This window comes from Phoxinus phoxinus (assembly GCF_949152265.1).
Source record: "Phoxinus phoxinus genome assembly, chromosome: 5".
NCBI lineage: Eukaryota > Metazoa > Chordata > Actinopteri > Cypriniformes > Leuciscidae > Phoxinus > Phoxinus phoxinus.
In genome coordinates, this window is record NC_136880.1 from 38,184,195 (window position 1) to 39,318,281 (window position 1,134,087).

Below are 1,134,087 nucleotides of genomic sequence, written 5' to 3' on the forward strand. Positions count from 1 at the left end.
ACATTCATTTTGTCTCTCAATAAATTATTCTAACTTATTGACCCTGATTGTTATTTTTTAAAGGGCAGTCTGACATCTATCTATCTATCTATCTATCTATCTATCTATCTATCTATCTATCTATCTATCTATCTATCTATCTATCTATCTATCTATCTATTCTAGCTAATCTATCCATCTAATATTTCTAATCTATCTATCTATCAAGGGTAGTTGAGCTTAATTTTATTCAGTAAATTGTCCTTATGGTCCATACAGGTTCACAGGGTGGGTTGGTTTACAGTGCACAGACAAAGGCATGGCTGTTGATTGGTTGCCAGTCGGTCCATTCACATGTAAATCAGACCTCATAAATGTCCCTCTTCAATCGCCCACTTTACACAGTATATGTAGTGCTTGTTAGCGCAGACTTTTGTCTCGAATTGAACCCGCCGACCATCTGCCCCCCATTCAGGCGTCCTCTCTCAGCGGTCTCAACTGCAGCAACATGGCCCCTGCGTCCCGCAGCAACAGCCACGAGGAGGACTATTACGGGATAAAAGACAGAAAGGTACGCAACACCACGTCTTTTTAATAGCACAAGGAAAAGTTTATCGACGGTTTCCCGCAACTTAACCGCATTTATCTCCCCCCCTTCAGACGAGGAAACCGCTGGTGGAGAAAAAGAGACGCGCCCGAATAAATGAAAGTTTACAGGAGCTGAGGCTACTGCTAGCCGACCCGGATGTAAGTTCATTTATCACTTCTTAAAGCATCTGTATCCATCGCCAACATACAGTGCAAAGAGAGTCTTACTAACATCGCACTTTGCGTCATTTTTTTTAGGCGCAGGTGAAAATGGAGAATGCCGAGGTGTTGGAAATGACCGTGAAGCGCGTGGAAAGTATTCTACAAAACAAAGCGACGGGTAAGAGCTGTTTCAAGATCAAGTTTCACACAGGCCGCATTTAAAATGTATGTAGCCTATTTGGGTGGTGACGTCATGCCGCTTTTCTCCTCCGCAGAGGCTGACAGCGTGAACCGCGAAGCTAACGAGCGATTCGCCGCGGGCTACATCCAGTGCATGCATGAGGTGCACACCTTCGTGTCCAGCTGCCCGGGCATCGACGCGAACATAGCCGCGGACCTGCTGAACCACCTCCTGGAGTGCATGCCTCTGAACGACGAGGATCGCTTTCAGGACATCCTGTCAGATCTCATGACGGACTCTAGCAACGGAGACAGGAGCACCTCCTCTGCCTTGTCCCCGGCCCCTTCAACCACCTCCTCCAGCAGCAGCGATGACCTTTGCTCTGACCTGGATGACACGGACACGGAGCAAAGCCGCATCTCGGTGGATGCGAGGGATCAAGCGCCAAGCATGTACCTCTCCAAGTCCATCTGGAGACCCTGGTAGACAGATGCGCACCCCTGTCGATTCATGAACATTTGAGTGTATTTTTTTTAGTTTAGAGCTATTAAAACCTGCAGTAGTCCAGGATTGAGCACCTTTGTTGATAGACAGTTCTACAGTTGGAATAGGGCAGCTGCAACGTTGCTTTTTTTGTCATTTGTCATCGACCAGTGGATACCCCTCAGAAAGCTCTTCTTGGTGCAACAGTGTGCATTTCAATCCAGTTTCACACAGTTAGTTAGTATTTTTATTTAATTGTTTTCTTTTGTATAAGCTAAGTTAAAACAACACTGTAAGGATAAATAATATTTAGGGAGTGTCTTCCCATCTCTAATTATTGTACACTCTTAAAATTAAAGGGTATTTATTGGCATTAATGGTTCCATGAAGAACCGTAATCATCCATGAAATCTTTCAATTGCACAAGTTTCTTTATAGTTTTTTTTTTTTTTTTGATTATTACTAAAAAGTGGTTCTTTTCAGAACTGTTCACTGAATTGTTCTAAATGTGGAACCCAAAGTTCTTCTATGACATCACTGTGAAAACTCTCTTATGGAACCTTTATTTTTAAGAGTGTGGGGTAGGATGTAAATATTTCAATGTCGTGGCTGTAGATATAGATCTCTGACATTTAAACGTAGCCTATGTAATCTTTGTGATAAAGGAATTTAAAATAAATAAAAGTCAGATGTAATGACATTTAATGTGTTTTATATGTGATTGTGACTTCACCCCTCATTAAAATATCATTTTGATTTTCTTACTGTAAAAAGTGTCATGTTATTTCTTTAAATATGCGTACCAGTAACGCGAAAGGCTTTGCAGATGTTATAGAGTCTTTAGGCAGCTGCAGTTGCTTTGATGAAATGATCAGAGTATGTAGCTAATTTTACCACACCCTCACTACATGTCTGAAAGTGTGAATGTCCGCTTTGGGTGTTTTGATCCTTCAGACGTGTAAAACTTAACACCTCATCATTGCCGACTATAGCGCAGTAGGCTTATTGCGGTCAGGAAAAAAAAGACTAAAGGCCTTAATGCTATGAGTCGTGCTGCTGATCATGTCTACTGTAGACTAGCCGAGGTCAAGTTTGTCATCAAAAATAAGTAAAGCAAAAATAGCATTTGGCTGGAAACTTTAGTTGCCCAGGGACAGCAATAAAACCATCGTGTCTAGCTACTCGATCGGTCGCCAACCCAGGTTTCCCGTAACTTTCACTCATGCTACGGATTTTTATTTCGTTCCTGATTACGGGAGATATATACTATATTATTATTAAAAAGCATGGAATCTTCTAGAGTTGAGAACAGAATTTTTTTTTAATTCATTGGCCATGATTTAAGATGTTTTCTATGACTTTTCCATGGCGTGGAGCGGAGGCCTCGAACTTCTCTGAAGTCGAAAATATGAGGCTAGGCTAACTTACTAGTTATAAACGTTGCTGTTTTTTCCCAAAACGGTTCAGTAATGCCAGGTTAGCCTACTTATCTATATTTAGGCGCGCACTCTGAAAACCAAAAGCTACTTGCAAAAGTTAGTCAGTGTTATAGAAGTTCGCGAAGTCGCTTCATCTTAGGTTAGCGATACTCTCGCGGTTTATCAGACGTCGACAAAACAGACGTTGCACTTTTAGAATTAGGCATTATTACGCTATAAATCACACATACCACAAAACCACTTTGTGTTTATCTATAATGTGTAGAGATTAGCTAACTGTAGGCTATGCTAGGGCTGCGAGAGAAACAGTTGCGGCTGTAAAACTGACAGAATAAGTAGACGCTGCTAAAATCACTGAATAATGACTGATTAAAAAATAGCCTAATAGACTGAGTGGTGCAAATGAATGGCCTATAGTTCCGTCTTAGTTTATATAAACCATATTGTTTTCCACAACCAAGATTAAAGCACGTTTGATGTAAATACGTATTAACTCTTTTAAATCCACATATGAAGGTTCGCACTTCGCAGACTGTTGACAGGTTGTATCACCACTGCTTTCATCGGACCAGGGCCGGATTTTCGGCGTCTGAAGGTTGTTGTCCTGGTAGGAGGCCTGCAAGAGCCATTCACACCTTGTCCTCAAATTGGCGCAGGTGTGAACTAGAGGAACTAGCGCGCCTTTCATGTGCGGTGGCAGAAATCCCTGTCTGGGCGCACAGTGAGGAGAGTCTGGTCACATGAAGGGAAGCTGTGGGTCGGATGTGCGCTGTATAATCATAAAAACTGTTGTAACGGTCGTCAGACTTTGAACATATGGCGTAGAATTGGCCCCTCTGTACCAACGGCCCGTTTGCGCAGGACTGGGCTGTACACTGAAAAGCAAACTGGTCTTATTATCAGCTCAATAACATACAGGAAATAAGCATTTTATTCACAAAAGTAGGCTATGGCATATTTAAAAGCGACACGTTACATCCTCCCAAGACCCTCCAAAACAGAAAACTTTTTATTTTATTTAGTAGCCTATTTCTTTATTTTATTCTTAATTTCTCTATATGCTTAGAGTAGCCTATAATAAACAAATGGGGAAAAAAGCATTTTAAAAAAGTAAACTTTTTTTTTTTCCATATGTGAAAAAAAGTTGTTACCAATATTTTGATTTAGAAAACACATAATATTTTCCTGGGATGTTGATTTATAAAAAAAAAAAAAAAAAAAAAGTAAATTACAAAATAATTACAAAATAAGATCATATTTCTATTAGAGAGCTACATTTAACCACTAAATTAATGTCAGCCATTTTAAAGACCAAGGAGTAGTTGTCATGATAAAAGCTCCAAATATTTGGTATCTCTGAAAAGCCCTGTGACATGTAGTGTCAGAGAAATTCACAAAAATATAATTTCCACTACAGTGGACAAATGTCTTTTCCTGGGTCCCAGGATGATATAAGTAAAATATATTTGAGGAATGAAAAAAATCTGACCATTCATTTAATTCCACGCAAGACTTCGACTTTTTATGTGGACTATATATATATATATATATATTTTAAAGCTACATGCTCCGGGATAATGCATTTGAATGAAATAAAATTAAATAAAGTATATTGAACATTTATTTTTTTAAACATTTTAATAGACATTTTAGTGCTTATCTAAATGATTCACCAAAAAGTGGTACCACTAAATTAGCCTGTATTCATACACTGTATTTTAAATCTTGATAACCTTGAACATAAAGACACAGCCAAGAGTAATTTCTTTCTAAAAAATAGACTTTATTCCAAATCATTAAACAACAAATAAGGCAGCATAAAGGAATACCACAAGTTGGAAAGTGACAGAATGCAAGGACATATATTTACAACGTGGGCTAGTTTCCTCAATACTAAAAGCTTAATGCAAAGTTGACCTCCACATGGACTTTTGAATCTGATATTTAAACCCCATTCAGCCCATATGTTGTTTTTGAGCTGTAGTAATTGGGGATTTATGGTAATTGTGGTTGTACCGGAGGATTAGGTGGGGACAGTCAGAAAGATCAGGGTTAGACCTCAGTCTCAGTAGATTCAACCTATGCTTGAGCTTATAAAAGAGGAGACATTTAACACTGAGGTTCTATATAGCAACAGAACATCAGACAGGCAAGCAGTCTGAAAAAAACAATAGCACCTAAACTCTTTAGCCCGAAATACTTCTCAGATACATTCACTTAATGCTACTAATGCGATGCACTTGAGCTCTTAATACATTCACTATCTGATCAAATAAGCTGCAAGTGCTGAAGATATTGTGGTTTGTGCCAAATATGTGGAGCACCTTTCAACTGCCCTTGTTTAATAAAAAAAACATTTCAGCTCATAAACTACAAGTCCTCCGTGTAGAATTGTGAATTTGAAAGGATATCAGAAATCTATCCCACAACACAACTATCAAACACCAGAAGAACTGTGTCACGTGCTTATACGTCTATTCAGAAGAAAATAAAACAAAATATTTTCCTTTTTTAGAAAAAGCGAGTTGTAAAGAAGAAAATAAGTTAGTTTGTATATTTACAGGGAAAAACTGTCAGGGAAATATTATTCCTCAGTAACGGTCACTGAACAGCACAGAGTCTGGCTTTAAAGACAGTTTAGACTGTCTGGAAATAATCGGTTTACTTTGAAATGCTCTCGCATTCAATCATTCACTCACTCACTCACTCACTCACTCACTCACTCACTCACTCACTCACTCACTCACTCACTCACTCACTCACTCACTCACTCACTCACTCACTCACTCACTCACTCACTCGTGTATTTACACATCTGTACACACTCACACAAACTTGCAACCAGAACGAGTCTTCTGGAAGGTCTATGGCTGCGGCAGAAGCGTTATCTCGATGCTAAAATGTCCGCATTATCCGATCAGACGAGGTCTGTATTCTTACAGGTGTAAAAAGAGGTTTGGTTTAGGTGACAGGATCCGGACAGCCATGTGCTTCTGAATGTGCCGGGTCTTCACTGCTATTGGCCAGAGGCGCCGTGACATCGCTGGTTTCTGATTCCCCCATGTGCAGATCTGGGGGATCCTCCTCTGTCAGGGTTTCACTGACCTCTTCACAGCTGACACACGCCTGCAAATAAACACTTTTATTAGTCTACAAGGAGTTTGCAACCCATTTTACTTCCTTAATGTGATGTAGTCTCTATTCTAGATTTAAAAAATGTAGTGCTTGATTTTATCCACCTGGAATTAACTAGTGAAATGTGGTAAAAGTTATTATTTTTTGATGAAAGTAATGCCTTATACTTTGCGTGTATGGTATTGCGTACTTAATTGTTGCTGATTACGTATAATAGTACGCTTCAGTTAAAAACTTTGGGGTCAATAAGAATACTTTTATTCATCAAAAGTGATACTAAAGCTATTTATGTTACAAAAGATGTCTGTTTCAAAGAATCCTTAAAATGTGTTTCCACAAAAAAAATTAAGCAGCACAACAGTTTTCAACATTGATAATAAAAAATAAATGTTTCTTGAGCAGCAAATCAGCATATAAGAGAGGGATCATGTGACACTGAAGACAGAAAATTCAGCTGTCATCACAGGAATAAATAACATTTTAAAATGTGTTAAAATAAAAACTCTATCTATTCTACTATTTTACTGTATTGCTATATTTTTGATCAAATAAATGCAGCCTTGCTGACTTTCACATTTTTACTTTTGAATGGTAGTGAATATACTCCATGCATCAAAATAAGGACACAATTCATGCATTAAAAACTGACATCAGTACATATTAGATCAAACATGAATGTATGCAGACCTTGACGTCGATGGCTTTGGGCAGTCCGGCTCTTCTCATCCAGGGATGCACTTCCGCCAGCTCTCTCTTCTGCTCTTCTGTAAAGCGCGGCTGACATTTCTGCATCTGGCGCAGCTTCTCCCTGTCCTCTCTCAGAACCTTCTGGATGTCACTGCAAAAGGGAACAATTTGTTTGTGATTTAATGCCATGCCAGCTTCCACAGTTATTTTCATGGCAAAAATACAATACAAGATTAAAAACCTATCCACCTTTTTCCTAACGAGCCGACTGTGTTTTACATTATGGAAGGCACTTCCGATTTGGGGAAGTTCCACTCAAAAAGACTGAACAAATCATTTCCAATCATAAAAAAGCAGCTTTCAAACATTGTTTTGTTTTTTGTTATAAGTCAGAAATGACAAGGAGGCAGCTTCTCGCAATGCAAAGTCAATGGAGACGGTGGGATTGTTTTCCCCCCGGTGGGCGTGGTTTTCAGATTATGACGCGTGTCCCTCTGTCTCTATTCACTGAAAAGATATTTCAAACTTCTTTTTTACCTCTAAGCGAAGAATGAAAAAGAACATTTAAATACCAAGAGCTCTGTGAGTATATGCCTTAAAGGTCTAAAGATAAAGGGAAGGAAGCCAGAGTGGGGAGAGGTTACTGGTAAGCGGGCATAACTGGTAGTGGTGTTTGTGTGGTGTGTGTGTGTGTGTGTGTGTGTGTCTATTTCTCCCTTTTCCACCCACTCACCGAGATGGTAACTGGTATGACATCATAACATCTTCGTCTGCGTTAGCCATGAGCAGCCACGGTGGGTTCTGCAGTACATACTTCAGTTTCTCGTTCCCATCCAGCGCCACAGAGCGCAAAACAGAGCCTTGCCCCTTGGCCTTATGGGATTTCTGGGAGGAATCCACGCTGCCGAAGTAGTTACTGCTGTTGTTGCTTCCTGAGAACGAAAAAAACAGCAGAAAGTGGTGGTGAGGGATGCAAACCTTTTGATAAGCACTATTTTATAAGCACTATTTTAATGGAAAGTCTGTATTTGTAGAAACCAAACATAATACAAAATAATTTAGAGGAATGAGAAACCTTTTTGGTACATTTTGATTATCGTCGGCTTACGATAATAAGATTTTTCCTTTTTTAGGGTTCCTTTCACGTTCTTGTTTATAATGATGTCAAAAAAACATGTAACTTCGAATTATTTTAATCAAATTTGTGGGTCGGTAAGAGTTTTAATGTTTTTTTTTAAAAAGAAGTCTCTTATACGAAACTTGAAAAATAATCTTTCCGACCCCAAACTTTTGAACGGTAGTGAATACCAATGTTTAATGTTTTAAGAAGTGTGTTCAATAGCATATTAGTTTTTGCTGAAGCATCAAAAATCATTACATTTCTCTGATATGGCATAGTGACAAACCTGCACTGCAATCTGCACACTACAAAGGACACTTCAGATCAGCAATTAACAGGACACAAGTGTCATATCAGATCTACCACCATAAACTCCCATTCTCACCAGTTCTACTGGCAGACCCGCCACTGGCAGACGTTCCACAGCCGTTGGATCCAGAGCGCATGGAGCCGGAGGTGGCAGAGCTGGTGCCGGAGCGCGAGTCCTCTGGGAAAATGTCCAGCATGTCACTAGATGATGAGAACTCATCGCTATGTTGACCGTCAACAGGTGACCCTTCATCCTTGAAAAACAACAAAAACAGATTATAACATTAACATTAAATTTTACAGATTTATACACAGCTTTATGTAAAGCTAAATTCATTAAATGCACATGTACACACTATAACAACTCTTCACTATTCACAGATTCAGAACTATAACGGCGTAGTTTAATTGCCAAGTTCTATCCCCTGTATACCAGTTGTATACAGAAATGATATACTTGAGGATCGCTGTTAAATGTCCAAGAATGACCTCTGGGCTCAATGTGAAGAAAACAAACTTGTATTGTTGCAGCATTACAGGAATGTGGAGTTAGTGTATTTTAACGTATTATTAAATAATTAATGAAATAATTACTTATTTATTTATTTTTTAATAAAGAAGGACTTGGGTGGGACATCATATACTGTTGGGAAATCCTAAATAGATAGCTAATGTGAAGAATAAAAACTTTTAAGCTACATGGTTTAGTGCAGTACGGAAAGTGGAGTGGATGGCATAACATTTTTAAATTAATAAATTAATTAATTTATACATTTACAATTTTTTTAATACTGTTATTAATTTTGCAATAATAATCATGCTACAATTTTGCAAAGCTTAATTTTGGACCGTCTTTCTTAAAAAGATTTGTAAACACTGCCACCTGTTGGTCAATCAAAGTTTTGCATTTGACATTTTTTGGGGGATTTTTTGTGTGTGTGTGTGTTGTTTGGATGAAAGACACAATGAAAGAATGAGAAGTGAGAATAATCTTTTTTTTTTTTTAAAAGAGCAGCATAGTATTATCATGTAATCATGTACAAAAATGCACTGTAATATGATGGTAGAAAGAAAGAAAAAGAGTCCCAACCTGTTGCACATCCTTGTCAGTTTTGGTTAGCCCGGTTGCGCTCCCTGTTTTCTCCACACTACTGCTGCAGTTCCCCTGCAGTACAACAGATGGCGTCATGCTCTCCTGCCTCTCAGCACAGCGTTGGGTCTCCTCTAACTGCAGCAGGTTGAGCTGTAAAGGCGAGCTGCAGCGCGACTGGAACAAAGGCGGTGATGGCGGGCCACTTCCTCCTACAGACTGTGGTGTGGGGCTTCGCAACAGCTCCTCCCTCAGCTCAGGCTTTGGGGGTTCCTTGGGGCTAGCGAACTGGAATGGCTGCGGCTGAAATGATGCCTGTGAGGTAAAGGGGTTCTGGGAGGTGAACTGGGTCTGTATGGTAAAGTTCGACTGCGGAGGGAATGGTGCCTGTGTGGTGAAACTAGGCTGAGGTTGAAAGGAAGGCTGCGCAGGGAAACTTCCCTCTTTGGGGTAGAATGGCTGCTGTGGAGGGCTGCCCATCTGTGGAAACATGTAATTGGGCAGTACAAGCGCCACCATGGGCGTGACCAGGGGAGCGGAGAACGGCGTCTGGATGGGCTGCATCGGGATGCGTGGATCCTGGCTGCACTGACTCTCCCTGAAGCCTGGCATCTGAGCCTCCACCCTGGGCTGCATGCCGCCGGCTCCCGGGTACATCTGCAGTGGGTACGCGGGCATCACAGCGGGATAGGCGATGGGGAAGGTGGATTGGGATGTGTCCGAGGGAGACCAGGAGGTCTGGTTGAGGCCCTGTAACTGAGGTCTGGGTGTCGGCCCACGGCCTGAAGGAGTGCTGTCGGAGGACTCATTAGGCTTGATCCGCTTGGACTTGGTCTTCTTGTTGCGACCCCGGCGGGTTCCGGTGGTCTCCGGTGCACCACGACCACCGTGCTTACATGAGCGAGCAGCAGGAACAGCTGGAGAGAAAGATGAGAGGCTGTTATTGACTTAAAATACATTTTGACTTAATTTTTTTGCTTGACAGTCAAGTTAATAAAAGTAGCTATGTAAAAAGTGTAGTAAGGAAGTACTACACGTAGTAAGGAACAAAACTCTAGATATAAATTAATGATTATTAAAGGGTTAGTTCACCCAAAAATGAAAATAATGTCATTAATGACTCACCCTCATGTCGTTCTAAGCCCGTAAGACCTCCGTTCATCTTCGGAACACAGTTTAAGTTATTTTAGATTTAGTCCGAGAGCTTTCTGCCCGTCCATTGAAACTGTATATACAGTATACTGTCCATGTCCATAAAGGTAATATAAACATCATCAAAGTAGTCCATGTGACATCAGTGGGTTAGTTAGAAGTTTTTGAAGCATCGAAAATACTTTTTGGTCCAAAAATAACACAAAATAAGACTTTATTCAGCATTGTATTCTCTCCCGGGTCTGTTGTCAATCTGCGTTCAGGACTCCGCAGTGACGCTGCTGACGTAAGACGCTGATGACGTGTTATCTGGTGCGCCCGAGCTTCGTTTACAGTCTGAGGGAGACGCACGCTATATTCAAGCTATTCTACATTGTTTGCGTGGATATCATTTTTTTAATGGTGCGTAAATGTGCATGTCGCGGATGAGACACTTTTACAGCGTGCGTTTCCCTCAGTCTATAAACGAAGCTCGGGCGCACCAGATAACACGTCATCAGCGTCTTACGCCATCAGCGTAACTGTGAAGGATTGACAACAGACCCGGGAGAGAATACAATGCTGAATAAAGTCTTATTTTGTGTTATTTTTGGACCAAAAAGTATTTTCGATGCTTCAAAAACTTCTAACTAACCCACTGATGTCACATGGACTACTTTGATGATGTTTTTATTACCTTTATGGACATGGACAGTATACTGTATATACAGTTTCAATGGACGGGCAGAAAGCTCTCGGACTAAATCTAAAATATCTTAAACTGTGTTCCGAAGATGAACGGAGGTCTTATGGGCTTAGAACGACATGAGGGTGAGTCATTAATGACATTATTTTCATTTTTGGGTGAACTAACCCTTTAATATTATGGTATTAAATGAAAAAACTGTTTCAGGTTTGCTGTGCTTGTTTGTAGGCCTGCACAATTTTGGTACAATGTAGTGATTATAACTAAATCAATATAACCATAAAATAATAATGTACTTAATATACCAATAGCAGTAAATTATACAAAATTACATGCAACTAATCAAACCCTAATCGTAACCGTAACCCTATATTAAGAACATGTTGTTTATATTATAACTACTTAAGTTTATTAAGTACTTAATTAAATGCAAAATGACACTGTAAAGTGAGCAGGAGACCTTAAAAAAAGTCTAACCATAATAATTAATACTTTATTTATTAATTATTATTACTAAATAAATATATTAAACAAAATAGGAAATATTACAATTGTAATATTTCACTATAAAATAAAAAATTAAAGAATTAAAGAAAAAGTATTGAAAAAAAAATGTATATAACAAAAATTATTTACAGTACAACTGTAAAATTACAATATTGATATTCATAGCAGTCTTAATTTCTTCATTTTGAAATGTTAAACCAACAAGCATTTATTTTGATGGAAAAACACAGTGCTGTGCTTCACTCTGAAACACACAGAGCATATTATTTAATTAAATCACAGTCTTTCCGATTTTATAATCAATAAATTAGGTTTTATTTTGATTTATCGTGCAGCCCTACACAATTCTCTATTCTGATGTTATACACTATTTTAATACAGTAAATGGAAAATGTCTGTGAATACAAGAACCTTCCACCTCGGGTTTAGACTTAAATCCTGCCTTACCCTCAGATGTAACTTGTCCTTTCTGTCTCTCCAGATAGAGGGAGCAGTCGGCTTTAAAAGCGTGCACACCTCGCAGCTCTCTGAAGCGGCTGAGGAACGTCTGCTCTTCCTTCTGGGTGTGTGCCGCCAGAACCTGCTTGGTCAGGCCCAGTTTCTTGTAAGCCTCTCGCTCTGGATTATGGGGCGAGAGTGCGGCCGGAGGGACAGCGAGACCCTGACCTTCAGTGCCTTCAGCGCTGGGGACGTCTTCAATGATCTCTACAAAGAAGAAGAAAAAAAAACATTTAACTCGACAATGAGTGCAGTGTTCTCTTACAGGTGACACGACCAGGACTTGTTTATGAGCTGCCTCAAAGATTTCTCAAGTGCAACTCATGCATGATGGGATGGGAACATGGGGAAAATGCAAGTAGGATGCTCCAATTTGTGGAGTCCTGCATGGCTGATTTGCACCTTTATTTTACTCATCAATTCAATCAAAAGTCTTTCCAATAAATTTTTTTGTCCCCATGGTAAGATTTTACTAACTTTGCAAGTGAAGTTTGGAAGAGAATTCTTGCTTTGTAGAGATGTGTCTTGTTGAGGATACGACTAAAACAAAAAAGGTGTTTTACCAAGGAACAGAGAAAACACATACAGCTCTATTACAGATAACCGTATCCAAAATCTAGTGAGCTGCATAGGTAACATATAGGCAATTTCTTACAGCAAACATCAAGGCAGCTCACTAGGTTTTGGAATAGAAACATTATTTATAAGAATAGACAGACAGACAAGACAGACAGACAGACAGACAGACAAGACAGACAGACAGTGACCGACAGACAGACAGACAGACAGAGACCGACAGACAGACAGACAGACAGACAGAGACCGACAGACAGACAGGGCAGACAGACAGACAGACAGGAATAAATCAATTTACCTTTCTTGTCTCCCACGTGTACAATTGTGCTGCTGTAGCTGCACTGGCTGGTAATGGACACAACACTTTCAGGTTTACTGGGCAGCGGGAGTGGGGTCAGAGATGGAGTCACTACACCAGAGCCTGGAGGCTTCTTAGATGCATCTAATGACGAAAGGCCTGGTTGGTTCTTTAGATGGCCTGTCGCTGATTACAGAGAAAATGCAGAATAAACAGAAGGTTAGTGGTCACTCAAGTTCAACAACCCTCACACAGAACTGTTGTATATACAGGATTAAAACCAAAGATGGCCTGATAATGCATTTTATATCGGTGAAACTCGAAAAATTAGAATATCGTGCATAAGTTCATTTATTTCAGTAATTCATCTTAAAAGGTGAAACTAATATATTATATAGACTCATTACATGCATAGTGAGATATTTCAAGCCTTTATTTGTTATCATTTTGATGATTATGGCTTAGAGCTTATGAAAACCCCAAATTCAAAATTAGAACATTGTGAAAAGGTTTTCACTAGGTTATCTCACTATGCATGTAATGAGTCTATATATTAGGGGTGTCACGATTCTCCAAATCCTCGATTCGATTAAATTTTCGATTCTAAGGTCACAGTTCGATTCGATTCTCGGTATTTACTTTTTTTTTTTTTTTTAAGCACAGGTTGCTATGCCATTTTTAGACCAGACTTTTATGCATAATATCTGACATTCCACACTACATTGTCAAATATAAAAAATTTATTAAGAACATAATGTAACTAACTTATATCTTCAGTCAATTGGAAACTTAAGCAAAATAACCTGCGATCTAATTTCTCTTTTGTAACTGCAGTCTTCTTCACAGAAGATGACCTTCAAGTTCACAACAAAACAAACAAACTGTTTAACAGATAAATCTATGCGTCGCGCAGAGCCACGTCTTTAAAATTTAAAATAAATGTAATATAAAACTATTTGTCTCAAATCGTCGTTATGTGGCGCTTCTCATCCGGTGTGTGCGATACCTCGAGTTGTCAAAGACGCGGCGCTTCTCGTCCGGTGTGTGCGATACCTCGAGTTGTCATAGACGCAGCGCTTCTCGTCCGGTTTGCGGCCCCCAGAGGTTGACTCGCAACTTTTCAACAGGCGTGTTTTTTTCCGCTTGACAAGCCGACCGAACGTGACATGGGGGCGTGGCAGCATGGACGATTCCATTTTTGAATTCGATGTTCGAGATTGTGACTTAATTTCGATCGATTTCGATTTTAAATCGAAATCGTGACACCCTTACTATATATAATATATTAGTTTCACCTTTTAAGTTGAATTACTGAAATAAATGCACTTTTGCACGAGTTTCACCTGTATTCGTTTTATATTCGTTATTCTTGTAAACGTGTTTTTAAGCATTTGGTTTTGCGTGAACTTTCCAAAATTGCAAATTCTGCTGATTTAAATATGTCACCAGAGTAATGTTAAAATTGTCTGATACATTTAAAATGCCATTGTTTTCCAGAAAAATTGTGCTTATGAATTAATAACTGTCATGGCATAACATAGCAGTATTAAATTCAGACATTATTGCAAAATTAAAAAGCAAATAGATTTTTTAAGGACAATCTCCAAATAAAGAATAAATAAAATACAATTAATTTATATTTAAAAATGTAATTGACTTTTAAAAAAATTAATTATTGGGTTAATTCTTTCTTTAACGTAAAAAATAAAAACTTTTTTAAAAAATGTACGTTATTGTTAAAAATAATCTCTAGAGACAATATTTGTTTATTTTACTTTGGGAACCTGCTCAGTTTAAAAAACAAAAATCACTATCGTCTTCTTCGTGCAAACGGGACCTTTCCATTACCTTCAGACACTTGCACGGAGCTCTCGACTCCTCTCTGCTTGTCCTCGTCTGAGTTTGAGGATGTTGTGTTTGAGGAGGATTGGCACTTTCTCTTCACGGTTATAGGCACGTTACAGCTCTCCAAATATCTGAAGACATAATCGATGGAAACAAGGTTTACAAATTAATGAATGTAAAATAAAACCATGTCTGATCTGCTCTGTTTTGTCTTTATAACACTGTTTTGTATCATTAAGTCCCTAAAATAATGTTTATTGTGGTTTACGTGTACAACACAATCCTATTAATTTTGCTCTAATGTCTTCGAAACCCCTCATTGAAAATAAAGGTCTTCGATTACCCTAAAGGAGGCAGGATGGACAAATGAAAATCTCAGGTGTAATTTGTAATAAATATTTGACTTCAACCTTTATGAGGGAATTGTTTTAACTATATAAAACGCAACATAGCCAATGCATTAAAACAGAGCATGACGTGATTTTGTGTTACTTTCCATAATTTTTAGGCTATTATGCTGATGTGAAAAAGTGCGAATGAGATTCCAAATCCTGCAAAACATAATGTTCTCTGCCATCTCATGAAAACAAGTTCTCATTATCCGTGCTCATACGCTCTTTGCACCACAGGATCAGTACATCGATTGAATTTGTCGAGGCCATGGCCCATCAGTTCTCACAGTGCCGTGACTTTACGCCTTCGTACCTGATTACGCTGTCCAGGCAACTAATCTGCTGATAGGAGTAGACGGTCTGGTCTTTGAAGGCCAGCTGCTCTTGCACAGTGGCAGGCTGCTCCTCAGGAGACTCTTTCCCGGTGGCGAGACACGCTGAGTCTTTGGGTCGAACCACTGGACTTTTCTGTTGAACCTCTGCAGGAAATAATGTAGGGTTTTCAGAAAGGGTTCCACAATTAGTCTAATTAAAATCAGAATTGCTTTATGGCCTAGTGTGATTAACGAATCAGAATACATTTATATTATATTTATATTATAACCAATCTCTTATGCTCACCAAGGCTGCATTTATTTGATCAAAATACAGTTAAAAAATAATATTATTGTGAAATATAATTACAATTTAAAATAACTTTTTTCTATTTGAATATATTTTAAAATGTAATTTATTCCTGTTATTGCAAAGCTGAATTTTCAGCATCATTACTCCAGTCTTCAGTGTCACATGATCCTTCAGAAATCACTCTTTAAAACAGTTGTGCTGCTTAATATTTTTGTGGACACGTGATACAAGTCTTTTCAAGATTCTTTAATTAATAGAAAAGTTCAAAAGAACAGAATTTAAATAAAATAAAAATGCATGCTTGCTGAATAAAAGAATTAATAATAATTTGTTTAAAAATATATCTTACAGACCTCTGAATTTTGAATGGTACAGTATTTTAAACAATATAAGTAAATAATATATAAAATAAACACAAATATATTACATTACATTACATTATATCATATCGTATTCAAGTTAAAATCATTAACATGCTGCATATGACAACAGATGTTGGATGTTTTTCACTCACTGAATATTTGATTCTTTTAGAGGAAAAAGTGTGAAGGATTTTAACATACACGACGCTGTTTCAATGTAATCTGATGCATTTTTGTTCCACAATTCAAATCATAATTGCAATACTTGTTGATATAATCTCACTATAATTCTTTGATACCATATCATGGAAACCATAGTCTTCAGACACATTTCTGTTGCACGCAAAGTCTGTTACACAGACTTTGATGACAGACGTGGGTGCACAGATGGTGGGGGATATTGGTACATACTTGTAGGGCTCTTCTTCAACTGCTGCTCTTGGTTTTTCTGCATGTGAACTCCTTTGCAGATCTCCTGAAAGCTCCTCTGAGAAAGCACATGCATACAAACATAAATCAATATACCAGAGCCCCTTTTGGTTCTCATTGCATGAAAAAAATAAAAGCTATGGCTAATACCATCAGGTGACCGTGAAGCATTTGACTTCAATGGCTCCCATTTTTGGGAACCACTTATCTGGAATTCATCATGTGACTCACCGGTTTGGCTCTCTTGCCATCCTCTTCCTCTTGCCGCTGACGTGTTCCGTTACCGTTACTGTCACTAGACGACGCCACACTCATCAGGTGATCGTTACTGCCCAGACTCCCAAAGCCACTAGAGCCGTTGTTGTGAACCGGCTACAACACACACAAAAAAAACAGATTTAACCGGTGACTTTCATTTCTCTCATTCTAAAGGCTGGAATACACAACATGAGGAGATTTTAAAACACTAGGCATCATAAACTTGTCGACTTTGTAGATAGTTTCAAAGAAAAACTGGGCATCATACACTAAACGACTGAGGATCTATAAGACTTAAGTCATTCCGAACACAACAAACTCACACAGAAACATGCATATCTTATAAAACTCTTTGTTTCCGAGTCTGTTAAACTGTCTATTCCACTGCTTTTTTATGTGGAAGAATGTCAAAACCCTCTTATTTCAACTGAATCCTTTAATCTGCCTCTTTCAACTATGAATGGGTTTCCGCACCTGCACCAGGAGTCGGTGAATTTGCTCAGTGATTTCCTGGATGTCTGAGTCTATGTATTTGCCCTCAGCTGTGGTCGGAGCTGCAAACACATCTTCATTCACTGGACCCCTGGTAGTATGGAAGAAAATCATAGTTACACTACTGTTCAAAAGCTTGGGGTCGGTAAGATTTTTTTATGTTTTTGAAAAAAAGTCTCTAATGCTCACCAAGGCTGCATTTATTTGATCAAAAATATAGTAAAAACTGTAATTAACTGTTTTCTATTTGAATATATTTTACATTATAATTTATTCCTGAGATGTTAAAGCTGAATTTTCAGCATCATTAGTGTCACATGATCCTTTAGAAATCATTCTAATATGCAGATTTGCTGCTCAAGAAACATTTCTTATTATCAATGTTAAAAACAGTTGTGCTGCTTACATTTTTTTCATCATACTTTGATAAATATAAAAAAGAAAAGCATTTATTTGAAACTGAAATCCTTTGTAACATTATAAATGTCTTTACTGTTACTTTTAATCAATTTTATGCATCCTTGCTGGATTAAAGTATTAATTTATTTCCCCCAAAAAATCTAACAAACCACACTTTTGAACAGTAGTATATATCTTCTATTACAACTGGATTTGCACATTTTCTGAGGAAAGTGATACAATATTATGTTACCTTGAATTTCAGCATTATATATTTTTTAAACAAATATTAACCTTATCTTGGTACACATTGCCCTATTCACCCTGTGCACTCACATGCGAACTTTGTGTCTGCCGATGATGAAGGACATTTTGCGGCTCCAGGGATTGACAAAGCTAGACCAGCTGGTGTCTATGGTGATGTACTCTCCATTACGAGCACAGAAGCGGATCGCGTGATCAAACGGCTGGCCAGCATACTGCAAGACTGATGAGACAAAAAAAGAAGATTTTATTCGCAAATAAGATATTTAAAGGTACAAATACACGATGTAACTTTTTTATTCAAAATCTATATAATGAGCAAGCGTTTGCTTTATCCTGAATCACTACTGAACACCAATAATAAGTGTTTATATTCTAACTATTTTAGACTGGGTGGGACGAAAAACACTGTGGAGTAGCCCAGTACCTGCATGACTCGTCATATACATAAACAGAGAGAAGTAGCTACAACGTTCTCCCAAAAGACGCATGCAGTTTTGTTTATTAACCGCAAGAGTGCTAAAAGTTACATAGTGTACCTTTAAAACCCACTTAAACAAATGGATCTGCCCCAATATGTTCCAACAAATTGGATTAAGATGTGATAGGAGAAAGTACCTTCCAATAAACATATTATCACTTTAAATGAACTAAATGGGGCCATTTTGGTGGTTTCATGACTTTAAAAGCTGTCTCTGCCTTTTCTTATTGTAAAATATCACGTTTTGGAGTCAAAAACAGCAGCCAAAAATAGCACTCACTCTTCCTATGGATGCCGAGCATGGCTGGTCGATCACTGGGATGCAGGTGCAGAAGGACCGGTGTGCCAATCAAATCCTGTGGAAGATATCCTAGTAATGGAACAGCCCTACAGGAAAAAAACATCACATCAATTCTGATTAGTTTGCACAACAACAGATCTTTTGCCTTTAATAATCATGATTATGAGAAATGGAAAAAAGCAGGTGTGCAGGTACAGCTGTTGCATGAAACATCCCGTGCTTAAAATTTCCAGCTAATCTTCATCTAGTTCGTCAACAGTGAAGCATTAACACCCGTACCTCTCATCCACATCCTGAAACACACAGCTGGGTGTGTGTGTTGTGGTGAAGATTCGTTTGTCAGTGGGGATCCTAGGAGCTGAGGATTGAACAAAGTTGTTGACAGTTTTTTACATGAAAAAGTAAATTTTCATATATACACGTGCTGAGGAAGCTACTTTAAAATGTTGACTTGCCAATTTAAAAGCTAATCAGAATTTGAAGTAGTTAAACTATGGTCAACCTTTTTGGAAAGCAGTTAAATATACAACAAGTTAACAAAACATAGCTGTCTACACTGAATCTATTGTTGTATATATTTGATTATACACTACCATTTAAAACTTTGGGGTCAGTAATATTTTTCTTGTTTTGTTTTTGAAAGAAATTAATTATTTTATTCAACAAGAATGCAAATGTTCAAAAGTGGCAATAAAGTTATTTAGAATGTTACAAAAGATTTCCATTTAAAATAAATGCTGTTTTTTTTAAACTTTCTATTTATCAAAGAATCCTGAAAAATATGAATCATGGTTTCCACAAAAACATATTAAGCAGCACAACTGTTTTTCAACATTGATCATAATAATTATCATTTACAGAAATAAATGAAATAAATGCTGAAAATTCAGCTTTGCCATCACAGGAATAAATTGCATTTTAAAATAACAGATGTTTTAAACTGATATAATATTTCACAGTTTTACTGTCTTGACTGTATTTTTGTTCAAATAAACACAGCCTTGGTGAGCATAAAAACCTCTTTCAAAAACATCAAAAAATATTACTGTCCTTAAACTTTTGAATGATAGAAACTTTAATTTGAATTTATGTGAGAGAATCTAACAAAACAATTACAATGAATACAACTTTTATTTAAGAAAAAAATACACACCTTTATTTAAATATCTGAATTTAAAACATATTTGTTTGGAACCATTCAATATGCACTTCTTGAAACATTACAACACAAATAATCAGTAAATAATCACTAAATGAATAAATTTGTATTCATAACCATTGTTCAAATGAATCAATTTTATAAAATTATTGTTAGATTGTAAGCCTGCACGTGTAGTATAATATGATATTAATAAAAATGCACGACTACTAGCAGAAAGTGTAAAAGAACTGACCTTCGTAGCCGGAGTGCACTCTCTCGGCCAGCAGGAGGCAGCAGAACTGATCATCAGAGTGCTCTGTATCCTGAACCTTCATCAGATAAGGAGTCATTCTGAAGGGATAGTACTGAAGATCTCCTTCACATTCTTTACCACCACTGGAGAAGAGAACAAGAGAGTTACACACACATTCAACAAAAACCTGCTAATAAACATTGGATTAGTCAAAAACTATTTCTTTCCTTATCCATTCCTAATTTTTTTTTTTTTTTTTACTTTTTGTAAAGCAACTTAGCCTGGGAAAACCCTGACGAACTTCCGGCAAATTGAGATTTGCTCTGCAAGTCAGTCTGACCAAGAGCCCATTCAAGCCCATTTCCAATTTTTCCAAATCGAGGCACCAATCACAAACGTTGAGGCGGGCTTTACACAATGACGATCGCTCTGATTGGTTTTACCCAGAGGTATTTGAGCGACGTCTGTTGGTGACGCCCCTTTGGAAATGGGCTGTGAATGAACCTTCCCCAGACCCAGTCTCAGTTACAACTGAGAAGGGTCTGGTGTCAACCAGGCTAAAAGCAACTAATTTGTAGGCACATTTTATGTCTATGAAAATATAAAAGACTTTTAAGGGTGTGTTCACACTTGTAGTACGGTTCTCTTGGTTCTTTCAGACTTAGCATTCACACACACTGTCATTTTTAACACTGAACCTAAAGATGCAAAACAAAAATCGTCTATATTTTGTGACAGAGATAGCTGCAAGGGTATAAATTGTGTTTCCAACGCCTGTACTGAACTGTAATAGGCAATGTAACTCATGACATCCTTTTTAGGGTCGTTTTTGGTTAATTTAGATGTCCATGGTCAAAGCGGACCCATCTCTCATCATTAGTAACTAACTGCACTATGTTTGCTTAAGAGTTGTGTTTACTGAATGCATGTTTTCCATGATAATGTCAAACGCATTAGTAATCAAATCTTCCTATTTACAGGGACAAATTTCACCAGAATTAATAATTAATAAGAAACATCTATGAATTAAATCATGCCGAGCAGATGGTGTACAGGATGCAGTCAGAATAAAATGACTTCTAACCCTCCAACACACACACACACAGACTCACCTAATACGACAGAAGAAGGATTTCTCCTGCATGCAGTCTGCCGGTGACGACTCTTTAAGGAGGGGAAAACAAGAATGAGATGAGTTCAGGTTTAATTCAACAGCGTGTTGCCTTTCAGAGGTGACCAGATTAAGGTTATACCGGTTGTCGCATAATGGATTAAAGAACAACAAAGAAGCCTCATTAATTAACGCTGGTTTTGTTAATGAATAAGAAACAGAATGTCTTTTAAATCGTTTCAGCCTGTTTTGCCTATTGCTAATTTAATTTGAATGTTTATTCTGAGTATTTCCTTGGCACATCAGAGGACTGTACTGTATTTGCAGTGTGAAAATGGGACAGATCAAAGGGATAGTTTAAAAATGAAAATTCTGTCATCATTTACTCTTATGTTACATCCAAACCTGAATGAGATTCTTTCTTCTGTTGAACACAAAAGAAGATATCTTGTACAATGTTGGTAATCAGATGGTAGCCATTGACCATAGTATTTTTCCCTACAATGGAAGTCAATGGCTGCCTTCAACTAAATATCTTCTTTTGTGTTCAATGGAAGAAAGAAACTCATACATGTTTGGAACAACATTAGGGTGAGTTAATGATGACAGAATTTTCATATTTGTGTGAAATATCCCTTTAAGGCCTTCGGTGTGGACCAAGTTCAGATCGATCGTTTGGTGTGACTGTGTTTTTTAAGGTGCTTAACTTATCTGTAGATATTGCTACTGATCGTGTGCATTAGTGTCATACCTGCGCCAGTGCACATGCTCCAGGACGGCAGTCTGTACGGTGTGGTGAAGCTATAAAACACGCTAACGTCCTGCGGTGTAATAAACTCCACAAACTTAGCGTTCTTGAACACATCCCGTTTGCAGTTCAAGATGGAGGCGGCCTGGTCTGAAATGTAGACGATCTTCCCGGTGATGAGGGACACTGCCACTGCAAAGATATCCTGCGCAACAAAGATTCCATGATACTTTTTTAAATTTTACTAAAGAGAACAAATGACATTTCCAATCATGCCAAGTCTTTCTGAAAAATAACTCAATATAATATCATAACTGATCACAGCAAGTTAACTGGAACACAATAAATAAATTAATGGACCTAAATAATAAAAAATAATAATGAATAAAATGGAAAAAAAATAAAAAATAAAATAAAATGGATAAATACATCCACGCACAAAAAAAACAACGTACTGTGTTTTTGAGGGTGTATTCAGAGGTGATGCTGTCTATCTCCTCTATGGTATATGATGAGACGTCAAGCCCTGACGGCTGACTGTCATTAATCATAAGCAGCTGATAATATTCTTCATTTGCTGAAATAGAAATGCAGAAGAAAAAACCCAAGATAAATCCATTGTGCAAATCCAATTCACGTGTCTGGTGTAATGTAGTACATTAAGTATGTGATATACGCCTAATAGTAAATAAAAACACTGCAGTGCATGCCAATTTGACTCAAACAATTACTGGGCAGACACATTATTAAATGTATCAGCATATTAATCACATGACGTGGTTCATCCAGTAGTTCTACCCGATTTGCTGAAATACTGTTTGCACTTGCACTGCTTCAGTTGCAATGCATTTGTTTGGTCGTAAAGTTGTTGTTTTATGTGCCTGGCTACATTTTCATTGTAGTCAAGCGAAATAAAACTCCAGAAAGAAGGACTATGTATGTCCCTGTGGCCAGGCAAGTGCTTCTGCATTATGGGTGACTTGTGTAAGGATAATTTAAAGGCATTGCTCACCCTCCACCTGTCTGACGCAGCGCAGGGCATATTTCAGAGTGTTGAGCGTTGTCGACTTGCTGCCCTTGTTCCGCTTCTCTTGCGGCAAATGAAGCTTCAGCTCCTTCAAAGTTTTGATCAACTCTTTCTGCGTCTTCGCTTTAGCAGACTCTTCGCTGCTGCAGGTGCCCAAAACACACACACGCACAAACATGTCAGCAATAAAATACATTTTAAAAAGCATTGAAATTCAAATGCTTACAAAAAATTATTAATAAAGTACATAACTCCTCATTCAACCAATCCACTGTCTACACATGATTCTGCTCTACTGTTAAATACAACTGGGATTGATCATATGCAATGTACAGTATACATCAAGTTTAAATAAAAATGTGTATGTTTTTTGTAAACATATTGAAAATAAATAAATACATATTTAAAGTAAATATAAAAGTGTTATGTGAAAATTATAGCAAAAATAAATAAATATATATATATATATATATATATATATATATATATATATATATATATATAATAAATAGATAAAGTCATATTTTCAACATAAAATAAATTTAAATAAAATAAATGTATATATCTAAGAAATAAACATTGAATAATTTTTTTTAATATAAAAATTTTTAATATATTTTTAGAAAAAAACTAAATAATCAGATCTACTGCAGTTACTGGTAGAAGGGCAGTCTGGTGTGTTCGTGTCTAACCTGCAGCCGCTGGTAGACGGGTTGTCTTGCTCTGAGCTGGCACTCAGAAGGCTGAAGGCGTTTGAGCTGCTGGGTGGTGAGGGACTGTGAGAGTTTGAGCTGTAAAAAGAGTGTACACACAAGAAGCCATCATAAAACAAGTCATAAATTACAGACAAACACTTTATGACTAGTAATAAGGCAGATGTTACTTTAACAGGCATGTCTACCTTTGATTGCTTTATCTATTGTGATAAAGTGAGGTATAAAGTGAATCACGCGTCCCTCAAACCAATGAGGAATCGCATTGCAACAAACACGGCATTATTGAGAAATGATTAATTCAGAATATCAGCTGAAGCAAGTCAGAACCAGCTGTTGCAAGAGAATAAAGTGACAAGAAAAATCATGCAGTAGCTTCAGGTCAAATCCTCATTCACACACACAACATTTTCAATCCCTTTGAACAATTGAACAAGAAATGGGTGCTCCTCTTCCACATGGAGGTCACTTGGACGTAGCCTTCCATCAATCTTCATCTGTCTTCTCTTTGCCTCAAAAACTCTATGCCTTGTGCCATTCCCAACCATGCACCATTAGCGTGGCTAAGAACGGCTTGTACTGCAGGCTTCTAGTAACTGAGACAGACTTAGATGGATTAAACCGCTCAACTTAGCGCACTGATACTATTGCAAGTCCATAGTCCAGTTGCATAAATACACCAGGAGTAATTACAAATAGCCCACTAAGTAGCTTAGAATAGAAACGGGCTTCACATGTTGCAGCTATTAGTTGTAGGTGAGCTAATTATATAAAGCACATCTGTGTTAATCTAGCAGGGCAATGTGTTTCGATGCTATTGATACAGTCAGTAATTTCAAGAGACTAATGAGATTGGAGAATTTGGAAGATTATTTATACAACTTCACATGCAGGGAAGTTTCTTCCTTTACAAGAAATAGATTAAAAATAAATAAATCATACTCTAATGTCTCCAATAAAACCCATTTAAATGGGGCACAATTGGGGATTCAAGTCTTTACCCTGAGGAGATAATCTTGTGTAAAATTAGCCAAATGGTTAAACCCAAAGTCTTTGAAATTATGATAGTTTTGGAAAAAGAAGCCTATAGATAATTCATTCCTTAAATATGAATTTTTTCAATATCCAGTTGCCAGTTAGACTGTTGTGCTTTCCGTTCCATTATAGGCATTGTACCATGAAAACCATCCATCTCATAAAATCTGTGCAGAAAATGTGAAGAAAGTCTGTGGATCCGGTCTGGGCCAGGCAACTGAAGAATTCAAATACATACAGAACAAAGAATTCATCTCTTTAGTGAATTCTTGATTATCCAGTGACCTTACGAATACCCCAGAAATAGAAGGTGAGAACTGAGGCTATAAATGACGTCATAGTTCCTTAGACACGCAAGGACGCACCGACGGGGATGAATGGTTATTCAAATGTTATGGTTTACTGTCTATTGCCAAACCAAAACAATTCCAGATAGCTTTAATCTTTAAACAAATCACACAAGTGTCTGCATGCAAACTCTTGGCATAGAGCTTCCACATGACTACGCCAGTTACAAACAAATTGTCTCCATGGTATTTAGAAATTGTGCAATCCAAATGACAAATGCAGAAAAGTTAGTTTATGCGTTCATGACCTCAAGGCTAGATTATTGTAATGCTCTACTGGGTGGTTGCCCTGCATGCTTAATAAACAAACTCCAGCTGGTCTAAAATGCAGTTTTTGAGTTCTTACTAGAACCAGGAAGTATGACCATATTAGCCCCGTTCTGTCAACACTGCATTGGCTGCCTATTAAACATTGCATAAATTTTAAAATCGTGCTAATTACTTACAAAGCACTAAATGGTTTAGCTCCCCAGTACTTGAGCGAGCTCTTAATGCACTATAGTCCTTCACGTCTATTGCGATTTCAGAATTCTGGCCAATTGATAATACCTAGAATATCAAAATCAACTGCAGGCGGTAGATCCTTTTCCTATTTAGCACCAAAACTCTGGAACAGTCTTCCTAGCCTTGTTCAGGAAGCAGACACACTGCATCAGTTTAAATCTAGACTAAAAACTCATCTCCTTAACCTGGCATACACATTATCACATTTCTATAATTCTCATCCGTTAAAGGACTGTTAGGCTGCATAAAATAGATCAACCAGAACCAGGAACACTTTCCATAACACCCGATGTACTGGTTACATCGTAAGAGGAATGGCATCTAGGCTAATATTAGTCTCTCGGTTTATCCCGAGGTTACCGTAGTCAGCCGTATCCGGTCCGTATCCAGATTAGATGGTGCACCTGCACCTAGACACGACCACAACGAAGCCCTGAATGTCAGCAGAGACCGTGTCTACTAGACAACGACAGCCATCGGAATAGATCCTCAGCAAAGTCCACGAGAACCAGACAGGTCCTTTGCACAGACCTATGACCAGCTTCGTCTCCATACTGGCGTGACGAATCCAATCTTCAAGAAAAAGGAATTGGATGAAATATTGAATGCTACAATCCACAATCTGAATTCTGGCTTTTTGTGATGAAGCCTGAATCACAATCACACCGTGTTCCTTCGTTGGCCAGAGGAGAACTGGCTCCCCCACTGATCCGGGTTTCTCCCAAGGTTTTTTTCTCCATTCTGTCACCTGATAGAGTTTGGGTTTCTTGCCACTGGCATCTCTGGCTTGCTTAGTTGGGGACACTTAATATTCAACAATATTATTGATTTGACTACACTGACACTATTGAATGAAAACTGAATTGAGGCTGAGGTGGATGATCACATCACTGTTTTCTGTAGAACTGCTTGAATTGATGATCTTTACAACAGAACTGAATAAACACAGAACCGACTTCAGCTGAACAGTGACACTATTTTCTTTTAGAGCTACTGTACAGCCGAAATTAACTGTTTGCATCAATTAATCATTTTCCTATTATCCCTGTAGAGCTGCTTTGAAAAAAACTGTTGTATATTGTATAAAGTGCTACATAAATAAAGGTGACTTGACTTGAAAATTTAGCTTTGCCATTACCGGAATAAATTATTTTAAAATATATGAAAATTTAAAAGTTATTTTATAGTTTAATTGTTATAATATTTCACCATATTGCTATTTCTACTCTATTTTTATCAAATAAATGCAGCATTGGTGAGTATAAGAGAATTTGTTCAAAAACATTTAACTGACCCCAACCTTTTGAAATATAGTGTATACAGATCCAGAACAATCAGCTCTAGGACATTTAGTGTCACAAAATATCACCCATAAAAATACAGTGGCCCCAAAAATAATTTGTACACTTAAGTGCTCGATTATAAATGCATCAGATTACTAAATCAGGTAGCACAAGCACACTTTTCTTTTTTCTTTTTTAACCAAAATAGATACCTATAAATACCAATAGATATACTGTGCAAAATAAAGTAAAAAAGTATTGGGCCACTTTGTCAAAAGTTTTGTCAAAGCTGTCCAAACGGGTCCAAATATTTTCTGGGATCATTGCATGTCACAGACCAAACAGAATATAACTAAATTACCTTTTGTTACTCTCCGATGACTCTATTAGTGCCGAGTCCTTGCTTCGGCAATTGGAACTCCCAGAAGACTCATTGCCACGGGACTCATTTCCATGGGAATCATTACCGTGGGACTCATTACCATGAGACTCTGTTCCACTCCCACTGGACCCGCTACTCTTCATATCCACATCCTCATGGAGGGAATGTTTCATCTTCCGGTTGTTATGGGGTGAAGCGGGAGGGTCTTGGCTACTGTCACTTCCTTCGGATGCCAGGCCAAGTTCGGCCCCCTCCGCGAAACTGCCCATGCGATGCAACGTTGCCATAGAACTGCAGCTGGCTGCCTCGTTCTGCCCCTCCAGGGAGGAGAACAGGTACGGTTTGGAATCTGAGTCCTCAGACATTGGACTGGGTTTGAAGAATTGAAGAGAGGCGCAAGCAGATTACCCCATCGTCATGGTGAGGCGTTCAGAGGGAATTCAGACGTGCACGGTTTGCTATGGGAATAAAAAACAGACAGAACATGGGTCATTAAAATGAAATGCAATTTTAATCTAAAAACATCAGGAAATCTTGTCCATAAACAACGGTCAAACTAGACTTTGAGAGCGTTACATTTTTACGGAAATTGCAACGATCGCAAAATGACGTCACACTCGATGGTGTCTTTTTTAAAAACATAACTCAACATATAAAAGAAATCTACTCCACTTTACGGCAATGCTGCAATTAAAGTTTGCGTTCTTTCACGTAATATGAATTCGCAAGTCTGAGTACACAAACCTGAACTTTGGAATGCAGAGAAATAGATGTCAATGGAACGAAAAGTGTAGAGTGACCAACCCTTTAGACAAAGGTAGAGGATGATGCACTTAAGCACGTCAAAAGAAACCAGGGCAAGACGGGACAGAGATAATCTGCATGCCATCTCTGTACAGGAGATACAATCATGTCTTTAGTTACACAATCTTCTCCTATAACAGCAAAAGTTGAAAGTCAAATTCATGACTGTTCATCACAAAGCCAGATGGAGCATCAAAGTAAAGCATTAAAAACACTGTCTGATCAAGTACTGAGGTAAAATCCACAGGCAGTTCGGCCTCTGTCTGGACCAAAAGAGCCTAAACTTAGAGTTCAAAGGTGGGCGATCCTGGTGTCCCCTCGTGTCCTTTAAACAGATGTGGCATTTTGGCTTGTAAACACAGCCTCCTTCAAAGGATTAATCCCAGCATGTGCACATTAAAGGTGTTAGACAGCAGTCTGGACCAACAACAGGCCTTGCCTGGTTTTTAATTTTATCCCTTCATGTTGCCATGAAAATGGCAGGGAAAAAAAAAACTCTTATCCCTTTGCTCTAAAGAAATAAATAGTTGTCTGAACACAGTAAACTGAGCCAAGACTGAGCCAAGTTTCCTGGTCGGGACCTGAGATGGACCATATTAAGGAAAGACACCTTCAAGACTTTTTTACTCAAGAGCTAAACATACACCTGTAAGATTGCCAGAGAGTAGAGTACGTTAGTGTGATACCAAGTGTGTGTACCTGTGTGACCAAGACCTGAATAGATTTACCATGCATGACAGATATATTGTTTCAGGTAGACCTATTACATACATTGTAACATATATATACACAGTACTAGACCTGTGTAAACTTGAAAGGAAATTACCAAATACAAATTACATCATACATGCACTAAAAATGACTTTGGGGCCAGTTGATTATCCTCATTGAAATTATTAAATAATTATGTGACAATGCATATGTTTAAATAATAATAAAGTGAATTGCACTTTAAAAATGCACTCTAAAATCAGATTAAATTAGCCACTTATATAACAAATAATTTTGCAATCAATTTTGCAATATTTATAATCTACATTAATATTCCATGTTGCATGGTTGCTGGCCAATCTCTGCCACTTAATCATTACATGTTTGGCACATTTTTTTTTTTGTCATTGTCACATGTAAATAAAGCAGTCCTACCCATATCAAAGTTACAGCAAAATATAGAATATATATATTCACAAAATACTAACAAAATACCTGCCCTACTGGTATATGTCAATGACTTTTTGATGCATATCTTGGTGCCCCACCCAAATCACACCTGTTATTAGCACATATGATCTTATGTCTGGCTGAGTGCCTACTGTAACCTAGTAACCCACAGGGCGATGACACAACAGTGCTAACCTTTGGATTTTCTGTTGCATAGTATTAGTGACACACTGGCCAAAATTAAGTAAACATTAACAGAATGATTTAATATGCCATATATTTGACGCAAGCCATTCAAGCTTGTGTAAACCTCAGCACGTGGAAACCTGGCTTTCAGCCTTTTAGTATGAATCTTTTAGCTATAACCTTTTAACCTGGAGAAAATGACAGAGCCAGTTCTCTACATCTTTCTTAAAGTCAGAGAAAATCAGGTGCTCTAGACATGACATTCAGATGACACATTATTAGCCATTAACGTGGATTTTATTCAAACCCTAGGGGCATCTTCTTTTTGCCATCTTCCTAGTTGCCTGGGGGCCATAAAGCAGAACACTGCATTTTAATATAATTACAGCTGACACACTTATATTGATATCTCTTTCTAATACAGGTGCCCATGGGAAAAGCACATTGGCTAACACATGGGATCAGATCTACAGTCTAAAAATATGATTACCAAAAATAAAGTGTTAATAATAAGAAAAAAACAAAAACTGTTTGCAATGTCAATTAGGCTACTACCCTATACCCTAAAACTTGGTGTAATTATCTAAATTCAGCCGTTGTTTCTACAACACATGAAAGACATACAAAAGTAAAACAAGTAGTCATCAATTTACTTAGGTAATTTAGGATGATAAAAATCAAAATCATTCATTGCACAGTATATCTGGTCTTCAGTCTATTTCGTTGCATTATAAAAGACTTTGACATCTAAGCATACATTTGAGTGTAATATTTCACTCAACACCAAAAAACAATAATCTACTATAATGTTAATCAAGTAAGGATCAGACAAACAAAGCCTAATGACATACAACATGAACAACCCCAACCAACCACCTTGCAGACAGTTTTATAACTCAGTATCAAGTTAGAGACACTTATGTAATTGAATGTGTAGCAATGGCACGTGTTCTACTACTTGTTTTAATACAAGGACTTACATAAGTTTACAGACAGCACAGCTCTGAAAGGAAATAGTTAATATTCCTTGGATGCTTACATTTTAACACAATTTTACACAATTAGCACAAATTAAAGTATAGGTGGTGACACATATGCATATTTTATGGTGCAAATATTTCTTAGACAAAATAAAACCTATCGATTCATTTCAAAACCCTCTGACAAACTTCAGTACTTGCATTTGGCATCAAAACCAAATTTATATAACGTAATGATGATGATGATGATTTTTCATCAAATATACCAGGAGGTCAAAACAATTCAACACACAATTAGTCTTTAGGCTATTTCATAAACTTAAATAAGTGATTTATTAGCCAATGTTCTGGCTCAAGTCTTGATAGTAGGAGATTGAGTTTAACAGTCCTGAAAAGATTAGACACAGACATTGATGCCTGTGTTCCATGATGTCACGATGTCAATCCTCTGTCACCAGGTCACGGCTTAGTGCACTATATTCAGGAGTAGCGTGTGTGTGTGGCGGGAAAACTGTTGTTAGGCTGTACTACACAATCTGTTGACACACATTTGTGCTTTTGGAGGGATAAAACTCAAATATTCCAATTTTGGAACGGTACAGATTCATAAACTTAAAGTGTTGCAAAGCAATACCACAATATACATCCTAGTTTTGTATACTTTTAGTTTGAGTATCAGTAGATCTCACATTTTTCTAAAACAGGTTGAAGAGTGAAAAGAAAACTGAACTGGTCTGATCAGGCTAGTAGAAATCTTTAGCATTGAGCCCTGATATTGTTTGGGGACACTTATTTTATTAACTACATGATTGCAACCTATTTCAGTCAGTAAATACTTTGTTTATAAATGTTGCTCTAAAGATGTGGCTAGCAGAAAGCAAGCACATTTGTCATTAAAACTACCTACGCGCATGGCTGAATAACTTTCAACAAGCCATTCGCTGTAATGTGACTCACCAAAATTGATGTAATGATGTAGCTGCTTGAGAGTCGCCTGCACTTACATAATACTTCAGTCTTTCTGGTAGTCATATTCCAAAGTGCCCTTGTAACAGCTGTTTGGTAATAATGCTGGGAGCTAGCTAACCAAATCTTCCCAAGAAGACACGTGTGATTGTGGTTACACAAGGGCAGTTGAGACCTCCAGATTAGATTGTGTAAGTGCTCATCATCGTCCTGCTAAACCTAAATTCAGCATGTTTTATTTACTCTATGCATTATCGCAATGCATGGCCGAGAATTTGGGACTTTTTGAGCTCTCTGAAACAACTTTAGAAATGTGTTTCAGACAGGTGAGCAAACGAATAATAACTTGTTTAATAAGAGTTTCTTGTGGCTTCTGGTGATCTCCAAACCAAGAAAGACAAAGCGTTTATCCTGGTATTTTACTAATGAAACAAGAATATCCAGCTGTAACTGGTTTCAGCCAACACAAGATGACCTTATATCTTTCCCACTCTCTCCGCCTAGGAAAAAAAGCACTATCAATCAATTCCTTATCTGCACTCATGCTTGTCTATCTACTGTAGGTGTATGGATAGCCAACAGAGAAGGTGAGAGCAGCAGGACCAGGGCAGTAGCTGGAAAACCCTTCCAGGGAAATCGAAGCATATATTTGCAGTGGTTTCACAAGGTGTGTGTGGGTCAGACTCATTTCTGGAAGGGGAGGCTTATCTCAAGTTATACACTAATAAAATCTAATGAGATTGCAGTGTATGAGATCCATGTCTATATATAAGATTCTGTTTGCATTGGTCAATTATGTAATGCAGTAAAACCAAGTTTGCAAGCCAAACACTTATAATAGTTGAAAGTTTGCCACAAATGAAACAGCACTCGCTTTGACTGCCATTATATTCTTCACATTCCTCAAATACTTACAGAAAACACTTTTTTTCACAATTACTATTGTGCAAATAACCTTATTGTGCCATCAATAGGCCTAATTTTGCAACATCGTGCAGCAGCAATGATGTTTTGGCTTTTTTTTTTTGGCTTCAAATGCCAATGTTAAAATGTATAAGCCATTGTTATTTTATTCCGTGATCAAAACTGTCCAATAACAGTTGAGAGATTAAATAGACTTTATGTCAAACATCACCTGTTCAGAAAACAGGAAAACAGGTCTTATTACATCTACTTGTTGGAGAAAGCAGTATAAACTAATAACGATATATGGACTTTTAAGGTAATCAGCTTACTTAGTTTTAATAAACGCATGTTTAATGTGAAGAAGAAAATTAAAAAAACACTTTTAGATATCAATCTGGATATCTGATGGACATCGGTTATGCTCATCTTTAGTAGCTCCTTTGAAGGCATCTTAAGTAAAACAACTCTATATTTAATGAAACAAAAGACCTGAACCGGAAACGATGCAACCTGTTTTACAGAATACGGAAGTTTGTTGTGCAAAACCCCCATTAGTTAGTGGTCTTCTTGTTATCTTAATATGTCTTTGGTCTTCCCTCATTAGGCAAATCTCGCTCCATGTAGAATAAAATTACTTTTATTATAGGCTACCAATATGACGCCATTCTGCATATTATGTGAATAGGCCTATATAATTTTAAACTAGGCTACTATACATTTCTTTAAAGGTAAAATTATGTAATGCAGAACAAATACTTTTAAAGTCTTCAAACTCAAAACTGGCAATAAAACTGTAGTTTAAAACAATCACATCCTCTGCGTAATATAATTCCATGCCTGTTCTGTTTCTCATCTAATTTCCATCGAACCAGTCCACAAAATAAAGCTGCAACTTGGAAAGATGGCTTTGGCTTGATGGACTGTTCATGTGGCCCTGAGCCAGGAATAGTCTCTAAATACATAAAAATGCACCCGAGGACACTCTTCGTGCGTCATCATTTCCTACCCTCCTACTGCCTACTCTACCCCAGCCAATCCCATCCCAACTGCTTACGCTTTCAGCCTATCCTGTTGAGCAACTCCTGCACTCTAAAAAATGCTGGGTTGTTTCAACCCAATTTTGGGTCAAATATGGACAAACCCAAACATTGGGTTAAAAATGTAATTTAAAAATTTAACCCAACGGCTGGGTTTGTCCATATTTGACCCAAAATTGGGTTGAAACAACCCAGCATTTTTTAAATAGTGTGATATCAGGCATCACCAAAAACTGCTCGCCCACACTTTCTCTTTTATAGCCCGAGTGAGAAGTTCAACAGCGATCCGTGTGGCCCTGCAACGTATTTAAAACAGCTTTATTTGAAGAAAGAGGATTTTTCCACTCAGACAGATCACCCAAAGCACATCCTTTATTTCATTTATTAAAGAATCCAGGAGAAGATGATGGTCAGTCCCTGATTACATCAGTGCTGCATGTGCAACCATTATTCCAGCATCACTAAAATTAGATCTAACAAATACATGTCTCTAGGTTCTCATTTGGATCAAGCTCTGCAACATTCACCCTTGGCGAAGAAAATATATTAAATACGAGACAAAAAAAAGCAAGAAAATTGGCATTCTACATCCTGATTCCAAACAATGCAGCATCTGGCATCAAGCATCAAGGGATGCAGATATTATAAAAATGCCCAGATTTTCTATAAAGCTGCTTTGAAACAAAAATGTGCTATAGGTTAGTAGTTTATGCTATGAAATTAACTGTTTGCCGCATCACAATGCACATGCAGAGTTTATGTGCTCATTACATTAGAGGCAGATTAAGGTATTTGGAGCATCTCTTGTAGGAGTAGGTCAGTCTTAATAGCCTGCAAACACCCCACTGACTCCCTCTGCGTATGAGTTCAAGCTCAACTACTCAGCATACACTGTGACATAAGTCGACAACTGCCATCTTCAGGCTATATATAGTCCTTTATAATCAATTTAAAGTCAAAGCTGCAATCATTTACTCATCCTCATGTTTTTCCAAACTAGTCACCATTCACTTTCATTGTATGGCAAAAAGATTCAAATTAAAGTGAATGGTGGTGACTGAGACTGAGACTAAACTAGAACTTATGCAATAAGTGCCTCATTGTCATAAGTCCGATGTGTGCATCAGTGGCATGTGTTACAGCAAGGCATTATCTAACATACGTGACTCTACCCGTGGCAATTATATATACAGCCTGCAATGACATAATGTTCACATCCAGACCAGACACACACAACATACGAAAGGTTGAAATTCATTCATTTTGGGAGGGAAATGTGTGGCAGGCTATTTTAGCAATTATTCCTGTATTATTAGTGTATATTTTTGATACGAGTACTTCTCTTTTTTTAATTACTAGTAAGAAATCTATGGGACTTTTTTTTCTTCTTTTTTTACTTTTAACTATTCATTGGCAATGGTATTTATTCACAAACTATTACTTATTTCTCCTTAAATAACTATTCATTAGGAAATATCAAATATGTCTTAGTTACTAGAATAAGTACTAGCATATATTGTAGTTATACTATAACAAACTGAATAGACGCTTAATCTTATAATGTATTGAATGTTATATCTATTCCAGTTGTTTATAGGATGATTTTTTTAAGTGACTACTAAAGAAGTCAGTATTAGAAGATTGAATAATGAATAGCTGCAAGTTATTATTTAATATAGGATTTATAACACACACACAACAATTACTAGTAACAATAGATACTAGTGAGATAAGGAATAAATGAAAAATGGCTTGCCATGACAAACGAGGCTAGTAGGCTGTTTCATAACCTAAGAGAGTTCACTTTTTAGCTAAATATTTTTCAGTTTCATAGTCTCAGTAACTAGGGTGCATTTAAAAAAAAGTTATATAGCATTTCCTCGTTAAGGTAAAAAAGGAGGACAAAACTGTAGTGATTTAAAAGGCTCTGGAGCACTGACCGAAGATGACCTAATCACTGACACAGTTATGCAACGGGTAGGCTACGTTTAATAGATAACATACATATTTGACATATATATGACTGAACCGATGTATATCACATGTTACAGCGTATGTGTACGAACACCACTTTGTGTTTACGACATAAACTTGTTTAAGAGAATTGGTCACATTGCAGTCAATGGAAATTGTTATACAACTGCTCAGCCAAGTCTTCTATCTAAACAACATGAATGTATCTTACCTGAAAACTTAAACAGTGTTTTTTTCGTACAGGTTGGATGTCTCAAAGCAGGTCTCCGTCCTGTCCGGCTTAATAAAATATTTTCTTGAAATTCCAGTCAAGCCTCAGCTCAGTTTGACACACTTCACCGCGGACTGCTCTCTAGTCTCTCACACACCGCTGCCCTGCATCTCTCGTCTCGAGCTCGCAGCATGACCTGCATTCAAACTCCTCCCACCGTGCACTCCTATTGGCCAAACGCCGTGTATTTGCATGCGGGAAATGCGGAAATGCCAGAAACACGCTGTGATTGGCTCAGAGGGCCGCCCATCTTTTTACATAAGTAAGTCATACGCCTCACGTGGACAACCATGACCACTGACGACGTGCGTTGCGTATCATATGGACAGATCAGTAGTAAGAGAGAAAGCTAGTGAATGAGACACGGAAGAGAGAAAAGCCTGTGGTTGGTCCTGGAAAGCTGAGTACGCCGAACGTTATACAAACGGTTATACAAGTGTGTGTACAGTCAATGTGGTATCTGCGAAACACGGCATGTGATCCTGTTATTATAGCATGGACGGACGTGCGTGGATGCTTCACATTCATCCAGTAGGTTTTATAGGTTGGCTATATCAAGGGACTGTTTTCTTGCAGTGAAGTTCATCTATGTACATACACATACACACATATCATATATAACCCTGCACTCTGGTTTATTTCAATCACTTTTGCCATGTCATAACACACAGGCTACATAACATCTCAAACAGATGCTATTGCATAACATCTCAAGTAGGCTATTCATTTTTTGCCCTTAGTAGTCAAACTGCATAGGCTATGTTGTATTGTTATATTGGCTATGTTTGAGCTGCAATGATGATATTTTACTGTCACATTGAGCACCCTTTGCAACAAATCCTTTGCCAGGAAGGCCTTTTATTTGGACCATGATAAGGCTATGTGTTTTAAAGCTCTCTGGATATGTGAGTTTATTAGAGCCCACCATAATAAACCAGTACGAGTATCAAAAAACACTCCCTTTCTCTGGCTGAACCCTCTCCATCCCCATCTGTTAGAAGAGGAGTCATCTTGCCTTTTGCCAATAATTATTTTTCTCTTCCTGCATACATTTCTTTTTACTTCAATGCAATGTTTATGGTCTGACCTGAAACAGCTATTTATGTGATGGGTGAACACGTTTTACCCATCACATAAATTGTGTTTCTGAGCACTAATGCAGTTTCTGAGCACTAATGTACTCTGAAAGAACAAAGGCCATTGCATTTGATCCAGATAGCAGATATAGAATATTGTGTACTCCAATGAAATTAAAATATGAAATTAAAACATTGAAAAATTAAATGTTATTCTCGGTGATGGAAATGGCCAAGATTCACCGGGGGACCCTATTGAGGACATATTTTATATTTTTAACCCAGAGATTCAGAAAATCCCACTATATATCAAATTTGCATAGCGTTGGGAGGCCATTACATGGATAAAAGATGTAAATCCTCTACATTTTGAACTGAAACTAACCCTCCCCAAATTCCAGCCCAGGTTATAACCGAGGTCTGATAGTGAGTATACAAATGAATAGCATGACAGATCAAACGGGAAGTCCTCATTCGTTGGCTGAATTAGGATACAAACCAAAATGCACTCTAAACGTTTAACAGGGACATGATGTGGGTGTAATGTTTACAGTCCTGGCGGAAGCACTTTATAACTGAAAAAGACATGAGTCAGTGAATAGAGTGGACCATCTTTAATAGTTCCACTTTTATCAGATACTCGTCAGATTAAAGCTGTTTGAGTGTGTTTGTCATTGGTCCTTTCTGGGTTTTGTGAAATGGTCTGAAAGTGACGCACATAAAAGACAACTGAGGGCCAAAACAATCCTATAACAAGACTCTTAAGTGACGCATTATTTGAGTGGTGTTCAGCAAAAAGTGCACCTATTGTTTTATTATGGGGGGGACCACTTGTTTTTTTGGGGGGTTTTGTTTTGCAATGAATGACATTTATGGACAATGAAATGTCATATTTCTGCATGTAAAATCTAAGAGACCAACTTTTCATTGAAATCAAAGGTAGAATGTATCCTTCATTGAGTAGACGATCACATAATGACTTGACTTCCTTGGTGTGGGAAAAAATCCATCCAAGATGGTGGATGCAGCAAAAATATGAATTATTATTCAAATTCATTCAATGTTTAAAAGCATAAAATAGGTTGATTGCATTAAAAATGAACCATAATAAAAATACTTGCAAAATGTGCAAGTATTTTTCATGCTTATTACAATAATACATTATTAGCTAAATCATTTAAAACAAAACTATTGATTTTCTGAGTTCCGGATGTAAAATACAATGTGACTTCTTTAATGTGTCTGTGAGCCATTTGGTTTTACTAGTAAAATGTAGTTAGATGTGAATTATTCGGCTTGATGCCCTACCTGTATTGGTAATGTCATCGTTTGACTTATTTGATCAAAACTGCCATAGTGAGTTCCATTCTCATGACATAAACTCTGTAACATGATCTCGAATTCATGTCTCTAAATCTCATAAAATAACACAATAAAAATGCTGAAACATTTTACTCAGATATATAGTTTTTAAGATCAGAAATCAGGTAAAATGAGGCATGCTTTTTTGGTTTTTCTTTTCTTTTATCTGTTGTATAAGTAATTGTGAATTGTATTTAAACTGACTGTGCTATGTCATGTACTACAGAGTTTCCCATGTCTTTGACCCTAAATGAAGAAGCTATGATTTCCTAAAGGTTCCAAACGGGATCCAGAAGGGTTTTTTGGCTGCGATGCCATGGAAGAACCAACAGTGAACAGAAAGAACAAGTTTTTTCTTAGTGCAAAGAACACTTTGTATAATCTAAAGAACACTTTTCCACTATAAAGAACCTTTTGTGCAGTGAAAGGTTCCATTGATGTTAAACGTTCTTCATGGAACCAGATGCCAATCAATAACTTTTATTTTTAAGAGCATATTTAAAAGTACACATTATAGGATTCAGTTTCATTGGGGGAAATGAAATCGCATCTCAGATTAATACTTAATTTATGTTCCCGAATTGTAAAAAAAAAAAAATCTATTAAACTTGTTTGATATAGCATATTCAGCATTTTTGCATGAAATTTCAGCATCACATAACGTAGCCAGTCAGGGGAGGAGTACCAAATGATTGATAAGCTGCCTTTGTTTGGTGTATGTTTGTGTGTGAAGCAGACTTTCATTTTCCTTAAGAGATTTATGGCGTGTTCCTGATTTTGTATTTAAATTCATTTTTAATGTGTGCTTTATTATACAGTATAATGTTAATTCTTGAGGTTATGTTTGTTTGGGTTTAACTCTGAAATGTGATTTATCACTATATATCTCAGTGTTATTACTATTTGATTGTTAAACTGTTTATTGTTGAATTCATTGGATTTATATGATTTGTAATTCACTGTTTGAATTTCCGTGGTGTTAAATGTATTTAAAATCTGTTTGTTCTTTATTGCCTTTTGTTTATAGACATCATACAACTCTGTCTGATGTTGCTATTTACAAATAAAAGACTATGGATTTAGATCCACTGTGTTTTAATGGACACACCTGATAGCACTTTCCTAAACCAAATCACTTCTAAACTTTACAAGCACATTTTGAACTCCCCGCTGTAAGCTCATATTCCCTGGATTTTCCATTACATCTGTCTGGAATAGGGAAAGGGGAGTTGTCTTTTGGATCATGTCCTAAGCGTTTAGCATTACATCACCAAACATATATATAACCCAGCAGCAGACATGACCGGGACGGAAAAGGGTCTGGCCTGGTGCCTGGTGAAATCGTGCTGTCCTCCTCCCTCACACTTCCTGGAGTGGCCACCCCTCCCCTCTCTTTTCCTCTTATACAATATGTCAGAGGATCAGAATATGACATAACATCTTTAATCAGTGATTGTAAAAACAATTATATTATATTTTTACATTAAGCCATTTACAATGGTAGAGTAACACAATTCTTTATTGAAATTTTAAATAAATAAATAAAATGTAAACCATGAAGTCATTAGGAGCTCCAAGATTCAAATGATTCTATTCAGCGTTTTCAGGGGTTTAGCTTAACAATATGTCAAAGGATCAGATGAGACATCATTCCCCTTCAGACATAGAAAACTGATTCCATTGACAAAAGTGTTAATGCAGGACAACAGGCAGATGCCTACCTCTCTCCATGACGTAAATCCTTATGCGTGGGTTTGTTTATCGTGGAGGTTTGTGGAGTGCTTCGGGAAGAGGACATGTAAAAACCAACACACAACAACGTTCTTGCGTTCTTATTGTCATGACAACTAGATCTTTAAGTAGGCTAGCTTACGATGTTGCCAGCTTGTTTTGAGTGCATGCTCTTGGAAAAAGTGCTTCTATATGGAACCCTAAGGTTCTTGACTCAATTAAAAAGTAAAGACAAAATATGTCTTAAATGATTGCATACCACATTTATGTTTAACAGGTTATTTTGATTTTTATAGTGATACAGTATGTTTAAGAGCTGTTTAATTCATAACATTCATAAAAATGAATGAATCCATAAAATGATCCCATGATGGGAAAACCCATAAAAGTCATGAAGCGTCTGACAGAACCCTTTAATTCTCTACACAGCACCTTTTCTTCTAAAAGTGTATGAACAGGTGTTGTTGTGCTGTGCTTTCATTTATTTCCTTTATTTGGATATAATTTTTCACACTCAAGTGTCTGTGGTGCAGCATGTTGCATTACAAAATTTTCTTGCAATCATTTATTGTAAGTGGTGGTAGAGGAATTATTTTATAATGGGAAAAAAAAGATGCTCTGACCTCAGAGAAGCATCACTTATGTTGTGTTGAATTATTGCAGAATGTGTTCTGCGGATGTTGCTTAGGAACCGGGAGTCAGTGAATGGAGTCCTGCGGATGGGTGATCAGGAGGACGGCATGAAAATGAAAACCTTTCAATAAACGTATTTCTATAGAAAACCTTGAATAGAATATATTTGCTTTAGACTGCTGGAAACTTTTGCAATCTAGAAATCTCTGTGGTTATTGTTGCCAACAAAAACAATTTCTATAAATTCATGCAACCTATAAGACAATGCTTATATTATGCATTTCAATTGACATGTATCAAAAAGATATTGAAATTCAAATATCACCCACAATATTTAGCTCACAAAGTAATAAACAGATAAAGAAATGAGAGAGAAATTTCAAGCTGTGCAGTCTGTGCTAAAGAAAAACAAAAGAATCACTATCCATCTTCTGACTTTTATTAAGTTAATAGAAATTCTTAAATGGGGAATATATATAAAAAGAGATGTAAAATGTGCTTAGATGTTAGATTTGGGAAACATTTGCTGTATTTGTAAGTCTGCAACATTGTCAGAAATTTCATAAAAAACAGGTGGGGGGTGTATTTGCTCTTGAAATTGATTTTGAGAGGTATTTTTTTACTTTAATGAGGACATTTACCACAGAAAGATACAGCATGTTGTACATTTATGTTAAATACTTTATGTTAAATACTGAAATACAGCATTTTACCAGTGTAAACAATTACGGCTTTTAGCTAAATTAAATCAAGTACTAGCTTAATTAAATAATGCACTAGATTTTTTTATAACAAAATAAATTGTGCTAAAATATGGTTTTAGCATATAGTAGAATATAACGGCCTGGTTATAGACATGGCTTAGATTGAGACAGCATTATACTTATGCCAGTTCAATTAGAACATTTTAGTAGCTTTTTAAAACATATCGTAAATTTTATATAATTTTAAATAAAGCCATCTCTATAGGCCTGGAATAAAATATGCAAAATGTCATGTATTCGGAAACCCTTGTTATAAGCGACACTAGTGCCCATTAAGTGAACTGCAGCCAGCAAAGTATTGCTCGTGCTCGCACTGGCAAACAAGAAACTGAACGTGATTCAATGTCCCGATTACTCACGGCGAAGTTCGAATGCGTCCTTTGCTTAGAGTTAGAAGTAAAAAAAAGTTGAAAATACCGTTTTATAAATAGGCCTACCTTTATAATTTAACGCAGCAATTAAGAAAGCATCGACGATGGATATCCATATGCACGAGCTCTGCAATTCACCAGCATCATGTTGACGGACGAGGTAATAAAATTACATGTTTTGATAGTTTGATTCTAAAGTATATTTGAGGATATAGACTATACTGGTGCCCAATCCTGTTCCTGGAGATCAACCTACCTTTAAGCTGTATCCCAATTCAGGGGCTGCATCCTTTTCATCCTGACTGTTGGAGCTGAATTTTGCAGGAAGGTAGATTAGGAACAGGATTACACTTACATTGGGTTAATATCGATCTTGCTAATTTTGAATTCAATCCCTTTTATTTGTATGATATATTGACATTAGAGTACATAATGGCTCTTTTCTGTATTATCCTGAAAATTGTATAAGCATTCATTTCATGTGTCATCTAAAGGCTCGTGGGAGCGCGCGTAAACGTCACGTCCTTTTGATTTTCCCGGCAAAAAACGTAATCACAATTAGATCTTCTGTTGAAAACAACAGGTTTGTCTCTGTTGAGCTGTGCTGGACGTCTCCAATCATTTTGTCTGGTTAAACCCATCCTTGCAAGCTCATGTTCATATAGCCTATACCTCCTTTTCCCAGTGAAATATATCAAAATCCAGTCAGTCCCCATCCTACATTTTTTTCTTTTTCATTATTCTGTCAAACTCGGATGTACATCGCAATATGAAGGGGAAGATCTGACACTACTTCCGTTTCATAGCAACTTTAAAACTCATAGATTCTGAACCAATCTGAGTGTAAAAATATTCACTGTCCAGAACAAATGCAGTTATTTCCTGTAATGAATGATGTCATAATAATGCATGCATGGACCTGAGCTGATGCAAAAAGGAGAGTTCCCCTTCTAAAAAGTCATTAGTCTAAACACAGAGAGGTGTTTCTGCTTCCCAAACATAATGAACCGGCGGAAATGCATCACAATTCACCCACTTAAAAATGCTCTTCTCACCTCCCCTGCACACAGACACACACGATCATCACGCGCCACCACACTCCTACTAACACACACCCACGGATCTGGCATCCTTCATTTGCCCACTGCATCATTACACGTGTTGTAGTTTTCAGTTTCATGTAGGCTATTACTTGTTAAAAGTTTTTAAATGTTGAGGCTTGCATGTTTATTCAATTTTCTTTAGCATTTAATATGTAGGCCTAAAAATTACATTAAAATGTAAAAAATAATGCCCAATTTTGCCTTAATGACAGCAAGCTCGTATTGACGCCATAACCTTTATTTGTTTAACATTTTTGCAAATCCTAAAACTTTATTTGCAGGTATAATTGAATGAAAAAATCCCAATGTGGCCTGAAAGTCAAGGAAACTTGTTCAAACAAATAAAGTAAGTAAAGCATCAATCAGATGTCACTATTGTAGAATTGAATCTACTGCGCTATCATGGAGGAGGTGGGAGCTTCAAAATCCCACATTTGTGAAAACGCTTGGAAAGCACACATGCATGGTGTGACTTGACGCAGATGGTGGGCAGGTTTTTTTTCTCTTTCTCCTCAGAATGCCGTATTATGTGCGTCACAGACATACATTTTTGCTTAGGCCCACAGCTGATATGTTTTAAAATTGCATGGAATAGCTTTCAGATTATACACACGACAAACTATTACAAACATGCAATGATTGTATTTACTGAGTAGTACAACACCCTAAAGCTATTAGGGTGACACAAGGTATTATTGTTGATTATTGTTGATCACAGTGTCTGTGCACTATTACGATATTGTGACTGTGATCATTGACAATTCTTGCTGTTTTGTTTTCTACATAATATGTTGTGCATATGATCCCTTATTAGTGCTCACTTTTAGTTGGCCATTCGGGTAAGAACCTGAACCTTTTTGTTTTGTTTTTTTGTTTACTTGAAGGGGATAAACAGGGCCATGCTGAACCCTTGGTGGTATGAGACTAGCATAAGAACAAAAAGCCACAAAAGTCTGTTTTATAATGCCTTATGATGCACACACTTTTACAATTTATCTTTTTCATATTGTATGCAATGTCTTTGTTTTTCCTAAGTGTTTATCTTTGTGTGTGCAAGTTTGTTGGTCTGTGCTGCTCGCTGGTAGGCTAATGACACACGTGAACAAAAAATACTCACTGTTTTTTTAATTAATACATTTTATTTCCATTGAGTTCTTTCATAACAAGTTCTATACTAGGCTATAATGTAACCGTGCAGAGCGTGAATACGGGCGTGATTTGTTCAAAATCTGTGTGATAGCGCCCTCTGCTGACTGATATAAGGATTGTCCCTAAAACGACAACTAAACTAAAAGAAAACATAATTAAATGACTAAATTCACAGTTTACACCATTTCAATTTGCTATAACGACCGACTGCGTGTACTTTATCCCTCTTACTGCACAGCTACGATGAAAACAATCAACCGGACGCTGGAAAAAATCCGCAGTTCACGCTACTTCCGATGCTTGCTGACCATCAGAATCAGTAGGCTACTACGTATTTCAAAAAGCTCAAAGTAATCATATAAATTGTACGATTAAATAGTAAAATAGTTGTTTTAGAAAAAGATAAATACACCTACTGTTCATTTAATATGAAGTGACGTTTTTCTAACAAACCTTGCTGCTTAATGTAGGCCTATTGATAACCCAAAATGGCACAGTAGCCTACGTTTACAGTGTGTAAATTATAAAATGAATGGCATAACTAGTCATTAGCATATAATAAATTATTGCAATTGTATTTGACAAATTCATTCAAAATAATAATAAAAACTACTTATGTGCAGGTGTCATTATTTGCGCTGTTTTTCCCCAGTGTTTCTCGCTTTGTGATCAACCGTATTGTGATAGCATCACCAAACCCAATTTCGTTGAATTTCTCGTTGATCTGAAAGGAAAAAATAAATGACTTTAATGGAATTACAAAACCCTTTTTGACAAATATATTGTTATATTTCATCATGTGATTTTGATATGTATTGATGACATTAAAACATTTGGCTTGGAAGCATTTCAGAGCACACAGAAGAAATCACTTTTACCTTAGCTAACATGTTCGATTTTATTCCAGGGTCATTGAGGTCATGTTGTCCATCAGGATTCAATTTCATTCGCAACACCACCCTTTTGCCTTGACCTAAGGACACAGGTACAAACAAACATGCATACGAACATCAAAGAAAACGAAATATGTTTAAATCTAATTTTACCATTACATTTGCTAAAATGCAGAGATATACTCACTTTGGCTACAGAAAAATGAAAATGTCAGTGCACAACTCTTCTTGAGAAGTTTCCAGGAATCCGTGTCTATTGCGAGACAGTTCTGAGTCAGGGTATTTTCACTTTCCGTAATGTTTTGTGGGTCAGAATCAGAATTCAGGTTATACCCCCCTATCCATGCTTTACTATGAAAAAAAGGAGGAAGAAGAGAAGCCATTTTGTGTAGATCCTCCTCATTGTACACAAAAAGCAGATCTGTGTTTTTCAGTCTGCAGTGGCTCTGAGCTTCTGTCCAAGTCATTAGATTAGATACATAATAGAACTGCCTAGGAAGAAGAGAGTAACCCCCAAACAGACCTGTAAGAGAGAATATGCATCAAAACAGACTAAACTAATTTAAAACACTTTAAATCCATTGCACAGAATCAGCGACATCTCTATGGTTCACTTATAAAATTGCAATAACAAAAGATTTGTTACCTGAGAGAAAAAATAGCAGTGCAGTTATCAGATTCATGTCTGCTGTGTGTCAAAGCTCACGTCGTCTTATGTTTGGAGTAGATGGCATCTGAACCAAGCATGTGTGATGATTATATCTATGTTGGAGCGATTGGTTGACACATGTCAGCATCATGTCGTTTTGAATAGGACACAGTGTCCTTCACAGGCATCTTGCAAACAAAAATACCCTATTTGTTTCTTCCATCCCCATTGTGCAATTGGGACTACTGACATATGTTCAGAGGTAGCCAATATTTTGTCTATATTTAGACTAATATAATTTTATGAATATGACAGAAATGCTATGCACTTATATGTGGATGAATCAAGTTATTCAATGTTTCTATAGTTTAAAGCAAAAGGTAAATCAGATCTTTTAGACTCTATAATGAGTCAAATATTAATTGTAACTGTTGATATCAAAATCCAACAAAAACATCGACAATTTCTACTGAGTTACATTTATTTCAAGTCACTTTGTTATATGGCGGTCAATAAAATAAGAATGTGTATGTAATATATGATAGAAAAACCAGACATCACAGCAATGTCAGTTTAAAACATTTATTCATAGCAAAGAATAAAGATACAGTAAGACAAATTATTAGGACAAATATATAAACTGTAAAATATATGATCAGGAGCCTATTAGAGATTTACATGTATTGGTAAACATATAAAAAAAAAATATGGATCTACATTTTACCATGTATTGATACAGAGTCTCAAGATTAAATGATTTGGTGTTAAAGAAAAAAGTTGATAGACGCGATCTCAATCTACGTTTTGATCATCGTTCTGAAGCTAGAATAGCCTACATAAAGCTAGAATAAATTCATGATAATTCATGATAATTTAATATAATTATCATGAATCTGTACAATACTCTGAGATGAGCAGGCATGCAAATATTTTTTCTTTTTAAATTCTCCATATATTGTGATTCAGTTTTGTCCTGTGCTTTCATTGAAAAGTGATACACTATGTGGCATTAAGAAAATGCAAATATGGCATTTGTTTGATAGCTGACCAATTCTTGTTTGCATCTTTCTCTGAATTTCACTGAATGGACTATCTATCTATCTATCTATCTATCTATCTATCTATCTATCTATCTATCTATCTATCTATCTATCTATCTATCTATCTATCTATCTATCTATCTATCTATCTATCTATCTATCTATCTATCTATCTATCTATCTATCTAGTTGTATAAGAGCAACTTCTATAAGTTTGCTGTTAGGTTATTTTACATCTCAATTTGTGTATATACACGCATTACTATTAACTCTTTCACTGCCATTGATGCAAATTTCCGGCTTTCCGTGTTATCACTGTTATATGGTAGGGGGCGCTATTACGCATCTTCTGAATGAGTAGAGAATCTCCAGATCAAAGGACATGTGAAGAAGCAAAAACAAGCGATATCATATGCATATGTAAAATAACGTGATCATCAACATTAAACAGCATATAAATCAAAACTGCCTAATGTTGCCGGAAATGTCAACCCAGGACGAGCTATAGGACTGTGAAGCTTTGGGGGTGTTGATAGACGAGATCTACTCCATCTACGCTTTGAACATCGTTCTGAATCCGATCAAGACGTAGTTTTGACAAAAAATTCAATTTCTTAGCTTTTTGCTCAAAATGTAGCTTTTTTATTAAACTTACCCACATTCAAGTGTTGATAGAAAAGGAATACATGAAGCTAGAATAAAACGTGCTCTGTTCTCTCTTTCGATATATTGCGTATTCTGTATAGCCGGTAGCTGGAAACTTTTTTCAAAAACGCTGCCGGGGAAAGAGTTAAAGTAGCATTGCATCAAAAGAACCATGGCGTGTTTCCACAAGATTCATACCAAACTGTTGATACTCTTGTATGACCTGGAACAGGAACCACACAAGGGGAGCTGTGTGTTTGTTGTCTGTCTGAGCTCAAGACTTATCCAGTTGAATTTAAATCTCTTGATTGCTAATTTAATATATTCTACAAGAAGATTTCTGTGTGAGCTCAGTGACTACAGGGAGTGGCAGGATCCTGAGGTGGTTTTGAATAGGTCACAAAGTCCTTCACAGATGTTCTGTAAACAAAACAATAGTAGCATGCTTTTTTACAAGTCAAACATGGGAACACACACACACACACACACACACACACACACACACACACACACACACACACACACACACACACACACACACACACACACACACACACACACACACACACACACACACACACACACACACACACACACTTTACATAATAGGTAGTAAATAGATTAGTGCTCATTTCAGTTTTCTTTCCCTCCTTTTCTCCAGTTTAATTTGCTGTCACTTTCCAACCCCATGCTTTTCACTGATCTGGAAGACACTGAATTTGAACACATTTCTCAACACACCAATACATCAGGTGTTAAAGCCCTAGCCAAACACTCGTTTAGCTGGTAAAGGGTTGGGAATTGGGAATCAGTTCTTGTTAAGAACCATTTCATGTTTTAACTGAATTATGTTCATAACCTGAACAACCTAAAGCCCTCATAAAATGGGCCTAGTGACACCCTTGATATAAACACAAATTTTTATGTTAATCGATTTGACAGCACTAGTTATAAGATAAAGCATTTGTGATATTATGACCTGTATGGTAACAGCAAATTCGACTGATGAACTGACCAGGTTGCCAACTGTTTCAGGATTGGTTAAATAATCTTTCACAAGAAATTCAATAATGAGCAGTTAAAAAGACACTGATCACAGCTGTATTGAGCCCATTTCTAAGAATCAGTTCTTGACATGCCGACACAGTCACCAGATCCTGAACTCTGGGATGGTTGTCCTGCTGCCCTGTTTCTAAAGAAGAGGCTCCATTTATCAGACCATCCCCAAGAGTCCCGGAACAGACCAATCCTTAAGTACCATGCAGCTAAAATAAACTTGTTTATTAAAATAAAAATAAAATAAAAATGTTTGTTTTCCTCAGAGTTGTGGATTGACTCTACATGCTTTTCATTCCTAATGGGTGAATAATTCTGTCTAGTATATTTTATAACATTTATTTTTGTTCCAGAATACTTATAAAGAGTAATTTCCATGAAAGGGTAATACAAAAAAAAAAAGACAAACAGCTTTGCATAATGGCTAGCCTAATGTCAACATTACAACAGGCTGAATTCATAGACTTCAAATTTCCAACATTTAGTTTTACAATGCAAATTTTCTATCTCTTTGCATATGCAAAAAACAAATAGTATATTTAAGTTATTGTATTCAATTACTTCTCATTTAAAAAGGCAGTGCATTTCTAAATTTTTAATTGTACATAAGCATCATCTGAAAATAATATGTACAGAATATTTCCTGCCATATTTCCCTCAAATTTATTATAAGAATGATATCATCATATCAATCAATCATTTAATTTAATTTTACTCACTCATATGGAATATGTTTGGCACCACTGAGACTGCATTAAATGGGTTTAAGTCTTACCCATCAGACCATAGGCAGTTTGTTGCCATGGGTGGACACAAGTCTAAAATTGGCTCAGTCAAATTCGGTGTTCTCCAGGGATAGACTAAATCCATTACTTAGTTTTTAACATATATATTTTTTCCTCTTGGCCAGCTCCTTAGATCTCTTGGACTTAAGTACAACATGACACCCAGATTTACATTGACTCAAAACCGTGTGATCATGTTTTTTTTAACTGGCTGAAAAAAGGTACAAAAGCGGTCACTGATGCGGTACCCTTTCAAATCATTAAAAATGTACACAAATGACATACATTTACATTTTTCGGATTCTTTACTAACGAATTACTGGGTTGAATTAGGTGCGTTACAAAAAAAAAGTGCTTCAGTGTGAAATGTGTTGTTTTTTGACACAAGCTTAGGAGTCAAACATAACATTAATAGTATTAAATTTTCATTTTAAAGAGGTACACTGAAGGTATACATTGAGGTACATTTAGCCTTTTATTTGAAATTGCTCTTCGCCTTCCCCTTTTCTCCAGCTTATTTTGCTGTCACTTTCCAGCCTCATGCTCTTTAGCTTTTCACTCATCTGGAAGACCAGCAAGAAAGAGTTAAATCGAACTTAAAATTATGCCATACCTTTCTATGCTATTTCATATTTAACTCTAAACAACAACAACAACAACAATGAAGGTTGGATGTAATGTAACCTATTGTAACAAATTCTTGTTTCTGAACACCGTTTTTCGCTTAATTTACCTTACCCTGGTGCGCGTGAGCGGAAAAACCACCCTTGCAACTTTGGGCCGGCGGGCGCTCCCTCACGCTGTTTGAACCGAATGAGGAAGACGTTTTAAAGAATGTCCCGTCTGTCGTTGATCTACTAGCCTCTGGTATCTGAGAGTCACCAACGAGTTTTTACGACAGTGTTGTCAAATATCTATAACGAAGCTGTAGGTGGAGCTCTATAGAGAAACCTGTGAGCAAAAAGCGAGAATACAGCGAAGAAACTGGGATAGAAACTATAGCTCCGCTTTAAAGTCATCCTCAACATTGAATATGTTTAAGTTGTTTGTAAAATCTGTTTCAAGAGTGATTTGCAATCCTCTTGTTTTAATAATTTGATTCTGTTAACTCACCTCCATGGCAGATAAAAGGATGCTGTAGATCACAGCTGTATTGAGTCCATATCCCAGAATCAGTTCTTGACATGCCGACACACCAGATCCTGAACTCTGGGATGGTTGACCTTCTGCCCAGTTTCTAAAGATGGGGCTCCACTTGTCAGACCATCCCCAGGAATCCTGGAACAGACCAAACCAGACCCACGATCCTGATGGAATAATACTCTTTATCTTATTCTGTTCCTCAGAGTTGTGGATAGTGGTCAGATCTGTGTGATGCTGTCTGCAATATCTCTGAGCATCTGTCCAGTTCTTAAAAGTCTGTACCCTGATGTATTCACTTTCTATTGAAGAATGGACAAGAAGAATCATCTTCAACCCAAAATAAATGGCATATTTACACAGTTAAAAACTCACCACTGTAGCAAAAAAACTGTAAACGTGATGAGCATGGATAACTATACCAAACGCCAAATGCAAAATAACCGCATTCGTTCTGACTGATTGGTTCTCCTTTGTTCCAGGCACTAAACTGTGTGAGTGTGTTTTCTCCATTAGACCAAACCCAGCATTTCTGTGTCCCTCTCTTCAGTCCAATCCACACTGACCCACTGTATCCAGCATCCACTATATTCACCAGCCTGTTCACATCACCCATGGTGTCTACAGTAGCCAGGTCAGTGTACTTCTCTCTGCAGTAACTCTGAGCCTCTGGCCACGACATTCTCACATTTATATAGTTGTACTGACGAGAAAGAGCAGAACTGCTCCAGAAGAGCCCTGTTAAAATCAACATGTTAAAACATCTACACATCATCATAAATACAGATTACAGATGATCACACCAACCTGACAGCAGCAGCAGCACAAACAGACTCCTGTCCATGACTGAACACACAGATCCTCTCTGCTGTTTATGTCTGTTCCAGGAAAATAAGAGGAACTGAAAGACGATTAAACAAATCATTGATAAGGGTGGTGGTGAATGCATACAGAACACTGTACATGTGTACACATGCTTTGAGAGGCAGATTACAAGTTTTCTTAATTAAACACAGACAGTGTGGGCTTTGCAAGCGTGGAGCTGGTAACTGGAAGGTTGCTGCCTTTATCTCCATAGACTGCAAGCCTAAAAAGAAGCACACTTAAGCATACTTTAAACTTTATTAGCACATAAAGCCAAGTATCTCATTTTGTAAAGCGATTTTGGCCATGATTTGGCCGTCAAATACAATTTTACTAATGATGAAATTCTGGCAGTGTCAGAAGATTTGACTCACAGTCCTGCAGTGTTGACTTCTTCCACGACAACTGTCAAATTGTCTTAGTTTTTCATGACAAGCCATGACCAAAATGTATTAGAGATTTCTTTTTAGCCACCAGTCAATCCCGCATGTAATGCTGCTTACAGTCACCGAACGTGTCATTGATTGATGATGTACATCTCTGGACGAGTCAGTGTGCACCCGGCTTAACACAACTAATGCTCTTGAAATTACCGTTGTTTGGCAAATAAATAAATGAGAGACATATGCATTACCAACATTTTATCATGTAAGCTTTATGGTACACCTCAAACAAGGGAATTCATATAAAAAATAGTGTTAATATTAATTAGCGAGTCAGCGAATGGCTTGGGTATGTAGAGCATTTGCAGTTTATATGGACTGCACACACCTGGTATATATACACACAGGCAAACAAGAGTCTAACATGGAACAGTTGTGGGTAGTTAGTTACTATGGTGACAAACAAGGGTAACTAACAAAAAAAACCCCCAAAAAAACGTAAGACAAGAGTATCAAAATAAGAGTCGTTGAACACAAAACATAGAGGAAATCATGACAGTGACACTGAAGACTAATGGGAAATCGAGGCTTTTGAGGCTTTCATCAAATTGTTCTGAAAAATGGTGAATTACTCTAAGTTTTTAACACAATGCGTATTAGCGACATCTGGTGGTCAGACTTGTTTTCTCCATCATATCTAACAAATCACCGCAGAGCAGAAAAACCATGTGATCAAACAAAGCTTCGGAAGTCTGTGGCTGTGTCCCAACTCGCATACTATCCGTCCTAAATAATATTTGAAAGTAGAATTAGTACGTCCCAAATCATAGTACCGGTATGTTGAAATTAGTGTTCCAAAGATACCCGGATGGTCTACTATTTCCGGTCAGAACCCGAAGTGCAGACCGATGCGCCCTTAACGTTGGACGAGGATTCGGTAAGAACTACAAACACGAGTGAAAAGTGTTACAAAAACTACAGACATGCGGACACGCAAGTCCAGCGGTTCTGTAGAGAGGTTTAAATAAAGGGGTTTGAGTGATTAATTTTCAGTATCTAACCTGACAAAAATGTATTTATTCAGTGTTGTCTACATTATATTGCATCTGCAGCAGCATTGTGAACTTTTGTAAAGACACATTTAGCCATTAATAAATAAAACCTATAATAAACAATTATTACAACTATTATTTAATTTCTATTAATAGAGTTGTTGACAAAGAACAACATTCAGACAAATAATGTCATAATCAATTTCAATGAAAAGTGTAAAATATACAATATGGCCATTCATGTTAACAAACTTGTGGACTGAATCAGGGAGACATGTTCAGTGCTTGAGAGCAACATGATGCTTTAAAATGGCTAATTACTCTGCGTTTCTCAAACCGGTGTAATTTGTGGTCATCTGGTGGTGAAAGGATGAATAACACCTAACCAGAGTGCTTCTGGTACAATCTAACCCAGTATACTTGTACATCCGATTTCAAAAACTTAGAATTAAAATGACTTAAAATATATTATAGATGGGCTAAAAATAACAATAATAGTATGAAAGGCAAAAGCAGCAACAACAAAACACAGTGTAGGCTATGTGCATATTAAAGTCACTTTCACAATTATATCAAATGCAAGACATGAACACGAGAATGCATTTTTATCTACTACTTATTATGTATCATTTATGTTATCGTTATCTAAGAATGCAGAGACAAAGATAGAGAGATTTCCATGCAAGAGTTCCAATGTTAATAAAATTAAAATAATAATAAAATAATAATAGTCGAAGTCCATATCTTTAGTTTTACAAAGTAAATTTTATTTTAAACACATATAGCATATCTTTATCTACTTTATGTATCGTTCATGTTATTTCAGAATGCAGAGAGAGAGAGAGAGAGAGAGAGAGAGAGAGAAATGTCACTGAATTAAAAATAGCTGAATTTCTTATCTTTAGTTTTACAAAGTGAATTTTATTTTCAACGCATATAGCATATTAAATTGACTTAAATCTATCATCAATTTCAAAATAAAAGCACACAAAAAAAATAAATGCAAATTTGGAAACATCTAGGCATCACCCGAAAATGGAAATAATATGCTCAGGTGGATTTCTGCCAATCAAACTTCCTTCAGATTCATTACTAAAGATATCATCATACTTACACCCCTTATTTCTGCTTAATATCTATAAACAAATCTGTATACTTTTAATGACAATTTTACAAAAAAGATCACCTTTCAAAACAAGTAAATTGTATATATATTATATAATATGACACTTCATGGTGTTTAAAAAATATATAATTTTACTAAATTACTTTACAATTCCTTTAATCAATCTACTTTTACTAAAAATAAAACGCCTTTATATTCTTCAAGTCTGTTTTGAATTTTGATACAAAGATGTAAATAACAGATTACTCCTCATTACATTTATTATTGGAACTCGCTGTACGGTCGATCTCCTGATGAAACACCTCTTCACCTTCACCTTTTCTCCAGCTTATTTTGCTGACACTCTCCAGCCCCATGATCTTCAGCTTTTCACTGATCTGAGAAGACCAAAAAAAAAAAAAAAAAAGAAAGTAAAATGAGAGTTGCTTGCCTGCTCAAAACTCACAAGCACAATGCTATATGATGTTCTGGGCGTCTGTCATGGTGCTGTTATGCATTCAAAATTTGACACTGAAACTGAACAACATTTTTAAGGCAGATACAAACCTCATTCAGAATGGCAGTCTGTAGTGAAGGATCATTCAATGTGCATTCTCCATTACAGGACAATTTCAGTCTGACAATCTGCTTTTTAATTAACGTGTCATCTAGAAAAATTAAGAGTTTATCATCATCAACACAGAAGATACATCACTACCGGTAAATGAAAATATATGACTGTTGTTTGTAATGTCTGTTTCAAGAATTATCTATAAATTTCTTGTTTGAATCATTTGATTCTGTTAACATGGAAAAACTCACCATGATAGCAGATAAAAGGACGCTGTAGATCACAGCTGTATTGAGTCCATTTCCCAGAATTGTTTCTTGACATGCCGACACAGTCACCAGATCCTGAACTCTGGGATGGTTGTCCTGCTGCCCAGTTTCTAAAGAAGAGGCTCCATTTATCAGACCATTCCCAAGAGTCCTGGAACAGACCAAACCAGACCCACGATCCTGATGGAATAATACTCTTTATCATATTCTGTTCCTCAGAGTTGTGGATAGTGGTCAGATCTGTGTGATACTGTCTGCAGTGGCTCTGAGCATCTGTCCAAGTCATAAAAGTCGGTACCCTGATGTATCCACTTTCTATTGAAGAATGGACAAGAAGAATCATCTTCAGCCCAAGATAAATGGCATATTTACACAGTTAACAACTCAAAACTCACCACTGTAGCAAACAAAGTGTAATTTTTCTGAGCATGGATAACTATTCCAAACTCCAAATGCAAAATAACCGCATTCGTTCTGACTGATTGGATGTCCTTCTTTCCAGGCACTAAACTGTGTGAGTGTGTTTTCTCCATTAGACCAAACCCAGCGTTTCTGTGTCCCTCTCTTCAGTCCAATCCACACTGACCCACTGTATCCAGCATCCACTATATTCACCAGCCTGTTCACATCACCCATGGTGTCTACAGTAGCCAGGTCAGTGTACTTCTCTCTGCAGTAACTCTGAGCCTCTGGCCACGACATTCTCACATTTATATAGTTGTACTGACGAGAAAGAGCAGAACTGCTCCAGAAGAGCCCTGTTAAAATCAACATGTTAAAACATCTACACATCATCATAAATACAGATTACAGATGATCACACCAACCTGACAGCAGCAGCAGCACAAACAGACTCCTGTCCATGACTGAACACACAGATCCTCTCTGCTGTTTATGTCTGTTCCAGGAAAATAAGAGGAACTGAAAGAGGATTAAACAAATCATTGATAAGGGTGGTGGTGAATGCATACAGAACACTGTACATGTGTACACATGCTTTGAGAGGCAGATTACAAGTTTTCTTAATTAAACACAGACAGTGTGGGCTTTGCAAGCTTCGAGCTGGTAACTGCCTTTATCTCCATAGACTGCAAGCCTAAAAAGAAGCACACTTAAGCATACTTTTAAACTTTATTAGCACATAAAGCCAAGTATCTCATTTTGTAAAGCGATTTTGGCCATGATTTGGCCGTCAAATACAATTTTACTTCTGATGAAATTCTGGCAGTGTCAGAAGATTTGACTCACAGTCCTGCAGTGTTGACTTCTTCCACGACAACTGTCAAATTGTGACAAGCCATGACCAAAATGTATTAGAGATTTCTTTTTAGCCACCAGTCAATCCCGCATGTAATGCTGCTTACAGTCACGGAACGTGTCATTGATTGATGATGTAAATCTCTGGACGAGTCAGTGTGCACCCGGCTTAAGGCGAGACACGGCAGGCAAAAACATCGTTTTTTTTCACTGGTCAATTTTGAGATTTTAGGCTATTTGTCTTCAATAACATGTCTTCTTTCAGACTTGTGGTGAAAAAAAGTCCAAAATACACATTTAGGTCTTTATTTCACTACACTTTGTCTATTTGCGTCTATAGAGAGCCTAAGTCCCGCCCCTCCGCTTCCGGCTCATGGGACCTTATTTCGGAAAAAATATGTATGGAAGTCAATGGCGAGAGATAACTTATCTTTTTATTCCGTCTGAACTGTCCCCTGAACTACACATATGATGTTTGTCAATTTAAAAGGTAAATATGAAAGTCAAGAAAGTCGCAGTTTGTCATAAAACAGAAGAGTAACGTTTAGTTGTATGTGAAAATCGCTCGATGAACTACATCTCTCGTCTCGCACTATGTAGCCTACGTCACAAGATCCGTTGCTCGTATGTGTGTATTCTGGCTCAAAACACGAGTCAGGCATGACGGCGTAACGTTAGGATTATAATGTAAGACTATAGAAAAAATGACAGACGTTAGCTTCAGTAAAGTTAGCTTCATTCATTGAGAGAAAAGGTATGACGTCGCATGTGCGCCTTCTGGGTTTGTAGTCTTTGTAATTACGTATTTTCACAGTCTTATACCTCAACAGTTTTACATCAAACTGCGACTTTCTTGACTTTAAAATGTATCTTTTAAATTGACAAACATCATATGTGTAATTCAGGGCACAATTCAAACGAGATCAAAATATTTGTTGTCTCTCGCCATTGACTACCATACAATATTTTTCCGAAATAAGGTCCCATGGTGGTCGACCGGAAGGGGAGGGACTTAGGCTCTCTATAGGGATGTTCGCCGTGACGTCACGACGCGCTCTGGTTGGCAGAAGAAAAGTAATGGCCGCTTAAAGCGCAGCGCAAACACAGAAGAAAATGGTTGTATCGTGCTTTGTGATCGGCTGTGTTAACAGGTTCGATAAGAGTAATAACCCCAAGAGCTTCTATCGTGTACCTAAACAGCCTGAATCAAGAAAGAAAGCTTTGAATTTCTGCAATTAGGCGTCTATACCCAGCGGAAAACAATGGGAGCCAGCGGACCACGATCGCGTCTGCTACCTACATTTTGCGTTAAAAATTAAAACTAATTTTGTAAATAAATGTTACTAGTAGGTTCTATCGCATTGATGGGTTAATTGATGAATGAATAACTGTACAAAATACCGCGGAAGACGTGTCAAAGTGTTTGTTTACATAACTTTTTGTGCATGCTGTGACTGAGCAATGGAAGTATAATAACACTGACATACCCTTATAAATTAATGGCAAATTATTGTATTTTCATTCATACATTTTACGTATATGTTAACCAATGTTATATATCAGAGGTAAGATAATTTTGAATATAGCCCATGGATAAATTACACCTGTATTTTTACTCTAGTTGTAACATATTTACCAGTTATCCTTAGTTACAACAAGTAATATTCGTAATTATTACTTAATTTATAGGCATCTAAAGATTTGTACGCCTTCATCGACTCTCTGGTAAACATAGATGGCGTGTCGATGAGATACAGCTAGATGTCGCCGAATGTCAAATCTGGCCATGTGTCCGGGCTTTTGCTCCAATTCTCACTCAGGTGATATTGATCAGGCAGAGAACATGAACCCTGGTTATATAAAAGCTTAACCTTATATCTCTTTTTTGGTTCTTCGGACAAATAATTAGCATATGCTGACAAAACACAGGTAGACTGCTGCGTGTCTGCGACATGTTTTGGTTCTTTCTGCCAACCAGTTCGCGACCACGCCCATATCGTGACGTCACATTTGACTCCGGCGAACATCCCTATAGATTTCTCCGAAATTCAACAAAAGTTGGCGTTCTAAATCAACGCGCTGCTCCGCGATCTCTGTGTTCTTCCTTTAATCACGCACAAGTTTTGATGTGATTTAGGTGGTTTGTATTGTTGTTGCTAATTATTTGATAAGATATTGTGTCAGTAAATAGTTGTTTCTACTAAAAAAGTATGATTTTTTACATTACAAATCTTTAAATGCCTTTTTCTCAAAATGTTTTTTTTGTCATCCTCCAGTAGAAACATCTCAGCCTATGTAGCACCTATGTACACCAAATTTTCCAGTTATACACTTAGCAGTATTCTGAAGATATGTTCAGAGGGATTTGTTAATAAATCATTCCTGGCCTGATTTATGGGACATTTTAATCCCAAAAATATGGTGAAAATCGATTTTTTAAGGCTATGGACAGTATATTTTGATTTCCTAGGTAATGAAAGCATATATCCTGAAATCCCTCTGAACATCTTTTTTCATCTTGTGTGTAAACAAAATGAAAAAAGAATTTTGCACCTGGCTTTATCATATGTTCTGATCTATCTACCGAAAATATATGCAAAAGTGTGCATATTTAATGAGATAATACCTAATTTGCATAATTAAACATACAAATTTCAAAAACTTGTAATACATTTTTTTATGAACTTGTGTAAGTAATCAACTGAGGAAGTGTCATGGTGATATCTATTATTTTTAAATTGTACCCTATTCACCTGTGTCTCGCCTTAACACAACTAATGCTCTTGAAATTACCGTTGTTTGGCAAATAAATAAATGAGAGACATATGTATTACCAACATTTTATCATGTAAGCTTTATGGTACACCTCAAACAAGGGAATTTATATTAAAAACAGTGTTAATATTAATTAGCGAGTCAGCGAATGGCTTGGGTATGTAGAGCATTTGCAGTTTATATGGACTGCACACACCTGGTATATATACACACAGGCAAACAAGAGTCTAACATGGAGCAGGTGTGGGTAGTTAGTTACTATGGTGACAAACAAGGGTAACTAAAAAAAAAAAAAAAAAAAAAAACAGCAAGACAATAGAGTAACAAAATAAGAGTCCTTGAACACAACATAGAGGAAATCATGACAGTGACACTGAAGACTAATGGAAAACCGAGGCTTTTAAGGCCACATTTACACATAGCCGGGTATTTAGAGAAACGAATATTTCTCCCCCTCCGTTTTCAATAATAACATCGTGCACACAACCCGCATAAATACGCCGTCGAGCGCCATCATAACTATGCCAAACCTATGGACGGCAGTGTAGGGAGAAGGATAAAGCCATGCAAGCCAATCAGAATCCTCAGAATCGACAAGAGAGAACCTAAAACCCCGTTTCTCCCAGTTGACACGACAACATATAACCGGCGTTTTCAGAAATCTCCACTTTGGCCGGAGTTTTTAGAAATGATCGTTTTCTGGGATAAAAACGGCGTTTTCGTGTAAATGACAGGCCAAAACGCAGAGAAATATCTGCGTTTTCCCATCGTGTAAACGGGGCCTAAGGCTTTCATCAAATTGTGCCGAAAAATGGTGAATTACTCTAAGTTTTTAACACAATGCGTATTAGCGACATCTGGTGGTCAGACTTGTTTTCTCCATCATATCTAACAAATCACCGCAGAGCAGAAAAACCATGTGATCAAACAAAGCTTTGGAAGTCTGTGGCTGTGTCCCAACTCGCATACTATCCGTCCTAAATAGTATCTGAAAGTAGAATTAGTACGTCCCAAATCATAGTACCGGTATGTTGAAATTAGTGTTCCAAAGATACCCGGATGGTCTACTATTTCCGGTCAGAACCCGAAGTGCAGACCGATGCGCATTCTAACGTTGGACGAGGATTCGGTAAGAACTACAAACACGAGTGAAAAGTGTTACAAAAACTACAGACATGGAGGACACGCAAGTCCAGCGGTTCTGTAGAGAGGTTTAGATAAAGGGGTTTGAGTGATTAATTTTCAGTATCTAACCTGACGAAAATTTATTTATTCAGTGTTGTCTACATTATATTGCATCTGCAGCAGCATTGTGAACTTTTGTAAAGACACGTTTAGCCATTAATAAATAAAACCTATAATACACAATTATTACAACTATTAGTTTATTAGTATTAATAGAGTTGTTGACAAAGAACAACATTCAGACAAATAATGTCATAATCAATTTCAATGAAAAGTGTAAAATATACAATATTATACAATATGGCCATTCATGTTAACAAACTTGTGGACTGAATCAGGGAGACATGTTTAGTGCTTGAGAGCAACATGATGCTTTAAAATGGCTAATTACTCTGCGTTTCTCAAACCGGTGTAATTTGTGGTCATCTGGTGGTGAAAGGATGAATAACACCTAACCAGAGTGCTTATGGTACAATCTAACCCATACCTGTACATCCGATTTCAAAAACTTAGAATTAAAATGACTTAAAATATATTATAGATGGGCTAAAAATAACAATAATAGTATGAAAGGCAAAAGCAGCAACAACAAAACACAGTGTAGGCTATGTGCATATTAAAGTCACTTTCACAATTATATAAAATGCAAGACATGACCATGATAATACATTTTTATCTAGGCTACTTATTATGTATCATTTATGTTATAGTTATCTAAGAATGCAGAGACAAAGAGAGAGAGATTTCCATGCAAGGGTTCCAATGATAATAAAATTAAAATAATAATAGTGGAAGTCCATATCTTTAGTTTTACAAAGTACATTTTATTTTAAACACATATAGCATATCTTTATCTACTTTATGTATCGTTCATGTTATTTCAGAATGCAGAGGCAGAGAGAGAGAGAGAGAGATTCAGATTTCACTGAATTAAAAATAGCTGAATTTCTTATCTTTAGTTTTACAAAGTGAATTTTATTTTCAACACATATAGCATATTACATTTACTTAAATCTATCAGCAATTTCAAAATAAAAGCACCCAAAAAAATGAATGCAAATTTGGAAACATCTAGGCATCACCCGTAAATGGAAATAATATGCTCAGGTGGATTTCTGCCAATCAAACTTCCTTCAGATTCATTACTAAAGATATCATCATACTTACACCCCTTATTTCTGCTTAATATCTATAAACAAATCTGTATACTTTAAATTACATTTTTACAAAAAAGATCATCTTTCAAAACTATAATAAATTGTATATATATTATATAATATGACACTTCATGGTGTTTAAAAAATATATAATTTTACTAAATTACTTTACAATTCCTTTAATCAATCTACTTTTACTAAAAATAAAATGCCTTTATATTCTTCAAGTCTGTTTTGAATTTTGATACAAAGATATAAATAACAGATTACTCCTCATTACATTTATTATTGGAACTCGCTGTACGGTCGATCTCCTGATGAAACACCTCTTCACCTTCACCTTTTCTCCAGCTTATTTTGCTGACACTCTCCAGCCCCATGATCTTCAGCTTTTCACTGATCTGAGAAGACCAAAAAAAAAAAACTAAAAAGTAAAATGAGAGTTGCTTGCCTGCTCAAAACTCACAAGCACAATGCTATTGGATGCTCTGGGCGTCTGTCATGGTGCTGTTATGCATTCAAAATTTGACACTGAAACTGAACACAATTTTTAAGGCAGATACAAACCTCATTCAGAATGGCAGTCTGTAGTGAAGGATCATTCAATGTGCATTCTCCATTACAGGACAATTTCAGTCTGACGATCTGCTTTTTAATTGTGTCATCTAGAAAAATTAAGAGTTTATCATCATCAACACAGAAGATACATCAATAAATGAAAAGATATGACAGTTGTTTGTAATGTCTGTTTCAAGAATTATCTATAAATCTCTTGTTTGAATAATTTGATTCTGTTAACATGGCAAAACTCACCATGATAGCAGATAAAAGGACGCTGTAGATCGCAGCTTTCATGAGCCCATTTCCCAGAATTGGTTCTTGACATGCCGACACAGTCACCAGATCCTGAACTCTGGGATGGTTGTCCTGCTGCCCAGTTTCTAAAGAAGAGGCTCCATTTATCAGACCATTCCCAGGAATCCTGGAACAGACCAATCCAGACCCACGATCCTGATGGAATAATACTCTCCATCATATTCTGTTCCTCAGAGTTGTGGATAGTGGTCAGATCTGTGTGATGCTGTCTGCAGTGGCTCTGAGCATCTGTCCAAGTCATTAAAGTTGGTACCTTGATGTATCCACTTTCTATTGAAGAATGGACAAGAAGAATCATCCTCAACCCAAGATAAATGGCATATTTACACAGTTAACAACTCAAAACTCACCACTGTAGCAAACAAAGTGTAATTTTTCTGAGCATGGATAACTATTCCAAACTCCAGATGCAAAACAACCGCATTCGTTCTGACTGATTGGATGTCCTTCTTTCCAGGCACTAAACTGTGTGAGTGTGTTTTCTCCATTAGACCAAAGCCAGCGTTTCTGTGTCCCTCTCTTCAGTCCAATCCACACTGACCCACAGTATCCAGCATCCACTATATTCACCAGCCTGTTCACATCACCCATGGTGTCTACAGTAGCCAGGTCAGTGTACTTCTCTCTGCAGTAACTCTGAGCCTCTGGCCACGACATTCTCACATTTATATAGTTGTACTGACGAGAAAGAGCAGAACTGCTCCAGAAGAGCCCTGTTAAAATCAACATGTTAAAACATCTACACATCATCATAAATACAGATCACAGATGATCACACCAACCTGACAGCAGCAGCAGCAGCACAAACAGACTCCTGTCCATGACTGAACACACAGATCCTCTCTGCTGTTTATGTCTGTTCCAGGAAAATAAAATGAACTGAAAGATGATTAAACAAATCATTGATAAGGGTGGTGGTGAATGCATACAGAACACTGTACATGTACTGTACACATGCTTTGAGAGGCAGATTACACGTTTTCTTAATTAAACACAGACAGTGTGGGCTTTGCAAGCGTGGAGCTGGTAACTGGAAGGTTGCTGCCTTTATCTCCATAGACTGCAAGCCTAAAAAGAAGCACACTTAAGCCTCCTTTTAAAGTTTATTAGCACATAAAGCCAAGTATCTCATTTTGTAATGCTGGGTACACACTGTACGATTTTGGCCGTCTAAGACAAATTTTGCTAATCCTAAAAGATTCCTCAGAACCTAGGCCAAAATCTGAAGTCTTTGATCGTTAGTTTGACATGTTCACCGACAGCCGAATAATGATCGTTGCGATCAAATTTTACTTCTGACGAAATTCTGGCAGTGTCAGAAGATTTGACTCACAGTCCTGCAGTGACTTCTTCCGCGACGACGTCTAATTTTAACGGCGCACGCCAGGAGCGGTTCACAGCCGAGGAGACCGACTTTCTCGTCAGGGCCGTAAAACACAGAGAAGTGACATTGGGGATGATGGGAGAAACCCACCCACATTAGCTTCGGTTAAACAGGCGTATAATTTGGGTAAATGTGATTATTATTTTTAGATTATTATTTTTTTTAATCTAGATAGATTTTTTTCACATCTTCACGGACACAACAATGATTTCCCTCGTGTGTTAATATTTTTCCTTGTAATAATGTATGATTTGCAAAAATGAAAACTGCTGCGTCTGTTTATATAATCAAAGTGTATGCATTAACAGCTACATTATGGCCAAGCACGCGCCCTTAAAATACCATATGACCAACGCGCCACAGTATTTAGACTGGGTTTTTCGTGGTCAGTGGCGCAATTGCTTTCTAAAACTGGAAAATAGCACCAGGGAACTTTTGCGCTGGATCACGCCTCCTCTTTTCGCCGAACCGCCCCCGCGAGCGCAAGTTCATTCCTAATTTACCGATGTGCGTCTGTGGAGGGGAAAGTGCGCTGTGCGCGGGTGCAAAATAGGAATGATACATGCATCGGTGTTCAAAGTCAATTGCGCTGGGTGCAAGATAGGGCCCATAGTCTTTTACAGTTAAAATTACGACCATTTTTTACAGAGCGTTTTTTTTTTTTTAAATCGTTGGTATAGGCTACTTGTAATGGTGATTTCACAAAAATATTGAATGATATTATCAAATTCTTTTGCTTTTAAAACTAGAGCATTAATGAATAAAACCTGTAATACACAATTATTACAACTTTAATTATTACTATTAATAGAGTTGTTGACAAAGAACAACATTCAGAAGAATAATGTCATAATGAATTTTAATGTATAGTGTAAAATATACAATATTATACAATATGGCCATTCATGTTTACAAACTTGTGGACTGAATCAGGTGTGTTCTGATTAGGGAGACACAAAATGTTCAGTGATTGGGAGCAACATGATGCTTTAAAATGGTTCATTTCTCTGCGCTTCTCAAACCGGTGTAATTTGTCGTCATCTGGTGGTGAAAGGATGATAACCAGAGTGCTGTTGGTAATGTTTTTTTTTTTTTACAGTCTATAGTGGTGGAAAGAGTACTGAAAAAACATACTCAAGTAAAAGTATCATTACATTCCAAAAAATGTAGTGTGAGTAGAGTAAAAAAGTACTTGTCCAAAAAAACTACTTGAGTAAGAGTAAAATAGCTTATTTAAAAGTACTCATGAGTAGTGAGTAGTGAGCTGTGGATTCTACCCCCTTATAATAAACACTGTGCACTACAATTAATAAAGTAAAAAAACATACATACTGTAATACACATTATCTTTTGTTCTTTGTCAGAAAGATTGAAGAATATATATCATTCATATTTTTAAAATGCATCAAAACAATACAGCCATCACCATTTAAATCATATTGTTTGAAAAAACAACAACATTTAAAATGAGGCGCAAGGCCACTGAGCCTGAGCATGCTATTGTTGCATATAAAATATCAATGTTCATAACTGTGCAAAGAATTCAAAAAACCTTTAGAAACGCACACGATAGTTCAGCATCACACACCATGAGATGAGTTAAATAGAGAGATTAAAAAATAACCAATTTCTCTCCAAAACGGTACCAGTTTTTGTGTTCTGATAAAGAAATGAGAATCAGTAATACTATCAGTTTACCTCACCTAATGCACTGAAAAAGGCGACGTAAGATAGTGAGCTGACACTAATTACACTGTAATTCCATGCCATTAAATATGTTATAATTTAAACGTAAATGCACATTGTTCTAGAAAGGTGGCATCATCCCATACATTTTACACAGCTACATTTACTCAAATTGTAATGCTGATAATATAATTTGTAAGGTAAATTGTGCATTAAATAGGGAAGTATATCCGGGGAAACTTTTACAAAAGAAGTTCACCTTGAGAAGTTCGCGTTCACCTTGAGAACTTCATCTTTGTTTCCAAACGCAATGACTTCAGTTTTGTTTTTGTTTAACTGAAGAAAGTTTTGGCACATCCAACTGTTTACTTCATCAATGCATTGGAACAGGGAGTCAATGGGGCTGTAATCGTTAGGTGATAGGGCTAAGTAGATCTGTGTGTCGTCTGCATAGCTGTGGTAAGCAATTTGGTTCTTTCTCATTATTTGGCTCATTGGAAGCATGTACAGGTTGAATAGGAGTGGCGCAAGAATTGAGCCTTGGGGAACTCCGCATGTCATGGATGTCCACTCAGACTTATGGTCTCCTATACTCACATAATAACCTCTCGCTTCTAAGTATGACCTGAACCATTTTAGGACTATCCCAGAAAGCCCCACCCAGTTCTCCAGCCTGTCAAGAAGTATGTTGTGATCAACAGTGTCAAATGCAGCACTGAGGTCGAGTAGTACCAGCACTGATAATTTGCCTGTATCAGTATTCAAGCGAATATCGTTAATTATCTTTATGAGCGCTGTCTCTGTGCTGTGATGCAACCATCAGTTTGGAAATTGTCAAAGTATCCGTTTGAGCTTAAGAATTTGTTCAGCTGATTGAAAACAACTTTTTTAATGATCTTGCCAATGAAAGGAAGATTTGAGATCGGTCTATAATTGCTTAATATAGTCTTATCAAGATTACTCTTTTTTTAGGAGGGGTTTGACAACTGCAGTTTTCAGGGAGTTTGGAAAACTTCCAGAGAGAAGTGAGGCATTTACCACTTCTAGGAGATCTGCTTCTAAGCTGTTTAACACACTTTTGAAGAAAGATGTGGGAAGAGCGTCAAGGGCGCAGGTTGATGTTTTAAGGTGCTGTACGGTTTCTTCCAAAATTTTGCCATCAATTTCTTTGAAATCAGACATAGTAACTACTTTCTCAGGTTGTGGTCTGATCTGTCTGACCCCAGTGCAACTCAAGGATGTGCTGATCACCTTTCTGATATTATTGATTTTCTCAGAGAAGAAAGAAGCGAACTCACTGCACTTGCTGTCTGAGAGCATTTCACTGGGAATCTGGCTCGGGGGGTTTGTTAGTCTCTCAACAGTAGCAAAAAGAGTGCGTGTGTTTAAGTTGCTGTTTATAATATTTGAGAAGAAAGTCTGTCTAGCTTTGCCTAGTTCCATATTGAAAGCATGGATGGTGTCTTTGTACAACAAATGTACAAAGTTGTTTTGTTGTTTTGTAAAACAACAAATGTTTTTGCGCAAGTGCACTTGCTAAATGAAGGCGGATTGTATGAAATGAATCAATCAAAAAACTTTGTTTATTAACAAGCTGTAGTCACGCACTGACAGAAATGCAGTTCAAGTTAACGCCATGGTTCATAAGGTGGACTGATACTGAATCTGATCCTCCAACTTTAGTACAGAAGGTGTACTTTATCGGACTTAATGCTTCCACGTCCCCATGATTGCTTGTGAGCTTCTCCGCCTGTCTATACGGTAATTTCTCGACTGTGCGACAGTGGTTATGACGCAATCATTAGCCTATTTTTACAAAAACTGCTTCTACGGGGCCATAACGTAAGATACAAGGTAATGGAGCCTTTTATGCATTGTCGTGTTTCTTTAGAAATAAACAATGGACAAATGGAGTCTTTAAACGCCTCAGATGTAAAGTTATTCGCTGTCAAAGTGACGCCAAAATGAATGGTGATGGCTTGATAGCCAATGGCGGCCCCCGGGGAAGCTTCGGTTTCTGGCGGATGGATTACCCCCTTGCATGTAACGACCGCAAACATAAGGAAAATAGACCGATACATCACTTAAAATGTAGGCTACTCAAGTAAAAGTAAAATTACACAAATTTTAAACTACTCAAAATAGTACAATTTCTGAAAAAAAACTACTTAATTACAGTAATGTGAGTATTTGTAATTCGTAACTTCACACCACTGTACCTAACCTAGTATACCTGGGTACATCCGATTTAAAAAACGTAAAAAATAAAACATTAAGATGGCTGAGAATATATTATAGATGGGGTAAGAATAATAATTGTATAAACAACAAAAACAGCAACAACAAAAAACATGAAACAGTGTATGTGCATATTAAAGTTAATTTTATTTATATAGCACATTTTTACACAACAGCCACTGGCTGGCCAACGTGCTTTACAGAACAGCAGAAATTAAAACAAAATAATACCTACATAACAACACAACACAAATGAGAGCAACGTTAAAACAGGAATAGCAAAACAGTGTCAGACTCAAATATAAAATAGTAAAACAGAAGTGGCAAAGCAGTATCAGACTATAAAATGAAAAGAACCAGGAGTGGCAAAGCAGTCTGATACTCGATGGAAAATAGTAAAACCAACCAACCTTAAATATAGGCCATGGAAAACAAGTGCGTTTTTAGAAGTGACTTAAAAGTCATCACGGAAGGGGCTATCATCATTTCTAACAGCAAATTGATCCACAACCGAGGCCCAACTACAGAAAAAGCTTGATCCCCTCTGCGTTTGAGTCTGAATAACAGGTTTTTGTCACTTGATCTCAGACTTCTCGAAGGAGTATATGGTTGCAGCAGTTCAGATAGCTGGGGGCTTATGCAGAGATTTATGAACAAATAAGAGGATTTTAAAATCAATTCTGAAGTCAATGTAGGGACCTCAGAATAGGGGTGATATGGGCACTTTTACGGCTATTAAAAAGAAATCTCGCAGCATTTTGCACTAATTGAAAACGTACAATTTGAGACTTTGAAATCCCGCAGTAAAGTGAGTTGCGGTAGTCTAAACGTGATGTGATAAATGCATGAACAGCCATTTCTAGACTTTTATGATTAAGAAAAGGTTTGACTTTAGACAGCAGATGAAGTTGATAAAAGCTAGAGCCAATGAAATTTATAGATGAAAAATACAGATGAAATTTGTTTGTCAAAGTTTAAAGACTCATCTAGTGAAACACCCAGGTCCCGTACACGACACGTGACGATCTAAAAGCAGATAGTCTGCCTAGATCGAAGGAGGCAGCCTGAGATTTTACAGTGGGCCCGCAAATAAATTTTTTTGGGCCAGCAAAGATTTAACTTCCTCTAGGCAATTATATCAAATGCAAGACATGAACATGCGAATAAATCTTTATCTAGGCTATTATGTATCATTAATGTTATTATTATTATTTCAGAATGCAGAGAGAGAGAGAGAGAGAGAGACACAGAGAGAGAGAGAGAGAGATTTCCAATTAAAGGAATACTTCACCTTTGGAAAGATGAATGTGTATTTAAAATGGGTCATTTATTTAGTAGAAATGTGAAATTATTTTTGAATTTGGAGACTTCTAGACTGAGAAAAGCCAGAAAATGTATTTTTGGCTCATATGGATGAAAGACAACAACTCCCAGAATGCACTTGCTTCGCTGCCCTTCGAGGCCACTCCCAAGCCACGCCTACCGGTAAGAGCGCAGTTAAACAACTAGGCGAGGCTACTAGTTGACTCAAAGGTGATGATACACAGGGCAACTTTTTGAGCAATGTTGCTGGGCAATCTTGCCGAGCGATTGTTGCTTGGGCACTTTCCCATTGAAAATGGGCAATACATTTTGATCTGGATAATTTAGATCGGTCGTGGGCCCTGTGTCTCATCTGGTTGCCCGTTGACGGCATGCAACATTGCCCAGCAACATTGCTCAAAAAGATGCCCTGTGTATCATCACCTTTAAAAGACGCCGTTTTATCGTGATTCTCCGTGACAAGTCTGCCCAGGATTGTCCGGAATTGGCCCAAAATATCTGGGATTTGGCTTTTGCATTCTACAGTCGCCATACATTATGTTTACTGTGGCGAGCAGGCTGAGGCTGAGGCTGAGGGCCGCGGGAGAACGGCGCGAGGCCGGTGGCGTGATTAATGATGAGCGACACCTGTGAGACGCACTGGTCTCGTATCTCTCAGGGAGGAGCGGGAATTTTCTTAGGAATGGTAAAACGCAGATCAACCGATCACGTGTTTAGCGTTCATGTAAACACTACATTCAGATTCATCAATCGGAATGCATTGCGTTAGATTGAAACAAAAGGTGTGCATGTAAACAATGAATGGCAACTGTAGAAAGCAAAAGCCGAATTCCAGAAATTTTGGACGATCTCGACGGCCGGACATGTCCGGGAAAAAGCATGTATGGTAACCCCTACTACTCAGCTTTCTCCACAGAGCAAGAGCCTGTTTTCTAAAAAATATTCTAATCTTTAGTTTTACAAAGTGAATTTGATTTTAAACACATAGCATATTAAAGTTACTTAAATGTGTCACCAATTTCAAAAGAAAATCTCAAAAATTTATATAATTTAAAATTTGAAAACATAGGCATCACCCGAAAATGGAAATAATATGCTTGATTTCTTGAGGATTGATTTCTGCCAATCAAATTTCCTTCTGATTCATTACGAGAAAGAAATCATCATACTTTCAGTCTTTATTTCTACATATAGTCTAGAAACAAGAAACTAGAGACTTTAGAAGCTAGTAAATGGTATATTTTACATACAATGACACTTAGCCTATACTAGTATAATACACTATAATATAGATAATTCTACTACAACTACTTCACAATTCCTTAAAACAATCTAGTTTGACTAAAAATAAAACCCCTTTATATTCTGTTTTGAATTTTGATACAAAGAGGTAAATAACAGATTACTTTTTATTACATTTATTGGAACTCGCTGTACGAGTGATCTTCCGATGAAACACCTCTTCACCTTTACCTTTTCTCCAGTTTATTTTGCTGTCGCTTTCCAACCCCAAGCTCTTCAGCTTTTCACTGATCTGGAAGACCAGCAAAATAATAATAAAAAAAAGTCCAAACCTAATAACAGCAACAATGTGATATGAGAATTGCTTGCCTGCTCAAAACTCACAAGCACAATGATATTGGATTTTGTGGGAGGATGATAGGCTACTGTTATGCATCCAAAATTTGACACTGAAACTGAACACAGTTTTTAAGGCAGATACAAACCTCATTCAGAATGGCAGTCTGTAGTGAAGGATCATTCAATGTGCATTCTCCATTACAGGAAAATTTCAGTCTGACGATCTGCTTTTTAATTAACGTGTCATCTAGAGAAATTAAGAGTTTGTCTTTATCAACACAGAAGATATTTCAATTGGGATGTCACGATTCACTCCGAGCCGGTTGAGAATTGATATTGTTTAACAAATTGCGATACACATTTTAATCAGCAGGGGCGTTTACTATACTGTGACCTCGCTTTACAGGCACGCTAGCAGCAAGCAAGTTGTAGCTAACTTTACAGATGGTGCGTTCACACTGGTTTTCAGTTCATTCCAATGTTTGTGAGCTCAACTTCCTTGAATTAATTGAAAAAGCTCGTTCTGCGCCGCGCCAGTGTGCACGCTCCGTCAAACAGTAGCAAAAATGGCAAGCGAGTAGATGTTGACACTGAATTATTCAAATCGGAAGTGTGGCGGCATTTTGACTTTTGACGTTTGACTAATAATCACCACAGCGAGAAGCTCCTCCAGTCACCATCATCTGCATGTAAATAGATAATAATAGGCCAAACCACACTAACCAGCGGATTTACAGCCCCACTCGCAGCGATGAGTGCGAGAGCCACGGAGATCACAAGGTGCATCTGTGTTTTCATGGCAAAAAATGAGGGTGTTTGTTTTCTACCGTAATAAATGCATTCCAGACTCTGCCTCAAGAGAAAGACCAGCACGAGGAAGTATGCCACAGACTGAATGAGAATGCTGTGCATATGCGTAACCAGGTGTTGTATTTATTTACTATCTCTTTCTCTAAACGTGTACATGGATTTTTGTTTTCAAATAATTTGATTAATATGGCATATTTTTCTAAATGTGTTCTGTTTTTTTTAAACTCTTGCAAGTGTAATGATACCAATTATAAGAAATAATATTAAAATCTTGCCTTTATAACAATGTGAAACCCTGTCACTGTTGTACTTAAATGTGCTGAAACTAGAAAACAGCATTGGAAGATCTCCCTGGAGGGTCTTTTTAGGGATTTGTTTGAAAATGTCAATTTAGGGTTATTATTTGCCAAATTGGTAAATATGCCAAATTTTTCAATTAATTCAATTTTACAAAGAAATGTGCAGCATTTTGTCTGAGAAATAAAAGGACTCTTTTTCAATTAGTCTTAAATCACATTTTGTAAAAAAAAAAAAAAAAAATCGTAAAACCAGTATCGTGAATCGTATCGTATCGCATTGTGAGTTGAGTGAATCATTACATCCCTATATATCAATAGTTATTTTTAATTTTATTTCAAGAATGATCTATAAATCTATTGTTTGAATCATTTGATTCTGTTAACTGTGGAAACTCACCTCCATGGCAGATAAAAGGATGCTTTAGATCACAGCTGTATTGAGCCCATTTCCCAGAATCAGTTGTTGACATGCCGATACAGTCACCAGATCCTGAACTCTGGGATGGTTGACCTGCTGCCCAGTATCTAAAACTGAGATTCCACCGCTCAGACCATTCCCAAGAGTCCAGGAACAGACCAATCCAGAGCGATGATTCATTATTACTGATCAGATTCTGCTGCTCTGCGCTGCTGATACTCGCCAAGTCAGTGTGGTGTTGTCTGCAGTAACTCTGAGCATCTCTCCATGTCATAGCAGTCTCGGTGATGATAAAACCAGTGCTGTCTGTTCAGAAACACCAGATAAAGACCAGCCCTTAGTCTAGGATCAGCTAAAGTGTGAGGAAAAAATGAGCCAGATTTGAAGACTCACCATTGAAACACACAACTGGGAGAACGGTGCTGCAGCTCTCACCGTACCAGCTTCCATTAAAACTCCTCACACACTCCCCATCACCATTTGGTTCTCCTTGATTCCAGTTACTGTACTGGGGCAGTGAGCCCATAGACCAGACCCAGCGATACTCTGTTCCATTGTGGAGACCTATCCATACTGAACCACGGTATCCAGCATCCACTGTATTTACCAGCAAACTCACGTCACTCATGGTGTCAGCAGTGGCCAGATCAGTGAATCTCGCTCTGCAGTAACTCTGAGCATCTTGCCATGTCTTGCTTTCATTTATAAACTGGTACTGGTACTGGTACTGGTACTTGGGCCCTTTAGGAGGGAAATGACAGGATTGTAAAGATACTAGATACTTGAAGATAATCATGATTAAAAAGCAACATTTTTGTAATAGTCTGACTTTTACTAGTCTAATAAAAAAAGATGGCCTAAAAGTGTTTTTGGAACTGATTTTGGAGACATATTGATCCAAACCGACTGACATTCAAGTTATTATTTTTTATCCAACCTGATCTCAGGTTGGATGTATTATTAGAATTAAAACTAAGCATGAAGATCCAACCCTAAACACACCCGTCACTGAGGAGTAGCAGATAGAGTATGAAAGCGTACGAATGAGATTGTGCGAATTCATACAAATTAGACATCAAATCGTCAAAACTTAAATTGCCATGAGATTGTGTTACTTTTATCAATACAAGGAATCAATACATTCCCTGAGGAATGCAACCGTGATCTAACACAAAACTTTACTGTTTGAGCTACACTAACGCTGTATAAACACTTGGAATAAAATGTTGGGCAGTTAATAGCCTACTTATTGGATTTTTAATTTTGAAAGTAGCCTATGTGGGAATATGACAAAAATGTTACAATGCATTCTTAATGGATTCAAATAGCTTTTTTGTATGTTCATGTAGTTACTTAGATTTCCAATGGGAAACAGACAATAGGAATAAAGTTAGTTTACATTATTGTGCTGAAGTTATGAAATATTTTTGTAAGCCAGCCCAGAAGTTAGCATCGGTTCACTCGACAAAAAATCCAATTTGATCTTTTTGGATAATTTGGAAAAAAAGGTCTGTGACTAACAGAAGCTTATGGTTCTTACACACTTGTTAATCATGATAATTTTCACAAATGAACACAACTTTTGAATTTTTTAGCAAATACAACCTACAGACATCAAAAGCTAAATGTAGACTATAAACTAACTACTCCACGGTCTCATCACTTTAACATCACCATCACTAAGCCTCCGACAACTCTTTCAGTCTTTGTTTAAAGACATTTTCCATGAAAGTTTGACTTGCAAATTAAAGAACACAGACGCAGCCGGATCATTTCCATTATGATCAACACTATCTATCAGTTAGCGTCTGGTTTTAGGGTACGTTTACACGGCAACGATATGCTTAAAACTGAAAAGTTTTTCCTTTGAGTTTTCCACGTACAGGCGACACCATTGTCAAAACGATCCTCATTCACACGAGTCCGTGAAAACGACTAAATTGCTGTATTCTGCTGCCAGGCCATTAGATGATGATGAAACACTATATTGAACACGTAAAACGCTGTTCGTTTTTGTTGTTTACATGGAGACCGTTTTTAAAAACGTGCACTTTGAAACACATTGTCAAAAGTTTGCGTGTTCAGGCACCCAAAACACTGTTGTTGTGTAAATGAACGCCAAAACGCACAATTTTTTTTTGCTTTTTTGGGTGGTAAATATTGGCTCAAACACCAGTAAATTGACAAGCGCAACCCAGCATTCATCGTTTAATCATTTAAATAGGCTACTCTCCTCCCATAAATTTGGCATCTGAAAGGGAAACTCCTACAAATGCATATGCAATAAGGTCAGACACAAAAATAACCCTGTCCACGACTTTTCAGCGCTTTTTCAGCGCAGCGAGTCTTTAGTAAATCCTGACAGCAGTCTTTTAATGCCAAAAGTGGGAGCACAGAGGTTTTCGGGGACATTAAACATCATCAGCCAAACAGTAAAAAACTTCTACTGACTTCACGGCCTCATTGTGCTTATAATCGCACTCTTGCAAACTATTATAACTCGAACTTTCAGGGAAAATGTTTTTAAACGAAGACTGAAAGAGTTCTCGGAAGCAGTGATGGTGAAGTTGAAGTCATGCGACCGTGGTGTAGGTAATTTATAACCTACGATTAGCTTTTGACTTCTGCTGATTGTATTTACGCTTCAAAATTCATAAAAGTTGTGTTCATTTGTGAAGATTATCAAAATGTATCTTCAATCTTTTCGTATTATAATGATACGAATTCATAAGAAATTTTGGAAAATATCTACATTTTCTCATGAAATTGGGTTGTTTGGGAAAAGTCACAGCTTCCTTGCACACTTTCTGTATAGGTTAGCCTATAATGTATTCACAATTTGAAATTTTGTGCTGTTTTGAGTGTCAGGTTTTTAGATTTTTATTAATTTTTTTATATTGTTGTACTTGTACACACTCACTGTTAAATACAGTAATGCACAATACTTATACAGAATATGAAATGATAGTAATTTTGTCTAACATGATCTAATTTATGCTCACATCCATGGCAGATAAAAGGACGCTTTAGATCACAGCTTTCATGAGCCCATTTCCCAGAATTGGTTCTTGACATGCCGACACAGTCACCAGATCCTGAACTCTGGGATGGTTGTCCTGCTGCCCAGTATCTAAAGAAGCGGCTCCATTTATCAGACCATTCCCAAGAGTCCCGGAACAGACCAATCCACATGTAATATCCAGATAAAAGAATCTTAGTTAACTGTTTATTTTCCTCAGAGTTGTGGATGGTGGGCAGATCTGTGTAATACTGTCTGCAGTAGCTCTGAGCATCACTCCAATTTTTTACGTTATTTACCAAGATGTATCCATTATTTTCTATTGAGAGATGAAAAAATGAAATAATTTCATAGCTCTTCTTTTCCAGTTAAACTGCACCATTTTTTTTAAAAGAAAGGGGAACTCACCCTTGTAGCATGTAAAATATCGACCATAGCTACATCTATCATCATACCAGAACCCGGACTTAGAAGATACACAATCTGCATTATAATTTGGTTCTTCTGAAGCCCAGTTAAAGTACGGAGCTGATGTGTTTTCTCCATTAGACCAAGCCCAGCGTTTCTGTGTCCCTCTCTTCAGTCCAATCCACACTGACCCACTGTATCCAGCATCCACTATATTCACCAGCCTGTTCACATCATCCATGGTGTCTACAGTAGCCAGGTCAGTGTACTTCTCTCTGCAGTAACTCTGAGCCTCTGGCCACGACATTCTCACATTTATATAGTTGTACTGACGAGAAAGAGCAGAACTGCTCCAGAAGAGCCCTGTTAAAATCAACATGTTAAAACATCTACACATCATCATAAATACAGATCACAGATGATCACACCAACCTGACAGCAGCAGCAGCACAAACAGACTCCTGTCCATGACTGAACACACAGATCCTCTCTGCTGGATTCAGATAAGAGATGATCAAACATTAATCAATTTCTGTCAGTTCTGTAAGGAGTGAATACAAACAGTACATTGCAAATGCATCATGACTTCACATACTTCATGTCAAGAAATGCACTCCAAATATGTTTAATTAAACATCAGAACTTACCAAAACCTTTTTTCTTTTGACAATTTCTGCATTTAATTTTTTTTTACTTTTAATTATTGTACCAATTACATTAAGTTTTTAAAAGGTACTATTTTAACAATCTGCATAGTATAAAACTGCATACAGTTTTAAAAAGACAGTGTTGAGTGTAACCTTTGATGGAACTGGTACTTTCTCAGTCTAGTAAGATATAAATCTGCTGGAACATACAGGATTAAAGGAAGATACTTTTATCCAAAGTGACTTACAGTACACTTTACATTTGATCAGTTCATGCATTCTCTGGGAATCGACCCATGTTGTTAGTGCTGTTCCCTGCTCCAGTTTGAAATTGGAGGTAATACACCCTTATAGAGGATGTTCTGTTAAGCCATTTTATTGTGAGGCATTTGAGAGAGCACACATAATATATCCATCTCATCCATACTTCACTCTTGAAAAGGCATTGTCTTTAAAGTAACACTAGGTTACTTTTCTTTTTTTTGCTCTCGGGGTCCCCCTAGAGTTGGGAAACAGTGTTGTCCTCTACTACTGTCGTAAACTCTGTCATACATGCACGTGCATTTGTTGACAACCATGATAGCCCTGAACACTGTAGGAGGAGTTCACATGCAGGTGTTCTGCTTGCGTCGCGTGTGAAATGTCTTCATCCAGGTACAGTGGCATATATTTCAGCATGTCATGATATGAATATAATTTCATGGGTTTTATTTTTTTTCAAACGACAAATGATCGCGATGCTCACGTTTACAAGCCAGCGTCATTATAGTAGCCTAGTCTATTGGTTACCGTTTTACTGAATCTATATGATACTTCAATGCAATGTTTGAGTGGTAGATATAATAACCATATATCGTCAATATTATAATATCAAGCTACCATAGATGAATCTGCAAATTTTACAAATCGATTTGCATTATAGCTTGTTTATTTGTTTACAAATAAACAAATATCACAGACATGTTAGGTATCCTAAAATATTATTTTGTACATCTTATATATTTACTTGCAAGAATGTAGCCCCTATCAAACTTGTACACGCCGTTTAGACATAGGCTTTCATTTGATATTTGAAAGTCCGCATCGGCATAGGGTTGCCACCTTTGATTTGTGAAAGATTATTATTATTTTTTGGGGTCTGAGTTGTAGGTTGTAAATAGTATTTTCTTTGACACTGGTGGCTCATCCGACTTTGTTGTGTTATCCTCATAGACAGTGGTTATCCTCCTCGTCCGTCTCTCTCCCCATTTCACACAATAGATGTAAATAGACAGTTTTAAAAAGCTAGCTAGCAACTAAACTCACACTGTATCATCTTGGATGTGTGTTGATGCACGCGCGCGCGACCGACCGACCGACAGCACAGGCAGTTGCTAGGCGATAAGTTGAGCTTCCAATCAAATAAAAGTAAACGCCTGGCATTGGCCAATCCACTGTTTTACCCGTTTTTACCATGTTTTTTACCCGTTTACGGACACAGGATTGGATGTACTGTACACAACTATGAAGAAAACACAGTAACAGTAGACGGAAACGGTTTAATTTGAAACCAGGAAATTCTACTTTAGAAGTACATTTTCACAAAAAAACGGGACAATTCGTGTCCCGGAAAAGAATATGAATTTTCTGGGACTGTCGCTCAAAAAAGAGAATAATCCCTGGAAAACCGGGGCGGGTGGCATCGGGCACTCCTCCTCCGTCCTCCTCCTCCTTCAGCTCACGCCAGCGAGGAAACGCTGGCCCAATGTTGATCCTCGTTCTGCCTTTAATGCGATCACTTTCTCGTTTCCTCTTTTTGCTTTCCTCCGACAAAACCTTTGCTTTCTTGCTTTTCTGTCTGCTTCGGCCATGACTATAACATTTGGCAAACAAACGCTAGTTTGGCTCGCACGTCCGATTTTAAGGAAGTGGGGGTGGTGGTGGAAGTGACGTATATGCCGTAAAGCAGTCGAATTTTGTAGTTCTCTTTGTTCGCCGGTTACTACCCGAAACCCGAAGTTTAAAAGTACGATTAAAAACAATACAGACCCCGTCAGGCTATGGCAGACGTGTCATTCAACCTATTGTAAGTCGATGTACCATCACAAGAGACTTGGAAATATATTATTAAGGTTGAAAAGTAACCTAGTGTTGCTTTAAGGGTTAAAGCTAAATCAATAATGTTATGAATGTTCTTTTGTGTTTATCACGATGTATTTGAAGTTGTTAGATGTGCATACAGATAGGACTATCAAGCACATTTTACTTGTTGATTTGCATTGTAATTTGGGTATTTACAGTTAAGAATCTTTTAATAATGGTTTAATTTCAAATTTGTGTAAACATTTGCATAGTAAAAGGAATGTCAGCTGTTGTTGTATACAATAATATTGTAATGTTGTCTATGCTATATTCTATGCTATCTATATATTTGAGAATGATGTATAAGAAGAGGTTTATGCTCATCTGAGTGTCTGGTAAGATAATGTATATTTTCTACTGTTGTTTTTTGCAGTTTTGCACCGCTTCCATTTAATGCACTTGAAGTCAGCTCTGTCTTGGGTACTTTTTGGAGGAGTGTTAAAGGATTAGTTCACTTTCACACATTTTTTTTGCTGATCATTTACTCACCCCGATGTCATCCAAGATATCCATGTCTTTCTTTCTTCAGTCGAAAAGAAATTAAGGTTTTTGAGGAAAATATTCCAGGATTTTTCTACACAGAATGGACTTCAATTGCAACCAAATATTCCAATGTTCAAAGAAGGTTCAAATGCGAAACGATCGGCTGTGTTTTAAAAAACAAACAAATTTTTTTTTTTTAACCATAAATGCCCGTCGTGTTGCACCACAGATGCACCTTACATCGTTACGCGTCACGTCATCTAAGTTACAGTATTTGTCTCTTTACACCGGTTCAAAAAGGTAGGGAAGGGCGAAAAATTCATAGAATTTTCTCCTCCAACTTCAAAATCGTCCGACATCTTTGTTTTAATTTATTAATATTATAATTTTTTTCGTGACCTTTCCAATCTTTCAGAGATGGTCCAAGATGGGCATTTGTGATTAAAAAGTATATATATATGTAGCAAATTAGCTCTATGAAATATTAATAATCAATAATAACTTGTTATAATTGATTATAAATATTTGGATCAGTTAATATAATTAACTTAATATAGTAAAGTTAATATTACAATCAACCCACCTGTTCGCCCTGTGAACACTCAGTGTTAATTGTTTATTAATTCTAAGAAATATTAATTTCCATGGAAGGGAAATGTCTTTCTTACTGTACAGTACTACTAAGAGCCTGTAGTCAAAATCTAAATTGTAAAGTAAACCTTGTTGCAAGCAGAGAATCAGAACCTAACGTGTATTGTGCACAAGTTTTATTAACTAAATCACAAACATAACTAATCTAAACACACACACACACACACACACACACACACACACACACACACACACACACACACACACACACACACACACACACACACACACACACACAGGAAAAAGATTGAGTGACAGAATGGAACCGGAAGCAGGAAATAGAACTATGGGAAAGATCCATTAATGGATCTATGAAAAGAACCATCAGCATACAATTTTCAGAGCACCTCATTAAATTGATACTTGCATGGGTTGTGCAGTGGATACAATTCTTGAAGTTGTTGAAAATTGAAGTTGTTGATGGTTCCGAGAGTGTCAAACATGGAAGTTGTAATAGTTTTCTTCTCCGTTGGAGGAAGAAGATATGATAAACTTGTCCGGTTAGTTCGACTCTGTTCTGGTTGAAAGATCTCTCTCTCCATGAGCACATGGCTGAGCACATGCAGATGTGTGGCCTGTGGCCTCGCCATGGGCCGGAGAGGCCATGCTGGCATCCAAGGAGTGAGGAAGTCGGAAGAGTAGATGGCTGCCCATTCAGTAAAGGAAAAGTTGCAGTTTTCCTCTGAGTTGGATGGAAGAAAATACAGTCTGACTCTGTTGGGAGAGTGAAGGCCTACCGGTGGGGGGTCCCCACAGACATTAACCTGAAGAAGCAGCACTAGAGTCCGGAAACATGAGAGCAAAGGTGGGAGTTGCGATGGACTTCTTCTGCATTGAAATGAAGACGTTGTGCCAAACTCCTGAGATTGTCCTGGATTCTGTTGTGGTTGAGAGAGTCCTCTCTCTTTTGAATGAGCACATGGCTGGTCGTGAGTCAAGGCCTGCTGTGGCCAGCAGGACAGCGCGGCACCCTAAACGTGTCGAAAAGGCCAAGAGAGAGGGACGGGCTAGTGTGAATGCCATTTAAAGTCTGAGAAAGGTCCAAGCCCTAAGGGTTGACTCAACCAATAAGAAAGTGGGATTTCTAAACAGGAGGTTCCTCGTTGGTACGATTTATGACCTTTTGTTTTAAGGGTGGTCAGACATGGGCCTTGCTGTTTGTGTCCATTCATACTATAATAGTTATAGATATAACTCACACGGCATTCTATGAGAAGGTGATGTACACTAAAGTGTGAGTAATTACATGAGGATTAATTAGATTGGAGGTACAATACAGGTCTGGTTACACTTAACCTTGGTTCTATCATAAAATACATAGTATCAAAGACAATAGTATCAAAAGACACTACACAAGACAGTAAATCATTCATACAGTAGGTTGGGGTGCAGGTTCCTTTACAGATCAGTTCGTCCAGAAATTAATGCAGCAAAAGTCTGTTATGGCCTCTCTGTCTTCCAGTGACCACATTCTTTAACAGCAATAAAACCAACCTATCTGATCGTAGTCATGGTAACCAAGACCTTCTTGTCCTAGTTGGAGGATGGGACCACAGATCCAAGTATGAGTTTTAAATATTCTTTGTTAACCATAACAAATAATTGTGTCTGATTGGTCTCAGTCGTTACATATATCCATCCATTTTCTTCCGCTTATCCGAGGCCGGGTCGCGGGGGCAGCAGTCTAAGCAGAGATGCCCAGACTTCCCTCTCCCTAGACACTTCCTCCAGCTCTTCCGGGGGGACACCGAGGCGTTCCCAGGCCAGCCGGGAGACATTGTCCTTCCAGCGTGTCCTAGGTCTTCCCCGGGGTCTCCTCCCGGTGAGACGCGCCCGGAACACCTTCCCGGGAAGGCGTCCAGGAGGCATGCGGAACAGATGCCCGAACCACCTCAGCTGACCCCTCTCGATGTGGAGGAGCAGCGGATCTACTCTGAGCTCCTCCCGAGTGGCCGAGCTCCTCACCCTATCTCTAAGGGATCGCCCAGCCACTCTGCGGAGAAAGCTCATTTCGGCCGCCTGTATCCGGGATCTTGTTCTTTCGGTCATGACCCAAAGCTCATGACCATAGGTGAGAGTAGGAACGTAGATTGACCGGTAAATCGAGAGCTTCGCCTTGCGACTCAGCTCTTTCTTCACAACGACAGACAGCTACATCGACCGCATTACTGCAGCAGCTGCACCGATCCGTCTGTCAATCTCCCGCTCCATCCTTCCCTCACTCGTGAACAAGACCCCAAGATACTTAAACTCCTCCACTTGAGGCAGGAACTCTCCACCAACCTGAAGTGGACAGACCACCCTTTTCCGACTGAGGACCATGGCCTCGGATTTGGAGGTGCTGATTCTCATCCCAGCCGCTTCACACTCGGCTGCAAACCGTCCCAGTGCATGCTGAAGGTCCTGGTTTGAAGGGGCCAGCACGACAACATCATCTGCAAAGAGCAGAGACGAAATCATGTGGTCCCCAAACCCGACACCCTCCGGCCCCTGGCTGCGCCTAGAAATTCTGTCCATTAAAATTATGAACAGAACCGGCGACAAAGGGCAGCCCTGCCGGAGTCCAACATGCACCGGGAACAAGTTTGACTTACTGCCGGCAATGCGAACCAATGCGAACCCATACTCCCGGAGCACCCTCCACAGGACACCACGAGGGACACAGTCGAATGCCTTCTCCAAATCCACAAAGCACATGTGGATTGGTTGGGCAAACTCCCATGAACCCTCCAGCACCCTGTAGAGGGTATAGAGCTGGTCCAGTGTTCCACGACCAGGACAAAAACCGCACTGTTCCTCCTGAATCCGAGGTTTTACTATCGGCCGTACTCTCCTCTTAGGCATAGACTTTCCCGGGGAGGCTGAGAAGTGTGATCCCCCTGTAGTTGGAACACACCCTCCGGTCCCCCTTCTTAAAAAGAGGGACCAGCACCCCGGTCTGCCATCCCAGAGGTACTGTGCCCGACCGCCACGCGATGCTGCAGAGACGTGTCAGCCAAGACAGCCCTGCAACATCCAGAGACTTGAGGTACTCAGGGCGGATCTCCGCCACCTCCGGTGCCTTGCCACCGAGGAGTTTCTTGACTACCTCGGTGACTTCAGCTTGGGTGATGGACGAATCCGCCTCTGGGCCCTCAGCCTCTGCTTCCTCAATAGAAGACGTGACGGCGGGATTGAGGAGATCCTCGAAGTATTCCTTCCACCGTCCGACGACATCCGCAGTTGAGGTCAACAGCCGCCCACCTCCACTTTAAACAGCGTTGGCAGGGCACTGCTTCTCTCTCCTGAGGCGCCGGACAGTTTGCCAGAATCTCTTCGAGGCCAGCCGGTAGTCCTTCTCCATGGCCTCACCGAACTCCTCCCAGGCCAGAGTTTTTGCCTCCATAACCAAACGGGCTGCACTCCGCTTGGCATGCCGGTACCTGCCAGCTGCCTCAGGAGTCCCACAAGCCAACCAGGCCCGATAGGACTCCTTCAGCTTGACGGCATCCCTTACTACCGGTGTCCACCACCGGGTTCGGAGATTGCCGGCTCGACAGGCACCGGAGACCTTACGGCCACAGCTCCGAGAGGCTGCTTCGACAATGGAGGTGGAGAACATGGTCCACTCGGACTCAATATCTCCAGCCTCCCTCGGGATCCGGTCGAAGTTCTGCCGGAGGTGGGAGTTGAAGATCTCTCTGACAGGAGACTCGGCCAAACGTTCCCAGCAGACCCTTACAGTACGCTTGGGTCTGCCGAGTCTGTCCAGCTTCCTCCCCTGCCATCGGATCCAACTCACCACCAGGTGGTGATCAGTTGACAGCTCCGCCCCTCTCTTCACCCGAGTGTCCAAGACATACGGCCGGAGGTCAGATGAAACGACCACAAAATCGATCATCGACCTAAGGCCTAGGGTGTCCTGGTGCCACGTGCACTGATGGACACCCGTATGCTTAAACATGGTGTTCGTTATGGACAAACTGTAACTGGCACAGAAGTCCAATAACTGAACACCGCTCGGGTTCAGATCAGGGGGGCCGTTCCTCCCAATCACGCCCCTCCAGGTCTCACTGTCGCTGCCCACGTGGGCGTTGAAGTCCCCCAGTAGAACGACAGAGTCCCCAGTCGGAGCACTTTCCAGCACCCCTCCTAGAGACCCCAAGAAGGCCGGGTACTCTACACTGCCGTTTGGCCCGTAGGCACACACGACAGTGAGATACCTATCCCCGACCCGTAGGCGCAGGGATACGACCCTCTCGTTCACCGGGGTAAACTCCAACACATGGTGGCTGAGCTGGGGGGCTATGAGCAAACCCACACCAGCCCGCCGCCTCTCACCATGGGCAACTCCAGAGTGGTGAAGAGTCCATCCTCTCTCAAGGAGGGTGGTTCCAGAGCCCAAGCTGTGCGTAGAGGTGATCCCGACTATCTCTAGTCGGAACCTCTCAACCTCACGCACAATCTCCGGGTCCTTCCCCACCAGCGAGGTGACGTTCCACGTCCCCAGAGCTAGTTTCTGTGTCCAGGGATTGGGTTGTCGAGATCCCCGCCTTCGACTGCCACCCGATCCACTAAGCACTGTCCCCTTATGGTCCCTCCTGCAGGTGGTGAGCCCACGGGAAGGCGGCCCCACGTCGCTCCTTCGGGCTGAGCCCGGCCGGACCCCGTGGGGAGAGGCCCGGCCACCAGGCGCTCGCATACGAGCCCCAACCCTGGGCCTGGCTCCAGGGTAGGGCCCAGGCTGTGCCATGCCGGGCGACGTCACGGTTCTTGTTTCGTTGTCCATCATAAGGGTTTTTGAACCGCTCTTTGTCTGACCCGTCGCCTAGGACCTGTTTGCCTTGGGAGACCCTACCAGGGGCATATAGCCCCGGCCAACATAGCTCCTAGGGTCATTCGGGTACTCAAACCCCTCCACCACGTTAAGGTGGCAGTTCAAGGAGGGGGAATATATATATATATATATATATATATATATATATATATTTTTTTTTTTTTTTAATGACCGATCGTTTCGCTAGATAAGACCCTTATTTCTCGACTGGGATCGTCTAGAGACTTTGAAGCTGTATTGAGACAGACATTTGATCCTTCTTTGAACATTGGAATATTTGGTTGCAATTGAAGTCCATTCTGTGTAGAAAAATCCTGGAATGTTTTCCTCAAAAACCTTAATGTTTTTTCGACTGAAAAAAGAAAGACATGGATATCTTGGATGACATAGGGGTGAGTAAACTATCAGCAAATTCTTTCTTGAAAGTGAACTAATCCTTTAAGCTTGCTGCAGACATGCTCTAGTTTTTGAGCTACAGGAGTTGCTGTACTTTAATATTGTTGTTTCTTATGACAATTTGCTATTTGATAAAGTGCACATATGCCTGAGATATAAATAAGTCACAGATTACTAAATATTAACTAAAATAAAAGTAATTTCCAGAGTCTGACCCACCTGAACGCACCAAATTACACTATTTATATTTAAACTTCAGAATAAGCATCAGAATGAGATTAGGAGGTTTAGTCTGCACTATAATATGGCTTTTGGCCTCATGTAGGTCTAACACAAAAAATATATGCACATTTTTGTTATGTCAAGATGCTTGTAATTTACATATTCAAATAGATAATTTTCATCGAAGATGTGTCAGCACGTAGCATCTTATCGATGGACAAAACATTCCATAATGCACTAAAAGTATTCCACATGTGCAAAAAAACATAATATTGATGATATCTTGACACTGCGGTTTAACACAAAATTCTAACATAGACTATATAAATGGTGCTTTTTTTATATAAGTTATGCTATTAAATTATTAATATTTAAATTGTGAATCAGGGAAGAATAATAAGTGTTGCAACACATAATTTCAAATGTATGTTACAAAGTGAAAACATTAATATTTTAGACCTTGGGCATGAATGTAGATATAAAATATTGGATGACGTGTAATTTTCTTCTATTAAATTCAGATAAAACGGAGGTATTACTGATTGGTCCAAAAAACTGCCCACAAAACCTCTTACAATACAACCTTAATCTAGATGGACGTCCTGTTACTTTATCCTCTACAGTAAAAGACCTGGGTGTTATACTAGACCGCAACTTGTCTTTTGAAAATCATATTTCAAATGTCACAAGAACAGCCTTTTTCCACCTTAGAAACATTGCTAAGCTACGTAATATGCTATCAGTTTCTGATGCAGAAAAGTTAGTTCATGCATTCATGACCTCGAGACTAGATTACTGTAATGCTCTATTAGCTGGTTGTCCTGCATCCTCCGTAAACAAGCTACAGTTAGTCCAAAATGCAGCCGCTAGAGTTCTTACTAGATCAAGAAAATATGATCATATAACACCAATTTTATCATCTCTACACTGGTTACCTATTAAGTTCCGTATCAATTACAAAGTATTGTTACTGACCTATAAAGCCCTAAATGGTTTAGCTCCTGTGTATTTAAGAGATCTTCTATCGCCATATAATCCATCGCGCTCTTTAAGATCGCTAAATTCGAGGCTTCTGGTCGTACCTAGGATATCTAAGTCCACTAAAGGAGGGAGGGCGTTTTCACATCTAGCTCCTAAACTCTGGAATAGCCTTCCTGATATTGTCCGAGGTTCAGACTCGCTCTCCCAGTATAAAACTAGATTAAAGACGCATCTCTTTAGCCAAGCATTCACATGATGCATCTCATACCTTTTATACTACAGTTAAATCAGATCAAAAGCATTCATATTATGAACAGCAGCTACGCTAATTATTTCCCATCTGCCTTTTTTGTTGTTATCTCGGGACGCCTGTCCCGAGATAACTCAAATAGAGTTTGTCAGCTCCAGTTAGTATCCAGCCTCTCATGGAGACTTCAGATGCCCCAACGCCTGTGATGAGACGACTCGACGCCTGTGAAGAGACGACCCAACGCCGGCGATATGTTATGCCCTAAATTTCATGATTAACTAACTGTATTTTTGTATGTATATTTTTGAAATGCATTTTCTGTAAAGCTGCTTTGAAACAATGTGTATTGTGAAAAGCGCTATACAAATAAACTTGAATTGAATTGAATTGAATGTACACTGGAAATCAAATTAAATCAAAATAATTTTTGAGCTATTTTTCATCACCAACACATTCTCACCAAACCCCATATATATATATTTTCATAATTCCAACAATTTTTTACAACATTACCATGCTCGTAAATTACAGACAAACATAAAATTTAATTTCTTAACATTTTTTTTTTTTTTGTAAATCCTTTATATTACACAGAGACGTATGTAAAACTGCTAAAGTCAACCCAGGAGGGTCATAGATATACAAACGTACAAGTTGTTGTCACTGCACTGGTTATTTCAGGTTAACCCTGCCCATGAATATAAAGTAAAAGAAAACAAACTGTCTCTGGTTGCTTTACATGTTTGTCTCAGTTTTTTTCCAGAACAGAAAACGCTGGAATGTGGACCAGACCTTTAGCTTTTTATGCTAACAAACCCCCAGCCTCAAAAGGGACGATTTTAACATGCTTTGATATGTTTGGGTATTTTGAGCTAAAACTTTACACTCGTCTAGGACATCAGAGACTTGTTTTATATATTGTAAAAAGGGGCATTATATCACCCATTTAAAGAATGTTGGTAAACAGACAGTTGATGGCACCCATTAACTTCCATAATAGGAAAAAAAATACATCAACTTTTTAATTACCAACATTCTTTAAAATATCTTCTTTTGTGTTCAGCAGAAGAAAGAAATTCATACAGGTGAACAACATGATGGTGAGTAAATGATGAAAAATCATTATTTACATTGTTGATTAGAGGAGACCAATAAGTGTTGCAACACAGTTCATTTAAAATGTAACATAAAACGAACATTTTAAATCTTGGGCATGAATGTACTCTGGAAATCAAATTTACTCTACATCACCAACCCCCTTTTCCTATTTAATTTAAAACATTTAAATTCACAATGGTAAACATAAAAGACAACAGCAATTTGGAAACACATGAACACAAAACATACAATCTATTAAGTTTATAGAGTTTAGCCTACGTTTGGCAATTGTATAGGCGGTAAACTGTAAAAATTGTTGATTTAAATTTGTGTTTATTTGTAAAAGTTTGTCAACTTGAAATGTGAAGTTGTATTATGTGACAACTTGGATATTTATCTGAGGTTAACGCCGGGAAAGTGAAATGTTCAATTTCCATAGCTAACTCCAACAATGTTTTTTTCTTTTTTTCTACAGTATTAAGCATGATCGTAAATTATGGTCAAGCGTAAAATTTAAATTTCTTACCAATTTTTGTTGTTGTTGTTGTAAATCCTTTATATTTTTACACAGAGACGTACATAAAACTGCTTAAGTCACATCTGGAGGGTGGTAGATGTAAGTGTGATGTCGCAGCACTGGTTATTTCGGGTAAACCCTGCCCATAAATGTCAATGCTTTACATGTTTGTCTCAGTTCTTGTCCAGAACAGAGTAAGCTGCAATGTGGACCAGACTATTTAGTCAAAACAACCCCCCTGCTCTTTGCATATTTGTTTATTAGATGTTTTGGTAAATACAGCACAAAAAATACAGGGGTTCCCTTTCGTTGTCACTTCGAGTTACGTCGAATGACGACGAATGGGGTTCGCTTAGAAGCCTATCCTCTTCGAATATCAATAAAACGAGCCAATGGCAAGCAAATGCCATGGGTCTGCTGAATTTGCATAGCGTAACTCCGCCCCACAGTGTGGGTATATAAGGAAGTGAGCCGGCAACATGCAGATATGTTTTCGCTTTCGGAGCCAAGTTTATCCTTCACTCCACAAGCCATCCTGAGTATCATCTCTTTATTCCTCTTCGAGACGAGCTTCCCTCCAGGTGTTGGTGTGACAGCGAGTTCCAGCGAGTGCACATTCCCTGCGATCTGAGCAGTGATCTGCCAGTGTGTGTGTGTTCTCTCCCTGGTCGCTTCAGCATCTGCGGGGATCTTCCTTCTCTCTAAAAGAGCAAAGCGCGTGGCACGTCTTTCGCCCGTGCCCTTCTGGTTGTGGTCACTGGCTGTCTGATTTAGATGGGCACAATCGCTGTTTTGCGTGTTTGGGCTTAGAGCACGCTAAAGCAGCGCTTGTGGATGACTCATGTTTTCATTGCGGAAACATGACCATCGCGACACTACGGTCGAGACTCAGTGATCTCGAAAGAGTGAGAGTCCCCTCATCCACACCCCGATCTACCAGCTCTAGTGCAAATAGAGCTGGTACTTCGGCTGGTGGCCAGGGTGACCTGAGGGTGACGGTGTGGCAACAACAACCGACGATTCGTCCTCGGGCCACATCCCCCTCTCAAGTGCCGCAACCCGCGAGCCGACCAGATGATGCGCTCGATCAGTCCCGGCCAACGGTCGGTGGCGGACCGGGCGCGCCGTCTGGCGCTCCTAATGACGATGCTATGTCGATCACAGCATCACAAGGTGGGCAGGAGTCCTCGGGAGATGAGGGGTCGGCTGTGCTGCCGCCTTCGGGCGCGTCAGCATTGCCCGATCCTGATCCCGAGCTGACGGCCATGCTTTCCCGGGCAGCCGCGAGCATCGGGCTAGAGTGCAATCCACCACCCTGCCCCGAGCGCTCGCGTCTGGACGATTGGTTTTTGGGGGCGGCCGCCGATTCACGTCGGCGTCCGACTCCAATGCCTTTCTTCCCGGATGTGCATGAGGAGGTCTCGAGGTCCTGGAAGGCACCCTTGTCTTCCCGTGATCGCTCGGCGACCTCCTCCGCCTTTCCTCCTCTCGATCAGGCGGCTGTTTACGGGTACACTGGGGTACCTATGGTTGAACGTTCTGTTGCGATGCAACTGTGTCCTCAGAGCGCTTCTTCCCGTGGTGATCCTAAGCACCCCTCCAAAGCCTGTAGGTTTTCGTCGACCCTGGTGGCGAAGACCGATAGAGCTGCGGGGCAGGCAGCCGCCTCACTGCATGCCATGGCCACTCTGCAGGTCTACCAGGCCCAGATGCTCAGGGACATGCACGAGGGGAGGACTGACCCAGGGCTCTTCAATGAGCTGCGTGCCGCCACTGACCTCGCTCTCCGGGCGACGAAAGTGACCGCACGCTCCCTGGGCCAGGTGATGTCCACTAGTGTGGTCCAGGAGAGACACCTCTGGCTCAACCTGGCCGATATGAGGGACGCTGAGCGGACTCGTCTGCTCGACGCCCCCATATCCCAGGCTGGCCTCTTCGGCGGAGCGGTTGAAGATTTTGCCCAACAGTTTTCAACCGCCCAGAAGCAGACTGAGGCTATCAAACACATTCTGCCCCGACGGCCCGCTGCTGCCTCCACCCAGCCGTCGGTTCAGACGCCTCAGCCTGCTCGCCGCCGAGGGCGCCCTCCCGCGGCTCCCGCCCCTCCCGCACGGCCCCAGCAGCAGCCTTCACCCAGGCCGCGTCGTGGAGGACGCCGCAGGCAGGCGCCACAGCCCTCTCCAGCCCCGCGCCCCGCTAAACGCCAGGCCAAGCGGCGCTCCTGAGACGGGCTGCTCAGAGATGGCAATCAGTTTTTCACAGGAGATGGTAGCAGGACCACTCCTTCCCCCGGTGGAGGGCCGGGGGAGAATCTTTTGTTCTCCACTCCCCGCTGCTCACCCACGGGTGGGCAGCACCCTAATGTGGTTAAAGAAAGAACTGATATCCCCATCTCTGAGCCCCCAGAAGGGAATGACAGTGCGCGCTGCCCACGGGCCCCGCCGCTCTCATCCCCTTCTGTCGCCAGACCCCTGCCAGAGCACGCCCCCGTGGAACGCTGGTCCTTCCCTGGCCTCCTCTGGCAGGACGCGGCTAATGACCGTGCCCCCACACCGGGCCGCTATGCCACCCACGTCCGGGCCGGTCATTCCGCTTCGCTGCACCCCCGCGGGGACGTCTGTCGTCCGCATGACCCCGCTGGCACAGTCCTTGGGAGCCTGGTTAGAGCTTCCCAACCTGTCCCGCTGGCTCGCGCGGACCATCAGGCTCGGCTATGCGATTCAGTTCGCGCGGTCTCCTCCCCGCTTCAGGGGAGTCCGCTTCACTATGGTCGGTGGCAATGCCCCTGTCATGAGAGCGGAGGTCGCCACCCTGCTGGCGAGGGGTGCGATCGAGACTGTCCCTCCAGCCGCAATGAGGTCCGGCTTCTACAGCCCCTACTTCATTGTCCCCAAGAAAACCGGTGGGTTACGACCAATCCTGGATCTGCGCGTCTTGAACCGTTCCCTTCACAGGCTTCCGTTCAAGATGCTCACGGCCAAGCGCATTTTCGAATGTGTGCAGCCACAGGATTGGTTTGCAGCGATCGACCTGAAGGACGCCTACTTTCATGTCTCCATTCTTCCTCGACACAGACCGTTTCTACGGTTTGCTTTCGAGGGGCAGGCATACCAGTACGCGGTCCTCCCATTCGGGCTGGCCCTGTCTCCTCGCGTCTTCACGAAGGTCGTCGAGGCAGCCCTTGTGCCGCTACGGCAACACGGGGTTCGCATCCTGAATCATCTCGACGACTGGCTAATCCTAGCTCACTCTCGGGACCAGGTTTGCGAACACAGGGACCTAGTGCTCCGGCACCTAGCCCGTCTGGGCCTTCGGGTCAACTGGGAGAAGAGCAAACTTTGCCCCGTGCAGAGGATCTCTTTTCTCGGTATGGAAATCGACTCGGTCGCCATGTGCGCGCAGCTTACGAGCGAGCGCGCGCAGTCACTGCTGACTTGCCTGAGACAAATCCAGAGCAAGAGGGCGGTTCCACTGAAACTTTTTCAGAGGCTCCTGGGGCATATGGCATCTGCAGCCGCGGTAACGCCGCTCGGATTGCTTCATATGAGACCGCTTCAGCACTGGCTTCACGATCGAGTCCCGAGGTGGGCATGGCACCAGGGCAAGCTCCGAGTACCAGTTACTCCGACCTGCCGTCAGACCTTCTCCCCGTGGACGAACCTCAGCTTTCTACGGGCCGGAGTGCCCTTAGAACGAGTTTCCAGGCATGTTGTTGTGTCAACGGATGCCTCCTCCACGGGCTGGGGTGCCATGTGCAATGGACATGCTGCCGCGGGCTCCTGGACAGGACCCCACCGCCTATGGCATGTCAATTGCCTCGAGTTGCTGGCAGTACGTCTCGCTCTGCACCGCTTCCGGGCACTGCTCAAGAACCAGCACGTACTAGTCCGATCAGACAATACCGCGACAGTAGCGTACATCAACCGACAAGGTGGTCTACGCTCCCGCCGTATGTCGCAACTCGCCCGCCACCTCCTCTTATGGAGTCAGAAGCATCTGAGGTCGCTTCGAGCCATTTATATTCCGGGAGACCTGAACTGTGCAGCCGACGAGCTCTCACGGCTTCAGCCTCTTCCTGGAGAATGGAGACTCCATCCCCAGGCGGTCCAGCTGATTTGGGATCAGTTCGGGGACGCACAGGTAGACCTGTTTGCCTCCCACGACTCGTCCCACTGCGCCCAGTTTTACTCCCTGACCGAGGGCACGCTCGGCACGGACGCTCTGGCGCACAGCTGGCCCCGGGGCCTCCGCAAGTATGCGTTTCCCCCAGTGAGCCTTCTTGCACAGACCTGTGCAAGATCAGGGAGGACGAGGAGCAGGTCATATTGGTTGCGCCGCACTGGCCCACCCGAACCTGGTTCTCCGAACTTGTACTCCTCGCGACAGCACCTCCCTGGCCAATTCCTCTGAGGAAGGACCTCCTTTCTCAGGGACGGGGCACCCTTTGGCACCCTCGTCCCGATCTCTGGAACCTCCACGTGTGGCTCCTGGACGGGACGAGGCAGGTTTGAGTACCCTACCACCAGCGGTGGTGGCTACCATCACTTCCGCTAGAGCGTCGTCCACTAGACATGCCTACGCGTTGAAGTGGAACCTCTTCGTCTCTTGGTGCTCTTCTCACTCAGAAGACCCCAGATCATGCCCGATCAGTGTCGTGCTTTCCTTCCTGCAGGATGGGTTGGAGCGAAGGCTGTCTCCCTCCACCCTGAAAGTATATGTTGCCGCTATCGCCGCACATCACGACGCAGTTGATGGTAAGTCCGTGGGAAAGCATGACCTGGTCATCAGGTTCCTGAGAGGAGCGAGGAGACTACAGCCTCCTCGCCCTCCTCTCGTTCCCTCTTGGGACCTCTCAGTGGTACTAACTGCCCTGCAGAGTGCTCCCTTTGAGCCCCTGCAATCAGTGGAGCTTAAGTTCCTGTCAATTAAGACAGCGCTCCTGGTTGCTCTGGCCTCCATCAAGAGGGTAGGGGACCTGCACGCATTTTCTGTAGACGAAGCGTGCCTGGAATTCGGGCCGGCCTTTTCTCACGTGATCCTGAGACCCCGGCCTGGATATGTGCCCAAGGTTCCCACCACTCCCTTCCGGGACCAGGTGGTGAACCTGCAAGCGCTGCCCCTGGAGGAGGCAGACCCAGCCTTGGCATTGCTCTGTCCAGTACGCGCCCTCCGTGCTTACGTAGACAGAACGCAATGTTTCAGGACCTCAGACCAGCTCTTTGTCTGTTATGGTGGGAAGCTGAAGGGAAGGGCTCTCTCCAAGCAAAGGTTGTCTCACTGGATAGTGGACGCCATTGCTTTGGCTTACCAGCAGCAAGGTCGACCGTGCCCCCTTGGTGTGACGGCCCACTCCACCCGGAGTGTGGCCTCCTCTTGGGCTCTAGCGCATGGCGCCTCGCTAACAGACATCTGCAGAGCTGCAGGCTGGGCGACACCCAACACATTTGCCAGATTCTACAATCTCCGAGTGGAGCCAGTGTCCTCCCGAGTACTCGCTTCAACCAGCCGGTGCTAGGACCCGCTCAGGTGTCTTCGCTTGCTCGCCATTCCACTCCACGGACTGGATACGTGCGATATTCTCCTCAGGTGAGCCTGATAAGCCCTGAGTTCCTCCAGCGCTGTTGACGTCAACGCCAGAGTTATGCCTCCGGCAGCTTTCGCGTTGGCTAGGTGCCACCATGTGCATGGTTCCCCCGCTGGGCGACCCCCACGTGTGTATTTCCACTGTAAGCCTCCTTCGAGCATGTGTCTTTCCCTTGGCAAGCCAGTCTGCCACCCCTGGGGTTGAAATACTCCCCAGTGACACCCCAGTGTTCTCCGTATGCTCCCCCCTCCGGGTCATATGTGTTTTCTTAAGTCCCCCCCCTTCGGGCGGGCACTGATTGCATATTTCCACTGTGATATGCTTCCCAGTGTACCTTGGTATTCCTGTGTTAAGTAGGAGTCCTTCGTCCGTGCTAGTCTCACGACAGGGAGCTTAGACTTACGCAGGGCACTGGAAGACAGCCGAGGTGGCGTGATTGGACTGGGAACCCCATTCGTCGTCATTCGACGTAACTCGAAGTGACAACGAAAGGGAACGTCTCGGTTACGGATGTAACCCTCGTTCCCTGAGTAGGGAACGGAGACGTTACGTCTTCCTGCCACTTCCGCTGTACCGCTGGAACAGCCTGAGTTCAGCTTGGCTCCTTCAGCGAAGAAACATATCTGCATGTTGCCGGCTTACTTCCTTATATACCCACACTGTGGGGCGGAGTTACGCTATGCAAATTCAGCAGACCCATGGCATTTGCTTGCCATTGGCTCGTTTTATTGATATTCGAAGAGGATAGGCTTCTAAGCGAACCCCATTCGTCGTCATTCGACGTAACGTCTCCGTTCCCTACTCAGGGAACGAGGGTTACATCCGTAACCGAGACGTTTTCCTGGCTCAAAACAAGGCGGAGGTGGTAAAACCGCGATCATATTTACTGATTGTATCGTATTGTTTAAAAATAAATCCTGTCCATCCTGAGATATAGAGAGTCAGCTCCAGTTTGAATCAAGCCAATTATGAAGATTTCAGATGCCCAACACATGAAGAGACGGCGCCAATACTTCAGATGACGCAAACTCTGAATCAACATGTACCAATGCTACATTTTTCTAAATGTCACAATTATTTATTAACAAACAAGTATTCATTACTTCAATGAGCTTATTGTTTCTGCATTAAATTATTACATTGTTTAAATTAATAACTTTTTCGCTAACTGTGATTTTGTATATGTACATTTCTGAAATACAGGTACATGACTTAGACAGTTATCTCTGATAACAGAACACTCTAAATTGTAATATGGACTCATGCATTTTCTGTAAAGCTGCTTTGAAATGATGTGTACTGTGAAAAGCGCAATATAAATAAATCTGAATTGAATTTATGTTGCATTCCCACTTTTTCCCTACACTAGTATTAAATGCTTTTACTCATACTGTATGCAGTAAATGCTGGATAAATAATTATTTGAGGACATTTTAGCATACTGCAGCATAAGGATACATAAATAAATCTGATGTCAAGCAAAGCATGATTTCCATATTCAAATAGCTAATTTCAATTGAAGATCTTCTTGCACATTCTATCACATTACTACACAGTCGCTGGTCACTTGTTTTGTGTTAACTGTGTCAAAGGCAGCAGACAGATCCAGCAGGATGAGAACTGAGGACTTGGAAGCTGCTCTTGCCAGTCTCAGAGCTTCAATTACTGAGAGCAGAGCAGTCTCAGTTGAGTGTCCGCTTTTGAAGCCAGACTGATTGTTGTCCAAGAGGTTATTCTGCGTAAGAAAGGAGGAGATCTGGTTGAAAAAAAACTTGTTCAAGTGTTTTTGCGACAAATGGAAGAAGGGATACCGCCGGTCTGGATTTAGAGTGGGTTTCTTAAGCAGTGGGGTTACCCGAGCCTGCTTGAATGCTGTGGGAAATGTACCAGTGTGAAGAGAGGTGTTTATGATGTGTGTGAGTGCGGGTATAACCGAGGAAGAAATAGCTTGAAGTAGGTTAGTGAGATTAGGATCAAGCGAACAGGTATAAGCCGATTGGAAAGGAGGAGTTTTGAGACTTCTGTCTCTGAAAGCAAGGAGGAGGGTAAAATGTGTGTGTCAGTTTGTGGATTGGTAAATTGTCCGCTGATGGTGGTTGTTTTATTTATGAAGAATGTGGCAAAATCGTCAGCTGTTTGGGTTGATGGAGGAGGAGGGTTAAGAAGAGAGGAGAAGGTTTTGAAAAGCATGCAAGAGTCAGAAGAATTGTTAATTTTGTTGTGATAGTAAGTCATTTTAGCAGTAGATATATTAGCAGAGAAGGAAGAGAGGAGGGATTGATAAAGACCAAGACCACGATGGATTTGCGTCATCGTGAGGAAGTTATCATGAGGATTGTAATGTTTAAAGCAGATGTCTTAAAAAATGTCAGTAGACCGGGAAGATTTTAAACGAGCCGTTCATTCATAAATACGCAAGATCGCTGTGAAAATACAGACCCGAAGGCAAAAGACAACGAGCGCAGCGCTGAAAAGGGGCAGGGCTACATAAGGTCTATATATATATATATATATATAAAAATCATCACGCTTTTAGTAAAAAAACAAAAAAAACAATAACAGATTCTTACATTTCTTCTTAGGGACAAGCAGCCATAGCCTGGCTCCGCCCTCCTACCTACTTCCGCTCAATTTTCATTTTCCTTCAGTACTACGTCTGGGATTGTGGTGTATTCTTGGGTTTTCTCCAGTCAATTTTTTACCGGTCCAATCAGCGAATAGAGGGAGTGTCTGAGAATGATGACTTTGAGGTTGTGCTTTAGTTTGAGTCGTCATAAGTCACGACCAAACGTTAGCGATTGGTTATGGCAGATCCAGAGTGGCTCTGGGCAGATCCAATAGTTTTAAACTTCAACAGTGTACCCGCCTTCAAGGAAGTTAACGCTTGTCAAAGAGTGGCCAGACTCTCTGTACAAATGAAATGTACGAGAGTCTGACCAGGCTAAAGCAGTCATGGATCAACCACGGAATCTGTTTATCTGGGATATTCCTTTTGCGTGCAATGATGATTTGAGATACAAACAAACAAAGAGATAACTATTGTTCTCTTAACCACTAAAACAATATTATATATTTTGTTGATTTGTGTACTTATTACCCCAAATGTTTCCAACAATGTTTAAATCCATAGAAATCAGCTACTTCAACCAGTGTAACAGCCCGTTATTGCGTCACCTATCAATGACACCATATCCACCTAACTCTTGATTTCCGTTTTACTTTCGTAGTAAACCATGGAAACACCAAAGACACTTTAATATATTATGCAGTTTATTAGGGGGGTTTATTACTCTTCTGCTCCCCTTCTCCCAATCCCCTTTCCATATTAAACTTGAACATTTAATAAGAGTTCCCCAACACCAAATAATTACAATACAACGTCCCAGCTAACACAGTACGTTGTGACATCAGTTAGTCGTCATTTGGTCAGCATGACATTACTTTATGACAACGTTGTGAGGACGTCGTGGTAAAGTTCCATTTTTTATAATCTTGCCTAACGTTCCAGAAACGTCGTGGGCACGTCCTCAAAAGACGTCGCTAGTTTATCCCATGCAGAACGTTGTAGATACGTGGTCCACTGATCCCCAGATAACTTTCCAGAAAATTGCATTACAAGTATTATCCTAGTGGTGCCATTTGGATATTATATGGGACATAATGACATTTACTTAATTCATCAAAGATTTTATTAAGTTACCAGTGGACCACGTCTCTATAACGTTCTCCTCGGGATAGACGGGATAGAAATTTTGAGGACGTGCCCACAACGTTTCTGGAACGTTATATATATATATATATTCAAATATATTATATGTATTTTTTAATTATTATTAAGCGTATTAGTAAAAACAACAATATAAAAGTGACACTTCACGTGGAGTGGCGGCATTTTGCACATATGAGCGGGTCGAGCTTCAAAATGAGTTTTAAATTCATGAGATTTTTATTAATGTAGCCTAATGTGTTAATTCTAGATGTTTATTTATGTGTTAACGTTAACATTAACACATCCTTATCTGCCACACATCAACATTTAGATTTTTTTTGCCTAATGTTTGGGTGAGCTCCTTTAAATGACTATATTACATTTATCATAATTTTAAGTAAAGTGTACTGTTTTTTTTATTTCATATTCTAATGGTGCGTTCACACCGGACGTGAATAGCGCGTCAGGCGCGAGTGATTTCAATGTTAAGTCAATGCAAAGACGCGTTACACGCGTAAAAAAATTCTGTGCATTCACGCGTTTGACGCGAATTCGGGTCTGCCGCCCGAGTTGAAAAATCTGAACTTCTGCGTCAATTCGCGCCGCGTTAACCAATTGGAGCCTGTTTGCTACTGTCACGTGGTGAAGTGACGTGATAAACGGGGGAAGGCCCAATGTCGTTTTAAATGTTTGGCCTCAATAACTTATGTTTGGCCTCAATAAATGATTTTGTAATGACTAAATGCCCGCGTGAAAGAAGGAATGACATACTACATTCAGATGTTAACTATGAATGTGAATTGTGAATTTAAACATTAAGGCTGTTCCAGGCGGGTTACATGAGCGCCGAGTGCCCGGTAAGCGCCTGGATCTCACAACTCCGAAACGTCAGATCAGATTTTTGAAATAGGCGCTCTCTTTATAAACAAGCCACAGATTTGAGCTTTAAGCAACTACATTCTCGACTGAACAACTCTTAAAATAGTATTTTTAAATATGCACTACATAAAATAATTAGCGCGTAACGCGCTAGACGTTCAATTCGCGCCCATTCGCGCGAACTTGACGCTCGAATGAGGCGTATTCGCGTCTACCGCGCCGCACTCTACGCCTCATTCTCGCCGCAGGAATTTTTTACACGTGTAACGCGTCTTTGCATTGATTTAACATTAAAATCACTCGCGCCTGACGCGCTATTCGCGTCCCGTGTGAACGCACCATTACAGGTATCATATGAAAATGAGAATAATATGCACAATATGATTCCAGTTTAATTTATTATGTCAATGATATCATTATATTTTACATATGGAATAAGGTCATACACATCCAGTATATTTTGATAGACATATTTACATATAGTCTATCCTCACAAAATTATATATTCCCATAATTCCTCTCTGCATATACCCTAGAACATTTTAAAACCCAAATAATGTTTACTTTACTAAAAATAATTACATTTAAAAACTAAAGAGTTAAGTGTGGTGATTTAATAAAGAAATTAAAGGAAATACATTCAATTAACTTAAAGGGAAAGTCTAAAGAACGCAATATATATATTATATATATATATATATTACTGTACATGTGTATACAGTAATATACTATATATATACTATAGTACTTATATAGTACATGTACTATATATATATGTCTCGATTAATTAATTTAGTAAATATTGTATTCTACTACTACTATTTTTCAGTTCGTTAAAACAATATATTAACATTTTACTTCTGTAAAAAAAAAGAAAAAGTTTACATATGTACACTAATGATTACTGCTATTACACGCATTATTATAATTCACCACACGGTTGATCTCCTGATGAAACACTTCTTCACCTTCCCCTTTCCTCCAGCTTATTTTGCTGTCACTCTCCAGCCCCGTGATCTTCAGCTTTTCACTGATCTGAGAAGACCAGCAAGAAAGAATCAAATAAAACATGAAAAATCATGTCACACTTATAGTCTTAATATAATATTGCCCTTAATAACAACAAAAACCGCTATACAAATTATGACAAAGAGTGGTGCTGTTTGGGAATAAGATTGCATTTTAATATGTTTATCCTTCTGTCGATTCACTCAGAACATACTTGGAAAATTGTGTTGTTGCATCAGAATATGACCATGAAAGGCAGATACAAACCTCATTCAGAATGGCAGTCTGTAGTGAAGGATCATTCAATGTGCATTCTCCATTACAGGACAATTTCAGTCTGACAATCTGCTTCCTCTTTACCTCTGAAGAAATACAGATTTAAAGTCTTTTAACAAATAAAAGATACAACAGTAAATGCAAAAGAGTGATCTACAAATCTCTTGTTTGATTCATGTGATTTTGTTAACTGGGGAAACTCACCATCATAGCAGATAAAAGGACGCTGTAGATCACAGCTTTCATGAGCCCATTTCCCAGAATTGGTTCTTGACATGCCGACACAGTCACCAGATCCTGAACTCTTGGATGGTTGTCCTGCTGCCCAGTATCTAAAGAAGCGGCTCCATTTATCAGACCATTCCCAAGAGTCCCGGAACAGACCAAACCAAAAGAAGGTATTAGATAAAAGAATCTTAGTTATCTGGTTATTTTCCTCAGAGTTGTGGATGGTGGGCAGATCTGTGTAATACTGTCTGCAGTAGCTCTGAGCATCTGTCCAGTTCTTAGCAGTTTTTACCATGATGTATGAAGCATTTTCTATTAAGAGATGCAAAAGAAAAGTCAGGTCGTAGCTCTTCTTTCCTAGCTAAACTGCTCAATAATAACTTTAAAAGAACGGGGAACTCACCATAGCACACAAAATATCGGAGAAGCCAACATCTCTCATCACTCCAGAACCTGTTATAATAAATTACACAATCTGCATCCTTATTTGGCTGTCCTGAAGCCCAGTTAATGTACAGAGAAGATTTGTTTTCTCCATTAGACCAAGCCCAGCGTTTCTGTGTCCCTCTCTTCAGTCCAATCCACACTGACCCACTGTATCCAGCATCCACTATATTCACCAGGCTATTCACATCACCCATGGTGTCTACAGTAGCCAGGTCAGTGTACTTCTCTCTGCAGTAACTCTGAGCCTCTGGCCACGACATTGTCACATTTATATAGTTGTACTGACGAGAAAGAGCAGAACTGCTCCAGAAGAGCCCTGTTAAAATCAACATGTTAAAACATCTACACATCATCATAAATACAGATTACAGATGATCACACCAACCTGACAGCAGCAGCAGCACAAACAGACTCCTGTCCATGACTGAACACACAGATCCTCTCTGCTGTATATCACCAATGTGTGCTGCTGTATTTTAAGAAGAGATGATCAAATACATCATCCATTTTTTGTTTCACAGAGTGTGTTGAATGACATTAAAGATTACAATCACACTGAGAAACGCCAGTAACGCCAAGTTCATGGGTTTTATTCCCAGGGAATGCATGAAATGAACTTCCACCGGCCGGATCAGGTCTGCACAACAGCTTGCAATAGAGTGCTACAGTAATGATTTTTTGGCCCTGGTTCCCTCGACAAAAACCCAATGGGATATTTCTGTATGCTTAATTATTGCAAAAAAGAAGCTTACATGACTTACATGCTTTGTCTATCAAGATCATTTTCACAAATGAACACAACTTTTATGAATTTTGAGGTCTAGAAATAAAAATATAACATAAGGCTATAAACAAACTCAGTCTCTTATAATCGCTTACGCTCACTTAAACGTCTTGTCACCAAACGTCACCAAGCTTTCGACAACTCTTTCAGTCCGTATTAAAAAAAAAAAGTGTGTGTTTTTAGATCTGTCATTTAAGATCCATTAACATGAACACAAATCAAATTGGCTAGACGTGAAATTTTTATTTCTTACCTCAAAATTGTTGTCCTTATATTTTTACACGGATACTTACAATTGCTATGTTCACCTGAGGAATATTGTGGACATGTAAAAGAGTGATTTCACCCCTGTCTGTGTTTCTTATTGGTTAAACTGGTGATGTTATAAATCACCTGGATATTTAAATTTTACATAAACACGCCCCTAAATGGCCAAAGTGGGCAGTTATTGGCCAGAACAGAACAAGCTGCAGTATGGACTATAGATATTTAGCTGTTTAGTCTAACAAATCCCTTTCACCTAACATATTTGTTTATTACATGTTTTGGCAAAAAATACTTCTATTAACATTTAAACTTCAGAATGAGAATCAGAATGAGATGAGGAGGTTTAGTCTGCATCATAACATGTTGTAATCTCTGAAATCAAAAGTCTAAAATATCTAATATGCAGATTTTTTCTGAAGACAAGGCATGAGCAGTTTTGAGATTCAAATAGCTAATTTTCATTGAAGACATTTTTGCATGTCGCTGTTCAGAACATCTTGTCGTAATCGGCTGATCTTGAAGATATTTTTGTTTACTCAACCCGATCTCCATGGCACTGCATATGATTTCATGCCTTTATTTGGCATGCTCTAAAAGTAATCTTCTAATAAAATGGTATTGGTCGGTTGATTCGGTTTTAACCAAGTACAGATTGATGATTCTTAAGCCAAAACCTATCCCTAAACCTAACCATAACTGTATTTGAAGTTATTTTAAACATCCAAAGCTCAACCACAGAAGATACAGCAGTATTTAAAGGTGGTAATTTTGAAACGCTTGCATTTTGAAAATGCTTTGCTGTACTGTGTGTAAACAGCAACACCAATGATTAGCTCTATCATGGTGTAGTAGAAACAATAACCTGAAGCTTAAAGGGATTGGTTCGCCCAAAAATTCACTGTTAATTTACTCACCCTTAGGATATCCAAGATGTACTTGTCCTTTTTTTCTTCAGTAGAACAGTCTGTGCAAAAAACTGAATATTATTTACAACGTTATTACCTGTAATCCACAGCCGCTGCTCCACGCGGTCAAAAATTACCACATTGGAAATGAATGGGAGATGTATTTTATCTAATCCACCAGTAAGCTGGTGTGTGGTGGGCGTTCTGGCGCAATATGGCTGCCGTCGCATCATCCAAGTGGATGCTGCACATTGGTGGTGGTTGAGGAGATTCCCCCCTTCTATGTAAAGCACTTTGAGTGTCCAGAAAAGCACTATATAAATGTAATGAATTATTATTATTATTAATGAAAACCTTTGGTACTGAGGCCAAACCAGATCTTACTGAAAGCTAATTTTTTTGAGATACCAAGCACAAATTTGGCAACAAACTTGATTTTCTTGCAGTTTTAGAGTAAAACGTGTTTTTGAAAACATATTTAATATACAAATTGAAAATCCGGTGATTTCTGACCAATACGTGAAGAGCACCAGAGGGTTAAGAAATACACATTTTCTCTATTACACATGGGCCACAATTATTGGTACCCCTAAAATTCTTAGGCGTACAATATCTCTGAAGTACTGTATACTCCCCTTCATATTTAAAATGTTTAGCATACCAGAGTGACTATGACCATGAAATGATCCAGCCATGACTTCCTGTATAAATATATAAAGATTAACACAATATAAATAGTTAACACAAAGGCTGAATTCCCTTAAAAATAAGAGCTACTGTATATCACCACAAGTTGTTTGGAAGGGTTTCAAGAAAAGCCTCTGCTCTCATCCAAAAAACAAACTCCAGCATGTTCAGTTGTCAGACACTACTGGAACTTCAAACGGGACTGGGTTCTATGGCCAGAAAAAAAAAGAATACATTTTTTTTTTGGCAACAAACCGACAAGGTTTGGTGCAAACAGGGATAAAAAGTACCCCGTGTACAATTAAATATATTTGCTGGATCTTTAATGTTGTGGACCTATTTTTCTGCAGGAGGTCCTGGACATCTTGTTCAGATACATGGCATCATGGATTCTATTAAATACCAACAGATAGAAAAGCAAAACCTGACCGCTTCTGATAGAAATTCTGGGTTGTTTTTGAATCTTCCATCAGGACAATGATCCAAACCACTCCAGTCCCTTGACCTGAATCCTATAGAAAAGGGTGCCAATAATTCTGACCAGGACTGGATAAGAACAGTAGTTTTGCATGGATGAATGAACCATTCTTCATCACATGCACACTCATACTACTCTCACTAATTCTAAAATTTCTACTAATACCTACAAAACTTTCTACTAATTTCTATTCTAAAATATACAGGAAACCAAACCCCTTGAAAATATGTGTAATTACATATTCTTAAGTATAGCTAAAAATCAACCACCACCCCACATATTGATGAATCTCTTGTTCTCAATCTTAACTGCTCATGTTGTAAACATCATGTCTTGATAGTGTGTCAGTTTGTCTCCTGATCTCCACGTCTAGAGACATCTAGGTTCACCAAAATCACACCAACTGCTAATGTAAATAAACTCCAATGTTGCCAGATCTCACTAGAACAACAAGCAAAAGTGACTGAAAAATCGAGTCTCTTTCTGTGTTTCAGGGGAAAAAAGAAAAACAGACCTTACTAAAGGAATAAACTGTAACACTGATAGAAAACAATTACTTGTGGAAATTAAATTTCCCCCATTTAAAACATTTTAATGTATTAATGTTAAATAATATTGAAATACATTAAACATTATGAAAACAACTCTATAAACTGTGTGTGTGTGTGTGTGGCCTCTACACTGTCCTATTTTGTGCAATATTTATGGGTCCAGTAGAAGTTACAACCATCACCTTCTGACCAGACATGCTTTTTCTAGTCTTTTAAGCATGTAAATAGTTTTATGGCTGTTATATAAAATGAAACAAGAGAACCTGCTGATTCAGATGCTCCTCTGTCATTGCAAATCAAAGACATGATATTTTTATTTCTTACCTCAATACAACTGCTCACTCCTTACAGCTTCCACTGTCACCTGAGGAAGATGGTAGACACATAAAAGAGTGATTTATTTTTATAAAAGATAAAACTGATGATGTTATAAATCACCCCATATGTCAATTTCACATAAATACGCCCTTAAACAGCATAAGTGGGTGGCTGGTTATTGGCTAGAATAAAATAAGCTTCAATGTGGACCAGATCTTTTTCCATAGTCTTACAACTCCCACTTAACTCGCATATTTGTTTATTAGATGCTATAGTAAATGTTAATGTTAGTACTACATAAAAGTGTAGTACTTTCTGCACCATTTAACACATTTTACTACATTTGAATCCACATCATTTCATACCTTTTCCACCATACCAAACAGGTGGTCAGTCTGCAGACTCTACACCATACAATGTTTACTTAAAGAACATTGTAATGCTTTTGCCAGCAAGCAGGTCTAACACAACGTCATGTGCTGATTTTTATAAAGACATTATAATATAATTTTTCTTGACGATCTTTCAGCCCATTGTCACTGTTCAAAACATTTTCTGTCAAAAAGCTCATCAAGATATTTTGACACAGTAATCTATGAAAATTATCATGATTACAAGAAAATTAAAGTACAGTTTTACTGTAGCAAAGGTCCAATTAATCATAAATTATACAGTCTCAGTGGCCATTATGGCTTGTTTGGCTATGATAAATGAAGCAATGTGTAAAGTATGCATCAATAGTACTTTGTAAAAGAAATAACCAAAAAACGTGAAAATGTGCTGTCATGGCCATTTCTAATGGGTGAATATCTACTTTATTTTCAGTTTTTTATCATTGGTTTGCAATACACAAAGAGAGTCATTTCTATGAAAGATTAACTTTTTTTTTTAGCTTAATACCTACTCTACATGTACTGTAAATAGAAAAGGGCTACTCATGCTAATTAATTCATAGATGACAAACTGACAAATTGTAATTTTAATATTCAAAGAGCTCATTTTCATTGAAGACATTTTTGCATGCTGTCACAAGTCAGAACATCTTGTCCTAAACATCTTAAAGATATTTTGACAGTGAATCAAAAGAGACCATTCATAAAGGTCTTTATTCTAAAGGAAAATCTGCTTACTGTTTAAAAATATGTCAAATAATCTTCAGTACAGTTAAAATTGATTTAATGCTTAATTCATGCTAGTCAATTACTGGCCACTTAATTTGTAATCCCTTTTCTTTGTAAAACATTTAGAATTACCATTGTGTATGAAACGTGCAATATAAATAAACTTGCCTTCATCTAGGCTTTCTTAAATCCTTCACCAAATCCACACAAACTACTAACATTAACCTATTTGTTGCCAGATCTTGCTAGTAAAATGAACAAACTTGTTTAACAAAATAACTGACTTGTATTGGTGTTTTGATACTTTGAGGAGCTCGTGTGACGTAATTATTAGCTGAAGATTCATAAAACTGTAAGGACGACCCATTTGCCCAATGATGGAATCCAAATGTTCACTATGTGCAGGTCTTAATTTGCTCATTTAGTTTCAGTTTGATTCTAGCTCTGTGCTTAATTAAAAAAAGAAAGAAAAGAAAAACAGAAAACGTTCCATCTGAAATGGCTGAAAAAAGAAATCCCAGCATCTTTCCCTACACTGTAGTATTAAATGCTTTTACTATTGCAGGATAAATAATTATTTGAGGACATTTGTGCATACTGCTGTCACGGGTATGGTGCGGGTGAAGACAGGCAGAGGCACAAAGTTCCAATTCAAGCATTTACTACAACAAACTCACACAAAACTGGTAGAGGCTGACGGGTAACACTCTCAACACACAGTAACATATACAAGGACCGACAAGGACAGACTGAACAGAAGCAAACTAAATACAGATACAAACGAACACTAACAAGAGATAATGAGGATGATGAACAGGTGGATGATAGAGGGAGTGAGTTCAGGTGTGGAGACACAAGGGATTCTGGGAAGTGTAGTGCAGACTAAGACAGACAGGTGCAGACGAAGACTGTGACAACTGCAATATAAGGATTGTGGGCCCTATTTTAGCGATCTGAAACGTAAGTATCAAACGCGAAACGCAAGTAACTTTGTGGGCGGATCCCGGGCGCTGTTGCTATTATACCGGCAGGATAAATGACTCTTGCGCCCGACGCAAATCTAAAATGGGTTGTTCTGAAGTAGCTTCATTAATCATAGGTGTGGTTTGGGTGTAACGTGAAATAAACCAATCAGAATGTCCTCTCACATTCCCTTTAAGAGCAGGCGCGCTTGTTCCATGGCGGATTGCTATTATAACGGTGGTTCACATGCCTATTTTTTTCACATCTTCACAGACACAACAATGATTTCCCTCGTGTGTTAATATTTTTCCTTGTAATAATGTATGATTTGCAAAAATGAAAACTGCTGCGTCTGTTTAGATTAGAGAATCAAAGTGCATGCGCGTTGCGTTGTTCACACGCTACATAATGGCCAAGCATGCGCCCTTGAAATAGCATATGACTAACGCGCAACGCGCCACTGTCTTTAGGCTGGGTTTTTCCTGGTCAGTGACGGAATTGTTCTCTAAAACGGCAAAATAGCACCAGGTAACTTTTGCGCCGGAACACGCCTCCTCTTTTCGCTGAACCGCCCCCGCGAGCGCAAGTTCATTCCCTAATTTACCAACATGCGTCTGTGGAGGGAAAAATCCGCTGTGCGCGGTTGAAAAATAGGAATGATACATGCGTCGGTGTACAAAGTCAATTGCGCTGGGTGCAAGATAGGGCCCTAAATCACATTTATTTATTTAAGGACAGTGCACATTAATCCACATTTCTTATGTTACACTTGCCATTTCAAACCCTTAAACCAGTGGAAAGATCTCTGTCCCAATTTCAGTTTGTAAAATTAGTCACGCGGCTCTCTAAAAATTGACATCACAACGATATTACCATGAATATTTTGCTGGTTCTCGGTGCGCCGTCCCAGTACCATTCTTTCCGGAAGTGCATGAGGAGCTCACTAGGATGTGGACGGCACCGTATAGTGCCAGAAGCTGTCCTAGTGGCTCCTCCCTCCTTACCACCCTCGACGGCGGAGCGCTAAGGGGATATCCCGCCGGTGGAGCGTGCCATTACGATGCAGCTGTGTCCGCTTCCTCTTGGCGGGGTAATCCACGCCTCCCGTCCAAGGCCTGTAAGTTTTCGTCCGGTCTCTCGGCGAAGGCTTACAGAGCCTGTGGACAGGCTGCTTCTGCCCTCCATGCCATGGCGCTCTTGTAGGTCCACCAGGCCCAGGCACTCATGGACATGCACGAGGATGGTTCTTGGACCTGCGTGTCCTGAACCGGTCCCTTTACAGGCTGCCGTTCAAGATGCTTACGCAGAAACGCATTTTCAAATGCATCCGTCCCCAAAATTGGTTTCCAGCGATCGACCTGAAGGACGCGTACTTTCATGTCTCGATTCTCCCCCGACACAGACTTGTTTCTTCGCTTTGCGTTCGAGGGGCGGGCATATCAGTACAAAGTCTTACGCTTCGGGCTGGCCCTGTCGCCCCGTGTCTTCACGAAAGTCGCAGAGGTGGCCATTGCTCCCATGTGGGAGCGTGGTGTTCGCATTCTCAACTTCCTCGACGACTGGCTTATCCTGGCCCTGTCGAGAGAGCAGTTGTGCGAACACAGGGACATGGTGCTCAGTCACCTCTTCGGGTCAACTGGGAAAAGAGCAAACTCACCCCCGGGCAGAGCATCTCTTTTCTCGGTATGGAGCTGGACTCGATCAACATGACACCACGCCTCACCGAGGCCCGCGTCCAGTCAGTGTTGAACTGCGTGAGCACGCTCAGACGCAGAACAGCGGCACCACTGAAACTTTTTCAGAGGCTCCTGGGGCATATGGCATCTGCACTGGCATCTGCACAGCCGCTCGGACCCGCACTGTCGCCAAACTCTCAGCTTGTGGTCGGACCCTTCGTTCCTGCAGGCAGGTGTCCCCCTAGAACAAGTGTCCAGGCACTCTGTGGTCTCCACGGATGCCTCTGCCACCGGCTGGGGGGCCACCTACAACGGGCATGCAGCTTCAGGTCTGTGGACGGGGCCTCAACTGCATTGGCACATCAACTGCCTCGAGTTAGCAGTACATCTTGCACTGGGCCGCTTCAAAATGCCGCTACTAGGCAAGCATGTACTGGTCCGTTCAGACAGCACTGCGACCGTTACGTACATCAACCATCATGCTGGTTTACGCTCCCGCTGCATGTCACAACTCACCCGCCATCTCCTCCTCTGGAGTCAGAAGCATCTGAGGTCGCTTTGTGCCGTTTATATTCCGGGCCTGCTCAACCGGAGAATGGCGACTCACTCCCCAGGTGGTCCAGCTGATTTTCAGGCGTTTCGGGACCACACAGGTAGATCTGTTTGCCACCCCGGACACGTCTCACTGCCAGTTGTTGTTTTCCCTGACCGAGGGGACCCTCGGCACAGATGCTCTGGCACACAGCTGGCCCCGGGGCCTACGCAAGTATGCGTTTCCCCCAGTGAGCCCTCTTGCACAGACCTTGGACCTGGTGCTCCTCGCGACAGCCCCTCCCTGGCCCATTCCTCTGAGAGAGGACCTGCTCTCTCAGAGACGGGGCACCCTATGGCACCCGCGTCCAGACCTCTGGAAACTCCATGTCTGGTCCCTGGACGGGACGCGGAGGTTCTTGGTGACCTACCCCAAGCAGTAGTTGACACCATCACTTCCACTAGAGCCCCCTCTACGAGGCGCCTCTATGCGTTGATGTGGAACCTGTTCGTTGAATGGTGTTCTGCTCACGAAGAGAACCCTCGATCTTGCTCGATCAGAGCCATGCTTTCCTTCCTGCAAGATGGGTTGGAGCGAAGGCTGTCTCACTCCACCCTTAAAGTGTATGTTGCCGCCATTGCCGCACATCACGATGCAGTTGAAGTCGCTGGGAAAGCACGACCTGATCGTCAGGTTTCTGAGGGGAGTGAGGAGACTAAATCTTCCTCGCCCCTTCTCTATACCCTCTTGGGATTTGTCTCTGGTCCGGCACTTCAGAGACCACCCTTTGAGCCTTTGCAGTCAGCGGAGTTAAAAATTCTGTCCTGTAAAACAGTACTCCTGGTTTTATTGGCCTCCATCAAGAGGGTAGGGGACCTGCATGCATTTTCGGTTGACGAATCGTGCCTAGAATTCGGCCCGGCTAACTCTCACATGATCCTGAGACCCCGGCCCGGATACGTGCCCAAGGGTCCCACCACTCCCTTCAGGGACCAGGGACCTGCGGTGAGCCCGTGTCTTTCCCTTGGCCGCTCTGCCGTCACTGTCCGGTGTAGCCTCCCCCTTCTCAGGCTGAAGCCACCCCAGTGACATTCCATATGTTGTCCTGCCCCTAACCGGCCAGTCCATATGTGTAGTCTCCACGTTACCTCCCTTCGCGGGCAGGATGTGGCTTCCGCAGCATCCCTCTCCCCCGAGAGGCATGCTTTCCCAGTGTTATCAAAGAGTTCCTCCGTGTGGGTTATAACGGAACAGCAGTTGAACTCCCTCTACGCAGATGTTCCGCCCCAGCCAGTTGGGGGTCTGAGAGTCTTGCGTAGAGCGTTGGATGTGGCAGCAACCGTGGCGTTTTCCATGGGATCCCAATTACGTCGTCACGTTGGCATTATACCCACGCTGCGGGGCAGGACGCATGACGCGATTCACGCACGCCAACATTAATTGGCTCGTTCTGTAGACACTCAAAGATGATAGGGCTTCCTGAAGTGATCCCGATTATGTTGTCACGTCGACGTTACGTCTCCCGTTCCCTCCTTCAAAGAACGAGGGTTACATTAGTATTCGTTTCCCCCCTCTTTCCTCATGTGTCATTATTGTCAGCATTATTAGTCACAAACCCACAATCGCATGCTTACTTCTGTTAAATCATTACTCTAAATTCTTGTGACGCTTTTTTGATTAAAACATTCTTTTCGAACAATAATTACATTTAATTTTCATAAAATAGTTTTCTGTGCTCAGTTTTAGCTTCTTTATTTGAGCTTTACAGTAGTAAACAGTTACAGTAAGTATGCTGCTGAAAATAATTCAGTACCCATCCAAGTACCGACCAGGCTCAACCCTGCTTAACCTCAGTGTGTAACCAGACTTGGGCTACAGTGATATGGCTGTGTTAATGCTTACTGATAATTCCCTTTGGAGTGACTTTGTTCTTTGTTACTTTAACGCTCAAACTGCAACACTAGACACTAATGGATTGTAGGTCCAGTGGCACCGCAAACCTGCTCAATCACTTCCATCTCAGATAGGGGTGATTATTAATTATCATGGCTGTCTGATTGGAAGAGATTTTGAAGGGGAAGGGAGAGCTTCACTCTGACGAGGCGAGTGAAGATTATCTATACTACGGAGAGTATAAAGGTTCGCTGTTTGTTTAAAACAGCGAAAGTGAAACGTGCTCTGTGGGGGCCCCACTGGGCAATACTGGTGTAAGACACCACCCCAGCAGAGGACGTCCCTGGATTGTAGGTCCAGTGGCACCGCAAACCTGCTCAATCACTTCCATCTCATATAGGGTTTTAATTATTCTTATTTATTTTGATTATTTTAATTTCTTCTATGTAAAGCACTTTGAATTACCACTGTTTAGCTTTGGATTTACTAAATGAGCACTGTGCCACTGTTCGTCCGACTTTTTGCACTGTATTTTATTTTCTAAGCTGTTTTAATTATTCTTATTTATTTTATTATTTATGTAATAATTTCTTCTATGTAAAGCACTTTGAATTACCACTGTGTATGAAATGTGCTATATAAATAAACTTGCCTTGCCTTGCCTTGCTTAATGATAATAAAAAAAGCATAATAGGCACAATCCTCTTTGAATTGAGCAATACTGTACATTGTCATAACTACTTGCTTCTTTTTCTTCCCACAGTATTCAGTGACATACTCCAACCATCTGCAATAACTGTCCAGAGCAAATAGACTGATGATTTGGAATGGCTTAAAGATAAATCAGATGTTGTAGTTCATACAATTTTAAAAACAAATCAGTTCACATTTACCCTTCCTACAAGGAGAGAGTAGTTTTCAATACTGGAAACTACGCTCTAACATTGAAAAACATACAGGAGACAGACAGTGGACTCTACAGTGTAAGAGCCAGTGGAGAATCAGATATTGATATTGGTCGTTCTGTTTTCACATTTAGAATTCAGAACCTTACAATCTACTCAACAATCACAATAAAGTATAATCAGTGGGACTTCAACTCATAGTTGAATACGATGTTGTAGTGTTCAGATTAGCACATTCTGAATCATCAATAATTGACCCTTCTCTAAGCCCCACCCTCCCTAGTTACTGTTGCTACGCCTGGCAAGGTTTCGTGCCTGGCACGTCTATTACAGTATGTACTGCACCGGTGTCAGACATTCCCATGGAGATAGTCATTTTTGGCTAACAAGTGAAATATCTGAGAGCTTATCCATAAATCTTGTGGAATAACACTAACACCGGGAGAGCCGCGATCGGATTGGGGTAAAGTTACTCAGGGGTAGGCCGTCAATTAACAATTGGCCTTTGGCAGGTTTCGGCGTGACTTAGCAAAGGGTCAATTTAAAGTCAGTGCTATAGACCTTATGCGCCAGAGAAACGAGGGCGGCGCCATCTTTAGAATATTGTCTTTGAACTTCCGTTTTGCGGTCGCTCTGTATTCTTATATGGCATTGCTGTCCAGGAGTAACTAGCTTTTGAAGTGGATTTACTTAATGTAAAGTTAACGAAAGTTATCATGAGGATTGTAATGTTTAAAGCAGATGTCTTAACAAATGTCAGTAGACCGGGAAGATTTTAAAACGAGCCGTTCATTCATAAATACGCAAGATCGCTATGAAAATACAGACCGGAAGTCAAAAGACAACGAGTGCAGCGCTGAAAAGGGGCAGGGCTACATAAGGTCTATATAAAAAAAATGTCCTCATGCTTTTTGTAAAAAAACTAAAAAACAATAACAGATTCTTACACTTCTTACAATTTCTTCTTAGGGACAAGCATGGATCAACCACGGAATCTCTTTCTATAGAGATTAGGGATATTCCTTTTGCGTGCAATGATGATTTGAGATACAGACAAACAAAGAGATAACTGTATTGTTCTCTTAACCACTAAGACAATATTATATATTTTGTTGATTTGTGTACTTATTACCCCCAAATGTTTCCAACAATGTTTAAATCCATAGAAATCAGCTATTTCAACCAGTGTAACAGCCTGTTATTGCGTCACCCATCAATGACATCATATCCACCTTACTCTTGATTTCCGGTTTACTTTCCATACTAGTATACCGGTTTACTAGTAAACCATGGAAACACCAAAGACACTTTAATATATTATGCAGTTTATTAGGGGGGTTTATTACTCTTCTGCTCCCCTTCTCCCAGTTCCCTTCCCATATTAAACTTGAACATTTAATAAGAGTTCCCCAACGCCAAATAATTACAATACAACGTTGACATTAAGACATCCTTATCTGCCACACATCAACATTTAGATTTTTGCCCAACATTTAATGTTTGGGTGAGCTCCTTTAAATTACTATATTGAATTTATCATAATTTTAAGTAAAGCGTAATGTTTTTTTAATTTCATATTCTTACAGGTATCATATGAAAATGAGAAAAATATGCACAATATGATTCCAGTTTTATTTATTATTTTACATAATGAAATAATGTCATACACGTACAGTATATTTTGATAGTCATATTTACATATAGACTATGCTCACAAAATTATATATTCCCATAATTCCTCTCTGCATATACCCTAGAACTGTATATGCATATTGCATTCCTACAAGACGTTTCCTTTACAGTAAGTTAATTGGATTGAATAAAGTTAGTCTCGATTAATTCATGTAGTAAATATTGTATTCTAAGACTATATTTTTCAGTTCGTCAAAACAACATTTTACTTCCGATTTTTAAAAAAGAAATCTGTGTTTAAGTTTACTTTAAAAAGTACACTAATGATTACTGCTATTACACGCATTATTATAATTCACCACACGGTTGATCTCCTGATGAAACACATCTTCACCTTCCCCTTTCCTCCAGCTTATTTTGCTGTCACTGTCCAGCCCCGTGATCTTCAGCTTTTCACTGATCTGAGAAGACCAGCAAGAAAGAATCAAATAAAACATGAAAAATCATGTCACACTTATAGGCTTAATATAACCTATTGCCCGTAATAACAACAAAAACAGATAAAAATGATGACAATAAGTGGTGCTGTTTGGGAATATGTTAATATATTTTAATATGTTCATCCTTCTGTCGATTCACTCAGAACATACTTGGAAAATTGTGTTGTTGCACCAGAATATGACCATGAAAGGCAGATACAAACCTCATTCAGAATGGCAGTCTGTAGTGAAGGATCATTCAATGTGCATTCTCCATTACAGGACAATTTCAGTCTGACAATCTGCTTCCTCTTTTCCTCTAAAGAAATACAGATTTAAAGTCCTTTAACAAACATAAAAGATACAACAGTAAATGCAAACATCTCAAAGATGTAATGTCTGTTTCAAGAGTGATCTACAAATCTCTTGTTTGATTCATGTGATTTTGTTAACTGGGGAAACTCACCTCCATAGCAGATAAAAGGACGCTGTAGATCACAGCTTTCATGAGCCCATTTCCCAGAATTGGTTCTTGACATGCCGACACAGTCACCAGATCCTGAACTCAGGGATGGTTGTCCTGCTGCCCAGTATCTAAAGAAGCGGCTCCATTTATCAGACCATTCCCAAGAGTCCCGGAACAGACCAAACCAAAAGTAGGTATTAGATAAAAGAATCTTAGTTATCTGGTTATTTTCCTCAGAGTTGTGGATGGTGGGCAGATCTGTGTAATACTGTCTGCAGTAGCTCTGAGCATCTGTCCAGTTCTTAGCAGTTTTTACCATGATGTATGAAGCATTTTCTATTAAGAGATGCAAAAGAAAAATCAGTTCGTAGCTCTTCTTATAAATAATATAAGATTATATTATATAAGATTATTATCTTCTTATAATAATAATCATCTTAAAAAAAACATTTAAAAGAACGGGAAACTCACCATAGCACACAAAATATCCGCTATAGCTACATCCCACATCACCCCAGAACCCATTACGATAAATTACACAATCTGCATCCTCATTTGGCTGTCCTGAAGCCCAGTTAATGTACGGAGAAGATTTGTTTTCTCCATTAGACCAAGCCCAGCGTTTCTGTGTCCCTCTCTTCAGTCCAATCCACACTGACCCACTGTATCCAGCATCCACTATATTCACCAGCCTGTTTACATCATCCATGGTGTCTACAGTAGCCAGGTCAGTGTACTTCTCTCTGCAGTAACTCTGAGCCTCTGGCCATGACATTCTCACATTTATATAGTTGTACTGACGAGAAAGAGCAGAACTGCTCCAGAAGAGCCCTGTTAAAATCAACATGTTAAAACATCTACACATCATCATAAATACAGATTACAGATGATCACACCAACCTGACAGCAGCAGCAGCACAAACAGACTCCTGTCCATGACTGAACACACAGATCCTCTCTGCTGTATATCACCAATGTGTGCTGCTGTATTTTAAGAAGAGATTATCAAATACATCATCCATTTTTTGATTCACACAGAGTGTGTTGAATGACATTAAAGATTACAATCACACTGAGAAACGCCAGTTACACCAAGTTCATGGGTTTTATTCCCAGGGAATGCATGAAATGAACAATTCTTCCACCGGCCGGAACAGGTCTGCACAATAGCTTGCAATAGAGTGCTACAGTAATGATGTATTTTTTGGCCACCCTTGTTCCCTCGACAAAAACCCATGAAGATTAAAAAAAAATAGGCATAAATCTAGCTTAGGCCTACACGTTTACCCAAATTATTATACGCCTGTTTAACCAAAGCTAATTTGGGTGGTTTCTCCCATCCTTATACAATGTCACTTCTCTGTGTTTTATGGCCCTTACGAGAACGTCGGTTTCCTCGGCTGTGAATCGCTACTGGCGTGCACCTGGCAAATCCGCCATTATTATAGCAGTCTGCCATGGAACAAGCACGCCTGCTCTTAAAGGGAATGTGAGAGGACGCTCTGATTGGTTTATTTCACGTTACGCCCAAACCACACCTATGATTAATGAAGCTACTTCAGACCAACCCATTTTAGATTTGCGTCGGCCGCAAGAGTCATTTATCCCGCCGGTATAATAGCAACAGCGCCCGGAATCCGCCCACAAAGTTACTTGCATTTTGCGTTTGATACTTGCGTTTCAGATCGCTAAAATAGGGCCCTTCAATTTAAAATGCTAAATGTGAAAATGGCAAAGATATTTCTTTAATTCACAATAAAATTGGATAGATGACATGACCCAGAGATCTGATCACCATCGATGAGTCAGAAGAAACAGAAGCAAATGAGACCGTTTAAATCCATGTAAAAACTGTGGCACTTCTCCAAGAAACTTGAAACAACTTACCTCCCTTCTCGTTTCCTCATGATATATTTCGGTTCTGAATGCATTCAGTAGTCAACATTTAAAGTGGATCAAAACCTTTCATCAAAGTTATACATGAATTTTGAACAATACCCGTTCCTGTCTTAGGACAACTTTGATTAACTTTTTTGATCCACTTCAAATGTTGACTACTGTATTTGAAACCCTTGTGTTGATGTTATCACATTAAATGAGAACATGCTGATTCAGATGTTTTTAGATCTGTTATTTAAGATCCATTAACGTGACGTGAGCACAAATTAAATTGGCTAGACGTGAAATTTTGTTTTCTTACCTCAAAATGGTTGTCCTTATATTTTTACACGGAGACTTACAACTGCTTCTTTCACCTGAGGAATATTGTGGACATGTAAAAGAGTGATTTCACCCCTGTCTGTGTTTTTTTTATTGGTTAAACTGGTGATGTTATAAATCACCTGAATATTTAAATTTTACATAAACACGCCCCTAAATGGCCAAAGTGGGCAGTTATTGGCCAGAACAGAACAAGCTGCAGTATGGACTATAGATATTTAGCTGTTTAGTCTAACAAATCCCTTTCACCTCACATATTTGTTTATGACATGTTTTGGCAAAAAATACTTCTATTAACATTTAAACTTCAGAATGAGAATCAGAATGAGATGAGGAGGTTTAGTCTGCATCATAACATGTTGTAATCTCTGAAATCAAAAGTAAAATATCTATGCAGATTTTTTCTGAAGACAAGTCATGAGCAGTTTTGAGATTCAAATAGCTAATTTTCATTGAAGACATTTTTGCATGTCGCTGTTCAGAACATCTTGTCGTAATCGGCTGATCTTGAAGATATTTTTGTTTACTCAACCCGATCTCCATGGCACTGCATATGATTTCATGCCTTTATTTGGCATGCTCTAAAAGTAATATTTTATGTGCATCTGGTATGTAAAATAATAGCTTTCATTGATTGTGTAGGCAAAGTATTCTAAAATGTATTGGATTTGGTCTTTTAGATGTTTTAAATGTAAACTCAGTTATGTTAAAGGAACACTAAAGATGATTTTTTACTTTAAAATAATGTTTCCAAAATCGTTTCAGCGGTTCATCAAGTCGTAACAGTATTAAAGGCACTTCTGCCTTCACTTTGCGGTTCTATATCTGCTATAACCACACATTGTAAGTTTGCCAGATCGGGTCACGTTTCTGTAGTTTCGAATAAACATAAGAACACGTCTCAGGTTACGGATGTAACCCTGGTTTCCTGAGAGGGAACGAGACGCTGCGTCGAGACGCGGTGGGAACGCCTTGCGTGATTGCGTCGTGAAGCACGTGTATAATCAGTCCAATGAAAAAAGAGAGACGTCATAGGCGGGTGACGTCATCAACCAGGAAGCTATAAAGCACCCTTGCGATCATACAATATTAGCTTTGAAAAAGCCTGAAGCAAGTCGATCACAGGCATGCTTGGAGTATGGCAAGGCGACGCAGCGTCTCGTTCCCTCTCAGGGAACCAGGGTTACATACGTAACCTGAGACGTTTCCTGAGAGGTTCCCCAGCCTGTGGGTGGCTGGTTATTGGACAGAACCAAATAAGCTGTAATGTGGACCAGATCTTTTATCCCACTCACCTCGCATATTTGTTTATTAGATGCTTCAGTAAATATGTTAATGCTTTCAAGTAACAATAAAAGTGTAGTACTCTCTGCACCATTTAACACATTTTACTACATTTGAATCTACATCATTTCATAGCTTTTCAAACAGGTGGTCAGTCTGCAGACTCTGCACCACACAATGTTTACTTAAAGAACATTGTAGCAAATGCTTTTGCCTGCAAGCAGGTCTAACACAACATCATGTGCTAATTTGTGTGACAAGAAATGACTATAAGACTTTAATATATTTTTTCTTGATGATCTTTCAGCCCATTGTCGCTGTTCAAAACATTTTGTGTCAAAAAGCTCATCAAGATATTTTGACATCTGTGGTAATTATCATGATTATATGAAGTACAACTTTTAAGTAAAGTACAGTTTTACTGTAGCAAAGGTCCAAACAATCATAAATTATACAGTCTCAGTGGCCATTATGACTTGTTTGGCTATGGTATGAAATAAGCAATGTGCAAATTATGCTTGTAAAAGAAATAACCAAAAAACGAGAAAATGTGCTGTCATGGGTGTTATTTCTAATGGGTGAATATTTTCTGTATTTTATCATTGGTTCGGAATACACAAAGATAGTCATTTCCATGAAAGAGTAACTTATTTTCAAGCTGTAGCATAATACCTAGTTTACATGTACTGTAAATAGAAAAGGGCTACTCATGCTAATGAATTCATAGATGACAAACTGATGACAAGGCGTTAGTAATTTGAATATTCAAAGAGCTCATTTTCATTTGAAGACATTTTTGCATGTTGTCACAAGTCAGAACATCTTGTCCTAAACATCTTAAAGATATTTTGACAGTGAATCAAAAGAGACCATTCTAAAAATGTATTTATTCTAAATGAAACTCTGCTTAGTGCTTAAAAATCTGTCAAATAATCTTCAGTACAGCTAAAATTAATTTCATGCTTCACACTAGTCAATTACTGGCCTCATTTCCTCCCATTTATACTCTGACATATTTCTTGTTCATCTAACGTGTAAAAGTTTTACGTGAATCTTTTAGGCTGCGGATTGGAGGGTCAGTCCTTTTCCTGGACGATTTTTGGTAAAAAATCGGATCTATTAGAGACATCCAATAGATTATTTAGGCGCATAGAAAACAAAATACAATCAACATCTTAAAGTAAAACAAGCAGATGTTTTGGCAGATTAGAAGGTTGTATGGGAACAAGTGTATGCGAGACATAGATTAGCTAATAAAACATCACAATTTCCCTAGAGAGGGACTTTAAAATTTTTTTTTATTTCTTATGCATGTGCTGTGATTATTTTATGATTATTTTAATTATTTTTCTTTGTAAAGCACTTTGATTTACCATTGTGTATGAAATGTGCAATATGAATAAACTTGCCTTCATCTATACTTCCTTAAATGACAAGTCAAGTAGATACTAGAAAAGGCGGTATGTTCACACCTATGTTCCTTTTTAGCAAGAAATGATATCTCCGAGGATTTTCAGTCCGGATTTAGACCGTACCATAGTACTGACACAGCTCTCATTAGAGTCACAAATTATTTGCTCTTATCATCCGATCGTGGTTGTATCTCTCTATTAGTGTTACTGGATCTTAGTACCATTGACCACAACATCCTTTTAAATAGACTCGAACATTATGTTGGCATAGTGGAATTGCACTAGCATGGTTTAAATCATACTTATCTGACCGTTATCAGTTTGTAGCAGTAAATGAAGAGATGTCTTATCGATCAAAAGTTCAGTATAGTGTACCACAAGGCTCAGTACTAGGACCCTTGCTGTTCACTCTGTACATGCTACCCTTAGGAGATATCATTAGGACGCATGGCATTATTTTTCACTGTTATGCTGATGATACTCAGCTCGATATTTCTTCACACCCTGAAGAAACTTACCAATTCACAAAATTAACGGAATGCATAGCTGATATAAAAAACCGGATGAATTCTGAAAAAACAGAGATTCTAATTATTGGACAAAAAACTTTGTCACATAATAACCTAGAATACTGTCTAACACTTGATGGCTGCTCTGTCAAGTCTTCGTCGTCGGTTAGGAACTTGGGTGTGCTCTTTGATACCAATCTTTCTTTTGAAAGTCACGTGTCTAGTATCTGTAAAACCACATTTTTTAATACTAAAAATATATCTAAATTACATCATATGCTCTCAATAAAAAATGCAGAACAATTAGTTAATGCGTTCATGACATCAAGGCTAGATTATTGTAATGCTATTATGGGTGGTTGCCCTGCACGCTTAATAAACAAACTACAGCTGGTCCAAAACGCAGCAGCTCGAGTTCTTACCAGAACTAGGAAGTATGACCATATCAGCCCAGTTCTGTCGACTATGCATTGGCTCCTTATTAAATATCGTATAAATTTTTAAATATTGCTGATTACTTACAAAGCGCTAAATGGTTTAGCTCCCCAGTACTTGAGCGAGCTCTTAACGCATTATAGTCCTTCACGTCTATTGCGATCTCAAAATTCCAGCCAGTTGATAATACTGTACCTAGAATATCAAAATCAACTGCTGGCGGTAGATCCTTTTCCTATTTAGCACCAAAACTTTGGAACAATCTTCCTAACATTGTCCAGAAAGTTTACACTCTGTCAGTTCAACTCTAGACTAAAAACACATCTCTTTGGCCTAGCATACACATAACACATCATAGACTTCTATAACTAAATTTTAGGCTGCATAGTTTAGATCAGCCGGAACCGTGAACACTTCCAATAAATCCTGATGTACTTTGTACATCATAAGAAGGATGGCGTCTATTAGTATTAGTATTACTATTAGTACTATAATATTAGTCTCTCTGTTTATCCCGAGGTTCACCGCAGTCCGCCGGATCCAGGCCGTATCCGGATCTGATGAAGGACCTGCGCCTGGACACGACAACAAGGCAGTCCTGAAGTGTCTCTCCCCCTGTGAAGGCCTCTTTCCCTTACCTTTACCTCTGTACAGATAAAACGTTGTCGGGATAATTCCGGTTCATACATTTTTCAAAGGCCTGTACCTTGGAACTTATTTCATGGTTTGCATTCTCGAGACACCAGGGACTGTTTTGTGCAAATGAGCGGCCGGATCGCATTAAGGGTTGTCTGTTAGAACGGTGTCGTGTTAGCGGCCCCTGAGTTAATAACTAATGATCGTTGTGACCGAAGTGAATCAATCCAATCTAACTTTAGTTGGACAATAACTTTAATCTAGAGCTGCTGTAAAGCCAAAACAATCGCTGTTACTTTAATTTCCTATTATCACTGTAAAGCTGCTGTGATACAATCTATTTTGTTAAAAGCGCTATATAAATGAAGGTGACTTGACTTGAATCCTTAACCAAATCCACACAAACTACTAACATTAATCTATTTGTTGCCAGATCTTGCTAGTAAAGTGAACAAACTTGTTTAACAAAATAATTGACTTGTCTTTGTGTTTTGATACTTTGAGGAGCTTGTGTGACGTAATTATTAGCTGTGTGAAGATTCATAAAACTCATTTGCCCAATGATGGAATCCAAAGGCATGAGCGAAGGTTCGCTATGTGCAGGTATTTTACTTGGGCTTCTGTAAAGTTCACTTAATTTTTTCATTTAGTTTCACAAGCTGTGTGCATAGAAATCTCAATGTGAACAGCTCTTAATGTCAGGCAAGTACAGATTACCCCATGGGTGCTTCTCAATATCCCTCCTCGTCTCCTCGCTCCTGCGTCCTCCATCCTATGACCCGGAAACCGATCGAGGAGTGAGGAGGCTTCCAGAGGAGCTATGAGCGAGGATACACAGGTGTATCCTATGCGGAAGTGTTTTATTGACTAATAGTGACGCATGTGTAAATTCTCCTGCCCCTTCACATCGTCACAATAATTGTATAGTTATATAATTTTATTGCAGTTTATATAAACCACACATGTAACATATTTCAACAGGGTATCTTGCTTTATTATTATTTATTATGATCTTCTTAAATAACCAAACTTCAACAACATAAGGGCAGATCTTTTGAGTGCTGCTGATGACGCTGTAAAGTGACGCTCGAGTGATCAAGTATTCCAATGTATAAAAAAGCTTTCATTCGATTCATCCGTCCTCATTTTCTTGCAGCCTTCCCCCACGTCCTCCAGGGGGTGGAGCTGAGACGCGAGGAAAGGAAGCGAGGAAAGGAAACGAGGATGCACAAATAAGAATTGAGAAGCACCCTATATCTTTTAATCAATGTCCTTCCTCTTTTGATTTTAAATGGGCCAAAATAATCAATGCCTACATTTGTGAATAGGGGTTCATCTGGCAAAAGTCTGTCACGGGAAAGGTCAGCCATGAATTTATTTGCTTGTAGTGCCGTTTGTGCTTTTGGAATCCAGTATTTTTCTCGTAATTTTGACAACATGTGATTACGGCCACTATGACCTACATCTACATGAATTGATCTTAAGATCAGATGTGAAACATGATGGTCCTTTGCTAAAATAGCAGGATGCTTGGACTCCTCAGGCATAGATGATCTGCTTAGTCTGCCACCTACTCTTAGGATTTTGTCTTGCAAAACTGGTGACAACCTGTAGAGAGCGCTACTGCGTTTTACCTTGCTGAAGGGCTTTGATTTTCTCTGGAAACATGACTGTTTGGCTGTAATGAATGATTTCTTTCTCAGTTTTTTCAATGTCATTTACAGTCAATGTAACCCCTGACAGTGAAGATTCGATGTTTTCCATTTCTTTTTCAAGTTCAGAATTCACTGCTAGATTATTCCTTAGACTGTGCCACAGCTCATTTCATTTTTCCATCAGTGCCTTCAGAGTGCTTTTGAATTTGAGAAACTATGCAATGGCTCTTTTCAAATGGTACCAATATGAGTAGTGTGAAAAGAACTGAGAAGTATAGTCAGAATTATCTGCACAGACTGCATTGACGCAGACTTCCTGAACTTCCAGATCATTGACAGATATCTTAAGACTGTGACTTAGCATTTTTGGCCACTCTGATTCTGGCTTTGTCAGAAAGGATGGACCTGTGACCGATGAATTTGCTTTAAGTAAAGCATCTACAGTAAGTCCTCTTGAGGCCATATGTCGGCTGAGTTAGAAGAATTCACATACCTCCATTGCGACACCTTTGAGAGCTCTCTGATTGCAGTTACCCTGTTGTCCACAAATGTACGGAGCCGTGTGCTTTCATTGTTGAGATATTTCAGGACTGAAGTGCTATCTGTCGAAAATACAGATTCCTGAAGAATCACGTCCAATTCAGATTTCAGCATATTGTCCATTCTCGCAGCCATTATAGCTGCAGTGAGCTCAACTTCGCTGCCCTACGAGGCCACTCCCAAGCCACGCCTACCGCTTACAGAGGGCAGTATCGGAAGAAATTATACAACTAGGCTACTAGTTGACTCAAAACTGAAAAGATGCCATATGGGCATGTTGAAAACATGTGGAACTAGCTCCTACTACTGGCTGTAGTCTCTAGCCTCTGGCCAAAAAAGCCTCAGATGACGCTCTAAGGGCCGGGATCAGCGGGTGAAGGTCTCTGCGCGTTACCGTCTTCCCTTTTACGCAACACAACAAAATTAAATGGAACACATTTTCTCATATGTATTTTCTTGTTAATTCATCTGACTCCATAAATGAAAAGGTTTTAAAGATATCGGAGTACCATTAAATGTGAGTGAATGTTTGACTATTCTTTTTAACTCTAATGAAAATAATGTCAAAATCAGTTAGAATAATCAAATGTAACAATTTATTACGTCAGGTAAATGTATCATGCCAATTAGATAATCAATTCAAAGATAATCGATACAAAACATCAAATGCTCTGGAATAAAGAGAAGAGATGCAAACCCAACATTAGGAAATACATGATGCTGAGAGTCCCGGCGGGCGGCTCTCAACATTCACGGGCTGATCTGAGATACAGAAGCCTGAATCCCCTGCTGCATTTCATTATATAGACAGAATCTCTTTCAAATTGTTAACAATGGAAATTTGCATTCAGAGGTTACACCTTTTGGGGGTAGGAGACCGTTTGTGTAGAGATCATCTTCCTTCGTGTGCCAGTTATCTCTAAACTCTTAAAAACCTTATTACCTTTTGTTTTACTTATTTGGAAATGAGACATTTGTACCAGTCACCCTGAGACATTTTAAATGATACTAAATATGAATAATACTTGTTGATAATCATTCACATTAAACTATATATATATTCTTGGGTGAATTTCAGGTGATAGAGAGAGGGTGAGGGATGAGGGTATAACCGTCTTGTATTTTTAATGCAAAACAAAGTTATACAACGCAGTAATGGGGGATTCAGTTTGCCAAATAGTTGTTCAAGAAGGAAAGATGCTCCCCAAATGAATAAACACTATATTAATTTCTTATATTCCCATTCAATAATTATCAACACCCAAAAAGTAAAATACAAGAAAAAGAAAAGAAACTACAATAAACAAAACAATGTAACGGATAGGTGCTTTACAGAAATTGGTCATTAGGTTGCACAATTCAGTAAAGTGAAAATTGGTGTGTGTAAGTCTTATCTGATGGTAGTTCCTCAAACAATGTCCAAAGTTGAAATAGTCCATTAGCAGATTAATAATCCAACCATTTGAGATGAATTCACTCCAAACGATAACCGTTCTCATGCATCAGACTCTTCCAAATCAGGAACAGTCAGAAGTAAGCCAAAAGTCCCAAGCTTACATCCCTCTGGGCTTTAAATCCATATTTAGTTTGTAACATGCAGTGTTAAAGTCATCGATAAAGAGTCCTTTTTATGTTGAGCTTGAAATGGAACATTTCCCAACCAGGACAAAGCACAAATGCAGGTAGGCCATGCTTTCTACTGCTGCTGCTCTGCTAACTTCCTCTACCACCCCACCTTTACTTAAGGAGCACATTTAGGCACCATAGCACCCCTAGCGGTGTGGAAGAAAGACTGCAGATAAAAGACTTCATAACAGGCTTGTCTGATACAAGGGAATGAAATGTAAATTAGGATGACTCAGAGGTGCAACTTTCGTCCACACGAGGGGGAGTTCAAATGTTAATTTGCAGCAAGGTCCTTTGTCCACTCGAGGAGTGATCGTTCCTCAAAGTTTTTCCAGTCTTACATTCCCTCCTTGATCCCGTGCGTCAAATTTGGATGAACACTTACGGAACAATTTTCACGGTAAGACGTTTGTTGTAATCCTTGAGATGTAACTCAAAAATTGTCTTTGCAATGTTAGCATCTGTAGAAGCTCAAGGGGCTGTGTTCACCTGCAGAACACCTGGTCTCACCAGGTGTATGTAGCCTGAGTTCAGCAGGTGGATGAATGCGTTCAGGTTTTCTTCTTGTGATCCTGTGATGTAAGCAAAGTTCATAGAGTCAATCGGGACCTTTGTGACTTGTTCAGTTGACGTGTCATTCCTTCATGGAGAAACTTCTGCTTCTCTGGCACCTTCCCCATGATGATAATCTGACCCTTCTTGACCAATCCTGTCACCTTCAGTGGTGCGGTTGTCTGGGCAGACCTCAGTGGATAAAGGGGTTCTCTTGTTCCTGAGTCTCTCAGGTTATGTTCTAACAATTTCGCTGTCGCTAAATGACGATTTTTGCGTCATCTGAGTTTTTTTTCTAGACACACAATACATAAGTCTCTCATCTCAGGGGGACATGAGGGAAGGAAGCACGGTCATTCAAAAACACTATCGGGTTTCTACTGATACAAAGCTTAATGCTAATCGGTGAAGTATCCCTTTAACATTCTTCTGTTGCGGAATGTTTTCTCCTTTACCTGGAATATCTTTTTGGGAGGGATGATGGGGATGAGGGAGATCCACAAAATTATTCTTATTCAATCCGCTTATTTCCAGTTGGTTGAAAACATGTGTACTAACAGACCTTTCCTGTCCCATAGTACGCAGCAGGATGTTTGTTTTCCTGCCAGTTAGTTTTAATTCCTTCATTAGCTGTTCTGTGCAGAATGTCGCAGAACTTCCCGGGTCCAAGAAGGCGTAAGTCGAAACTCCTGATTGCTTTTTTTGGACTTAACTCTAACTGGTACTATGACTAAAGAGCACACCAAATGACCAACACCCTTTCAGCCACAAGTTTGGCTGGTTACGGTACATGACTCGGTGACAGTTGAGGAGCTGTCTCCATCTTGAGATTCTGGAAGCACTGGCTTCTTTTCTGGGAGATGAAGGACGGTTGGATGCTTTAATGAGCATTTTTGACAAGTACGTTTTTGCACACAACCTTTACTCGTGTGACCTGGTAATAAGCAACCATAGTACAAGCCCTTAGATTTCAGAAAGTCAAGTTTTTCTTTGTGTGGCTTATGCTTCAGAATGCTGAAACCGTCCAATCCATGGTCTTTATTACAGCATAAGCAGAGGGTTACATGGCTTGCTGGCTTTGTTCTTTGATTTCTGGAACAGGTGTTACACTTGTTCCAAATGTGGCTCTTACATCTTGGATGTATCATTTGATCGCGGATGTATTAAGCCTCGTACGAAGAACGGACCCCAGGTCTGCTCTCATAAGGGTTTACTTAGTTTGTCACACATGGCTTCTCCATTTTGGCCTAGTTTTTGTTAAATAAATAATGACACTGTGGAATATGTCATGTGTTGTTATTTATCTAATTTTAAGACCTGCCAAGGACCAGATGATATTTGCTTATGTCCCGATACATAAAACCTTAGAATTCAGTAGGGTGTCCTTTCTTTTTTACATGAATGCAGATAAACATCAGAAGAATAATTTCACAATTGTTTCCAATAAATATATTATACTGTAAGCTAATACATGAAGCTTCGAAGCCTTTACGAATCTTTTGTTCCGAATCAATGGTTCAGAGCATGTATCAAACTGCCAGAGTCACGTGATTTCAGTAAACGAGGCTTCATTACGTCATAACTGTTTCTAAACACTAAAAATTTCAATAGTTCACCACTGGGAGCGATGATCTCTGTCAACCCATGAATCATGAGCAGTCACTGAGAACCAGTGAACAAGTGTCTGTGGGTTTTACCTGATCTCTGATCAGTTTTATACATTTGTAGACATTTTAATTAGACATTAGTATAAAATGAGTAATGGTAGTTAGAGTCTTATTGGCCTGTTTAGCAGAGCCATTCATTGAACAAACAAAACAAACCCTGACAATTGATGAAATAGCATCTATACACTTGATAATCTTATAAGATGATTAGATCATTCCAATTGAAATATTTTACTATCAATACATTTTTTTGCAATAGATTTGTAAAAATGTGTTTTTGTGCATGTTTGGCCCGGGGTTTTGTTGTATTTACACTGTTCTGACCTCTAGGGGTCACCATGGAGACGAGTGTCGGATTGTTTCGAAGCCTCGACACAATTCGCTCCGTGCACAAAATGGCGACCGTTGACGTTCGAACCCTGAGTGTGCGGTACAGTACTTCCGGTGATCTGAGCAAGAGATAACAGCGACCGAGTTCCATTACTAGAGAGATAATTTTTCACAATGAGTGTTTTTAAGATTCAAGAGAGGCGACTTGCCTTTCGGAGGGTGACAGCCTCAGCACTTCATTGTTGTGTGCCGTTATAGCCTATGTACCGTTTCGTCACATTACAACAACAAAGTAAGCTTTCATGCATTCCCTGTTGACACTGCGGTATGGGTGGATGCAGAAGATCCAGGGGGGATGACTTCAACCCGACCAAATTTTTAAATGCATATCATTTTCTGTGTATTTCACCTGTGAGTTTCTATGCTTTCTATTACTGCATTTATTTTGTGCAAATGAGATGAGTAAAGAGCATCTGTTTCATAAATCATTATCTGTCTGGTGTTTTTAAGCAGCGCATACAGTATTTTACTACGTGTAAAATATACACAAACTTATAGTACATTTTTGTGGTAACGTTACCTAGAGTTAAAAATGTAAATGTAAAATATGTGATGATAATATTGATCGAGTAAGTGAAAATATATACGCAGAATTGAGAAAATAGTATTTATGGAGATAAATTGTAGCCTATCACAGGGCAAACGTGTGAATGTTCACGGGGTATTTTATTTAACAACTCTAATCGTAGTTGTAACTATATTTACAGCTGGCATAATTGTCATTGCGTATGCACCGGGCATAATACGAAACTGGAAGTGTCTAACCGCACACTCGCTGTTCAGAAATCCAAAATGGCGGCCACGTGCAACTAGTCCATACCATAGACAGTATATAAACTGGACACAGCGACCCCATAGGTTTCAACGGAGAGAAATGAAGTCAATTAGAAGCACTCACTTCCTGATCGCAAGGCGAACTGCGCAGGCTCAAACTGAGCTTGACGACGTAGATGTGACGTGAGCAACCTGTAGGTCTTCTAGTAGCTGTGCCGAGAAAAATCTGAATCATTCCCTTACGAATCTCGCAGAGACGGAGAGCGTGGGTATTAGCTGTACATGAGCTAGCAACGGGAGCAACTTTATCACTCTCTATGGGCTTCTCCCTTGACTTTATGCCTCCACGTCCTCCCGATTGCTTGCGAGCTTCTCTGCCTGTCCATACGGTAATTTTTCGACTTGTGCGACAGAGTCGTTAGCCTATTTTTACAAAAACTGCTTCTACGGGGCCATAACGTAAGATACAAGGTAATGGAGCCTTTTATACATTTTCGTGTTTCTTTAGAAATAAACAATGGACAAACGGTGTCTTTAAACGCCTCAGATGTAAAGTTATTCGCTGTCAAAGTGACGCCAAAATGAATGGGAGTCAATGGAATGCTAACAGCAGGTGGGGGTCCGCTAGCCAATGGCGGCGCCCAGGTCGGCTTCAATGTCTTTCGGAACACTGCCCCCCTGGTCCATACGGCACATTTGCATCAATTGTTTCAGTGTTTCACGAAGCCTCGATCTGCCCACCCCTATGTAAGACCATTGTAATGATATCCACTGAAGGCGAGCTTGTTGAGAACCCAAGTGCAGTTTATTTACAAAATCGTGATCAAACAGAGGTTACACTAAACAATATTTGACAAGGACACATGGCAAACATGAGGGCTTAAATACACAAGGACTAATGACAAGACACCTGTGAACAATGACAAAATGAATCAATGACAACATGACAACACAGAACACATGGCAGGATCACATGACTAGAACAGGGGATCACATGACAGACATGAAACAAGAGCATAAAACAAAACCAAAACACCACAAGATGTTACAACCATATAGTATAATATGTTTTTTTAAATAATGAATATATTACTACAACTACTATCCTATTCCAAGATCATCTAAACAATATAATTCAGAGTTTTTCTTAATATTCTTTGAATCTGTTTTAAAGTTTACTTTAAAGAAGCACATTGATGATTACGGTCTATTGCATTTATTATTTGAATTGGCCGTACGGTTGATCTCCTGATGAAACACCTCTTCACCTTCCCCTTTTATCCAGCTTATTTTGCTGTCACTGTCCAGCCCCATGATCTTCAGCTTTTCACTGATCTGGAAGACCAGCAAAAAAAGAAAACATCAACAGCAGCAACAACATTGATGCTATGAAAGATGGTTGGTTGGCTGTAATGTATTCTTAAAACGTTTCACTCAGTAAATAGAAATTGTGTTGTCGAACCATATGACCATGAAAATGAACACCATGTTTAGGCCAGATACAAACCTGATTCAGAATGGCAGTCTGTAGTGAAGGATCATTCAATGTGCATTTTCCGTTACAGGACAATTTCAGTCTGATGATCTGCTTTTTAATTAACATTTCATCTAGAGAAATACAGCGTTGAAGTCATCCTCAACATAGAACATACATCAATAAATGAAAACTTGTTTGAATCATTTGATTCTGTTTACATGGAAAAACTCACCTCCATGGCAGATAAAAGGATGCTTTAGATCACAGCTGTATTGAGCCCATTTCCCAGAATTGGTTGTTGAGATGCTGACACAGTCACCAGATCCTGAAGTCTGGGATGGTTGACCTTCTGCCCAGTTTCTGAAACCGCTCCTTCAGATTCCACCGCTCAGACCATTCCCAAGAGTCCAGGAACAGACCAATCCAGAGCGATGATTCATTATTACTGATCAGATTCTGCTGCTCTGCGCTGCTGATACTCGCCAAGTCAGTGTGGTGTTGTCTGCAGTAACTCTGAGCATCTCTCCATGTCATAGCAGTCTCGGTGATGATAAAACCAGTGCTGTCTGTTCAGAAACACCAGATAAAGACCAGCCCTTAGTCTAGGATCAGCTAACGTGTGGGGAAAAGTGAGCCAGATTTGAAGACTCACCATTGAAACACACAACTGGGAGAACGGTGCTGCAGCTCTCACCGTACCAGCTTCCATTAAAACTCCTCACACACCCCCCATCACCATTTGGTTCTCCTGGATTCCAGTTACTGTACTGGGGCAGTGAGCCCATAGACCAGACCCAGCGATACTCTGTTCCATTGTGGAGACCTATCCATACTGAACCACGGTATCCAGCATCCACTGTATTTACCAGCAAACTCACGTCACTCATGGTGTCAGCAGTGGCCAGATCAGTGAATCTCGCTCTGCAGTAACTCTGGGCATCTTGCCATGTCTTGCTATCATTCACATAGTGGAAAGAGCGGGAAGGAGACTTGGGCCCTTTAGCAAATGGAAATGAGGAACATGACTAAAAATCAGGGTAAAAAAACATTAAATCTTCCTAAGAAAAAAGCATGCTGAATTGCATTGCTGAATTGAATGAATCACATAGAAAATCGCATTAAGGGTGTAATTCATAGGCTGCATTTCAACCAGTGAATTTTACCTGCTGAAAAATAAAACGATTGAATATTGTCGAACAGAATTATTGAAGAAGCATATAATTAAATATTTCATAAATAAAATATGTGGCTGTTAGGGCTGGTGCAATTTTATGTCTGTATGTTTATTTTTCCTCTATCTTGTTTGCTTTTACTTTCACTTTCTTAGCCCTGCGCCATTGGTTCTACTCCATCAATTATTGTTGGATGCGACGACATAACCACTTCTTTCCCAATCGGTGGTAATTTGACTACTGGTAGCCTTTGACTAAGTATAGTGTGGGTAAAACCCTCATATTGTATTTTCACATATGTCCTGTGTTACCTAACCAATTCCACATATACATGTATACGACGGGGAGGGAAGGTAAGAATATCACGTGATATACATTGTGCATCCCGCAGTCAGAAATGGTATGTATTATAAGAGGTGCGCATCACTCGTGGTATTTTTGTTTTTAATTTAGTGAGTGTAGTTCATATTAGGGTATCTTTGGATACTGAAGATTTTTTTTATTTTTTTTCTCTTTTCTTTGATTGAAGCCCATGCTGCTTCTTTCCCCCGTCTGGGGTTTCTTTATTCTTGGTTGGAAATAATTACTGTGAGTTGGTGTAGTTTTCCTCCACTGCAATAATTTTGTATTAATATTGAAAAAAAAAAAAAAAAAAACGTATTTGCCTTTAGCACTTAGTTTCAGTTGCTAACTTTGACGTCACACTGAAGTCAGACCCGACAGTAAAAAAAATGTTTTATACACCTTTATAATAATCAGGGGACGTAAGAGTGGTAAATGAATCAAAAAATTCAGTGAATATACTAACACATACTATTATTTCTGATGCAGAGATTCAAGTTATTCGACTGAATAAAACAATAAAACCATAAAAGAATAAAAGAATATGACACAGAAATGCAATAAACCATTTTCAAAAAAAAAAAAAAATGCATTATAGCTGTACTCTCACTGTATGCTGTATGATGCATAAGTGAGCGAGTTTGCATCCACAATCTTATACAATTATAATCAATAACCCAAGGTCATGAAAAATCTGTAAATATTATTTTTGGGGGTTAAAGGTCATGGACTGTTTAAAAGGACCTATTATGCCACTTTTTAAAGTCTTTTTTTTTTTTTTTTTTTTTTTGAGGTCTACTTGAATAGGTTTTCAGTGTGAAGTGTTCATTCCTGGAAGAAAAATCAAAAGGTGTTTCAGGGAGTGCAGAAACAGTTCTTACTGATTTTTCACGCTCAAACAGCAACATTTAATTTAAGCAAAATCTTATAGATTTTTGCCCATTACCCAAACTGTACTGCATGGAAATAACTTTACCTGAAAAATGCATGAAAATACAGTTTCTTGTATTGTCAGTTTTTGATAGTAATGTTATGCATAGAAACACATTTAAGGAATGCACAATGCTTCAAATGACAGAACAGACACAACAATCATTCTGTCTAACGTGATCTGATTTGTCAAAAAGAAAAGAAAAGATAAACTCACCTCCATAGCAGATAAAAGGACGCTGTAGATCACAGCTGTATTGAGCCCATTTTCCAGAATTGGTTCTTGACATGCCGACACAGTCACCAGATCCTGAACTCTGGGATGGTTGACCTTCTGCCCAGTTTCTAAAGAAGAGGCTCCATTTATCAGACCATTCCCAATAGTCCTGGAACAGACCAATCCAGACCCATGCATTAAATGAAACAGCACTCTTTATCTGGTTTAGTTCCTCAGAGTTGTGGATGGCAGGCAGATCTGAGTACATCTGTCTGCAGTAGCTCTGAGCATCTGACCATTTCTTATTAATCTTAACCCAAACGTATCCAGTGCTTTCTATCAGGAAAAGCAAAATAAGAATAAGGTCACAACTCTTCTCAGCTAAACTGAATATTATTTTGTTAAGTTACAAACTCACTGTATACACTTATAACTCACCATTGTAGCACATAAAGTGAATCCCAGTTGAGCACGAGAAACTGATCCAAACTCCATAAGCTAAATAGCCACATTCATTTTGATTTTTTGGTTCTCCAGCACTCCACACACTGTACTGTGCGAGTGTGTTTTCTCCTGTAGACCAAGCCCAGCGTTTCTGTGTCCCTCTCTTCAGTCCAATCCACACTGACCCACTGTATCCAGCATCCACTATATTCACCAGCCTATTCACATCATCCATGGTGTCTACAGTAGCCAGGTCAGTGTACTTCTCTCTGCAGTAACTCTGAGCCTCTGGCCACGACATTCTCACATTTATATAGTTGTACTGACGAGAAACACCAGAAGTAGTCCTCAAGAGCCCTGCAAAAGTGATTTTTTTTATACAGATTGCACATTCACTTGTCCTTGTAAAACATCTTACAAATATAACACCAACCTGACAGCAGGAGCAGCAAAAGCAGACTCTCGTCCATGACTGCTCACACAGATCCTGTTGTTTATCACCAACGTGTGCTGATGTATTCTAATAAGAGATTTTCAAACACATTTTCTGTCACAGTAAATGTCTAAAAAAAATTCAGTGTGACTTACTTTGTCAATAAATGGACCCCACATTAAACATTACATCGCATCAAGAAAGCACAGAATCAGCTACAGAAAACTCTACAGCCCTCATTCACAGAATCCTACACATTTCCTAGTCTCAGCATCAGACAGCATGACACACTCACTTTATTGATGTTTTTTGTGATGACAAGAAAAGCAATTTTCATATTCAAATACTGTAGCTAATTTTCATTGAAGATGTGTCCACATTGCAACACATTCGTTGTCAAAACTTCATTTACCAAAGTGAACAAAACAAAAACAAAAGTAAACAATACATCAAAATGCACTATTCAAAAAAAAAAAAACTCCTTAAATTGTAAAACAAAATCTTCAGAACAGAAACCTAAAACACACTCCCCTTATACATTTCCATCATATATCAACTGTGTGTCCATTTCTGAGTCCTTTGAGCCGCTATACATTAAACTCTCTCCCTTCCTTCAAATCCACACCAACTACTAACATTAACCCCGTTGCCAGATCTCACCAGAAAAATAAGCAAGCTTAATAAAACAAGCACAAAATAAGCAACTTGTCTTGGTGTTTTGTTTTTATTTTCACCTCTTTTTGGAGCGTGACAACTGTGATCAATAGATACTCAACAAGGTTTTAAACTTTTTTAAAATAATTAATAAATAGCCATGTCTGAGTTAAGCCATGGAATAGTCTGGTGGGTAGAAGCTCTAGCTTTTATTTTTCCTATAGTATACAAGATTTCTAAACTAAATGCTTTTAAAACTGCAAGTAAACAATTAAATATATATAAAAATAAAAAATAAACTCAAGGGAAATGGCACCTGAACGCACCAAATTACAGTTTTATAAAAACTAATGAAATTATATTTACTCCTATTAAAACATCATAAGATGAGGTGGTTCCGTCTGCACCATAACGCGTTATATTCTCTGAAAGCAAAAGTCTAAAATGTTTACTTGTTTGTATTGAATTAAATGTTTTTGCCCACAAGCAGGTCAAACACATTAAAATTATATGCTGGTTTTTGTGATGACAAGTAGGCTACTTTCCATATTCAAATATCTAATTTTCAATGAAAAACATTTTGGATGTTGTCATGATCATGTTCTCTTTTGTTGAGTTTCTGTTGGTTACGGTATGTGCCTGATTTCCCAGTATGCTACTCATTAATTGGTTTTAAAATAAAATAAAAAGCCTGCGTTTCATTCTTTTCCTTGTTCCTGTTTCTATCGTCTATGTTCATTTTGTGTGTGTGTGTGATTATTCCCCTAAGATCTCCTGTATTCTTTTTGGATTTATTAAAAGGACTATTTAGTTGGAATCATTTTTGTTGTGCGCTTCACTTCAGCCACAGCGATGTGACACATGTATTATGTCTTTACGATACTTTGACATCAAAATTAATCAAAACATGTAGCCTAGGTGAGGTAAAAATGGAAATAAATCACTTGGTATCAAAGTGTGGAGACAAAGTTAAAATGTGCAGATGATTATTAAACTCATAAAGAAGCCTCGCCCGCTTTGATTGAATCACAACTCTATCATCTTGTTTGGCTTAGCATCATGCACTCTAATGTTGCATTCCCATTTTTTCCAAAATGTTGGAAAATTTAATCCCAGTATCTTTCCCTATACACTGTAGTATTAAATGATTTTACTCATAGCCTACTGTGTGCAGAAGTAAATGAAGGATAAATAATTATTTGAGGACATTTTAGCATACTGCAGCATAAGGATTAACTTACATTTTAATGTGATGCCAAGCAAAGCGTGATTTTCATATTCAAATAGCTCATTTCAATTGAAGATCTTCTTGCATGTTCTATCACATTACTACACAGTCGCTGGCAACTTGTTTTGTGTACTTCATTTTTTTGTAGCCATAAGAGTTCTACTGCTATTCTCATATTACATACTGTACTGTCTATTGTAAGACATCATCTTGAAGACATACAGTATTTACTTTACAAATCCTACATTACTATATTTGCTTGCCTTCAAAAAGGCAAGAAACTGGAACTGAGGTCATGTTGACATTGTTGCGTAAAACTAATATAATGCAGTATATTGATGGTTGAAAACATAAAATAAATACATTTTAGTAACATTGCCAAAAAAAAAAATCAAATACGTCCATAGAAAAAAAATCTGTTTTTCTTTAGACAAAAGTAGATTAAAACAGTGGCCAGTGAGTTCATTTATGTGAATTGGGGTATATAAATAATGCATTAAATTCAATTCCTAGCAAATTATCAGAATAATTAAAATTGGGTGTAAATAGGAGTGAAGAGGTTAGTTTGTGTCATGTAAACATCTTACTGTAATTAAGTCCTACTCTGATTATGGGTCATCAAAGCTGCTAGAACCAGCTCAGCACCAGGCCCGAGTGGAGTGCCATACGTCATCTATAAGAGGTGCCCCAGACTCTTGAAGAGGTTATGGAAACTAATCAAGGTCATCTGGAGGAGGGGGAAGGTGGCGCAGCAGTGGCGACATGCAGAGGGCGTCTGGATCCCGAAGGAGGAGAGCTCAAGCACCATCGAGCAGTTCAGAGTCATCTCGCTCCTCAGTGTTGAGGGGAAAATTTTCTTTAGTATTCTTGCCCGACGCCTGACGGAGTTCCTTCTGAGGAACACGTACATCGACACCTCTGTGCAGAAGGGCGGAGTCCCAAAGATGCCAGGATGCGTAGAGCATACAGGAGTTGTCACCCAGCTGTTACGTGAGGCACGTGAAGGCAAAGGGGATCTGGCAGTCCTCTGGCTCGATCTCGCCAATGCCTACGGGTCAATCCCACATAGGCTGGTAGAAACCTCACTTGACCGACATTACGTTCCAGACAAGATCAAGAACCTCATACTGGATTATTACAATTCCTTCAGTTTGAGAGTCACCTCTGGAGCGGAAACATCTGCATTTCATCGGCTTGAGAAGGGCATTATCACTGGATGCACTATTTCCGTGATATTGTTTGCTTTGGCGATAAATATGCTGGTTAAGTCAGCAGAGGTGGAGTGTAGAGGCCCACTCACCAAGTCAGGTATACATCAGCCCCCCATCAGAGCATTTATGGATGATTTGACGGTGACAACAACATCGGTTCCGGGGTGCAGATGGATCCTCCAAGGGCTCGAGCATCTCATCAACTGGGCCCGGATGGAATTTAAGCCAGCCAAGTCCAGGTCCCTGGTGGTGAAGAAAGGGAAAGTTACAGACCAGTTCCGCTTCTCACTAGGAAACATCCAGATACCATCTGTCGGAGAAAAGCCAGTCAAGAGTCTGGGCAAGATCTACGACTGCACTGAAGGACACTGCATCACTCCAGACAACCACCAATCAGTTGGGAATGGTCTGCCAGGTAAATTTAAAGCCTGGATCTACCAGCACGTGATCCTGCCCCGACTGCTCTGGCCACTGCTGGTCTATGACGTGCCAATAACCACCGTCGAATGCTTCGAGAGGAAAGTCAGCTGTTCCTTGCGGAAGTGGTTAGGCCTACCACGAAGCCTCAGTGATATCGCCTTGTACGGGAGGAAGAACATGCTAAAACTGCCCTTCAGTAGTCTAAAGGAAGAGTTTATGGTAACTCGATCAAGAGAGGTGCTACTGTACAGAGACTCCAGTGACAGCAAGGTCTCTTTGGCAGGCATAGAGGTCAGAACCGGCAGGAAGTGGAAGGCTCAAGAGGCAGTAGACCAGGCTGAGTCACGGCTGCGACACAGTGAGCTGGTAGGGGCAGTGGCATCTGGACGGGCAGGACTCGGGAGCAATCCAAGACCTCGGTTTAACAAGGCCCAGGGAAAGGAAAGGCGATAGCTGATCCAAGATGAGGTCCGAGCTGGGGTGGAAGAAGCCCGCTGCAGTAGGACAGTAGGGATGCGGCAGCAGGGGGCATGGACCCGATGGGAGCAGGTGGTAGACCGGAAGATATCGTGGACAGAATTGTGGAAGTCTGAGCCACACCGGATCAAATTCCTGGTTCAATCTGTCTATGATGTCCTCTCCAGTCCATCCAATCTCTTCCGCTGGTGCCTGGCAGACACACCACTGTGCCCACTCTGCCAGAGAGGAGGATCATTGGAGAACATCTTGAGCTGCTGCCCAAAAGCACTGGGAGATGGGCGCTACCGTTGGCGCCACGACCAAGTACTGAGGGTCATTGCAGAGGTCATCAGTACTGGGATCGCCTGCAGTAGACACCAGCAACCAGCAAGACAGAACATCGCCTTTGTTAAAGCCGGGGAGAAGCCACTTCAGCGCCTGAAGCAATCAGGGGGGCTGCTCGCAACAGCAAAGGACTGGCAGCTGAAGGTCGACCTAGAGAGACAGCTCAAATTCCCAGGAAACATCGCAGTGACCACGCTCAGGCCGGACATTGTCCTGGTGTCAGAAACAACAAGGCAAGTGGTCCTGCTGGAGTTGACTGTTCCCTGGGAAGACCGGATGGAGGAGGCATTTGAGAGGAAGAAGGCCAAGTACGAGGAGCTGGCAGGCGAATGCCGAAGCAGGGGGTGGAGGACCCGATGCAATCCCATCGAGGTCGGGTGCAGAGGATTCGTCGGCCAGTCACTCATCAGGGCCCTCAAGATGCTTGAGGTGAAGGGACTGCACATCTGGAAAGCCGATAAGAACATCACGGATGCCGCCGAAAAGGCGTCAAGATGGCTGTGCATCAAGCGGGGCGATCCGTGGATCATACAAGCTACTCAGACACAAGCCAGGGTCTGATCAACCCTGGCTGGGTCGCCTGGGCGAGGGTGTATGATGTTGTGAGACCCGAAACACCCAATGAACCCAGGATACATCACTGATGATGTGTCTGAGTTGCACCAGAGGTGTATTTCAAGAACTGGGAAATAATAATCACAATATTAGTGCATGTAAACTTAGTCTCTGGTTCACATTATTAATTAATTTAAGTTAGGCTATTCAAATCATTCTACTATATGTGTTTCAGACAAATATGAACAGAAATATCTTGCGTACTGAATGATTCCTCATTGCTGTTTGCACATTTTTGCTTCTTTACACTTTCTAAGACCATCGTTTACCAAAGCCAATACATAGTAAAAAACTGTCTCAAGTTGTGTTCATGACAAACATAAACTTTTCTTCTAATTCTCTCACACATCAAATAAGCAGACCATTGACATACTTTACTTTCGGTCCAGTGAAACGTTATTCTTCCTGAAAAGAGAAAAAACTTAGCTGTTGTGGGTATTTTAAGTCTTTATACTGCTGATGGTTGAACAGATACAAGGATGTGAAAATACTGTAAAAAAGAAAAGAAAATGTTCCATCTGAAATGGCTTTCCCTACACTGTAGTATTAAATGCTTTTACTCATAGCCTACTGTATGCAGTAGTAAATGAAGGATAAATAATTATTTGAGGACATTTTAGCATACTGCAGCATAAGGATTAACTTACATTTTAATGTGATGCCAAGTAAAGCGTGATTTTCATATTCAAATAGCTCATTTCAATTGAAGATCGTCTTGCACGTTCTATCACATTACTACACAGTCGCTGGCTACTTGTTTTGTGTACTTCATTTTTTGTAGCCGTAAGAGTTCTACTGCTATTCTCATATTACATACTGTACTGTCTATTGTAAGACTTCATGTTGACATTGTTGCGTAACACTAATATAATGCAGTATATTGATGGTTAAAAACATCAAATAAGGACATTTTAGGAACATCGCCAAAAAAAAAAAAAATCAAATACGCCCATAGAAAAAAATCTGTTTTCCCCCTCTTTCCTCATGTGTCACTTCTCACAAACTCACATGCTTACTTCTGTAAAATCATTACTCTAAATGCTTGTGACGCTTTTTTTAAACAACACTTGATTCAAACATTCTTTTTAAACAACAATTACAACAGATGATGTTATGGAAACATTTCTAAGAAGTGTGAATGACCATGAAAAAACTGTGACATATGACATCAAATATAACAATAGCTTGGGGACTTTTTAGAGCTGTGTAAACTATCAACCACAGCTTGTTTTTTCCAATACAACTTCACAAGTTGTCACCCACAAGGAAGAACTAGAACTCGACACAAAGTTAAATAAATAAATCTAAACCCAATAAAGGACAAAACTATGCTTTTGTTTATCTGGGAAGCAGAGTTTTTATTTTTGTTATTTTTTATGGATCTTCCTCAAGGTTTACAAGTGTCTTTGTTACCAGCTAATATTCATCTTAAAGGGATAGATCATCCAAAAAAAAAAAAAAGCCAATTTTGCATTGTTTACAAACCCTCAAGTTGTCCCAAACCTGTGAGTTTCTTTCTTTTGTTGAACACAAAATATATTATGAAGAATATAGGTAAAAGTAGGAAAAATAAATAAATATATGTACTGTAAGTCAATTGCTGTCAGCCGTCTGGTTACCAATATTCTTCATAATATCTTATTTTGTGTTTCAATTCATACAGGTTTGAAACAACTTGAGGGTGAGTCAAACATTTTTGGGTGAACTGTCTCTTTAAACTTGCTTCTGTTGTTTAAATGGTTTCTAGCTGGTTCAGACAGATCCAGAATAGAATATTTATCTGTCATTGTAAATGAAGTACAGTCCTTGTCAAGTGCCAAAACATCTAAAAATACAATAGTACTATACATATTAATACTAAAAACACATAGGAGACACACCCATGCATCCACATTTGAAAATTGCACATAGTCTCCTCTGGCTATCTGATCTATCCGCTGGACTACCACCATATGGGAGGATGATATAGACCTTGTACACCATATTTTTCAAGCTGGTGTTAACTTGAACCAGCAGACCTGCTAAAAATATATATCTGTATTTACCGGTACTGCAAATTCTGTTTAAAGGTCACGTGTTTAAAAGATTTCAGTAGTAAACTTAACTTCCTGTATAGGCTACACTTCCCCTTCTGAGTCGATGGCAGTGTGAGCATTAGACCTGGATTTATTAAAATGACATTAACACATCTCCTCGTAATCTTCGTTGTGACTTTTATCAATCCTCTGATTTTCAACACAGGTACCAAGACCCTTTATACTATTCAAAGTACATTTTTACTTATTAATATTTAATGATATAACTATATTTAAGGTTAAGGCAATATTTAGATTTTTTTAATAATTCAGAAACATTGATGTCTTTTACTGATGAACAAACTATTTTGATTTCTAGTATTGGGTCCTGAAAATACATATGAAACCAAGAAGATTTGATGTACCATGTTTTCATGCCTTTTTATTACCACTAAAACAACTGCCTAAAAATTACTTCATGTTTACTCATCATTAAGTTGCATCACAATATAATCATAAAATCAGTTACGCAAAAGTGTACATACAGTAATTTGTGAATCCTGTAACATTTACCCTTTTGCTTTGCTTATTATTGTTATGCTCTCTGTAATTGGCTGGATTTCATTTTCATAAAATAGTTTTCTGTGCTCAGTTTTAGCTTCTTTATTTGAGCTTTACATTAGTAAGCAGTTACAGTAAGTATGCTGCTGAAAATAATTCAGTACCCATCCAGGTAGCGACCAGGCTCAACCCTTAACCTCAGTTACACACCAGACTTGGGCTACACCCATACGGAAATGTAATATGACATATATGTCCCTATATCATCGCTAGTGACGCTGTCATATATGCTAAATATAAAACAATATATTGCTATCACATATATACATATCTCTACATATATGTATAGGTATAGGTTTTTAACATATATAAATTTGCCATATTAAATGAGTATATTGACAAATATTAATATGATGTATATGATTATTATTTATATAATACTGTATGTTTTGACCATATATGTCACCGATATGTTTAATTTATATATGCAAAACTATTTACTGTTTAACTATTTATTTCAAGTCTACAGATCAAGTCTACTTATCCACATTTCATTTAAATTTTCTATCTCATTATCCACATTTAATTTCAATTTCGATCTCATTTTCGAATCTTTTATAAATAAAATGTATTTATTATTATTTTACCTCTTCTTGACCAGCTCATAAAAACAAAACAAATACTACACAAATTCTATTTGAAAACTGATAATTATATATGTGACATATAAAAAAACACTATTATACATACATAAAATATATGGGCTGGTTTTATATGTCAATTGTTCCATTTTCTAATAGGTTTTATATATGGGCATATATTTGGGCATATAAATGTATATTTCATATGTGTACATTTCCGTATGGGCAGGGTGATATGGCTGTGGCAATGCTTCCTGATAACTCCCTTTGGAGTGACTTTGTGCTTTGTTTTAACGCTCAAACTGCAACACTACACACTAATTATAATAAAAAAAAAAAAACGTTTTGTCAGACAAAATAACATTGTCATAACTACTTGCTTTTTTTCTCCCCACAGTATCCAGTGACATAATCCAACCAATAACTGTCCAGAGAGGACAATCTGTTCAGCTGTCTGTACAAAAACAACCAAAGACCGCATTTGATGATTTGGAATGGCTTAAAGATAAATCCGATGTTGTAGTCTCATACAATGTTAAAAACAAATCAGAACATATTTACCCTTCCTACAAGGAGAGAGTGGTTTTCAATACTGGAAACTACTCTCTAACATTGAAAAACATACAGGAGACAGACAGTGGACTCTACAGTGCAAGAGCCATTGGAGAATCAGATTTTGATATTGGTCTATACAATGTAACGGTTGGTAAGTCATTTGGGAGTTCTGTTTTCACATTTAGAATTCAGAACCTTACAATCTACTCAACAATCACAATACAGTATGATCAGTGGCACTTCAACTCATAGTTGAATACGATTTTGTAGTGTTTAGAGCACATTCTGAACAATTTTTTTCATCATGCTTTTTGTAAAAAACAATAACAGATTCTTACATTTCTTACAATTTCTTCTCAGGAGCAAGCAGTCATGGATCAACCACGGAATCTGTTTCTCTTATTTGGATATTCCTTTTTCTTTTGGGTGCAATGATGATTTGAGATACAGACAAACAAAGAGATAACTGAAAACAATATTATGTATTTTGTTGATTTGTGTACTTACAAATGTTTCCAACAATGTTTAAATCCATTGCTATTTCAACCATAGACAGTATTTAATTTCAACCAGTGTAACAGCCCACGCCACCTATCAATCAATGACATCATATCCACCTTACTCTCGATTTCCGTTTTACTTAGTAAACCATGGAAACACCAAAGACACTTTAATATATTATGCAGTTTATTAGACAGATGAGCAACAGTTTGGATAATTTCACGACAGAAAACTAATCATTGTTATATAGCTCATTGTCTTTGTTTGAATCTCTTGTTTAATTGATTTACCGCGAGTAACATGTATCATGTCTTAAGGAGACGACACACACACACTAAATAATTGTAGTTTTTCAATAAATTATTCTTCTGTGTCATATACTGGGTTGTTTGGAATTAATCGATACGATGAAAGTGGCTAACATTTGTTAATACAGCATTTTGTTCACCTATATTTTTTTATGAATTGCGTACCATTCAGCAACAAAAAGAATCTAGCTTTTATATGATATTCTAATATCGATCTAGCTTACTGCAATGTGCAATTAGTGTCTCATTTCAATTAACTCAAATGTATTTTAGTATGATTGTTTTGACCAAGTAAAACAGCGCTGTGTACCCTACAATTTTATGACAGATAAAGGGACCTTTCAGAACTTGCGGCTCTTTTATTAAATAAATAATGTGAATTTAAGTTATTAAACATAACTGTAACAAAGTTCAAGTTCAGGGAAGAAGGAGGTGAATGTTAAATGTAATAATTAGCACAACTTTTATCATAAAATATGCATAAACAACACAATGAAAGGAGCGGCGGCAGCCAACTGTGAAGCAAACAGCAAGGAGAAAAGTCCCAGGCTCTCGCCCGCACTGCTTTAGACTTGGCCAAAAAACATCTAAAAAAGCCTGACCAGTTCTTGAAAAGCATTGTTTGGACGGATGAAACTAAGATCAACCTGTACCAAACTGACGGGAAGAAAAAAGTATGGAGAAGGCTTGGAACAGCTCATGATCCAAAGCATACTACGTCATCTGTAAAACATGGTGGAGGCAGTGTGATGGCATGGGTATGCTTCCAGTGGCACTGGATCACTGGTGTTTATTGATGATGTGACAGAACACAGAAGCAGCCGGATGGATTCTGAAGTGTATTGGAATATACTGTCTGCCCAGATTAAGCCGAATGCAGCAAAGTTGATTGGACGGCGCTTCACGGTACAGATGGACAATGATCCAAAACACACTGCAAAAGCAACCCAAGAGTTTTTTAAGGAAAAGAAGTGGAATATTCTGCAATGGCCGAGTCAATCACCTGATCTCAACCAGATCGAGCATGCATTTCACTTGATGAAGGCAAAACTAAAGGCAGAAAGACCCACGTACAAACAACTTTTTCTTCACAAAAAAGAGAACATACTTTTAGGGCGTAGTATAAGTAGGCGAATTGGGATGCTGCCTTAGCCTTTATTATATGATATCTATGGAGTAGACTGATGTGGGGTAACTGTTTGCATAAAAAAACTGTTGATAAATACAGATTTGAAATAATAAATATCAAAAATGCATAACTACTGTACAACTTGTCTCTTAACGAGAAAAAACAAAGGGAAACGACAACATAACATGTTGTGATAACCGCTGATATGTGCACCTATCTACAGTCAAACTCAAATAGCATATCTTAAGCTTATAGAATAATGAACCTAAGGGACTGCACAATCAACAGAAACACAAAACCATAAATAACACATGTAAAGAAACATAAGTTCATAAACAGTTTGTAAAGACTTCGGCAGTGATGAGGTCATCTTAGCACCCGTCATCACAGGCCTAATGTTCTGCTTCATCTCTAAAGTACGCAAACACTGCACTTTTGTTTCTAAAAAAAAAGAAACAATATATAAATTAAGCATGTTTCCTAAATCTCTGCAAACCTATATGTTTGTGCTTTTGTACAGTAAAAAAAAAAAAAAAAAAAAAACATTCACATACAGCACCTTTAAATCCACTCAGGCAGATCAAAAGGAGGAAGTGAGCTAGAGAATGTCCAAATAAGGAGAAGCTCAGATCACAAGACTAGTTTCTGCCTTGTGGGCGAACAACACCCACCAGTGAGCCTAAAAAAAGACCCATATTAAAGAAATCAACAAGTATAAATACAGAAAATATAGCGAGGCAAAAGAAAAATTCCGCATCTGTGCACTGACCATTTCTTAAAATAAAATCACATGATCTATCGCAGGAGTTTTTAAGCAGCGCTCTCTACACCAACATCTGTCCTCTCTGAAAGAGGAAGGATACGTGGGCTTCAGATTCAGCTTCAGTTATCTGCTCTCTCTCTCTCTCTCTCTCTCTCTCTCTCTCTCTCTCTCTCTCTCTCTCTCTCTCTCTCTCTCTCTCTCTCTCTCTCTCTCTCTCTCTCTCTCTCTCTCTCTCTCTCTCTCTCTCTCACACTCTCACTAAACAGGCCACGATGTAAGGCAGAGTTGAAGATAAAAGAACACTTACTGGCACTGCAGAAAAAAACAACCCAGACTCTTTTAAGTATGGTTTATGAGACAATTTTTTAATGTACTGAGAAATCATGAGCTTTGCAAATGTATTTTCTGTACGAAGTGAAACTCCTTAAATGGCGACCTATGTATATCCCACATTTGTGATGCATGTGAAAAAGACATGAGACATTAAGGTTAAATGAGCTGATCTAATGTACTAAAAATATGGCCTCCTTGGAGAAAAATGTGTACTTCCCGCCCGGTTGACTTAATTGTGATAATCATACATGGTTTGTTTTGTCAGTTGTTTGGACTTGTTTATAAGTTTGACTTTAATGTTCTTAAAATGTCCAAGCAATTGGAATGAAATTTACAGAGTGTGGTAAGATTTAACATTTGACTTCTGAAAATAATCTGATAGGTTGACAAGTGCAGCCTATCTGGTCTGCACTCACACACTGCGAAGGGCTAGTGGTTTATATAAAAAAGGAGGTTAGTAACCATACAGCAGGAAGATCTTCCTCTGTTGATCTCTTAAAGGGGCTTGTGGCATGCTAGCACCACTCAGTTTTGCAGGTGCAAGGACAGGCTATAAGACAGTGGCGAAGAGCAGAACAACGGACATACAGTATAGGCTACATCATCACATTTAGTTTTTGCAATATGCTGTAATAAGCATTTTTGGCTAGACTACTTGAATAAGCTTTCAGACAATACGATAAACTTCTTCTTGACAAGTAGGTGATATATCACCCCAGCTGGATCGACCCCATCTGTCTGTTGCAATGGAATTTATTCACCTTCTAACGCTCTTCATGACAATTCTGATATCCAGCACAGGTATGAAAAGCTGCTCACATGATTAATGGTTAATTATTATATTGTTATAGGCTATGCAATATATTACAGTATTCGTATTTTAAGGGACGTAACGGGCTAGATGCATGTTGTTTGTATACAACATTCAAACATTCAAACTATTCCAGAAATTCTCTTAAACTGATTTAGAGATTGCATGACATCCATTGCAAAAGGAGTAGGTCATTCATATTTGCATATAGGCCTATTTGTATTATAAATGATTAATACAATCTAGAGCCAGCCGTAACATAAATGATTGTGCGCTTACTCACAATCTTATGAATGATGACAAACAAAAGTTGGTTTATTAACAAGAAAATAGTGAAAACCATAAAAATGGAAACAAATTCTGGAGTGGAGTCTGGCTTCAGACCACGACTCTTCAAAGGACACTGTCCCGTTGAAAAAGAGCGGTTCGAATGTGGAATCAGCAGTCGATAAAGATGCACATTCTGGTGAACACATGCGACCGTCAACTAGGCCACGCTCTTTGAAGAGTTACATGTAGCCTTTCTGCTATTTCCATTTCAAAGCAGGACAAGCTGCAAAGAAGTGCTCAACCTCATGGCAGTAAAAACATTCACGGCTTTACATGTTGTCACTATCTCAGTTATCGGTAACGCTTTACAATACGGGTGCACTAATATGCATTAATTCATGCTTAACTAATGCACAGATAATCATGTGTTAATGTATGACTCACGAAGAACTAAACCATTAATTAATGATTACTGCATCAGCAACTAATAAAGATTCTATATGGTTAATAGATTAAGTAATATATGAATTATTATTAATTAAATGGGTCATAATGTATTAATTTCTTAATTGTTGGAAAGGCGGGGCTTAGTGCACCTGTCAATCATCGCCCGGACCGCGCAGAATGAAGCGAGAGACACTTGCACGGGACCGGGAAAAATAACCCTTATCTGTGTGCTATAGTGTGCGTCTATTACTGATTAATCACACATATACCTCACACAGACCACAATAAACCCCTTTGATTGCCTCAAACTGTCCTGATCCATTCCTGTGTTCTGATCGACACACCAAGAGGAAGGCTAGATACATTAGAACCACCTCAGAACGCAATCCTAGTTTAACTATTCAACAAAGTTGGTCCTTCGAGCCGGATATCGGCCATTGCTCTTGGATAAAGTGGATCTATCAGCTCTAATATGCAACCAGAAGGGGTAAATGCAGATGGTGGCAGACCGCAACGCCATGTTCGCACTCCTGCCTATCTCGAGGATTACGATCTCACCGCTGCACAACGTAGACCGATTAGACAGCCAATGATGCCTTATGCTGCAGAAGAGTCACGGGGAGATCATCCATTAGATGCTGCCAGTATTTCTCCCTCCCCCTCTGACAGAGCCTCCAGTCCTGTGAGTCAGTATTCCTGGAACGTGGTGGACGAGTGGTCGCCGGCTGCTCATAACAGAGAGCATCCCTGTGAAAGACATCAGGTGAGAGCTCCCATGCCCTTTAATCAACCTCAGTTTTCACCATATTATCGGCCTTGGGAAGAAACTGAGGTTCAATTATCTCCACAAACTGTCTGTAACACAGCAAGCAGGCCTTCGCAACACCAGTTGTGCTCTGAGTCTCTTTCAACACCACTTCCCCACTCATCTACCAACCGGCAGTCAATGCGGTTGGCCAGCACAGTTGCTGCACCAGTGAACTCATATTCGTCTGCCCTTAGAGGGGAAACCAGCTCATTTCCGACCCCGAAGCAGACCGTGGACTATAGAGATTGTTCTGTTCTGTCTAACCGCTCAGAGAGGAATGCTGAGGAGCCATTAAGGGAACATGTGATGGTAGATTTCCTGGGTAAGATGCTTAGTGAGCTTCAAGTAATGAGAGATCATATGCAAACTGGATTGTCTGCCAGACAAGAAGTCACACAGTCAGTTAAGCCCCCTAATTATTGTGGCGTCCCTCCTGCCAGCTATCCAGATGAATCTGTCCCACCGACTTCTCGCAGATTACCTCCGCCACTCAATGAGTACAGTACCTACACCCAGGATCCAAGTTTGTATCCAGAGCAGAGGTTTGAGCCTGTTAGGGCTGCCTACATGCCTCAACCTTATGAAAGCTATAAGCAAAGGAGACCTAGGTGTCTGACATCTGTGCCCAGAGCTCCCTCCTTGCATCCAGAGGAGAGAGAAAAGACCTACCGTGGGCCTACACCGACCATCCCAAACTTCATCACAGCAGATCCTAGTGAGTTCACCAGACTAAAGCTTGCTCTGGAGAACCTTTTACCTCATGATGCGACTGAGCTCTTCCGCTATCAGATATTGATGGATCATTTGAGATTGGATGAAGCCCGCCTGGTAGCTGACTCCTATCTTAACTCACCATTCCCGTATACTGATACCATGGCAGCTCTGACTGAGAGGTTCGGACAACCTTACAAGTTAGCCCTCAGAAGGATAGCTAAAGTGATGGACGCTCCTGATATACGACGAGGTGATACAGCAGCCTTTGACAAGTTCGCCTTGCAAATCAGATCCCTTGTCGGTATGCTGGAGACTTTGGGCCATGAAGGTCAGGCGGAATTGAGGTGTGGGTCGCATGTGGAGAGGCTGCTAAGCAAACTACCTCCTGAAATGAGGTCGGAGTTCAGAAGGCATATGTTTCGTCGTCCTGGTGCAGTGTATAACCTCCTAGACTTCTCTGAATGGTTACAGTATGAAGCGTGGTGTCAGAGCAGTGAGAGTCAAACTTCAGATCGCCAGCGGAGAGTAGAGCAGAAGACGGATCGGGGAAGAGCCACACACCCTGCCGGACGTTCAGTTACTGTACTTCATGGATCGGACGAGAGCCCTGTCAAATTACCTATCGGACCAGCTCCGATTCCAATAGCAAGTTCAGGGATGACTAAAGCACAGCCCAAAGCTTTCTGTCCGTATTGTGACAAAAATGACCATTACCTCAGTCAGTGTGATACCTTCAAATCCTTCAACAAACAACAGATCACGGATTGGATCCAGACAAATCACCGTTGTTGGCGCTGTGGGCGTGCACACCCAGCGGCTAAGTGTACCCTCAAAAAGCCATGCAGTATCTGTAAAGGCAGACACCTGCAAATCCTGCATGAAGTCAACTCCAAACCAGTGACTGAAGGGTCTTGTCTGGTTAATTCAGCGACTGAAACCCTGTATCTGGATAAACCTACAGGATGTAGGAAAGTTCTCCTTAAAGTTGTTAGAGTCCTGCTGCGTCACAACGACAAAACCCTGGATACTTATGCCGTTCTGGATGATGGTTCGGAGAGGACGATTCTTCTATCCCCTGCAGCCACGAAACTCGGAATCCACGGTCCCATGGAGAGCTTAGCCCTGCGTACTATCCGCCAGGATGTTCAAACTGTCAATGGTGCCGTGGTCTCCTTCAAGATTTCTCCAGTAACTCAGCCACAGAAAATATTTCGAATCTCAGCTGCCTTCACTGCTGAGTGCCTTGGTTTAGCGGACCATTCTTACCCTCTGAGTGTCCTTGAGAAGTATCAGCACCTGAAGAACCTTCCACTGCAGTCTTTCGATGGAGTACGCCCACTATTACTGATTGGAGCTGATAATACGCACCTCATTACTCCCATATCACCTGTTCGTCTGGGCCCCTCTGGAGGACCTGCAGCTGTTCAGACAAGGCTTGGATGGACCTTGCAGGGACCGGCAAGATTCGTAAAGGATCAGCTGTCACCACAACAGTGCTTCTTCTTATCCCTCACCCCTGCTGAACTAGAGCTGAAGAAGGATGTTGAAAGGCTGTGGCAGATTGATGTCTTACCTTACCGCTGTGAGAAGCAGGCCACCCGGTCCAAAGAGGACCAAGAGGCTATCAGTCTCTTGGAGACTAAGACGACTCGGGTTGAAGTTAACGGTATCCTCCGCTATGCAACGCCTCTATTGCGCAGGAAGGATTTCCCCTTCTTCTGTGCCCCTAAAGAAGCAGTGATGCCTAGTCTCAGAGGTATGGAGCGTCGCCTTGTTCGGTCACCAGAGAAGGCGGAGGTGTATAAGTCTGAGATAAAGAAGCTGGAGTTGACTGGGGCTGCCATCAAACTGGAGAATGAGGGAGAGGAAGGCACGGGAGAGAAGTGGTATATCCCACACCATATGGTCTCTCACAATGGTAAGAACCGCCTAGTGTTTAACTGTTCTTTCGAGTACGAGGGGATGAACCTAAATAACTCCTTACTACCGGGTCCAGTCTTGAGCCCATCTCTTCTGGGTGTTCTCCTGCGGTTCAGGGAGCATAGTGTGGCCATAAGTGGGGATATACGCGGGATGTTTCATCAGGTCCTGCTACTGCCTGAGGACAGACCACTCCTACGTTTTTTATGGCGTGACCTACGTCGGGATGACCCTCCAGATACTTATGAGTGGCAAGTACTTCCTTTTGGGACTACGTGCAGCCCATGCTGTGCATCCTTCGCTCTTCAGCGACACGTGGCGCTGCACAGTACGCCTGACGAGGATGTAAGATTCTCGGTAGACAGATGCTTTTATGTGGACAATTGTCTACAAAGTTTGAGTTCTGTTCAAGAAGCACGACTGTTAGTGGATAAGTTACGTGCCCTCTTATCCTCTGGTGGTTTCGACATCCGGCAGTGGGCCAGTAATGCAGCGGAAGTTGTCAGTCACCTACCTCCCGAAGCCAGGTCCCCTAAGCTGGAGTTGTGGCTTTCTCAAGACAAAGCCGACCCACGAGAGTCAACCTTGGGCCTGAGCTGGCACTGTGAGCTGGACCATCTTGGGTTCAAACACCGACCTGTCACATACAATGCTTTGACAATGCGGAGCATCTATCGGGTGCTGGCGAGTCAGTACGACCCCCTTGGCGTCATCCTTCCCTATACTACCAGAGCCAAGGTGATCGTGCAGCAGCTTTGGCTAAACCACAGGGACTGGGATGATCCACAACTCCCAGGTGAGCTCAGGCAAGCATGGACAGACTGGGAAGAGGAGCTTAAATTCCTATCGCAGGTGACAGTCCCTAGGTGCTATAACCCCTCCTATATGGATCAATCAGATGTACGCCGGGAGATTCACGTTTTCAGTGATGCCTCTGAGAAGGCATATGGGGCTGTTGCTTATCTGCGTTCGGAAGGTCGCCAGGGCGAACTCCACCTTGCCTTTCTTCTAGCCCGGTCTAAAGTGGCCCCACGAAAGCGTCAGTCAATACCGAGGCTCGAGCTCTGCGGCGCCTTGGTAGGTGCACAGTTGGCGAAGTTGCTCACAACTGAGATCACTCTGAAGTTGGACAAGGTCACCTATTGGACTGACTCTACTATTGTCCTCCACTGGCTCCTTTCTGAGTCCTGTCGGTACAAAGTCTTCGTGGGCACCCGGGTGGCGGAGATTCAGGAGTTGACCGACCGGACGGAATGGCGACACATAAACTCAGAAGGAAACCCTGCTGATGACCTGACTCGGGGCAAGAGACTGCAAGACTTTATCGGCCCCAACAGATGGCTTCAAGGTCCGAAGTTCCTACTGCAACCTCCGGAGGAGTGGCCCTCTCACCCCACCTCACACTTTCCGAACTCTGAAGAAGCAGCTGAACTTAAAGGAGGAATCTTCTGTGGAATCACTAACACTGTGCCGTTAACTTTAAATGAAAGGAAATACAACCACTGGAAAGATTTGGTGGACACAGTTGCACAGGAGCTGCATGGGGCGGCTGCTCAGGATAAATCTCCTCCAGCAAGTACCTACAGAGAGGCAGAGACTGTTGCCCTGAGAAAGATACAGCTAGATAGTTTCCCTGAGGATTTTCAGCTGCTAAAATCCAATAAGCCAGTTCGCTCCAACAGTCGGTTACTATGTCTCTCTCCGGAATTTGACTCCGAAAACCAACTCATCAGAGTCGGAGGACGACTGAGGAGAGTGGAAGCCCTTGACCCAGCTACCGTGCACCCTATCGTACTCGACTCTCATCATCCTAACACTCAGCTACTGATTAAGGACTATGACACTCGACTCCACCACCCCGGACCTGAGCGGGTGTTTGCTGAGCTCCGCAGGAGAGTGTGGATTCTGAGAGGCAGGGAGGCAATTAGGAAGCATCAAAGGGCATGTCACGACTGTTGTAAGTGGAGATCAAAGCCAGCAACACAGCAGATGGCTGATCTACCTCCTCCAAGGCTCAGATTGTTTAAGCCGGCATTTTACTCAGCAGGAATGGACTGTTTTGGGCCATGCGTGGTGAAATTGGGACGCAGGGTAGAAAAGAGGTGGGGCCTCCTATTCAAGTGTCTCACAACCCGTGCTGTGCATATAGAAGTGCTTGCCTCAATGAACAGTGATGCCTTCCTAATGGCACTGAGAAGGTTCATTGGTCGACGTGGTCAACCTGCGGAACTGTACTCCGACCAGGGCACCAACTTCCGAGGTGGAGAGACAGAACTCCGGGAATCTTTCAGCCAACTCAGTCCAGACCTACAACAGCTGCTGGCCAAACAAAGGATCAGTTTCCACTTCAATCCTCCGGCCTCTCCACACTTTGGAGGTGTATGGGAGAGGGAGATCCGGTCTGTAAAGGCTGCCCTTCGGGCAACCCTAGGTTCAGAAACGGTGTCCGAAGAAGTGCTTCAGACAGTTTTGATTGAGATCGAAGCCATCCTAAATTCTAAGCCTTTGGGATATGTTTCGTCAGATCTGGCTGATCTGGACGCAGTTACTCCAAATTGCCTACTGATGGGGCGGCCAGATGGTTCCTTACCCCAGGTGGTGTATGCGGAGTCTGAACTTCTCACAAAGCGGAGATGGAGGCACTCCCAGGTATTAGCTGACAGATTCTGGTCTGCATTTATAAGACACTATCTACCGGCAATGCAGACGAGAGGAAAGTGGCAAAGACCATCACCTAACATTGAGCCTGGCACTGTAGCCATGTTAGTTGACCCCCAGCTACCTCGGTCCCTATGGCAAATTGGAAGAATTCTGAAAGTCTTTCCAGGACCCGATGGCCGTGTCAGAACAGTGGAGATACAGATAAAAGACAGAACCTATACTCGGCCTATAGCTCGTCTGATAGTGCTTCCCGAAATCCCTGAAGAGGATGAGCATCCGGACAGCGAAGACAACCAGCAGAAAACCTGAATTAATTTCCAACGGAGCAAATTTCCAAATAAATTTGGGGGCGGCAATGTTGGAAAGGCGGGGCTTAGTGCACCTGTCAATCATCGCCCGGACCGCGCAGAATGAAGCGAGAGACACTTGCACGGGACCGGGAAAAATAACCCTTATCTGTGTGCTATAGTGTGCGTCTATTACTGATTAATCACACATATACCTCACACAGACCACAATAAACCCCTTTGATTGCCTCAAACTGTCCTGATCCATTCCTGTGTTCTGATCGACACACCAAGAGGAAGGCTAGATACATTAGAACCACCTCAGAACGCAATCCTAGTTTAACTATTCAACATTAATAACATATTTTATTACAGTGTAAATTAATGCGTTAATTACCACAATTGGTCAAATCAATGTACTTCAACTTCCAGTTGTCTGCTTTAATTAATCATTAATTAATGATTTGCAAATGTATCATTATGTTACGACTTTACTTGTTGAGGCACATGACTATGAACTAACTGTTAAGTAATATGCCATGTATAGGTTTTGACAGTTGGACATGCAGTGAATATAATGTCAGAGAATGTGTTTATGAGTAAGTCGGGCTGCACACAGATATCAGCACACCAGAATCTGAACTCCTGACCGCTGTCTACACTGTGTTTAAACTTGACGAGACCAGCTGCCTACACTGGACATGACAGACCCTTGCAAGTCTATTTGTCCTTCGTAACAGAACTAGCGCAAGAGCTCGGAGTACGTCAGAAATAGAGTGGCATCGGTTTACTGTCGGGGTTTTGTCATGTAGCGTCGCGTTGCATCCAGTGTAGTATCACTGACTATAATGGACGTTCTATTGTCTTTGTCCAGTAGACACAGTGTTATGAAATAGCAAAGCTCTGCCGCATGTTCTCCGTGTTCCACGACCTCAAGCTTAAGCTGACATAGGCCCTATACTCCTGTGCATGAACAACAAGGTACTGGATACAGCAGTTCATCGGACTCAGTGAAATCTTGGTTGTAGATGGTTGGAAATTGAAATCCATGGCTTAGTGTGGATGTCAAAACCAAAACTACATATTACTTAACAGTTAGTTAGGTAATAGTCATGTGCAAGTCAAGTCATAACATAATTATACAAATCATTAGCTAATGAATAATTAAAGCAGACAATTCGAAGTTGAGGTACATTGCTTATCCCATTGTGGTATTTAACGCATTAATTTACACTATTAGTTAATCAAATATGTTATTAAGGAATTAATACATTATGACACATTTAATTAATAACAATTCATATATTACTTAATCTATTAATCATTTAGAACCTTTATTTGTTACCGATGCAGTAATCATTAATTAATGGTTTAATTCTTCATGAGTCATACATGCTGATGATCATCTGTGCATTAGTTAAGCATGAATTAATGCATATTAGTGCACCCGTATTGTAAAGTGTTACCCAGTTATCTTTATTCTCAACATCTTTAGAATTCCGTGTACGAACAGAAGAATTTTCTGTTCGTCTGTTCATTCAGACGAACGATGGAAAACTTTAAGGATCTCTACCAAGCAGTTAATGTGAATGTGGAAAAAGTAAAAAAAAAATTAAATGTTCTTTATACTAAGAAAAAAATATGGTTTAAGAACTGTTCACTGAAAGGATCTTTGGGGAACCAAACGTTATTATATGAACCTTTATAAATAAAAAAAAAGAAGAAAAAAAAAAAAGAAGGAAAGTTGAGCCAACTCCATATTGAAACTATGATAACAGCTCCGCCTAGTGGAAATATTATGCACAATAAATACATAATAGACTATTTGGGTGTTTGTAAATAGCGATGACATGTTTTGTGGGTGGAGCCTATAGTGGCAGAAAATGACAGTTCTGAAGTAGTGGTCTATGGAAGCCATGGAATAAAAGAGTGAATTTTATCTCACATATCTGCAAAAAAGAAAAAAAAAGAAAAAAGTATACCTCGTTCATTTTATTAAGTACACTTTGTGTAGTACATTTTAAGTATACTTTAGTATACTAATATATAGTATACTTATAAGTGTACTTACTATTTCAGTAGTACTGTACTACTGTAACAGTAGTCAACTTTTAGTACACAACTAGTTTCGATCGAAGTTTGTTGTTTGTAACTTACAAGTGAACGTATAGGTATGCTGATAGTTTAGAGTTCTTAAATACTTGTAGCACATTATTTAGTTTATGAAAGTACACTTTTAAGTATAATCTCAGTGCAAGTATACTTTATACTTATAGGCCTGGTTTGACAGACAGGGTTTAGATTAAGCCCAGGATGATGCCTTAGGACATCTACTTTCATTAGGACATCTAAGCTTTTGCCAGAGAAAAAAACATCAATGGCATTGACGTATTATAAGATACTTTACTGTATTTCTGCCCCCACAATGTGAACTGTGACGTCTGCTCCCAAATGGTCTAAATAAATACATCAAAAGGTTAAAAGCGGTTGTATTGTTAAAAGCTAAAATTTAAACCAAGGCATGACATATTTTTCAAAAATAACTTCTCTTCTTGTTTCTCTCCTCAGCATCCATAAACCATGTGTTTGTACAGACGGGGGACTCTGTTAAGCTGGACATAAACAATACAACACTGCCAGACTTTAAAAGATTTGTCTGGACAAATGATAAATCAAACAATGTAGTCAGATTTTCAAGTCAATCTAGAGAATTACATCCTCACAGTTTATATAAGGACAGAGTGGATTTCAACACTGAAACCTTCTCTCTATCACTGAAGAACATGCAGAAGGCCGACAGTGGACTCTACACAGCAAAAACAGTAGGAGAAAAAGAGACAATTGTCACTGAACACAATGTATCAGTAATAGGTGATTGTTGGACAATTTTTTCAGATCAGAATTTGAAAATATAAAATGTATTTTTATTTATTTATCTCAAGTAAATCTGCAGTGGCAAAGATTATTAGTATTATATGGAAATGGAAGCAAATATTTTTTTTTACATTAACTAAAATAAGACTAACTTGCAAAGAAATTGTGATGAAGTGAGCTGACTTCTGCTCGTCACACCAGAACAACCACATCTAAAGAATAAGTGATATTTAAAAAGTCTACTCAACATCAAGGGAGCAGAAAAGCACCAGAATACTTGTCTTTTTTGCATTGCATAGCTACAACATGCTCTTTGAAAAGTCATTATCTTCATGCTAATTTTTTGTAAATATGTTTCAGATTCAGTGGATTCTCCTGTCCTGAACTGGAACGCCACCATGATCAGTGTTAACTCCTGTATTGTGAATGTCTCGTGTAGTGGTTATGTCCTTACACTCAGCACCAGCTACCAGCGCAACAACTGCAGTCAAGTGCAAGTGACATCTTCTGAAATGCTGACTCTAACCCTGCACTGTATAGAGAACATAGTTGTTTGTAACTATAGCAACCCAGTCAGCTGGAAGAATGACACCATAGAGATGAACCAACTCTGTACACCTCATGAGCTCACCTCAAGTAAATAACTTACATCATCTATAATTATTTTCTTTAAAGGGTAACTAAACCCCTAGTCAGAGCCTGACTCCACCCACTGGCAATATTTGAAAAATGCTGGAAAAGTGGACAGAGCCCAGTGGAGGGGGGGCGTGCACCTGAGACACGTCTCTCTGTAGGCAAGGGCGGGGTTAGCTGGTACAATCTTACATCACAGGGCCCCACAACATCCAATACATACAGGGTTGGTCTGGGAACGCCCCGTCACGTGATGTGAATTTAGCCCGTGGGGGAAAACATTGCCTTGGCGCTAATTAAAATACACGGGACAATCATGCCGAAGAGTTGCTGTGTCGTTTTCTGTACCGCCAATAAACAAACAAATTATGAATTTAAGTTCTACATCCTCCCTAATAAACACACAGAACCGGAAAGGGGGCCAATCGCTACTTAATGACGCGAGCCGTGAACCTATGGAGTAGTTCGAGGACTACACTCAATACAGACTGCAGTCTGTGAGTTAGAGATAACTGTCAACACAGTCCCTCGGCAACTTCGTACTACTGATCACCGTTTTACAAAAGAATTAATAGTTTGGAGTGAAGCATACGTACCAGTGAAAAGGTTTTATGGAGTTATAGTATGCAACATATACGAAAGTTGATTGAGTTATAGGCTAATGTAACCGCTACAGCTACCGGTACATGTCATACCTGGAGATTCAACCAGATAACAAAATATGTCTGGAAACGACACCTCCGGCCATTTGGTTGGGTCTTTGACTCAGTTTTTAATTAAATAAGGGCAATCATAACCTATTGCAGATAATTTTGCAATGTACCGTTGCCGGTCGGCAGGCGTCAATGACTCGCAATACGAGATTTTTGTCATTCAAATACACTCGATATTCGCTGTGTCCCCCCTCCTCCGACTCCACCCCCCCCCCCCGCCGACTCCACCCTCGCCACGCCAGACCACGCCTCCAACTATGACTAGATGCCGACTGTATGTATAGGAGAATTCAACTGCAGTAGCCACCATTCAACCTGAAGAGGGCAGCACTCAGACGTTTTTACACCACATATTGTAGAAATAAAACACTTTATACCCAAATGTCAAAAAAATTACTTGAATCAATGAACAGCATTAAGAGAGCCCCATGCAGTACAGATCATTAACTAAAAAAAGTTGTTTTAGGGGTTAGTTACCCTTTAAAATGTATTCTCAATACTAAAAAGTATCTTTAATTCAATAAGTACGAGTGTTCTGATGGCTGTAATGTGATGTCTTGCATTTCAGCAGAGAATCCCAAAGAAAGCAACAGTTCTTTTCCTCTCCATTGGCTCTTGGTCATCGCTGCTGTTCCACTGTTGGTTTTAGCAGCAGTTTCTGTAATGTGCTGCTCTTACAAGAAGCATAAAAAAGGTTTTTGTACTTAATTCAATAAAAATGACTGTATCCTTGATATATTCTAGGTACTCAAGTCGCTAGCTAAAGAAAAAGCAAAGAACACACACAAATAGTCACACTTACACTTTCTGTGATGACAATAATGGTCAGTTGATTCTTTAAAATAATACTCTAAATCTCTTATAGTGGCCCAAAAAGAGAATGATCAAACAATCTATGCACAGGTTCAGGTAAGCTTCACATTATCTTTTGTGCAGTCATCTTAGTCAATAAATGCTCATAATTCAAGAATGATGTAATGAATCCTAATCCATGATTCTCTAGAACGTCAATGTATGCTGTAGAATTACATCAAACCTCTTCAGTGTCCTCATACTAATAGCCATATTGCAAATGTTAATGTGTGTGTACAGAAGGATTTGTGACTGTTTGATTGGATTGTTCCGCAGCCAAAGATTAAAGAGCAAAGACTCCTGGAGATGTTGGAGAAATCAGCGAATCCTCAAACTGTGTATGGGTTTACAGGAGAACACAACCAGACTCACAATATGCCTAGTCCTGAGGTAAAAAAGAGAAGAAGACATTTACATTTCTTCATTGTGCATACATTTTCATAAGCCTTGCAAAGACAGACAGACAGATAATGTATCAGAAGTCAATTTATGTACTCAATTTGTACTTACTGTATTTATATTCACAGATACCGGCACAGTTGCAAACAGAAAATCACCCCAGCACCAACTACAGTACAATAGGACAACACCAAAAAACATCATTTCCTACTGAAACAGACCATACAGTTTATTCAATAGTGTGTAAATCCTCAAAAGGGAGACAACTTGGTCATTCATAACTGATGCGTAAAAATGTGGCTGCAAACATTCAGTGTTCATCAATAGAAATCTTAAAATAATATATTGCAACACATTTTAAACATGCCATGCGCAAGCATGAAGAAGTAAGTCAATAGTATGAGTGATAATTGTATTTTTGTATTGCCTGACCGTCATTAAAGTGTTTGTTTCATTAACTGTGTTCTGACTTATTTTTGCAATGACACAGCTCATAATATTAATTGGATGTATCATGTCTCTCTCTTGAGAAACATTTCTTTGTATATTAAAGGAGTGTTCCATGGGTTAAATGTGATTTTGGCTCTATTAACAGTATTTTGACTCATTTGCAAAGAAGAAGATTTTCAGTCATATTTTTCACAAAACAGACAAAAGCAAAAGAGAGAATTGTACTTTTGTACACAATTTATGTACAGTAAAGTATAATTACAATTGATATGAATGTCCAATAACAAAATATAAATTTGTTATTGTACAAATAAAACACAATAACAAATTACTCCACAGAGCCTTATGTTAAATGTTGGTTAACTAGATTCCAGAGGTCTTTGTGTGCCCAGCTCAGAGCTGGGGTGTTGCCCTTGCAGATCGAGGTGGGGCGCTACAAGGGTGTCCCAGAAGAGGACAGATTATGTGTTTTGTGTGATTTAATGGTTGTTGAGGATGAATGGCATTTTTTGTTTTTTTGCCCGTTATATCATGATTTAAGAACGGGTATGTTTGAGAGAATTCAATATAAAAAGCCTGATTTGTTTTGGATGACGGATGGGGATATGTTGAACTGGCTTTTTGAAAATGAAATCTATAGTCTGGCTAGATATGTGGAAAAAGCGTGGAAACTTAGGCAAAGACATTTATACCCTGACCTAAATTGACGTTGTCTTGTCTTGTTTTGTTTGTTTATATTGTGAAAATGATGGTAATGTATTGTGTATGATGTTCATCTTTCTATGTTCTTTGTTTCATGGTCATCTTTGTGTATTATTTTTGTTGTATGTCATTAGTGTCTTTTAAGCCTATTAGGGCTGGGCATGTAAGTGCAAGACACTTTAATAAAAAATAAATAAAAATAAAAATGTACATTGTTATTGTGGAAACAAAGCATTATATTTTTGTTAATGATATTATAAACACATTAAGCTTTAGTTTTTTTATATATTAGAGTCTGGGTTGTGAGTCACTGGGACTCTTAAAGTTGAAAACGACGGTCAGGTGACATATACTGTATATCATTAATTCAATATGACAAAATGGCTGTAATTGGCTAATGGAGACGTTACAGTAGGCCATCTTTAAATAAATTAAAGACTATATGGCCCTGTTTCCATCTGGTTAAGATGCCTTTTTTGGTGGTTTTATTACAAGTGGTCAGCGCTAAATGCAGGTGGAAACTGGGCAAAACTATTTTTTTTCCCAAGGAACTGAGATCAGCTGCTTTGAAGCATCAGCTACAGTCTGATTTGGTTTAGCATTTTGGAAAGAAAAAGGCCAATAGAAAAGTAAAAATAGTTCTGAGAAAAGATCTAGCATAATTTGTTTGCAGATGCCACAGGATGTGGTGCAGATTGTAACCTGCTATAGAAGGTCTTTAAAGTGTGTGTAAAAAAACAATTAAGAACCTCCTGAGCACACACACACACACACACACACACACACACACACACACACACACACACACACACACACACACACACACACACACACACACACACACACACACACACACACACACACACACACACACACACGGGTCCAGCATATATTAATGAGATGGAGATATGATTGTTAAATGAGAAGTCAAAATGTGCTTACACTGTTTAAAACAGGACTTCGGAGGAACTTTCCATTTCCGTTATAGAGTCTCAGCTGCAGACATTTTCAGTTCTGTTTTTAATCTTTTCATTTTGTGAAGATGGCAGTACATCACCTACTCGTGTTTCTTCTTTTTCTTCTGACCTTCAAAACAGGTAAAAGCACATGTTTATTATGGTGATTGGTTATTAATGGTTGTGACTGCACATGGCATGGCTCAGATACTGTCATTGCACATTTTATATATTTTTTTATACAATTATAAATGTTTTACTTATTTAGCGAAAATCTCAGTTTTTGATTATTCATTTGTAAAAAATATTCTGAAAGAAATTTGTTTTTAAGTTAAAAAAAGTGTGTCAAATCTTAATTTTTTCCTCTCTTTTTTGCCATGCTTGGAAAATACAGATAAACTCCACCATCTAGCAATAAGTGAATTTTAGAACGATTGTGCCAGTGTTAAAGACTTTTGCTGTACTGAGAGGAGTCACTAAACTTTTTAAATGTGACAGAATCATTCCTTTTTATTTTAAGCAATGCATTGTTTGTAATTATTTTAATTATAGGTGTAACGATAAGTAATTATAGGTGTAAAGAGTGTTGTGTAAGTGTGTGATGGTTAGTCACAAAATGTTTGGCAGTTCTGATTATGAAATTCAACAATAATGTAATATCATATCAAAGCATGGATGTATACTGAGACATGCATCTCAGTGTATCCTGCAAATGGGGGAATTTCTTCTATTTAAAAGCATTTTCCTCATATTAGTGAAAACACAACACTTCTTTTTACTCAGTAAGAAGTTGTGAATTTAACTGTTCTACTATGTTATTGTGATGTCCAATAAACTGACATCCGTAGGCGGTCAGCTCTACCAAACCAACTACGTCACTATGAGAGCCAAAGGAATTATACAGATACATTGGTACACAGGCATGAAACAATGGGCTCTTTAGATTGCTTAAACCAAAACATGGGGAAATCATAGACACAGGGTACATGTTTTATGCCTAAACTTTCCTCACTATTGTTTATTTAAGTAATCAGCAACACATATTTCCAAATATGTGCATTATAGCTGTATTGCATTTTTATTATGCTATTCTCTCTTGAAGAAAAGTTTTATTAAATGTCAAACATATTTATTTGATCATGCCCATTTCAGGAAAAATGTACAATGGGACTTTCACCAGCCGCACTCAGAAACAATACTGTATTTTTCTCTCTCCTCAGGGTTCAGTGCTGAGATCTCTGTGTTTGTGAAGACGGGAGATTCTGTTCAACTGGATATACAGACACAGGAACTACCAGAGTTTGACGATTTATTCTGGAGAAATGATAAATCAGAGAATATAGTGAAATATACAAATGCATCTAAAACAGTAAAAATTCACCCTTCCTACAAGGACAGAGTGGATTTCAATAATAAAAGCTTCTCTCTCACACTGAAGAACATGCAGAAGACCGACAGTGGACTCTATACAGCAACAGCAAGTGGAGATTCAGAGAACAATATTGTTACATACAGAGTATCTGTTATAGGTGAGTGTAATTTTTCTTGTCGTGTTCAGATCATTTAAGACTCATTGATGTATTTTATTTTGTGCAATGTCATACAGCACAGATATAAGTAGTGAAATGTTTATGTTTAAAATAAAAGATAAAGTGAAATAGGGGGGAGACCGAGGATGAAAGGAACACCTTTTGTTTGAGAACTCAGTGGTTGTTTGTGATATATCGCTCAAAATGTGATCCATGGTAGCCATATTTGTCTGCTACAAATACAACTCACATGGACATGCATAACACAATCACAGATTATGTGAGTTAATGTCAAACACAACGAGTTACATTGTTACAACCTAGGGTGAGTAGTAACACTAGCTGGGGAAAGATGTAACAAGGAGATGTAATTTGCTGAAATAAGATCCACACCATCTAAATTTATGCAAGAATGTGATTGAAGAACAAACAGAGGTGGGTAGAGTATCCAAAAACTGTACTCAAGTAAAAGTACAAGTACTTCTAGAAATATTTACTCAAAGTAAAAATAAAAGTAACAATCTTAATAGTTACTTGAGTAAGAGTAAAAAAGTATCCAATGAGAAAACTACTCAAGTAGTTAGTTACTAGTTACTTCGGATCATAGGCCGATATATATGATATATATATAAAACATGATATGATTTAGATATTTTTTATTTAAATGACTATTATTATCATAATTAGTATCCAATGAGAAAAGTATCCAATGAGAAAACTACTCAAGTAGCTATAGTTAGTTACTTCGGATCATAGGCCTATATATGATATATATATATATATATAAAACATGATATTATTTAGATATTTTTTATTTAAATGACTATTATTATCATAATTAGATAGGCTATCTTTGCCACAAAAACAGAAGAGACAAGCATTATTTCTGCCATCTGTAGCCCGAAAATCATTGCCTGTCCTTTGGTTTGTATAATAGTAACTTATACAACTACAGTTGGATTATTAGACAATGTCGAAATATAGTGAATCTGCGGAGTTTTGCATTTAAAGGCATGTAAAGGGAAACATTGACACAGAGAAGAAAGAGTTCAAACTCTTCACATGTGCTCGCGCTGACCGCTACTGAACATCTGAACACAAACGACGATCAAACGCACATCGACGGATCTTCTTCTGTCTGTTCTCCAAAATGTAGCTAATCAAATGTATATTTCGGCATGCATGTTTAAACTGGTCAACAGTGTCTAAGGCAGGCAAAGGCATTCGTTTTCAAGTTGAGTTCGCACGCCACTGCGCAATACACACACATTACCGCGGGATGGCGGGTGTTCATTTCATATTATGTGGACAATGGTAGCTTATTTATTGTATAAAGTAATGTATAGGCCTATGTCCAAAAAAACGGGTAATGTCATACTTTGAAGTAGTGCTATCATATTGTAATAATCTGTTTGGTTGTAAAATGTATTACCTGAATGAAATTAAATCGAATATCGTCCTGTGGAACGATATTCGTTCCACAGGATATATCGTCCTCAGCATACGAAGATAATAGAGATCTTCATCGCTGGCAAAAATTATGCATTTGCAGATTTGCTTTCACTTGACTGTACTGTAGGTCCACAGCCACTTCATCCAGCTTTCTTAATGTTCTTAAATCTTCCTGTGACGTCTCTGAGTCGAGTGTGAATTGAAAGCGCTTCAGACGATTCAGTGCGTGCAGGAAACTGAACAGATCATACAAACTGATTCGCGAACCGATTTAGACAGATCTGCCCACTTGTTTGATGAAGTCTTTGAACAGAATCGACTCAAAAGAGTGATTCATTTGTGAATTGAGCATCGCTCATGCCCAGAAAAAAAGATACAGCGCGCTTGGAATAAACTACGCATTTAACAACACTTACTGCATTAAAATAAAGTAACGAGAGGAACGTCGCTCAACGTAACGAAGTAAAAGTACCGTTTTTTTATTAGAAATGTACTCGAGTAAAAGTAAAAAGTACCCACATTTAAATCTACTCTTAAAAGTACAATTTTCCCCAAAAAATACTCAAGTAAATGTAACGAAGTAAATGTACTTCGTTACTACCCACCTCTGAGAACAAATAATAGTCAGTTTTGAATAAAGTGAACAATTTAAAGTAACAAAAAACAACACAATTTAGAACTAAAGCAATTTCCGTGTGTGTTTGTGTAAGTGTACTGTATTCCTGTAACATAACAGTTCAGTAGCTATGTTGCCATCCACCTATTTTGTGTGAACTTTGGGATATCACACCGAGATGCACATCAATTCATATGAAAAATCATATGTGTTCAATTGAGGTGGATAATGTGTTTATCCGATGGATAAGACATGCGCATAAGCTATGATGTAAACATATTTACCACATAAATTGAACTGATACAACTATTCCCACCCCCTAACAGCAATACAGTAACTTGCTGTTTTAGCATGTGGGTTTGAAGTTAGCATGAATGCAAAGCACCAAATTAAACTAGAGAAATAGCTACTTTAGATTATGCAGGTGTAACCTGTCCTACTCGGCCGACTCAGAGCCGGATTCGAACCGGGGTCTCCGGCGTGTCCCACGCCACAGGTGCACAAACACGGATGCTAAAGGCCGCAGCCTCTAACGTCAGTAGCTAACACACCTCTTGAGGCCAGGGGAGTGAGGTTTACACACACAGTTCTCACTGGCCTACATCCGTTACACAAGTCAAATAACTATCTACAATACAATGACTGCTAGGCAAAGAATAATCTTGATTAAAAAAAGAAGAAGTACGTTCCTTCCTGAAAATCAGTTTTCTTGGTCATAAAATGTACAATGTTGCTCACAGAAAGATGCCAGTTCTCATCACAACAGATGTTACTGTAAAACACTCCCCGTTCTTCCCCTTAATGCCATTTTATTAATCATTTCTCTGCAACTCCATGAACTGTATGAACATGAACAGTTTCAGTCATGCACAGTCTGTAAACAGCTATTTTTGACAGCTTAAAACAGTGTAAGGACATATGAAATTGTTAAAAAATAAATGTGTGTTTCAGACGCTGTGGATTCTCCTGTTCTGTCTGTAAACTCAAACTGGTCCAGCAGTGACTCCTGTACTGTGAACTTCACATGCAGAGCTCATGACCTCATGATAAACTCCAGCTATCAGAACAACAGATGCTCTCCAGAGGAAGTGACATCACATGAGAACTACACTCTAATCCTGCACTGCAATGAGGAATACATCATCTGTAACCATAGCAATCCAGTTAGCAGCAAAAAACAGAGAATAAACATTACACAGCTCTGTGTCATTAATAAAGGTATCTTGTCGCACACACACACACACACACACACACACACACACACACACACACACACACACACACACACACACACACACACACACACACACACACACACACACACACACACACACACACAGACTTTTAGTTTTGGTTTACTAAATCTAGTCTAAGGCCGTGTGTCCACCAAAGCGTTTTTTCACGCGGCTGGCTTTATTTTTCAATTGTTTTCAATGGGAACGGCGTGTTTTTATTGAAAACAATTGAAAAAACACGGCAGCCGAGTTAAAAAACGCTATGGTGGACACACGGCCTAACTGCTGAATTAATTGACCTCAGAATACCTGAATTATTAACTGTAGTTCTCAATGCTATGTCTCATTTTCAGAGTACAACAAAGGTGACGATGAGCCTAAGCCACTTCTCCTGTTTTGGCCTTATATTTTGGTGGCAGTGTGTCTTTTTTTGGCAATTGCACTATTTCTAGCATTTCTCTACAGCAAGCGTAAAAAAGGTATGTTGCTTCGTACATATTTTCTATATGAAAAACACGTCATTACACGCAATGAAGTGTGTATCAAATGTAAGCCAAAACTGTGTATCATATGCACGTAAAAACTTATTTTCGCGTATAAATTGCACAATAAAACACTGTGTGCTAAAGAGACGCATTTACGTGAGAACCTCACACTTTTAATACTTATTTTCTCTACTGAATATTTTTAGATCCTATATTCACCTAAACACGATGCAACCTTTTCAGGTTTAAATGTCACAGTGTTTTGCACATACCAGTTGAGAACAGAAATTTATTTGTGCTTGTGCCAAAAAAGTTTAAGCAAAAGAGCATCAAAAGAGTAGCATAAGATCAAATATGATGCAAAGGATTACTAAAAACGAATGTAATAAATATATTATAACTGAAATGGCTTACACTACACCTGATACATGATACTGATATAAACTTTTTCTATATAGTCAGATACAGAAGGACAGTGGACTACAACACAATACTACAGGGAATCCGTTTAGAGCAGTTTAGAATTCACAGCCAATATAAAAATCTCTTTTGTGCTTACAAAAATCAAGTGTAGCGTCAGTTCTGGCAGGTCACGTTAGTAAAGCTCGCATCCGCTGACTCTCAGCTGATCCACGTCTACCTAAAGGAATACGACGCCTATCACTGTATACACATATAAGCTTTACTACAGTATTATCAGCAGCTATCTCGTCTCTCAGGAGCGAACTACCCTCCTCCATCCCCAGCTCCTCTTCTCGTCAGTCAGGATGTGGCATTCTGATTCCCCTTGAATCCGACTAAAATTCACTATTTATGATGTACATTCAAATTAATTAATGATATCTGTATGCTAAATGTCATTCGTATATGACGATAGTGGTCCTGACAGAACTGCACGCTAAATTTAAATTAGCTAAAAAACAACATTTAGCTTTTTTTAATAAATTAATGTTCTTTTTTATTTGATATGTGTCTTTGTTGAAATACTGTATTACTGAACAGTCTAAACCTCTAGGTGCTCAAGAAGATGGTAGTAGAGTCCATGCTCAAGTTGAGGTAAGATTCAAATTACTATTCTTTTATTCATGTTGGAAATATCTTGGGAGGATATATCATATCATATGCATCCCTTTCTGCAATGTTTACTTATTCTTTTGTCTTGAGGTTTTGCTTCCATACACATAAATAAGTGATTCTCAACCTTATCAGAACATAATGCTGTATATCCTTACTTTTTTTGATAGAACATTATAAATCATTTTTTTCGTTTAAATATTTCAGGCTCAAGAAATGCAGAAAAACAACAGTGACGGTCATACAAATGATATTCCAGAACAGCAGGTGAGAATAATATAAAAAGTTGGCTAAGATTTTGAAAAAGGCTTTTATGAAATGCTTGTTCTATAAACTGTAGGTTAGTGAATGTTCTATTAAATTGTCTTTATTTAGTTTAGTAATTGTTCAGCTAAACAGGATTATTCAGAGGACATTTAACAAAAATGTATTTAATAAGGTTCAAGACCAGACACAAGAGCAAGCGGGAGATAATCGACTCATCACAATCTACTGCACAGTAGGACAACACCAAAAACCTGCAGTCCCCGTCGAAACAGACCATACAATTTATTAAACGGTGTGCAAACAACCATAACCAAACTCCATTTGGAACCACCAAACACTATGCTCATTATGCATACAATGAAACTGTGGCTGTTTGTCTCATGGGGAAGTTTCACACAGGCTGATATTAAAATGGCACCCTATCTTATCATGTCTGCCATGTCATTATATAGAAAAAAATAATGAGAACAGTATGCATTTAGTAAGAACTGTTATAATAAGATAATAATAATAACTGTTCATACATGCAGTATGAACAGAACTAGCATTTGTTTAGTATTGGTTTCAACATCCAGATCCAAACTGTCTTTATTCTATTCTGAATTTGATTTTGTACACATAACTTCCAAAAACATTCCCGCAGTGAATATTAACTGAGGTAAACCTTGTGACAACTAACCCCGGTTTGCCCCACATGAAAATCAGTAGAATAAAACTGAAGATGGATATAATATTGACCTCATCACCTTCCATATTATATTTAACAAGTATGCATTTCAATTTATAAAGCCAGACAAGTTAATGCATACAAATGCAAATCCATCTGGGTCAGTGTGGATGGTTAGCGATCCAATAGCAATGTACAGAATTTTAGTTGGATGTGGTAGATATGTGAACTCCAATTCAACATTTGATTCGATAATTCACGTCACAGGACAGATAACCGTTTAAAATGAAAACGAAAAAAGTAATTGCATCTTAAAACTAATGCTTATCATTTTTTTCTATAATATGTGTGTAGCCTTCTAACCTTTTAAAATGTGCATTTGTGTGAACAGTTGTTTTAACTCTAATGTGAAATATTTTGTAGAACTGAAACTATAATTAACACTTTAATAAATAAATCATGTAATATTTTTTTGTTTGAAAGGAATGCAGAAATACTGCTCAGAACAAACTGTCAATGATGTATTAAAACAGTATGCCTATACCCTGAGTTTCACGGGTTGCTTTATATGCCTCAAATTTACAAAGGGAAAGGGAATGAGATTTGCTGGCTTTGTGTCTGATGCATGACCTGCAGAGGTTTCCACAGTCTGTGAATTCATCGCAGATGAACGCTTTTCAAAACACGGCATTATTTGTTTAACTCAGAGATGTCCAATCCTGCTCCTGCAAAGCCACTGTCCTACAGAGTTTAGCTCCAACCCCAATTAAACACACCTGAACCAGATAATCGAGGTCTTACTAGGCATACTAGAAACTTCCAAGTAAGTGTGTTGAGGCAGGCAGGAGCTAAACTCTGCAGGACAGTGGCCCTCCAGGACTGAGTTTTAACTATTCAAGCCATGTGAATTCACTGTACCATTTTGGGTAAAAGCAACGATTCTTTACGGCAAACTCAGTGTAAGGAAATGTGGTCATCACTGGTTGTGAAGGCGGTTCATGAAGTGCAGACAAGTCAATGGGCATTGTGACGATCTGTGTCACCGCTACACTCCTGTGATGAAATAGGCCTATCCGTGTCTGTGTCCTGAGGAGCCTCAGGTGCCGCTTCACTCGCTGTCGCCTCGTAGTAAGCTAAAGCAGACTCCGATGTAGATGAGACATTTTCTCCTTCACGCTCATCTTTCCGGGCTTTTTTGAAAAAGCGTAATATTGTACTTTGCGCACTTGCCATTGTCACCGGATATTAATGAACTCTCACGCGAAGATGACAGCGTTACGCACAACACATGAGGTAACTTTTTACTCATACAATTTTAGAGCATACAACTAATGATGAAGAATAAGAAAATCAGTACAAACACAACCCCTCCACTTAGGCTACACCAAAGTCCCGTTCAAGTCCAAAATCACAAGTATTTTTAATGCATTTTGACTGATAACCACAGATGGCGACATAGTATATTATTTCTGCCATAGGTAGGTTATGTGGAGATATTGTTGCCTGCTCTCAACATATGACTCTCAACTACGTGTGTGTAGCTATATGAACCGAGATGTTGGAGGTGAAATATGGCCTGTGAGTGTTTCCATCAGAAGGAGATAATGAGATAATGTGTGAGGTGTGTGAACTCTAATGGCGCTTTTCCACTACACAGCTCGCCTCGTCTCGCCTCGACTCGCCTTTGTTTGGTTTTCCACTGTGTAAAAGTTGTACCGGTACCTGCTTCCAGGTACTTTTTTTCGTATCACCTTCAGCGAGGTTCTAAGCGAGCTGAGGCGATACTAAAACGTGACGTGAAACACAGCAGACTGCTGATTGGTCAGCGAGAATCGTCACTATTCACTGCGTCATCATTGCACGCGCCAGACGGAGTATCCTGAATAACCCCGGCATTTTTAAATAGTTTGGCCAGAGATTGCGTGATATACCCATTACTAATATTATGTAAAACAGCATACACTTGATTTCTTCCATTGTCCTGTGTGTGTGGGTAGCGGGTGTGTGTCGCGTCGCTATGACGACCAGGCACTATTGTGGAGGTACAGTCTGCAATGGAAAACGGAGCGAAAAGCGAGCCGAGACGAGGCGAGTCGAGTCGAGCTGGTACTGGTAATGGAAAAGCGCCATAAGTGAAAGGTTTTTGACACTCTGATTGGTGCATTTTCTTTACATCATTAGGCTATATAGGCTAATGTAGTTTTTCCTCCACAAGTTACGGATATATTATTGCTCAACCCATTCAATATAATAACACAATAAATAAATAAGTACAGACAGACAGACAGAACTATAGACAGATATCAGTTAACCTGGCGAGCGTGCAATTGTGGTGCCGTGAGCAGGCTACTTTACGTTTGACGAAGTTTGTGTGTAGATATTTACATCTTTTCTATTGTATTTGTGCAGTTTTTTTTTCTTTGTTGTTGCCATTTTTCTTTTCTTTGTTACCTTTGTTACTGTTTCTTTGGGACTGTTTAACCTCTCGAGCACTGTAAATAAACAGCACTTTACACCTAACATCACTGCGAGTATTGCCATAGCCTACTTCTTTTTTTTTTGCGAACCCAGTTTCGCCGGGACAGCGGGGTTTTTCTCACACAGAACTAGACAGACAGACGGACGGATGGAGATAATTGCGGACAATTGCGACCGGTGGGATTAAATGGGTTAATTCAATATGAAAAAAATGTCTGTAGTTGGCCACCAGGTGGAGACATTACAGTATCCTTAAATATTGTATTATATTGTATATTGTATAAATTGTAATTAATTGTATTATATATATTGTAATAAAATATTGTATAGGCTATATGGACCTGTTTTCACCTGGTATTATGAAAACAGTTGTTTGGCGATGTTTGGCGATTCAGACAAGTGTTCAGCGCTAAATACTGGTGGAAATAGGATCAAAAACTAAATTTGGAAAATTAACTGAGATCAGCAACCTCGAAGCATCAGCTATAGAATGAAAATGAAGTCACATGCAGTTGATGTCTTTATGTCACTGAGATAACAGAATATCACAACAAGTGGCATTTATTTAAAACACACACACACACACACATACACACACTTTGTGACTGTGAAACGTTAGTAGGAAGTTAGGGCAACTGACTCACCCTAAACCACCAAAATAACTGACTGAAGTCACAGCTCAAAAAAGAGGCCCAGCAAATAGAAGTTAGTTCTGAGAAAGTTTGTGCATCATTTATTTGCATATGATGCTTGGTTTGGCATTTTATTTTGTAAGGTTTAAGTGTACAAATCTGTATGACCATTACAAATCATGCGTGTTGTTTCCAGTGTGTTACTTTCTGTTTTTGATGTAATAAGGTTCTTTCATTTTCAGCCAACTAGGCAGAATGTTTTATTTTTCGCCTGTTGTAACTTCTGTTTCTATATACATCTTGATGCCAGTGTCAGAACGTGCTGCTAAATGTGTAAAATGTATCAGAAAGTGTATTTTGCTGAATTCATTAGTGGTTTATTTACAATGATTTAACTTTCACTAAAAAAATAACAAATAATTAAATGGCCACGATGAGAAGGATCTGAAAGATTACGTGTATTTTCAGTTAACTTTAGTCCATTTACATTGTTACTGTGCCTCAACATGCAATCAACTGAAGCAGTGAATGTAATGGTGTGAACCAAATGGCCCATACAGACGTATGGCCTAGAAACTGCAAAAAATAAGCAATACAAAGCTCAAATAATAAAAGTAACATCAACAATCAAATGCTAATTTAAAAAATATATGTCTTACTGTAAGTCGTAGCTCTGAGCTTCCCTAAGATCAAGAGGCAGAGAACTCCAAAGGACAGGAGCATATGAAGAAAAGTGGTTTCAGAACATGTCCTTGTTTGATGTCAAAAATTGTCTAGCAAATGCATCAACATTATCTAAACAAGAGGCATAACCCCATTATTTAACTTATCTAAACACAATATTTGACTTACAGCAAAAAACTTTAGACACATGCTGTTAAGTTAAATTTGAGAAGAAAAAAAAAGTTAATGGTTAAAAAGTATAGATTCATCATTGTTAAATAAAGAGATTTGAGATCAAAATGAGTGCAGCCTATTGGTTGTGAACACATAGTGCAACCTAGGAGAAACAAGGAAGCTGATTGGCCATTGAAACTACACGCCACACATAACCAGGTGTGTGTGATTACCAGCAAGCTGAGAGATCTTTGTGAGCAGTGGATGTGCTTCTCCTACCATAGAATAAGTTGGTGGTTTTGGTGGTTATAAAACCAAAGGAGAAAGATTGTTAATCAGCATTGTGACGATTGAGTTTGGAGTAAACCACATGCTGAGGATGTTCAAAGACTGCTGGGAACTTTGTCCTTTGTAGTGACTCATATATTATTATGTTTTCTGTATAGGTTATTAAGCTAACCATCTGAAATAATCATTGAAAACAAGTACAAGAAGATCGAAGTCATTGCTGAAAGATTTTCAATAAATTGCTTCGATGATGAAGAATTAGGTGCTTTGAGTTATTCCATGCACACTCAAAAGTTAATTGAAGCCTTTTTCAAGTTTGGGCAGACATTGAGGCAAAGAAACCCTGATAACTTGACAATTGCTTTCTTTAAAACTTCTCAATAAAACATTCAATCCTTCTGCAACTAAAATCAATCTGAATTGATAAATGACTTTCTGACAGCAGCAAAGATTTTGCATTTTTTCTGTTGCTAATGCGACAAGAGTCATATAATAAACATCTTGCATCCAGGTTCAAAGTGAATATAGTTTTAAAAATTAAAAACACAAACTGAAAAAAATAGTCAATAAAACTGCAGTAAAGAGTCACTTTTGATAAATAAAGCAGATGTTTAATAATAAATCTTGATCAAGATTGTTTTGAAAGTGTATGGTAACTTTTAATAGAACATTATCAATAACGTTTTTCATTAAAAAAAATTCAGGCTCAAGAAATGCAGAAGAACAACAGTGATGGTCATACATATGATATTCCAGATCAAATCTACTGCACAGTAGGACAACACCAAAAACCTGCAGCCCCCGTCGAAACAGGCCATACAATTTATTCAACGGTGTACAAACAACCAACCAGGGAACCAACCAAGGAACCACCCACCATTTCATCTGAAGACGCATAACATGAAACTGTGTTTGTCACATAGGGAAGTTTCACAAGGGCTGGTCTATAAATGACATCCTAATCTTATCTCTCTATGGTAGAAAAGATAAAAACAGTATGCTAGTAGGCTGAAATTTAGCCAAGGCTTTTTGTCCAATTAAAACGTGTTTTCTCTTGCATTGATTTGTAGTATTGGTTTCAAACACAAAGACCAGGGTTGCATTTCTCAAAAGCATCGACTATTTGATCATACTTCATGAGGGTTAATGCCCTCCGAGTTGTCCATTGTCAGGTTTTAATGGAAGACGGCGAGGTGTGAACCGGCCGACGCGCAGCGGAGTGGTCAGTGCTGGAAACAGGGCCAAAACAAACAAAATTTAGCAAATTAACTGAAAATATATATATATATATATATATATATATATATATATATATATATATATATATATATATATATATATATATATAATTAAAGCTGCAAGCAGCGATTGCGGGCCCAAGCCGGTGGCACCGCCACCCTGGTGCCTTTAGTTGCACTAAAGGCACCGGGTGGCGGTGCTACCGGCTTGGGCCCTCCATCGCTGCTTGCAGCTTTAATTATATATATATATATATATATATATATATATATATATATATATATATATATATATATATATATATATATATATATGCTTGGAAACATCACAGTGGAGCGGTGCTTACTGTGAACGGTACGAACTGTACAACTGACTATTTAAACAGAGCAGTGTAATTTTTTTATGTTAGGTTGACTATTTTATTATTACATTTTATTAAGGCTATAATGAACATGCTGCGATGTCAAGATTGGAATGCTGTGTGTGTGTGTGTGTGTGTGTGTGTGTGTGTGTGTGTGTGTGTGTGTGTGTGTGTGTGTGTGTGTGTGTGTGTGTGTGTGTGTGTGTGTGTGTGTGGCTCGATCGAATGGAGACATAAAAACATACTCCGTCATTTTGTTCACACAGGACATCATTCAAAGTGTTTCTCTATATTTGTGTACACTCGCAATAAAGCACAACATTGTGCTTTTGTTAAACTATAAACTCTTGTCAAACTGTAACCTACAACTGTCACCCAACCAAAATATCACACACACACACACACACACACACACACACACACACACACACACACACACACACACACACACACACACACACACACACACACACACACACACACACACACACACACACACACACACACACACACACACACACACACACACACACACACAGAATGGCAGAGAGACAGAGAGAGACACAATCCACATTCAAACCACAATATCTGACTTTCTGTTGGTCGGAGCTAATGACTGTAAATTAGAAAGTTGTTCGGCTTGATAAGATCAATATACACGCTGAGTTTTGTAACTGTAGGTAAAACTATAACTAAGTTATAACACACTTTATGCATCCTTTTTTAATCATAAATTTGTTTCCTCGCCACGGCCAAACCGTTCGAGATATCAAAAATCCCCTGGCAATTTATCATCTTCCATGTCTTGACTTCATGCTGACCGAGTTTCGTGGTCATCGGATGAATTCTCTAGGAGAAGTGTTTCAAATGCGAGAGCAAGCGTTCTCCAATCAACCCGTAATAGCCGACTTCCTGTTGGGCTGGCGTAAAACTTGACCCAGGGAAAGTTGTTCGGCCCGATTAAATCTATAAGTGTACCGAGTTTCATATTAATTCATGCAAGCGTGTTTGATATACGGACAAGTGTTCGAATCCCATTCCAGGGGGCGCTGTCGAGCCCCCCTGCCACGCCCGGGTACCAGCTTCAGCCTGGCCCTGATGGCCGCGGGTTCTGACCTGTGTGCAAAATTTCAAGAGTTTTCGAGCACGTTAAGGCCCTCAAAAGTGCCAGAGATTTTGCACACAGCAGAGAAAGGGTTAAACTAAACTAGCCCCCCTCCTCACACACACACACACACACACACAGAGGGGCAGAGGGAAAATGCTCCAAACAGTACACATTCAAACCAAAATATCTGACTTCCTGTTGGTCGGAGCTAATGACTGTAAATTAGAAAGTTGTCCGGATCGAAGAGAAGAATATACGTACCGAGTTTGGTTACTGTAGGTAAAACTAATACCCCATTTTTGACTAAAGGTGGCGCTACTGAGCCCCTTACCACGCCCGTTTCTGAAACTTCGCACATGTCTATTACACAATAAATGTCAAATGCATGTTGAGTTTCATGCAATTTGAAGCATGTTAAGAGCCTCAAATGCATCCAAAAAGAATATAAAAGTTTAAAGCGTTGCCATGGCGACAGTATTAAAGATATCAATAATCCTTTCACAGGTCTACATCTGTCGTGTGTTTACATTATACAGATGAAGTTTGAAGCAAATCGGGTAAAAATAAGAGGGTGATTTCAAAGCATTTTGAAAGTGACACACTTCCTGCTGCCAGTTGGTGGCGCTATAACTTTGACTCACAATAGTCACATCCATGTGATCGGCCTCTTACAGCGAACACACTGCTGAAGTTTCATCAAGATCAGTTAATGTATGAGGATGTTATAACACACTTCCTGTTTCCAATATTCGCCATAAATTCGTTTCCTCGCCACGGCCAAACCGTTCGAGATATCAAAAATCCCCTCGCAACTTTTCATCCTCAATGTCTTGACTTCATGCACACCGAGTTTCGTGGCGATTGGTTGAATCGTCTAGGAGGAGTATTTTAAATTCCATTGCATGTGTTTTTTAAACTACGCCAAATAGCCGACTTCCTGTTGGGCTGGGGTAAAAAGTCAGAGCATGAAGGATATATGAACCGATGAGATCTATAAGTGTACCGAGTTTCATATTATTTCATGCAAGCGTGTTTGATTTATGGACCAAGTTTTCGGACCCCGTTACAGGGGGCGCTGTCGAGCCCCCCTGCCACGCCCGGGTACCAGCTTCAGTCCGGCTCTAATGGCCGCGGGTTCTGACCAGTGTGCAAAGTTTCAAGAGTTTTTGAGCACGTTAAGGCCCCCAAAAGCTGCAAAAACCTTGAAAAAAAAATTATTATAAAGAAGAAGAAGAAGAAGAAGAAGAAATATAGCTGCAAGCAGCGATTACGGGCCCAAGCCGGTGGCACCGCCACCCCGGTGCCTTTAGTTGCACTAAAGGCACCGAGGTGGCGGTGCCACCGGCTTGGGCCCTCCATCGCTGCTTGCAGCTATATTTATATATATATATATATATATATATATATATATATATATATATATATATATATATATATAAAAACCGCCACCCCGGTGCCTTTAGGGTTCCTGTGCACGACGGGCAATAACGTAACTCCGCTTTGACTGTCGAGAAGAAGTCTGCTTTAGAGCTTGCATCAGTGTGGGTTCTGCAAAAGTGCGCATCGAGGGCACATATCAACCACAAAGTATGCGTGAGCACCCTTCTGAAACCTAAAATGAAAAATAAGACACCCTACAGTCTCATGGACTTAACGGCCACATGAAATCAGCAGCCATTGTAAGTACACAACACCGAAAATTCCTATGAAGTGTGGTATATATATTCATTGAAATTACTGTACTTTAAAACACTTGTTTAAAAGAAAAAACACATGTATACATAGTATAAAACACTAGATGGCACAATATACCTAGTTTTAATAGTCTTTCTGCCCCCCTCCCCACACACACAGAGACAGGGGGGGCTGTCTGTGTGTGTGCCCTCCCTCCCCTCCCCACACAGACACACACAGGGGGGCTGTCTATGTGTGTGTGTGTGCCCTCCCTCCCCTCCCCACACAGACACACACACACACACACACACACACACACACACACACACACACACACACACACACACACACACACACACACACAGAATGGCTGGGGGAACTCTGTCAGAGAGAGGCAGAGAGAGACAAAACCACATTCAAACCAAAATATCTGACTTCCTGTTGGTCGGAGCTAATGACTGTAAATCAGAAAGTTGTCCGGCTCGATGTGCACAATATACATACCAAGTTTTGTGACTGTAGGTAAAACTAACCCCCCCACTTTTGTCAAAAGTAACACTTCCTGCTGCCAGTTGGTGGCGCTATAACTTTGACTCACATTAGTTACATCCATGTGATCGCTCTCTTACAACAAACACGCTACTGAAGTTTCATCAAGATCAATTCATGTATGAAGACGTTATAACACATCGTGTTTCTCTTTTCTCGCCATAATTTCGTTTCCTCACCACGGCCAAACTGTTCGAGATATCAAAAATCCGTCAGCAATTTAGTATCCTCAATGTCTTGACGTCATGCTGACCGAGTTTGGTTGCGATTGGATGAATTTTCTAGAAAGAGTGTTTCAAATTCCAGGGGCATGCGTTTTCATACCACCCACAATAGCCGACTTCCTGTTGGGCTGGCGTAAAACTTAGAGCACGAAAGTTGTTCGGCCCGATGAGATCTAAATGTGTACCGAGTTTCATATTATTACATGCAAGCGTGTTTGATATATACGGACAAGTGTTTGAATCCCATTCCAGGGGGCGCTGTCGAGCCCCCCTGCCACGCCCGGGTACCAGCTTCAGCCGCGGGTTCTGACCTGTGTGCAAAATTTCAAGAGTTTTCGAGCACGTTAAGGGCCCCAAAAGTTAGGGATGCATCGATCCGATATTCAGTATCGGTATCGGCTCCGATATTGCCATTTTTGCCAGATCGGGTATCGGTCAGACGAGGCCGATCCAAATCCGATATTGTGCGTATACTATTCTGTGCTATTGTTAAGCCCCACAAAAGGCACAAAAACATTATAAAGCACCATAAAGTTGTCGTGCACTATATTATAAGTGTTCGGAAGCCATTATATAGTATAATGTGAGATAGAAATTAATATTTAAGTCATTAAATTCAAGATCACGTTCACTTTTCCCTCCGCTGCGGCTGTCAGTCATTCTCCATTCAGCATCAAGCAGTGCGTCACGTTCGGTTACGAGTCAACACGATGAAAAACTCTCTCCAAGATGATTCAAAGTTACTATAATTATACTTGATCTGTAGATAAAGGGCTATGGTTTTGCATTAAACAACTTTATCTTGCTGGACTTTATTGCTGTACCTTAATCATGTTAACGTTACTTTCTACCGGGTGTCTCTCACAACACTGGAGAGCATTATAATTGTTCTTCACGCGCAGAGTAACTGACATTTAAAACTGTTTAAAGAAAATGCTCTGTTTAAAGAAACGATTGCATAGATGGATAGATACTGTATAATACACTACGCATCAATATGCCTTTCCTTTGTGATTTGAACTTTTCAATGCGGAATCGACGCGCTGCGCGCTGTGACTCGTGTTGCTTCATGCGCATCATTCTGCGCTCGCGATGCGCATAAGCGCTGTGTGCCGCACTGTACTGGAGCCTTTCATATCATAATACAGCGACGCAATGAACGATTATTTCTAGTTCTGTCCTATCTATCATATGTTGCTGCCTCATTAAACCGCTGTGCTATAAATTTAAAACATGTCTCAATTTTATAGTAGGCCTAGGCTATATATAAAATAATTAATCTTTTTGATTTTTGTTATCTTGTTTTTCATGAATGTATTTTACAACAATACAAAGAGCAATGTGTAACGTTTTACCAAATTTAGTGTTACACTTATTGTCTCATATTTGTTCCCCACTAAATGTTTTTTTCATGTTCAGATTTAATACAATTATTGTGCACTTGTGATTTTTTTTTTGGCTAAATTTTACTGCTGAATTATCCACTAATCTAGTTTATAATAGCATTTTTGTCACAGATTATGATCATATTTTTTTTTATTTGTTGTTTTTCTTTATAATGAAGTTGTCTGTATTAAGTAGATTGTGTTTAACACAAAATAGTGACTATCAGTTCAACACACAGAGTTATAGAAATTCTACTTGATTAAAAATAAAAAACTGTGCTGGTATCGGATTGGTATCGGTATCGGTCGATACTCAGAATGTTTGGTATCGGATCGGATCGATTCTGAAAAAATGGTATCGTTGCATCCCTAAAGTGCCCGAGATTTTGCACACAGCAGAGACAGGGTTAAACTAAACTAGCCCCCCTCCTCACACACACACACATACACAGATCCCCCCCCCCTCCCCTCCCCACCCCACACAGACAGACACACACACACAGAATGCCAGAGAGACAGAGAGAGACACAATTCACATTGAAACCACAATATCTGACTTTCTGTTGGTCGGAGCTAATGACTGTAAATTAGAAAGTTGTTTGGCTTGATAAGATCAATACACACGCTGAGTTTTGTAACTGTAGGTAAAACTATAACTAAGTTATAACACACTTTATGCATCCTTTTTTAATCATAAATTCGTTTCCTCGCCACGGCCAAACCGTTCGAGATATCAAAAATCCGTCCGCAATTTAGCATCCTCCATGTCTTGACTTCATGCACACCGAGTTTCGTGGTCATCGGATGAATTCTCTGGGAGAAGTGTTTCAAATGCCAGAACATGCGTTTCCATACAGCCCATAATAGCCGACTTCCTGTTGGACTGGCGTAAAACTTAGAGCACGAAAGTTGTTCGGCCCGATGAGATCTATATGTGTACCGAGTTTCATATTATTACATGCAAGCGTGTTTGAGATATGGACATGTTTTTGAATCCCATTCCAGGGGGCGCTGCCGAGCCCCCCTGCCACGCCCGGGTCCCAGCTTCAGCGCGGCTCTAATGGCCGCGGGTTCTGACATTTGTGCAAAGTTTCAAGAGTTTTTGAGCACGATAAGGCCCCCAAAAGTGCCCAAAAGGTAGTAAAATAATAATAATAATAAAGAAGAAGAAGAAGAAGAAGAAGAATAATAAATAATAATCCTAAGAAAAACAATAGGGCCTTCGCCTTTTCAAGGCTTGGGCCCTAATAACAAAAAACCCTTAGAAGAACAATAGGGCTCTGCGCCCTTTCAGGGCTTGGGCCCTAATGAAGCATCAGCTAAAGAATGAAAACAATGTAATCTAAAAATACATAAACAATGGATCTGACCAAATGTAAAAACAATGTATGTGAACACACGAGATGGTCTACGCTTGATACATGTGACATCAGCCTTACTTAAAGTAACTTTTAAGTCACACTTGATGTCACTGCATTAGATCTTTTTTTTCTTCTTTTTTTTTAATACAAGGGACCGGTTTTTAAAAGAAAGATGGAACTAACACACTTTAAGCAAAACGTTTTACACATTTTTTTTTCCAATATTTATAAAATTGATACACAACATTCCTATAGCTCAGACATACTCTACATGCAGGTCATGGGTTTGATTGGAAAGCATAATCTTATAAAATGCACAGTATTTCAATACAATTTAAGTAATTTCGGATAAAAGCTTCTGCCAAATACATAAATGTAAATGTTCAAAATACAAGATAACATGTTTTGCCACTTTGTTGTGGTTATGAAACGTATAGTGGGAAGTGAGGGCAACTGACTTCCACCCTCTAAAAACCACCAAATGACCTGACTGAACACCGTACAAAAAGGCCCAGAATTAAAGTTAGTTCTGAGGAAAGATCTAGCATCATTTGCTTGCATACAGTATGCTGCTTTGTTTGACATTTTGTTATTTTGTGTGGCTTAAGTGTGTGAATCTTTGCAATATGACCATGACATGTCACATGTGTTTTTTCCCAGTGTTACTTTCTGTTTTTGTTCAAATCTAAATAAGGTTGCTGATATCCTTTATACATTCTGATCAAATGTTGTTTCATTAGTGTAATTGACTATAGTGCACTCACACACACTGCTGAGTAGGAAGTGTTTTTGCTGAAGCTTCAGCTGACTGAGCACCGGAAAGTTTGCTTCTTTTTTTAATGCTCATGTTTCCTGCAATGTTGTTCTTTCGTGTTGCACATCTCACTATTTCCAGCCTGCTGTAACTTCTGCTTCTACACTATGCATCTTGATGCAAGTAGCAGGATGTGCTGCTAAACGTGTACAAATGTATCAGAAAGTGTATTTGGCTGAATTCATAAGTGGTTTATTGCAACGCTGTTGCCATGAGAAAGGAAGGAAGTGGTGTAACTTGTTATATGTACGTTTTTTTTTTGTTAAAAACTATTAAAAACCCTTTGAACAACACACACAAAAACTTTGTGTTTTCATGTTTTATGTTCTTTCCATTGACTTGTTTTTTATTCTGTAGTCTACAAACTCTATATTCTATCCCCTAACCCTACTCAAAACCGAAACCTTCTGCATATTTACATTTTCAAAACCACAATTTAGTATTACTTATAAGCAGTTTTCAGGTACCAATGTTCTCCTAATGGTGCATCGCTAGGTTTTCTGGGCCCCTGTAGAACTCGGCCACATGGCCTGCACACAGTACCCTTTCCTCCACCTTAGCAGTTGGCACCACGCCTGACTAAGGCGGAAGAGGAACTCGCTTTCGTTCTACACTTCATCTTTCCGCTTTCACACATAGGAAGCCACGGCAGTCTTTTTGAGTTTCATTTGATCTTTATAGGTTGTGACAATGGCAGTAAATCACCTGCTTGTATCATTTCTTTTTCTTCTGACCTTCAAAACAGGTAAAAAAAAAACTAAAAATACATGTTTGTTATATAACTGTTGATTGATAATGATTATTGTGACAGTGATGTTTCACCGGGCAAGGCTCAGATCACCATATTTATTAGCATATCCTCTATAGTCTACCTCTTTATATATTTTTTTATAATTATAAATTTTACACTTATTTTGTTTATTCTGTGTTTTTTATTATTCATTTGTAAAAAAAAAAAAAAAAAAATATTCTGAAAGAAACTTACCACACTTTAGTTATTATTTTAGACCTCTATTACAAGCAGAATAATTGTGTCTTTTTTAAATCATAAATCATAGGCATGAAGAGTGTTGTGTAAGGGAGAGATTGTTAGTCACTAAATGTTTTGCAGTTCTGATCAGTGAGGTTTACACGCACAGCTTACTAGCTTGCCTCCATTTCACAAAGAGAGTGGGAACCTGAAAAAAAGCTCATAGCTTCCTTGGGTTAGGGGTCGGGGTAGACATTCATAAAGTTGATAAAGTGCTTGGAAAATGAGTTCTGACCTTTTAAAAAATGTTACTTAATGTGTTATAACAGACCACTGAAGTGGGGAACATAGGACCCTGGTAACTTAAAGTAGGACCCTTTTCATGTGTTGGTTATGTGCCATTTAGTAAATCTGGGGAACATATGACCCTGGTAAATATGCTCCCTTAGAAAGTACCCGGATTTATATACCTCTAGTCTAAAAGATTATAAAGGTGTGTATATGAGTTATAACTCTTGGATGCATTGACTGCCTGCATGTGTAGGCTACATGTACACATCTAATGGAGTATATTTTGAAAGGCTATAGGCTACGTTTACACGTGGCCGGTTATTTTCATAAACGGACATTTCACCCTCTCTGTTTTCAGAAAAGTGTTGGTTTACACGAACCCGTGTTTTTCCAAAATCTCCACTCTGGCCGGAGTTTTTAGAAAGCATCGTTTTCAGAGGAGAATTCTCCGTTTGCGTGTAAACGAGGGGCACAACCGAAGGGAAATGTCTCCGTTTTTCAAAATAACCATGTATGTGTAAACGGGGCCATAGATGCGTCTCATTCAGCTACCCAGCTCTCTAGGTCGTGAATCAGTATATCGTGTACACAAATTCAGGCACTGCTGAGGACCCTCACAAAATACAGACACTGATGACTATTTTTGGTGACATGACAACATCCTCGTTGTACACTCTCTTCTGGTATTTATGCACAACAGCAGTGCAAATATTATTCTGACATTATTTGCTTATGTTATTGAAAAGTACATTTTGTGTATCACAAATTGTGGCTGTATTAATCGCACCACGCTAATCCCAACAAACACTTATTTATGAATCCACAAAGGAACATACAGGAGATCATAGGAGCAAACAACACAACCACATAAAACAAAGACGTTACCACTACCAGGCAACGACCTGAGGAAACTAAGGGCTTAAAGGAGAACTCCGGTCAATTTTAACATTGAGCTAATTTTTTTGTAAATTTGGAGTGCTGTCAATACAGAGAACAACGACATAAATCGGTGTTGCCTACACTGTGTTATCCTCTTTTTAAAATTTGCACCCTGTTGACTTCAATGGGGCAAGTTTTAAACCTGCTTTTACATCCTGTTTTCGGTTGAAGTCCAAAGTAGTCGATAGTCGAGTTCACGCGCGTGATCATAGGCATAGACATGTATAAAGGCTAGATGGCTTACCGGCGCTGAGAGCCAATGGGACCCGACGACGTCACATGGCGGCCATCTTAAGACAGGACCGCTCATCCAGTTATAACATTAAAGTCTATTGTGCATGTAGTGCTGAAATAACTATATTTTGCTCAATTTTCAACCGATTTTCAAACGGCTTGGTGTGTCATAAACGTCAGGGATGCCATGAAACACACAGCTACGCTGCAATATTAAGCGTTTCTCAAAACGTGAAGCTACAATTTAAACATCGGCATCAGCACAAATCATAGCCACGTTAATAAGGTTTGTAATAAACCAAACCGTTTGTAATAAACCAAACCGTTTGTAAATCCGTCAAGAATTCAGCAAGTTACGAGCATTTGTCACTCACCTTCCGTCCACAGCAGCAGGGAGCAGCAGCGCAGTCTCCTGACCTAAGATGGCCGCCAAAGTGACGACACAGCTGACTCCGCCTTGAGCCATCTAGCCTTTATACATGTCTATGATCATAGGTAACTAAACCAATGCGCGTGAACTCGACAATCGACTACTTTGGACTTCGACCGAAAACAGGATGTAAATACAGGTATGTGCGCTGGCTGAAATAACATAATTTTTATTCTTATCTTTCACATCTACTGCAGTCAGATTCACCGTGTTCACTCTGAAGGAATTTAGCTAACATGGCTGGGCACTTGTATGACACATCAAGGATGTTAAGAGGCTAAAAGCAGGTTTAAAACTTGCCCCATTGAAGTCAACAGGGTGCAAATTTTAAAAAGAGGATAACACAGGTTAGGCAACACCGATTTTTGTCGTTGTTCTCTGTATTGACAGCACTCCAAATTTACAAAAAAATGAGCTCAATGTTAAAATTGACCGGAGTTCTCTTTTAAATACAGAGGGATACATAATGATTGACAGGTGACCATATAATCAGTAATCAAGGGAACGATTAGGGACTAATCAGAACTAAACTGAACCAAAAGACACGAACACATGGAAACAAAAAGGCAACTAAACTAAACATAGTCCTGACAATAACAAATAAACACTTTATTATATATCCCTGCAACATTTAATACATAAAATAATTATAAATGTTAGCTAGATTATATTCTGTACCATAGTGATTTATGTTTATGCTGAAACATAACTAACATCTTTCGTCAGAAAGTCCGAAAGAAGTCACTCTCTGGGTTCGGGCTGAACTCCTCCCCCTCCCCCCGGACAGCACGCCAAATACTCATTAAACTTTACCCCCTCTAATTGTTTGTAAGTGTGAATGAACTCGTGAAAGGAGGGATCCTTTGCATCCTACCCTACCCCAGAATTCATTGCGCGCCGGATGACAGGATTTTTTGAGAGGATTACACTTGTGTTTCAACTTACTTGAATAATCGAATGTATCAATGTAAAAATAATGTTGACTATCTATTATGTACATAAATGGACCAAGGTGAACATATTTCGACAGGTTTTGAACCACATTTTGTTTTAGACAGTTGAATATAATTTAAATATAACTTCAATTAAAGTCCAATACAAATGTTACTGCCGCTCATTAACAGCTGTCACAGTTCCTATAGGCAACAAGAATAGTCCTCTAGGTTACACAGTCCCATTAACAATGCTATATCTGACCTTCACTGCCTTCGAATGTGTAGCCTTTGAGGTGTTTTAAAGGATGCAGCCTCTGAATTGGGTGAGCACTGATACTTCCTGGTTTTCATTGAGACAGTCCTTAAAATGGCAGACTTCCTGAGCAGTGCCCTGACTACTGAACTATGGGGAGCTGATTGAGCTCCCCGCACTGCCTTCAACTGTGCACATAAAAAAAAGTATACTTTGGGTTAAGCAACTTGTTAGCATCTCTTCTTAGCATTCCTCTGCCAAAGCACACCCTCGATACTTAACCACAATAGTAACCCCCCAAAACACCAACATAACAGAAACATTCAAATACCAGCATAATCAAATTAAATACTAACAGGACTGACTGTTTTATCATCTTGCTAAAAACAAATGCAATATACCTCTTTATTTAAACATTTACTCTCCCTATCCAGATGTGCAAACCATGATAGAAAGTGGAAATCATGTTCCCAGTTTCTTAATGCTACTGTTACATAGATACTCATCTAGGGTTGGGAGCAAGTAATAAAATAAAGAAAGTAACAAACAAAAATAAAATAACCATGGAGAGAAAAAGGATGATCCAAGCGTCTGCTCAAGAATCAAAACACAATTCCAACACAAGTAACTTTTAATTTTTCATATACAATAGTGTCCAAAACTGATGTCCGCCGGAGAGGGATATTTGTTTTTAAAATGACCCTACAAGTTCGATTATACCATCAAAATGAGGAAAAATATATTTTTATATTTTTAAAATATGAGTGCAGAATAAAACACTAAACTTAGTTAAGGTATTTATCTGCAGCTACAGGTTTTATTGTACTATGCAAATAAATGCACAGAAAAACAAAAAGCTCACAGGAAAACGCATGCATTGACTTCAGCATACTACGTTATTAATATTTTGTTGGTCTTCTCTTGTTTTTACGTGTTCATTTCAATTTCATTTGTTCATTTAATTTCTTTATATGGGCAAAAATTATTTTGCACAATTTGTTATGTTTCATTGCGTTGATATCACAAATAAAACAATTGACTCCATGCAAAAGTATGAATGCTTACGAAATCTTTAACAAATGTTAAATAATTTTTTTTAAAATAAGATTTCCATTTTCCTAGGCTGGACATCACTTTTGGCCACCACTGTATACTAATTACGGTCACAAGAGTAAGTAAGAAGAATAATAGGGATGGCCACAACAAACAAAACTTAACTAACCCAGAAGTCCTTTAAATTACCTAATAAAAGAAACCAAGGAAAATAAGGGCTGTCCTCCCGCTCTCCCATGTCTACTCATAACAAACAGGAAAAACTACAAACAAAATATTCCCAAACAAAAACACTGAACAAAAAGAGCTACTTCGAATATAAATGAAATATCGGAGGAAACCAATAAAGCACACAGGTTTGGTTGACTTTCTGTCAAGAAACATTTCATCACATTATCTTGAGACACTTACCTACTCCAAAGACAACACAAATATTCAATCAACAAATGATTCTAGAAGGCAGGAGAATGAACCCATCCTGGTAAAAGGAGTCTCTCTCCAACTCCACAGATCCAATGCTGCTTATATATCTGCTCCTCCCCTTCACCATCCAGTCAACTCAGGCACAAGCTTTGATAACAATCTGAGTTCCTGCATTAAAGTGGAAAAGAGAGAGAACCTGCCGAAAACAAACCAAAGACACCAAAATAGCACAATATATAAAAATATAATCAAGCACAATACACATGATATAATAAACCAACATGTGTCTTGGACATACCACTACTTTAACACAAATAAAATAATTTATGTCGTTTCAACTCGAATGGATTAAATAAATTGAATGAACAATTAATTTGTTTGATTAATTAAAGTAAATTGAACAAATTTATTTTTGAGTGCACTTTCTAATCAAGATATTTCAAAATTAAAACATTTTAAAGTCTAAAAAAGTTTAAAGCCAAAGAGTAACAGTTTCAGGTCAGTTGAGCATTATGCAATCATGTGTGAATGAGAAATCTGTTACAATGCTGTTAAAACAAAATTATTTGTTTAAATAAAGTGAAAAGCATAAAAAATAACGTTTTGAGTGTTGCAATATGCATATATTTAATTTTCATAATTATGTCACCTTCTCCCTATTTTTAATTATTTTGGTAGCAGTGACAAATAGTTCCAGATATGTACATTATACCTGTGTTACATTTTTTATATGATATTCTCTATTTTAAAAGAAAAAGTTTTGAAAGCATTTTTAAATGTAAAACATTTGATTTATTTGAGCATGCTCATTTCAGAAAAATGTGTACAATGGGTCTAGTGAATTCACCGGCTGTACTCAGAAACTCTCTCTCCTCAGGGTTCAGTGAGATCCCTGTGTTTGTGAAGACGGGAGATCCTGTTCAACTGGATATACAGACACAGAAACTACCACAGTTTGATTTTTTATCCTGGACAAATGATACATCTGGGATTATTGGTAGATATATGAGTGAATCTAAAACAGTAAGAATTCCCCCTTCCTACACGGACAGAGTGGATTTCAATAATAAAAGCTTCTCTCTCACACTGAAGAACATGCAGAAGACAGACACTGGACTCTACACAGCAAAGACAAGTGGAGATGTAGAAACAATTATTGTAACATACAGAGTATCGGTTATAGGTGAGTGTGATTTTGCTTGGCGTTTTCAGATCATAAGACTCATTTATGTTCAACCTTTTATTCTTTGGACTGTTGTACAATACAAATTAAATGTAAACATGAAATATTAAATATAAAAATATGTTTTTATTCATCACTTATCTGCCAACGTTTCAGTCAGTACATTCTGTAAACAGCTATTGGAATTTGACAGCTTACAATAGAGTGATGTTGGATATATGTAAAATAAATGTGTGTTTCAGACGCTGTGGATTCTCCTGTTCTGACTGTAAACACACACTGGTCCAGCAGTGACTCCTGTACTGTAAACTTCACATGCAGAGCTCATGACCTCACGATAAACTCTAGCTATCCGAACAACAGTTGCTCTCCACAGGAAGTGACATCACAAATCAACACTCTCATCCTGCACTGCAGTGAGGAATCCATCATCTGTAACCATAGCAACCCAGTTAGCTGGAAAATAGACAGAATAAACATTACACAGCTCTGTGTCAAAGGTATCCAGTCACACACACACACACACACACACACACACACACACACACACACACACACACACACACACACACACACACACACACACACACACACACACACACACACACACACACACACACACACACACACACTTAGTAATCTCATTGTGGTTTACTAAAGCAATCTAACTGCTTAACTGACAACTACATTTCTTAATGTTTCTCTTTTTCCAGGGAATGACAAGACTAAGTCAGCTCTCCAGTCTGGGCAATCTATTTTGGTGGCAGTGGCGGCAGTGGTGGCAGTGTGTCTTTTGGCTTTTGCAGTCTACTGGAAGTGTATAAAAGGTATGCCCATGTTGCCTCAGATATTTTCTAAGGGAAACTGATATCTGTTCATCAATTTGATCAAGTACTTTTGTACTAAAATAAGTCATTGAAAATTTTCAATTTTAATAATGCAGAATGCTTGTTTTATCCTACCTTAAATTCAATAGAGACTCTCATCACACTCTCATAATTTAGGCTAAATATAATAAGTTAGTGACCAACTGTTCATCTTACAGTTTTTTACGATCGCTATGACAGTTTTTTCAATACATTTAACAATTTTCCTAAACTCTTAACGCACCAACACACCTAAAACACACAATTGGCAAAACGGTTAATTTCATGCTCAAAATCACACATTGTAAACTAAACTCCAAACTAATTTTCAAAATACAATAATACACTAACACAATATGTCTAACAAAACACAACAAACATGTTTCAAAATTAAATAATTATTCAAAACACTAACTCATGTTCTCTTCCAACAGAAACATTTAGTCAAACATAACACAATGACAAAAAAAACAGTAACATCAGCTGAAATTACAGAAACTGCATTATTTTATGTGTCACGTCTGCCATTATACAATAGACAGTATATTGTATTGAATATACATTTTTCGGTAACACTTTACAATAAGGGTGCACTAATAAGCATTACTTCATGCTTAACTAATGCACAGATAATACTGAATTAATGTATTACTGATGATTATCTAAGCTATTCATTAATGAATAGTCTGTCTGGTTAATATATTAGTTCATATATGAATTGTTATTAATTAAATATGTAATTGTGGATTAATTCCATAATACCTTATTTTATTAATTAATAGTGTTAATTAATTTGTTAATTACCACAATGAGCCAAAGCCTTATATTTCAACTTCCAGATAATACAGGTAAACTAATATGCATTAATACATTATTAGTTACAGCATTAGTAGTGTGTCAATTACTACTATGTTTTTGGAAACCAGTGTTTAATAAACAGCTTTTATAAACTCTAGTGATGGTCATTAATGATTAATTAATCATTAGCTAACAATCATTATGTTGTGACTTTACTTGTTGAGGCACATCATTATTAACTCATTATCTAGTAATTGTAGTAATTGACACTCTACTAATGCTGTAATTAATAATGTATTAATGCATATTAGGCTCATTGTGGTAATTAACAAATTAATGAACACTATTAGTTAATAAAAGAAGTGATTATGGAATTAATCCACAATTACATATTTAATTAATAACAATTCATATATGAACTAATATATTAACCAGACCGACTCTTCATTAGTTGCTAATGAGGCAATCATTAATGAATAGCTTAGATAATCATTAGTAATACATTAATTCAGTATTATCTGTGCATTAGTTAAGCTTGAATTATTGCTTATTAGTACCCTTATTGTAAAGTGTTACCCATTTTTCTCTACATTTTTGTTTTGTTGGGTTTAGTAAATGCATGCATTTCTTTTCTTTTGCTGCAGAAATTCAATACAAAAAATGAATGATCATCTCAGAGTAGCTTTATGTACAGTTTATGAAAAAAAAAAAAAAGACAGAGACAGAGACCTCTCCATTGTCCTTGCCCCACTCCTCTCCCTTGTTCTGGTACTCGTCTTCCTCTCCCTCGTGCAGGCATTTTTCTTTCTTTCTTTCTTTCTTTCTTTCTTTCTTTCTTTCTTTCTTTCTTTCTTTCTTTCTTTCTTTCTTTCTTTCTTTCTTTCTTTCTTTCTTTCTTTCTTTCTTTCTTTCTTTCTTTCTTTCTTTCTTTCTTTGAGTTGCTATATTGTTCCTTTTCTACACAAGATCAGCCCAAAGAGTCCTCTTTTATAACATATGGTCATGCGATTGAAAGAAACTCAACACCTAAGTGTGCTTCCTAGATGGGAATCAGCTGTGATTTATATATTTGCAAAACTTCAATAAGCTGCATGTTTCTCAGTAGCAATGGAATAAAATACAGGGAATATATTTGTGTTTCAACTCACAATATGAACAGCTGTTCACTTTGACTTTAGCCTATAAGTTATGTTTAGAACATGATGTGTTAAAGAACTTTAACACATCATGTGTGTAAAAGAAGTTCAAGCATTTTAAATTTGTGTTAACTGTATGCATTTTGTGTCAAAGCAACAAGAAATGTGTTAATTGTATAGACAAATACGGATGTTGTGCTAACCGTATTAAGAGTTTAGGAAACTTGTTAAATGTATTGAAAAAACTGTCATAGCGATTGTAAAAAACTGTAAACTATTCTGTTTTTTCCCCAGTTAAATTTTTCATTTTTATACCACATTCACCTCAAGACAATGCAACCTTTTCAGGTTTAAACGTGACAGTGTTTTGCACATACTAGGATGAAGACAGAAATTGACTTATTCTTTGCTGGTGCCAAAAAAGAAGGAAAGGAAAATTGAATTGAATTGAATGCATTTGTTGTCATTGCACTGCTGTACAACAAAATTGTTAAGTGCAACTCCTTGTGGTAAAATGATCACACAAGCCAAATACAAAACACTAAGTAAGGGTACACACAACATACAACTCAACATAGCGGTAATAGAAAATTTGCATATTCCACAATCCCAGGTGTATAAACAGTCAATGTATTGCACAATCCCATAAGCAATATATATTGCACAGTCCGGATACTTAGTTAATTGATGAGTTTAATACTTGTACGGCACTTGAATAAAAACTGTTCGTAGGTCTATAGAGGTGCGGGTCCAAATGGACCTGTAGCGTCTCCCAGAAGGCAACAGTGTGAACAGACTGTTTCCTGGGTGAGGACAGTCCTGGATTATGCGTGCTGCACGACACAGACATCTGACTCTATAGTCAGTGAGGGAAACTGTGTCCTTATAATGATCTGTGCCGACTTCCTGACTCTCTCCAGAGCCTTTTTATCAGCCATAGTGCAGCTCTTAAACCACACCAGGATGTTGTAGGTGATGATGCTCTCCACAGAACACTTGTAAAAAGACAGCAACAGCTCCTTCGACAGATGGACTCTCCTCAGTGTCCTCAAAAAGTATAGTCGCCACTGTGCTTTTTTCACAAGGGTATTGATATTAACAGACCATGTGAGGTCCAGTGAGATGTTTGTTCTTAGTAATTTAAAATCATGGACCCTCTCCACAATGTATTCTTTGATGTAAAGAGGGGCATGTTCCTCCCTCTTTCCTCCTAAAATCTATCACCATCTCCTTTGTTTTTGAGGAGTTGAGTGCCAAATTGTTGTCAGAGCACCAGGCAGTGAGTTTTTGGACTTCATCTCTGTATGCAGACTCGTCGTTATGATATATCAATCTAACTACAGTAGTGTCGTCAGCAAACTTAATGATAATGCTGCTATCATAGATTGGTGTAGTCATGGGTGTATAGGGTGTAGGTGTATAGCAGAGGACTCAGTACACAGCCCTGGGGGATCCCAGTGCTGAGGGCCAGGACTGAGGAGTGATGGCCTGACTGACTGTGGACGGTCTGTTAAAAAGTCCTTAATCCATCTGCAAGTGTGGTGGCTGACACCCAGACTGTGGAGTTTGGACACCATTCTGCTGGGAATGATAGTATTGAATGCCGAGCTAACATCCAGAAATAGCATTCCCACATATGAGCCAGGTTTTTCCAGAAGTGTTAACACGGTGTGGAGAGCTGTGCTGATGGCATCTCCAGTTGACCTATTAGCTCTATATGTGAACTGGTGCAAAACAACTAATTCAAGAATATTCATAATATTTAGCAAATGGTTTACCCGACACCTGTTGTTTACACTGTGTTCTCGGTGTAAACAACCTTTTCTGTAAAAACAAAACAAAAACAAAAAACTTTTCTATCCAGTCAGATGCAGGTCCAAAAGTTAGAAGACACACTGATTAGAGCAATTTGAGAAATGAATACATTCCCTTTAATTTTGATAATGATATATTATTGTACATTCTAAACCTCATAGGTGCCCAAGAGGCTAGTACAGTCTATGCTCAAGTTGAGGTAAGATTCACATTACTATTCATCATTTTGCTCGCAGACTTTATGGATATGTTGTTATGCTGTTATTTTTATTCATGTTATGTTTTCTATTCATATAATCAACATGAATAATTGGTTTCATATTTCCTTGTTATATTTGATGTCAAAATTGTCTAGCAAACATATTAATATGCAGTATATCATTTAAACAAGAGGCATAACCACATTATTTAACCCATTAACCCATTATTTACCTAAAGGCAATGTTTGACTTTGCATATAAGTGTTTAGACACATTTCGATAATAAATAAGAACTATTATTGCTGCTTACTTTATAATTAAACCTTCTCAAGAAAACATTGATATGCCCAAATCCTGAATTAATCCTTCTGCAACTAAAATCAATAATCTGAATTGATTACAATTTTACTTTTTTTTTAGCACCAGCAAAGATTTGTTTCTCTTGCTAATAGAACAAGAGTAATATAATATAATACATGTCATGCATACAGGTTCACAGTGAAATAGATCAAACTTTTCGATTGCTAAAAAGGTGTGTTCTATATAGTATGAATGGGTGTAGTATAAATGTAATCCAGATGTACATCCGCCATGTTGTCATTATCATGTTACATAACAGTGTCAGTTGCGTCGCCTCACTGCCATTCACATATCCTCTCCTGTGGCCTCATGGGATAGTAAAGTCAACATTGTATGCGCACTTCAGAATCTGGCCGGAAGTATTAAAGGTATAGCGGAGGATCTTTCCTAATTTTAGAAAAGACCCGCCCTCTCCAATTTTTTTAAAAATGCACATGCGCAACACTTATTATACTGATCGATTGAGTGACCGAGGACTCAAGACATGATATGCAATGGAGAAGTAGCTTGTTGCATTTGTGTAATAAATACTATGGTGAACACATTGTAATTATTGAAAATGAACACACAAGGTTTTAGAATATTTCAGCGTGATACCATTTAGTCATAAGGCTACTTTAGACAAATTGAGATGTTTACCGTGTCTATGCGGTGCATGACTTGTGCCAGGGCTAGCATCGCTAACCATAGCTTACATTAACTTTGACTAGCAGTGATTTTAAATGGATTTCTCCAAATAGCATGACAAACTTTACCTGTCTAGTAGAATCTTCGTGACTGTGGCATCAGTGGGAAGCCCAACCTGTGCTTTTAGCGCACGCCAGTGTGTGAAATATTCACCCAAAATCACTCTGGTCTTGTTTCTATATTCTGCGGCCTTTCTCTTCTTATCATACACTTCGTATACATTTTATTCGACCCTCAGACATTTTCAAAGGAATGGCTGAAACCGTAATTCATCACACATAATACACCTGAAAGTGCGCATGCGCAGAAAGCGAAAACTACATAGGGACCAGCACGTACGACGGCCTTACGTAAACATATCACCAGAATGATTGACACTTAGGTGGACCAATAGTATAGGCTACCCACCCGGAAAAAAAAAATCCTCCGCTATTCCTTTAAGTCATCATACTTTTTGTCTACTCACTCTTTTATGAGTTCGGACATACTACTCCTGTCACATACTGTTTTTCGCCTATATTGAGAAGAATGACCATACGCTTCTCTTGTCCTGCCTCCTTGTTTCCTTTTGCCACGTCCACTCGTTTAGTCCTCTTCTGAATTCAGAACAGCATACTACACTTATTGCTGCCATAGAAAAATATGGTAAGAATAGTAAGAGTAGCTAGTATACAGTTCCGAAATCAGAATTTGTCTAGTCCTCGATTGACTAATTGTGCTCACCTGTTCCTCGTGTGCTTTTCACCCTATATATTGTCATTCATTTCCTCACATGTCCTCTGGATTGTTTTGTGCCTGTTTGTGCTGTGCTTTCCCCTTATTTAGTCCTTGCTATGTGTGTCTCCATGTTGTTTCAGCTACCTGCCTTATTCAGTGGAGCCCAACCAGAGACTTGCTTCTCAGCTGGTGTTGCTCTCTTTTCAAGCTGCCTATCACAGCGTGGCAAGCCTAGCCAGTGTTCATGTCCTCCATATACATGTACTATTAGTTTTTGATACAACATTATAAAAGTTTTTGTTTGAACATTTCAGACTCTAGAAATGCAGAAGAACAACAGTGATGGTCATACGTATGATGTTCCAGAACGGGTGAGAATAATCTAAAAAATTAACCGGCTAAAATTATGAAAAATGCTTATATTTAAATGCTTGTTTTGTAGGTTAGTGAATGTTTGATTAAAACGTCTTTCTTAATTTTAGTAATTGTTCAGCTATTGCATGATTATTCAGGGGAATAATTCATTTTAATTCGAATTATTTGTTTTGAAAATACCTATTTTTATATGTAATTCATAAGGTTCAAGATCAGACACAGGAGCAAACTGGAGATAATCGACCCAACACAACCTACTGCACAGTAGGACAACACCAAAAACCTGCAGTCCCCGTCGAAACAGACCATACAATTTATTCAACGGTGTGCAAACAACCAACCAAGAAACCACCCACCATTTCATCTGATGATAAATAACAAAACTGTTTGTCGCATGGGGAAGTTTCACAAGGGCTGATCTATAAATGGCATCCTTCTCTTACTAACTCTGTCATATCGGCATATGGTAGAAATAATAAGAACAGTAGCCTATTCTATTCTGAATTAGATTCAGAATAATACAAAATCAGTAGTATAAAACTGCAGATGGATAAAATATTGGCCTCACTTCTCATGTTATATTCAATAATTATATATTTAAATTTGAACGGGTATAAAGCCAGACAAGTTAAAGCAGTACTGCAAATCCAATATTACTTAGCTAGCAAAATCACAAGTTTTCCTAGTGCATTTTGACAGATAACCACTAGATGGAGACATCGTATTCCTGGAGCTGCACAGTTTAGCTTCAACATTAATTAAATACACCTGATCCAGTTAATCAAGTCCTTCAGGCTTATTTGAAAGTTAAAGCAGGGTTGGTAGCCTACTAAACATTGTTTGACTGTGGCCTGACCACCCCTTTTAAACTTTATATATTATTTAAATTAGACGTTTTTTGATTCTTGAATTTGATTTAGTCTTTGTTAACTTCTCAAATCCTATCTCTCAACATGGATATGTTAAGAAAAAATTCAAAAAACAACAACAATCTGATCTGGATCTTTTCTATGATTAGAATGAATGAACTGCTCTGAACAAACTTTTTTAATCAAATTAAACTGAATCTGTCCGAGCATTCTCGAGTCAACAGCACACAGACTTGAACCATTTCCTATTCGTAATGAGCCATTGGACAAATCCCATACTCTTTTAGGTACTTATTTTGAGTACATTCTATAGGCCTAGTAGGTAAGTGAAGAGGTGTAAAGTCCAGGGGTCAGAGAGTAAAAGTCCTGCCATATGTTTATTCCACACATGAACTCTGAGAAACTGTGCTAATTAGCAAATCCAAGTGATTGGAACAAAATACTGAGGAGGACTTTTACTTTCTGACTTTACACCTCTGTATAAATGTGTGTTGTGTGAATATAATCTGGATGTTCTACATTCGTCACACGCGTCAGTTGCTTTGCTTCAATAGATATATGTGGTTTCAGTCACAGCCAACAAACGAGTGTTTGTTATAGCCTCTGTTTATAATAGCCTGCCCTGGTAGTGAAGCGAAAGTATGGTTAATCAATCACTTTAAAAGCCAGCAGCCATATCACCCTGTAGCCTAAGACTGGTTGCCCACTGAAGCTAAGCAGGGCTGAGGCTGGTCAGTTCCTGGATGAGAGACTCCTGAGAAAACTAGGTTGCTGCTGGAAGAGGTGTTAGTGAGGCCAGCAGGGGGCGCTCACCCTGTGGTCTGTGTGGGACCTAACGCCCCAGTGTAGTGATCGGGACACTATACTGACAAAGAGCACCGTCCTTCGGATGAGACGTAAAACCGAGGTCGTGACTCTCTGTGGTCATTAAAAATCCCTTGGCACTTCTCGTAAAGAGTAGGGGTGTAACCCCTGTGTCCTGGCCACATTCCCTCCAATGGCCCTTGCCAATCATTGCCTCCTAATAATCCCCATCCACTGAATTGGCTCACTCTCTCCTCTCTCCACCAATAGCTGGTGTGTGGTGAGCGCACTGGCGCCGTTGTACTGTGGCTGCCGTCGTATCATCCGAGTGGATGCTGCACTCTGGTGGTGGTTGAGGAGAGACCCTGACATCATTGTAAAGGGTGTACAGTAGTAGGCTACATATGAAAGCGCTATATAAATGCTTCATTCTATTCTATTCTTTAATAGTCGAATAGAAGTTTAACGATGGTTAGTTTTAATAAATGGACTTGTATTATGAAATGTTAAAATTTTATTTATTCGCAAAATTTTTAATGAAGAGACGCATTTACATACGGCTTTATTTGAATGTTTTGAAGAAGGGCTATAGTAATAGAGCACCTCTGGTTCCTGAAGTATTTTCTGCTCTCATTATTCCCATATGGATTTTTTTTTTTTTTTACAAAGTCTTTGTTAAAAGAGTTACCAGCTATGAGGTGAATAACAACATTATAGGATACAAACTTTTATTTGAAGCAAAAAAACAAAAGTATTTGAAAATCTGACAATTTTGTCAGATTTTCCAAACGTTTTTCTTCACAAATTCCGCCGTTAAATATGTCAAGACACATTAAGACACCTTTATTTATACAAGTTCTTTTTACAATACAGATTGTTTTAAAGGAGCTTTACAGTGATAACAGGGAAATAATGCTACAGAGTACGGCTGTTGCACTGCTACGCTGGAATCTCAGGGACCATTTGATGTAATTGTATGTGATGATAATGGAAAGCTGTATCGTTTTTAACTGGTTATTCGAAACAAAGTGTTTGTGTTCGCGTAAAGAAGTTGCAGCCCCTGGCCCAGCCTGTGGGAGATTGTTAGTATAGTCTACTGTTTATTTGAAAAATAAACGCTGACTTTGGAGAGAACGGTTTATCTATTTTTATATAACAAAGTCATCACAGCTATACTGTATCTTCCCTCAACCAGCAACCTGCTGCCACTTGTGTTTCTGTGTCAATGTGTATAATATTAACTATTTTTAACACAATTTCTGTATTATAGTAAACAACTTGTAGGGGAGACCGGGGACAGTTGCAACAAGGGATGGTTGCAACATGTCATTTTTCTCCAATCAGAAAGAAGCTAGAGTGATGACACTCACACTGCACATGCTCAGTTGGATGCCCCTCCCTTGCAGAGAAACATCAAGGAGATTCCTGGGCTGCTCCAGGATTTATTAAAAAAAAACTGTTTTTTAGGTATGAAAGTATTTATTTTCTTGAGCTTTGTTTTTGTTAAAATGCTGTAATTGTTTTTTGTGATTCAGTTCAAACTTATATGGTTTAAATGAGTGATATGTTAAGCTAATATGGTTAACATGTTTCAATGCCACCTTGTTTAGCTAGCACATGAGGTTTTATCATGGCTGACAGGTAAGGGGACAGTTGCAACAACTGTTGCAACTGTCCCCGTACAATGCATAAATATAAAAACAGACCACATAGCAGTATTTTTAACATTTGAAAAGTTCTTTCATAATTTGTACAACTGTGACTCTGACTGAATCCAGAGTATTATATTATTGTTGATATTACAGTTTTGACAGTTGTTAAAATGAGAGTTATTGCTGTAAAGTTATCGTTAAAGTAGATGCAAGATGCAGTTATATTGTTGACATTACATTGTTAACCTTTGTTTTGCTAAAATGAAAAATGATAATAAAAAATATAGTTTAAAAAAAATGTTTTACATGACAAAAGGCTAAATAAAAGTGAATTGCCTCACAAATCGTTCCATTCTTCTTATTTTACTAAAAGCCTACTGTATTTGATATCAATTTGAATATTTTACATCTGCACATAAGGCCTATTCATCTAGTAAAATCTATAATTGTCATTAATCAAAGCTGATGAATAAATATTTGATAATAATCATTTAGCTAAAACTGACATATATTCCTATTTGTAACATGTTGCAACCATCCCCAAACAGTGTTGCAATTGTCCCCGGGCACGGGGTCAGTTGCAACATCTGACTCCTTACATTCAAATGCAAATTGTGAAAAATGTAGATTCTGGAACAATCTTTAAATGGTTTAGACTATTAACAGACAGATGTAAGTTTATTGTATAAAAAATTGGTTTGTCTAATCCAAACCGTCTCCGAGTAACAGAGCCAAATGCAAAAAGTGTTGCAACTGTCCCCGGTCTCCCCTACACTATATTTATTAATAGGATTTGAACAATTTTAAGATCTGTCCAGGGACAACGGATTAAAAATAGCCTTTTGGCTAATTTTGGTGCATTTCAAGCAATGCTAATTAATGTACACTGTCCCTTTCAAATAAAGAAATAAATATACATTAATAAAATAAAAATGTGTGTCGCTTATAGCCCATTTTAAAACCAGTGTTAAAGTGCTTTGCAGAGAACATACAGTATGTGTCCTACACACATTAGCATATAGTACATGCTTGAAACAAGGCAAGTGAATACAAATAAAGTCTAACCAATCTGATATATAATTTAAGGCTTAAAGCCCTAGAATACATTCTAAAATGTAATTTCTTTAAACTAATGTGTAGGTATTAAAATATATTTTTTATATAATTGTTGAAATAATGTAATTTCTGTTATACTGTGAATGTAAAATGTATAGAAATTTGCAACAATATTTGAGTAAAACATTATTTTAATTTATTTCCAATGTGTGTGTATGCATATTATTGTTGTTTGTTTTATGAACCTTAGCACTTTGGTCAACTATACTGTTTGTAAATGTGATCTTGAAATAAATTCAACTTGAAACTTGTCTTTATTAATAAAAATGTTCAATTAATTCAATATCTTCTCAGAATCATTTGAAAAGTTTTTTTATTTTTATTATTGAAAATAGCAACACTGTAAGCTACATTTCAAAAGAACTTCGTGGAAAAGTATTTTTTGTGGAACCAATCGTGAGTCAGAGGGATTTTTTTACCAAAGTCAGGAAGTTGGGTTTACCCTTCTGTAAACAGCCATTGCTAAAAATAGCATTATGCATATTGGCAGTATAAGGTACAAACAATATAGGGTTCACATTGTAAATAATTGTCACGTAATGATGAGGTGTGGATCTAAACGCACACTGTTTGTAGATTTATTCGAGAAAACAAACACAAAAGAAACCAAAATCAGAACACAGTCCAAAGAATAATCCACAACATAAAGACAAAATCCAACTGAGCACCAACTTGACAGTCTAAATTAAGTTAAAGCAAGAAACAACCAAGAACAAGAAAAAACAAAATGCTACATACATAAAGGTATAAATGAGGGGCTAAAAAAAGAATTGTGATAGAAATGGTTAACTAAAGGGAACTAACAAAGTGAAACTGGAAAGCAGGAAGACCAAGGAAAACTAAGAGTCTAAGATCAAACAAAAGCAAAGACAGGTTTGACATGATATTTATAGCTATAAAATTCAGTTGCTCATAAAAGTAATGTGAATAAACATCCAAGCTTCTCACTTTTATATAGCAGTTTTTATATCGGCATATTCAGTGCCATGTTATAACTTTGTGTAAAGTTGTGTAGGCTACATATTCTGTGTATTTATGGCCCTTTAAGGGAAAGTTCACCCAAAAATGAAAATAAGCCCATGATTTACTCACCTCAAGTCATCCTAGGTGTATATGACATTCTTCTTTCAGACTAATACAATCAGAGTTATATTAAAAACGGGCTCTTCCAAGCTTGATAATGGCAGTGAATGGCCATTTCTGTTTTGAATTCCATAAAAGTGCATCTATCCATCATAAAAGTACATCTATCCATCATAAAAGTGCATCTATCCATCATAAAAGTGCTCCACACGACTCCGGGGAAAATATTCACATTTAAAACTTTATAAAGTAAAATAACTATCCGACCAAACAAACATATACGACTTAATTATGCGACGTACTGCTATTTACGCTACGCGATGACGCACTACACTACTTCCGATGTCACAAGTTGCGCAAGTTGAGCTTTAGGCGTATGGAGACTGCGTATGGCTGTTTGGTCGGAAGCTAGAATTTTACTTTGTAATGTGTTAAACATTTCTGTAACACTTTACTTGAAGGGGTGTGCATAAGACTGACATGACACCTTCATAATCATGACATGACACATGTCATGAATATAAAGGAGGTTTTATGCATGTTCATGACAACTGTCATTAAGTGTCATTCGCTCAATTATGGCATTTTTAATGCAAATATGACATTGTTGGAGATATCTTTGTTATGACAACTTGACATAAACCAATACATCATAACCTGTCGGTGTCTTTGTCATGTGCACTTGACATTACCAAGACAACATAAATTGTTATAAACATGACATAGCAGATTAATTATCAAACTTAAGAAACCACTTAGCTTTATGGGTTAACATTACATTAAACTGTCAGGTGGTTGGTTTTGACATTGGCTGTCATGAGGCCATCATAACTGTGTCATGCATATTTTTGTTGACCTCAACTACAGTGATACACATTTAATTTGTCATTAAAATGTTATAATGGCCTCATGACAGCCAATGTCAAAACCAACCACCTACTTTTGAGCACTTTTTTTCACATTCACTGCCAATATAAAGCTTGGAAGTGCCAGGAAATTTTTGATATAACTTGAATGTCATATAGGCTGACTTGAGGGTGAGTAAATCATGGGCTAATTTAAATTTTTGGGTGAACCATCCCTTTGTGGTGACCCACAAGTAAGACTGGAAGAGACATTCACCAGGGACTGTACCTTTAAGGGAGAGGTTTTCATGATACGAGTTCCAGGTTAAGGTTGTGTAGCTGTTTTGATCTCTCTCGCTGCAGTGTGATTTATTATTGAAGTGGAGAGTAAAGTTGACTCGACGCATCTCCGTCTCTTGTCTCCTCACTTATTGCACTCCACACCTTTGACCAAATGTGCACACAGGATGTGTGTAGGTGTAAAGAAGTGAGACGTGGGGGGACAGTGAAGTGGAACACTGAAGAAAGACCCTTGGTGAATGTAAAAGAAAGAAGTCAGATCAAACCATACAACCCTTTGATCAAATTACACTTACAGGCTTTAGGAAAAGCTATAAACCCTGTGGAAGGAAAACAATGTTCATTTATATAAAACATTAGCAATAGTTTTGTGTTGTTTGACTTTGCTGTGTGGTTCTGGGCCATCTTTGACTTTTTGACTCTTTAGGAGTGAATTTCTTCTCACATGAACTCAAAGGACGCAAGATGTTTTCTTTATAGCTATAAAATCATATTTGCAGTTTGTTATAGTCCCCTTACGTTCATGATTTGAACGAGCACAGATCCGCGCAGAAGCGGAAATGACGCAGAGTTTCTTCCTATCTGTGGTCCTGAGGCTGAAGTCACATTGTCACACTTCCTCCATCGACAGACCCGCGCAGAAACGGGCATTTTTGTTTGCTACGATGGCTTTTAGGCTGCTCCTGTTAACTTCTCTTCTTACTTACAACACAGGTACAAAATCCAATCTTTTTACTATGATACCTTTGACTGAGTGAAAGTATGTTTTAAGGTCCCTCCTGAAATTAACTTTTAATGTTTAGTTTAGTTTAGTTTAGTTGGCAGTCTTCTTTGACATATTAAGTGAGTTTTATGTGAGCTTCACTTAAAAAAGGTTTCACTAAAATGTTGCCAGGATTTTACAAGATTTAACTGATTTGTTATACAGCAAAAAAATCAGAGTTCAGAAATAAGGGTGATTTAAGGTTAAATAACTATGTCACATATATTGGGATTCTTGGTGGTATACCTCTTGTACATATAATTTGATCATCATTATTAATTATGGTGGTAAGTGTGACTGTTGGTTCGGAATTTGGATTAGACTTTTTGGTTTTGAACTTGGTCTTCAACTCTTTCTTACAGAGAAAGATTATTATTTTCCTACGTATGCTACAAAGCAAACAGTTACTAAACTTTCTCCTTTAATCAACGTCTTATTTTCTCTCTCCTCAGGGTTCAGTGCTGAGATCTCTGTGTTTGTGAAGACGGGAGATTCTGTTCAACTGGACACAGAACAGACACAGCAACTACCAGAGTTTGATGATTTATTCTGGAGAAATGATACATCTGATATTATTGTTAAATATATAAGTGGATCTAAAAAACGAATCCTTGACCCTTCTTACAAGGACAGAGTGGATTTCAATGATAAAAGCTTCTCTCTCACACTGAAGAACATGCAGAAGACAGACACTGGGCTCTATACAGCAACAGCAACTGTAGATTTACACACAATTACTGTTACATACAGATTATCTGTTATAGGTGAGTGTGATATGTAGCCTACGGTTTAATCTATGATGTAACTACATATAGATTCAAATAATGTTAATTATATTCAGTTTGTTTTCTTTAGAAAACAATATAAGTTATGCAGAGCACTAAACATGCTAACAAGTTTTTGTTTTTTGTTATTACATACTTTGTGTAATATCTTTTTTTTCATGGAACTTCAAAACCTGCAAGTATTTTAGTATGTTGACAAAATTATTTATGTTCTTTTCAAGATGTGTGTGTATTTATGTTCTTTTCAAGATGTTCTTTTCGTGTGTGCGTGCGTGCGTGTGTGTGTGTGTGTGTGTGTGTGTGTGTGTGTGTGTGTGTGTGTGTGTGTGTGTGTGTGCGTGTGTGTGTGTGTGTGTTTTAGATGAAGTGGAAGCTCCAGTCCTGACTGTAAACTCAAACTGGTCCAGCCCTGACCCCTGTAGCTTTACATGTAAAGGAAGTAACTTTACAATCAGCTCCATCTATAATAGCAGCTGTTCTCCAGAAGAAGAGACATCATCAGAAAACTACACTTTAAAACTGAACTGCAGTGATGGCCACATCATGTGTAACCATAGCAACCCAGTGAGCTGGAAGACTGTCATAAAGAAGGTTAATGAACTCTGCACTATTAATAAAGGTAGGCCTATATACTGTATCCATACACTCACATATGAAGAAAGAGAATATGAAAGAGATAATGTAACTAAACACTGGTCTGAAATGCCTGTTTGTTTAAAATTCGGTCTGGGAAAACTGATTATTTTTGTCATATCATTCATGTAGAAACAAGACAAGCTGTAAACCAATCACCGTATACCTCATGGTTTATCCCCCTCATCTGCATATTGACAACGGTTTTGTTGGCATCAGTGATCGGCTCTTGTCTCTACAAGAGAAAAAAAGGTACAAAGCATCTAATCTTACATTCATTTTATAGACACATTTATATGACTTGATTTGTTGTTTATTTCGGACCCAAGAGTAGTTTTGACAGTCTTTGGAACTGATATAACTTCACTTACTATTCCTCACAGAGCAGTTCAGGTTTCAAAATATATTTACAAAAAAAAACAGACAAAACAAAAAAAAAGCATTTATTTTCAAGTAGCATGGAGACCATTTGAAGATTTAACCATTGACTAAATGTGTGTCAAATTAAATGTTTGGCTGAATAAAAATATGAAACTGACCACTACAGCTTACTTAACCTACAGTGTAAAGTTGAAACTAAACTTGTTGTTCTAAACTTCAGAGTGGCATCATTTTTTAATAAAGCTACTAATTTTGGGAAATCTTTAGCCTTTGAAACACAGTAAGATTAATAATGTATCATACACAACCAGTTATATAAAAATTATATAACAATTATTGTTATAGCATTTTTATTCATACATGGATGTTTTATTAAAGTTCTAAATGCCAGAATTAAAATGCTAGAAGGATGTTTCTTAAAAGTTCTTTAATAATTAAGATTTTCAATAAACATCCTAAACCGATTGTATTTTGAACAGTGATGAGATTTACGATGTTTTCAGATCATTACTCCCCTGACCAGCAGAATGAACTTACAGTCTATGAAAAAGTTGATGTAAGTTTTATTTATATCCTTCATTAACCACTGATGAGAAATGTTTTTTATTTATTTTTGAAACAAGTTTTGCATCGCTGACTGTTGATTGAATTTTGTCTGAATATTAAGAAAATTAAGCCACCACAAAGTCCAGTGGAGACATTGGAGAAATCAACGAATCCCTGCACTCTGTATGATACTGTAAGAGAACATGGACCTCCTGATGTTACGATGGAAACCAACCAGATCTCACCCAGTCAAGACTCTGCGAACCAGGTGAAGATTAAACTCTCACTCTAATTACAAAACAACAACAATTGGGTTAAAGGCATGTCCAGGCACTTGAGAACCTGTAGATGTTTAAATGTGTTGGGAAAAAAAAATTAATGAACGCAAATTATGTTTATTTCAGAGTGCAACACTAACAGAGAACAGCACGCCAAATGTACCAGCCACTATTTACTGTACTATTCAGAAACAACCAAAATCTGACACTGAAACCATTTATGCTGTGGTCAATAAACAGCCAGCCGAGGATAAATCTGTACATCCAAAACCAGAATAAAATATAATAAAGGTGAACTTTTAATGAAGCTGAACCCTTACAGGGATTCAAATAACAGTGTAAATAAGTAGCAAGTACAGTTTGAAATTATTCATGGTGAATATGTAAATTAATGTAAACTATTCTTTTTTTATTTTTTTTTAATAAAAGTACATTCATTTGTTGCACAGACAGGAATGCAAAGTCTCACATATTTTCTGTTAGAGATTCCTACCGCCTTTGCTATCAACACCTGAAAACCACTTCCTGGAATGTGTGTTAGTCTATAACCGTAAGTCCTGTATTGCTTTAACTTTTTTCCCACGCTTAATGTGTTTAATTGGCCAAATATATGGGTTAATAGCTACAGTGGTATGCATAAGTTTAGACACCCATGCTAAAGTTGCCTAAAAAGAGGAATAAAAAATCATCTTTTGGAAATTTATCTTAATGCCTTAATTTAAAAAATGAGGAAAACTCCAACCTTTAAGGACATCAATTTTCTTTGTGAATGAATAATGTATCGTAAAAAAATAAATGTTCTTCCTTAAAATACAGGGTGCATAAGTTTGGACACCCCTATGTTAAATTCCCATAGAGTCAGGCAGATTTTTATTTTTAAAGGCCAGTTACTTCATGGATCCAGGATACTATGCATCCTGATAAAGTTCCCTTGGCCTTTGGAATTAAAATAGCCCCACATCATCACATAACCTTCACCACACCTAGAGATTGGCATGGTTTTATTTCAGTTAGCCTAACAGCTGGTTTGATTTGCATTGAGAGATGATCTTATGGAAAGTACTCCATGCCAATCTCCAGGTATGGTGAAGGGTGTGTGATGATGTGCGGCTATTTTAATTCCAAAGGCCAAGGGAACTTTATCAGGATGCAGAGTATCCTGGATCCATGAAATAACTGGCCTTTAAAAATAAAAATCTGCCTGCCTCTATGGGAATTTAACATAGGGGTGTCCAAACTTATGCACCCTGTATTTTAAGGAAGAACATTTATTTTTTTACGATACATTATTCATTCACAAAGAAAATTGGTGTCCTTAAAGGTTGGAGTTTTCCTCATTTTTTAAATTAAGGCATTAAGATAAATTTCCAAAAGATGATTTTTTTATTCCTCTTTTTAGGCAACTTTAACATGGGTGTCTAAACTTATGCATACCACTGTATTTCCATCTCATGGAAACCATTTGCAGATTTAACCACTGAATAATTAAAAAAATATTATTTTCTGACATAATCTTGGGTGATATATTTTGAGCCCAGTTTGACCAGGGTCCTTGCACAGATCCTGAATCCATTGCAGGAAAGTAGTGTTACATTAAAGAGGGTCTTTCGGACACTCAATGTCTTTTCCCTACTTATTTACACACTTATTGTAAACTTTAAAATCAATATCACACAAGCTTTATTACAAATACAAGGGCCGCACAATGTTGTTTACAATATTTTGAGACAGACTCTAGCATGTCACCACAGGAATTGCCACTTCCTTGATAAGCTTAACACTTCTGCTTTGAAATCTTGTGACTGATCGCTAGACTCCATGACTATAAGTGCATTTACTTTCATTTTTCTCAGTCTTGCCACAGATGCTGATCACTGTAAGGTTCAAAGTAACACTGAATATCCCTTTAGAAAGTTCCAGATTGAAATAAGAGACATTTTCATTAGTTTTAGTTGTACAAGAGATATACAATAGCTGGTAGGAGTTTAAAAAGTGTTTTAGAGCCAGAAGTTCATACAGTTTATGTTCCATGCTTGTACACTGAAGTTTGTAACACTGAAACATTTTGAAAATGTTGCTCAACATCATAGTGGCCCCGCAGAATGAGCAAACAGTCCATGCAGAAGTTAGGGTGTGAGTTTCTGTTACGGTCATGTTTAGTTTCATTCTCTTGTTAAGTTTCTGGTCATGGTTTTCTTCGTCACTGTTGTCATCATTACCGTAAACTCGAGATGACAACATGTGATGTTCTTTTCTGAGCTGCTGAGTGGACACTGGTTCCCTGATTCATGAATTATCATATTTAAGCCCTCGGTTTTTCTCAGTTCATGTTTCTCTTGTTAATGTCAATGTTAAGTTGTGTAGTTTAGAAAAGAGTCCAAGGCACTTCTTCTGGTTATGACGTTTGTAATGCAAATATTGCATTGTTTGAGATGCCTTTGTTATGACATCTTGACATAAACCAATACATCATAACCTGTCAGAAATCTTGTCTTTGTCATGACAACTTGACATCACAGACAACATAAATTGTCATAAATATGTCATAAACATGACACAGCGGATTAATTATTAAGAAACCACTTAGCTTTGGTTTAACATTACATTAAACTGTCAGGTGGATGGTTTTGACAGTGGCTGTCATGAGGCCATCATAACTGTGTCATGAATATTGTTTTGACCTCAACTACAGTGGTACCAATTTAATTTGTCATTAAAATGTTATAATCTCCTCATGACAGCCAATGTCAAAACCAACCACCTGACAGTTTAATGTAATATTAACCCATAAAGCTAGTGGTTTCTTAAGTTTGATAATTAATCTGCTATGTTATATTTATGACATATTTATGACAGGTTGTGTTGTCTTAGTAATGTCAAGTTGTCATAACAAAGACACTGGCAGGTTATGATGTATTGGTTTATGTCAAGTTGTCATAACAAAGATATCTCAAACAAAATCATATTTGCATTAAAAAATGTCATAATTGAGCGAATGACACTGTCATAAACATGCATAAAACCTGCTTCATATTCATGACATGTGTCGTGTCATGATTATGAAGGTGTCATGTCAGTCTTATGCACACCCCTTCAAGTAAAGTGTTACCCTCTTTTCTGAAGTGCAGCATGTTTTGTATCTCTAGGTCTACAGAAAGTACAGTTTTTTGTAAAACCCTGGAGTATCTCTGTTAGTGTCTGTATACAGTATGAGCACTGACCACTCATTTCAGCCTAACCACTTTGACATGTTAATTGCATTGTGTCCCAATGGAGAACATCAAGCCACAGAAGTCACTGGAGATGTTGGAGAAATCAGAGTATCCGCACGCAGTGTATGATATAGCAGGAGATTCTGGACAACCTGATGTTACCGTGGAAACCAAACACACCTCTCCCAATCCTGACTCTGTGAATCAGGGGAATTAAACAATTACTGTACTCTCACTGAATTGCATTTCATGTAAAATTTTGATTAACTTTGTTTAAATGTCTTCATTTTTAATAAAGATTAAGAAAAGCTTAACTGAACAACTTTAGTTGAATATGATACATTAATGATATCCAACCCAAATGCACCAGCCACTATCTACTGTGCCACCAGCCACTATCTACTGTGCCATTCAGAAGTAACCAAAACTTCCCAAATCTGAAACTGAAACCATATGCTGTGGTCAGTAAACCGCCAGCCGACTATGAATCTGTACATCCAAAAACAGAATAAAATATAATAATATTGACCTTTCAATAAAGCTGAACTACTACAGTGATTCGAAGTGATAGGCTACAGTCATGTGTTCAGGATGTCGTTGTAAATAAGCAGTATATATGTGAAATGTTTTAGCTAATTTATGGTGTGTTTGAAATATTTGAATGTGTAAGGTGTCTTTTTTAAATAAATAAAAGCAGTGGTCATTTTTTTTTTTTTTTATGTAAAATTTCAGAACTGCTGTATTTGTGACTCAGATTGGAAAATCTCACATGGTTTCTGTAGATTTCTGTTAGAGATTTATCTCTGCTTTGCAGGCAACACTCGACAAAACCACTTCCTGGAAATACTAAATCATTTTGAAGGGGGCTTTCACTTGCTCATCTGCTAACCATCCCCGTTTAGTATATTGAACATAATTTTAAGGAGAATTTAAACAAAAATGTGTTGTACAGAGCTGCTTTGCAATTAAGGAAGTATAATTTATATAAAAAATATAAGTAATAAACTAATAAAATAAATGTATCTTTGTTCTGTTTCTTTATGTAGTTACTTAAATCAAGCTTGTGTTTAACTTTTCTTGCAGCTTTTACCGGAAAATACATACTTTTTCCTTTTTTTTTTACATTTGTGCAGCTATAGCTGCAACTTAGCATTATTTTATGCCCTAGGTAAGAGTATATTACAATAAATCGTAGGAATTGAGGAAATTCCACTGGAGTTCTGTACACACATTGTTTGTATACACATTGTTTTGTGCTCTTTTGATAAATATTTATTTTCTATTGCACAAAAGTAAACCTCATGCATTATTCGCACATATTTAGAGTGCTGACTTTTACACTCTTCTCAGCCCGCTCACATGTGTTATGGGGGAGATGAGGAGGTTTCAGGTTTTAAGATGAATAGATGTTAGAGCCTATATGATTCACACATGTGTGAATAACAAGTGTGAACTAAGTGAATTTAAATAAACACTTTGAGACCAGGAAAACACACACACACATCTAAAAAATTACTAATGTTAATTGATTTTGATCTTATATTTATTAGTAAATATTGGGATTAAAATGAACTAAGATTAACAATGCTTTAGAAGTAGGCCTATTGTTCATATTTCATGTTACTAGTTATATGTTAACAAATTAAACCTCATTGTAAAATGGTAGGCTACCATGTCTTTTCTGTATTAGCTGTACATTTAAAAATATATATTCTACATGGTAACATTTTGTGCTTAATGTTTTGAAGAAACAGTATTTTCATCCATTTTCAATGTGTGTGCATGCTTTTTTTCATGAATTCAAAAGTTCTGGGTTACATGTGGGTTTCCTCTGCTGTGTTTAATAAAAGCGTTCAGTTCAATTAATTGTCAGTGGTTGTTCTGTTAATAAAGCGCATGACGAAGAAAGAAATCCAATAATACACAGCAGAACAAACAGGAGATCAGATCACAACCGTGTAAATAAAAAACAACACGGAACAATGAACAGACAGAACCCAGGGACTAAACACACAGGGAGAGATTATTAACAGAACAGGGGTTAACAACCGAGGACGCAGAACACATGCAAACGAGTAGGCCTACAGGAAATACTGTGAAAACGAAACCAAAACAGAACACACAAGTTACATTAATATCTTCTCAGATTAATTTGGAATGTGGACTTTTTTTCTTTTTCTGTTGTTGAAAAATCGTGACTTAAGGGATTTTTTCAAGTCAGGAAGTCGGGTTTACCCTTCTGTACGCAGCCATGTTTTAGATAGAGGCTAGGCTAGAGCAATCTAAATTAAAAATAGCATTCAACTGTATTGAATACAGGATGTGCCTGGCATTTTAGAACAGCTGATGGAGACCTCTTTATCAATCACCAGACCAAGGGATGAACGACGACATAAACACTATAAAGTTCACATTTAAAATAATGATAGATCTGTTATTTATATACTGATTGAGGACAGTGTTTTATACGGTGGCCGAGAGAGCTCAACACACTGCAACTGAAGAAAACACATGCAAATAGAAAAAAACACATGCAAATAAAAAACACACACACATGCAAATAGAAAAAAAACACATGCAAATAAAAAACACACACATGCAAATAGAAAAAAACACATGCAAATAGAAAAAAACACATGGAAATTAAGAAAACATCTTCATCACAACACACGTGTGCTCCAAATACTCACAACACTCACAACACAACCAAATACAGAATAGCGCTGCAAAAGTTCACAACACAACCAAATACAGAAACGCGCTGCAAATAACACAGACCATACCGGACATGTTTCCAGGGGAACCAAAAAAGTGACGAACCCGGCTGGGACGTGCTGTGTTATTTCCATAGACAGTATAGGGTTATTTCCAGGCAGCGCGTTTCTGTATTTGGTTGTGTTGTGAGTATTTGGAGCACACATGTGTTGTGAAACTAATGAAGATGTTTTCTTAATTTGCGGGTGTTTTTTTCTATTTGCATGTGTGGTTTTTTTTATTTGCATGTGTTTTTTTTATTTATTTGCATGTGTGTTTTTTCTAGTTGCATGTGTTTTTTTCTATTTGCATGTGTGTGTTTTTTTATTTGCATGTGTTTTTTTTTTTTATTTGCATGTGTGTTTTTTCTAGTTGCATGTGTTTTCTTCAGTTGCAGCGCGTTGAGCTCTCTCGGCCACTGTAGTTTTAAAGTAGAAAAGGTAAAGTTTAAAAATGCAAGTGTAAAAAAAACATAAGAGAGACAAAGAACAATTCTGATATTGAAAAGTTGATTTGTACATTTAATTTACAAGAGAGTAATTTACACACCATTGGGTAAGTGTTTATCTGTCTTCAAAATGGCGGTTTCTTGTTTTTTTTTCTTTTAAAGGGGGTTATTATAGTAGGCTAGTGTAAAAAAAAATCTGTTGTTCTTTTTTTATTATTCTTAACATTTGTATTCTGGTATTTATTTGTAGTTTGGCAAGTTAGTCTAATTAATTTAACAATGTACTGATTCCTGGGAAACCATTAATAAGAATTGTTTAATTTATTATTTTAGTACAAGTATTGTGTAATTGGTATAGGAAAAAAAGAAAAATACCAGTCAAATTCACCATTCAACTGCCGGGAATCGAGGTTTAATTTTTTTTTTTTTTAAATTAACCCCTAGGGTTAAGAAAAGGGTTACACTATATATATATATATATATATATATATATATATATATATATATATATATATATATATACACAGTACACATTTTAGGACATACTCAAATGTTACTAAAAAATTAAATAAATAAGCAGTACAAATCTAAAGTTCAGAAAAAAATATTGTTGAGTCTTGAAAAGTCCATGTATGTTTTGATATTGTAAACGTGCTGAACATGAACACCTTGAAACCATCTAATCATGTAAAATCATTAACTGCATTCAAATGAATGCTGATGAAAAAGAAAAATGAAAGCATATCTCTTCTTGGTGTCACTAGGGTCCCATTCTGAGCAGCTGCCTCTTGAGATCATTATTAGAAAGTCAACAACGTTTTAGACATGATCACAATTAGATCCCTATTAGACAGAACAAACATAGGCCAGAAATATAAAAGAAATACTGGCAACATGGAGCAAAACTCACAGCAAAAACATTTCAACTTATAGCACACTGCACTCATATTTTCAAAGCTGTTCATATACAAATCACATTTAGCTACTTTTTTATTTATTTAAACAATGTAATAATTTATTGTGAAATTGATTTCTTTAAATTTGCTATTGGTATGTGTTAATCTAACGTAAAATACTGTATTGATTTTATACGGGACGCATCATTTTAGGCCACCTGTGAATACGGGACGATCCTGTATTTTACGGGATGGGTGGCAACCCTGATAAAAATATCAAGCATTACGTTATTCTTCTGACATCTGAAATATGCATAGATATATACACTAGTTGTCGCCTTGGGGCATTTCATTTGAACGAATGCGTCAATAGAGCCGCCATCATGGAACAGGGGAGCCCCTGCTCTTTAATGCATCAGCGTCAATGTAGGCAAAGGTCTAACGGAAATAAAATCACCATAAATCGTCATGAATGCGATTTTCTAGTTTTTTTGGTTTGTTCCAACAGTCAGACATGTATTTATTTATCATTGAGTCCAGAGAAAAAAGAAAAAAAAACGTCCTAGTTTAGATTTTGTTCGTGTGAACATCCATACCCAGCACAAAAGTCCGGCATCATCCATGAATTCGAAGTACAGGCGGAGATAGCAGCGTTACCTAGCTACTTCCTATGACAAGACCCCTGTTCCAAGATGGCGGTGGTTTTGACGCATGCTTAGAACCCCAAGGCAACATCTAGTGTATATGTAGTAGTGAGGTTAAAAAGATAAATATGATTTATGCAATACAAAACAATATTGTATGTGAGTTTATTGTTGTTCTGTGGGTTAACTGAAAAAATGAGGTGTAATTCAAGAAATGTCCATTAGGGGGAAACCAAAGGCTGCAGGTAGTAGCTGGCACAAACTGTTGTGCGTCACAGCAAATACAGCTTGACGCAGAGACAACATCGAGTCCGTGTCTTCTGATTTATTCATATATATTTTCCCCCTTTTTCAGAGGTGCAACATTTTGGAGGCCCCGCTGGGATGGATGGTCCCTGGTCCTGCCGATCGATGTAGTGCCAGATGACAACATTCCACCTTGCAACCACAACCATCACGATAGAAGGTCGGCGGTGTGCAGTATAGTCTCACGATCGGACGTGCAGAAGTACGAGTAATCTGAGGTTCCTTACCCTAACCAGGAGAAGCTGCAAGTTCTTCCTGTCCAAGTAGACATTCTGCTTTACACAGACACTGACCATTTATTCACAACCAACATGGACACGCTAGAGGACTTGAAACTTGAAGTAGTTGGGACACTTTATACACTGAGTAGTGACCAGTTGATTGCAGTGTGTAGCTTTCTACATATAGTTGGTACTGAACATGAGAATGTTTTAGGGAAAAGTCGTTCATCTCTAATTGCACACATTGTGAAGTATATAGAAAGAGAGGAGGTAGAGGAACTGGAGGACCAAGGTATGTCTCTCCTCCTTAACCTGAAAGACAAAATTGTTGAAATTCGACTACCACTTCAGCCTGCAGTTCAGAATTCTGTAGAGCCACAACAAGTAGCTCAGGTGTCAGAACAGGAAATGCTGCGAAAACAGATTGAAGCACTGCAGTTAGCTTTACAAGTATCACTACAGCAAACACAAAGTGAAACAAAACATGAAGTAAAGACAGTGAGCCAAACAAACCAGAACAGTAATCCTCTAAGAGATCTCACCCAACCATTTGTGTGGCAAAGAGAGTTTAAAATAGCTGGCCAAATTGGAGAACCAGGACAAAAAGATAAACTTAGTTTCTCTAGCCTGGCTCATCAGATTGAAAATGGAATAAAGAAAAACGTCCCTGAACACGAAATAGTCCATGCAGTCATCAAAGCAATCGCGCCTGGCATGCAACTACGCAGTTACTTAGAGGGCAAAGGCAATTTAACGTTACCTACCTTGAGAAGAATCCTTCGCTCACACTACCAGGAGAAGGGCGCGACCGAACTGTACAAACAACTCATGTCAGAGGCCCAAGACAGCAAAGAAACCCTTCAGAACTTTCTCATTCGTGCATTAGATCTGAGGCAGAAAATTCTTTTTGCATCACAGGAAGCTGAGTCTAGCCTCAAATACGACCCTATTCTGGTGCAAAATATGTTTCTCCACACAGTACTTACCGGTTTGCAAAACGATTACATCAGGGGTGACCTCAAGCCATACCTGCAACAAACAGACGTGAGTGATGAATTGTTGTTAGAGAAATTGAATATCGCATGCATGACCGAGGCAGAAAGACAAAGTAAAAAGAAAAATGCTGTTCAACATCGGCCGATGGTGCACTCCGTTGAATACACTGATGTTCCAGCACCTGCAGAGAAGAAAGGGAAAATGTTACCTCAGGAAAATCAGAGTAAACACAGTCCTGACTTGCTAAATGAACTCAGAGAAATCAAATCAGACATGGCGCTATTAAAGAACCTCAGTGCTGAAGTGTCACAAATCAGAGAGTCGATTCAACTGCCTCAAGCCAGTGCAGCACAGAATTTGTCTTCACCTGGTTTACAAGACGACATACCAGCTAATCAGTTTAAGTATTCATCTCCTGCGTATTGGCCGAAATACAGCCCAGAACAGAGAGGAAGGACCACTCAATTTCAACAAGGATTTGCTCCTCAACGTCATTTCATGCAGCCAAGGGGTCATCCTAGGAGATGTTTAAACTGCCAACAGAGTGAAATCGATACTTATTGTACTCACTGTTACAGATGTGGAAGCAGTGAGCATTTCCTGGCAGGCTGCAGAGCAAGAACAACAAACTTACCCAGAGATGATCGTTTAAACGAGGGAGGGTCACTTCCATGGGACAGGAGGTGACCTGCCAGGTGTTTAAGTCCCACCAACAGTGCTCGTGTTGTGGCGTGAAGGGGGATTCCCATACATTAAGACTGTGTACATTATGCCATAAGTCCCTTTACTGCTCTAAGTTATGTCAGGTTAATCACTGGAGTGAACACAAGAAAGACTGTAAACGAAATGAACCCAAAGGTATGCAAGAATTAAGGGTGAAAACGAAAACGAATTCAAACAAAACATTGAGTGTGGCCACTTTAGTGGGAAAACAGTGTCTCATTGACTGTTATATCCATGGAGTAAAAACAACAGCATTGTGGGACACAGGTTCTTAAGTTTGTATCATTGATGAGTGGTGGAAAAGTAAGGTATTACCTGATGTGAAGCTAAGGCTTGTCTCCGAGATAATTGATGCATTTGACACACTTCAGATAGTTGCGGCCAATGGACAAGGTATCCCTTATGTTGGATGGATAGAAGTCACATTTCGGTTGCCAGGAGAAAACAGTGATAGCAGAGATTCCATCATTCCCATTTTAGTAACAAAGGGAAAACACCTCTCCCATCCTATTATTGGTTACAACGCTATTGAGCTCATAGTGACTAACCACTCAGGGGAAAGCACAGATCCAATATGTGGAGAACAGTTAAAGAGAATAGTGAAGATGACATTCCCGAGATTAGAGACAAACCACATTAAAGCTTTTATAGAACTTGTAAGGACAGAAAAGTCACATGAATATGTGGTGAGGACTCCAAGAGAAAAGGTGTTAATTCCCAAGCGTACCTCTCTGCAGGTTGAGTGCCGAATAAAGATGAGCCCACTAAAGGAGGACATCACTTTGATGTTTGAACCCGATGTTGATCCAAAATGGGCAGAAGGGCTTGAGTTCCAGGAGACACTTGTGCAAGTAAAGGGGGGTGCCCCACCATACATCGTGCTTGACACTCGGAACCCAACGGATCATGACATTGTCCTGTGTAGTAAAACAGTCATTGGAACAGCACATGGGGTACAAGCTGTTTATCCGCCCAAGTCATTCGACCAGGCAAGCCAGTCCATATGTACATCAGTGACTTCCATCCAAACAAGCAACGTTGAGTCTACCAGTGATGTTTGGGACCCCCCGGTGGATTTGAGTCATCTGAATCAGACTGAAAAAAGAATAGCACACAAAATGTTACGAGAGGAATGTCTGTCATTCTCCAAATCAGATGATGACATTGGGTGCATAGAAAATTTAACACTGAAAATATCTCTACAAGACACGATTCCTGTTGCACGATCGTACATCTCTGTGCCGAAGCCACTGTATAGGGAAGTAAAAGATTACCTTCATGACCTGATTGCTCAGGGCTGGATATCAAAGTCAACATCATCTTATGCATCACCTGTAGTCTGTGTTAGGAAAAGGGATGGAAGCCTACGCCTTTGTGTGGATTACAGGGAGCTGAATAAGAAGACCCATCCTGATCGTCAGCCAATTCCCAGAGTACAAGATATCCTCGACAACCTGGGTGGGAATTCGTGGTTTTCACTATTAGATCAGGGCAAAGCATATCATCAAGGGTTTATGGAAAAGGAAAGTAGACCTCTGACCGCATTCATAACTCCATGGGGGTTATATGAGTGGATACGAATTCCCTTTGGTTTGATGAATGCTCCAGCTGCCTTTCAAAGATGTATGGAGGAATGCTTGGAGAGTTTGAGAGACCGGATATGCGTGCCGTATCTTGATGACATACTAGTCTATAGCAAGTCCTTTGAAGACCATGTCCACCATGTGCGGGAGGTATTGCAGCAGCTTAGACGATATGGAATAAAACTGAAACCAAGTAAATGTGGAATGTTCAAAAAAGAAATTCGCTATCTCGGAAGGATGGTTTCTGCTGAAGGTAGCAAAGTGGACCCAGCTGATACGGAGGCTGTGCAAGTTTGGAAGGAAAAGAGGCCAAGCACCGTCGGACAGCTGCGAACTGTGATGGGGCTCTTAGGCTACTACCGACAATATATTAAGGATTTCTCAAAGATTGCTGGACCACTATATGACTTACTCAAGGGCTCCCCAAGAGAGGAAAAGATGTGCCAAAAATCAAGACAAAACAGACTGAAAAATAGAGGAGTGCCTTCTAACCAACCAATAGTTTGGAAAGCTGAGCACCAAGAGATTTTGGAGATATTGATCAACCATCTGGTCGAACCACCTATTCTCGGCTTCCCAGATTTTACGTTGCCCTTTATTCTTCATACGGATGCCTCAAACCAAGGTCTGGGGGCAGTATTATACCAAAAGCAGGATGGCAAGCTCCGTGTAATAGCATATGGCTCTCGGACACTCACGACTGCCGAACGAAACTACCATCTCCATTCGGGTAAATTAGAGTTTCTCGCCCTCAAGTGGTCAGTGACTGAGAAATTCAGAGACTACTTATACTACGCTCCGACATTCACAGTCTTCAGCGATAATAATCCCCTCACGTATGTATTATCTAGCGCAAAGCTGAATGCAAGTGGTTGTAGGTGGGTAGCTGAGCTAGCTGACTTCCATTTTTCAATCAAATATCGCCCTGGTCGAGAGAATGCAGATGCTGACAGCTTATCAAGACTGCCTCTCGACATCGAAGAGATGATGGAACAATATACAGAGGAATTGTCATCAGACTGTATTGCAGCGACTGCTCAAGCAGTGGAAGTACAGGAAGATTCTTCATGGGTAGTATCTGATCCTCCATGTCCAGCAGAGCGGGGTGTCAATAGTCCTATTCCTGAGAATGAGATACAACAGGCCCAACGAGAGGATCTGCACATTGGACCTGTAATCAAATGTAAACTGACCAGTGTGAGGCCTCGTGGCCACCAAATTAAGTCTCTTACTGCTAAGAGTAGATGTCTTCTTCGGGAGTGGGAGAAGCTCCATGTAGATGAAGATGGAATCCTGAAGCGGAAAACATCTACACGGAACCAATTGGTTCTACCTGAAAGATACAAGACAGTAGTAATGAAAGAATTGCACAATGAGATGGGCCACCAAGGCATCGACCGCACAACATCCCTAATCAGAGACCGTTTCTTTTGGCCTCATATGCAGCAAGAAATCGAACATTATGTTGCAAAAAGCTGTCCTTGCTTAAAGCAAAAGAAGCCTTGTAAAGAAACAAGGGCCCCTCTCACCAATATCGTCACAACGCAGCCCTTTGAACTTGTATCGGTAGACTTCCTGCATTTGGATAAATGTAAGGGGGGATATGAATATATATTAGTGGTAGTCGACCACTTTACACGGTTTGCGCAGGCATACCCTACAACGTCAAAGTCTGCTAAAACGGTAGCTGATCGCCTGTTTAATGACTATGCCCTGCGATTTGGATTTCCAAAACGAATACACCACGACCAAGGTGGTGAATTTGAAAATCAGCTTTTAGCCCAACTGACAAAGAATTGCGGTGTCCTCAGTTCCAGAACGACGCCATACCACCCGCAAGGGAATGGCCAGACAGAGCGATTTAACAGGACCTTACTTCAAATGCTCAAAACACTGACAGACAAGCAGAAGACGAACTGGAAGGAATCCCTGAATAAACTGATCTTTGCATACAATAGTACTAAATGTGAGGTCACAGGGTTTTCACCTTTCTATCTTCTTTATGGACGACATCCCAGACTGCCAATCGACCTCCTGTTTGGTTTGGAAGAAAGCACTGGTACGGTAAGCCACCAGGAATACATGAAGAGATGGAAAGACCAAATGCGGGAAGCATATGAAATATCAAGGGGCAATATGGAAAAGGCAGGAGGACGGAGTAAGAAGTATTACGATAAGAAACTGAGGAGCACAACTTTGTATCCAGGTGACCGCATACTTGTTAGGAACCTGACACCAAGAGGAGGTACGGGTAAGTTGCGTAATCATTGGGAAGAGACCATCCACACTGTTGTAAGGCAAGTCAAGGAAAATCTCCCAATTTATGAAGTCAAGCCTGAGCTGGGGAAGGGGAGGTCTAGAATCTTACACCGTAACCTCTTGCTTTCATGTGATCACTTGCCGATGGAAGGACAATCCAACAAAGATGTTGACCTAGAGAAAAGATTGACAAAGGACCACAAAAAGAGGAGTGACATTGTTGAAACGGATAGAGATGAAGAGGATGAGGATGAATGTTGTCTTTATTACTCACCAAATCAACACTATGGTGGAGAAGGGTGCAACAAAGATGCTGATGAGTTAGAAAGGGGGGTGAGCGGACTGGCCGAGCAGATCGAGAATATCGCCGAAATCGGAAATCGAGTGGACACTGCTGGGCTATCAGAAAACGGATGCGAGGAAGACTGTGATGAGGAACTGATTCAAGCTGAGGATTCCTTTGTAACTGGACAAGAAGGAGAGGAACATGTCAAGAACACACAATCACCTGAGCAATGCAATGATTCGACAACAGTTGAGAGACATTCTAGACCTCAGAGAGAAAGACGAGCCCCTCGACTGTTCACTTATGATCACCTTGGTACTCCCAATTGCCATAATACAAGTTGTAGTCGTGAAGTTCAGCAGTATCAGAATGTGCCTTACCTTGGACACCAAACATTTCCATTATGGCCAAGCCCAGGGCCATTTTATAATCCTTACCCATACCTTGCATATGGATATCAGGGATAGACTGTTGCTTAATACAGGCAAAGAAGTAGTAAAAGCAGCATAGTTCACAGAAAACAAAGTCTAACAAGATTGTCATTACTAAAAGCCCAAGTTAACTGCAAAATGTTGGGACAACATCTAATTGTGAGGGGGAATGTGTAGTAGTGAGGTTAAAAAGATAAATATGATTTATGCAATACAAAACAATATTGTATGTGAGTTTATTGTTGTTCTGTGGGTTAACTGAAAAAATGAGGTGTAATTCAAGAAATGTCCATTAGGGGGAAACCAAAGGCTGCAGGTAGTAGCTGGCACAAACTGTTGTGCGTCACAGCAAATACAGCTTGACGCAGAGACAACATCGAGTCCGTGTCTTCTGATTTATTCATATATATTTTCCCCCTTTTTCAGAGGTGCAACATATATATCTATGTGAAATATGAAGGATTTTTTACAACTCATTTAGTCAAACTGATAGATAAGATTTATTTGTAGTGCAACCTTATAATTTAAAATGATTTGTTTCAGTCTTTTTGAGTGGAACTTCCCCAAACCGGAAGTGCCTCCCCATAATCTAAAGCACAGTAGGCTTAGGGAAAAGGTAGACAAGTTGAAGTTGAAGACGCCGGCCTAATGCTACAACATAAACTAACCCCTAACCGTACTCCACATCCTAAAGACCTTTCGGCACACAGTGCTCTGATCTTCAGAAAACAACAGCTCAACTGCTCTCGGATCGCTTTCATGTACTTCTTTGACGTCCACAAATTCCTTATTAAAAAAATAGACACAAAAAACTTTAATATTAAACATAATACAGTCACAGATAATTTTTTCCTGATATACTAAATTAGATCAATTAACCTCAAAACTGTTTCAACAGATGATGTTGAGATGAGTTTGTGCCATCTATAGTCAAGAGAAAAAATGTGGGTGTGGGGGACATTTTACCCTTAAAAATTTATTTATTCATATTATTTGGTGCATAACATTCTGTTTAATTAACATGTTGTCAAAGGACCCATTGAAGAACCAAGTAAACAATTACCAGTATAAGGATACTGTTCAGATGTGCTCACCACATGCTATGCTTCACCTGCGGTCATACTGTGTATTCAGCATTTTTTTCATGACATTCCTTAGTTTGGTTTAGTCTTGATTAATTTCATCTTACAATAAGATCTGATTCTTTTAAACTCTGTCACTCTAAATAAGATAAAAATATAATCAACTATGTGATTGTTTAACACTTTTAACATGATTTTAGGAGACATTTTTTTGCCATAATCTCTAAATATCGATAAACTCTATATCATCATCATCAAGGTCCTCAAGGTCAACGTCATTGTTGTCTTCTGTCTCAATTTTATCTATTGTGAATAGTCTTGTGAGAGAGTCTCTGCAGAAGGTGACCTTCACTTTCTCATCGCAGGCTGAAGATGATCTGGATGTGCGCCCATCCGTCGTTTTACTGCACTTCAGCCTTCAAAGAGATTGAACAACAGTCATTAAACCACAATTAATGGTGCAATTCTTTAATAAATGGATAAATAAGATTATAGGACAAACCCTGTGATGATAATCCTGCAATTTGAATCCATCTGAGAGCTCTGGAGGATTCTCACAACATCTTCCAACAACAAGCCACCACTTTCAATGCAGTCATATCTGAAACAACAACACATTTCAATAGAAATATTTAAGGGATTAATGAATAAGGAATTTTAAGTCTAAATAACAAAAAACTGCATTCAAGGACAAACTGAAACTTCTTTTAAACATCCTCTTACCTGATCTCCTGAAGACTGGGACAGACTCCGGCTAAGAACAGAATCCTCCCAACCCAGTTCTCCGTTAGACTGCTGATCTTGAGTCCGACTCTCCGCAGGCCAGAAACTGAGAGCAAGCTGGACATCAAATCACCCACAAGCTCTTCGTGCTCTGAACAGCTGGATTATGAGCAAAATAATCAGAAATGTTAAGTTCACTGTTGGAAAATACAGTATATATATATGGAGCATATTTGCTATGACCTATTAATTTTCACGTTTATAATGAAATAGCAGAATCCTTACCTGTCTTCTAAACATTTAAGTTGCTCAAGGATTTCAAAGAGTTCCTGTCCATCGAGTTTAGGAATCTCTGAACATGGAAATGTGAATGAAATGAATGATGGGGATATTTCAATCATGCTATCACGGTCCAACCGAATGTCAACTGTGCAGCTAGAAAAGAGACGACCATGTAAGTTACAAGTGCATATTTTTATGCACATATATGAATCTGTGTTCATATATTTCTTTACAGTCTGGATACTTGAGATGGACTTACGTAGAGTCTGTGATGTTTTTTGTGATGATGAAAGAGGAACACACATTTTGCATACTGTATCTCTTATCATTCTCCACCTGCAAACTGACAGGCGAGAAAAAAAAAACAGCGCTATATTTGAAAAATATTTATTTTAATGTTCCATAATATCTGATCCACCTGCTTTAAGTTAATCTTTCATTATAAGACAATAAAACAACAACATAATAAAATTGCATGAGAATAATAATAAATAAATCGACCAATAGCAAACCACAACCATCCAATCAATTCCCCATGGACAAAATCAAGTCCCGCCCAACATTTTTTCTTATTCCAGAACCCATTTCACACAGTCACAACGGAGAAGAAAAGTCTATCATAACTTCATAACTTTTAATTTTATTTTATGTGGAACAAATATCTAACAGAATATTTCGTTTTCCTTCTTTCTAGCAGAAGTATTGGCAGATCATCATACCAGACGTCATGAAGGCTGGGACATATGTGACACAGGGAGAGGATCTTTGGTGCCCAGTTCTCAGTCAGGCTGTCCGTCGTCAACTGCACCTTTTTCAGACCAGACACCGAGTGCAGAGACAACAGCAGAGCGTCCACACTCTCGTCAAATGCAGGACTTCTGTTGTTGCATGGAAAGTGATTCATATTTAGTTCAAGAGAATCTATTATTCTGTATCTCTAGTGTGTAATGCCGCTGTTTCGGTATGAAAAAGATCTGCAAAGTTACAGTCAGTCCAAAGAGAGTTATTCTCTAAATCAGTGCGCACTGTTTCTGAACTCCATTGTAGTCTTGAATTTACTTCCGGAAACTGACAATATCACTCATTTAAATAATTTCCAATCAAGGCATAATATGCAAAAAACGGGTTAGTTAGTTAGTGGTGTGTTGAAACTCGTGGTTATGGTAAGGGACGGGACATTTCCAAAACACACACTGGAAGCGGTTGACCAATCATAACACACTGGTCCAGCCAACCAATCAGAGCACATTGTGCTTTTCGGAAGGAGGGGCTTCATAGAGACAGGAATTAAACCGAGCGTTCCTGACAGACTGGGAAGAGAGGTGCTGCAATAAGGTTCTGTTTCATAGTGAGCAATTTTATTTTTTACCTTACAGAGAGCCCGTTGCATCGGTTATATGCTCGTATGAAGGTTTTCCAGTCACTGCCAGTTTCTCCTGAGGTTTCAGACAGGGTGAGCTCTATCCGTGACAGCAGTGACTGTGTGCTGGGACTGGAGTCATTGCGCTTTACAATCAAGCTAAAAGGGAAATAGAAATAATAAATGAATAAATAAATACATAAAACAGTAAAGTTAGCCTTAACACATATCACACCTCTTTTTTTATCAAATTTGGTGACAGAACAACTGTTTGTGGCTGTTTCAAAACAACACACTGAGTCAGATGCACACATACTGTACAGTATATCACCATGATGTGTATTAAAACATTTATTTGGAAGAACTTTTGTTTTGTTTGCTCTTCTAAGAACACCGTATGTCTAACATCTTATCAAATTTATGTTTGTTTAAGATTTATGTGAATCCACTTGTTTTAAAATGGTTGAGATATTGGATTTAGTAGACAGTTTAATCCAAAAGTAACTTACATTGCATTCAAGGTATACATTCTATCAATACATGCATTCCCTGGGTATCGAACCCATGACCATGACGTTGCTAGCACTATGATCTACTGGTTGAGCTACAGGAGTGCATAAAACAAGGCTTTCATTTTTTAGTTGCTCTAAATACAGTATCACCATAAAATAAACAGTAATTAAATATTACTCAAAAAAGACCTTCCAAGTATAGTCATATCAAACCAAAACAAACCAATGAACACTGATCAACTAGCTCTCATGGATATCCATAATTTTGGTTTGTGGTCTATAGTATGTTTAAGTAATAAAGTGCTCTCTACCTGCATTTTCCAGACAAAGTTTTCCACATCCTGATATCTGAGCAAAGGATACGCTCCACATTGTCCAGCTGATCAGAATCGCTTCAGGTAAAAGACAGCCTGTGTTAGCTTTCTTTGCAGATTGAACTTATTACAGTCTGATGTTTTGAGCAGAAGTAGTGATTGTATCGCTATTATATATACAATATTTTCTCACTTGATTTCATGGCTGCAGTCACTGAGAGGCGAGGAGGACATGCTGTCTTCATCACTGTCACCTGACATCTGTCTCGCAGACTGGCACCTATGAATATTTTCACTGTTAGATAGATGAATACTTTCCTCAAATACAACTGTGCAGAATAATCCCAAAATATATTGCACATCCTCAACACAAATAATTCAAAAAGTCAAACTGAAATCCAAACCTGACACTTTTTAATTAAATTCAGATTGATTAGATCAAGACTTGTGCTATACATTATATGTCATTGAATATCTCGTTTCACTCTGAAAAGCTGTACATCAGATTACAGAAGTATAATGATTTCCAATAAGACTCTTGGATAAAAAACGTCATCCCACCAAGAGTCATTCGATCTGTCTGAATCACTGTCCTCATCACTCTCATTCATCCTGTGGACACTGAAAAACAACCACAGAATTGAACAATATTTAATAAAAGCAGAGTGATATCTCAAACAGAAAGAAAACAGGATCAGTGACCAGCTGTCAAATTCATGTTTTGTTTACATGTTATTAATCTAACTCTTATCTAACAGATCTATAGTGGAAATGGCTAGAAATTTCATGAAACCTTGATTCATATATTCTCATCATAATCAAATGTTTATAAATTACAGACCCGTTAAGCATGTTTGTTAATGTAGAAAGCCAATCATAGAAAGTTATTATACTGTTGCAGTGTATTGTGCATTATTATTTTGAACTAAAACTAAAAAAAAAGTACGCTATTTGAAATAAAGCTGAAACAAGACATTAGATGAATTAGATTATTGAAACTTAAAAAAATGTTGCCTTAAATAAATAACTTGTTTAAATTAAATTAAGTTCAAGTATTAAAATAAATTCATGCTAAATATATATATAATGATAAAAATAATAAAAGCACAAAACAAAATTTCTAAAAATTAAACTAAAAATGAAAACTGAAAAATAAAGACAACAGCTAATTAAAAAAAAATATATAAATGCTATTATAGTATATAAAATGTTACTACAATAACACTGGTATTGTGTTTTGCACTAATAATGTTATTGCTTTATAGCGTCACTAGAGGGCGCTGGGTGACGAGTAATAGGATGGAGTGCAGTATGTTACTGTGAGTTAGTCTTTCATTTTTCAATCTCTCTCTATTTTCATAGTTAAGTAACTATGTGCTCTTTAACAAAGCATTAGTTGGTGGCACATGTCTTCATGGATGCTTGTTGTTTATAATACAGGAATCACAGTCACTAATGCCTCACCTGGAGAATTCATTCCTGTAGTCCTTCTTGAAGTCCGCTTTACTTGTCTCAGGCCGCTTGGCTGCCAAAAAACTGAGCCAAAACGTAGATTATTAAAGCAATTACATTATTATTAGTAAGTAAATGAGCTTTTCTCATCATGAAATGCAGTGTTCAACATGCATATGTCACCATCACTAAGTAACTGCAAGCAACCATCAGTGTGTACTCGTATCAAAAGAAGTGAACTGAATTCTCACGCTAATTCACTCAGACTGGGGTTCATCTGAATGAGATCCAGGACTCTGGACGCTCCATCCACAGTCATGAATCTGAAGTAAAGATCGACCTTCTTCAGACCAGAGGCCGAGTGCAGGGCAGAGAGTAGATCACACACACTCTCGTCATACTCTGAAGAACTGTTAAAAACACAGAAATACAGATTTTGAATCATTGTGAACTAAAACACTACTTATTTACATTTATATTAATTCATTTAGCAGACGCTTTTATCCAAAGCGACTTACAAATGAGAACAATATAAGCAGTTAAACTAACAGTAGGACAACAAAATGCAAGTGCTATGAACCTTCTCAGTTTAATCTAACGCAGAACACGTAAAGGTTTTTATTTATTTTTTATAAATAGAATAGAAGAGAAAGTGTAAGTGATACTGGATCAAGTGCTGCCGAAAAAGATGCGTCTTCAGCCGTTTCTTGAAAATGGCCATGGACTCAGCAGCTCTGGTTGAGTTAGGCAGATCGTCCCACCAGCAGGGAACAGTCATGATAAAGGTCAGAGAAAGAGATTTTGTGCCTCTTTGACATGGCACCACAAGACGATGTTCGCTTGCAGAGCGCAAGTTTCTGGATGGCACATAAGTCTGAAGTAATGAGTTTAGGTAAAAGGGAGCGGAGCCAGTGGTTGTTCTGTAGGCAAACCAACGTCAGTGACTTGAATTTAATGCAAGCTGCAACTGGCAACCAGTGCAATTTAGTGAGGCGAGGAGTGACGTGTGCTCTCTTCGGCTGGTTAAAGACCACTCTAGCTGCAGCATTCTGGATTAGTTGCAGAGGTTTGACCGAGCAAGCTGGAAGACCAGCCAGGAGAGCATTATAATAGTCCAGTCTGGATAGAACAAGCGCTTGGACAAGGAGTTGTGTAGCATGCTCTGATAGGAAGGGCCTGATCCTCCTAATGTTGTACAAGGCAAATCTGCAGGACCGGGCAGTTCTAGCAATGTGGTCCGTGAAGTTCAATTGATCATCAATTACAACTCCAAGGTTCCTGGCTGACCTTGATGGAGTTATGGATGATGAGCCTAGAATCAGCTCATTCTCAGTCATTCTCCCTATTTCACACATACAAACTCTCTCACTCTCTCTGGGGTTGAAATAGTTACCACTCAGTCAAGTCTTTCAGCTGGTTGTAGGCCTGAAAGAACCTCCTCCAGTCAGCATTTGCATTCTTCGAGTCATCCGTCACTGCGATGGTGATGCAGGGAACCACTTTGTGCTCTGGAGGTTTAAAGAGGTCGATACCACAACAGTCATCTTCATCTATATAATTCAGATGGTTACAGCCGACTGAGAGCCTGCAAAACAACAGAGGACAAACCAAAGCACAAAAATGTATTTAAGCAATTATATTCTCTCAGAATATCCAGACCTGTTGGAAAGTTGGTGATATTTGTATTAAATGTTTCAGAATACCAGATGATCACAACATTATAAAGCAATTCTAGAGAGCACTGCAAGAAGCTCGGGGAAAATATAGATAACTGCTAAATGTATATTATAAATCCAAGCTAATGTTAGAAAGTATAGCTGGGGTTAAAGTTTAAAACAGATGTGTTACCTCACTCCATCTTCTCTCATCACACCCAGACTCTCCACATCACCAACAAGAGACATACTGGTCTTCAATCTGCCAAACGAGAATTTATTGTGTTTAGATGTAAGTGTAGAGAGAAGACACAACCATTTCCTTATGTATTGTGTAAGTAGCATGGTACCAGATGATAACACCATGATACTTTGATATATGCCACAGTATTTAATGTCTACACAATGTTTTTCACACCATGGCACTTCTTTGTACGTTTTCAAGTGGAAAAAACACAACAGGTTATTCTTACTGCAAGTGAAGTAAGCTGGAACAAGACAGGAAGAGTTTGAACAGACCAGCCGCCCAGCTCTCAATCAGGTTGTTTAGCCAAACTTTAACCTCCTTCAGACCAGGAACCGAGTGAAGAAACAGGAGCAGAGAATCTGTATACTCATCCAACTCTGGGCATCTTAAAAAAGAAGAAGATGTATTAGCTTGTTGAATTTATTGGGTGAATTTCCGCCAATGAATACATCAAGACAACTATAGATGTCTTGTTCAGAAAGTTGTGAATGACCAAATTGAATGAACAAATTAAAATGGACAAAATATAGAAAATATTTTAAGATGGTAGTTGAGAGAACCTAAAAATCAGAATGCATCATGTGGCGTTACATTTTTAAGTTCCCAACAATTCTTTTTTTTACAAACTCACTGTTCTGTCAATTGAATGACATTGTAAAGCCTTTTGAAAAAAACTCCCCAAATGACACTAGACCCTTCAAGAGGAGGGAAACTGAGCGTGAGCTTCACCAGTGCCGGTTTGTCCAGACAATGTGAATGTGCCGGCTCTCCACTGCTACCATATCTGGAAAGAAACATTAATTTTCATACAGTAAATGTGCACGCAGTAGGACTTAAAATGGTTATGAGCTTTGCCCTAAATTTAAAAGAAACTTCATAAAATTATTAAAGTGTGAAAGTTAAAAGAATGCAGGATATTTCATGCTTGAATTCTTACGCAGTATCATGAGCCCATCTGTCCATCGCAAGAGTCAATGATGGATTTTTCCATTCACTGTCATGCATCTTGTACCTAAAAAATATTTTACTAACAGTTATTTAGCACAACCATAGGCTTGATGGACCAAGCAAAATGAAAAGAAAGGATGACTTACCGTTCAAATGGCTTTCTAAAAACCGAAAATGTCGAACAGACCCTTTCGTCATCACTAATCATGAGGTTGCTCACATAAAACCTAAAAGATCATACATGTGATCGAAATATAAATCAGCTGTACATTTATTGAGAGATTACATCTTAAATATGTAAACATTATTTGCTCCTACTTTATGTGAGAAATCTTAGGATTGACTTGAAGGTAGCACAGAATTCTGGAGGTCCAAATATCTGTCAGGTACTCTGCACGCAAGTCCAGCTCAGTTAAACCAGGAACACAACTTATGAAAGACAGCAGCGCATCCACATTCACACCAAACTCGATGTTTTTCCTTGGAACAAACACACAAATACCAATGTTATGCATGTAAAAACACAAAAAAGATGGGTGTATTAAAGTAAAATGAGAATACCTACAGCCCTGAGAAGCATCTGAGGTTATGGGATGACTTGAGGAATTCAGTCATGGGTATTGCAGAGAAAGGACAGAGCGCGAAGGATATTTTTGAAAACCCCTGATAATAACAAAGATCAAGCTTTTCTGAGATTTCACCCTGATGCCCTTCTGAATGCCCAACAGTATACCTGAAAATAAATTGAAATATATTCAATTATTCATAATTTGTTGCTATTAAAAATATCAAGTCACATAATGTTATATTCTTATCTGAATAAATGTAAGATATTTTAACCGAGAATGATGTTGGTTGGAAAATGTATATGAATTTAATTACCAGACAGAATTATTTTTGCTTGCCATGGTGAACTCTGAGCAAAGACTCGCATGTATGGTTTCTGCTTGACTGGCAATGCATACGCTGTGAAAATCAAATGAAATGGGAATAAATCTACAAAATACCAGGTTTCAAATGTAAAAAGATTGCATGTCTGCTTGTTCCTTGGGCAGCTGACACATCTCTACACTTCATCTTAAAACTTTTAAAGCATTCTTCTACTCTTTTATAATTATTATAATCACATCACATTAATTGAGAGGCAAGATGTAATATTTGTACTGTAAAAATGGGCCATTTTCTGCAAAAAGCTGAAAATGTTATGTACATATCTCTATATTTATGTACATTATGGAAATGTATGCAAATGTATGCATATGTTCCCTATATTTATGCAAAAATTTCCCTATAATTACGTACATTTAAACCAGAAACCTTGACGTTCATGTCCATGATATTTGACATCTACCTGTTTGTTACCATGTTCATCATTATGTTTGGTTTACCTGAACTTTCTACCCATCATCTCTTGTTTAAGGAAGTCCATGGTCAAATTGACATTTGTGTCGCTGATGCTCTTCAACACCAGTCGAATGTTACCCACTGATTTTTGCCCACTGAGCGTTTTCAGGATCGTCTGCACACTTTCATCTGATAGGGCTCCATCCTCCATGCTGCAATGCATTTATAACAATGCTTTACAAAATGTTCATTTTAATTATGATGTAGCATAAAAATGAAGTAAGGTTGTCTGTATTGCTTTCTTTCCTATCATTTAAAATTGCAAAACATGGATTTGTGGTGGATGCATAAATATAAAGTATTGCCTAAACAGGAGCATCAGAAGTATCTTTCACAACATTGCAGAAGAGAATGAGAATGTACAGATTTCTGAACATGTATGTGGATAGATGGATATATTAGTTAATCAGATCATGGTGAAATCATGTTGATGACTTTGTAAAATGGTGTGGTGATGCTTGTCTGCAGCTGAATGTATCTACGACCAAAGACTATTGATTTCAGAAGCTCATTCTTCCCAGTATACGTTCATTAAGGGTGAGAAGGTGGAGTGTGTGGAAAGTTATAAATATGTAGGGACTATTATTGACAATAAACTGCGTTTTCATGTGAATACGAAAAATAAGTCTGTCAGTTTTATTCAACATGTGTTTAATCATGCTCCTAGGTAGTGACTTTTTTTTTTTTTTTTTGCACTCAAAGTTCTCTATTCTGCTCTCGCTATAGACTACCAAAGATGAACAAATATTAATTTGTCCCTTGTGGAATCAGATTGTTAAATACTCTGAATGGTAAATATTTGTATTTTAAATGTATATGTAGCCCACTGTTGTGTTCTTATTTCTTTAGTTTTATATTGTGGTGTGTATTTTATGTAAATGGCTACTACACTGCATACAAATTGCCCGCAATGGATCTTAATAAAGTTGAACTTGAACTGGCGTGTTAGTGAATAGTGACATGATAAGGAGAAAAGATCATCACAGGATCAATAACATCCCGCCGGACAGCCTGAATCCATTTCCGTCGAACTTCACCATCAACAGGGAAGGAATGAATTGACAGATATAGCTGCTTTTGGGAATAACAAGAACAACCCGGTACGCTACAACTCTTGCTCGTTGCTTGCGCCATTTGTTTACCTGTTGCCATGACCGGTAAGGAAGAAGATTACCACGACGATTGCGTATTTCCGGTCACAGATACGGAAGTTGTGTGAAAGATCTATAGTCCAATAAACCAATCAGAGCTGAGTGATAGGTTTACAGTTAATGTCAAGTTTAGGCTTACGGTAGGGTATGGGCTTCTAGACCATTCTTATTCATCTATCATTTCCCTTTAATTTTAGAGATATGTTAAGAATAGGGTTAGGTTTAGGGTTTGGACAGGAATGTTGTTCCTGGAACAACAAAGGATGTTGATCCAGGAGCATGTCTTACTTGGCAAAATAACGGCAACCGTTATTAACCGACCATAACCTGCAGGTCACTGCGACTAGTGAGACATATTTTGTTGATACTGGAACAAGATTCATGTCCAAAATTTTTTTAACTAACCCTATCCCCTACCCATAACTTATTCCTAAAATTATAGGGGAATTATAGCTGAATTACACTGATGTAGAAGCACCTAACCCTGGTTGTAAGCCTAACTTGACATAAATTGTAAATGTGATTGGATGATTGGAATGTTGTTCCAGGATGAAAAAAGATGTTGATCCAGGAACATGTTGTACTTGGTGAAATCACGTTCACCACAGCTATATGTATAATAGTCGCATGTATAAAAAGAGTAGCACATACTTCAAATAGTCCACGTCCTTTCTCCTCCCCAGGGCTGATGTCAGGAGGTTAACATCGGTGTCAGATAAGGAATCAAAATCCAGCCTTCAAAAACAAAAACCAGAAACCTATAATTATTTATGACATAAACCAAACCCTTCATATAATAATAACTATAATACATTGTATACATCATTAAGGTATTTAGATCGTAATAACATTTTTGGACACTACTGTGACGGTATTCTTTGGAAACCATGGAATACAAATACTTTTTTCAAGAGGATATAATTTAAGAACATAAATTACCATAAAGATGTACACTTGCAGAGTGCAGGGTGAAGCATCTTTAGATCTTTTGCATTGCACTTGACATTCATACTGACAATGCGGAGAGAATACTTGAGGCAGTACATCACAACCTGACAGTCGATCCCCTTCAAAGACCAGTGTATGGCAATACCTAAGCGTTCCCACATCTTCATGACGTTCTTCAGTATGTCCCTATCATGAAGCTCATACAAGCAATGAAGAATGAAATCACTCATGAACCATATGTCAAAGGAGTTGACACACTTCTCTATAACTCTGCAGATCCATTTCTCCAACTGGGAGCGAATAACGGTAGATGTTGACCGTGAACTCCCCCCCAGGATTAAACGGCTAACTTTCTTGTTTGAGAGACCAAAAAGGAACCGGATTACAGGGAAGAGATGCTCATTGTGCCTCCCATTGCCTGCTGATTCCAATAGCTCCTTGATTTTTATTTTCGCATCCGCCTCGTCTGTTAACACGTAGAACAGAGCGGTGAAGAACTCCTGAAAGCTGAGATGCATGAAACCAAACATCTCCTTCAGATTAGTTCTCTCTTGCTGGCGGAATGTGCATAGGAAGGGAATGTTTGGTAATTCAGAGATTGCTTTTGGAAGATCGTTTCTGGAAAACAGGACTTGGCGTTTTGGCAGTCCACTCACGGCTAGCTGACCCAGGTTCTTGAGGAGGTCGAGGTCTTCATGCTGACTCAAACTACTGTGATGCTTCAAGAGAGTGAACACAAAATCAACAAATATGGACGTGGTGGTCGTCAACTCGCTAGTTACAACACCATCTTTTCCTTTTCTTTTGAAAATTGTGCAGACAATCCAGCAGATGACCGGGATGAAGCAAGCGGTGTAGAGCATCTCTTGTCTCTTCACCTGCTCATGCACTTGACTTGAAAACTCTTCGTCCTCAAAGAACCTTTGGAAGTATTCACTCACTCCTTTCTCCGAAAATCCCATGATCTCCATGAAGCATTGAGGCATTTTCAGAATGTTCTCCAGTTTGTCGACAGCGTTCGATCTGGTAGTAACCAGCAGGAAGGACTCTCTCATCATACGTCCTTTCAGAAGAGAGCAAACAATGGCCAATGGGTGGGATTTGATGCCTGGTTTTGGTGGCAATGGCTCTTTGGATGCTAAAAGCATGAGTTCATCAAAACCATCAATGATGAACAAGATCCTCTGTGGTATGTCTTTTAAGATCTGAGCAATCTCATTAGGAGTTAAACTGCAGTTAAGGAGATCCAACAAGCTCCTCTCTTCTGAGAGACCGCTGAGCTCTTTGCATCTTAGATGAAACACTACATCGAAGAGTCTGGCGTAGAGCTCTCCAGAGGCCCAGTCCAGAACGATCTTTTGCGCAGTGATTGATTTCCCACTTCCAGAATCACCTTGGAGAATCACAGCTCTTGGAGTCACTTTTTTGGGACCATTCTCTGGACCGAAGAGCTTATCAAGGCTGATGTTTTGGTTTCTCTGGTTACTTTCTCTTGTGTTGAAGAATCGTTCCCCTCTAGAGCGCATCTCATTCTCTCGCTCTTTCTTTTCTCTGTGTTTCTGAACTATCAGCGGCTCAATGTAGCGGTCATTAAGCAGCACCTGTTCCCCGGCACGGGAAGTGTATTCTGTAATGTAGGCATATTCGGACAGTAGGGACTCTTTGTATTCTGTGATCAATGAGCTTGTATCTACAAAAAAAAGATGGTTTATTTTAGATATCAGATTTTGCTGATCAAATATATAATCATAACTAATTGTACAAGAACTGATAATTCTCACTATATGGTAAAGATATTGGGTATTTTACCTACTTAAAGAAGTAGTTCACCCAACAATTTAAATTCTCTAATTATTAATCATACTCATTATTTTTCCAAACCTGTATGATTTTCTTCTGTGAAACAAAAAAATAAGATATGTTCTGCAGACAAAGAAAGTCATACAGATTTGGAATGGCATGAAGGTAAGTAAATTATGACAGATTTAAACATTTTAACTGTTTATAAGGTCTTACATATGTAAACATGGTAAAAAATGGCAATATACATAATTTTACCCAGTATTGTATATTACCTGTGATTTCAGCTGCAGGTCCTACAGCAGGAATAATAAATCTTAGATCATTACAAATATTACAAAAAGTATATTATTTAATTATTTGGACATCTCTGTGCATTTGTATAGTAGTTATTGACAAAATATATGTTCAGCTGTGGCATTTCCACCAACAGAGAAGCACTTCCACTTACCGGTACCTGGAAAGTAATTAGAAATATTAATATTTCCTTTGACTGTTGAGTTTAATATGACAGGTGCTAAAACATTGCTTCCATTTTGGGCAGATATGTTGATTTTAGAGACTCCGTGAGGCTCCACAGTTTCCCCTTTGTCTTCTGATAGAAAGGAAAGTCACATACTTAATTATATTTTTTAACCATAGTGTACATGCAAATATTAATAAAGGGCAAATAATATGAAGGGTCTATAACAGAAAAAATATGATTATATAGGCTAACTTTATTTAAATCAGCCCTGATCTGACTGGTGTGTTTCATGGGGCTGTACATTACCATATTTAGACATGTCCATCTGCTGTTTTGAGCACTCCTCTAATCTGAAATGACTAGCTCAACCTGAGAAAAAAAAGGCAAATATGATGTAGGGATGAAGTCTGGTTAATTGCGACACTTTTTGCCACTGAGATGACTGGAAAAAAACTGTCCCATTTAACCTGAATTCATCCTAAAAAGTGACAATTATGAGGAAATAATTATTATATGTTTTGTGTTTCCATGTAATTACAGTAGCTTAGAAATTGCAATGATTTATCTCCAAATGAGTTTACTAATATTTAGTGTGTCAGACACCAATCACAATCATTTATTCATTACTTCACGTTACCTCCTTCCTAAATGTATTTGTAAAACCATGCTAACCTGACAGTAGCAGTATTATAAACAATGCCTGAAAGAGTCTGAAAGCTTCTTACAGTATGTTAAAAAATGTATTAGGATGTTACATTATTGTTTACATTTGAACAACTAACGTTGCCCATGGTTAAATTAAGGACTAGGCGGCTACATCTTTTGTGACAACAAGAACGGTTTGGAGTAGCCTATATATTAAAGAGGACATGTGTTCTTAATAGTATGTTGTTGAGTCATATTTCTGACAACAACAAGCATTTCATAAATTGAAGAAGAGAAACAAAAGGCTACATTACCTAATAATAAGAGTTTGGGATTCATGTAGCGCCCTCTGCCGGTGTCCTGACATTTCATCCTACCCGTCAGATGCTCTTTTACTGTCTATGGTCAATGTCCTAACAGTGTTTACTGCGCATGCGCACACCAGTATTGCGTCATTTTCGTCACGCTGAACCATCATTTTTTAATACTTGCGTGAGGACTGCATAAAGTAGCCTAGGCTACACTGCGTAGTGCGTAGTCATCCCTTTGCTTTCATAGACACTCAATTCGCAACTTTAAAGTTTAGTTTCGCTTTTTATATGTTGTGCAAATGTATAGCCTAATATTAGGTTAAATGTTGTTTTAAATAACTGATTTATGATCTCAAGGCTATCACTTTAAACTGACAAAGAAATCTAATTAAGTCATTACATTTATAGCGCTTTTTACCATACAGATTGTTTCAAAGCAGCTTTACAGTGATAACAGAACAATAAGGCAACAAAGTGTCTTTATCCAGCTCAACCCAGATAGCAATGAGTCGGCGGACCACCGGCGGTGCTCCGGAGGCAGTAGAAGCGTCAGAATGGCGTAATCGCAAACACGTTTGCGGGCGCACCGCTGGCGGCAGCCGCTTTTTAAAAGCGGCAGCCGCCTTCCTACCGCCTTCGTTCCGCGGCCGGCCCGCAGGCCAACCGCCGTTCCGCCACCGTTATACCGAAGGCGGCCCTTCCGCGGCCCGTCGGAGGCAAGCGCTGTTTGAGCGATCTGCCGCCGCTTATTGAATATATATTTTTTATATTTATAGCATGCAGTTTTAACAAGGATAATGATTGATCAAACCAGACAAATTTACATTTGACGTTTTATTTCCACATTTCAAAGTACAGTAACTGTCATTGAAACAAAATTTGTAAGATCACTTAAATATAAATAATAAAATTATATATATATATATATAGACACGATAAAAAACATGCAGGTTTCCAAATAAATGTTGGTAAAAAAAAAACAGCCTTGCCAGTAAATTATAGCACTTGCAATAATTGTTAATAATGTAAAGAGGTCAGCTCTAAGATGAAAAGAATTACAGTAAACATTATAACAAGTAATGAGGATATTTGGTACCAAAGAAAGTGCAGGATAGCAAATAAATCAAGATATAACATCACATTTTCAAGCCATTTCTAACAATAGGATAAGTGGTAGCCTAATAATTTAGAGTAAAGCTCTGGACTAGAATATACCATTATAATGGCATTGCTGACCTGGGGCACAAGATTTACACTGTGCTGCAATAAGATCTGTCTCTAGTATCTGTGATAAACAAAACTTGACGTGTATATATACATGTATAAAATGTATATATAAAAATACTAAGGTAAAAACAGTAGTAGAAAAGACCATTATAACTACAATGCTGACCTGAGGCACAAGCATTTGCAAGCTATATTTAACAATAGAATAGTTAAGCACGGTAACAAATGAAATAAGCAGCAAATAGTATTTAAAGTAATTGAGATCCTTGGTAATGCAGGGTCAGGGGGAGAATAAAAAAAATAAAAAAATAAAGTTAGTTCCACAGTGAACAGTGTGGATTGGGTGAGTAGTCTGGCGCTTCTTGATGTTACTGACTGCAGGACAACGAAAGAGTTACAGTTGTCAGTGATGCTGGGGTGTCAGTAGTCAGCCTAGGTTTAAGGGGTTGGCTGTGGGTCCCTCTCAGCTGTGCGGCGCCTTTTTCCGCCTTCACGGTCAGATGCTCCTTTCAGGTAACGCGTAACATTAACCTGGACCGCCTCATCAGTGGCATCCTGGGTTGCCGGGTTCTTCCGGATGGCCCCTGTAGAAAATACAGATGTGTCATGCCATTCAAATGGAATAAGGCCATACACATCTACTTAAATATAAAAAAAAAATATTCAACTTACTTTGAACAATGGTCTTCAGGAACAGGTCTCTAAAACATGCTTTATCCCCTACACCAGTCCAGGTTGTATTAATGGAAAGCGGATTAGAGAATATACTCTGAAGCATTCGCCACACTGTTGTCTTTAGGTCCCTCCCACATTAGATAGCCAAAAACCGAAGCTGAAAATCCAAAAAAGTGTTACAAATTACATTTTTCTGAAGCTTCTCATAATTAAATATAAAATGTGACAGGCTGTGGATTCAGACTGTAGAATATGCAGGGTACAATCTTAATTTGACTTTTTAGATTACCCTACGGCGTTATAAACGAAAGCAGCACACTTACAAATCGTTCCTGGAGCTCTTTATCCTGCCTCAAACTATCGTCAAGCAACGCCAAATTTTCCTGGGTGTCTAGGGGGAGTAACAGATCCCCTGGCAGAGATAACTCTCCAACAGACACATTGGCACTGAAATGTTGCAGCATAGTGTCCATTTTGTGGTCCATGTGGCACAACATCGCCAAACTCTCCAAGACGTCGCAGCATTAGGGTCTGATCTGCACCTACAGGGGTTCCCGGAATAATAGAATAAAATAGTTAGTCCTGGTCCCTCAACTACTAAACTATGACATTACTATCTAGGTCTACTACATGTACAGGTGGCCCCAGTGGGAATTAAACCAACAACTACAGGTGTTGTTTGCAAGTTGTACCTGATTGCCCAGTGCGAGCAAACGTCTTCAACATTGTCCCAACTTGCTTCACCTGCTCTTGAAGTGAGCCACTGTCATCCGAAGCTACAAATTTAAAGGCATATGATAGTTTTGAACCTACATCACACACAAAAAAGTAAAATTTAAGAAGAGTGGATGTTCTCACCTACTCGTGCATTGCTTTCCCTTAGAGCTTGGTTCTCCTCCCTCAGGGCTCGGTTTTCAGTCCGGAGTCTCTGGAAATCTACATAAAAAAATAAAAGGCACTATTTTCAATACTGTTAAAACACTGGCCATTAAGACATAGGCCTAGAATATACCTTCATAGCTGAAAACTTCATGGTGAACACAAGATGCCAGGGGAGTCCAAGGACCAATAACGGAGTGATTACTTTCCCCTATTGATAATCATTGACGTAAAAATATGTTCGAAGTTATTGCATACATTTAATGAATTGGACTTAAATGTAACACTTAGTTTAGCGCAAAATCCTTCTCCTTTTGGCCCAGCAACTAGACATTGTGACTAACGAAGCATTTACCTTTAAAGCCAAAACGATTGTCCAACAGTAGGTCTCATGGGTGAAGATAACCAGTTATGCTCTGGTCAAGGTATCTGCAAGAAAATGTGAACAAAGCCGCATTGTTAACGTTAGGAATATACAGTAGCTATGCTGTGGGAGACAAAACTGATCAGCCAAACGTGGAACAGTGAAATTGTTAAAAAATAAAATGTATTCATTGAGTGTACGTTAGTGATTAAAGTGAAAACAGAATTGTCCTCAAACATAAAAAGTACAGAATTAGAAATCACAATAGCCTTAAATCCAGTACAGTAACACACAGCACAACACTTGCTAGCCACTGTAGCTACACGGTGAACTGAACTAGCCGCATATTTGTTCGGACAAAAAAATAAATTAAAAACACCTATATACATCATTCTGTTTTGTTAGAAAACACCAGAAGTTAAACTTAGTCTTTCTATATGTAAAATAGTAAAATTTCTACGTGTACTAGGCTAGCAACATTGCTTAACCTCAACAAAAGTTAAAAAACAGCATGTGCTAGCTAACACTTGCTAGCACCTCTAGCTAACGTTACTGGACTAGCAGCATTGTTCAGGCAAACAAAATAATTTAAATTACCTATACATCGTTATTTTTTATAAGAAAACACCAAAAGTTAAACTTAGATGCAACTTTAAAGCTTTGGCCACCTAACGTTACTGTAGCTAGTTATATTTCTACATGTAACGTTACTAGCAACATTGCGTAAACAAGGCTGAACAAAGATGACGTTACAGATTTTAAATATATAAACTAAAAACAATGTAAACATGCTATTGCGTTACACAAAAAGAAAACATGTACTTACTTAAACGATGGTAGTCGATGACTTTGCTAGTTAGCAAACTGCAGGCTGTAACGTAGTAAATACTGACAGTAACTCGCGATTGAGCGGCGACCTTCTTCTTCTTCTTCTTCTTCTTCTTCTTCTTCTTCTTCTTCTTCTTCTTTCCAATTTTACGGCGGTTGGCATCCAGCTTTTTGGTGCGAGCGGCGACCTGCTGCGAATGTGCTCGGGAGGGGCTAGCCTCAGTGGCTCCAGTGCGTCATCGACAGTAGGGGCGGGGCGGGGCCAGGAGCTATTTCACAAAACTATCAGCGCAGCTCTGAAGCCAGAGGAGAATTTAGAGTTTTTCCTTCCTTCAGGTCAAAACAGGGTTTTGATATTACCATGGTTGCACTTGCAAATGAATACAAATATATCAAGTAGGCCATACCTTTGGCCATGTTGCAGATGTATTTCACTGTTCACTGATTAGTCAGGCATTGGTAAAAAGTCTAACTTCATCAATTTATTCTGCTAAATTGTTCATACCATGAATGAAATATCTATTTTAAACCTAATCAGAATCAGAAAGTTATTTATTGCAAGTAAGTAAGTAACTTAAGTTTTACAAAATGAATTATTTTTGGTTTATTGGTGCATGTCTCAATTGTGCATAAATCAAAGAAATGTAAACAATTTTCACCTAAGAGCATAAAATAATTTGATATATTTTACATATAATCACTTCAGAGTTTCAACGTCATTTAAATGTAATTTCCTAAACCTTACCTTATGGAATCAAGAGTCAGGATTTAAACCCTAATGGCTTTGGAGCAAAAAAAAAAAAAAGCTATAATTTAGGCTATTATGATTTTATAATCGCTTCAAATGTGAAAAGTAGTTAAAATGCTGTCAGTTCCACTAACTCCCAACATGCGTTTGCAACATGGCTGGTCGATTTGAGAGTAGAAATCTGTATTTCAAAGCGGCTTGCCGCCAGCTGGCCGCGGTCCATTAGACGGAGGCAACCGCCAGAGAAAATGAAGCAGTCGGCCCGCCGGCTATTCGGCGGCGGCATCTCGCATAAAATGGGAGTGACGTATTCGGCGGCAAACGTTGTATCCCCGCCAGCGAGACGCACCTATAGCCGACAGCTTAGGGCCGGCGGCAAAAAGAAGCCGTGTGGATATTTTTTGCTATCTGGGAAGTAGCCTAAGTTCGGTGATCCAATATTCCGTTGTAAAAATCATTAGTTAATTTAGTTAATTTTATCAACTCTTGAGAAAACAGATAGGCCTATCATCGTCCAGCTCTGTTCAGTTATCATACAATGGTGTCAGATTGTTGAATGAATATTAGGCTACGTGTAGAAAATAAAATGTAGGCTAGAACATTTTCTAAACGTAATAAAATTAGGCTTCGTCTTGTTTGTATATTTGTTTAATATGTCACAGGAAATGCTGTGTGATTCGGTGGTCTTACTTTTTTTAATTATTATTAGTCAAGTCAAGAATATGATAAACGGCATATTTACCTGGCGCTTGTAGCCTACATCGCTGTGTATCCTGCGAGCTTGAGCAGATAGTGATGCCTGAGAGGAAAATACTTTCACTTTTAATTTGACAATGAGACCACCCTTAAGTGCGCAACAATGTTTTGAACACTGCAGTGGCGTAACGAGTCAACACCGGGCCCTTAAGCAGGATTATCAAGGCGGGCCCCCCTACTACAACACGTGATGACGCTACACGCACAAAAAAAAAAAAAAAAACTGGTGACGGCGCACCATAACACTTTGTTACTGTTACTGTCACTGCTATATAGGCTACACATAGGCCTAAGTCCAAATACATAAAAAATATGCTCACTTACATTATAGCTGCATTTTCCGGGCTTTCCTCTGTGCGAAGCTGTCTATCATATAAAGATCCAGATATCGCGCACGGGCATTCTCAATTGACAGTATGGCAAGTCCAGAGAGACGACTCTGTCCCATTGAGCTCCTGAGATAGCTTTTTATCAGTTTCAGTTTAGAAAAAGAACGCTCTGCAGAGGCCACTGTCACTGGGATGGTCAGAAAAATCATGAAAGCAGTGCAAACCTCCCCGAAACTCGCAGTGATGCAGCTGTTCTCGACGATCAACATCTTTGTCAGTTGTTGCACTGTTTTCATTTGTGAAATACTGTCTTTCAAGCATGAACGGAATGATAACAATTGCATTGGGAAATCAGTAGTAATGTTATCTCTGTAAATCTCCACCAGCCTGTTTGCGCTTTTGAGATCCACTTTTGTGTTTAAAATTTGACGACTCCATATCTGTCTCAAGTTCACCGGTTTTTACTGTTTTGCACGCAATGCGCATGTTCACCCGGGTAGGCTATTCCCCAGTCCCAATTCGAAACAAATTACACCAAATTCATCATTGTTCGTTTCAAACATTTTATTTAATGATCAGTCACATATGTTGTTGTCATTATTTATTCAAATCAATAAGCAAAAAATTAAAATGCGATCAGACTATAAGTAGTAAAATGCGATAGGGGGACCCGCCTGGGCCTGTCAATCAATATCGTCCAGTCACGCGGGCGGGCCCCTGATTGGTCCGGGCCCGTAAGCAACCGCTTACCCTGCTTACCGATAGTTACGACCCTGGAACAGTGTCTGAATCACTTTGAAACCTTCCTGTTCACTCAACTCTTTCTTAAAAGAATGCATTTTTTTTTTTTTTTTTTTTTTGCTGTAGTGTGGCAATTAATGTTAATAATTAACCATTAATGGCAAAATTAATGTTTGAAAATACAGTACAAACTAATATTACCTACTGACACACTACAGCAAAAGATATAAATTACTGACTTACTGTGAAAATACTGTGCCCAAGACTTTTGTGTGTGTGTGTGTGAAAAAAAACGTTTTTTTTTTTTAATAAGCTATTTTTTTATTAATAATCTTTTTTTTCTCAGAAATGTCACTTTGGTTTTCAGTGCATTGCATAGGTTGTAATTTTTACATTAAAGGTGCTGATATAATTTATCTTAGTTTCATTTTTTAAACGTTTTAACAGAGGTTTGTAGACTTTTTTTTATTATATCCACTGTAGTGGAATGCTACTTTAATTAATGTAAATATTTGACATGACAGTATTGCTTTAGTCTCTGACGGCGTTGACTCACATTGTTAAAAAATGTGTGTACCTCTGAGTCTGAACATGCTGAACAGATCAATCCAAAATACATATTTTTTCCCACATGTGTAGCTTGTTTTGTCTCACTATGTCCCTAAAATTGGTGAAAAGTTATACAAGACAAAGGGAAAAAAAATATTTTAATATGCTTTCTTTATTCACTATTTCTTTTATCACAAAGAAAGTCTCTGAAATGCAGACTATAGAGTGTGTTTGGTATAGAAACTGTACACAAAAGCAAGGCACTATACTGTACATTTAAATTAATATCTTTTCTTTCTCACGTCCATTACTCCATGCTGTCCGAATACAAACAAACATGACGTCCCTCACACCTCAGGAAGAAGAGACCATCACCACCACAAGCAACAGCCATTCACACGAGAAGAACACACAAAATACAGACGCGGCATGTAAACTCCTCTTCAATCAAAAAGAAATATCCTAAGACATATGACAACATTAAGAGCGATCACACAGGATTTTCTTTGTTTGCTACAAAGTTTATACAATTTCCAATTTTTCAGCAGATTTATCAAACGTACATGTAACAACAAAAACACATTGCAGATCAGACCGGATGGGAAGGTGAGCGAAGTATTTGATTCCATGTACTTCAAGAGATAAACATACTCACAGACTCACATGAACGAGGTGAGGACACACACGTACACACACATCACTTTCACAGACTTAATAAATACATCAAAAGAGGACGCCACAGCAGGTGCATCTGTAGATCCTAAAGTGACCTTTGACCTGACCGTTTACCATGAACAAACACCTCCATTAACCGAGAGAGGTGACCGCAGAACCAGTGGTCATGGTGGAAATGGACAGGGATAATTCTGTCACCGTGAGGATTTTCGTCAGGCTTTTAAAAGAGTCCTTTGGCTTTTTTGAGGTTCACTTGCTTCCATCCAGGCAGAAGGTCAAACTCTTCTCTCTTCATGTCTAACACACTCTGAGAACACAGACAATATTACAATGAGGGAAGCGAGAGAAACAAACTGGCATAGAAATAGAAATACACTTACCATTCAAAATTTTGGGGATGGTAAGATTTTTTAAATGTTTTTTATTTATTTATTTTGGCTGCATTTATATAAGACACCCAGCAGACTATTACAGAAAGTGTAAAAAAGTTTACGTTTACCGTAAAGCTAACGTATTGAACTAAATATTTATATTTTATACATACAATATATATATTGTGCTGCTTAATATATTTGTGGAAATCATGATTCATTTTTGATTAAGGATTCTTTGATGAATAAAATGTTTAAAAGAACAACATCTATTTGAAATAGAAATCTTCTGTAACATCATAAAAGTCTTTGCTGTCATTTTTGAGCAATTTAATGTGTCCTTACTAAATAAAAGTATTAATTTATAAAAAAATAATAAATAAAAAAAATCTTACTGACTCCAGTATTTTGAATGGTATTGTAAATGTGCACAAAGAATCTTAAATTTGCAGGGAAAGCAGGAGAAAGGGGTTACAGTAGCACCGTGTCCTAACTAGGCACATGGAAATGGAAAATATTTGACATTCATTTACAGATAAATAGACTTTAGACTTTGTGGGACTTTAGACCAATAAAAATTCCGTGGGTGGGGAAGGGCTAATCTTCTTGCATCTTGTGCAGAAATGTAGATTAAAAATGATATTATCTCTAAGAATACTTTCTCTTATCATAGCACAATGTGCAGAGACAACTTTAAGCAAGCCAATTATGGACTGAGCAACATACTCAACCAATGGTGTGAGTCAGGGGCGGGGCCACTGGTTTGCAGACCAATGGCAGACTTCACATGCAAATTAACTGATCATCTACATGAAAACAGTGTGGACAAAATGTAGTCCTATTAAAACACAAATTTGATCGAAGTTGATGGTTTTATGTGCAACTAATAATAGCCTATTTAATAAAAATATAATAACTGCTGCATTGGTCCAAAGGTCTAGCTAAAACCTCACTGAAAAGGAATAACTTCTGTTTGCTTTATCATAGCAAATTGCTATCTATGCGAAACACACGTGGAAAGGATGATTTATTGCTTTTTTTTATCATGTCACACCTAGTTAGGACACTGTGCTTTCAGAAAAACATTCCCAGAAATGTGTCAACTATTGCTGGAAAAAACAAAGCTTGTGAGGAAACATGTTTACATTGTGTTTGTGTGCATGCATGTGTGCTTGTGTGATTTAATGTGGGTGTCAAATAGCTCTCCTGGATTTAGCTGTAACAAGAAGAGGTTTTCAAAGTGAGTTAGACGAAGCATAAAAGTGAGGCTGTCAGGAAATGCTACGTGAGTTAGCATAGAAACAATTGATCCCTGTGACATCGGTCAATTTCAGAGATACTTACCTATTCGGAATTCCCTACTTCCCCGCCTAAAACGGCAAAACATTCCATTCTTAGTATCTAGTCATGTCATAATTTAAGCAAGCCAATCATAGGCTGAGCAACCTACTCAACCAACTGTATTTACCAATAGAATTTAAAGGATAAACAGAACTGAAAAATCAATGTATCTATTGAACAATGTATCTATTAAAAACTGGCTTATACAGAATCAATCTTGTGAGCATATATTATTTTAGGGTTTACATAATTGGTCATTTGTCATCCCCCCCACCCCCATATTGAATTACTGTGATTTCAATTCTGGATTGTTTTTTGTTACTTTATTACGGTGATTGAAATTTTTGATTATTTGTTGGTTACATTTAATTTCTGCAATAAAAGCCTAACCAGGGACAAGTGTTGCAAAAAACATACAGTCCAAACACACACACACACACACACACACACGCACGCAAAAGTCTTGGGCACATTACTATTTTCACAGTAAGTCAGTAATTCATATCTTTTGCTGTAGTGTGTCAGTAGGTAATATTAGTTTGTATTTTCAAACATTCATTTTGCCATCAATTGTTAATTATTACCATTAATTGCCACACTACAGCAAACATATATAAATAACTGGCTTAACATCATTACTTTAAGGCGAAAATAGTAGCATGCCTAAGACTTTTGCACAGTACTGTATATATTTCTATATCTCTCTCTATAGAGCATCTGGTGCTCAACGCTGCAGAGATGTTATTCTGTATTGACATATAAACAATAAAAAAAAATGTTTATGAAACGATCAATATATATATATGAAAAGATTACTCTGGAACATAAATGTTTTTGTAATGGCTGTGCAGGCAACCTCTCTCACATATGTGTACGGCCTTACCTCAAAGTCCTCATCGGTCAGATACATCTCGAGCCTCAGAGGGTCGGCGCCGTGGGGAAGGGGACGGGTTAGCAGCGTTTCTAGAGGATAAGTGCTCTGACAGAGTCGAGCCAAAACATCCTCCACTAAAATTATCTGGTTACACACCTCTGCCTCCTGCACACACACACACAATATATATATATATATATATATATATATATATATAAATATAAATGTGATTATTGTCAAACAATTTCAGAATTTTTATATGAAAACAAAGGCTTTGTTCCAAACTCTTTAAAACAATCATGTCCTTCAACTCTTCCAGCCATTATCAATGAACTCATCACTATCTGCAACATGTCTTTAGTCAAACTAAAGGCACGCAGCTTCTTAAGCACAGTATAAAGCAGTGGTTCTCAACCAGAAAGCCAGGGTCCACTAGGGGGCCAAAATATGACTTAAAATGGTTTAAAATAAGACTAAACAAGCATTAAATAATCCAAACAACTTCAAATCAAGATATTTCTTATTTTAATTTAATTTTTAACTTATTTTAATTTTTATTTCTGCATTTGTGGGGAAGCTAATCAGTGAACTTTACTGTAAAACCAGCAGCTGTGGTTGCATGAACTTTACCATAAAAAAACATGGTAGTAACATATTAAGTTTTAAAGATTCAAATACATTTACAGTAAAAAAAAAAAATGATTTCATTAACAGAAAATATGTTAAAATATATAAAATAGATTACCTTAATAATATACTGACAAGCACCTTAAAAACACATGTTGTAAAGAGAAAGCCATATGATGAATCAAATTTCATAACACGTGGCTTTTACACAAGCTGAGCTAAATACTAATATACAGTATAGAGGGTGCACACAGTGTCATGTACAAATTAACATAATACATCACCATGGTAACACACAAGATGAAATTGATGCAATAAACAAATTTTTTTTTTAAAGCTACACTGTAATTTTTAAGTTGATTCTTAGCAAAAAACAATTTGATCTTTCAAAATTATATGTGCTCATTAATGTAGAATTACTTCTACCAACTAATCAAGTATCCTCGTAAGCTTAGAATCTGCCATTTATAATACATACGGGTGCTGCAACTATATTCATTTGGTAGTCATACACAATTTCACCGCTAGATGGGAGTAATTCCTACACAGTGTAGCTTTAAAGAAGTAACTCATTACTTTTATAAGCAACTTTCCCCAACACTGTCTATAAAGCTTTAAACTGTCTAGAAAGCTTACCATGGTTTGGAAGACCTAAAGAAATATAGAGACACAACACACATTGAGTGTCTCACCCTCTCTGTGATTTCAGCAATATCCTCCCTGTGCTCCCAGCTGGGGAACATGTTTGTGAAGGTCAGAGGCTCCAGTCCAGCATGGATCAGGTACGACTTCGGAGGCTTCTTCTCGTTCTTCTCTGCTAGACAATAAGAGGCATCAGATATCTGTGTACATAGCATAAATGGAACAGAAACTGCATCTGAAGCAGCATATACATCATTACAAGGTGCTGGTTCAGATGCACGCAAATGTGTCTAATAAGGCTGTCAATCACCTCTGCAGTACTGCAACACTGTTTCCATAGCACATTTCCTGTCCGAGTCCCAGCGGATGCGGGCAGAGCCAGTACTCTCTGCATCCTGAGGCCACCAGCCCTGCCACAGGTAGACTTCATGATAGTTATCCACTAGGAATAGCGCTAGAAACAGACAGAGAGAGAAAAACACATGCATCATTATGTATGACTCATTGTTTCCTGTCTGAGATAAAATAGTTCAAGTGCATCATATCTTTTGTTTACCTGGTTGTGGGGCAGAGTACAGATCCTCTTGTAGGAACGGCAGGGAACAAACCAGGTCTGCAGCTCTGGATGGGTTGAAAAACTCCTGCGCCACAAACTCACCCGAAGAACTACCGAGCTGGAACAGACGCGGCGTGAAGTTAAACTTGCCAGGGTCTACACAAAGAGAGAAAGATCAAGATAAAAACACAGAAAAAGTGGGGCTTTTTTTAAGCAGAGAAAAAAGGTCTTTCTGGTAAAATCTCTTGTTTGAGTGATACTGATACAGAAAAAAATTAAGCTTTGTAAATCGTAATTATGAGATTAAAAATGTGCAATTATGAGATGAAATTTTTTTGGGTCAATTTCGACATGTCATAATTGTGACTTTACATCTGATAATTATGACTTATTAGGCAATAATTATGATTTATGAAAGCATTTTTCCTCTTATGCGGTGGAAATGCGCTTCCATATGAACATGTTATGCTGGAGATGGATTATTTTTGGCGTGGTTTTGGAGCGAGGGAAATATAAACTCATAACAAACTTGCAAAATCACGCAACTCTCCTCCCCTCTCTCCACCGGTGTGTGTGTTACCTTGCAGCATGCAGTCGTAGGCCTTACGGTCCTTCCTGCCCAATGCTTCCCAGAATTCCACTGGCTCGGCACCTTCCTCACATTCATGAATGGTGACATTACAGCTGCTGTGAAGTCCAGCCTCCAGCGGTCGTCTTGGTAACACAAATATGAGTCAGATTTCAATCATAAAAACTTTCTGAAATGCCAAATATGACATCAAGAAGACATTATATCAGTGGTTACTAGATTTAATATGCACCACTGTTCAAAAGTTAGGGGTCAGAAGATATTTTAATAGTTTGAGTCTCTTATGCTCACAGAGGCTGCATTTATTTGATCAAAAATAAAGTAAAATACTAATATTGTGAAATATTAGTACACATTGAAATAACTATTTTCTATTTGAAAACATTTTAAAATGAAATGTATTTTGTGATGACAAAGCTGAATTTTCAACATCATCACTCTAGTCACATGATCCATCAGAAATCATTATAATTTGCTGCTCAAGAAACATTTCTTATTATTATCATTGTTAAACACAGTTGCGCTGCTTAATATTTTTGTGGAAATCGTGATGCATTCTTTCCCAGGATTCTTTGGTGAATAGATAGTCCAAAATAACAGCATTTATTTGAAATCTAAACATTTTGTAAAATCATAAATGTCTATATACTGTGACTTTTGAACAATTGAATGCATCCTTGTCCATGTGTTGTGTATATCTAATGATTTTGTGTGTGAAAGACTTACTGTTCTTTGATCTTGTCTGCGGCGGTTCGAGCTACATGCCGTGTGTGTGTTTGTGTTTTGCAGCCATGCCACAGGTAAATGAAGGCTTTGTTGATGTTCAGAAGGACCAATGAGGTGCGAGATCGCAAACTGCTGCAGTGACACGCCACTTCCAACAGGTGTCCCTCAACGGGTACCTCACCACGCGCACAGTACAGGCGCCAATCATCTGAAACAAGGTCAAACAGTCAAATATTAATATGCTGGTGTTCTGCTTGCACCGTATACCATGTTTAATAATAATAGTACTTGAAACGGTTTGCACGGATACAGATTTCTATATTGTTCTCACATGAGCTCATAACTAGCATGCAAGCAAGGGAATTTATGGAACAAATATGGCTGTGTAATGTGTAAAAACGTGTCATTTGTAAAAACATGAACAGTTTAAATAAATGAGGAATCAAAAAAGAGATAATAATTGCTTTTTTGTCGCACATGACATGGGGAAACGGAAGGTCAAGTCAAGTGCACTGCATTGTGGGATACTGTGTGCTTCACTATGTACTGTAGTTATATTTGCACATAGTCGTATACGTTTCACATTTTGGAAAATCCATGTATACACTAAATGCACAGACTATGAAGAGTATGCATAATAATGTATAGTACTTCTACAAAAGTATTAGGCAGTCTGCCAATCCGAAAATACCCTAAAACTCTTACTCTGAATGTTCTCCTCTTCTTCTTCTCTCTTCCCAGAATGCACGGTCATTCCCCCGTTGAAACACTGCAGGAAACAGGGCGGCTCCTTCCCCTGCTGGACCTGCATCTGAATATGAGTCACAGCAGCAGTGAGCGAGAGAAAGAGTGGAGCAGAAAGCAGTCAACAGCGTTTAATCCAGCATCTCGTCCTACCTGTGCTCCTCTCTCTTCGTCCAGTTCAACAGTCATGAGTGCAGATGTTCCTTTCTCACTGACCGTGGAGTTTCTGCCCTGCCAGAAGAAATAACAGCACTTCTCCCTGCCGGGACCTGCACTGCGCACCTGATCCGGCTTCTGCCTGCTGCCCACTGCACACGGACACACACACACACATTTTTATACCAGTACATGAGTTTAAAGGAGATCCATACTATACTTCTAATTAACTTTTTTTTTCATTCTAAAAGTAAAAATGGTGGTCAAATATTTTTTATTTGACACACTGTATATGATTATTATTATATAAGATATCAGATTATCTTTTATTATGCTGTTGTGCACCATTTTAAATTTAAATTAAATTTTTACCATTAAAAAACATTTTTAATTTTTAATTTTAATTTTAATTAAATTTTTTGTGATTAATTTTTTATTCCGATTTAAAATATACACATCAATATTTTATATACAGGTATACAGCATGGCCAAAAAAGTCGCTGTTTGTATTTAAATGCTTAGGGAAATACTTACTGTATGAGTGTATGATTAGATCATTATTGCAGTGATTATGTTCCTAGCATGTTAAATGTTTGGCAGCAGTTCTTCTAACCCTAATTGATGGATCGTGTAGCTTTTAATTTCTTAAACAACCATGTAGGAAATATTCCAATATTCCAGGATGTCAATGTCAAGATTCATCAGAGTTAAAATTGTGAAAGAATGGTTGGGAGGAGGATGAAAAATCATTTTCACACATGAATCGGCACCTCTGAGTCCAGACCTTAAACTCATTGAAAGTCTTTGGGATGTGCTGGAGGAGACTTTACACAGAGCTGGACTCTTGCATTGACAATACAAGCAAATTGATGGACCTCTTGATGGAAATAAATGTTGTGATGCAAAGTCTGTAAAGTCTACTCCAGCACATTTAGAAAATGAAAAGCTACACACTCCATCAATTAGGGTTAGAAGAACTGTTGCCAAACGTATAACATGCTAGAAACATAATAATCACTGCAAAAATGATCCAATAACAGACCCTTAAGCATTTGCCTATTTAAATTTGGGCAGGGCAGTGTATGTATATATACACATATTTATATATAAAGGAATGAGATTATGTAAAAGCTTAAACAAAAAGCTTATATTATGGAAAAAAGGTTTTCCAAAATTAAATGTTACACTTTCACCGCAGTTCTCCGGGATTCCAATAAAACAATCAATCAACCAACAAACTTTCTATTCCAATAAGCAAAAGAGCTATATTTTACTGCACAATGTACATTGACAAACACCTACAGCCTTTGAATAAATGCAAGAAGAGACACAAATCACAGCTCATTTGTCCCGGTGCAGTTACTGACCTGCAGCGCTCACCATGTACTTCCATTTCACCACATACGCGTCTCCCTCGTGAAACTGGCCTATGCTCTGCTTGGGCAGTCGGCTGTAGTCGAACTCCAGGATGTGCCAGACGTCAACGGCAACCGTGCTGATCTCCAGGGACCGCAGACAGTCGTCCGAGCCGCTCTCCACTGGACCGTGTCCACGACCCACGTCCTGGCCGTCCAGAATGGTGCTGATGGGCGACTGGAGGACCGGCAGCATCAGAGAGGCGCTGTACGCCTGGCATTCAGAACGAGAATCTGTGACCGGAGACTCCTGAGATGGGCAACAAGAGGGATTGAAAGAAGAGAAAGAGAAGAGCAAAAACAAAAAGAAAAGGTTGTGTTCAGATTAAGGAACAGTTGGGAATCACTATTTAATTCACTATAAGACTAAATTCTTATTATTTCATTACATTCCTCATAATTCCCATCACTATAATGAATGTCAAAGGATTTTTGCCTTTCTGTCCAGCACATTTTTTTGTGTGTGGAAAAAAACGATACTAGCACACAGCCACCCACCTTCTGTTGGAATGGGTGTTCGATAACATTTTTAGGTGAGAGTCTAGAAACATCTCTCCAGTCCAGGAACTTCTCTTTAAAAAGACTTGTTTCATTATGTTCAGTCAGTCTGCCAAATATGGCCCAGTCTGGGCGACCTTGACCTTTCCTTAAAAAAACAACAACACATATTTACACTGACTATAAAGTTCCACAAACACAAATTGTAAGATGAATTTAAGCGGATAATTAAAGTTAATTACTTTAAATGCGTGTAGTGTACCCACCTTGGTATGAGTGTGTTGTGTCCTCCAGGGTCCAGAGGGTTGATGTCACAGTTGGTATAATCGAAGGTCCCGTTCCAAAGGTGCTTGGCCAGCTGAAACGCCACCTTCCTCTGTGCCAGTGTGACCTCTTTACCATGCCATACGTACACTTCACTGCCGAAATCAAACACTATCACCTAACGAGAAAAAGAGAGCCAAGAAAAACAAATATAGATGACATATACTATATACTATTCACATTTATTTTGATGAAAAATCGGTTGCCCTGAATGGGGAAAAGTCTAATTATTAAATATAACAAAACATGCAAAATAGAAAAGAATGTGCTAAATGTTTAATTCATCCATTTATATAAAATAAATCATAATGATAAACATAGTTGCCACAAAATTCAAATAATGTTAATCTATTTCATATTTAACCACAATGTCAATGCAGACATAAAATAATACACAGTACAAAGATGTTAATACAAAATAGCCAAAATGTGTAAGATGCGAGTAAAAAACAAAACTTTTTTTTAAGTCAGTGGAAATGCATACATATATTCAGATAAATAGATGGTTCTTCAAAATAAGGATAAAGCTTTATTATTATTAAATAAAATAAGAGATAAAAAACTGAGATAATGTAACTTCTGAGAACCGCGGATATGTAAAATGGGTCCATTACATAAAATAAATATTGGTAAATATAAAGTTACCACAAAATGCAAAGAAAATTAATCTATTTATGCAAAAATAAAACAATGTATGAAGATGTTTAAACAATATTTTTTTAAAAACACAACATATTGTTTTCTGACCTCTTTAGATCCCAATAGTGTGCTACGAGGCACTTTCCCCCAGGAATCATCATCAGGAAGCAGTTTATCATCCACTAGACGGAAGATACAGTTTGTCTCCACAATGGCACTCTCAAACATCTCATCCTCGTCTGGAGACCCGGCCGCTGTGATCATTGCACACATAGATGGAAAAATACTATTTAATATAATATTAAGATAATGGCACATAAATTGTATCTTTTTTTGATTTCAGGGTATGTACATTGGTAGCTGGCTGTTCCTCCCAGGATCTTCCAGAACTCTGCAGCTGCGGGGCTTTGTGATTTCACTCCTTCTTCAATCGTCTCCACCAGTTCTGCTCGACAACCAAGGTCGTGGTTTAGCTGGATGAAAGTGGCCAGTTCTGATGCCTAGATGTCAAGCGGTACAACACAACAGTAATGTAGATCATATGAAGAATAACATGAGTAAGATGTCAGAATGTCAGTAGGGTTGTACCTTGGCTCTTTCAATGACATTTGCAAACTCTCCAATCCAAACGAAACAATGTTCAGGCGTAACCAGTAGAAAACAGTCACCGCTGTTCAGAGAGGACACTCTAGGCTCCACTAGTCTGGTCTGGACATGTCGTCGACCTGGGGAACATGCATTCACGTACAGTTTAACTCACACAAACAATCAAAAACTCATAATACTGCAGTAATACATTACTATTTATATCATATTCCATGCCTCTTATTGGTGTTTTGCAGCATTGTAATCCAGAGTAATGCTATTTAAGTCATTTGCTAAAAGTGAAAGGCTTTCCAAAGCCAATCAGAACATATTTGATGTTTGGACCAATAGGAATTTGCTGTGGGCGGGGCTATGCAGCTTATTCCATGCATCACTTGGGGTGTTTCTCAAACGGAAAGCTGCATCCTACTGAGCCTGTGTCCTTCCCAGTTCATAGTTCAGTCCTTCTGAGGCTTGTAGGCTAGTGTCCTCCTCAGCATTAAACGCTAGAATGAGACGGTCTAGTAAGTGTGCATGGCTACGTCACATTATGTTCCTGCCCCCACGGTCACGGCACGAAAATACTATTACAACTTTATTTTGGAAAAATACTTTATATTACAAATCGTTATATTAACTGACTTTGTATTAATGCAAAGTGAATGACAGCTGTCTGCGGTCTCCCAGTGGTTTACATTATTGTCAGTTTAGAGTATTTACAGCAATTTTACAGCAAAACAAAAGATAACATCTATGCTTTTATGTCCGAAAACAGTATTTTTGTCTTACATTTCATAATAAAATCAAGCTCAGTAACAACTCGTTTTCCATTAATCGTTAATTGGAATGTGTGCAAAGGATTGTGGGTGATTTAAGGCTGCAAACAATACATCCGATGCATCCTTTAAAACAGGCCGAGAAACCAAGGCTGCCTTCCAGGATCCTTCAAATTGAGTTGGCCTTCAGCTGCGTGGCATAGCCGAGAGATGCAGCCTTCTGTTTGAGAAATACCCTTGGTATATCCATTCCATGCATCACATCGTGCTTGGGTAGACACAGTGTTAGGCTACTACAGACTGACCTTTGACCTGCATGAGCATGAGTTTTTTGTAGGGAGCTGCGCTGTTATTGGTCATCTGCTCTGAGATGCTGACACTACGCAGACTCACACTGCTGTAGCTTTCTTTACTGGCCAGACCAGCCAGGGCTGTGTCTGACAAACTGGAGCTCTTGCTCACTGGAAAACACACATAAAAACCATATTACAACAGATAAAAAAAGAATATATACGTTTTATTAATCTTCTTATATTAAATTCACCATGAAATCAAAACTGATTACAAATTTTATTATTTCATTTATTAATATCATTTTTTATTTATTCATATGCTCTCATAATTGATTCTCATAATCATTATTATTTATTCAAAAGTAAAAGATTACAGGAAATTGCTAATGAATAAAAGTGTTTTCTATCAAATGTTGGATTTCCTATATCTTGAAAATCTCAGAAGGATGAACAAATACTTTTTTTGGTCATCACACTAAAATAACATTTGAAGTGCTGGAAAAATGGTTCATTGGCAAATTAGGTAAGTGTGATAACTGCGTTAAAATGTAAATACAACATTAAAACGTCAATTATTGATGTTTTTGTGTCGATGTACAGCGAATGCAGAATGACAGCTAATAGTTCACTGGAAATGCCCAAGCTGGCTTATCGAAAACCAGGAAGTAACGGTGCATATGGTAACAACACTGAACTGAGGCATCCAGTACCCGTCGACTCACTTTTCTCCTGTTTAATTCTCTTGCTCTCCAGCTGCCCAACATTCAGTCTCTGCTCTGTGTACTCCTGACGGATGTCGTCTCTTGCAGCGAGAATCTTTAAGGGGTTCCTGGATGCCTGGACGTTACGAGAGGGACGAACAGCCCGCTTGTGCTGCACCATCGCCGATGTCAACCTGGAAGTCAGACAGCCAAGTCTTTCAAATGTCAAAACATTTCTGTGCCTACAAGTGTCTTTAAAAAAGCTTAATGCAAAAGAAAAGATGCAATATTCTTTGTAAAAAACATAAATAAAAATAGATATAAAGTAAATAAATAAATATAAAATATAAAAAATTAATTCTATTGTATACAATATTTTTTCAATATAAAAATAAATGTACATGTGTGTATGTATAGCCTATTAAAGAAGCACAAAAATTACATTGGAGCTTGTTTTCCAAAGATGGCATCAAAGTCGTCCTCCAGATGCATTCTGCTACTCATGCTGCGGGGAATATCTGTCATGTGGCGGTAAAATTTTGAAAAGACCTCATCATCCAATCGCATCACTTCCTTCACTGCCTTTTCTGTTACCGTCAGTGTCGTCTCCTGCAAACCTGATACTGAGGAGAAGGAAGGAAGGTAGAAAATGAGAGAGAGAGCGCAATGGCTTCAATAAAAGGTACATTATTAGGACACATGATGGCAATTGAAATAATATGTCATGAAGCTTTTTTTTTTAAAGACACCAAATGATTCTATAATCATGTCTACTCTGACCTCTGTAATGGACTTATAACATCCTCCTGCAAAAAGGACAAGACAATGAGCTGATCTTGCATCAATCAACTTACCTTTACTGTTCAAACGCCCCAGAAACGTCTCCAGCTTTTCCAACTTCTTATCAGACTCCATTTCTGCTCTGGCCTCAATTTCTGCAGCACATCAGGTTTTTTGTCCCAGTTATTATGGCACAACAACATTTCCAAACTTGTAGCGAGTGTTTGTCTAATTTACCTTCCTGTGGTTTAGAGATAGCCGACACACTGCTCTTCAGTTTAGCAGAGACTGGAGACAGAATAGGGCTGATCACTGCAGAGGAAGCGGCCAGACCTGACACACACACACACACACACACACACACACACACACACACACACACACACACACACACACACACACACACACACACACACACACACACGTAATCAGGCATTTAATAACAACATTTTTATAATACATTTTCTGAAACATGTGTTTATATTTTACACATCTGTTTAGTTTCAATTTAGTTTAATTTTAAACATTCCATATCTGTAAGCATGCATGTACAGTTTTAATATAAATTATTCAACCCCCATTGCAAAATGTACAGACTTTCAGCTGTTTGCAATGAACAAATCAAACAAAAGTAATTGAAATAGCTCAACACACCAAAATATACCCACTGAAATTATTTCCAATTCGCCAAAAGCAGCATTATGGGACCAAATATTTTGTATAATGTCTATGATGGCTAGGGTGTCTTCTCACTTAATAAAGTAAACTTATATTTTTTAATCAATGTGGTTTTAAAACATTTAAAATGTTGTAATACTTTTCAATGTTTTTCAGTAATTCATTATTTGATTATTAAATGTAGTTTTAGGAAAATGTATGAAAACGTATTAGATTAATTTTGTATTTTTAGCATTTAATAATATTTGTAGCATTTAATAATAAAACAATATAGTATTTAATATCCGATATATGCGTTTGCACATTCTAACCTTTTTTCACCATCCTGGCAGCAACTGTGTACTGGGTCGAGTCATTGGCCACGCCCTTCCCTGTGCTCTGCCACGCCTCCTCTCGGGTCGAGATCATCTGTTTCCTCTCTTCAATAGACATCTTCCCCTCCCCCTCTTCAAGTTTCTGATTAGATAAGACAAAACAGATATGATGGCTATAGATCATCTTGATAAATTCACAGCAAGGAAAGATCAACGACTTGGACATACAGGACAGACCACATAAAGATAAATCACACGAGCATTCACCAGCAATTCATCAGAAAACTATTCAAAGCACTTACAAAATGTTTGAATAGGACTATTCTACTATTAGAAACTATTCTACTATTCTATTATTATTCTATACTATGCTGCCAACACTCATTTAATGAATGCATTTGCCCTGAGAATATGTACAGAGCTGCAGAGCAGAGTTTTAATTTCTACTTTCTACATCATTCACAGTGAATTAAAGGATAAATTATGCAAACTAATAATAAGAGTCCTTCATAAACTAAATAAAACCAGCCAATTTTTACCGCTGATGTATTAAAGCAGAGACATGTTTTAAGTATTTTTTGTGACTTTGTTGTCATTCATTCAGTCAGGAATGAAGTCCGGAAGGAAATAAGTCAGGAAGGAAGTAAGTCAGGAAGTAAGTAAGTATGTAAGTAAGGAAGGAAGGTAGAAAGGAAGAAAGTAAGTAAGTAAGGAAGGAAGGAAGTGAGGAAGGAAGGAAGGAAGGAAGGAAGGAATAAAGGAAGGAAGTGAGGAAGGAAGGAAGGAAGGAAGGAAGTGAGGAAGGAAGGAAGCAAGGAATAAAGGAATAAAGGAAGGAAGGATGGAAGGAAGGAGGAAGGAAGGAAGGAAGCAAGGAATAAAGGAAGGAAGGAAGGAAGGAAGGAATGGAAGAAAGGAATAAAGGAAGGAAGTGAGGAAGGAAGGAAGCAAGGAATAAAGGAAGGAAGGAAGGAAGGAATGGAAGAAAGGAATAAAGGAAGGAAGTGAGGAAGGAAGGAAGCAAGGAATAAAGGAAGGAAGGAAGGATGGAAGGAATGGAAGAAAGGAATAAAGGAAGGAAGTGAGGAAGGAAGGAAGCAAGGAATAAAGGAAGGAAGTGAGGAAGGAAGGAAGCAAGGAATAAAGGAAGGAAGGAAGGAAGGATGGATGAAAGGAATGGAAGGAAGGAATAAATGAAGGAAGTGAGGAAGGAAGGAAGCAAGGAATAAAGGAAGGAAGGAAGGATGGAAGGAATGGAAGGAAGGAATAAAGGAAGGAAGTGAGAAAGGAAGGAAGCAAGGAATGAAGGAAGGAAGGAAGGATGGAAGGAATGGAAGGAAGCAAGCAATTAAGGAAGGGAGGAAGGAGGGAAGGAATAAAGGAAGGAAGTGAGGAAGGAAGGAATCAAGGAATAAAGGAAGGAAGTGAGGAAGGAAGGAAGGAAAGAAGAAAGTGAGGAAGGAAGGAATCAAGGAATAAAGGAAGGAAGGAAGGAAGTGAGGAAGGAAGGAAAGAAGCAAGAAATAAAGGAAGGAAGGAAGGAAGGAAGGAAGGATGGAAAGAATGGAAGGAAGGAAGGAAGGAAGGAAAAAATGGAGAGTTAAAATTTCAGACCTTTTGTAAAGTTATGTTAGAAATGAAATGGTTCCAAAATGCACAAGCTCTCTCTTACCTGGCCTTGATGTTCTACATATTGGCATTTTGGGGAAGATGGGAGAGGAGGAGGAGAGTAGGTGGAGGAAAAGACAGGCTCCTACAGACAGTGGAGAAGGACGAAACAAGAAGTGGATAGAAAACAAAAGTGGATGAAAGAGCAAGAGACAATGATTACAGGGTGTTGATAGTGAATAGAAAACAACTCAGATATGGCAGAGAATGAATGAGGAGGAAAAAGCCAAAGGAAAAGATGCAACACCTCTAAGTGTGGACCAGTGGTTCTCAACTGGTTTAGCATCAGGACACAGATTTTGCCATCGACATCGAGTGGCAGCTAACATTGTACAATAATACGTTTTGTTACTTTCTCAGAAATAAAGGGACAAAAGCTGTCACTGGGGAAGTTTCCTTTCAAAAGGCACTAGTATGTACCATTTAAAGGAAAAGTCACTATGAAATAAAAATAAACTTTTTTTATGGAACAATGCAGTATTTATCATGAATGATTTATTCATGTGCATATTTTTATTTAGATTCATGTGGCCTCATGATCTTTAATCAAAATAATTTATTGACATCTCTTCTCTTCTCTAAAGGCGTGTTTACTGGCCCGAGGGCGGGACAACCTGTCACTCTCATGAGATCAACCAATAGCAAACTGCAATGATCCAACCACCCAATCAATTCCCCATTAACAAAATCAAGTTCCGCCCTACATTTTTCGTTTAAGAAGCTGTGTCCTTGGATATACGTCACAATATGGAAGAAAAGTACATTGAAAGTAAGTATTGTTGTTGTTGTTTTTCTCTCTTGTTTCTTTTCTCTAGTTTTAGGCCTAATTACATCTGGCAAAGGGACAACCAATGAAAACTAGCCTCCGGGCTAATTTGGGTACATTTCAATTCATGAATGTTGATTAATGTACACTACAAGATGTTTACTTTTTGGGTGACAACCCAGTGACTACTTTTGTACCTTTTTTACTGAGAGTGTACAAAAGTAAACAAAAATTGAAAACTGAAATCTAACAAGATTAATATGAACCACATAGGGTCAAAAATACACACAATAATTAACATGATAACATACACAGACCATTTTAGTTTCTATATATCAGTGGCGGGCCGTGCATTTCACAACTAGGCCTTCAGTGATGTCCACCCTGAATTAATAACTTTTAATAGTGTAGCAGCGCACGCACATGAAATTCCTGTTTTTATTTTGCACCGGCAGTTATAGGGTTAATGCGGTGAGTTCGCGAAAGGCCGGGTAGAGAGAAACGAGCAATTGAGTTCGGCTTTTGTGTACAGTGGTTCTTGCGTTCCGATTATAAATTCAGAAACGGATCCTCATCCCTGTCTTATCCTTCAATGGCTATAGTATTAATAAGTAAAAATAAGTTGTTTCGATCATAAATTTACAAGAAAAATTAGGAAGAAAATCATATTCAGCACAGACAAAAACAGGGGCAAAAAATGCATTATAGCCTACTCTCCAAAACTGATTTTTTTACACAAAATCCATCCTAATTTATTTCCTCAAAAAGACTTGAATTACTTGGTTGTACAGGTTGTCTGTGTTTTTCAGTCCCAGCAACTTTTTCTATCGCCATCGAGGTTAATGTGCTGAAAGTCCAGCTGTCCCGTCGTATTTCTGTCATAAGTTTTATTTCGCTTTAGTGCTGAGAGTGTCTGCTCGACAGAAGCAGTAACGTTAAACAGGGAAAACACCGCAAAACATGACGATGTGTAACGTTACAGCCGTCACAAGCTCTCACACAGATTTTTGAACGATATCATTGAGATCAGCGGGACTTTTGCCTTCAAAATCAGTCCTGGCATAACTTTACATTGCAGTCAGTTCTGTTTTTACCCGGACAGATCGATAGAGATCCGTGACTCTGCGTAAGCAGAATAAGGGATTTTTTTCCGGTAGGTTTGAACCTGCTGGTGATCGAGGAAGGAAAAAAACATTAATTTGTGGGTTGAAAAACTATTAAATCTACAGGTATTTTAGTTTACACAGTTCGCTACAGATGCGGTTAGCTAGCTCTGACTACCAGTAATAATAGTACACGCTCTGACCATCCAATCAAAGGGCGTGAAAATGCTTACGTTATTGAATGCCTTCTAGATGGCCACGGTGCAATCAACTCGACATCTGATTGGCTGATTAAATCTGACCGATTATCTGATTGGTTAAAGCAACAGTTTCATTGCCATTCATTTAAGCTACAGGCGCCCGCACTATCGATTCTGAAGGCCTCGAGGCAGATATATTTGACCCTGGCAACACATGATGACTGAAATATGATTGGATAAAAGCACTAAAATAAATATACACTACTGGAAGCAGCGCAACCAAGAGAAAAGCTATGAAATTATGAGAACGGACTATTGGGAATAATTTAATACTCATTCATAAAAAAATATATTAAAGTGCAAGTTAGTGATTCTCATAGTGTTTAGGCCAGCAGAGAAGGCCTTGCTGGCCCTGACGGCCCACCACTGCTATATATAATAAAGATTTAATGTTCTTGGTCACTACTAGTCCATCTAGAACAGCAAGGCGTTTCATCCTAAAAACATTTTGATTTGATTTGGACACATCAAGACAAACAAGAGAAGGAAAATGTCTACAATGGCAGTATAATGAAGAGTCGTTTATAAGTGAAATTATTACATCATGTTCCTAACATTTCAACACCAGTAACATTTTAGAGAGAAGCAAATATACATTTATTAAAGCCACCAGAAAACAAACTAAATGGTAACACTTTACAATAAGGTCTCATTAGTTAATGCATTAGATACAGTAACATGAACTAGCAATAAGCAATCATATATATATATTTTTTTTAAACAATATTTATTTATCTTTGTTAATGCTAATACAAATACAATAGTTAATTGTTCATGTTAACCAATCATTAACAGATGCAACTGCACTAATACAAAAGGTATTACTAAATATTAAAAATTGAACAAAGATTAATAAATGCAGTAGTTATTGTTTGCTGTTAGTTCATGTTAACTAATGGAGTACACTCATGTGAACAAATTAGACGTTATTGTAAGTGTTACCAACTGAAAGGGCAAAATAAGATTAATTGGTTAATACTTTATAATAAGGTTCATTTATTAAACATTAGGTAATGTATTAACTAACATGAACTAACAATGAGCAACACTTTTTTTACAGTATTTATTCATCTTTGTTAATGTTAGTTAATATAAATAAAACTGTTCATCGTTTGTTCATGTTAGTTCACAGTGCATTAACTCATGTTAACAAGATTTTAATAAAGTATTAGTAAATGTTTAAATTAACATTAACAAAGATTAATAAATGCTTTATAAGTGCAGTTCATTATTAGTTAATGTTAACTAATGTAGTTAACTAATGTTAACTAATGAACCTTATTGTAAAGTGTTACCGATTAATTTAGAAGATAAAGCAAGCAGCGTGTCAGTGCTTAAGAAACAGCCAATCAAATTGTAGTTTGCACTAGCAGGTCAGCCAATCATCTTGCAGCTAAAGCCAAAATGATAGCCGTTGATGCTGGTGCTTACCCAGAGCTGCTCAGATGATGTGAATTCACTGATAACAGTCTTGTCCTAAACACACAGGAGATGCATTTGTGTGTGTGAGGGACAAAAAGCTAAGACTAGAAAAAAGCTGTTTGGTGTGATAGACTTGGCCTTTATCTTTGGATAAACTAAAAACGGGTTTACTTTAACCTTTGCACTTGGTGAATTGAGAGTATCACAATAACTCAGGAACGCATAAGTTACTTTATAAAACTCAGTGAACACCACGCTGTGAAATCAGACTGAGCAGTCAATTCACAGCTTTGCATACAGTAAATCAATGTGTTACTATTCACAAATTAGAATAACACATCTGATCCACAGTTTGGATTAGGAATAGTTCACCAAAAATGAAAATTACCATAATTACTCTCAGTCATCTTTCTTTTGTTCTGTGGAATACAAAGGGTGAATTTTTAAAGCCATTTTGTTAAAAAAGCATCATGAAAGTATTCCATGTCCATACGGCACAATTAGAGGTGTTGCATTAGGTCAATGACATTAAAGGGTTAGTTCACCCAAAAATGAAAATAATGTCATTAATGACTCACCCTCATGTCGTTCTAAGCCCGTAAGACCTCCGTTCATCTTCGGAACACAGTTTAAGTTATTTTAGATTTAGTCCGAGAGCTTTCTGTCCCTCCATTGAAAATGTATGTACGGTATACTGTCCATGTGCAGAAAGGTAATAAAAACATCATCACAGTAGTCCATGTGACATCAGTGGGTTAGTTAGAAGTTTTTGAAGCATCGAAAATACTTTTTGGTCCAAAAATAACACAAAATAAGACTTTATTCAGCATTGTATTTTCTCCCGGGTCTGTTGTGAATCTGCGTTCAGGACTCCGCAGTGACGCTGCTGACGTAAGACGCTGATGACGTGTTATCTGGTGCGCCCGAGCTTCGTTTACAGTCTGAGGGAGACGCACGCTATATTCAAGCTATTCTACATTGTTTGCGTGGATATCATTTTTTTAATGGTGCGTAAATGTGCATGTCGCGGATGAGACACTTTTACAGCGTGCGTTTCCCTCAGTCTATAAATGAAGCTCGGGCGCACCAGATAACACGTCATCAGCGTCTTACGCCATCAGCGTAACTGTGAAGGATTGACAACAGACCCGGGAGAGAATACAATGCTGAATAAAGTCTTACTTTGTGTTATTTTTGGACCAAAAAGTATTTTCGATGCTTCAAAAACTTCTAACTAACCCACTGATGTCACATGGACTACTGTGATGATGTTTTTATTACCTTTCTGGACATGGACAGTATACCGTATATACATTTTCAATGGAGGGACAGAAAGCTCTCGGACTAAATCTAAAATATCTTAAACTGTGTTCCGAAGATGAACGGAGGTCTTACGGGCTTAGAACGACATGAGGGTGAGTCATTAATGACATTATTTTCATTTTTGGGTGAACTAACCCTTTAAATGTCCTTTAAAAGAGTTGAATGAATCCTTTCTGACACTTTTAAGGTGACTTTTAGGTGACAGATTGATAGCACCAGTCCTAGTTCAATGTCATTTGACATTGTACAAGTGTCAATGTACAAGTATTTGAGTACTAGTACTTCACTACTATACTTAAAATGTCTATGTAGGGTGTTTTGAATATACTTTAAACAGTGTACAAACCATGTGCAAATTCATCAATCAACATAATAGCAGAGTATTTTCTCCTTAAAACTGCAGTGTACCAGAGACGTGGTTCGAAACCGCCCATCACAAACAAGTAACCAAACTCATCAACGTGCTTTTCCACAGTGAGCACAAGAACACATTTAAGAAGGTACAGGAAAAACCGGGTTCATATCCTAATATAGCGGGTGTATAAGATATTACGATGTTATGACGAATTACAGTATATGCCTTTCTCCACTGACTTTCTATGATGTTCAAAGTGTTTCTATAAGGATGCTGATTTTTTAGAAGGCATCTTTCTGTTTGTCATGGCTTGTTTAACTTTAGCAACACATTATTAGCTGTTTGATAATGTAGTCAGGCCAAAGGCTAATCATATCATTTACCGTTATGTGTCCGACACTGTAGAGAGCGATACATAAAACGCATTACCATTCTGATCATACATCCACTTGTAGACGAGCCTGTATAATTCACAGTCAGTTTCTGGTTCAAACATATATGGCTAATTTAAACTAATATTTCCACTTGCCAGTGTGTAGCGTTTAATACAGTTGACTGAGTGGATCAGGTAGTCCAAACTGGTGTGACTGAGTGGAGGTGGGGACTTATTTGCATATTCATGGATCCATATCAAATGAAACAAGGGTGTAGAGTTACATTCAAGCTAATGAAATTATTTTCACAGGGAAAAAAAACATTTAAATAGGTCATTTTGATTATCAAAGAGGAATTTTAAGGGATCAAATGATTGACTGCATGGGCAGTATTATTTTGGACAATCTGTATCTTACAGATTTGTAAAGATGTAATACCTGTACATTTAAAGGGGGGTACATTTAAAATTGTACATTTACAATTTCATGTAGACTAGACAGTTTAATGTACATCATACATCATGAGGACTTACATCTTTCCTCAATGATTTAAACATTAAAATAGTATATTTCTTCATCCTAATGTGATTAACAAGCAAATCAATCATGCTCACGTAAGTTAACATTTCCTTTCATTTAAACAGACAAAGGAATCTATTATAGTGTAAATCATGATAAGATAGAATTTAGTTCACAAAAAAACTGTCATAATTGTCAATGAGTGAATAAATAGTGATTTGACAGGTTTCTTTACAAAGCAAAGCCAGTTCTTTACTAAAAAAAAAACCTGTGATGAGTTTCCATGTTTGATTTTGATAGGCAGCATATTCTTACCTTTTTCTTAAAGCCTTGCTCCTCCACTATTTCACTGCTCTTCTCGCTTACAGACACCACTTCCTGTATAGCTTCCTGTTTCTTGTTGATCCTGTTTTTCCAATCATCCTCTCCACTCTTCTTCAACATGGCTAACCTGAGAAAGAAAAAAGTGTCAAACGCTTCACTCCATCTTGAACAATGTGGAGGCGAAAATCATCATGCAGATCTACAGCATAAAATGCAAGAAATGACAATTGGAAAAGAAATTAAAGGGATGTTGGTAGTTAAAACTCATTCAGAAATCACACCAAATACTACAGCATACAACATCCTTCACAATTCAGCTTTCTCACACTACTTTGTCATGGTTCGTTCTCTCTCTCTCTGGCTATACTCATTTCATCCTGCCCTGTGGGAAAGCTGGAGTACTAAAATAGGGCTGTCCGCATTATCAGCGCTCGCGGAGAGCAGAGATGACCCAATTTCATTTATAAGACAAGACAGAAGGAGAACAGCTCCAGTCACCCTGAAACATCTCCAGCCATGTGCCACTGTTTCTTACACCGCAATATGCCATGATGCTTTTAACATGCTATTATTATGCTACCTTTCATAAACTAATCCTGACACATACAAATCTTGCTTTCTAGCATAAAAAAAAAATATATACACACACAAACAGTAAGATTATAATTTTTTCGATAAAAATTTATACTTTCCATTCGACAAGGAGACATTCAATTTGACAGTAAATACACTTATAACAGTACAAAAGATTTCTATTTAAAATAATTCCTTTCTATTCATTAAAGAATCGTGAAAAAAGCATCACGGTTTACACCAAAATATGAGACAGCACAACTGTTCAGCTCAATATTGATAATAATAAGATTTTTTTCTTATTAAAATTCAGGTTTCTGAAGAATCATGTGACACTAAAGTCTGGAGTGATGATGGTGAAAATTCTGATTTGTCATCACACAAATAAATTATATTTTAAAATATATTAAAATAGATAAGTTATTTTAAATTGTAAAAAAAATATTTATAATACATGCAGCCTTTGTGAGCATAAAAGAAAAAAATCTTACTGACCCAAACAGTAATAATGAAAGTTATTGTACTTATGGCCAGTAATAAGTTTGGTAGGGTAAATAAAAAGCTGTACCACAGGCTATTGTCGAGATCTGGACGGTAATTTTAAAGTTGATATGTTTACCAAATTAAAAATCAATTTCTTTATGGGAACTGACTTTTTTTGCTAATCTACCGTATTTTGTGTGAATTACTATGAATAGGATTATCTGTATGCCAGACATCAGAGTTGCCAAGTCCGCGGTGTTCCCAACGAATTGGTCTACTTTTACACTGTTGCCCGGGGTTGTTTTTATTCGTCCGTGGGTTGAAGTGACCCCCCTGGAACGCCGGGTTTTGAATAGCACTTGGGCTGGTTTTGTTTCACAAACTTGGCAACCCTGCCAGACATCCCACCTCTCCCGGAATGTGCAGGAGTCTCCCGCATATTGATAGCGGCTCCCTGACGGCCGCAAATTATATACAATATCCCAGAAATTAAGAGAGAAATAAAGCCTGTTTCCACCTGGTATTAAGATGCATGATGCATTTTCGGTGAACCAATCACAAGTGTATCTAATAGTATACTTTTTATATTATGGTGGTGGTGGTGGGGATTGTGTCATCTCCCAGGAATGAGTTTATGCAGGGTGGGATGTCTTATATGCTCACAGCTGATGTACAAGTGAACTAGCCAACAGACCTCTCTTTGATGGACATAGATGTCATGGCCTCTGGATCTTCGTGGATCTCTGGCTGCTGGTCTTTGGAGACGATGGGTGCAGATGGGCCGTATTTTCCCAGGACCTCTTCTTGGGGTTTTGTTTGAGGTGGTATGAAGCACTGGGGTTTTGGCTGGGTTTGAGGAGGTATCTTGGGTTGAGAGGGGATGTAGGCATGTGACTGAGGAGGAAGGAAGGATTGTGGTTTCGGCTGTGTCTGTGGTGGTACTCTGGGTTGTGTCTGCTGTTGGGTTTCAGAGAACACCTGAGTTTGCCATGGAGGAGTGTGAGAGTCAACGTGGGAGTGAGGTTGAAAGTCAGAAACGAGGTGTGTTTGTAGTTTGGCCTGTGTCTGTGGCGGTGTCAGCGGGCTGTAGGGTTGTATTTGGGGTCGGGTGAGTGTCGGTGTGTAGACTTGAGGGTGCTGCACTGGTTTTGGTTGAGTTTGCGGAGGAGTGTACGACTGGGTTTGCTGGAGGTACGTGAGCGAGTGTGAGGTGTGTGATGAAATTCTGGAGGAGACCGCAGCTGTGCTCACCGCCCTCACGGGAACGCTGGGATCAGGGACATCTGGAGAAACACATTGAGTCTAGCATGAGAGCAAATACATATACAAAGAGCCTTAAAGGGTAAATATCACAAAACATGTCAAAAACATGTCTATTTCTCCCAAAAGGAAAAAAGAAACATACATTTTGCATAAAGAATGGACAAAGGTCATTTTAGGAATATTGTGACAATTAAGCACACCCTAAATCGCCATAAATGTAATGCAAAAAATAACTTTAATTTAAAATTGTAATGTATTTATACATCATTGCAGTATTTGTTGTACTACCTTTAAAAGTGATAATTGCATAATATTTACACTATGCTGATTGTTCTGCTAATTTATTTGAATAAAAAAAACACTGTACTTCCATATTTTGTGCTTTAATACAGTCAAAGACTTGTAGACTTGATCATCTAATGAGAATCATGATTTAAATAAGATAATTCTGATAATGGGAATTTTAAAAAGAAAAAATAAGAAAAAAATATGGTGATTCATAATATTGACCCTGTAACTAGAGGCATTATATCAGTGTGAATTAATACTGTTATTATCAAAACATAATAACAGCCGATCAAGAACTTTGGACTTCAATATTATGTACTTTAAAAAAAAACTTGTAAAAAAAGAGAATCTAATGAAAATTATTACGAGAATAACATGAATTAGAATTTTATTTTTTATATATATATATATATATAAATAAATAATGGCGAGGGAGGTGAAATTATGAACTGAACATGACACACTTCTCAGGATTCATGATATTGACCCTATAACCAGAAGCATTATATCAGTATAATATACATTTATAACACCCAATCAAGCAGCCAACACTATTAGACCATTCAAATATTTATATCCATCCAGTTAAGAATACACAAATATGTGCCTAGCCATAGCTATTCAACCCACCAGATACAGGAAAAATAAACTTCATACATAAAACCGGCTTACACACTCTCTCATGTTTATCATAGGGCTCACTCAATACCTGACACACATGAACAGACAGCAGTCTAAAGCACCACTGCCACACACACACACACACACAAAACATGTTAAAAACATCCTTTATCCTGTGAAAGCCACTGTCGCATTCTGCTGGCTGTCCTTTAACATGTGGCAGACGTGAACCTGATAACCTCCTGTGTTTTTCCTGTGGGGTGACAACATGTCTGTATCAGTGTGTGCATGTGCGCTGGGCACACTTCCATCCGCCTTACCGCTCCAGTCTTTCATTCATCTCCCTCTTTACTACAAAATCCACACATACACGCCTCTTGCTTCCAGACGAATGGATAGTAACAGCTTTGGCAGGGAACGCAAACAAAAGCCACGGAGGGGAGCATCACTCCACTTTGCCTTCTGCCCGATTCATTTCGGCATCATTACTTTTGCACGGCTCAGACAAAGAGAGCCGCACGCTTGATGTATGATAAATTATGCTAATCACATTCGACTCGAGCAGCATGTTGGCTGGGAACCCGGTTAACCCAATCAGAGACCAGCTGCATCTTGCAGACGTGCATCATGCATGTGTGCATGTGTGTGATTGCATGTAAAGAAACAATAGACACATCTGAGAGGTTTACACCCCTTTTAAAATACTTTTTGATCTATCTAACCTTACCTGAGATGACAGCTCTGGAGCCGCTTCCTCTTGCCGTCTGATGATCGTCTGGTGAAAGGTAGCCTCCCTGCGAGACGGGTGTGCTTTCTTTTTCCCTCTCTCGCGAGCCGCTTAGCTCTGCATCTCCCCTGCTGTGAGGGGGTGTGTGTCTGGGAGCATGTGTGTGTGGAGGGGAAGTCGCACTGGGGAGCTCTGTCTCTCTCTCCTCTCTCCCTAAGTACCCAAGTCTTCCCCTCCGCCCACTTTCATCCTGCCTCTGGCCATTGGCTGAAATCAGCGCGGCCCCACCCTTGCTGTATCCTGATTGGCTGGGCTGCACTGCGGGGGGCGGAGACTGAACATCAGGTGTGGGATTTTCCCCACTCTCTGTAAGACTGAAGTATCGAACTCCTCTCTCATAGGGCGGCAGCTGAGTCTGATTGGGCGAGGCCTGAGTGGAGGGCGGAGCTGCAGACATCCCCATGCGAACATCTGCGGTCATTGATGGGGAAGCGCTTGTCACCATGGCAACAGAGGCCTGGGCGGTGACCGCAGTAACAGAGCGGACCAGTGATGCAGAGAGAGGCTCCAACTTCACGCTTCCATTTTGCAGCTGGAGAGAAAGAAAGAATAGTTGTATTTTCAGATGTTTTTTTTAGATGGCGTTTACATTCACAGACCCCAGAGAGGTCAGAGGTCATATGCAGGACACACAGGCAGCTTGCAGAGATTGGATGTGCTTTGCATACCAAACAACCTAATCAGTTAACTTCTCAGACATGCAACAAACCAGAATTTTTGTTTACGTCACCATCATCATCATCATTATCAAGGTCTAGGTGTTTAAAACACAATTTTGATTTCACTTTCTTGACAAAAAACTGTCCAAGCACAGATTTGCTTATTTAAAGGAATAGTTCACCCCAAAAAATCTTCAATAAAAGCACCATAAAAGTTGCCTGTGTCTTGTCCATTGTGAAAAATTAAATGCACTCTAGCATACTTCTAAAAAGAGTACTTATTATGGAAATTATATGCTTTAAAAGAATATACTTAAGTGTGAACTAAATGTAACATTTCCGGGCACTTAACTGCATGTTATTTGCAATTAAAGAAAATGTATCATAGTTAAATTTGATACTAAACTCAATTAGTTGAACTTAAGAATGCTTTTTTGACCCACCTACATCTTTATGTATAATTTCATGTACATATGCTATTTTGTCATTTCTATTTATAACTTGTACATCATGTAATTATGCAATATTTGTACACATTTGTAATGATAGTTGCAATTTAGTACATTTAAGTACTACTGTAACATAAACACATTACAGTTAAAATTATAAATAAGTTCTTAACATGTGCTTTAGTATGTTAGTCAACACATCAAAATGTCTATTTCTTTAATGCATGACAAAAGATTACTAAAACATAATGATTAAAAAAAATGTACTTTAAAATATTTTATAACATTATTATAAAGTGTACTTATGGGTGTTAAGAAACAGTCATGAAAGTGAACTGTCATTAAGTACACTTAAGTGGCCTCTTATTTCATTAATATTATCTTGAAGTAGAGTTTTAAAAAATAAAAGTACACATTAAATAGAATTAAGTGCCGTGGATTATCCCAATTATACCATAATCACTGGCCAGCATTGACAACTTAAGGCTCTTATTGATGTTTGCGGTGCAATATTTGACTGGAAGGATAAAAATTATGGTTATTTTTGTCAGTTACGGCTCGCTAGATCTAGCATTCTGTGCCGTTTATATCAGACACTGAGATAGTGCGTAAGATTACATTTATTTGAATGAAATATAGCATTTATTTGAATTAATTATTGAGAAGGGAGAGCGAGAGATGCGTGTGTGAATTACCTGCATCTGTGCAGCGTCTTTCTCTATTAACAACGAAGCTATTAGTTTAATTACTTCAAAACCAGCGATGCTACCCCCTTCTTTCTGAGACACAGAATGTAGCGATTCCTTAGCGAAGATATTATAATAATTAAAAATCGTGGGGCAGCGTTGATAAGTTACTGTGCTCCTAAATGTTTCTGTGTATGCGCAGACTAATCTGTGTGCAAAAAAATACAGGTTTATAATAACATGAGGTTGAGTAAAAGACAGAATGTAGTGAAATGCAGTTACTAGATTAGGAAATGAAACCGGTCAAAATCAAAGCAGGTATAATGCAACTCAGCAGTAGCAAATATCCAGTTGGAAAATGCAATGTTGTCGGGGCCTCAGCAATTAACCAATCAGCAGCTGCTACCAAGGCAAAGCTCTCACTGCTCAGCCAATCAAAAGTCTCAGTCCAGCGTCTCTTACTTGCTCGCTCTGAGGGGGACCAACAGAATCATTAGTCACAGCGCGTTGATCTGTGAGACTGGACGGGTCTACGTCTTTTGTAAATTCCTGTGAATGGCACAATGTCTCTTCACTTTCAAGAGAGTATTGACTGAAGTCAATTACAACGCTAAATGATTCAGAATGAAAGAGAAATTGAATGTTTTTCTTTTAAAAATATTTTTAATCATCTCTAACGCCACCAAACTGAAATAATTTCCAAATATATGCAAACACACAAAGACAATAAAATAAATAATGGCCTTATAACAAAAATAACTGACTAATAATAATGCATAACCTCTGTAAACTTGGTGCAACTAGCATAGACATTTTAGACTTCGCCTTTAAAGTACTCAAAGCAAAAATATCAATTTACTTAAGTGGTTGGTTTCCACAAAAAAGAGGTAAAAAGGAGACCTCACCTGATCAACCTCGCCCTGGGTAATAGGCTGTGTCTGAAAGCGGGCATTGGCCCTACGCTGGCGTGTGTCCGAGCGGGGTCCGTTTGCTGATTGGCCAGAGGGTTGCGACAAGCGATTGAACAATGCCATCTTCTCAGCCAGGCTTAGTGCTGATAGGTCCGGTTCATTAGGCCCCAAGCCCTCTTCTCCCGCAACCGCCTCCTTTGAAACATCATCTTTCTCCTGCTCGTGGTGGGCCGATCCATGTGCTGACGATGCCTGCAAACTGGGAGGAGAATTACAGGTTGTTATGCGATAATAAAACACTGCACACAGAGACCAGTCTGGCTGCTAACAAAATTGCACACAAAACGATTCATAAACAATTATAGTAACTATCACAGTGAGTATCACAGTAACTATCCTAGTTTGTGCATTTGTTTATTAGTAGTTATTATCATAGGTATTTAAAAAATATATATTATTTAGTAAAGTGTAAAGTATATAAATATAAAGAGTATTATATCTATAATAATATTTAATTTATCTTTTAAGCAAAAACTTGACTTAGTCTTGTCAGTATAATAGAATTTAGATCAAAGCCAACGGACCAACAACAAAAGATTCATCAAAGAACGATTAATGGGATCTGTATAATTGTAACTGTACAGACTGTGACAAGAACTTAGTAAACATGTACTTAGTAAACATGTCAAAATAATGTTGTAAGTTTCACCTTATTAAACACACAAACAGAGTTGGTGTTGTGTTCTTGTACTTCATTTGAGTGAAACTTTATTTTTTGATTTGTTTGTCCTTTGTTCTAGTTTAAGGTAATTTCCTCCTCTGTCACTTTCATAAATATCTTCTTGACAGATGGGTGACACCTCTGACATTTGGGTGTGCATGAAGAATGCAGAATGTGTTTTGCTGCTAACCATGTGACTATTTACAGCTAATCTGGGTGACCACGCGCTGATGTAGACACCCAAAACATCTGCACATGCTCACACACATTAATATACTCTTACTTTTTCATAGACACAGGCACATGCTCACATTATTAAATTGAGGAACTGCATAACCCCATAATTGCATGCCAGCCATTCTGTTTTCACACTCCCAACAACAATTTACAACAGCGCGTGAACGTAAAATCCACCAGCAGATGGCGCACTGTCACATAAACATTCCCACAGACACATTTTTGAGAATGAATTAAATAATCCAAACATCAGAATGAATGAACCATTTAATTAGACTCTTTCTTTCAAATATTAATTAGCTATTAATATGCAATCATGCTGTCAAAAAACACATGTCTGTAAAAAGCCCAAGTTGAGCAATGAACAAACTAGGAAACAGCATGTAGCTCAAGACAACAATTCCTAAATGATCACGTATACACAGACAAGTATACAAAATAAAATAAAGCATTCAAATGATACCTGAAGCTAGTCATGGAAGTGCTGACTACGGCAGGACTGGGGATTCTGGGAGCAGTGGTTTGAACAGTGATGACTTGGGAAGGGGGAGCAGGGGAACTTTAGAGGAGGACAAAACAAAAGGAATGAAGTGAACAAGAATTATTGCAAAAGAAGGGGTGATGAAGTGGTCAGTGATGATGGGTATATATTTTAATGGAACAGTTTACCCACAATGAAAAACAATGTTGTTGTATGCTGTATTTTGTCGTCTCGCAAAAACAAAACATTTACCGTAGTAACCACAAGCTCCAAAAATGAAAAAAAGTACCTAGTCGTTAAGTACTTTTTTTATGAGTTAGACATTATTTGTTGATATAACTTGCTTCTTCAAAATTATCTTTGAGTTCCACAGAAAAAACAACAGCATTCTTGTTTATGCAGCCTGAATCTTAATCGCACAGTATTCGTTCGATGGCCAGAGGAGAACCGGCTTGGTTTCTGCCAAGGAAGTTGACTTGACTTGACTTCAAATAGCAGATCAAATTGAATGATATGAAAACCAGATCCTTTACATCACAAAAAGTAGGAAATGACTTACGTAGCAGCAATGACAACTTCCTCTGACGTGACGGGCTGTGTCCGTGAACGATCCTGCACTCGTCTGAGTCTCCGCTCAACCGCAGCATTGCGTGACCGAGGTTTGGGTACACCTCCATCTGTAGTCCTCTCCAGCTCCTGCCAGAGGAGAACAGACGGACCAGGAAAGGTCACAAAGAAAAACATTTTATGGCTATACATACAAAGGTAATATTAACTGCATTAACTAACTAAATATCTATACAAATATATTCAATATTGTTTTTGTAGCCGGTAGTTTCATGTGACATTTCATATTCAACAAGTTGTGTGTGCTACAGAGAGCTGATACCCTGAAAAGAGACCTCTTGGCTGCCACGCTCATTTTAGCTCGTTCATCCATTTTTTCCTCATCCACTACACAAAAGAGAGGGTTAAGTTACTCAATATTAATTGCTTTTATAGAAATGGTGTAAAATCATAACTTTGGCCAAATCACAGCTGCTTGATATTAGGTACAACAGTTTGTTTGATATTGCTTAAATTTTGACTCACATTCTCCATGTTGATGCTCTGGACTAAGATGGGACCTGAAGTTAGAAGTACAAACAGAACAAAAATAACTGACCCTGATGATGTAATATGATGACTAAAGAAAAGAAAAAATAACAACATACTATAGCCAGAACAAATACACATTACAGATACTGACAAAACCTTTCAATAAAAGCTTTCATAAATTCTGATAAGTAACATTTTTTAAAATACTGTGAAAGACTTGAGAATAACACAGGAACAATTTACCACAACTAATAATAAATGGGTGGTTTCAGTGCAACAGATTACTTCCTGTTTCACTGTACCTATCAGACTCCAGCCTTTCGGCTGATGTAATTGGCTGGGTCCTAAACCTCTCAGATGACTTCCTGTCATCACCAGGGGAAATATAACGTCTGGGGCGACGTGCTCCTCTCTCCCGGTCACTGCTGACAACTGGATCAGTCTCCATGGGAACCTGGTCAACTTTAGACTCCCTTTAGACAGGAAAGATTGTCTTAATAAAAGATAACTTTTAGAATTAGTTAGGTACAGAGACTCTAAAGCAAAATTAGCAGGATAAACACCCCAAGAAATTTTTGTGTGCATACAAGAAAATTGTCATGCACACACAAAAGTCTCAAGGCACTTTATGGGCTCCATAACAAAGTTAGTTGAGAGTCACAAATCAAAAACCCTAATCCAAATCCCCCATATTTCAGACTACTTAAACTAAGCAATACATCAAGTCAAATCAACAAATCACACAATCAATTTTATTTAGTAATGATAATCATGCATTTGATGAAGACAGAACCAAATTTATGTGCACAAGATCAAGGCAAGGTTAAGATCCAACAGTTTGTAACGCTACACAATCTCATCCTGCTGCCAATATAGTTAGATGAGATGCCAAAATAGATTTTATTTTAGATTAGATTAGGTGATTTCAAATGCAAAGTCATTAGTTGAAGCCAACATTCCTCCATTCAGACTTAGTTGATTGGATGTGTGGTAAAGTTTCATCAATTACAAATTAAACTTCTGAATGAACAGCAGCATACGGTAGAGGCATTGCATTAAGAAAGCAGAACTTTACATCCAAAAGAAAGGGTTATTACTTGAAGGTTAGTGGGTTTAATCATCATCTTTGACAAAATCTTGACTTAGCATGCTGACAGGCCAGTCCACGTACAGCTCAGGTCTGTGTCCAGAAGCATTCTCCAGGTAGGAATGTCTCAGCTTCGCCACAGAAACTCTTGTGTCCAAGGTGCCCATTTCACCATTTGCCACAGCAGCCGGCTCCTTAGTATGAAGCCCCGGACCCATCACTATGGTAGACTCTCGACTGGAAGCACGCTCAAGACTTCTCAATGCAGCAGACCGCTGAGTTACTCCAATATCTGACATGGAGCGGATTCGTGCCTTTGGCCTGAGGTCACATGCATCCTGACTCATGCGATGTTGAGCTTGTGGGAGGGAGGAACCTTTCTGCAAGTACCCTCCAACTTCTCCCACCTTATTGTGTGGAAAATGCTGTTCATTGGTTAGCTGTACCTGTGTGGGAGTGGTGTCCATACCTTCAGATAGTTGTGGGTTATACCTCTGTTTTGCTTTCTCACGTGCTTCAAACTGATCATCTGGTTGGCCCATTCGATGCACTCCTTGCGCTTCCCATTCATCCAACTGGCCAATTGTACGTACCCTACGTCCATCCCAATCATCTTCAGATTGGCTTATCCTTCTTCGTCTGACTTGCCCTTCCTCGTTCTCTGACAGATTTATCCGTTGTCTTCTACCATGTCCTTCTACCACTTCTTTTTGCAGGAACCTTTGGCCCTCTTGCGCCTCTAACTCCCGACTGATTCTATTCTCACCCTGTACCAGTGGTTTAACAGACTGATCAGCTTGGCCTTTTCTTTGATCAACTTCCCATTCTCTTTCTTTGAATTTGTCAACCTTCCTGACACCTCCTTGCTCCATCCCCTCTAACTGGTTAATGCTCAAATTACCTTGACCCACCTCCTTTTCAATACTACTCCTTTGCTTGTTTTCTTCTCTTTGACCAATCTTCCTTACACTACGTCCCACATCTTCACCTGTCCAACTGTTTTTTGCACCATTATCTGCCTCCCTTTCCTCGGATTGTCTGTTCCTTCGGTCAACAAGCCCTTCTCTGTCTTTTACTAGACCAATTTCACCTGTTATTGTGCCCTCTTCCATCTGAGCCATTCCTCTTCCATCAGGCCCTTCCCTTCCTTCCAACTGTTGCAACTTTCTTCCACCTCTGCCCTCTGTCTCCTCTGACTGGCTAATCCTTCTGATTCTTTGACTTTCCAAAACTTCATCAGTTTGTCCACGCATGGGATCATCCACACTTTTTTGTCTGCGGCGGATCTCTGAGGGTAGCACAGCCTTTCTGCTCCTAAGTAAGCCCTCTGAAGGTGGACGCACCCTGGATGCTGATCGACCCTCTCTGTGAACAGGCTGAATATGATCAGCACTGGGACGCCATCTTGTCTCTTCACCCTCTTTTTCAGTAGATGTCGAACCAGGTGAGGCCAAGCATCCTTTGTGATCCAGCATCTCAGGCATGCCAAGTGGTGGTCCAGGCACAGGGTGAGCTACATGAACATTTGAAGGTGGGGATAGATGGCTAGATGCATGGGAAGGACCAGAGTGGACAATTTGTCCATAGGCTGGAGGTAATGCCTGGACTGTACCATACTGCAAAGGTTGGCTGTGACCATAAGGCCTATGTGACGGACATAAATGCGAGGTGTGTTCATATTCATGTAGAGGTTTCTGAGTAGTTGCATGTGCTTGAGCTGGTTGGCGAGAGTCCCGAGCTAAAGGCACTGGTTGAAGGATAGCACGATACTTTTGTACAGGTGGTGGGGCATCTCTGCGACCAGGTAATGACTGCTGGAGGTCTTTGTATGCTGGGCGTGGTTGTTGTGTCATTTGTGTCGGTTGTTGAGCATCTTGACTATCTCGCCTTGGTAGGGATTGCCTAATTTTCCCGAATCCAGGCTGATGACCCATGGTGCTAGGGTGTGCACCAGGAATCTGTTCATAGTTTGAGGGCTCTGCACTTTGGGCACGCTGATGAATTCCCATTTCACTTGAAGGTATGTTTTGACAGGCAGGTGAATCCATACTGTGATTGCGCTGGAATCGTGGCCGCTCTGCACTATGTGCCCTTTGTTGACGGGCCTCTGCTAGCTGACTCGGTTGTTGGATTGGGGGTTCAGTGCTCCGTGTTCGCGGCTGGTTAGCAGATTGAGGTCGTGGAGCCAAATATTGAGGGGCAACTGTTGGATGACGTCTGACAGAGGATGCATCTGGCCCTGAATCAGAAACCCTTCCTGAGATATCCTCCCTTGTCTGTCTCTCTCTTACTCGTATTCTTCATGAAGGGAGGAAAGAGAGGAATTAACATTCAACCAATTCAAAGTATGACCTACTATCATTTTGAGTAGGGATGCACAATATTTTGTCGATATGACAATATTTTTCAACTCATTTTGGCAGACAGCTGATGCCGATATTTTTTCCTTTTGTTTGGAAACAACACAAAGTCTTTCCTGTGCACTTTCCTTAGAACTAAAACATTATTAAAGTTCCTTTTATAATGAGAAAACATTGAAAGCTTTGACAATAAAAAAAATAATTAACTGCTGTTTTTAGATGCAGTTGTAACCTTAAAATTTTATTTGTGGATTTAACATTTGTAGATGGTCTACAGCAAAAGCAAAAAAATATTTTAGGCCCCGTTTACACCTGGTATTAAGATGTGTTTGGGTTGATCGCATCACAGGTGGACGACGCTAAATACAGGTTTAAATGGGGTGTACAATGTTTTGAGCTTGTCCACTTTCAACCACTTCCATAGGTAGTCGAAAATGCATTTTACCGGATTGCTTTCCTAGTGTAAACGCTCATGTGGAATTTCAACTTTTGTTTCGACAAAGTTTGGTTTGAAGACGAAAAACGTACCAAGCTCAATGTTCTCTCACCATTCCTGATTTCTAACACACACTGAGCAGGGCAGAAATCAAAGCTGCTGCTTTCCGTACTGTATGTTTTTCCGTAGTGTCCGGGCGCGTTCATATGTAAATTACGCACGCTTATTTTGTCCATTAGATCGAAAGATCTAAAAAAAACAACATACATTTACCTGCCATAACCCTTCACTCAAAGAAATCAGGACAGAAGTTGTTGACAGTGGACAAAAGAGACAAATTGGAACACCAGGTGTAAATGGGTATGCGTCTACCTCGTCCACTTGTGATCCGATCGACCAAAATGCATTTTAATACCAGGTGTAAACAGGGCCATAGAACTTCTTGGATTCAAGTTAAAGAATAGAAAAGAATTATAGATTATTTAATTAAACTGTATATTATACAATTATTTAATTTACAAGTGTCATGTTTGTGATTTTTATTCATCATGTAAATAAAATATAGCTTCTGACCTTTAAATCAAAATAGATTTTTGATTTTATGACAGCAACTGCTGCTTTATTTATTCAGAAACACAAGTATCTTAATGTTATTTATCTATTTTACTTTTAATTTTATTAGTCTAACAAGTAGGCCTACAGCACCTTCTAAATAAATACAACTCCTCACCGGGCAGACATTAGGGCTCGGGGAAGGTTGCTGCACATGCTAATGACTGTATTGCACACCATTCTGTACTTGCATTCTCAAATTCAGTGTGGCAATCCAAAACATTGAATCTAATCACCATTCAGGCAAAAGTTTTCTTAAAAAATGACCACAGACCAGATGTGACCATATTGCTAGCACATGTGAGCTACAGCAGATGCATAATCAACATATCTTATTATCGGCAAGGCATATCGGCATCATTTTAAATCAGGCTGATGTTTACATTTTAAGCCTTTATTTGCCGATAATATCGTGGATCCCTAATTTTGAGAGAAAGTGTCATCAAAATCAAGGAATCGAGTGTCATCAAAACAAACTTAAAATAGCTTCTGCAGCTAGCTTTTTCATGAAATCAATGTTAACCACACAGGGAACAAAAAAAACAAACAAAAAACAAGCCAACATAATTTAAAATCCAGTATGTATTACCCTTTTGATAGACTAATATGAAATCATTAACAAACTATCATGTCCTGGTATATTTAGTAACCATTTATTGATAACCTCTCAACCAGCAGTGACTCACTGACACACAAATAAGCTTCACCTGATATACTGTAATTTTATGACAAGGACAAACTGAAAAGGACTGAAGCCAAAGTTCATTGTTAGGAGCTGGTCATATTTTGGAGAGGAACAAAGGTCAGTGGTAAAAAAAAATGCAGTGGATGCAGGGGGATTAAAAAGGGAACGGTTTGCCATCATCTATGGTGACTGTAGATGAAAGGGTCAAGGGGATGAAAACAAAGGAGTGCGAATGTATACTTGTGCGCATGGACTTTGTAGGATAAGGACAATTGTTGGAAAATGGAGTTAGCGGGTCAACTGAGGGAATTTAAAGGGTTACACTCCCACTCTGATACCTGGATGGCCAGTTGATTTGGGAGTATGTTTCACTGTCCATGTCTCTCCTGAGGGAACGCTCACTCTGAGAAAGAGCTGCCGAGCTAAAGAACACAGAGGCCCAGATCCCAGTTATCACAGTAACAACACCATGACATTTCCCACTATAACGAAACACACTCATGACTACACCAATCCTAAATGAGATTCTAGAAGGGGACTATTGTAATGTCACATATAAAACATCTACAGTATGTCCACGATCCCTGGTTGTATAGTTATCTTGCCTGACTTTAGTTTTAAGATTCTTCAATTAGTCTCTGACATTTTTACTGCCTTAGGGGCCTTCATTTAAGTATGATGATCTCATCAGTCTGGACATCTTTCTCCTCAAGGGTTGTTTAGAGTTTCAGAGTTATGTAACACTCGATTAAAACGCATGTACCCGTACTTGGATATAAAAGATAGTTTATCTCTTTATAAATTATTGTAGGGAGGGTCTCCTATGGAAACAATCACTAATAACTCATGAAATAATGAGGGTTACACTAGGTGACTTGTATTTTCAGGTTTACTGACAACAGGTTGTTGTCTTTTTGTTGTCTTTTCTCCTCTGATGCTAAGATGTCTGAAATCAACCAATTACTGTCATACTAAGTAATGTGCATTTCTTGTCCATGACTATGGAGAGACTAAGCATTGAAACTAGGTGAAACAATGCAGTATCTTTGCTTCAGAGTGAAATTCTGGCAGATGTCCAGTGAACGGTTCTACATACAGGTATTTCACCCCAGCTCTCTGTCATGACTGCGAGCCTGACCAAACATAAAAGCTGGTCCATTCAGCATTTTTACAAGGAGAATGTAAGAGCTTTAGCATTATCTGAGTGTGGCAAAAAACCCAAAGCATTAGTCCTTGTCGAAGTCCACCAGTTAATCGGTGTATAGATAGATGATGGCAATTGTTAACCCTTTTGCATTTACTTGCTTTATACAGTAGGATGATTTCTAAAAATTAAGCAAGCTGAGATCTCAAATCTCTTGTTTTATGCAGCTTTTCTTTATATAATATGTTGTAAATCCGTCTTTGTAAATATGCAGTCCATTAATTTATCCATAATTCATGTACCCATTATTTAACACATTTGTATTCTAATAAAACCTCATTCCAAACTAGTCAAAATCTTATTTTATGGGACTTAAAGACCCCATCTTAAAAATCAAATTGGCAGTTTTGTGCCAACTTCTTGTTTCAATAAGAGGTATGCCAACACAGGAAGATAATACCACATCAATCAAAATCAGGGTCCTCAAACACTTTCTAAGATCCAGAACTCTGCAAACATACTTACCCCTGTCTGTTGAGGATATTTTGAGCTTGTTGCTCAATGAACAGGTCTCCAGGAGAGATGCCATATCGTGCTGTGGGCAACGAAGCTCTGCGTGCTGTTCTAGGAGAACTTGCCACAGTGACAACAGCAACACCCTTTGTTGGTTGGGCAGCTGTTGTTTCCATGGGAACCGGAGCTTCCTGTGGCCGTGGTTTCGGACTTCGATCAGGTGCTCGTCTATAATTTTCCAAGTTCATTGCCCTCTCTCTCTCTCGCTCGGCATCAAAGCCTGACGGAGGGGCAGGATCGGGGGCGGGGTCAGAAGGCATGAAGACCCGCCCTATCCCTGAACTGCTGTATTTAGACCTGCTGCTGCTTCGATCCCGCCCCTTCTCCTGCTCTTGCAATGCCCCGCCCCCAGTTCTGCTTTCGCCACGTCCCCTGTCAGGAGGAGCCCCTCTGTCCGACAAGTCAGATTCTCTCCGTGCTCGTGTGTAGCGTGGCGTGTAATCCAGATCCACCTCCTGGTCGAGGAGGATTCCGTAACGTTCTGATAATTGTCGTCGGCGTTCAGCTTTGTAGCGTGCAATCCGCTCCGCTTTAGAGCTGAGGCTGGCTGCGTCAGACCCTGCTGGGGTAAGGCCTATCGGGTCAGGATTGGCAGACAACTGTGGATCTGGACGTGTCCGACCTCTGAATTGCCGCTCTGGAGCTTCCATCTCATCACGACTGTAGCGCCGCACTGTAGAGAGGCAAACAGAGAGTGAGAGGACATCAACATTCATTATATTCACAGCACACAATTCATTTTATTAAAAATAAATGTATTCTGAAGAATGTATGATCAATGCCAGGGCATTGATATAGTATTCTGATTGTTTTTTTAGTGTGTTGTTGTGTGGTATCTAGGTTGTAATGGGTGATTGCTTACTGGTCAAAAATTATATGATACTGTGGTCACTAGATATGACCTGGGCTTTTTGTTCAATGCATTTTTTCAGCTGTTAATTTGTCCACCAGGTTTCAGGTTGCTAATAAAAGTTATAGCACACCTCTTCTTCTATGTACCAAAGTTTAAAGGGGTTTGTCAAAATATCAGAACACATAGCAATAGTAATAGTGTCTCTTGCCATAGTTGTCCACTGTAAATCGTCTGCTTACAGAAATAAATAAATTGTGGTGTCTTACCCACAATGCCTGGATCACTGGGATCTGAAGCACGTGTGTAGCGTGGTGTGTCCTCCTCCAGTAGCCGATTAGTCACTAGGCCGGCTGTGTGTTGCATGCTTGTATTAAGAGCAGATGGAACATCAGATTCAATCCCCTCCAACCTTCTTGCTATCCTCTCTTTCCTGCATGATTTATGTAGTGGTCGGGTTAACACAACATTCTGGAAAACCGAGAGGCTAAGACTGACAGTGCTTTCCATAAAGTAATGATGCAACTTAAGATAAGTTACTTAACAATTTTGTAATGGTATCATTCCTTAAAACAGACTATATGAGTTTTCAAAAGCATTCAGTCATTGTACATTTATGCATTTGGCAGATGCTTTTATGCAAAGCAACTTACATTGGATTCAAGGTATACATTTGATCAGTTCATGCATTCAATGGGAATTGAACCCATGACCTTTGCATTGCTAACACCATTCTCAACTGTTTGAGCTATAGATATACCATTTTAATTTGAACATGCATAGAAAACTTTTGGGAGACCAAATGTACCTGTTCATTTCTGGATGACTTCTGATCGTGGTTTCAAATTGCTTCCTAAGCTCTGAAACTAAAAAGGATTCAACTTTAAGAACTTCACTATTCGCTATTTCCATCCTTTACCTTATCTTAGTATTTCTCACCTTTGGGCAGCGCAGCAAGAATGTTTGCATCAATATCTGTAGTACTCCTAACCAGTGATGTCCTGTCATCCACACCAAAGCTGTAAGGCAAAATCAGAGTGCATAATTCAAAACAATCCTATTGCAATCAATATTGCTTTAGTAAATGTCACGTTCGTGTCATATACTGTAGATACAGATACAGTAGATTTGATGCGTTTAATTACATTTTTGATCTTTGTCACTTTGTTTTTAAAGGGGACTTGACCTACAGTGTTACCGCAACCCTAAAATCCAACTGGTTGATAGGCAAAAAAAAAGCGGATTTGAAACTTAGTGTCTACATAAATTCTACATAGGCAGGTCATGAGCATGTGGCCAAATCTACCAATGTGTTCCCGTGTGACATTTTAAGCTGAATTAGCATAGAGGATCTTGAACGTTTGCTTGAATCTGACCACAGGAATAGATTAGCTGCTGAGGTATTTATACATCTAGAGTTCCCCTTCACCATGGTACCAGTCCCTCCATCCCAAACAGAACACTCCAATTACTCCTGTTTACAGCACACCATTCGCTATGCACAACAATCTCATAAGCAGGACCGCAGAACACCAATTAGAGCTTGAACAGGTTTAGATTGCATTTGTGGAAACTTTTCAGACACACCCGATATGGAAACTATACATGAATAAATAACAGACTCGGCATTGAATTATTGAAAAATAATGCACAAAAATGTGTAATGGACCCTTGATGTGCATTACATTTTCAATAACTTTATAGTAAACAGGCCAGGTACATGTTTCTACTTAAACCATAGTATATACTTCCCCACACCACTAAGTATCTTGCTTAGAAACAACCTGTAGTTAACTAGTTTAAAAGTGATGTAAAAAGAATGTGGTGAAATGATATGCTACTGTAATGTGGTTAAGAAAACTGAAACTTCTTCACTCCTGTTCAATTATAGGAAATTAAATCAAGTCCCTTGTAACATACCAACCAATCAGAATCAAGCATTGTGACAGTGCTTAGTTTCATTTTAAATTTAAATGAACAAAATTCTTATATATTACCGATAGTATAAATAAACATACAAAAATCTGGCTCGATTTCTGGCTTCTGATTTCTGTTAAATATTATTTAAATGTGGGTAAGTTTCTTATTGAAACCATTATGTTCCTTTACATTTCATGTATTTCTGATGATAATAATTAGATAATAATACAGGACTATATTTTCCATTTTCATACCATGAAATTGGCCACTCTCATTCTATGCAACACAATAACTAAGATGTATGGCAGAACATACACTACGATCCTTGACAATGACATCCATATACAAGCTTCATTTAGACATTCTGAGTTGTGACTACAATGCATGTTCTATATTGTGTTTTCGTGAGAACTCCTTTAGAACTGATGTTTTGATTAATTCTGGACACATTAAAGGCATGTAAAAAGCATAGTCTTCTCTTTTAACAGCTTAACTAATGGAAACAACAAAAGATAACATGCACATACACCCACACACACACATTCTGGGTCTGTGATGATAACAGCAGACTATGCCTCTTCTTCTCCTATAGGCAAAAGTCTTATTTATTGAAGAATCAATAAAGGCTATTGTGCAGTATTGTGACCAATCGCAATGTGTGACCACAGTAACCAAAACATCGACCCTTTCCATTGACCTCAAGATATTTAACAACACACAATCGGTGTCCGGAGGTCCAGAGTGTAACAGCTTCATTTCAAACAATCACTTTTATAACAGAAGTATAGATATGCCGCTCAGAAACAGCAGCAGCAAAGATTTGATTTATTTGAACTCCAGAATAAAGATGTAAGAATGGGATATGTATATAGTTTAACAGCAGCACAAGAAATCCTGCAGCACTCTATACTGTAGCTCTGCTCCAAACCCCAGTTAGTTCCTATATCTGGCATTAGCACATGTTGCTAAGCTAATGAAGAGATGAGGTCTATTCTAAGCACAAAAACACATAGCACACACAAATACAGGGTGAAGCAGTCCATTTTATTTAGATTTATTAGATCAGTTTTTAGTAATGCAACGTTTATTAAAGGTTTCTAAAGAGAAATGTTTAAGTGTATTTTGACTTATAAGTACACACATGTACTTTTGCTTATACTTTGACTTGGTCCATTTTCATTTATGAATTTAGTAGGTTTGTCCACCATCTTAGGTTTAAGTTGTTGCAGTGCATGCTGGGATTGCCTTATAAACGCTGTGTAGGCAGGCAGCTCACTGGTTTGAGCTACTGTAAGGAGACACATTGGGCAGAAAATCTCTAATCTCTCTTATCAACCCATTAAGAGTAAAGTATTAAAGAACATAAAAGGATTAATTCAGGATTTAATTCAGCTACACACTTATGGGAACAGTTTAAAACTAAGATAAATGGTCTTTATAAAGGCAAGATTCATGTATTCTAACCTTATTGCTCTTTTCTTTAGTAGTGCCGGGCTGTAGAGCTTAGCAGAAGCTTCACTGACAAAGCCTGCAAAAAGAAACAAGACAATCTCTTAAAAGCATGTTTAGAAATATATCAAGTCAAGTCACCTTTATTTATATAGCGCTTTATACAATACAGATTGTTTCAAAGCAGCTTTACAGTGATATGTAAACAATGATTACAATATATAGGCTATGTCTGAGATTCTGGAAGTGTTAGCTGACTTTTACAAGACAATTCACAACATATATCCAAGAAACAACTCATATTATACTGACGTAAATAAAATTAAACGTGTGCACACACAAACTAAATTTACCAGCTGAACTTGAATAGTTTTGTGTACTTGTATGCACTTTAATGTGGCTTACAGTGAAGTTAAGCAACTCAAGTTTTCATTAGAATCGGGAAAGACACAAATTTATCTTGGACAGAAATTTGAATGGCATATTTATCCTAAATATCTCCACCTTCTGCCAACAACCACACCAATTTTAATAACATTCCATCGTAACTTCATGTTTTGGCCGTTTAAAGGGATACTGTAGTTCACCCAAAAATGTACCCTCAAGTTGTTCCAAACCTGCATGAGTTTCTTTCTTCTGTTGAACACAAAACTATATACATATTAAAGAATGTTGGTAATCAACCAGTTGACAGTAGCCATTGACTTCCATAGTGTGGAAAAAAATACCATCAACTGTCAGGTTACCAACATTCTTCAAAATATCTTCTGTGTTCAACAGAAGAAAAAACTCATACAGGTTTGGAACAACATGAGTAAATGATGACATTTTTCATTTAAGGGTGAACTATCCCTTTAAACCCATCGTAATTATTTTTTTTACCCCGCTGTACAGTCAACAGCTTGAGTTACTGTGTTTAACATTCTCCAGTGTCGACTGATAAATTTACCCCCTCCAAATGGAGCACCTGGGCTGGGGAGGGAGGGTTCGCTCCAAGTACAAGCTGAGAAGAACAAAGTAAAACGTGGGTGTGAAGACATCCTAATTAGCTTAAATGAAGTCTAGTGGACGAGTTTCCGTCCCAGGGTTGCCAGAGAATCACTTCAGGATGCTGACAGCCACAAATTAGCCAAGTGCGCTGAGAAGAACAAGACATTGTCTAAAAATACTAGATGGGGAGAGATCACGGTAAAAAAAATAGGCCCTGCTCAAAGGTTCACCCTCCTTCTTAAAACGCATGTAGTTCACAGCACAGAAAGACGGACGTCTTAGTAAACCACTGTTACACAAGGTTTGTGTGAAGCATTTTATGATCTAATGTGTGGACAGCACAACGGTAATTATCACGTCCTGCCATTAGCACATTTTAACAGTGTTGACACACAGTCTGGGGTCATTTTCTTCATGATCAACACATTACGCTCAGGTTTATAGAGTGTGACAGCTGCCGGCACTACAGAGATGCGACTCTGAATCTTTGGCAGCTGAAACACACAGATTTGTCTTAACAAAACATCCTAGACAGACTAAGACATGCAGGCTATTAACTGCTCCATTTCAACGAGACCTGATTTAAGTTTAGTGGATGACTGACAGGTTTTTTCCAATGGTGAGCTGACGAGCACGGTGTCAATAGTTTGTATGCTCAACAAAGCTGAATTTATTTGATAAAAAATACAGTAAAATAGATAAAAAACAATAATATTGTTATTTAGAATAACCTTCCTATTACAATATATTTTTAAATAATCTATTTTAAAGTAATTTATTTGCCATTATAGCCATTACTCCAGTCTTCAGTGTCACTTGATCCTTCAGAAATCATTCTAATATGCTGATTTGTTGCTCAAGAAACATTTCTTACTATTATTGTCAGTGTTGAAAACAGTTGAGCTGCCTAATATTTTTGTGGAAACTGTATAACATTTTGCAGGATTCAGTGATGAATAGAAAATTAAAAATAACAGCATTTATTTTATATAGAAATGATTAACGCAACATTGGTTAATTAATATAGTTAAATTTTACACAACATTTGAAATTCACTGAGAAAAAAAAAGGAAATGTTTGCTTATAGTTAAACGCCATGCCAGCTACCCCGGCTATATACATGGTGAGAAATAGAATAAAATAAGTTTTTACATTTAATCTTAGATAAAAGTTCTACAACTAGATCTGCTAAATAGAAAATATAGAAACTGTGCTCACAGAAGACTTCTTTTTATCACCTGAGGCCAATAACCTCAAAAAGGCCAAGAATTGTCTGAATAAATCAGCCTAGCGAATATACATCAGTCTATCCAGAATCATTTTTTTTTTAGAGGTTGGTTGTTTTACCTGCACATGGATAAAATTATATATAACGTCATAAGTGAGATTGTCAATGATCTTTTTCCCTTTGATGAGCAAGTATTAAAAAGACAAACTCTATCAATTGCACAGACGTGTTTAATATTGATTTTAAATAATGGTCGATGTCAATACTGTTCTCTGGAGAGCAGATTGACTAATGGCCATTACAATATTTATTATACAAAATAATGATGGCAAATTACAAGTATACTGTAGTAAGTTAGTGTTGCTGAATTTAATTGAATACTTATTTTACACAACATGTACTCAATTTCCACAAAAAAGGCATACTTTCCATTTGAAAATCTCCATTGACAGGGCTATCTGTATTTGTACACTGACTCCAGGCAGAATGACCACTTTGATTCATTTGGCAACAGTCATCAGCTGATGCAGACTATCTCCAAATGGTCAGTTCACAGCAACCTTTAGCACAACACAAGTATTCAGACTTCATCTGATCAATTAATCAATCTTCATGCTCAACAGAAAAAGAGTAAAGTGTAAAGTCTGTTTTGTACAACTATTAAAATGAATTATGTTTTCCAGAATCACACAATGCCAAATTAATTAAAACAAACCCATCCATTCTTACATCAGACAACTGTGCAATCCTTTCTGTAACAGTAACTATTCAATCATTGACCCGGTAACGGTTTTCACTCAAATCCCTATAAATCAGCCTCACTGCTTGGTAACAGTAACCGGGCACAGACAGTTCCACACTTACCTTGACTACACTGTGTGACATGGTTGAGATAGTTCGTAATCCACTGGTTTTGAAACATGTTGGAATGAAAGGGAAAGAAGAATAACAGAGGAAAGAGAGGAAAAGGACAGACAGACCTAATCACAGGCTCAGACAGACGAAGAAAGAGCAAGAGAGAGAGAGGGACCGCCACGGATGGACTCAACGTGATGGAAATGCACACAGGCAAAACTGCAGGACGAGAGAGAGAGAGAGAGAGAGAGAGAGAGAGAGAGAGAGAGAGAGAGAGAGAGAGGGGGGGGGGGGGGGGGGGTGATAGGCAGCTCACAGGCAGTAATCTGATTACAGGCAGAAATTAGCCTGGATGATAAAAGTGGATTGTGGGAGCACGGTAGATTCCTGGACTTATGACATGATCGCTGCTACATTTACACACACTCACACATGCGTCAGCAATCCAGGAGTCACAAATACTCGGTGATGCAAAGACGAAAGTCTTTAATTAGTCTGACCTGTTTTTAACATCTTTTAGTCAGAATAACATGGCAAATGAATGCGCAGCTTTATTAAAATCAAGCTGTATTATTAAGAAAAAACTATATTCTTATAATGCACACACTAAAGACGGCTAAACAAGAGAAAAGCTATCTTCCATGTAAGCTTTTATGCTATTTCCTGCGACAGGACATTTTGGATAATCTAGATTTTACTTCTGTAGTCAATTTTTTTTTCCTTAAAACTCATCTTTGATCACCAAAATGACATACTAAAAAAAAAAATCCTGTGAAAAATTATTCATGCCTTAAAATTGCTTGAATGTTACTCATACCCTTGCTTCATTTAGTATACGCGGCTCTATGAAAATGCAAATTAGCCCCGCCTCCACTCACTCAGAATACCTGATCCACTCGGTCAACTTTACTGTATGACACATAACGGTAATTAATATGATTGATTAGCCTTTGGCTTTACTACCAAACAGTGTGTTGCTAACGTTACAAACCATGTTCCCGTTTGCCATCTCAGAGTCAGACAGCTGCCTTCTAAAAATCAGCATCCTTAGAAACACTTTGAACAACGTCAAAGGCATATAGTTCACATCATAATATACATTATATAATTCACCCGCTATATTGCTAAACGTACCTGATTTTTCATATCAACAGAAAAATATACCGTGAATGAATTTGCACGTTTTGTCTAGGCCCACACAGGTATATGCCAACAACACAACCTAATAAAACACTACAACTGTGGTGTGAAAGTATCATAAGTTGTCATAGTGTGCACTAGAGGGAGCACCAAGAGCCAAAGGTCCTGTGAGGTTTACTAAACCAGTGTTTCTCAACTCCAGTCCTGGGGATCCTTGTACCTACCAGAATGTTTTATATTTCTCACTAATCACTAAAACATTCTGACCAGTGGGTCCCGACTGGATTTGAAAAACACTGCAGTAAACAACGTGTAAAACTCAGTCATGGCATGAGAAGGGGCAGAAGAACGGTTATGTTTATAACTAGCTGCCTGAAACACAGCTGCTTTTACTGGCACATTTAAAAGTATTTATATTGTACGCCACAGACATTACAATGGACATTATATGTAAAACAAGACAGCACACAATGTGTATTAATGCTTATTTAGAGTGATTTCATTCATGAGATGCATGGTAATCATGCAATTCAGAATGCTATCCGATTACACTACAAACAGGTACAACTTAATACAACAAAATAAAAAAAATATGGGTTTTTCATGATTAACCCAAGTATAAAGATGTATAATAAAATGTTTAGCTCTAAAATATCATAACCATAGTAATAGCTGTAAAAAACAAAAATTGACTGCTGCATTTTGAAGAAAACCCAGTCCATACTAACCAGAGCGTCATAATACTGGCACATGCACATGCAAACATGTCCATCTCTTGTCATCTTACTGGACTACTCAAGCACTGCTGCCCTTAATAAGGCAATGTGTGATGTGATTGGCTGAGAGACCTCAAGGAGGTGTGGCTAACTTATGTTTATCCGGCTCTGCTGTGCATGTGCTCTTCACCACACTCATCTATCATATTCCTTTCACTCCTGGAAGTCATACCTCTACTTTTCCTTCTCCCCTGGCCAATTCTAGGATACAAATAAACAAAACTGTACAATAAACACAATGTATACAAGATTTTTCTGTAGTTGTTATGATCAAGAAGTTGATGTTAAGAAGGAGATATCTAATTTACCTACACTGACTGCAGAATTAGAGAGTACATTTGAGACCTAAAAACTCAAACACAAATAACTAGACGCGATGCTTTCAGTGAGCCAAGGAGTTATGACTGAGTCTATTCTGGTCATTTAGAGGTTAGTAGCTGGTTACGCAGGACTATGAGTGTGGGTTGTGTAATAGGTCAATAATAACACAGTATATCTGGACAAAACGTTTAATGTGAGATGATGAAACAGTAAAAGTAATATTATAATGTAATATGCATATCTGATATTAGTATAATAGTAGGATAAAAGTCTCATTCCTTTTCTGCATAGATAACCAGATTTTTAACAATAATGCACAAGTCAGTCACCATACACTCTCAATCAAACTAGTAATGTGTTTCACTACCATTCAAAAGTATGGGGTCAGTGTATTTTTAGAAATAAATACTTTTATTCAGCAAGGGTGCATTAAATCAATCAAAAGCAACAGTAAAGAGATGTATAATGCTACCAAAGATTTATATATTTCAAATAAATGCTGTTATTTTGTTTCTATTCAAAGAATCCAAAAAAATAATAATAAAAAAATACAAGTTTCCATATAAATATTATGCAGCACAACTGTTTTCAATATTGATCATAAGAAATGTGTCCTGAGCAGCAAATCAGCATATTAGATGATTTCTGAAGGATCATGTGACTGAAGACTGGAGTAATGATGCTGAAATTCAGCGTTGCATCACAGAAATTGCATTTAAAATATATTACATTAAACAGTGATTTTGAACTGTAATATTTCACACCATTACTGCTTTTCTGTATTTCAATCACCGACTCAAGAGATTCAATATCAAACAATAATTATAACAACAGATTCATATTGAACTGCATTTTAGACATTATTGTGTTATTTACAATACATCTGATTTTCATGAAATACTTTGCTGAATGTATATTGGTGAAATTTTGGGGGAAAAATTAAAGACTGAACTGTGAGTGTTGGATGCTGTTGTAGTCTAAGGCATCGAAATAAAAGCAGGATTCAAAACTGAGACTGATTTCACATATTCATCACTAAAGGAATTGCTAGTACCATTGCCAAGCAATAATCGTATTGGTTTACATGAGACAAAGTTGAACGATGGGCCACATCAAAGCATTGTGGGAAGAACAGACATCACACAAAAACAACAAAGTTCAGTCTAAACGCTCTGACCTAAGCTAGAGATTACTAAACGCTCCATGCTCAAACATAGATGCCCACTGCTGTTATTCACTTGACATGTATTGACATGAGCCCTTGTAATCGCTGTAAAGCTGTGTGCTGTGCAGGTATGCAATAGAAACAAGTACACATCAAGTATACAGACACCTGCAGGGTGTGACTACACGTGTCTAATATTATCATAAAGCAATAGAAAAAGTATCCCTGTATGGGAATATGGGAGACATCAGTAGAAACGGTCAAATCACTTCTGGAATCTTATAAAAACTCCCTTTCATACATTCAACCTGCAGTCCCAGCTCAGCTCGGAGGAGGAGTTCGGTCAGACTACATTCTGTAGTCGTTCTGGTCTCCATCTTCTGCCTTTATTAGGACACGGAGAGCTTACTGGCAGGAGGAGGTTTGTTTAAATTACTGCTGAACTACAGACTGCACTGAGAACAACCATTCACATACTTTACAGACAGGAGTCAGGTGTGGATCTCCAACTGCCTCAGACACTAGAGGCTGGATTTCCAGACAAAGATGAAGCTCTGGATTGAAAGTGATTTTCTATTGAGGTCCTGAGCCTGGACCATCTAAATATGTCTCATTGTTCTGTCCCGTATCTAAACATCTATCCTCAAAAGGACTGGGTTTCTCATCCTCCTTGAACAGTCGTTGCACAGTTTTTGTAATAGAATACTCACAGTATGTATTTTGTATTCAGAATATATATATGCACAGAATATCTGGAGGACCTACAATGCCAAAATGTGATATATAGAACCAGCGAACAATGCATGATGCAATACTGTATCCCACAATGCAACGTGCTTTCAGTGTTGCAAATAAATCAGCTGAAATACATCAAATAAATAATAAAACAAATAAATCTTGACTGATTTGGTGGAGTGCCAAAAGACCTTTTAACACAAAACTAGAAAGAAAAGGAAAATAATCATGTTTCAAAGCATATGCCACTTGCTGAATACAATAACTGTAAAGTAAAAAAAAAAATGTTTTATTATAATTAATTAAAAAGTCTTGTCTCAAAATATTATAACTGAATTATTCACTGAATTAATCATACAATATGTTAACTGTTGTATAGTGTAATTGATACTTATATATATATATATATATATAAAATATATATTCAAAATCTCAATTCAAATGATTTCAAATTATTAATTCAAATGAATTAAAATTCAAAATATTTAAAAGATTATAAATGGACACCATTAACTAAATCATAGGTAGGGTAGGTAATGATTTTCATTTGTTAAACTGGTTGAAACTCTCTTCACATCCTGATAGCAAGCAATAATTAAAGTGGTCTATTAAAACATGTACATATCTTCTGTGGAAGACTCTGGACCAAAAAAATCTTCGTCCAATCATTGCATTTTTTCGAATGCAACGATAGGATGACCTCCGTGCACCTGCTCACGCAGACATCACACGTCATCAGTGCGTTTCATGAGGTTATGCAGAGTTATAGACAGGCGTCAGTCACCGAGGACCGTAAACAAACAGCAACCGCATTTTACAGCTCCTGCTGAACCAAAACAACGAGCCTATGCTGTTCACGCCATGTTGTAACTGTAATTACGAGATGGCAACCCGTGATGTTCTCATCCTCAGACTCAGATTTATGCGTTTCTATGTCAACTCCGAAATGAATCTGCAGCAGGAAAGAGCTCTGTAAGTTGTGCTTTGAGACATGAGGTAATATAACTGTCTCTTATCTCGTGAGCTTTGCAGACTCTGCCCTGGCTGTACACGTTCATGTGTTTTGGAGGAGGTGTGGCTTTGTAGACTATCTGAAGGGAGGGTGGGATCTAATCCTTTCAAAGCTATAGCTTTCTATTGCTAGCCTCTCTGAAATTGCCTACCCTACCTTTAATCATACAATATATTAAATGTAGCAAAGGGTAAGAAAAACTCTTATTAAAAAGATTATAAGTGGATGCCATTCACTGAAGTAATCATACAATACATTAAATAGTAGGGCTGCGCAATATATCGAATTTATCGAAATATCGCAAATGTATATATCGCAATATCCATATCGCAACAGCTTGCAATAAATGGGGCCATGAACAAAATACTTTTTTTTTTTTGCTTTAATAAGTATCAGGATATATTTAATTCATACAGTGAAAACTAAGCAATGTTTTATTTTTATATTTTATGATTCAGTATCTTTTATTAAATAAACCTAATGTAGGATAACCTGAAACCCTGTGGTTTACACTGATGTTAAAATAACACTTCTTATGCGACAGTAAAACACTGATGTTCACTTTCAGAAGTTATAAGGATGTTTTCTTGTCATAAAAAGAATGTGAAACACATGTAGGATATATCATTTTAAATATATTTTAAAGATAATTTAAGTTTATTTTACACACTTTAAGCATTATCGTATCGCATATCGAATATCGCATTATTTAAGGAGTTATCGCATATCGCATTTTTCTTCAATATCGCACAGCCCTATTAAATAGTATAGTTTTTTTTAAATCAGATATAAATCTAAAAATTAAATAAAAGCCAAATAGTCTTATTTAAAAGATTACAAATGGACACCATTCACTGAATTAATAATATAATATATTAAGTGTAAGAAATAAAATAATTTGAACATAAAAAAGGCTAAATACAAAGGAGTCTTATTTAAAAGATTATAATGGGATGCCATTCACTGAATTAATTATACAATATTAACTGTAAAAGAGTAAAACAAAAATAAGTCTCTGAATTAAAAATGCAAATAGTCATATTTCAAAGATTAAAATATTACATGTATAAATGCATGTATAACTTTGAAGGGAAAACTATAGCAGTATACTGTGTAGTATGTAGTATGCAGTACACTAGTTTTCCATTTCAAACACAGCACACATCATTCTCTCTGAGGTTTACAAATGTCGAGGACTCACATTCTCTGCTCTTATAAGGTTGTGAAGAGTCTGAATCAGTCTCAGGCCTCATCACCCCATGAAATTTATTCAAGAGTTGTTCTTGGCTCAGTTTTGGGAAATAACTGATCTAGCATCAACAGCCGCTCTAAACAGGAAGTAACGATAAAGATCTACACAAGGAATTAATTCTAAACATTAGATCATTTGCGCCGTTACTCAAAGCCTATGCTCCTTCATTCCTCTTCTGCATAACAAACTCCTCCATTCTTCAATCACTCTTGTAATCCAAAAACAACTACAGACAAGAACTCATAAACATTCAAAGCATTGTCTAACGAATAGCAGGAAAGTGCCATCTGACGTCTGTAATGATCAATGGAGTCAATCCGAACCGAAAGGGCAGGATTTGGCTGGTTAGCATGGCCAGTTTTCCCCTGCTGGCAGATGCCATAACTACACCATCTTTCTCCATTGACTGCCATTCAAAAGTGAGAGTTTAATTTTGACATTTACTGCCAGGATATTATTATCCTACTGCCCTATAACATCTCTAACCTCATCCGCCATACTCAAACAAATTCAACTTCTATTTGGAGAGATGTCAGATGTTTCGGAAAGATGTTTCTCAACCCGTAGCAGGGAAAGAGCCACAGCTGAACCTCAAAGGACAAATACAGACTGCGGTGAGCTGCACACAATACCAGTGGGAGTGGGAGATTTATGGATGAATTCTATTCAGACTCTGTAGCAGTTAAATCAAATGGTGACACATTGCAGAGCTAATGTGATAAGGAAGGAACATGAGCGCACACACACACACACACACACACACGCAAAGCATGCGGCTTTGCAAACCAAAACAAATAGTTACAGAGTGCAGAACAGAATTTAAAATAAAATCTTTATGACCATATAACAGGAATTAAGATTTTTTTTGTCACAACTTTTGCACACTATCACTATAGAACATTATTGTTAAAGTTGTCATGAAACTGAAGTTGCGATAGTCTTTTCTTTCCTATTGGGATGTACATACTATTGAAGCAGCTTCTTAAACGAGTAAAATTGTAGGACGGGACTTGATTTTGTCCATAGGGAATTGATTGGACAGTTGTGGTTTCCTATTGGTCGATCTTATGTGAGTGGCAGGTTGTCTCGCCCTCACGAGTTGTTGCTGCAAGAGGGAGGGGATGATATTTTGGTAAAAGATTACTATGGCATGAATTTAAAATACGGTAATGATGTGCATGGATAAATCATATAACACTGCAGTATTCCATAAAAAAATTTGATTTGTCATTTTTGATTTCATGGTTATACAGTCTGGTCTGGTTAAAGTCTTGTTCATTCTCCAGCATTAGTTTTGCATGCATCAGAAGGACAGCAATCACTGTACTAAAGAAAACACCTTAAATGAACAGCAAATCTTTTCTGAAGTGGAATAAAAGTAATATCTGCAAAAAATATCCAGCCTTAAAGGTTTTACATTTCACTTCTAATTGAGCATTATCTTGACATATAAAATCCAGAAAAGCCACACAACATTTATGGCACCAGATCTTCATCCGCAGATCTTCATAAACTATGTGGATTGATAGATAAAAATAGTCGCAATGCATATGACAAAACCTGATGACAAGAACATGCTTAAGTATATTCTGTAGTAATATATATATATATATATATATATATATATATATATATATATATATATATATATATATATATATATATATATATATATATATATATGTATATATATATATATATATATATATATATATATATATATATATATATATATATAAATAAAATATAACAATTCTATACACATTCTATATACATGGTTCAAAAGTTTGAGGTCAGTATGATTTTTTTTAAAGAAATGAATACTTGTATTCAGAAAGGTGGAAATAAAGACTTTTACAGTGTTACAAGAAATATAAAGGTCACCGGCCACAAGCTATTTTCAATGTCAATAATAATAAGAAATGTTTCTTGAGCAGCAAATAAGCATATTAGAATGATTCAGTTGAAAATTCAGCTTTAACATGACAGAAAAGTCTTTTTTAATTGTAATAATATTGCACAATATTACTGTTTTTACTATGTTTTTGCTTAAATAAATGCAGCCTTGAGCATAAGAGACTTTCAAAAACATTTTTAAAAAATCTAACCAACCCCAAACTATATTAAAAAGTATTGTGCAACCCTATAATTAAATAATGAATTAATCTAGCAATGAAATATATATTATCCTAAACATCATCTATCATCCATCCTCAATTTATTTATTTTTTATCTCTGCTTTAAAAAAATATAGATAGACAATAACAACAACTCTGAGACAAAGTACAAAGAAAAAGAAAACAGAGGGGTTAAGGTTGACACTAAGTGTTGATATCTGACTGTTTGTTTTGACAGAAAGGGCAGGTGCAACTAATTCAACAGCTGCAATACCACAGTCTGGCTCCAGGCCTCATAGACATACACACGCACACACACAACCACACACACGCACACACACAACCACACACACACACACAAACACACGCACACGCACACACGGTGCCATGTACATGAACTGCTTAGTTCCCTTTCCAGCCTCATAACCACAGTGACTGTGCAGACCACCAATTGCATACAATTACCCAACTGCTACACATTTATGCCCGGTACACATTGTATGATCATTTTCTGACAGGGTCACTTCAGAGCTCAACTAGTTTGCTAGTTTCCCAGAATTACAAACCATATTCAGAAACGCCTTGACCAAGACCACATAATGTCTCTCCTTGACAAAGCACAAGCAGAACAAATTTGTGCAAATCATTTGTAAAACCGCTCTTACATAAATTGTTGTGACAGTTTTGCAGTTGTTTTGGACAAAAGCACCTGCTAAATGAATAAACGCACATAAGATTGTTTTTACGAGCAATTTACACAGAAATCTGCTCATGTTTCATAAATGAAGCCCAGTGATCCTAATGTTACCAAATAAACTCCCACACCTGTGCATTAACTGTAACAATAATCTCCAAAAGTTAGATCCATAAAAATGACTTCTCTCTCTTCACTCTAAGTTGAATAATTCATGAGTAACCTTTGGACAAATCATTTATATGGTTAATGCATTGGCATTACACCAAGTATTTTGAGAACTGGATACATTTGCTTGAGTATAAAATAAATGTTATATTACAGAAAATCTATATTTTTACCATGCAGAACTCATTTGAAATGCCAAAACATGGGACAAAAATATGCACATTTTGATAGATTAAGGGACTAAGACATTTGACCCCACTCTCCCCATTTCTTAGCTCCAAGTAATGTTTTACTATATCAGTTTAAAAATTTACACAGATTTCCCCCTCCTCTTAAAGCTGCAGCAAGCAATTTTTGAGAAACACTGTTGATATTTTAAATCAATCCAAGCAAACACACCCCCAATATAATGCTTTGCGAAATATAAAGTGAAGATGACAAATGAATTAAAAGGAAGAACAAAAAATTAACATCTAGTACACAAGAGTATAAGCAATTGTTGGTTGTTAGTCGCTAGCAGCTCCAGACAAACAATGGCACTCGAAACTGTCCTGTTACTATGCTAACATTACTACAACAACAGCATATCTTGGTTCTGTGAAACAGCAAAACCAATGTTACTCGCATATGGAGCAGAAAAAACGAAACCTCTGCATCTGTTTTCAGGCCTTCACGCTTCGGTGTCTCCAGCACTGGAAAGCTTTTTCGCAGGTCTGAAAGCGCTTTCCGGATCATCACATTTCCAGTGATATTCCTCTGAGCTTTTCTCTTTTGTAATGTCACTCAGCCATCTCTCTTTCTATAGTCTTTCTTTAAATCTCCCTCTTGCTCACTCTCTCCCTCCTGCCATATCATGAGTGGACACGCCCCCTACTGCTGATTGGCTACAAGTGTCTTGTTCTCAGAAATCTCTTACTGCACGTTTAATATAGGAAGCAAGATACAAGTTTGAATGCTAATATAACAAAGATTTATAGATGGAACAATCCCTTAAATGCTAAAAACATTTAAAATACATTAAGGCTTAAAAGTTTGGGTATTTTTTTTAAAATACTTTTATTTAGTAATGAGGCATTAAATGGATCAAAAGTCAAGTCACCTTCATTTATATAGCGCTTTTTACAATACAGATTTTTTTTAAAGCAGCTTAACAGTGATAATAGGAAATTATTGCAACAAAATTTGTTTTGGCTGTAGCTCTAGAAGAAAGTCACTGTCCAGCTTAAGTAGGTTTTTGATTGATTAATTTACAGTACATAATAAAAATCAGTAGTTATTAACTTAGGGCGCTTACACGACACCGTCGTGTTTTCAACTGAAAACAGAAAATGTTTAATGCGTTCTGGCTGTTCATTTACACGATAACAGCGTTTTTGTGGCCTGAGAATGCAAACTTTGAAGTAGTGTTCAAAGTGCACGTTTTTGAAAACGGGTTTTGAAATCGATACCATTATCATCTCTGTGTAAACTTCAAAAACGTGAATCTGTGATGCACATGCGTATTCCATGTTTAGTTTATAGGCACAGTTACAGTACAGTCAAGATATTTAGAATGTGCAAATTATTATATTTTTTTTTTTCAAATACATGCTGTTCTTTTGAGCTTTCTGTTCATCAATGAAACCTGAAATATCTGTATCAGGGTTTTCACAGATTTAATAAAGCAGCACAACTGTTTTAAACATTGATAGAAGAAATGTTTGAGCACTAAATCGGCATATTAGAATGATTTCTGAAGGATCATGTGACACAGAAGACTGGAGTAATGATGCTGAAAATTCAGCTCCATCAGAGGAATAAATTACATTTATAATATTTTTTAAAAAGAAAACGGTTACTACTGTTTTTACTGCATTTTTATCAAATAAATTCAGCCTTGGTGAAAATAAAAAAAAAACTTACCTAATCCAACATTTTTTTTTGACATTTGATTAAACCACATTGCCCAACACTGTATGGCTATAGACCTGAGCATGATCTTTTTCTTAAGGTAGGAGGTCATCTTCAGGGCAGGGTACAGTTTCAGTCACTGAGGTCATGGAGTTCTAGCCGGTCTCATATAATAAGGTCTGCTGGATCAATCTTTATTCTTCTCAGGCAGTAGCATGTGATATGAATCACAGATCATGATGCATGTATCTGAGCCCAAAATAATGCAGAACCTTCAGTCCAAATAATCTGAGAAAGAGGGAATCTATGCAGTGCACTTTATATAACTCCAAATTCACATACAAGCAGAAATAAACAGTACTTAACGCCTGACCTCAAGGACAACATAATGAAAATACTTTTAAAAAGCAAGTGCTTGTTAGTGAACAGGTGATTTTCTTGATGCGGTTGCACGCTCCTGCAGACATCGCAAACATAAACACACATGGGATGCCAGGCTAAGACATACCGGCATATGTTGGCACAGTCCTCAGACACACTCCGGTTACAACCCTGCAGTTAACAGCTGATTCTAGATGAGCTTCAGACGACTTGAGGGCACAGCGAGTCCTAACCTTCACGTTTATGAGCAAAACAACAGTGCAAAGATCTCAATGTATCAGGTCAAGAAAATATCTATTCAACGTCCCAACCCTTCAGTTTTACAAATGAACATCAATGCAAATTGAAAATCAAATAACAAACCTGACTACAATTGTTCTGAAGGAAATGTTCTTAAGAAAATCTGAATGTTTCCGGTCCATTTAAAACTTGCTGCCACAATTCTCAAGTGATCTTGGTGGTTGCTAGGGTGTTCTAGGTGGTTGCCAAGACATTACTAGGTGGTTACTTAGTAAAAAGCCACCCCAGAATCTCTAGTTCCTAGATATAGATCGGCTCTCTCTAAAACCTGAACAAACAGGAAAAATGTCATGTTCTGAGAGAAATTCCACAAATATAACCAAGCAAAGTTAACCAAGTGTGTTTTATGGCTTATAAGTGAAACAAACAAAAATAAAAACAGAAATAATAAAACTAAATTAAATACACAAATAAGTAAACGGACGAACGGACAGACAAGATGGAACATGGAGGAAAGGACGAACATTTTTTAATTCATTATTTCAACTGCTCCATCAAATATTTTCTTTATTCCACTAACTACCAAAGCACACGCTCAGGATTGTGGGATATCATAGACAACAAGGCTTAAATCAATTCTGCCTTCCAAAGCCAACCAGATGAAGGCACATCTTACTAGACAAGATTCAGGTGTGCATAGATGCATCTCTATCTCTGTATACTCTGGTTTTACACATAGCCAATAGAAGTTTCTGCATGCTTTAGTAAGAATCCCAATTCCACTGTCACCAGTTCCAAAGCAAGGTCAGAACACACTTGTTCTTACAACAAACACCAAATCAGAACGTTACTTTGCAAAGAAACTATGCAGCACCATCAGCAGCAGAACATTCAACAGTTTTAGAAGATTCTGTCAAAATATACCTTGAGCTGTAACTGACGGACGCAGACGAGAATCACTGACACATGCTTCCCAACCTGTCCATTGTCCAGCAGGGAGCGGATCAGAGTGGGTTGGAGGAGTCACAGGGGGATTACGCTATCATGAGGCTTAATAAAGCCGGCTCAGCCTGAGGGCTTACGGCTGCCGCCACACAGAGACAGACGGAGAAACAAAAAGGAGGAAGATGGAAATGGTACTTACTTGTTTCTGCCTGGAAAAGCTTCCCAAGTTCATTTGCAGAGTCCAAACGCAACTATGGCAAATGCAACAGTCCCTAAAGAGTGATTTGTATAAAGTGACCGTCAGTTTGTGAATGATGAGAGGTGAAGAGATAGCAGACGCCCATCATACTCCACCCTAAAAACGAAGGGATGCTGATCCATGTGAATGAAGGATGTAAAAGAATAACGGTGTTGACGATAGACAGGAAGAAGGGAAAAGGGGGAGGGAAGGGGGGGAAGGATATTTGGAAGGGGGGAAAGAAAAGGAAAAAATAGGATACGGCAGCCAATTAAAGAAAACAAAAAAGAACACAGGTAAAGAAATTAGAAAATTTGCGTCCTAATCCAAAGAATATTCCAAAGAATCATTGTGGAGAAGTGGTCACTGAAAATCCGCAGGTGGCAATTCTCTGAATATCCTGTTCAGTTAACAACTCCAGAGTGACAGTCTATTGAGAGTCATGCTAGTGCACATGCTCACACACTCGATCAGAGGTAACCTCAACCAGTGGACTCCATGTATGGCCTGAGAACTGAGTCCTACAGGGGAATCTGCCATAAATAGACTGTGGGGGTTGAGAGACCCAGGGATTGAATCAGCTGTTAGATCAACAACCTCACCAGACTACCAGAGATAGACACACACATGGATCAGACGGAACGCGTAAGAGAGGGGATGGATGAACTGAAATATCAATACTTCCGATATGATCACATAAAATATTGATCATTTGAACATCAAAGTGTTTTGTTAAACTATATTCAATTATTTAGCAATAAAATCAATGTGCATCATCAGTTGCAAGGAGCTAACAACAGTGAGTGTAGAATTGATCAAAATGGAATTGTGCAAGATTTGTTGCAAGTGTATTATGATAAAAAGTGGTTAAAATTAAAAAAATATTTAATACATTTTACAAAATTAAAATCAAGGTGCATCATGTTTCAAAGAGCAAATAGTGTAGCATTTATTAAAACAGAATTGTGAATTTTTTTTAGATCATTTCAATTAAAGTGGTTAATGAATTCAGCATTAAAATCAATGTGCATCAAAAGTTGCAAAGAGCAAACTGTGGTATTTATTAAAATGGAATTGTGCAAGATTTGTTGTAAGGTTATTTCAAAGAAAAATGGTAAAAAACTAGCTATAATAAAATTGATTATAGATAATGAATTATTTTGCATTGAAATTAGTGTGCGGCTTAAATTTCAAGTGTACATTTATTAAAATGCAATTGTGCAATATTTCTTGCAAGTTTATTTCAATATTTTTTGAGAAATTATACATATGTATGCTAATTAGCAATTTAGAAATTATGCATTATGTATTTTGTCATATGTATTATGACAAAAATAATGGGTTTCAATTATAATGTTTATAAAAACCTTTTTTTATCATCAGAAAAATAAAAATAAAACCTGAATAACTATATTGCATCAAATGGAAAAAAGTGGACAAGGGACCCTAGCTGTATTCACCCAGTTATATTAATGTTGTGTCTTTGGCCTTGAGTGTGGCAGTGAATGCTGACTCATTGCCAGAGCAGATCAGGCTGCAGGGCACAGAGCCCCGCTGGGTGATCTGAACCTCAGCTCTGAACAACTTTTATGACCAATGTGGATTTCTGACCGGCACATGGTCACTTTCATACACACTCGACCTGTTCAAGCTCATGACAAACTTACGAAACACCCTTGAATGTTTTCTCACCAAAAACGGCAATGGACGGCATCTGTTTGAGAACTTTATCATTGCACAACTTTATCCAAATTAAGACTCATGCTACGGTGAACTTTCTTTCCAGGGAACTCATAATTATAAACTCAGAGGTATGTCTATCCCAAAAGAAAACACCGGCATCCTTTTACTTTATAACCTAGACACACCTTATTCTGACATATGGGTGAATTTCACAAAACCTGTCATTTTTTGAGACCAATGATGATTTAAATAAAAGTATTATAGCATTTTAAAGAGTAAAGAAAATAATTACTGAGAATATAATTGTACAAAATAGCATATTGATTTTCTGCAGAAATGTATGTTTTATTCAAATTCACCCATTCAGGAAAACATTCGACCACTTAAAAAGTTGCATGGCAACAGATAGATGGGGTACAAGTGACTATATCTAGAAAGTCCTATGAAAAAAAAAAAGAAAGCCCCTTCCAAACACAATGTACACTAAGGAAGAGAGTCATCTGCTGGACAAATTATGCTATGACAATAATTAAATGCAATGATAATTACTTTCCTAATTCATTGAGGTGAAGACTTTAAAGGTAAAAAATTAAAGAAATAGAAATACTGTTTCTTTGTTTGAATTGTGCAATCAGTTGTGCAATGTTAATTTCCTCATTAAATAACCCTATTTTTCTAGTTATGGATTAAAATAATCACATGACAAATACACTTCTAGGCATTCGTATGCAAGCGCCAAATTTTGATTTGCAACCCAAAATCGGTGTCTTTGGTGATTGGCAGTGAAGCTGCTCCTTGTGTTTAAAACAGTAATGCACCAAACTGTAGCACCCAGGGCTGTGTTTCACAAAAGCATTGTAAGCCTAACGTAGAACCATTGCCATCAACGATATCTATGATCAACTTAGCTCGCAATGCTTTTGAGCAATGCAGCCCAGTACCAAGAGCACCAGGGTCGCGGAGTGTGAACTGAGGACACTTGTCAATGGCCGGCTTCAAATCACAGGGTCAAGGTGTTATTTTTCATGAGCTTTATCCATGTCCACACATGCAGCATGGGACCAGGCAGAGGAAAGCTGATTACTGCCTCTATGGACTTCAATGCTAATGTAAACACACTAGAGACAGACCACATACTGCACTCATTCAAGCGGTTTAACTTCAGCTGCTGGAACAGAAAGCACCCAAATGCATGTGCAGTATTAAGTTGTATTTGTTCGGCCTGGTCATGTGCACCCAAACACACATACACACACATACTGTACTCTATGTCCACAAGCAATATGGCTGTTTTTCTAATGCGCTTATAAGATTAAAAAATAAAGCATTTATAAGCAGGAGTATAAGGACGTTTTTGTTTGAATTTAAACAACAGCACATAGGCTACTTAAATATCATTAGTGTAAATATATAACCTTAATGAACTTTATACAAGCAAATAAAGATTTATGTACTATAGTAGCCTACAAATGTTTTTTGTTCCAACGGTCCAAATGCATCATCAAAGCATAAACATTTCTAAAATATTTTTTGAAATTTTAATTTCAACACCTTTGTCTATTATTAAATTGAGATGGCCAATGTGAAATCATGAAAAGTCATATCAGCATCAGTAATTTCCTCGTCTGAAGTGCTGAAAGTCATCTCTGGCTGGCTGGAAGTTATCATTTGCAAGTCCAGAAACTGTCAATGCTACTTTTTGACAACACAGTCACCATCATACACTCACAAAGCCTAGAGAAGTCCACAAACTAATTCAAAAATGAAAAAAAAAATATCAACAATAATATCAACACTATAAATCATATGTCTTGGAGTTTATATCTCACATAAAGAGAATAGGATACGCTACCGTGCCTAACTTTTTTTTTTTTTTTTTACGTTTTTTAAACAATAATAAACACCTCATAAATATTACATAAACTTTCAATTTACACTCAAGTACCAAATAAAAGCGATATTTTTATTCTTACCTTTAAAATTCTTACCTCTACTTTACACTTTATCGCGTGTTTTTGGGGATTCTTTTTTTCCGTTTGTTTCATTCACACCGTCTGAACGAACGTACTTCAGTCCCGCGGGATCTTAGCGTTTGGAGGCATAAATGCCGATAAACACGAGCTCGAGATTTCCTGTGAAATCAACCAATGACAGAACAACATCATTGCAATTGGTAGAAGCCGGGGGCTAGTTGTCACACGGGGAAAGTATAGCCAGCAAAGGACCAATTGCGTCTTTTTCAAAGGTAGGCTACCAAATCAGAATGTCATTTTAACATTAAATTGTGATATGTTGTAGGATATATGATTTTATTGGCTAAATTATTGGCTGTATTTTATAAATTGCAGGTTCTGTTTGCCAAATGAATGGTTTGGCAGGCTAGCCTATTTTTGTTACCTTTTCCATTTTTGTTGTTTTGGGTTTTATAATTTGTAGGCTACTGTTTAAATTAGCCTGGAAATCGAATAAATAGTCTAATATACATTTAAATACAGATATAGCCTACTATGGGATGTCATCATAATCAGCGCCATAAACCAACCGTGAGAAATATTCAGTGATGTAAAACGTGTAATAGCCTAACTTTTCTCTCTCTCTTTTTTCTTTTTCTTTTTTTTTTTAGAAAACTTTTGTTTCTTCGTTCATTCATGCAAATGAATGCATTACTTTCTCTAAAAGGTCCTAATGACCATTGCCATTATCATGGTATTTAAATAGGCCTACCAGTCAAATTGTGTCTAAATTATGTGTAAACTGACTTGACATAATGGCTAAGTATTTTTATTAATATAATCACAATACAGTATATTTAGTGACAGGGAGAGTCAAGAGTTTGCGTGTGTCTGTGTATTGTATCTGTTGGTGATTTTAGCACTTTTCTCTAGCCAGACTCCCACATTGAGCTGCCAGTTGGACCCAAATGTTGGCAAAATGTATTATCAATGGATCACAACGTTGGCTCAACATTTCATGAATGTATCGGGCCAGTAGAGCACTTTACGAATGAAACAAAATCCTCTCAGCTTGCACAGTCTAGACTTGGAGGATGTCCATCTAATTTTTTTTCCTCTTTTCAGTTCACATGGACAAAAACACATTAATAGGCTATATTTATTGCACTTTTTAAATCATTCACATACTTTAACCTCAAACTTTTAATAATCTTCTACACTGTATTGCTGACTTCTATTTGTGAAGAACTATTATATTCCCATTGCTTAAAAAAATTCTATAAAACAATAAAGCCATTAGTTTTTTTCTTTTTTTAAATGTTTCTCACTCAACACTTATTGGTCAGTTACTTTTCTAAGGGTTTTTAAACATCAGTACACCATTCCTCTTTTCAAAATGTGCACATTAAAGGGTAGAGAAGAAAAAAACATATTCAGTATATTTTTTTAATGTAAAATGTCATATTTAAATAAGATTTCAACCCATGAAATTATCCCAAATAACAAACAGAAATGTGGTATACTTAAGAATAGCATTATTAGAAATTAAATTACATTATTTAAAACAGTTATAAATTCAAATTGAATACATGCTTTTGGCCTGGTTCAACATATGCAAATTATGAACTTCAAAATATGAACTTTAATAAAGAGGGTTAACTCCAAACATAGTTATGCAGATCATATTCAGATATATAATCACAGCAATTAAATTGTAGAAAATGTTTATTAAATTGGATTTTTTTTTTTTATCCTTATGTCACATATTTACATTTCAAATGCCTAAAACATTTACAAACATGGAACCAAACAATTATGTATGCAAACCATGATATCCAGAAATGTCCAATGATTTAAAAAAATGTAACCCATGACACTCTTGGCATGAAAATGCAACAGCTTGTGTTTTCAAAACAGACAGTGTTATCATTACGACTCCCGTTACAATTAAAAAATAAAAACAGTACGATTCAGTGGCTTTTTCACATTGAACTCACTCTGAATGCTACAATGGCAAAAATGCTACATAGTTCATGGAAACAGTTTGAAATCATATAACAGTTATGGCCTTTTTCAGTGAAGTAGGGAACAGATCCTGTCAGTGTGCTACACATCTTACTTTCAATCCAAACGTTAGCTTATCGTACTTGCAAAGAAAGAAAGAAATATTTGGCTGTGATCTAAAGACTGTTTACTTATTGATTAATTTATCATTTCTATATAGAAAAACGTTGGTGCGAGCTCATGATGATAACAGTACATGATTCTGAATGGAAGACGTACAAATGCTCAAATAAAATAAGGCCACATTTAGCTTTGAACGGAATCAAGATCAAACAAAGTCACTTTTAATGTTGCAATTTCCTCGCTGTATGCACTTTGCTGTAACAAGTTTCTAGGCAGCTGTGAATGGATGCACTAAATTTATTGATGTTTATATAAACTGAATGAACATTACAACTATACAAAGCGTCAAATATCAGCCGTGGGCCTTTTTCACTTTACTGCAGCCTTTACTACAAACTCAAAAAGCAAAATCCTGTAATTCATGTCCAATGTTCACAACAGCCCCTAAAATTCAAGAAGCCAAAATGGGACATGCTGCAGGTCTCATTCTCTCTCTTAAATTTGCCCATCGATTTGTTTCTTTTCTTTAAGCACTAGAAAATTATATAATTTTCTTATCATTCTATACAGCAACATAATACTGCCAACTTGATCCAAGAGCGAAGAAATTAATTATTATGGTTAAATACAAAATATCTTTTAAAATATTTAAAATATACTTTTATTTTATACATTATGCAGACTGGTTAACAATTTCAATGATAACAAAAATAAGTATTCAGTGAAATGCATTTTTTTTTTAAATCACATGGATGGCACTATGACAGGGAAAAGCAAGCGAATACACACACACATGCACGCTCGCACACTCTTTCACACAACTTTAAACGCTTTTCTGTGAGTGACATTTGGATAGATGACACTTTAACACAAGTACATCCCGCTTCCCAGATTTTCTACAGCCAATGAGCTTTTGTGTTGGACAATATTGCTCAAGCTTTCATGCATTATGATGTCAGAAAGTATCACATCTCTCCATTCCATAGCATATTGTATCTTAGAAGTTTCATTTTTCCTATATTGTTCCATACATATCACACATTACCATAGAGTATCTTTCACCTAAACTAATCCAAATCATTACATATCTATAGAGCTGTCCTCTACTTTGCAACCATCTACGTTTAACAATTAAAATTATCTGTACACATTTAGCTTGTTCATCGAAACACTCGTGAGCATTTATTGCTTCCCGAAGTTACCTGGGGGTTTAGGGCATAGACACGCCACATTACAGTTGCTAACGTGTCTTTGTGTTTGCTTTTTGACCCTGTTTTTTAAAGTCTACATCGCCTGAAAATAGTTCCCTAATTTAAAGTCGCACCTGCGTGAAACCTGGGTCACACAACATCATTCAAGGTATTTGATATATCAGACAAACATTCAAAACATGATGCACATTTCGACACTTGAGATATCAAACATTTTGGTGGTGTTTCAAAGTAACTCCTTAGGCTTATCGTTACTGGTGTGTGTTTCAAAAAGGCCACTCGATAGCTAAAAATTCTCTTTGAATCCAATCACGATAAAAATATGTTAACAAGGTGCTTTTAAAGTTGATACATCAAATACTGAAACGCTCATCCAACCCAGGTCTCTGTTTGACCTGCAATACATTACTGGTTTTAATTGTTACTGTACAAAGCTCTCCACACTCAGGGACATACGTTACAGTGTGCTGAAAAGTTCTGGTAATAGGGCACTATGGGTTCGAACCAAGAGCGATACGGTTTCTTTGATCGATTCGTCGGAAAATGAAAACAGTTCAGAGCCATTGAGCGTCTTCTACCACCTTGTGTGGAACTCCTGATTTGGAGCAGAACAGCTCAGGTGACACATAAACATGAACAATAAAAAAAATGAATGAAAAAATAGAACAGTCCTCGTAAAACTGCCATACTGGTTTTGGTAAAGTAAAAAACAAAACAATTTATACCAAAATTTAAAAAGCGTTTACAAAACATTCATGTCTGCTCAAACAGAACCACATTGGACAGAGGGGTGACCACACCCCTTGAAAGCACTCCACAAACAGACCACGTGTTCCAACAAACAACAAGAGAGGTCCAGGATGTCAACAGAGGAAAGGCTGGCGGGACGAAGACTCACTGGGGAGGATGGGAAGAGGCTGCCCCCCGTGGACTGGTTTCATGATGGACTGATGAATTTGTGAGGTTTTAAATGGGACGAGGAACATCATGCACGGTGCTGCTTGAACATGGGAAGAGTTATTAAACCGTGTTCCAACCAGATGGGATGTAATAAACAAGAAATAAAAAGATTCATCTTTCATCCGAAAACAAAAAATAAATGCCAGAAGAAAAAACTTTTTGCATAAAGAAAATGAAGCCTATTTTTTCAGGACCATTAGATATTGTATATATATATATGTAACCCGCGTAGGCCAGTGAGAGCTGTGCGTGTAAACCTCACTCCCCTGGCCTCAAGAGGCGCCTGCGGCCTATAGCGTCATTGCCTTTAGCGTCACCGCCTCCCACACCGGAGACCCCGGTTCGAATCCCGCTCAGAGTAGGACCGGTTACATTTGGTGCCGTGATCCTGATGGAAGTGAAGTTTAGGGGGGTGAGTGTAACGGGCCAATAAGATCTGTGTATCTTATCTGTGTAAACATCACTCCCCTGGCCTCAAGAGGCATTGCTAGGCGTCTGACGCTAGTGGCTGCGCACCCGCTTCCCACGTCGGAGACCCCAATTCAAATCCCGGGTGGAGGGGGTCAAGTAGGACCGGATACATATATATATTTAGGGTTAGTTACTTGTAATTATGCATAATTAACTGTTATTACTATAGTACGTACATGTAGTAACATGTAAAGATGTCATCTTAAATTAAAGTGTTACCAAAAAATACAATTACATTGTAAACGCACCTGGTTAGGACATGATATTATGATATGGCTTGCTTATAGTCAGGAATTATAGCAGCGCGGTTTAGCAAGAGTTTTGGGATACACACATATGCTAGCTTGGGATGATACCAGTGAGAGTTGGGGGATGTTGTTAACTTAATAAATAAAGAGTGGTTAAGGTGTAAAAGACAATGAAAATCAATTGTGGTCATAGTAATTAAGAAGTGTGGCAGAAGACCTTGAATACAGAGACAAGAAGTTGTTAATACTGGTGGGATGATTTAGTAAGTGTGATGAAGACTTAAACACATAGCTATTACAAGTTATTAGCAAACATTGGTGCGCAGCGATAACACTGTCTAAACGATGAAGAAATGAATGAGATGTACACAAGGTTAGTGTAGTAAAGGTTAGTGTGAAGACTGAGTCTTTGAAAAAAACATTGATGGAGCAGGCTAAGATGTGAGGAAGATGAAGTTGTGAAGATGGTAGGTTGTTTGCAAGCCAAGGGGTATAAGAGATTGTAGCTGGTTTTAAAAGTCACTGATTGTTCTGTAATTTTTGAACAGTCAATACTTTCTTCGTTACAAAAGACGGTGACTCTTCTTTTTTGTGTGTGTTTTTGGTCACAAAACAACATTTTCATTGTTGCTGAGTAACACACCAGACAATGTCCAATAAACCAATCTTTTAAAGAAATTGCAGGGAAATAAGAATGATGAGGATGGTGAAAATGGGCCACGATGAGAACCGTAACATATGAAAGGGGTGGGGCATAGTTGGGAACCTCCTTCTGGCAGTGGAACAGCAACACTTAGAAAGCCAGCAAAGCTGGAACTGAGTGGGCGTGGAGTGGAGTTGATACACAATGCTCTTGTCGGAGTAGAAGGCCATTTCAGATGTCTCAGTGTGGTGAGGTGTTTACATGTGTTCTGAATGCATGTGAGTGTCTGTATACATGACGATGACTTTGAGTGTTTATGCGTCAGTTTGTGTGTGCTGTGCATGTATTAGAGAGAGACACAACGCTCAGTGTCTAATGGGGTGTGTGTGTGTGTGTGTGTGTGTGTGTGTGTGTGTGTGTGTGTGTGTGTGTGTGTGTGTGTGTGTGTGTGTGTGTGTGTGTGTGTGTGTGTGTGTGTGTGTGTGTGTGTGTGTCAGGCAATGTCTGAGTATGTTTCAATAGCATATGAGGATGAAGGCATTTAGCAGACAGCCAGGTCACAGTGCTGGAGGCTGGCCCTTAGTTGGATGACCTCTGACCTCTAGGCTACGACCTCTCCACCTGGCTGGGCTCCTGTGACTCTGAAAATGCCAACAGAGCAGAAATACATAATGTAAATATCTGAAAGTGTGCAAATAGCATTACTGTGTGCATGTACTTGATGTAAATAAGTGGAAAATGTGTTCAATTAAGTTTTAAGATTCAATTCACTGCACATTTGTCTTTGTGAAAAATAATAATAATTATCACTGATTGATGGCTGGTAGCCTTAAATTCTGAGTCAAGTTTGGTAGGCAACTGAACTTTAGGAGGAGGCCTCCCTCTAGTGGCCATTCAGCATAATCAACCAGGACTTGTAAAAGTCCTAAAAGAGATGATTTTATAAAAAATAAAAAAAAACATTTAGGTCAGCAAACCCTCATAATTGTACTTTCTCAACCATTTTTTTGAATTATATTAGTCTTAGTCGATATTCTTAGTAATATTAGTCAATCGTAGCATAAATTGCATATTAAAAAGTACATTTCATTTTGAAGGTCAAGTGAAGGACAACACTTGAAACTGTCACCATCAAATTCTACTATCAAATGTTATCCACAGTCTGGTAAACACAAATGCTGCTGTAAAAGTTTCTCACCTTTTAGGGTTGCCTGATCGTCTCTTGTTTCTCTAGGTTCACTGGTGACTGCAGGGAGAGTGCTGCCTTCTTTATCCACTAATTGTGTGATGTTTGAAGAATCCTGTGGGCCAGGAAGGGGGCATCCTTCTTCCCTTCCACAGTCTCCCCACCTTCCCACCCCCTGCAGTCCATCCCAAGAGTCTGAGCTACGGAGGCTTAGGCGTCTCATTCGTGAGACAGTGTCCACCTCTCTCATGCGGGCAAGTCTCTCCTCTGAGCCATGCCCGGGCGGGGCTATAAAAAGAGCCTCTATTCTTTGGGAAAGTCCACGGCTCAGTCTATCTACACTTGAAACCTGACCTTCATCTGGACCTTGACTCCGGCCCTCATCAATGCCTTCGCCAGCAGCAACTTGTGTATGCTCTACTTTATCAGCACTAGAGGCAAGACTGCTATGATCATCACCGAGACCCTGTTCATGCTTAAGCGTTTTTTCTTTCATGTCCGAATCTGCCTCTTTGTCGTCAGTGTCTTGGGGATTTTTATCTAACTCCCAGTCTGAATCATCTGTGCCTTGCCCATCAATCCCACACCCACGCCAACCCCCCAGACCTAGTTTTTCACCACCTCCTTCCTGTCTGTCATTGTCTAAACCCCACCCCTCCTCACCAACACCCCATCTTTCAGCATCAAGAGACCGTCTCTCTCTGGACCAGAATCCACCTTGGCCCAAACTTTCTCCTTCCCACCCAGCTCTCTCCCAATCTAACCCTAGTGATAATCTACGATTAGTGTAAGGTATCACAGAAAGGGGAAGGTGATCTGGTGGAAATTCAGGACGTAGCTCTGAATCCAAACCTGAATGAGTCCACATTGCAGCCTTATTTGGCCTCAGGATCACATTTGCTTCTATCTTTGCCTCTGAGGCAGTATCACTCTTTTGCTCTGTTCCTTCAGTTACAGAGTCGTTCAGCTCGCATTGCTCTTGCTCTGTTTCTGTCTTTTCTCTAGAACTGTCCTCTTCTGTCACTTTTTCTGTCACTTCAGGTTGTTGGCTTGTCTCTGTTTGCTCTTTTTTGGTCTCTTTTATTTCTATATGTTTCTGCACAGTATTGGTAGGATCATCTTTTATTTCAGTGGCTAAAATGTTGTTTGCTTCATTCTCAACTGACTCACTGCCAGGAATGTCTTTATCACCTTTAACCTTGTTTGACTCATCAAGGTCTACTGCTGAACCCTCTCCTGTAATCAGAGTAGCAATATGCTTTTCAGCTAATGAAAGCTGCATCTGCCAGTCAGCAGGAACCTCAGGGTTAGCCTCTAAACCTGCTTTGTCACCAACCGGCTTTCCGGTTGCAAGGCTACAGAGCACACCCCTGTTATTAAGGAACCTGTTAGTGTGGCTTGTTACCCTCCTAAAGCCTGAGCTTCTTTCCTCCCTGAATAATGAGATTGGCTCCTGTCTCACTTCTAATGCTGAAGAACAACATGGCTGCTCAGAATCTATGGGAGGCCTACTAGGTATGGGCACATGCTGTGGGGTTTCGATACTCATGGCACTACCTGGTTTGGATTTGACAGAAGCTCGGCTAACGGCCCCAGATTCTCTGGCCATTTGGAGAGTTTGACAGATGTGCTCGTAGTCTGGGGGGCTGGTTAGAGTGGAGGCATCTTGCATGGGCTGTCTGTCAGCCCATGGGACCTCGGCTGCCATGGAGGAGGTGGAGGATGTTTGTGCAGTCAAATCGTCATCTCTTTGGGTCTCTTTGGGGGCTGGGATTTCCAGCTTCACTGATCTGCAGGCTTTGCGTTGGGTTATCTGGGACATGACTGTTTTGTAATCTCTGAAACCTGGTTCTGGTGGCGGAGGAGCAGGACAAATCTCCTCTCTTAGCTGTTTGCTGAAGCTTACACTCTTCCCAGTTGATGGTCGGGAAAAGGCACTTTTCACCTCCCGGTATTCTGGGTCACTTCCGGGCACCAAGCTTGGCCGAAGAGTGGTTGCAGGAATTCCAATCGGATCTGAAGATAGCCTTGATTTGATGCGGTCAGGGATTTGCATGGAGGAACGGTTAGGAAGGTTATTGCTGGCAGTGCTGAGCTCCAGGATATCTTTATAAGCCTCATTAAGATCCTCAATGCACTGGTCTACACTGGGGCGTTTACTTGCTTGGTCTTGGGCCTCTTTAGTGATGGTTTCAAGCTCCTCAATGGCATCCCATGGTCGCCGGCACACTGGCTTCAGCAGGAACTGGCCAAATGCCTCTGGGTTTGGACCTGAGGCTGCCCTTGCCTCTTCAGTCAGATCTGATGGTGGGGATTGAGCAGGAGGCTGTGTTGGTGGGGGGGGTGGAGGTTGAGATGGAGGTTGGGTTGGAGGTGGGGGTGGAGGGTGTGGCGGGGGATGTAATGGAGGTCTGTGAGAACCTGTGCTCTTGGTGAAGGTACCAGTCCGTGAAAAAGCACTGTTGCTAGATGGTTTTAGGCTTTTCTGGCCCTTCATGGGATACCCGTAAGGGGTGCTGGGGTCAGGACCTCCTGAGGTCGGTGGAGCTGCTGGAGTCGGTGGAACAGATGGCACTGATTGAACTGATGGAGCCGGCAAAGCCCCAAGAGCCCCTGGGGCAGCCACTGGGGCCACTGATGTAGTTTCAGCAGTAGCTGTTACCTCTGGGGCAGCAGGAGCATCTTGTGCTTCTGTATTTGCGGGACCTGGATTTGCATTGCTCTTTGTAGGCTCAGGGCTTGTTTGGGTCTCCTGGTCACGGTACTGGTCCCCTGGCCAAGCCCCAGAATATCTTCGAAGCTCATCATGTGGATTTGGCTTAATGATCCTAGAGCGTGAGTTCCTTCTGCGATGAGCTCTCCTTGTGGCTATGCTACTGGACCCACTGCCAAGTGTGAGTGCTTGTAGTTCCAAGTCAGTGGAGGTGGTGGATGTGCTTTTGAGGCTTTGGTTTGGCAGGGAGCAGAGGGTGTTGCTGTTTTCGCTGGAGGAGCTTGGTGGAGGAGGAGGAGGGATTGGAGGAGAGTCTGGTTCTTTCTCTTCGTTGTTGTTCTGATCTCGAGATTTTGCACTGGACTGTGAAAGGGGCACAGACACAAGACAGAAGATAGTCTCACTGAGTTTCTTTTTCACACTCTTTTTTTCAGGTTCCTGGACTGGTTCCATCTTTACTGTTGACACACTTTCTGAGGAACCTTTATCCATGGATTTGTCAGCTTTACCAGACTTGTCAGTATTTTTCTCAGCTTTTGTCTGGTCTGTACTACTATCTCCTTTTGCCTGCTTGTCAGCCTTCATCAGCTTGTCAGTGAATTTCTCAGGTTTACACTGTTTTTCTAATATTTTATCTGCTTTAAGTTGTTTTTCTAAAATTCTATCGATCTTCAAGTGCTTCTCTATGAGTCTTTCAGCTTTACTTTGCTTGTCTGAAATTCTATCTGCTTTAATGGGCTTTTCAGGGATTTTCTCTGCCTTGACTTCAGGCTTAATTTGTTTGTCTGTATATCTGTCGGCCTTGACTTGATCTGGGGTCCTGTCTACCTGTATCTGGTCAGTTAATCTTTCCACCTTTATTTGTTTGTCTGTAAACCTGTCTGGCTTTACTTGATCTGTAGGCTTGTCCAATTTGATTAGGTCTATAACTCGATCTGGTTTTACTTGCTCTGTTACTTTGACTTGATCTGTTCTTGTCTGTTCAGCACCTCTCTCCACTTTGACCGGCTCTGTAACTCTCTCAACCTTGACTTGGTCAATGACTCTGTCAGCTCTAATCTGCTGGTCTATACTTCTGTCTGTTTTAATGATTGGTTGCAGGGGTCTGGGCTGAAACGCTATGGGGTACTTGGCACAGCTCTGGTCAGATGCTACAGTTTCACTGCCCTTGTTCATCCCCTTGTGCCAGCGGTTAGTATTCTCCTGTTCAGTGAGAGCCGGTTTGTTAGTGTCCATGCTAAGACTCGGTCCCTGTGAAGGGAGAAAGGCACTATCATGTGTGGATTGTCCTAAAGTTGCAGCGCAGGGAAGCTCTTTGTTGACGTGTCGGATCTTGTCCGCGTCTGTGAGCGAGTTTCCACAGGGCCCCCCTGAGACATGCCTGATGCGCGGGTCATCAAATGGGACATACTGCACGAGTCCTGGGCGGCTAGGTATGACAGGCCCTGGATGCACAGGCCTTCTTGGAACTACTGCCATGCTCCTGTCTTCACGCCGTTCTGACCACGACAATCCTGAAGTCCTGGAAAACCACTGCCCCATCTCTGCACTCACAGGCTCGCGTTTCCATCGGACAAGAGCAGAATCTGCTCTGTAGTTCTGTCCACTCCTGGGTGGCAGGAATCTCCTGTAGGAGGGGGGTGGGATGTAACCAGGTGGCTCCATGCCAGTCAGTTCATGGTAAAACAGATCTGCCCTATATGCTTCTGGTCTTAAGAGCTCAGCACTTTGGGAGTAACAAATGGACCGGTCTCGTAGCAGTTCTGAGCTCTGAGAGTAACAAAGAGATCGGTCCCTTAACAGGTCAGCACTATGCGAGTGGCTGAAAAAACGATCACGCAGTAGTTCCGCACTCTGAGAATGACTGACAAATCTGTCTCTTAGTGGTTCAGCACTTTGAGAGTGGCTGACCAAGCGGTCTCGAATTGGCTCTGCACTCTGTGAAAAGCAAATGGACCGATCTCTTAGAGGCTCTGCACTCTGAGAATAACAACCAGACCGGTCTCTGAATGGTTCTAAACTCTGAGAGAAGCACACTGAGCGGTCTCTGGATTTGGACACAGGTTCGGAGGACAACGTTTCCCAGCTCCCCCTGCTTTGCTGGTGAGTCTCATAAGACGGGGGCTTGACGGGGCGGCTGAACCGTGGCTTTGGTACAACTGCAGAAGGAGCATGACTTTGTGTCTGACCACTCCACCTCTCCCCTGCTTGCCATTCACTGTGGTATCGACCATATGGAGCGGAGCTGTTGCTTCTTTGTGTAGGGGGCTGATTTGCAGCACCAGTTTGAGGCAGATCTCCATAATGAGGATCCTCGGGGGAAAGGACTCGAGGGAGAGACTGGGACTTAGCTCGCACTGTGGCGGACACACTACCATCTGCTGGTCGCAGGCGGTGTTGCTGCTCCTGAGACCAATGTTCAGCCTCCCCATCTGACAGCTGCCGGCCCAAGCCCACTGCAGGGCGCCACTCCTCTGTGCCCAGGCTCTGGCATTTTCTCTCTGCAGTGACACGTAAAGTCTCTGGGCCTGAGTCTATTGGTTCCCGTATCCATGGGCCTTCCTCCCAGCGTGCCAGTGGTCTCTCAGCTCTTAACTCCTCAACAGCTAGCACTGGACCTCGCCATAATCCTCCAGACACTCTGAGCTCCCTGGGATCAGCATAGTCCAATAGAGCACTGAAATCCTGTCCCCTTCTTCTCCAGAATGAAATATCTCGCTCATCTGCATGTTCAGAGTACGTCAGGCTAGGAGCATCATAAAACCTAGCAACAGAGACAAAAACAGTTCATTAAATTTTCTAAAACTTTGACAATAGATTCAAAAACTTTGCAATTAATTACTTTTGTTACAACAGCTACTTTTTAAAAATTAAAAATGCGATTCTAGCAATCAGAAATTGTAGATTAAGGAGGCAAACAGATTAAGGAGGCAGAACTGAACAAAAATTATATAGTATAGTCAACGAAACCAGTATGGCTGTAACCCCATGGGTTAATTTATTTTAGATATGTCATAGTTGACAATGGGCTTAGAACAGGCAAAATAGAGAGTAGAACATAGTAGATATTTTTATATTTTCAATAACAGCCAATAAAAAAATTATCTGAAATCTGCCAGCAATTAATGCTGATTAACAACATTGACAGAGAGAAACTTGTATATGCGTTATCATTTTATGTAGACATAATACAAGCAATCAGTCATTAAAGAAAATCAATATGTAATAAAATATTATATAGCCTAGTATATATTTATATAATTTTTTATAGTGTATAGTTTCTGCATAAAAAAATTGCAGTATGGCTGTCAACAACATTGAAAGCATGCTAGTAACACTGTCAAAATAATAACAGACATAAAATATGTTTGAAAAGTTATTCTGTACTGTGATATGCTATATTCCAGCTAAAACAATTTTAGGCTTAAACTATGTTGCCAATTCTACCCAAAAATAAACAGTGTGTGACCACAATCTTGACTATACATGAATGAATGACTTTTATGAGTAGATTCTTGTAATGAATCTCAAAAACAGACTCACAAACTCCAGCATTGTTGGTTTGACAAATCCTTACTCTAACAAATCTTGCACTGAATCCACCAGTCTGGTTACTGAATTACTGAGCTTCAAGTCATCAAAACGATAATTCACGTACACATCTAAATTCACCAAGAACTTGGGACAGATCAATTATACACAGGTAAAACTGAAAAAAAAAAATAATAATCCAATGTAAGTATATTGTTATGTAGCGAAAGCTAATTTTCAACTCTCTAAAATTACAAAAATGTAAAAAAAAAAAAAAAAAAAAAAAGACAAAAAGAATCAAGAGAAACCCTAAACCTAAACAAGACTACTGAATTAACCAAGACTTGTACCTCTCTTAAAAATGTTAAAGCTTGTAGCCGGTTTCAAATAATCAGGTAGCAAGTTCCAAATGTTGCCCAGTAGAAGCTGCTCTGGTGGATCTGCTGCACCACTGCAGTTTTGCAGAATACTTACGTAGAGGAAGGCCATTTAATCATTTGAACACAATCTTGTCATAGTGAAAATGAACAAAGCATAACATTATATTTACTTAAGAAATGACAGTGATGATACATTGTTGGCTTCCTATTGAAAAATGTTCAAGGCCCGGTTTTAAAGACATTCGTTTAGTTATAGACTGGTTAGTCTGAGACCAAATGGTCATATGATATACAGTGAGAATATTACTGAATTTTAAAACAACAATCAATCAATAATAAAATGTTAAGCAATTTATTATCATCTTAAAACTAATAAGATTGGCCTTGATAATTTTACATCTTTTAAAAAAAAATCTCAAATCATTCCTAAATATTTCTTCTCTAAAATTTGTTCAATAACCTCACCGTTAATTCTATTCTAGTTTTCCCATTGAAAAACAAAGATTTTCTTTTTCTTTTAGTAGTAGTATTTATTTAAGGTCAAGCAAGAAGCATCAAGCCAAGCTGACACTTTTTTTTTTATTTTTTTTTTATTTCAACATCAACAATTTTACCAAATCCATTTGAAGGCATATTTCTGGAAGTTATTAATAATATTATTAATAAAGGCTGAAAAGAATAGGACCCAAGATGGTTCCCTGGGGGATTCCTACAATTTGATGGGGTCTTATTATTAATCACATTTCTCATTTTTTTTTTAAATGCATTTTACAGTGATGTTATGAAATGGTTTGTGAGACTTAAAGCAGTATAGTTATTGACTAGTTGACTTATTCATTTAACAATTACATGTCTAGATTAATCTACACATTCACACAGACCTTTTGTAATAAATCGCAAGGCATTTAAATAATAATAATAATAAAAAAAATTACACTCAATATGTTCTAGATATGCACAAGTCGATTGGCCATCAAGTAGAAACCGTCCGTTTTTTGCTCAACAGGCGTTTTTTAAAACTGTATAGCAATCATATCCAAACATGTAATATGTATGGAAATATTATGAAGGCTGAAAACAGGAAGTTAATACAAGCTAGAGATGGGACTCATGGAATGGATGTAAAGAGGTGAGGTGATATAGCAAAATTTCACAAAGCTAAAGTCAGACTATTCAGTTTTTGCTTTAAATCTTTAAATCTTAAATCTAATTAAAATTACAAAAACAACTGCTCATTCTACATGTGTGTAAAGTCTTTGTTGGGATCGTGATTAAAATATAGCAGTTGCCTCTAATTTCAAACGGCTACAGATTTTTTTAAGGCCTGTTTTTTTGTTTGTTTGGTCTGTAATAAGGCAAATAAACAACAAATAAATTTGCTTAAAGAAAAAAATCAGAATCAGCCCATTTGCTTATAAAATAAATCGGAATCGGCCATGAAAATTCATGAATCCATCCCTAATATTTTCCACTTAAAAAATCTATCAGTCAATCACATTTAGTGGTAAACATAGGCAAAAACCTAACCAGAAATTATGTCATTTAAAAATTAGTATGTAATTTAGTCTGTTTAGCATAATGACAAATAAAACACTTTTGTTGACGAAAAAGGTTTGTGTTTTGCATAACACAGGTGTCATTCACTGTCACTTTACACACACACACAATGCACCTCTGGGCAAGCTATAGATGTGATTACATTCACATGGCCGATTCCTTTCAGATTACATTAATGTTGCCTGTCTGGATTTTTGTGATAAATCACAGTGGAATGGATTAGCCAACAACATGAAATATGGATAAAATCTAATTGAATTTTTTTTTTCTATTAGGATAGTCTTCAACAGCAGCACACACATGGCATGACATCCACCAATACTTCGGTGGTCTCAAAACATATTTGGGCACATGTCAGTTGTTAATGAGATGAACTACCCCTATGTGAACTTGATGGGAACTGACTGAACATCAACTATACATCACCACAAGATGCTAAATTCTTGGCTCTGAAAAGAGAAGTTACAGGAGTTCTGAGAAAAGCTTTTGTTTTGCAAATACCACTTGACTTTATATTTTCTTTAATGCAATGGCGTTCATACATTTTTAATTGTGACCAAAGAGCCCAGATACTGCGCCCAGCCACTGTTTATGTTACAAAAGAATATTTGGGACATAAACATGGATGGAACATTGCATACAAAATACTGATACCCCGAAATAAATCTGCTAATAACATGCAATATTTCAAACAGCATACAAGGAATGTTAAATGCTTTAATGTGTCACCTACAGGTTATTGCCTCCACTTTTGCTGGTGTTCAGATCGGTGTTCACTTGATCAATCACATTTTTAAATAGCTATACTTACACATTTATATTTAATAGTTGTCGAGCATTTGTTCGAGTAGATATATGTGCTTCAAGCGTGTTTTGATATGCGTGTTTACCTGCTATTGCAGTTGTCGATGTTAATAAAGAACTTCTTCATTACTGGCAAACTTTTTTTCAGGTTTTTTATCAGGATTTGCATTTTCAAATGTCAACTTAATTCAGCACTCTTTTTGGTCTCACAGTTTTGACATATTACTGTCTGTTTACTGAGAAAGAAAACGCTCCAATATATAGCTCTCTTAAAGTTGTTAAAGCTTGCAGCAGGCTTCAAAAAATCAGGCAGCAAGTTCCAAAATTGTGCACCTTTCACAGAGAAGAAAGTTTAAGCAAAGGACATTTCGCATCGCAAGGTAGGAAGGCATCAAAGTATGTTTCATTTTAGTGACCGTTAAGCTGAAAAAGAAAGATAGGCTACCTGAAAGTCGCGGTTGGTGGTCAGTTTGTGCGTAAATGTACGTTTTTGACCAACGTTTTCCATTTATTGAAGTAATTCTAGCAAAAAAAATTAACATGCGACATGATTGCTCCGCATCTCTCGTGTAGACAAGTCAACCAGATGATAGATATCTGGATAATCAATCAATCAATCAATCAAATTTTATTTTTATAGCGCCTTACAACAGCCAAAAGGTGCACAAGGTGCTTTCCAGTAAAAGCATCGGTTACACTTTACAATAAGGTTCATTAATTAACATTAGTTAACTACATTAGTTAACATTAACAAATAATGAACTGCACTTATACAGCATTTATTCATCTTTGTTAATGTTAATTTCAACATTTACTAATACTTTATTAAAATCTTGTTAACATGAGTTAATGCACTGTGAACTAACATGAACTAACAATGAACAGATTTATTCATATTAACTAACATTAACAAAGATTAATAAATACTGTAACAAATGTATTGCTCATTGTTAGTTCATGTTAGTTAATACATTAACTAATGTTTAATAAATGAACCTTATTATAAAGTGTTACCAAAGCATCAATAGACAACAGAAAAAGGGGGGGGGGGGGGAACACAAATATCAGCCAGAGTTGGAGGTTACGTGTTAAAAAGCTTGTCTGAACAGATGAGTTTTCAACTGCGATTTAAAAGACGGATAAGATACTTCAGGTAAACGTTAAATGTTCTGTGTGAAAAGCTTGCGACTCAGTCTTATTTAAAGGTTACAGTAATTCCACATCATCGATTATTTTCAGTTTTTGTAAATAACCTTAACGTTTCCATTGGACCATGTGATTTAAAAATGGCGCCACCGGAAATGCTTCGGGACCAGGACCAGACATGCGCAGTAGCATTCCAACGCGTTTGTTATTGTTTACGTCCTTGAAATTGTCTATTACGTATTCAGTCTATAGGCGCGTAGTGTTTCTTTACAAAGTGACGTCGCCAGCTACTGGCCTGGCATGAATATTACAGCGTTTTAATCGTTTTCACAGATCCGTGTGAACTGGGATCATTTTTACTTTGTTGAAACGTGAAAAATGGAAAGGAAAAACTTTACCGTTTTTAGTACATCGTTGTCGTGTAAACGTACCATCAATGTAAAGAGCCATTCACACCAAGAATTATAATTATAACAATAATTTCAACATCAGCTGAATTTTTTTATTTTTTTTAAGTGATTCCAATGATGTCTGTGACATTTTCGTTATTGTTATGTAGGACTTCCCTGTTCTCAAAGAATTCAAACGATTATTAAAAGGTTATGGTTTTGGGCGAAATCGCCAAATATTTGAAACATCTAGTTTCTCAACATGACACTTTAAAGTGGACCCTTATGACAGTGCACACTTACCCGCTGTCTGTAGCTAGAGAGTCCCCCAAAGGTTGCAGATCACCAAGGAAAGCAACAGGAACCTCCAATCTCCGTTGAATCCTCTCATGGCCCTCATTGATGTTGTTGTTGTTCTCTGGATAAGCCTTCACCGGTGCCGGTCTGTACACCACCGTACCCGCTTCCGCTCCCCCCTCTGTCGTCCCAAATCCATTCAGTGTTCCACCACCTCCAGGAGGCCGGTTCTCTACGTTGTCACGGCGACATTCGTTGTTTCGATTGTCATAAGGCGCAGAGGAAGAGGAGGAGGCAGGGCCGCTCCTGGGCAGTTTGTATCCATGAGAGATCAGCAGGTCCTCCACACTGTACATGATGTGCGTGTGTGTGTGTGTATGAACAGAGCTGGAAAGGGAGCCCAAAGGTGTGTGTAAGTGTGTGTGTGTGTGTGTGTGGCCTATGGGCAGTGCTGGTGCAGCAGGCGGGGACACAGCTGCTCAGCAGAGGCCATCACTGGAGAATAAGAGAGACAGAGAGAGATAGAGAGAGAACATTACACTCTAAAACAATAACCATCTGCTCTGCAGAGACCTTCCCATCTTCTCGGTTGAGCACATGAAACTTTAAAGCTACATACAGTATTTATTCTCATGATCTGATGCGGCCACACCCTGTCAGGTTATTATATGACCATTGCACAAAATGCTCAAGAGGTGCAGCGATGCTCTGCTCCCATCATACTGACATAATCTACGGCTGCATGGCTGATATTTTTCAACATGATACTCAACGTATCAGAGGAACCAGAACTTTGGTCATAGAGTCATTGTTGCCAAGCAGATTTCAAATGTTTAATGCAAGAAATAAAATACAGTAACGACCCGGTTCAAAATGACCAAGGTGTGTTTTTCACTCTGTTTCTGTGAACAAACGGAAGAATATATTTAATCATTTGTATTTACTGTATACACTTTTATAAGAATACATATTCATAAATAGCAATGTTTACAGTACTTATATATATTTAATAAAGCATTTTTAAAATGGAAAAAATGGCATCAGTGTCTTTGCAATGCATTTACAAAAAACAAATTTTTACATTTTAAACATGGTTTATTAAAAATATATGTAAGTACTGTAAACATTGCTATTTATGACTATGTATTCTTATAAAACAAATTCGTTTTGAATCAATCAATAATTGAAACAGACAGTTAAAACAGATTCACAAAAATTAATCTATCTAACTCTAATGCCATTTTTGCTACTGATGCTTAAAGGTATGATTCACCCTAAAATTAAAATTCCGTCATTAATTACTCATGTCGTTCCAAACCTTTAAGTAAGACTTTCGATGTCTTCTGAACAAATGAAAATATTTTTAGTGAAATCTGAGAGCTTTATTCCTCCATTGACAGCCTATGCAACTACCAGAAAGGTAGTAAAGACATCATAAAAGTAATCCATGTGACTCCAGTGGTTTAACCTTTACGTAATTTTATGAAGTGACGTACTTTTATGAAGTGACGCGTGCTTTGTTTCTGAAAAAAAATAATAATAATTTACCACTTTATTTACAAAAATATGTTGTGTTGGAGATACGCGTGTTGGAGATTCATATTTTGTGCAAATAAAGCACTCATGTTGCTTCATAAAATGAAGGTTAAGCCACTGGAGTCACAATTACTTTGATGTCTTTACCTTTCTGAGTTGCATAGGCCGTCAATGGAGGGACAGAAAGCTTTCAGATTTCATTAAAAAGATCTTCATTTGTCTTCCGAAGATAAACAAAGGTCTTATTACAGGTTTGGAACAACATGAGGTTGAGTAATTAATGACATAATTTTCATTTTTGGGTGAACTATCCCTTTAAACTGAGCATTTCTGCACCACAAATGCAACTGCAACAATAATGTTTTCAAAAAGGTATCCTGAAACAAATAATGTGGTGTGGAACTTGTTTTTATTATGTATACCAAAACCAAGAGCATGCATTTAAAAATAATAATACTAATAATGTCATTTTGATTTCATGTTGACTTTTAACTACTGTAGGAGCAACAGTTCTGTCCTAAGAAAAAACATAAGTGCCTAAGTTGCAATGGATAATGTTGATCTACTATTACTAACCTGCATATTTAATAGACAGTAAAAATGACAGATCGCACACACAAGAGACTTACCTACTCACAAATCAGCAAATGCTGATTGCTAAATTTATATCTGAATAGTTGTTCAATAAATAATCATATGAAAACACTCTATCTGCATAGTTGAGAGAGCAACACTGTGTGTTTCCATGGTGATTTTTAAATGACTGAACCACACCTCGGTGCTGAATGTATCCTAGCAGTAACCTTTGGTCCCCACAGTGACCTTAACTTGACCTTGAACTATGCTTAGAGAAAAATAGAGACAATGACCTTGACTCATGCTTGTAGGAGCTCTCTCTCTGTGTGTGTGTGTGTGTGTGTGTGTGTGTGTGTGTGTGTGTGTGTGTGTGTGTGTGTGTGTGTGTGTGTGTGTGTGTGTGTGTGTGTGTGTGTGTGTGTGTGTGTGTGTGTGTGTGTGTGTGTGTGTGTGTGTGTGTGTGTGTGCGCGCGTGCCGAAACACTATCTTGTTTTCTTGAGTAACGCTCACACCGATTTGATGAGTGGCATTCGATCAGGTTGAATTCACAGTGAGCCATGCAATACTGCCAGCTACGCTTGAGGCTTTGGCTAGATCCTTCTCTAACTAGGCAGGAGCCTGCTTACCGTCTCTGCACTTTTTTTTTTTTTCCCCGTTGTCAACACACACACACAAACCTGACCTCTGGATGACCTCTGTGGAAAATATGTGCATGCGTTCTGCACTTACAGTGTATTAGATGAATGATATAACCAGCAACCTGTGTATACTTTATCCTGTCTAATGATACTAAACTGCATGCAATGCATAAAACACACACACTTTCTTTCACTTTGTTTCTGTTGGTCGTCTGAAAACCTCGTTGTGGGCAGGTTATCACATTGCAGAATCATTAAAACCACTGATGCTTTAATAACCGATGTAAATTAGTCAAATATGGGGTTGAAATTAGAGTGAGGTTGATAGTGCATTTCCCCTGCCAGCTGGAACTGTGATTGGTGTGGTATGGGAGTGACATCATCACTGTGAGCAGCCAATCACGTTCCACTGAGTCTGAATCAGCTGTAACCTACAGCAATTCTGAGTAAAAATAAATAAAGAGTGAAAAACTAAACAATGCTGTTTGATACACAGCTCTTGCTCTTATGCTGCCCGTGACACAGTTAAAGTAGCCACCTCCCTCCAGTACTGCATTCTGAACAATACGAATACAAATGAAGGGACCATCGCAGCGTGATCGTATCACACCACAAAGTAGCGCTCCCTATTCAGTCGTAAGGATCAGGGAAGAGAGACGGCAATAGTCAAAGTGTGATTTGACCATGACAGCTGCTGTCAATGATAGCACATCGGTGTTGCTGGGTAGAAAAAGGGGTGTTGCTGCCTCATGTTGATTGAATATGAGAGTGTCACAGCATCACCACTGGAATGGAGGTTCATAATTACAACCATTGACTGTATCCCAGAGGGGGACTTCACAAAACACTGATCTGACATCATTTATCTAATCTCGTCATTTTCAACTCTTCTGTCCTACCAACATATCAATTTGCACACTATAACAGGTATCATGTATGTGCTTTATGCAAAAAATATATTTTTTGTCTTATAATTGATCCTTTATTTAACATTGATCATTGATAAACTTTGAAAGTTGAAAGATAATATGAGAAAAAAATCACTACAATTGTTTTTTAATGATTTCATGTTTTTTTTTCTGCAGGTCTGCATTACATAATAAATGCTAAAGATGGGCTATATTTTACATGCCTATCATCATGACAACAGCCGCTTAGACATGTGTAAGATAACAAACACTTCATAACTTCATAAACACACACACCTACAGCAAAGACAAATCACAATGAAATGTTTTTATATCTCAAGTGTTTCTCTTTGTCAGCAATCAGATGGGGAGCAAAATTAAGGAAGTCACTCAGACAGACAGTTCACGTCAAAAAATTAAAATCATGTCACAATTTATTCATCCTTATGCTGTGTCTATCCTGTATGACTTTCTTGCTTACATTAAACGCAAAGGGAGAAGTTGGACGGAATGACAATCTCAGAATTCACTTTCATTATATGGCAAAACGATGCAATGAAAGTGAACGGTGACTGAGGCTGTCTTGCTCCACGGACGGAAGAAAGAAAATCATCAAAAATTGAAAGCGAGTAAATGATGACAGAATATTCAAAATAGGATTTGATGAAAAAGATGCATGTAATCTCACATGTGCTTTCTCAACAGTCTTACAAACTGTGCTCAGATTCAGATGTGAACTCGTCAAATTTTCCAAGACCAAATTATTTGAACCATGTCATATACTTTAATTTCGAGTTCTATACTCTTATACCCAACAATGCTCTCATTTATATTTCAGCCAACTACTTTCAAAAAAAAAAAATGGACTTTTTAATGAAACAAACAACTTGTCCCCTCACCGCATGCTGTGACAATTCTTCCAACATCATATCACCTCCACTTCTATTTCTGCTCACTTCTACTATAGCGTTCATTAATTAAGAAGTCCAGCGGGTCTATTTAGAGCTCGAGCACTTCACCATGGACAACAAGCCTAATATGTTTACCTTTATCTCAGTGAAAGGATTACATAAACACCTGGACATGTGAAGATATCAAAGCTGTAAATGAGCAACGTCTAAGCAACACAATCTCCCTGTGGACACACGCACTCACACACACACGCATTGGTCGAATGCACTGTCTCTAAGGAGCAGGCCCCGCTCGATGCTCTAGTGTCGGGCACACAGGTAGCTTCCGTCAGCACATGAGCAGGTGATAAAATCACCCCTCCATCACTTTTTACAGAATACACTTTTTAATAGGGGGCGGACAGAGATTGAGTTATTAACTTAAGTGTGCCGTAATTAATTAAGAACTTAGCACAGAGAGACAGAGGGGGAGAGGTGGGGTAGAATGGGCAAAGCAGAGCAACACCCAAACGCACCAGCCATTCCCTACCCTATGAGAGAGGATGTTAATATTAGAGCAAGAAGCCCAACTCAAATGCAATTTCCACCTCTCACTTATTTCATTTCGCTGAACATCTCCACTGCGCCACAAACACACGCAGCTCCTGATGAGCATCAACGCGGCGCACAAGCGCGTAATATGACCTACAGCATCAGCACCAACAGCATCAGCAGCGCAAACGTGCTATGCTGGCAAAGCCATACTGCAGTGTGTGCCACGGTATACATCAAACAGGCCGCTCAAGAATGCTTTTAAAAGTCAAAACGCCCCGAAAAAAAAACCGCACGCGTACGTAGCGCAGCGCAGCGCCGCAGGTATACAGAAAACACATTGCACAGACTGAGTGGGGAAAATACGCTGTCATAATCCCATTTCAAATTTTACATATCCTCCCATATCAACATAAACACATAAATGGCCTAGACTCGCACCGGTAAACGCAAACGCAAGGTGTTGGGTGCGTTTTCGCCTCTCCGCACCATTTGCAGATGCGTCTTTTGCTTGAGTGTGTGTTTATATTTTGCATTAGGTGAAAATACACAGGCACGCGCGCGCTCGCGTTATACTGCTCCTTAATGGGAAAAAATACATGCATGCACGCGCCGGCTGCAGATGTATGTATTCGGTCGGTAAAAGGCGCGACGTGCTCGGATGTCATTTCAAATGTATATGTCTTACCTGGTGCTCGTTTGCGCGGCCGTCGCAGTTCGCCTGCGCCCAGCGTCAGAGGCTGCAGGACGCTTCAGCTGAGCATGTCTATATCAGCGGGCTCTCCTCCTCTCTACGCGGAAGGAGGAAAAAAACGGCGTTGGCGACAATGGTTTCTCCCGAAGTGTGCGCGAAGTTTATTTTCCTTCCTTCGCCCTTGTTGACGTCAGACGTGCGTGAAATTGCTGCTTGATTTGACATTTAGTGGAGCTCGGTGCGCCAGCACTAATGCGGAGCCTTCCATGCTGGTGGCGAGTGTGTTCTGATGTGAGCAGGGTTCAGTTCATGCTAGGTGTGCACACACTCTCAGAAAAAAAAGGTTCCAGCTTTTAAGGAGAGCCTTTAAGTTCCACTAAGAACTTTTTATCCTCTAGCTCGTTGGGAAAACATCTAAACCCAATATGAGGATTTGAAAAGCGTGTAATATTACATCAGGAACTTAGTTTATCTTCAAAGAACACACAGCCAAATATGGTTCTTAATAAAAAATATATAAAAAAAACATGTTTACTGAAAATAAGGAACAAGAACAAAAAAAAACTTGAGTTAGAAAACCAATGAAAAAGAAACAATGCATCAAATGCATTTAATGTAATGTAATGTACCTGTAATGTAACATCAAGAACTTTTAGCCTATAAAACTATGGAGTGAAAAAAATAGAGTAAAAGATATAGTTGAGAACAGAGATATTTTTATACAAATATTTAATATTTCATTATATTTGTATTTTATATTTATATAAACAAAATAATTTTGTCCTACACAAGAGTGAAACATTTATATTGATAAGAAAATAATGTGTGTGTGGCCTGGAAAACCCTACATTATAGGGACAAAATGTCAATTTTTTTGGTCCCCATGAGGAAAACAGCTTATAAATCATTCTAAGTGATGTTTTTTAACAATGTAAAAATGCAGAAAGTTTTCTTTTATGAGTATTTTTAGGGGTAGGGTTAGTGTAGGGAGATAGAATACAGTTTATACAATATAAAAATGATTACATCTAGAAAGTCTGTAAAGATATACAAACAAGTTTCTCGTGTGTGTGTGTGTGTGTGTGTGTGTGTGTGTGTGTGTGTGTGTGTGTGTGTGTGTGTGTTTGTGCAAATGAAGAACCTCTGTGTAATACACTCAGGATCTGAAGAAGCTGTAATGCATTGTCAAGAACTTTAATTAGCTCCAAAGAAGTAAATGGTCAAACTGAAGACAGGAAAGATTTCTTTATTTACATTTATCCGCTTTTACATTTATTCATTTGGCAGATGCTCGAAAACAACTTAAAGTGCATTCAAGAAAGACAAAATTGTGCATTAGGTCTAAATGACCCTCTTTGCATGCATGTAAAGGACTTGCTATCAGAAAGCAGATGAGATTATATAATATTCCACATGGACGGACAGAGAAAAAGGTCCAAAGTTCTGTGCTTTTTGAAACTGTCCATCTGAGCTTCGTCTCTCTCGTGCATTTTACACCGTGCACATTCTCTCAGGGACCAGCCCACTCTCACAAACACACACACATACACACACCTCATCACCATGGAACACTGACCCAGAATTCCCGGTGCTCTTGATCAGATCAACACGGTGTGAGCGCGATCCACAATGACACGCCGTAGAGATGCTAGAGGTGAAGGGAGAGAGAGAGAGAGAGAGAGAGAGAGAGAGAGAGAGAGAGAGAGAGAGAGAGAGAGAGAGAGAGAGAGAGAGAGAGAGAGAGAGAGAGAGAGAGAGAGCCTGGATGTTGTTCATGCAAACCTCCCAGCATGCCCTATATGAGAGGTGGTGTCATGAAAACAGCAAGAATTGCAAATCAACTTAATCAAATATTGTGCATACTGAAAGTGTACTTAAAAAAGTTAAACAATCATTTAGGTTGCACTTTATTATACAGTACATGGACTAACAGTGTACTTATAAGAAAGTAGGCTACTGGGCAATATAAGGTATAACTACATGGGTTAAGGGCAAGGTTCAGGGTTATTACCCAGTTATTATAATAAGTGCATCGTATGTACATGGGGAACAGGACAGTAAAATAAATTGCTACCATAATTTGTATTATGCAATTAATTTTTTAAACATTACTGTATAGTTTGCACAAACAATAGGCCTAAATAGACCACAAGAGTGTGTTGCACGAGGCCTCTGTAGGGTTTCTGAGAGGCTCATGTATGAAAAACTATGTCAGTATTATAATGAAGAGGAAAGGCAAGGAGGGGCGTATTAGACAGAAAAGAAAGAGAGCAAGGGGAATGTAATGGAAAAATAAAACACTCTCTGTTGTATCTTGTTTAAATGATCTGTGCTGGTTTTGGAAGTAAATCTGCCATGTAAACATGTTACAATGATACATGCATTCTTACTGAGAGCTGAAAGCACAATTAAATCACCCAAACTGTTTCATAAACGAGCATGCAAGGGTCAAGGATTGCGTATAACTTTGTAAACGATGGGCGTTTGGGTTCTGCTGAGCTTTCTACGGAGTGCTGCGGGCGCAGATTCTGTGTGGGCCTGGTTATAAGCCTTTCAAAGACAACCCTACTGAGCTTTGGGGCTTTATACAGATCTGTAGGTCTGTTACTATGTAGAATAGTGAAATGATGAATCTGTGCACTCAGCCTCACTGGAATCACTGCCCTCTAGTGGCACTTCCAGGCCCTGCAAGGCAACTAAACTGCAGAGCTGGTCATATACACACACGTGCTCGTGGAGACTTCGTTCAATAACCTTGCATCTTAAAGGAACCGTGCAAACTTCTATTTTTAAACGATCAATGCGATATAAATACAGGGAAAGTAAACGGATACGGCGAAACGCTGAGAAAATCAGGAAAACACAAAGGGAGATGGCAGAGGACGAAAGAGTCAGAAGGTCAGAGAACAGTCAATACCTTAACATTTACCCATAATCCCACTGGGTTGTGAAGCGGACACATTGGTGCATGTGAAGTAGCTACCCGTGATTCCCACACAGGAAGTGATGGTGAATAGCTATATAAATTCAATTATCCAGAATTAGAACTGAACAGTTTGATTATTATTGTTTAATCACTTTTACAATACTGAAACATGCAGAGATCTATCTCATTAGCTCAACAGTTTATAGCCTATAATAGTATCAGTATAAGTGAGTTTAGGGTGGGACAATCAGCAATTCTGTCTCGCAATTCCGTTTGGTGCCACTAGTGGAGCCAAAGTTACACACTTCACCTTAGTCTTTAAAAAAAGAAACAAAACTGTACACAATCATGTCCAGAATCACCAGACATTAGGTTGAATATAGTTTTATTATGCCGTATAGTAAAGCTTAAAAACATACATTTAAAAAAAACAGCAGCAGAAGCAAGAGGAGAAAACCTGCATGAGAGCAGTGTCTGTGCTTATCGTATGTGCTAAAGACATTCAAGTGAGCTACACATCACATACAGGAAAGCACACACTAGAACACCTCGGGGGAAAACAGTTTCTCTCAGTGACTTAAAGGGACAGTTCACCCTTTTCTGTCATCATTGATTCACCCTCAAGATGTTCCAAACCTGTTTGAGTTTCTTTCTTCTGCAGAACACAAAAGAAGATATTTTGAAGAACATGGAGTTGCTGGACCCCATTGACTTCCATGGTATGAAAGTCAATGGCTACCGTCAACTGTCTGATAACTGACATTCTTCGGAAATATCTTCTTTTGGGTGAATACTCTTTAATATTCATGATCTCAATGTTTCGAACTCAAATTTAAAGGTGCACTCAGTAATTTTCCCTCACTTAAAAAATCTAAACTGTAAAACAATGATCACAGCTGAATGCTACTCACTTTATCTCTGTTTTGAGATACGTTTGAGGTCAGTAAGATTTTTTTTAAATAAATTATTATACTTCTATTCATCAATGACACATTAATTGACCAAAAAATACAGTAAAGACTTTTACATTGTTACAAAAAAAATCAATTTCAAATAAATGCTTTACTTTTGAACTTTCTATTCATCAAAAAATTTATCACGATTTACACAAAAATATTAAGCAGCACAACTGTTTTCAACATTGATAATAATCAGAAATGTTTCTTGAGCAGCAAATCAGCATATTAAAATGATTTCTGAAGGATCATGTGACACTGAAGACTCGAGTAATGATGCTGAAAATTCAGCTTTGAATCACAGGAATAAATTACATCTTAAAATATATCCAAATAGAAAACAGCTATTTTAAACTGTTTCACAACATTACTGTTTTTACTGTATTTTTGACCAAATAAATGGTGAGCAAAAGATACTTTTTTTTCACAAACATGAAAAAATCCCCAAGCGTTTGAACAGTAGTGTGCACATTCAGAATCATTTAGTCATAGATGACGAAAAACTTTTCTACACTGCATTAAGAACTGAGAACTTCTGTATCTACATGAGTTGCAACGACAACAGAACAATGACAAAAATATTACTGAGTCAACCTTCAATTCATTCAAATACTTCTGAACATTTTACCTTCTGAATGGAGTATATTCAAATGGAAGTCTTTATAATGAGGCATTGAAAGCTTTCATTAATAATACAGTATGTCACATAAAGGTCCAGCCTGACTGTTCTATGTCAACATACAGTACGCCACACACACATTACGCTACATAAACACACATCAGTGCATTGCTCATGACAGTGCGCTCTACATCACATGCCAATTTGGGGGGTCAGCATAATTAGTGTCTGTGTATGTAAATAGAACATGAAACATGGTTTCTTCAACATTATGATGATTAATATTAAAGTCGGGTTGGGGATAAGTTCCAAACCCGAAGCACGATTGTCCCAGAGGAAACTAAGAGAACTAGAAATGCTTAATCATAGTGTCTAAATGAAAACATGTCATCGTTTTTATGAATCAAATCACTTTTGTGTTAAACTCTTTTTGGTATTAAAGAGACCATCAGGAAAAGATATGAACAGCAGCCTGTGACGTAAAACTCTTATATTTTAAAACCTATTTCTTGTTAAAGCGTTTAAAAATGGCCAATACAACTATTAAGATAAAAGTTTCTGTGAATGTAAAAAAAAAAAAAACTGTTTATTTGCAGATGTTTCTGTTTCTGTTTCATTATATTATTATAATTATTTCTATTCTATTCCTTAAGGATAACAGTAAGAGGTACTCTTTTTTTTCTTTTCTTTGTTATGTACATTTTGATTGTACTGATTTGTTGTATACTCGTAAAAATAAAGGTTCTTTATTTGCATCGATGGTTTCACTAAGAACCTTTAACATCCATGGAACCTTTTCAATAGCACAAAAGGTTCTTCATACTGGAAAAAGGTTCTTTAGATTACAAAATGTTCTTCACGCTAAGAAAAAAAATGGTTCTTTTAATAAGTGTTCACTAAAAGGTAGTGATCATTTGACTTAACTTAAGAAAAGTTTTGTTTTTTTTTCAATTACGCATTACGTTTATTTAACAGGTTTCCTTATTTATGTCAACTGATCACTTTTTGGGTAACCAAAAATGGTTCTTCTATGGCATCTCTGCAAAGAAAAGAAAATACTTTTGGAACCTTTATTTTTAAAGGGATAGTTCATTCTAAAATGAAAATCAAGTCATGATTTACTCACCCTGGTGTTGTTCTAATGCTGCATGCCCTTCACAATTTTATGGACCACAAAAGGAGAAAAAAAAAAAAAAAAGTCCTGATCGTGTTTGTACATATAATTGTAATTAATAGCAACAAGCTTTAAAAAAAAAAAAAAAGAAAGACTCAAAAGTATCACAGAATGATCCCATGCGATATGGATGAACACGAAGGACATTTTTGTGGTCCATAAAAGAAAGATACATACAGCATTGGAACATCCAGGGTGTGTAAAATATGACTTAATTTTTATTTTAGGGTGGATTAACTAATATGCATATGGAAAAATAGTCAAATACTCAAATAGCTTAACTTTTGACTAACTTAACCAGCAATACTTCCTTGGTCAACCAGCTTCACCAAAAAGACCACCTATAAACCAGCATGAGAAGCCATTTGAACCAGCCGATTGAAGACGTCCCTTGTTGCATTTTATCTAATATAGTTAATATGTTAAAATGGCCTGTTGATGTGTGAAATATTCACTAACTAATTTCTTCCATTTAATGCCCACTTTAAAAATTCTTCCTTTCTCTCACTCATCTCAACTGCTGCAGTAACTGAGCAAAGAGTTATTTGTTGCTATGGACACGTTTGAATAAAATAAATAACAAATAAAAAAGAACAACGGTGCATTTGTATTCAGTCACATTTGCTGGCAACAGCTGATCAATCACAGGATGATGCGAATTTCTACATCGGTTTAATTAGGATGTTGAAATGATGCAGTGGCCTAACAGCATCCAATATCTCCATCGAATCTATTAATCGTCTAGATCCACTCGCATGACGACATGGGTAAAAACCGAATGGCTAAACTCTGGTTGGCAGTCATGAGAGTGTGCTAAATTTACCACCGGCTGAATCTTAAAAAAGCTAACGCTAAACTCTGCTGTGATGTTGCAAATTGGAATGCAGACTATTGTCTCCATAGTAACATGTTCACTTCTTTTTCAGGTGCATGTGAATCTAACCAACGTGACTGTAAACAACTTGCACAGACTTGCTCTAAATGATGGTTTTAAAAATAGTAGCGTTTCGTACCTCAGAACCGCACTGCCTGAACATTTATGAAAGAAAAGCAGTGGAAATGTTTAAGACTCTTAAATGATTGATACTAATACAAATCAGACATGTTAGCCCGGTTCCAAAACCTAGTGAGTTGCCTACCAAGACATCAATAAGGATGCCTTGTTTTGGCCACATTTTATGACAACACTGCATGCTTCAGTTAGGATGCTAGCTGCATATGCAGACAGAAGACAGCGAGGCAGCTCACTAGAGTTGGAAACAGAGCTGCGGTGTGAATTCAAAGGCAGTGTTGTCGTAAAACATCAGAAGGTAAGATTAAATCTGACTGAAAACACAGCAAGGAGATGCTAGGATTTCCCCCTTGGGGAAAGTATTCTATGCTAGGCATTAGCGACTATACATTTCAAAATCTAACTCGAAGTAGAAGGCTTGGATCGCCGAACAATCCAGTCTAAAGTTAAATTTACACAAACTGTGGACTTCTTCGAACATTTTTCGTACCTTTCGCATTCTTGCATCCTTTTAAGCCTCAGACTCTGATTGGTCAGTGGCGACACTGCCGTTCTGCTCCCCTACAACGGATTGGTCCTGGGTGTGTGTAACTCCGCCAACAGTAAATGTTGGCCTGTCTCCCTCCCTGATAGATTCTGAATCCGTGGACTTCCCCGTCGGCTCAGTCACATTAGGATCCTCCCATTTCTCTTCGTCAAGCCGACTGGAGATCGACCAATAGAGATGAGCATCCAAACGGGCGGCCACCAATGCCAGCTCTCTCGCCGAACAGGAGGGCGTGTCCACCTTTGAAAGATAATAAATACGAACAACTTTAGTAAAGCCGTGTTCACACTGTACGATTTTGGACAAATTTTGTGAATCCTAAAAGATTTATCGGATCCTAGGCCAAAATCTGAAGTCTTTGATCGTTAGTTTAACATGTCCGCCGACAGCCGATCAAATTTGACCTCTGACGAAATTCTGGCAGTGTCAGACGATTTGAGGCACAGTCCTGTAGTGTGGCTTCGTCTACGACAACAGTCAAATCAAAAACCAATAGGAGCGCAGAACCAGATGACGCTATTAGTGAGACAACAACAAACCACCACTTGCTCCACACACACACAGCGTCTTTGTTTTTTTCCAGTTTTCTTTTCAAGAGAAGCCAAGATCAAAAGTAATGCAAGAGATTGTTTATGTTTGATAGCCAATATGTCTACTATCCCGCATGTAAATGCAGCTCACATCACTGAACGTGTCACGGATTGATAATGTGAATCTCTGGACGAGTCTTCTTGCACACGTCTGTTTTTAACATGTCTTGACTGATGTACAGTCTGACACTAATGACAACTGAGATCCTGCAGTGTGACACGGCTTACAGCGAGGATCATGTTTGTACAGTCTGACAAGCAACAATCATAAAGGACTATTATAAATCGTACAGTGTCCACCCGGCTTTAGTATACTTAATACTAGAGGTACAAGGTCATTTATCAAGATCCTCATCCTGTGAACGAGGATGAGCTAAACCAGAAAAGTCCTGCTAAATGTGAGTGCATCTTCTCTGTTTGCTTACATTTTACAAGTATTTTGTATTTTACACAAACACATTTTATTCCACATAAATGATCTAAATATAAAAATGAATTAAATATGAACTAAATATCTAAAAATATTCCAAAATATAAATATCAACTAATTATCACAATATTATTATTATATATTTTTTTATTTAAACTTTTTGTAGCATTTATTACAAAAGTGCTGTTTGGCTGAAGGATAGATAATAAGAAAGTGATTGTGTAAGTAGTTTGATTTTACATTCGCGACTCATCCAGAACTACAGCAACACCTAAAGCAATTTTCAATCAGAATTTTTTTTAGAAATCTCTGATTCTGCTCTATAATAAAGTGCAGGTCAGCCTTGCACATGAAAGATGATTATTATAGAGCCTATAGAGGGTTTTCACTACACATCATCAATCCGGAAGTCGGACATTTTGGAGGCACTGAACGTAAACAATGCCACTGAACTGAACGGACTTGCAAATTTGGCTGATTATCGCTGCTGAAAAATGGTTGAGTTTTGGTCTGTACGTTACTAATCTGTCGCACCGGGAAAAAACATCTCGAGTTCTTTAGATGGTCAAAAGTTAAAAGATAAGAGTGCAAAAAACTGATGAAAGAAGGCATTTGTGGTTGAGAGAGGTACAGCATCAGCCACATGTGTAAATAGCGTTGACTATGGCTAAAATGTTGACGTAGTTAACTATGGCTACATTCACAGTCAGTCCAAATCCGATTATCTTTGAATCCGATTGGAATCCGATCTAAAATGTCCACACTGTGTATCGTAACTGTTCAGATCCGATTTGTGTGTCCATGCAGCTCTTTGGCAATATGGCAATGACTTTGCGTTGATGGAGGGGTTTGCATTTGCAATAGAGATGTTGTCTTATTTAAATTTTACAACATAGAAATGTGTAGCCGCCGCGCTGGACTAACATTACTGCGTCTTGAGCCTGCGGCAGAACTGTAGGAGGCTGGTATGTACAGCTTTTTTTCCGCGCTCTTGTCTGTGTCGGTTTCAAAAATAATAATTTTCTGCTCGTCCGGCACTTTGCAACAACACAGCCTTGTTTCGGCAGCGACTTTCAGCATGTTCCCTATAACAACGTCTGACGTTTACATTTTACGTGGCGTGAGTCACATACCACGCGAAATCTGATCAGAGCGTTCAGACTGAAGCTGATGTCCTGATATGTGATTTGAATAGGATTTCAAACCACATGGATGTATTTTGAAACGGATTTCATGTGATTTTTTGGACTGACAATCTGAACGTAGCCTATGTCGGGATAAGAAATAGAAGGAAGAATTGCAGTAAGGGCTAGAGAAGCTAACGTTAGCTCGTTCGGATCTTTACCACATATTAACTTTAGTTTGTCAATATTTCGCACTCTTTCCAGCTTACTAAGTCCTTCTCTATATGATTTTGCAGCTTCCATGTGTTTTTCCTGTGGTTTATTAGTGTAACAATGTGTTCAGTCGTACATAAACAGTGCAATCCATGCTGTTGTTTACATCCGAGTGCCTCCATAATGGCCGCGCATCCGGGTTACCGCCCACAACGTGACGTCGGTGAAAACCCTCTATAGACATAACATTCAGTTGGAAACTTTGTAAGGGACTTAGGTAAAAACTGTGAGAGATTATGCAAAATGAGACCTACATATGGTTATTGTCTTTTTATGAATAAATTAATGCAAATTAAATATTGATTTGAGTTAGTCTAAGAATGTAGCAAATCACTGCAAAAAAACTTCTTGAGGAGAAAGAGAACAAAGTTTTTCTCCTCAAGATTTGCTTGTATAGAGCTGTCACTGTAACACTTATAAGAATAACAGCTCATTATGCCTCACTGACCAGCTTCAACGCCGTCCTTCCATATTCACAGAGTGACCAAAGAACTGCCGCTATTTCAAATCTTTGGAGTGACTCCCAGTCCCATCAGTGCAGAATTGTGACAAACATTGATCTAGACTAGAGTGAAGTAAAAGTCGCATGCCATGAATTCTGATATTACTGTTCGGACTGAGGTCGCATTGCAAAACATCCTGTATCTAATTTAGGACAGTCAGAATTGCAAAGATCAGATTCCATGTGGTTTGTGCTGTTCACAATGTTATGGAAAAAAAGCAGATCTGAGTAGCATGAGAAAAGAAAAAAAATCCGGTTTGGGCCAATTTTGCCTGCAGTCTGTACGTAGAGACTCTGAACTAAAGAACCTTTTTCCACTATAAAGACCCTTTTGTGTATCAAAAAGTTTCCATGGATGGTAAAGGTTCTACGTGGAACCATAGATGCCAATAATGAAGCTTTATTTTTAAAAAGAGTAAAATTCACGAGTTCACACTCACAAATAAGTCAGATAGAATAAATAGTATGCGTATTTGGCGTGCTGTCCGAGGAGAGGGCTCCGGGCTCGGTATTCGGCCCGAACCCAGAGTACTCCCCCCGTATTGCTGGTTTAGGAAGTAACCAGGCGAGTGTGAGGAGACGGGGTGGTGGAGGGATGCTGAAAAACTGTCGAGGAACGTTGGTGAGTCAAATGAGTATGTATATAGGTCTCCACTCATGCTGATTGGATAGAAATGTTGATTACTGATTGTTGACAGCTGGTTGGAATGATGCGATAATTGAATCAATTATTTGAACGTGCTCCTCCCGAACTTTGTTTATAAAACATCATTTCACGAGTTCACACTCACAAATAAGTCAGATAGAATAAATAGTATGCGTATTTGGCGTGCTGTCCGAGGAGAGGGCTCCGGGCTCGGTATTCGGCCCGAACCCAGAGTACTCCCCCAAAAGCTGCAAAAATAAATGCAGGACAGCCGCCATGATGTTGATGACCCCCCAAAAACTTGCAGGGTGCAGCTTGAGGTATCGGAAATGGGAAGGGGTAAGTCGCTGGAAGCCTCCTTGTGACATCGGATGGGAGTTGATTGTCATGACGTCAGATGGGTGGGCCTCTGAGGTGGTAGACTGGGGATGGTGATATGTGGTGTACTTTTTAAATATCCAAACAATTTGGACATGGAACTGAGCTCCTGCGGGGGCGGAGTAGATGACACTGCTGCGGCAGTGGGCAAGTTTGGACGGAGTAACGGAGCTCCTGCGGGAGCGGCGTAGATGACACTGCTGCGGCAGTGGACCAAAACTTGCTTTCAATTTGCTTGAAATATCCAAACAATTTGGACAAAGAACTGAGCTCCTGCGGGAGCGGAGTAGATGACACTGCTGCGGCAGTGGGCACGTTTGGACGGAGTAACGGAGCTCCTGCGGGAGCGGAGTAGATGACACTGCTGCGGCAGTGGACCAAACTTGCTTTCAATTGCTTTTAAATATCCAAACAATTTGGACATAGAACTGAGCTCCTGCGGGAGCGGAGTAGATGACACTGCTGCGGCAGTGGACCAAACTTGCTTTCAATTTGCTTTTAAATATCCAAACAATTTGGACATAGAACTGAGCTCCTGCGGGAGCGGAGTAGATGACACTGCTGCGGCAGTGGGCAAGTTTGGACGGAGTAACGGAGCTCCTGCGGGAGCGGCGTAGATGACACTGCTGCGGCAGTGGACCAAACTTGCTTTCAATTTGCTTTTAAATATCCAAACAATTTGGACATAGAACTGAGCTCCTGCGGGAGCGGAGTAGATGACACTGCTGCGGCAGTGGGCAAGTTTGGACGGAGTAACGGAGCTCCTGCGGGAGCGGCGTAGATGACACTGCTGCGGCAGTGGACCAAACTTGCTTTCAATTTGCTTTTAAGTATCCAAACAATTTGGACATAGAACTGAGCTCCTGCGGGAGCGGAGTAGATGATACTGCTGCGGCAGTGGGCAAGTTTGGACGGAGTAACGGAGCTCCTGCGGGAGCGGAGTAGATGACACTGCTGCGGCAGTGGACCAAACTTGCTTTCAATTTGCTTTTAAATATCCAAACAATTTGGACATGGAACTGAGCTCCTGCGGGAGCGGAGTAGATGACACTGCTGCGGCAGTGGATGAGTTTGAACGGAGTAACGTAGCTCCTGCGGGAGCGGAGGAGATGACACTGCTGCGGCAGTGGAAGAGTTTGAACGGAGTAACGCAGCTCCTGCGGGAGCGTAGTAAATGACACTGCTGCGGCAGTGGATGAGTTTGAACGGAGTAACGCAGCTCCTGCGGGAGCGGAGTAAATGACACTGCTGCGGCAGTGGATGAGTTTGGAGAGAGAAAACGGAGCTCCTGCGGGAGCGTAGTAAATGACACTGCTGCGGCAATGGATGAGTTTGGACAGAGAAAACGGAGCTCCTGCGGGAGCATAGTAAATGACACTGCTGCGGCAGTGGATGAGTTTGGACAGAGAAAACGGAGCTCCTGCGGGAGCGTAGTAAATGACACTGCTGCGGCAGTGGATGAGTTTGGCCGGAGTAACGTAGCTCCTGCGGGAGCGGAGTAAATGGCACTGCTGCGGCAGTGGATGAGTTTGGACGGAGTAATGGAGCTCCTGAGGGAGCGTAGTAGATGACGCTGCTGCGGAAGTGGAAACAAGTTTGGACGGAGTGGCGAAACCTCTGCGGGAGTGGAGTAGAGTAGCTGTAGTAGAAGAACTTGGTTGACTTGCTCCTAACTGACTGGAGAGCCAGTTGCGTCGAGAGAGGTATCTTGTTAGAGGGAGAGGTGGTGCTGCTGTGGTGTTGATGATGATAACTTGCTTTCGAACTGTGATCTGAAAGGTGGGTGGGACGGAGATCTGAGCTCCGGCTGGAACAGAAAGTGTTGCTATGGCAGAGAAGCGAGGTAGAATGGGGAGCGAGGCTCCTGCGGGATTGATGGTCTGTAGGGTTGGGTGGGAGGGGAGTTGGCAAAGTAGTTAACTGATGAGGGTTTGTTGGGCTTCTTTGATATGGAAGCAGTTTGAGTGGATGTAATTCTTGAAGGCTTCCGATGACCAGCGGCCAAGAGATTGGATCTGCTGCTGGGAGAGGCCTTTTTTGAGCAGCTGTGGTTGCTGCGCCTATGCGGAATGAATGGCTGGAAAAGTGTTCTGCTGGGATGCCTGAAAGGAGCAAAACCGATTTGAGGTGTTTTTGGAACCAGAACCGTGTGACGGGGCGGTTGGAGTCGTCTGCGAAAAGTGGGTCGGAAGGGGATTTAGTCCGTGAATTCTGAAAAGTAAATAGGCTGAGAGAGTTTGGTATGGTTGGATTGGTGATAGAAAATATATATGAAATGGCCTTTCCTGATTTGATCTGTTTACTTTCTTGATGAAGTAGGAGATGGTTTCGTTGTCTAGCACTGATAGATCTGTGGTTGTGGGGTGGATTTTTTAGGTTAAAGCTGGAAGTGATGGTGAGTTCTGAGCATCTTAGGAACCGAAGAAGCCAATATGAACATTGCGTCCAGTGTGCGGGCATTATTGGTGGAGTGGTTACCTCTGCGGAGGGTGGAGATGGAATTAAGGGAGGCGTCAAGAAGTGGTTTCAATGGGTGGTTTATGGGAATATCAACTCTGAATAGTGAGGTACTGGAGTTGGGAATGGGTCCGCATCTGGTGCCAGTGGCCTGAATGTCTGTGAGGATCTGGGCTCTGATGTTACTGGCAACGGGAGGCGGTTCCATAGCTGTAGCGTTCGGTGGGATGGGCATCGGCGTTGCGGAAAATAGTGTGAAAGGAGGATGATTTTGGGAAAAATAGGAGGAAAAAACCCCCCCGGGGCCGAGGCCGTTTGTGGAGGCAACCTCACGCTTAGGTCGGCCCCTGGAGCTTGGAGGAACAGAAAAAGTGGGAAAGGAAGGGAGCTGGGTAGGCAGAAAGTGAGTCTGGGCCTGCTCCTCTAGCTGAGGCAGCCTCGCGCTAGAGTCTGGAGGTGGAGCTGGCCACGGACAGGGGAAGGGGTTGGAAAAGTGACAGGAAAATAATATGGTAGCTGGGCCTGCGCCATTGGTGGAGGCATACTCACGCTAACGGGGGCCTGTTCGTTTAGAAATGGTATTGGGACGTGAGGCGTGGTGCTGGCGAAAGCTGCGGTCTGTAGCTCAGCGGAGCGGAAAGATGCTGGGGCCTGCCGGCAGTGGCGGAAACTGGGGCGCGGCTTGGGCTAGCTGAAGGCCTGCTGTGGCCTGACGCTTGGGAAACTGGGCCCTGCGAAAAAAGGAAGTTGGAGTTTCCTGGGAACGTGAGTTCGAGGGCTCTGTAATTACTCGCCTTTGCGGATTTGCAGGTGGAGTGGATTTGGAGACGGAAAAGCTGACTGGAGAGAAACGTACAGGTTGTATAGTTGTGGTTTATTCATTCTCCTGGAAAAAATTAAACGTCGGCGCTGATTAGCGCTTGTCTCAACCCCAAAACTGTCAATTTTTTTTTTTTTTTTTTTTTTTTTTTTTTTTTTCAATCGCAGGAATGGTGGGTTGTGCTGAAGTGTTGGAGGATGCTGGAGATGGTGGTGGCAACCTTGATGGTGGGGGTGAGGGCAAGCCACGGCGCCTCGGGGTACGGGAAGCGGCTCGGCTAGGCCTGCGGCCTCGTGACTTTGCTGGTGGTTCGGTTGTGCTGTCCTGTTGAGCATGGGAGCTCGTTGCGGCGTTGGGAAGCTGCAATGGATCCTGGGCAACAAGGGAGTCATCAACGGACGGGGGGGATTTGCGCCATGAATGAACTTATGGAAAAAATTGGAAACCACTAAAGTAGCCTTTGATGGACCCTGCTTGGAGGCCCTTACCGCTGTTGATATGGGAGGTGAATGAGGTGACTGAAAGGAGAGAAATATCGGGGAACTGCAAGTTATATGCAAAGTGGGATCCTTTGAAACATCTTCATGCAGTCAGGATTGGATGGTTCTGGGGGAAAAACTGCTTGGAGGATGGTGTCGAGCGATGCGTCGAGTGGTGGTTTTAACGAGTGAGTCACGGGGATATGAATTCTGAATAGTAAGGTACTGGAAGAGGAGACATCACTGCTCTACTGCACAGTGGAGACAATTTTCCAGAGAACGGAGCTGAGGTGACATTACTGTGGCTTTGGAGAACTTACAAAGAAACTTAACTCCGACGGAGCGGGCATGTAATACTGCTGTGCAGTGAAGGCAAGTTTAGACAGAAACTGAGCTCCTGCGGGAGCCGACGGTCACGTCACTGCTGCGGCAGTGGAGAGCATTAGCTAGAGAAACTAAGCTCCTGCGGGAGCCGACGGTCACGTCACTGCTGCGGCAGTGGAGAGCATTAGCTAGAGAAACTAAGCTCCTGCAGGAGTGAGAGTGGACATCACTGCTGTGGCGGTGAAGGCAAGGTTAGCCAGAGAAACTTGACTCTTGTGGGAGCAGAATGGACTGCTGATGGTGAAGAAGGTTAACCAGAAGAATGCCAGAGATGGAGCTCCTGTAGCAGCGGAGGAGATGACACTGCTGTGGCAGTGTGAGAGGGATCCTGCGGGAACGGTTGATATTGGGCGATTGAAATCCGAAGCTCAGAGGAAACCTTGCGGTTTAACTGGTGAAAAGAGTTTCATGCAAGCTGTTGAGGAGAATGTGACCGGAATGAGCTGTATTTCGCGTCTGTTTGGTGTCATTTATATGTTCTCAGTAAACATGCGATGATTGAGCTCAGCATACGTCTTCATGTGGTCCTTTCTGGAAGGGTCGAAAGAAAGAACTAGAGTGGGTTACACCTGTGTATATTCACCACTGACGTATCAATTTGATACTGGATAATAATAATAATAATAATACATTTATTTATAACGCACTTTTCATTCCAAAGAATCTCAAAAGTGCTACACAGTAAAACGACAGTAACTAAAACGAATAAAACAATTAGCACATAAAGCCTTTCTGAATAAAAGAAAAGCTTTTAAGGATGATCATCCAACAGCAAAATACAGTCTGATTTATATGATCGTTTGTTCCTTTATCTGTTGCTGGTTCATTTAATTGGTGACGTTCAAAAGAGATTCGCTTATGCCTGCTGCGGCGGCTTAAAGCTGGAGGAAAGTCCCGCTCCTTCGCATGAAGAGGGCGGTATTACCCGAGACGCGAGCGTGGTGCTCGGCGGCCTTTATTGTCCATTTCTCGATACAGGAATCATTGAAAGGTCCAGTTTGAAAATTGCGCAGAAGGAAGATCCCGGATGTTTTCGCCCGTGGTGGTGACGATCCGTTTGTTTGGCCTGACGCCCGCGAGATAACGCCGGAGGATTCTGGCTAAGATTCCTGAAGGGCGAAAGATTCTTCATCGGATGGGAGAGCTCGTTTCGGACAACTTTAGGCTATATGGGACGCGGCCAAAATGCTGAAAAACTGTCGAGGAACGTTGGTGAGTCAAATGAGTATGTATATAGGTCTCCACTCATGCTGATTGGATAGAAATGTTGATTACTGATTGTTGACAGCTGGTTGGAATGATGCGATAATTGAATCAATTATTTGAACGTGCTCCTCCCGAACTTTGTTTATAAAACATCATTAAAATACAAATTTTGACCACAGAACTGCAATTAATCAAACATACCTCAAACGTGTGGTGAAAGGCCCCATAATCCACGTCGAAGAATCCCTCGGCTAGCGTCATCATGGGACTAAACCTGTGACCCCATAAGAGCTCTTCAGCCAAGTAGGAGCTCCGTGCCTGACAGGTCATACCTGTAGATCAGAATATATCCATCGATTACTAAACACAAGTCAATACGACTCATTTTACATGATATCTTTAGTGTGTATGCACCTGTAGCTTCCACCATCCCCTCCAAGATGACAACAACCTCAAAGTCCTCTTTCTCCAGCTGAGCATGAGACATGTCCCAGAAAGGAGAGCGAACATCGATCTCGTGAGAGATCACCAGTGGAGACACCAGGAAGAGACGATCGTCTCCCGTCTCGAAACCCACACTGATATCCGTCTGATCCAGTGGAATGAACTCACCTAAAAAGAAAGAGAACTGGTTAAAAAAAAAAGATTTGTACAATATGACCACCAGGTGGCGCCACTTCATCACTAAATAAGTCTATGTGAGGGCGCAGATGAGGGAATGCTGTCTTACCCTCTTGTGTCTGTTTGGATTTGATAAGTTTGGCTCTCATGTTAGCGCCCACAATGTGGGAGGATCTCAAGTCCCCGACGCGGAACATCAAACAGAGCTTGTCATCCCGCAGTGAGATGACAGCATTACGAGAGAACACCAATGTCTCGGCACGCTTATTCGGCTGGGAGATCTTCACAAACATACAACCAACCTAGTGAGAGAACGAGAAAAAGGAAGAAAACCATGTGTTTTTTTACATTTTAGAAAATGTAAGCGGTGCTCAGTGTTATTCTCAGAGTCATTTATATACTATTACCATGGTCAGTCTGAATACTCTACTCTAATTGGCTGGAAGGTGTGCAATAAGGCGTGCGTTCTATATTAACACATTATGGGTGCATCTCATTCTCAATCAGCTCCCTGGGTTGTGAATTAGTATATCGTGCATGTCCTGTTCACGTATTCGTACAGGGACAGGGCAACGGCTCACTAAACATTGGGACACTGATGACATTATTTCCGGCGACATGACAACGTCCTCAGTGTGCAACATCACTACTGGTATGAACAACAGCAGAGATGACATTATGTTTTAATGTTATTTAAAGTACATTATGATACATACTTTGCTTGTTACATACACGTGCACATTATTTTCAGCGGTAAATAAATTATAAACGTTAGTTAGATTATGTTCATTACCTGTCTAGTGATGTATGTTTAAATAACGGTTTGTATTTTAAAAAAGCATCTATTGCGTGTTATTATGTGTAGTGAGTTGATTTAAGTTTCGCGCTAAAGAACTTCCATTTAGGGAACATAGTGAGCATCGATGCTCCCTGATTTTCATGGTGCATTGTGGGACTTTTTAGTGGACGTTTCAGTGCACCGGAAGGACCTTGCGATTGAGAGATCCCTTAAGATGGCCGATTCCCTGATCAGTGTCCTGACTACTGAATAGGGAGCTGATTGAGACGCACACCGTGTCACTCACACACAGAGATCGAAGAACTTGCTGCTGCACACATGAAAACAGGAGCACAAAAACTTGTCAACACTGCCCCACTACTTTTATTAATAAATGAACTTTACTACTGAATTGCTACATTATATTATTCAGCAAGGAGTAACACTGCTGTTTTTGAAGTAGTTAAACTCACAGCTTCAGTGCTAATAGAGAGACACTGCACAGACGCAGGGAATTCACACATGCATCTCTCTCTCTCTCAATAATGTTATACTTCAATAATGTAACCTTGCTGCACTACTGTGTCTGATTTAAAGCAGACAGAATGAATGATCATTTGAATGCTTCCAGTCAAATTTAGCACAGCAAAAGACCATGCATAAGTTTAATGTACAGCTAGCCGTGGATTATCCCTTACTATATGAATAGTATTTATTTATATCTAAATTGAGCTTTAATTTTTATATTTTCATTTTAGCTTAAGTTTTAGTGATTTTTTAAATGTGCTTTTGACATTTTTATTAGTTTTTTGCTTCAGAATCAACTTAATTTATTTCAGTTAGCTGCCAAGGCAAAGTTTTTAATTTTCATTTAAGTTGTTTTTTTAGTTTTAAGATTTTAATCTAATATTTACATTTTAATTAAACAATTTTTAAATCATTTTAGTTTTAGTCTGTTCAAAAGAACCCAGTCACAAAGCTAAGATTAACATGTTTTTTGAACAATATAATGTTATATAATGTGTATATATAACTAACTATATGTTCATATTGTTCATTATGCAAAAAAATCATGCAGCTAAGATGTTGTGGGTGGTTATTAGGGTAAATTAAAATTTATGCTAGATAGTTTCCTAATGGACGAAGTCAAAAGTTACTAAATCTATGGGATTTTTTTTTTTTTTTTTTTTTTTTTTTGCCATTTTATCATGTGGTAAGTAAAAACCTGTTCACTTAGAAAAAACAGCACAACAAACCACACAATTTGAGGTATCATTCATATCTGTAGCACTATAAAGGAGGGGGATGAATTATATGCTTAACACTTAGGGTTTGGGCTTTTTTCAAATCTCTAACCCCAACTATGAGCAATGGCTGTAGCAATGCTTGTCACCGCAAAATACCCCACTAATTAAAAAGAAAGAGAAACATGAGAAGAAAGGTTTAATCTGAGTTCAGGAATGCAGATACTAGACGACGTGGCATTTAGAGGGAGTACGTTGTGTTTAAGTGTGTGTGTGTGTGTGTGTGTGTGTGTGTGTGTGTGTGTGTGTGTGTGTGTGTGTGTGTGTGTGTGTGTGTGTGTGTGTGTGTGTGTGTGTGTGTGTGTGTGTGTGTGTGTGTGTGTGTGTGTGTGTGTGTGTGTGTGTGGGTGTGTGTGTGTGTGCGTGCGTGTGTGTGCGTGAATGCGTGTGTGTGCGCGCGCATGCATGTGCGTGTGTGTGTGTGCGCGAGAAACACAGCCCCCGGGGGCAACATTTAAACCAGGACATTAGAGATATAAATGAACTCATCACAACCGCAAAAAACACATGAAATTAGGCCAGAAAAGAGATTGAGAAGGGAGTTGAAATTGGCAAAAGAGAAAGAATTAGAAAAGGAGAAGAGACATACACAGAAACAGAGGGAAAACACACATCTGTCGTCCAAAACGCATGACTCATTTGCTCTTGGTTATGGATGATATAACTCAGTAGAGCACAGATCAACAAACGAAAGCCATGTGCGCTGAAAAAAACACTCCTTTCCCAGACCACATCAACCATGGGAATCATGTTGCACTTTCTCTTCAAAAAGAGTCAAAATAGGAGTCCTCTGGAGGGTATATTTAGCATATGTTTGTTTTTAATGTTCGATTAAACCATCAAAATATGAGGGAAATATTTTATATTTTAAATATGAGGGAAGAACAAAAAACTAATCTCTCTGGCTATATACCCGATTAATAGAATCAGCATTACAATTTGTATAAAAATTGACAAAATATTGTTTTGTGTTCTTACCATGAATGCATTGACCATAGATCCCAGGATGGCCTGTAGCAGGAGTAACATGGTGCCCACTGGACACTGGTCCGTGATGACACGGTATCCGTAGCCAATGGTCGTCTCCGTTTCAATGGAGAAAAGGAACGCAGAGATGAATCCATTAACATTATTGACACATGGAGTCCATGCATCATCCTCCAAATGATCCAGATCGCCCCTGCCATGAGAGAGAGGAAGGGAGAGCGAGTGAAGGAGATGTTTTGTTTATGAAAATGTGTCCTTGGCTTTTTTTAAATCACACAGTCTCTTTTAGTAAATTGGCTCTTGCATCTTACAGCACAAGGAGAAGCGCTTGTTCTCAAGTGTCCACCCACACACATTACTTGTGTTCATATCTAGTGTGGATGAACGTGACAGTGCGTGGACAACACACATGCACAGGATCTGGGAGTATCTTCAGTACATTGAATGTTTATATACAAACACCTGATTGAGAAGCATTTGTCAGGGAAGAATTCATTTATTTTTGCCGATATCAAAAAACGATATTAATTTTTATATATTGGTTGCTACCTTACATCATTATTTTTAAATTATTTATACACTATTAAAGTATTTTTAAAGTATATTTTGAATTAGCTTTTTATTAAATTGTTTGGGTTTCATTTCAATTTTTGAGTTACTCATTTTATTATGTGGTTTTGTTATTATTTTCTAAATGTAATTTTATTTCAGCTTTTTTTTTTGTTCAATTATTGAAAATGGTTTTATTTTTAGTTAACGGTAACAACGCTGACCTGATATGATGCCCAGTATAATAAATAATGCTTCTTATAATTTGACATGCTTCAAAACCTTATAATGTACACGTTATATATATTATAATGTACACAAGTTGATTATATATATATTTTTAAAAACACTAATATTGCCCAATACTAATTGTTCAATATTAGTAATTAAGGATAGTATGATCTCAGTATAATATCAGTCTTTAAATGCAAGATATTTAACGTGTATCTAAAGTATACTTAGATATACTTGCAATAGTTCCACTTTAGCACAATCAAATATATATATATATAAAGATAAATAAGTATATCTTTAGTTAAACCTCAGCTCTACTTCTGGATAACTAAAGTGGATTAAGTACAAAATGAGGTGTTCCAATTCAGCATACTTTAAGTATATAAATTTAGTATACAATAAGTACAATTGCATGGTATTTAGAGTAAGTACATAAATATGTAAAATAATTTTCGGTATATTTTTTTTTCACTAGGGTAGAGATGTGTTTTTTAAAAGTTGAACTTTTAACTTGAGCGCCGTGTTTTTAGAATGCCGTGTCATTTGTGAGATGCTGCAAAAGACGGTTAAAGACGTCCGTCTAGCACATGTTTACATTGAAAAACAATGGAAAACAAGCGCAGTGGAATGGAAAAAGTCGTTCTGCGTGAACGGCCCCTTAGGATTTAAAAGTTGAAAAGGTATAAACATATGTGTTTGTGTGTGTTATTCATACCTGCAGTATGCAATGAGGTACCATATTGCTCCAAAGAAGAGCCAGGTCACTGCATACGCCATGACGAAGACAAAAAGAGAGCAGCGCCAGTTCAGGTCCACCAGGGTGGTGAAGATATCCGTCAGGTAACGGTACGTCTCGCGCATGTTACCGTGCTGCACATTACAACGGCCGTTCTTCTCCACATAGCGCTGCCTCTTACGCTTGTTGCGCGCTGGAGAGAGCCAAATTAGAGCAAGTGACAGTGAGGAAAAAAGGACACAAAAAAGTAGGCAAACATCAAACTCTGTCACTGAGCAGCTTACCGCAATCCATTTTTAAAAATATATCCAATGTATAATTGAGTGAGACATCCAAAAAGGAAAAATTTAAACGAACAAGTGGAAGAACACTGGCATGCTGTTCCTGTAGAGGCGTTAGAGTAGCTCTGTCTGTTTCATCATGCATGTATGGAGAACAAAATCGTTGACAACCACCAACAGCACTCCTACAGCATCTAGTGATTGAGTCTTACCCCAGCCAAACTTGCTCCACTCTTGCCCCGACCCCTGAACCTTCTTCTGCGGCTGATTGGCCTGCGCCTCCCTGGCAGCCATCTTGGCCTGGAAGGTCATTTTGTTATTGGATGATGGCTGTGTGGGAGGGGCCGTCTCCGTGGTTACCACATTTCCCAGCTCCTCAGATGCGGTCTGTACATCAGTGGGCGGAGCATCCTTTGGGGCCTCCTCCACAGGCTCCTCCCCTTTCTCTGGAACTGGGAGGGACAGGGATTCGGGGCACGAGGAGAAGGCGGTGTTGTCTAGTGCCATTATGTGTGTGTGTGTGTGTGTGTGTGTGTATGTGTGTGTGTGGTAACAATGTTCCTCAGTTCCTTATAATCAGTTGAAGAGTTTCATTTGTGCCTTTGTCTTATTTCTGCAAAAAAAAGACAAAGGACAGACACCGATCAAACCAAAATAGACTTAATAAAAAAAATTACCAATGGGCTCTGAACGTTTTATAATATTCTCTCAAGACATTCTCTATATTTCAAAGTAATTTGCTCCCACCAAGAGAATAACAGCTTTATTTTACTGCTGATCATTGCTTAACGTTCATTTGAACCTAGCCTTTCATTCACTTCCCCCATTATGCATTAAGCATCCAATTAACTAACTGAAATGAACTTAAGTAGATTACATTGATGACTTTGTGCAATTCAACCTTTTAAAAAACATTTTCCACATCAAACATGATGCCGTTTTAATACACAGTCAAACATCTGATCTGTTATCAAAAGGGCTCTACCAAAACACACAACCCCCAGAAGCAGACTTAAATATGAGTCTAACTTGACTTAAATTAACCTCCAAATTCAACAGCTATAAAACAGCTAAACAATTTTTTACAAGCTAGTGATCATAAAGGAAGCAAGAAGATTTAGGCTAGCTTCGTGTTGCATTTAATCCACAATAAAATATAAGCTCTAAATTGCCCACACAAATACAAATCCACCCAGAAACGGGCGACTGTCCATGCAATTCGAAACATACATTGCATTGTCACCAACTGTCTCTATGATCTACTTAGGCTCACGATGCTTATAAGAAACGCAGCCGAATACAAATAATGGACTGTTTGAGGTTCAAAACCAGTTAAGATCTATGCCAAAGATGCTGTTGATTACCACAGGCAACAATTTGATTTGTTTCATTATGTTTACAGTAATGCATTTACAGTGTGATTCTATGGGGCAAGATAGTCGATAAATTTGCGATCTATAAAGCTGTCTAAATTGTCCTTTTAGCAGTGGGATTACTAATCGATGCGGATTCTGGTATGTGGTAAACAGTCCACTTCTAGTATTTTTGTGAGTATATAATGAAGAATTCACTGCCTTGAAATGGTCAAGACGGGAGAAAGGGAGATGTTAGACAATGCTAGTAAGTGATTTTATCATACTAATCTTGTTAACATTTTGAATAAATTCAAAACTGTGCATTTTAACATTTTTCCTGATGCACTGTCCCATAGATTTCCATTATACATGCATTACCTTAAACAAAGATTTTTGCTTTTGTCTTTGTGGTCGCTATCAAAGCATTAGTAACTCTGTTTTAGAGCACTCTTAACAGTCTCAACCTATGTCTGCTTGTCCCATGGTAGATGGGGCGAGTGTTCAGGAAACCTGTTTGAAAACAGTTATTATTTTTTGCAAAGCTACTGGTTTAGAAATCACACAATCAGCCTTAACTTATAGAGTGCTACAAATAGGAAGTTAGCATCACCCTGGTTCACTTCTAAAAACCAAATAGGATTTTTCCATTTGCGTTTGGATTATAGCAGAAGATTCTTAAAAATGTTGTTCATCTTCAAATGTTTTGTTCATTTGAAAGTCTCTTCACATACTGATAGCAATAACTAATTTAAGGGTAATCTAAATGTATATATATCGTCTGTTGAAGGAGTAGGAACGTAAAATGTCCGTCCAATCATTGAGTTCGGTCCGAAAGCCGTGTCCTACCTTTACTGTCCTACAATGTCCTACCTTTCTGTCAACATATGTATTCTATATCTCCATGCACCTGCTCACACAGACATCACACGTCATCATCGTGTTTCATGCTCTGCAGAGTTAGACAGACGTCAGTCACCGAGCAGCGCAACAGAAACAGCAGCACCTTTAACAGTTCCTCCTGAACCAAAGCAACAAGCTTATGCTGCGTTCACGCCATAAATACTGTCATTTGGAAGAGATGGAAACCAGTGACGTTATACTCTGAGCGGTTCGTGACTCGAATTTATGTTTCAATGGAAACACTATCAACGGCGAAATGAATCTGCAGGTCAGAGCTCTTTAAGTTGTTAATATTCATTATTATTGTAATGTAATGTGCTTTGAGACATAGCGGTGTCTCTCGTGACACTTTTGTTTGCTCTCTGCTGTATGCGTTCATGTGTTTTGAAAGGAGGGCGGGATCTTTCAAGCTAGCTCGCTATTGCTAGCCTTTCCGAAAAATACCCGACCCTACCTAGTTGCTTCCAACAACTCTTTCTGTCATTCATAAAATAAAATAAAAAGAATAGTTAGAATAGTTTTCAAGTGCATGAATAAACACAACAAAGCTGTAAAAGTGGACTAGTGAGTAGATGAGTTCACCAGTTCGGTGTGATGACATATCCCTGACAGCATAGACCCATTACTGATGTATTTTATATCATGGAATAAAACGTAAACGCATATTAAGCTTGTGTTAATCTTATTTCAGGCATTTAACCAACAACCCATTCAAAAACATACTAAGTTCAGGACAATGGAACCAGAAGTGCTAAAATGCTAACTTGTTTCCGTGTTTCGGCCTAAAAAAAATACGTCATCCGTGCAGCAATCTATTTATGAGTGACGTGACCTGCACTGAAAACCACCTTTTTGCTTTCATTGCACATGTATCCAACATCCTGCACTATCGATTCATCTACAATGGCATATTTCACTGCTGCATCATCTCCACGGTAGCGGTAACATCTGTCTGACTGAGTCTGATCCAGTTTGCTGTGTTTACACCGGGTGTTAGGGTGCGAAGTCCAGCGAGGCGCTATATTTAGCTCTGATAGTCTGGCAGTAGTAATCACGCCTACTCGAGGATGGATCATGATCTGCCTTTTTGGTCTGGGCCACATTTAGACTCATGAATCTTTCACAGATTGATAGATCTGCGGAGATGTGCTCATGTGCTCAAAACACAAAACTCTAGTAATGTTACAGAGACGGATTATTGTCAAAAGAGACTGGATATCTTAGACTGCCATGTTTCAGGATTTGCAGGGCTCAGCTAGGGCACACACACACAAACACACACACACACACACACAAACACACACACACACACACACACACACACACACACACACACACACACACACACACACACACACAAAGAAATCAATAATACTTGAATTAGTCTGAATGGAGCAGGTAGCACAGATGACAAATGACCATCATTGGAAACTGGCTGTGTGTTTGTGTGTGTGTTTGTGTGTGTGTGTGTGTGTGTGTGTGTGTGTGTGTGTGTGTGTGTGTGTGTGTGTGTGTGTGTGTGTGTGTGTGTGTGTGTGTGTGTGTGTGTGTGTGTGTGTGTGTGTGTGTGTGTGTGTGTGTGCACAACAGTAAAATAGTAACTTATTGTCAGATATATACCTTGCTAGGCCTATATAATAGTGTATAATTAAACAAAAAATGTGTTAGTAAAATGGTATATCTGTGTATTTGTGTTTGTCTCTGTTTTTCTGTCTGTTTGTGTGGGTGGTTTATTCACAGTCCTGATGGAAAGTGGGATGGTCATGTTTTCTAATTTTGGTCTTTTGGGAGAAAAGTGTGTCTGATGTGACACAAAGCTGCAATTACACACACATACACACACACACACACACACACACACACACACACACACACACACACACACACACACACACACACAACCAGTGGCCTATGTTTGTCTGGGAGACCTCAGGCTCACTAGCCTGCTGTTTATATGACTATTACAGCATCATTGGAATATAAATCAGTGCAAACACACAAAGCTTTTCGAAACTGAATTTTAAAGACCCCCCCAGACAATGCTATGTGCATAACTAATAAGTCCGACTATATATTAATTATATATATAATTATTATATATATTTTAAATATTGTAGATCACTATTGTTACCCTTTTTTTTAGTACAAATGTGATATTATTACACGTTTTTTTATTGTGAGTCATTTTAAATCCCATGCTCTTAATTTAGCACGTTTAGCATGTCCTTATATAAATAATTTTTTATAAAAACAACAATTCCATTGATGCATTTATAACATTTCAATTCCTTTCAAACTCATTACTTAATACATGTTTTCTTTTTGTGTGTTTTTTGTTGTTTTTCTTGTTGCGTACATTTAATTGTTCGCTTCCAGTCAATACTTACAAGCAAAGAAGCAATCATGCAGTCACGTAAACGAAAAATAACCATATAACGCACGCATGCACATTTACTGGCGTTGAACTAGTAGCGTGTCTGGATCAACAAACGAACATTAACCAGCATACGTAGTAGTAGCCTACCGTCCAACTAACCCTACCTGCCGCTGAGGCTTTCTCCAGAACATTAACTTCCGCGTTTTAAATACTTGAGGTCTGGGTTTGTTAGTCCTGGTGTGTGATGCTGGGCTCCTCGATCAGACTCATACCGGCGATGGTGATGACGATGTTGGTGATGTTGTTCAACAGCGGGTGGGCACAGAGACGCAGCATCACTCGAGCATCATTTCACCTCCAGGAAACAAAAGAGAGCCAGCCAATCCACACAGAGCAAGAAGGAACTTGTGAAATATTAATCGAAACGCAATCTCGTGCTGCAGATGATGGCAATGAATCCTCTTTCCACTGCGGAGAGTCTTCTGATTAAAATGGAGGCCATCTGACTGTCAGGACGGATGAGAGATTGGAGAGCGAAGCGGCGTCGGAGTGATTCACCGGCTCTGCGCAGCGCAGGTGTTTGTGTGTGTGTGTGTGAGAGAGAGAGAGAGAGAGAGAGAGAGAGAGAGAGAGAGAGAGAGAGGCAGAGAGCGTGGAGAAATGGGCAATTAGAGGTGGGATGGAGAAGGGGGGAGGTGGTGGAGATGAGGTCAGCCTCACAAAAATATCTCTCTCAGAAATTATAAAACACATGAGCCACTATAATGATTTATTAGGCTACTTTAAATATACACAATATGCCATACATTTGATAGGCCTATATTTTTTAATATTTTTTATTTTAATTAATTAATTATTAACCGTTTAATTTATTAGCCTACAGATATAGGCTATATATATTTTAGACTATATGATCGAATTATATATTACAATATACTATATTAGGCTATAACACAATATAATTAATATAATATAATAAATTATAATATAATTGCCTATTATACAATATAATGTCATGAGGAAAACTAGATATAAGATACTAGATAAGAGAAAAATTTAACCCACCTTATTAAGTAATTTGATAATGTATTTATCATTTTAGTTGTTGAATATTAAATAACAGGGCTTGTTATATAAAACTATATATATATAGGCTTTTATATGCTATTTGTATAAATATCTCACACACACACACACACACACACACACACACACACACACACACACACACACACACACTTAAATGAAATATATATCCTGCCCTCTGCTGGCAGGATGCATAATTTTTTCTGAAAACACAACTGTCAAAACATTTTTAAAAAGGCAATAAAATAATATATAATATACAATTTGAGAGTTGGCTATGTAGTTTATATATCATGATAGTGTACTGAAGTAAACTGATGTGTATCTTCACATTCAAACATGTATACTAATAAGGAAAGTCACAGATAAATGACAAAAACATGGTAATTCCATATAACTTTTTTGCAAGTGAACTTACATCATCATATAATGGTATATGCCCCGATGTTTAAGAAGCAATGATGCTTCATCACTGCAGTTTCTACTACAAGAGCTTAGAAAAATACAACTCTGTCACCTGTGCCAGACTCTCATACGCTGTCATTAGTTGGAACACATCTTTTAATGTAAATGTGTTTAAGCTATCTCTGTTTTAATGATACCCATATATAACAGGAGAATTTAAAATGAGTGTACATCTGTGAGCCTGGAAAGGTCAGAGGAGAATGTCTCCTCTGTGCATCTTGCTGTTTCCAGACAGTGCTGAATGTACAAGTGAAAATACCTCTTTTGTATCTCGCTGTTGGGAGTCTTGTTCAGTAACTCTTCGTCAGTTGACGTTTGGATTTGGATTTTATTAGAGTTTCTACATACAACATGTGTGCTGAAGACAAAAGCATGCACAAGAAAAAAACTCAAATTAACTTGCAGTGCTGTAAGCATACATTTAAATAAATTTTCCAATATAAGGAAGTAATTAGTTATAACTAGAACTGTGTTATAAAAATGATCATCCCACATATACCACTGACTGAAGACAGCAGGCTTGCGTTAAACAGATACCAAAAACATGAGAAACTATAGCTCACTGCCGGGACAAGAACAATGACTTATACTAATCTAGGCAGAATGGCAAGAAAAAGAAACAGATGCTCCTGCAAAAGCAATGTGCCGAAACCACATTTACTCAAACCATTAGTTGGACTGGTATGGTTTGCACAGCAAAAATTAAGTAGGCCTACTATAGGCAATTTAAAACAGATTGTTTACTGGCAGTAAAAAAAGTTGTTCTGGTATATATCAGGGAATGGAAATCTGCTGCATATTTTGCAGTATATACTTATACCTATATTAACATTATGTGATGTAAACCAGTACACAGAATGCTACACTAAATGTTTTAATTGTTACACAATCTCCTGACTAATTCAGTGAATTGCATTAAATATGTATATTTAGCTTTCTTTTTTTTCTTTAGATATATTCATTTTGTGTTAATATGTCAAAATTGTCCAGGTTGATCAAACAAAGATTCAAGAAACATTACAAAAACAGATATATAATTACTGGTTCCTCATTCTGCAAATGACCGCATACATGGAAGTATACAGTAGGCTACAGTAATTACAGTACATACTACACTGCATTCAGTACAAATCAGTACTACATGCATTCAGAAAAACTGCATACTGTGCACAAGCTTTTGGCTTGCTTAGTTGGGGGACATTAAATTTAACATTTAATTCAATATTCAACAATAATATTGATCTGCCTGCATTGACACCATTATGAGAACTGAACTGAGCTGGACGATCACAGCACGGTTTTCTCTAGAGCGGCTGTATATATAAATGAACTAATTAATAACTTTTTTACAACAAAATGAAACATCACTGAACTTACTTAAGCTGGACTGTGACGCTATTTTCTTCTGGAAACAAACTTTGTTGCATTATTTTCCCGTTTATCCTTACCCCGTTTTTTCTTATTATCTCTGTAAAGCTGCTTTGAAACAATCTGTATTGTAAAAAGCGCTATGTAAATAAATGTGACTTGACAGCATACATACCGCATGCTACAAAAATATTAGTATGCTTTAATAATGTTAGTATGACATTCTGCACATGCCATCAGAGGGTTTTAAATCAGTCAATATTTTAGGCTTCACTTACTTTTCTTTGAATGTAACCGTACTCGCAGCCACTCCAAGTGGGATTCGAACCAACGTCACCGAGGAGCTCTTTAGCTGGCCTTCGTTACACTCCCCACCCTAAACCTCACTTAAATCCGGGTCACGGCACCAGTTTGACTGGCCCTACCCACACAAACCTCCGTCATCACCAGCATGCGAAGCAGGCGTGCTAACAAGCTTGAGGCCAGGGGAGTGAGGTTTACTTGCACAGCTCTTTACTAGCTGGCCTCCGTTACATGAGCACAGTATTATCTGATTTGCAAAGTGATGTGTTTTTTGTGTTTGGAGTGTTTGAGTACTTGAGTTTCTAATTGGTAGTTTTGAAACACCTCGATTAAATGAGTTGTGTGTTCCTTTTTCGGGAAGAGGATCATTTACGTTGATTGAGTTTTGCCCTGGTTTGATTAAGCCCTATTGCTCAAAGCTAATGAGTTGCTTTTATGTTCTGTGCTGTTTGGCCATCTGGATGCGTCTGAGATGAAGCAGTCACTGACTGAGCTGGAAACAGACATCTCTAACAGTCCTATATTTCTATACAGTTTTGTTCTGCAATATGCAAAGAATGTTTTTGTGTTAAATTACCCCTCTGGTTTCCTGAGGTCTTCTTCAAGCATTGATGACAATAGACTGGAGGGACAGTTTAACTGACACTGACCTGGAAGAGATCCTCAGACAATGAAAACACTATTCTGTCCATAAATACACAATATCTTGAAATTTTTCACAAACTTCAAATGTTTTTGAAAAATGTGTTTTAAGCATGTTTTGTCTTGTTCTTTATATTTCCATGTATCACTCTAAAAAATGCTGGGTTGTTTTAACCCAATTTTGGGTCAAATATGGACAAACCCAAACATTGGATTAAAAATGCATTATAAAAATTTAACCCAACGGCTGGGTTTGTCCATATTTGACCCAAAATTGGGTTAAAACAACCCAGCATTTTTTAGAGTGTATTGTGTTTGTCTTGATGTATACCTAAAAATATATTCTCCTAAAAAATGTACAGATATAAAAATAGTTCAAGCGGACAATAGTGTGCATCTGAATTTTACTATTTAAAGACTTTTTTCAGATTAAATACAAGTTAACTGCATGAATAACATCTGTCAAAACATTTGTTTTTACAAACTGCATAACATTATTTTCTATGATAATCTATGGCATGCTGAACTTGGAACAATGCAGCTAGAATGCTTTTGGTCTCATTTTAATGATGCATTGCATTGTTAACATGCTCTGATCTCTTTGTAAATATATAAATTGCATTTATGGCAGGTGCTGGATATTGGCGACAGGCTTACCATTCCAAACAGGGACACAGAGGAGGAGGAGAAGACCTCGGGGATCTGGTGGAAGCAGCTGGTGCCGGAGCAACGGCAGGACCAGTCTCCAGGACATGAGCATTTTGGGCCGAATAACACTTTATTTAAAGCCTTTATATATAATGCCTTATAAAAGTATTTAATGCATTAATTAATATTTGTAATGCACCTGATAATGCATTGTATGATCTCATTAATAATTGTAACCACAGTTATACTACATTATTATACTTATGAAATATGTATAGGGCTATGAACAGATGGGATTCTGAATAAGTGTTTGGACATAAATTGCTCAGTCTCAGTCTGATATAAAAGGATTTCCAGCAAAGAATAATCATAGGCAATTGGTTATTATGCACTATGCATTTGAAAATGCATTTGCTGTCTTGGAAACGTCCCTCTTGAAGGCCTACCATTAAAGTTGAACTACATTTGTTCATGGGTGTAGCTTGACAACTGAGACCGAGCCAGTCGCTTTTGTCAGTCACCATTTTAATCACATTTGAGCTTTTCTATACCTATATTCACACTCCATGTAACTCAAAAAATAATGAAATGATTTAGCCAAACTAGTCTGTTTTGCCACACTAAACGTTGAAAATGCACTATAAACACTGTATTTTAAAATAGACTTTCATTAATCAAATAAATGAGTGAAGAATTACTCACCTTTAACTTTAAAGTAGATATGTTACATCACAATGACAACAGGGCAGAAAGATAATGTTGCAGAGTAAAAATTATCTTTACAAAAAAGATTGCATACAATTGTATCTATGCAATCTTTTTTTGTAATGATAATTTTTACTTATTAAAAATTATTATATGAACATGTTGGTCATGGCTGGTTTTACAGTGTTTGGGGGACTTTTCAGCTTTAACTAGTTAAACCAGCTGAAAAGTCCCCAAAACACTGTAAAACCAGCCAGAGCATCAACTAGGACCAACAAGTACCACCAGCCTAGCATACAATCCTGGCTCAAACATCCTGGGCATTATTTCATATAGTAGGTTACTACCATCGATCTAGCCGTTTATGAGGTACATGTGCTAAAACACTTACACAAGAAGCCAGCTGTATTTTATGCCATCATACCTATAAATAAATATCATGTAATGGAATTGGCTTGGCACTTTATCTTCAGATAGTTTCATTTGTAATCTACTCCATTGGACTGTACTTTCACATCTCTGCCGCCGGTTGCCTTATTGATTTGCTGTGGAGTAATACGCCTCTGTAATGCTCCGTCACTAAATCATAGAGGAATATATGAGACTGTGTCTCGGGCATTAACAGTTACGACCACTTGAAGAGACGCTCTCGACACGGATGATTGATTTATATCTAGCGGTCTATCATTGTCATAAACCGTGGTGCTCCTCAACCATCACAAATATCACATTAAAAATGACTTAAGCGTCATCAAATGCTCTCCGTGGGATTGCAAATAATGCAATGAGCCTGTAAATTGCTCTCTGACTTTAATTATTGTTAATGATATAATATGCCACTTGCATATTGAATATTGTGCATTAAATATTGAATTCTCCCTACTAAAAAGAAGTTTTTATGCTCAAGCCTGCATTTATTTGATCAAAAATACAGTAATATTATTTCAATTTAAAATAACAGTTTTTGATTTGAATATATTTTTAGATATTGTGATTCAAAGCTGAATTTTCAGTCTCTGCTCAAGAAACATTTCGTATCAGTGTTGAAAACAGTTGTGCTGCTTAATATTTTTGTAGAAACTGTGATACTGAAACAAATCCCAGCGTTCATCACAATACTCTCTTTGATGAATAGAACAATCAAAAGAACAGCATTTATTTAAAATGGAAATAAAGTTATAAATGTCTTTACTGTCACTTTTGATTCTAAGGCAGCCTTGCTGGGGAAAAAAATATATACATTTCTTGATATAATTATAGTGCTTGAAATTCATAGTGGTTTGCCTTAGCAAACACTTCTAAGATTGTAGCCTAGTATGGAGCCATTCTGAATAATCCCTTAACCAAAATCATACTTTCTTTCCAGCAGAGGCTTAGTGTTTTACTCCGCTAAACCGCACTGCTGACCCCAGCCTCCCGCTGGCATGTGGGACTTCCTCACTCAGTATGTTCGGCAGCTAGCCAAAGATCCTCTGACACTGGTGCGCTCACATATGCAGGCACAAGCTATCTCTGTGTTCCCTGAGAGAATCCCTATCAAGCACAGAGAGACACTCTGTATGTCTTAATGGAGGACAAATCTGTTAGCGCACGGCCAGCATGTGTGTGTGTGTGGGCTCTTCACTGCTGTCACCCAAGAAATGAAATGAATGGAGATACTTTTAGACAGGCATGCCTATAGCTGAAAAAGCTTAAGCTGGCGGGTTGTCCTTCTAGTCTGGTCATAGCTGGTTTAACAAGCTGGTTCTGGAGGGGGTTTGCCACTTCTTTGGTCTTAAGGCCTTTTTATGCTTCTGCGTCGAATCGACGGCGTACCCCCGCAGACCCTTCTGCGTCGACGCGAACCCCTCTCCGCCCCCTCCGCCGTAGCTCGACGTGCACCTCCAAAAAATTGTAACTACGCGTCGAGGCGACGCAGACAATAGGGCTGTGATTCCGCCCCCCTAGCGTTCTCGCGGTGAAATGCACCGCGATGCAACACAACCCGACGCAGAACCATAAAACGGCCACGACGCCGTAGGAGTCTTGGCCAGGCTGGGAGACCAGCTAGCATCTTTTAGGCTGGTTTTAGCTGTTTTGTGTGTGTGTGTGTTTTCAACAGGGCACTGAGCTGACAGACTCTGTTTTGTTCTACCTCTATAAGCAGCTTAAAGTTTTTGTTTGCCATGTGATTTATTGATTATAGAAGTGCATTTGGCTGAATGGTATTAAGAGGATGAAGCCATTTCAAGCGCAAAAGAGATATTTTTGTTGTTGTTAGATTACAGTAACTTACAGTAAAATATCCCTCACTACCACCGTGCATCTTGCCAATGGACTACAGTTGAAAATTAGCCTGCTGGCTAACACTGGCACATTTACAGAAATGTGGATTAATGTGCACTGTCCTTAAATAAATAAATGAAATGAAAAATTCCAACGTTTGGTAAGATTTTTTAAATGTTTTTGAAAGAAGTATTATATGCTCACCAAGATTTATTTGATAAAGAAAAATAAAACAAGAAAAACTGGAAAATTGATAAATATTTTACTATTTACTATTTATATTTGTGTATGTATATATATATATATAAGTATAATATGATAAATATAAGTTTCAAAAGAACAGCATTTATTTTAAATATAAATATTTTGTAACATTATAAATGTCTGTACAGTAAATTGTACTGTACATTTCTCAATTTAATGCATCCTTGCTAAATATACAATATAGAAAAAAATGAGCTTCAGCATTTGAATTACTTCAAATAAATAGATGTCACTCCACTCCAAACCTATATGACCTTCTTTTTCCTGTGGAAGACAGTGTGTCCAGTGTGCACAGGTGACCCTGTTGAGCTCCAAAAATGACAGAAAAGCACCATCAAAGTAGTTAATGTGACTCATACTTTGTGGGTATTTTTTAATTCATATGATAGCTTTATGTGAGGCCACATGCATTGTGTACACAGGAAACAATGTTAGATGTGGCACAACACGTATGAACTACCCTTGTGAAGTGTTCTTAATTGTAAGTATATATAGGCTATATATATTCCCTTTTTTTCTTCTTTTTTTTTACTCTGCTCAGATAATTTCATATTAATTAATTAAAAGGCCACTTTAATGTACAAGAGTTGTTTTTATGACTGTTTCTCAACACACTTAGGTGCACTTAAAAAGTGCACTTTGTAATAATGTGAAATTAAAACTTTTACTATACAGTATTTTTAATCATTGTGATTTAATACTCTATTGTCATACTTTTAAGACGACTTGTTTTTGTGTTATAACATTTTAAAACACATGTAAAGGACTTGATTATAATTGTATGTGTGTTTCTTATCCGATATTACATTTAGAGAAAATATGTACTAAATTGTAACTTCACTGCAGAAATATATTTAAAACTGAAACAACAAACATATATTTAAATATCACAAACACAAAAAAACTGTATTAATATTTTACCTTAAAGGGCACCTATTATGACATTTAAAATGTTCCTAATGTTGTTGTGGGAGTCCCCAACAACAGTTTTACATGCATGCAATGACAAAAAACACTTTTGTTTTCGTATAATATGCATTTATTTTTACCTGATTTGCTCACCGACTCCCAAATGAATCGTTCAACGACTCGTTTTTCAAACCCCTCCTTTGCGCGACGCTAATCTGCGTTGATTGGTCAGATGACCCAGCAGTGTTTACAGAGATAATACTTATTTTTAACACGGAGTGCAATGATGCTTTTATCAATTAAATTTTATTATAATAATGATTATAGTCCACTGCTTTATAGTTTGTAGTAAAAAACGAAAAATAAGATAAAGAATTTAATGTTATGTTAGCGAGCATAGCCCAGAGTTCATATTGTAAAAGCACAATCAGTCTTTGTTTGCATTAGCCCGATGCATAAACATAACGTTTTTACAAAAAAAAAAAAAAATGCAGTTACGTTACTACGAGGTATTACTCTATTCTTTAGACAACTCCGAAAACAACGACAAACACTTCACATATCTCAATACAATTGTCATTGAAGACCTAGAAGCTAAACGGTGCTTACACAACAAACAAAATAATTATTAAGCATGCTACATAAAACATAAAAGCAAAAATTATTAATAACACTTTTACAGGTTGTGATGCGGAGAAGGAAGCTGATGCAAACACTTGGAACTGAACCTTCCTTCAATATCAGCCAGCTCGCGAATCCAAGTTTGATTGCATTTAAAAAGCAATCGTCTTCAAAATGACGCGAGCAAAGCACAAGGCTCGGGCTATACTTCTGTGGTATAGTGAATTGTAGCCACTTAGTCTTCAAATGCTCCTCCTTGGGCAGATGAAAAAAGTTTGCTTTTGAGAACTTCAGAACACAGCGTCTCGTCGCCATGATGTTTCCCTGCTGGCCTTGGAGAGCAATAAGTGGGCGTATCGTATTCAAATAACTTGACAAGTTGACGTCATCTAGTCAGAGAAAAAGCTTCGGTCTTCTAACGATTCATAAAAATGACTCAGAGTCGACTCTTACTTTTGAAAGACAATAACTTTATATACGGTGCACTTTCATATTTCAAACTTTGCAGGATATTTTTGTTCACTTAGATCTATGTTACACACTACATGAAAGGTACATTTCAAAATTCCATAATAGGTGCCCTTTAAAAGATTTTCAGTAGACTTTAACCATATTTTAAAAAAACTATATTTATGAAATTACATATAATGATAGCCTACTTAAGTGGGTAAAAAAAAAAAAAAAATTACATCCCATATATTTTAACTATATATTTTTAGCGTAACTGCAATTACGTTTCTGCAAACATTACATCCAGTTCACTATTAAGCATATTCTTTTATATTTTTCCGTAATAAATAGTACTCCGTTTAAACACTACTTTTTTTTCAAGGGTAGCCTTTTAAAATAAAGACCTATATGTACATAGGTCTGCATATGTGATAATTGTTTAATGATTTGTTGTCTAAATGAAAGAGGGTTATTTCCACTGTGGCATCTTCATGAAAGTCATGCTGTTAGCTAGTGTACAAATACACAAAGAGATGCTTAAGAATTTCAAAATAAGGGTCTGACTGCTTCTGTGTCCTAGCAATAAACAAAGGAACAAACACAATCTATCACTCCAAAATTCCTGCAAGCACCAGAGTATTACAGCTCTAGTGCAGAAGAACAACTGCAAATTGGTACCTATTTATTTCATACAAAAAAAAAAAATGTTTTCAGATATTTTTGAAGATTGAAATGCTGTTCACAATGAAGGTCAGGAGTTCCACCGCCATAGAACAGTGAGTGGGAATGTGTTATTGAGTGACTGTACATGATGAATGCATTCAATGTTTAAGGTGCAATACACTTTCAGTGCTTTTAGTCACATTTTGCACATTCTCTCTGGTCTTTAGTGTGTTTTCTACTGCACTATAAATACAAACTGATCTCCATAACGATTGGTAAACTCTCTGCATGCATGTGAAACAACCTGAAGAATGTAAAAGTGAGAGGTCTTATGTCGACATGCTCACACTTCTGATAACAATTACGATTCAGTTTGTTTGGTTACCCATATTCTTCAAAATATCTTCCTTTGTGTTAAACAGAAGAAATGAATACAGGTTTGAAACAACTTGAGGGTGACAGAATTTTCAGTTTAGGGTGAACTGTCCCTTTAAGTGATTATTCTCCATAACAGATCTCCTTTTTATTCTTACAGTGTTTCAGGCATGTAAAGTCCTTCTGGTTGCTCTATAAACTGTATCAGCGCTGAACCCCTCATCTCTGTATGTTCATTGTGTAGCCTGTGAGTGTTCAGGTTGTCTGAACAAGCCTCGAGCACTGTGTTTCCAGGCAAACCTTGAATGCCAGTCGGGAGGGTTGCCATGGCAACAGAGTCGGGGCAACTGCACTTTGGAATGCCAGCTGTGCCTAATGTCTTATATGTGTAACCAATGCCATATTCCGCTGAGCAATGAAATCTAACCCGGACATGTCCACTTTCCCTGACGGCAAAGATATTAATTAGCTTGCAGACTTTGCTTGGAAAAAAAATAACCTATAATCTTAAAATGTCTCTCCCAGAAAACTGCAGATCTGTGGATCACACTGTACTCAGATTATGCCTAGACACCAAAGTCTGTGATGAAAGTCACCTTTCTAATTAAATTCATCTATTTTTTATAAAGTGAAACCCCTGAGAACAGTTCTGCAAAAAATGTTTGGACTATAAATATTGACTACATTTGCTTGCTGTAGTAAATAAAACAAAGATTACTGGAGTACATTTTACAAGTTCCAGTAAATCCTACAAATTTTTTTTTCTCAGTGTAGTGTAAACTACACTTTTTCTTTTGCTTGTTAAATAAAAGACAGCTTCAAGGGTGTCATTATTGAGAATAGAAATGTTTTGTGTATTGTGAATCGGAAATATCAAAGTTTCCCCTAAACTTTATTGTTTGTTCCTTCCATACCCCCAGAATGTAAATGAGGGGCCGTTTGCACTTACACAACACTGTTTTCAACTAAAAACTGAAAACCTTTTATACGTTTTGGCCATTAATTAACATGACAACTGTGTTTTGGGGGACCTGAAAACGGAAAGTTTTGAAAACGGGATTCAAAGTGCAAGTTGTTAAAACCAAAAACGTGAATTCGTGAAAACGGTGACGTCATGCGCGTGCGCATTTTGTGTTTAGTCTATAGGCAAATATTGTTTCTTTACAAACCATTTCTTTCCATCACCAGCTACTGGCCAGGTTAGGTTTAATGCAGTGTTTTACGGTAATAATACAGCGGTTTTAGTCATTTTCGCAGATCTGTGTAAACCGGGATCATTTTGAAAACGTCAGTACACGAAAGAAAAACGTTTCCGTTTTTAGCATATTGTTGTCGTGACGTGTACCCTAAAAGCGTAACAATTTGGGGGCTCGTCCGGGATCTGCACAGACAACTAAGAGAAAGTTAAGAAAACAAACAAGCATATATCAAATAAAATACATCACACAACGTAACAGTAGTTAAGAGTAAACAGGCAAATATTCTAATAAAGATCTTTATTCAGTTTTAAATAGGCCAACAAATCGTAAAAATACATAAAGGTCAATAAAATGACAAATCAGCTCCTCGTGCGCATCTCAGCCTCTTGGGATACGGTTGTAAATTGTCCTCAAAACAATATTGAAAAAACGGATGACTTGCAGGTGTGAAAAAACACTTTGTTGTTGGTAGGATTTTCCTTTTTCCAGATTGGTTGATCCTGAGAGTCAGTCGGTATGAGCTCAAATTTAACTCTGTGAGATGGACGCCAGCACTCACCAGCCTCCAGGCAGCGTTAAGGAAAGTTTCAATCTCCATATCACAACACAGGACGTGGTGTTGTTTCACAGAGCAATAATGCAAAAAAAAAAAAAGGTACAAAAAAAATCATCCGCTAGACCAAAAGTCACCCTACATCCCCAATAAAACCACGCCAAAAAAACGGATTAAATAAGATTCACTTAAGAGGACAACACCGGAATATCAGCATTGATTAAAAGACATTTAAAACGCAGCTCAACAGAAAAGACAACATCGACTTGCGTTTCTACCCGAATACATTGATTTCTGATAAGCTTCTATATCTTGGAATGAAGAAATACATAATTGCAATAATTTAAAGTGACACCATAAGTTAAATAATGTGTGGAGTTTAAACACATTGTAGATTTTAGGCCATCATTTCTTTTGCAATGTTTTGATTTTTTACATTGCAAAACAGTTTTAATATGCATCATCCTTTAATTTTGCTTAGGGCTTTTCAATGTAATTTCTACTCAAATGGACGGGGAATAAAAACAGAAGCTCAAACCTTGACCCCAAGCATTTTATTGCTCGGATGTGCTTGAAGGCCCGAAAAAGCAAGCGTGGGTGATCGAAGTGATCAGCTCTAAGAAATTCAAAACAACTGTGACGTAATAAGCATTATTCAGCACAAAGCCTCATTCAAATAATCACTCACTCAAACCTTAATTCAGTCAGCACTTCTTTTTCTTTCCTTTTTTCAAGAAACTTTCACAGAGCTGTCTGAAAGCGCAAAGCAAATAAATAATAAAAGAGTAGCTTGGAGAAAAGCCTGAAGGCCAGCACAATTATGACACGGAGGAAAAACAACATAATGCTTATTTAAAAAAGAAAAAAGAAAAATCGAATTTTAGTCGAAGACTTTAGTTAAACAAAAATGGCCATCTGAGTGAGTGTAAATGCAGAGCGCATGCCTTGACGCTTCAACTTTTGGGCTGATGCTGATGAAGACGAGGATGAAGGTGGGAATGGGAATGTCGTCATGATTCCTCGTTTCCTGAGTCGTCCTCGTCATAGCAACAGTCCTCGTCATCGTCATCCTCGTCCTCCAAGTCCTCGTCATCATAGTAATCATCGTATAACAGGTCGGAGCCCTCGTCCAGCGCGGGCGCGCGCGTGCGCACACAGTATTCTGCCAGGGTGGTGGGAACTTTCACTCCGTCCCGTTCTGCCTCGGCTTTAGTGGCCAGAACTTGTTTTCTGTAACAAACACAAACACCTCATAAATGGATCCGAAGAAATATCCGGCTTCACATTTGTGCTTTTAAACCTTCAGGCTAGACTTCAATTGTGGGCACATTTACCATAAACATGTATCCATTCGTTTTTACATTGGATGTTATGTACAGACATTGCTTTGCAAATGATCAAAATGTTCCTTTTAGCTTCATTTTTATACAGATTAAATATTAACCACGTAGCTTCTCTTTCCATTACGTTCAGAGTCAGACACACTCGTCTTAGGCAGTGGGACATGTTGACATTTTATGTCATTTAAGCTCTCCATTTGAGTTGTTGCCCTGAGGTTTTAAGAAGCCAAGACAGAGAAATAAACAACTTATGTCCTGAAGGATGAAATCTGATGCAAGTCAAATGTTCCAACTCAGATGGCTGAAAACATGAATTGGAACATGCAATAGAGAGATTGCCAAGAGGAGATCATGTTTCAGTGACTTATTCAACCACAGGAGGGCACCGCTCATCCAGAAAATAAATCAAAATCTGTTTAGAAGGGTTTTCCATTAGCTAAAGTGTTGTTTATCATCATATCTTATGACAGAGCCATTCAAATGTAACAAGCATTAAACAAATAAACATTAAACACAGCTGATCTCTTAAAGGGACCATATTCTCTATTGTTTGTACAATCATGTGTTACCTAATGATTTCTGCATATTCACGGTCTTTTCCTTTACTGTCTCTCCATTTGCGGTACATGACAGAGGCGTCCACGTTGGCCGGAGAAAACGTGTTGGGCTCGTTCAGTAGAGAGATGACACTCAACAGGATAGTTCTGAAACACACACACACACACACTCAATGTTATAATGTCATTAACCTTTAAGCTCATCTGTCCAAGAGCTTCTTTGTGCTGCACTCTCCTAAAGATGTGAAGAGATTTTACCCAAGAGGATCAGTCTTTATGCATTGCTTACAGCGACTCCGGTAATCTCACATTTGCAATATGGACACAGAGAAACTTCAGTTTTTAAGTTGGTAATGAAACACCAGTATTCACTGGGAAAGTAAATTATTTTGAAGTACTGTTTGCATTATCACTCTTATAGCCATTCATTGTCAACTGAGCAAAGTTTTTTAAAGTTAGCAATTAGATGCAGGCCAAAATAATTATTCAACGATTTAGATTGTAAAAAGAATTATAATAGCATTAATAATTATAACAACAATAAATATTATTATTATGGTTATTAAGTAAGGGTTAATGCCCGACGAGGTGTCCATTGTCAGGTATTAATGGACGACGGCGAGGCGATGTAGGACACCTCCTTTACTAGGTGTCCTACATCACTTAATGGACACCCTGCAGCCAATCAGAATCAAGTATTCACCCAGACCATGGTATAAATAATAATAATTCATACTATCATGTGGTGTACTTAATATGTCAAAAATAAATAAAATAAGTGTAGTTCTACACATTAGTTATATGTAGGACTGGGCAATACAAACATTTATATCTTGATATTATTTTCCCAAATTTTGACGACATTCAATACTTTACATAGTGATATTAAACATTTTCTAAACATTGATTAAATAGAATAAGTGGCTGGAGTATTACCGTAGTTAAAGACTTCAAGATTCAATGCATAGATCTATTCTGACATACAATATCAGACTTTTTTTTTTTTAAATATGTTTTATACTCAAACAAAATAAGTCAGTAAAAACAACAAGCTACATCTGAGCGGGAGAACAATGGTTTTGACAATGTAAACTATGCAGCATTCAGTGCGGGGTCAAAATATGCCCGTCTCTCTGTGTACAGTGACAGGTGTTCTACAACAACACAAATGATTAACATGAGCTTCCAGGAACACACTCGCTTTTCCACTGAAGCACAAAGCCCAGTGAAACAAGACACCAGACTCGGGGGAGGAAACGCACAAATACACAGATCTCCACTGAGATGCTTTCCTTAAGGCAAGCAACATGAAACTCATGTACACAAAACAAGCCTGGCCACTCTTCCAATAATTCTGTTAGTTGGGAAAACACATGATCACTCTCTGAGACAGCTACTGCTGAGGATCTAGCCTGTAGATCCCTGTAGGGAAATTAATTTGCACAGCACAAAACATTTCTTTGTGGAAAAAGGCCAAAAATAAGCTGCAAAGTGGACAAGAGTTTATGGCAATAATCAAACAGGTGTGGCTGTGAGAGATTACTCCATACCTGACATTCTGTGTGGGGTTCCACCTCTCCGAGGGAAGCTCTCCGCTCTGTGGATCATCTACTGGAGGATGCAGAATGGAGATACACACGTCCCCGTTCTGTGAAAGCACATGCAGAGATTCAAATCAATCACACAATCATAATGCTTTCACGAAGCAAAACCCCTCGCCTCCACACCACTGCTGTTTCTGTGAGTACTCGGAGTCACAGCGAGGCGTGTGAAAGGGAGATAAGGAGAAAAAGCCAGTCAAAACTGAAGGACGATCTCTGCAGAACTCTGAAAAGCCTTGTGCATGCACTGCATGTATATCCAGCACAAGGAGAAATATACTGGTGCAAGGGGTAGGCGGTATGACCACCATCTTAAAGCAGTCATTTTATATCACTCACAGTAATGCTATAGTTATACTTCCAGTAAATTCCACCAAAACATTTTTATATAAGTAGATTACCATATTAATGCATTTTTAAATAATCATCCAACAATCCAGCCAAATAAAATAAAAATCACATTATTGTCATTATTGTTCTCCAGCTGTTATATTGACCTCTTTGCGCGGTTGAAAAACACTGTTTAATTGATATTATGTATGAGGAATATACATTTTATTATTTTAAATCAAAGATACATCTGGCTCAAAAAACAGCTGCTCCACATTATGCAACACTTTAGTTTAAAACAAATTAAAAACAGTAATGCATTCTCTGTATTAATTAAAACACTAAAACTACTAAAAAATAATTTGTTAACTAAAATAAAGCTGAAATAAAATTAGATTAAAATCATGGTTTTAGTTAGTTACTTGGGTATTTTTTGTTTGTTTTTGTAAGTTTTAGTTAAAAATACTCCAACTAAAACTGAAAAAAAAATGTTTTACCTTTAACTGCTTCACCGCAGTCATTTTTGTTGTGTGTTTGTTTTGTTATTTAGAGAAAAGCACGTAGCACATATTAACAAATTCATCTAAATGTTGCTCTCAGCAGCGTGTATGCGTCGGGGATGTTCACTGCAAAGGCATTTCTAACTACTTTTTAGTTCAACGCAAAGAACAAAAGAACTTCGCCATGAGTATAGGGGCCTTGAATCACATTCAGTCTCTTGAATGCGAGAATGAGCAGTAAGTTGTTAGCAGCAGTTCAAATAATGGCCACCGGTGTCGCTAATAACAAGTTTCTGAATTCTACATAAAGCCCCATTTAAATACATTGTAAAATATACACACAGCAGTTGAATTCAATATTATTGTGGCAAGTTGTGTTACATTGCCTGGCAATATTAAACAACATACAGTTACAGCACATTTACAACAGAACACATGCTGGCAGTGCATACAAATATAATAATGCCCATTTTAATCAACAAAGCTGCCTACACTTCACTACAAGTGCTTGTCACAATATATATATATGATATAATGTCTCCAGCACACCACACACACTTTTGAGAGGAGGGCCAACTGTAACATCTTTTACATTTTCGCACAAACTACAAATCTACCAGGTATATATTTGGGTATGTATGAGAAACATGTACCAAATATAACAGCATTCATTAAAATATGATGCAAAATTGACGCAGAAGGGTAAGGAACTATTGACAGATCTGTGAAGTGGTTTTTGCTATTTTTATGCTTATTTCCAACCTACACAACATGACTTCATGTTTTCCAGGTCATAAACAGGTCTGAACTGCAGCTCAGTGAACCACACCTGTTGTTGGTGCCTTCTGATGAGAGTTACAGCTCTTCCTCATGTTTAATATGTCAAATAATCTGCTTACCTTATTTCCCCATTTAACACATTGCAGCCATTTATATTCAATTGTATCAAGAGTTCAAATAATGTGTTACTTATCATATCTGTTCCTAACTGTTCACTGGCAATAGCCAAGATACAAAGGTTCATGTTTGCCTGGTGCATTAATCCAGGGCTTAACTGAAGGAAATGAGGAAGCACAACGGACAAGCTACGTGCCACAGTACACAGAGTCAGGTCTGAAACAATCCTCTTACCTCATAGATGTTGGGGTGCCACATCTTGGTGAGGAATCTGAACGTGGGTGGGGAGTAGGGGTAATCGATCGGGAACTTAATGCGAGCCTGCAAAACAAGACAAAGGCGGAAAGACATCAGTAAAACAGCTTGTAAACAATATCCCATGTGGCATTTCATTTACCTCAGGCAAGCCATTCAGTGTCCACAGCTTGTTAGTCAACTAGAGAAATGAACTCTTTCGCTAAATATATGCACTATATTTTTAAACCTGTTTGTGATGTCTTGATTATTTAACGTTTGTTTAAAATATGTCATGAAAATGACAGCCAGTGTGTAAATGATTATATTTAAACATCGAAATTGGAGTAAAAACAATTAAATTCAAAAGTTAATGTAAAACCTGCCTTATGTGCAGTTTACATTTGCATACAATTTGTTATTTAAGTGTTGATGATTATATTTAAAAATAAATAGAAACTGAATTTAGGCTAATAGTTTGAGCTCTGTTGTTAACCTTTAATATTATAGGCTAGTAGGCCTAATGTGCAAAGTAAGGGCTCCCTATATAGTTTAAAGCATTAGCACTTTAGCACTGAATAAATTTAAAGACAGAGACACAAGTTTCATATTTGTCTGCAACAGATGCGTCACACAAGAGATGTGAAAAATGCGAGCTGCTTTCCAAACGCAATTTATTCAGAGACAAGCAGCCATGCATGACCACACAAACTTTGAGACCCCAAACATGACTATCCCCTTGTGAGGGACCCTCTTCCTAAAATATGAATCAGCAGCTATGCATACATAATTGTAAACAAAAAAGTTGATCAAATGTAAAAAATGCAAGTTTCTATTAAGTTGCTTTCAACCTCTCATTATTGTAATGTTTTATCTGAAGGAATGAAAGGATGAAAATCTGAAGGAAAAAAAACTATACGACAATTCACCATGACGTCACAACAGTAATAGACGTTCTTCAGGGTGTTCCTATGGCAAAGCTAGTAAATAGCTTGGAAGGGAGACCCACCATCGGCAGTAAAAAAAAAAGAAAAGAAAAAAAAAGTAGCCTAATTAAATAGAATGCGTTTATCATCATAATAACAACTGTATTTAATGATACAAGTAAAAAATATAATAAATAGCGAGAGCGTGTGAAAAGTGACGATTGCGTGAGTCTCACGGCCAATGCGTGAGAGTTGGCAGCCCTCTTTTTCAGGCAGTGACTGGCAATGAGTCTGATCTTCAAAAGAGGCAAGTTTACTAATAGTAGTCTCGAATTTCCCCGGCTGAAGATAAATGCTCTGCTATGATTTTGTAGATGGACCGTTTTGAGAATACACGAAGCAGAGTTGAAGGGCAAGCAGGGTTGGCAGCAGAAAGGTAAACGTTGGATGAATCATATAATTGAGGGGATCATTAAGATTTCCTACTTTTAGCGACACGACGTCCACTCGCTATAACCTCCTCCCCCACAGGGAATCGATAAAACCCTACGCCTTTTGCTGTATATCAGTCAGCGCAACCCCAAACACAACACGTTTTCATCATCGTTTCAACTTTGATCAACAACGTTTTTAACTATGTAACTGTTCCAGTATCCGGCTGGATCTCTTCAGTTAGTCAGTAGAAGCCGCTCGCGTTCTGCCACCCGGAAGTAACTTGGTGCCTATTGTTAACAAACCCGTATAGCTGTTAACATAATAAAATTACTGATTAATCTCATGATTTCTGACCTATCTTTAGAAAGCCGAGTGAAACAATGTTAGGCTACATATTATTATGTATATACTAGGGATGTCAACGATTAATCGACGATCGATTAATTGTCGATAATACATTTAATCGATACAACTTCTCGATCATCGATTATGCAGGTTCATGCGCGTTCGTGCTGCTCAACCGCGAAACAAAGCGAGCGCGTTTTGTTTGGGACCTTTTTTTGGGAGGACTTTCATATTACATAACATTATAAAGAGAACAATATTGTAATAAAACATTGTGCATTATTTGAGTTTAGTTGCCGTGTCGCGTTGCTCCAGGAAGAGCGCGTCCACAACATGAATGAATGGCACGTAACTTAGTTCAAGTTCACTTGTGCATTCGCGTCATTTTGTGCAGAAATAATTTGTAATATTATGTTTATTTTGAATATATCTGATTAATCTAATATAGGATGCGTTTCTTTGAGTTAAATAACGCGCTAGCAAACTAAGTGCTCCAGTTTAACGGTAGCCTATTCATTCAGCGCGCTGATAACGCTAATAACGATGAATAATTTGGGACGGACATATTACATAACATGAGAACACTATTGTACTAAATCGTTGTGAATGCATTGGGTTTAGTTGCCGTCTTCAGTGCGTTGTTCCAGGGAGAGCACGTCCAGTCACACATTCTGCACGCATCGGTGGCGGCGTTGGTGACACGTTGTATTAGTAGTAGTCGTTATATTTGATTATTAAATAATGAATTGAATTAAATGATCAATCACATCGAAACATTTTACAATCCTACTAGCCCTTTATTTAGATTAAAAACCATTCTCATTCATCGTTTTGAGCAGGATTTGCAGACCCTGTCGTGCTGTTGGACATGCACTGCAGCAGACGCATATTGCAGCATTAAGGCTAACGATTAATCGATTAATTGATCGTTAATTTAAACGATGATCGATCATGGGAATTTGTGAAAATTGACATCCCTAGTATATACTACTTTTCTCCAACCTTTTCAACAGAACCCTTAGCACTCCCTTGCAGACCCATTTACCGACTGCAACATGTACTGGAAAACAGCTTTCACAACAACCGAACTCTGACATTAAATGGACTTGGGTCCCCACCAAAAGCTGTAAAGTGAAAGCTTCTAACCACTGTAGTACCCTCAGCTATATTTAGACCTATCACAGTTACCATTTTAAAAACCATTCTGCAGATTTCCCCCACTGTGTTGCAGCCAGTGTTGCAGCCAAACACTAAGTTCAAAACGATCAACAACATCACAGTGCCGTCAGCTGGTACAGAGAGATTTCTTATACAGCAGCTTTGGAGGATTCGGTCTCAGGGTGAGCCCGGGACAGCTGCTCTTAATAGGATTGGAGATGCATCACATTGCAGGAGAACAGTGCAGATGGACAGGAGGGAAAATCTGAGAGAAAACACACAAATGGACAGAGAGCTGGATAACCAGGAAGTGGGGCAAATCATTTTTTGGCACGAAAACAACTAGGTTAAACATCCGTTACGCAAGAGATATGCCCTCTATCTCAATTCAATATACAGACCTAATTATTTTCAAGTCTCGTGGCAAAACTTCCCTTGAAACATTTTAGGCTGATTACTACTGGAAGTGGACATGCTGAGATTTGTATTCAACTATATTATATTAAAGGAAGTTAGGAACAGTTCAATCAGGATATGGTCATTTACCCAAATCGAAGTAATTCCAAACTTTCTTCCATTGAACACAAAAGGAGAAGTCTAAACCTGAATATTCACTATGTTATACTCATACAATAAAAAGCAAATGTCCCAGATGGTGTTGAGCCCCACAAACAGACAATAACACCATAAAAAACATTGTTTTTAGATCTATATGGCTTTAAAGTCACAGAAGCCAGGTGATACATTTTGTTCAATTCCTCACACATTATTCACTATAATTGCTTGTCTCCACCATAGCACTTAAATTACATTTGCAGCTTTTATTAAAAAAGCGGTAGCCTAAGTGAAGACACGTCAAGTTTGACACAAATTATGCCAAATGGCATTATTATATGCATAAACGAGAAAGAGGGACAGATTTACAGTGAAAAACTACTTCAATTTCATTCCATTCCTCTCACAAAGCCACTATGTTGTTGTTGTTGTTTTTTTTAAATACAGCACATACGCTAAAGATAAAAGATTTGGGGTTGGTAAGATTTTTTATGTTTTTGAAAGAAGTCTCTTTGCTCAACAGGGCTGCATTTATTTGATCAAAAATAAAGTAAAAACAGTAATATTGTGAAATAGTAAAAAAAATTAAGGTTTTCTATTTGAATATATTTTAAAATGTAATTTATTCCTGTGATGCACAGCTGAATTTTAAGCATCATTACTCCAGGCTTCAGTGTGGCATGATCCTTAAGAAAGCATTCTAATTTCTTATTATTACCAATGTTAAAAACAGTTGTGATGCTTAATATTTTAGTGGAAACGGATTTATTTCAGGATTGTTTGATGAGCAGGAAGTTCAAAAATGTATTTTAAATAGAAATCTTTTGTAATAATTAATGTCTTATCTGTAACTTTAGATCAAACTGATGCATCACAAAAGTCTTTGTCTAAGTCATATGGATGACTTCTATGTTGCTTTTTGGTAGTTCAACAGCATTCATCAGTACTTCCCCTTTTGCCTTCCAAAGAAAAACATCAGCTGTACTGATTGTAACAACATGATGGTGAATAAATGACATAATATTTGTTTCTGGGTGCACTGACCTTTCAAAGAAAGCATGTAATGTAACTATTCCAGACAAGTTAGGCACAACTGGTTTCAGGATCTTGGCTGACTGCGAGATCTTGACAATGTGCCAGCATAATACTCAAGAGAGCTTTAACATTGTTGACAAACGGTGCAAAATTTCCCATTTCAAACAAAGAGAAGCAAGTCTCTGTCATGCAAAGACACCGTGATTTATCCGCAAGCAGGGAGCAGTTACTGGTTTGAGTACCATGCCTTCGGGCATTGCCAGACTCGAGAGTTTAGTTTTCAACACAAGCTCATATCCTGACACACCAGTGAACAGTGACGCTGCCAAACCCACTGTATGTGTGTGTGAGTGAGTGCTTTCGCTGTAAACAAAGACACGAAAAGTCATTGACCTACTTCAAATCGAACACAACAGTCCAGGCCCTTCCTTTACAATCCAGAGAGGAACTAACATGAAGCTGAATAATTCAATAAAGCTTCTGACATTATTAAGGTCATTAATTATAAACCATTCAGACTGGTGTGAATGAACAGGTTTATCTGCTCTGGTGGAATGAGGTGGGACATAATGATCATTTGCTGTCATTACTCTATTTTTATAGTTATCATAATAAGAATAACTTGTGGTGCCACAAAGAACAAAACAAAATACAGGTCAAACGTGATGTCAACTAAACTAAACAAGTGCCCTACTAAGTGTTTGGAAGGGCATGAATATGACATTTTTTAAGTTTAATAATCAGTTTTGATAGACGCTTGCATTCAGCAGAATTGGAAATTATCAAAAACACTTTGTCATAAATTATTTTAATAATAGCAGGTAAATAAATAATTTGAATCAGTAATGAGCTTACAGCAAACTTAAAAGTATATTAATATAAGAATGATAAAGAACATTTAATTGTAATATTAATAATATTGTTTGTTCAAAGTCATGTAAATCATCTCACCCTCCATCTATCAGAATGACAATGAGTCAATGAGGAACAAAGAAACCAAACAAATGAGCCCTATTATCCTGAACAAAGACCCCAGAATCTCATCAAACCGACATCTGATGGAAATCACAAGACATGAGATCATAACCAGGATATAAATCAATCAAAAACCTCAATTATTTCTTAATATGCCTAAAGAAAACAGACACGGGGACACATAAAGAGATGCAGTTATCCAGAGCTGGTTCCAGATCTAAATATAGACCATAGCCATCTGTTCCTAAAAATAACGCTTATTTACCCCCTAAAACCCAACGTCAGCCCTTACCTTGAAATAGCCCCCTTCATAGTGAGTGTTTGGGGGTCCGAAAATCGCCACTTCCCAGTTGTAGAGATCCGCTTCATCCACTAAAGTGATCTTGAACCCCTCCACTGGTTCCTCCTGTAGAGACTTCATCTCCAGCATTAAAGCTTTCTGTGAGCTGGCGACCTGAGCACTGCTCTGACGGGCCATTTCTGCTTTATTTCTACACAACTGGAAGCAAAAAGGGCGAAAAGTTGACAAGATGTGATGAGGCGATGAAAGCTGCTTTTCTTTCTTTGTCTGGAGTTGCTAGCTTAGCGAGGAAATGACAATGTCCTCAAAAAAGAGAGTATTTTCGATCAAATAAAATGTGTTGTAAGCTATAAAGCATTATAAGTGTGTTTTTTCGTCGTCCATGAAAGTAAAAAAGGTTGTTTGGTTGTTTATATGCGGAGTTTTGTCTGTCCAAAAATAACAAATCGCGCTCCGGGTTTGTTGTGGGTTTTTTTCGTAGCTGAAGGCTAGCTGTGAAAATCCACTTCGACTCAACACTAATCTTCTCTAGTGGGAGGTTTTCGTTCAATGTAAGTAAATGCAAATGTCTGAGTGTACAAAAAGAAAGTCTGCGCTTGAATTCTGTCGCAAGCTGGTCCGTCGAGAAGCAAAAATCGCCGTGAACTAGTAAATGTGTAGGAGAGTGGCGAGTTATGAGTCGATGTCCTGGATGCGTCTTTCCTCAATTCCAATGGGGTCGCGGTGCATTGTGGGTGCTGTAGTTCTGTCGGCTCACATTACACTGTCAACAGACCTACATTCACAGACAGCATTCCAGTTATTTGACTAATACTAACTCTAATAATTGGATAATACATAATTAGCTAACGATTTAATTGCTTATGTGTTATTTATTTTACTGTAGGGGGAGTCACACTTTAGTCTGGGCTACAAAGGCTTCTTTATCCTTCTGTTTTTGCCCAGCTAAATGTAGGCTATTGAATAAGTACACAACGTGCTCAAATAAACCAAACAAATAGTCCTCCATATCATCCATTTATCCTAAACAAAGGCACGCAAATCTTGTCAAATCAACATCTGATATCAAAACAGTGCTTGACATGATTTAATCAGCCATTAAATCAATAATTGATCTGAATTATATCAACATATTAGAAATCTGATGCTGTGTTAGCAGCTCTCTAATTATACTGTAGATACATATAAAAAAGAGGTGTAACTTACGTTTACATTATATTTTAAATCTGTAGGCCAATGTGTCTTTGTGTACAAAATCTCTCTGTTTAAATGCACGTGAGTACAAAATTATGGATAAAATATTCAATAGTCAAAACATCCTAAACCTAAAGAATAAGTGTGACCACTAACAGGATTTCTTTAATAATTTAGAGACAAAATTAAAGAAATTGATTGGATAAAATAAAAAGTCTCATTCTTTTTTAAAATCTTTTATCAGTTTTTGTTTTTTAAAGAAAATATATTTATTGTAGGATACTTATAGGCTATGGAGCCAGATAGCCTAACAAATAATACATATACAAAACAAAATTCATAAATGCACAGCACAATTCACATCGTCCAAAATCCATTTATGAATTTTCCATGAATTTTGTTTTGTATAGGCCTATCGCCTATGTATTATTTTTTAGGCTGATCTGGCTCCATACTCATACTGTTATTTTGGCATCAGTGAACAGTGAATGTTCAGGAATATATAATCCAGTTTACAGACTGTCTCTCTTCTTCTGATTATATCTACTGTCTGTTTATTATTAATCTCTTTAATGTGATCAATCAATAAGTTAAATGATTGGTTTTGTTCAGAGGTAAGGCTAAAGGATAAAGGTCACCCAAGATCAGCTATGATGTCCATGCAGGCATGGTACAGTTCATTTATGACAATTAGGGAAATAACAACAGTGATCTATATCCAGTGATGTCTGAATCTCGTCTGAAGTTCATAAGTCATTACAATCATGTTTCTCTTCGTGTGGGAGACCCTGAAGCAACCTTCTCTCTGACGACTCTCCTGATATGCTGTCGGTTATCTGATACAAACACAGGACACCATGGCATCAGGAACTTACTGGATGTTTGCAAAGGACCATCTGTTAGTCCCTGACATTCATGTTTACAGTTACGCTTTGACATTTAGGAATTTTATAGTTATGTAGGCCAACAGATGCTTACTCATATGGCAAAAAAGCATAAAAAAGGCATATAAAAAATTACCAAAAATATATTGTTATATTAACATAAATATATTTTCGAAACATTCTATTTACCTATATTTACTCATATATTTCGATATATATTTGGCCAGTTGTATTTTAAAATATCGAAATGACAATTTAAATATGAGATTACAATCGCCAGTAGTTAGCAGCAAGTCACTGTGTTTAATGAATAATCATTGAATCATTCAACCGATTCATTTGAACAGCTGATTCACCAATGCTCAAATACGAAGCAAAAAAAGGTCAGAATCCGAAATTTCCCTCTATATCCTCAAATAGTCCATTATTTGAGGGGACAGCTATTTGTAGTGGAGTTTGAAATCATAGTGGACATTATCGAGTGCACTCATTCAATCCATAGACCGTAAAAATAGATTCAATCCCACTTTCACCACAAAGATGTATACACTCAACGGCTGTCTGAATTCACTCCTTTTCATTCACTCCTTCACGTGAACTGTATTAGTGGAGTAACATAAGTAATAGTGATTGAGGGTTTAGGAGGCTATTTCGAATTCAGCCAAGGTCTTTATGAATGGGTCATTGAATCGTTGACTCACTCGATTCATTCAAAAACGTGAATTCATTCAGTAACGAAACACCACTGTGTTGCTCCGAGACTCTTCTGGTGTGGCTTTGTTCTGATTTATTTTTTAACTCGAGAAATAACAAATATTTGCCTGGTTTCATAGAAAAGGCTTGAGAAGTCCCAGACTAAAATGCATGTTTGAGCTGTCTTAACTGAAAGCAACTTGATATTGCATTTTTTTGTATTAATTTCCCTTATTTAAATCTCTCACATGGAGCATACATTTTTACACTAACCAGAAGAGACAATGTGTCAGGTGAGGTTCAGGGAAACGATTTAAGGATGCAGAGAAAATAAATGGCTTTTATTAGTAAAACAAAAACAAAAAAAAACACTTCCCCGTAAGGGCAAAACAGCCGGGCAAAACAGGCCTTACAGGATAGCATCCACAACGAACTGACACAAGACAGAGAACAAAGGGAGAAGAAGGAAATCAGGATGGTAATAAGGCAGAGCAGGTTAGGCAAATAAACCAATAATCATGTAGAGGGTGGGGCCAAAAGATGACAGAAGAGCACATACCGGACAAACACCCTCCTCTGCTACATGGACAAACAGAAAACAATCATATAGAAGTGCATGAAACATGTCAGGAACCCCACACCGAAACTGAACCTAGACCGAAGTTTCAGGATCTACACCATGCCCCAAACACTGAAAACAGACGTAAGAGTGCACGGCCCAGAGAACAACCCCAAAACTGTGCACGTTCACACAAGGACAAGACAAACGAATGTTATAGGATGCTGTCACCCAAACTAAAAATAAAACCAATCAAGATGACAGGACCCTGACACAATGTTACTTTTCTTTTACTTGATGCGGCAGTGTTTTACTCAAGGGCACAACAATGCTGATAGAATAATGTCAAGGACTCTGCGGGTTCTGGACCTCAACCAACAACAACTTTTGTGGCAATTGTTAGTTCAAAGCCACTACCACTAGACCACTCATTACAGAAATGCATATTTGTCACATTTATTAGCCGACATTAACATTTGCAGCTGATGAAGTACCTTGGAATTAAAAAGAGTCTTGTGTATATGTATTGACCTATAAAATTCAATGCAAAATTCAAAATTCAATGCAACATCAGATGTGATTGAAATGTATATATATATAATTCACATCTGATGTTGCATTGCATTTTAGGTCCTATTAAACTTTAAGTATACTTTTAGACAGGAATTATTTAATCCCACGTTTATAAAGATGTGTTGTGGTTAAATCTAAAAAAAAATTGTGCTTGAGAAACAAACAGTTCTAACAAATAAAAATTAGGGAACTTTCTGTAAGTGAGTAAAGCCACTGTGATTCTATATCTGGTCATGAAGTTATGTTTGATGCAGTACTAGATTAAGAGAGTAATGTGAGATAAGAAAGGCCTATAACATAGGTCCACCTTGACTTTTTTTTCCAACTTAAATTACTTAATGACTTAAAAAATTAGGCTAGTTTAATCGTGTAGCCTATAACATAAAAAAGTAGAAAATTGCTTAACTGAGTTCGATGAGTTAAAGCAATGTAAAAACATATTTTGTCATAACTTATTGATCATATAATTTTTACATTGTGAATGATCACAATGGGAGATTACTCCGGAAATAAAGGCTCATCCACTTCCAAACATTGTCCATGGGCATTGAAAGAGCCCAAAATCGAATACAAATTTTGAATAAACAAGTTTATTTGTGATTAAAAGATCAAATTTATATTAATAGTATTATTGGGCAATATTATGTTGTTTTTTTTGGTTTTGTTTTTACCAGTAAAGTAAATGTTTTTAAAATATATTTAACATCCATGCATAATTAATTGTATTCTTTATATTTAGAATTATTCGGAGTTTAATTATTCTCATAATTGTAATATTCTTAACGGGTTTGTCTGGGAAGTACTCTAAACTGTATTTTACATAGTAAACTTTTCCGGTTAAAGGGCTTTTATTGTGAAATGCGGCATATCCGGCGCTGCCTTCGTTTTTTTGCTCGACAGATGACAACACCAGTGTTGGTGCTAATGCCGGGCTGATTCCTGCCATAATCAGCAAGATGTTTGTCATCCTACTGCCTATTTCCAATCAATACGGATCAAACTGTTAGCGTTTACTGTATCTGTAGGTAGCCAAAGCCCATTTTGTATTACAATACCTTTTTGGTAAGTGATGTCTTTGATTTATTTGGCCAGAAATCCAGCTAGTGCTAACTGCCTAGATATCAATTATTGGCTGGATTATTTTTCAAAAGTGGATTATTTATGGTCATATCAAGAGTAAAGTAATGCACTTTTCTAAATTAGATACACGTGGTGTGCAGTTTGAAAAATGCATTGTGCAACGGGTAGCCTATCCATCCACCTTTTTGTGTATTGTGCAAATGGTGTGTTGTGTATATCTAGTATTTTATCATATTTTATATTTATTGTATTTTATATTGTATCATACAGTGCTGCTAATGCAATACAATTTCAATCTATCTATCTAATTATATTTTAATACTATTTATTTTATTTTAATGTACATCATTTTCACTTGTATATAGTGGTCACTAGTCAATTTGTTTTGTGCGTACCATTTTCATTTAATGTCTTTTTCGTTACAAATTATATTTTAATATTATTTATATTATATTAATATTACCGGTAAGTGGAAAGTCAAAGAAATACACACATTTCACAATTTGTTAGTAGTTGGTATATTATAAACTTGTTAAATATATATTACACACACACACACACACACCACACACACACACACAAGACTTTAGTTATTTGACTTAGCTGTCAGTATGCTTTCACATGAAAATCACTTTCCCCTTTTTTAATATTCATTCAGCCGCTGCACACATAGATTGTGTTTCTGAATTAAGTGAGCTCTGATCTGTGATTTAGTTTTGTGATAATAAGGGCTCTCCGTCTCCTGACATCAGCCTTGCTGTAGTGATGAACCCGAATACAGCTTTAATTTCGGTGCCGCATTAAAATGTCTCTAAAGGTTAATCACACAATGACCAAATCTACATTTCTCTTTAATCCAAATGTCAACTCTCCTTAACATTAAATGACATTCTCACTTGGCTGTAATTCTTTGTTGGCATTGGCTTATATGAATGATATTTTGAAATATGATAATTAAACCGTGCAATCTTTCACAGGTCTCTAATTTGAGCAGAAGAAAATGAACGGGTTATCCATCAGCGAGTTGTGCGGACTCTTCTGTTGTCCGCCCTGTCCGAGCCGGATTGCAGCGAAGCTGGCCTTCCTGCCCCCGGAACCCACATACACTCTTGTACCAGACCTGGAGTCCACCTCACCTGTGACCTCTAACCTCGGAGCCTCAGGTTTGCGCTCTCGCGTGGGCGGAGGTGCCGGAGGAGCAGGAGGAGGAGGAGGAGCAGTAGCAGGAGCAGTAGCAGCAGGAGGAGGTTCTGGTGACCGGAGTGGTGAAGGCCGATGGAAGCTGCACCTCTCTGAGCGAGCAGAGTTCCAGTATTCCCAGAGGGAGCTAGACGGAACCGAGGTCTTCCTTACACACTCCAGCCGTGGCAACAGAGTGGGATGTATGTACATCCGTTGTGCCCCATCCGCAAGGTGAGGAAGGAGCAGCTTCAAGTCGCCATGAAACAGAGGTCACAATTGCGACGTATATCTGAGTGAAAGTGCTTGATTTTATCCATGCAGAACTTGATTGGATGTGTGTGGTTTGCTATTGCTGTGATCTCATGTGAGTGACAGGTTGTCCCGCCCTCGTGCCAGTAAACGTGTCAGAAAAGAGAAGTTATATCACTGCAAGAGGGAGGGGAAGTTATTTTGATTAAAGATTATGAGGACACATACATTCGAAGAAAAAAAATTAATAATAATGTGCACCGATAAATAATTTATCATCAATCATTAAATGCAGCAATATTCTATTTGGGGAAAAAAATAGAATTTTCAATTTGATTTCATGGTGACTTTAAAAAAAAAAAGAATATAGAAAGCATTCTTTAGTTGCTGTCTTGGTAGTCCTCTTGTATATCCAGGCTGTTGGAACAAAAACTGGTTCTATGCATCGGTTGTTGAGTGTATTAAGTTAATACATTTTGAAACCTTAAACCTTACGAGGTCAAAACGAGGTCATTAAAACAATGAAACGCGCACGGGCGAATTATAATACAGCTCTGGAAAACATTAATAGACCACTGCAAAATTAGTAGTTTCTCTGGATTTACTATTTATGTACAGTATATGTGTTTGAGTAAAATTAATTTTTGTTTTATTATATAAACTAAAGTCAACATTTATTTCAAATATTGTCTTTTAGAGCATTTATTTGCAGACAATTACAATTGGTCGGAAAATGCCATGTTTTCAGACCTCGAGTGATGCAAATAAAACACGTTTATATACATTTTTAAACCACATGGTGGTAATTTTTTAGCTTAGGAAGTCTTCAGAAATCAATATTTGGTGGAATAACCCTGATTTCCTAATCACTGCAGCTTTCATGTGTCTTTGGCATGTTCTCTACCAGTCTTTCACATTGCTGTTGGGTGACTTTATGCCACTGCTGGCGCAAAAATTCAAGGCGCTTGGCTTTATTTGATGGCTTGTCAATCTTCTTGGTCACATTCCAGAGTTTTTCAGTGGTTCAGGGCTGGAGAAGATAGGGCTGGCCATGATGACAGGGATCTGGTGGTCCTCCATCCACTGCTTGATTGGCCTGGCTGTGTGGCATGGAGCATTGTCCTATGGGAAAAAAACAATTGTTTGAGTTGTGAACAGAGCAGAAGGAAGCACGTTTTCTTACAGGATAATCACGGCAATCCCTCTGTTTTGTGCACTATAGGTACACTGTGCTCTTTTCTCATGGTAACGCGGTGGATCTCGGTCAGATGAGCAGCTTCTACATCGGTCTGGGCACTCGTATAAACTGCAACATCTTCTCTTATGACTACTCCGGTTATGGCGTCAGCACGGGGAAACCCTCTGAGAAGAATCTGTATGCAGACATAGACGCTGCGTGGCATGCTTTGCGCTCAAGGTATGTCAGAATCCTGAGACTAGAAAGCATGCTACTGTACTGGTACAATATGGAAATTCAGATCTGTTTTAATTGCATTTTGTATTTATATCATTTGTGAAATCTCTTCCGTGCTGTCTCAGGTATGGCATCAGCCCTGAGAACATAATCCTTTACGGGCAGAGCATTGGCACCGTGCCCACCGTGGACCTGGCGTCCCGTTATGAGTGTGCTGCCGTGGTCCTTCACTCACCCCTCACCTCAGGGATGAGGGTGGCCTTCCCTGACACCAAGAAGACGTACTGCTTTGACGCCTTCCCAAAGTCAGTGAACTCTGAAAACCTTTTTCTAATGTGCTTAACTCTGTCGTTCACAACTGGGTCCTAACTGTGCTTTTTTACGTTTAAGTTTCATTAGTGTGTACATGGCCATAGCCAGCTATGAGGCCATCGAGGTCCGGACCTTGGTACATAAAAATACGTTTTTGACTCCAAAAACAAAATCAAGACTTTGAAAAAGCACATAATAGGTCCCCTTTAAAGCAATATGCCCTCAAGGTTATGCATTCATACGGAACTTAATTGACCGTTCGCAAAACCCCGCCCTCGAACGGTTCTCGTCCAATCCTAGCTCAGCAACTGTAACTAGGAGAAGGACCTCCGTCAAACATTCCGATTTCAGCAAGATAGTGAAACGATGCGCCTATGGCAGTGAGGTCTGCACGAGCTTAAAACTTGCTGTATTTTATGATTGCTTTCAACTGTTATTAAAAAATAGGCTACATGTACAAACACCGTTTCACTACTGCACTGCGGCCCCCTCATCAGTCAGCAAACAAGAGAAAAAAAAAAAGAGAAAAATCTCGGACTTACTAATTACGAAACTTTGATGTGGTTGAACAGGTACACAGTCACAAATTCCTCTGGAACTCAAACATTAAACTTCAAAACAAAGTTTGCGCAGTTGCACAACTATTTACACAAATATATCCTTCTCAGTAGGCTACGAGTTATGGATGAAGAGAACCGCATCAAGAGTTGATGGTTTCAGCGCGTCCTCTGATTGCAGTGTTGTGACTGAAGCGCGCACGGGAGCACATGCGCTAAACAGTTTTGTAAAATGATATATGATCAAATAAAAATGATTGATATATAATTTTACAAAACTGTTTTGTGCATGTGCTCCCGTGCGCTATTCTGTCTATACTTTCTGTCGACTCGTGCCCTGGAGGATATGTCTTCTGCATTACTCCAAAACCACTCACTTAATGTATGGATCTCAACCCAGCCATGCTATGGTTCTCAATTGTTTGACGGGCGTAGTAACAATAACTAAGGGGGCGTGGCTTTTGCGAACGGTCAATCGATGTGCTGGTGTGATGCATTGATGTTATATGTGTGATTTATATCATTTATTTCTTCAAAAAGAAGTCTTCAAACATGTCATAGTGCAGTAATATCATATACTAGCTTTTTTATACTGGTCTGATAAATAACATTTTATAACCTCTTTACTAACAAAAGGGATAGTTTAACCAAAGACGATGGTTCTGTCATAATTTATTCACACACATTTTGTACTTCTTTTGCGCTCTATACCTTCTATACTTCCGACTTCTATTCCGAGGATTATGCCTGAAAAGGTTTTGTAATTTTTATCATATGTTAATTTAAAAAAAATTGTATAATGACTTGCTGTTTTGGTTTGTCTAGTTTTTATTGTATTTATATGATATTCGTATTTGTGTAGTTAAATTTTTGCCATGAAAATAGCTTCGAATGCTGACATGGCATTAAATAAAATAATCTGAATCTATTCTGAGGAATACATTACCGTTCAGAAGTTTGGGGTCAGTAAGACTTTTAGAAATTAATACTTTTATTCTGAAAGGAATACATTGATCAAAAGTGACAGTAAAGACATTTATAATGTTACAATAGATTTCTGTTTCAAATAAATCGTTTTTTTGAGCATTCTATTCATGAATGAATCCTGAAAAAAAAAAAAAAAAAACGTTTCCACAAAAATATGAAGCAGCTTAACTGTTTGATAATAATGAGAAATGTTTCTTGAGCATCAAATCAGCATATTAAAATGATTTCTGAAGAGATGTGTGACTGGAGTAATTATGCTGAAAATTCAGCTTTGCCGTGACATGAATAAATTATATTTAAATATATTTTAAAATACAAAACATTTATTTTAAATTGTAATTATATTTAGCTGTATTTGATTAAATGAATGCAGCCACACAAAAAAAAATATAAACTTACAGACCCCAAACTTTTTAACTGTAGAGTACAAAAGAGCAAGTTCTGAGACATCTGGTCTGTTCCTAACACAAAACTGTCATATGGTTTCAGAATATACATAACTTTTATAGTTATTGTGTCCTTGAAGGATGAAAGCACCAATCCTTTTAAAGTATAATTGCATAGCAAAAAAGACCAGTATGTTCTTCCAAATGTCCTTTTAAGTTCCACAGAAAATATAATTTTCATTACGGAGAGTACATGGTGGCAGAATTTAGGTGGACGGTTCTTTTAATGGCTCTTTGTTGTGTCTGATTCTGCTCTCTCAGCATTGAGAAGGTGTCTAAAATCACATCTCCAGTGCTGATCATCCATGGGACGGAGGATGAAGTGATTGATTTCTCTCATGGTCTGGCCCTGTTTGAGCGCTGCCCGAAGGCCGTGGAGCCGCTGTGGGTGGAAGGAGCCGGTCACAACGACATCGAGCTCTACAGCCAGTACCTGGAACGCCTGCGCCGGTTCATCAGCCAGGAAGTGGCTGCGCAGTAAACGCACCCTGATCCGAAGACATGAAGATCTTTCAGGCCTGGACACTTAATTGTGCTTGCATCCATAAATAGTCGACATGTATGGAAAGCAAACAAACCGAATTCAGTTCTGGAGGGTTTGTTTCTCTATAAACTGTGGGCTCTTTCGTTCTATCAGCCTGGAGCTGAGTTTTCTACTGAGAAGACATCTCGACTTCACACTGAAAAGATCAGAATGTGTGAGCGTCAGTCTCAGGAAGGACCTCGGGACATCTGAGGCACTCGCTCACAGTTGATTTGGATTTTTTTTTTTGATGATATGTCATTTGAACAGAGCTCTTATCTTGTGGGTGTTTATGTACTTTCCCTTTTGTTAGGTTTCGTGGGTAAGCAGATGACCAGTCTGTTTTAAAATACAGCATTACCACCTTTTCAGACAAGAACTCTCTGCTGGACAGATTCTGTGTGTGTGTGTGTGTGTGTGTGTGTGTGTGTTTGTGTGTACTTGTACAACTATCTTTGTGAGGACTGGTTTGAGATTTAGACCATCAGAGTGAGGACAAAGAGAGTGAAGTGAGAACATTTGGTCCGGTCCTCACGTTCTGAGACTCCTTTAAAGGCCTGTTTTAGGGTCCAGACTTTGTTTTAGGGATAAGGTTATTATTCGGTTAAGGGTTCAGTTTAGGCTGTTGTGATGGGTAGGGTAAGGAGCTAGAGAGTGCATTGTGTCAGTGAATGTCCTCACAAAGATAGATGTACAAGAATATGTGTGCATGTTCTCAACCTTTTTAAGACTATCTGCTGTCTTTGTGTGTGTGTGTGTGTGAATGTGTTTTTATACCTGGCCGGGCCGTTTATACCTGGTATTAAGATTAATATTGGTCGATCGGATCACAAGTGGATGACGTTAAATACAGGTGTAAACGGCGTCTAAAATGTTTTTAGCTTATCCATTTTTGACCACTTCCGGATGTATGACGTTTGACCGGATTCCTTTTAGTGTAGTGTGATCGAATGCATTCGGACAGCCACAAAAGAGCGCCTCCTCTCAGCTTACTAACTTGATGCGTCAGTTTTGGTTGAAGACGAAAAACGTACCAAGCTCAATGTTCTCTCACCATTCCGGATTTCTAACAAACACTCACAGCGTGATTTTGTGGCTAAAAAAGCGTACATTTACCCTCCCATAGACCCTCCCCTCGAAGAAATCAGGACAGAAGTGGTTGGAAGTGGACAAAAGATACGGTTTAAAACACCAGGTGTAAACACAGGAATGTATCGTCCAAAATCTTTTTAATACCAGGTGTAAACAGGGTGAACTCATCTTCATTAGGCATCTGGAGATACACTACCAGTCAAAAGTTTGGACACACTGAGTTTGTTTCTCATGATTTTAAAAACCTTTTGATCTAAAGGCTCCAGCATACATGTGGACTCCTTTAATACTGTTTACAACCCGTCCCAGGATGCTCCTCGTGAAGATGGTTAATGAATGTCCAGAGTCCAACGCTGGAATCTAGACAAAGAAGCATAGACCATAGTTTTGATGACTTTACTATTATTCTAAAATGCTAAATATTCATGATAAAAATAAGTGGATCTGTCCAGTCCTTTAACTAGTAGTGTAGGTCTCTACAGGTTTTAATTTGTTTCTTTTGACATCTCATCGTCCACTTGCTTCCCTATCATTATAAAAAGGAGTACCAACACTGTTTTTAAGGAACTGCTTCTATCAGAAAAAAAGTAAAGTGATCGTGCGAGGAAGATTGAAACTCTTTCCCGCTCCAAATGGTATGATTTTGTGATGCACCGCGATGTATTGAATCACGGCATAGCTATCACCGTAAAGCAGTTGGCTTTTCCAGCCCCAAAAATAGGGACTGAATTTGTAAATATTTCAGTTTGTGATCCTTTTTCCCCACTTTTGTCCCCACACACTGAATTGTGGCAGGTCATTAGATGTAATGAGCACCTGAGAAAGACAGGAAGCCTCACTCTATCCGGTTATCCTCGCGTGGATTTCTCCTCTTAGCTTGTGCACGTTGATGTAATGGTGCATAAATGAACTCTGACTTTAACGCGCGAGTCAACCCCAGTCTGATGTGTGATTGACAGTTTTCTGAGCCGTTTCAGAATGGGGTCGTGACCTCCATCCACCGCTGACCTCTTGTCTATGTTTGTCTGCGAGAGGAAGAACTGTGACAGGTTTTTTAATATTACCGCATGCTAGGTCATTGAATCACGTTTTTTGCTATTTCTTATCGCATAATGGTTTGTATATTGAGCTATTTAAGCGTTTACTTCTCGTAAAACAGCCTCGCTGTTATAGACATGCTCTTATGTGTTCAGTGGATATTTAACATGAACTTCCAGATCTATTTTTATAAGGTTGATATGTCTTTGCTATAATATAAACAAACCTTTCACTGTTTAAGAGCCGTTTTTAAAGGGATAGGTGTGTCTTTTTAGCCTGGACATGTAGTTTTTTCACTTAAAGGGATAGTTCACTCAAAAATGAAAGTCTGTATGACATAATTTTTTCTGTGTACCAAGAAAGGATCATTTTTGATTATAAGAAGCTCCATACAATGAAGCATATAGTGACCAAGGGCTGTCAAGCTCAGAAAAGATGATGAATTAGTGAATAAATATTTAAAGGGATAGCCAGCAAAAATTAAAGTTGTGTCATTTACTCATCCTCTTTTCGTTCCAAACCTGTACTTCTTTCTTCTGCAGAACACAAAAGAAGATATTTTAAAATGTTGGTAACCATTCAGTTTTGGTTCCCATTAGCATCTATTTCTTGTCTAAACAATGGAAATCAATGGAAAAAGAAACCTGTTTGGTTGATTTTGAACATTATTCAAAATATCTTCTTTTACGTTTCACAGAAGAAAGTAAGTCTTAGGTTTGGAATGACATGAGGGTGAGTAAATAATGACACAATTTTCATGTTTAAGTGGACTATCCATTAAAAAAATGGTGTTTGTTCAGCTTGTATGTGTATAATACCTTAATAGTGTTTTTTTTTTTTGTCCTTAGGGTCTTGAAAGAATCTGGTTGCTATGATAAAAAAACACACACAAAAAAACAGCTCAGAAATTCTTCAACGTTAGAAGTTGGACGTGTTTTGAACACTATGAGGGAGAGTAAATTATGAGTTTTCATTTTTTTTTGAGTGAACTATTCCTTTAAAGGGGCATTGCGTGCTCTTTAACATCTTGTTTGCTATGCATCACCTAAGGGCAGTGCTTGTTTTTTAACCTGATGTCTGCATCTCATATTTGTCACCAAGATGCTGCCAGTAAAACAGAAAATCTGATTTATATTGGTCTTAAAAACCACAGACTGCAGCTTGTTGACATCTGTCATAATGAGCATAGCAAACTTTGTGTTAAAGCAGGTGGTGTGCCGCTTTCAGTATGCATGTAATAGATAAGATATAAATCGAAATGAAAATGGACTAATTTGTGTGCAAATTTCAGTGTATATTATGACTTTCCGAGATTAAATAGTCCACATTAGCTTAATATATGAAAAGAGTGGTAGGATGTTTTTTTAGAGCTCTAAGGAAAAAGGGTTAGTATTCACATCTCTGAACAACCGAGCAATAACGTCGAACCTTTGACTGTGAGAGCCGGACAGAGTCGATGTACTCGTCCAGACCCACACCAAACTCCACATAATGATCATTTGAAGTGACGCAGCACAACCTTATCTGATAACTCTAAAATACTGTATGCCGACTTACAATTTTGTAAGCTAATTTGCTGTATTTCTAGTTCCGCTGAGTCCCATATCTTTATCGAGATCTGCAAGAAAATTACTGTATATTTCCAGGTACACGTCTGTATAATGAGGTTATGGTATGTCCCCCTATGATGTAAGATGCATTGTGTGTGTTGGGTAATGTTTTCTTTAACTTTTTTTTTTTAGCTGGAAGATGTGATGTACTGTGGTTGAGTAATAAAGGAAAGCTGTAAAGTTATTGGTATTTTTACATTTATTTTCATAGGTTGTTATATGAGTGGTTGAATGATATGAGGGCTCTTCTTTTTTGGGTAAACTACTGTACTGAACTACTTTAAAAAACACAATACATATTGTATCGGCACCCAAGATGGTATCAAATCGAATCGGGAGACCGGAGTATCGCTAACATGCGTAGCCATAATTTTCAGTAGCATGACAGTCAGTTGGTTTAAAAGTACTATAGCATTTCCAGTAACTTGACAACTATTTCCAATTTAGTATCACTGAGATATACTGTTATAGCTTTTACTAATTTTTTGAATCTGTTTTTTATTTTTTACATTTTAATTGGAAAGGTTTAGTAATTTAGTTGTTTTTGTCATTTCATTTTGTTTATTTTTTTATTTATGTCTAGTTTTTATTCTTTTTGTTCTGAAAGGATCAGACAGCGGCAAAACACACGTAGCCAATCAGCAGTAAGGGGTGTATACACACATTAGGGGGGAGGTGCCTGTTTTGCATAGCGTGTTTGTGAATTTGGGGGCGGAGTTATCGAGAGAGGGCTTTGATCCTTTTTGCTAGGGGTGTGTGTTTGTTTTGGTGATTTTAAATATCAACTGTTTCTCAGAAATCGCTTACTCCACCTTCAATGTTTTTGTGCCAAGTAAAGTGACTGCCCATTTTTTTTATATATGATATCATCAGCATAAGGTTCTCGACTTTGCTAGCATGTAAGTATAGGCTAACTCACGATTGTAGCCTGTAGACAAACTACAGTTTTAAAGTTACTCATCCAGACACACTGATGTTAGGCTAATATGTGAGTGCATTGACAGACAGGTCAATCGAACATATGCAAAAGTCATCAGAAGCAAAACAAGTGATTTGCACTAAGCTAGTAGCTTGTTAATGATTGCTTGTTCCTTGTTCTCAGAATAAGATCCCCACATTCCCCAGTGCAAAGACTGTAGGAATCAACATCAGTAGCGTTTGAGTTTCAGCAGTCAGCCACGTCAGAATCTGCGTCACTGCTGACGTCCACCGCTAGATGGCAGAGTCCCTCTGTCTTGTCTTCAAACCTTCAAACACGATGCACCGCTTTGCTGTCAGTCACTACCCACTTCTCAACAATCACATCCCACATTCAATAAACCTGTTTGTGATTTTCAGGTCCATCTCCACGGATACGGTAATATGTGAGTCTATTTTTACATGCTCCGTAGGAATATCGATTACAAAGTTTTGAAGCTGTTAAAAAGTAATTAGCCAACTTACGTTAAATGACTTCCTTCAAATAAAAGCAGCTTAAAGCTCTATATAGGCTACTATTTTTCTGTTAAAATACTCCTATCTCCTACCGCAGCTTGATAGGCTATTCACAGTCAACGGCAAGTAGATTTTTCGCAAAAAAGTGTGAAACGTGTTTTTTTGATTTATTAAATCAATGATTTGTTTGTGTAGCCCACAAACTCTTATTCAACTCTTAAAGGGATAGTTCACCCTAAAAGAAAAAAATCTCATCATTTACTCACCCTCAAGTTGTTCCAAACCTGTAGCCTATATGAGTTTCTGTCTTCTGAACACAAAATAAGATATTTTGAAGAATATCGGTAACTAAACAGTTGATGGACCCCATTAATTTAACTTATCCGGAAGCCTAAATAGCGTTTTATAAGTTTATATTTAAATCTAGTTCCTACCTACATTATTTTTCTCTACATTGGCTCACTGGGTAGCTACTCAAACCTGCAATATGCCCTTTAAACAGAAGTCAATAGGGCCCATCAACGGTTAAGTCAAGTCACCTTTATATAGCCTAGTGCTTTTTACAATACAGATTACCGGTTACCGATATTCTTCAAAATATGTTCTTTTGTGTTCAGCAGAAGACAGAAATTCATACAGATTTAGAACAACTTGGGGGTGAGTGTGATGAATTTTCATCTATGTGTGAACTATCTCTTTAAATCTTCATTTGAGTCTATAGGTTATTGTCAGACTGCAGGTAAATGTGGCCCAAATCATTTTTTTTTTTTTTTTTTTTAGATCTGATTTTGTCATGACAGTGTGAACCGCACAAACAACATGGATTCTGATCCTTTCAATTCCGATTTGGGCCACTTCCATATGCGGTCCTAAATCCCGATACAGGTTTTCAGATGAGTCAGACCTCAGTCTGGACAACAGTCAAATCAGAATTCATGTGACTTTTATGTCACTCTAGATCAACATTCGTCACAATTTTGCACTCATGGGAGTCGCTCGTTAGAACAGTGACAAATACACAAGCAAAACGTGGGCTCGTATCATAAGTGTTAAAAAATGTGCATCCTCGTCTTTGTTATTTTTATATTTCCTTCGCATAAATTTGACGGCTTCTTCAGCAGATTACACTGTAAATAAACGTGTAATCGCTTACTTTATTGTTCTCTATATTTACTTCCATATATATATTATAAGTTGCTGGCTTTAATTTAGTACAATCAACTTTGATGTTTAAGTAATTTCAACTGAAATGACATTAAACTGACAAAAAAAAAGTTGAATCTTGTATAACATAAAAAAAGTTGAAAATTGCTTAACTTATTTTGGTGAGTTAAAGATTGTCATAACTTATTGATCCAATAATTTTTTTTTTTTTTTTTTTAACAGTGAATCAGATATTGGCCACACGTACAGCAACAAAGTGAATAGCTATAAAAAAAAAATGGGATCTGAGCAATAATGGGAATTAAGCACTAAGGCTGGCAGTGTGAACGTAAGCCTATATGCACAAATTAGATTTAAAAAGCTGTGGACAGACTTTTCATTTTCAGCTGAACTGTTTTATTGACATTCAATTGCTACAATGTGTTAGTCTGGCCTGCTGGCTTTTTGTGGTGGTTTACCACATTTTGAAAGTTTTTTTTTTTTTCTGCACATAGGCTTTCCATTTTGCAAGGGCTGTGCTGAAAACACTTTCTGGAGTGATTTGCTACTGACCTGTGTCCAATTTGTAGATGTCAGAATCGGATACTTTTTCACCCGTTTCATATCAAAGCAGCATCTGTTCCAATGCTTGCCTAAAAATATCACCCGTAATGGTTTCCTGATGCTCATCTCCTCAGCAACAGAAGCAAGGCTGATGAAAACCTGCCTGACAGGAATATCACTAAAAAGCGTTGCCCTCTCTCTTTTTCTCTCTTTGATCGCAAGTTTCTTTGAAGGTTATCAGGGAAACTGGGCTTGTTTTCAGTCCCGGAAAAAATATTTGCACTGCATGCTTGCAAAAGGGCTTGTTTTTCTACAAAACTTTTGCTATTATTTATTTAAGGAGTACAAGCACTACCGAGTACTAGTGCTAATTTGCTAATTTGTCTGATTTAAGCATTGCTATTTGATGTGAACAACCCTTGAGAAATGCATGCATGTGCTTTTGATCCTGTGCTTCAGCATGTTTGTAGTCTTTTGAGTGTGCTTTAAACTTTAATGAGTCACATAACAGAATCGGAAGCAGATATCCCACACAACACGGGGAATCAGCCGAGAATCCATCTGGAAAATCTGTTCTGCGTGTGTGACGGAGGGAGACGAAGCACTGCCGTCTACGCCGCTGAGTCACCTAAAGTGTTGAAGTGACACACGCATACTTTATCTATGTCTTTACTTGCAAAATACATTTTTAGATTCCCAGGATTATTTATGCATGCACTTCTTGCACATTTTGTGAACTATTATGCTTTTTAACAAACACTTTCCTTAACTGCAGGTTCAACCATGAATACATAAAGAATTGCAATGAAAGGAAATCAACAACAAATTAAGGTACACAACATTTTTTGTTTTACTATTTATATTTAAAAATGTGTCTGCCTTACAAAACAAATTCTTATTTGCAGTCATTTTATTATATCTCTAGTTGCCATTTTGTTTTGATATGAAATATATTAACAGTGTAATACATTGGACACACTACCGTTCTATTCTACATACTATGACAGTAAATACTTTTATAATGTTACAAAAGTTTCTATTTCAAATAAATGCTGTTCTTTTGAACTTTCTATTCATTAAGGAATCCTGCAAATAAAATGATATTTTCCACAAATTAAGTTTTCAACACTGATACTAAGAAATGTTTCTTCAGCATCAGCATATTAGAATGATTTCTGAATGATCATTAAATATATGAAATATTTAATATAATAAATTATGTGTAAATATATATATATATATATACAGTTTATACATGCAAATATTTCATAAATATATACATGCATGTGTATTTATATATTCAAAAGTATTATACACAGTACACACACATATAATATGTACACAATATTTTATTTTAGATGCGATTAATCGATGCTCAGCTCACCCCCCCCCCCCCCCCCCAAGATTACTGTTTTTACAGTATTTTTGATTAAATAAATGCAGCCTTGTGAATATAAGAGACTTCTTTCAAAACATTAAAAAGTATCCGGTCCCTAACTTTTCAACAGTAATGTACATTTGATATTTATTCCAATTAGAAACAACATGTTTGCAACATTAACAATCTTTCTCGAACAAGTTGGACTCCAGGTTAAATGACACATTCACAGGTAAACGGGTCATTGGTGAGGTCAGTGTGATGATGACCTGTATCTGACATGAGATCACAATGTTCTTCATTAAATAGTTCCGTCTGTTGATGTCTATTGTTGCTTCGGCAGGTGTGGCATCCAAAAACCAAACACAGATGGTCCAATTATATGAGAAGAGGCTTTGTTGTCCATGCTGTGGTGAGGATTTTTGCTTTAAATAAACAGTAATTGAATCGTATTTTTTTGAATACATTCTGGATAGTGCATACAATCACATATGACAATTCACAGACAATAATGTGTTTTTATTCCTTAATTACAACGATTCGGCTATGTCTATTTGACGAGTACAATTACTGTAAACATTCAGATCTGGGTTTGGATCCAGAGAGGGCAGTTGTCGTGTACAGGGATGAAACAGCTTCACAAACAGTCTTTTCAACCACACAGTGTCATTATTTCTGTATTACAATAATTTAAGCAGTTTAAATCTCAGATATATAGGTGAAACTTGAAAATGTTTAATATACCGGTAGTGCAAAAGTCATTTATTTCAGTAATTCAACTTAAAAGGAGAAACTATTATATTATAGACTCATTACATGCAAAGTGAGATATTTAAAACCTTTATTTGTTATAATTTTGATGATTATGGTTTACAGCTTATGAAAACCCCAAATTCAAAATTAGAATATTGTGAAAAGGTTTGCATAAGCTGTAAGCCATTATCATCAAAATGATAACAAATAAAGGCTTGAAATATCTCACTATGCATGTAATGAGTCTATATGATATATAAGTTTATCCTTTTAAGTTGAATTACTGAGATAAATTAACTTTTGCACGATATTCGAATTTTTCGAGTTTCACCTGCAAACACTGATTGCGATCTAGTAAATCAGCTTTAGAATAACGTGACTCTTCAAATAAAGATTGTATCAACTACATCTTTACACCAGTAGGTGGCGACAAGTGACTGTCAAAAAATGCATTTGTCATTGAATCATTTATTCAAGAGATTCGTTCAAAAACGCTGATTCATTAGCAAGTGAAGCTTTTGAGTGATTGAGGCATTGAATCATTCATTCAAACGGATTAATTAATACAAGTGAATTAAATTTTACTAAACGCTTTATCAGGAACTTTAGAAATTACTTGTTGTTTTGCTGTTTTTTCAGAATCGCCATTCTCTCTCTCTCTGTGTGTGTGTGTGTGTGTGTTTATGTGCTAATAATTTCAACCTCTTATGTGTAATATGCGTACTTATTTTGTACAACTTACAGTGAAGAACCAGATCAGTTTAGTTTAAATGTCCCCATGGTTAGGGTTTGGGCTTCGTCCTTAAAAATGTGTTATTTGCACCTTAGGTTCAGCATGGTAGAAAGAGGGACTTTGGCAAGGAATCTACTTTTTGTTGGTGCTCAATACGTTTCTTAACTTTTTGTATTTGTGTGATTTTTTGAGGGAGGTTTATAAAGTTCTTTATGTACAGGTTCTTCAGATCCCTAAGATTCTTAGAGAAAGGGCAATTTTTCATCCATCCTTTATTAAGACTGTAATTATAGCTTTATTTAATAGCAAGAGGGAGCTGCCCTCCAGTAGCTATAAACAACCGTATTGCTCTGATGTTGCTCTTTCACATCTGACATAATGGAGATCAAGTATCGGCTTTATCTCAGATGTTTCTCCTGATGCTATTGACCACATGGAATTACTGTAAAAAAAATTTTTCTCAAAGTTGTAAATAACGCAGATTATTGGACCACATTTCACAAGAAACACTATTTCAGTTTTTTCACTTTCAAATTACATGTAGCCTATAGGCTATTTTAACTCTGGTAATTTCCGTGTAATGAAATGATCAATTTCTGAGTGAAAACTGTTTTAAACTGTCACCTATCCTTTGGTTTTGGAAGAATATAATTGGAATTTTTTCCACTTCAAATTGTGACCTCCACTGCTCAATATTGAATATGGTTGAGAGACATTGTTGAGCTCTTTGCTGAATCTCTGAGGACGTGTGAGACTAACAGGGTATTTTTCTCAAGGGACAAATTGAGAAGCATGGTCATCATTTTCTCCTCTTTTAATCTAGAAGAAACAATTGAGATGTTAATTAGATCTAATTATCCGATGGTGTATACGTTGCCTATAACAGGTTATGTGTGTGTCTCTCTGTGTGTGTGTGTGCGCGCGCGCGTGTGTGTGTGTGTGTGTGTGAGGGAAAGAGAGAGAGAGATCCATCCCCCTCTCGGATGGTTAGGTCCCTCATTCTGAAGCCCGCGGATGATGCTCGTGTTTACGCAGCGCTCGGCGTCTGACCGGTGGATGTAAATATCAGTTTATACGTCGCACAGACTGATTCATGAACATCGCCAAATGAACCGCTGGAGAGACGTTCCGTTCCAGACTGCAGGAGGATGTATGGCGTTATTAACCATCACCTAAACCAATTCCTCCTCAGACATTGATATCTTCATATGCACGTGAATCTTCTGCTTTTGAAAGGCTTTCAGCGGGCGGGCACACACTGCGCCGCGCGTCTTAACGCAGGGCTGCTCTTTTGGACCCGTGCCACGGTTGTCTGTCTCCGTCCGTTCACCCAACCACACCTACCCGTTATATCCTCACCGAATTGCAGCAGCAGCGTCCCCACACAGGATCCCGACTGATCCCGTCGCGAAAGGGACATTGTGTCTGAGAGAGCGGGTGGAAGACCGCGGATCCACTGCGCTATAAACGCCTGGTGCGCACCGGACCCGCTCAGAGACGCCCGTGTTTTACCGATATGTCAGCCCGGTGCGCGTGATCGCTTTGGAGGAGAGGCAGGTGAAATTACCAGCTTTGTCCCGCATCCTGCGCCAAGAAGAAACGCATCACCTTGAGGATTTAAACACACCGACATCCAACTTATCAGGTGAGCCGGCCAGTCACTGTGGCATAGATTTAACGCAGAGTCAGAAATTAACTTTTTTTATTTAGAAAATGAACAGCAGCGGCATTTTGTCAGGGTTTTAATTGCTGATCGAATCTTTTCCCAACAAACACTTCGCTTCACAGTGTCTGATGAGGCACTAACTAAACCCATAACCATTGGCCTAAAATATTTGGAATTATGAAAAATACATAAACAGAGGGCGGATTACATTTTTCTTGCCCCCAGACTGTAAATATATGGAGCTTTATTATGTCACTTTATCGGCCATTTCTTGCCCCGAGCTCTTGGTAATTTCTGACAATGATGCACATTAGATCTTAGGTTCATCAAGCCAATATATCCACCCTAGTCAAAAAACCCTGGAGGAATATTTATGAAATAGCATTAACATTTGGAACCAAACTTAATGTAATTCATAAGAATCCTAAATGGATAAACTGTCATTTTTTCATTGTGAATTTTTTTTTTTTTTTTTTTTGATTAAAAATGTCTGTTTGTGTTGTACTGGAATAATGTGATGCTACTGGGCAGGAATTCACATGGCAGCAAAGAGTTTGTGGAACATTTTCCTTACATTCTTTTTGATGAAGGGCATTTGTTCTATTGGTGATTGTACTTTTGGGAATTGTGTGTTCTGAAAGATCACAATAAGTCCTTAAAGGTTTAGATCACCCCAAAACAATACAATGATTATTAATTACTCACCCTCATGTCGTTCCAAAGCCATACGAGTTTCGTTCATATTCGGAAAACAAATGAAGAGCTTTCTGTCCTTCCATTGACGGCCTACGCAACTACCACTTTCAAGCTCCAGAAAGACAATATTATGAGGTCCCCCACCCCCCCCCCCCCCCCCCACACACACACACAATTTACCATTTTCTTTACAAAATATTGATCTCCAATGCACGTTCATGAGAGCACCAGGACTTGTGTGTTGACGCGAGAGCAGACGGTGTTAAGTTAATGCGAGTTGGAGATAAAAAATTTGTAAATAAACTTGAAAGTGGTAGTTGCGTAGCAGTCAATAGAGGGACAGAAAGCTCTCAGATTTCATAAAAAATTCGTAATGTTCCGAAGATGAACGAGTCTTACAGGTTTGAAACGACATGAGGGTGAGTAATTAATGACAGATATTTCATTTTTGGGTGAACTATAACCTTTAAGATGGTTAATATTTACATAATATGTACAAGTCATAAATCATGGAGTAATATATATTTATATATAACTTTCTATTTGAATATTGCAGGATACTGTAGGATTCCTAGGATTTTTTGATTGATTCTTATTATTGATTGTGAAATCTTTGTATGTCTTACTCAAATAATGTTTTGCTGCTGGATATTTAAAGAAAATCATCTTAGATTCTATTGGTGGTCTGAAAGATCCAGTTTTTTGTTTGGGTGATGTTTAATTTTCATTCCAATAATTTTTGGAATAATGATGGAACTGTTCACATTCCTTTAGGGATTTTAACCAGGTGTATCTGGTTGATAGGGCTCTTTTTCTTGTTGGATTTCAGTAGCCTGTCTCATAGTTCATGCATGCAAGATCCATATCTTGCAAAAGTGTTTAGTTTGTAATTCGCTCACGTGCGGGGTGAGTGATCTGATGCGGTGTGGTTTCACTGGTTCATCGTTCTATTGTTGTGAATGCATGCACACTCCAGGCCCGCTGATGCTTCATAATTCTGCGGCTCTTGCTGGTAATAAACAAACCTCTCCAGTGCTTATGTAAAGCACGTTTCGCATGTCAACGGAGTTTCTGAAGACAAAGCTTTCATATATTGGCTTGGAGGATAGGGGATCATTTCACCATGTGCTTTGGGATATACATGCATGAATGAAATGCTATCGCCACCTGAATTCAGCCTTTGTCCTTTACGTTCTATATGTGATGATTGTCTGGGTTTGTTGCTCTAGTAGGTTTGCATTATTTATAAGCTTAGTTAAGAGGAATTGGTTCCTTTGTTTCCAAGGAAAACCAACCATTTATAACTGCATGGGAGCAACCTTTAAAAAAGCTATTGTGGAGCATGATACAGTGAATTACATGGTTTACATGCAACCATAGGACTACCTTCACCGAAGAAGCTTTCAGAATGTTTACTTTTAATAGATTTTTTTAACGATTTCAAATGGTGTCAAGTTTATTGCAGTGTGTTTTATGGAGCTAACAATAACTGTCAATTCGTGAACATTATAGTTTGCATAAGACATCTTGAACTAATAATAGACAATACTGTATGGCTTTTATTCATCTAGGTTAATGTTCATTTCTACATTTAATTTGCACTTATTACAATTGAATAACATTTCAAGTTGTATAAAGGAACATTTTAGTCACTGTATTTTGAATGAATAATAGTTTATTTATAAATTAGCATTAATGTAAAAGGGCTGTAAAAATGTATGTATTGTTGGTCCATAACACATAATCGATTAATTATGATTTATTGTAATGTTTCAGTTGTGTGCCAACTATGCAGACAAGGGTTCAGAATACATATTGACATTATTCGGGATAGATAGATAGATAGATAGATAGATAGATAGATAGATAGATAGATAGATAGATAGATATTAGATAGATAGATAGATATTAGATAGATAGATAGATGAAGTATGATAGATAGATAGATAGATAGATAGATAGATAGATAGATAGATAGATGAAGTATGATAGATAGATAGATAGATAGATAGATAGATAGATACTTAGATAGATACTTAGATAGATACTTAGATAGATACTTAGATAGATTGACAGACAGATAGATTGACATATAGACTGATTGATAGATTGAGAGACGGACAAATAGAGAGACAGATGAATGGACGGATGGATAGATAGATGTGTGAGACAGTATCTTCTTGAGAAAAACAGAAATGTCCTACATCAAGGTGTTGTAAAATCAAGCTGGCCTTTAACTGCCTGTTGTTTTTCTTTTTGCTGACGTGTTTCTTTGCCCTTTTAGGCACTGCATGATTTATTTATATTATTTATTTATTTTCGCCCATAGGGTCCATGACTTTGAAAAATAAATCATATGTAAGGACAGTCTAGAGACTTCCAGGGGAGAACAGAATATTTAGATAGCCGATAACAATCACAGATAACGGTGGAAACGTACACTAGCTGCATGACATGAGCTAAACTGTTTGACTGTGTTTGACTCGGTGCACAGTAAATAACATCTAGATTTGTACTTTTTTTTTTTTTGCTTGCCTGTGCAAAACTCTCCATCACGATGCTAGAGTGATCTGGGTGGTTGCCAAGGTGTTGCTATGCAGTTACTAAGGTGTTCAGAGTAGTTATCATGTTGCTTAATATGGTTGCTAGGTGACCAATTCAAAAGAGCCTCTATCGTTCACCAAGCGAAAATCATAAATCATAACATAAGAAAAGTAATAGCACACCTCTTCTCAATAAGCAAAATGATTGGAGATATAATTTATGTCAAGATGCACAAAAGACTCAGGGTTAGATTAAATCCCTAACCCAAAGTATGAACAGTACCAATACTAGAGAGAATAAGTTGGATCTGTATTTTGTAACCACACTGAAAAATAATTGTTTCAGGATTTACTTTGAAACAATTTTCACTCAGAGATTGCTATTAAATTTCAGAAATAATTTCAAAGAAACCGCAAGTAACACATTGAATTAAACATTGCATTTGAAGTAGAAAGATTGAAATAGTATTTTCTTGCAAAACATACTCTTTATCAAGTTCATTTGCACAGTGCATTTTGTTACGTTTTGGTTGCCTGCAGATTGTGAGATGCTTTGTTAGAGTGATTGTTATTCACAAAACTGGAAACGGTAATAAGACTTTAACACAACTGCTTCCCTTTCCAAGATCAGCTGGCCGCAGTCTGTAGCAGACAGACTGAAGAGTGTGTGTGTGTGTGTGCAAAAGAAAGACCTAAAGATACATGGATTGAGCTGGAATTGCTAGTAAGGATTGATAGTGAATTTGTATGAGGAATTTGTGTGTATTTGTTGGGCATAAAGGGAGAGTAAACAGAGCAGGTCTGGATGTGTTGTGTATGAGAGGGTAAGACACACACACACACACACACACACACACACACAGAAGTGAGACAGGGCTTGACTCTCTCCGACTGACTAGCCGTGAATAGCCCCCCTGTTATCTCTGCAGCACACAGACAGCAGCGCAGCAGGCAGGCCAGGCAGGTGCTGCACAAAAATAGCAGGTGTCTGTTCGGGGTTCATACACACAGTCCTCCTTCCCATCTCCCCCGGGGGCCGAGCAGCACCCTTCACTGGGCCCTCCTCCTTCACACGCGCCGCAAGCTCCAGTGGCCAAGGGTGACGTCTCGCTGTTGTCCGCAACTTGTTGCGTGTGACGACCGGCCTTGTCCTTTTTCGTGGTCTGCCGACCGAAGGATTGCTCTCATAAGGGAGGATTTAAAGCTCAAGGTGTTATTTGGATGTGTGTGCATCTGTGTTTGTGTGTGTTACTCAGTCCGGAGGATGTTTTTTTTTTTTTTTTTTCCCTTTCATCGCTTAGGAGAGTTAGTTGAGTTCTCAGTTACGTGCCGTTTAAAGTCTGCATGAAACGGAAGTTGCGATAGTCTTTTCTTCTCTATTGTGACGTATATCCGAGAGAAACGGCTTCTAGAACAAGAACAAATGTAGGGCGGGACTTGGTTTTGTGCACAGGGAATTGATAGGATGGTTGTGGTTTTCTATTGGTCGATCTCATGTGAGTGACAGGTTGCCCCGCCCTCGCGCTAGTAAACATGTCATCAGAGAAGAGATGTCGCTGCAAGAGGGAGGCGAAGTTATTTTTATTGAAGATTACGAGGGCACGTGAATAAAAAAAAAAAAATGCAATATTCCATACAAATGAGAAATTGTCCATTTTGATTTCATGGTGACTTTAAGTATCAAGCAACTGCCAATAAAAATAGACACAAATGAGACGACTGAAATTTTGGGATAATATAGATAATTTAGTTTGAGAAGAATTTGATGAGAAATTTGATATTTAATTGTTTAAAGGATCTCTTTTAAAAGTTTACACCTAGTCTAATTGGGAAAAAAACTTGCATGTGGCAACTTTTCTGCAAAATGACACTAAAAAAAGTAACGTATTGAATTAAACATTGCATTTTTAAGTAGCAAGAACTGAAATAGCATTTTTTTTTGTTAAAAAGTTCTCCAGCAATCTTTGTTTTATTCACAAATTTGAAAAATAATTTTTTACAGTGTAAAAAACAGTGTAGTTTCAATCTACAAAAAAAGTTTTTGAGGTCATAACATAGTATTGTGCAAGGAACCGTGCAAAAATAAGTCTATATATTTTTGATAATCTGCCTGTAATGATAATAGAAGTTGGTTGTGTTTTACTGCCACTAGGGTTTATTTCAGCTGGAAAATGCAGTGAATTGTATGTATAGGTACATTTTTGGAGTTTGGCAGAAATGTTTAAATACGTTTCATCTCAATGCTTTCCGAGAGAAGCAAATGAGATATTAAAGACATGTCATTCATACTGAAAACTTCAGTATTGTAGTGTGAAGTCTTCATTTGCTGTCTAGGAGTAGTTATGATATTAAAGACATGTTTTTTGTTCTTATTGCAATTCATAGCTTTCTTCCTCTGAACACTTGAGTATTTTTAAGTTGAAATAAAGTAAAGCTGTTTTCTGGTCTATTGCTAGTTATATTTTAGAGGCTTTTGCCTTCAAATCCAATATGTTCCAGCTATCATGTCAGAGGCCAAGAATGGATTGAGATTAAATCATTAAGTATTGACAGACTAGAGTCACAGGGAGAGATACAGAATTATGGGAGTACATCAAACACATTTCGAGAAAACTCATTTGACAGTTTATTGATCCTGAAAGGCTTCATTGTTCTCACTATTTCCTTGAGATACCGCAATTGGTTAACTGCAAGACAGTGATATTTTCCCTGGCAAGGCAAGTAAAACGTCCCTTGTGCTCACAGCTTTGTATTCTTGTTCAAAATTCACAGTACATGTACGGTACGCTTGTGTCCAGTGGACTGCATCACATCCAATTGATGTTCTTAAAACAGTATCCTACTCGCCAGTGCAGTTGAGAGGGCTTCAATTATCTCTACGTGCCGTTTGAAAGTTCACATGGGTCACCTTGAGTCATCTGCGGCGTTAACAGTGAGCTGAATGTGAGCTAACAAGCTCCACAGACACGGATCATTCAAGCCAGTCACGGAGTAAAACCATAACATCATATCATATCGTAATATAACCGAGTGCACAAGAATCCACAGAAAGACAGAACTGGCAGAACTGGCTGTTAGCAGGTTTTGTTAGCAGGTTTTCTTGCTGGTACAAGATGAATCATTAGCTGGTCTAAATTGGTTGAGGTAGTTGATCTTCTGGGCTGTCTTTGCTGCTCATTGCAAAAAAAAAAAAAAAAAAAAAAAAAAAAAAAAAAATATATATATATATATATTAGGGCTGTAACGATTAATCGCGATTAATCGAAATCCAAAATAAAAGTTTGCGTTTACATAATATGTGTGTGTACTGTGTATAATTCTTTTGTATATATAAATACACACACATGCATTTATATATTTGAGAAATATTTGCATTTATATACTGCATATATATTTTTATATGATTTATATTATATATAAATAGAACTATTTTATATATAAATAAGTTAAAATAACACATTTTTATTAAATATATACATGCATGTGTGTGTATCTATATATACAAAATAATTATACACAACACACACACATATATTATGTAAACACAAACTTTTATTTTGGATTTCGATTAATCGCGATTAATCGTTACAGCCCTAAATATATATATATATATATATATATATATATATATATATATATATATATGAAGACTTCAGTTGCAAAAGCCTCTAAGTGCCATCTGAAATGTTCTTCTAAAATGAGCATTTATATTAAGCTTGTATATTTAAGTAATTTCAATTTAATGACAATTAATAGGTAATTTTCATTGCCATTAAAGTGAAATAACTGAACATAAACATACAAGCTTGATAAAAATTATCATTCTAGAAGAAAATTTCAGATGCCACTTAGAGGCTTTTATCATTTTTATAATTTTTTTATCACAAAAAAAATATATTTTACAAAAGTCAGTGGGTTATAGCGGACAACAGCTTCTTTTGTGCTCAGTGGAAGTAAGAAAGTTTTGGGGTGAACTATCCAGCAAAATGTTTTACACACACTGTGACTAAATAATATGTTGGCTCCACAAAACAAATAATGCAACAGTTTGAATACATTTTTTGAGTTATGATGTTATGACTATGACAAATGATTTTTTAAAATTAAAACAACAATTTATATTCAGTTAGAGAAACTTAATAAATCTGTAACATAAACACAATTTTTTTAAGTTGATTACTCAAAAAAAAATTAAGTTGCTCCAAAGTTGTAGCTCTGGAACCAATAAATCTTTTCTATTTCAGTTCAAATCCACAGCTATCGTAGAACATGCTAAATGAAACTTATTTAGCATGTATATTTAATGAACAAGATGCTGTTGTCACTGGCATTGGCGCAGTCATTGCTTATAATGAGTCAATGTACTGTTTACCGTCATGTCATCTTCAAAGCATGCTGGGAACTAGAAATCCACTACCCAATTTCCAAAGTTTACAAGACAATTTCAAAACTCTGGGTAAGTAAGACGTTTTTGAAAGAAGTCCCTTACCAAGGCTTCATTTATTTGATAAAAAATCCTGTAAATTGGTAATATTGTGAAATGTTATTACAATTTAAAAACTATTTAAATATATATTTCTAAATGAAATGTATTCCTATGAATATTTTTTTTTAAAAACAAAACAAAGCTTACTAACCCCAAACTTTTGAACATTAGTGTATATGAAGACTTCAGATGCAAACGCCTTTTGAGTGCCATCTGAAATTTTCTTCTAAAATTTGCATTTTTATCAAGCTCGTAAATTTAAGTTCAGTAATTTCACTTGAATGACAATTAATAGGTCATTTTCATTGCCATTAAAGTGAAATAGCTGAACATAAACATACAAGCTTGATAAAAAATATCATTCTAGAAGAAAATTTCAGATGCCACTTCACTTCTTCATATTTTAAAGTGTTTTTCTTACTTTTTATCTTACATTAAGCATCTTACAATATTATATGAGGTTTATGCATAAAACAAAAAAACGATTTAATAATCGTAAAAGAAAAAACATGATCTGAAAACGCATCTTAGTAAGTCTTGAATTAAATTCATTTATTTTCTGCTAGATGTGTGGGTTATATGACAGGCTATTAACACGGTGAGATGAGAGGAAGCTCTTGAAACATATCAGGTTCTGAGCGCTGTGTATTCCCCAAAGCTCCAGCACATAAAAGAGCGCACACAGGCCTGTGAAATCAAATAGACACAACCGGTCATAAGGGGCTCATTTAAAAGCAGTTAGCCACCAATTAGCTCTTAAATTTCATCAGCAGTTAAACACACAATGTTCCAGAATTAGCCTCCCAAAACTCTCGCAAACTCTTTATTTGTGCTCCAGAAAACTTGCATTGAAGTGTCACCCTGTAGGTCTATGTTTTTAATAATGTATTTTCAAAACCCACAATAATCTACATTTAGCACATATTAGCATTATGCACTTTCATTTCAGAACATTGTGTTTTGACCAGTGAGGGTTTTTGCAGCGCTCTCACAATGTTTTGTGGTGAACAAGGAGACCGTAACAGCCTGTGTAACTCTCACCTCCCTCTTATTGGAATATAAATTCATGCCGTGCGGCTGGCTGGCGTTGGGCAAACAAATAAAATGCTGTTAAAAGTAACCGAGTGCTAGCACTGATGCGAAACGAAATATTACTCCCTCGCCTTGACTTCCCAGGGTGGCTCTATTGTCATCGGCGTGCACAAAACCACAGGTTTCAAATTGTTTCTTTGCTGTTTATATTTGACTGTTGTGTGCATGTTCAAAAGCTGCGCATTGCATTTTTGAATTGATTTCACTGCTAAAAAGAGAAATGGAATAATTTGATATTCTATATTATGCAGTACATATTGAAGTTTGCATTTATGTGTTTTATTGAAATACTTTGCAGGGAGGTTTTTTAGGGTGATGCTAAGTGGGATGTGCAAAAACAAGGCATCCCAAAGGAAAATGTTAGTTCTCAGAGGTTGCTTATATTCTTTAAATTTATAATAATACAATAAATAAATAAATAAATAAATATTTTATTTTTCTGCTTCTAAGGAATTTAGGAATTTTAGATAAAATTTGAGATTATTGCAGTGCATTGGGTAAAGTTACTTTTAAAAGTACTCCCTAAAAAGTAACTAATTGTGTTACTAAGTAAAACATTTTTTGGAAATCAATAAACTACATTACTTTTGGGTACTTTTCCCCCACCTGGGCTGGGCTTGCTTGTTTGTTTTTAATTACAAAAAACTAAAAGTTGTATTTTTAGCAAATGTAAAATCTCTTTCACACTCTGGGCGCTATCATACATCAGGCGCAATGCAGCGCCAGGCGCGACGCAAGTGTTTTCTGCTAGTTTCAGCCCGACGCAGTTATCATTTTCACACACTGCGCCACGTTGTTTAAATAGTAAATGCATTTGCGCCCATTTTTGCGGCCATGGGCTGCTGGTCTGAAAACGAGGTGTGTTCAGGCGTATTGTTTAAAAATGAAAGGATTACAATGTAAAAGTGGATGATCTGCTCGCGCGCTTTAACCTCGAGCACAAGCAGATCCGTTGCCTCTCAAGTGTTCAGTCTTTCCGCTGGCAAATTCCGCCATGTAAATAGCGAATCCGCCATGGCAACAATGGCTTACAATGGCTTACAATGGCCATGAATGCAATGGCTTTTAAAGGGAATAGGAGATGAGACTCTTATTGGTTTTCTTAACACACCCATTACTCATTTAGAGAATAGGGACAACCCTTTTAGACCATGCGCCGGGCGCGCCGACCATTTTTCCCGGCGTTAAACTAGCAAAAGTGGATTCGGACACGTCCTAAGTGCTCTTGCGCCGTGTGCTTTAGACCATGCGCTTAGATCCTTAAAATAGGGCCCTATTAGTAAAATGATTCAAACTCAGGCTGAAGGAAATGCAAATTCACGGCTTTACAGTAGAGGGTGCAGCTCGAACATTGCAAAGACATTGGTTAATAAAGTGACATTAAATCAAATATATTTGTATTATTTAACATATTTAATTATTCCAGGGTTGCGTAATATTCTAAGTTTGCATTTCATTGTTTTTATTCATTTTGAAAAATACTGAATCTGTACTTGTGCAAGTGAGGTGAGTAAATGCCTGCTCAGATTTAGTCTAGATCTACAATAACCATGTTTACTCAGCGCAGATTCCTCTCAACACAGGGAGTGAAGAGGTGTCAGTCAATAAATATGAATACAAAGTAACTTGCATTACTTGAAAAAGCAATGCGTTACTTTATTTGTTACTTTAAAAAAGTAATCTGATTACGTAACTCGTGTTGCTTGTTATGAGTTACCCCAACACTGCGTACATATATACAGTACATCCATTTCTATTATCATTTTTAATAACAAATAAATAAGGCAGTCAATAATATTTTAATGTTCTATTTCTGTGGAATTATTTATAAGACAAAGTTGACAGTCTCGGGAGGGAGTGTCTGTTTATCAAAGGCAATGTTTGTGACATTGTCGAGCTCTTTTTTGAAACTCTACCGGAGACATGTGAGATTAATCGATTCTTTTTCTCGGTTGCTGGAGACTATTTTGTTCTCCGTTTAACCTTTTCTAATGGGGCATCAGAATCATCACAATTTAAATGTAAGATTGGGACAGTGTTTGAGGATAATATGCAAAGTTGATGTTCAGTATCACGAGTTTCTCTGTCAAATAATGTACCGTTCTTGTCATAAACATTTGCGTTGTTTTCCCTGCAGTCGCTCTTGATGTGTTAATGCACGCTGAGAATAGCTACATCACCCAGTTATGACATGGGCATGCCGAATGCTGGATGCCCCACCAGGCTATTGTACGGCTCTTGGAAAAACGGTTAATGCCCCTTTGAAAAGCGCCTGCAATGTGGCAGTATCTGCGAAGAAAGTAGATCACACAAGCTCGGCTGGAGAGGGGCATCAATCCCCTGACCTGCTCCCCGAGACACCAGACATACAGGCGGTGGGGGGTTATTCTTCAGAGCGCACATGGCAGAGCAAAAGAAAGAGCCAAAAACTAACTCGGGTCGCTTTGATTCCAGTGTCAGTTCTGAAGCCATAACTTGATTAATGAGACTCGGTTGAATGGGCCTTTGAAAAGAAATGTCTTGAAATTCATCTTTTAGTTGTCAGATGTCACAGGAGTGTTTAGCTTCGTGACCCCCCCCCCCCCCCCCCCCCCCCCCCCAATGGGGAAGAAGAAAGTGAGAGGAGTTAAAACTTTAAGAAGTGTGTGATGTTGTTTAAGTGGCGAGGAACATCTCCGAGGAACAGTGCACAACGTGATTTTTGGAGAAGATTGCGATCAATTTCTAGCTTTCTCTCACACACAGTCTTTTTGTTCTCCTTTGTTATTCATTTTTGTGGGGCATTTAGCGTTGCTTTGTTCTTTTCATTTCTCCCTGTGGTGCATGATTGGAAATTTGTCAGGAGCAGTCAACTCTGCAAATAGACTGCTTGCAATTCATTTTCATTTTAAATGGCAAAATCAACACTGTAGGACAAAGCAGAATCATCCATATCATCCCATCTCTTGTAGACATAAGGCACCAGAGCGTATCCATAAACTGTCATTTGATATTTTAAAGGGGTCACATGGTACATTTTAATATTTTTATTTACCCTAAGGTCAACTTATAAGGTTAGTAAAGTTAGTTAAATGGCATTCATTATTAATATATATTAAAGCATTAGAGACTACTTTCAAAAACATTTACAAACCCCAAACCTTTTAACGATACCGTTCAAAAAAGTTTGGGGTTTGTAAATGTTTTTGAAAGTAGTCTCTTATGCTCACCAAGACTGCATTTATTTGATCAAAAATTCTGTAAAAACACTAATATTGTGAACTATTAATTCAGTTTAAAATAGCTATTTTGTATTTTAATATTTGTTAAAATTCCTGTGATGGTAAAGTTGAATTTTCTGCATCATTACTCGAGTCTTCAGTGTCACATGATCATCCAGAAATCATTCTAATATGCTGATTTGCGGCTCAATAATCATTTCTTATTATTATCAATGTTGAAAACAGCTGTGCTGCTTAATATTTGAGTTGAAACTCTGATACATATTTTTCTAAATTCTTTAAATAAGAGTTCAAAAGAAAAGCATTTATTTGAAATAGAAGTCATTAGTCACTTTTGATCAAATGAATGTGTCCTTGATGAATAAAAGTATTTCTTAAAAATAAATTCTAACCCCAATTTATATAAATATATATAATTCTAAAAAAAAATTATGAACATTTAATGAACATTTTCCAACCTCTCTCTGACCCTTAAAATGAAATGTTCTGTTGTTTTGATGCTATATGATTCACTTTGCTGGTTTGCTCTGAGATATAATACCCTGACAGTGATGAATATGAAGTCCCTCTACATCACATTTCAAAATTAAAATTGGTTGCGTATGGCGTTTCATGTTCATGTTTTATGTGTGAATAAATGTCTAAATTCAAGCTGTTCATCATATAAAGCGATCGTGTCTCTTCAGAAAATTTGGGCTAAACCGCTCGTTTCCTATATGGATTAGTTTTACGATCTCTTTATGAACTTTTTGAAGCGTCAAAGTGGTACTTGCGTATATGGAGGAACAGAGAGCTCTCAGATTTCATCAAAAAAGATCTTTATTTGTGTTCTGAAGATGGGTTTGGAACGACATGAGCAAGGGCGACTAACTAATGACAGATTTTTCATTTTTGTGTGAACTATCCCTTTAAATTCAGCAGAGCAGATGATATAAGTTGAAGCACTGCCATGTACTGTGTAAGATTTTCTTTTCTATTAATTTTTAAGCAAGGTCAGCATAACGGTGTCCATATTCATTTGAAATTCACAGAGGAGGTAGACTTAACCTTGGAATTGTTAGATGGTTTTGCAGGAATCTAACACATCTCAAAGGAGTCTTTAGTGATTATTAAACTTCCATCTAATTGAAAGAGATATGCCAGTGAAAGACTCCATACAGACCCATTCCTTTAATTTGAGTCAAATTCATTAAAAGAAAAGCCATTTGTATGATTGAATCAGGCTTTTTGTACAGCCTGCCTCCGTTTGCTACCCGCCGCCTTTTCAGCTTGAAAAAGCAGCCCGTCTTACACATCACTTGCTGTGTGGCATCTTGGACCACATTACATGGTAATTATGCTGCATTCGATAATTTATCAATGCATATTTTTTATACAAATCACTTTCATCATCCAGCTGCATTTTCAGCATGTAAAAGTTTACTGAATTGAATACTAATTGAATACTTAGTCTTAGTATATTTAATAGTGGTTTTGTTTTTGAGGTCTACTAGAATAGGTTTTCAAGCTTGATTAAAAAAACAACAACATTATTTTTCACATATTTTGCTGGATCTGTCGCCCCAGTCTGTCAGTAACGCTCAGTTTAGTTCCTGTCTCTATGAAGCCCCTCCTTACAAAAAGCGCAATGTGCTCTGATTGGTCGGCTGGACCAGTGTGTTGTGATTGGTCAACCGCTTGAGTGCGTTTGGGAAATATCCCGCCCCTTACCATAACCATGAGTTTCAACCAAGCGGCAACCTCCCCGTCTCTCTCTTGAAACCAACACGGAAGTGAATTAAACGGCAATTCATCGACTGGCCGCTTGAGGCTGGCTGCAGAAGGGAGTCAAATCTGCATCTCCCGCATGTTAAAATGCCCAACTTTACAGCAGAACAAAACATGTTTACAGCCTGGTTCTCTCCGTGGCTTTGGTCTATAAAGCTAACTTTGCCCTTCATAACAACTGTGAGGGGGGTGCATTTTTTTTATAACTCACCCGTTTAGTTGATTAATATTTAAAGTTCTGCAAAATTAAGGGTGTGTCCACTTTTGAGTGACAGGTGGATTCCCGCTGATGTAAATGCTAGCCGGTTAGCAGTCACTTCACTTCAGCAAATTCCAGCCGCTGATCTTGCCATCTCTGCCGTGTTTGTGCTTTTATTCGGGGTTATTTCATATAATTTAATACACCCATTACCTCGCCCACGCCTTTAGATTCCGCCGTTTTTCGTCGAGTATCGTTCGAGAGAACAGCCAGCGCTGTATTCCAGTCGTTCTCCTCTGTGAACATGCACTGATGGATGTGATGTCTGACAATTTCGTTGCTTTTTGGAGTTTTCAGATTTAAAAACGTCTATAGATATAAAGGCTACACTCGTTCTGCGGTGCCGTTGCTCTGGAACAGATTTATAACATGCTTATGTACAGTCAGATGAAATCCTGCAGGTGTCTGTGTTTCTCCGTCCATGCAATAAATGCACATCCTTGAATGAGCGCGTATTTCTAGCGCATTTGCTTGAACTTCACAGGTAATATATCTATGTTTTGACCCATTTGAGAATTGAGATGCGGCCAAAATCAGAATTTAAAATGGACTGAATAATAAAGCTCTCTACGAACTTGACGAGCGATGCCGCGCTGACGGACCATAGACTGTAATAAAGAGTGACTGACATGTATGCACATAATCACGGTCACACACACTCTCAGAGTAGCCTAATATTGTAAAGTTAATTACTGCATAATACATTTTCAACTAGCAAAATAACTTAGCTGCACAGAATCGCGATACACAGTCTCACTTGTAGCTATGTCTTTTAACTATTACAATATTTCGAAGGGCAAAAACAGGACCTTTTAATTGCCATTCATATTTTAATCATCAACTGTCAGTGTCACTTTAGCGCGAGCCGCTGTGCAGTCGCAGACTTGGTACTGTGAGTAGCATATAGCATTAGCTCCCAAGCCTGCTAACTCCATAACGTCGCGCTAGGTGGGCGTGGTTTCAGATAGCCAGGCTCCTCAGCTCCGCCTCTTTGCCCATATTCTGTTATCCGGGAGTGACGAGCGGTGACGCGAGGCCAAGATGGCGACGGCCGGCTCCGCCCACTTTAGGCTTCAAAAATGCTCTTCAGAAACCTACGGGTGACGTCACGGACACTACGTCCATATTTTTTTACAGTCTATGGTTTCAACACACTAATGCATCTCAAACTGGTCTCGCCCCTTTATTTTGCATATGCCTTGGGTGGGAATTATTTAAATGAGCAATATTGTGACGCAGCCTGTTCTCACGTACATGCGTCTCTATAGCACGCAGTGTGTTTATCATGCAATTTATACGCGGAAATGAGTTTTTACGTGCATACATACGCACCCCACACCACTTCTAAACCTACCCTAACCAATCCTATGCACGTAAAAACTAATTTTTGCATATAAATTACACAATATACACACTGCGTGCTATAGAGACGCATTTAGTGTGATCGGGTTGTGTGACGTGTTCGTTCCCGGAAGAAAACCCCTACACAGTTCAACGCTGTAACGCTGTTAATCTGAATGTACAAAGCAAACTGTTTGCTGAAAATATCCTCAACTTAACAACAACACTGAAATAGGAGTACACAGTGTATCTGTCAATCAATTGCGCGTGAAAGTTGCATTCATTACTATGTTTGTATATATGCATATGTGCACCCCCCTCCCCCCCACAACTAAAGTCTGTTGTGTAAATCGCACAGCAACTACCTAGCAACACCCCGGCATCATGTTCAGAGCTTTTAGTGCTTTTGCATATAAACAAGCTCCACTCACACTCTCTTCAGAAAATATAATATTCTCATAAGCAACCTCCACCCAATCTGTCATTTGATTGACCGGTAATGTGTTTGGTATGGGCTCATTAATCATTTCATCCGTCTGATGTGTTTTAGGGTGCAGGTGGAGACCATTTAATCAAGTCTGTCTCTCTTTCTCTGTATTTTTGAACCTCTCTAGCACGGCTCTAATGCTAGTGCTGCTGCATTGATTCAACCTACGGTCTGGTTACCAATTCATTTTGCCGATGGCAAGTCTCCTGGGGTTTGAGACCGCATCTACTCTGGTCAGCAGTCTCGGTCCCTGCGGTCTATGCTAATGTCTGCCCATTGAAGACGGGGTCCTAGGAGAATTGCATAAGCTGACATCTGGACATTAACCTCTGATTTGAATTTCCTCCTGTCTTTTTGACGACTGATGAGGTGTTTGCTGTGTCTCCTTACATCACTTCATTCTTTATGTTGTGAATCAGTATAATGTGAACACACATTTGGACACTAGCAAGGGGCCTTGATTCATTAAACACTGGTGTACTGATAACACAGTTACAAGTTTTTGTAACATAAATTATTTTGTGCATCATATAGCTTCATTGTAGCTGTTAAAAATATTAACTTTAATATAAGTTTTTATGTTAATGGCAAGAATATCACAATAATACACAATGTGAAATTCTGTAAAATAAATTGAATTAATTGTTGCTATAGTCTGTTAACATTGGCTCAATGAGAAATAATATGTCAGACTAATTGAAAAATTGAGATGTGATCAGTCACTAGAAAATTTTGACTTGGGGATGTAATTGTTTTTTACAGTGTGTATATATATATATATATATATATACATAGTTAAAAATTATTATTAGGACTATATTCGCTGACTGGAAATATTGTTCTTGGATTTTTTAAATTTTTTTTGTAAATGTAAATTTTTATGTTCAACACTTTTTTAGGTGTTTTAAGAACGTATAAAACAGATTATTAATTTTTTTTTTATATATAAAATGCCTTTCCCATTTGTTAGGCCAACTAAAATATATTTACAAAATCTGTTCAAAACAATTATAATCAACAATGAAATGGGATTTAAAATTGTTTAAATATGTTTTTATTACATCATATGTTTTTTTAAGGAGAAATTGTTATTGAAAAGAATAGTATTTTTTTTTTTTTATAAATGTAAAACTCCTAAAAGACAAACAAAAAACATGACGTAGGCTATATAAAATGCTTTTCCCATCTTTTGTTGATTTCACAAAAATATAAAAAAATACATTTCTTTGTGAGAAAACAACAATTATAATCAACAATTAAATGCGAAAAGCTTTTTAAATAAGTTATATATTTTTTTAAATAGGGTTTTTATTACATTTTTATTTTTTGGTTGTTTGTTTTAGGCACATTGTGTGTATTGTTAGTGAGTATTTTAGTACACTAGAAGGATGTTGACATGGGACAGTCCTAAAAATGTCTCCCTGGGCTGTGTATTTAGGATTGAAACACACCTCTTGTTTAAAACACTCAAAGGTCCACAGCTCATGCATAGGCACATTAGCAGGAAACGGTAAGGAGTCTCAGTGTGTGTGTGTGTGTGTGCCAGCGAGCGGGAGCTTAACCTCAGCCTCTATCTTCCAGCCCTTTGCAAACACCAGCAGTGGTGCGCTTGTTGATAACACTGCCATTTTCAGCACTGCTGACCTCACAAAGTTTCCTTGGCCCAGACATCATTCTCTCTCTCTCTCTCTCTTTCTTTCTTTCCTTCTTTTTAACCTTTAAACGGATGCTGAGGCTGCTGCTGTTGATCTGTGCTGTAAATGGAGCGTTTCACACGCCACTGTTTGTGGGGAAATGACAAATGCGTCCTCCGATCTCACCTCCAGAATTCAGTCTATAAATGCATTCCAGAAGATCATCGATCATTTTTACTTGTTATGAGTTAGAACAAAACATGCAAGCATTATTGCCTGTTTAATGTGTTTTATTACTCAATTTGGCTGTAAGCTTGCTGTTAAAAATGAGGGGCTTTGTGAGTTTTGAGGCTGTTATTGTTGTTGTTGTTAATGCACCATTGTGATTTTTCCTGCAGAATGTTCTTCACATTATGAATTATTCTTTTTTGTTTACACTGTGACTGGGTAGTAAATTTATTAAAACCAGTCACTTTTTTTTACTAAATTGCAGGAAAATATGATTATGAACTTTTATAACTTTCTAATGTCAGCAATGTGATATTTACAAAAATAAATGTCAATCAATTACATAATTTTTTTTTAAGTTAAGAAATTCAGTTTAAATAAATTTATTTTGTACTTGTACATTTTAATTGCTCTTAACTTGAAATATTTGAGTAAGCTAATTCATACATTTAACTTAACATTATCATGTATTCTCAACTTAAATGTTTTTAGTAGTGGAAACGGCTAGCATTAACTAGGTAATTTCGTAAATGTTCTGACCGCATAGCATAGAAATTGAATGATTACAGCAATATAGAACATTTAAATATATTTAACGTATAAGTTGACATGTTGCAAAGGAGTGTCACGGCAAAGCATGCTGGGAAATAGAAATCCCATCTTAGTTTCAGTTAAATTTAAGTTTGTCTAAATGTATAAAACTATGTAAAAATTCCTATTAGTTAAAATGTGTCAGTCAAACGAAAAAGAAAGTGCTAACTACTTTTTGATTAAACTAATTTGTTTAATTTAAGTTTACCCTACTCAAACCAATTAGTTATTTTGATCATTAGGGTTTACCGTGTCATGTGTTTACATATATTGAATGCTTACTATAAAATAACAAGGAAAATGGTGTTTACCATGTCCTGAGCCCTTTAAAGTCCAGCTCAAAGTCAAGTGTTCGGGGAAACTTTCAGGTGGTGTAGGAGAAATGTCAAGAGCGTGGATCTACTACAGATTGTTCCCATCATCTGTAATGCTGTCGGCTCCCGCTCTTCTTAAACAGGATATGATGGATTTGTTTACAGTGGTGTCTCGCTGTGATAAGACTGCAGTCAGTCTCTGTTATCCTGGCATTCACTCTCCATGTGTCGATGATGATCTCAGCTCTTTCTAGCTTTCCTTCATCCTCGGATCCTTTGAATGGCACTCTGTCTGTGGTTTATGTCTCTAGAAGCAATCAGAGAAGTTAATTTGCTTTTTTTTGTTTTCTTGGCAAATGTTTAGGCTGTTTGTTTGTTTTTCCAAAAGAAAGATTGAATGTTTATCTATCTATCAGATTAAAGCTCATTACACCCCTGACAGACAGAGCGGGGAATGTTTTTCATGAAACAGACTCCTTTAAGACCTTTTCACTCTTCTTAAATATAGACATGCTTATCTGACTATCTTAACCAAGTCTAGCTGAATGCAGCCTTTATGCAAGATTAATGGATGAAGTTTATTGATCTCAAAAGGGAAATTAATAAACATTCTAAGCACACTGATTTCTGCAGAGAGAGTCTGGAATATATAAAAACACTACCATTCAAAGGGTATCTTGCACCCCTATCTTGCACCCAGCGCAATTGACTTTGAACACCGACGCATGTATCATTCATATTTTGCACCCGCGCACAGCGGACTTTTCCCTCCACAGACGCACGTCAGTAAATTAGGGAATGAACTTGCGCTCGCGGGGGCGGTTCGGCGCAAAGAGGAGGCGTGATCCAGCGCAAATACTCCCTGGTGCTATTTTCCAGTTTTAGAAAGCAATTGCGCCACTGACCAGGAAAAAAACAGTCTAAAGACAGTGGCGCGTTGCGCGTTAGTGATATGGTATTTTAAAGGCGCGTGCTTGACCATAATGTAGCGTGTTAACGCGCATCCACTTTGATTCTCTAATATAAACAGACGCAGCAGTTTTCATTTTTGCAAATCATACATTATTGCAAGGAAAAATATTAACACACGAGGGAAATCATTGTTGTGTCCGTAAAGATGTGGAAAAGATCTATCTAGATTTAAAAAAAAAAAAATCTAGATTAGGCTTCACATTTACCCAAATTATACGCCTGTTTAACCGAAGCTAATGTGTGTGTGTTTCTCCATCATCCTCATACAATGTCACTTCTCTGTGTTTTACGGTCCTGACGAGAACGTCGGTCTCCTCGGCTGTGAACCGCTCCTGGCGTGCGCCAGGCAAACCCGCCGTTATAATAGCAATCCGCCATGGAACAAGCGCGTCTGCTCTTAAAGGGAATGTGAGAGGACGCTCTGATTGGTTTATTTCACGTTACGCCCAAACCACACCTATGAATAATGAAGCTACTTCAGACCAACCCCTTTTAGATTTGCGTCGGGCGCAAGAGTCGTTTATCCCGCCGGGAAAATAGCAACAGCGCCGGGATCCACCCACAGAGTTACTTGCGCTTTGCGCTTTGACACTTGCGTTTCAGATCGTTAAAATAGGGCCCAAAGTCTCTTATGGTCACTTATTAGATAAAAAAATAAATAAAGCAAAAACGGAAATATTGTGAAATTATTATAGTTTAAAATAGTTTTTGAATGTTATTTCTTCCTTTGATGCAAAGCTGAATTTTTAGTATCAATCAATGTTGCAAACAGCCGGGCTGCTCAATATTATTGTGAAAACCATGTTTTTTTTTAGGGATTTTGATGAATTGACACTGTATGCAGTGCACTCAAATTCACGTCATTTCTTATTTACAATTTGATCCACGCATGCATTGCCAAACCGACTGCATTAGCACGGTAAAGTCAGCTTTAGTTTTGTGAATTGGTTGTGTACTCAGAATCATCTGCCAAAGTTGTCACAAAAAATGCATTTGTGTGCACAATTGAGGCACTTTGACCTAAAATATTTACTTTAATATTTAATAATTTCAAAACAACACATTCACATGTCGGTTAATGGTCATGTGACATGCAGGTAAAAAAATAAATATATATATATATATATATTTTATTTTTTTTCACCGCTAGCCTAGCTTAGCACAAAGACTGGAGGTAAATGGCTCCAGCTAGCATACTGCTCCCAATAAGTGACCAAATAACGCCAACATTTGTTGACTATACAAATCACAACATGTAAATAGGAAAATGTACCCTTTTCATCACGCGCGGAGATGAAAAGGGTATGTATGGACTTATCTAACTCCGGGGGATACGGTGAATAAGCTAAAGTCCCCAAAAGTCGGCGTGTTCCTTTAAATAGAACCTTTCTGGCACAAAGAGTTCTTTAAAACCGTCGAGAACCCTACGGTTCTATATAGAAACCTATTGAACCTTTTTTTCTAATATGTGATAAATGAGTAAGGTCAAAAGTAATCTAATACAAATCAAAAAGTAATCCAAATTCAATACCTAAAATGTGTAATCTGTTACGTTACTAATACATTTTTCGTCATGTAGCCTAATCTGTAATGGGTAACGGACTACAATTTGTATGTAATCTGCCCAGCACGGTTTGTATGTTTGTATATATGGGTAGGTAGATATTGGTGTGGATTAAAGGATAGAATAGATGTTGGATTATAAAGGGATGGACAGACAGATTGATGAATGAATGGATGAAGCTCATTCCGTCAGCGTGGTGAACACACAGGTGCCAGTAGAAACAGCGTGTGTCTGGTCGGGGCTGGAGGGAGGTGTTTGCTAAATGCAGTTCACCATCTGCTTCCTCCTTACTCTCCTGGCAAACTGCTGCGGCTGTGTGAAACTTCAGAATATCAAAAGCATTTAGCACCTTATACGTCCTGCTTCCTTTCCGTGTTTACGGCGTGAAATAGTTATTGTAAATGCGTTATTGTGCGCAGCCAATATTTACGAAGTGTTGCAAAGTCACTTCCACCTACCATTGTCATAATTAAAGCGCTTTTCCCGCACACTCCGAAAGAGCTTTTGGCACGGCCGTTGTAAAAATCAATGGCACTTGTTATAGGCTAGAACAATTTTTTCTCGCATTAAAAGAGGAGGCCTAATATGAACATCAGCCGATAAGCCATAAATGACAGAGGGGACGTGAATTTCGTCCCTCGCATGTTTTAAAGACCTCCTGTGGGGACTAGTCACCTTCACAGTGGAACACACTGGCTAAATTTAGCCTCATTAAACGGGATTAAACACACAGAAATGTCATCGTCTGAGGAGTGTTTTGTCCATAATGCTTTTGAGCATCACCAGAGGACGCTGCGCACAGAGGTGGAAACTGTGTTGCACAATTATATGGATCTCAGCAGATAGTTCTTCTTTCATTATCGTCCCTTCTGCAACATGGGTGTTTCATCATTCCTTTTTTGCTTTGATTACATTTTTCTGTGTGTGAGGGATTACGGACGGATTAAGTTTAGCACTTCAAATGGTGCCGTGCGGCTCGGAAAGCATATGTGCGATGCTGCGGAGAAGAAGAGAAACCTGGCAAGGTGTCAGACTGTAAATGCCAGCTTGTTCATAATATCTGTTTGGGGGAAGGCTGGTTTAGTTGAAGCATGCACAGACAGCTTCTCTTTCATGATTTTTTGTCACATTCATAAACGAGCTAGTATCCCAGGCCTCTGTGTTCATTAAAAAGCTGTCTCATTTAGGCCTGTGAAGGCTTTCATTCATCCCGGCTGTCGTAGAAATGTCAAATCTTGTCATCGTCTCCATCGCACAACTCATGCAGTTACTGTAAAAGTGACTTATCATGGAAAAACTGCATTTTCCTTTCTTCCTTTGAAATAAAAAAGTGTGTAGACATACTTTCAGAACTCAAAGTTCCCAGATCTGAAATGTTTTGAAACTTTGTTGCATATCGTTCAAAATGACATAATTAATAATCAAAGTGACATAATTAACATGACAATGACAGCTCACATTTACATATTAACACATTAATGTTCCACAACTTGGCCCATCCTGATGAACGAAACATTAAATTAAATTAAATTAAATTAAATTAAATTAAATTAAATTAAATTAAATTAAATAAAAATGTTCCTTCTATTATTTATTTTACTCAATTTTATTATTATTTTTCTTTGTCTTTGTTATTGAACCAGTTTAATCTAGACTTTAATAATATTAATTTCCTTTTTTTTATTATATACATAATTACATATATATATACATATTTAAAAAGTTGGTGACAGTACTTTATTATATATATATTTTTTTTATAAATTAAATAATTTTATTCAGCAAGCATTCATCATCAAACGTGATAGTAAAGACTTTTAAATTGTTGTAAAATATTTATATTTCAAATAAATGCTGTTCTTTTGAACTTTCTCCTGAAAAAACGATTTCCACAAAAATAGCACAACTGTTTTTAACACTGATATTAATAAGAAATGTTTCTCGAGCAGCAAATCAGCATATTAGGATGATTTCTGAAGGATCATGTGACACTGAAGACTGGAGTAAAAAGGACTTCTTTCAGAAATATTAAAAATGGTACCAGGCATTCTATATAGTGTGTAATTATCCAGAATTATAATATTTGATCTATAAAATATATATCATTTCTTTATTTAATCTTTCCCTCAATTAAGTGGACCGACTATTAAACCAAATTAACCAGTTCATTACAAAAGAAACAACTCAAATTCAACTCCCTGAACTCAACAGCTTATTGGAAGGCAATATTTTCAGTGAATATTAATGTAAATTGTGGTGTGTTCCTCACACAAAGCTAAATGACTTCAGCAGACGTGGAATATAGTGCACGAGTCAATTGAACTGTTTTTTATTGTGCTTTTCTTGACGAGTCACTAGGGATGATATTAATGAAAAAGAGCCGTTTTTGTGAAGTTCTCCTTTTTTGTTCCACAGAAAAATGAACAGGTAACATGAGGGTGATTCAAAAATCTTAAATTCCCCTTTTAATGTTTTTCAGGTTGAAAAATAACTAAAGGTGGTTGATACAAACATGTGTAGTGGACAGTGAAGGAATATAAAACACCACAGAACGTATATTATGGCTCCTTTAAATGAAATTGCAAATATGCAAAAGCATCTTCTAAGTTAATTCCTCCTAGGCCTGAAATAGTGTTAAGGAAGTCCATGTTCTTCATTTCCACTGGCAAAAACACACACAGCAGCACTGCATCCATTAACCAGAGCTGCTGCTTAATGGATGTTGGATGTTTTCAAGTTGTAGAGCTGGAAAACAAGTTCAGGTTATGACTCTCCAGTGGGACCGTGGCAGGCAGGAGAGAGTCATTATCAGGCGGTGAGTGAAATACTGTTATATTCTCTCACACCGACTTTGAATGAGTCTCACTGTGAAGTTCAGCTGAGCGCCTCGCTTCATTTCAGACCCTTACTGCGGGACATTTGCGACTGGGCTATAGCGGCGCCCGGAGACTGCGAGATGGAAATGGGTCTGCGGATGTCGGAGTGGTTGTGACAGTGAAAAGGAGCAGTTTAGCGGTTAGCTGATAGGCTCCGGAGAGGACCGGTCCCTGAGCCATAAGGAAAGTGGCAGAGCATGGAGCGGTTGCCTGGAGACAGGACGAGGAGAGAGCAGTTTTACGGCGGTGTGTGCGGGTCCGCAGGCGCTTTGAGCTCGGATCAGCTGCTGATGTTGTGCTCCTCCGAGGAATTTTAGGTTATGAAGGTGTGAGACAAAGATGCAAGCACAAGGGACGCTGTGCTTTGTGGGTAAAATGTCACTATAGGCACCTTTCTGCAGGGTTTGACTCCCAGCCCATCAAGGTGTTGAATTGAGTCTGACAGGTCAGTTCAAGGAGAGTAATATATTAGTACATTTCAATAAAATGATGCTGACCTTCATTTCTGTGTAACTGCTGGTGTTATCAAGGGTGGGCTGGAAACAGACACCATTTACAGAAAGAAGACACGTTTTTGGTTTTGCTTATACCTTGTATTAATATGAACAGAAATGTGTGTTTTGGGGGCGCTATCATACACTCGGCGCAATGCAGCGCCAGGCCCGACGCAAGTGTTCTTTGCTAGTTTCAGCCCGACACAGTTATTATTTTCATGTCCTGCGCCACGTTGTATAAATAGCAAATGCATTAGCCCCCATTTGTGCGCCCATGGGCTGCTGGTCTGGAAACGGGGTGTGTTCAGGCGCATTGTTGGCGCGTTGCTATTTTGAGGCAACTGACATAGACTGCACCATTGACCAACTGAAACTTGGTCTAAAGTCAATGGCGCAATATTTTTTTGTAATTTAAGGGCTCATTAGTAATAAGAGGCTATAGGCGGGTCCACAACGCGCGTACACTGCTTATTACACGCATAGGGACGCGCAGCAGCACACAATCTAGCCAAATTTAAAAAATAAAAGGATTACAATGTAAAAGATTAATATTGTGTACATACAGATATGATGGAATCCGGCTTGTCCCGTAGATGGTCTCCTTGCACGTTTTAACCTCGCGCACGAGCATATCCGTTTGCACTTTGGAGGAGTGTTCAGTCTTTCCGTTTGCAAATTCCACCATGTGAATAGCAAATCCGCCATGGCGGGAGCGAAACTGGGTTTTAAAGGGAATGGGAGATGAGACTCATATTGGTTTATTTCACGTTACGCCCAAAACATACCCATTACTCATTAAAGGATAATTCCGGTATTTAACACCTTGAGTCTATATTGTAGTTTGTTTTGGATGAACAAGAGTGGTGGACAACATTTTTTTGACAATGGTTCCTCTCTCGAGTTTTTGACTATAAAAGAATTGGCCATGGACCCATTTAACATTGGAGTCAATGGGCATGTCCGAAAATGTCATTAAAACAACCTTTAACATTAGTTTTCAAAACTGTGCAACTCACCGAGTGATTAGTGATGTTAGTTGATGTTCCAGAAACAAAAAGTGTTGCGAAATACAGTTTCTGTCGTGTTTTATTCGTCATTTTGTAAAATCCCATTGAATTCTGTTGAAGGACTGAGTGCTCGTTAATATAAATGCGCTACCGGAAACGGAAAGGGGGCTGTTTACATTTGGTCGATGTAGTCTTTTTGCTCGCTTCCGTTTCTCATAAGGCTAGCAAGCAGAGCAACTGTGCTCCGGGAGAGTAAGCCAAATAAACAATATTTTTTTTAGGAACTTTACCGCAGTTGTTGACCACACAAATTCTAACCATATTGAAAGACGTGACCACTGCAGTGCAATATGAAGTTGAACTCGACTGTGACCGTCAGTGTCCCGCGAGACATAAACATCGGTTATCGCCATCAAGTGGTCGGGAGTGTGCTAACGCTTCAGATTCAAATATTGAGCGGAAGTTACACGGTTGTGAAGTGTCTGAAAAAATAGTTCCACTATAGCAAAATAAATGGATTGGAATCATATATTGCGTTGATATATTGTTTATAATCATCAACGAACACCACTAACCACTCGGTGAGTTTAACAGTTTTGTAAACGAACATCATTGGCTGTTTTAATGACATTTTCGGACATGCCCATTGACTCCAATGTTAAATGGGTCCATGGCCAATTCTATTATAGTCAAAAACTCGAGAGAGGAACCATTGTCAAAAAAATGTTGTCCACCACTCTTGTTCATCCAAAACAAACTACAATATAGACTCAAGGTGTTAAATACCGGAATTATCCTTTAAGAGAAGAGGGATAACCCTTTTAGACCATGCGCCGGGCGCGCCGATCATTTTTCCCGTCGTTTAACGAGCAAAAGTGGATTCGGACACGTCCTAAGTGCTCTTGCGCCTTGCGCTTTAGACCATGCGCTTAGATCCTTAAAATAGGGCCGTTTGTGTGACTGCAATTTAGTGCCACATTCAAATATATGAATAATATTTAGATCTAAATATTAAGGAATATTTAGAGAATAAAGTCATAATGTTTGAAGAATAATCTCATAATAGGCCTTTTATGAGAATAAAGGCATAACATACAGGATTAATGTAGTAATGTTTGTTAAATTATGTTAATGATGTCATAGCATGATTCCCTGATATGATTGTAAAGCGCTTTGGGTGTGCAGTAGTACTATGAAAGCGCTATATAAATGCCTTCGTTCGTTCATTCGTTCGTTCGTTCATTCATTCATTCATTCATTCATTCATTCATTCATTCATTCATTCATTCATTCATTCATTCATTCATTCATTCATTCATTCATTCATTCATTCATTCATTCATTCATTAATCACCATACTAAGGAAAGTAACATCAAAGTTATGAGGTGGATCAGACAAAACATTAAAACATAATTATTATAATTTTTTTGCCATGCTATAACTTTATTCTCAAAATTGATGTGTGGTTGCTTAAGAAAATACTACTAGTAAACATACTTATTTGATTGTCGTTGTTCATTTTATAGCTTATGATACATGCTAAAATGTGTAGCTAAAAGACATACACTGCCGTACAAAAGTTTGGGGTCAGTAATAAATGAATACTTTTAGAGTGTGTTCACACTTGGCATGTTTGGTTCATGCTCTGTTAGTGTGGTTCATTTGAATAAGTGTGAACGCTGCCATCCGATCCCTGGTGTGCACCAAACAAGCGGACCGAGACCCAGACGAACTCTGGTGCGGTTCCAATGAAATATGAACACAACACGGACCAAAGACATGTAAACGAACCTAAAACGGGACATGATGTCACAAGATGTGACCCTAAAAAGGACAGAATTCTCAAGCATGCCTGTTTTTTCTCGTCATAGTTGCGATGTTGCCCATCACAGTTCGGTACAGGCATCAGAACTGAGTCTCCTCGCAGCAGATCTTCATTTGTGTGTGTGATCATCATATGTAGGCCACGCATATACAGCGAGTGTGTTTGTCCCAGCACACAGCATTGTTTTGGATGTTCGCGAAATATAGGAGCAACCAATCAGGTTGTGAACATATCCCTGCTTTTAGGTGCGGTGTTAAAATGCCAATGTGAACACTAAGCGAATCAGGACTAAATGTTTTTTTGTTTTTTTCCCGGACCAATTGAACTTAGTGAACCGGACTACAAGTGTGAACACACCCTTATTCAGCTGCCGAAAAGTGACAGTAAAGACATTTATTATAATGTTACAAAATATTTGAATTTCAAATAAATGCTGTTCTTTTGAACTTTTTTTTTTTTTTTTTTTTTTAGAATTATGAAATGTACTACATGATAAGAATTTTATCATGGTCTGCACAGAAATATTAAGTAGCACAAATGTTTTCAACATTGATAATAATAATAAGAAATGTTTCTTGAGCAGCAAATCAGAATTAAATTTCAGCTTTGCCATTACAGGAAAAGATTACATTATTATTATTGATATTTTCAAATAGAAAACAAGAAGTTCACAAAATTAGAGTTTTTTTCTGATTGATTAATTTGATTAAGTTAAGTTTACAAAAGTTAATACAGCACTTCTGCTTCTCCACACAGAACTGTAAAACTGCCAACTCACTTTGAAACTCTTCTAGTCAGATAAACAGAGACACGAATGCTAGTTTGTGAGCGATTAGTATTTTAGAGCACCATGTTGATTCGCAGCCATCCGGAACGCCTGACAGCTGAGAGCTCGCTGGTTAATTAAGTGATTTAAAACTGCAAGATGCCAATCAGTGAGTCAGACGTAACGATTCATTCGTCAGAGGGAGCATCAGCTGGAGATATTCTCAGGCTTTGAGTCGTACGCGTGCGGTTTCAAAGCATGGAGAGCTTTTGCCTGGGGATATGTTTAGGAGCCCTGACTCATCTTCTACATCTACTATTACATTTACAGTACTGTGTTTTCTGTCGTCCCTAATGCTCTCCGTTACAGAGAACTTTCAAATACTTGCATAAAGTCCATAAAGAAATGAAAATATGGTCATCATCCTCATGTTGTTCCAGACCCGTTTGCATTTCTTTCTGACAGTTTTGGTTCTCAGTCACTGATTTTAGTTGTTTGTATATATGTCTCTCGACAGTTTTCGGCAGCAGCGTTTCTACTAATAGCGTAACTGTAAGTTGATCTGCTTCAAGAACAGCGCCGTTATTACACGTAATAGTCTTAGTCTTTCAATTTTTAAATCACGTCTTAAAACAATTTTTTTAGATTAGCCTATCCTGATTGATTTTAGTTATGTTATTGGGTGATTGATTTTTTGTATTGTGTTGTTGTTTTTTCCTTGTTGTTGTTTAATTATGTATTTTATTATTGTAAGGTTTCTTGGAAAGGCGCCCACAAATAAAATGAATTATTATTATTACCTCGCCATTGAGAAATGTCATGTTGTTTTTAAGTTGTGAAACTATTTTACTGATAAAATCATCAGAGCAGTGACATTAAAGTGTAGTGAAAATGAGCAGTGAAAATAGTGACATTTCCTATTGAAACAGGAAGTCTAGGTGGGATATTTGAAGGGGCTTGTCGTTCCTTTTTTTAAATAATCATTTGTAGTAAGAAAGTAGATTTTGTCCAATATTCAGAAGTTCATTTTTCATGTTGACTTTAAATGCGTAAATGTTATTTTAGCTAGCGGTGACCTTGTAGCTAATAGACATGGCATTTAGATTTAATAAAGTTTTTAAAGCGCAAATTTCTTCTTTTTTTTAAAATCTGGTTTGCTACATGTGTCATGAACAATCATTAAGTAATGTGAAGACTGTAATATCTATTCTTGTATATTTTGCTGTATTTTGACAGCTGTTGGGATGTTCTCACCTGTCAGATCTGCTCTCTCCAAGGTGGGCCGCTTCTCACTCTCACACAGAATTATCCTGAGAACGGTGCGCTTGATTATAGGTTCCATAGCTTGCGTTAATACTCATGCATCTCTCGCTCTCAAATCTGTTCTGCCTGTCTCTTTCTCGCCGCTCTCCCGCTGTGATTGTGTATTCATAAGCACAGCTCTCCGTTCATTCGTAATAACACGCTGATCCAAACAGATCAGGGAAAAACGGGCAGAGTGCAAGGAAAACAGCTGTTATGTTACTTACACTCAAAATCCTTATGTCAACAAACAAACAAAGCGTATATTCAAAGATTTAAACCTAGCAATGCGTCAATTGGAAACAGGTTGATGAGAGATTGTGAACAGAGGTTTTATTTACTGTATATAAGATTTTTCAGTTTTAAAGGGGTTCTTTTGTTTAAAGTCGGCATGGAACTGAAGGTGCGATCTTTTCTTCCTTATTGTGACGTATATCCGAGTGAAAGCTTCTTGAACATGAAAAAATGTAGGGCGGGACTTGATTTTTTTCCATCGGAAATTGATTGGATGGTTGTGGTTTGCTATTGGTTAATCTTATGTGAGTGACAGGTTGCCCCGCCCTCGCGCCAGTAAACACGTCATCAGAGAAGAGATGTCGCCGCAAGAGGGAGAAGCTATTTTGATTGAAGATTACGAGGGCACGTGAATTTAAAAAAAATTATGCAATATTCCATAAAAAAATAAGAATTGTCCATTTTTTATTTGAATGGAGATGAACGAAGGTGGGTGAGTAATTAATGACAGAATTTTCATTTTTGGACTGATTTTCAAGCCTTGTCTGTGAAACTGTCCAATGAAGTCTGCCAAGGATACCTTTAAATGGATAACATTTGACAAATGGTTATGTTACAGCTCAGAGTTATTATTTTGACAATAAATATGCAAATTGAGTAATTAAGAGCGCAAATGTTATGTTAATAAAAAGTTAAGCGCTCTGATTGGCGCTTCGGAGGCCCTGGGGGGTCCCGCCATCATTATATCAGAAACATTTCGGTGCCACACACACACACACACACACACACACACACACACACACACACACACACACACACACACACACACACACACACACACACACACACACAGCTGGACTGAAACTGAAGGTGCAGGCAGAAACCTGAAGCTGTGGGCTAAATTTATTAAAAACAACATGTGTGATGTATAATTTGCACCTTCAATGTGAAGTGTGTAATTTCTGAACCATTAGTGGCACCAAATTGAATTGCAAAGCTAGATTTTTACAGCTGAAAAAGACAGCCCGAGTGCTTGCCTGTGTAATTCTCACCGCCACAGTCAAGGCTTGACGTTAACACCCGTTGAATTTCATATACACTGTAAAAAGTGTTCAGTTCATTTACTTAACAATTCCACATTACTTAATTTTTTCGATTAAGCATGAAGTTTATTTACTTAATAATTTGAAGGCAATGGGTTTCCTCATTTTTTTTAAAAGTAAAGTCAACTGATCACTTTTTACAGTGTAATATATACATTTTTCAATTGTAGTATAAAAAAACATCTGAAATATTAAACAGCAATGAAGTGTTGTCAAAAATATAGATTTTTCGATACATATCTGAAACACTTCTACACTCTTCTACAAAAAATGCTGGGTTGTTTTAACCCAAGTTTGGGTCAAACATGGACAAACCCAAACGATGGATTAAAAATGCAATTTAAAAATTTAACCCAACGGCTGGGTTTGTCCATATTTGACCCAAACATGGGTTAAAACAACCCAGCATTTTTTAGAGAGTAATATTAATTTCCGCCGAATAGATACACAATACCAGCTGAGCTTTCTCTCGTCTCTCTGACAGCGAGTGACACAACAAACCCCGCCTCCCTTCACTCACTCATTTCATTTGCTCCGGATGAACATTGTGGCTGTTACAGGGCTTGAGTTTCAATGTGGGATTGTGCATATTGCGCACAATTCGCACATAAAGTACTAAATTGCCGGTAACACTTTATATTAACTGCACTCTATTTATCATTAGTTAAGCATTAGTAAACAGTTAATTTATCATTTATAAAGCATTAATATACATTAATAAGCAGTTTATAAATACAGCTACAAATGCTTTATTCTTACATATCTATAATGCGTTTAATAATTGTATTTTCATACTTTATTAATGATCAATTTATCATTTCTAAATTGAGTATAGCATTATTTACAAACCAGTTATTTAGGAGTTGTCAGTGGTTCATAAGATCACTTAGAAAGTGTAAGCAAATGATTAATAAACTATTTAAATGTACATTCATACATCTTATTATTCAGACATATAGTAATAGTTACTTAGTGTTTTAGTAAATGCTTTATTAACATGTAGTTCTACCGTAATTCAGGGTTAATTCAGGTAGTTATAAAGCATTTAGTATTTACATTTGCATTTGTTTCTTTTTTCAGTTTAGAAGACAAATGAGCCTTTAAATCGCCTTTGTAAATGCTTTACAAGGCATAAATAGTTACAAAAAGAGTTAACTGACCACTACTAAATGCTTTATAACTACCTGAATTTACTACATTTACTTACAATTTCTAAGTGATCTTATGCATCACTGACAACTCCTAAGTGATTGGTTTGTAAATAATGCTATACTTAATATAGAAATTATAAATTGATCATTAATAATGTATGACAATACAATTATTAAACGCATTATAGCTTATAAATCAAGAATAAAGTATTTATAGCTGTATTTATAAACTGCTTGTTAATGTCTATTAATGCTTTATAAATGATGAATGAACTGTTTACTAATGCTTAATTAATGATTAATAGCGTGCAGTTATTATAAAGTGTTACCTATTTGGGGTAAATAATATTTTAAGTTTTGTCTAATTCTAATAAGACAAATCATCTATTGGTAAAAATCTAATGATATGTTGTTTGTATTGTATTCTTGCAATAAAATAAGGTGATCAGACTACACACACACACACACACACACACACACACAGAGAGTATCCCCTTTAAATCACGAAAGATGCGTTGAATATTATCACATGTTTTTGTTTTGTTTCACAATACTCAATCAATGCTTGTAAACTGAGGCTGTTGTCTAAGTATATGTGCTGAATTTAGAATTTTACATAAATAAATCACAACAATCCCGTGCTATGGCCACAGCCATTGATACAGGCTGCAGTTTTTTTACGCTCCTATTTGAAGCTTCCGCTTTTCGAACGTGGAAGTGTGATAAAGGCCTATAAACCTTATTTCAATGGCATCCCTGTAAAAAGCTGTATTAAGCTCCGAGATAACTTTTTTACTACTGAAAAAAATACACATTAAATAACATGTCTAACATTGAAGAGATGCATGTCTATCCATCACAGCCTCGCTTTCATTCTCATTAAAACTCAAAGATGGCGCTGCTGTGATCGAGGTCTGTGTCTCCTCCAGAAGGTTCATGATTTAAGGGTTTTTGACCGCACCACCTCACAGTTGTTTATGCCTTTTGATAAGCCAGCCGTCAAATAGCTTGCTAGTTATTTTGCACATTAAATAAGAGTAGAATCATTTGTCCTATTTTGACATAAAATGACATCACCTTTAATTAACATAAGAGATGACATCATTTCAGAGTTCGGCTGCCGCTGTTAAATTGTGTTAAATTTAGTGTGAGATTTTAAAAAAAAAATTAGATTGCAACTTCCTGATCCATAATTCGTTTAACACCTTCATTTAGTTTTAAGTTTGCAAGTTTGAGTATCAGGATGATGTTCCTCTTATTATCACTGCGATTCGTTGGGAAGTGTGTGTCACATCTGTCAGAATGTCTCACCTTTTGAATCAAACTTGATATCTTGAAACTTCCTTTTGCTTAATTAGTCTGCCAGCACCTTTCTTTCTGCTTTTCTCTCCTCCATCTCTCTGGCTTTCTCGCTCTTGTTCTACAGTGTGTATGAGTATTTGTCTCATTGGTCTTTCCGCAGAGCTCATTTCATCGCTCAATATTGTGTTTTGATGGAATATCACAGTGTTGTTGTCTCTGTGACACACCGGTGGGATATTGCAAGGCCTTTACAATCCTGCGGAAATGTATTTTTCTCACTTTGAAATGGCATTATTGTGACATTGTCATCCTGATCTTACGGCACACTGTCATTTTTTTTCTGATGGCTGATTCTGATGATTTGCTGTCAACAGTGAAAGACAAAGTGCAATTGTGTCTTATATTTTGATGGGGACTGTGTAGGGAACAGGACAAACTGACATAATAGAACATTATGTCAGGGAAGGTCTCGGACTCAGATCGTCTGATGGATATCGCGTGCTGTAATTACAAAAGCATTTTTAAAATAACATGTTCAGGCATAATAGGGTCCGAAAACAACATTGTATGGCGAGAACAACATTGAGATATAATTGAATATAGATATAAGTGATATGGAACTGTAATGCGGTCAAAACATGCCTGGAACTACTTTAGCCGTGCGTTTTGCTGAAAATAATTGCACACCTTAGAACATTCATCAACTAATCCGATTCAAGCATTCCGTGGTATAAATGACGACAATTTACTCTCACTGTTTATTAAGCATATTTCTGTGTACTTGTTAGTGTGTTATGAGTGCTTTAAAGTCGACATGAAACCAAAATTGACCCTATTTACTTTGTTAGCGCATATTACTAGTCTTGTGGTGAATAATTAATCCGTGCATCATCAAAATCTGAAAAGTTACTTCCGGTCTGGAATGGCGTTCCTTTTCTGATGACGTCGGTTTGACGGCTTGGGGCTCCCCTCAAGCCGTTACTCTGCTATGAGCGAGAGATAGAGAGGAGGAGCGCTAAAGTAAAACCCTGCCCTCTGTTCAATATTCCCTTTCACTTGGAAATACGTCACAACACTGGAGAAAAGTCGTTTGCAACTTCCGGTTCACGCGGACTTTAACACATTTGCAGTTGTTATGGTGTTATGTTTGGCTTCTAGGGTGTTGCTATGTGGTTAGGTGTTTTTTAGCTTAAGGTTGTCTGAGTGGTCTTTAGGATGGTGTTCTTATGCTGCTGTTTGAGTGTTTTAGTGTTTTGGGTTCTGAGAGTTTTTATCACTTTTCTAGATGGGTGCTAGGGTATTCTATATTGTTGCTATGGCGTTGCTAGGGTGTTTTGATTTTTTTTTGGCATGTTGCTTTGGCGTTATAGGATGTTCTGAGTGTTTTTTTAGCATAGGCTATTGCTATGCATTTGCTAATGTTGTCTACATGTTTTTTAGCATGTTTCAAAGTGGTTTTTAGTGTGTTCTGAGTGCTTTTACCACTTTTCTAGGTGGGTTCTAGGGTGTTGCTCTGCAGTTTCGAAAGTGTTTTAAGTGTATTTAGAATGTCACTATATGGTTGCTGAGGTTGTCTTAGTGTTTTTTTAGAATGTTGTTATCCAGTAGTTTGAGTGATTTAGCATGTTGCTAGGGTGTTCTTGCTGGTTGCCAGGGTGTTGCGACAAGGTGTTCTGAGGTTTTTGCACATTGTTACAAAGATGCATGTATAGGCTGAGTTTTTTGTTGCTGCGAGTTGCTGCTGCCAGGTGAAAATAATATGTTATTTTATCACTCAGGAAAAATATTGTGCATCTCTCCTCCAGATGTTTTTTTTTTTTTTTTTTTGACAGCACCACATCAAAGTTGTTTATGCTTTTTGGAAAATCATCCTTCAAAATATCTTACGAAATATTGCACATTAATTAAGTGTAGAAGCATTTTTCAAAATAACTTCTTTTGTGACTCACGGAAGAAAGAAACTTTGATGTAAACAATGACAGAATTCACTATCTCTTTAAGTGCAATTGACACAAAGTCACTTTACTTGCCGGTCAGATAGGCTGCATCTAAAATCGCATACTTATAATATAAGTATAAGTTTAAGTACATACCCCTATAATATAGTAGGTGAAGATTCTGAAGTGTGCATAATGATGGACACTATTATCCCATGAGGCCATGGTAGAGGATTTGTGAATAGCAGTGAAGCAAAGTAACTGACTCTGGTAGGTCACATGATAATGACAACATGGGCGATGTAGTGCATCCAGATTACATTCTATATAGGACATACTTTTTGAGCTGTCGTGAAGTAATTACTTATACAAAATAAGTACCTACTCAAGAGAGTATGCGATTTCGGACGCAGCCAAGTCTCTTCGTGTCTAAGTGGGCGGTTCTTGGCCAGAATAAGCAGCAATGTAGACCAGACTGATATGTCAGATTGAGCTATGATGGCATTCTTGTAGACATTCTGAGATGGTTTTATTTGGAGTGTACCATAGAGATAAAGAAGGTGAGAGGATGAGAAAATACAATGAAATAATCTAAGAAAGCTACAGATACTGAGCATTCCTCCCCCCGATAGCGATCCCATTGCATCAGCCATAAAAGAGCATCCAGACCCGTTAAACCCAGCTGCACACTCGCCATACCAAGCAGTTCTCTCCTATGAAACTGCCCTGGGAAAGAGAGAGAGCTCGGGAGAGGTGAAGGGGTGGGCTTGCGCAGCCATGTCGAGCTGTTCGCCGGCCCCTTTAATTACACAGAGGGAGAAAGAGAGCAGAAAATCACCTGATCGCCCTGCCGTCTGCCAGCCAATCTAATGGAGATGTACCCTGCTCATTAGCATATAAATTGGCCGGAAAATTGAAAAGTGCATTACGACATTTAGCTCCCACCCCAATAAAAAAAAATCCAGTATTGCCTTAAGTCTCTTTATACGGAGAAATGGGCAGAAAGACAAGCTCTTAAGGAAAGAGCATGTTATCCAATAAGGCTGTCTATGTGATAAAATAAAGAAAGGATGTGATTCATTCATCAGCTAGTAATGCTGTGTGTGTGTGGGTATATTCTGAATGGCACATTACCATACTACTCATACTATTTTAGCAGCATATTTATTCTAGATGCAATAGTTTTGCATACCTGGATGACCTATTTCAATTGTCAAAATGTGCAGTAAACAAGTGGATTATACAGCCTGGAATACTGTAGGCCTATCCCACAAAGCAATGCGCTTAACTGGATTTGAAGTGTTAACTACTTTTCCAAGAGATCTAACTGCGAATTATCTGTTCTGGGCCATATCTAGAAACCAGAATATCATAAGAGACCTGGGGACTTTTGACTCGGGACAGACAGGAACCATCTAGCAACCACATGGCAACACTGTAAAAACACTCTGGCATAATGAAGGGAAAGTTTGCACGGACAAACACTAATTTAAAAAAAAAAAAATATTATTTATTTATTTGCTTGGTGTCAGGATTATGTTCATTTTGGTTTTGCATTTTATATTTCTGTTTCTGTTCAGTTTAGCTCCCTGATGTTAGTTTCCATAGTTTCTAATTAGTTACACCTGTGTCTCGTTCAGTTGCCTGTGTTTTCTCTTGTATATATATATACTATAGCATTGTGTTTCTAGCTGTCTTGGTTGGTTCTTGTCTTTGTTTTGTGTGTGGATAATGCATGATTACTCTTGTGATTCTCCGATGTTCTCCTACATTTTTAGCTTGATATTAAAAGTCGAGGTGTGACAGTTAGTTAGATATTTTGTTAATTTTTTCTTTTATTTTTTTCATTTTTTTTTTATTTAATTCATAATTTTATTTTCCTATTTGATTATTATTTTATTTATTTATTCTTTCATTAAACATGCTACATAATATTTACTTCTAAGGTGATAGTGGACAACATTCACTGCAAATTGAACATTCAATATTATGTAATGTAGCACACTGCCATCTGAAACGTTTATTGTTGCACATTACATAGGCCTACTTTTTAACTTTTTTATATTAAGATGATAGATAGATAGATAGATAGATAGATAGATAGATAGATAGATAGACAGACAGACAGACAGACAGACAGACAGACAGACAGATAGATGGATGGATGGATGGATGGATGGATGGATGGATGGATGGATGGATGGATGGATGGATGGATGGATGGATGGATAGAGAACTATGGGTGGATGGATAGACAAATGGATAGATAGATAGACAGATGGAATGACAGTTACATGGATGGATAGATAGACGGCACAGTATGCAGTGTGCTAGTATTAGAAGTGTATCTGATGTCTTGGAGTCACTTTATCTAAGCCCCATGTGTTCAGACAAACTAACAGAAACACTATTACGGCAGCTCAGAGCTCGGACAGCATTCTGGGTTTGTGTTTGCCACAAATCAATAAGAAGAATTAGGAATATGATGAATGGGCCCACTGCCCACAACACAAAGTCAAGGAGCCAGATAGCGTATGTGTGTGAGTGTGTTCTCTGTGTGTGTGTATTTGATCGAGATGAAGGTGACCTAGTTTATTGCTCAGCTTTAGTCCCTCTTGTTCTATTCAATGGGTTTAACTTCTCATCTGAATATATATGGAGAGAGAGCTAGATTGAGCGAGTGAATATTTATGTTGGTGTGTGTTTGTGATGATAGTTTGCAGGTGAGAGAGAGGGCAGACTGGGAGAGCACCGTTAGCAATAAGAAGTGTGTGTGTGTGTGTGTGTGCAGCGGCGCTGGCGTTCTTGAGGTGTCCTTAGCTGTCGCAGTCGTAAGGCATGACTGTGGAATACTGATTTCCAGTACCTTCCCTTTCTCTATCCCTCTCTTCCTCTCTCTCTCTCTCTCTCTTTCTGCCACTCATCTGTCTGATTGCATCGCAGCTGGAGTGTGTGCTGTCCACCCTCTTTAATACAGCTGTGATCCAGGTGAATAGAGATGCATTCAGACTGACTGTTGCTTTTGAAATGTTACTCTTCTTTGAGTTCTTTGAGCTTACAGGACGTAACAAGTCCTGTCTTTGAGATGCACATCTCCACAAGCATTTCCCAGTGAAATCTCAATTTGTGTAATAAATGTAAATTATGTACTTTGGAGCAGGTAGCATGTAGTATGGCAGTATAGGGACATGTGTTCTTGTAGTGCAAAGTATTGTATGTTAAATATTAGAAGTATTATAAGAGGCATACTTCGAATACCAACTGACAATAGTACACTATTCAGGCAGTGTACTTTAAAGCTACTTTCCATTCAAATTCATGGATATAAAGTATGCAAGATGATTCAGCTGAACTATCTATCCTAAATTGTTATTATATTAATATTATTATTATATATGCATGGATATATAGTATGCAAATTCTGATTCAGCTGAACTTTCGATCCTACATTATTGTATATTATTATATGCATAGATATATAGTATGCAAATTCTGAATCAGATGAACTTTAGAACTGATTCAGATGAGATGATCTCAAGTAATACACACACACACACACACACACACACATGCAAGATTCAGTATCTGTTCTGTTGTTGTTTAAGCCAATCAAGAGCCAACAGACACACAAAAAAGCTATATATTTTAAAATTAAATATCCATGCGCATTGCCTCATTCATGAATAATTTGTGATGTCGAAACATATTTATCAATCATAAAAGCCCAAAATAATCGGTTGTGTGTTTTAAATGTGTTCTTTCCTCTGAGTAAGACATTTAATTTACGAGCCAATTAATACACCGCTCACCTCGCTTCCTTTTTGCTTTTATAAGTGTGACGGTGTGTTCGCATCTGTCTCTGTAGATAAATAGAGCGCTGAACCCAATAGTTTAATTTCAGAGACTGAATTTCAGATGATTTCCCTAATCACCAGAACCGAAGAGCACTATAGACACCACTGCTTCTGCCTAACAGCTTTTATTGTTACTAAAGACAGGCCTTATATTTTATTACGCCTGTCGTACAGCACAATATTGCCCATGATTCCCTGTAGGAGAGAGTTAATCCACTAACTGCTCACTCACTGTGTCTGGAAACGGAAACAGAAGTCACTGCAGGGAACAATGAAGCGGTACACACACTCACACACACACACGCAAACAAACAACCGCGGTTCTTAACTAGGCAGTTAATCTGACGAGACTGTCAGAATGACACATGCAGAGAGAAAGGAGAGAAATGTCTTTGTTAAGAGGCAGAAAAACACATCTATCCTGAGCAGTCTGCTTGAAGAGTGTGTGTGTTTCGAGAATGCCTGTTGCACGGCTAATCGGTTCACAATTTGTCTCACTTTGCGTTTGTAATGCATTGCCCTGAAAAGTGTAAATTCTGTAATAAAATCGTTGTTCTCTTTGATTCAACATTACAACATTGATTCAACCAATGGTGTGAGATTAGGGCGGGGCTATCTGTTTGTTGGCCAATGGCAGACAGGAAGAGTATGAAACTTCAATCACATTTTAAACTCTATTTGAACAATTCCAGAAGAAACAAAGGATATGGAGGCGAGGAACATTATAAAAGGGATAGATAGAGGTTCTCTGCAGAATTCCTCTATAGTTACAGATTTGGGGCCAGATTTATTAACAGCTTGTGCCAGTGCAAACCCTCTTTTGGCTTTAAAAGACTACTATCAGGATTTACTAAAGACACACAGTGAACATTGAGCCCTGAAAAGCCGTGGACTGGGTTATTTTTGTGGCTGACCTTATTGCATATGCATTTGTCAGAGTTTCCCTTTCAGACGCAACTTTTATGGGAGGAGAATATTTAAATGAATCATGCAAGGTGATTTACTAAGGTTTGCGCTCATCAATTTACTGGTGTTTGTGCCATTATTGACTGCCCAATAAAAGCATGGTTTAGATGCTAGTTTGTGCTGCTCTTGGTAGATTGTGTTGGTCATTATGGAAATGATCTGGTTGCGTCTGTGTTCTTTAATTTGAGCGTCGTCAGTAGATCAAGCACAGAACATTTCACTCCTCTTTTTTGGAATTGCGCTCTCACGTTTATTTGCCCTGTTTAGTAAATCTGGCCCTTAATGTGTTGCTTTGATGTTACTATGGGTGTTCTTGTTGGTTGCTAGGTGGTCACTTATTAGCCCAAGCAGATTGTATACCTTTATATCAAAAATACATTTAAATACATTATAAGTAGGCTACATTTAATAATACATGCACGTGTTATATTTGATACAATTTTTTTCCATACTTTTTTTTTTTTTGTTAGGTCTGACTTCAAAATGTCATGTGGTGTAACTCCCTACATAACCTCAAATTATTTCTGCTTTCTCTTTCTTGGGAAACAAGATTAAGATACACTATGTTAAATGGTATTACTTTTTACTTGATTGTTTCTGTGTAACACAGTATTTATATATAACAGAGTATTCTTGTAAATAACAGTATTTTCGAGATCATAAACATTGCTTAATCTACATTTTACCTTCGTTTTAAACAATTTTACTTTTCTAGTCATTGACACTCTTATATTCCCTTGACTCTTATAGGACAGCCAAGTATATTGGGACATGACCCAGGTCTTAGAAAACACAAAAAAGGCATATGCTCTTAATTTGGATATATTGTTGTATACTAATAATAAAACAATAAGCATGGTGAATCAATTCATTGGTCCAAAATGTGTTATAATTTTAGTGCATGTCTTTTCATTTGTTTCCGCTCACTGATTGGAGCATATGAGGGAGCTCAGCCAATCAGGTGCTTGCTCATTTAACTAATACAAATCAGTTTCACTGTACACTGTGGCAAATGAGAAACCCCAGCATCAGTGATCGATTTCACGCATACGTGTTTGATCGTCTGATAAGCAAATGATCATTAAGCATCTCCGTGTAACATAATTAAATCTCAGCTGGTTCAGCGCAGCCTTCCATGTAGCGGTTAGCCTGGATATCTATCTCGCTTAAGTACGGTTTGCTGTAATTGCTTTATAACAGACGCAATATGAAGTGCGTGGTAACATGGTTCATTAATGACTTGGTTAAGAGTGTTTTTAAATGGTTATCCCCAGTCGACGTTTATGATATGATCTGATTTGACTTCCCTTGCGGTTGCCGTGGGGGTCTCGTCGTAAGATAATGAGTTGACGGTTGCCATGGTTTCGGCAGGCATCAGGGATCGTCAAGGATTGCTTGGCCTCAGGAGTGGAGCAGGAAGAAACCATCAACGTCTCAGCGGCCTTCAAATGTAATTATGTAGAAGTGTAATTATTTTGTTGCAAGGAGGGGAAGAGAAAAAACAAGTGATTGTTTATAAATGTGTCTAGTTGAGGAGAAAGGAAATACCAAGTGTGGAAGGAGAACAGAAACTGTTATTGATGGGGTTGATTATGTCTGTGTGTTGATTGAACTTGAACCAAATCTGAATTAAATTGTCACTTGTTGTCACTACAGATATATATATATATTCATAACTATTCTCCTGCCTATTTTTTTTATATAAAAACTAGTGCTGACAAATCGATTAATCTAATTACGTGTGTGTGTGTGTGTGTGTGTGTGTGTGTGTGTGTGTGTGTGTGTGTGTGTGTGTGTGTGTGTGTGCGCGTGCGTGTGCGTGTGTGTGCGCGTGCGTGTGTGTGTGAGAGGCAAGGGAGGTAGTGCCTCCTCAAAAAATTGGACGAGAAAATAATCCACATTACAAAAATCAAGCAAAAAAGCAAAACAGTTTTTGTGTCTGTTCCTTTAAATACAAATGAGCTGCTGCTCCCAGCACAGGGGGCGGAGCTACAACAGCTTGTGTGCTTTTACGTCACACAGACATGCACTGAAAATTTCAAACACTTTTAGCCTTTTATGTTCAAACCGGAGTCAGACAATGATGGAGAGACTCAAGAAGTGACAACATCCAGACAACATTTCTGAATGCTTAGTTGCTTATGTGTAGTTATCTATTAGTCATTGATTAGCATATTCTGTCTTGATAATCCATAAATCGTGTTCAGGGTTTATGTAAATTTTAGGGTTGGTGATGTCACTAACACGGGAGGAATGTCATGCAGTCCCTACCAGACGTTTGTTGTTGTCCTTAAAAAGCAACTTCTTTAAAATAAAATATCTCCCTTCGCTTTGAACTTTGAGCGTTGTAACTTTGCAGATGTTGTTTGTTCAAACAGCAACATTACACACTAACTAAAGTTAGAAAAGTGAAATCATATTCAACCACCCCTTTAAGCGCGTGCTGGGTTTAGTGGGGGTAATTGAGAATGAATAGGGAAAAGTAACGGGAGAGGAGGCAATGCCTCCTTCGCGTTATGATTGGATATGATTGGTAATGATTGGATATGATTAGTTCGTGTGATAAATCCCGCCTCTTGGGTTTGTGCATGTTTCCTGAATTGGTCTGAATGAACAACATAATAAACAACGTGAAATGGTTGGTGAAGTTAAAGGTACATCTTCGTGTTTTTGTCCAGTATAACTGATGATCTAAAAATCAGTAATCAATCAGAAATTAGCATCAGCTCACTAATAAATTGTTTAAATTGTCATTGCCTTCAGTTATTATTTTGGAACAGATGTAAAATGCTTTAAAAAAAACTACATTTACTATATTTGTACTATATCTATCTATCTATCTATCTATCTATCTATCTATCTATCTATCTATCTATCTATCTATCTATCTATCTATCTATCTATCTATCTATCTATCTATCTATCTATCTATCTATCTATATATATATTAATGAACATAGCTACTGTACTTGATATTTATCCAAATGAATCAATATTGAATCAAGATCAGAATCGAATCACATGCCGCTTATGAATTGATGTGTTAATAACTCAATAAAAACAGTAGGGTGCCATTTATTGTATCATATAAACTAAGGCTGTAAATGATCGTGATTAATCAAATCCAAAATAAAAGTTTGTGTTTATATAATATACGTGTGTGTATTGTATATAATTATTTTGTATATATAAATACACACACATGCATGTATATATTTAAGAAAAATGTGTTATTTATATATAAATTTGTTATATTTATATATAATATTAATCATATAAAAATATATATGTAGTATATAAATGCAAATATTTCTCAAATATGTACATGCATGTGTCTGTATTTATATATACAAAATAATTATCGTATATTATGTAAACACAAACTTTTATTTTGGATTCGATTAATCGTGATTAATCGTTTGCAGCCCTAATATAAACATTGTAACATGTTGTCACTAAACGTAATGAAATTCTAAAGTTACCAAATGTTTTTACTAACTGCCATAATTCTATGTAAATAAAGCTAAACTCAAAAGTTGGCAGCCCAGTATTAATTTATTAATATATATTAAAGTATTCATATATATATGTAAAGAGATTTTGTTTTAGTCCTCCAAAAAAACAACAAAAAAAACTCAGATATCACAGGTTTTCAAAACATTGGCAACCTTCAATCGCACAGTAAAGCTGTCCTTCGCGCCATTACCTTCTCAGCCCATAGGCTGGCATATCCGAACACATATATGTGTCAAACAGAAGTCAAATATTTGATCACACATATGCTCTCAGTGGGTGAGAATGAGACTGGCGGCGAATAATTTCTCTCTTTCTCCAGCCCTGTTGAACATCGCTTACTGTTTCCACGGCAACAGAAGCGGAGGGGAAAAATCAGTAGGGAGAGCAGGGTAGTCATGTTGAAAATGTTCTCTTTTTTTTATCTTATTATCTGTTGGAGTGCAAAAGAGGAAAAGGACTCTGATACCTGCTTTAGATTTACAAAATATCCGTTTTATAACACTAATAAACTCAAATCCCTCAGTAAGGGTTAGAGATCTGGGGCTGGATTTACGAAACATGACATTCTTAAGAATAACATTTTTCTTAACTGCTTTTTTTTTCTTATTTTCGAAATTAAAGGATTAAAGAATTAAAGGATTAAGAAATTTAAAGAATTAAAATTGATAATTTACTCACCCCCATGTCATCCAGGATATTCATGTCTTTCTTTCTTCAGTCAAAAAGAAATTAAGGTTTTTGAGGAAAACATTCCAGGATTTTTCTCCATATAGTGGACTTCAACGGGGACCAATGTGTTGAAGGTCCAGATTGCAGTTTTAATGCAGCTTTAAAGGCTCCACACGATCCCAGCCGAGGAAGAAGGGTTGTATCTAGCGAAACGATCGCACTAGCTCTGCGATGTCCACGACTTCACGTAATACGCAATCACGTTGGAAAGGTCACGCGTGACGTAGGAGGAAGTACTGACCCAGTGTTTACAAAGCGAACGTGCAAAGACTAATTCCAACGCCCTTTACAAAAAAGAGGTAAATCAACGATGTCGTACAATTTTGAAGATGGAGACGTCATGCGTGAGCTTTCCAACGTGATTACGTAATGCGTGAAGTCGTGGACGAGCATTTGTTGTTAAAAAGTACTGTTTATTTCTTTTATAAAATGACTGATGGTTTGGCTAGATACGACTCTTATTCCTCGGCTGGGATCGTGTCGAGCCTTTGAAGCTGCACTGAAACCGCAATCTGGACCTTCAGTCCGTTGGTTCCCATTGAAGTCCACTATATGGAGAAAAATCCTGGAATGTTTTCCTCAAAAACCTTAATTTCTTTTAGACTGAAGAAAGAAAGACATGAACATCGGGGTGAGTAAATTATCAGGAAATTTTAATTCTGGAGTGAACTAATCCTTTAAGATAAAAGATAAGAATATGTAGTATTCCCAAATTTTTTCTTAAGATTGTTCTTAAAGCAACATTACAGAAGTATTCATATTCCTGACAAGAATGTTCTTAAAAATCATCGTAAATAAGGATAACCTCCAACTTGTCTTAAATCACCAAATGTAAGATGTTTAATGAATGTATTGGGTTGTTTCAAATATTAAGCATTCCTATAAACTATAGCTAGCTAAATATAATATTACTACTAAGCTATCATATGTGGACAATACTCTGATGTGACGCCGATAGATCACTAGCTAGAACTAACTGTGTCTCGAGTCTCAAGAGAAGCCAGGTTTTAGCGATTATATTAAGCGACGGGGTGAATGTATGTGATGTATATTACGTTGTCTTTCTCCACTTATGTTCTAAGTTGTTCAAAGCGTTTGGAAAGTGATTTTTTTTAGAAGGCAGGTGTCTGACTCTGAGATGGCGAACGGGAAGATGGTTTGTGTAACACATTATCAGCTGTTTGAAACCTTTGTGTCTGACATTGTATAGAGCGCTACATAAATTGCATTACCATTCTGATACATCGACTTGTAGACGAACCTGTGTAATTCACTCTTCCACTTCTTCTGAATCCGTTTTTGGTTCAAACACACATGGCTGAATTAAACCAGTAGTTACTCTTGCGATTCTGCAGCGTTTACTACAGTAAAGTTGACCGAGTGGATCAGGTATTCTGAGCTGGTGTGAGTGAGTGGAGGCGGGGACTAATTAGCATATTCATTGATGCACATATACTAAATGAAGCAAGGGTGTAGAGTTAGACTATTTTAAGGCGAGAATAATTTTTTTCACTGGAAATAAACTTTAAATAGGCCTATGTAATTTGGGTGATCAAAGATGAGTTTTAAGGGATAAAAAGATTGACTGCAGGGGGACTTTAAGAAGATTTCCGTGAATCCAGCCCCAGGACGTAATATCTCACTTAGGGCAGTTATTTGCATATATGTTGGTTGAGAGTGTCTTGCGAATGCAGCAAAAGAGAGAAGAGATCCGCATGCGAGCCAAATTAAAAGCTGTTGATAGACTTAAGCAATTAAGCAGGACATTAATTGCCTGCAAGCGGTCGATGACATTGAGCTATCCTTTCATACGACTCTCGCATCTGACAGGGATGGAGAAGCATATAACCTCTTTTTCATTTTTCCCATTGTTTTGTGTCCAAATGTAATTTCATCACCGGCTGCCACCCGTTCTCCATCATGAAGTGCGAAATTTGCAAGTGCCGCCCGTCGCAGTGTCAGAACACATTTCAGGGGTTTCAGTTGGATGTTTTAGCAGCGAGATCACTTGAACCTGCCCACTCACCGTACGATTGGACCAATCTGTTGCCAGCTCACAGGCTCAACAACATGCGGACGGCCTTCAAACTGTGGCAGGGCATCTGCGAAACAATGACTCGATAATAGGTTCCACTTCTGCTGGGAAATGGGTTTGACTGCATCCCAGCATGCAAACGTACAGGTGTGTGTGTGCATGTGTGTTGGACTGTGTTATTGTTAAGCCATGTGTCAGGATTGGTAAAAGTGTGAGTCAGAATAAATGTTCTTGTGTGATATGCTTGACAAAATGCTATTCTTTTGAACTTTCTAGTCATCAAAGAATCGTTTCCACAAAAATATGAAGCAGCACAACTGTTTTTCTACATTGATAATAATAAGAAATGCTTCTTCAGCAGCAAATCAGCATATTAGAGTGATTTCTGAAGGATCATGTGACACTGAAGACTGGAGTAATGATGCTGAAAATTCAGTTTTGCCATCACAGGAATAAATTACATTATAAAATATATTACAATAGAAAACAGTTTGGTAACACTTTAGATTAGGGTCCAATTATCTCTAGTTGCTTATAATCATGCATATTACTATGATTATTTATGAGCACTTATAAAGCACATATTAATGCCTTATTCTGCTTGACCACATTCCAAAAAGTCATAGTTAATAGTTAGTTAATAGTCAGGATTGGACCTTAAAGGGATAGTTCACCCAAAAATTAAAATTCTGTCATCATTTACTCACCCTCAAGTTGTTTCAAACCTGTATGAGTTTCTTTCTTCTGTTAACACAAAATAAGATATTTAGAAGAATCTTGGTGACCAGACAGTTGATGGACCCCATTGACTTCCATAGTATCTTTTTTTCCTACTATGGAAGTCAATGGGGTCCCTCAACTGTCTGGTCACTAACATTCTTCTAAATATCTTATTTTGTGTAAAGTGTATCCCTTTAATCTAAAGTGTGACTAACAGTTTTTTAATAATGTTTCACAATATTACAGTTTCTATTGAATTTTTGATCATAATAAATGCAGCCTTGGTGAGCATAAGAGATTCTTTCAAAAACATTAGAAAATCTTACCTACCCCAAACTAACAGTAATGTATATATATTGAGTGATAGACAGAAAAGGATATGAACAGATGTGTTCCTTATTTCACCAAAAAAAATAAAAATTCTGTTATAGCTTCGTCACCTGTATAATTAGTAATGATCATAAAAGTTACCTATAAGACTTGTGCACTATGTTCCAAGTTTTTGTGTGAGAAGGAATTGACAGATTTTGTTATTCGCTAAAATTATCATCTTTTCTGCCATAGCTCTTTAATATATTTTCAGTCAATTCCTCTCACAAAGCTGTTGTATGGCTTCAGAAGACACAAAGAATCATGTGGACTCCTTTTATAGTCCATTTATCATTGTTGGATCTCAAAAATTGAAAAATTGAGACTTTATCCCCTTGTAAAAGACCTCAAATGTGTCTATTCTATAGTTCTACACAAAATCTCAACAGTATGTCAAACTGTGCTCCGGTGTTGAGGTACGTCTGAGATCAAATGTCAGAGATCTCAAACATTTCTCATATAAAACTAAATGAGCTGATCTATGAAATCCACATTTGATGAATTGGTCTATAACAGTTGTCTCATTTGTTTCAAAAGTTCTGTAGGAAACTATACAAACTGTAGGAAAAAAACATCAGAGAAAAAGTTGATACTTAACTAAAATAACTATAACTGAGGAAAGAGTGTTTGACATGGTCAGAATAACAGTCCAACTGTTAGCAGAAAAGTGTGTGCCTCCGACACTGCGGCAATCTCTCTCTCTTTCTGTCTGTCTCTCTCTCTCTCACACACACACACACACACACGCACACACAGACATCTCATCTTATAGCTGCCCTCCGGCAAACTACACCAGGAACAGAATCCTCCAGCTCTGCTGTTCCTCTCTTCCTCGGCTGGTTTTGCACATTCATGCTTTCAGCTTTGTCTGCATTCATTTCTGTCTGTCAGTGTTGTGTTTTACTCTCGGATAAGCTGTAGAAACTATTTAGTATGTTGTCCTGTGATTCTCTAGTTTTGCTTGAGGAAATCAGATTGCAGGTTGTATTTGATGTCAATTTGCAGTCCTTGCACATCTACATAATATTAAAAAGGTTAGTGGCTTTTGCTCGAGACATTTTTATCGTGTTTGTGCTCGAGACACATGGTAGGATTGGTAGGATTGTTTTTTTTATGTCTAAGTCTCACCAAGGCTGCATTTGTTTGATAAAAAATACAGTACAAACAGGGAAATATTATAATAATTTAAAAAAAAAGTTTTCTATTTGAATATATTGTGAAATGTAATTTATTCCAGTGATAAAAGCTGAATTTTCAGCATCATTACTCCAGTCTTCAGAGTCACATAATCATTATAATATGATGATTTCAAGACACATTTGTTATTATCAATGTTGAAAACCGTTGTGCTGGTTAGTTATACTAGCTAACATTACCGTACAATATTTATTCACAATGACAGTGTGAATAAATATTGTATGGTAATGTTAGTCAGTTGTGTGTTAAATGTTTTAGTATCGTTGCTGAATGAACCGCAGGTTCAACCCAACTCGATTGAAAGAAGCACCGAACACAGAGGAGGAGTGAATAACACAGGAGCTTCCACGTATTGATCACTCGAGATGAACGCCGATAGACATTCGGAAAGAAACAAAGAAGCTGTTGAGTTTGTTCACAATGAACCAGTGAAGCAAGTGTCAGGATGTGTGAACTGCGTGATGTAAACACTGTATACGAGGATCCTGTGGACTCGACTAACAAGATACAGTAACGATTATCAGAAAACACTTACCACATTCATTTCAAACGTTTCTTTCTTTTCTGGTTAGCGAGAATTACAGAAAATCAGGGTTGTTTTTTTGTTCGTTTTTGTGCTGGATTTTGAATTAATTGAATTGAATACTTTTTTCCCCTCAGCTTATTAGCTTATTATTTAACTACAATGTAAAACAAATGTTATCACAACCTTTTTCTTTTTTCAAATCAACTTAGATAATTAATGTGGTTCAGATAACGACATTTTGAGTTTCTATTGATTAAACCAATCTCCATTATATTAACAAATTTTTAATTTCAGTGAACTCAATTTAAGACAACTAGGTAACTTACTTTTTTAAGTTAAACCAACAGTATTTTTTTACAGTGTAAATTTGGTTTTAGATTTATGCTTAAATTTGTTTTTGTTTTTAAATACCTAATTCCACATAAATTCTGTTTTAAACTTTCGGCAGTTGGTGTGCATTGTTTTATTCAGTCCATTTTCTCTGTTTGCAAGGTACCAGACTACAATGAGCCTCATTCATTACACATTAGCAGAACAAATTGTGTAAATCATTGATTTAGCATGGTTTGTGAATGATTGACACAGAACTAATTTTGTTTGTTATAAATGAGACCCGATGAGCTTTTCTGAAGTGGTCGCCATTGCTGGAATTCACTAAATAGATATTTAGTATTTAATTAAGATATTATTTTTAGAAGCAAAACACTGCAACAAAAAAAATCATATTCGTATCCTAATGAGTATGTTTGTCTTATTTTCCAGTTAAAATATCTAAAAATGAATCATCAAATTTACATGCATAAGATATTGTTTTCAGAGAATTTATATTTATATGACTGTATTTTGCCTTAAGTATAAACAAGTGAAAATATTAGACGAAATGCACTTACGTTTAGGAAACAGTCTATGGAAACAAGCCTTAATGACTTAGGCTATGCAGTGTTGCAGAGTAAATGTTTCTGGAAAACAAGTACAAAACTCATTAGTACTTTCTCCAGTGAAGTATCCATTAACATGACTCATATTTATTCTTAGACTTGATGTCAGATTTACCCGTATTGGCTGTTAAGGAAGCGATTTCTTTTTACTTTATTGCTGCAACCTCGTCCAGACAAGCTTCCCGCGCGGCGGGCGTTTCGGGGAAGCTCAGGCTAATGGTTGCAGGGACACTGACACAGCTGTTGATTTTGTCATCGTTGTTTCGGTGTGATTTGGTGAAGTGCCCTGCCTGTGTATATTGTGCTGAGCTGCACTAACAGTCCTTGCAGTTTTGAGCCGAGAGGATTACAACAAACACTGCGGTCTTCCTGTGCCATGATCGTAAATCAACAGGCATTAGACCACAGTAGACAGATGTGTGTGTGTGTGTGTGTGTGTGAGAGAGAGAGAGAGAGAGAGAGAGAGAGAGAGAGAGAGAGAGAGAGAGAGAGAGAGAGAGAGAGAGAGAGAGAGAGAGCCAGTCTGCAGCATTTAGCCGCTCTCTTTCTTTCTCTTCCTCTGCTTATTGCATTAAAGCAGTGACACACGGTCAACTAACGGTCCCTGCTTTCCTTGGGACCTGAGGGGGACGGTTCAGTGCGACACAAGCCTCTGCATTTATCACATTTAGGTGTCTGAGTGGAAAACTAAGTTTAAAGTTTGTTTGAGGTTATGGGAAATGCTCTCCTCATAGCAAGAATTATTAACTTTTTAGAAACTAGTATTTTACACAGAAATCAAACTTAGGGAGAAATGCAAATTATTGTGCCAAAGGGAGAAATAATTTTTTTTAACTGTCAGCCAAAAACTGAAATAATTATTAAATGTGTGTACTTTCTATACAAGTAGTAGCACCAAACTTTACATTTCCTGAAGAAATGTAACCTTGGCTTGTCTGTTCCTATGAAGTTTGGCATGGTTTCTAGCAATGTGTTGTTTTTTATTTTTATATAAAAAAATTTTTTTCAATTTATAGTTTTGACTGTGAAACACTGCCCACAATACACCTCTTGATGGAAATAACATCACAACATTTATTTCCATCAAGAGGTGCATCAAGTTTTAGTCAAGATCTTGTTTTGTCAATGCAAGAGTCCAGCACTGTGTAAAGTCTCCTCCAGCACATCCCAAAGACTTTCAACGAACTCCACTGTTCTCCACTGGAGCTGCTCCTGTCAGTTTTGTGTTCTACTCGCGACTCAAATGAAGATTTTTAATGAACCCTCTTGTTGGGCTAGGGAGACTTTTTTCATATGACTTTTCAGTCTTATGGACGTCGCCATCTTTGATGGTTACTGGTAAGAGAGGGCTTGACTCCTGTTGCATACAGATTTCGAGACGCTACTGTACGTTTCTGTGTGAACGGGGCATTTCGAAACTCACATCTGTAAGTAAATAATAATAATAATAATTCATTACATTTATATAGCGCTTTTCTCGGCACTCAAAATGCTTTACATAGAAGGGGGAATCTCCTTAACCACCACCAGTGCGGTTGTCAATCCAAAAAACTGACAGTATGAATTATTGTTCATACAATATTATTCATACAACCTTATTGTTGTCTTGAATATTTAGTTTTAATTTAGCTTTTAACTTATTGCAATTTTGATAAATCGTTAAATTTTTATTTCTAGTTTCAATAGTTATTGTTTTCTGGAATATTTAGTTTTTACATTTTTGCATATTTAATAATAAAACAATTTTTTTTAGTATTAGTTTAGTTATAGGTGTCCAGAATATTTAGTTTTTTACTTTTTGCATACATTTTTTGTATGCATAATTATTTTTATTTTTTTTGCATACATTTTTTCCCCAGTTTAGTTGTATTTTTCTGGTATATTTAGTTTTTATTTTAGTTTCGGTGTTCTAAAGGAAAACTTTTAGCATTTTTTTATTATTATTCTAAATGACATAGGCCTACCTACGCGGATGTTCCCAAAGGGATCTTTCAGTCAGATTTAGTTGATTCATTTTGTCAGTAAATGATGAGAAAAAGTCTTCTTTATGGCTAATTAATTTATGAATCAAATTCAGAAGGGACTTTTTTTCATTTTCATTTGCATTCTCAGTCATTTGCTGTCTTGTTAGAAATAAGTAATTACCATTAATTAGATTTCCATTCACATGTTTTTATGCAAATGTTGAGATAAAGCATAAGAAGTGCTGGATGGAAGCAACACATTTCACTTGCTTAATGTATGAGAGACAGCAAACACCACTTATGAAACAGGTTTGGACAAATTGCTTAACCTGCCCCAAACTCAAAGACACACGAGCCACTCAAACTCTCAGTGTTTGTATATGGTTTACCTATAGTCGCCTCTACACATTGGAGTTGGACGATTCTGGATTTTTCTGGAATTCTGAAAAAAAAAAAAAAAAAAAAAAAATATTTTTTAATTGGGATCATGATTCTCCCACAATTCTGAATACACAACTAAACTAAATAACAATAATTTACTAGAGGTTCTTTAAAAATGTTAATTGCTTCAGTTTATTTAAAAAAAATGTTTTAAATATGTTTGAATGAATGATTCAATTAGAGATGCACCGATTGATCGACTGGTGAACGGAATTGGCCGATTTTCACGTGATCGGCCGATTTTATGCCGGTCAAATGCACTCTGACGCCGCATGATTAACATAGCCCAACATCAGCAACACGTGCACACGGAACGCACATGTAGGAAACACGTGAATTACGTCCGTTTCACACTGCAAACGTGAGCGGCGTGTATTTTTTTCGGCGTGCATGTTATCAATTAGTGCATTCACACCGTGAGCAGGAGCAACGCGTGAGCGTCAAGCAGGAGCGCCGCGTGAGCAGCAGTGAAGCACGGTTTCGGCGCCAAGTCTTTATTTGCTGTGCAGCGCACATCGCACGATCAATTAAAGTGAAAGCACACTTTTGATGGACAAAATAAATATGATTTCACACAAAAAGTGCCCAAAATGCACAGAATTTGCATGTCTAGTGTGTTTTAACAAGAACTGGAGTAGGTCAGAAAAGAAAATGAAGACTCAAAAATATTTATAGAAAATGTACCCATTTAAACTTGTTTTTATTATTCAGTTTGGGTAAAAGTATATGGTGTTTTATAAAATATATAGAAAATAAATAGTGTGTGTGCTGTAAAGTGGTTAGAACAAATGAAATCGGAATCGGCTAAAATCGGCATCGGGAGGTCAAACTCAATGAGAAATCGGAATCGGCCTAGAAAATTGTAATCGGTGCATCTCTGGATTCAATGACTAGGCTACTGTAGCTCATAAAGACTTCACTTGTTTCATTACTGCATGAATCGATTTTTTTAACGAATCTCTTGAAGGAATGATTTAATGACAAATAAAAATAATAATTCACAAACACTGTCACTTGTCGCCACCTACTGGTGTAACGATGTAATTAATGCAGATTTTAGGTGATTTACTCTATTATGATCACTAGATTCACTACCGTAGACATCAGTGTTTATATCCGAACTATAAACTTTTGTGATAATATGAACTATTGTAACAGAAATAATGACACTTTGTGGTTGAAAAAACTGTTTGTGAAGCTGTTTCATATCTGTCCATGACAACTGCTCTTTCTGGATCAGAAACCAGATTTGAATGTTTGCAGTACTTGTCAAAAGTTTTATAGACATATTGCCGAATCGCTTTAATTTAGGAATACGATTGCTTGGGTGTTTGAATCGAGATCGCAAACTTTTAACGGTTAATCGTGCAGCTCTACTACACATTAAATCGGAATAGGAGAAAGTATTTTAATATTGAATAAAAAAAATAGAAATGCAAAACTTTGAGGTTTTATGCTAATAGAAATGTTAAAAAACTTTAGGAAAGTGTTGGTAAGTGGATTTTTAATTAGGTGAGTTTACAGAGAGTGCCTGAGAAACGCATTAGCATGTGATAGATCACAGTTTAGTCTTCCATTCTTGGACAGCTTGTGAGTTGAGTTGTGCTCCCAGTGTAATGTTTATTAAAGGATATGTATTTGAAGTCTCTCCCACCGTCTACAGCAGAGAACATGCGATGAGACTCGTCTGCGACTCCGTCCCGCTCTTCCGCTCGCACTCAGCTTGCGCTCTGGTAATTAGCCTCCCCTCATTAATTATTAAACGAAGTCACAGATCTGAACCCGTCTCATTATTTAAACATCACACTTACGACGACATTTTCTGATGACACATAAATAGGGAATGGGAAAAAAAATCAACAGGGAGCTTTTAAAATAGGGACTGACAGCTTGTACAGCGTGTGTGTGTGTGTGTGTGTGTGTGTGTGTGTGTGTGTGTGTGTGTGTATTGTCACACTAACAGATCTGAAGACTGCAGTGCACATGAAGTCTGTATATGCAAGTTCAAATGAAAATCGTTAAGCTTGTTCTCCATGGTGATGCCGCATTCATGCCAAAGATAGATTGCCTTTCATCAACATGTCTATATGTGATCTTGACTGATCACGTTTTTTTTATTTATTATATATCGTACTCATTTGAGTTTTATGTGCGTGCGCATATTTACAGCTTGCTCCAGATTCTAAGCTGTCATAAATGCAAATGTTGCTGCACTAATGCAGAGTCTTGGCTTTAGTATCAGACTCTGGCTCTAGTATGAAAAAATAACCAGTGCATCCAGTGCAGCAAAACTTTAGGGTTGTTCATAATACATTGTTTTCATACTATGGTTGTTAGTTTAGTTTTTTTTTGTTTAAAGTGCCCCTATTATGCTATGGATGTCTAATAAGATTCATTCAAGGTCAAAAACTTAATTTTCATATAATATACATTGCACACATCACCTAATTTCTCACAGTCTGAAACGTTTCGTTCGAAGATTCAGGCTACGTTTACACGTGGCCGGTTATTTTCATAAACGGACATTTCACCCTCTGTTAGCCAATCAGAATCCCGAAAATATAGGTCGCACTTTTGTGACGCAGTGCAAGTTCTGTCGCATACTGTGACGTCGAAAACTAAAACTCTGTTTTTCTCAGTTTACATGCAAACGTGCAAACGGAGTTGTCCAAAATCTCCACTCTGGCCGGAGTTTTTAGAAAGAATCGTTTTCAGAGGAGAATTCTCCGTTTGCGTGTAAACGAGGGGCACAACCGAAGGGAAATGTCTCCGTTTTTCAAAATAACCATGTACGTGTAAACGTGGCCTCAGTCTCTCTAAACCCCTCCTTTCCATGGGCCTGCTCTGCTCTGATTGGTCAGATTGTCGTCTGTTGTGATTGGTCGATTGCATACAGTGAGGGTTGGAAACTAAACACCTATTGCATTATCTGCATTACTCCTCATCAGAACTTGACACACAGTGATACAAACCATGGCGAAGTTTTTTCTGTATCAATTCCAGCGTGAGTCCTCGTCCTGTTGAAGTGCAGCAGTGGATTTGCAGTGCTATAAACAGTGTCTTTACGACATGTCGACAACATGAACTAAACTCTTCCAGTCTCAGCTACAACTACAGTGTTTGAGGCCGGGTCAAAGTAGACGTCATTCGCGGTCAGCCAATGAAGACCATAGGCTGGCTTTATGCAAATCTGTTACATTAATTATGCATGTAACATGACTGGAATTGTTGGCGACTCTTTTCAGCCGTTCAGAATCGATTCTTACTGTTTTGCTTTTAGATTAAAAAAAATAATAATCATCATACAGTAAATGACATGCTCGGACATTCCCAAAGGGAGTTTTAGTCAGATTTAGTTTATATGGAAAAGATGAAAAAACATTGTCTTCTTTAGGGCTAATTGGTTTATGCAATTAATTAATTTAGATGGAACTTTAAAAAAAAAAAAACAACAACAACATTTGTAATCTTTTAGAAACAAGTAATTGTTAACCAGGTTTACATTCATATATGTATGCTTGCTGTAGTATGACCTCTTACCTTACATATTTATTATTTTTAGAATCTTAAATAGCTTTATTGCACAAAAACAAGGATTTTTTAAATCGGTAAAAGCAGATTAGAAGCGTTATGCCCATTTAAATCTTTTATTTTATTTTTTTTATCCAGATTTTTTTTAGATTGGTATTTTTGTGTGTATTCCATGCATTCAGAAAATGTGTGTACAGTAATCTAGTAGTAAGCTATTGCGAGCATAACTATCCTTTTTCTCTTTCTTTCTCTCCCTTTCTTCATTCCAGTCCTGCTTTTTAGATTCACTTTCATACGCTAAAGAAGTAAAATAATGAGAGAGCAGCAAAGATACGCAGAAGGATTGAATCTCTTGTCGTTGAAGAGAAATAAAGCTGAGCATGTCTTTGATTGAAGGCTTGTCAAAATGAGCTGTTTCCGTCTGTATTGATTGGCTAATTTTTATTTGAAGGGATTAGAGGTCTAGACAAAAATTGCTTTCTGATTGCTTTATCCATTGTGATCGCCTTTGGCTGAATGAAGTTGCTTTATGGTGCCCACTCCCTGGCAGGCCTCCTTTTCAACATTTGTGTTGTGAGTGATAGCAGATCCTGGTTGCCATAACGCCCAAAAGACAGCTGTATATTTTTAAAGCTACTCCACTTCTGCAATAAAACAAATCTCACAGAAATGCATAAACGTACACACACCTGCATTCTGTCTGGCTCATCCATCCTGCTCTTCAAAATTTTAAAGGGGTCATATATATTTTAATGTTCTTTGAGGTTCAATTAATGCTTTTAAAAAGTTATACTATACTATAATGTAATAATTATTATTGTACTATAGTTTTATATACTAAAATGCTAAGGTTTTTGGCCCAAAAAATACAAACATATGTGGAATACCGTCATTTGCAGGCAAAGCATTATGAAATCGTATGCGATGCTGCTCCTGTCAGACCCAATACAGTCACTGCTTCATCTTTCAACACGTTTCTTTGTGATCTCTCCATTACACTGTGCCTCGCTGACAAAACAAATGCTCCGAACAGACATAATCCTTTAAAACTAAACCATCCACTTGTTCCTGCCCACTGTAAAAAAAAAAAGTTGATTTAACTTAAAAAAGCAAGTTACCTTGTTGCCTTAACATTTTGAGTTCGTTGTAATTAAAAATGAGTTAATACAATGAAGAAGAATGGTTTAATAAACAGAAACTCAAAATAGTATTTTATCTTCACCACATTAGTTATCAAAGTTGATTTGACAAAAGATAAAAAGTTGTGATAACAAATCATGAAAATATTTTTTTACAGTGTGGTGTCCTGTGAAGTCTACATAAATGAGCGAAAGAGCTTAAAGGGATAGTTCGGCCAAAAATGATATTAAAGTTATGGGGTCCACCTCCTTCAAGTCCCAAAAATGTGCGTGCATCCTTCACAAAAGTAATCCATCCGGCTCCAGGGGGATAAACGAAGGCCTTCTGAGGGTAATCCGTGCGGTTTTGTCGTAAAAATATACATATTTAAAACTTTATAAATGAAAATAACTGGCTTCCGGCAACGGTCGACGCGCGTTCACGGAAGATGGTTGCCGGCGTAGGACGTAGCGTAGGAAGCGTCGTGAAGTTTTATGTATGAAAAGTTTTATGTATGTTTTTAATATATATATATATATACATGAGACTGGAACAGTATCTTATTTTTAACATAATGAATTACTGAGATTGTCAGAGATAAATCTGTTTTGAAGTTTTCATCGATCTAGACAGCTGTATTTATGCTCTTAAATAGCTAATATGACGTTAGCCATTTTGTTGCGATGTTCAGTATTAATAAACATTAGTTAGCAACAGCGGCTAACAGTGGCAGCTTCTGTCCCGAGGGCCTTCTGCCACCCACTATAAAACATCCCTCTCATAAAACAGCCCCATAAACGGGTTTATTATCCTCGTCTCCACAGCAGAGCACATTACTGCACACACACTGCGAGCAGCTCCTCCAGCTGTAGCGGGAAATTGAAGTTTTTTAACCCAGTGTAACCCTGTTTCCTGCAGTCGTAATGGTTTGGTTTCTTGATGGGGCGGGTGTGGAGAGTTCTTTGATTTTTTGCACAAACACTTTCTAAAATGTTATCTGCTCTTCATTTCCTTCTTCCATATCGGTGCGTAAACTGTCACTGTCGTTGATGGAAAAATTATGCATTCCCTTGCTAAAATCACAGTGCCACCGCAATATCACCAGTGTAAGTTTAGTATTATATCATATCTTTTATTTTTATATATTGTATTTAGGGATGCATAACAATTAATCGCAATTAATCGTTTGCAGAATAAAAGTTTTTGTTTACATCATATATGTGTGTGTACTGTGTATAATAATTATGTATATATAAATATACAAACATGCATGTATAATTTTCAGAAAGAAATCTATTTATATATTAAGTATTTATAATTATATAGGCTATAATATAAATTATATTTAAATATAAAAATGTAGATAAACATGTAAATATTTTTTAAATGTATACATGCATGTGTGTGTATTTATAAATACATAAATACATTTATAAATACATAATTATTTTACACAGTACACACACATATATGATGTAAACAAAAACTTTTATTCTGCAAACGATTAATTGCGATTAATCATTATGCATCCCTAATTGTATTCATTTTTTATTTAGGTTTCAGTCATTTTGTAATGTGCTTTTGTCTTTTTAGTTTAAGTAATTTTAGTACTTAGTTTTTTACTTAGTTTAAATTACTTAGTAAGTAATTTTTTCATCAAATATTTATATTTTATTTCAGCTTTATTTAAATTAACAAAGAAAATGTATAGAACATTTTTTATAGTTTTAATTTTAATTATCGATAACAACGCTTATATGGCTTTTAGATATGTTCCATAGTATTACATTATTGCTATATATTAATCTGGTATAAAGAGACTAATATATATACAGTGTACTCTGGTGTACTTTAGAGAATACCACAGTAAATATAATGTATCTATGTCCAAAAAACATAGTTGTAATAGTAGTCATATTGTATTTTCCTCACAAAAATATACCATAATAACTACAGTTTTCTAACAATATACTATAGATACTATTAGATCCTATTTTCATTTATGATACAAACTGTAAAAACAATGGTGTTTTGATGGAAGCTACTGTACTATGGTTTTATTTAAGTCGTACTATTGCATTTCCTGAGCCATGTCGTATTATCCGGATAAGGTTGCATAATTGTTAAGCAGTGTTTTGTTTTCCTGAAATATGAGACAATGAACATGAAGTGCTCGTTGTTTGTGCAATGCTGTGGAACACTGAGATTGATCAGACTTAAAATACAGCGCTTTTTCTTTCGATTTACATAAGATACAGTGACAAGAATGTTAGATCAATGTAAGCGGTTAGGTGTCACCTAAATCTGTAGCACTGATACCCTGTGTCTCTTGCTCTCTTGTTCGTCAGCATGTGCCCTTGTGCCCTCAGAAACCAGCTGACTCTATCAAAATGTCCATGATTCATTTCCTTACTGTCTGTCCCACAAGACCTTGTGCCGAATGGGCTATAAACTCACGTTGCAGTGACATGCAGTGTTCAGATGGTGCTTCATTTAACAGCGCTGCTCTTGTATTTATAAAAACACAGGTCAAGCTTGATGTTAGCGTACTGGATGACATCCCATCTCAGAGAGGACTCGGAAAACCCATTAAAATGATGTTCCAACTCTGTCTCTCTCTCAGGAAATTGCTAAATCCTTACAAGTGTCTTTAAAGCTGCTACAAACTTGTATTTCCTGGCCCAATCCCTGCCTCTTTCATTCTTTATTCCATTAGTTATATTGTGAATCTTAGTATGATGGGTGGGAGTGCAGTGATTTAGTCTAGATCAAAGGCTGAACGCCGCAGGGATTAAAGCCTTGTGGGGGGTTTTAGGCTAAACGTGGTCTGCTATGAATCGCCTTTGACTAGCACTTATGCTAAAGCTAACCTTCACAGATTTGTCAATACACACTCTAATGAGAATGTTCCATCAGTGTGTTTTAGTTAGCCATGTAAAGAGAGTGTCTGGGGTCTAATTAGAACGCAGTCTGAGGATGAAGAATCTAGGCTTTCAAATGAATTCGTATCTGAGTACATACTAGGATATGTAAATGCCTACTATTGAACTTTTTGTTCATTTTCACAGTAAAAACTGCCACCTTCTCATCCTAATTCTTTACCCATTCATCCATCCATCGTTCTGTCTGTTGTTCTTATCTATATATCCATCCATCCATACATACATCCGTCCATTCATCCATCCATCGTTCTTATCTATCTATCCTATCCATCGATCCATCCATCATACATCTGTCGTTCTTATCTATCCATCCATCCGTCCGTCCATCCATCCATCCATCCATCCATCCATCCATCCATCCATCCATCCATCCATCCATTCATCCATCCATCCATCCATCGTACTTATCTACTGTATCTATCCATCCACCCATCCACCCATCCATCCATCCATCCATCCATTGTTCTGTCTATCTGTCTGTTGTTCATATCTATCTATCTATCTATCTATCTATCTATCTATCTATCTATCTATCTATCTATCTATCTATCTATCTATCTATCTATCTATCTATCTATCTATCTATCTATCTATCTATCTATCTATCTATCTATGTCGTTCTTATCCATCCATCCACCCATCCGTCTGTCTGTTGTTTCTATCTATCTATCTATCTATCTATCTATCTATCTATCTATCTATCTATCTATCTATCTATCTATCTATCTATCTATCTATCTATCTATCTATCTATCTATCTATCTATCTATCTATCTATCATCTATCCATCTGTCATTCTTATCCATTCATCCATCCATCCATCCATCCATCCATCCATCCATCCATCCATCCATCCATCTGTCGTTCTTATCCATCCATCCACCCATCCGTCTGTCTGTTGTTTCTATCTATCTATCTATGTAATTCTATCTATCTATCTATCTATCTATCTATCTATCTATCTATCTATCTATCTATCTATCTATCTATCTATCTATCTATCTATCTATCTATCTATCTATCTATCTATCTATCTATCTATCTATCTATCTATCTATCTATCTATCTATCTATCTATCTATCTATCTATCTATCGTGCCAAAACTGTGTGCCCCAATGCAGCTGGTCTGTGCATTTGCCAGTCATGATTAATCTCTATAATGGGTTTATCAGGAAGTTTGCTGTAGTCGCTATGCTGTGAACATTCTCTGGTTTATTGTGTTCTTCTCACATATGCACCACATAAAATGACAGGGTAGTTATTACACTGTGCTTTGAGAGTCCAATATTGCATAAAGTATATTAAAGAAGCTTACATAAGACACTGTGATTTAGACGACAAGCTGTGCTGTATGACTTCATATATCATATCTGTGCCACATTAAAGCCCATATATAGACTCTAGCTTGTCCTCTTGAATGCAGAGGAGCATGCATTATATAAATTTAGACAATGACTGAGTTATGAATCATAACAGATGTGAGAAAGTAGCTGTCTGCTGGGATCTTTTTTAACACAAATTAGAAAATGTTTAGTGTGTGAATGACCGAAAAATAGGTGAAAATAGACGCTAGAGAGAGAGAGAGAGTGTGTGTGTGTGTGTGTGTGTGTGTGTGTGTGTGTACAGCTTTACAGGGTTTTAATGGATTCCTACAGATGCTAAAGGTGTAACGCTGTGTTGTTGTATACGTTTGGAGTATGCTGATGAGGAAAACAGTATTTGCATGTGTGTACGTGAGCGAGAGACGGCATGTTTGGCAGGAAAACTGATGAGTTTGCTTTTGCCTTTTTCCCTTCATTTGACAAGGTGTCTCATTAGTGTCTTTCTATATGAAAACCAGAGCAATGATGTACAAACATGCACACTTTTACTTTACTTAAAGCTACTAAGGTGGTACCGCATATACTAATACGAACTTTGATATAAACTAATTGTTATGTTGCTTAATGATTATCATGTTTTTTATATGACAAAAATTAACTGATACATGTGGTATTGATACAAGATTTTTACATTCACTAAAGAGCATGTGAGTGGCTTTTGCAAATGCAAAACTCACTGACAAGATGCTAATTTGTTGTCGGTGGTTGCCAGGGAGTTGCTATGCGGTTGCTAAGTGGCTAAACTACACATCAAAGTTTAATGTTTAAGGTGAGGGGTTTGTTCACATCACTAACCCTAAGTATTGCAATAGTAATAGCCCTTGTTTCAGAAAGCACCACTATAAAACTTGGTCATTTTTATGTGAAGTGTTCTCTGCAAATATATAGCGATTCCTCATGTACACTCCACTCTCTTCCCCTTCTCTATCCACCCATCCATCCATCCATCCATCCACCCATCTGTGTTTATGGATGTATTATTCTGTATGACTCACCGTATTTGACTGTAATTTGAGTGAGTCCCGTTGGACTGTGGCTGGAGGTGACGGACCTGCGTTAGAGAGAATTCTAATGTGCTCATCACAATCAGCACATCATATACACGGTTTGAAATTCTGAACACTGATGATTCCTATTGGAAAATATATTACTGAATAAATCTGCTTCTAAACACACATAATGGATCCGTAGACACATTTGGAGGGTTATTCCACCTAAAATGTGTAAATGAGATTTAAATGCTTCTGTGGAAAGGACGATTTTCAGCTAAATTTTTGTCTGAATATTCTTCAAAAGTGTGTGTGTGTGTGTGTTTCAAGGATAAAAGAAAGTCATAGATTTAAAATGTCATGAGGGTGAATAAATGATGACACAGTTGTAGTTTTTGCCTTGGGTCCTATTTGTGGAAGTGAAATGAGTGTTTTAATATCTAGGTATTGTTTGAGTTATCTGACCGTTTTGATTATTGACACTTTCACCAGTGGTTTCCAGTGTTTGCAGCTTTAACTTTGTTTATGTGCGAGTCCCTCTGTCACTGTTCTTTATTGATAGAGATTTAAAATGGATACAGAGTTAAAGGTAGGCTAGCAATAGCAAGATTGCTTTTGAAACATAAGATCCCACACTCCCTTCAGAGCGTCTCAATACACACCTAGCAGGGAGCAAACAAAAGCGTAACGAGGGATGGCGTTAAACTACCTCATGTCTCAAAGCACATTACATTACAATAATAATGAACGTTAACAACTTAAAGAGCTCTGACCTGTATCACCTGACTGCTGCAGATTCATTTCGGCATTGATAGTGTTGCATTGAAACACATAAATTTGAGTCACGAACCGCTCCGAGTATGACGTCACTGGTTTCCATCTCTTCCAAATTAAATGGCGTGAACACAGCATAAGCTTGTTGCTTTGGTTCAGGAGGAACTGTTAAAGGTGCTGCTGTTTCTGTTGCGCTGCTCGGTGACTGACGTCTGTCTAACTCTGCAGAGCATGAAACACGCTGATGACGTGTGATGTCTGTGTGAGCAGGTGCACGGAGGTATGGAAATACATATGTTGACAGACAGGTAGGAGGCAGGACATCGTACCATTGCATTCGGACCGAATTCAATGATTGGACGAACATTTTATGGTCCTTCACCTTCCATAGACGAGATGTATACATATAAATACATTTAGAGCACTTATAGGCTATGTTCAGACTGTCAATCCAAATCCGATTATTTGTGTATCCAATTGAAATCTGATCTAAAATGTCCACACCGTGTATCGCAACTGTTGTTGTGGTTTTCCAGACATGTAATTTGAATAGGATTTCAAATCACATATGAATGTAGCTCGAAACAGATAAAAAAAATATATATATGCATTTCATGTGACTTCTGGACGTTCACACCAGTTCAATGTGATCGGATTTTAATCAGATATGCACAAAAATTGTATTTGGACTGACAGTCTGAACGTATAGTGATTGCTATCAGGATGATAAGAAAATTTTTCTGGAACAAATCGCCTTCCATGCCTTTAACCTCTGGAATGTGGAAAACATATAGGCCTATCAATATTCAATAGGATTTGTAAATGTATGTAAGAAACATACACTCCCGATTAGAAGTTTGTGGTTGTTAAGATTTTTTTTATATATATTTGAAATCTTATGCTCAACAAGGCTGCATTTATTTGATGAAAAATACAGTAAAACAGTAATATTTTTTTATATTATTAAAAAGTAATTTATATTTCTGTGATGCAAAGCTGAATTTTCAGCATCATTTCTCCAGTCTTCAGTGTCACATGATCCTTCAGAAATCACTCTAATGCTGATTTGCGACTCAAGAAACATCTTATTATCGATGTTAAAAACATTTGTGCTGCTTAATATTTCATAGAGGGGCCTCAAGATTTCTGATTCTCCATTGGGCAGAACATATATAACCCTCCTTTCAGCGATGAAATCTATCTTATATGATTCCTGTGTAACTGCCTCATTAGAGAGAATATAATGGGAACCGGGCAAAGCAGCAGCATTGTGTGGTACAGTATGTATTCTTGCCATTTTCCTCCTAATCTGTGATATCTCGCTAGGTTATCTCACTCCATTTATTATTCCTTCATTAAAATAACAACCATAGTATTAAACTTCACCAGACCATGTAAAGAGGTCACCGGCGGAGAGGATGAAGCTCGCGGAGAGATAGCACAGACCCTGCTGAGATATGACATCCTGTGTGTATTTATGGAGGCCCGAAAGCAAGCCTCAAGGGGCACGATAGGAAAATATCGAGGTCTCCTGGTTTGTGTTTGAATGCCACCCGACACTCTGCGGATTGTTTGCGGACAGCAGGGCGTCTGTGTGCCAGTCGCCGTGGTTTGTTTTATTTGTCTGACAAATGTTGAGGTTCGACTTTTTGACCTGCGAAGACGTGTTTTGGAAGACTTCAGACTTTTTCCGCAAACGACTAAGAAGGAGGTCATTGTAATTATCAGAAGGGCATTGATAAAAGAATCAATTATATTTTCAGGTGTTTATTTGGTTTTAGCTTAGGCCTGAGATAAAGTGTTCCAATACATCAGATTAATCTGGTGATCTTGAGTGTGTACGCTAATGGCGCTGAACTGTTTGGACAGCCCGGTCACAGCAATGCTTATCTATGCACCCCCTAAAATGTCTCTATGGATGTTATCATGTGCATAGGACACAAAATAATAGTAGTATGGTGAGATAATTTTATGGCTCTGTTCCAAACAAGCTGCTACACCGTCTACATGGGCTGCTGTCTTCTAAGGCAGCATCCTAACTGAAAAAGGACCTAAAAATTTGTAACACTCTACACTACTTGACGAGAGCCAAGGGAACAGTAGCCTGGTCCTACCAGACTCTCCTACATTTCATTTGTACAGAGAGTCTGGCCTCTCTCCATTGACAAGCGTTAACTTCCTTGAAGCGGGTACTCTGTTGAAGTTTAAAACTATTGGATCTGCCCAGAGCCACTCTGGATCAGCCATAACCAATCGCTAACGTTTGGTCGTGAGTCTCTTGACGTAACTAGCGCACGACCTCAACGTCATCGTTCTCAGCCACTCCCTCTGTTCGCTGATTGGACCGGTAAAAAATTGATCGGAGGAAACCCAAGAATATACCGCAAGCCCAGACGTAGTACTGAAGGAAAATTAAAATTGAGCGGAAGTACGTAGGAGGGCGGAGCCAAGCTAGCTTCATACCACAGTCATGATAAAAACATTAATGTATTCACTCATCCATAAACATTATTAGATCCATCGGCTTGACGACAAGTCCATAATTCCACAAGAAATTTTGCTTCATCAACCGTCGCCTTTGTTATTGTGAGAGGTTAGCGATCCCTAGCGGCGAAAAAACTTACATAATGTATCTTTAATTAAATGCACGAATAGTGAAAAATTTATACGTTTTAAACAATATTACAGTTAAGTAAATGGCAAAGCAACTTAGTTTGCTCACAAACACAGTAAAAATTATAATGTGAAATATTATTACAATTTAAAATAACTGTTTTGTATTTGAATATATAATAAAATGTAATTTACTCTTGTGATTCAAAGCTGAATTTTCAGCATCATTACAGAGTCACGTGATCCTTCAGAGATATTTCTAATATACTGATCTAGTGCTCAAGACACATTTCTTATCAATGTTGAAAACAGTTGTGCTGCTTAATCATTTTTTGGAAACCTTGATAAAAAAAAAATATTCAGGATTCTTTGATGAATAGAAAGAAAATAAAACAGCAACTATTTAAAATAGAAATCTTTTGTAAATGTATTTCCTGACACTTTTGATTGATTAGAAGCACCCTTAAAGCAGTCCTATTATGCCCTTTTACAAAGTCTTGATTTTGTTTTCAGGGAGTACTAGAATATGCTTTCATGCTTGATTGTTCAAAAAACACATAATTTTTCACATATTTTACATTATTACAGAACCTCTCACCAGAGTCTGGCTCGTTCAGTTCCTGTTTCGATGAAGCCCCTCCTTCTGAAATACGAAATGTGCTGTGATTGGTTAGCTGGCCCAGTGTGTTGTGATTGGCACTGCTTAGCGTACGGGAAATGCCCCGCCATTTCATAACCGCAAGTTTCATTTGCTCAGGTGTACCAAAAATTAAGGATGGCGTCTATTTCAAACCAATTCAAGTCTGATTCAGACTTAAAGCTACACTGTGTGATTTTTACCCCCATCTAGCGGTGAAAAGGTATATGACCATCCAGTGAATATTAGTTTCTGTTCCTCTCAATTCCGATTTCGTTTTAACTCCTACGGTGGCCAATGTAGTCCAAGATTAACATGGCTTCCAGTTCGAGCTCGTTCATGAGTATTCCTTCAAGTGATGAGGTTACTTTAGAAAACTATTATAATTTGCAGTAATTTAATTTGTCAGTTAACATATAGGTTATGACATCTATGTAAAATGAATAATAGTTTTATGTTTTCGTTATTTTTTTACCATTTCATTGCTAACATCAGCTATCAGGTTCCCAGACGAATGCAAGATAATCTTAGTAAAGTAACTTTTATCAGTGCTATCGTTATTCTGTATATTGTACGACATCACTAGCGTAAGGCAACGTTTACATTATAGGCTATATCATTTTCTCCGTGAGCAGAGATCAGCTGATGTGACGGAGGTGCGAGAGGGAGAGGAAATAATAAAAACAGGGCCGGTGCCAGTGAATTGCGGAGACGCGAAAGGCAAAGCTTAAATTAACGGGTATGTCCCTCTTTGGCTAATGTACTTTCAAGATGGAGGGGCAACATGGCGACCGACATTCGAACCCCTCACCCGTGTGTATTTTCAATGGCATATTATACACTCACGAGAATACTTTATTACTGGAACGAAGTAAATATACATTAATGAGCACATATATTTTTGAAAAAACTAAGTGTTTTTAGCTAAGAATAAACTAAAAAAGTTACACAGTGTAGCTTTAAGAATGTTAACAAACTGATTTCGTGCACAGACTTTGCAAGCACAGATTTCACAGGGCGTTTCAGAGTGGTATGGATTTTCTTTGAGTAATTTCTACTCAATCATGATACTTGTCGGAAAACTCACAAATAGTCTTCGATCACAAAACCCTGGTTCATTTTCCTGAGGGCCGGTGAACCGCCTTTAAAAAGCGAGAGCTTACAAACGCTACAGTAAACACTATATTAACACTGATGTTGGCTAGCAGGAGAGCGTATAGCAACAACATAAAACTTATAATTGGAACTGTTAATGGAAAACGCAACAACAAATAAGACATACAACAACAGATTGTCCCGACAAAGTAGGAACTGCTCCATTTCAGGAGAAGCTTTCGTGCGTAGCCTGGATTGTTCTCTCTTGGGTTCTGAAAGCTGTTAAAATGTGCAGCACACAGATAAATGTTATAATGGTTATAATGTTGAGGAGAAATGTTTCAAATAAGTTTTAACCACTCTAAATTCGTCATCCTTAGGAAAAGTTTTGGAAACAGGGTTTCTCTTTGACATAGCGACAACACTGTTCTCTTGACTGTCTTCTCACTGTCTTCTCGACACTGCAAGATCAGGGAAAAAACGCGTTGTAGTCCAAACGGGCCGTTCATTGTAGTTCTTGAAAAGTGGATTCTGTTAAATAAAATATCTCCCTTTGGAGTTGGCTTTGATCTTTGAAACCTTGCAGAACTTTTTATGCTCAAACAGCAACATTACACACTAGCTAAAGTTGAAAAAGTAAAAAAAACAAAAACATAATAGGACCCCTTTAATAAAAAATATTACAAAAAAAACTCTTACTGACCCCAAACTTTATATATAGGAAAACTTTAGCACTTTGGGTTAGAAGTTTCTCAGCACAGTGGACACTATTGGCCTCAATGACATTCCAGTCATTGTTTTCTGTAAATGTTGCGCACGTCATTTGCTTTGGACGGGCATCTGTGAGGGATTTCCAACCACTGTGTATTTGACCGCTGTTTAAAGCATTTCATTTTAATGGCTGTTAGCGCGGTCAGCCTGCCAACAAAGACTTGGACCGTCCCTGTGTTATTCAGGCCTTGTTACTGAGTGTGTGAGAGAGGAAGGAAGCGAGAGAGTTTGTGAGGTGTGTGTGTGTGTGTGTGTTCCATTAATAAGGAACAATTGAGGTGGTATCACTGCTTATTAGGTTTAATTTAAAGCTATCACAAAACCTAATGTGTCTGTGGCTCTGTCACGACCTCCTTAAACTAAATTACAGACGCATTCTGTACTAGAGACGTGCTCTCTGCTGCAAGACCCGATGGGAGGATACCTATCCTGACCTCTGACCTTTCCTTCGGGCATAGGGGTTCAGTCTGGAGTGGGACGGGGGAATGAAGGAGATTAGTGAGAGATGGAGGGAGAGAGAGAGAGAGCTGTTTTGAAGGCTCGAGACAATGAATGGTTTCTTTGGGAGATATAGTGAAGCATTTAAGAGCTCTGTGTGCCACCAGTCCCTTTGTCCTTTTAGTGCCCCTTATAAACCGCTTGTAAACACACACACACAATTTTGTTAAATACGATTTTGTTTTTCAACTTAAAGGGGTCATAACATAAAAAAAACTGATTTTACTGGCTCCTTTGAAGTGAAACAGTTTGATGTAGACTATACCATTCAAACGTCTGAGGTCAGGATTTTCTTTTAATGAAAAGTATAGTTTTATTTGGTTAGGATGCATTAAATTGATCAAAAGTAACAGAGAAGACATTTATGTTATAAAAGATTTGAACTTCAAATAAATGCTGTTCTTTTGAACTTCTATTCATCAAAGAGTCCTGAAAAAAAAATTCTCAGTTTATGAAGCAGCACAACTGTTCTCAACATTGATAATAATAAGAAATGTTTCTTGAGCAGCAAATCTGCATATTAAAATTATTTCTGAAGGATCATGTGACACTGAAGACTGGAGTAATGATGCTGAAAAATTCAGCGTTGCATCACAGGAATACATTACGTTATAAATATATTAAAATATAAATCAGTTATTTTAAATTGTAATACATTTTAATTATGTATTACAAATTAAGCTTCACTATAGAAATCTTCATTGATATAACTGCATTTTGTTTTGTGATCACAACATAATGTAGCCTTTCCAAAATATTCATATTTAAGGGGTTCAGTCTAGTAGTTTTGCAAACTGAAAGTTGCATCGTTTCTCATTTCATATGCAAAGAGTTTAGCCAATTAAATCAGAAGTCATTTAGAGGGTATAATTACCCCCCCCCCCCCTGTCAGGGTTTGAAACACGGAGAGAGATGACGTAAGTTGTAAACACACTTTTATTGAACAATGCAGTTGCGGACACACAGTGGAATGGTAAGTGAGACAGTCTATGGCAAATATGGAGAGTCTTAGCTGAATGGTTGATTCCGTGATGTGTATTCAGGTGTGGATCCAGGAGAGGGAGTTGAAGAGAAGGAGCCTTGATGACTGGACTGAGACGAGACGATGGGATCCGAGGAGGAATGCAGGTAAGCTCGGGTAAGTAGCGGGTTAGCATAGGAGAGTGTTCACGGTGGGTCTGTGGTCAAGTAATGACGAGATCAGACAACGGAGGTGAGGTGAAAGCTGGGTTATAAAGGGAACTGGTGATGAGTCACAGGTGATGGGAATCAGTAATCAGGGGACTGTGAACGGGTGATTGAAGGAGTGGGAGGAGTCAGTGATGATCTGGGAGGTAATGGAGAGTGATGTGAAGGTGGAATCCTGACAGTACCCCCCCCTCCCGAAGCGGCTCTTGACGCCTGTGAAGGATGCTGTCGGCGGCGAGGTCTACCCCGACCTCTGGGTGCTGGTCGATTGGGATGTTCCTCGTGAAACTGGGAAAGGAGAGTGGGATCCATTACGTCGTCGCGCAGCACCCAAGAACGTTCCTCCGGCCCGTAATCCTCCCAGTCAATGAGGTACTCGAGACGGGGACCTCGCCGCCTGGAGTCCAAGATGGAACGGATCCTATAGATGGGCTCATCCTCCACAGGCACCGGAGGAGGAGGAGGTACGTCAATGGCAGGTGTATCTGAAGGAAGAGGAAGGACAGGGTCAACGTAGGGTTTTAACAATGACACATGGAAGGATGGTGAGATGCGATACTGCCTTGGGAGTGTAAGTCTGTAGGTGACCTCGTTCAACTGCCTCTCGATGGGGAAAGGTCCAATGAATCGAGGACTCAGCTTACGACATGGCAACTTGAGACGAATGTCCCTGGTGGACAACCACACCTTCTGCCCAGGCTGATAAGAGGGAGTTGGTAGTCTTCGACGATCAGCCTGGGTCTTGTGTCTCCTTATTGCCTGTTGGAGATGAACGTGAGCTGAGTCCCATACCCCCTCGCTCTGCTGGAACCAGAAGTCGACAGCTGGAACCTCAGATACCTCCCCAGACCAGGGGAACAGAGGAGGTTGGTAACCGAGAATGCATTGGAAGGGAGTAAGACCAGTGGTGCTTTGTCGGAGAGAGTTTTGAGCATACTCAGCCCAGGGAAGGTAACGGTTCCAGCTGTCCTGGTACTGGTGGCAGTAGGTCCTTAGGAAGCGACCGATTTCCTGGATCTTGCGCTCAGTCTGGCCATTGGTCTGAGGATGGTATCCGGAAGAGAGACTGACAGTGACCCCGAGGAGCTGAAAGAAGGCACGCCAAACTCTGGAGATGAATTGGGGACCTCTGTCAGAGACGATGTCCTCCGGGATTCCGAAGTTACGAAAGACTCCCTGGAAGAGGGCTTCGGCGGTATCCAGAGCAGTCGGCAGTCCTGGTAGAGGGATTAATTTACAGCCCTTAGAGAAACGATCAACGACTACAAGTACCGTGGTGAAACCATCAGATGGAGGAAGGTCGGTCATGAAGTCGATACCGATATGGGACCAAGGACGCTGAGGAATCGGAAGGGGCACCAATTTACCCTCTGGCAGTCTCCTCGGGGTGTTGACAATGGCGCAGACTGAACAACCCTTGACGAACCTTGTTACATCCTCGGAGATGGTTGGCCACCAGTACCGTTGACTGAGAAGCGAGAGGGTACGCTTGCTACCCGGATGTCCAGAGCCCGGTACGGAGTGAGCTGAGTCCAGAAGAGGAGTTCTTAGATGTTCCGGTACAAAGGTACTCCCTTCTGGACCTCCCGGCGGAGCAGGATGGAGACGGTTTTCTTGGTGGATCTGATTGTCAATGTCCCACACAATCGGACTGAGAAATAAGGCTGGAGGGAGGATAGGCACAGGTTCACTATCTTCGTGAGGGATTTGATGAATTCTGGAAAGAGCATCAGCTCTACAATTCTTGCTGCCTGGACGATATGACACCTTGAAGTCGAATCGAGTGAAGAAGAGGGCCCAACGGGCTTGTCTCGGATTTAGTCTACGAGCTTCTCGTAGATACTCCAGGTTTCGATGATCCGTGATGACCTCAAACGGATGGTTAGCTCCCTCCAGCCAGTGTCTCCATTCCTCCAGGGCTAACTTAATAGCCAGTAGCTCACGATTCCCGATATCGTAGTTTAACTCCGCCGGGGCAAGCTTTTTGGAGAAGAAGGCACATGGATGAAGTACGGAGAGATCCCCCTGCCGCTGAGACAAAACGGCCCCCACTCCTGAGGATGAAGCATCGACTTCCACGATGAATGGTAGATCAGGATTAGGGTGAGTGAGTATTGGAGCAGAAGAGAAGGCTTCCTTGAGCGACTGAAAGGCCTGTAGAGCCGCAGGTGATAAGGACAGAGACTTGGGCCGACCCTTCAGAGCAGTGGTAAGTGGAGAGCTGAGTTGACTGTAATCTTGAATGAAACGTCGATAGAAGTTGGCAAATCCTAGGAAGCGCTGGAGTTCCTTTACAGTAGATGGTAAGGGCCAGTTTAGAATGGTCTCCACCTTCCTCTGGTCCATCTGGATTCCATCTTGGCTGATGATATAACCGAGGAATTGAACAGTAGTGATGTTAAACTCGCACTTCTCCAGTTTGAGGAAAAGCTGATGCTCGCGTAGTTTCTGGAGCACTTGAACGACATGATGATGATGTTCAGCCTGGGAAGATGAGTATATAAGTATATCGTCGATGTAGACGATCACGAAGCGATTGAGGAAGGGGCGAAGAATCTCATTCATATACCCCTGGAATACTGCTGGAGCATTTGACAGTCCGAAGGGCATCACCTGATATTCATAGTGACCGGAGGGAGTCACGAAGGCGGTCTTCCATTCATCTCCGTGGCGGATACGGATGAGGTTATAGGCGCTTCGAAGGTCTAACTTGGAGAAGATTTGGGCGCCTCGGAGCTGTTCCAGAGCAGCCGGGACCAGAGGAAGAGGATACCGAAACTTCACTGTCTGAGAGTTAAGCTGACGGTAATCGATGCACGGCCGTAAGCCTCCGTCCTTCTTGGCCACGAAGAAGAAGCTCGAAGCGGCAGGGGAGATAGATGGTCGGATGAACTCTTGCTGTAATGCCTCTTCTACGTACTCCTCCATGGCCTTCTGTTCCGGGATGGACAAAGGATAGATACGGCCCTTAGGTAGAGTTGGATCGGGTAGCAAGTCGATTGCGCAGTCCCATGGTCGATGTGGTGGTAATTTGGTGGCCAGCGCCTTACTAAATACGTCCTGGAACGCCCGGTACTCCACTGGAATTTCATACTGACGTTGAGTCTCAGGGCTCTCCACAGAAGTGGAATGCAGTGACACTTCGGAGACATCAGACGAGGATGGAGGGATAATATCCGAAGAAACTTCTGAGGAAGGACTCTCTATTTCAGCGGATGACGGAGAAGGGGTAACCTTGGTGATAGTGACTAGACAGGAAGAATGACAGTCCGAACCCCATTGGAGGATTTCACCGGTCTTCCAGTGGAGATGGGGTTGATGTTGTATTAACCACGGGCGTCCCAGGATGATTTCGGCTGTAGACTCCTCCAGCACCATAAAAGAGATCTCCTCAGTGTGTAAGCATCCAATCTGTAGAGTTAACATGGGAGAACTGTAACGGATTCGACCCCTTCCTAGCGGTTTACCTTGGATGGTATGAATAGCGAGATCGTACTCAAGTCGTTTCTTGTTCAGATTCATCTTCTGGAGACATTGGGAGGAGATGAAGTTTCCCGCGGAACCGGAGTCAATGAGGGCTTGTACGGGGAAACAGAATTTAGGGGTTATTAGATGGACTTGAGTTTTGATAAGATGTTCAACGCTAGGAGGATGGTAGATTGAGCTTACCGCAAGGCGCGGAGGTCGAATGGGGCAGCTGTTGAGTAGATGTTTGTCAGAAGCACAATATAGACAGAGATGGGCTTGCATTCTTCGTTGTCGTTCAGAACGGGTTAGTCGAGAAGAACCAATTTCCATAGGAATAGGTGCTGGAGGAGTAAGATGAGCAGGTTGGGACGCCGGGGGCGGAGGAAGTGCAGTGGGTATATTGACGTCACAAGCAGTTAGTAGTTGAGAGACTCTGATAGTTTTCTGAATAAGCGCTTCTATGCCCATGACGTCATCGTAAACCACTACCAGCTGACGGATCTTCGGAGTTAATCCTTGACGATATGCAGTAATTAAAGCGGGTTCGTTCCATCCACTAGCAGCAGCGAGGGTTCTGAATCGAAGGGAATATTCAGTCACCGAAGAACGGCCTTGTTTTAGATGGAACAGCTGATCGTGGATAGAGAGGGAAGCCACGGACTGTCCAAACACATCCCTAAAGTGTTGAATAAAATCCTTGCATACACGAATGGTCGGAGAATTGGAATTCCAAAGAGATTGAGCCCACTGGAGGGCGGAACCGGTGAGTAACGAGATGATGAAAGCCACGCGGGCGGCGTCATTATGGAATTGTTGTTCATTCATAGTGAAATATAAAGATACCTGGAGGAGGAACCCACTGCAATCCTCCGCCTCGCCGGAGTAAGGCGCTGGTTTGGCCATGGGACTGGAAGAGGCAGTGAACGAAGCAGCGGGTGAATGCGGAAGTGGATCCGGGGATGGACTGGTTGAAGCAGACGCTGATGCGGTGGGCACTGGGTGAGGAACAGCGTCTCGTGTATCCGATTGCATGTTGTAGGTCTGATCTTCTGTCAGGGTTTGAAACACGGAGAGAGATGACGTAAGTTGTAAACACACTTTTATTGAACAATGCAGTTGCGGACACACAGTGGAATGGTAAGTGAGACAGTCTATGGCAAATATGGAGAGTCTTAGCTGAATGGTTGATTCCGTGATGTGTATTCAGGTGTGGATCCAGGAGAGGGAGTTGAAGAGAAGGAGCCTTGATGACTGGACTGAGACGAGACGATGGGATCCGAGGAGGAATGCAGGTAAGCTCGGGTAAGTAGCGGGTTAGCATAGGAGAGTGTTCACGGTGGGTCTGTGGTCAAGTAATGACGAGATCAGACAACGGAGGTGAGGTGAAAGCTGGGTTATAAAGGGAACTGGTGATGAGTCACAGGTGATGGGAATCAGTAATCAGGGGACTGTGAACGGGTGATTGAAGGAGTGGGAGGAGTCAGTGATGATCTGGGAGGTAATGGAGAGTGATGTGAAGGTGGAATCCTGACACCCCCCTTTTTATTTTTATTTTTATTTTTATTTTTTACCAAAAACATTTTAGCAGTTGCCTGTTCAAAGCATGACACCACAATGCAAGTGTGCTGTGGGTGGTTTTCACTTAGAAAAGTAATAGCGCACATTTCTTCAACAAGCTGCACGGTTTGAGATATCATTCATGAGGTATCATTCAGTTACACACTGAAGTTTAATAACCATAGGGTTGGTGATTTGTTCACATCTCTAACCTCAAGTTCGTGCTGCAGTAATTGTGAAGTTTGTCTTTGCAGCGCCACTGTACATAAAACCGTGTAGGATGTGGTCTCTAAAGTTATGTGTTTGACAATGTTCTTTGTTTTATGTGTGCAGTGGATAAACATTGTGTCTGTGTGCATGTGCGCCCTGTGCTGATGGACTAATGGAGTTACTCATTCTCTCTCTAATGACATTGAGATTCATTATGAATTTAAACCCTCAAAAGGCTGCTATTCATTTGGAAACTTTTCACCAAAGGCATCTAAAGTTCTTTCCGATAGTTTCTCATCTCTTTCATTACCGTCATCCTGAGAGATGTCTTAATTACAGTATTCATTGTTTCATCTGATTTAAGTGGTAATACATGTATTGTTGAACAGGCCTGTTGAAATTAGAAGAAGGGATAATTGCGAGAGGTCTCAAACAAATCCTCACCGTCGCTGTCGTGAAAATTCAGATCAGATTTTTTGGCTTTAATGATACAAACACGAAACAAAAGCATGCACATCACTGGCGGATTGCTCAAAGTGGGTAAAAATTACTTAAAACAGAAAAAAATATGTGAAGTCGGCACACCACGGCTCCAAAAATATAGAAATTTGACTAAATTGCCTTAAAATATAGATTCTGTCAATACATTTCGGTTACACTTTATTTAAGGTGTCATTATTACAGTGTAATTATACAAGTACTGAGTAATAATAATGAACTACATGTACTAACTATAGGGTTAGGGTTAGGGTAAGGATTTGGTTGAGGTTTAGTTGCATTTAATTATGCTTAATTTACTGTTTAACAAACTTTTAGTTTGTAATTTACTGTTTGTAATTTTATTTCTATTTTTAAGACTTGGCTTGTTTACAGTAAATTAGGCATAACAATTTAATTGTACAGTAAACTGGCGCATGCATAATAAACTGTTATTACTATGGAAAAGTACATGTAACATATGTAACAAGGACACTGTAAAATAATGTGTTACCTAAATTTCTATATTTTTGGTGCCAAATTTCTATATTTTTGGTGCCAAATTTCTATATTTTTGGTGCCAAATTTCTATATTTTTGGTGCCAAATTTCTATATTTTTGGTGCCAAATTTCTATATTTTTGGTGCCGTGGTGTGCCGACATTATAAATATTTTTTTAGGTATTAATGATGAAATTATGTCTTTCAGACTTTTAATAGTATGTCCATGGACTGCCTGAGTAATATATTTATACAATTATTTCTCAAAACTTCAAACTCTTTTTTTCTTTTGGATGGCTTTTTTTTGTACGTTGTTGAAAGTAATATTTTTAATAATTAAGTAAATACTTTTATTTAGCGAGGATGCATTTAACTGGTGAAAAGTGACAGTAAAGACATTTATGTTGTTACAAACGATTTCTATTTCAAATATATACTGTTCTTTTAAACTTTCCATTCATCAAAGATTCACAAATGTCGCAAAAATACTAAGCAGCACAAAGCACACTGAAGACTGGAGTAATGATGCTGAAAATTCAGCTTTGTGTCACAGGAATACATTTTTTTTAAAGATATTAATATAGAAAACACTGAATATTTCACAGTATTACTTTTTTTGCTGTATTTTAGGGTTACCGTAAAAGGGTAAGACACATTTTCCACTGATTTCTTCAACATTCCCTCTTGATTTTAAAACAGCATCTTTCTTCCCTAAATTATTCTTATGCATTCATATACTTTAAACACTCTCTTCTGTCTAAGCATCCCGCTCCTACACGTCATGTACAAATAAAAGAAACTTTATGATGAAAGTCCAAAGTCCGGTTCTGTGTGACTGTTCAGATTATGTGATGTATGTTGCTTGACCATGGTTCCCTCTGTTGCATGTGTGTTTGTGTCAGTAATATACTGCAGTGGGGAGGGTTGACACGCGCTCATAAATTATCCAATTACCGCAACCATGCTGTGAAATAAAGAAAGGGACAGATGAAAAAGGAGTGTGGAAAAGAAAAGAGCAGATGGTGGCATCGTTCTGGAAGCCACTGGCCACTCCTTCCTCCACAGACTCAACGAAAAAGGTGCTGAAGATGAATTGCGGTGTGTGTCTTTGAGCGAGTGTGTGTGTGTGGTCTCGGGACGGTACGGTAATTGAGGGTTGTCCGTGAAAGAGAAGCCCTCAAGACTCTCATCTGGTTTCTGTCCGAAGGAAGAACTGATTGTCGGAGATGAAAGCTTTTGTTAAACAGTTTTATGCCCCACTTACGCTCGCTCGTAGACAGACGGTTTCCTAACACCCGATAAAATCGTGCAAGTCTGTTTTGCTTTACAGACAGGTATTGTGGTTTTTCTGTTCCTCATGAAGTGCCCAAATAAATGTCAAATAATAAAGGGCTTCTGCTTTGCCTCACACTCATTTGGAGTCATCTGTGCATTTAGTTTCATTTCAGAATATGATGCTTTGAAGTTATTAAGGGCACAAAGCATGACTAACACTCAGGATGTTTGATACTCCTTTATATCATTAATAATTTGTACCTGTATCTTTTTAGAGACTCTTTGTTTGTTATATTATTTGCTCCAAAATCTGATGTGCTGCCTATACCTTTTGGGTATCATACGAATCCGATTCTGTTTATCGATTCCGATTCTTATTGATTCCTAATTTTAATAAGGTAAAAAAAAACGTAGATATCATTCACATTTATTCTAAGTCTTATTGCTAAATATTTAATTGTAGCTGAATACTGTGATCAAAAATCAACAGGCTAAAGAACACTTACACAAGGAACTTTTGCCTATATGGTTTAAAAATACCATCAATTTCAATCATAAATAAAGACAAACTCTAGCCTGGGTTTCCCCATACTGCCTTTGCGCTGCGCGATTTTATTCACGCTGAAAGGCAGTCTGGATATCATGGACCAGATTTTCGCCTCATCTAGGGAACCAATCACAGAACGGGGAGGGAGCAGCAAGACGATGACGACATCTATGCGACACAACTAAGCAGTTTGTTTATATCCATATATACCTTGGACCCTCATGTTTATCTTGCACAAACGGCAATAGTCGCTGAACGTCATTGTTTACACAAAAATATCTTACCCATCGTCTTCTTCCTTGTCTAATTTCTGTCGCTCTACATACGTCATCTGGTATAATGGAAACGATTGTCTATGAGCTACGTACAGGTGCATTTGATAGACATTCTTAGCACCCAATAAACGGCGCCGGGCATTCGTAAACCACGCCTCAAATACGAGAAAATGCACATGTGGTTACCAGACCCAAGTCTCAACGAGAATTGGGTCTGGCGTTAGCCAGGCTAGACAAACTCAGTAATTAAAAAAGAACAAATAAACAAATTAGCAATCGCACAAATAAATACAACTGAACAAAGATATACAATTGAAATAAACAATTGATTTTCAGGTATTCAGGTACAGAAACTGTAATCAAAAGTAAAATAACACTGCACTTTATAAATAAATAAAATATACATTACAAAAATAGTTACAAAAGATATGCAGTTAAGAACAACGAGTGAATTTTCTTTTTGTCTTTTTTCATTTGATTAACGTTAATTACACAGATGGGATGCTGGAATATTACGCTGCTGTCACTTTAAGAGCCGCATGTATCAAATATACTGTTATGAGTTTTCTTTGTCAACTGTTTCTGTTCTCTTAAGACATAACCAGTTGTGTTTACGGGGATATTTTGACATATTTGTGTTCATTTATCCGTTCAAGTGCAAAAAGGCACAGAAGAGAACTCAATTCAGTATCGCACACTATTCGATGTTACATGTGACACTATTTTGTGTGCGCACGTTTTTCCAGAAAACAGGACGCGAGTCTTCTTGTGCTTGAATGATTAAGGATAAGATAAGAGGGATCAAATTTTTTATTTTATAACAAGTATCCGATTCCTGAATTGTATTTTCGATTCCCAACCCTACTACCCAGGCTAGTTTTTAGGCATCATGGGTCTGTGTCTGACATGAAGGTTGTTTCGAACAGTTAGCATGTATAGTTTTGTTCAATACTGAAACTATTGATAGATATTTCCATTCCATTTCCATTGCATTCCGACTGCATGCAATATTTGCGTGTGATATTACTGTTATTATTGTGCTTATTAGAGCATTAACCCCTTAGCAAACATCAGACTATATTGGAATCTGTGATTGCTAATCAAGTCTCTCGTACTTTCACTATTTGTGTAACTCTTAACAGAGTTGCTGTCCATAAATAGCGTTTCAAATCAGTCATTTAAGAGGTTTTATGTCTGTTAGGGTGCTGCATTAGAAGGGTGCTGCCTATGTAGATCATAGCAACTCACTATAGCATTGTGGTTATTTTCACCGTTTCTATAACTTAACCATTTATTTTCCCCTGCCTTCACAGCTCTGGTGTGTCGCTGCCATGGCGACCCTGACCCCCTGCTTCTTACGGATTTTTGCTGTCCTCCAATTGGCTGGCTGCTCGTTTCCAGAGGAACCTGGCCCTTTAATCTCCGCCCCTGCTGAGGGTAAGCACACGCCCCCTCCCCAATTACACTGTACCAGTTTAAGCAATATCAGCAGGTTCGTTTTCAGTTGGACATACACCGTACGACACATTTATGTTCTTTCATGCATGCTCATTTAGAGCATAACAGCACAATCAGCATTTAGCTCATAAATTAGCTTTGAGACTTTGCCTTCCCCCAAAAAAATGCACATCAGTTGAAATTCAAATGACTGTGCCAGGTTTCATGATTATGAACATCATAAGAACAGTTTTCTGTGCCACATTATATACTTCATTACTTCATTACTACATTATATAAGTCCAGTGCCAGTGGTCCATATGATACATTCATAATGTGAACGATTTTTTTTTTTTCAGTGAAGCCTAATATATGATATCAATGCTATTATTATGATACAGTAAATACCATAATTTATTTGTTTATTTTTGAGTTTTTAGTCTTAGTATAAAAGTATATATAAAAGTATATACTTCTATAAAAGCTAAATAATAATGACTGTAGGAGTTACCAACTTGGCCACTAACTAAACCTGACTAAGGACTTAATTAATCCTCCCTGTGAGGGGAGTCTTAAAGGGTTCACTTTAAAAAGAAGAAGAAGAAAAATCTGTACTTACTCTGTAATTACTCACCCTCATGTCTTTCCAAACCTGTACGATTTTCATTCATCTTCGGAACACAAATTAAGATGTTTTCGATAAAATCTGAGAGCTTTCTGTTCCTCCATTGACAGCTACGCAGCTACCACTTTGACGCTTCAAAAAGTTCATAAAGAGATCGTAAAATTAATCCATATGAATTGAGCGGTTTAGTCCAAATTTTCTGAAGAGACACGATCACTTTATATGATGATCAGATTTAATTTAGGCTTTTATTCACATGTGAACAATCATCAACTCGCGTTATGGTAAACAGAAGCTGAAGCATGTTCGCTTGACGTGCGAGAACCAATGAGGTTCATTCTCCTGTTACGCATCACGTTTGAGCTTCAGCAGGAACCAATGAGGTTCATTCTCGTGTTACGCATCACGTTTGAGCTTCAGCAGGAACCAATGAGGTTCATTCTCGTGTTACGCATCACGTTTGAGCTTCAGCAAGAACCAATGAGGTTCATTCTCGTGTTACGCATCACGTTTGAGCTTCTGCAGGAACCAATGAGGTTCATTCTCGTGTTACGCATCACGTTTGAGCTTCAGCAAGAACCAATGAGGTTCATTCTCGTGTTACGCATCACGTTTGAGCTTCAGCAAGAACCAATGAGGTTCATTCTCGTGTTACGCATCACGTTTGAGCTTCTGCAGGAACCAATGAGGTTCATTCTCGTGTTACGCATCACGTTTGAGCTTCAGCAAGAACCAATGAGGTTCATTCTCGTGTTACGCATCACGTTTGAGCTTCAGCAAGAACCAATGAGGTTCATTCTCGTGTTACGCATCACGTTTGAGCTTCTGCAGGAACCAATGAGGTTCATTCTCGTGTTACGCATCACGTTTGAGCTTCAGCAAGAACCAATGAGGTTCATTCTCGTGTTACGCATCACGTTTGAGCTTCAGCAGGAACCAATGAGGTTCATTCTCGTGTTACGCATCACGTTTGAGCTTCAGCAAGAACCAATGAGGTTCATTCTCGTGTTACGCATCACGTTTGAGCTTCAGCAAGAACCAATGAGGTTCATTCTCGTGTTACGCATCACGTTTGAGCTTCAGCAAGAACCAATGAGGTTCATTCTCGTGTTACGCATCACGTTTGAGCTTCAGCAGGAACCAATGAGGTTCATTCTCGTGTTACGCATCACGTTTGAGCTTCAGCAGGAACCAATGAGGTTCATTCTCGTGTTACGCAACACGTTTGAGCTTCAGCAGGAACCAATGAGGTTCATTCTCGTGTTACGCATCACGTTTGAGCTTCAGCAAGAACCAATGAGGTTCATTCTCGTGTTACGCATCACGTTTGAGCTTCAGCAGGAACCAATGAGGTTCATTCTCGTGTTACGCATCACGTTTGAGCTTCAGCAAGAACCAATGAGGTTCATTCTCGTGTTACGCATCACGTTTGAGCTTCAGCAGGAACCAATGAGGTTCATTCTCGTGTTACGCATCACGTTTGAGCTTCAGCAAGAACCAATGAGGTTCATTCTCGTGTTACGCAACACGTTTGAGCTTCAGCAGGAACCAATGAGGTTCATTCTCGTGTTACGCATCACGTTTGAGCTTCAGCAAGAACCAATGAGGTTCATTCTCGTGTTACGCATCACGTTTGAGCTTCAGCAGGAACCAATGAGGTTCATTCTCGTGTTACGCATCACGTTTGAGCTTCAGCAAGAACCAATGAGGTTCATTCTCGTGTTACGCAACACGTTTGAGCTTCAGCAGGAACCAATGAGGTTCATTCTCGTGTTACGCATCACGTTTGAGCTTCAGCAAGAACCAATGAGGTTCATTCTCGTGTTACGCAACACGTTTGAGCTTCAGCAGGAACCAATGAGGTTCATTCTCGTGTTACGCAACACGTTTGAGCTTCAGCAGGAACCAATGAGGTTCATTCTCGTGTTACGCATCACGTTTGAGCTTCAGCAAGAACCAATGAGGTTCATTCTCGTGTTACGCATCACGTTTGAGCTTCAGCAGGAACCAATGAGGTTCATTCTCGTGTTACGCATCACGTTTGAGCTTCAGCAGGAACCAATGAGGTTCATTCTCGTGTTACGCAACACGTTTGAGCTTCAGCAGGAACCAATGAGGTTCATTCTCGTGTTACGCATCACGTTTGAGCTTCAGCAAGAACCAATGAGGTTCATTCTCGTGTTACGCATCACGTTTGAGCTTCAGCAGGAACCAATGAGGTTCATTCTCGTGGTACGCATCACGTTTGAGCTTCAGCAGGAACCAATGAGGTTCATTCTCGTGTTACGCAACACGTTTGAGCTTCAGCAGGAACCAATGAGGTTCATTCTCGTGTTACGCATCACGTTTGATCTTCAGCAGGAACCAATGAGGTTCATTCTCGTGTTACGCATCACGTTTGAGCTTCTGTTTATGTTCGCTTTTCAATGTTTATATGTGAATAAAAGACTAAATTCAATCTGTTCATCATATAAAGCGATCGAAATAACTTCATTTGTGTTTTGAAAATGAATGAAACTCGTACGGCTTTGGATGGGCATCAGGGTGAGTAAATGATAACATTTTGGGTGAACTCACCTTTTTTAAAACTACTCTACATACTAGTTTTAAATGCATAAACTGGTATTTTACAGAAGTTATGTGGGCATGAAATATACATATACAAAGTTGGCCTGTATCTGTAACGTGTTGAAGACAGGAGGCGAAGCAGAGGATCTATACGCAGGGTATTTTAATGAAGTCACACATAAAACAGGGAACAAAGGAACAAAACCAGACCGATAAGAGACAACCATTACATGTACAACAACTGACAAGGTAACAAGTGAAACACAAGGGCTATAAATACACAGGCAAACAAGACTAACAAGATAACAAGGGGGCGTGGCTAATCAGAAACACCTGGAAACAATGATCAGACAATTAACAAAACACATGTCAAACGAGGAATCACATGACAGACAACAACAAGGAACAACCCGCACCGTGACAGTATCATTAAATAATAATCATCAAGATTTTGATGTTTGGCTAAGAGACCATGTGGGTTGCATGAGATGCTCCTCAACAGGTTGCAGCATAAGAAAAAAGTACCTTTAGAAACTGTTAACTTAAAGTTAATCCCTATACATTATCGTATAATTCACACTCCACCCTTAAATGTGGTAAAATCACAGTTTTCTTGTGGCTATGTTAAAGCTTTTACACTGCACGCTGCACTGTTGTGAAGCCATTTCCAGACTGTTCTTTTAAATGTACATATGTTTGACATGTGATGTGTACATGTCGCACTGTTTATAAATAGTTTAGCACGTTAGTGTTCATGGATGGATGAAATACACCATGTGGCTGCAATCTTTTTAAAAGCCTTTTAACATCATGGTGCTGGAATAACGAGACTGTGGATGTGTGCTCGAGGATACGAGGGGTTGTGTTCCCTATAGATCCCACAAACCAGAATCGGTGATATTGATGAACAAGCCACTCGTGCATCTCTAATGAATCAGTAGAGACCAGGGGTTAAAGGTCATCCAGCACAATGTGTATATGTGGGTCAAGTTTTGTCCCCACAAGGATAGTTAAACCTGATTTCACCTATGTTGGAGGGTCCTGCCAATGTTTGCTCTCTGCAAGAACAACGGCTTTGAAAACATACAAAATAATGTCTTAATGAGAAAGTAGAAAAAGCAGAATGGTTTATGTGAGGAGTAGATTTAGAGGTAAAGAACAGAAAATATCATTAGCTCAGAAGTCAGTGAAGATAGAAAAACAAACGTGTGTGTCTGTTTGTGTGTTTGTGTGTGTGTGAATCAAAGTGAAAGTGACCTTTTTAAGGGTTTTCCACATTTAATTGCACTTTCCAAAGCACAAAAACATTTAAACCCTTGTGAAATGTGCCCAAACAACTAAAGGCAAAACAAGCCAGCGACGACAACAGTATCTCTTTCTCTCCTTATTACAGTGAAATTAATTACTAGCAGAAACTGTACAGAATATTATTAGCATTCAGTAAATATGTGGGTGTCCTCAGGCTTCTCTGCCCTCAGACACAGAACGCAGATCCGTCTCTCTGCGGTTGGAGGACACGTTCCTGTTTGTTGGGGGGGTTTTTTTTCAGTGGTAATCTGTTTTCTAATTGTGTTTAACCTCTTTCCACAGCATTTGGAAAGCAATTTTCCTTATCTGAAATGTGTGAACGCACTCTGAACTGCTAGCGACTCTTTTCAACAGCGTTTTATGCAGGAGCCTTTTGGGGGACACAATATGAAACTTATCAGCTTTGCTCATGAATATTAATTATGCGACGGGACATTGGCCCAGGAGTCCTAACTGATTGTCTGGGCAGGTTGCATTAGCCATGGCAGGATTAGCGCTTGCTGTGTGTGCATCAGTGTTATTTCATTGTAATTTATGTCATATTTTAGCATATATTCATATTAGCTTTTATTTTTATATTTTATATTTTCAGTTTTCATTTTAATTTAGTTTAAGGTTTAGTAATTTTATGTGTTTTTGTCATTTTTATTAGTATTTAAAAAATGTATTTCCATTTAACTTTAATTTATTTGTATTTCAGTTTTAGGGTACGGCAACGATGTACTAAAAACGGAAACGTTTTTTCTTTGCATTTTTCTCGTACAGACGACAAAGTTGTCAAAAGGATCCCCGTCCACACGGATCCGTGAAAAGTTAAAAACGCTGCATTATGCTGCCAGGCCAGTAGTTGGCGAGAAACTGCGTGTCTATAGTCTGAACATGTAATGCGTATGCGCGTGACGTCACTGTTTTCACAAATTCACATTCTTGTTGAGACGATAACGGTATCTGTTTTTTTTTTTTACTTTCGCTTTGAAACACGTTTTCAAGAGTTTGCGTTTTAAGGCACGCTGGCCAAAACGCATAAAAGTTTTCCGTTTTAAGTTGAAAATGGTGTTGTGTAAAAATTTTTTTACTTTTAGTAATTTTTGTACTACATTTTTGCTGTTCTAATTTTTGTAAAAATAGTTTTCGTGCTATACAAGTTGACAGAGCTCATGTGAATTTTTTCATGGATATCCTGGTTATGGGGGGTGTCCAGTTCTAAAATCATAAAAAAGTTTATATATGTAATATATACATAACATATGACATTGAACAAATTGTTCTTTACGTATAGTCATTTTTTTTTTTTTTTTACAATGAATCTGTTCAGAAACTATAGTCTAAATAATTAATTCATGAACTGATTCAGTCTAAGTGTGTTAACAATTCACTGTAATGGATTATCAGTTAGCAATGATGTGTATTCCTTTTTCTCATAAAAAGCTATCACATAACAATGGATCTTATGAAGACTTGGCACACAAGTTGTATATGATGCTTTTATGGAGATTCCTTATTTGTTGTAATTGGTTATAGTCAGAGCGACCAGTATATTATGAAAGAAAGAGAGGTTTGGAATGACATGATGGCGAGTAAATAATGACACAACTGTTATTTTTGGGTGAACTTTCCCTTTAGGACGACTTGTTGTTGGACTCTGACACAATGATGTATGCATTTGTCCTTTATTCCTGTCTCCGAGGTCTTCTATCTCTAACTCTTCTGGGATCGTGATGGACGCATTCCTGCCTGTGGTTTAGTGTCTGTTTCATCCATCTATACTTCATATTTTGGCTCTTTTGTTTGGAAGCCCCTAATGTCTCTCTTTTCCATCTCAACTAGTCATTTTTTTCCCCACGTTTTGACATCCCTGTTACCCCCTTCTGAATTCTCTCTGTTTCTTTATCTGTAAAGTGGTGAGGCGATATCCAGTGTTTGTGGGCCGAGCGCATCGCTCTTACACCCGCCAGGAGCCGCTGTACATTCAGACCGTCCTGAAAGTCAATCGTACACTCTACATCGGAGCCAGGTAAAGTCCACAGGCATTCACAATGACTCAACATACACATTTTAAATGTTATAATTTTATAATAATTTTGCATATTGCACATACTGTACTAAGGAACAAATGTTAAATCGATTCATTCATGCACTCATTCAAGATTCGTTCACTCTAACATCACCGTATTTGGTTTTACTTTATAGATTAAAATGACACGAATATAATATCCTCTCTTTTATTAAAAGCTTTCTGTTTCACTAAAGCGTCTCGGTACCTAATTGGTCTTAATCGGAAGTGACAAGTTACACAATGAGAAAATGTCATTACCGTTTTCAAGCTCTGCCATGAACACCCATGTCCTAATAGCTCAACACAATGCGCCAATATAGCAGCATGTTCTTGACACACTGTCAAAGTACGCATGTGGAAATCTGTGTCCAGTTCGACTGGTGTTACACTCAGTTACATCTTTGAAATCCGTCACATGGAATCCGCCTTCAAAGCCCGAGCTGGGAGGATTTCGACTCTCAAGGGAGTTAGCATGTGGTCCTGGTTAGGCAGTGGTTGAAAGTTAAACCTCTGTTCGCTGACCTTTAACCAGCAGCTTGAACGCCTGCTCTCTATCTCTGAAGCTAGAGAACAAATATAGTCTATCTTGAGTTTCTGAGCTCTTAGAAACTCTTTTACACATTCGGAAAAGGTGGAAACTCTGATAAACCAGTTACTTTCACCACAGAACTCTGAGGCTGACATCTCTAGAGCTGAAAACTCATATTTAAACTTTCGCATAGACAGGTTGATGGATTTGTTTTATCAAAACCCTTTAGTGCTTCAGTGTATTAGGTTTTTCGTCTCGGTTAGTCACATGATTTAGGCTGCAATTTGATTTGCATTTGCATACTTCTAATATGTGTACTTCACTGGCAGTGGGAAAATATTCTTGAGTATGTAGTAAGACAGCAAATCAGAATAGGTTATTGCTTCAGAAGTTATTGCTTACATGACAGTGTTATTTTAGTATTATTTATACTTAGCATTTATTCATATTTCAAAATATTAGCTTATATTTTTACATTTGTTTATTTTTTATTTTAAATTTATATATATATTTCTGTTTAGCCTTAATTTATATTTATTTCAGTTTTAGTAATTATAGTACTTAAAAAAATGTCCACAACATTTTTTCGTCCAATATTATTTCGATATTTTTTAATTTCAACTTTATTATCGGAAACAGTTTTAGTTTTGTCGCTTTATTCACTATGTGTTAAAATGTTAAGATATTAAGGGTTGTTTTAAGATATGTCTTCAGTTAAGTAATTTTTTTCCCCTCTTTTTAAACATTAACCTCATTCTTTTTTGTTAAATTGCTGAAAACAATAATTTAATGAGCAGGGTGTATTTAATAAGAAGATATATTCACTGAAAACAACTGTCATTTTTACACCAATTTGCTTCTAATGTATACATTTTTAGTAATAAATCATTGCTGTCGGGGGGGAAACTTGTATCTCCAAAAACATACTTTTCAGGAAATGGAAAAGAAAGTTTTGGCTATGACTCGACAGCAAATGCTAGTCTAAGACACTCTTCTCCACTCCTCCAATACATAAAATATTAGCCTTTATATATATAGTGTTTGTTGAGTAAAGAAAATGCTGTACTTATTCAAATAATCAGTTTTACCTTCGCATTGCAAACAAGCAGAGACGATCCACTGCATAAATGATAGAGGCGGGACAGAGTTATATGAGGTTTGACTGACAGTTTGAGGATCCAGGGGAGTTGCGAGGTTTAGTCACATGCTTTTCATTGGTTAAATAGTTGTAAAACCCGCAGGCAGAAGTAAAAGGTGAACATTAGAATGATGACGTCACTTTGTAGGCCAACCGGCCGTTAGCATCACGCTTGTTCCCTCGACAAAATCCTAATAGAGTGGGCTAATATTGATGTATTTTATGTCGTAGAATAAAACGTGAAAGTGTCTTGAGCTTGTGTTCACTTCACCACACAACTTATTTCAGCCATTTAACCAAAACCCCATTCAAAAAACCCATTGACTTCGGGACGATGGAACCGGAAGTGCTAAAATGCTAACTCGTTTCTGCGTTTTGGCCTACAGTGATTTCATACCTGCACCACTCTATAATAATGATGTATGGGGAAAAATACGGGAAAAAATGGAGATACAAACTTTCCCCCCAGCAGCGACAAAATTTATTTTTGTGTGTAGTCCAATGCATACTCTATAGTTTGAAAAGTGTGTGAATTGGGATACAGTATTTGTGTTAAATTAAGTTCCATTTCCATTTTCGTTGTTATTGATGGTCCGTGTGTGTTGTGTGTGTGCAGAGATGACCTTTATCGAGTGGAACTGGACCATGTATCTGGAGATGAAATGTTCTACAGCAAGGTGAGCCCCTGTGCTGCTCTCTGTCTCTTACACACACATAATTGCATGTTTGAACACTTCGCTTACCCTCCCATGGATGTGGGTGATGATTTTATTCCTTTGTCATTTTGCAGAAAAGGACGTGGGAATCCAATAAGAATGACATCCGCATCTGTAGAATGAAGGGCAAACATGAGGTGAGCGTTCAGTGCCAAATAACACAAACGTTTTTTTTTTCGCGTTTCGAGGCCTTTTGAGCACTATGGTGGAGAAATTCATTCAAAGCATTTTGAGTGATTTACTTGCCAAGAGCTCGACGTTTTAAACCTGTGGCAGAGTTGGATAAAGTCTCATATGAATACATTTTCCCAGAGAGTAAATGTTATAAAATAGGGATTTGGTTTATATTTGCAGTCTCACAAGAGAACGTCACTTGAGCCTCTCTGCGGATGGTTTTAACCTTATTACGGAGGATTACTAACAGCGGATGTTATTGAGGGATGTAGATTTTCCAATTAATTGCTTGTTTTTAATTTCTACTGTAATTATTAGATTAACGTTACTGTCAATTTAGCTGTCAGTTACCTTTTACTGTATGACTCTTGCTGTGTTATCACATATGCTATCTTTCTTGTGTTAATGTGTCTCTTATGTTGTTGTTACATATTAATTTCATGCGTAAACAGCAAATTCATGCAGCATACTTTTTTTTTTTTTTTACATTTACATGCATTTATTCAAAGCAACTTACAATAGAGGGACATTTGTCAAAGAGCTAACATAGTATATAGCCAGGACAGGTTTATTTGGAAATATTTACACATGCTTCTTCTGCTCATCCTTCAATCAAAGAAATAATATCCAAAAATAACTCATGAATATACCTGAAAAACAGGTTTTTGGGCAAAACAGTTTCTCTAAACAGTTGCTCTACTTGAGTCCACATTAATTTAGCACTGCATGTGGTAATACTGTATATCAATATGAAATGTAAATTATGCGTTTTAATTCTCTTCAAGGCAAACACGCAACTACTCGGAGTTAATGAGGCTCATTGTAGAGTGCACTGGATTCATGCGTTTTATTTTCCTGCTGCAATTACCATAGTGATACAGTTGACGGAAAGCTGGGGGTAAATGTAATTTTATTGAAAGGCAATATTCATGTAGTTTTGAGTGTATCACACACTGGCGTCTCCATTGGAAACAGTTTTGTCTTTTATTCAGCACATTTGGACCTGACAGCTCCTGCAGCAGCTCACTTAAGAAGCTCAATAATGAGCGATCGACGTGCTGGTTTGGTAAAAACAGGTGTTACTATCATTAAACAAAGAATGACAGAAGTTAAGATGATTTTAAAAAACTGATTTGCCACGTTATTAGGAAACATGGCCTTTGTCGCAAAGGATCTGCTAAGGGATGGATCGTGATACAACACTCTTAAAAATAATGGTTCTTTAATGGCATATGGTGAAGAATCTTTAACATCCCCTTTTCATAGGTTGGAATAAAATGGTTCTTTTAAAGGGGTCATCAGATGCCCATTTTCCACAAGTTGGTATGATTCTTTAGGGTCTTCACCTCCTCAAAAACAGCTCTGTTCACAGCGATGCATGTCTCTTTAAATGATAATGAGCAACTGCTCACCCCACCGCTCTCTTCCGTGGGGGGTGTCGGCACAAGACACGTAAAGTACTGTATATAGTGCAGTATACAAATGGCTGGGGGGCGGAAATATGCTAATACGGGACCGTCCGTCAGTGGTCATGGGCGGAGCATCAGCAATATGAGTGAATGGATTTTTTTCATTATATGGTGGTTGTGTCCACACACTGCAAAGACACATTTATATGCAAACACCATATAAAAGTGAATTTTGCATCCAATGACCCCTTTTTTCCAACTTTTCACTTAAAAGTTCTGAGGGGAACCCAAAATAGTTCTGTTATGGCATCACTGCAAAATCAACCCCGTTTGGAACCTTCATTTTCAAGACGAACAACCAACTAGTTGATATAGGGCTGCATAATAAAAAAATTATAATAATTAAAAAAAAAACGAAATCAGTATTATAATGTCCATTTGGAAATGCAACATGTGCCAACCATCTTTCCTTACTTGTTATGATGAGAAATGCTTAAAAACTGACTGTTGTCAACAAATAAGAAGGTTTAGGGGATTTCTGCATTTTTTCCACAAAAATAAAAGCTTGGTGGTTTGAAAATAAAGAAATCAAGACAAATCAAGATAATATAAACATTATATTATTTTTCTTAAATGCTTGATTTTTTTTATTTTACAGTGAATTATTACAATAGTAATATTTCTTATTTTGTTTAATATTTGTAATTAGAAATAATATGTTAGTCATATTTTTATAGTCATTGATTTTTATCAGAAAAATCGCAATTCGAAATTGTGCAACCCTAAGTCGATTAGTGATATACTAAAAGGCAACCACTGCTATATAGCCACATAAATTCAGACATCTTTGGATTTTGCATTCATTCCTTTTTTTAACGTCCTGCCTTGAGTGTTGCATTTTTTAAGGAAACCCCAAAATAAAAATGGTCATTTTCTCACCCTCAAATTAGTCTAATCCTGTATGAGATTCTTTGTTCGAGTTGAACACAAAATATATTTTGAAGAATATGGGTAATTAAACAGTTGTTGGTCCCCATTAACTTGAATGATAAAAGAATGGGGAAGCCAGTGGGAACCAGAAACTGTTTGATTACCAACATTCTTCAAAATCATGTTCAAAACAGAATAAAGAAACTCAGTATTTTTGGGTGAACTATCCCTTTAAGACAACATGAAATGAAAAATACTTCAGCTTTTGAGTCGCACCTCGAGAACCCTGTGTTCTGCAACCTAATTAGTTGATTTTGAAAATATGTAGGTTTTCTTCCCCAAATCCCTTGATCTCTCCTGCCCAAATAGTTCTGCTCAACTCTTGGTTTATTATTCTCTTTAACTTGAGGAGATTGTGAAGGTCTGTTTTCCGAGCCGAGTTCAGTTCTCATGTCCCAGACGCGATTGTGTCTTTCTTTGATGTTTTCGTGATAAACCTGTTCTTATTCTTCAGCTTCAGAGGATAATTACCTTCTGCCTTCTGCCCACCTTCATAATGTAGGAGTCCTGCTTTCCCGCTCTTTCGCAAACCAGGGCGTCGTAGTAGATGTGTATGACTGCAGGGGAGAGAACTTCAAGGGACTGAGTGTCAAACCTGGACAAGGATTATTGTTTGGCAAGAGGGAGCTTACAAATTAGACCTGTCTGCCACCCACCCACATGTTCGCAGAAATCTGAGACATCAAACACGCACCTGCGAATCTCTGCCTCCGGCACTTTCTGCAACAGGGTCTCGTTCTCTCTCCGTCTTGCTGTTTCTTGCTTGCCCTTTCCGTGTAGTTTTTGTTCGTGATCACTAATTACCTCATGCACTATAAACTGTTTTTTCACAGCATTCGTCTCTAATTGTACGAGATTGACAGAATATTAGCGCAGACGGACAGAAAAGAAGCAAAAAAGGCCAGAAACACTTCAGTTTGAGAAACACGTCCAATTACCCCGTCCTTCTGTCAGATATCTGACCGCACACCTCCACACACCACTGATATCAGACAACTGATCCAGGAACCAGTTTTTTGCATTTCATATGCTCTAGAATAAGATTAGATGGACTTTAGAAAGTGCTGTCAGATTAAATGTGTTTGATCTGATCTAGCATGTGTTCCTTCAGTAATTGTGGCCTTGTTGCTTGATTTAAGCTGACATGATTTGATAATGAGGGAGGAAATTCAATATTCTCTGGTGGAGAACAGTGACTGGATCTAAAACCCTCATAACTCGATCGATGTTAGTTATCGAAACCACACATAAAAAACCCCGCAACACACAGTAGACACTAGTTTTTCGCATCGCAGAGCTGCTCTCCCGCACTGTACGACTTGACAGACAACTAGATGTCGGGCCCTATCATGCAAGTGTTTTTTGCTAGCTTCAGCCTGACGCAGTTATCATTTTCACGTCCTGCGCCACGTTGTTTAAATAGCAAATGCATTTGTGGCCATTTGTGTGCTGGTCTGAAAACAAGGTGCGTTCAGGCGCGTTGCTATTTTGAGGCAACTGACATAGACTGTGCCATTGACCAACTGAAACCTGGTCTAAAGTCAATGGTGCAATATTCTTTTGGTTATTTAAAAAGCACGTTAGTAATGCCTATACGGGTCCACAACACGTACACTTTGTCCCTTAGATGGTTTGCTCGCGCACTTTAACCTCGCGCACGAGCAGATCCATTTCCTCGTTAGGGAAGCGTTCAGTTTTTCCGCTTGCAAGTTCTGCCATTTAAATAGCTATCCGCCATGGTGCGAGCGCAACTGACTAAACACACCCATTACTCATTAAGAGAATAGGGACAATCCTTTTAGACCATGAGCAGTGTGCAACGACCATTTTCCCTGCGTTAAACTAGCAAAACTGGATTCGGACACGGCCAAAGTGCGCTTGTGCCGTGCGCTTTAGACCATGCGCTTAGATCCTTAAAATAGGGCCCGTCCGGTCCGGTTCCATTCACACAGCGTGTATTTTCAGAGAATGTGGTTGTGAGTCCTGAAAATTTATGAGTTCGTAACACAAAAAAAAGTTTGGTTATAGAATGCGGTTGTCACTCCAGTACATAAACAAACTGTGTGTGAATGTAACCGTATTAAGGACTCAAATACAGGACTGACAACCGTATTCTGCTGCTGTGTGAACGTGGCCAAAGTGACCAGTTCAAATTCAATCAAAACAGTTTCAACGTAGTGTTGACAGTGGTACATTAAACCACAATAACATCTTCAGAGGTAGATAAATTGATCATTCATAATTCATATGAAGGGTCTTCAGATGCAGGAGTTGAATAATTGCATTTGGCGGTCTCTCGACCGGCTTTGATTGGCTTTTATGAAGCACAAGATAAACAGATTTCTACAGCAACAGCATCGTGACTACAACCAGATCAAATCTGTCTCCTGTGACACTGTGTGTGTGTGTGTGTGTGTGTGTGTGTGTGTGTGTGTGTGTGTGTGTGTGTGTGTGTGTGTGTGTGTGTGTGTGTGTGTGTGTGTGTGTGTGTGTGTGTGTGTGTGTGTGTGTGTGTGTGTGTGTGTGTGTGTGTGTGTGTGTACATAATAGACACACACTGGGTCTCGAGTGTCTCGACGAGTTACAATTGTCGTTTTTACTCGCTTAAAGGGCACTGCAGGAAGAGAACTGTATTTGTATGGTCGGTCTGAATGAAAATGAGCAACGGGATTCCATCATGAAGGATCCACTGAATATCTTTTTGTTCAGTCCTGGAGAAAATTTTATTGCTCCGATATTGCTATTTTACAGCTCAAGGCACTTCATGGGTTTCATTGAATTTTGTCACAGATGTTTTGCCTAAAATGTCTTCGGAGTAATAAAGTTGACACAAATGAGAAATTGCAGGGAGCTATAAAGCTAAGTATGTGAACCCTTTGGATTTTTGCATGCAGTGAAATTCTATCTAATTTTCAGCTTAAAATATAGTCGCAACAATCTAAATACACTGTGAATAAACATTCACAATTGCTATTTTAAAAATTGCACAGTTCATGTTTAATATGATGTAATTTGTGATTTCTCTCTTGCGTATATTTTAGAGAGACTGTGTCCTTATGTTATCTGTCTATACCTTAAAGGGGCAGTAAGCGATTTCTGAGAACGCAGTTGAAAGCAGACCGAGCAGCGCAACACACTTGTGGCCAATCAGCAGTAGGGGGCGTGTCCACTCATGATAGGGCAGGGGAGAGAGTGAGCAAGAGGGAGATTTGAAAAAAGACTGTAGGAAGAGAGATGGCTGAGAGACATTAAAAAAGAGAAAAGCTCAGAGGAATATCACTAGAAAAAGAAGGGTTATGATCAGCTGGAGAGACCGAAGCGTGAAGGCCTGAAAATGACGCAGAGGTTACGTTGTTTCTGCTCCATACGTGAGTAACATTGGTTTTGCTGTTTCACAGAACCAAGATATGCTGTTGTTGTAATGCTAGCTAACAGGACAGTTATGAGTGCCATTGTTTGTCTGCTGGCGACTAACAACCTTCCTTGTCGTTCATTTGTCATCTTTGCTTTATTTTTGTGAAGCATTATTTTTCTTCGCTTTAGCTATGATAAAGAGACATCCACTCTTGCATTTGGGAGCGGTGTGTTTGTTCATTTCAAATATTAACAGTGTTTCTCAAATGGGGACTCGCAAAAAGTTTCACAAGGGATCTGCTGGGGATTTGTGAATCGTTAGTTAATGAAAAGCTAATAATGAGTGAAATCAAATGAAACATAAAAATAAACGAACGGGGCAGCACAGTTAATCAAAAAAAAAACTGAAACCCGATGTATCTTATCAAATAGTGATTATCAAATCAAAAGCTGTGATTTATAAATATTTGTTTTGGAACTTGTAGTGTTGGTTCTTGTAAAGAGTGAAACCAAGTGTGAAACCCTTAAAAGTAACTTTTCTCATTTGCAGTAGAGTCTTTGTTATTTTTGTCTGAGTGTCTCTGTAGCGATATGAGACATTTTTATATGAAATATAATATATATCGCAATTGAAATGCATAAATAATCACAATATAGTTGTTGCCAAGTTCTGCAGACCTGTATATAAATAATTAAAAAAATAAAGCACTTGCTAAAAAAAGAGATGTTATCTGTTTTCTTGCATGTCGTTTGACAATTAACTGATACCAGAGAGCTGTGAATGTGTCATTGAATAATTGAAATATTAACTAACTTAACAGAGCCTCTGCTTTTAAACAACAACAACAATAACAAATGTTTTATTTTAGCTTTATACTCTCTTTTGCGTCAACATTTGAATAAGGGTAAGTTTCATAAAAAAGCCCCATTTTGAACAAAAAGCTGAGAAAATATAATATTTTTCAATTCATAGATAAGCAATGCTTTTATCGCTTGTTTCTGCTGATTTTTTCCTGTGCTTGGATCCGAAGATTCTGTACTCTTTCAGAAGAAGTGTAATAGCGCTGCCTACATCTCCGAGGTTCGGCTGACAGAACAGTCTGCATCGGAACCTCTGCCTTACTGAGTGATTTTGGTGCAGAAAGAAGCGAAAAAGCAATTTGAGTGGGAGGAACGGGAGCGAACGGAGACATGCAGAGAGAGAACAAGGAGTGGTGGAGAGTGAGGACGGTGAGAAGAAAGACAGGAGGGTAAGGGAGGAGAAGACAGACTTTGATCAGAGTAGAAAGGAGTGGAGTCTGCTGGGGTGCGAGAACGTATACTGCCATGTCGCATGCTCTAATCTGAAGAATAAATCTTGACACTTTCTTGATGGTGTTTCACAGAGACCTGAAGCAAATGTGCTCTTCCCCAGAGCGAAACCTGCTTTTTACACTTCTGACGGGCGTACGGATCGACCCGCTCGCAATCCTGCATCTCTGATGAATTCAATTTTACAGTTTATGAAGCGGAACGTAAGATCTCCCCAGCCCTGCAGGGAGTTTACAGCGCACTGACACAGCTGGGCCGTTTTGCTCACGTTCAGCTGTGTGTTTATGGTGTGCCACTGAGTTCTGACAGGGATAGATGGTGCTAAAGACATTTATTAAGTTTCTTAATTTGATCTAGTTTTCATCAATGTTCTCAGCATCTAAAGCAGAGTTCCTTTCCTGCTGATGTAACCAAGGCCTTGTGGGCAGGGAAATATAATATTAATCAACTATATGTTTATTTTGTAAATGTGAGGGCCTGTTTCATGGGTGGTTGCTTGGGGTGATGGCCCAAGATGGTGAACGACGTGATTTCACCAAGTGCCTTCATCTATGTTCTTGGATCAACATCTTTTTTTTAAATCCTGGAACAACATTGCAATCAACCAATCAGATTTGAGTGACAAGTTTACAGTTTATGTCAAGTTTAGGCTTACAATCAGGGTTAGGTGCTTCTACATAATTTCCCTCTGATTTTAGGGATAACTTGTGGGTAGGGTTAGGTTTAGGGGTAGGGATAGGGTTAGGACAACGTTTTGGACAGGATCAAGAAAATAAAGTCTTACTTGGGAAAATCACGGTATAACCGTATGTGGCTTAAGTCAAGATTTTTTCCTGTTTTATCACTCACAAGATACATTTTTTTCTTTTTTTTGTGTGAAAATGTCGAAAAAATTGTCCTGGAAAAGTTACAGACATAAGTATGATCCCTAAAGTGAAGTATGAGTAATAGTTACTTACGTCTTAGACTACAGGAGTTTTTAAATCTTAACCGATTGTGAAATCTGGTTGCATCACGCACATTTATTCTTTCAAATCTCAAACCTGCACACACTACAAGATTTGAAAATCGTGGCGGCATCACACATTACAATATCTTCTTAAGATTATCATGCCAGATAAGCACCTGACGTGATCTCACGTGGAAGTGGATGTAAACAAAATGGATACTGTGTCGCAGCAACTTGCTGAAGACATTAAATGACGAGACATTATAAAGGCAGCCGCGGTGTTGCCGCATTTCGACCAGCTGTTCCTCCATCTCTGTTGTCCACTGGACCCATAGAGGTGCTCGATGTTTGATACAAGCCTTGTAGACTTGTCTCGCATTGGCTATTGTGGAAGTACTGCCATAATCATAGTCATCCTAAATTAAAATCCTCAATATCAAACATGTGTCTGATGTAAATGCCTCACATTACCAGATAATCTTAGCGGAACATTGGAACCGACCGATGCCCTGGACACGATTTTTATCTCCAAATACTGGGATGGGTAAACCGGGCATAAATCGGACCCTTAGGGTGAAGAGAAGCTAGATTTTCTTCTAATTGGTGGGTAATTGTGGGCAAATTGTTGCCTAATTTTGCCACTGTTATTTGCATTGTATCCTGATGATCACTAAGAAAAACACAGAGGGAAAAAACTGGCATTGTTGATGCGGGAATGTTGGCACCTCAATACCTCAATCTTTCACAGCATCCAGGTGGAAATACTCACGGTAATAAGAGGTGAAAGGTTGCGTCATTTTATATGCTTACACACACACTTCAGCTTATCAAAAATGAAAAGATCCCTGTCTGTTCTTCTATTCAAACACATCATGCACACACATGCTGTAAGTTGATCTATCAATAGGGAGTGTGTGTTTAACGCTGTGAGCAGCTTGAATGCATTTGTAACGACACTTAGATCTACATCTCTTGTGCAAACACACACACACAGTGAACGGTGGACTTGCATCTGTAACAACACATAGAACCTTGGCAGTCCTGCTAATCACCTCAAAGAGCCTGACCTCAGTGTCGCCCCCCTCTGATTTCAGCTCCACCAGGGGGCCCAGCCAAACTCAATGGGCAGAGTGGTGAATGGGCCCTATGGTGGAGCTGCGTGTTGGGGCCCACATGCAGAGGTTTCAGCAAAATACACAAAACCACTTCAAAACGTTCCATTGATGTCCGTCAGGGTACAAAGACATTCCTGATTCATGAGTGTTCGCAGCTGGTTATCCAGTAGGACTGCTTTTATAGCTGGACTCACGTCATGATGCATTCAAGTCCAGCTACTTCCTGTTTCTGTGCTACACAAAGACGTGCAGCACCATTGTGCCTATTTAGTCCAAATACAATGTAAAAACCAGCAGAAAAATGTATGTGATATAGGGTTTTCAACCAGGGGTCCGGAGCGGTACTGCAGGGGGTCCTTCAATTAATGTTTGATCATAAATAATTTTTTGTTAAAGAAATAAAACGGTTAAAAACATCACAAAAGTCAAATTTAAATATAAGCAACTTGAAAAGAAAACAAGAGCACAGTTGATACTGTAATAATATAATATTATTGGCGAAACAGATTTGCGCTCCGGATAACGTGAAATGTTCCTATTTACAGCGTGTTTTTGTAGCGGTGAGAAATGTAGCCAATCACAGACACGTTTGTTGATCTCTTGAACGCGATGGCCAATCAGAGGTGTTTTGTTAGAATCCACTCGCTGGAGTTTTTGTTCAAGTGCTGAGTGAGTTCTGCTCGCTCTCGCGAAACCTCACATTAAAGGTGCAGTGTGTGATTTTTAGTGTTGAGGTTTGCGAATTACTTATGGACTATCCCTCCCTTTTCAAACTCGAAGTAGATGCTACGGTGGCCGACTTAACAGCACATTTCCCCCCACATAGCAAACCCACAACACAGCGAGGGAGAAGATTAGTGAAAGTTTAGCTGGCTAATATGAGCTGTTATGCTGTAGGCTAACGTTAGTGTTTTACGGTCAATAGTACTGATCAGCTGATTGTCTCACGAACGTAACCAGCACATTTATCCCCACATAGCAAAGCCATAACACAGCAAGGGAGAAGAACTAAGTTCTTGAAACAATATAACTACATATTTTACACCACTGACAAGGGAAAAGTCACTTCTCACGGTGTCTATGGCTAGCTTCTAGGTAATGCTAACATTATGAAACAACAGTTTTCATTTGCATTGTTAAAGTTGGAATACCTTACCTATCCAGCAGAAAAAAAGGCAACTTCGGCGTTGCTTTGAAAGCCTTTTTCCCTCATGAAACCCTTCCATCGGTGCAAAGCCACACCGATGTTGACCCGTGATTTTTGCCTTCATTTCTCCCTTATTTTTCTATACAATATCTGTGGTCATTAATTTTCGCGGAATTCTGCGGCGTCTTTTTCTACTGCTTCTCATTCAAGTTAGTGACGAAACACGCTCTGTAGCGCTGTTTGTTCGCTGTCGGCTACGGTAGAAACATGACGTCACAATATGTTGATCTTCATAGAAGGGGGTGTCCGCGCTTATGTAGATATAAATGACTCATTCTAAGGTAATAAAAACATAACGGTTCATTCAGTAAGGTCTTTATACACCACTGAAAACATAGTTATGGATCTTATATTGCATTTCTGTCAATAGATCCTCAGAAATAATACACATTGCACCTTTAACAAAGAAATGATGCAAGTAAAATATTCATTATGCAGTGTGTGTACTTTATTGATTTTATTGGAATGTTGTGAGATCGCGCACTGTGACATCATTTTAGTGATTGTAAAGTGAGGCTATATAGATAATAATCTAATAAATAAAAGTAGCCTATTGTTTTTCAAGCTGCTAAGAGGACTAACCCATGCTGCAAAGTCTCGGAGTGACATCTTCACATAAATGCAGGATTCACTCTCGAAAGTGCAATTGACATAGTGATAGCCTATAGCAAGGGACAAAAGTATGGCATGTCAAAATAGAAACGTGCAATGTAAATGCAGACTAGATTACTAGAAAAAATATTTGTATAATTTATATTTGTTTAATTCCATTCCAATTATTTGTGAAAGTAATGACTTGTAAATAATCTTAAATGTCTCACTCCATTGCTATTCTTGTTACGGTGGAGCCGTTGCTAACACATTACATCTGCACTTTAACCCACACTCGTTTCCTTATTGATTTGTTTCTTAATTGTCCATCTGACAGTAAAATTAAAATGTTAATTTTTAATAAACTTGTAAACTTTAGTTGTCTGATTAATAATATAAAAATGTATGACTGCAAATCCATTAAAATAATTTACAACAGCAAACAACTAATGAATTGGGAATTTTTATCGTAACGTGTTATTTATTATGATACATAAATCTTATTTGTAACAATGGAAGTATTAGACAGAGTGATGCATGTGCAACAACAACAATGTAGGCTACATAGTTCTGATCTATTGTCTTAACATTATATAACTTATTTTTTATCATAATATGGTCAGTTTCTATTAATATCGAAGGCTATAATCTATGCTTAATATGTCACTCTGTTTGACACATTTTGTATCGGGGGTCCCTGCTTCATGGGGTCCTTGCCCTGAAACACTGAAAAACGTTGAACTGTTGTGGTGATGCCCGCTGTGTGGGCTCTGTGACGGAGCTGCAAGCTGGGACCTTCTTATCTAGTGTCTGTCTTCAAAAACAAACAGCTCTCAAAATAATGATGTCTGGGGGAAAATGACTTGTGAAGCTGTGTAAATATTTACAGCCTTATTCTTTTGTCCATCTCACCCTACCCTTTCATGTCTGACCCATTGCGCGCGCACACACACACACACACACACACACACACACACACACACACACACACACACACACGCTATGCTTTTGTTTCTCTCCCTCCTTCACTCTAATTTTAATTAGTATTCAGATGACTTTGTTAAATGACATGAAAGTCAAATGCTGCCAAGTCATTGTTATTCAAAGAAGATAAACCCGGCAAAACAAATACACCGAGTTTGAAATCATTTCCGCTGTTCCACACAATAATTAATAGGAATAGTCATTTTATTGTGTTTATGCATATTGAGATAACATAATTGTACAAACAATCGCTCTCTCTTTCTTTCAGTTTTAATCCTAAAGCTTTTTGTTTATTTCCAGAGCTTTGACGCCTACTGTATTAGTAATATTAATAAAAGGACAACAGGGCAAATAAAAAAATACAAGTAATGTTAATAACTATAAAATATTTATAAAGATACATATATTTGAATATAATATAATAATTATATTTTATGTATTAAAATGAAAATCTATTAAAATATTTTGTTTATTTATTTTATTGTGTTGTATTTTATATTATTTTACCTTCATTTATTACATGGAACATCAGACATGTAATCATAATTCCACAAATCACATGTTATTCCTATAAAGTACATAGGAAAATATAGTGAAAATACAATATTATAAAAATATGGCACTCATTCACTACCATGCCAAAATATTGTATTGTATTGTGTTATATTGTAAACAACATAAGCAATCAACAAATTTGACAACTAGAATAAATATTCTAAAAAAGTGTTGTTGATAAGGGAAGAAAGAGGTGGGAACCGGCGAATGTTAAACATAACTTATGCACAACTTATTATTGCACATACATAACATTTTAATAATAAACATAAACAACAAAATGAAAGTAAAGCGGAGCCCCTCACGGAGACTGCCGCATAAACTAAAATAAAGCACCAATGTAAAGTCCCACGCCTGGTCCTCTCTTGTCTTGCACTGTCACCTTTTCTCCTTCCAGAGCTCCTCCGTGGGACTCGGGGCCGGTGTGATGCTCATTAACACTCGCGCTCCGTATATATAATATATAATAGTATAAACAAGAGTAAATTGTTCTTTTTCTCTCTGTTTACCTCAGGAGGAGTGTCGTAATTATATTAAGGTGCTGTTGAGCCATGATGGAGGGCTGTTCGTGTGCGGGACGAATGCTTTCAACCCGCTGTGTGCCAATTACACGGTGAGTGTTCCTCAATGCCAGCAGACTTCACTGTCTCCCCTGTGTTTACCCTCAGCAAACATGTAGAGCGTGTAAAGAGTAATATTACACAAACATCACAAGATTCAGTTCTGTTCATAGCTTGTATGTATGTATATTTATGTATGTATGTACAATGTGAGATTTCATCTGTAAGCATGAAATATATATATATATATTTAAGTACACTGATAAAAGATACAATAAGGTATTCTGAAAAAAGATATAACCAATTTTCAGAAATTGCTTGTACATTTTACTATTAATGACAATGAAATAGCAAGTTACATATAGCCTAAACATGAAACCTTTTTTTTGAGCATATATAGTGTAAACACTGTATATAGAACCAGTTATTTTTTAAGTACTAAAAGAATAATATTTGTTAATGGAATCTTTGATAAATCAGTACCATTATTTCTTGTTATTCTCGTTGCTAGTCAACTTCGTAGCAACTAGTGCAAGACTCTACAAGTTAATTGACATATTCTGCATTGTTTGCAACATGTCACTCACCTACTTAAAGGAATAGTTTACTTTAAAACGAAAAATGAACTATTCCTTTAACAATATTTTCTCTCAGTCCAGTCATTAAAAAAATGCTTTGTGAATCAGTTCCACTGAATCATTAAAAAGAATCAGTTCATTAGAACCCATGGATTAACACTAATGAAAGAGGATCAACATTAATGGAAGTGCGATTGACTTAATTATTAAAACTCAATAAAAGGATGCACAAAATGACAGCGAAGAGTTCAGAGGAAATTATGTTCATTTTAAGCATTGAATCGAAAGTGTGAGTGGTTTTGTGGCTGAATCTGTCAGGAACATGTCACCCCCCCAAAAAATGTAAAAAAAAAATAAGAAAATGTATTTTGCATTAAGAAACTGAAGCATTAATGACCAAATAATTTATTTTCTTTAGAGAGATAATGACTTTGGTTTACTTTTGGTAACATTAATGTTATTCAATATTGTTAATGTTAATAAACCCCAGCTAACATTGAACTTTTTGATCTATTGAATTTGTTATGAGGTGGAAGGATGAACCCAATCGCAGACAGTATGAACTCACACAACGTTTAATATAACAGACAAACAGGGGAAAACAAAAACCCACGAGGGGGTAAAACGAGGGCAAGACTGACAAGGGATGACTATACTTGATACACACTAGACAAACTTGACAATTAACTAACAACAGGATCAGGATAAGGCACTTACTACACAAGACTCTCACAAGGTATTCACAGGTAAGTAGACACATGAAAGAATCACAATGAACCGACAAAGGAAAGCAAACACATGGGGATTAAATAAGGAACACTAATGACGAAGACAGGTGAAACTGACTAGACAATAATCACAAGACGAGGATAACAAGGGGGCGGGGTTACTTAACGAGACAACACAAGCACATGACCCAAACAATTGGCCATGCGCTTGTACACAAAACATGATTCTGTCATGATCCTGCCTTACAACCAGGGAAACTCAAGGACACCAAGGCAGAATCATGACAGAATTGTTCATTGTTAGTTAATATTTTATGGAGCTAATATTCTGACAAAATGATTTGAATTTGAATTGTGTAAATCTGAATTATTTGCAAGTGTAATCTAACAAAATTGAATTTTAGGTGGTAGTTTAAATAGTTCTGAATTTGAATTTTTTTAAACGAATATTGAACATTTGAAATTTAACAAATTGAAATGTTTTTATGGCTGAATTTTATAGACATGTATTTTCAAACAGTAATATTCAGTTTAAAAAAATTCAGATTCAAGTTTTCAAGATGAAGAAATTCAGAACTTCAAATTCAGTTTTCTAAAATTCAATGTCAAAAATTCAAGTTCAAAAATTCAGATCTGACAGAAAGTAGGTCACAGGTCATCCACAGGGAAGAGTAGATGATCTCAGAAAAGTCGAACAGAGCATTTTGGCCAATTGGGGACTGCGGAAGTTTTCCAGCGCGAACGTGGTGGTGGTTCAAGAGGTTGCCACTCTCTGACTCTTGTCATGAATCGCCCGGAGGTCTATTACATGTACGACGCAGTCTAGACCGGACGCGAACGGTGCGACGCGACCCGTGAAATCCCCAACAGCACACGGATTCCCCATCCTATTTCTGAGCTAGTCCCAGCTCTTTGCAACAGTCGCTTCAAGCTGTGTTGCGTCGCGCCGCTCGCGTCCTGTCTGTGTAACTGAGGTCTAGTAGACAAGGTGGCGTTCTAATCAATTTAACACAAAATGTAGGCTACTTTAAAACAAACACCAGAGACCGCTTAGACAATGTCCCACGTGCTGAGAACGCTAACCTAACATATAAACACAAAATCATTCATGTTTAAGAATCACTTACCTCCGGGCGATTCATGAGTGGACATTCTAAAACGCTTACGTGAAAAACGCTTAACGTGGCTTACTGTACGAAGACAGTGATATTTAAGGACCAAACTCAGTACAAATCATATTAATAAACCATACTTTGTATAAAAAATCAGATGAGCCCAGAATACCTACGCAACGCGTTTAATTGTGCGTTAAGCATTTCCTTACCATAGAAAACCGTTATAAGAAAACGCTTAACGTGGCTTACTGTACAAAGACAGTGATATAAGGACCGTACACACAGTGGTGTAGTCTACGTGATACGCAGGTATACGCCGTATACCCACTAGGAAATGCCAAGTATTTCCGTATACCCACTAAAAAAAGCGTGAAGATACGTAACAACTTCGTTTTGACAGAACTTTCTCACTTTCATTCATAAATTCACCGCGTCTGTGTTTGCAATGGACACAGATCAAATCGCGTGAATATTAAAAACTTAAAGAGACTGCAGTTGTTCAACGCGTCTCTGGGAATGAGCGCTCAATGTGTGCTCTACTACACACACACACTGAAGCAAGCGCGTGCTTGTGTCAGCGCTTCACTGTATGAGGACATGTAGGCTACACATGACACATGAACATCACAGAGCTGCTATGAGAGTCACTTCATGATAATTTCACCATTTAATTTGATAAAAGGTCGTCACAGTATACTCACTACACAAAACTAGACTACACCACTGCGTACACATATTAATAAACCATACTATGTATAAAAAATCAGATGAGCCCAGAATATGAACGCAACGCGTTAAGCATTTCCTTACCATAGAAAACGGATAAGAAAACGCTTAACGTGGCTTACTGTACAAAGACAAGGACCAAACTCAGTAGCCTACGCATCATAATAATAAACCAGATGAACCCAGAATATGAACGCAATGCGTTTAATTACGCGTTAAGCAAATTCCTTAATAGAAAACCGATATGAAAACGCTTAACGTGGCTTACTGTACGAAGACAGTGATATTAAAGGACCAAACTCAGTACAAATCATATTAATAAACCACTTTGTATAAAAAATCAGATGAGCCCAGAATATGAACGCAACGCGTTTAATTAAGCATGTTCTAATCATAGAAAACCGTTATAAGAAAACGCTTAACGTGGCTTAATAAACCTTAAATGGTCCTTAATAAACCATAGGCCTACTATGTATAAAAAAATCAGGTTTAAGGTTTATTAAGCCACGTTAAGTGTTTTCTTATAACGGTTTTCTATGATAAGAACATGCTTAACGCGTAATTAAACGCATTGCGTTCATATTCTGGGCTCATCTGATTTTTTATACATTGTTATTATTATGATGCGTAGGCTACTGAGTTTGGTCCTTGTCTTTGTACAGTAAGCCACGTTAAGCGTTTTCTTATCGGTTTTCTATGGTAAGGAAATGCTTAACGCGTTGCGTTCATATTCTGGGCTCATCTGATTTTTTATACATAGTATGGTTTATTAATATGATGTGTACGGTCCTTATATCACTGTCTTTGTACAGTAAGCCACGTTAAGCGTTTTCTTATAACGGTTTTCTATGGTAAGGAAATGCTTAGCGCACAATTAAACGCGTTGCGTAGGTATTCTGGGCTCATCTGATTTTTTATACAAAGTATGGTTTATTAATATGATTTGTACTGAGTTTAGTCCTTTAATATCACTGTCTTCGTACAGTAAGCCACGTTAAGCGTTTTTCACGTAAGTGTTTTAGAATGTCCCTCAGAGAGTGGCAACTGGCCAAAATGCTCTGTTCGACTTTTCTGAGATCATCTACTCTTCCCTGTGGATGACCTGTGACCTACTTTCTGTCAGATCTGAATTTTTGAACTTGAATTTTTGACATTGAATTTTAGAAAACTGAATTTGAAGTTCTGAATTTCTTCATCTTGAAAACTTGAATCTGAATTTTTTTAAACTGAATATTACTGTTTGAAAATACATGTCTATAAAATTCAGCCATAAAAACATTTCAATTTGTTAAATTTCAAATGTTCAATATTCGTTTAAAAAAATTCTAATTCAGAACTATTTAAACTACCACCTAAAATTCAATTTTGTTAGATTACACTTGCAAATAATTCAGATTTACACAATTCAAATTCAAATCATTTTGTCAGAATATTAGCTCCATAATATTTTAACCAACGTTAACTAATAGGACCTTATTGTAAAGTGTTACCAAATATTCAGTCCACATATTCAGGCCACATCTCACATTTTATAGTTAAACCTTAAAAGTCTTTGTTTTTACAGTATATTTCGAAATGAAAGCCATACTGATTTATTGTTAAAATATGAAATTGAGAAAAACCCTTCTGGAGACAGGTTTTCTGGGTTTGTTTTAGTTGTGAGATAAATGGACACACACTACAGTTGCGTTTGAAGGGTCCATCTCTCTCACACATGCACACACTCACTCACACTCTCTACTGTTGCTGGAAGCGTGTTGAAATGATAGCAGCACTTGTGAATGTGTTTGGAGATATGTGTGGTTTATAACAGCTATCATCCTCTCAGAGAGTGTCATATCCCGTCCTCACAAAGAGTGTGTGTGTGTGTGTGTGTTTGTTCAGAGAGACACTCTGGAATTGGTCGGCGAGCCCATCAGCGGAATGGCCCGATGTCCGTATGATCCCAAACACGCTAATGTGGCTCTGTTTGCAGGTACCAGCACACATCTCTGGCCATGTAACGACTCTAACCTCTAACCTCACATTATTCACAAAATGCACTGATTTTTTTTATCACCCTTTAATCTGTGATAATAAGAGCCGTACACCCAGTAGATACACAACATAATAATATTTAATATCGCCTCATTTATAGCTGTTTTAATTTGCCTCCATAAATGTGTTTAACCACCTTTTCCAAACATCGTTATGCTCAAGGACTTTTCGAACGCTTTGCCGCATATATCATCATGGCACAATGTCGATGCTCACTTCTGGTTATTGACCACTGACCTTTACCCTTTGCCCCCAGAGGGCAGCTTGTTCACAGGGACAGTTACTGACTTCCTGGCCATCGATGCTGTCATTTACCGCAGTCTTGGAGAGAGTCCGGCCCTGCGCACGATCAAACATGACTCCAAATGGTTCAGAGGTAAGGTTTCATATATATATATAGTTGCAGATCTAGGCAGGTTGAGCTGGAGGGTTTCAGAGAAACTAGCTTACAGCAAACAATGAACCAGACTATTTAAATGAAAGGAATCTCATTGGCTGCAGGATCAGCAGCGGCCAATCAGCTCGTACCATGTGATAGTGATGTGATTGCTCAGTATCAGCTTGCGCCCCTCTAGAGTTTTATGACTGATATACTCAGTTTTTTTTTTTAAATACAGAAATTATGTTTTATCATGCTTAAATGCACTAACAATCAGGGCTTTTTCAGTGGTTTTATCTGTCACAATAAACACTCCCTTTCAAAAGTTTTGGGGTCAGTAATATTTTTTTTTAAAGCAATTAATACTTTTTATTCAACCAGAACTCTCTGATCAAAAGTGACAGTAAGGATGTATAATGTTTTAAAGAAAGAAAAAATCTATATAAAATAAATGCTAAAATTTCGATTAATCAAAGAGCCTTGAAAAACTGTTTTCATCATTCATAATTATAAGAAGAAGAAATGTTTCTTACATATTAGAATGATTTCCAAAAGATCATTAAAACATTACATCAAACATTAAAAATGTACTTCAAATGATCTTTTCTCAGCAAATATTGATATATGCAATTAATTGTAATTGTATTTTTTATATATATATATTTTTTTTTAATAAAACTTTCTAAAATAATTCAAATAATTTGAGTAGAACCGGTAATATAAATATTTTATTGGACGTCTAAATTGTCCCTTTGAAGTGAACTTTTTAAGTTTGCATGGACTTACTGTACAGTTCCCGTTGGTTGAGTTATGAAAGCTCAGCTCCGTGCAGTGTTTTGTGAATGTGCAATACTTTATATTTTCAAAATCACTGTTTGACTATTTTAAAGAAACCCTGTATGCTGTTTCATGTCTACTAACTAGACACGATTCGTTTTAACATTGTGATATATGGATATTAAATATGGCCTTTCAATAGAAAAACTGACAGATAATCAACAAAGAAATAAGCTAAATAACTTTTTATTACAAAACCAGACACCTGTTATGCATTATAAAAGGAGCATTGGCATCTAGATGACTAGTTGACCATCTTGACCCATTCTTAGTTATATCCTGTCCCACATGTAACTTCACATGAATAAAGAGGGGAAATAACTGGGTTGACTTGTTTAGTTGGTCATGAAAGTGTTAACATTATATTAAAACATTGTTTTAGTGATACAGCAAGTCAAACAGTGTTTCTGTGCTAATGCTCACATAAACTGTCAAGAGAGCAGAAGCTGCACTTAACCTGGATTATTCCTTTGAAGTTGCTTCAGGAATTGTTGAATAAAAAGGATTGCGTCTTTGTCGCTCTGCAATCTACCTGTCGGTTTGAAGTGGGGTTTTGTTTTGTGGGTTTTAAAATAGTTTCTGGAAGCAGTTTGCAACACTGAATTTTGAGTGTGATTTCACACCAGGCACACCGAGAGTGCTAACAAAACCAAATGGGAAATTTTTTTGTGTCATTTTTTTTTTTTTTTACCTGACTTGTTTTTCACAAATATGCGAGACCTTGTAACCACCGGAAACTGCGCGGTGCTTTCCGAGCCTCGTTCAGGCGAGAATAGGTGGATGTGTGTATAATTTAGAGCTCTCTGTTTGAACTTTGAATGCTGGAGAGCTATGAGATGAATATATCTATAAAAGAATCATTCAGGGAGTGAGACCGACATAAAGACCCGCGTCTGCTTTATAAAACGCATTCTGCTCAAGGAGAGAGAGAGGAGAGGCCAAGACCTCCGAATGTCCTCTCTTCACTCTCTTTGCTTTATTTAAGAGGACATGCATGTTTTATGAGGACTATCTCTGCCTCATTCACTTGTGTTTGTGCCGTTCTCTCGCTGTATATCTCTTTCTCTCCCTGCCTCCCTCTGGGACTGTGCATATGTTGTTTGTTCAGATTAAATGTCTTTATAATGACTGATGAGTGTTTACTTATTCGAGCTTCAATTTCTCCATAGGACACCCTAAGACTGTTAAATGAAAGCCTGCGTTTGTGTGTGTCTTGCAGAGCCTTATTTTGTGAGTGCCGTGGAATGGGGACCTCATATCTACTTCTTCTTCAGGGAGATGGCCATGGAGTTCAACTACCTGGAGAAGGTGAGACAGAAATATACACGTGGACATTTACACGTCGTTCAAAAGTTTGGGGTCGTGATTTTTTTTTTTTATGAATTTGAAAGAAGTTAGCTTACTTTGATCAAAAAATACAGTAAAAAAAAAACGGTAATATTGTGAAATATTATTACAATTTCAAATAACTGTTTCTGAATACATATTAAATTGTACTTTATACCTGAATTTCCAGCATCATTACTCCAGTCTTCAGTGTCACATGATCCTTCAGAAATCATTATAATATGCTGATTTGCTGCTCAAGAAAAATGTCTTATTATTATTATTAATGTTGAAAGCTGTTGTGCTGCTTACTTTTTAAACCATGATTTTTTCAGGATTCTTTGATTAATAGAAAGTTCAAAAGAACAGCATTTATTTTAAATAGAAATATTTCGTAACAATGTAAATAGGGTTGTCAAATGACCCGATACTACCGCTACCAGTCGGTACTTTATTTTATTTTAGTTTTATTTAACCTTTATTTAACCAGGTTAGTCTCATTGAGATATAGAATCTCTTTTTCAAGAGAGACCTTGCCAAGATAGCAGAAAAAATTAGATCACACAATCACAATACAAACTCAAAAAAGGCAAAGACAACTCAAGTGCATTTGAATTAAATAAAAGTGCCATTAATTAAAACATTTGCACATGTGGATGGACTCATGTTCTATAGATTTAACATAACGTTTAAAATCATTCAAGGAAATTAGACACTGTAGTTTAAGTGTTTTCTGTAGGTCATTCCAAGTTGAAGGTGCAAAAAACATGAAACCCATGAAAGCATACCGAAAACTAAAACGGTAGTGTGTGTGTACAGTACCGGTAGTACAGAGTATTGGGCATATTCAGTGCCTGCTGATAGATCCTGCTTTTAAACACCCTCGTTCGTGACCGTCAAAGGTTTCTATTTACAGTGTGTTTTTACAAGCGTTGATCACTGTAGGAAAATCATGGCCTATCAGAGGTGCAAGTCAGTAAGTTAGTCAGAATCCGCATAACACCCCTGAAAACACACTAGGTTTTGTTTGGTTCAATGCGAATCCTTTCATTATAACCAACAAAGTGTAAACACGATGAGATTCATTGTACAATTAAGACAGGTTTTCGTTATTAGAACTGGAGTTTTGGCGAGAGTGTAAAATTCAGTGAGCTTACACTTTCCAATAAGGTCCTATTAGTTAAGGTTAGTTAATGCCTTTACTACTATTAACTAATAAATGAACAAACAATTATCTACAATCTTTGTTAATGTTAGCAAATAAAAATACAACTATTATTAATTATTAGTTAGTTCATGTTAGTTCAGGTTCATTGAATAATATTACCAGATACAAATTAATTTGAAATTAACATTAACTAAGATTAATAAATAATAAAAAGTATTTTTCATTGTTAGTTCATGTTAAATAAAGGCGTTAACAAATAGGGCCTTGTTGTAAAATGTTAGGCCCCCCCAAAAATAAAAATCCCCTCCATCCCCAGTTCACCTTTACCATTTATTGAAACTAAGCTGATTAATTATTCATAATGCATAAGTAATCAAGGTTGTAAGGTCATAACATGCAAATTAACATATAACTGCCCATGAAAAGCCAATGCAGTATTCAGGAACTTGATAGTGCCCCGCCCCACTCAGAGCTCAGCCAATCATAACCTAGGTCATTTACATATATTAAAGGTACAGTGTAGTAAAGGCCCAGTTGCAAAGTGTCAGAGAGAGCTTGGAAAATGATGGAGTAAAAACTGATCTGTTTTATTTTTGAATGTGTTTGTGTGTGCGTTAGGTGATGGTGTCTCGCGTGGCACGTGTGTGTAAAGGTGATTTGGGCGGCTCTCAGCGTGTGTTAGAGCGCCAGTGGACGTCGTTTCTGAAAGCGCGTCTGAACTGCTCAATCCCTGGAGACTCGCACTTCTACTTCAACCTGCTGCAGTCCACCAGCCCCATCATACGCATGCAGGGCAGAGACGTCATACTGGGGGTCTTTTCAACACCCTCAAACAGGTACACACACTTATCATACAGGATGAATATTAAACGGTACGGTGGGATCATTTGCAGTATAGTGGAACGATCTGTGTGTGTGAATGATGAATGCAGATGAGACAGTAATGGGATTCAACAGCCCTGATGCAAATAAGGACAAAAAACCTTTGAGAAGGTTATTTCCTCAAATCATATTGGCACCATTTATTGTCTTATCAGTTTCCTTTCCAAGATGTATCCGGTCACTATTATTTGTAAAGCACTGGAAAGGCGAATTTCTCAAGAACATGTCTGGGCCATATTTCACACTAAAATCATGTGAAATGTATGTATGTATTATTATTATTATTATTTTATTTTAAATTATTATTTTTTATTTATTTACTAATTAGATTTTATTTACTTTTGTTTATTGTACTTTATTTCATTATTGTATTTGACATGACAATTAAGCACACAAAAATTCCACAAAAATGTTCAGTACGGTAATTAATTACCCGTACACGGTTATGAGATTTTTTCATTATGGTAACGAGGGTGAAAGTTCTTAACTGCAATTAAAAGAATGTCCTAAAATAGGCTTGCTTTCCTTTAAGCAAAATTGTATTTCTTTTGGTGGTGGTGGTGAAATATGATCTGGACATGTTTTTGTGACATTCGCACCGCAAATGTGTAAAGATTAGGAAACATAACTAAATTGAAGGGAAATGGAAAACGGTTCTACACACGCACGTACGCTCGTTCCTCTGTGATTTAGCTTCTTATTAGTCTGTTTTGAACCCGAGCAGCACGAATGAATCCAATTTCAAGGCAATTTGGATTTTGTTCTTTTGATAGTCTGCCTAAAAGGGCTCTTTTTTTTTTCTCCAGAAGAAAGACAAAACGAAGAGTTGTGAGAGTTTGATTGTCTCAGGAAAAAGACTCAGAGAATTCAGTTAGCAGGGATGTTAATAATCGCCATAAACACATTTTAACAATGGGCAAAACACTGATCTGCTTTCCAGAGGGTTGGAAATGGCCAGCTCATGTTGTGCTGTAGAATACAGTAGCAGTTGTGACATCTGTCAACATGTGCAAAGAGAGCGAGAGTCAGAGAAAATGAAGTGCTAGAAACAACCTTTGTGTCTGTCTGTATACATCTAGAGAAATGTGCACTTTCTCCCATTCATAAGTAATATGAATGCACCGTCTTTCTATGAAGTACAAAGTCTTGGTAGCACTTTATTTTACAGCCCTGTTCCTTGTGTACATACTATGTACGTATTATAGTAATTACAATAACTAGGTAATAACTAGGCAATAACCCCGAACCTACCTCTAAACCTAACCTTAACCCATGTACAGTAGTTACTTTATATTATCCAGTACAGGTGAGTACACTGTAAGGAACGACACATAAGTGCGAATACTGTGATATAAAGAGCAACCAAAGTCTTTGTTCGAACTCTCATTTGCTGACAGGCAGGTTAATGACCACCAGAATTTGTTTATGATAATTATCTCACAAAGTATCATGGTATTACCACCCGATGCCATAACTACGGCCACGGGCTGATTTGCATGAGAGGTGAGAGATGAGAGATGAAACACTCTCACTAGAGGTGTGTACACTGACATTTTATATCTCTGTGGAAACTGAAAGTCCTCCGAACAAATGGTGGCATATCAATTCAAAGATTCAAAATGAGTATAATACTTTAAGAACTCCACGTGTGATTGAAACATACAGTAGATGTAAAATGTATCCTTGTCGTATCACAGAGCGGTTATACAGTTCCACAGCATAGCTGGAAATACCTCAGAATAGATGATCACTGAAACAATCGAAACATGAAAGATTTGACGTTGAATTCCACATTGACTTGAACACACTGCTTCGGCACTGCATGCCTACACAAACAACTCCCAATAGAGCATAGATATTTGCATACTGTAGACCCAAAAAAAAAGGATAGAGAGAGACAAAGAGACGGAGAGATATGGCAGAAGATGCTGTACAACAACCAGCCGATAATCTGAGCTTGTGGGTTCATGAAAGGGAATGAATTGGTCTGTTCTGAGCTAAATGGATAAACAGTCAAGTACATCATAAAACCAGCCCAAATGTTGTTCTATCAGCTCTTTGTGTCGGTCCCGAGAGCTCGTAACACACTGTAAGAGCTCTCACTAGTCTTCCAGGCTCCACGGGTAAGTGTGCGTTCAGTATGATATACTGCAGTCCATCAGGCAGATGATGAGGGCCGTTTTCAGTAGATTACCTCTCATTGTGTTCGTATGATTAGAATAAAAATGAGCTTCGTCATCAGCTTCCAGTGGAATGTTTTTGGTGTTATATCTGCTCCGCTAGATATGGTTATTTTTTCACAATAGCAAAGAGCAAATTCCAGGACAGCTGTTGAGAAAGGAAAGTGGTCAAGATTAATGAGAAGTTGGATGTTTGAGGAGAAAATGTCTTGAAATGGAAACGTTTTCATACTTTTGTGCCAACATTTTCGGAAATATACAATTATTTATTTGTGTATTGTGGCTGCCATTGTTTTTTGTTTTGTTTATTATTCTCTCCATGAGCCACGAGAGGCTGTCCATTACAGTGTTTTTACCTCAGGTAAATTATGGTACAAATCATTGTAATGCACAGCCTTACCAACTTACACTCCGCCTCTTACAGTAGTGGCTATTTTGAAAAGTACAGTATTTCATATTTTTCCTACTTCTCCTTCAAATTTTGCCCAATTCTTACGAAAATTGGCTCCAATGATGACTCCAATCTTTGGACTGAGCCACACAGAAATGGCTAAACCGATTTGGTCACACTTAACTAACTATTAACTACAACCTTTGCCTCAATAAACTCCTAAATACTGCTTATTAATAGTTAGTAAGGTTGTTAAGTTTAGGTATTGGGTAGGAATAAGGGATGTAGAATAAGGTCATGCTGAATAAGGCATTAATATGTGCTTTATAAGTACTAATAAACAGCCAATATCCTAGTAATATGTATGCTAATAAGCAGCTAGTGCGTAGTGAGAATTGGACACTAAACTAAAGTGTTTCCACCATTCTTTGTTCAAAAGTTACGATGCCCTGAAATAAACGAGGTTGGTGCAAAATTGTTTCAGAGGCTGTCTCGGACAAAGTTTGATCAATCGAAATGAACATTTGTATGCTTTATCGGAGCTGTGATCTGAGAGTCTATGCCAAATTTGGGAACAGCGCCACCTACAGGTCATGAGATCTGATTTATTTATTTTTTTTGCTTAATAACTGTTGAACTGTTTGTCAGAAAATCATGGTCTGCCATTTTGAATTTTTTTATAAATTGCAATATATTTTAAACGATCTGACATATTGGCACAACATTTGGCATGGTTAATCGACAGCATGTCCTGAAGGTACCTGAGAAGTTTGAACACAGCGCCACCTAGTTTTCCAGAGATATACGTTTTTTTGTGTGGCACAACATTGTTAAAAAAAATTTTTTTTATGTCATTATGTTCCTTGGTTTATGCCAATTCCGACGATATCTCATTTGTCATTTTCCTTCATTTTGTTTGCCCGTCATATTGAAGTAGAGGGAAAAACTTTTTTTCTCTACTCCTCTTACAAATGTTGTCCAATTTTGTCCAAAATCAGCTCAGATGTTCATTGGACCGAGCCGCACAGAAATGACAGAACAGATTTTTTTATATTTGCTACCGTTCCCGAGAAATATCTTTCTGAAGTCGATCTTTCACTGCACTGGGTCTGTTGTCCTACATTAAATAGCTTAGCATGCCAATCAGAGTCCATTCCTTCTAATGTGGATTTTGACTATTAGGTTAAACAGAATTTACTTTAGTGGCCAAATTATCTTAGCTTGCTAATTGGTTAATATGCTAACTAATGCCATGCTCATTCTTGCCTTGAAAACTTGAAAACGTACTCGGTTACTTACGTAACCTCGGTTCTCTCTAGAAGAGGGAACGAGTACTGCGTACTGAAAGTACGCACCGGGTAAAGTCTCTTTGCTCGAGATATTGAAGCCAAAATTTATCCTTAAATTTCCATATCTTGTAAACGCAGTGCAGCAGCAGTCAGACCTAGAGCGGGCAATCTAGCGCGCTCATTGGCTGCTCCGCGGCAACTGCTGCAGCCTACCACTGAGCCCCTGGCGTGACGTCACGCCCAATGAGGGCGCTCCGCGCCCTCACGCGGCCAAGCCCGCCAAAATGGGAGTGGCTTAGCGTATATAAGGGGCAGTTCAGGCTGCTAACACTCGATTTTGATCGCTGAAGCGAAATGAGCTCGAAGCGCGACACGGCAGGGAACGCAGTACTCGTTCCCTCTTCTAGAGAGAACCGAGGTTACGTAAGTAACCGAGTACGTTCTCTTACGAGAGGTTCTCTCGTACTGCGTACTGAAAGTACGCACCGGGAACCCCTTGTAAACGCCGTGTGCGCTTAAGCAGTCACTACATGAATCCCAGGGGGGAACGCCCCGGGGGACATGGATAAGTGAAATTTAGGTGGCCAACAGAGTGGGCTCACACCTGTACATAAGCACTATATGAGGGGATATACATACAGAGCGGCACTGCCGGTCTTATATTTGAACACATCTACCCTTGTAGCGCAGTTCACAAGTGAGTCGCTAGGACTTTTTTTTTTTTTTTTTTTTAGACTGAAAGGAGTCTAGCCTGCAAGGCGGGGACTTCTAGGTTGTAGAACCTAACAAATGTAGACGGGGAGGCCCAGCCTGCCGCCGTACAAATGTCATGAATAGAAATCCCGCTGGACCAAGCCCACGACGAGGCCATGCCTCTGGTGGAATGAGCCCTTACGCCCAAGGGGCATTGCAGGTCTTTTGACGCGTAAGCCGCAGCAATAGCGTCCACTATCCATCTGGATAGGCTGTGTTTCGAGGCGGCGAGACCTTTGGTGCGCCCACCGAACGAAACAAAAAGCTGCTCCGAGCGCCTGAAGGCGGCGGAGCGCGTGACGTAAATTCTCAGTGCTCTGACAGGACAAAGGAGGTTCGTATCGACCTCGTTGTCTGATGCCGGCAAAGCTGAGAGCGAAATGATCTGTGCTCTGAACGGGGTACCGATCGCTTTGGGGACATAACCATGTCTCGGTTTAAGGATGACTTTAGAGTCATTAGGTCCAAACTCGAGGCACGTAGCACTCACAGAGAGCGCGTGCAAGTCACCCACACGTTTAACTGACGCAAGAGCGATCAGAAACGCGGTTTTGAGCGCGAGGTACTTCAAATCCACAGAGTGAAGCGGTTCGAAGGGATGTGCTTTCAGGGCCTCTAGGACCAGGGAAAGATCCCAGAAAGGAACCGAGGGGGGCCGTGGGGGATTCATCCTCCTGGCTCCTCTAAGGAAGCGGATGATGAGCTCATTCCTTCCTATCGCCTGGCCGAGCGTCGACTCGGCGAACGCTGCGATGGCCGCGACATATACTTTGAGCGTGGAGGGGGACCTGCCCCTTTCCAACATCTCTTGAAGGAAGCAAAGCACCCACGAGACTCCGCACGTTTGAGGCTGTAAGCCCTTGTCCGTGCACCATTTAGTAAACACCGACCATTTAGACGCATAAAGCCGCCTGGTAGAGGGGGCTCTAGATTGCGTGATCGTGTTCACGACCCCTTCTGGCAAAACAACGGGTACCCATTGATTATCCATGCATGCAGAGACCATAGCTCTGGATGAGGATGCCAAATCGATCCGCCGGCTTGGGAAAGGAGGTCTTTCCTCACCGGGATCGGCCATGGGGCTGAGTCTGACAGCCGCACCAACTCCGAGAACCATGTCTGGTTCTCCCATCGGGGGGCTATGAGGAGCACCGAGTGACGCATTTCCCTAAATCTCTTGATTACTTGTGGTAACAATGAGACCGGAGGGAATGCGTATAACGGGCATCTGGGCCATGTCTGGGCCAGAGCGTCCTCGTTCTTTGAAAAGAACCTTAGGCAATGGGCGTTGTCTGTCGACGCGAATAGGTCGACTTCCGCCTTGCCGAAGCGGTGCCACAATAACTGGACTGACTGAGGGTGCAGGGACCATTCCCCGAGGGGAACGTTGTTCCTGGACAGTCTGTCCGGTCCGTCGTTCAGGCGTCCTGGCACATGCGTGGCTCTGAGCGAGCGCACGTGGTGCTGAGCCCAGACGAGGAGGCGTTCCGCCAGATCGCAGAGTGCCCTGGATCTGACACCGCCCTGGCGGTTCACGTACGATACCACAGACATGTTGTCCGTTCGAACCAGTACGTGGTGGCCCCGCAGAAAAGGGAGGAAGTGTTTCACAGTGTACTCGACCGCTATCATCTCCAGACAGTTTATATGGAGGAGCTTCTCCGTGTCTGACCATAGGCCAAAGACCGGTCTGCCCTCGAATATCCCGCCCCAACCGAGGTTGGAAGCGTCCGTCGAGATAACTTTTCGGTACGAGACAGTTCCCATCATAACTCCCCGCTGATACCAGTCGGTCACAAGCCAGGGCTGCAGAGCTGAAACACAGCTCTGAGTCACTCTGATTCGGTAACCGCCGGAAGCCCACGCTCGGTGGTGTACACGAGCGTTGAGCCATCGTTGCAGGGGGCGCATACGCAATAGACCTAGCCGGAGCACTGCTGCGGCTGAGGCCATAAAGCCCAGCAATCTCTGAAACGTTTTCAGGGGAAACACTTTGTCTTTCTGGAAAGATGCGGCCAAACGCTGAACACGGCGCGCGCGCTGTGTTGACAAGCGAGCCGTCATTGCCACTGAGTCGAGCTGTATTCCCAGAAAGGAAGCTGACTGACGGGGCAGCAGTGAGCTCTTGGTCCAATTGACCGTGAGACCCAGGTTTTCCAGATGACTGAGTAGCACAGCTCTGTGAGACACAAGTTCCGCCTCTGATTGTGCTAAAATCAGCCAATCGTCCAGATAGTTCAATATTCGCATCCCCTGACGCCTCAGGGGAGCGAGCGCCGCGTCCATGCACTTCGTAAATGTACGGGGTGCTAAAGACAGGCCGAACGGCAGGACGGTGTACTGATATACCTGACCGTCGAAGGCGAATCTCAAGAATGGCCTGTGACGGGGTATGATCTGAATCTGAAAGTACGCGTCTTTCAGATCGAGAGAAATGAACCAGTCCCTCGGGCGAATTTGCGCGAGGATTTGTCTGGTCGTGATAATTTTGAACGGTCTTTTCATAAGAGCTTTGTTCAAATGTCTCAGATCTAATATAGGTCTGAGCGCTCCGTCCTTCTTGGGCACGAGAAAATAACGGCTGTAAAAGCCTGACTCGCTCATAGAAGGACGTACCGGCTCTATCGCCCCCTTGCATAACAGTTTTGCTATTTCTGCGCGAAGTAGGTGTGCTACTTCTGGGTTCACGCTCGTCACTGTACGGGCTCGGAAGCGCGGGGGACGGCGAGCGAACTGCAGTGTATAGCCTTGTCTTACAACCTTCAGCACCCATTCTGACACGCCCGGGATAGCTTCCCATGCTTTCGCACGCATAGCTAGGGGCAGAATGGTCTCCGCGTCCTGAGCGCCGCACTGCGCGGGCTCGAGGAACTGAAACGGAGGTATCAGCGCGGCGCGCGCGCCCTCGTTTGCTGAGTAATGCTGCTCGCTGATTACAGCAGCCTGCCGTTTCGCATTCAGTAACTCGGTCGCTAGGGACGGAGAATAGTCTGTGGCGCGAACAGCGGTGCTTGTGAGCGATATGGGGGGAACAGTGTTCGTCAGTGAGCGCGCGTGCTCGTGAGCACGTGCGGCGCTTATATCTGAAACACGGCCTATTGGCTTTATTAGTTTCGCCCCCCGTGATAACTGTACAGCAGAGCGGACATTTTGTAGGTGTGGGCACTGGGACGTGGGCACAAATCCTACATTTAACACTCGAGCGGCGCGTGCCCGCTTTATGTGAGTGGGCTCTGTGACAAACCTGGGGGGCGTGCTTGTGTGTAGGGGTGAACACATTGGAGTGGGCACATTTTCTACACATAGAACACAATCGGCGTGAGCCGTACATACAGACATTACACTCTTTTTGTGATTTATCTGGGTCGCCGTGAAAACGGCGTTTGTGTGCAGGCGAGCGTGTACTGTGAGTGGCTCGTTGGCTGCTAAATACACAACTGCAGTAGCCTTGTTTAAGGGGACTGACAGAGCGGCTAACTTTGATGGCGGTCCGGCGGCGGCGGCGGGACTCGCGCATCTTTTCCTCTTCGCGGTGGCTAGGAGGATTTCGCGGCTTCAGGCTTCAGCACGATCTTCTGTCGCGGTCCCCGGGGGGGAGGCGGTCTGTGACGGCTGTTTGAGCGCGATCGAGGGCGGCCGCCCTGTCGCTGCTGCGAAGCTGATGGAGGCTGCGATGGGCGTTGTTGCGATGAGCTTCGTGCAGGAGGCTGCTGGGAGCGGCCTGCAGCGGAGCTAACGCGTCGTGGGAGGAACAGCTTCATGGCTTGAGAAGTTTTCTGTACCTCAGAAAACCTTTCCACGATCCCGGTCACCGCAGGGCCGAAGAGGCCGGCGGGGGAGAGCGGGGCGTTGAGGAACACGGCGCGCTCAGACTCACTCATCTCGGCGAGCGTCAGCCAAAGGTGCCTCTCCGTTACCGTGAGTGAAGCCATGCATCGTCCCATCGCCTGTGCTGCGGATTTCGTGGCGCGGAGGGAAAGATCCGTCGCGCTGCGCAGATCCGTCACGATGTCCTGAACCGGGCGTTTCTCGTCCAAACGGCGGAGGAGTTCGGCCTGGAGGATCTGGAGGACAGCCATAGAATGCAGGGCGGAAGCGGCTTGTCCGGCGGCGGCGAAAGCGCGGCCGACAAGGGCTGAAGTGGTCCTGCAGGCTTTCGACGGGAGGGCAGACTTTGAGCGCCATTTTGGTGATGGCGGGCAAAGATGCACTGCGACCGCCTCTTCCACTGGGGGAATCCGGCTGTAGCCTTTTTCGACGGCTCCGTCCACTTGGGAGAGAGTCGAGGAAGCAGGGGAGCGGAGTCTCGCGGAGAATGGAGCATTCCACGATTTAGAGAGCTCGCTGTGGAGCTCCGGCAGGAAGGGTGCTGACCTAGAGGCAGGCGCTAGGCGGCGGCTAGGTAAAAAGCACCCATCGAGCCTGTTGGGCGCGGGCGCCTCCGGTGGAGACCAGTCCAGGCCCAGTTGGTCAACGGCCATGGTGAGGAGGCGGATAAGTTCGGCGTCCACATTAGACCGGGCCTTGCCAGGTTCCTGCGTCGAAGAGGAGGTGGAGTGTGTAGATCCAGACCACTCTTCACTGTCCGACGCCAGGAGAGAACAGCTGTCGATGGCGTCGTCCCCCGCCTCGTCCCCTGTGTCGACGGCAGTGAGGGCCGAAGCCGTCATCTGCGCGTCGGGAAGGGGGGGCGGTGAAGGGGAACGCGAAGCTCGAGGGGAAGGTTCCGGCGAGCGTTCGCGAGCGACGGGCTCCGGGAGTCTCTGGGCACGGCGGTTCTTCTTTCGCGGGCCACTGGAGAGAGGCGGAGCGACAGCCTCGACGTTGAAGAGGGCGAGTCGAGCCCGCAGGGTCGAAATCGCCATCTCGTCGCACTCGATGCAGCCACCCGTCGAGAGAGCGATGGCTGCGTGGTCTCGGCCCAGGCAGAGAGCGCATATCACGTGGCGGTCTCCGTCGCTGAGCGCGGTTCGGCACGAACCGCAGGAAAGACGAGGCATTTTTGTACAAACGCCTTTGCTCTTTTAGGACGTGAGTCGCGGCGGCGAGCTCACGGAGAGGTATTTGGAAAAGGATACTTTGTCGCCGGATAGCGTAGCTGGCACGGACGGCTGAAGGTGGCGAAGACGGCCGGCTTCCTCAGGCGCTGTCCTAAGCTGGCTGGTCGCTGGATTCGACGGCGGCGGCTTCTCTCGGAGGTCAGCGTAGCGTAGAGCGTCGCTGAAGAGATTAAAATCGAGTGTTAGCAGCCTGAACTGCCCCTTATATACGCTAAGCCACTCCCATTTTGGCGGGCTTGGCCGCGTGAGGGCGCGTAGCGCCCTCATTGGGCGTGACGTCACGCCAGGGGCTCAGTGGTAGGCTGCAGCAGTTGCCGCGGAGCAGCCAATGAGCGCGCTAGATTGCCCGCTCTAGGTCTGACTGCTGCTGCACTGCGTTTACAAGATATGGAAATTTAAGGATAAATTTTGGCTTCAATATCTCGAGCAAAGAGACTTTACCCGGTGCGTACTTTCAGTACGCAGTACGAGAGAACCTCTCGTAAGAGAACTCTCATCTTTTGGCTTGTGCATCTGCGTGAACTTGCTAAGCTAAAAGCCCCTGAACCTTTCAGGTCGTGGGTTTGAATCCTGTGTGTGTGGCACATGCCCAGATTGCAAGAGGTACTGTGGCCAGAAATGGTGCTTCTTTCTGAGAATCATCTCATCTGAACTTATTAAATATAACATGAATTTCGATAGTATTTAGTCCTTTTGTGATTCACATTGTAGAGCATTTGACTGTTCAGTGTGATGAGCTTTGATGTGATTGTTATGCTTGCTGTACATGCTGAATGTATTGTGCTAACATAAATACTATTGTACAGAAAAAAATTATGTGTTAATAAAATGGCACAAATGTATTTTTTTAATACCTTAAATAAAATTTTCATTTTTTTCCATATTTTTTTTCGCAGTAGTTTTGCATCATCTGAAAGGAGAGCTGTTATGTACAGTACTCACTCTAGAGTTATGGCTGAGCTTCTATGCCAAAGTACAAACAGCATGAAGTCCCTCCTGCTTTCTGCCGTGTCCATTTTTCTCATTTAGTCCTCATTTCTCAGACCCCCGTCGTGTCCTTTCTCGAATGGACGCGAGAGGCTTTGCTGCAGAGCTTTGTGTGATGAGGTGATCTTGGCCCGTTCACCTCAAGCCCACTGGGCTGGTCAGTTACACAGGCGCAGCGCCAGAAAGCCTTTAAAGTAGCCGACGATAGGTGACCAGGGCCGCATGCCAGAGAGAACAGGGTGAAAGTAGAGCTCGTTTGTCTAGCTTGAGGTTTACAAGGCTGTAGATCACTGCATCTGACAGCTCATTGGCTGGATTAGAGTTGGAGGCCACAAACTTCTAACAGCTTATTGGCTTAAGTGGTGTTCTCAAAATGGCTTCCATTCGGACTCGGCCTGCCTGTGTCAGGCAATAGCTGACAACGCATTTTTATACAAACAAAGTTCGATTTTTTAAATGTTTTTAAAAGAAGTCTTTATATTAACCAAGCCTACATTTATTTGATGAAAAATACAGTAAAAAAACAGTAAAATATTATTACAATTTAAAGTAACTGTTTTGTATTTGAATATATTTTTTAATGTAATTTATTCTTGTGATGCAAAGCTGAATTTTCAGCATCATTACTCCAGTCTTCAGTGTCACATGATCCTTCAGAAATCATTCTAATATGCTGATTTGCTGCTCAATAAACATTTTGTATTCAAAATATCTTAATATGTTCTTTAATTTTGTGTTCTGCAGAAGAAAGAAAGTCATACAGGTTTGCAACATGATGGTGAGTAAATTATGACAGAATTGTCATTTTTGGGTGTTATTCATGAGAAATAATAATAGTGATGTTTGTCTTAGCAAGCTCTACTAAAAAGTCACAGTGTGCCACCATTGTGTTATTTTTTAAATCACTGTGTCTTCACTTTAAATCAGTGAGCTGTCAGTGCACGAATGGCTCTTGCAGGACAGTGCTGTTTGTCCCTTTATTCTTTTAAATAGTTGAGGTAATTATAAGGTTGTGCTTCTCAGGGAAGCACAGGAGAGGTGGTAAAGGAGACGGAGAGGAAGATGACATCCAGTGACATCTCTGTTAATTTGGTGTAATCTTTGGCACAGATGTCCTCCATAAGGGTGGCAGGTGGCGGGCTCAGGCCGATCTCCAAATCAGTCCATTAACACCATGCCCACTGCGCCGTTTCTGTCCATCAATCTGCGGGCATTTTCCAAATTTTCCAAATGAGACCCTTCATTCCCAAAGCCCTTCAATTACCAGTAGCCCTAATTTAACAGATCAGACTCCATATTTTCCGTGTATCTATTAGTGGGGAATATTAAAGTGGAATTGAGCAGAAATGGAATGATTAGAATTGAATGAGCAGACCTCATCATATCCGAATGCGATGATTGCTCTGCAATTCTCTTATCTACTTCATTTTTATTTAGTCACTATGTGGAAGGTGGAAGGACTCAGTTCTGTCATTTGCGCTCTCATTGTGATCAGGATAATGTAGCTATTGTGTTAAACTCAAGCTTGTATCAAAATTATATTCCCTAAAGTATTCTATTGGTTTTCTTTTCTGTGTCTGATTATAAAAATGCAGCTTGTTAATCTTATGTATAATCATAAGCTCTAAACCTAGTAAGCTGCCATTGTCCACACAAATATGAAAATTCTGTCATCATTTACTCAACATCGTATAGTTCCAAACCTGAACGACTTTCTTTCTTTCTTCTTATGCAGAACACAAAATAATTTATTTTTAAGAATGTTGGTAACCAAACAGTTACCTATCTATCTATCTATCTATCCATCCATCCATCCATCCATCCATCCATCCATCCATCCATCCATCCAGGTGAAACTCTAAAAAAAATTATATCGTGCAAAAGTTCATTTATTTCAGTAATTCAACTTAAAGGGTGAAACTAATATATTATATAGATTTATTACATGCAAAGTGAGATATTTCAAGCCTTTATTTGTTATAATTTTGATGATTATGACTTGCAGCTTATGAAAACCCCAAATTCAAAATTAGAATATTGTGAAAAGGTTTTCATATCTATCTATCTATCTATCTATCTATCTATCTATCTATCTATCTATCTATCTATCTATCTATCTATCTATCTATCTATCTATCTATCTATCTATCTATCTATCTATCTATCTATCTATCTATATATCTATCTATCTATCTATCTATCTATCTATATCTAATCTATCTATCATCTATCTATCATCTATCTATCTATATTGATTTACCAACGTTTTCAGGGTTTATCAAGTCTATGTAAGACAGTTTGCTTTGTTTGAGGCACTCTTTGAGCTTTGTTGGAGGTGCAGGGAATTGGATTTGCCACAGCACTGTCTTTTAAGATAAAGGACATTGAGGTTTAGATCATTTTCAGTCCAGCATTGACCCAGTATTGGCCAAATGCTGTCCAGCGTTGGCTCAGCAGGTCTGGTGTCAGGTGAGGGGTGCAGACAAGCCCTCTCACTCCATTTCCAGCGGGACACCAGACAGAACTCGCCAAATCTGTCGCCGCGGTCCAAACACACACGTTCTCAGAGCAGCTGACGGGACCATGTGTGACCTCAAACCCAGCCCAACATCCTGCTTCTGTGTTTTACAGTCTCGTTCTGTTGCTTTTCCCCGTTTTCTTTTCTTTTAACATGTTGGTATTATCTCACTGATTTCTGTAATTAATCCCTTGTTGATTTGCACATGTTTGGGCTGTTGTGCTCCATCCAAAAATGTCCTGGAAGAGAATGTCATTATGTATTTTTTCTTAGTTAAGGTTTTTTTTGCAAAAGAAAAGTGAAATTGAGGACAAGTAAAAACCTATCCATTTACTATGAACGAGTCAGAACAGTCTGAAGGCCTGGCCCAATAGCTTGAAAGCTCTAGGAAGAGTAATAGCCAGAAATTTTAGTCTAAAAAAATGTATAATAATATAATTAAAACAATACTCTCACATTATTATCTAATTATTGCCTTTTAGAAGGTACCTGGACCAGAGGACAGGATTAAAATAGTAGCATCTGCTCAAAAAAAAAAAAAAAAAAAAAAATATGATTTCCATCTTTTAAAATGTATTATTAAGACATTTAAATAATTTAACTTATTTTTTTATATAATTTTACAAGAGTTTGAGTTTGTTACAATTGAAAATAGTTTTACATTACTATTCAAAAGTTCGGTAAAAAAAAGCTGCATTAATTTGATTTACAAAAAAACCATAATAATATCACATGATCCTTCAGAGATAATTCTAATATGCTGAGTTGCTGCTCAAGAAACATTTCTTAGTATCATCAATGCTTCTTTGATGAATAGAAAGCTGAAAAGAACAGCATTTATTGAAATAGAAATTATAAAATTATGAATGTCTTTATTGTCATATTCAATATACACAATATATAAATTATTCAATTGAATGCATGCAAGTGCAAGTGAATACATCCTTACTCAATAAACCTTCATTTCTTTCAAAAGACTGATCCCAAACTTTTGAATGGTATAGTGTATAATTCTAAGTATACATTTTACTAGAATTTATTATTTTATATTTTGTATAAAGTTGAATGCCATTCAATTCACTACTAGCCTTTTGATAAGATTAGTTGTTTTGCCTGAAAGCTGAAATCTGGACAGATAAGAGGATCCAAGTTTCCTCAACAGTCCATCTGAACTCCCACTGTTTGGAGAGAGAGACAAGCTGCCCTGGAACACATGGTGAACACCTGCAGACCAGAACACACACACACACACACACACACACACACACACACACACCATTAGGCTGTTCAGCCAGTGGGAACACTTGCCCATCCTGGCAGGTCATTTTACAGTTTCCTTCTGTGTTTGACTGATCTACGATTTCCTTTGTATTTTAATGCTCATTCAAGCTATAATATTCTGCTGATATATGTTTCTCTCAGTTTGTAGCTTTTAAAAGGAAGAATTCACCCTAAAAAATACAACTGTCATCATTTATTCACCCTCATGTCTTTCCCAAGATAGGTATTTTTTCATAAAACAGAAAATATTTTGAAGAATATTTTGAAGAATCAAGCTCCAGTAGACTACAAAGCACCATGAAAGTGCCATAAAGCAGTCCATGTGTGTATTGTTATATATTTATACTATAGCCTGTGTGCTCTAAAATAGCTTGAATTTGCACTTGAGCTTTTATTAATGTGATGTGAGTGGCTGTCGAGACACTATAATGAGATGCTGTAGAGGCAGATTGGTCGATTAGTCTGTCAGCTGCAGTAAATCGAATAGTCCTGTTGTGACATGTCACTTTGGCTTAGGGCAACAGCGTGTGTGTGCTTCTGTGGGACTGTATGTGTGTGTTTGAAGTGTGTTTTGGATCAGTGATGTGTCTTGACCCTCTTGGATCTCTGTGTCTTCCCAGCATCCCCGGCTCGGCGGTGTGTGCGTTTGACATGCAGCAGCTGGCACGTGTGTTTGAGGGAAGATTCAAGGAGCAGAAATCTCCAGAATCCATATGGACGCCTGTGCCCGATGAACTGGTGCCGAAACCCAGGTGTCTATCTTTCTAGTGTCTATCATCTTCTATTCATGTTCTGTCTGTCGGTCGTTCTGTCTGTCTGTTGTTCTGTCTATCTCTCTCTCGTTCTGTCTGTCAGTCTATATATCTGTCGTTCTGTCTGTCTGTCATTATGTCAGTCTATCTATCTGTCTATATGTCATTATGTCTGTCTATCTATCTATCTATCTATCTATCTATCTATCTATCTATCTATCTATCTATCTATCTATCTGTCTATCTGTCTATCTATCTATCTATCTACAGTATCTGTCTGTCTGTCTGTCTGTCTGTCTGTAGTATGTCGTTCTGTCTGTCTGTTGTTATGTCTGTCTATCTCTCTGTCTATGTCTGTCTGTCGTTCTGTCTATCTCTCTTGTTCTGTCTGTCTATCTCTTTTGTTCTGTCTGTCGTTCTCTGTCTATTTATCTGTCGTTCTGTCTATCTATCTCTCTCGTTCTGTCTGTCGTTCTGTCTTTCTTTCGTTCTGTCTATCTCTCTCTCTCGTTCTGTCTGTCTGTCTGTCATTATGTCAGTCTATCTATCTGTCTATATGTCATTCTGTCTATCTATCTGTCATTATGTCAGTCTATATATCTGTCTGTCTATATGTCATTCTGTCTATCTATCTATCATTATGTCAGTCTATCTATCTGTCTATATGTCATTCTATCTATCTATCTATCTATCTATCTATCTATCTATCTATCTATCTATCTATCTATCTATCTATCTGTCTATATGTCATTCTGTCTATCTATCTATCTATCTATCTATCTATCTATCTATCTATCTAAATATCTCGTTCTGTCTATCTATCTCTCTCTTGTTCTGTCTATCTATCTCTTTTGTTCTGTCTGTCGTTCTCTGTCTATTTATCTGTCGTTCTGTCTATCTATCTCTCTCGTTCTGTCTGTCGTTCTGTCTTTCTTTCGTTCTGTCTATCTATCTCTCTCGTTCTGTCTGTCTATCTGTCTATCTATCTATCTATCTATCTATCTATCTATCTATCTATCTATCTATCTATCTATCTATCTATCTATCTATCTATCTATCTATCTATCTATCTATCTATCTATCTATCCATCTATCTATCTATCTATCTATCGGTATGTTGTTCTATCTATATATCTCGTTCTGTCTATCTCTTTTGTTCTGTCTGTCGTTCTCTGTCTATTTATCTGTCGTTCTGTCTATCTCTCTCATTCTGTCTGTCGTTCTGTTTTTCTTTCATTCTGTCTCTCTCTCGTTCTGTCTGTCGTTCTGTCTATCTATCTATCTCGTTCTGTCTGTCGTCATGTCTGTCAGTCTATATATCTGTCATTCTGTCTGTCTGTTGATCTGTCAGTCTATCTGTCTGTCTGTCGTTTTGTCTATTTATCTCGTTCTTTCTCTCTGTCTGTCTATCAAATGTTGAATGTTTGGTTTGGACATTTGTATCGTGAATGTGGTTCCTTTACTTTTCTAGGCCTGGAGGATGTGCTGTCCAGGGTTCGAGATTCAGCTCCTCCAACGCTCTTCCCGATGAAGTGCTGAACTTCATCAAAACTCATCCTCTGATGGACGAAGCAGTTCCTTTGCTTGGACACAGACCCTGGATAGTCAAGACCATGGTTCGGTACGATGCATAGACCTACGGAACACAGAAAGAGCTATCAATAAAAACCCCAGGATGCTTGTTAGATGAAGTGTGTTGCTGAGATTTGAAAAGGTGAAGTGAAATTCTCAAGGCCTCCTAAAAGCTGTGCTGCTTTAACTGAAATTGGTTGAAATCTCAGGAATCAAAGCCCAAGCTCTGCTGTAGTATGGCTAATGTTAGCAGCGCGGATACTCAAAGGACATCATTCTGTGAACAATCCTGTTAAGAGCGCTGCTACAGTGTCTCTCAAGGTTAGTGGGGGGAAAACATTAGTTAAAATATAACTCCAGTAGTGCTTCTGCAGAGAGTAGGTTGCCTGAGGCCTTCAGACTCAGTACTTGTGAGTAACCGAAGAAAAACTTCTCTGCAAGGAGAAAAAAATCAAGCAATAGATTGTTTTTCAAAATTGTATTGAAATGGCCACTGGGTCCTTTCACGATAACTAGAGGTAAATTGTCACAAAGGAGAGTGGTACACTGGTGAGAGGAAAAAAGGGAGATATTTGATTGATATTCAATAATAGACCATTTTGACTTAAAGTTCCCGTATTATGCTATTTTAAAGCTTCCTAAGTTTGTTTTGAAGGTCTTCTACAGGTTGAAGGTCTTTGTTTTGAAGTTTTACATGCATCCAGGGTAAAAAAAAAAGTTAATTTTCTCATAATATACATTGCAGCATCAACTCTTTTCTCACAGTGTCTGAAACGGATAAAGGAATCAGTCTCTCTAAATCCCTCCATTCTTAGAGTCTACTCTGCTCTGATTGGTCAGATGGCCCAGTCTGTCGTGACCGGTCTACCGGTTACAGCGCATGTTGGATGTACAGCGCTCATATATCAATTCTGAATTTCAGCTCCAGATCATTCTCAGCACTTGACACAGAGTGATACAAACAGTAACGATACCGTCGGTTTTCCTATATCAATTCCAGTCCAAGTCCTCATCCTTTAAAAAAGTGGATTTGCTTTCACAGCACAGAAAACAGTGTCGACAACACAAACTAATCTTTTCAGGCCTCCTCTGCTACATCTCAACTACAGTGTTTGAGGGCGGGTCATCAATGAACACCATAGGCTGGGATTATGCAAATTAGATCTGAATGGCTTGAAGAAAAATAGTCAGCTCAGGTTTTTCAAGCTTACAACAAAGTTGTAAAAGTACACATAAAGTAAAAGTTGGTGTGAGCTGTCATAAACTCCTCTGTGTTTGCTCTTTTTAATCCAAATTAAAGTCTCAACAGAGAGAGTATTTACAATTCTAATCTCTCATATCCCTTTTTAATTATTTCTAAAGCTGTATTAAGAATTATACACCAAAAACAGATATAGCGTCAGTGCTAAAATCTGATTTGTTTGAAGCTATTGTACAATAAATAACAAACATATCTGTGACCATCAGCTAAGTTAAACACAAAATCAAAATAAGGGTTTATTTACTTTCTTAATACATGTTCACAATTCATGAATGTTATTGTAAAGAAAAAAAAATGTCTTTGCAAGCTTTATTCAAAATGTAATAACTTGATTTTACCTCTGAAAGGACTCTCTTATTCATCAGACTCGTAACTAGGCCATGTGGGTTGGGAAAATAATATAATAATGGTTGTTATCTTTTTTTTGTTATTCAATATTATATTTCTCTTGGAAATATATCACTTTATGGTTGCAAAATGGGTTGAAAATGCAATTTCATGTTGATTTTGATGCACTATTTTATTTGGCTACTGTAAACAGCTTACAGTTAGGATGTTAGCTATATCCTCGGCTGAAAATGTGTCTTTTATTGTCTTTCATCATACTGATGTTGCAACTGTTTTATAAAAGCAATAAGCTTCTATAATGCTGTGCATATTGCTTTATTTTCCTCACTTTTAAGGTACCAGTTGAACACTATGGTGGTGGACACTGAGGCAGGCCCCCACCGCAATCGAACTGTGGTGTTTCTTGGATCCACCAGGGGAACCGTTCTCAAGTTCCTCATCACACCCAGCCCAGAGAACCAGTACTCCAACACCAACACCTTTCTGGAAGAGCTGGAGGGCTACAACCCTGAAAGGTGATGAGATTTGCTATTGTTTTTTTCAGGCACTGTTCAGTTTTGGTCTATTTTGCTTGCTATTGCTTGCTTGCAGTAGGCTGGGAAAACCCTGACGAACTTCCGGCAAATTTGAGATTTGCTCTGCAAGTCCGTCAGGCCAAGAGCCCATTCAAGCCCATTTCCAACTTTTCCAAATCGAGGCACCAATCACAAACGTTGAGGCGGGCTTTACACGATGACGATCGCTCTGATTGGTTTTAGGTCTATCCAATTGCGCCCATGCAGTGGCATTTGAGCGACGTCCGTTGGTGACGCCACTTTGGAAATGGGCTGTGAATGATCCTTCCCCAGACCCACTCTCAGTTACAGCTGAGAAGGGTCTTGTGTCAACCAGGCTATGCTTGCATTACTTTTCTTCTGTCAGACTTGTGGTAAGAAAACATCCAAAATATACATTTACACGGTGGCCGAGAGGACTCAATGCACTGCAACTAAAGAAAACACATGCAAATAGAAAAAACACAGGCAAATTAAGAAAACACTATCATTAGTCTGACAACACGTGCTGCAAATAGCACACCATAACGCAAATGTTTCAAGGGCACCCCAACAAGTCACAAACCTGGCTGGGACATGCTTATTGTTCAGTGTCTACTCGACAGTGGAGTTGTCGATGACCTGAAAGGTAAGTTTGTTGTTTATTTTAAAATCCTGATTGTATGTGCGTTGTGAGTATTTGCAGCACGTGTTGTCAAACTGATGAGAATGTTTTCTTAATTTGCTGGGGTTTTTTTTTTTCTATTTCTTCAGTTGCAGCTCATTGAGCTCTCTCAGCCACCATACATTTAAAGGGATCATTCACCCAAAAATGAAAATTCTGTCATTAATTACTCACCCTCATGTCGTTCCAAACCCGTGAGACTTTCGTTCATCTTCGGAACACAAATGAAGATATTTTGAGCGATGAGAGATTTATGTCCCTCCATAGACAGCAACGTAACTACCACTTTAACGCTTCAAAAAGTTCATAAAGAGATCGTAAAACGAATCCAAATGAATCGAGTCCAAATGTTCTGAAGAAACTTGATCACTTTATATGATGAACAGACTGAATTTAGGCTTTTATTCACATATAAACATTCATCAACGCACACATGAGTTGTGGTAAACGGGAGCTCAAGCATGTTCACTTGACGTTCAGTTGAGCTTCTGTTTATGTTCGCTGATCAATGTTTATATGTGAATAAAAGACTAAATTAAATCTGTTCATCATATAAAGCGATTGAGTCTCTTCAGAAAATTTTGACTAAACTGCTCAATTCATATGGATTAGTTTTGCGTGTCTTTATGAACTTTTTGAAGTGTCAAAGTGGTAGTTGTGCATAGCTGTCAATGAAGGGACAGAAAGCTCTCGGATTTTTACCAAAAAGATCTTCATTCTGATCCGAAGATGAACGAAATTCTCACGGTTTGGAACGAGATGAGTGTAAGTAATTAATGACATCATTTTCATTTCTGGGTGAACTATTTATTACACTTTATATATGCCCACATGTAGATTTCAATTAAAATACATATGTTAAAGGCCGGTTTCTCGAAATGAGTTTTTCTCGTAGGTTTTTACAGAGAGGTGTGTGTATATATAATTGCCTGATATTTATTTAACATTTAATTACTAAAAAATAGTGAAAATTATGTGAACCTGGCTTTATCCAATGCTCTGATTTCTATTCTGGAAATGTATGCATATTTAATTAGAGAATGCCTCATTTGCATATTTAAACAGAACATTTCACAACAAAACTGCAGCACGCTCTTAGCATAACAACGATATGACCGCTGATGTGGACATTTATATAGTTATCGTTATAGTTATGAACGGGCCTTAAGTATACGACATCTATATATGCATCTACATCTCCTTCCTTCCTGATAAGACAAACTTGTTTCAGTATTTGGACACAGACTTTAAAAAGTAAGGAAGGGAGATCAAGTTGTGTTTGTCCTTAACGTCCTTTAATCTGCTTCAAGATTGAATTTATTTTGAAAAATCCATTTTTATCAAGCAGTTGTTCACTGTTGTTGAAGTTTAGCCCTGGATTAAAAACTTTAATCACACATTAAAAGAGAAAAAGATATTCAGTATCAAATGCAACGGAAGAAATAAATCCATGCTTTTTATCCACAAACAAACACACAGCACCTCTGAAAACGTCCTCAAAAGCAAACGGAGGTAAAGCGATTCAACATGATTTCTGATTATTTGAGTGTGTGTGTGCGCTCGCGCGTGCGTGTCTGTGTTTGCGAGCGTGTGGCACTCTGATGGATGAAAACATGGCTGTGGTTTTGAAGATGAAAGGCAATACCTGTCTGGTGGAAGAACAGAGATGCATGCTGGGACATGAAGGCGAGTTGTGTGGTGGTTGAGATAAGGTTCTCAGTAGGATGCAGCGCTCGCTGAGAAACACACACACACACACACACACACACACACACCTGAAACAAAGAGATCACTGTGTCTGCTTGACCTTCTCTCTTGCCTCAGGTGTTCTCTGGATGACATCCAAACCTCTCACACAACTTCCTGTAATGCGTCTCATTTGTCTTCGAGCTATTTATCAGTGTTTAGATTACATGCGTGATATCTCTGGACCTACTGTTGAGGAGCTTCTCTGAGACGTCGCTGTCGTAATTTAATCAAAGATGTTGCAGTAATTTAATGCTTTATTAGCAGACAGTTAATGTGTGTTGGAAACAAACCAACTTTGACTTAATCTCTTTTAGTGTGTATTTCTTTGGGCTGTTTGCCATTTTTCACAGACAGTAGAAAGAGGACAAGAGATTATTGAAGACAAAGGGGGAATTTGATCAGAAAAGTTGGACAAAACTCAGAATTTAACAATTTGCCTAATTTCAATTCATGAGTTGAATTACTGAATTACAAGTCATTGCATGTATGCAAAATTGCATACTGTCTGGGTAGGTACCACGTTTATGTTGTATATATGTTGAATATGGGCAGAATAATGAAATTCAGACGTACTACATCCGCCATGTTGTTACTAGGGGTATGAATTATCAATGGTTTTGTGATTAAATTCGATTACGATTATCATGTCAATGATTCGATTCAATATCACGGTTCGTTGCATCCTCACTTTTCAATATTCAATGAATCCCTAATTATTTTATCTGCTCCAAGAAAGTATACTTCCTGAATGTAGCAAACATCAAACGCAACTTAAGTCTGAACACACACTCACACCTGCATGCACACACTCGAGCTCACACGCTGTAAATTTTTTAATTTTTTATTACTCGCTTTTGTGTTTCACCTCCCTCCGCCATTTTACGCTAGCACGATGCACATATGTGACGAATGATGCATCGATTAATCTCAACACTCCTAGTTGTCATTATCATGTGACCTACCAGTTGTGTCGCTTCACTGCCATTCATAAATCCTCTCCCGTGGCCTCATGGGATAGTAAAGTGTTCATCAAATGCGAAGAATCTTGGCAGAATTAGTAGGTCATCCAGGGAGTTTTCAGCTACCGTTCTTCGAATACAATGTATTTGGACATATTACTCATTTAGCGTACTATAGTAAGGAAGTATGCGATTTCAGACGCAGCTATTGAAATTCAATAGGTAATGCATTTTGGAAAAAATAGTCTGGTCCATAAATTAACAGTTTAAAAGTTAGGTTTTTTCAGAATGCATTTAATGGATTTAAAATGACAATTTTTACATTGTTAAAAAACAAAACTTTTTCAAGGAAATGCTGTTCTTTGAACTTTATATTCATAAAGACTTCAACATTGATAGTATTATCATTATTTATCAAACATTATTTTAAATTGTAGCAATGTTTCACAATATTACTGTTTATACTGTATTTTTGATCAAATAAATGCAGCCTTAGTGAGCATTCTTTTTAAAACATTAAAACATCTAACCAACCTCAAAGTTCTGAACAATAGTGTGTGTTAGTGAAGTTTCTTCTTACCCTCTCTCTGACCCTTTTTTGCTACTGTACCTTTTAGACTAAATGTAAATGCAACATGTAAGTTCTATATGTAAATGACCTGTGTAATGATTGGCTAACCTCTTCGCATGTGAAACGAGTTTGAACATATCCGCCAAGCTGCTGAGTACGGGTGGTCTTACTGTATGTTAATGGCCTCGTGACTCATGGAGACGCTGATGTGAAGATGTTGGGTTTAATGAGTGTGTGCATCCGTGTTCTAGGATGTGTTTAGTTGTAAAAGTACAGGAGTGGTTGTATTGATGGTTTTCGTGTGTGTGTGTGTGTGTGTGTGTGTGTGTGTGTGTGTGTGTGTGTGTGTGTGTGTGTGTGTGTGTAGGTGCGGCGATGACTCTGTACAGGCACGGCAGCCTCTCTCTCTGACCCTGGACAAACCCAGTCACACACTCCTGCTGGCCTTCCACTCCTGTGTGGTGAGAGTGCCCGTCGCGCGCTGCCAACTGCACTCAAGATGCATGAAGTAAGAACACACACCCTCAATCTGTACACTGATTAAACACACTCACATTCACACACACGCTCTCGTTTTCCATCTTAAAGTAAACTGTGCCACCCAAACGCACACTGCTTCATCAGCGGCTTTGAAATTACTGTGACCCAGCTTTTACAATTTCCTTCAGACAACACACACAGTTCTCCTGGCCCGTGTCCCGTGCGGCACATTTGGAACGGTTTCTTCCTGTAGCAGTAAAGCTCTGGTGTAACTCAGCCGTGATTAATGGTGGAGGCTTTGATTGAGTCTGCTGATGCTCTCTCATCTTGCGGGACGTGGTACAGTGAGCGCACTCGTACCATCTGCACCAACTCGAGTCTTTCCAATCCACTTTGTACGTCTGCAGCACCATGTGCTCGTTTAAATGACTCCTGCACCAGCACGCCATTTTACCATGGGTGGCACAAACCTCATTTCCCTCCATGCACAGACTCGCATTAATAAATGCATTGTGTTAAGAATGCATTGTGTTGTTTAATATAAAGTTGGAAATCATGATTGTGAAATGATAATTATGTTTAAGTTTTCATTTCAATATTCATATGAAAATGTTATATTTTCATAAGAATATTGAAGTAATAACTAAAGAGTTGTCAAAGGTAAAACATCCACATGCATATTTTTTTCGTTGCAGTATCTCAAAACAGTAATTCAAAACAGTAATTAAATAATTCAAAATAATAAATACATTAATAATAAAATAAATAGAATAATAAAATATATTAAGCATGTATTGAAAGTAAATATGCTTTCTGCATATATATTTTTTATATTTTATTATATATAATTCAGCGTTGGTAGCAGCAGAGATGAAACAGGATCTAGGTGTCTTCAACTTTCATTTCAATAAAAAAATCAACATGCTCAGGAACAGAACAAACAACTAAACAACATTTAATAGCTAATATATCAGCAACAGACGAACAGGCGTTAGCAAACACCACTAAATGTGAACGTGACCAGACAAATAGTGAAGACTATATAGTGAATTAAACAAGGTAATTAATAGAACACAGCTGGAACAAATGAACTAATGACGTGACCATGGTAACTAAAGAGTGGCAGGAAATCAAACAAAGGAAGGCATGGACTGAAGAAATACAAACTAAAAGTCCTTGAACTGAATAAAACTGAACATAATGATGACAATATAATATATTTAGAAAAGTGAAACTGGAGAGACAGATATGATAATCAGAAAATGAGAATGCAGTCCTGTCTGTCTCTCTCTGTTCATTGAGTCTTTGTATATCTTTATAAATCATGATTTATTATGTTTCCTGTATTCATTATAGAGGAGGTCGGTATAGTCCTCTGTAATAACATTGACATAACATTGCGTGTGTGTTTGTGTAGAAACTGCATTGCGTCCAGAGATCCATACTGCGGCTGGACCAGAGGAAGTACCTGCTCACTCCTGCGGCCAGGCACCAGGTCAGATAGAAACCATGAACATCCTCAACACAAATATACATGCTTTCTGCCTCATTGTACATACCTAACATGCATTCAAACCTCAACTCAAGGGGGCGATAGAGTTACCATCAAATTTCTGTACCACTACCGTCAACAGACGCAAATGATTTTACACAGGTTTCTTGAACACTCATATAGCCAATGCTGATGTGTTCATGTTTTGGTATCGCCACAGTGTTTGTATGTTATATTGGTGTAGGAAGAAGTACTTTAATATACACTTTAATGTAAACCAGATGTGTTATTATTTAGGTAGCTATCTAATCATGACAGTTTAGCTAACTTGCTAAGTAAAAAAGTCTTCCATGACAGTTGTTGACCTGAAAAAGAGAAATGACAGTCGAATGTGTTTTGGATTGTGTTCAGACACATTTCTGAATGCAGTGATGCATCAAATTGAGTTTGCATAACTAGAAGCGTTTACATTCACTTGCATGTCATGTATCTAATCTGTGAATTTGCAGTTTATGTTTTCTCCTGTTTTGCAGATTACCTTTCGTGCAGGACGTTGAATATGGAAACACCTCACATCTCGGAGACTGCGACGGTGAGTTCGAGAACTTGTTTAGGATGTGCCCTTTAGCTTCCCCGGGAGAATTCTCTAGAAACTCTTCTACAATACAGAGAAGATCCAGTCTGGTCTGGTTCGAAAGGTTTGCTTAAGCAGTCAAAGTCACAAGAAAGTCACAGTTTGGAGATGGAGGGAAGATAATGAGAGCGAAAACCAGCCTTGAGTCTTTTCTTTTTAGAAATGTAATTAATTCCTTTAAAGTGAGTTGGTGACAGTGTGTACATTGTTGAAAAGACAAAAGATGGTTTATATTGTCTAAACATTCAGAAGCTTAGATTCGCAGTAAATCCGCTCTAAATGGCATTTCGCAAGGCTGGCAGCATATGAAACACTCACTGTCAATCTCGGATGTATTCATGGCTCAGACCGCTTAAATATGTTCCAAAGTTCAGATTTAGCAGAACGTGGAACAGCAGTGAAGTTCTCAAGTCTCTTCCTCAAGAGCACTTGAACATAACAGACTGCTCAGACAGAAGAAGTTATATATTGCTGCAGCCATATAGGTTCAGCTGAGTCATGAGAGAGAGAGAGAGAGAGAGAGAGAGAGAGAGAGAGAGAGAGAGAGAGAGAGAGAGAGAGAGAGAGAGAGAGAGAGAGAGAGAGAGAGAGAGAGAGAGAGAGAGAGAGAGAGAGAGGAGAGAGAGAGAGCACAGAATAAAGCTCACTGGCTTAGTACACTAGTGCTTTCAAGGAATCTGTCTCTGTGAGATAGTCCCGAGATAAAAATGGAAAACAGCAGCAGAATATGGGTGTCTTGTTTGGATTGCTAATGTCTACACACAGTTTAGTTAAGGAAAAGAATGACGGCCGTATTCTATTTTGGGTTGATATGTGCTGGGCCCTGACCTCCTGTTTGAGAACCAATGGTATAGAATCAATAGCGGGGCTTCCGGGGCATGTTGTCACAATAAGGAATCTGCCATCATGAATCTATTTTAGGCTGTTTGGCTCATTTTTAACAGTTAAGAATGTAAACAAATCAACTTACAGTATGAATCAGTATGGTTTGTATTACTATTATTTGAAATTGTAATTAGTAAATTACAGCTTATAAATGGGACAACTTGCGATTTGGACTTTTGACTCAAACCCCTGAGATAACATGAGTTAATTAACATGTTAGAATTAACATGGAGAACAAAATCAACCCCAACATCAAGAGTCAAAAAAGGGAGCTAATTGAATTTGAAGAGAAATGTCGGCACATTCATACAACCCATAGACGCGTCTGTAAAATGTGTGAAATGATTTGGTTTTCAGATGTGACTCCGAGTCACAGGCTCATTAAACTCGGCACTCCTGTTAAAACAGCTCCAGTCTGCCGGTCAGCCATCCTATCATCTACATCAAACGGCTGTCTTCTTCTGTCCACACTCTCTCCATCCATCGCATAGAAGTTCAGTCATATTTTAAACATTCTGAGATGAGTGAGACACTGAATGCCAAAACAGATCAGAACAGAGATAAAGAACTGAGTTTGTTCAGAGCGTGTTTGAAATCTCTCTGTTTGATGCTGCATGCTGGAGTTTGACAGAAGCCATATAGCCATATACTGTATCTTATCCAACCATGAGCAGTGAGGAGGTTTGAGATTTTTTTTTTAATGTTTTTGAAAGAAGTATCTTATGATTTCCTACTTGAATATATAACAAATATAATTTATTCATGTGATGGCAAAGCTGATTTTTTTTTTAGCATCATTACTTCAGTCTTCAGTGTCACATGATCCTTCAGAAATCAGTCTAATATGCTGATCTAATTGCTGCTCAAGAAACATTTCTTATTATTATCAATGTTGAAAACAGATAAATAAAAAGTTAAGAAAATACAAGGTCCAGTCCAGCCCTTGACCTAAAAATGAGTTTGACACCCTTGGACTAAGCCAATTATAATATACTATAAATTCAAAGAAGACTAAGGTATTAGATGAAATGGTCTGGTCAGGAGATTTCTGTCTCTCTCTCTTTGAAATGATTGCTACACTCCTGAGAACACACACTTTACAAGCAATCTTGTAGAAGTATTTTAGTCTTTAAGAATGTTCAAACGAAATGTTCAAGGAAACAAGATATTGAGAAAAGGGTTCAATTGTTGAGTGTGATGTGTGTAGCAGACTCCTGCTGTTACAATGAACAAATGTGATGAGAGCTGAGATTCCCAACTGAGAACATTCTTAATGGCAGAAAACATAAAAGTAATGGGAGAGAGAGAATACAAGAAGAGATCAGAAAATTGGGGTTTGTGTATGTATGTATGCATGTGTGTTTATATGCCTTTGTGTATAGACATACTGTAGAAGAAATGTGCTCATTCAGAGAGTGTATGCTGTGTGTATACGGTTGTGTATTTGTAGTAATGCCATGTTTTGGTGGCGGTACCATAGTATTCATACAAGGGTTGCACACAATATTTGTTAATAAATTGAATGAGTGAGCCACCAAACAATGAAAGGTTCATCCAAAAATGATCATTTATAGTACTCCCCTTCATGTCATTCCAAACATGTCCATCTTCTTTTGTGGCTTACAATAGAAAGGGAATCTTTTGGACTGACATGAGGGTGAGTAAATGATTACAGGATTTTCCTATTTGTGTGAACTTTTCTTTTAAAATTCCTATTACTGTCAAGCCATTTACTAGTTTGGATACTGAGGTATAGACGTAGAGTCTGACAGCTTTTCATTTCTGAGACAGCTAACAGCCCACACATAAACGGCACTGCTAGAAGAGAGATAGTCAGCGTGAAGAAAGCCAAGAAAGGAGATAATAGAGAAAGAGAGGTAGACTGAGAAAATAGAGGTTAAAACCAAGGACATCTTACAGGGAACAGCAGAAGAAAGAGTACAAGAAATGCTGTTAAAAGAGAGGAGAAAGGCCAGTGCTATGCAAACGCCAATTCAAAGAGGAGCGATTAGAAAGTAGGGTATTTAAAGCACGAGTCATCAACTCGCTGTGTTCTTTGAATTTGCCGAACAATCTCTCTAGACCTATCTTGTTATAATATTTCTTACATCATCTCACGCTTTCAGAATAAAGCTGAAGTGCACAGGTTACTTATGGCCGGTGTTTGACATGCAGTGTTTACATGTTCACTGCTCGGACTTTAAGTGTAAGGTTTATAAGGTCGTATTCCATCTCTTGTACAGAGCGACACTGTCTGTGTCTACTAAAACACACACTATATCTAGTCTACTGAATTAGGAGAGACTGTAGGCAACAGTCTCTTGTTTTTTGATCGATTGTTGGGGTTGTAATGTACAGAAACTCAATAGATCAATAGCACACAGCTTCATAAGTCAAAAGGAGCTACTTTGATGTTTTTGTACGCCATTCAAGTGACAATTTTTAAATGGTTGGTCCTCCTGAGCTTAATCATATCAATAGTTGTAGATGTTACAGTGGTTTTTAGAAGTCCTAAAGCAGATTTTTGCCCTTTAAGTCGCCAAAACGCATACAACTTGTGCAAATAAATTGCAAGTTACTATTTTGGAATTGTAATGTATTTTTCTGTCTTTCTTGCAGGTCTGTTACGTGAGAGTTTTATGGATGAGCCTGAAAGTCTTGTTACTTTGAACCTGCTGGTTGTTGCTGCAGTCTCTGCATTCTCCACCGGGGCGGCACTCTCGGGTCTGGCAGTGTGCTGGATTATGGGTCAGAAACACCGTCACCGTTCACATAGCAACACTCCGTCATCCAGTAGTCAGCGGAAGAGCGAGAAAGAGCGTTGCATGATGGGACAGAGCAGGAGCGGCTCCGTGATGAGTGTATCCCGGCACAGCGGCGCAGACCGGCCGCGCTCACAAGGTGAGACACTCTTCGTCATGCCCAATGGTTGGGTCAAAGCGGGCGACTTGGATCCAGGTCTACTTCCCACACCCGAGCAAACTCCCCTGCAGCAGAAACGTGGGCTACGCCTGTCTGATTCTGGATCCAGTTGGGACCAAAGTCAGACCTTCTTGAGCTCGGTTGGTACCCAGTGCCCACCTCCACCATCCACCTTGTTTCTCAACTCTAAACTCCTGCAAGGAAATGGCAGACGCCACGAGGAAGCCATCGAAACCGGTATCGACCGCCAACGCTACGTCTCCCTCTCCAAGTATCGGGACCAGGGAATACGCCCAGGCACTCTTCTTCGCAAGTCAGCAGGCGAATACAACTACCCCATGACTCCCCAAGACTCCCCCGACCGGCGGAGAGTGGTGTCGGCCCCCAGCACCCAGATAGAGTACAGCGGAGAGCCTCTTCGCTGGACCCACGAAGGCTACATCTTCAGCAGTCACGGCATACCTCCAACAGGCCACCACTACACCACGTCCTCGCAGCATCCCGCGGGACTGACGCGTTCCGTGCTTCATGGGTCCCGGGGAATCATCGACCTGGCGGACTTCAGCCACCTGCTCGGGAAGGGAGGGAGCGATCGGACGCCGACAGGCCAGTGAATGAAGAGAAGCAAGGATGCGAGGAGCAGGAAATTGTAGAAAAGTAAGCGGCTGAAACCTCACGTGGACTGCAGAGCGCAACCTGGCCAACCACAGTAGCTCACTGTTACTCTCTCTCTCTCTCTGTCTTTCTTTCTTTTCTCACCTGCTTGTCATCCTTTTCCTCATTTGTCTGGAACGGCTTGCATGAGGACGAGCCAAAACGGACCTCACTGACTACAAGAAGAGTGGCCATTTCAAGTGGAAAGACCTCTTTCTCTTCTTCTCTCTCTGTATCACTCACAATTACACAAATATGTAGGCAGAGACATGCTTTTCCCAGTAGCTCTCATTCTTGCTGACTGACTACGAGTGTGATTTACCAAACCTTATTCCCCCTTTATCAGATGGAGGAAAGAACCATAGCCATCTTGAAGACTATCTATCTCTGAATATGTTCACACCTAGACTCTCTTTTGCAGGTTACCCTTTCAGCAAATTTGTAAGTGTGATATAGCGGCAGCATTTCATTTGGGAATTGGGACAATTGTTCAATACAAATACAACCAAGAACCCAATAGTTCTTTGGAGTAATGACTCGGTAAACGGTGGTTAGTCACGTCTGATTCTGGTCGATACCAAACTGAGGACACCTTATTTACATTAGTGTAAATTCTGTAGGAGCAGATTTGGACAGATCAACTGGTCAGAAGGAAATATTTGGAACAGAACTTTTGCTTTTGAATCGCTTCTCTCCCTTTTACGTTACTGATTTGTTAAAAAATATAACTTGTTGTAGCCCATCAAATTTACACTTTATAAATAACATAAATAGCAGTGTTGTAGTACTCGAGTCTGGACAAGAGCAGACTCAGACTTAAGTCCGAGCCCAAGACCATATATTTATGACTAGTCAAGACCAGTTCATTTGAGGCAGAGTCCAAATGCTCCTGAAAATATAGGCTTGGACTTGGATATGGTGATGGTCTTGAAAATATTTTTTGCATATTAAATTGGAAAGTAAGGAGAAGCAGATTATATAGAGGGCCACATTGCCCAAAATAACATCAACTGTTTGTCTCCATCTGCGATACTTTTTCCATTACAAACGCTTGTGTGTGACATCACCTCTTGTGGGCGGGGCCCCGTTCGCTTTAGCAAGATTTGCGGTACGCCATTTGCTCTGATGCATCACTTTGACCAAAATGTATGGATGTATGGATAGAAAAGATTTTTCTTTTGTATGCTTGGAAATTGTGTTTCTTTGTTGAGTGAGCTGAGGCATTTACCTCAGTATTACCTCAGCCCTGAATTCAGACTTATACAAGAGAGAGAGACGGAAAGAGAGAAAGCTTTGGTCGGATGAGTTTCATGGCCTCAACCACATGAATATCTGTGTAGCTCTGTGAGTTTTATCAGAGGACTCTCTGAGAACTTATGAACACGCTGGATTCCAAGTTTTTTGTCTTTTTGTTTGGTTTCTTCCTTTTTGTACAGTGAATTTTTTACACAATATGTAACGCGTAACATGGAACACAGAACTGAGGTAAATACACCCGCTGTTTTCTAGAAAGACACGATTAGAGACAGAGAAAGAGAGACTCTGTCCTGAGGACTCTTGGACTTCTTCTTGAAGATGCTGTCTCACCTTTTATTTCTCCTGAAGTCTGAAGGAGAGCAAACGAAAATGCCAGAGAAGAGGAATCACATTACGTGAACTAAACGGTCTACAAAGTCAAGAAATGTCATGTGATTTGAAGCCAGTTATGTTATTGGGTGTGTGTCTGTGAAATAACCAATAATTTTGTTTATCATATCCATCATAATATATTTCCCTTCCTTTTTGTATTTATTTTGTTTTTTAGTCATGTAAGTCCTTTCAAATGTTCTAGATCATCAACACGGATAATGAATTGCGTGTTTTCAGTCATGTACCTGGGAACTGTCAGAGTGAAACCCCTGTGTCCTAAAGTCATCGTGTCCCTATATGAGAATACTAAAAGGGTAGCATAATCAAATCTACACCGAAAGACTCCCTGGCTCTGTTCCAAACCCTAGAGCTGCCTACCTAGACAGCATTGAAGGTTGTTAAAACAGTAGGCTGGAAAACTCTTCTGCCTTGCCAAATTCGAAGACCATCCAAGTTTCATCCAAGATGACAGACAGAGTACATTGATGCATCTTGTAGACATTTTTACCTGTATCGACTCAAACCCTATTCGAACGGGATTAGTTTTACATGGAGAGGTGTGGAAAAGTAATTATTACCAGAGCTTCTCAGTGATTTTAGTCCCGTCCAAATGTGCCATCTCAGTTATAATTTCGGACAATGTAATTTTAATGTCAGATTATTGCAACTTTTACCTTCTGTAAAATGGGCCGGAAAAATGACCTCAGGTAATGCTAATCCCGTGTAGACCAGCTATAAATATGAGCATAAATATTCCGTAATTTTTTGTATTAATGTAGTTTTTCGCGTTTTTCCCAAGTATGGAGGCACTTGAAGCATTCAGTTTCGTTTTAGGCGGTGGGGCAAGTCTGTGGCAAACCTTAAGTGTTTTCCGCATACCACTTCAAACAGAAGGACGAAAGCACTTTTTTTTTAGGTGAGTGCCTATTACCAACAGAATCCAATCAGTTAATTAATGAATCGTTTGACTGGACCAAACTGTTATATCAGAAAGCAAAGTAATACGCACAATACTACAGGTAGGTGACGGCGATGCGTAAATTACATTACTCCATCTACCCTTGTAAAACTAATCCGGTCCGAATAGGGCTTTATATTGCATATACATTTATCAGTTCATGCATTCTGTGGGAATCAAACCCATGACCTTGGTATTGCTGGCTCCATGTTCTTGAGCCAGAAGAATGCTTTACCTCAGTCCTAAATTCAGACTTTATTAGACAGATGTATGCATTTGGCAGATGCTTTTATCCGAAGCAACTTACATTGCATGTAAGGAATACATTTTATCCGCTCATGCATTCCCTGGGAATCTTTTAATGGCCTAATTAATGGAGTTTCTGTCCAAGAAGATTGTTTCAAAACAGTAATTTTGGTTAGGATGCTGCCTTTAACAGACAGTAGGAGGATCACTAGGGTTTGGAAAAGAGCCAACTTCATCTTTCTGCATGACCCACGCACCCTAGTGTCCGTCTCCACATAGCTATAGCTTCATTATTAAATGTCTAATAGCATCAGTCTGCGAGATATTGAAAGCAGATGTCTGATTAGAAGAGTTGCCACACACTTGAGTTCACTGGAATGCATTTAATAATGGTGCTCATGCACCTGCAAGATGTCTCTTATTAAAAGCACGTGCTACACGCATCACTTAAGCATACTCCCCATCCTCGAGACCATACATACGCCTTTGCGGATGCTCTCAGAAAGCACACTCCTGCAGTTGTGTGCTACGGTCGGTTGAACATTGATTAGCTCATAAATCCAGCTGAAAGGAGACTCATGGTTGATTGCACTGTCTATCTGTGTGTGTTTATGTGTTTAAATTACCGTGTGTATGTATTTATGTCTCCTCCCTTCAGCACTAAAGATACACCCGGCAGGAAATAGGATCCAGAACACAGGAAATATATCCCGGTAGGCAGGAAATGCAAGGATATAGCCGCTTACCTGTAGGTCAAGGACACAAAAGCAAGCAATCAAATGCAGGAAGTAGCAAATGCCGCTAATATTCTAATGTGAAAACCACATGTGGAGGGAAAAAAAAGAAGATATCATATACGCTCAACTAACATTTCAACTAACTTATCAATCTTCAAAGAAATCGTGCCATATCCATCTTCAAAAGTGTTTGCCAACAGAAAATGAAACCGCTAAGTTTGCTAATAAGCTACAAAGATGCCAAAACAAGTGTTTCTTCAGAGTGTGACTTGTCACACGCCGTTCGTGCTACTAAATGAATTGATACCTCAAAATGTGCAGCTTATTGAGGTGTGCTTTTCCTTTTCTAAGTGCTCAAAGTTTAGTTTCTCGCCTTGTGGATACATAGCAACAAGAAACCACATAGCTATCACATATAAAAAAAAAAAAAAAAGTCAAGTTCCCAGTATAATTCCTAATTATCCTTTTTTTCACACACAAACTGCCTTCAATTAAAATATACAAAGTGTCCACACATTAACTTGAAAATGCAGTGCCTAAAGCTTATTTCCCTCGGTGTAAATTAAAATGGTTTTCAATTTTCATGACTCCCTCACAATATTTTTCTTTTTGTTCGGATGCTTTCTGGTGTTTTTATGCCTTTATTGCTCAAAGTGATATTGAGTGACATTGACTTTTTCACACAGTGCCATTTGTGTTAATTCTGGTCTATTATTGTCAAGGAAAGTGTTGAATGTGCTGTGAATGTATTCAAACATTTTCTTTCCATACGCCTTCCTTTCATAATCTTTGATCATGCTGCAACAAGCACAATATTGTACAATAATCAAGGCCAATAATGTATGTTTGACTTTTTCCACAGTGTTTAATTCACTTTTGTGTTCCACAAATGATCACATTTATTGGTTCTCACAGACTTGGCAAAGGACGAGGAAGGATTCTTGATAACGACTGAAGGAACAGCATTTTGTAAGACAGTGACGCAGATTTGCCTTCGACGTGAAGGGCTGTGTGTAAGACTGAATCAGTGTTACGTTGAGTTGTTTATTTGACTCGGCTGCTCTGTACATAGCTCAAATCCTGAGTTTCACCCCTCCGCTGGCGATGATGTAATGTCCCTGTGTATAGAAGTCGAGGGACGGTATACAGTGATAATTGTTTTGTTCGTTGGTTGGTTTTTAAATAACCTCACCTGTATAGAAGTACACACTTATACATCCAGTTTCACACATGGACACATACGACTCAGTACTGGAGCACACACTTATTTTCAAACGTCAATCAACATGGAGATTTTATCATTCTAATAAACACATTTGATTGTATGACCTTTGTCTCTGTGAAATGTGTCTTGATTCCTGCATTAATTTCACGTGCATGTTTGCACGTCTCATTTTGCATGAGGCTTAAAGGAATAGTTCACTTAAAAATTAAAATGACAGAATTCATTTTTAAGTGAACTATTTAAGTGGTTGCCAGTTGCCTAAGATACTATGACGTCAAATATGACAGACTTTTACAAGCTACTGTATATCAGTATGAAAAACCCATTGAGGCCAACTATAGAGACTATTTATTCCAGCAGAAGGTTGCCATGCAACTCTTTTTTTATATATATGTTTCATGTTTTATAAAAGTAATAGGCTCACATCACTTTGCAAAATGAAATATTTTTTCATTGTCCTCATCATCTATCTATGTCTTAATTAAAAAAAAATGTAATTCACCATTTTTAAACATAGAAATCATATTAGTTTCAATCAACAATAATTAATTGAACATTGAATAATTTCACTGTTTGGTTTGAGTGGATGTTGCCAAAAAAACAGGCAATTTATTAAGCAATATTCAATTTGTTTCCAACAAAACATTTTTAATTGCTAATAAATGTATAGGATTCTTGGAATTATTCTATAGGATATTCCATACTATCACTTTCCACCCGGTTAGTCTTTTGTACAATCCCTTGAAAAAAAGCAAGTTCCTCAGTGACATCATCCTTCAGGAAGTGGCATCATTTTGGAGGGAAAACAGCACTAACCACTAGTAAGCATTGGCCATGGATTTGATTGCATTCAGTGACGCTTTGTGGTTTTAGTTGGTTTGTCTTATTCCATTCAGTTGATAAAATTATAAAAATAGGTATCAACATTTAAAAAGATGATTCATCAAAATAAATGTACTGTAAATGTACATTACCCTCACTGGTAATGGCTAACTTACGCTGTTTATTATGCATCCTGTTAGTTTGAGTGTGTGTGCATAGTTCTGACTAATATAGTCTGAGTAATGTTTATGATCATCAAGTGGAAAGGTTGTTGTTGCCTTCACTTGCACGGCACCGCCCAGAAGATGGCGTTTCACAGAATGCACATTGAAATTTCACAGAGCATCTCTCTGTTGCTATGGAGAACCGTGTCACCATAGCAACATCTGTGCATCTGAAAGACTAGAGTGATGTTGTTTTGAAGGATCATTACTTGGAAGTTAATTAGACGCATCAACATATCAATTACATCAGGCATTTAGCATCAATGCAGTTTAATTTGACTTATTCATGTCCTTTGCCTCATAATGGATAGGCCAATTAATAATAAAAAAATAAGTCAAATGTGTAATGTATGCCTACTATTTGATGTGCAGTAGCCTTTTTTCGTTTTAATAAGTCAAATTCATCATCCACTAAAATCCCCTTGCAATTTTGAAGAAGAAAAAAAAGGAAAGAAAAAAGGTGGTATAGGCTATACAACAAATCGACAGGACAGACAGGTCTAAAAAGATGTCTCAAACCCTACTGAGCTGCCTATATACTGGTTGTAACATGGTACAGTGATACAGATGGTAAAACCAAAATACTTTGATAGGCCTACTTTAATAATGGTATTGTGGTTTTACTAAATTAGCATGTTCAAAAACATTGTATTACCATAATATGTCCAAAAATCATGACTGTACTACTTAATTAATTACTATGATTTTTTTATGTAGCCTACTCTCTAGGGATGATGTGGCATTTAACACTGCAGGGCGGTTTTCAGTTCAGATGATAATATAGAGTCGCTCGCTGTACATACTGCCACGTCCACTCCATACTGTTTGTGCACGAGACTGCAGAGGCAACGCATGTGAAATACACTAGATGACCACTAGAGGGCAGTTTAACCTCACAAAACATCTAGTGCAAACCGGCGCTGAAGGCCTGTTGAATGAAGGAACTGAGCTCACGATACGATATTTTGCGATACTCCAAGACATGTGGTAAAAGGTTAACAAAAAATGCTTTCAAATGTAAGCTACTGTTTTAAAATGCTACATTTGGTATTACATTAGGGGTGGACATGAATGCTTGGACTTGGTGAAACCCAATGCGGACAATGGTGACACGGTCAGAACAAAAATATTAATGATTCTGTAGCTGAAAATACTGAATTATTTTAGACGACTATGCTTGCACTCAGTCACTGACTATATATTTAAAATAATGTAGGCCACTTTGTACTGGTAACACATAAGACGTGGCATTATCGGGACCCACAAATATCCCCTTTGCATTATGATACATTATTCAACATTATAAATAGTTTAATCTGTAAACGTAAGTTTGTTCTCACGCAGTAATTTTCATTTTAGGTGAACTATACACAATACATATGGTTACTATCCACGACACACATTTTTGCATTGCGATATAGCCTATTGTGACATGTTACACTGCAGCTGCTATACTGAGTTATACGGAGTACTGAGACTGGCAGGGGCGTAGAATTTAGTAGGGACGCTAGGGACGTGTCCCTACCAATATCCAATGACCACTGATTTGTCCCTTGCAATAATTTAGATTTTTTTAAAATATATATATTTATATAAAACGAACTTTATATATAAATTAAAATATATGTATATATAAAACCACTCTTACAAGAGCGTTCTGTGAAAAAAGCGCAATTCCTGGTACACAACAATTGGTTAATAGATCTCGTAGAAGTCCCGCCTCGCGAACCCACATTGCTAATCCGATTGGCTGTGCTTTTTCTTTCTAACTTGTGAGAGGCTGTAGCTTAATTTGGTTGTGAGAAGCGGCAAAATTCCTCCGAAACCTAGATGCGGTAAGTGAGGGAGAAAGAAATTAACAGCTCTGTGAACAAAAATAATCGCGTCAAATATTGATTCTGGGACAGTGCAGTTTTTTTTCAATGTATGACAATCGCGGGATAAGTAGCCAACCCAAACTGTGTGTGTGTGGGGTTGGGTGTTTTGTGTGTGTGTGTGTGCGTGTGCGTGCGTGCGTGCGTGTGTGTCTTTCTGTCTCTGTATGTCCTGGTAAACCCTTGTGGGGGTAAAATGCCCCACAACGATGGCAATATTTGAAATCCTTATGTGGACAAGGATTTTTTGATTCACATGAGGAAAACAGCTTATAAATTATCTAACTGATGTTTTTGAAAATGTAAAAATGCAAAAAAGTTTTCTGTGATGGGTAGGGTTCGTGTAGACTTTTTTTACACAGTTTGTACAGTACAAACAATGTGTGCGTGTGTGTGTGTGTGTGTGTGTACACTTTGTGATGGGCACTTACACTAAAAGATCATGACAACTATTTTATATGTGCTTGCTATTTAAAAAGATTTATAAATCTGACAAATCATGTTTCTATTTAAGTCTAGTGTTTTGCACAAGTTTCTGTAAGGGTTGTGTAAAATATGAATTTTGAACTTGATACAAAAAGTGGAAGTCTGCAATGTCCTGAGCTTACTAATATAGTGAAACAAATGTGTTTGTCAATTAGGCTTTTTTTTTGATGTGCTGCTGAGTCAGGATGGCAGCTAAAAAAAGAAAGGTAGACATTAGGAGCTACTTTAAAACAAATACAAGTCATTTAAAATATGTTCTCAATTGCTCAAGTGTAGAGTCATCAACAATTGTAAAACATTTTTTTTCTAAGTTTTCTCTCCCTGTTAATTCCGTCAATGTGTTGTTTTGCCAGCTGAGGTGACAGAAACAGTCCTGCTAGGTAGTTGCTCAGGAAGAGAGGCAAGTGGAGAGGCATGGTCACAGGTGAGGTCAAGTTTTGACATGATGTTGACATGTTAGTATAGTGAGATTTATTATTGAGACAATTGTTAGGCAGATGATCTGCTATATAGTTCGTCAATGTGAGTTTGAAATGAGCGCTTTGATCAGGCACAAGTTGTTGCATTGTTCATTTGTATGCATTGTTTCATTTTATCAGGTGACAGAAACAGTCCTGCTAGGTAGTTGCTCAGGAAGAGAGGCAAGTGGAGAGGCAGGGTTACAGGTGAGGGCTAGGCTGGTAACAATGTAATCATAAGAGACGAGTAAATGTAGATATTTGTTTTGTATTACATTGATATTGCACTGGTATATTTAGAGGTTTATTAATCACTCATCATACATGGTTTTAATAATATGGGCATACAGTGGTTACTAGCCTTATTCCTGAATCCTCAGCTTCCGGGAATGTCCCCACCAATCTCAAAATCAAACCTACGCCTCTGGAGACTGGCATGATCATATATACATAATAAAGCCTTATGTATATCTATGGTTATGATTAGCTATACTTGCATAGGAAACAGTGGCTGCATCTGAATTATGGAAGCTGATTTATTGCCTGGCAGGCCGCCTCGATTCAAAGATGCAAGTTTGTGCACGAAGGTAACTCACAAAACTAATTTCTGAGGCAGGCAGCCTAATGGTTTAGTGATCTACAGCAAAATAGAGAGAGCTTTGGTGACAACTAGCCTACTCAAAAGTGGAAAACGTTGGTCAAAAAAGTACATTTTTACACACAAACTGACCAGCACCAACCATAACTCTCAGACAGCATCTTTATTTTTTTTATTCTTTATTTGGGCGAATTCCAAATGGCGTTTTTGAAGGGCATTTCGGGACGGGCCCGCTATGGGCCTTCCAAATGAAAGTGAAGTGAACAACTTTCAAGCTTTTAGGTAGGCCTAAATACTATCTGCTTACAAGTCCGTTAGCGAAGGGAACATGTGATTGTCACTTCAAGGAAGTAATTTATTAGTTTATAGTCATGTGACCCATGGGTCATGGGAGGCAGAGTTGGAGTTAACGTAGCCTATACACAAAATATATAGCCTGGGTTAGACACATTAAGAAAGTTTCATAGGTAAGAAATATGTTTAACTTACTAGGGTTATTCTAGGGGGGGGGGGGGTAGAATACACAGTTTGTACAGTATAAAAATCATTATGTCTATGGAAAGTTCCCATAAAACATGAAAAAATAACATTGCTTGGTCTGTTGAAGGCATTGCTTGCCCCTCTGTTGAAATGAGAGGCCTGTTGATCAAGTTGAAACCCTTGTGTGTATCTGACAGTTTAAACGCAAAAAGACGTGAAATATAACTTAGTTTAATACTCACGGCACGCGCTGTCTGACAGCCAGCTTTCTGTGCACTCAGAATATCAGAAGTTTAGACTGATATGGCTTTAAAAATCATGCAGATAATAAATGAACTGCTATGTCACATGAGCGTGATACAGATGATAATAAAAAAAACAACAACAAATGTTTCAGTTTTTTTTTTTTTTTGGCAGAGTATCCAAGAAACTCGTGTTTCATTGTAATTCATCACTCCACACAACTTTCCATATTCTACCAAAAACTTAATTCTGCATTTTCTGTGGCAGAAATTGCTTTTTAAGTAGTGTGTTTGCTTAAATTCAGCAAATTTCCTGACCAATAATTTGTGGTTGAGACTGTTATTAAAAGCTTAGCCTAGTGTTTAGCCGTTTTGAGCTTGGCCCATTTGTATTTAATTCATTATTTTAATTATTTTTGTCCAGGAGTTTAGACAGCATCAGTGATTAATATTAATAAATACTTTAGATGTACTTTTCATCGATAGCTCATGTTAACTTATGTTAACAAATGGAACACATTTCCTTTATTACTTTTCCACTTCATCATTTTAGAACAAATAAAGCTAGAACAAGTGCATTGGATAATCATTTAGACATTTTATTTAGCATTCATTTTATATTTTCACAAGAATATAGGCTAGTGTGGTGGTACCATGTTATGTTTACCATGTTATCTTATTTATGCACCATATTATATTGGTAATAGGAAATGTGATGTAGTTCCACTGATATAGTGGTAAATTGGTAACACAATAAGGTCAATTAGTTAACATTAGTTACCTACCTTAGTTAACATGAACTAAGAATGAAAAATACTTCTTCAGCATTTATTAATCTTAGTTAATATTCATTTCAAAAATGTACTAATACAATATTAAAATCAAAGGTTGTATTTGTTAACATTAGTTAATGCACTGTGACATTGATACCACTAACATTTACAAACAATATAATATAATAGTAATTCATTACATTTATATAGCGCTTTTACATGGAAGGGGGGAATCTCCTGAACCACCACCAATGCAGCATCACCCTGGATGATGCGACGGCAGCCATATTGCCAGAACGCCCACCACACACCAGCTTACTGGTGGAGAGGAGACAGTGATGAAGCCAATCAGTAGGCTATATATGGGGATGATTAGGAGGCCATGATGGACAGACGCCAATGGGTAAATTTGGGATTTAACATCTCATCCGAAGCACGTGTTTTTTTGACAGTATAGTGTCCCCATGGGGCGTTAGGCTCCACACAGACCACAGGGTGAGCGCCCCCTGCTGGCCTCACTAACACCTCTACCAGCAGAAACCTAGGGCTGCATTTACACTGCAAGTCTAATCCGATCTTTTGAGCCGATTTTCTGGATTTTTTCATTACAGCGAAGTTATCACCTCATTGCTGAGAAATATAAGGTAGCTTTCAGTAGTGAAGCTGTTTTATTTATAAAAGTCACGGGCAGAGGTTGAAAACCAGCTCTTGAATGTTTCGGTGTTCACGTAATTTTTTTTTCTGTACAAAGATAAATATAAAGTTCCCACCTCAATAAAAAGCCGTGAGCGAGCGCACACAGGCACGTCTGCCTTATAATACAACATTAAAAAGCTATCTTTGTGAATAAACGCGTCGTCGTCGCCTTGTAGTGGCTTGGAATTCAAAGGGGAATCAGATATGGGTGTTTAGACGTGGGTTGGATGTCCATGATATCGGATATGTATCTGATTTAAAACCATATTTGCAAGTGGCTCAGATCGGATGCGAATAAATCGGATCGCATGTGGATTTTTGTGTTTACACTTGGGCAACCAATTCCAATCTGTATCAGATGTGAGTAATAGATCGGATTTGTTGTGCCAGTGTAAACGCAGGCTCAGCGCTTAGCTTCAGTGGGCAACCAGTTTTGGGCTACACATGGTGATATGGCTGCTGGCAAACAATAAACAGCTGTATTTTTATTAACTAAAATTAACAAAACATAATAAATACTGGAACAAATGTATTGCTCATTGTTAGTTCATGTTAATAAATAATTTTAACTGATGAACCTAATTGTAAAGTGTTACCGGTTAATCTTTTATCTGTTGTAGATAAACCTTTATTTTGTTGGGTTTCTCACAACGGCCTATGACGGACCTGCTTCAATCGATCCATATATTAAACAGACTTTGCTTTCCTGACTTTTAACAATCAGTTTGAACTTTGCTCTCTTTTATGAACTCTTTTTAGAAGAAAGTAATACCCAATAGAATCCAGACAGCAATTGGTTGTAGCGATCCACTCGGCGACATCAAGAAACCCATGTATAAAGGTTTTGTCGGACTCGTCATCAGATAAATATTGCAGCAAAAGACCAATGTGGACAGGTGTGAAGCAAACTATGAATGTGAACATGTTCGCGGTGATAACAGCAGCAATTCTTTTCCTTTCCACTCTATCCCTACCCTCGACATGCCGAAGCGATCTGACCAGGATGTAGATAATTTGTGTGGAGCAAAATATGACGATGACTACTGGTATAAGATACCCTAAAATCTCCAAAAGCAAGAAAAAGTGTAATTTGAGCTTTTTTCTCAGCTTTCGGTCATAACAGCTCTCTAATTTTTCTGGGAGAAGGTCTTCATAGTTACAAGTGCAGATCACCACTATGATCACCCAGATGATAATGCACTCTGTGATGGCGATAATCCTACTTTTGGGAGCCAGTGCCTTGGTCAGAAACGGAAACCTGACGGATATGAACCGGTGGATGCTGATGGCTGTAATGATGAAGATGCTGCAGTACATGTTGGAGTATTGAGTGCAAAGCAGGAACGAACACAAAAGGCTCGGATTTATTGGACAGAAGGCCTCCAGTATCCTGAAGGGAAGAAAAACACTGGCCAGGAAATCGGCAGCCAGCAGGTTGATCATGTAGATGTGCGTGTCTGTCCAGCACTTGATGTGACAGAAGATGTATAGAGCCGTGACGTTGAAGGAAAAGCTCACTATGAAGACAAGTATGTAGGCCACACGTTCAAACTGACGGAGTGCATCTGTGTGGTTCATCGGTGAACTGCAGTTAAAGTCAATCTAGAAGACAACCAGTGATATTGTATGAAGGGTTAGTTGTTATTTCAGTGGGGAAGCAGCTTGCAGAGGTTTCACAAGTTTGTAGATGTCACCATAGTGTCACAATGTTTTGAGTAATCAAACCCCACATAAATGATGTGAATGTCATTGCACTACACACCAAATATTTACAGAGCTCAAAGGCTGCTGATACTTCACTTTTCTTAATAATTCCTGCTCAGAGATAACCAACTGGTGTTTCTGTGGTTTTTACTTCTCAAGTTCACACAGCTGTAGTAGAATAGTTTATCACATTAAAGGGATAGTTCACGTAATTTTCTTTTATTTCTGTCATCTTTTACACTATGGGCCCTATCTTGCACCCAGCGCAATTGACTTTGTACACCGACGCATGTATCATTCCTATTTTGCACCCGCGCACAGCGGACTTTCCCCTCCACAGACGCACATCGGTAAATTAGGGAATGAACTTGCGCTCACGGGGGCGGTTCAGCGCAAAGAGGTGGCGTGTGCCGGCGCAAAAGTTCCCTGGTGCTATTTTCCAGTTTTAGAAAGCAATTGCGCCACTGACCAGGAAAAAACCAGTCTAAAGACAGTTGCGCGTTAGTGATATGGTATTTTAAGGGCGCGTGCTTGACCATAAGGTAGCGTGTTAACGCGCATCCACTTTGATTCTCTAATATAAACAGACGCAGCAGTTTTCATTTTTGCAAATCATACATTATTACAAGGAAAAATATTAACACATGAGGAAAATCATTGTTGTGTCCGTAAAGATGTGGAAAAGATCTATCTAGATAAAAAAAAAAAAAAAAAATCTATATTAGGCTACACATTTAGGCTACCCAAATTATACGCCTGTTTAACCGAAGCTTATTTGGGTGGATTTCTTCCATCATCTCCAATGTCACTTCTCTGTGTTTTACGGCCCTGACGAGAACGTCGGACTCCTGGCAAATCCGCCGTTATAATAGCGATCCGCCATGGGACAAGCGCACCTGCTCTTAAAGGGAATGTGAGAGGACGCTCTGATTGGTTTATTTCACGTTACGCCCAAACCACACCTATGAATAATGAAGCTACTTCAGACCAACCCCTTTTAGATTTGCGCCTGGCGCAAGAGGCATTTATCCCGCCGGGAAAATAGCAACAGCGCCCGGATCCGCCCACAAAGTTACTTGCGTTTTGCGCTTTGACACTTGCGTTTCAGATCGTTAAAATAGGGCCCAATTTGTTTGATTACCCATATTTTTTTAAAAATCTTCTTTTCTGTTCAGCAGAAGAAAGAAATTCATACAGGTTTAAAACAACTCTAGGGTGAGTAAATGATGACAGAATTTTCCTTTTTGGGTGAACTATCCCTTTAACTATGAACATGTTCCACTAAAATTTCATAACCATAAAGTGTCCAAATACATTTTGAGGAACACTTAATCTAATGTTTTATCATTTAAAGCCTAACAAACTTCTTCTTTGTGTAATATCTAGTTTGAGAATGTGCTTTCTGCTAAATAAATACCACATGGTTTGATATTTTGTTATCTAATGCAATGATTTTCACAAATGTGGCTTAAGCATCTAAATATTTTTAGGGCCACTGTATTTCTGAGTATAGAGAGCAAAAGTGCAGATAAGCATGATGAAACCTTGAGCTTGCTGTAACAAGCACTGTGGTTTGAGATCGGACACGTAGGTCTCTATACGTAGACGAGGACAGGAAGTGTAGAACAGTGTGATCAGACAAAACTTTAACCAGTAGCTCTAGGTTTGTAATAAACAATAAAGTTGATTCTCAAAAAAAGTGCTTTAATTGTTTATGTTATGATGTTGTGGTGTAAAATAGTTTTATATGATAAGGTAATTTGCAATATTTAGCATGTAAGTGTTTAATATTTTTCTTTAAAGCCCTGAATACCAAATCATAGCTTGTACAAAGTTTTTAATGATCTTACATTTATAATAATAAGTTTTGCTAGCATATTTCTGTTACAGTGTATGATTACATTAATAGAGAATTGTTTAAAATTTGTTATTTGATTTTAGTGTTTATTGTTATTTTTTATAGCTCTTTATTTTTTATTGTTGTTGCTATATAAATATTAAAGGAATAAATAAGTATATAAATAAATTTGACATTGACATTGAACTTATCATAATCAAAATAATTCTGTAAACTACTCTTGATCACTTAAACTCTTTCAATTAAAAATCTTCAGTTGTCATTTTAATGAAACACATTTTTTTTTTACTTCCAGTTATTCCTTCATTTCCATGATTAACAACAAGATCAACTCACCATGGTTTACTGCTTGTTCTCTCAGCACCGCTGCTCTCAATGGTGTGATAAGTGCAGTTAAAAAAGTGAAATGCTTAAGTCGACTGTGTGTTACGTGACGTGACAGCATGCGTCTATCCTCTGCTGATGCTGAATGATGTGGTGAGATCTGTTTGAACTCAAACACACTGTAAGATGTCAGACAGATCACCTAGACTCTCACTGCTGCTTACAGTTTTCCATCGGAAGTTTTGGTTGCATGCATTTCTTGCATGGTTTGCCACATGGTGTTATGATGTTTATTGGAAAAAAGAACACCCATTGTGAAATGCACATGCATGGAAAAAATGTGTGGTGTTTGCTCATTCAACACTGACGCTTAAAGGCAGGGTAGGCGATTTGTTTCAGAAAATACAACATATGTATTTCCATACCTCTGTGCACCAGCTCATGCAGACGCCACACATTATCAGCGTGTTTCAGTTAGACAGACGTCAGTCACCGAGCACCACAACCGAAACCACAGCACCTTCAGTTCCTCCTGAAGCAAAACAACCGTTCACGCCATAACTACTGTAATTTGAAAGAGATAGAAACCAGTGACATTATTCTCGGAGCGGTTTGTGACTTGAATTTAGTGTTGTCAAAAGACCCTCGGTACCATTTCGGTACTAAAAAAATGTAATGGTCACGGTACCAGCTTTTCTTAAGTACCGGTGGTACCGAAGTATCGGGTTAATCCGGTTATTAATTCACTATCCGAAAGGTGCACAGTTTGCGTCCTCTTCATAAACACACTGAGAGATGGCGACCGGCGGCGCTGCTAATGCGGTGGCTCTGAATCCACTTGTTGACAAGAAAGGAGGAAAGAGCCGTTCGTTTTCAAGGCGCGCCTCTGTTCATGGTATAGCAACGACAGACGCAACGGGAAAGCATGCGCTCGTGGAAAGGAGAAAGCCGTGCAAACTGCGCTCTCCATGATGACGAGGAAGTATCATCAAGGAATTAATTGATTTCTAGCCCTTGCATTAGCTTTACTACTAGATATATTCATTGAGATGAGAATCAGCTGTTCTGCCGAGCTTTCCATGTCCATGTTGTTACGGAAAGGCCGCTGGTTTTTGTCACATGACCTGTTGAGATGCTTCTATTATAAGCCGCGTGCCTACATGTGAAATAACGAATTTGCAATAAAACAAATAAAACACGTTTCGTTGGTTAATCTCCTGTTTAGTTGGTAACACTACAATAAGATACCATTCATTAACATTAATGCCTTTTCTAACATCAACACATTGAGTCAGTGAACAATATATTTTTTTACAACATTAATGTATGTTTGTGAATGTTATTTAATACAAACACTTGATTGTTCATGAACAGATACAACTTTTGATTTAAAAAATGTATTAGGCTACATTTTTAAAGGAGAATAATTGCTTCAGTAGCCTATATAACTATTGTTTATTGTTAGGTCATTGTGTCTAATGTTATCTAACAAATGGATATACACTTTAATATATGCATATTTAATCTAAATTAAGCTTTGGTACCGAAATTGGTACCAGGAACCGTGGATTTTCACGGGTAGCCTATTGGTACCGAATACTGAAATTTTGGTACCGTGACAAGACTACTTGAATTTATGTGTTTCAATGGCAACACTACCACTAAAATTAATCTTTAAGTTGTTTATGTTCATTATTATTGTAGTGTAATGTGCTTTGAGACATGAGGTAGTTTAACGCCGTCTCTCGTTACTCTTTTGTTTGCTCCCTGCTACTCATGGAGACGCTCTGAAGGGAGGGGATCTTGTGCTTTCAAAGATAGAACGCTATTGCTAGCCTCCGAAAATTGCCTAGCCTAAATGTAATTATTGTGGTTGTGAACTTGTGATTGCAAATGTGTTCTGAGTGTTTAGCATGTTGGTGGCAGTTGCTAGGTTGTTTTGAGTGGTTGCTATAAGTGGTTACTTTGGCCATAGGAAAAAAGAGTCACCTCAAGTTTCGATTATATTCTGGTCTTTAGATAGTCCCACCTTAAAGGACCCCTGAAATCAAAATGTAAGTTTTTTAGCTTTTAATATGAATATGATAGCCTTAAGTGTAATAAATAGTGTCCCAAAACAATGACAAAATTCACATTTAGGAGATATACCGGTAAGCATTCAAAACTTCCTCTAAAGTCTCTCGCTTCCGCTAAAATGGATCACGGATTTTTATGATATCACCATAGACTTCAGCTTATCATCAAATCTTCTGTCCAATCGAAAGCTATAAATGCAAGTGCTATAAATACACCCTGGCCAAAGCGACCGTTGACTCGTCACGGAGCAATATGGGTTTGAGATGTGTGTTCGGTTGCTCAAACGCTCAAGTTTTATTCTGTTTTCCAACTGTACTGTACGTTGGTTATGTTGCGGGTCAATTTGACCCGTTTCGATTTTCTAGTTGTTGGAAATACTGGTTAACCTATGTTTTTTTTCTTGATATTTTGTGACTTTTTCTCATTTATCATCATGAACATGCATGCAAAGTTTCAACATGCTGATGTGTTTTGACATATACAAACAAAATTACTATTACGTTCGTGATGTTCGCGGGTCAATTTGACCCGCATATTTTAACGCTCTAAGGCAACTGTACCGACCCAAAATAATAACATTTATTGGCTATATTTTGTTATTGTGGCTTTTTACTACCTTATGAAGCTAAAAAAATAGCTTGTCCATATTTATTTCAATACAGAAAAATATTTAGTCAGCCAGATTGTAAAAATTATAGTCAGCCAGATTGTAAAAATTAGCTATCATTTATTTTTTCAAGCTACCTGAAATAAAATTAAACCTTTGTTTTTTTTCTTGATATTTTGTGACTTTTTCTCATTTATCATCATGAACATGCATGCAAAGTTTCAACATGCTGATGTGTTTTGACATATACAAACAAAATTACTATACGTTCATATTATTACTAATAGTGTCAATTTGACCCTCATAGACAGCTATTCAAAAGAAACTGTACATACACAAAATAAAAACATTTATTTGTATGGCAGGGCACTTGTGATGTGAGGTGTGCCCATCCAAGTGTGAGAGCAAAACCAGCACCGTGTGTGAAGTGCAAGAAATTCATATGCAGAAAACACACACTTGCTGTGTTCTCATCATGTCAGAAGTAACTTATTGACTTTATGAAATGAGTCTACAAAACAAAAGTTGAGCCAACTTAGGAAAAGTAAACATTATTTTCATTATACAGCTAAATTTAATTTATCAGTTATGATGTTCTAAGCATAAAAAAAAAAAAATTAAAACGTAAAAAAACAAAAACAGTATACTGTTAATCAATAATAATACAATTTTTTCAAAACAAAACAGTTTTAAAAAATGGTTAAAAAACATTTTCATAAATCATATGTTCATATATTTTTTGTTGTTGTAATGTTTGACAAATGTTTATATTAAAAGTTTACAATTTGTACCTGAATCTTTGTTGTTTTTCATAGTGTCATTTTTGAGGAATTGTATTGAATCCAATTAGGGTCAATTTGACCCGAACCATAAGGGGTGTACACAGAAATCGAACATAACACAAGGGTTAAGAATGAATAAAATTAATTCACACCTCTACTATTGAATCCAATGTATCATCAGTGCTCGGACGGATTCGGATTCGCTTACATGGAGCTGTCAGGTATACACTGTAAACCGTAACGCTCACAATACTTAATTGGTTTGAGTAGGACAAACTTAATTTAAACTGATTAGTTCAGTCAAATTAACTTTTATGAGTATTTAGCACTTTCTTTTTCTTTCAAGTTCACAGAACTAATATATTTTAAGTAAACTGAACTGTTTCATTGTTTTGAGTTTTATGAAATTATTTATTTTAATTTAGACGAACTTAAGTTTAACTGAAGCGGCTGGGATGTCTATTTCCCAGCATGCTTTGCCGATGCCACTCGAAAGGGAGAGTAAATGCTAAAATTAAGTGTAATATAATGTGTTTTTTTGTGCAAGATTAATGTTAAGTGGGAGATTTAGTCGTGATTAATGTTTTGTTATGCTAATTTAGAAGAATTTCTGGTAATGTTGATTTTAGGATATTACCATCATGGTGACGAGTGAAGCATGAGCTTGATCTGAGAACAAATAAAACCTTTATATTGTTGCACTCACACAGCAAGTGCTTTTGAATAACATATTATTGCTAATATGTTAGCAAATTAGTATGTTACACCGTAAATGTAAACATGGTATTTAATTTTAAATTTATATCAAGCAATCCATACTAAATGAAAAAAATAAGTTAACACTAAGCTTGGTTATTAAGTTACATGAACAATAAAAAAACGTGTTATTGGTACTATTTGATTTTTACTATTTGATTTAGTACTACACACTTAAAATAAACAAGCTTTTCTAACTCACTAATCTTAAGATTACTTTGCTTAATTTTTTTGAGGCAACGAGTTTGCATACTTTTTTTAAGTAAGGTCAACTAATTACATTTTACAGTGCTTCCAATCTGTGAGGTAAACTAAACACTATTGGCTATTTGAAAAGGGGGAGGAGCCATTCAATATGTCCGGCCCTAGCTTCCTGTTTCAGTGGAAATTACGTCAGTGCATCATACAAAGCTGTGCGTACCAGGGCACTTCAGTGGGCCTTTAATTTACGTCTTCTTTTTTTTGCTGTTTTATTTGCAAACCGCACTAAAATCTTGTAGATTGTTAATATAATGAGTTTATATAGTGTCTAGTGAGTAAGTATTAGAGCAAGGAATAAAATTATTACTTAAAGTCGGCATGAAACTGAAGTTTATTGTGTCCTTTTTGTGACGTATATCCGAGTGAAACGGCTTCACGATGTAGGGTCGGACTTGACTTTGTCCATGGGGAATTGATTGGTTGGTTGTGGTTTGCGATTGGACGATCTCATGTGAGTGACAGGTTTCCCCGCCCTCATGCCAGCAAACATCAAAGATGTTCATTTAAACATCAAGATGTTCAAATAAATCATTTATAATAAATAATGCAATATTGAATATTCCATAAAAAAATAAAATACAAAAACAGAAACAAAAACAAAAACAAGAATTGTCCAATTTGATTTCATGGTGACTTTAAAGATTGTGAGAATCGAGACACTGACAGTCTGGTTTCTTCATTTCAACCTCGTACACATGATACAACTTAATTTCTTTCTTTTCTACTTTAAATTGGTTTGTTCTCTGGTATCTCTCTCTCTGTTTTCTTTCTTTATTTGTTCATGTACCATATTGTAGTTTGAATGTAGTGAATCAGAACAGTTTTTTTCCAAACCACTCTTTTTATTCTTTCCCAAAATTGCTTTTCTTCACATCTTTAGAAATCTCCAGGGGACAAAAAGATAGACAGATAGATGTGTATCTAAATACACATTCCAGGGTCAGAGTCTGGGGTCTCTGTGATTGAAAGAGGGTAAAAAAATGGACAACCAGTTTCTCTCTTTCCATCTTTCCACCAAGTAGGTCAGCTGAACACCTCTGTTGGAGAATCTGGTACATAAACCTGCCTGTATCAAATCAATCAAATTTTTCAATGAAGCTTTACCGCTTTTTGCTGACAAATTTATTATATTAACTTTCATTAATATATTAATGAGAAAACAGAGCATTCCAGCTCTAAAATCTAATTAGCTGAAGCTGTTATAAAATAGGCGATACAAATCCCCAACTTTGACAGCATATGTCAGAAAAGGGTGGAATGAAAGACGGAAATAAAAGGCTGAATCAATTTGCAAGCATCAAATATTGTATAGTAGCAACATCTCATACTTCCTGCACTGTTCTGTTTACAACATCCTCTTGTCTCACTATTTTATTATTTATAATAGCATTTGTTTCTCTCTGTTGCTGTTGTTCTTGTGTTGACTACTGAATCAAATTCTTCTGTATCTCTACAGTGGTTCTTGGTTCCTTAGGGGAAGATCTATATTGTATTCTTTCACTTTAATAAACACCGGAGCTCTATAGCGAAGGATTTTAGACATATTAAAAGGGTTGGTTAAAAGCATGCCTACTGTGAGATAAGCATTTATAGTAAGTTCTGTTCAGCAAACTTTTTTCAGACCCTCTATCGCTCTAGAGTTTCCTTTTTTACATGTGTGTCATGTTTTTGTGTTTCTTTGATCTGCTGGTGTCTTCCTGATATTATCTTTGAGGAACTTGCGCAGAAAGCTGCTTTAGTTCTCTTGTAGCATTTTGAAAAACATATTTTATCATGATTTCTAATAGCGCTCTCACATAACATGTGCTAATGAAGCTGTGAATATTAACTACTGTTTCATCATGTTTACTCATCACCAAAAACAGACAAATTACTAGTTTTTGACTCACATGTTATCACATGTTTAACTGCCCGTAGATTCACATATTGAATCTATCTATCTATCTATCTATCTATCTATCTATCTATCTATCTATCTATCTATCTATCTATCTATCTATCTATCTATCCATCTATCTATCTATCTACACTCTAAAAAATGCTGGGTTGTTTCAACCCAATTTTGGGTAAAATATAGACAAACCCAAATGTTGGGTTAAAAATGTAATTGAAAAATGTAACCCAATGGCTGCGTTTGTCCATATTTTACCCCAAATTGCATTTTTTAATAGTGTATCTATCTATCTATCTATCTATCTATCTATCTATCTATCTATCTATCTATCTATCTATCTATCTATCTATCTATCTATCTGTCTATCTGTCTATCTATCTATCTGTCTGTCTGTCTATCTGTCTGTCTGTCTGTCTGTCTGTCTGTCTGTCTGTCTGTCTCCTCATATGGTCATATGTGGTTTAATTTCCTGCTAATATGCTATAAATGTTTCTCTTTCTTAGTCTCTCTCTATCTCTCTCTCTCTCTTTCTCTCTCTCTCTCTCTCTCTCTCTCTCTCTCTCTCTCGTGTGAAGTGCAGTGTGCTCGCTGTCAGAAAGTGTTAGGAGATTACCATATATGCTGTGGTTGCTGGTGTGTCCCTGCTGCATGCGCTGCTCGCTGTGAATACTGATTCTGAGTCTTACATCAGCTCAAGTGCTGTGTGAATATGCTAAGCTAGCACTAACGCTGCAGAGTTGTTATGTAAGCCCTGACCATCGAGACTCATTAAATCTCTGTTTTTTTCACCAATAATTCTCTCTCTCTCTCTCTCTCTCTCTCTCTCTCTCTCTCTCTCTCTCTCTCTCTCTCTCATAGAATAGTGGCAGGAGAAAGAACTGAAACTGCGTAACCTCTGAACGACCTCCTGAAGTTTGAGAAACCTCAAGATGAGAGCGAACGAGCAAGCGAGAGAGAGGAAATGTTGTTTAACTGAAAGTGAGAATGATGATATTACTGTAAAATGAAGAAGAATAGCTGTAACCATGGACACCAGCTAAATGGAAAGATGATGATTTTCTTTTTTTTTTTATGATAGGTTGGTATTGTGTGAACGAAGGACAGGAGTGAACAAATGTTGAGAGAAAGAGAGAAAGAGAGAGAGATTAGCAAAATTATAGAAAATAATAGTTTTAGAGTGACAGTAATTAGATGTTTAACTGAGTTAAACAGGAAGAGAATGTGAGGAGATTTAGAACACATGGTGGTCTTTGTAGGGGGACCGTGAGACTGGTCCTGTGGGGGGTTACAGTAAAATTAGGTCACCAAACAGAGAGTTCTGTCATCTTTCTAGTTCATGTACATTGGTGTTGTTTCGCTTTGATTTCAAAGTATCTGGATGATATTAGATCCAGCTCCTGAGCCCTCGATGCACACTTTTGCAGAGCTCGCATCAGCAGCAGACTTCTTCTCGACAGTCAAAGTGGCGTTATGACTCGTCTCGTAGAAAGGCCGCGAGTGTTTAGGGTGCCACTTGGGACAGGGCCAAATTGGACACCCTACGGTCTTGTGGACTTAACTGACATGGACACACGGCAGCCACTGTAAGCAACCTGGCAAATTTGGCCAGGATGCCGGGGTTACGCCCCTACGCTGTTTGAAGGACATCCTGGGATTTGTAATGACCACAGAGAGTCAGGATCTCAGTTTAACGTCTCATCCGAAGGGCGGTGCCCCTTACAGTATAGCACCCCCTGCTGGCCTCACTAACACCACTTCCAGCAGCAACCTGGTTTTCTCAGGAGTCTCCCATCCAGGTACTAGCCAGCCTCAGCCCTGCTTAGCTTCAGTGGGCAACCAGTCTTGGGCTACAGGGTGATATGGCTGCTGGCCACAAGATCGCAAGAGCACGTGAAGTGTGCCATTTGGGACAGGGCCATGCTGGGTTTTGAGTAGGTCAGAGAAACATAAACATGACTATACGTAAGGAATAATTTAGGACGGGCTGTTGAATTATTATAAAAAATAATGCACACACGAGGTGATAATGTGGCCACAATGCAAATATAATAAAAGCAAAACTACGTTTATCTGCTTTAAAAACAACGCCGTTATTACCTCGCTAGTGGGAAATGTCCTGTAGTTTTTAAGTTGCTAAACTATTTTACTGACAAAACCATCAGAGCAGTGCTGACAACACGTTTCTGTGCGAGTGTGTGTCCGTACTGTATGAGTGGGAGAAAGAGAGTATGTGCTCATAATAAATAATACATGCACAATACACAATAAAGCATAATTTTGTGGCAAAAAACATGGAAATAATTTGTTGTTTTTATCCTTTTGCTTACTATATTTATTTGCTTGGTCAGTGTTGCTGTGTTTTTTTATTGTTCTGCTGTTGTAATCTATAAAGACCTTAGAAATTACCGAAATTATTTGTCGAAGTGATATGGAACTGTAATGCGGTCAAAACCTGCCTGGAATTACTTTAGCTGTATGTTAATAATTGCACACCTAGGGACGTTCGTCAACCAATCAAATTCAAGCATTCAACAGCACCTAGAATAAAGAGAAAATAAACAAAAAGAAAGTAAATCATAACAAAATATAAGGATTAATATACAGCTGTATAGGTGTTAGTCAACTCTATCTGTCTCTTTGAGCTCTTTAGTGTGCACTAACATGAAGGTGACATGTTGCTGCTAACCAGCCAATCCCTGCCGTTATATGGGTCAGTCTCACATGGCAAGGCATGCCGGCTGACTCAACGGCAGTAAACAGGCTCGCTCGCTCACCCGTTTCCACAGCAACACCGTCCCTGCCCTTTTACGTGTTCTCAGTGGCTCTAGCCGGAACATTTGCAGGGAAATTTGCCTCACAAATCAGAGACACATCACTCATGCGTGCTTTTGTCCATCTTGTTGGTGACGTGTGATTATGTTCTTTGCCAAATGGGTCAAAATTCGATGATTAAGTTGGCTTGTGAAAGCCAATTTACTGAAATCCTATTTAAACTTATTAAGTTGGCTTGTGAAAGCCAATTTACTGAAATCCTATTTAAACTTATTATTATTATTCTTTTTATGAGACTAAAATTTCTATATCTAACTCCTCCTAGAGCTTTAACTCTACATACTCCAAACTCGGCCCAGACACTCAAACTGTTCTGACTCGCGTTGCTATATCTTTTTAGACTGATCGGACTTACGGTTTTCCTATAAATGACGATCAAACTCGGAAAAAATCCCATTGACTTAACATTGCGGAATGTTCAACTAATTTAAACTTTAATCTAATTTAAACTATTTTTAACTGTAAACTACTTTAAACTTTAAACTACTTTAAACTAATTTAAACTTCAAACTACTTTAAACTTCAAACTAATTTAAACTTCAAACTATTTTAAACTTTAAACTTTTTCAAACTATCTGGTCCAAACTTTCACAAGCCAACTTAAAGTTTGTTCAACGAACTTTTTAATCTAGTTATTATTATTCTTTTTATGAGACTAAAATTTCTATATCTAACTCCTCCTAGAGCTTTAACTCTACATACTCCAAACTCGGCCCAGACACTCAAACTGTTCTGACTCGCGTTGCTATATCTTTTTAGACTGATCGGACTTACGGTTTTCCTATAAATGACGATCAAACTCGGAAAAAATCCCATTGACTTAACATTGCGGAATGTTCAACTAATTTAAACTTTAATCTAATTTAAACTATTTTTAACTGTAAACTACTTTAAACTTTAAACTACTTTAAACTAATTTAAACTTCAAACTACTTTAAACTTCAAACTAATTTAAACTTCAAACTATTTTAAACTTTAAACTTTTTCAAACTATCTGGTCCAAACTTTCACAAGCCAACTTAAAGTTTGTTCAACGAACTTTTTAATCTAGTTCTACTTGTTTTTCTCTTTCAGTTTCTCTAGATGGGTGTGACACATGTCCTTCCTGACATCCGTCATTTAGTATTTATAAAGCAGGCGTATTGTTCACTTTGAAAGGTACAGGTAGAAGTAATGTATTTGTTGACCAAAGCCACACATGTCAGTCATACCACAGATATCCTACAACAATACAAACTCATTTAAATACTCCTGGTTTGTATTTGTCTTACAACACTTTCTGTTGAAGGTTGCAATAGCCAGGTGGTGATAGAAATGTGTTTTTCCCTCTCATATCACTTTAAAATGGAAGGTCTTGGTGTTTTATCACTTTTATGTTTATGTGGTGAAGGACAGATCATTCTAGGACAGTCAAACTAGCTGTTGCGAGATGGGTTTGGCTATAGCTGGCAAATTGGTGCATGCCCGCAAATAACAATTACATAATGTTTCTGATATTTAACAAGTGTGAAGTAGGTGTAGTTTTGTTTAAAGAGCTTTTTCCCAAAGGTGTGTCAAAGATAGATTGCTACAGCTTTGTGTATGGACCAATATCTTGGCAGCAGCTCATTTGCATTTAAAGGGACACATGCGAGACGCGTTATTACTGACCCTCAAAAATGGACTTTAAAAACTTTAACATGCTGTACAAAATTATCTGTGGGGTATTCGATTGTCGAGTTCACGCGCGTGATCATAGGTAACTAAACCTATGCGCTTGAACTCAACAATCGACTACTTTGGACTTCGACCGAAAACAGGAACTAAATACAGATATGTGCGCTGGCTGAATAAACATCATTTTTATTAATATCTTTCACATCTACTGCAGTCAGATTCACTCGTGTTCATTCTGAAGGAATCACTCAACATGGCTGGGCACTTGTATGACACATCAAGGATGATAAGAGAAATAAAAGCAGGTTTAAAATTAGACCCCATTCAAGTCAATAGGGTGCAAATTTTAAAAAGAGGATAACACGGTGTAGGCAACACCGATTTTTGTCGTTGTTCTCTGTATTGACAGCACTCCAAATTTACTAAAAATTGAGCTCAATGTTAAAATTGACCGGAGTTCTCCTTTAAGCTAAAACTTCACATACACACTCTGGGGACAACAGAGACTTATTTCACACATTGTAAAAGGGGGCATTATACCACCCCTTTAAAAAACTACAAAAGCTAAAAAAAAATATAAAACTTAAACTATAATTAAAAGAAAAAGTAAAAGTATTTACATAAAAGCAAATTCAAAATAATACATTTTATAAAAGTATAGCTATATAAATAGTACTAAAATAACACTGGTTTTGTCACAATCCTCAGTCACCAGACCAGTCACCTCAACACACTACGTTTTGCATAATCCTCTCTGGCTACCACCATTGCACACTCAACAATCACCACACCTGTCTGCCATCACCCTCATCAGTTCTTCCATGAAGGCCAGCACCAAACACACATGCTTGTCTGGTCTCGTCATTCAACCCTCAACGATCTACCTTCCAGTTACTCACCTGTTTACATCCCATGTGTGTCTCAAATAAACTCTGTTTGGATTTTACCTTTGTCTGCATGCATTCTTCTGTTCCATTAGAAGACCAGACCTAAGATGGATAATGCAACTCGATTTTCAGTTGTGGCTCGGGAGAATCTGGACTTTTTTGTTTTTACAGAGAAATTCTGCCTTGTTGTCGTTACCAGCCCCTTTGACGACGAGACCCTAAAGTCATTGTTCTGGATCGGGGTGAATTACCATCACCCCGTAGACCTCCCAGACACCTATGGGCTGAACTGGAGGGAAGCTATCATCCGGTGTCTGGAGAGTGTTTACCCCAAATCCAGAACACATCCATACGCAGAGTCTGTTCCACCACCATCAACTACGGAGGAAACGTGTGAGCCCCCCACAGACAGAGAGCAACCATCCGCCGCAACACGGAAGAGGAAGAGGAATTGCTGCCTACTCTTTTCAGTGGTTCAGAATCGATTCTTTCTTTAGGGAGACAATAAATTTACTGGTCGATCACTTTCATTTTTACAACTTTGCAGACATTTCACATTCACAAACAATATTACACAATGCATGAAAGGTAATATTTGAAAAGCATAATAGGGTCACTTTAAATTAAAGAATAGATTTTGATATCTAAAGCTGGCCCGAGAGACAAAGAGGGGGAGGGAAACAGGAATAAGGATGAGAGAGAGAGAATGGAAGGAGAGAACATAAGGTGAGAGAGTGTGTTTTCACTGACACACTGACCTGGTAGTGTGTCGCCTGGAGTCACATCAGATAACCAGGCTCAAGCCAGTGGAGATTAGAAAGCTTTTGAAATGGTGGAAAAACAAGGGATTAGAGGGAGCGATAGAGGGAGCGGGATTAGGGCACCATGCGAACGGATCAAACATAATCCCTATGAATGCTGAAACCTCCATCTTGGTTAGAGAGAGCGAGAGTGAGGATTTTTGACCCATTGGACACCATCAGCCCACCATTCCCCAGTACAATGAGTTTATGATCCGTCCGTTCACTCTATTCAATGAGGCACTCTGTTGCAATGTGTGTGTGTTTTTTTTTAATGCATTAATATTATTTGTTTTAGTATTACATTATTAAACAGATTTAAATGTGAGTGGTTGTAAAACGTCTCCGGTTACTTTCGTAACCTCGGTTCCCTGAAAGGCAAGGAACGAGACATTACGGATGTCGTATATGGGAACTCCTCTCCTCCTTCACTTCCGCTGAAATCTTATAGGCTAACGCCAGCAAAGCTGGCCAATTGACGCAAATATGCAAATACTGAAACACCGTTGCAGTTATAATGCAAGTGCCGCGTCAATTACATCAGAATCGAACAAACGCTAAATAAATAGCGAACACGGCGGCGAGCGTAATGTCTCGTTCCTTGCCCTTCAGGGAACCGAGGTTACGAAAGTAACCGGAGACGTTCCCTATCAAGGCTACGGAACTTCGACATTACGGATGTCGTATATGGGAACTGTATAGAATCCCGCCGTGGTAGCATAGCGACCACTACAACAGAACAACAGAACCCAATACCAAGACCGCCCGCCCAGTATGCGAGCATCTAATAGGCCGAGATTGACCAATAGTGAACCTTAAACCACTGATTGGTCCAAAGACACCAATCACAAGCTCACAAAACACTGCCAGAATTTGCATATCCCGAGCAGTTTTAAACTAGGGGAAGTTTGCACTGTCGAGCAACAGGGCAACAACAACAACAGTAATAGAATCAACGCATAGCGGTGACAACTGCAAAACATACACAATAGCACATAGAACAACTCATGAGCAAAGCGCAGAGCAGCTCACACATGCTATATAAAATCAACTCACCGAAAGCATCCGAGACGCTACAGAGGGTAAAAATCCAACATATAAAACCTGGCAAACGTGTTCTGAGAAGACCAGCCAGCTGCAAGACATAAATCCTGAATAGACATACCCTTAGTCCAGGCCCATGAGGAAGCGATCGCCCTGGTCGAATGGGCTTTCACGTAAAAGGGGGCATTCCTGCCCCAGGCGATCATAAGCCAAAACAATAGCGTCCACAATCCAGTGAGCAAACCTCTGTTTAGAGACCCCCCGTCCTTTGTTGCACCCACCAAACAGCCAGTCGGATTGTCGAAAAGCGGCCGAGCGAGAAATGTATTCCCGGAGCGCTCTGACTGGGCAAATAGCACTTTGAGCATCCGAACCCTGGGAGGTTGATGGTACAGCGGACAGGGCAGGCAGAGAAACGATCTGCGCTCTGAACGGGGTATTGAGCGACTTAGGAACGTAACCCGGCCTCGGTCTGAGAGTTACATTACAGTTTCCCGGTCCAAAGCGAATACAATCTTGACTTACAGAGAAAGCTTGTAAATCCCCAACCCGCTTCGCCGAAGCGAGAACGAGAAGCAGCGCCGTTTAATCGATAGCTCTTTAATGGTAATCGAGGCTAAGGGCTTCGCTTTTTAGCTAAGACCCAAGCTAAATCCCACGGCGGCACCGAAGGCGGCCGTGCAGGGCATAATCTCCTAGCTCCCTTAAGGAACCGTGTCACCGACGCATGTCTACCGATAGACCGTCCGTCAACATGGGGGTGAAACGCGGCAATAGCGGCCACATATACCTCAGAGTGGATGGTAGGCTCCCTTCACCCATCCTGTACTGAAGGAAGCGTAGAATATCCGACACAGAACAGTTCGCTGGGTCTATACCGACATCCTGACACCATTTTGAGAACACACCCCACTTCAGAGCATACAGGCGCCTGGTGGACGGAGCTCGCGCCTCCGCGATGGTATTCAAAACTCGCGAGTGCAGCGCGTCCCGTCCGCTCAGCGACCCTGCAGCGGCCACACATGGAGGCTCCACAGCCCGGGGCTGGGATGCCAGATCGTTCCGCTCGCCTGGGACAGAAGGACCTTCCTGAGCGGGATCTTCCATGGCTGTCCTGCTAGTAACTCTACCAAAACCGCGAACCAGGGCTGATTCGGCCAGTTCGGGGCTACCAGAGTCACCGCCACCTTTTTCTCCCTGATTTTGCACAACACCATGGGCAAAATTATCACCGGAGGAAAAGCATAGAGACAGACTCCCGGCCATCGCGCAGTCAGCGCGTCCACGAGAACATCTGACAATGCGCGTTCTCGCTCGTCGCAAAGAGGTCGACCTCCGCTCTGCCGAAACGATTCCATATCAGCTTAACCGTCCCGGGGTGAAGCCTCCACTCCCCATGGGGAATCCCGCTTCTCGAGAGCATATCCGCCCCGCGATTGAGAACACCGGGGATGTGCACCGCTCTCACCGAGAGGAAAAACCGGTCCGCCCACAGCAGAAGGGATTCCGCCTGCCTGAGTAGGGCTCTGGAATGTACACTGCCTTGGCGATTTATGTACGAGACCACGGAAGTGTTGTCGGTCCGAATCAACACATGCTGCTGCTCCAGCCGAGACCGGAAGGCTTTGAGAGCTAGAGAGACCGCTTCTAGTTCCAAACGATTTATGTGCCACTCCATCTGCTTCTCTTGCCCAAGCAGACCGCTCCCCATCCGGTGGATGAAGCGCCCGTCAGGACCTCCATTCCCCGCGTCACTATGCCCATAGGGACACCTGAGTTGAAGAGATCTGGGTTCCTCCACGGGGCCAGGGCGCGGGCGCATCCGCGGGTGACCATAATGCGCTTGTGGTCAGAATACCACGCACTCGGGGGGACGCGCGAAAACCTCAGGAATCATCTGTGACGCTTCACTATCTGGATATGAAAGTAAGCGTCCTTTAAATCCACCGAAGCGAACCAATCCCCGGGGCGAATTCGCGCCAGGATTTGCTTCAGTGTAGTCATCCTGAAGGCGCGCTTGTGAAGCGCTCTGTTGACAGGTCTCAGATCCAGAATTGGGTGGCCCTTCTTCGGCACAAAGTAGCGGCTGTAGAACCCGCTCCCCTGCTCGCTCGGGGTAACTGGTTCTATAGCCTTCTTCCGAGCAAGCTGCACACTTCTTGCCTCAGCACATGAGAGTTTTGGGGCAAGGTTAAATGACTGAATTACGCCGCGTAAGCGGGGTGGTCTGCATTAGAACTGAAGTGTGTACCCGCGCCGAATTATATTCAACACCCACGGCGAAATTCCCGGAATAGCTTCCCACGCTGCCTGAAAATGACTGAGCGTGGGCTGATCTAAACCTGCGGTCAACGCCGCTATGTGAGTGCTGGGAATAGTTATTGACCGTGACTCTGCGCTGCTCGAAGGCAGGGCGGGTACACAGTGTTTGGTGCAAGAGGAGAAAAAAGCTCTGTTTATGAAGTATTGATTTGCTTTATTTCTGAAACATCGACAACATTAACAACACAACTGCACGCGTCGCTCGCAGAACACTGAGGGACCAAGTGCAATAGAGCGCGCCGCTCGGACGCGGGGCCGACCTGGCGCTCTCTTCTCCTCTTGCGGTCAGGACGACTGATTGGGCCTCGCAGGGGACGCGGTGGGCTTTCTGCGCGGGCTCCTCTGCCTCTTGCTACCCTGCCACTGGCCGCTACGGCCTCTACGGGCATCCGGTCTCGGGCGGGGCGCTGTTTGTTGTCTGGCCGCAGCCTGGGGTTGGCGGCCCGAAGCTGAAGATGAACGAGAGCGAGGCTGCTGCGGCGGCGCCCTCCGAGGAATCACGTGGCTCATAGCCTTCGCCTTCTTCTGCGTCTCGGAGTAACGATCGGTGACCTTCTCCACGGCGTCTCCGAACAGGCCTGCAGGGGAGATCGGTGCATTCAGCAGCGTCTTCCTGTCGGCCTCCTGCACGTCCGACAGGGTGAGCCACAGGTGTCTGTGGAGGACCACCAGGAAACCCATCAAACGGCCAATCGCCTGAGCCGAGCGCTTCGTGGCCAGGAGCGCGAGGTCCGTGGCCGAACGGAGATCCCGGATGGCGTCAGCGTCAATAGAGGCGGCGTCATTCAGAGACTTCAGCTGTTTTGCCTGCAGCACTTGGAGAACAGCCAAGGCATGCAGCGCAGATACTGCCTCCCCCGCGGCACCGAAGGCCTTGTTAGCCTGGTGGGCCGTAAATCTGCAGGCTCGGGACGGCAGGCTGCGGTCCGAGCCCAGGGCGGGAGCCGACGGACAGAGGTGTGCGGCGACGGTCTCCTCGACGGGGGGGATGCGGAGGTAGCCGTGGTCCCCCGCCTCGTCCACGGGGGCAAACATGGCCTGGGTGGAAGTGAGGGTGCGCGCCGATTGCGGGGCCGCCCACGACTTCACCACGTGCTCATGCACGTCAGGAAAAAACGGTGTTCCTCTTTTCGAAGCGGCCTGACGGCGGCTCGATTGGAGGAACCACGTATCCAGCTTGCTCTTCGAAGGTTCATCGGGAGCTTTCCACGAGAGGTCCAGTTCCTCGACGGCCTTCGAGAGGATACGGAAGAGCTCGTCCTGCAGGTCCGCCGGGGTCTCTTGCTCCGCGGTCGCCAGAGGTGTGGCCCCCGCACCCCAGTCGTTCTCGGAGGCCGACAGAGACATGGAGTCGTCTTCCTCGCTCGCCCCGAAGGACACGAAGTCAGCGACCTCGCGAGGGGGTTGAAAGGTGGGGTCGGGGAAGCTCACCGGGGGACGGACCTCGACTCTGCGGTTGGGGGGGGCTACCAGCGGCTCGGTGGCGGCGGCAGGCCCAATCCCCGCTGCTGCGCGAGCTTCCTCTCTCCTGGCTTGGAGGGCTCGGAGAGACATATCCGCGCAGAGGTCGCAGGACCCTCCGTCCCTGAGGGCTGACTCAGCATGGGCCAGCCCCATGCACACGACGCAAAACAGGTGCGTGTCGGGGGGGACGATGGGGCCTGAGCACAAGTTGCAAATAGTTGCCATCGGATGCAGGAGACAGTGCGAGTATCTCCGGTGCAACTTCAACGACGGCGAAAAAATCCAAGTTGTAGTATCAGCTTTCTAGCACACGATTTGAGCGTGAAGAGAGAGATTCTGATGTAATTGACGCTGCACTTGCATTATAACTGCAACGGTGTTTCAGTATTTGCATATTTGCGTCAATTGGCCAGCTTTGCTGGCGTTAGCCTATAAGATTTCAGCGGAAGTGAAGGAGGAGAGGAGTTCCCATATACGACATCCGTAATGTCGAAGTTCCGTAGCCTTGATAGGGAACTCGATAGCAGCATGTTGCTATATGGTTGCAATGGTTTTCTGGGTCGTTGTTAGGTCATTGCTTTGGTTTTCTGGATAGTTACACTAGGTGATTGTTTACAGGCCCAAATCAAAAAAGCCCACCTCCATGGTATTCTAGTTCCTAAATGATGGGTCCCTCCTTCAAGGCAAGTCCAGTATTATCTCCCATGAGGCCGAAATTGTAAGTCTGAATGCCTCGAAAAGTAATGACACACATACATGATTTGAGGTATCATTCATGTCCACAGCACAAATGTTTTTTTGGACTAGAACAAACAGATAATTCCCTTTACATTCTCCTTCCATCAAGCAGAACTGAAAGAGGTGGCACTGTCTTTAGAAAGAAAACAGCATGACTTTAATCAAAGAAGACATTGTTTTAGTGATTTTACAAGTCAAATAAGTATCAAACTTGTTTTAACAGATTATTTTAGGGGATCATTTTAATTTTAAATACTTTGTTGTGTGGAGATGATGTTGTGATTGGTAGAGATGTATTTTAAAGGGATTTTTTAAAATATTTTTATATTTATTTATCTATTTTGCATTGAAATTCTGTCTGATGCATTTACCTTGCCCTTGGATTGCAAGGCATAACAAATTAATACTTAGAGTAAGGGGTTTGTTTAAATCAAATAACTATCTTAATATTATACACACAGTACATTATATCACTATAAGGTGCCTAATTGTTTAAGAAAAACCTGCTTTACTGACCTTTTGTTACCAAAATAGATTTGAATACATTGTTTATTTGCAGCGTCACATCCTGATTCATGTTATACTAAATGTTTTTTTTAAATATGTCCATCCCCTAAACATTTCATTATTCTTAATATCCAGAGGCGTAGGTTTGATTTTGAGATTGGTGGGGACATTCCCGGAAGCTGAGGATTCAGGAATAAGGCTAGTAACCACTGTATGCCCATATTATTAAAACCATGTATGATGAGTGATTAATAAACCTCTAAATATACCAGTGCAATATCAATGTAATACAAAACAAATATCTACATTTACTCGTCTCTTATGATTACATTGTTACCAGCCTAGCCCTCACCTGTAACCCTGCCTCTCCACTTGCCTCTCTTCCTGAGCAACTACCTAGCAGGACTGTTTCTGTCACCTGATAAAATGAAACAATGCATACAAATGAACAATGCAACAACTTGTGCCTGATCAAAGCGCTCATTTCAAACTCACATTGACGAACTATATAGCAGATCATCTGCCTAACAATTGTCTCAATAATAAATCTCACTATACTAACATGTCAACATCATGTCAAAACTTGACCTCACCTGTGACCATGCCTCTCCACTTGCCTCTCTTCCTGAGCAACTACCTAGCAGGACTGTTTCTGTCACCTCAGCTGGCAAAACAACACATTGACGGAATTAACAGGGAGAGAAAACTTAGAAAAAAAATGTTTTACAATTGTTGATGACTCTACACTTGAGCAATTGAGAACATATTTTAAATGACTTGTATTTGTTTTAAAGTAGCTCCTAATGTCTACCTTTCTTTTTTTAGCTGCCATCCTGACTCAGCAGCACATCAAAAAAAAAGCCTAATTGACAAACACATTTGTTTCACTATATTAGTAAGCTCAGGACATTGCAGACTTCCACTTTTTGTATCAAGTTCAAAATTCATATTTTACACAACCCTTACAGAAACTTGTGCAAAACACTAGACTTAAATAGAAACATGATTTGTCAGATTTATAAATCTTTTTAAATAGCAAGCACATATAAAATAGTTGTCATGATCTTTTAGTGTAAGTGCCCATCACAAAGTGTACACACACACACACACACACACGCACACATTGTTTGTACTGTACAAACTGTGTAAAAAAAGTCTACACGAACCCTACCCATCACAGAAAACTTTTTTGCATTTTTACATTTTCAAAAACATCAGTTAGATAATTTATAAGCTGTTTTCCTCATGTGAATCAAAAAATTCTTGTCCACATAAGGATTTCAAATATTGCCATCGTTGTGGGGCATTTTACCCCCACAAGGGTTTACCAGGACATACAGAGACAGAAAGACACACACGCACGCACGCACGCACACGCACACACACACACACAAAACACCCAACCCCACACACACACAGTTTGGGTTGGCTACTTATCCCGCGATTGTCATACATTGAAAAAAAACTGCACTGTCCCAGAATCAATATTTGACGCGATTATTTTTGTTCACAGAGCTGTTAATTTCTTTCTCCCTCACTTACCGCATCTAGGTTTCGGAGGAATTTTGCCGCTTCTCACAACCAAATTAAGCTACAGCCTCTCACAAGTTAGAAAGAAAAAGCACAGCCAATCGGATTAGCAATGTGGGTTCGCGAGGCGGGACTTCTACGAGATCTATTAACCAATTGTTGTGTACCAGGAATTGCGCTTTTTTCACAGAACGCTCTTGTAAGAGTGGTTTTATATATACATATATTTTAATTTATATATAAAGTTCGTTTTATATAAATATATATATTTTAAAAAAATCTAAATTATTGCAAGGGACAAATCAGTGGTCATTGGATATTGGTAGGGACACGTCCCTAGCGTCCCTACTAAATTCTACGCCCCTGTTAATATCCATCTGTCATGAATCATAACTGCATTCTCTCTCACTGTTTCTACAGATAAAACCTGATTACCTCAGCCCTGCCCCCAACGCTTTCGATAACTCTGCGTTTACGTAGGTTTAGGGTCAGAATGTCACGGCTGTTGCTATTAGTTACCGAACACGCATGAGGGAACACAGGAAAGGTTGAATGTAGAGAATCGAACGAGCTCAACAACCAAACAAAAGATGTAACAGTGTCGTACACCTTGTAATCAGGAACAAAACTCTTGGATTTGTACTGAGAGTTTTCTGTTATGATATGGCTGGATTCAACAATGATGTTTATTGTATGCAAGAGACAGACAGATGAGCGGATGAGTGGAGAGATGAAAGACAGAGAGTAGCAGGGGGCGCACCAGGACAGTCTGATGAACGAATAGAAATAAACCGATTGAATCTGAAAAAAGGCAACAAAAAGAAAAGGAGAAGAGCAGATCCTCCAGGGCAGCAAGCCTCGAGATGGATGGGAGAAGCGGATAGGGATGAAACAGTCAGGAAGGGGGGATAGAGCGACAAAAGCGACGGATGAGGGAGGAGGAGGCCAAACAGAGAGCCGCTTTGAGCGGTTGTTCCACTAACCTACTTACTGTAATCTTTGTGTGTTTCATAAGAGCCCCTGCCAGAGAATTGCATCATCAAGCTTTTCCACTTGCACTCATTACTCGTCATTGTCATTTAGGATTTTGAAAGGTGCATAAATCATATGCACATGGAGGCACATGTATCTTTTTGTCTTACATATTGGCTCATCATTTGGTGCCCAGACGCTTGAATTGTGTAGATGGAGCATGGAACACAAAAACATGTGTGTTTGTTTTCCTGTCAGGAATGAGTCTGTGGTTGTCTGAAATTTTAAAATGTGATTAATATATTTTCTTTTGCAACTATATAAGTGGTTGATTTAATTCTTAAGCTATAGGGTTAATGCCCCCTCCCCCCTCTCTCTAAATAAATCAATTAAAAATGAATAATAAGCCAGTTCAAGCCTCCGGCAGGCCTTTAAGGATTACATAACCATCTGTCAAAACTACGGGACCAGCTTGTATACCTTATGACTGAGGGATTTATTTTGCCTGGTTTGATTAATAAAAGAGACATTTTGCAGAACAATCCTTCAAATGTCTCTTTAATGGGTGTTTGGGGGTGTGCACGGAAAGAACTGTCATTGATTATAGTTTTAAACACATGCAACATTTAAATTTGACATTTAGAATGTTTCCAGTTAGTTGTACACTGTAAAATGACTCTGTAAAACATTAATTTACTATAATTCACTGAAATATAAAGGAAACAAATGCTGTTGGATAGAATTTATATATTTCATGTTACCAGCTTAATTATTTGTTGATCAGCCAACATATGTTTTTTAAACTCTAAATGCATATTTTAAATCCCTTTATTTCCTGTTTAAAATTTACTTTGTTGTAAGTTATTTGGCGAAAGTTTGACTAAAGTTATTCCAACATTTAGAGCTTTGCATTATCTGACTCTAAACTTTTATATTAAGTAACGTTTTTGAATAAAACTAGTTAATTTAGATGTTACGTTATGATGCATATTTTTAGACAAGTGTAACCAGATCTGCATTACAATGGAGAAATACCCATAAGCCCTCCTTGCACTTTAATGAATGAATTATATGCTTGGACTATTGAGGACTTGTGTGGAGACATGTATGAAAGTGATTAATCTGTAAAGATCTTTTTTAAAGCTCCATTTAATACTGGATACTATGATTTTTCAGAGTTTCAAAGGGATGGTTCATCCAAAACTGAAAATTAAGTAATTAATTACTCGCTGTCATGTGTTCCAAACCCGTCAGACTTTTGTTCAACCAAAGAGGTTTGTTCTCATGCGCGTCAAGCAGGTTCGGTTGAGTTTCTGTTTATGTCAGCTGATCAATGTTTAAAAGTGAATAAAAGCCTAAATTAAATCTGTTCATCAGACAAAGCAATCGAGTATCTTCAGAAAATGTGGACTAAACTACTCAATTCGGATTGATTTGATCATTTCTTTATAAACTTTTTGAAGCATCAAAATGGTAGTTGCGTAACTGTCTACGGAGAGAACAGAAAACTCTCAGATTTCATCAAAAAGATCTTAATTTGTGTTTTGAAGATGAACGAAAGTCATACAGGTTTGGAACTCCATGAGGGTGAGTAGCTAACGGTAGCTAATTGATGACAGAACTCTCATTTTTTGGGTAACTATCCCTTTAACTGGATTAAATAAATAAAAATTACAGTCCAGATGCCATTTGTCCTCTGGGACCTTATTTACTTTAAATTAATGCAATTAATTAGTATGTAGTTCCGAATTCAGTGTGAATTCTAGTCCTACCTTAAGAACTGACTGGATGCGCGTTCCCGTGATTAGTGCGCGCCGCGGTAGTGAGATCATGTGAGAGTCCACGCTTCTAAAAGTAGGTTAGCAGGGTAGAGTGAGAGGAGAGGGAGGACGACGTTTCATACCGCGCCATAACACACGTCGAATGCGACTTGAATTTGTTGCTGTAAGTGAAGACCTTTAGAGACGCGCATTTACTTCTATTTTATTTTCTTAATAATGCTCACAGTCGGAGTTGAAAAGTTTAATTCGGGTAGCTGTCTCAAGTTAGCTACTTAGTTCGAATATATTCCTTCGCCAGTGAACTTTGGAGAATCAAGAAACTGCGATCAAAATGAGAGGTAAGATGTTTGCAGCACTGTATAACTATTACAATGACATTGCATATTACTTTTAAGGTCTCTAAACATTTAGCCATGTAATAATGCACGTAGGTTTTCATGCACAGATTTGTGTGCTGCTTCCCTGTGACATTTGCCACGCGGGCACTTGTTACTTTGTAACGCGTTTAAATGTTCGTTGGCATTCCATTCTATTCTATGTCAAATGTTACAATGAATCATTGGCAGATGTCAAAAATGAGTTTGGAATTCTGACGCAGAATGAAGCTTTCAGCGGCAGGTCGTGATGCTGGCTTGTGTGACAGGTTTCATTACGTAATGAGTGTAAAAAAAAAAATTCTCCCTATGAAGATTAGCAGATATATATTCTCTACAAAATATTGATACAACTTGCATTCGGTGAATACAATGTCTCACACTGTCCTGACGCATAGTCTCTTAAAACAAAATATTTCTGCTGAACACGCTTTGTTTTTGTAACGTCAGTTAAATCCTCGGCTTTTTTGGTTCTCGTGATGCTGTTGTGTGTAAATGTTCAGTTGCGTGTTGTTGTTTTCGCAGGGCAGCATGGCCGGCTGTGTGAGCAGCAGCGCTCAAACCTGCTGTTCCACTGACCTAGTTATGTCACTGAACATTACACAGCATTCACAGGAGGGAATGAGGGAGAGATAGAGCGCGAGAGAGGGGGAGGGGCTTTGCTGGAGTCGTGTAGACCCATGTGGTCTGTTAAGTGATATATGGCCACCGCGCCTTCAACTCCATCATGAACTTGAGTTTGAACTTGAACTCCGCTCTTGATGCAGACAGTAACTAGTCTGGTTCTACCAGACTCTCCTACATTTCATTTGTACAGAGAGTCTGGCCACTCTCCATTGACAAGCGTTAACTTCCTTGAAGGCGGGTACTCTGTTGAAGTTTAAAACTATTGGATCTGCCATAACCAATCGCTAACGTTTGGTCGTGACGTATGACGACTCAAACTAGCGCACAGCCTCAACGTCATCGTTCTCAGCCACTCCCTCTGTTCGCTAATTGGACCGGTAAAAAATTGACCGGAGAAAACCCAAGAATATACCGCAAGCCCAGACGTAGTACTGAAGGAAAATTAAAATTGAGCGGAAGTACGTAGGAGGGCGGAGCCAGGCTAGACAATAACCATTTATTAGGGCAATCTCACCAATTTATGTAACATGCATGCAATGAGGGGAAATGCTGTTATGGTGCATTCAAGTCCTCTCGTATAGATCGTATTTACAAGTTGAACGCACTTGAACGCCACCACAATGTCGTAAATACCAGTGGGAAGCTCGGGATTTTCTCTAAGCCCCGATCTTTACGAGTTGTGGACGTGTCACTGAGAAACATGGTGGAATACCACAATACAAGGCATTTAGCTTGTCAGGCTTTATTTCTATTTACAGCGCAGTAAGCTAATTGCCTGCACAGAATATGATAGCATTATAAAATAACAATGTAATATGTAACAATGTAATATGCAATGTAAAGTTTGCCGTGGCTTCATAAATGAACTAAAAACATAAAAAAACAAAGTACACCTTATGCAAATCTTTATTCTTAATTTTCTAAAACTAGAGTTTAAGAACCTCGCTGTATTTTTGTGTAATTAATTAAGAGAAAGTACTCCGCCATCTTACTCCGACGAAAGTGACTTTAACGCACCGGCCGTCGTAAACACGACTTCCCACATCGTGCGTACAAACTTCCCAGGAGGACTTGAACGCACCATTATTACTTATCCATCAGTTTTATATAATAAAATGTTATAATTGTTTGGCAACAACACATGAAAAATATACTAACTTTGTAATTGCTTTACTTTATTTTAAGGTGTCTGTGTTACAGTGTAATTATACATTTACGTACCTAGTAATAATAATTAACTACATGTACTTACTATAGGGTTTGGGTTAGGGTGAGGGTTTGGTTTAGTATACTATAATTTTTAGTTTTACTGTAATTCATAGTTATTACTAGAGTAACTACATGTAACATGTGTAACAAGGACACTGTAAAATAAAGTGTTACCGGAAATATTGACATTATTATATATATTGTTTTGTAATACAAAAGTTATGGTTAGTGAGAGTGCCAAAACTGGCCAAATATCTCTATTTTATTTATGTATTTAGCTATAATTAAGTGAAATGTTTTATAATATAAATCATAATAAGCACTATTACAATAATTTACAATGACAAAGTTTCCAGCTATCCTTAAATTAATTAACCTTACTACTCTCATCTAAATTAGATGAGTAAATAAATAGTCAACATTCTCTTGATTCTCACCTATTTGTGCTTATAGGTGAAAGTGCAAAGATGTAAAAATACATTTCTCAAATGACAACAATCACGGAAATCGAGATTACAGTTTTGAGCTATTTGTTATTTCCTTCAAACAGTGTTTTTCACAATACGTCTGTTTGAAAAGTCTGAACAAAAAGAGTGGGTTACACTTTTTTTTGACTGTGTCCTTGTTACATATGTTACATGTACTTACCATAGTATGCAACTAACCGTCAACCAGATCCTAATCCTACCCTAACCCTATAGTTAGTACATGTAGTTAATTTTTATTACTCAGTAGGCTACTTGTATAATTACACTGTAACACGGACACCTTAAAATAAAGTGTAACCAAAGAGTGTTCTTTAGCTTGGCTTCTTAAAAAGAACGGTTTACCTTTTACCTGGAGTTGAGTAAATATTAAATAATTTAATTTAACTTGTGCCCCAAACTCTTTGTCTGTAAGTACAAAGTGAGGATTTTGTCTCAACCATTTTGTTTGCTCTCTGGACAAATGTTATAGCCAGTTGCAGGCGTACATGTCCGGACACACTGTCGTGAGGTGGGGCTGTGTTTAAATATACACAGCGTGGCTCATCTCATGTTCACAGGGTAGCGGAGGACAGGAGAGATGTAGCGGATGATATATACTGAAAAAGAGCAATCTGGACTCAGATCTGTCAGGAATATTTTTTTCATGTAAATCCTGGAAGTTTTGTGTGGTCTGTCTTGTGTCATCGGTCTTAACGTACCTCTAATCCCCTCTGTTCTGATTCAAGTCTTTCACTAAAATTATGGTAATCGATTCACATCAAAGAAAACGCACACAAACAAATGCATGCATAAATGAAGCTGTTTTCCCATTGAGAGCCATTAGATTAGTGTGTTTTAATTTTAAGAGCGTGGCCATTTGCCAATTGCCTCTCCTACTGTTTGGTTTTGCATAATTGCAGTCTTCAAAGTGACCTTAGCATGTATGACCTTTATTTTATGATGACCAGACAGCAGGAACATTTGGCATGAGTCTCACCAAAAGTGACTCACTGACACACTGACCGTTTCACACACTCATCAGTCTTATCAGAAACTACTGTGTAATTCTGTCTGGATTTCACATCGCTTGGGTGAAACTCAGAATTTATTATGTAAAATAGGTGGGGTGTTAAATCATTGTTCTGTACTCTGGCCTACATATGCCAACCATGACGGCAGACACACCATTGCGGAAACATTGCACTCTAAAAAATGCTGGGTTGTTTTAACCCAATTTTGGGTCAAATATGGACAAACCCAGCCATTGGGTAAAATTTTTCAATTGCATTTTTGATCCAACGTTTGGGTTTGTCCATATTTGACCCAAAATTGGGTTAAAACAACCCAGCATTTTTTAGAGTGTGTGATTAAAAACATGGCTACATCTCATTACATGCGTTTGGACTTAATTTAAAATTTTAACTGTTACTTTTTCCAAGTTTATGTAGCGCCATTACAAGACTTTTATATATCTTTTTGATATTTGTTGGGTCAGTGGCTTCCCTTGCATTGACGCTTACGGTAAAAAACGGTTACGCACTCCTGCTTAATCTAATCTGCCGTCATGTGTTATGTCACCACAATAGACTTTATTGCTTAACACAATGTTCTGTACTCAGATGATTGCATTATGGCACCTGTCCGCAAACACAGATAACAGAGGCTGCTGCTCAAAGTAGATTTGAACCATTTTACTTAATTGCTCTGCACGTAAATACACAATATTAGGGACTGTGGAATAATAAAGCATTATGATCCCTCAGTGATGCTAATATAAAACAGATGAGTAGGCCTATATTATGTATTTTGGGGTCATATTATACTTCTGCAAATCTTCGGTACACAGGACTTGTTCTTGCTTTTGAAAACTGCTAAAAGAAGTGCAGCAGATCAGAATGGAACAAAATGCAGGTCTCTTGAGAAATTATGCTATTTTAAAGTTTCCTAATTTTGTTTAGGAGGTCTCCGACAACAGATTTACATGCATCAAAGGTCATCAAACTAAATATATATTGCACATCACCTCATTTTTTCAAATGTCTGAAAACAGTTTGTCAGAAGATTCAGTTTCTCTAAAACCCACCTTTCCGAGAGCCTGCTCTGCTCTGATTGGTCAGTGGCCTAGTTTGTTGTTATTGACGCTTACAGTGCGTGTCGGAAACGAAACGGCCATTAACATATCTGAATTTCAGCTTCGGAGGCTTCCTTCGCACTTGATACACAGTGATACGAACAGTAACGATGGCGTCGGTTTTACCGTATCAAGTCCTTTTGAAGAGCTGCAAAGTTGCAAACAACATAAAACAAACTCTTCCAGGTCTCAGCTACAACCAGTGTGTGTAGTCCCTCCCTCCATTGACAGGCTACGCAACTGACACTTTGTCACTTTAAAAAGTTCATAAAGAGAACGTAAATCTTATCAAAATGAATAGAGCGGTTTAGTCCAAATTTTCTGAAGACACGATTGCTTTATATGATTATATGAACAGATTTAGTTTAGGCATTTATTCACATATAAACATTGTCAGCAAACATACACAGAAGCTCATTTACCTTATGGAAATGAAAACAGCCTATGTATCTCAGTCTTCTTCCCTGAAGCACTTCCTCACCACTAGAGCGTGTGATAACTTAAGACTAAAAAATGATGGAAGGAAATTATTATTACATTGACAACAAGACAAGTTAACATGAAGAAAAACACATGCATACTAACATACCTGTTTTGCCTTCTCAGCATCTATGCTAAAGCTGGTGCTCACCCTTTCTGATTGATTTTGCACTGCTCTCGCTGTCTCTTTATGGTCAGTAAAGAGGGCTAAAGAGTTTCAGTGTGTGTGCTGCGGGTTAAAGACCTTGTGCGTGACTCTAAGAGAGAAAAGCAAAACATTATTTTTATGTTGTCTTGTCTGTAAAGGCATTAATTCAAACAGGGCTACAGATAAACTTTTACACTACCATATTAAAAGTATGGAGGCCTTGAAAGAATGTCTAAAGTGTTATATATTTACAGGCATGCCAGCAGAAATCATTTTTTCCGGATATCTTGCAGTTAGGCATAAATGTGTACTGGAAAATGTTCTCTTCCACATTGGTGTCTGTGTCAAAGACTTGAAGAGCTACATTTCTTGCAAACCTGAATTTGCTTTTAACAGAAAAGTCGTTTTAACAATAGCAATAATGTAGACATTTCAGTTTTTTTCATATTTAACTAGAACCTAAAGGAATATTTGCAAACAGCAAAGCTTTGAAACCTGAAAAAACATCCGATGGGGACTACTTAATGTCAGCTTATGGCTTAAAAGGATAGTTCACCCAAAAATGAAAATTCTGTAAATAATTACTCAACCTCGTGTCGTTCCAAACCCGTAAACCTTTGTTCATCTTCGGACCACAAATTAAGATTTTCTTGATGAAATCCGAGAGGTTTCTGTCCCCACATGGGCAGCAACGTAACCACCACTTTCAAGGCCCAGAACGGCAGTAAAGACATCGTTAAAATAGTCCATGTGACTACAATGGTTCAACCTTAATGTTATGAAGCGACAAGAATACTTTTTGTGATGAATTAAACTTAAATGCAGGGAAAGTGCGGTACTAGTGGGTTCATTTGTATTTACTTTAACATAAACAAACATGAAGCCCACATGTCAGACAAGTCTCATGATGAGTGAACATAAACAGTTATTTTCATACTCGGCTAGAAAATATAAAATCTGTCCATCCATCCAATATATAGCATATTATATAATATATATACTTTGTGTCTATGTAAAAAAATATCATTATTATCAAGATTTTAGTTTAAACATTTATTATTAAATATTTAAATAAAATAATTAAAAAATAATCGTAATGATAATGTAAATATTCAGTATTATCTGCCAAAAAAATTTTTTTTTAGTTTGTCTTGTGCCTGTCAATTGTTATGTGTTCCTGTTGAGACCACCTTAACAGAGAGAAGGGAAAGGCCTATTCAAATGACAACATGCTCTGGGGATCCGCCCACAGCCGCCCTCCCATTTTCACTGAGAAAGTATGTCAGTAGGACAGCGAGTCCACATGGGCTTACAGCCAAGCCGAACTGAGCGACATTTAGAGCCGGCCAATCGCAGACACATCTGCCCGAGCATCAACCAATAGGCTGTCAGAAGTGCCAGGGAGGCGGAGCATCTGCATTATTAGACTGAGCAGCCCTGAATGGCGTGTTTGTGGAATGTTTGCAGACGAAGGTTATATAACACTACACAGAGAGCGGTACGGGAGGGGCACCCGAGGGCTTACAGATTTTTCCATTGCATGCCACAGTGTATCTTGGTCATTGCTTTCAGCTGACAGAGCTAGAAAGACAAAATGGAGGATGTTTTTTTTCCTACTGAGCATGTCGTTGCAAGCTTAGTTTTTTTCCATGCCACCACTACATGCAACATATGCTAGAAAATATATTTTTTTATTGTAAATTATTGTGTAACTGTACCACAAAGCATATTTATTTATTAATTCATTCATTTGTTCATTATGCCCTTCATTCGTTATTTATTTATTTAATGTAATTAATTGGATATATATGGGTAGTTGTGATTTTCATGATGTGTTTTTCATCTGTAATAAGATTTTAGGTTAAACCGCTATTATTAAAAATGTGCATGAATATAATTATTGCATAATAATTGTGTAACTGTTATCACACATTTATTTATTTATTTGGTTAATTATTTCTTTCATTTATTAATGAATTCACTTTTTATTTGAGTCAATAATTGTCAATAATTTAATATTTGTTTACATACTGTTCACTTTTAATTAGGAGGCATCTAGTTTCTAAAAGTCCCTACACTGTGTTCCACTGATCTTATGAGTTGTATATGAACCTCTTGTAAAAGCCGAGACATATATACACCCTTCAGTCGTAAAAATCAATCCTCTGGCTATTTCTGTCCTTCCTGCCATGCAGAGAGAGAGAGAGGTCTCTCTATCTGACTGTACTGGTTGATATTATTTGTGGTGTATTTTAAAAATGCATATGTACTTTTCTATGTGTTCAGGACACGTTTTTGCTTTTAATTCTTAAAATGATGTTGTTTTCATTCCAGCTCAAATTGAGGTTATTCCGTGCAAGATCTGTGGTGACAAATCCTCTGGGATTCACTATGGCGTTATTACGTGTGAAGGGTGCAAGGTGAGAATTCAACTATAATTCCCTAATGATTACCAAGTCATATTTTCTTCTTTTCTACCGTAGATGTGCAATTTCCTGTTATTAAACTCACAATAACAAAAGGATCCTTTTGTGCTCTATCCCTTTTGTGCTCTATCCCTCCTTTATGTTCGTCATTCGATGCCAGGTCACACCCATGCAAAGCCGCACCTGAAATTATCTGTCCTGTACACCGAGGTGATGGCATTTCTTTTTTTGCAGGGTTTTTTCCGACGCAGCCAGCAGAACAATGCCATGTACTCATGTTCACGGCAGAGGAACTGCCTGATCGACCGAACCAACCGGAACCGCTGCCAACACTGTCGTCTGCAGAAGTGCCTGGCGCTTGGCATGAGCCGTGATGGTGAGCGCAAGTCTTAATGTCAAACTAACCCACCAGCTGAATTTTAGGGATAGGGACTCAAATATAAGTACTGGACAAGGAGGGCAGGGTCAAAGGGCAGATGATATTATTTTTGTGACACGACTGTTTTTTTTTTTTTTTGTACCCTTTGTTCGGTTTTAATGGATCCTTGCTACGGAAGCTTGTTTCTGCCACAAAATACATTTTAAAAAAGCTAATTGCCCATTTTTATCTCTCAACTCTGACTTTTTTTCTCGCAATTGCGAGTTTGCATCTCACAATTTTGTCTTTTTATCTCAGAATTGTGTGATAAAGTTGCCAGATTTCAAGGCCTGCCAGATACAAACTCGCAATTCTGACTTTATAACACGCAATTGCGAGTTTATATCACTGAATTCTGAGAAGAAAAGTCAGAATTGCAAAATGTAAACTGTAAAAAGTCACAATTATCTTTTAAAATGTTTTATTCTGTGGCGGAAACAAGCTCCCATGCCTTGCTGAGTACGTTTTAATAAATAAATAAAAACAATTGACCCCAAACTTTTGTATAAAAAATATTAATAAATCATATAAATGCTATTCAAATAATTAGTAATAATAGGTGAAATAAAAGTAAAAAGTCTCTCAATTTCGCTTTCTGTAGCGGTGAAGTTTGGCCGAATGTCAAAGAAACAGCGGGACAGCCTGTATGCAGAGGTGCAGCGGCACCAGCAGCTGTCCCGAGACTGCCTGGCGGGTTTAGGTGGCGGTCTGGCATCACGTGACTGTGAGGATTCGAGTGAAGACAGCGCACACAGCCGACCGTACAGCAATGGAGGTTCCAGCTCCAACCTCAGCGACCTGGACGACATCGCCACGCTGCCCGACGGCTTGCTGTTCGACCTGCCGCTCACCCCAGAGGAGGCGGGCGATTACTGCACTCTGGAGATGCTCGGCGGGTCTGGGAGCGCAGGAAGTGGAAGTTCATCCAATCAGAGCTCTCCGGGGCCCAGCACTGTAGATTTTGCAGAATCTGTGAGAGTGAAGCATGAGTACATCCTGCCTGAAAACAGCCTATTTACACAATCTCTCCTGAGCTCTTTACCAGACAACTGCTCTCTACACGACATAGGTGAGCTGCCATTATAGATTCACATTTTATGTTCATAATTTTAATCATTATACTAATATTTTAGATTGAGATTCTGACATTATTTTAATAACAATTTTCTGAATTAACTGAGCATAAATTACACTTAGTTTAGAGTCAAATTCTCACTATTAACTTATTATTAACAACTTTTGCCTTAAAAAAAACTCCTAATTGCGGTTTATTAATAGTTAGTAAGGTAGTTGTTACGTTTATGAATTGGGTTGGAATTGGATTAAGGGATGTAGAATAAGGTCATACAGAATAAGGCTTTATTATGTGCTTTATAAGTGCTAATAAACAGCCAAAATCCTAGTAATATGCATGCAAATAGGCAATTTTATAGCTTTGGACCCTAAACTAGTGTTACCATTAGATTTAGTAAAAAAAAAAAAATTATACTGACAATTTTACTTTACAACTCATGATATCTATTTATTTTTTTTGCATGAATTTATGGCACATCATATATCAGTGTGTATGCCTATTTATTTTATAATCTAGATATATCTATCAATAAATAGGTCTTATTTGTTAACCTTAGTTAATGCATTAACTAACAATGTGCAATACAATTGTTACAATATTTGTTCATCTTTGCTAATGTTCGTTAATACACACTTTTTATTTTAAGTAAGTATTAGTAAATGTTGAGATTAACATTAACTAAGAATAATAAATGCTTTAGAAGTATTTTTTATTGTTAGTTCATTATCTTTAATTGATAGTGTTACTGATATATCTATATAATATATGGTTTGGTTCTACAAATATTCTTAAATTTTATATACAGTATGTTTTTATGTAGGTTATTTTATATAGATTATGTAATCTGTCTGTATTTATATATGTCTATAGATGTTTAGTTATAATATCTATTTTATAATCTATATTTGCATCTATAGATGGATAATATGTTCCTTATTTGGATTTGTATATTATTTCTGATTCTGCTTATGTCTGTTTATATCTAGATAGACAGATACTAAAGGAAACTGCTAATGTGTTGAAATTATTTTCAGAGCGGATCACTCAAAACGTGGTGAAGTCTCACCTGGAGACGTGTCAGTGCAGCCCAGAAGAGATGAAGAAACTCACCTGGAACCTCTACACACCTGAAGAAACCCGCAGCTTTCAGCTCAAGGTACAGCATCATCATACTAGATCTCTTTTGTTTGTGCTTGCTCATTTGTCTCTTTGTTAACGGCTGTATTATCAATCTCAGTCTGCAGAATGGATGTGGCAGCAGTGCGCCCTGCATATTACAAACGCCATTCAGTATGTTGTGGAGTTCGCCAAGCGCATCTCTGGATTCATGGACCTCTGCCAGAATGACCAGATCATCCTGCTAAAAGCAGGTCAGTGCTGCCTTAGTCCCACACGGATTACAGATTACTAATCCCTGATTATACAACAGATTTCTCATCCGCATAACCTTATCCATTTACTGCCATGATGTGGCATTTCTGATGTGGCCCTAAGCGGCCGTTCAATCTCATTATTAGTTTCATCACTATTTACTATTGTTATGATAACACCATTAGATCATTCCAGAACACTCTCAGTTTCTTGAGCATTGTCTTTCATACTACGTCTAGAAGACTCTGAGGCCAGGTATTGACGTGGTAATGCCAAAGGCACAGTAAATTAGTTGCATTTACACAGTACAGTTTTCAGTCTAGCAGAGTGCTTGGATGTGGATGATGCATTGTGATCCAAACACCTGAGATGACTCTTTAAAATGCGCAATGTGTGCTTGACTGCATTGTGTTTGGATATATGCCTGAATAAAATGCCATTCTCCATTATTATACCGTCAATTGGTAATTTTCTGCTGCCGATAAAAAATATACAGACACAGTATAAGAAGAAGAACTATTTCAGTCTGTTTAGTGGCTGGTTAAACTGGATTGTGGGCGGTCAGAGAATAAAACACTTTTTTTTTCCTTGGAAAGACGACGTGGGGCAACTGTTTGGTGAATTCGCCCCACGGGATTCTGTTCTGTCCACGTTCTGCTTAAACTTGAAACTTGCATTAACGTTTGTCACCTCTTGTGTTTGTTTCTCCAACATTCTATCTACTTTTACACTTTGTGCTTACCGTATGAAAAAAACTAAACAAAACAAAACTCAAACTTTCCAAATGTCATTTAAAACATTCATATACACAATGAAATTTCATTTTGATGGTGTGTGTTGTTCCCAACATTTGGTTTAAAATTTTCTTTTTCTTTTTTTTGCATCTCATATCTCTCTCTATTACTATTCCAGGATGTCTGGAAGTCTTGCTGATCCGAATGTGTCGTGCTTACAACTCTTCCAACAACACAATGTTTTTTGATGGCAAGTTTGCCAGCCCTCAGCTCTTCAAAGCTCTTGGTGAGTGTCTAGATATGTTCAGTGCTAAGCATACTATTTCAGTAGTGTACTCTGAAGAGTATGTATATAATACCTACGGTTGACCTGTAATATAAAACACATTGATACTAGGTTCTGCTTCCCAGAATTTAATGCACACAATTTGAATTTCCATTTCCTATTGGATGAATAAACTAGATGCAATGCAATCACTGAATTCAGAATAGCATGTAAGGATACTACTTACAATTTTTTCTATATAGTAGTATGCTTTTCCAAGTTCAGCAAATGTCAGCAACTGTTTTTAACAAATGTTTCTTGACTCATTATGTAATCAGAATGTAAAGACTATTTTAAACTTATTGGATTGCAAATGTAAAATAAAAATTTCGGTAGAATAACTGTATACCCTTGCGCAATTAAACATACATATAAGATTGCGTTGAGATTGTGACAAATGTAATCAGGTCATGTGATTTCAATGTAGCAGAAAACTGCTGTTTGAAATGTGTATCTTTTCATATTGCGAAACTATATAAACAATATTCAGTGTATATTATGCAGTAAGCTGAACGCAAGTATTCAATTACAATTCAAACGCATCCTCTTTTACTTTATAATACACAACACCAGCAGCCTGTTAAGAGCAAGAATGGAGGCGTCATGAATCAATAAGGCACAAGAGCTAATGGGTTTTTAACCCAAGTGATGCTTAGGTGAGTAATAGCTCATCAAAGTTAAATGGAAGCATTGCAGAAAGCACTCAGTGAAAAACATATTACATAAAGACTTTAATTCTTAGAACAAGTTAGTAGAATGATTTGTGGATAATACCATTTCTTTATTTTATAAAAAAAATTAAAATTGCTTATGTTTAAAGTCAGCATGAATTGAAATCTCACCCTATTTATTTTATAAATGCATGTTATAGATCTTATTTTTGATAATCCATTACACTCTGAAGTATGTCACAATAAGGAAGAAAATTTTGACTTCCGTTTTACGACCTTTGCGACCTTAAATGCACAATACAGACATAGAGGCCAGCTATTATATTCACGATAAAGCAAAGCAAAAGACTATTTTACTATTTTGCTTAAGTCCGCATTATTCTCACAAATTACCTGAAGCTTTGTGCCCACTGCCCAGAACATCAATAATTTCCTTTATAGTTCCTCTTTTACATTAATGGAACCCAACAGATCCATTAAATAATTTCATGTTAAACAAAAAGAGATTGATTCTGGGAAAATGATGGACCTCAATTGAAATGTAATTTGTTTCTCCATCTTCAGCATGGTAACTAGCGTGTGTATGTGTTTGTAGGGTGTGATGACCTGGTGAACACTGTCTTTGAATTGGCTAGAAGTCTGAGTCGTCTTCAGCTGAGCGAGGAGGAAATGGCTTTATTCAGCGCCGCGGTCTTGCTGGCTCCAGGTGAGGCACTCGCACCCATGTCTGCTACCAGTTTAGCGACTTATTCCCAGAAGTTGGGTTTATGTGCTCTCAGAAAAGTTAAAATGTGCCATGGTCAGACTTGCATACTTGCATAAAATGAGACACATTCTCACAGTTTGAAACCCCTGCTCTGTGTTTGTGTGCTGCTCAGATCGGCCATGGTTGACAGAGTCTCAGCAGATTCAAAAGCTCCAAGAGAAGGTTTACGTGGCCCTTCAGCACAGCATGCACATGAACGGAGCCACTACTGAGAAACTGGACAAGGTGAGGAACAAGACACCCACACAGCACTTTTCAGAGAACTTTGAGAATATTTAAAGGCCGTGTTGCAGGTTTAATTTTTCAACGAATTTGTGCAATTTGTTTGTTGGTAATGAACATTTGAACTGTTATCCATTGTATTTTATGTTGTTGGGTATCACAAAACGGAATATAATACGAAAAAGTAGGTACTATCTTACAGCGGCAACGATTCTCCTTTCCGCCACAATGCATTGCATGACGTCACCTTGGGGAGAGAGTTTACCAAAGCCCGCCTTGAGAGCGTTGAGAGCGACTAGAGAGACGAGAGTATTCAGATAGCGCAGATTATAGAACATGATCATTGTCTATACAACACATCTCTAGTCACCTATAACTGTTTAAGTTGGTTCATAAGACTCGTGAAAAAAGTAAACAAACAACATACTCGTGCGTGCGTGCTGGCTTGAAGGGGACCATGATCCTGCCTCAAATGTGTGTAGCCTATGCTATCTTCAGCACAAACGGATTCAGGCAGCATGCATTCAGCATTCAGTCCCATCTGGTGTCGTGTCGGGGTGAGTTCCTCGACCAGCGACCAAAACGCACTCACTGCCCTACAGCACAAGCTTTCCAACGCAGTTTCCATGGGACGGCACCGCCCGCACAAGCACCTGCCAAACACTGCGACAGACACGCGGCGGCTACGTTTGCAACAACATTTTCACCGGAGGAAGAGAAACGCTTAGAAACGCCCATATAGCTAGCACGATGCCTTCTATTTCTAGATGACAAAGATAAAGTTTACCAGTACTATGACAAAGGTTACCGGTACTTATTAAAAAAAAAGTTAATACCAAAAACGTAAAAAACTGGTATTTAAGAACATTTTTGAAACATTTTAAAAATGATATACATATCTTGAGTGATTTATGTACCCATTAATCGACAGTGGTGGTTAACCTGCAACACGGCCTTTAAGAAAACAAATTAAATGATAAAAACACCAATATTATGAATCATACAAGAAGAGTAATGCCAGGTACACATTGCACTGTCAAGTTTGACATCAGCTGTGGTTCAGTGAGTGATTTATCAGACCGATTTAAACCAATGAATTCACAACTTTGACTGATTCTTTAAAAAGAAGTTCTGCACCCATTCTGACCCAGAAAACACAAAAATTAAAGTATGTACATATATGTATATGAGCAATATCACACAAGTATGAGTGCGATATGGCTCTATATCAGTAGCATGGCTGTGATTAGGCCATAGGCACGAGGCTGTAGGTAATCACGACAAGTATGATATTGCTTTTGTACAACAGTTTGACGGGACAGGTGTGTAAATAAATGGAGTGGAGACGATGGAGTATCTTTAAAAAACCCTTTTGTGCAGAACTACTTCCTTCCGCCACATATTCAAAAAAAAATTATGAGAGAGATATCGACAAAGCGAGTGTATTGTCTGCATCTGATTTAAAGTTAGTAAGTTGGTATGAGCCACCAGTCATTTAAAAATTAACAAAAAAAACAGAAACGACAGTTAACATGGTAAATACACAATAGTAACATGACCTGTTAATGAAACATATGGAAGCTGCTCCTGATGAATAGAATAAACATCATATACTTGCATGCAAATCCTTCCCAACTAACAGACGTACCAGTTACGTAATTTATTGGTACTTTTTGTTAATTTCCTGACTTACTAATTGACAACGTAACGTCTAGGTTACTAATGTAACCCCCGTTCCCTAAAGGAGGTCACGGAGACGTTAGGTCCCCATGACGTCAGTCTGACGTTGAACGTGACTGACTGAATGGGAACTATGATGTTGCATGCACGTAATTTCTTTTGCTCTTTATATATAGTGAAGTGGTATCTGGTATACAGCACGTGCTGACAGGAAATGAAAGTTCAATTTTCTGAGGTGAGATTCTTATTTCGTATCAAGTTACAAAAATAACGTTAGAATAATGACACTGACATATAGCCTGACAACATCTCATCTGACAGCAGATACTGAATCAGGAAAACACGCACTCTTTACTGCATCTAACAGAAAGGAAACAGCTTTCCCACACGTCTTTCAAAATAAAAGCCTCGCATTAGAGAAACATTTCGAATCATGTTTTTTTATTGTTGTTTGACTACCGACTCCGCGACCCACATTTAGAATGGCTTTGCAACCCACATTTGGGTCACGACCCACCAGTTGAGAAAGACTTATCTAATTCTTGCCTAAAAAACTCTTAAAACTACATTCCGTGACACAATAACAGTAGTATTTGAAAAATGCTCCTCCACCATTGACGCTCGCTGCCAGTATAGATACGGCAGAAACAAGCAGAGTGATACAAATTGTGAAACGGCTTCCGTGTGATATTAGTAGAATATTGCATGGCTGGAAAAGGCTCTCCGCCAATGAGATTCGAAAACCAGAACTAAATGTTGTTTATATATATATATATATATATATATATATATATATATATACACTGAAATTAATATAATAAGTTCTTGCAGCCAAAACAATCATGTTTGGATCAAAGGGGTTTAGCTAAATTATTTTTGAGCTATATGTTATTTGACATAACATGCCATGTCAGCTCTTACATGAAAGTTATATATTTTTTTAATAAAATTATATACATTTTGTCAATTCCATGCAATATATATTGAAAGAGATTAATTATTCTGATCTGCAAGGGTGGATTAAATTGCTCAAAAGTGACAGTAAAGACTTTTGCATTATTATAATTTTTTATCATAGTTGCCACAACAACAACAAAAATTAAGCAGACAAGATTAACATAATCATTATCAGATTATCATCATTACATTGATGATAATTATAAGAAATGTTTCTTGAGCAGCAAATCAGCATATTAGAATGATTTCTGAAGGATAGTGTGACTGATAGCTAGGAATAAATAATTTCATAATATAATATTTCACAATATTGCTGTTTTTACTGTATTCTTGATAGAATAAATGCAACCTTGGTGACTGAGCATAAGAGACTTCTTTCAAAAAAATCTTACCGACCCAAAACTTTTGAATGGTAGTGTAGTTTCTGTTCCATGGGTTGGTTGATTATGTACTCCTAAATATCCATATGTTTGTGCACTAATCCAAAGGTCAGACTTAAATCATCCAGTAGGTTTAGATCTTTATTTTGGAATATCTGATCTAGACACTCTCGTTGTCTTGTGTTCGCAGATGGTGTCCAAACTACCGCAGATGAAGTCGATCTGTAACCTGCATATTGACAAGCTGGATTTCTTCCGCCTGGTTCATCCGGAAACAGCCTACAACTTCCCGCCTCTGTACAGGGAAGTGTTCGGCAGCGAGATCAACTTCCCTGACTCCACCAACAGTTAGAGAGAGGGAGATAGTGAGGGAGAGAATGAGAGAGAGTGTGAAGGGGAAATTATAGGCCTGTGTTGAAGAGAGGCCATTACCTGTAAAACCTAATTTTGTTTTAAAAACCTCCAGGGAGAATCCTCAGTCTATTGCAGCACTATTAGCATACATGCACACAGAATACACTACAAACCCACAAAATATTTCATATTCGACAACACGCACAAGCATACTCGTTTATGAATTATTCCTGGAATTGTGCTCTCAAATCTGTTATTATTTTACGGAAGCACTCCTAAATGATCTGTAATGTACAGATGTGTTTGCAAAGGCCCTTTGTCCCAACATGTTGATGTCTAAGCATGCTACTATTCTTTCTGCATCTGCACACTAAGAGATTTAAAAGATTTTTTTCAAAGGAGGTTTTATAATTATGATTTTAAGAATTTTACAGGATCAAACTCTCTTCCACATGAACATTCAGGAGAGCACAACACCTTTTTAAATGAAGTGCATCCTACGTACTAGGTGACGGTCACACGTCCTTCCCCACCGAATCACTCTTTAAGCACTAACATCGCTTTTTCCCTCCTATCCCCCCTCGGTTTTCATCCTCAGACGAATCATGAATGTATCCCACGAAGCGAAGGCACTTATTCTGATTTGAGACCGAATGTACACAATGCACTTTTGGTCTTGCGTTACGCTTTATGAGACTTTGACAATCCACTTAAAAAAAAAAAAAGCGCCCTAATGTGCCCAGATTGTTCATTTAAAATGAAGGGACCAATATTACCAGTGCAACTTTAACTGAACATTCCATGTTAAATACAAATTTGTAATAATAAAAAAATAAAATAATTTAATTTAATGAAAATAATTTAGAAAAATCATTTTGAATCATCTCTCAGTTTGTGAATACAAACACATGCATTGAAAGAAATGCACTTATAGTGGAAGTCTATGGGGCAACTGTACAAAACAACTTGCCTTTCTAGTGCTTAACTTTATCTGTTAGCATCTGAGTTTAACTTGTATTTAACCTGGAATATTCCTTTAAAGCTTTTTAAACGAACCAGAAAACATAAGTGTGCTAAACTCTTTTCTAATGTGCAATAAAACAACCTGATAATCACTACAAACGTGCAGTCATGACCAAACGTTTGTGAATGCCTAGTTCTGTTACAATAAAGTAAAGAAAACCACACAATCCTCACTTTAACAGTTATTTACATAATCTCATACCTCATATTCAGCTGAACTTGACACATTCAGTACAGTATTAGACTCTAGCAAACAACTTCTGACTGCAACAGGACACATTATTAAATGCAGAACTGTTACTCTCAATAGAATAGTGATAGATAAGGAGTTTGCAAACTTGGGCATGACTGTAAAGGATTGGCGAACACAACTCTCGAAGCAGTGATTCCATCCACACATGCTCTTATTTGCTCAGGCACATTTTGACAGTGTTTGGTGCTGCACCTTATTTTTTTGTTGTCATTTTAAAGCAATGAGAAACCTCAGTCCCATGTCCCCTTCCCTTGTAAATGCCACTTTAGAATGAGAAACAATTAAATGTTCATTTCATTCATATGGACACTTCAAAAAGATTATTTTGAATAGGAATGTAAATAAATTAGTCTTTTTAGTCAAGAGAGTGAATGAGAGAGAAAGAGAGAGAAAGGTCGAGCAGATAATGAGGATAAATGGGAATGTTAAAGAAAAGCATGAGCCAGGACTTTCATCAGCCGGCTTTTGAATTCTTCCAGCGTGTGCTTGGAAGTACCGGACCAGAGAAATTGAACTGGGTTTGAACTGACTTTTGCCCATTTTGTCCTGGAGCTGCTCCGGACAGGAGAGCCAGGCTGGATGGGATCCCGACACTGACATTGTTCTGTTGATACGTACAGATCTGGGAAAATCCTGATGTTGTGAGACCCTTCCTCCTGTCTAGTGCGCTTCAGATGCTTTCACAAACCAAAAGAAAAGAGCAAGAGAAAAGGAGATTCCATCAATGCTCAGTCCTGTAGGTTTCGGGTACAGATTCACCACATGCATCGCATTTGCTTGTGGCCAGTGAGCACGGCTGTGGTTTCTGTTGTATTATTTTGTACATTGTTGATCACCTCTCCTTTTGTCCATTTCTGTGGCCCGGATCGCATCCTTCCATCCTATTTTTACTACTCCTGCACCACAGTACGACAAAAACAGTTTCAACAGAGTTCTCAGCTTTGATTCAAGGTTCACGGTATTGTTTATAGTACTGCTATATATACTACACAACTGGTTTTCAGTGATTCAGAAGAGTGAATGATATTGTATTCTGTATGAAAGAGAAATTATATGGTTTTGTATCTCAGTTTTTAATGAATAATAGGAAATCTGTCTTCTTTTTGTGTGCCCAACATTACAAACCTCTCACGTCGAGGACTGTAGCCTGCCCTTGGATTAAGAATGAGAAGTATGGGAATTCTGTCAGTGTAATGTATTTTTAAATGTGTTGTTTTGACAATCCCCACCTCTAGGCCTTTGATGCATGCCTTCCTGTTAAGACAAGATTGTGTTTGTCTCATTCAGTCACCCTGTAAAGCAAATTCAATGTTTATTTTGTTTTTGTAGAAGAAATGTTTCTGCTCTGTGTGTTTCACACACAAAAAAAGATTTATTCTCAGGGAGATAGCTGGTCTCTGTCTCACCAGTATCCTCTGCCGACTACACACACACACACACTTTGCACCGAATAGGAGACCCATATTCTTGATCACTGTGTCCTGTAGCTATATTTAAATAAATATATATATATTTTTGTGAATGTCAATCACAAAGTGTCAAAAACCTTTCCTCTTTCTGCTGATGTACTATTACAGGTTATTTCAGTCTGAATTATAAGACACAGAATATGACTAAATGAAAAAACAAACAAATAAAAACTAAAGATGGATCTTATTCTTTAAAAAGAATTGTTGTCCCTTGTAATTGGTCTACTACTTCACTGAATTATCTATTCATATATATATATATATATATATATACACACACACACACATATATATATATATATATATATATATATATATATATATATGCAATAGTTAAGATATTCAATATAGGGTGATATATAATAAGGGTGAATTCAGGTTGATTGGGACACTTTTCCCAAGTCATCTCAATGGCAAAAAAAATTATATATATATATATATATATATATATATATATATATATATATATAAACGTTTATTTTCAGGTTGTTACAGGTTTCTTTTTAATGTGTAAATAAATGTATGGATATTTGTGAATTCATGCTGATTGCTGTTTTTAGTAAAGACATGTAGGCCTATAACAAACTTATGGCCGGTTTCACAGACATTTAGTTCCAGACTAAAATGGATGTTTGAGCTGTTTTAACTGAAAGCAACTTTTCATTGTTTTGTCTCAAAAGTATGTTTTTTTTTTCTTCTCTTTTTTCTTCTTCTTCTTCTTCTTCTTCTTCTTCTTCTTCTTCTTCTTCTTCTTCCAAGGAACATTCATAAAAGCTACGAAAGGCCTAGCCTACTCATGGCTTAATCTGAGCCTTGTCTGTGCAACCGGTCCATAATGTATTAAGTGTGGTAAACATTAAAGAAAAACAGTTTTCACTGACGAAAGTTAAACCCGGAAGCTGGAGAGTTTCTATTTCTGGGTCTGAGATAGTTATGCCATAATATTTTTTTTCTATTGCCAGAGATAGGCTACATAACAAAGTACATACAGCAGTAATATAAAACACGTAATAAACATAATGTATCACAAAATTAACTGAGAAGAAAGTCACATGTTTTAGAAACGGTGCAATGCGATCAATGGGAATCCTGACGTCGGCAACCAGTTGACAAATCAGAACTCTCTTATTATACGCGACGCGTGTATGGGAGCGTTCTAGTTGCGTGCGTCGCGTCGCAGTGTGACGTGCAGTGCACTATAGGTTCAAACTCTGGCCGAGCAGGAAGAAGAAGTTGTGATTCCGTGAAAGTTTCTTTTCACAGCTCTATACGCCTACAGTTTCATTTTTAAATATTGGGTGAATTAAATAACATCTAAAATAGTCAAAGCGAAAGGATCCGACGCAAAAATGTCTGTTGCCGGTCTGAAGAAACAGTTTTATAAAGCGAGTCAGGTGAGTGTTTCCACGTCAACTGGTGCACGAGCATACACTTACAGACTAGATACAACAACAAATAAACAATATACCGTAAGTTATAAAGAAACATGTGCGGTATCTGTTCAACTTCGGGGTCTTTTCTGCTGTGGTGAAGTAAAGTTACTATGTTTCAAAATGTAACTTAGTGAGCCCCCTACATAGACAGCATATCTGGCGATCACAAGTGCGTTTTGAACGCGTCTGGTTAGGCAGCTCAGTAGCCTACATTTTGAGACACTTCGTGGGAATTTAGTAGTATATATATATGTTATACTTTTTATTGACTTTTATTGTTTTTATTAGATGTTTATATAAAAAAGTAAACCGATTTGTCACCCAGTAGAAATGTTCTAGCCATAGAAGCACTTTATGAATAAATCAAGCTCATATGATTCCGAATCAAGCCTATAAAGTTAGACCTTTAAATATGTTATTATATCTAGGTTTGTATAGTGAAGTATACGATATGACACAATCAAAGAGTTAACCGGTTGCTGACTGTTAATGCACTGGAAGGATCATAAAATATTGCAACATATTTTTTGCATTGCCTTGATCAACATGTGGTTAACACAGTTCAGATGAAATGAATATGCTGTGTATTTTGAGCTGGAAGCACGTGTACTTTGCTGGCAGTTTAGGTAGCTGATGTGCACTCAGGAGCTGTCTGCAGGGGATGCATACAATGTTTATCAGTAATGTGTGGAGAAAACATATGTATCCTTCATACTGTATGAAAAAATGTCCATATCACAGTCAAGAGGAAAAGTATAAGTAGTTCTATTTTGCATAAACAAAATTAAGGGTTTTTAGGACTATTGCAATGTTTTCAATGTGATTCACATTATGATTATACTTATTTTACACTCTAATTCTCTTTACTGTAACAAAAAAAAAAAAAACTAATCATCATCATTACCATGATGCACCTTTTACTTTTAAAGGTTTTTTTGTGTGCAACAAATACTGCTATAATGTTTAAATGATTTTCAATAGGCTATATCATTATATAATATCATTGATCATTGTTTCTTTGCTTTCCTGTTTCATTCCATTATTTCTTTGCCCACCATTTTCCCAAACATTTGCAATGTAAGTACCTCAAAGAAAGTTATGACTAAAGATGCAGTTGTATCAAATTACCTCAGTTATTTTCTCTTCAGTGTGAATAATGCTGCTTTATTTCATTGTTTGATTTATAAACAACCCTTTTCAGATACTTGTGAATCTAGTGGTTTAAGTCCACGCCAGGCAGATAAAGAAAGTGATTTTGAATGAGATTCTCAGATGATATCTCTTTTTTTTTTTTTTTTTTTTTTTTTTTTTTTACTGGATTAGTTTTTAATCCATGTCGTCTACTCCGTCATGCATTTAATCAGAATGAAGCCTGTTTATAAAACAGTGAGTGCACACTTTTGCACATGCAATTTCAGGCATTCGCTTGAAGGTTTTTGGCCTCAGCCAAACTAACATTCCTTTACCCTTTTTGTTTAAGCAAAACAAGTCTAACGTGCACCTACATGTCGCAGATATATCCGGTGAAAGCATCAGACGGGATTCCTTAAAGTCACTGAGCCTCATTATTACAATAAAACCTAAAGCATGCAGGGTTGAAAATGCAGAACTTCTTGATGTTCATACTTACTAGAGACTAAGTCATTAGTTAACTTTTTTCGTACTGGCTTGTGTGTGTCTTTACAGAAAGCATGTCCCATCTTGATCTTATGTCACCATTTGAAATTGAAAAGAATGCAGTCTCAAAAGTTGAACAGATTTAACTTGACATGTTGTCTTAAAAGTAAAACAGCATGATATGATGCACTGTAAACCCGAATGAGTTGGCAAAACTTTGAGTTCGGTAAAAAAAAAAAGTAATCAGTTACATAAAAAAGTATATAAGTTAAGAAATGCAAGGATTAAGCAAGCAGAACTGGCAGATTTTTATGTTGTAGTCAAACATTTTAATTGCTCTTAACTTTAAATATTTGAATATAAATAATATATAATTAGCTTAAACTATAAGATAATTCATACATTTAACTTAAAATTATCATGTAATCTCAATTTAAATATTTTTAGTAGTGGAAACATATCTAGCCATAACTAGCTACCATAATCTTGAAAAAGAAAGTTCTAAATACTAATAAAATGTAATTTGATTGAACTCATTTGTTTATTTAAGTTTACCTTACTCAAACCAGCTAAACGTCCATCAATAGACAATTAAAAATATTGCATACGGAATGCTAGTATGCTCATCCTCCGCAGACAGCAATTTTAAATTTGTGGATTAAATAATCAATCTTAGAGATCACTGCACACAAGCTATATTTTTGTGAAAGATTTATAAGAGGTGTGTGAACTGAAGAATTCAGTGTTAGTTTAGTCGTTCTTGTTCACAGCCAAGTACAGAACCTGCCCACCAAGAACAGGTGTTTTCTTTCAGACTTTTCCCTCCCTCCGTACTTTCTTTATCACCTGCTCTTTTTTGTTCTAGGTGGCACTTACATGTACAGGTTGACAAGAGAAGTGTTTATTGCACTGACGTCTCTTGTATTGTTGTACTGGAGCGGAGAGTTTTTAACTAAATTGTGTTTCCATGTGGGCTAAGTTGTGTATTTCCTATTGTATTGTCTATTGTGTAAAGCTGATGCTCCTGCACGCTAGAAACCAAGTTGTCAGATTTGCTTTAGGGCAGAGATAATTATGCAAACCATATGACTTCCCTTTCATATCAAAGCATGCAGCATTGTAAAACATGTTTTAAACCTAAATTGATTTATCATATCAGTTCATCAGGATTTGTAAAAAAAAATCAGTATTGATGCATAACTGAATCCATATTGATAATGTATCACAAGATCACCTCAGATGTGATTTCATGACATGGATACACTTCTTTAAGACGAGATTCATATGAAATGGATAGCTTTGTGCAACTGTATCTCATTTGTCATATTCTAGGTAACAGATCAGTGTAGTCAAGTGTCCACACCTACATCTGAGTCATATTAGGACATTAGCGGCTCTGAGCCAAACAATAGAGCCACTGTATAAAGGGTTGTCAATAAAACACGCATGTACACGTGTTCCTTCTCTCTGAAGACTGGGTGTGTGTTTATGATTATGCTCAATATTTGGTCAGTATGAGTATTAGTTTCAAAGAGCCGTGAAATTTTGTAGGGAGAGAAGTTTTGAATGTTTTACTGTGATATTTCTACACTAATCAACTCCTAGGGATGTGTGCAGCGCAACAATTAATTTGATAAATGTTTAAATGGAAATTAATGGAAAATCAACAGTAACAATAATCAAGCACTAGACGGTAACAATAATTCACAATAATGATGATGACTAAAAGCTGGAATACACTACATAACTTCTGGTGCTGTTCGGTCATTTTTAACTGAAAAATTTTACTTTTTTTTGTTTGTGCTGTGAAAAAATAAATGGAAATGAATGGTTTGGTACTGCGCCCAAACTAAATCTTACTGAAAGCTAATTTGTTTACTTAACAACCTAAAAAAACACACAACTTCTTTAGATTCGTGGTTTTTTATTATCGCCCAGCCCTACTCCGCGCCTCCCCTGACATGCGCGTGTCCAACACTTTAGAAACCCCTGATCTAGACATATCTAGACTGACAATCGGCAACAAAAATGCACAGAAGTAATGTAATGTATTCCAGCCTTAAGACATTTTTTTAGTAGGCCTAATTCTTAGCTTGGATTATGCCACCCAGGCTGTGCTGTTTGTTTGAATTGTTTCCCTTTGGGATGATGTCAGTACACAAAACGCTTCCTGTTTACTGGAATACAATACACCACTTATATTTTCTGTGTTTGTGTTTGGAGCGTTCAGCTCATAGGAGAAGTGCTTGTGTGTGAAACAAGCGTTTGTGCCGCCCATACAGGAAGTATCATTGACGAACAACAGGAATAGCTCAGATGGGGAACTCCACAGGGGCCCTTAGAGCCCATTCCTGGCCGAAGTTCTTTCCTTCCCTTTTCTTATTTCTTTTCACTCTTCCACACACAAGTGATATTAGTAGTGTTTGGTAAGGCTCAGGAGAGTGTGCTATTACTAGCCTATGTCTCTAAATGATTTGACTTTCACCTGGTGGTCACTAAAACTTAGCCACTTTATTTGAGCTTTTAGTTAGATGGATATTAAATTAATATACAGTGTAGTGCAGAGGGATGAGAAATGAATAGGAAAAGAGTAGGAATGGAATTGGGAAACGTTGCATATGCGCATGTGCTTTAAATACATTTTATAGAGTTTGTGACAAAGTTCACAAACAAGGTTCTTATGTGAACACGCAAAGGCAACCATTTAAGTTCCTTACATGCCAAACATCACTGCTCTTTCTTTCCTGCTCGTTCTGTAACGTGAACTGAATGTGCAGCAGGGTTTTAGATGTAAGATCTAAGAGCTGATCTCTCTTTGTCTTTACATTTGCAAACCAATGAATGGTTCTTGTATTTGAATCTTGTATTACAATCTCACAAATGTGTTTTGTTGCTCATGCATGTTTTCTGAAGGATCATGTTTTCTCTATTTGCCCAATACCAAAATAAAGTTTTATCAAAAATGCTACATATTTTATATAATGGTAGGGATATAAAATATCATTAGTTTGGTTAAAAAAAAAACTAAAAAAAAACATTGAAAGTCCTTGTACTGATGTGTTTTAGATGGTAAGTGAGAAGGTGGGAGGTGCAGAAGGAACCAAACTGGATGAGGACTTCAAAGACCTTGAGAAGGTAACACATTTTAACATTCACATTGTGGTAGCAATGTTCAAGTTCTCTTAAATATGATCAAGGCTTCCTTCTTCCTACTTATTGAAAGTTATTGTAATAAATTCAACAATAAAATTGTCCTGAAACATCGTCTCACAAATAATCAGGTGCAATTCGCTGGCACACAAAACTTCATGGGCCTCATGTATAAAACTTTCTGTAGATTTCATCCTAAAAGTGTGCATACACACAAAAGCTAGATTTTGTGTACACACAAACGTTTTCAGATTTATAAATGCATCTCCACTCCATATCTTTGAAATAACCATACTGTATATGGAGCTCACAATGCCTATATTTACTATGCATAACATCATCTCCATATCATCTCCATATGCATATTCCCACCCGCGTGATACCATTTTTAACAGTACAAGACCTTAGGAAAATATGAGATCTAAATGCCATTTGTGTATTAGAGAGACATAATATCAGAGTCAAGCCTGATCATTGTTCTCGCAAGAAATATTTGATCAGAACATGAGTTTCTGCAATTTAGTTTAAAGGGGAATTATGATGCGCCTAGACATTAAACCTTTAGGGGCAGAATTACTAAACAGGCAAATTGAAATTAGCATGAGGACAGTTTTTAAAAAAGCGATAAAAAAAGTTAAATTCCTATTATTATTATTATTGCCCATTTTATCCTCAGAAATTACAAGTGTTTTTGTTAAATGTTGACAAATACTGCCTTTAATAGTACTTGGCATTAGACTGAAAAGAAAAAAAAGTGTTTAATAATACATTTTCCGCCCACAGGAATTGCGTCAGTAATGAATAACCAAAATATCTGTCACCTAGAGAAGTGACCCCATCTCAAAATGACAAATTTACCGCTCATAACTCAAATTTTTACTGAGGAATTCCTGTAAGAGCTTCACATTTCTGCTTTGAAACGCATAATTTGCATGATTTTCTGTGGTAAACCGCAGCAGACCACAAATGCAGTCTTTCAAGCTCACATTGTAAAGAGCACGGAATATTCCTTTACCTCGGTATCAGTCAGCTTTCTGAATGTGTCAGTTTGGTGTGACCGCTGCTGATTGTTTTAAGACTGTGAGTGCTGTCGATGTGTGGTCTCTGTGGACAGTGTGACGTAAAGACACACACTTGTACTCTGACATTTGTGCTTCACAGAAGGCTGACATCACCAGTAAAGCCATATCAGACGTGCTCTGCAAAACTACTGAATACCTGCAGCCCAACCCAGGTGAAAAACTATACTAAATATATTCCCCATGTGCTGAATTCAAAGTCAAATACAATACAGTTTTTAATAATCACGTTAAGTGTTTTTGACATGTTTATGCACATATCTAAACATTCTTAAAGTGCCCTTATTATGCTATTTTAAAGGTTCTTCATTTTGTTTTGGAGGTCTTTTGGCTACAATAGGTTTACATGCATTCAAGGTCAAAATCCTATGCGGAAGTCTTTCTTGTCGAGAAACCTGAGTCACGTACACATTCTCCTCCCCCTTCACATCTGTCACAATCATTTTAATTTATGCTTTTCCTTTGCAGTTTAAATGAATCATATAGCACGCATATTTCAACAGGGCATCTTGCTTAATTATTTATTATGAATTTCTTAAAGGGGTGGTAAAGTATGATTTCACTTTTCTAACTTTTGTTAGTGTGTAATGTTGCTGTTTGAGCATAAACAACATCTGCAAAGTTACAACGCTCAAAGTTCAAAGCAAAGGAAGATATTTGCTTTTAAAGAAAAGGACTACAACAAACAGCTGGTAATGACTACACGACATTCCTCAGGGTTTAGTGACATCAGCAAGTCTAAAATGTACACAAGCCCCGCCCCCTGAACACACAATCCATGTTAAGAAGAGGAAGAGTTGTTGTATTAGAGTACATTTGTGAGTCAGCTCAAACTTTAGCATCCATCTTTGCACATGCAATAGAAAGTCCCTCTGTGTGCATCTCTCAACAGTTCCTATACGAGCGATGTATAGATTATCATGACAGAATATCCTAATTGAAGATAGTTAACTCCACATCAGCAACATAAATTCATCAACTAACCTTTCAGAGACGTCCTGTTGCATTCTACATGTTGTCACTTCATCTTGAGTCTCTCCATCTTTGTCTGACTCCGTTTTAACATTGAAAGCAGAACAGTTTCTGTCATTTTAGTGTGTCTGCGTGAGGTAATCGCAGCTGCTAACACACGCGAGGCGAGCTCTTGAAACCCCGCCCTATGCAGCAGATCATGTGCATTTAAAGGGCCAGGCACAAAACGGTGCGTTTTTGCAAACCCTCAAAAAGTGACAACTTTAACATGCTTTATAAAAATATCTGTGGGGTATTTTGTGCTAAAACTTAACACACACTCTCTGGAGACATCAGAGATCTATTTTACATCTTGTAAAAATTGTATTTTACCACCCCTTTAAATATTCAAACTTCAACAGCATAAGGGCAGATCTCTTGAGCGCAGCTGATGAGGCTGTGAAGTGACTCGAGTGATCAAGAATATTCTGATATACAAATAAGATATATTTTGATTCCTCTTTTTCTTTCTTTGCATCCTTCCCTCTCATCCAATGAGGGGTGGAGCTGAGAGGAAAGGAAGTGAGGGAAGGAAACGAGGATGCACAAATAAGAAATGAGAAGAAGCAATGACACGAAAAGTAACGATGGCATCGGTTTTAGCGTATCAATTCCAGCGTGAGTCCTCGTCCTGTTGAAGTGCAGCAGTGGATTTGCAGTGCTATAAACAGTGTCTTCTCGACATGTCGACAACATGAACCAAACTCTTCCAGTCTCAGCTACAACTACAGTGTTTGAGGCTTTGTAGGCAAAGTAGACTTTGTCCGCTGGCCAATGAAGACCATAGGCTGGCATTATGCAAATTTGTTGCATTTTTACAATGGAATTGCTGATGACTCGTTTTTTTGAGTCGATTCTTTCTTTTAGGAGACAATAACTTTTACACTTTGCAGACCATTTACATTCACAAATAGCTATATTACACACTGCATGAAAGGTAATGTTCAAAAAAAGCATAATAGTGGCACTCATTTTACATTTACTTGAGAAGCAAGACGACATAATATATAAAGACTTGAGTGACTTAAAAATTAAACTTGTTTTCCCTTTGAATTAAATACCAATATTTTTCTTACCCCACTGACAGATGTTTTTTCTTGTTTTTAAGTATAAATTAAGTATATTTTTTTGATAAAACAAGACAAAGTATCTTGTGTCATTTGGTCAAGTACACTTCATCAACCGTTTTCAAACTATAATCGACAACGACCTGAAGACGTACAGGAGGAAAAATGCAATCAATTGCTCTTTAAAATCAAATCAAAGTGTATTGATTTAATTAAGGTACATTTACTTGAAACAAAATTGTCTTCTATTAAGTTTATTCTTGAAACAAGAAAAAAAATCTGCCAGTAGTAGGGTAAGAAAATATATATTTTATCCACAAGGAAAATAATCCTTTTTTTTTTTTTTTTTTTATAAGACTTTATATCTTGTCATTTTACTTCTCATGTGAATGTAAGAATATTTAGATATTTGTAATGGAAAAAGACAAAGTTTTTTTTGCAGTGTATGTTTCTTTGTATTCATCTGCCTGCTTGTCTCTGTGTCTTGTACCTCAGCATCGAGAGCGAGACTGACCATGGTGAACACAGTGTCTAAGATGCGCGGGCAGGTGAAGAGCCTTGGTTATCCACAGGCAGAGGGCCTTCTGGGAGAGTGTATGCTCAAATACGGCCGAGACTTGGGAGACGACACCAACTTTGGTAAACGGAAAGTTCTTTCTCATAAGCATTACAAAAAAACTGTAATGGGAAACTGTACAGCGTATTTCATTCGTATTATTTTCCCCAGGTATGAATGATTATTTTTACAGTAACGTACCATCAGACAAAAAAAAAAAAAAACACAGCGAAACATGAAACAAAAATCTATTCAGATTCTCAGCATCTCATTATTAGAGACCTGTTGAGTGTCTGTGTTTAAGCGTATTGTATTGCTCTTTGTTCAGCTATTATGGGATCTTTCTATTTATTTTTGCATAATATTTTTGTTCATGTTCTACACCCGATCTATAGGTGGTGCTTTAGTGGAGATGGGAGAGGCCATGAAGAGACTGGCAGAAGTGAAAGACTCTCTAGACATTGACGTCAAGCAGAACTTCATCGACCCTTTCCAAACTATAGTCGACAAGGACCTTAAAGACATACAGGTGGAAAACTGCAATCAATTGCTTTCTGCAATCTAATCAGAGTTTATTGATCAAATCTATAATTCATAAGTCATTGGCTAAATGTTTGAGCGCTTGTGTGGGATTGTAATTAAACTTTTTATTAAAAAATCATATTATTATGAAAAATAACTGACAATTTTATCAAAAAGACAAGTTCACAATAATAATAATTTCATGTATTTATTCACAGATTTTTAAAAATAGAATTTTGGAATAAGAACGACAATAATATGATTTAAAGGGCACTTTTTTATCATTTATAATTTTTTCCCTATATGTTAAGTCTTAGTTAAGGATAAGGTTTCTGCAATGCAAAAAGCCTTACTTTAGTTTTCAAGGTCATTTTCCACCCTTGTTGACCCATTGTTTTTTACTGTACATTTAAGACTTGTAAATTACCTCTCTTATGATTGGCTAACCTCTGCATACTTTTTTATCACTAGCATTTTTCAGAAATGATCCGTGTAAATTTAGCTCTTAAAACCTGTAGGTCTAATAATAATAATATGCTCTGGTTTTCCTTCAGCATCTCCTGAAGAAACTTGAGGGCCGTCGACTGGATTATGACTACAAGAAGAAGCGTCAGGGGAAGATTCCGGATGAGGAGCTCAGGATGGCGGTGGAGAAGTTCGAAGAGTCCAAAGATTTAGCTGGAACCAGCATGCAGAACCTTCTGGATACTGACGTAAGCTCACTTCAGCCTATTAGAGTATCTGAACTCTTCGTTTTAAGGTGCTGAACGCACGGTATTTATATATGGACCTCGCACTGTGGTGACGATCTTGACACTTAGTATGTGGTCTATTTTTAGCTGTCTTTAAAGGTGCTGTATGTAATTTTGCCTGTACTAAAGCATACAAATACCATATGTTTGCAGAGAACAAGTTCAAATACTTGTTTCTCTAAAAAACAATGCTACCTACAGCCAACCCAGTTATTCTACTTTGACGTGCGTTCTGTATCGAAATGTCTGTTTTTGTTTTGATCTGTGTGATCCCGCCTACTGCCAATTTACCCAGTAGTATTTCACCCAGTAGTTTTTCAACATCCTGGGTTGCCAGTTGTTGGAAAACACACCGTATTGCAGTTATGGAAGGCAATAAAAACATTGCAAACGTATACATTAGCTAATTAACTTGTAGTGTAAGGCTTGTTGCTTTCCATTGTCAATTGCTCTCGTTCCTGTTCCATGTCCTCAATCTGGCAACCCGCAGCTCTCTCAGATGTTTTTAATTTTGGACTGCAGTAGCCATTTCAACTGCTAGCTGTCCATACTACATACTGCAACTGTAATGGTTATCAGTCACAAATTACACAAATCAATTTAGTAAAAAATGGGCCTGCCAAAACAGCAATGTAATTATTGAGGTACTAATGTGTTTTGCGAAACGGAATTTGTAACGTTATCTTTCCATTTCGGAAAACCTTGCAAACTCATATCGTTTGAAAATGGATTCTTAGCTATGATTTAAAATGGCAAAACATTAAAAAATAAAATTAAAGAGAGAATATGAAAAAAGGAATACAGTAGTTTCAGTTTTACCATCCAAAAACATAAGGGTAGCAATTTATTTTACAGTCCTGTTCCCCATGTACATGTACCTATAAATTATAGGCTATAATAGTAATTGCAATAACTAACCCTGAACCTACACCTAAATCTAACCTTAACCCGTGTACCTTATATTACCCAGTACTTTCTTAGGCAAGTACACTGTAAGTACATAAGTGCACGTACTGTAAAATAAAGTGCAACCAACAGAAGTAATGGCACATCTCTTCTAATAAGACACACAATTTGATATCACAAATCATTAATATCCATAGCACAAACAGTGCAGGACGGGTTTCATGCTGAAATTTAATTTCACCAATCCCAAGTGATGCTTGCCTGAGAAAACACTACTAAAAATGAAAAGATCCCCTATTGGAAAGTTGTTATAGTCCAGGGCCATCCAGAGTCATATAATTGTAATGTTGCTACAGTGATCCACATCAATGAGTGCTGGATATTTTCCAGACAGTCTGCTGAGCCAACACATTTATCAGTCTGTTTTTATCGACACTGGACTGCAGCCCAGAGAAAACTTCGGGATATTTCTGATTCTTTGCCACATCGATCTTTAGCACGGGGCTGTAATTAAACAAAGTTATTGATGTTAGCTAAGAAAAAGTTTCTCAGTGTGCCATGTGAGTACCATCCAAATACCATGGTGCATGAATATGTAGTAGACATGCAGTCCAATGATATTTAATATTTTAATATTATATTTTTTCTTTAAGACTGGTCGTAATTTTAAGTCAGTTACATAAAAAGTTGGTCAGACTTGTTCTTACGACAGTCTTAACTTGGCAGCTTTGTTTATGCAACTGGCCCAGATTTATGACATTAAACTGATGTATGAATCATTTAGGTCATCATAGGATTGTTTACCGTCACATCTTCATTTCATAAAACCCATTTTTATGATTTATGATTTGGATATATAAAGCTCCTTCCAGGTGTTTCCATGTGCATATTATGATTTTTGTTCTTTTATCACAATACTTGTAGTTTTAATTTAGTGCAACAATGTTAGTTTTAACATTAATTTTAATTGAGTGAAGCACACTGTGGAATGCCACAGGAATGTAGAGTGTCCTGTTTGATTTTTCATTTAAACAAGTGAACAATTTAGTGAGGTTCATGCTAAAAACAAGAAAGAAAATACTGTAAAGAAAAATAAACTTGGTTATTGAGATCTATTTACTGAACCTCTTTATCACATGTTATTTTGCTTCTTAAGAACTTGCATTTTGTTTCAAGGATGTGTAGGTATTTTTAGAAGACAAAAAAAAACTGATTAGTTTTTTATTTAGCTTACAGATTGCAGCTGTTTTTTCTAAAGCAATGACATTTTAATGCGTTGTACGCGTGTGTGTCTGTGTGTTGTAGGTGGAGCAGGTGAGTCAGCTCGCAGCTCTGGTCGAATCTCAGCTGCAGTTTCACAAACAGTCTATGGAGGTCCTGGAGGAGCTGGCAGGGAGGATGAGAGAAAGGTTAGAGATTTATTTATTTATTTATTTCGAATTTATGCAAAAAAAACATCCGACAAGAAAATAAAATCAAGTACACAAATCAAATCAAGTTAAACATAAAAAATAATAATAATTAACAATAGTTACACCCAAATACTTTTTTTTTTTAAAACCATTGTCAATGTTTATTGCATATTCGAAAAGGAGTGAAAAAAAAGAAAAAAGATTTAATCCCACCCCCTATCCACAAATCAAAGCTTCCAAGTAATCGACCCACGTTCCAAATATTCATACATCTACTATGTTATACCTCAAAGCAATACAAAAAGTACATCAATTGTGTAAACAAGGAAAAATATTTAAATAACTACTATGAAAGATTAAATTATCAATTTCAGCCACTCTAAAAATAATAATAATAAATAAATAAATAAAGTAATAATAACAACACAATGAACTAAATATTATTACTAGCCCCAAAAATACTTGTTGAACATGCATCATTGCAAGAGTATCTTTCTTAATCACATAAATGACAATTCCTTCCAAACCCATTTGACATTATTACTTCTCTGGAACACACTAGGAGAAATTTGTAATTACGTATTTGGCCCCTTTTTCTTATGCAGTTACAATGAATAGGGACAAAAGCTTCAAAATAGGATGCAAAAGCACCTAACTGATTTACAAAGAAAATAAAGCATATTTTCAAACAAGCTTGCAAACACCCCTGTCGTGCATCATTGGCCCTGTCCCAAATTGCACCGAAACACTCGCGGTCCTTCTATGAGTCCACACTTTTGTGACGTAGCGCCACTTTGACTGTCGGGAAGAAGTCTGTTGCATCGCGGGCGCATATCAACCGCAAAGACGGAGGTGGCGAGCACCCTTCTGAAACCTAAAATGACAAATGGGACACCCTACAGTCTTGTGGACTTCACGATCACATGTACACGGTGCCCATTATAAGTCCACAACCTGTAAGTGCATATGAAGTGTGCCATTTGGGACCGGGCTATGGATGCTTGTGAAGGCATTTTCTCAACAGGTAAAAGTAGGCTACGTCAATAAAAGGTCAAGTATATTAGAAATACTTTTAGCTGTATTGTTTTGCGTCATGAGTAAGCAGTTGAGTAGGTGTGTAGAGCAAACGCGATCGTCTCGCTTAAAATAAACCCATCCAACATATCTGCACCAGGTGCATTTTTTTGACATGCTTGCCACAACTATTTGAGGCCGTCTACACTGGACAGTGGACACATCAAAGTAAACTATATAAATGGGAACATTTGTCTTTCTGAACGGCTGCATGACAATGCTGTATTAAAGTGTCATTGTTGCATGTTGCATCACAATGCCCCGTTCGCTTTGCATTCATGGCCTGTTTTATCTTTGATGGTCTAAATTCATTAAATTGTGGCTTTAACTTATACCATATCTAGTTATGGTTACCACATACCTTATTTAACTCATAAATGTAAAAAGCAATAGGAAAATCTGAAGGGAACCACTGGCATATTAGATTTACGAGTTTTGACGTCACAACCAGAACACTATATGCTGAGCTGGAAAAAAGATTGATGGATCTGAGCAGACTCGCTCAGTGTTTACACTTTGGGGGAGATAAACCCTTGAATGGCATACTAATATTAGTCAAAAAACAATAAACTGGGTTAAGAGATGGATATTTTAACATTTAAAAATCTTAAGAAGTCCATATGACCTCTGAAATATATTCCAAGTGTTCTGAATATTGAAGTGTGTTTGCATGAATTTGTTCATGTTTGCGTGTGTTCTGTAGAGTGAACAAGGCCCAGTCTCAGCCGCGCCAGAAACGCATGCCTGTGTCCAGACCCAGCTTTGATTATTCCGAGTCAGAAGACTCTAACGGAGGCTGGAATCCGTCACCTACGTCGCCCTCGTACTCATCCGCAGGTGAGCTTGTCCTGTTCATTTACACGAGGCTTCGTAAAAACATGATTCAACACACAGCCATTTACTGTAAATTTCAGGTGGAGTAGATTTGATTTAAATTTGATTTCTTCAGGGAGTCATAATCTGAATGGTAATGGTTGGAATGAAACACAGATAGCCATTATGTGTGTAAAGGACAGACCTACCTTCAGGATTCAATGTCCTATATCAAAGTGACTAATGATGCATTTGCTCACACATACAGCTTTTGAAAAATCTTCTAAAAATCATGTTAACCAAGACCAATGGTTCACTGAAATCAGTCTAATTGGTTATATTCATTGATTCATGTAACCAAAAGCTCAGCAGATCTCCAGCATGCTGTGAAGACGCCGCATAATACTATTTTAAAATTTGGGGTGTCCAAAACCTACTCCAGCCTGGCTGCCCCAGACAGTCAATAACTTGCTTTTGTGTATAATGGAACCTTCTAAGGAAACGGACTGTCTGAGGTTTCAAGCGGCCTCCCAAAGCACTGTAAAGTCATGTCTCTAGATCTAGAAAAACATAGTCATACCCAAGCAAATATTTATTGACTACAATGCTTATTTCTCATAGAAATTGAGTCATATGCTAAAAGAAGTAATGAAAACTACTTTCAATTGCTCAATCAGACACCATTTTATAGTATTTATTATAATAATAATAATAATATTAGTATATATTATTATTTTGAATTAGGTTTTATTTTTATATTTCTGCTTTCATTTAATTTAATTTTCAAGTTTGTTTTAGTAATTTTGTCTTGTGCTTTTGTCATTTTTTGTTTGTTTTAATATTTCTATTTAGATTTAATGTATTTGTATTTCAGTTTTAGTCATTGTAGTACTTCAACTTAAACAATAGAAATGTTGATTTGGCAACTAACTGAAATAAATAAGTTTGAGTATTTTAAGTTTAGCTTTTCATCTAATATTTTATTTTAATTCATTTCAATAATACTGAAAACGATTGACAGAAGTTCAGTGAATTGCAGTGGTATTTTAGTATTATTCATATACTATTATTGTATTAATTAATATTTAGCTTTTATTTTTATTTTAAGTTTTAGTAAATTTGTTATGGGCTTTTGCCATCTTATAAGTTTTGTTTTTAATATTTATTTATTTTTATTTCAGTTGTATGATTAGTAATTGTAGTACTTCATCTTATTTCAGTTAATATTTATAATTTTAGTTTTTCATCATATACATTTATTTTAATTCAGCTTTATTTCAGTAACTAAAAACGATTTTTGTTTTAGCTAACAACAACACTGGTGTTGCATTGTGGGATACAGTGTTTCTCTCAGTGCTCTGTATTATATAGAACAGTTTAGCAAGTGTCACAAGGAAGGTCATCTAGGTATTCTCTGCATAAAGAAAAGTGTGTGTCTCTGTCTTTGTGTGTGTCTCTGTCTCTGTGTGTGTCTTTGTGTGGGTTTGTCAGAGACTGACTTTTGTTTTTCTTTTACGTCAGCGGCTCCCTCCTTTAACAGGACATCTTCACGCCAAAAACGTAATTGTGAGTCACATGCAAGCACACACTTGACATGGTGAAGGGCTTTTATTCTATGCCAGACTTTTGCCGGCCTCAATTCCTATTGAAAACGAGCGGTGTGAATCACCCTCCTGCTAAATACACTCCCACACATAACAAACCCGTGATGAGCACAGACAGTTCACTCATGTAAATGTGTGACACATTTATTTTCCATTCATAAGATGAATCAAAAGCGGGATCAATCTGCCACATGTTGAATCATCCACCGGGGAGCTTGAATAAGTTATTAATTAAAACCTGCATTAACCGTTTTTAAACATCTCACGCATACGCAAACAAGCTGTTGTTAAACATAGTGATCTGCCTCACTGTCTACTGTCTACATAGGGTCTCTTCTAAGGCAGCATCCAAACCTAAATGGAACTTATAAGTGATTGATTTGGAACGCGCCACAATTCGCTGTGATTCCAATAGAGTTTGGTGTTATGGACCATGTGTAATGAGTGTTGTCTTGCGCACGGTGGGTTTGGATAGCTTGAGAACTAATATTGATCCTTTTGTGGCCTGCATGTTTGGAGGTGGCAGAACTGTCCTTTTTCTTTGATAAATCTATCTATAAATTTCACTTTCATGAGGCACACCTTCGCATGAAAGTTGTTGTGCATGTGCCTAAAATGCTAAATATGTTTGTGTAGGTCAGTTTTCATAAAAAAGCTTTAATTTCTTTTTCATTAGCACTTTCCACAAGTTGAGTACAAATTGCTGTATCTCTCTTTTCTTTTTCTTTGATAAAGATCCAATCCCTGGTTTGTTGAAGAGAGAACTATTATTTATGTTAGATAGACCTTTTATCTAATATAAATTTAACGGTTTGGAAATTAGCAAGCTTAAAACGCATTAGCTTAGTCAAGCACTCAACTCTGCTGCCTAGATTAGTGTAAGAAAAATCCAGCAAAAACATTCTATAAGTAATGGGAAATATAGGTTTATTAATAATTAATTACAAACCAAGAATTCAACCTTGACACCATTTTAGTTTTTTATGTTTATTAGCATTTATAATTTATATATTTATAATTATGATTAATGTTGTGTATATATACACTGTGTGCAGATTGGATGGATGGATGGATGGATAGATAGCAAATTAATAAAATTTACTAATTTAATTTTATTATAATTGTATTCATTTGATTACATTTTATTACAAGCTATTATTATTATTTTATTTTTTATTATTTGTATTAATTATTATTTGTATTTTATTACAATCTATTATTATTATTATTATTATTTAACATTGAACTTCATTATTATGGAAATTATTAAAAAAATGTATTTATTGTTTATTATTAGTAGTATTTCTTTATTTTTTTATATTACTATCTATTATTATTTAAGCTTTAATTTAACATAGAATTAAGATTACTTGATGTTTATTGCTAGAATTAACAAAGCAAAAATCTGTTTTGCTAATAATTTTATTTTTTAAATAGCATTCATTTTATTTCTTTTGTTTTGTTTGAATCCTTATTTTGTACCGTACTCTCTCAAAAATAGTTAAAAATCCTTTTCTGTTCTTACAAAAATCAGTCCACTGATGGTTCATTTCTCTGTTTGTTTTTTCTCTGTATTTTTGTCTCTCTCTGTGTGCATCTTCACCCTTTATCCTCTCTATTCTCAAACATTGTGTGGTCTCCATAGCGACAGATCAGCCGTGCTGCAAGGCTTTGTACGACTTTGATCCTGAGAACCCCGGAGAGCTTGGCTTCAGCGAGGGCGACGTCATCACGCTGACCAATCAGATCGACGAGAACTGGTACGAGGGAAGCCTGCGCGGACAGGCGGGACTGTTCCCCTGTAACTACGTGGAGGTGATGGTGCCCCTGCGGCACTGATCACACACACACACACACACACACACACACAGAAAACAGCACGAGAAAGTGCAATGTCAGGTACAGACAGACAGGGAAAAAAGGGGAAAATGTGTTACTTGTATTTCACTGTGAGCACTTTGACCTCCTGAAAGATACAGTATGTGTCTGGGTATTTGTTACTTAGGGTTGAGGTCCAGCTTTGTAGTTCATCTTATTATAACACTACCATTCCCTAAAGTACAATAAACATCATTGTGAAGTATGTTAAAGATAAATCCGTTTTGGGAGTGTTCATTCTAGAGTCAAATGGATATTATTTTAGTATCAGTTTCCTATAATGATGTTACTTGCTTACAAATGCACTCAGCTGCATCTTTACTGTATAAGAAATGTCTCTCGTTGGTAATCACTGACCTCTAGTGGCCACGTATGAGCTCCCGGTCAATCAGGGATCAGCTCTTTCTGACTCCGCTATAAGAATATAACTTATTTTATACTTCATAATGCAATAGTTATGGTCATGGTAATTAGTTTGATTCACATTAAAGATGAACAAACCCTTTCCCATTGGCTTTATTTTTATTTATCTCAAAGGGATAGTTCACCCAAAAAATTAAAGTCAGATCGACAGAGAAAATCTGTCATTTACTCACCCTCAAGTTGTTCCAAACCTGTGAATTTCTTTCATCTGCTGAACCTAAAACAAGATACTATGATACAAAATACTATGGAATCAATGGGGTCCATCAACTGACATTCTTCAAAATATCTTCTTTTGTGTTCAGCAGGAGAAAGAAACTCTTACAGGTTTGAAACACCATGACGGTGAGTAAATGATGACAGAATTTTCATTTTTGGGTGAACTATCCCTTTAAATGCTCATTTGTGCATTAATCATTTTGTATGCATTGAGTTTCATGTTATGTTCATGCTAAACAAAAAGAGGTCATTAGTAAATCCAGAAAAACCAAACTGTCTGCATGAGCATTAACAGAGATGAGTTCAGCTAAAAAAAGAAATTAAGTTTCACCCTCATGTTGCTCCAAACACATTCAGTTTGATTAAATTGAAAAGTCATAAGGTTTTGGAAGGACATGAGGGTGAGTAAATAATTATGGAAAACTATTCCTATAAATCCTCACTTCCTGCTTCCCAATTCTATTTTTAAATGAGTATGTAAACGAGGTAAATCCAGCAGTTTGATGAACCAGAAGTACCAGTCCGTGCTTATGTAGACATTAGGCAACAATCGTTTTTGCTTTTCTTTTCTTCTGTTTACTCATGATTCCACCTCCTGATCTATTTATTGAAAAAAAGGAACCTTTACAAATCCTCTTCCGCACTGTACTGGTGTTTTCGAGAAGCGTTCTGTAGTGGGAGACGCACAACTAAAGCCTCGTCGCGTCACTGCTGTGGTTTATGCAATCCCTCTGATTACAGATATCACAGCTCCACGGGGACGACGGGTCCTTGAAAAGGGAAATTAAGTGTGTGAAGCACTTTTTGTGATTCTGTTTATAAGCCCAGATTGTTTGTCTTCTGGGTTTATACAGCTTTCATTTTATTCCCCTTTCTGGAAGAGGGAATTGAGAAGTTCCCTCTAACTAACCCCAGTTCAGTTTCTGTCTCTCAGGGAAAGGTATGTTTGCGTTAGGCCTACCGTACAGCTAAACTCATAGGGACTTATTCATATTATTCAACGTGTGCAGAGCAAATTTTGCGGTAAAAACATTCTCGCACAAAGTGTTGACTTAAGAATGGATTTATAAACAGTTTTGCCCGTGAGTGTTAATGTCGCCGTGGATAAAACTGTGCCAAGCAAATGTTTACATAATATATCTTTGTATTTAAAGTCATTGTGGATCTTGTGTTCGTCTTTTCATTACTATAATGATATTATTAAACCGTTTAATGCTTTATGATTTCGAAGATATAGTCAATAATCACTGCAAATGTCAAGTTGTAGTTAGACAACAAAGTTAAACGGCTATGGAGGCCTTAAAGGGACATGGTGGTGGAAAAAATGTATTTCAAAGCTTTGGTGTTCCCTCGCAAAACTTGTGCATTCCCCCAAGAAACTTTTTTTTTTTTCTCTGAGGAACGCAAAACCTTTGCGAGAGAACGCAAAAACATTGACGTATGAACTTTCCTCCCATCTCGTATCGTTTTCCATCCCCATGTCCCTTCAGGGCCTCCGTAGAACATATTAAACACCGCCACTTTTTTTAAAGGACATTCTTAGGATGACAGTGATGCTCAGTAGAGTTTTCGATTGTATCTTTGAACAACATGCCAAATGGAGAGACTGGACCGGTTTAGGTTATCTAGCATTTTCAGGGCATATTCTTATTGATCATATTTTAGATTTCTTTTTTTAACCCAAAAACGGTTGCTGGATGAATCATGACGAGAGGAACTGCAGACTGGAGTCTGTGTCCATTGAAAACTGATATCAGATCTGTCCAGAGTTACTGTAGTAAAAGTAGTAAATCCGAACTGATTCAGAGCATATTGTTCATTGTTTTGCATCATAACGCAGTAATATGTCAATGCATGAAAGGTACAGTGAACGTACCACGTTCAGAAAGAGATGGAAGACAAAAAAAATATTAAGCAGCTAAAGATCCCGCCAGCACCTCTTTCTCTTTTACATGTGTGATTACACTTGAATTAGTCAGCGAATCTGATTTCATGCAAGTCCGGTAACCCCGAAACAAGTATTGTGAGCAGCTTTTGTAAAGCACTGAATCAACTTATTACTTTGCTTGCGTCATTGTGTTTTCTAGTCCTAGATCACATTTGTATCAGGTTCAGTCTTGCTCGGAGCTAACCCTATATTAGCTTGCACGCTTCTCAATGCTTCCTACTGTAGTACGCTCGGCATATGACACGCTTCATAATGTTGCTCACACTACATTTAAAAGTTATAATATTTTATTATTATATGTAATGGAAAACTCTTATTGTCCCTGTTAAACATTGTTAGGCCTCAAGTTTTATGACATTCATGTGTTTGAGAAAGTGTTTGAGAAAGAATGCTTCTTTGAATCAGTATTTCCTGCGTAATCCATTTGTGATTTATGTTTTGTTATAAAAATGTGCAGGGAACATTGTATATTTTTCATTTTAAATAAAGGTGGAAACTATAGCCGTCTGTGTTTTCTTTAGGTCCGCGCTCGCTCTGAGCGGGTTTCTCTCACCGTGAAATGAAAAGCACGGAGTGGATCACCGAACGCTTGGGAATCCAGGCGATTGTACATTTCTAAGGGCGAAACATTTCCTTTACAGATTCTGCATCATTGATCATGAATTTGCTGCATTGCCCTACAGAAAACTGCTTGGTTTGAAAGTGACTTCTGTAGGCTATATATACACTACCGTTCAAAAGTTTTACCGTTCAATTTAACACCACCATTTTCTATCTGAATATGTTTTAAAATGTATTTTATTCCTGTGATCAAAGCTGAATTTTCAGCATCATTACTCCAGAGTCACATGATCCTTCAGATATCATTCTAATATAATTTGCTGCTCAAGAAACATTTCTTATTATAATCAATGTTGAAAACAGTTGTTTTTTTCTGGATACGAATCGAAAATTCAAAAAGAATAGCAGTTTTTAGTTTAGTTTTTTTATGTTGGAAATACTTTTATTCATTGAGAAATGTTTATGATAATAATAATGAATGGTTCTTGAGTGGCAAATCTGCATATTAGAATGATTTCTGAAGGATCATGTGACGCTGAAGACTGGAGTAATGATGCAGAAAATTCAGCTTTGATCACAAGAATAAATTACATTTAAAAATATATCCAAATAGACAGTTATTTTAAAATTGTAATAATATTTCACAATATTACAGTTTTTTACTGTATTTTAGATTTAAAAAAAATGCAGCTTAGTGAGCAGGAGAGACTTCTTTTAAAAACATTAAAAAACCTTATCCCAAACTTTTTATATTTAATAATTTATATTAAATATATTAAAGTTGATAAAAATGCAGTTAAAATATAATTAATTAAAACTTGTAAATTGTTAAATAAAATATGATAAATAATTTAGGCTATAAAATGGAAATGGTAATAATTATAATAGGTATGGTTTATTAAATAATTTGGTAGGCTATTTATTTAACTGGTAGAGCAAAGAAGTTATTTGCTTGAACCCACTTATTTCATACTGTTTTAATAGCAATTTATAGTCTATATTTTATATAGGCTTCTATATTCTATCATATAAAATATATATTTTTATTATTTTAAGACAATGTTATTCATAATATAAAAATATGTTGTTTATTCAATGTTTATAATATACATATTTTATCATATATAAATGTATTTGTAGTATGTATATTGATAATATTTTTATTTATGATTCATAGTATAATATAGGCTACTACAGCGCCAACTGAATTACAGTAGAACGAACTCTTCTCTTCGAAATAGACCTCAATAAATGAACAGTATTATAACCTCACATGCTTTCCACAAAATAGGATTGTCCTGTCTACGGGCGCCTGCGGGTCATAATGTAATCCCAGATGCCATATTGACTCTCTCGGGACTGTGCGTGTGTTGAGCCCCTGAATGCGTGTCAGTGACGAGATTAATCACGCATATCCAGTGCCATCCATCTCTCACCCAGAGAAGGCGTGTCGTTTCCTAGGCAGTAACATCATCCAGCGGCTCTTTGTCCCTCGGTGTGAGTGTGTGTGTGTCAGTACCGGGCTGAGCTGCTCGAGTTATGGCGGCTGCGCCCGCGAACCCGCGCACCGGGAGCCCGAAAGCGCAGCTGCCGCCCTGCTATTACGAGGGATTCCTGGAGAAAAGAGGAGCGAAAGAGAAGGTGAGCAGTCATTATAACATGTCAAATACTTTATTTGATCATATCATCTCGCGCAGCGGCATATGAGACCCATGGCACATGCATTATTACGCGTGTATTGTGTGGATATGGGCGAGGTCTGCATGGATCAGCTGTCTAAATATTATCAGTTTGCCATGTCACCACTTAAATGCTGATTCTGCATTTTAATTGAACATAAATGGATGACTGAGCTGACGTTGCTGCTGTGTGCCATGCGTTATGCCGCTGCCTGACCGCTCTATAAATATCATAACTCATATTTGAGCTCTTATTTTGCCTGTTGGGTGCTTTAAATTCTCGGCAGCTGCTCTGGTAGTGGACACACCTTAATGCGGACCACATGCAGTCTAAAGTGTGTGATTAATATCATACAGCATCGTTTTAATATGAATCATCAAGCATTCGTTCCCAGACACTAGCATCTCTTCGAATCCTGTCATTATAATGGAGTTCAGTGTTTTCTGCCGCTGACAGCTTAATGATGGCAAATGTCATTTAATACACAGATTATTGAACATTCCAGTTTTTATGAGAGTCTCCAGCATGACTCTTATCAGTGCACATTTGTGGATTCTGTTTTCATGCAACGTTGAGACATTAAAGTTACTAATCTGGTCAATAAATACTGCAGATTAGAAATGATTTACAAACCAACCTTGTTATTGTCAGTACATAATGCACGTAAACCGAGTAAATACTTTACAAAACAAGTGTTTGTTTAATTTCAGTGACTTATTTTCATTCTATATCAGCATTATCGACTATAAACATATGCTTTCTAGATGTAATTATTTAATATTGGTCGATATTTTAATATAGGCTAAGTATGTTTCATTTATTATATTTTGATGTCTTTAAAAAAGGTTTTCATAATATATAAAAAATGAAGGGGTAACACTTTACAATAATGTTCATTGGTTACCATTAGTTTTAGTTAACATGAACTAAGAATGAACAATACTTCTACATTATTTATTGATCTAGTTTGTTAATTTCAACATTTACTATTATTACAATCAAATGCTGTATTTGTTAACATTAGTTCATGCAGTGAACAGTTAATTTTTATTACCTAACATTAATAGAGATTAATAAATACTGTAATACATGTATTGCTTATTGTTAATTTATGTTAGTTAATACATTAACTAATGTTAACTAATGAACCTTATTGTAAAGTGTTACAAATTAAGGTATTTACTTGGGTACTATATACGTATGTACACATACACCAAATGTCATATATAATACATGTATATTTGTGCACTGTATTGTCATATTTATATATGTGTGTGTATATATAGCCAATATATATATAATGCATACACACACACACATATGTGCGTGCGTATGTTTATATGTGTATACACAAATAAAATATTTGTTAAACTAAAATATAATACATTAGTGCTAAACTAAAATATTATCCAAAGGAAAAATAAAAGGTGACAAAGAGCGCCACATACACCATTTGTATATTCAGGAGGGAATATTCAGTGGGGTTCAGGTGCACAGTGTGTGACGGGGGTGTGTAGGGGGGTGGGTCTCAGATTTAGGACAGCTGTGCTCCGGGCCGGCGTGTGTGTGTGTGAAACCCGTGCTCTGGGGAGCCATGAGCTGCCACTGAGATCGGGATTGAGTCAGACAGAGCAGAGAATTACAGACAGTAGAGTGGTAATGCAGAGATGACTGCCATTTGCTTCACTGTCAGAGCATTACCACGTCAACATTGTGTGTTCGAGCTCTGAATAGACATTTAACCATCCTGAGTCCAGAGAGAGATGATTTAGTGTCACTTTGTGTCTTTATATATAGTACAATAGCCAAACTATTCTGCATATTGAGTTGCTTTTGTTTTCTCCCGATGCAGGTGGCTCGCCGTTTATGGACCTGTTTATGTGGAAACACGTTATACTTCTTCAACAACTCTAAGGACTCGCATGTGAGTGACGTATTCAGGGCTTTGCTTCCCATACAGATGTATACAATCCTCTATCAATCTGTGGAGCATTAGGAGAGAGATCTAGAAGGACATTTTCTGCAAATCCCCTTCGAGTCTAAAGTCCATCGTAACCTTATCATGTCCTCAGCCGTGGGAGAGCAGATGGCAAGGAGGCAGACGACTTTGATCAGACTCGACTTAATGGTGGTTTCTGTATTGATTTTTGCTCTGAACCCTTCAAGATAGCAGTTTTACCATCTATAACCTCAGCCAGGGATGGGAAGGTTCATCGAGAGGGGAAAAAGAGAAAGTGACATGCTGAAGAATCACACTGTGTGGGAACTTATACATGCTCATGGAAAGTGATCATGAACTTGTGTGTTTATTATGAACAGACCCAAATTTAAGCCTTCATCTACTGATACTTTTGGCAGACTCTTTTATCCAAAGTGTTGCATTGAAGGTTCACATTTGATCAGTTCTTGCTTTCCCTCGGATTTTGTTGTGTTTTTCATTTTAAAGAGATAGTTAACCTGAAAACGAAAATGTTATTACCATTTTCTTCTTACCTTATGTTACCTTCAAGCCGTTCCAAACATGTACATCATTCTTCTTTGAAACACAAAATGAGATGTTAGGCAGAATGTCCGAGCTGTGTGTTTTCCAGTAAGCAATGACTCAAATTTGGGTCTGTTCTTCTCAGATGGATTCATACACCGCTGTCTTATGGCTTGAGAAGCAGGAATGTGATTTTTACGTCTTTTGATCATTTAAAAAAATATATATATATAGTTCCATATTTTTCAACCTGAAAAGTGTGACCCATATGGAGGAAAATTTTAAGCATTAAAAAAAAAAAGATTTATTTAAAACAATTTCCTCTAAAATCAAACTGCTATAGTTTAACATTTAAAAGCAAAGAAATAAAGACAGCCATAAATATTAGTATTACATTTTACTGTTGTCCTGCTAAATAAGTTATTATTGTTTTATTATACTGAACAAAATTATAAACGCAACACTTTTGTTATTGCCCCCATTTTTCATGAGCTGGACTCAAAGATCTAAGACTTTTTCTATGTACACAAAAGAGAACATCTCTCCAAAGTGGCAGACGCCATCGAATGTGAGCATTTGCCCACTCAAGTCGAACTGCAGTCAGGCCGAGACCCCGATGAGGACGACGAGCATGCAGACGAGCTTCCCTGAGACGGTTTCTGCAGAAATTCTTTGGTTATGCAAACCGATTGTTGCAGCCGCTGTCCGGGTGGCGGGTCTCAGACGATCTTGGAGGTGAAGATGCTGGATGTGGAGGTCCTGGGCTGGTGTGGTTACACGTGGTCTGCGGTTGTGAGGCCGGTTGTATACTGCAAAAGCGCCTTTGGAGACGGCTTATGGTAGAGAAATTAACATTCAATTCACGGGCAACAGCTCTGATGGACATTCTTGCAGTCAGCATGCCAATCGCACACTCCCTCAAAACTTGTGACGTCTGTGGCATTGTGCTGTGTGATAAAACTGCACATTTCAGAGTGGCCTTTTATTGTGGCCAGCCTAAGGCACACCTGTGCAATAATCATGCTGTGTAATCAGCATCTTGATATGCCACAGCTGTGAGGTGGACGGATTATCTCGGCAAAGGAGAAGATTTAGACAGATTTGTGAACAATATTTGAGAGAAATAGGCCTTTTGTGTACATAGAAAAAGTCTTAGATCTTTGAGTTCAGCTCATGAAAAATGGAGGCAAAAACAAAAGTGTTGCGTTTATAATTTTGTTCAGTGTATTATTATTGTTAAATACTAATTATTTTATTTTACAGTAAAATAGTATTATTGCAATAATATATTTATTTATTTGTGTGTATATATATATTATTTATAATTTAAATAATAATAAATAAATAAAAATTAAATAAGAATATTCAACATAAAAATATTTTATTATTATTGTTTAATATGATCATTAAATCATTGACGTTAGGGTTAGGCATTCTGCCAAAAATCATCTTTTTGTGTTTCACAGAAGTCAGTCTGGTTTGAAAAGGCATTTCTGGTTGAATTGTTCCTTTAAATGTCGCTCTGTATGTGTGTGTCTTTTAAATAGTACGTAGAGAAGTTGGATCTGAGTGGGTTTGTGTCTCTGATCGATGACCCAAGTCGTGATAGGAATCTGGAAGCAGCCAGATTGAACCTCCGCATGAAGGATGGAGAAATCAAGCTCACTGTGAGTATCAAATGTCTGTCAGTACACACACATCTCACTCTCCTCATGCTCTTAATTTCGGCTCACACCCACAGATCGCACACCGACCGCCTGATGGATATTCTACAGTGTTGGGGGTGTAAAGCATTACAAGTAATGCAAGTTATGTAATCAGATTACTTTTTTTAAGTAACTAGAAAAGTAACGCATAACTTTTAAATTTACAACAAAATATCTTAGTTACTTTTTCAAATAAGTAATGCCTGATACTTTTGTTTTCCCAATTATTCCCATTTACATATTCAGTCCCTGTGTTGAGAGAAATCTTGAATAAGTGCAGAGGCGTTGTGTGTGCGCTGTGTAAACATGATGATACTGTGTAAACATGATGGTTATTGTAGTTCTAGACTAAATGTGAGCAGGCGTTTACTCATCTCACTTGCAAAATGAATAAAAACAATGAAATGCAAACTTAGAATATAATGCAAGCTTGCAATAATTTAATGTTAAATGATGCATACTTTGTATTTAGTATCACTTTATTAACCGTCTTTGAAGCGGACCTCCAATGATCCAATTCAACCATACTAAGCAAAAATAACTTCAGATAAACATCACATTTGTGTTCAAATTATTTTTGTTTTTAATTGCGGAAATAAGAGTGTTGAGCTTTTTTCTCTTGTTTTTTCTCTTTTTTTTACTATTTTCTTCTGCAATTCAGAATTGCAGCAGGCGTGAATCTGCATTTCCATCAGCCTGAGGTTTATTCATTTTTACTTGTGGTGTGAAAGCCTTCACAATGTCGTTGTTGTTTTTTATAAAAAAAACAAATATGCAAACCAAGGCCAGATGAAAAAATGTAACGCAAAAGTAACGTAAAACATTACTTTCCATAAAAAGTAACTAATTAGTTACTTTTTAGGGAGTAGTGCAATATTGTAATGCATTACTTTTAAAATGAACTTTCCCCAACACTGATTATACACTAAGGGTGTGTTCACACTTGTAGTTCGGTTCTCTTGGTTGTATTGGTCCAGACCAATAAAGAAAATTATATATTTATTCCTGATTCACTTAGCGAATCTGCACGAATCTTAACGAACCTAAAGATACGGAAACAAAAAAACCCCGGGCTTATATAACATATTTTGCGTCGGAACTTACCGAACATCCAAACCAATGCTGTGAGATGCGTATGATGGTATTTTTACCAGCTGAGAACTCATGAAGAGCTTATAAAATGTGTGGAGTCAAAACAGTGCCAGGAATTCCTTAGTCACACACACACACACGCGTTTCCGACACCTGTACTGAACTGTAATGGCCACCGTAGCTCCTGATGATGAGATGAACCAGGTATATTGTTTGAGCATTCTTTCCATTTTAAGGTCTCATCTTGTGACACCAAGTCCTGTTTTTGGTTTGTTTAGATGCTTTTGGTCCATGTTGCTATCATATTTCAATCGGGTCTTGGTGCACCAGAGCTCGGATGGCAGCGTTCACACTTATTTACATGAACCACACTAACAGAGCAATCGCTCCTGGGTTCGTTTTAATCCAACCAAAACCTGTCAAGTGTGAACACTCTAAAATGACAAGCGCTTTCTTGAAACAATAAGCCTGGACTCTCTATGAGACAGTCATGCTCCAAACGCACGTCTCATTCCCATCACACTCTCCTCAATGAGCAAATGTGGGTTTTTCACTCTTTACAAACTTCTCCATACAGAATTTAGTTTTCGACACGCTATGGAGAATTTTGGTTTCATGGACCATTATTGCATTCTTGTTTATGCTGAGCACATCTGATGCCAGTAACAACACTTCCAGGCAGCTCCAGGTCATATTACGGTCAGGTCAAGACTAAACAGCACTTACTGTACAGCGTAGGATCACTATCAGACGGTGAATGCACTGTAGTCTTTGCTCAGGAAACTCTTGGTTTATTTTGCGTTGGGAATGAGGGTTGATCAGAGGTCTGCGAGAGAGATTGTTAAGAGATTATCAACCGAAAGAGGCAGAAAAAACACTTTCCCCGACATTGACTATCACTGTACTTTGATACTTCCTCGTACAAAGCCAATACGCAGCTCTTCCATATACCTCAAAGAAATGCATAAATAAAAGTTCTGTGAAAATTGAATTCACAAATACTAATGTGTTGTAGTTTTCCTCATTTGTAAGCCATCTTGGATAATAAATACATGTAATGGAGATCTAATTGGCTGTGAGATACTATATGACTGTAATGTTATGCAGTAGTGTAAGGAAATATTTGCATTCTAGTTAATAGTAAATTTAATGCCAATGTGTCTCTCTCTTTCCTCTCAGGCACCAAATCTCGAGGCGCGTGAGCTGTGGAAAGGGTTTCTCTACTCTGTCGTAGATGTGAGTTCAATTAAATGAGTATTTGTTTTGTTTTTATAACTGAAGTTAACATATATTCTTTAGTGGGAATGCTGGCTTAACGCTAGTGGATTTTCTAGCACTATTGTGTGCATGTCAATACACACTTACAGCTCCTCCTGCAGAACAATGAGTTTTGATCGGACTTTGTTTTTGTTTTTTGCACGCAGTCTTGAATAATATTGCTGTTCTGAGCTGGTTAAGATCTGAGACCTTTGAACTGCAGGAGGGTTTGAGATTTATGACCAGTTTCCAAGAATGCAGATGATACTGTTGTTTCTTTCAGTTTCGGAAAGATTTGGTTGACTATCATGGCTTTTTTAATGGCTGATTATCTGATATCTAGATCGTTTATTACATGTTTGGGGGTGGTGCAAACATGTTTTTTTTTTTTTTTTTTTTAAAGAATCAATTGGACAAAAGTGACAATAAATACATTTTTAATGTTACAAAAAAAAAATGTTAAGCAGCACAAATGCATGTCAACGTTGATAATAATAATACATGTTTCTTGACCATTAAATCAGCATTTTAGAATGATTTCTGAAAGATCATGTGACACTGAAGTTATTTTAAATAGTAATAATATTATTACTATTATAACACAATATTACTGTTATTAGTATATGTTTGATTAAAATTATGTAAATGCAGCCTTGGTAAGATTTTCAAAAACATTTTAAAAGTCTACCGACCTCAAACTTTTATTCTAATTATAATGATTTGCAATTGACACTAGACAAAATGTTCTGTTAATCAGATAGTTGGACACTGTTATCATCAGCTAGTAGTGGGAATCTCGAAATGGCCGACCATTAATTGTCTAAATATAGTGTTCTTTTATCATTGTGATGTGTGTTTAATAATTAAACCACTTTATTTGGACTTTAGACAATCAATAGAGTTGATGTAACGAAAGCATTTCAGGGAAATAAAAAGTAGGATTATAATGGGCTATTCTAGATATTAGATTATTTTAGACTATAGACTTTGATCAAAGTAATATTGTTGAAAGATTGTTTTAATAGCTTAAATGTTTTTCAGAATTTCATTTAATATAATTTGTTTTATAATTAAGGGTGTGTTCACACTTGGTTCGATAGAAATAAACTCTGGTGTGATTACTCTGTTAGTGTGGTTCATTTGAATCATTTGAATTGAACAAGCAGACTGAGACCTCTGAAAAGGCAAAAATATACATCATACACGCTGTTTTTGGGGGGTTTTGTATCTTTAGGTTCAATGTTGTAAAAATGACAGTGTGAACACTTAGTGAACCAGGACTAAATGTATCACTTTCTTTTTTGGACTAGAAAAAGAAAGAAAGAAAATATAACTAGGCTACTTGTGTAAACACACCCTCGAACAGTTTTAGTTGGACGTTAGTCATGCATTAAAGTGAATGTGCCATGACCAGGTCTTATAAAAAGCATTTATCACCATCAAATCCACTGGCTCTGCATCAATCCCGTTTAAAGCGACACCCTGAAACACCCCCCAGTCGTGTCTTTAGTGATGCTGCTCACATGTTTTCATAGATAAAGGGATCAGAGTCCCCGTGCACTATGGCCGGTGTACTTAACCGTGCAAATTAGAGTGACGCATGCTTTGCGTTTGATTCCAGCTGGCCGTGCCCACGACTCTCACCCTCCTGCCCGGGCAGCTGCACATGCTGAAGGAAGTCGTGGAGAAAGAAAAAATGCGTCGAAAGGCACGTGCGTCTTCCAGAGCCCCCTCATCCCCCCTCTCGCTCCCGCTGGTGGGGGAAATACCTGCGTGAGTTTCTGTTTATCTGAGCGAGTGTGTTTGTGAGATGACATTCTTGAACGTCTCTGTGTTTATCCATTGCTAAAACATCACTGTTACTATTGCCCTTATAGTGTTACTTTTCTAAACCGATTTTTGCCTACGCGGCAAACATATTTAATAGATTTACACTGTGACCTAGCCATCAATAAAAATATATCTTCGGTGCGATTCTTATCTTACATGGCATTTCTCAGAACTACAAAATGCAGCCAAACTAGACGTTGTATACAGTGTTTTATATATCATTATTTGTATGTTTTATGAGGTATAAGCAGTGTGGTTTATGTGTTATTCATAACTTCTGATCCATTGCCATTCTGTATTTGCTACTGCCGTTAACATGTTCCTGTTAGAAGTGACACTAAGGTTACTAAGGTTTCAGTTCTTGTTACGCATTACAAAATCTTTTTTATTTTTGTACTGTATTTTTAGCCTTTCTAGACATTTTTAGACTTGATATTGTTGACAGGAATTGGATTAAAAGCACAAACCTTTACCGAAGTCTTCTACTTATTTAACCGATGTGAATAATGTCATTCTTAGTGGATACTTGAGACTAATATGTTCTTGTGTGTGTTATTTGTCAGGTGTTTCAGGCCTGTGTCTCGAACTGAAGCTGAGGTGCTGTTAGAAAGACATCCGGACTGTGGGAACATGCTACTCAGACCGGGCCGGGACGGATCTTCACTCGCTGTCACCACACGACAAGACCTGAACGGGTAAAAACACTGAAACTCTCTCTCTTTTCATTTATTACTGAGAGCATACCCTTAAAGGAGAACTCCGGTCAATTTTAACATTGAGCTCAATTTTTTGTAAATTTGGAGTGCTGTCAATACAGAGAACAACGTTATATCCTCTTTTTAAAATTTGCATCCTATTGACTTGAATGGGGCAAGTTTTAAACCTGCTTTTATTTCTCTCTTATCATCCTTGATGTGTCATACAAGTGCCCAGCCATGTTGAGTGATTCCTTCAGAGTGAACACGGTGAATCTGACTGCACTAGATGTGAAAGATATTAATAAAAAGTATGTTAATTCAACAAGCGCACATACCTGTATTTACTTCCTGTTTTCGGTCGAAGTCCACAGTAGCCGATTGTCGAGTTCACGCGCGTGATCATAGGTAACTAAGCAACAGTGGAGACTGCTGTGTGGTGTTTTGAGAATATCAGCTCTGATGGATATTTGTAAAAAAAAAAAAATCTTACTTACACCAATTTTTGTCGTTGTTCTCTGTATTGACAGCACTCCAAATTTACTAAAAATTGAGCTCAATGTTAAAATTGACCGGAGTTCTCCTTTAACCTACAAAAATACACTTGTTCTAAGCTCTGTTCTAAAACTTAGTAAGCCTCCTTGCTGTCTACTGTTTACATTGGCAGCTGACTTATAAAGCTGGTTCCTAACATCATAAGTGAAATATTAGAGATATGTATACAGCAGCTCTGCACACTACACAAATAGTGCTCGTGAAGTGTAGCGCACGGGAGACTGGACTCTTAATTCCAGAGGAGCATAAAATATACAAAACATTTCCACATATCAGTGGAAAAACATTCACTACTGAATTACTTATAGTTGACATTATTTGACCTAATATGGCATCTTGAATTTGTTCCACTGAGCAACACTAGTGCAAGTTTTTTCTTGAGACCATTTCATCATAACTGGCCATTGTGACATCATCACTGGATATCATTATGACGTCCTAAATAGACATGACTGAATTTTCCCTGTGTTTATTCATTATCACATCATCACTGGATTCATTTGTGTCATCATAAAGGGCAAGGCAAGGCAAGGCAAGGCAAGTTTATTTATATAGCACATTTCATACACAGTGGTAATTCAAAGTGCTTTACATAGAAGAAATAAAAATAAAAATAATTACATAGATAATAAAAGAAATAAGAATAATTAAAACAGTTTAGAAAATAAAATACAGTGCAAACAGTCGGACGAACAGTGGCACAGTGCTCATTCAGTAAATGCAAAGCTAAACAGTGGTAATTCAAAGTGCTTTACATAGAAGAAATTAAAATAATCAAAAGAAATAAGAATAATTAAAACCGTGTCTGAGATGGAAGTGATTGAGCAGGTTTGCGGTGCCACTGGACCTACAATCCAGGGACGTCCTCTGCTGGGGTGGTGTACCACACCAGTATTGCCCCACTGGGCCCCCACAGAGCACGTTTCACTTTTGCTGTTTTAAACAAACAGCGAACCTCTATACTCTCCGTAGTATAGATCATCTTCACTCGCCTCGTCGGAGTGAAGCTCTCCCGTTCCCCTTCAAAATCTCTTCCAATCAGACAGCCCTGATAATTAATAATCACCCCTATCTGAGATGGAAGCGATTGAGCAGGTTTGCGGTGCCACTGGACCTAATCCAGGGACGTCCTCTGCTGGGGTGGTGTACCACACCAGTATTGCCCCACTGGGCCCCCACAGAGCACGTTTCACTTTTGCTGTTTTAAACAAACAGCGAACCTCTATACTCTCCATAGTATAGCTAATCTTCACTCGCCTCGTCGGAGTGAAGCTCTCCCGTTCCCCTTCAAAATCTCTTCCAATCAGACAGCCCTAAAAATTAATAAAATCTTCCTGAATCACAGTTTGGAAAATAAAATAAAAAAAAATAAAATACAGTGCAAACAGTCGGACGTATTTTATATCGACCGGTAGCTATTATAGATCTTTCTTTTAAAAGGATCTTCTTACTTACATGCATCAACTTTCTTTTCTCTTTCAATCTTCTTACCATCTATCAACTTTCTATTCTCTTTCAATCTTCTTACGACTTGCCATGTATCAACTTTCTTTTCTCTTTCAATCTTCTTACCATCTATCAACTTTCTATTCTCTTTCAATCTTCTTACGACTTGCCATCTATCAACTTTCTATTCTCTTTCAATCTTCTTACGACTTGCCATCTATCAACTTCCTTTTCTCTTTCAATCTTCTTACGACTTGCTTTCAATCTTCTTACGACTTACCATCTATCAACTTTCTATTCTCTTTCAATCTTCTTACGACTTGCCATCTATCAACTTCCTTTTCCCTTTCAATCTTCTTACGACTTCCCTGTATCAACTTTCTATTCTCTTTCAATCTTCTTTAATTCTTTAATTCTTTAATTCTATCAACTTTCTATTCTCTTTCAATCTTCTTACGACTTCCCTGTATCAACTTTCTTTTTTCTTTCATTTACTTGCACATTCTTTTCACTTTCCTTAGCCCAGCATTCACATTCTTAGCTCTTTCTCAGACTAAAACTTTAATATCGAACAGTGGCACAATGCTCATTCAGTAAATGCAAAGCTAAACAGATGTGTTTTGAGTCTGGATTTGAATGTGGCTACTGTAGGAGCACACCTGATCTCTTCTGGAAGCTGGTTCCAGCTGCGGCTGGCATAATAGCTAAAAGCGGACTCTCCTTGCTTTGAGTGAACCCTTGGTATTTCTAGTTGGCATTTTTGGTATTTCCAGGGCCATTATGGCAACCGCTGAATGTCCTGATGAACCCATAAATGGACATTATGACTGAATTTTCCCTCGGTTTATTTATTTTTATGTCATCCCTGGATTTTATGATGTCCTCATACTCGTAGGACTGCACATACTTTATACGTCAATGTGCGCTAGTCATTTAGCGAATGCTTTTATCCAGATCAATATACAGTACAACCGGTCTATTTTCACTCCAGTTTCTCTAGACTAAGCGTGTGTGTGTGTGTGTGCGTGTGTGTGTGTGTGTGTGTGTGTGTGTGTGTGTGTGTGTGTGTGTGTGTGTGTGTGTGTGTGTGTGTGTGTGTGCGTGCGCGTGCAAGTGTGAGACAATCACTGGAATTCCACTTAAATTCCATGGATTCATTCACTGACACTGGATCACTTGATCAGTGTTACTTTAGTATCATTGATTTAATAGTACAGTATTTAATCATATTTAGATGTAGCTTTTATTTTTTTATTTTCAGTTTTAATTTAAAATTTAGTTTGTTTTAGTCATTTTGTTATGGGCTTTTGTCGTTTTTCCTACGCTTTTAATATTTATATATTTTTTCAATTCTATATTTAGAATTTAGTCATTTTAGTACTACCGGTACAACTTATTTTAGATTTTGCCAAGGCAACATTTCTAAGTTTTTCATTGAATTATTTATATTTTATTTTATTTCAGCTTTTTTCCCAATTAAAGTAAATGTTATTTATTTGTAGTGTCAGTTAACAAACACACTGCACTGTGTCATTATAAAGGGCCTAATAGAATTGAAGTCGGCTCACTAGTGTTTACAACAGAGGCGTTGTGTTGTTTTCTCTTGCAGATCAGTGTTCAGGCATTACAGAGTGACACAGAAGCAGCAGGGTGGTTACATCATCGACGTGGAAAACCCAGTACGTGAAAAGGACTTTCTTGATTAACTTTTATGCATCAACCTTTGGGAAATCTCACTCCTCCTCTTATCTTTTGGCCTCTTCCTCCAGATCCCCTGTCCCACACTGCATGATGTCATCAATGCACTCGTGGAAAAAACGGCCGGGACTCTTCAGCCCTTCATATTAGAGGAGCCTTACGAGGAGAACATCAGTATGTCACAAACACGATGTTAAACTGGGCCATAAAATCACACTTAGTTTGCTTTGCACTGAACTCATCAGCTGAATTTGCTTTTCCTGTAGCGTTTGTGTCATCCAACGATGAGAACGGAGAGCGAACCCTGCACTGTGCTCCCACTGGACCTCTCTCTCGAGCTCCATCACTGCCCCGTAAACAAGGTACCTCACATCTCATGCTTCACACAACGACGTCTGCTGCTGTTTAGGTCATAGCGCATAGGTTCAGACCTAGGGCTGGGCAAAAACAAATATTTTTTGATTAATCGTTTTTTTAAATGTGGTCGATTCTCAAAGGCCTGGAATCTATTTTTTTCCCATATTTATTTATCTATCACCCAAAAGCCAGTATTAGTTTTCTTCCACTGTTCTTCCGCTGGCCTTGCAGCCTCCACGTTACAGCTAATGCTGTGAGATTTATGTGTTTTATCTTAAACATAAAATAACCTGATCCTGTGTGATCAAGGCTTGCGACTGTTCTGACTTGACCAAATTTCAGCATAAATTTTTCATCTTATCGTATCAAAATCCTGTCTAATCATTGTATGCATTTGAAATATAGAGTTGGGTTCTGTTTTAATGTACGCAAGTGTACCTAAAATAAGAAGAGTTTAATATACAGGTTTGTAGCTCTTTATTAATTAACCACTTATAGTGAACCACTGTTCACTGTTCTTTTTTATAAATATAGGATTTGTATTATATCTATATTCATTGAGTCGAATCGAGAATCGAATTTAGAATCGAAATCGAATCGAATTGGAACATCTGAATAATACCCATCAAACCCAACGTGTTATTATCCAGATATTTTTGGGCACTTTTATGATAAATCATTTGTTATATCAGCTTCAATGCTCCTGCCAAACATCATGCAGGAACAGTTGCACTCGGATGCTGTAGTGAATCTTGCTGCACAAGTATGAAACAAGTCTCAATCTGCGTGTTTGAGCAATTGCATTACACTGGGAAAAGTTTGAGAAAATGCTAGCTATGTGTGAACACTAGATCTAGGACTGCTCGTACTTTATACGTCAATGTGTACTAGTCATTTAGTGAATGCTTTTATCCAGATCAATATACAGTATACCCGGTCTATTTTCACTCCAGATGATCTGGACTAAGTTGAGAGTATGTGTGTTCGTTCAGTAGGTACAGACAGATGGACGCTGCGGTCACAGACGAGATCTCCCAGTACCTCACCGCGATCCTTTTCCCCGTCTGGCTCTCCGTCCAACTCCATGAGAAGACTGGTTCTGTCTCCCTCACCTCTCTCTCAGAGTAAGAGCCCAAGGCACTTTTAACAGCTCCAATGATCTTGTTTTGGGTTCTGAATTTTATTTTATTTCTTTATAAAATTGACTTGTACAGTAAGAAACAGTGTCAATAATATGAAATAATCTCAATAATATAACTATTAATTATAACAATTAGTAGTAGTATTTCGGTATTTCGATTTTTTTAATATCTGTGTATATATTTTATTTATTTAATTACACGCTACAGGTCAAAAGTTTGAGGATGATACGATTTTTTTTTCTTTTATTCAACATGGGTACATTAACGTGATCAGAAATGACAGTAAAGAGATTTATTAACACAATATTTCTATTTTTTTTTTAAAACAATTGAACTTTGAAGAATTGTAATATATTTGATGGTTTCCAAAAAAAAAATGTTTTCAACATAATAAGAAGAAATGTTTCTTGAGCAGCAAATCAGCATATTATAATGATTTCTGAAGGATCATGTGACTCTGAAGACTGGAGTAATGATGCTGGATCTGGATCACAGGAATAAATTATATTTGAAATCATATTGAAACAGAAAACAGTTATTTTAAATTATAATAATATTTCACAATATTACTGTTTTACTGTATTTTGATCTATAAAAATGCAGCCTCTGTGAGCTTAAGAGACTTCTTAAAGCATTTAAAAAAAAACAGACATCAAACTTTTGAACAGTATATTTTTCCCCCTATGTGCATTAGATTCTCTGGGACCCCAGACATACAGAAAGTAAAAACAGTCTTAACAGAACATGAGGGTTAAAATATGACTGGATATTTAATATATGACTATGCAATTCTCTTCCCTTCAGGCCTCACAGACGAGCTTAAACAGAAGCTGGAGAAGAGACGGACTTGTCAAGATTGATTTCCTCCTCATTTCTGCCCACCCGTCTCCGTCTCAATCTTCCAGTGCCTTCCAATAAAGACTGATGTCCTGTTGAAGGAACAAGGACTCCCTGTAATCGACATTCTTCCCTCAGCGTGACTTAAACAATGCCACTTTATTTGACTTTATTAATAACACGAGAGCCGAAGTCCACCAGCTTGTCCTGCCTCATGATAAGGACGTCACACAATGTTGCGTGTTCCTTTGAGATTACAGAAAATTAAAAAGGGAAAATCTGAGCCAATTTTCTTTATATCTCTTTCTCTCTCTCTCTCTCTCTCTCTGTTTAATTAATAAGACATTTACACTCAGGTTTCTAATGACAAAACCATGAGTCAAGAGGACATTTCCAAACATTCAAGAAAGAAGCACATCAAACTGGTCTTACAATGAAGGACTTGTATCTGGTTTCAATCAAGCACTAACTGTGAACTGGAGAGAACTGATCTATGTGCTCATGAATGTGAATATGGTGTTGTTTGGGGCAGGGTCCAAAATTAACATGTCCCATTACCAAATATGTAAATTGGGAAAATATACATTTATGCATTTGGCTAAGGCTTTTATCCAAAGCGACTTACATTGCATTAAAAATAATAGGACTAAATTGAATCAGTTCATGAATTCCCTAGAAATCAAACTCATGTCGACCTTGGCATTGCTAGCACTATTTGAGCTTCAGGAATGGAAATAAAAACAGAAACATGAACATAATACATAATTTTAACCGAATTGTAAAACTGACCCACTGACTTGACAGGCTACTGAAAAAAGAAAACGAATAGGCTATAATGCAGTTTCATGACTAATAAGAAATATGGCCTATGGCCTTACATTTTCAGAGGTGTGGCAAAAGTTAATTTTTGACCCTGGTTTCGAGTGCCTCAGAAGTGTAATGTTTTGAAATTTGAATGACGCTTTTTTTTTTGGACACATTTGCAGGAGAAACACTCTAGTTTTATGAGGCAGGTTTTTGCTAAAAAAAAATGGTAAAGGACGATTCGACCTTCTAGAAGTGAGTAGCCTATGTTTTGTAAGCGTTTAGGGATATTGTGAAATGGTTGCATTTGTGTTTCTGATTAACCAACTGTCATTATCGGTTTATGAACATGCATGGTGCTACTGTGACTTTGTATATCTGTTTTAATTTGATGTTAAAATCGTTTCTTGTTATTTATAACTGTGATATCTATGTATGGGAAATTAAAGGGAAGGTTTTATAGAATTCATCCACTGTTATAGTTTTACATTCGACTAACGTAACGTTAAGTTATGGGCTCTGGGCTGCGTGTTCTTTGTAGGGATGGCTGACGCGAAACAGTCGTTCCGAAGCTTTGCGAGATCCCGAAGCGCAGATGTTTCGAAACACTGATCCGAAGCGTGATTCAAAACACCCATGTCACGTGACTATGGCCAAACGAAGCCTCGAAGTGTTTCACAAGTGTTTCATCAGGTGTGATCCGCCGAATCAGCGTTTGATTGACACGGTCGGAAACAGACCACACGATCGCACATCTGTATAAAAGTGAAATCAACGCATATTGACCTCGTGGGTTTTTGTGAGAGGAGTTTGATTTTGAGATAGCGGATTTTTGGTGATATAGTGACATTTATAGTGCGATTTGTTTAGTTATATTTAGGCTTACATTTAAATTTACACAACACATTGACCTAGAGACACAGAGTATACATATAGTGACACATTAATAGATACATAGATATAAATATATAGACAGCTAGATTAATAGATAGATACATAGATCGATTAAAGATAGAAATGTCAACATCAGACCCATCAACATCATCAACATCAACACCAGTAGAAACACAGGACAGTTTATGGGAACTTTTTGATACTCGTATCCATCAAACCCAGATGATACACAATGCTACAGCTGATGCCACAGTGGAAGTGAAAAAATAAATAAATACATCAACAATGCGTATTTGCCCAGAACTCATGATCCACTAACTTACTGGAAAGAGAGAGCAGTAATCTTTCCTCATTTGTATGTCATGGCTAAAAAATATCTTTGCATTCCAGCAACAAGTGTCCCTTGTGAGAGGATTTTTTCAAAGGCTGGATAAATTATCTATAAAAAAAAAGAAGTAGGCTAAGTCCTTCCACAGCAGAGAAATTAATATTTTTGAATAAAAATATCTAAAAAAGTGAGACATTGTGGCTTGATTTATTTTATTAATATTCATTTTGCAGGACCAAAATAACATTATGCACAGTGAGGAGCCTATAGGTTACAAGATTCACATATTAGAAAAGTACAATAATAAAAAAACAACAACAATTTTAATGGCTCGTCAAGGTTGTTTCAGATCAACACCTGCAAGTGACCACTAGGTGTCACCGTGGAGACGGGTGTCGGATTGATTCGAAGCCTCGAAACAATATGAACCATTTGGTTCAACTGTTTCATTGCTTCACGAAGCCTCGATCTGCCCATCACTAGTTCTTTGTCCGCGGCATTATTTAATGCTAAACTAACGCCGATTAGAAGAACAGCTCATTGCCGCCATCTTGCCAATGAAAACGGTACTAACAGTTTTGACAAAAAGGAGGACTTCAGCATTCATTTAATGGTGAGGATAAACCTTTCGATGCATTGCCTACTAGAATTTCAAGAGCGTCTGGTTAAGCACGAGTAATGTTAAAAAACATTTGCAAAATAACTTGATCAAAAGTTGTTCCTGGGACAAATGTTTCTAATTGACTAGAGGACACTTAAACTACTATACATAGAAGTAAATGATAAAACACCTTAAACTCAGATTAATATCTCATTTCCATGTATTTATTTATTTATTTGGACTGTTATTTACGAAACCTGATCGCACAGTTAGGGTTTATGACTGACCACCAGGAGGCGTCGTTAACCAACTTTTACCTCATCATCATAACACACACGACGTTTTATTGCATGGATTCAACTAGTTGTAGTTGGATGCTAAACAAAGTAGATCTAACACGGAACATGCCGCTTCAATGTTCAAATGGGGATTGCAATATCAGTTGTTAAAAGGTTAACTAAATATTTGACCATTTACAAATATTTGAAATAAAAGACGATGAAACCACGTTGCAATATTAGTGTTGATTCGATTTGCAAAATGGAAACAACATTCAACAATGATTCAGCTTTGATGTTGATTCACCCGTGAGTAAACGTTGAAATGACTGCTGGATAATCGTGTAACGTTATCCCTTGTGTGTGTGTGTGTGTGTGTGTGTGTGTGTGTGTGTGTGTGTGTGTGTGTGTGTGTTGTAACATCCTGATTTAGCCAGTGAGCAAACATTACATGTGTGTTACAGGTTTTACTTGTGGGTACCAGATATCAAAATGTCCTCACAAATACAGTTAACCCCCCCTAAAAAAAAAAACAACGACGTGAGAGAACTAATAGAGTGGTCCTTGTTGTTTGAAATGCTTAATAAACAAATCACGTTTTGCTTTATGAATACCAGCCCTTAAACTTGACATCACCAGGTTACAGTATTGTTTAGCAGGTATAATGACCTCCATATTAAAATAATTTTGTCTGTGAGATGTTATAGTGAGATAATGATTAAAATATGTCATCTTAAAAAATCTGATCCAACGTACCGTGCCAGTAGAACAAGTTAATCTGGGTTGTGTCAAGTTTGTGAACATTCAAATTGAAACAATTTGTCATTATAAACATTAAAAACAGTTTGGATTAAAGCACAAGTTCCTATGATTCTAACAAAGGTGCTGAGGTGAGACCTTATGTCTTATTTTTTTTTTTCTTCAATGTGTTTTGAAACGGTTGTATATCTGAGAAAATCAAAACATTGGTTTCTCTTTTGTTTACTACAACAGCAAACTTGGTTTTCTTGAAAATCATATCTTGAAAGCACAATACAGCCTCTCCTACACAGTCCTCTTTTTTTTTAACACACACACACACACGCACACACACATACACACTCACGCTGACACTTGCAGTGACTTGTTGAGATTGAAGAGCTTCTAAAAGCATGTTTTTCTCTCTCCTTTCTCTCCAGCAGAAGAATGTCTTTGACTCCACACTGCAGGATCTGAGCAGTTTAATGCTCTTTCACACAGAGCAGCGGACACCATGAGCTCCATTCACTGCAGAGCCACGACTCGCAACACACTTTCTGCTGTCTTTGACACTTAGACCACTGTGATTTGTTTTCTATGGGAGGACTGGAGCAGTGTTTGTGTGTGTGAAGAGGAGCCACTCATGCGAGCACAGGAGAACTGAGAGACTAACAGAATTTGGTTGCATGGTGAGTTGATGCTGACACACATTTCTCAGCAATTGACACAAAACCTATTTTCAGAGGAACTGAGACCAAAACATGTAAGGGAAACATGTGTGAGGAACTATATAGGGCAGGCTCTAGCTTTATTTAAAGTGACAAAAAACACATGTTAACAGTTTTAGTTGTAGTTAACAACAATAATGTGAATAGTGAATAGCTCTGTACAGTACTTTAAAAAATGTGATGGTATTACCAACATGGTATTGTCCAAAAATGTTATATTTAAATGGAAATACTTGTGCAATTTGCCCGGTTTGTCTACATTCTGTTAATAAAGAATCTTTATGTAATTGTAAAGTAATTTAATATGCAGAATCAAATCAACTGCATTTATTGCCCAATTCCCCAAAACGTGTAAACACTGTGGGTCTGTCATGCTAACAAAGCATTGTAGCATTGTCTCTCTCAACCATTAGTGTGGGTTTTGGGGCGGGGTGACCTTTGTTTGTTTGAACAATGGCAGAGACGGGGAAATACTTGGGGAAACCTGTTTGAAACCTGCAGGGTTGATGTAATTATGTAGGCCAACCCAGAAGTTAGCATCACCTTGACGAAAAGTAAATGGGGTTTTTCTGCAACAGGTTGCATCGCTTCCGGTTCAGGTCTTTTGAATGTGCTTCGTTAAATATAGAGCCATTTTATTTAAGATTCCCTTCAAAAGAGCTACCAAAGATGAGCATGCATGACCACTGTCCATGCATATGCTGATTGATTCCTAAAAGTTTTTATTTTTTTTCTGTCTAACATTCGGATATTAAAGTGAATAATACGACGACAATAACTAACTAGTTAGCTGATTTTTCCATTGTCTTTCGGATTATTAAAACTTTATTTATAACACTAAAATCTACAAGTTAGAAAGTTTATTACACTAAAATATACAAGTTGGAAAGTTTGAGTTTGATAATTTGCAAGAGCGTAATTATAACCGTGTTAATTACTCGCCCTGATGTCGTTCCAAACTCGTAAGACTCTTCAAAGAATCTTCGGATCAGAATGAAGATCTTTTTGATGAAATCTGAGAGCTTTCTGTCCCTCCATTTCACAGCCACGCAACTACCACCTTTTGACTTCAAAAAGTTCATACAGAGACCGTAAAACTAATTCATATGAATTGAGTGCTTTAGTTAAAATTTTCTGACGTGACACGGTCACTTTAAATGATGAACAGGTTGAATTTAGGCTTTTATTCACATATAAACATTCATCAACTCACACATCAGTTGTGGTAAACAGAAGCTCAAGCATGTTCGCTTGACCAATGAGAACCAATGAGGTTCATTCTCGTGTTACGCATCACGTTTGAGCTTCAGCAAGAACCAATGAGGTTCATTCTCGTGTTACGCAGCACGTTTGAGCTTCTGGAGGAACCAATGAGGTTCATTCTCGTGTTACGCATCACGTTTGCGCTTCTGCAGGAACCAATGAGTTTCATTCTCGTGTTACGCATCACGTTTGAGCTTCTGGAGGAACCAATGAGGTTCATTCTCGTGTTACGCAGTGCGTTTGAGCTTCAGCAGGAACCAATGAGATTCATTCTCGTGCATGAAGCAGGTTCAGTTGAGCTTCCGCTTATGTTTACTGATCAATGTTTAAATGCAAATAAAAGCCTACTTTAAATCTGATCTAGTCTCTTCAAGAAATTAGGACTAATCTGCTCAATTCATATGGATTACTGTTTCGATCTCTTTATGAACTTTTTGAAGTTTCAAATTTGGTAGTTGCGTAGCTGTCAAAGGAGGGACAGAAAGCTCTCAAATTTCATCAAAAAGATCCTTATTTGTGTTCCGAAGATGAACGAAAATTTTACGGGTTTGGACCGACATGAGGGTGAGTAATTAATGACAGAATTTTCATTCTTGGGTGAACTAACCCTTTAATGTCCCCGACAACCCATTTAACGTCCCATTTAGACTTTTATGTCCTGAAGTAAATTTTGGTTCAGACTGATTTGCTGCTCAAGAAACATGTTTTAAACAGCTGTTAAACATCCTTAATGAATAGAAGTTGTTTCTTTTTTTAAAAATACTATACATACCCATAATGCCTCTCTGTTCCTCTTCATGATGATTTTTGATGTAAGAAGCGACACTGAGTCTGAAGCCTGTTTGGGGTCAGGTTCTGCTAACCTGCACACTTTCTGAAAATGTTAAGTAGCACTTCCTTATGTGGGTGTTTTTAGACACAAAAAAAGGATTAATTTAAGGGATTAAATAATGTTTGACTCATGCTTTATCTAAAATTCCCCAAAAGGTGTAATTTCGGGCTTGTGGTCTGTTAGGCGGTGGTAACTATGATAAGCCTTTATTAGAACCTAGTAGGGTAGGAAGGAAGTCCCCACAATGATTTAGAAGTAAGCATGTGTTTACATGTACATGTTGTGGTGAAATATGAGTGCTATCTGATCAGATCTGCATGCTACAGCTCATCACCTATGAAATGCCATAACAATGCTCGCAGTCAGCGATGTTGTAAACATAACCAGATAGTAAAATGCACCAATGAGCACTTGTGTTTCCAGATGTTGGATGCTGTGTTTTGAGGGTGCATTCATATGTGCAGGCATTTCCCCATGGTTTCACAGACAAGGCTTAAGCCTACTAGCCTTGTCCCAGACTAAAATAGATGTTTAAGCTGTCGTAACGAGAAAGCAACTTGCACTGAGATATCTTCAAATATACCAGTACCAATGTTTTGACTCAAGATGTACACCAGTGATGTTTTTTTTTTGTGTTTTTTTTCAAAGGCACGTTTATAAAAGCTACTTAAATGCCCTAATTGATCTAAGAACTAATCCTGTCTTAGGCCCCGTTTACACATACATGGTTATTTTGAAAAACGGTGACATTCGCCCTTCGTTTACACGCAAAACGGAGAATTCTCCTGTGAATTCTCCTCTCCTCCTTCTTTCTAAAAACTCGAGTGGAGATTTCTGGAAAACTTGTTTGCACCTTTGCATGTAAACTGAGAAAAACTGAGTTTTAGGCAGCCGAGCCGACGTCACAGTATGTGACTATTTTCGGGATTCTGATTTGCTAACGTGGGCTTGAGCTTCTCGTTACACTGCCACCTACAGGTTTAGCATGCTCTTAGACGGCATATACACGGGTTCGTGTAACAAACACTTTTCTGAAAACTGTCAGGTGTGCACAATGTTATTTTTGAAAACGGAGAGGGGTGAAATGTCCATAAATAGCCGTCCTCTTGTAAATGACGAAACCGGGCCTTTGTGGTGTTGGTTTCATTAGGACAGGATATGGTTTGGGTGACAGACAGTGCTGGTTGAAACGCAAAACTTGTCACGCATTTACATTTTCCTAGAAAATGAATACATTTTACAAATATTTACAAAGAAACGTCAAGTAACACGTGTCGTGGAAATTCTTAATACGAATACAACCTACTTAATCTGACTTCTTCACCACGGACCATTTAAACAACTTGCAGTTGTTAAAATAATAACTACAGTATCTCGGGGTAATTCCCTGAATACTTGCAATACAATACAATACTTCCCTGAAGTAGGTGACGGCGTACCGTCAAGAAGCTACTATCACTACCTCAATCACACATAGATGTTCTGTTGTCTTTTGAGCGTAGAATCTTTAGTGCTACTATCACTACCTCAATCACACATAGATGTTCTGTTGTTGTCTTTTGAGCATATTATCTATTTCTCAGCTGCGCAGCATATACCTGACAAGACTCCCAAGTTGCTCTTTGTAGAAATGAAGTTTTATTCACGGCCTGGTGTTTATATTTGTTCTGGTGATTGGTTTGTAATGATCTAAGCTAATCATATGACTGTTAGTTCTACTGTGTTAAGCACTTTTTGGTTTAAGTATATGGCCTTTGACCTAAGCATCCTTAGTCTGCATTTCTCTGTACATTTAATGTTGAAAATACACATTACATAAAATATTTCTATCACACACGTAATGTGAAATTCTAAAGTAGAAAGATGCAGTTTGAAGTACTATTTTCTTGTAAAACCCCAATATACTTTGAAATATACAGTTTTTTTTTTTAACTACCTAACAAAGGTTACAAAATGGTTTCTGTTTTTTTATTCTTCCTGTTTCTTCATATGTCTGTTAAGTAACACCAGCTTTATGACAATTAACATGTCTTGAGATTTTTTAATGACTGGTTTGCCTTGACCAAGACTTTTGAACTTTTCAGATGCATTCGTGAGCGTGTCACTTATGCAGCTAGATTAGGTTTTGGGGTTTCTAAGACATATATCAGGATGTGGTGGGGTTTTTTTGGTGAGCTGTTCTGGCTTTGTGTCGTTCTGTAGCACGAAAAGCAGAACCGTGTGTCTCTGTCATAGTCTTAGAGCAAAAGCTTTTATCCTCCTCATTACCATTACTATAGCAGTGACAGAAATACTGCTGCCAGCACCCCTGCCTGTTAACTCTCTCTCTCTCTCTCTCTCTCTCTCTCTCTCTCTCTCTCTCTCTCTCTCTCTCTCTCTCTCTCTCTCTCTCTCTCTCTCTCTCTCTCTCTCTCTCTCTCAGATGGCCTCACAGCGTTCTTTGCTGCTTCTCTGAAGATCCTTCTTTGCAGCTAAAGTCATATATCTCAGTATGGAAGAGCTCTGGACTGAAGCAGGGGAGAAGACAAGGATGAGAAAACTCTGACAGACAGACGACAGAGGAATCTAGCATTTGCACAGGTTTAGACCAAAATCACAGACTTTTTTTTTTTTACTGGAACGCTGAATGATGTTTCTGCCGGCTGTTCTGTGCGTTTTCTACGTCTGGAGTCCAGCAACGCTGATCGGTGGACAGGGACCGACATCGAATATCATACCTCGGAAAACAGTGCCAATTAATAGTAAGTGTAATTTATGACAATAATGTCTAGACATCAAAATACCATGTACTTTGATGTAAGGTAGTCTCAGAAAATATTTGTGCATCTAAAATCTTTGAATTATGTGCATTAGACACAAAATATCAAATCAAAAGGTAACATCTGCAAGCAAATTATGTTAAAGCCATTGTATGCCATGGTGCTTGGTGTTCATATTAATATATATAGAGACTCTTAAAGGTAGGGAGCTTTAAAGAATATTATGCTATTACCACCATATTAGTGTCCACATTTTTTTCCAGTATATATTTTCATGGTAAACGATGGGTTTATAAATTGAAAGTTAGCGTATCTCTAAACATTATTTTGATTTATTTATTTATTAAAAACTTGTAATTATTAGTCGTCAGATTTATTTATATAGCGCTTTATACAACATACTTTTCAAAGCCGCTTCACATTAATAAACAAAAAAATTACAGTTAATGTTGTAAAATGTATAAATTAATAAATTAATTCAATTACAGCTGTAAAGCTCTACTGAAGATAATAGTGTAATTATTCAGCTCAAATCAATTCAATTAAATTACAGTGTTGATGTTGCAGGGTTAGTGGCATTATCCAGCTTAATTCAGTTAAAGTTGTGTTCTCTTTGGATAGTGTCAGTGCAGTAAAATGTAGTTACAATAATACAGTCAATATTCTGATCATATTTGTAAAAAAAATTGCGCAAGCACATTTGACCAATTTTAAACCACATCAATCTTAATAATTACTTATGATTTTGTATATAATCATTTACAAGTGATATATAATTTTTAACGAGGGCTGTAAGTTCAGATGTGCATAATAATTAAGCAGATTTTAAAATAATTTTCTTTTACAGGTAAAATGGGCCAAAAAAAGAGATTTAACTTGCAATGAAGAGTCTGAAGTTATTAAATGCCAATGAGAGGGATGCAGTACTATAGAAACTGTTAAATGAAGGTGTGACCTTCGGTCAAGCATTGCTCATTGTTGCAGCAGGGTCGCCAAAAACAGGTTTAGAAGAAAAGACGCATGTTAACTGCAAAAGAGTTTCTGGTGGTTTCACACTTAATTCTTCACCTTAATTCTCAGTCTCCAGGCCACCATTTTTCAGAACTGCAATCTACCTGGAGTCTCCAGAAGTACAAGGTGTCAGGTTTTCATGACTTTGCTAAGGCAAGGAATCCTGAAACATGACCCCCACTTGATAAAAATCAAAAGTGTTGTGAAATAGTTTTATGGACAGATAGGTTAACTCATGAGGTACCAGCACCAGTTCAGGTCAGACAACAGTGGCAATGGCCAAGAAGTCATGGTGTGAGCTGCTACTAACAATGAGCAAGACGGACCTAGATACATTCTCCTAACAGTGGTGCAAGAGGAAGTGGTTCTGGTCCATCAAGAGTCACTCTCCATCTATCTGTCTCTAAAGCCATCCAGTCTTCATGTATTTCACAACTCTTCAGCTAGTGATTTTAATTAAGTGTGGGTCATGTTTCAGGATTCTTTACCTTAGCAAAGTCCCTGAGAACCTGATACCTTGTGCTTCTACAGACTCAAAGTATGTTGCAGTTGTAGAAAATGGTGGCACTTGAGACTAACTTCCTGATGGTTATTCTTAGTCTTTTACAGTTAATATATTTTCTTCACAACCTGTTTTTTTGTGACCCTGCTGCACCAATGAACATTTCTTGTCCAATGGTCACATCTTAATTTGGCAATTTCCATAGTATCTCATCCTTCTCATTTGGCATTTAATCATTTCTGACTCTTCAGTGTGAGTTAAATCTCTGTCTCTAGTTGTTCTGTGTGACTTTTCCATTTTTGGCAAACGTTTGCAACTCCTACCCTTGACTGTGGCCTTCATTTGTTGCTAGGTAATGGAGGACGTTTGTTTCGCGAGGAGGGTTTTTGGAACTACACCACTATGCTTCTGCGGGAAGACCTCAACATGCTCATCCTGGGTGCCAGGGAAGCCATTTTTGCCCTCGATCTAGATGACATTACAGTCAAGAAGGCCATGGTGAGGTCTTAAATGCATAGTTACAAAAGCTTCTTATGCTGTGATAAAGTTGTTCACCAAGTCATTAAATATCATTCTGCAGTGATTTTTTGTTTGTAGTATACAGGGATGATGATAAGTTGTGTTGTTTCTCCTCAGGTGCATTGGCCAGTCACAAAACAGCAGCAAATGGAATGTTCCAATAAAGGAAAAGATGCTACGGTGAGTTTTCACATTTGAAATTCAATAAAACAGGTGCATTTTGGACTCACATATTGATATATATGTATATATATATATATATATATATATATATATATATATATATATTGATATATATGTGTGTAAAAAAATTTGGACAAATAATACCTTGCACCAGCTTTTTTATTGTGTCTTATTATCTGTCTTGCAGCAAGCAAGCAACTTTATTTATATAGCACATTTTTAAACAACAGACGTTGCCCCAAAGTGCTTTACAAAAAATAAAAACATTAAAATCATAGAACAAAACAAACATAACATATTTTGAAAAGCTAAAGAAAATAAATAAGTTTTTAAAATAAGACTTAAAAGTTGCAATCGATGGAGCTGACCTCACGTGGAATGGGAGACTATTCCAGAGTTTGGGACCTACCACAGAAAAAGCACAATCTCCTTTTGATTTTAAATTACAACGAGGGACCTTTAAAACCCGTTGATTAGAGGACCTAAGAACTCTAGAAGGAGATATGCAGATATGTACACTTTGATCACCTGAAGTGAATTCATTTATTGTGAATGCAGAGTATTCAGTTTATTAAAGTTTTAAGACATTCTTTGTCTGATAAAATGTTTAAAATTTACTTAAATTATATTTTCAAAATATAATTTATGGAATGATCTTTATTTTTTTTATAAATACGAAATGTGTCATTGCATAGATGCTGCATTTTATATTTTATGCAAATATCAAGGTAACAAGATGTTTTAAGACTGTCTAACCAAAGCAACATGCAAGAAAGTACAACCTGCATGTATTGATAATTCCAGCAGATATCGATCGACAGATATAAATCAAGTACTAAGTAAAAGCCAAAAACACCCACGTGAACGTATATATTCTGAGAACACACAGGAAAGGGAAGCGTTTGGTTCTGTTTGGTGAGACATTGTGGTCAGAATTGAGAGTTGGTCTTTACTTACACAAAGATCACATCGTTTATTTGTTTCCCATGGTCACATTGTTTGTTTTTTCTTTAGAATGACTGCAAAAACTATATCCGAATTCTTCATAAAAATAAAGATGGCAGTATGTATGTTTGTGGAACCAAAGCATTCAACCCATCCTGTGACACTATGGTGAGTCTCATCTATTGTATTCAGTGTTAGAGACTACAAACAAAGAATGTGCAGTATACAGTTTTATGTGTGTGTGTTGTTTTGTGTGTGTTATGCTTAGTCCTATGCAAATGGTCAGCTAAACTTAGAGAACAAGCAAGAAGATGGGAAGGGGAAATGTCCATTTGATCCTTTTCAACGATACACGTCTGAGATGGTTGGTACGTACTGACTGTTTATTCATAATTTTGCCAGTTAAAAACATATTAAGCACAATTGACAGTTCTACTGACACGATCATTTGGACTCATATGCAACTATCAACAAGTGTTAATAGTTTTCACATCATCTTTTTCTTGTTTTTTTGTCTCTTGCAGATGGAGCGCTATACACCGCCACTTCAATGAACTTCCGGGGCTCAGAGCCAGTTATGATGCGCAGCACAGACGAAATCATACGGACAGAGTTTGCAAGCACCTGGCTCAATGGTGAGATAATGGGGATGTCTAAACAAACCTTTAACCGCAGTGTGCTAAAGACAGTTAGAACACATTAGGAAACTCATTGCAATACCTTGCAACACCCTGGCAAACACCACTTGCATTCATATTTGTTCATGTGGGTTTTTCAGCCAAAAGACTATAATGATTTTTTGGGGCTATTTTTATTAGCCAAAGAGTGTTAATAAGCTTGGATATTGTTATTTGTTAGCATGCCCATTCATTTTAATTGCAGAAAGTACACATCCTTTGCTTCATGGGCATTCATTCCCTGAAATATTTTTGAGCCAATTCATAGTTTTCAATCACGGAGAACTGGAGTGCAAAACATCCATAGAACTGCAGCATAGGTCTGTAAATTTTTCCATCTGTTTCAAGACATGAATATTTAGATCACCTCTTAAGAGAAGAAAATCAAAGATATGTGAACAAACTGCAAATTTCGGGCACTTACAATCAATTTACAGAACCTGTTGCAGTATTTCAATCAGTATAAACAGCGGAACCTTCAAAAACACGTCATGTGAAAAACACTTAACACTAAGGCATGTTTATAAAAGCTACTTACGTATGAAATGTCCTGATTGAACTAAGGCCTAAACCAGGCTTAATCTAAACCCTGTCTGTGAAACCAGGCCTTAAAGTGGCTAATGTAGTAAGACTGTGATATTATTAGATCAAATTGATTATGCATACTATATAAAAGCAAGCAAGAACATAAGCCGAGTATATGAGTGCAGTGTAAATGCTTAACATGAAACTTTATGCATTGCGTTCAAATTCTGGGTTCAGCTGCTTGTGCAAAAATCTAACCAGCCAATCATGTGACAGCAACCCAATGTATAAAAGTATGTAGACCTGGTTAGTGGTTTAGTTGTCGTTAAAAATAAGCATAAACTAAGGTGTCTTTTACTGTAGAGTGATTTTTGATGCCAGACAGGGTAGTTTAAATGTGTCTGCTGATCACAGTCATTTAAAGAAAGTGGTGTGAAAACGCAAAAAAAAAAAAAACAATTCTGTGGTAAAAACACATTAAAGCTGACAAGAAGGTCATAGTAACTGAAATATGTTATTTATTTGCCATTTAAGAACCAAATTTTGTCCACATGGCCCACATCCCGGAGGGAGAACCGAACCCAGAGGGGGACGACGACAAGATCTATATGTTCTTCAGTGAGACCGCAGTGGAATATGATTCATACACCAAGGTGGACGTCTCTCGGGTGGCTCGTGTCTGCAAGGTAAACTCCCTTGGAGTCATTTTTATGATTAACCCATATTAAGAAACATTGCAGCATTTCCTGTCTATACCATATATGACATCTATGCAAAATTATATCATTTTTTCCACGCAGGGAGACTTGGGTGGGCAGAGAACGTTGCAAAAGAAGTGGACATCATTTCTAAAAGCGAGGCTTGACTGTCCTGTTCTAAACATCAACCTGCCTCTTCTGGTCCAGGACATGTTCCACTTGTGCCAAGATGACTGGACCACCTGTGTCTTTTATGGTGTTTTTACTCTACAATTGTAAGAGCTCTTTGATTTTGTTGTCAATTACTTGCACCCTCAAACCAAACTTTTGATGCTTCAAACCATTGAAACTGATGTGTCGTGTCTGATCGACAGAGACTCTGCAGTATGTGCATACAAAATTGAAGACATCAAGGCGGTGTTCTCAAAGAGCAAGTTTAAGGCGCCTTTTCCCGTCGAGACGTCGTTCGTGAAGTGGGCGTTGTACTCGTCCGAACTACCTGACCCTCGACCTGGAGCAGTGAGTCTTCTGTTCAATAATTATGTTCGGCACTCGTTCAATAATACTGGATACCAAAGTTCAGTAACTTTCTCTTTGTTTCTCACTAAAGTGCATTGATAATCATGCCAGAGAAAAGGGCTTCGCCAAAAGCCTGGATCTGCCGGACAAAACGTTGCAGTTCATTAAAGAAAAGCCTCTGTTGGACCAGGCCGTCTCGCCCATTGGAAAGCGAGCCCTGCTGGTGAAGAGAGGCACTGCTTTCACCAGAATTGTGGTGGCCACAGCGACTGCCTTGAAAGGGAGCAAGCATCACATCATGCTCATTGGCACAAGTAAAGATGCCTTTATGTTAATCTATAGTTTTTTTTTAAATTAGTAAACCCTCAAAAGAAATTTAAATATATGAAAATATTATACAAAATGTGTTTAATATTCAGAAAAATTTATGCACAAATGTTTTCTTTATGCACAATTATTCTTAATTAATCATTTCTTTTTTTGTGATGTTCACCCAATGATTTTTCTATCTACACCATTACTAATACAGATAATATGATACAATTTAATTTAATATAATTGAATAATTTCAAGCCGTTTAATGGCATCTTCAGCTGTGTAAGTGTGTTTAACTGAGATTATTGTCTTGTCTTCCGCGTTGTGTTCTGTTCTGTTATGTATCAGAGAACGGTTCAGTGCTGAAAGCTGTGAATTATGAGGGAGAAACGGTTATTATGGAAGAGATTCAGGTATTTGAGCCCTCGGAGCCCGTCAAGATACTGCGACTTTCCAACACCACGGTAAAAAGCAGATCGATGTGTTTATTTCTCACTTAGCAACATCATGAGCTGTGTTTATTTCTCACTTAGCAACATCATGAGCTGTGTTTATTACTCGCTTAGCAACATCATGAGCTGTGTTTGTCGTGCAATATTATACTCTCTCTGTTTCTGTCAGCAGAGCTCATTTTAATCCTGTAACTTATTTGGTAAAACAACAAAGCCAAAGTCATGGGTTGAATGGCATTTAAGTCAAATCTTAAATACAGTTAACAATTAGTTTCTGTATACACTAATGTTAAAAAGTTTAAGGTCTATAAAATATTTTTTTGGAAAGAGGTCACTAATGTTCACCAAGGCTGTATTCTTTTTATTAGAAATACAGTAAAATATATAATATTTTATATATAATAATATTATATAACATAAATATTATTAAATATTACTACAAACAAAAATAACTGTTTTCTATTTGAATATATTGTAAAATGTAAATTATTTATGTGATGCAAAGCTGAATTTTCAGCATCATTACTCCAGTCTTCAGTGTCACATGATAACTCAAATAACATTTTTTTATTATTATCAATGTTGAAACCAGTGGTGCTTCATATTTTTCTGAAAACTGTGATACATTATTTGATGAACAGAACATTCAAAATAACAATTAACAAAATAAAACAAAATAACAATATCAATTTAATGCATCCTTGTTGAATAAAAGTTACTTTCTTTAAAAATATATATTACTGACCTTAAACTTTTAAATGGTGCTGTGTTGGCCATGTGTTGGCCAATGATTATTTGGGGTTATGTATGTTCAGCTGGGACAAATCCAAATAACTGTAATCTCTATTATTGTCTATAGAGATGTTAAGTTATGTGTGATGTCACCCCAACAGCTGTACGTGGGTTCGGAGGTGGGCGTGGTGCAGCTGTCCATCAGTGAATGTGGGCGGTACCACACGTGTCTGGACTGCGTTCTGGCCAGGGATCCGTACTGTGGCTGGGCCCTCAACACCGGCCACTGCTCTACCATAGACAGCACACACACAAACAGGTCAAAAGACAAATATAATATGATATATGCATTATGGTGATGGAAATCTTACAGGAAAATGTTTAATTGTCAGAAAAATGTATGCCAAAATTGGTTCTTTATGCAAAATGTATGTATATATTTTTAAGTGTTAATTTCGCACACAATTGTCTACTCTACTACACCATTACAAATATTAATATTTGCATATTACTGATTGCTGTAATATTTTTTCTTCCACAGCACCGTGATTCAGAGTTTGAGTGATGGTGACGCGAGTCGATGTCCACCAATAGGTAATTGTAATACAGTATATCCCAAAATCTTTATATTGTATGTTTTGGTAGAATCTACATCTAGACCTTGTATTACAGGTGGCAGTAAGCCCGTCAACATCTCGTTTTTCCATGGCAATGCCGTGAAGCTGTGGTGCCAGCCTTATTCCAACCTGGCAAAGGTCCACTGGCAGCTGAACGGACATCCGATCAGAGCGTCAAACACCTTCCAGATCCTCTCGGACAGCCTAATGATCTTCAACGCCTCTGCAGAAGCCAGCGGCCACTACACCTGCAGTTCTGTCGAGGGGAAATATGAGGCCACGCACGTGGCATATGATCTAAAAATGTGGTCAGGATCTGGGACTACAGCATCCCTTAGAGACGTTCAGGAAAAAGAGAACACCCTGGTGGCTATGGTGGTGATATTGTCTTTAATTCTAGCTATGCTAGTCTTTTGGAACATGTACAAAGGGCATTTACCTTTGCCGTGTTGCCACAGTAGAGTAAAGGACACGACGAACAGGTGCGGAGACGAGAGGTTCTCCGCAAACCAGGCTCAACAACATAAAGTAGCATCATCAACAGTGAACATGAACAGCAACAACACCTATGCAAACATCCAGAGGTTTTCCATCTCTAGAGAAACAGACAGACTCACAACCACGGTTGGTTCCTCAGGTCAGATTTCATTGAGACCTATAGATGATGAATCAGAGATCTGATATTGTTTTTATGCAAGGACTTGCTAATGCGGCTAATGTGGTAGTTCATCATTTAAATGCAGACCAAGCCCAAGAGTGCTGGTTCCTCTTTTGCACCTGCTAACTCTTGACTAAACTGCTTTTTTGACCCACTTTTGTGTCCTTGATGAATTGACTTTCATTCTAAATGCCATCGTTCAACCACCATATGCCAAATGGACACTGAACCAGACTTTTTACCATAAAGCCTGTCCACATTGCAGCTTATACTGCCAAAGTCCCTTCAAAGTCAAATCACTTGGTGGCCATATTTGTAACGCCACTAGGCAGCTATTTCAATCATGCCAAACCAGCTTTAGTGTATGTCAAACTGCTTGGCAATATTTCAAATCATATTTGTTGAGCTGCCTCATGAATGTTGTTGCTTGCGTTTAAAATAGCATTTAAAAAGCGGATAGTTTTTGTTTTAATAGCTTAAAAGTATTACGTTTTTTTTTTTCGTCGAGAGAAATCGCGCCAATCATTGATGCTCATGGCTTGCGTCATGTAAGAGGATTTACAAGTTGAGCCAAGTATCTTACAAGCACCTCCCGAGCTCCTGAACACATTGAAAACATGTGTGGAGTCGGTTTATAGGCTCTCCCCTATTCCCAAATCATATACAAGTACATCACATAGGCTACTAGCAGCCATACAGCATGCACATATACTCATACATACAAATACACTCTCTAGGGGTTTTTGTTGAACCGAATGGCCCTGATGTTTCCTCACTATACACCAAATTATTTGCACAGCCGACTTTTTTCATCTGAAACTGATCTTGAGATACGTGATAGGAAATAAGTGTGCAAGACTGACCTTAAAGCACACTAAATCCATCTCTAATACTGCTTCAGAACGGTATTTAAAGATAAGTGTTTCCCATCATTTTCAAGAACTCGTGCCCTAAAAATTGTGAGGAATTTACATATAACATTTCATTCTCTACAGAACACTTACAGGAAATATGTCATTGTAGTAGACAAGTCATCAAGTGCAAAGACCACAAGTGTGGGTATTTGGACAGGCCCATTATAATACTTTTGAAACCACCCACTTAGAGAGGAAATTATCATCTAATTGTGTACCTACACAAGCGACCAACCACATGTGTGGTTTATAAAATAGATTATACCACAATATGAAAAATAGAGGAGTATCCACAAACAGTTCCTTAGAAATCAGTAAAACCATGTGAAGAGTTAGGGGTCGTTCACACAGAACGCATTTTGCATTACACTGCACTTTTTTTTCTTTCTGTTAACATGCACTAGAAGGATGTCTTTGAACGTAACGCTAACATCTTTTGCTGCATCTTGCACATGACAAATGCAGCGCTCAATTTAAAAGAAAACACATTCCGTGTGAATGACCTCTCAGTGATAATAAGAATTGCGTCCTGTCTAAAATGAATAAATACTGATTATTTCACAGGCATAAAGGGCCATTCACACAGAACGCATTTTTGCAAGGGCAGTGCAGTGGAATAAATAAATGTAAAAAATGCAAGCGCAATGGTCAAACACGTCAGTCTAGCACAAGTTTAAATAGAAAACCAATAGAAAAGGAGTGCAGTGGAATAAAAAGTATTTTGTGTGAACGGCCACTAACAAGGCCAAAAATATGTACTTAACTTGCTAGTAAGTCCCGCAAACAAACTGAATCAAATCCAGTGATTACCGTAGTTCTCCCTCAGAAGTGATCATTTATAAACTCAGAATCTTGTAAACATGATTTTTTCGGCTGAAGTCTGAGGCAAGAGACTATTTTGATTCTATTTCAGGACAATTGTATTGGTTGTTTTACTTGTTTTAGGGACACCCTTCGGCGGTAAAAAAAAATGTCTTGTTAAAACCCGCTGAGTGTGTTGCAACAAACTTATGCATGTTGCAAGGAAATTCCACATGGCCAAGAATGAACTTCCTGTATCTTCAGGATGCCAAGACAAGTGTCAAATGACTGCATCTTAAATCAAAGTTTAATGCAGCTCATGTTACATGTTTTTTTTTTAAATATATATGTATAAATGAATGTACAGAGGAAACTTGTTTTAGATGCTAACAATATTTTTAACTTGAATATATTTTTGCACCTTAAATGCTGTAAATGTATTTTGCCAATGAATAAAACAAATAAAAAAATGAGCACAAAAAGAAGTTAGCAAAAAGCTTTAATGTATCATCTCAAAGACAAATAGAAAAAGAATAACAATTCTAAGGTACAAACAACTAACATGGATTAAAAAGGAATCAAATTCAAGCAAAGTGCCTGCAAAACAGAAAATGTCAAGTACACGTATTTAGGTCCTACCCCTTTGAAAAACAGTTTTTCCACTAACTGGGATGTGTGTGGCATCAATAAACAGAGATTGTACTTGTATTTTTAGATTTACACCAATTTTACAGCATTTGAAAATATAAACGTCCAGTGTTCTCTATAATCAACACTTGGCTTATATAAATCAAACGCTAGCGGATCCTCCTCTTCACCGCCGGTAGCGGTAACGCTTAAAGTGGAACCACAGCTGAAAGATTCCATTGGCGAACTGGCAGCGGAAGCCATGGCGATGGGAATACTCCCATTCCCGGTTGACGATCTTGAAGGCGATGTCCTCGTACGGCGGTCCGGCGTGGAAGCGCAGAATTCCAAAGTCTTTGTTGTCGCTCGAGGGCTCCAGGAAGTACTGTGGAGTTGAGCGTTTGTCGATGAGATCGGGGTAGAAGATGTTGAACTTGTAGCCCTGGACGATCTTGGGCGGCGGGTTGTCGAAGTCGTAATGCGTCTGGTTGTATTTGTTCCACTCGAAGCCGGTGTGAACGCGGTTGAAGAAGCGGGGCTTGCGCGGGCGGTATTTGTCGGCCCACAGGTACATTTTTCCAGTCAAAGGCATTTCGACACTGAACTGGGCCTCGTCGCCGCTCATTCCCTCTTTAGCGCGACGCACAAACGCATCCTCCGCGCTTTCATTTGCATCACCTGTTCAAGAAAAACACAAACGTTTTAGCATGGGTAAATCTCAACAGAAGGCAAATGTGAACTCTTAATAAGGTAGTTTTATTTTCCTGTCAGCTAAGAATATTTAGTCGAATGATTGTCGAATTCTTAATTCCAGTTGCTGACACGTGAAGTTTCTGTAATAACAGTTATACAAAATAACTTTTTTTAGATTGAATTTAGGCTTTTATTCACATTTAACCCTTTCGCACGTACGATCACACCGGTGTGATCAGTCTTGGCTGGTCCCTGGAGCGTACGATCACACCGGTGTGATTAGAACGGTCAGCGCATCACGTGATCAACTGCTAAATTCAAATGTGCTTTCGCGCGTTGGCTGGCACTGAGCCAGAGACGGACGTGCTCAGTGCTTGTCATATATCACAACTATTCAGTGTTTTCAACCACATAATGTTTATTTTAGATTTCAGGCATTTAAAATCACATAAGTACTAGCAAACCAATGAATTTGAGTTTGTAAAATACACACAGATGTCTATGGAAGCGGCAATAATAATTATTTCCATTATAAAAGACGACACGTTTTATTCATATCAGATACACAATGTGTAAGTAGCTTTACATTTTACCCTATTCTTCTCCCAGTTAACCTGCCACTTACTTTCATGTATTTCGTGAGAAGTGGATGAATTGACGTGTTGTAAATCCAACAGACCTGTGGCACAAACTAACATGGCGCCGCCCATCGCACATACAGCTCAACTAACGCGATCGTTATAAAAGTGTTTAAACAACCAAACACATCCACATGCACATATTTGACAATCGGAATATCTGTGTTTCATGCTATATCTAACATATTTTTGAATATTTTGAATCAAAAAGAGAAAATTACATAAAAGCAGATCATCATTCATTCAGCGCTGTGTTGTGTTTGCGCTGTGTCACGTGACAAGCAATGACGTGTCACCATAGAAACGATAAAGTGACAGGTTCTAAATAACGGTCACCTTGAAAAACTCACGCTGGGGGGTCAGTCAGAATATTTTAAACTTACGTGTGAAAGGGTTAAACACTGATCAGCGAACATAAACAGAAGCTCAATCAAACCTGCTGGACGAGTGAGAACGAACCTTTTTGGTTCTAGCTGAAGCTCAAACGCACCTGCGTAACATTTTCTCTTCAGAAAATTTGGACTAAACTGCTCAATTCAAATGGATTAGTTTTATTAACTTTTTGAACCGTCAAAGTGGTAGTTGCGTAGCTGTCAATGGAGGAACAGAAATCTCTCAGATTTCATCAAAAAGATCTTCATTTGTGTTCCGAAGATGAACTAAAGTCTTACGGGTTTGGAATGACATGACGGTGAGTAATTAATGACAGAATTAAAAAATGTTGGTTAACTATCCCTTTAAGGGAACATCAAAGAGCATGATACTTTTGGGATGACAACCTGAAGATATCAAGTAAAACATGTTCTGTAACCATCAGCCCATTAGTGAAGCCCATTAAGTGCCTCCCTGAGTCTATTTCCTGCTTTTCTGCTGTTTGTAACACCCAAATCAAATGTAATCTTTCTACAAATCTTTCTAAATTCGAAGTGGCCTGTACAGAGGGGGGGGGGGGGGGGGGGGGGGAACTGTACCCGACCCGAATCACTACTTACCCGAACCTGACGTGCATAAATCATTTTTTTTTTTAAAGGAAAACCCGACCCGAGACAGACCCGATAAAATTAGACCCGAGTCCGAGCCGACCTAACGGCATTTCCTTTCGAACCCGACTGGACCCGAACGTAAACGGCATTTACATTGTGCACAGCCTGCAGCCCTGCGCTTCTCAAAAACGCACTTAACATAGACGCAAGGCCTACGCGCTGAAGTGTTGAAATGTCAATCACACATCACTGTAACCCATTACGTCCTATAAAATTTGGCATAATGTTATTTACCGGACCATACGCTTGGTTAGCGCACATTAGAACCACTGCAGGGTAAAATTTACAGATGGCTGTTTTTCAAATGTAGCCTATACAGATTTTCTATAAAATATACTATTGTATCCTGTTATTTAGCCTACAATCCCGTTGTTAAAAAGTTGTTTAGATAAAACCAGACTAAAACCAGGGCATTAGAACCACCATAGCAGGTCAAATTTACCATGTAGGCATGTCTTTATTTTCGCAACTTTTCTTTATTTGAGCAACGTGTCTGCTTACTGTAAACAGTCACACAACACACGTTCAAAATCAGATGTTTTAGCCTACTCATAAATGTTCAAACTTTGGATTAAATATTAAAATTTGTTTAGCAATTTTTATTGTTTTTGCTGGTTGCTATTTATTCAAGTCTGCCCGTTTCCTGAAGAAAATTCTGATCTATGATGTAGCCTAATAAAATAAAACTATTTTTCTGATTACCCCAATTTTATTGGGGTTGTTCCCTTATTCAAATGATAAATTATATAGCCAAGCAAATTAATAATTTATTAGGTGAAACTGTGCGCTTTAATTTGTCGTTGCATCTTTATATCCTATGCAGTGCGGTGGATTATTATTACTCATTGTCTATTTAGGGTATTTTAGTAATTTAAACAATATTTTTTATTTAGCTTTTTTTTTCAGGGATATTCACCAATCATGCGGTGCTTTTTTTACCCTCAAACCCAAAGTGATGATGACAAATAGCAGGAACTGGGATGTATTTAGAGGTTAGAAGCAAAAGGAACAATGATATCACTTTCCCAACCTTTGTTTTATTGTTCTTAAAAGTAATGTAATGGTTTATGTGGAGCAACTGAGTAAATAAATGCGGAAGCAACCGTGCTTGTAGCCCATTGCACAAAGAAGCGCGGATTCATTCTCTCACTTAGAAAAAGTGACGTTGTCATAGAGTTGTTTTAAATAATGCAATTTTGTTAAATGCCCAACATAGTTGAAAAGAATTCGGGTCTTCTCGGGTCCATTTGGAAAAGGCATATTTATTTTAAATTACCCGAGACCCGAGGCCACTAATACCGAACCCGACCCGTGTCCCAGACACTCGTCAGAGTTTTGGACCCGAACTCCCTCGGGTCTCGGGTTGGACCTCGGGTTTTCGGATCCAAGTGGACCCCTGAAGACCTCTAGGTGGGACATAATGCGCCTCCCAGTGGCAGAAGTTGAAATTACATGCAATTTCATGTTGCCTTCTCTAAGCACCCAGTGTGCAGGAATTGCACATGTTTTTTGCCCTTTTTTTGTTGGACAAAGCAACAACAACAAAAGAGTGGGGAAATAGAATATGAAGCCAATAAAAAATAAAATAAATAACGTTCTATACACTGTCCATAAATTCTTTCAAACAATGAAAGTGCATGCTTATTTTCAACTTTGACTTTTTTTCCTGATACAATTCTGGTAGTGAACCGTTAAAGCGTGTGGCGTGTGTAATGTCACTATGGTCTATGATGCGATACGCACCTGTCACCTGCATCTGTCTCCGGGCCAGCAGGAGTCTCTGCAGGTCCTCCTCCACCTTCATGATGTGTGTGTCCAGCGGTAACTCGGAGGGCTGGAGGAGCGTGGGACTGTAGCGGCCGGAGTCGTACTCAGCCTGACTCTGCTGGATCAGATCCTCCTCTGTTAACACAGACTCCGCTGCTTCATCTTTCTCTCCCTCCTCTCCCTCTCCCTTCTTCTCCTCAGGACTGCTTCTTCCTGACCGCTCACCCTCTTCTCCATCCTTCCTCTTGGTCTTCCTCCCGTCCTCTTTCTCCAAGTGTGCACCTTGCTGAGAGCTGCCCGCTTCTTCCTCTGCAGACTCCGCCTCTCTAGGGCAATGGGTAACAGAATGGACAAATCAAACGTTTGGAATGCAATTATTTTTATTTATTTTAAATATAGTTTCTTTTGTTTGTGATTAGAATATATATTAAAAAAATTATAGTGCAATTTCAGGTTGACATATTTTAGAACTAGAATTTACAATTTTCAGAGCTGAGTAACTAGATAATTTTATCCATGATATTTTCAGGCATAAAAAAAAATTATTATACAAATTCCCTTATATTTCCATGTTTTCTATCATTATGGAAACCCAGGAATCTTAGCATACTGATAGTAAGAAGTACATAATGCATACTATTTAAAATAATAATAAATGCAACAGTATTCAGAATGCAACAATAGTCATTAAAAATTGTAGTAAACTACTTAGTTATGTGACCACAAAGTTGCAAGTTTAATTCAGCAGAGTCCAGTTTATTTCCATCTTAAAAAATACAGTTATATAGTATTTTTCTCCAGTTCAAATTAGTCTAAAAATAACATTCAGATTAACTAGTCTAAGCATTCAGGTCATTTTATTGAATTTTCCAGTCGGTTGTGATTAGATTAAAACTATCATTATTATTTTAAGTCCCTTGTCGCCACCTACTGGTGTAACGGTTATTTTGATCGTTAGATTCACTGCCGTAGACATCAGTGATTATATGAGAACTATAAACTTTAGTCCCAGTACTGCTGTTATAATATGAATATTTGTAACACAGAAATAATGACAGTGTGTGGTTGAAAAGACTGTTTGTGAAGCGGTTTCATATCTGTACACGACTACTCTCTCTGGATCAGAACCCAGATCTGAATGTTCACTGTGATCGTACTTGTCAAAGGTTTATCACTGTCATTTAGGAATAAGAGATTGTGATCTTTTCACAATTAATCATGCAGCTTTATAATGCTTTTATTTTATATGTTAAACAGTATGCAGAATGACAACATGGCATACTACATAGTCACATGGCCTTTCTGTTGCACATTTAATTCAGCAGGGTCCAATTTATTACATTTTTCCATCTTGGAAGCATAGAATAACCTAAAAAAAAATAGCACTTGTAAGTGTGAACGTTCAGGTAGAAATGAAATCACTCACATGGGCCGCTCATTCTCTGGCTCCTCTTTGATGATGGGGAAAAGCGGTTCACTCTCCACACCCTGTTCCTGCTTGAGTTTATACAGCTTCTGCCGCAGGACGTCCTGATGCCGCTCTCTCAGCCTTCACAAACACACACAGGCCCTTATTTTAACACATTGCTGAATGCTAAAAACGGTTTGCTGAATCCCAAATCCCCATGACAGTTCTGCTGGGATACGCACCTGGCCCGTGCCATGTAGACCCGCACCTGCTGCAGGAGACTCTCCCAGTAGCCGATGTCCAGGTTGGAGCCTCCGGCCTGGATCTTACTCTCGATGTTCATATAAAGAGCCTGAAGCTGACTGTAAGTCTTCCCTTTAAACACGCTCTGCACGTCTGTGCTGACAGATGTGTTTATGCCCTCACGCCGGTCACCTGAATCAAAAATCAAAATCAGAGATGATGACTTTCATTACTTGATGTAATAAATTATGAGATGTGTTGTAGAAAACTATTTAACCTCATTTCATATAACATATTTCATTTGCACGGTTATGTGAATTAAAAAAATTCAAATGAGTTCACTGCAGTTATTTAGAGAGAACTGTTGCTCGTGGCCAAAAGTGAAGGCTGGACTAAGAAAATCTTCACACTTTATTCAAATATTATTCAAAAAGTGGTATAATTGCATATTGGTTAGTTGTGCTAGGAGTCAATCATTTTATTTGTGATATGAAACGTGACAATTTTTGGCCAGGCTGACTGACATAGAAATTATGAACGCATGCAAAAGCAAGCGAGAACCAATGAATATTAATAATAACTGCAGTCAACATATGTTTTTCCTGTGAGCTTTTTGTTTTTGCATAGTAAAATAAAACCTGTAGTTAACCCTTTTTTGCCAAATAATTTTGTTGGTAGTTTTGTAAGGTAGATAAATACCATAACCAGTTTAGTGTTATCAAAATAATTAAATATATATAAAATATTTTCCATGTATTTTGATGGTTTAATCGAACTTGCGGGTCATTAAAAATATTTGTCCACTACTGGATGAAAATAATTATGACAAATAAATAATGAATAAACTATAATACAATAATAAAATATATACTACAATTCAAAAGTTTGGGATTGGTATGTTTTTTTTTAATAAGCCTCTTTTGCTCACCAAGGCTGCATTTATTTGATCAAAAATACTGTAATTTTGTTAAATATTATTATAATTTAAAATACCTTTTCTATTTGAATAGAAATGTAAAATGTAATTTATTCCTGTGATCAAAGCTAATTTTTCAGCATCATTACTCCAGTCTTCAGTGTCACATGATCCTTCAGAAATCATTCTAATATGCAGATTTGATGCTCAAGAAATATTTCTGATTATTATCAATGTTTAAACCAGTTGTGCTGCTTAGTATTTTTGTGGAAAGTTAACTGATACGTTTTCTTCAGGATTCTTTGATTAATAGAAAGGTCAAAAGAACAGCATTTTTTTTAAATAGAAATATTTCGTAACATTATAAATGCCTTTATTGCCATCAATTTAATGCATCTTTGCTAACTCCTTAAAAAAGACCCCAAACTTTTGAATAGTAGTGTAAATACAATCTTGAAAAAAACTATAGAAATTTATAAATTAAAGTTACTAACATTTAGTGAACATTTATTGTATACAATATTTACTCTGAAATGAATCAACTGTAAAGTAAACAGGATGTAAATATGATAGTGAAGGTCATCACATCACCTGGCCCTTTCCCTGACGTCTCCATTTTGCGCAGTTTGCTGATTTCGTCTTCAGTAATGGTGGTCATGTCCCTCCAGAAGTCCACGTTCTTGCCCTGTTCCAGCTCCATGTACACCTGCAGCCAATAACACAGCGGGTAAAACTACGACTACGACCAAAATCACCATGGAAGTTATGTAAGACGTACGGTTACTTTACATTTGAATGTAACGTCTGAACCAATCAAGTGTTAAACGATTGTTTGTTTCTCTCTCTCTTACACACCTTGATGTCCTCCAGCAGGTCCTCCATGTCTGTGGCTGTGAGTCCGTTGAGGAAGGTGTACGGCTCATGCATCTCCACCGACAGATCATCATCTTCAGCGCTGATGTATTTAGCCAACAGGTCGATGGGTTTCGCTCGGCCGTCACGGATACGAATCTTAGACCTGCATCACATCACAGACACACGTTACAAATGATCCAATCACATGCATGCATGTATTACAAGCCATCTGAAGAGCATTACCTCAGTTTGGCCTGGTGCAGATGAAAGTTGTCCTCCTGTTCCGCCCATGTTTTGAAATGTTCCGCCTCTTTCTCCCTCTGCAGCATCTCCAGCTCCTGCTCCCGCATGGACTTCTCCCGCTCCCGCTCCAGGCGCAGCTGCTTCACCTGAACACACAAGTCTCGCACATTTACTTCAGCTTTTATTTCGTTTCATTTCCCAAAAGCAATCTGGATGCACATTTAGACATAAAAAGTAGTACAAAAATACAGAACAATTTATTATGAGAACATTTCATTACGGAAATGAACCAATAGTTATGAATGTCATGAAAGTTCAATTCATATGTTGAAGGGTTATTATTGTTAACTAAAACAATAGAAAAAAACTTCAATTACTTGAAATAAAATAAACTTTAACGAAAATTATATAAATATTTTTTTTAATTAAACATTGTATTTCAGCTAGTTGCCAAAACAACATTTATAATTTCCATTCAGTTTAACTTAATAGTTAAACTAAAACTGACATAAAAATTAATAGAAACTAATTGGTGAAAAAATCTAAAACTAATAAAAATGACAAACAAAACATAACAAAATCCTAAACTACTTTTTAAATAAAATATAAAAACTAATAAACTATTAATTAAAAAAAAAAATACTGATATGTTGTCACATTATATATGAAAATTAAAGGGGTCATGACATGAGAAACCAAATTTGCCTTGATCTTTTGGTATATAAGAGGTTTTTGTACCATTAAAACGTCCTGCAAGTTTCATAGCTTAAGACTTCCTCCCCATTATAAACGAATCATTTATTTAATCAAGCTCTAAATACAGCTCGTTTTGGATCCATGGTAAGAAGTGATGTCACGGTACAAAGTGACGTACCAGCGTTTGCATATAGACCGCCTCCAGCACAAGACAACTACGCTTAAAGCGCAAGGCAACTACGCTCATTTCGTATCGTTGTCGCGCCCGCGCGCTGCGCGCCTCACAAGTGTTCAGTCGACGGACAGCGAGTGGGTCTGTGTACAGGGAAATTACGATGCCGCAGATGTGCTGTTCCTGGCTGTGGACAAACAACATCTTTGAATACGCTGCGAAAGATCCAGTCGTCAGGGAAAAATGGATGCACTTTATTTTTTGCGGACGTCTCAGTCACGGCAGTGTTAGTTTAAGCGTTTGTTCTATACATTTGAAGGATGACTGTTTTGAGAACAAATCCCAAAATGATGCTGGCTTTGCCAGAAAACTGTTGCTCAAAGATAAGTCCGTGCCGACTATTCTGGGCTCAACAACGACGACGCAAACTGTAAGTAATGTATTTAAAACTTTAAACTACTTTTTAAATACGCCGAATCCGCAAATGTTCTGGCTGGGGGCGTTAATAATTGATACATAGGCACTGACGTTAGCCAATCATAACAGTGGGCGTTAACACTGAACTCTTAAAGGGGAAACACCCCCAAAACAGACTGTTTGAATCAGAGGATGAGAAACAGGGTGGGAAAAGGTCATAAATCACTACATTTTAAAAGTTTTTTGTAAAAAAAACTATAGTAATACTATAATTGCACCTAAGGGAACATAATAATAAAATAAAAAAAAACATGTCATGACCCCTTTAAAAAACTACTGACCTTTTGAACATTATCTTATATTTGATTCTGACTAATTCAAATATTATCACATTTGTTTATGGTGCCTCCAGTCATGTTAACTAAAAATACTTTAAGTGTATATACATTGTTCTAAATTCTGTTGTTTTTCTTCATTAAAAAAAATCCCAGTTCTATAACATGTCAGTGTGTTCTGGCACCTTCTGTAGTTCCCTGCGGTTTTCCTCCTGGATGTGTTTATTTCTCTCCTTCAGATTTTTTTCTGACAAGTGCCCGATGCCTTTCTTCTCCAGAGCCTGAAAACACACACACACACACACACAGCAGAAAAACATATTTTATTTATTTAGTCCTAACCAGACTTTCTCAAGCAACATCACTGCAATATCAAGATGCATTTATGGGTGTAACGGTACATCGATATCATCCTTTGCACCAATCAAATGACTAACAATATTATGTATCATCAATCAATATACATTTGAGACTGTCTTAATTGTTTTCATTACACAAGTCAATGATGAGCTGTCATCAACAGATGACTGATAAACTCATTAGTAATATGATTTTTTCTATAATTATTCTAAATTATTATTTTTTTTAATGTATTTTCTGTTGTAGATGTCCCAATGGGGATACAAGATTTTCAGGATTTTCAGAGAGGAGTTCAATTAGCCTAAATGTTTAATGTTACATTTTGGTTGCATTTGTGAGTAAAAAACGCTGCCTGTGTCAAATAGGCACATAATAGGGCTGGGTAAAAAAATATTGATTCTCATTTTTATGAACTGATTTCAATTTTTAAATCCCAAGTATTGATCTTTTAGTCTATCCTGTTTTCAGTTGATGAACATTGTAGCTCGCCTTCCAATAATATCCAATATCCAATAACTCACAATAAGCTTTGTGCTTTGTTCATTTTGATATGAAACGATGTCTCAGATTTAAAATTCTGTAAATTTTATGATGAAATTCCAACAATACCGTTTTGGTGCTCTTTAATTTGGCGTGACAGATTACTGTTGCCTCCTCAGATCAAGTTATGACAGCCACCATTTAAACGTTTATAGTCGAAACATAATTGTGTATTATAATTATAAAGTTAGTATTATAACTTCATTATACTAAAAATGTCCTGTTAAGTGTAATTTTAACCTTCTATACTATAGTAACGTAGTACCAACTAGTGACTCAGCAAAGGCTTTTTCCTTTTAAGAAAATTTGCTAAGTAATGTAGATATATCCTAAATAATTGATATAGAATCGGTATCGAATCACAAGCTTGTGAATCGAAATCGAATCAAATCGTGAAATTTCTGTCAATACCCAGTCTTAGCACATAATATCATAACTGATATATCTATCACAGGCCCCTGAATCGTATCATGGCATCGTAATGGCCCCTGAATCGTAAATGTTTTGAGGTAAATATTGTTTTGCTTCGATATCAGAACGTGACGTGATCAAAAGGACACATGTCCACTCTCAGCATCTGACCTCTGCTATCAAGCATCTCTCTCACCTTCTGCCATTTGAACGTGCCGAGCAGGTTGTTGTCTCCAAACGGATTGTCGGCGTTGGTGTAGCCCATGTACTCTTCACTCCAGCCCATCTTCTCTCTCTTCTTCCTCTCTTTGGCCTCTTTCTTGGCCAGACGCCTGGATCTCTTCTCCTCTGGGGTCTCCAGCGCCTTCATCATCTCCTTCTTTTTCTTGGTCTCTTCTTTGACAGTGGAGGGACCCTGTGCCGTCTTTCCCCCGTGATCAGAGTCGACGGAGGAGCAAGAGGAACTCGAGGATCTGGATTCCGATCGTCTACGTCTGTCTCGTTCCCGCTCTTTACTGTTTCTCCTCCCTCTCTCCCGGCTGGGACTCCGGCTCTGTCGTCTCCTCTCTCGTTCACGCTCCACGCTGGAGTCTGTGCTGGAGCGCGACGAGCTTCTACTCCTCCTCCTGCCCTTCTCATCCTTGTGTTTCATCTTCATCTTATGTTTCTTATGGTCATTGTGATTATCACCAGAAGAGCTAAATAAATAAATGAAAATAAAACAGTTAGAACACTTGCAATCACAGTTTTTTGGATATGATCAAATAACATCTTTGTATAAAAGGAGGACCCCCATCTTAAAGTCACCAAGAAATCAAAATGGACAATTCTTGTTTTTTACAGCATTTATTATAAATTACTCTCCGTGCACATTGTTGTTTTACAACTGATGTGCCTCGTAATCAAAATAACTTCCCTTCCTCACACAATGACATCTCTTTTCTTCTCTGATGACGTGTTTCACTCGGATATACGTCACAATGTGAAAGAAAAGTATATTGCAACTTCCGTTTCATACCGACTTTGACAATTAATAGGCATCTACCTAGTTTCTTGTGTAAAGGCACAAGCTTATTATTAGAACTGTCATATTTATAATAATAATAATTTATATACAGATAATACAAACATTTGTTTCTATTATTTCTCATTTTCATTTTAAGTATACCATTTTAACTAGGCCTCATTTGTTATTTTCTTCAATTTTTTACGTATTTCCTAATAAGCCTTTCTCTTTCGAGAATTACCAGTGTATGAAACGTGCTATATAAATAAACTCGCCTTGGGTTGCCTATTACGTTACATTATTACGTCTTTCCACTCGTTAAATAGTACTGCACTGTTAAATGTCATTTTCACTATTTCCACTGTTTTTTTCTAAAAATGTCCACGTACCCCCTCCTAACGGACAAACTGAAATTCCTACAGAATAGTTTGATTATTTGTGTCTATGTTTGTATGCACCTGTCTCTGTCTTTTGATCTTCCGTGTGATCGTGCTCTTCTGTCTCTGTGATCGCGGTCAGACTCGCTGGAGTGGCCGGACTCCCTGCCTCTGTGTCGGCTCGGGCCTGCGGAACCTCCGCTGCTCCTGGAGCCGCCGCTGTCAGACCGCCCTCGTCTGCGAGAACCCTTCATAGGAGAGCGGTTCCGACTTTGTCTGTCCTCTGGCGAGCGGACATGTCTGCGGGATCTTTCTTGAGAGCAAGATCGCGATCGGCTCCTACGATTCTTCTTCGACCCCATGTTTTCAGGTCCTGACCGCGCCGCGTCGCGTAAATAGGTAATGTTAGTTAGATAGATAATGTTGGTAATACTTATATATCTCAAATCAACCCTGTGATAATAGTTGAGATGAAATAATACATCTTATTTATATTGGGAAATATGCATTTTTATTATTGTTCAAGCTTTATACAAATATTCGTATAATTGCAAGCAGGCGATATATTGAGCTCCTCGTCTGAGGTCCTGTTTGAGGCGGGATGTTGACGGCTCGCTGTTTCTCCGTCATTTTAGTTTGAACTTTCGTTAAAAAATTTAAAATATTATCTGTTATTACCATAGACAGTATATAAAGGTTATTACTTGTGTATTGTTTTAAGTATTAATAAAAATATATATATATATATAAATACAATATTGATAAATTACAACATTATTTAAATACTACACTACACTATAATCATTTTACCTTATAAAACTTGACAAATACAACACTAAAATGTCAGAAAGAACGAAAACCTGCTAAATGTAATTTACATAGCCTAAATTTAAAAGTGTTTTCTATGATTTTCACTTATGGTTATGGTTGTCCTCACACCCGCCGATAGGGGGGGGGGGGGACAAACGGGTCTGTTGTCCCGGGCCCAGGCAAGACTGTCAGCTGGCCTGGTTGTCCTGTATGTTTGACCTAAAAATAATTATACGTTTTAATAAATAATAATCTAATTCTATTGCTTTCATTGTAGTCTGGCTTCACAAGGTAAGCTTTTAAAATGAGTTTGGTAAGAGTGTATTTTCTTCCATTTATTAATTCAACTGGATGTGATGCTGATTTTTATGATTTGTCTGTCTAGTCTTATGGTAGCCTATATAATCTAGATTACAGATAAAAGTGAAAAAGAAGCTGAAGAAATCGTAGGAAATCCAAATAGGTATGATAGAGATCAAGCCTAAATAAAGAAAAAAAATGATGGCCACAGTTGGAGAAATCAAAGGGAGACCAAGTTTGGGAGAGGCAGAAGTAGCGCTAGTCAAATAAATGGGACAGAAGAAAGATATAGCCTATAATCAAGATTAAGTTTGGAGCATATATAGTCTACATCTAAATCTAAATAATGGTTGTGTGAATGGTGTGGACAGAATGAAACTGTAGAACATATCTTTGCTCTGGGAACTTGAAAATGTCGCATATATGAGAAGGTGGTATTTGTGGTATCAACAACAAACTTTGTTACAGAAGTGTTTTTGACTCGTGTTTATTGTTTATGTTGTCCGAGTTTTATGTATGGGCTACTGCATCTCTACTGTGATGAATGTGTAAACCTTTTGAAAATCACTGGGCTGTTAATCTGTGAGTGTGATATGGAGTAAATGTGTGTTTCAGACGCTGTGGATTCTCTGTAAACACACACTGGTCCAGCAGTGACTCCTGTACTGTGAACTTCACATGCAGAGCTCATGACCTCATGATAAACTCCAGCTATCATATTTTTCTTTATTTTTTCTAAAATGTAACACTTATGTACTTACCCTATAAACCCTAGATCTTTTTAAAAGGGAGACGTAACAGAACAACAGATGCTCTCCACAGGAAGTGACATCACAAATCAACACTTTATCTATAATGTTGCTTGTATAAAGCATCATGTTCAGTGTGTTATAGTTCTGCATCTGATGAACAGGATCTGCTCCTGATGAGAAACTAAAGCACTAGAGAGTGACTTGTCTCTAACATTAATAACACTAGAGTGCTAAAGAATCATTTCTGTTACATTAGGGATTTAAAAACAAATGTAAATCGTTTTACAGACACCAGTTTTTCAGGGGTTAAAACACAAAGTGATACAGCTCATGCTTTAAAGCCCCTAAAGTTATAAAGTTACTTATTAGAGATATTTTAGTTATATTTCATGATCCATGTATCATAGAAACAACAAGTATGTTATATTCATGGATTGAGCCTCTCTCTGAGATGCTTAACAAAATTAAGTCAGCTGGTGATGATGTAAAAATAATAACACATACAGTATATGACAGTTGGTCCGGTTGACTGGATGTGATGTATGCCATGTCCTTGACCAAGGTCTTAATGTTGCATTACAGTTGTAATCAGACTTCTGTTCTGTCTGTGTCTTTATACCACATTTATATTACTGTGAGCACAGCCCCAACAAATTACTGGACCATTGAACCTTATGATATATTTATTTATTTATCCAAACAAATACAGGAGTGTGAGTTGATGATGGAGTAAGATGGAGATGTAAAATGGGTCAAAATCCAAAATCTGTTGAACTGTGTGTTTCTCTCTCCTCAGGGTTCAGTGCCGAGATCTCTGTGTTTGTGAAGACGGGAGATTCTGTTCAACTGGACACAGAACAGACACAGAAACTACCAGAGTTTGATGATTTATCCTGGACAAATGATAAATCTGAGATTATTGTTAAATATATAAGTGGATCTAAAAAAGTATTCCTTTACCCTTCCTACAAGGACAGAGTGGATTTCAATGATAAAAGCTTCTCTCTCACACTGAAGAACATGCAGAAGAGAGACACTGGACTCTATACAGCAAAGACAAGTGTAGATTTAGACACAATTATTGTTACATACAGAGTATCGGTTATAGGTGAGTCTTATTTCATTGTGTGATTTAATGTGTTCCTGCGTAAATAACAATTCATAAGAGTCATTTATGTTTAATTTCTCACTTTTAAATATTGTGCACATTGAAACCAGCTTGAGGCACATATTTTAATTCATCGTGTTTTTCTGCAACTTTACTTGAATCAAAACAACAAAACTGGAGTCCTTTTCTCAAATGTTTACATAGAGAATACAGATAAATAATGTTAAAGAAATATTTTTTGGTTAGGGATGAAAAATCATTTTATGTTGTCTTTAGATTTTAATGTGTACTTCATCACTATATACTGTGGTCTTTATTCACCAAAACAAGCATTTAAACCTTTTTACATCACTGGGCTGTGAGTGTGATTCTGATCTTGGAGTGAATGTGTGTTTCAGACGCTGTGGATTCTCCTGTTCTGACTGCAAACACACACACTGGTCCAGCAGTGACTCCTGTACTGTGAACTTCACATGCAGAGCTCATGACCTCATGATAAACTCCAGCTATCAGAACAACAGATGCTCTCCACAGGAAGTGACATCACATGAGATCTACACTCTCATCCTGCACTGCAGTGAGGAATACATCATCTGTAACCATAGCAACCCAGTTAGCTGGAAAATAGACCGAATAAACATCAAACAGCTCTGTGGAGGTAAAGACGTGTGTGTGTGTGTGTGTGTGTGTGTGTGTGTGTGTGTGTGTGTGTGTGTGTGTGTGTGTGTGTGTGTGTGTGTGTGTGTGTGTGTGTGTGTGTGTGTGTGCGTGCGTGCGTGCGTGTGTGTGTGTAAGAGGCATGTTATTAACTATTCAATGTTAAATATTAAATATTATTAGATAATTAAGTGACTGTGAATATGAATATGCTGATTAATGCTGTTCTTCATCTCTTGCTTCCCAGACACTGAAACAAAACCAATCTATAGTTTAAAATTTGATTACATATTGATCACTGTGATTGTGGGAGTGATAGTGTTACTGATTTCTGGTTTGGTCCTTTACTGTTGCTGCAAGAATAATAAAGGTATGTCTATCACAGAAATACTGAAAAACTGATATCACATTTATACCTGAAAATGTAGATTATTTGGTCCTGAAAACAAAGGTTTAAGAGCAACAAGATATGCATGATTATTACAAGATATTGCATGATTATTACAATGTTGCGTGACATTTAACTCACAGGGTATCCCTTTATTTTTCGATGTGCAGGATACTCCATTTCTTTCAGTTGTTTGCCTTACGCATCAGATCAAGATACATTCATACACTGCATGTATTTGTAAAATTAGAAATGATATTATAAATATATATATTTATACCTACCTCTACCCTAAACCTTACCACTTTTCAGCTATAAAACACTTAACAGACAAATAAAGGTACAGTGTGTATCGACACCAAAAGCACCCTGCACGTTGAAAAATGTCAGTAAAGGGGAACCTGTGAGTTATAAAGTGACTCCAAGGGGTCCTGACTAATTGTCCAAATGTGACGAGATGGGAATGAGAACGTGTTGTAACTTCTGCAGAAACTATTAAAATAAATGTGCCCTTTTATCATTAGTATTAGTAAGAGCCATCTAGTGAATCCAGAAGACTGGTCAATGTTACACTTGTAGGCTGTCCGTCTGATACATGAGAGAAATCAAACATCTGACAGCAATCAAATGCAGAGAAACATGTTTCCACACAAACCTGTAATCTGTGCAGTAAACTTCTCGTCTGACCTCTCAGGTGTCCAACAGAGCGATGATACAGACTACGATGATGTTGAGGTGAGATTCAAATGACTGTTCATATTCCTGCAGACACCAGATAATGTCATGTGACCCAATATTGAATATTAACTGTATTTCATATGATCTGTGGTGGTTTGTTTCATTTCTTTTCAGACTCTGACTCAGAAGATGACAGGAGATACCTGGACCACCATCACCTACCGTATAGTAGGACACCAAACACCTTCATCCGCTCATGACTGTTAAAGCATAAAGACTTTTATTATTGCTTGGACTCACAAACGGAGCTTAAAGTCTTTGATGTTATGAACGAGTGCCTCTCTGATTCCCTCGTGTGCCTTTAACACAGTTTCATGCAATCACACTATTCACCGGGTGTGTTTATGTAGTATGAATTTGTTTGCGGCTTATCTTAACTGTTTCTTTATTTTTAACTAAATACACTTTATGGACAAAAGTATTGGGACAAACCTCTTAATTATTGAATTTATGTGTTTCAATTAGACCCATTGCCACAGGTGTATGACATCGAGCACCATGCAGACTGCATTTACAAACATTTGTGAAAAAGGGGTATTTCTAAAGAGCTCAGTGAATTCAAGTGTGGTATTGTCAATAAGTCAGTTTGTGTGAAATTTCATCTGTGCTAGATATTCCAAGGCCGATTTGAAGTGGTTTAAATGGAAAGTGGAAGCATACAGCAGCAACTCCGTCATGAAGAGGAAGACCATGTAAAGTCGGGGTCACAGAGAGCTGAGGCTCGTGGTGTGTAAATCGACCTCTGCTGATCCATAGCTGAAGAGTTTCAAACTTCCAATGGTATTAATATTAGAACAAAAACTGTGCGGCGGGAGCTTTATGGAATGGGTTTCCATGGCCGAGCAGCTGCAAACCTCACATCACCAAGTACAATGTCAAGCATCGGATGGAGTTGTGTAACGCACGCCGCCACCGGACTCTGAAAAAAAAATATTTTTGCTGCTTGTTTAAATTGCTTAACTAAAATGAGCTTAAGTAACACAATTGCTATACATTTTGTCGAAACTTAATTTGATTGTGTTCAATCTGCTTAAATATATGTAAAATTTAAATGTACTTAATCCGTTTGTGTTGGATTACATGGATGATTTGTGTTGCATTAACTGAAACTGGGTGGTGCTTGTTAGTTCCCAGCATGATTTGCATATGGCTGAATTAAGAGAGAATAAATGTTGGCATTTTTTTAATGTTTTTTAATGTGTTTTTGAGAAAATTAGAAAAGAGGAAGACTTGATATATGTGTAATTGTGTTTAATGTTCTATTACATTCAAATTATTAGAACCATTTAAATTACAGTGGGTTACCATTGTGGAGAAGTGTGGAGCATTTGGTTAGATTGTGGACTGATTCAACAACACTTACAGTTGTTGCTTTGAGCACTTAAACAGCACTTAAGATGCTTTAAAATGCTTTGACTATTTAATAGCTGACTGTTGTCTAGAAATTTAATTGTGTTACACTAAAATAAAATTACATTTAATTAAATTTCGAATATTTGAATCTTATCAGGGAGCCTTTTAAAATTTTCTTTGAGACTACTTAATTGGGTCACTTTGCTCCAGTCCTTAACTTTTTTGGGTTAAAAATTATCCAAAATAATTTTTTAAGCAAGTACATAACCAGCCAGTGTTCAAAACTATCTGCTTGCCTTAGCTTGATTCAAAACGGTAAGCTTGTAATAATATTGACCAACATAAAAATTCATTTTTAAAAAGTAACATCCACTTTTGTTCTGACCAACTATACCGGGTAAAAGCATTGCAGTAAATCGCGCTAATTAAATCTAACGATCGCGTATATCACGTCAAACCATGCAAATTATACTTTGTTGTCAAATCATTAACTTTAACAACACCAGCATTGCATGACTATGTATTTCAGTAGCCTAAACTGAATGAATCAAAATCTGACTTCCAAACATGACGCAGAAAAGACCTCATTTGGAGGTAACTTTGCAAACCTAGATCATGTCAATTTCCTGCACCTGTCTTAGACGTCCACATAACATCCAGAAAATTACCTATTCCGGCGTTCAAATATTGAACATTATATTGATGTCCAGGTGGGGTCATGGTTAGATGTCCAAATAGCAGACCTAGATTGCACGTTGCATAAAGGTCAAAAATTGGTCTTAGACCGACTGACGCAATATAGACATGATCTGCCTGTCCAATAGAGGTCTGATGTTTAGTGGGTTGTTTAATTGGTTCATGTGGGACCGATGTAGGCTACACTATCAAATCATGTAAATCCAACACACTATTTTTTCAGTGATTGAGCTAGATAATTTTGAACACTCTAAATAAATAAGAAATCAATAATTTAAGCAGAAGTAACAATTAAATAGGGGTGTAATTATAAAATGTTTTATATTAATGTAACTAAATAAAATTGATTAAATTCAACTAAATGTGTTAGGTAGTAGAAGTAACGTAATTAATTAGCAGTGGATTTACACACAAAAAAAGTATACTAAGGTAACTAAATAAAATTGATTAAGTTCAACTTAATGGATTTGTTTAAATAGATAGAATCAATTGAGTGCAACCACGATAATTTTTTTTTATTTAAATTCAACTAATCTTTTTTTTCAGTGAGTTGGCAGTCTGATGGATGAGTCTGAGTTTGGCGGATGCCAGGAGAACGGTATTCTTGCCTGACTGCATTGTGCCAACTGTAAATTTTGTTGGAGGAGGTATAATGGTATGGGGATGTTTTTTTAGGGGTTGGGCTAGACCCCTTACTTCCAGCGAAGGGAAGTCTTCAGTGCTTCAGCATATCAAGACATTTTGGACACTGCCTCCAATTTCGTAGGGAAAAAACTCCCATAGAAACACTCCAAAATCTTGTGGAAAGCCTTCCCAGAAGAGTGGAAATTGATATAGTGTCTATGTATTTAGGGCCCGAGCACCGATGGTGTGAGGACCCTATTGGAATTGCTCTGTTTATTAGAATGTGATGTCATTACAGTCCCTGTAGGTGTAATAGTCAGGTGTCCCAATACTTTTGTCCAGTGTATGTTAATACCTGACTAACCTGTTTAATTACATACAGGGTAATACGATCAACACCAGCTGGAGTGCCCTGGTGGTTGTCTACCACTTCCCTCTTGTTCATTACCATCTCCTGGTTCTTTTGATTCTTTGCCTGCTCTTTTCTATATAGGTTATTTCGGATTTCTATGTTTGCCTCAGCCCTGAACTTTGATCAGTTATTGATTGGACTGTTTGTTAGTGCATAGATATGTATAGGTAGATGCCACGTTCGACCACTCCATGCACGTAGGCGTGTCCGCCATCTTGCAATGGTCAGCGTGTCGTCACTCACAGTAAATTATGTCACAATGTTGCGCAGCTTGAGAAAGCCCAAGATTTAAATTCCTGAAGAAATGGGATAACCTTTATACTAACTCAATATTAAATGTTTTTACTTTGGAAAATGCATGGCAACTTTTAAAAGTCATCAGCTGATGCCTTCGTCTTGTTGTATTGTGTTAATTTAGCAAAACCATCTGCTGAAGTCTATTTCATATATAGATATATCCATATCCATGCATGCATCTAACTACGGTTGTCGATGCTCAGTTAACTTGCTCTCGAATGTTCACGGACCGCTCCAGTTGTCAGGACTCTGGTTTGATCTTCAGCCTTTCTGCTGTTTGTCTTGTGTCTTGATTGTCAGTTCACCTCACTCTACCATCACAGCTGAATCCCATTCTAATTAGTGCTCTCACTCTCATTACTCACACACCTGTTTTCCATTTCTGCACTGATTTTCTCCACTACTTATGCTTCTCTCTTTCTTTGGTTCTCTGTCAGTGTGTCTTGGTTTCCGTCCGTTTCACCACTGTCCCCTTGCCTGAAAGTCTTGTTTTGGTTGCTGCTAAACCTTGTCTGATTATTTAACCCTGTTTTGTTGTTTATTTGCCTAGTTCCTGTTCCCTGTCTTGACTCAGCTTGCTCTCCTGGTTTTTGACCCCCTGCCTGTGCTGGACTATTGCCTTGGATTTTCCTTTATAGTTTGGTTCACTTCTGGCTTTGACCCCAGCCTGTCCATTGGATTTCGACTCTGCCTCGCCCTCTTACTTGGTGGCTCGGCTACCAATTATTTTGTATTTTGTTTTGTTTTGCTTCAATCTTTTGGACAATAAATTCAATTCTCAATTGATCTGCTCTTGGGTCCCTGTTGTCTCTGCACCTCCCTAACACCAGTATGGCAGACGGCTTATGTATCGCGGGCGGCTCAATTAAACAGCCACTAATGAGGTATCTATCTATGTATGTATATCTATATGTTTATGTATGACCTTTGCCTGAATTTGGATTACGATTGTGGACTACCCTGTTAATAAATACTGCGTTTGGATCCTCAACCCGTGTGTTTCGGAGCAGTACGACACGAGGTAAGGTTTTGACAACTATACAATAAATACAATTTTAATAGCCTAATAGCCTACACGGAGAAAGCTCTCCATTAGCCTCACTGTTGATCTCAAAGACAGTTAGCCTACTCTGGTGCTGCAGGACCCCTGAAGTACATGATTTGAGATTCTTATTCGTGCATCGGCAGAAAGTTTATCTTAATCATGCACACACAATATTGAACTTTTCTTGGGATTTACTGTACATCGCATATACAATGAGAAGCTTATTGCCACATCAGGTGTTTTCTTGCCAGAGCTGGGTAGATTATTCCCTCTGTTCTCTTTCTGTATTTGATCAACTGAGGAATGATACCACACACATACTTTTATCTGTTTTTTTCTTTTTCTTCAGAGTAAATGCAAATATATAATTGTAATCTGATTATACATTTTAAAATGTAATTTAGTCTAATTACTAGTGATTGAGTTAGAGCACACACATTGGGAGTGTTAATGTAATGTAACCTTAGTTACCTCTTAATGTTATAGGTTTGCATTAACAGTGATTGCTCATGTTGTAGTAGTATAACCAATGCTTTTCACACAACATGCTTGTATGTTTACTTTTCCATATCTAGACTGTTTCTGTGGCTGGTTTCATAATTTCTAGTCTCATCAATATGGAGGAAAAAGCTGTTTCTCAGAGATCAGTGTGAAACAGTGATTTTCCTCGTCTGACTGTTATGCCTAACGAATACTGAACTGTTTGTGGTAGAGTTATAATCAGTGTTGTGGGTAACTCATTACGAGTAACTTGAGTTACTTGATCAGATTACTTTTTCAAGTAACTAGTACAGTAACGCATAACTTTTAAAATTTACAACAAATATGAGAGTTAGGGGGAGACCGGGGACAGTTGCAACAAGGGATGGTTGCAACATGTCATTTTTCTCCAATCAGAAAGGCCCTGTCCCAAATGGCACACTCCGGACTTGTGGACTTCCTCAGAGTCCACACTTTGCTGACGTCATGTAGTGCAGACCTAAAGGGCCCTTGGCGCGAGTCCACGAGGGCGCATTGAGAGGTATTTTTGGGACAGACTCGATCGTCACGCCGGAAATAGGAAGACGGTCCGGTTGTTGTTTAAATATTATATTTCTACATTTATATATGACTCAGTAAAGCCCTGACATTCGGTTATATTTATTTAATGAATCATAATGCGATCGTAGCCTATTATTCAGCAAGCTATTTATGTTTATAAAATATAAATATATTTATGTTTGAGATATCAACCACTGGTTGATGACCATAATGTTTGTATAAACTGTAGGTAATAACTGGTAAAATGTACACATAGGTCATAAAAACCATAATGATATTTACACTTAAATATTTTCTTCTCATCCATGTTAACGTGAGCGAAAGCTCCTCCCATTCGTTGTCTGATTGGCCTTTCGCAAATTCGCAAGGATTCCTGGGTAGTTAAAGTGCGTGAAGCCTGCATCTATGCGGGCTTCGCGGAAGACCGCTTCAAGGGTACAAAGGGGGCGCTGCTGAGCACACTTCAGAGCGTTAACATGATGAATGGGACGGCCTACGGACTCGTAGACTCAGCGAGCACGCGCAATTTAAGTCCACGAGACCGAAAGTCCACATCAAGTGCGCCATTTGGGACAGGGCCAAAGAAGCTAGAGTGATGACACTCACACTGCACATGCTCAGTTGGATGCCCCTCCCTTGCAGAGAAACATCAAGGAGATTCCTGAGCTGCTCCAGGATTTATTTAAAAAAACTGTTTTTTAGGTATGAAAGTATTTATTTTCTTGAGCTTTGTTTTTGTTAAAATGCTGTAATTGTTTTTTTGTGATTCAGTTCAAACTTATATGGTTTAAATGAGTGATATGTTAACTTTAAGCTAATATGGTTAACATGTTTCAATGCCACCTTGTTTAGCTAGCACATGAGGTTTTATCATGGCTGACAGGTAAGGGGACAGTTGCAACAACTGTTGCAACTGTCCCCGTACAATGCATAAATATAAAAACAGACCACATAGCAGTATTTTTAACATTTGAAAAGTTCTTTCATAATTTTTCATTCATCTGCACACAAGTTTTTACTTAAATATAATACAGTTCATCAAGTTTTGACAGTTGTTAAAATGAAAGTTATTGCTGTAAAGTTATCATTAAAGTAGATGCAAGATGCAGTTATATTGTTGACATTACATTGTTAACCTTTGTTTTGCTAAAATGAAAAATTATAATAAAAAATATAGTTAAAAAAAATGTTTTACATGACAATAGGCTAAATAAAAGTTAATTGCCTCACAAATCGTTCCATTCTTCTTATTTTACTAAAAGCCTACTGTATTTAATATCAATTTGAATATTTTACATCTGCACATAAGGCCTATTCATCTAGTAAAATCTATAATTGTCATTAATCAAAGCTGATGAATAAATATTTGATAATAATCATTTAGCTAAAACTGACATATATTCCTATTGGTAACATGTTGCAACCATCCCCAAACAGTGTTGCAATTGTCCCTGGGCACGGGGTCAGTTGCAACATCTGACTCCTTACATTCAAATGCAAATTGTGAAAAATGTAGATTCTGGAACAATCTTTAAATGGTTTAGACTATTAACAGACAGATGTAAGTTTATTGTATAAAAAATTGGTTTGTCTAATCCAAACCGTCTCCGAGTAACAGAGCCAAATGCAAAAAGTGTTGCAACTGTCCCCGGTCTCCCTACTTTTCAAATAAGTAATGCAAGTTGCTTTGTTTTCCCATTTATTGACTGACACCTCTTCTGTCCCCATTTTGAGACAAATCGAAGTGCAGAGACGTTGTGTGTGAACATGATGGTTATCGTAGTTCTAGACTAAATGTGCAGCCCGATCTCATCCCAAGGCGTCATATACTGACGCTTTGACAAATCGTCTACATCCAACGCACATGGCACCCTTTAGCGTCAATATATGACGCCCTAGGATGAGAATGCGTTGAAATGTAAGCATGCATTTACTTCAATCTCTTCAATATTCCTCAATATGAATAAAATCAGTGAAATGCAGAATCAGAATGCAAACCTCCAATAACATAAAAATGTATGTTTTATTTAACATACTGTATTTATAACATACTGGAAAAAAGTAACGCAAAAGTAATGTAACGCATTACTTTTCTAATAAAAAGTAACTAAGTAACGCAGTTAGTTACTTTTTAAGGGAGTAACGCAATATTGTAATGCATTACTTTTCAAAGTAACTTTCCCTGGTTATAATGAGCCTACATGAGCGTCATTTCAACATATTCAACTTTCTGCTTTAAGAATACAACTTCAGCCATCTTGATGTTTGTTACAATGGCAGTAGATCGTCTGCTTACATCCTTCATCCTTCTCCTCGTCTGTAACACAGGTAATAAACTCAATTATTAAATGTGTATAAATAACTGAAGTGTCTTGTATTCAAGTGCTTTATCTATAATGTCGCTTGTATAAAGCATCATGTTCAGTGTGTTATAGTTCTGCATCTCATGAACAGGATTTGCTCCTGATGAGAAACTAAAGCACTAGAGAGCAAGAGTGACTCGTAGAGTGGATGTGGAATCATGTCTGGACTGAAAAACAAATATAAATCTGTTTACAGACACCATTAGTGTCACAGTCAGCACTACACTTCCCATCATCCTCCCTGACTCACACCTGATCACACTCCTCTATCACCCGCACCTGCAAACCATCACCCTCATATCTACAGTCACTTTCCTCTCCAGTTTTGTCTGGTCACGCCATTCGTACATTGACATACACAGACTCCTTACCTGAATACTCACCTAAGATCGCCAGTATCCTGTCTCCCGTTTGTTTGTCTTCCTTCCTTCCTTCCTTCCTTCCTTCCTTCCTTCCTTCCTTCCTTCCTTCCTTCCTTCCTTCCTTCCTTCCTTCCTTCCTTCCTTCCTTCCGTCTTCAAGATCCCATTCCCCAGTCATCGTGTCTCCTGTTCTTATCAGCACACCAACCCCACATAAGTCTACAGCCAGCTAAGTCACCATCTACAATCTTCAGTCACCATCCACTCACCATCGCCTGGTTCCCGCTGTTGTCTCATCACTCTGCTTACAATAAACCTGTTTTATATAACCCGTCTGTTCCCTTCTGTGTTGTGACAATTAGAGATATATTTAGTGGAGATAGTATTTTAAATCCATGGATTGATCCTGTCTCCTTCTCTACAGATCCCACATGTATTTCTGCCTGCAAATTTTTTTAAGTCATAGTTTGTTTTTGTAATCTGTGCCAAATTGTGCATGTATGTAGTCTACAATTTGGTACTTGAACACAGAGCATGAGAGGCTTACACTCTGAGATGCTTAACAAAAGCATTTGTGTTTCTCTCTCCTCAGGGTTCAGTGCTGAGATCTCTGTGTTTGTGAAGACGGGAGATTCTGTTCAACTGGATATACAGACACAGGAACTACCAGAGTTTGATGATTTATTCTGGACAAATGATAAATCAGAGATTATAGTTACATATATGCATGAATCAAAAAAAGTACAAATTCACCCTTCCTACAAGGTTAGAGTGGATTTCAATGATACAACCTTCTCTCTCACACTGAATAACATGCAGAAGACAGACACTGGACTCTACAGAGCAATAGCAAGTGGAGAATCAGAGAACAATATTGTTACATACAGAGTATCGGTTATAGGTGAGTCTTATTTCATTGTGTGATTTAATGAGTTCCTGCATAAAAGACAATTCGTAACATAAGAGTTTCACTTTTATGTAATATGCACAGATTACAATGTGGTCAAATAAGTATTTTTGGGAAGAGATAAATTCATTTAAAATATCTTAGTGTTGTCTTCCGATGTAAATGTGTTAGCATCACTTCATACTGTGGTCTTTATTCACCAAAACAAGCATTTAAACCTTTTTACACCACTGGGCTGTGAGTGTGATTCTGATCTTGGAGTAAATGTGTGTTTCAGACGCTGTGGATTCTCCTGTTCTGACTGTTAACACACACTGGTCCAGCAGTGACTCCTGTACTGTGAACTTCACATGCAGAGCTCATGACCTCATGATAAACTCCAGCTATCCGAACAACAGATGCTCTCCACAGGAAGTGACATCACAAATCAACACTCTCATCCTGCACTGCAGTGAGGAATCCATCATCTGTAACCATAGCAACCCAGTTAGCGGGAAAATAGACAGAATAAACATCAAACAGCTCTGTGGAGGTAATATCTGCTTCTATTAAAGACGTGTCTGCGCGTGCGCGTGTTTATCATTATTCTCACAAATCAAACTGCTTTTGGTTTACAAATAGCATATTTTAAATATATTAAACAAATATTAAATATTATTACTGGTAGATCATTAAGTGACTGTAAAGTTTACTATGAATAATAGGCTGATTAATGCTTTTTTCATTTCTTCCTGTCCAGAGAGTGAAAGTGTCATGATTCTGCCATCATGTCTTTGTTTTTCCTGGTCTTGTGGCAGGATCATGGCAGACCCATGTTTTGTGTACAAGCGCATTGTGCTTGTGTTGTCTCGTCATCTAGCCCCGCCCTCCTTGTTATCCTCGTTTTGTCATTATTGCTTTACGTGTGTCACCTGTTATGTTATCATTAGTCTCCCTATTTAATCCCCTTGTGTTTGCTGTCCTGTGTCGGTTCATTGTCAAACTCTGTCCATCGTTGCGTGTCAATCTTTATGATATATCGCTGTGTGAGTACTTTGTCTGGAATCCTGTTTAACGTATAGTGAGAATTGTTTTGTTGTTTGTTACTGTCTAGTCATCGTCAAGTCTTAGTCTTAGCTATTTACCTGTTGTCTTGTTTTGCCCCCTCGTGGGTTTTGTTTTCTCTGTTTTGTCTTCAATAAATCGTGTAAGAGCAGTCAGTCTGCTTTTGGGTTAATCTACCTCCATCCACATAACAGAAAGATGATCAATCCCACATATAGTTCACCATTTGCCTACATTTTGATCACTATTGTGATTATTTTAGGTGTTAAGAATAATTTGCTGTTATATACAATGTATTTGAAAGAATAAAAAGAGCAGTTTCATATCAATCCTTGTATTGTTCGACTGGTTGAGGTTGATATGGGATTTAGAAAGTAATTAGTAAAAATGAACGCAATACTTTTTTAGAGCGAGTTATTACTACGTTAATCTAATTACAATGTTGAATATAATAAGAAGCTAGTAATTAATTAGTTTTAGATTATCTTACCCAACACTTGTGTTCATACATATTAACAACAACAATTAACTATTTAGTTTATTAACATGTCTGATGATGACAGATGACAGGAAATAATACTTTGAATGGAAACAATGCTTTTATTTACTTATGAACCTTATTTATGTAATCAAATGTGACTGAGTTGATGATGGAGTAAGATTGAGGTGTAAAATGGGTCCAAATCCAAAATGTGTGTTTCTCTCTCCTCAGGGTTCAGTGCTGAGATCTCTGTGTTTGTGAAGACGGGAGATTCTGTTCAACTGGATATACAGACACAGCAACTACCAGAGTTTGATCTTTTATCCTGGACAAATGATAAATCAGGGAATATAGTTAGATATATAAGTGGAACTAAAAAAGTAAGACTTTACTCTTCCTACAAGGACAGAGTGGATTTCAATGCTGAAAGCTTCTCTCTCACACTGAAGAACATGCAGAAGACAGACACTGGACTCTATACAGCAAAGACAAGTGGAGATGTAGACACAAGTATTGTTACATACAGAGTATCGGTTATAGGTGAGTCATTTCATTGTGTGATTTAATGTGTTCCTGCGTAAATAACAATTTATAAGAGTCATTTATGTTTAATTTCTCACTTTTATATAATGTGCACATTGAAACCAGCTTGAGGCACATATTTTTAATTCATCGTGTTTTTCTGCAACTTTACTTGAATCAAAACAACAAAACTGGAGTCCTTTACAAATGTTTACATAATACAGATAAATAATGTTAAAGAAATATTTTTTGTTAGGGATGAAAACTCATTTTATGTTGTCTTTAGATTTTAATGTGTACTTCATCACTATATACTGTGGTCTTTGTTCACCAAAACAAGCATTTAAACCTTTTTACATCACTGGGCTGTGAGTGTGGTTGTGATCTTGGAGTAAATGTGTGTTTCAGATGCTGTGGATTCTCCTGTTCTGACTGCAAACACACACTGGTCCAGCAGTGACTCCTGTACTGTGAACTTCACATGCAGAGCTCATGACCTCATGATAAACTCCAGCTATCAGAACAACAGTTGCTCTCCACAGGAAGTGACATCACAAATCAACACTCTCATCCTGCACTGCAGTGAGGAATCCATCATCTGTAACCATAGCAACCCAGTTAGCGGGAAAATAGACAGAATAAACATCAAACAGCTCTGTGGAGGTAATATCTGCTTCTATTAAAGACGTGTCTGCGCGTGCGCGTGTTTATCATTATTCTCACAAATCAAACTGCTTTTGGTTTACAAATAGCATATTTTAAATATATTAAACAAATATTAAATATTATTACCGGTAGATCATTAAGTGACTGTAAAGTTTACTATGAATAATAGGCTGATTAATGCTTTTTTCATTTCTTCCTGTCCAGAGAGTGAAAGTGTCATGATTCTGCCATCATGTCTTTGTTTTTCCTGGTCTTGTGGCAGGATCATGGCAGACCCATGTTTTGTGTACAAGCGCATTGTGCTTGTGTTGTCTCGTCATCTAGCCCCGCCCTCCTTGTTATCCTCGTTTTGTCATTATTGCTTTACGTGTGTCACCTGTTATGTTATCATTAGTCTCCCTATTTAATCCCCTTGTGTTTGCTGTCCTGTGTCGGTTCATTGTCAAACTCTGTCCATCGTTGCGTGTCAATCTTTATGATATATCGCTGTGTGAGTACTTTGTCTGGAATCCTGTTTAACGTATAGTGAGAATTGTTTTGTTGTTTGTTACTGTCTAGTCATCGTCAAGTCTTAGTCTTAGCTATTTACCTGTTGTCTTGTTTTGCCCCCTCGTGGGTTTTGTTTTCTCTGTTTTGTCTTCAATAAATCGTGTAAGAGCAGTCAGTCTGCTTTTGGGTTCATCTACCTCCATCCACATAACAGAAAGATGATCAATCCCACATATAGTTCACCATTTGCCTACATTTTGATCACTATTGTGATTATTTTAGGTGTTAAGAATAATTTGCTGTTATATACAATGTATTTGAAAGAATAAAAAGAGCAGTTTCATATCAATCCTTGTATTGTTCGACTGGTTGAGGTTGATATGGGATTTAGAAAGTAATTAGTAAAAATGAACGCAATACTTTTTTAGAGCGAGTTATTACTACGTTAATCTAATTACAATGTTGAATATAATAAGAAGCTAGTAATTAATTAGTTTTAGATTATCTTACCCAACACTTGTGTTCATACATATTAACAACAACAATTAACTATTTAGTTTATTAACATGTCTGATGATGACAGATGACAGGAAATAATACTTTGAATGGAAACAATACTTTTATTTACTTATGAACCTTATTTATGTAATCAAATGTGACTGAGTTGATGATGGAGTAAGATTGAGGTGTAAAATGGGTCCTAATTAGGGCTGTAACGATTAATCGCGATTAATCAAAATCCAAAATAAAAGTTTGTGTTTACATAGTATATGTGTGTGTATTGTGTATAATTATTTTGTATATATAAATACACACACATGCAAGTATATATTTGAGAATTATTTGCATTTATATACTGCATATATATTTTTATATGATTTATATTATATATAACTATTTTATATATAAATAACACATTTTTATTAAATATATACATGCATGTGTGTGTATTTATATATACAAAATAATTATACAGAATACACACACATATATTATGTAAACACAAACTTTTATTTTGGATTTCGATTAATCGCGATTAATCGTTACAGCCCTAGTCCAAATCCAAAATGTGTGTTTCTCTCTCCTCAGGGTTCAGTGCTGAGATCTCTGTGTTTGTGAAGACGGGAGATTCTGTTCAACTGGATATACAGACACAGAAACTACCAGAGTTTGATCTTTTATCCTGGACAAATGATAAATCAGAGATTATAGTTAAATACATGCATGAATCTAAAAGAGTAAAACTTCACTCTTCCTACAAGGACAGAGTGGATTTCAATGCTGAAAGCTTCTCTCTCACACTGAAGAACATGCAGAAGAGAGACAGTGGACTCTATACAGCAAAGACAAGTGGAGATGTAGAAACAAGTATTGTTACATACAGAGTATCGGTTATAGGTGAGTCTCATTTCATTGTGTGATTTAATGTGTTCCTGCGTAAATAACAATTCATAAGAGTCATTTATGTTTAATTTCTCACTTTTATATAATGTGCACATTGAAACCAGCTTGAGGCACATATTTTTAATTCCTCGTGTTTTTCTGCAACTTTACTTGAATCAAAACAACAAAACTGGAGTCCTTTACAAATGTTTACATAATACAGATAAATAATGTTAAAGAAATATTTTTTGTTGGAATCCATCATCTGTAACCATAGCAACCCAGTTAGCAGCAAAATAGACAGAATAAACATCAAACAGCTCTGTGGAGGTAATATCTGCTTCTATTAAAGACGCGTGCGTGCGTGTGTATGTGTGTGTGTGTGTGCAGTGAGTGTGAATTATCTACTCGTCTTTATTCTCACAAATCAAACTGCCTTTGGTTTACAAATAGCATATATTAAATGTATTAAACAAATATTATTCGATAATTAAGTGACTGTATAGTTATGAATAATAGACTGATTAATGCAGTTCTTCATTTCTTGCTGTCCAGAGAATGAAAGATGATCAATCCCACATATAGTTCACCATTTGCCTACATTTTGATCACTATTGTGATTATTTTAGGTGTTAAGAATAATTTGAAACTGGTTGAGGTTGATATGGGATTTAGAATGTAATTAATAAAAATGAATGCAATTGAATGAATTTTTTAGAGCGAGTTTTTAGTACGGTAATCTAATTACAATGTTGAATATAATAAGAAGCTAGTAATTAATTAATGTTTTAGATGATCTTACCCAACACTTGTGTTCATATTAACAACAATTAACTATTCAGCTTATTAACATCTGATGGTGACAGATGACAGGAAATAATACTTTGAATGGAAACAATACTTTTATTTCCTTATGAACCTTATTTATTTAATCAAATGTGACTGAGTTGATGATGGAGTAAGATTGAGGTGTAAAATGGGTCCAAATCCAAAATGTGTGTTTCTCTCTCCTCAGGGTTCAGCGCTGAGATCTCTGTGTTTGTGAAGACGGGAGATTCTGTTCAACTGGATATACAGACACAGAAACTACCAGAGTTTGATCTTTTATCCTGGACAAATGATAAATCAGAAATTATTGTTAGATATATAAGTGGAACTAAAAAAGTAAGAATTCACCCTTCCTACACGGACAGAGTGGATTTCAATGATACAACCTTCTCTCTCACACTGAAGAACATGCAGAAGACAGACACTGGACTCTATATAGCAAGAGCATATGGAGAATCAGAGTATAATATTGTTACATACAGAGTATCGGTTATAGGTGAGTCTTAATTCATTGTGTGATGGAATGATAACTTGTCCCTCGAACAACAATCCGGCTGGATACGTCATGGCTGATTCAAAACAACACAGCAGGATTTATTGTTCTCTTCACATCACTGTATGCATACGGGTGTATTTACATACATCATACATGTAAGTCACGCAGGACCTCTTTTCTAGAGTCCCTTTCCTAGAAGTCCCCATGAGATAAGGAACTAGTCCTACTAAATAAACATTTCGTTGGTTTATTCTTAAATCAATACAAAAATAATAATTCCTTTGGAACATCACATTTCCAAATTACTACAAATGTGTTCCAGCATAAAAGAAAAATCACAAGAGTAATTTCTTTACTTTTTCAGTTTTATATACAACATGCACATTTTAAACAGATTATGGCACATTTTCTTTAATAAATTATGTTGTTAATATAATTACTGCACTGAGGAATCCATCATCTGTAACCATAGCATTATAAACATCAAACAGCTGTTGAGGTAAATATCTGCTTCTATTAAAGATTGTGTGTGTGTGTGTGTGTGTGTGTGTGTGTGTGTGTGTGTGTGTGTGTGTGTGTGTGTGTGTGTGTGTGTGTGTGTGTGTGTGTGTGTGTGTGTGTGTGTGTGTGTGTGTGTGTGTGTGTGTGTGTGTGTGTGTGTGTGTGTGTGTGTGTGTGTGTGTGCGCGTGTGCGTGTGCGCGCGCGTGCGTGCGTGCGTGCGCGCATTTGGTGAGCATTATCTACTTGTTTTTATTTTCACAAATCAAACTACTTTTGGTTTATAAATTGCATGAGGCATTATATTAAATACTAATACTAATGTTAAATATTAAATATGAATGAAAGAAGACCAATCGCAACATATTCACTATTTGTCTACATTTTGATCACTACTGTGATTGTTGTGTGATAGTGTTATCTGGTTTGGTCCTTTACTGTTGCTGCAAGAATAATAAGTGTATGTCTGTAATGTATTTTCTTTAAGCCGTTACCGTTGATAACAGTAGGCTACGGTTTTCACGCTTACAAACAGTGCATGCATACAGATGTAGAAGCATACAACGTCTTTCTTTTGTTCGATGAAAAAAACATTGCCTCAAATCCACTTCATGTGTCTTATCATTCTTCATGTTGATAAACATCTATAAGTACCATAATTCACCTTAAAGGGATAGTTCACTTTGAAATACAATTTTGGTATGTTTTAGCTTACCTCAAGGGCATCCAAGATGTAGGTGTCTTTTTTTCCGCAGTAGTTTCAATTTTGATATTTTTAGGTCAAACCGTTCTTGTCTGACAGTCAAATCATGCAGGTCTATGGTCACTGTCTCAAAGAGCATGCACAGAGTCCAAATTAAAACAATTCCCCATCGTCCAAATTAAACAATTCCCCATCGTCCAAATTAAACAATTGCATGCTCTTTGAGACAGTGACCGTAGACCTGCATGATATGACTGTCAGACAAGAACGGTTTGACCTAAAAATATCAAAATTGAAACTACTGCGGAAAAAAGACACCTACCTCTTGGATGCACTTCAGGTAAGCTAAAACATACCAAAATTTAATTTCAAAGTGAACTATCCCTTTAATGCACTCTACCCTGTAGTCTGGTTAAAAACTTTGCTTCCCCATGGGTAGCAAACGCACTATGCACACACTTGTTACCCAGGTTACAGCGCTACTCAGTAAACAAATGGCTTCTACAATGTGCATCTCACATAAAAGTTTATTTGGTACTGAAAACAAAGGTTTATGCATAATATGCGTGATTATTAAACAGCCAAAAATTTTATTAAAATTTTTATTTAAAATTAGATTTTAAAAAATTGACCTCACAGGGTATCCCTTCATTTTTTGATGTGCAGATTACTCCATTTGTTTTTCAGTTATGCATCAGATCAAGATACATTTCATTCTTTGCATGTATTTGTAAAAGTAGAAATGATTCTATAAATATGTATACCCTAAACCTAACCACTTTTCAACAATATAAAACACAACATGAAAATAAAGGTACAGTCACAGGTATTTATTGTAAAACCATGCACATCGTGCATTGACACCAAAGGTTTCGTATTGGAGGCAATAGAGTAAATAGAGTAGTACAATAGAGTAGAGTCATATGCCAGGTCTTATTATAGTCTGAATGTTCAGTGCTGAATGGCTGCTGTTTAGTTCAGTCTGGAGACAAGTGCCGACATGAATGCTGGCAGTGAGTGTATGGTTAATCCAGGGCGTAGACGATACCGTTGTCCTTTATTTTGGACTGTGTTTGCAGGAGTCTAATGCTTGTGCAGCTTGCTCTTATAGCCGCTATGCTGTTGAGCTTATGAGGTCTTCCTTTTACATTAAGTACTTTTAGTTGAGGTCAACGGCTTTGCTTGCAGCTGAGCTGGACCTTCGCTATTAACACGGCGGGATTTTATCTCTACTTCCCCGTCTCTACTTCGAGTGCCTGAACCAATGCCGGGCGAATTCATGCCTGTGAAATTTCATAAGGCTCCAGTAGATTCAAGGAAGGAGGGGATAACCCCAACAAGAAGTATCTTGTTCCCTCCTCTCAGGGAACTGATGTTACGTTATGTAACCAGAGACGTTTCCCAGAAATCACGTGATTTATTTAAACAAGAAACCTATTTCCTCTGTAGCTCACAGTTTCACTTGTAGTTATTCTGGATTGGTTTAATGACCATCAGTCAATAAAGTTAGGTATTAACCAGATATGTTCTAAGATTTAGTGAGATCAAGATAATCAGTATGAAGTTTGTAGTTGAAAGGTTGGAGCTTTATGATTATGAGGCTGTCTGAGATGCATAAGCAAGTGTCGAATTTGTGAACTATTTCAGTTTTTTTAAATCCTATTGACTTTCAAGTTTCTATTCAATTCACGTTTATTTGTATAGCGCTTTTCAAAATACACATCATTTCGAAGCAGTTCGGATGGATTCCAGTCGTTGATCAACAGGTGATTTTCATTTATTGTTATTCATATTATTATTATTCATTTTTAAAAATTAATAGTTGTATTATTAAGGAGAAGTTTGTCTGTGTTTATCCTGGATGTTCACATGCAGACACATACAAAAAAAGTTTTTTTACAACAATTGATTATTCTTATTTGCTGCTTGCAACTATATTTATATTTATTCTTATTATTGTTATTGTTATATCTTCATGCTGTTTGTTGAAAGGCCAAAATATGATTTTGGGTGCTATACAGGCTATATATTTGATTTGTGTGTCTGATAAACCTTTATTTCGTTTAATGACAAGATGCACTGATTGTTCATAATGTCCTTAATTTTTTTTATTAGAAGATTTACATAGTTTATCCACATGATATAACCTTTTTTTGTTCTTTGCTCAAGACACATTCAAAAGTTTTAATCTTTGTAACATTATCAGTATTTACTTCACCAAATAACTAATAAATAAAATGTATTATGCGAAGTTGGTCTTTAATGGTCAATTCCATGGGGGACAGAGCTATGAAATATATATATTGGGGTTTCATATTAGGCAGTGGAGTAGGAGCCATTCAATTGCTGATGTATTTGGCATGTGGGTCAAAGATGAGACATCACCATTTTGCTGTCCGCATCAAATTAAATGTACAAAAGTGGTTTTATATACATAAAAATATTAAATGCAAATAAAGTGTTCTTCATGTTTTAAATAACGTTTGTGAAAATAAAATGTTAAAATATGGGTGAATTTACGATGGCCGAGAGAGCTCAACGCACTGTAACTGAAGAAAACGCATGCAAATAGAAAAAAAACACATGCAAAAAGAAAAAAACACATGCAAATAAAAAAAACACACACATGCAAATAGAAAAAACACACCTGCAAATTAAGAAAACATCTTCATCAGTTTCACAACCCACGTGTGCTCCAAATACTCAACACAACCAAATACAGAAACGCGCTGCAAATAACACAGACCACAACGGAAATGTTTCCAGGGGAACCAAATAAGTGACGAACCCGGCTGAGGCGCGCTACATTTAAACATGAGAAATGTTTAACACTGACAAATATACGTTAACCTTAATTAATATTATGTATTTAATGCATTTTTGTATAGTTTTATTTATGTTTTTGATTTATTTTAGATGCCCACAAACAAAGAGTTGCTATTGTAACCGGTCCTCGCCCCGCTTCGAGCGGGGGTCTCCGGAGTGGGAGGCGGGCGAGCTAACAAGGGCTTTAGCGCCTGTCACTAGCGGGCCTCTTAAGGCCAGGGGAGTGAGGTTTACACGCACAGCTCTTACTGGACTACGTCCGTTACACTCACCCCCATAAACCTCATAGCCACCCGGGTCACGGCACCAAACATGACCGGTCCTCCTCGACCAGCTCAGAGCGGGATTCGAACTGGGTTCACTGGCGTGGGAGGCGGGCTCGCTAACAAGGATGCTGAAGACTGGAGTCTCTAGCATCAGTTGCCAGCATGCCTCTTGAGGCAAGGGCAGTGAGGTTTACATGCACAGCTCTTACTGGCCTACGTCCGTTACACTCACCCCCTTAAACCTCACTCCCATCCGGGTCACGGCACCATGTGTAACCTGTGGTTCGCAACAGCAAGAGTGATGTGTTATAACAGCGACACCAGTTATAAACACTTGATTCCGCGTTGTGTAACTGTGTGGAGTTGTTGGACAATCAGACTCAGGGAAGCAGGCAGCAGTTTCACTGGATCTTTGTTTTAATCCTGATATATAACACAAATAAGTAGCTTTTTAGAGTGGAATTTCCCTTGTTCTCGCTCTCTCCCATGAGATAACAATGCAAATGGCAGAAAAATAGGAGCACAAACAAACTTGGCAAAGAAAAATCACATTAAACTGGAAAGTAATAAAGCAGAGAAAAAACACCTATAAAACACAAATAAGTTATAAAATAAGAATAATAAGAATTAAGAAAATAAGAATAAAATACTTATTATATTTCAACATCTGCTACCATTTATTCAGGAATATTATTAAAACTAATTTAATGATACAGACTAATACTAAAAATGGAAATGGTATTTAAAGCTGTATTACACTTTTATTTCTTTTTTTATGCTTGAAACCCCCTTTTCATCTTTGACCCATTTAAAATTTGTCTGGAGTTTATCTGATCCACCACACCTGTTAATGTTTATTTTGTTTTACAGTTATATAATTATGGATCAAGAAACAGATGATAATGTCATGGACACCTCTCCAGAATCATATAGAGATTCAGAGTATGTCATGGAGACCTCAGAGTCCTATAGAGATTCAGATTGTGTCAATCCTTCAGTCACACAACAATATACAGATGACATCATGGACAGTCCTCGGGTAACACACCAAGAACCAGATGATGACTCTGGGAATCCTCCAATGACACATGATGAGAAATACCCAGAAACTCTAAACAAAGACAATCATGACCCAGTTATGACAGACTCAACCACTAAAGTAGAATTTCATGTGCAACCAACTTCAGTTCCAATCACATCACCAGATCAAGATCCTGGAGTAAAGACCTCAAATAAAGCACAGGAAGAATACAAGGTAAAAGTGATAACACTCTTGAAATATGTTCCAAAAAGGGGTTTTCCCAGTAATGCCACATAGAAGAACCATTTTTGGATCCACATCCCCCATCCGAAGTATATTTTAATAATAATTGTTTTTTAGCAATGAATGAATTTTGTGCAATGGAAAGGCTCCATGGATGTTAAAGGTTCTTCATGGAACCAGATGCCAAAAAAAAGGCACTTTATTTTTAAGAATGAAGAGTGTAATTTGAAAAGAAAAGAAATGTCTTTATTCTCAATGTTCTTTCTGCACTTTACATATAAGGCCCAATCTATTTTCTATGAATTTTCCTTCTTATTCACAAGTTCCTTCCTACACAGAAGGAGAATAAACATGCTAGTGTGACGTTCAGATGTCCTCATACTTTTGGCCACATGGCGTATACAAATGTTTACTCATGCATTGACATTTAAAAGTCTTGGTTATAAGAAACGGATAATTTGTTGTTCTCTCTCCAGGATAATGTGAAGCCAATAGAAGAAGGGAGTAACCTGGAACCTGATGGTAATCCAAACACAAGTATAGTACATGTGTGCTCAGGCTTTGATGATTCATCTCACAGCAATAAAAGTAAGAAATGTGCCTAGCAAAAAGCACCATTGCATTATCTTATATTGTGGTGTTATTCTTATATTATCTGAGTCTGAGAACAGTTCTGTGTTGTTTGCTTTAGATCACGGTGATCCCGATTTGACTGTTGCATTATGTGGAAGCTCTGAGGCAGTCCGGTTCGGATGTGACAACATTATACTTGGAGAGAAACAATTCTGTCTTAAAAACATTGAATCCCCCATGATCATTCCAATACAGAGGAAGATATCAGAACATCAAGTCTCTGTGATCAACATGATTGGCTTACATGAAACTGATCTTGAACCTCTCAATCATGATATTGGTCAAATACTGAATGAAATCCATGCCTTCATCTTTGTTGTCCAACTTGGACAGTTGACAGATGAGGATAAGATGGGCATTGAATGGCTACAGAGAAAATTTGGTGACAGAGTTCTCCTCATTATTCTCTTCACCTATGAACAAGAGGAAGAGTGTGACACTATTATAAATGACTTAAAGAAAAATTCTGTTCTGGAGCAGCTGCTGGAGAAATGTGGAGGACGATATCACAGCTGCAGTAAGAACATGAACAACCAATCAGAGATGAGAGAATTGATTGACAGGATTAAAGATCTGTGCACTGACAATAATCAGCAGTTCTACACCAGAAAGATGTACAAACCTTCAGGAGACCTGCAAAACAGTGAATATCAAAGTGGTAACACAGATCCTATGTTGATTTTTGTCTTACAGTATATTGCAACAACTCAATTCAATATTGATAGTGATACCGCAACATATTTAATTAATGTGGAAGTTGTTAGTGGCATTATGTCTCTAATAAAGGCTGTAATACTAATGTTGTCAACCAGGGGAAATGTACATTAACATCTGTAGATTAAAATCTAGATTAAAATCTGTGTAACTGGTTCAAAAGATTGATTTGTAGTAGTAATAAAATTGCATGGATCAGTGATCTCCAAAATACTTGTTATTAAATAATACCTTAATTTTAATGTATCCTAATTATATTGTAAATATAAAAACGTATCAAGCCAAGGCACTCGAGAGTTAAAGTAAATGTATAAAAAGCCTTTATTTTATTATGGCTAAGGCAATTGAAAACAGTTTTCAAGTAACTGCACAACGACGCGTGCAATATATCACTATAATATTATTAAGGATTGTATGATCTCTGCATAATATAATTTAAATGCAAGATATTTAAAGTGTACCTAAAGTATACATGCAATAGCTTTAGCACATGCAAATATACTAAGTATATTTGTATATCTTTAGTTGGACCTCAGCACTATTTCCGCACAATTAAAGTGCATTAAGAACAAAATTAGTTGTTCCAATTTAGCAGACGTTAAGTATAGTTTAGAATACCAAAAGTACAATTGCAGGATATTTTTATTAAGCACATAAACATAAGTAAGTATTTTTAGTATACTAAAATTTTAGTATATATATTTTTTCACTAGGGAAGTCTAATAAAAGAGCTACAGTGACCCCCCCCCCCCCCCCCCTCCACCTCCCCCTCCCCCTCCCCTTTTGTTTTTATCAAATCAAGGTTCAGAAACAGAAGCAAGCATTTGTGAGGCTAAAGCACCGCCTTTGGAGAGCGTGGCACAACTGAAAACGGATAAAGGTGACAAACAAAAGGTAAAAAAAAATCTGAAAGTTATTCATATTTTTACATAGGTTATGTAATTTATTTTTGTATGTTGTTCTACCAAACATTATCTACATTTAAGTTTGCATACAAATGTCTAAAATATGCATCATTCTAACAATTCTTAGAATAGAACTGGAATATATGTGAACAAAAAGCACTTTTACACACTTAGGATCGAATGAGCCAGTGATGCCTCAATGACATCCAATCTATTAAATCGGACAATTGTGTGAGGCGAAACCCAACTTGTTGCCGCACATATGTCCTGAACTGACACGCCCTTATAGTGCCCATGAGGTAGCCATAGCACTGGTTTAATGAGCTATAGGTTCAAAAGGGGGCTGAGATAGTGTATTAAGGACCACAGACAGATCCCATGGCAGAACCAGTGGTTTCGAAACCCTGTAAACTTGCATATGAGCGGGTGTTGACCTATGGTATTCCTGTCAATCCCCACATGGCACGCAGAAATTGCGACAAGATAAACCTTATCAGTTGAAAAGGCTCTTCCCTTATCCAAAAGTTCCTGCAGAAAACATAACACGCAACAGAACAGAGAAATGGGATTATGCATTTGTGTGCGCACTATCGCTCAAACACATTCCATTTCCGATCATATCCAGAGGGTGTTAAAGCCGCTCTCGCATACTGAATAGCCTCTTTCACCCTCACAGGAAAACTCGTAACACTCAAGTTTAACCTCACACTGGCCAGACCCAAAGAGACACTTTGTCCAGGGCCAGGTGAAAAATCTCCCTGCACGCTTGAGAGAGGAGGTCCCTGCACAAGGGGGGGATCAGTATGACTGAGTGACTGCATTCCCTTACTCTTTTTAGTGTTGGTATGATCAGACTCAGTGGAGAAAACGCATATGCAGAGCGTTTGGTGCGCTAGAGCATCCACACCAATAGGCACACCGCCTCTCGCCAGAGAGAAGAATAGAGGGCAATGAGTGTGTTCGTTCGAGTTGACAAGATCTACAGCAGCTCGATCGAACCTCTCCCTCAACTGGCTCACTACCTGAGGGTAAAGAGTCCACTTTCCATACAGAGGGTTCCCTCTGGACAGGAGATCCGCACCCACATTCATTATTCCCAGGACAGCCCGTAATAAATGAAAATGCTTCATGCCCCACACAATCAGATGTCTTGCCAAACTGTAAAGCTGAGGAGAATGTGAGCCTCCCTGGTGATTTATGTTATGCCACTGATGTTGCAAACGTTGTGTTGTCTGATCTGATCGAAATGTGGTGGTTCCTTAGGAACTTCACAAAATGTTTCAATGCCAGAAATATAGTTATAGGAAGTTTATGTGTTAGTTCTGTAGCGAGACGGGCCATTTCCCTTTCGCTATCCTGCCCTCTCACACTGCACCCCAACCTGTGAGCGACACATCCGTAACTACCTCTCTCAGAGAAACTGCCTTCAGCAGAATCCCTGAGTCGAGAAACAAGTGATCCCTCCAGTGATGGAAAGTGCGCATGCAGATTGATGATACTATAACTTTGAGTTTGGGGTGGCGGTTTGGACATAAACTCTGCATCGCCATCCAATGCTGAAACTCTCTCATTCGCAACAGTCCCAGTGCAATAACCAAGGCTGTTAAAACCATCAGTCCAAGGAAGCCGACGTAAACAGTCTGAATGGCACCTTCTTCCCTTTTTGAAAAAGGGATAAACAGCTGTGAACTGACCTGATGCGCTCCTATGACAGAAACGCTTGATACAAGTCTGAGTTCAGTCAGACCCAGGTAAATTATCTCTTGTGTGGACACCAAGCAACTTTTGGCGTCGTTTATTTTGAACCCCAAGTTCTCTAAATGAGACACAAGCATTTTTATATCTGTCTCCGCCTGCTGCCGCAACAAAGACGATGAGATTTTGGCTGACACTCTGAAACCTACTATTCTCAGCAGAGTCAGAGCTGCTTCTACTCATTTGCTGAACACTCTCTGTGCTAATGAGAGCCCGAAAGGAACTGTCAAAAATGCATAGGCTGTGCCCCGATAGGCAAACCTGAGAATTTTTCTGTGATTCAAAAATGTTCAAAAAACATTTTGAACATTTTGACAAAGTACCAGGAGTAAAAGCTGTGATGGCTGTCCTCAAACGGCATAACCCAAATTGCTCTTTTGCTCAATAAGGGGATTATTTCTTCCTCTAAAATCTGAGCTGACTCCCCTCCTGCTGCTGACATTGTTGAAAAGCTATGGTTTTACAGCAAACTGCAGATGACAACCCCGTTTTGTGAGAGGTCCACTTGAATTACCCTGACAAGTACCCTGACTGCCGCCCCAAAAGAAGCAGAGGAACACCCAGGGCGTATCGAGCAGTGGGCTTCCTGGGGAGACAAGTTTCAAAAGTCTCTCCATCTTTCTGTCCATTGGATCATCAAGGAACTCTGCCTTCTCCCTTTACAACAGGCCTGATGCTGCGGCCACAGCTCTGGACTCCTCCTCTGGATGACCGGAGGTTCAGAATAATATGAGGTCTGCAATAACACAGATCTCTTCAAACAGTGCTGAATCAGGAGACCCAGTGTCAATCTGCCTCCCCATCTCCTCTAGGAGCTCAGCCTGATATGCTGTGAGCAGTTATATGGCATTAAAGTGTCTGACAGCTAGGGCAGATGAGCTTTACATTTTCTGGAACAGAGAAGTGTGAAGCCTCTCTGTCCATCCTGGCAGTGAAGGAGAGGTGGAGGATAGGGATGCACGGCGTGGTGAGACTCACCTGTCGCTCTGTCAGTTCTAGAAGAGAGATTAGAAGGGAGAATTTGATCCTCTTCAGAGAATCTTCGAGAGTGGGGGGGGGGGGGGGACTATATAATACATTTTATGTTTCTATAGCTGTAAATACATAATGTTTACCTTTAGATGCTGTCAATTTAATATATTGCTTTTTTCAGAATCTATCCAAATGTACACATATGTGCATTTTTGTATCTGAAAATGGGATCAGATTGCATATTCATACTTGGCCTAATTCTAAATGTATTAAATTGCCAAAAAGTTTACTAATTAGCATTCTTTTCCATGGCTTTTCTACTAGTCATACCATTTAACTATGTATCATTGTACTGTATTTTTCAGCTAGGAGCTGTGCAACTCATTGACAGGATTCATCTTGAAGGCAAACACCAAAAACTAAGAACTGTAGATTTCCTTAAGCCAATTGTACAATCACAGTCCCAAGAGTCTTGTGCAGAGAAGGAGCTGGCTTCAGTTTTTCTACAAAAATTAATGATGCTTGACTACAGAGCAAGATGCCTCCAGACTAAAGAGAATAAAGAACAACATGGCACACAACAAAGGAACAATGACTTGTCTGAAGATGTTGGTGATGCCTTTGATAATATTTTTGGAGAAACTGCTAAACCCTCTGATGAAACAAACAAATTAGATGCTGTTCACTTATTGGATGTTCAGATGGCTTTGCTTCATTGTGCTGATAGTTTCCTAAAGCAGCTTATGGTGACTAAACTTTCACAGTGTCAATATGCCCTGCCTCTGCTTGTACCAAATCCATTCACACAACAGATTGAGTTCCCTCTCTGGACATTTCGACAAATCAACAAGAGCTGGAAGACAACTGATGATAAAGGTAAAATCTCTAGCAAATTCCAGCCAATCTACAAGGCAGAAACTCCAATGGTGGCTTTCTTCAGGTTTGGCCCTGTGACCTCATCCAAGTCTCAACTGATGAACAGCCTGATCAATGAAAAACACAACACTTTCTTCCACAGAAACTGCCCAGGCAGCAGCACAACCAGAGTCCTGATGGATGGACTGGTGGAGATCGCCTGGTACTGCCCCTCTGGAGAGAAAACCGATAGATTTACTCATTGTGTTGCATTCTGTAACCTCCATGGGGATGCAGGAGCCAATGGGAAGCAGCTAGATATCCTGACTGAAATGGCCTCTGTAAATGTTGCTATTTTACCACAACTCGGCAAGAATGACAAAAGCATGACCAAGATCCAAAACTTCTACAAGGACTCAAAGCCACTCGTCTGCCTCCTTACTGATAATGATTCAGCTCTCACAGAAATGAGAGAAGGGAAATACAAAATTGGTTTGAAAGACAGAAATCAGTCAGTTGTATTTGAAGAAATCAGAAGAGCTATAAATAATGGGCTCTTGTCTTTTAAACCAGCTCCCATTTTCAAGCTTGAAGACGTGGCCAAGCACTCCGGTATCAGAGTAGATGAGGACAATGATGAAAACCTCAGGAGAGGAAAAGAAGCAGCGCAGAAGATGATGAGTTTACTGCAGGATAAAGATCTGACGGAAATCAAAGAATCATTTTTGCCATTGCAGGGGAAACTGTGGCATCAATGGTGCAAGAAGAATAAGGAACTTCATCGACCTACATTAGGAGGATTACAGAAGGGGAGCAACATTGAAAAAAACAAAAGTTCTAAGCGATCAGAAATGCTGAAAATTCGTGAACAGCAACGAACATCTGTCTTAAGTCAGTTTATCCAAATCTTAATCCAAAACCTGAATTCACCAGTAGAAAATGAAGTGTCGTATTTTCTTAAATGGCTGGGCATCCTTCTGGATGACTACACTGCTGAAAGTCTTTCAGCCCTTCTTCATCAGTACGATGAAAAATGGTCAAAAGTCCTAAATCTAAAAAAAAAAAAACATGATAAATCACTGCAACTGGCAGCTGCACAAGTAGAACTTGAGACAGTATCTGAGAAATTACAAGCTGCAACCTTTGGCATAGAGCACATTCTGAGAGAGATTGGTCAGATATTTGAATCGTGTTCATCTGTGAAGAGGAACAAGAAAGACATGACCTTTGACTTCTCTTCGCTCCCGAGTCTTGCAGCAGAGATGATGATGTCTGGATTTCCACTGGAGCTGATGGATGGCGATGCTGCCCATGTTCCTCTGATCTGGGTTACTGCTGTTCTTGATGCACTCATCCAGAAACTGGGAGACCAGAGAGTTTATGTGTTGTCTGTTTTAGGGATTCAGAGCTCTGGGAAATCCACCATGCTGAACGCCATGTTTGGACTGCAGTTTGCCGTCAGTGCTGGCAGGTGCACTAGAGGAGCTTTCATGCAGTTGGTCAGAGTATCAGAGGAGATGCAAGCACAGCTGAAGTTTGACTACATTCTGGTCGTTGATACTGAGGGACTTCGTGCCCTAGAACTGGCTGGGAGGTCAACAAGAAATCATGACAATGAAATGGCCACATTTGTTGTTGGTCTCGGTAATATGACTCTGATCAACATCTTTGGAGAAAACACAGCTGAGATGCAGGATATTCTTCAGATTGTTGTTCAGGCCTTCATGAGGATGAAGAAGATCAGACTGAATCCAAGCTGCATGTTTGTGCATCAAAATGTTTCAGATGTCACAGCCGGAGAGAAAAACATGGAGGGACGGAGACGTCTGCAGGAGAAACTGGATGAGATGACGAAACTTGCTGCTAAAGAAGAAGACTGTGATACAGAGTTTTTCAGTGATGTCATTACATTTGACGTTCAGAACGATGTGAAATATTTTGCACAGCTGTGGGAAGGCAGCCCACCAATGGCACCACCAAACCCAGACTACAGCAGGAATATTCAGGAGTTGAAGGACACCATTCTATTAAAAGCTTCTGCATCTAGCGGTATTACACTGTCTCAGTTCAAAATGCGTATTAATGATCTGTGGAATGCACTGCTAAATGAAAGCTTTGTGTTCAGCTTCAAAAACACACTTGAGATTGCGGTATACAGAAAACTAGAAACTAAGTACAGCGACTGGACATGGAGCCTCAGAAGCGCCATGTTGAACATTGAAGACAAATTCTACAACAGAATTGACAACGGGAACATCAATGTTCAGGAAAATGACCTGTTGGCTGACATGAGAAAGACAAAAGAGCAGGTAGAAAAATCAATGATGTCTTACTTTGAGGAGGACAAAGACAAAGAAATTCTGTGTCAGTGGCGAGGAAGATTTGACACCAGAATCAAAGATCTTCATGATGACCTTGTAAAGGGAACGAAAAGAAAGTTAGATGAAGCAATTGAACAGAAAAAAGAGAGGGAGAAGCTGGATCAAAAAAGGACAGTATATGAAAACAAGCTTTTCAGTCGGAGCAAGGAATTAGCTTTAAGCCTGAGAAATACAGGAACAGATGAAAATATGCTGAACAAGGAGTTTGACACAATGTGGAGCAAATGGGTCAATGAAATGACTAAAGATACTCCTCCACTAAAAGACCTGAACTTCTGGGACGATGTGACTCGGATCTTATCTAATCAGGAATTAAATTTAGTAAATGAGCGGTTAAATCAGAAAGAATATAAACTGATAGACCGCCGGAGTGATTATTGTGTCTACATGAGACTGAAGAAGCATCTAGTGCATTCTGATGAAGCTGTACCTCCAGAGGAAGCTGGCAAGACCTCTAAGGAAATCAAGAGTGGATTCATGAATTGGATTGGTAAAAAAATGTCAGGTATATGGACCAAAAAGTCACCGGAGAACATGGACCTAAATGCTGAATGTGATTACTCAATAAGGCATCTGACTCAAAAAGTTATTAAGGACACTGAGATGATAATGAAGAAGTCACCAGTTGGAACACGAGGCTACAGTGACAGTTACATTCAGGAAATAACAGACTGTGTTCAAAAGTCAGTAAAGCAACATGAATCCATGAGCCAAAAATACTCATTGAAAAAAGAATTTAGCATAGATCTCAGTCTTCATGTTTGTGACATTGCAAGACAGAAGTTTACTGAACTCCACAAAAAATTCAGAGAAGCAACTGACCCAAGACTTTATCTGGAAAAGCAGAAAGTTCAATATTGGAACATCTTCGAGAACTACTACAGAGGAGCGACAACAACAACCATACTGAGCGAAGTCATCTGCAGCAAACTTGAGCCATCCATCCTACAAGCGGTTTACAACAAAACTGCTATTGATTTGGCAGCACAGATGAGGTCTGACATACCAGCATTACGTCAAAACAGACCAAATCTGGAGAAACACATTCTGAAATCCCTTGCAGAAAATGATGATGATGATTTTGGCCAGTACATAAAATACATTCATAATCCTAGAGAACACTTCAAACTATTCATAAAAAATGAGGTGGACATATACTTCACCAAACAAAACAAAATGATTCTTAAAATTTTCAAAGGAAATCTGTCCCAAAAAGAGCTAATTGTAAGTAATGCGATTAAAGCAGCAACAGTGGAGGTCAAGAGTCAGAGCGGAGATGGCAAATTGTGGTTCAGATGCTTCACCACAACCCTGACAGATGAGCTGAAACTCACAGAGAACTCATGTGGTGATCTCAGCGAGATTAAAGACTTAGATTTTCTTGAGAATGTTTTAAGCGACAGTCTGAAGAAAGGGATGGCAAAGCTACAGAACAGCTTTACAAGCATTAATGACATGAAAATGTGCAGAAAAAGTCCAGATGAGATTTTGATTGAACACTTCTGTCAGTGCTGTTGGGTTCAGTGTCCTTTCTGTAAAGCCATCTGCACCCACACGATGGAAGGCCATCCTGGAGATCACTGCGTTCCTTTCCACCGCAATACTGGACTGAATGGGTGGTTTTACAGAGGAACAACAAACTTGTCTGTTGAAATCTGCACAACAGCAGTAGCGAGTGATCAATCTTTTTATCCAAATTCCTCAGAAGAAGCAATCCCCTTTAAAGAATACAGAAAAGGAGGTCCTGAATATGCTAACTGGAGCATCACTCCAGATCACTCTGAGCTGCCGTACTGGAAGTGGTTTGTGTGCAGATTCCAGGAAGATCTGGAAAAGTACTACAGTAAAACATTCCAGGGAGATGGTCAGATTCCAGATGAATGGAAAAAGTGCACAAAAAAGGATGCTCTTGAAACTTTGGAAAAATACATGTAATGGAAAAATAAACAAATGGCACTCTTTCAGATCATATTTTGACATCCTGTCTCACAATATTGTTTCTGAACTGGTAGATGCAGTACATTATGCTTTTGTAGTTTTTTTTTTTTTTTCTGAAAAAAAGAAAGAAAGTATACTATGTTTGTTGTGAAGTAACACTGAGGAGCTTTTTATTTAGAGACATGGATCACTATCAAAGTGGAGAGACAAACATGTGACTGGTAAAGCCAGTGGGAAATGTTTGATGATTTATTCTGTCAAAAATTATCCTCAGATTATTAAAAATAAATCAATAAAGGTGTTTTACCTTTGTGTCTCTAGCTCCATGAAGGGAATTGGTGTAATGATGTAATGTAATGCTGGAATTCAATAGATAAATTAGATGTGATTGACCATTTAAATTGTATTTACTGTTGTTGTTGTTGTTTTTATTGTTGATTTCATATTAGACATCATTTTGCAAAGTGATGTTGCTTTGATCTTAAAGCCTCAAACACATTTTACTTATCATAGATGAAAAATCAGCATGATTTCCTTATTGTTAATCACTTTGATCTTTAGAAATCTCTTACCTGCAGGGCAAAACTATGACTGTGAGCTGTAGTACTCATGGTTATCACAGACATGCAGTTATACATGTTTTATTAAATTGTGTGATGATGTAATTTCTGAATAAAGCGAGTGAATGAATTTTGATATCCTATATTTTTTGTTCAGCACATAACCCTTAAAGGGGTGGTAAAGTATGATTTCACTTTTCTAACTTTAGTTAGTGTGTAATGTTGATGTTTGAGCATAAACAACATCTGCAAAGTTACAGCGCTCAAGGTTCAAAGCGAAGGAAGATATTTGCTTTTAAAGAAAAGGACTACAACAAAGGCTGGTAGGGAATACACTACATTCCTCCCGGGTTAGTGACATCAGCAACCCTAAAATGTACATAAACCCCAGGAACACAGTCCATGTTGAGAAGAGGAAAAGTACATTTGTGAGTCAGCTCAAACTTTAGCATCCATCTTTTCACATGCAATCGAAAGTCATGTGTGCATCTCACAACAGTTCCTATACGAGCGAGATTACCATGACAGAATATGCTAATTGAATATAGTTAACTCCACATCAGCAACATAAATTCATCAACTAACCTTTCAGAGACGTCCTGTTGCATTCTACATGTTGTCACTTCTTCTTGAGTCTCTCCATCATTATCTGACTCCGTTTTAACATTAAAGGCAGAACAGTTTCTGTCATTTTATGGTGTCCGCCCTCTGCAACAGCTCATTTGCATTTAAAGGGCCAGGCACAAAACGGTGCGTTTTTGCAAATCCTTTAACATAATATAGCAACTTTAACATGCTATATACAAATATCTGTGGGGTATTTTGTGCTAAAACTTCACACACACACTCTGGGGACATCAGAGATTTATTTTACATCTTGTGAAAATAGCATTTTTACCACCCCTTTAAAGGATAATTCCGGTATTTAACACCTTGAGTCTATATTGTAGTTTGTTTTGGATGAACAAGAGTGGTGGACAACATTTTTTTGACAATGGTTCCTCTCTCGAGTTTTTGATTATAAAAGAATTGGCCATGGACCCATTTAACATTGGAGTCAATGGGCATGTCCGAAAATGTCATTAAAACAACCTTTAACATTAGTTTTCAAAACTGTGCAACTCACCGAGTGATTAGTGATGTTTGTTGATGTTCCAGAAACAAAAAGTGTTGCGAAATACAGTTTCTGTCATGTTTTATTCGTCATTTTGTAAAATCCCATTGAATTCTGTTGAAGGACTGAGTGCTCGTTAATATAAATGCGCTACCGGAAACGGAAAGGGGGCTGTTTACATTTGGTTGATGTAGTCTTTTTGCTCGCTTCCGTTTCTCATAAGGCTAGCGAGCAGAGCAACTGTGCAGTTTTTGACCGCACAAATTCTAACCATATTGAAAGACGTGACCACTGACCAGTGCAATATGAAGTTGAACTCGACTGTGACCGTGAGTGTCCCGCTAGACAAATATCGGTTATCGCCATCAAGTGGTCGGGAGTGTGCTAACGCTTCAGATTCAAATATTGAGCGGAAGTTACACGGTTGTGAAGTGTCTGAAAAAATAGTTCCACTATAGCAAAATAAACGGATTGGAATCATATATTGCGACGATATATTGTTTATAATCATCAACGAATACCACTAACCACTCGGTGAGTTTAACAGTTTTGTAAACGAACATTATTGGCTGTTTTAATGACATTTTCGGACATGCCCATTGACTCCAATGTTAAATGGGTCCATGGCCAATTCTATTATAGTCAAAAACTCGAGAGAGGAACCATTGTCAAAAAAATGTTGTCCACCACTCTTGTTGTAACAAACTACAATATAGACTCAAGGTGTTAAATACCGGGATTATCCTTTAAGCTGTACCCCTACAGTACAAAACGGGTATATGTGAAGAAAGTAAAAACTCTGATGTGAGTGCATTTATGAGCATGCTAGCTTTAGTAGGGACCGAATGCAAGTAAACAGAACAAGATAAACATGTTTATTGGAAAATACACATTATAATATAGTTGAAACTGCAAAGACATTTAATAAAATGCATAACAACATTTAGCCTAAGTTTAAAACATACAACTTATCCACATTTTCATATCAACAGCTGTGGCAAATGTCTGCTGTGCATTCTGCATATGAACTCACGTGTCAGCTGCTCTTAAAGCAGTTCATTCACAGGAATCACACTGTTTTCTAATTTTAATACCAAACCAGTGTAAAATGTTATCCAAGAAAGTGTAGGGTTAAGTTTATTTATTGCACTGTGCATTAGCTACCTGTGTTGTTTTTTAACCCCTTGCACCCTGAAGGCATTTTTTAAGGTTTTACAACAAACTTAAAAATTAAGGGTTTATTTAAAAATAAAGGCAAGGTAGGACCAATTTCATGGTATCATTTGATAGAAAGCCTTTCAAAATGTGTTATTATTCATGCTTAACATCAAGTTAGGTCTTGTGCACAATGAATTGAATCGGGATTATTTGATTGGGAGACAAAATGTGCAGCCCAGATTATTCTACACATACTGTTTTATTTATACTATAGTAGGTTAGTATTTAAATATAGCCTACATTTGAACTTGTGTTATGTTTTGTGCAATTTAATACCATTAACTATTTTACATTTAGATCTAAGAGTCTAAAATATATGATGTCAAATTCGTGCAAATTGTCACCTCAGTGAACAATTAATGTAGGTAAATCTGCTCGTGCGAAAATGAAATGTGCTCAACTGCGGCCTCTAGTGACAGATTTCAACACCAGAACGTCTTCCTCTGTCTCCCGGAAGTGACGCATTCTCTGATTGTCAACATGCAAGATGGCGACTCATCACAGACAGAACGCTGCTGGACGGAGGAAAGTCCAGGTGATCATTTACACATAATATTTCGGAACTTTAAAACAATTTATTACAGAATTCTTAATACGTTTACGTGTTTCAGGAAAGTGTCGCCCAAATGTAGCGTCCACAATATTTACAAACCGAAACATTTCCGCCCTTTCAAAAATTACTGTGGTGTTACCATAGTACAGTGATGATATCTAACGCACTGACATACAGTCATTTTTTGGTGTGTCCAAATACTTTTTTTTGGCCTCTGCACACACTACAGATATGTGATATTGTAATTCAATGTATTTGTATACAGCTATCTGCTCAATAATACATTTCTTTAGATAAAGACATGTTTTTGCATACAGATTTTGTATAGCCTTAAAATCTAATGCTAATCTCACTCTTAATGACTGATTTACAAGACAAACAGCTGGTTCCAGGCTCTCTTTGTAATAATTTTTTCTATAACTTTAGCTGATAGGCAGTTTTGTAGACTGCAGGGAATCTCTAGTTGTCTAATAAACTAATATATATATATATTTTTAATAATGATGAGTTTACAGGTTTCCTATGTGATTAGAGATGAGGTGGAGAAGTACAATCGTAACGGTGTGAACGCTCTTCAGCTGGATCCTGCTCTCAACAGACTCTTCACGGCCGGCCGAGATTCCATCGTCAGGATATGGAGTGTCAATCAACACAAAGTACAACCAGCATGCTCATGATTTATGAATATTGATGCACTTGGTCCCTTGTTTTGCTACTATGTGACCATATCTTCCATTTTCACCATCAAAATCATAACTGTTTCCCCGTTCTGTCTCTTTATGATTAAATGTTTCTGATATTTCCAGCTTTATGTGCTACTGTACTGACAGCTGTTCACTATTACAGCAGGATCCTTACATCGCTTCGATGGAGCATCACACTGACTGGGTCAATGACATCATTCTGTGTTGTAACGGAAAAACATGTACGTTTAAGCACTTCAGAAGATGTTTACTGGAAACTTAATGCTCAGATCTCATCAAATATATTCTAATTATTAGACAATTTCAGTGGATTGTTCTGTGTTGTAGTGATATCAGCCTCCTCGGACACCACAGTGAAAGTCTGGAATGCACACAAGGGATTCTGCATGTCCACGTTACGGACGCATAAGGTATGTTTCATATTTTGTAGACCTAAATTGTTGTTTTGATTTTTTTTAAAGCGGACCTATTATGCTTTGTTACATTTTTGACTTTGTGTATTGTTGCTGTAATGAGCTTGAATAAGTTCTGCAAAGTTACAAAGCACAAAGTTATTTTCTACATCAGTGTCACTGTTTCTGAACTCCCTGAATCGCATCCATTGTAGTCTTAAGTTTTCTTCCAGGAACGAACACATCACAATATTGCTCATTAAAAAAATTCCCACATGGCATACGAGAAAAAGGGGCGAGGCCTGGTTGAGTTGCATTAGTAGTGTGTTAAACTCACAGTTATGGGAAGATGCTCGACATTTCCCCAAACACACTCTTGGCGCTTTTCCATTACCAGTACCAGCTCGACTCGCCTCGTCTTGGCTCGGCTCGCGTTTCACTCCATTTTCCATTGCAGATAGTACCTCCACAATAGTATCTGGTCGTCATAGCGACGCAACACACACCCACACACACAGGACAATGGAGGAAATCGAGTGTATGCTGTTTTACATAATATTAGTAATGGGTATATCACGCAATCTCTGGCAAAACTATTTAAAAATGCCGGGGTTATTCAGGATACTCCGTCTGGCGCGTACAATGATAACGCCGTGAATAGTGACGATTCTCTCTGACCAATCAGCAGTCTGCCGTGTGTCACGTCATATTTTAGTATCGCCTCAGCTCGCTTAGAACCTCGCTGAAGGTGATACGAAAAAAAGTACCTGGAAGCAGGTACCGGTACTGTGTAGTGGAAAAGCGCCATCTGAGAGGTTGACCAATCACAACACACTGGTCCAGCCGACCAATCAGAGCACATTGCGCTTTTCAGAAGGAGGGACTTCATAGAGACAGGAACTAAACTGAGTGTTACTAACAGACTGGGAAGAGAGGTGCAGCAACAATGTCAAATATGTGAAAAATAATGTGCTTTTTGGACATTCAAGCTTGAAAACCTATTCCAGTAGACCCCAAAAACAAAATCAAGACTTTGTAATAGGGAATAATATTGCCTCTTTAATTATGCTGATGGTAGTCAGACATTTGACTGTCTGCATAAACTCTTGTCCACTTTGGAGCTTCCAGAATTTGCCTAGAAAACAGACTGAAGCTAATTTGTACTATTTTTGTGTGCAAAATGTATATATATGAGACGTATGACTGTGTTGATGGTGACAGTGGTTGTGATTCACACTTCAGGACTACGTCAAAGCTTTAGCATATGCGAAAGACAAGGAGCTGGTGGCTTCAGCCGGGCTGGACAGGCAGATCTTCCTGTGGGACGTAAACACGCTGACGGCTCTGACTGCCTCTAATAATACAGTCACAAGTGAGAAAACCTTCTTTATCATAGCTCTTGACACAGGCTTCCTTCTTATTCACTGAGTAGGAGTCAAGCAGATGAGTGTGAAAACCCTTTTGCTCTGAAGAGAGTGCACATATGTGTTGATATTTTCTGTGACAGCTTCCTCACTGAGTGGAAACAAGGACTCCATCTACAGTCTGGCCATGAATCAGGCAGGAACCGTGATCATCTCTGGATCTACAGAAAAGGTTAGCCTTACCATGTTTTACTTTCACATTTGAAGGAAAGTAAATTGTCATTCATGTGTGACTGCAGACAGGTTCTAATAAAAAGGTTTTACTTGCAGAGCATGTTTTGTATCACAATTTTTGTTATGGCAGGTCTTGAGGCTCTGGGATCCACGAACATGTGCAAAGCTAATGAAGCTGAAAGGCCATAGTGACAACGTCAAATCATTATTACTAAACAGAGACGGCACCCAGGTAGGACTTGGACACAATTCCAGACAATATTGCACACTTTGTATGTCGTCACATGTGCATTTCATGCCAAATTATACATTTTTAAAATATGAAAAAAAAAATTGCTCTTCAGACGAAAACTGAACACAACCATTCACTGACATTGATGTTGTCATCCGCCTGCTGTGTTTCTCTGTCTAGTGTCTCTCCGGTAGCTCAGACGGTACGATACGCTTGTGGTCCCTCGGCCAGCAGAGATGTATCGCCACATACCGGGTCCACGATGAGGGCGTGTGGGCCCTGCAGGCGAACGAGGCCTTCACACACATCTACTCCGGAGGACGTGACCGAAAGATCTACTGCACAGACCTGCGAAACCCTGACATACGTGTGCTCATATGTGAAGAGCAAGCTCCTGTCCTAAAGGTGAGAGCGAGCTGTAGGTGCATAGTGCTTGAAAAGAAACAAACAAACTCTTACAATTCATCTGATGCTCTGTGCAGATGGAATTGGACAGATCAGCCGACCCTCCTCAAGCCATTTGGGTGTCCACAACTAAATCATTTGTGAACAAATGGGTGAGTTACATAACCACAATTCAAAGGTTTATAAAAATCTGTCATTATTCAGCCTCGATATGAATTGAGCGACTATATTCATTTTTCTCAGTGAACACCTATCATAACCTTAACTAGACAGCCGAATTCCTGACAATATTCAAGAATCAACTGAAAACTAATTTCTTCCTTGAGCACTTGTTTGCATGAAAGTTCTTGGATATGTGAGCAATGATGACAGAATTTTCAATTCAGGTTGAATTGTCACTTTACAAATATCTCACTTTAAATATACATGATATAATCAGAGTTTCTTCGGGTCTTAAAAAGGCTTTTAAAAGGCTTAATTCACCCTTACACAAACAAAGGCCTTAAAAAGGTCTTAAATCAGAGCTGCAAGTCTTCAATTGATGAAATCATGGCATTAAATCTTACATGCATCGCAAAAATATCTTTCTCTGTATTTTTGTTTTCAAATACAAATATCTTAGCATCTCTAAATCAAGATACATGGACTTGAGATGGAAATGTAAAAATTAAGTCTTGAAAAATGTATCAAATAGTTGATAAATTGATTGAGTTTGTGCTTAAAACAAGAACAAATATCTGTCAATGGTGAATGAAAATTTCCCTTTGAATTTCTGACCCCACTGACCCCCACTTTCTCGTTTTAATCATGAACTCACTTAATTTATCCATTTCACAGAAAACAAGACTTCATATTGTATGTAATATTGCTTCTCCAGTAAATGCATCTTTATGTAGTTAATGTATTTTGACATTTGCACTGGAAAACCAGACAAAAATACTGAGGAAAAGCTTTAAGCTACCCTAACCCTTTTTTTTTTTTTTACTTTTTGAAGTGATAGCATATTGACATATTGCGTTCCCTTCAATTTATTCATAAAATTTCCTTTACTTGGTCTTAAAAAGGTCTTTAAAAAGTCTTAAATTGACCTTCAGAAAACCGTCAGAAACCCTCTATAATTAGAAATGTACTTAAATTCCAATTTATTAATTGCAATCCAATTTAAATGTGTTGAATTGCATCATTCAATCAGCTCATGTGTATTGGTCCTTCTTTGTCATGATCAGTCTCTAAAGGGCATGCATAACTTCAGAACATCTGGAGACTATGACAACGACTGTAGCGCTCCTCTGACTCCACTGTGCACACAGCCAGAGCACGTCATCAAAGGTAAAAGACCATCAGTGTTATCTAGAACAAGCATCTGACCTTTAAGCTGGAGGTCAGTGTGCTGTTGTTCAATGGTTAAAGCTTAAACCAGCAAGGTTGCTGTTTGTGAAAGACACCAAACCCCAGTTTATGGAGGTAGAGGAACATGTAGCAAGTGTACTGTCAGTTGCTTTAGATAAAACATCTACTGTTTTTTTAAATCTATAATTGATTGAAACTTGTATTAACCTGAGTTTAACTTAATTTCAGGTGGCACCAGCATCGTTCAGTGTCATATTCTCAATGACAAGAGGCACATACTCACTAAAGACAGCAATAACAGTGTGGCATTCTGGGATGTCCTTAAGGTAAGTGCAGATCATGAGAAGCTTTTGTGGCATCTTTTGGCCAACCGTTATGTAATCCTGCTCTGTGTTTTTTTAGGCATGTAAGGGGGAAGACCTGGGTAAAGTGGACTTTGATGAGGAAATCAAAAAGAGGTTCAAGATGGTCTATGTGCCGAACTGGTTTTCTGTAGATCTCAAAACAGGGGTGAGTATTAGAGGCAATGCCTTTTGCATTAGCACCATGTTTTTCAATTAAAATATGGGCAAAGATGTGTTAATGAGTGTTGAATTATGCCTTTGCTGTTTTTCAGATGCTGACTATCACGCTGGATGAAAGCGATTCGTTTGCGGCGTGGGTTGCAGCTAAAGACGCTGGTTTTACAAGCTCAGACGGCTCTGACCCGAAGTGTAAAGTTGTCTTAGTCCAATTTTTAGTCCAAAATTTCCCTCTTGATAGGGGCTAAACTATTGTTTCCACCGTGGAGTAAAAAGATAAAAAAGGTAATCGTGACTTTTTTTCCCTCACAACTCTTGACTTTTTTTCTCGCAATTGCGAGTTTATATATAGTAATTTTGACCTTTTCTCAAAATTGCGAGTTTATATCTCAGAATTGTGAGATACAAACTCGAAATTGCAGAAAAAAAGTCTGAATTGTGAGATAAAAAGTTGCTATTACCTTGTTTATTTTTGAATCCATGGCAAAAACAAGCTTCCATACTAGACTATTTGTTTGCTGACGATGCATTTTTATGGCCAAGCACCTGAGGTAGGCAGGCACCTATTGTAATCGTTAGTGTTCTTCTTCCGCTCTTGAGTCTATGGCCGCCCATAGAACCGCTTACGGGAAAGTTATAAAAATTGAGTACACAGATAAAGCAAAGTCTGAGCTGTTACCATAGCAAATTTGGAGTCTCTAACTCAAACCCTCTAGCGCCACCAACTGTCCAAATTTGCACTCACTTTTATGCTAATAACTTTTGACCCACTATTTTTGCAAAGGTTTGGCCAAAAATCACAAAACGAGTCTCTTTATATTCAGTACAGCATGCTAAGTCGATCAATACCCAATTTTCCCATATCGGCCATTTTGGGTGTCGGCCATTTAGGCATTGGCGTATACAAGTGAAACTCGAAATTTTTTAATATTGTGCAAAAGTTATAATTTTGATGATTATGATTACCTGTATACCAAATTCAAAATCTCAGAAAATTAGAATATTACATGAAATCAATAAAAAAAGGAATTTAAATACAGAAATGTCGGCCCTCTGAAAAGTATAATCATGCGCATGTTCTCAGTGCTTGGTTTGGGCCCTTCTGCATGAATTACTTCCTCAATGCGGCGAAATAAATGAACTTTTGCATGATATTCAAATTTTTCGAGTTTCACCTGTACTTGCAAAATTCTGTAATTGTCATTGGCACCATGTTAAGGTACTCAAAATGTTTTGAGAGTGCCACCTTGTGGTCAAAAATAATTATTTGTATTATTTTTTTAAATCTAGAAAGAAATGCTTTTAATTTAGCAACTCTTTATAATTATTTTAGAATGTTGGTTTGAAAAACAAGACAATTATACAGATAAACAACAGGATTTTAGAAGTCTATGTTTGTTTGTGTTTCAAACTTACAACATTAACTCAACAGTGGGAATTATATAACATAACTATTATTTGTGTTTATTAATATGTTCCAGTGAATCTTGGTGGGCTGCTCCTGCAGGCCCTGTTGGAATTCTGGCCCAGAACTCATATAAACCCAATGGAAGAGGAGGAAAATGAGCTCAACCACGGTAAGTGCTTTTGTAAAAATCTCTTTAATAAAGGCATTTAAATAAGATTTTTATTATATAGGAGGAATTATTTTCTAGTAATACTTTTTAGCACTGAATAAAATTTACCTTGACTCTTATCTGCCATCTTGGATGAAAATTATTTTGCAATGCATAGATAGGCTTATCCGCAAAGGATGCATGCAATTATTTTTGCATTTATGCAAAACTTAGTTCTGAACTAATTTCTGGAATTCAGATTGCATAGTTATAAAACATCTGATATTCTGCAGCATGTAAATATGCACTTGTTTTCTGTTTGTCTGTAGTAAACGGTGATCAGGAGAGCCGAATTCAAAAGGGCAACGGCTACTTCCAGGTTCCCCCACACACTCCTGTCATCTTTGGTGAAGCAGGCGGAAGAACGTTGTTTAGGTCAGAATGATGAAGACATTAAACTCACCATCCTTCCTGGATCTTGTCTTCATTATAAGCCATATTTCCTTCCAATTCCAGGTTATTATGCCGTGATTCTGGGGGAGAGACTGAGTCTATGTTACTGAATGAAACTGTACCTCAATGGGTTATCGATATCACTGTAGATGTGAGTGTTTAAAATCCCACAATCATCCCATTATGTGTCCATCATATGGATAATGTTATTGTTAATATTAACTGCTTTCTTTCCTGCTTCAGAAAAACATGCCAAAATTCAACAAGATCCCATTCTACCTCCAACCTCATTCATCATCTGGAGCCAAAACTCTCAAAAAGTAAGTAGTCTTTTATGTAATCATTATCCCGTGTCTAATTTTTGATTGGATATTTTAGACATCTCGTAAGATAAATGCATTTGAATTGTAAAAGTGATAATATGTGCAACAATATTTTGGAGATTATTCATCACGGCCTGTTGTTTTCAGGGACCGTCTGTCTGCGAGTGACATGCTGCAGGTGCGCAAAGTGATGGAACACGTCTATGAGAAGATCATCAACCTTGACACAGAGTCACAGACCACCAGCTCCTCGGCCAATGACAAGCCGGGAGAGCTGGAGAAAGAGGAAGACGTGGCAGTGATGGCGGAAGAGAAGATTGAGCTCATGTGTTTAGATCAGGTTAGAGCTTTCTTTACTGCCTCCAGACAAGAAAACACTCGCATTGCTCCAATGTACTCATTATTTGCTCTTCAACATTTCACTTTTCCCAGATGCTGGAACAAATTTAAATGAGGTGACCGTTATTTAGTTTTGATTGGTTGTTTTCTGCTAAACAACTGGGTGTTACATTCACACGTGCATCTTTGTCAGTGCAGTCCAGTAGCGCACTCATCAATAACCCTTCATAACAATATTACAAGTGTGAAACATTGATTAACCCAGGTGTAAAATTGGCCATAACCCCAGTTAAACAGTGTGAAAAGCCAGTACCAGATATTAAAACTTCAGTAAATCATTCACTACCCCACAGTTTTGGTTACTTTCCCCTTCTTTAACATTATTGTCATCCTTATATTGCATTAATGCTCGACTGGACTGAAATTTCAGGCACGAATCGCACGGTTGTATGTTCCTAAAGGCCCATTCACACCAAGGACAAAAACCACAATGATAAAGATATAGTTTTTAAAATCATTCTAAATGTAAAAGAATAGCTAAGTTCACACCACGACTATAATGATAACGACACAGAAACAATATCATCGTAATCACTTTCAAAACTTTTTTTTTTTTTCTCTCTCAAGCTGATAAACAGTAAAAACATTAACAGCCAATCAGAATCCGTCCTGCTTAAAAGAAGCAGGAGACAACACAACTGCAGCGCATGCTTATAATAAACAGCATTGGTGTGAATGCTAATATAGTCATCGTTCGTTGTGTGAACGGCCTTAAATGGTAAAAGATGTAAAATGCTTTTTGTAGACTGTTGTTAAAAAAATGCTTGCTGTCTTTCGTAGGTTTTGGATCCAAACATGGACCTCAGGACTGTTAAGCATTTTATCTGGAAGAGCGGTGGAGACCTGACCATTCATTATAAGCAGAAGTCCACGTGAGTCCCTCCGACCACCTTCAGCCCGCATCGCTTTGACTTCCAGAAGAAGCTTCCCAGAATGCCCTGCTCTTCTCAGGTCTGATAGTCACCCAGGAGGAATGTTTTTCTTCTTCTTCTCCTTCTCTTTGCACTGGCTAAAGTGACAGAGCCAGCAGAAAGATCTGACCGACATTTGAAGGTTAAAGACTAAAGATCGACTGCAGAATGACAGTTGTTGCGACGTGCTGTAATCAAGGACTTTGTCATTTTTCTGCCTTTATTTCATTCTTTTTGTATATTTATTACTGTTTAGCATGATGATGATGAATAATGCACACGAGTACTTCCATTCTCAAACATTCCACTGACACTTTTCAACTAGACCAGAACTGAAATCAGCTGCTCTTTGAAGCTCAATTGTTCCCATTTTGCTTTTCCCACAAATAAAGTACAACTATTATTTTCCAGGTTTAATATGTTTTTGTAATTTAATCAACCACATTTTGCAATCAGAAATTGAAAGTCCAATGAGGAAGTCCGAGGATCTCAAAACTGTTTCAGCAATGCAGTCACTCAAATAAACAAACAGACAAATAACACTTCCTGTTTTTAATTCATAGAATAGATGCAATTTACTGCAAAAGAATGTCTCATCTGAATGTGTTTGCATCATCGTACCACAAAGCTTCTGGGAAATATGTCCCTGCACTTGTCAGCTGTTACATTAAGACTGACCTTTCTTTTGAATAAAAGTTGAAACTGTTTTTTTACTCTTGGTGTCTGAACATGATTAATACATATTTGTAAATGTTTAATTCACTTTTGAGGAAGGAATCCAGGAGTGTCATGACTCATGTCTGGATCATATTTCATATCTCAAATGCAAAAGAACAAACGCTAACACTACGAGGTTACACTTGTTATTAATGCATTAGATATACATTTTTACATTACCTATTATTGTTCACTGTTAGGTCATGATACCTAATACTTCAATTAGATATAAATCAACACGTCGATAAATCAACCTTTATAGTAAAGCGTTAACAGAAAAAATATTTTGCATTAAGAAAACAGACAATTAAGTATAGGCACCCATAATAATTGCGTAAAACAATGTGGAAGAATAAAAAACAAACATAACATTTTACTGAATTTTTGAAACAATATAAATTGTGAAAAGCACTTTACAAATAAATGTGAATTGACTTGAATTTAAGACGTGTCAGGATGATTGTATTTCATTTATTTATTTAATTACAGTAACAAAATTGGGATGGACGTGCTTAAAAACTTATAATGCAAAAAAGGTTTTAAAAAAAGAGCTACATTTTCAAAATAAGTGATTTCAAGTGCATGTGTGGATTCAGCTCCAGAAACAAATTCCATAAAGCATGCGCCATTTTTTTATTGAACTGAATAACACAAATAAGTACACATCAAGACAAACGTAAACGATGCATTTAGGTTAGAAACAACATTGAACATTCCTCTTTGTGGCAGCTTCTCAGACAATGATATGTGCATTACATTTGTTTCCTTAATAGTGTCCATGGTCTGCTCCATTCATGTATGATCTCATAAAGAACACAGAAAGGAAAGGATGATCAGAAGAAAAAAAAATCCTAAAACTTTCAAAGAATACTTTGATTTTGCTCCAAAGCATGTATGAATGCCTACAGAGCTCATCCAGTTGTCACAGAACAAACTACAAAATGTCAACAGAGTAACTTAAATATTACACACATGTTTTGCAATGCACCAGCCTGTATGAACATGACCGAAACCACTGGTTCATTCGTCTGAAAGTTGACATTTTCAACTGTGTGCAGATCCATTGCACAAAAGCACAACTCCCTGTATTAGTCACATACTAAATACCAACTGATTTACAACAAGTAGTCCACAGGAATCTTCCCTTTCTGTCAAAGATAACACTTTATTGTAAGGTGACTGTTACACGTTACTACATGTACTTACATATAGTAATAAAAGTAAATTATGCATAATTATAAGTAACTAAAACAAACCTTACCCTAAGTGTAACTCTATAGTAAGTACATGTAGCTATGTAATATTACTCAGTACTTATTTGAGTAAGCACAATGGAATTACATAACCTTAACATAAAGTGTAACCCTTAAATAACAAATTAGCCATGTAACGTTAATCAATAACTATAGTAATGAGTTGCATGATACATTGAAGGATTGTGCTGTTACTGCATATTCTGATGCGGCCCGCTAGTTAAACACAAAACTATTAGTTGAATTTCCAAATCAAAGACTTTTTAAATCACTGCAATTTCCCAATCCTGATTTTTTTAAATTACCTAAAAATAGCTGTCAAGGTCAAAAAAAGAAAAGAAAAAAAAAGAAAGTATATATATATATATAATACATTTTGTAAACTAAGTCACTACTTATATGGTGGTTCTTTTTTTGTGTGGTCTTTTTAGAGCTTAACAGCAACTGATTAATAAACTCATTAATTATTAGAAAAAAATATAATCGGTAACACTTTACTTGAAGCCATTATGTATGATGCATTATAAAGCTATTCATAATGTACATTATAGAAGGCATTATATCTTTTCATAAATAATTGCATTATAATATTTGCAGATTCATTGGTACATCAGAAATTGGTTGTTTGTCTTGTTTTAATGCATTCTAAAGGTGTGTTTAATGAATAGATATGCATTATAAAGTACTAAAACTGTCTTTACAATTATTATTCGTGAGATCATATAATGCATTATAAGGTCCATTACAAGACATAATTAAAGCATTAAAATATTTTTTATAATGCATTACATATAAAGGCGTTAAGTAACGTGTTACCAAAAAAAACCGATACATTTAATTTTTTTTAAATTATTCTACACTCCACGTGTCTGTCTCTATACCTGTCTATATCCCACATTTGTGAGAACACAGAGCGTATATCCCACTGTCAGTGGCTGTGCATCAGGACAGGTTCAGGCCTGAGCGCTCGCACTGAGCTGCTGCATGCGGTCCGCCAGCTCCAGACAGTGTAAGATCCGGCTCCTCTCCGCCTGGAGCTCGGCAGCAGAGACGTCCCCCTGCAGCTTCCGGCCGAACAGCACCAGGTCCTGCATGAACAGCCCCACTGGCTCCCGCTGACCGGCCGGCAGCTCGCTGATGGTGCCGTCCTGGAACTGGAGGTCGATGCGCTTGACTCTGCCCAGTCCTGGGCCTCGCTCTTCAATCCAAGTGAGAGGTCTGCGCCAGAAAACACTTGTGTTTAATGCATGTCAGATTAGAAAACAGGTCAAAAAAGTTCATACAGTTTTGAGCTATTTGATCTAAGGTTGGGTCAACCATTTAGTAACACCCAAGTGACCACTTAGAAATGCAAGCACCACCCATACAACTGTACAATCTACATAGAAAGGTAAAAGTACTTTTTCATGAGTCACTCAAAACTAAAAGCTAAAAATACTGTTAAAAGGTTTGGGAGCAATACATTTCTTTAAAGAAATTAACTTATACTCAGCAAGGATGCATCAAAAGTGACGATAAAGACTTTTACAATGCTACACACATTTCAAATAAATGCTGTTCGTTTGAACTTTCTATTCATCAGAGAATCCTGAAAAAGAAAAGAAATCACACTTTCCACAAAAATATCAAGCAGCACAACTGTTCAACGCTGATAATAATAATAATACTTCAGTATGAGTATATATACTTGAGTAATGATGCTGAAAATTCAGCTTTGCATCACAGGAATAAATTACATTTTAAAATATATTCAAATATATAACAGCTATTTTAAATTGTGATAATATTTCACAATATTACTGTTTTTTACCTTATTTTTCATTAAATAAATGTAGCCTTGTGAGCATAATATACTTATTTCAACAACAATAAAAAAACTCTTACCGACCCCAAACTTTAGAATGAATATACAGCACATTCATTTAAATGTCAAACTACATTTTTAGTTGTTTATGGTCACGTTATTTGGCAGCTATGCATTAAAAAAATTGGATAAATGTAATAATACAAAGCAAATCAGAAGCAAAGAAGGCCCTCTCTGGTGCTCGTGTGCTCACTTGTGTTGTTGGGTCAGTAAATGGGCCGTCATCTTCATGTATTTGTTCTCTTTCTCCTCCACCAGAGATGTAGCAGTAACCGTGAGCTCCCCGAAAAGATCAACCAACCAGGTCAGTCTGGAAATGCCACTGAACGATGGGAACCCAAAATTTGGCTTCAGGGGTCCACCTGAGGAGAAACATGACTGTCACTCAAAACCCTAGAGAACCCTGGGAAAAGCAGATGAACTGTGTGCTGTCATACCAGTGAAGTGCAGTGTTCCCTTCTCCAGTGTTCTCCCACTTATGTCTTTTTTCAGTTGTTTATAGTCAGGAGTAAGCAGTTCGATATGTTCTTCATGAAGCACCAGGCCTGAAGATACCATATTGAAGTTAAAACAAGTAGAAAATATTATTAAGCTGCTTTATAATGACAAACGTTCGACTAGAGCTAGAGATAAACTGCGAATCACATTTTTTTGTTTCAAATAGAGATCACGATTCTCCCACGAGTCTGAACAGACAACTAAACAAAATAACATTTAATTTACAAGAGGATCTGATAAAATATAATTTGCAGCCATTTTAAAATGTTTCAATAATTTGAATGAATTTTGATTCAATGACTCACTAATAAATACTTCTATCTCTTGAATGAATGATTCAATGACAAATATATATTTTTACCAGCCACTTGTCGCCACCTACTGGTGTAACGATATAATTAATACATTCCGTTATTTGAAGCGGCAGGTTACTTTTAAAAGGTGATTTACTCTATATTGATCGCTACCGTAGACATCAGTGTTAATATCCAAACTATAAACTTTCATCCCTGTACTTCTGTGATAATCTGAATTATTGTAACACAGAAATAATGACACTGTGTGGTTGAAAAGACTGTTTGTGAAGCTGTTTCATCCCTGTACACGACAACTGCTCTCTCTGGATCAGAACCCAGATCTGAATGTTCGCTGTGATCGTACTTGTCAAAGGTTTAATAGACATAGAGCCGAATCATTGTCATGATTAAAGGATAATTCCGGTATTTAACACCTTGAGTCTATATTGTAGTTTGTTTTGGATGAACAAGAGTGGTGGACAACATTTTTTTGACAATGGTTCCTCTCTCGAGTTTTTGACTATAAAAGAATTGGCCATGGACCCATTTAACATTGGAGTCAATGGGCATGTCCGAAAATGTCATTAAAACAACCTTTAACATTAGTTTTCAAATCTGTGCAACTCACCGAGTGATTAGTGATGTTTGTTGATGTTCCAGAAACAAAAAGTGTTGCGAAATACAGTTTCTGTCGTGTTTTATTCGTCATTTTGTAAAATCCCATTGAATTCTGTTGAAGGACTGAGTGCTCGTTAATATAAATGCGCTACCGGAAACGGAAAGGGGGCTGTTTACATTTGGTCGATGTAGTCTTTTTGCTCGCTTCCGTTTCTCATAAGGCTAGCGAGCAGAGCAACTGTGCTCCGGGAGAGTAAGCGAAATAAACAAACAAAACCTTGAAAATATTGAAAGACGTGACCACTGACCAGTGCAATATGAAGTTGAACTCGACTGTGACCGTGAGTGTCCCGCGAGACATAAACATCGGTTATCGCCATCAAGTGGTCGGGAGTGTGCTAACGCTTCAGATTCAAATATTGAGCGGAAGTTACACGGTAACTAAAAAAATAGTTCCACTATAGCAAAATAAACGGATTGGAATCATATATTGCGACGATATATTGTTTATAATCATCAACGAACACCACTAACCACTCGGTGAGTTTAACAGTTTTGTAAATGAACATTATTGGCTGTTTTAATGACATTTTCGGACATGCCCATTGACTCCAATGTTAAATGGGTCCATGGCCAATTCTATTATAGTCAAAAACTCGAGAGAGGAACCATTGTCAAAATTTTTTTAACTCAAGGTGTTAAATACCGGAATTATCCTTTAAGGAAAAAGATATCGTGGGTGTTTGAATCGAGATCGCAATCTTTTCACGATTAATCGTGCAGCTCTACGTTCTACTTTTTACTCAAGAAGACAGAAGACATGCACCCTTCTGTTGAGCCAGGTTCCAGAGATCCACTGCAGACGTGTAGCTGAGGGTCACGGGATACTCCACACACACGTGCTTCCCCGCCTCCAGGAACTGCCTGAGATGGAGCAGATCACATCAGGAATGAGCATGTCTGCCATGTGAGAGGGGTTAGAAGAGATTATCTGCGTGATACCTGATGCTCTCTTCATGGTTGGTGTTTTCCGTGCATATAAACGCCACGTGGATGTCAGCTCTGCTCAACGCCTCCGTCATAGTGATCTGCTTCACACCCTGCTGATCTTCAAGAGTCCTCCTGCACAAATACAACAAATGATCCTATATATATACCTCATTTCTATGTTAAGTAAAAATAAATTCATGTATAAATAAATAAATAAATACATGTGGGAAATATAAATAAATACATGACATTTTTTTTTTAAATAAAGCTAAAAAATAATATAAAAAATACATTAAAATATAATAAACGAAGTTTAAAATAAAATAAAATAAATCAATTTGGGAATAAAATGTATTAAAAAGGAATTATATTTATTTATATTATTTATTTGTGTAATTATATATAGATATATTAAAACATTTCTGCAGGTTTGATCCTGCTTAAACACTACCATTCAAAAATGTGGGGTAAGTAAGATAAAAAATTTTATAAAATAAGAGACTATAAAAAAATACTTATAAAAAAATAAGAATTTAATACTTTTATTCGGCGAGGACACATCACATTGATCAAATGTGAAAATAAAGAATTGTGTAATGTTACAAAAGATTTATATTTCAAAATAGAAATGTTTTATTTCTATTTCTCTTATAAACAGACAATTATTTGAATTATTATTAATACTTTACAATATTATTGTTTTTACTATAGGTATTTGTTATTAAATAAATACTACCATGGTGAGCATTATACTTTTTTTTAATAAATTACCAGTTTTAAAAATTCTCAACTTTTGATCTATATTATATAGTATATATATATATGGCTCGTTCAATAAGAGGACTCAAATGCATGTTTAAAGTGCAGACATCATCACCGTGGTCTATTTATGAAGGCGTATGGATTTCTAAACTGCACACCAAGCAAAGAACAGTAAATATTTGCTATATGATGTGAAATATCTACTGAGTCTACAGAGAAAAAAATGTGTGTAAGAAATCAAGTGTCATGAATGTGTGGACGAGGCACTGACCTGGACACAAAGCCGCTGATGCTGAGCTTCTCTGCAGCGCTGGACGGTAGAGGAGCGACTAAATCTCTCATCCTCACACATCCTGCGATGCCCAGACCTACAACCACTGATCCCAACATGATGATTCCTGAAGCAGAAAATCAGCATTAACTACGAGTGTGCTTATAGTGAACACATAAAACTGAGTTTGTTCTGAACCTCCTTTAAATTCTGTATGATGAAGAATCAAATCAAATGCAGCATATATGGAAAAAGCTTCAAACAAGTGAGAAAGGAAATGTAATGAATCATAACCAACATTCCTTATTCCTACAGAATTAACATGTATATGCTTTTGTATATTGATTTATTTTTTACCTCATTACTTTGAGTAATAAGTTGAAGCATCAAGGATTCCAAATGCGACCCTGGACCACAAAACCAGTCACGAGCCGCACGGGTATATTTGTGGCAATAGCCAACAATACATTGTATGGGTCAAAATTATAGATTTTTCTTTTATGCCAAAAATCATTAGGATATTAAGTAAAGATCATGTTCCATGAAAATATTTAGTAAATTTCCTACTGTAAATGTATAAAAATATATATTTTTGTGAGTGAATGCAGCACAATCGTGAACATAAATGGACAATTTTAAAAGCGATTTTCTCAATGTTTTGATTTTTTCCCCCAGATTTTCAAATAGTTGTATCTCGGCCAAATATTGTCATATCCTAACAAACCATACATCAATGGAAAGCTTATTTATTGAGTTTCAATTGATGTATAAATCTCAATGCAAAAAAAATGTACCCATGTGAATGGTTTTGTGGTCACAAAATGTGCTTTTACCCGTAACATTTACCCGAGAAAAATTATGTAACAACGGATCATGTCACCTTTGTAATGCACTTATTCTATATAAACTGTTGTCTACTTTTTGCTAGTGGGATTCTCTCTGAAATTGTTCTGAGATCCTCCGGCGTGATTAAAGCATATCTAAAGGCAGTGTCTAAAATCTGTCAGGTTACTGCTGTGCAGAGGGTTAGTGGAACACTAGAGATCTTATTCTCAAATGATAGTGTTTATTAGGGGCGACACGTCATCCGACTCGACTGGAGACGTGCTAGAGGTTAACTTAAGTCAGAGGTTGAGAGTCAGAGGTTAACTTAAGTCAGTCAGAGGTTAACTTAAGTCAGAGGTTGAGAGTCAGAGGTTAACTTAAGTCAGTCAGAGGTTAACTTAAGTCAGTCAGAGGTTGAGAGTCAGAGGTTAACTTAAGTCAGTCAGAGGTTAACTTAAGTCAGTCAGAGGTTAACTTAAGTCAGTCAGAGGTTAACTTAAGTCAGTCAGAGGTTAACTTAAGTCAGTCAGAGGTTAACTTAAGTCAGAGGTTGAGAATCAGAGGTTAACTTAAGTCAGTCAGAGGTTGAGAGTCAGAGGTTAACTTAAGTCAGTCAGAGGTTAACTTAAGTCAGTCAGAGGTTAACTTAAGTCAGTCAGAGGTTGAGAGTCAGAGGTTAACTTAAGTCAGTCAGAGGTTAACTTAAGTCAGTCAGAGGTTAACTTAAGTCAGAGGTTGAGAGTCAGAGGTTAACTTAAGTCAGAGGTTGAGAGTCAGAGGTTAACTTAAGTCAGAGGTTGAGAATCAGAGGTTAACTTAAGTCAGAGGTTGAGAATCAGAGGTTAACTTAAGTCAGAGGTTGAGAGTCAGAGGTTAACTTAAGTCAGTAAGAGGTTAACTTAAGTCAGTCAGAGGTTAACTTAAGTCAGTCAGACTCAGAGGATAACTTAAGTCAGGTGAGTAGGGGAAATCTACCACACAGTCATGGAGTGGATCGATCCACATCTACACTGACCTTGTCATCCTATGAAAACAAGCTTGTAAAGACATGGCAGAGCATAACACTTTTTAGAGAAACTGGTTTGAGAAGAATGTTCGCAGATATGAAGTTTTTGGCATGTCTGCATGTGTGTTTGACTGATAACGGCTTGTTTAGTCACACTTTCTTTAGAAAAAGAAAAAAACAAGTTTCTTGAGAATCGACTTGAATAACTAGTGCTTTTCTGAATATTGCGTAAGGAAAAACAGGTCTTGGTTATAGTAGTTACTCATTTATTTAATATGGGGAAAATGGGAGACATTTCCTATTATCTGGAACTTATTTTTATTTTTTTTAAACAAGTTGTTAAGTGTGTTTTATTTTTGTGTGGTCACTCTCCTTCCTACTCATTGAATAATTAATAAATTATTAATTAAAGTGCATGCTATTAAAATATATATTTTTATTTCATGATAAATATCTCAAAGCCTTACTTTATGTTTGAGGGTATTTCTTAACTTCGGTACTTTTATGTGATTATTAATAGAATTAACATTTAAAGTGTTTGGAATGGTGGTAATGACAGCAGCATCGAAGACATTAATTTATATTTAAAAATGACAAATGATACACGTAGATACTAAATTAAATGACATTTTTATATTATTATTTTCATTTTCAAATTACATAATGAATTAAAAAATATATACACACACACACACACACACACACACATATATATATATATATATATATATATATATATATATATATATATATATATATATATATATATATTTTTTGTCATGTGACATGGTGTATAATATATAACAAAAATAAATATATATAGACATATATATATTATTATTTTTTATGTCATGTGACGGTGTCCATGTAACCAGCTACCAGCAGCTGACAACTACTGATAACAATAATTTGGCTATTATGCTGCCAATACATATATATTTTCTCAAATACTAGAAACTGTATATTGATATACAGGAAAGAAATCGGTTTATTGAAATGCTTCAAAAAGCGTGTTAATTAAATCACCAAAAGCGCCACATAAACGAAACACATCTGCATTCTGCATCGCGCTCAAGAACACGCAAATGAGAGATCAGATTACACAACGAATTATTTTAATTCTACTATATGCATAAGTAAAAGAGCAAGATATGAATGTCCTCACCTCTGAATGTCCTCGACGAGCCTTTGGTGTGAATCTCTAACGCATTCGCAGTGAAATAAGAGAAATGAATGACATTCTAGTGTGACTCAGGAAAGAACTTTCATAACTCTTTTTTCGTAACCGCGCGTGCGTCTGACGTCACGCGCTCCAGCCCCACGTGTTCCGGTTGCCGACAAATACATAATATATCCATAGAATATATCAACAGAGTATCGTAAAAATTAAGAGTTGATAATTTTAATGACACGTTTGTTTATTTATTTATATTATAATAAATAGCTTTGCTATGCGTTTAATCAGATCATCTACATCAATGTTTACAATTTTTATTTTATTTTTCAAAATAAAACGAACATGGCCGCGTCCATAGCGCGCTCCTTTTAGTTATATACTCTGTCTATGCTTTTAGTGTCTTATAAAAATAATCGAAGTGACGGTGAGTTATTATTATTATTATTATGAACAGCCTTTGAAGTCGATCCATGAATGGACGAAATTAGGTCTCAGTTCTATGAAATGATGTGACATTTGACATTGACATCTTACTAAAGTATCAATCTTTAAGACGAAGGCAGATTTGTCAAATAAATTTCACTGTACTGTTGTTGTAGTCTTTACTTGATTTACTGTAATTTACTTGATTTACTGTCTAAATCATACTGTTTAACGTTTTTTTGGACTTTCTTTTTAGAGAATGTCCCATGCTAGGACTGTCTTTCATGGACATTTTATTTCTGTGATCAAAGCTGAATTTTCAGCACAGAATCTTCAGTGTCACATAATCATAAATCATTCTAATATACCGATTTGATAGTCAGTTATTATCAATGGTTGGAAACAGTTGTGCTGCTTAATATGTTTTTGGAACCTGTGATACTTTTTCAGGATTCATTGATGGATAAAAAGTAAAAAAATATTAAGCTACAAAACTGTTCATCATTGATAATAACTGAAGACTGGAGTAATGGCTGATGAAAATCCAGCTTTGCATCACAGAAATACATTCTATTTTAGAGTATATTAAAAAAGAAAACCATTATTTTAATATTTCACAATATTACTGTTTCATCTGTATTTTTGATCAAATAAATGCAGTTTTGAAGAGCAAAAGTCTTCTTTCAGAAACAATAAAAAATAGTAATGTTTTCAAACTTTGGACTGGCACTGTTTCTAACTAATTTCAAGCACTTGAAGCAGAAGCCTGATAAGGTTTTTAAGATCATGAAGGAAATACATGCATTGGCATTGTTATATTTTGTCAGTACTGCTGTTGTATAGAGTTTGAGGATGAGTCGGTCAACCAGCCTCCTGCAGCAGATGACCATATTCATCACAGTAGTGACCGGTGGCGGCTGCGCTATGATGTATTACCTCATGCAGAGTAAGTCATTGTTAATCACATCTTATGTTATCTGTCAAAAATCCTGTAAAAAATGGTGTCCTGTTTCTTTCAGAAAATTTTGCAAAAGCAGAGTACTACCGTCAGGCCCTTGAACAACTGAACAATAATTCCACAGCCATGGCCAGTCTGGGCGCTCCTCCTCTAAAGATCCACAACATCCATTTATCTGACCGACACAACCGCATGGACCACAGCAGCGCTCAGGTCAGCAGCACCATCAACCTGAGAAATACTCACAAACATTTATTTTGGATTCGATTAATCGAGATTAATATGCAGTGTTTACATAATATATGTGTGTGTACTGTGTATAATTATTTTGTATATATAAATACACACACATGCATGTATATATTTGAGAAATATTTGCATTTATATACTGCATATATATTTTTATGATTTATATTATATATAAGTAGAACTGTTTTATATATGAATAAAAAAAAATCTTAACTATATACATGCATGTGTGTGTATTTATATATACAAAATAATTATACACAGTACACACACATATATTATGTAAACACAAACTTTTATTTTGGATTCGATTAATCGCGATTAATCGTTTACAGCCCAATACACACTGTATATTAACTCTATATACACTGTATAAATCATTTTCAGCTGAAGATCCCAGTTACCGGGTCAAAGACTGGAGGTTATCTCTACACAACGTCCACCAGAGACACTCTTATGAACAGGTAACCATGTTTGCAAACATCCCAGAATAGAGACATTCCTCTGAAACCTTCAAAGCCTGAGGTCTTCATGGGTTTGTGTATGCTAATACATTATATGATCATCTTAACCTCTTTTGTCACTAGATGGCTCCTCCAGCAAGTGTTCCTAAAACTGAGGGAAGGAGAAACCATTGAGATTTTCAACAAGACGGAGTCTGAAGAGTAACTTTATACAGAAGCATTGCATCAATGTTAAACACAGACAACACATGCCAGTGGACGGTCAGAGAGTTCCTGTACAACAGATGATTGACAGCATGTTTTTTTAAGCACATGTGATTATGGCATTTTCATAGATTTGCCTACTTGAAATGTTAATATATATTTATCCAGGATGTAACTTGGAGAAATTGTGATTTATTTATTTTTTATTTTTTTGCTGTTTATGTGCTTAATTAAAGATAGATGATGTCACACACTGTCATTTTATCCATTTTATCATATATGTATATAAATATATATGTGTGTGTGTGTGTGTGTGTGTGTGTGTGTGTGTGTGTGTGTGTGTGTGTGTGTGTGTGTGTGTGTGTATGTGTGTGTGTGATTGTATATATATCGATATACTTATGTTTATTTATTGTTTATTTCTTAACATTATATATATGATCATATTGAAAAAGCAGGGTTGCATAAAATAAATGGGTCACAGGAATAATAACCTATTTCTGTTTGACTTTGTAAAAATGTGTGTAAAACATGAGAATTTGAATACTACAATTTAATACAGCTTAGCAAGCACTGGGATCTTTGGATCATTTATTATTCTATTGTCATGACTTGTCTAGTACCACTGTAGTTACTAAATCTGACCAGTAGGAGTCAGTAAAACATTAAGCCTCAGTAACTAGACATTTGAATCACAAGTTTCTCATGACACGGTCAAAACAGTCACAATTGTTTCATTTTGTGAGAAATTTCGAAATATGCAGAAAAACAAGTGCACTTTGTTAAAGTGCTCTAGGTCATGTGGTTAATATAAACTCAAGACAATGTTGTGCCATTTTAATTTTTCTGTGTTCACTGGAAATAAAACTAGATTGGTTAATTTTCGGGCCAATACTGAAAGATTTCCCTTGGTAAGTCTTTTTCAGTGTGTAGTAATCATAACCATTACATATGAAAAACCAACATTCACAAGAGTGAGCAGATTTCCTCCATAGCAGCACAGTGAGCTCAAAAACACGGGTTAAAGTGAAGAATCCTTAAACACTTAAAGCTAGAATAATAATTGAATTGCATTAAAGGCAGGGTAGGCGATTTGTCCCAGAATCATGTTTTGTTATGCTGGTTAAAAGCCTCTTCACATCCTGATAGCCATCACTAAGTTAGGCTAAGTGGTCTAAATGTATTTATATGTATATATCTCGTCTGTGGAAGGCGTAGGACCATAAAATGCTCGTCCAATCATTGCATTCGGTTCGTGACTCGAATTTATGCGTTTCAGTGTATGGTATAGCACAGCATTCGTTTTTAAATTAAAATTAATGAATTAAACAGCTTTTAATCATACGTATAAAGTACTTTATCAGTAGGGGAAAAAACTCTAAATTAAAGTATTGTAAGACCTTTTTGGCATAAAGGGATATAGAACCCAATGAGCCCTTTTTTTTTCAAGAGTATGTACTGTACAGTGTACACAATACCCACACTATTACAATGAGAACTATTACAATTGCCAAAATGTACAGCATACAACTAGAAAAACTAGATGCATCCCAATTGCACTAGGGGCCAGTGATGGCCTAAAGGTTAGAGAGTCAGACTGGTAACCCGAAAGTTGTGGGTTCGATTTTCAATACTGGCAAGAAATGACTGAGGTGCCATTGAGTAAGGCTCCTAACCCCCAATCACTCCCCGGGTGCCGCAGCAAAATGGTGTGCGTGTCCACGTTTTGCAGTGTGTGTGTGTGTGTGTGTTTTCACTCACTGCTTCTAATGTGTGTGCACTAACTTGAATTGGTTAAATGCTTTCTGAGAAATTCTGAAAATGGGTTACTATACTTGGCCTTCATGTCATGTCACCAATTTACCCAAAAAATGAAGTGTGGATTGGACACGTATGGAAAGGGCTGTCAGACTCATGTTGAACGATGAATCAATCGTATAAAATTCATACACTACACGCACACGGTTGAGTAAATAGGCTATGTGCGTCCCAACATGCGGACTTATGCACTCATCTGATGTTTTTAAGTATAAATAGTGTGAGTAGTGTGTTCACACTGAAAATTCAGGAAATAATCAAAAAGGAAATAATACACTTTAAATACCCAGATGATGCACTTAATTATACTTTATGCACTCAACTTGCGTATATTACATTATATAGCGGATAGGGAAGGGGGCTATCAGACTCCGAAGTTGAATGACTAAATATCCATTTAAAGTGTACATACTGCATATACATCGAGTATAAGGGCTGTCAAAAGATTAATCAAAAGATTAATCGCGATTAATCGCATCCAAAATAAAAGTTTGTGTTTCCATAATATATGTGTGTGTGCTGTGTATAATTATTTATATATATAAAAACACACACAATCATGTATATATTTAAGAAAAATTGGTTATATTTATATATAAAATATTTATATATAATATAAATTATATAAATGTATATACAGTATATAAATGCAATTATTCCTTAAATATATACATGAATGTGTGTGTATTTATACATAATAATTCTACACAGTATACACACATATATTATGTAAACACAAACTTTTATTTTGGATATGATTAATCACGATTAATCTTTTGACAGCCCTAGTTATTATCCCATAATGCAATGCACTCAGCTTGGCCTTTCATGTTCACTGACCAATTAATCAGAATATCGACCACATAACAAAAATAGGAATAGTACAGTAGTAGGTATGCCATTGTATTTCCAAGATGCAACAACGCAGCATAGTATGATGAATAATAATAATGATAAAAGAAAACTGTATATAAAGTACAGTGTGGTAAGCAGCAGTGATCTGTTCTTCAGTTCTCTCTAAATCTGTTCTGAATCTGACTAAATCTCGTTCCAGACCGAGTTGAGGCTTCATGTCTCAAACTTTCCTTCTTCTTTCAAGCGCTTCAAAACCCCCAGTGTTATCCCCCAAAACCACCCTGTTCCTGCTCCAGAAATATCCTCATATTCCACGAGCTCTGGCGACCATCTGTCCTCCGTGCATCTGCCAAAACATCCATATGAATGCTTCCTCCAATCTGTTCTGTTCTGATTTTGCAATATATTTATATTACATCACAGTGTTTTAGCAAATTAATCATATAAATCCTTCATTAAATGTTATGACGTTTTTAATGTAGGCTATTTTGTTATTTATTTTGCAGATTATGGTCACAGTAACATTCTGGCTTTGGCATATTTCTACTGGCTTGAGATTCTCTTGAATATTACAGGGCAAAATAAAAAATGTCTATGAGAAGAGAGACTGTGAAGACACCAGATTGGATACATTTAGAGGCAAACCTCACATTAATCTTAATAACTTATTTTTTTCTTCTTCAGTGTGCAATATTTTCGAGTGAAATGTCTTCTATAAATAGCTGAACCCTGTTTAAATTAAATGCCTAAAACATAATTCAAGGCACATGTTTGAAGTCTCAAATTAATAAATGAATACTTGATTCTGATTGGCCAATCTGCAGTCAGAGTATATTGAGTATTGACTGTCTGACTATAATACTTATTACTATTATTATCATTATCATTATTATTATACAAATAATTACTGTGCTTTTGATAATACATACATTTTTGGTAATATGCGTTTAGTTTAGTTTTTTTGTTGTTGCTGTATTTAGTAAAAATCTATCAGTCTTAAGAGTACAGTATGTATGTAATTATAGCACATCCTTACACAGTACACCAAATCTAATTTTTATATCTAATGTTACAAAGAAATTGTAAAATTTCCCAGAGTCAGCGATATTTCAGACCATGATGGATTATCACTCAAATTCAGATAGAAAGTGATTGTTTATTGACATTCGTTAACAGTGTAATGCTGTAGTTACAGAGCTCAGCCTGAGAGAGGCGCTATAATTGACCTCAACACACTATTCAAATGAACATTTGTACATTTCCGCTCTTATTCTCTTCCATACAGATGGATTAAAAGTGTAAAAAGACATAAGCAGGCTAGTGTATGTGTCCGAGGTGGAAGCAGGAGCCAACTCTTTCTGCGTTTCCCAGAATGACTTGTTTACAGAGAGGCAGTATGTTCCAGAACCTTCTCCTTATTTCTCTCACATTTTCATTTCAGGGCCGAAGAAACGTCCTTCACAACTGCCAAAGAGTAGCATTTCTTATAATTCCAAACAAATATGCATAGTAATATACATTTGAGAAATCCATTTTGAACTAACATTATGTAAATAGTATGTACGAAGACGTTTAAAAAAACTAAACTGTTGGCTGTTGAATTGATTCATCACATTTTAAAATGTAGATTTTACATAGACTGTTCAAGCAAATATGTACACATTTGATATACAGACATTTTATAATTTCTTAATTGGGATAAATAATACAAATGCACTTTCTCTACATTCCTAACATCTTAAGCTGAGTTGAAGTGTTGTTCATTTTGAGCTGCAATTGATTTTTTTTTAGATAGAATTACATTTCAAAGACTATCAAAGCCTGATTGCTTTACTTCGCCATCACCACATTAAAGGGACAGTACACCCCAAATTAAACTGAAATGAAAAAAATTAAAATCCTAACCCTCACGTTATTCTGTTAAGAAAGGTTAAATCTTCTGCATATTCAAACAATGCATGTTTGGGGTGACCAATCCCTTTATGAAAATATTAGGAGATAAAAATAAAAGACTGATTCATCAAGTGTGGATTAGACACAAACACATGCACCTTTAAAATGGCATCAAGTTAAGATGATTTATGACGATCTTAATGTATAAAACACACATTCACGTCATTTTAAAATGTAAACATGAACAATAATCAAAACTTCAGCACAGGAATCTAGTCGTCAATAAACCAACCCACAGAACGAACCAATCTGACCTTTCAAATAAATGTTTTCTGACATTTAAACCAATTTCCTTTTTGAATAAATATATTACTTTCAGAATTTCTCACTTATCTTCACCTTAAACACGCGAACAGCTGAAACACTCAAGTGAACATGAAATGTGGTGCACAAATTCTTCTACTATTTGGTCTGTCATTTCTTACAATCTCTTCACCACTTTAAGTCATAAAAAGACACCATATAAATAGATATAAATAGATTATACATTTTATAAACATTGGGGGAAATGAGTGCATATCATGGCATCAGGAAATTCGAAGTAAATTTTAAGTGACCGTGGATATTTATTCGTATGCAAATGAGCCACGATGAACTGCCAATGGGAGCGCAGACGGTAACGCTCACATGATCGGTTTTTGAAAATTTTAATAAACACACAATTAATAAAACAAAGAATCATTCCATTTTGACAACTAATACATTTTTTGCCACTAAAAATGAACATGCTTAAGGGAAATGTGTATATAAACTGCAGCAGTGCATAAAGAATCACACCATGAACAGTAAAACTGCTCATTATTATGAGCATTCACTTGAGATGTCTTTACTCCTATTGGCAGTGCTCATTTACATAAAGTACATGCCCAAATCGCTATAAATCAGTCACCATGAATGCACATTTGCACAGTGACTTAACCAAACGCAAACTGCCACTGACAAGACATTTTGTCAGTCCCTTGCTTTGTTATTTTTCGCTGGGTAACTCCGCCCACAGTGCAATCTCATTGGTTCAAAATCTCACTCTACACAGCTGTATAATTAACATATTCTAACTGGATTGGTTGAGTTGCTCAGCATTTTCACTTTCAGTGATGACCTTAAAGAAAAAATGCTATGTTGGGGCGTTTTTTTTTAACATACCCAAAAACATTCATCGAAAGCAATCATGTGTCAACACTAAAAATTTCATTCAAACATTACAGACAAAACATAAAACAGCATGAAGCCTTGAACATCGTTGACGCTTAAAAGATTTGAATACTAAAATGTATTGATTGATAAACTAATACATAAAACGTGTCAAATCAAGGTTTAGACTTGCCACTTCCCCCTAGTCTGTCTTTGACTCCTGCAAAGTGACATGACGTGACGTTACTTCCGGTGATGATGACGACGTGTTGGGTGAGATTCTGTGAAGTCATCACTAGTGCACACATTTACAGTAATTACGGCACCTCAATCAGATATTTTCTGTGAGTGTATTTGGTTTTAACTTTACAATTCTTGTCAAAATGCACCAAAAGAAAACGACGGTTTATGGCGAAATGATGGAGTGCGAACCGAGAGCGACTCCAGCGGAGGTCGAGGCCCTGAGTGTTAAAGCAGGTTGAAGGCTTCTCTTTCACTATTGCATACCCGTTACACACTGTACACCTGCGCAGGTGACTGATGCATGCAGTGGTGTCCTGAACAAACCAAAGAAACGAACACAGGACACGATCCACGTTAGTAGGTAATAAAATACAGTGTACACGGAAAGTCACGTGATGTCCTCACTCAAGGCCAAAAGTGCTGGTTTCTTCCACAGCGATCAGCAGTTTCTCGTACAACATCGTGTAGGACGGATACGGCGGAAGATCCAGACGATTAAAGCATGTGTGCGCCCTGAGGAACCAGACATGACATCCATCAGCCTGGCTGAAAACACCTTTCTGATCTCAAATGGTTTGGTCATCAGTTTCTGAAACTCTGGTCATGTAACATTGATGAAAAAATAAATCAAAAGGGACAAGCTTTCTTTTTAAATTATGAATATTTTTTTTAAATACACTTCATTTGTAATTATACTTTTAATAAGTGATAATTCGGAGAATTATTTATTATATTATATTATTAGTTAATGTTAATTTTAAACGATTCTGTTAATGATAATTTTTAATTATTTATATTATTAATTAATGTTAATTTTCAATTATATGATTAAATACATTTCTTTTTCAATTATTTATATTATTAAATACTGTTAATTTTTATTCTCGTTTTATTAATATGTTGAATTATTTTTATTTTTATATTTTTAATGTTAATTTTAGTTTAATTTTTAGGAATTTTGTTATGTGCTTTTGCCAGTGTCATTTTGTCTTATTTATTTCTTTTAAATATTGCTATTTATGTTTAATTTATTTTTATTTTAGTTTCTTTTTCCAGTAAATCATTTTAGTGCTTCAACTTATTTCAGTTTATTACCAAGGCAACAATTCTAATAATTTGAAAAGAACATTATATATATATATATATATATATATATATATAATAGAATTAAAAATTATTGTTCAATGTTTTTCAACTAATATTTATATTTTATTTCAATTAACAGAACAGAAGGCACTTAAATTCGTACATGTTTTTTGTAAAACAAAAATTAATTTGTCAGTCAAATTCAGTTTCATATTAAAATATAGATATTTTTACACCTTTTACACAGAATTTCTAGACTGTTTTAAATTTCTTTCCTGACTGAAAAGACAAAGGACAGGTGTATAATTTTGATAATGATCCATGTCTTATGTTGACTTTAACATTGCAGAAGAAACTTGGATAAAACGTTTAAAGATCAATCGAATGCTTACAGTTGTCAGCTGACTGAGGTTTTTAGTAAAACTTGTACCTTTCATTATTTCATTATTGATATTTGCATCTTTGAATTCATTTTAAACCTTTCGCATACCAGCTCAAATCAAAGTCAGATTTGTGAAAGGCGAGAAGGTGTGTCACTATACCTCGGGAGCGATGTGATCTTGCCCCACTTCTCGATGCAGAAGCGGCGTAGGCCGTTGCTCCCGCGCAGGGCGGTAAAGCCCTCGTACGGCACGCTGGAGGTGCCCGTCACAAACTGCAGCAGACGCAGTCTCTGCTCATTATTGAAGCGCTCCACCGCTCCCCAGAACCACCGGATGACGATGTGCCCATCATGATAACCTGATGATGAATATACACAACCTTCTTACAACAACTAGAATTTTACATTTCACTTTTTCCATAGAAGCAGATCTGACTACACTGAGAAACATCCATCTGCTTCTTAATCAAGCAGGTAGGACATACACTGTAGGAAAATTATATGAATGAACACATAAATAAATCCAATATAATGCATAATGAATACAAGGTCTTGAAGTGACAATACAATATAGTGAGAAAAAGAATCCATATTGACATCTTTCAAAATCTTTGGATTTGGATCAAATCTTTGGATTTGGATCAAATCTTTGGATTTGACTGGCACAGTCCTAATATCAAGATTTCCGACTGCATTTATGTTGTGTATTTGTGTATGTATTTGTGTCTATATAGGTGTAAGTGTGTGTTCTGACCTCCTCTGTACTCTGTGTTGTTTCTCCAGTCGTTTAAATCAATCTCTGCTGTTCCTGCAATAACCAGCTCCAGTTCTCTGGCATCAAACACAGAAACCAGACGCGAGTCCACCACCTACACACACACACACACACACACACACACACACACACACACACACACACACACACACACACACACACACACACACACACACACACACACACACACACACACACACACACACACACACACACACACACACACACACACACACACACACACACACACACAGGTCAGAGGTTAAATGGGGGCCACACGGACAGACAGAGAGTAAATCAGATGACAAGCATGCTTACCTCGTAAAAGCCTCGGACCAGAGCCTGAGTCTGCTGGACGACGCCTCGCTCCACTCTCCACTTCACCATCCGATCAATATATTCCTTCTTGTTTTTCTCTGTCACCTGCATGTTTGTCCCGCCGGACTTCAGCTCCCGCTCTGTTACCTAACGCACATACAGCACACTATCTCAGCAAAGATATTTTTTTGTTTTTTATTCATTCCAAATCCGCTCTACCCCGAATTTTTAAAGATAGGGATCTTTAGGCAGCCGTTTATTACAAAACAGCAACAAACCGTTCAATAAACAAGGGGGATTTTTTTTGCCATAATTTCTTGAATTTTAGAGGTATTTTAACTGCATTCTAATAGGATTCATCAAACAGTCATTCGTTGCCCTGCATCATGTTCGTAACTAAGATGCATGCAATGTAAGATGACGCACACGCCTGGGTTGGGGTGCGTTAAAAACGTTATCAAGCGTAATTTAACACGTCGCCACCAAATGAATGTGTTAATGTGGATTTTACTAAATTATCTTAAAAATACAGTATACTGAAAAAGGGACGTTTCTTTCTTTGCTGAGTTTATATATATGTATATATAGAATTGAGAAAGCATAACAATCTACAATGCGAAAGCATTTTCATGATGTTAAGACAGGATTTGTTTCAGGGTTTCTCCCACCTGGCCGAACACTTCCTCATTGACAGTGAAGGTTAGATCCAGCACATCTGTAATGTCATTTTCCTTCATCCACTGTAAGCTCTGGTGGAACTCCTCATCCAGATACTCCAGATCACTGAGATCTGTGGATCTGCAAACAGGGGTACATTTTTTATTCTAGTTCATTTATTGTTGAATTGCATTAGAGTGAATTAAGGAAGATTTTTGAGAGTGCGGTAAAAAAAAACAGGTGAATTTACCAAAATAAAATCACCTAAATCAAATAAATCTAGATATCTGCTTCCTATTGGCTATCAAAAATAAAAATTTTGTCAGCCACTAATTTGGAAGCAAATATAAACTACCGTTCAAAAGTTTAGAGTCAGTAAGATTTTATTTTTGAAAGAATTTAATACTTGTCTTCGGCAAGGATGCATTAAATTGATTAAAAGTGACAGTAAAGAGATTTATTATGTTACTCAAGATTTCTATTTCAAATCAATTTTTTCTATTTATCAAAAAAAATCTGACAATTAGATTTGTGTTTTTCAATAAAGACCTTTATATACACAATACACAGGACATTCTCAATTTAAGCCAATTTTTGTTGTTGTTGTTTTTTTAGAAGTTGATTTAATGTAATGCATGAAATGCTTTCCGGTCCACTCACAGTCTGAGAAGAGCTTTATAAAATGGGCGGGTGAAGAAAGCGTCCAACAAATACTGATGAATCAACGCCAAGCCGAGAATTCGACCACTGAAACGGAACCTGAAAACACACGTCACATCATGCGGTCCATGAAAGAAGCTCAAAAACAGACATTCTAGCAATAACAGCAGTCTGTGAGAGCAGTCAATGGCATAACTATTTATTTCTCTGTCAATGGCAATTCAGAATGATTTCTCATACCACACAGAAAGTGGAATTTCTTGGGAGGAAGCGGACAGAACCTTACCATTCCAAATGGTTTTCCACAAAAGCAGACATGGGGCTGATTTGGACCGTGTACGTGTCGTTAGCCGAGTACTCAAACAGGCCATAGTAAGGGTTAAACAGCTCCTGAGACAGCAGGAAGAAAAACTCTCGCGATGGTCCGCTGTAGTCCAGTCTGGAAAGAAGAGCAGAGTTCAGATATAACCACCACATTATGACTTTTGCTTAAACACTCACTATACGAGGAGCCTCACCCTTCTTCTCCGACAAAGGTGATGTACAGCTTGTTTCTCTGGAGCTCTTTACGGGAGTAGGCCATGACCTGGTTAAACGTTCCTTCTAAAAGATGATCTCTTCTGACAATCAGTCTAAAAAAAAATAAGATGAAGTGAGAAGTGTAGGACATTTATCTTACTTTATTGGCCTACGCTTGATCTTACTGGCCTACACTTATAAGCAGCATATTTAAACACACACAAAAGATTGGGGTCTTAGGTTTTAGGTCTTAGGTAAGGGTTTATATATATATATATATATATATATATATATATATATATATATATATATATATATATATATATATAAATACCGTATAAAGAAATTAATACTTTTACTCATCATGGATGCATTAAATTGATCAAAAGTTTAAAATATTGCCAAAGATTTAAAAATAAATGCTGTTCTTTTGGAACTTTCTATTAATCAAAGAATCCTGAAAAAAAACTATCACGTTTCCAGAAAAATATTAAGCAGCACAACTGTTTTCAACATCGATAATGATAAGAAATATTTCTTGAGCTGCAAATCAGCATAGAATGATTTCTGAAGGATCGTGTGAGGCTGAAAATTCAGCTTTACCATCACAGAAATAAATAGCTGTTTCCTATTTGAATATATATTTTAAATTGTAATAATATTTCACAATATTGCTGTATTTCTGATTAAATAAACGCAGCCTTGGTGAGCGTAAGAGACTACAAAACAATATAAAAATCTCACAGACCCCAAACCTTTGAACGGCACTGTATATACATTGTCAGTGTTAACGCACTTGATCTTCCCAGGTCCTTGCCCGTAGCCCTTTGCCTCAAGCTTCCTGTAGAAGTTGCGCAGTTTGGCTTCAAAGTCTCTGCGGTAGGGCGCTGGTGCCCGAGCCCTCTGGGTCCCTAAAGAAAAGACCAAACCATCAACACAGATGTGAACTCCAGCTTACTCCAAATATCAATCATCAGGGAATGACTGTCAAGGATCAGCAGGCCATAAACAACTCCAAAGGAAAGAAGAGATTGTTCACCTCGAGAACAAACACACGAATGGGTGAGATGATTGATCCTTTCGTTGGGGAAAATACATATTACAGGACGAGGATCTTTGATAATGTACCGGAGTACAGTTTTATCCTTGATCATTTTTTGTCCGGTTTTTGAGAGTGTCCAAACATGCACACCGGCCAAGTTTTACAAAATGAAAGTATACAAAACAAGACTATAGTTAGTTAACCACTTTATGGACAGAATAAGGAAAAGCCGAGGACAAAGGTTTGAATATGCACACAAAACAGGCTTAGGGTCTGTAAAATGTCCATCATGACACAGAGAGGGGGGTAGCTGGGTGGGGACAGTATTGAAGGCTTGAGAGCAGCTGACCTGGAGAGCCCTCACCAGACAGACAGCAGACTGGAACGAGAGGAGTTCGCTCAAGGAAGCCTTTATCAGAGTAAATCAGAGTGCGTGTGAATAATCGATCACTTTCCTTGCAAACTTAAGGATCTTCATGAAAAGAAATCACTTTAAGTAAGAGATAATGTACATCAAGCCTTTTGATATCGCTTGCATCAGCGTGAAGTGGTTTATGCAAGTCCAGGCACCCGGTCGGGTCTATTCTGCAATAACCACCGGTTGGATGCACATTATCCTGCTTATTCCACGGCTACTTGCCACAGTTAATAATTAGACACGGAATATTGATTTGAGTTTAAATATTTGATAAGCTCATTAAACCCAAAGCTTCCGCAAACATAAACAGTTCCTAGCAATCATCTTTGAGCCTAGATGAACAAAAAAGTTCAAACAAGATGGACATTTAAGTGATAATCTATAGTAGTACTACTTATTATTATTTGTGGAGAAAATCTGTTTTCACCACATAAATAATGACGAGGACATGGAATTATTGATTTGAGAAGAACCATTTTAAAATCTTACCTGCTTGTTATATTATAATCCATTACACAGTGTACAAAATAATCATTCCAGCAACAAGACAAACACTTCAACAATATTACCATAGGGCTATTATTAATACTGAAGTCATCTGGTTTCATTTGACAGTAAATAGAGTCCATAATTGAGGCTCAAGATGACATCTGCGGTGTGATATGAGAGAAAGAAGCGCCGGCCTCAAATACCCAGATGAGCCGTCATCACACAGCTTCGCTATTGGCAACAGTCATTATCGACTGACCTCGGGATATCACAACTGGCCAATCAGAATCAAGCATTTCAGAGAGCACTGTAACAACTGGTTTTAATATCCATCTCAGATCATATCCCAGTGCTAAATCCTGATGTATATGGGCTAATGTGTCTTGAAAAGTTGGTCAGGAGATACAAATGAGGCCTGAATTGGGAATTATCATATTAAGTTGTCTTCTAAATAATATAATGTCATTTGCAGACCATCTGAGGCCTATGGTTAAAGCTCTCGGACGACTCACCTGGAGAGTTCTGGGGAGAAGAACCGGGGGAGCAGCGTGGAGAGAAGTTGAACCCGGGGTGAAATGAAGCGAGAGGAACGTAAGACATGATTTCCTCCTCAAACAAACTGAAAAGGAAATCAAAACACATTCTGAAGAAAGCATGTTTATAAATTACAAATGCACCTCTGCATCCCAGGAAATCTTTGCATTTTTATACAGGTAATTGTGTTTTCATGTGGCCAATCTGTTGGGTGCTTTACCTTAACAGCATGACCAGGTCAGCATCACACGACAGCTTCTCCAGTCTCTGTGTGCCTTCGGTTCGGATGTGGAGCACCTTTTCCCTTTAGACATAAACACACCCAAAAAAACTGAGAACTGCTTGGAAGTGCTAATGATGCATTTCATTACAATAACAGAGGAAATGTGGAGGGTCATACTTGAGTGAGTGATTCCTCGCCAGACTCGGCTGTCGCTCCTGTAGCACCTCAAAGATGTTTGGTTGCCGTAAAAATGCTACAATCTTATCATTGTAGGCTGGGACACAGAAGGAAAACATTTCTTGCAATAATCATTGTTAAAAAACAGTTGTGCTCCTTCATATTTTGTAAAAACTGAGATAATTTTTTTTTACTGTCACTTTTCATCAATGTAAGCATCTTTGCTGAAAACAAAACAAAAAACGTACTGACTTCAAACTTTTAAACGGTAGTGTATACATCTGTGACCCTGGACCACAAAACCAGTCACATGTCGCACGGGTATATTTGTGGCAATAGCCAACAATATATTGTATGGGTCAAAATGATTGATTTTTCTTTGATGCCAAAAATCATTAGGATATTAAGTAACGATCATGTTCCATGAAGATATTTTGTAAATTTCCAACCGAAAATGTATTAAAAATATATTTTTGTGAGTGAATGCTGCACAATCATGAACATAAATGCACAACTTTAAAGGCGATTTTCTCAATGTTTAATTTTTTTTGCACCCTCAGATTCCAGATTTTCAAATAGTTCAAATATTGTCATATCCTAAAAACCATACATCAATGCAAAGCTTATTTATTCAGCTTTCATATAATGTATGCATCTAAATTGAAAATGTAAAATGTACCCTTGTGACTGGTTTTGTGATCCAGGGTCACATATAGTATAGGTATTATTATATATTTTTTTAGCTTTTTAAACCATTACAGAAAGAAAGCAACATTATCCAGCCCTAAGTGTAATTTACCTAATGGTACCGGTACCGTCTCCTGCTGGCTTCGTATAGCTGCTACCAGGCTGTTTCCAGGCCTGGCTAACAAAGACACCCCTCGGGTGCGTGACACCTCTGATGCCTGGAAATGATTGTGGAAAAGAATAAATGAACTAATAAACATTGTAATATTACGTAACAGTAATTTGTTTCCTCTAGATTGTGAGTGTGTCTGACCTCTCCTGCGCTGTAGCTGCGTAATCTCTGCAGGTGCTGGCGATGCGTCAGGTGGTTGGGCAATCTGCCGTTTTGCAAGGGGATCCTGGGATCAATGAAGGTTGTGGCACGACTGTTGTGGTCGACAAAGAACGACTGCAGAGAAAAGTGGAGGACAAACAGTTGAGATAATGGCACTGATGCGAGCTGTTAAGAACTGTGTGCTGTGATGTACCTTCCCCTGTGGATCTGTTTTGATCTCCCAGCCCCGCGGCAGCTCCAGCTGAGCATCAGCGAACCTATTCAAGAAGGTCACCAGGTCACGGTTGTGCTGGTAGCGCTCAAAGTTTCGCGCATCCCGCCTGATCTTCAGGACCATGTGTTTCAGACACGAGCTGTTGGTGAACATACGATACGCTCCCTATATAAAAAAAGAGGAAGTTAACATAACATTGGCATAAACTTCTTAATTACGACGTACACTACCATGCAAAAGTTTGGTGTCTGTAAGATTTTGAAAGAATCTCTTATGTTCACCAAGGCTGATTTTATTTGATAAAAAATCCAGTTAAAACAGTAATATTCTGAAATATTATTACAATTTAAAATAACTGTTTTCTATCTACATATATTGTAAAATGCAATTTATTCCTGTGATGGCAAAGCTGAATTTTCAGAAATCATTCTAATATGCAGATTTGGTGCTCAAGAAACATTTGTTTTTTTACTATCACTGTTGAAAACAGTTGTGGTGCATAATTTTGTGGAAAACGTGATACATTTTTCAGGATTCATTGATAAATAGAAAGTTCAAAAGATCAGCACTTATTGAAATAGTAAAGACATTTATAGTGTTACAAAAGATTTCTGTCACTTTCGATCAACTCAATGCATCCTTGATGAATAAAATTATTAATTTCATAAAATTAAAAAAATAAACGTATTGACCCCAAACTTTATAACAGTGGTGTAAATTAAATACTCTACCCTATAGATAGAAAATTAATGTTTACAAAAATAAATAAATGTGTAGTGAGGTAGCAACTCACATAATTTGCGTGAAGCACAGTGAAGAACTCTGGGTGAGTGATGAATTTGACTGCTGGACTCTGCAGTAGTAAAGTGATCTTCTGACAATGACCCGGAGAACATGGTGCGTCTCTCCTCAACTCTTAAATGAAAGAAAGATCATTTAAAGGGATAGCTCACCCAAAATTAAAATCCTTCCTTTTGACCCATCTCTCTCAAATCTTGTTTATGCTTCTGCATGGTCAAACATGTCACGTTCACAAGATATGTGAGGTCTGTGTGCAGTTTCTTCTTAATGTCTTTCTACGTCTAGTGTGCTCTGCTTTTGGCTGCATGCAAAAAAAAGACAATCTCACATGCACCATGAACACACCAGATTTAAAAAGACAGAAGGCAAGTTTTTAAGTTAGAAACGACTTGATTTTCAGTCATTGATAAATTTTTCTCAAAGAAAGCCAGATATGAAGACCTGACATGTAGCTGTACTGTAGCATATACTGGTATTTAAGACATATATTGGTTACTTTCTACATTTGTTACATGCAAATGAGTAAGCCCTGATGCAATCTACAGGTTTTTTTTTCCTCACATTTTTACTTTTGTGGAAAATCTGCATAATTCTGCAAATGGATTTAAACATGGTAAAATGTGTTAAACGGAGCTAAGAAAATGATACTCTAATTGGTAGCTGGAGGCATTATCAAATGGCCTGGAAAAGAGCATTCTGCGTTGGATTATGTGCAGAATTACTTTTTTTGTAAATGAAGACTAAAACAAAAAAGTTGTGACTGACATGAGGGTGAGCAAATGATTTTCACTTTTGGGGGTACTCCGTGTGCAGTGCATTTGCAGATTGTATGTAGGTACGTTTGCAGTGCAGAAGCAAGACGGGCTCATTGTCCTTTCACATAAGAAGCGTTTGCAGTGCGCAATTGATCAGCGGCTGTATACCACAAATACAACATTAGTTCTCTATTCATTATTTTGATTTCAAATCCAAACATACTGTAGTTAAAGTTACTGAAAACACTATTTCAGCATTGTGATTCTCTACGTACATAACACAGGAATACAATCTTTCACACATTACAAACATAGATTAGAAACTATTGCACCCATCAGATTAAAAAAGGTTAGAGAGAAAAGTACACAACAGTATTACTCGCGTTCTCAATCGAGAAACTCATTAACTAATTTTTTGCTTTCTGCAAAAAATATCATATATCTATGAAAAATTTCAGTCAGGATTCAGGCCCCATCATAGCACAGACACTGTGCTCATTAAAATCTGAGTAAAGCTGCATCTTAATACCAGTTTTACTTGATCTTTTACATACTCTTAGATCGATTACAAAATTACACCGGTATTCAGGGACAGGTATTAGGGGGGTTTATATTGTGCCTATCTGACTGTTACCATTCTGTTTATTTAAACAGGGAATTATCCAAGTTAACATCAGTAAATTATGGAGTGCCACAAGGGTCTGTTTTAGGCCCTCTGCTATTTTCAATATACATGCTGCCTCTTGATAATATTTTTTTAGAAAACATGGAACTAATTTCTTACTCTTTCTTACTAACACACTTGGATAATTTTGAGATTTCATCTGGTCATAATGTGTATATATATATATATATGAGATGCACATTTTCTTTCGATAATTATATTTCATATGTTACAAAAACAGACTTCTTCCACCTCATTGCTAAGCTATATGCTATCTTTTTCTGATGCAAATAAATTAGTTCATGCATTCATAGCACCTCTAGACTGGATTACTGTAATGCATTACTAGCTGGTTGTCCTGCATTCTCAATAAAAAAGCTACAATTGGTCCAAAATGCAGCTGCTAGAGTTCTTACCAAGTCAAGAAAATATGATCATATATTCCCAATTTTATCATCTCTACATTACATACATTACAAAGTATTGCTACTGACCTATAAGGCCCTAAATTGTTCAGTTTCTGTGTATTTAACCAATCTTCAATTACCCTACAACCCTTCAACCTCTTTAAGGTAAAAAAACCTCTGGACTTTCGGTAGTACCTAAGATATCGAAGTCCTCTAAAAGAGGGAGAGCGTCTAAAGACACATCTCTTAAGCCAAGCGTTCACATAATGCATCTCATAACCTTGTACTCCAGTTATATCAGATGAAATGCACATGAATATCTTTTGCTTGAAATGTTATGAACAGCAGCTACGCTTATTTTTTCCATTTGTTTTTTCTGTCTCTACCTCCGGATGCTCATCCCGAGGTAACTAGAGAGCACGCCAGCTTCATTTTGGATCCAGCCTCTTACGAAGATTTCAGATGACCCAACACCTCTGAAGAGATGACGGCAACTCCTGCGAGGACTTCAGATGACGCCAACTCTGAATCAACATGCACCACTGCCAAATTTTCTATATATATTGTAACGATTATGATCACAACTTGTAATAATTGCTTTAATGAGATCATTGTTTCTGCCTAGATGAATACATCGTATCAGCTAACTGCATGATTTGTAATATCTTAGAACTGTACACTATATCATATAGACATTACTTTGAGTCACCTTACACTTCAAAGCTGCTTGGAAACAATATTAATTTGTGAAAAGGGCTAAACAAATAAATGTGAATTGAATAGAACTGAATGTTTATGAAGTTACCGGTTGTTTGTGGAGGCGAGTCCGTTTCAGTGTTGGCTGGTCTCTCGTTGCGGGGGCTGCCTGACTCCTCATCTCTCCTTTCTGTGGCCATCGTCCTCTGGATGGTCTGATACCTGACAAGTGTACACAAGTATTGTTATAGTCACAAATATCAGTACAGTAAGACTCCCATCATAAAAATAATTTACAACTATTCTACTATCGCATACCCTCACCCTTATGCTGCTTAATGGTACAGTAAAGTGTGCTTTAAGAATAATCTAAATCTGTCATCCACTGCTTGTGGACTCTTAAAATAAACAACCTTTAATTATATTCTTTGTGGAAACATGACCTGAAAATCACTTCTGCCAACATCCTATATTGTTGACCTGTAGGTGGCAAAAGAGTGCATGTTTATAAGCCCATGTGATCATACTTGTTGTATAGAAAAATGCAATGTCCGGACAGAGTCTGTGCTTAAAGCAGAATTTGACCCATGGAAGTGTAAGTTTCACATTTGAATGTGAAAATGAATCATTGGCTTTGAATTATGCAATTACTACAGACGTTGCTGTAGATACTTATGTTATGTGCCCATTTCTTTTAACTACAGCAACTGCTTCCCTTTAGTGCTAAATATAACTCTTGCAATAAACCACTTGATGCTGCCCAATACAGTGATTTTACCACAGTTAAGGGATGGTGTGAGGGACAGAACAACAAACACATTTAACATTTTCTTATGTCATTTTTGCATCTCAAGTAAATAAACTTGAGAATGCTTAGATATTTGTACTGAAAAACAAGACAAAAATACTGAGTAAGAAAATCAGTTGTTGCAACAACAGCTTAATGATAAAAGACACCAATGTGCAATAAATACATTTTTAATAATGAAATGAAAGAGTTATTATTCATCAAGTCATATAAGCCTAAATGTAGACTGTTTACTATTGTAAAGGCAAGGGTCAAGTTGGTGCATTATTAGAGTACAGTTAGCCTGGGAAAACCCTGACAAATATCCTGACTCAAATCGAAACGTTGATTTCAATCACAATCACAACCGTTGAGGCGGGCTTTACACGATGACGATCGCTCTGATTGGTTTTAGGTCTTTCCAATTGCGCCCAGAGGCATTTGAGCGACGTCCGTTGGTGACGCCCCTTTGGAAATGGGCTGTGAATGAACCTTCCCCAGACCCACTCTCAGTTACAACTGAGAAGGGTCTGGTGTCAACCATGCTAGAGTACAGTGGCTCATTTAATCAGATCTGTGAGTCAGAACTATCCATTTTATATTATATAATTAGATTATATGTACATCACAGGATGCACCATGAATGCAATCCAACTGATCTGTATTCCAGATTTTTTGTAAAAGAAGTGTAAAATTTTGGTTTACTCAGAAAACCATAGGAACGGCTGATAAACAGTGCTGTTTACCTCCTGTTGAGCTGCTCCATCTGTTGGACGGAACCAGACCTGCGCAGGCCATCCGGCGTGGCTGCGGACGTGGGCCGTTGCCATGTGGTGGTCCGGTTAATGTGATCCACGTAGAAAACACGACCGTGACTGTCGATACGGGCCTCCCAGTCTGAGCATGCCAAACAAAACACAAACACACATTTGATGCCAAAGTCAATATTCTGGTCTGCCAGGCAAAAATATTGAAGTATTTGATTTCCAGTATTGAAGTTTGATTGCTTAATTTTTTATATATTTTAACTTTAACTTTAATTGTATTATTTAGCATTATTTAGTGCCTTCATTATTTAGAACACCTCAAAAATTCCCTCAATGTAGGATGTTTCAGATTTGACTCATTTTTTGGGTAAATTACACAAACACACACACCCAAACAGTATGAAAATAAAGAGACAGACAGAAGCTGTCTGTCTGATGTCTTTGAAAGCAGACTTGCTTGAGTGGGTTACGGCATTACAGTAATCAGTGCCGAATATCTCACAGTGTGGGTTAGTAAGAGTGAGACTGACAAGAAAGTTTGTTTGCGTCCAAGTGGTTGTATTTTGACTCTCTACGGCTTTGAAATACAATCAAGGGCGGTAAACCAAAAGAAAGTGATACATTTGGATGGATTTCGCAGTTTTGATGATGCAATATTTTGCAATTTCAACAATTGAACTTCCATCTGAACTTCCAATTTAAAAGGCAACAAAATGTATAAAAAACAATTACTTTCTGCAAATAAATAAAGCATGGGTTAATATCATGCGATGGACGTTTTGCTCATACAGTATCTGATGTTTCGTAATAGACATAGAACCTCATATTATTCATTTAAAAATGTATGTGATAATTGAGGTTTTTGAAAATCTTTATTTATAAATGATTTTTTTTAAAAAATCAATCAAATTAATGCAATATAAAAAAGTTACATGTACTACCATTCAAAAAGGTTGGTGTCTGAATTTCTTTGTTTTTGTAAGAAGTCTCTTTCTCTTATGCTCACCAAAGCTGCATTTATTTGGTGAAAAATACAGTAAAAAAGTAATATTGTATGTCAAAATTTTATTTATTCCAGTGATGTCAAAGCTGAATTTTCAGCATTATAACTCTTTCCGCATTATAGCTCTCTATAACAGTCTTCAGTGATCCTTCAGGAATCATTCTAATATGCTGATTTAGTGCTCAAATACATTTCTTCTTATTATCAAATCTTATTAGCAACGTAGTGCTGCTTAATATTTCTGTGGAAACTGTGGAATGAATCTATTGATAAACAGAAAGAACAACAGCATTCATAGAAATCATTGTAGCATTATAAATGTATTGACTGTCACTTTTGATCCATTTAATGTGTCCTTACTGAATAAAATTATTAATTTCTTTAATATACATATTATTATTTTGATAACTATGTATAATTTATAGGCGAATCACCTATAGTACATTGAATACATTACAGTGCGTGATGAGACAGCAGAACTTACTTGGGGGCAGCGGCTCGTCTATGGTGGGATAGTGATGTGGGTCGGGCCGCAGTGCTGGTAGCTGGCTCACTGCAGGATGGTTACAAGGCAAAGGACATTCTCCTAAACATACCACAAACACAAGCCAGGGCATTCTTCATAGATACTTTAGAGTATCTGCTAAAGGGCCTAGATCTTATTTTAAAGAAACAAAAACAAAAATAACATGATCTACTGTACGCATGGAAACCCAGTCTACTCACTCCTACTGCTTGGACCAGCTACAGGTGATTCTCCATTATCCATAATGCCATGCGGGCTCTGGACGTGACTGTCTGGCGCCTCCTCCCACTGACAGCTTCCATCCCCAGGCTCCCGGCTCTTAGCGCCTTGTCCGGTCTCTCCCTCGAATCCCAGAATACCGTTCACCCTGTCCATCTCGTCCTCGTCATCCTGTGAGGAGAACACAGTGCTCTCCGATCTACGTGCGCTGTCTAGAGACGGCGCCCGCACGGGGCCCGAGGCCCTATGTGCCATATGACTGCAGCAGGGCACCGGGCTCAAATCGCATTCGCTTTCCCCTGGTGACCTTTGAACTCCGGTTTGGCCCTCAGCCACGAGCGGCTGCCCATCTCCGTCGAGCATCTGAATGAGGTCGGACAGGCGCTCGTGTGAGCGGCTGCGGGGAAGCGTCCTGCGGGGGCCGTTGGGTGTTAAAGCATGAGGCTCAAGAGTCGCACCCTCTTCCTCCTCCTCCTCCTCCTCTTCCTCCTCTACGCCCTGCGGCCTGTCGGGCTTAAGCCCAGCTGCATCTCCTGGTTGAGTGGATGGCAGGCTGTGCAGCAGGTGGTGGATCCGGATGTAATGGGAGCGTGGCGTCTCGGGTTCTCCGCAGGCTGAAGCGATGACCGTCTCCAGCTCAGACACGGGTAAAGAGCAGGGTCGTGGCTTCCGTCTCGGTGTGGTTCTGATCCTGAGCGAGCAGCCTTCCTCTAGATCCACCTCTGGTTCCTCTGAAACCGGCTGCGTGTCCGAGATCGCCTCCTCTTCGGCTCCAGCAGGAGCTCCTGAAGAGTCTGCAGGTTCTTCGGCAAAGGCACTATCAGTTTCTGCCTCTTCTTGGACCGTCTCTTCTGCGTTTATGTTGGCCTCATCTTGCTCCATTTGTTCGCGGCTCTCGGCAACTGCCTCCTGCTGCTCTGTCTCTAAAGGCTCTTCCTCTATCGCATCTGCACAGCTTTGCCCAGATTCAGCGTCCATGGGCATCTCTACAGAAGCGGTATCTCCATCTAAGGGCAACTCTGGGGCCTCCTGGTCTAAGCTCATGGTGTCTTCTGCTTGAGGTTGGACTTGAGCTTCTGCCACTGGCTGCTCTGTGCTAAGAGACATGTCCTCATCATCTGTGGAGAGGACAGAAATCTGTGACCTACATGGTACAATGCATACATGACAATACCGTCTATTAAAGATGCACAATTCTGGCAAGCATATGACTTTTTGATGTTATCATGAGTGGTCTGATCAGACCAGTATTAGAAGCCAATAACATGATGGTTTATGATAATTAACTAAACTACCGCTCAAATGTTAAGGGTCAGCAATGAATACTTGACTGTTAACAAAATTGACAGTTAAGACATTTATAATGTTACAAAATAAATAACAAAATTCAAATAAATGCTGTTTAAAACTTCATATTCATCAAAAAATCATGAGAAAAAAAATCTATTATGATTTCCAGATTTTTTTTTACAATTTGTGAATGGCCGTTTCTGATTTGAAGTCCATCAAAGTGCATCTATCCATGATAAAAATAATCCACATGGCTCTGGGGGGTTAATAAATGTCTTCTGAAGTGAAGCGATGCGTTCGTGTAAGAAAAATATTCATATTTAAAACTTAAAACGACTAAAATAACTAGCTTCCGGCAGACGACCGCACGCATACGGAAGTCGACTTACTTTACGCCACTAGAGTAACCCGTGACGCATATATGACGTAGGATGTAGCAGTAGCGCAAGTTTAGACTCATCTCGCGGCTCAAACAAACAGACTCAAGCTCCTCTGACATTTCTCTTTAAAAGTTATCGTTTACTTCTAATTTGTGACTGGTGTTTTGTTTTGCTCTATCCTCTACGCTTCCGCGTTCGTCATTACGTTGTGCGTCAAGGTCAAGCGTCACTCTTTCGCCACAAATCGATGCGTACGGCCGTCTGCTGGAAGCTAGTTATTTTAGTCAATAAAGTTTTAAATATTCATATTTTTCTTACACGAATGCATCGCTTCACTTCAGAAGGCCTTTATTAACCCCCCAGAGCCGCGTGGATTACTTTTATCATGGATAGATGCACTTTAATGGACTTGAAAACAGAAACGGCCATTCACTGCCATTATAAAGCTTGGAAGAGCCAGGACATTTTTTGATATAACTCTGATTGTATTCGTCTGAAAGAAGAATGTCATAACATTCTTCTTTCAGACAAATACAATCATATACACCTAGGATGGCTTGAGGGTGAGTAAATCATGGGCTAATTTTCATTTTGAGAGAAATAACCCTTTAAGGATTTATTATGTTTAATAAAAGGTAGAATAAAAACTGGAATCACCTGGGTGGTTGGAGGAGGTAATCTCAAACCTGAACTGCAGCTGGCCACTGACATGCTCTGTGGGAAGCCTCCGACCCAGAGTGTAACTGACCACTCGATCACTATTAAAACACACAAGCAACTCAATAGCATAACACATTTTCTTTTTCAGTTTAGTTTAGGTTTGATTTTCTGTAAGTAAGTACCCGATAGCATGCTTCTCCAGTAATCTTTGCACTGGCATGGACAGCTTGCCCAAGAAACGCTTTATGATGGGTCGGCTTTTGGCAAACTTGTCCTTCACCTCAATCTCCAACACATCCGTGGGCAGAGACACAAAATTAAAGCGCTATGAGAAAGAAACACAAAGACACAGAGGAAGAAACTGCAATCATTATAAGAAGAACTTGTAACCTAATATGAAAAAAAAGTACCGTAAACTTGTTGGTATATCAAGCAATTGCGCATTTTACAAAGTAATGTGAATGCAATGTGAGAAGTCATTCTTCATCGTACAATAGATGGATGTTGCTGTTCAGGAAACTGTCTTTATTTACAAAAGTAGAAGTGGTAACAGATAAAATGGTCATAAAAGCCACCCAAATACATTATATATATATATATATATATATGTGTGTGTGTGTGTGTGTTAATATTTGGAGTTTGGCTGTGTTGGCACTTTAAATATTAACAAATATTAAGTTGTATGGGCAGTTGATGCATAGCATGTCTATTGACCTTCTAGTTTTTTAGTCAAAAACATTAACATTAAGTTTTTAATGTTAAACATTAAGTTTTTAGGTTAATTTAATTTAACCAATAATAATTGAGAACTGAAGTCCAGCTATTATGATCACCCATCAAAGATACAGCACTAACCAAAGGGTCTCACTCAAATCTCTTCAAAAACTGATAGAAAGGAAACAAACCCGCTCTACATCATTCATTCCCCATATCTTGACCTATTTCAATCCTCTGCTGTAAGGCGATCTCCTCTACTCATCACAAATCTAATAAGAGCACTTAGCGGAGGACAATATCATCCAGAAACAGCCACTCTACAACATGAAAACAATCCCATCAAATCCAGGTGATCTCATCTCATCTGCGGCAAAAAGATGTAGTGATGTGAATTGTAAGGAATTTAACGATCCGGATTCTCAATCCATTTAAGAATAACGGTTATTTATCTTTTGATAAAGCACCAAATAATTCATCCTAATTACATATACTATCTATTACCTTTCGAAAGTTTGGGGTTAGTAAGATTTTATTTTAAAAATAAATTAACACTTTTATTTAGCAAGGATGTATTAAAATGATCAAAAGTGACAAATAATGTTGTCCTTATGAACTTTCTATTCATCAAAGAATCCTTAAAATCATGGTTTCCACAAAAATATTAATCAGCACAACTGTTTTCAACATTAATAATAATGAGCAGTAAATCAGCATATTAGAATGATTTCTGAAGGATCATGTGACACTGAAGACTGGAGTAATGATGCTGAAAATTCAGCTTCGCATCACAAGAATAAATTACATTTTAAAAGATGTTAAAATAGAAAACCATTTTAATAATGTACGGTAATAATATTACACAGTTTTAACTGTTTCTTGATCAAATAAATGCAGCGAAAGGAAGAGAATTCTTTCAAAAACAATACATATATTTTTACCCTACACAAACTTTTGAAAGGTAGTGTACATTGTTTATATACCATTAATTAAACAAAAGTTCTATTTGTGTATCTATATTCTCTCTAAATGGGTCTGTTAGTGAGCAAGCCATTTTAAACCAATGATTTTGTCTGTGACTCAAATCATACAGTTCCCATATTTGTTTATAAATAGATCTGATTCTCAATTCCCAGCCCTACAAAGATGACATGCTGTCTAATGAAAACAGAAAAAGATTTGAACTAAATCCGGTCCGTCAGTCAGCAGGACAGTGAGCCGTGTTTGGGATTCTGCAGTGACGCATCAAGTTAATTTGAAGAATGAAGGATTTACATGACAAATTCCATGTGGAATACAAAACACCAGAAGGGCAGCGTTGGGTTAAACGTCTGTGAATAATAACAGTGGGACCAGATATTGTTTTATAAGGATTTATATATGAGCATGTTTAATCTACAGTGTGTATGTGCTTGTTTGTTTCCCATACCTCCCTCTGCCAAACGGGATTAATGGTATTGCAGACGATGCCTGATCTCTTCTCCTGGCCGTGGTGAGGCAGGGCCGGGAAGATGCTGTGCTTGCCGGGGTGGATGGCGATCTTCAGGTAGGGGTCGGGGTTAAAAAACATGCCTTTCTTCAGCCCGGTGGCCTGGAAGTCTGACCACAACATAAAGGCAGAGAGATGAATTAGATTTAGAAGTCAAGTCGCTTTATTTTTATAGCACTTTATACAATATAAATTGTTTCAAAGCAGCTTCACAGTGATAAACAGGAAAGTAACATAATTAATGATGCACCAAATATGAGAAAGATTTAAATTAGTGTCATCATTCAGCTCAATTCAGATCAGCATTGATTCAATTCAGTTTAATAACTGTGTAAAGTTCATTCAATATGAAACAAGTTCAATTCAGCTATAAGCAGCTCTATTGAAGACAGTAATGATGTTATTCAGCTCCAGTCAGTTCAGTGTTGACTCAAATCAATTCAATTACAATGTTGATGTTTAAAAATAAAAAAAATAAAAAAATACAAAAAGCAGAAGACAACAGTGTCATTATTCAGATCAATTCAGGTCAAGTTGTGTTTTTCAAGTTTACTGTCAGTGCAGTCACATCAATAATTTTGCTGGATATTAAAGGGGTCATGACATGAAAAATCTAATTGGCCTTGAACTTTTGACATACAAGAGGTCTTTGTACTTATATATCCTGCAAGTTTCATAGCATAAAACGTCTGTCTCATTACAAACAAAGCATCTATTTAATCAAGCTCCAAAAGCTATTTGTTTAGATAGTGGGATTTGTGACATCACACGGACAAATAAATTTGCATATGCTTAACCCCAGAGCAACTGGTTTTCAGTTGCTTAACGGCTGACATTTGCCTTCACCGGATGTGACGCGGTCTACTGGATACAGTTTGCACAGATGTACGTTCAGTTTCAGACTCCATGCGCTTAAGTCTGCTGACAACAGGACAAATAAAAAAGAGTGAAAGAAAGTTTGCTTTGGCGCATCCAGTTTAAACAGTTTGTTTGCATCTCTGTACAGACTTCAGAAGGAACCCAGCATCAGGAACAAGTGGATGGTTTATTTTAATAGCCCCCCGCGTCTGAGGATTATATATTATTTTGTAAACAAGGCACAGTATAATGGAGAGTTCGCAAAGAAACTTTTGTTGAAAGATGAAGCAGCCAACTGTATTGGATCTGACAGCAGCTGCATCACAAACCACAAGTAAATTATTTCATAATGCTTTGTCTATAAATTACAGTTTTATATGGATAATGTATACGGCCAATCATAACAGTGGCCGTTTACTGACAAGCCTTAAAGGAGTCGCCCCTTAAAAACATATTTCAGACAGATGGTCAAAATCAAGGTAAAAAAAAAAAAAAAATCCACATATACTGTAAATATGTTTTTTTATGTGTGCAAAAAATGTTCATTAACATTATTAGTGGACTTCAAGAACCATATTAAAGCAACACCAAGGAACTTTTCCTCTGCGGTCGCCCTACAGGTTGGAAGCGGAATTGCTCATTACCGTTGTCGTAAATAATTTAGCCTACCGCAGCAACTGTCGCACGGACGCTCGCTGTTTATCCAGCACCGGCTTTGGATTGAACCAAGTTCCACAGACAAGGTAGAGTATGATGCATGATTTTATGAAAGTTTGATGTATTACGACATCAGAAATTAATAAAAACAAAATAATGACTATTGTAACGCTTGACGTAAAGCAAGGCAAATTTGTAGTTTTCTTATGTCTCATTAGAACTACAGAAACGCGACCCGATCTGGCAATCTTACATATTGTGGTTATAGCAGATAACGGACCACAAAGCGTAGGCATAAGTGCCTTTCACCCTGTTACGACATGATGAACCACTGAACCACTGAAAAGATTTCAGTGGTTCGATTTCAATGAGTTTTCTTATGTCTCATTAGAACTACAGAAACGCAACCCGATCTGGCAATCTTACATATTGTGGTTATAGTAGATAACGGACCACAAAGCGTAGGCATAAGTGCCTTTCACCCTGTTACGACTTGATGAACCACTGAAACGATTTTGGAAACATTATTTTAAGGTAAAACAATCTTCCTTAGTGCTGCTTTAAAATTACAACAACAACAAAAACGTGTCATTGCCGCTTTAAGTGTCTTTTAGACCTTAACAGGCCGAATATAACTGGATTAAAAGAAACAGAAACAGACACAGACCACCATATAAAAGAAGAGAATTGAGCAAAAGATTACATGGCAGAACAAAACAGGCATTGAGAACATAAAGAATATACAAGAGAAAACAGAACAAAATAGCATAGAACAGAATGCAACAAAACAGTATAGAACACAATAAACAAAAGAACAAAATGGAACAGAACAAAAAAGAATAACAAAATAAATCAAACAGAACAAACTACCAACAGAATAGAACAAGATAAAACAAAACAAAAGAGAATAGAACAAAAATAGAACAGAAAGAACACATAATCACAAGTCACAAAAAGTAAAAAAAATAACAGAATAGAACAAAATAAGAGAAAAGAAGAAAACAAAATAATCCAGAATATTAGAACAGAATAGAACATACGTATTTATCATTACATGACCAAGACCAAATTTGCATCTTAAAATCTCCTAAATTGCTCAATTGAACACTGGTTTCCCAAAAGTACCTTGCAGAAGTGGTCTTTTGTAAGGAAAGAAACAAGTAATTGAGGTAAACATGTTCCTATAGTTGTTTACAGGAGACTGCCAGCACTGGATCCATAATGAAATCCCCTGGATAAACTAAATATAGAAGCCCCATGAATATTGATAAAGCTTAATGATCGACTGTCTGGTCATACCAGTTTTGTATGGAAACACACACCTGACAGAGAGAAGCTGATGAGTCTTCTTCTGCCTTGACTCTGAGGTACGTCATCTGTGGCCACCGGCTTAAACACCTGACGGCAGAAAGTTCAGTGCGTCAGATTTCATTGGAAACAACAGCTTCACACATTTTGCATAATATCAGCGGTCCATATCCTGATAAAAAATTACGTTAGAACAGCGTTTTAGGGCAAATCAGTCACAATCTCACAGCATTATATTTAAATATCTTAACATCATGGAGACAATCTCTCAGTTCTCAGCAAAAAAAACATTGTAATTTTGTTCCTCATTGCAACAATAAAAAAAATTGAGAATGAAACATTTTTCATGAAGGTTTAAAAATGTGCCTCAGCAGCAATTGAGATTTTCTTTTGTAAAACATTTGTCTTTTTGACTTGACTCTTTTAGGTCAGACGTTACCATTCTTACATTACAGCCATTCTTAATAATGCAACCAGCCAACAGGTTAGTAACTAACGCCGAAGCGTTGAAATATGTTCCTCACACATTCATTTAAATGAAAACTCAAAAAGCCGCAAGCAGATTCTGACATCCGGTGGGACAGAAACTGACAGGAAGAGAGAAAGATATCAAGGATGATTAAGTCTTTAGTGCTCTGAAATGCAGTGATCAAAAATATAAAATGCTCAAAGTGCACCTATTATGCTTTTGTTTTCTGAATATTACCTTTCATGCAGTGTGTAAAATAACTGTTTGTGAACGTAAAAAGTCTGCAATGTTTCAAAGTTCAAAGTACATGATAAAAAGAGTTATTTGTCTCCAAAAAGAAAGAACCAATTCTGAACTGTCAAAACGAGTCGTCAGTAATTCCTGCACGAACCTGCTTAGGTTTGTAACAAATTTGCATAATGCGAGGCCTATGGTCTTCATTGGCTGCCTGCGGACAACGACCCGCCCTCAAACACTGTAGTTGTAGCTGAGGCCTGGAAAAGGGGTGATGCTGCAATGTATATTATGATAAATCTAAAGTGTTTTTGACCTTTGATACATGTAAACCTATTGTAGGAGACCTCCAAAAACAAAATTAAATCTTAAAAATAGCATAATAGGGGCACTTTAATGAAAACGATTGATGTAATGTGAACCTATGTGTGGGGAAACCTAATTTTGAGTTGATAAAAATGTGTTCCTTTCACATGTGGAAATACAATTTTAAAGGGGTGGTAAAATGCCAAATGCCATTTTTAAAATAAATCTCTGATGTCCCCAGAGTGTGTGTGTGAAGTTTTAGCACAAAATACCCCACAGATATTTTTATATAGCATGTTAAAGTTGTCACTTTTTGAGGGTTTGCAAAAACGCACCGTTTTGTGCCTGGCCCTTTAAATGCAAATGAGCTGCTGCAGAGGGCGGGGTTTCAAGAGCTCGCCTCGCGTGTGTTAGCAGCTGCGATTACCTCACACAGACACACTAAAATGCAGACACACTCAGAAACTGTTCTGCCTTTAATGTTAAAACGGAGTCAGACAAAGATGGAGAGACTCAAGAAGAAGTGACAACATGTAGAAGCAACAGGACGTCTCTGAATGGTTAGTTGATGAATTTATGTTGCTGATGTGGAGTTAACTATCTTCAATTAGCATATTCTGTCATGATAATCTATAAATCGCTCGTATAGGAACTGTTGTGAGATGGACACAGAGTGACTTTCTATTGCATGTGCAAAGATGGATGCTAAAGTTTGAGCTGACTTACAAATGTGCTCTTATACAACAACTCTTCCTCTTCTCAACCCCGTTCAGGGGGCGGGGTTAATGTACATTTTAGGGTTGCTGATGTCACTAACCCAGGAGGAATGTAGTGTAGTCCCTACCAGCCGTTTGTTGTAGTCCTTTTCTTTAAAAGCAAATGTCTTCCTTCCTTTGCTTTGAACTTTGAGTGTTGTAACTATGCAGATGTTGTTTATGCTCAAACAGCAACATTACACACTGACTAAATTTAGAAAAGTGAAATCATACTTTACCACCCTATGATTTCATTTTTCTAACTTTAGTTAGTGTGTAATGTTGCTGCTAAATTGCTTGGTATTTTGAGCTAAAACTTCACACACTCTGGGTGATATCAATCAGATATTTATTTTACATCTTGTGAAAAGGGCATTACACCACCCCTTTAAGGTGAAAAACACATCACTTGTGTCCTGTAAGTGTAAATGACACACTTTACCTTTAAGAAACAAAAAGAGAGTTCAGTTCACTCTGTGGTTATGGAGGTATGGAGGCCTGTATTAAGCCATCAAATGATAACCTGAGATTATCTGCAGCATTAATCCTCTGAGAAACAGATGGCACGGACTATTCTCCTCTTGAAAAACTCTTGATGAAATGTGACGCAAGAAAAAACAGCTGCATTCTCCTCACATCTGTAATATCATGCAATGGAATCACCGCAGAGATGCACACATCAGGAGGTCACATGACTGATCCCTACACACTTATGTTACTCACCACTGCTCAACTAAAGGCATTTAAACCATGAAAAAAAAATAAAAGATCTAGATGTTTCTTTTTTGATTTGCTCACCGGTGCGGAGGGGTTCTTCACGGTCACGCATGGTGTGGTGGCGCGCAGGGCTCCACTCACTCCATGATAATATTTAAAACAGATTTTGGTCTCCACTGAAAAAGAGCCAAGCACAGAAAACGTCAAAGGTCACAGCGAGGAAACTCTTTGCAGATTTTACATATTTACGTTTTATTTTGCTTCCAGAAGTGCTTAACTCGTCTTGTTCACAGGGGGCCAATAAAGGCTGTCTAGAAGGTGTCTAAAAAGTTTCCAGCCCACCTAGTAAATTATAAATGCTGTCACCAGCTAGAAATAGCAAGTTGCCAATTCTACATCATCTGTGTATTGGTTGCTTACTTTTTTCAGGCCCCCAACCATCATTTGGTTGCAAAGGAAGTGTCTGGAAATGTTCGTCACTGGTTTCGTTCAAGGTAAAAATAGTTGAATGTGGTTATTTCTTAAAAGTGCACTTAAATATATCCCACCCCAATTTCCTCTTTCAATAAGAAAAACATCGACACATGAAAGAAAATGATAAAGTCTTGCTATTTGCCAAATAATGGCCTGAATTTATATTTTAATATTTAACAATGTTATAATATTTAATATTACTTTGAATATATTTTATGTTATAGGATATAAAAATAAAATTTGTCTCACATTTGACATCTGACCTGCTTTAAAACACCATGAGTGCAGTGTTCTGTTGCAAAAAAATAATAAAAAATGCATTTCTTTTGATTTGATTACATTTTAAAACACTGATTCGATTGTTAACGTTTTACGACGTCAATGTTTAGACATGCTTTTAAAATTACATTTTTAAAGTGATCCATTAAAACTGAATGCAGAAATATTAAATCAGAATATGGGATTTTATAAAGCCCCACTTCATCACTAATTTGTCCAAAAAACAAACAAACAAAAAAACAGATCTATTTTAAAACTGATTTTTTTGTGAGTTTTCCATATGTAGGCATGTTTTCTCTCTAGTATCTGTATCAGTAAAAGTGCCAAAAATAAATAGAAAAATAGAAACAGCATATAAGCCATATATGGCCTCACAGTGTAATACATGAGAATGATTTCAGGACCGTCAAGCAGAGACAGCATATACATAACCTTCAAACAGCTGAGGCTTGAGCTTTATCTTTTCATGAGACACACTATATTAAAACTAAATGTATTTTTGAGTGCTATGAAATGAGAGAGTCACACCAGAATGGATTTCTCTTCACACTTCTTGACTTGAGACATCTTTGAACATGTTAGTATGGAAGTGGTTTGTCTTGGTGTTTGTTACCATAGCAGCCATACGAACATTTACACTCACAAGCAAATCTTAGCTAATGGCATCCTGTTTGTGGGAAAATAAGTGTCAATAATGCTGCAGTATTTAATAAGAATGTTGTGCATTGTGCTGTTAAAACTGCACATACGTTCAACGAAGTAGGAGTTGGCCTCGATCTTCCAGACGATCTGACCTCTATGGGAGCCATTCACACCTCTGTTTTTGTAGTCCAGAAAATTCTCAGACAGAACCTCATCTAAAAGAAAGAGAAAAGCCTCATATCTTATTCTTCACAATTATGGCATCTAGAAAGTTCACATCTTTTGATTATGCATTCATGGTAGTTCTAAAAGATGAGAAAGCTTTTGAACTCAAATTAAAGCCAAAAAGCATTAACAGCTTTTAAAGGCCATCAGAGAACCTTTATAACACCAGACACACGAGACAAAAATATATCGCTCTCATTATAATCCAGAGTTGTTTACACGGAAATGTGTGGCCTTCAGCTGTTTTTATTTTTGCCGTTCTGCAGAGCTACTTCAGCCACTTTATTTTTTCCCTGTCTATCTGAAATACAATATACCACATATCACACATATATCATGTTTTTATATTAAACAAAAACATATTTCTTTACCAATTAATTTTATTTGTTATGAATTTTAAATAACTTTCACTATCAGTAAAAGTTTGGAATAATTTAGATTTTTTTTTCCGGACGACAGTAAAAACGGCAATAAATGTAAAACATTACAATTTAAAATCATTGTTTCTATTTTAATAGATTTTAAAATGTAATTTATTCCTGTGATCAAAGCTGAATTTTCAGCATCATTACTCCAGTCTTCGGTGTCACATGATCCTTCAGAAATCATTCTAACATGACGAATGTGCAAGAAAACATTTCTGAGTGTAGTAGTGCATGTTATACTAAACAACAGAGTCAGCTTGTATGGAAGTTCATTTCCACATCAGAGTAAAGTTTAACATGAGTCACACTGTGAGATATGAAGATGCAATTGCAAGAAATAAAGCTGCAATTATCTAGAAATAAAGTCAAACTGTGAGTTATAATTTTGCAAATATGAGAAACAAAGTAGTAAATTCTGAGAAATAAACTAGTCATTTTACTTTACTGAGGAAGAAATGGGCTTCAGAAGCTTGTGATGTTTCTGGCCTTTTACATTAAATCATTTTTGTTTCGAACCATGTATATTATGCAGTAGCGCTGAGGAATCTATAACTTCAAGAATACACTGTGATTCACAAGTTTGTGGTCAGTATTATATATATTTAAAATAAATTAATACTTTTATTCAGAAAGGATGCATTATATTGATCAAAAGTGACAGTAAAAAGCAGCCATGATAAACACCTGATTTGTATGGAGGCATCTGATGACCAAACTATTAGAGTTTGTGAATGTAAAAAATGAAGTGAGCTGGAGCGATTTGTGTTCACAAAGCATATTTTTAGTGAACCGTATCGTTAGCTGAAGGCAAACCATACTCGGATAACAAACGCTTGTGTTATCAGAAAGTTCAAAAGTTTGTGTTATCAGAAAGTTCAAAAGTTTGTGTTATCAGGCCCCCAAAACGCCGTCGTCCATTTACAATTTAAAAACACATCCCGAGTGTTCACATATGGGCCAAAAGTCCATAATTTTCCAAACATTTGAATGAAATATTCATTAAATCTGAGTCGTAACATTCAACCAGCAGTATAAAACACGACCAAACAGAAACACGCTCACCAATGAGGTACATGCCAATCCAGTCGCCCGCGTCCACTTCCTCCTTGATGTCCCAGCAGAGGGTGATGTCCTGCGTCTGACCGATGGTGTAGCTGGAGGTGCTGACGGTGAGGGTGGAGCGGCAGTGGGAGGTCACGAGGTCAGTGTCGCTGGTGGAGCGCAGCACGGCCGCCTCAGAAACGCCATTCTGGAAGTCCACGTTGGGGAACTGCTCAGGGTTGAAACTGTGCCGAATCGGGTCCTTACATCGCCTCCTGCCATGAGATGCACGAGATGGAGAGGCCATTGCTGCGAGCCCGAGAAACCTGTTCTGGTACAAGTTCTGAGGAAAAATCAAGAGGCAAGAGTAAATCAGGATGTATCCCATCATTGCTATCCGCAAATGCTTTTTTGGAACTTATGGTGTGCGAATCCAACTGTCCTGCGAACAATCCCGTCCTGGAGATGCTGTGCTAATGCAGGCTTTTCATGGTCAGCTCAGAAAAGACAAAGCCGCTGGGAGCGAGGCAGGTCGGGACATGTTTGAGGGGGAAAAAAGCAGCTGAGACACTACATGTCACCAACAGGGGACCAAGAATATCGTTCTATAGCGCAAGACATCTACTTCAGCCGGCAAAAAACATCTGCATTGAAAGATTCTTCTCAAAGAGCAAATTATATGTGTGTATTGAACATATAAAATGGATGGATACTAAAAACCCTTGTGACATTCCAAACCCGTAAGACTTTCGTTCATTTACCACTTTATTTACAGAATATTAATCTCCAATGCGCGTTCAGCGCGTGTTGGAGATTACATTTTACATTTACATTTATGCATTTGGCAGACGCTTTTATCCAAAGCGACTTACATTGCATTATCCTATACATTTATACATAGGTATGTGCAATCCCCTGCGATCGAACCCACTATCTTGCGTTGTTAACGCAATGCTCTTACCACTGAGCTATAGGAAAGCAATTTTGTAAATAAAGTGATAAATTATGTTTTTTTGCGCTGCTAACAAAGCAGTCGCTTCACTTCATAAAATTAAGAACTGGAGTCACATGGATTACTTTAATGATGTCTTTACTACCTTTCTGGGTCTTGAAAGTGGTAGTTGCGTAGCTGTCAGTGGAGGGACAGAAAGCTCTCAGATTTCATCAAAAATATCTTCATTTGTGTTCTGAAGATGAACGAAAGTCTTACAGGTTTGGAACGACATGAGGGGGAGAAACTAATGACAGAATTTTCATTTTTTGGTGAACTAACCCTTTAACATAGTACTCAGATTTCATGTTTCTTTTAATATCTTTTGGAAAATGAATTTGTTTCTCCACAGAACACAAATTCATTTTTTTTATACAGAATAGGCTATACTGTTCATTTGTTTACTGTTAATTGTTTTTATTTCATAACCCATAACATGACAATGGCACTATATAACTTCTGATATATCAGATATCTTTAATGTCACTACATTTAAATGATATAATTTGACATAAACTTACTAAAATAACTTATTAAAATATTTTAAAGAAGTATCTTATGCTCACCTATGCTGCATATTTGATTAAAAAACAGTAATAGTAATGTCAGTATTATTACAATTCAAAAATAAATAACTTGTTTATGTTTTTTATTACGAAAAGAAGGCAAACAATATGAAGTTTAAAACCTATATAGAAATCTGTCTTAGTCAAAATATGAATGTGTGGTGAGTAAATATAGTATAACTGAGTAACTCAATAACTTGATATGCTATAACTGCAACATAATACATGATGTGTCAGCCTTTCAATGACTTTTGGAAAAGGACTTGGAAAATTTCCTCCACAGAACGCACAAGTAGAATATTTCTTACAACATTATGCCGCTATAACAAAAATATAAGGAACAGTGTTGAACCGTGTTTTTGTGACAGGTGCAGACGAAGTCATCTCGAGTGATACAACAATGACCTGCGGTGTTTGTCGCAATAAAGAAAAACAACTCAAATGTATCAGTTATTACTGCAACCCTGGTGTGCAGTCACCAAATGCAGAATCTTTCGGATTCACAGCATAAGCCGAGACTTCACTTCCTCCTCCTCACCATCCCAGTTTGCATGAAGCCTGCAGAACAACATGAACTCACACAACATGAACTTGAAGCCCCTGTTAAACAGCATAAAACTGCACTGCAAAATATGTACGGTAGACTAGATTAATCCACACAAAGCACACTCAGCAAATCCAATTTTACCCACAATCATCAGCCATTTCTACTTCCTAAATTCGACTGAGGCAATCTGGCAAATTTAGAGGACAGATAATGCTGCTAAAAAAAAAGAAGTCTAGGAAACTGAACGAGAGAAAAATGACAGACTGCACCAAAGAAAAACAGTTCAGAAAAATACAACCTGTTGAGCCGAGTTATGGTGCTCAAGGAGGCAAATATAAACATCTGTCTGCTGTTATGTAAGCTCTGAATAGCAAAATGGACAGCACTTGTGGCTTATTGCAGTTTATCAAACGATTTTACAATACTACTTTTCAAAAGCTTGAGATTAGTATGATTTTTGTTTTTAAAGAAATGAATATAGAGTGGTCCAGGTATGATGGTAGAACCCGGAAATGTCTAATTCGCCGCTGGTTCCTTCGAGATATTCCTATGGGGTTTTATAATGGGGTTTTTCAATTTATGAGTAAAATAAAGTCTGTGGTAAACATAACTTGACAATACTTTGTTGTTTTGTTCTACAACGCAGGCTACACTGCACAACACCCAAGTTGTCTTATCTAGTTACTTATTAAAAACGTACTGTATGTTTTAAAAAATGAACATAACTGCTTCAAAATTCGCATTTTCGCAATGGGTGTGTGTAATTTATTAGAAAAAGCATAATAGGGATACTTTCATTTTATGTTGACTAGTGAATCTGACCTGAAATGTGTGTTCATGAAAAGGGGTGTGAATACATGCTGAGGTCACCACAGGCCAGAAGGCCGTAGGGGTCACAACCGATCGCAGCAAAGCAATATCATTAGCAGACCTCCAGCGGTGCGGACACACGTGATCCTCGTAAAGGTTAATGAAAGGGCAGATAACAATAGAAGCCTTTTTTTTTAGTAACGAGTTCATTTCTTTGTTCCGTTTTGTTGATGGAAAATAGTTGGAATGCAAATTCAGATGCTGATTGAATCATTGTGACATGACAAAACAAATTGAATCTTTCACTGGGCGAATTTGTGTTTACAAGATGAAAGGAAGCTTTAACAACGCACCTTGCGATCACACTGACACAGATAAATTAATTATAATCATTAAGGCCCCGAGGGCAGACTCCATTCAATTCTACTGTGAGTGTCTGCGCGTCGCGCGGGATGAGATGCATTAGCGGTGCAGAGTCAGAGTCAGGCTCGTCCACGCCAAAAAGAAACCTGAGAATCTTAATGTACTTACATAACGGAGCGTGAAGGCCTACGGGAGCGGGATATTTCTCCCCAGAATACAGAGATCAAGCCACAATTCTGTTACCAAGAAGATCTGAAGTACGTAATCTCCTCTGTGACGTAGAATAGACTCTAGCATGGCACAGAACATGGCAGTAAATCTGCAAACATCTTGGAGGTTTACATTGATTTTTAATGGCATACTATCATGCTACTATTTTTGCATCTCAGTTAGTTTACAGTTTACCATGAGCATTCTGGCATCGTACACTACGAATATTGTTAGCTCTATGAAAAAACGTGTGTCGCGTTTAGACAAAAGCATGTAAATGCAATTATGCAAATCTGCATGCATTAAATGCCTGGATGCATTTAATTAACATTTGCCAAAATGTGCAGTATACAACCAGATAACACTGTGTGTGATACTGTATCCCACAATGCAATGTGCTCAATCTGAAGAATTTCCAGAACCGGAACCAATATCAGCCAAAACTGGAATACAAATGCAAAATGGCCTAATCATATTTATTTCTGAGATCATAACCGGATGCCACTAACTAACTGTATTAACACAAAAGAAGATATTTTGAAGAAAATTAGTAATCAAACAGTTAATGGACCCAACTGACGTCCATAGTATGGAAAAAAATACTATAGAAGTCAGTGGGGTCCATCAACTGTTTGGTTATACCGACGGAAAGTATGTGATTTCAGACACAGCCATAGTGCATTATTTTTAATAAGTATTCTACTGTAAATATAACAAAAAAAAATATTGAATTAATAAAAAGAGAATTATGGGAGGAAAAAAAAGGCAAATTTTCTCCTTAGAAAAGCTCTACATTGTTACAGGAATCAAAATATATTTTCATTTCAATCTATAAGACATACTAATGGAAATAATACATGGTGAAATTACATAATCGCTCTGGAATACCCTCTGGGAACTCTGGATGAAGCATCATGTATAAATAAAAACGTATGAAGTCAGTTCCCTCAACAACATCCACGTCATCATGTGAAGGTCGTTTAACAGGAAGCACTTCTGCTTGTAAAGTAACAAGACCTTTTTTCCTCTTCTAAAGCTTTTCCGTTCCTGGATGCTGATTTTACAGCGGATCAATAGACTGCTGGTCTCAGGTGAATCAATACTAATCTACCTCATCTCTGCTCCTTGCCTAAGCTCTTAACGACCCCTGAGTAACGAACACATGTCCCCAACTAAACACGGACAACCATGCTTATCATCAACCCCAGATATCAGCTTTTAACTCCATTATTATGTTATTTGTTTGTTTATTTATAACTCATAAGGCATCATTGTTCTGGTGATGAGTTTCATTTGAATGTTATTTGAAGTAAGAACATACTTTTTTAACCTTATTTGCATTCATTACATTAGGATTTAGGTGTAAGACATTTTATTATCAGGTGTAGTTTAAGCTTAGATTGTAAGGTTTAAGATGCTGTTTTATTCAGTGACTTTGTCAAAAGTTGACCTAAAATAATTATTTAATTTACAAATGGCCTAATAATGATTTGTCACTTTTGTATTTATTTACCAATTTCAGGGGATATTTTAATGACCCTACAAGTACAATAAAACCATCAAAATATGAGGAATTGTTTTTCTTTTTTAAAATATTTTAAATATGAGGGAAGAACAAATCACTAAACTTGGTACAGGTATTATCTGGCATAAAAAGCAAACAACAGCTACAGGTTTTATTTTACTTTGCAAAAAAAAAAGCAAAAGGCTTACTGGAAAAAGCATACGCTGACTACAATATAATAAGTTATTCAAATTTCGTTGGTTCTCCTTTGATTTTGTCCATAATTTCGTTGTACAACAGCCAAAATTTATATCCACACAATTTGGAATGCTTCATTGCGTTATTATCACAAATTTAAAAATCGCCTCCAGTCCAAGCACAACAATACAATAATACATGCTTACACAATCTTTAACACAGTTTACTACAATTACTGAATAAAGAGTGGGTTTAGGTGTAGTGTTACTGTGTCGATTTGGGTTTAAGGTTCAGTGTGTCGAGTGTAGGGCTCAGGAATGATGATGCTCATCTCATCTGGGCCAAAATACACACGCACGTGCACGCAAAAGCACGCGCGCGCACACCACACAAAGACGCGCGAGGCCGCGACTGATGTTGAACATCAACAGAAAAAGACCAGGCAAAATACAACAAAACAGCTTTTAAAACAGCATTATATCGCAGAGCACTACAATGCTGGAGGCCAGTGACTGTTATCGTGCTGTCATCCACTGCCTCTCGCTACAGACATGTCAAAACACGCCTGACTAGGGAACATTAGTGTGTAATACACAAACACTCACCTGGGTCAGTATCACCTGCCGGTGAATCATCACCTTTTCGTTCATATGGCCATTATCCGTCCCATATTTACCCGCACAACAGCCGCCCTTTCCTCACATTTGCCCTGTTTGCTAAGCTACCGCAGGAGATGCTACATCCTCTTTCCTGGGTACCAGGAGCCTGTAACCAATGGAAACGCTCCGTCAGATTGATTTCTGTTTTTTGTTCTTCCAGTTATGCTCATCCAGTCATCCACCCCACCCGCGCACGTACGCACGCACGCACGCGCTTTCCGCACTGAGAGTCTGAATGCTGACTGGATGACTGGACAGCGACTGGCTGCTCATTGGTCGTCCCTACTGTGAAGAAATGTGATTGGATTGGAATGTATTGGTTGGGTTTGGGATGTAGCCTTACCACACTTGCGGTTTTCTTTGCTAGGGACCACTTGGGGTCTACATGACTTATGGCCCAAGTGTTCAAGTGGGTGTGAAGACTGCCCACAAGTGTGTGTAGAACTTTGGATAACCAGATGGCACACACTTATAGTGTTGCAAAAATGCAAGTGTTTACAGAGCTTTATTCTGATTTTCAATACTTTGTATTTTAAAATAAATGTCTAAATGTCCCTATAGAAGACACAATTTGAAATTGAGTGATAAAAAAGAAGGTCCAAATGTTGTACAAAATACTTGTTTGGTATGGTGGATTCACATTTTTATAAAGCAACTGACCGATTTACACTAGGCTAATTCTATAAATAGGGCAAATTCATGATTTTATATTTCTGGTGTAGCCTATAAAAAATAATCCTGTTATTACATTTTGTCTAAAATATTCAATTAGCCAATGTATTCCCAGACAAAGATTTAAAAAGCGTTCAAAAATGCACAGTGATGTGAAGACAATACTGATAGGATTCTGATAGTGGTCATGTGATCGCCTTATTTGACAAAATGAAAAGAGAGCTAAAATAAAAATATGCATTGAATAAAAAACAACGCGTATAACAGATATTAATTTCTAAAAAGAAAACAACCACAATCAAACAGATTATTTAGAACATTTATTGTCATGCATTAAAATGAGATATATTACAGAACCAAGAGAACACAGACTGAGTTCATGCTCAAAATGAAGATCAGAACAGGATATATTTAGATGTTGACAGGACAGGAAGTTTACTCATTTCTGAGAACTTTAAAGGGTTGTGAGTTTCACATTTGTTTGAAGAATAGAATGACAAATTCCTGTCACTAATATTTTTCTTCCTTGCACCTATAACCTGTGCAGCAATATGAAGTTGAACTATTTACAACTAACAGTATAACTATTTACAACAATATATTTTAGACAAAATAATATTACTCCTTAAAGAATATAATGTAAGTAAGGAGAGAGAGATGTTGCAAAAGAACGCATAGACGAGGGTTACACAATGAACAATATGTTGCAATGATGCTCTTTCATCATAAGCTATTGATAAAAACTTTCTTTTCTTTTTTTTACTTAATTTTTAAGTCTTGTTTTTGATATCATTAAAGCGATTTTTGTGAAGGAATATTTACATTTATGGACAGTAAAATATGAAAGTTATTATTAATAATAATAAGTATTACGGTATGCCTTTTCACAATTAGGTAAAATTGATGAAGCCCATTAGACATACACTATTCATCATTAAATGAGAAATTATTTGATAACATTTTTTATTTTTTACTTTTTTTATGTCATCAAAGGGATATTAATGAAGGAATATTTGCATATGTACATCAAATGAACTGTAAAATATGACAATATTTCAATTGTTTTACATTTTTTATCAATACTTTTGCTCCATTTGGTCAAATTTATGGAGCTCATTAGACATACGCTATTAATTAATATGCATTAAATGAGAAATTATTGGAAACATTTTTTATTTTTTTACTTTTTTTATGTCATCAAAGGGATATTTATGAAGGAATATTTACATATGTACATCAAATGAACTGTAAAATATGACAATATTTCAATTGTTTCTACATTTTTATCAATAGTTTTGCTCCATTTGGTAAAATTGATGGAGCTCATTAGACACACAATATTTATTTAATATGTATTAAATGAGAAATTATTGGAAACATTTTTTTACTTTTTTTATGTCACCAAGGGATATTAATGAAGGAATATTTACATATGTACATCAGATGAACTGTAAAATATGACATTATTTTAATTGTTTAAAATTTTTTATCAATACTTTTGCTCCATTTGGTCAAATTGATGGAGCTCATTAGACAAACGCTATTCATTAATATGCATTAAATGCAAATTATTAAACGTATATTTTTATGGTCAAACAAAGCAAACATTGCATCTTGGATTCTCTGTTTTTTCTTTCTCTTGTCGCTCTAATTTGTGTCCTCTCAACAACACATTTCCGAACAAAACTTAATGGTCAGTAATCCGTGTTTGGGCTCCTGATGTGGTTTTACTACCGTTACTTGGCATTGACATTAAGGTATCGAGCTTCAAACATGGCATATGCTTGGACAGAAGTTTCAGAAAATGGCTTTGAAACTTCTTCCCCAAAAAGGTGTAAAAAACAGGGCTGATGCAGCAGTACATGTAGGCAAAGTTACGTGTTATGTACAGCGCATAGTCGAGAGCTTCCGAGCAATCGTTCAGGTCTCCAACTGACGTCTTGATGGCTTTTAACAGAATGACCACATTGTAAGGCGTCCAGCAGATGAAGAAGGTGAAGACAATGACAAAGATGAGTTTGACTGCCCTGAACTTCGCCATCATGCGTGTGGACATGATCCTGATGGTTATACGGATGTAGCAGTACAGGACGATAACCAGAGGCACTAGGAAGAAGAGGAGAAACTGCTGATAATAGCCAACCAGCTCCCACTTTGTGAGGATCGTCTGGTGGTAACCAGTCACTTCGCACAGCAAACCATTTGAACCATCCATCACATCATATAGAACGATATCCTTTATACTAGCAAATATACTGAGCATCCAGACAGTGGCGGCCGACGCGAACGCGTACGTGTTTCTCCTGCTCTGGGCTGCAGAGATGGCGTGGACCACTGCAAGGTAACGGTCGAAAGTCATGAGAGTGAGGAAGAGGATGGAGCTGTTGAAGCCGATGGTGTAACAACTTCCCACCAACTTGCAAAGGCTTCTGCCAAAGATCCACTCTGACTTGTGGTAGACCGCCCAAAAGGGGAGACTGGAGGCGAAGATCAGGTCCGAGATGACGAGGTTGAGCAAGAATATGTTGGTGACCGTGCTGAGCTTCTCATATTTGAAGATGATGTACAGCACCAGTGCGTTCCCCACCAAGCTCAGCAAGAAGTTAGTGTAGTAGAACGTTGGGAGAAATGCTGCGCCAAACTGGATGACATTGCCTTTATTGCATAAAGGAACCTCCACGGTTACGACGCTCTCTGGTAATGTGGAACTGGTGTTGTCATTGAAAAAATCGTCTAAATAATTGTAATCATCCATTGTCTGAGGTCAGATTCTGTTGAAATAAAATCAAACATCAGCAAATACAGAGCTAATAAAAAAAAATCTATTGAGGTTCATTCTGAGCATCAAATGTTGGTTTCACTCACCTGTGCCCTTGGTAAAGAAGTGTGTGAAACACTCTGGAGCCGTGGCAGAACTGAAGCAAACACGTTGTGGCTGACCAAGAAAAACTTAGCACGCATCCTGAACGAGGAAGTGTACAGAGCATTTAAATCTCCTCGTCAGCACTACGCAAAACCACTTTCACCACCACTATTTTTGGTCAAATGTCATGGAATATGATGTAGGTTTTTTTGAGAGAGAGAGAGAGAGCCCAAAAGATGTCATGTACAATGTCAAATGTCATGTAATATGATTTACTTTTTTTTGAGAGAGAGAGAGAGAGAGAGAGAGAGAGAGAGAGAGAGAGAGAGAGAGAGAGAGAGAGAGAGAGAGAGAGAGAGAGAGAGAGAGAGAGAGAGAAAGAAAGAGAGTAGCCAGCAAAAATATTAAGAATTAAACAATTTAGTTCAACATTTTAAAATATTTATTGTAATTTAAAGAGTTTGAAATTTCAGCTGCACAAATGAATTGATAAATTCAGTAAAAAACATAAGACTAAATCCTTGCGTGCATTTAAAAAAAAAAAAAAAAAAAAACATGAACAGGGAACATTAAATAATAAATAGATATTAATTGCTGATCTTTGCACAAATATATCAGGTCAAACAGAGAGACATCCCAAAACTACACTATTAGGAGTACTGGCAAATTATTCGAGACATGTTCAAAATATCAAACAATTAAAGTATAATTAAATAATTAAAAATTGTTGTAGCAGTAACATTTTTCCTACTGTATAAAAACTAACAAATAGCCCATGGGCAGAAGTATTCTTAAATTTTAACATAAGCGTTCAATGTATAGCCCGTAGAAAATGCTTCACATCCTGTACAGAGGTAGCTTGGCTAGGGCAGTGCAGATGATACAGTATAGTCATTTTTCTTTATAGAAACAGTTTACCCAAAAACAAAAAAAACAAAAAAAATTTAATTAAATTGGTCACAGGAAACGTGAGAATGATGTATGTATACAGTACACGCAAATGTATGGTGTTGAAAGGCATTTTTCTCAATAATGATTTAATTTTTACACTGTTTCTCGCACAAAGGCTTCAGAAGACATGGAATATAATGCATGAGTTGTACTGACAGTTGTGTCATTTTTTGAAGCCCAAATTAGAGATTTGACCACATTCAAGATTCTCAGACAGGAAAACACGTCACATATTTAAATTCAAGATCATGACATCGTTCTTCAGAGGTTATGAGTTCTTGAGGTCAATGCTGAGCACCAGAAATGTTCATCTGAGAGAGAAAGGACTGTACAGGATCAGTAAGATCCCACTGTCCTGACGCTAAAAGTTAGGTCCTTTTCTAAATGGATCGTCCCGAAAGCCATAGGCTTGATAACAAGAGGACAGGTCACAAATCCCCGTGGATCCTGGGGGCCCACGTTTGCCTGGGGTGCCCGGAGTGCCAGGTTTCCCTGATGGACCAGAAGGCCCGGGATATCCCTCACCAGCATCCCCACGAGGGCCCTGCAAACCTGTGGAAGAGAAAGTTACGTAAGGTTGTGCTTACAAAGACAAAAATGAATAAATAAATGAATAAAATAAAACAAGAGGGATTATTATCATGCATGAGTATGATATAGAGTATGCTGGATTTCAGCAGTGGCGTGTAAAACAGTCACTCCTACTAGACACTTTGGCAGCTTGAATTTTATATATAATATATTCATTTTTCAAATGTACCGTAGTCTTTTAAAAAGGTATCGGATATAATAAACTAAGTGCAATGTGTTGTCAAAAATATCAATATTTTGATACATATCGATCTGAAACTCTTCCAATATTAATTTTCCGCAGAATAGATGCACTTCTTTTTCTCTCTCTCTCTCATCATCTCTCCGACAGCAAATAACACACAAACCCGCCTCCCCTCACTCACTCGTTTCATTTGCTCCGCATGAATATTACTGGGTTTGAACTTCGCTGTGGGATTGCACGTATTGCGCATAATTTTAATAATTCCCACAGATTTTGTGCTAAGTTATTTTTCACTTTTTATTGCGCTTAAACAGTCAAACACACACAAAATAATGCCAAGATGCCAGTCTTGGTGAGTATTCACGTAAACACAGTCGTTATGTTTTAAGTGAACGTAAACAGTTGAGAAAGGAAACGCATGTGCAACAGTATAATGGGCAGTGTGTGTGGTCTTAAAGTGACAGCAGCCTAATATACCTGCTGCCAAATTATAAGATAAAATTAAAATATCTATATGGCAGTTTTTCCCTATGGAATCGATGCCAAAATTGTGGCCAGTGAAAATGCTGAGTGGCTAGTAACTTTGGAAAACCACTAGGCACAGTGGCTGGTGAGCCAAAAAAGTTAATGTCAAGCCCTGGATATAGACATTTGTTTTTTACCTGCTGGGCCAGGGGGACCTGGCAAGCCATTTTCACCTTGTCCTTTAGCACCTTTCATTCCCATTGGGCCAATATCACCTGTAAGAATAACATTTGAGCAGCATTATCTCTTTAGAACGGTCACTTTATAATGAGAAAATAAATGTTAAAAACAACTTGATATAATTCTCACCTTTCACCCCTTCAGATCCCCTCCTCCCTGGAGGTCCTGGGTAGCCTGGAGACCCTGCCATGCCGGGATACCCTGGGGGTCCAGATGGGCCTGTTGGGCCTGGGGGACCTGGATCGCCTTGTGGTCCTTGTTTGGTTTCACAGTGCTGGCAACTTGTTTGGCCCATCACCTGCAGGAGCTGTGGCAGCTGGCCTTTTGAAGGAACAAATAAAGCAATAATCTACTGAGTGTCTTCTTTAAAAAGGGTTATGATCAGGCAAGAGCTTTAGGAATAGAAAATATTAGAAACGCTTGAGAGTGGGAAGGCCCACCAAAGTGGGAAGGCCTGAATACGGATGCAGAGGTTGTGTTGTTTCTGAGTAACATTGGTTTTACTATTCACAGAACCAAGATATGCTATGATATGTTAGATAAGAGACATCCGCTTTTGCATTGCGTGATCATGCATTTTAGGGGCGGAGCATTGAAGGGAGGGGCGTATTTGTTTGGGTTGATTTCAAATATCAGCAGTGTTTCTCAGACATCGCTTACTGCACCTTTAAAGGATAATTCCGGTATTTAACACCTTGAGTCTATATTGTAGTTTGTTTTGGATGAACAAGAGTGGTGGACAACATTTTTTTGACAATGGTTCCTCTCTCTCGAGTTTTTGACTATAAAAGAATTGGCCATGGACCCATTTAACATTGGAGTCAATGGGCATGTCCGAAAATGTCATTAAAACAACCTTTAACATTAGTTTTCAAAACTTTGCAACTCACCGAGTGATTATTGATGTTAGTTGATGTTCCAGAAACAAAAAGTGTTGCGAAATACAGTTTCTGTCGTGTTTTATTCGTCATTTTGTAAAATCCCATTGAATTCTGTTGAAGGACTGAGTGCTCGTTAAAGGAGAACTCCGGTCAATTTTAACATTGAGCTCAATTTTTAGTAAATTTGGAGTGCTGTCAATACAGAGAACAACGACAAAAATCGGTGTTGCCTACACCGTGTTATCCTCTTTTTAAAATTTACACCCTATTGACTTGAATGGGGCAAGTTTTAAACTTAACCAGTTCTTAGTCATATCATCCTTGATGTGTCATTACAAGTGCCCAGCCATGTTGAGTGATTCCTTAAGAGTGAACACGAGTGAATCTGACTTCAGTAGATGTGAAAAATATGAATAAAAATGATGTTATATCAGCCAGCGCAAATACCTGTATTTAGTTCCTGTTTTCGGTGGAAGTCCAAAGTAGTCGATTGTCGAGTTCACGCGCATAGGTTTAGTTACTATGATCTAGGGCTGTTTTCGACTAAGGATTTTCATAGTCGAATCTGATTCGTTAGATTTTGCCATAGTCGACTGATAGTCGAACCTTTTTTTCTTTTTTCTTTTTTTTTTAGATAGCAGCTAGATTTTTTCCATTTCAAACAAAAGAGCTAAAAAACACATATCACACATATATCATAACATTTCATAAACATGAGGAGCAATATGAGAGAGAAATTTGGTGATCGTTGTTTAGGTAGGCTACATTAAACCACGTAAAGCTTTTTAACGCACATGAGAACCGCGTGGAGTCAACTCACAGCCGCTCCGCAGCCCTGCTGAAAATGTGAAGCAGAAACGCTTAATATCAGATAACGTCCATAATAATTGGACTCCGGGTTCGATTTTTTTTTACCATTTTCAGTGGTTATGACGAGCAATATGAGAGGTAAATTTGGTAATCGTTGTTTAGGTACATTAAACCACGTAAAGCTTTTTAACGCACATGAGAACCGTGTGGAGTCAACCCACAGCCGCTCCGCAGCCCTGCTGAAAATGTGAAGCAGATTTTTGAATACATTTTTATTTATTTACATTAGTAAGCTACAGGACATCGTCTTTCAAAACATGACCTGCGCGAAAGCGAAAAAATAAATAAAATTGTACCCAGCCCTTCTGAAAATGCGAATGCGTCTCTGTCCCCAGCACATTTCAAACCAAACTGACGCCCATGTATTCGACTATGAGGTTCATAGTCGAATCAGACCTCTCCGAATCGAATCGTCGAATCCTCGACTATTAGAAGTCAGCCCTACTATGATCACGCGCGTGAACTCGACAATCGACTACTTTGGACTTCCACCGAAAACAGGAACTAAATACAGGTATTTGCGCTGGCTGATATAACATAATTTTTATTCATATTTTTCACATCTACTGAAGTCAGATTCACTCGTGTTCACTCTTAAGGAATCACTCAACATGGCTGGGCACTTGTATGACACATCAAATATGTTAAGAGGATAAAAGCAGGTTTAAAACTTGCCCCATTCAAGTCAATAGGGTGCAAATTTTAAAAATAGGATAACACAGTGTAGGCAACACCGATTTTTGTCGTTGTTCTCTGTATTGACAGCACTCCAAATTTACTAAAAATTGAGCTCAATGTTAAAATTGACCGGAGTTCTCCTTTAATATATAAATGCGCTACCGGAAACGGAAAGGGGGCTGTTTACATTTGGTCGATGTAGTCTTTTTGCTCGCTTCCGTTTCTCATAAGGCTAGCGAGCAGAGCTCTTTACCGCAGTTTTTGACCGCACAAATTCTAACCATATCGAAAGACGTGACCACTGACCAGTGCAATATGAAGTTGAACTCGACTGTGACCGTGAGTGTCCCGTGAGACATAAACATCGGTTATCGCCATCTAGTGGTCGGGAGTGTGCTAACGCTTCAGATTCAAATATTGAGCGGAAGTTACACGGTTGTGAAGTGTCTGAAAAAATAGTTCCACTATAGCAAAATAAACGGATTGGAATCATATATTGCGACGATATATTGTTTATAATCATCAATGAACACCACTAACCACTCGGTGAGTTTAACAATTTTGTAAACGAACATTATTGGCTGTTTTAATGACATTTTCGGACATGCCCATTGACTCTAATGTTAAATGGGTCCATGGCCAATTCTATTATAGTCAAAAACTCGAGAGAGGAACCATTGTCAAAAAAATGTTGTCCACCACTCTTGTTCATCCAAAACAAACTACAATATAGACTCAAGGTGTTAAATACCGGAATTATCCTTTAACTGTTTAAATAAAAATTATAGTTTGAGAATTGCAACATTTTTGCACCCTTGAAATTTGTAAAGACGTTCCAAACGAAAGTGAACAACTGAATCCCTTCACAAAGGGCCCTTCCACGAGTCCGTAAGTGACTCATTTTATCGTTTATGGTCATGTGACCTAGGGTGACGAATCCTCACGATTCATTTAAAAAGCTAGATGGTGGGAGAGTTAAAAAGAACTCATTTTTCATATGAAGTTTAAATAACTTTCATAGGTAAGGAATGTGTTTAATATGTTAGGTAAATTTGACTACATGCAAGCTCCAAAGAAGAGACTGCAAGTTTTAATGTAGAGAGCAGAGAGGGTATGACACACTCAAACACAGATTTATAATGCATAATTTCATCATAAAATGTATAATTATTTGCAACAATTATATAAACAGCAATAATAAGAAATTCCTGTTGTAAGAACAGCTAATGAGGTTATGGACATCACAATATATTATATCAAAACCTTATAGTATAATATTGAGTACTTAATGCTTAAATTGAGTTTTCTAATATGACAGAGTATCAAACACGCGCAAACGCAGGCAAAAGTGTTATTTTATGGCTCTCTGGAATACTTCATTCTGGTCACCTGCTGTGTTTTACTATCAAACATTTTGTATGCTAAACTGAACATTTTAACACTGTCCCTGGCAACTATTTCCTACATCTCTGTGCTAGTTTCACATCTTTCATTCTCACTTAATAAATTATTCATGCATTTAATAATTTGCCAAATAGTGTGCAATGAGAAAGATAACGTATAAATGCTTCACACTGGCATCGTGATCATTATTTTGCAATCTGACTGTCCATCATCCCTCACTACAGTATGTGCGTGCGACAAGCGCAATTCAGTGAGGAGTTTTAAGGTGTGGTGAAGAAGTCTGTGACAGTATCACCAATGTGTGGCTCAACACAGATTTCTCAGCAATATATACATTTTTTTTGTGATGTCATGTGCTTTAAATACCCGGGTGATGCACTTAATTAAGTGAGGAACGTTGGACACTTCATGCACTCAACTGTCACAGCAGTGGTAGCGGCTATCAGACTCCGATGTTCAATGACAAAAAACCTTATACAATTGATACATGGTTGAGTACATAATGTATAGCATACAAGTGCATAGTGTAAAGTGCATCATTTGGGACACAACTTTTGTCTTTTCTTCCAAAATAAATTTAGCTGACAAAGTAAAATGCACGTTAAGACATAGGGCCCTATCTTGCACCCAGCGCAATTGACTTTGAACACCGACGCATGTATCATTCCTATTTTGCACCCGCGCACAGCGGACTTTTTCCTCCACAGACGCAGGTCGGTAAATTAGGGAATGAACTTGCGCTCGCGGGGGTGGTTCAGCGCAAAGAGGAGGCGTGTTCCGGCGCAAAACTCCCCTGGTGCTATTTTCCAGTTTTAGAAAGCAATTGCGCCACTGACCAGGAAAAAAACAGTCTAAAGACAGTGGCGCGTTGCGCGTTAGTGATATGGTACTATTTTAAGGGCGCGTGCTTGGCCATAATGTAGCGTGTTAACGCGCATCCACTTTGATTCTCTAATAATTATAAACAGAAGCAGCAGTTTTCATTTTTGCAAATCATACATTATTACAAGGAAAAATATTAACACACGAGGGAAATCATTGTTGTGTCCGTGAAGATGTGAAAAAGATCTATCTAGATAAAAAAAAAAAAATCTAGATTAGGCTACACATTTACCCAAATTATACGCCTGTTTAACCGAAGCTAATTTGGGTGGGTTTGTCCCATCATCCCCAATGTCACTTCTCTGTGTTTTACGGTCCTGACGAGAACGTCAGCCTCCTCGGCTGTGAACTCCTCCTGGCATGCGCTGGCAAATCCACCGTTATAATAGCGATCCGCCATGGAACAAGCGCATCTGCTCTTAAAGGGAATGTGAGAGGACGCTCTGATTGGTTTATTTCACGTTACGCCCAAACCACACCTATGAATAATGAAGCTACTTCAGACCAACCCATTTTAGATTTGCGCCAGGCGCAAGAGTCGTTTTTCCCGCTGGGAAAATAGCAACAGCGCCGGGAACCGCCCACAAAGTTACTTGCGCTTTGACACTTGCGTTTCAGATCGTTAAAATAGAGCCCATGGAGACATATCTCAATACTAGATTTTGAGATTGATGTGCCACACAAAAGTCACTAACTTAAGTTGTCGCTATGGTGTTTAGCACTTTTTTGTTTGCTAGTGTGATAGTTTCTTGGTAAGTGTAAGAAGAAGTATGAGTAATATGACTAAATGTAATACTTACGGTTAAGGGTTTGTTCAAATTCTAACCAAAAGTATGAGTAATAGTAATAGTATAAGCATATTTTCATAATTCTTTTTTCATTTGTCTTAACGAGCCATTGAAACGAGACAAAAGACTCAAATAATTCTTAACAGTACAAAACATGAAAACTTACTTTGTAGCACAGAAGCACAAATCTTCATTAGCTGATCTTCTGAAGGTGGCTTGCCCTGTAACACAGTGTGTCATATTTGAACAAGACCATCACCATCATGCATACTTTATAAATTATCATAAGCATCACACTCACCGGTTTCCCTGGGTAACCTGGAACTCCTGGTTGTCCTGGTAACCCATCTAGACCTGGAAAGCCTTGAGATCCATGTGGACCTGATGGACCCACATCTCCCTTTTTCCCATCAGTCCCTCTGCTCCCAGGATCCCCTGCTACACCTGACTGAGAGGGAGTGGAGATAACAATTTAAAACCGTGCCATCACTATTATAGAATGAATTCAGAAGTATCATAAAAATACTTGTTCTTTTTTTAATCCTTCAATTTGTGCGCATTTGTTTATTTGAGTAATGTGAGTAGAAGTGTTTTAAATTGCAAGTTGAAGTTGCAAACAAGATTTTTTGGTTCAAAACATTGAAGGTTGTATTAGTCCCTTGCAGGAAACCGAGAGACTTTCAGATTCTGACTCGTCAGGAAATGGTTGTGTGAGACATTTACAACAGTAGTTATGTTTTATGAGTAGTTAGTAATGTACCTCTCCTTTGTTCCCTTTCAGGCCCGGTTCCCCCTGTTGAGAATGACAGAGGTACATCACACACACACACACACATTAGGTGCTGTTCAGTTGATTTGCATTTATATATCCTTCCTGACATTTTATAAGAAATTTAATTTCAAAGCATTTAGATATTTACATGTATATTTTTTATCTTATGCTCACCAAGGCTGTATTTATTTGATCAAAAATACAGTAAAACCATAATATTATGAAATAAATTATTGGCAAAGCTGTATTTTCAGCATCATTACTTCTTCAGATCATTAGTCTTCAGTGTCACGTGATCTTTCAGAAATAATTATAATATGCTGATTTGAGGCTCAAGAAACATTTCTTAATATAATCAATGCTGAAAACTTTTGTGGAAATAGTGATATACATTTTTTTAAGGATTCTTTAATGATTAGAAAGTTCATAAGAATAACCTTTATTTAAAATAGAAATGTAAGATTATAAATGTCTTTACTGTCACTTGATCAAATGAATATGTCCTTGCTGAATAAAAGTATTAATTTCTTTTAAAAAAAAGAAAGAAAAAGTTTAACCATAAACTTTTGAACAGTATTAGTTTTTTTTTTCATATAAAAGTTTAGGTAACGCTTTACAACAAGGTCTCATTTGTTAACATTAGTTAATGTATAAACTAACAATGAGCAATATATTTGTTACAGTATTTAATCATCTTTTTTAATGTTAGTTAATAAATGAAACTTTATTGTAAAGTGTTACCGAAATGTTCTTATGCAAAGCTCATCGTCAGGATACTAAGGTGTTGCCAGAGCATTGCTATATGGTTTCTGTTTGTTTGTAGTGCATTGTTATGTGTTTGCATGGGTCTTCTGGATGGTTGCTAAGTGCTTTCTTACTATAGCTCAAATCAAAAGAGTCTCTATGATACTTGGATTCTTCCTTCAAAACAAGTGTGTGGGATGCTTTCATTTCCATTGCACAAGCAATGTGGGGCAAGCTGTGTGTCAAAGTTTATTAGATTTTACGGGTTTGTTCAATTTCATAACCAGAAGTATGCTTGTATTAGCAACAGCACTAATAAAGCAAAAAGACTGTTACATACATGTTTTCCAGCGACTCCATGTTCTCCCTGGTTTCCTTTCTCGCCCTGGAATGAGAGATTTGTTATAATTGCTCTAACAATTGCTCTAATGTTAATATTGCTCTAACAAAAATGTACAGTATCATGGCAAAAAAGGCCAGCAAACAGTAGTTGGTCTTAATTACTGCAACCAGAAAGACTTGCTAGGTCAACCAATTTGCTTTGTTTTGCTAGTAAACAGCATGATTTTTCTCATCCACAAGCTAGACCACCACCAGATCAGCATTAACCAATAAAACAGCCTAGAACATGTCATTTGTTCAAACTTTTCGACTCCAAATGCTGAATAAAAGTGTGTGTGTATGTGCGTGTGTGTCTTCTGCAGACTGCAATTCCTGTTAGAAAAAAACAGTAACACTTTTTTTTTTTACTTCCTCTTTTCTCTCTCTCTCTCAACATTTCTCTCAACAGTCGTGAGAAATCAAATGTCACAGATGTCAGTCACAGTACCTGACTTCCCCTCGGTCCAGATGATCCTGAGTCACCCTGCAAAAGTAATCACGCATATAAGATACTTTTAGCAGTGCTAAATGTGCTAACAGTGAAGTTCTAAACTTAGGTTCGGGAGGAGTCCAGTCAATCATCATTATGAAGGTATCTAAGCAGCAGTCACAGCGCCATCCCAGTGACAATTCTTCCAACATCCCTCAACCTCCTCCCCTATTTCTCTCACTGTCCCTCTACGTGTTACCGTTATAGGGGGGTTGAGCTCGGGGCTCAAGCCGAGAACAGCAAGACAAGTTTGTTTACCATGAACTATTAAGACTGGATGGGCAGGCGAAAAATACATTCAAGTGCAAAAGTTTACAGTCCATCCAGAGGTTGCATTAACCAAGAATAGTCATTTGCTGAATTAAGTTTAAAATTCAACTCTTTATCATTTTGTGTGAAAGCCAGCATGAAATGATGGAAGTTGTGATAGTCTTTTCTTCCCTATATCGTGATGTATATATTCTGAGTGAAACGGCTTCTTGAACAAGAAGAAATGTAGGGCGGGACTTGATTTTGTCGACGGGGAATTTAAATGGATGGTTGTGGTTTGCTATAGACGGGTTAAAACCGCTAACAGGTGTTATGCCGAGTTCTGCATTTTCAGCATCATTAATCCAGTCTAATATGGTAATTTGATAAAACATATTTTTTCAGGATTCTTTGATGAATAGAAATAATCTTTTGGAACATTATAAATGTCTTTACTGTAACTTTTGATCCATTTAATTCATCCTTGATGAATAAAAGTATCGATTTCTTACATTTGAAATCCATCTTTCTGGCGGTTAGTGTAGTTTACAGCACAACGGCTCCGTGTCTTCTCTGTTTCTGCTAGAAATGCTGTAAAGAGTGCAGCTTTCTGCCGCCTAGTTGCGCGCGCATCTCTGTGATGACGTTGCACAGAAACCCGTCTATTGCTGTGATCTCGTGATTGAAAGGTTGTCCCAAATGGTGCTCACAGCAGAGCCAAATGACGTCCAGCTGCTCCTCTCTGGATGTAATGGGTGGAGTTACGTTTAGTGATAGGGTTATGGGTTGTGTTAGGGTGTAGTTGGACCGTCTAGCTCCACCCATTACGTCCAGCGAGGGGAAACTGGAAGTCAAGCTCCACCCATAGGCTCTGCGGTGAGCAGAGTCAACAATACTAAACGCCAGTAAACACTAAACGCCAGTAAACACTGAGCACGTCGTCAGAGATGAGATGTCGCAGAGGGAGGGCGCATCAAAAAATAGATTGTGCACAGATAAATCATTTATAATAAATACTGCAATATTCCATAAAAACAACAACAATTTTATTATTTTAGAATCATTCCCACTGCAAAATATGCCTATAAGAATTGAAAGTGAATAAAATAGAAAGTTTTAAAGCTCCACCACGAAAATAGAGCGGGTTAAAGATGCGAGTGAGAATTTGGAAGAAAAAATGAAAATGTCTAGAAATGACTCATGTGATATTGATCATTAAATCGAGTTTCTTTTTCACACTGTAAGGACGGGTAGAGGGGAAAAGTCAACTATCTGAGTGATTTTTGTGATGTCAAATGTCACATTCAATGATCATGGAATCATTAAATGAGCATGAAATCATTCTGTCTAATTTGTAAATGCATGTTATAGATATTTTTAGTGAATGATTCATCCATGTGTGTTTATTTTTTTTATTTGACCTTGATATTTTTTATCCAAATGTTATGAATCGGTGAAAATGAGAGACTTCTCACTGTTGACTTCTCCAGCCATTTAGTAAACTCCATCCCAGCAAGCCTGTGCTTATGCTATTGACATCTCAAAATCCAATCAACCATCAATGCATACAGCCAAGCCCCTTCCCTATATTTTTTCTTTTTTGATATCTGTTACATTTGGAAGTTCGTTAATACAAAAGAAAAGATATATCGCTACTTCATTTCATTGCGACTTTAAAAATTCCAAGCATTACAATATTTTATTGATGAATAAAACAACATAAAAACCAGTCGGTGACAGATAATGACTATTTGTAATGCAACCTATGAGTCCATCATAGTATGGACATCTTTATTAAAGCATCCCTCTTAAGCAAGGCAGATGCTAATTCGGGTTAGGTTCGTCACTCTTGAGTCAAGGCGAACGTACCTTATGACCTTTGAACCCTGGTAGACCTCTAATGCCAGGGGGACCTTGAATGCCGTACTCTCCGTCTGAACCCTGTGGATACACACATGCACACATACACCTTTATAAGATGAATCACTTGTCCAGCATTGCTATACTTACTAACAGGTTTCATTTAGTTAGTTTATCTTTTTGAATAAAGGAAGAAACAGGACACTGAACACCACTGGCTATAGGGTATGTGCAGAGTCTGTGAAATCAAATATAAGACTTTTTAAGAACTGCTCAAATCAAATTAACACAATATGTCCATTCAGAACAAACCCTTTAAAATAATAAAGACATGTTTTATTTAATATACACATATGTATAGAAAATGGATGTGTATAATTTATCAATGCATACAAATCCACACCAAGAATGAATTTTGCTGATACGATAATACTATGTTTAAAGAATGCAATAAACAGATTATTGTGCAGATAGCGAAATCTATATATTGAATTAATGTGTTAAAATAATTAGCTTTCGTGCCTGTGACAGGGCAGCCCATCAGCTTTTTGAAGTTTAGTAATCGCATCAGGCCAGATTGCAATTACTGTTTTTCCGTCCCCAAATTTAAGACCTCTTAAAATTATAGTTAGGACTTTTGTTTTACCATTTAAGATAGTTACGACTTTCTATGGCCCTAAATTTGATCAAACTCATTCTAAGACTTTTTCAGGGACCATGGATAGACACTTCCCAATAAATAAAGACATAAAAGTTTTTCACATATTGCTTCAGAAGACCTTGAATAATGCACAGTATGGACTAATTTTCATTTTTGGGTGAACTATCACTTTAAAACTTAGCTCTTTTTCTTAATGTGCAATGAATGCATGGAATTAAAAGTTGCAGCCATTTCACACTCTGTAAAATGCATACATTTTTTCAGCTTTTTTTCTGAACATTATGACTTGATGGAGGCTTAATATAGCCTCTGCTAAAGTTATTTCCTGAAGCGGTCTGAGAAAGAGGCAGGTATGTCACTAAAGGAGATGATATCGTATTATCAGACCTTTATGTGTGGAAATCCCCCTCCCCTAGATCACTCACTTTTGTACCAGGTGCACCAGGGAGCCCATCCTGTCCGCGAGAGCCAGAATTCCCCTGTCAACAAACCAGAGTCTCAATAAAATGTTATATAACAAGTATACTTATAATCAAGACATAGGTAAAGTGGTGTTAAAAAGTGATATAATTTTGATAAATTAAATGTGTCATTGCTAAAAAAAACAAAAAAAATTATATGATGAATTACCTTAGGACCAGGAGGACCTTCTATGCCAGGTGGGCCAGCTGGGCCTGGGGGTCCCTGAAATGAAAGATATTTTAGAAGTCAACTTTGCAATAAGACAAGCATCAAATATCCGTAATTCAATGCTAAAACATGTAGGCCCGGTTTCACAGACAGGATTAAGCCATGGATTAGGCCGTAGTTCAATTAGGACATTTAAGTCAATTAGGACATAGATCGACTTCAAAATTACACTGGTGTTCAGGGACAGGCATTAAGCTGGTTTAGATCGTACCTATCAGACCGTTACCATTTTGTCCATTTAAATGGGGAAAAATCAAAGATAACGTCAGTAAATTATGGAGTGCCGCAGGGATCTGTATTAAGCCCCCTGCTATTCTCAATTTATATGCTGCCACTTGGTAATATTATAAGAAAACATGGAATAAGTTTCCACTGTTATGCTGATGACACTCAATTATATATTTCATCAAGACCAGATGATAACACTAAATTATCTAAAATGACAGAGTGTGTTAAAGATATAAAATATTGGATGACGTGTAATTTTCTTCTATTAAATTCAGATAAAACGGAGGTATTACTGATTGGTCCAAAAAACTGCCCACAAAACCTCTTACAATACAACCTTAATCTAGATGGACGTCCTGTTACTTTATCCTCTACAGTAAAAGACCTGGGTGTTATACTAGACAGCAACTTGTCTTTTGAAAATCATATTTCAAATGTCACAAGAACAGCCTTTTTCCACCTTAGAAACATTGCTAAGCTACGTAATATGCTATCAGTTTCTGATGCAGAAAAGTTAGTTCATGCATTCATGACCTCGAGACTAGATTACTGTAATGCTTTATTAGCTGGTTGTCCTGCATCCTCCGTAAACAAGCTACAGTTAGTCCAAAATGCAGCTGCTATAGCTCTTACTAGGTCAAGAAAATATGATCATATAACACCAATTTTATCATCTCTACACTGGTTACCTATTAAGTTCCGTATCAATTACAAAGTATTGTTACTGACCTATAAAGCCCTAAATGGTTTAGCTCCTGTGTATTTAAGAGATCTTCTATCGCCATATAATCCATCGCGCTCTTTAAGATCGCTAAATTCGAGGCTTCTGGTCGTACCTAGGATAACTAAGTCCACTAAAGGAGGGAGGGCGTTTTCACATCTAGCTCCTAAACTCTGGAATAGCCTTCCTGATATTGTCCGAGGTTCAGACTCGCTCTCCCAGTTTAAAACTAGATTAAAGACGCATCTCTTTAGCCAAGCATTCATATAATGCATCTCATACCTTTTATACTACAGTTAAATCAGATCAAATGCATTCATATTATGAACAGCAGCTACGCTAATTATTTCCCATCTGCCTTTTTTGTTGTTATCTCGGGACGCCTGAAATATAACTGAAATAGAGTTCGTCAGCTCCAGTTATGTATCCAGCCTCTCATGGAGACTTCAGATGCCCCAACGCCTGTGATGAGACGACTCGACGCCTGTGAAGAGACGACCCAACGCCGGCGATATGTTATGCCCTAAATTTTATGATTAACTAACTGTATTTTTGTATGTATATTTTTGAAATGCATTTTCTGTAAAGCTGCTTTGAAACAATATGTATTGTGAAAAGCGCTATACAAATAAACTTGAATTGAATTGAATTGAGTAGCTTTTATAAACAAGCCGTAGAAAAAAACTTTACCGGTGTGCATCTTGATATAAAACAAAGGCACTGACATATTTGAAGATATATCAGTGTGAGTTGCTTTCAGTTAAACCAGCTCAAACATACATTTTAGTCTGGGACTAGGCTTAACGGTGTCCTATTATGCCCTTTTATGAAGTCTTGATTTTGTTTTTTGGGGTGTGTTTATATGTTTTCATACTTGATTGTTTAAAAAACGCATTATTTTACACGTTTTACATTATTACAACTCCTCTCTCCCCAGTCTGTCCCGAAAGCGTCGTTTTTGATGAAGCCCCTCCTTAAATACGAAATGCGCTGTGATTGGTTAGCTGGCCCAGTGTGTTGTGATTGGCAGCGCTTAGCGCGTGTTCGTGAAATGTCCCGCCCCTTCTTAACCGTGAGTTCTACTCAAGATGTAAATATTAATGATGCCGTCAATTTGAAACCAATTCGAGCCTGATTCAGACTCTGACAATGTTAACAAACTAGACTAGAGGATTGTGCTGAACAGATTTCATGTACGGACTTCGCAAGCACAGATTTCACAGTACGTTTAACAAAAATAATTTGTTAAATTATAGTGACAATGAATGAAGAACTCACTGTTTGTAAATAGCCTATTGATATATTAACAATGTATAGCCTACATTACAACATATTAACTATGAATTAACTATAAACTAATACTTTGCAAATGATTTGTAAGTAGGCTACTTTATTACTGTATACAGTGTTATTATAAAGTGTTACCACATTTTTTTATGTAAAGTGTGCAGTTTTTGTTCAAATGTCTTCGCCTATGCCAAAACAATGTGCAGAAACAAATATAAAGTCATTCGTAGATACCATTTCTCCAAAAGTTCAAACACCGTGGTACAAATCTAACCATTCTGTCTGGAAACATTAATCAATGACGTGGATTTGGGGCACATTTCACCTTTAAAAAATAAATCATTTACAACTGTTGTTGGAAACTATTTTCACATTTTGTGAAAAGTGCGACCAAACATGGCACCACAGATCTACGGTGGTTTGCATGGTTTTCCTTTGTGGTTGGTAGTGTTGTGAGTGGGCTGGTGACTACGAAAGAGCATCGCTTCACAAAAACTACAGAATTACATTCTGGTTCCCAGATACATATATTCTGGTTCCCTCCTTTAAAGTAAAAGTATGAGAAGAAAAAAAACATCCAATCTTAAGTCTGTTTTCTTACCAAAGTAATAGCTGCATGATTTTGTTTAGGAACATTTATGTTGGACATTTTGCTTAAAATGAAAGGCCTTAATGAGGAAACTAAATAGCTACTGCTTGCAAAATTGCAATTTAGCATCAAGCCAATAAATTGGATTAAACAAAAGATGAATCTGTTGAAATGATGAGATACCTGCTGTCCTGTTGGTCCAGTAAAGCCTGCTGGTCCTGACATACCTCGCTCACCCTGTCAAAATAATTTGTTATACAACAGCACAAAAGCTGTGACAAAATCAACACTCTCAAAATAACATTAACTATCATTCAAAAGTTTTTTTTATGTTTTTAAGTCTCTTATGCTCAACAAGGCAGCATTTATTCAACCAAAAATCCAGTAAAAACTGTAAAATTGTGAAATACTGTATAGTACAATTTAAAATGCCGGTAACTATTTTTTTATTTAAAAATATTTTAAAATAACTTATTGCTGTGATGCAAAGCTGAATTTTTTTTGCATTGTTACTTGTTCAGAAATCATTCTGATATGCTGATATTTGCTCAAGAACCATTTGTTATTATTATTATCATCAATGTAAACAGTTGCGTTCGATGAATAGAAAGTTCAAAGATAGGCTTTTAAAAAATATATTTTGTAACATTATAAACGTCTTTACTGTCACTTATGGTCAATTTAATGCATCCTTGCTGAATAAAAATATGAATTTCTTTAAAAAAACAGAGTTTTTTTTTAATTAATAGCTTTTAAGTAAATTTTATAGTAAGTTTTAGACTTTATTTATGATTAATCTGGGTTCTTACTTGAGGTCCAGCAGGGCCAATCTCTCCAGGAAACCCCCGTATCCCCTAAAAACAAAAAAGCAATCATGTGTCATGAGCAGTGTATGGTTTTAGCAGTACAGTGTTGCATCCCATGAGCCCTTTTCTATCTGTGCAAATTTGTTAATGACTGAAATACACAATTATGGATCTACTCTGAAACAGAAGAATTTTCTTCCGTATTGTGACATATCAGAGTGATACGGCTTCTCCTTCTTTTTTTTAATGGCTTCTTGAACAAGGACTGAGCTTGATTTTGTCCATGGGGAATTGATTGGATCGTTAGAACATTGAGGTTTTCCATTGGTCGATCTCATGCGAGTGACAGGTTGCCCCGCCCACACGCAAAACATGTTATCAGAGAACAGATGCCACTGCAAGAGGGAGGATAAGTTATTTTGATTAATTTCCACCACTTACACCTGCCTGTATTTGTTTTCTCAATACTGGCAGGAAAATGTAGGTGGGGGGAGTGAATGAATAGCGCTGTCTTCAACCCTCAATACCCACGACTGAGGTTCACCTGAGCAAGGCACCTAACCTCGAATCAATCCCCGGGCACCGCAGTGAATCTGCCCACTGCTCTGGGTATGTGTCAACGTCTTGCAGTTTGTGTGTGTGTGTGTGTGTGTTCTACTCCTAATGTGTGTGCACTAATTTGGATGGTTTAAATGCAGAGGACAAATTCTGAGTATGGGTTACCATACTTGGCCTTCACGTCACTTCACTTTAAAGATTATTAACTCATGTTAACTCATTAATAAATACTGCATTATTCCATAAAAAAATAAGATTAGTCCGTTTGGATATCATGGTGAGTTTAACATGCTGGCAGCAGTTTTTACTACCACTACTGCATGCCTACTTACCCAGTGCTGCCTTTCTGTCTCATTGCCAAGCCACATTGTAACGCATCCAATGTACTGGCAAGCACATATTCTTCCATTAGAACGGTTTACATAAGAGTTTTATGATGAAAGATAAAAGACAAGCATGCATCACCACACCTATAACCAGCCACAGCTGATTCATCCCGTTTCCTGCACCAAAAGATTTCAGGAATCTCAGAATGTTGTACATTTTTCTTTCAAATGAGCCAGTTTCATTGGCCATAAACAGGAAGCACACACACACACAGTTTCCACACAGTGCATGTGCCAGCAGACATGAAAGACAGAGACAGACTGATAGAAAGACAAGGAGACAGAGGTCGTGCTGAAAAACTGCTGACCTCTAGGAGTGGACTAGAGAATTTATTGACATTAATGAATTGGTTAGAAACACCTCTGTCTCCACCTGCTGTGTCCACGATTCAGCCAAATAAAACGATTCCGCAGGAAAGAAAAACAAGTTAGAACATTCAGAGGTTCGCCACAACCTCAGGAAGAGGGAGGGGTGTATTAACTGTTATATCACATGACACAGTCCACCTAAAAGTTTCCATACAGATACTCTTAGCATCTGGGCTTGGAAACGGGCAGAATTGTGTGCTTGCCAAAACATTTCCCCAAAAGGGAGTACTTACTATATGAATATATCAAACTAAGCCAAGGATATCTAAATATTTACATTGAGGCCTAAACCACATCACTTTAAGTCATTAGCTGAAATTAGACTTTGGTTTGAAGCCTATATTGAAACCATCTACCACACTAACTCGCTAACCACGCTGAAATATACAGCTGCAAGTGTCAAGCTGCAGCTGTTAAATACATAAATGAATAAATAAAAGTGAGTCTCCATCTCAAAAGTAATGGCACACCAGTCCTCAACAATACACGTGATTTGGTGTGCCATTCATGTCCAAACTGTGCAGGACGAGTTGCCAAAGTTTAATACTTCAGGTTGGGTCTGTTCAAACCACTAACCAGAAGTAGGAGCAAAAATAATAGTGTTGCGTGTTAGAAAGCAGCTATTAATAAAATAAATAATTCATTCTCTAGAAGTGACACCCTTGCAACCACAGTCGCGAAACTTTGCACGGCATCAGCAGCTTGTCTCACACTCTTCCTGCCAACTCTGCTACACTGAGAACAAAGAAATATTAACAAAGACATTTTAATGTCACTGATGTAAATTACTGTATGTCACTGCTTGTTCTTAATATATATATATATAATTCTTATCAGTAAATATTTATTAATTCATAGCCTAATGCAACAAGTACATAAGTAAACTCTCAAAACATTATAAAATTATGACATTACATATTAAAATTTTCATGTAACAGAGTAAAGCCAAATAAATAGTCGATTGTTTCAGACAGCGCCGACTAGTGGTTGAAGTAGTCGATCTCTCGACTAATAACTCGAATAATATTAGGATTAGGAAAAATAATGAACCCTTATGTAAAACAAAATGATGGTTTCTGTTTGCTTTGTGGCTAGGACCCTATAAAGAATGATTAAGGTCTCATCTGTTGTGCCACAGAAGCGTTTTCCTTCCTCATAGTCAGTCCACATGTGCGTGATTGGTGATGAAGCAGGATGATTTGATTTTAAAGAACATGTTAAGCATAAACAGTGCTGTTGACTATATATATGTATCATCTGTTACTCTACATCTCCGTGATGTATTCTGGGGATTAGTAAACACTGTGGCCTCATAATTTCCAAGTCTAGAGTTAGCAGCACACCACAAATCTGCTTCCTGCAAACCATGTGACACGGCCCTTTCCACCAGAAGCATCATGCATGAAACTTTACAGCCTTTCACTACTACACAGTCAATCTCATAACATAAATATATGATTAAAAGTGCGAATGTGTCATTTAGAAAGTTTTAATCTTGTGGGCTACAGAAATTTCACTACTAGAGATTTACTAGAGAGTTTGAGATTTGCAGATGAGATGAGCTACTGTATAATGAAAATGACATGAAATTAGAAGATCTGTAAAATCTTTGTATTGTGTCACAGAAAAGCTGATGATACACTCCTAAAAGTTAACTAGAATTGTACTGGTTCATGACAGTGTGACTGCAGACGTTTGGTGCCTTATCAATCAGACTCAACTAACTAAACCGGCCGCTTCATTGGGTACGTAGGCCTACACCTTGATAGTAACAGTTACCGGATTAGACCCAGTTTTCCCTTCGTGAGATTCAAAAAGGTGCTGGAAACATTCCTCAGAGCTTCTGGTCCATAGACATGAGACCATCACACAGTTACTGCAGATTTGTTGGCTGCTCGTCCACGATGCGATTCTCCCGTTCCACCACATCCCGAATGAATGAATTATAGGCTCAGTTTCTGTGACAGGAGCGTCACGGTGTCTTCTGCTGCTGTAGCTCTTCTGCTTCAAGGTTCAATGTGTTGTGTGTTCAGAGATGCTCTTCTGCACCTTGTAACAAGTGCTTATTTGAGTTACTGTTGCCTTTCTATCAGGTCAAACCAGTCTGGCCATACTCTGACCTCTGGCATCAACAAGGCAATCGCCCACAGAACTGCCGCTCACAAGAGATGGTGGTGTGTGAAAATCCCAGTAGATCAGGAGGATCTGAAGACCAGCCCGTCAGGGACCAACAGCCATGCCACGTTCAAAGTCATGTGTGTTATCAGCTATTGCGGACATTGACCGTGAGCAGGCTGGGACGAATGCGCAGAAAATTTCCTCTTCCACAAATACGCTTAATAAAGCCTGAACCTCGTCGTCGGTCCAACAGTGTTTTTTAATTTTTATTATTAAATTCCATATTTGCAGACAGACAACTCCTGCATGAAGCCACGAACCACAATAGATTTTTAAAAATGGCAGTTAAAATAGAATGCTGCGTGGAGTCATCCAATCAAAATGCGGCGCGAAAGTTCCTGAACTTTGAAAAAGTACTACCTCGCCAGCAGGGACTTTCGGAGGGGTAAATATTTACCCGGAACTTCATTTATACCCTGTTTCCTGCGGTGTAAACACACCGAGTACCACCCCAAAGTTCCTAGTTCCTGGGGAAAGTTCCTGCGGTGGAAACGCGGCTTAATATAGTCCACTTGAAGGGTAAATAAAAATGAGTGAGTGAATTCGGAGACTGAGTGTGCCGGAAGGGCTGCCGCTTTTGCATAGTTTGTGCTTGCTGTTTGATAGGCAGGAATTAATTTTGGCATCACTGTCACGGTGCATTATGGGTATTCTCTAGCCGTTGAGCATGCATCTATTAAACACTCGTTATTGCGGTGCATTGTGAAATTGAATGAGTGCATTTGATAATGTCCACTATTGTTTCAGACACCACTACAAATGGCTGTCCCCACACATAGTGCCCTATAGGGGGCGATTTCGGACACAGCCCATGTATACATGCCTAAATGCACTGAGTTGCTGCCACGTGATTGGCTGATTAGATGTACTAGAACAGATGTACTTAATAAAGTGGCCAGTGAACGTGTTTTTTTTAAAGCATCAACTAATTTTTAAGTGGAAATGGTTGAACTAAACTAAACTGTGGCAGAAAACAAAATAGGGAATAAATACACAAAGAACAGACACATAAGATAAAGTCAAATACACTCACAGGGATTCCTGGTTGTCCATCTGATCCTACAGTGCCATCAAGTCCTTTCTCTCCCTGAATGAAAACAAAGCGATCAAATGCTGTTAAAATTATTGCACCACAAAGGATCATTAAATGCATTGTGAAATTATTTTCATGACAATTAAATTACAATTATGCAATTAATGCAAAAATGTAAATATATATTTGTTGTTTTGAGTATATATTATCTATAATATATACTCAAAATTAAGTATATATTATACACATTTACTGATTTTTATTAGGATATTCTTAACCTTTTTTACAGTTGTGTTCACATCACACATATTTCTAGAAATAAGCTGTAGGTAAAGACTCTCACTGTGCCTTAAATAGTTTTGCAGTTCCAATTTGGGTTACATTTTTACATACTAATTACATAAGGAGAAATCTAGCTAAATATGCACACGTCTTATGACATTTGAGACAGTCTGTCATTACAATCTAAACATGTTACACCCAACAGTAAACAGAGCTTATCTAAAGACTTTTTTGCACTTTCTGAGGTACTAAATTACAAGCCGTACACATGTGTAAACGCTGGTAAGAAATGTCCTCCTTTCCCGAGTTGCCGGGCTGTGGCTGCCCATCATGTGAAATCTAAAATGGCATGTTTCTGGTTACATGTGGATGTAATTTGTGTATGGTGGAACACACCTGACAAAAAATAAGTAATGTCCCACATTCTGCATGAGGCATGGTGGAATAACACTACTGCCCTACAAAGGCAAACACTGTAACTACACATTTTGTCAAAAATCTTTTAGATATTATTATTGGTCCTGAGACAGACGGGTTTGACTCGACTAAGCTCAGATTCAGACAAAAAAGTGTGCAGATTTTTATTTAATCAATCAAAAATCATTAAAGACATTTCCAGTTGTAGATTTGTCTTTATACGGTAGCATACTAATAATAATCGTCCTTCGGATGAGACGTAAAACCGAGGTCCTGATTCTCTGTGGTCATTAAAAATCCCATGGCACTTCTCATTAAGAGTAGGGGTGTAACCCCGGTGTCCCGGCCACATTCCCTCCAATGGCCCTTGTCAGTAGTACATATGAAAAGCGCTATATAAATGCCTCATTCATTCATAATAATAAATATGCATTCTGTTCACAGTATATGTGAATTTTCTACATATGTGGATGTTGTATGTGTCCAGTTACTTCTATTTCTTGTAATATATACAGTATTTAATATACATGTAGTAGGCCATGTGTCAACACTCAAGTGGCATACTGCAATTTGAATCACTTATCAATGCATATTATGCTTTCATATTGTGTTTCATTTTGTTTTGTAAACAAAATATACTGTGCAATTCCTAATGCAGCCTAAATGAACTGCCCTCAGTATTGATGTAAAATACTTGGGCTGTGCTATAAGATACTAAAGTGTTCCATGCCTAACAAGTAAAAATGTATATTTCCCCCAGTGTATTTCTCTTTCATGCACACAAATACATGCACGTGTATACTTCACCCTAAGCCTCTGACATTTGGAAAGACCTCACACAAAGCATGCTCTCGAAACATGACAAACAATAATTGTACCTTATACCGTCGCTCTGCAATTATATCCAGGAGAAGGCCAATTAAAAGGAATTTATGAGATTCCACGTGATCTCTTTTAACCTTTTGGTGGTTGTTGTGCATGCACTGAATGTTTGATGCAGGTGAAATGTAAGAAATGAGCCATTTCTGATCAAATAAAGTCATAATCAACCAAGTCACGAGTTGTTCTTAGGTTTTGGGGTTTGTGTGTTTCAGTTTCAGTTTCTTTTAACAGTCCATATGCATGTATGTTTGCATGTCATGATTAAAGGCTGTTTCCAGAGCTGGTGGCACCACTTGTGCTTCAGGAAACCCACCCTTATGAGGGAGCTCTCTTTTGGTGCGCCACATGAAACCAAGTTTTGGTTAACTAATCATCCCTCAGTGGTCTGGGGAAACCTGGTGTTACCGCTATACAGCGAGCAATTCTGTCTCCGATCCAAAGTGGGAAGGCTGCATGGACTTTACTAGCAAACATTATAATAGTGATCCTGTCCAGGGCTGCGTTTCTCGAAAGCATTGTGAGCAAAGTTGATCGTATAGAGACCAGTGGTGCCAATGGATCTACTTGGACTTACAATGCTTTTGAGAAACGAAGCCCGGTTCAACTTTCACTGAAGTCGCATCATGCATATGCTAGCCCTTTATGAATGTATATAACTGGAAGACAATTTCTTATCAAAGTGCTAAAATGCACAATATAGCAACAGCTATAATGCAAAAAACTAATTCACAAAGCTAACACGGTTTAAAACGTGAATCTGAAACCATTGCACGCTTTAAACAAGTAGCTTCAACGGCTGTGCGATGCATCAAGCATGTAAACCCCAGAAGAAACTCATAGTTTGAACATGAAAATGTATTTCGTGTTTAAGCACTACAAACTGCACAGCTCGAGTGTTTATAGATGTGGAACTACAAAAATCAATCAAAAATACCAAAAGATCTTAATTTGAGCATTAAATCATGATGATTTAACAAGTCCAAATACATTCTATAAATCATTTTTATATTTATATATAATTTTACATTTTTAGATTATTTCAGTAAACATTATCAACAAGTGTTTTAAACGTTTTTAAAGGTTATTTTATACACTGTAAAAATATATTTTCATGATTTGTTATCACAACTTTTTATCTTTTGTCAAATCAAATTCGATAACTAATGTGGTGAAGATAACATACTATTTTGAGTTTCTGTTTATTAAATAATTATTCTTCATTGTATTAACTCAAATTTTAAATTACAACAAACTCAAAATTTTAAGGCAACAAGGTAACTTGCTTTTTTAAGTTAAACCAACATTTTTCTTGGTCCCACTTTATATTAAGTGGCTTTAAGTACTATGTGCTTACATCGAAAAATAAGTACAATGCACTTATTGTGTTCATGTTGTATTGTAAAACACTTTTGCTGCTATTGAGATGTGATACGGGTAAGGTTAGGGACAGATGTGGTGGTATGGGTAGGTATAAGGGTGGGTTAAGGTGTAAGGGAAGGGTCAACAGTAATTACATAAATTAATTACAGCTGTAATTACATGCTGGTATTTTTAAAATATAAGTACGATGTAAAAACATGTATGTACACAATAAGTCCATTGTATCAAACTGTTAATTTCAATGTAAGTACATAGTACTTAAAGCCACTTAATATAAAGTGGTACCTTTTTGTTGGAGGTTTGTGTAACAAAATCTAAATGTCACATCTTTTAAACAGAGCCACATCCAAACCTGAACAAACATTGAGCTCCGCCAAGAGTCAAATCAAAGCCCTGTACTGATAAACAGGCTTGACTTAATGGGGCAGTAAATGGCAGGGCGGCACTAATTTTCAGGGACCGGGCGGCACGCAGATGCTGAGACAGATGCTGTCGCCTGAAAATAGATCTGAGCGACAGACTTACAATTTATGTCGAAAAATCTGGGGGTAGAGTATATAAATATATACTATCTCTTTAATATCTCTCCAAGCCAGCAACTAAATTAAAATGAGATTTTGCTTAAGTCTACTTTTCAGATGTTTCTCTCAAGAAACCCTCACAGTAATCTCACACGTCTCCTCTAGAGATTCAAAAGAGATGCAAATATCTCAAACTCTACTCAGAATTGCCAAAATACCAAAGTCACAGATCTCAATATGAGCGCAAACATTTTTCATCCGATTCTTCCAAGACCAAATTATATGAGCATACCATTTGTCCAAAACTGTTTCTATTTCTATATAAGATACTGAAAGAGAAATATCTGAGACAAAGCTGATGCTTATTGCAGGTGAAACTTCCCTTGAACTAACATCTGAGCAATAAAGTTCAGTCACACTTTAGATTAGTGTCCAATTCTCACTATTAACTATCTATTTACTATAACTTTTGACTCAATAAACTCCTAATTACTGCTTATTAATAGTTGGTAAGGTAGTTGTTAAGTGTATGTATTGGGTAAGATTAAGGGATGTATAATATGGTCTTGCAGAATAAGGCATTAATACAGTATGTGCTTTATAAGTACAGTACTAAACAGCCAATATCCTAGTAATATGCATCCTAATAAGCAACTAGTGAGAATTGAGTCCTAAACAAAAGTGTTACCTAAAGTTCTTATCTGGGTTCACCAACAACACCAAGAGTGTACAATATTCATCATGCGTGTTTTTAATATTCAGTGGCATTCAAATATTATATGTGACCCTGGACCACAAAACCAGTCACATGGGTCAATTTTTTGAAATTGAGATTTATACATAATCGGAAAGCTCAATAAATAAGCTTTCCATTGATGTATGGTTTCTTAAGATACGACAATATCTCTCCGAGATACAACTAAACAACTAAACTACAAAAAAAAAAAATCTAAACATTGAGTACAACAACATCGCCTTTAAAGTTGTCCATTTATGTTCGCGATTGTGCTGCGTTCACTCACAAAAATAAATGTTATATATATTTACGGTAGGAAATTTACTAAATATCTTCATGGAACATGATCTTTACTTAATATCCTAATGATTTTTGGCATAAAAGAAAAATCGATAATTTTGACCCATACAATGTAGCTATTGTTGGCTATTGCCACAAATATACCCGTGCGACATGTGACTGGTTTTGTGATCCAGGGTCGCATATATTTTATTTTTAAAAGTGAAGTGTCAACATCCTGCTAAAAATCAGCTTTGCCATGAAACACAAACTTCATAAAAGCAACATTCTTCTTTTATTTATCATAATACCACAGTATTCATCTATAATAATGCTCAACCTGATGTCAAATGTAACCAGCACACAGTAATTAGGCTGGCATGTGACCTTATATTCATATAGAGCAGAGAGCAGCTCATGATGTGTACTGTGTCATTGACCCATCATAATCTAGGCGTTTAAGTCGCTATATATAGAGCTTTGGGCAAGACGGCAGTCTGCTGCTGGCAAAAAGCTAAGAAAAATGTCAGAGAGACGGATAAAAAGGATCGACGACAAGGCCACAAATATGCCCTTGTGCTTAAAATAATCCAGAACTTTCTCGTGTGAGAGGACGTCTGACCGTATCCCTAACACATCTGATGGTTTACACCCTGTGCTGCTTTAAATACTTTGAAATTCTGGGTGTGATGTTGAAACTCAGACTGCCTGTTAATGCCGTGTAGGAACAGGAAAACAACTAATTCACATGAACTTCAAAAACAAGATAAAAGTCATCAACATCACTTGAGGTACAGAACCAAAGATTTGTGGGTGGATTTTCCCTAAAAATATACACCGCAAAAAGGTGCATCAGTTTTTTTTTAATGCAGCGCAACAATGTTTTGACACAGGAAGAACATTTATTATCATGCACAAATCAACAGAAAACAAGACGTGCACTTCTGATGTAGCATTTCCTTCCTATGCAATCTAACCGAATCAGTACAAAGATCTACGTAAGCATTCTCAGTGACATTTACTTGAAAAGCAAAGGGACGTAACATAAGAAATTAAGTCTTGTTTTCTGATAAACTTATCAAAATGAAGTGAGTTTAGGCTTAAAACAAGAATAAAAAATTTACATTTATTTTTTCTACCCTTTTTACAGATATTTTTTCTCAATTTAAGCATGAACTGTAATTTTGATGCATATATCAGAAAGCAAGACTTAATTTCCTATGTCATCTTGATTCTCAAGTATGTATATTGATTTAAGAATGTTTATATTCTTGGACAGCAACATAGTGTCGGCTCAGATCCGGCCCACATCTGGTACGTGTGGATTTCCACCAGATGTGGGCCGGAACTTTCAAGCTGTCTGGGTTTGTACTGGAAAACAAGACATACAGAGAAAATCCCTTTTTGAAGTGCTTGAGGCCTCAGCCTTTTAATAGCTGCTTTTAGTAAGCACCATCATCATAACGTCCAGGACAAAACCCCTGGTTGTGGGTGATTCTGATTACAGAAGTAGTGGTAGTTGAATTATAACAGTTTTGGATCTGTCTTACCTTGGGACCTGCAAGTCCAGGTAGACCAGGCGGCCCAGGTTCACCCTGCAAGGGAAAGAAAATAAGACCTCTTTGAATTAAATTCATACTTTTTATCAATCTTCATTCAAACAGAATACTGTAAAGTGCTAAATCTGTCAATGATCACTAATGCACAGTATGAACATTCATGAGTAGATGCTAAAAGTAGATTCCTTACATTTGGTCCAGGTTTTCCAGGTGGTCCCATTTCCCCTGTCTCTCCTGGGATTCCCTATAAGGCCATGATAGTTTGCATAAGCAAATATAATGTCTGGTAATAATTTAATGTAATTTTTTGGTAGATATAATATGATGTGTAGTTTTTTTTAACCTTGCTTCCTTGAATTCCAAAGTCATCTAAATCCAATTTGGAAAAGCCGGTGCCCTAAAGGAGATTTTAAGGGAATCATTTCAGTCATTGTAGTTTTTGCTTAGTAAACCTTTAAACACAACAACAGGAAATTTTATATTAAATGATCAGAAAGTTTGAGACTCACTGTCGGTCCTGAAGGCCCCAGTGGCCCTGGTGGTCCCATTTCGCCCTGTTAAAAGATTGTATTCAAGCCATTAAATAATTTTTAGGTTGATTATGATTTCACTTTTCTAACTTTAGTTAGTGTGTAATGTTGCTGTTTGAACATAAACAACATCTGCAAAGTTACAACGCTCAAAGTTCAAAGCAAAGGGAGATATTTGCTTTTAAAGAAAGCGTTTTTTAAGGACTACAACAAACGGCTGGTAGGGACTACACGACATTCCTCCCGGGTTAGTGACATCAAGAACCCTAAAATTTACATAAACCCCGCCCCCGGGAACGCGATTTATAGATTATCATGACAGAATATGCTAATCAATGACTAGAAGATAACTACACATAAGCAACATAAATTCATCAAGTAACCATTCAGAAATATCCTGTTGCTTCTACATGTTGTCACTTCTTCTTGACGGTTTGAACATAAAAGTTTTTGAAATGTCACATGTGTGTGTGAGGTAAAAGGACACAAGCTCTTGTAGCTCCGCCCCCTGTGCCGGGAGCAGCAGCTCATTTGCATTTTAAGGAACAGACACAAAAATGTGCGTTTTTGCTCACCCTCAAAAAGTGATATTAAAATGCTATATACAAATATCTGTGGGGAATTTTGAGGTAAAATTTCACATTAACACTCTGGGGACATCAGAGATTTATTTTACATCTTGTGAAAAAAAGGGCATTATACCACCCCTTTAATTTTTTAATAATGACAATGAAAATCTCAAAATCTACATACTTTGGGTCCTTCAAGCCCTCGCTCCCCCTTTTGTCCTGGTTCACCTGCTTCACCCTGTAAATGAAGAAATAAAATAATAACATAAAGCTTTGAGAATATCAGAAACTGTTCTTGATGTTTCACTCACGTTCTGTCCATCTCGACCAGGCTCTCCAGATGCTCCCTTATCTCCTGGTTTCCCCTGGTGGACGAATAAATCATGACGGTAACACGTTTGTCCAAACCTCCTGAGGCACTAATAATTCTACTTACGCCAGTAATAATTTTACTTACAGGTTTACCATCAGGGCCAGGAGGTCCTTCTCTGCCTTTCTCCCCTCTGAAGCCCTGTGTTCAAACAGTGAAGAGTCAAATACAGTATGTGTTTTAATCAAATAACAAGCAAAAGACCTCACCAATCCACTAGGATGCAAAGATAAAAAAAGGCCTCACCATAGGCCCGGGTAGACCAGGCAGACCAGGTTTACCACTGGGACAATCGCAACCTTCTACAGCAAGAGAACGATCCGAAGGACACTGGAGATACAAAACATTGCACATAAAACACAAATGAAATAAACCAATCCACAATTAAAAAAGAACATTTGAATTTTACATATTGACCATTTTAAAAAGCAAGTATAGATAGGTTGGTAACTTACCCTGTCATCATCCTGTAACAAACACAGAAAGATAAATTAAAGTGGGAAGGAAATCAATGTTGCCAGATAAACACTGGACGGACACGTTCTAGGGTCCAACATCCTTGTTGGTTCTGAAACAACATTACTATCAACCAATTAGATTAGAAGATTCATTTAGGATTTGAGTTAAAGGTTTAAACAATATTATAATGAAACAATCCTCTTTTGAAAAGACCAGCATTGCTGCTCACCAACATATATTGTGTTTTGGCTGCTGATGTGATGTGTCCTACTGAGCTTTTTTACCTACATGCAAATTGCAAAATGCAAGACCAACACCGAACCAGCACTAAGCAGCATAAACCAGTTGATTTTCCACTAGGGTCATTACCTTCTGATTTACTTAAGGGGTAGAAATAAGGTTAAGGCTATGATTGTTGAATAGGAATGTTGTTCCAGAACTAACAAAGGATGTTGATCCATGCTGTACATGCCCAGTAGTGTGGCAGATAACATTACGGTCTTACCACAGAGTAAATTTCACATGCTGTCTCTCGCTCACTTTGCTGGGGGTCACAGTAGAGCCGTAACTTCTGCAGCACAATCTGATAAAGCAACACCAGACACCACAGAAATGTAATGATCTGATCTGAATATTGTGATAGCAGACTACAAGTCTTCTGATCATTTTAACTTGGCACCTTAAAACTTGTGATCAGTCAGGTGTCAAAAAGAGCATTCAAATGTTGGAAACACTCACAGGGACGGTTGTCTCGATACTGACTTTCTTGGCCACCTGAGTCTTTCCGTTAATGTAGATAGGAACAACTGGATCTAGGAGCTGCTCCTCCACATACGCGCCATCTACGAAACAAGTGATGCGTTTGGGTTTCACCAAGAACTTCAGCTGGTGCCAATCCGTGTCAAAGAGCCTCTATGGAGACATAAATCATAGTGTTAAAAGACATACACATTCAGTTCTACCATTTTGCAAAGCACACCTGACAGGTAACAAATTGTTTAAGACATAATACACAATTCAATTGTTAAGTTAACAAATAATGTTTCTGGGTCCAAGCCTCAAGTAAGAATAGTATCTCAACAGTCGTTTATAAACATTATTTATTTATATAGACCACCTTAAGGTTAGGGTTAGTTCACCCAAAAATGAATATTATATTCATTTGGATGGATATATTGTGAACTGGGATGCATGCAGCCAGTGTTCATCTTAATGAGATTTAAAAGTGACACACAAGTTTCACAGACCTTGATCCCTCTGTCATTAAAAATGACTGTCTGCTCTTTCTTCAGAGTGCTTGTGCAGGAGAAAGTGACAGATTTGTCTGGTCCGTTCACAGTCACAGCGATCTGCTTAACTCCGTCCTGAGATAACACCCTCAAGAGGTCAAACTTCATCCAGTGAGCTGGGTTTTTCAAGCGTAGAGTTGCCACAAACACAAAAGCTGGTGGGAGGCCTTCTGGAAAGATCTCTCTGTGAGGAACATCAGGTGTAGGTCAGAGTAGCCTGAATATCTAACCGCAGGAACATATCATTTACATCACATTGACATAATTCAAGCACTTGGCCTAGCATACACATAACACATTATAGACTTATATAACTCAATGTTAGGCTGCATAGTTTAGATCAGCCGGAACCGGGAACACTTCCCATAAATCCTGATGTACATCATAAGAAGGATGGCGTCTACGCTAATATTAGTCTCTCTGTTTATCCCGAGGTTCACCGCAGTCCGCCAGATCCAGGCCGTATCCGGATCTGATGAAGGACCAGCGCCTGGACACGACGACAACGCAGTCCTGAAGTGTCAACCAGTCTCTCCCTTGTGAAGGCCTCTCTCCCTTCCCTTCACCTCTGTACAGATAAAACCTTGTTGGGATAATTCCGGTTCACGTGGCTATGCGGAAGCGATAAAATAAATTCGGTATTATAACATTTTCAAGGCTTGTACCTTGGAACTTATTTCATGGTTTGCGTTCTCGAGACACCAGGCACTGTTTTGTGCAAATGAGCGGCCGGATCGCATTAAGGGTTTCTGTTAGAACGGTGTCGTGTTAGCGGCCCCTAAGTTAATAACTAATGATCGTTGCGACGGAAGTGAATCAATCAAATCTAACTTTAGCTGGACAATAACTTTAATCTAGAGCGCTGTTACTTTAATTACCTATTATCACTGTGAAGCTGCTTTGATCCAATCTATATTGTTAAAAGCGCTATATAAATGAAGGTGACTTGACTTGACTTCAACATGTGCAAGAATATATCTCTGAGCTATAAATAGCAAAGCAAAAATCACCTTGTGTCATGAGTGATGTCCATGCGAGGGCTGAGCTGTGACGCTCTCTCTGATATCAAAGAGCCCTGAACCTTCTGAGCCCCCTGCTCGATCTTCATCAGGCTCATTAAATCAAAGCCTTTCTGATCGTTCACTGTCCCAGGGATTCGCGTCGGACACACCGATTCTGTGAATGAGAGAATGCAGCCACTCAATTCACAGACACTTCACAGCCACTAGTTGCACTTCAACTGTTGTGTAATGCTTTGGATCAGAACGTGTTCGATAACCAGACAACCATAACAGAATAAGAATGATCTAGTTTAATGAGACCTCTTTAATATCTCAGTTATTTGTCCTAAACAGTAATGAGATTAAATGGAGAGTAAATGAGGACTTTTCAGGAGACTTTTCAGAAGAGATCTCAACACTGTAAAAAAAAAAAGTCTCAAAAGTTTGAGATCTTAATATAAACTCAAGATTTCGCATCAAATTCTTCCAAAACCAAATCTGAGCAGCTATCCACATACATTTTTATTACTATACTTATTTTTTGTTCCTCCTAAGGAATTTCATGAAAAACATCTGAGACAAAGTTGATTATTTGAAATGAGTTGTAAGAACTCCAAGTCTCTCCAGCTATGAAAGAGCAACAGTTGAGCAATAAAAAGGAAACAAATCAACATACAATGACCAAAACAACAGAAAATTAATGCCAGTGCGTAACCATATATATTCATCAAAAAAGTCACTAGTCCAAAGATCTCCAATGGTCTGTATTGCATCCTGTCATATCATAGCAGATGATGACCAAGTCTCTCTTCAGGAGTAAACAAATGGGCCCCAAGTTTATGTCCCTGTAATGGTTATACAAAATATGCTCCAATGTCAAGCACGACTCACCCTCACATAGTTTCTGCTCCATCAGGTCCCATATGCTTGCAATAGATTTGTAGTCCTCCACGTGTAGCACGTAAGTAGAGGCTGGCTTGTTGGCCACGGACACCAACTCAGTGTTAGTGATCTCATTTCCCACACCGACTGCAAACAGAACAATATTCTGTGCCCTGGCCTCTATTGCAGCATCCTCAACATCATCCTGTGAACGTCCATCGGTGAGAACCACGGCGATGCGGTTTCTGGGAGACTTGGAGGTGCGGTTAGGCATCCCGAAGACGTGGTCCGTGGCAAACTTGATGGCACGGCCAGTCCGCGTGTTGCCTCCCAGGTACGAGATGGAGGTGATGGCCGTGACGAGTTCCTGGCCGTTCTGATGCTTTCCCAGAGGAATCTCCAGGCGAGGGGTGTCACTGTACTGGACAACCGCCACCTGAGTGTGCCGGGTGCTCACGTCAAACCCACTGGTGATGTTGATGAGCCAGCGCTTGGCTGTTTCAAAGTTGGGGAGCCCCAAGCTTGAGGAGCCATCGATGATGAACGCAAGGTCATTGGGAGTTGTGCTACAACCTGCAAACCCAGGAAAACATTTGCCCATAGAGTCCCACATGCACACAGAGTCATGTTACAATTCTTGAGGAAATGTAAAATGAAGACAGGTTTCTATTTCTGACATCTCAATGTTAAGAGTTGCTCAATTTACCTGAATTCACCCTACAGTATCAACACTGAGTAAATATTACTAAAGTAATTTACTTAAGTGTATTCACTAACATTTATGCATTTGGCAGGTGCTCTTTATACAAAGCGACTTACATTGCATTCAAGGTATACCTGTACATTTGATCAGTTCATGCATTCCCTGAAATTGAACCCATGACCTTGACGTTGCTACTGCCTTGATCTCCTGTGTGAGCTACAAATTCCTCAAGAGTGTCACTTTAATGCACATTTAGATTGTTAAAATGTTCAATGATTTAAACCATTTGATTAATATATCATAAAGTACAAGACTATAAGAATAGGATAACAAACCAGCTTGAGTGTCCTCTTGCTGGAATCCACTGATGTAAGGCAACAAAACACAAACGACCAGTGAACAAAACCTCCATGTCCTCATGGTATGGCAACTAGAAGCCACGCAGCCTGTGAAAAAGATGGACATTTTATATAATTATCAATATATGTAATAAACCTTCTCAGAATTATTACTTTTTTATTACCTATAAAATAAAATTTTACAATTAAATTGTAAATGCTCAATGTAAAGACTCGAAAAAATGTCTTAAGACTTCAAAACATTAAAAAAAATTAAAAGGTACTGCAGACGTACATGATTCAATGATGTTAAGCCTATATTAAAAATGCATCCAAAAACTATGGTGTTACAATGATTTCCCATGGTATATGTTATAGTAATACCATGGTCCTTGGAAAAGTTAAATTGAGAGAACATCAAAAATGTCAATAAACAGGTAAAAACTTAAATCTCTCACCAACAATGTGAGTCCTGGATATCCAGAGGTTTAAAATGTCAGTCGTTACAAGGCAACAGCTAAAAATGCTCTCATCACTGACGTGAATACAGTCCAGTGCGCAGATGGCGAGATACAGCCAAAGACCATTTTATATCTGCACCCACAGTGACGTACAGCCTTCCCTGGGCAGAATGAAAGAGCGACAGGCACCAGAGAGAGGGAGGAGTACGGGTTTAACCCTCCACAAAACCATCTTCAAAGAAAGTCAAGCCAAATGGCTCCAAGCCTCCAATCCCAAGGCCCATGCCACAAATAGCGCAGTCCAAAATGTCTTTATTTTCTCTGCCGTCATGCATTGAGGTATTTAGAAGAGTCCATTGACATTGCATTAACATCATGTCTGTGCAATGTCTTTTGTGTTACAGCAATATGTCTTTATTCTTCCAGTAGCACATAAGTTTGTTTCCATCTGTTTAGGCCAGATACTTAAACTCAGATGTTGGCGCCTTCCTTTGAATCCCAATATACTGTGAAAAAGGGACCACCGTCGCTCTCTATTGGGCTGTTTATGAATGAAAATATGTTTGGAAAGAAAGTAGCCTAGCACATCCAACCACATTAGTACCTGGGGAAGGAATATGTACCTGTGAGCTGCTTTGCTAAACGTTCCTGTGTATATATTTATACACCACAGAATTGTACACATATCCGCTGTTCAAACACATTTATATATTAACACAGCTATTTTGGATCAAAGGTGGGCCTACTCCAGCTTACCAGAGGAATCACATTAGACAAAAATAGAGAAGACATAAACAACTTAACTGAACTGAAGCATGCGAGTTTAGTTTAATGGTGTGTAGTGTTTTTAATATGATGTAATGACGCTGAACGCATTTGTTGTGTCGAGGATCTGGAAATATCATCTCAAGAATGAAGGAGGAATGTTTCTGCTTGTCCTAATAAAGCAAATGAAATGGTGGCATTGGGGAGAGTGGTTATGACATTTGCATAATGTTAACTCTACATGTTCTTGAAGTTGAAACTTTGTGAAGCAGAGTGCTTGTTGAAATACCGTATGCATAGCATGTCACACGGCGTTACAATGTCGCCCTCTAGTGGATACAATGGTCTTTACACTGAGAACATACTTGCATAACTAATTCCTGGGCTCGGGAACCCCTAGTGGTTCAAAGTGATTCGCAAAATTACATTTCATGTGTGCTTTTAAATTTCCCTTATTAAAAAAAAACTCAAATTAAATTAAAAAAAAGTTCTCAAAAATATGCCTAAAATCCTACACACACTCACTTAAGATGGAAGATTTCTTCATGTCATGACGTCATCAATTTAGAGCTAAATTTCTGAGTTTTGGATTCATGAGAAAAATAAGCTTGTGGTTTATGGACTTTTTTAATGTAACATTTAATTGTATATTGTACATTTCAGAAATATATGTAATTATTTAAATATATTTGTTATATATATTGTATTGTTATATCACTCCATAACAATTTATATTGCGAGGAAAAGGGTGAGTTTAGGACCCTGGGACTCATAAGATATGAGTGGGTGGAGTCACGGATGATTGACAGGATATTCTGGAGGCACGGCAGGCGAGTAATCTGGCAAACTGACCACAGCCACACCGTCACACTACCGACGGCGAATTTTAACGAAATTCCGCCCTAACTCGGGAATTTCATCGCGTTTTGATGCCGAAATATTGTCCAGAAAGCACCATCCATGGACTTCTATCTCTGACGGTCGTGTTTGAGAGCTGATAATGATGAAGATGAAGCTGCGAGCGGCGGGAGGCGAAAATCACCGATGCGACTTGAATTCCGTTAACGGAACCGAACGGGAGAGCAGCACCGGAGCGGCTCCGCTCGACAAGGAGACGGTGTTCGAGTGGTTCGGCTTACAGCTGAACCCTGCCGGACGCGTGGAGCTGCTTTGCGGGCTGTTGCATATGTGTCAGCCGCTGGAGCTGCGTTTCTTCGGCGCCTGTCTGGAGGATCTGGCCCGGAGAGATTTTAGCGTCCTGCGGGACTTCGAGATCCGGGCCAACTGCCCCGCTGATCTAGAGGGGCTGGTGGACGTAAGCGACCCCGTGGTGCTGTCCAAACTGCTTGTTTATTTGTCTTTGCTCGGATCCAAGAGCAGGGAATGCGCCGGGATTCTCTTCAGGACGTTGAGTCGAATGGACCCGGGGATGTGCGGGGCTCTACCGGAGCCGGAGACGGTGGACCAACTGCGGCTGCTCTTCATGATGGGCTCGTTACACCCGGCGTTCAGTTTCCATCAGCGGGTAGAGCTGCGTGCGCAGTTGGACCGACTCCAAAAATGGGTGTGTGATATTTACATCAAAATCACTTGCATTACACTAATAATAGTGGTAAAAATACTATGGTCATTTAATGTTTTGATCACGTTCCCCAAAATATACGATGGCAGTTGTAGGAAGTACCACCCCTACACAAAAGTCCTGTGACAGTAACTATTTGTTACCATGGTACATTATATGGTAAGACCATGGTACTTTGATATATATTTTATTTTTATATACATATGTACACCCATACAGTACTGGTCAACAGTAATATTACTAATATAATATGTATTTTCTATTTATGTAACCAAACTTTTGACCGGTACTGTGTGTGTGTGTGTGTGTGTGTGTGTGTGTGTGTGTGTGTGTGTGTGTGCGTGTTATATATATATATATATATATATATATATATATATATATATATATATATATATAACACGCACAGAGCACACACACACATATACGTGTGTGTGCTCTGTGCGTGTTATATATATATATATATATCACACACACACACACACACACACACACACATATACATACATGCATACATACATACATACATACATACATACAGCAGGGCCTACCAACACTACTATTTTTATTGTTTTTGAAAGAAGTCTCTTATGCTCATAAAGCCTGCATTTATTTGATAAAAAATACAGAAAAAAACGTAATATTGTGAAATATTTTTAGAATTTAAAATAAGGGTTTTTGATTTTAATATACTTTAAATATAATTTATTTATGTGATGCAAAGCTGAATTTTCAGCATCATTACTTCAGTCTTTAGTGTCACATGATCCTTCAGAAATCATTCTAATATGCTGATTTGTTGTTATCAGTTGGAAACAGTTTTGCTGCTTAATATTTTTTTGGAACCTGTGATACTTTTTTTCAGGATTAATTGAGGAATAACAGCATTTATTCAAGGATTAATTGAGGAATAACAGCATTTATTCAAGAATTAATTGAGGAATAACAGCATTTATTCAAAATACAATTGTTTTCTAACAATATAAATCTTTACTATCACTTTTTATCAATTTGAACATATCCTTGCTGAATTATTAATTAATTCATTTTTAAAAAGAAAGAAAAAATGACTGACCCTAAACTTTTTAACGGTATTGTATATTGTTACAAAAGATTTCTATTTTGAATAAATGCTGTTCTTTTTTTTTTCTTTTTACTTTTGATTCATCAAATAATCCTGAAAAAAGTATCACACGTTATAAAAAAAATAGTAAGCAGCAAAACTGTTTCCAACATTGATAATGAATCCGCATTAGAATGATTTCTGATGGTCTCTGAAGACTGGAGTAATGGCTGATGAAATTTCAGCTTTGCATTACAGAAATACATTTATATTTTAAAGTATATTAAAGTAGAATATTATTTTAAATTGTAATAATATTTCACCATATTACTGTTTTTTTTTCCTCCCTGTAATTTTGATCAAATAAATGCAGGCTTGATGAGCGTAAGATATTTTTTTCAGGAACAATAAAAATGGTAATGTTTCAGAACTTTTAACCGGTGTGTATATATATATATAAAACATGGTAGTAAGTAATATGATACTTTTTCATATATTGTCTAAATTTACTAATAAAAATGACCAAACCACTTGGAGAAACATATACATACCATGGTGAACATCCTGTACCAATATGAATCATGTAAAGATTTAAAGTCACTAACAAAAAGTACCATAGTATAATTTGAACATGTTATGCCAATACCATAGTATAGGCTGCTACTGTACATATCAAAATACCATAGTGTTATCATGTGATGCCATGAGTGCTCCGTGGTACCGCCACTTATTACCTGGTACATGAAACTGAATAACCTCTAGCATAAACAAAGGAATGTGTGCTGGATTCATGTTGGAATTTCTATCATACTTTCGAATCAATCCTTAAGTATCAAATAAGATCCAACTGGATAAACTGACACTCCTACAAGATTTCTCGATTATTATTTAGTTTTTAGAGTCTCATTGGATATTGTGCAATGCTTATTAAAGTTCAAAATGTTTTGTGCTGGAATAATGTCTTACTGTTGGGCAGTTAAAGTCACATGGTTCCCGAAAGATTTTATTTACATTCCATTTTATGTTCCGCAGGTGCCTGTTCTTGTCTGGTTGGGAGTTCTTTTTTTTGTTTAGTTTAGTTCTGTTGGAATCTTGCAAGAAAATTCCATCTCGGATTGTTTTCAGATACTCCGATAGGATTCCTTTGATTGTTTCGTTTATTTATTTTGGACTAGGGAGAGCCAGAGGTGTGTCAGACATCTGCAGGATACATGTGCTCATGTTAGACTATTGACAGCTGTCAATATACGTTCAGTCATGTAAAGTGTCTTTCTTAAACAAGACACTGACAAAAAAAATCCTGGCAAATACTTTGATCAAATATATCAACATTAAATTAACAATATTCCATTAACACAGAAACAGTGAGATCTTACAAACAAGTGGTAGCCTATTGCATTTTTTTTTATAGCACATTCCTTTTTCCTTGATGGGAATATGGACTGTGCTATCTCAAATATACAAAGCCTTTAATCCAACACAACTACATGATGGGACGTTTGCTTTGCTAAATTCGTCTGTCTTATAGGCTTGTGGTTCAATGCTATCCTCCCTGATCTCCTTTGATCTCCATGTGAATGACTTTATTGTGGGCTTTGCATTTTGTAAATGAGGCCATGTGTGCGGTTGTTCGTGGCACTCATTAGACTGAATCGGGTCTCCAAAATGACATTGTCTGTCTGTTTATGAATGTTTGTTGCTGATGTCAGGTTGAGAATGATGTTAATGGTTTAAATGATGGCGATGAGTCGTGGACATGTACGCTGTATAGCATTATGCTCAGTTGCTATAAAACAAGAGGAAACGATGGATCACTTGGTTCAATCAAATTAATTGACATAATTTGAATGAGTGAATGTGAATGGCTTTTATTTGGTTTGATTGTGTAAGTGTCACGCCTCATATGCAATGCTTTTATTTACGGCCCACATTTGGAAACCCATCCTCTATAGGACAGGTGAATGTCAGGTTTCTAGATCAGTTCAACACCAACGAAATGTCTTGAAGCTAGATAATTATTAAACTAGTGAGTGATACAGCAATATATGGGCTATATGCTGTATAATGATTAACAGTTTATAACCGCACCTGATTGGTTCACTGAAGTGGTGTATAGTGTCCATAACAAAATCTACCGACAGCCGTCATAGTATAATACACATTTTCTGTATACATTTTCAAAGTATTTGAGTTTAGTTTTTTTTGTAATTATTTAAGTGTTCATTTAAATTCATAATTTTCATCATTTATTTTTATTGACATTATAATGGCCATCCTGCTGTCTACTACATGGATATTGTCCATTAAAAAAATACATCAGTCATCAACTATTTATAATTAGTATTGTCAGATGGCTATATATATTCATTTCATACCTTATTCTAACCTGCTCTGACATGATAAAGTAGGCAATTTTAGGAGACACAATGACAATAGGCGTGAAGTCGGGTGAATGCACCTTTAACCCTGAGTCTTGTCACCTGACCTCAGACAAATGTTTTTGATGGTTCCTCTTCACTTAACTGTATATTAAACATCAAATAGCCTATGGCTTTTGTTTTGTTGCTTAACATTACATTTGTGCTTTTAGTGTGGAAAGGACAATAAACCCACAGTGTATATAAACTTATATATTAGGGCTGTAAACGATTAATCGCAATTAATCGAATCCAAAATAAAAGTTTGTGTTTACTGTTTACATAATATATGTGTGTGTATTGTGTATAATTATTTTGTATATATAAATACACACACATGCATGTATATATTTAAGAAAAATGTGTTATTTATATATATATAAAATAGTTCTATTTATATATAATATAAATCATATAAAATATGTATGCAGTACTGTATATAAATGCAAATATTTCTCAAATATATACATGCATGTGTGTGTATTTATATATGCAAAATAATTATACACAATACACACACATATATTATGTAAACACAAACTTTTATTTTGGATTCGATTAATCGCGATGAATCATTTACAGCCCTATTATATATTATAAACTTGCGTCTATTTTCCTTTTTAGAAAGTGTGATGTTGGAAATTGATGCGTTTACTCACCTTTTTAATTAATTTTTTTTCACTGTGACAGAGCCAGTTTTCCAGGCCGGGGTTCCTCTGTCGACACCGGGAGAATGACGTAGACTGGACTCTTTGCAGCAACGCCAGTCCACACCTCAGTGGCACGACGCAGAGGGAAGGTATCTCACATTAATAAACCTCTTCAGCATAAAGAATGAAGCCACATTTGCAGCACTGTACCGATGATGCTCTTTGATGTTGCAGTGGTGCACATTGAGAAGATCATTCTGAAGGAGGTTACTATGGGAGGAGAAGGCCGGCAGTACAGCTTCGAGGTAAGAGAGCCGAGTTTCAACATTGACGTTTCATTTAAAAGAAGCTTCCAGGATTTTCACAGTTGTGGAAAATGATTTAGAATGACATGTACTCATAGTTGTGTGTCATAATAACGGTATGAAAGGGTCTTCTAAGAAAGCAAGAAAAGAAATGTTGGTTGGTCTGCACAGAATCTACAGATTTCCACCGAATTCAACTGACTGTTATTAATGAATTTGAATTAAATTCTAATGTAAAGTGCCTTTATTATGGTATTTTAAAAGTTCCTAATATTGTTTTGGAGGTCTCTTACAAATGTTTTACATGCATCCAAGCTCACAGCGTCTGAAACGGTTCAATAAAGGATTCAGTCTTTCTAAACCCCTCCTTTCCGAGAGCCTACTCTGATTGGTCAGATCTCCCAGTCTGTTGTAATTGGTGCGTGCCGGAAATGAAACGCCTATTACCATATCTGAATCTCAGCTCTGGAGGCTTTCTCAGTGATCATCTTACACAGTGATATAAACCGTAATGATGGCATTGGTTTTTCCGTATAAATTCTAGCGGTTTTTTTTTCAATTTGCATGCAAAGTGGATTGCAGAAAGAGTGTTTATTATTGATAACAAAAATAACTATTATAATATATATATTGTTATCGTGAAATAAAATTTATCGTATCGTGAAATAAGATTGTTGTCATATTGCCAAATTTATTCCCTGCATAATCATTGCTAAATATAATAGTTTTATAATCCTTTTTAAAATACATTTTCTTTAGGCCACACAATAACAATATAGCTAATCTCTATATCTGTCAGAATTGTAATATTGCTGCATCCTTAATATTTGATGTATTTGATATTATACAGCTATATGGAGTGGAGATTGCTACGGAAAAGATTAGATTCAACATGAAATCTAAACGGACCCCATTTTCTTAATTCATGTTCTTGGTGTTATTGTACATGTTTTTTCAATAACAAACCGCCTGGCGACATTCTGGTATGTTAACACCCACGTTTCACGATTTAGTCAATTCCCGATGGATAAAATCCTACACTACATCCCACCCTCATTGAATATCATGTTCCACTTGGAAATACGCTTTACAGTAAAGTTTGAATTTAAAACAATTAGTTTTATTTGTGCTAATGTGGTTGGTTAAAAAGAACATTGATGTTGCGTAGGTGCAGTGTGAATCAATTCACAGTTAATCACAGTTAATGTTTTTGCAGAAGCTGTTGTTTTAGATTTCCATACATGCATTATTCATGGTGTTAAAGAGGCCTTAAAATGAACGTGCACTCAGCCTCTATGGCTTCAGACATGTCCTGAAAGCTGAGCTTCGCTCTCGGCTGTGTACATGAGATTCCTGTCTCTCGGGGACAAGTGAGGAAACATGCAAAGCCTGAGCTGTAAACATCCGGTAGTTGATACAGAGTTGACAGCCTCACCAAAGAGGCTTTGGCTCGGCTCACAGTGAGAGTATGGACCAGCGCCAAAACAGAGAGAGAGAGAGAGGGGCCTGACTGAGAGAAGTGCTTTTCTTTTCCTCTGCTTAATGTATCGTGTAATTTTCAGGGGTCAAAACTGCCCTGGAATCCTACAATACAGTTTTATCACAAAAGCTACGATAAATATCCTGTAAAAGTCATTGTAGTGTACCAAGGAAAATATGAAACTAAGGAAAGCAAGATGAACATCTTGCATGTTTTCCTTGGACTGTACTGCAATTGTCTGACGTCTTTGATAAGTGAGACTGAGTCATTTTTGCATTTTTAGTTTGAATAAATGGTCTATTTGGTCAACACAATTGAATTCACAACCCATTATGCTTTGATATTGTGATACATTTTAGAGGGAAACAGTAAAAAAAAAAAAAACCTTTTGAATTTGTCCATGGGGCGTGAAAAGGTGGTTGAAGAAAACCAATAGAGCTTGGAAAAGGAAAGTCATATCAGACATCGAGCAAGTTATTATCCAGCATCTATTTGAAGATCCAGCATCTTAAACCAAACTGGAAATACATGTCTAGGACTTTAAGTTCAAGTTTATTGTGGGAAGAGGGTCGTAAGCCATGTAAAATCCCCTAACTATGCTTGGGTCATGCTGATGGACTGGTTTTAGGACACCAGTCTTTAAATTGACCGTTAGAACCGTACTCGTCAAGACTGGTATCTTTAGCCGTTGCGCCATGACTCGTTCTGTTTTCTTTTTTTAGCGTTGTGTTTTTAGGATGCATGAACAAGTTCCACTTTTAAAATGGCTTTGACAATTTCACTATTAATCAGGTCTTGTAAAAGGTCATGCTGAACTGTCTGCCTAAAAGTTACAGACAGTGTGCGAGTGAAAATTGGCTTTGACAAGTAAATAAAACGTTATTTGACTGTTGCTTCGGCATTATAAAACTATTCTATTTCAGGGCTAAATGTTCAGTGACAAAATATTCTTTCCATAACAGCCTGTCTGTTGTGCAGTTGGTCAGTTTTCGTAACCTAAAGGTTGTTTGGAGGCTGAAGTGGGAAGGAGACGTATTGAGGACACCCGTGAGGACATGACGAGACTTTTGCTCTACTCTCCCCAGGATATATTAAGATAGAAAACAGTGCTGACATAGATTTTAAGTGTTTAAAATATCAATCTGGTTTCATCCACCTATATGCATGTACATTTTGGGATATTGGATCTAAAACTGCTGGATGGAAACTCGTTGTTATCCGATGAGAAAACATGCGCATAAACTTCGATGGGAACAAGTTTACCGAATAAATTCCTAACTTAACCTAAATTCCTAAGTTTACCTTAAAAAAAGTCACGTGGCTTCCCAGAACTTAACCTTGAACTCCCATGTGTAGTAATTTATTTATTGATCAAGTAATTTATTATATATAAAAATTATTATATTTAGTGGCTAGTGATATTTAGTGGCAGTTTATCAGGAAGTGACGATTTTGTTCTCTTCGACTCACTGGATGGAAACGGTGCTTTATTCGCAGTTTGTTTTATGCAATATTACAATTTTGCGCATAAGTTAAATTCACAATTTTAGATGGAAACATGGCTAGTGTTACTTTTGTTCAATATCATAAATTGCATAAATGAATTCTACTTCATATTATTCAACATGCAATGTTTTTATTTTCAGTGTGAACATAAAATCATTAGACGCTGTGATTCGTGCACATTCGCGTCTGGTTAGTACGCGGCGTTATTCCAATACAGAACGAGTCTACCTCAACCATTCTAATCAAAACAAGAATTGAAGGCAAAGGAAATCTTCGTGTTTTCCCCCAAATTCGAGCCAGTACCTTTACTCTGTTTGTCTTTAAGTCTTGCATTCCAACTTAATGTGAGTTGCATCCCAATCAGAAATCCCCATGCGTCACTGTAAGACGGATTCTCCACCCTTTCCCAGGCTTCCCACTGAACCCTGACCACCTGTGTCTCGCCAAACCCTACGATTAAGACATCAGTATTCACTGGAGAAGCAGACCAAACCGCGTGCCAGCCCTTGTTAAGGCTAAAATATTTACTCAGCGCTATGGGCTACCCGGGTGTTGAAAGAGCCGGTTTGGAGATAAACACTTCAACACTTTCTCTGTTGTCTGAGATAGAGGAATTGCTGCAATTACAGACATCATCTAATCGAGTCTTTTTGAGTGAATATCTACCAGAACTTTCACAATGGCTGTAATTTATTTAAACATGTATTGTGTATTTTTACAGAAAACTACAGTGAAAATAGTTCTCTTCTGTAAATCCACACACATGAAATGGCTTTGAATATTATCAGTGTTTGCAGTTAATGTTTTATATACATGTGGTATGTATATGTATATTAATACTCCAACACATGCGCTAAGCCTGCATCGTCAACCGAGTTTTGTGTATTTTTGTGGAAGCCGTGATGCATTTTCATCATGATTCTTTGATGAATAGAAAGATAAAAATAACAATTTATTTGAAATGGTAAAGACATCTATAATATTACAAAAATCACTTTACGTCAATGCATAAAAGTATTGATTTCTTTAAAAAAAATCTTACTGTCCCCAAATTTTTTAACCATAGTGTAGGTTAAGATATGTTTGAAAATAATACTGATTTAAAAATATGTAGTTATGCATGTTTAAATATTCTGTTCAGTTTAACACAGAGACTTCTACAAAACGTTTGCATGAGCTGAAGCCTTGGGTAATTCATTTAGACCAATTGAATGCTATCGGTTGAAATGCTGAGGCCTAAAAAAGTGCAGTGACCCAGTTTGGCAAGAATGGATTCTGGGCATACGCCCCATGCTGATGTCGTTGTCTTTATTTAGGCTGGTTTAAATATTTCAGGTATGCCCACCCATATTTTAATGGGAGATTCCATTTAGAATATTTTATTTACCTAACACACCATAAGATTTGAAAATGAGCTAATAGTCTGAGAGCTCAAATGTACTTCTCTTGCTGTAATGTCATTTCTGGAACCCAGAATATTTGACCGAAGACAATGTGAAGAAATCCATGTTCAGGCATCTGTGGCAAGTGGACAAGCACAGTTATTCATGTCTGGGTGAAATATCATGAGCTTTGGGGATTCCAAGTAAAAGATTCATTATGTTCAGTTGACAGCAATACAAGTCTCTTCTCACCGAGCTTCTCTTCTTTTGCAGGTGAAATGGTCAGACTCTTCATCTACTGCGGTCACCAAAACTCATCGTGAGCTGGAGGATTTTCTTTTAAAGGTGAGCAGAGAGACAGGTCTTTGGTGCTGTATTTTGTGTTGGTTTAGTCTCGTGGATCTGGCGCACATGCCAGTGTGTGCCCACCAGTCGGGCAAGATGCCACCTGGCCAGACCAGCAAGGCACATCCATCTGTTTCAGTTTCTATCTCCCGCTCTCTGGCTCGGCTCGAAACGGAATGCTAGCATTCTGCATTGTGTGCACTCTGTGTTATTTTAGATTTTATTTATATACAGTATTTATTAATATTTTGAATTGGCTTATATTTTTATATTTTAATTTTAGTTTAGGTTTTATTAATTTTGTTAAATGCTTTTGTTCGTTTTATTAGATTTTTGTTTTGTTTTTTAGTTAACAATAACAACACTAGTGTAGTTTGTGTGCGTGTGTGCGTGCGCGTGTGTGCGTGCGAGTGTGTGTGTGCGCGTGTGTGTGTGTACTTGTTTAACCTAGATTTGTGGGGACCAGCCATCAAGCTGGGTATTTATAATATAAATATATATTATAATAAATATTTATATATATAAATATTATAATAATATATTTTTTTTATAATATTTTATATAATTATATATTTATAATATAATTATAGTATATATAAATATTATAATAATATATTTTTATTTATTTATAATATTTTATATAATTATATATTTATAATATAATTATAGTATATATTTATAATATAAAAATTATAGTTTATAATTTCAAACTATGAGAGAAATGGATTAATAAACATATTAAATAATGCTTATTTGAAAAATGTAAAAGTGTGTGTGTGTGTGTGTGTGTGTGTGTGTGTGTGTGTGTGTGTGTGTGTGTGTGTGTGTGTAATGAAATTCCAATCAAATTATTGAATCAAGCGTAGTATGGTAATATGCCATTCCAAACAGCCTTTCACTCTTTCGTTCAGTATTGTCTTATTGGCATTGTATCACCTGTTTAGCTTTAGACAATGTAAATTGTGCACAGTAAGGTAAAACAATCCCTCTGTCTCTCTAGCTTCCTAAGGAGCAGAGCCCTGATGGCTTCGAGAAGGGCATCGTCAGATTACTCAGTCGTGGAGATCAATGTGAATCCAGAGAACTGGAGAGAAACCTCAGGTGAATCTCATTTCAATGTTGAGTGAATGATGGGGAACATTACTTTTAATCGAAACATGTTACATTGCGTTACTCCTAAAAAAAAAAAAATCCATACTTTTGCATTCCTTTTAAGTCGCTTAGGCTCTCTATCTTTTACACTTTCAATTTGAAGCATTAGTCGCTGTCATTACCCAGCCAGGCAGCAACATAATGTCGGCCCAGACATTATGTTGCTGTCTGGGTATAATCACATTATAGTCAGCATTTAGCCATGCATAGCTATTTTATATTTAATTAATTTTAAAATACAAGAACATTAGCTTTTATAGTTTCAAAGTGTGAGCATGAGGTGGAGAGGATTATAACGAATCTAACCCAAACCTATCCAGACCCCGTCCCAGACTAGAAATGTTTCAATTATATAGAAGTATGCAGATGGTTTTAAATTCTTCAGCGATTGAAGATTTGGATGAAGTTCTTCGCCAAATTGTCAAAGGGAATCAGTGTTCAAATCTTTTTTCTTTCTTTTTTGTCACATGAAACAAAGTGTCCTTTTCAAGTCCTAGAACACATGGCAGTATTTGGGTCAGTAACACTGATGTCAGGACCAGAGGGGATTCTACTTCCTGTAGCACAGTTTAGATGCGGTCACAGATTGTGCTCGCCTGTACCAGCAAGAAAAATGACACATTTTAAAAACTTGACCTCTCTCTCGTTCATTTGCAGGGAGAAGTTCCTGTCTTTATCACAGGATGTCCTTCAGAGATGTGATGTTTCCAGGTTCTTCCTGTCTGATGCTTCTGTACTGCCATGTAGCCACTGTGAGGAACCTTCTGACTGGTCAATCAGAAAATGTTATCAGTTGTTAAAATGACCAAATGTGAGCGTCTGTCCTGATCTCTCTTTGTAATACTAGCCCATCTGCTCGTCTCTGCAGGTACCAGTGCGCCCGTGACCAGAATCCATCAGCCTGAACGTGGTTTCTCTGAGGACTGCTCCGAGACTTCCAGCCTAGAGGAGGGTGAGAGATCCAGAGCTGTCAGATCTGCCCTAGAAACACACGCCAACACCATTACAAGTGCTAATGCTGTGCTGACTGCTGCCGTCTCATCGCTGTCTTTTCTCTTTTACAGAAGGGGAGGCTTACAGTGGCAGAGCTGCGGGACTGAGGTAAAGCTTTCTTTCAAAAAAAGAATCACAGTTTCCAACAAAATATTAGGCGGCACAACTGTTTTCAACATTAATAATAAGAAGAAATATTTCCACTGAAGAGTAATGATGCTGAAAATTCAGCTTTGCATCACAGGAATAAATTACATTTTAAAATATATTCAAATAGAAAAGTCATTTTAAATTGTAATAATATATATATATAATTATTATTATACTTTTTTTTTCTTTTAAACACTATTTTTGATCAAGTAAATGCCACCTTGGTGAGCATAAGAGACTTCTTTTCTAAAAAAAAAATCATATTAATGGTAATGTATCTTGTCTAATCATTTTTAACCTACAGTAACAAACTTATTTTTTTGTGAAATGTTTTGCTTCTAAAGTGTGATTGTGCAATCTTTCTTTAAAATGTCTGAAATGTTTGTCTAATTCAATGACATTCATATAATAAATGTCTCTTATGCTTCCAAATACTTCTGGGGCCACCGTATGTGATTAAAACCAGGACTGTCCTGTATGGATCAGTAGAGGAAACTATGGCTGTATATCTGAAATCTATTATGTATTAGGTCAAATATTATGTATATATCAATGTATTATGTGGCAAAAGTAGTGTGTCCGAATTCACGGTACACATAAAAAACTAGACAAAAAGTACTCAATGATCTAATAATCTGGAGAGATACTGAAGTGTAATATGATGGACACTTTACTATCCCATGAGGCCACAGGAGAGGATTTATGAATGTCAGTGAAGCGACGTAACTGACGCGCGTAGATCACATGATAATGACAACATGGCGGATGTAATACATCTGGGATTACATTCACACTACACGCATTCATCTTACACAGATCATACATTTTTAGCAGTCGTGAAGTTATTACTTATTCAAAAAAGTACCTACTCAAGAGAGCATGATTTCGGATGCAGCGATTGCAGCCTATGTTCATGGCCTTCTCTCGTCACATTATCTGTGTTCCTCTCGCTGTAGTAATCCGCACTCTGAATACCAGAGGAGAGGAAACTGTGAGCAGAATGGAGTTTCGAAGAAAGAAACTGAATTGGAACAGGTGAGGCTGTGCTTCTGCAGTATGTCTATAATGAAATACTGTATCCTATAATTCAATGTACTCAAATTCAATTTCCACAAGTTAATAATGAACTGGGAAGAATCACTGTTTGATTGGACTGTCAAAAGGTCTTTTTTATCAAAAAAAATTTACATTCAACGAATTCAACTTGAAACCTAATGAACTAATGTGATTACAATGCAGCATATTACTTCATTTTGTAAACTATTTTGCTTACTATTTAAAAAAAATAAAGTAACAAATACAGTACAGACACAGTTGGTCATTCTAACAATTTGAGGTAATGCACAGATTTATTTGTAGGTATGTTATGCTCACACACTCTTGTTCGGTCTCTGCAGAGCTGCACCAGTGAAAGAAGAAACTTCACAGCTGGACAGAAGAACAAAGGAAGATCAGCTGGAAAAAGGTATACACACACACACACACACACACACACACTGTCATTTCTTTAATTTCCTTCTATATGGGTGCAGATTGTAATGTTGACCTGGTTTTTGTGTCTGAACTGAGACAACATTTTGAAACAAAATGTACGCCAAAAACCCCCCAGCGATTTAAGGCAGTTTCTTGTACACACTGTACACTGAGCAGGAGTGTATGTTCATGGCTGCTGAACCCCTTTTGTATGTTTTCAGGGATAGAGGACGACGAGTCGCTGGTGTCAAGAGTTCTAATGGGATCCAGAAACCTTCTGCAGCACTGATGATCAACCAGGCAGCTTGCAAAGGTGTTTGTGCCATGGCCAGAAAAACCACAAAACAATAATGATCAATATCTGTGCATCTCTTAATACATCACGCATGCATGCATTACTGCCTTACAGTGACCTACAACCTTGTTTTCTCCTGTCCTTTGGTTTCTAGACACCGGAAGGGACCGGTATGGGGTCACATCATCAGAGAGCTCAAACTCGGTGCCGTCTAGCCCTGTTCACCAGAAGAGCCTGGAGGACCAAGGTGTGTAAGACTTCTTTATACACGTTATATTTTTGCCCTTTTTATGTCTTTATAGGAGAGGACAGTATACAGAACACGGGGCTGTTTATTACACTACATCTATACATTTAGCAGATGCTTTTATCGAAACAACTTACAAAAGAGGAACAAAAGCAATTTGTCAAAGAGCCAACAATATTCATAGTAATGTAATTATTATACAACTAGATTTGGAAGCAAGATAGAGAAGAGGAGAAATGCAGAATGTGTTTTTAAAGAGATAGTTTGTCCAAAGAATCTGCAATAAACTAAACCTCATGCTTGGGCTGGACGGTATATCGATTCAATATATTTGTATAAACGTTATAGGATGAGGCAATAACATTTATATCAATATACAATAGTTTAATATTACAAACGCATCTGAAAAATAGCGAAATGGTGAGCTGCTGTGGGGAAAGTGCATAATACAATTTGTCCTAAACATGAGACATGCTTTACTGTATATTAAGGGCTTTAAAATAAGCGGTATAGTTTAATGTAACTTGCCCCGTCAGATGCTGTTGGAGATGTGGCATTTTTTCTCGGTGTACATCTGTGAATGTTAGACATTTATGCAAATGTTTCTATTCTGCTGTCAGGAGTGGACGAGCCTTATGCAAACTAAAGTCAGATTTTAGTGAACATGTGAACAGTGAAAGTGTGCGCCAAACAGGAGCGCAATAGAATAGGAGCGCAATAATTCTGACTAAAATAAACATTTTGCTACAATATTTCTTGTTGGACATGAAATGTGCTTGTAACTGTAAAGTGACTATTGTAATGGGTTAATCAAATGTAGGCTAATAAATACTAGGCTCAGATGAGTGAATATGTGTTCCTCTAACCATTGGTCACATCCTCTAGAAAGTAATTGTCTCATATACTGTAGTTTGATCCCTTTATTAAATAATTGACATTTTTAATTGTTTAAACTTGTGTCTATTCAGATACAGAGAGTCAGTCGGATAACTCGGCCCAGGAACCAGCTGAAAAGACACGCCTCGCCAAAGGCGTTGGCGGGAAAGCGGTTGCCATGGTGAATCCATTAGTTGCCGAGCCCCAGAATGCTCCGCAGCCTTCAGTGGTGGAGTTGGAGCTGACTGCGTGCCTCCCCTACTCCCTGCAGTACAACACTACCCAGAGGGACACTGGGCAGGGTAAGATAACCATCACCATCCCACTGGCCCAAGACCCGGGAACATCATCGGCCAGCGCTCAACCACAGCAACAGCCACCGCTGGGGGCGTTCAGTGTCCTCTCGGCCAGCCAGTGTCCTCTACAGCCCACCAACACCACAACCAACAATCCCGTCAAAGCAAACGCCAAGGCCTCGGGTACTGCCAGCGCCAGTTCCTGCCCTCTCTCCAATAGCCACGTACCGGGACCTTCCCCCACAAGTGTACCCACGCACACCCCGGGGCCGGGTCCCCTACCAACCCCCGCGGTCACACACAGCACCGCTCAAAGCGATTCCTTGTCCTACATCAACAGCTCCAGTCTGCCGGTGACCCCACAGGCCTGCGGGATGCAGCAGGGGGGCTGCAACTCTTGCGGCTGTCGGGGCACCTGTGGGGGCAACGGCACCCATCAGACACCCAGCTACTTCCTGTCGCCCCAACCTGCCCGTCAGATGTTTGGGCCTCCACCTACCTTCTTCCACCTCCCTCCGTCTCTATGCAACAGCTTCCCTGCCCAGGGCCATCAGAATAATGGGACGCCTCTGTCCTTCTACACCCACACTGGTCCTCCTACGGCGTTCCTGCACGCTCACTCGGATCACATGATGGCATCGCAGGCGGGCTACACCCTGCCTCAGATGCATCCCTTCCGTCGCTTTTACCCTCCTGTCTTTCCACCGGTCGGCCTGATGTCTGGCGGAACCAACATGAAGAAGAATAACAACGTGTCCTGCTATAACTGCGGCATAAGTGGACATTACGCTCAAGACTGCAAGCAACCGTCCATCGACGCCGGGCTTACAGGTACGATGATGCGAGTAACGCTCTACACAAGTATGCAAAGACAGATGTAATTTTTTTTTTGCACATCCCAATTTGCAATTTTTGCATATCCCATCCCCATTATCTGCTTAGGTATTTAAAAAATGTTGAATAATGAACTCAAAAAAATTAATTACTTGGAAATGAGAACAAAATATATACATTAGAATACAACCAGAAAATACAGAAAATTTGTGAAGACAAGTAAACAGTCAGCAAGACAATAAGAGCAAAGAAACGAATTACAAGCAAAATGGACAATAAATACAACAGAACAAAAAGTTGAATTAAATAAACAGTGCTTTAAGTTTTTCAGGAGGATGTACGAACAGTGGTATTCAGAGAAATAGCCTACAACAAGAGAGACTAACATAGTCTTCACTGTATATATTAAATATAGCTTATAATGATCCTTATTAAAGCTACAAAGGTAGTAGTGAGTGATTTTATCATTGTCTTTTGTTGTTTGATTAACATTAATGGCACAGACTGAATAAGTGATGTATAAGCAGTAGCAACTGTTTACATTCACTTAAGACATATTGTGTTAACCTGTGTTGACGAGGATATTTACCCAAGTGGCAGTTTGACAGTTTTGAGTGGAGGCTATTTGACAGTTAAGGCGTGAATCTGAAGTCCACAGTGTATTGTGCTTATGCGTGTTCGCCTCTGTCTCGGTATCTGAGAACCGTATCTGTATTACACCAGGGCTGAACCCGAAATGAATCACTATTCCCTACGTTAGTCCACTAATACAGTTCACTTGAAGGAGTGAATGAAAATGGGTGATTGAATTCGGACAGCCGTTGAGTGTACATCGGCTGTACACTCGTTATTGCAGTGCCATGTGGGATAGAATTAGTGCACTCGTCCACTATGGTTTCGGACACCACAACAAAAGTCTGTCCCCTTTAATAATGCCCTATTTGAGGGTAGAGGGGGAGATTTCGGCCCAGATTTGTGCAAGACATGCCTGAGCATTACAGACAGACACGCGTTGTATGAGTTTAATTTATTGGAAGCTTGCTAATAAGACCAACTTTTAATCACATCATTCCATTCAAAAGGCCAAAGATCACAGAATTTGACAGACATATATTTATAATTTTGCATCAGCAAGGCCACTCTCAAAAGGGAAATCAGAAATCAAACTGAATTCTCAAGAAATTTGGAAAATCAGGAAAGGTCAAGGACCAAAAAAAGGACAGTTATACCGGGAAAACTTTCAAGGTCTGATGAGAAGTTTCTCAAAGTTTCTTCTTTTTCGAGACCGAAAGAAATCCACCAAAGATCTGGCGGCTTCATCGGGATTGTTGACCCTTCTACAGTCCGAAGAAGCTTGATCAGGAAAGATCTTTGTGAAAGGTTTGCAGCCAAGAAACCACTTTTTCGGTAGGTGAACCGAGTGAAAAGGCTAAGATATGCTAAATCTCACAAAGATTGGAATGAAGATCAGTGGAAAAGAGTATTATGGAGTGACGAATCCAGAAGTTTTGGGTCCAAACGTCAACAATATGTGAGAAGAAGAGTTGATGGAAGAATGAGTGCTTCAGTGAAACATGAAGGATCTGTCTTGGTTTGGGGCTGCATTTCTGCCAGTGGTGTTGGTATTATTGTCAAAATTGATGCGATTATGAATGCTGAAAAGTACAGACAGGTTTTAATTGACCATGCCATTCCTTCTGGACAACGCCTGATTCCCAATGGTTTTGTTTTTCAGCGTGATAACGATTCCAAGCACACTGCTAATGCAGTGAAATCTTTTGGAGAGAAAAACGGCTGATAAAACAATCACTTCAGCTTCCACAAAGTCCAGACCTGACTATTATAGAGGTGGAATGGGATCACCTGGACAGAGGAATAAATAAAAGACAGCTTAAATCTAAAGAATAATTCTGGGAAGTGCTGAAAAAAAAAGCCTGGTACAATATAACAGAAGATTACTTCAGAAAACTACAGGACAGTCTCCTCAAAAGAGTTCAAGAAGTGACAGGAGAGTCACGCTAAATGTGAAGCTTTATTTTTTATTGTGTACATTTTTCCTGTATTTTCTGTTTGTATCTTAATAAAAAGAGCGAAAAATAAATATGGATGGTCATTAAAACTTTTTGCTAAAACAACAAAGCTGGTGGTGGCTTAAGACTTTTGCAGTATATATATATATATATATATATATTATACACACTCACTCACTGGCCACTTTATTAGGTACACCTGTTCAACTGCTCGTTGATGCACATATCTAATCAGCCAATCGCATGGCAGCAACTCTATGCATTAGGCATATAGACATGGTCTAAACGATCTGCTGGAGGTCAAGCTGAGCATCAGAATGGGGAAGAACGGTGATTTAAGTGACTGAACGTGGCATGGTTGTTGCTGGTGCCAGACGGGCTGGAGTGTTTTAGAAACTGCTGATCTACTGGGATTTTCACACACCACCATCTCTAGTATATACAGAGAAGGATCTGAAAAAGAGAATATATCCAGTGAGCGGCAGTTCTGTGGGTGAAAATGCCTTGTTGATGCCAGAGGTCAGAGGACAATGGCCAGACTGGTTCAGCGGATAGAAAGGAAACAGAAGAGCATCTCTGAACACACAACACGTTGAACTTTGAAGCAGAAGAGCTACAGCAGCAGAACACACACCGGTGACGCTCCTGTCACAGAAACTGAGCCTATAATTCACACAGGCTCACCAAAATTGGACAATATAAGATTGGAAATACGTCGCCTGGTCTGATGAATCTCGATTTCTGCTGTGACGTTCAGACGGTCGGGTCTGAGTTTGGCGTAAACAACATGAAAGCATGGATCCATCCTGTCTCGTATCAGTGGGTCAGGCTGCTGCTGGTGCAATGGTGTGAGGGATATTTTCTTGGCACACTTTGGGCCCATTAGTACCAATTGAGCATCATTTAAACACCACAGCTTACCGGAGTATTGAGGCTGACCACGTCCACAGTGTACCATCTTCTGATGGCTACTTCCAGCAGAATAACACGCCATGTCACCAAACCTAAATCCTCTGAAACTGGTTTCTTGAACATGTCAATAAGTTCACTAAACTCAAACGCCCCCCACAGTTTCCAGATCTCAATCCAGTAGAGCTCATGCGGGATGTGGTCTAACATCATGGACGAGAAGCCGACAAATCTCAAGCGTATCGTCAGTTCTGGCAGGTCACGTTAGTCAAGCTCACGTCAGCTGATCCACGTCTACCTATAGGAATACGACGCCTATCACTGTAAACATATATAAGCTCCTTCAGTATTATCAGCAGCGATCGCGTTTCTCAGGAGCGAATTACCCTCCTCCCTCCCCAGCTCCTCCTCTCAGCAGTCAGGATTTGGCATTCGGATTCCCCTTGAATCAGAATGATTTCTCAAATTATGTTGTACTTTTAAAATCTTGAATTAATGATATCTGCAATACATTCATGTTGGTTCTGTTCTGTTTGCCCTAAGGAGAGTTATTGCTGCTCTTATCCATGCTAGGCTGCACAGATGCGCAGGGAGTTCTCGCCCAGATCAGAACCATACCGCCAATCCAAACTGTATGCTAATTGTCAATCGTATTTGACGATAGTGTCCTGACAGAACTGCAGTAACTGTGATGCTTTCATGTCTATGGCCTAGAATCTCTGAGGAATGTTTCCAGCACCTTGTTGAATCTCTGCCACAAAGATTTTAAGGCAGTTCTGGGTGTTTTCACACACTGTGCTTAACCCCAGGTTATCGTCGTTCTAAACACCGCTTTTAATCCCGGGTAAAGGAACGTTTCACATTTGCACTTTAGAAGAGAGGTTTGCACCGTTATTACCCAGGGTTATGAAACGCCCTTTTCATAATTACCCAGGGTTATCATATTTGCGTGCTTTAGACACTCACGAAAACACTGCGCATTGTATATAAACTAATGTTAGAGTTTGAGAGGAAAAATGTCAAACGCTGACAGACAACAACAATTTGAGTGAAGAAGAGACCATTTCATGCTTATATTTTTATAGTCTGAAATGTCCATTCAGAATAAACTCGACAGTACCGTCGGCAATACGAGGATGCGCAGTGCTAGAGCTTTTATGTAAACCGGTCGCGTTCAATGACACGGCAAATATGCAAATAAGAATCTAATCCAGGGTTTAGGAAATGTCAGCTTAGGAATACCCAGGATACATTTTTAGGATTCGGTTCACCCGGGGTTCAGAATTTCAAGTGTGAAAAGTAAACTAAAAAATAAACTGAACGAACTTTTATGTACATTTTGTTTGTTTCGCCAAAAATAGCCCGCTTTCAGGAGCAATTTGAAAGGAGTAGCATGTGCCTGGCTCTGTTCTATGCATTCAAATGTTTGCGTTTAGCGGCGGCAGTAAAAAACCTCAAGGGGACGACAGAGTTACATGCTGATGTCCAGGGCCACATTAAGACCCTTGGGCTTTACCTCTAGAGGGGCCAGAACTATTAATACATTCACTCAATCTTCTTAATCACAAGCCTTTTATTTTGCAGGAATAAATGCCATTAACAAAACATCCGAACCTATAGGTCTGTCATATCAAATATATCAGTATCCCTGCATGAACTACACAGTCCGAACTATGTGCGCAGGCTACTTGCAGAACTAAGTATTGCCTACGATGCCTGTGCTTTGTGTCCACATATTTGTTTCCAGCCTTATGGTTGTAGCGCTCATACTGATGCACGTCTGTATGTTTCAGGTGGTTTCCGGCTGAATTGTGTCGCCCCAAACACCTCAGAAGCTCTTGACAAAACCGATTGACAGAAAGCAGGGGACCAAAGCCCTGCCAGCCAGCGATTCCAGAGACCCTTTAGATAGTTTTGTTCTGTTTGTATAAGCGTCCTTGTCTGGAGAGGTTTGCTTTAAAAAAGAAAAGAAAAAAGAAAGCCAATGCAAACGACTGATGGCAAGACAAGTTGCTAAACTTAATGAGTTCTCTTAGAAATTAAATGATCTTAATGTTATAGTTTAAATGGATTGTAAGAGGAATTTAGTTTTAGGTTCAGAATAGTTTATTGTTGTCAGAAGGATTTTATTCAAGCTGAGGTTCTCATTAGCAGCGTCTGGCGAAGATGATGAGAAAATGAAACTTACTTGAGTCCTGTAGTGCAGTATTTTTATTTTATTTTTTCTGACACGGGTGAATCTTTATAGGCTTTTATACATGCTACGAGAGAAAACGACAAGGAAAAACACTGCAAAGGAATATTTTGGAAGTTCTTGTTTTGTTTTTGAAACTGTGCGTGTTCTCTTCCTGACAGCAGAGGACGTTTCCGAGGGCTTATAATGATGCTCTTACAACATGATGCGCTGCTGGTTTGCCCTGTTCTCCTTCTCAACGCGATGCACTACAACTGTTGTTCTCTGAAAAATGTGAGTCAGGTGTTTGAAATGCACTGAAATAGCCAGATCTGCAGTACTGCCGCTCATTTACACCTCTGACCACTAGAGGCCGCCATAGTTTCTCAGTTCAGGAGACTCTTTAAAGGGATAGTTCACCAATTTTTTTTATTTTTATCACTTACTCACCCTCAAGTTGTTCCAAATCTGTATGTTTCTTTATTCTGTTGAACACAAAATATATTTTGAAGGATGTTGATGGTAGCCGTTGACATCCATTGTATTTTTTTTACTCTTACTATGAAAGTCAATGGCTACCATCAACTGTTTGATTACCAACAATCTTCAAAATATCATCTTTTGTGTTCAACAGAAGAAAGAAACTCATTCAGGTTTGGAACAACTTGAGGGTGAGTGAGTTATGACAACATTTTCATTTTTGGGTGAACTATCCCTTTAAGACTTTTTGAGTCAGACAAAATTCTTCATCCATGTTCATCCCAAGCCTAAAGCACTGGTAGAGGAAATTAAAATGTAATTTCGACACAAGTTACTTTCTAACAAAGAAAGAAGAGTTATTTTTTAATGCAGGACAGCTTTGAGCATCCATAATATCTTGCTTGTGTGTTGAAAACATTTGTCTGCGAACTGTCAAAGAACCAGAAGGCGAACATTTGTGCCTATTGACATGCAAGCAGCTGGAAGTGTGTTGGAAATAATAAAAAAAAGTCTTAATTCTTTATGTTTAAAGTACATATTTAAAAATTCAAAGTTGTATTTCTGAAATCATATTGCAGTCTTGCCAAAGCAGCCCTAACTTTTGTTTTTCTTTTTTATATAAATATATAAAAAAATATATATATAAGCAGATTTGGCATGTTTGTATTGAGAAAAATACATGAAAGGATTTTATTTTGATATTTTCATGAGATTTTGCTGAAGGGCTCAAGGCCTTTAATGCTTGTCCAGGAGTTTTTAGCACATTTCTGGTTCGTAACACGCGGTGGTTAGACGAGTCGCTTTCCACAACAGTGTTGCAGGTTTTTAAATGTGCTTTCATTTGGTTTGGTAAATTGTTACTAATCTGTAAATAGACTCGAAAGGGAGTTCACTACTCGAGGTTCAAACCATGTCGACTGTATTCGTTACACTTTTTATAGATTTATGAAGCTGTACTGTATGGACGAGGTTTGATATCTGCCTCTGAGTTTACGTTTACTGTATTTCATATGTAAATGTTGATTAATCTGTACTGAGAGGTCAAATTAATCTGATCACGTTTGCATTTTTTGGCAAATTGATCATTTCTGTCAAGAAATATTAGCAATAAATATAAATAAATACAAATTTGTGGTGTTGCTTTTGATTTGAAATCTTGTCAAGTGATGCATTGTGGGTAGATTACTTACAAATTGGAGTCGGTTACTGATTCCAAATTACATTACACACTTTAATAACACATTTTAGGTAATCTGACTACTTTTAGATTACTTTTGATCTAACTCATTTATCACACTTATTTGAAAAGGAAAATCTTGCACCATATTGATATAAACACACAAAGAGAAAGAAAATACATTCCCTTCTTTATCAACAACATGCATTAGACATTACGTCAGAGTTTCCCAGACTGGGGTTCGTGCAGTTTAACGAAAAGCTGATCATTAAATCATAAAAATGTCAAATTAAAGTAATAAAAAAAAAAAAAAAAAACTGCATGTCATGTGACCATTAACAGACATAAGAGAACCTGCAAATGTGTTTAGGTTAATGATTTAATTAATTTGTAATTTCAGGGGGTACTTCAAGTAAATATATTTGGTCAAAGAAGTAATAGGCCACATGGTTAAACGACTCATTGAGAGACAATTCAAATAAATATGAATGTGTCCGTCAGGAGCTGATTAGATATGCAATATTGAGAAAACAAAACAAAATGACTTGACTTCTGTAAATACAGTGGTCAAATCTCAGGTTTCCGAGTGATTTTAGCCTTCTGAAATTCCACAGAACATACATTTTTGGAATGTGATTACGTAATCCAGATTACATGTCATCAGTAACTGCCCAGCACTGGTCGCATACTACTTCAAGCAGAATGCATATTTTCTTGACAATTATTTGATCATACTGACATTTTACACACAAATTGGATGAGGTCACTTAACAATGTGAAAAAATACCTACTATTTCACTTAAAAGTTCTGGAAACACCAACCGAGTAAATTATGACAAATGGGTGAAATATTACTTTTAAGAACAAAAGATGTATCTGTTAACAGTTGATGTACTGTGAACTAATTAACTAACATTAAAAAAGGTTAATAAATGGATTTTGTTAATTCATTGTAAGTCCTTGTTAGTTATAACTAATGTTTACAAATGAGACCATATTGTAGTCTTGCTGTTTAAAAAAAAACATTTGAACTGGGCACCACTGCCTGAATTAAATATACTTGACAGCAAAGTGGCTGTTTGAACGGTTTATTGCATAATGTGACATTCATTCTTAAAATAAAATATGAAGCAGTTTGCTAGTATCTGAACACAGTCATTCAATCCCAGTTATGGCACGGTGTAATCAAAATTGTATCAGTTACATGAAGATTTGAATAATTACATGTCATCCCGCGGTCAGATGCTCGTCCTGGAGTGAGCTGCAGTCCTGCACGTCTCCCATGAGCACAGCCAATGAGAAGAGAGGGATGATTAAACATTGCAATAGTCACGCAAGCTGCCTGTTCCTCATAAGCTGGCAGATCCAGGGCATGTGTGTGTGTGTAAACAGAGATGACCTGTGGTCTAATCCAACATCATACATCATTCAGTGTGGATTACTTAGTGTTTATCCAGATTTTATTGAAATGAAAGCTGACGTGATGAATTCAGTGTTTTGTTACAGATCTGGAATTCTGGAAATGTTTCTGTACATCAAGTCATCATAAATCCTCAAAGCCGTCTGCAGAGAGAGCGACCTCAATAACATGAGCTGCTGCCATTCAAACACACAACATCATCCACTTACATTGCAGTGAATGTATTTCCAAAGTGCATTAAGGGGATCTCTAAGCTTCCTGGGGTCAAAGGTCAGATTATTTCAGCAGTTTAGGTACAGTCATAGAGGTCATGGCGGTCATGGTGGTCATGGTGCTGGAAGGCACGGTGATGTCTCTGAAGACCGGCTGAGACACAGAGGAAGAGGACGGTTTGTTCTGGTTCAGAGTCTCTATGATCGTCTGTCTCATTTCTCGACTGGCATCACCGCGGACAGCTAACAGGGCCAAGATGTGTTCCTCTCTGATGGAGAAAGAAGAAGAGAGAGACGAAGACCTTATGTTTAAATGTAGAACTCCATTCAAGTCACTGGTAATGATCGATAAAGTTAACTAAAAGAGAAATTAGTTGAGCTAAAAATCAAAAGAAAGAAATGAGAAACTATATTTTGCTTAAAGAAAATGGGCATCACCGTACATTTATTTTACACAGATATTTTCATGACAATTTATGTCCATTTTCCCTTCAATTACTAATTACGCCAATGTGTCTGATTATATAAGAAATTATTATTTATAGGCTTATTACTATTATTCTAATGCAGTAATGTACTGTTTTTTTATTAATCATAATTAAAGGGAGTACAACAAATAGTACCATGATGTATATAAATTATTTACAATATAGATAAATGTCATTCTCATTTCTGTAATGGATTTTGTTTTTCATTACCGTAATGTAAATGTCATTACAGTAATAAATGGTAGTTTTGATAATTGGTAATGATTGATAATTATCACAGTAATATCATCCAAATGCTAAAAATCTTAACGGCCCTTAAAACAGGCTAGCGTAATTAAAATTAGATAAAATACAATAAAAAATATTCAACACATTTTCACCAATAATTTCATAATTTTGTGGTGAAATATGACCAGCACAAGATCTTATCAGAGTTTATGTGAATCTCACAAACCCTGTAATCTGTACAAGTAGTTTATAAAGTAATGAAGTCTGACCTGATGTCGGGATATTTGGACACCAGGGTGGACACCTCCAGGTAGAGCAGCGCAGGATCGGTCAGTTTGAAGACCTCAGCGATGGCACTGATGGAGTCACACAGCCGGTCTGAGTCCTCTCCCTGAACACACACAAAAAAGCTTCAAAACGAGCTCTTTAAAAAGCTGCTGGTGACGTGTGATCAGACGCAGTTCTGGCTTATTTGGTGCTCTAAGAGAAATCAGACATTACATCGGCTACGGTGATATTATTGTAGAACTATATAATTTTTTTTATAACACCTAGAATTAAATTATTGAATAAATAGGCTACCTATTTACAATAAGTATGTAACAAACTCGTTTTAGCATGTTGTTAACATGTTTTAACACATTGTTAACATGAATTAGCATGTTTTAACACATTGCTGGAATACATTAGCATGTTTTAACACGTTGCTAGCATGTCATAATCATAAGGTAGTTGCTAGGCTTTGCTAGAGATAGATACTTGGTGGATGAAGCTTAAAGTCCCCCTGAGGTGAAAATCAAGTTTTGAATGTTGTTAATATGTCTATGTGGTGTTTTTAATAAGCACATCATGTGCAAATTCATAAGTCAACATCATTGCTAAGTATTTTCTCTTTAAAACTGCGGTGAACCAAAAACAGTCTAAAAAACGCTGCCTTGTAATCAGATCAACGTGCCGGCAGGCTTTAGCATATCATTAACACAGAACTATCAGGGGAGTCTCAAGAGAAGCCAGGTTATCCCAGTATCGGGTTGATTTAGAAATATAGCGAGTGTATGATGTGTATTACAATGTTATGAACTATGTCTTTCTCCACTGACGTTCTGAGTTGTTCAAAGCGTTCCTGATGATTGTTTGAAGGCAGCTGTCTGTCTCTAAGATCGTGAAAGGGAACATAGTTTGTGTAACATTAGCGACACATTATAAGCTGTTTGATAATGTAGTCAAGCAAAAAGCTAATCATATTAATTACGGTTATGTGTCTGACATAGAGAGCGATACTATTGTGCAGCGTTTACCTCAGTAAGTTGGCCGAGTGAATCTGTCTCTGAGCTGGTGTGAGTGGAGTGGAGGCGGGGCTAATTAGCATATGCATGGCTCCGCGTATCGCTCCGTTTAATTAAAATCGTAAGTCGGATCAGTTAGAAAAGATATAACACATTTGTCAACAAGAGAACTTGCTGACTAAAACCAGCTTGAAAATGCTACCGAAATGTGTAGGCTACATGGAATTATTTGACATACAAAGATGGATCCTTCATTTCTTTGCCATTTAAAGGTACACTAGGTTATTTAATTGGTCAATCATGGGAGTTTATTCTGATAACTTTGGGCAACATTATTTAGGAAACAAGAGAATTCTAGAGCAAGAGCACACACACAAAAATATCTAAGGGAGAGCAGAGCCAATTCATAAGAGAAGACGGTATATGAAAGTGGGTGTCCAGTTTTGAGCGAAAGCAAAATCTAAGCAAATCTGCCTGTGAGCGGAGAGAGCTTCTTGCGCATTATTACATGGATGCGCTCTCGAAACTTGTCATTCAAAATAATGCCATAGTAACTGCCTCAAATGAACTAAAAAGAAGAGAAGAAAGTCATTTCTGAGAGTGGAAAGTGACCCCGCCACTGACTGTGATGCAAAAAATGCTAGAACACTTTGTAACACATTACAACACTGATTCACTTCTTGGATTATAGCAGAACATTCTAGAGTGTTTTTTTTTTTGTGAGACTCACAGCAGAAAGTTTCCTGAAGAGAAATTTGAACTGCTCTGCTTCTTTCATCATCCGTTCTGCTCCCTCCTTTCTTTCGTCAGCGTTCTTAAACGAGATGCGCTTCTGCATGATGGCTTTCAAATACTCCACCACCACCCGCCGATGAGCCTCACTCGTCATTTCCTGTTTAAAAACACATTAGCATTACTATATATACTGTGCAAAAACGTCAGCACGTTTTTTTTTTACAGAAATTAATACTTTTGTTCAGAGAGGATGCATTAAATTGATCAAAAGTGACCGTTAAGACATTTATAATGTTCTCAAAAAATTTTCTTTCAAATAAATGCTTTTTTTTGTAACCTTCTATTCATCAAAGAATCCTAAAAAAAGGTATCGTGGTTTCCACAAAAATATTAAGCGGCACAACTGTTTTCAACAAATGTTTCTTAAGCACCAAATCAGCATGACTTCTCAAGGATTATGTGACACTGAAGACTGGAGTAATGATGCTAAAAAATCGAAAACAGTTATTTTAAATCCTAATAATATTTCACACTATAGCTGTAATTTTGATCAAACAAATGCAGCCTCGGTGAGCATGAGTAATGAAAAATAATAAAACTTTTAAAGGATAGTGACACATGATTCTTTCAAAGAAGGAACAGTTCTTTGATCTTATCAGCATTATGACAAATAAAACTACTATAAGAGGACACTTATTCTGAAAGGTTTGAGTGTGCAAACCTGATTATACGGCTTTTTAATTTTGGAGAAGTCGTTAAAGTAGTCTTCCACTGTCACACAGATGGTGTCTACAGCATGAGAGCCTGCCAACCACTTCCGGGTCAGCAGTTCATTAAGATGATGCTGTCGAGAGAGCAAGAAGCAGTCAAAATTTAGCATGTTTATCCCAGTCACTAAACCTTAACAACTGACCGTACACAACAAGAGCGCATTTACCTCCAAATCCAGGAAGACTTCATCTAGCAGGAACTGGCAGCCCTCTCTAGCCACATCATTCAGGACCTTATCTATGGCGGCGTCGTTCTGAGTGCTTTCAGTCGACTGAGAGTACTTCCTTTTCAGGCTATTTATAGACTCTCTGACAACAAACATTGAAATTAATTCAAACATTAGCTTGGTTCATTAGCAGTCTATTATAGACGATAAGAATATGCAAGGAATAATTGACGATAGGCTGTTGAATTATTAGAAAATAATGAGTCTGTGTGTCTCTCAACTGTTCGGCAGCAGCGTCTCTACTAATAGTGAAACTGTAAGTGTATCTGCTTCAAGAACAGCAGCGTTATTACCTCGCTAGTGAGAGATGGCATGTAGCTTTTAAGTTGCTAAACTATTTACTGATAAAATCGTCAGAGCAGCGCTGACAACACGTTTCTGTGCGAGTGTGTGTCTGTACTGTATGTGTGTGTGTTTGAGCAGAAGAAAGAGTGTGTGCTTTCCGTATAAAATAAAACGCAATTTTGTGGCACAAAACATGGAAATAATTAGTTGTTTTTATCTTATTGTTTACTATATTTATTTGCTTGGTCAGGTTTGGTTATTTTGCTGTTGTAGTCTGTAAGGACCTTTGAAATGACTGAAATCAAGACCTGCCTGGAACTACTTTAGCCGTGCGTTTCCCTGAAAATAGTTGCGCACCTTAGAAAGTTTGTCAACCAATCAGATTCAAGCATTCAACAGCCTTTTCTGACATTAAATTAGATCAAACTGATTATAAAGGACAATTCCAGCGAAAAATTAACCTGGGGTAATTAACACATGGTTATCGAGTCGATCGTTCTCTGGGATGTGTTGTCATGATAATCGAATGTAAAGAGTTTTATCTCTAAAAACAGATTAGCTTATAACGCTAGTATATGGGGCATTGAATATAAGTAAAAGGAAATCGCTAGTTAATACCACTAACACGGCTCAAAATAGCCTCACACTAACACCGTAGCATAATGAGGGTCCCTACATGCAAACCGAAGCATTGAGAACTTTGTAAGTGTACAGACAGTTTAATAAGAAGATACTTTATAAAGACAGTACACGTCGCGTATACAGGCAGGAGCCATCTTTGGAAAACAGACTCGACCAGTCGAGCCACGAACGCCGTGCTAAGTGAGCTGGTCGATAGGTTTAAGTCACAGTTCAGCTCACTTAGCACGGCGTTCACTGCTGAGTACTTGTATTTAACGTTACTGTCGCAAATACCACTCACACAGAGCCGTCTCTGCACTCTTCCGACCACGCTTTCTTCGTCGACTCTGCCATGATGATTCATGTTTGAAATGTGTGCTAGTGTCTTCCATAGAGGCTGCTTCATATGTTGTTGATGTATGTGACGTCGTGCCGTAAAGCAAGTCGTGATTCTCGCGGGATTTGGCGGGGCGCCACCACTCAAACCTGCATTGCTGGTTTAGCCAGCGGCGTGAACCCTGCTTTGCTATCGGGATGATTCGCTCTACTACGAGTTCGTTTACGATCGAAAAACTTCAAAGCTGTTATATTAAAGTGCAAATCCTGCATAGTGTGCCTTTAAGAAGTATAGAATAATGTAATGTGTTACTTAAAAATTCAATAAATGATTAAGACACTCACTTGAAGGTTTGACAGTTGTTGATGATGGCAATCATGTACTGAACGTAGCACTGCGGAAGCTGACGATCTTTCAGATGTTCGTCCTTATAGGCGATCGCCTCCTCTCGGTACCTGAATACACATGTACGAAGGGTGAAAGTGTGCCTGTTACTGAGCTAACACAATAATAATAAACGGTGGGGAAAAAAATAAATAAAATGGGTAGTTTGAGATCACAATACCTAACTAGGAATGAGTTCATCTGCTTCAGACAGACTCTCAGCACCTGCTCTTTAAAGGTCTCGTTGATCTGAGCGGCCACCTGGAGATTCTGCTCAAACATCTGATCATAGAGAGGGACATTTGAATGAAAAGACCTCGTGTCAGTGGGTGCATGAAAGCATGAGGCCAGATAGAAGTTGTACCTGGAAGACAATAGCAGGTAAGGTGGTCTGGTAGTAGCCGTTCTGGTCGCCCTCAGGCTCTGTCTCCTTCTGCCAGTCTTTCTTGTCCGTTTCTAGAGCTTTGCGCAGCCAGCCTGTGATGTTTGACTAGAGAAATGGAAAAAAATAGACTTGCTGAACTGACAATGCACGTGCATGCACAAAATTCAGTGCTGGGTAGATTACTCACAAATAGTAGTCCATTACTGAATACAAATGACAAGAAAACTATAGTTAGTAACTTAATCAATTACATCTGACTACTTTTAGATTACTTTCGACTTTACTTTTTATCCTTAACTTGTTTATCACATACATTTGAATAAGATAATCTTTTACATGTACATCATTTTTTGAATCAGATTACATATAATAAGTTACTTCCCAGCACCGACAATATTTCAAAAGATTAAACACTAAAACGAAAGGCTGATAATATCAGAATTTTTAAGCCAGTGCTGCAGACTTGAGGAACTCACAGTGAACGTCTTGAGGTATTTGCCCAGCAAATCATCCACCACTTTTTCAGGCAACAGCGGCTCCAACTTCTTGACGTCACACTCGGGCTGCAGATCAGGATCACCCATCATATCCACACTGCCAAAGACAGAATCAGACATACAAATGCTCATGAATTACACCTGATTCTTTCCTCAATTTGGTTGAATGTGTTAATTGGCAAGACAAAACACATGCAAATGATAAACTTTGCAATTAATCCGCAAAGCACATGCGGATTACACAAGTTAGGTGAGAATGTTCTTACAGTAATTGTCATGATAATAATGCCATGATAATAATATTAAATAGTTTCCTATTTCTTCCTTTTTTTGGCATGAAATAAGACAAGGATAAGATCTATAGATCTGTAGGCTATGCAAAGAAATAAAAAATATAATGCCTAGTCCATATAATGCATCCGTACTTGTCCTACCACAGAACTTCAGCATGTGAAACGGCACCAAACGCAGAACTGCCTGTCTCTCTCTCCTGCTGTTTAGATCAACTACACATCAGTGTATTAATCTCCCTGACTTCCTGTGAGCGCACACAATGTGATGGTCTGTTTTGAGTCCATCAGTCAGATTTCTCCGTTCTGCTTTAAATATTGAGCTAATTGCTCTCTGCTGCGCTTTGACAGACTGATCTGCCACTGAAGAATGCAATGCTGAGTTAGAGAAGCAACTACTACAACATCACAGAGGGTAGTTTTCCATCAAGCAAATGTTTTCTTTACAAGGAAAATCTACTATGTTTACTATTTGCAAAAGGCTATTTGCTAAAGGCTGCAAAGAATCGTAAATACAGAGAGAACGCTGTGTGAAAATCTGAAAATCCTTTATGTTTGTAGTCAACATTTCAAACTGGATGACCACGAACACAGTGTTTTAGACCAAACAGAAAGGAAAAAAATGGAAAAAATGCCGTTCTGTCAGTTCCGCCGAAGCTTACAAGTAATAAAGCTGTTGCCATAGTGATCCATTTTGACCATAATGCCGTTTAAAGAGTAGACAAGGTATGATACCATTTTCAGTGATAAACCTACTCTTTCAACTGTTCTGTTAATAACCCTCTGTCGATCTGATTGTCTGTGGGAGGGGATTCAAAAATGTGGAAGTACAATCTGTAGTTTTCACGAAAGCCTTGGAGCGTTTGGCGTCATCCAGCGGACTTTAGCTGACAAATAAACAGGAATTTCTCGGTCCTGGTAACACTGAGAAAGAGTAAACATTGTACATTTACATATACTACCGACACTGTAACAACACAAAGCGTGTTAAAAATCGGCAAAGGTACAAAGTAACCGTACTGCAAGTTAGCACCCAATGTGCCATTAAAATATCATAATTATTCAGTTTTCACAATCATTGCTGTCACTCCAGAGCACGCAAGTACTATGATAAACACAGTCCACTTGTATCATACCTTTTATACGTGTTGAGGACCCATGTGAGAAGAGACACAATCTCATTGGCTTCTAGATCCTCTGCTGCGAGCTCCTGCACCCGCGCCGACACCGACTTATGATAGAGGTCGAAGAACACCTGGAAGGTGTTGTAGTGAGGAGGGAAGCACTGTACCATCATGATCTTCACTATGATCAGGTCGTCCAGTACGTACTTCCTCATGATCTCCAGCAACCTCACCAACCACATTTTGTCAGACTCGCGTGTTTCTGACTGCGTGCTCTCGATGCGACCGCTCACGGTGCCCTCCAGGACTTCATTCATGCGTTTTTTCCAGCATTTGGGCCTCCCAGGCGGGATGAACCCAGTCTGCTTCTTACGATCCAGCATCCTGCGGTCGATCTTCTCTTCGCGCTCGATGATTCGAACCACAGACACCAGCATGGTGGGGTCGCGGCGGACAGTGACCATGGCACGTTGGAGGACCATCCAGAGTTGTTTGGACAGTTCCTCCGACAGGCCCTGCACCTGGCCGAAGTAGCCACGAATGAGGTTCATGTCATGGACGTTCTTGCTGTCCATGCGGTACTGCTCGTACATGAGGTCGTCGCGGGAGCACTCCAGGTCCATCAGCTTGCGGTGAGCTTGAAGCAGCTCGCCCTGTTCGATCAGATTCTGAGTCTCTTGTACAATCTCAGGTACTGTAGAGAAAAATCAAATATGGGTCAACAAATTAAAATTATACCAATATAGCATCTAGCATCAATTCTAAAATAAAGATGTATTAAAAAATGTATTAAGTAAAATAAAATAACCAAAAATAAATATTTATAAATGTATAGATAAATATTTTTTTACAAATAAATATTTTTAAAAACAAAAATAAGTAAACAAATAAACAGGCTGTATAATCAAGTATTAAAAATCACTCAAATATTGTATTGTATTGTATTAAAAAACAACCTATAAATGTGCAATCACCTGAAAAAATGTCTAATAAATAGTCAAAATTAATGTTTTATCTAACTAAATAAATAAATTAAATTAAATATTTTTATTGTATTTATTCAAAAATAAGGAAATAAAAATAAAAGGGAAAAAATAAGAAAAACAACGTGTAAATGTGCCATCAACTTACAAATAGCTAATAAATATATATATTTTAAATGAACTAACTAACTAACTAACTAACTAACTAACACTAACTAACTAACTAACTAAAATGCATTGGGGAACTAAATATTGTTTGGGAAAACAGCCTGTAAATCACCTGATAAATGGCTAATAATTTTAATCATATATATTAAAATAAATAATAATTTAAATAAAATAGAATAAATTTAAAAAAATGCATATTAATTTATATACCAAAATCAGAAAACAACTGTTAATAAATAAATAAATAAAGTAAATACAAATATTCTTGGAGAGAAAAAAAACTTAACAAAAAACAGACACCATCTTATTGTTATTAAAAACAATAACAATATTAAGTAAATAATAAATATGCTAAATTACTACAAATTGGGAAAAACACATTGTTAATCTGCAATTAACTGAAAAACAACCTGTAAATGTGCAATCATCTGATAAACAGCTAATACATTTTATTTTATATATTCAAATAAATAGTTTACATTTTTAAATAAAATTGAAATAAATACATAATAATTTATATATTAAAAACAGAAAAACAACATGTGAATGTGCAATAAAAATAAATAAATAAATAGTAGAAATAAATACAAATGTTTGAGAAAATAAACTTAAAAAACAGACCATCTTAGAAAAATAATAACATTATTATTATTCTAATTAAGTAAATAAATAAATGACAAAACAAACTGTTAATCTGCTAATCTGCAATTAACTAAAAAAACAGATCCTATTTTTAATCTCGGTTACATGACATTATTTACATGATATTATTTATTTGATCCTGTACATTAATTGAGCAAGCATACGTCCTCACCTGAGAAAATGTTTTTGAGGTTCTCCACGGCTGAAGCCAGCTGACTGTGCTGAACCACGGCGTCTTTCACATCCTTCAGATTCTCTATGGTGTTGATGCTCTGCCTCCAGTCTTTACTCACATCTGCCAGAGAGTTCTGGATGTCTTTCACATCACACAGAGCATTATGGAGCTGCGTGAGGCCTGTCCGTACCCCATCCAACTGAGACTGAATGGCAGCCTGATGAAGAGCATGGTTTGGTTTAATGAACTGGTAAAAGCAGTCGCAATAGATCAGTTAAATGGAAATGGCGTCACCTTTAATCTTGCTTCCACGGATGCTTTCTTCCGCGCCTCTCTCCGTCTGTACTGCTCCACTTTGTCCAGCTGGTCAGAGCGCTGAAGCATCCCAGCAACCCTCTGCACCGCCGTGGCAACGGCCTCTCTGTTCGTCTCCTCCATAGTAACTGCGGCAGGGTTGACAAAAACACAAGGGTTACGAGTGCTGAAAATGGCCCAAACCGCAGGTCAAAATGTACTGAATGACCCAACGCCAATAAAAAGGGTTAAATGTACTCAAAATTATTGAAAGAGCAGTAAATGGCACAAATAGCAGTAAAGGTACTACGGTTATGGGTTAAATGCACTGCATTTAATTATCATTGTGATCCTATTATAGTTTTTATTAATATTTTTAATTTGCTTTTATTTCCATATTTCCTTAATTTAATTTAAGTTTTAGTAATTTTATGATGTTTATATACTTATATATATATATATATATATATATATATATTACGTTTTATAATATTTTTTATTTCAGTTTTAGTTAGTTTAGTACATCAAGGTGAACTAAATGAAAACGATAAATTAAAAATGTTTTATTTTATTTTAAGTAAAAAACTATTTTTTTATGGTTTTAGTAAACTATAATAATCCTTATTCTATGAAATAAATCAGTGAAAGTTAAATTTACTTATTGTGCTTTGTACACGTGGTGTGTACTTAAGTCTTTTAATATTAAATGTGTTTTTGCATTCTTGTATCGTTGATATTTTCATTTCATATATTCATATCGTGCATTTGAGTATCTGTATTTATGTGTTTGCAGCTGGCACTGGCAGTAAGCAAACTAACACAAACAGATAAAGACAGTTGCGAACACCTGCTCGACATAGGTATGGTTTAGGGAAAAGATACAATAAAACTGTAACCTGTTTAATTTATTGTAATAATCGCATACATCGCGCTGAATTTCTGTGCAGAAAGGCCAACAGTGACAGATGCTAACTGGCTAACTACATTAGCAATTCAAGAGGTCTGCGCTTTTTCATGTATCTATCGTTTAATTCCCGAGGTCATGTGAATGTACTTACCCGGACGTGGTGTTCGTTGTACGTGCTGTGAGATGTTATAATCTGTTCATTGATATTTTATTTTCATGTATGTTTATTTTGTTCATTTACTGTCATAACAGCTGCGTCTTCCTGGAGTCGCCCAACTCTCATCAGTCAGTCAGATGACTGCGCCTGTGCTAGAGCATCAGCTGTGCGCAGGCTTTACGCAAATAACACTTTCACAGATCACGAGCACAGTCAACATGATGAGCAGACGGGTTAATTATTTTCATTTGTGTGATGTACCTTCTTCAATCTTCTGTGTTGTGCAATCTTCAATAGGTCCAATATATATTAGAAAGTTCTACATTTACCATTGATTCATTTGTTTCTAGGATCTGAAGAAAATCAAACTAAAATCTGAGAGAGATTCATTATTAATTAACTATTTTTAAATACAAACAGAAAAATATTTCAGTGGTTGCTGCACAACAACAGATACATTGCTATTAAATGATTAACAGAAGCTTTACGTACGTGTCAAAGTGTTGAAACTGAAGACAAACCACCACAATACAATGCTTGGATCAATAATGGTTTTACAGTTTATAGCAGATAAAGTAAATTTCCTCTTGGCTAGATATAAAGCATGTTTATCTACATCTCAAAATCTACATACTCAGTATGGTTAATTCAGAATAAATTGTGTAACAATTATTTTTAAACATATTACTCATTAATTCAGTATGACAATGACAACACATGCTGTACAAAACAAAGCTTCTTGAATGTAGCATAAAAAGAAACAAGTTTCCTTAGTAATGACTTTTTTTTTTTACACAAAAAAGATCAATATGAATTAATAATTCCATGAAGTAAAAGTAAATGCGTGTTTATGCACTTGAAGAAGAAAGTAAAAAAAAGAAAAAAGAAGTAAAAAAACCTAAAATGCAATTCTAAGATATTTTCACTATAGGGAAATTAACTTTATTTGTCTGTCCACTTTTCTTTTTTTTTACCTCATGAATATGACATACATGTAAATCCAAAATCTGTACCTAAAAGTGACACAATACAAAACATCTCTAAAACCTATCCGGAGACAACCTGAGTATTGTATTTGGTTTAACAGTCAGGCTAAATTATATAAAATAACTTTTCTAACTAGTTTTATATGTCCGGAGGGAAATACCAGTGCTTGCAAGGCAGAAAAAGAATAAGTTTAGGTATAAATACAATTCTGCTATAGAGCTGCTTTATTGTTGTCATGACATCTTTGATTTCTGGTGAGAAATCACAACATAATCCTTGGGTGTAGATTTTAAATGCAAAACATTATTTCAATGTAAGCCAATGGGAGATTTTCACATTTTAATCTTACATTTCTAACACACCAAAGACTGAAATTTTGACCGTTAAGCAATTCAGGCTGAATTAAAAGCACAAATTTGTGGATAAGAAAAGTAGAAAGAAGCTGATAGCGACACACCTTGCAAGCACTATAACTGACAAGTAATGTTGACGTGGTGGTCACAGAGTTCACTGCATGTAAACATAAGGGTTTGCTTTGTGTAGAATAGCATTCACAGTGGAAGTTGAAGTAATATTTTGTTGCACATGATGCCCTTGACTAACATCATGACACCAGGGTGGAGAGTCATCGGGTTCTCGTTTGATCGTGTGCAGCATGTTGCGACTCCTGAACTCGTAAGTCAGCCGGATATCATGCTGCATGTAGCTTTTATGATCTGTGGAGGCATTGGCGAACACATATGTGTCCCGACTGCCGATCGGCTGGTCAGAGTGATTCAGGTCTTTGTTCAGGACACACTTAAGAGGTCTGCTGACTCCCGCACACAGATACTTGTGCGCGTTGATGGCAGCTTTGCCATTTTGATATGGAGTACAGCAGTCGTGATATTCAGCCTCGGTTTTCACCGGTGCATATTCAGGGCGCCAGAGCGTCCCGTATGCGTTACACATGTTTTCAGAGTCGGAATCTTGTTCGGTCTTAATTGCCGCTTCAGGAAGCATATTATAACATTCATTCTGCATCATGCACCTTCTCTCCACCTTCCCCTCGATGCAATAACCTTCCACCTTCTGCAATTCTGTGTTGCAGCCATTTCGTAATTTTCCAGAATGGCTGTGTTTATAGAAGCTTCCAGGTATCAGGTAGTTTTCACTGGAGTCCGAGCGCAAGGCCACAGGACAGCGGGCGTCCCACGAGGCATCGACAGCCTGCAGCCTAGAGACGTCCAGAGTGGAAACACAGAAGTCGAGCGGCTCATCTTGGGGTTTGCAGCCCTCTCCTCTGTACTTTGTGTTGGCCAGGGCTGACCATGAACCATCATGACCCGATGTGTTTGTCCAGTTAACACGTAGCACGTCTTCACTGTCAAATGAGCCGCAGGAAACCCGTTGCCTTTTATCACTGAAGATAATAGAAGTTAAACGGATTAAAAGACAATTTCTCCACATATCTTTGTGTCCTTTACAAAGAAGTCTACCATGTTTTTGGATACTACTATGATTGAGTACTGTGTAAAAACCATAGTACATCAATATGGTAATCATACAGTACCATTGTACACTACCATCCAAAAGTTTTGGGTCGGTAAGATTTTTTAAATGTTTTTGAAAGAAGTCTTTACTTATTATAGTTAAAAAAAAAAAACAGTAAAATCAGTAATATTGTGAAATATTATTACAATTTAAAAGAAGGGGTTTCTATATGAATATATTTTATTCTGATGTAATTTATTCTTGTGATACAAAGCTGAATTTTCAGCATAATTTATCCACGCTTCGGTGTCACATGATCCTTCAGAAATCATTCTAATATGATTTGCGATCCAAGAACAATTTCTTATTGTTATCAATGTTGAAAACAGTTGTGCTACTTAATTTCTGTGTGGAAACCGTGATACTTTTTTCAGGATTAATTGATGAATAGGAAGTTCAATAGAACAGCATTTATTTAAAAAAAACTTTGCTGTCACTTTTCATATCTTTGCTGAATAAAAGCATTAATTTGACCCCCAAACTCTTGAATGGTAGTATATATATTAAAAGTACCATCTGTGACCTTTATTGCTTTTATACTATCACTACCCTGGCACGAAATTTACCCTATTTACTTTCTTACTGTGCACAATTCTTTACAAAAATGATCTTTCATCAAAATTGTATACTTTCATGTGGATAAAATATATATGTAATACCGTTTTAATTTAAACGAATGATTAATTCAGTTTTATGATTTTAATTTTATTCAAATAATTTTTCTGCATTAAAATGGTTTCAATTAAAAACAATTGAATGCAATTTAAATTGACTTATTGGGGAAATCTGACTAATTTAGATAGAAAAATACAAAAAAGTAAGAATAAAAAGCATAACATCCTTTTTTTTCATATTCATAATTCTATGCAAAAATGCAATGCATAGACAAGCAGACAGACAGAGTGTGTACCTGCTGCCAGAGCTTTTGTGTTTGCCCTTCATCATCATACTCTTCATCTTTAGCTCCGTGATGAAGGGCGGTACTAGAGGAACAGCCACACAGAACAGAGCAAGCTGGGGCGGCAGCAAAGATCCTGAGTCCGTCTTCCTCCTCTGACCCTGCAGGAACTTCAGGCTTCCCTGAAACTGCATGTTCTACAGGAGACAGGGCAAATCAGAGCGACACAGACTCACTGGATAGTGTGTATGGCAACATGTACATTTGGGAAGGTCTGAGGCCCCTAATTCGGCATGAAACAGAAGTTGCGATAGTCATTTCTTCTCTCTATGACGTACTTCCAAATGTGAAACGGCTTCTTGAACAAGAATTTTTTTTAGTGATTTCATGACTGACCAGGAAGCCGGAGGTGCTGTCCAGCAGGCATCGTACTCGAGCAACGAAGCACCGCGTAAGGAACGGAGACAGTTCAGGAGGAACACCGTCAGGCTCCTCAGCGCTATACAGATGACCCATCACAACATCCTCATGTACTAGAACACACACATTCACACAACACAGTTCAGAAACACATGACTCGGGTGTGTAACGACAGATGTATGAAGTGAAATATACTGTAGTCTCTCTTTAACATGCAATTGTAATGAGACAGCTGGAGCTTATAAGCTTCAAAATAGATGCAAAAGCAATATAAAAATGTTATAAAAATAGTCTTCTAAAGTCATATGCAATGAATTTTATAGGGTTAATGGTAATTATACACGCACCAGTATCTTGCTGGCCAGGGTTCATCGCCCAGTGGAGCTGCCTCTGAAACTCCTGTCGCTCGGCCACATGGACATAATCGAAGACCTTCTGATGCATCACGTCTGTCTGCCAGACAATCACACACACCAACACAAAACCAGAGTGTTTATTTCTTAAGCGTTTTAGCTCCCACATGTTGTGTGTTATTGGCTCCCGCATTGACCTGTACACTTGACCTGCGCATAGTTCTATGAGCCACACACAATGCAATGACCAAATGTCTCTCAGTCAACACCACAATTTCATATGGTCTAATTCAGTTTTATGTTAAACCACATTAGAAACATTACTCATCAAAATGTCCTTGTGGAGTCACTTCAACTGCTGGTAAAACATTCATACGCATTTTAGATTGTGAGGTTCCTGGCAGATAGTCGAATGTCTTCATAATTCATGCAATTATTCTTGTGCATTTGCTTCAGTTGCTATTAATAAGCAGTCAGATGCTAGAGCTGTGGCACAGAGAGTAAGAGCTGACATATTAAGTGCTCATAGGAACCTGTGTTTGAGTTCAACCTAGGTCATGTAGCCAGTAGCAGCCTTATATGTTTCACTTGAACAGAAGGGGTCTCCGTCCGTGCTCAAAAACGGGGGCTCGGGGCAAAAATGCCACCAAAATTAATACAAATCCCGACCCCCCCCCCAAAAAAAACAAGATATATGGGGCAAAAAAGTCCCTGTAAGACTTCGTTTTTAATATTTAAAAAAGGAAATAGAGCTCTGTTTTCCTGGATATCAGCACAATTGCAAATGTGATACCCTATTGATGCTATACAACAGTTCAAAAAACAAGAAGTGAATGTTAGGTAACAAATCCACAGTAGAGCCATTGTGCAACTCAGAGTAACTGAATGAGTCCACATTTTGAAGGAATCGTTTGACTGAATGACTCGCTCGTTGAGACAACGATTTGCCGCCACCTGGCAGTTTTAGTTTTGTAACCTTTTTTCTTTTGTATAATTGAATATATATATTTTTATTTATCATCATACCTGCGGACTAGCCTGGTAATACCAAACTCTGCTACTTCGCAAGTACAGAAGCGAAATTAAATTGAGCGGAAGTACGAAGTCTGACGTAGTCAGGCTACCTGCGGACCACCATGCTGCAAGACAGACTGTCCGCACTTAAAACACGACGTTATGAGATTGCTGGATGAGGATAAACTTATTATTATAGGATAAAAAAAAGCCAATTTCTAAACGTCAAAATCTGAGTACCGTTATGTGTTAAACATTTCCTCTTGATGTAGCCTATTCATATTCATATTCATATTGTACTAAACCATCTAACCAAATGTAATCCATGTTCTCTCAGTTTTATTTCTTTGCTCTCATGGTCTGGTCTTTACGCTGTTCAACGCTGAGGGGCTGAGAGAATGACGAAGATTGAATGTTGATTTTGGTTTTTGGATTGTAATGTGTGGATAGTGATAGATAGAATGCATTTATAAATATACTATTAAGAGTGAAATAGGAGTTAACGATGATTAATATAACAGATAATAAAGTAATTGCATACATGATTTTATTTTTTGGAGGGGGTGGTGATGGGGTACTGTTATAACTGTTATTCTCTGATAATTAAATTTGCACTCAGAATCTTCAAACTGCTTTCTCATGTATAATGTATGCTTGAAGCCACAAATCCTTTTCACAGCGCCATGTGTTTGTTGCGTGACACCAGGACTGCTTGCATGCGGATAGTCGTGTCTCTACACTGAAGAACAAAACAAAAGCCTTAAAATACCAGCCCACACAGCCATACACTCTGTTCATACACCATAAACTCTGCCTAAAATATTCAACCTTCCCTTTACTTTCCAGTGTGAGACATGCAAGGGGTTTTCAGCAGACTTTGATGACTAACCATCTCATGAGAAACTATCACAGTTTCAATGAGGATCCAATCAAGTTTCCTCCTTGGAAGAGAAGGTTTGTTTGCTGAAGAAGCCTGGCTCTTTGAAGGCTGTGAGAAAGTCTTAAATTAGCCAAGGACTGAAAAAACTTAACTATTTTTTACACATTCTGGTGGAGAAGGCCTATAACATGACATATTTCTGCACAGATGTTGTGCCTATTTCTTATGTAACCACACATGATTTTTGTTTAGATTTCTCTGATGATACAGGAATTTGATTTGAGAACTGTTTTTAAGTTAAAATGGGTAACTGGATTTCAATATTATTTTTGGGGATTGTCACGCATGAAAGCTAAATACACATCCTCCCTCCCTCTTAAATAATAAATCAATAAAATATTTTAAAAATATAAGAGCAGTAAATATTCACAGCAGGACGGAAATGGGGAAAAGGCAACATATTTCAATCTAACATATTTCATCAAAATAATATATTACTTAATATATTAATACAAATATATATAAAATAAAAAGTAAAAGGAATATATATATATATACTGGTGAAACTCGAAAAAATTTAATATGGTGCAAAAGTTCACTTACTCCTGTGATTCAACTAAAAAGGTGAAAATAATATATTATATAGACTCATTAAATGCAAAGTGAGATATTTCCATGTTATAATTTTGATGATTATGGCTTACAGCTTGAAAACCTTTTCACAATATTCTAATTTTGAATTTGGGGTTTTCATAAGCTGTAAGCCATAATCATCAAAATTATAACAAAGGCTTGAAATATCTCACTTTGCATGTAATGAGTCTATATAATATATTAGTTTCACCTTTTAAGATGAATCACTGAAATTAACTTTTGCACGATATTTTTCGAGTTTCACCTGTATGTGTATGTATATATATATATATATATATATATATATATATATATATATATCACACATATAAATATATAAAATAAATAAATAAACGTGAGCATCGGAACAAGTTACATGCTATTTTAGATCATAACCATTTCATTATTCGTGTATTTCTAGGATATAGGTTTTCATTTGATGGTTTATTACCTGATGAAATCCCAGGTAGTCAACGATGGTGGTAGATGCATAGAAAATAACACCATCTGAGCTCACGACCAGCGCAAATCCAGAGAGAGACTACAAGACACACACACACAAAAAAAACAGATTATTGTGGGAAATGTGTAAATATGGAATACGGTTAATGTGTTTGCACAATGTTAGTGACATGATTAAACCTATGACTTAAAGTCAGATTTTTTAGGCTTCAGAAGACAAGGCAATAAACAATTTCTTTGACAAACAATTTCTGAACTGTAATGAAGGATGTTTAGAGTAGAAATGGCTAACACACCTGTAGGAGAAGATCACTCTCTACAACACGAGGCAGAATCTCTTTCCGGAGCTCTGGGGTCGAGGCTTCACTGCTGGGATTTTCTTTCTCTTGGACCGCTATGAGGAACAAGAGCACACGAGATCGAGAACAATGGACACGCCACAGGGAAATTACATTTTAAAGTGATTTTTTTTTTAGCGTTTAAACAAAGATTGTTTATAGGAAACCCATTTTTGTCTCACAAATAAATAAAGCAAAGACAATCACTGCTTCATAAGAACAAATCCCACTGATCATTCTTTTTCATTAAGCAATCCATATTGGATGCGCTTTCCCAATTTCACAACTGGTTGAGACTGATTCAAAAGCAGTGAAAAAAAAGACTTTCTTGTGCCAACCCAAGTGCACTTTGTTAGCTGTGCTAATCAAAAATGAGCAAGATAAAAAAAAAAATCTTGAAATAATTCAGAATCGTTTTCTTCTTTAGTTATTTTTTGTGGGCACTTCATGCCAAACATAAGAACATCAAAGCAAAGAAGATAACAACAAACAGTCTGAGCTGTGATGTTTACACAACTCAAATATCATCATTCATTTATAAACCATTTCAGTCATATTCGACTCTTGGTGATTCTGTGGGCCATTTCTTGCCGTTCACGAGAGACTGTCCTTTTCTTGGCGATGATTGTTCAAACTGAAGGAAAGGAGAACTGGGGATCTTCTTGTGGGGGGCGACACTACTACCCACTGAACCACTGTGCTATTTTAAAGGTTCATAATTTTGTTTTGGAGGTCTCTTACAATAGATTTACATGCATCCAAGGTCAAAAAACACTTTAATTTTCATATAACATTCATTGCAGCATCATCTAATTTCTCTAATTGTCTGAAATGTCTAAACCCTTTCTTTCTGAAAGCCTACTGTGCTCTCATTGGTCAGATAACCCAGTTGTGATTGGTCTACTGCTAACAAAATTTTTCAGGAAAATAAATTCCATTACCATATCTGAATTTCAGCTCCGGATCTTCCTCAGAACTTGTATAAACAGTGATACGAAGAGTAACAAGTGTTAGTTTCACCATATCAATTCGAGTCTTCATCAAGGTTAGCAAAAAAAAAAAAAAAAAAAAAACGTAGCGCTGTAATACGCAGGGAAGGAGACCAGAGGCCATTTTTTAATGGATGTCATTGGAGGAGAGGCTACACTGAATAAACTGCTTTATTGGGGAAACGGCTTATTTAATGAATCGACAGCCCATCGGCTAATCTTGGTTCGATATATTTTTAGTTTACACCCCCCAAAAAAGTTCTGTTTTATTCAACTTCTTTCTTTTGGGAGACAATATCTCCATTTGTCATGCACGATGATCTTTGAAACTTTGCAGATCTTTTACATTGACATACAGTTATATTATACACTACATGAAAGGTGATATATGAAAAATAATAGCGCTACTTAAAAGGGATAGTTCACTCAAAAATAAAAATTATCACATAATTGACTCACCCTCAAGCCATCCTGGTGTAAATTACTTTCTTCTTTCAGCCAAACACTGGCTATATAAAAAATTATCCTGGCTCTTCCAAGCTTTATAATGGGAGTGAATAATATTTGGATAATTTTGAAGCCTAAAAAAGCACATCCATCCATGGATATTAATAGAACTCATATTGTGTTTGGCTAAAATAAGAAAGTTATATACACCAAGGATGGCTTGAGGGGGAGAAAATTATAGTATACTTTTCATTTTTGGGTGAACTTACCCTTTAAGAACAAGGATATGCAAAATATTCAAGATACTAAAATTGGTGTTGTGAAATGATCCCTGTTAATCATTTTCTGCAGGTCTGTGGTAAGAAAAACAGCGCAAATCAAAAAGGAAGGGACTGACGGCACGTGTAATGTTCAGAGTCCACTTCATGTATGTCTGACTATGCCAAATCTAAATATTTTATCATTCAAACACTCCACAAAAACCTGTGCTCACTAACATGAGGGAAATCGCCAGCATCTCTCCCTAAAGACTCATTCTCCATTCATTCACCATTCATTCACTTCACGTCTGCTGCCAAACAAGCTAAAATTTGCAGGTGGACGAGCTACTTTTCACAAAATGGCAGAAATGGCTTTTAAAAGCAGCCCATTTCACTGCTGGGATGTTTTGATGAGGGGATGGAAATAAAAAACAGATCTGCTCTTGACAATTGAGGTTAGATTTACGAGCAGATGTGTGTTTGTGTGCTAGCTATATTACACAGTAAAGAATGGACTCACTCTATAACCTTTTTCCCCTCTTTTAAATTGTTACTTGCTCAATGTCTCAAAAAAACTCATGATGTTTAAGCACAGCACAAGGGATAGTTCACAGGAAGAAAAAAAAAATCTGTCATAATTTAATCACTATCATGTCATAATTATTTTTGATGAATGTTTTAACTTTTATGTCTATGTAATGAAAGTTAATAGGGTCTTGACTCATTTGTGCATTGCTGGTTTCCAGAGCTCTGATGGACAGATAATTTTCACTGGAGTTCCTCTGAGGTCAGGCTCTGGTGCACTACAGTCACGCAAACCCTGCTATACACGCTCTTAAAGGGCCAGCGCTCAATTTATACATGAATGAAAACTGCCCAAGGAGACTGACTGAATGACAGTCTGTCTATCCATCCATCCATCTAATGCTCACTAAAACATTTCTTTGAACAAAAATACAGTAAAAACAGTAATATTGTAAAATATTACTACAATTTAAAATAACTTTTCTATCTCCTGTAACATTATGAACGTCTTTACTGTCACTTTTGATTAATTTAATGCACCCTTCCTTTCTGAATGTACGTTTTAATTGCTTTCCAAAAACAACAACAGCTTACTGACCCCAAACATTTGAACAGTTGTGTGTATCTATCTATCTATCTATCTATCTATCTATCTATCTATCTATCTATCTATCTATCTATCTATCTGTGTATCTATCTATCTGTGTATCTATCTATCTGTGTATCTATCTATCTATCTATCTATCTATCTATCTATCTATCTATCTATCTATCTATCTATCTGTGTATCTATCTATCTATCTATCTATCTATCTATCTATCTATCTATCTATCTATCTGTGTATCTATCTATCTATCTACCTACCTACCTACCTATCTGTGTATCTATCTATCTATCTATCTATCTATATGTGTATCTATCCATCTATCTATCTGTGTATCTATCTATTTGTGTATCTATCTATCTATCTATCTATCTATCTATCTATCTATCTATCTATCTATCTATCTGTGTATCTATCCATCTATCTATCTGTGTATCTATCTATCTGTGTATCTATCTATCTGTGTATCTATCTATCTATCTATCTATCTATCTATCTATCTATCTATCTATCTATCTATCTATCTATCTATCTGTGTATCTATCCATCTACCTATCTGTGTATCTATCTATCTGTGTATCAATCCATCTATCTATCTGTGTATCTATCTATCTTTCTGTGTGTGTGTGTATCTATCTATCTTTCTCTCTGTGTGTGTGTGTGTGTGTATCTATCTATCTTTCTGTGTGTGTATGTATCTATCTTTCTGTGTGTGTATCTATCTATCTTTCTGTGTGTATCTATCTATTTTTCTCTGTGTGTATCTATCTATCTATCTATCTATCTATCTATCTATCTATCTATCTGTATATATCTATCTGTGTCTCTATCTAATTCATTTAACTTGTTTTCCGGTCAATTAGTCACATGACACAAATATAACAGACACTGCAGAGGCACATGCATTCCAATGGGAGATTATTTCACATCACTAGCACTGACGACAATGGCTTTCCAACTGAACGTGGGTTAACCTTACCAAAGAGAGGTCAACTTGTGCCTTTTGTGAACTAATGGCCGTTGCGTGAGAGAACCCGTGTTTGGAAACAGTCTTCGCATGAGATCATGCTTTAGACTGCTGGCACACGGCTCTGTTTGCAGCATTATTCACAAAAGAGTCTGGCTTTACATGACTGTTATTATAAATTCTGTTTTATTGAGCATTGCATATCGATTGTAAATCTTTTCCAGGAATGCCAATCCCTAAATGGCATATATAATGAATAAAACAAAGCACAGCGAACTGAAAAACTTAATTTATTTAGTAGGCCTAAATGTTTTTAAACATCCCTGATAGTCGGTCTCCAAGCTGCATAACAGGAGTGAAAAACAGTTTAAGGGAAAGAGGGGGCTAAACGTGTGCAAGAAGAAAATAAAGAATTTGCTAAATGACTCACCATGTTATGCAGACATCATTGCAGTTGTAACGCAACAGAACAAGCTTAATGGCAAACTCCTCTATGACGTATCTGGGTCATTTTTACAAGTCGTTCGCACGACATCGTGTGCAGAGGAACTGCCTCCCGGTTGCCAACAAACAGGGTCCCCATTAATGTTCTTACTGGGAGGTTTTGATGTTGACAACTCTTCTTTTTTATGCTGCACTTTGGTGCAAACAAAGAGCTGTTTGAATGGTCAGGGTGACAATACATAAGGAATTAAACAATTCTTAATGGATCATGTGCACATGCAGCACAACGTAAACAAAGATAGATTTGAGGTATAAGATCAGGGAATTCTCATGCAAGGGAGGGGGAAATCCTCAATCCCATGCTAAAACAGATGTTCGGAGACTCACGCACATGATGCAGGACGCTTGGATCATTTATCAGCTTCTAGCACACATTCTCACATGATGAAAACAAACAGAGGAATGTTTCCAGGACAGAGACGCGAGATGGAATTTTCCTGATCTGCACGCAAGACGAATTTGCCAAGTAAGGTCTGGTGGCTGCCAAACGCCTGCACAACTGTGAAACTCTCTGGAAAAAATGTGAACATAATACTGGACGCTCTGTATGGAAGGACACCAGAGCAACATCATTCCCTCATGAAGAACAATCAGACCTGATGCTGTCATCCCTGTGTTCAACTCATGACCAATTCATCATGATATATTGATTAAAAAATACGAAAGAAAAATTACAAATGATTTCGCTTCCCTATACGCATATCAACAATGTCTCAAACTGTGCTCAGCCAAGATACTAAAATCTAAAAGTAAGATCTCAAAAACTCTAAATTTCCCATACAATTCTTCCAAGACAGAATAAGTTTATGATCTAAACACTACCATTCAAAAGTAAGACTCATTCAGCAAGGATGCATTAAATTGATGACAATAAAAAAAAAATTAAAGCTTCAAAATATTTATTATTTCAAGTATAAATATTAACTTTAATAAAAGTTTAATATTAACAAAATATTAAGCAGCACAACTGTTTTCAGCATTGATAATCAGAAATGTTGAAAATTCAGCTTTGATCACAGGAATAAATTACATTTTAAAATAGAAAGTTATTTTAAAATGTAATAATATTTCACAATATTACGTTTTTACTGTATTTTTTAATCAAATAAATGCAGCCTTAGTGAGCATAAAAGATTTAATTTTAAAACAGTGATTGTACTAACCAAACTTTTGACTGATAGTGTACATATCAGTTTTATAGCTCCATATTTATCATGCATGTCCATTTGTTGAGCCAAAGCACACAGAAGAAGAAAAAATTTGAGCAAAATTTGATATTTAATTAAAGTATTGAAAACTCTCATAAGCTATGGAAGAGCAACATGCAAGCAAAAAAAATGATTTGCACACTTGGAAACCAAACCATATTTTATAAATCATCCAAAAAATGCAGTCACATTATGCTCACATCATTATATAATGATACAATTTAGATTAGGATTACACCATTATATAATTTGAAACGACGAGGTGATGAGACATTTACAAATGAGAAGTAGAAAAACATGAACACATTTTACACAATATTTATTCAATCAACAACAACAACAAAAAATGCAAAGAAGATAAAAAAAGATGCAAGAATAAACTGTTTATTCATTGACAAAGCTGTACATGTTAGAACATGGCTTGGTCCATTACAGGAAAAACTGAAAATGTAAAAAGCATTCAATCCCGTGGTTGTCAAACGGCCACTAAAAGTGGATTGTGAATGATCTAAACAGAAGGATCAAAGCTGATCTGCATCTTCCCCCTCTTAGTGCTTTCCTCAGGACGGGGACTTTGCCAGGCTGCAGTCACGCAAACACTCCCATAGGATCCAGTGGAGCACTCGTTACCCATAACCCCCTTCACTTCAACATCCCACACACTCGCTTTCTCTCTCTGTGAATCTCAATTACTCCCTCATGTGCAGTTTAAGTTGTTATCCAACGCACTGCAACTAACATTCAAAGTAGATTAACATTTCTTGAAACAATATAGAACTTAAAATTGTGTTAAATATTTAAGCTCATAGACTCAAATTAAATGGCACTTCAATAAACACTGTCTTATTCATGACACTCAGCATGCATCTTGTTTTCTGGGGGGGGGGGGGGGGGGAGACACATAATACAGCCAGTCATCGTCCAAGCAGTGTAAAACAGCCATTGATGGTCATATGAATTTATGAAAGAAAATACCAATAACAATTCAGTACGTAAAAAAAAAGCACAAAAAAAACCTACCACAAACGTGTACTCATTTTAATTTATTTTTATAGACATATTGTGATGACGGGTACTAGGATGACGTCATCACTGCCAAAGTCATTACAAACTGTTTATGGGCTTATGTTTCTTTACATTTGTTATTTATGGTTTTGTGTTTGTTGACTATGGCATTAGGTCCCTTAGGTTCATTATTCTATAACATTAATTTATAATAAGTTTAAGATATGCTGTTTGAGTTGATTGCAGATAGGTGCACATATCAGCGGTCATCACAACATGTTATGTCTACTATAGTTTTCCTTTGTTTTTCTCATTAACCACACAGAGACAAGTTTGTAGTTATACGTTTTGGTATTTATTATTTCAAATCTGTAGTTATTGCCACATGGCAAACTGTTACCCCACATGTTGTCTACTCACCATTTCCTGTTCCTGTGACTCCTCAAAGGAGGGGGCGGGACCTCAGCTTTCCCTTTTCTTGTGTTGGGGCAAACCATCTCTAATAATAGGGAATGGGACTTAACCCTTGGTAATGTAGGCATGGGGAAATGCCTTATGGTGTTTACATGTAGTTTAAGTTGCTGAATGAGTTTATTTAAATTATTGTTGGAAGTTATTTTTGGAAGTTATTTTGCTACAAAGGTTTTTGTATTGATGCCCCTGCAGTTGGTACGGTCTTGAGTGTAATGAGCCTGTCCTAGGCTATATAAGACAGTCTAAACTGAACCTTGGGAGGTAAAGATGGGGTTATATTGCTGAATGTACTCCTGGAGATTATGCTGCCTGTAGCAATTTGTTTTTCCTTTGGTTGATACATCAAAGTTTGCACTGAGTTAAGTGTATATTTATTTTTGTTTAATTTTGTAATTTTTTTATTTTTATTTGAGACATCACTGTGAATATGTTCACCCCTTCTTATCCACTGGCATTTAATAAAAATCCTCTTTGGATGATGTCTGAGTCCTGAGCCTATCTACCACCTCCCCTTGACCTTCACGGGACACGTTATGACAAATGGTGGCAGCGGTCTTGTCCAGTGCAGTAGAAGGCTTCAGTAAACGTCAAGATGCCACCCAAGAGGCAGACTAATCAGAAAACAGTGGAGGAAGTTGACGATAATGCTGAGTCAATGCCTGACCAGGAGGGTATGGTGTCAGGGGCCACATCTTCACAGATGGCAGACTCAACAGGGGAGAAAATGGATCAGCTCAGAAAGACTGTGGAGAGCTTCGTGCAGTCACAGCATGCCAGAGAGTCGCATCTGGAAAAGGAAGCACAGCGGCAAGAACACCGGTGGCGCACTCTTCAACATCAGTTCGGGCAGTTGCAGACGGAGGTACAGAGAGAGCGGCAAGAGCGACAAACATTGGGAGGTGTGGCAGCTCGAGCCTTTTCCCCTTTGACTTCCTTAGACAATACAGCCCTTCCCACTCGTGTACTTCACAGACGGCGGAGCAATGAAGGAGAGAGTCAAGAAACAGCACCACCTGTAACCACGCAGGGAGTTGCTCCACCGCAATGGATGGGCTGGCAAGGCCCAAAGATGTTACCTCTTCAAGAGGATGATGACATTGAGCATTATTTAACAACCTTCGAGAGGATTGCTCAAGCCTGTAGATGGCCAGGTGAAGATTGGGCGTTGCATCTAGTGCCATTGCTGTCAGGCAAGGCAAGAGCAGCTTATGTTGCCATGGATATTGTTGACACTTTTGAGTATGCTAGAGTGAAAGAAGCAATCTTGGATAAATTTGAGATTAATGCAGAGACCTACAGGCGTCGTTTTAGGGCAAAGGCTCTACGACAAGAGGAGACTCCTAAAGAGCTGCAGGCAAGATTGAAAGACCTGTATGACAAATGGATAACACCCAGACAGCGAACCAAGCAGGAAATCGGAGAAATGATTGTGCTGGAACAGTTTCTGGCAGTGATTAACCCTGAAATCAGAACCTGGATTTGTGAGCACAACCCCACCTCTTCGAGACAAGCAGCTGAGCTGGCTGAGACTTTCATTGCTGCTAGACGGTCAACTTATCAGCTGGGTCACAGTCATGGCGGCGCCTACAGTATGACGGGTAAGTCTGGGAGGGGGTTCGGTAGTGGTCAACCTTATAGCGGCACTAAAGGCTTTAGTTCACAGACTCCCCAATCCAAATTTTATCCCAAAAGTTATCCACAGTCAGAAGGTCAATACAAAGAGAAGGCAGTGCTTATATGTCATGGATGTGGCCAGGCAGGGCACAAGAAGGCAGAATGTACGTTACAAAGAGTTAGTAATGCACGTCTTTGTTATATTCCCAGACCGTCTCAAATAGCAGTTGAAACGGGTCAGAATATTGACACAGTTGTTCCTGTGAAAATAGGAGGTAAGCAGTTTATGGCTTTGGTAGACACTGGATCTAGTCAGACGCTGGTGAGAGAGGAGTGTGTTGGAGATCTACAGATGTCCAGTCAGGGTAAGCTAAGGGTACGTTGTGTTCATGGAGACGAGAGAGAGTATGCTACTGTTGATTTGAAGATGGAGGTTGAGGGTCAACCCTACCTGTTGACAGTAGGCATTGTGGACCAAGCCCCTTATGCAGTTATTTTGGGTAGGGATGTGCCAGTACTTGTTGATTTATTGCAAAGGCAGACTGGTGTAGCAGAGGTTAGAGCAGTTACAAGGGCAAAGGCAAGACAGACAGAAGAGCAGAAACAAACTCTTAATTTGTTACCTTTTGCAGAGGAGCCCAAAGCTAAAAGGTCCAGAAGGGAGAAAAGGCAGGAAAAAGTCAGGGGAACGGTTATTGTAGAGCAACTCCCAGAACCTGACGGGAACGACTTTTATGACATCCCTCAGGATATAGTTGATTTGCAGAAGAAGGACGTTACACTTGAAGGTCTATTTCAGAAGGCTGGTAGATCACATTCAGGAAATAGATTTCAAGACAAAGAATTGTTTGTGTTGAAGGATAACATGTTGTACCGACAAACAGATAGTGGTGATCAGTTAGTTGTTCCAAAGTCGGTGAGGGCTAAAGTATTGCATTTGGGCCATTCCATTCCTTGGTCGGGACACCTAGGGCAACAGAAAACGCTGGCAAGAATTTCAAGCAGATTTTATTGGCCCCGGTTGTACATGGATGTGATTGACTTCTGTAAGTCATGCCCAGAGTGTCAGTTATCAGCTCCTGTTAAGAAAGGTGATAGAGCACCTCTGGTCAGCCTACCCGTAATTGATGTACCTTTCACGAGAGTAGCTATGGACATAGTAGGCCCTTTAGAGAGAAGTAGGTCAGGGAACCGGTACATTTTGGTCGTGTGCGATTATGCAACAAGGTATCCTGAAGCCTTTCCTCTTAAAAAGATTAAGACCAGGCAAATTGTGAATGCGCTTGTGCAATTGTTTTCACGGGTAGGGATACCTTCAGAAATCCTTACAGATCAAGGCACAAATTTCACTTCCAGACAGATAAGAGAAGTCTATTCACTGTTAGGTATACAGGCCATTAAGACCACTCCGTACCACCCCCAGACTGATGGCATGGTTGAACGGTTCAATCAAACTCTAAAGGCAATGCTTCGCAAGTTCGTATCTGAGACAGGCTCAGACTGGGATCAGTGGCTTCCATATCTCCTCTTTGCTTATAGAGAGGTTCCCCAGGCCTCAACAGGTTATTCTCCATTTGAGTTGCTCTATGGTCGCCAGGTACGTGGACCGCTGGACATCCTGAAGGAGGCCTGGGAGGGAGGCAAAGCAAGGGAACAGGTGAATGTGGTTTCATATGTCTTGAGAATGAGAGAGAAAATGGACTCTATGGCAGAATTGGTCAATACCAATATGGCCAAGGCACAGCAACATCAGAAGTCATGGTATGACCAGTCATCCAGGAAAAGAACTTTGACCCCTGGCCAAAAAGTGTTACTGCTCCTCCCAACGTCAGACAGTGGACTGCTCGCCAAGTGGCAGGGCCCTTATGAGATATTGAGGAAGATGGGTCCTGTCAATTACGAACTATACCTGCCTGAACGGCGGAAAAAGAAGCAAGTCTTTCACATCAACTTGCTGAAACCCTGGCAAGAAAGACTAGGGCCGCTATCAGACCAGCTGTTTGCACGGAAGATCGACGAGGAGGAAGAGTCCAAAGAGCAATATTTCCCTACAGCTGTGAATTCTCCTGTCTTCCCTGATTTGAGTCACCTGACATCAGAGCAGCAGGAAAACCTCCAATCACGGGTTCCAGCGGGCCTATTCAGTGATAGACCAGGCAGGACAGAGGTGATGCAGCATGACATCCACCTGCTATCACAGGGTCCAGTCCGACAGACTTGCTGTAGGGTTCCTGCAAGACTCATACCCGAATTAAAGAATGAAGTAAAGGTAATGCTGGAGATGGGGGTGATCGAGCCTTCCAGGAGTGAGTGGTGCAGCCCAGTCGTCTTGGTGCCGAAAAAGGATGGCACATTAAGATTTTGTGTAGATTTCTCCAAGATGAACGCTATTTCTGCCTTTGACCCCTACCCCATGCCAAGGGTTGACGAACTCATAGAGCGTTTGGGTAAAGCCAAATATTTGAGCACACTGGACTTATGTAAGGGTTATTGGCAGATTCCTTTGACTGACACTTCCAAGGAGCTAACTGCTTTCAGAGTCCCAAGTGGGCTCTATCATTTTAGGGTCATGCCGTTCGGCCTTCATGGGGCCGCAGCAACTTTCCAGAGGACTATGGACTGTGTACTGAGAGGTACTGAGGACTTTGCAGCAGCCTACATTGATGATGTGGTTGTTTACAGCTCATCATGGGAAGACCATCTGGAGCACCTGTCAACTGTATTTGCCAGAATTCATGATGCTGGGCTGGTGGTTAACGCCACTAAATGTCATCTGGCAAAGCCTGAAGTGTCTTATTTGGGATATGTGCTGGGGGGTGGGGTAATTAAACCTCAAGTGGACAAAGTGGAGGCGGTGCGTTCTTGCCCACCTCCAACAACCAAAAAGCGGGTGAGGTCCTTTTTAGGTCTGGTGGGCTGGTACAGACGTTTCATTCCTAATTTTTCCACCCGAGCAGTTGTGCTCACTAATCTCACTCAGAAGGCCAGCCCCCAAAAGGTTGTGTGGACACCTGAGTGTGAAACAGCCTTTCAAGATCTTAAGGGCTGTTTGTGTCAGGGGCCAGTGTTGCAGAGCCCCAACTTTGACCTTCCTTTCACAGTGCAGACGGATGCATCGGGAGTAGGTCTAGGAGCTGTCCTGTTGCAAGGTGACAGTGAAAATCGAAGGCCGGTGCAGTATATTAGCCGGAAATTGTTCCCCCGTGAGGTCAGATATTCTACGGTGGAGAAGGAGGCACTGGCTATTAAGTGGGCATTGGATACTCTGAAGTATTATCTCATTGGTAAAGATTTTACCTTAGAGACTGATCATCGGGCCTTACAATGGCTCCACAGGATGAAAGACAGTAATGCTCGCATTACCCGCTGGTTCCTCTCCCTGCAACCTTTTAAATTTCAAGTGAAATACAGGGCTGGAGCTCAGAATGTTGTTGCGGACTTTCTGTCCCGTCACTATGATGAGTGACGGGCTTAAGGGGTGGGGTGTGTGATGACGGGTACTAGGATGACGTCATCACTGCCAAAGTCATTACAAACTGTTTATGGGCTTATGTTTCTTTACATTTGTTATTTATGGTTTTGTGTTTGTTGACTATGGCATTAGGTCCCTTAGGTTCATTATTCTATAACATTAATTTATAATAAGTTTAAGATATGCTGTTTGAGTTGATTGCAGATAGGTGCACATATCAGCGGTCATCACAACATGTTATGTCTACTATAGTTTTCCTTTGTTTTTCTCATTAACCACACAGAGACAAGTTTGTAGTTATACGTTTTGGTATTTATTATTTCAAATCTGTAGTTATTGCCACATGGCAAACTGTTACCCCACATGTTGTCTACTCACCATTTCCTGTTCCTGTGACTCCTCAAAGGAGGGGGCGGGACCTCAGCTTTCCCTTTTCTTGTGTTGGGGCAAACCATCTCTAATAATAGGGAATGGGACTTAACCCTTGGTAATGTAGGCATGGGGAAATGCCTTATGGTGTTTACATGTAGTTTAAGTTGCTGAATGAGTTTATTTAAATTATTGTTGGAAGTTATTTTTGGAAGTTATTTTGCTACAAAGGTTTTTGTATTGATGCCCCTGCAGTTGGTACGGTCTTGAGTGTAATGAGCCTGTCCTAGGCTATATAAGACAGTCTAAACTGAACCTTGGGAGGTAAAGATGGGGTTATATTGCTGAATGTACTCCTGGAGATTATGCTGCCTGTAGCAATTTGTTTTTCCTTTGGTTGATACATCAAAGTTTGCACTGAGTTAAGTGTATATTTATTTTTGTTTAATTTTGTAATTTTTTTATTTTTATTTGAGACATCACTGTGAATATGTTCACCCCTTCTTATCCACTGGCATTTAATAAAAATCCTCTTTGGATGATGTCTGAGTCCTGAGCCTATCTACCACCTCCCCTTGACCTTCACGGGACACGTTATGACACATATATATAGATATACCTTTTTAATAATTCTACCAAAAAAAAATTAATTCATGTTTCAAACACCCCTAAAAAAATGTATCATAAGGTTTGCAATGACATGCATTTAAATTGTGTTAACTATTCCTTTATATATTAAAAAGTATAAAGTTTATAGAAAAAAAAAACCCAGCTCCATACACACAGCACATCTACAGCTGAACTTAAAATTGAAACAATTTTGAATGGAGGATGTTTGTTAAGAGGTTTATGAATTAGCTGCATCTTATTTACATGATTTTTTAATAGTGCACATTTTTGTAACTATCCAGCTCATGATACAATGATCATCATTAGTCTCATTATCATTAGGCATTAGTGTATGCAGCTCTCAATCAGGAGCCTCTGTGCGCCGGTTGCGAGCACATGTGTGTCTAATGCAGTGTTGGCAGTAACAAGAAGCTGCTGGAACTGGAAACAGACACATTGCATGTGGCCAATCTTTGCTATCATTAAACACTTCCCAACTCTTAGCGACTTCACCTTGACAAAATTAAGAACGAACATAAAAAAGGAACAAGATCCTATGCCCATGTTTTAATTAAAATGATGCAAGACAAGTTATACAGTTTGAGCAATAACGGTCATATTAGCAAGCACTTAATGAGCATTTGCAATACATTAATTCATCCTGAAAGTTTGTAGGATCCGTTTACACCCTGGAAATGTGTTTGAATTCACCTGGCAGTGTGACAATCATGATTTGATTATAATTGTATGGAACAAGCCTCTAAAAATGGTGTTGGACCCACAAAGGGTTTCCTGCTGTGTTTTAAGACTTGTGGTGGAGAAAGAAAACACAATGTGTCTGGACCAGACACAGCCCCAGCCACGCAAAACCAATCTGCACAGTTACTCACGAGACAGACACAAGCCGAGAGGAGACAAATTATAAGAAACTTCAATTCACGTACAGTACAGCATTAAAGGAATAATTCACCTAGAATTGACCATTTCCAAATGTGCATTTCATTTCTTTCTTCCATGGAAAAGTAGATATTTTGTTGAATAATGTTGAGGAATTTTCAAGAATTGACTTATATGGATGAGAAAAAGTATTTTATTATTATTATATATTTTTTTATATCTCCTAAAGAAAGAAAGACATATACCGGTATGATTAACATGAAAATTAGCTCTTTTTTATGACAGAATAATAATATATTGTAGAGCTATGAAAGTAGCAGCTCTTGATTCTTTGGTCTTGGAAGAATTTGATGAGAAATATTTGAGCTCATGTTGAAATCTCTGACTTGAATCTCATTGCAGTCTTGGAGAAACAACTGAAATATGGGGAGGGGGGGGGGGGGGATTTTTCTTTCCTAAAGACACCACCCAACTCAAAGAATAGGGAAGTGTCGGATATATATGAGGTTTGTTAGAGGATTCATATCATAAATGGCTGTCGATTAAATAAATCCTTTCTACCTTTAGTTTTGCAAAGCAATGTCTTCAACTTGACAGTTTTCTCCCATGTAACAATGAAAACTTTTCCTTTGATGACATTCCGATTCACATTTTAATTTCCAATCTGACTAGAATTTCTGACATATTTCTACACTGTCAAAGGCCTTGGCTATAATTTATGGCTTGAAAGAAGGTGACGGAAAATGAGAGCAGACCCAAAAAAATGCAAATGGCCTTGAGAAGATGAATTTGTTCAAATGCCAATGTTTGAACATAATACACACATCAATCTTATTTGACCTGAAAGAACAAGGTTGGCACAAACCGAGATCCGTGAATGATGGTTCATGTTTTTCAGGGTCGGATCATGCATTATAAATGACTGGAGTTATGACAGTTATGACTTTCACTATCTAAAGTAGGTTCAGTGAAATCTATCCAAAATCCCAAATACAAAAACCATGTGTAAATGCCCCTAGAAATATACGCATTTAAATGCAGATTCCACTTATTGAGAACAACAAATTACCAGAGCGGAGGAGAAACTAAATATAAAAAGACTAGTTAGTTTACAAGACAATTAATATTCACTAATGTTATCAATTTAATGGCACTGACATTGTTCTAATTGGATTAGAACTAATTTGAATTAAAGGTTAAATTTACAGTAAAATACTGCCAGATGTGGTTGCCAGAAATTTACAGTATAAAATACGGTAGCAACATATTAGGTTTTACAGACTTAACTTAAAATTGACAGTAATAAACCGTATTTCATTATCTGATATAATGTTAATTTACCTACCTATTGAAGTATTAATATCTGTTTTATACCATTGTAATACACTGACAAGCAACAATCATAGCAGTGATGAGTCACATGATCAATCAAAGCTCATCACAAGCAGCTCTTCCACAAGAAAGTTAATACTAATAAATAGACGCTGCAGTGTCATTCACACAAACATTAAACACCATCATGGTAACACACATGAAATTTAAAAAATGCAATAAACATTAATTTAACAACATTAAATGTACAATAAAAACCTAATGTACATAACCGATTAGAAAAAAACTAAAAATACATCTTTATTTAAATACATCAAATGTGAAGTGTCACGCAGGGAATTGTGGGAATGTCAATTTGCGGTTTTTCACTGTAAATTATACAATGAGTTGTTCTTTTTCACTTTCAAAAACGGTATTTTTCAGTAAAATTACATTAAATGTACCATTAGATCTATCACAGTTATTTAGTAAGGAAACTTTGTGTTAACCAATTAATAGTTTTTCACTGTAGCATTTTTACAGTCTTTTACCGTTAAAATCACAATAATTTTTTACAGCCACCAACCTTGCAAAATTATTCATTTTACAACACCAACACTTATTTTCCCGTTTATCAATGTGACGCTTGAAACAATATTGTATGAAACTATATAAATAACTTGACTTGCTTTGCAAACTGGTTTCAAAAAAGCTTCCCAAACATTGCATATGATGCTGGGCCCACATCTTTCCATTCTTTAAGTTGATAAAGATCACTTTTTTTTTTTATTCCTCTCCATTACTTTATAATCTCAAATACATTTGAGAGATGCCCACCTGCCAGCACAAACCCCAAAGGCTGCCAGCAACACTGATCCGTTTGGACACTCAGGCAACAAAACACGGTCACAACAAACACGGTCACAACAAACAGCGTGTGAGTGCAAGAGGGCAATTTCTACATTACACTGAGCGCTCATACACACAGCTACACATGGACCTGTTCTTATGAAGCACCTCCTGAAATAAGTCCCATAGCAAACACTATTTTAACAGCAGAAGAATTGCATTTCTACTCACCAGGATGTTTGGTCAGCATCGCCACAAACTACAATAAACATCTGTATTTAAGGTGAACTAATTCCTAAAGTTGTACTTTAGTTGTTTAAATAATTTAACATGAAATCTAAGAATATCTAAGAAAACAGTCTCTATCAGTCGATCTACGAACGCATATAGAATCTCATATGGTCTCGTTCACATCTCACCAGTTGGATCGGCGTTCGCAGATCGACTGCCTTTGACTGTTTTTCAAAGATGGCTTCTGCCTGTATACGCGAAGTTGACTGTATGTATAAAATATCTTCTTATTAAACTGTCTGGACACAGACAAAGTTCTCAATGCTTCGGTTTGAAGGTAGGGACCCTCATTATGCTACCGTGTTAGTGTGGGGCTATTTTGAGCCTTGTTAGTGGTATTAACAAGCGATTTTTATTTGTCATTACTCTATGCCCAATATACTAGCGTTATACTAGCGTTATAGGCTAAACTGTGTTTAGAGATAAAACTATTTACATTCGATAATCATGAAAACAAATCTCAGATAACGATTGACTAGGTAACTGTGTAATTAGACCAAAGGTTCATTTTGCGCTGGAGTTCTCCTTTAAGTGAAACACTAATATGAAGATGTTTGGGTCAAATCAGGTCACTTAACCAATACCAACTAAGTTTAATTTATTTTAAAGCATTCTAATCATTTTTGGGGGCCGATGTATGATGCGAGTATGATGTAGAAATTGAACTTCCCTTTCTTACCTTGAAAGAAGCTCTTCACTCGCAGGAAGCTGACGCTGAGTCTCAGCACTGAGAGTTTGTCCAGTTTGGAGATGACCTCTGCACTGAAGGGCAGCAGACTCGCCAGGCGGTCCAGTTCTGCGTTCAGGCGGTCACGGTGACGCTTGGACGGGTTTGATTTTTGACCTGCTTTCTCTGCTTTCCTGATGACACAAACTATCATTTAATAACGTCACATTTCAAACCTGTGTGGCATCCACACCATTAAATGGCACAGAAATTCATCCACCACATTTACAAACAGCATGATACACTGATGTATTTATTTATGTGAACATGACATAACACTAAACAAATGAATAATAATGCTTCAATAATTAATAACACATTTATTATGAATATATGTGAACATGACATAACATTAAACACATGAATAATGCTTCAATAATTAACACATTATTAATATCGACTTTCTATCATTGTTTTTGTTATTTGTTTTGATACTGTCAATAAAACAGTCATGTAAATAAAGTTTACATCATTTTTTTTTATGTTAGTTAATAAAAATACAGTTCATTGTTTGATCACAGTGCATGAACTAATGTTAACAAATACAACATTTTATTTCCATAATGTAGCCTATTAGTAAATGTTGAAATTAACATTAAGATTAATAAATGCTGTTGTTCATGTTAACTGTAAAAGTAAAGTGATGCTAACTAATAAAACCTTATTGTAAAGTGTTACCTGAACATGAAACATTAAATTATTATATTATTATAACCACCACTATACTACTACTAATAATAACAATATACACATAATCAGTGACACCTTTTTCTTGTTTTGATATGTATTGACAGTTTGTCAATAAATAAATAAAAGCATGTCAAGAAAGAGCCAAAAAAAGGTACAAGAAACGACATTAAATAAAACAATTAGGCTAAAACTACTACTAATAATAATATTATTAATGTAAATATTTATTATCATTAGTGACGTATTTTACTCGCGTTGTTTTTAAAACTTTTTATTGATGGTTTGTCAATACAACAATTCCAGTAAAATGATAAATACTCAACTGTTTCTGAACAGGTTTTCTCCGTTTCCTTCCAGCATACAGACAGTCTCCGGGTGGAATCATTGTTCACTTGTCCAAAGATGTCAACACTGAAAGCGAGCCTTTTTACTTTCTGGCAAACAGCTTTAAACATGTGGGAAAAGCAGAAAGGAACAGAATAAGGAGGCGTGGGAGTGTATAACAAATATAGAGACACAATAAAAGCGGATATGAACACCTCACAGAAAATATAGATTGACAAGTCATATAACAGTTACCAAAAGGCGAACATATGAAGTAAAAACTCACCAAAATCCACATACAGCCGAAGATTGAAATTACGTAGACTATTTGAAACGAAGACAAATCATCCTGAATGTGAATAGGTGGAATAAACTCTTGACATGACGGCGACATAACGCGAGCACTGATGTTTTATACCCGCTCTCGTGCGGCGCGTCATTCAGGTGGAGAATCTCCGCGCGCGAATATCCTCCTCACGCGAGCGTTTACGCACGCACGCACACTGTCAGCGACGCGAACACTAAACTCGTTCTGCTGAACTGAACCAGCAAATCTGCACAGCAAATACATCACTGTGGACAGAGAAACGCATTATTAAATGTATAATATGATTTTAAAACTGTCGAAAAGTTTCAGAGAGCTGTTTTTAATATAGACCAAAATACGGAATATTTTTTATTTTTCATTCAAAATGTATACAATTCAAATTATTTACGACCCTCGTGTGTGCATCGTTTATGTATAACTTTGATACACTTTTAAAATGCACGGAAAGTATGAAGTGCATTTGAATGTCTGTGTGCACATTTAAGGATTCTGCATTCACAATGTACATTTTCTTAAACTCAAGCTTGAAATTAGCTGGGTTTTTTTTTTTATGATTTCAATAAAGATAACCAGTAAAATATGTGTCAGTGAACCAAATAAAACAGGTCAGCAAATAAACGTATTTTAGTTGAAGGCTTTTTCAAGATATCCCCAAGATCTACATGATGTTAGTTAGTTTCTATACAAATCATATAAACAAGTAAAATTAATAAAAAAGTTACACTTAGCATGTCAGAGAACAAACATTAAGTTTTGCTAAATCTTTTCAAAGGGTTTACACCACAAAGAATATACTACATTATTCCTTTAAATTCGAAATTAGATTTCAACAATTTAAACACTGTTTTACTACAATCATGAATTATATGCTTCAGCACTTGTCACACATTTAGGTAAAAAAAAAAAAAAATCTAATTATACATTTTCTCTTCCCTCCCAAAATACTGAACATGTGTCTTTTGACTTGCAAAAAAAGGCTAACTTTAAAGCTTTGTGTAACTTTACATTTGTTTGATTGCTTAATACCCCTGATTATTTTATTTTTTTTGCATTGTGTGTTATACTAGTCAATAAAGATACTGAGATCCACTGGGGATATCCCGCCACCTAGTGTTCAATAAACAAATGGCACAAATGCAAATATAAATCTATTTATTTTTCTGATTCACTTAATCAAATATTGCACATTACATTAGTCATTATTTAAGATTATATAAGCACTAAAAATGATCAAGGTTGGTAAAGCCAGCTTGACTAGTCTTCCAGTATATAGTTGGGATTCACCACCAAAAACGGATCCTCCTCCATGACGGGCTCTTCTCCATCCTCACTGATCTTTTTCAGCCCCGTTTTAGTCAGCTCTATGATGATATGATCCTTAAAAAGAAAGAGGCGTACTTTACACTGCTTCAGTTCAACTAAACAATGCCTTGTCAAGCTGAAGACGAATAAAACGTGATAACGTCATAAAGAGTGATAACGCATACTAACATAATGGATGAGTCTGTACAGCACTCTTTCAATGAGGTTCTTCTTAGCGACGAGTTCAGCTTCTGAATCAATTTCACTCTCCATTTCCTTCAGGTACCAGTTAATGAGTTCACTTTTCTTCAGCGAGGACTCCTCATCCACTAAAAACACAAACCTCCTTAATATCAAGACACATTCAGATATATAACAACACAAACTAGACATGCTCATTTCATCCTTCTGTTTATGCTCTTTTTAACTTTCAATACATCTTCACAATCGGGTTTCCTGGAATACTTTGATCAAAATTAATCCAAAATGAGTTCTAAATGAGAAAGTTGGTTGTTCGGTCACTTTTTAAGAATTGCACAGTAATGGTTATTTTACATAGCAAAGAATGACACCGCTAACCTGTTAAATGTACAGTATATAATAATAGAAAGAAATGTAATGACATCAAAGAAATAAACCGTTTAATTATCACTGACTGTTGCACATAAAATCTCAATGGGCAAATAAAAAAGCCAAAGTTTCAGAGATAAAACACGAATGAAAGGAGAAAAAAAAAAAACACACGGATGAAACAAACACGGTCTGTGATATTGTAATGAAAAATCGGGACTTGCATTGTTCCATCTTTTGCATGTGCAGCACCAGCAGGTTGGAGACTCTCTTGTACTCTGCAAATGACATTCTGATAGCAGGTTTGGTTACCGCCAGCGTCTCCTGCTTTTCCGGCTCAGTGTCCATGGCCTCCTCTGGATGACCGTTCACTTCACCTCCATTTCGACCTTCTGTCTCTTTACCAAAAAGGTCATTCTGATCTGTGGAAGTACAACTGAAATCAGTCATTTCATAAAATATAGGTAAATTGGTAATGGAATTGATACATTTGTAAAAAATAAGTGTGACAAAAAAGTATTTGGACACTTCTAACAGCACGTGGCATTTGCAAACAAACAGCTTATTTTTTACTGTTAAAGTACAGATTCATTATATTAAGATATTTGACAAGCCTATTTCACAAAAGGAATTGAACAGTATAAAAGATAGCCATCTCACCATTCACATTGTCATCCTGCTCCTGGTCAAAATTGATATCGGGCGAGTCAACACGAATGATGGACTTGTTCAGGAGTCTAAATGCTTCTTTCACATGTTTGGGCTGGACCTTTCCAAAGGAAAAGAACACATTTTAAACTCTACATAAGCTGTGTGATGCACATCGGTGTATGTAGAAGCAGTTTATGGGACATAAACATGGACAAGTCGTCATATTTATGTATATAGCATTTATATAGCACTCTATAAAAATAGAGATAGTTTCAGAGCTACTTTGCATCAATGAATCATTATTTTCCTGTTTATCATTGTAAACAAAATTAAACTCTGCTGTAAAGTGTTGATTCAATTCAGTTCAATAACTGTGCAAATTTCATTAACTATGGAATAAATTAATTTCATCTATAAAGCAGCTTTGGGGAAAACAGTGATCTCATCACTCACTGTTTTTACAAATGCTAGAAATGTGGCGTTTAAAATAAAGATTGCAATCAAAGAGCACAACCAGGTTCCTAACTGACGACAGAGACTTGACAGAGTAGCCATCAAGTGTTAGACAATATTCTAGGTTACTACGTGTGGAGGTTTTTGGTCAAATAAATTAGAACTTCACAATTAAGGAGGAAGAAATTAGAAGTCATCCAATATTTTATATTGAATTTGCATTCTGCAAGTTTTGTGAATTGGTATGTTTCGTCAGGCCACAAAGAAATTAGATTGATTGTCATCAGGATAACAGTGAAAACTAACAAAAAGCAAAGGTCCTAGTACTGAGCCTTGCGGGACTCCATACTGAACTTGTGATTGGTATGATACCTCTTCGCTGACTGCTACTAATTGATGACGGTCAGATAAGTACGATTTGAACCATGCCAATGCGATTTAACTAATGCCAACATAAATTTAAAGCCTATTCAAAAGAATATTGTGTTTGATAGTGTCAAATGCAGTGCTCAGGTCCAGAAACACTAATGGAGAGATGCAACCAAGATCGCATGAGTTCAAGTCATTTGTAACTCTAATGGGAGCAGTCTTAGTACTATGATACAGTCTAAAAGCTGACAGACCTCGTCTGAGCAGTAGAGTCTGGTCATGGCTTCAGAAAGACGCAGCATGCTCTCCAGCTGCCTCACAGTGATCCGCCAGGCTGATTTGGTGGTTCCTCCTCCATCCCGCTGCCGCAGACGCTTGTACTGGTCCACCACGAATTCCTGAGCCTCTGATGATATCTACAGATGCAGGGTTATGAGGTCTATCATCTTACTTGTAATTCCAAACCTGTACGACTTTCTTAAGATTGTCAAGCTCCAAAAATGACTAAAATAATTTGAGATCTACAACGAAGGACTAGATTTCAGTGAATGGCAACTTGAATAACGAAGAGTGTCTTTCCTTTGGTTGAAACTGGCGGGCGAACAGTATGTATCTCTGGATTTCATCAGTACTGTAAACTCTTTCTACTGACTCAATGTTCCTGGCATGAAGATCTACAATCCGGCGGGCGATGGCGTAGTCCGTAACCTGGTAGAAGAAAAAGAAAAAAGACAAATGCTGTATTTTTTTTACACGTTCAAAAGTTTGGGGCCAATAAGATTGTTAAAACATTTTTTGAAAGAAGTCTCCTATGGTCAACAAAGCTGCATTTATTTGATCTAAAATAAAAATATAGTGAGACAATTTAAAATAACTTTAAACACTTTCAAATGTAATTAGGGCCCGAGCACCGATGGTGTGAGGACCCTCTTGGAATTGCTCTGTTTATTATTATTATTATTATTATTATTATTATTATTCTTCTCCGCATTTAATCGCATTTTTGAGGGCCTAAACATGCACGAAAACTCACGAAAATTTGCACACGCGTCAGAACCGGCGAAAATTGACATCTGATATGCGTTTCAGAATTGGGCGGGGCAAAATGGCTCGATAGCGCCACCTATAAATGTTCAACGGAGTGCGCCTCCTGCTACGTTTCACGTACGTGTACGAAATTCGGTACATACATGTAATGACCCAATACCTACAAAAAAGTCTCTTGGAGCATAGCCTTAAACACAACAGGAAGTCAGCCATTTTGAACTTCCTCTCTGATTTTTGTGCAGTTTTTGCCATTTTCAGGCCTCGTACTTTAACGAACTCCTCCTACAGTTTTAATCTGATCATCTTCAAATTTGGTGAGTGTAATCTTAAGGCTTTTGCGACGTTAAATTGCGAAGATCTTGAGTTTTCGTCGAAGGGCGTGTCCTCGGCGGCCTGACAAATTTTGATGTTTCGCCATGAAACAGGAAGTTGCTGTAACTCAGGCATTGAATGTCCAATCTGCCCCAAACTTCACACGTTTGATAAGCGTTCTGTCCTGAACACATGACCATGCTCAAATTCAGTTACAGTCATAGCGCCACCTGCTGGCAACAGGAAGTGACATGTTTAACACTGTTTTGGACTCCTAATAATTTATAAAAGATTGCCAGCAAGTGCTAAACTTGTTAACAACATACTAGAAACATGCTAAAACATGCTAGCAAACATTAGCTAAGTGCTAAAGCATGCTATTACTGCAATTAAATAGGAATTTGCTGTAACTCAGGCATTGAATGCCCAATCTGCCCCAAACTTCACACGTTTGATAAGAGTTCTGGTCTGAACACATTTACATGAGAATATTTAGTTATAGTAATAGCGCCACCTATTGGCAACTGGAAGTGACATGTTTAACACTGCAATGCATTACTAGCAACATATTAAATATGCCATTGAGTTATATACATGTTAGAAACATGTTAAAACATGCTAGCAATTCTTAGCTAAGTGCTAAAGCACGCTAATGCAATGAAACGGGAAGTTGTTGTTACTCAAGAAGGCAATGTCCAATCTGCCCCAAACTTCACACGTTTGATAAGAGTCCTGCCCTGAACACATCTACATGACACTTTTCAGTTATAGAATAGCGCCACCTACTGGCAACAGGAAGTGACATGTTTAACACTGCAATGCATTACTAGCAACATATTAAATATGCCATTGAGTTATATACATGTTAGAAACATGTTAAAACATGCTAGCAATTCTTAGCTAAGTGCTAAAGCACGCTAATGCAATGAAAGAGGAAGTTGTTGTTACTAAAGAAGGCAATGTCCAATCTGCCCCAAACTTCACACGTTTGATAAGAGTCCTGCCCTGAACACATCTACATGACACTTTTCAGTTATAGTAATAGCGCCACCTACTGGCAACAGGAAGTGACATGGTTAACACTGTGATGCTGTACTAGCAACATATTAAATATGCCATTGAGTTATATACATGTTAGAAACATGTTAAAACATGCTAGCAATTCTTAGCTAAGTGCTAATGCATGCTAATGCAATGAAAGAGGAAGTTGTTGTTACTAAAGAAGGCAATGTCCAATCTGCCCCAAACTTCACACGTTTGATAAGAGTCCTGTCCTGAACACATCTACATGACACTTTTCAGTTATAGTAATAGCGCCACCTACTGGCAACAGGAAGTGACATGTTTAACACTGCGATGCATTACTAGCAACATATTAAATATGCCATTGAGTTATATACATGTTAGAAACATGTTAAAACATGCTAGCAATTCTTAGCTAAGTGCTAAAGCACGCTAATGCAATGAAACGGGAAGTTGTTGTTACTGAAGAAGGCAATGTCAAATCTGCCCCAAACTTCACACGTTTGATAAGAGTCCTGCCCTGAACACATCTACATGACAATTTTAAGTTAAAGTAATAGCGCCACCTACTGTCGACAGGAAGTGACACGTTTTACACTGTGATGCATTACTAGCGACATATTTAATATGCCATTGAATTCTAAACATGCTAAAACATGCTAGCAACACTTATCTGAGTTATAACGCATGCTATTATCCCCATAATAAAAGGACATTTTTTGTAACTGACTTTGACATACTCCTCCTATTTTTACCTACTTAAATGCACATTGCCCACCGTGCTCTGTCTTACTAAAGCCACCGGGTGGCGGTGGCACGGGTGCGAGGGCCCTTTCATCGCTGCTTGCAGCTTTAATATATTCCTGTGATGCAAATCTGAATTTTCAGCATCATTACTCCAGTCTTCAATGTCACATGATCCTTCAGAAATCGTTCTAATATGATGCTTTGCTGCTCAAGAAACAGTTATTATTATCAATGTTGAAACTTGTTGTGCAGTTTCATATTTTTGTCAAAACCATGATAGTTTTTTTTCTCAAGATGCTTTGATGAATAGAAAGTTGAGGAACATTCATTAAAAAAATTATTTGTAACAAACACAAAATCTTAACTCTTGATCAAATTAATGCATTTAATTAATACTTTTATTACACAAGAAAGACATGTATAATGAAAACGGCAATATTGTGATATATACTACGGTTGAGTACAATATTAAGTATTTACACTAATGTTCAAAAGTCTGGGGTCAGTGTGTGTGTACCGTAGTGTACATTTAATATAAGTAATGATATATGGTCTGACCTCATTGCATTCATCAACCAGTATGAAGAAAAGATCAAATCTGGACATGATGGGTGCAGACATGTTGACATTCTGTTTCAGAGACTTGGCGCGGTTATATCTGCCGTCTATGGGGTTGGCAGCAGCCAGGATGGAGGTGCGAGCATTCAGAGTGGCCTTGATCACACAGAAATGGTTAGATATTGTGGATTACGGATTAAACGGACAACGCTTTTAAACTAAAGACATTCCCGACAGAGGGACACGTACCTTAACGCCCGCCTTGGTGATGGAGATGGTCTGCTGCTCCATGGCTTCATGGATGGCCACCTGGTCCTTAAGGTCCATCTTATCAAACTCATCGATACAACAAACCCCCTATAAACAAGACATGAAATAGTATTACGTTTTCTTAAGACAAATATGATTGCTAGTTCTTTCTGGGAGGTTATCAGATCATCGCACACAGTGCTGCAGGGATGATCTATTTCTGAAAGCCAAAAACTAGAAACGAGTCAGCATTTTGTAACTTCAGGTTCAATCATCCAGAAGTCAATGGGTTTTTGGTTAAATGCCTGAAAATAAGGATATTTCCACATTTTATTTTATGACATAAAATACAGTAGTCAATATTTGAAGTGGATCAAAAAAGTGAATCAAAGTTGTCCTAAGACAAGAACGGGTATTGTTCAAAATTCATGCAACTTTGAAGAAAGGTTTTGATCCAAATGTTGACTACTGTACATCAGTAATATACCGAAAGATTTAATGAAAGTCATGTGACTGTAGTGTTTGTTCATTTATAGCCTACATTTAGCTTTTTACTTCTGGTGATTGTATGTAGGCTAAATTGTGTTGATTTGTGAAGATTATCATGATGAACAAAACATGTAAGAATCAAAAAGCTTTTGTTGGTCACAGAGTTTATATTCAGCAATAATCCAAAAGACAATGGAAAAATCCCATTGGGTTTTTGTCGAGTGAACCAGGGTGATGCTAACTTCTGGATTGGCCAAAACAAATTATGTCAACACTGGAACAAGAAAGCTAATACGAAAGCCACATGCAGACAGATTTACAGGAATACTTCTGGAAAAGTTCAAAGGAAATATACATTATCCGCCAACATGAGGGCTCCTGCTTCAATGACAAACTCATGCGACTCCTCGTCTTTGACCACAGCGGCAGTCAGACCCGCGGCACTGCTGGCTTTACCACTGGTGTACACAGCTCTGGGGGCAAAATCCTCCACGTGCCTGAAAGAAAAAACACAAATAAATCCCCATCCAGCCATTAGACACTCCAATGAGCTGTATTTTAGGTTTAAATGGTCAGAGAAAGAGTTTCACACATAATATTTACTTGAGGAACTGGCTCTTAGATGTACTCGGGTCTCCAACTATACACACGTTGATGTCGCCACGTAAAGACGTCCCCTCCATGGTCGTCTTAGCAACACCACCGAACAACATCAGCAGAATCCCACGTTTAATTTCATCATTACCTGAAAAAACAAAAAATTATTATTAAGCAAGCTGTCTAGCAGATGGCGGTTCAAAACAAAGACTTGAGATTACTCTGAATGAATAAAAAAAAGTGGAAGTGATCAAGGAAGTCTTGTTTACTTGATACTAAGTGCCTCAAACTCTTCATATCTTTCCTATTCACCTCATTTTTAAAGTAAGAGTAGGCATGGCCATTTGTAACAGTCATCCACTTCCAGTAATTTTAGCTGTACAAAAACAGTCTGTTACATCATTTTAATTTATATCATAATCAAACAAATTGGTTTGTAGCGCAACTAGTTTTACCGTTTACTGGACTTTGTTATTCCTTTAGTTAATTACCTATAGTGGCTAATGAATTAAGTCTCACACATTCACAGAAAATACCCTAGAACCAATGAACAACACTGATCATTGAGAAAGGACCGGCAAGCACCATGAATGGTGGGGAAGAGACTTGTGCAGAGGTTGTGATAGAGATTCTTGTCTTGGCTCATCTCAAACACTTTCTCCCATTCCTGCACGGTCATCTGGTTCTTCACGCTCTCAGCGGTCTGATCCTCCTGACGAAGCCCCTTCCCTCCAAACTAAAAACATTGCAGTAACAAACATGACATTTATCACAAAACTGACAAATGATATACAGCAGCGTTAAGGAAAATAAAAACATTAATGGGGATGCTAAAGTAAAAGAAATATAATAATAAAAGGTGTAGTTTTCTTTTAGCTAAAAAAAAAAAAAAAAAAAACCTAACAAGTCTGAGCACACATTTTTGGATAATTGGGTAAAATAGCTTGGTATGTCGTTCAGGGTGTCGTATTATCAGGAAAAAAATTATACCAGTTCTAGAAAAGTTCTTCTGCAGCAACAAGCCACCTCTTGATATTTTGACATATTGCTACTTCTGTCATCTTTACCTGTTGTAGCTTATCCATGTTGTGTGCAACAAAATAGACACTGAAACAGGTCAGGATGCTTAAACGTCACCGTTTCTATAAATGGAATTTCTTATATTCTTCTTGATTTATGTTTCTTAATTTACTAGACGCCCTTGATTTTGAAAGGAAAAAAATATTTTTAGTATTTAAACTTAGCGTGGAATGTATCATTGATTATCTCCTAACAAGGCCACATATTAAGGTCTGGGTAGATTTGAAAGTACTTCTTGTAATCTCGGTGCTGAACGCAGGAGAAATGGGCAGGAATAAAGATTGGAGGAATTCTGACAAGGGCCAAATTGTTATGGCATTGTTTATGGGTTGGTCCCAGTCAGCAGTGGTGAGAATTTTACCAACAGTGGTCTGAGGAGGAACAAACTGGTGACAGGGTTTTGGGCGCCCAAGGCTCATCGATGCACGAAGGCAACGAAGGCCATCCCGTCTGGACCGAGCCAACAGAAGGTCTACTGTGGCACAAGTCACACAAAACTTTGATGATGGTTATGGGAGGAATGCGTCACCACACACAGTTCAGTGTGATGCTCTGGGCAATGTTCTGCTGGGAAACCCTGGGTCCGGCCATTCATAAGGACGTAAATTTGCCATGTGATGTGCCACAGGACTTGAAGAATCTGCTGCTAACCTTCAGGGTTCTTATAGAGGCCATGTCTCGGCAGAGGAGTGCTGGTCATAATGTTTTGGCTCATCGGCGTATACAAAGCAACGCAAATCTGCTACAATTCATGTTGTGATGAACAGCTCTTACCCGTGGGTTAGTTGGGGCCACATAGTTAGCCAGGAAGGCCAGTCTGTAGGAGAGTTCTCTGACACCCAAAGCCTTGAGCCCCTGAATACCATCAGCCTCAAAGCCCTCCTTCCCAGTCACCCTGCTGCTGGTTTCTGCCCGCGTGCCTAGAAAGATGAGAAGAAATGTTCCAATATGACATACTGCACATGTGGGCAAATGGCTTTTCATTTCTTCTTTATACAGTTAAGACAGATCCATCCATTTTAGACTTTACTTTTATAAAACCTGTAAAATATTGTGTTAATGGAAAAATAGAACAGAACCAGCAACTGCCATGGCGGACACATCAGGCACAACTATCAGAGTGCCGGTGAAGTCACAGCGATCTCCTGCTTGTGCCGTCTCCACGGCCTCGGCCCTCAGGATCACCTCCACACTACGGGGAATAGAGCCTCTCGGCAGCTCCGCCTGCGTCTCCTGGATCCGCACCTCAACAAGTCAAGCAGGTTCAGGATCAAATACCCATACATCTCACACCAGCCCATCAGACTCAGTCAATGAAGATAATAATGTACCATTCAATATTTACACGAATTACACACACAATTATAGGTGAAAAGGCTAATGAGGACATTAAAATATGGCATATGAAATTGGTCAACCTAAACTGAACTTTAACACAGTTTAATACAATTATTTCAAATTTTCACATGCACGAATGTGCATATAGCAATTTAAATTTGCATGAAGTGATATTGACTTAACGTTTTCGTCATCAGCAACTCAGTGGTCGGAAAATGTTAGATTTTCTAAAAGTTGATTAACAAAATATTTTAACTAATTAGTCACCATGAAATCAAAATGGACACTTGTTTTTATTTTATGGAACCACAGTATCTGTCCACTTTGTTTAAACCATGTTTCCCTAATTTTTCATCGAAACAACTTCCCTTCCCCTTGCAGCAACATCTCTTCTCTTGTCTGATGACACGTTTACTGCATGAGGGCGGGGCAAACGGTCACTCACATCAGATCCACCAATAGCAAACCACAACCATTCAATCAATTCCTAATGGACAAAATCAAATCACCCTAAATTTGTTCTTGTTCGAGAAGCCATTTTCACGTTTGACACGCTTCATGCATGCACGTAAATTTAAATATGCTTTGTGCCCTGTAAAATAAAAAACATAAGCAACAATTATCAGCAACATCACTTCAGCAAAATGTAAAATTAGGAGACTTATGAAACATGGCATTCTGGTGTTTTTTCTTTGAGAGCAAGATCTTTCAAAGAAAATGGCCACTAAAAGCTGCCTATAACTTGTTTTCATATTTATTTTGGATGTTTTTTGAAACCTTGGTAGTTAGCTGCAATTGTAAACTGTTGAGAAAAGTAGTCAAAACTGTATTGTCTTACTTTCTGAAAGTCAACAAAGCGTGACTTGTTGGTGTCGAGCATGAAGCGTTGGCGGTTGGCACACACTGGGTTCTTGCAGATAGTCGGCTGTGTGTATTTGAACTGCTGCTCCACATCTTTGATGACAGACTGACAGTCCAGACACAGAAAGGTGGCGCTGACCAGCTCTGGATGCACGGGGTGTGTTCGCACCACCTGAGCGCTGAAGCGTAACAGAGTGCCGATGCGGGCGGTGGACAGCTCGCGGATCCTGGGAAGCACAGAGGTCATAACAGACCATTTACATACATTTTAAGAGTCAAAAAGAGGGTGCAAATTAAAGAAATAAATGGAACTATAAGCATGATATATGAGCTCTTTACAGTGATAGGTGGGCTTTATTTAAAGGTCAAAGTTTTAGAACAGAAAAACTTACTTCTGCTTAGATGGAAAGTCTGAAAAAGCCACATAAAACTCTTTGGATGGTGGAATATTTCCATGATCTCTGGCAAAGTGGCGAACTGCTCTGCAGAGAAACGGGTAAACCCTGAAAAAACAACAACATTAGGACAGATAATATGAGCTTAATATGACTACAGCAAACTGATGACTTATTCATTCACAGAATGATCATTTTCAATAATACTGAAATGTTTTTATACATTTGATTTAAATGAACATGGGCAAACATTTGTATTCCCAGCCAACTGAAGAATTTTACAATATATGAAAAGAATAATGGATATTGCAGTTTGTTTTATAAAAACCTTTGCTCCTAAAACACTCAAAAAGTACCATACTACCATGATTTTACCAAGTTCTGGGTTTCTTTTATATCGCTGGTACTGCCACATTGCTTTTTTGTGTAGTTAGCTAGAATTAATTAAATGCTTTTTTTTTTTTTGCATTAGCCTATCTAATGAATGTGTATGATTTGCATATTAAGTGTTTGGGGATAATAAATAAAATTGCATCAAGCACAAATAGCACGGCAAACATCAAAATTAATGTACACAAAAAAAAAACGTATGCCCCTCTTGATGGAAATAACATCACAACATTTATTTCCATCAAGAGGTGCATCAAGTTTTGGTCAAGGTCTTGTATTGACAATGCAAGAATCCAGCAATCTGTAAAGTCTCCTCCAGCACATCCCAAAGACTTTCAATGAATTTAAGAGCTGGACTCAGAAGTGCATCAATTCATGTGTGAAAATGATTCTTCATGCTCCCTCCAGACCATTCCGATCCTGATGAATCTTGACATTGTCATCCTGGAATATGGCCATGTGTCTTCCTGGTTGTTTAGTTACACACTCCATCAAAGGTTAGAAGAACTGTTGCCAAGCATAACATGCTAGAAACATCACTGCAATAATGATCCAATCATAGACTCTTAAAGGGATAGTTCACTTTAAAATTAAAATTCTGTCATCATATACTCACCCTCAAGTTGTTTCAAATCTGTATGAATTTCTTTCTTCTGCTGGACACAAAGAAAGATATTTTGAAGAAAGTCAATAAGCAAACAGTTAACAGTAGGGAAAAAATACTATGGAAGTCAATGGGACCAGTTAACTGTTTGGTTACCGACATTCTTCAAAATATCTTCCTTTGTGTTCAGCAGAAGAAAGAAATTCATACAGGTTTGAAACAACTTGAGGGTGAGTATATGATGACAGAATTTAATTTTAAAGTGAACTATTCCTTTAAGTATTGGCCCATTTAAATATATGACTCCTAAAGAAAGCAGCTGTTGTGGCGGTTCACCTGTAATATTCCTCTTGAATGGTGGTGGCGAGCTGCTGGTTGTAGTGCTCGATGTTACTGAAGCTCACGGTCAGTGTGTTTCTCTCCGGCCTGATCAACTCTTGCGCGTCAGACAGATATAAAGCATCGCCAGTTTTATCCTGAAATCTGATCAATCACACGTTTTAGAAATTAAGCTTATTTGGCTCTTCATATAAAAGTACTGCAACCAACTGCACTCACTCTTCCAAAAACTCTAGAAATAACTTCTGACACTTCTCGGAGAGCTCATCGCGCACTTGCACGCCCGCGGACGCAGCTTCAGCTCCAGGCTCCATCACACACACACACACGCTCAGCTCACACACACACCTGTACAAGGTAATAATGAACCGCCCAATCATATACATGCTGCGCCATGACGTCGACTAAACGACGTGCCATGAACATTCATTGCGACTAGTGCATTCAATTCAATTCAAATTAAATATATTAAATAAAAAACATCATTGGCACATACAATTTTACATTCTCTGGCAGTTCTTCTTTAATGTTTGTAAATGCATTGTATATATTGAGCTTTTATTTTTTGCTATAAAATAATCACAATTTTAAACTTTGTAGGCTACACGTTGCAATTAAAAATGACAACCCTCACAAAATATTAATAGAAATATAATATATTCGGTTCTATAATGTTCAGCACCTCATTTCACTTAGCAATTTAAGTTTCAGGCCATATTTTGTTCGTGGAAAGATAAAAATGAAACATGCATAATTGTTTATGAATAATCAAACCATTTCACATAGTGATTTCACAGCATCAGAAATACATACAGAAAACTTTTAATTCTTTTATTTTAACACACATTTAAAAAAGTGAACCACACTATACAAATGGTTTTTCAGGTAGCAGGTAACAATGCAGAGTACACGTCTACAAACCTGTCCAACTCGTTCCTTCTTGGGATGTGCAGCTAAAATCGCACCTTTTTCCTAAATGATTTCCTTTCTTCTCTTAAAACATTTCTGAAGCCCCTATTTGCTAAGATTTCAATGTATCTTTTTTTCATTTTCTTCTTCATTTAAACGTTGATAGGCAATAGCATGCTTAATGTGTAGGGTTTATTTCTGATTGGGTTTTTAAAACCTGCAATGTTTTATTTTGCGAGATTAAAGCTCAAGGTCTCTGTTTTGTATGTACATTTTGAATGCAGTCAGTCCATATGCAGGGCAACAGTAAAGTCTATCTCTCGCACATTAACATTCACTGACGCACACACGCGCTCCTCTTCTGTAAGTCCTTTTTCCTTTTTAAACTCTCACACTCCCATCAACACAGGCCGAACATCAAGAGGAATGATATTTATTTCCCGAGAGACAACTTAAAAAAAGTGAGAGTGAGAGAGAGAGAGAGACAGACAGTAAAGACATGGAGGAGTGAAGAAATGTTTAGGCCAAGTAGCTGTAGGTGTCCTTCTCTCCGTCCACCCGCTCCAGATATTCCTTCTCTATGAGAATGTCAATGCACTTCTGCAAAAGATAAGACGAGCCAAAGTAAGTATGAGCGGACACACATCTGTTAAGCAGACTAGATGTGTAGAGGAGGAATGACTGACCTTGATGACGGGGACTCTGGGTTTAAACCGTGATGAGAGCTGGTTCAGAACCTCCGCCAGGAGTTGTTGATGCTTCAGAACCTTCCTCATCTTCATGATCCTCACTATGGCCGCCTGCACAAGAGGAACACATCTCAACTTAGCATGCGATTCCCAACACACCTCACTATAATACTTTTGCAATACAATTTTGGAATATCTTCTAAAAGACCTACTACAATTGTCAAAACGTGTGATGCTGTATCCCACAATGCAATGCACTCGGTTTAACCTTCCATTTTTATGGAAGCTTGGTAATTGATAAAGAGACAGGTGGGAATTATAGGATTGATTTCCGTAGAACTACACAAGGGCAAAGAGCCTTCTCTATAAAGGGCTCCCAACTTTGGAACATGTTGCCAAATGAGTTTAAAGCAGTAATGTCAAATAAAGTCTTTTACATTGAAGGTAAAGCTTTAAAATAAACCAGAACTGCATGCATATTTAAATTTAATAAATGTTTGTTTCAATTAGCTATTGATGCCAGGGTTGGAAGCATCCTTAAAAGAGGTACAGGTCATTTAGATATGTATTTTTTATGTGTATAAATGACATGCTGTGTTAGCTTTATTCTATGATTAGTAGCTTTCGTTTTTTTTAGAAAAGCCTTTCTGAGACGCAAATTAGCTTATGCTATACACTCGATGTGCAAAACAGTTTCCATCTGCATGGATCTGCATGCATATGGTGACGCAAAAGTGTGTGAAATTCGATTTAGTGTGCACTCCAGGCGGCTAGGTGGCAATGTGAAGCACTGAAAGTGAAAGAGACGCTGACACTGTTTTTCATGTTTAACCCTCGGTGCTCTTCGCGTGTAGCTCAAAAATGATAGAATTTTTTATTTTTTTTGTCAATGAAATTAATGCTATATTTTAGTTTGATAATGTCTTGTTATTTTCCTGTACTGGTGCATGCCTGTGACGTAAACGCGTACGCGACGCCTTCACTGTCTAGCAGATTTTTGCGTTTTTACCGTTTTTTACCCTTTAGACGGGAACGCGATGGTGGAGCGTTTTGAAGATTTCCACTCTGGAGGGTAGTTTCACTTTTTTGTGTTTTTAAGCCCCAAAAACGCAGTCGCCGTGTAAACGAAAGTCACATCCGATAAAATATTTTTACGTTCTCGTGTAAACAGGGCCTTAGTTGTTTTTGCTGCAATTGTAAATTTAAATCGATTATTGTGAAATTTCATTGGTATTGTAAGATTACATTACATAGGTCAAAAATTATGAAAGCAATAACTTAATTTCTTTCTTTAGGCGGAGCAAGTAAATATCTGATCTACAGGCCTGACTAACCCCAAACATTTGAAGGGTGGTGTATATAAGCAGTGTGGACGAGGATACCTGAATCAAGAGTTTCCTGTCCTCCTCAATGTTTTTATGGGTTGTTTCCTGTTCCTGTTTCTGCTCTGTCTTCATTGGCACATTAATGTTCACTCGCAGCTTTTTACTGGGAAGAAAAAGCATCAGCCGTCAATATTCACAAATGCATTTAGCTTTTACCCTGCATGATTTTAAAAACACAAACTGTAAAACACTAATTATAGACTCGTAGATGTTGTTTGCAAGATGAGATGAGCTGAGGAGACCTACTTTTTATAGCCCAGGAAGAGTTTTATGAGGGTGTCGGGTTTGAATTCCATTTCATCCACATTCGCGTTCTCGTCCTCTAAAACCTGCATAGACACACTGATGATTATATAACTGAAAACAACTGCATATAATAATATTAGCCTGTGCTGAAGTCATCATGAAATGGCATTCACAACCCATTTTACATATGTAAAAATTAAGCTTGAGAAAAAAAGTCTTCCATCAGAAAATTGATTTAAAAGAGGCCGTTAATCAAAAAACAATTGTGATTTCATGGTGACTTTGCAAGTATCCAATTGCTTTTTTGAATCAAGTCCAAAAATTGCTTACCAGCAACTTGGATTTCAATAATATTTGCAAAACCTGCACCAATATGTCCTAAAAAAGAAAGGAAAAAAGCTGTTAGTGCACCAATGAAAAATCAGACACATCTAGATATGGTTTTAGGCGTATTGTACCAAGTCCTCTTTTGTTTACTTACTATTTTGATCTGTGTGCTGTCTGTCAGCTGCTGGACTGTATAAATGTCTTCTGTGTTATACTGCAGTAGAATGGCCATCTGGAACGTAGATGCCTGCATGGACACACAAACGGTCTGATGAATATTCATGCCCCATTTAAATAAACATTATTTAAATACAATTCATTTAATCCCACAGATAAACCAATTCCACTATTACACAAAAATACAGAAACACAACTCAGTAACGTTAGTGCATATTTAGCAAATTTACACTAGTTTAAATCTTTAAAAAAAAAGAAATTCACAAAGGATGGTAGTGGTTGGGGTACTCAAGTGACATATCATATGGTACCTGTAAGGTGTAGCGGTTTTTGAAGCAGTTGGTGACCAGTTCTCCTTTGGACAGGTGGTAAAGCCAGGTGAGCTTGCGGCCACTGTGTCTGCTGGCATAGAAGGCTGTGAACCTTTGGTAGCTCCTCTCCAACTGCATCAGAAGAGACAGATAATGGATTTAGAAGAACCTCGAAAAGACCAAAAACAAGTGACTTGCATACAAACACATTTCCATTATTACCTCAGACGGCAGAGCAAAAGTGCAGGACTGCTGAAAAGGCCATGAACCCGAGCTCAACACCTGGATGCTGAAGTCCACTGGAAAACAACACAACATTCATAAGCACAGATGACCGTATTTGATACGGCAGCAGAGCAGAGAGAGAAGCTCATCCTTACAGTCTAAAGGCTCGGAGTTTGTGAGGTGCTTCTTGAACTGTTCGTTGAGGTCTTTGCTGACTCCAATGTCCTGGAACATGCGCTGGAGTTTCGATGTGTATTCAAAGCCACACGCTTGCTAAACATGACAAACCAAACAGTGTTAGACACGATGGCATGTGCAGTGAACTAAAAATACAAGAACATTAAAAAGCACAATGACACCACTAGGGCTTGGATGAGTGTTGGTATTGTTAACTAAAACAGAATGTTTTTGTTAATCGAAACAATGCTGAAATGAAATAAAGCATATTAAATTAAGAACTAAATTACTAAAACATACAAATAAATGAAAGCCAAATAGAAATATTCTAAATAATTAATATAAATGACAAAATAACAAAAACCTACTAAAACTTAAACTGAAATAAAAAAGATAATATAAAAATAAAAGCCTATATTTAAAAAATATTAATAATATTATAACAAAATATTAATAAAAACTATGATAGTATATAAATAATAGTAAAATAACACTACTTTGGATAAACGCAAGTTGGATAAACGCAACCAATAAAATTGGTAAAATACAATAACAAATGAACGGTAGTTAAAATAAATAACCAAAACCTGTTTTTCATACAAATTTTCACTAAATGAACAAGAATGATATTTAATCATTTTCAGTAATTACCAATATAATAATACATAGACTAGTAAAAAATTGGCAATATTGAAAAAAAAGTTTTTTATACTAAATGTAAATGTAAATGCAGCACATGGTCTTACATTAACAATTCTGATGATACATGAACATGAATTGTTAAATCAGACAATACAATGATTAATTGAAACGGTTTCAATGAGTCATTCACAGAAATGATTCCAACGTCTGCATTTTTGCAAATAAAAGCTATAAATCAAAGTACAAAAAAAACAATATTGCATCTGGTGCTGATTTTAGGACATTTAAGCTTTATTGATCATTTTAACAGATGTTTCTATTTTCATAAGCTGTGGAGGAAACTCTTGCACCTTTAGTTTGGAGATCATGCTGGCTTCTGCATCATCGCTGGCGCTGTTCTGATGGACCAGACGCTTGGCCAGCATCTTCGCATAGAACTTCTGGAACACGTCCTTGTCCTCAATGTACTTGAACACCACCATCTACAAATGAAGAAAAAGATCAATACAGGCAAAACAAAGACATTATGAAAAAAAAAAAAAAAAAGTGCTGTGCAACTTGTTTTGGCAATCACAAATCATCCAAGAACATAAAACGGACCACTTGATTCAGAGTGTCTTCAAGTTCTGCCTCCTCTGGGTTTTTGGAGCTGCAATATCAGACAGAGGTTCGATTAGATCCAGCACAGGGATCTAAAAACATTTACAGTGCATCAACAGACAAAGACAGATGAACACACACCTCTTCTTGAGCAGAGAGTCGCAGTATCTGGCCAGCAGTTCAGGAGATTTGCTGGAGGACTGAACCATCTTGGTCACAGCATTATTATTTATGAAGCGCCCACACGCCTGAACACAGAGAAAATACATGCTTGAATGCTTTCAATATCCAAAAGCTATTAGCAAAATATAGTCTTAAAGATAGGCATCATTGATGTGTTAGATTCATGAGATTCACCCATTTAAAGCCCTGTTATACATCAAGTGAACTCGAACAACAAACCGGTGTGATGTCAACCGGTGTGAATGTAAGCATTATTTTGCTTTGCTCCAGCTATCATAAGGAGACATCCACTCTTGCATTGCGTGTTCATGCAATTTGGGGGCGGAGCAATGAAGGGACGGGTGTGTTCGTTTGAGTTGATTTCAAATATCAGCAGTGTTTTGCTCACTGCACCTTTAACTGCTGTTTTCTCACTGCTGTCATTTTTGTTGTTTATTTTGCTATTGAGAGGAAAGTGTGCAGCACATATTTACATTCTCATCTAAACGCCGCTCTCGGCAGCATAGGTGCCATCGGGACGTTTAGTAAAAAAAGGTCCAAAAAGAACTTCACTGAGTATATCGGATCTAAAAAGCAGTCTGTGAGAGAACAGGAATCAAGACACCAGCCTATAGACATGCAATAACTTTACCCTATCAGATTAAACTATTAATTATCTAATTCAATCTTGACTAGAGAACTTAAAGGATGGTCATACCTTGTCAAGAGCAGCCACAAAACCAGCATCATTGTTGAATGCTGACATCACCAAGGCATTGTACTTCTTGTGGACGTCCAAAATGGTCTGGACGTACATTTTGGGGTCCTTTAAAAAAAAAAAAAAAAGATCACAGTAGTTTTAAGATCAGGTCTAAAGCATGATGGTTAGTTGGTTGAGGTTAACGCTACGCCAGCTTTCTTGGCTATTACAAGTTAGTAACTTGTACTATTAGTAACAAGTTAAAATGCTATAAAAGCACATAAAAAATAAAAAAAGTACTCAGGCTTGACTATTAAAAGTTACATCTATTTTACAGCTTGTGTTTTATTGATAGAAAATCTTTTTTTTCCTCTCTCTCTTTCTTGTACAGCACTTTGGTCAACTTCAGTTGTTTTTAAATTGTGCTTTATAAATAAACATTGTATTGTAAGTTCTCCTAAAGTATTTGCTGAAAAATATATAACTTCCTTAAAGAATTAAACCAGAACACTTTCATAAACTATGTTTGAGATACTTGTATGTCTGAAGCATGATGATCTCAGCTTCAGATGGTGTAATGTACATCGCAAACAGAGCTTCATAGACTCACATTGAGAGCAGCCTCCCCACATTTCTCGATGGCTGCCAAGCCTTGATTATAAATGTGCGTTTCCAAAAGTTTCTTCAACTCTCCCAATCCATCTGTGATCCGTGACACAAGATTGTACATGCGGCCCAGATCTACAGAGAGAGAAAGAATAAATTATGGTTGAGATTTTCAATCTAAAGAACTCGTGAACATTCACTGTTTACACTGTGGTTCACACCTTCATTTTTGTCTGCGTCCAGAAGGTTCTGGAACTCTGTGTGGAAGATCTCCAGGTGTTTCTCGATGAGAACCTGCTCACACTTCCTGGCCAGCTCATCCTGTGTGCTTTCGTGGAGGTAGACCTGCACCCTCCTCTGCTCCTCCAGCAAACGAGCCTCGGCCTACAACACATAGAGCTCAAAACTTCAGCAAAATAATTGAAAAGATATTGCATATACTGTCAAGCCCTACTGGACACCATTAACACATTTAAGTGCACAACCAGAGTTTAACATTTTTTTGTGCCTCACCTTTTTCATGTACTCAGTAACAGGATTCTGTTGCAGGAACTCAGTGCTTTCCCTCGTGTAAAACCGTTCGGTGTCGGCCAGGAACTGAGTCTCAAAGTATTCCTTGTAGACAGACAGAGTCGGTCCTTTAGCGAAGGCGTCGTCCTCATTGAGACCCAACTCCACTGCGAGAGACCGAAATAATCATCCACTGAGCAACACCACTTCTAGACATCTTCATCACAGACTCAAACAAACAAGCAATGCAATCCATCATGATGTAAACTAGGGCTGCAACAACTGATCGATAAAATTGATTATCGATCATGAAAATAAACAACGAATTTGATAATCGATTAGTCACGTCGTGCACCTTGCTTGGAAACCATCAGCCAGTTACGCCGCTTTACAGTAGTGAATAACCCATTTCTATGGACAAAAATGGCGGAGAACAGAGTGAGCTGCTGCGGGAAATGTACATGATCCCACTTGTCCAAAACATGAGAATGCGTTATATTTCAAACTAAAGCCTAAGTTGTCCTCTCGTGCTTTGACAGATGTGTGTGCGGTTTAATGCTTTTGACACGCGTTTTCCTCAGCGCTTAACTTAGAAAGTATGGCGAGTATTTATTTTTGCATATTCTGACAAGAGTCTTGTTAACCTTCACAGACAACGAGTGTACGAGTAAAACAGACGGTGCTCAGTAGAATAGGAGCGTAAAAATTCTGACTAAAATACACTTTTTGCTTAATTTTTGTTAGAAATTATGTGTAGTCTTAAATTAAATCATAAAAGTAATCATATTTATGAGAGCAGTAACAGTAAAGGCACTATTGTTGGAAAAGTCCATTAATGTAATATAATTACTGTCCAGACGAGTGAATTGAAAGCGCAAGTCCATGAGAAAGTTTCAGTTTCAGTGACATTGCTACATTAAACTACTATAATGTTTACTATAATGTTGAATATAATGTATAATACAATGAGGGAATATTTGTGGACCCTGATAATAATTAAATAATAATAACAAAAAAAATCTTTATTTTGGCTTTATTTTCGTAATAGTATTGAATCGTGAATATCGTTACACCCCTAATGTATAATAAAATAATCGACGGATTAATCGATTATCAAAATAATCATTAGTTGCAGCCCCGATGTAAACGATGCCGCACCATAAGACTGGACCACTCCACTGATGAGTCTCGTGTTGATGGTTTCTCCGTTCCTCTCCTTCTCTATCAGCTTCAATACTGCATTGGTGACCTAAGAACAAAGGTACCAAAAAAAACACACTTATTAGTGTTAAACACTTTTCCCAATATGACGTTTCCTGTATCCAATCTTACCTGCTTATTCAGAGGCCGAAACAAGCATTCCCTCCACGTCACCAGAGCGAGCTGGAAAAACACCCACACACAGACACACAGAACATTCACAAGACATACATATCATGACATCAGATGGATTGAAATTTTGCTGCATTGCAGAAGAAAAGCAAGAAACACTCACAGAGTAGATTTCATAGATCCCTTTCCGGCCCTCGTCACACTCCCGGCGCACCCAGTGGCGGTTGAGATAAGCGCAGATCCCATTGAGCACTTTACTGGAGAACCTGTAATCCTCCCACTGCTGCGTGTAGAACTTCAGAACGCTCTCGTCCATCAGATCCTCTCCATCCTGAGGGAAGCAGTCACATATATACATATTCACTGGGAGTTTAAGGGTAGAGGTCTGCACGGGAAATTCACTCTGTGTTGTTCACCCACTATCTGCTCAGAATGATTTTCTTCCTGATCTCTCACATTTAAATGGGCCCTATGCACAAGCTGCACTACTTCCTGAACTTAAGCAGGGTCCTTTGTTTCCTGTCTGCCAGGATTGGCCAAACTGATTAATCCAGGTGTGTCTGATTATTGTTGTTGGTCAGACACACCTGGATTAATCAGTTTGGCCAATCCTGGCAGACAGGAAACAAAGGACCCTGCTTAAATTCAGGAAGTAGTGCAGCTGTGCATAGGGGCTATTTCCCCTAAAGAAAGAGAGAGTGATTGGGGATAACAAATATAATGTTGTTGCCTATACAAGAATTTGATTAGTTATTTTTGTCTTATGAAACTGCCAACACAGTAAAACATGTCAGAGAAAAATTAGCTAAATTAAATATGACATATGTCACTCAAAATTATAAGCCAAAAATATGAATGAAACCTGCTGGCTTACTAGCTATAATGAAAAATATATATTTTTAAAACAACCATACAAGTACAGAATTTCGCTGACTGACACCGGTTTCAGTGGTGCATTTGTGCTATCATAGCACAAAATTAATAGCATTGCTCAAAACCATAGACTGTGAATAAAGAAGAATATGGATGTAGTGTCCGTGACATCACCCGTAGGTTTCTGAAGAGCATTTTTGATGCCCGAAGTGGACGGAGCCGACCGTCGCCATCTTGGCAGAGCGTCACCCCACCACGTCACTCCCGGATAACCAAAAATGAGCCAAGAGGCGGGATTAGCCGAGGTGACCGCTAGTAGTGACAGCAGCGGCAATCCACCTGTCACTCAAGTGGCCACGCCCTTAATTATGCAGAACTTTAAGGCTTAATATAATGTAAACGGATGAGTTACATATAAAAAAATATATATAAATAAATAAATAAAAAATCACCCCCCTCACAGTTGTCATGAAGGGCAAAATTAGCTATATAGACCAAAACCACTTTTTGTAAAGTTGGCATATTAACATGGGGAGTATATGGGATTGACTCTCTTTCAGAGGCCGTCTCTAGCGGCCAGTCGATGAATTGCAGTTTAAGTCACTTCCGTGTTGAATTCAAGAGAGAGACCGGAAGATTGCCGCTTGCTCGAAACTATTATATGTTACTTTTATTTTTTAACCTATAGTTTTGTTTTCAAAGCATCAGCACATAATGGCACTTGCGTCTTATCTTCCACGAATGTACTGCAAATGCTCTAAAGATTGCTGGAGTCCATTTGTGAAATACTTTTTCTGTAAATTTGTGAAAATCAGTCACGCTTGTCAGAAAAGTGAGTGAGTGAGATGCACACAAACACACAGTTTTCTCGAAACATACGTTATCACCAGCATTTGATTTAGTACAATTGCGTTCATATCAGCAGTGAACTGTACTGGAGTTCACATGAACCGTACCCCAGACCACCATTTTTATGCGGACTCGGGTACGGTTCACGGGTGCGCACCCGAGTTTGGAAAACAGCGTTCACATCATCCAAACAAACTGAACTCTGATGTGAGTCAAACCTGTGTGCGCACTGAAAGTGCTAGTGTGTTTTTGAAGGAAGATTCTTTAACTGGTCTATAGGTACTTTACAAAGCATCTATTTTACTTTTTTAGAACAAAATGTTTATGGTACTTAAACAATATTTGAGTGTCTTAGTGGATGTGTAAGCTTTTTTTGTCGTCAAATTCTATTAAATAAATAATAATAATCATCATCATCATTTAGACTTACTTTGGTCATAAACAACTGTATAGTTCTGAATCTGAATATTTTGGGTTAAATGCTGTGAATTTGTTTCACTGGGTGAAACAATGGATCCTAAAATACATTTTGTTCAGGGTCACTAAACAAATCAGATTTTTTTCTGAAAAATGTTTAAATTTTAAGTCACTGGTATGAAGTCCATTTTCAAATAGAAAACAGTCATTTTAAATGTTTAAAATATTTCACAATATTAACGTTTTTACTGTATTTTAATCAAATAAATGCAGCATTGTTATTAAAAAAAAAAATCTGACGAACCCCATTATTTTGAATGGTAGTTTATCTGACCCATCTATTCCTGTGACGTACCTTTAGTAAGTTCGTAAGGTAATTCTTCAGAAATTCCTTCAATCTCTTGTAGAGTTCCAGCCCCACGAACTGAGCTCCTCCGGGTGTTGGGGTCTTCTTCGAAGGTTTGGATGGGGGGGCACCAGCACCGCGGGCCTGATTCGACTGATGCACACTAGTGCAATAATTATACACGTGACTGAAAAACATGAGGTTAAGGCCACAACAGACGCTGGACGAGTCTCTGAAACAAGCTAGAAATGACATTAAATTGCAGTTGAGGATACGTGTAGAGCTCCATGTAGCGTGACTTGGCCATGCTCTGGCGGGTGTACACCTGCTGTATTCCCGCCCGCAGATCATCCCAGATCTGGTCCAGCCCGATCTGCTTCAGACCGTGAGGGGTCTGTGTCCGGTTAGACGACATCCTCTCTTCCTCTCGGCCCTGCCGCTGTGAGTCTGACGCTCCTCCTGGTGTTTGATTGGTTCTTGTGCCTGTCACTCAAGAGCTACTCCTCCATAGGGTCAAGCGGTGAGAGAGGATGAAGAGGGTCGCACCCTCAGGGAACAGCGACAGACAGGAAAGAAACCTGCGAGGAACAAGGAAGAGAGATACACGGTGCGTTGGAATCATGTACGATTAAATACATCTCGGCAAGCGAGTCTCTCGGGTGTAGCTTGTGTCCAAAAACCGGAGAAAACTAACAGAAACCTGCTAGCAGCTGAAGAAGCTGCTGATAGATCTCAAAAAGACACAGCAGCAGTTTTTCCTGGGACAAATATTCCTTGTATGGAATCTCCTGTTCATTATATCCTGGGGTTCCCTTCTTGTATCCATGGCAACAACTCATGGAACAGAAAAAAATTCCGCTAGGAGCTCTGAGATGCAGCCGGTGCTGTAACCAAGCAAATTACTTACCAGCGTTCAGCCATTAGATCACGACTTACAGTGATTCACTCAGGCAGAACACCACATCTGTGGGACAGCAGAACATCTGGACTCACAATGATTTTCAATAACTTCATTACAGAACAGCACCAGAACAGCTGAACGGTGATTATATTTATACATCCACTCTAAATTGTTTTTGTAGCACAAACATAATACATATTATGGATAATATCTTACACATTATATATAAATACTAATATACTACCTTTTTATTATTTTTCATCAATTAGAAGATATATATATATATATATTAGGGCTGTGCGATATTGAAGAAAAATGCGATATTCGATATGCGATACGATAATGCTTAAAGTGTGTAAAATAAACTTAAATTAACTTTAAAATATATTTAAAATTATATAACTTACATGTGTTTCACATTCTTTTTATGACAAGAAAACATCCTTATAACTTCTGAAAGTGAACATCAGTGTTTTACTGTAGCGTAAGAAGTGTTATTTTAACATCAGTGTAAACCTCAGGGCTTCAGGTTATCCTACATTAGGTTTATTTAATAAAAGATACTGAATCATAAAATATAAAAATAAAACATTGCTTAGTTTTCACTGTATGAATTAAATATATCCTGATACTTATTAAAGCTACAAAACTTTGTCTTTTGTTCATGACCCCAATTATTGCAAGCTGTTGCGATATGCATATCGCGATATACATTTGCGATATTTCTATATATTGCGCAGCCCTAATATATATATATATACAAATAAAAGATAGCCTAATATATATAGATAATTATTGTTTTATCAATTATCCATCATATACATATATATATGATAAATAGAAAAATAATAATTCATACATATATATATAAACAAATTTAAATAGTTAGTTGAGGCAAAAGGGGTAGTTAAAACTACATTTTAGTAGTCAATTATTAAAATTATAGTCAATTATAGTCATCAATTATAAGTAGTCAATTATTACCCTTTCAAAAAAGTATATTACCTTTTTTATTATTTCATATATTACAGATATAATAGATAACATGTTTAGTTACATAGATAATTATTGTTTTATTAATTATCTATTAAGTTAAATCATAATATATATATATATATATATATATTTATTAATCTATTAGATATAATATAATAATAATAATTAATATATATATAATAATAACTTTATAAATTATATCAGTAATGTGTATCATACTGTATGTACAGTCAAACCAAAAATTATTCAGACACCTTGCTATTCTAACTTATTCTAACTCATAAATTAACTAGTGTCTTGCACCCACTAGTAAAAAGAATATATGAATAATTTTTGGTTTAACTGTGTGTGTGTGTGTGTGTATGAACAATTTTGCGATAAAAAGTTTAGTTACATCTAAATTAGCAATTACCCGTTTATGATTTTGTATAATCTCTTGTGTCTATAATAAATAATAATGCATGTGTGTCTATAAATATATGTATATAGTTGTAATTATTACCTGTTCATGAAACTGTCAAAAAAAGCAGAAAAACATCTTTGTTCTGTCCTGTTTTTCCATCTCTGAACTCTTCTGATCGCTGCTAAACTCGTCTGATTTCTGATCTCTCCACATCTCTGCTGAACTATAACAACTCCGTCATTTTATAGACCCTCACCTCATTATGTTTTTGATCTACACTGAGAGAGAGTGAGCGACATGTCCAGAACAAGCATCATTTCTATGTTAGCGATCTAGATTTGTCGGGTCACTCGTAGTGCATCAAGTAGAGCTAATGAGGGCGATACATTGGCTTCCAATTACCGCGGTGCTCGAGCTTTAAAGCAAATTAAGCAATGCTGATGCTTCCGTACACCAGTCACTCCTTCCATCCAAATATATCACAGATTTAAAAGTTGCTTAAATGTGTGTGCTTCAGGCAAACACAATCTGACTGATGAGGCCTCACCTCAAAACACAGCACAGACACTCTGTAAACACGTAGAGATCCGTTAATACAAGTCAGGAGAACATAAGCACACAGTGCAGTAGGAATTATGATATCAATATATTAGTCATCGCCTATAACTGTGTGTGTTTGTGTTCAGGATTAAAGCTAAAGCTAACAGCTAATCTCGCGCTCTTACCATCATCCAGAAAGAACGACAAACGTACACATGAGTCTCCAACACCACTCCGGATCCCGATTAAGAATATCCCCTTTTATATCTCAGACGCGTATGTTGCGATCTTTATTTTTTACTTAGAAAATAAAAAGAACAACCCCGAAACAACGAACACAGAAAAAAACTCCGTCAGCGCGTGCTCACGGAAACACCGTCCCTCCGGAAACAGAGACACACTCCGTCAGCGTGCGCGCGCTCGGAAACAGCGGCTGTGGTCGAAGGTTCCGCGATGTTTTTTTCCCCTTGTCATACCAATTATGCAATAATAAGTATATGAATATTAATATGAACTGATTATTATGGACTTTGACCGCACACATGGGTTCAAACGTTCTCTATTTAAGAAGTAGTTAAATCTCACTGGACATAATTCAGTGCACAACGACAACTCAAAACATGTATTAGATCGGAGCATTATTATAAATATCACAGTTTGTCATCCATTTGGTCAGTAGTATAGCATAACTTTCATTTGAAATTGCTTTTAGTTTTCACTGGCTGCTTTTTTCCACTAAAATGTGCCATGCATCATGAATGGTATCATATCCTGTATGGTAATCATAGAAGGCTATTGTAATATAATATACTATCTGATACCATACATTTACCATACCACCACAGTACATTTTTGAAAGGTTCCAAACAAAGAGTTTGATGTAGACAGAGTCAAATGTTGTGAAATAAAAACTTCCACCCACACTGTAAAATTACATAAAATGTATAATTATATGATCAAATTATGACAACATATGGTTTTACTAGGGCTGTCAAAAGATTAATCGTGATTTATCACATCCAAAATAAAAGTTTGTGTTTACATAATATATGTGTGTGCACTGTGTATAATTATTTATATATATAAAAAAACACACAATCATGTATATATTTAAGAAAAATTGGTTATATTTATATATAAAATGTTTATATAAATTATATAAATGTAAATACAGTATATAAATACAATTATTCCTTAAATATATACATGAATGTGTGTGTATTTATACATAATAATTCTACACAGTACACACACATATATTATGTAAACACAAACTTTTATTTTGGATGTGATTAATCACGATTAATCTTTTGACAGTCCTAGTTATTACATTGCTTGAACGCATCAAAATAAGTTAAGCAAAGTTATACACGATTCAACAATCAGTTAAAAAGTCAGTTTAATGTAATTTAAGTTGAAATGACAAACATATCCAAGTTGATTGTACTTAAAAATGTAAGGCAGCCACTTTTTCTTTTTCTACAGTAGACCATTTACTGAAACAAAAGCAATATGGTGCAAGATATCTTGACTAACATTATAGGCAGACTTTAGATGGAAAGAAATAAAAAGATAAAAAGTATTTGTCCCTTTTCAGGTTAACATGGACTTTAGTGATAATAATCTTTAACAACACAATAAATTCCTGAAAGGATATAATAAACTGTATTGTCACTCATTTTTTTGTTGCAAAAACAATCCAGTAGTTTATTGATATTTGCAATGTGTTCATTATTGGAGAGTCAGTTTCTTTACAACCCTCATCATCTCAAAAGCATCATCTTATGAGCATTTTCCAAAAAAAAGACCAACAGAACAAATGATTGCATTACGTTATAATAAAATAACAATGTAATTCTGACGTGACACCACAGACAAACCTTAATAAATATGCCATTGTGTTCATTTAAAAGACCAAACAATGTGGTAATGCATGGAGACCATTCAACAACTCAAAACGTACAGAAAGCAACATTATTGTAGTGCTTTATTACAAACCAGGTTTTGTAATCTATCTGATGGTTGAATAACACTTTTGTTAGTGGATTCACATGAGCAGAGAAGGCAAACTCTTATGACACCATGTTAATAAAATTGCCAGAAATACAGAAATGCTCCATTGCCTAATTCAGGCATAGTTAAGAAATAAAATGACTTAACCAAGCACAACAAAGACGATATTAAAAATGGTTTGTACATAAATTTGTGCTGCTGCGGCTGATTTCAAATAAGCAGTGCATTAAACTGCAAACACACACACAAAAAGTAATCTTTCTCCTATATTAACATGTAAGTGCCATCAAATCTGTCTCAAAATCCATGCTTGGCCAGAAGAAACCTTGAACCTTTGAGGCACATTAAAAGACATTGGAGCAAATGAACCATTCATAATCTTTTACCACTGAACACATCTGAACTAAAACCTCGATCTAGAGCTTTCATGTTTTAAAGAGCATTCTCCTTATAAAAACCCTCTAAACTGCCTATCGTGTTTTCCAGAGGTTGAACAAGCACTTATGGAGAAACAGATAAATAACACTGAATTCTGATAACTATAAAGAACATTTACAATGAGATACAAAAGTGCCGCATTAACATTGATGAATGATTCAGAGATGCCATTGGCTGATGACCATGCTACAATATATTATTGTCCTGAAGATGCTGACAACAAAATGTTAAATACAATCAAATGTCATTATCGGAAACATAATTGTGCATTCTGTACACATTCCGCTTTGTGCTATTGGAGTATTTGGTGCATTCGTGTTTGCTGAACACACATCAAATGCGTTTGTTAACAGACCAGTATTGCAATGATAAAAAAAATGCAGCAGTTGTTGTTGTAATTTAATATTCCTGTCATGTGTTGCATGGGATGAATTTGATCTTACAGAAGTCCTTGTGCTGTACTTGCTCACATACAAAATAATTACAGAACAGACATGCCAGTCAGTGCACAGACTTGCCAAGTGTCCATTTCACATCGGCTACTGAAAAAACTCTTGCCCTTTACGTATCCCTCAGGGTATCCATGTCAGAGAATGAAGTGGCTAAATAAACCACTCCTTCTTGCTCTCGTCGATGGTCTCTGTGAAGGCGGGGTCATTGACGATGATGGCAGCGTCAGCGCAGTCGGCAGACTCCGCCCCCTTGGCCTCGTTTGTGTGGTAGGAGCCCTTGTGACGGAACATGTGACGCACCAGAAACACCAGCGTGCAGAGGATGGTGAAAATCACCACTGCGATGATGCCTGCGTGAGACAGAATGATATTAAAACCAGGATTGTTATGATCAATTGCCGTTAAAATCAATTTAGAAATATTCTACACCAATGATAAGATGTCAAAGCCTATGAAATATAATCTACACAAGTAAGCACATGAAGTCACATGGATAATACACATTAGTTGGTTGATGGGTTGTCTCATCTTCACAGGCTATTACTATTCAACGAACAATACAATAAATACAAACATTTTATAATATTATCCTACATTTTGTATATACTATTCTATAAAACTCTAAAAAGAACTCTACTCTTGTTTTTCTGGGACCGTCTTACAAAGTAAGGGCCAGATTTACTAAACTAATAAGCGTGAGAGAGCAATCCGACGCAGCCGGATCATTTCCATAATGACCGACGCAATCTACCAATTAGCATCAGGTTATAGACTGGCTTTTTTGGGGCGGTAATTAATGGTGCAAATAGCAACAAATTGACTAGCGCAAACCTTAGTAAATCACCTTGCATGATTCACTTAAACATTCTCCTCCCATAAATGTTGCGTCTGAAAGGGAAACTCCAACAAATGCATATGCAATAAGGTCAGCCGCAAAAATAACCCTGTCCATGCCTTTTCAGTGATCATATTTCACTGTGTGTCTTCAGTAAATCATGACAGTTTTTTTTAACGCCAAAAGAGTTTGCGCTGGAGCAAGCAGTAAGTAAATCTTTTTAAATCTAAGTCTTTCAAAGTTCCTGATAAAAATTGTTTTCTCATGAGATTAACAATTAGACAGACCAAAAGCATGTTTTACAGACAGGTTTCTCGCTAACACAAATATGTTCTAAGAATGTTTTGCAAATGTTTGCAAAAGTCAGCAGTTTTTCCTCTTTGTCGCCATCTCTGTTTGAAATCTGCAATTGCAGTTATTAGCGGAATTATCAACTTTACGTGGGTTGTGCCTCGGCACGGCACAGCGCGGATTAATCCAATGTTTTGAGGAGAATGTGCAGCTGTCTGTCGCCGTGCCGGTGTGGATACTGGCATTCGGACAGATTATACTTTTTGGGTAAACGATTAATCGCGATTAATCGAATCCAAAATAAAAGTTTGTGTTTACATAATATATGTGTGTGTATTGTGTATAATTATTTTGTATATATTATAACCACTGTCCATATAAACGACCACAGCTATATATATCTGAAATAAGGGAGAGGCCCACCAACTATTTACCTAACGCTACTAACACCTATCTATGTATATTTCCCAGTGTGTTGTCACAAACAATAAAACAATCAGAATGAAATGTTTATATCTTTATATAAGTTGTTTCGGTAATGATTTGATAGATCAGAAATCATAAACAGAACAAGCATGAATACATATAAAAAAAAGGAAAAGAAAAATACTTTTGGTAAACCAGTACACTAAGTCAAAAAGAATATAGAAAATCTGCAAAGTAAATTAAAGAAAAATAAATAAGGAAATGACAATAACAATAAAGAAACTTATATATAATCAGTTCAGGGTTGGAGATTCCTTGGGAAAGAATAGATTCAATGCAATGAAAGTCAATTTTCAATGATGTTTGTGATGATGTCCCAGTACCACAATGGCTAGCAACATTGACCTTCAAAAACTCAAATAGTCCACAAAGTTACGATCCACCGTGGTTAATCATTACCCTCAGGACATTTATTAATCCATTAGGATTAAATGGATGAAAACCTTCTCTTTCTGGTAAACCTCAATATCCAAAAGGTGGGGCTTTAATGAATCGTACCGATTCCTCACACCATAATATAAGGTCACCTATAAAGAGTCCATCTACAAAAAGGAACAAAAGTCTAGCATTAGCTATATAGGACCTATACATGAATAAACAAGTGCACCACATAGAAGAAACAAAACTTACAAAATTGACCTGGAAACAAAGTTTCTCAATCTGGACTCCCAATAAGTGTTTGCTGGAGGTGCTAGGACAACACCATGCTTCCCGCTTCCAAACACAACTGACTTCCTCTACCCTACTACCAGTTTAAATCAAAGGAGTTTTAGCGCACAAGCGCCCCCTAGGAGTGTGTATGAAATATCACATGGGTAACAGCTAACACTGTTACATACTCCTCCCTTCAGAAAAGAGATTTGTCATAGCCATGACAAATCTTAAGATTTTGCACGTGATAAGTGTCAGTGCTGTCTGGATCAGAAAAAGAAACAGAATAATTAACGGGCCCTAACTTCTTGTTGATTTTTGCTGGACCTTTCCATTTGGCAGACAGCTTTGCCATGAATCCCTCATCAGCTCTAGACAAAGGATGTGTCCGTACCCAAACCACATCTCCCTCTTGGAAATGCACTGGCTTACGATGTTGGTCATAGTACCGCTTCTGCTTGGCTTGGGCTCGGTTCACATTCTCCTTCACTATAGTAAGGAGTTCTTGTTGTCTGTCAAGAATGGGATATGCAGGGTCATTAGGGTCAGGCAGTTTACGTAGAGCTCTCTCCATTGGACCTTTTAATTTTCGTCCAAGCGCTACTTCAGCAGGTGTAAAACCTGTACTTTCGTGGCAGGCTGTATTAATAGCAAACCTGAATTCAGCAATCCATCTATCCCACAGCTTATGGTGGTCTCCAACGTAAGATGCAATCATGGTCTTCAAATTTCGATTGACTCTCTCCGTCAGATTAGTTTGGGGATGGTAGGCTGTGGTCAGTTTTTGAATGACTCCCCACTGCTTGCACACCAGGCCAAGAAGATGAGAGGTGAATTGTGCACCACGATCTGAGACCAGGTAGGCTGGTGTTCCCCATCTGGTAAATATCTCCTCTACCAGCACTCTGGCTATCTGAGGAGTTTTAGCAGACCTCAGAGGAAACATCTCCACCCACTTAGAACAATAATCCACGATAACAAGTAGATATTCATTTTGCTTGGCACTTTTTGGAAAAGGTCCCATGAGATCAATGCCCATCATGTAACCAGGTTCAACAATGGGTATAGACTGTAAATGACCAGATAATTTTGACAGGGATGGTTTGTATTTTTGACAAACTTGGCATTCTTTGCAATGTTTCCAAACATCAGCTCTGATAGTTGGCCAATATACAGTTTCCAGCAGTCTGAGCAAGGTCTTAAGTTTACCCAAATGTCCACTGAGAGGATTGTCATGAGCATAATGAAGAAAAGCTTGACGATGCATGGAAGGAATGACAAGTTGAAGTTTTTGACCTTTACGGCCATCTGGAACATTACGGAATAGAAATCCATTTTCTGTTACATAATGAACTCGGGAGGTGTCTTGCGTGGTCTGAGATGATACTTTGGAAACCATTTCTTGTATTTCTGGGTCATTGTTCTGAGCGATGGCTATCTCTGATAAATCGACTGGCATACTGACTGGTGGTGAGATAGAATTAGAGGCTTGAGCTACAGCAATGATGTTAGGTGAAATGGTGAGACTTGGAGCTCTGGATAATGCATCAGGTACCACATTACACTGCCCTTTTCTGTACTTAACAGTGAAGTGAAATCCTTGTAGTCTTATGGTCCATCTGATGAGACGTGATGATGGTTTGGGGTGTTGAAATGCCCATGTTAATGCAGCATGATCAGTTAATACTTCAAATAGTCTCCCTTCGAGGTATGGCCTCCATTTCTCCACTGCCCACACCACTGCTAGGCACTCTTTCTCAGATACAGAGTATGACCTTTCTGCCCCTCTCAGTAGTCTGGATGCATAAGCAATAACGTGTTCCTTCCCTGCACATTCTTGTGTAAGAACGGCTCCCAAACCAAATTCACTGGCGTCCGTTTGAACTCGGAATGGTTGAGTGAAGTCAGGAGAGGTTAGAACGGGAGCTTGCATTAAGTCTTGCTTGATAAGATCGAATGCCTGTTGGCACTGATCTGTCCAAATCCAGGTAGAGTTTTTCTGTTTCAAAGCATGAAGTGGAGCAGCCTTCTCTGAGAAACTGGGAATAAACCGATGGTACCAACCGGCCATACCCAAAAACCGTTGAACGTCTTTGAGAGACTGTGGGATGGGAAATGCACTAACTGCTGACACCTTTGTGGGATCGGTTTTGATTCCTTCTCTTGAAACAACATGGCCCAGGAAAGTAAGAGATTTTTGAATGAAATTGCACTTTTTGAGGTTGAGAGTGAGACCTGCTTTGTGGAAACAATTGAAAACTTGTTGGAGATGTTGGAGATGGTCTTGCTTATTTTTGGAATACACCACAACATCATCAATGTAAACCATACAACATTTACCTTTCAACTCCCGCAATATATGTTCCATGAGTCTCTGGAAAGATGCTGCTGCATTTTTCAGTCCAAAAGGAAGACGTAGAAATTCATATAACCCTGAGGAGGTGATAAAGGCTGTTTTTTGAATGCTATCTGACTCCATTTCCAGTTGCCAATAACCACTCTTTAAGTCCAGTGTAGAGAATACAGTTGCCCCATGTAGTGACTCTAAGATGTCCTGTATTTGTGGCATTGGATATGCATCAAGATGAGTTTTGGCATTTATCCCACGGTAATCAACACAGAGTCTTGATCCTCCATCTTTTTTCTGTACCACCACCACTGGCGATGCCCATGGAGAGCAAGATGGTCGAATGATATTCTTATCAAGCAGCTCCTTGATTTGACCTTCAACAAAACTCTGTTTTTCGATAGAAACCTTATATGGTCTTTTTCTAATAGGTAGTTCATCTGTGGTGATGATGCGGTGCTTTATCAAGTTGGTATATCCAATTTCCTGGTTGAAAACAGTGGGCCAGCTTAACATCAGATTTTCCAGCTCTTGCTGCGTCTGCATGTCGGTGTCTGCTTTTTCCGATAGTTGGTGTATAGAATGGAGTGTTTCATCACTGCAAGGCTGTAAAGGAATGGCAAGGTAAAAGTTAATGGTAGGATGAATGTCCTGATTAAGGAATGGAAAGAAGACTGGTGTTTCAGCGGCTTCTATTGGAAAGAAACCATACTGAGCATTATTGAAGTCCAAGACCATTCTTGATTTCAACAGAAAATCCATGCCCAGTATGATAGGTACCGTTAAGTCAGTGTCATTCATTATATACAGGGTAAGCTCTACTAGACGGCCCTGTACTTTACTCTTCCACACCACCTTTCCAACAGCGGTTTGGCGTTGTCCGTTGGCTAAAAGAAAAGTTTGTCCTCCACCAGGTAGGTATACCTCTTGTCGGCTTAACTGTTTCCAACATGACTTTTGGATTAGTGACAAAGTACTGCCAGTGTCCACCATAGCAGTTACATGGGTGTCTTGTAGGGTTATAGGAATGATAAGATTTCTGAGGTCGTGTTGCATAGAATTTTGGCAAGTCTGGACAACTCTAGTATTGGCTGCTGCTGGTTTGCGGTGTGAATCGTGATCTGAAGGATTTCTCTTCTTTTGCTCATCCCCATTAACTTGACTCCAGTATTTCTTGGATTCAAAAAAATCTCGTTCTATCTGTGTACCTACTTTTACAAGTTCTCCTACATCTTTTATATTGCCACGTAGCAAGCTAGCAAGTCGAGGATTACAGTTACGTAAAATAGCTTGCACCACCTCTCTTTCTAACATGTCCTTCTTCCATCTCAAACAAAGGGCCCGATAGTGAAAAGCAAAGTCTCTGAAACTTTCTCTTACACCTTGTCTCCTCTCCATCAGCTTCCTTACTGCCAACTCTTCATAATCCTCACTGAGAAAAGATTGCAGAAACAATTTTTTAAATTGTTTCCAATCACGGACATTCCCTTTCTCCGCCATCCACCAATCTTTTGCAGTACTTTTAAGTACAGCAGTTAAAGAAGCCAAAATTTCACTGTTCTTCAAAGGTCGTACAGCGAAATACTCCTCACATCGTTCAATGAAGGAGATAGGATCTTCGTCCGGGCTATTGCTGAAACTAGGGAACTCAAGTTTGACTGGTGGGTTGTACTGATTCGAACTGTCCATGACGGGTTGAGTATTTGGCTGAAGACTGTAGGTTTGATCTCTCAGTGATCTGTAAACAGTACTGGTATTCATGGGCTGAATTGGGGTGGATATAAAAGGCTGGAAAGATTGTAATCTCTGATCCAATTGTTGGTCTCTTCTCTTCAAACAGTCTAGCACTGACTGTCCAAGATCTTGAATGCTCAGTTCTAGATGTTTTCTCACTCTGCTACACTCACGGTCTATTTGGTATAGCAATTTATCTTCTGTAGCTTTGCGTTGTGATTCAACATCAATGAAGGAAACTTGTTCACTCACCCGTTGATTGATATCGGTAATCTGCTCCTCAAGTTTGGTGAAACGTTCTGAGAGATGTTCTAACATACCTGAAACAGCAGTGGAAGGGTGGTGTGTCGGTTCATCGTAAATTTCAGGTGGTGGTGGAGGTAGAAATTGGACTTCCTTTGGACGGTCGTCCATGAGCACTTCTTCCTCTGAATCAAGGTACAGGTCACTGAACGTGTTAATCAGCTCTCGTAGTGGTTCTCTGTGGGTACTAAATGGTGCAGATGAGAAATCTGGATCGGGTACAGGCTCATCCTCATCCAAACCTTCCTGACTAGCCATTTTATTTATTTTTTATTTTTAACGGTTTTAGAGTTTGTTTTGTGACAAACACTGGGAAATTTTCACCAACGTATATGAAGTCTGTGGGTCCCTGTTCGGGCGCCAATTATATAACCACTGTCCATATAAACGACCACAGCTATATATATCTGAAATAAGGGAGAGGCCCACCAACTATTTACCTAACGCTACTAACACCTATCTATGTATATTTCCCAGTGTGTTGTCACAAACAATAAAACAATCAGAATGAAATGTTTATATCTTTATATAAGTTGTTTCGGTAATGATTTGATAGATCAGAAATCATAAACAGAACAAGCATGAATACATATAAAAAAAAGGAAAAGAAAAATACTTTTGGTAAACCAGTACACTAAGTCAAAAAGAATATAGAAAATCTGCAAAGTAAATTAAAGAAAAATAAATAAGGAAATGACAATAACAATAAAGAAACTTATATATAATCAGTTCAGGGTTGGAGATTCCTTGGGAAAGAATAGATTCAATGCAATGAAAGTCAATTTTCAATGATGTTTGTGATGATGTCCCAGTACCACAATGGCTAGCAACATTGACCTTCAAAAACTCAAATAGTCCACAAAGTTACGATCCACCGTGGTTAATCATTACCCTCAGGACATTTATTAATCCATTAGGATTAAATGGATGAAAACCTTCTCTTTCTGGTAAACCTCAATATCCAAAAGGTGGGGCTTTAATGAATCGTACCGATTCCTCACACCATAATATAAGGTCACCTATAAAGAGTCCATCTACAAAAAGGAACAAAAGTCTAGCATTAGCTATATAGGACCTATACATGAATAAACAAGTGCACCACATAGAAGAAACAAAACTTACAAAATTGACCTGGAAACAAAGTTTCTCAATCTGGACTCCCAATAAGTGTTTGCTGGAGGTGCTAGGACAACACCATGCTTCCCGCTTCCAAACACAACTGACTTCCTCTACCCTACTACCAGTTTAAATCAAAGGAGTTTTAGCGCACAAGCGCCCCCTAGGAGTGTGTATGAAATATCACATGGGTAACAGCTAACACTGTTACAATATAAATACACACACATGCATGTATATATTTGAAAAATATTTGCATTTATATACTGCATATATATTTTTATATGATTTATATAATATATAAATAGAACTTTTGTATATATAAATAACAAATTTTTCTTAAATATATACATGCATGTGTGTGTATTTATATATACAAAATATTTATACACAACACACACACATATATTATGTAAACACAAACTTTTATTTTGGATTCGATTAATCGCGATTAATCGTTTACAGCCCTAAAGTAAAGTATGACCAACATAAGAATTTTCACCAGAAAATGTCATCTGAACAAGTAACATCAACTTTTGTTCTGACCAACTAAGGGAAAAAAGCATTGCAGTAAATCGCATTGATTAAATCTAACGATCGCTTATCATATCACGTTAAACCGTGCAAATTATACTTTGTTCTCAAATTGTTAATGTTAACAACATCAGCGTTGCGTAACTACATTTAATGCCCTTCAGATATTTATCCTTGTTTTCGCATGGGCCGGTTGCAGTCTCTTTTTTTCTGTAGCCAGTCTGAAGTCTTTTGCATTTTACATCGGGTGAATCTCCAGTTGTCACTGGTGTTTGTCGTTTGAACCTTTCTGGATCCGCCATCAAATTGATAAGTTTAATTATATCAAGTGCTGTGAGAAAAGGCTATAAATCTCCACCTCCAACATCCTCACACGCAATATAGCCTACTAGCCGAGACTCATTCTTTATGTGTACAGATGTGACGTAAGACATGCTCGAATTTCCCGCGGAAATCCACCAGTACCACTGGAATTAAAAACATTATTACAAGCTTACCGTTTTGAATCGAGCTAAGGCAAGCAGATCGTTTTGAACACTGGCTGGTTATGTACTTGCTCAAAAATTATTTTGGATAATTTTTAACCCAAAAAAGTTACGGACTGCAGCTTTAAGTTATGAAAACAATATTTCTGAATGTTCTCCGAACGTTCACAATGTCCAGTTTTTTAAATGTTCTATAAGAGTTTTTTTCTTTGTTATGTGAACATTCTATTTCGCAAACATTCTGGGATTGTTACATTTGAAAGTTCTCTGAACATTCTAAACATCATAAAGTTTTGAGAACATTATTAAAGACCAGATAACGTTGAACAAACATTCATGGAAGAATGTGTGTTCATAATCATAACTTTGAAAGAACATTGGCAGAATGTTAGGAAAGTTCCTGTTAGCTGGGTTAGTGCTGATAACACACATCGCAAGTGCTCTGTATTGGTCTGTGCACACTTAAATGTAAGCATATTAAAAGCGTGTGACAGTATAATACTACAACAGTATATTTTACCTCCGATTATTGCAGAGTGTCTGTTGACACCATCACGGCTAACTTGCTCCTCGTTGAATGGAGACTGCGCACCGGCTTGAAAGAAAGAGAAAAACTTTTGTGAAAAAAGCACAATCCCCTTCAAATAATTTGTTGGCATACATGACGTACAGACGTCAGTGTGTTAATCTGGTGGGCAGATGAGTGAATCTTTGAGTGTTGGCTCTGAGACGAACCGTCTGCTCTTTTCATCTGCCGTCTCCACAGGCTCACAACTACATGTTCCACAAATATCCATGAAGGCTCAAGCTATATTCAATGTCATGACACACACACACACACACACACACACACACACACACACACACACACACACACACACACACACACACACACACACACACACACACACACACACACACACAGTAAGCTCGATCTAAAAGTAATTATTACTTTAAAAATACAAGATTGCTCCTCGCCTCTCTCACCATTGCAATCTCTAATAAGTTTATTTATTGCTATGCATTTGAGGTTTAGCTGTGCATAATGAGGTATAAAATGGTAAATAAATCAAATAAACTAGCGCAAATTTAATACAAAATATTTGCATAATTAAAATAAAAATAGGATAAAAAACACGTTTATAAAAAACTATTTTACTAATATTCATTATATTATTTTAGTATTATATTATATTATATATATATATATATAAACAATTACAGTTATAAACTGATTCAATTAAATTGTGTTTTAGTATATAATATTTTGATGTAATAACACACACACACACACACACACACACACGCGCACACACACACACACACACACGCACGCACACACTTTACGATAGTAATCCTCTCCACAGGGAAGAGATCACAGATTTCTTCCAGGCAGCCAGGAAAGATGTCTCCATAACAGAGTCGTTCTACAGAATTCTATAGAAATTATTTTCCTCCTCAAGAGTAAAACATGATGTGAAACTTCTTTCCCCAATAACTCCCCTGCCAATATAATGTTTCATTGTAATGTTAAAAAGGTGCAAAAATACGTTTATTTTTATTTTTTTAAACATCATTTGGTTACTTGAATCTGGGTGCCAGGGGTCAAAGGCTGACGACATGGGCGGCACTGTGAGAGGAGACGCCCCGCAGTTGGACTCCACCAGGACGCCCTGTATGGAGGCTGTGGAGGGCAGGACGGTCCTCAGGGCGGCCTTCAGTGGGGCGATGCGGTTGAACTGCACTCTGGAGAGACAGCCCACGAACCCTGGGGTGTTATATCGCTCTATCAACACCGGATCAATCTGACCCGTTTCTGAAAGACAAAGCCAACAGCAGCTGGATGAAACATTTCTGTGTTAAGAGTATAAAGACATAATAAAGATTATAGGCTGGGTGTCAAAAACATCTTCAGGCACTAAAATCTGATTGAATGAGCAACTGAAATCTCAGCATCATTACTCCAGTCTTCAGTGTCACATGATCCTTCAGAAATCATTCTAAAATGCTGATTGGCTGCTCAAGAAACATTTCTTATTATTATCAATTTTGTGCTGCTTAATGTTTTTGTGGAAACTGTGATACATTTTCTTTATGATGAATAGAAAGGTCAAAAGAACAGCATTTATTTGAAATAGAAAGCTTTTGTAACAATATAAATAGCTATACGGTCACTTCTGATCAATCTATTGCATCCTTGCTGAATAGAAGTATTAATTAATTAATTTAATAAATAAAAATCTTACTGATGTTTGAGCAGGATTGTTTGAACATTATGTTATATAGTGTAATTTGCACCAGTAATCAAATGGCTGGTGTCAATATTTTATAAAAGCAATACAGGGATGACAATATAAGAAAAGGTGGATTGTCTGAAGTCCCATTAAATCATTATAAAATAACTAATGCAGTATATCATGGCTTATTGCTTTTTTTGTAACACTTTATTTTACAGTGTCCTTTTTACATATTACATGTACTTACCATAGTAATAATAGTAAATTATGCATAATTACATGCAACTAACCCTCAACCAAACCATACTCCTACCCTAACCCTATAGTAAGTGCATGTAGTTAATTATTATTACTCAGTATTTCATGTATAATTACACTGTAACACGGACACCTTAAAATAAAGTGTAACCACTTTTTTTCTACAAAACTAGACAAGACTGAAACAATACATGACACCAACGGAAACCAAACATATGTATTTTAACATTTACATGAATGTGATCAAGTTGCTGCATTTATATATGAAGAGAGAAAAGCAGAGGTGTAAAGTCCAGGGGTCAGAAAGTAAAAGTCCTGCCATATGTTTATTCCACCCATGCACTCGGCCAGATGATTTCACTAATTAGTGGCTGAAAAAATGCTAATGAGCAAATCCAGGTGATTGGAACAAAATACAGAGGAGGACTTTTACTTTCTGAACCTGGACTTTACACCTCTGGAGAAAAACTGTTCTGTCCTTTATTATCCTCGGCTTTTCTTCCAATATACTGTATTACTACACATCACAAACCAACATCCAGCTACTGAAAAAAAGCATCCCACCTTCATTATGTCTTCATCTCAATGCAGAGAAAACACAATGTTATTACAATGCAGATAAAAAAAAACATATACTAATATCTCAAATATATAACGCATTTTATCACCTGTTTGCGATCACAGACGTTGAACTGCGTACGTCTTGTTCCCAGCATGTAGCAGGTCTTGCGACTTTAAGCTAAACGCCTGATTTCTTCTTTGTGTTCTTCTTCTGTATGCCTATGCGTAAACTTGACTAGCAAATTCTAGATTTCCGTCTGTCTAATCTGAAAGCGTCAAACAGCTTTTAAACAATATTCCTGAGCTGTAGATGTAGACCCATCACACTCAGCTGCTCTCTCTCTCTGTGTGTGTGTGTAATGCAGCTCAGAGACTTCCAGCTCATTTCTGTTTAAAAAAGTCTGCAGGAAAACCCGGAGACTGGATTTAGATCAAGAGCAAAACCTGGAGCTTCACATGATGATGTCAGGACTAACACACAGTCCAGTAAAAGGAAAAGCAGAAGTCTGAGACATGTATTCATAGACTCTGTGGGTTATGACATTGATTTACTCTATGAGACTTCAGCCGTGTTCTTTTGAAATCACATTCCTAATCAAAAATATTAAATCCTAAATGAATGAATTTGTCAATATAGACAGAAAAAGTAGATCTGTAGATCTGAGTGTATCACTGTATTTAATCATGTTTAATATATTTAATTTCATTTTATGGACCAGTGTTGAAGGCTTTGTTTCCCAGAATACCAGAAGCTAAATTTGTTTGAGTTGCAGAGTTGTCCTTCAAATGTAACATTGTGGGTTGAGGCCAATTCAAAACAGAGACAATTCATGCTTGCAATAAATGCATTTTAAAGGAATTAGTTCACCCAAAAATGAAAATGATCCCATAATTGACTCACCCTCAAGCCATCCTAGGTGTACGACTTTCTACTTTTAGCCAAACACAATCTGAGTCATATAGAATAATATCCTGGCTCTTCCCAGCTTTGTAATGACAATGAATACAAGTCAAGTCAAGTCAAAATTAATGTATACAGCACTATTTATACAGACAAGCTGACCAATGTGCTTTACACAGCAATGAAATATCACACGACAGACGGGACAAGTAAGATTAGAAACAACATTAAGCACTGTTAAAAGCAATTGAATAAAAGTGTGTTTTCAGGATGGACTTAAAAACTGACAAATCAGAAGCAGAGCGAATATAAAAAGGCCATAGTGTCGGGCCAGCAATGGCAAAGGCACGATAGCCTCTATGTTTTAGCCTGTACCGTGGTATGGATAAAAGTTTCTGTGTGCCTGACCTGAGATCCCTGGAAGTAGTGTATTGCTCTAAAAGCTCTGATAAATAGGGGGGAGCTTGATTGTTAAGACACTTATAAACAAATAAAAGAATTTTAAAATCAACCCTGAATCGAACCGGCAACCAGTGAAGGGAAGCTAAGATTGGAGTAATGTGTTCGTATTTTCGAATACCTTTTAGAAGTCTCGCTGCCGCATTCTGGACTATTTGAAGACGTGTTAAAGTTGTAGAATTTATTCCGTAATATAAAGCATTACAGTAGTCCAGTCGGGATGACAAAAATGCATGTATAACCCATTCAAAAGCTTGGGGACATAAAAACGGCTTAACTTTAGTCAGCATACGTAAATGGAAGAAACTGACAACAGAGTTAATTTGTTTATCCAGTTTCAAAGAACTATCTATTGAAACACCAAGATTTTTCACACAAGTATTTATAGGTAAAGAGAGTGTATACGCTTCAGGGATAAGATTTAGGCTACTTTTAGGAGGACCAAAAAGTATAAGTTCCGTTTTGTTATCATTTAATTTTAAGAAATTAGCAGTCATCCACATCTTTATTTCGTCTAGACAAGCCAACAGGAGCTCAGGTGAATTTTTTCCTACCCGTTTAATGGGAACATAAATCTGAATGTCATCTGCATAGCAGTGAAACGACACATCATATTTTTTAAATATGGAACCCAAAGGGAATACTGCTCGAGTTTTTAAATTCTCGTTCATCTGAGCTTACAAGTCAGAACAAGTCACCCTTACGCACACACTCCAAATTCACACTTAAAAACCACAAATAACTGAAAATAATGCTTACCAAAAACTTTTCCTAGGAAAATTGTCTTCACAAGGTTAAATTCTGTATCTGAGGCTTCAGGAAGAGTGTAGTCAACTGTGGGATAATGATCCACCTTCAACACACATTAAGACTCATTAATCCAGTGAATTGTAACAGTGATTATTATGTAATAACACAGCAGATTGATCTTTATCTAGTGTCTCCACTGAGAGCGATACAGTACCTGCAGTTGAACGAGCCTGTCCTGTCGGGTGATGTTAACGTTATGAGGCTGACCGTTAGCCATGTTACGATGATTCAGGCTGATCGAGAACGGCTCTCTCAATCCCCCCAGATTATAGCGGATCTGCAGAGTACCTGAGGAAAAAAAAAATCAATGTTTCATCAATGGTAAGCAGGGTTATTACCATTAACTAAAACTAGAAAAAATTATGATTAAAATAAACAAACCACTTATTTGTTAATTATATTTTTCATTTTGGTTCCATTAATCCTGGGTATTCATAAGATGACGTTTCAAACTACACGTATACCTAAACCCTGGGTTAACATCCTTTTTTGCATATTTGAGGAGCAGTGACATGGATTGGATAAGAGATTGTGCATCCTCATATTATTTGTTGCAGACTACGTTTTTTTCTGAATGAGCATTTTCAGACAAGGTAAGAATAAAACTCTTATTCACTCCAAATGATGCGTTTTCCATCGGCATTTGACAGTTTTCCCCTCAATCGCTGAAATGACTGTGTATATATAATGTTTGGTGTTTCTGTGATCGTCCAAAGAACGCAAATATGAGGCACGCTGCATGCTAATGGTTGTCTGTTGCTAAGCATCCAGACGTAATATTCTAACATCCCATCGTTTCACATTGTAAATGTTTGGTTGATGCGGGGTTGATGCCATCCAAGATGTTCATGTCTTTCTTTCTTCAGTCGAAAAGAAATGAAGGTTTTTGAAGAAAACATTCCAGGATTTTTCTCCATATAGTGGACTTCAACGGGAACCAAATTGGTCCAAATTGCAGTTTCAACGCAGCTTCAAAGGACTCTACACAATCCCAGCCGAGGAATAAGGGTCTTATCTAGCCAAACAATCGGTCATTTTCTAAAAAAAAATAAACATGTTTAGACTTTTTAAAAACAAATGTTCATTTTGCACAACTCTGCAATGTGCCACGCATTACGTAATCACATTGAAAGGTCACGTGTGACGTAGGCGAAAGTACCGACCAAGTGTTTACAAAGTGAACATGCAAAGACAAACAGCCTTCACAAAAAATAAAGTAAAACAACGATGACGGACGATTTTGAAGTTGGAGGTTTTTCGCCCTACCCTACATTTTCCACCTACGTGACCTTTTCAACGTGATTACGTAATGCATGGATGTGCAAGATGAGCATTTGTGGTTAAAAACTATATATATATTGTTAAATTTGTTTGGAAAATGACCGATTGTTTGGCTAGATATGACCCTTATTCCTCGGCTGGGATCAAGTCGAGCCTTTGAAGCTGCATTGAAACTGCAATTTGGACCTTCCGTTGGTTCCAGTTGAAGTCCACTATACGGAGAAAAATCCTGGAATAATTTCCTCAAAAACCTTAATTTCTTTTTTCTTACTGAAGAAAGAAAGACATGAACATCTTGGATGACGTGGGGGTGAGTAAATTATCAGGAAATTTAAATTCTGAAATGAACTACTCCTTTAACACTGCAAAACTAGTGCTAACCCTGCTCCTAAATTACACGAGTGAAATGTTCTTTTTCCCAGGATTAAAGAAGTGGTATAGAAGGATGAAAACCCAGGGTTCACACAGTGTGAAAAGCATTAAATCTGAGCTGTGAACATGCGATCAGTCTTACCATTTTGCCGCAGCACCACGGCCAGGTAGTCCTGCGTCTTGGAGCTAATGTAGATGAGGACGGCTGGCGTGTGGGACGTACTGAAACTAAAACTCAGCTCCTCACGGGTCAGATTACCCACTGTGCTTAGGACTCCAGACTCGCCTTCTTTAACTGCAGAAGAAGAGCTGCTCTCTGACATGAGGTCGTACCGCACCAGCGTCCCACTCTCAAAGTATCCACCAACATCTAGAATGGAGGCAGGCGACAATAAGAACAAAGCAAAACTAGGCCAAATCGGCTTGTAGTCCATGTCTGTTAGCTTTGATGTCATGTATATACAGTTCTAATGTACTCTTTAAAGACGAGATCTGTGGGTTTAAATATTTATTCGCTCATTATGTTACAGCCAAAACAATAGTGAATTATCTATCTACTAAAATAATGGCCCATACCATCATTGCAGAACGGCCCGTCGAAGGCGGTCAGACTGCAGTCGCACGAGTATCCGTTGTATTTCTCGATACATTTCCCTCCATTCTGGCAATGCATTCTATAACTGCTGCAGTGACCCGAGCATCCAGGCTTCACCCCTGGTGTGACCTTTGCCCTCCCCTCAAGGTCAAGTGTCACCCCGTTGACCTTTAGGGAACGAATGCAACCCAGAATACCTCTCTGCCCCCCTGAGGCTCCTAAAGTGTAACGGCAACACAGATATAATGAGATATTAACATAACAATAAAAACAAACAAAAAAACAAACAAAAAATTTCTTTGTGGAGTAATTTTTTTTATGAATTTCATGTGAAGACATTATACGCTATTAAGAGAACAAAAATATCTCTTTAAAATGAATGAATATATATATATATATATATATAATATATATATGTGTGTGTGTGTGTGTGTGTGTGTATATATATATTTTATGTTTGCAATAAATATTTTACATTTAGAAGGGTACAAAGATTTTATCTAAAAATAAATATTAACTAAAACTTTTTGAATTGTTATAATGAGATATTTGGGAGATAAATTGACTTTTATTATTATTATTTTGTTAATTTATTTATAATTTATGTTTATTATCTTATCTGGAGCCAAACTGACTTATTATTATTATTATATCAGTGTTTTTAATTTTCTGTATTAGTAGTTTCTTGAGTATCAGTTTCTAAGTGTTTATTTCCATTTCCCCAGAAAACCTTAAGATGTATTTTTGTACACTTTTTATTGTACAATTTCAAGTACAAAATTCTACTTGTGTGTAGAAAATATTTTAATAGAAAAGTTTGGGTTATGTTTCACAACTTTTGATAAAATATGATCATCATTGTAATTAGGACATTACTAGATTGGGTGTGTTTAAAGTGAATCTCTTGGAAGCCCATTCATTGACATTCTCTTGCTGAAATTCTACTTCCCAATCATCTGCGTGAGATCTTACCTACAAACAGCTGACTGAAGAGCTGCAGGCGCGTGTGTCCCTGATGCGGGGCTGACCGCGCCTCCCTGTGCAGCTTGTCCAATCGCAGAACAGCCTCCTTAATATTCCGCTCCGCCTCCACCCTGTGCCACTGGTCATCATTGAGGGGTGTAGATGAGCGTACGGTTAACTCCACAGGCCCGTTGCCCACATCAAATGAGAACGACACCACTGTAGCAGCTGTGGAAAGCAGTTAATTCAACTAAAACTATTCAAAATGTTTTTTGGTAGTTGAAATAAAGCTAAAATAAATAAACAAAATCCTAAAATAAAACTGGAATAAAAAATACAGCAAAATAGAAATATAAAAATAATCTGAATAATCTGAAAATAATGAAAATGTCAAAAGCTCAACAAAATTATTAAAACTGAAAATGTTAAAATAAAAGCTAATTCAAAATATGAATAAATACTATAATAGTATAGTATCTCACTTTCTCTGAAGGGAAGATAACAGTGATTTACAACAACCCTACTCAAGATGAGGTGCTAAAAAGATGTGGTCCTCTACATGCGAGCTTACATTTGAGTTCCAAGCGAATGAAATCTGGATTTCCCAGGTTTTCCAGAAAGACACCATGTGAGGCTGAAGTCTTAAAATAGAAGGAAACGTCTGCGCTGGTCTCGGCTTTGAAGGTGGGAAAATGAAGATAAGATGCGGGTGTGTTGAATGACGCTGCGTTCCAGTAGTGACCTATAAAAGAAACACACCAAAAGACAACTCAGTAGATGTCTTGATTTTGTGTTTGGGGTTTACTAGAAAATATTTTCATGCTTGAATGTTCAAAAAACATATACAAAGTTATGTCACGAAACTCTAAATGGCACAGGCTGATAGGTCCTTAACTCAATCACATAATTCTCTGTCTATAGGGCACAGCTGATTGGTTCCTGCTGTATCAGTAGCCAATGAGCTTGCTTGGTCAACCTTCAAATATGGTTAGCATTAGCCTTAGCAGTCAGAAACCCTCCACCTTCCACTCTTCACAGTCTGTTAGTAACACTCTGTTTAGTTCCTGTCTCGACCTGCCTCTAAAAAGCGCAATGTGCAGGTAACATATTTTGATGTAATCATTTCTCATCAATTTAAAAGGTACTTTATAATTAGTTTTGAGGATAGGCCTGTGTTTGTTTCTGTGATCGGACCAAGAACGGATGTCGATCCAAGAACACGTCCTACTTGGCTAAACTGTTGCATGTTGTAGTTACTACATTTGAGAGCATGACTGCACTTACGATCTCCTTGGCAGCGGAGCGGCCCAACAGTGAGTTTGGCTTCGGATCCAGAGCGGTGTATATCGCCAACCACTACCTGACTGACAGGCAGATGGTCCTTGTACATCAACACACCAGCATCCTCTTTCCTGGAGAAACAAACACAGGCAGAGGAAGAATTATGGACCACAAGGGGGCAACATATCACTGTACAATACAGCAGACATGGGATACGGTATGTTCAAACTGGGATTTTGTAGTGTACTGCTTACTGCATAGTACAAAGTAAGTACTGCATTTAAAAAATAATATTATTATTTATAATTTCATTAGTTTAATTAAGCCAAAGCCATTCTTTTATTCGACACATAAATATGGATATTTTGCATTTTTGTGCCCGAATATTCTTTTAATTCACTGATTCAAGGAGGAGATATTAAAAACAGTTGTTGTTTATGAAAGGTGAAGTTGAACGGATTGCATTGGAGATCTATCATGCATACAGAAAATTAGCACACTGTGCACAATATACACTACAGTTCAAAAGTTTGAGTTCAGTTAGATTAGTTTTTGAAAGAAATATGTTTGAAAGAATATGTTTATTGAGCAAGGATGCATTCAATTGATCAAAAGTGAAAGTAAAGATGTTTATATTGTTATAAAAGATTTCCATTTCAAATAAATGCTGTTCTTTTGAACTTTCTATTCATCAAAGAACCATGAAAAAATGTATCACGGTTTCCAGATAAAACTTAAGCAGCACAACAGTTTTCAATAATAATAAGATATGTTTCTTGAGCAGCAAATCAGCATGATTTCTGAAGGATCATGTGACGCTGAAGACTGCAGTAATGATGATGAAAATCCAGCTTTGCATCACAGGAATGAATAGCATTTAGCAATATATTAAAAATGTTTATATTTTAAATAGTAATAATATCTCACAATATTACCGGTTTTAATGTATTTTTTATCAAATAAATGCAGCATTGATGAGCATAAGAGAAAACATTAAAACATCTTTTATTTTTTGAACCACTGTGTAGGCTACCATGTTGCATATTGCAAAAATACTGTATTGCAAACTATATAGTATTACAAAAGAATAAGCAAAAAAGTACGGTAATATGGTTGTATGCAATTCCAAACAAACTCAGGATGATCAAATCATCCAATTTAACAGTAAGAGGCCACCAGGTTTGTATACAGCTGGCTTTTCTTTATGTCATCTAATCGTGCAAGTCCTACAAGTTTCATTGACCAAAACAAGAATGGACTAAGATCTCACCATTGTCTCAGATCCGCATCACAGTTGCAGTAGTATCTGGGGTCTGTGCAGTTGCGTTCAATGCCACAGGCACATTTCTGCACGCCGGGTCCTGAGCCGCCCCAGTAGAGATGCTTCTCGTTCCCCCTGCCGACCCACCACGTGGACGGAGAACCGTCTAAAACACAGGGAAAATGAACGCCTCAAACTTTGAGCAATTAAACTTTCCTCCTGGAGGTGTTAGTTTTACATCACATCCATTTACCTGGCGTGTTGAGCAGGTGTGATTTGTAGCACATGTACGCTACATTCTGCTCACAGAGCTCAGCGCTGCTGGTGACGGCGTTCATCTGAACCACAAAAACATGAGCACCATATTCAGCACCTGTTGTTCAGATATAACAAGCGTTAATTGTTCAATTCACAGTGTTTTAAGCGTCACCTGTTCAACAGACATGCTGTAGTTGAGCGTGAGCATAGTCTTGTCCTCAGGTCCTGAACCCGCTGCCACAGAACTCTGAGCTGGAAGGTCATTCACAATGGTTGTCCACACCTTGTCTTCTGAAATACACACAGACACATGTACCACTCAGTGAGTATTCAAGTATTGATTTTTGCTTTTTGTTGGATAAATGGATGTATTTATTGTTAAATAAGTAATATATTTTATCATGTTAGTTAAGGCTTTTTGCAACAAAAACGGTCATTATTTAGTCATTTATTAATTCAGTCATAATTTAGTCATTTTTGGTACCAAAGGTCACTGATGTGTAAATGTAGGTGATTATGTGTTCATTTATTCATTGTTATGACAATGAATACAATTAACACATGATATGAATATTTTAACTGAACTTAAGATGTGTGTGCTTCACATGATCCTGCTGATATTCTGTTTTGTTTTAAATGTATTTAAATATATTTGTATTTAAATGTATTATATATATACACACTTTTTGAAATAAACTTATATATTTTTATATAAATTTACTGTATATACATATATTATCTATATAAAATATACATATATAAAGTGTGCTGTTCTTGAAGCAAATGAAACTTGAAATACATCATCTGAACAATGTCTTGAGGTGTGGTAACCATAAGTGGAATAATTGACGACGGGCCGTTGAATTATTAGAAAATAATGCACACCAGAGAGGTGTAATGGCAACTCCACTTCGGAATAACCATAACTCTATGAGTCATTATATTCTAACAATTCAACAGCCCGCCGTCAATTATTCCTTACTTATTAAATTATTATACATTATAATACATGTGTGTGTGTATATATATACTATATGTATGTATTTAAATATATGTAATTAAATGTATTTATTTTTAAATGTATTTTTTTTACACACTTTTAATGTTTATATATATCAATATACTATATCAATATTTTTTTTCCAACACAATTTAAGACTATGCTTACCCCTGTATTTAGTGTTGTTCACCTATGATAAGATCTTCCGAGACAGATTTTTTATTATTGTTTATCACATGACCCTTTTAGATGCTGTTTGTCTGGGAGAGCCTAATCCAGTTAAATACAGACAAACTGAAATGCTAGTCTAGCCACCCGTTAGCTTGTTTACATCAGTGAATGTCATATGAGTTTGGTGGTTCTAACCCATCATATTGCAGGTGACTCTGAATGGCTGAAGGGGTCCGCTGCCGTCCGGATCGATCCAGTATGTGTCTGAGCTTCGGCCCAAGTGTTTGTACTCCTCACATGACTGCTCGTACACAGCTGCAGAAACACACAGCGTAAGCATCAAAACAGCCTCCGCTGCAAAAAAAAATCTACGATGCTTCATTTCTGAGAACCAGTCAGCTAAATAAATACAAAATAAAATAATTATACTAGCATCTGATAATTCCAAAGCAAAAATGTCTATTCTCTAAATGTTCTTTGCATGCACTGTAAGGTTCAAAAAAGGAGTTGATATTTAGTTCTTTGGAGATTATAAAAGATAATTATGATGATTCATTACAGGTTCTTCAGATCAGTTTATTAGTTTATGTGTTCTTTAGGACACCAGTACACTTGATGGTTTTCTAAAGAACGAGAAAAGTTCTTTGTGGAGTTAAAAATGGTCTCCTTCGCCACCAGACACTGCTTTTATAACATTGTACAGCATTGTTTGAGTCTATTTGGTCCTGTTGTACAACCTAGCAGCAGTTTGTAATAAACAAGTGTCAAAATAAGCTCAAATAAAAGTGGGCAATATGATTTGAGATGGCTTACAGTTGTGGCAGGTGGCACCAGAGTATCCAGTGCCTTCACATGCACATTTAAACATGTTTCCAGTTTGAGAGCACTTTCCTCCATGTTCACAGTGGTTTGGCACACACCTGGAGAGAAAGATAGACAGCGAGAGAGAAAGATTAAAGACACTGTAAAGTTCTTCGTAGCTCTAAAAAAAGCCTACGTTTTACAGTCCTTAAGTCCTGTCAGCTAAAGATCCTGATCCTGCATGTTAAAATTCGACCTGATCAAATGGGGGCAGGACACGTGACAGAGCTTTGAGGAACTCCCGCTGAAGTGAGTTAGATGTGGCTTACGTAACTTTCTCAAAGAGGCTTCACACCTCTGAAAGTCCTTATGACTCTAATAAAGCAATCAGTGGTACAGCTCGAGAAACGTCTTTTTTGAGAGACTTAAACAAAAAACAATCAAAATACAGCAGCGGCTTTGATCAGAACATTGCGATCAAAGGCAAACTTCTTTTCTACATTTGTTTGCAGAGTCATCTCTGAGAGTGCAGAGCAGCGGGTCCATGAATGAATATGGATGGGTACGGGGGGATTGACTTTATCGCAAAAGACGTGACATTACCATATGAAAAGCAAAGCTGTATTGAGAGAGCATTTTGACTTTTACAAAGCAAAATATGCATAAATCTGTAAAATAGTATGCAAATTTACATCGGGTCTCTCCATCGGAGAGATGTCTATACTGAAAATCAATTACCTGTCTACGATGGCACACATATCCAGACTGACGTTCTCAAAGCTACCCAGCATGCCTTGCTCCACAGATTGCAAGTCGACCAACTGTTCGTCGACATGTATGAGCTGCATGCAGCCCTGAAAGGAGCGCTGTGATGGAGAAAGGTCAGTCCGCGGGAAGTATCCTGCACATGGCAAACAAGGAAATTAAAACCTGTAATCTCAGACGTGCAGTCACGCAAAGCGGATCAAGTGTGCCCAATAAGATGCTGACAATACATTATTATAACATTTGACGTACAAAAAAGAGCGGTGTTTCCTACGATTACCTCCGAAAAAATAATCTCCTCCAGTCCTGATCTGAATGGGGAGGGCAGCTCTCACTGTGGACATCTCGTCTCCATTAATGGTTAACATGGCAATGCTCTCCAGTGCCAGGAAGTGAACATTGTGCCATTGTCCATCATTAAGACCAGAACCTGCACAGCCAAATGGTTTACCTCCATGAGCAAAAGTCATAGTACTTTAGTTTTTTGTGTATGTGTGTTTTTGTCCATGTTTCACTGGTCAGTACATTGATGGGTTGGTAAGATGTTGATATGTCATAGGTAAGGGGTTTTAAATGGCTGCTAGGGTGTTGCTACAGGGATACTAAGAAGTTCTGATTGTTCTGGGTGGTTGCCAAGGTGTTGCTATGCAGATGCTAAGGTGTTTTAAAGGCTGCTATGGTGTTGCTACAGGGATGCTAGAGGTACTGAGTGTTTTTAGTGTTTTGCTATGGTGTTTTGAATTGTTGATATCATGCTGCTATGCAGTTTATAGGGTGTTCTGGGTGGTTGCCAAGGTGTTGCCATGCAGATGCTAAGGTGTTTTCAATGGCTGCTATGGTGTTCCTACAGGGATGCTAGAGGTACTGAGTGTTTTTAGTGTTTTGCTATGGTGTTTTGAATTGTTGATATCATGCTGCTATGCAGTTTCTAGGGTGTTCTGGGTGGTTGCCAAGGTGTTGCCATGCAGATGCTAAGGTGTTTTAAATAGCTGATATGGTGTTGCTACCGAATGCTAGAGGTTCTGAGTGTTCAAGTGTGTTGCTATGGTGTTTTGATCGGTTGCTTTAATGCTGCCAAGCAATTTCTAGGGTTCTCTGGGTGGTTGCCAAGGTGCTATGTGGATGCTAAGATGTTCTAAATGGCTGCTAAGGTGTTGCTACAGGGATGTTGAGGTGTTCTCAGTGTTTTAAATGCGTTGTTATATGTTGCTACGGTGTTATGGATGGTTGCTAGAGTGTTGCTATAGGGATGCCATGGAAATAAAATACAAGTGGAAGCTGAAACTAAAGAAATTCTAGAGATTGAGAGCTCTCAGTGTGCGTTTTTAGTTGTAATGTTACCTGAGGATATGTCCACACGTGTATTCTTGCCCAGCGCGACGTACATGTGAACAGTAACTTTACCCTCCACCAGGCTGACCTCCACCCCTCCAGGCATGAGTGGAGTAAAGAACAGCAGACCGCTGGGATTCCATGTCCGAAACTGAAGTCTGACCGACACGGTGTCCGCGTCAGTCCGACCCGGAAGCTGCAAGGAGCTGGTGGAGTTAAAGAAGGCAGGGAACGTGCGTGATTCCGTGCAAGAGAACGTCAGGTTATGCTGGAATGGGAACAGCACACATAAAAATGAACATTTCCAATGACAGTGGAAATTAAATTGTTTAACACACAGCACTGCAGGAATGATCACAAACTTTACAGCAGAATTTCAGAGGGCAGATACATTTTTTTTCATAGTAAGAGGGAAGTTTATTCAGGAAACCTGGATAGTTCACATCAGGACCATACTGGAAAATCCAGCTAAAACCCGTTTAAGGTGGTAGCTGGTTTTGTGATATTTCTAGCTAGTCCACACTGGTCTACATGGTGGAAATACCAGCCAGTGGACCTGGTTGGTCAAGTCAAGCTGTTTAAGATCGTCAGACCACCTTGGACCGGGAAAAGCAGGTACCATGTTTCAAAACTCCACTCAATCACCTTAAACTGGCACGACCTAGATTTTCCAGCACAGAAAGGGACTGTGGACAATAACCGGCAGTCATTATGTAGTCATTGTGAATAATCACAGAACACACACGGTGACAGCACTTCTCACTTCACGTCTGTCCTCACACACAGAGCATTGTGGGAAAGGGAAGGAGATCTCTGTTTATGACTGAGGTTAGTGCAGGGAGAGGAACTGTATCTATTGAACATTTCATGTGAGATATAAAAGACGCAAACCTTTGGGAGCTGAGATTACTGTAAACAATACAAAGAATCAAATTAGAACAATCATCGAAAAAACCAACAGATTGCCTAAAATCTGTATTAAGAAAGCAAATGGGGTCATTTCTTATTTCTTGTAAATTGTAACCAGAAGTAATTAAAACTTTTAGAGCAGTGGTTCTCAGGGGCTTGGGTATAAACTGATTTAAACATATAAAACAAAACAGCTAAAAATGGAGAACCTTTCAGTGAATAGTTCTTAAAAGAACCATTTTCCCCTTCATGTTAAGGACATTTGAATATTTTTTTTATTTTTAAAACATTTGTTTTCACTATAAAGAACCTTTTGTGCAATGGAAAGTTTCCATGAATGTTTCATGAATATGTCACATAAATGCATTCTTGAACCCTGAAGAACATTCAGTTTTTGAATCTTCTGAAATTACAAAATTGTTTTAATTTTAATATAATTCATATATATTTTAATATAATTATTGAATTATTAAAGAATTTGGTAACACTTTAGTTTAGGGTACAATTTTCACTATGATCAAGTTGCTTAGCTACTTATAAAGCTCATATTAATGGCTTATTCTGCATGAACATATTTGCATCCCTTATTCCAACCAAATACCTAAACTTAACAACTACCTGACTAACTATTAATAAGCAGTGATTAGTAATTTATTGAGCCAAAAGTCATAGTTAATAGTTAGTTAATAGTGAGAATTGGACCCTAAACTAAAGTTTGACCAAAAATTTAATTTAATTTATTTATTAATAAATTAATGAATATATTGACAGTCCTGTTTTCTGTAAAAAAAAAAATATATATTTTGACAATAGGGGAGTTAAATAGGTTGAGGACTGCGGTTTTAGAGTAACGTAATACCCAGTAACAGCAATTCCTCTGAACAGCCACTGAATTATCATCATGAGACATTGGAGAGCTCCGCAGTGTTCATTTGATAAAAATAGACATGTAAATTTGGCACGTACAAAGCTGGAGGTGTCTACTTTTCTCCTGCGTGCGAGGTTAGTGATGTTGTCCCCGTTGTAATGAATGGCCTCCATGCAGCCAATGTAGTTTTCTCTGGCCCCTGAGCTGGGCTTGGCAGACACTGGCATCCCTCCAAATGTAATCTGGGAATAGACATCGAAGCACAGTGAAAGTGAGGGAAACATTTACCATTTATAATACTGACAGCAAAACATTAATCTTATCTAATCTTATCTGTTTGAATAAATGCCACACAGTGAACGAAATAATATGTGTGCTAAAGACCCAGTTCCCGGTAGCATTGGGGTAAGATGATTAAACAGAGCGGGGGAGAGGTGTAAATGGAACATGAGAGATTATTGCATAATATGCAAATATATAATTGTGTTAATGGCTTTTATGTGATCTTAAAGGCATAGTTTACCGCAAAATCTTGACATTACATGTTTTAAATTGAGAAATTCTGCCTTAAAGTCCCCATGAAATCAAAATGGACAATACTTGTTTGTTATGGAATACTCTAGTATTTATTATAAATTATATATTCGTGCACATCATTATTTATTTAAAATTCATGTGCCCTTGTAATCTTTAATCAGAGTCAATTTTGTTTTTGGGGTCTACTAGAATAGGTTTTCATGCTTGAATATTAAAAAAAAAACATTATTTTTTGTATTTTCGACATTGTTGCAGCACCTCTCTTCCCTGTCTGTCAGTAACGCTGTTTAATTCCTGTCTGTATGAAGCCCCTCCTTCTGAAAAGCACAATGTGCTCTGATTGGTCGGCTGGACCAGTGTGTTGTGATCAAGCACTTCGAGTGTGTTAGGGAAATGTCATGCCCCTTACCAAAACTGACAGTTTTAACACACTAATAGCTATAACTCAACAAGGCCTAACTCCTTTTTTTTTTGCATGTGCTTTTGGCGGGAATTATATAAATGCGGAATATAGTGACGTGTTCATTCCCGGAAAAAAATCAGGGCTACAATGGAGTTACAATAAGTTACAATAGAGCTTTTTCATGCGCAAACAGCAATATTATACACTAAAGAAAGTTGAAAATGTAAAAATGATGAATAATCCTAACCCAAAACATACAGTATATATTTATTTGAACACATAACATAACAAAACAGATTTATTTGAAATCGGTCCTGTACTTCGTAGTCCAGGTCCAGGTGGTCAAACTCTCCGTTGGTGCGGAAGCTCTGCGTGTGCTGGTCGACTGTGAAGTTGACGCTGCGTCTGTAGCGTTCGATCAGAACCGAGTGCCAGTGGTCGTCATCCAACAGACTGCCGCTAGACACTGATGTGTGACCCTGAATGGAGCCGTACTGATTACTGCCTGAAATAGACACAAACATCAATGCCATTAATGAAACGAGTCAGATGGGTCAAACCGGGATCCATACAAAATGGCTAAGGAGACAAAATTATTTTATAAAAATACTTAAAACAGTAGGGTTTGCATGCTGTCAATCATAGAATAAAACAGAAAGTTCTTCAAAAGTTTGTCCAAAATTTTTTCGAAACTGCATTTATTTGATCAAAAATACAGTAATATTGTTAAATATTATTACATTTTATTTAAGTTTTCTATTTTAATATTTTAAAATGTAATTTATTTCTTTAAAAATCATTCTAATATGTTGATTTGCTGCTTAGGAAACATTTATTTCTATTATTAGTGTTGATCAGTTGTGCTGCTTAATATTTTTGTGGAAACTGTTTCAGAATTCTTTGATGAGGAGAAATTAAAAAATGTATTTGAAATACAAATCTTTTGTAACATGGTAAATGTCTTTATCTTCACTTTTGATCTATTTAATGAACCCTTGCTGAATAAAAGTAGTGATAAAAAACCAACAACTTAATAACCCGTCACTTTTGAATGGTATTGTACCACTGTCACTCTTGAGTTAAATTCATTACCCAGGTTGATCTGCAGGAGCAGTTCTGCTCGGCGTAGCTCTAGAGTGATATAATCGCCCTGTTGTCCCTCTCCGTGAAGCAGAATGCCGTCTCCTTTAGTGGTCTTAAACTTCAGTGATATCACATCCTTCAAGATCTTCAACTTTTTCTGTCTGAATCGATAGGAAATCACTCCCTGGCCGTCAAAACTGATCATGTCCGCCCCTGAATGCAGAAATATGGATTAGTCTCGAACAAACACATGAAGTCTTTTCTCATATCTATGCTGTCTCACATCAAACCAAGTTGATGATGCAACATTGGTGAAACTGAACATATTAGCTTTTAAAGAGTCCATATCATAAATGATTATGCATAATATTCCTTGATCTTGAGTGTGTATTATGTATACTCTGACTTTGAGAACTCAACACTCCGTCCACAGCCCAGGAAGACCAGCCACAATATGCTAAAGAGCCTATTCTTGTTGCATGAAGAATGATGCAACTATATTTGTCCCAACAACAAAGTAAGCAAGCAATGCATAAAGTGAGAATTGCACAAAGATGTAAAAAAAAATGATTAAAAAGTTTAAAAATGACCACTTTGACATCACTCACAGTAAGCGCAGCCATAGAGCTCCACTCTCAGACCAATTCTCCCCTCCTCACTCCAGTCCAGTGGGATGATACGCACGTATTGAGCCACGAAAGGATGCTGAAGTTCATGCCGCACAGCCCGTTCTGAGTTCCAGTTACCTGAAAACGTCTGAGGCAGATAAAAGTCCACACTTTATATAAACTCATTGAGAGAACCTCCTTCTGTGAGTGAGACACACCATTACTGCTCGTTCTCTGTACACAGATTACTACGACAGGCTCTCGGCACATTTCCAGGAGAACTGGCTTTGTATCTTAATTTATTTTCATACGCACTGTTATTGAGTATTTCAGCATTGCTATGTGACCTCTGACCCGAGGTAGGATGTCCTGACGAACGCAGAAGCGCAGAGGATAGAGCAAAACAAAACACTGGTCACGAATTAGAGGACTAAAATATGATGATTTTTTTTTTGTTTTTTTACTTTCATTTTTATTGGAGTTTTATGACAACAACAACAACAACAACATGAAAAGAAAAAAGAAAAACATACATTGAACAAAATCAAAGATGGCCAAGGAGGAGTTACCTAGTACAATTGAAACAAAAATAAGTCTAGTTGTAAACATCGGAATCACTGATCAATAAACCTTATATTTACAATACTTCTACCATCTTTTGCACAAGTTTACCAGAAACTCCGACAGGTACCAAATATTTTAATATTAACATGAGCGAGAACGTGATCAGCAGGATTGATATTCAAACTGGTAAGCACGCTCTGCTTTGTTTACGGTTTGTGTATCTGCAGCGTCGGTTTCCCTTTTTGAATGAGGAATATAGACGAATATATCTGCAGAAATAGACAGTTGTCTCATGTCGGCTGTAGTTCTTTCGGTGTGTTCAAGTGCAGCTTTTGTGCCCCGACGCAGACAATGCAAGGCTTTCATCAGTCGGGTCAGAGGTCACTCTTCTGCTTGAACTTGACCAGCTTACGGCCGTTACCAGAAGCCAGCGATTATAGCTTATAAAGTAATAAATATGGATATTTTTCTTATAAACATGCATGGCTTTGCTTCAGAAGGCCTTTATTAACCCCCTGGAGCCGCATGGATTACTTTTATGATGGATTGATGCACTTTTTTGGGCTTCAAAATCTCCATTCACTCCCATTATAAAGCTTGGACGAGCCAGGATGTTTTTTTTATATAACTCCAAATGTGTTTGGCTGAAAGAAGAAAGTCATATAAACCTAGGATGGCTTGAGGGAGAATAAATTATGGGATAATTTTCATTTTTGGATGAACTAACTAGTTTATGTCAACAATTGTCTCATATGTGTCTATTTTTATTTCTCAGAAGTCTTGCACTTTCTCATTTGAAAAAATGTAATAAGGGTTTACAGTCCAAAATATAAGTGTAACATAAGTGTAAAATAAGTGTAACACTTAAGTTATAATGAAGAAGAAGATGACAATAGTATAGACAGCCAACTAGCGAGACAGTGCATTATGCAAAGACAATAATGGACCAGGAGTGCAGACGAAGGAACAACTTAAGCAGGAACACAAACAAGAATAATTAATCACACAGCTGGCACATATGAACGAATGATAACGGTAACCATAGAAACTAACGAGTGGCGGGAAATCTGAACAAAGACGTGACAAATGAAATCAAACTGAAAGTCCATGAAAACAGAAACTAACAGAACATATCGGTGACAATAAGAGAAAAAGTTTCACTTTTTTTCTAAACTTTTGTGGGTCATGTGAGTTTTGAACAACACAGCAGCAGCTGTTTGTCTCAGACTTGGTAACCCAAAAACAATATGTACTCCCTGAGCTATAAATCACAGATTCCCCTGTAAACTCACCCATATGTTGCTGTCCTGCCGATACGGCTTCCAGTTGCTTCCCGTGTCACTGTAGAAGAGCCTGTAGTGTTTCGTCCAATCAGAGCTGCTGTATCTGCCCTGTGTTGCTATGGCAGTGATCTGTTTCCTGGCCCTGAGGTCCACCTGTAGCCACTGGTACCTGTCGGAGTCTAACGGTGACCATCCTCCATTACCTATGAAAGACAAAGTACAAGTCAAATCTGATGTGAGAAAACAGCACATGCTGCCAAGCTTGAATTACGATGGGATAGTCCACACCGCAGCTCCATAATGCTCCATCGACACTATACTTCCTTAACGGTAGCCAGAATGTGCATTAAAGTTCATTATGGCCTACAGAGATGTTTTCTCTATTATGCAATCTAAGCAAATCCTAAAGTATCCTTTATACTTTATCTGCAGCACATCTCTGTCTGAACATGGACTACCCAGATGACCTACTACTACTATACAACACAGGATGTGTATCCCACAATGCAATGTAATTGACTAGACCTTACATTTCCAGTGTGTTGAATGAACCTGGAAGTGATTACAGCCGTGGTTTTTAACATTGTGACTCATTATTTATACTGCCAAGAGTTAAGATATGTTTATACAAAATTGGATCAAAATGCTAATTTATGGCAACATTTTGCATGCAAATTCACAATTTCATTTTCATTATAAATGGACAACTACTCAATGTGCTCTCAAATTTTTTTTTTACTTTTATCCAGCAAGGACATTCAAATTAATCAACGGTGACAGTAAAGACATTTAGAATGTTACAAAAGATTTCTATTCCAAACAAATGCTAATCTATTGATTTTTCTATTCATCAAAGAATCCTGATAAAAATAAGAATAACACTGATGATAATCAGAAATGTTTCACCAAATCTGCATATTAGAATGATTTCTGAAGGATCATGTGACACTGAAGACTGGAGTAATGATGCGGAAAATCAGCTTTGATCACAGGAATAAATTACATTTTAAAATATATTCACATATTAAACAGTTGTTTCAAATAGTATTAATATTGATCGAATAAATGCAGCCCTGTTGTGCATGAGACTTCTTTTAAAAACGTTTAAAAATCTTACCGTACCCCAAACTTTTGAACATTAGTGTTTATAATATGCAGTACGCTAGTATTCCATCCTCACCTACTCTCCTGTTGAGTTTTGCATAGCCAGCGCCAAAATCAGACGCCAACACCGAGGAGCTGGTGAAGGCGCTGTAGGGAAGGGGTGACGCCAACACCTCATCACACCTCTCTGAATAAAACAGAAACGGAAAAACATAAGTTTGAAATATTTCTAAACAGATAGTACATCAAAAAAATAAATAAATAAAATGCAGTCATTCATATGTTTGCCACAGATGCTTGTGATAGAATATTCCTTTAATGTCGAGTCGCAGTATGCATAGATGTAAACATGTTGCAAATCTCCTCATTGGTACAATCGGACATCTAATGCAGCTTTAAAATGTGGTTTTCTGAAACATTACAAATGCCTCTTTTTTACATTTAGAGAATTAAGAATTAACCTTGTAGTGATTTCTGTCCTAGTGAATTATACATGAAAACACCATCCGAAAGTATCTTTCAGCTCAGCAAATTCAGGGTTTGTTTGAAAGTCAAGGTTTCCACAAAGTTCATAAAGCTTTCAGAAGTGGAGCATGTGTCTCACTGAAAGGTCCTTCATGTTTCTGCCCGCTGTCAGTCTGCAGTTTAAATAGGCTCCTCGTAACCCAATTTCTCTGGCAAGAGGAGGAGAGATTCAAGGCCAGAGTCTGAGTCTTTAGTTTGAAAAAATTAAAATGAAAACTGATCATATAAAACTAAAAGCTAAAATATTTTTATTAAAAGTTTTTGTTTTGTTTTACAGCAATTCTTTTTTCATCAGAACACATAAGATGTTTTGAAAGAACATAGGGGTCCAAAGTACATTGGACACCATTGACTTTTCAAAATATATTTTTTCATGTTCCACCGAAAAAAGAAATTCATCCATATTCTCAAATTGATTCAAATCTTTAATTTATTGGGTGAACTGTGATAAATTTTCACAATATTCAACCAGCATACATGTTAACTAGTTTGATAAGTGACTTTAAATCAGTTAAATACACAGATGGATGTCTACATGGAGAATGCTGCATGAACAAAACATTTGAATGAGTCATCGTGCAGCAGATGGGTTTCACATACAGACATGAGGGATTCTTTCCCGCTGTGAGAGGATGTGCTGGCGCTGTTAGGACATGGATAGATTTTTTCTAACATGTTCTACATCTACTGAAACTGAACCCTTCAGAGATCATGTAAATGATGCAAGCACATGTGCAGTGTTGACCTTCAACCAGATGTGATGAGGTCGAGTCCTCAAATATGGCTATTTCCCATCACACGGAAATGTGCTTACTAATTTGATCAGCATGAGACACATTGTACCCAGTGCTCATGTCAATACACACCCAGATAAGAAAGGTTATGAGTCATTTCCATCGCAAAAACAATAATTTAGCCACTAATAATGTTTTTTTTAAAAGCTAATGTACTGGTTACCAATTAGACAACAGTGTCATATATGTGATGTGTGAAGGTGTGTCGGCCGGAGCGAGACCATGCGAGGCTATCGGCTCCAAAAAACCAACACTTCAGTGCAATGATCGTGGCGTCTTTTGAGCTCTCGAATTAGAGCGAGAGGGCGATTGCTCAGAGGATATCCTTTGATCGTACACCAGAGTACTCATATATTGATCGTGATCTTCTCCTGGGATAAACCTTTCATTTACCCAGAGAGCCTGTGAATCTCATGGATTCAATGCTGATCTCTCTCTTCAGCCTCAGGTGCTGTTTAATGACTCGGATAACTGATATCAGCCCTACAGCAGGCAAATGAGAAATTACTCAAATACAGCCAAGTGAGAACATTTTAGCTTTGTCATCACTGGAATAAATTATATTTTAAAATATGTGACCCTGGATCACAAAACCAGTCACATGTCGCACGAGTATATTTGTGGCAACAGCCAACAATACATTGTATGGGTCAAAATGATCGATTTTTCTTTTATGGCAAATCATCATTAGGATATTAAGTAAAGATCATGTTCCATGGAGATATTTTGTAAAGTGAATGCAGCACAATCGCGAACATAAACTTTAAAGGCGATTTTCTCAATGTTTCGATTTTTTTGCACCCTCAGATTCCAGATTTTTTCAAATAGTATCAATGGAAAGCTTATTTATTCAGCTTTCAGGTGATGTATACATCTCAATATAAAATAATTTACCCATGTGACTGGTTTTGTGGTCACATATATTAAAATAGAAAGCAGTTATTTTAAAATGTAATATTTCACAATGTTGTTTTTACTGTATTTTTCGTCAAATACAAATACAGCCTTGGTGAACAGTTTTATTTAAAAACACTATATATATATATATATATATATATATATATATATATATATATATATATATATATATAATTTTTTAAATTATTTTTTTCTTATATTTGATATATAACATTAATCGCTGCAGTACACTTTCTCATTTCAACCACCACTGGCAGGTGTATCGATATATTTTATGAGATCAAACAGAATAAAGGTGGGATGCCTTATTTGAGTTCTATAGTGAAAAACATCATTTACCATTCATTTTGAAGAGCAGCAGAGCGTTTTACATTCATGATTCAGTAGTGTACACTTCACTTCTCTCTTACTCAAAAGAAAAATAGCATGCCTTCAGGACATCAACACTGTCTTGCATTTGCCCTTTTCCTTTGTCTAAGGCTTTTTGTTCATAAAACCAATTTAATGCTTTCAATGAAATGGTATAATGTGCAATAAGACGCTGTTACACTGAAGCCCGAGTGCTGAGGGACAAAGAAAAGCTTTACACAAGTAATCCAGTCCGGATGGCAGCCAGTCGTTGTCAGGCTGTCACCTGACTGGCCACCTGTTGAATTGAGTTGCAAGCAGTTGCATGAAAATAATGCAGAAGTCACATATAAAAGCCCCAATATACTCACAGCAAATTTATTTTTCGCTCTTCATTTAGGGGTAAGAGGTTCGAAATACGTTTGCAGCGGTGTACTGTAAGCGAACATCCCAACGCCGCCCACACTGCTGAGAGCGATGTTTAAATGAATATGTAAATATGTGCTGCGCGCTTTCATCAAAATGACAAAATAAACACACACGAAAATGACGGCAGTGAGAAAACAGCAGTTAAGAAAGCATCTGATCATTGCGATGTGGATGTTTGCACGCGCTACGCAATTCTGCACTCCAGTCAAGTAAATCACGTTTATTTATATAGCACTTTATACAATAGATTTCTTGAAACCAAACAGCTTTACAGTAATAAACATAAAAAAATATTGTATCAGTGACGTGTTGCTTTCAATTACACTTCAGCCTCAGAACCACACCCAGCTATTACATCACCATAAATCACCACGAACCAATGGCAGTTCATCCAGTCATAAAACAATTATTTTGCAGAATGGCACATATTTTGGCGAAATTCGGATAAATACATCAAAAATAGCGCAGCATACTAAATCAAATCGTGACATGGACTGGAGACTGTTAGAAATCACAACAAGAAACTGCTATTGAAATATGAAGTCTGCATATTCCAAGTGTCTCTATTTTAACAAATTATAAAATTGTTAACATTTTATTAAATTCAACCAGAATCCAGAAAAATGTAATTGTGGAATTTGGGAAAAAATTTAATGGATTTCATTGGGCCCTAAAAAGTAATCCTAGTAATCTCAACAAGGTCTAAAACTGTGCTCAGATCTGCCATAATACCAAAGTCCACAATCAAATGTCAGAGATCTCGATATCAACTCAAACATTTCTCATCACATTGATGATCAAAATGATCTGAACTGCTCCACGTTCATTTTATAGCTCTATACTTTTACTGTATGTCAGCTATTGACCCATTTATGTCTATTTAAATTTTTATTTCTGCTCCACTAGAATCACCAGAGTTGCTGAAAAATGTCTCGAACACTACCTTGAACAATGTACTTTTAAAAAGTACCACTCACCCCTTTATGATCCACCACAGAAAAGCCTTTCCCAGCAGTATGTTCCACTCTCTGAGATCTGTCCTTATTCTGCCTCTCCAGCTCATTACACACAGCTCTAAAACAACAGGTTTAAATTGACTTTGAGTCTGCTGAGTCGAGGTTGTGTCAAAAATAACTTGTGTCCTCTAAAAAAAGGATAATGATATTTTCAGGCTCCTGTTCTAGGTAGCGCTGCACACTCATCTTCAGTTTGAGCAGTGTGAATACTCTTACATAGTTTTTATGTGTGTGTTAGGGGAAGACGTGAAAAAGCTAAGAATGCTGGGTAATGAAATCAGTCCATGCTGTTCACAGCCATGAAATTGACTTTTTCTAGGGTTAGTGACCCTGTTCCAAAACCTAGTGAGCTGCCTACCTAGAAGCTGATTACCACAAAAATGTAATTTCCACTTTTTAAAAAAGAGAGAGAAACAAAGGAGCAGAAATTCAGGGATATTTTGTTTCCAAAGTGTGCTGTAAACAGTAGACCAATCACAACACACTGGGCCATTTGACCAATCAGAGCAGAGTTTAGAGAGACTGAACCTGTGAATGAACCGTTTTCAGACTCTGTGAGAAATGAGGTGATGTGCAATGTGTATTAGGTTTTTTTTTTTTTTTTTACCTTGGATGCATGTAAACCTACTGTAGGAGACTTAAATTAGGATATAAATAGCATAATAAGGGCACTTTAACATTTCATTCAGTACCAAAAGTACTTATTAAAGAACACCCCAATCTAATAAAAATGAGCTATTTTACCCAATATTTATGTGTTCCTTGAATTTTTATATTATGTCATTATCTTAGCAACTGTTACTGTCAAACTGTATCAAAATAAATTGTGAGTCAATAGTCTCTTGTATAAGGCTATGCAAATGAAATCATATATTAATATATATCGATTCAAAGACATACTTACTTAATTATAAATTTATTCACATCTTGAGAAAGACAAGCAGTTTGTCTAAGTACACTACCATTCATAAATTTGGAGATGTTTTTATTTAGCAAGGATGCATTAAATTGATTAAAAGTAAAGACATTTATGATTTTACAAATTATTTCTATTTCAAATAAATGCTGTTCTTTTGAACTTTTTATACATAAAATAATCCTGAAAACAATGTATCATGGTTTCCACAAAAATATGAAGCAGCACAACTGTTTTGATCATTTATAATGATAAGAAATAACAGCAAATTAGCATATTAGAATGATTTCTGAAGGATCATGTGACTAAAAGACTGGAGTAATGATGCTGAAAAAACAGCTTTGCGTCACAGGGATAATTTATTTATTTTTTTAAATAGAAAAAGGTTATTTTAAATTGTTATAATATTTGACAATGTTACTGTATTTTTGATCAAATAAACAAAGCATAAGAGGCTTCTTTCAAAAAAATCGTACCTACCCCAAACGTTTGAACAGTGGGTGCAAGTATAAACTTGCACTTTCCAGTGCAACCAGAGACCTGCTGCTTCTGAGTCGCAGCACTAGACAAGATTGAAGTGAACCACATGAGATTGAAACTGATACTACAGATTCACTTTCCCGTTCCAGTTTGGCACAGGTTCCAATACAGAGAGACAAGGCAGCTCACCAAGTTATGGAGCATAATGCATGTTCTGCAATATGTATGCAGCGGACTTGGGTAATAAAAAGATAGATAAACAGAGAGCGATTAAGACAATAAAAACGTAAAGACATATTGGTCTCACTGAAATAGTAAGGCAGTCTGTATTTGGACCGATATCTCAGTTGTCAAATATTTGGGTTCTTTATCAGCATTTGTATGGATCCTTCACAGTGTGTAGTGAACAAACAGTCTGCCAGACACATATCTCTCTCACTGAGACAGCTATGTACAGTCAATGGCCAAAGAACGAGTCTCACAAAGCCAAACTTTTGACTATCGGCATAAATCTGGCCGAGAACCGCCCAGTTAGACTGGAAAGGGGCCGCCAGATTGACATGCTTTAGGAGCGGGCGAATCTGAAATCGATGATACCACAATAATACAGCAGCCTGCAACACACTGTGAGCTCAATCCAGATACTGTACAGAGAGTACTGAAGAAATCTGTGGAAAAATGTGTGAGGCCAGAAGTTTGTGCAACCGAAAGAAACTAGAAAAACATTGACAAGTTCAACTTTGATGATAATTTTTTTTGGCAAACCTACAACGAACAGAAGAACGGGCAGGCAGAAAGATAGATAGATAGAGACGGACAGATAAGAGAATGGATTGATAGACAGACAGACAGATAGCGACAGACAAACAAATAGACGGATAGATAGACGGATAAATATCGACAGACAGACAGACAGACAGAGATAGATAGATAGATAAATAGCGCCAGACAGATAGATACTGTAGACAGACAGACAGACAGACAGACAGACAGACAGAGATAGCTAGATAGATACTGTAGACAGACAGACAGACAGACAGACATAGATAGATAGCCCCAGACAGATAGATACTGTAGACAGACAGACAGACAGACAGACAGACAGACAGACAGACAGACAGAGATAGATAGCGCCAGACAGATAGATACTGTAGACAGACAGACAGATAGATAGATAGATAGATAGATAGATAGATAGATAGATAGATAGATAGATAGATAGATAGATAGATAGATAGATAGATAGATAGATAGATAGATAGATAGATAGATAGATGGCTCTATGTGTGCTAAACTGAGGATCATTTATCATTGCTTTGGCACAAAACACATTTAATGACTACATCTTTCAAACTACATAATTCACCTTTGGCTAAGCCCCGCCCCCCTTAGTTACTGTTGCTACCTCCGACAACTTCATCTGGGCTCTGGTTTGGTATCAACATGGCTTATGCTGTGACGGCTCTTCCTGCTGGAATTTTATCAAACTTTTATAAAGCAGCAAATAAAGTGTCCGATAGAAGTAGGCAAAAGTGTCTGCAGTGTGCGTTTGAAGGCTTTATTCAAGACATACGGTGAAACGCAAGCAGCAACAAGGCATCCAAATAGAGGGAAAAGCATAACGGTCACAGTCAAAAAATGAACCACCGAATATCCTAATCGAGACGGAGGCTGTGACTAACAATATCAGGAGAAACACTGTTCATACAAAGCTGGGTAGGTCTCTATTCACTTCTATAATCGTTATTATTTACAAAGCAAACGGACTACGCGAGTATAAAGTTGTATTTATTAGCAGCGTGTGCTAGCGTATCAACAATTAGGGTAGAGAACCGAAATCATAAATCTAAACCAGCATAAAACTGTCTAACTAGTGTAACTTCACACACAGTAAGGTTAAAAGGTAAATGTGTCTTAGAGCAAAGGTGAGCTTGTTGATCCTTGAGGGGTTTCGCTGACTGAGAGGACGTCCATACAGTTTAATCCAAAGACGACACTTGTCAGTATTTAACTTCGGTTTTGGGAAGGGGGAAAAACGGACACCCCCTCCAACCTCTCTGGGAAACGCGTATCTGTGTTACAAATGCCCCAGGCACAACGTTTAACCATATTTTTTATAAAACGACGACGTAATAACCTGCCGAGACCAAAAATATGAGCCGCCTGCGTTGAAGTCAATGGAGCGCCGTGAAAAAGTGTCGGAGCCTCTGCTCTGTGGGAGCTCGTTCGTGGCTGCGCTGTGATTGGTCAATCTACATTCTAGGGCGTGGCTTAGCCAAAGGCGAATTGTTTTCTCACTCAGACACAACCATCTTCTAAACTTTATGTACCTACAGGTTAATTTGCATGTGCTGTAGCATCCACCAAGAACACCCTAGCAACCGTATAGCAGCAATGCCCTAGCAGCCACAATGGCGAGGTTAGGTCACTAATGAAATTGTGTCCTTTTTCTATAGGTGTATATATTAGTAGTGAGGTTACCATTCATCAATCTATCTACCGTAATTATCTGTCAAAGCATCTGAGAACACAATATGACCACAGCAATGCCTTCAAACATACGTAACAGTTGAGTTGACCAAACCTGGACAAACAGTCCCTGCCAGCAAACACCTCCTACCACATTAGCAATTAGAAACACACTATCTGGCTCATGTGCAGTCATATCATTCCATATTGATCATCTTAAAAACAATATCTTATTTCAATCATACCTAAAGTAACAGAAGCATACAGAATAAAGAGAAAATTAAATTATTAAATGTCTGGGAGGAACAAATCAATCAATGTCAAAAGGAGATTAAAAATTTAGGAAACAAAAGCTGCATTGCTAGAAAATAATAACAGAATATCGCTTTGGAACAACATTATAACTTTCTGATACTCAAGTACTGCTCATCGTCTCAAAAATGCATGAAAGTGGGGAAAGTAGACAGTTTTCATCAGCAAATTAATTGTAAAATGCATAATTCACGCCTGATTTTAAAACCAACATTTTCAGTAACTAAACACCCGTAAGAGTAAGAGAATCAGCAGAAGAATGCAAAATGATCGTATTATTAAAATATCTTTAATAAAATCATGGTTAACTCTGCCATAGTCTTGCAGAAACTTTTGGAAACCTTACTTGTTCCTCTGTTGCAGTCTGTTACCTTGCAAACTCAACTTTCCGTCTCAGAGGACAGATAAAAAGCTTGTGATTTTGAAATTTTTGTGAGCAGTGTGTATCAGGCAGTCCGTAGATAGGCAGTCTGTGATGTGCTAGAATACTGCAGTATCTTCTGAAGGAACTTGAAACGAAGTTGGTTGAGTATGTTAAATCTAACCTACAGATTCTACATGATTTTAAAAAGTATGTCATTTTGCACTGCAAAAATCACATTCTCAATGAGCATTTTTGTTTTATTTTCCAGTTAAAATGTAGGCTACTGAAAACCAGTACATTAGCTTTAAAAAAAAACATTATTAGTGGCCAAATTATTGTTTTGAGATGGAAATGACTCCATAACCTTGGTGTTTATTGACATGACAATGTGTCTCATGCTAATCTGAAAAAAATATCTGAGGATAAGTTTACTTGAGAAACATCACTAAGATGACAAAAAGGTTTTTAAGTGAAAAATACACACATATACTGTACAATAGTTGTCCACATTATGTTCAGTTAGTTTCTGTTTACACAGACTTCACTTTGTTTTCATTTGTCAGGTCTCTTCCTTGTTCAGATTCCCGCCACTGTTGGTCTGCTAGGTTAGCGCCATTATTAGTTTGTTTGTTTCAGCTGTGACTGATTAACTCCACATCAGCAACATAAATTCATCAACTAACCATTCAGAGACGTCCTGTTGCATTCTACGTGTTGTCACTTCTTCTTGAGTCTCTCCATCATTGTTCAACACCGTTTGAACATAAAAGGCAGAACAGTTTCTAACATTTTAGTGCGTGTCTGCAGCTGCTAACACACAGGCTCTTGAAGCTCCGCCCCCTGTGCCGGGAGCAGCAGCTCATTTGCATTTAAAGGGACACACACAAAATTACACTTTTTTTGCTCACCCTCAAAAAGGGACAATTTTAACATGCTATATAAAAATATCTGTGGGGTATTTTGAGCTAAAACTTCACATGCAGACTCTGGGGACACCAGAGACTTATTTTAAATCTTGCAAATAGGGGCATTATACCACCCCTTTAATTGTCCGGTCACATTTATACATATGTGTGTGTTATTCTGCAACCTGTTTGGATTATAATATAAGTAATCTTTGTGTTGGAACCTTAATCTTCTCTAACTGTCTTCATCTGTCTGCCTGCACACACCATAACACAAAATATTTTTCTAAATAAAAGAATAAAAGTATTAAAAGCCTCTCAGTCTTATGGGAATTTTGCTTGGGATTTATGGTCATGAAGACATTTTTACCAGTGCAGCATTAACAATTTGAGTCAACACTTTCTCTGGATTGATAATCCCATTGAAACTACATAAAGTGAGTATTAAGACACTTAAAGCTGTTTTACTCATGGCTGAATCCTGCTCATGTGTGCCAGCATCTGTTCTGAGTCAACACGTTTAATTACCTTTGTGGTGTAAGATGTCAATTATGAAGCTACAGTCAACAGCCACATCTTGAATTAATGAGTTGACAGGTCATCGCAATTGGCCTTTGTTTGCCTCCTCTTGCTCTCCAAACCACATCTGTTCATGGGGGATTGTCTATAAATTGGGATTTGATTGAAAACATGAGCTCTGGAAGCCCTGGATGGGGAGGAGGGCCTGCCGGAAGGCTTTGTGCCGTTCCAGGGTGAATCTGTGATTCAGATTCATGGAGCATGTTGGGGCTGTGGGTGATAATCAAACAGGGGGAGTAAATGAAGGCTTTATACCTAGAGGCGTAATTGGGGGAATCTCACAAAAATCAAGCCCACATCACATGTCCTCCCACAATTAAAAAGAAAAAATATATTTTGTATAAAGAAAATTAACAGGACTGTTAAAGCGAAATTTTTTTTTGCATTGTGCAATTATTTTTATGACAATTAAGCACATTTCTCTAATGAGTTTCAATTTAGATTTTTTAAAATCGCTTGCTATAGATACCGTAATTTCCAAAATCGTTACTGTATTAGTAGAAAAATACCGCACTACAATTGTTTTATTTAAATCAGCATAAAGGGAGTAAAAATGCTACCACAATGTATAAATACTTTAAAATTGAAATTACTACGTGTGTGTTTGTGCCTATAAACACCAACGTTGCGGTGAATATCCCGACAAGGATAGTAATACCATTTTTTGGTTGCCATGAGCAAAACAGTTTATAAATCACACTAATTGATGTTTTTTGAAAATGTAAAAATGCAGAATGTTTTCTGTGAGGGCATCATACATGATATCTGTAAATACAATCCACCTGTCTATAGTTTCTGCTGTTTTAAACACTTCTGCTGTCTTTGAAACTGCTCTACCTCTCCCATGATGAACACGCCTCGACTAAATGTCCACCTTGTTTTTGAACGACCAGCAAACCAAACTAACCGCCAACCTGACCAACCCCTGGAGGTGTGACGATACAGAAACGGGGCGTGAAGTGCTTTGAAAGTGTGTGCTTGGGACACGCGGAGGCTTTTGTTCACTCGTGTCCATCTCGGTGGACAAAGGGAGGTGCCAGGAGAATGGGGGAGGGGTGAGATGACAGGGGGGCGGCACGCGCTACCACAAATCAAGATGGCAGGTGCCCGAATCTAAATGAGCTTTCTCATTAGCATCACAATACACAGCGCTACTGATCTAGAGGCACTGCAACAACCAATAGGAGAGCTGAATCAGATCGTATTCATCTCTGTCTGTATTGCAGAGCAGAATTAGGCTATTTCATAAATGTTTTATAGGCACAGTCAGAATAAGGATAAATTATATCAGAAACAGCCATGTTTGAATTGCAAATGCTACATGTTGTTCCAAACCTTTCGTTCTTCTGTGGAAGATAAAAAGATAAAATTGTGTCCGTACAATGAAAGTCAATGGGGTCCAACATAGTTTGGACTACAATGTTGTTTAAAATTAAAGGAAGTTATACAGATTAGGAACAACATGATGGTGAGTAAACAAAGTTTTGGTTGAATTCTCCCAATAACATATTTTCACAGATAGACTTTTTATAACTTGCGATCAAGAATAACAATTACTAGAGCCACAAGTATGGGGAAAGGCTCAAAATGTTCATTTCTGCATCAAAAACCTCTAATACATTGTTTGATGTTTAAATGTCTTGACTCATGCTGAGTCTTTAGTTTAAAGGATTCATTAGTTTAAAGTAGTCTATAAGTGTGTGATCACTATAATTTCTCATTAAAATGTTGCCATGGTGGATAAATACGATTTTTTTGACCAATGGAGATGCTGATTTGATTTAAAAAAACAAAAACAAACGTTATTCATTACACTTTATTTACACTGTAAAATAAAATTGTAAATAAAACCGATAATTGGAGTATGTTAGTACGTAATACTATTTAAGTATTTCTACTTTTCATGTTTAATGTGTTACCGTATTTTGCAACATTAAAGACGTGAAAATAGTTTCAAATGAAATACTAAACCAGTTTTTACAAGCCTTACAATGCCAAATCTGGATGTATTTAATGAATTTGCATTTGACATACTAATCTGCGATGGATGAACTAAGAGTAAACTAACCCGCCGTAGGTGGCACACGACACGTGCTGCTCCACATTTGCTCCTGGTGCATCTCAGGTTTCGGTGATGCAGTTTTGAGTTTTAGTTTTCCAACATCTATTATCCCCTCAATCGCCCCCTTTTTCTTTCTTTGTTTTGTGTATATACTATATTAAAGGGCGCCAACATGTCCACATATCTCGTTTAAGTATTATTTATTAATGTGTTACCCCAAGCGTAAAATGAGGCTACATGTTATTGCTGCAGAACCATTTCTTCAGACAGCTTTGACCTGTATTCTCCATTAGTATATCCACTGATCTATAATAGCCAGAGGAAAACGACTACAGCATCAATACTTGACTACACCAGGGTTTTGACTTAACATAAATCTGAACTAACAAAACCAACAATTATTTAATATGCCTGAATCACCTTAAATACAGGTATTAAACAAGAAAAGTAATTTAAAGGGTCAAATTCATTAGTTATAAATAATTCCTTAAGGTTGAACTTTGCATTTTTTACAGTGATGTAATCATAATGTATTAAAAAAGATACACACGCTCTTATCTATTTTTTTTTTAGTCAAACAACTTTTTGAGAGCCACCTACTACACCAAGTGAGCACCATATTTCATAATCATAAACAAAGCTTATGAAACACCCACATAGACAGGCAACAGAACAGCAAAACGTTGATATCCCAAAGATACTCCCATGCAACCAGAAGAGCATTAATGCATGAAATCACATACGACCATATGGCATGTAGCCTATAAATCAACTTCTGGGGTCTTTTTTATTATTATTAATAAACCTGTTTGCATGGTTTAAATTGTATTATTTTATTTTATTTTATTTCAACCAGCTCATTTAAAAGTGCAACATAATAAAGTGTTGATGTGGAATAGATGAAGAGTCACATGCTGACGCATAATAAGATCATTGAGCACACACATATACACACACACACACACACACATTCATGTACTCACGGGCTCCTGCGCTGAGCTTCACATAAACACTCCATATCCACAATATCAGAGGCACCTCCAGTCCGACAATCCGTCGCATTCTCACTTTTTTTCCGATGTAAACAAAGAGAACCGCGACGTTTTGTCCTTCCTTCACTCGCACCCTCCCTGCACGGAAGGGAAGCCTCAGGACTGGCGCTGTTTCTGCGAGATATACGTGCGCAATACACCCAGCTTTCCGTATCTCCCAGCAAGAAAAGGTCTCGGAAATCGCATTGTTTGTCAAAGCATTTCTTGGAGGAATATCGTTCCACTGAATGCTCGCATTGTTACACCAGAGGAGGGTTTCCGGGACGGTCGCTGTCCAGGTGCTGAAGTTAATGAGGTCTCGCGTTCCCCCCTCTGCGGGTGAAAGTGGTACAGTCCACCTGCACAGTAATCATCAATGAGCCGCTGAAAGATGTGAACAGAGGGGTGGGTCGTTCTTAAAGGGCTAGTACAGGCAAAAATAAAAATGATGTCTGCGTTTATGTTACTTGCCGTCATGTGGTTCCAAACATGAATGTTTTATTCTTGAACGGAACACAAAACAAGAGGTTTTGAAGGAGGAGTATTCATGCTGTGAATGGGGGGAAAGGGTCATACATATAGTGCACATTGTGCACTCCACTGTAAGTCTTCTGAAGCCAAGCCATATAGCTTAATGTGAGAAATAGACTGTGTTTTAAACGTACACTGATCATCTAAAAAAATTAATAATAATAATAATAATAATTCTCATTTGCACTTTTTGGGGGCAAATGTGAAAGCTACTGTAGGTGGAGGGACAGTGTGTTCCTCCCACAAGCTATCGGATGGATTTAGAAGACTGGCCTTATTTTTGTAACCCTTGGTTCGTTACATTGACATTTATTAATTTAGCACTACTAATTCAATTCAATTTCACTGTATTTAAAAGAGCAGTTTGGATGCTCTGTATAACTCCTGTTGTGTTCCACAGAAAGTCATATACACTGACATAAAAGCTTTGAAAAGTTAATTAAGAGATCATATAACTAATCCATATGAATCAAGCATTTTGTCCAAATTTTCTGAAGAGAAACGATCACTTTTTTTAATTAACAGATTGAATTTAGGCTTTTATACATAAACATTGATCAGAGAACATAAACAGAGGCGAGAACAAACCTGACTGGTTCTTGCTGAAGCTCAAACGTGATGCGTAACACGAGAATGAACCTCATTGGTTGTTGCTGAAGCTCAAACGTGATGCGTAACATGAGAATGAACCTCATTGGTTCTTTCTGAAGCTCAAACGTGATGCGTAACACGAGAATGAACCTCATTGGTTGTCGCATGCTTGAGCTTCTGTGTACAACAACTGATGTGTGAGTTGATAAATGTTTATATGTGAATAAAAGCCTAAATTCAATCTGTTCAGCATATAAAGCAATCATGTCCCTTCAGAAAATTTGGACAAACCGCTGAATCATATGGATAAGATTTACAATCTTTTTATGAACTTTGTGTTCTGAAGATGAACAAAAGTCGTACGGATTTGGAACGACATGAGGGTAATTCATTAATTTTCCTTTTTCCATTTAAGAAAAGGCATTCATCAAATTAAACTGATTTAAAAAAAATCAAATGGGAATAAAAAAAAAGCTTTATTAGAAAACATAATATCTAAAAAAGTTTCATCCTTTTTATAAAGTGAACTAAACAGTCTGAATATAAATGTGAAATCTACATGATTTCACCGAAGACTAATTATTCCCATGGGGCAATTCGCTTTGGTAATCAAGAACAAAACTGTTTCCTAGTGGATAATGATGAAACAAACGGGGTCTGGTGAAGCGCTACAGTTCAGCCTTTCCCTTTAAATTAAACTTTAAATAAGAGTTGCCATTCTGATCTGACACCAATCTAAAGACCTGATTGTTTAATGAGAAATCACACGCCAGCATTTGCTCTCTGACAAACTACATGCTTTAGTCAACAGAAATAAAAGAGTAACCACTAAGAGGCGACAAAACACCATCTAGTAAACACTTGCAGCAAGCTCTATATTTTTTGCATCATGCATAAAAATCATGGCCATTGCTTTTTAATGTAAAAACAATGTTTTGCTATTAAACAAAACAGAAAGGCTGCACAGATTCATGTCAACAAACACCAGACATAAAAGCCTTCTGGAGTCAAGCTGAAAAGTTTTCCACGTTCCACTCTGTCATTTGAGCTGTAAATGCATGGAAAACAATTCAAGCTAATCTAATTTGCAGCAATATACATTAAAGGCATGCAGGTTTAAGATGTTAGACCACATCTGAAATGGATTGCAAAACAGGAAAGCTATATGTGATCCGTGTTTTGGCATGCAAGCTGCTTGTGTGAGTGTGTGTTTGTGCTGTGCAGTGTCGGCCTCGTCCCGTAGTACGCTAAAGCCAGTGAATTCTGCCTGGATAACCCCATTCAGCCCTGCAGTGTATGTCAGCATTTCACCACCACAGCCGAAGACACTTCCAGCCAGTGTACACCTCTCATGAAATGACCTCTCCATAAATTGACTGTATACTGACCCCAAAACAGACAGATGTTTGTGTCCAGGTTTAATCAGATGCTGTTATACAGCTTATCTGCAAGAATTCGCCTGTTCAGTGTAAAATAAATATCATTTGTTTGTCTTTTTTTTTTTTTATGTGGTTTAACACATGACATTCATTGCCTTGTGCATCTTAAAATTCTAACAAAAAAACATTCATTTTGCCTTCTCTCATTTTAAGCCTCTCTCTCCTGCATACTACCCCCACTTCTCTTTATGCACAATACAGTATGCTTGCTATGTTGAAACACATTCTGCATTGATGAATAACTGGTTGACTTACTGTATGCAGCAGAGCACAGTGCATGTATCACTGTTTCCCATAATGCAATGCACCTGACCTTCCATTTTGAGCATGATAATAATGAAGGATTCAGAAAGGGAGTTTGTTGCAATTATGCCATAGAAGAACCATCTAATGAACCTCTCCACTGTAAAGAACCTTTAGTGCAATGGAAAGGTCCATGGATGTTTAAGATTCTTCACAGATCCACAGATGCCAACGCTGTTAACCTGAATAAGTTGGCAAAACAGTTTCATCAAAAATGTTAAAGGGGTGGTTGAGTATGATTTCACTTTTCTAACTTTAGTTAGTGTGTAATGTTGCTGTTTGAGCATAAACAACATCTGCAAAGTTACAACGCTCAAAGTTCAAAGCAAAGGGAGATATTTGCTTTTAAAGAAAGCGTTTTTTAAGGACTACAACAAACGTCTGGTACGAACTACACGACATTCCTTCCGGGTTAGTGATATCACCAACCCTAGAATTGACATAAACCTGCCCCCGGAACACGATTTATACCTGTAGATTATCATGACAGAATATACTAATCAATGATTAGAAGATAACTACACATAAGCCACATAAAATCATCAATAACCATTCAGAAATGTCCTGTAGCATTCTACATGTTGTCACTTCTTCTTGAGTCTCTCCCATCATTGTCTGACTCCGGTTTGAACACAAAAGGCTAAAAGTTTTCAGTACGTGTTTGTGTGCGTGTGTGTGAGGTAAAAGGAGCTCTTGAAGCTCCGCTCCCTTTGCCAGGATCAGCAGCTCATTTGCATTTAAAGGGACACACACAAAAACGGTGCATTTTTGCTCACCCTCAAAAAGTGACAATTTGAACATAAAAATATCTGTGGGGTATTTTGAGCTAGAACTTCAGATACACACTCTGGGGACATCAGAGACTTATTTTTACATCTTGTGAAAAGGGCATTATACCACCCCTTTAAGTTAAGAAACTCAAAGTTTAAGAAAGCAGAACTGGCAGATTTTTTATTTTGTACTCATACATTTGAATTGCTCTTGAAATATTTGCTAACTCATTCATTTAACTTTAAATTATCATGGAATCTCAACTTAAATATTTTATATTTAATTCAGTGAATGCTAACTTTCTATGTGGTAGCACAATGCTTTGATAGTATTAGCATAGCATAACAAATGCTAAATGAGTATTTAACATAGAATATTTAAACATTTATCTGTTCTCAAACCAAGCTCATGCTCCACTCACCATGATGGTAATCCCAAAAAAATCCAACATAACAAACTCTTCTAAATTAGCAGAGCAAAGCATTAAACACCACTAAATCTCCCACTGAACATTAATCTCACACAAATAACATTATATAATACTTAATTTTAGCATTTACTCTCCCTTTCGAATGCCATGGCAAAGCAAGCTGGGAAAAATAAATCCCAGCCCAGTTAAATTTAAGTTTGTCTGAATTAAATCAAAAGTTTGAATTAAAAGAAGTTCATTAAACTCAAAACAATAAAGTAATTCAGATTACTTAAAATGTATCATACAGTTTTGTAAACTCAAAAGAAAAAGGAAGTTTAAAAACTCTAAAAAGTTAATTTGATTAAACTAATTTGTTTAATTTAAGGAGTCATTGCACAATTAAGGAGTCATCAAACCATCAAAATGAGCTACAATGCACACACACATACAAAAACACACAGTGAGAACAGCTCAGGATGAAGAAACAATCTAATGAAAGAGTGACTTTCAAATGGATAAATCACAGCTCTCATCAAATGTTTTATTGGATAAGTGTGCTATTATTACTTTTCAGTCCTGGCTATATACAGGTCAACCGAAATCAAAGAGACATGAGGCATGAATATCTAATATTATTCTTACAAAGAGTAAATAATGGAATCATGACTATAACTCCAGTATCATTGGCGAGTTTTGTACAAGCACCACTTTTAATCATGTTCAGCTTTGAGGAACTCGGGTTATGATTCCAGAAAACCATCTGCTCCTGGCATTGTGAAAGCATAAATCACAGCTGTCACTGACAGATATTCAATTATCATGCAAATCAGGGTCAAAGAATATAAGGATACATCTAGCCAAAAATCCGGCTGAAGTGACATTCTAAAACTTTTGTACATTACATGCCAAATTTTCTATTTATTTGATGTTTTGTGTCATTTGTTTGCCATTGTTCAAATCTAAAGGACATATTTCCATAATCGTCATGTAAGTACTGTGCATATGAGACACATTTACATATACTCACTTCAAAGTTAACCTTTGTATTATAATGTTAAATGTCCTATAAAAACACCATGGCACTTTTTACGGGACTATAATATTTCAGATTTAGGTCTTGTGAGTTTTAGACCTTTTATTCAACTGTAAACTCAGCTTTAAAATATCCATCCTCTGCTTGGCAACAGATTTACACAAACACAGTGCTAAACAAAAAGGACCACGGGCAGCCAGACAAAAGCTGCAAATGTGAGCAAAAGCATGAAGGATAGAGGCGGACAGAATGGACTGATTTCTGGTGTTGTAAGTTTTACAATAAACGTACACACACATGCAGACACAAATCTCCTGCTCTTTTATAGTCAACCCCGGTTTAGCCCTCTGTGGTCCTGGAACCCGTCCATCGTCCTCCTGGGTCGCCATGGCGACCTGAACAAAGACCTCTCAGCCTCATTATTCCCTTTGAGAGTAAAGGAAAGTGTGCCAACCTCATTCTCTACATGGAGCGTATGAGAACACTGTAAGAAGTTTTTTACTGTGACTAACACCTCTCTCAGCTCCCTAACCAACTCATGAAACATGTTACCCAGTTTTCTAACCTCTTTGTTCCCTGGAAAAATGCAGTACCAGTCCTATCAATCATGTTCCTTTACTAATTATTAACATCAACATTAAAATAGCCTATTTGTATATACATAAAGAAAATTTTTTGGGGGGGATGTCCAGCCAGTTTCCTCTGATCTGCTCTCTAGATGCTTTTTAATTCAAAACACTTTGACAGAGCTGAAAGTTTGAATCTGATTCCTCATGTGAAAGATTCAGTCATTTACAATTTTACCACACTGCTGTGTTTTTGATTCACTGAGTCGGTCCATAAGAGTCATTTATTCATGAATTGGACTACACTGCTGTGTTTTTATTCACCGAGTCAGTCCTGATACGACACGAACATCTCAGAGACGTCTATTTGATGTCTGCATTTACATCTGCAAGATGTATTTTTTTTTGTGTTTGCTCATCTGCAATACATCTCTGAGACGTCTCCTGTCCTGTAAGATGTTTAAAATGTATGTAAAACTGCTCTGTCTAAGATGTTTATCAGATGTATTTACACAGCAGATGTTTTCCAGATCTCCAGATCTTTAGCAGACATCTTACAGTACCTGTGCTTTGTTCATGAATCAAACTATACAGGTGTGTCTTTGATTCACTGAGTCGGTCCATAAGAGTAATTTGTTCATGATTCAGACTACACTTGTTTGTCTTTGATTCACTGAGTCGGTCCATAAAAGTAATTCATACATTGATGGATTACACTGCTGTGTTTTTGATTCACAGTTGGTCCACAAGAGTCTTTTGTTTATGAATCGGACTACACTGGTGTGTTTCTGAGTCACTGAGTCGGTCCATAACAGTCATTTGTAAATTAATCAGACTTCACTGTTGTGTTTTATTCACTGAGTCGGACCATAAGAGTTATTTGTTTCGTGATTTGGACTATGTGCTTTTGATTCACGCGTCGGTCCATAAGAGTCATTTGTTCATGATTTGGACTACACTGGTGTGTTTTAGATTCGGTCCATAAGAGTCCTTGTATCATAAAATGGACTACGCTGGTTGCACTGTAGGCTTAGGCTATGTTGCTGATTCACAACAAAGTCATTTGTTCGTGAATTGAACTATGTTTGTTTATGCATGCAGCCCACAGGGACATTTCTAGGCTTCACTTTTGACTGTTCTTGTGTAAGACACTGCCCTTGTGTAACTTCTTCTTTCCATTACGCTATGTGTACATCGTGGACACACCTATAGTCAAAATAAGAATCAGACCTTGGACACATTGGTACACTCGACAACATAACGTGCACTGGAGCACATGTATACATTTGGTCACACACATCTCCTACTTGTTACTATACATTTGTTGGTGAGGTTTGACCTCTGAATACTATGATTGGATGCCCAGGATATCCTTTCTACCAAAAAGACTCAGGAGGATCCTCGAATGAAATAGATTTTATTTTGTGAAAGGATTTTACAGACTAAATAAAAGTAGATGCTCGACAAGCTCTGTCTCTGTTCTTTGGCGTGGGCCCCGTCCTCCGTCCGGGTCTGAAAGTTAGCTGGTAGGTCCTGCCTGATGGTAGGTGCCGTCCTGGCGGTGGTGGGGAGGATGGGGGAAAACTTGCAACGACACCTTCAGGCAACGAAATGGATATGGTAAGGTCAGTCTTTTATATTTGATGTCAAGCTGTGATTGGTAGCGCGGAATTATGAATTAATGATGGATGTTATTGGATGTTATTCCCTGATCGTGTGTTTATGTCCCATATTCCTTATTAAAGTTGAGAATGTAATGGTCCCACACACCGTATTTGTGTCTGCTTGCTCATTTGCCCTACTAATAGGCCTAACAAATATCAATAATAATATTAGGCTACTGATATATAAATATATATAAATATAGTTCATTGCATTGTACTTTTACAGGGAAAACTGTTTACTTGAGACATGTTTACCTGAGTTTCCATAGCAACAGGACATGATGATCAGTGGCTCAAAATCACGGGAGATTAAACAAACAAGCCTTTCAACCAAGTATAGGCCTGAGGTTAAGAACCAAGGGCCCATAAAAAAAATAATAAAATAAAAAAACAACACTTGCTGTAAAGCATCTGTCTCGCCTACAGACTGAATATCTCACTAATATATAAAGTTTAAAATTAAGTAATTTAATATGGAAGTGTAAGGCCTGAGAAAAGACTGTTAACAGACAAGCATGTTCCCTGTAAAGCAAAATTGAAATAACTCTTCAAATGAAGGTAGGCCTATTTCAGCTTCCAAAAAAAGCTCAAGAATGATGTTTGTGCAACTCAACGGTCTATTCGTCTCTTAACTGGATGATAGTCTAGGATGAAGTAAACAACTGTGATGTCTCGTCTTCTACTGCAGCTTCACTTTACAGGTTGAAATATTTCTTGAAATAGCAGGAAATGACTCATCAAAATAAGTATGATATGTATGTTTTACAGAATTTGTGAAACAACTTTCTAAGCTTTTAACAAGTTTAGCGCATTAATATGAATTAACCCTGTTTATCACAGAGACCTTCAAGTGGAGCTCGGATAGTTTAGACATGACAAAACTAAAATAAAGAGAAAACAAATCATTTTAGAAATCTGTAAAAAACTTACAAATGTTAAAACTAAACATTTGATTGTCATTTATAAGGAAAATAACAAACTGAAACAACTAAATAGTCTTTATTCACTCATAATAACCAAAAACTAATATTTTGTATGGCGTCTGATAACACTTGCATTCTTGCATGCATTGTTTTTATAGGCCTTCAGTATTTCCCCACAGTCTCTGTTGTTATTGTCTTCCAGAAAGTTTATTGTTGTTCCCAAAGACTTGCTTTTGATTCAACTTTTGTGCGATCTATCTTTGAATCCACTAAATCCAAAATTTGTTCAATAGGATTGAAGCCCGGACTTTGACTTGGCTAACTGTGACTAAAGAGCTTACACATACTGGTGATTAACCAGTCTGGATCCATGCACTGGATAACAATAAGATGAAGTTCAACAAGGAACTAATGTGCTCGGTTCTGAATATGTGTCTTTGGTAAAACAAGGTAAGTAAAACGGATTACCTAACAAAACCACAGCTTTGTTTGAGAACATGTTCTAATGTGCATAATTTTTGTGAATCATCATCATCCAGAGGATTCTGGGAAAGATCATCTCGTGATTTGACAACAATTAAGGCATGCATTATGGCTATAACTCTTCATAAAAAAGGTTCAATTGGGTGCTCGAACCTGAGTCTTCTTGACACAAAGAAACCAAAAATGTTATAGGGGAGGAGAAATGTATTAAAGTTTACCCCAAAATGAAATAATTCATAATTTACTCCCCGTCACGTTGTTCCAAACCCGTAAGACTTTCGTTCATCTTCGGAACACAAATTAAGATCTTTTTTTTTTTTAATGAAATCTGAAAGCTTTCTGTCCCTCTATTGACAGCTACACAATAACTACCACTTTGGGTGGTTGAGTATGATTTCACTTTTTTAACTTTGGTTGGTGTGTAATGTTGCTGTTTGAGCATATACAACATCTGCAAAGTGAGATTAAACGCTCAAAGTTCAAAGCAGAGGAAGATATTTGCTTTTAAAGAAAAGGACTAACAAACGGCTGGTATGGACTACACGCCATTCCTCACGGGTTAGTGACATCACCAACCCTAAAATGTACATAAACCAGTCATTTTAGTGTGTCTGCGTGAGGTAATCGCAGCTGCTAACACACATGAGCTCTTGAAACCCCACCCTCTGCAGCAGCTCATTTGCATTTAAAGGGCCAGGCACAAAACGGTGCGTTTTTGCAAACCCTCAAAAAGTGACAACTTTAACATGCTATATAAAAATATCTGTGGGGTATTTTGTGCTAAAACTTCACATACACACACTCTGGGGACATCAGAGATTTATTTTACATCTTGTGAAAAGGGCATTTTACCAGCCCTTTAACACTTCAAAAAGTTCATAAAGTTCATAAAACTAAACCATATGAATTGAGCGGTTTAGTCCACATTTTCTAAACTGCTCAGCTCATATGGATTAGTTTTACGATCTATGAACTTTTTGAAGCGTTAAAGTGGAAGTTGCTTAGCTGTCAATGAAGGGACAGAAAGCTTAATTTAAACGATTGCATAATACTTTTAGGTTCAACGGGCTATTCCAATTTTTTATTAATTAAAACAAAATTAATTTATTAAAACTAAATCCAATTACATGGTAAACTAAATAAATGAATAAACAAAAATAAAATTGTATAATAAAGAAAATAATTATAAAGTATTATTCAATCAATAACAATAGAATAATAAATAATACAAATAAAAAAAATATTTAAATAATTAAATAATGAAAATAAAAATACATAGCCTACATGCATACAGTTTTGGTGGGGGAAAAAGGTGAAGTTTCAAATCTATAAAATGCCACAGTGTTGTGGCCTTAATTTCTATTAGTTTATTTCCTCAGTGGGTGGAGAAGAGTATAGCCTAAAATAACTCTCGAAGGAACTCAATAGGGTTCTGATTGTGTCACTCAAATCCTCCGGCACGTTGTGTGATTTACATAATGAGTTGGCTATAAATAATGCTTCCTCTCACACTGTCGCTCCCCGTTTGGGACAGTTCCTGAAGAGAGAAACGGTTTTCTGAACTACCACAGATATTAAAGTTCACGATGTCTACCTCCTCCTACAGAAAGCGGTTTGGAGATGTGAGCCGGAGCAGCGCGTTCCCCAGCCGTCAGACCTCCAGTTCCGTGCGCTCGCGGGTGTCCTTCGGCGTCTCCTCGGCTCCGGTCATTTACGCGTCGAAGAGCTCCAGAGTCCGAAGTAGCGTGGGAATGCCACGACTGATCTCCGAGACTGTGGACTTTAGTCTCTCGGACGCCTTAAACACGGAATTCAAGGCGAATCGGCTCAGTGAAAAGGCGCAGATGCAGTCACTGAACGACCGCTTCGCCAGTTACATCGAGAAGGTGCGTTTCCTGGAGCAGCAGAACAAGATCCTGAGCGCGGAGCTGGAGCAGTTGAGGGGTCAGAGATCGTCCAGCATCGCGGATCTGTATGAGGAGGAGATGCGTGACCTGAGGCGACAGGTGGACCAGCTCATCACGGAGAAAACACGCGTGGAAGTCACGCGAGACAACCTGGCAGAAGACATAGAGCGTCTCAGAGAGAAGTATGACAAATATTCACAACATGTGTGGGCACGGTAATGTGTGAATGGCATTGTCATACAGAATACCAAAATACCTAGGTACCACTGGGATTTTCAGCAGGGTTGGGGATAAGGTGTTACAAGTTAACTTTTACAAAGTTTTACAAACGAGTTACTTTTTCAAATAATTAGCACAAGTTTCTCATTTATTGACTGACACCTCGCTTGTCCCCATGTTCAGGAGTAAGTGCAGAGGCCTAGGCTAGTTCTAAACTAAATGTGAGCATTGTGTTTATTGATCTCACTTGCACAAAAACAGATTCAGTATTCCTCAAAATGAATAAAATAGTGAAGTGCAAAAACTCAGAATATTGCGCAAGACTGCAATAGTTAAATGTTAAATTAATTACACAAATATACTTTATATTTAATCTCACTTTATTAACCATATCTTCTCGGCTAAAGACTTTTACCCTGATTATATGCAAACTATCATTGATAGAGAGCAAGATTGGGTAGCAAAATTCTCATTACAAATAACAAAATTACATTTGTCATATGTAAAAGAGTTTGAGCTACATCTCCTTTTAAATTTTTTTTAGTATGTATGCAATCCTTTGCAACAAATTAACATTAAATTAATTAAAATTATTCAATCTTTTTTGTAATTGCACACAGTGAGTAGCCTTATGTATCAGGATAGTGTTTGCTGTTTTGGAAAATATAAAATCAATTGTACTTTTTACCTCGAGGGGTCTTTAGCCTTGTTGTACCCTGTGCAGAATGAAGACAAAAACCTATTTGGAAACTTTGCGGTTGTCAAAGCATCTAGCATAATTAGTTTGGATATCACTTTTTATTATATTATTTTGTGGTCTAATGCAATGAAAATCACCTCAAGTGAGCGGTGTTTTTTGAGCCAGAGAACATTCAGAGTCATTATTGAGAAGCTAAATGCTGTGATTGACCAATAAGAAACACATATTCCTGAGAGTTGTATAATAATTCAATAAATCAACCAGTGAGCATAACTTTTATTTTCTTATTGATGTAATTTACAGATTGCAGGATGAGATTCTTCAGCGAGAAGATGCAGAGAACAGCATGAGAAGTTTTAGACAGGTAAAACACGAATGTGTTTAAAACTAAATGTTTTGAGAAACATATAATTATTACTATTTATATGATTTCAAAGCAGTGTTCAAAGGCCCACTGAAGTGCCATGAAAAGCGCAGCATTATTCAATGTGTTGACGTAGTTCATCAAACGCAGAATGAGTTTCAAACAGTTTATTGATACACACAGCAGGCATAACAAGAGATGGTGGGAGAAAAGGTGAACACAATCCAACAGAAGGCAAGGAACGAAGCACAAAGACCAACTTGACTTGACCCACACAACAGGAAATGTAGACAGGAACAACATACGACGAGGTCCACAACTGGAACAATGGGCATGAAAGCAAATGAGGCAATAATTAACACAGTTAGCACAACACACTCAATTACAACGAACTGGCAAAACACGAGGGAAAGAGAACACAACAAATAGGGAGCAGAGAACATAAGGAACAGGTGAGCACACTCCGAACAATGAAGACTTAATAGGGCTTAAACAAGGGGGCGTAGTAACAGAGGTGGCCGACACAAACAGAGCCAGAGCCATGTGCTCAAAACAAACAAGGAAACATTGAACCAAGGCAAGAGGCAGATGAGAACCCTCACAATATCCTGACATATCGAACAGCTCCTCCCCTTTTTTAAAATAGCCAATAGCGTTTTGTTTATACCACAGCTCGGCCAGAGCTGTTGAGCTTGGTAAAGCCACAGTTTTCTCCTAATCTCTAACCGTTTCTCCTCCTAATCTCCATATCACTTTAGCATTCTGTGCAGAATTCAAAAGATCCGATACATTTTCTGGCATATGCCGACTCATATGATCTGATCTGTGCTATCGTGTCTTACTGTGGCGGTTCGCGTGACACTAACGTGAAACCAGGCTTCATTCGCCCCAATGAAAAGCATACTTGCACTGTCTGAATCGTTCTATATCCCCTATATAGTGCACTATGTGCCATTCACCATGTAGAAAACAGTAAATGTGTGAACAAGTGACCGATTTCAGCCATAGCTTTAGCGTCTATTTCTAATGTAGAGGGCGGAGCTTCAGATTCTAGAGCATTTGATTGGACAGAAAATCTGATGAGAAGCTGAAGTGCAGAAAGATGTGATCAAAATCATTGATCCATATTGGAAAAAGTGAGAAGAAACTATAAGTTTTGAATGCTTATCTTCTAAATGCGAATTCTGTAATTGTTTTTGAGCACAATAGCTTATATAACAATAAGGCTTACATACTATTCATACTATCCAAATCCACAAAATCTCAATGTCTAACTTTAAAAGTTTCTGCAGTATTTTTTCGATAAGAATTACAAGATTCTGCAATTCTGTTAGATAGATCAGTAAAAAAAAAGGAAAGAAATTATGCAAGAAATGATTTCATGAGGCCTTTGCTGATGCATAGAGCTGAAGATGTTATCACCAATGCTGTTACCGGAGTTTAGCAAGTGTAGCAAGACTAGTTTTCATTATGAAGATGTAAAAAACGAAGCAACAGAATGAGATTAATTGATAAAATTGTGTAATTTCTGCATCTGGATGACTGAGCTCACAGACCATTCAAAAGTTTGGGGTCATTAAGATTTGTAAGTTTGGGGTCATTAAGATTTGTATTTATTTATTTTTTAAAGAAATTAATACATTTATTCTGCAAGGATGCATTAAAGTGATCAAAAGTGACAAAGGCATTTACTGATTTCGATTTCAAATAAATGCTGTTCTTTTGAACTAGTCATCAAAGAATCCTGACAAAGTAGGCCTATATCATTCCACACAATCTCCACAAAAATATGAAGCAGCACAACTTTTTTTCAACATTGGTAATAATAAGAAAAATTTCTTGAGTATCAAATCAGCATATTAGAATGATTAGAATAAAGGATCATGCGACACATCAGCTTTGCATCACATTTGAAAACATTAAAACGGAAATCAGTTGTTTTGGAATTATATTTCAAAATATCAGTGTTTTTACTGTATTTTGATCAAATTAATGCAGCCTTGGTGAGCGTAAGAGTCTCAAGGAACAATGTGTATGAAAACAAACTTGATAGCCTGGTTTCACAGACAGGGCTTATTAAGACAGGAAATGGCATTAGTTGGCATTCAAGTAGCTTTTATAGATGTCTTACAAAAAAAACATGACTGGTGTGCATCTTGAGACAAAACAATGATATTTTAAGATTTGTCGGTGCAAGTTTCTTTCAGTTAAAACAGCTCAAACATGCATTCAGGGACTTTAGTCCTATAGATACTGTAAAGTAGTGAAGAATTGTGAATCTATACTCGTAATCTTTTAGCTAAATTCCCTAAAATCATTACAAGGGGTGGTATGACCAAACTAATGTACTATTGCTGCTTGCAACTCATTTTCTCCATTTAATCACAGAAACAGAAAAGTGTGGGTTTAGTTTGGGAACTGTGATAGAGATTCTGGTGTGTGTCTGTGTTTGAGGAATGGCTCTGTGTGGCATGTCAGGCTCAGAGCTGAATGTCTTTGTCTCTGGCATTAGCGCTGGGAAAATCCCATCTCTGCCGATTGCTCTTCCAGCAGACCCTGACAAAGCAAACTGTGTGTCTGAACTGGCTGCCAAGGGCAGGAATTCCTGGATAAGTGTGTGTGTGTTTGTGTGTGTGTTGTGTGCGTTTGTGTTTTTTTGTTTGTGTGTGTGTGTGTGTGTGTGTGTGAGCACGTGTCCAGCATAAAAACAGTGTGAGTGTTAAAGCCCTGTTTACGGGTAGTCCCGTCAGCAGACATCTAAATGGTGCCACACAGACTGCAGGGCATTGTGCCTGGCCCAGATACTCATTACAACACAAAGACCTCTTCACTGTGTGCTTGCTGTGCATCTGTGCTCAATACAGCAGTGTCATGTTGTTAATGTCATGCAGGACGTGGATAACGCTGCTCTTGCTCAAGTGGATCTGGAGAGGAAGGTGGAGTCTCTCCAGGACGAACTCGCTTTCCTGAAAAAGCTCCATGATGAGGTGAGATACACTGTCGGTTATTTCCGGAGACTAAGGCAAACGTCTGCTTAACTCACAGTAAAAGCCATTAAATGACAGATCAGTGCATCTTCTTCTTACCACACTCTCAAGTAGTGATAGACTGAATAATCAACCAATATTTTACACATATTTTACAGTGATTGTAAAATTACCGTATTAGCATAATCAGAGTATTCTATATGAGCTCCAACTTAATTGCAGTACTGTAAATGGTGCCTTAGAATCTAATCTAATCTGATTTTAATAAGTGTTTATGAACTTTTAATAAATATTGTGTAAAATAGGTGTTCATTTAATTTTCACAAATTTCTGTATGTAATTTGCAATCATTAAACTATATTATGTATATATTGAATTAATGAAATAAAATGATTATAACACAATTAATAAATATTATATTATATTATAAACTTAGTGATCAGGTAGTTAGGAATTGATCATTATTTTATGATTTAACATTTTTTATCTTTATGTAAAGCACATTAAAGTAAACGTGCCTATATTATATGTAATTATATTATAATTAATGTTTCTAAAAGTCCAGGGATTTACATGAAGTCACATTCAAATCTAAGGATAGCATGTTTTGTCTTAGAGACCTTTGTGTACTAAAATGTTGTTTTAATCTATTAATTCCAAGGCATCACTTGTCGTCATACAAATATAAACCCATTTGCATTATTTATACAAATAATAAAATGACTGTTTGAATGAGAAGTACCAAATGACAAAAAACATCTACAGTATGTGTACTGTTTCAACTGCATAGCAACACCCTGGCAACCGTGCACAACACCCTAGCATCATGGCGACAAGTTTTTGCACAAGCAAAAGTTACTCAAAATGTCAAAATTTGTCTGTTTATATGATCACAACACAAGAAAAGAAGGCATGACAGATGCTTTTCAGAATGCACTACAGTCTGGAGTCTCTCTCTCTCTCTCTGTAGGAGCTGGTTGAGCTGCAGGCACAGATCCAGGGCCAGCAGGTGCAGGTGGATATGGACATGGGTAAACCTGATCTGACAGCTGCTCTGAGAGACGTCAGACTGCAGTATGAGAACCTGGCAACCAAAAACATCCAGGAGTCAGAGGGCTGGTACAAATCCAAGGTATTTAACATGAGCCTGAACACCATTAACGGGGATTTCCTCCATTTATCATCAACATCTTAGCCTCTTCTTTATCTTGGTTCACATTTTTTTCTGCGAGTCGTAACTGTCAGTTTTGCTTATAAGGAATAAAAAAAAAAAAGTCCTCATTTACTAAAATATTTTTTTATTGATTCTTCCTTTTATATTCGCATTTAAGTTTTACTTCGGTTTCCAAACTCTGCCTACCTTTACCTTTACTAACACGTGTCTTCACTCACTGTCAGTTTGCTGACCTGACAGAAGCGGCTAACAGGAATAATGAAGCTCTGCGATTGGCCAAGCAGGAGGCCAGTGAATACCGCCGTCACGTGCAGGCGCTCACCTGCGAGGTGGACGCCCTCAAGGGAACAGTGAGTAGTTTACATATTTAGACATATCTGTAACAACAATCCTCAGGGGCCTGAGTTTTCTTCAAATGCTGTCGTTTTATGGTTGTATTATTCACTCAGCTGTTTTATTATTCAGCTAGCTATATCCATGAGTGACAGTTTTAACTTTTCCCTTCAAACTGATGCTTTGCCATGACAGTATTCAACTTTAAAGAAAAAAACTGACTGTAGAAATAGACAGTTTACACCAATGTCTGCTGTAGAGCCTCGTAGAAATACTGAGAATGCATGGAGTCACCAAGTTACAAAAAACAATTAACACTAAAAGTTAAAATATTATGCTCTTAAATTCTTCACTTTCAAAAGTTCAAATCTTTGAGATTTTAATATGTCAAACCTTCTTGCTGTTATTTTGCCATTATATTTGTGAAATGCTGTAAACTCCTGTACACAAAAATGTTAAATTACGCACATGCGAATATAAACAAAGCGAACCTAGTGCATATTGTGTTCCCAAATGCATGTTAAACTCACAGCACTTGCAGAGATGGAGTTAGTGGGAAGCAGTAATTAATTTGAACCAAACTGCTCTGAAAACATGGTTTTATAAAGCTGTATGTATTATAATCCTTCAGTCTGGAAAACATGCAGCTGTCACGGCGTGGTTGCAGCAGGGGAAATTATGCTCATTATTCTCAAATATAAAAAAACAGAACAACCAGCAAAATTTCCTAAAAACGGAACAAAGACTAACAGAAAACAGGCTCAATATATATTAACGCAAACTAAACAATGAAATGAAAAACGGGTGCAGTGCATTAATCAAACAACGAGTAACCATGGAAACTATTGCTAACACAGGAAACCAACTCAGAACACAACTCAAACAAAACACAAACTCAGACAAAATGTGACAGCAGTGCAACAGGCTATATACTTCTTTAACTAAATCGCAGCGCTTGATTTGATAATCGCAATTTGATGATGTATTGCTCTTTCCGTTTAATTTTGAATAATTGTGTAGAGCCATTTGTTTATTTTGATGTTACATTCGATTTAGGCCTAAGCTTTCATGAACACACAAATCCCCTGCAGTTCCCTCACAAACCGCTGTTTGGGAAACCCTGGCAGTGTTAAATTACCCAAGTTACCCACATGGGAAAGTTACTTTTAAAAGTATATTGCGTTACTCTCTAAAAAAAGTAATTAATTTACTTACTTACTTTTTATGAAAAGTAATGCATTGCATTACTTTTTCTCACCTGGCTGAGGCTAGCTTTCTTCCAGGCCTTGCAGGTGTTTTTTTTTGTTTTTTTACTGGGAAGTTAATTTTGCAAGTGTTTAACACAGTTATGCATTCAACAGTATAGCTCATTTTATTTAATTAAAAAATAATAATAACATTGTTATATATTCTGACCACCTAGAATATTTCCTGACCCCTAGAGCAATGTATGACATTCAAAAGATCCCTTTACATTATGGGTTATATTACTGTATGCAACCGTTTTTATTGAAAGTTGAAAGTATGTTTTGTCTGTTCCCGTGCACGCATGAGTGCGAATGTGAATGCAATATGGAGAAGAGAGAGAATTTTAATAAGTACACTGGAAAGTAACATGCATTGCTTAAAAAAAAAAAAGTAACTCAAATATTGTGTACATTTATAAAGTAATCCGTTACTTTACTCAATCCTTTAAAAAAGTAATCCGATTACAACACTGAACCCTGGTGTAGAAAAACCTGATATTCCATGACTACCATAACATATTTTCTTGATGTAAAAAATGCAGAATGAATCTCTGGAGCGTCAGATGACGGAGATGGAGGAGAACTTTGGAATGGAGTCATCTAGTTCCCAGAATAACATCGCTCGGCTGGAGGAGGACTTACGTTGCATGAAGGACGAGATGGGAAGACACCTGCATGTGTATCAGGATTTGCTCAATGTCAAGATGGCCCTGGACATTGAGATCGCCACCTACAGGAAACTTCTAGAAGGGGAGGAGAGCAGGTGAACGCTTCCCACCTCTTTTAGTGCATTACTGCATGACTTCTTTACAGAGATCCTATTGTTTTATGAATATGGTTTGAAACAACACGTTATAATGTTTTATAAGTTAATTCAACATTTTATTATCTTGGATGTAGAATTGCTCCCCCTCTTCCAAACTTCTCCTCCTTCAGTCTGAGAGGTAAGACATCAAGTCACCAATAAATAACACAATGAAAACATGTCCTTGTGCAGTTTAATTGAAAATTGCATTAAAATTGCATTTTCACAGATATGATGCTCGAGTCCAAGCCTGTTGCTGAAAATACATTTACCGGTACTAAGAAAGTTCTCATTAAGACCATTGAGACCAGAGATGGCCAGGTATGTGCTTAACTTAGCATTGCATTTTTATACAAGATGCGAGCGCAACGGTCACACACGTCAATCTAGTGCATGTTTACATAGAGTAATAACGGAAAAGTAGCACAGTGGAATCGGAAAAACAAAACGTAAGCCCCTTATGCTTATAAAGAAGTAAAACGTTTTAAAGCACTTTATTGAAAGTGTAAAAATCAGCAAAATGATTTGGTGTATCTCACAAAAACATGTCTTGATCACAAATAATTAAATAATTAAATCAAACAAACAATATAAATAAATAAATGTTAATTGTCCTAAAATATGCTTCTATTTATTTAAATGTTAAATATTTTTATTTTTTATCATTCAGTAAATTAAGCATATTACAGGATGATGTTTTTGAATTGTTTTTGCGTCATTCATTATTTTATTTATGTTTTGTAATTCACATTAATCTCCAATAATCTCTCTAATTTACAATATTACATTTCTGTACTTTAAATAAACCTGAAATCAGTTTAATCTAATTTCAAGTTAGTGATTTCAGTTCTCTCTCTCATGGGCACTTCTGCTCTTCTCTCCTATTAAGGTGATCAATGAGTCCACTCAGAACCACGATGACCTGGAGTGATGGAGAGAAACTCTTGCCATTATCATCCACACACTGCAGCACATTTTCTGTATCCCAACTAACTTCATGCATTGCATTACTTTTATATAGCTCATTTTCTTTTAATATATATTTTTTAAATATTATTATTATTATATTCTGACCACATAGAACATTTCCTGATGACATTCAAAAGATCCATTTACATTATGGGTTATATTACTGTATGCAACTGTTTTTATTGAAAGTTGAAAGTATGTTTTGTCTGTCCCCGTGCACGCATGAGTGCGAATGTGAATGCAATATGGAGAAGAGAGAGAATTTTAATACAGAAGTAGTACACTGGAAAGTAACATGCATTGCTTTACAAAGAAAAAAAAAGTAACTCATATATGATGTGTACATTTATAAAGTAGTCCGTTACTTTACTCAATCCTTTAGAAAAGTAATCCGATTACAACACTGAACCTTGGTGTAGAAAAACCTGATATTCCATGACTACCATAACATCTTTTCTTGATGTAAAAAATCCAGCACATTTTCTGTATCCCAACTAACTTCATCTAATGTGAACAACCCACAATAACCTGCTTCAAAGTGCCTTTTTAAATGCCAAAAATATACCTTTCGAGTATTTGAGCCTGTAGAGGACCTGTAGTTCTGCTCAGAGTGAGAACACATGACCTTTAGCGTACTGTGAATCGTTTCATTGTCTAAACCTGTTTTTATCTTCAACATAATGTTGCCTAAGGAAAATGCTTCAATAAAAATAATCAAAAGAAGAGTTTGTATTCAGAGCCTCATTCTTTGTTTAATTTTCTTCCATGGAAATTAAAATTTTGAAAATAAAGTCTTGATTGTTCCTGAACTGGTCCTTGATTTGAAGCCCGTCACTGCCACCGTGTGGACATTTGTAAAAACAGAAAATACAAGTCAAAGTTGCATTCTCAAGTCTCAGATATTTTGATATACATTTTCAAAACAGGGTGTTTCTCTCACCAATGAGCATCCATGTTCTGTATTAGTGGTTCATGTGGGATAGGATGTGTGTTCCTGTCTGTTTGTTCCAGTAATGGAGACTTGTACTCCCTGGACATGAGTGTTCAAGTTTCTGTTCGCTCCCATGTGTGGTGTCATATCTGAACAAATTGTTTTTAAAGGAATAGCTCACCTAGAAAGCAAAATCATTTACAAAATTATTTTCTTTCTTCCATGGAACACACAAAAAAAGGACAACATTTTTTTAAATTAAAGGACAGATTAGGCTGTCAAGCTCTAAGGAACAAGACAAATATCATAAATGTAGTCCATACAACTCGTGCCCTAGCCTATTTTTCCAAAGCCATGCGATTTCTTTGTGCGATGGAATTTATGAATTCGATTTATGAATAAATAAGGATCTATGGTTAACATAGAAAATTCTACATTTTACACTTACTCATACCTTAAAGGTAGGGTAGGCAATTTTCAGAGAAGCAAGCAATAGCAAGCTAGTTTTGAAAGTATAAGATCCCACCCTCAGAGCGTCAGTAGGGAGCAAACAAAGGCATCACGAGAGACGGCGTTAAACTACCTCATGTCTGAAAGCACATAACATTACAATGGGTGTGTTCTACTTGCTGCTTGGACCAATCGGTGCATGCCATCAAAGTACCACGAGAGTGATTAGAGAGCCGACAGTTCTGTATGTTCTAGAATCACTCTTGCGGTACTTTGATGTCATACGCCAATCGGTCTGCCGCTGCGTGAAACACAATAGAGTGGAGCAGGTATGACATCACTTTATAGGGCCAAAAACGCGTAACCGAGTTAGCATTTTTGCACTTTCGGTTTCATCGCCCCAAAGTCAATGGGTTTTTTCAATGGGGTTTTGGTTAAATGGTTGTGGTAAACACAAGCTCAGGACAATTTCACGTTTTATTCTACGACATAAAAAACATCAATATTACACCACTCGTGATTTTTTTAAAGCTATAATGTGTCTTGAAAAAGCGGTTGCTAACAAGCAGCTAAATGGGACTACAGAGGCTGCCAGGGACATTAAACGTCATCAGGACTGTGGCAAGCAGGACGAGGACCGTGAGAGAATGGTGCGAGGCCGGTGTCGTGATTGATAATGAGCGACACCTGCATGATGCACCGGTCTCCTATCTCTTACGGAGGAGTGGAAGCATAAAAGGAGGAGCGACGGCAGTGAAGGATGAGAGAGGACCTGGCCTGGACTATTTTATTTGATGTTTTGTTTTATTATGTGTGGTGGCAGGCGACCGTGAGGGGCTGCCATCTTTAAGACAAAAATACAAAAACAAATACAAAAACGAGTGTAAAGTCTGTTGAACGGTCGCCTTTTCCCGCCTCCTTCTTCCCATAACAACAAACTTCGTTACAAGGACGAACAAGGTAAGCTCAGTCAGTTCGCTTTTATAATTGTGCTCCTATAAACTATTCTAACTCAAACTTTCTGGGAAAATGTTTTTAGATAAAAACTGAAAGAGTTGTCTAAAGCTTAGTGATGGTGAAGTTTAATTTGTGGGATTAAACTACCGTGGTGTAGTTCTTTTATAGCCTACCTTTTAGCTCTTTACTTCTGGCAACTGCATTTAGGCTTCAAAATTCATAACAGTTGTGTTCATCTGTAAAAATGATCTTGACGTGTAGTATCATAAACTTGTGTTGATTACAGAGCTTGTTTTTTTTGTGATAATCCGAAAAACCTATGGAAAAATCCTATTGGGTTTTGTAGAGGTAACCATTGTGATGCTAACTGCCGATTAGCAGTACGATTAGCTAACACTACTCTATAATGAACATGCAGTTTCGGGAATTTCTTCTCTGTATTCTCGCTTTTTGCTCGCAGGTTTCTCTATAGAGCTCCCCCTACAGCTTCGGAATAGATATTTGACAACACTGTCGAAAAACTCGTTGGTGACTCTCAGATACCAGAGGCTAGTAGATCAACTACATCAAAGCAGACGGGAAATTCTTTACAATGACTTCTACATTCAGGTTCGAACAGCGTGAGGGAGTGCAATAATGACAGAATTTTAGCAGATTTTTTTGCCGTAAAGTAATTCGTTACATCGCAAGACTTGATATCACGCGATACTTCCTGACGCTGCGGCCAGCGGCCCGCCAGCCCAAAGTTGCAAGGGTGGTTTTTCCGCTCACAGACGATAGGGGGGTGCGAGACGACCACCATTCAACCCGAAAAAAGCTGTTCAGTTAAGGTAAAAAACCTGCATAGTTCACCTTTAACAACGTAAAGAGCTCTGACCATCACCTGACTGCTGCAGATTCACTTCAGCGTTGATAGCGTTGCCATTGAAACGCATAAATTCGAGTCACAAACCGCTCTGAGTATAGTCACAGGTCTCCATCTCTTTCAATGACAGTAGTTATGGTGTGAACGCAGCATAAGCTCATTGTTTTGGTCTAGGTGGAACTGTAAAAGGTGACATTTATTTGTGGTTGCAGTGCTTGGTGACTGAGGATGAAACACGCTGATGACGTGTGATGTCTGCGTGAGCTGGAGGAATGAAAATCCGAATGCAACAATTGGACGAACATTTTATGGCCTTCCACATATGAAACAGCCTATTTAAACCACTTAGCTAGTGATTGCTATCAGGATATGAAGAGACAGGATGTGAAATGTTTCTGGAACTAATCACCTACCCTGCCTTTAAATGTTTATTTTTAATGCAAGTTGCAAAAAAATTGCTCTTGGTTTGGAAAATGTTGGTAAACCAGCTAACTGACCAGTAAATGACCAGCTTGGACTAAACCTACACCCATTTTTTTTTGCATCAGGGGTGAGTAATATAATAATATTTTTGCTGACAAAAAATTATGACATAATTGTTTATATTTCAATTTGAACCATTTTTACTGGATTATGTTGATCAGAAAATAGGTACTTTTTAGTAAACATACTGAATTAAAGTAAACGCACGGGGAGAACAAATTTACTAATTGAGCTAATTAGAAATAGCATTGCTTAGGCTACTAATGTCAATTTCCCCTTTATATTATTTCTTAATATCACTTAAATGGTGAATGTAATTGCATATTCGTAGCTCGACAGTGTCGGATTTCATTAATGTATAATACACTTGACAGACTAATTAAAGATGCTTGTTTTCAACGCTCGTGACCCCAGAGACTCGTGTTTGCCAAACTAACTTTATTCGTGTGACGACCGCGCGCATTCTCTCGGGAAAGCGCACAGGAGATTTCCGCTGGTTCCATCGCCTCCGTTTGACAAAATGACTCGCAAATAGACTGAACCGAATACAAGAAGGTGGTTCATTATCCACGCTCAGAAGACACCGTTTGCTTTGTACCATAGTTCTATGAGGACGAGACAGCAATGACAGTGCCTGAATCAAAGTCATGGAGTGTGTAACTGTCTTTCCCAAGCAGACGTTCAGTCAGCAGGTTGTTCGGCAGAGATGGGCTCAGTGACCTCAGTTTTCACCAAGTCGCGCAACACGTTGGTCAAAGTGGGTTCGGAGCCGCAGAAAGAGCCGGACGGGAAGCCGCGGACCGGGTCTGGTGTGGTCGTCAAACAGACTAGCAAAGAACCGCTGGTGCAGAAAACCAACTGCACATCCAGAGCAAACACGCCACAGTTCCCTGCACCTGCTACAGGTGAGTTTAAGTTTCTGTCATGTTTCATATTCTTATTAAGGACGGCCTAGGGACGGAAGTGGATTAAGGCATATAGGATGAAGCTAAAATTGCTGCATTTCAATTGTTTTTGTTTTGTTTTTCACAATAGCCTCAAAAGTAGGCTAGTATTTGGAGTTGTAGCTCTAACAATTGCTAAAGTTCATTAGCCTAAACATTAAATATCAATTATCAAACCAAAATAAACTGGCTTCCTTTCAGGACATTTTTTTGTTTTCCATTAAGTTATTCAGAATACAGTTCAAAATTACAAGTGTTCTACTTTATTTATCATGTTTTTAATTTCTGATTTTTTTTTTAAGTTTATGGTTAGGTGGTGTAACTAAAAATCGTTTAAATAAATTTTTTTTTTAAAAAAGAAGAAAAAGAAAAGCAGTGATGCTCTTTAGAATATCCAGAATACAGACCATTTCAAAATTACATACACTGAAAATGTTTTACATTTCTGGATTTATATCAATTTGTATATTTTTGTGGGGCTTAAAGTAAAAAATAGTAAGGAGCTGGTGTAATTTTTTCGGAGATTGGTATAGGCTTGTAAAGGTTGAAATTCCCAAAAAATTATATATATATAAAAAAATGGAAGAATTGAAAAATTTGTCTAAAAATATTAATGTTAAAAACCCTTACTCTGCTAAAAAAACAACATAATAAAAGTCACTCCCTGCGTCCAAATATGCCTACATCAATACAATACAGTGGGCAAAAATCAGTATTTGAGCTGAGGAGTATGTCCAAATTTATAGTGTTCATACTCATAGTTGATGTAAAGTAACCAAATGATCTACTATTTCTGGCGAGATTCTGAAGTGTGCATCTGATGTACACTTTACTATCCCATGAGGCTCAGGGAGTCTCAGGAGTCGATCTGATCGACTCTTCTTATTGGCTTTTATAGAGAGAGACCACTGACCAAACTACATAAAGCTATTATCTGCCAATAACGACCAATCGGAGCACCCTAAGCAGATATGCACCCGCGATGCACACTTTTGCAGAGCCCACAGCAGACTTCGACCCAATAGTCAAAGTGGTTTTACGTCACGAAAGTGTGGACTCTGAGGAAGATTGTGAGGGCTCAGCGTTTCAAATGCCTCCTACTACCTACTATACAGTATGTTTATTTGTTTATTTAAAAGGATCCCTATTAGCTGACGCCGAGACGACGGCTAGTCTTCCTGGGGTCCAAACAATACATACAAAACCCACCAATTACAATCACAATTACACCCAAATATATCATATATAAATACACATAAAAGAACAAGAAAAACACAAAAAACACTGAATAAAATTATAATAAAATAACGAAAACAACATCGCACATGATACAACCTCGTTCAACCAATCCAGACGATATTATGATGTTAAAGACAAATACAATCTTTTTTTAAAACCAATTTTTCCCTTGATTTCACGAACCCCAGCTGGAAGATTGTTCCAAAACACAATTGACCTATAAAACACGGTCCTCTTCATAGAGTCAGATTTAGGTAGGGGTAAATAAATCTGTCGACTATTCAACCCTCTTGTGTAATGTGAATGCATATCTGAATAGTAAAATATATTATCATAAAAAAATGTAGGAGTCCGAGTGTTAATAATTCGATGAAAGTATACTAACATATTAACAGATAGTCTATTCTTGACCATCAGCCAAGCAAGATGTTCATGCATCTCTACAACACTCGTTCTCGAAGAACAACCAAGTCTTGCAGCCTTGTTTTGAGCCACTTGTAATTTTTTTTAAATGACTGCTTGATGCAACAAACCATACAACAGAACAGTAATCCAAATGACCCAAAACCAATGTACAAACAACACGACTAAACAGCTGTGAATGTAAAAACTGTGCACATTTACGCACTACTGCAACAGCTCTAGCTTTTTAGCAACAACTTTGTAAATGTGATCAGACCATGACAATGTGGAATCCAGCCATTTTATTTTATCCAGCCATTTTTATTTTAAAATCACAGCCATGTGATTTTAGACGATCATGTTATATAATTAGCATGTCTAAATAGTAACGTGGCTGACACAATAAGGCACCTGACAAGTTCAACATATGTATTGATTGTTTTCATACTACACAAGTGCATACTTGCAGAATGTACTTTATTAACAGACGAAAAGTTCTTCAAGTGCAGTACATATACTCTGACAATTTCAGACACAAGGTCTTTTTGACATTTACATTTATGTATTTAGCATACTAACAAAGCAACTTAGAAAAGAGGAACAACTTTGGCCGTTTATGAAATGGATGTTTTGGTCAGACCAAACGGGGTAATCTAATCCTATGAAAATTTGTTGACATTCATCATGACTAAATACTTCCCGAGTAAATGGGAATAGGAGCGGGCTTCACTCAGTGATTAAAATAAACTTTAAGAGTGCTGGCCTGAATAATTGGAATATTGAAAGCAGGAGAGAGGCCGCACTATGCATAAATATATTTTTATTTGCACAAACGCGTTTCGGCGCGTGCCTTCTTCAGTGTGCACCGAACTACCCGCAAGTGCTGAATTAATACTCACACAGGTCAATTAAACTTGTGAGGTAACGCAGCGCTGTTTCACTTGGTCTACACTATCACACTAAACTGCATTTGAGTGTGTTGAAAGTTATAATGTTATTCTGTGTTAGTTTGTTGGCTATATGAGACTAGCAGTAAGCTAAATCAACATTAGAATAACATACAGATCATATTCTAACATTTCATCATGTTGAGCTATAACATTGATTAGTTTTATGTACATTTGCTCACCCGTCTAATAAAGTACATGCAAGTGTGGCGTCGCTGTCAAGTTGAAGTTTGTCACGGACGTGGAGATCTCGGCATCTCCAAAACGCCAGGCTGATATTGATCCTCATTTTAGTTCTCCTTTTTCCCAAAGTCTGCTTGCCATGGTCCAAAATGTTTGAACGAAACAACAACAACGTGCAGCTTAACGTTACGCACTACGCAGTTGTCCACGTCTGTCGCCATGGTTACTATGGCAGTACTTGAGCGGAAACCAGGGATAACGCGGATATTACGTCAGTGACAGGCGATAAGTGAACAGGTTTTCCGGGACGGCTAATTATTTAAAATTGTAATTTCTCTGAAATAAAAAATATTTGGGAATTTTTGGGATATTGTAAGTACACAACTGCAGGAAATATATCACACTTACTGATTTTTGGATATTTTATTACAAAATTCTTACATATTGTACCTTTAATAGTTATGTTGTGATATTTTATTTTTAATGACATGTATGTGTAAGTGTAGCTGAAGTACTCTTTTGCGAGCCACTGTTTTTATCTGCCTCTATTATAGGTAATTGTGGAATTTCAGCACATGCCTTTATGAGACGGGTGGGAAACAGGTGTCTGCTCATTTTGGGTCAAAACACGGGTGATAGCATCCATTTATCTGCACATTAGAGAGTTCAGGCACTTCTGTGGGACAGATGAGAAAAACGCTCCATAATGGGATGATCAATGAATTCTTTTGAAGGGTGCAGATCCGTGTTTTTTATGTCTGAACTCTTTGATGTTAGAATAACACTGGCTCCTGATGCTTTATAAAGCACAAGGGTTTTTCAGAGACGGATTTTTGCACAAATCTAAAATGGACATAAACATTCAAGGTTTATTTTTATACTTGCTGTCTGCTATTGAAAATGCCAGATACATTTTTATTTCATATATTTATTAGAAACAATGCAAAGGTTTGGGGTTGGAAATAATTTAATTGATTTGATCAAAATGATATATTTGATCCAAAATACAGTAAAACATATTGTGAAATATTATTACAATTTAAAATAACTGTTTTGTATTTTGATATATTTTAAAATGTAATTTATTCCTGTGATGGCAAAGCCAAATTTTCCTCAGCCACATGATTATTATATGTTGAACTATTATTTGTGGAAATATTTATGTGGAAACTGATCATTTTTTTCAGGATGTTTATTAAAATTGTAAAAGTTTAAAGCATTTATTTAAAATAGAAATCTTATAACATTATTACGGTCTTTACTGTCACTTTTGATCAATTTAATGCATCTTTGTTTGAATGAAAGTTTTAAAGGGGTCATGACATACATCTTTTGACAGACAAGATATCTTTTTTTTCACCATTAAAACATTCCTGCAAGTTTCAGAGCTTAAAACGTCCTCTTTGATATAAACAAAGCACTTATTTAATCTAGCTCCAAAAATGGCGTGTTTGGATATTGCGGGATTTGTGACGTGACCCAGGCGAATACATTTGCAAATACCTGCCTCCAGAGAAAGACATTGATTAATAATTATACATCATGGCATCATAGGCTCCTCCCTCTGGTGTTCAGTCGTTAACGGCTGACATTTGCCTTCACTGGATGTGAGCGTCACGTCAAAAATAACCCATTCACTGACGCTGTCTAGTGGATACAGTTTACAGATGTACGTTCAGTTTCTGACAAACTCCAGTCTGTCGACAACAGGACGAGTGAAAGAACGTTTGCTTTGACGCGTCCGGTTTAAACGGCTTATTTGCTCATTTCTGTGCAGACTTTACCAGTGTCAGGAACAAGTGGATGGTTTATTTTAATGGCGTTCTGGATCGCATCAGAGGATTATATGTTTGTTCGGAGCATTTTGTTTTGTAAACGAGGCACAGTGTAATGGAAAGTACGCAAATAATTTTTTTATCTGACAGCAGCTGCATTATAAACCATAAGTAACTGATTTCATAATGCTTTGTCTGTAAATTTTGGTTTTATATGGATGTTTTCTGCACGCGAGCGGGCGTTGATACTGCTTCCTATGCAATGACGTTAGCCAATCATAACAGTGGCCATTTGCTGACTAGCCTTAAAGGAGACGCCCCTTAAAAAACGGACAGAGGCTCAGAATGAGGGTTAAATTATTATTTTCACATTGTGCAAGCAACTTTATTATCATTATAAGTGAACCTTAAAGGAGAACTCCAGCGCAAAATGAACCTTTGGTCTAATTACACATTGTTACCTAGTCAACCGTTATCTGAGATTTGTTTTCATGATTATCGAATGTAAATAGTTTTATCTCTAAAAACAGTTTAGCCTATAACGCTAGTATATGGGGCATTGAGTAATGACAAATAAAAATCGCTTGTTAATACCACTAACAAGGCTCAAAATAGCCCCACACTAACACGGTAGCATAATGAGGGTCCCTATGCAAACCGAAGCATTGAGAACTGTGTAAGTGTCCAGACAGTTTAATAAGAAGATATTTTATACATACAGTCCACTTCACGTATACAAGCAGAATCCATCTTTGAAAAACAGACTCTATCAATCGATCTACGAACCACCGATCCAAATGCGCTGGACCATATGAGATTCTACACAGTTCAGCGCATTTGGATCGGCTGTTCGTAGATCGATTGATAGAGTCTGTTTTTCAAAGATGGATTCTGCTTGTATACGTGAAGTTGACTGTATGTATAAAATGTCTTCTTATTAAACTGTCTGGACACTGTCAAAGTTCTCAATGCTTCGGTTTGAAGGTAAGGACCCTCATTATGCTACCGTGTTAGTGTGGGGCTATTTTGAGCCTTGTTAGTGGTATTAACAAGCGATTTTTATTTGTCATTACTCAATGCCCCATATACTAGCGTTATAGGCTAAACTGTTTTTAGAGATAAAACTATTTACAGTCGATAATCATGAAAACAAATCTCAGATAACGGTTGACTAGGTAACAATGTGTAATTAGACCAAAGGTTCATTTTGCACCGGAGTTCTCCTTTAAGGAACATATTCAAATAATATAAAATCCATGTCATGACCCCTTAAAAAAACAAAACTTACTGACCCTGAACTGTTAGTGTATATGCAAAGGGGAAGACATCATCATAACAATATATGAAAATGGGTATAAAGAAAATAATGTATTTAAAATCACCAAGTTTTAAAGGATTCCTTTTTCAATATGCCACTTCCCTATCCCCTTTTCACCTGACCGGTAATAGAGGAAACGACCCTCGAGGGTGACTAAAATATCTCCAGTAGCTCTGTTTCATGGTTACCATAAACCAGTGACAGTTAAGTCTCCTGCTGTTGGTTGTTCAGGTTTTTCTCCCTCTACAGCGTCGCATCTCTAGAGAGCCACAGGTGGGGAGACACCAACCAACACAGTGACCGAATGTTACGTTTAGATCAAAACACAATCAGCTCAGTGTTATATGGTAGAGTTCAGTTAGATGTGCAGTTTGGTGTAAGGAGTGTTTTAAGGTGTGCAGAGTCCAATTTGTCCAATAGCTGCATTAACGTAGCGCGTCTGCATGTCTGAGGATGAGACCGGCACCTGCTATGAATAATTAGGGCTTTGTTATTTAAATAATGAGTGATTTGTCTGAACAGATGGAGCAGAAATACACAGATTGTGACTTGCAGAAGTATGGAGACAACTTAGGTCAGTGGTTCTCAAGACAATATTGGAAAGCCCTTGAAGATATTTCTACTACATCTTGCTATAATGACTGATAAAGCTTCTTACTTTCAAACTTTTTTTGTTTTGTTTACAAAATCTGGGAGTGGCAATACATAATTTTTATTAAATAGTTATTATAATTATGTGAATCAATACAAAAATGATATATAAAAAATGATTTCAATAACTAATTGTTATTCAGGGTTTACACTTTTTATTACTAATTAATTTTATTGGTAATTACGGAATTTGTGCAGAAATATTTTTAACACAAATAACACTTTCTACTGGATAAAATATTTACAGATTGACATAGCTAATTTTTTCTATATTTATTATAAAAAATTCCATGATTGTTTAAGATTCTACTCATTTGCATGATTTTTGTAGGTCTAGAAAGCACACTTTTCAAATTCCCTCACATATCCTTGTTTCCCAAGACCACGACTGGTTCATAAATGACAATGATAGTTGTTGAGAGCATGGAAATGTCAGCTTACATTTTATTTTTCAGCTGTTTTAGCATATTTACAAACTTTTATCTCATTTTAAATCATTTGAAGTCCTCATGTGGCACACACATGTGCTGAGGTGCAGTGTTTTTAGGGGTGTAACGAGACCCTCATGTCACGATTCAATGCATATCAGATGGATACTATTACTCCAAGACATGATAAAAGGTTAACCGAAAATGTACTGTTGTTTAAAATGCTAAATTGGATATTACATTGTGGGTGTAAATGAATAGGCTTGGACTTGGTGCTGATAACCAAATGCACAGGAAACACCAGAATAAAAATAATCATGATTCTGAAGCTGAAAATACAGAATTTTTTTAGTCGAATATGCTTGCACTGTCACTGACTAGATATGTTTAAAATAATGTAGGCCACTTTTTACTGGTAGCATAAGACATTTGGCATTATCAGGATCCACAAATATTCCCCCATTGCATGATCAATCATACATTATATTCAATTGTTTATAGCTAGGCTACTAAAGGATTTTCCTGAACTGAAAACTATTCAGGCTGCAAACAAATCCGGTTCGCGGTTTAAAGCTAGTAGTCTATCTAGCTATCCTATCTTATCTGTAAAAGAACATTGATGGTTTTAATTATTTCCACTCTGTCTGTGACTTCATCGACCTCCGCATCAGGGAATCACAGAGAGCACGCGCTGTACGTCGCCACGGCAACAGGCGCGGGAACAGCTTGTTGGCGAGCTCGCGCGGTCTCAGATCGCACTGTTGTTGTTCAGAGTAACTGATGTTCACATTTAGGAACTAATATTGTACATATACTTATTGATTATGTATCATAATCAGGAAGAAGCGGAGAGGCGCTGGTGCGTCAGTGTTTATAGTCTCTGACGATCCTCAATCATCATTAAGGGTGTTGTGTCGCCCTCTTGTGGTCAGATGAGGGATATCTATCTATCTATCTATCTATCTATCTATCTATCTATCTATCTATCTATCTATCTATCTATCTATCTATCTATCTATCTATCTATCTATCTATCTATCTTATCTATCTATCTCTAGTGAGAGCCTCTAAGCTAAATAACAGTGGAATAACCTTTTATTCTTTTACTGTTTTATTTATTTAGCAATGAAATTGGCCACAAAATTTAAATACAAAGGTTTAAATAACAAAAGCTGATTAACCATAAGCTTAATGAGGTATGCTGCAGAGTTATTGGACAAATAGTTTGCTGGATATGTATCAGCTGATGTTGGATATTTAGATTCAGGTTATTTTTTAAGTTTTTACGCGTAATATTTAACAATGTTATTGATTTGACTGCACTGACATTGTATGAGAACTGAACTGAGCCGGACGATGACATCACTGTTTTCAACAGAACTGCTTTATAGATGAAATTAACTAATTTAATAATTGATCTTTACAAAAGAACTGAATCAACACTGACCTGACCTCAGCTGAACAATGACACTATGGATGAAATAAACTGTTTGCATTGAATATTTTTCCTGTTTATCTCTGTAAAGCTGCTTTGAAGCAATCTGTATTGGCTATATATATTATATGATATAAATAAAGGTGACTTGACGTGACTATTTTTATATAATCAAACTTAAAGAGATGGCAATAGCTTATGGCAAAAAATTTAACTTTTTAAGAGCACTTTCTCTTGAAGAGCAATGAGTTAATTTCTTAGAGAAATGACAACAATCTTTATATTTTGAAATGTGCCGTAAACTCTTTAGACCATTAAAGCAACCGAGCTCTCGTATAACTAGAGCTTTCCGTCCGCTCCTCTGTTTGTTTTTAGATAATTTTTGTTTCTAATTTAAACAATAATTGTTAGCATATTTCAAAAGGAATATTTATCTTTTGATCTGCTCATTATAAACCTAAAAAAAGTCAAGGTACTATAGATTTCATGTTTGTTTTCATTGCACAGAAACTGAATATGCTGTAAATACTAAATAAACAGTTACTGTAGATTGTATATGTTCCCTCAGAGACGTGTGACAATGAACATGAGCTCCAGCTTTTGCCCATTTTGTTGCATTGCATTAACCTCAGGATCTCTTTATTGCAGTGGGAAAAAAGCCTTGGTTGGTTGCCTAGTGACCAGCATTCACAATAGAGACATCATATACATGAGCAGCTGACCTCACACACACACACAAGCACACAAACTACCACAGTACTTCTGTAATGACTGTCTGAAAGCTCATTAAAGCTCTTTGAGGAAAGACCTGACGAGGTTTGCTCACTAGAAGAATCTCGCTTTCTAAACTGAGAATATTAGCACACGGAAACATCTTCATATTCCTTCAATAAAGCAATGGATAATGTCTTATTTTGCCTGAGGATAGACAGTTTCTCAAATGTGTGACTCTCTAATGACTCTCAAATTCATAATCTCCACTGTTTTTATTTATTTGGTGGGTGGTGTTGCACTGGTTAATGATCAGAGGATTCAATGGTAACTGCAAGTTGCTAGAAAGTTGATAAGTCTTATAAGATATTGAGCGATACACTGACTCAACCCTCAAATGCTCTATTCTGTAAAGTCAAGGAAATATATTCCACCAGCAATATTCTATTCTATTCTATTCTATTCTATTCTATTCTATTCTATTCTATTCTATTCTACATTGTGTATACATTACCATTCAAAATGTTACATTTTGAAGTGTCTCTTATGCTCAACAAGGCTGCATTTATTTAATAAAAAATATCATTCAATTAAAAAAATATACAATTTAAAATAAACTGTTTTAAAATATGTATAAAAAAAAACTTTTATGATTTTTACCAATGTTGAAAACAGTTGTGATACTTCATGTGTGGAAAATGTGATACTTTTTCATGATTATTGGATGGATAGTAAGTTCAAAAGAACATATTATATATAATATGAATATTTTAGATTTGTATAACGTAAAAGTCTTTACTTTCACTTTTGATCAATTTAATGCATCCTTGCTGAATAAAACTATTAATATATTTAAAAAACATGTTTGATTGCTAGTGTATAAATCTTATGTATTTTTATTTATCTTGAAATGTGATATATATACACATACACACACCTATACATAATTAATTATACAATATCAGTTTATTATATTGTATTACACACACACACACACACACACACACACACACACACACACACACACACACACACACACACACACACACACACACACACACACACACACACACACACAGAGTTGACCAAGTAACATGTTTGTACTGTATGATTTATTTCTTTTAACATTATTTCATTAGTCTGTGACTTGGAGCTGCTGAAGGAGCTTTCTGCTTGTCTTCTGCTCTCTAATCATTCCCTCAGACGAGAGACAGTAACGTATTAAACCGTCACTGAACCCACACATCCCACCGTGATTACAGAGACACACAAACATCCAAACTCCAGCTATTATTTCAGCACAATAGCTGCATCTCGGCCTCCACCTGTCTGGTCGTCTCAATCCTTTTATATCTTTATAAATAAACAGTCTTCGAATAGAATTGAATGATTCGTGCTTCACAAAAATACATAACATGAACCTCACGGCCTTGGCCCAGCTAGACACATTTCTGGGAGTGTGTTCAACAAATCTGCAGCAATTCCAAATAGGTTTGATTCCGTTTAGATGATAAAATCGCACGCGCACATACGCAAGGAAAAGGAAGCTGCGTTTTTTCCCTTCAAATGTGCATCGCAGAACATCGAACAGACACAGAGTTGTAGTGCGGATGCGAGGGGCAGAGTGTGTTATGATATGCATTGGTACACTAAGTGCTCTGAGAGGAGACTCGCATTCAGAAAATAATGAGAGCGACAGAGGACGACAATGATGGGAAAAAAAAGAGAAAATAGTGTCTCCCCTATGAGAGTATTGTGAGAGCAGGACAGGATAGAGAGATCTGAGAGACTCGCGCACAACTTTGGGATTTACTCAACAAGAGAGAACTCGCAAAATACAAGAAAACATGTCAGAGACGGACTCCCGGAAAAAGGGCTTCACCAAAGGCAGAAGTGCCACTTTCAGCATCGATGGATTCAGCTTCACCATTGGTAAGAAACTGTGCAATACAATCAGAGATAGGATGCCAGAATAAGGATTTGCTTAAGGGGACATTCCCTTCTTTACTTTCTGAGATCCATCACGACTGCAGTCTCAGCAGATGTACAGTGCGCTCATTTGTTTCGGTGCGCCAGGAATCGCTCTTGATTAGACGATATGATCTGTTGATTTCAGGATGTGATGTGAGAGGGTCTGATTTCTGAAAAGACCCATTCAGGTGAGCACAACTCCATAGCAACTAGAGTAAAATGCTCCCGACCACACACACACACACACACACACACACACACACACACACACACACACACACACACACACACACACACACACACACACACACACACACACACACACACACACACACACACACCAGCCTTAAACTATAGTGTCCTTTCATGGCATATAAGATATTTAGTGAGCTCTCATGTAATCCGGTGTGTGTCTTCTGCAGTTCTTTAGGAAAAACACAAATAGTTGATTTACAGTAAGAGTGCAGAGTGAGAAAAGAAACGCATTCCCATATGAATTGTGTGTAACTTGTAATTTGAACATGGAATAATTTGATGATAAATATTTGAGTTCACATCAAGATCTTTGACTTTTTGTTCGGCGCACTGTTTGAGATATATATAATATAATATATTAGCGTATTACCGTATATGCTTAATTTGCATACTTTAAGTATAAATGTGTAGGCTATATGTATATAATTTATTTTGTATTTTCAGTTTTCATTTAAGTTTGTGTCATTTTTATACTTTTTTTATATTTCCTTTCAGCCAATTTGTTTTATATTTTAGTTTTAGTAAGTTTAGTGCTTCAACTTATTTCAGTTAGTAGCCAAGGCAACTTTTTGTTGCCAGGTTTTCAATTTTAAGTTAATTATTATTTTGTTTAGCTTTAATTCAGTACAGCTGACTCTTCATTAAAGACTTCAGAGCACAGTTTAAAACTTCGCTGCGAGAAGAGACATGATATTACTGGAGTTTCAGTGAAAATCTGCAGAATTTGTTCTCCATTTAATCTCATTGCTGTCTGAGAAACAACTGAGAAATTAAAGAGCAATCTAACAGATATTAGTATACAGGTCCATCTGTGTCCGAAAGCTTACTGATTTCCCACAATCCTGTGCTTTACATTCCGTGACAGACAGTTGAGCTAAAAGATGTGGTTGGTGGTCAGTTTGTGTGAAAATGTACGTCTTGGACCAGTTTTCCACTTCTGATGTCATTTCTAGAGAGAAATTACTATGTAATTAAATATTTGCTTCGTTTTCTCTGTTTTGCTGTAGTTCATTAAACCGTTACGCTTACTCAGAAGTCTGCCTGATATCAGTTTCATGAGGTTCCTTAATACACAGACGCTGCCTGTAAGTCAACAAGTAAGGCAACAAGTCTGCTGAATAAGTTTTCGAACGCAGCCATAGAGTGCAACGGTCGGGTTTCGGAGGTAAAAACTCCTTTCATTTTATCCATATGGAAATTTATTTTTAACAATAACTTATAAACCTTCAAAGACAGACCTATACTGTGAGCTCATTGCTGTCTGAGAAACAACTGAGATATTGAAGAGCAATCTAACAAATATACAAGGAAAATAAGGGTCCGTCATCTGCGTCCGAAAGCTTAAAAATGCAGCCTTTCAGCCGTCAGCCCACATTATTATTGTTTTTATAAATAATCATGTTTTACAGTGGAATTCCTGGTGAAAAACTACATTACCCATGATGCTGTACAGAAAATTCCACCAATCAGAGTCGAAAAAAGCAACATGTGCCAAAATAACTCTTTAGCTCCGCCCACTCCCATGAAGCAAACCAAATGCAATCGAGTCGATCTCACTACGCTCTCAAAATTTGTATTTGTGTATATATATATATACATACATGTATTTATATTTTGCAATAAAATTGAAATAAATTGTTTTATATATACAATCAACATTTATAAATGAGAAGTAGTATATGTCTCATCTCCATTCTTTTTTTAATTCAATTCTGCTTCATGGGATTGTAGTTCTTTCCCTCACTAAAGCTGTTATGTACACAGTACTTTTGCCTTTTTGTCTGATTTTTATATATTTTTTTGCTTCAAATCAAGTTTGTAATATTATGATTCATGTTGTACTGTAGCTGATTGGCTTAGTTCATGGCTTATAACGGTTTAACAAAGTATTTTTCCCATTAATTTCTCCCATAGGGATTTTTTAAAAGTATTTGTTAAAGCGTTATAAGCCACGAACTAAGCCAATCAGCTACGACGTGAATCATAATATTAAAAACTTTGATTTGAAGCAATAAATATATGAAAATTGGACAAAGGCAAACCATTAACATAATTTGCAGCGCTTTGTGGGAGGGGGCGGAGCTAAAGATCTGGTTTGCCGCACTTTGCTCGCTACAGCTCTCTGATTGGTGGAATTTTCTGTACAGCGTTATTGTTTTCACCAAGAACTCTGCTATTAAACACAGACAGTCATTTTAAAAGTAAGTTGAATTAACACAAACAGAATATAAACAAAAGCATATCAAACAACAACCTTGGTGGTCACAGCAGGTCTGTCTATAAAGGTTTATCAGTTATTGTTAAAAGTCACTTTTATTATGGAAAAATGTATGGAGTTTTTACTTCCAGAACGCAACTGCATTTTTTGGCAACAATTTTTGCCCGTCACTCCACACAACTGTTTTCTAGCATAGCTGCGCTAGTTTCATGTCTTTCGTCTCACATAATAACATTATTTCAGCCTAAATTAATATTAGGCTATATGTCCATGGACTTCATTATGACAAAATAAACGTGTCTTGGTCCTGATCACCTTGTCGGGGTCTATTTTGAGATGATAAACATCGGACTGTACATTTTTCCACACTCAGACACACCGTCCTGTTTATCATCCGGTTGTTTCGGAGAAACACACACCCACATGGGAGGACAGAGGTTACAGGGTGTCTTACAGGAAAGGTGTTATGATGGAAACACAGAGGTGTGAGATGTTCTTTTTTTAGTTTCTGTCCTGATGCATTTATATAGGACATTAAAAAAAAAGCTCCTTACTTGCAAAACTGTTTATTTAACTAGTCGATAAACTAGCCAACGAGTTGAGCATCGCACAGGAACGCAGCAGGGAATCTCATATCCACATTTCATCACAACACACAAACATCTGCCTGTCGTCATGGTTACACAGCCCAGCAATCAATAGCTCAGTGTGCTTTAAGCTCATTTTTGTGACATGTTGTCAATCAGGTCCAGTGGAGCGTGATGACGAACCGTTAATGATGATTGGCTAAAGCAACACGACCACTTCCTCTCTGCCCTCAGAGTCACTCTGTGGGCTTTTAATGGTGTGCCTGCTGGGGGAACATAGCGTGTGTGTGTTTTGGTCTATTTAGGTCTCGATACAGAATGTCATGACACTTAATGGGAGTTGTGTGATGTTGTGGTGTAAATGGTGTTGTACTAATGCATGTTCTGATTTTTCTCAGCTCGAGCAATGAATACTCAAAATCCAATCTCATTGACCGGAGCATCAGCCAGGCTGGTTTTGTTTTCCTGACTGTCACAGGCAATGCAATTTACATTCATGCACTGAAGCAACTCTTACAGCACATGTAAAGAATGTCTTGAATTAACTGACTAGGTTTACACTGACATAGTAATGCACTGAACTGTGTGTTATCTTGTTGGTGTAATATTAAAGAATGCAAATGCATGCATTACTGGTGCTGCTTATACTTGAGGTTAGACATTTATTCAAATCACTAACCTCAAGTCTGTGTTATTTTAGTATAATAATATATTATTATAGTGATTATTAATACTTTTAGTTTGTTTTAGTCATTGTTTGTGCTTTTTTGTCATTTTTATTAGCTTTCTAAAAATATTTAAATTAAGCTTTAATTTATTTCAGCTTTTTTGTCATTTTAGTACTTAACCTTATTTCAGTTATTTGCAAAGGCAACATTTTGTTGCCAGTTTTTATTTATTTATTTAATAATAGTCTTAAATAAATCTTAAATTAATAGTAATTAATATGTAGGGTGACACTTATAGCTCACATTAGTTAATGCGTACTAAAATTAAGTAACAATGAGCAATTTGTTACATTAAACATTGTTAACATTAGTTCATAAAATACAATTGTTCATTGTTAGTTAATGTTAGTTAGCTCAGGTCCTTTAAATAATATTAACATGTACATTTTCTTATTTTAATAATGTATTAGTAGATGTTGATCATTGTTGATTTATCATTGTTGTATAATGTAGTTAACTAATGTTAACAAATGAAACCTTATTGTATAGTGTTGCCTTTATATTGTATTTTATTTCATCTTTATTTCAATTATAGAAAACGTATAGAATTTTTTTTTAATTCTAGTTAATGATAACAAAACCTATACTTTGCCTTGCAACTCATCCTGCAGAGTTAGAGATGCACGGTATATCGGCCACCATATCGGTATCAGCGGATATATGTTCATATTTAAAGGGCACCTATTATGACATTTAAAATGTTCCTAATGTTGTTTTGGGAGTCCCCAACAACAGTTGTACGTGCATGCAATGACAAAAAACACTTTTGTTGTCGTATAATATGCATTTAATTTTACCTGATTTGCTCACCGACTCCCAAATGATTCGTTCAACGACTCGTTTTTCCAAACCCCTCCTCTGCGCGACGCTAATCTGCGATTGGTCAGAGATGACCCAGCAGTGTTTACAGAGATAATACTTATTTTTAACACGGAGTGCAATGATGCTTTTATCAATTAAATTGTGTTATAATAATGATTATAGTCCACTGCTTTATAGTTTGTAGTAAAAAACGAAAAATAAGATAAATAATTTAATGTTATGTTAGCGAGCATAGCCCAGAGTTAATATTGTAAAAGCACAATCAGTCTTTGTTTGCGTTGCATATACATAACGTTTTTACACAAAAAAAAATGCAGTTACGTTACTACGAGGTATTACTCTATTCTTTAGACAACTCCGAAAACAACGACAAACACTTCACATATTTCAATACAATTGCCATTGAAGACCTAGAAGCTAAACGGTGCTTACACAACAAACAAAATAATTATTAAGCATGCTATATAAAAGCAAAAATTATTAATAACACTTACAGGTTGTGATACGGAGGAGGAAGCTGATGCAAATACACTTGGAACTGAACCTTCCTTCAATATCAGCCGGCTCGCGAATCCAAGTTTGATTGCATTTAAGTTGGTAAAGCAATCGTCTTCAAAATGGCGCGAACAAAGCACAAGGCTCGGACTACACTTCTGTGGTATAGTTGTATATATGAATTGTAGCCACTTAGTCTTCAAATGCTCCTCCTTGGGCAGATGAAAAAAGTTGGCTTTTGAGCCGCACTTCAGAACACAGCGTCTCGTCGCCATGATGTTTTCCCTGGCCTTGGAGCGCAATAAGTGGGCGTATCGTATTCAAATAACTTGACAAGTTGACGTCATCTAGTCAGAGAAAAAGCTTCGGTCTTCTAACGATTCATAAAAATGACTCCGAGTCGACTCTTACTTTTGAAAGACAATAACTTTATATACGGTGCACTTTCATATTTCAAACTTTGCAGGATGTTTTTGTTCACTTAGATCTATGTTACACACTACATGAAAGGTAAATTTCAAAATTCCATAATAGGTGCCCTTTAATGTTATCGTTATCCGCCCGATTAGAAAATTTGGCCGATATATTAAAGCCGATACGCTTGAAATATGATTGAAATCCCTGAATATGGTTAAGTGCAGCACAAGTCTATATAAAATTATACTGAGAAGAACATTATAATTGTGTGCTTGGGTCATATATTTACATGGTGAGACTTTTTGTTTTTGGAATCAGGCTCTCAAAAATTGTAAAGAAATTTGGATTTAGATTTATCGGCCAATACATCAGCTTTCAAATACAAAGAAGCATCGGTTATTGGTATTGGCCAAATTTTCATATCGGTGCATCCCTATGCAGAGTTCAGCCCATGTACAGTATGATGTCAATTAATTTTAATGTAAATGTAATGTACCATAAAAAAATCGAATTGCACGACATGACTGAATTAGATTTTTTGCCTTGTGGATGATAAAACACCTGAAAAGTCCCTCAAGAGAAACCCGAGTCACATCTAGAGTCCAATGTGTGGTAACGTGCAAAGAACACCACAACAAACTACATGGTGCCGTGCCGCCAAATTTCTTTTGTTATTATAAATGAAAAAATAATCAATAGAAATGTGCTTCTCTAATGGTGCTTCTCAGTATACAAGCATCACAAAATATTTTTTGGGGGAATGTGCTGATTTTCTCTGGCTTTTTTGTTCTTGTTCTTGTGCAATTTTTTGTATTGCAAGTGACTCACAGTACACCAACAACACCTTGCCAGTCCCCCACTGACCAAGACACATTTGAAAAACTAATGAAAGGCTCATGTGACAGCGGCTGAAGTCGTATTAAAGCAGCCTTCCAAGCTTTTCCAGCAGCTCGGTTCATTATATTCACATTACGCAAAAAGACACATTAAAATATAGGGAAAAAAAAGAAAGAAAGCTTTTTAATGATGTATTTTACTTAGCCTCTGAAAAAGCTTTTGAAATAAGTTTTTAATGTTTTTTTAGAGATGCACACACACACAGAAAATGCCACTGCATTCATGTGTCTCTCTTTTTCTCTGTAGTGGCTAATGAGGATGGTGAGACCAACAGCCGGCCACTGGCCAGATTTGCACGTAAGTATGTGTTTTAAGAAAGCAACAAATTAACTCTGCACTACCTACATTTTTTTGTACACATTCTACATCTTGTTTCATATTCAAAAGAATGGGCTGTAATGAAGTAGAAGGAACTCATTTGCAACTATATTTATTTATATAGCAGATGCTTTTATCCTACAAAGTGCTGTAGATATTCTGCGGAAACACTACCTTTACAGGATTTTCAGTCATGGAAAACCTGGAAATATCAGGAAATGTCAAAAGGGACTTCCAGCACTGAAATTTCCATTCTTAAATAACTTATCCAGTAATTACAAATGACTGAAAAAAAGGTTCATTAGTCAAAAAGCGTGGACATTTTGTTACCAGAGATGGAGTCATGGTCATGGGGATCTCTCCAGACCAGTGGTTCTCAACTGGTTTGGCCATGGGACCCACATTTTCCCATGGTCATTAAGCGGCTTCCCAAATTTGACCAAATTCTTAAAAAAAAGAAAAAGACGATAGTTTATATATACATCTTATAAATTTGCTTTTAAAGACCAAGCTAATTTATTTCACAAAAATGTTGACACACAAGTACATAACATACACATAAAAACAAATATCACTAACACTGGTGAATAATTATGAGCAGTAAAGGCAGTCCCAAACTAGTTTTTGTTAAAAGTTAGTAAGTTTGAATGAGCCACCACAGTCATTAAACATAGAAAATATAAAAATAAGTGAAAATAAAGTGGTATTTTGGAAACTACAGTTACTATGGTAAATACACAATACTAACATGAACTGTTAATAACACATAATCCTAATGAATAAAATGAACATCATACCTGCATCTTTCCCAGCTAACACATGATGTAGCCTACCATTTGCTTAATTTATTGGTACTTTTTGGTCATTAATATAATTATGACAACCTAAATCAAGCGTGGCATCAGTTCTGGCAGGTCACGTTAGTCAAGCTCGCGTCAGCTGACTGTCAGCTGATCCACATCTACCTATAAGAATACGACGCCTATCACCGTATACATATATAAGCTCCTTCAGTATTATCAGCAGCGATCGCGTTTCTCAGGAGTGAATTACCCTCCTCCCTCCCCAGCTCCTCCTCTTGATCCCGAATCATGTTGTACATTAAAATCTTGAATTAATGATATCTGCAATACATTCATGTTGGTTCTGTTCTGTTTACCCAAAGGAGAGTTATTGCTGCTCTTATCCATGCTAGGCTGCACGGATGCGCAGGGAGTTCTCGCCCAGAACAGAACCATACCGCCAATCCAAACTGTATGCTTATTGTCAATCGTCTTTTACGATAGTAGTCCTGACAGAACTACGATGTTGCATGCTTGTAATTTCATTGCTCTATATACAGCGCGTGCCTCTGCATTTGCGCACCACAAGCACAGTATAAAAGTCTGACAGGAAACTTTTTGTTTGTCTTAGGTGAGAGACATTGCATTTCATCATACCAAGATACGCAAGATAACTTTAGAATAATGACACTGACATACAGCATGACAACATCTGACAGCAGGACAGCGTGTTTTTCTCAGGCACTCTTTACACTGCGTCTGACAGAAGAGTCAACAACTTACACACACGCCTTTCAGAATAAAAGCCTTGCATCAGAAAAACATTTCGAACTACGTTTTGTTGTTGTTCTTTTTTCTTTGACTAAACACTCCGTGACCCACTCAAAACCGTCTCGCAACCCACCGGTTGAGAAACACTGCTCTAGATCTCAGCTTATAGACTTTGAGACAAGTCAACAATTCATTACCTTTACAAAAGTTTCTCAATATCTCAACCAGTCTTTATGACCCACAGTGTTTCATATGAAACTTGTATGAGACTTTTGTGATGTAATTTTTATTTTTTTTCATTTGTGATTTTAATGCTTTTTTGGAATACTTAAATAAGGTGAAAACTTGATTAAGTACGGTATTTAAATACCTATATTGGTATGCGGTCTGGGTTTGGTCTTAACTCAAATAATGGTCCTTTTAACAGACATAACATTTTACATGAATGTCACTAGGTGGCAGCATCCATCCATAGATGAGTTTAATGGGCTTCGGACTTGATCCAAAAAATCTCAGTGCTTTTCAGAGGTGGCACACAGATTGCTTCTGAATGACAACATTATGAATACATGATCTCATGATGTAACGATGTGCACAGATTTGGTGGGAGCAAATCAATATGATATACCATGAATCAACAACTAGGCCATTAAGATCTAGAGGAGGCTTTAAAAACATTTTCAGCATTCGTTCTTTGGTCTACGGTTGCCATTGCTGTTATGTTGCTAAGAACTGATAAGAATATAAATGTGTACCTTGAAATGCAATGTAAGTCGCTTTGGAAAAAGCGTCTGCCAAATGCATAAATGTAAATTTTGAATCCGTAAACTTCAATATATTTTTTAAAAAGGAATGGGAAAGGCTTTAAATATTTCAGTTTCGTTTTCAATTCAGTGGTTTGATTTAAAAAAAATATAATTTATATAATTATATAAATTATTTATTTGTATAATAAAGTGATATAATGTAATAAAACTAAATGTATGACAACATAAGAAATATTTGGAGGCTAAATAGCAATAGTAATTGCATTACCAATAGTATTGTCATGTCAATATCATTGAAGCACGTTTCGGATCCTATATTTATCATATTGTGGCAGGCAAAGACATAATGTGTTGCTTTTAGAAAGCAGTTTAAAAATGGGAGAGGTTTCATTGTTTATTTAAGTCTTTACTCCGATTCATCTTGTTTCCAGGCTCAAAGTCTCAGAGTGCACTATGGAACACACTCACGGCCGGGACAGGGAAGAAGGAAAAGAGCAAAGTTGAGAGGGACATTCCAGACGATCCACGCAGATTAGAAGAGATCCTGGCGGATGAGCTTCCCGCTACAGACGTCCCAGAAGCAACAGAAAAAACTGCTGTCAGGTTAATCTCTCTCCTTTTATTGTGGTCAACAGTTGCTTTACAGGTCATGCGATCGTGTCCACTGACAGGACCGATCTGGGAACAGCAAACGTTTTCTCGATTATCAACTTTGTCTCAGACGTTTCTCCCATTAGGATAGCAGGTGCATTTGTCATTTTGATGAGAATTTGATGTGAAATGTTTTAGCTCATATTGAGATCCCTGACTTTTGATTGCATCTTTGGTATCCTGGCCAATAAGAGTGCCGTTTGAGACTTTCTGAGATCCCTTCTCAGAAATGAGTAGCTCTACTGTGATAAACCGGTTCAATTCAGGTATTAGCAGCTCTACAGAAGACCGTGTCCTTATTCAGATTCAATTCAGTTCAGTGTTGACAATAGCAGTGTTGATGTAGCAAAAAATAGTCAAATATAAATTCAGTTCAGGTTTTGTTCTCATCCAATGCTGTAAATGCAGTCAAATCAATAATATTACTGAATACTAAGTGTCCCCAAATGAGCAAGCCAAAGGCGACAGTGGCAACAAAGAATGCAAAAGCTAGATTTGCCTTTGCTGGTATACATCTAGATTGCTGGTTCACTAGGAGAAGTGGGAATTGTCTACTTGTAAGGCGTTTAATATATAGGACATCTCTATAAAGATTTAGCCTTTAAAGATTTTGAAGTCATAGTTGATGAGAACATGGCTGTCATGAGGTCAGCTTCACTTTGACCGGCAGAGTCTGTTGCTAGTTTTCATTGCTTACTCTACAGATGGAGTTGTGTCAGAGCATTAGTTGACTGGATTGAGAACACTTGAGGCTTTAGCACTGCTGAGCATATCATGAGTGGATCAAGCAGAGCTCAAATTCCCTGAACATTTTTATGGCTGATATCAAGAATTCGTTTAGGGTTTTTGCAAACAGCAGCACCAAGAAACCGGCTTCAGTTCACTTGAGAAGGTCTGAGATGCATTCAAGTGGACTCCAGAACGGTTTATAGTTCATAAATGGTATTAAATTCAACCTGGCCTAATTTGTAGATGTGACTCTTTTGAGGACATGCATTTTTTCTGTAAAAGGCAAATTATTTTTAATTGAATGCAGTGAATGAACATTAATAACTTGAATATGCAAGGCTTCCAGTGTTACTTGCTTCCAGTTATTCTGCCTTACAAAAACTGTCAATTATGCAGCTTGATATTTCTGGTTATATTTTATTATTATAATCAAACACTCGTTTGTAGTGCAAACCGTTTTACTGTTTACTGCACTTCTAGTTATTTACATATTGTCAGGTGAGGTTCAGAAAAGAGGATTGGACTCAAAGATCCAGAGAAAATGACTGGCTTTTATTTGTAACAAAAACCAGAAACCAAAATTATCCCGCTGGGGAAAAACAGACCGGCAATGGGCAAGGGAGGGCTGGACACGGCTGGGTCTAACGGGAATACATCCACAATGAACTTGCACAGGACAGAGAACAAAGGAAGAAAAAGGGTATGTTTACATGACAACAATGTACCAAAAACGGAAAAAACAATTTCGTGTGCAAATGACAATGTTATCAAAACAATCCCTGTTCACTTGGACCTGCGGAAAAATAAATAAATTATTATGCATGCTAGGCCAGTAGTTGGCGATGTCACTTTGTAAAGAAACACTACACGCCTATAGACTGAACATGTAATACACACACACATTTTTGTAGTTTACACGGAGCCGATAAAGGTATAATTTTCACAAAATTGCACTTTGAAACCTGTTTTAAAAAGTTTGCATTTTCAGATCCTCGAAACGCCGCTGTCGTGTAAATGAACAGGCAAAACACATAAAAAGTTTTCCATTTTAGTTAAAAATGTCATGTAAATGGCCCTTAAAGAGGGAAGGAAATCAGGAGGGTAAAAAGTGAGAGCAGGTGGGGTAAATTAACCAATAATCAGGTAGCAAGAGGGCAGGGTTAAAACTAAAGACGGACAAATGAGCACAAGGCGCACAGAAACAAACACAAGCCAAACAAACATGACGGAAGCCAGGTGCTCACAAAAAACACCCAAAACTTGAGCGCACAGCCCAGAGAACAACTAGCCTGGCTTCGCCCTCCAACGTACATCCACTCAATTTTCAATTTCCTTCAGTACTACGTTTGGGTTTGTGGTATATTCGCGGGTTTTCTCCGGTCAATTTTTTACCAGTCCAATCAGCGAACAGAGGGAATGGCTGAGAACGATGACGTTGAGGTTGTGCACTAGTTTGAGTTGAAGTTTTATCATGACCAAACGTTAGCGATTGGTTATGGCAGATCCAGAGTGGCTCTGAGCAGATCCAATAGTTTTAAACTTCAACAGAGTATCCGCCTTAAAGGAAGTTAACGCTTGTCAATGGAGAGAGGCCAGACACCCTGTTCAAAATGAAATGTACGAGACTCTAGTAGGACCAGGCTAGAGAACAACCCCAAAGCCTTACGCTCACTCAAGGACAAGACAAACAACATGAGTGTCAGGATTCTGTCACCAAACTCAAAATAAGACCCTGACAACTGTAGCGGCTAATGAAACTGAAGTCTCGCACATTCACAGAAAGTAGCTTACTTCCGCATTGCAAAATAAGGTGGATAGAATCAAACCCAACTAAGTAATCAAACCATGTCAGCGTGTCTACTATGGTTCAAAGAGTGCAGTCAGACCATTTAATTTGACCGTCAATGCTTTAGTTTGTTCAAACAGTGCCATTAAATAGAATTAAATAGAATAGAAAAACTGTTCTCAATGGACACTGTTTGAACAAACTAAAGCATTGACGGTCAAATGAAATATTGAAAATCTTACTTAGTTGATGGATCACTGAAGTTTAAATATCGATATAACTTTTAAACTCTTGCCTTCTGCCTGTTTGACTCTGCTGAGACAATCCAAAAAGTTGTATTTTGGGGTTTTGCCAAGATAGAGCATGAGTGGTAAGGCTTAGCACACTAATGAGCAATTTGATTTGTGTTGGGATAATTAATGAAGGCAGGTGTTGCATGTCACTGAAAGCCCTGTTTGTAGTGCACCACTAGAGAAGAAAGATGTCTTTGAGTGTGAAAGAAATGTGTGTTTTTGAGATTGGGTATGCTTATTGCTTCTTGTTGGGGAGGGGGGTCGAGGTGCTGACTGACATGTCATGTGACGAATCACAATATAGTTTTTTTTTTTTTTTAAGGAACATTTGGAGAGGATCAGTCTGGAAACAATGAAGACACAGTATTAGCATAAGAGAGTGAAATGAGAGAATGTGGGTCTGAAATTAATTGCAATTTTATCCTTTAAACGTGCAAAAAATGCATGCATGAGTGCAAAAAAGCATAACGCGGCTCCATAAAGTCTTTATCATACAATATGTCTGCTGACAAAACACTTTAAATGAAATGTCATATCATAAGAAATAGCCCTCATTGATTTTAACATGTATTAAATAACTTGTCTAATGACTCTGCTTATATTTACTCATTAGTGTGAGTGGCATTTGATTATTTTCATGAAGTATTCATTATGACGAACTCCAACCGAGAGTTGCCGCCCTTAAAATGATTGTTATTAATGGCGTGTTTGTTCCTGAGCCTGTTGTCAGAATGTAGTTATGCTCATTAGCGGCATTGTTAGCATAACCTGTTGCGGTATCGGAGGTTAAATTGATAAAAGAAATATTGCTTGGACTCGTTATCAAGCACATGTCTGACTCCTGTCGATATTACAATACCCTGAAATGGAAGAAAAGAACTGCACACATGGATAAAACAGACCGGGCGTTAGTTAAATGTGATTTATCGCATAATAAGCAAAGCTGTCAATTTAACATGCTAAATTGGTACAATTAAATATATTTGATGCATTGAGATCCAGGCAGGCAAGCAATGATTATGTCAAAAATCTAATTTGAATAAGGAATAACAAATTGATTAAGTAAAAATGTAAACTTATAAAGACATCAAATCGATTAAGTAATGGTTTAAACAAAAACCAGATCTATCTTATTCAATAGTTTATAATAAAGTCTAAAGTATTGTATCTAACAGATGAAGATTGTGAAGATCTGAGTATAAAGAAAGAAGGACTCAAAAGAAGTAAGACAAAAGAAGTAAGAATAAAAAGAGAAGTACAGAAGTGAAGAGCAAAATAAGTGGAGCAAATATATATGCAGGGAACTTATGTTCCTAAACTTATGTTTCGGTGTAGTAAGAAAAGGTCAAACAGACAAAGATGAAAATGGATATACGAGGTCGAGGTGTGGTTTGGACACCTTTAGAACAAAGACAGCGAAGCAATCATTTTAAAATATCATATCTTATCATAAAAACACGGTTTCTGGAAAAGAACACCTAGTACTGTGAATTACTAATTTTGAGAAATGATCACTCAGACAGTAGTTGGAAGGAATACAATATCAAAACACAAGAACATTGTAAAATCCAACATCTGTTCTAACTAACACTGTTTACAACCCCAATTCCAGAAAAAAATTCTACGCCAGCGTGTGAACGGCCTTACGTAAACATATCACCAGAATGATTGACACTTAGGTGGACCAATAGTATAGGCTACCCACCCGGAAAAAGAAAATCCTCCGCTATACCTTTAATTGTATTTTGTAATATAAACCATAAACCATAAAAAAAAAAAAAATGGGACAGAGGCATGTTTACCAATGTTTCACACATCACCTGTTAATTACACATTTTAATTGTTTGGGAATTGAGGATACTAATTGTTGAAGTTTTGCAAGTGGAATTTTTGCATAATCTTGCCTCACACAAGACAGCTGCTCAACAGTCCGTGGCCGTAGATGTCTGATTCTCCTTTTCATGATGGGCCATACATTTTCAATAGGAGACAGATTTCGACCCCTCTGCTGTTACATGTGCAGAATGAGGCCTGGCATTGTCTTGCTCTAATAACCATGGTTTTCCCAGGAAAGATGTCATCTTGATGGCAGTTTATGTCTCTGTACAATCCCAATACACGCCTCCACGTCAATGGTAGTCCCCCATGCCGTTTGCACGGATGCACCCCCATACCATGACAGATGTGTGCTTTTGAACATGTCGCTGATGAAAGTCTGGATTGTCCCTCTCGTCTTCTGGACTGTCGATGTCCAATTTTCCCAAAAACATGCTGAGATGTGGAATCCTCTGACCACAGCACATGTTCTCACTGTGTTCTGGACTATCTGAGATGAGCTCGGGCCCGGAGAACTCAGCAGCTTCTCGAACGGATGTATAGTTTTTTACTTGCGTAACAGAGATTTAAGTTGCATTCCTTGATGCAACCGCAGACTGTGTTAAAGGATAATTCCGGTATTTAACACCTTGAGTCTATATTGTAGTTTGTTTTGGATGAACAAGAGTGGTGGACAACATTTTTTTGACAATGGTTCCTCTCTCGAGTTTTTGACTATAAAAGAATTGGCCATGGACCCATTTAACATTGGAGTCAATGGGCATGTCCGAAAATGTCATTAAAACAACCTTTAACATTAGTTTTCAAAACTGTGCAACTCACCGAGTGATTAGTGATGTTAGTTGATGTTCCAGAAACAAAAAAAAGTGTTGCGAAATACAGTTTCTGTCGTGTTTTATTCGTCATTTTGTAAAATCCCATTGAATTCTGTTGAAGGACTGAGTGCTCGTTAATATAAATGCGCTACCGGAAACGGAAAGGGGGCTGTTTGCATTTGGTCGATGTAGTCTTTTTGCTCGCTTCCGTTTCTCATAAGGCTAGCGAGCAGAGCAACTGTGCTCCGGGAGAGTAAGCAAAAATAAACTAACAAAACCTTGAAAATATTGAAAGACGTGACCACTGACCAGTGCAATATGAAGTTGAACTCGACTGTGACCGTGAGTGTCCCGCGAGACATAAACATCGGTTATCGCCATCAAGTGGTCGGGAGTGTGCTAACGCTTCAGATTCAAATATTGAGCGGAAGTTACACGGTTGTGAAGTGTCTGAAAAAATAGTTCCACTATAGCAAAATAAACGGATTGGAATCATATATTGCGACGATATATTGTTTATAATCATCAACGAACACCACTAACCACTCTGTGAGTTTAACAGTTTTGTAAACGAACATTATTGGCTGTTTTAATGACATTTTCGGACATGCCCATTGACTCCAATGTTAAATGGGTCCATGGCCAATTCTATTATAGTCAAAAACTCGAGAGAGGAACCATTGTCAAAAAAATGTTGTCCACCACTCTTGTTCATCCCAAACAAACTACAATATAGACTCAAGGTGTTAAATACCTGAATTATCCTTTAAGTCACAACGGTTTTCCAATGTTCCCGAACACATGTGGCTGTATCTAACAGAGTAGCATGATGGGTTCTCATGCCGTGCCACATGAGGGCTCAAAGGTCATGCACATTTAACAGAAGTTTCCAGCTTTGCCCTACATGTACTCAGATTTCTCTGGATTCCCTGAATCTTTTCACAATATTATATATAGTAGATAGTGAAAGACCTAAATTGTTTGCAATCTAGCATTGAGAAATGTGATTTTTTAATTGTTTGACAATTCTCTCATGACATTTTTTTTCACCTAGTGGTTAGGGCTGGGCGATATGGCCTAAAAAATAAATAAATAAATAACTTGCATCACAATTATAAGTATATTGTCAAAACAGTTTGTGACTAAACAGAATTTTATTAAGTTTAGTGACAACACAAATGACAGGTATGCTACTGTTTTTATTATTGCTCGACACAAATTTCACAATTTCAATTCTTGTGATTTGATTCTGATCTTGATTCAATATCGATTCCTTTGGCTAAATATTAGGTACGTTATGTTAATTCCCCCCCTCCCCCCCTCCCCTTGGATATTGTTGTTTCCACGTACACTACACATTCGAGTTAATCGATACAATCGATTTATCGCCCAGCCCTACTAGTGGTGAGAGCAAGAGCGTGAAGTATCCCTTTAAGTGTTCTTTTTCCATGCAATCTGAAATTCTGAAAAGCTTTTTTAATGTGTGTTAGCATTGAGATCATCTATATGCTTGTATGTTTTCCACACAACTACAATTTTACTTACTTCAAAATAATGACTTAAATGACACTCAAAGTCAGAGATTTTACTTGAAAAATCAGGAAAGATCAGTCATCCTGATCCAAACTCATCGAAAATCATCATTTGGAAATCAAGCACTTTGTGTTCATGACATAAGAAATTGCATAAGAAAATGAACTTCTCTTGAGGTCAGAAGTGGGAAATTTCAACTCTGGTCTTGAAAGTGGCATCCACTGATCTTTCTGTTACGAAAGTTGCATTTGCAGATCTTTCTGTTTTAATAAAACAGACCACAAATATTGCTGACACATCTTGCACCATTAGCCATTTTTTTTTAAATGCTTTGAAAAATGAAAATGTCCTTTCCCCCTAATAAATGGCACATTTTAATGAGTAGCAAGTAGGAAATCATTGTCAGTGTGTCTTCGATTTTGCATCCATTTCGTTCCTTTTTTAAATAATAAAAGAGTGTAATATTGTACGCAGCTGGTGGTCTGATTGGGACTGCGGATCTGGTCTCTTCATCAAAGCTCTAATATCCCAGTTTATTGATTTAAGCAGCAACCCATTGATGGATATGAAGTTTGCCACTTCATGCCGAAGGTCATAAAGAGGTCAAGAGGAAAGGCCTCATTAGCATATACAGTCATCTGTGATCAGTGACGGCTCACATCAGAGAACCTGAGCTGTGTGTAATATTCTGAGAGCGTTGCATTGGGTTTCTCAAAGAAATAGTTTAGTTTACAGTCTTATCAGAGTACAGTAGCTCAAAATAATCCCAATTAGGCTAATAATTAAAAACCAGAGCTATTTGACTCGATTTATGACTTAAAATACAGTTGTTTCAGCCAAGGTCAGCTTGTCAGGAGATAATTGATAAATTACAGTCAATGTGAAATTGTCGTATTGATCTCAGGCAGTGTCAGGGTTTATGCATTAGCACAATCAATCACACACACACACACACACACACACACACACACACACACACACACACACACACACACACACACACACACACACACACACACACACACACACACACACACACACACACACACACACACGTAATTGGATCTTCATATCCATTTATTTATTTAGTCATTTATTTTGCCATGGATTTATTTATTTAATTTAGATTTTGGTAAATCTGGTTTGAGCTGATAAAGGTAAAACATTATTATTTTCCCCAGGAGGACGTTAATCCTTCCATTTAGCCCTGCTGTTGTGAAATTTTTCATTAGATTTTTGGTCATTAAATGGGCAAATCAAATTTCCCTCATTTAGCACTTCAGAACGACTTTGGCACCAGTTGCATGAGTATGCTAAAATCACTCCTTCAGACGGCCCTCATTAGCATGTGTGCTCTTAATAGTGATCACTTAATTCTCTTTTGACAATATGGCTTCACGGACTCATGTACTGTGACACAAGCGATTTGTAACATTTACAGGCGAGATGTCTCAATTTGTTCAGCGTGTCACATGGCATGTTCTTAATATTGGTTACTGTTATATTAACACTGTTAAACTCTCATTAAAGCCTCTGGATCAGATGCCGACAGATGATTGAAAGAATAATGTTACCATTCTTCAGTCGGACAGATAAACACTTTAAATCAGAACCTGAAATGAGCTGTGTGTGTGTGTGTGTGTGTGTGTGTGTGTGTGTGTGTGTGTGTGTGTGTGTGTGCTGACAAAATGTCAGGAATCTATTTGGAAAATATCAAACTTTAAATCATTCACTGGAACTCAATGAGACTTTTCAGATCTCTGACTCATTCTAAACCCACCTGGGACTCATTTGGCATCTCAGACCTTCATGCTATCCATAACCTACTCTGCCACAGTATATATTTTTGATAAAGTTCTTGTCTTTTTTGTGTGTGCAATATGCCGCAGATAGTCCACAAATGGTTTGTGGTTTTCCTCTTGGTTTGGCGTTTTCACATTCATGTGAGTTGTGCATTGGAGAGAGACCTTCTAATGTCCTCCTGTGAGACCTTTCCTCTGTCAACAGGGCTGCTGGGAATGACCTGTGACATTTGAGAGACTTTTACCTTTGTAGGCTGTGATGTCTGCTGGATTCTGTTGAACTCCAAAGACTTTTAAAACTGTTTAAAGAACCACTTGTTGGTGGTGAGCATCTAAAAAACATTCCTTTAGGGGCAAGAAACAGTCTAATGTTGCTCATTAGTGCTCATTATTTTTGTTGCATTCATATCTGGGTTGTCAGTCTGGTCCAAATATATAATTCAATTGGAAACTCTGTTCCAAAACGAAGTGAGTTAGTAACCTAGATGGTGTTAAGTAATAATACATTACAACATGACATCAGCTAATTAATATTCATGAGAAAAGCTGATTAGATTTGGCAGATTTTTTTTTTTTTAGATGCCCCTGGTCAAGTTTCATGTGTCTGATGGTGATGATGCGATAGGTCACAGTAGGTGACGTCATTGACGTTAGAAGCTCTCAGTCTCCACACACACACACACACACACACACACACACACACACACACACACACACACACACACACACACACACACACACACACACACACACACACACACAATAAACCTCACTTAAAATAAAAGAACTGAGTTGAGGCAGCAGAAAGAGCAATCGCCTTCAAACATTACCTTTGAAGAGCTCAGGGTCGACGGAGGGAACTGTTCGCATGTGCAGCACAGGGAGCTTCTCCATAGATGAAAGCAGGCCAGCGGTGATGTGTCTTTGAGACTTTGGCCTGGCATTATCTCCTGCATCAGGTAATTGAAAGGCCTCTGAAAGAGAAATCATCATCAGGAATGAACGGCAGGGAGGGAGACATAGGTAGAGCTGCAGCACCTAAAGGCAAAAACCGAGAGAGTGTCAGGGAGAGAGATAAACGGACAGGACGGTTTAAGTTAAATTCACTATTTAAATGGTGATTTGTAGTGCCGCTCGACTCAAATATTAGCGTTTCTCTCTCTCCACCCAAGACCAAATTCCAGGCAGAATTACCTACCCTTAGGTTTCAGGCACATAATGAGGACATGACTATGTCCTTGTAATTCAAATCGTTAAATAAACAAAGTTCTAAACTTTTTTTTATTAAAAATGTAAAAATGCTGAAAGTTTTCTTTGATGGGTAGGTTTATGTCAGCAGTATGCTTTGTTTCATTGTGTTTGTTCCTTCTTGACCATCTAGTCTGTGTCAGTTTTATTCAGCTAACCTGTTGTTCATAAATATACCAGAACTAAACAAAGGCAGTAATGAGTTAAAGTACTCAATCAGTTCTTGGTCTTCTCTTGACAGTGTTAAGAGGTTGTTTCCTGTGTTTTGATATTATTGTTGAATTAAACACTATTTACTGTAGTGATGGGAAGTTCGGATCATTTTACTGACTCCCGTTCGACCTCGTTCATCAAAATGAACAAATCTTTATTTCGAGTATTTTCGTTCATTTAAGTGGCTTTAAATGTTATACTTTTAACAGCTAAATTCCCCGAAAATATTTTGAATTAAGAAATATAGATTAATCAATAAAGCCAAATATATTTTACAGGGAACATAAATATACATTTATATTTTTTTTACAGGGAACATAAATATATATTTATATTTATGTTCCCTGTAAACTGTCTTTGGCTTTATTGACTAATCTATTTCTTAATTTGAGTATTTTCGTTCATTTAAGTGGCTTTAAATGTTATACTTTTAACAGCTAAATTCCCTGAAAATATTTTGAATTAAGAAATAGATGAATCAATAAAGCCAAAGATAGTTTACAGGGAACATAAATATAAATATATAAATAAGACTGGAGGACCACACTCGGGACTTGATTCTTCTGGCCTGCTTGAGTCAATACCCAGACCGCTTACTCTGCATTTTTTACTATAGCCAAGTCAAGTCAAGTCATCTTTATTTATATAGCGCTTTTTACAATACAGATTGTATCAAAGCAGCTTCACAGTGATAACATGAAAATAATACAAAAAAAAAACAATTTCATCATCATCCACCTTTAAGGCAGATCTATAATATCTGCCCTTAGTGAGCGGTCCAAGGCACGTCTCCTAGTGGACGGATAATAAAAATAATTTCGCTGTGTTTGTGGAGAGGGTGCTGGTATGTAATGGATCGAACCACTTACCATCTGCCTGGCTGAGGAGGAGATCACGAGCCCCACTCCACACCCAGATCCCAGCCTCCCATCTCCCTGCTGCACGGATCATTTGCACGAGCCCACCGCAGACAGGGAGACGAAGCCTGCTGCGACGCACGAGCACACACCGGAGAATAGGCCGAGGCAAGACATCGCCCTGGAGCGTGAGCTTCGCAAGATGTCTGAGCAGGTGTGTGAGCCAGCAACATCGTCCGTCATCGTAGGAGTCCTTGTGGAGTTCGAGGGGATGGAAAGGAGTCCCGCCCACACTACCGCCACGGAGGGTTAGGAGAAGCTGGCTTCTGGAACTAATTTTGAGGAATTCTTTAAAGAGGATATTACCCTGCCCCGACTGATCCCGCCCATGATGAACTCTCCTGTGCCCCTGCTGGTCCCGCCCAGCTTAGAGTCTCCTGTGTTCCCAGAATTCCCTCCCAGCCTTTCACCTCCTCTTCAAATTTAATCTAGTTTCTCTGCCAACCCTCCTCTGCCTCCCCTCTGTGGCGTGGATCCACGTCTGGCCTTCTGGCATCCACCTCCTCCTGGGCGAAGGAATCCCCTGGCTCTGCCTCCAGCCCCTGATCCCGTCACTCCACCTCGGCCAGTAAATGGTAAATGGACTGCATTTATATAGCGCTTTCACAGACCCAATGGCCACCAAAGCGCTTTACAATATTGCCTCACATTCACCCATTCACTCACTCATTCATACACCGACGGCGGTGTCAGCCATGCAAGGCGATCCAGCTCGTCGGGAGCAGCTGGGGTTAGGTGTCTTGCTCATGGACACCTCGACACTTGGTCAAGTGGAACCGGGGATTGAACCACCAACCTTCCGGTTTGTAGACAATCTACATGAACCACTGAGCCACTGCCGCCCCAGTAGTCCAGGCTCCTCTGTCTTGGCTCCTTCCTTGACTCAACCATGGACCATCAGACTTACTGCTCCGCCAGGCTCCCTCGATCCTCCTGCTCCAGCTCGGTCGGACGTCGCCTAGCCTGCACCACGGACTTGAGAGCTTTCTGCTGTGCTCCAACTCTCCACCCCTACAGGTCTGTACGGCTCCACCTCGGCCCTCAGTTGCTCCGACTCCAACCCTCTTTTCCTCCGGTTCCTCCCTTTATTTATAGATTATCAAGACAGAATATACTAATCAATGACTAGAAGATAACTACACATAAGCTACATAAATTCATTAACCATTCAGAAATGGCCTGTTGCTTCTACATGTTGTCACTTCTTCTTGAGTCTCTCCATCATTGTCTGACTCTGGTTTGAACATAAAAGGCTAAAGGTTTTTGAAATTTTCAGTGCATGTCTGTGTGAGGTAAAAGGACACAAGCTGTTGAAGCTCCACCCCCTTTGTCAGGATCAGCAGCTCATTTGCATTTAAAGGAACAGACACAAACGGTGCGTTTTTGCTCACCCTCAAAAAGTGACAATTTTAACATGCTATATATAAAATTATCTGTGTGGTATTTTGAGCTAAAACTTCACATACACACTCAGAGATTTATTTTACATCTTGTGAAAAGGGCATTATAACACCCCTTCAAGGAACTGCACACCCAGTTATTTTATTTATTTATGTAGTTACTTAGATTTTAGTTATTTAATTGTATTAATATTTTATCTATTTTCTGAATATATATATATATATATATATATATATATATTTGCAATATATATAATACCTATATGTGAGAATTTCATTATATTATAGCTGCTTTACCAGTGACAGATCTTATTTGGAGGGCTCTAGGTCTGAAATCGACCTATTTTCCCCTTTCTACTCACATCAGGATAGTCACTAGTGAAGGGTTTCCCATCAGCCAATCAGTGTTGTCATGACATTATCCGGCGATGATTACTCGCATGACATTTAACTCTCAAAGTGACCTTAAAATGTCCCATTGAAATGAACTGAAATGTTATCGGATAATTTTAGGCCTACTTTCCACAGAACTCTCTCTGAGAATTCTCTCTCTACTGTTTGTAAAACTACTACTTTTAATAAACGGATACACTTTTTGTATTAAGATTTATATCTTAAATATAACAGTTATATTATTATTCTCATTATTGCAAAACTGATTTTGTTCTGAATATTAGCAACACACAGTCACACACCAGAATGTTTTGTGGAAATCTGCCGCACTAACCTGCTGCTGTGTCTCGCCTTTCAATCACAGCTGTCCCTGAATGTCTCCCTGGAGAAAAAACATTTCCAGCGTGAGGAATTAGATCTCTGCATTAGTCTCAGGCCGGTCAGCCCTGCTCTCAGCCTTATTGGATTTTCGAGGTGTTCAGGAAACTCCATTATGTAATGGCCCCATTGTGTGAAGCAGATGGAAAATTCAAAAGCACAAGAAACAAAAAGAGGGAAAAACTTAATCAATAGTTTTTTTTCAAAAGAGCAGTGTAAGGCAACGTAAGTAAACCACAGCTTGGTTTTACGACTCTATTAGAGTTTGATGTTTTTATTCAGATGAATATGCTATAATAAAAACAACATTTACTGTATAGAGTACTGGATGCTTTTGCAATAAACATTTAAGCTAAACTGTTGCTGCAAGCAATGAACCCTAAGTACATTATTATAATTTTTAAGTTATTAGCAGTTTAAAAAGATTCGTTTGAAATAAATTTAAGAAATGTGACTTTCAGGGCAAATTAGCATGAGAGCGCAATTCCAAAAAAGCGCCGATGGGAGTGGAAATTTAAGCGCGTGATCTACTGAGGACGCTCAAATTAAAGAAGACAGACTCAGCCGGATCATTTCCATAATGACCGACACAATCTACCAATTAGCAAACCATTAGCAAGCTTTTTTTGGTGGTAAATTATGGTGCAAATACCAGTAAATTGACTAGAGCAAACCTTAGTAAATCACCTTGCATGATTCATTTAAATATTCTCCTCCCATAAATTTGTCTGAAAGGGAAACTCCAAAAAATGCATATGCAATAAGGTCAGCCGCAAAAATAACTCTGTCCATGCCTTTTCAGCGCTCATTTTTCACTGTGTGTCTTCAGTAAATCCTGACAGTTTTTTAACACCAAAAGAGTTTGCGCTGGAGCAAGCAGTAAGTAAATCTGGCCCTAGGGCTTTTAAATGTAGATTGTGATGTCTTTTGTTCATTACAGTTCAAAAGGTTTGGGTCATTAAGATTTTTTTTAATGCTTTTGAAAGAGTCTTATACTCACCAAGGCAACATTTATTTGGATTTATTATTATGAATTTTTAGCATCATTACAGGCTTCAGTGTCACATGATCCTTCATTTGCTGCTCAAGAGACATTTCTTATTATTATCAATATTAAAACAGCTGTGCGACTTACTATTTTTGTGGAAACTGTATTAATAAAAAAAAAATCCTGAAAAAATCTGTCAAAGTTCAAAATATTGTTAGAAATATTTTGTAACATTATAAATAGGGCTGTAACGATTAATCGCGATTAATCGAAATCCAAAATAAAAGTTTGTGTTTACATAATATATGTGTGTGTATTGTGTATAATTATTTTGTATATATAAATACACACACATGCATGTATATATTTGAGAAATATTTGCATTTATATACTGCATATATATTTTTATATTATATATACATATAACTATTTTATATATAAATAACACATTTTTATTAAATGTATACATGCATGTGTGTGTATTTATATATACAAAATAATTATACACAATACACACACATATATTATGTAAACACAAACTTTTATGTTGGATTTCGATTAATCGCGATTAATCGTTACAGCCCTAATTATAAATGTCATTGCTGCCAAAAACAAAACAAAAAAACTGACTGACTGACTCCCAAACTTTTGAACAGTGTATATCTGAGCACAGTTTGAGACACTGAGATCTTTTGTGAAAATTTAGAAAAGATCCACAAGTTTAAATCTAATAAGTGAGAGTCTCCATTTGTGACCCTGGACCACAAAACCAGTCACATGGGTACATTTTTGAAATTGAGATTTATACATAATCGGAAAGCTCAATAAATAAGCTTTCCATTGCTGCATGGTTGGTTTCTTAGGATAGGACATTATTTGGCCGAGATACAACTATTTGAAAATCTGAAATCTGAGGGTGCCAAAAAAATCGAAACTTTGAGAAAATCGCCTTTAAAGTTGTCCATTTATGTTTGCAATTGTGCTGCATTCACTCACAAAAAATAAATGTTTTATATATTTACGGAAATTTACTAAATCTCTTCATGGAATATGATCTTTACTTAATATCCTAATGATTTTTGGCATAAAAGATAAATCGATAATTTTGACCCATACTGTGTCATTACCGTATTGTTGGCTATTGCCACAAATATACCCGTGCGATTTGTGATTGGTTTTGCTCTCCATAATCTTACTGCTCTCTTGGAGAGCCAATTGAGATGTTAAACTTCCATAAAGCTCAGCTACTACTCTAAAAAATGCTGGGTTGTTTTAACCCAATTTTGGGTCAAATATGGACAAACCCAGCCATTGGGTTAAATTTTTAAATAGCATTTTTGATCCAATGTTTGGGTTTGTCCATATTTGACCCAAAATTGGGTTAAAACAACCCAGCATTTTTCAGAGTGTATAGAGAATGAATTGATAATGCTCCTATATTCTATAGAATTTATGAATTTGTTTGTTATCAAGTTATCTCCTGATTGTCATGACAAATCTGTTTTTCATCTGCGAGTCCTGAAAAAACTGAGCAATCATTGGGTCATTTAGTAAACAGAATGTGAGAATAGAGTGCTTCAGAGTGTGTGAATGTTTGTGTTCATGCGTATCTGACAGGGGTGGCATATAATCTCACTCCACTGATGCACCGCTTTACAGCTGCAGGCTGATTGGCCTCTTCATCTCCCCAGTCACAGTTTGTGTCATTAACTGCTTTTCTGTTTCCCTTTTGCCTCCTCACCTCCTCTGTCTTTTCTCTCTCCAGCATAATAGGATGCCTAAATGTTATTGCGTTGCTATTTCATAGCCAAGGGGCGTGTTTTTGCATCCATTTGCACAATTGATAATTTTTTTGCTAATTGTTTTTTAAGTAAACATGCTAGACGGAAATCGTTGACTGTTGCAGCATGTCTTGTTGTTTTATCAGCATCTCACATCATAAGCACCACATTTTAAAGATGTCCTCCCAAGTTAAAAACGGTTCATGCCTGTCCATTCTTGTGCAGTTGGCCTGTTCTTTTAATACAAAAACAAATTTCACACCAGTCAAATGAAGCAAACTCTGATGGCAAACAAACCAAAAGTTCTAGTGTGAAAGTCTAAATTATGTTGCATTTAGGTAAGTTTGTCTCAATGTTTCTTCAAAAAAAAAAAAAAGTTCTATAATGAAACTCTAGATGGCGCAGGCTGATTCTGGTTCTTATTTCAATCTGCTTGCAATCCCATCATTTTCTATAGGGCACAGCTGATTGGTTCCTGCTGTATCAGTAGCCAATGAGCTCGCTGCTTAACCTTCAAACACTGGTCAGCATTGTCTGTAGTAGCAGCTGTTCAGAAACCCTCCACCTTCCCCAGCTCCACCTGTATAGATCTGTACATCTGCAGCAGGCCTTACTTGCTCACAGCAGTGTGTTGTGGACGTATTGGCAGTAGCAAATCCCGTACAATTGTTTTTTTAATCGTTTTCAAGTGTTTCGTTGATTTTTTTTTTTTTTTTTTTTTTTTTTTTTTGCATCTCACACCATAAGTACCACATTTTTAGCATATTTTGTCAAGTTAAAAACCATTGAGTTTTTCAAAATGCCTCTGCAGTGCAGACACGTGCATGTTCATTGTTTTGCATTTCGTCTATATATTTGTATTTTTTTAATGCAAGAACGACGACTTGCACAGTACTCAAATACACTAAACTCTGAAGGCAAATGAACCAAAAGCTCTAGTGTGAAGGTCAAAAGTAAGCTTGTCTCAAGATGTTTCCTCAAAACAAATTTAGCAGATGTTATTACAAAGAAGTAAAACTAGAAGCAAATGAGACATTTGCTTACTTAAGAGTGTATACATTTATGTGTTCTAGACAGTATATCTCAGATCATTCAGTCTTGGAAGAATTCGGGAAATGTCCATATTAAGATGTCTGACATTTGATTGGTATCTTTGCGAATATGAGCACATTCAGACCTCTTCTGGCACTCTGGAGACGCATGTGAGATGTTTTTTTTCCCCCCTCAGCAGACTCAAACAAAAGCCTCCGTTTAATCTCATTCCTGTCTAGGAGAAACAATTGAGATATTAAAGAGATGTCATTTGTGATTTGTCCTGTGGGAAGAGTCCCAGTTTGTCATTATTGATCATACTGTCATCCCCGCTGGAGGCTTTAGTCACGCTCAACTCCTCTCGCCAACACTCGTGTCGTGAAATCAGGAGTCTGGGTTAATCTGGACTGCGCTGTATTTTTGAGAGAGCGTGAGAGAGAGAGAGAGAGAGAGAGAGAGAGAGAGAGAGAGAGAGAGAGAGAGAGAGCGAGCGTACTGCAGTACCGTCACACTCTCCCTGTGCTCAGACCCGGCGTGGAGCACGAGGGACAGGAGGAGGAGGAGGCAAGAACGGGGCTTGATGACTGCAGCGTCCCGACCACAGCTCATCTGAAGAGGGGAATCGCTCTCCTATGCTCCGGCTCTGGGATTAAGTTTTTTTTTCTTGTCTTGACATCATGGAGTCTCCCACCAGAGAGATCGAGGAGTTTGAAAGCACGTCGCTCAAGTACTTACAGCCCGACCAGATCGAGAAAATCTGGCTCCGACTGCGTGGACTGTGAGTATGAGTTTTTTCAACAGGTTTTCTTGTGTTTTTTTGTGTACAGTATGTGTGTGTGTGTGTGTGTGTGTCGACCAAGAGGCTGTATCACATGTAAACATGTCAAGGTCACTTTCCACCCCAAAATCAAAAGGAAAAAAATATAATTTATAATCTGCACAAAGCCCCTAAAGCTTCGTTAGGACTGTTTGAGACATAAGTTTTTAATGACATTTAGTTGTTCAACAAAAAAAAAAAAATCACACTTTTTGTTTAAATCAGCATAAATTAAACGCAGTACAACAAATTCTATCATGATGAACAAATACTTTTAAACAATAAAATAATGATTAATAAAAAATAAACATTAAAAAATATATAACTCTTTTTTTATTCTCTCATTTTTTGGGAGTGTAAAATGACTTAATTTTCTGGACAGATTTTAGAAGAAAAATGTAAAAAAAAGAAAGAAAGTATATTCACAAATATTATTCTTTAAATTAGTCACTGTTCATATGAAAGTTATTGTGATTTTATTCACTATTCAATGAGGTCATTTCAGAGACGTATATATTTTATATATTAAACAGCTCCATCATCTGTAGAAAAACGAATCTCTTTCGATGTCAATCAGTTTTTCTCTCTGGCTGTTATTGGGAGACTGGAGAAAAAGTCTCTTATTGTCCCAGAACTCAGGAAATGAAATGCAATTTCCTCACTATGTGTGAAGAAGAAAGGATGAGTGAGAGGAGGAGAAAGAAAAAGCGAATGAAAGCAAGAAGGAGATGATTGAGGGCTTGTTTATCTCCTCTCATTTTTCTCCCTTCATGCTGTAGAATAGTAACTTTCTTCTGTTATGTTTGAAGTGTGTGTGTGTGTGTTTCTCAACATGAAATCAAGTTGGCCCTGTTTAGTTTCTTAAACATGTTTCTGGCCCTATTGATCAGTTTGCGTTAATCCAAAGAAGAAACCGTCTGTCTTCATAATCTTTCATCCAAATATATGAACTTGTTCCAAAATGAATTTCCTTTTCTGCTGACGTAAACAAGTAGTCCTATTTCAACTCCTCCCCTCCAACCACCTGTCAGACACTTTTCATGATCCAATCAATTCCTTATGGACAAAATTATGTCCCTCCCATCTTATTTTACTTGTTAAATATCATATACTTCACTTGAACATTCAGAGTCATTTTACATATGTATATATTATATAGGAATTGTTCGCCTAAAAATGTAATACACAATCAATTTAAATAGTTAATTCAAACATGTGTTTTGCTGAATATCAAAGCTGTTCTTTTCCTTACAATGACCGCAGATAAGTAACCTGTTGCTGTCAAGCTAAAAAAAAAACATCCAAAAGCACCATCAAAGTGCATATAACCTAATTGGGTCCCACTTTATATTAAGTGGCCCTAATACCTGTGAACTTACATGGTAACTACATGTGTACATAGTATGTAACTAGAGGTCAAGTACACATTAGTACATAGTATCTACAACTGTATTATTAGTGTAACTACACGTATGTAACAACCCACGTAATGGTATGTGTAAGTACAAATGTGTAACAGGACATTGGTAACAACACTTTTTTCACATTAGTAAGTACACATGTGTAACAGGAATTATGTAACTACATTTTGTAACAACAATATGTAGCCTATTTGTTGATCCAATTCCACATGCAGTCTTAGATACTGCAGTTACCAGTTTGGGTATAAATGTATTTAATTTCCAACAAGTGGACAGTTCCTATGGAATTATCATGTAACGACACTGATGTACAAAACAATTACCTGGTAACACTTTACAATAAAGTTCATTTATTAAACATTATTTAATGTATTAACTAACATGAACAATACATTTGTTACAGTATTTATGAATCTTTGTTAATGTTAGTTAATATGAATAAAGCTGTTCATTGTTTGTTCATGTTAGTTCACAGTGCATTAACTCATGTTAACAAGATTTTAATAAAGTATTAGTAAATGTCGAAATTAACATTAACAAAGATGAATAAATGCTGTATAAGTGCAGTTCATTATTAGTTAATGTTAACTAATGTAGTTAACTAATGTTAACTAATGAACCTTATTGTAAAGTGTTACCGTTACCATGTAACACTGGTATCACAAGGTGAAACTTTAGTTGTAATTCAACATTAGTCCTGCCAGTCATAAATACATGTATTCCAACTGGTAACTGCAGTATCTAAAACTGCATGTGGAAGTGGAACAACAAATAGGCTACATATTGTTGTTACAAAATGTAGTTACATAATTCCTGTTACACATGTGTACTTACTGAAGTGAAAAAAATTTGTTACCAATGTCCTGTTACACATTTGTACTTACACATACCATTCTGAGGGTTGTTACATACGTGTAGTTACACTAATAATACAGTTGTAGATACTATGTACTAATGTGTACTTACACTGTAGTTACATACTATGTACACATGTAGTTACCATGTAAGTTCACAGGTATTAGGGCCACTTAATATAAAGTGGGACCCATAATTGACATCACAGCTGGTGTATATGCATGTGCACAAATTGAATTTGTTTTATTTGTGAATAAGCACTTTTGCTGTTCTGTTTAACAGAGGGCAAAACAAGTGCTCTTTTTGCCTAAAATGACACCAGTCCCTTTACTGGGTTTGGATGGTTGGCCATCACAGGACGTCAGGCCAGTTCACCGGCTGTTAAGCTGTTTTGCAGTGTTTTGGGCATGTAGATATATGTGGATGTTAAAGGTTACTGCAGTGGGTAAATCTGACCGCATCAGCATTTAATCTCACCGAAAGCCTCAAACATGCACAGCTGTCATGGGTGTGTGCGCGTACAGTATGTGGACATGGCAATGCATGTGCCCTTGTGTGCATACAACCTCTTAATGGTGTGAAGCAGTACTCATAATTGTGTTTGGTGACTTCAGAAAGAAAAGAAGGAGTTTCCTTCTCTTATGAAAGCAATTTCAGGCACCAGTGATAGTGGCTCATGGCAGGAATGAGTAATGATTGGGCAGCTCAGGTTTTTCCTGTGCGCTGACTAATTGCTTCACCGTCCTTGTGTTGTTAATGGGCTTTTTGGAGACACATATATGGACCGTTAGGGACACCGTAAATACATACCAGAAGAAGTGGCGCTTTAAACAGCCTGTAAGTCATAAATGCTTGGATTCTTAATGGAGGCTAAGAGGTTTAATGGCTTGCCTCAAAAACTGAAAAGATTAGATTTTTTCCATTTTATTTATTTAAACCAGAAAGGGCGTGCTTTGCATGTGGAGACCATTTTATGTAATCTTAAAAGTATATAATATAACGAGGTTTTCTCATGAATATTAATATTCATCTTTACAGAATGTTACAGTTATACATTTATAAATGCATTAGACCACTATTCAAATGTGATCTTAGCCTCAAAAATATGTTATAAGTTCTAAATATGTTCCCAATATGAAAACATTATTTCTGAACATTCAAAATTCCATTTTAGCATTCTTCAAACATTGACATTGTTACTTTTGAACGCTCTCAGACCAGATAACATTCAACGAACACACAGGAAGAACAATTGTTCAAAATTTGAGGAAACTTTGCCAGAACTTTAGCTAAAGTTCTTAGAACGTTTCCTGTTAACAGAAACAGCAGGGTTTAAAATGTAGATTGTGTGTGTTTGTGTATGCGTGTGTGTTTATTATTACAGAATTGATTAAAATATTATTGTGAACAGTAGCCAAATGCAGGTTTTTAACATGGTGTTTGTTTTGTTTCAGGAGGAAGTACAAGAAAACTTCACAGAGGTAAGACAGTGAAGATCTGAGGTGTCTGAACTCATCACTGTCCTCTGTGAACAAACACTTTCAGCAATAAATGTGATTTTTCTAATATTTGTGCTTCATGTAACTTGTATGTATATGCCAGATTCAGTAACATTAACCTTAAGCATGGTCTCCCTGATGGAAAACTCAACTAAAACTACCTTAGGGTAGATGGTTTGCTGGTCTAAGCTGGTTTAGGTGGTTGAACTCCTTCCTAGTAAAATCTCTCATAGCTTTTAAATGGTCAGGCTGTTTTTTTTAAACATGTCAAATGGAATGTTGCTGTTCCAATGTGGTCTAAATTTTCTAAAAGTTCTTAAGGAGTAGTTCACTTTCAAAAAAATAATTCCAGAAAATGTCCTTACCCCCCATGTCATACAAGATGTCCATTTCTTTCTTTCTTCAGTCGAAAAGAATTAAAGGTTTTAATGGATTTTTAAAGTATCCATATAACTATAATATGACTTCAATGGCAACCAACGGATTGAAGTTCCAAATGTCATTCTCAATGCAGCTTCAAAGGCTCAACACGATCCCAGTCGAGAAATAAGGATCTTATCTAGCGAAACGATCGCATTTTCTATCGGTCAAACTTTTTAACCACAAATGCCCGTCTTGTACCATCTCTGAGATGCGCCACGCATTGCATCATCACGTTGGAAAGGTCACGCGTGACATCGTTAAACATCCAGGATATGACAAGTACAAAACAATAAACTGACACAAATGCATATACATACGTGTCATTAAACGTACAATAACTTTGAACAGTCCTACTCCAAACTTGTAAACACTGGGTCGGTACTTCCGACTACATCACGCGTGACCTTGGCGCATCTCAGATAGTACAAGATGGGCATTTGTGGTTAAAAAGTACATAATTATTTATTTATTTTTAGAAAATGACAGATCGTTTCGCTAGATAAGACCCTTATTTCTCGACTGGGATTGTTTCGAGCCTTTGAAGCTGCGTTGAGACGGACATTTGAACCTTCAAACCGTTGGTTGCCATTGAAGTCCATTATATGGAGAAAAATCCTGGAATGTTTTCCTCAAAAACCTTTATTCGACTTAAGAAAGACATGGACATCTTGGATGACATGGGGTGAGTCAATTTTTCAGGACATTTTTATTTGAAAGTGAACTAATCTTTAGTTGCGTCTATGGTTCCATGACAAATATTTAACATCCTTTGAAACTTTCCATTCCACAAAAGGTTAATTTGGAAAATGGTTCTTTTATTTATATATATATATATTTATCGCACTAAGAAAAAATTGTTATTTTAAGAACTGTTCACAAAATGGTTCTTTTATATAATTGCTGCGAAAACCCCCTTTTGGAAAGTTTATATTTAAGAGTGTACCAGTACTAAGATCAATTCAGTCAGGTCAGTAGACCAGCGGACATCACAGACCAGCTAGAAACTAGTTTGAAAAACCAACAAGATTACAAAGTTATTTTGTTTTTGGAAGAACAAGCAATGAGTTGTGTATGGTATGACCAGAAATAGAGCCATTTATATAGCGCTTTCATATGTACTACTGTACACCCTAAGCACTTTACAATCATATCAGGGGATCTCTCCTCAACCACTGGAGACTGGTGTTTTAAGAAAGTAAATGAGGTCAGTTTTGGCTTTCTGTTGACTTTGAGTTGGTTTGAGCTGGATTTAACAGCAGCCGCTCATATAAAAGATTGATCAGAACTCCTGATAAATCCCATTAGAAATACTGAGACCTGATTGTGGAGTAAGCTTGTGACGGAGTAGAGTTACCCCGTGCACTTATCAGAATTACATGGCAACACAAACCACAATGAAAGGCGGTGACAGCGTGCAGCGTTTGTATGCAGTGTGTGGCTCTTCACAGAAAACATCTGTTGAAACAAATGTGCTTCGGTCTGCGCTGAGCACTCTGCAATTATGAGTGAGAAGAGGTGGAGAGACAATAACAGAGAAAGAAAGATGTCAGGAGAGCCAATGCTGAAACGTATCGTAAAAGAGACCGAATGAGAGAAACACACAAACACACACACACAGAGAGAGATGGTTAAGTCAGGTCTAATATTAGTGTGAGAGTGGGTTTAATTGGGGAGGGCTCAGCAGAGACTTTCCTCCGCTAACAGAGGGAGGGATGACTTCCTGTGCAGCTCCTCTCTGATTGACAGCTCAATGGGAGTCTGGGTAATTATGGCAGGCTAATTGGCTACAGAGCATTCTGGGACTCTGTCATTACAGACGCAACAGGACAGTTACAAACACACGTGTGCATGGACACACACACACACACACACACACACACACACACACACACACACACACACACACACACACACACACACACACACACACACACACACACACACACACACACACACACACAAAGGCTTCTCCTTAATTAAATTTTCATGTTAAATGAACTGAGCAGTTATTCTCAATGTAACTTTTATTATTTAGTAATATTACAAAACACTACAATTCAAAAGTTTGGAGTCAGTAAGATTTTTTTTAATTAACACATTTATTTAGCAAGGATGCATTTATAATGTAACACAAGATTTCTATACAGATTTCTTGACTTTCTGAAAAATCCTGAAAAAAATTATCCATTTCCACAAACATGAAGCAACTGTTTTCAACACTGATAACAAGAAATGTCTCTTGAGCAGCAAATTATCATATTCAGGGCTCCAGACTGCGATCAAATGGTCACATTTTGCAACCTTTTTTTCTGCTGGTGCGACAAAATTTTGTTAAACGTTAAAATTTTGTTTAACGTTGCACTGGTTAAGAGTTGGGGTTAGTAAGTTGATTCTTAGCAAAAAACACTTTGTTCTTTCAAAATGATATGTGCTCATTCATGTTTAATTACTTCCACCAACTAATCAAGTATTCTCGTGAGTGTAGAATCTGCCTTTTATAATACATACGAGCGAGTCGCTCGAATGGCGGAAGCCATGTTGTGCCTCCATCTTGAAAATACATTAGCCAAAGAGGGACATACCTGAAAATTCAAGCTTCACCTTTCGCGCTTTTACACTCCGTGGCACCGTGACCAATGCCAGGGGGAGATTACTCGCGACTGCCGGCAGATTTGCCTTACACTATTAATCTCGTACAATATACAGAATAAAGATAGCACTGATACTTTACTAAGATTAGCTTGCATTCATTTGGGAATCTGATAGCTGATGTTAGCAATGAAATGGTACCAAAATATCGAAAACGTAAAACTATTATTCGTTTTACATATATAGAGGTCATAACCTACATGTTAACTAACTAAATAACTAAATGCAATTTGTAATAGTTTTCTAAAGTAACCTCATCGCTTGAAGGAACATGGACTCATGGAGGAAGTCGAACTGGAAGCCATGTTAATCTTGGAATTATACGGCCACCGTAGGAGTTAAAACGCCCTCGGAATGTGAGGGGTTTGAAAGTAATAGATCGTAGTCATATACAATTTCACTGCTAGATGGGAGAAAATCTCACACAGTGTAGCTTTAACCCTAACCCAACTAATAAGAGCTGCCATTTCTGTGTTATATGACAAACATCAAACGGCAAATGAAGCGAAAGCAGAATGAAACCATGAACGGTATATCAGATCGGACCAATAATAGACACCACAGCGCGGGCTCCGAACTGAGCTGTGTTTAAGTCCAATTTTGTTTTGCCCTTCCATCGCTGTGCAATGTCTTTAAATGTAACGCCCTAAGCCCTTGATTACTTGGAATCCGCAAAGGAGCGAATTTATTGTTTACATTTTTTTTTTTTTTTATAAATTTGTTTTATGCACCAATTTATTGGCCAATTAAAAATGACACAAATGAAAATGATAACTGCAATAAACTATAAAAAGGGATAGTCCGCTTAAAGGGATATTTCACCCAAAAATTAAGATTCTGTCATCATTTACACACCCTTAAGTTGTTCTAAACATGTATGAGATTCTCTCTTCTGCTGAACACAAAAGAAGATATTTTGAAGAATGTCGGTAACCAAACAGTTGATGGCACACATTGACTTACATATTATTTATTTTAGATGGGGCTTATCAACTGTTTGGTTACCCATATTCTTCAAAATATCTTCTTTTGTGTTCAGCAGAAGCATTCAAATTTGGCACAGAATTCTCTGATATAAACCAAATCAGATGAAATAGTGCTGACGTGGAAACCAGGAGAAACATTGTGCCATGCATGAACAAGTTATAGAAGGCTTTCACTCCACAAATCACCAGCATTCACCATAGATTTAATGTAGTAATGCTAACTGTAACCATATTGTGGCCGAATTCGAATGTTTTTAGATTATTAATATCAGGGTTTGTACAACCTTCTGAGAGTGAAATTCAAGCACTTAAAGGACTTTTAAGTGCTTCACACAACTTTTTCCAGCACTTCAAAGCTCAAAAGCTTCAAAAGATTACATTTTCAGATTATGCTCATACATTAAGTAAGGGGCTACAGTGCTCCAAGTAAAAAAAAGTTAGTCTGGAGCCTGATATTATAATTTTTTTCTGAAGAATCATGTGACACTGAAGACTGGAGTAATGATGTTTAATATTCAGCTCTGTCATCACAGGAATAAGTTACATTTTAAAATAATAATATTTCACAATATTACTGTATTTTTTATCAAATAAACACACACACACACACACTTTGGAATTAGTTGAAATAATAAAAGTTTAGATGATTCGCATCGTTTCTCACACATGCACTACTACGTGTCGTGCATGACAATTGTATTGTGTTTTTATGGAGCGTGTTTGGTCACTGTATGCTTTTGTTGACTGGGAAAGAGCAGTTTGAATATTTCCTGAAACTACTTTTGTGTTCCATGAGGTGAATAAATTGACAGAATTTACATTTTTAGGTGAACTGTCCCTTTAAGAAGCTCTTTCTTCAAAACATTTACTGACATAACTGTTAAGTTATTCAGACTAGTTTTTAGAAATCATACAGAAAAGTTCAACAGCATTTGCAATTAACCTCAAAAGTTATTTTTGAGCTGTACTTCTGCAGCTCTAAGTTCTTTCCAGATTTCTGAAAGGTTTTGGGAGACCTGCAGTGCAGAAGTCTAGAGCTCTTGCACCTGGAGATCGCTCCGTTGAGTAAATCTAGGCTGTAAATACAGGATGATAATAAATGCAGGAATAATTGGTGCAGAATGTTGGAGTGGTGGCTGCAAACACTCACAGAAAGTGAAGAGAAGAGCGTTGGTCTAATTCGGTACTGAAACACCTGCATGTAAATGACACCAGCCATCACACACACTTCACACAAGCTCTTAAAAACCACACTCCACATCCCCATTGATGATAAGAGGAAGCCTTGAATGTTGACTGTGTGTTTGACACAAACAGGCAGATATCTCTTAAAATATATTGATAAGCAAATGATCTGTGATTCAAATGCTGTTGTGAAGTGATTTGTTAGGATACTGTACTGCATAAAAGCGTGTCAAACAGAAATACAAAGGTAAATGTTTTAAACAATATTTGACAGTGTCTCATAATTTTCTTATATTGCATGCTTCATTTAGAAAGTGGCACCCAGTTAGTATTATTTTAGAGAGAAATGGTTATTTTGTGTTTTTAATCCATTTTTTTTTGTAAAAAAAAAAAAGAAAAGAAAAAAGAGGAACAAAGCCAAAGCCAGTCTTGAACATTGGGAGGAGCAATTGGTCTTTATATTTAAAGGAGTTAAATAATTATAGGATTAGAAGGGAATTTAGAGAATAAAACAATAAGAACACTAAACGAAGTTCTAAGTCGTTATAAAGAAATCAATTTGAACTAATTGCTAATATTATTTTATTTTAAAATATTTACATCTTCACTCTTATTCGTATGCCTAATATGTAAAAAATGCATACATTTTTGTCACATTCAGTTATGAATTACATGAATCGTAAATTATAGTATATTTTCCGATTTAAAATGGAAAAATCATGTATAAATAAAGTTGAGTAGTTTGCATTGCTAGTTGCATTATATTTTTCTATTGTAAAACAGTTGTCAAATATTAGGTTTAGCTACTTACATTTGACCAACCATGCACTCTTTCACTGTTAAAACACTCGTCGTCTGTGAACCGTAAGCCCCGCCTTCTTTTATTTGATTGGCCGTCTCAATCATTTGACATTGACGAGCGCTGTTAGACCGTTGTGGCTAAAAATGTAACTTTTGAAACTTGATGTCATCTTATAAACAGAGCATAATGTAGTGCAGCAGAGCAGCATCAAGAAAATCAAATACTAGTGAGGATAATTTAGCCATTTGTAATTATTGTCTATAATGGTCACGGCCCTGAACAACACCACGGTTTCCTGCTAATGCTACAGCAGTCATTTATAGTGCTATAGAGATCATTTTATTTTACACAATTTTGATGATAAGATGTGGCATTAGCATTGTTTGTCCATTTTTCCTGAAAGAGAAAGACTGTTAATTTTCAATGTGTATGCTAAAAGTCGATTTGAAGATGGCCTTAAAACTAACAGCTACAAAACTCAATTTCTGTTTTTTTTGGGGGGGGGTCTAAAAATTGTGATTTGATATTGCTTTCGGTTCATTTCCTCAAAGTTGAGCATTTGCATTGCAGTGTGGAATAGAGTAATCTGCACATTTTGACTAATGTAGATCATCTGGAGGTTCTGTACATAAAAAAATATTTGCATACCACAAAAAACGTGGTATGAGTATATGCTTCTTTCCACTGCTGGTCAAATGTCCCTTTATGATTCTTTTCACAGCTTCAGAATCTTTTGTACCAGCGCTTGGTTATTAGAGGGGTGATTATTCAGATTCATGCTAATTACATTCCTCTGCTCACTGATCCCACACTTTTCCTTTTTTTCTCTACATGTGTACACCTCTCTATGGAAGTAAAATAATGACAAATGTTTTTGAAATAAAAAAGCCTGTTGAATTGCACTACTTGAAAAAAATATGTATTGCATTAACCATGCTTGCATTTTAATGCATTGTATTTTTAGGGCTTGCATTTTTATGGGCTGAAATTCAACATGGTTGTATATTTAAGCTGTGAATATTTCAATTCAAAACATTTCAAACACATTTTCATTCATAAAAATTCAATAATCCATTTTCACCTTTCATATTTCACTTCCAAAATATTCAAACTGTTTAAAAATACAACCTATAATATTCAACAGGTAATTTTCGGTCCACTTTATTTCGCTTTACAAATTCGCTTCCACAAATTCAGTGGTTCAAATTCGACAGTAAATTCAACATTGACATCCGGGAACTGTAGGAAAAGCAGTAGATTACCGAGCATACTCTCCATCTGCTGTTAATCGATCTCACCAGCAGGAAGTGCAAGCGCGTGTTGTTGACGAAGACCAGAGCAACAGTTAGAGCAAGCCATTCATTCATTCATTCATTCATAAACACGGATTTATAGAAATGTGTATTTGTGATTATTATGAGGGCTGTTTTTATGTTTAATTCAGTGTCTTCACGGTCCCTGTGTAGCCTACATGCATCTCTCTACCGTGAACGAGATTATAATGTTATTCCCCCGATGCTGATGTTATGTTACATTTGAGGTAGGCCTAGACATATTTCTCTTGGTTGTTCAACTTTAGTTGCCTTAACTTTATATCGCGGTGATGTGCTGCGCAGGTTTCCCTCAATAATTCAGGCTTGCTGGACATATAAAACGCTTAACGTATCTTAATAGACTAATACAGTGATATTATAAAAGAGCAAACTCGCACCTTATTGAGAAGGCTGTACTATATGGCTACAGGCAAGCAGATGGACTCAGAATATGAACTTAACACACAAAGTTGCACGCGTTTCCCAGTGATATACTGGCTATAAAGTTGGCTTGACATTGGACATTCGCACATTTAGGGACCGTCTCTAAAGTTAAATACGACATTCCGTTTCTAACTTCAATAGCATTGGAAGAGAATGACTTGCAGTCATAAAAACAACTGTAAGTGTTCATGTAGGTGTCAGACGTGATGCACACCTTTTACATTTTTTATATTTATTCATAAATAGAAGTTTGCTATTGAAGTTAGAAACGTGTGTAGCCTAATGTCGTATGCAACTTTAGAGACGGTCCCTAAATGTGCGAATGTCCAACGTCAAGCCAACGTTATAACCAAATATAACTGGGAAACGCTTAGCGTGAAACTTTGCTTGCACGTTAAGTTTATATTCTGAGTCTGCTTGCCTGTAGCCATAGTACAGCCTTCTCAATAAGGTGCGAGTTTGGTATTTTATATCACTGTAGTTAAGCTACGTTAAGCGTTTAATATGTCCAGCAATCCTGAATTATTGAGGGAAACCCTAATACTGCAACACATCGCCGCGATATAAAGTTAAGGCAACTAAACAACCAAGAGAAATATATGTCTACCTCAAATGTAACATTTGTTCTGTACATTTGTTTGTTCTCGTTCACGGTAGAGAGATGCATGTAGGCTACACAGGGACCGTGAAGACACTGAATTAAACATAAAAACAGCCCTCATAATAATCACAAATACACTTACATTTCTATAAATCCGTGTTTATGAATGAATGAATGAATGGCTTGCTCTAACTGTTGCTCTGGTCTTCGTCAACAACACGCGCTTGCACCCCCTGCTGGTGAGCTTGATTAACAGCAGATGGAGAGTATGCTCGGTAATCTACTGATTTTCCTACAGTTCCTGGATGTCAATGTTGAATTTACTGTCGAATTTGAACCACTGAATTTGTGGTGGCGAATTTGTAAAGCGAAATAAAGTGGACCGAAAATTGCCTGTTGAATATTATAGGTTGTATTTTTAAACAGTTTGAATATTTTGGAAGTGAAATATGAAAGGTGAAAATGGATTATTGAATTTTTATGAATGAAAATGTGTTTGAAATGTTTTGAATTTAAATATTCACAGCTTAAATATACAACCATGTTGAATTTCAGCCCATAAAAATGCAAGCCCTAAAAATACAATGCATTATTTAAAATGCAAGCATGGTTAATGCAATACATATTTTTTTCAAGTAGTGCAATTCAACAGGCTTTTTTATTTCAAAAACATTTGTCATTATTTTACTTCCATACCTCTCTGTCTCTCTCTCTGTTTCTGTCTGGCCTGTCAGGTGCTTTTTTAAGCAGATTTGCGTGTGTCCACTGGGGCCGGCTCTGTGTCATTGTCATGATCGCACTGAGTTGTTTTATTGGAGCAGGTGCAAGAACACCCCCTCGAAAAATGAACTTCCTCTCTCTGGCCATCTACTTCAGACTGATCTTACATTGTGAAAAACATGCATGTGCATTTGGTTATAAAGCTCATTACCTTTGTAAAAATGTGCCATATTCCTGCACATAATTTGGTGAACTTCTCCAAACTTCACCTATAGATACCAATTGCACTAATAATGATAATAATAAAATTGTTTCTTTGTTAAAATGTTTCTATCATACTTCACAGTGACTGGATGGAGCAAGTTTATGAAAACAGAATAAACTTAATAAAATGTCCAGTTATAATTAAGTTATTATGGTGAACTTCACCATAAAAAATTATCTATATACCAACTGGAATAATAATAATACTATTAATAAATTCCCTGGTGTTTAGGAATAATGTTTCTGTCTTCACAGTAACTGGAAGGAGCAAGTTTCTGAACACAAATTGGTTTCATGGATGGGTAAATGTGGATAATCAAGTGACTTCATCATAGATTTCGAAACATTTTTTGAAGCTTTATTAATGGTGTAGCATAGCTATTTTAAAGCGAACTACATTGCTGACCTGATCCACATATGAACCAGAATATCATATTGGTATAGGCTCGCTTGTTTCACCAGTAAGCAACCCCATAGACACACCATGGCATTATGATGACGAGTTTTGCACACTACTCAGTGTGGAAATAGGTTCACTAAATGTTTTGTTGGAGAAGGGAATTTGTTGTGAGTTGTGAACGTTTGAGTGTGTTTGGCATTTTGAACTTTTTTCATTTCAGAAGAACAAGACTAATCTCTCTCCCCCCCCCCTATAATATGGTCCCTAAAGTATTGATTTTCGTGTTATTTTGTTTTGGCTGTTGTAAATGGATTTTTCCTCTCTGTAAACAAAATAAAAATCAGTCCAGGCTGTGGCGAGTCATTTCAAAGCTCCACATCGTCTGCAGCGGAGCATTGGCACTATAGATCAAACGCCAGCGCAGTCGTGAACTCTTCCCTCATATCAAGTTTGCAGCAGACTTCATATCCTGTCAACACTCAGATTTACACAGATGATTACTTTATTTACTGCTAAGTATCTCTCCTGAAGTTAATGAACCATTCATGCCACTTTATTACCTCTGCCCTCCTGCGACGTGGTGCCATGCTTTGCCAATCCATCAGTTGCTCGGGCACGGCTGGCCCTTCTGACAGAGTGATCTAACTGGATTGATATCGAACCGGCTGTGGAGAACTGTTAATTATTTACCCTGGCTGATGTTTGTCTTCGGATTTGTGTGTGTGTGTGTGTGTGTGTGTGTCAGTGGTTAGTAACAGAACATTTTTAAAGCAATAGTAGTTGCCCAAAATGAACATTCTGTCATCATTTACAAACCTTCATGCCATTATAACCCAGCATGACTTGATTCTGAACACAATGTCCTTGCCATTCATTTTTATACAGTGAAAGGTGTTTGTGATAAAAGAGGATTATATAACAAAAGAACAAACTTGGTTATTATTTGTATTATTTTATATCCCATTAATAATCCCAAGTTACCATTCTCATCATAATCATCGTTGTGTTACATGTAGGATTTCAATTGAATATGGTCATTTTAAAGCTAATTTAATACAAATATTTAATACAAATAAATAGTGTAGTCAACATTCCTTCTCTATTGTGTACCATCTGCTCGCGTTCCCTTTTGGAAGTCTGAAGTTTAACTGAGATTCGCATGTTGTCACGACGATCCTTTGGGCAAAATGGGAATACGCTGGTGAATTCATAACATTAACAGAAGAATAGGTCAAATGTAAGTTATTTGTTGAGAAAAGCCCTTCTGAAGCGCACTGAACAACACATGCTCTTGACAGGTTAACCCACTTTCGACTATGCTTATAAGCGTCTTTGGTGCATCTATACACGGGTTTCTGTGCAACGTCATCACGTAGATGCGCGCGCATCTAAGAGGCAGAAAGCAACAGTCTTTACGGCTATATCTAGCAGAAGCAGAGATGACGCGGAGCTGTTGTGCTGTAAACTAACCTAAATGCATAGGGTATGTCATGTTTTTATGATTCGCAAACTTAGTTGGACAATTTCATACTAGTCAACTAACTAACTTTTTACATAATGTTATATTAATATGCAAATTAAACACAAGCAAACAGATTCAACTCTGAAATTGCAGTTTATTATTGAGTCAACAAGAATTTACAAACAATGCGAAATCTACGTTAATTACAATGTTCTTTTACAGAACTCGGCATAACATATAGCGGTCTTGCCTCTTGGATGCGCGCGCATCCGGTATTGTTTGTATACAAGAAACCTATGTATAAGTTCTCTTCAAGTTTTACATTTGGGTCGTATATTTTTCCCTCAGATGCTCACTCTGAGACCTAATTTTCCAAAAGTTTGTCTGTTTACGCAGTCTTCGCTACTGTACGTGATGCACACACTAACCAACCGACGTAGCATATTATGATAAACAGCCTACCATACAACTAGTCCATACAGTACATGCTGTATAAAGTCTTCTTAAAGGCGGGTAGGCGATTTGTTCCAGATTTTTTTATTTTTATGCTAGTTGGAAGTCTCTTCACATCCTGATAGCACATCCTGATAGCGCATCCATTAGGTCTAAATGTATTTAAATGTATCATCTGTGGAAGGTGTAGTACCAATGCAATGTCCCACCTGCCTGTTAACGTATGTATTTCCATACCTCACGCAGACATCACACGTCATCAATGTTTCATGCTCTGCAGAGTTAGACAGACGTCAGTCACTGAGCACCACAACAGAAACCGCAGCACCTTTAACAGTTCCTCCTGAAGCAAAACAAGGAGGAACGTGACTCGAAATGATGCATTTCAGTGGCAACACTATCGCTGAAATGAATCTGCAGCGGTCAGGTGGTACAGGTCAGAGCTCTTTAAGTTGTTAATGTTCTTTATAATTGTGATGTTACGTGCTTTTGAGACATGGGGTAGTTTAACGCCGTCTCTCGTGACTCTTTGCAGACTCTGCTGTACGTGTTCATGTGTTTTGAAGGAGGCGTGGCTTTGTACTCTCCGAAGGGAGGGTGGGATCTTATGCTTTCAAAACTAGCTCGCTATTGCTAGCCAGTATAGGAGCAAACGGGAATACAAAATATATATTTGCTGTCATCTCCCTTTGCATCTCCCTTTCACCACTATAGAAGTTTACCCAACTATGACGACTCCTGCTTCTGAGAACCCTGGTAATGTGAAAAGGGTCCATATCTTGATGAGGAACAGATCAAAATCTAAGTCATTATTACATTTCCTGTTTATTTCCCCAAACATCTAGGCTACTGAAAAACGGTCAGTGTTTAGCAAGCAAAGATTTAAACCGAGAATTTAAACTACATGTCTTTAGCAGGGTTTTTTTACATTGTAACCTGGGTTATTTTACCGTCACTGCTGGACTTTTGCATTAGTGCTGGTCTGCTATTCTTCACCTAATGAATCAGGCTTAATTGAGCTGTTAATGGAATATTAATCAGTGCTGGACAGCCTGTGTTTCACGGAGAAACTAATCTTTAAAATGCTCGGAACAGACCTTCATGCAATTAGCCATGGTTAAAGTATTAAATTGGAAGTGAACGTTAAAGTAGCAAATCTTGTCTGTTCTTAAGACATTAGTATGCATACTAGAGTCTGGTCAGAGCAGAACTGCTCTTTATGGGAAAGTAAAGTAAACTGATGACTCAACTTTTGTATCTTATAAGCTTATTAGCATTGGACAAAGTTTGGACTTTAATGTGGTATAAGAGCAAAAGTACATTATATACAGTTATTTTTTATGGTCTGTATCTTTTCATGCAGGGTCTCCGCACAGCTTGATTGTTTACTTTGGCTTGTTGACTTACGAATATTTTATGCTTTGATACAGTATGTTTGTTCTCTTGAGGAAAATATGACCGACATAATTTGCTATTTATCTTCAACAAGTTGTGATTAGTGTTGCATGCTGAGGCAGTCACCATCTCTATTTCATTCACCCATACATGCCTAAATATTACATTTTGGCATGTAATTCATACCCCAAAATTTGTTCTACAGATATGAATGATACCTGATATCATGTGGCATGTTGAAGAGAGGTGTGCTGTTTCTTTTCTACTTGGACGTGCATTGAGTAGACCAGAATAGAGATTGGGGGTGGGCTTTTTGACTTGGGCAAGTAAACAACCACCTTAACAACCGCATAGCAAAACCTTGGCAACCACCCACATCACCCCAGCACTGTGGTGGCGTGTTTGGCACAGGCGAGCACCACTCACATTTGATGTAGATGAATACCAACTAGAAGGTGAAATGTGCAACACAAGCAACGCTGATATTTTCCTAGTGTTTTACGCTCACCTGTCATCTGTGTTCATAGCCTCGGTTGAGTGATTTGGTCCTTCCGAAACACAGAAACTCCATTAAGATAGAGGCACCTTACAGGCCGCAGGTCAGTTGTCCTTCCCTAGACAGAGTCAGCTGTCTGTCATGCAGCTACAATAGAGATTTTATCGGTGTGACACAGAGGCGTGACTGTGAGGTGAACAATGGAAATCAGAAACTCCTCCAGAAACCAAGATCTTTAAGATAAATGGAAATGGAAAAGCAAGCAATACAATAGCAATATACATTATTATCTTTTATTATGGCTCTTATCTTTCCAGCCATGTGTTTTTCACCATTTGTATCACTCCGCTTCGGAACATTTCTCACAGCGGGTGTCATTTCGTACGAGCAAAACCACCATCATTTTACAAATACTACTGTTGTTGTGTCACGGAATGTAGTTTTAAGAGTTTTTTTTAGGCAAGAATGTAGTTGTTTAAAGTTTAAATATAGTTTATTTATTAAGATAACACCTATTTAAAAATTTGCTTCGTTTTCGGAGATGTAAGCGGCCGATCAGCGTACATGTACAGTAGCTCGCAGAGAACTACCTTATCTCGGTCAGTTCTTCTGGAATTTGCCACTGGCTCTGATGTCTCTTTAGTGTTTAAACATGAAATATAATTCATTTTTGGTATCTCTAATGGGCAATCTTTGGTCTCATGAATCTATTATTTGTTCCAGAACAAATAGTTTTGGCTAAGGGCAAAGTTTCATAATTGGTTCCGATCACACTCGCGGGTCGAGTGGGAATGGTTACAATGGCAGTAATATACAACTATGATTAAATGTTATGTGCGTAGTTACTTAGACTTACTGTAGATCCGCCTGCACCGTTCAGAGCATTGTGTGCTAAGCAATCTCCAGCAGGCTCGATTCAAACTGTATCGGCTTCGTCCATTGGTTGGTTGACTGCGCGCAACGCAAGTCTTTGATGAATGTATGGCGCATTTGTCTTGGTCGTCCTTTGTCTTGGGACGGCGTCACGACATGGTCATCTTTGGTATTAGTTCCGGGGGATAGGCAAAGAATATGGTCCGTTTCACTTAGTTACAGTGCTTAGTTAACATCATGTATTCATTTAAAAGTGAACTATGCCGGTTTTTTACTTTAACTGAACAGCTTTGGAGTCATTGGAATGGTTATTACTTTTTTCGGGTTGAATGGGGGTCGTCTCGCACTCCCCTGTCGCTTGTGAGCGGAAAAACCACCCTTGCGACTTTGGGCTGGCGGGAAAGTATCGCGTGATATCAGGTCTCACAATGTAACGAATTGCTTTACGGCAAAAAAATCTGCTAAAATTCTGTCATTATTGCGCTCCCTCACGCTGTTCGAACCCGAATGAAGAAGACGTTGTAAAGAATGTCCCGTCTGCTTTGATATCATTGATCTACTAGCCTCTGGTATCTGAGAGTCGACAACGAGTTTTTCAACAATGTTGTCAAATATCTATTCCGAAGCTGTAGGGGGCGCTCTATAGAGAAACCTGCGAGCAAAAAGTGAGAATACAGTGAAGAAATCCCCGAAACTGCATAGCCCTGCTTTAAGTGGACAGTGACACATTGAATTATAACTTGTGCTCGCAATGATTACAATATAATGACAAAATGCATAAATGCATGTCTTTAAATTCAGCAGGACATCCTTAATATGCTGCCTACATGTGTTCCAAAAGGGGTTCCATAAGAACCCTTTTTAGTTCCCCAAACAACCTTTCACCATTGCTGAAAAAAAAAAAATATTTTAAAGACATCTAAATAACCCTTTTCCACTATAAAGAAACCTTTATTATTGTATGCATTGGAAACATGTTAAAGGTTATTCATGGGACTATTGATGCCAATAAAGAACCTTTTTATTTTGGTGTACAAGCAGCTCACTAGGTTTTGGAACAGAGCCATTGTGTCCATAACCTGATAGCTTGTGTGTGTTTGTGTGTGTGTGTGTGTGTGTGTACCAGGTCAGTCTGCCAAAGAAACCCGTGATGTTTTTATCTGATGGAGTAATATGTAGATTAAGTGACCTTTCAGAAATTGAGTTGCTTTTATTGAATTACAGCGGGCGACAGTGTGACTAACTGACCTTTTGTTCTGAAAATAAGGGCAGAAATCTTTATATCCTGACTGCTGGTCTGCATCTCTCCTCAAGCTATATGACACGCGAAAGCGGATTTAGTCACAGTGCAGTTAATTATTATGGATTTGCATAAATCCAAGTGTGTTTCGTAACCTCAAATTACATATGCGTAAAATCAATTGATGATGTATTTCATACTTTACTGTGAGCTCCACATTTGTGTAACTCAGTTTTGTAGCAGTATCCAAAGAAATCATTTTTGCTTTCACTTAATGGGTCTTTTATTTAAAGATGCACTTTTTTCCTCATTCGTTTTTTTTGCTAATTAAATTTGTACGCAGGGACATGAATAGTACTTTTGAGAAATATAATTAAATAAGAGAAACTGTAGACTTTTAGAAAAAGTTATTTTATTCTATATCAGGGATTTTCCAAACATTTTTGTCCGCCATAGCCTTTTGACCTAAAGTATTTACAAGAACCCTGAGATTTAATGTTAATTTCAGTCATTTAATAATGCATTTTCATGTTCATGGTTCTCTGATGTCATCATGGTCACATAACATGCAGGTAAACAAATACAATATTACATATTTTTTGTAAATGTTACATTTTGACTGCTTTAAAGTAGCTGTGAGTAGCCATGCAATTAACCGAGTTACTATATTAATATTATTTTCATTTCTTTACTATTTACAGTAAATAGCACTGGTTAACATATTACCCATCTGGTTAATGCATGACCCTTTTTTACTTTATTTTTTTTATCTATATGTCATTATTTTGAATAATATCACAGTCATGTGACATTTACTAAAGTGTTTTTTTTCATCTGAAGCAGGAGACTTAAAGTCTCTATTTGCTCTCACGGCTGTCTAGAAAAAAGAACTAAGATATAAAATGTCTTTTGTGAATATATTTGACCCAATAGGTAAAGATCAAGATATATTGAAGTTCCAGTGAAGTATTCTGCCATCTTTCCTTCCCTGCGTGCCATCTGGATCCCTCAGTAACTGTCCTCGTCTATTTAATCCAGATTACTCTGTTTTTCTTTTAATGCACACGTCACCACAAGCTATCAGCGTCTGCTGATTTCCTACAGTGTTTGTTTATATGATGTGCTTGTGTCATTTACTTCCAATTTGTGCAGGTACTCAAGGGAGGAAGACAGGATATGGATTGTGTGCAGATGCCCTAATACCTCCTATTTCCTTTCATTTTGTGCCTGTATGTTTTAGAAGAAGGGACTGTGCTTATATATTTGCTGTAGGCATGTCAGAGACAAAGTTACAAATGTTAATTACAAATATTTCATTGAACCCTGAGCAGTTTTGAAACGGTTATCTAATTCAAATAAGCCGTTTCCTCATTTTATTTTTGTTTTTTAATGCGTTTTGTTGCCTCCATAGAGCGCTTTAAATCAGTCACTTACATTATGTTTCTAGATAGCTACAAAAATGTTCTTAGAATGTTTTGCTCACATTTCCATTAAGTTAAGACAGCGTTATTTTTGAATGTTTTTTAAACATTCAAAGTGTCCAGTTTTTATATGTATTAAGGTTTATGTGGACGTTAAAGGAACATTTCATATTATCATTTTGAAAATGTGATTAAAAAAACGTTGTCTGAATGCTTTCTCAATGTTCAGAATGTCAATTTTTAAAAAAAAAATGTTTTAAGAACGTTTTTTCTTGGTTATTCAAAAATCCTCCAAACATTACTCCAGGATATCTAAATAACATTTTTGTGCTAGCGTTTTGAGAACTTTTTTTAAAGGCCAGATAACTTTGATCAAACGTTTTATCAACGTTACTGGAAGAAAGTTTGTTCATAACTTTAAGAGCTCTTTGCCAGAAGTTTTGAGAACATTCCCTGAGCTGTGAATCTGCTAAATCCAACTATAAGGCATTAAGATTTTAATAAATTATAAACATTATAACATCATAGTTTACTGTAAACCTGCTTTAAAACAATTTGTATTGTGAAAAGCACTATACACATTTGTTTTTATTTTGACAAGTAACACTCTAAAGATGTTTAATTAATTTTTATCACAAAAATGTCCAATTCCAATTCCAAAAATATTCAGCAAATGTTTATAACATCATAAAGACATTCCGAGAATATTCTAAGAATGATTTCTCTCAGTATTATGAGAATGTTTATCAGGTTAAAACAACATTGTAAAATGTCTCGCAACGGTTTCTATATTGCGAGAACATTCATTGATTGACATTTGTAAGGATGTTGAATGTTCTTCTCAGAGCATTTTATGATAACATTATGAAAACATTCAGCAAATAAAAATAATACAGGTATGTTCCGAAGATGTTATTCTAAGAAAATATTCTCTCAACATTACGAGAACGTACACTCTAAAAAATGCTGGGTTGCTTCAACCCAATTTTGGGTCAAATATGGACAAACCCAAACGTTGGGTTAAAAATGTAATTTAAAAATGTAACCCAACGGCTGGGTTTGTCCATATTTGACCCAAAATTTTAGAGTGTATATTAACTATTAACAACATTATAAGAACATTATATAAACATTATTTAAACATACCAGAAAGCTGGTCTTAACATTTACATATCTTTTAAAGAACGTTAGTGAAAATTATGGGAACATTCCCTGTTAGCTGGGCCTCAGACAGTGAGATGCTAATTTAATGCTCTTTTTGAAGAACTCAGTACAAACAAAGCTAATCAGAAAATTAATTTAAAACCAGCTGCTATATCACAACTCTTCCTCTTCTAATTGCAGCGCATTTGGCCACAAATGATGATCTGTAGCGACAAGGCACTTTTTTTTTTTTTTTTTTTTTTTACTGATTATGAAACAGAAGTATTTACCCCACGGTGCGTCAGTCTCTCTGTCCTTACTGGTTCTTCAATACTTTTACCCATGGAGATGGAGAGCATGTTGTTCATTAAGGCTCTCATTAACTGTCTAATTACACAGTAAAACAATGCGCTGACATTTCTCCAGACCCCGGCAACACAGTGTTCCATCATTATTTCAGATCGTTCCTCATTAATTGATTTCCTGCCCAGTCTGACCCAGAACGCACTGATTGGCTGCCACTGGGAGAGAGAAAGTGAATTAGCGTGCTGTTTTTTATTAATGTGTTTATGAACTCTTCTTGAGCCACTCATAAACCACAATTTAATTTTTTTTATTTTAAAAGTCTTTTCTACTGTCAAAAAGAGAGACATTTAGAGAGTTTACTGCCTCTATATTCTTCAATAAATTTCAGAGCTTAATGATTTGATCATTGTCTGGCAATAAAGTTTTGTGGAGTAACTTTAATATGTGGTAATACCAAATGTAGGGTGTTGCAAAACATATGCTAATGTTGTGTAAGGTGTTAGCTTTGTTTTTAATTAATTAGATTTATAACATATATTTTAGTGGTTTTTTCATTGTTCACCAAAAAAATAAAATTATGTCATTAATTACTCACCTTCATATCATTCCAAACCCGAATTTTCAAAAGAGACTCGATCGCTTTATATGATTAACAGATTTAATTTAGGCTTTTATTCACATATAATTAATCAACTCACAAATCAGTTGTGGTAAACAGAAGCTCAAGCATGTTTACTTAGCGTGTGAGAACCAATGAGGTTCATTCTTGTGTTACGCAGCACGTTTGAGCTTCAGCAAGAGCCAATGAGGTTCATTCTTGTGTTACGCAGCACGTTTGAGCTTCAGCAAGAGCCAATGAGGTTCATTCTCGTGTTACGCATCACGTTTGAGCTTCAGCAAGAGCCAATGAGGTTCATTCTCGTGTTACGCATCACGTTTGAGCTTCAGCAGGAACCAATGAGGTTCATTCTCGTGTTACGCTTCACGTTTGAGCTTCAGCAGGAACCAATGAGGTTCATTCTCGTGTTACGCATCACGTTTGAGCTTCAGCAAGAGCCAATGAGGTTCATTCTTGTGTTACGCAGCACGTTTGAGCTTCAGCAAGAGCCAATGAGGTTCATTCTTGTGTTACGCAGCACGTTTGAGCTTCAGCAAGAGCCAATGAGGTTCATTCTTGTGTTACGCAGCACGTTTGAGCTTCAGCAAGAGCCAATGAGGTTCATTCTCGTGTTACGCTTCACGTTTGAGCTTCAGCAAGAACCAATGAGGTTCATTCTTGTGTTAGGTTTGGTTGAGCTTCGGTTTGTTCGCTGATCAATGTTTAAAAAAAGCCTAAATTAAACCTGCTCATCTTATAAAGTAATCAAGTCTCTTCAAAAAACTTGGTTTAAACTGCTCAATTCATATGGATTAGTTTTACAATCTCTTTTTGAATTTGAACAGACATTGAACAAATTATACAGCCATTTTATTAAACCTTATATTTTATATAAATATTCAGGGAAATTATTAAACAATACTTGACAATATTTACTATAGATTTTATATTACAATACTTCTAATTAATTATAATATTTGTATTTTATAGTAGGCTACATTACGTTATTATATATTTAAATATATTATATGTAAATACCAAATACATAGCCTATATTGTTAGTGTTTTTTTATATATATTTTTTTATAATCGAGTGGACGTGTTTGTATCACTTATCATAGATTGACTCTTTAAATTTAAATCATGCAGGATTATAAACTGCCATAATGCCATATGTGATTTCCACATGGATACACACATCTGCGTAGGAATGAGCATTAGTGTGAGCGGTGTATCTCCGTGGGTCTGTGTGTTTTTAATCTCTGTGTGGTTTCTGTCGCTCTGCCCTCCGCTGCCCCGCTCAGAGATCAGGGACGCTCTAATAAGCTGTTGGACTGATGTTTGGCCAGTACATTTTCTCTGCATTTCAAACTGTTTCCAGGAAGAAAAATAACTGGTCAAGGATTAAACAAAGCTTGAAAGGGGTCTTATGATGCCTGCGGTTTAAATCAAACCGAAATCTCAGTTTAGTTGTCCCCTGCGTTCTAGTTAGTGCAGCTTGCTATTAGTATTGCTCATACAGTATTTAGGGTTGGGGATTGGAACATACCCATAGCGGTAAGGACTGAACTTTAGCATGTAACTTGATTTGCACCATTGAGTCTGATAATTAGGGCTGGGTATCAAGTTTGATTCTTTTTAGGCACCGACCGAATTGCCTCGATACCATTTAAAAAAGGCCTTGTCGTTCGGTACCAGATTTGATGCCAACAGCGTGCGATGCAATATTTGCGACAAGATAATTGCTGCCAAGACCGGCAACATGTCAAATCTGATGAAGCACTTGGCAGTGCACAGAATAAACTTAAGAGCAGAAAGTTGCTCCGTTTTATCGACTGCAAGAACAACTGGAGCACGTCACATAAATGAACCGTAACTTTGTCTACTTGCCTCACAGACATGATAAATATGCATATTGAAATATGTCTACTTGTAAACGAACCAATTCGAATCAAAAACAAATACTCTCTGATTTTGTAATCCAAATGAGTGGTGCATTTCTCTATAGATGGCACCCGTTCATTATAGGCTACTGCGGAGACGACGAGTCGGCATCGTCAACTTCATCTTTGCAGCCAACACTGACTCAGAAAACACTAGTTTATTAATAAACAATACAAATGTCTCCTTGTTATTTTTTCTAGGCACATTTTTAATCATTAGGGTACTTTTGCCAGTGCTTTGCCTCAAGCTTTATGAGTGTGAGGCATATATCCCCCCCCCCCCCCCCCCAACTAATACTAATATGAGTCTCTGAGTCTGTAAAAAAGTCAACAAATAGAAAAACCCAAATTTTTGGGGGTAATGTAATCTTGTTAAAACGGATTTCATAAAATTGGTATCGAAAAAAGTATCGTTTAGGAAGCGGTATCGAAGTCAAGGTATCGATATCGAGAATTTGAGTGAGTGTATTTTAGTAATCATACTAAATTAGGTATCATTGGAAAGCTTAAGCACACAACATTCATCATGTTAAAACCATTTTGAATTTGGCTTTGAATTTAGAGTACAAATTTTTTGGTCAAATATATGTTGTATAAAATACATTGTTTAGTTCAGTACATTTGCTGCAGTAAAACTAAACTTCTCTAACTTTTTTTTCCAAGTGCTTTCACTTTTCTGTAAACCTTGGTCTGTGTACAAAGCATTTATGAATTACAACCATTTAAGTTCTGATCGATGCTCAAAAAGGAAGGTGACAGTTAACAGGTTATGATATTGATGACATCTTCCAAAATTTCTGGAAAACACTCAGTATTTACAACAGCCCAAACCTGCAGCATCTGTTAATTTCTCTCTCCCATTGACGCAAATTCAATTGGAGATTCATTAGCCTGAAACATTGCCTGCCTCAAAGCACTTGAGCACTTCTGCATGAATATCTCATAAGCAGTCAGTGTGAATGGTGGCTTTGCATTGGGAGACTTTATAGCCTGCTGGATCATTCTATGTTCAAAATGAAAGCCATGAACTAACCTCTCTCTGGCAGAAACCTCTTCTCCACAGTCATAAAAGCTTGTATGATGGATGAAGGGGGTTGATGTTTAAAATAATAATTCTCATGCTGACTGTTAGCTCTTGCCGGCTCACTTTAGCCGCATTGAGCATCCCAGCAGACTTTAGCATGCAAACATCTGTTTTTATCAACACTATACAGCAGTCTTTACAAAAAAACTGCAGTTGTGACCTGGACATTAAAAACATGTATTGTTGGTAAAACCCATTTTGCTATCAAGAGGGATTTCTAATTAAGTGTGAAGTAAGGCTTTTTTTAACTGGTGACAATAGCTTTTCTAGAAAAAAAAACTACTTTTTGTCTAACAAGAATTGTCTAATTCTATGAAACTCAGCATTGCTTGTTTTATATCACATTGTTTTGAGCATGTAGTTTACAACTGGCCAATGCAATTATGCAGTGAACTCTTCTAGTTTTGTTAGATGTATTCATCGAATCTAAACTAATCTGATTTTTTTTAAAAATCTGTTCAAATTCAATTTTGCCAAATTTAAGCTAAAGCCTGATATTTGTTCTCCTTTAAATATTTGTAAACATTTTACCCCTTTTCTCCGACAGTACTGTTTGGCATTGTTATTTGAATACTGTTGGCTTTAATGACAAATTGCCTCATTTGTACTGTTGCTTTCGATTACAGTGTCTGCTAAATTAATGAATGTAAATAGCTTTGTTAGTAGCTTCTACAATAAAAAAAAAAAATTCAACTTTAAGTGTTCATGCTGCCTTAAATTAAGTTTAGTCAACTTGAAATGTGACGTTGTGGTAAGTGACAACTTATATATTTGAGTTCTCAACAAGATAAATCCGGGATAGTTATTCTAACTCTACATTTTTACAGTATACAGCTGCCTACTTTTTTATGACTACCTTTTACATTTTAGTATATTAGCAGACTTTATCCAAAGTGACAGTCAACTTGAAATGTGAAGTTTTATTCACGGATATTTGAGTTATCTCAACAAGTTCAATTCATGGAAGTTATTCTACTGCTACATTTTGTTTTATAGAAATTAATTATTTGTCTTGAGCAGTTTCTTATAGTTTGTAGAAGTGTATTCTAATGTAGGCTGATTTGGTAAAAAAAATTTTTTTTTAGATTTGAACAAAATCTGTTCATTTAGATGTTTCCACATGACTTCTAGAAACATCTAAATGACAATCTCAGACTTTGTTCCAGCAGGACTGACTTTGTAAGGGAGAATAAACAAAAGAATTAAATGGATAGGAATGCACAGGATTTGATCCGTACAGGTTTTGCATGTCTTGCAGCGTGTATCTGAGGTGAAGCTGCAACATAATCAGCAGAATTTTTCATGAAATGATTTTGCTTTGCTGAACTTGATTGGCATCCGCTGACATGGACAGCTGTGTTCAACCAATCAAACGTCATGTTCCACCCACACGTCTTGAGACATCTGTCAATCCCGGCAGAAACAAGCTTTGTGTGTGGAACGTTAAAGACGGCTATTGTTGCTGTGCTTCTGATGGACAGCATTATCTCCCTGGATCTCGAACGCAAGCCTGTTACGTTCGTCTTAAATCTTTCTATAACAATTTGCATGCAGAAAATAACTGACTGTGTAAAATAAACTCCATATACAAATCACAAATTAAATCTTTTTAATATTGTTTTTCCTAGACAGCAATACAATTAAATAAAGAGACTTTGCAGAAAAAAGACCCAAGAAAGACCTCATTCAAGGAACCTCTGAGCAATAAAGTTGTCTTCTGGTTTGACAAGTTGAGATGTTAGAGAAGGGGTTTTGTATTACATACTAAACTCGTCGTATTGTGTTTGATTGAGGCCTATGAGTGTGATTTGAGATCAGGTGCGGAGATGAACAGGGCTGTTGGGGTTTGGGTTCTTCTTTTTATCTGCAGGCAGCTGTCAAAATGTTGAGTGGAAAATGTTAATCTTTCCGTGTGATTGCATTGACCCTAAAGCATCAATGGCACACCGTCACTGTGTGATTGTCTTCGTGACAGCCGCCCACCTCTAACTGGTGTGAAATCGCTTTCCTGGTAGAAAACACTACCTGTGCCGGTGGACACAGGTGGGACGCAGCTGGATTTTGTGCTGCTGTCACATTAAGATACAAATTTAACATAAGAATGTCAGATATATGAGTGCAAATGTGGCAGTTACCCTGTGGGAAATTACTAGTAAGTGTGAGCCCCTATAGGACCAATAGACCAAATCACTGAGGTAATGTTTCAACTGCATAGCGGCAAGTCAACTAGATATCTGTGAGCTATGTGCACAAATCTGAAACCAATGAATCGATTGAATCTGTGACCTTTTAGCACCCAACAGCATTGTGTCATTTCAATAATATGACCTCACATGTTGTGACTCAAGGACTGTTATTAAAGGGGTGGTAAAATGCCCTTTTCACAAGATGTAAAATAAGTCTTTGATGTCCCCAGAGTGTGTATGTGAAGTTTTAGCTCAAAATACCCCACAGATATTTTTTTATATAGCATGTTATAACTGTCACTTTTTGAGGGTGAGCAAAAACGCACCAATTTTGTGTCTGTCCCTTTAAATGCAAATGAGCTGCTGTTCCCGTCACAGAGGGCGGAGCTTCAAGAGCTCTTGTGTGTGTTTGTGTGTGAAATTTTTAAAAAACGTTTAGCCTTTTATGTTCAAGCCGGAGTCTTACAAAGATGGAGAGACTCAAGAAGAAGTGACAATAAGTAGAATGCAACAGGACATTTCTGAATGGTTAGTTGATAAATTTATATTGCTGATGTGGAGTTAACTATCTTCTAGTCATTGATTAGCATATTCTGTCATGATATTCTATAAATTCGTTCCCGGGGGCGGGTTTATGTAAATTTTAGGGTTGGTGATGTCACTAACCCGGGAGGAATGTCATGTAGTCCCTACCAGCCGTTTGTTGTAGTCCTTAAAAAACGTTTTCTTTAAAAGCAACTCTCTTCCTTTGCTTTGAACTTTGAGCGTAGTGAGTTTGCAGATGTTGTTTATGCTCAAACAGCAACATTACACACTAACTAAAGTTAGAAAAGTGAAATCATATTCAACCACCCCTTTAAAAATGATAACCATTTGTCAATGGTAACTATAAAGTAACTATACGTAACGTTGCATCTACATGTCTACTAACTCACATTAGTGTTAGTAGAGCATTGACTGGTAGGGGAAGGGTTAGTAGAATAAGCGTTAGGGTTAGTAGAATAAGTTGACATGTATTTGCAAAGTTACTTATAGTCAGTAGAATATGTGTTGGGGGAGCATCAAAACAAAGTGTTAGCAGTTATTAAACAGATGGTCTACTAATACTCTAATGAGAGTTAGTTGGCATGTGGGTGCAACGTTACTTGTAGTCAACAGAATGTGCAAAGGGGAGCATCAAAATAAAATGTTACCAAAAATTTCACCATTATTTATTGATATAGTTTTCCCCTCATTAACATTTCCTCAGACATTCTACTTGTTCTAACAGACACATCAAGGACCGGAGAGAATTTGAGTGGTTTGGTTTGAAAGTCTTTCCTGGAAGTGGGATATTGAAGATGGATTTGATAACACTAAAAGGTTTAGTTAATCAATCGTCTTTAGAAGCTCAATTAATCAAGCTTATAGTCTTACCCAGATGAGCTTCCGCAGACTCTTTTGAACATCTTTAACAAATAAAGTATTCTGTCAGTGTACTATAATCTAGAGTTTGTGTATACACCACCATTCAAAAGTTTGGGGTCGGTGAGATAAACCATGGCGACATTTCATTTAATTTCATTTATTTGTTTATTGTACAGGGACAGTGCTCATTGATTAACAGTAAAATAACTGTAAATGAGCCAGAGTTAGCTCAACAGGCTAATTTTCATCTGTTGTCCCTGGTCAGTTATTATAAAGGCAACCTAAAATCACAATATAAAAAACATAAAATGACTTTTTACAGTCCACAAGTAATAACTACATGGAAAAGTAATAATAAAACAAATACAACACACCACAATAAGTAACAAGCAACGTCAGCACTCAGCACACAATATAGGCTAAAACATAATGAGAAATGTCAAAGTCTGACACAAGACAATCTGTTAACAAGCAACAATTCTCAGTAGACAGTCAGTAGTCTAATGTGCACATATCTGATTATCAATTAGCCAGTTCTTAAGCTGACCAGTAAAAGAACGATAAGTGTCTTTTTCTCTTATCATGCTTGGCAATAGATTCCACTGTTTAGTTGCCGTTACAGAGAACGCTGACTGACTAAAGGCACTTTTTTGAGTGCACTTTTTTTTTATTTGATTGAAATAAAAATACTTTATTATTACAAATGTTTTTACTGTAACTTTTGATCAATATACTGAATCCTTGCTGAATAAAAGTATTTTCATTTTCTATTTTGTTTTAAAAAAAAATTACTGACCACAAATGGTAGTGGTCAGTACCTGAAATTAAATAAATAAATATATATGTGTGTGTATATATATTATGTATATTTATATGTATATGTGTAAATGTAATATTGATCTCTGTTCTGCAGAATTAAATGCTGTGTTTGTCACACTGGCGTTGGCTGGTGCTCTCAGATAATTGCTTTGCAAAATAAACAGCCACTCAGTTGTGTTTGTTGTGTGCTTGTTTTCCAGATTACGATGTTTGGTAAAACAGTTGGAGAGGGGAGAGGCGTCTCTCGTAGACCTAAAGAAAAACCTGGAATATGCTGCCACTGTTTTGGAATCAGTCTATATTGAGGAAACAAGGTAAAGTATGGTGTTTACACTGTTATTTTACTCTTCCGCTCTCTGTTGCCAAATTCTGCAATATAACTACTGCCAATTGACTTGAAATTATAAACAAGTTGAAACTCGTATGTTTAAAATGAGCTAGGAATGGAAAAATAACATATTCCTGACATATTCCTATTGCTCATGTTGTTTCATGAAATCCATCAGTTGCAAACTAACTGCCTGGACTGCATGGTCCATTAACAATGAATAATAATCTCCAGGCTATTTTGTATTCTCGTCAAAATCTTTGACTCCACTGCATTGCTCTCAAAGCCGTAACAACACATTATTCAGTCTTTCCATGTCAGTTGCTAATCCAGCTTTTCCACACTACCCCTAAGTGGAGTCATTGTAAAGGGAAGATTGTAAAATTGGTCTGGGATCAGTCTAATGGAGCTGATAGAGGTCAATTCAATTAGCAGTTAAAGATCTGTGTGCTTCAATCCCAAGATGCTTAGATTGAGTGAGTGGTCACTTGAGGGGGTCACAGGGGTCAACGCTACTGATTTGTCCTTCAGAATGACCTTTTATTTACTTTTTTAAGGATGTAAATATTTGCTTGGGCAATGATTTGCCTATTTTTAACATGACCAAAATGGCAATATCATGGTATGCTTTTGATTTACAGTAACTTTGATGTGCAATGCAAAATGCCATGCTATATGAATATGATAATCAAACAGTCCATGTGATCCAAGCATTGTGGCATTGCCATTTGATACCTTAATTATATCATAAGGGAAGGGTATATGTGAGGGTTTTCAATTTATTCTCTGGTTAAATGTGACCACGAAATAAAATAAATGTGATATATTTTTAAGTTTAAGTTTATTTTGGCCAAATTTGTTTTTATGTCATCATATTTACTCTCACTTAAGCACAATAAATAAATAAATACGTTACATTAATTAACAATCAAGCAATATATATATACAGTAGTGGCCAAAAGTTATGTCAAGCCTAGGAAAATTGACATCTTCACCTAGTGATGTAGTACGACTTGAGTCCGGTCTCGAGACCGATTTCTGCTTTCTCGGACTCGTCTCGGACTCGTTCCTTCAAAGACTCGGTCTTGATTCGGACTCGACCCTTCAAAGACTCGGTCTTGACTCGGTCTCGGACCACAGTGGGAGGAGAAGGACTCATAATTTCAGACCGAGTCCTCGAGTTTTTTTTCCAATGCATTTTTTTATGTTCATATAAAAACACACACAACAATAATAATAACACATAACAACAATAATAATAAAATCCAATGTTGACAGGCATTATTTGAAAACGACACCCCATGGTGCAATGCATACTGCCGTCAGAGTCTGCTGCCGGTCAGTGTCTTCTTCAGTTGTTGCCTGGTGTGAGCGGTGGCAAGATGAGCAAATTTTTTATTTGCTCTGCATGTCCTAACTATGATTAAAAAAGTCAGGGCAGCACTGTTGAAGCAGTTTAGAAAAATTGGCAGAAGATGATGCATGTGGTAGGGATTTTTTTAATGATAGTAAAAGCTTAGTCCATATTAAGACATTAAGACTGCTCCTCTAAACAATTCCCAATCTAGCTTAGTCTGTAGGCCTAACTGTTGATTATTTACTGGGGTGATATTAAATCATGAAAAATCACAAAATCTCGACTCGGACTTGCTTCCTCAAAGACTCGGTCTTGACTCAGACTCGACTGTATTTGAAAACCAACGGACTCGGTCTCGACTCGGACTCGACCCTTCAAAGACTCGGTCTCGACTCGGACTCGGCATAGGCGGTCTCGTCCCCATCACTATCTTCACCCCTTATTAAAATATTATTCAATATTTTGCGTAGTTGTGCTTCAAGTCAATTGTTTTATTTGTAATAATGCAATAAAACTTGCCAAATTGTGCGGGCATCATTTTTGGCCAGGCTGACATACAAAGAAATTATGAACACATGCAAAAACAAGAGAGAACCAACAAAAATATTAATAACTGATTATTTTGTACCCAATAAATGTTGTTTTCTGTGAGCTTTTTGTCTCTCCTTCATACTTAAAATATTGCATTTTTTGATAGTTTAATCAACTTGTAGAATCATATAAAAAACAAATATCCCCTCCGGACATCACTTTTAGTCACTACTGCACATGTACATTAATAATAATTTATATATATATGAATTGACTTATTTACTTTATTTTATTTTATTTTTGAATTCTTGTTGTACTGCTTTTCATTTATGCTGGCTTTAATTTAAAACATTCTAGGATGTAGTGCAAACATTTTCCAGTAATGAGAATCACAATGGGAAACATTTAATTACAAAAAAACTAAACAAAAGCATTACAAGAAGATTTTGGCAGGAAGGAGTGAGTTTTAATCAAAATAATGTCACAATACGCATTCACAAAATATAATTAGTTTCTTTTGGGTTGAAATGGCACTCAGATCTGTTTTCATCAGGACGTGTGGATATGAGAGCATGCTGATAGCTTTATTGAGAGAACATAAACGAACACCTGCAGTTTGAAACGAGCCAAAAAAACTCCTCCTTATCAGTGGCATTTCATTCCCGCTCAGTGGTAGTGTTTAGCGTCTCTGCGGGGAGATGAAGCCCTCCATCACGCCGCTCAAGTACCACTGATATCTTTTGATTCTGATGAGTGAAGAATAACAGCTGTGAATATCTAGATGCCAGAAAAGACATGATAAAAGCTTATGGAATTATGTAACTGGGACGTCATCGCGGCCCGGGATTATGACACACCCTCTCACTTGCCAAACCACAGAGACCCCCAGTCCGGTCTGATCAGATTCATATTCGCTGTGGGCTTTAAATCCATCATAAGAGCTTATGTCGAGATACACAGATGTTTATGGCACAGTTACTGCGAGGATGTTTTTAGCGCTGTAAAATCAGACGTTAAATGTCAATCCAGTGCCATTCCAATGCAAATATTTATACCTTAAGCCTCTTCCTTATTTACTAGACACATTCTGCTGCACTTAAAGGGAACATACTGTGGTATTACCATAATTATGCGGATGAGTTATGGATTAGTCTTTAACCAGTGGGTCTTGGCTTGTGCTTCACTCACAGTTTAGATTAAGTATAAATAGTCGTTTATCCTTCTCATATGCACAACAATTACCTGTCACCGATTTTAAGTGTAAGTGGTGATGACATTTAAAGTATCTTTCCCTCTCTCCCTTTTTTTTCTAAGGCGATTGGTCGATACCGAGGATGAGCTCAGCGATATCCAATCAGATTCTGTGCCATCAGAAGTCCGTGATTGGCTGGCCTCCACCTTCACTCGACAGATGGGGCTGATGATGCGACGGACGGAAGAGAAGCCACGATTCCGCAGCATCGTACACGCAGTGCAGGCTGGGATATTTGTGGAGAGGTGGGGTTGACCACAAACAGTGTGCTAAAAAAACACACCGCAGAAGCTATTCGTATGTTCAAATGAAAGAAAATCTACCTTAGTTTTCCTTTTCTTTGACCCTTGCAATTGTAATTATTTTGCTATTCTACCTTTAAAACATTTATGTAAACACCCTCCAATATGATTCGTCTAACATGTAGACATAAGTGTATGTTGTAATGTCACAGTTTGTACTCTTATTTTGGATGTCTCTTTCATTTCAAAGGACATGCTATTATAATATTTATTAATATTTTGAATTAGCTTTTTTATTTTTATATTTTATAAAATTTGTATTTATATTTTAGTTTTAGTTTTTTTAGTTCGGTGTGCTTTTGTTGTTTTTAGTATATATATATATACCTGGTGTATATATATACCGGTATATATATATATATATATATATATATATATATATATGTTTAATAGATTTTTATTTTTATTTCAGTTTTAGTAGTTTTAGTACTTTAACTTCAAATTGTTCTATTTCTTTTAGTTGCCATGGTAAATTTTTTACGTTTTTCATCTAATGTTGTTTTCAGCTTTATTTTAATAGTTTTAGTTAATAATATTAAAACTAGAAAATAAATACATTTAGCAGGAACCTCCCAGTGTTCATAAATCAGTCTGCATCCTCTTTAAGGCCATTTTTTTTCCTCGCCAGTCAGCATTAAAGTCTTCTGTGAAATTATTATAAATCTATGCAATGAGCTTAATGTGAGTCAGCGTATGCATATACATCATGTCTTTGACAAGTCTGAATTAGTACTAACAAGTCTCTCTCTCTCTCTCTCTCTCTCTCTCTCTCTCTCTCTCTCTCTCTCTCTCTCTATCTCTCTCTCTCTCTCTCTCTCTGTCTGTCTATCCGTTAGCATCATTTCATTAAATTCTAATGCACTTCAGGCAACACTGCACATATAAATTGCTCTGACAAAGCATTTACTTAAAGAAACTGCAGGTTGTCCTCTACATTTTATGTTTTGTCATTTTGAAGGTGAAGATTATGGCATTGTGTTTGGAGTGCCTGCGGTCTGTGCTGGCGTTTTCACTTGATGTGTTTATCTCGTTCTAACAGAATGTACCGCAGAACTTCTAACATGGTGGGACTGAGTTACCCTTCCTCTGTCATAGCGGTGCTTAAGGTAAAATACTCACACACTCTTACATTCTCATAAGCAGCCATTGTCCAATGGCTCTCCAACTATCACAATTTTTTTTTTCCAGAAATTAAACTTTTAAAACATGCTTTTCACTTGTACCTTTTCACTTTTGAATTTGTTCACTAACAATGGCCAATAGTAACATTTCCACCATGTTTCAGAAGCATTCTGAATTAAAAAAAACATGGGTGTCGTCTTTCTTCTTTCGCTCGCACTCTGTCCTAAATTCACACAAATAATATTTTCACACTTTTTGTCAAATTATTTTTCTACAGCTTGATTGGAAATGATGCACAGATATATACACTTTATATACAAAATAAAGTCACTGTTTGGATTTAAATAGGCAAATGTTAATGGATAATTATTGCAGAAATTATTATCTTTATAGCATGTTATATGTTTGGCAACAGTTCTTCTAACCCTAATTGATGGAGTGTGTAGCTTTTCATTTCTTAAACACCCACGTAGGAAGATACATCATTGCCATATTCCAGGATGACAATGTCAAGATTCATCAGGATCAAACTGTGAAAGAATGGTCTGGAGGGAGCATGAAGAATCATTTTCACACATGAATTGATGCACTTCTGAGTCCAGAGCAATTCATTGAAAGTCTTTGGGATGTGCTGGAGGATACTTTACACAGTGCTGGACTCTTGCATTGTCAATACAAAATCTTGACTAAAACTTGATGCACCTCTTGATGGAAATAAATGTTTTGCTGTTATTTCCATCAAGAGTTGCATCAATTTTTGGTCAAAATATTGTATTTCATAATACAATGTGAAAAAGCTACATCAATTAGGGTTGGAAGAACTGTTGCCAAACATATAATATGCTAGAAATATAAGAGCATCATTATAGACAGTAGTGGCCAAAAGTCTGGATGGATGTTTTTTTTTATGACCCTTCAAGTTTGATTAAACAATCAAAATATGAGGAAAATATTTAATACATTTTAAATATGAAGGAAAACCAAAACACTAAACTTGTTTAAGGTATTTATCTGACTAAGCTACAGGTTTTATTTTATTTAAGAAAAGAATAAATCCCCAAACGCTCACAAGAGAAAGCATATATTGACTATACAACAAACCTCAAATAAAACAAGTGACTCCGAGCACAACTATGTAATATGATTACATATATGAATAATAATAAAGATTTTAATAATGAGAATAATACGTTTCAGATTAAAAGTTAGGGTCTCAGACAAGGGTAAAACAAACATAAATGAACATATATAAATTAAGTTATAATACAGCATTTCTAAAGGCAGTTTTAATGTAACAAAAAAAATAAAAGGTTGAAATGTATGGACATAAAAATGCATTATTTTTTTTTTCTCTCTTAAAGGAATATTTCACATTGCATTCATTTTCTTAGTCGACACATGAGACCCAATAGTGTTGATCATCAAGTTGAATATGCAGAGGGGAAGAATATCTGTGTGCTGAGTCTGTTTGTCTGCTTTTTCCTCTCAGCATGTGGATAAGTGGTCGTTTGATGTATTTGCTCTGAACGAGTCGAGTGGCGACCACTCGCTCAAATTCATCTTCTATGAGCTCCTCACCCGATACGACCTCATCAGCCGCTTCAAGGTGAAAACCGCTCTTGAAGAAGTGAGAGTAGAGGGCTGTTCTAGTTATTAACACCGAGTTATTAACACCGAATCTCTGACAGATCCCTGTATCAGCGCTGGTCTCGTTTGTGGAGGCTCTGGAAGTGGGTTACAGCAAACACAAAAACCCCTACCACAACCTGATCCACGCAGCCGACGTCACACAGACCGTACACTACCTGCTCCTGAAGACAGGGATGGTGGTAAGCTAACACACACACACACACACACACACATCAGGCGTCTATGACTGGAATAAATTAGTTCAAGAGGGGCTTTTAATAACACTTATTGACCTATACAGTAGAAAGGTGAAAACATTTTTGAAGTGCTGCATGACTAGAGAAACAGAAAGAAAGTTGTCTTACCTTTTGCAATGCCAAATAGGTAGGAAAACTTCAACACCCATAATGCACTGGGCATGTTGCCGTCCAGTGCCACCCCCGCTAGTCTGCTATGGATACGCTTACCAGAGTCAAATACCGCCTTGCTTTAGCAGGAAATACTTCTTAGTAAACTTTTAGTCGCAATGGTGTTGACTTGTATTGTTCCCGGGTGCAGGCATTCAAAGAGTTAACGTTTAGCGGTAGTGGGTAACTTTAGTTTTTTCCTGTGAAGGATCCAGCACGTTGTAGGCAGAGGCTAAAGGCTGCAAAGAATCGTAAATACAGAGAGAACGCTGTGTGAAAATCTGAAAATCCTCCATGTTTGTAGTCAACATTTCAAACTGGATGACCGTGAACACAGAGAGGAAAAAACTGGAGAAATGAAATGCCGTTCTGTCAGTTCCGCCCAACTCGCCGAAGCTTACAAGTAATAAAGCTGTTTCCATAGTGCTCCATTTTGACCATAATGCCGTTTAAAGAGTAGACAAGGTATGATACCATTTTCAGTGATAAACCTACTCTTACAACTGTTCTGTTAATAACCCTCTGTCGATCTGACTGTGGAAAATGCGGAAGTACAATCTGTAGTTTTCACGGAAGCTCTGAAGCGTTTCACGTCATCCGGCGGAATTAGCTGACAAATAAACAGGAATTTTGAGTAAACATTGTTAATTTATACTTCTGACATTGTAACAATACAAAACTGATTGAAAATCAGTGAAGTTACACTTTAAATGACCAAAAACTAGTTTATATTAGCAATAGCAACACTGCTCCAGGCTTGTGGAATCTCTTCCCTCATGTTACAGCGGCGAAATGCAACGACATTACTATACCCGTCATCATCATGCTCTTGCAGCATAGACTGGTTTGTTGATTATAATGATCTAATGTGCCGTTGTTCCACTCGCTCTCAATTCAGATACGTGTTAATCATCTTGATAATGTTACGGTGACAACATGTCGAAGTCTGTAGGCACGAACTCAAGAGTAACTGCGCAGAAACCCAGCGGCGTTATCATTAATTCTGCTGACACGTTTGTGCTGGAGAACACACATACACACATCTTAAGCTTTTTAATGAACAATCATCAGGCCTGTCATAAAGCAGCGGCTTTCTGAAGAGAATCCTCATGCGCTTTTCTCATATGAGGGTCATTTACACAAATCTCTTTATCTTGCATCTGACTTGCTCACAAAGAGGCACGTCTCTCATCAGAATGCACTTCTGCAAGACAAATGCAGTGTGATGGTGTCATTTTGCACTCTGAACTGCAGTCTCTCTATTAAATGATTAAATATTAAGATGAAGTCCTCCGGGAAGCAGCGTGCAGCTGAGAGCTCAAGGTCCTTCAGAGCTTTAGATTCAAGATTGATGTGTTTCAACATCACATGTCCATTATTTTCCACTCATTCCACTCAGTGCTTTTGGCTATTTTAATTTTAAAGTGCCCATATTATACTTACTCATTTTGGGACTCTCCTAGAATACATTTACATGATTTAAAAAAAATAAATAAAATAAATTCTCATACATTGCTGCAGCACTTCTTTTCAGTTTTAGTTCCTGTCTCTTTAAAACACACCTTTCTGAAAAGTCCTGTCTGCTCTGCTCTGATTGGTCAGCTGGCCCAGTCTGTTATGATTGGTCAACCAATGGAAGTTGAAATGTAAATTGCTATTGTGACATATATCGAAGTAAAACAGCTTCTCAAACAAGAAAAAATTAAGTGCGGGATATGATTTTGTCAATCAGGAATTGATTGGATGGTTGAATGGTTGTTGTTTGTGGTATTGCAGTGATCTCATGTGATTGACAGTTTGTCCAGCCCTCACGCCAGTAAACATCATCAGAGAAGAGAAGTGATGTCACTGTGAGAGGGAGGGGAGGTTATTTTGATGAAAGATTACAAGGGCACATGGATTTGAAAAATAATAATAATAATAATGATGTGCACGGATAAATAATTTATAAGAAATACTGCAATATTGCATAAAAAATATGAATTGGGAATTTATATTTCATGGTGACAACTTCCCAAATGTTATGTTTTTGAAAGAAGTCTCTTATGCTCATCAAGCCTGCATTTATTTGATCAAAAATACAGAAAAAAACAGTATTATATATATATATATATATATGTATATATATATATATATAAATATAGCTGCAAGCAGCGATTACGGGCCCAAGCCGGTGGCACCGCCACCCCGGTGCCTTTAGTTGCACTAAAGGCACCAGGAAGACGGTGCCACCGGCTTGGGCCCTCCATCGCTGCTTGCAGCTATATTTATATATATATATATATACATATATATATATATATATATATAAAAATCCGCCACCCCGGTGCCTTTAGGGTTCCTGTGCACGACGGGCAATAACGTAACTCTGCTTTGACTGTCTGCTTTAGAGCTTGCATCAGTGTGTGTTCTGCAAAAGTGCACATTGAGGGCACATATCAACCACAAAGTATGCGTGAGCACCCTTCTGAAACCTAAAATGAAAAATTAGACACCCAGTGTCATGGACTTAACGGACACATGAAATCAGCAGCCATTGTAAGTAAACAAGACCAAAAATTCATATGAAGTGTGGTATATATAATATATATATATATATATATTAAATTTTTTAAGGGACAAGACAGAGAATTTGACTTGCCTGACCTGATTAGAACAGTGAAAAAAAAAAAAAAAAAAATGGGTTGTGCAAAAGGCTCATCGAGGGCATATTTTTTGCCAGATTTTTTTTAAAATTTTAAATATATCAAAACAGAAAGATTTTTTTACATTGAAAAACGTGCAATGAAAAAACAGGAATAGGGGAGGGGAATGACAGACAGAGGGAGACAGAGAACTTTTGAAACTAAAAAAATAACATCCTAACTTTGACAGAAAGTAGTCTTTGATAATGTTTAAATATACATAAAAATGCAGCATTGAATTAATTGAAATTAGTACACTTGTTTAAAAGAAAAAACACGTTTATACATAGTATAAAACACTAGATGGCACAATATACCTATTTTTAATAGTCTTTCTGCCCCCCTCCCCACACAGACACACACAGGAGGGGCTGTCTGTGTGTGTGGCTGCAATGTCAAGATTGCAATGTGTGTGTGTGTGTGTGTGTGTGTGTGTACGAGGATCGATCGAAAAATGGAGACATAAAAACATACTCTGTCATTTTGTTCATACAGGACATCATTCAAACTGCAAAGTGTTTCCTTATATTTGTGTACACTCGCAATAAAACACAACATTGTGCTTTTGTTAAACTATAAACTCTTGTCAAACTGTAACCTACAAATGTCACCCAACCAAAATCACACACACAACAATGTTGACTGTTTTTGTTCTGTTTCAGCAGCGAAAATAGTTAAACAAAGATCACAGCAGAACCATTGCGCATCTCAGTGTTTTTTCATTAGTGAATGATTCCGCATTTTGAAAGAATCGCTTGACTCAAAGATTCAATGATCAATCCATAAAGATCTGTGTCATTCATGAATGACTCAGTCACAGTCATTTGAACGACTCGTTTGAACGAATTAATCAATGACTCGCTCATTAAGACGGTCGCCTGGCGACACCTAAAGGAGGTTTAGTGTTATGTTTAAAAGTAGCCTTTCATTCTTTGCAACGATCGTTAATTAACTTATATTTAAAACAATCTTGTAACATTATTTAATGCATTGTTATTTTTCAGTGTAAAATATTTAATTTGATCAGCCACAGGGTAGGCTAACAGTCCTACAGTGTCTTATTCTAAATAATTTAATTTATAGATCAAATTTAGAAATTAAAATTGAACTATGAAGCATACATTTAATAAGAGTAGGGTGTGACTAGGTATAGATATTACATACAGATATTCAAATATAGTGGGCACTAGCCTATTAAAACCTGAACGTGTCCGCTTAATAAATCGTGAGCTGAATGAGTCTCAGCAAACATCAGCACAAGGAGTCCAATTTCATTAATCATGGGTGAAAAGCTGACTGAAAAGATTAAGAATAATAGGCTATTGAACACGCAATTCAAGCAATCCCACCCCCGAAATGGCGCTATGTTTAAAATTAAACGAAATGCTCACGGCTGCACGAGCAATAACGCGTTCACGGCGAGGAACGAGCAGAACAGAGTGAATGTGTTTTAGTTCATTCAGACGTCCAGTAGCCTACTTACTTTGGCTTTTAAGTTAGCGATTTAAAAGCCCCCGCTTTAATCACACATCGATTAACCGGTAGGAAAATATTCTAACAGTCACTATTTATATTGATACAATATACAATGGGCCTACCTGATTTTGATCACAAGAGGGCAGTATTGCCCTATGTATGACTTATTTTTTGACTAAATAGCGCATTCTGGCTGTTTTTTAACATATACATAATTCTTAAATTGAAAAAAAGAACAAAATGGGTTTAGATCTGATATTTGTATACTTTTATATAGAAATAAATGGTGAATAATAACATTTTTAGAAGATATGAGGCTTTTAGTGTTTCCTTTTTTGGACATTACTTTAATCCCTCGCCATAGCAAAACCGTTTGAGATATTTAATATCCGTTCACAATTTAGCATCTTTAATGTATTTTCATCATGTTGAAAAAGTTTGGTGTGAATAAAATAAACCACCGCTAAAAACTCGTAGTCTAAAGTATACCATAAATCACATTCAAACCAAAATATCTGACTTCTTGTTGGTCGGAGCTAATGACTGTAAATCAGAAAGTTGTCCGGCTCGATGTGCACAATATACATACCAAGTTTTGTGACTGCAGGTAAAACTAACCCCCCCACTTTTGTCAAAAGTAACACATTTCCTGCTGCCAGTTGGTGGCGCTATAACTTTGACTCACATTAGTTACATCCATGTGATCGGCCTCTTACAACAAACACGCTACTGAAGTTTCATCAAGATCAATAAATGTATGAAGACGTTATAACACATCGTGTTTCTCTTTTCTCGCCATAAATTCGTTTCCTCGCCACGGCCAAACCGTTTGAGATATCAAAAATCCGTCCGCAATTTAGAATCATCCATGTCTTGACTTCATGTTGACCGAGTTTGGTGGTGATCAGACTCATTTTCTTGGAGGAGTATATCAAATTCCAGGGGCGTGCGTTTTCATACCACCCACAATAGCCGACTTCCTGTTGGACTGGCGTAAAACTTAGAGCACGAAAGTTGTTCGGCCCGATGAGATCTAAATGTGTACCGAGTTTCATATTATTACATGCAAGCGTGTTTGATATACGGACAAGTGTTCGAATCCCATTCCAGGGGGCGCTGTCGAGCCCCCCTGCCACGCCCGGGTACCAGCTTCAGCCCGGCCCTGATGGCTGCGGGTTCTGACCTGTGTGCAAAATTTCAAGAGTTTTCGAGCACGTTAAGGGCCCCAAAAGTGCCCGAGATTTTGCACACAGCAGAGAAAGGGTTAAACTAAACTAGCCCCCCTCCTCACACACACACACACACAGATGCAGAGGGGCAGAGGGAAAATGCTCCAAACAGTACACATTCAAACCAAAATATCTGACTTCCTGTTGGTCGGAGCTAATGACTGTAAATTAGAAAGTTGTCCGGCTCGGGGAGATAAATATAGATACCAATTTTGGTTACTGTAGGTAAAACTAATACCCCATTTTTGACTAAAGGTGGCGCTACTGAGCCCCTTACCACGCCCGTTTCTGAAACTTCGCACATGTCTATTAGACAATAAATGTGATATGCATGTTGAGTTTCATGCAATTTGAAGTATGTTAAGAGCCTCAAATGCATCCAAAAAGAATATAAAAGTTTAAAGCGTTGCCATGGCGACAGTATTAAAGATATCAATAATCCTTTCACAGGTCTACATCTGCCGTGTGTTTACATTATACAAATGAAGTTTGAAGCAAATCGGGTAAAAATAAGAGGGTGAATTCAAAGCATTTTGAAAGTGACACACTTCCTGCTGCCAGTTGGTGGCGCTATAACTTTGACTCACAATAGTCACATCCATGTGATCGGCTTCTTACAGCAAACACACTGCTGACGTTTCATCAAGATCAGTTAATGTATGAGGATGTTATAACACACTTCCTGTTTCCAATATTCGCCATAAATTCGTTTCCTCGCCACGGCCAAACCGTTCGAGATATCAAAAATCCCCTCGCAATTTTTCATCCTCAATGTCTTGACTTCATGCACACCGAGTTTCGTGGTGATTGTTTGAATCGTCTAGGAGGAGTATTTTAAATTCCATTGAATGCGTTTTTCTAACTACCCCAAATAGCCGACTTCCTGTTGGGCTGGGGTAAAAAGTCAGAGCATGAAGGATATATGAACCGATGAGATCTATAAGTGTACCGAGTTTCATATTATTTCATGCAAGCGTGTTTGATTTATGGACCAAGTTTTCGGACCCCGTTCCAGGGGGCGCTGTCGAGCCCCCCTGCCACGCCCGGGTACCAGCTTCAGTCCGGCTCTAATGGCCGCGGGTTCTGACCCGTGTGCAAAGTTTCAAGAGTTTTTGAGCACGTTAAGGCCCCCAAAAGTGCCCGAATAGTCGTAAGAAAAATAATAATAAATATAGCTGCAAGCAGCGATTACGGGCCCAAGCCGGTGGCACCGCCACCCCGGTGCCTTTAGTTACACTAAAGGCACCGGGCTGGCGCTGCCACCGGCTTGGGCCCTCCATCGCTGCTTGCAGCTATATTTATATATATATATATATATATATATATATATATATATATATATATATATATATATATATATAAAAAGCCGCCACCCCGTTGCCTTTCGGGTTCCTGTGCACGACGGGAAATATCGTAACCCCGCTTTGACTCTCGAGAAGAAGTCTGCTTTAGAGCTTGTATCAGTGTGAGTCTTTCTGCTCCCCTCCAAACACACACAGAAAAGGGGGGGCTGTCTGTGAGTGTGCCCTCCCTCCCTCCCTCCCTCCCTCCCCCCCTCCCTCCCCACACACACACACACACACACACACACACCGAGAGAATGGCAGGGGGAACTCTGTCAGAGAGAGACAAAACCACATTCAAACCAAAATATCTGACTTCCTGTTGGTCGGAGCTAATGACTGTAAATGAGAAAGTTGTCCGGATCGATAAGCACAATATACAGATCGAGTTTTGTGACTGTAGGTAAAAATAACCCCACCACTTTAGTCAAAAGTATCTTGAAAGTAACACACTTCTTGCTGCCAGTTGGTGGCGCTATAACTTTGACTCACATTAGTTACATCCATGTGATGGGCCTCTTACAGCGAGCACAATGCTGAAGTTTCATCAAGATCAATTAATGTATGAAGACGTTATAACACATCGTGTTTCTCTTTTCTCGCCATAAATTTGTTTCCTCGCCACGGCCAAACCGTTCGAGATATCAAAAATCCGTCCGCAATTTAGCATCCTCAATGTCTTGACTTCATGCTGACCGAGTTTGGTGAAGATCAAATTAAATTTCTTGGAGGAGTATATAAAATTCCAGGGGCGTGCGTTTTCATACAACCCATAATAGCCGACTTCCTGTTGGGCTGGCGTAAAACTTAGAGCACGAAAGTTGTTCGGCCCGATGAGATCTATATGTGTACCGAGTTTCATACTAATTCATGCAATATTCAGTTTGATATATGGACCAAGTTTTCGGACCCCGTTAAAGGGGGCGCTGTTGAGCCCCCCTGCCACGCCCGGGTACCAGCTTCAGCCCAGCCCTGATGGCCGCAGGTTCTGACTTGTGTGCAAAGTTTCAAGAGTTTTCGAGCACGTTAAGGGCCCCAAAAGTGCCCGAGAAGTCCCACACAGCAGAGAAAGGGTTAAAATAAAGCCCCCCTCCTCTCTCACACACACAGACACTGAGAGAGAGACTGGCAAAATTCCCATCAAATCACATTCAAACCAAAATATCTGACTTCCTGTTGGTCGGAGCTAATGACTGTAAATTAGAAAGTTGTCCGGCTCGGGGAGATAAATATAAATACCGATTTTTGTTACTGTAGGTAAAACTAATACCCCATTTTTGACTAAAGGTGGCGAAAGTGACATTTTGAAAGTGACACACTTCCTGCTGCCAGTTGGTGGCGCTATAACTTTGACTCACAATTGTCACATCCATGTGATCGGCCTCTTACAGCGAACACACTGCTGAAGTTTCATCAAGATCAATTTATGTATGAGGATGTTATAACACACTTCCTGTTTACAATATTCGCCATTAATTTGTTTCCTCACCACGGCCAAACCGTTCGAGATATCAAAAATCCCCTCGCAATTTATCATCCTCCATGTCTTGACTTCATGCACACCGAGTTTCGTGGTCATCGGATGAATTCTCTTGGAGAAGTGTTTCAAATGCCAGAACATGCATTTCCATACAACCCATAATAGCTGACTTCCTGTTGGGCTGGCGTAAAACTTAGAGCACGAAAGTTGTCCGGCCCGATGATATCTAAATGTGTACCGAGTTTCATATTATTACATGCAAGCGTGTTTGATATACGGACAAGTGTTTGAATCCCATTCCAGGGGGCGCTGTCGAGCCCCCCTGCCACGCCCGGGTCCCAGCTTCAGCGCGGCCCTAATGGCCGCGGGTTCTGACATTTGTGCAAAGTTTCAAGAGTTTTTGAGCACGTTAAGGCCCCCAAAAGTGCCCAAAAGGTAGTAAAATAATAATAATAAAGAATAATAATAATAATAATAAATAATAATCCGAAGGAAAACAATAGGGCCTTCGCCTTTTCAAGGCTTGGGCCCTAAATATATATATATAAATAAATATAGCTGCAAGCAGCGATTACGGGCCCAAGCCGGTGGCACCGCCACCCTGGTGCCTTTAGTTACACTAAAGGCACCGGGCTGGCGCTGCCACCGGCTTGGGCCCTCCATCGCTGCTTGCAGCTATATTTATTTATATATATATATATATATATATATATATATATATATATATATATATATATATATATATATATATATATATATATATATATATATATAAAAAGCCGCCACCCCGCTGCCTTTCGGGTTCCTGTGCACGACGGGCAATAACGTAACCCCGCTTTGACTGTCGAGAAGAAGTCTGCTTTAGAGCTTGCATCAGTGTGAGTCTTTCTGCTCCCCTCCAAACACACACAGAAAAGGGGGGGGCTGTCTGTGTGTGTGCCCTCCCTCCCTCCCTCCCCCCCCCCCCCCCCCCACACACACACACACAGAGAATGGCAGGGGGAACTCTGTCAGAGAGAGACAAAACCACATTCAAACCAAAATATCTGACTTCCTGTTGGTCGGAGCTAATGACTGTAAATTAGAAAGTTGTCCGGATCGATAAGCACAATATACAGACCGAGTTTTGTGACTGTAGGTAAAAATAACCCACCCACTTTAGTCAAAAGTATCTTGAAAGTAACACACTTCCTGCTGCCAGTTGGTGGCGCTATAACTTTGACTCACAATAGTCACATCCATGTGATCGCCCTCTTACAACAAACACACTGCTGAAGTTTCATCAAGATCAATAAATGTATGAAGACGTTATAACACATTGTGTTTTTCTTTTCTCGCCATAACTTCGTTTCCTCGCCACGGCCAAACCGTTCGAGATATCAAAAATCCGTCCGCAATTTAGCGTCCTCAATGTCTTGACTTCATGCTGACCGAGTTTGGTGGCGATAGGATAATTTTTCTTGGACGAGTATATCAAATTCCAGGGGCATGCATTTTCATACAGCCCATAATAGCCGACTTCCTGTTGGACTGGCGTAAAACTTAGAGCACGAAAGTTGTTCGGCCCGATTAAATCTATATGTGTACCGAGTTTCATATTATTACATGCAAACGTGTTTGATATATGGACCAAGTTTTTCGGACCACGTTCAAGGGGGCGCTGTTGAGCTCCCCTGCCACGCCCGGGTACCAGCTTCAGCCCAGCCCTGATGGCCGCAGGTTCTGACCTGTGTGCAAAGTTTCAAGAGTTTTCGAGCACGTTAAGGGCCCCAAAAGTGCCCGAGAAGTCCCACACAGCAGAGAAAGGGTTAAAATAAAGCCCCCCTCCCCTCCTCACACACACATACACAGATCCCCCCCCCCTCCCCTCCCCACACAGACAGACACACACACACACACACAGAGAATGGCAGAGACAGAGAGAGACACAATCCACATTCAAACCACAATATCTGACTTTCTGTTGGTCGCAGCTAATGACTGTAAATTAGAAAGTTGTCCGGATCGAAGAGAAGAATATACGTACCGAGTTTGGTTACTGTAGGTCAAACTAATACCCCATTTTTGACTAAAGGTGGCGCTACTGAGCCCCTCCACCGCGCCCATTTCTGAAACTTCACACATGCCTAGTACCTAATAAATCTGATATGCATGTTGAGTTTCATGCAATTTGAAGCATGTTAAGAGCCTCAAATGCACCCAAAAAGAATATAAAAGTTTAAAGCGTTGCCATGGCAACAGTATTTAAGATATCAATAATTCTTTCACAGGTCTACATCTGCCGTGTGTTTACATTATACACATAAAGTTTGAAGCAAATCGGGTAAAAATAAGAGGGTGAATTCAAAGCATTTTGAAAGTGACACACTTCCTGCTGCCAGTTGGTGGCGCTATAACTTTGACTCACAATAGTCACACCCATGTGATCGGCCTCTTACAGCGAACACACTGCTTAAGTTTCATCAAGATCAGTTAATGTATGAGGATGTTATAACACACTTCCTGTTTCCAATATTCGCCATAAATTCGTTTCCTCGCCACGGCCAAACCGTTCGAGATATCAAAAATCCCCTGGCAATTTTTCATCCTCCATGTCTTGACTTCATGCACACCGAGTTTCGTGGTGATTGGTTGAATCGTCTAGGAGGAGTATTTTAAATTCCATTGCATGTGTTTTTTAAACTACGCCAAATAGCCGACTTCCTGTTGGGCTGGGGTAAAAAGTCAGAGCACGAAGGATATATGAACCGATGAGATCTATAAGTGTACCGAGTTTCATATTATTTCATGCAAGCGTGTTTGATTTATGGACCAAGTTTTCGGACCCCGTTCCAGGGGGCGCTGTCGAGCCCCCCTGCCACGCCCGGGTACCAGCTTTAGTCCGGCTCTAATGGCCGCGGGTTCTGACCCGTGTGCAAAGTTTCAAGAGTTTTTGAGCACGTTAAGGCCCCCAAAAGTGCCCGAATAGTCGTAAGAAAAATAATAATAAATATAGCTGCAAGCAGCGATTACGGGCCCAAGCCGGTGGCACCGCCACCCTGGTGCCTTTAGTTACACTAAAGGCACCGGGCTGGCGCTGCCACCGGCTTGGGCCCTCCATCGCTGCTTGCAGCTATATTTATTTATTTATATATATATATATATATATATATATATATAAATATATATATATATATATATAAAAAGCCGCCACCCCGTTGCCTTTCGGGTTCCTGTGCACGACGGGCAATAACGTAACCCCGCTTTGACTGTCGAGAAGAAGTCTGCTTTAGAGCTTGAATCAGTGTGAGTCTTTCTGCTCCCCTCCAAACACACACAGAAAAGGGGGGGGACTCACATTAGTTACATCCATGTGATCGCTCTCTTACAACAAACACGCTACTGAAGTTTCATCAAGATCAATTAATGTATGAAGACGTTATAACACATCGTGTTTCTCTTTTCTCGCCATAATTTCGTTTCCTCGCCACGGCCAAACTGTTCGAGATATCAAAAATCCGTCAGCAATTTAGTATCCTCAATGTCTTGTCGTCAGGCTGACCGAGTTTGGTTGCGATTGGATGAATTTTCTAGAAAGAGTGTTTCAAATTCCAGGGGCATGCGTTTTCATACCACCCATAATAGCCGACTTCCTGTTGGGCTGGCGTAAAACTTAGAGCACGAAAGTTGTTCGGCCCGATGAGATCTAAATGTGTACCGAGTTTCATATTATTACATGCAAGCGTGTTTGATATACGGACAAGTGTTTGAATCCCATTCCAGGGGGCGCTGTCGAGCCCCCCTGCCACACCCGGGTACCAGCTTCAGCCTCGCCCTGATGGCCGCGGGTTCTGACCTGTGTGCAAAATTTCAAGAGTTTTCGAGCACGTTAAGGGCCCCAAAAGTGCCCGAGATTTTGCACACAGCAGAGAAAGGGTTAAACTAAACTAGCCCCCCTCCTCACACACACACACACACACATACACAGATCCCCCCCTCCCCTCCACACCCCACACAGACAGACACACACACACAGAATGGCAGAGAGACAGAGAGAGACACAATTCACATTCAAACCACAATATCTGACTTTCTGTTGGTCGGAGCTAATGACTGTAAATTAGAAAGTTGTTCGGCTTGATAAGATCAATATACACGCTGAGTTTTGTAACTGTAGGTAAAACTATAACTAAGTTATAACACACTTTATGCATCCTTTTTTAATCATAAATTCGTTTCCTCGCCACGGCCAAACCGTTCGAGATATCAAAAATCCGTCCGCAATTTAGCATCCTCCATGTCTTGACTTCATGCACACCGAGTTTCGTGGTCATCGGATGAATTCTCTGGGAGAAGTGTTTCAAATGCCAGAACATGCGTTTCCATACAGCCCATAATAGCCGACTTCCTGTTGGACTGGCGTAAAACTTAGAGCACGAAAGTTGTTCGGCCCGATGAGATCTATATGTGTACCGAGTTTCATATTATTACATGCAAGCGTGTTTGATATATGGACATGTTTTTGAATCCCATTCCAGGGGGCGCTGCCGAGCCCCCCTGCCACGCCCGGGTACCAGCTTCAGGCCGGCCCTGATGGCCGCAGGTTCTGACCTGTGTACAAAGTTTCAAGAGTTTTCGAGCACGTTAAGGGCCCCAAAAGTGCCCGAGAAGTCCCACACAGCAGAGAAAGGGTTAAAATAAAGCCCCCCTCCTCTCTCACACACACAGACACTGAGAGAGACTGGCAAAATTCCCATCAAATCACATTCAAACCAAAATATCTGACTTCCTGTTGGTCGGAGCTAATGACTGTAAATTAGAAAGTTGTCCGGCTCGTGGAGATAAATATAGATACCGATTTTTGTTACTGTAGGTAAAACTAATACCCCATTTTTGACTAAAGGTGGCGCTACTGAGCCCCTTACCACGCCCGTTTCTGAAACTTTGCACAAGTGTACTAGGCAATAAATGTAAAGTGTCTGTCGAGTTTCATGCAATTTCAAGTATGCTAAGAGTCTCAAAAACTTTAAAAAAGAATATTAAAGTTTGATGCGTTGCCATGGCAACAGTATTTAAGATATAAATAATCCTTTCACAGGTCTACATCTGCCGTGTGTTTACATTATACAGATGAAGTTTGAAGCAAATCGGGTAAAAATAAGAGGGTGATTTCAAAGCATTTTGAAAGTGACACACTTCCTGCTGCCAGTTGGTGGCGCTATAACTTTGACTCACAATAGTCACATCCATGTGATCGGCCTCTTACAGCGAACACACTGCTGAAGTTTCATCAAGATCAGTTAATGTATGAGGATGTTATAACACACTTCCTGTTTCCAATATTCGCCATAAATTCGTTTCCTCGCCACGGCCAAACCGTTCGAGATATCAAAAATCCCCTCGCAATTTATCATCCTCCATGTCTTGACTTCATGCACACCGAGTTTCGTGGTCATCCGATGAATTCTCTAGGACAAGTGTTTCAAATGCCAGAACATGCGTTTCCATACAACCCATAATAACCGACTTCCTGTTGGACTGGCGTAAAACTTAGAGCACGAAAGTTGTTCGGCCCAATGAGATCTATACGTGTACCGAGTTTCATATTATTACATGCAAGCGTGTTTGAGATATGGACATGTTTTTGAATCCCATTCCAGGGGGCGCTGGCGAGCCCCCCTGCCACGCCCGGGGCCCCAGCTTCAGTCGGGCCCTAATGGCCGCGGGTTCTGACATTTGTGCAAAGTTTCAAGAGTTTTTGAGCACGTTAAGGCCCCCAAAAGTGCCCAAAAGGTAGTAAAATAATAATAATAATAAAGAAGAAGAAGAAGAATAAATATAGCTGCAAGCAGCGATTACGGGCCCAAGCCGGTGGCACCACCACCCTGGTGCCTTTAGTTACACTAAAGGCACCGGGCTGGCGCTGCCACCGCCTTGGGCCCTCCATCGCTGCTTGCAGCTATATTTATTTATATATATATATATATATATATAAAAAGCCGCCACCCCCGTTGCCTTTCGGGTTCCTGTGCACGACGGGCAATAACGTAACCCCGCTTTGACTGTCGAGAAGAAGTCTGCTTTAGAGCTTGTATCAGTGTGAGTATTTCTGCTCCCCTCCAAACACACACAGAAAAGGGGGGGCTGTCTGTGTGTGTGCCCTCCCTCCCTCCCCACACACAGAGAGAGACAAAACCACATTCAAACCAAAATATCTGACTTCCTGTTGGTCGGAGCTAATGACTGTAAATGAGAAAGTTGTCCGGATCGATAAGCACAATATACAGACCGAGTTTTGTGACTGTAGGTAAAAATACCCCCCCACACTTTAGTCAAAAGTATCTTGAAAGTAACACACTTCCTGCTGCCAGTTGGTGGCGCTATAACTTTGACTCATAATAGTCACATCCATGTGATCGCCCTCTTACAACAAACACACTGCTGAAGTTTCATCAAGATCAATAAATGTATGAAGACGTTATAACACATTGTATTTTTCTTTTCTCGCCATAACTTCGTTTCCTCGCCACGGCCAAACCGTTCGAGATATCAAAAATCCGTCCGCAATTTAGCGTCCTCAATGTCTTTACTTCATGCTGACCGAGTTTGGTGGCGATAGGATAATTTTTCTTGGAGGAGTATATCAAATTCCAGGGGCATGCATTTTCATACAGCCCATAATGGCCGACTTCCTGTTGGACTGGCGTAAAACTTAGAGCACGAAAGTTGTTCGGCCCGATTAAATCTATATGTGTACCGAGTTTCATATTATTACATGCAAACGTGTTTGATATATGGACCAAGTTTTCGGACCACATTCAAGGGGGCGCTGTTGAGCTCCCCTGCCACGCCCGGGTACCAGCTTCAGGCCGGCCCTGATGGCCGCAGGTTCTGACCTGTGTGCAAAGTTTCAAGAGTTTTCGAGCACGTTAAGGGCCCCAAAAGTGCTCGAGAAGTCCCACACAGCAGAGAAAGGGTTAAAATAAAGCCCCCCTCCTCTCTCACACACACAGACACTGAGAGAGACTGGCAAAATTCCCATCAAATCACATTCAAACCAAAATATCTGACTTCCTGTTGGTCGGAGCTAATGACTGTAAATTAGAAAGTTGTCCGGCTCGTGGAGATAAATATAGATACCGTTTTTTGTTACTGTAGGTAAAACTAATACCCCCTTTTTGACTAAAGGTGGCGCTACTGAGCCCCTTACCACGCCCATTTCTGAAACTTTGCACAATTGTACTAGGCAATAAATGTAAAGTGTCTGTCGAGTTTCATGCAATTTCAAGTATGCTAAGAGTCTCAAAAACTTTAAAAAAGAATATTAAAGTTTGATGCGTTGCCATGGCAACAGTATTTAAGATATCAATAATCCTTTCACAGGTCTACATCTGCCGTGTGTTTACATTATACAGATGAAGTTTGAAGCAAATCGGTAAAAATAAGAGGGTGATTTCAAAGCATTTTGAAAGTGACACACTTCCTGCTGCCAGTTGGTGGCGCTATAACTTTGACTCACAATAGTCACATCCATGTGATCGGCCTCTTACAGCGAACACACTGCTGAAGTTTCATCAAGATCAATTAATGTATGAGGATGTTATAACACACTTCCTGTTTCCAATATTCGCCATAAATTTGTTTCCTCGCCACGGCCAAACCGTTCGAGATATCAAAAATCCCCTCGCAATTTATCATCCTCCATGTCTTGGCTTCATGCACACCGAGTTTCGTGGTCATCCGATGAATTCTCTAGGACAAGTGTTTCAAATGCCAGAACATGCGTTTCCATACAACCCATAATAACCGACTTCCTGTTGGACTGGCGTAAAACTTAGAGCACGAAAGTTGTTCGGCCCGATGAGATATATATTTGTACCGAGTTTCATATTATTACATGCAAGCGTGTTTGAGATATGGACATGTTTTTGAATCCCATTCCAGGGGGCGCTGGCGAGCCCCCCTGCCACGCCCGGGTCCCAGCTTCAGTCCGGCTCTAATGGCCGCGGGTTCTGACATTTGTGCAAAGTTTCAAGAGTTTTTGAGCACGTTAAGGCCCCCAAAAGTGCCCAAAAGGTAGTAAAATAATAATAATAAAGAAGAAGAAGAAGAATAAATAATAATCCGAAGGAAAACAATAGGGCCTTCGCCTTTTCAAGGCTTGGGCCCTAATAATCCTTAGAAAAACAATAGGGCCTTCGCCTTTTCAAGGCTTGGGCCCTAAATATATATATATACGGGCCCAAGCCGGTGGCACCGCCACCCCGGTGCCTTTAGTTACACTAAAGGCACCGAGGTGGCGGTGCCACCGGCTTGGGCCCTCCATCGCTGCTTGCAGCTATATTTATTTATATATATATATATATATATATATATATATATATATATATATATATATATATATATATATATATATATATAAACCGCCACCCCGGTGCCTTTAGGGTTCCTGTGCACGACGGGCAATAACGTAACTCCGCTTTGACTGTCGAGAAGAAGTCTGCTTTAGAGCTTGCATCAGTGTGGGTTCTGCAAAAGTGCGCATCGAGGGCACATATCAACCACAAAGTATGCGTGAGCACCCTTCTGAAACCTAAAATGAAAAATTAGACACCCTACAGTCTCATGGACTTAACGGTAACGGACACATGAAATCAGCAGCCATTGTAAGTACACAAGACCAAAAATTAATATGAAGTGTGGTATATATATTCATTGAAATTACTGTACTTTAAAACACTTGTTTAAAAGAAAAAACACATGTATACATAGTATAAAACACTAGATGCCACAATATACCTATTTTTAATAGAGTCTTTCTGCCCCCCTCCCCACACACACAGAGACAGGGGGGCTGTCTGTGTGTGTGCCCTCCCTCCCCTCCCCACACAGACACACACGGGGGGGGAGTGTCAGACAGACAGACAGACAGACACACACACACACACACACACACACACACACACAGAATGGCAGGGGGAACTCTGTCGGAGAGAGACAAAACCACATTCAAACCAAAATATCTGACTTCCTGTTGGTCGGAGCTAATGACTGTAAATGAGAAAGTTGTCCGGCTCGATAAGCACAATATACATACCGAGTTTTGTGACTGTAGGTAAAAATACCCCCCCCACTTTAGTCAAAAGCATCTTGAAAGTAACACACTTCCTGCTGCCAGTTGGTGGCGCTATAACTTTGACTCACATTAGTTACATCCATGTGATCGGCCTCTTACAAAAAACACGCTACTGAAGTTTCATCAAGATCAGTTAATGTATGAAGACGTTATAACACATCGTGTTTCTCTTTTCTCGCCATAAATTCGTTTCCTCGCCATGGCCAAACCGTTCGAGATATCAAAAATCCGTCCGCAATTTAGCATCCTCAATGTCTTGACTTCATGCTGACCGAGTTTGGTGAAGATCAAATTAAATTTCTTGGAGGAGTATATCAAATTCCAGGGGCGTGCGTTTTCATACAACCCATAATAGCCGACTTCCTGTTGGGCTGGCGTAAAACTTAGAGCACGAAAGTTGTTCGGCCCGATGAGATCTATATGTGTACCGAGTTTCATACTAATTCATGCAATATTCAGTTTGATATAGGGACCAAGTTTTCGGACCCCGTTAAAGGGGGCGCTGTTGAGCCCCCCTGCCACGCCCGGGTACCAGCTTCAGCCCGGCCCTGATGGCCGCAGGTTCTGACCTGTGTGCAAAGTTTCAAGAGTTTTCGAGCACGTTAAGGGCCCCAAAAGTGCCCGAGATTTTGCACACAGCAGAGAAAGGGTTAAAATAAAGCCCCCCTCCTCTCTCACACACACAGACACTGAAGCCCCATTCACACAGCACTTTGAACCCGGCAAATTGCCGGCAAATTGCCGGAACGCCTTCTGTGTGAACGCAAACACGACCCGGGTTTAATGCCGGGATCGATGCCGGGTTGGGGACCTAGTAACATTGCCGTGTTCAGACCCGGAACGCGCGCTGTGTGAACAAAAGCCAGGAAAAATGCCGTAAGGGGTGTGTCGTAGTGATGATGCACGAGCCTTCGCAATGACAGTTATCGTGCGACTCTGTTACTCTGTTAGAAGAAAGTTTGTGTTCGTCATCGATACAAGAAAGAACGAAAAGATGTCTGCAAACTGGACTGAAGCAGAGACCCGAGAGCTCCTTGCAATCCGCGCCGAAGCTGAGATCGTTCGCCAGCTTTGTGGAACGGTACGTGATGCGTTAGTGTACGACCGAATCCGAAAAAAATGATCGAGCGTGCGTACCTTATACGTCACATCATAACGTCACGCGTCTATCCGGGACATACCCGGGTTGTGTGTGAACGCGCTCTCTGATTCCGGCAAATCACTGGCAGTGTGAATGAACCATTTTCAAACGAACCCGGGTCAAATCCCGGGTCACTTTATCCGTGTATTTTCCGGAATCTCTGTGTGAAAGGGGCTTGAGAGAGACTGGCAAAATTCCCATCAAATCACATTCAAACCAAAATATCTGACTTCCTGTTGGTCGGAGCTAATGACTGTAAATTAGAAAGTTGTCCGGCTCGGGGAGATAAATATAAATACCGATTTTTGTTACTGTAGGTAAAACTAATACCCCATTTTTGACTAAAGGTGGCGCTACTGAGCCCCTTACCACGCCCGTTTCTGAAACTTCACACATGCCTAGTACCTAATAAATCTGATATGCATGTTGAGTTTCATGCAATTTGAAGCATGTTAAGAGCCTCAAATGCACCCAAAAAGAATATAAAAGTTTAAAGCGTTGCCATGGCAACAGTATTTAAGATATCAATAATTCTTTCACAGGTCTACATCTGCCGTGTGTTTACATTATACACATAAAGTTTGAAGCAAATCGGGTAAAAATAAGAGGGTGAATTCAAAGCATTTTGAAAGTGACACACTTCCTGCTGCCAGTTGGTGGCGCTATAACTTTGACTCACAATAGTCACATCCATGTGATCGGCCTCTTACAGCGAACACACTGCTGAAGTTTCATCAAGATCAATTAATGTATGAGGATGTTATAACACACTTCCTGTTTCCAATATTCGCCATAAATTCGTTTCCTCGCCACGGCCAAACCGTTCGAGATATCAAAAATCCCCTCGCAATTTATCATCCTCCATGTCTTGACTTCATGCACACCGAGTTTCGTGGTGATTGGTTGAATCGTCTAGGAGGAGTACTTTAAATTCCATTGCATGTGTTTTTTAAACTACGCCAAATAGCCGACTTCCTGTTGGGCTGGGGTAAAAAGTCAGAGCACGAAGGATATATGAACCGATGAGATCTATAAGTGTACCGAGTTTCATATTATTACACGCAAGCGTGTTTGATTTATGGACCAAGTTTTCGGACCCCGTTCCAGGGGGCGCTGTCGAGCCCCCCTGCCACGCCCGGGTACCAGCTTCAGTCCGGCTCTAATGGCCGCGGGTTCTGACATTTGTGCAAAGTTTCAAGAGTTTTTGAGCACGTTAAGGCCCCCAAAAGTGCCCAAAAGGTAGTAATATAATAATAATAATAATAGAGAAGAATAATCCGGAGGAAAACAATAGGGCCTTCGCCTTTTCAAGGCTTGGGCCCTAAATATAGCTGCAAGCAGCGATTACGGGCCCAAGCCGGTGGCACCGCCACCCCGGTGCCTTTAGTTGCACTAAAGGCACCAGGAAGACGGTGCCACCGGCTTGGGCCCTCCATCGCTGCTTGCAGCTATATTTATTTATATATATATATATATACATATATATATATATATATATATATATATATATATATATATATATATATATATATATAAAAATCCGCCACCCCGGTGCCTTTAGGGTTCCTGTGCACGACGGGCAGTAACGTAACTCTGCTTTGACTGTCCAGAAGAAGTCTGCTTTAGAGCTTGCATCAGTGTGGGTTCTGCAAAAGTGCGCATTGAGGGCACATATCAACCACAAAGTATGCGTGAGCACCCTTCTGAAACCTAAAATGAAAAATTAGACACCCAGTCTCATGGACTTAACGGACACATGAAATCAGCAGCCATTGTAAGTAAACAAGACCAAAAATTCATATGAAGTGTGGTATATATAATATATATATATATATTACATTTTTTAAGGGACAAGACAGAGAATTTGACTTGCCTGACCTGATTAGAACAGTGAAAAAATAAAATAAAAAAATGGGTTGTGCAAAAGGCTCATCGAGGGCAGATTTTTTGCCAGATTTTTTTTAAAAGTTTAAATATATCAAAACAGAAAGATTTTTTTACATTGAAAAACGTGCAATGAAAAAACAGGAATAGGGGAGGGGAATGACAGACAGAGGGAGACAGAGAACTTTTGAAACTAAAAAAATAACATCCTAACTTTGACAGAAAGTAGTCTTTGATAATGTTTAAATATACATAAAAATGCAGCATTGAATTAATTGAAATTAGTGTACTTTAAAACACTTGTTTAAAAGAAAAAACACATTTATACATAGTATAAAACACTAGATGGCACAATATACCTATTTTTAATAGTCTTTCTGCCCCCCTCCCCACACAGACACACACAGGAGGGGCTGTCTGTGTGTGTGGCTGCAATGTCAAGATTGCAATGTGTGTGTGTGTGTGTGTGTGTGTGTGTACGAGGATCGATCGAAAAATGGAGACATAAAAACATACTCTGTCATTTTGTTCATACAGGACATCATTCAAACTGCAAAGTGTTTCCTTATATTTGTGTACACTCGCAATAAAACACAACATTGTGCTTTTGTTAAACTATAAACTCTTGTCAAACTGTAACCTACAAATGTCACCCAACCAAAATCACACACACACACACACAACAATGTTGACTGTTTTTGTTCTGTTTCAGCAGCGAAAATAGTTAAACAAAGATCACAGCAGAACCATTGCGCATCTCAGTGTTTTTTCATTAGTGAATGATTCCGCATTTTGAAAGAATCGCTTGACTCAAAGATTCAATGATCAATCCATAAAGATCTGTGTCATTCATGAATGACTCAGTCATTTGAACGACTCGTTTGAACGAATGAATCAATGACTCGCTCATTAAGACGGTCGCCTGGCGACACCTAAAGGAGGTTTAGTGTTATGTTTAAAAGTAGCCTTTCATTCTTTGCAACGATCGTTAATTAACTTATATTTAAAACAATCTTGTAACATTATTTAATGCATTGTTATTTTTCAGTGTAAAATATTTAATTTGATCAGCCACAGGGTAGGCTAACAGTCCTACAGTGTTATTATTCTAAATAATTTAATTTATAGATCAAATTTAGAAATTAAAATTGAACTATGAAGCATACATTTAATAAGAGTAGGGTGTGACTAGGTATAGATATTACATACAGATATTCAAATATAGTGGGCACTAGCCTATTAAAACCTGAACGTGTCCGCTTAATAAATCGTGAGCTGAATGAGTCGCAGCAAACATCAGCACAAGGAGTCCAATTTCATTAATCATGAGTGAAGAGCTGACTGAAAAGATTAAGAATAATAGGCTATTGAACACGCAATTCAAGCAATCCCACCCCCGAAATGGCGCTATGTTTAAAATTAAACGAAATGCTCACGGCTGCACGAGCAATAACGCGTTCACGGCGAGGAACGAGCAGAACAGAGTGAATGTGTTTTAGTTCATTCAGACGTCCAGTAGCCTACTTACTTTGGCTTTTAAGTTAGCGATTTAAAAGCCCCCGCTTTAATCACACATCGATTAACCGGTAGGAAAATATTCTAACAGTCACTATTTAAATAGATACAATATACAATGGGCCTACCTGATTTTGATCACAAGAGGGCAGTATTGCCCTATGTATGACTTATTTTTTGACTAAATAGCGCATTCTGGCTGTTTTTTAACATATACATAATTCTTAAATTGAAAAAAAGAACAAAATGGGTTTAGTTCTGATATTTGTATACTTTTATATAGAAATAAATGGTGAATAATAACATTTTTAGAAGATATGAGGCTTTTAGTGTTTCCCTTTTTTGGACATTACTTTAATCCCTCGCCATAGCAAAACCGTTTGAGATATTTAATATCCGTTCACAATTTAGCATCTTTAATGTATTTTCATCATGTTGAAAAAGTTTGGTGTGAATAAAATAAACCACTGCTAAAAACTCGTAGTCTAAAGTATACCATAAATCACATTCAAACCAAAATATCTGACTTCTTGTTGGTCGGAGCTAATGACTGTAAATCAGAAAGTTGTCCGGCTCGATGTGCACAATATACATACCAAGTTTTGTGACTGCAGGTAAAACTAACCCCCCCACTTTTGTCAAAAGTAACACATTTCCTGCTGCCAGTTGGTGGCGCTATAACTTTGACTCACATTAGTTACATCCATGTGATCGGCCTCTTACAACAAACACGCTACTGAAGTTTCATCAAGATCAATAAATGTATGAAGACGTTATAACACATCGTGTTTCTCTTTTCTCGCCATAAATTCGTTTCCTCGCCACGGCCAAACCGTTTGAGATATCAAAAATCCGTCCGCAATTTAGAATCATCCATGTCTTGACTTCATGCTGACCGAGTTTGGTGGTGATCAGACTCATTTTCTTGGAGGAGTATATCAAATTCCAGGGGCATGCGTTTTCATACCACCCACAATAGCCGACTTCCTGTTGGACTGGCGTAAAACTTAGAGCACGAAAGTTGTTCGGCCCGATGAGATCTAAATGTGTACCGAGTTTCATATTATTACATGCAAGCGTGTTTGATATACGGACAAGTGTTCGAATCCCATTCCAGGGGGCGCTGTCGAGCCCCCCTGCCACGCCCGGGTACCAGCTTCAGCCCGGCCCTGAGGGTTCTGACCTGTGTGCAAAATTTCAAGAGTTTTCGAGCACGTTAAGGGCCCCAAAAGTGCCCGAGATTTTGCACACAGCAGAGAAAGGGTTAAACTAAAATATAGCTGCAAGCAGCGATTACGGGCCCAAGCCGGTGGCACCGCCACCCTGGTGCCTTTAGTTACACTAAAGGCACCGGGCTGGCGCTGCCACCGGCTTGGGCCCTCCATCGCTGCTTGCAGCTATATTTATTTATATATATATATATATATATATATATATATATATATATATATATATATATATATATAAAAAGCCGCCACCCCGTTGCCTTTCGGGTTCCTGTGCACGACGGGCAATAACGTAACCCCGCTTTGACTGTCGAGAAGAAGTCTGCTTTAGAGCTTGCATCAGTGTGAGTTAGAGGATGGATACCCGACCCGAGCCCGACGAGACCCGCCGGTACCCGACGGGCCGGGCCGGGTTCGGACAGATATTTAGAAATGATGTTCGGGTTCGGGTCGGGCTCGGTCACATCAGCGCGATAAGGCATTGAACATTTTAAATTTAAAACAGCTTATTATGTAGGTAGCCGATGTGCCTGATGCTTTCACTTGATGCAAACGTTCGTTTTTGTGATTAAAATACATGTAAAATATTACCATAACATCCGTCTTCCTGTGTGCGGACATTTGTTTATGTAGCCGTGACAACGAAACGCGTGCATAATGTGCGCGCGCCAGGTGTTAAGAGCGCTTGTTGCTCCGCGCGCTGATGCGCTTGTCCTGTTGACATTTCCGATTGCCTTCCTACAGTTGCTTAATAAAAGCGGGCTTTCCACACAAAAAAACGTACAATTGTCATTAGTATGAGAAAAAAATGGGATTTTAACTGTCGGGCTCGGGTCGGGCTCGAACATAAATATCTTTATGCCTGTCGGGCTCGGGTCGGGTTCGGTTACTGCTCTGTCGGACGCGGGCCGGGCTCGGACTGAAAAATTTGGCCCGATCCGCACTCTAGTGTGAGTCTTTCTGCTCCCCTCCAAACACACACAGAAAAGGGGGGGGCTGTCTGTGTGTGTGCCCTCCCTCCCTCCCTCCCTCCCCACACACACACACACACACACACACACACAGAGAATGGCAGGGGGAACTCTGTCAGAGAGAGACAAAACCACATTCAAACCAAAATATCTGACTTCCTGTTGGTCGGAGCTAATGACTGTAAATGAGAAAGTTGTCCGGATCGATAAGCACAATATACAGACCGAGTTTTGTGACTGTAGGTAAAAATAACCCACCCACTTTAGTCAAAAGTATCTTAAAAGTAACACACTTCCTGCTGCCAGTTGGTGGCGCTATAACTTTGACTCACAATAGTCACATCCATGTGATCGCCCTCTTACAACAAACGCACTGCTGAAGTTTCATCAAGATCAATAAATGTATGAAGACGTTATAACACATTGTGTTTTTCTTTTCTCGCCATAACTTCGTTTCCTCGCCACGGCCAAACCGTTCGAGATATCAAAAATCCGTCCGCAATTTAGCGTCCTCAATGTCTTGACTTCATGCTGACCGAGTTTGGTGGCGATAGGATAATTTTTCTTGGAGGAGTATATCAAATTCCAGGGGCTTGCATTTTCATACAGCCCATAATAGCCGACTTCCTGTTGGACTGGCGTAAAACTTAGAGCACGAAAATTGTTCGGCCCGATTAAATCTATATGTGTACCGAGTTTCATATTATTACATGCAAACGTGTTTGATATATGGACCAAGTTTTTCGGACCACGTTCAAGGGGGCGCTGTTGAGCTCCCCTGCCACGCCCGGGTACCAGCTTCCGCCCAGCCCTGATGGCCGCAGGTTCTGACCTGTGTGCAAAGTTTCAAGAGTTTTCGAGCACGTTAAGGGCCCCAAAAGTGCCCGAGAAGTCCCACACAGCAGAGAAAGGGTTAAAATAAAGCCCCCCCTCCTCTCTCACACACACAGACACTGAGAGAGACTGGCAAAATTCCCATCAAATCACATTCAAACCAAAATATCTGACTTCCTGTTGGTCGGAGCTAATGACTGTAAATTAGAAAGTTGTCCGGCTCGGGGAGATAAATATAAATACCGATTTTTGTTACTGTAGGTAAAACTAATACCCCATTTTTGACTAAAGGTGGCGCTACTGAGCCCCTCCACCGCGCCCGTTTCTGAAACTTCACACATGCCTAGTACCTAATAAATCTGATATGCATGTTGAGTTTCATGCAATTTGAAGCATGTTAAGAGCCTCAAATGCACCCAAAAAGAATATTAAAGTTTGATGCGTTGCCATGGCAACAGTATTAAAGATATCAATAATCCTTTCACAGGTCTACATCTGTCGTGTGTTTACATTATACAGATGAAGTTTGAAGCAAATCGGGTAAAAATAAGAGGGTGAATTCAAAGCATTTTGAAAGTGACACACTTCCTGCTGCCAGTTGGTGGCGCTATAACTTTGACTCACAATAGTCACATCCATGTGATCGGCCTCTTACAGCGAACACACTGCTGAAGTTTCATCAAGATCAGTTAATGTATGAGGATGTTATAACACACTTCCTGTTTCCAATATTCGCCATAAATTCGTTTCCTCGCCACGGCCAAACCGTTCGAGATATCAAAAATCCCCTCGCAAGTTTTCATCCTCAATGTCTTGACTTCATGCACACCGAGTTTCGTGGTGATTGGTTGAATCGTCTAGGAGGAGTATTTTAAATTCCATTGAATGCGTTTTTCTAACTACCCCAAATAGCCGACTTCCTGTTGGGCTGGGGTAAAAAGTCAGAGCACGAAGGATATATGAACCGATGAGATCTATAAGTGTACCGAGTTTCATATTATTTCATGCAAGCGTGTTTGATTTATGGACCAAGTTTTCGGACCCCGTTCCAGGGGGCGCTGTCGAGCCCTCCTGCCACGCCCGGGTACCAGCTTCAGTCCGGCTCTAATGGCCGCAGGTTCTGACCCGTGTGCAAAGTTTCAAGAGTTTTTGAGTATGTTAAGGGCCCCAAAAGCCCCCAAACCCTTGAAGAACAATAATAATAATAATAAATAATAATCCTTTGGAAAACAATAGGGCCTTCGCCTTTTCAAGGCTTGGGCCCTAACTAGCCCCCCTCCTCACACACACACACACACACACACACACACACACACACACACACAGATGCAGAGGGGCAGAGGGAAAATGCTCCAAACAGTACACATTCAAACCAAAATATCTGACTTCCTGTTGGTCGGAGCTAATGACTGTAAATTAGAAAGTTGTCCGGCTCGGGGAGATAAATATAGATACCGATTTTGGTTACTGTAGGTAAAACTAATACCCCATTTTTGACTAAAGGTGGCGCTACTGAGCCCCTTACCACGCCCGTTTCTGAAACTTCGCACATGTCTATTAGACAATAAATCTGATATGCATGTTGAGTTTCATGCAATTTGAAGTATGTTAAGAGCCTCAAATGCATCCAAAAAGAATATAAAAGTTTAAAGCGTTGCCATGGCGACAGTATTAAAGATATCAATAATCCTTTCACAGGTCTACATCTGTCGTGTGTTTACATTATACAGATGAAGTTTGAAGCAAATCGGGTAAAAATAAGAGGGTGAATTCAAAGCATTTTGAAAGTGACACACTTCCTGCTGCCAGTTGGTGGCGCTATAACTTTGACTCACAATAGTCACATCCATGTGATGGGCCTCTTACAGCGAACACACTGCTGAAGTTTCATCAAGATCAATTAATGTATGAGGATGTTATAACACACTTCCTGTTTCCAATATTCGCCATAAATTCGTTTCCTCGCCACGGCCAAACCGTTCGAGATATCAAAAATCCCCTCGCAATTTTTCATCCTCAATGTCTTGACTTCATGCACACCGAGTTTCGTGGCGATTGGTTGAATCGTCTAGGAGGAGTATTTTAAATTCCATTGAATGCGTTTTTCTAACTACCCCAAATAGCCGACTTCCTGTTGGGCTGGCGTAAAAAGTCAGAGCATGAAGGATATATGAACCGATGAGATCTATAAGTGTACCGAGTTTCATATTATTTCATGCAAGCGTGTTTGATTTATGGACCAAGTTTTCGGACCCCGTTCCAGGGGGCGCTGTCGAGCCCCCCTGCCACGCCCGGGTACCAGCTTCAGTCCGGCTCTAATGGCCGCGGGTTCTGACCAGTGTGCAAAGTTTCAAGAGTTTTTGAGCACGTTAAGGCCCCCAAAAGTGCCCGAATAGTCGTAAGAAAAATAATAATAAATATAAATAAATATAGCTGCAAGCAGCGATTACGGGCCCAAGCCGGTGGCACCGCCACCCCGGTGCCTTTAGTTGCACTAAAGGCACCAAGGTGGCGGTGCCACCGGCTTGGGCCCGTAATCGCTGCTTGCAGCTATATTTATTTATATATATATATATATATATATATATATATATATATATATAAAAACCGCCACCCCGGTGCCTTTAGGGTTCCTGTACACGACGGGCAATAACGTAACTCCGCTTTGATTGTCGAGAAGAAGTCTGCTTTAGAGCTTGCATCAGTGTGGGTTCTGCAAAAGTGCGCATCGAGGGCACATATCAACCACAAAGTATGCGTGAGCACCCTTCTGAAACCTAAAATGAAAAATTAGACACCCTACAGTCTCATGGACTTTACGGGCACATGAAATCAGCAGCCATTGTAAGTACACAACACCGAAAATTCCTATGAAGTGTGGTATATATATTCATTGAAATTACTGTACTTTAAAACACTTGTTTAAAAGAAAAAACACATGTATACATAGTATAAAACACCAGATGGCACAATATACCTATTTTTAATAGAGTCTTTCTGCCCCCCTCCCCACACACACAGACAGGGGGGGCTGTCTGTGTGTGTGCCCTCCCTCCCCTCCCCACACAGACACACACACACACACACACACACACACACACACTGGCAGGGGGAACTCTGTCAGAGAGAGGCAGAGAGAGACAAAACCACATTCAAACCAAAATATCTGACTTCCTGTTGGTCGGAGCTAATGACTGTAAATTAGAAAGTTGTCCGGCTCGATGTGCACAATATACATACCAAGTTTTGTGACTGTAGGTAAAACTAACCCCCCCACTTTTGTCAAAAGTAACACACTTCCTGCTGCCAGTTGGTGGCACTATAACTTTGACTCACATTAGTTACATCTATGTGATCGGCCTCTTACAAAAAACACACTGCTGAAGTTTCATCAAGATCAATTAATGTATGAAGACGTTATAACACATCGTGTTTCTCTTTTCTCGCCATAATTTCGTTTCCTCGCCACGGCCAAACCGTTCGAGATATCAAAAATCCGTGCGCAATTTAGAATCCTCAAAGTCTTGACTTCATGCTGACCGAGTTTGGTTGCGATTGGATGAATTTTCTAGAAAGAGTGTTTCAAATTCCAGGGGCATGCATTTTCATACCACCCACAATAGCCGACTTCCTGTTGGACTGGCGTAAAACTTAGAGTACGAAAGTTGTTCGGCCCGATGAGATCTAAATGTGTACCGAGTTTCATATTATTACATGCAAGCGTGTTTGATATATGGACAAGTGTTCGAATCCCATTCCAGGGGGCGCTGTCGAGCCCCCCTGCCACGCCCGGGTACCAGCTTCAGCCCGGCCCTGATGGCCACAGGTTCTGACCTGTGTGCAAAATTTCAAGAGTTTTCGAGCACGTTAAGGGCCCCAAAAGTGCCCGAGATTTTGCACACAGCAGAGAAAGGGTTAAACTAAACTAGCCCCCCTCCTCACACACACACACACACACAGACGCAGAGGGGCAGAGGGAAAATGCTCCTAAAAGTACACATTCAAACCAAAATATCTGACTTCCTGTTGGTCGGGGCTAATGAGTGTAAATTAGAAAGTTGTCCGGCTCGGGGAGATAAATATAGATACCGATTTTGGTTACTGTAGGTAAAACTAATACCCCATTTTTGACTAAAGGTGGCGCTACTGAGCCCCTTACCACGCCCGTTTCTGAAACTTCGCACATGTCTATTAGACAATAAATGTGATATGCATGTTGAGTTTCATGCAATTTGAAGTATGTTAAGAGCCTCAAATGCATCCAAAAAGAATATAAAAGTTTAAAGCGTTGCCATGGCGACAGTATTAAAGATATCAATAATCCTTTCACAGGTCTACATCTGTCGTGTGTTTACATTATACAGATGAAGTTTGAAGCAAATCGGGTAAAAATAAGAGGGTGAATTCAAAGCATTTTGAAAGTGACACGCTTCCTGCTGCCAGTTGGTGGCGCTATAACTTTGACTCACAATAGTCACATCCATGTGATCGGCCTCTTACAGCAAACACACTGCTGACGTTTCATCAAGATCAGTTAATGTATGCAGAAGTTATAACACACTTCCTGTTTCCAATATTCGCCATAAATTCGTTTCCTCGCCACGGCCAAACCGTTCGAGATATCAAAAATCCCCTCGCAAGTTTTCATCCTCAATGTCTTGACTTCATGCACACCGAGTTTCGTGGCGATTGGTTGAATCGTCTAGGAGGAGTATTTTAAATTCCATTGAATGCGTTTTTCTAACTACCCCAAATAGCCGACTTCCTGTTGGGCTGGGGTAAAAAGTCAGAGCATGAAGGATATATGAACCGATGAGATCTATAAGTGTACCGAGTTTCATATTATTTCATGCAAGCGTGTTTGATTTATGGACCAAGTTTTCGGACCCCGTTCCAGGGGGCGCTGTCGAGCCCCCCTGCCACGCCCGGGTACCAGCTTCAGTCCGGCTCTAATGGCCGCGGGTTCTGACCCGTGTGCAAAGTTTCAAGAGTTTTTGAGCACGTTAAGAGACCCAAAAGTGCCCGAATAGTCGTAAGAAAAATAATAATAAATATAGCTGCAAGCAGCGATTACGGGCCCAAGCCGGTGGCACCGCCACCCTGGTGCCTTTAGTTACACTAAAGGCACCGGGCTGGCGCTGCCACCGGCTTGGGCCCTCCATCGCTGCTTGCAGCTATATTTATTTATATATATATATATATATATATATATATATATATATATATATATATATATATATATAAAAAGCCGCCACCCCCGTTGCCTTTCGGGTTCCTGTGCACGACGGGCAATAACGTAACCCCGCTTTGACTGTCGAGAAGAAGTCTGCTTTAGAGCTTGTATCAGTGTGAGTCTTTCTGCTCCCCTACAAACACACACAGAAAAGGGGGGGGGGGGGGCTGTCTGTGTGTGTGCCCTCCCCCCCCCCCCCCCCCCCCTCCTCCTCCTCCAGTATCTCACTGGACTAACACACACACACACACACACAGAGAGAAAATGGCAGGGGGAACTCTGTCATAGAGAAACAAAATCACATTCAAACCAAAATATCTGACTTCCTGTTGGTCGGAGCTAATGACTGTAAATGAGAAAGATGTCCGGATCGATAAGCACAACATACAGACCGAGTTTTTTGACTGTAGGTAAAAATAACCCCCCCACTTTAGTCAAAAGTATCTTGAAAGTAACACACTTCCTGCTGCCAGTTGGTGGCGCTATAACTTTGACTCACAATAGCCACATCCATGTGATCGCCCTCTTACAACAAACACACTGCTGAAGTTTCATCAAGATCAATAAATGTATGAAGACGTTATAACACATTGTGTTTTTCTTTTCTCGCCATAACTTTGTTTCCTCGCCACGGCCAAACCGTTCGAGATATCAAAAATCCGTCCGCAATTTAGCGTCCTCAATGTCTTTACTTCATGCTGACTGAGTTTGGTGGCGATAGGATAATTTTTCTTGGAGGAGTATATCAAATTCCAGGGGCATGCGTTTTCATACAACCCATAATAGCCGACTTCCTGTTGGACTGGCGTAAAACTTAGAGCACGAAAGTTGTTCGGCCCGATGATATCTAAATGTGTACCGAGTTTCATATTATTACATGCAAACGTGTTTGATATATGGACCAAGTTTTTCGGACCACGTTCAAGGGGGCGCTGTTGAGCTCCCCTGCCACGCCCGGGTACCAGCTTCAGTCCGGCTCTAATGGCCGCAGGTTCTGACCTGTGTGCAAAGTTTCAAGAGTTTTCGAGCACGTTAAGGGCCCCAAAAGTGCCCGAGAAGTCCCACACAGCAGAGAAAGGGTTAAAATAAAGCCCCCCTCCTCTCTCACACACACAGACACTGAGAGAGACTGGGAAAATTCCCATCAAATCACATTCAAACCAAAATATCTGACTTCCTGTTGGTCGGAGCTAATGACTGTAAATTAGAAAGTTGTCCGGCTCGGGGAGATAAATATAAATACCGATTTTTGTTACTGTAGGTAAAACTAATACCCCATTTTTGACTAAAGGTGGCGCTACTGAGCCCCTCCACCGCGCCCGTTTCTGAAACTTCACACATGCCTAGTACCTAATAAATCTGATATGCATGTTGAGTTTCATGCAATTTGAAGCATGTTAAGAGCCTCAAATGCACCCAAAAAGAATATTAAAGTTTGATGCGTTGCCATGGCAACAGTATTTAAGATATCAATAATCCTTTCACAGGTCTACATCTGCCGTGTGTTTACATTATACAGATGAAGTTTGAAGCAAATCGGGTAAAAATAAGAGGGTGATTTCAAAGCATTTTGAAAGTGACACACTTCCTGCTGCCAGTTGGTGGCGCTATAACTTTGACTCACAATAGTCACATCCATGTGATCGGCCTCTTACAACAAACACACTGCTGAAGTTTCATCAAGATCAGTTAATGTATGAGGATGTTATAACACACTTCCTGTTTCCAATATTCGCCATAAATTCGTTTCCTCGCCACGGCCAAACCGTTCGAGATATCAAAAATCCCCTCGCAATTTAGCATCCTCCATGTCTTGACTTCATGCACACCGAGTTTCGTGGTCATCCGATGAATTCTCTAGGACAAGTGTTTCAAATGCCAGAACATGCGTTTCCATCCAGCCCATAATAACCGACTTCCTGTTGGACTGGCGTAAAACTTAGAGCACGAAAGTTGTTCGGCCCGATGAGATCTATATGTGTACCGAGTTTCATATTATTACATGCAAGCGTGTTTGAGATATGGACATGTTTTTGAATCCCATTCCAGGGGGCGCTGGCGAGCCCCCCTGCCACGCCCGGGTCCCAGCTTCAGTCGGGCCCTGATGGCCGCAGGTTCTGACATTTGTGCAAAGTTTCAAGAGTTTTTGAGCACGTTAAGGCCCCCAAAAGTGCCCAAAAGGTAGTAAAATAATAATAATAATAATAATAAATAAATATAGCTGCAAGCAGCGATTACGGGCCCAAGCCGGTGGCACCGCCACCCTGGTGCCTTTAGTTACACTAAAGGCACCGGGCTGGCGCTGCCACCGGCTTGGGCCCTCCATCGCTGCTTGCAGCTATATTTATTTATATATATATATATATATATATATATATATATATATATATATATATATATATATATATAAAAAAGCCGCCACCCACCGTTGTGCCTGTGGTTCCTGTGCACGACGGGCAATAACGTAACCCCGCTTTGACTGTCGAGAAGAAGTCTGCTTTAGAGCTTGTATCAGTGTGAGTCTTTCTGCTCCCCTCCAAACACACACAGAAAAGGGGGGGCTGTCTGTGTGTGTGCCCTCCCTCCCTCCCTCCCCACACACACACACACACACACACACACACAGAGAGAATGGCAGGGGGAACAAATCAGAGAGAGACAAAACCACATTCAAACCAAAATATCTGACTTCCTGTTGGTCGGAGCTAATGACTGTAAATGAGAAAGTTGTCCGGATCGATAAGCACAATATACAGACCGAGTTTTGTGACTGTAGGTAAAAATAACCCACCCACTTTAGTCAAAAGTATCTTGAAAGTAACACACTTCCTGCTGCCAGTTGGTGGCGCTATAACTTTGACTCACAATAGTCACATCCATGTGATCGCCCTCTTACAACAAACACACTGCTGAAGTTTCATCAAGATCAATAAATGTATGAAGACGTTATAACACATTGTGTTTTTCTTTTCTCGCCATAACTTCGTTTCCTCGCCACGGCCAAACCGTTCGAGATATCAAAAATCCGTCCGCAATTTATCGTCCTCAATGTCTTGACTTCATGCTGACCGAGTTTGGTGGCGATAGGATAATTTTTCTTGGACGAGTATATCAAATTCCAGGGGCATGCATTTTCATACAGCCCATAATAGCCGACTTCCTGTTGGACTGGCGTAAAACTTAGAGCACGAAAGTTGTTCGGCCCGATTAAATCTATATGTGTACCGAGTTTCATATTATTACATGCAAACGTGTTTGATATATGGACCAAGTTTTTCGGACCACGTTCAAGGGGGCGCCGTTGAGCTCCCCTGCCACGCCCGGGTACCAGCTTCAGCCCAGCCCTGATGGCCGCAGGTTCTGACCTGTGTGCAAAGTTTCAAGAGTTTTCGAGCACGTTAAGGGCCCCAAAAGTGCCCGAGAAGTCCCACACAGCAGAGAAAGGGTTAAAATAAAGCCCCCCTCCTCTCTCACACACACAGACACTGAGAGAGACTGGCAAAATTCCCATCAAATCACATTCAAACCAAAATATCTGACTTCCTGTTGGTCGGAGCTAATGACTGTAAATTAGAAAGTTGTCCGGCTCGGGGAGATAAATATAGATACCGATTTTTGTTACTGTAGGTAAAACTAATACCCCATTTTTGACTAAAGGTGGCGCTACTGAGCCCCTCCACCGCGCCCGTTTCTGAAACTTCACACATACCTAGTACCTAATAAATCTGATATGCATGTTGAGTTTCATGCAATTTGAAGCATGTTAAGAGCCTCAAATGCACCCAAAAAGAATATAACAGTTTAAAGCGTTGCCATGGCAACAGTATTTAAGATATCAATAATTCTTTCACAGGTCTACATCTGCCGTGTGTTTACATTATACACATAAAGTTTGAAGCAAATCGGGTAAAAATAAGAGGGTGAATTCAAAGCATTTTGAAAGTGACACACTTCCTGCTGCCAGTTGGTGGCGCTATAACTTTGACTCACAATAGTCACATCCATGTGATCGGCCTCTTACAACGAACACACTGCTGAAGTTTCATCAAGATCAATTAATGTATGAGGATGTTATAACACACTTCCTGTTTCCAATATTCGCCATAAATTCGTTTCCTCGCCACGGCCAAACCGTTCGAGATATCAAAAATCCCCTCGCAATTTTTCATCCTCCATGTCTTGACTTCATGCACACCGAGTTTCGTGGTGATTGGTTGAATCGTCTAGGAGGAGTATTTTAAATTCCATTGCATGTGTTTTTTAAACTACGCCAAATAGCCGACTTCCTGTTGGGCTGGGTTAAAAAGTCAGAGCACGAAGGATATATGAACCGATGAGTTCTATAAGTGTACCGAGTTTCATATTATTCCACGCAAGCGTGTTTGATTTATGGACCAAGTTTTCGGACCGCGTTCCAGGGGGCGCTGTCGAGCCCCCCTGCCACGCCCGGGTACCAGCTTCAGTCCGGCTCTAATGGCCGCGGGTTCTGACATTTGTGCAAAGTTTCAAGAGTTTTTGAGCACGTTAAGGCCCCCAAAAGTGCCCAAAAGGTAGTAATATAATAATAAATATAGCTGCAAGCAGCGATTACGGGCCCAAGCCGGTGGCACCGCCACCCTGGTGCCTTTTGTTACACTAAAGGCACCGGGCTGGCGCTGCCACCGGCTTGGGCCCTCCATCGCTGCTTGCAGCTATATTTATTTATATATATATATATATATATATATATATATATATATATATATATATATATATATAAAAAGCCGCCACCCCCGTTGCCTTTCGGGTTCCTGTGCACGACGGGCAATAACGTAACCCCGCTTTGACTGTCGAGAAGAAGTCTGCTTTAGAGCTTGCATCAGTGTGAGTCTTTCTGCTCCCCTCCAAACACACACAGAAAAGGGGGGGGGGCTGTCTGTGTGTGTGCCCTCCCTCCCTCCCCACACACACACACACACACACACACACACACACACAGAGAATGGCAGGGGGAACTCTGTCAGAGAGAGACAAAACCACATTCAAACCAAAATATCTGACTTCCTGTTGGTCGGAGCTAATGACTGTAAATGAGAAAGTTGTCCGGATCGATAAGCACAATTTACATACCGAGTTTTGTGACTGTAGGTAAAAATAACCCACCCACTTTAGTCAAAAGTATCTTGAAAGTAACACACTTCCTGCTGCCAGTTGGTGGCGCTATAACTTTGACTCACAATAGTCACATCCATGTGATCGCCCTCTTACAACAAACACACTGCTGAAGTTTCATCAAGATCAATAAATGTATGAAGACGTTATAACACATTGTGTTTTTCTTTTCTCGCCATAACTTCGTTTCCTCGCCACGGCCAAACCGTTCGAGATATCAAAAATCCGTCCGCAATTTACCGTCCTCAATGTCTTGACTTCATGCTGACCGAGTTTGGTGGCGATAGGATAATTTTTCTTGGACGAGTATATCAAATTCCAGGGGCATGCATTTTCATACAGCCCATAATAGCCGACTTCCTGTTGGACTGGCGTAAAACTTAGAGCACGAAAGTTGTTCGGCCCGATTAAATCTATATGTGTACCGAGTTTCATATTATTACATGCAAACGTGTTTGATATATGGACCAAGTTTTTCGGACCACGTTCAAGGGGGCGCTGTTGAGCTCCCCTGCCACGCCCGGGTACCAGCTTCAGCCCAGCCCTGATGGCCGCAGGTTCTGACCTGTGTGCAAAGTTTCAAGAGTTTTCGAGCACGTTAAGGGCCCCAAAAGTGCCCGAGAAGTCCCACACAGCAGAGAAAGGGTTAAAATAAAGCCCCCCTCCTCTCTCACACACACAGACACTGAGAGAGACTGGCAAAATTCCCATCAAATCACATTCAAACCAAAATATCTGACTTCCTGTTGGTCGGAGCTAATGACTGTAAATTAGAAAGTTGTCCGGCTCGGGGAGATAAATATAGATACCGATTTTTGTTACTGTAGGTAAAACTAATACCCCATTTTTGACTAAAGGTGGCGCTACTGAGCCCCTCCACCGCGCCCGTTTCTGAAACTTCACACATACCTAGTACCTAATAAATCTGATATGCATGTTGAGTTTCATGCAATTTGAAGCATGTTAAGAGCCTCAAATGCACCCAAAAAGAATATAACAGTTTAAAGCGTTGCCATGGCAACAGTATTTAAGATATCAATAATTCTTTCACAGGTCTACATCTGCCGTGTGTTTACATTATACACATAAAGTTTGAAGCAAATCGGGTAAAAATAAGAGGGTGAATTCAAAGCATTTTGAAAGTGACACACTTCCTGCTGCCAGTTGGTGGCGCTATAACTTTGACTCACAATAGTCACATCCATGTGATCGGCCTCTTACAACGAACACACTGCTGAAGTTTCATCAAGATCAATTAATGTATGAGGATGTTATAACACACTTCCTGTTTCCAATATTCGCCATAAATTCGTTTCCTCGCCACGGCCAAACCGTTCGAGATATCAAAAATCCCCTCGCAATTTTTCATCCTCCATGTCTTGACTTCATGCACACCGAGTTTCGTGGTGATTGGTTGAATCGTCTAGGAGGAGTATTTTAAATTCCATTGCATGTGTTTTTTAAACTACGCCAAATAGCCGACTTCCTGTTGGGCTGGGGTAAAAAGTCAGAGCACGAAGGATATATGAACCGATGAGATCTATAAGTGTACCGAGTTTCATATTATTACACGCAAGCGTGTTTGATTTATGGACCAAGTTTTCGGACCGCGTTCCAGGGGGCGCTGTCGAGCCCCCCTGCCACGCCCGGGTCCCAGCTTCAGTCCGGCTCTAATGGCCGCGGGTTCTGACATTTGTGCAAAGTTTCAAGAGTTTTTGAGCACGTTAAGGCCCCCAAAAGTGCCCAAAAGGTAGTAATATAATAATAATAAATAATAAATAATAAATAATAAAGAAGAATAATCCGAAGGAAAACAATAGGGCCTTCGCCTTTTCAAGGCTTGGGCCCTAATAAATAATAATAAAGAAGAATAATCCGAAGGAAAACAATAGGGCCTTCGCCTTTTCAAGGCTTGGGCCCTAATAATCCGAAGAAAAACAATAGGGCCTTCGCCTTTTCAAGGCTTGGGCCCTAATAATAATAATAATAATAAAGAAGAAGAATAATAAATAAATATATATATATATATAAAAAGCCGCCACCCCGTTGCCTTTCGGGTTCCTGTGCACGACGGGCAATAACGTAACCCCGCTTTGACTGTCGAGAAGAAGTCTGCTTTAGAGCTTGCATCAGTGTGAGTCTTTCTGCTCCCCTCCAAACACACACAGAAAAGGTGGGGGGCTGTCTGTGTGTGTGCCCTCCCTCCCTCCCCCCCCACACACACACACACACACACACACACACACAGAGAATGGCAGGGGGAACTCTGTCAGAGAGAGACAAAACCACATTCAAACCAAAATATCTGACTTCCTGTTGGTCGGAGCTAATGACTGTAAATGAGAAAGTTGTCCGGATCGATAAGCACAATTTACATACCGAGTTTTGTGACTGTAGGTAAAAATAACCCACCCACTTTAGTCAAAAGTATCTTGAAAGTAACACACTTCCTGCTGCCAGTTGGTGGCGCTATAACTTTGACTCACAATAGTCACATCCATGTGATCGCCCTCTTACAACAAACACACTGCTGAAGTTTCATCAAGATCAATAAATGTATGAAGACGTTATAACACATTGTGTTTTTCTTTTCTCGCCATAACTTCATTTCCTCGCCACGGCCAAACCGTTCGAGATATCAAAAATCCGTCCGCAATTTACCGTCCTCAATGTCTTGACTTCATGCTGACCGAGTTTGGTGGCGATAGGATAATTTTTCTTGGACGAGTATATCAAATTCCAGGGGCATGCATTTTCATACAGCCCATAATAGCCGACTTCCTGTTGGACTGGCGTAAAACTTAGAGCACGAAAGTTGTTCGGCCCGATTAAATCTATATGTGTACCGAGTTTCATATTATTACATGCAAACGTGTTTGATATATGGACCAAGTTTTTCGGACCACGTTCAAGGGGGCGCTGTTGAGCTCCCCTGCCACGCCCGGGTACCAGCTTCAGCCCAGCCCTGATGGCCGCAGGTTCTGACCTGTGTGCAAAGTTTCAAGAGTTTTCGAGCACGTTAAGGGCCCCAAAAGTGCCCGAGAAGTCCCACACAGCAGAGAAAGGGTTAAAATAAAGCCCCCCTCCTCTCTCACACACACAGACACTGAGAGAGACTGGCAAAATTCCCATCAAATCACATTCAAACCAAAATATCTGACTTCCTGTTGGTCGGAGCTAATGACTGTAAATTAGAAAGTTGTCCGGCTCGGGGAGATAAATATAGATACCGATTTTTGTTACTGTAGGTAAAACTAATACCCCATTTTTGACTAAAGGTGGCGCTACTGAGCCCCTCCACCGCGCCCGTTTCTGAAACTTCACACATACCTAGTACCTAATAAATCTGATATGCATGTTGAGTTTCATGCAATTTGAAGCATGTTAAGATCCTCAAATGCACCCAAAAAGAATATAACAGTTTAAAGCGTTGCCATGGCAACAGTATTTAAGATATCAATAATTCTTTCACAGGTCTACATCTGCCGTGTGTTTACATTATACACATAAAGTTTGAAGCAAATCGGGTAAAAATAAGAGGGTGAATTCAAAGCATTTTGAAAGTGACACACTTCCTGCTGCCAGTTGGTGGCGCTATAACTTTGACTCACAATAGTCACATCCATGTGATCGGCCTCTTACAACAAACACACTGCTGAAGTTTCATCAAGATCAATTAATGTATGAGGATGTTATAACACACTTCCTGTTTCCAATATTCGCCATAAATTCGTTTCCTCGCCACGGCCAAACCGTTCGAGATATCAAAAATCCCCTCGCAATTTTTCATCCTCCATGTCTTGACTTCATGCACACCGAGTTTCGTGGTGATTGGTTGAATCGTCTAGGAGGAGTATTTTAAATTCCATTGCATGTGTTTTTTAAACTACGCCAAATAGCCGACTTCCTGTTGGGCTGGGGTAAAAAGTCAGAGCACGAAGGATATATGAACCGATGAGATCTATAAGTGTACCGAGTTTCATATTATTACACGCAAGCGTGTTTGATTTATGGACCAAGTTTTCGGACCGCGTTCCAGGGGGCGCTGTCGAGCCCCCCTGCCACGCCCGGGTCCCAGCTTCAGTCCGGCTCTAATGGCCGCGGGTTCTGACATTTGTGCAAAGTTTCAAGAGTTTTTGAGCACGTTAAGGCCCCCAAAAGTGCCCAAAAGGTAGTAATATAATAATAATAAATAATAAAGAAGAATAATCCGAAGGAAAACAATAGGGCCTTCGCCTTTTCAAGGCTTGGGCCCTAATAATCCGGAGGAAAACAATAGGGCCTTCGCCTTTTCAAGGCTTGGGCCCTAATAATCCGGAGGAAAACAATAGGGCCTTCGCCTTTTCAAGGCTTGGGCCCTAAATATATATATATATAAATATAGCTGCAAGCAGCGATTACGGGCCCAAGCCGGTGGCACCGCCACCCTGGTGCCTTTAGTTACACTAAAGGCACCGGGGTGGCGGTGCCCCCGGCTTGGGCCCTCCATCGCTGCTTGCAGCTATATTTATATATATATATATAAAGCCGCCACCCCGTTGCCTTTCGGGTTCCTGTGCACGACGGGCAATAACGTAACCCGCTTTGACTGTCGAGAGGGCAATATAGCCCTATGTATCACTCGATTTTATTTAACCAAATGTTTACTAATACTATATTATATTTCATCGTTTTCATGTCTTGCCCTCAAACATATCTGTTTAATCTGCTTATTTTTAAGTTACACATAATACATTGATTGAAAAAGAAACTCAAACTTTTTGTTTATGGTAATATTATTTGATACAGAAAGAAATAAGTGAGACTGTGGGAGTGAGGGGAGGGTAATGACAGCCAAAGGGAGACAGAGACAGATAACTTTTGAAACTAAAAAAATATCTGACTTTCTGTTGGTCGGAGCTAATGACTGTAAATCAGAAAGTTGTCCGGATCGATAAGCACAATATACATACCAAGTATTGTGACTGTAGGTAAAACTAACCCCCCCACTTTTGTCAAAAGTAACACACTTCCTGCTGCCAGTTGGTGGCACTATAACTTTGACTCACATTAGTTACATCCATGTGATCGCTCTCTTACAACAAACACGCTACTGAAGTTTCATCAAGATCAATTAATGTATGAAGACGTTATAACACATCGTGTTTCTCTTTTCTCGCCATAATTTCGTTTCCTCGCCACGGCCAAACCGTTCGAGATATCAAAAATCCGTGCGCAATTTAGTATCCTCAATGTCTTGACTTCATGCTGACCGAGTTTGGTTGCGATTGGATGAATTTTCTAGAAAGAGTGTTTCAAATTCCAGGGGCATGCGTTTTCATACCACCCACAATAGCCGACTTCCTGTTGGACTGGCGTAAAACTTAGAGCACGAAAGTTGTTCGGCCCGATGAGATCTAAATGTGTACCGAGTTTCATATTATTACATGCAAGCGTGTTTGATATATGGACAAGTGTTCGAATCCCATTCCAGGGGGCGCTGTCGAATCCCCCTGCCACGCCCGGGTACCAGCTTCAGCCCGGCCCTGATGGCCGCGGGTTCTGACCTGTGTGCAAAATTTCAAGAGTTTTCGAGCACGTTAAGGGCCCCAAAAGTGCCCGAGATTTTGCACACAGCAGAGAAAGGGTTAAACTAAACTAGCCCCCCTCCTCACACACACACACACACACACAGACGCAGAGGGGCAGAGGGAAAATACTCCTAAAAGTACACATTCAAACCAAAATATCTGACTTCCTGTTGGTCGGAGCTAATGACTGTAAATTAGAAAGTTGTCCGGCTCGGGGAGATAAATATAGATACCGATTTTGGTTACTGTAGGTAAAACTAATACCCCATTTTTGACTAAAGGTGGCGCTACTGAGCCCCTTACCACGCCCGTTTCTGAAACTTCGCACATGTCTATTAGACAATAAATGTGATATGCATGTTGAGTTTCATGCAATTTGAAGTACGTTAAGAGCCTCAAATGCATCCAAAAAGAATATAAAAGTTTAAAGCGTTGCCATGGCGACAGTATTAAAGATATCAATAATCCTTTCACAGGTCTACATCTGCCGTGTGTTTACATTATACAGATGAAGTTTGAAGCAAATCGGGTAAAAATAAGAGGGTGAATTCAAAGCATTTTGAAAGAGACACACTTCCTGCTGCCAGTTGGTGGCGCTATAACTTTGACTCACAATAGTCACATCCATGTGATCGGCCTCTTACAGCGAACACACTGCTGACGTTTCATCAAGATCAGTTAATGTATGCAGAAGTTATAACACACTTCCTGTTTCCAATATTCGCCATAAATTTGTTTCCTCGCCACGGCCAAACCGTTCGAGATATCAAAAATCCCCTCGCAATTTGTCATCCTCAATGTCTTGACTTCACGCACACCGAGTTTCGTGGCGATTGGTTGAATCGTCTAGGAGGAGTATTTTAAATTCCATTGAATGCGTTTTTCTAACTACCCCAAATAGCCGACTTCCTGTTGGGCTGGGGTAAAAAGTCAGAGCATGAAGGATATATGAACCGATGAGATCTATAAGTGTACCGAGTTTCATATTATTTCATGCAAGCGTGTTTGATTTATGGACCAAGTTTTCGGACCCCGTTCCAGGGGGCGCTGTCGAGCCCCCCTGCCACGCCCGGGTACCAGCTTCAGTCCGGCTCTAATGGCCGCGGGTTCTGACCCGTGTGCAAAGTTTCAAGAGTTTTTGAGCACGTTAAGAGACCCAAAAGTGCCCGAATAGTCGTAAGAAAAATAATAATAAATATAGCTGCAAGCAGCGATTACGGGCCCAAGGCGGTGGCACCGCCACCCTGGTGCCTTTAGTTTCACTAAAGGCACCGAGGTGGCGGTGCCACCGGCTTGGGCCCTCCATCGCTGCTTGCAGCTATATTTATTTATATATATATATATATATATATATATATATATATATATATATATATATATATATATATATATATATATATAAAAAGCCGCCACCCCGTTGCCTTTCGGGTTCCTGTGCACGACGGGCAATAACGTAACCCCGCTTTGACTGTCGAGAAGAAGTCTGCTTTAGAGCTTGTATCAGTGAGAGTCTTTCTGCTTCCCTCCAAACACACACAGAAAAGGGGGGGGGGGGCTGTCTGTGTGTGTGCCCTCTCTCCCTCCCCTCCCCCCCACTCCACACACACACACACACACACACACACACAGAGAGAATGGCAGGGGGAACTCTGTCAGAGAGAGACAAAACCACATTCAAACCAAAATATCTGACTTCCTGTTGGTCGGAGCTAATGACTGTAAATGAGAAAGTTGTCCGGATCGATAAGCACAATATACAGACCGAGTTTTGTGACTGTAGGTAAAAATAACCCACCCACTTTAGTCAAAAGTATCTTGAAAGTAACACACTTCCTGCTGCCAGTTGGTGGCGCTATAACTTTGACTCACAATAGTCACATCCATGTGATCGCCCTCTTACAACAAACACACTGCTGAAGTTTCATCCAGATCAATTAATGTATGAAGACGTTATAACACATTGTGTTTTTCTTTTCTCGCCATAACTTCATTTCCTCGCCACGGCCAAACCGTTCGAGATATCAAAAATCCGTCCGCAATTTAGCGTCCTCAATGTCTTGACTTCATGCTGACCGAGTTTGGTGGCGATAGGATCATTTTTCTTGGAGGAGTATATCAAATTCCAGGGGCATGCATTTTCATACAGCCCATAATAGCCGACTTCCTGTTGGACTGGTGTAAAACTTAGAGCACGAAAGTTGTTCGGCCCGATTAAATCTATATGTGTACCGAGTTTCATATTATTACATGCAAACGTGTTTGATATATGGACCAAGTTTTTCGGACCACGTTCAAGGGGGCGCTGTTGAGCTCCCCTGCCACGCCCGGGTACCAGCTTCAGCCCCGCCCTGATGGCCGCAGGTTCTGACCTGTGTGCAAAGTTTCAAGAGTTTTCGAGCACGTTAAGGGCCCCAAAAGTGCCCGAGAAGTCCCACACAGCAGAGAAAGGGTTAAAATAAAGCCCCCCTCCTCTCTCACACACACAGACACTGAGAGAGACTGGCAAAATTCCCATCAAATCACATTCAAACCAAAATATCTGACTTCCTGTTGGTCGGAGCTAATGACTGTAAATTAGAAAGTTGTCCGGCTCGGGGAGATAAATATAAATACCGATTTTTGTTACTGTAGGTAAAACTAATACCCCATTTTTGACTAAAGGTGGCGCTACTGAGCCCCTCCACCGCGCCCGTTTCTGAAACTTCACACATGCCTAGTACCTAATAAATCTGATATGCATGTTGAGTTTCATGCAATTTGAAGCATGTTAAGAGCCTCAAATGCACCCAAAAAGAATATAAAAGTTTAAAGTGTTGCCATGGCAACAGTATTTAAGATATCAATAATTCTTTCACAGGTCTACATCTGCCGTGTGTTTACATTATACACATAAAGTTTGAAGCAAATCGGGTAAAAATAAGAGGGTGAATTCAAAGCATTTTGAAAGTGACACACTTCCTGCTGCCAGTTGGTGGCGCTATAACTTTGACTCACAATAGTCACATCCATGTGATCGGCCTCTTACAGCGAACACACTGCTGAAGTTTCATCAAGATCAGTTAATGTATGAGGATGTTATAACACACTTCCTGTTTCCAATATTCGCCATAAATTCGTTTCCTCGCCACGGCCAAACCGTTCGAGATATCAAAAATCCCCTGGCAATTTTTCATCCTCCATGTCTTGACTTCATGCACACCGAGTTTCGTGGTGATTGGTTGAATCGTCTAGGAGGAGTATTTTAAATTCCATTGCATGTGTTTTTTAAACTACGCCAAATAGCCGACTTCCTGTTGGGCTGGGGTAAAAAGTCAGAGCACGAAGGATATATGAACCGATGAGATCTATAAGTGTACCGAGTTTCATATTATTCCACGCAAGCGTGTTTGATTTATGGACCAAGTTTTCGGACCGCGTTCCAGGGGGCGCTGTCGAGCCCTCCTGCCACGCCCGGGTACCAGCTTCAGTCCGGCTCTAATGGCCGCGGGTTCTGACATTTGTGCAAAGTTTCAAGAGTTTTTGAGCACGTTAAGGCCCCCAAAAGTGCCCAAAAGGTAGTAATATAATAATAATAATAAATAAATATAGCTGCAAGCAGCGATTACGGGCCCAAGCCGGTGGCACCGCCACCCTGGTGCCTTTAGTTACACTAAAGGCACCGGGCTGGCGCTGCCACCGGCTTGGGCCCTCCATCGCTGCTTGCAGCTATATTTATTTATATATATATATATATATATATATATATATATATATATATATATATATATATATATAAAAAGCCGCCATCCCGTTGCCTTTCGGGTTCCTGTGCACGACGGGCAATAACGTAACCCCGCTTTGACTGTCGAGAAGAAGTCTGCTTTAGAGCTTGTATCAGTGTGAGTCTTTCTGCTCCCCTCCAAACACACACAGAAAAGGGGGGGGCTGTCTGTATGTGTGCCCTCCCTCCCTCCCCACACACAGAGAGAGACAAACACAGAGACACACACAGAGAGAGACAAAACCACATTCAAACCAAAATATCTGACTTCCTGTTGGTCGGAGCTAATGACTGTAAATGAGAAAGTTGTCCGGATCAATAAGCACAATATAGAGACCGAGTTTTGTGACTGTAGGTAAAAATAACCCACCCACTTTAGTCAAAAGTATCTTGAAAGTAACACACTTCCTGCTGCCAGTTGGTGGCGCTATAACTTTGACTCACAATAGTCACATCCATGTGATCGCCCTCTTACAACAAACACACTGCTGAAGTTTCATCAAGATCAATAAATGTATGAAGACGTTATAACACATTGTGTTTTTCTTTTCTCGCCATAACTTCGTTTCCTCGCCACGGCCAAACCGTTCGAGATATCAAAAATCCATCCGCAATTTAGCATCCTCAATGTCTTGACTTCATGCACACCGAGTTTGGTGGCGATAGGATAATTTTTCTTGGAGGAGTATATCAAATTCCAGGGGCATGCATTTTCATACAGCCCATGATAGCCGACTTCCTGTTGGACTGGCGTAAAACTTAGAGCACGAAAGTTGTTCGGCCCGATGAGATCTATATGTGTACCGAGTTTCATATTATTACATGCAAACGTGTTTGATATATGGACCAAGTTTTTCGGACCACGTTCAAGGGGGCGCTGTTGAGCTCCCCTGCCACGCCCGGGTACCAGCTTCAGCCCAGCCCTGATGGTCGCAGGTTCTGACCTGTGTGCAAAGTTTCAAGAGTTTTCGAGCACGTTAAGGGCCCCAAAAGTGCCCGAGAAGTCCCACACAGCAGAGAAAGGGTTAAAATAAAGCCCCCCTCCTCTCTCACACACACAGACACTGAGAGAGACTGGCAAAATTCCCATCAAATCACATTCAAACCAAAATATCTGACTTCCTGTTGGTCGGAGCTAATGACTTTAAATTAGAAAGTTGTCCGGCTCGGGGAGATAAATATAAATACCGATTTTTGTTACTGTAGGTAAAACTAATACCCCATTTTTGACTAAAGGTGGCGCTACTGAGCCCCTTACCACGCCCGTTTCTGAAACTTCACACATGCCTAGTACCTAATAAATCTGATATGCATGTTGAGTTTCATGCAATTTGAAGCATGTTAAGAGCCTCAAATGCACCCAAAAAGAATATAAAAGTTTAAAGCGTTGCCATGGCAACAGTATTTAAGATATCAATAATTCTTTCACAGGTCTACATCTGCCGTGTGTTTACATTATACACATAAAGTTTGAAGCAAATCGGGTAAAAATAAGAGGGTGAATTCAAAGCATTTCGAAAGTGACACACTTCCTGCTGCCAGTTGGTGGCGCTATAACTTTGACTCACAATAGTCACATCCATGTGATCGGCCTCTTACAGCGAACACACTGCTGAAGTTTCATCAAGATCAATTAATGTATGAGGATGTTATAACACACTTCCTGTTTCCAATATTCGCCATAAATTCGTTTCCTCGCCACGGCCAAACCGTTCGAGATATCAAAAATCCCCTCGCAATTTATCATCCTCCATGTCTTGACTTCATGCACACCGAGTTTCGTGGTGATTGGTTGAATCGTCTAGGAGGAGTATTTTAAATTCCATTGCATGTGTTTTTTAAACTACGCCAAATAGCCGACTTCCTGTTGGGCTGGGGTAAAAAGTCAGAGCACGAAGGATATATGAACCGATGAGATCTATAAGTGTACCGAGTTTCATATTATTACATGCAAGCGTGTTTGATTTATGGACCAAGTTTTCGGACCGCGTTCCAGGGGGCGCTGTCGAGCCCCCCTGCCACGCCCGGGTACCAGCTTCAGTCCGGCTCTAATGGCCGCGGGTTCTGACATTTGTGCAAAGTTTCAAGAGTTTTTGAGCACGTTAAGGCCCCCAAAAGTGCCCAAAAGGTAGTAATATAATAATAATGAAGAACGAGGTGGCGGTGCCACCGGCTTGGGCCCTCCATCGCTGCTTGCAGCTATATTTATATATATATATATATATATATAAAAACCGCCACCCCGGTGCCTTTAGGGTTCCTGTGCACGACGGGCAATAACGTAACTCCGCTTTGACTGTCGAGAAGAAGTCTGCTTTAGAGCTTGCATCAGTGTGGGTTCTGCAAAAGTGCGCATCGAGGGCACATATCAACCACAAAGTATGCGTGAGCACCCTTCTGAAACCTAAAATGAAAAATAAGACACCCTACAGTCTCATGGACTTAACGGCCACATGAAATCAGCAGCCATTGTAAGTACACAACACCGAAAATTCCTATGAAGTGTGGTATATATATTCATTGAAATTACTGTACTTTAAAACACTTGTTTAAAAGAAAAAACACATGTATACATAGTATAAAACACTAGATGGCACAATATACCTAGTTTTAATAGTCTTTCTGCCCCCCTCCCCACACAGACACACACAGGGGGGCTGTCTATGTGTGTGTGTGTGCCCTCCCTCCCCTCCCCACACAGACACACACACACACACACACACACACACACACACACACACACACACACACACACAGAATGGCTGGGGGAACTCTGTCAGAGAGAGGCAGAGAGAGACAAAACCACATTCAAACCAAAATATCTGACTTCCTGTTGGTCGGAGCTAATGACTGTAAATCAGAAAGTTGTCCGGCTCGATGTGCACAATATACATACCAAGTTTTGTGACTGTAGGTAAAACTAACCCCCCCACTTTTGTCAAAAGTAACACTTCCTGCTGCCAGTTGGTGGCGCTATAACTTTGACTCACATTAGTTACATCCATGTGATCACTCTCTTACAACAAACACGCTACTGAAGTTTCATCAAGATCAATTAATGTATGAAGACGTTATAACACATCGTGTTTCTCTTTTCTCGCCATAATTTCGTTTCCTCACCACGGCCAAACTGTTCGAGATATCAAAAATCCGTCAGCAATTTAGTATCCTCAATGTCTTGACGTCATGCTGACCGAGTTTGGTTGCGATTGGATGAATTTTCTAGAAAGAGTGTTTCAAATTCCAGGGGCATGCGTTTTCATACCACCCACAATAGCCGACTTCCTGTTGGGCTGGCGTAAAACTTAGAGCACGAAAGTTGTTCGGCCCGATGAGATCTAAATGTGTACCGAGTTTCATATTATTACATGCAAGCGTGTTTGATATATACGGACAAGTGTTTGAATCCCATTCCAGGGGGCGCTGTCGAGCCCCCCTGCCACGCCCGGGTACCAGCTTCAGCCGCGGGTTCTGACCTGTGTGCAAAATTTCAAGAGTTTTCGAGCACGTTAAGGGCCCTAAAAGTTAGGTATCGGCTCCGATATTGCCATTTTTGCCAGATCGGGTATCGGTCAGACGAGGCCGATCCAAATCCGATATTGTGCGTATACTATTCTGTGCTATTGTTAAGCCCCACAAAAGGCACAAAAACATTATAAAGCACCATAAAGTTGTCGTGCACTATATTATAAGTGTTCGGAAGCCATTATATAGTATAATGTGAGATAGAAATTAATATTTAAGTCATTAAATTCAAGATCACGTTCACTTTTCCCTCCGCTGCGGCTGTCAGTCATTCTCCATTCAGCATCAAGCAGTGCGTCACGTTCGGTTACGAGTCAACACGATGAAAAACTCTCTCCAAGATGATTCAAAGTTACTATAATTATACTTGATCTGTAGATAAAGGGCTATGGTTTTGCATTAAACAACTTTATCTTGCTGGACTTTATTGCTGTACCTTAATCATGTTAACGTTACTTTCTACCGGGTGTCTCTCACAACACTGGAGTAGAGTCAGAGCATTATAATTGTTCTTCACGCGCAGAGTAACTGACATTTAAAACTGTTTAAAGAAAATGCTCTGTTTAAAGAAACTATTGCATAGATGGATAGATACTGTATAATACACTACGCATCAATATGCCTTTCCTTTGTGATTTGAACTTTTCAATGCGGAATCGACGCGCTGCGCGCTGTGACTCGTGTTGCTTCATGCGCATCATTCTGCGCTCGCGATGCGCATAAGCGCTGTGTGCCGCACTGTACTGGAGCCTTTCATATCATAATACAGCGACGCAATGAACGATTATTTCTAGTTCTGTCCTATCTATCATATGTTGCTGCCTCATTAAACCGCTGTGCTATAAATTTAAAACATGTCTCAATTTTATAGTAGGCCTAGGCTATATATAAAATAATTAATCTTTTTGATTTTTGTTATCTTGTTTTTCATGAATGTATTTTACAACAATACAAAGAGCAATGTGTAACGTTTTACCAAATTTAGTGTTACACTTATTGTCTCATATTTGTTCCCCACTAAATGTTTTTTTCATGTTCAGATTTAATACAATTATTGTGCACTTGTGATTTTTTTTTTGGCTAAATTTTACTGCTGAATTATCCACTAATCTAGTTTATAATAGCATTTTTGTCACAGATTATGATCATATTTTTTTTTATTTGTTGTTTTTCTTTATAATGAAGTTGTCTGTATTAAGTAGATTGTGTTTAACACAAAATAGTGACTATCAGTTCAACACACAGAGTTATAGAAATTCTACTTGATTAAAAATAAAAAACTGTGCTGGTATCGGATTGGTATCGGTATCGGTCGATACTCAGAATGTTTGGTATCGGATCGGATCGATTCTGAAAAAATGGTATCGTTGCATCCCTAAAGTGCCCGAGATTTTGCACACAGCAGAGACAGGGTTAAACTAAACTAGCCCCCCTCCTCACACACACACACATACACAGATCCCCCCCTCCCCTCCCCACCCCACACAGACAGACACACACACACAGAATGCCAGAGAGACAGAGAGAGACACAATTCACATTGAAACCACAATATCTGACTTTCTGTTGGTCGGAGCTAATGACTGTAAATTAGAAAGTTGTTTGGCTTGATAAGATCAATACACACGCTGAGTTTTGTAACTGTAGGTAAAACTATAACTAAGTTATAACACACTTTATGCATCCTTTTTTAATCATAAATTCGTTTCCTCGCCACGGCCAAACCGTTCGAGATATCAAAAATCCGTCCGCAATTTAGCATCCTCCATGTCTTGACTTCATGCACACCGAGTTTCGTGGTCATCGGATGAATTCTCTGGGAGAAGTGTTTCAAATGCCAGAACATGCGTTTCCATACAGCCCATAATAGCCGGCTTGCTGTTGGACTGGCGTAAAACTTAGAGCACGAAAGTTGTTCGGCCCGAGGGGATCTATATGTGTACCGAGTTTCATATTATTACATGCAAGCGTGTTTGAGATATGGACATGTTTTTGAATCCCATTCCAGGGGGCGCTGCCGAGCCCCCCTGCCACGCCCGGGTCCCAGCTTCAGCGCGGCTCTAATGGCCGCGGGTTCTGACATTTGTGCAAAGTTTCAAGAGTTTTTGAGCACGATAAGGCCCCCAAAAGTGCCCAAAAGGTAGTAAAATAATAATAATAATAAAGAAGAAGAAGAAGAAGAAGAAGAATAATAAATAATAATCCTAAGAAAAACAATAGGGCCTTCGCCTTTTCAAGGCTTGGGCCCTAATAAATAATAAAGAAGAATAATCCGAAGGAAAACAATAGGGCCTTCGCCTTTTCAAGGCTTGGGCCCTAATAATCCGGAGGAAAACAATAGGGCCTTCGCCTTTTCAAGGCTTGGGCCCTAAATATTGAGAATATATATATATAAAAAAGTTTTCTATTTTAATATAGTTTAAAATATTATTTGCTAAAGCTATATTTAGTGTCACGTGATCTTTCAAAAATCTTTCTAATATGCTGATCAGTTATCAATGTTATAAAACAGTTTTGCTGCTTAATTTTTTTTTGGAACCTGTGATACTTTTTTTCAGGATTCATTGATGAATAACAGCATTTATTCAAAATATAAATATTTTCTAACAATATAAATCTTTACTATAAACTTTTATCAATTTAACACATTCTTGCTGAATAAAAGTTTTAATTTCTTTACAAAGAAAGAAAGAAAATACTGACCCCAAACTTTTTTAACTTTAGTGTATATTGTTACTATTTTAAATAAATGCTATTCTTTTGTAACTTTTTATTTATCAAAAAATCCTGAAAAAAAAAAAAAAATCACAGGTTATAAAACAATATCTTAAGCAGCAAAACTGTTTCCAACATTGATAATAAATCAGCATTAGAATGATTTCTGAAGGATAATGACTGGGTTAATGGCTGATGAAAATTCAGCTTTGCATTACAAAAATAAATGATATATTACCATAGAAAACCATTATTTTAAATTGTAATAATAATATTTCACATTATTACAGTTTTTCTGTATTTTTTATCAAATACATGCAGGCTTGATGAGCATAAGAGATTTCTTTCAAAAATATAAAAAATAATATTTCCAAACGTTTGACCGGAACTGTATTTCTAAGGCAGTTGTAGAAAAAAAAGAAAAGATTGAAATGTAGCGTCATAAAAATGCCTAAGATATTATTTTCTCTTAAAGGAATAGTTCACTCAAATCTACACAGTTTGAGATCGTTACTAGGCATTTTTATGTCAGGAAAACAGAGGTCTCTATTTGCTCTTTATTTCGCCTGACTTTCATTAAGGAGAAATGCGGTGTTAAAGAGCTCTCATGCGTGATGTTTCTTTCCTCTCCAGCACTGGATGACGGAGTTGGAGATTTTTGCGATGCTTTTCGCCGCTGCCGTCCACGACTACGAACACACCGGGACCACAAACAACTTCCACATCCAGACCAGGTAACGCATGAGAGCGCTGGGTGAGTCATCCATCAGACTCCCACGCTGCCGTCACTAAACCTCAACATGAGCCCGAGCCGGCTGAATGAAACTAGCATGGAAGACGGAGAACCTTTCTGACCAAAGCCTGACCTGGCACAAATTACTAGAATGGGGAAATGGGAATAAAACAAAAAATAGGAGTGTTTTTTCTCCCCTGGTTTCCTTGTGTCAGTGAATTGGTTTGTTGTAAAAAGTTTGGGGTTGATGAGACTAAATGACATGTTTTTGAAAGAAGTTTCTTTCAAACCCTGCATTTATTTGACCAAAAATACAGTGAAACAGTTATATTGTGAATATATTATTACAATTTAAAATAACAGTTTTCCATGTGAATATATTTATTTTGTGTGACTTATTTCAGCATCATTACTCCAGTCTTCAGTGTCACATGATCCTTCAGAAATCATTCTAATGCTGATTTGCTTCTCAAGAAACATTTCTGATTATTATCAATGTTGAAAAAAGTTGTGCTGCTTCATATTTTTGTGGAAACCATACATTTTTTTTCAGGCTGCTTTGTTGAATAGAAAAAGGAAAAGTGTGTGTATTGAGTTTGCACTCGTTCCTTCAGGTCGGACACAGCCATCCTGTACAACGACCGCTCTGTTCTGGAGAGTCATCACGTCAGCGCCGCGTATCGACTGCTTCAGGACGACGACGAGATGAACATCCTGTACAACCTCTCCAAAGATGACTGGAGGTACAGCACCATTTCACATCCGTCATTCTGGGCGCTTTCCTCATTATCTCACTACTTTTGTCTCCAGAGAACAGACAAACCGACAGTTTGACATCAATTTTCTGTAACGGCAATATCATGATATGTCTTAGTAACTGAGTGTTTCTTCAACTATGGGTACTTTTATGTACCAGAGAGGTTGATTTTTATTAAAATGTGCAGATTTCTTTTCTTTCTTTTTGTTAAAATAAAGTCTCATTCATTTATTAATTCAAACTTAAAGCCAGACTCTAAAAAATATAAGTATATGTATATATACAGCAGCATTTACTATATATATATATATATATATATATATATATATATATATATATATATATATATATATATATATACACACAGTGTTGTGTTAAGTTACTCTATAAAGTAATTAATTACTAGCTACTAATTACATTTTCAACAGTCTAATTAGATTACTGTACTAATTACTCAATACTAAAAAGTATTGGATTACCATTACTTTCTAAATCCCATATCAACCTCAACCAGTCAAACAATACAAAGATAGACATGAAACTGCTCTTTTAATTCTTTCAAATAAACAATATATATATATTATATACTGTCAAATGATGCTAAATGTGTGAAAATATTTAATTGGTTATTTAATTGGGTGTATTAATATACATATAAAATGCTAGCTGTCAAATTAGCTGTAGCCAGAGAAAGAAGTTGGTTTAGAAACATTACAAAAATATAAAAGTGAACGGGTTTTAAAATGCTATCATTTTAAGAGACTAAATGCTCATAGTTAAAGAAACACCTGGACAAACAGCTAAAGGCAAACCTCTTTTGACATTAAAAAACTATTGTCAGGATTTACTAAAGACACACAGTGAAATATGATCACTGAAAAGGCTTGGACGGGGTTATTTTTGCGGCTGACCTTATTGCACATGCATTTGTAGGAGTTTCCCTTTCAGACGCAACATTTATGGGAGGAGAATATTTAAATGAATCATGCAAGGTGATTTACTAAGGTTTGCGCTAGTCAATTTACTGGTATTTGCGCCATTATTTAACGGTCAAAAAAGCACGTCTATAACCAGATGCTAATTGGTAGATTACTTTGGTCATTATAGAAATGACGTCTGTGTTCTTTAATTTACTATTGTTCTTTTAATCAGTAGATCACACGCAGAACTTTCCACTCCCATCTGCGCTTGTTTGGGAAATCTTTAGTAAATCTGGCCCCAAAAGTGCTGAAAGTTTTGCTATTTGAAACAAAACACAACAAATAAAGAAAGTCTGAAGTGCTGTGAAGATTTACAGAGATGGAAATGATTTATTTCTCATTCAGAAAGAAACCGGTTGTCCTCACACTTTGAAGCGGAACTGAATGTCTTTCTCCGGTGAGGAGATTCAGTGCAGGTGTTTTGTGTGCTTGTGTTTTCAGAGAGCTCAGGGCGCTCGTGGTGGAGATGGTTCTGGCCACTGACATGTCCTGTCACTTCCAGCAGGTCAAAGCCATGAAGAATTTCCTCCAGCAGCCCGAGGGGTGAGAAACCTTTACAAACACACATCCGACCTGCTCCTCTGTTGTCTGTCACCTTTTGCTTTGTCTGTGTCTCCCCAGAGCAAGATGGTATTGGTTAGAGGTTGTTCTTTCATAGAAGTAGAGACTTTATTAAGATTGATGTTTCTAAAGATGTTTCTCCGATTCCTTAAGAGAAATAAAATAGACAAATGATATGGAGTAAAATTACAGAGCTGAAAAATGAATGCAGATCAGATCATTTGGTTTTAGGAGAATTTGATGCTAAATGTTTGCGTTCTTATTGGGATCTTTTGATTAAAACTTTCTTATTTTGGCAAATCTGAGCAGTTAGCTGTGTTTTTCAGGTATCTTCTGAAACTAGAGAGATTACTGGGGACTTTTTTTTAAAGAGAAACATCTGAAAAGCAAAATTTGCTCTCCATTTAATCTCATTGTCATGTGTCAGAACAAAAACGTATTTACCATTCGGATTGGTTTGTTTTCTTCACCCAGAATTGATAAACCCAAGGCTCTGTCTCTGCTGTTACACACGGCCGACATCAGTCACCCAGCCAAGAACTGGGATCTGCACCATCGCTGGACCACGTCACTGCTGGAGGAGTTCTTCCGACAGGTTTGACTCATGTTTGTTCTCCAGATCCGTTCGGCAGGTGTATGCGCTTGTACGTATGTGTGAGATGAAGCAAGAAAAATCATCTTGCACTATATGTGTTTTAATGCGCTCTCGGTTTCGCTTCCTGTTCTCTTGTAATTGCCCTTTCATCCAATCACACGCAAGCCTGCGCCAGGGTTATCATAGGCTGCAGAAACGAGAGCATGTGAAGAAATGTGTCATTCGAGATTGTTTACACCTGAAAAATAACCCGCTGAAAATAACTGGCTTTCACGGCCCTATCGAATGCAGGTCCCGAAATTAAACTTTGGCATGATCATGTGAACAACACTTAGCTCATATTTAAAATTTTGTCGGAAATCCCAGATATTCCCTTTCATGCAGTGTGTAGTATAGCTGTTTGTGAATGTAAAAGTTCTGCAAAGTTTTAAAGATCAAAGTGCAGAAGAAATACTGCACAAAAAACTGCCAAGACGAGTCGTCAGTAATTCCAGTCTCACAAATTTGCATAATTCCAGTCTATGGTCTTCATTGGCTGCCTGTGAACACCGTCTACTTTGACCCTGAGACTGGAAGAATTTGGTTCATGTTGTCGACATGTCGAGGAAATCCACTTTGCATACACTTTGATACGTTACGGAATTGATACGTTAAAACCGACGTCATCATTACTGTTCGTGTCACTGTGTGTGTACCCCATATGCCAGCTAACCAATGAGAACGCGGGAGAATGATGACGATACATAACAACCAAAGCTGTTGTGGATCCGCTCACCTGAAAGCCTCCGCAACTGGCACGCACATTTGAAGAAAATGATCATGATCATCGTTTGGCGAATAAATAAACGATGGACAGTTACATACGTGTGACATTTCGTCACGTAAGCTTTATGGTACACATCAAACAAGGGGATTTCTAGTAATCTATCGTGTTAATATTAATTAGCGAGTCCACGACTGGCTTGGGTGTGCAGGGCATTCACCGCTTATACGGACTGCACCTGCCCCTGATATATATTATATATAATTATTGACTGTCAAAATAGGCCCAATGCACTTATGGACTCTGTCTGTCTCTTTTGCTTTGTAAAGTGAACAATGGAAGGGAGTTGCTTTCTCTGTATTACCTCCTTTCCCATCATGTGTGTGTTTATCTGCTACTAAAGTTACTGTTATAAAGCACATTCACAGCTCTATTCTCCATCTCCATAGAGTGGGCTTCATAAATATGCTTTGATTGATTGACAGGTTAGAGGATGGGAGCTATTCCTGTGTGTGAGCTATTCGTGTGTTTGTGTGTGTGTGTGTGTGTGTGTGTGTGTGTGTTTGTCTAGTATTGTTCCAGCAGCTGTACACACCAGGAGGCAGATCAATCATAACAATGCTGAACATAAAAGCTTGACAGTGTACTTTAGTCTGCCTTCAAATAATGTTAATACGAATATTTAGTATATGAAAAAAATCTTTCTGAACCAGACCTGTCCACCGCGTCATTTCATAAGCATTTAGCTGGATTCAGACAGGCTAGTATCAGGCCACAGACTGCTGACACTGCTTATATTGAGTACGGTTACGGTGGCTCAGACTCTTGGTATAGCAGTGCGGAAACATTTCATTTAACTCCCATTTAAGATGTATGAGTCTGTAGGACCTTACGTGGCATTTTCCACAAATATGCTACACTTTCACTCTACTTTATAAGTATCAGAGCTTCAGAGTCCAAAATGACAGGTTCTTTTTGGGAAGAAAATAGGTTTTGCTAGTTAAATCTGAAATTAGAATATCGTGCAAAAGTTAATTTATTTAAGTAATTCAACTTAACTAATATATTATATAGACTCATTACATGCACAGTGAGATATTTCAAGGCTTTATTTGTTATAATTTTGAAATATCTCACTTTGCATGTAATATCTACATAATAGAGTCTACATAATATATTAGTTTCACCTTTTAAGTTGAATTACTGAAAGAAATGAACATTTGCACGATATTCAAGTTTCGTGCAAATGTTTTTTCGAGTTTCACGTGTAAGGTTTTGAACTGTATTTATCCCTGATAGAAAATAAAACCACTCATAAAATATTTAGTTAATATGAATAATAATCTACCCAGCTGTAATGGAAGACGTCAAGCTTTTTACACTGTAAGTTGACGAGTTGATTTATCCACGTTTTAATTTGCCTCGGGTCATAAAGCTCATTAGATGAATGCCGAGGGTTTTTAGGTCAGGTATCATCTGCGATCTCTGACCCAGTTCGTTTGCTGGATTCCATAGCTATGATACGCTGTGTTTTAAACTGGTAAATTGTCAGTGGGCGGAATCACACAGACGCGATACAGAACTCACATTTCAAAGTAGAATAACTGCTTAGAAATAGCATTGTTTTTTTGGGGGGAGAAACAGGTATGTGAACTTAGCATGTTATATCTGAAACATATTACCGGTATGGTATTTTTATGCTTAACTTTAATAAAATAAATACAGCACCTTTAAATATTTGTTGACAATAAATAATTGTCGGTTTGAGGCCCTATTTTGTGCACTTTGTTTGTGGAAAGTGCCACATATTTCATACAGTACCTGTGTCGGTTAATAATTGTGCTATATATTAGAAAATGTCCCCCTGATACAATACTATGTAATTTATTGTTATAGCAATGCAGTTGAATGATGTGTTTGTGTTGGCAGGGTGATAAGGAGGCAGAGCTTGGTCTACCTTTCTCACCTCTGTGTGACCGTAAGTCCACTATGGTGGCCCAATCCCAGATCGGTGAGTGACACAAACACACACTACTGTATGTACGCAGACACAAATGCTCGCAATTAAATCTCAATACTGCAATTGTAAATGTATTAATAATTACGCTAAATTTTTTTTTTTTTTTACACATTTCAGCTTTAAACTTACCATATTATAGCTGAAACACATGGCTATTTTTATTTGAATATCTTTTTAAAAATTGAGCTCAGTGCAAAAAATTAACAAAGGCAATGCAACATGACTGTCATATGCTGGCACAAATGCTTGTAATTAAATGTAAATATTGCAATTGCAAAACTATGAATTACACTAAATTACTGGAAATTTTAAAGGGGAAAAGTAAAAAAAATTACACATTTCATGCTTTCAACTATTCTATTCTTTTCTATTCAACTTACAATAGCCGACACATATGGCTATTTTGGAAGATCATGCATATGAGGATCATTCATTCAAACATTCTCTTTAAATATTGTGCACAAAAATAAGCAATTTATCTGTCCTTTTCTGTAGGTTTCATTGATTTTATCGTTGTTCCCACGTTCACGGTTCTGACGGACATGACCGAGAAGATCGTCACGCCGCTCATTGAAGAGGCCACAAGTTCAGGCCTGGCTGGATTCCGCAGGTCAGAGTCTGGAAGTCTGACTTGTGTTTTCTGCAGTACAGGAATAGAGATAACGAATGCTCATTAAGACAAACCAGTCACATTACTGCTCAGGCCGCAATAATAGCTGTCCTTAGTATCGAAACCCAATTCACCGGTTCTATTGCGGTCATTACTGCAAATCCAATTCAGTCCCGGTCAGATACCTCAGTTGGATCGTTTAGAAAAAGAGTGAATGTGAGTGAGTGCACTGCTGTTTCTGACCTTTGTAATTCACTTTAAAGTGATCCATCAGTTCAGACAGCTCTCACTCCACTTTAACACAATTTCAATTTAAAAGTTTCTTTGGATTCTCTAAGTAGGAGTTCAATTTCCACTGCTGACTAAGCTTAAGAGCACATACTTTATTTTCGTAACAAATTGCATCTTCTGCATATAAAGGACTGAATTATATCCCTTCCCTTAGATTGTATGGTAAACTAAAACAGCCCGGAGGTTCATAGAAAGGACACAAAGCAGCAGCTGCATAATAATGACCAACAGAGCAGGACATTTAGGTAGATATGGGGATGTTACAGAAGCTTAGTGGATGTGATTACTGCCGATGCATATGCAATATTGTGATTTATGACGAGTGCTATCCCATCATCTCAACCAGTATTACTGCCGGAGATTCGAAGAGGAGCAGTGTGAACAGCTCTGGTTCTGACGGCAGCGGATCCCTGAACTGCTCGCTGCTCACGGTGGACCTGAAGAACTTCAAGGCCATCTGGAACGAGGAGGTTTCTCTGAACAGAGAGCGGTGGAAGACGCAGGCAGATAAAGGTGCGAGCAGATTCATCCCTGTGAGAATGACAACTGTGTCTGGGACGTCATGCAGAATAAATCGTCCTCAAACACACTGGAACTCAACAGTAGAACAAATTTAGAAAAGACAATCAAATCTATTTTAAATCAATGCTGTTCTTTTGAACTTTCTATTCATCAGAGAATCCTGAAAAAAAAAATCAATCACGGTTTCCATAAAAATATTAATCAGAACAACTGTTTTCAACATTTATGATAATAATAAATGTTTCTTGAGCTGAAAATCTGCATATTAGAATGATTTCTGAAAGATCATGTGACACTGAAGACTGAAGTAATGATGCTGAAAAATCAGCTTTGCATCCCAGGAATATATATTTTTTTTAAATAAATTCAAATCGTAAAAGTTATTTTTGTTTGTAATAATATGTTTATTTTTTTTACTTTATTATAAAAAAATGGCGCCTTGGTGAGCATAAGTGACTTCTTTCAAAAACATTACAAAATCTTACCATCCGAGTTTGAAAACTTCAAATGGGAATATTAGGACTGAATTGGTACATCCAAACTTTTGTAGCATTTTGCACTTTTCATGCATTGTGAGTGAATAGTGAATAATGTTCTCTCACTGTGTCTCGTACCAGAGAGGGAGGAGAAGGCCAAGCGAGAGCTGGAGGAACAGCAGGAGGCAACAGCAGAACGCAAAGACCCAGAGCTGGCGGGACCAAAGAAGGACAGGGTGGGAGAAGACAACCCGGAGCCAGGGGGGGGGAACGGACCCCCGGAAGAAAGTCCCCATGACAAATCACTAAAAGAAGGGGAACATCGGAAATTACAGAACGGTATTGTGATCAAATGAAATGACTGTCACTGTCAGCTCAGTTAATGTTGCTCAATTTCAAGATGAATCACTGATGCCCTCTGGTGGATAATAATCAGTGATAAGAGGAACTAACACTGTCTGTGTGGACACTGTGCATGATGTACTTGATACAGCATGATATTTAAAACCATAGTTCAAACCATCTATCTATCTATCTATCTATCTATCTATCTATCTATCTATCTATCTATCTATCTATCTATCTATCTATCTATCTATCTATCTATCTATCTATCTATCTATCCTTTTATTTTGTACTAATTTACCCTACATCCATCCATCCATCCATCCATCTATCAATCATCTATCTACAGATGAAAAACTCGAAAAATTAGAATATCGAGTCTGCAAAAGTTAATTTATTTCATTAATTCAACTTAAAAGGTCAAACTACTACATTATATAGACTCATTACATGCAAAGTGAGATATTTCAAGCCTTTATTTGTTATAATTTTGATGATTATGGCTTACAGCTTATGAAAACCCCAAATTCAAAATTAGAATATTGTTGAAAAGGTATCATAGCTGTAAGCCATAATCATCAAAATTATAACAAATAAAGGCTTGAAATATCTCACTTTGCATGTAATGAGTCTATATAGTAAATTAGTTTCACCTTTAAAGTTGAATTAAATCCATCTATCTATCTATCTATCTATCTATCTATCTATCTATCTATCTATCTATCTATCTATCTATCTATCTATCTATCCATCTATCTATCCATCTATCTGAATCTGTGATCATGTGACGTCTGTAAACAGGAGAAGTGTCTGAAGAGGCAGAGTCACCAGCAGATGAAGATAGGAGGACACTCAGTGGTAAACATGCATGTTTGTTCTGTATTCTGTCCGAATGCGCTTGTGATGTCACTGTAGGTAGTTACAGAGAGTATTAATATCTGAATGTCATTGCATCATAGATTACAATATCAGACCGGGTGGCGTTGTTTAAAAGAAAAGTACAGCTGTGGTGTCTCTGCTAGGACACCTGTGTGAACTTCACCAAGAAAATCCCCAAAACACCAGTTACTTAAAAGACATCGAGACAGAAAAACACAGACGCTCAATTTGATATTTCATGCGGCAACATTCAGGTTTTTAGCTTTAAATGTGACTGAAGTTCCCGTAACACTTTCTTTTCGATGGTCCACTTTAGACTTTCTACTAACTATAACTTTGCAACTACGTGAGGAATGTTGGTTACCAAACGGTTTTGGTCTGTAAATATATCTAAATACCAATTTAGATGCAGCCTCTGAAAAAAAATATCAATAATTTCAATAAATTCTATGTTGAATAAAATAAAATATTTATTTCTATAAAAATACAGTACTTTTTGTAATGTCTATTTGATGCATTTAACACAATAATGACTTTAAGTGTTCTTTTGGGGGTAATATCGAACTCTGTACATGTCAACTAACTCTCATTACAGTATTACCGGTAGTAGAGTGTCTGCTTAATATCTACTAACACTTTATTCTTCACTCTGATTTGAACAGAACCTGCGAAGGCCTAGAGTGATTTCCAGTGGTGTCTTGCGGTCCGGCATCAGACGCAGAAGCGGTGAACTTGCCCTCGGTTCTGAAGGTCCACGGCGCCCTCTAGAGGACACAGCTAATGCTTACATCACTTTGTGTTTGGCCTCTATCCAGCTTTATTATCTCCAGACTTTCATAAGACTGATCCTTCTGAACGATGAAGAATGTCACAGGCGAGGGACGACGGCTGCTTTTGTCTGGTCTGTTTTATTAACTGAAGCAGATCTCATTTCCCTCCCAAACCTTTAGAGAGCAATGAGTTCACCCGCTAAGAAAAAAGCATGCATAGCTGAAATAATGCCATTATACAGTAAAAGCTCCTTCATTTGTAATTACACACACACATGCTTTTTACGTCTTTCTGCATTTGCAGTCGGATGACTTGCCACGTGTCTATGATTTATATCTAAATACTATACTATATAATATGCGGCCTGCGTTTAGCTGTAAATAACTAATCTTAGCAGTTGCACCCGTGATCAATATTCACAACATGACATTGTGTTCAGTTATTTTAAACACGCTTTACTCAAAACGGACTGATTTTTATTTCAGCAAACTGATGCAATGTCTGCCAGACGCCTCATCAGCTAATAGAGGTTGCGTATATGAAACCCTGAATGTGCATATGTATTATTATTGTAAATGACTGTCTGCATTTAGATCCGAGCTTTTATAACTGAGAAAAGCCGTACGAAGTGGCAGTATTTCTTATCGGAGCACGTCTGTGTGCAGCTGTGGAGTAGAAAACGCCTGATTCAACCTAAGATTTTTCCTTCTCTCGCTTACCTTCAGATGCCTTTCTTCATGTAGTCTTTCTGAAAACGTCTTCTACAGGAAACACTCGCGCACAAACTAGCAGTCACCATAGACGATGTGAGTCTTATAACTGAACGTAGTAGTGTGTAAGTCATAACCATATCACTGTGCTCGCTCTGCAATACCTAGATATTTGCCGTACGTCATTTTTACTGATGTCCTGAGGTTTTTGTGACCAGCGTTTCTCTGTCCTTTGAGCAGGTCATCTAAAAAAAGAAAGGGAAAAAAGCAGGGGAGAACATGTCTTTAACATTTCAGCCCAAAATCAAAAGAAAGCATGATGAAAACAAACCCATTTTTAGGACCCTTATTTTTTTTAGGGTCTTTTAACATGATTTTCATGGCCATATAAGCACATTTTCCTCATTTATTCTCATGAACATATCCAGGCGTTTTACTTTTGAGTTTTTGTAATTCATGGTAATCCTAAAGATGCTCCAACAAATAAAAAAAAAGATTTTTTAACATTTTGAAAGAAGTCTCATGTTCACCAAGGCTGCACTCATTTGATCTAAAATAGGCCTACAGTAAAACTGTAATATCATGAAATATTATTACAATTTAAAATAACTCTTTTCTATTTTCATATTTTTTAGGATGTAATTTATTCCTATGATGGAAAAGCTGAATTTTCAGGATCACTACTCCAGAATTCAGTCACATGATCCATCAGAAATCATTTAAAAGCATTATATTTTTCACCCTTGGTGTGAACGGGCCTTAAAGTGTGTATGTCAGGTTAAATTTTTTTTTTAGATATATTAAATAAGGTTTAGATGTCTGAGTGAAAATGTAATTATCATTAAAATTATTACTGTAACTGCCCTACAATAAGCTTTATAGCCATTTCTGTCAAGATCATATTTTTAAAACGCAGCTGAGCTGTGACGTCATACAAGGGAGACGTGCCAACAAAGTTCTATTCAAGTATGGAGAGTTTTGAGTCTGAGGAGATGCAAAATCCCCCTCAAACCTATACGATGGCCCACAGCCATACAATTTTGAGCCTCCCAGGCGGGAGACTGATGAGGAGCCAAACAGAAATGTAAATAATTCATATCGAAGAAACATAAATATCTGGTGTGAAGAAGAACCAGTGGATAGTTGGTCAGGTGTCTGGTAAGTATAGGCGTAACGGTATGTATTCGTATTGAACCGAAACGGTACGGGTGTCACGGTTCAGTGCATGAATATACACGGAGAATACACAGTATATATATATAAAAAAAAAAAATTAACTCGCGTGCAAATTAATTAATGCGGAACTAGTTAGATACGCGGGTTATTTAGGGACACCTAATCTGTAGCTCCGCCTTAGCTCTGAAGCTCCGTGGCTATAATGAACAGGCTGCGATCGATGTCAATATTGCAATGCTGGAATGTGTGTGTGTGTGTGTGTGTGTGTGTGTGTGTGTGTGAGAGAGAGAGAGGGAGAGGGAGAGAGAGGGGCGCGATCGACGTGCTTCTACTACAGTAGCATACACCGTAGGCACCGCATCAGCTGCCAGTCTCACTCGGGTTTTAAATCCCATTTTATAACTCATGAGATCTCCAACCGCGTAGTCCTTCTCAGTGAAATGGGCGCTGCAAATGACCAAAGTCTTGGATACCGAAGCAGCACTGAAGTCAGCGCGTTTGCTCCGAATAAAGTTGACCCAGGCACGGAACACAGTGGACTCTGTGACCGGTTTTAACGGTGTTTTTGCACCCAGCACAAACGCAGTAATTCACCATCGTGAAAATACGCCTGCGTATACTAACGACCTAACTTAAATAACTAACTAAATAAATGTCCTAATCACTAATTCTCTCGCTCTATCACTCGTGCAATTATCAACACAGCTCAGCGAGCGGGGGAGACGTCTCCCTGTTATGACGTCAAACGATTCGTTTGGAATGAGGAGCAGTTTTAAGGGAGGACTGAAAATAACGAACTTTTTCATCTTATATTCTGCCTTTAGGAATCGAAAAACATACAAAACAATACATCAACTTGTCAAACGTGTATTTCCCCTCACTATTTTGTGTTAATCAAAATTAAAAATTTAACCTGACATACACACTTTAACATGCTGGCTTGCTGCTCAAGAAACATTTCTGATTATTATCAATGTTGAAAACGGTTGCTTAATATTTTGTGCAAACCGTGATACAATTGACCGTTCGCAAAAGCCACGCCCCTTAGTTATTGTTACTACGCCCGTCAAACAATTGAGAACCAGACGCATGACTGGGTTGAGCTCCATACATTAAGTGATTGGTTTTGGAGTAATGCAGCAGACATATCCTCCAAGGCACGACAGAAAGTGTAGACAGAATAGCACACGGGAGCACATGCACTAAACAGTTTTGTAAAATTATATATCAATCATTTTTATTTGATCATATATCATTTTACAAAACTGTTTTGCGCATGTGCTCCCGCGCGCGCTATTTCAGTCACAACACTGCAATCAGAGGACGCGCTGAAACCAACTCTCGATGCGGTTCTCTTCATAACTCGTAGCCGACTGAGAAGGACATATTTGTGTAAATAAATAGTTGTGCAACTGCGCGAACTTTGTTTTGAAGTTTAATGTTTGAGTTCCAGAGGAATTTGTGACTGTGTACCTGTTCAACCACATCAAAGTTTCGTAATTAGTAAGTCCGTGCTTTTTCTCTTTTTTTCTCTCTTGTTTGCTGACTGATGAGGGGCCGCAGTGCCGTAGTGAAACGGTGTTTGTACATGTAGCCTATTTTTTAATAATAGTTGCAAGCAATCATAAAATACAGCAAATTTTAAGCCCGTGCAGACCTCACTGCCATAGGCGCATCATTGCACTATCTTGCTGAAATCGGAATGTTTGACGGAGGTCCTTCTCCTTAGTTACAGTTGCTGAGCTAGGATTGGACGAGAACCGTTCGAGGGCGGGGTTTTGCGAACGGTCAATTATTTTCAGGATTCTTGGATGAACAGAATGTTCAAAAGAACAGCATTTATTTGAAATAATAAAAAAAATATTTTGTAATAAATGTTATTTTTGATCAATTTAATGCATCCTTGCTGAATAAAAGTATGATTTTATTTTTAAAATATCTCACTAACCCTAAACTTTTAAATTGTAGTGTTGGCCTATCATTATTGTATAAGTACATTTGCAATTTAAATAATATATCATTGTTGTTTTTAATATTCCAGTAATAATTACATTTGGTGTTTATTTTGTTTTATTTTACTTTTATTTAATTTTTTGCTTTAAGGCAATGCAACATAAATGACATAAACATAAAATATGCATTTTTATTATGCAAAAATAACTGCTTAAATATTTTTTTTTAATTCAATATAATTTATTTGACTTTTGATTTCAGGGTTAAATATGACTTGGACATGTAATTGACAGGTTTTGTGAAGTTCATTCATTATGAAGTTCAGCATTCAGGAACTACTTTGTTAATGGGAACATTTAACTCTGTTCTTTCTCCTGTTTGTCTCATCTGTTGTTGTAAATATGGTTTCTCTGAACTGTTTCTTTTAATAAGTAAGTGAGACGGGATAAACGCGTACATTCACAGCGACTCTGGCATGATCTGAGGGTGTGATGTGAGAACAGTTGAACTTCTGAATAATTGTTTTTATTTATACAAAGCCTGTAAAATGATTCTTCCTTACTGTATCTAATTTATGTATATTATTTACGGAGTTATAAGTGTAAAAGTTTGTTTTTCTCTTTTCCCAATATCTTTACTCAGCAGAATGAATATCATTGTTATTTGCCCTGACAAAATGAGAGCAGATAATGGATATGCATTTCTCCTGAAATGAAGCAAATTGCCACTTTATTACATGGGTTACATGATTCAGTTTGCCTTCTTGTGGTTTACTGTAAAGCTTCCTGTAGATTCAGATTATTACTAGTTTTGGTTTCAGATCATGGGGCAGATGAATGTGATGGCATGTGCTAAAATTATGCGTCTCTCTGTGTGTGTGTGTGTGTGTGTGTGTGTGTGTGTGCGTGCGTGCGTGCGTGCGTGCGTGCGTGCGTGTGTGTGTGCGCATGTGTGTGAGCGAGCTGATCATGTCCAATTTGTAAAAGTTGACACTGTGATCTTTAGTGTCTATCCGTCTCCATAATGTCTGTCTTTGAGCAGGACGCAGAGAAAGAGAAAAACATCTGTGTCTGCACATGCGTGATTCACAATAAACATCAACTTAAAGGGCTCAGAACAAACGTGCTGCTGTTTTTGGGACTAAAGTGTGTGTGTGTGATTGAGGAGTGAAAGGTATAGTCCACCCATAAATAAAATTAATTATAATTTATTCACCCTCATTTAGTTTCCAAACCCATATGACTTAATTTTGTGAATCACAAAAGGAAAGATATTCAGTGAACAACTTTATTTTGGTATAGTTTATTTTGGGGCTTCAAATATGGTTGTGGACATTGGGGGACCTTGAAGTCAAAAATGTTCAAATCCACTGATGTAGAATTCAGAAACCCTTGTTATTAGCGACACCGGTGGCCGTTAAGTGAACTGCAGCCAGCAAATTATCATGCTCGCAACTTACATTTAGATGATTATGTAAATGTGCAGTGCTTTCCTCTCAATAGCAAAACAACAATAAAATATATATATGTATATATATATATATATATATATATATATAAATAAATATAGCTGCAAGCAGCGATTACGGGCCCAAGCCGGTGGCACCGCCACCCCGGTGCCTTTAGTTGCACTAAAGGCACCAGGGTGGCGGTGCCACCGGCTTGGGCCCTCCATCGCTGCTTGCAGCTATATTTATTTATATATATATATATATATATATATATATACATATATATATATAAATATATATATATATATATATATATATATATATATATATATATATAAAACCGCCACCCCGGTGCCTTTAGGGTTCCTGTGCACAACGGGCAATAACGTAACTCTGCTTTGACTGTCGAGAAGAAGTCTGCTTTAGAGCTTGCATCAGTGTGGGTTCTGCAAAAGTGCACATCGAGGGCACATATCAACCACAAAGTATGCGTGAGCACCCTTCTGAAACCTAAAATGAAAAATTAGACACCCTACAGTCTCATGGACTTAACGGACACATGAAATCAGCAGCCATTGTAAGTACACAACACCAAAAATTCATATGAAGTGTGGTATATATATATATATATTACCTTTTTTAAGGGACAAGACAAAGAATTTGACTTGCATGACCTGATTAGAACAGTGAAAAAAATAAAAAATAAAAATAATCACTAAAATGAGAATTGTTCTGATTTTATTATGATACTCAAAATATTCCACAACAAATCCTTTAAATGTATTGATATTCAGAACAGAACAAGAATTAAAAAAATAACAATAAAATATAATTTATTTATTTCGATTTTGTATTTTTATTTAATGACTATTATTTATTTAGAGCAGGTACAGCTAGTGTGCGATGCTTTTGCTATTTCAGAGGAAAAAAACACATTTTATTTAAAAAATGCTTTTCAATTAAATCAAATGTTCAAGCTTTGTTTTCGTTTTATTATTTTGTTTGTTTTAAACTTCGTTCAATTTATATTGTTAATCATTTGACACTAACCAAATGCATAAAGTATCATTTTAACTTTTAAAAAACTATTAACATTTGTTAATAGTACATTGTCTGTCTTTTGTTAATAGGACAAAACATTGTTATTATATGTTATAATATTTTATATATATATATATATATATATATATATATATAAAATAAACATTTGTAATGAAATCGTTCAAAAAAAATATATCAGCATTGTTTTAAACTTTGAAACACAGAAGTAGCGCAATGTCTGGCCACGCCCACTTCTGGCATCAGACTTTTAGGCTGGCGCTGTCGTGATCACACTGCTATGACATATGATTCTGGGGTTCTGCAGTTGGTTACTATTGGGGCTCCCGCGCCGCCTCCTTTTCACAACCTGAGGGAACCGTCTCCGGAATATTAACCTCACTCCCGGAAGTCCAATTCCCATCATTCATGCCTCTTACCTGGGACTGATTGCACGCGCACACACACACACACACACGTACACTGTTTAAAAACAAGAAATATTTATCCAACCTCGTTTAAAACAGTCTGTCGGTGCCATCTTTTGGACATTCATCATATTGCATTGGTTTTAATTTCTAGTCCTCAAACAGAGCAGTAGCCTAATCCGTTTTTTTTTAAGTTATTGATTAAAAAAGAAACATCAAATGCATTTTTAGTCATAGTATTATTTTATACAGAAATACATTATTTGTAATTCAGATGAGAATAATTTTAAGGAAAACAAATATATTGATCTGAAATATAGCACGTGTTTTTGCAAAATAAATTCAAGCAATAGACTATACCCGCCCCCTAAATGGCGCTAATTTTATAATTAAACTAAAAAAGCTCACGGCTGCACAGACATTCATAACGGTGCGCGTCCAACGCGAGGAGTGAGCAGAACAGAGCGAACGTTTTTTAGTTAATTTCTACTTTCATAGGAATTCATTCGAGCGCACTGCAAGCGCCACCATAATCATACTTACTTTCACTTTTATATTAGCGATTTAAAAGCCCTCGCTGGTGTCACACGTTGGTTAACTGGTGGGAAAAATATACAGATATTCAAATATACAGATATATTAAATATTTCATCGCGCTCCACCGTCGATTTGATGTGTGTGTGTGTGTGTGTGTGTGTGTGTGTGTGTGTGTGTGTGTGTGTGTGTGTGTGTGTGTGTGTGTGTGTTAAAATAATTTAGTTCAGTTAGAGAACGGGCACTAACCTACAATTAAAACCTGAACGTGTCCGCTTAATAAATCGTGAGCTGAATGAGAGTCGCAGCAAAGATCAGCACAAGGAGTCCAATTTCATTAATCATGGGTGGACAGCTGACTGAAAAGATGATGACGGAATATTGAACACGCAATTCAAGCAATCCCACCCCCGAAATGGCGCTATGTTTAAAATTAAACTAAATGCTCACGGCTACACGGGTAATAACGCGTTCACGGCGAGGAACGAGCAGAACCATTTTTTTACAGTCTATGAGCAGAACAGAGTGAATGTGTTTTAGTTCATTCCTACTGGACGTCCAGTAGGCTACTACTTTGGCTTTTAAGTTAGCGATTTAAAAGCCCCCGCTTTAATCACACATCGATTAACCCGTAGGAAAATATTCTCACAGTCACTAATATATTTATATATAAATACAATATACAATGGGCCTACCTGATTTCGAACACAAGAGGGCAGTATTGCCCTATGTATGACTTATTTTTTGACTAAATAGCGCATTCTGGCTGTTTTTTAACTTATACATAATTCTTAAATTGGAAAAAAAGAACAAAATGGGTTTAGTTCTGATATTTGTATACTTTTATATAGAAATAAATGGTGTATAATAAATTTTTTAGAAGATATGAGGCTTTTAGTGTTTCCTTTCTGGACATTACTTTAATCCCTCGCCACAGCAAAACCGTTTGAGATATTTAATATCCGTTCATAATTTAGCATCTTTAATGTATTTTCATCATGTTGAAAAAGTTTGGTGTGAATAAAATCAACCACCGCTAAAAACTCGGAGTCTAAAATATATCAATATATCACATTCAAACCAAAATATCTGACTTCCTGTTGGTCGGAGCTAATGACTGTAAATTAGAAAGTTGTCCGGATCGAAGAGAAGAATATACGTACCGAGTTTGGTTACTGTAGGTAAAACTAATACCCCATTTTTGACTAAAGGTGGCGCTACTGAGCCCCTTACCACGCCCGTTTCTGAAACTTCGCACATGTCTATTACACAATAAATGTCAAATGCATGTTGAGTTTCATGCAATTTGAAGCATGTTAAGAGCCTCAAATGCATCCAAAAAGAATATAAAAGTTTAAAGCGTTGCCATGGCGACAGTATTAAAGATATCAATAATCCTTTCACAGGTCTACATCTGTCGTGTGTTTACATTATACAGATGAAGTTTGAAGCACATCGGGTAAAAATAAGAGGGTGATTTCAAAGCATTTCGAAAGTGACACACTTCCTGCTGCCAGTTGGTGGCGCTATAACTTTGACTCACAATAGTCACATCCATGTGATCGGCCTCTTACAGCGAACACACTGCTGAAGTTTCATCAAGATCAGTTAATGTATGAGGATGTTATAACACACTTCCTGTTTCCAATATTCGCCATAAATTCGTTTCCTCGCCACAACCAAACCGTTCGAGATATCAAAAATCCCCTCGCAACTTTTCATCCTCAATGTCTTGACTTCATGCACACCGAGTTTCGTGGTGATTGGTTGAATCGTCTAGGAGGAGTATTTTAAATTCCATTGAATGTGTTTTTTAAACTACGCCAAATAGCCGACTTCCTGTTGGGCTGGGGTAAAAAGTCAGAGCATGAAGGATATATGAACCGATGAGATCTATAAGTGTACCGAGTTTCATATTATTACACGCAAGCGTGTTTGATTTATGGACCAAGTTTTCGGATCCCGTTCCAGGGGGCGCTGTCGAGCCCCCCTGCCACGCCCGGGTACCAGCTTCAGTCCGGCTCTAATGGCCGCGGGTTCTGACATTTGTGCAAAGTTTCAAGAGTTTTTGAGTATGTTAAGGCCCCCAAAAGTGCCCAAACCCTTGAAGAACAATAATAATAATAAATAATAATCCTTTGGAAAACAATAGGGCCTTCGCCTTTTCAAGGCTTGGGCCCTAATAATCCGAAGGAAAACAATAGGTCATTTATCCGTCATTTATAAAAACATATATAAAAACATTTATAAAAACATAATCCGTCATTTTGTTCATACAGGACATCATTCAAACTGCGCGCGCGTTTGTGTGTGTGTGTGAGGCGCGGGCGTGATCGAACAGTGGAAACATAAAAACATAGGCTACTCCGTCATTTTGTTCATACAGTTCTGCCCCCCTCCCCAGTCCCACACACACACACATACACAGATATAACGTAACTCCGCTTTGACTGTCGAGAAGAAGTCTGCTTTAGAGCTTGCATCAGTGTGGGTCGAGGGCACATATCAACCACAAAGTATGCGTGAGCACCCTTCTGAAACCTAAAATGAAAAATTAGACACCCTACAGTCTCATGGACTTAACGGACACATGAAATCAGCAGCCATTGTAAGTACACAACAGACAACACCGAAAATTCCTATGAAGTGTGGTATATATATTCATTGAAATTACTGTACTTTAAAACACTTGTTTAAAAGAAAAAACACATGTATACATAGTATAAAACACTAGATGGCACAATATACCTATTTTTAATAGAGTCTTTCTGCCCCCCTCCCCACACACACAGAGACAGGGGGGCTGTCTGTGTAAGTGCCCTCCCTCCCCTCCCCACACAGACACACACGGACTCTGTCAGAGAGAGACAAAACCACATTCAAACCAAAACATCTGACTTCCTGTTGGTCGGAGCTAATGACTGTAAATGAGAAAGTTGTCCGGCTCGATAAGCACAATATACAGACCGAGTTTTGTGACTGTAGGTAAAAATAACCCCCCTACTTTAGTCAAAAGTATCTTGAAAGTAACACACTTCCTGCTGCCAGTTGGTGGCGCTATAACTTTGACTCACAATAGTCACATCCATGTGATCGCCCTCTTACAACAAACACACTGCTGAAGTTTCATCAAGATCAATAAATGTATGAAGACGTTATAACACATTGTTTTTCTTTTCTCGCCATAACTTCGTTTCCTCGCCACGGCCAAACCGTTCGAGATATCAAAAATCCGTCCGCAATTTAGCGTCCTCAATGTCTTTACTTCATGTTGACCGAGTTTGGTGGCGATAGGATAATTTTTCTTGGAGGAGTATATAAAATTCCAGGGGGATTCGTTTTTAAACAACCCATAATAGCCGACTTCCTGTTGGACTGGCGTAAAACTTAGAGCACGAAAGTTGTTCGGCCCGATTAAATCTATATGTGTACCGAGTTTCATATTATTACATGCAAACGTGTTTGATATATGGACCAAGTTTTCGGACCACGTTCAAGGGGGCGCTGTTGAGCTCCCCTGCCACGCCCGGGTACCAGCTTCAGGCCGGCCCTGATGGCCTGACCTGTGTGCAAAGTTTCAAGAGTTTTCGAGCACGTTAAGGGCCCCAAAAGTGCCCGAGAAGTCCCACACAGCAGAGAAAGGGTTAAAATAAAGCCCCCCCTCCTCTCACACACACACAGACACTGAGAGAGACTGGCAAAATTCCCATCAAATCACATTCAAACCAAAATATCTGACTTCCTGTTGGTCGGAGCTAATGACTGTAAATTAGAAAGTTGTCCGGCTCGGGGAGATAAATATAGATACCGATTTTTGTTACTGTAGGTAAAACTAATACCCCATTTTTGACTAAAGGTGGCGCTACTGAGCCCCTCCACCGCGCCCGTTTCTGAAACTTCACACATACCTAGTACCTAATAAATCTGATATGCATGTTGAGTTTCATGCAATTTGAAGCATGTTAAGAGCCTCAAATGCACCCAAAAAGAATATAACAGTTTAAAGCGTTGCCATGGCAACAGTATTTAAGATATCAATAATTCTTTCACAGGTCTACATCTGCCGTGTGTTTACATTATACACATAAAGTTTGAAGCAAATCGGGTAAAAATAAGAGGGTGAATTCAAAGCATTTTGAAAGTGACACACTTCCTGCTGCCAGTTGGTGGCGCTATAACTTTGACTCACAATAGTCACATCCATGTGATCGGCCTCTTACAACGAACACACTGCTGAAGTTTCATCAAGATCAATTAATGTATGAGGATGTTATAACACACTTCCTGTTTCCAATATTCGCCATAAATTCGTTTCCTCGCCACGGCCAAACCGTTCGAGATATCAAAAATCCCCTCGCAATTTTTCATCCTCCATGTCTTGACTTCATGCACACCGAGTTTCGTGGTGATTGGTTGAATCGTCTAGGAGGAGTATTTTAAATTCCATTGCATGTGTTTTTTAAACTACGCCAAATAGCCGACTTCCTGCTGGGCTGGGGTAAAAAGTCAGAGCACGAAGGATATATGAACCGATGAGATCTATAAGTGTACCGAGTTTCATATTATTACACGCAAGCGTGTTTGATTTATGGACCAAGTTTTCGGACCGCGTTCCAGGGGGCGCTGTCGAGCCCACCTGCCACGCCCGGGTCCCAGCTTCAGTCTGGCTCTAATGGCCGCGGGTTCTGACATTTGTGCAAAGTTTCAAGAGTTTTTGAGCACGTTAAGGCCCCCAAAAGTGCCCAAAAGGTAGTAATATAATAATAAATATAGCTGCAAGCAGCGATTACGGGCCCAAGCCGGTGGCACCGCCACCCTGGTGCCTTTAGTTTCACTAAAGGCACCGGGCTGGCGCTGCCACCGGCTTGGGCCCTCCATCGCTGCTTGCAGCTATATTTATTTATATATATATATATATATATATATATATATATATATATATATATATATATATATAAAAAGCCGCCACCCCGTTGCCTTTCGGGTTCCTGTGCACGACGGGCAATAACGTAACCCCGCTTTGACTGTCGAGAAGAAGTCTGCTTTAGAGCTTGCATCAGTGTGAGTTAGAGGATGGATACCCGACCCGAGCCCGACGGGACCCGCCGGTACCCGACGGGCCGGGCCGGGTTCGGACAGATATTTAGAAATGATGTTCGGGTTCGGGTCGGGCTCGGTCACATCAGCGCGATAAGGCATTGAACATTTTAAATTTAAAACAGCTTATTATGTAGGTAGCCGATGTGCCTGATGCTTTCACTTGATGCAAACGTTCGTTTTTGTGATTAAAATACATGTAAAATATTACCATAACATCCGTCTTCCTGTGTGCCGACATTTGTTTATGTAGCCGTGACAACGAAACGCGTGCATAATGTGCGCGCGCCAGGTGTTAAGAGCGCTTGTTGCTCCGCGCGCTGATGCGCTTGTCCTGTTGACATTTCCGATTGCCTTCCTACAGTTGCTTAATAAAAGCGGGCTTTCCACACAAAAAAACGTACAATTGTCATTAGTATGAGAAAAAAATGGGATTTTAACTGTCGGGCTCGGGTCGGGCTCGAACATAAATATCTTTATGCCTGTCGGGCTCGGGTCAGGTTCGGTTACTGCTCTGTCGGACGCGGACCAGGCTCGGACTGAAAAATTTGGCCCGATCCGCACTCTAGTGTGAGTCTTTCTGCTCCCCTCCAAACACACACAGAAAAGGGGGGGGCTGTCTGTGTGTGTGCCCTCCCTCCCTCCCTCCCCACACACACACACACACACACACACAGAGAATGGCAGGGGGAACTCTGTCAGAGAGAGACAAAACCACATTCAAACCAAAATATCTGACTTCCTGTTGGTCGGAGCTAATGACTGTAAATGAGAAAGTTGTCCGGATCGATAAGCACAATATACAGACCGAGTTTTGTGACTGTAGGTAAAAATAACCCACCCACTTTAGTCAAAAGTATCTTGAAAGTAACACACTTCCTGCTGCCAGTTGGTGGCGCTATAACTTTGACTCACAATAGTCACATCCATGTGATCGCCCTCTTACAACAAACACACTGCTGAAGTTTCATCCAGATCAATTAATGTATGAAGACGTTATAACACATTGTGTTTTTCTTTTCTCGCCATAACTTCGTTTCCTCGCCACGGCCAAACCGTTCGAGATATCAAAAATCCGTCCGCAATTTAGCGTCCTCAATGTCTTGACTTCATGCTGACCGAGTTTGGTGGCGATAGGATAATTTTTCTTGGAGGAGTATATCAAATTCCAGGGGCTTGCATTTTCATACAGCCCATAATAGCCGACTTCCTGTTGGACTGGCGTAAAACTTAGAGCACGAAAGTTGTTCGGCCCGATTAAATCTATATGTGTACCGAGTTTCATATTATTACATGCAAACGTGTTTGATATATGGACCAAGTTTTTCGGACCACGTTCAAGGGGGCGCTGTTGAGCTCCCCTGCCACGCCCGGGTACCAGCTTCAGCCCAGCCCTGATGGCCGCAGGTTCTGACCTGTGTGCAAAGTTTCAAGAGTTTTCGAGCACGTTAAGGGCCCCAAAAGTGCCCGAGAAGAACCACACAGCAGAGAAAGGGTTAAAATAAAGCCCCCCTCCTCTCTCACACACACAGACACTGAGAGAGACTGGCAAAATTCCCATCAAATCACATTCAAACCAAAATATCTGACTTCCTGTTGGTCGGAGCTAATGACTGTAAATTAGAAAGTTGTCCGGCTCGGGGAGATAAATATAAATACCGATTTTTGTTACTGTAGGTAAAACTAATACCCCATTTTTGACTAAAGGTGGCGCTACTGAGCCCCTCCACCGCGCCCGTTTCTGAAACTTCACACATGCCTAGTACCTAATAAATCTGATATGCATGTTGAGTTTCATGCAATTTGAAGCATGTTAAGAGCCTCAAATGCACCCAAAAAGAATATTAAAGTTTGATGCGTTGCCATGGCAACAGTATTTAAGATATCAATAATCCTTTCACAGGTCTACATCTGCCGTGTGTTTACATTATACAGATGAAGTTTGAAGCAAATCGGGTAAAAATAAGAGGGTGATTTCAAAGCATTTTGAAAGTGACACACTTCCTGCTGCCAGTTGGTGGCGCTATAACTTTGACTCACAATAGTCACATCCATGTGATCGGCCTCTTACAACAAACACACTGCTGAAGTTTCATCAAGATCAGTTAATGTATGAGGATGTTATAACACACTTCCTGTTTCCAATATTCGCCATAAATTCGTTTCCTCGCCACGGACAAACCGTTCGAGATATCAAAAATCCCCTCGCAATTTAGCATCCTCCATGTCTTGACTTCATGCACACCGAGTTTCGTGGTCATCCGATGAATTCTCTAGGACAAGTGTTTCAAATGCCAGAACATGCGTTTCCATACAGCCCATAATAACCGACTTCCTGTTGGGCTGGCGTAAAACTTAGAGCACGAAAGTTGTTCGGCCCGATGAGATCTATATGTGTACCGAGTTTCATATTATTACATGCAAGCGTGTTTGAGATATAGACATGTTTTTGAATCCCATTCCAGGGGGCGCTGGCGAGCCCCCCTGCCACGCCCGGGTCCCAGCTTCAGTCGGGCCCTGATGGCCGCAGGTTCTGACATTTGTGCAAAGTTTCAAGAGTTTTTGAGCACGTTAAGGCCCCCAAAAGTGCCCAAAAGGTAGTAATATAATAATAATAAAGAAGAAGAAGAATAAATAATAATCCCAAGAAAAACAATAGGGCCTTCGCCTTTTCAAGGCTTGGGCCCTAAAAATACAGCAGCGAGAAAACAGTTAAGAAATCATCTGATCATCATAGTCATGTGGATATGTTTGCTTGACCGGCATCATGTCACAGATGAGGTAATTAAAATTACTTACTTTAATACTTTAATTATAAAGTGTATTTAAGACTAGAGATATCGATCTGGCTATGTTTAACTTACTTTGAATTAATCCATTTTCTTGGCATGACACATTGACATTACAGTACAGAATGGCTCTTTCGGCATTATCCAACAACATTGTATAAGCACTCGTTCCCTTTCGAGTGAACTTGCGCTGCGTCGATGATGCTTTGAGAACGCATCTGCGTGATTGCGTCTGAAGTACGTGTGTCAAGTCCTTTCTTGCCAAATCCCTTTCTCTGCCTTTACACGGGGGATCCAGCGCGCCCTCTCTGGTGTTAGAAGACAGCGAAGCGGCTTCTTCCGCCCGGGGAGAGAGACCGGTGGTTCAGCTATCCAGCTCTGAGGAGGTGGATGTGTTGAGCATCGGGACGGGGAAGAGGATTCGCCACCTCTTTCCCCAGCATATGAGGAGCTGGTGGAGATGGTTACTCGGACTGTGTCTATTCTGAACATTGACTGGCCAGTCGAGGAACAGGGTGCTCGTCCTAATAGCAAGTTGGACAAGCGCTTTTTGTCATCAAATATAGCATAATGAGTTCTCGAGATCGTGGAATAAGCCATTCTCTAATCTGCTGAGGGACTTGGATGATGGCGAGGGGGTAGGGCCCGATGCGGTTCGAGAACTGTGTCGGGCCACAGATTTGTCTCGGGCGGTCTATGGCAGCCTCTGTGGTCATAAAGAGACATCTCTGGCTCAATCTATCAGAAATAAAAGAACAAGATAGAGCTTTTCTTCTTGATGCCCCGCAAAATGCAGGGGGAAGCATTCAAACGCTACCTCCCACTCTCGTATAGGGCAGAGCAAAAGGAGAGTGTTGCATCTCATGCTCCGCCACAAAAATCATGGGGGTAGGGACGGCACTATCAGTCGAAGCCTTCTAAGCAGAAGCCAAATCGGAGGACCATCCTTCTCGCAAAGAAGGCTTCGGCTCAAAAAAAGTCCTGATGCCATTGGAGTCAGACTTCTGAGGGCAGCCTCCCGCGGGGTAGAGCGGTGTACACCTCAGTACTGTGCCCACGCCACTTCGTTGCCCTCAGGAGGCCGTTCTGCCAACCCCGTCACCATCTGTGGGTGTAAGTAACAGTTTCCAGTGAGCTCATGACTCAAGGTCTACAAGACATTGCATCAGGCTTACACCCTCTGAGAAGGGTCAAAGAGAAGTCAAATCAGTTGCATTCTGCATCCATGTCCACTATGCAAACTGGCGAGGTCTCTCCTCCTATCCACTCCGACTTCAACCAACCGGAACTGGACAAATACTCTGATTCATTCTGAACTTCTGACCTGTAATGCTCCTGAATCATAATCATACACTGTTCACTCATTGGCCAGAGGAGAACTGGCCCCCGACTGAGCCTGGGTTCTCCCAAGGTTTTTTTCTCCATTCTGTCACCTGATGGAGTTTTGGTTCCTTGCCGCTGTTGCCTTACCTTCTGGCTTGCTTAGTTGGGGGCATTTAATATTCAACAACATTATAGATCTGCCTTAAGGTGGACGATGATGCCATTTTTTTTCTTCATGTTATCACTGTGAAGCTGCTTTGATACAATCTGTATTGTAAAAAGCCCTATATAAATAAAGGTGACTTGACTTGACTTGACTTGACTTGGCGCAACAGATCTTCCTGTGATCCCTAGGGAAGATGCTCTGCCTGAGAGGGGTACCAAAATAAAGGAGCAGACAGGGGCTGAGGCCAGGGGAATGGAGACTTACCTCGAGGTGGTGAAGCATATATGGGAGGTTTACGGCCAAGCGGAAGTGGATCTGTTTGCGTCTCAGGATACGACACACTGTCCACTTTGCAGTGGCGGTTCTACATTGAATTACACCCTGGGCGAGACCCCCTTCGAGCCAAGTTTTTTTTTCATCTGGCTGCCCCTAAAAAATTAGCGCGTCGCTTCAATTATGAGCGTGCTTCCTGAACTCGAGCGCGCAAAAGACGCGATATGTGAACATATAAAGCAAACTTTATTGGCGAGCTACCTCCAATCAGCTGGTGGCTCGCGAGCGACGTGTTGCAGACCCCTTTACATAGCTTCTGTGCATGGCAGACGGCACCTTCTCAGCAAGCAGGGGCGCCAATTTGCCAATAATTGAAATGATATATAATAGAAAACCGCTTCCGCGCGCGCAGAGGATTCACAGCTCGTGCCGCCCCCCATGTGACATGAAAACCGACCGCCCGGTTTGCCCGTGCCTAAAACCGCTACTGCCACTTTGGTTCTCCCTCACACATCCAGCCACCCTGGGGATGCTATGGCGCAGCCATGGCTGAGGCTACGTCTGTACGCTTTCCCCCGATTGCTCTGCTCCCAGGAGTTCTGGAGAAGAACCGCCTGGACAGAGTAAGTCTACTGCTAGTAGCGCCTTACTGGCCGAGCCGAATATGGTTCTTGGACCTGATGTCCCTCCTCAACGGCTCTCCCTTGGAGATTCCGGTCAGGAGGGATCTTCTGTCTCCCTCTCGCCATTGGACTAGTTGACACACGTGCTTCAGACGCAATCACGCAGAAGCGTTCCCAAAGCGCCATCGACGCAGCGTCTCATTCTCTTCTCAGGGAACTATGGTTACAGTCGTAACCTGGGACATTTTTATGTGTCATTGAATGGAAGAAATGCTCTCGGGAGCACGCATAAACGTAACATACTTTTGATTTTTGAGTCCTTCATATAAAAATCAGTCTGGCTTTCATGGACAACAAGGAATGTCTTGTTTTTTTTATTTTCATTACAAGGTGTTTACACATTGGCAATACAAAAAGTAATTAATACATGAAAGTTCTTACATATAGCCCCTTTAAATACAGTACATATGGACTAATTGATGCATTTATGGTCCGTTTTTGTCATTTTTGTGTCTTGACAGCCATTGTCACTAAATGCATTTTTGTATAGACAAGAGAAGCATGTGCCTTCTGCTAAATTATCTCTGTTTGTGTTAAACACAGGAAACAAAGTCATATCAGGTGACGCATTTTAATTTTGGGGTTAACAAAAGTGATACTATTGTCAATAGGTGAATTACAACAAATGTGCCACTAGGTGTCACTGTTATTATGTGGGAACTGATTTACCTGCGCTGCATATATTCTATTGACAATATCCAGTCACTTGCATGTCACCATGTTCTACTGAAGAAGTGGAAAGTGTCTGCATGTAGTAGCGCACAAACCTGTGCAGAAGCTCCTTTCTCACTAATATACAATCCCAAATACTGTGAGCATTCAGACACTTAGAAATCTATTTGCTTTAGATTTGAATTGTCTATCTATTGTTTAACCATTTAAAAACCAAAAACAATATTTTTTGTCCTTTTGTATTTAATGCCATGACAGAGACATGAGTGCTGATCTCATATACTCTACAGTCTACAGTTATCAAAGTTATCAAAACAGCAGGAAGATGGAAATACTTTGTCAATGTAAAATAATACCGTAAAAATAATTGGAATATTCAATAATTCATGTTAGATATATATATTTTTTCTTATTATACATATTTTTATAGATATTTTTATATATAAAAATATTTTATGATTATTTAAAAATTGAAGATATGATGACACAATAATCATGCAAAAAATAACACCTATCTAAATTAAATCTAAATGAATAATTCCATATAGTTTATTTTCTTATATAACAATAACAATAAGCAATGCTATTATATTGCTCAATGATTATTTAAAAAACGAAATGTATCTAACTAACTAATTAAGTAAAATGAAAGAAACTAAAACAACATGTCAAATACTTAATGTATGGCTTTGTTTTATTTTAATTTTAAATCAAACTTTCCCATATTTTAAGTGTGATCTGAATATACAAACAGTTTTTGGGGTCACAGAATATTTATTGATGAAACAGAATTGTTTAACTGGTTCCTTCCCTGCGCTGCACTCCTGTCCTCATTATACAGCATCTGTCAACAGAAATATGAGACATAATGTCCTCACATAAGTGTACCGGTTCTTCTGATGCACTTATCAAGGTCTTTAAGACTCTAGTCCGTCGAATATGTTGAGTTTATGAGAGGTTTTGTAGCAGTCCTGTCTGACAGAAGAAAAAAAACTGATTAATCCCTGACTCAACAACATAACACCTTGGTTACACCATATTCAATTTTCACACAGCAAACATGTTAAAGTGAAAATGATCATCAGGGCATCAAAGCAGATGTGTGTGTGTCTGCATACATCTGTGTTGAAGGGTCCCCATCCACCTCTATATACACCATTTATCATCCAAACAAATATATATGGCATACATGATGTTATTATACAAGTCTTGTGTTATCATATTTATTACACGTTACAGGGGTGTGTATGTTCCTTATACACGTATGCAGATTAAACCAACTATTCTCTCTTATTTAAGAATGAACAGATTTTGCTGAGCATATTGTGAGCCGAAAGTGGGATCTTAGTTTAGACCTTTGGTGTTTCACAGTCTCTGTATAGTTTCTTAAAGGTCATTGCATCGAAAGAGACTTTTCAAAGAGGAATATTGTAATTAAGATGGAGTCGCTGTAGCAACAGGCCATATGCTGTGTTATCTGAAGAATATTGCAGTAAGGGAGGGTGTCGGGGTAAGTGTGGCCCGGAAGGTTTGAGTGATGCGTGTTATTTTTTATTTCGTACATTAAATCGCATTTATCAATTAAATAAATTGTAAATGCAAATATTTTGTTGTGAGATATCGGAAACAATTTATTTGGGAATGAAATTTTGGGTTCAGAACAACTGCATCTGCTGCCTTATCAGTTACCACAGACAACAACTTTTTTATTTTTTTTTATTGAGAAACTACAGAAAACAGAGGAACAAAATCAATTTGTCACAGAAGAACCAACTATATATATATATATATATAGGCTATATATACTCAATGCCAGGTTTATTGGAAAGCTAGACCAGAAAAGGAGTAATAAACCCAAACTTTTGAATGGTAGTGTATCACATAAATATAAAGCATCACAACTGTTTTCAAAATGGAAAATATTGTTTCTTTAGCAGCAAATCGGCTGATTTCTGTGGATGTGACACTGAAGAATAGAGTAATGATGCTGAAAATTCAGCTTTGATCACATGAATAAATTACATTTTAACATATATTCAAATAGAAAACTGTAATTGTAATAATATTATACAATATTACTGTTTTTACATATTTTTTATTAAATATATGCAGCCTTGGTGAGCAGAAGAGACTTCTTTTAAAAACATAAAAAAATAACATTACCAAATTTTGACCAGTAGTGTATATTTTTGTTAAAGCATATACAGTACTCCAAAACTCACTCTACTAACTCACCCAACTCTCTCACTCACTCACTCACTCACTCACTCACTCACTCACTCACTCACCCAACTCACTCTACTCACTCCACTAACTAACTAACTAACTAACTAACTCACTCACTCACTCACTCACTCACACACACACACACTCACACTCACTCACTCACCCAACTCACTCTACTCACTCCACTAACTAACTAACTAACTAACTCACTCACTCACTCACACACACACTCACACTCACTCACTCACTCACCCAACTCACTCTCTCACTCTACTCACTCACTCACTCACTCACTCACTCACTCACTCACTCTACTCACTCACTCACTCACTCACTCTACTCACTCACTCTACTCACTCACTCACTCACTCACTCACTCACTCACTCACTCTACTCACTCACTCACTCACTCTACTCACTCACTCACTCACTCACTCACTCTACTCACTCACTCACTCATTCACTCTACTCACTCACTCACTCTACTCACTCACTCACTCACTCACTCACTCTACTCACTCACTCACTCACTCACTCACTCACTCTACTCACTCACTCTACTCACTCACTCACTCACTCACTCACTCACTCACTCACTCACTCTACTCACTCACTCACTCACTCTACTCACTCACTCACTCTACTCACTCACTCACTCATTCACTCTACTCACTCTACTCACTCACTCACTCACTCACTCTACTCACTCACTCACTCACTCACTCTACTCACTCACTCACTCATTCACTCTACTCACTCACTCACTCACTCTACTCACTCACTCACTCACTCACTCACTCTACTCACTCACTCTACTCACTCACTCACTCACTCACTCACTCACTCACTCTACTCACTCACTCACTCACTCACTCTACTCACTCACTCACTCACTCTACTCACTCACTCACTCACTCACTCACTCTACTCACTCACTCACTCACTCACTCACTCACTCACTCACTCACCCAACTCACTCTCTCACTCTACTCACTCATTCACTCTACTCACTCACTCTACTCACTCATTCACTCTACTCACTCACTCACTCTACTCACTCACTCACTCACTCACTCACTCACTCTACTCACTCACTCACTCACTCACTCACTCACTCACTCACTCACTCACTCACTCTACTCACTCACTCACTCACTCTACTCACTCACTCACTCTACTCACTCACTCACTCATTCACTCTACTCACTCTACTCACTCACTCACTCACTCACTCTACTCACTCACTCACTCACTCTACTCACTCACTCACTCATTCACTCTACTCACTCACTCACTCTACTCACTCACTCACTCACTCACTCACTCTACTCACTCACTCTACTCACTCACTCACTCACTCACTCACTCACTCACTCACTCTACTCACTCACTCACTCACTCTACTCACTCACTCACTCACTCTACTCACTCACTCACTCACTCACTCTACTCACTCACTCACTCACTCACTCACTCACCCAACTCACTCTCTCACTCTACTCACTCATTCACTCTACTCACTCATTCACTCTACTCACTCACTCACTCTACTCACTCATTCACTCTACTCACTCACTCACTCTACTCACTCACTCACTCACTCACTCTACTCACTCACTCACTCACTCACTCACTCTACTCACTCACTCACTCTACTCACTCATTCACTCACTCACTCACTCACTCACTCACTCATTCACTCACTCACTCACTCACTCTACTCACTCACTCACTCTACTCACTCATTCACTCACTCACTCACTCATTCACTCACTCACTCACTCACTCTACTCACTCACTCACTCACTCACTCTACTCACTCACTCACTCACTCACTCACTCACTCACTCTACTCACTCACTCACTCTACTCACTCACTCACTCACTCACTCACTCACTCACTCACTCACTCACTCTACTCACTCACTCACTCACTCACTCTACTCACTCACTCACTCACTCACTCACTCACTCACTCACTCACTCTACTCACTCACTCACTCACTCTACTCACTCACTCACTCTACTCACTCACTCACTCACTCACTCACTCACTCACTCACTCACTCACTCACTCTACTCACTCACTCCATCACTCACTCACTCACTCACTCACTCACTCACTCACTCACTCACTCACTCACTCACTCACTCACTCACTCACTCACTCACATCATGACTGTATTCAGCAAACAGAAGTACAAACACCCTCTTATGACTGACAGCTGATGTCAGCGGCTGGATGTGACCCAACCAATGATGAAACAGCATTTCCTGTTCCAAACCAGCACTGGAGCGACTACAAGTACACGAGTGCCATCATTTACTGGCAGTGAGTCAGAGAGAGAACTGAGAGAGGCAGTGTCTGCCAATACACACGACCTGATGAGAAGGAGTGGGATTATTGAGCAGCTGAGAGCAGGAGGAGCAGCCCAGAGTTCTCCCAACATTTAACCCTGAGTGACACACTTTATACAGTCATCACTGTCACTCAATACACTATCACAATCACTTCATCCTACGGAGATGGAAATACTTTAATGCAAAATAATAACATATCATTTGAATATTCAATAATAATGTTTTAAATACTTATATATATATATGATATATGTAATATGACAATAGTTTTGCAAAAGTAACATCAATCTAAGATATATAAAAAATAATGAGAATGATTATATATTAAATATAAAAGTCTTATATATAATTTAGGTTTTTTAGTTATAATAAGCAATATCATTATATTGCATTGCTCATTTGTATTATTTTAAAAGCTAGAATAAATGTAACTGAATGGATGTGTAAATAAAATAAATAAGAAATTAAATACTTTAAACCCTTTTAATTAAATTAAATATCCTTTACACCTTTATTTTTCTGTTTTAAAACAAATCTAAAATGCATTATTTCATAATAAAAAAACATAAGTAAAATTATATTGCTGATTTTTTTTTAAAAACTAGAAGAAAATACATACATGAAATTAAGGAAATTAAAACCACGTCAAAAGCTTAATGCATGCCTTTATTTTAAATCACATTTATATATATTTTAAATAAAGGATATATATATTTGTATATGATATATAATAAACAGATGTTTGTATATTATATGTGTATATATATATATATATATATATATATATATATATATAGGCTATATATATATATATATATAAATACATTTAGCCTATTTTCTTTTTAAAAAGTACATGTACTGCATCTGGGAAGGGTAGCACTTGCATACTGTTGTCCTGTTGTTAGTTTCACTGCTTGTTCTCATTTGTAAGTCGCTTTGGATAAAAGCATCTGCAAAATGAATAAATGTAATGTAAATGTACATATTTGTAAACACAAAAATGAACATCTGCCAGTAAAATCCATAGGTTCGGAGATATATCTGTCATGCAATAAATGTCTTTTTATGTTAACTAATGAAACACAATGTAGAAATGTATATAGTTCTGTAAAAGTGTAAGAAGCAGATGTGTCACCTCCACCACTAATGCCACATTTCTCCAGTTCTTCTGAACACGCTCCTGTTAACATGTGATACTTGCCCTGCGGCAGAACATATGAGTTCCCTTCACTTCTCCTTCTCAGATGTCTTACCTCCAATATATTTACATTGTACGTTTTAAAAACAAATCAATTATTCATGATTTCAGATTTCATGTTAATTAGTGCTGGTTTTCTCCATCTGTGTTTTCGTGTTTTTAGGCACCGCTGAATATTTTAAATATTTCATTACTTACAGCAGAAATCCGTGTGCTTGTCTAAAAGAGAATGTAGCATCAAACTTCTCGCTGTGGGAGAAACTTCTGGCTAATTGAATGACACACATAAAAGATCAACCTTTCTATTAACACTGCGTGTGTGTGCGTGTCTTTCAGGAAGCAAGACTCCTCCACATTCGCTGTGTTAGTGTTTGTGTGTGTCCATCATCAGCATGTTACACCTCTCCTTCTTCCGTCTGAGTTCCACCTGGGTGGAGTGAGCTGCTGGCATATGGGCCATGTAATTGATAGAAACAGCACAGCTGTAGATGGTGGTTCTGAGACCCAAAGTCCTCTAATCACAGCAGAATAACAGTGCCCAGCCAACCTGCACGTCTGTGTGTGTGTGTGTGCCTGTTCTCTGCCATCAGTATGATCACTTCACCACTTCATGACGCTTAATAATGTAAGATTGTTCTCAGTCTTGCAGATAAAATCAAATTTTTGTTCTTGTGCAAACCTATTGAAGGGTTTAGTTCACTCAAAAATGAAAATCCTGTCATTACTTCCTCGCCCTCATGTCGTTTCAAACCCGTATGATCTGATTTTTTCATCCAGGTAAAGGGACAAAAGAACATAAAATGTCAATATAAAAGTATAGTCTATGAATCGTTGCAGTCTGGGGAAACCTGCTTGAAATTACGTTTTTGCAATTCTATTTTCCAGCCGGTGTTGTTTTTGTTTCCTAAACCTAAAACTATTTTTCAATGAGAAAAAGTTTTTCCTCATTGAAAAAAAGCTAAAATAAAATATAGATGAAAAACTTCAAAATTAGAAATGCTAACTGAAGTAAAAGATCAATCTGTCTGTTCATCCATCCATCCATCCATCCATCCATCAATCCATCCATCCATCCATCCATCTATCCATCTATCAATATCCATCCACCATCCATCCATCCATTCATCCATCCATCCACTATCCATCCATCCATCCATCATTCATTCATCCATCCACTATCCATCCATCCATCCATCCATCCATCCATCCATCCATCCATCCATCCACTATCCATTGATCCATCCATCCATCCATCCAACCATCCATCCACTATCCATCCATCCATCATCCATCCAACCATCCATCCACTATCCATCCATCCATCCATCATCCATCATCCATCATCCATCATCCATCATCCATCATCCATCCAACCATCCATCCACTATCCATCCATCCATCCATCATCCATCCATCCATCCATCCATCCATCCATCCATCCATCATCCATCCATCCATCCATCCATCCATCCATCCATCCATCCATCCATCCATCCATCCATCCACTATCCATCCATCCATCCACTATCCATCCACTATCCATCCACTATCCATCCATCCATCCATCCATCCATCCATCATTCATTCATTCATCCACTATCCATCCATCCATCCATCCATCCATCCATCCATCCATCCACTATCCATCCATCCATCCATCCATCCATCCATCCACCATCCATCATCCATCCATCCATCCACTATCCATCCACTATCCATCCATCCATCCATCCATCCAACCATCCATCCACTATCCATCCATCCATCCATCCATCATCCATCCATCCATCCATCCATCCACTATCCATCCATCCATCATCCATCCATCCATCCATCCATCCATCCATCCATCCATCCATCCATCCACTATCCATCCATCCATCCATTCATCCATCCATCCATCCATATATCCATCCATCCATCCATCCATGCATCCATCCATCCATCCATCCAGTCTTTCTGTGTCTGTCCATCTATCTAGTTTTTAATAATTTCATTATTAATATGTGTTACTTGCCATTTCCCCAATTTTATAAATAGTTTCAAAGTTTTGTTTGCCTGTCTACACCTGGATGGCTCAGAACTGACCCCAGTCTTCCCAGATAAGAACTGATAAGAAATTCCAAATGATACAAACCACAATCTGAGGATTATATTAAAAAAAGACACCCCAAAAATGTGTTTCTTAGTGAATTATTCTTTGATAATAGTCAGATAGTCAATAAACCTGGAAAGATCACAGGAAGAACTTAAAACACCTTGAGCGGGAAGATTGCACCTGTTATAATGTGAATCTTTGTGTAACATCGTGTTTTGATCGATCATATGTGTGTGTGTGCTTTTTTGCATTTTGCAACACAGTGAAGGTGTGATTATGAAATGTGAGGCGCTCCCAACACTGTCAGTAGTGTAGGTGTTAGTTAATGCCACAGCCAGAAACATCTGCGGGGGGGAAAAGTTCTATTTTTAAGAGCTGGTTTACTCAAGGAAAGGTACACGGCACACGCTTCTCTCTCTAACACATCCTTCTTCTGTGCCACCAGCAGCTCCAGTCGGACCACCAGTCAGTGTCACCTGTGATTCTGCCTCATCTCCGTCTCATTGTGAGAGTTCCAGCGCCTTCATTAGCAACTCGGCTCGTCACACTGCCTTTAAACGCTGATAATGTGATAATTAAAACAGCTGACGAGCACGAGCTGTCATCGCTGTGGCAACAAAAAGCCTCATTTACAGGTGGAAGAATAGCAATGCATCATCCAGGTTTACCATCCACCTCCTCTATGGTAGAGCTGATCAAAAAATAAAAAAAATTATGGGTGGTTTAACAGCAAGTGTTTCATGCAGACGAATACCGTAGTATTTTGATAAAGTATACACTATACCAGACAAAAGTTTGGGGTTTGCTCACCAAGGCTGCATTTATTTGTTTAAAATACAGTAAAAAAGTGAATATATTTTCAAATGTCATTTATTCCTGTGATCAAAGCTGTATTTTCAGCATCATTACTCCAGTCTTCAGTGTCACATGATCCTTCAGAAATCATTCTAATATGCAGATTTTAAAAAACATTTTGTTATTATCAATGTTAAAACCGGTTGTGCCGCTTCATATTTTTGTGGAAATCGTGATGCATTTTCTTTTAGGATTCTTTGCATAGAAAGTTCAAAAGAACAGACATAGAAATAAAAGTCTTTAATGTCACTTTTAGTTTTAATAAGTATTCATTTCTTTCAGAAAATCTTTCTGACCCCAACAATATCTAATTGGAATTGTCAATAAAACACACCCGGAAGTCATTCTTCCAAACTTCTCCTCAGTGTTGAGTGTGTGTGAATCACTATAAGAGTAGTAGTGGCAGATAAATGCATTTCCCCTTTCTCTCTCCATCTCTTTCTTTCAACTACACAATGATTTATTACCTGAAAAGACCAGAGAACTAATTAGTGGAGTAATTAATTAATTTAAATTTGCATATTTGCATTTGCAATTAGTGCAGTCAACTGATTAGTCTGAAATGAGGAGTTTGACTCATCAGATGCTGGTGTGAACTGGACCAGAACGTGCAGAATGCCAGCTGAGGCGTTTTGGGGGGCAGAGTGTGAACGTGTGTGTGTGTGTG

The 1,134,087-nt window shown here is 38.2% G+C and overlaps 41 protein-coding genes and 5 long non-coding RNA genes across 86 annotated transcripts; 21 read left to right on the top strand and 25 right to left on the bottom strand.

The window, feature by feature from the left end:
• Positions 1-270: 270 nt before the first annotated feature.
• On the top strand, positions 271-2,175 carry hes6 (hes family bHLH transcription factor 6). Its single transcript, XM_079613588.1, has 4 exons — positions 271-550; positions 640-726; positions 826-907; positions 1,005-2,175. Exons 1-4 carry the CDS (start codon positions 488-490, stop codon positions 1,394-1,396), a joined length of 624 nt encoding a protein of 207 aa, XP_079469714.1. The 5' UTR covers positions 271-487; the 3' UTR covers positions 1,397-2,175.
• A 2,425-nt stretch (positions 2,176-4,600) lies between these two features.
• On the bottom strand, positions 4,601-35,674 carry per2 (period circadian clock 2). Of its 2 annotated transcripts, XM_079613286.1 has the most exons (24): positions 35,509-35,674; positions 27,263-27,741; positions 23,712-23,810; positions 23,005-23,162; positions 22,448-22,569; positions 21,996-22,197; positions 21,246-21,297; positions 20,134-20,276; positions 19,019-19,097; positions 18,719-18,825; positions 18,030-18,180; positions 17,277-17,385; positions 16,776-16,916; positions 16,527-16,602; positions 15,440-15,605; positions 14,738-14,865; positions 12,890-13,075; positions 12,493-12,555; positions 11,965-12,222; positions 9,174-10,090; positions 8,160-8,337; positions 7,388-7,586; positions 6,655-6,805; positions 4,601-5,958 (listed from the first exon to the last, which is right to left on the bottom strand). In XM_079613286.1, the coding sequence occupies exons 2-24, from the start codon at positions 27,646-27,648 to the stop codon at positions 5,794-5,796; spliced, it is 4,236 nt and encodes a 1,411-aa protein (XP_079469412.1). In that variant the 5' UTR covers positions 27,649-27,741; positions 35,509-35,674; the 3' UTR covers positions 4,601-5,793. The 2 variants fall into 2 exon arrangements, with proteins under 2 accessions (XP_079469412.1, XP_079469413.1); XM_079613287.1 differs by lacking the exon at positions 12,493-12,555.
• Positions 35,675-41,508: 5,834 nt separating this feature from the next.
• LOC306998811 lies at positions 41,509-50,599 on the top strand. The gene is made up of 3 exons (XR_013797666.1): positions 41,509-41,665; positions 44,665-44,742; positions 50,516-50,599. It is a non-coding gene; the product is annotated as an uncharacterized lncRNA (long non-coding RNA).
• Positions 44,407-45,379, bottom strand: LOC306998809. The gene is made up of 4 exons (XR_013797664.1): positions 45,297-45,379; positions 44,838-45,173; positions 44,636-44,730; positions 44,407-44,481 (listed from the first exon to the last, which is right to left on the bottom strand). It is a non-coding gene; the product is annotated as an uncharacterized lncRNA (long non-coding RNA).
• LOC306998810 lies at positions 45,969-50,880 on the bottom strand. The gene is made up of 3 exons (XR_013797665.1): positions 50,773-50,880; positions 49,939-50,703; positions 45,969-49,776 (listed from the first exon to the last, which is right to left on the bottom strand). It is a non-coding gene; the product is annotated as an uncharacterized lncRNA (long non-coding RNA).
• Positions 50,881-53,079: 2,199 nt separating this feature from the next.
• LOC306998192 (C-type mannose receptor 2-like) lies at positions 53,080-55,262 on the bottom strand. The gene is made up of 5 exons (XM_079612066.1): positions 55,037-55,262; positions 54,605-54,967; positions 54,192-54,524; positions 53,937-54,037; positions 53,080-53,767 (listed from the first exon to the last, which is right to left on the bottom strand). Exons 1-5 carry the CDS (start codon positions 55,176-55,178, stop codon positions 53,633-53,635), a joined length of 1,074 nt encoding a protein of 357 aa, XP_079468192.1. The 5' UTR covers positions 55,179-55,262; the 3' UTR covers positions 53,080-53,632.
• Positions 55,263-60,033: 4,771 nt separating this feature from the next.
• Positions 60,034-62,681, bottom strand: LOC306998193 (putative C-type lectin domain family 20 member A). The gene is made up of 5 exons (XM_079612067.1): positions 62,242-62,681; positions 61,810-62,172; positions 61,397-61,729; positions 61,151-61,248; positions 60,034-60,984 (listed from the first exon to the last, which is right to left on the bottom strand). The coding sequence occupies exons 1-5, from the start codon at positions 62,384-62,386 to the stop codon at positions 60,850-60,852; spliced, it is 1,074 nt and encodes a 357-aa protein (XP_079468193.1). The 5' UTR covers positions 62,387-62,681; the 3' UTR covers positions 60,034-60,849.
• Positions 62,682-69,470: 6,789 nt separating this feature from the next.
• On the bottom strand, positions 69,471-74,932 carry LOC306998997 (macrophage mannose receptor 1-like; the record flags this gene model as incomplete). The annotated part of the gene is made up of 6 exons (XM_079613393.1): positions 69,471-69,624; positions 69,818-69,918; positions 71,178-71,504; positions 71,592-71,939; positions 74,201-74,536; positions 74,626-74,932. The coding sequence occupies 6 exons, from the start codon at positions 74,930-74,932 to the stop codon at positions 69,493-69,495; spliced, it is 1,551 nt and encodes a 516-aa protein (XP_079469519.1). The 3' UTR covers positions 69,471-69,492.
• A 22,941-nt stretch (positions 74,933-97,873) lies between these two features.
• LOC306998998 (macrophage mannose receptor 1-like) lies at positions 97,874-113,516 on the bottom strand (the record flags this gene model as incomplete). The annotated part of the gene is made up of 6 exons (XM_079613394.1): positions 113,067-113,516; positions 112,596-112,931; positions 98,895-99,254; positions 98,468-98,803; positions 98,255-98,349; positions 97,874-98,014 (listed from the first exon to the last, which is right to left on the bottom strand). Exons 1-6 carry the CDS (start codon positions 113,464-113,466, stop codon positions 97,874-97,876), a joined length of 1,668 nt encoding a protein of 555 aa, XP_079469520.1. The 5' UTR covers positions 113,467-113,516.
• Positions 113,517-127,083: 13,567 nt separating this feature from the next.
• LOC306998843 (macrophage mannose receptor 1-like) lies at positions 127,084-131,627 on the bottom strand. 2 transcript variants are annotated; one of them, XR_013797680.1, is made up of 7 exons: positions 131,311-131,627; positions 130,872-131,234; positions 130,434-130,769; positions 128,425-128,769; positions 128,005-128,338; positions 127,803-127,903; positions 127,084-127,630 (listed from the first exon to the last, which is right to left on the bottom strand). XR_013797680.1 is itself a non-coding variant. In XM_079613191.1 (5 exons), the coding sequence occupies exons 1-5, from the start codon at positions 131,345-131,347 to the stop codon at positions 128,088-128,090; spliced, it is 1,332 nt and encodes a 443-aa protein (XP_079469317.1). In that variant the 5' UTR covers positions 131,348-131,420; the 3' UTR covers positions 127,969-128,087. The 2 variants fall into 2 exon arrangements, 1 of the variants encoding a protein (XP_079469317.1); XM_079613191.1 differs by lacking the exons at positions 127,084-127,630; positions 127,803-127,903 and having other exon boundaries at positions 127,969-128,338; positions 131,311-131,420.
• A 6,731-nt stretch (positions 131,628-138,358) lies between these two features.
• On the top strand, positions 138,359-141,910 carry LOC306998906. Its single transcript, XR_013797691.1, has 3 exons — positions 138,359-138,483; positions 139,857-140,165; positions 140,375-141,910. It is a non-coding gene; the product is annotated as an uncharacterized lncRNA (long non-coding RNA).
• A 1,661-nt stretch (positions 141,911-143,571) lies between these two features.
• LOC306999046 (CD48 antigen-like) lies at positions 143,572-156,893 on the top strand. Of its 3 annotated transcripts, none has more exons than XM_079613443.1 (7): positions 143,572-143,849; positions 153,535-153,837; positions 154,201-154,476; positions 155,755-155,880; positions 156,052-156,095; positions 156,315-156,428; positions 156,566-156,893. In XM_079613443.1, exons 1-7 carry the CDS (start codon positions 143,795-143,797, stop codon positions 156,716-156,718), a joined length of 1,071 nt encoding a protein of 356 aa, XP_079469569.1. In that variant the 5' UTR covers positions 143,572-143,794; the 3' UTR covers positions 156,719-156,893. The 3 variants fall into 3 exon arrangements, with proteins under 3 accessions (XP_079469569.1, XP_079469570.1, XP_079469571.1); XM_079613444.1 differs by having other exon boundaries at positions 155,758-155,880; positions 156,566-156,838; XM_079613445.1 differs by lacking the exon at positions 155,755-155,880 and having other exon boundaries at positions 156,566-156,838.
• Positions 156,894-158,381: 1,488 nt separating this feature from the next.
• LOC306998105 (CD48 antigen-like) lies at positions 158,382-168,389 on the top strand. The gene is made up of 7 exons (XM_079611904.1): positions 158,382-158,686; positions 159,766-160,074; positions 163,094-163,360; positions 163,731-163,856; positions 164,878-164,918; positions 165,144-165,203; positions 165,376-168,389. The coding sequence occupies exons 1-7, from the start codon at positions 158,632-158,634 to the stop codon at positions 165,490-165,492; spliced, it is 975 nt and encodes a 324-aa protein (XP_079468030.1). The 5' UTR covers positions 158,382-158,631; the 3' UTR covers positions 165,493-168,389.
• LOC306998107 (uncharacterized protein) lies at positions 159,766-674,626 on the top strand. The gene is made up of 6 exons (XM_079611906.1): positions 159,766-159,844; positions 671,130-671,360; positions 671,759-672,018; positions 672,265-672,387; positions 673,100-673,140; positions 673,258-674,626. Exons 3-6 carry the CDS (start codon positions 671,853-671,855, stop codon positions 673,348-673,350), a joined length of 423 nt encoding a protein of 140 aa, XP_079468032.1. The 5' UTR covers positions 159,766-159,844; positions 671,130-671,360; positions 671,759-671,852; the 3' UTR covers positions 673,351-674,626.
• Positions 179,437-203,141, top strand: LOC306998102 (CD48 antigen-like). 6 transcript variants are annotated; one of them, XM_079611898.1, is made up of 8 exons: positions 179,438-179,565; positions 185,226-185,531; positions 185,774-186,031; positions 186,245-186,358; positions 190,308-190,345; positions 192,425-192,481; positions 192,690-192,809; positions 195,429-196,151. In XM_079611898.1, exons 1-8 carry the CDS (start codon positions 179,511-179,513, stop codon positions 195,429-195,431), a joined length of 951 nt encoding a protein of 316 aa, XP_079468024.1. In that variant the 5' UTR covers positions 179,438-179,510; the 3' UTR covers positions 195,432-196,151. The 6 variants fall into 6 exon arrangements, 5 of the variants coding, with proteins under 5 accessions (XP_079468022.1, XP_079468024.1, XP_079468025.1 ...); XM_079611896.1 differs by lacking the exons at positions 185,226-185,531; positions 185,774-186,031; positions 186,245-186,358; ... (2 more) ...; positions 192,690-192,809; positions 195,429-196,151 and adding exons at positions 200,370-200,681; positions 201,064-201,321; positions 201,468-201,587; ... (1 more) ...; positions 202,384-202,530; positions 202,667-202,994 and having other exon boundaries at positions 179,437-179,565; XR_013797516.1 differs by lacking the exon at positions 195,429-196,151 and having other exon boundaries at positions 179,458-179,565; positions 192,251-192,481; positions 192,690-192,782.
• On the top strand, positions 208,549-212,704 carry LOC306998999 (uncharacterized protein; the record flags this gene model as incomplete). Its single annotated transcript, XM_079613395.1, has 2 exons — positions 208,549-208,652; positions 210,850-212,704. The coding sequence occupies exon 2, from the start codon at positions 211,112-211,114 to the stop codon at positions 212,702-212,704; it is 1,593 nt and encodes a 530-aa protein (XP_079469521.1). The 5' UTR covers positions 208,549-208,652; positions 210,850-211,111.
• Positions 218,473-238,162, bottom strand: LOC306998096 (uncharacterized protein). The gene is made up of 28 exons (XM_079611882.1): positions 238,063-238,162; positions 231,950-232,012; positions 231,629-231,772; positions 231,453-231,473; positions 229,369-231,067; positions 229,081-229,164; positions 227,263-227,430; positions 226,757-226,840; positions 226,440-226,607; positions 226,193-226,354; positions 226,021-226,101; positions 225,864-225,938; positions 225,558-225,710; positions 225,153-225,311; positions 224,873-224,941; positions 224,418-224,609; positions 223,276-223,434; positions 223,037-223,108; positions 222,134-222,193; positions 221,766-221,852; positions 221,570-221,650; positions 220,756-220,905; positions 220,106-220,264; positions 219,646-219,729; positions 219,390-219,539; positions 219,105-219,263; positions 218,884-218,982; positions 218,473-218,797 (listed from the first exon to the last, which is right to left on the bottom strand). The coding sequence occupies exons 2-28, from the start codon at positions 231,966-231,968 to the stop codon at positions 218,605-218,607; spliced, it is 4,731 nt and encodes a 1,576-aa protein (XP_079468008.1). The 5' UTR covers positions 231,969-232,012; positions 238,063-238,162; the 3' UTR covers positions 218,473-218,604.
• Positions 233,552-237,727, bottom strand: LOC306999049. 2 transcript variants are annotated; one of them, XR_013797715.1, is made up of 8 exons: positions 236,571-237,727; positions 235,736-235,809; positions 235,514-235,591; positions 235,360-235,437; positions 235,194-235,277; positions 234,825-235,043; positions 234,499-234,658; positions 233,552-234,410 (listed from the first exon to the last, which is right to left on the bottom strand). It is a non-coding gene; the product is annotated as an uncharacterized lncRNA (long non-coding RNA). The 2 variants fall into 2 exon arrangements; XR_013797716.1 differs by having other exon boundaries at positions 235,364-235,591.
• Positions 239,858-299,083, bottom strand: svilb (supervillin b). 10 transcript variants are annotated; one of them, XM_079612126.1, is made up of 41 exons: positions 285,569-285,759; positions 282,502-282,565; positions 280,057-280,136; positions 279,926-279,983; positions 279,387-279,550; positions 278,220-278,940; positions 272,542-274,755; positions 271,673-271,843; positions 271,365-271,399; positions 271,162-271,226; positions 270,832-270,968; positions 270,255-270,350; positions 268,828-269,092; positions 268,385-268,471; positions 266,069-266,660; positions 263,864-264,452; positions 262,105-262,240; positions 259,228-259,272; positions 255,672-255,752; positions 253,997-254,141; positions 253,245-253,340; positions 253,082-253,162; positions 252,670-252,850; positions 252,249-252,421; positions 251,539-251,694; positions 250,461-250,597; positions 250,225-250,372; positions 249,981-250,126; positions 249,176-249,351; positions 248,910-249,057; positions 248,364-248,661; positions 246,994-247,148; positions 246,802-246,907; positions 246,097-246,304; positions 245,362-245,495; positions 244,782-244,937; positions 244,536-244,679; positions 244,276-244,397; positions 242,966-243,121; positions 242,086-242,111; positions 239,858-240,677 (listed from the first exon to the last, which is right to left on the bottom strand). In XM_079612126.1, exons 1-40 carry the CDS (start codon positions 285,624-285,626, stop codon positions 242,100-242,102), a joined length of 8,736 nt encoding a protein of 2,911 aa, XP_079468252.1. In that variant the 5' UTR covers positions 285,627-285,759; the 3' UTR covers positions 239,858-240,677; positions 242,086-242,099. The 10 variants fall into 10 exon arrangements, with proteins under 10 accessions (XP_079468252.1, XP_079468251.1, XP_079468257.1 ...); XM_079612125.1 differs by having other exon boundaries at positions 244,276-244,400; XM_079612131.1 differs by lacking the exons at positions 242,086-242,111; positions 285,569-285,759 and adding an exon at positions 298,595-299,083 and having other exon boundaries at positions 244,276-244,400; positions 279,387-279,484.
• Positions 308,535-325,812, bottom strand: jcadb (junctional cadherin 5 associated b; the record flags this gene model as incomplete). The annotated part of the gene is made up of 4 exons (XM_079613396.1): positions 325,721-325,812; positions 319,938-320,426; positions 309,127-314,591; positions 308,535-308,569 (listed from the first exon to the last, which is right to left on the bottom strand). Exons 2-4 carry the CDS (start codon positions 320,285-320,287, stop codon positions 308,535-308,537), a joined length of 5,850 nt encoding a protein of 1,949 aa, XP_079469522.1. The 5' UTR covers positions 320,288-320,426; positions 325,721-325,812.
• On the bottom strand, positions 330,059-352,961 carry kcnj9 (potassium inwardly rectifying channel subfamily J member 9). 3 transcript variants are annotated; one of them, XM_079613293.1, is made up of 8 exons: positions 352,644-352,961; positions 347,952-348,352; positions 347,438-347,651; positions 345,931-346,132; positions 342,980-343,172; positions 342,664-342,861; positions 342,451-342,581; positions 330,059-333,200 (listed from the first exon to the last, which is right to left on the bottom strand). In XM_079613293.1, exons 2-8 carry the CDS (start codon positions 348,244-348,246, stop codon positions 332,925-332,927), a joined length of 1,509 nt encoding a protein of 502 aa, XP_079469419.1. In that variant the 5' UTR covers positions 348,247-348,352; positions 352,644-352,961; the 3' UTR covers positions 330,059-332,924. The 3 variants fall into 3 exon arrangements, with proteins under 3 accessions (XP_079469419.1, XP_079469418.1, XP_079469420.1); XM_079613292.1 differs by having other exon boundaries at positions 352,536-352,959; XM_079613294.1 differs by lacking the exons at positions 347,952-348,352; positions 352,644-352,961 and adding an exon at positions 347,743-347,863.
• On the bottom strand, positions 364,617-376,859 carry cdc34b (cell division cycle 34 homolog b). The gene is made up of 5 exons (XM_079613092.1): positions 376,068-376,859; positions 370,347-370,433; positions 368,335-368,432; positions 366,797-366,931; positions 364,617-366,117 (listed from the first exon to the last, which is right to left on the bottom strand). The coding sequence occupies exons 1-5, from the start codon at positions 376,251-376,253 to the stop codon at positions 365,898-365,900; spliced, it is 726 nt and encodes a 241-aa protein (XP_079469218.1). The 5' UTR covers positions 376,254-376,859; the 3' UTR covers positions 364,617-365,897.
• Positions 380,821-390,652, top strand: abhd17aa (abhydrolase domain containing 17A, depalmitoylase a). The gene is made up of 5 exons (XM_079612250.1): positions 380,821-381,041; positions 382,037-382,472; positions 383,713-383,907; positions 384,030-384,209; positions 386,468-390,652. Exons 2-5 carry the CDS (start codon positions 382,060-382,062, stop codon positions 386,685-386,687), a joined length of 1,008 nt encoding a protein of 335 aa, XP_079468376.1. The 5' UTR covers positions 380,821-381,041; positions 382,037-382,059; the 3' UTR covers positions 386,688-390,652.
• sema6ba (sema domain, transmembrane domain (TM), and cytoplasmic domain, (semaphorin) 6Ba) lies at positions 391,704-544,636 on the top strand. 2 transcript variants are annotated; one of them, XM_079614412.1, is made up of 20 exons: positions 391,704-391,833; positions 393,562-394,251; positions 394,386-394,441; positions 395,332-395,400; positions 477,751-477,874; positions 484,275-484,389; positions 486,715-486,775; positions 486,889-486,951; positions 499,968-500,066; positions 505,045-505,135; positions 505,454-505,573; positions 507,633-507,721; positions 509,526-509,743; positions 524,869-525,000; positions 526,472-526,621; positions 528,517-528,696; positions 533,046-533,186; positions 534,576-534,653; positions 535,184-535,242; positions 538,789-544,636. In XM_079614412.1, the coding sequence occupies exons 3-20, from the start codon at positions 394,415-394,417 to the stop codon at positions 539,703-539,705; spliced, it is 2,733 nt and encodes a 910-aa protein (XP_079470538.1). In that variant the 5' UTR covers positions 391,704-391,833; positions 393,562-394,251; positions 394,386-394,414; the 3' UTR covers positions 539,706-544,636. The 2 variants fall into 2 exon arrangements, with proteins under 2 accessions (XP_079470538.1, XP_079470539.1); XM_079614413.1 differs by lacking the exons at positions 391,704-391,833; positions 393,562-394,251; positions 394,386-394,441; positions 395,332-395,400 and adding an exon at positions 397,009-398,119.
• On the bottom strand, positions 551,247-555,118 carry LOC306998572 (G-protein coupled receptor 35). The gene is made up of 2 exons (XM_079612761.1): positions 555,092-555,118; positions 551,247-552,795 (listed from the first exon to the last, which is right to left on the bottom strand). The coding sequence occupies exons 1-2, from the start codon at positions 555,092-555,094 to the stop codon at positions 551,914-551,916; spliced, it is 885 nt and encodes a 294-aa protein (XP_079468887.1). The 5' UTR covers positions 555,095-555,118; the 3' UTR covers positions 551,247-551,913.
• Positions 578,064-597,740, top strand: rorcb (RAR-related orphan receptor C b). Of its 2 annotated transcripts, none has more exons than XM_079612637.1 (10): positions 578,064-578,326; positions 585,759-585,844; positions 586,085-586,226; positions 586,870-587,337; positions 588,378-588,499; positions 588,581-588,713; positions 589,627-589,734; positions 591,040-591,150; positions 591,323-591,435; positions 594,640-597,740. In XM_079612637.1, exons 1-10 carry the CDS (start codon positions 578,320-578,322, stop codon positions 594,799-594,801), a joined length of 1,452 nt encoding a protein of 483 aa, XP_079468763.1. In that variant the 5' UTR covers positions 578,064-578,319; the 3' UTR covers positions 594,802-597,740. The 2 variants fall into 2 exon arrangements, with proteins under 2 accessions (XP_079468763.1, XP_079468764.1); XM_079612638.1 differs by lacking the exon at positions 594,640-597,740 and adding an exon at positions 592,394-592,925 and having other exon boundaries at positions 591,323-591,494.
• On the top strand, positions 598,603-617,373 carry sh3gl1a (SH3-domain GRB2-like 1a). 3 transcript variants are annotated; one of them, XM_079611900.1, is made up of 10 exons: positions 598,603-598,942; positions 603,665-603,733; positions 604,910-604,982; positions 607,401-607,544; positions 607,857-607,990; positions 608,538-608,696; positions 610,947-611,050; positions 612,831-612,964; positions 614,462-614,506; positions 616,190-617,373. In XM_079611900.1, exons 1-10 carry the CDS (start codon positions 598,898-598,900, stop codon positions 616,381-616,383), a joined length of 1,101 nt encoding a protein of 366 aa, XP_079468026.1. In that variant the 5' UTR covers positions 598,603-598,897; the 3' UTR covers positions 616,384-617,373. The 3 variants fall into 3 exon arrangements, with proteins under 3 accessions (XP_079468026.1, XP_079468027.1, XP_079468028.1); XM_079611901.1 differs by lacking the exon at positions 614,462-614,506 and having other exon boundaries at positions 616,190-616,927; XM_079611902.1 differs by lacking the exon at positions 604,910-604,982 and having other exon boundaries at positions 598,720-598,942; positions 616,190-616,927.
• stap2a (signal transducing adaptor family member 2a) lies at positions 620,923-637,176 on the top strand. The gene is made up of 11 exons (XM_079611903.1): positions 620,923-621,214; positions 623,106-623,177; positions 625,283-625,402; positions 627,713-627,769; positions 629,412-629,563; positions 630,184-630,315; positions 633,926-633,995; positions 634,086-634,188; positions 634,281-634,376; positions 635,364-635,495; positions 636,318-637,176. The coding sequence occupies exons 1-11, from the start codon at positions 621,113-621,115 to the stop codon at positions 636,371-636,373; spliced, it is 1,092 nt and encodes a 363-aa protein (XP_079468029.1). The 5' UTR covers positions 620,923-621,112; the 3' UTR covers positions 636,374-637,176.
• Positions 637,237-654,152, top strand: sema4e (semaphorin 4e). 6 transcript variants are annotated; one of them, XM_079611891.1, is made up of 16 exons: positions 637,237-637,409; positions 640,434-640,682; positions 645,239-645,557; positions 647,441-647,586; positions 647,725-647,787; positions 648,805-648,903; positions 649,004-649,103; positions 649,260-649,370; positions 650,472-650,623; positions 650,738-650,910; positions 651,010-651,154; positions 651,246-651,468; positions 651,818-651,933; positions 652,815-652,972; positions 653,195-653,247; positions 653,326-654,152. In XM_079611891.1, exons 3-16 carry the CDS (start codon positions 645,443-645,445, stop codon positions 653,949-653,951), a joined length of 2,280 nt encoding a protein of 759 aa, XP_079468017.1. In that variant the 5' UTR covers positions 637,237-637,409; positions 640,434-640,682; positions 645,239-645,442; the 3' UTR covers positions 653,952-654,152. The 6 variants fall into 6 exon arrangements, with proteins under 6 accessions (XP_079468017.1, XP_079468014.1, XP_079468016.1 ...); XM_079611888.1 differs by lacking the exon at positions 637,237-637,409 and adding an exon at positions 638,828-638,989; XM_079611890.1 differs by lacking the exon at positions 637,237-637,409 and adding an exon at positions 638,828-638,989 and having other exon boundaries at positions 640,437-640,682.
• On the bottom strand, positions 656,126-668,928 carry cactin. Its single transcript, XM_079611886.1, has 10 exons — positions 668,472-668,928; positions 667,204-667,705; positions 665,882-665,977; positions 664,077-664,222; positions 663,834-663,996; positions 663,570-663,684; positions 662,062-662,254; positions 661,838-661,960; positions 660,388-660,737; positions 656,126-656,948 (listed from the first exon to the last, which is right to left on the bottom strand). Exons 1-10 carry the CDS (start codon positions 668,750-668,752, stop codon positions 656,458-656,460), a joined length of 2,460 nt encoding a protein of 819 aa, XP_079468012.1. The 5' UTR covers positions 668,753-668,928; the 3' UTR covers positions 656,126-656,457.
• Positions 674,627-677,495: 2,869 nt separating the features above from the next.
• Positions 677,496-689,257, top strand: LOC306998101 (uncharacterized protein). Of its 2 annotated transcripts, none has more exons than XM_079611894.1 (8): positions 677,496-677,546; positions 680,852-680,939; positions 681,928-682,236; positions 682,520-682,774; positions 683,999-684,307; positions 684,698-684,952; positions 686,534-686,842; positions 687,843-689,257. In XM_079611894.1, the coding sequence occupies exons 2-8, from the start codon at positions 680,873-680,875 to the stop codon at positions 688,160-688,162; spliced, it is 1,824 nt and encodes a 607-aa protein (XP_079468020.1). In that variant the 5' UTR covers positions 677,496-677,546; positions 680,852-680,872; the 3' UTR covers positions 688,163-689,257. The 2 variants fall into 2 exon arrangements, 1 of the variants encoding a protein (XP_079468020.1); XR_013797515.1 differs by lacking the exon at positions 677,496-677,546 and adding an exon at positions 679,192-679,313 and having other exon boundaries at positions 686,534-687,157; positions 687,843-688,623.
• Positions 689,258-690,756: 1,499 nt separating this feature from the next.
• urgcp (upregulator of cell proliferation) lies at positions 690,757-704,550 on the top strand. The gene is made up of 6 exons (XM_079611881.1): positions 690,757-691,119; positions 693,316-693,700; positions 694,186-694,297; positions 694,401-695,000; positions 695,859-695,950; positions 699,054-704,550. Exons 2-6 carry the CDS (start codon positions 693,326-693,328, stop codon positions 703,857-703,859), a joined length of 5,985 nt encoding a protein of 1,994 aa, XP_079468007.1. The 5' UTR covers positions 690,757-691,119; positions 693,316-693,325; the 3' UTR covers positions 703,860-704,550.
• A 2,585-nt stretch (positions 704,551-707,135) lies between these two features.
• wdr48b (WD repeat domain 48b) lies at positions 707,136-716,865 on the top strand. The gene is made up of 19 exons (XM_079611893.1): positions 707,136-707,289; positions 707,823-707,963; positions 708,154-708,232; positions 708,339-708,421; positions 709,646-709,775; positions 709,911-709,999; positions 710,132-710,233; positions 710,414-710,638; positions 710,716-710,790; positions 711,865-711,967; positions 712,217-712,314; positions 712,391-712,498; positions 712,605-712,701; positions 713,991-714,086; positions 714,395-714,500; positions 714,582-714,669; positions 714,762-714,838; positions 714,989-715,181; positions 716,021-716,865. Exons 1-19 carry the CDS (start codon positions 707,242-707,244, stop codon positions 716,114-716,116), a joined length of 2,034 nt encoding a protein of 677 aa, XP_079468019.1. The 5' UTR covers positions 707,136-707,241; the 3' UTR covers positions 716,117-716,865.
• Positions 716,866-717,321: 456 nt separating this feature from the next.
• Positions 717,322-726,575, bottom strand: blvra (biliverdin reductase A). Its single transcript, XM_079611905.1, has 7 exons — positions 726,417-726,575; positions 723,421-723,547; positions 722,400-722,519; positions 722,224-722,321; positions 720,423-720,530; positions 720,179-720,347; positions 717,322-719,339 (listed from the first exon to the last, which is right to left on the bottom strand). Exons 2-7 carry the CDS (start codon positions 723,537-723,539, stop codon positions 719,075-719,077), a joined length of 879 nt encoding a protein of 292 aa, XP_079468031.1. The 5' UTR covers positions 723,540-723,547; positions 726,417-726,575; the 3' UTR covers positions 717,322-719,074.
• coa1 (cytochrome C oxidase assembly factor 1) lies at positions 726,557-729,616 on the top strand. The gene is made up of 5 exons (XM_079611907.1): positions 726,557-726,852; positions 727,679-727,797; positions 727,871-728,022; positions 728,446-728,522; positions 728,646-729,616. Exons 2-5 carry the CDS (start codon positions 727,704-727,706, stop codon positions 728,725-728,727), a joined length of 405 nt encoding a protein of 134 aa, XP_079468033.1. The 5' UTR covers positions 726,557-726,852; positions 727,679-727,703; the 3' UTR covers positions 728,728-729,616.
• Positions 729,617-732,537: 2,921 nt separating this feature from the next.
• hecw1b (HECT, C2 and WW domain containing E3 ubiquitin protein ligase 1b) lies at positions 732,538-768,760 on the bottom strand. 3 transcript variants are annotated; one of them, XM_079611883.1, is made up of 28 exons: positions 768,584-768,760; positions 762,811-763,132; positions 761,206-761,313; positions 759,785-759,879; positions 757,237-757,312; positions 754,340-754,509; positions 752,379-752,521; positions 752,194-752,294; positions 749,848-750,984; positions 749,606-749,707; positions 748,098-748,248; positions 746,674-746,786; positions 744,035-744,156; positions 743,221-743,406; positions 743,007-743,141; positions 742,806-742,911; positions 742,007-742,103; positions 741,827-741,910; positions 741,585-741,691; positions 739,920-740,034; positions 739,123-739,236; positions 738,891-739,043; positions 738,605-738,703; positions 737,956-738,085; positions 737,288-737,434; positions 736,949-737,063; positions 736,355-736,553; positions 732,538-735,239 (listed from the first exon to the last, which is right to left on the bottom strand). In XM_079611883.1, the coding sequence occupies exons 1-28, from the start codon at positions 768,626-768,628 to the stop codon at positions 735,128-735,130; spliced, it is 4,584 nt and encodes a 1,527-aa protein (XP_079468009.1). In that variant the 5' UTR covers positions 768,629-768,760; the 3' UTR covers positions 732,538-735,127. The 3 variants fall into 3 exon arrangements, with proteins under 3 accessions (XP_079468009.1, XP_079468010.1, XP_079468011.1); XM_079611884.1 differs by lacking the exons at positions 759,785-759,879; positions 768,584-768,760 and having other exon boundaries at positions 762,811-762,933; XM_079611885.1 differs by lacking the exons at positions 759,785-759,879; positions 761,206-761,313; positions 762,811-763,132; positions 768,584-768,760 and adding an exon at positions 757,749-757,858.
• An 854-nt stretch (positions 768,761-769,614) lies between these two features.
• Positions 769,615-772,441, bottom strand: ccr12a (chemokine (C-C motif) receptor 12a). Its single transcript, XM_079613789.1, has 2 exons — positions 772,175-772,441; positions 769,615-772,080 (listed from the first exon to the last, which is right to left on the bottom strand). Exon 2 carries the CDS (start codon positions 772,062-772,064, stop codon positions 770,997-770,999), a length of 1,068 nt encoding a protein of 355 aa, XP_079469915.1. The 5' UTR covers positions 772,065-772,080; positions 772,175-772,441; the 3' UTR covers positions 769,615-770,996.
• A 153-nt stretch (positions 772,442-772,594) lies between these two features.
• On the bottom strand, positions 772,595-807,447 carry LOC306999594 (uncharacterized protein). The gene is given in 29 exon segments (XM_079614420.1): positions 772,595-773,675; positions 774,561-774,638; positions 774,733-774,924; positions 780,273-780,327; positions 780,408-780,554; positions 780,867-780,899; positions 781,978-782,007; positions 782,457-782,487; positions 784,612-784,683; positions 785,689-785,742; positions 785,894-785,913; positions 785,917-785,947; positions 789,588-789,632; positions 794,109-794,134; positions 794,138-794,162; positions 800,156-800,200; positions 800,355-800,408; positions 800,674-800,718; positions 801,448-801,501; positions 801,575-801,618; positions 801,721-801,774; positions 801,880-801,982; positions 802,590-802,675; positions 802,831-803,004; positions 803,340-803,565; positions 804,392-804,557; positions 805,274-805,837; positions 806,303-806,413; positions 806,764-807,447. Coding segments are annotated over 28 exon segments (2,730 nt in total). The 5' UTR covers positions 806,388-806,413; positions 806,764-807,447; the 3' UTR covers positions 772,595-773,484.
• An 843-nt stretch (positions 807,448-808,290) lies between these two features.
• zcchc2 (zinc finger, CCHC domain containing 2) lies at positions 808,291-829,515 on the top strand. Of its 2 annotated transcripts, none has more exons than XM_079612772.1 (14): positions 808,291-809,095; positions 813,284-813,392; positions 813,478-813,548; positions 818,190-818,261; positions 819,262-819,362; positions 820,071-820,165; positions 820,282-820,365; positions 820,478-820,514; positions 821,513-821,591; positions 821,954-822,021; positions 822,251-822,342; positions 822,479-822,571; positions 823,540-824,574; positions 829,310-829,515. In XM_079612772.1, exons 1-14 carry the CDS (start codon positions 808,532-808,534, stop codon positions 829,369-829,371), a joined length of 2,562 nt encoding a protein of 853 aa, XP_079468898.1. In that variant the 5' UTR covers positions 808,291-808,531; the 3' UTR covers positions 829,372-829,515. The 2 variants fall into 2 exon arrangements, with proteins under 2 accessions (XP_079468898.1, XP_079468899.1); XM_079612773.1 differs by lacking the exon at positions 829,310-829,515 and adding an exon at positions 826,313-826,705 and having other exon boundaries at positions 808,328-809,095.
• Positions 829,516-832,418: 2,903 nt separating this feature from the next.
• Positions 832,419-844,176, bottom strand: exoc3 (exocyst complex component 3). The gene is made up of 13 exons (XM_079612778.1): positions 843,956-844,176; positions 842,898-843,046; positions 842,601-842,820; positions 840,648-841,329; positions 839,201-839,318; positions 838,704-838,829; positions 838,521-838,621; positions 838,300-838,410; positions 836,653-836,794; positions 836,437-836,559; positions 835,711-835,872; positions 833,964-834,085; positions 832,419-833,247 (listed from the first exon to the last, which is right to left on the bottom strand). Exons 2-13 carry the CDS (start codon positions 843,039-843,041, stop codon positions 833,043-833,045), a joined length of 2,256 nt encoding a protein of 751 aa, XP_079468904.1. The 5' UTR covers positions 843,042-843,046; positions 843,956-844,176; the 3' UTR covers positions 832,419-833,042.
• Positions 844,177-844,500: 324 nt separating this feature from the next.
• On the bottom strand, positions 844,501-870,118 carry ahrrb (aryl-hydrocarbon receptor repressor b). Its single transcript, XM_079612784.1, has 9 exons — positions 869,903-870,118; positions 869,616-869,737; positions 868,555-868,736; positions 851,438-851,535; positions 851,131-851,220; positions 848,147-848,252; positions 847,776-847,912; positions 847,392-847,576; positions 844,501-846,350 (listed from the first exon to the last, which is right to left on the bottom strand). The coding sequence occupies exons 2-9, from the start codon at positions 869,675-869,677 to the stop codon at positions 845,456-845,458; spliced, it is 1,755 nt and encodes a 584-aa protein (XP_079468910.1). The 5' UTR covers positions 869,678-869,737; positions 869,903-870,118; the 3' UTR covers positions 844,501-845,455.
• Positions 870,119-871,080: 962 nt separating this feature from the next.
• mcm6l (MCM6 minichromosome maintenance deficient 6, like) lies at positions 871,081-883,666 on the bottom strand. Its single transcript, XM_079612119.1, has 17 exons — positions 883,538-883,666; positions 883,316-883,462; positions 881,983-882,093; positions 881,568-881,817; positions 880,471-880,636; positions 880,166-880,311; positions 878,897-879,047; positions 878,318-878,459; positions 878,070-878,211; positions 877,226-877,333; positions 876,977-877,132; positions 873,869-873,997; positions 873,544-873,705; positions 872,477-872,585; positions 872,041-872,238; positions 871,436-871,575; positions 871,081-871,321 (listed from the first exon to the last, which is right to left on the bottom strand). Exons 1-17 carry the CDS (start codon positions 883,630-883,632, stop codon positions 871,199-871,201), a joined length of 2,475 nt encoding a protein of 824 aa, XP_079468245.1. The 5' UTR covers positions 883,633-883,666; the 3' UTR covers positions 871,081-871,198.
• Positions 883,667-884,135: 469 nt separating this feature from the next.
• cul1a (cullin 1a) lies at positions 884,136-898,179 on the bottom strand. 2 transcript variants are annotated; one of them, XM_079612120.1, is made up of 22 exons: positions 897,827-898,179; positions 895,077-895,379; positions 894,811-894,988; positions 892,480-892,647; positions 892,317-892,367; positions 892,143-892,233; positions 890,988-891,151; positions 890,696-890,858; positions 890,479-890,609; positions 889,887-889,994; positions 889,148-889,254; positions 889,007-889,055; positions 888,757-888,888; positions 887,743-887,860; positions 887,585-887,661; positions 887,363-887,494; positions 887,029-887,121; positions 886,878-886,925; positions 886,548-886,630; positions 886,299-886,404; positions 884,914-885,027; positions 884,136-884,827 (listed from the first exon to the last, which is right to left on the bottom strand). In XM_079612120.1, exons 2-22 carry the CDS (start codon positions 895,214-895,216, stop codon positions 884,747-884,749), a joined length of 2,334 nt encoding a protein of 777 aa, XP_079468246.1. In that variant the 5' UTR covers positions 895,217-895,379; positions 897,827-898,179; the 3' UTR covers positions 884,136-884,746. The 2 variants fall into 2 exon arrangements, with proteins under 2 accessions (XP_079468246.1, XP_079468247.1); XM_079612121.1 differs by having other exon boundaries at positions 897,201-898,026.
• Positions 898,180-898,902: 723 nt separating this feature from the next.
• Positions 898,903-945,465, bottom strand: cntnap2b (contactin associated protein 2b). 2 transcript variants are annotated; one of them, XM_079614403.1, is made up of 25 exons: positions 945,092-945,465; positions 932,068-932,178; positions 930,897-931,090; positions 929,041-929,188; positions 928,442-928,645; positions 927,670-927,854; positions 926,508-926,651; positions 924,642-924,900; positions 923,581-923,730; positions 923,274-923,436; positions 922,548-922,654; positions 921,930-922,049; positions 920,736-920,854; positions 920,559-920,643; positions 920,315-920,471; positions 919,048-919,175; positions 918,335-918,505; positions 917,773-917,991; positions 916,782-917,018; positions 916,348-916,575; positions 914,707-914,840; positions 914,502-914,595; positions 910,912-911,142; positions 909,847-909,921; positions 898,903-900,894 (listed from the first exon to the last, which is right to left on the bottom strand). In XM_079614403.1, the coding sequence occupies exons 1-25, from the start codon at positions 945,168-945,170 to the stop codon at positions 900,695-900,697; spliced, it is 3,942 nt and encodes a 1,313-aa protein (XP_079470529.1). In that variant the 5' UTR covers positions 945,171-945,465; the 3' UTR covers positions 898,903-900,694. The 2 variants fall into 2 exon arrangements, with proteins under 2 accessions (XP_079470529.1, XP_079470530.1); XM_079614404.1 differs by lacking the exon at positions 945,092-945,465 and adding an exon at positions 932,453-932,502.
• A 9,899-nt stretch (positions 945,466-955,364) lies between these two features.
• On the top strand, positions 955,365-965,263 carry viml (vimentin like). 2 transcript variants are annotated; one of them, XM_079612804.1, is made up of 9 exons: positions 955,365-955,944; positions 956,985-957,045; positions 959,937-960,032; positions 961,003-961,164; positions 961,431-961,556; positions 963,329-963,549; positions 963,687-963,730; positions 963,821-963,912; positions 964,481-965,263. In XM_079612804.1, exons 1-9 carry the CDS (start codon positions 955,442-955,444, stop codon positions 964,520-964,522), a joined length of 1,347 nt encoding a protein of 448 aa, XP_079468930.1. In that variant the 5' UTR covers positions 955,365-955,441; the 3' UTR covers positions 964,523-965,263. The 2 variants fall into 2 exon arrangements, with proteins under 2 accessions (XP_079468930.1, XP_079468931.1); XM_079612805.1 differs by having other exon boundaries at positions 963,821-963,865; positions 964,481-964,621.
• A 1,440-nt stretch (positions 965,264-966,703) lies between these two features.
• On the top strand, positions 966,704-1,108,361 carry pde1cb (phosphodiesterase 1C, calmodulin-dependent b). 4 transcript variants are annotated; one of them, XM_079612780.1, is made up of 19 exons: positions 966,704-966,901; positions 968,924-969,151; positions 986,916-986,966; positions 989,739-989,910; positions 1,038,508-1,038,621; positions 1,041,838-1,042,020; positions 1,043,117-1,043,183; positions 1,044,689-1,044,805; positions 1,044,888-1,045,028; positions 1,096,721-1,096,821; positions 1,097,435-1,097,563; positions 1,098,999-1,099,100; positions 1,099,593-1,099,713; positions 1,102,406-1,102,487; positions 1,102,992-1,103,106; positions 1,103,744-1,103,910; positions 1,104,537-1,104,734; positions 1,105,542-1,105,598; positions 1,106,282-1,108,361. In XM_079612780.1, the coding sequence occupies exons 2-19, from the start codon at positions 968,953-968,955 to the stop codon at positions 1,106,296-1,106,298; spliced, it is 2,133 nt and encodes a 710-aa protein (XP_079468906.1). In that variant the 5' UTR covers positions 966,704-966,901; positions 968,924-968,952; the 3' UTR covers positions 1,106,299-1,108,361. The 4 variants fall into 4 exon arrangements, with proteins under 4 accessions (XP_079468906.1, XP_079468905.1, XP_079468907.1 ...); XM_079612779.1 differs by lacking the exon at positions 966,704-966,901 and having other exon boundaries at positions 968,651-969,151; XM_079612781.1 differs by lacking the exons at positions 966,704-966,901; positions 968,924-969,151; positions 986,916-986,966; positions 989,739-989,910 and adding exons at positions 1,007,565-1,007,880; positions 1,011,650-1,011,676.
• Positions 1,108,362-1,134,087: the final 25,726 nt, after the last annotated feature.

Bases quoted from the DNA above. Each gene is read 5' to 3' on its own strand.
- LOC306998843 (XM_079613191.1), bottom strand. From the start codon at position 131,347: ATGGACGAGAGTCTGCTTTTGCTGCTCCTGCTGTCAG. The intron at 131,235-131,310 runs GTTGGTGTTATA...TCACTTTTGCAG, and splicing joins TTTGCTGCTCCTGCTGTCAG to GGCTCTTGAGGACTACTTCT. The intron at 128,339-128,424 runs GTGAGTCTTCAA...GTTTCTGAACAG, and splicing joins CCCAGTTGTGTGTTTCAATG to ACAGCACTGGTTTTATCATC.
- kcnj9 (XM_079613293.1), bottom strand. From the start codon at position 348,246: ATGGCACTAGACAACACCGCCTTCTCCTCGTGCCCCGAATCCCTGTCC. The intron at 347,652-347,951 runs GTAAGACTCAAT...GGCTCTCTCCAG, and splicing joins GTGGAGCAAGTTTGGCTGGG to CGCGCAACAAGCGTAAGAGG. The intron at 343,173-345,930 runs GTAAGAACACAA...TTCTCTCACTAG, and splicing joins CTATGGTCAATGCATTCATG to GTTGGTTGTATGTTTGTGAA.
- viml (XM_079612804.1), top strand. From the start codon at position 955,442: ATGTCTACCTCCTCCTACAGAAAGCGGTTTGGAGATGTGAGCCGGAGC. The intron at 957,046-959,936 runs GTAAAACACGAA...AATGTCATGCAG, and splicing joins GCATGAGAAGTTTTAGACAG to GACGTGGATAACGCTGCTCT. The intron at 961,557-963,328 runs GTGAGTAGTTTA...TAAAAAATGCAG, and splicing joins TGGACGCCCTCAAGGGAACA to AATGAATCTCTGGAGCGTCA.
- LOC306998193 (XM_079612067.1), bottom strand. From the start codon at position 62,386: ATGCATTCACCACCACCCTTATCAATGATTTGTTTAATCATCTTTCAG. The intron at 61,730-61,809 runs GTGAGTTTTGAG...ATTCTTCAATAG, and splicing joins ACACTTTGTTTGCTACAGTG to AAAGTGGATACATCAAGGTA. The intron at 61,249-61,396 runs GTGAGTTTTGCC...TAATTTTTCTAG, and splicing joins TCCTTTTATCTGCTATCATG to ATGACACAATTAAAAAGCAG.
- LOC306999046 (XM_079613443.1), top strand. From the start codon at position 143,795: ATGGAATTTATTCACCTTCTAACGCTCTTCATGACAATTCTGATATCC. The intron at 153,838-154,200 runs GTGATTGTTGGA...AATATGTTTCAG, and splicing joins ACACAATGTATCAGTAATAG to ATTCAGTGGATTCTCCTGTC. The intron at 156,429-156,565 runs GTAAAAAAGAGA...TTATATTCACAG, and splicing joins ACAATATGCCTAGTCCTGAG to ATACCGGCACAGTTGCAAAC.
- LOC306998107 (XM_079611906.1), top strand. From the start codon at position 671,853: ATGATAAACTCCAGCTATCAGAACAACAGATGCTCTCCACAGGAAGTG. The intron at 672,019-672,264 runs GTAAAGACGTGT...CTTGCTTCCCAG, and splicing joins CATCAAACAGCTCTGTGGAG to ACACTGAAACAAAACCAATC. The intron at 672,388-673,099 runs GTATGTCTATCA...CTGACCTCTCAG, and splicing joins TTGCTGCAAGAATAATAAAG to GTGTCCAACAGAGCGATGAT.
- ahrrb (XM_079612784.1), bottom strand. From the start codon at position 869,677: ATGATTCCACCCGGAGACTGTCTGTATGCTGGAAGGAAACGGAGAAAA. The intron at 848,253-851,130 runs GTAATAAACCAT...ATTGTCTGGCAG, and splicing joins ACTACCTGGGATTTCATCAG to ACAGACGTGATGCATCAGAA. The intron at 847,913-848,146 runs GTGCGTGTATAA...TGTGTGTTCTAG, and splicing joins CCCTGGCCAGCAAGATACTG to TACATGAGGATGTTGTGATG.
- cdc34b (XM_079613092.1), bottom strand. From the start codon at position 376,253: ATGGCCCGTCAGAGCAGTGCTCAGGTCGCCAGCTCACAGAAAGCTTTA. The intron at 370,434-376,067 runs GTAAGGGCTGAC...CTTGTTTTGCAG, and splicing joins ATGAAGGGGGCTATTTCAAG to GCTCGCATTAAGTTCCCGAT. The intron at 366,118-366,796 runs GTAACACATGAT...TGTTTGTTACAG, and splicing joins GAATATGCAGAAATCATTAG to AAAACAAGTTCTGGCCACTA.
- exoc3 (XM_079612778.1), bottom strand. From the start codon at position 843,041: ATGGAGGAGACGAACAGAGAGGCCGTTGCCACGGCGGTGCAGAGGGTT. The intron at 836,795-838,299 runs GTGAGTGTCTTA...GTTTGTTGTCAG, and splicing joins AACAACTGTCAAACCTTCAA to AGAGTCTATAAATAGCCTGA. The intron at 836,560-836,652 runs GTAAATGCGCTC...CTCTCTCGACAG, and splicing joins AAGTCTTCCTGGATTTGGAG to CATCATCTTAATGAACTGCT.
- sh3gl1a (XM_079611900.1), top strand. From the start codon at position 598,898: ATGTCTGTTGCCGGTCTGAAGAAACAGTTTTATAAAGCGAGTCAG. The intron at 604,983-607,400 runs GTGAAAAACTAT...CTTGTACCTCAG, and splicing joins ATACCTGCAGCCCAACCCAG to CATCGAGAGCGAGACTGACC. The intron at 607,545-607,856 runs GTAAACGGAAAG...CCCGATCTATAG, and splicing joins GGGAGACGACACCAACTTTG to GTGGTGCTTTAGTGGAGATG.
- urgcp (XM_079611881.1), top strand. From the start codon at position 693,326: ATGGATCAAGAAACAGATGATAATGTCATGGACACCTCTCCAGAATCA. The intron at 693,701-694,185 runs GTAAAAGTGATA...TTCTCTCTCCAG, and splicing joins AAGCACAGGAAGAATACAAG to GATAATGTGAAGCCAATAGA. The intron at 695,951-699,053 runs GTAAAAAAAAAT...TGTATTTTTCAG, and splicing joins ATAAAGGTGACAAACAAAAG to CTAGGAGCTGTGCAACTCAT.
- cactin (XM_079611886.1), bottom strand. From the start codon at position 668,752: ATGGGGTCGAAGAAGAATCGTAGGAGCCGATCGCGATCTTGCTCTCAA. The intron at 665,978-667,203 runs GTGAGAGAGATG...GTGTGTTTTCAG, and splicing joins GCACGTTCAAATGGCAGAAG to GCTCTGGAGAAGAAAGGCAT. The intron at 663,997-664,076 runs GTAATGCTCTTC...GATGTGATGCAG, and splicing joins CTGCACCAGGCCAAACTGAG to GTCTAAGATTCGTATCCGTG.
- coa1 (XM_079611907.1), top strand. From the start codon at position 727,704: ATGAGTCGGTCAACCAGCCTCCTGCAGCAGATGACCATATTCATCACA. The intron at 727,798-727,870 runs GTAAGTCATTGT...TGTTTCTTTCAG, and splicing joins GATGTATTACCTCATGCAGA to AAAATTTTGCAAAAGCAGAG. The intron at 728,023-728,445 runs GTCAGCAGCACC...AATCATTTTCAG, and splicing joins TGGACCACAGCAGCGCTCAG to CTGAAGATCCCAGTTACCGG.
- hes6 (XM_079613588.1), top strand. From the start codon at position 488: ATGGCCCCTGCGTCCCGCAGCAACAGCCACGAGGAGGACTATTACGGG. The intron at 551-639 runs GTACGCAACACC...CCCCCCCTTCAG, and splicing joins ACGGGATAAAAGACAGAAAG to ACGAGGAAACCGCTGGTGGA. The intron at 908-1,004 runs GTAAGAGCTGTT...TCTCCTCCGCAG, and splicing joins TCTACAAAACAAAGCGACGG to AGGCTGACAGCGTGAACCGC.
- abhd17aa (XM_079612250.1), top strand. From the start codon at position 382,060: ATGAACGGGTTATCCATCAGCGAGTTGTGCGGACTCTTCTGTTGTCCG. The intron at 382,473-383,712 runs GTGAGGAAGGAG...TGTGCACTATAG, and splicing joins CGTTGTGCCCCATCCGCAAG to GTACACTGTGCTCTTTTCTC. The intron at 384,210-386,467 runs GTCAGTGAACTC...CTGCTCTCTCAG, and splicing joins TGCTTTGACGCCTTCCCAAA to CATTGAGAAGGTGTCTAAAA.
- LOC306998105 (XM_079611904.1), top strand. From the start codon at position 158,632: ATGGCAGTACATCACCTACTCGTGTTTCTTCTTTTTCTTCTGACCTTC. The intron at 160,075-163,093 runs GTGAGTGTAATT...TGTGTGTTTCAG, and splicing joins ATACAGAGTATCTGTTATAG to ACGCTGTGGATTCTCCTGTT. The intron at 165,204-165,375 runs GTGAGAATAATA...GTATTTAATAAG, and splicing joins ATGATATTCCAGAACAGCAG to GTTCAAGACCAGACACAAGA.
- LOC306998101 (XM_079611894.1), top strand. From the start codon at position 680,873: ATGTTTGTTACAATGGCAGTAGATCGTCTGCTTACATCCTTCATCCTT. The intron at 682,775-683,998 runs GTAATATCTGCT...CTCTCTCCTCAG, and splicing joins CATCAAACAGCTCTGTGGAG to GGTTCAGTGCTGAGATCTCT. The intron at 684,308-684,697 runs GTGAGTCATTTC...TGTGTGTTTCAG, and splicing joins ATACAGAGTATCGGTTATAG to ATGCTGTGGATTCTCCTGTT.
- cntnap2b (XM_079614403.1), bottom strand. From the start codon at position 945,170: ATGCGACGGATTGTCGGACTGGAGGTGCCTCTGATATTGTGGATATGG. The intron at 932,179-945,091 runs GTGAGTACATGA...TGTTTTATTCAG, and splicing joins GAAGCTCAGCGCAGGAGCCC to AGAGGTGTGATGAGGTGTTG. The intron at 927,855-928,441 runs GTAATGAATTTA...TGTCTATTTCAG, and splicing joins GCTCCTGCAGATCAACCTGG to GCAGTAATCAGTACGGCTCC.
- svilb (XM_079612123.1), bottom strand. From the start codon at position 285,626: ATGTTTCAAAACCAGTGGATTACGAACTATCTCAACCATGTCACACAG. The intron at 253,341-253,996 runs GTTAGAATGTGC...TGTGTGTGTCAG, and splicing joins TGCCAGGATGGTGAAAAAAG to GTCTGGCCGCTTCCTCTGCA. The intron at 246,305-246,801 runs GTAAGAGTTTTA...ACCTTGTTTCAG, and splicing joins AGAAGAGGAGAACATTCAGA to ATGATTGGCGCCTGTACTGT.
- wdr48b (XM_079611893.1), top strand. From the start codon at position 707,242: ATGGCGACTCATCACAGACAGAACGCTGCTGGACGGAGGAAAGTCCAG. The intron at 708,422-709,645 runs GTATGTTTCATA...TTCACACTTCAG, and splicing joins CCACGTTACGGACGCATAAG to GACTACGTCAAAGCTTTAGC. The intron at 714,670-714,761 runs GTGAGTGTTTAA...TTCCTGCTTCAG, and splicing joins TTATCGATATCACTGTAGAT to AAAAACATGCCAAAATTCAA.
- sema4e (XM_079611891.1), top strand. From the start codon at position 645,443: ATGATGTTTCTGCCGGCTGTTCTGTGCGTTTTCTACGTCTGGAGTCCA. The intron at 647,587-647,724 runs GTGAGGTCTTAA...GTTTCTCCTCAG, and splicing joins TTACAGTCAAGAAGGCCATG to GTGCATTGGCCAGTCACAAA. The intron at 649,104-649,259 runs GTACGTACTGAC...TGTCTCTTGCAG, and splicing joins ATACACGTCTGAGATGGTTG to ATGGAGCGCTATACACCGCC.
- LOC306998096 (XM_079611882.1), bottom strand. The intron at 226,102-226,192 runs GTAGGAGCAAAT...ATGATCTTTTAG, and splicing joins CCTAAGATTTCTCACATAAA to GTTTTATGTGAGCAACCTCA. The intron at 219,264-219,389 runs GTAAGGATTCTG...CTCATAATCCAG, and splicing joins CTTAAATGTTTAGAAGACAG to CTGTTCAGAGCACGAAGAGC.
- sema6ba (XM_079614412.1), top strand. From the start codon at position 394,415: ATGAAAGGAAATCAACAACAAATTAAG. The intron at 395,401-477,750 runs GTGAGGATTTTT...CTGCCTTCACAG, and splicing joins GCTTTGTTGTCCATGCTGTG to CTCTGGTGTGTCGCTGCCAT. The intron at 486,776-486,888 runs GTGAGCCCCTGT...GTCATTTTGCAG, and splicing joins ATGAAATGTTCTACAGCAAG to AAAAGGACGTGGGAATCCAA.
- LOC306998102 (XM_079611895.1), top strand. From the start codon at position 199,715: ATGACGCAGAGTTTCTTCCTATCTGTGGTCCTGAGGCTGAAGTCACAT. The intron at 201,588-202,219 runs GTACAAAGCATC...CGATGTTTTCAG, and splicing joins TCTCTACAAGAGAAAAAAAG to ATCATTACTCCCCTGACCAG. The intron at 202,531-202,666 runs GTGAAGATTAAA...TGTTTATTTCAG, and splicing joins GTCAAGACTCTGCGAACCAG to AGTGCAACACTAACAGAGAA.
- mcm6l (XM_079612119.1), bottom strand. From the start codon at position 883,632: ATGGAGCCTGGAGCTGAAGCTGCGTCCGCGGGCGTGCAAGTGCGCGAT. The intron at 877,334-878,069 runs GTATATTTCCTT...TCTTGTTTATAG, and splicing joins CCCTCATGTTGGCGGATAAT to GGGGTTTGTTGTATCGATGA. The intron at 871,322-871,435 runs GTTAGTATGCGT...TTTCTTTTTAAG, and splicing joins TGTACAGACTCATCCATTAT to GATCATATCATCATAGAGCT.
- pde1cb (XM_079612780.1), top strand. From the start codon at position 968,953: ATGGGCTCAGTGACCTCAGTTTTCACCAAGTCGCGCAACACGTTGGTC. The intron at 1,097,564-1,098,998 runs GTACAGCACCAT...TTGTGTTTTCAG, and splicing joins CTCTCCAAAGATGACTGGAG to AGAGCTCAGGGCGCTCGTGG. The intron at 1,103,911-1,104,536 runs GTGCGAGCAGAT...GTCTCGTACCAG, and splicing joins GAAGACGCAGGCAGATAAAG to AGAGGGAGGAGAAGGCCAAG.
- blvra (XM_079611905.1), bottom strand. From the start codon at position 723,539: ATGTTGGGATCAGTGGTTGTAGGTCTGGGCATCGCAGGATGTGTGAGG. The intron at 722,520-723,420 runs GTCAGTGCCTCG...GTATTTGTGCAG, and splicing joins ATCAGCGGCTTTGTGTCCAG to GAGGACTCTTGAAGATCAGC. The intron at 720,348-720,422 runs GTATGACAGCAC...GTTTCTCCTCAG, and splicing joins GGGAACACTGCACTTCACTG to GTGGACCCCTGAAGCCAAAT.
- per2 (XM_079613286.1), bottom strand. From the start codon at position 27,648: ATGTCTGAGGACTCAGATTCCAAACCGTACCTGTTCTCCTCCCTGGAG. The intron at 22,198-22,447 runs GTACGTTGTTTT...TTTGTTGCGCAG, and splicing joins AATACACCCTCAAAAACACA to GATATCTTTGCAGTGGCAGT. The intron at 18,826-19,018 runs GTACGGGTGTTA...TTTTTCCTGTAG, and splicing joins TTTCAGGATGTGGATGAGAG to GGCTGTTCCATTACTAGGAT.
- zcchc2 (XM_079612772.1), top strand. From the start codon at position 808,532: ATGATGAAGATGAAGCTGCGAGCGGCGGGAGGCGAAAATCACCGATGC. The intron at 818,262-819,261 runs GTGAGCAGAGAG...CTGTCTCTCTAG, and splicing joins TGGAGGATTTTCTTTTAAAG to CTTCCTAAGGAGCAGAGCCC. The intron at 821,592-821,953 runs GTGAGGCTGTGC...CGGTCTCTGCAG, and splicing joins AAGAAACTGAATTGGAACAG to AGCTGCACCAGTGAAAGAAG.
- stap2a (XM_079611903.1), top strand. From the start codon at position 621,113: ATGGCGGCTGCGCCCGCGAACCCGCGCACCGGGAGCCCGAAAGCGCAG. The intron at 634,377-635,363 runs GTACCTCACATC...GTGTTCGTTCAG, and splicing joins ATCACTGCCCCGTAAACAAG to TAGGTACAGACAGATGGACG. The intron at 635,496-636,317 runs GTAAGAGCCCAA...TCTTCCCTTCAG, and splicing joins TCCCTCACCTCTCTCTCAGA to GCCTCACAGACGAGCTTAAA.
- LOC306998192 (XM_079612066.1), bottom strand. From the start codon at position 55,178: ATGCATTCACCACCACCCTTATCAATGATTTGTTTAATCCTCTTTCAG. The intron at 54,525-54,604 runs GTGAGTTTTGAG...ATTCTTCAATAG, and splicing joins ACACTTTGTTTGCTACAGTG to AAAGTGGATACATCAGGGTA. The intron at 53,768-53,936 runs GTTTGTATCTGC...TGGTCTTCTCAG, and splicing joins AGACTGCCATTCTGAATGAG to ATCAGTGAAAAGCTGAAGAT.
- rorcb (XM_079612637.1), top strand. The intron at 586,227-586,869 runs GTGAGCGCAAGT...CGCTTTCTGTAG, and splicing joins GCTTGGCATGAGCCGTGATG to CGGTGAAGTTTGGCCGAATG. The intron at 589,735-591,039 runs GTGAGTGTCTAG...ATGTGTTTGTAG, and splicing joins TCAGCTCTTCAAAGCTCTTG to GGTGTGATGACCTGGTGAAC.
- ccr12a (XM_079613789.1), bottom strand. From the start codon at position 772,064: ATGGATGATTACAATTATTTAGACGATTTTTTCAATGACAACACCAGT.
- cul1a (XM_079612120.1), bottom strand. From the start codon at position 895,216: ATGTCGTCTAACCGGACACAGACCCCTCACGGTCTGAAGCAGATCGGG. The intron at 892,368-892,479 runs GTGAGTGTTTCT...GTGTTTTTCCAG, and splicing joins GGATCTATGAAATCTACTCT to CTCGCTCTGGTGACGTGGAG. The intron at 892,234-892,316 runs GTAAGATTGGAT...CTTTGTTCTTAG, and splicing joins TTCGGCCTCTGAATAAGCAG to GTCACCAATGCAGTATTGAA.
- hecw1b (XM_079611883.1), bottom strand. From the start codon at position 768,628: ATGAACGAAAAGGTGATGATTCACCGGCAGGTGATACTGACCCAG. The intron at 759,880-761,205 runs GTATGTGCAGTT...GCTCTTTTTCAG, and splicing joins CAACTCCTACTTCGTTGAAC to TGGAGACCAAAATCTGTTTT. The intron at 737,064-737,287 runs GTAAGCATGCTT...GTGTGTGTGTAG, and splicing joins TGGTCCGAGGCTTTTACGAG to GTGGTGGACTCGCGTCTGGT.